The sequence below is a fragment of the Onychostoma macrolepis genome, chromosome 04 (genome assembly GCF_012432095.1).
Source record: "Onychostoma macrolepis isolate SWU-2019 chromosome 04, ASM1243209v1, whole genome shotgun sequence".
NCBI lineage: Eukaryota > Metazoa > Chordata > Actinopteri > Cypriniformes > Cyprinidae > Onychostoma > Onychostoma macrolepis.
The window spans coordinates 20,773,211-21,926,643 of NC_081158.1; the positions used below are offsets into that span (position 1 = coordinate 20,773,211).

Consider the following 1,153,433-nt stretch of genomic DNA (forward strand, 5'->3'; position numbering starts at 1 on the left):
TCAACATACAATCATCAGTACAATGAGGCTGGCGTCATATGAATGTTTCATGAATCACACGTGAACCCTGTTGTAAGATACATGAGGCCTACAGTCTTTACAGTGGTATGCACTGCATAAAGGTCCATCAAATTTAAAAAAAAAATCTAAATATTTTCTATTGACTAAGAGTTTTTTGGTAAGATGTTTCATCAGCAGAGCAACTGGAATGTTGTTAAATAGTAAAATCCATTGAACACTTTGTACTTCTATCCATCACAGCCTCGTTTTCATTCCTGTCAAACAATACGTATGGCACTACCCTGGCTAAGGTCTATTGTAAAACAATGTATAAATGGAATCCAGCTAAAGAATATTCAAATACTACATTGATCCAAAAAGCATGTTACAGAGAATTAACGAGGACTATTTTTCCAGTAAAAAATAGCGACTAATGGGCTATTCATACAGAATACATTCTTGAGTTTATAAACTCAAAGAGTGGAGCCACTGATTAATGGAAAACAATGCAAGGTCTCAAAACATGTTTTTGAAAGTTGAACAAGATGAAAAAACAGTGACGAACAGTGCAGTGGTCAAAGATGTAAGTCTTATGCATGTTTACACAGAGAAACTGAAGAAAAAAAAAACCTGCAGTGGTTCTTCTAAATAAATAGAAATGATTTTGGACATTTCTAATCATGATAATGTTATTATTTCCTTTTTACTTAGCAAATACTCCCCTAGAGAGCTGATTTCTAGATCAATACATCATATAGAAGTATTTATAGAAACAGTAACATATCATGTTAAATTATGTTCTATCCTAATTAATATTCATTAGCAAAATATTCCATAACATCATAATCAGCACATCTGTGCACAACCTATCCCCCAAATGTCTCTACCACATTTTAATACAAGGTGACACCCATAGAAAGATCATGATAAACAGGAAGGAAGGTTTTCGGTAATGTGTATGACACATTTGTGCCATCTCAAAGTTGATCTTTAAAGCAGCTTAAATACAAAGACTTTCTAAAATAATGAGCAAGAGAGACCACCGAGACAGAAACATCTGAATCAAGACACAAGAGAAATATGAGTCACAGAGAGAGACAGGAAGTGAGAAGCAGCAGAAGATCATCCGTGGTCATCCTCTGACCTCCCAGTAATGAGACATAAATGTGAAAAGGAGTGTTCACACAGTTTCCTGTGCTGGCTGAAAGGACACCAGCATGTTCAAGATGGCTCATTACCCCATACACGACTCCAGACCATCCTCTCGGCAGAATCCGCCGGTAATGATGGAGCTTCAGCACAGGATTAATGAAGTAACGGTTGTCACATGCTGTGGCGCTGCCTGTACATATGTGGATCTGTGAAAGCTGCCACAGGACAAGACTGCAAAGGTCACCTTCAATAATCTGATGTCATGCACTCTGTTGTTGGGAAAACAGAGAGAACAGGCTAACGGTTTGCATATTTTACAACCCAGGCTCAGTGGAACATATCGTTCTACAAAATGATATTATGATGCTTCTTGCTGATAGTATGTGTGGTTTTATCTGAATGTGAATCTGGCAACATTTTATTAGATTGGTTGTTAAATCTCGCAGCAGTTCGGAAATGAAATTTCCAGTGAGTGATGCTAAAGGTTAATGCTCTATAACGTTTTAAAATAATGTACCACCTATAAAAACCAAACCGATAGTGTTAATTAAAGCAAATGTGAGTGAAAAAAAACACATTAACAGAGTCATCCATATCATTTTAGCTTGCTTCTACAAGTCTTTAAGCTCTTTTATTATGACTCGTGCATCACAGGACTCATACCCAGGTGTACCAGGTGAGCTACTGAGCAATTTTACCACATCAGAAAAGCCACATGAAGCTGATCAATGAAGGTGATCCAAACTAAAAAAAAATTATTAGCTGACAAATCATGCGCTATGATAAGTGTTTTGAGGTCATATAGTACTGTGAACGAAACCACACAGATTAATCGTTAATCTGCCCCTGTAATCATAATTTGTGTGAAATGGAAAAAGAATGACTCTAATGTTCATTTCAGATGCAGTGAATGGTATGTATGTTGGTGTATTGAGATTTAGATCCATGGCAAGGCCAGAGATCTCGAAGTAGGCAGATTTTGGTGAAATAGCGCGGACCTTAATTCTGAGTTTATGCTCTACTTACAATGTCAATATTATGAAGTCTACTATTGATCCTATGGCTCTGTCCCAAAACCTATAGAGCAGCTTCTTAAAGCATCATATGCACACTCCTGAAAGGAAGTCTGTTACAAAAAGTTGTGTACTATTATACTGCCTTCTGTTGCCTTTCATAAGTGTCCATCCTATAATGCACTTAAGGTGAGCTGGACATAGAACATGAAATAAAAGGAATAAGAGAGGAATTCACTTCCAAGGTGTGGCAAAGTGGCACTACTAACTACACGAACCACTGGACAGTGCAGTGCAACATTAAACCGGTGGGTGTGATCCACTGAACTTATCCATTTAGTTTTGAGTGAAACCTGCACCAAGTGGGAAATGTACTGCAACCATTTTGAATTGATCATAGACAATGCTTTGTGACGGTAGTGTTATGGGTGATCTGTGATTATTCCAAATTCAATTCCCATCCTTTCCCAGTCCCATCTTCTGCTCTTATAAAATATAAAATATGTTTTTCTGGAAATCGTGACACACTTTTTTCAAGATTCTTTGATGAATAGAAAGTTCAAAAGAAAAAAGAAATATACATGAAACAAATATTTATATACACTGTTAGGCAGGGTTTTTACAGTAACTAAGTAACTTTTTACTGTAATTAAGATTTACAGTTGCAAACTGTATTGTTTTACAGTAAATTACTGTAAAAAATGATCCAATTCATCAGTATACTACTGTAATTCATTCATTTTAATATAGATTTAATTAGATTTTATCATTTTTATACAGAATTAATTTTATTTTTACTCTACATAGGTACTACTGGCATTCAATTAAAACAGACACAATAATTACAAAATATCAAATTCTTTATTTAAAACATTGTATGTATAACACTTAAAAATACAGTCTTCCAATGCTGAAACAGTGCATCTTCACCATTTCTCCTGTCTTAGGACGTTTTGCAGTGCATTATGTTGTGTGCTCTGGATTTATCCTCACAAAAATACACAGCCATCTCCAAAAGCCAGGTGCTCACCATCCACTTTGTTAGTGACAGAAATGTCTTCTCTGAAAGACAAGAAGTAGAAATGACACACTTTTAAAAGGCAAACCCCATATAGAATACACAAATCTCTCAAAACCATAGTCGTTCTCTTACCATTAATTATCAGTCTCAGGGTGGCTGGCATGCTCATTTATTTCTAGATGCTTCATTGCAGTTGCATTTAAAACACAAATACAAAAAATGCAGTAAATCTTAAATTCTATTAAAAACTATAACAAACTAATTCTAAAACTAGAAAGGCAGCTAGCCATAACTTGTTTAACCTAGCTAACATACGGTTTTATTTTCTCAATAGGCTACTGGCCAACATTAACTACTAACACCTTTTGTGAAACAAAATTTCACATTAGTTAACTTAATGTTAATATGAGATAAGCATTGCTCGTTAAAAATAATTTTAATTCGGTAACTTAATTCAATAAGCTGACAAAAGTCGTTTGTAACGACAGCACAGTTTACCATAGTAAAGTTTGTTACCGCCAGCTCTTCCACTCTTGCAGGTTCATCCCCGGGCAAAAGCCGGTGCGGCGCGACTTGAAAAAAGACCAAAGAGGCGCCCAAGAGGCCGTTATGGCAAATACAGTAGTATACAGCTATTTAAAAAAATACAGCAACTCTCTGTATGTGGGGTTTGACGTCACAGAAAATTCCAGTGATGCAATATTTACTGTAAAGGGTATTTGCAGTATTATACTGGGTGATATACAGTAAATAACTGTAGAAATTACAGAAATGTCTAACAGTGTATATATATATATTAGGGCTGGGAAAGTTAACGCGTTATTATCGCGTTAACACATTAATTAATTAACGCTGACAACTATTTATCGCGCATTAACACAGTTTTTATTATTATTATTATTTTGAAAGCTTGTTGCTCACTGGCTCTGAATTCACATACAGACAAACCATGGGGCACAGGAGGGGTGGGATGCCAGGGGGGGCGCACGAGTATTGGGGGGGGGGGGGTGCTTCACTCACCGTGTCTACACCGGACGCGACAGTTGTCAGCTCCACACTGGACGCGACAAAGTGACCGTGCAAATCATTTTAAGTTTGTGTCAGTACGTCATAAATAGAATGAGGCATCAGTTTAATGTCGTGGATTTTTTGTTTTTTCGCCAGATTTTTTTTAATAGGTTTAAAGGGGGACGCGACCAAAAAAGTTTGAGAACCACTGGATTAGTGTCATCAGGCGTCTCAACCAATGAGAGTATTTGGGGTGGGCCTAAGACTGCAGCAGCGCTCACATGAACACTCCCGATAAAATTATTTAGGCTAAGCATCAATATTCACAAACCACTGTTCACTGTTATTTTAAACAGAAAAGAATGCAACGTGCTCATAATCACAACTTCATAAGTGGGAAATAGAAAGTTTCCGATAGCACGTGAAGGCAGCAGAGAAGCGCTCTCGCTCAGCTCATTGGAGTGCATCATTTTGTTAAATTTGTGGTTTATTATTTTGAGTCGTTTGGGACGTGGTAACACACGGCCCTCTCACAATATATTGCTTTAATTACAGATCTGTCACTTTTGCCGCTCAGAAATGTTCACGCTATCATGCAGAAGTTCAGTGCTCCGACACTACATGCGTACTGTGCCCAAGCCCAACTGAACCACGCTCTGGCCCACCTCTTCCAACTGAGCCAGGGACGGCTATATGAACCGTGCCCGAGCACGGTACGGAGTGATCATACTAGTCAAATGAATCGGGCTTTGGGGGTCAAACGTGCTCGGGCACGGTTAAGATTGCCTAGTGTGAGTACACCCTTATTCTCCCGCATCCCGCACACACGAGTCTCTACCCACCCGTTCCCGCACTCGCCCATCACTTGCCAATCCAAATGTTATTGCACTATTATTCACAGCAGTACTTTTAAATGAAAAAAGTGCACAATACACTACTTTTGAATTCATTATTGAATTTTGTGCATTCAATAATGCACACTCTACTTACTTGCTGCAGGAACTTTGATTGGTTCATGCCTTTATCACGTCCAGAATTGTCTATTACAAATGCATTCTTTATGGCACATCATCCAAAGTCCTAAATATAAACTCTAGTACATCCAGAACTCGGCTGCATGTCTGTTATCATGACCACATCACCACTATCCTTCAAAAGCTTCACTGGCTCCCTGTCTCACAATGGATGTCTTTCAAAGAACTTTTTCTTCATGCACTAAGCCCTCCATACAAAGACCCCTTCCTCAAAACTCAAGCTCCTTCAAAACTATTATTATTATTATTATTGGTTTTATTGTATTGCATTTGTCATTTTTATCTCTTGCAAAGCATCACTAATTACCTTGAAAAGCTCTGTAAATAAATGTTTTGTTTTTCTCATTATTTCCAAATCATACTATTCCCACAGCTATGCTTGTGTGGACCAAAATTATTAAAAGAATCGTTTACCTTTACTCATTCTTGTCTCAATCCAAAATGATATGCTATAATGTTATTTTTTCCATGGAAAATAAAAAAAATATTTTTTTAAGATTTCAGACATTTAGTTTTCCATACACTTGACTGCTTCAGATCTTGCAATCTCACAAGTTAGGGATCAACTAAACACAACTATTACAGTAGCCAAGGAATAATCAGTCTTACTTTCAATCTCAGTGGACCAATTTGAGTTTTTATGCAACTGATTTTAAGTTATGACCAGTCTTAATGAGCAGAAAAATTTGGCTTTTATACATTTTGATAAAAGGTCAGTGTTATTTTAGTATTATTTATTGAAGCATTAAAGTATTTTTTAATATTTTATATTTCTATCTTTTATTAGTTTTTTAATATATATTTAGCTTTGATTAATTTTTTTTTATTTCAGTTTCGGTATACTTAGAGAGAAAATCTTTTTGTATTTTATCTTTTATATTATTTTAACTTTATTTCAATTAATAAAATGATTTTCAATAGTTTTAGTTTACAATAACACCGATCTAAGCATGCAAGAGACCCCAGTTTATGCCCTCGTCTGTGTTAATTTATCACCAAAAAGCATCAGTCGTCAATTTTTACTGACGTGCGGTGGCAACAGAGTGATTAATGTCATGCTGACATTCTTCTGACAGCTCTGTGCAAGAGCCAAGTGGGACATGCCAGGACACTGCTCAGTTATGGATCTAGCTGTCAGGTTTTGATAGAATCTAAGCTGCTTTAATAACAGAAGAGCTTTAATTTGGATCCATCGTTTTATCAGCAAAGCTTTCAAATTCAGTGCAAAGTGACATATTAATAAAAAATGTACCAAAACCGCCCATTTGAGGTTTGAAGATTAGAGCAAAAGGTTGCAAGTCTCCTCTCGATGTGACTGACAGAAAGGCCCTCAAACTGCAAGAGCTTTTGCTCAGATTGTTGCATCTGTTGTTGTCCCATGAGCCCACAGGCTGTAATAGCTTTTGTGTCTGCTCTTCTAGTCTCGCTGGGTTCGGTTTTATTAGTTCCTGTCAGGGTCTGGCCCACTTTGCTTTGCTGTCTGTGTTCAAACAAAGTTATTATCTAATGAAGGCTACTATGGGACAGAAAGACCCTTGTTTTTGTCAATTTGTGAGACAGTTTTGTAGGATTTGTCTCATTTTTCACCCCCAAACAGTTGCACGTTATGTAAAATGGGTATAATTTTTCACGGTCCAAAGATGAACGAGCACAATTAGCCACATGCCTGCTTAGACACAAAAAACAAATCACCGCGAGTCCTACAGAGCACTAAATGTGACCAGAGGCTCAACCATCAGTAACACTCCGATCTTTAGCAACAGGGGTGTGTAAAACTACATACTAGACCTTAAGATATTTATCACATAGATCACTTTAGCAGGAGCGATGTTCACAGCAGGCATTCACAACATTTGAAATCAATAATTGACAATCATTTTCTCTCATTTATTGTCAAAGGCGGTGGATTTTTTTTTAGAAAGTTGATGCTTTGATGGTTGTAGCAGTTTGTGTTACATGATGGTTGATGGTCGGAGAAAGTGTTACTACGCAGGCAGCCTAACAGCTACTTTCAGATGCTAAAAATCCATCCATGTTAAACCACTGCTTGAAGAAAAAGCTAAAAAAAGAAAACTATTTAACTTCGCTAATCAATCACTCAACTAATCAATCCTTAGCAGGGTTTAGCTAATTAGCATCAGCAGTTAGCCTGTGCTGGGAGATGCCATACTGTAACTACACCATTATAGGGACATAAAAAAACTCATCTTATTCCACTGACTCTAAGTTCCTTTACTAGCTGCTAATAAACTTAGCATGACACAATATTGCTAAGATTAATAGTAGGCACTATTATGGGTACAAAATGGTTAAATGTACACCAAAGTGCATTTTATTTTATTTTCCTCTAAACTAAATGGTGCAGAAACTCACAAAAAAGTTTTGTTGTTTTTCAATATCAATAGAAAATGTAAAAGTATGGTATTTGGGGTAAAAAGTGCCTCTACTGCAGGGGCTAAAGGGACAATAATTTATGTGACCATAAATAGCTGACTGATGTTTCCTTTTGTTGACATGACATGGTTAGATTAAAAAGGTCAATATCAATTATTAAAAGGATAGTTCACCCAAAAATGAAAACTACCCCATGATTTACTGACCCTCAAGCCATCCTTTGTGTATATGACTTTCTTCTTTCACAATCGGAGTTATATTAAAAAAATATCCAGCCTCTTCCAAGCTTTATAATGGCAGTGAATGGCAGTTGATATTCCATAGTCCAATAGAAGTCCAATAAAGTGTATCCATCCATCATTAAAAGTATTACAATTTACATACGACTGATAGCAGAAGTTAGCGACTACGGTGTATAAAGTTTTAAATATGGATATTTTTCTTACAAAAATGCATCGATTCACTTTAGGAGGCCTTTATTAACCACCGGGAGCCATATGGAGCACTTTTTATAATGGATGGATACACTTTATTTGACTTCTACTGGACTATTGAATATCAGCAGCCATTCACTGCCATTATAAAGCTTGGAAGAGGCAGGACATTTTTTAATATAACTCCGATTTTATTCGTCTGAAAGAAGAAAGTCATATACACAAAGGATGGCTTGAGGGTCAGTAAATATCCCTTTAAGCTGTTTATCCATCTTAGAGATAATCACCATGTATAGAAGGAAACCATTACATTTAAAAACATTACATTATTCATAAAAATATTGTTATTGTTATTACTGTAAATCCATACTAGATTATTATGGGATCTGCTTCGAATAGTGTACGAAGCTTTCAAAATCTTTGTTTGTTTTCCCTGTATTCTAAATTACAGATTATTTGATCAAAATAGGGGTTGTTTTGAACAATTGGTAACCTAAATATCATGCAGAACATATTACTTCAGCTGAAGTATTTGTATAAATACTGGAGGCTGAGTGTGAGGTGAAAGACTCCCCTTGCCACATCATACATTTATAGGATTTTAGCATTTCTTTTCCCACAAAATGTGTTGCTCAATCAGTGTTCAAATAATTTTTTCAATATATTTTTTTTGAAGTCATACAGAATAGGAGTAGTGAAAATAGTAGCTATGCCTTTTGCCCTGCTCCACCTTATATTAAATGTGCATTTGTTTTCTCAATATTTTTGTTAACAAGCCTATTTATTTTGTTTTAGCTACTTGGCTTAAAAAATAGATAGTTCACCCAAAAATCTGTCATCATTAACTCTCCCTCCTGTTGTTCTAAACTAGAATGAGTCCCTTTGTTCTGCAGAACACAAATGAAGATATTTGAAGAATGTGTAAAGTGTGTTTGTTCATATAATGAAAGTCTTCTAAAGCAGCTACTAGAAAATTAGTAGCAGCTCTCTCATGGGTCTGTATTTTCACATTCCTCCAATGTTTCTTCATCACTCTTACATGTAAACAGCATAAAGCAGCCCACTTACAGCTGTGCAAATACATCTACTGACTGAATGTGCCAGTCGAACTGCCGTTGAGATGAATGAGAATGCTAATGGACAGCTCTCTAAGTATATTAGAACTTCTTGATTAGACGGACTGGATCACACAGACCCAGATAGTGAAAGCCGTGGCAAAGGCACATATTGTTGAAACAAGCCAGACTGACCCCACTGAATGTGTGCCCTGTAGGTCTGCTGAACAGAGGAGCTACAGCAGTGTGATGTGTCTTTTGCTTCATGTAAAGAGAGCACTGATTGCTTTCAGTGGCCCCTCTGGCCTTCAGTGAGTCTATTTCCATTATCCCAGCAATCGATTCGCTGCAGCTCCACCATCTCTCTGCCCTTTACTGCAAACTTTACCCTCTCTCTCTCGCTCTCTGAATCACAGAGTTACTCCTCTGTTACTCAAACACATCTGTGTTTTCTTTCTCTTTTTCCATCTCAGATGTTACCAGGGCGATTGAGCTGCTGGAAAAATTACAGGAGTCAGGTGACGTCCCGGGTCACAAGCTACAGTCCCTGAAGAAGGTTCTACAGAGCGAATTCTGCACAGCCATTAGAGAGGTGAGACCTTCATTATGTATCACTGTCACCTCTAGAGTTTAGCACCATAAAGATATCCTCATAGTTATATCACAGGAATAGTTTCCCATAAAAATGAAAATTCTGAAAAATAAAAATGAAATAAATCTAAACAGAAATATTAAAAAACTAATATATAAAAAAATGAAAACTGAAAATATAAACATAAAAGCTTATAATATTAGTTTAAATAATACAGAATGAAAAATATAAATAACACACACAAACACACATATTATACAGTATAGTATATTCACACACACAGCATATTAATTAGCTTTACAAAAAACTTAAATACTGTATATTGTTTATAGTTTATATTATATTTTGTACTTAATTTATGTGACCCTGGACCACAAAACCAGTCTTAAGTGTCAATTTTTCGAAATTGAGATTTATACATCATCTGAAATCTGAATAAATAAGCTTTCCATTGATGTATGGTTTGTTAGGATCAGACAATATTTGGCTGAGATACAACTATTTTAAAATCTGGAATCTGAGGGTGCAAAAAAAATCTAAATATTGAGAAAATCGCCTTTAAAGTTATCCAAATGAATTCTTAGCAATGCATATTTCTAATCAAAAACGATGTTTTAATATATTTACAGTATTAAATTTACAAAATATCTTCATGGAAGATGATCTTTACTTAAGATACTAATGATTTTTGGCATAAAAGAAAAATCTATAATTTTGACCCATACAGTGTATTTTTGGCTATTGCTACAAATATACCCCAGCGACTCAAGACTGGTTTTGGGGTCCAGGGTCACATATAATAATAACGCTAAATAATTTTATTATAAATAAATAATATTATTTAATTACACCATTTGCAATGATTCATAGGATAAGTAGTTCATTCTATTTTAAAGTATTTAAGTATAGACGTTCCTTTTTCCTGCTTTTCATAATTTTTCACATGTTGTGATTCTTGAATCTAATTAGTTTGCTTCATTGCTTAGAACTCTTAAAAACTGCCTATGGAGAAAATTAATAGGGAAGTCTTTCCAGAATCAAGGACAGTACAAAAAAAAGCAGGCAGCCACTTTTGCATTTTATTGCAGATGAAGCGTCTGAGCATCAGAGGCTGTGGTAGATATAGACCGAGTATCATCAATTATGGGATGGAATCTCAGCGTCATCTGAGTCTGACAGTCGTGACAGACGTGCGTTGAGGGTGCGATGACAGGAGCGTGTCTGTCAGGCAGAGATAGTGGCGACTGGTGCCTGTTTTACTCTGCTCCTCCCGTGAACTTGCAGAAATGCAATTATTCAGAGAATGAGGTTGACCTGGGTCACTGCGGTTTTAAGTGCAGCACCAGGGCAACATCCTCACCACTTTAAGATGTCTCCATTCATTTCCATGCTCAAACACTGGAACCGCACTAGTAAACAACTACAAAACAACTACTTTATCTCACAGACAGACACATTTTAGTACTATGGCCTGAGCAGGGTACAGTTTTATTCTGGGAGAAATGCCTTTTCCCATTTAGTATTGTATGTGTGAGCTGTACAACACGGGGAGAAAAGAAACCCATTATGTTAATTCATTTGTTTATTTAATTAATTATTACAAGGATGATTATATGCTGCCTTTTAGTATGACACCGCAGCTGTGCTTTCTGTCACTAGTGAACTGAGCACATATAATCATGAGCTTGTTTATTTTGAAACAGTATGGGAGGTTCGTGACCAGCTAAACAACAAAACGAAAAACAATGAAAAAGATATTCACAAAACAAATATTTAGGACATAAATTTTATTTATTTATTTTATTTTTTTGCCACTACTGTCAATGTCAAGTGAATTGAGAAAATGATACTTGATTTTGCATTTTTATTTTAAGACTAACACAAGTGAAAAACCACAGTGTAAGGCCCATTCACACAAAGAGTGATAACTATAAAGATAACAACAATGATAACTATATTAGTGTTGACACTAAGTGATGATAACATTATGTTTATTATAAGTGTGTATCTACTGCTTTTAAATGCTGAAACTCTTTAAAGTTGGCGGTCTGATTGGCGGTCAATTTTTATCGTTCATCAGCTCGAAAAAAGGCTGAAAGTGATTCCAACGTTATTCTTCCTCTATGTCATAATTGTTATGTCATGAATGTATATGAATAATATATAGTTTTAGTTATTGTCCTGTGAACAGGCCTTTAGTTTTGTTTTTAATGTTCCCTCCTTTATGCTTCCTTTCCATTATCTTTTACAAAATAAAGGCAAAAATATAAAATATTATTTTTTTATTATATTCATGACCTCACAGTTCAGAATCAGTTGGATTCATTATTTGTTTTCATGTGACATTTAGGGGTGGTAAATATTGCAAAGGTTTAGGAATGGACAATATTGCCCGGCGTAGCAAGTAGGCTCTATAATGCCACCAGGGTGGCAGTGCAACCAGGGCTTGGGCCCGTCATTGTTGCTTGCAGCTTTATTGTTATTTGTATCAGAAAAGTAAAAAAAAAAAACTCTCTTTTTTTAAATAACTGCTCCAGAGGCATTTTGTTTCTTTATGCTTCGTTATAGTTGTGAAAATGCTATAATTTTCCATTAAACTTTTATAAAAGAAAGCTCTAGATTCTAGTTCTGAGTTCTAGATTGCTATCTAATATACATAAATATCTTTAAATATTTATGTATTTTTATTTATTCATTCATTCATTCATTTAAAAAAAAAATTATTTTACCTTTCTTTGAAGCCATGAACCGTAGAAATTAGAGCCTGTGATTTTGAAAAAAAACAAACTCTTGCCTTTTTTTTGTGGGTAATAGGGATGCGCGGTATAACGGTACTGGAAAAATACCGGTATATATTACATTTCAAACGGTACGATATCATAATTTTGCTCGATTCAGTATTTCATATGCTGCTGTTGCGAAGTGCACCTGTAGGCTTCCCAAATTGCTGCGCAACCGGTTAATGTGACAACAGAACAACACGATGGATCAAACAGATGAAAGAGAACAGTAGAGGTGAAATATGGCATTACTTTGCATATAAAACAGATGACAAAGGTGAACGAACTGACCTAACTGAAGTGTTGCCACAGGAATGTGTTGCCACAGGAAGTACACATCAAACCTTTTTAAGGATTTGTCGCTTGCTCATCCTGAACTTTTCAGAGAATTAAGAGATCGACAGGTGAGTGCATCATTAATAAATTCAGATTTAATTTTAGCTTTTATTTACAACTGATCAATGCACATAAAGTTGTGATACAGTAAGCTCAAATTTTGAATATTACTTTGACTATTAGAATAACACTTTGTTTTCAATTCACTTATCTTTTGAGGCTGGCTGTTTGTCACCTATGGTATCGATTTAGTATCGATACCGAGGTATTACATTCTGGTATCATACCAAAGCCAAAATTATGGTATCGAGCCATCCCTAGTGGGTAAAATGCATCAGATGGTCCATAAACGGTTTGCTTATGTGCAGTCTGTGGCTGAGATTAATGTGGCTATATCTATGCACGTGGAACATCTGTAGAGACATGCCTCAGACTGGATATGAGATTCAGCTTATAGGTTGCTACACAGCAGATGACACGACAGATGAATCGTTAAGTACAGTTTCATTTTGTAGCAAAGTTTCTCATCAATCAAAGAGAACATTAGTGTGGTAAAAAAATTTGGTAAGACATCAATTCACACTCCCAGCATCCATCAGGCCGTTTCACCGAGCCGCGCATGGATGCCCTATGAGCTCATTTCATGGCCTGGCAATTGCTCGAGGTATCATATGGCGCAATCTGTCTCTTACATTCCTGTAATGAGGGTGTGAAAGGACACTCGTGTGTCACAACATCGACTCAATTTACAGCGCCAACAGCAAGGCTCTGCGTGGCAGGGACAATGTCAGTATGACAAAATATGCCCTGAAAATGTCCTCAACCACAAAATCTAAATAACAGAAAAATTAGATGCCACAAACACGGAGCACATCAAGATCAGTAACTATGGTGCCTAATGACAAGAGGTCTCACTCCGGTCTATTCAGATGAGTCATCAGGCTCACTTAGCCATGTGAAATCATTGCCAAAACGGGACAACTAAAGACAGTGGCCAAAACATACCCTCTCAAAATCACTTGTGCGTCATCTCTCATGTGTCCTCAAAACGCTCGTCAAGAAATGTTTCAGATTCAGTACAACTTTAGCGCTATGATCAGCATGCTTCTGATTACCACAGGAAATACTTTACACTTAAAAAGTGTTTACAGTAAAGTGAAATGTTAAGTTTATATGTTTTTGTCTGAAAATATGACAGTGTATCTTTTTTTCTATCCACTATTAGGGCCAGATTAACTAACAGCTTGCACTAGCAGAAAATCCTGCTAGGTGTAAATAGAATCTATAGCTATTTGCACTTAATGTAAATATTAAGTGTAGCAGGGACATGAATTTTATATAGTATATATATATATATATATATATATATATATATATATATATATGAAGAGTTCAGATGCAAAAGCCTCTAAGTGCCATCTGAAATTTTCTTCTAAAATTAGCATATTAATTTTATGTTCAGATATTTCACTTTAATGGCAATGAAAAGAACCTATTCATTGCCATTAAAGTGAAATTACTGAACCTACACATAGGAGCCTTATAAAATGCCCATGTTAGAAGAAACTTTCAAACGGCACTTAGAGGCTTTTGCATCTGAACTCTTCATATATAACTCCTCCTCATTTTATATATATATATATATATATATATATATATATATATATATTAATTAATTTTAAATTATATATATATATATATATATATATATATATTAGAGATGCGCAGATGAGCTCAAACGTCACCCGAATCCGCTGCTTCAAATAAATTATCCGCCCGCCGCCCACCCGCACCTATATTTTTCTCTGATTTAGATAACCGACCCGACCCGCACCCAATCGTCACATTACAATGATTCTAATTAGACTAATTCTTAGTTTTGCACGATGATATGATGAATGGATGGTTCATTTTTAACAGCAAGTAAAAAACAAAAGTTCTTCTTTGGCCAGATTATAGTCTACTCTACACTTTTTTAATAGCATAAACACATGCTTTACTCCATTCAAACTTTATCTGGAATGCCACTGTTTCGGTCACTGCAACTTCCCGAACAGGCGAACACACACAAAAATGAAATCTGCGTGTCTGTCTGCCTGATGAATAAAATGAATTTAAAACACGTTCATATTTTAGAGAATATTTGCATCACCAATGATTTATCTTATCCACCCACGACTCACCCGCAATTATTAAATTATTGTCCTTCTTTCTGGTATCTGATCACGTTGTGGTACTGTAATGTATTTTTGAATGTCAGAAAAACAACTGGACTGACCTACAATGATCTCTTCCAGCAATGAGAATGCAGATGTTTTTATGTTGTTGAGAATGATTTCCCACAGTCCAGTCTGTCACAGAGAGCATCACAACCGCAAACGTGTATGATTTCAAATGCAGCTCTCAGAGGAATACAACAACAGAGCCATTATCAACTGAGAGCGTAGTCAATCAATGCCTACGCCGCTGCTACGGGGTCAGAGATGTCAGCCTCTGTCCTTATTAATTGTGCGTGTCTATGTGGAATAGCCTCTTTGTGCTTGGTGGGATGGTTCTGCAAATGAGAAGCTCTGCTGCAAATCAGGCTTCACTGAACTGCTTGACTGACTCTCAGCAGTGAGAGAAGATGGAAAGATTTAACAGAGAGGAGGGAGAACATGGTTTCAAACGAGAACAACCGAAATCATATTTCTCTTTATAGACAAGGCACCATGGTTACACAAAGTACCTCACTGCGGCCTGTGGGCGGGTTTTTCCATCGGGCAGAGTAGTGAGAAGTCAGAGTGATACACCTGTGTGTGTGTGTGTGTGTGTGTGTGTGTGTGTGTGTGTCGATCTCACTGGAGGTAAAACAGATCTGGGTTAATAAAAGCCAAGCGAACACCCAGCTGAGAGGAAACCGAGTGATCCCTCGAGACATAGGAGACAAGAAGACAGAGAAACAAGGACTGAGCTGAGACATGATTGGTAGACACAGAAAAACTGGAAGAATGACACTGTACATCTCACAAAGAACATTATTTTCATGACAATTCAGTAGATTTTTTTTTTACCACAAATTCTCATTACTATGATGTAGTGATGTCAAAATTACATTTTCATAATTAAAATCACCATAAATTAATAAGAGCAAACACTACCATGAGGTATGAGATACTTAATTTAATATATCATAAATGTTTCCAATTTTAGCAGTGAAAATTTGATTTTATTTGCATTGTGATGATGAGAATCGGTGGGCCAATGACATGAAAATAATGTCACAAGTAATGATAGGTCAATAGACCTTCTATAAGTACACTGTAAAAAAAAAAAAAAGTTGAGCCAACTTAAAATTTTAAGGCAACAAGCTTCAGCAGATTTTTGAGTTTTCTCAACTTGTCATTTTAAGTTTATACAACAAAAATGTGAGAATCTCCCACAAAAATAAGTTGAGCAAACTCAAAAATCTGCTGAAGCTGGTAAAAAATGTTTTTTTTAAGTTCGCTCTACTTTTTTTTTTTTTTTTACAGTGTACACAATTTCTGTTGTCTGATGTGTTTTTTGTGGAATTTTATGTAAATATTGTCTAAAACGAAGTATTGTTTAATTTTAGACTTTTTCTAATCTTATTTTGTATCTACTCTATTAAATTATTTCATACTATACCATTCAAATGTTTTTCAGTATATCTGAAAGAACCATTAATTTGATTAAAAATACAGTAAAGCAGTAATATTGTGAAATTTAATATATATATATATATATATATATATATATATATATAAAGAGTGGTTAAATAAAACCCTATTACCCTTGCTGCCTGCCTTATAAATCAAATTGCCAACCACAAATACAATGCCTTCAATAAAGCATGGCATAGAATAGTTCCTAAACTTTTCTTAATCTCGGATCACAAGTAAATGTTGATGAGCAACAATCGGCTGGATTTTCAGCATCAGAAACAGTATCAGAAAAAGAAAGTATGGTTTTAAGAGTTGGCTTTGTTTTATAGCTTTAATTGACTTGCTTATTAAATAAATCTGATTTGCAGATTTAGCTGTTTTTCAACCACTAGCTGTTTTTGTACAGAGCATATAAATTACACACTGAAATAGCCTGACCTTTATTGATATTCATGCATTTCAAGACGCAATTGCAAGACACACAATCCCCCATCCGTTGGGACACACACGTATAGCTTCTGAAAGATTTACTTAGGTCCTAAATCTATTGATTTGTTCCGTCTGGTTGCATTGATCCTTCACACATCTATTGAAGTTAACTAATTAAAGTTTCTTCATTGGCACTAAACTAAACATAATTAGTATAATAATAATAATAATAGTTTAATAACATAATTAAAAGATTGTAACTATAGATGATTATGATTGAAAAACGTTATTCGACTATCATATAAAATGCTTGGTTGTTCCATGACGAAGAAAGTCATACAAGTTTCGAAGTTAATGATGACAGACTTTTTATTTTTAGGAGAACTATTCCTTTACACGAGCAAACTTTACTACACTTGGTGCAGAACTTCACGAGGCTTCCCAAACATGCTGTATTTTTAAAAAGACAACAAGTCAGGCACATAAAATAATAACTGAGGTAAATAAATAAGGTGTAGAACATGCTGTGCTGAAAACTATTGTGGTGCAGCCTCTTTAATTTTTCTCAAGCCGTTTCTAAAGGCCATCCGATAGTGCCTGCATGTTGAGAAGATTTAAAGTGTGGTCGGCAGAGCAACAGACATAGAAAGAGAAGGTTTTTTATCACACTAATCTCTCAGTAGGAGGTTAGTAAAACACCTAAAGATTCTGCCCAAGGTGCAGGAGGACAGATTAAAGAGAAACTTGTTATTTAGGGAAGAGAGAGCGTGAGAGAGCTGGAGCTTCCTGTAGCACCAGCTGCGTTTCAGAAGCGCCGGTTAATGAGATAAACATAGGTTCTTCAAATCCTCAAAGGACCTCAAGCTAATAGTCTCGTCCCTGGGTGGTGTGAATGCAGATATGGGCTCTGTACGCGCACCTGCTTGTGAAAATATAGAACCGGTGATGAAAGACGTTGCATGTGTTGCATTTTAGAATGGAGTCTGTGGCTAGAACTGAATTAAGCTCTCTTTACAAACTATAAAAAAGTGTAAAGGTAGAAACTGAATAAAGCATAAATCTAAAAATAATTTATTATTTTGTCACACCCGTAAATAACCGAACTGTGTGTGAACGTAACCGTATTAAGGACTCAAATACAGGATTGACAACCGTAATCTGCTGCTGTGTGAACATGGCCACTGCAGCCACAGTTGGTACTTCTTGAATTTTATTCACATTTCTTATTTCAGAAACAAATTATTGCAAGTACATAAACACAGGAGATAAAATGTGCCATTAAAGGAATAGTTCACCCAAAAATGGAAATGGAAATGAAATTAAAAGTTATTCCGTTTCAGGCCATTAAAGATGTAGATGAGTTTGGAGAAATTTAGCATTTCAACACTTGTTCAACAATGGATCCTCTGTAGTGAATGGGTGCCGTCAGAATGAGAGTCCAAACAGCTGATATAAACATAATAATAATCCACACTCCAGTTCAATCAATCATCTAACATCTTGGGATATGAAAAGCTGTGTATATATAAGAAACAACCCCATCATAATCTATAAAATAATGCTTCATCTAGTGGAAAAAGTCCATCCCTTGTTGTCCTCTCACATCAAAATCCACAGACATATTTTGGACTGTTTGATCTGTGTATATTCCTCTCCTGATTTTCTCTGGAGAATGCTATATTATCAATAGAGGACTCATATTTTAGCCAGACGCCATGGTTTGAAGTTAAAATGCCTTAAGAGGGATAGTTCACCTAAAAATGAACATTTTGTAATCATTTACTCACCCTCATGCTGTTACAAACCTGTATGAGTTTCTATCTTATGTGAAACTTAAAAGAAGATATTTTGAAGAATGCTGGTAATCAAACAGTTGATTGTCCCCATTGACTTCCACAGTATTTCTTTCCCTACTATGGAAGTCAGTGGGGACTGACAACTGTTTTTTTCCCCCCAAATTCTTTTATGTTCAACATAAGAAAGAAACTTATACAGGTTTGGAACGACATGAGGGTGAGTAAATGATGACAAAATGTTCATTTTTGAGTGAAATATTCCTTTAATGATGAATTTGTTTATTACAAACACTTCACTGGAGTGTGGATACTTGTGGTTTATTGTGCTGCTTTTATCGGCTGTTTTGACGGCACCCATTCACTTTAGAGGATTCATTGGTGAACAAGTGATATAATGCTGAATTTCTCCAAATCTGTTCCAATGAAGAAACAAATTCATCTATATCTTGGATGAGGTTGAGTAAATTTTCAGAAAATGTTTATTTTTGGGTGAACTATTCCTTTGTGGTCACATTTAACTTTGTATGAGCGAAATGCAGTCATCTCAATAAGAATCCACAAGATAAGGAATTTTGTTTTAGCGATAGATTAAAAATTTCCCCATGCAAATTTCACATCAGATTTAAGTTTTCTGCACATGAAATTCACTGCTTATACAAGTATAAAGCTGCTTGATTTAGAAGTTACCTCACAGCGCTACACTATTGACAATGGACCTTCTCTGCCAACAAAACGTCACCAAAGTTTTGCTAATATTACCTTTAAACCAGATCCTTTCAGGTAGATCATTCAGGTAGCTAGACCGTATAACTGTTTCTTTTCCATGACAGTTGTTGACCTAAAAGAAAAAAACTGACCATAGAAAAAAGTAACTTTACCCTATTGCCCACTATAGCACTGTGGCCACATTGAGAATGCAACATGTTCTTGTTTTGCACATTATTGCATTCTAACGAATATCATTTCAGACTGTTGAATCACGCTTTGTTTTGGGCTTTGATCTTAGAGCAAGGTAAAATATTGAACCATTTCCTAACAAATGGGTGCTGTTTTGCTTTTTAATTACATTAATGCCATTGATTCATCAGTTTATCTGCAATCTATTACATATTCTACAAATAAACCTGGCTGACTTGAATTTGTAATGCCTACTGTTGCAGAATGCCTCACTGCTATTTATGCATGTTTTTCATCATTTTGATAAATGTAGAAGAACTGAAAAAGATTTTTTGTTCTCTTTTTTTAATAGGTCTATCAATATATGCATGAAACAATAACAGTGAATGGCTGTCCAGAGTATCAAGCACGTGCCACAGCTAAGGTAGGTCTGAATTTATTCATTTAAAAAAAAAAAAAAATCACCTACCCTAATGTCTTACACATATACTTATATATAAGCTTGACTAGTAATAAAAACCCTTTTCTGTCATCTAATAAGCAATAAGATGAAACCCATTAAATAAACACATTTTCAAATGTGTTTCTCCGCAAACTGTCTTGATTTGATAAACACAGTCAGCAATTAGCCAGACCTGCATGCAAACACTTGCCAGTTGCTCTTCAAACACTGTTACTGAAACAGCATTCATTTAGATTCATACTGTGTGAAGAGTGCACTCTTGTGAGAAAGAGCGGAGACATAAAAACGAGAGGGGGAGGGGGGATATAGAATTGCTGAGTACTGGATGAGCAGAAATGCCTTGCTGAATCTTTAGTGGGAGAATTTCAGCCACACTACAAAACTGGTTTCTTTTGGGATGTGTCACAATCCCCAGTCAAATGTGGTATTTTTCTATCAGTCTATCTATCAGTCACTGCAGCTTGCAGATATATCAGATTGACTTTAATTACATTTTGAGGAATAGACACTTTGCACACCCGAATGGTTGCAGGCAGGTGCGTCTGACAGATATGAATAAAAGAATAGACCAAAGCTTACAAATAACTCTCTTAATTCTGTGTTTTAAAACTTTCTCACATACAAGAGTTATATTTAGTTATGTAATCACACATGTACGTTAATAAAATACAAAAATAAAATACACTCAAGTGTATTTGAAACATTTATTTCATGCTAAGTATGCTACAAATACATTTACATATTTATGTACTTAATAAAAATACCCTGCAATTCTACGTTTAGTATACTTAACTGGTATACTTGAATTCTGCTAAATTGGAACAACTAATTTTGTGCTTAATATACTTTAACTGTGTAGAAATAGTGCTGAAGTCCAACTAAAGAAGTATATTTGGGCCCAATCCCATTTCTACCCCTTAGCCCTTTCCCCTCTGTTTCGTGCGTTCTCATGAAGGGTAGGGGTGTCTCGATTCTCTTAAGTTGGAGGGGTAGGGGTAAGGGGAAGAGCCAGATAGCCCTTCAAACAAAGATTTTTCGGGACCACACTTCAAACGAAGGGGTATGAGAATTATGGACATTAACCGGCTACAGTGGCAACATGGCTGCCCGAGCGAACAAAAAGACAAATTGGCATTAATAAAGATTTTGATGAAAAGTAATCATTTGTTTTATGTTACATTCAATCATGTGTACATATTTACAGTCATGTTATTGTACAACGTTTGCAAAAAATCGCTAAAGTTTGCTAACGTCATCTCTTTACAGACTGCACGATAGTGCCACAACATATTTTCATGTCTGATCAGGGCGATAACCACCATAGACACTGAGGGGGGCTACTCCCCCAATAATTAGAAATCGCTAAAGCTTTTTCTCAAATATGGCCAATTCGATCGAGAGAGAGAGAGAGATGACAGTTGCGTGTGTGCGCGTCTGTGCGTTTCTCTTTACAACGAGTGAGTTTACTTCCAAAACAGTGATTTTATCCTCTTGTTGCTGGAAAATATAATGTAGCAATTCAGTACGTAAACTGGGTAACCTTTTATTTTAGGGTCTCTTAACTAGTTGCTTATTAGCATGCATATTACTAGAATATTAGCCATTTATTAGTAGTAATTAAGCACATATTAATGCCTTATTCTACATGACCTTATTCTACATCCTAATCCTACCCAATACCTAAACTTAACAACTACCTTACTAACTATTAATAATAAGCAGCAAATTAGGAGTTTATTGAGGGAAAAGTTGTAGTTAATAGTGAATAAGTGTTCCCTATTCTGAAGTGTTACCGTAAACTGTTATTAATAAAAGTCGTGGGGCAGCATTGATAAGTTTATTTGCTTCTGGATGTGTGAGCTGTGCAATATATATGTGTGTGTGTGTGTGTCAGTAAGCAGCACATTAATATAGAACAGAAAGGCTCTAACGCACACCAGCACACCAGTATAGGTGTGTGTATTGTAGGAGCTAGACGACGTATGATGACGTGTAACGGTATAGTAGTGGTGTCCCAATTCTGAGGGGAATATTTTCACCCCTACCCCTTGACACTCTGTTTCAAGGGACAAGGGGAAGGGGTAGGCATAGGGCTAGGGTAGGTGAAGGGGAATAAAATAGAATTGGGATTGGGCCTTGATTGTGGAACTATTGCTAGTATGCTTCAGGTTCACTTGAAATATCTTGCATTTAAAGACCAATATTACTCATCATAAAATCCTCATCAATAGTGTCATTAAAACACATTTTAGGCTTAATATTAAGAAATGTGCATTGTGCACAGGTAGTACTTCAATTAAAGTTTAATTATAACTTTTATACCAGTAAGTCTTGAGCGATATGTCAGTGAATATGTTACTAGATTTGAACTATATTTAGTAAGAAATGAATTTATTTTAACTATATTGCTTTTTTACTAGGGCACTAAGGCTGTTAAAGTAAAAAACAAAAAACAAACAAAAAAAACAGTTTCACTTTTAAAACGTGTCTTGAGACTCCTGTTCCGTTTTGTTCTTGCTCCGTTTTTTGAATAAAAGATTAAAAGAATCTTGACCCTGATTGGACGATCCTGAAACTAGCCTAATTATAGAGGGCTCTTTAAGACCGATTAGTCCACTAGTTATTCAAGCAACCCACCAACTGCTTGATTATGAAACTATGTACTTAAGCACCTCCCTACATCACAAACAGGGACATGCACCATTCGGCCAAATGTGAGAGCCCTGTCAGTTAAAGGCCACACTGCCATCCAGAGAGTTCCACCCACCATCTCTCTCCGCATGGGTGCACAGACCAGCAGACTAGTGCACAGTTACACCGTTAGACACAAAGAGCAAAGAAAGACAGAAAGCATGCTTGGATGCTACAAAGGATGCTGAGCGGTACCTTGCTTTTTTAAATAGCTCAATAGTCTGCACTTGTGGGTGTTGTTGTAATTGTGTTTTGATCCCAATTAGGCTTGCGTTCAGAGTAATAGTCTATTAATTATGCAAATCCGAGTGAAGACTTTCCTAGTTATTGAGGGCGTCCTTTGCATTTCAATATCTGGATTGTTAAAATGTCTCCTGACATACGCTAATGATTGTGTTTTAAGTAGTCATATTATAGGAAATCAAAGGTAACACTTTAGTATAGGAGACCAATTGACCTATCGGTAAGCCCCGCCCCCCTTAGTTACTGTTGCTCCCTCAGACAAACAAACGGAGTTACTCACTGTCTTACAATGACAGCTGCAGTGTGAAAACCTTGTCCCACGAAGTTTTTGCACAATTTTAGACACAGAAGGCCACCAAATGGGAATTACATATTCCATGTAGGGATTTATAAAATATTTTAAAATAAATACGGTGGGTAACTCGAAGCGAAGGTTTATAGATCACAATTTACTGGAATTACGGTCGGTCATCACGATCGCAGATGACAACATGCAGGATCAACACTGTTCATGTATCGCAGGGTATGACTAAATTAGTGTACATTTAACCAGTTTAATATGGAGAGGCACTGAAATGTAGACCTTTGTTTATGTGTTTTTGACCTACACTGTACAAGACGCGAGAACTGTCCACTATTTAGGTTTGTACGTTAGCATGGACTCACTAACTTTAACGTTAGATAGTTTTATCCAGAGATACCTTGCTAAAGCACAAGATAACATTAACATTCTGCTTGAGAAGATGTAAACTGTAACTTAATGAGTGCATGACAACCAGAAAATGAACGTTTTTGTCTTCATTTGAATTGGGGTGAATACTTGGGGACATTTTGCTCTGTTTTGTTTGGATTCAGGAAATGTAATAAAATAAATTATATCGCCCATCCTCTCAGGATACCTGGAATCAGTGTTACAAGTACCCCAGGCACATCGTTTTTCCATTTTTGAAGCATAAACCCCATAAAACTGATGCGAGCTTTGGATCTTCTAATGTTTCTCTATGGCGCTGAAACCTAAAGATGTCCGAGTTCCGCTCCCCGTGCAACTGATACTCGACTGCCATTGGCTAGTCTGCGTTTGAGGGGAGGGGCTTACCGATAGATCAATTGTCACTATTAACTAGTTGCTTATTAGCATGCATATTATTAACATAATGGGTGTTTATTAGTACTTATAAAGCACATATTCTGCATGACTATATTCTACATCCGTAATCCAACCCAATATCTAAACGTAACAACTACCTTACTAACTAAGCAGCAAATTAGGAGTCTACTGAGGCAAAAGTCATAGTTAATGGTTTGTTAATAGTGAGAACTGGACCTTAAAATAAAGTGTGACCAAATGAAATTTTCAAAAAACTTCTTTCCTAGTCCAAAAAGACCATTGTTGAACCATGACCGCCCATTTTTACACATCAAGGATGCCTATTCAGTGTTCAGTGACTTTGCCCACCCAGTCACAGCGAAGTGCTAAGGAGGAACTAGGAGAGATACTATACATTAAAGCCAGCAGATGTTTTTATTCCAGTTGGTATATAACTAAGAATAATGTGCCCTTCAAAGGCAGTTGGAAATATCATAATTTTGAATTACGCACATGAATGACCAAAGAAAGTCATACAAGTTGGAAACTCAGCATTCTAGATGATACATGAGTTGCCTAGTTGTGATGTTGAAAAGGATGTGTGGAAACACTGATCTAAAATAAACATAGTATCATATATCTATAATCTATATATTAGTGTTGTCAAAAGTTTTGACTGCGAAACCATTTGGTACTGACAGCGTTCAAATCTTTGCGGGAAATGGACGTTTTTATAATTTCAGTACCGAATGGTATCGCGATCGATACTTTTGACACTACTATATATAGAGATCAGTGAGTGGAAAGCAAATCTGTAGTAAATTGTAATGAATGATTAATTTTATATGCTGTGTTTCAGTCATTTTAAAGGTGTGGTGTTTGGAACAGCTTATAGACAACAAATGTGAAGTTAATCACTTGATTTTACATGTCACAAACATTTCATTTTAGGCTACATCCGTGTTATGATTCCACGTGTTACATTTGCATGTGTTACATCTCGTAATAATAAATGCAAATGGTACAAGATTTCCAGGTGCACTTGAGGGCACCATGAGTAAGATGTGTGGAGAAACTGTGAAATTGTGCTGTTCCTGGCTCTGCATAACGTGTAGAGTGATTGACTGAAGCTTATTTTTAAAAAGTAAAAGTAATGATGTTAATGCATAATTTAACAATTTCATTAAGAAAATGGCAGATGCTTAACAATGTCACACTTCGTTCCAGCCCGCTTAAGGATATCATCTACTGAAATTGAGCATATTTTACTAAAAAGCATGCTGGAAATCTCACATTTATTCCTCTAGGACATTCTTTAAAACTTGTGTTAGCGAACATCAGTAACCAATGAGGGTGGAGCTTATCGAAGGGTCAATTATGAGCTTTTGAGTGCAAAACCACCTTGACTAACATTATAACCGGGCCTCAGGGGAAAACTAAAATGAAAAACAAATTTATGACCTTAATATTTAATTAGGCCCTCACCCTATCATTGCTGAAGGACAAGTTTTAGAGGTGACTTATATTTTGGCATTAACAGTTTTATGATCTAAAATGACTTTCCTCTGTCTAATCTCTTGATTGGTTGGCAATTCATGCACCGCATACGCTTTCGGAATTTTTTATGATTTAAAGTCTTTGTCGTTGATTCAGTGTTATAATACATTTTTAATGACACTTGCTACATTTTAGACACTGTTGCAGTTATTGTCTGTGACATACAGGCTTTTGACTTCAACATAATGAAAACAAAGCAATAATTTTAACCACCAGTGTGACTTGTTTGAGTGGTGTTGTACTAATATGGAAATATACTATGGCAATGGCAATTATATAGAAAACAGCAGTACTTAGTGTAATTAGTATGCTCAGCAAGCAGGTCTCGCCAGATGAGCAGAATTAGCATATCAATTAAAGTTCTAATGCAGGATGTAAATTACAAAAGTCTTAAGAGTGCCTCAAAGCACCTCGCTTGGTCACTTTGAAAAGTTACTACAGGTTTCAAAAAGCATACTGGACTCAAATCACTAGCAAAAGGGCAATTAGCATGTGTGAGCAGCTTGCATCTGCGTGCCGTTGGGACAGTTTTCAATCGATGGCACATAAATAGGATGAAGAACAGCTCTAAAAGCCCCAGTCATCCTTTGGGATACCCTGCAGCAATTGTCAATGAGCTCCAGTCTGCAAATCCGGTATGCATTTTTTTCCATACGCCAAGTGCATTGCTGATGTAAATGTTAAAAGCCAATATTCATTACCATTGGACATTCTTTGTGAAGACTGTGTAATTATTTAAGATGCAATTTGTAAGGCGTACAATGAGCTTGAATGGGCCATTACTCAGAATAATGTGAGTACTACTGGGTTATCTAATGTCCTACAATTCTTTCAGGTGGTTCACCCAAATTACAATTGTGTCTTTTTTACTTACACCCTCGTGTCAACCCATATGTTGTTATTTTTCTGTGTAAAATAAGAGGAGAAAAATCTGATAAATGCTCATGCAGCTGAATTAACTATTGACAGAGTCACAAGAATATTCTTCAACTTCTTTCAATGGAAAAAAAAAAAAGAGATGACACAAGAGTGTGAAAATAATGGCGATTTTCAGTTTTTCAGTGGACTTCCTGCATTCCAGTAACTCACAGTAGAGCATGGCACTATCATCGACAAGGACATGGGTTCTATTCACAGGGAATGCAGTGCACTGATGAAATGTATAAAGTTGAATGCAATGTAAGTTGCTTTAGACAAAATATAAATGTTGAACTATTCATTTAATAAGCATGTCATTTTTTAAAATCTTTTAATCATCGGCAACCTGATGATTTACAATTGAACAAAGCAAATGAAAGAGTCCAGGCTTCAAAAATGTTTGTTATCTACTTCTTTTTTCCTCAGAGAGGATGTAGCTGTGAAGGTCGAGGAACTGGGAAGAGGGTGTCTTGCATGCAGAGCACTTTCAAACAGCATTTCTTTCAGTGTGACACGAAACACTCAGACAGGGGAGGTGCTGTTCTTTCAGTTTCAGAGATCAGAAAACTGCTTGGTTTGCCATTTGGGAATCTGGCGCCTTGCAAAGTCTCCAAAAATCCTTGCCGTTTTTTTCTCACTGTTTCCTGTGTGAAATGCCTTAATAATGAGTGGGGCCCCACAGTGCTGCACCTGTAGCTACAGTGTGGATCAGCGGGAAGTGCTTTTGTCTTCCTTCACATTCTCTGTCTCCTGGTGGTTGCGCTTGGCTAACAAGCTCTAAAGTCTGAGGAATTCAGACGACAATGCAGGCAGCAGTGCAGGTTATCGGATGCAGTTTCTCTTTCTGCTGAATTTACAGCACAAACAGAGCTTGTTGACATATTCTCACAGGCTGTGGAAAAACTTTGTGGGTTGTACTACCTGACCAAAAGTATGAGGACATCTGGATACCTTCCTTTTGCTAATACTGTATATCCGCTTTTGACTAGACCAAAGTCTAAGAGAGTCCATCTAAAGGTAAAGCCTCTATAAAGCCAAAGTGGAGCTGTTTAATTTGGCTTTTAAGAATGTAGCATTGAAAGTGTATATTGAGGCTGACGGTTCTTGAGTATCAATCCACCTCAATGTGTTTCAAGAGAAAGGGGTCTCATGCCATCAGCTAATAAAAATTGCTGTCTTGAATGCGAAGAAGATCCTTTGTTCTTAGTAAATGTCAACTGTTATAGTTTTTTAAGTGCTCGAAACTGATATCTAGAGAGCAAGTTTGTATATACTAGCCAATACATAAGGTACAATGCACAACTGCTCACAAAACCATCCATGTTGAAGTCTCCCTCACTGTTATGTTTTAAAGATAAAGTATGTAACTCCATTGGTAAAGCCAATGTTGCTGTGTCGGACTGGTTAAGGTTTTCAGACAAAAAGAGCAATGGTTTAATAGTACCACAAAGTTTGTTGATATATCACAACAGAAAAGATACATTTAAAGTTTTTGTGCACCCAAAAATGAAAATTCTCTCATCACTCACCTTCATTGTTGTTCATGTTTTGTTCATTTTAGGAACACAAATGAATATTTTTAAAATTTTCTCATCATTTCTGTCTGTCCATTTAAAGTCGAGCTCTCAGCATTTTCAAGCTTCAAAAAGTTTATAAAGACATTATAAAATTAATCAAGCCATTTAATCCAATGTCTACATTAATAAGCTTCCATTTACCACATGTATGCATGTTGACCATATTTATAACCACAGTGTTTCCCATAGCCTTACACTCTATTTGTGGCAGCAATCCCCCGTCCCCATATATATATATATTATGCAAATTCATTCTCTGCCAGCAGGAGGCGCTTTTAGAGTGCGAGAAATAGAGGTTTTCCCGGTAACGCTGTACACAAAGCTGCATCTGCTCACAAACGCTGTTTTATCAGAAATTACATGTAAGATAAAATGAAAATCACATCAAAAATTTTCGGAAGACAGTCAGATTCCTTCTGAAATACAGCGGTATAAAAATACCCGCGCCGGATTTTGATTTTTAAACGTCCAGTGCTCATGTTTATTCAACGAAATCAAAGCCTTTTGGAAAATCTATTTGTGGCGGTCCGCCACAAATAAGTCAATGTATGGGAAACACTGTAACCATATCAAATAAAAACCTTATCATATCAAGCGATCGTATCCCTTCAGAAAATCTGAATTAAACCGTGTGATTTACCCTTTGTTGTTCACTACCAAACTGTTTGTAGATACTTCAATCAAAAGGCAATCAAAATATTATTTTGTTAATCAGCCTTGACAATTTACTGGTCTATCAATATTTCTCAGTCATGTTTCACATTCACTGATATTTTGAACTCTTTGGCTTCTACCAGGCCACAGTGGCGGCATTTGCAGCAAGTGAGGGTCATTCTCACCCGCGGGTGGTGGAGCTGCCCAAGACAGATGAGGGGCTTGGCTTCAATGTGATGGGAGGAAAAGAGCAGAACTCACCGATCTACATCTCCCGCATCATCCCAGGGGGCGTGGCTGAGAGGCATGGAGGTCTTAAGAGAGGCGACCAACTACTGTCCGTCAATGGAGTGGTGAGTTGCCAGGGATGTTCCTGTTATGCAGGACCTTTTGTATTCTGTAACTCTGTAAAAGGAATATGCATGTGTGTAATTTAAGGATGCATTTCTATAAAAAGGTTTACAAGATGTAAAGCTCAAGCAATTAAACTTTAATAATTAAACTTCCAACCTAACAGGATGGAAATAAAGCCAAAGTCATGAGGGTGTTAACTCAAAATTAACTGTTGTTAGGTTATTTTAATATACATTGCAAAATGTATCAATGCATTGTTAATACTCACTAATAATTGTGGTTATCAAACATAATCACTTCCTAGAGGATGGTGTCATTACTGGAATAGTTCACCCAAAAATTGTTTCAAATTGTCCAAATTAGAAGCCAGGGAAATGGCAACATCCCCTTAAACTAAAATAATTTCTATTTTTACTTATCTAATATATTTAGACATACATAGTGGGGACATAAAAAGTTACTGCATAGTAGGAATGACCTGTCAGCGCATAGCTCACTTATCACTAAATGTACAAAGGAAGGATCTTCATCGGTGAACATCAGGGTATTTTTTTTTATATGACTGATGTTGACAGGTTGACAGGTGGGGAAAAAAAGAAAACTTAAAGGGGATAGTTCACTCAAACGTTGAAATTCTATAATAAGTTGTTCCAAACGTGTATAATATACATATAAAATAAGTCAATGGCTACAGTCAACTGTTTGGTTGCCAGCATTCTTCAAAATATCTTCAACAGACGAAAGTAAGTCATACAGATTTGGAAAACTTAAGAATTTTCATTTTGGGTGAACTATCCCTTTAAGTGTTTGTTCAATAAAATGAAATTATAATTGTTAGGGGATGAATTTTTCAGCTGTGTAGAGCTGCCACATAAGATGCCTTCCTGATAGAGGGCCCACTGGCTTTTTAATCGATACAGATCATTTTGGGCTGAAGTGAGATTATTACGGCAGAAGGATTTTTACATTGATCTCAATGTTCAAACATTTCCAAGTCTACAAGGCTGATTGCATCATTGCGTAATACGCTAATAAATCAATTTTGCAGCTCAGACCCATTAGAGACTGAATCCTCTAATCTTTCATTTTACTTAGGCTAAGCTTGACATTTTAAAATAATAAAACGGGACAAACAAGACAGAAAACTTACAGCAGGACTGTATCTAAAACTGAAAAAGACAGATGTCAAAAGACTTGATCTTTTCATAATTCACTGTAAATGTTTCAAATGTGTCAGACTGGGGCCAGATGAAAATGAATCTTTGACTGAATCCAAATGAATCTTTCAGTAATAGAGCTGTCTGCTCTCATAGAGCATTCTGAGTCACTGCTGCAGTGCAAGCCTTTTGAAGCCAGTTGCTTTTCTCTTCTCTGCCATCATTCAAGTTTGTTACAATTCTATTACATGAAGGAGTAATTTGAGTTTATAGAAACTAATGTCCACTGTTTTCTCGCTCAAAGATGACAGAAGACTTCAGAACGGATCCATTTGATTTCATTTGCGTCAAAGACTGTAATAGGAAAGCGTTTTGTGACAGCATTTAAGAAGCGATTTCTCATTAAACCAAACATGTTACGGTTCCTGAGCTAATAGGAAATTAATGGCTCTTTCGTGCCAAAATGTAATTGAATGTTCATCACCGTGGAGCATTTTCTAGTACAGTTTTGAGCTGACAAAGCAATGAGTGTGGATACAAGTTGCAGCAGTCATCAACAAACTATTGAACTTAAGCCAGGCTCACACTGCGATTTTTTTAAAAGTCCTTTAGGATTGTAATTGTCAGACTGTACGAACATGATGTACGACAGTCAAGACAAGTTAAAAACGGGTGCGCACAAGAAAACTTGTCCGGAGTTTGACATTATCAACCCATGCACGTCCAGTGACTGCGAACTGCATTGCGCGGGACCGAAATGTTGGCTATCATGAAAAGTATATGAACAGCGGCAATACCGGCATATTTAAGAAGAATAATGTATGCAGCTCTACACACCCACATGAAAACAGCGACGCAACCAGTGTTTATATAGAAAAGGCAACATATCAGATGAATTCTGTGAGCAGATGACGGGAGCGCCGTTTATGGCGGATAGAATCATTCTCTAGCATTAATTCTGCTCATAGCTTGCCTTGAAAAACGGAGACAGTTTGACATTCGTCGTAGGGGTAGTCACACTGTAGGACTGTGCGCCAAATCTTCTGACACTGCCAGAATTTCATCGGAGGTGAAATTTGATCAAAGTTGATCAAAGACTATACAGATTTTAGCCTAGGATTATAGGAATCTTTTCGAATTTTCAAAATTTGTCTCAGACGACCAAATCGTGGCCAAAATCGCACAGTGTAAACCAGGCTTTAGAGATACACGTTTGGTCTTTTAAATTACATGTCATGAACAACCACAGATTGCTCTGAATAACCAACCACTGAATTATTTTTCTCAGAGCGTCGAGGGTGAACACCACGAAAAAGCAGTGGAGCTACTGAAAGCAGCCAAGGACAGCGTCAAACTGGTGGTGCGTTACACCCCTAAAGTCCTGGAGGAGATGGAGGCGAGGTTCGAGAAGCTCCGCACTGCCCGCAGACGCCAGCAGCAGCAGCTCCTCATGCAGCAACAGCAGCAGCAAAACCTGGCCACCCAGCAGAACCACATGTCGTAGGTGAGGCTTTTCATTGCTTTAAGGGTAACAGGACCTCAGCAGGGCAGCTCACGGAGAGGTTAGCTGCCCCGTCACCTCTTGAGGCCTGTGGGAGATACAGTACTACATGCTGCCTGTTACCAGTGGAACTTTGTTCTGAAAACAGACCTCTATTGTGACTGAAACTCAGCTGTTATGTCATAATGTCAAATAATGAATCAATTGAAGCAGCTGGCAAGCAGTGCTGATGGCATCACAGATTGAGCTCAATAAGTGGGATTCACTTATATATCAGGCAGTTGTCCAGACATTGAAGGATCACACTTAAGGGACTTTAAAGGCAAAACTAAGAACTATTTAGATGGGAAATCGATCATTATTTTATTAAAAGCTTATTTAGTCTGCAAATCTCACTGATGGAACTATTTGTTTTTGCTAATGCTTTAAATTAAAAAAATCCCAAAAAATCTGGCATCATTTATTCACTCTTATGTTGTTCTGAATATGTTTGACATTTTTTCTGCTGTGGAACACAAAAGAAGATATTTTGAAAAAAATGTGTATACATTCAAATAAATGTCACTTGGGTCCAGCGATCCTCAAAACATATTATTTTGTGTTCCACATACAAAGGAATCAGGTTTGTGACAACATGAGGTTGAATAAATGAGGACAGAATTTTTCTTAAACTACCCCTTCATATAATACTACAATGCAGGTATTCTTCAGCCAACAATGAAAATTCTAAATTTACTCACCCTCATGATACTCAAACCTGTATGGCTTTGTGGAACACTAAAGGAGAGGTTTTGCAGGATGCCAATGCTGCTATTTTCCATTCGACTAAAGAAATAGGGAGTTAAAATAACCAAGACAGGAAGCAATAGTATTTGGCATCAAATCTCGGACAAAGTGTCCTCCTGACACACCATTTCTGAAAGTACATCGAAATCGTGAATGAGGTCTGAGAGCTATGAAGGACAAGGCTGCTTTCAAAAACTGAAAACAACTTAAATTTCAGTCTAGCCGTCACAATCTGTCGTATGACTTGAAATATAACACACGTCATATAAACTACTTTTATAATTCATGTTTTTTTTTTTTTTTGGCTTACTGAAACGCATTCACTTTTATTGTGAAAGTGTAGCATGAGCATTCTAAATATCTCCTAAACAGAAGAAAGAAAGACACGTAGGGCAGTAAATGATGACTGAATTTTTATTTTTGTGTGAGCTATCCCTTTAATGCTTTATAGTGCATTACTAATACCGCATACTCATTACAATCAGTTCTCATAAACAACTGTGACAATCATGATTATACGTTGTAAATAAAACAGCTTGGGTTGCCAAATCCCTATAAGGTCACACTTTATTTTAAGGTCCAATTCTCAGCTATTAACAAACCATTAACTATGCCTTTTGCTTCAATAAACTACAAATTTGCTGCTTATTAATAGTTAGTAAGGCAGTTGTTAAATTTAGGTATTGGGAAGGATTAGGATTAGTGATGCAGAATATGTGCCTTATAAGTATTAATAAACAGCCAATATGTTATTAATACGCATGCTAATAATCAGCTTGTTAATAGTGAGAATTGGTCCCTATACTAAAGTGTTATCAAGTTCATATATTATATCCTAATTTCAATGCATTACAATGCATTATGAAAAGGTAGGTCGGATTTTGTAAGGACTGCATACCGTATAATGCACAATTGGACTATGTAAAAAGTCATTATGAATTCCCTTTTTTATGTATAACATATCTTTCATGAATTTTATGTATTATATATAACACATACAGTACATTACATATGTATTATTACATACAGGCTTCTTGTACTGCCATTTTTTTCTATTTGGTGCTAATTGATATGCCGTTGTCACACCCCATAGTAGCTTCTGAAACAGTGTCTCCCCTTCTATATTAAAAAGAGAAAGTATGTCATCCTTTATCACTTCCATTATCACTGTTCTGAAATAACAGCACTCTCATTTCCTCAAGACTTCTTTAATCTGTGCAAATGCAATACAATCTGAAAGAATTCTATTAGTCAGAGTCTTTTCCAGACAGACCAAAGCACATCTCCTTGTATTAATGATACTCGGCCCATCTCTCGCCTCATTGCCTCCTCACACCACACTTAGTTCTGAGCAGCAGTATAGTTGGCAGCGTTCTAACCTCGCAATAGAAACAAGCCAAGCCTAAAATGAAGCTATAAGCAGCGCCGACTCAAAAGCACATCTGTGTGGATACACTTCTAACAGAGGCGCTGGCCTCTGTACACTTATCACCAAAGGCCAATTGGAATTCCTTATGTATCTCTTGCTTGTGGCTAAATCCTTGGCTGTAAAATCATATGTGCTTGTGAGCTGCTGAGTATTTTTGGGACATTATGTCTAGGCAAGAGGATCATGGGGAGAGAGCTGAGCCCAGATCATCCCCTATCAAGACTGGCATGCCGACTAAACAGCAAAGCCGCAGTGACCAGAGAGCACGCTGCCAAAACTAAACCACACCAAACACACACACATCTGAAAAACAAATAAGACTAGTAGTCCAATTGTAGATGGGGGAAGAGGGACGAAATTAATTAAATGTCTTCCAAACAAAACTGGGAAAATTACATGCATGGCTGAGCTTTTTTACAACTCTGGAAAAAATTGACAATTTAATGCAAAATTGACAGATTAAGCGCTTGTTTTTTACTCTTCAATGAGTGAAATGCAGACAAGTATAATTTCAACTGTGGTTTCTGTTAATAAAAATGTCTATTGTCTAAAAGAAACTTGTGTTTTTGTTATTTCAGCAGAAGTACAAGAGGAAATATCTTAGTTTGTTGGGGGTTTCAGAGGTCTGCATGTATTGACTTTAACAATGGGAGACCTTGGAGTTACGAAGGTCGAGAAACTGATGTAGACACTACTCTAAAAATATCCAGTAGGAACCATCCAAAATGTGATTTTTCCTAGCTTAAAAAAGGCTGATATGTGAAAGGATCTCTGTGAAATAAATACAAAGCACATGGCAAAAAATAATATGAAATGTGCCAAAAAGTTGGTGATCTTTATATAACCTGCCAGCAAATAAATATGGAACTTTATCAGCAGAAACGCACAATATATTCAAGCCTTCAAGGTTTGTCATAATGCATTCTGGAAATGCCTTGTCTGCGAAGGATACATGTGATGCCACCTTTTGCACAAAAAGAAAGCATCTTATAAAGTTCAACTTTGGACTTTCTTTGTGTTGTAATATTAAAGTCTCAAGCCCATCTCAAGTTCGAGACTAAGACCAGATTTGTATGGTCTTGGTCTTGTCATAGACTCTGTAGCGGTCTTGACACTGATAGTCTCTTGAATCAGTTTCAACCTACTGTACTCAGTTCTTGGCCTGGTCTTGACTCAAATTAGTTAGTCTTGACTAGGTACTTTCCCTTGAAACATTGGGCCATAGTGGTCACAGTCCAGCCTGCTACAATACGTGTTATAAAGTAAATAGCCAAAATTACCAACCAACATTTTGACTGCCCCTTTCAACTTGTCTCTCAGCTTTTGTCCTTCTCGTTTTTTTTTTACAGGCTGTTCCAAAAGAAGAAAAAGTAGAGGACACTGGGTGAGACTGGCATACTCTCACAGTCGTGATGTAAGGAGGTCCAAGAGATCTCAGAAGAGGACCCTTACTGTTCTCCAGTGAAGACTATCCTCTTTCAGTCAACTACCTACAACTCAAAAAGGTTGAAAACTCCATGATCTGTGTTCCAAATTGGTGCTTGGAAAAATGTACATGATGGCATAAAGGAAGGCTAGCACGAAGTTCATGGTTTTACACTTACTTGTTCATATTTCAGTTGTCTGGAACCAATCGCAAGTTGTGACCCTCTTTAAAAGTCCCTCTTGTAGTTTTGTGATAATGTGTTTTCTCAACATGTCTTTCTTAAGCATTCAATGATTTGTTTTTACTATCATTATATTTATGTTGCCACAGCGCTGTACAGTAACTTTTCGAAGGGTTCTATTGGTGCTGTTGTCTCTGTGAATAGAAAGCGCTTTTTATGTCAGTCGTCCTTGATTGGATAACACTGAGGTATTTTATACCATACTGTAGCAAGGAATATTTTGTAAAGAAAATAGATTTAGCAATAACACTTGTTTTGTCACATCCTACTGTCAAATTATGGTTAAAAAGTCCATTTTAGGCGTGGAAATGAATCTTATGAGGGTAAAGTTGCTACAAAACTGTATCTTATGCACCATGTGACATAAGTCAGACTAAACCATAAACATCATTTGCACATAATGTTCTTATGAGATCACTGTATCACAGTGCCATTGACAGAGATTATCTTGTACATTTGGCATATTGTATCGGCAGACATTTAAAGGTAAATTGTGTCATTTTTCCCAATACTTTCTCAGATTTCACCTTAATATACAAATGAAAGTAAACACTGCATTGATATATCAAAACACTGCACAGTTTGTTTGTGTATCTATCCAGTAGCATAAGTTTGAGACAGGACTTCACGTTTGGAAACCAATATCAGAAATGTTTGGAAACGGTCCTCATTTTCGCAATTTGGTTTTGTGGCACAGTAATGACACACTACACCTTTAACAGGTCATGCATTCATGAGAGCTGTACAGTTTTGATGCGATTTTATGGTTGTGATGTCACTGCTGAAATGAATTCCAATTCAAAAATATTCTATTTAAGTTCAGACATTTCTAGTTGATATTATGAAATGATTTACTATGAGGACAAATGGAATGTCAGACACAGATACATGATATCTAACAAATGAAGATAAAACATTACATAGTATTTTGTTATTTTAAAGTTCTATTTTCAAGTTTATTATCTCAGAGGTTTGAAAGATTATGAATTGTGCTGTTATTTATTGTCATATTTCACATAACCAAGCACCTCATTCACTAGAAACATTGTAACATTGTCCTGTTTTGACAATCAATTTAAAAAGCAAGCATTTTTTAGTTTAGCAGTTTTTATTTTTATTTCACAGCTTCATTCCCTCAACACAAACTGTCAAAAGTTGGCAAACTGTCTATCCATTGCAGTGCTGTAGTCGTACTGTTAGTTAAAGTCTTATAGAAGCAAAACTGTAAATCAGCAAGTAGTTGAAGACCACCAGTAATCAAAGGTAATATTGTATCTGTGTTATTGTAATTTGATTTGATGGTTTTCCTGACGTCGGACTTTGGTAGATACTTAAATTAGTTCCTTTGTTGGTTGGTTTTTCAGTAATCTCAGACTGTGGGTAACATGTAAGCGTGTCAACCTAATAGACAAAATCACTCCAAGCTGTGAAGGTGATTTGTTCCTTGATTGTCAATCAATTCATTTCAATGGATTCTCTTCCCTTTTGTATGTTTACTTACAGACTTTCTTATTAATGACTTGCATTTTTGAGGCTGGACAAGCTGATATTATTATACAGCGAAAAAAATACCAAGTGATATGCAATTGTTATACATATTATATTTGTATAAATAAATATACGTGCGTGTGTGCAAAGCTTCGAATCTTTGTTTCTGATCTGTACTACCTGAACACCCAAGCAAACGCATAGGAACACGTAAAAAGTGATAAGTTGACTTAACTTAAAAAAATCGAGAAAACTATTGCCTTAAAAATTTTAAGTAAATGATGATTTAAAAAATAAGTTAAGTGAATTGTCAAGTTTTTTTTTATTATTATTTACTTAATAATTTTAAGGCAATGGGTTTCCTCAATTTTTTTAAGTTAAGTCAACTTATCACTTTTTACAGTGAACATTCTACTTAGAACACCTTAGCAACCGCATATTGCAATAATTAATCAACACAATTCAATAAACAAGAAGCTAATATCAAGTAACTTACATTTTCAACACATACCGTTAGTCCCTTTTTGCTCTGCCAGCCAAAATAGTTGCAAATGAAACAACAGCAGACTCTGTTTCATGGTATTAGTGGTGTGTCGTTCCTGAATGAATCAATACATTTAAACAAAGTGATTGAGTGAACAATTCAAAGACTCGCTCGATAGACACAAAAAGCCATTTATCATCGCCTACTTGCAAAATGATGTAACCTGCTTTCTTTGTTCATTGTGCTTTGAGTCAAGTTTTCAGAAAAAGTCATTTTAAAGTTTTGCATACAAAAACTGATGCAAAAGTAAGAAAAGATGGGAGAGTATTCAGTTTTATCCACAGACATGACCAGTTCAGTGTTTCCCCTGCCATTATATTTTGTATTGGTAACACTTTACAATACGGTGACACTAATATGCAATAATTCATGCTTAACAAATGCACAGATAATCATGAGTTAATGTGTAACTCATGAAGAACTAAACCATTTATTAACAATTACTGCATCAGCAACAAATGAACATTCGATATGATTCATAGAGTAAGTAATCAATAAATTGTTATCAGTTAAATGCATCATAATATATTAACTACCAAATAACTTATTTTATTAACTAATGAAGTAAATTCATGTTAATTACCACACTGGGTCGAAGCCATGCCTTTAAACTTCCAGTTGTCTGCTTTAATTAATCATTAGCTAATGATTTGCATGAGTATCATTATGTTATGACTTTACTTGTTGAGGCACTCGACTAACTAACTAATTCAAAATCTATAACCACAATGACATATTACTTAACAATTAGTTAATAGTCATGTGCCTCAACAAGTAAAGTCATAACATAATGATACCCATGCAAATCATTAGCTAATGATTAATTAAAGCAGACAACTGGAAGTTTAAAGGCATGGCTTCGACCCAGTGTGGTAATTAAAATATGAATTTACTTCATTAGTTAATAAAATAAGTTATTAGGTAGTTAATATATTATGACGCATTTAACTGATAACAATTTATCGATTACTTAATCTTTGAATCATATCAAATGTTCATTAGTTGCTGATGCAGTAATCCTTAATAAATGGTTTAGTTCATCATGAGTTATACATTAACTCATGATTATCTGTGCATTAGTTAAGCATTATTTAATGCATATTTGTGCACCCGTATTGTAAAGTGTTACCTTTGTGTTATATGTTGAGGGTCAAGTTAATTTTATTTAACTTTATTTACTCTATAGTGCCAGATCACAACACAAGTCATTTAAAGTTACCTTTCCTATAGAACAGGTCAATATCATGTTCTTTTATTAAAGGGGTAGTTTACTGCGATTTCACTTTTTTCACTTTAAATAGTGTGTAATGTTGCTGTTGGTGCATGAACAGTATCTGCAAAGTTGCTGCGCTGAAAGTTCAACGTAATTGGAGATATGGTCTTTTAAAAATCAGGAAGTTTAATGCCTACAAAAACGACTCATATGGGACTACAACGAGATACTTCCCGGGTTGCATACGTAAAAAACCCATAAATTTGCATCAACCCCTCCCTCCGGAACACGCAAAAGAGGGGGCAAGGCCATGTTCTGCAGCTTTGTCGAAGAGGAAGAGTTATAGTGGAGAGTTGTAGTCATGCCGTCGAAGCGGTGATATTTTCACCCAGCTGTCTGGTCTTCTGTCTTTGGGCTTCCTACGGATGCTGTAGTTCATCAACAATGGTTAAAATTTAAGTTTGATTATGTTCCTGACAATTACAATCCTAATTTAGCTCTCTGTGCTGCGCATTTTACGGAAGACAGCTTCCAGAATCAAGAGAGTTCAGAGTTCAATGCCGGATTCACACAGAAACTATTACTAAAACATGGAGCCGTTCCAACTTTAAAACCAGAGGCAGCAGTTGTTGGGCCACAACCTGTAAGTAAGATTTCATAATTTTAAATGTATTTGCATGTATAATTTCAGACGTAATGTTTTAGTTTTATCAAGGACGTAAACAAATGCCAACGCTGGCTTTAATAGCCAGTTAGTTAAATGCTATTTCGTGTGTCTTTGACAAACGCGTACAAACATTTTGGACCCGAATTTGTAATTATGTACCAATTTTGTAAATGTATTTTCCATGTATACTTTATGACGTAATTTTTCGATTTGATCAAGAAGGTAAACACAAGCCAACGCTGTTTGGTTTTAGTAGCCAGTTAGTTCGATGCTATTTTGTGTGTATAAGACAAACGTGTACAAACTTAAAAAAATTAAATGTAGTCACAACAGCAAACTTCCATTCAGAAACGTTTTGTAAGAGCCGTGCTTGCAGAAGTTCTGCTTGACTCTCTTCATTACCGCTTTCTGGGTCTGATTCTGGCTCAAACTGATACGGCAATATTGACACCATTATTTACATTTGACCGGAGCACATGTGACTGTCGCCCGTGAAGGTAATGGGCGTGAAGTTTCCGGACAATGTGCAGTACGCAGTTTAGCCAATCACAACACACCGGCCCAACTAACCAATCTGAGCCCATCGCCTGTTTCTGAGGGAGTGGTTTCAGAGAATCAAGAAGTCAACCGGTCGTTCAAATGACAGAGGAGAAAGCAGCTTACAATAAAGGTGAAATATATGAAAAATAAGGCGGTTTTTAACAAACGAAACACGAAGACATGTTCTATTGCACCCCATAAACACAATCAAGCAAAGAAAAAAAACAGTAAACCACCCCTTTAAACAAACTAAATAGACTTTTGTTATTTATCTTATTTACAAGACAGCATGCCATTTCGGTCTCTATGTTATGTTGCGCTCCCTGTATCTGAGTTCCACCCCGATGCGAGTACACTCCCACTCGTATTTGTAAATATTAATCCGCAAAACGACTATTTAAATATGAATTCTGCGTGTCTCTGTTAATGAATGGCGCAGACACACGGTTTTGTATACTATTCATACAGACGTGATATTAACTTCTGCCGCCTCACTTTGTGAGCATTTGACCGTTTCATTTGAGTAAACCTATCCTCATATCATATACACACAGAAATGTACAGGTATTCATGGCAACAAAATAAAAGTTTGGTTTACCTTGAAGTCATTGTGGCAGAAATAGCCTACATTACTATTTTTCAGTAGAATGTATGTAAGGCTACTACTAAAATTATTAAAACCTTATTATTAAGGGATAATCATACAATATTTCTTCAATGTTTTCAATTGCAATATTAAAGGTGTAGTGTGTAAATTTTAGCGGGATCTAGAGGTGAGGTTGCAAATTGCACCTTTAAATCCCCTTTATTTTCCAGAAATACTAAATTTGTTTAATTTTCATTAGGCCTAACTAAAAGATAAATTAAATGAATGTTTTATGCCTTAAAAATTGTAAATACATAACACAGAATTTCTGAGGAAAAAAATCATAGAGCTATTGTAAGAATAAATGAAACTTGTTTTTATGCTTTCAAATTAGACATGCTAAAACGCAGAATTTGGTAACAATAAAACATAAGGTTGGAAAAAATAAAACATTTCATAGGGCCCTAAACATGTCATTTTTATTAAACTTTTAATAAATTGATGTTAAATTGTTTGTTTCATGATTTTAATTAGACATGCTTTTTGATTAATAAAATTGAATTTAACCATTAAAAAGGAGTCCCAAAACCCCAAAAGCCAAAAACCTAGGGGAAACACTGCAGTCGATGTGAAGTTACTAGATTGTGCAGTGAAATTCTTTTACACTCATCAGGCATCTAATGGACTGATAAACAACCCAACTGTCCTTGTCACATTGCTACAGATGAACCTGACAGTGAGACTAATGCAGAAACGTGCTCTTTATGTAAAAGGGATTGTAAATTGTAACTGCAGGCCCTGAAATTTTTTGAAATTGGGGTTTCTGGTTTTTTATTCATGCTCTTGTGATCTGATATGACAAGTGAATTTAAAAATTTTGTATCATGATATGACAATGTCAGGATATTCAACTAGCCCCATAACAGTCCACCATGGCATAAAGTCCAACACTCCACATTACAAACAGATAACCTGTGTATGTGACTAAATTTCATGCTAGGAAACAAATAATATTTATCGTTAGCAAGTGTTCGATTTCAGTCACCAGTGACTGAATTACAGGCTAATAATAAGCTGAGCACAGATAATATTTTCACTCACCTACACAACAGGATTAATGTTCATTAACTCAGCAGCTCATCAGATCTTAGTGTGTTTTGTATTGATATTAGTGGTAGAATTAGTTGTCGTATTATTTTCTAATGAGTATTATTGCTGAAAAACTTTGAATTACCACGTATAATCTAGCAAGTCAGCTAAAAAAGGTATACTCTATTGCTGATGTGTGCATAGAGGGTTAAGCCAGTAATATATTTTTCTACATTTCCACTGTATATGTTTCCTGAAATAACATTTTGACTAATGAAACTACATGGAAGACATTTATGGAAAAGGGCACCAGGATAAGTACACATTACTAATGAGATCCAGTTGTTAAATGTGCTTTTTAATTTCTCAAAATCTGTACTAAAAGAGTAAACGAACATAATGCTCATAAATACTGTCAATGTAACATTCTCTGGCAGAAAATCCACACAGCTGAGCAAAATCCTGACAACAATAGATTTAATCCATTGGAAAAACCTCTACCTAAGACCTTTTTAAAATATTTTATTTATCACTGAGAAAAGTACGCCAACGGTTGCACATTGATTTACGTAAATCAAAGTGGATTTGCACTCAGAACTGTATAGAGCTGGTGAATTTTAAATCAGAGCTATATATCTAAAACATGCAACATCAATTTCAGCAGATCGAGACACTTTTGTTTTTATCACAGTGTTGAATTAGATAAAACATAAATACTTAAAACCACAAAATCCTTCATGTCTGAACTGTCTCGTAACCTGGAAATCTCAGTAAATTAGAAAAAAGAAAGAAAAAGATTTATAGGCCTATAAGTTAAGAAAATTTCATTAGATAGATATAGCTTTTGGCAAGAGTATTTTTAGAGTCAAACCTAGTTTACAATCCAGCCAGCATGACAGAGCATCAGTCCAAGGAGTGGCAAATGTTAGGCTACCCTTACGAAAAAGAAGTTTATTCAAGTGTGCTATTAGTATACTTCTTTTAAACTAAAAAATAAGAAAGTATACTTTTAGTCTATACTTCTCAGAAATGGGATTTATGTACTTCTCAGAAATATACTTAAAACTAGTAAACATCTTCTGTACAGAATTTAAAAAAAAAAAAAAACACACAAGTGAAGAAGAAACTGAAACAACAGATGCTTCCACATATAATCTAACACGATCATCAGATATAAAACAGCATCAAAACTGTGTAATGTTATGGAATAAAATGTTGACCAATGAAGAGGTAATAATAAATGTCAAGCTTTGGGGTGTTGATCAACTCCATCTACGTTTTGATTATCTCATTCTGAATCCAATTCATAGTCTTTTTTTTTTCAGTTTTTTGTTCAAAATGTTGTTTATTTTTTAATTTTTTATTTATGAAACTTACCCACATTCAAGTGTTTAAAAAAAGAATGCATGAAACTAGAATAAAATGTTTTTTGTTTACAAGCAGATACCCTGTTCTTTCTTTTGATGTTTTGTATGTTCAGATATTCATTTACAAAATATATACAAATTAATACCTAAATAGGGACATACTTAAAGTATGATGTAAAGTTCACTTAAAGAAAACTTACGAGTATACTTGCAGTATAAAACTACTAAACTAGTAGTTTACCGAGACTACACTTCAAAGTGTACTAAAAATGCTTCCACACGTATTTAATTAGTAAACTATCAGTATACCTATAAGTTCACTTTTAGTATAGTTGCAGTACAAGCTAAAAGCATTGATGTAAACTAGTTGTGTACTCAAAGTTTACTACTGTTATACTTAAAGTATACTTAAAAGTGTACTTTTATATACTAGAAAGTGGGCCAATTTAGTCCCAAGGAGTACTGAAATAGTACACTTACAAGTATACTACTAGTACACTGATATTTGTATACTTACTACAGAAAGTATACTTAAAATATACTTAAGTATACTTAATAAAATAAACTTGAAGTATAATACTTTCTGGTAAGGGTAATAATATCTAATATAGATTTATTATTGAAAACAAAATGGTCTTCCTCAAGTCGGAAGAGATCAGAATATTAATTGTCCGTTAAATCACATTTATATTATTAGTCTTTTTAGTCTGTATTTAAGCAATATTTCACGAGCAACAGTACAGTGCTGTCAGCTGTAGGTTAATTTCAAACAGCATTTTCGCGGGAAGGACCAGCAGCCCCTGGTTGCACCAGCTGCACGTAAGTTACAACCTAGCCTAGTTTTGACGTAAATGGACACTAAGTTACAACTTACGCACTACTAAATATTTTTTCGTTGCACCATTACACTTAGTTGATGTGTAACTCTACGTTTAAACTAAATATTTACGGACGCGTCTGGTCAGGAGTAACGGTTGGAATAAAATAGCAGACTGAGTGAACTGCATCAATATGCTCTTCTTTTACCTGACAACCTCCAATCCTTTAGGCATATATGATGCTGCTGACATTCACACTCACGTACATATTAAGAGAGAGAACAATATGTGAATATGTGAAGCCCGTCTTCAACACCCCATCTACAGCGCGCCTCTGTGCACTTCGGTCCGTGTTTGCGCATGTCAGATGAAATAATAAATAAATGGCATTTCTTATGTTTTTTTTTTCTTTCAGTATTTATTGATCCTTATTTATTTCAATTACAGTTTCTGAATGTTATTTACATATAAAAATAGCTTACGTATAGACTAATGTTATTAATGTATGGTTTTTAATGGAAACTTGTTTTTACCGTTAGTATAGGTGAAGCAAAAGAAGTTAGAATGAAGGATAAATTAAAATTAATAACATTTAAACAAGTTCTGCTCGTGTATTTGAAGGTTTCTATTGGATGATTTAGGGTAAACGTCATTTTATGCGACTACGCATTACTTTACGGAGAGCTTACGAACTACTAGCTACGTCCTGCTTAACGTACAACTGGTGCAACCGAAGTAAGTACAAATTTAGTTACAAACTAGCAAGTAGTTACTAGCCTCTAGTGTGGACTTAACATTCTAATTTAAGTAAGAACTTACGAATGGCTGGTGCAACCCTACCCAGGTTCGTTCTAAAGCAACAGAACCGAACACGATTCATTTGGAGCACGAGGTAATTTACAAATACAAATTGACACTTTTTTTCTTTTCATCTTTTAACAGCTTATTATTGAGTACATTACATGGCATTTGGATTTCAACGGCCACATATAATGTCCTGTATTGGCTTATATGAATGTGATATATCAACAAATGGTAATGCTTTTCTACAACAGTTCAATAAATAATAAGTTCATACAGAGAAACTTACATTTTAGACACAATATTGTCACAAGTTTGCTGTGCCAACAACGACAGATCCAGACGAAGCCAGAAGCCAAAAGCAAATTCAACCGTTGACTCTCCGAGCATGAATGAGTCGTTTTAAAATGAATCATTTAGTGATTCAATGACTCGGTCCTTCCAATCGTCTGAACGTTGTAAACTGCAGAATGTGCAGATGCAGAAAGTGTCACTGAAAATCTCCACCACTAATGCACAGATTGACAGTCTGGAACTGATCTCGGAATAGCTGTTTTGTGAACATATAATGAAACATTTTTTCTTTGTTTTAATTTGTATTAATAACCCAATTAGCCCTAAAGGGGCAGATTACTATTTTTTCTCTCTTCTAGAAAAAAAAATGTGATTGTTGGCACAGAATGTATCTGTAAAATAAATAAGTGCTAAATAAGTGATATATAGGCTAGGCTTATTCATCAACTCAAGAACAGGTGAAGAATTACTGCTTCAGATAACCTGTTGATATCTGCTTATACCACACTAATATATTGATAAAAGGAAATCTTAATTTAAAAAGTTTTCTTCCATACAAACTATAATTAATACAGTGTTTTGTTTTCTAAAGCATGAGATATTGAAAGCTGACAGCACATAGGAGGTCTTTGGCTACCAGGGAGTCAGTTATATAGCTTTGTAAATGCATCTGAGAAAGTACTGCACTCTGGTGGCCAAAGGTTACTAGTGCATTGTTGTCAAAAAAGGTCAAGGTGGGTTCAATGAACTATATCTTTTTCCTAGGGAAACAGTGTAATATATTTTTTGTCAGAAGATTAAGATATGTGCCAATACAGTAAATGACTTTAACAATTAAATGCACACTAAAAGAAGTAAAAAAGTGAAAAAAGTCTCCTTTTATGGCCTACAGTGTACATGTGCAGTCAGAGCATACTATGCTATTCAATCCATGGAGGTTCAAATCTTTAAAGGGTTAATAATAAATCCAATATATGAGTCATTTAATGGATTATAGTAGAGCTTTAGCCATGGATATTTCCTGCATTGCATTCGGAGTTATAGCCAGGTGGGCGACAGGATTGCTTACTGAAATTGAATCTACTGTACTTAAAGCGTTTGAAAGACTCTCAGTGAATGATTCTCTAATGCATTACTGAATCTCTTTACAAGAGCAAAATTGGCTCCACGTCTGAATAGGCACCTTTTAAAATGTGAAAGTATCTACTTTAATAAGGGTTCTAGGAATTTTTTTTTTTTTTTTTACGTCAAGGCTAAGTGTTTCTCTATTTGATTTACTAACAAGAACATAAATAAAAGTAGAAGCGAGCAGGAATGATTGAAATGACCAAAAAATGTTATTGCTTATAGCTTAATGCGTATTACACTCATATCATATAGCACATTTCATATAAATGAGGATGAGGGGTAGATTTAATCTACTGTTGTATTTTACTGGTTTTAATTAAATTAAATGTACTTTTCACAGATTTAAAAATCATCTCTCTGGAATTTAAAGTTAAAGATGTATTCATTTACATATAATCTTACGTCACTATTGAAGTACTTGTGTAGTGTTTCATTATGTTTTTTTTTTTTTTTTTACTGAATAGCAATAGCATGTACAGATTTGATTTGATTTGTTTTTTAATTAATTATTTAAGTTGAATGTTTTTCAGTCTCTGAGTACTTATAGTTTAATTGCATCAAATTAGATTAAGTTTTACATTTAATCATACTGTATATGATGGGCCCATAAATATATATACTGACATGACAAAATATTGCATAGTTTGCATGAACCACTGAAACATCTTATCTCCACTCAATATTGTGAGCTTTAAATGAAACTAAACTAATGCAACTAATGTGCAAATGTTCTCTTGCTCTCTCTTTTACACACACACACACACACACACACACACACAAGCAGCACCTTGAAGTGTCAGCATGTGGCCATTTGTTCATGACAATGGTATTAAGAAGGTGTGAATGATGTGTAACATTTGTTACATTGAGCAAACAGGCACACAGAGCTCATTTCCTCTCTTTCTCTCTCTTTTTCAACATCCAACTCATCACACTATCAACTGTCCTCCTCCAACACCCATGATTTTCTAGCAGCTGACAAATGGCGTATGACTGGGACCGAGCTGCAGTCAATATTTACGGTGAGATGCATTTCAAAAAGTACCCAAGGATTTAATTCCTCATTTCAAGTCAAATAGTGACAAATGGTATCATTAAATACAACCTTTTGAAATTTATTATTGAGAAAAAAGTCATTTTATGCAAGAATGTTCATTAAATATGACAGAAACAACATTACATGAATACAATAACAGTAATTTAAATTATGTACAATCTTATTTACAACACAGAGAATGGTAGGTCGTGGATAACATTAAGTTGGCTAATATTACAAAACAGCATTTACTAAGTACCTCAACGATTATTATTGATAAATAAAACCAATTTCAATGTAGTTCAGCTGTACAGCCAGTCAACATGGTGAAAAGATCCATTGTACGGCTTTTTAAAAGCATGACCACATATTATAACCAAGCCTAGACAGAACTAAAGATTTGTTTTGCATTTTTAGCCATGATTTTGAGGGCAAATCTTTGTCATTGTGCTGTATGGAGGTTTGCAATTACTACATTCTTATTGGTATCTGAAAGCATTATCAAATCATCCAAAATACTTCATAAATGAACATGCAATGTGAATGGCAGGCATTCAGATTCTGCAGAGCGTTCTGTGGAAGCAGATATCCAGGCTGGGGTGTCTCGCTCCGTCTCACAGGACGTGGTAGACTGGTCTGTTGCTGGGACTGTCTGGAGAACTGCACTGGGAATCACTTCCAGTTGGAGAGAGAGTAACCATGTTCCTCATTCCCATTGCAACTCCTGTATCTACAGAAGACAGCCTGTCCACAATGCTGGACAGACATTGCAAACTGGATGCTCCTGGAGCTCTGTCCACAGCGCCAGCTGGATTCGTGAAGAAAGAGGAAGTGGCATAATTAGTGACAAACAATATGTGACACAAAGTAATTTAAAAACATGAAAAGGATCTTGTTTCTTACCATTTTGTGCTTCAAAGTTGTAGTTGTTCCCAAAGTTTGGATTCATATGAGGCCATACAGGACTATTGCAGTCAACCTAAAGTGAAATACATAAAAGGTGCCATCAGCATACATAAATCTAAAGCATTAAACATGATATACACGTGACATGGATCGGTTGCTTCCTCTACAACAACTTGTGCAGCACTGCATAGTATCTCTTTCTTTCACGAGCTGTTTACTTCGCGAGGGACTCCCACGCTATGCTGGGCTGCTTCAGGCGTGGCGAATTGATTGAGTCAGTGGAAGCCACACCAGTTTGTGCAAGATGACACTTTCTCTGAGTAAATCTGCAGAAAATCCTGGCAGCAGCGCAGCTCATGCAGTCAGTTAGGAATGCGGCACGGCCGTCACTTTCCTGCCAGTCTCTGTTGGCTGGATTTACTGAGGCTTTATTAGGCTATAAAGAGTCCAGTGGGAAAGCCATTACTATATCCTCCATTCTTAAACCCTGTACTGAGATTTTGTAGGAACTATCATCTCACATTGTTTGTGGTATTGCTGTTTGACTTCTGCAGAGTTCTGGGCAGGGCACACTTGTAAAAGACATTTTAATCTCAATGAATGTTCTACCTGATTCAAACTCACTCGGAACAATTACAGCTGAAAAGTCTTGTCCTTGTCAACAAATGGTTCAAAGTCTCTAATATAAATGGCAGTGTCACTCTTGCAGTAGAGATTTTAATCCAGTGAGTCTTTTTCCCGGTTACATAAAAGTTAATTAACAAAAATCAGTTAATCTAAAAATGTGCTTGATGTGGGAACATCTAAATTTGTATCATTGCAAATTCAACAATTAATTGAGTCTAGAAGACCTCCCTGGCCAACAAATGATTAGCACCAAGCTAAATTAGCAAAACTATGCAGATTTTTCTAAACAGTAAGGTCCGAATCAAAGAATATGCCCACTTTTACGTAAATCATGATAATACAAACATATAAATGCAAAATGCATCTTTTAGTGTCATGTTTTGAGAAGGAAACTCATAGTAAACAGTGACAATTTGGGTGTCTTCAATACATATATAGCATATTGCAGGTTGACTGAGCATTGAAATACTGCAGAAGTTCCCTGACAAACAGCAGTAAGCTTATATCTTAGCGTATAAAAAGAGCCAGATGTGGGCAGCAATTTATTGTTGTCATGCTGAGACTGAGGCATCCCTGACTCCACTTGATGGATTGAATGCTCTGTGTGCTGTTGAGATAAAACACGAAGACGAAAACATAGACAGACAAGGACAAGAACCTTACAATAAGATGAAAATCTCAGAAATCCACATTCAAATGGATTTGTCCATGCATTTGGGCCCTGACCTTTAGAAATCTCCCTCTAGGAGAGGAAACGGGAGCATTTCAGTTTTGACAGATCTTCAGTATGATGTCAATCAATCTAAATCCCACAGTTTGACTTGAAGATTAAGAAAGTAATATTTACCATGCTTTCAGAACAGCTTGAGGAGGGGCTGGCCGGCTCAGAGCTGCTTTCCATAGGCAAGCTGTAGTAGTTCTCCACCTGTTCCCTGAGGAGCTCCTGAAGGCTTTCGATGTACTGGATGGCGTTCCTCAGGATCTCCACCTTGGGAAGACGCTGACTGGGGTTCGCCGAGGTGCAGCGCCGTAGTGCCTCAAACGCATGGTTCACCTTCTTCAGCCTGCGGCGCTCCCTCATAGTGGCGGCTCTCCGGCGGTCCACCGTGCTGGCTTTGCGCTTACAAGCTTTGCAGGCCCATTGCAGACAATGACCTGGCTGGTGCGGGGCCCCGGGGGCCCGGACGTGCTCGTCCTCTTCAGACCCGGCCAGTTCCCCTCCGGGGCCGAACTCCAAAGCTTCAGGCGACGAGGCGCAAGTGCTATCGTAGAAGATCTGGGATGTAGAGAATACGTCCATGACTGATTAGATTTTTGTGGTTTTAGGAGATCTGTGAGGGGGCGACCTCTGACTGTTGTGGTTTCTCTGGTGCCATACGGCCCTTCTTATATTCCGGGGCCCACACTGGTCAGCCCTAATGACCATGCCCCATTGGCCAATGCAGGGCTCAGCGACCCCCCCCTTCTTCACCACCCAGATCCCCACCCAAACCCAACACCCCTACTGTGTTTCCCACATCTGTGTGGAGGGGTGGTTTCTCACTCAGTTCAACAGTGTGACGGTCATTACAAGAGGGAATTATCATCAATAAACATTCATGTGAAGAAACTCTTGCTTTACTTTAGATCTTACTTTGCTTACATCAGGGTTTTTTGTACTTTAATTGTAAAACATCGAGATTTTTAGCTTTAGCCATTCACATTTTGTGTCCAAGAATTTGTATTGATTATTAAGTCTTTATTGATTGCATATATAGTTAAGTCCCCCAGATATACATATGCACGGGCCCCCTGAAAGTTGAAGAGATGAGTTTCATTTTAATAAAGATGCATTAAAATACAGAACCAAACAAATAAATGTAACTTCTATTATCTTAAAACGAAGCGGTCAAGAATGACTCCATGTTTAAGAGTTTGCTGGCTAATTTTACGCTTGAGGAAAGAGCAGCGTTGCAGATGCGGCCCAGCTGTAAGGGCTGGTGTAGCATTTCAGAGGCACACACTCACGCAGATACACAACTCAAGATCCGGACTGTGGATGAAGGTGTCAGAAGTAGCATGTCCGCGTTGGTTAAGTTAAAGCTCATTAAATTTCTAAGTAGCTCATTAGCAACTGTATGGCAAGATCTCTGCTACATTGTTTTTGTAACATTTACATGTATGTTTTAATATATGTATATGTGTTGTTCTTCAATTATGGTAAGTTTTCTATCTCGCAGGATGATTTTTAAAAGAAAAATCATTCTGTTTTTGAAGGGTATAAATTGATTGTAGTTTCTATAATTATTTTTAGGACTTTCTCTATTTTGGACTTGTCAACACTTTTTAACTTCTGTATTACCTCTGTAATAAATGATTTGTAAAAATAATTTTGACAATAGAATGAATTTTAATTAGAAAGAAAATGTAAAAAGCAATTAAATTGTAGCAAGCATTCAAATTTGTAATTTTCCCCAAAGACCTGAAATAATATTTCAATAATTATCATCAGTTCTTTTTTTTTTTGAGAAAGTAAAAATGCAGAAAGTTTCCTGTGAGGGGTAGGTTTAGGTGAAGGGTTAGTGTAGGGCGATAGAAAATATGGTTTGTACAGTATAAAACCATTATGCCTATGGAGAGTCCCCACAAGGATAACTGACCAGACTGTGTGTGAAATTAACAATTATAACTGCAAATAAATGACATTACTTTTTCTCTAAAAACTGAAAAATGTCATTTATATCACAAACAATCAGAAATCCACACCATTGGAATTTTTACATATTCTTTTAGAGGCTGTTCAAGGCCATGATCAAATGCCTGCTAGCAGCTAGATATTGTATTTTTGAGGATATTTGAAATTAGCCTATATTTTCATAGCATCCTGTTGGATAACATTTTCAAATTAAACACTTGATCAAATTTATTAGTACTTACAAATGGTGCATAAAGGCAGTTGCGCAATAAACACACACACAGACACACACAGGCTTTTTTTATAACCGTAACACTGATGAAGTGCCTTAAAATCACCGTCTATTGCTGTATAGAGGTCATTACTCGAGCCATCAGCGTTGACGGCTAATAAAGATACAATGCGGATATTTCTCACAACGTGCTAAAACGTTTGGCCTCTCCAGTGTCTGGGAACCGCGCGCACCTAAGAAAACACGAATAGCCGGTGTAGTTTGTATTGCGCACAGCTGAAGAAGACATTGGCCAGGGATTATCCTGCTTAGCTGTCGTACAGATCAAAGACAATTGACTGTTAACAACATGGACAACGAGAAAACCTGACAACAGTCGATAACTGAGTCCAACTCAGATTGCGTAAGCATATGGTGAACGCGCAAGGGTCCCGAGACGGCTGTGATGAGTGAGCGCACAAACCTGCTCTGAGATTTGGGAGCAGTGCGGTGTCTCAGGGGAACTCCGGGGCTTTTCCGAGGGCTGTTGTCAAGGGTCAGGGACTGTGTTAAGTGTAGGGCAGAGGGTGAGCCTTAATGTTTCTTTCACTGTGCAGGCTCTCAGCTTTATTTTCTCTTACAAGTTTGTTAGGAGTAAACATGCGATTCGAATTCCCCTTTGTATTTCGCACCTTTTTCGTAGTTTTTCCATCTATATTGAACATATATGAAATCTTTAAAAAAAGAATCTAAAGAAAAACAATGAAAAGACATGCTTTTCGTCCACCCACTTGTTTTTTCTCCATCCTTCTTTTGCTTGCCAAGACCAGCCATTGGCTGCACTTTTTCCATCAGCAATAACAGTATCATATTTGATCACATGGTCAGATGGTGTGATTGGCAACAGCATTTGTCTGGCAGCTAGAGGAAGTGTTTCCTCAGCTCCAGTGATGTGGGACTTCAGAATGGCTCCATAACTGGATATTCAAAGGAATGCCTGTTTTTTTTTTTTGTTTAATCCTATAGTTTAGCTTTAGCTGTGTTTCTTACCAGCATTTCCCTCTGTTTTACTCCAGACATCATCACTTAAACCTGAATATTTTAAAATAATCATAAGGACTTTGCTTTGTAGGATGCAAAGATAGATAGATCTTGATAGATGCTTAAACAAAAGTCTTTTGTGGCCTCTGAGCAATAAAATGTTCCTCTGGGATGATTCCCAGATGGCAAGATGCTTTAATCACATTCACTGTGCCTCCCTTTGATGGAAACTAATGACACATTTGTAGTTGTTATGTACTTCCGAGTATGTTCATATGCAAATCAAGCAATGAATCTGTCAAGACCTTTCAATTGTGATTTTTTTCTCTCGGCTAAAGGAGTCAGGCATCATAACTAATAAAAAAACACAATAAAACTGCACCATCTCTACATCTGAGATCCTATTAAAACAACACTGTAGACAGAGCTATCTGGTTACAGTCTGGCTCACTAAGAGGAGAGCAATGAATCTCTTTGAAGTGCCCTGCTCTTAATACCATATAACTTATCAGACAATTACTCCAAGTGTGTAGTCGCCAACACAGACGGGTTTAGCTTTGTTTTTACAATTATTGTTATCAGAAACATACTGATGTATTCCTTTAAAATTATGATGATGATTATGTTCTTTTGAACTTTTAATTCATCAAAGGATTCTGAAAAAGAAAATTGATCACAGTTTTGACAAACATATTAAGCAGTACAACTGTTTTTAACGCTGACAGAAATGGGAAATGCTTCTTGAGCAGCAAATCGGCATATTAGAAAGATTTCTGAAGGATCATGTGACACTGAAGACTTGCATAATGATGCTGAATAAAACACATTTAAAATATATTCACATATATTTTATTTATATAATCATATTTCACAATAAAACTGTATTCTGTAGTATACTGTCCCTTTGATTAAATATATGCAGCCTTGGTGAGCAAAAGACACTTCTTTCAAAAACATAAAAAAATCTTATTGACCCCAGTTTTATATTTCATTTTAATTTCTGTTTGAGTACAGCAGCAGCAGTTTTGAAATAGAGAAGCCAAAATAATCCGAAAGTGGAACGGAATAAAAATAATATTATTTATTTCCTCAGTACTTTTTGGCACACATGCCTTCATCGGGGCTAAAATATTGCAAGTGCAAAACGACTCATTTAAATACAAACAAAGACAGATTCAAACTTACAACTAACTAAAAGGAAAGTCAAATGGTACAGCATCCACCAATCACATCAAATAAACAATCATGTATCAGACCAACAGGCTCTATTTTTACGGTGAGCTTTTAATCAACATCGGATTCAAAAGACATTGTGAAAAAGACAAGTATATACAATATATAAGTTATACATCTAATTCTAACATAATAAGTTTCTTATTTCTGGAGGTTTTAATGAAACATGAATTTCCCCCTTAAAGCATTGTTTCCCAGATGTGTGCTGTGCAGGTCACTGGTCATTCCGAGTCATTTGAGAGTTTGAGTACATAAGTTAACTTGTGTCTGTGATGAGGTCAAAGGTGGCAGTGTGTTAAATGGAAAGATCAGAGAGCCGGTCCTGACAGACAGCACGCTGTGCGAGATGGAAACGCTGCAGAGGAACTTGGGAGCACCAACAAATCAGCTCTACCGATGGATAATTGCCAAGCTCACATGCATTCCCACTCGCAAATTAAACCTGACCACTAAATGCGATGCAACCCAACGCTTCATTCGAGGGGAAAACCCTCACAGCCTCTAACATTATGATAGCTGTCATGCTGCTTACAGCTTTGCAATATTTTCCCCTGACCAACCTTCTACTTCAGATCATGAGACAGATACGGTGGGTTTCATTGCAGCCAATCCTGAGTCCTGCCCTACCAGCTGGAACTAACAGGCAAGGCCAGGGCTATTTCAGGGCCAGTCATACTTTACACTCCGTTAATACTCGTAAATCTGGGAGAGCTGCTGGCTTGACTGGTCAAGGCTGGTGGTGGAATACAGAGGGCTCTTAATTCAATGGGTTTAATGAGGACATTTGGTGGTTGGCCATCCTTGCGAGCCATAGATGCCTGTTATCTTCAGCTTGGGACCTTTAAGTTAATGTTACAACTCAAAATAGATTCAACCAAACGAGTATGACGATCTTACATAGGTGCTAAATTAATTTAAACCTTAACAAGATTGAATGTCTTCATTGTTTAATGCCATGATTCAATTTGACAAGACAATAGGCGGCACATCATAAGATGCAGGCATATCAAAACCTCAAAATCACCAGTAAAATCCTGACCAAATAACTGACCATTCAAATTTGAAAATAAATTAAATAAAAATGCAGAGTACATCTTTGATATTTTTAATGTTGGACAGATATCCGGTAGTGATCAAGTGCTCTATTTTTCTGGTTAATTTATAAAATAATTTAAGTAACAGCAATATATTACAAAATATGTACATTTTAGAAAGACTACATAAATTGACAGGAATCATTTTGCTGATATTAATGACCCTGAAATAAACCTGGAATTAGCTGCAGCAACTACACTGAATGGTCATTTATGAAAAAAAGAAAAGAAAAAAAAAATCTAAATATTACATTGAAACACTTCATAATAATATTTTGCAATGTAATAAATACATTATTTAATTATACAATGCTTAACAGATCACACAGTTACATTCAGGAAGCCATGTTACATAGAAATGTTCTTATGAACATATATTTTCATTAATTTGTTGAACTGAACATGATCTGTTATGCATTATTTAAGCATGATTGTTAAAAAGTTGTTGCCTATTACATTTAGAACATTCACACTAGCTCATGGAAATAAATATACGTAGGAAATGTGAGGTGGATGCTTGAGCTTCACTTTTCTGTGATCTGGTGGTCGGGACAGCGAGCTTTCGTCTCTTCAGTGGAAATGCTGTCAACGATCGAGGAGAGGCGACGAAGGCTGCTGGACGTTGAAGACTCCACTGCGGCTTCTGGAACACACATTACGCACAGAGAAGTTCGCATGGATCAGTTTGCAAGAAACACACGTGGGGAATATTACAGGGAAACTTATGCAACACAAATCACGCAGCGAGGTGTACGGAATAAACAAATGACAGTTGCACACAACTAGAAAATTACGCGCAGACACTTACGAAAAGTCAATTACGCAAAAAGAAATACACAGATATAACTATGCACAGACAATTCTGCCCTGTACATTTCAAATGAGAAATCATAGTTTCTAAATTCAAATGAAATGATTTACTAGCAGTTTTCAAGGTTAAGCCAACGCGAGGTTGTCACAAGGCAGATCATAGTGCAGCTATAGCTGCGTTTTGTCTTTGTAAGGCACAAGCATGCAAAATTACGCGCAGACCATTACGCACATCACCAACGCATGAAACATTAACAAACAGCAACTATACTCCTTAACGATTAAAAACCTCTATGTTAAAACTTAAAACGTTGTTTCTCTGTACCAACCTTCTCGGTGATCGGCCATCTGGGAGCTGGAATGATCTGGAATCCCTTGCCAGTTTTGGCAGGTCTTTTTCCAGTGATACTCATTGGGAGCCACCTGAACAGGCAATCGTGATGGAAAGCATTAATACTGCGCTCATTTAATTTTAGCACTTCATAAATATTGATTATTATTAGTTGCAAATGGCACCACGTGGATCCAGCTGCTGTCAGAGCGCGTGGATCTATTGTGTTCTTACATGGTTTTCTTTCACGTTGTATGTGTAAGGGTCACTGTCAGAGTTCTGTTCTTGCTCATCCAGCGAATGCAACAGGTCCTGAAGTTTCTCGATGTAGTTTATCGCGCTGCGTAAAATCTCCACTTTGGGCAGCCTCTGGTTCGGATTGGGCACCGTCTTTTTCTTTAACGCGTCAAACGCTTCGTTGATCTTTTTAAGCCGCCTCCTTTCTCGCAGAGTGGCGGCCTTTCGCCGGTCGGTCGGCGCGGATTTTCTTTTACAGATCTTACAAGCCCACATAAGACACTGACCCTCGCAGTGAGACTGCAGCCCCGGCGGCGCGAGGACGTGTTCCTCCCCGCTGCTCTCGCACCCCGTCTCGGACGGGACCGGATCCTGTCCCGGAGACAGAGGGCTGTCATTCCCCTCATAGAGTGGGGACACTCCAGGCATATCCAAGGTCCCATGGTCCGTCTCGAGATAACGTAAATCGTTGAAAAAATAAGTGTTGGTCTCAAACAGGTCCATCATGTTGTTGTAGGCTGTTTTGACAGTAAGACTGTTGGCATTTAAATAGCCCTGTGACACAAGTCAGGGGACTTAAATATAGAATGTGAAATTCTATCCAGCGCTTAGCTGTTGCAGGGCTTCAGACTCATTTCAATAGGCCTTCAAGACCACAGGAGTCCGAGTGAAAAATAAAGGGGCCACTTTACATTAGAGAGTACATGTTACAACGTACACGCTACTATATAAGACCTACAAGTAGCCTATCATACAGGTAGTTATGGCTAGGGGACACCTGTACTAGTTGTCATAGGGGACAACAGTCTATACATGTCTGCAGATACAAAGGTTTTAAGTCAAACGTCCAATGACAAAAATGTTGAGTTTTATTATGAATGGTCTTCTATGTTCTATGTTCTACTAGTTGAAAAGTAAGTAAGGCTTATTTATCTATTTAGGAAATTTCTATCCTCCAAACTAAGGCACTTTGCTATAAATTACATATCATTTCTAAAACACTATTCTCTCTGTGTGAATAAACAGCAGGTTTCCATTGCAATAATATATTTTATATTATGTGACAGCATGCTTCACTTTTGTCAGCATGTGTCCAATGAACTGAATCGCTTTTCATGGGTAATAATGGTATAAGTGTTCAACAGTGTTTTTTGTGTGTGTGTGTGTGTGTGTGTGTGTGTAATGTTAAATATCTTAAAAATGGTATATTAGCTGATTTTATTCAGTCTAAAACTAAAAGTCTGTCATTACTTAAACACCATCAAGTTGTTCTAAACCTGTTTGAGTTTCTTTCTCCTGTTGAGAACAAAAGATGTTCTGAAAATTGTCATACTATGGATGTTATTTGTATATTATTGTAGTAATGTGTGTATTTATTGCATATCTTAAATGTATAATGTATTCTGTACTTTTTATGCTTTTGGAAGATGTTTTCATCCAAAGCAACTTAAGATATTAGCATTATATATACACACACACCACCCATAAGCTTGGTACTGTTTGAGCTCCAGGAATACTACGGTTCTACTGTTAATACATGACTGGCTCACTCTTGTATATGTGACAATAAATCCAAGTATACAAGTAATTTAACACACGATAGAACATGACCAGTAGGCATTTATACTGCAAATTGAATTGTGGACTGACTTCATGAAAATGGTCTTAGTTTCTGAAACACAGAGAAATGCTGGACACTGAAAAAGAGAGTCTTATTTTCATGCCCCATAAAAATAGCCTGGAATGTGTGCAGGCAAAATGGCTTTTGAAAAGCTCACACATGTGAAGTAAAAATAGCTATAAGAACCATTTATCTTAAATCCATAAACACATGAAAGGCCTTTCCGAAGTGTTATGTGTCCTCTGACATTTTTGTACAAGATCAGTGTGAGATGCTTTATTGAAGGGTGCAAGTTGTTGACGGCTCAAATTGCCTACTGTATATAGTTCTTAAATGTACAAACAGAGCAAATGGGATGATAAAGCAAAAATAAACAACTCATATGCTTTATACTTTATATTGATATACTTGATCACCTTGAATCAATCATATTGCATTCACATCAAAGGAATAAGATAAATAGCCTATAATGGATAAGTGTACTTGTTTACCTCTAAGTCAGTGCTGAAAATGGCTATACGTCAACTTGTGCAATGCAAGGGTTAAATCATTCAGGTGCCGTCTCCCGTAGTGGACACATCTCCCGTTACCTTGTTGTGATTGAGAAAGGCTATGGCCTATAGGCTGAATACTGTGTTATAAATCTCACAGTTTGTGACAGAGGTGCTGATCTTCTGCAATGTCACTGATGTCCATTCTCTACTGCGTACTACTTAATGATAAGCAAATGCTTCTTATGTAAACACTAGAGTGTTATTTTTATTCCCAAACATGTATGTTTGTGCAAACAAATCAGTATAAGAATCGTTATATCGCTACCATTTCCAACATCACGACTGCTGTCTTCAATCAAGCTTTACAGAGCATATCTAATCAGCACAACTTCACTGCCAGTGTCCAGAAGTCCATCAGCTGGTCATTCAGCGCTCAGAGAAGGAACATAGTTTTCTTTTACAAGGCTTTTCATAGGACGAGCAGCCCACGCATGTTCACTTGATCTCAAGGGATTAGCCATAGAGACCATGTGCCCACTTTTAAAGGTATTATTTGAACAAACAGGTACAAACGAAACTGTGAGAAAGTGATTCTGAATGAAGTTAAAAATGTTACCAGGCCCTTTGAGCTATTACAAAGGGTTTCTGTCATTTAGGGAGACCAGATGTCCCAGTTTATGGTGACATGTCCTTGGATGGGTCTGTCCTTGTGTTATACTTTGCTTTCAACACAGTCTGAATTTTAATTTTTTATCTCTATTTATCTCCACTTAATATCAGGTGACCTTACATAAAAATAAGTACAATGTATAAGTACAATGGGTAGGGTAGGTACAAGGGTAGGTGTTCACATTGTATTGCAAAACACTTTTGCTGCTATTGAGCTGGGATGGGGTAAAGATGGGCAAGAATTACAGCAGTTAATTACATGCAGGTATTTTTAAAACATAAGTACAGTGTAAAACATGTATGTACACAATAAGTGCATTGTATCAAAGGATTACATTACATGTAAGCACATAGTAGTTAAGGCCACATAATATAAAGTTCATTAATATGACCAAAGGAAACCGAATATAGAGTATTATGCCATATCCCAAGGCATATACTGTCTCCTTTTAAATTCACATTTAATAATATTTTCTATTAAAAAACTCCAGTTCATTTTTAATTCATTTGCATTGTTTTTAATAGGCAATCCAAAGTAGTCATCTTAATTTAGTCATATCCATTCTTGTAAACCACATCCTATTGTTGTAAAAAGCTAGCCACATAAAATGTGTTGCAGTAAACATATCTTGCATTCTGTGAATTCCTCCATGTAGTGTGATATGGGCTGATTCCTTTTGTTTATTGCTGGTTAGGATGTGGGGATATATTTGGGCTTTATTAGTTTCCTGTGAATAGATCCAGTTAAAACCTGTTCTTGGTTTTAAGCTTCTTCGGTAACACTTTAGTATAGGGACCAGTTCTCACAATTAACTAGTTACTTATTAGCATGCCTATTAACAACATATTGGCTGTTTAATAGTACTTATAAAGCACATATTCTGCATGAGCATATTCTACATCCTAATCCTACCCAATACCTAAACTTAACAACTACCTTACTAACTATTAATAAGCAGCAAATTAGGAGTTTATTGAGGCAGAAGTAGTATGGTTTGTTATAGAGAGAAAGTGTGACCACTTCTTCTACTGGCTTAATGTATTTACTACACTGTAAAAAGTGATAAATTGACTTAACTTAAAAAAATTGAGGAAACCCGTTAAATAATAATAATAATAATAATAAAAAGTTAAGTGAACTTGACAATTCACTTAACTTATTTTTTAAATTATCATTTACTTAAAAATTTTAAGGCAACAGGTTTCCTCACTTTTTTTAAGTTAAGTCAATTTATCACTTTTTATAGTGTATGCATGGGATTTGTTTACCAAGTGTAAGTGTGGAAAGATATTAAAGATGGATTTCATCACTGGAGCCATAATTGTGGGCAGTGTGCCAATATATGATACAAGAGTGCCTTGAGTGACATGAATTTGGGGACCAGTTAGGGTTCCCGTTTTCCTCTCTTATATCATCTTATCTCTTTATACTTCACTGCATTAATGAATCTAACAAATGCAAAAAAAAAAAAAATGAAAACAATTTTTTTTAAAAAGGTCTATGGGAGAATGAAGTGCAGATGGAGTAGAATGTCTGATTTCCAAAACCTAAGAATGGGCATTTTTTCTGTGAAAATCATTGTAGTAGCATTCACATTGCACAACATGAGCATAAATGAAGGGCACTCAAATATATGCCAAGAACTTCCCCACGGATGCCCACGACTGATGGATGAGAGCATATAATCCCACATTGGCAGCTTTCCACATATTTCTTAGAACTACCTATTCTGAGGGATATCTATGTATTTGACTGCTGGACAGTGCTTTTGTTTTATTCTTTTCTATCTATCTATCTATCTATCTATCTATCTATCTAAAACAATTGTTAAATTGTTCAATTATGTTGCTGCCACACATTCACCTTAAAAAAAACACATGTCCCATGTCTGGGACACTGTGTGTGTCTCGAAACATATGATTATAATTAAATATAGAAACAAAACCACAGATTAAGATAGAACTGCTGAATATGAAATGGAAACCAGGTCCTATTTAGGGCACAACTCCACAGAATAAATATATGAAAATTCTCAACTGCCTTCCAGAAATGTACTTAGTAGGTTCCCAAAGGATGCCTGCGAATGCAGTCATCTGTTTCTTCATTTTCTCATGGCATCTCTGGGTTGCTTCCTGAGATGCCTTTGGAAAGTGATGGAGGTCATTGTGATGAATAACACTCTTTTTTTATTGTAGCAATCAGAAACCAGCATTGTTGGCTGTAGCATTTGAAGATCCTTGAAGAGGCCTTGGGTCTCTAAATTTGGACACCCAATGCATTATATATAACTGGGAAATCAATGTCATGTTTTCCACCAGTTTATTCTTCAACGTTAGTTTTGTAACATGAGAGTGAGTAAATTATGACATTTCCATTTTTGGATGAACTAACAACTTTAAGGTTTTTTTTCCAAAGCTGACCACTTTTGCTAATCAATCTGCACTTACAGGTGCATCTCAATAAATTAGAATGTCGTGGAAAAGTTCATTTATTTAATTTAGTTCAGTAATTTAACTCAAATTGTGAAACTTGTGTATTAAATCAATTCAATGCACACCGACTGAAGTAGTTTAAGTCTTTGGTTCTTTTAATTGTGATGATTTAGGCTCACATTTAACAAAAACCCACCAATTCACTATCTCAACCAATTAGAATACTTCATAAGACCAATAATAAAAAAAAACATTTTTAGTGAATTGTTGGGCTTCTGGAAAGTATGTTAATTTACTGTATATGTACTCAATACTTGGTAGGGGCTCCTTTTGCTTTAATTACTGCCTCAATTCGGCGTAGCATGGAGGTGATCAGTTTGTGGCACTGCTGAGGTGGTATGGAAGCCCAGGATTCTTTGACAGTGGCCTTCAGCTCATCTGCATTGTTGAGTCTGGTGTCTCTCATCTTCCTCTTGACAATACCCCATAGATTCTCTATGGGGTTCAGGTCAGGCGAGTTTGCTGGCCAATCAAGCACAGTAACACTATGGTCATTGAACCAGCTTTTGGTACCTTTGGCAGTGTGGGCAGGTGCCAAGTCCTGCTGGAAAATAAAATCAGCATCTCCATAAAGCTTGTCAACAGAAGGAAGCATGAAGTGCTCTAAAATTTCCTGGTAGATGGCTGCGTTGACTGTGGACTTCAGAAAACACAGCGAACCAACACCAGCAGATGACATGGCAGCCCAAATCATCACTGACTGTGGAAACTTCACACTGGACTTCAAGCAACATGGATTCTGTGCCTCTCCACTCTTCCTCCAGACTCTGGGACCTTGATTTCCAAATGAAATGCAAAATTTACTTTCATCTGAAAAGAGGACTTTGCACCACTGAGCAACAGTCCAGTTCTTTTTCTCCACAGCCCAGTTAAGACGCTTCTCACGTTGTCGCTGTTTCAGAAGTGGCTTGGTAGACCTTTTCCTGAAGACGTCTGAGCGTGGTGACTCTTGATGCACTGACTCCAGCTTCAGTCCACTCCTTGTGAAGCTCTCACAAGTGTTTGAATCAGCTTTGCTTGACTGTATTCTCAAGCTTGCAGTCATCCCTGTTGCTTGTGCACCTTTTCCTACCCAAATTCTTCCTTCCAGTCAACTTTGCATTTAATATGCTTTGATACAGCACTCTGTAAACAGCCACACCTTTCAGTAATGACCCTCTGTGACTTACCCTCTTTGTGGAGGGCGTCAATGTTCGTCTTCTGGATCATTGCCAAGTCAGCAGTCTTCTCCATTATTGTGGTTTCAAAGAACAAGAGATACCCGGAATTTATACTGTAGGGATGGTCATTTATTGAAACTCAAATGTAAATATTCTAATATTTTGAGATACTGATTTTTGGCTTTCATGAGCTGTAAGCTCTAATCATCAAAATTAAAACAAAAAAAACTTTTGAAATGTTTTACTTTACATGCAATGAATCTAAAATACATGAAAGTTTTTGAAATAACTTACAAGAAAAAATGAACTTTTTCACAACATTCTAATTTATTGAGATGCACCTGTAATCAGTTGCTGAAACAAAAAATAATTCAGTTATCATTAGGCTAATCTGTACTTTCACGAAACCTGAAATAACTGCTTTTTGGATCATCAACTGTATGTTGAATAGCTTTCATAGTTTCCTCATTGCAACTTGGAAATTCAGGGCTCAAACTAAATCCAGAGAATAAATACAACATTCATGTGCGCTCATCTCATAAATGCAAATGCTCCAATTGATAGTCATCTCTGTACATTAAAGCATTTTAACATCCAAATCCCACCATTCAACTTTACAGAGCACTGGGATCAATTTGTTCAGGAAGAAGTATAGCCATTCATTGAAGTGATTAGCATAGACTTAAAGGTGACATTTTATTAGCAGTGAATAGAGAACGCTGTTTGTTCCTTCATTCTCATGTACAGTATGTCTTTCCAGAGGACTCCAGAGTGTCACGCCTCTGCTGATAAATCTCTCCACGTGTCAAGGAGCTGGTGCTTCAGCTGTCAGAGAGAATCATGGGATATCCTGCCAAGGGGCATAAAGCTCTAGGGACGTGTTGTTAAAGAGCTCATCTACATTTGTGGCGGAGATGAGAGTCGATCTGACCTGCATCCCAGATTTAGGGTACCACATATTTTGAAATGCTCATCTGCTCATAAGAAATATTGAAAATAATGCTACATTTATGAAAATACTGACGGTAATTAAAAATTACATTTGGAGGAGCATAAAGTGCAAAATTATTAGTTCTGAGTTCTAAATTGTAATAATTACAGCACATAGAAAGTTAATCTTTAATACAGTCCTAATAAATGTAAAATAGATGAATAATAGATGAGTGTTTTGAAGATAATAAAAAATGAACCCATAAATCTCTATTTGAGTTAGGATCTGGCATTAACATAGTTACCATTGCGTTTTATGGCAACTTTCCATTATGTAACACTTAAAACATGCTCAGGGCTAGTGTCCTTTTTCTTCATTGCATTCGAGCTATAAATACACATGACAATACTCCCAGTGAGGGTCATACTAATGTGGAAATTTAGTGATCTTTCTAAAGTTTTTTTTATCTTCTAGGCGTTAACATAACATTACATAACATTACATAACAAAAATAACATTATTTTTATACATTATATATATTTTTCAAAAATACATTTCCATGATAACCAACACTTTTGCTTCTAATAAAGTTTAAGCAAAAGTAAGTTAATTATCACTTGTGAACACAATATGTTTATAAAAATATTGGGTCATGCTTTAATTTAAGGTCCAATTCTTGCTATCATTAACTATGAATTTTGACTCAATATACTCCTAATTTGCTTATTAATAGTTAGTAAGGTGGTTGTTACGTTTAGGTATTGGGTAGGATTAGGGATGTAGAATATGGACTTGCAGAATATGTGCTTTATAAGTACTAATAAACAACCAATATGTTAATAATAGGCAAGCTAATAAGCAACAAGTATACTAAAGTGTTTCCAAAATAGGTAACACTTTATAATAATTGCACACTATGAATCATTAGTTAATCATTAGTAAATAGTCAATTCATCCTTTATAAAGCATTGTTCCAACATTAATAGGCATTAGTAAGCAGTTTATAAATACAGCTATAAATGTTTTGTTCTTGAGCATATCTATAATGTTTAATAATTGTATTTTCGTACTTTATTAATGATCAGTTTATAATTTCTAAATTATTACGTTATTTACAAACCAGTTATTTAGGAGTTGTCAGTGGTTCATAAGATCATTTAGAAAGTGTAAGTAAATGATTAATAAACTATTTAAATGTACATTTATGAATCTTATTATTTAGACACATGATAATAGTTGCTCAGTGTGTTAATAAATGCTTTATTAACACATATTCCTGCTGTAATTCATGATTAAGTCAGGTAGTTATAAAACATTTAGTAGTTGCCAGCCATCTATTTTTGTGAGCTCATCTAAAGTGAGGACTATTCATACCTCGTAAAGCATTTACAAAGGCTCATTTATCTTCCAAACAGACAAGTTAAACAAACACAACACAGAGGGATACAGAACACAGAAATATTTTTTCATGATGCAAAAAGGAAACTGTACAACTGTACAACTAAAAAGAAAAATTAAAGTGTACAGTTGGACAGTTTAATTTTTTTTTTCATCTAGAAATAAATATTTCTGAGTTCTGTATCCCTCTGTGTTGTGTTTGTTTATTTTTTTCTGTTAGGAAGATAACTGAGCCTTTAAATCTCCTTTGTAATAGATATGCTTATAAATCAAGAACAAGGCATTTATAGCTGTATTTATAAACTGCTTACTAATGACTATTAATGTTGGAACAATGCTTTATAAAGGATGAACTGACTATTTACTAATGCTTACCTAATGATTCATAGTGTGCAGTTATTATGAAGTGTTACCCACTTTTCATAATAGTCATAATAGTTGTCTCTCATTCGATGTAATTCATTATTGTAACTTTGCAGTACTTGGTTAATAATGAGTCACGGATGTTGTCAGACTGCATCGCTGATGACACACACAGCTATAAAGGGACAGTGAGTAAAGCCGAACTCTGAACTCCTCCTCACAGTGAGCTTTCAGGTCAAGCTCATCATCTGGAAGCTCCAAGCTACAACTTGATGGGCCGATTTCAGAGAAAAGTTCATTCGGCATGACGGACAACTCATATATTAGCTCTGTTCCTGCCTGGAAATCCAACCGGCCAATTGGAGGTTAAGTTGCCACGTCACGGCAGTGATGACAATGCCCCACCTGGGTTGTGACCTCGTTCACCCGCAAGATCAAAGGTCAAGTCCCCCTATGAGTAAAATATAGCTCTGCCCCAATTTGCCATGATGAAGTGGAAACAAGGTCATTCAGCATATGTAAAATCAGGAAACAGACAAGATATTAACAGCTACCGTAGCTAATCCAAACCCTTCAATGCACTATAGGACATCTACATCATAGTCATCCTGTAGATGCCTTCAGAAAATAGACACTAAATGGTTTAGTGGACTCTGAGATATAATTATTGTTACTTTTTAGGAAGAAAAATAAGCCAAGTTAGCATCATGACTATGTTTGATTCACATTCCATTTTCTCCACAAAGTTTTCTCTCCTAGCTACTGTATTTGCTATAAAGGAAAGTGGCAAGAACTGAAAACAGGCTAGCATTTCAGTCAGAACCTGCTTGATTGCTACCATCTTTTGTTCATCCAGAAAGGCCTTGGCTACATTTCAGCATTGTCAAATCCTTTGTCCTTCAAGAGGCATTAGGAGCTCAATCAGTTCCTGATATAGTATTTCTTCAGAGGCTATCTCTAGTCCCAGTGCAAAGCCTGACCCTTTTCTCTACCCTTCGGACTTAAGCCTGCACAAACATGGTCCCCCTGGCCTTCTCGTACCCATCCAGGACTCAAGTCCCTGATGACCATTCTGGCTCCATTCCTTGGCGTGATAGCATCTCCTCCTTTACACTTTGGCCTCCAGTGGCTGAAACTAGCCCCCAGTCTGGCTCAAAAGCCCAGAGAGAAGCTCCACTACACTAAAGCAAAGCAAACAGACGCCATCTCTCACTGTCATCATCACCAGGCTCCGATGTGCAGGTCAGAGATGAGGGGGTTTGAGTTTCAAAGCTAGCCAGAAAAATAATGATGGCATCTGCATTTTCCTGATGGGATAGGGCTTTGAAGGGGGTTGGTTCAAAGGCACAACGGCTGAAGTGCATCAGTTAGCGCTGGAGCGAGGTTAGCGTCTCAATGGCCAGCTAACTTACGATGACCTCACATCAGATTAGAGGCCAAAAGAAACCATCAGTGAGGGACGGATAGAGCTAGAGTCCTTGCTGGAGTAAAATAAGCATGGTTCCCAATTAGTAAGTGTAGTATAATAGTGTAACTATTAATGGGGGATAGTTTCTACCTAACTTTCCACCTTCATTAAGTGTGTTGATAGTATAGTCAGTTGTTTCCTTGACCTTCCTTCCGCTAGTGTCAACAACTCCCTGACCAATGACCCTTATCCAGTCTGCATCCTGTCTACTGTGTTCCCTTAGGCTGATGATACACGGGGCAACTTTTTGAGCAATGTTGCTGGGCAACGTTGGTTAATGTTGGCGTAAATGGGCAACCAGGTGAGACACAGGGCCCATGACCGATTTAAAGTATCCATATAAGATTTGTTACCCATTCTCAGTGGGAAAGTGCCCAAGCAACATTGCTTAAAAAGTTGCCCAGTGTATCATCAGCCTTACATCTTTGGCAAAATTGACTCTTGGTTTGTTCTTTCTGATATTCACCATATCTTAAGGGGATCCCCCTCAATGACTTCCAACAAAACAATTCATGCAACCAAATCATTTGGCCTTTCTTCTATGCTTGTTCTTTGATGTAATACCCTGTAAAAGATCATTAGAATCTTGCGCGCCTCAGGGAGCGTATGATTCAACTGACGATAAGGCACCATAAAACCAATTAGCCACCAGAGTGTGACCATTCCCATAACAGCAATGCAGGGAACAGTCTCCTAATATGAGCAGTGTGGAAATATGGTAACTCAGTACACGAAATCTGTGTTATAACAAAGATTACTAGAATTAAGTAATGGAACAGAAACAACAACTGACATCTGAGGGACACATTTGTTGCTTCCAAAAGAAACTAAAAGGATATTGATGAATGACAGTGTTCTATAGTGAGATTATAAAGAGACCAGCCACTGCTGGCATGGGTTATTAGGTCTGTCTGCTTTATGCCGTTGGAATAACATAAAGCAGCTTTGGTCTAATGGCTTGTTGAAAGTTATCCCCGCTAAACCCCAGTGGGTAAAATATACAGTCATCTCCCATAATGCAGTGTGGACATTAAACAAAACACTAGAACTTCTCTTGCTCCATCATGGCACAGGGGACCTACTCAGCAAGTCAAGAAATGAATTCCTTGTTTTCCTCTTAAAGTGGAAATTAACTACTAAGCTACATCAGAACAGCCAACTTGCCAACTATAAAAAATAATGCACTTACTAACCTTGTCTCAAATGACTTTTTTCCACAGTTGGAATTGTAATTTCATGTCTTTTTCTTGGAGTTGTTCTTGAGATGCGATTGTTAGGTACATAGGATTGTAACTTGTCACTTATTTCTAGGGTGTTTTTGTTGTTGGGAGTTAGCAGAGAGCAGAGAGGATACAGGAAAGTAGGTGTGAGAGTGGGATGACCCAGTTCAGATTCACACCAGGGGGACCATACAGCACTTATGTGTTCTGAGCATGTGCACAGTCTACTGTATCACAGCTGTGATGCAAGGGTGTTGCTGTACATTTACTAAGGTGCACTGTGTTGCACCTTTTTGCTGATGAAATTCATGCCACTTAAAGATGGAATTTTACTCATAGACACTATCAAAACAGCCAACTCGGCAGTTGCATTAATGACCCGGTGACCTAACTCTTGAAAGACCAGTTGTTTTGGCACCGGAGGAACCTTTTCATAGTTCCTAGAACTATTGGTGGAAGTTCCGGCTTTTTAGCTTGTTCGCACCACAGGAACTAGGAACGGTTTTATTTCTAGGAACTCCGTTTGGGGGAAACCTAAATTAGCTCCTACTTCAGAGTAGGGTCTAAAAAATTTCTATAGGAACTACCAGTGACGTAAGTGTCTGCTTATTGGCCGAACGCATATGGCACACTGACTACCATGTAAAAATATTTTATTTAAGGTTCAATTCTCGCTATTAACAAACCATTAACTACAACTTCTGCCTAAATAAACTACTAATTTGCTGCTTATTATTAGTTAGTAAGGTAGTTATATGCAGTATAGGTAGTATATATGCAAATTCATTCCCTGCCAGCAAGAGGCGCTTTTAGAGTGCAAGAAATAGAGGTTTCCCGGTAACACTTTATTTTAGGGTCTCTTAACTAGTTGCTTATTAGCATGCATATTACTAGTATATTAGCCATTTATTAGTAGTAATTAAGCACATATTAATGCCTTATTCTACATGACCTTATTCTACATCCCTAATCCTACCCAATAACTAAACTTAACAACTACCTTACTAACTATTAATAATAAGCAGCAAATTAGGAGTTTATTGAGGGAAAAGTCGTAGTTAACAGTGAATAAGTGTTCTCTATTCTAAAGTGTTACCGGTTTCCCCCGTAACGCTGCACACAAAGCAGCGCTCCGCTCACAAACGCTGCTTTATCAGGCATTACATGCGAGATAAAATGAAAATGACATCGAAAATTTTCTAAAGACAGTTGGCTTCCTTCTGAAATACAGTGCTATAAAAACACCCGCGCCAGATTTTGATTTTGAAATGTGCAGTGCTCATGTTTCTTCAATGAAATCAAAGCCTTTTGGAAAATCTATTTGTGGTGGTCAGTTTTGATATTGTGGCGGTCCGCCAAAAATAAGTCAATGTATAATTATATATAATAGTGAGAATTGGTCCCTATACTAAATTGTTAACAAATATTTTCTCCACAAACATGGAAAACAGCAATAACGGCATTTACCTGTTGTCTGCAGCGTTGTGTTCTTTTCTCAGCCTCGATGATAACGCTGCAAGTTGTTGGAGATTTAGTCAGATTTTCTTGCTCTTTCAATCATGCAAATTGTGCATTTACATTCCATCTCCATTATCATGAAACCTACAACACACAACAAAAACAGCTCTGAGCATGGCTGTTGACGTTTGTAAATGCCGCGAATAAAGACATCGCTGTCAGTGGCTTCAGAGTTTCTTCTGCCAGTGTGAATGCAACCAGGAAAACATCCCGAGGGAGAAATTGGTTCTCTAGGAATGACTCTGCTGGCTAGTTCCTAGAATGGGTCAAAAACCCCTACTGACCTCCAAAAGTACTGCACTTTACTAAACGTGTCTGAAATCAGCATTTTCCACAATTGGAATCATACTTTCATATTTTATTCCTGGTGGTGTTCTTCACTCTTTAGATATGATTCTGAGGTACATGGGCAGGTGATTGCTAGGGATTTTGGGCTTCAGAGAGTGGGATCAGGACATATCCCAGCTCAGATTTACCAGGGGTCCCCATGAGCCAACAGCTCTTACGTTTCATGCACAGTCCACTGTACTGCAGCTCAGATGAGTTGCTGTGTTAGGTTGTTGTTGCAGAGTCCTGGATGTATGCCTACTTAAAATGATTCCCTCCAACAGGTCATGCATTGCTGTGCTGGGTTGTTGCTGAGGGGTTCTGGGTGTATGCCCACCTCAAAACACTTTTCCAACAGCCTGCTCAGTTTGAGGTATCATTTATGTCCATAGCACAGAATTTAGTACTTTGGGTTGCATACTAAGCATACATCATATTAGTTCTCCCATTCTTTGGGAATTTAAGATCCTGGTATTAGTACTACTATGCACTGCAGTTTCAGCTACAAGAATGCTTGTTGGGATAGTGCAGATATATCAGTTGCACCGTGCTGCAAGCGCTGTGTTGATAAAGTGCTGTGAGCTGGCCATCAAGCTGCAGTGCCTGTCTGTTCAGCAATGTATGTGTCTAGTCTTGGCCATAAATGAAATCTGAGTTCCAACCAGTCTCCATAATGGTGACAAACAGGATCTTCTTTATGTCCAACCATTCAGGTGAGGGAATTTACAATTGTAAGAGTATCCCGTGCTTCTTCATTTTGACAATATGTGAATTATTCTCAACAGGTTTACTCGAGTCTAAATTTACTGTGTAAACCTAGATTATGGATTGGGTGGTGTGCGTCTGTGTGTGTTGGGGACGAGTGTAAGTTAAGGGGTGTGAGAGCAACGATTATCTGTCAGTGCCAACTGCAGCCCGCATTCTATGAATTCCTACTAGACGACAGCGTGGTTGGACCTCGTCCATGTACTACCGGGGTGGTTCTTGTAAACAAGACTGAAAACAAACAACAAACATGTTGAGGACTTGGACAAGAGAGATAAGCTGTTTACCCTCACATGAACACATCACACTTTAACTCCTAGTCTCTTGGTGGTCAAGCCCACCTGCTCAGACACAGTAAAGATTGTAGTGATACTGTGAGGTTAAGTGTTAGGAGGTATTATATGACATAGGTAACTGTAGTGATAGTGTGGGAAGATGGGGAGGAAAATTGAGAATCTAGACTACAATACTGCCTGAGAATGATTTTGTGACAAATCACATTACTACTAAAACAGTAAGAAGAGATCAATTTTAATATTACACCTGTGACCCTACAGAGGAAAAGCAATTGCAAATGCAGAAGCTGTTGTCATGATACTAAGGTTTTCTGGGTGGATGCCGAAGTGTTGCTGTGTGGTTGCTAAGATGTTCTGGGTGTTTTTAATGTCTTACTATGCGGTTGCTAAGATGTTCTGAAAGATTACTTACCCCTACTACAGGTTTCTTGTGTCCCACCATAAGTGTAAGGGTAACACGTTAGATTGAGGAACACTATTCACTATTAACTAGTTTCTTAGCATGCATATTACTAGCATATTAGTTGTTTATTAGTACTTATAACGCACATATTAATGCCTTATTCTACATGAAAATATTATAGATCCCTTAACTCTACTCCAAACCTAAACATAACTACTACTTACTATCAATAGGCAACAAATTAGGACTTCAATTAAGTCTCAATAGGGTGAAGTCAGCTAAAATGGGCCATGTTTTGGTAAATGACTTATAATACCATCAAATAAGCTATGCATGAGATCTAATGATATTATTATAAATTAGCATGGGTCTCTTAGATATTTTTATATTTTTTAAATGTGTAAAAGTACAAAAGTCTGAAAAAAGTACTTTCTTGAGCCACGGCACAACATTCAGGTAAAATGGGCCAGCTGTTCAGTTAAAATGGGCCAATATAAAAAGAGAACAACACAGGTAATTTCAGCTTAAATCGTTTTATTTTTAACAGTAAATTGACACTATTGTCTTTAGTGTGCCATAGCAACACCATAAATCGTATTTAACATCATTAAATAGAAAGCTGAATGAATATGGTAACACTTTATTTTAGGGTCTCTTTACTAGTTGCTTATCAGCATGCATATTACTAGAATATTAGCCATTTATTAGTAGTAATTAAGCACATATTAAGCCCAATACCTACTACCTTACTAACTATTAATAAGCAGCAAATTAAGAATTTATTGAGGGAAAAGTCGTAGTTAATAGTGAATAAGTGTTCCCTATTCTAAAGTGTTACTGAATATTTAATTAAACAATGCAATTAAAAATGAACTGATCATGTTGTATAGGTGTGTGTTTCTGTGCATTAGTGTTGTTTGTGTGCATGTATGTGTGTGTGTGTGTGTGTTCTTTCCCTTTCTCTTCTCGTCTCTCTGTTTCCTTTCTTTGCTTGTCCTCCTGCCATACTGTCTGCAATGCAATTTTTTTAAAAGACTGATAAGATTTTGTATGGATACATATCTAGGCTTATAAACCTATTTTCACCCTCAATTTCTGTATAAAATTGTGTGTGTGTATGCAGCACATTTTAGCTGAAATTGTGGCCCATTTTAGCTTAACCAGCCATTTCTACCTAAAATGACCTTTTTCACAAAAATCAAAGTTTCTTTTATAAATTTAACTTTTTTATTTGAAAGAGCATGTCAAAGCATTGTTCATAAACCTTTGCTTTGTTGGTAAGTTTACTTATAATTGCTTTAGTACCCTTATTAGTGATTAATGAAATTTTCTATGTCAGGCTCAATTACCTTACAATTTCTCTGATGAGCTTCATGTAACACTCTGCCCTGCCCGCCCTTTTAAAAAAAAATAGACCGATTAAAAATTATTGTTACATGTCAACAAGTGTTGAAAGCAACAATACAAGATCAGTTATTGTGATTTTCTGTAAAAATGTAAAGAGATATGATGCCACAACCTTATTTGGCCCATTTTACCTGATAGCCCATTTTAGCTGACTTCACCCTAGTTAATAGTGAATATGGGTTCCCTAATCTAAGGTGTTTCCAGTGTAAGTTTAACAGGTGTTTTCATTTCATCATCTGACAGGTGAAAAATGTATGCTCAGTAATAAAATTGAACACTTCTTAACTAGATACACAAATTAAGGTATAACTGCATAAACTGTGTAGAATGAGTTATGTACAGAATTTTGGTCACGCTTTATTTTAAGGTCCAGTTCTCACTATTAACTAACTACTAACTGTGGCTTTTCCCTAACTACTAAAACTCCTAATTACTGCTTATTAATAGTCACAGTAAATTTCCTGGTGTTAAATCAACACCACTTGGTGTACACCAAACAGTGTTTATTTAACACTGGGGAATTTACTGTGGTTAGTAAGGTAGGATTAGGGATGTAGAATATGGTCATGAAGAATATGTGCTTAACAAGTACTAATAAATAGGCAATATGTTAATAATAGACATGCTAATAAGCAACTGGTTAATAGAATCAATTGGTCCCTATACTAAAGTGTTACCAGAATTTGAATACCTAATAATATATTGTTCATGACATTTGATGATGCATTGGTAAAATACAACCAAACACGGAGGCAATGAACAATGCTGTTTGCTTTTCTTCTTAGCATGTCTTTGGTTCTTAACCTCCCATCCGTCATTGGATCTCACAGTGGGTCCCCAGTGCAGATTTCAGGTGATGTCTGTCTCTAATGGCTTTATCGGAGTCTAGGTCCCGGTGTCAGTGCGTGTTTGTGCTCTGCGAGCGAGGTCCACGTCTGACCTCAGTGTTTGGGTTAGCGGTGTGTGCTGAGGTTGGAGGCAGGGGCTGAGGGTTCAGCGTGCTCACACACTGATGTGCACTGCGGGGTCCGGGGGGACCACAGCTCCGGCTCCTGTTACTGGGGATTTAGTCACGCTCTGCTGATTTATGTGTGTAACGGTAGCGAGGCCCCAGAATCTGAGCACATACTCTCCCCCATTCCTACAGTCACCTCACCTTCATTTAACGCACACATTCTTATAGCACTGCCCCACAATACCATCTTTTTATTTATGTCTTTTCACAGAATATACGGGAACACACCTATAAGCCCATTTTCCCTAGTGGAACTGAAAATATATAGCAGTAGTAGCAATATATAACAATTTCATTACAAAATCAACCTGGTGATGGGGTCTACCTTGCTGTTTCATCTCCTAGGCGCTCAGTAAGGGTTCAAAGACCCTTTCCAAATGGTTGCTGTGTGTATTCTTTAACAACACATCATTTCAAATATTGTTATTAAACAAAAAACATCAAAATATGTAAATTTATCCATTGATAATCTACAAACAGAATATTGATCTATTAATTCTTGGTTTTTACTATGTGTTTTAAGAATAAAGAATTTAAGAATAAAGAATTTATTGAAGCCATGAATGCAGAATTAGTGCCGTAATTCTACTTTAGTTGTGCATTGCAAACAAGTATTTGTTCACATCATCAGACACACTTACTGTATATAAATGGCATTGCAATAACTGGACCGCATGAAACAAAGTAGCATATGCAAACAGATAACCACAGGTGTACTTCATCATTTTAACAACCCTTATGAAAATTAACCTGCAAATAAAACCAAAAAAAACATAGTTACTATAGTTGAACCATAGTAACCATAAATCAATATTGGTTTTGCTACACTAACCATGGAAACTGTAGAAAACTGTGTTTAAACAAATGGTCATCAATTCACCAAAAAAACATGGTTACTACACTTTTACTGATATGTTGCACAATATTTTATCTTTATTGTGAAACATTTTGCTTGAAAAGTGTGCTTGTGCCAATGAATCACTCAAACCATTTGGTTTGATATTTTGTTACCTAATGCCATGGCATTCGTGAATTTTACAGAGTGACTAAAGTATTAACATACTTTTTAGGGGCTCTGTACATATTTGGACATGCACAGCTTACATGGTTCCCATGAAAAAGGACAACATAAAACATAAAAAATGTTTCTCATACTTTTTTCCACACACAATGAAAGCTACTGTGCTAAAAAAAAAAAAAAATCAGACCACACAGGAGGGCAAAAAGGTTTTTTTTTTTTTTTTTTCAAACTTGTGCTGGTTTTGGGTGTCATTTGGAGGGCCGCTGGTTAATTTGTTGTTTCACACTGTGTAATGGAGGTGAAGACAGTCTGGGTGAGGACAGGACAGCCCTCATCTTGGATCACCACTGACCCTCTCCACGCAGGGCATGGGGGACAGATGGGGGACAAAACGCCACACACGAAGTCAACGCTTGATTTGTGAGACCTCCAGTGGATATATTCACACCTCATGCATTTACACATGAAAATGTGCAAGTTTCATAAATGCTTCTCAAAAACACCAAAAATCAAACTTAGAAAGTATGCAAAGATGCTTCAAATCTTCCCATAATCGTTACATATTTTGGTTTGTGGGATTGGCTTTCTAGGTAACACAAATCTTGGGTCATTAAACCTTAGCACACCCCATTGTGTGTCTGAAAACAGGTCACAAATAGCTAGCGAAAACAAAGCTGCAGATTCCAGTTTGTTTTATCTCTATCCCACCCACCGTGTGACACAGTGGGGCACTGTAACTTTAGTGTTTCAGAGCCGCTGCGGATGCCGCTTCCCAATCACCATCATGCCCACCAGCACTGGGAGCCCGCAAAACTAGCATTTGCCATTGTTTTGCTGCTGAACAGTTTGTGCTGAGACCCACTGTGATCTCTGTAAGCGTAAGCTGAGAGGAAGTTGCTGATTACATTGTCTCATGAAGGAGACATCCAACTAAGCAATAACATTTCCAACAACATTCATCACAATGCAGAATGCTTTAAAAAGCAAAAAGCTGTGTGTGAACATTCTAGCAGAATGCTCTGAGATCTCTGAGCAAAGGATACAGATATTTGTATGTCCCAGTAGATAGTGTAAAGAGACAAATTGTGCTGAGCACCATGCACGGCTTGTTCTGAGGAGCATTCCTATGGATTTGCTCATCTGGTCATGCTCCTCACAGAGTTTGGCGAGATGCCCTGATTGGTCTTCAGATGCCCAGATGTTGCAGAGTGGGCGGTCAATATCAAATATGTAATGAGGGATTGTGCAAAGAGTACAAGAATAAACATTACAGCTGCAATGTTAAGGTTTTCTGAGTGGTTGTCAGTATGATGCTATGTGCTTGCTAGAGTGTTCTGAATGGTGTAATCTGGCCCAAGAGTCTATATTTTGGTCCACAGACTGGCACATGTTCTTCCTTCAATGAAGAGTGCATCGCATACACGTCTCGCTGCATTGCATATCTACAGCAATAAATAGCCGGTAGATGCAACATAACTGAGAGCGAGAGAACCTGTGTTCAGCCGTACATATGGGAAGTCAAATGCACTGAAAGTGGGACGAAACAGCACGACGTTACAGCGTTCAATATACCGAGCCGCGTGATCGCGCTACCAAACGAACAGTGCGGCGTGAACTAATCTCACAAGCGCCGAGCTGATAAACGAAAATAAAATAACAACATGACATTCACAAAGGAGTCTGGAGTGATACACGCATTTAGATAGATTTTGAGGCGCATTACCTTGAAAAATGAAAGTAATCCACTGGGTTCTCAGCAGCTCAGATGTTGGGAGAAAATTAAGACTCTTATGTTCAGTCTTATATCCAAACACAGAACACAGGGATTGCTTACAAGACATTGTTGATGCTCGATAGTGGAGAAAATGGAAGACAGTGAACAACCACTGAGAGCGGAAACTATAGCAATGCAGAGCTGTCAATCAACCACATTGTATAGCATTCAAAACGACTTGCCTAGTGTGACTGATTCTGATTTGGAGTGGGTGGATTTTTATCATTGTAGGTTGGTTGTGTACACACACTGCCAACACACATTTATGTCCAAACACCATGTAAAAGTTGATTTTGCATAATATATGACCTTTACACAATAACGCAAAGTAAGTAATGCATTAGCATTTTAGCATCAGTACCTATTCTTATACTTCTCGCTATTGCATCCAGTTCAGTTTTGTTATTGTTAACTTAAATTACTAAAACTGGTTTTCGGTAGGCCTAATTAAAATAAAACTGAAATAAAAATGAAATATGAATATTAGATGAAAACCTTAAAATTTAAAACAATAACATAAAATCAGACATTTTGCATTGGCAATGAAATAAGTTAAAATGAAATACTGCAATTTTTATTTTTGTTTTGTTACAAAAATGAACTATTTTGGCTATTTTTCAATACAGTGTTTGGTGGTTAATCATGAAATATACTGTATACATAGGTATATTCATAAAATATTACCAAATCTAAAAACCCTATGTATATTTAGTGTGCTTATATATATATATATATATATATATATATATATATATATATATATATATATATATATATATATCAAGACTTCTGAGAGTGGTCTGGAGATTTTCAGAGAGAGTAGTTCACTGAGCAGAAAGTTGCAATGTTGCATCAAACATTGTCACCAAAAGACATATAAATCGCTCCATCTGCCCAGATACAACTTGCCGAAAAATTTTATGATCTGAAACATAAAGACATAAAAGCTGGATGAAGCCAAAGTTCTCTTCATTTTTATTTCAGTTGTGTAAGAAGAGTTTCAGGAATGTTGCATCAACTGCCAGAGAACTGACTGAGGGAAAAAAGGATTTTTCCCAGACTCACCATCTTAAATATAATCACTAACATGGGTAATTTCACACTTCATACATCATGCGTAAATAAAGATAATGAAAGGGTGAAGTGGTTGTTGTTAGGTAGGTTTCTCTGAACCTTTGTACCTCAGTATCTGTCTCCTGAGGGAGTCAGGAGCACCGGGGCTACAGAGATGACTCAAAAGGGCAAGAGGACGGTGTAACTCACCCACAGCTTACTGAATATACCTCCTAAGTCCTTAAACAATGGGCAAAGAGCAGCCTAGATATGTGGGAAAGAGATTAAGCATAGCTATCTATTTCCAAACCGGCTTGCAAAACTGTGCCATTTCGGATTTTGTGGGCGCAGTTGCGTCATTAACTCATTTGCATAATTCCTTTCGAGAATCAGGTGCTAAAGCAACTAAAGGCATATGATTTTATTCGTTTGCTACATTGTCAAGCCCATGATCGGACAGTGCCATGTTTAGGTAGAGGACCTAATGGAGGGGGCTGGTTTCTTAGGCTAGGTTTCAAAGGGGAGCACAGAAACCTGTAAAAACAAACAGAGGTCATGGTGAGGTCAGTCTCGGGAACCCCGACCCTCTTCTAGGGTCAACTCCTCCTCACACAAACCCCTGTGCCGGCCCTTCATAGGCTATCAAATGGTCTCAGTGAGTCTCACAAGGTCAAATCCATAGTAACATTTCAATAATGTGATATGACCTAAAAATATGGTCAAATTCTTAAAGGCACACTAACAGTCAGAAAATCTGGATACACTTGAAAGATTGTGGATATCACAATCTTAAAAAACATTTTTATTTTTATACATATATATATAATATTATATATTTTTTCTCAATTCAAAAAAATAAATAAATACAAATTCTGTAAAATAGCCCAAAGGTGGTTAATTTTAATTCTTGAATAATTAAATTTATCTGCAAGAACATGCTGAAGAAATAAACTCTAAAAAGACGTCACATGATACCAAACCCTAATCCTATGAATACACAAGTCATGCACCCATAAATGTTAGCTCTGGGAATGTCTTATTTTTAAAGATATATGGTCAAATCTGACAGTTTATTAGGTATAAATTATAATCTGCTTTTTGCAGGTCAGTCTGTCTAATGTCTAAATGAACCTTATTATTATGGTTGAAGGACTTGGGTTACATGACAAATGACATAATGATCAGATCACTTTACCACTCACAGACGAGCAGGATGACCCCTAAGTGAGCTGAGATAGAGACCAGAGTAGAGTCACATCTGAGACAAAATCCTGATGTATAGTTATTGTTGATGTGTCTAATAATTCTGTCTAATAATATCAAATCAATGGGTGAACTTTTAGGGGAATCTCAAATTATATTTTCTTTATTTAAACAATGGAAACAATTTTAGGACAATTAAGATTTTTTTGTTCATTAGTATTATAATTATATATTATTTTAATAATTAAAAATCAGTCATTTTTAAATTTCTTAAAAAATCAATATAAATGATTCAGTACTCAATTACTACTATGATGTGCAGATGCAATATTATATTATACCATATAATTTTATTATATATTGTAGAATATTTTCAATAATAGAAAATCATGTATAATTTATTTTAAAATATTTATATATGTATATATCACATTACAATGATGACAATTAAATTTTTCTGTATTACAGACTACTGAGAATTGTGGAAATATGTTTAATTGTCATGAAAAAAAATCACAATGCAAATATCTTCATATTCTTACAAACCTGCTTAATTTTCTTTATGCAATATATATATATATATATATATATATATATATATATATATATATATTAATATATATATATATATATATATATATATATATGAAAACAATTATATATTTATATATATATTAATATATATATATATATTACTCTAATAAATGCACTACATTTGATCAAATGAACATACTGTACTGACATACTGAAAGCATTTCAAAATACTTTGTTGGGTTTAAAACAAAACTAAAGTTGTGCCAACATTTAGCAGGAGCAGAATCGTTTGCCTGCCATTACAAAGTGTTGATCTTTCATGTGATTCATGTCCTGTAACCAATGGAGGAAAAGTTAGCCCTCCGACGGGCAAGGGCGCATTTTTCTCAGCAGATTAGCTCTCTTTGATTTATTGGGATTTACCTCAGAAAGAGAAAACAGCTGGCAGAGGGACAAATACCAGTGCTGGAAAGGCATAAATCCAGTTGAAGAAACCCTGGCTCATTTGTTTAAAAGCTAAGCTTTCAGCAACACTGCTTATTTACTCACTTCCCCTGGCTCAAATGGCACTACATACACATCACTAAAATAATACATCAGAGACTCTCAAAAATGTATCCTCTATATTTTTCAATCTGGATTTCTTCACATTAAATATTTTGTTAAAGTGCTCTGGAAGTCTGAAAGCTGGTTAAAGGGATAGCTCATTTACTCTCTCTCATGTTGTTCCAAACCAATAAGACTTTGGTTAATCTTCAAAAAACAATTTAAGATATTTTAATGAAACCTAAGAAGTTTCTGTCTCTCCATTGAAAGCCAGGTAAGCAAAAACAAAAAGCCCTAAAAGCATTGTAAAATGAACACAAACCTCTGAGGTTTCATTAAAAATAATGTGTGCTTTGAAGATTAACCAAAGTCTTATAGAATTCAAATGACATGAAGTGAAGTAAATGATGACAAAATGTTCATTTTTAGGAAAAATATCTTACATGGCTCTCAGGAATACTTGCTTCCAATTGGTTAAATATTATACTCAAAAATTGTAGTATAATGACATTATCATGATTTTCCACATAAGTGCGCTAGTTTCATTCACTCATATCACTCAATACTCTTAATTCTCACTTAATAAATTCAGTTCAAATTGAAATTGATGTCTATCCATCCATTTATATATTGGTTAGTTTGTTTATTAAACATATTTATTTTCAATGTATTCATATGTTTAGTAGTTTACAATTGGTGGCATAATGTAGCCATAAATTGCTTAATCGTGTTCAAGATAATTACCCATAAAAGCTCATATTTTTGCTTCTGTCCCCCATAACGTACAGCCTATTTAAGCAGACAGAGATTTCTCTGAGTTTCTGGCCTGTGGAGCATCTTACAGTAGTGTCTCTATGGACCGTCTGTATTAAAGCCAGCTGAGGCTCTGCGAGGTGAGTCAGTGTAGTGTGTGCGGTGATGTTGCATAGCTGATGTCTGACAGATGTGTTCGCTCACTTCATATTCTGCCTCTCTCTTCTGTCTTAGCTCCGTTTGCCCTCTGTTTCCTTCCCTAACTATCATTCCACACCTTGCACGGACCGGAAACCTTCTATGCCGGTAGGGTGGGCTGCACTTGACGCATATGTCAAAATGAGTGGGTCATGACCCCGTGGCAGGCAGCATTTCCTGTTGCTGTAAAAGAGGCCTAGCGGGAGCAGTAGAGATCAGAGTGGGCCCAGCAGCACATCCGGAACTGGATGGGCTGCAGCCGTCCAAACCAATACATCAGCCCAACAGTAGCGAATGTGGGTGGAAAAATGAGAACAGGAAGTTTTTCTGCCACAATGAAATACAGAGTGCGCCATATTCAAGTATGACTAAATTTATATAGAGTGCACAATTCAGACATACGGGACATCATTCAATAAAAGATCACATTTAAAAAATGTTACTATTTTACACTGACTGAAAAGACATTCTTATTTCAGTCAATGAAAATAACATTTTAGTTGAGCAGAAAGTGCTAATTTATACCAAATATTCAAACATTTTATATATTGTTAACAAAAACTTGTGAACATTGTTTTAAAAACCTAAGTTCCTTAATTTGAGAAGAATACATCAGTATAATCATTGTAATACAATGTTGGAAAGTCTTAATGCTAGTTTTTCATTATGCGTTTACACATGTTTTTGTGTAAGTATTCACAACATGAATCTGAATAGCACACAACTTGTGCATTTGTGTAATTTTATATAGACTCAAGTTGTAGTATTATGTGTATATGATTTATGTATGTAGTTAGTCAAGTTAATTAACCCGCTAGCAAAAGTGCTTCAGTTTACCAGTATTCATTCACTGTTTGGCTTCAACTGGTTCAGCTCAAGTGGTAAATCCGTTTGACTATGATTGGATTGTTTAAAACATTCATTGTAGATTTATCTTATTGAAAACATTATCACATCTTTAAAATTTTGGAGTGCTTATATTTTTCCTTGCATAGTTTTGACAATCACAATAAATAGTTTAACTTGATTATGTGGTTTATGTGGCATTTTGCTAGCAACACCAAGCTCATGTTTTTTTTTTTTTCCCCAAGGAATGATATTGATAAAGGTAAATAAAATCTCATCTTGAATGGAATTTACGGTCACACTTTATTTTAAAGTCAAATTTTCACTATTAACTAACTATTAACTTCTGAGACTTTTGCGTCAATAAACTCCTAATTTGCTGCTTATTAATAGTTAGTACGGTGGTTGTTAAGTTTAGATATTGGGAAGGATTAGGCATGTAGAATATGGTCATGCAAAATATGTACTTTATATACTAATAAACAGCCAATATGTTAATTATAGGCATATTAATAAGCAACTAGTTAATAGTGGGAATTGGTCCCTATACTAAAGTGTTGATGAATTTGCTTCTAAGTTGCTTTGGCAAAAGCATAAAAATGTAATTTATTGTATCTGCAAGAAAAAAAAAATGTTAACGGACCCTTTTGTCAGTCATTTTTTGACAAGAGTATGAGATGGGGATGGACTTTTTTAGAACTTGGGTCAATAAGAATCCACCTAGCAACCGCATAGCAACACACTTAAAAAAAAATCAATACCTCAAAAGCATTGTGATGGCAACTTTTGCATGGAGAAGCACCTCTCACATTTTCTTTTAACCTGATCTCATGAAGATGCAACTGTAATTGTACAATGTAATTTTTATTTAGGCAAAATAAGCGTAAAGCAGATGGTATGAAAATGTTTGAAGGTATTATATACATTTAGCCAAAATGTAAATTTATTGTTACAAACTGTCAGAAAACAAATACATCTAGTTACTATTGTGTTTTGTAGGTTATAGATCAGCATTTTTGAATATGATATGATTTTATTGTATATAAAATATTTAAAAACAAAGGGGCACACAGGTTAGTGAGTTAGTGAGTTCCCTGACCTGGCTGTGGTATTTCTGATGCCCGTCAGTTCTTGATTTAAGATTATTTTTAAATCAGCAGTTCTGGAGGTGCAGGGCAGGGATGGGGTATCAGCACAGCCCCAGAGGTCTTATAAATTTGGGCAGTTTACTGGGTGAAAGCGGCCCTCTACTCACTCTGCAGTCCAGCTAGTAATCCCAGCACTTCCTCTACCCCTCTCTTCTGCTCTCCGCTCCCCAGCCCAAGTCCTAATTCATTTTCTGTAACTAACAGCCGTTGTTTCCCGATTGTCACGCTCCCATCCCTTGCTGAAGGAATGTATGTGTGTGAGGTTTTGTTTTTGACCTTGGCTGTGTGAGTGTGTGATGACTCTTTGCATTGTTCTGTGTGTGAGGGGGTTTCTGGTATAATTACTCCCTGGAGAGCGAGGGATTGGTTCGTGTACTCCTCTTGACATGACCAGCATAGAACCATTAAAATTACAGGGTAGAGTGTTGCCAGCAGATCTGGATATGTCATTATTTTTAACACCTCCTCAAAACCCCCCAGCCACACACTTTCCTTCCATCTATACATCGTCCTATAACATGGCACAGACAGAAGAGTATGTTATGGCTTCTGTCATTGTTGTTTCTGCAACCACCTCATCCACAGATGACCGTCTCATCTCATACACTCTTAAAAATAATGCTTCCATAATAATGGGTTTTGCAGTGATGCTATTGAAGAACCATTTTTGGTTTCCCAAAGAACCTTTCAGTAAATAGTTCCTAAAAGAGCCGTTTTTTCTATTTTAGTTTTGAAGCCATCTATGATCCTGTTTATAATGTAACGTTTTGGTCCAAAACGTTGTGTGATTGGATCATTCGAACCATATATTCAAATGTTGTCAAAAACACATTTGACCACATTATATTGTAGTGTAAAATCCATAGTGCCAATGTAGCTATAGATTTAAGAGAAAATGCATTCTGATCCAACACACATACCTGTAGTTTTCTAGTAAGTCTGAAGGACGTGATTAGCTGGATCAGATGGATTTAATTAAGGTTGAAGCTGTGGCCCTCCAGAAACTGACAGTGTATCCGAAATCGAAAACTTCCCCATTATATAGTATGCCAAATAGTAGTATATCCGAATTCATAGTATTCAAAAAAACAATAGGTGAAAAGTATCCCACAAGGCCATGGGGAAGGATTTATAAATGGCAGTGAAGAGTCATAACTGATGCTGGTAAGTCACATGATATTAACAGCATTTATTGACATAGTATGCCTGAATTTCATTCATACTACCCATATTCATACTATATAGAAAATACTTGTTTTAACAATTGCAAATTAAGTTTAAATTCAAATGTATTAATGCTGCTTGCATATTAATCATAAAAGATTTACCAAAATGCTTTTTAAAATAGATTTACATGGATTACAGGAAATCAGGCCTACGTCAGCTTTCCAAAAATATTTAATGTTGGCCTCAAAGGCACACAACTATGCTGTATGCAAAGATAGAGTGACGAGGTGTGTAATGTATGGAACCATGAAACCCTACACTTGGTGAAATCCGATCACAAGTATTCACAGGAGGCATATTTGAGACGCATGTTACTACCAGGTGTAAACAGTGATGTGTCTCGGCTGACTGCTTGTGATCGGATGACCCAAGACAGTATACAATATGTGCTACTGGACACCCAAAGGCTGACAAAAGAAGAGAAATAAAATGGTTCAATATTATAGACGACATTAGCATATCCATACTTTAGTCCAATGTCATGATCTCAAAAATGACAATGTCCCTCCCCTATCACCACCAGACACTGACTACACTCTAAGTATACTACACTACAAGTATACATTCAATACATACAACCAAGCTCACATCTTTTCCCATCAGAACCTATAAACATGATTTGCTACTTGCTAATGCTATAGACTCTATACACTCTAAAAAATGAGCTGTTGGGTTAGTCCATATTTAACCCTAAGTTGGGTTGAAGCAACCCAGCATTTTTTTAGAGTGTATAGAGTCTATAGCATTAGCAAGTAGCAAATGATGTTTATAGGTTCTGATGGGAAAAGATGTGAGCTTGATTGTATGTATTGAATGTATACTTGTAGTGTACTTCAAATCTTAGGATTTTTGTAAAACAAACTGTACTTGCACTTAAATACAACCCAGTGCTGGGTAATATATGGACAAACCTAGTGATTGGGTTGTTTTTGACCCAGCAGTTGGGTTACTGCCCAGAAGGTCGGGTTAAACATTTAACCCAACTGTTGGTTGAAAACAACCCAATCGCTGGGTTTGTCCATATTTAAACCAGCATTGTTTAGAGTGAATGCAGATAATATATAGCTATTGAAATAAAAAGCCACTTAACGACAGCACACTTTCTCGATTATGTTTCCAAACACACACAAAAAGTGCACTTTGTAATAATATCAAATTAAAAGTTCTACTGTAAAGTGCATTGATACATTAAAGTACAAAATGTATTCAAATATTTGAGCACAAGCCTATTAATATTCATAAGCTCCCTGCCCCCACTTCAAAACTTGAGCTGATGCCTATCCCCATATCTGACCATACTGGGCAAAGGTTGCTAGACTTTGGGTCTCAGTTGTGTATTTTTCTTTTGTTGAGTGTGGCATTGTATGTCTGTTTAGACGTTGTATTAGAATCCAGTTGACCTCTCTGAGGTGTGTGTGTTTAGATCACTCAGCCTCCCGTCCCAAGGGAACAGAATCATACGCCCTGTGAACTCAAGCTGAAGATCAGGTGTCGGTTGTAGGTTTTGTAGAGGAGCTGACCCTCACCTTTCAACCCATGACATCTCACCTGCCCTGACTTGCTTCAAACACCTTCCAAGGCCACGTTCACTCATGTACTAATACTGACTCTGACCCTCTGAGAGCCTGAAAGGTGAAAGAATGAGAATAAAACTAAATAAATCTGATTTCTACACTTGCAAAAATGTTTTCCAATGCAAAAGTTTCTGCCAGTCTCTTCATTTCTATGTCTAGGGTAGCCCTATGCACTTTGAAATCTGATTGGTCTAAAATTCTACTCAAAGTAACTGTATATATCCTGATCAGCTTTGATAGTGTGGCGCCGTGCAGCCGTTTCAACCTCAGCCAAATTTAATGAGAGGAAAGAGATTTTACAGAACGTGTGAGAAACAGTGTGCTGTTTTTAAAGACTAAAGCTCCAGCAGGGTTTTTTTAGTGGGACTAATTCCCTTTTAGTTCAAGTCTGGGCTAAATGCATAGAGAATGAGTCAATGCTGGCCACAGCGAGCATGACTAACTCACACTGGGTCAATAACTTGATCTCACTGTCTGACTACATATAAATAAAGACAAATCTGTGAGTTTTGGCACTGTTTCTTTCATAATGCTCTCTTTTTCCAGCGTTGCCTCTTTCCACCAAAAACAAAGAAAACTCTGTGAGACAATGCCCTATGTGGAACAAACCTGAGCTCTCAACAGAATCCTTGATTCAAAAATGTGGAACTAATCCTGATGGCACCAAATAAAAAATTGTACCAGAAAATGCTGAGAATCAAAATAACATACAATTGGATACACTTTTTAAAAAATGTCCAAATAATCAATCCCCAAATAATATTCTTATTTGGTCAATTTAGGACTGATTCCAAATTAGGAGAGCCTGGCTTCAACCATACTAGATGGTCTCCCAGACTAGCCAAGCTAGGTAAGCTAGTCTGTTTTGTAGGTTTTATAAAGTTTTTGGGCACTCCAGCCGATGACCATCTAGCTGAACAGTTAAACATCTTGGGAAAAGCTGGAAGACCAGCAAGACCATCCTAAACCAGATAAGACCATCAAATCACCTTTTCCAGTAGGGATTCCATTAGCATCCATTAACATTCCTTTAGTAGTTCATGTAATTTTATTAAAACCAACACAAGGACATCTACATGTGGCAATTCTTCCAGCATTCCACCACCAGCCCAACTCCTCCTCCATTTCTCAGATTTCTATCTTATTAACTTCCATTCATATATTATAGCCCAAATCATTTCTAATGCTTGAGCTTGTCAATTAGCCAAAACTCTTCATCAAGCATCATTTCCTGTATCATGAAAATGTGAACTTGCGAAAGAGTGTTTTGACCTACTGATTTAGATACTGCAGAGCGAATTACCAAAACAAAAGGGTTTTGAATACAAATGGTGGCTGTTTTGAATGAGCTTCATAGATCTCTGAGAGGAACCAACTAACCTACTAAAGCAATCACCATCAAGAGGAACGATCAAACCAGACTTTACAATGGTACACTTCAGTGATCAAAAGAGGTGTTATTAACAAGCACCATAATGAGCAAACCAGACCTGCATTTTATAGCAATGTATGTATCATATGAACAAGCTAAATATGATCCACGCTGCAAGTTGAGGTCCACCCTAAAGCACATATCATACTCTGACCAAGAAAGATTTTACACATGAGCTTTGAAATGAAACCATATTCACACTTGAAGCGCCAAAGTTGTGATGGCACATCTGTTGAGTGTGTTATAGCTAAAGAGGGAGTGAAAGGAAGACCCTGGGTGAGTGTTTGTGTGCTGGATAGTGACAGGCTGGTATTAAAGTGCTTTGGCAGGAGTCCTCATTATCTCATCGCAAAACAAACAGCAGCGTGTCGCCCAAGTGAGCTCCATTTCCCCCACAATAGACCCAACATCTGCCTGGCTACTGCTACTGTTCAGCTAGCCCTCTCACACACACTTCCTTCACCACTAATTAACACCCTTTGCTTATTGTTGCACATCTCACAAACACACCTCAGCATAAACAGGGCAAAAGGTACCGTGAGTAAGCGTGAAATGCAAATCTCACAACCCTCTTCAAAGCACCGTTGCTAACAGAGGGTGTTAAGGTGGAGGGAGAAAGATGGGATGACAAAATGCATCCTGATTCTGCACCTTTGGTGTTTGTGTAATTAGCGGCTGGAGAGCTAAAGAAAGGTGTGAAAGTAGGAAGATGCGGTGTAGGTGAAGGACATAGATTAGATAGATAGATAGACTGTTCAAACAACAGCTCAATTCTTCAAACTTTCATATCCCTTTGAAAGTCTGACTAATTGTTCAGCGTCTCAGAGTCAGTTCACTGTTACAGATGAAACTGGTGTTTGGTGTGTACTGATAAATGAAGCTGCCGGTTGAGTACCTGAAAGACATCAGTTTCTCAGTGTGAAGACTCTGATGTCTTCTTGTCTTGCTGTTGTGCTTCTGGGCCTTCCAGTTCTCTCTGACTGTTAGTTAGATCCACTTTGCTTTCATCTGTCAAGACAGCAGTGCACAATCTCACACACACAGAACAGCTTTCATATCTGAAAAGAGCAATATATTGATGAGTTACTAGAGAAAGTGGTTTATAAGCATGAGCTGATATAATCAAGTTTCTCTTGTAAATTAGCACACTAGAATAATATGATAACAGTGTTTTGTTGGCACTAGACTAATGACTGCTTACAGTGATTTGCCTTCACAGATAAGGACCAAATTTATAAGTAAATGAATAAAACTCTCATGTACACACATATAAAGACATCCACTTAAGGGTACTTAAAAGGCATGTTTTGCTGAGAATTAGCATATATATGGGGTTCTAGACACCTCAGTGATATTTGTGATAAAATAATCAGTGTACATTTGAGATTAACCTCTTCGTTATTTCAAATTCTTTCAAATTCTCTAATCAAACCCCAGGCATACTGAACCTGTATCCATCTGGTTTACACAAAAAGTTAACTTACACTTTTCAAAAATGCAACTTCACTTGAAAAAAAAAAAGTGCACTTAGCATATAATAGTTAAAGAGTACTTGTTAGGAATAATACACTTTTAAAGAATACGCTCAATTTTGAACTGAATGTAATGTGTTCACACACTTAATTGCATGTTGTTTGCAATTAATTCAGATTGAACCACTGATGACAGATGGACTATTTAGTCTTTCATACTTTTCTGGGCCTTGACAGTGGAATTTACTTGGCAGTCACAAGCCTCCCGGTTTTCACCCCAAATATCTTAAATTGTGTTCCGAAGACGAAAGAAGCTTTTACGGGTTTGGAACGACATGGGGGTAAGTAATTAATGACAACATTTTCATTTTGGGGTGGAGTATCCCTTTAAGTACATCTTCATGTGTAATTTTAAAAATACTTCTATTGTCCTGCCGAATGTATTGACAAGCATTTATGGTAAACTAAAATATACTTTAATGTCATTTTTAATTGACACTTGCATATCATGTATTTAAGCATATTAATAACGATGAACACAATCCCCATTTATAAGAATGATGTTGCAATTAAATACACTTAAAATACATTATCTCAATATAGCATTTCATGTTTTACTTATTAGTTATTAATAACTATTATTAGAATTATTAATAACATCCCACAGTTAAAATTACAATCAAGTACTTTTGTGCTTTATGTCTTTCAACACATCAAAAGTGTTGAAACAATGATTTAAAACGTACTGTAAAGTAATATATTAATTTGATGCTATTACTTTTTAAAAGTCTAAGCTACTAAAGTGTGTTAAGAAAGAGTCATGAAAGTGTACTCTCTTTACTTTTGTGGCCGTTTATTTAGTACTATATTATCTGCAGGTTCCGTGTATTATAAATTTACTTTTAGTATTTAAAGAACACTACAAGTACACATTCAATACAGTTAAGTGCACTTCTTTTTCAGAAGTTTTTATCCATACTAATAATGCTGCTACTGTTGTGCATCTTAACACTACTGTGTAAATTAAATAAGAGAAGCTATTAACCCTTGGGCTATCGAACAGAATAAAGGGGTTAAGAGTCCTTTTATAATGCTTTTAAATTGTTTCTTAAGTTATCAAAAACCATCAAAAGCATGACCTAAATCTGACAGACCTCCTTCTGCTCTAATAAAGCTGAACCGAATGATTCTTGTAACATAGCGCCACCATGTGATGAGCTTTATCATTTTGCATGTGGAATAAAAAATAAAATAAGGCTGTACCACATCAAAACTGGTCTTTTTTAAAAATGTTTTTTTTTCTCTCTCTCTCTCTTAAACACTTATTTCAGGTTTTAGTTGGATAATTATTGAATTCAAAGAGCACTCGCTGTTCTGTAAACGTGAGCCCAATTTCTGACAAAATGCTAGAGGTCAAAATATAGTATATTTCAGAGCATTTGTTTTTTGATAACATCGATGTAATAAATAATAAATATAGTAATTCGAATTATTAGATCTCTTTTTGACATCGATTTCAACCCATAGACAGGCTATGTTTGCTTCATTTGTGAAACTTCAAGCAAAACGGGGGGAAGGATCATAATTCTGTTGCAAATAAAATCTATAAATCCTAGTTGATTTATATACTTACGTGAATATTTGTTGTTTGTAATATTGTGAAGTGTTGAGAATTTATTAAAAAAATAAAATAAATAAAAATCTTTAGCAGCTTCAACTGTCGTAAACACTCTCTCGCGGATGTGTTTACGACAGCGCCCCTGCTTATGCGCCCGGGAAACCCTTGTGCGGCCTCTCCGAACAGCGCTCGCGCACTGAAAGGTTTGTCCCTCAAGCGCCTCTCCCTAATATATTAATTTAAATATAATTTATGCTTAAATCAAACGATTATTGTTCCGTTTTTATTCCAGAATCATGCCAGCTAAAGGTCCCCTACAGTCTGTCCAGGTTTTTGGACGTAAAGTGAGTGTTTGAAGGCTGTATGTGTCTCATGTGCTCTCGTGATAGCCGGCTATGCTAACAGATGAATGCACTTGTAAAATTACTGCGATGCCAAAGTTTGATGTGGTTTATGTAATAAACATGTAGACATTTAGATGTCATAAACATGTATATGTGCTTTTAAACTACCCAAAATGCAAAATAAGCCAGTGTTTCGTTTAGATGAACTGTGAGTGATGAATATTGTGTTGGCAATGGCTGTTTGCTGACACGTGGGACAGTACAGTGCTTATATGTACAGCTTTAATTTATACAAAACGGTAGCTTTTGCATCTTATCTCCATGCTTTCTGGGTCAAAATAGTTGATATTGATAAATATATTGTAGATAGTCCTCTTGTCTGTAATGCTAACTGTTAGCCTGGTCGTGGGTAACTGTAACTTCAGTAACGTTACTGCACATTTTGGGTCTCCGTTTTTCATCTGATTCAACTCTGGATTGCACTAAATGTCTTGGATAATGTTTTCCTGTACCAAGCTTGAATACTAGTATTATATAGTTAGTGAGCAAGTTCATGTTGTCAGTGTCCTGTAAAGAAACCTCTTAATAGTAGTTAAAATTGTGTAACAGCACAAATATGAAATGTTGTTTCTGATTTATGGAGATGTATTGGCTGATCTGTGTTTCTTCACTATCTACAGAAAACAGCCACTGCTGTTGCCCACTGCAAGAGGGGAAATGGACTAATTAAAGTCAATGGAAGACCTCTTGAGATGATTGAGCCTGCCACTCTGCAGTACAAGGTACATTTATTACAGAAAATACATATTTATTCAGATCTCTAGTTGAGTAAATACTATGATTTGTAAATGGAGTTCACACATTAACGTAGATTGTTATTCTTCTGTGGAAAGCAAATTTGCGTTTTTAAGGAATATTCATATTGCTTCTTTTAGTATAATGAAATGAATGAGGATTGGTGCTGTCAGTTTTTTTTGACAAATATGGTAGCTTTTTGTAAGAAACACACAACAGTTAAAGCTTCTAAGAAGCTTAACATCCTCCACAGCACTTGTGTTCGTTACAGGAATAGTAATTTGCCACTTTTTAATGTATTGATGCAGTTAGCAAAAGTAGTGTAGTTTCATTTATGATTTATCTCAAACTCTGTGATTTAAAGGGATAGTTCACCCAAAAATGAAAATTCTGTCATTTACTCATCCTCAAGTAGTTCCAAACCTGTATGAATGTCTTTGTTCTGCTGAACACAAAGGAAGATATTCTGAAGAATGTGGGAAACAGAGCAGTTCTGGGGCACCATTGACTTCCATAGTATTTTTTTTTCTTCCTACTATGGAAGTCAATGGTGCCCCAAAACAGCCTGGTTACAAACTTTCTTCAAAATATCTTCCTTTGTGTTCGGCAGAACAAAGACATTCGTACAGGTTTGGAACTACTTGAGGGTGAGTAAATGATGACAGAATTTTCATTTTTGGGTGAACTATCCCTTTAACCTGGTCGCACTAGAGGGGAATCAGTGAATAACGTTCATAAAATGTAACTTGAATATAATTTGTACTGTTTGTGAGACGTCAAAAGACTTTGAATATAGCACACAGGTTGCATGGACCTGTGGAGGTTTTGTCCTTTTTGGAACAATTAGAGAATGACATTTAATACAATTATACTTTTGTGTTCTGCAGAAGAAAGTCATGTTACAGGCATAAGGCTGAGGTTTTTTGATGACACTTTTATTTATTTATTTTTTTAAGTGTCCTTGTTACAGTGTAATTATACATTTCAGTACTTACTATATAGTTAGGGTTAGGTTTCTTGCGTGTAATTATGTAGAATTTATTGTTTTTATAATAGTAAGTACATGTAACGTGTAACAAGAACACCTTAAAATAAAGTGTACCCAATTGTTTTTTTTCTTTTGTTCGAGAAGTTCTTCCACTCGGACGTAGGCCACACAACAGTGACAATCACAGTTTCCATTGCATGCTGATTTTGTGTGTACCCGACTTACTCCATTCATCAGGATGGAGTCCTTCAGCTGCATGTGAGGAGGTTTTGTTCATACGTCTACTAAAAGAATATGGTTTTGTTTCCTTTAGCTGCTGGAGCCTCTTCTGCTGTTGGGCAAGGAGCGCTTTGCTGGCGTTGACATCAGAGTTCGCGTGAAGGGTGGTGGACACGTCGCACAGATTTACGGTTAGTAACATAGATGTATAAGCCATTTGCTTTTGATTATTTGCTATCATAAAAGGCGTTGTACGTAATAACTAGTAAACAATACATGGTTAGATTCTTCCACAAGACCACAGTGTATAAATACTTCTGTTCTGTCATCAACATGTTTTATTCTTCTTGCAGCCATCCGTCAGGCCATCTCTAAAGCCCTGGTTGCCTATTATCAGAAATGTAAGTGTGGATCATTGTGGTTATGTTAAAAGCATACGTGTAAGCAACTGCAATAATTTTCTTATTTTTCTCTTTTCCCAGACGTGGATGAGGCCTCCAAGAAAGAGATCAAGGATATCTTGATTCAGTACGATAGGACCCTGCTGGTCGCTGATCCCCGCCGCTGCGAGTCCAAGAAGTTTGGTGGACCTGGAGCTCGCGCCCGCTACCAGAAGTCCTACCGTTAAAATCTCTCTGTACATTTTCATATAATAAAACTAAGGGGGAAAACATTCTGTGGTCTTGAGTTTTGTGGTGTGTTCTCTGTTCAGTGCCTTATTGGTTTTAATTTCAACATGATTTCAAATGGGTCCACAAGGTGTTGTATAATGTATAAACCATTATGTTTGTTGTGGACATACCGGCTTCACTCAGTCTAGTTATCTTATCTTATAATAACTTGCAATTTACATTTTACATTTACATTTTACATTTATGCATTTAGCAGACGCTTTTATCCAAAGCGACTTACATTGCATTCAAGTTACAGTTTTTACATTTTATCAGCTCTTGCTTTCCCTGGGAATTGAACCCATGATCTTGGCGTTGCTAGCACCATGCTCTACTATTTGAGCTACAGGAAAGTAGTTATTTGAAATGAGAGGTAAAACCCGCAGGAAATAAAATTACTGATCAAGTGTTTGACAGTTTGTAATTGAATGCTAGTTTGCAATAATGCTACAGGTTTGCTGTTTTGTGTTTTCATGGATTAATTATAGTAAAACTCAATGAAAGAAATGTCCTGCTTGTATGCTGTGAAAGGACACAGATGTGATCTATATATGCAGCATAACAGCTCAACACATGCTTAATACTGAACCACATTAGTGTAATATTACAGTCATAGAATGAATGATAGAAAGAGAGAATGGAAAATATTACAGAAGATGTTTCTGAATTCAACAACTGTTTGGTAGAGCACCTAATGGACAGTAACTTTAAATATGCTCTTAAAAAGGTTCCTAAAGCTGCGCCAACTACTGGTGAAGGATGCTATGTTAAAATATTTTTTTATTGTCTAACACACGAGTGTTGAAAATTACCTTTTGAACAATGTAGTATAATTCTATAAGCAATTTGGAATTTAATCAGTGGAAGTGGTTTTTAAAGAGTAACATGGACATGTTTAATTCAGAAATATACATTAGAAATTATACAGAAAGAAAATTTCAGTTCTTCTTTTTAGTTTTGTAAATGTGCTGCATCAGTCATATCAGGTTGTAATGTTCAGTGTGTAATTTATTGAATTACCTTTAATGCAATTTAAAACAATGTGTATTTTACATTCACTAGAGGGAGCCAAACCTGAATAGGCCTATATTGAAGCTTTTGAAGCTGTTCTGTCCCACAAATACTGGTGAAATGTAGATAGCTCAGGTCAACCAAAGTCACCTAGTCAGTAGGCTACTGATGATGACTGATGTCTGAAATTTCTTGAAAGACAGGCAAAGCATTAGTGTGAACACAAGGGAGGAAACGTAACACTAAATACATCCAGATTAAAGAAGCATGCATACTTGTTTTGTAACTTTTTTTTTTTTGTATTTGTTTTAATCCTTACAATTCATCCTCAGTGTGATTCAGCAGTTGGTCTGTTGTGTGGCAATCACACAGATTCTGGGTGAGGTAAGACAGCAAGAGCTAATGAAATAAGAGCTGGTTTGCTATGCACTGCTCAGTCTGATCTGCTTCACTTAGGTTAAATGGCTGGTATTGATCCATTACTGGCAGTTGGATCACCGAGTGGACGCAGATGGCGAAGACACCATCTCCCAGCTCTCAGCTAACATTTGCATCCTGCTACTTTGCCTGAGGATGCTGTTTGCATTCCATTACGACTGAGTCATGTAGATAAAATGTGTTGTTAGGAAGATATTAATGGGATACTAAACATGGAGTGAGAAAATGCATGAGTTTGATCCTATGATGCTATCTTAAAATATGTGAACTGATCACCTATGCTTAGGGTAGGGCTTGAGTTCAGAAAGAAAATGAACAAAAACTGGGTTTCATTCACTAACTGTGTATGGGCAGGTATTTGTGTGTGAAATATTTGTACAAACGTTTTCAATGGGAAAAAATCATGATTAATCGTAAATAAAGATTGCAGCTTCAACAGTCTAATGTGTCATGGCACAATATTAGAAATAGACTAACTACTTGATTCTACACAGGTTTTTATTGCTTCCGAGTAACAAATATAGGCCTATATAAAAATTGTGTTAAAACTGGTTTTGAGAATGGCTTTACTTGAAGATATTTGTAGTGCATGCTTGAGAGAGAGCGTGTGAGTGAATCCACATGCACTGTTTTATTTAGAATAATCATAATTTGTTCAACATTAAAAGAAAAATATTAGAGTAAAGGGCAGACGGGGTCACATTTACTTTTATTTGGCACATTTTCACATTCGAAATACAGTCATTTCAATGGGAATCGATGTGATCTGGAATTCTGCATGACAGCTAAAGTTTTCCCCACACAGATTTCGCAACAGGTTCAACTTGGATCGGCAGCTGCGTGGATTGAAAGTGATTTCTGTGTGAGCTCTGCTTCATACATCGCTAAATTATTGACAATAGACAACTGTGAAATTGTGCCAATGTGTTGGCAAAAATCCAGTCAAAATTGGGACAGCAGAAATCCAGTCATTTCAGTAGGAATCCGTGTGACGAGTTTCATGTGAAGGCAAAAAAGTTACCCAGTCAGATTCTGCTTGTGTTTAAGTTAAGATCACCTGAATTCACATGTTGGCCAACAGAAAGTTGCTCGGACTGAAAATGTCTTATATGTGAGACATATCTGCTCTATTGACAATGGACTTTTTTGCATGTGAAATCTCACTGAAATTTGCCTCTGTGCCAGAAATTTCACTTAAAAACTCAAATTGTATGAAATTATTACTGACTTAAACTCATTAGCATTTTTAGCTGAGAAGATAGTAAAAACCTAAGAGTCATTAGCTATGTTTCCTGAATTTAATTTATGTACAAAATTAGAATATCACATAAAACATTTGCAAATAAAGTTTCCATTCCATGTGTTCAAAAGAACAAAATCAACAATTTCTGGTAAACTGGCACAAGTATCAATAATAAAAATGAAAGTTGCTGCAACCAACCAAAAGTTGCTAATAGTCTGTGGCCCTTTTTCCTACGTAATAATTGACTTGCAACAGACAAAACGCAATAACAAATGCTGTCATGTTATTTTGTATTCGAATGCCTGATGTTTCAGAACGCAATCGTGTGAGGCAGTTATGGGAGGTGATAATACCAAATCATTTTGATAACCGACTTTTTCTCTGACATTTCAAAATAAATAAATTAATATTTGATATGGTGGTTGCATGACCTGTTAAGCAAGACTTTTTTGATGCGCAGGAGGAATTTATTTTGTAAATGTGTTTCCATCGCTGTTTATGTGCATGTTTTATCGAATAAAAAAATAAATAAATTATGCACATCTCTGCATTTCCATCCAGATTTTTTTTTTTATGTGATATCCCAAAAATTGCATGGATAAAAAATAGTGGACGGAAACATAGATATTGAAATACTGCACAGACATGGCGGATAACTTAATATGGATGCAAGAACTAGTTTGTGTTGGTAGCTGCATGCAATATAAACTCCTCATGTTGCTGATGAGTTTCAGACGGAGGCAGTCCTGACCTGAGGCCAGACTCAACCACAGAGTGCAAACGATTCACCACTGCTGCTGAACTTCCTGGAAAAAGACATGAGAACTCTGCTGCTGTTCGCATGGGACAGAGGAAGTGCATGGACCAAAACAGACTGAGCCAAACTTGGGGAAAGATTCCATGGTAGTATCTCTTAGTTAAACAGACAGAGAGACCCCAATATGTTGGGGTTGGGATGCTATGCTGGTATTCCTACAAGGAAAAACATGTTGGTCAAACCACACCAGAAAGACTAAGCAGGCCTTTAGACTGAAGTGAGCATCATGAGAAGATCTTTTCAAGTTGTTGAGAAGGTTTTGATCAAGAACATTGATGGAGAGTTATAGTGAGGACAATAGGTCTTTCAGAGATATTTGCACTAATACAGGAGGAGGCAAATTCCTGTGTTTGGGCATTTTTACCCACTTCAAAGAGGAGCAAAGAAGGTCCACTCCTTTCTATTTACCTGGAGAGAGGAAATTGGTCAGACAAATCACACATCAAACTGACAGGCCCCTCCTACGATTGTTTGATTGACAGTAGCGTTTCTGCACAGACTGGACTGGTGTCTTACCTTAGACCCGCCCTGAGTGAGCTGTCATCAGTCCACCAATAGGCTTGTTTGACTTCATGCGGCGCCGCAAAGATCGGCTGCCGCCTGACAAAAGCAATGCATTCTGATTAGAAAATTTGTCTGACTTTGATCTGCACTGAAGCCGCCTTGCAATCACATGTGCCATCAAAGTACCGTGAGAGCAAAACGAGACCAGCCTCCTAGGTCAGGTGCTGCAGTTGCTCAAAATCGGCTGCAACCAGCCTAATATTTCACCACCGGAGCAGATGTAGACAAGAATGTCTCCTAAGTGATTGAGGAATTTTGTTGTTGGATGTAATAATGAACATAGCAGTTGTCATTTACTCCCGACATCTGAGCCGCTGAAGACGCAGTGGATTACATTTGTTTCTGAAGGGAATGTGCCCCCCGATCTACCTTAAAGAGTCTATCTTCATGCGAATCATTCGTGATCCAGATTCACCTCCAGAAGAAGTGAGTGTAAGGTTTTTTAATGAATCTTTGCAAATCGCCTTTCCTGATAATGTGCTAGTTAGCAAGTTTCACAATGAATGCGGCTAAAGTTTACCATCTCTGAGCAGAGCTCATTTGCATTTAAAGCAACATGCAATAAAATGGCTTGCTGTAGACAGAGCTGTTTTTGACAAGATAAAAGGTTGTTGTTTTCACTACCACTGAGAAATTTTAACCAAACTATGTTACAGACTTTTCATTAAGACCCTAAAGAATCATATCAACTTGTGGAAATTGGGCATCCGATGACCCCTTTAAGACATTTTCCTAATGCATTTACTATCAAAGTGGATTTATTGACAAGTTTAAAAAGCTGTACATAGCCTAAGCATTGGTAACATACAAACGTTTAAACATATGCATGCAAATAAAAACATCATACATACATCTATACAAATGTACAGTTTTTACGGTACATATACAGTATATATTGATGCACTTATATACAGTGAATTATTTTTTTATATGGTAATAGATGACACTGATGTAATACTAGAATGTATGTATATACAGTATATATATATACAAAACATGTTCTAGGTCTTGCTTCTTTCCGCTTCGCAGTGTCATCTTTGTCATCTAGTATTACATCAGTGTCATCTATTACCATACCACTATTTTTTTTTTACCATTTTCCTCTTAGTATTAACTCTTAAGTCAACATAACACACAAAGACACACACACATGCAGCTATTTGAGTGTACTTAAACTGGTCTACTGAGGTTAGTGTAAGATATATCCTTGCAGCTTTCTCTGTGTCTTTGCATCTGCTTTTCGTCAATATCTGTTCTGAGAATCGTCCTCCTCCAGCACTCCATCGCCTCCCACTCCCGCTCTGCTTTCTCTCTGTGTTTTTATCTGTATCTAAAATCTCTCTGGCTCTTATCAAGGCTGCTGTATCTCAGTTTTGTTGGTGATCATTGTAACAGCCATCTTGTTGGACGAATACACACACTTGTGTTTACTAAAGCAGCCCCTGTGTGTTTATTGAGAGATTAAGCAAAGCACTAGACTTAAGTATTGATTTCAAACCATTTACATTACAGAGCTTTCATTTGAGCACTTGAGAGGTGTGTGTCTGGTTTAGTCAGCTCTGGGCTTCATTTGCATCACTTGCTTACTACAGTACATCTTCAAGAGACACAAGATTTGTGGCTGATAATGGCCAGACCGGCTGACTTAATACATCTGACAAAATATGCTGTACAGAGCTTTCTGTGTGGAATATTGTATCCCATAATGCATTGCACGTAACCTTCATTTTACAGTGTGAAAGAAGTGATATCAACAGCCTTGACTCATTATTGCCAAAGCCAATACCTATATATTATATATCTTGTGACTCTTTCTGCAGGGTATATACAGTTATGCCAGTAGCTGGCAACAAATGACTGCATTTATTAAAAAAGTGGTTACAGTGTATACTTACCCAAGAAAATACTGGGTAGTATATGATAACTACATGGGTTTGCACTTTATTGTAAGGTGTCTTTGTTACAGTGTACTTATACATTTAAGTACTGAGTAATATTAATTAACTACATGACATGGGTAGGGTTAGGATTAGGGTTTGGTTTAGGGTTACTTGCATGTAATTATGCATCATTTATTGCTATTATAATAGTAAGTACATATAACATGTGTAACAAGGACACCTTAAAATAAAGTTTTACCCTACATGAGTTTAGTTCAGGTTTAGTACCTAATTATTACCCAGTTATTGTAATTGCTGTAACAAGTACATAGTGTACACACGGAACAGGACTGTAAAATAAAGTTATTAAATCGTTCATTCAACTGATTCATTGTTGATTCATTCAGAAAAGAAACTGACTTGATGAAATCAGATTAGCTATAATGATAACTATATTAGCATCCACATCAACGAATGATAACTTTTTATAAATGTGCACTGCTGTAACGTCATTTCCCGATGTAAACGCAAAAGGTTTTTAAAGCCAGAATGATTCTGATCGACTGCAGTGTTTGTAATGATCATCTCATGGATGAAAAAAAAACATTCTGAAAGTAATTCCAATGACTTTGTTCCTCTGTATGGACTTCTATTTTACTCTATCATTCTATTGAATTAGAATGATTAAAGTTTATAGTTACAGTTGTCATCACGCATGGTGTGAACAGCCTATAATACTCTTACTAGTATTTCCTGTAGCTCAAATAGTAGAGCATGGCGCTAGCAACGCCAACATCATGGGTTCGATTCCCAGGGAAAGCAAGAGCTGATAAAATGTAAAAACTGTAACTTGAATGCAATGTAAGTCGCTTTGGATAAAAGCGTCTGCCAAATGCATAAATGTAAATGTAAATGTACTATTTCTTAAATACAAAGATATGGTAGTAGTGGTAGTAGTATGGTAGCATGATATTCTGAATTCAGCCACTATACCTTTATGAGTGAGTCAGTGAATCATTCATTCAACCAATTCTTTCAAAAATTGTATACAAAGTCATAAGAATTAACCACCTATTTGCCAAAATGTAACATAGTTGTGGATTGCCATGAGAATGATGTGTAGAAAAATGTAACACTGTACTATACTACAGAACCACTGCATCCTCAATACTATTTTACACACTATTTTGAGACTTATTAGGCAATATACAGTGCATTCTGACAGTACACACTATTCTAGTATTCCAATATAACATAACCGGTCCCACTTTATATTAGGTGGCCTTAACTACTATGTACTTACATTTGAATTAATAATTTGGTACAATGCACTTATAGTGTACATACATGTTTTTACATTGTACTTATATTTTTAAAAATACATATGTAATTACATCTGTAATTAATTTCTTCAATTAAATTTATAATTACACTGTTGACCCATCACTTACACCTTAATCCACCCTTAAACCTACCCATACCACCAAACCTGTCCCTAACCTTACCCCTATCCCACCTCAATAGCAGCAATAGTGTTTTGCAATACAGTATGAACACAATAAGTACATTGTACTTATATTTTGATGTAAGTACATAGTAGTTAAGGCCACCTAATATAAAGTGTGACCACATAACCTGTTACAAAACCCACATAGCCTGTTGCTGCGAGTGTGCCGTCCCTGTCAGCCTCTCTGAACGATCTCCAGACCTCAGACGTGGCTCATTATTCCTGAGGCTACGTCAAGCTCCTAGGTTCTGCACAATCATCATATATCTGACCCAGTTCATACATGGACAAAAGGAGACATTTGCAGAAGCATAAACAGTGAAGTCGTTTGCTCGCCACCTACAGAAGTCCGCCGTTTCAGGCTCCGCAGTTAAACGGTCACCTAGTAAAAGGCAGGAGAATGTCATAAATAAAGAACTAACCATATATGGTCTTTTCCTCTGTGTGCACAGCGCTATGGAAACACATCACCTGAAGGGCCGACCCGGTGACCCCTCGCTGTCACTGCACTAGACGATGGGTGCAGATTTACGCTCACCCAGGCGCTTTTCTAGGCCTGCCATGTCGTCTCGTTTGACCGTAATAGGTACTGCAGCAGGAGGAAAAGTAATTGAAGTTTCTCTCTGCGTTCGAAGGTTTGCCAAGTGTGGAGGTTGGGAGCTTACTTTAGTGAGGGATACAGTGCTGCTGTTGGCATGGCAACAAGGAAGCACTGTTTGGGCATCGCTTATTTAGCAGAAAAGCGACATCCCAGAGAGAAGATAGAGAGACGTGTGAATAATTGTGAATTTCTGATTGCCTGCCAACAGAAGTAATGGGTATAGCAACAGGTCCTGCCTCGATATATCTCCCAATGACTGTCACCCCATCTGACTCTGTGCAAAGTTCAAAAGCATGAACTTCTAATAGACAGTGATCTATGTTTAATTAAACAGGAATGTCAAAGACTGTTTCTGTTTATAGTGCTCGCTGATAAACACATTAATAGTTTCACCTTTTTACATTTTCAGAAAAATGTGTTGTGGGTGGTTTCCAGTGCGCTGTGATTCGTTTGCTAAAGTGTTGTACATGGATTAAGTGTGTTATTATGCAGTTAATTAGGGTGTTTTAAGTGGTTTCTAGTTGGTGGTTGCTTACTTATGCCCACGGACCATTGGCTGAATGCATATGGCACACAAAATTGGAAACACTTCATGAGTTTCGAAGGCCTCATCACATTGGTTGAATTCTACAGGATTTCCGGGAGATGTGTGTGTCGCGGAAGAAGGAAGAAGAAAACCGTCATGTTTACAACTGTGACAATGAGCGCTTATCAGGATCAACTAAACGCTTGATTTTCGAAAGTGTGTGATATATGTAAAGTTTGCGATACATACTCTTTAAAATATGCCCAACACTTTTACACACTTGTCTGTTATTGTGGGGACATTTCCACGCCCATAAACATGATGCGGCACAAGACGAAACATGATTGGTTGCTTTACCTGTCAGTCATTTGGCCTCTTGGGCGGGGCTTAGCCATTCAAAGCGGCCAAGGTTCCCAGACCTTTTGCCATTAGTCTGAAGGTCTGGCTACACAAGACTATTGACTACTAGACCAAGTCAAGAGAGCCCACTGTTGTCTGCCAAGTAAAGATTGTCCATCATGAAGCTGAAAGTTGTGGTATGATGAAAATATCAAAAGATCTTTTTCGTATTGTGACATAGGCTACATCTGTTCAACCGATTATCGAAAAAGAGAAAGTATAGAGTGGGGTATTGGTTTTGTCCATCATTTTTTGATTCGATTTGATCGACTTGAAGTCGAACGTGGAGGGATAGGGTTTAAGCGGACAAAATGTTTGGAGAAGTGCTGCATATGTCACCAGAGGGAAGTCTGTCATTTTCACCCTAATGATCCTCGGACAGTGAGTCCGAAATGTCCAAATTTTTTTGCAAGTTAAAAAGTAAATATGACGTCACGTTGTGCCAATCCCGTTTACACACTGCCTCCGAAACTTTCCTCCGTCATAAATTTTTTTTTTTTCCTGCGTTTTACGGATCTGTGGCAAGCATTTTAAGAGGTGTTTCAACAATTCATAGCCACCGTAAAAGCAAACACCAAAATCCGGTACGGCACCAGATAAGTCCACTTCGTCTCACAGCACAAAGCACTGTATAGGTCCTTGCACACTGAGTTCATGGAAATTGGTGGTCTTCTTTTTAATATGTGGCTCCAGTATCGCTACCAAAGCATCACACTGAGCCTCTGACATCCTGAAGTAAACTTTGAATCACTCGGGATAATCCCACAGCTCCTTGACAAGGAGGTGGAACTCTCAGGACTGGATGGACCCAATATTTCCTCTTTCTTTTTCTCTTTTTAAGAAGAGAGAGGACAACAAAATCATCCTTTTGTAAAATCATAATTTTGTATTGTTTGGCGATTTTTTTCACAGTGGAATAATTAATATGCATTGGACTCTGTGTGCAAGGTTTCGAATGACGAATACAAAAAAAATGCATACGAAAATTTCTGTGTGCAAGGACAGACCGAGTTATGACAGTTTGATTAAAGGTCCCATGACATGCTGCTTTTTGGATGCTTTTATATAGGCCTAAGTGGTCCCTAGTACTGTATCTGAAGTCTCTTTCCCGAAATTCAGCCTTAGTGCAGAATTTCAGCCACTACAAGCCAGTCCCACAATGAGCTTTCCTTAGGACGTGCCATTCTGTCTGTAGCTTTAAATGCTAATGAGGATGAGAGAGGCGGGGCAAGGTGGAGGGTGGGTGTGTGGCCTCAAAATCGAAACAATGCGGGTGTTTTTATATTACTGTATTTCTGAAGGAAACCGACTGTTTTCAGAAAATTTGGGATGCCATTTTAATTTCATTTTGCATGCAATGTCTGATAAAGCAGTGTTTGTAAGCAGAGCTCTGCTTTGTTTACAGCGTTACCGCGGAAACCGCTATCTCCGCGCTATAAAGCGCCTCCCGCTGGCAGAGAATGAATTTGCATATAAATCGCCACAAATAGAGTCCAAGTCTGTGGGAAACACTGTACACATACTTTGGTGTTCATTTGTACATCCAAACACTGAGCAACTGCCATGCTTCGCTCATTTGCAAGCCATGATGTCTCTCGAGAAAAAAAAATATTGCACAAGGTAGTAGCTCATTTTCTCATGGGCGGGCAAAGCAGAGAAAGGGGAGGTAACCTTTCCCCGTATGACGACATAAAGGGAAGATTGCAGATTGGGCATCTGAGCTTTCATTTTTTTTTGTGAGTGAAATTTTCATGCCATGGGACCTTTAAACATTAAAAGGTCAGTTTTTTAATCCTTCACAATAGCAATCAGCAACCAATAACATGCATTTAGAATACAGAAAGGGTGACTTTCATTTCATGCTAATGTTAATACTTATGGTTGGTGGCTTGTTCAAATCCATAACATTTAGGTATGAGCACTATACTAATAGTTTTGCTTTATACACAACAAGTGAGTGAATGAACAACTGTTGTTTGTTCACTTTGTAATTCAGCTCAATGGGACATGTGACATGCATTGCTTGTAATCTAATGTAATGCACTGTAGTTTTGTTAGAACTAAATGTAAAACAAACAATCTAAAAGCTCCTTTGATTTAGAATTTTTCAAATAGGGATCAGAGTTAACACAAAATAATCCTCGTCCAACATGGAACAGCAGTAAATATTGCTCTGAGCTTCTGTCGAGTCTCAGACGGGGTTCTCAGAATGAGCCAGATTTAGACCCTTTATTAATTTGGTTATTTTATGTTTGCACTTGACACGTCGCTGCCAGCCAAAGCAGCTGTCCTCTATACCAGGTTACTGAGTTCATCTTGCTTGTCCCAGAATCATGTGGCAGCTATGCAGTGGCATGAAGAAAAGTTTTCATTAAAACATATTAAAAAATTCAAGTGCTTAACATCCCATTTAGAGTGTATTCACTCTAGCACTTTTGGTGCGCACATGAATTTGTTTGGGTTTGTACCAAGCGTGAAAGCACCCTTAGTTCTGTCATGACAACTCAGAGAGTTTAGCATGGTAATGGATGACAATGTTAATGTATTTGGTCTTGGTGGAATAGATCTGCTACACTGCTGCTGCTGCTGCTGCGGGAGAGCAAGTACCAAGACTTGCTACTGCTAATACATCCATAAGAAATACTGCTGCTGTACATATAACATGTATAAAATAACCCCCATGTATAACATACATGAAATTACCCTGTAACAGATCTATACAGGTGGAGCTGGGGAAGATGGAGAGTTTCTGATAAGTGCTGCAACTGCTACAGCAAGCACTAGCCAAGCATTTGAATGTTGAGCAGCAGCTCATTGGCTCCTGATAGGAAAAGAAACCAGTCAGCTGCGCCACGTGAATAATTATGTCATTATGTCGGATTGCACCAGAATCTAGATTTTCATGACAGAAATTTGGATTATGTACTGTAAATAGACATCATTTTTGACAAAACCAGAATCAAGTATTCCAGTGGGATATATATTTATGTGATTTATTGACTAGCTATCTATAATTGCTGTTTAAAACTGAGAGTCGTTTCAAACTCAGTACATGGCCTTCAAAATCATGATGAGAAAATTGGCCGTAATGTTACCTGGTTTCTCAGCTGAGTCATTTCTGTGCTGTTTATCTGATGGGCAGCAGTGCAGTGTGGCCTGTGGAAACATTATGATTCATATGACCCCCTTCAAATGCACAAAAACCAACGCACTGTTACAGCTTATGAGGAAACATGTCATGTGACAGCAGGTTTACGTGTTCAAGGACTGAATGTGAGACAGAAAGAGATTAGAATCGAATAGAAATGCTCCCCATAGACATTTACATTTTACAGACATTTACAGTTCTTTCTTTTTCTTTTTCTTTTTTTAAAATGTTTTTACAGCTGGAAATTATTGCACAATGAATTTGTTTTAGCTGTATACATAAATACAAAATGAATGAAAAATATGATTTTTAATGTCTCAGAAAAAGTGCAAATAAAATGTTCCTTTTAACTCTTAAAATAAATGTAATGGTGAGGGGAGTGAAAAAAGTAAAGGCAAACCCAATTTCTGTCCAATTTAAGAATTCAGTACTCTTAAAATTATGAAAATGTGAAAGAGCTATACATTCTAAATATAGATACAATTTAAAAAGTGTGAAACCTTTGTAATCTTTTAAAACATTTTTTTTTAAATATAAAGGAAATTGTTTACTTAAATTATGTTCATTCAAACCTTTATTACTTTATTTATTACATGGAAGACAATTTTGAACAAATGATGGCACAATTTTTTATATATAAACTAAAATCATGCAACTGTCAGAAACGTGAAGAATGTAATATGTGAATTTGTTGTGTGAAAACATATGCAATTAAAATTCGCTTTTCAGCTGTTTGTTTTATGCAGCATATCCCTTTTTCAGTAATTATAGCGAGCTTGTGTGAAACTGGGCCAGCTCCTCATAGACTCCGCAGGAGCTCTCCTTAAAAGGCCAGGATGGATGATGTCGACTGTCTTTTTTCCCTTCCTCTTTCTCGCTCTCTCCCTCTTTTTTTTCTCTGAGGAGAGGCCCAGTAAGCTTTGGGAATCTCATCATGCACATCAGAGAAACTCATGATATGATGACTTACGGGAGAGGAGGTGCGTTACCACACACACATACACAGATGGCCCTGGCCGCAAAAGAACCGTAGCGGTCCATTAGCTGAAGTGGCAGAAAGACAAAACAGATATATCTACTTGAGCAATGTTTTCTTGTATTAATGCTGATCCAGATTGTAGCAAGGTATCATAAAATTGGTCCATCATTTATACTGAATTTGTGATGTCAAGATATCAGTGAATAACAACTAAAAGTCACTTTAATATGGAGCCAAGGTACATGTTAAAAATATATAATTAATTATAATAAAATATAATTAATTATAATTAAATAGCTCTGCATTTGTGAAATTTGTGCTTTATAAATGGGAGAACATAAAACCTTTGTGAGCACATGCATAAAAAAAAAAAAAAAAAAACTTATAGCCAATAATGTATTTTTTAATCGCATCTCATATTTTTTTTATGACCATGCCCCCTAGGTGCTCTGTACTTTAACGCTTGTATAGCAACTTTCTTCTTTTGTGTTCCACAGAAGAAAGTCATAAGAGGATTTTAATTTTGAGGTGAACTATCCCTTTAAGTTTTGTGGTCAATAGTCCATATTTCTCAGAGTGACTCACACAGTGGTTCTGGCTCATTTGCAGCTTTGGATTGAGCTCAGGAAGAGCATGTCATTAATAAAACCATAAGTGACTGCAGCTCAAGCATATCGCAGCACCACTGGACCAAGGTCAGCAGGTGCACTTTTATATTAGGGAAGTCAAATGACTTCCCCCTCATTGCAAAAGAACAGAACAGCACAGACAGGAAATCTCCATAGAACAGATATATCACAGTTCTGAAAGGTGATTGATGAGAAAACAAGACTCTCAACGAAAACGCAGAATTCACAGTTACATGTGGCTGTGGCTGTGAGAGTTAAATAATAAATAAATCAAATACACAGCATCCAAGTGTTTCAGCTTGTTCATGGTCCTCTTCCTTGACTGTGGCTTGCTAGATAATCTGTCAGAATAATCTGGCATGAATCTTGGATATAGAATAGTTAGCCTGTCAGCGACCAAGTTTGAGAAGCCGTTCTATGTTAACATTTCTGGCTAAACCCACCCCATTTTACTTATGTAATGTGTCATATTTCAATGCAAGCAAGTTGGAATGTTTACAAATAATTTGCAAGACCACACGTATAAACATAACAAAGCTGTAAAAGCCGATTAGTCAGTAAATGAGCTTTCCTGTTCGGCATGATGATGTTTAATGTCCTCGTCAACCTCTGTATTCCCGTGACTCATGTAGCCACTTGTTAGCAACTGCCTTTTTGGAGACACATACAGCAAAAGGTAAAATCACAAAGGGGATATTCCTGTAGTTCAAATAAAAAATCTAAATTTTAATTTATTTATAAATCACCTTAAAATGCACAGAGTGTACTAAAGTGCTGTACAATTACATAAAACACAATAAAATACAAATAGAAAGATAATAAAAATACAGCACTGACAAAATAAAATATACAATAAAAGAGGAAACATATATAATGTAAATAGCACTGGTCCCAAAATGGAACCTTGAGGGACCCCACAGGTAATAGAAGCTATTGATAATGAAAAGCTTCCAATTTTAACAGAATAGGTTCTATTTTGAAGATAAGAGTCCTTTGGATGCCCACATGACACTTTAACCTTTCAATTAGGACAGTATGGTTCAATTGTATCAAATGCTGAGCTAAGATCCAGCATAACAACATTGCAACCAGAGTCAGTTTTTAATAAAAGGTCATTAGCTACCCTAAGAAGAGCTGATTCTGTGCTATGGCCTGATTAATAGCCAGGTTGAAATTTATAAAAAAAAAAAAACCTTGAAACCATCTCAAGATTGTGTTAACTGCAGATCTTATTTTAGGCATTTAACCAAAAAACCATTCAGAAAATTCAAAACTGGTAACTCATTTTCAGGTTTTAAGGATTCATTTCTGTGGCACTTTATTTAAAATTCCAATTTTTTGTCCAATGAGAATTCATTTTTACAGAGAAAAAGAAAAGTCCTTCAATGTCCCCCTCAACTTCCTGTTTTGAGTTTATATGTCAACAGAGGAAAATGGAGTCTTTAACTGTAGTTCAACTGTGACCAACACTTTTAGCCACCATAAAAGGGTCTGTCCATAATAAGGCTGCAGACAAAGGGAACATGCACTTCTTCAGAGTTGCTAAGCTAGCGCTTTCAAAGATTCTGACACACTTTTTCCACCATGACATTTGAGCTGAATGTCAGATAGTGCTTCAAGTACACAATAAAAGCATAAAAGTCCCCCCTCTTTCAGTCTGGAGGACGTATTCTGTGTGCTTTTGTGTGTCTGGGAGCAACTGCACCTTGGGCCTTACGATGCTCTTGTCTAAAAGAGTGTGTGTGCGGGCTGTTATTGTTTCCCGTGAACAGGGCAGAATCTGCTAGCCATCTGCTGTTATCTCTGGAATGCCGGACTTCGCTCATGGACATATATGTACCAGCGCGTTGACGTTTCTGCTATTTTTAGCCGCTGCCCGCCACTGGAGGTTGTCGTGATGATGTCATAGCACCTCTCAAAATATATCTGAATGTTTATCTTGGGCTGCTCTTTGGGATAGCTTCTCATGTCATGTTTGTTTGTGTTTATTAGTGATCTTCTCATTTTTTCCACAATTACGGGGTTCCTCACAAGTACAGTTTGCTCTTTTCTTCCGGCTTTAGCATGGACACGGAGACATACTGTCGAAAAACTGGTATTAGTTTGCGATACACGTACCAATTTTGTAACAACGAGATTATTATTTATGATGCTTTATTTATGTTCACTGTTGGGATCAGAACATAAAGTTCAAAGAGACATAAGCCCATCTATTCCTCTTGGGAAAAAAACAAACTGCTATCCCAACTCCCATCTGATATGTAAAATACATATGTCATAATTTGTATTTGTATTTATTTATTACTTTTGTCATTAATGTAAAATACTAAATAATGTCAGTATATGCATTTTCACAATTTGGTTAAATAATTCAATAAATCAAATCAAAGAGATACAATTCAAATGTTTGGGGTCAGAAAGATTTGTATGTATTATTTTTAATGCATTTTTATTAATTGATTAATTGTTTTATTCAGCAAGCATGGAATAAATTGGACAAAACTGTAATAAGTTATTTGTAATTGTGATGTTACAAAATATTTATTTTTCACATAAATGCCATTATTTTTGTAATGTACATCTAATTCATGAAATTATTAAATAATAACTTTTTTTTTACAATTATAATAATTATTAATTAAATGATAAAAATTACCTTACAAATCTGAATGTGTTACTGTGCCCACAAATCTCTCAATAACTATAAAACCTACATAATATCCATAAAATAAATGAATAGATTGCTATCCAGTGAAAAATAATAACATGAATAATTTGACCTAAAAAAGTTTACATACTCATACACAAAAGTGAATTAAACTCTCTTCATGTTGAAAAATGGTATTGTTTGTAATACAAAAGAGATTTGTAAAACCTCTTCAAGGTGAAGCTTGTGTTTAAATTTCTTGTGCGTTATGTGAGTTATTTGTGGTATTTATGTGTATGTTATTTGCTGTTGGAGTATGTAGTATGTATAATTATATGGTTGCCTTGTATACTCCGATTTATATGGTGTGGTATACGGTGATGCATGTGTTTGTATATTCTTTTTGGAATCTGTAGGTGTGCATTTGTTAGCACATCTGATTTACGATGTGCTGACAGTGGAAGTGCCCGAGGGAGTTCGAGGAGTAGCACAATGACTGGTTCTACGAGTGCCATGTCACACACACATACGCACAATACTGCAGTCAGGAGCAGATCAGAACTTGTCACAAGCCACTGATAGATTCCACTGCAGATTGAGAGGCGTCAGTCTGCAGCAGATATACAAGCCGTGAACTCTCTGCCCACTGTTAATGGCCTGGATGACCTTACTCTGTGACCTGACCAGGCATGACGTGACAAGCTTCCAGCAACAAGTAATATGTCAATTCATGCTGAAAGCAAAAATGCAGTGCGGCGAGATACAATCACAGATCAGAAAACTGATTGGCTGATTGACTTGATTTAATTTGCCATTGCACAAATACCGCTTGCAAATACTTAAACATATATACTTTTAAATTGCATATTTTAATTATATTTGTATTATATTTTACTTAATTTTGCTTCACCTTTTCGAGTTGTGATTCAACTTATGAGACTCTCTGTGCAATATCCACCACAGCCAACCTTGACCTACTTTATCCAAGTGACTCTATATTTAAACTCTGTCCTAAAACTTCTTTATGCACACTTACTGTGACGTATGCTTCTCGGTTTGATCTCAGCTGCTAAAATCATTCGGTCAGAGTCCAGAACTAGCTTTGTTCTAACAGTAGACCAGTGGTCTTGGGAGTGTTTAGACCTGTTATAAATTTAACTATAAATATATTATCTTCTACAGCAATGCATGATTACATTGTTTATTACTGTGTGCTATAGTTTTGTCATTTGCTGCTTTAAATGCTCAAGCTCCTTCAAAATAATGTGATTCCAACCAAATCGCTCCTCTTTGTCTTTGTCGTTATCAGTATAGTTGTGGTGTGGACTCTGCTATTCTTATATAAGTTTAAAACAAAACAAATTTTAAAGCTATCTTTATCGTTACCATAATCATCCTTGGTGTGGACAGCCTTTAGTACACTACCCAAAGTAACAAAGGACAGTCGCGTTATAAAAAATTTGCAAATGGTTATCAGAGGACAGAGTAATTTGGTTTCTAGCATGATGCTAAACTGTTGCTTAATTATTGGCCCAAGTGAAAGAAGTCTATATATGTGGTTTCTAGATATGGCTGCTGCACTGTAATTCTATGAGATATTTTTCATCTGCTTTATCATCTACCAGTCTTCTGGTAACATTCATGTTCAGAGCACATGGTGTGGGATATGTCAGGGGTTTAGAAAAATAGCTAACTCAAAGAATACTTCAGTTTAGACACAAACGCTTATGCGCACTGTCGAATGCATAGCCTTTCAAAGGTAACACTTTAGATAGGGACTAATTCTCACTATTAACTAGTTGTTGATTAGCATGCCTATTATTACATATTGGTTGTTTATTATTGCTTATAAAGCACATATTCTGCATGACCTTATTCTACATCCCTAATCCTACCCAATATCTAAACTTGACAAATACCTTACTAACTATTAATAAACAGCAAATTAGGTCGTAGTTAATGGTTTGTTAATAGCGAGAATAGGACATTAAAATAAAGTGTGACTAATGAGTTTCATCTTTGTCCAGTGTCTGTGCTATTTCTCTCCAGAAGTTATGACAGATAAAAATGTCTTACTGTTCCTCTTTACTTTACCGCATTATCCGATGAATGACCAATATTGATTTTACAGGTAAGCTCGGTCCAATTGTGTGAGTGAAAGTCAGCTCTAGAAAAAGAACTACAGGAACTCTGGTGTAAAATAAGGGAAGAGTCTATTCTATTTATATCTGCAGTTAGTGCAGGAGGGTAGTGCTGTTACCGAGATATGCAGCAGAGTCATGCACATGTTTCCTGTTTTAAAACTGGAAACCTGTTACTGTAATCAAATCATGTGGTAGTGAGTAAAATAACTAACCTTCTAACCTAACCACAGAGAATCTCAGGCTCAGACGGCATGCCTACAGACTGCCCACAGTCTGCTCAATGATCGTCTGATGCATATTCCAAATAAAGTTTGCAGTTAGTGTCATCAAATCTTTTGTTTGGGAGCCTCAGTATCAAGGTAACTGTATTCAAAAGTGCAATCATTCATTCTGCTGTGAGTTCTATCTGTAAAATAATCAGTTCTTATAACTTTAGAACGGACAGAAAGTTGATACACATTTTATACAGTTTCTTTTTTCTGTACAATCATTTATTATAAATAAATGATTATACAATAAATTGTAAATAATAATGACATTTTTAATAATAAGTGTGCAAAGAATGCTGATTAATAACAATAAAAATATGTAATAATGATGATGATGATAATAATAATTACTAGTACTAGTAATATTGTATATTTTTAATAATAATTATTATTATCCTAATATGGAGTGAGAGAAATTCAATATATTTTATTCATTTAATTAATATTTTTATTAAAATATCATTGGCCTACTAATTAATATGTTTTTTTTTATAATACAGGTATGTTATTGTGATACTAATTCATTTAAGATAAACAGCACAGTAAATAAAACAAGTCTACGTTGCTGGTTCTTGAGAAACTGGACCAGAAGTCTTCTTATAAACACTTTAAAAACAAGTGAAATATTCTGCACAGATAAAATACACTTATATTCAAGAGACAATGGATTAAAACTTAAATAACGTAATGTCTTTTGCAGTGTTGCTCCTAGATTTAGCTTGTTTCAAGGATTTTTAGAAACTTTGCTGGAATCAATCAATACATTTTTTATACATTTTAATTAAAAACTTGTATTTTTTGTATCTCTGTGGTATAAGGTGTGTGTGTGTTAATATTTATTTTATTTATTTATTTATTGGTAGTACTAAGCCATAAGGTTGCCAGGTTATAAACCAGGTAACTGTGAGCTGTTTAACTGTCACCAGTGATCTGTGGCACCTGGTTTTAGGAAGGAGAATGCATCAGTTTCCTGTGCAGTGACCTCCTGACCTTTGACTCTTCACCTCTCAGAGGGACCTTACTGTCAACCCTGCCCTTGACTACAGCAGGACAATTTCATTGTTGCATTGTATATTTTCTGATTAGCAACATATGAGCTTTTTATTCGCAACAGGTTGTACTTAAATACAGACTGACCCTTGAGACAACACTGATTGAAGCTGGAAAGAGCTTCTTTCACCAAACATCCATCGAAATGGCCATCTCTCTTCCCTTTAGATAAGTAGCAGCAATCAGAGGAGCTCAAGAGCTCTTCAGCAAGAGAGACTCAAAACACACTGCACTGGTGCCACTTATCATCCCAAGCCGATAACACAGGAATACACTAATGTGCAAAATGGCTATTGTTGATGTCTGAGGCACTCTTAAGCAGAAGCTCATTAGACTTCACAAATTGCTGCTGTCTTTGCCTGCACCGTTCGAGTGAATACACCAGTGATTGCTAATGGAATGGATGATAGATGTAGCTGGTTCACATTTTGCCCACTGCACCCTCGAAGTGTTTGCGCAAGCCACGGTAACCATGGTAATGAGTGGGCATAAGTGCTTCCTCATCAGAAATGTGCAGAACTACATGTCAGTTCTGTTAGCAGCACCATCATTCACTGACAAAAACAGCCTCACTAAAAGAGAAGCTTAGCAAAAAACTAAATTCTATAGCTTAAAAGAGACTCGTTTGGCCTTGCAGTGCTAGCCTATTACTGCTATCCGCTCTCCTCTGGATATGCACTATAATTAGCTCACATCTCAATGAAATAAGGTTATTCTATCCATGTCCGCATTAGGCTGTCACTTCTATTTCTGCCACCTTGAGAAAAATGTGCGCTTGCTGAGTTCCGTATGATGCATACTTTATACAGATACATGAATGGAAACACGTCTACGCAGGTTTGATTTCACACACCTTACGTTCAGAAATGTGTCAGCATACATTATGTAATTCAAGTTATCGCTACCATAATCTCAGCTGGTCCCAGTTAGTTCACCCAAAAATTTTAATTCTGTCATCATTTACTCAAACCTCATGTATTTGCCCTTACGAAAATTAACCATGGTTTTATTTGAGTAAAAGTGTAGTAACCAGCGTATTGATTACCGTTTGTATAACCGCAGTTTTACTACACTTTTAAAAAATAAAAAGGTTCTTCACAGCGATGCCATAGCAGAACCATTTTTGGTTCCACAAAGAACCAATCTTTAAAGAACCATCTCTTTCTTACTTTTTTATAATCTGAAGAACCTTCTTTCAACACAAATAACCTTTTGTGAAACAGAAAGGTTCTTCTATGGCATCGTGAAGCACCTTTATTTTTAAGAGTGTACAAATACCATGGTTAAACTATGGCTAGTCTAGCAAAACCATGGTTAATTTGTGGTTACCATGGTTTAACTGTAGTAACCATGGTCGTTTGGTTTTATTTGTAGTAAAACCATGGTTGTTATTCATAAGGGTGTGTTCTATGGATTTGGAAAATATCTTGTATTCCATAGGCTATAGCTTTGAAACAGCACGAGGGTGAGTAAATGATGACAGAATTATCATTTTTAGGTAAACTATCCCTTTAAAGTTAGTTAAACTGACAAAATGTTTATAGCTTGCTATCTAGACACTTGAGGGTAACTCTATAGCTCTCTTGAGTACTGAGGTTTGTTACTGTGACAGCTAATGCTAAAGGGATGTTCACACCAAGAATGATTACAACACATTACAGGAGGATATCGTTGGAATCACATTCAGAATGTTTTTTTCCAGCTGATGAATGATGAAAATATCAGAATTGTAACTGTAACTGTAAAGAGCTTTTCTAAAGTGGCAGATGGCTTAACTATTTTGCATGCTTATAAACAGAATATTATTGTGTGTTAGTGTACGCTAATATATTTATTGCTATAGTAGTTGCCTGTATGGCTTTCGTTCTTGGTGTGTACAAGCCTTATCCCTAAATGTGTTCCTTGGGACTACACGTTTGTATAGCCCATAATTTGTGTTTACATACTTGCATAGAGTATGTTTCTGATCTTAGCGTAGCAGGCTTTGCTAACATTCTTTTCATTCTAACATTCTTAACATCCTAACATTCAGTTTTACAAAATATACTTCGCTTTTTAAGAGTAGGCTAGCATGTGCATACGACCGAACACATTGCCTTTCAAAAGTATAGTCCATTTGACAGTGTGCGTGCACTCCAAAAAATATTTAGGCCTAATTCTTAAGATTTATGTATTTCAACTGCATATAAAATTTCCATCCATTTTGATTACATATTTTTAACTTAATATGAATTTAACTTAATGAAACAAGTAAGTAATAAGACTTATGTAATAGTACCAATAAATCCAATTTGTTTTAAATGCATAAGAAACATGTACTGTATATGTATTATTAGGTAATAAACCCAATGTACTTAAAATGCATCACATTTACATAATTTTTATTATAAGCCCAACATATTTCATATTAATCCTACCCCACCCAATCACACTGTGCTACAACAAAATCTAACTACAACACACAAAAAAGAACAGCAAGACCACCATAATGTTATATTATATGAATTTATTAATGCTTCAAAGCATTTGGCTATATATGAGCTAGCAAGACATACTACAAAGTGTTCATACACTTGTGTGCAACAACAAAAAGTGCCTTCATATTTACATGCACATTAAGGTTAAACACTATTTTCAAACATTTTTGCCACTATCAACCATACTGCAGAAATAAATGAAAAAAAAAGAAAAGAAAAGAAAAACTTTAAAAGAAAAAAATTACAATTTTAACCATTTTTAACAGAGTGCATAAGATCAGTTTCCTCAAGAACTGTGCAAATTTGATTTAGACAGATACATGAGGTAAATCGATGATAACAGTACTGCTTACGTTGCACTAACATTAAAAAAATAAAAAAATAAAATAAATCTGTGACATGCAATAATTTAGTGGCTCTGCACCACAAAACTTTCCATGCATATTCAATTACATGTTAGGAGTACATGACTACGAAAGGAAAATTCTACATATATATTTTAAACTTTTAACAATTAAATGGACTCAAGTACAAAAATTTGACGTCTCAAAAATCCAGGATTTTCTTCAAACGTGCACTAGCTTCAGTTAAGCACATAAATCAGTCCAAAAAGCATCAAACACCCAAGAGTGACATTGAAGAACTTCCACACCAACATCTGTAGGTTGGTCTCCAGAACCAACACCAGCACCCTCTGAATGAAAGATATACATGCCCACTGTTGTCTGTGCAATTCCAGACTCAGCCTCTGCACTTTCACAGTCCTGGAGGATAAACAAACAGAATGAGTAGTGTTCCAATGCCAGCCACAGTGTCATATTCAGACATTTTAAGGGCACATTGTTTACAAATTCTGACATTTTGGATATATAGACTCATTCAAATGTCACCATTTGGATTTAAATAAGCAAATACTGAAGAGTCTAGAATTGGATGATTATTGCAGTGATTATGTTTCCGGCTTGTTGTATTTTGGCAATAATTCTTTTAACTCAAACTGATGCAGTGTGTAGCTTTTCATTTCTTAAACAACCATGTCGGAGGACGTACCAATGTACACATTCCAGCATGACAATAACTAAATTCCTCAGGCTCAATTTGTGAAATAGTGGTTCAGTGAGCACGAGGAATCATTTTCATGTACGAATTGATCACCAGCCCAAGCTTAACTCTACTGAATGTCTTGAGGATGTGCTGGAGCCGACTTTACAGACTGGCTAGACTCTCCCATTGTCAATACAAGATCCAAGCCAAAAATAAATGCAACTCTTGATGGAAATAAATGATGTTGTGATGTTGCATAATGTCGTTTAAACAATGCCACAACAAAGCACAATGTTATGAAAGCTATAGGTGGTCCAATGAAATATTAGAGTGTGCAACTCTATGTAACATGTTTCTTTGGACAGGCTATGTAAAGTCGACTCCAGTACATCTTAAAGACTTTCAATAGGGATTAGGTCAGGACTCTGTGGTGGACAATCTTTCACAGTTTGAACCTGATGAATCTTGACATTGTTATCCTGGAATATAGACATGGGTACGGTTGTTTGAGAAATAAAAGGCTACACACTGCATCAGTTAGGGCTAAACGGATTGTTGCCAAACACACAACATGCCAGAAACATATTAATCACTTCAAGTAATGAGTCAATCCTTAAATATCCAGTATTTACTCATTTAAATCCAGACAGTGACCTTTTTGGCCTTGCAGTATAAAATAAGAATTAAATGTATAGCCAGTTATTTTGAACTATACTACCTTAAGATGAAGAGAATTCTGATGGAACTGGACACAGCCAAGCTTAAAAACATGAGCACTCGTGTTGTTCCAGAATGGTCAAGTAGCTTGATATCACTTGCACTGCATTAAAAAAAGAAAGAAGAAGAAGAAAAAAAAACATTAAACACTGAGTTCAAGAAAACACCATTTCAGTATTTTACTTCAAAATGTCATATTTTTAAAATGTATTAATCAGTCTTTATTTGTAATTATTTGTACTTAAACTTTACTCTGCATTGCCATTTGTAACAGCTGCCAATGTGCTATTTCTCAAATAAACTGTAGAGAACAAGCTTGTTAAGAAATGTTTTTGAAATCAATGTACTTAAATCTTTAAGTGGACTGAACTTGTAAAACAGTTACCAATATTCAATTTTCCTACTAACTTCTAGTTACCTCTACTAAGAGATAGTGAGTTCTATCAAATCAAAAATGAGCTAATTTACTGCATACTACACACACATGGGCAAACCGAGATTGTGATGCCAATAAGAAAATTAACATAACTATAAATGTAAATATATCCATAAGACATTTATAATGTAAAAAGAGCAGGTTGACATACACTTACCACATATTCTTTAGTGAGTGTCTCCATGTCTTCACTGAGGTACTTGGACTCCTCGGGATGTAATTGCAGTTGATTTTAGTCTTCATTTTCAAACATGCAGAACAACAAGATCCCAAAAACATGACATTAGTCAGTGATTTACTCAGACATAAAGCTAAAGCTGAGTTAAAAATCTTGCTCAACTAATGCTGTAACTATACAATAAACCCGGTCATTTGGCACATTAGTATATTACAGTGAATTGTAAAGAAACATTTAAATTGCATGTAAGGCTGTTTTTAAATTATTATTATTTTTTTAAATAATACATTTCTAAGTTCTTCTCCAGTTTGCTGAAATACAAACATTTAAACAGTGGATGTCATTACTTGTTTTTTAAGACTAATTTATTCAAAATTACATTACATATTGAAGAACAGGTTAATTAAAAATATAATGAATGTCATCTAGTGCATATATTTATCAAAATTATCCTCTTTATTCATTTTTCTTTTTTTTCTAGTTAAGTAACAAGTTTAGAGTTTATACTCACTCAATGGATTTCTGTGACATTGTTTACAAGCCATTTCTTTGACGTCTCTGACTGAGCGATTACATGAGATGTGATTCATTCCAGTAGGATGTTTTGCTTCTTTCAACACCTTCTGATGATCGTTCATGTTTATTTGCTGTGGTAACTAGAAGTAAAGAGGAAGAGATGATCGGTTCATGTGAGTTCTGCACTGCTGCCTGTACTGAGGCGCTAAAATTGACATTGTGCATGCAATGCAGGCAGTCAACACATGTGTTCTAGAAAGTTTCATCTTTGTCCAGCGACTGTGCTGTTTTTCTCTAGACGTAATGGCTGATAAATACGTCTTTGTACTCTTCAATACTATCTCATCTCATAATCCCCTCACACAAGTGATTGTCAGTGTGGACTTCTGTTGTTGTTGCAGCCTCTGGTATTTTGTTGTTGTTGTTTCATCCGTTTAATTTCTTTTCTACTGTGAAACAACGACCTGGGCCAGTGTTGCCACCTTGTGGAACAACTGATTGTGAAACAAACTCAGTGTGCATGGGCATACAAAGTATGCTTGGTTACAAAAATTCAACTTTGTATGCGCAAGTTGCACATGCTCATTACATTTTTTTTGCAGTAATTAGTTTGTCCACAAGATGGCAACGCCTCAGGGGCGTGGATTCACAAGGTGGTCAGAGAAAAACTGCATAAACAGAAGAGACCGAAATGGGTGCAAGTTACAGCGGCAACTGATGCCTACATAGATGAGAGATTGTGTGAAGAGGTTAGAAATCTTTGATATGTATATGTATGAATACCAAGATAAGTACGAGTAAACAGATATGTGCATACCCCACAAGTTGTCCAAATGCGCATGCGTCAACCGCCTGTGTATGTGTAGATATCAAATGGAGTATACTTTGAAAGGCCATGTGTAAAAAAAACAGCATACTTAACAGTTGAGAGGCTTGTTCAGAACGATGACTATATCGCAGCTTCATTCAAAGTACACATGGAACGTTGCTAGCCAATTAAAGACTATTTGGGTGGCAGGGCTTATTTAGTCTCTAGAGACTGTCATTAATTGTACTGTAGCTTTAAATGCTGTTAAGTGAAGAAAGGGACCCTATTTCTGGCCTGGGTTAAGACTCAGCTGTTGTCTGAGTGGGGATCAACGCTTGATCACTCATTCACTCGTGTTCTAGCGTTCCCTTGGTCTCTGAGGTCATTTTGGTAGAGGCCTAGCCAGTGAGATAGCAGTTAGCACTGATGACTCCATACAGATTAGCTGAATAGCATACATGGTACGCCTGGCTGGCGATCTTCAGCAGCACTTCAACTCCAAGCAAGATGCAGAGTTACCCTCTGCAATATGTGCTTACCATAATTTTGTCAAGTTGGAAATATTACTCGGTTCTTGTTGGTAGTAAAATAATATTTCTTATTTATCAAACAGATTTTAGTAGGCCTCCCTCAGCAACTGGCTCTCTTGCCTCTGTACAGTTGTTGTTTTTTAAAAAACACCATAGCGAAAATCTGAACGGCTGTTTGAAAATGTAAATATTGTTTGACTTTCTTCTCCATAATAAGCGAGTTAGAAGCAAAAGTTGTGCAGCGCTACTTTGTGTACAACAGTAACTGGGGTAACCTCTGTATTTCTGCTTTTCCATAAGCGCCACCTACTGTCAGAAAGTGAATTTTCAGTTTCATTCAGTCTATCTGCCATTTTCTATGCATTGGTCTGAACAGACAAATCGCATGCTTAAAATTAGATACAATTTTCACACCAACATTTGTGTTGGTGTAAATAGGCCTTTACACAGTTCTTTTCCAAACCCTAAAAGTATTTTCACACCCAAATTCCAGTCATTTTAATAGGAATCCATGCAATGATGAAAGATGGGTAAAATTTTTGTTCACACAAATTCCTCACACAAGCTTAAATTCGTTGTGTGATTTTGCCATGTTTACCAATAGAGAGCTGCTTGGTTTTAAAAATGACTCTCGTCACTGCACTGAAGACACCGGAAAAAGGACATTTTTCTAATGTCACCGTATCTTGTTGCAAGGTTCTCAAAATATGGCAACATTGGATGTATTTCACTCAGAAACATAACCAAGTCTAAAAGTGAGATGTTTCAAATATGAGTAGACAACCCAGACTGAATCGAAGTGAATTGAGGAACTTGAGCCAAAAATGCACATAAACAAATGCACAAAACAGCTGAACTCAACATTAGTGAGAAGCAGAACTTTCAGTAACTGAACAAAGCCTACACATACATATAAATACAGTGATCAGCTGATTTATGCGTATTTCCATGTCTATACATATCTATACTGTGCATGACTAAGACATTTGCCCAAGAAACTTTAAAAGTTTATGAAACTGCTTTAGTGGGAAGAACTGTATGAATTGTATGCAACCACAAGTCAAGTGGTTACATCAGAAGTGAACTTTGCACATTATGTGGCAGCTTCATCTTTTAGAAGAGCTACTAATGTTTGGGTTGATTGGAAATGGATTAGTAAATTTAACATCAGATTCCCATTTTCCACAAGTTGGTATGATTTTGTAGGGTCTTCATGAAAGATCTGCAAAATTCTTTGGTTAAAATTCCTCAATGGTCATGTAAAAAACGCCTTTTACCTTGTCAAAAACAGCTCTGTTCACAGCTACCCGTTTCGATGCATGGCTCTTTAAATGTTAATGAGCTACACTCACTCCACCCCTCTCTTCAGTTTTTTTGTTTTGTTTTGTTTTTGTTTGTGTATTCGGTGGCACATTAGCATCAAAATAAAAAATAATCAGATGTCAAGAGAAAATTAACTCTTATGTTCACTTTTATATAAAACTACAAAACACCTGCATTGCTTACGTGACATTGTTGTCGTGACAGCATGGAGAAAATGGCGAACAGCATATAATTGGCTGAGGGCTGAAATATGCTAATACGGGACAGTCCGTCAGCAATCGTGGGGGGGAGGGGGGGCTGAGCATTATGACATCATACTGCTCAGAAAATCAAAATGGCTTGACAATTGAGACTGTTTAGGTTTTTGGGGGAGTAAAAAAGGTTTGAATGGATTTTTATAAATGGCGTAGCATAATGGGTGCCTGGGTTCACACACGTAGATGGTCCACTGGCCCCCCAGTCCAGAGTAGCTCATTCACCCTTTAACACCAGGATCCTTCAGATAATGATTGGTCTATATTTGTGTTGTTTTTTATGTTGCTGAAAATAAAAATATGTATAGAATCTAAATACACTTCTAATCTAGTATTAGAAAACTAGGTTCCTACAATGTTTTGGTTGGTTGTTAGGACATCGCTAAGTAATTCCTAGGGCATTGCTTGGTGGTTGCTTGGGTGTTTTGGGTTGTTGTTAGCATGTTGCTATATATTTACTTGGATTTTCTTAGTGCTGTGATTGCTAGTCCTACTAACAAAAACAGCTATTTAAATTTTAAATCCTTAAATGTGGATTTAAATTGGATGAAGCGACCGTGTTTTAATCAGCAAGTGATCACAGGAGCATGAGCCCTTCTTATAGACTGTCGTCATATCACACACAAACTGGTAAGAAACTTTTTTTTTTCTAGCCTGCACATTTTCCTAAACTTTATCTGAGTAAAAGATTACTGTGGAATGATATTTTTTCTTGTGTGGTTACAATTTAAGCATGAGATTCGTACTATCTGCTGCTGTTATTTGCAACTGCGCCTCCTTTTTTGCGCAGTTTATGTGTAAGTTTAGTTACCAAGTACTTCTAAATATTAACAAATATTATAAAGAGCCAGCAAAGCGAAATGTGATGACAGGATAGCGTGTTTTAAACATGGAAAAGTAACCAAGTAAGATATGATAGTACATTAGCTCGTTAGCATACACTCAGACTGCATTTGGTTTGTTATTTACAGTCACAATTTATGATCGCAAAAAATAGCTGCAGATGAACTGACAGAATCTGTTTTTTTTTTTGTTTTGTTTTTTGAGACTTTATTCAAACTTTTGTGGGGGATGTCTGTAATTAGTTAACTAGAGAAGCTATCTTTTCTTCACATTATGTTTTCCTTGTCCTTGTAGTTCAACTAGAAGCAAAGAACTCACTCTTTAAGAAAAAGTAAGTTTGCCTATTGTTTGTTCATACTATAAACACTTGTAGTAATCATTCACCGAAAAGTGGTTATCTCATCATTTACTCAACCTTATGCTGCGTCAAACTCGTAGGACTTGAAGGACAAATGAAGAGATTGTCATGGAGAAATTATGTTTGTTTTGCCCATACAATGGAAGACCAGTTGCTACCAAACCTCCGAGCTCCAAAAGGAACATAAAGGTACAATTAATCTAAGAGTGTATTCACACCTGTCTTGTTTGGTTCGATCGAATTGAACTCAAGTTTGTTTCCCCCTTTGGTGCAGATCTTTTGGGCAGGTGTGAATAAGTCACCAGTCATTTTGTCTGATGTCAAAATATCAGACCAAAGAACCACAAATTAGAGACTAGAATCGCAAGATGTATGGTGAAAATTGTTTTCACCCAAACAAATTGAATCACTACAAAAAAAAACTGCCTAAACCACATGATTAATTACCGTTCTCCTCCATTTACTGTATGTCTATTGATATTTAAAAGTTTGATCCCCATTTTCTTTTGCTTTGTAGGGGAAAACAGACATTCCATCTCCATTAAAGTATCATCTATTGCATCATCGGAGTTTAAATCAGCATATGGGTGAGTAATTGATGAGAAAATCATCATTTTTGAATTCCTATTCTGAGTGTAATAGGCTTATTGTCTCTGTAGAATATAAGCAACAAGTAGCACATTAAGTTTTTTTTTAATTTGTCATTTGCAGATACTGTGAGCCATCTTAAATTGTTTTCTTTATTAATAGATGTCTGCCACTCCTTCTGACCTTGAGAAGATGGGTAACCTGCCTGTGACTCCTTGCTTGATCCTTCTTGGTAAGTATATCATATTAGATATGTCTGCATTTTGTGTCACTAAAACAAAGAAGACCATCAGTCCATCTCATCCTTAACTCTTGGAGGACAAATTAAGATATTGTCATAGAGAAATGTTTGCCCATACAATGGAAGACGAATGGGAACCAAACCTTTGAGCTCCAAAAGGAACATATAGGTATGATTAATCTAAGTCACCAGTCATTTCGTCTGACCACAAATGAGTGACTGCAATTGCAAGATGTATGGTGAAAATAGTTTTCACCCAAACAAATTGAATCACTTCAGAAAACTGGCTAAACCATGTCATTAATTACCTTTATCCTACATTTACTGTTTGCCTATTGGTATTTGAAAGTTTGATCCCCTTTTCTTTTGCCTTGTAGGGACAAACATACATTTCATCTCATTAAAGTATCATCTATATTGGAGTTTTAATTGGCAAATGGTTTGTTCTAGTGTATTTTTGGTTTGTTCTAGTGTATTCTGAGTATGGAGTGATTGCAAAAGAGCTCTTCACACCTCTCTTCAGTGGAAGCTGATGTTTTCATTTGTTTTATCGTCTGCCAAACAAAAATTCTAAGTTCAACTGACCCTTCGTAAAGACCTGCCCACCTTCTTTACTGTTGCTGTGTCTGACAAGCCATGCCACTCTCACGCCACACATCATGTTCTCACGCAGTGAAACATACATCGCAGAGCAAAGAGAAAAATGACAATATGCCGACAGACAAGACAGAGCAGGTTACTTCAAATTTTGTCATTTTTTAAGGAATTCAATTTCACTATACTAGTTATATCATGAAATAAACATGATTGAACATCAGAAGGTATTTTATTTCAACTGTGGAAAGACGTCAACACACCATTTTTCAAGTTCAAGTCCATCTATGTTAAGCTACTCTCCTGTCTGGTTTGTTTGTCGGACAAAAATGGCAGATTCTTCATTATGATTGGTCAGATCACCTGTCAATCAAACTCCCTGCGAAGAGTCAGTTGCACCATCATGGCACTCAAGCCACATGATTTGATGTAGCATTTGAGTCTGTTACAGAAACTGTGTGTGGTGAGATGGAGGTTGAAGTGTAACAGAATTACTATAAGTTACAATAATAATAGTGGTCTTTGCTTTAGCCATCATCACTTGTAAAAGCCTTGGTACATGGCCATGTGGATCCCACAACAGCAGCAAACTTCTGCCACACTGAAGTTGGCTTACAGTCAATCAGAAGGGGAAGGTTTTTGAGAAAACTCCATTACACTCCAAATACACCGTCAAACAATGTTTACCCTCGACAGAAACAGTTACAGAGTCTTATCTAAGTGACAGAGAGGTGAGTGGAAAACACAGCTGCCTGCTAAACTAAGAGTGATGAGACTGTCTTTCCGATGCGGTCAGGTTTTTAAAGCTGTGTTACAAGAAAGCTCAACACAACAATGGGAATACAGAGTAAGAATTAGAGAGTTTTCCATTCAGCCAAACATATATTCATGACTCTAATACTAAAACTAGGCAATATATGCATATATACTGTTTGTACACTTCTGTTCAAAAGTTTGGAGTTTTTTTTTTTTTTAAGAAATTAATATTGTTCACTAAGGGTGCATTACATTTTTCAAAAGTGGCAGTGATGACATTCATAAAGTACAAAGGACTTCTCTTTCAAATAAATGCTGTTCTTCTGAACCTTAAAATAATCCTGAAAAAATAATGAATGTTTCTTGAGCATCAAATTAGCATATTAGTATGATTTCTGAAAGACCATGTGACACTGAAGACTGGAGACATGGCTGCCGCAACATCTGTTTTAAATTGTTATAATGTTTCACAATATTTTTACTGTATATAAAAACATATATATATATATATATATATATATATATATATATATGTTAACAACCTCAAAACTTAACAACCTTGTTTTGCAAACAATTCTTTTTATACAACAATGTGGAGAAACCTGAAAAGTTAAATAAAATTAAAGTTTAATAAAATTAAAGAAATTAATAAAATCTTGCATGTCATTAATTTTTTCATAGTTTCTGCATTTATATTTATTATGCTCTGTCCAATAATATTTCATCTGTGTGTTACATTGCACTGAAAAAAAAAGGTGAGAATAAAAATATGTAACTTACAGTATCTTGCTTGACCAGTTAGAGACAATGACGTGCCGCAAATCCCTGCCTATTTTAGGATTCACATTTTCAGGCTAATCTTGTTTTCAATTATAATTACGTAATACTGTTCTAGTCTAATTTTCAGAATTCTCAGATCGCCAGTTAATTTTCATCCCTTGAACTTTGAAATGTGTTTGTGTGGATTGTATTTAAATGTTTTCATCATACTTTTTTGATCATTTGTTCCTATCAAACAATTAAATCACATGATCACACATTTGCTACATTTGACAAAACCACAGCAGTGCCATTTTCAGAATGAAAGAGTCAATGTTTTAGGCATGGAAATGTGGTTTTAAGTCTTGGGAAAGTCATGTAAGTTGATTAAATTGATCAAAACTAGTGAAAACCCTGGGAGATGTGCATTATAGTGGCTAACTTTGTTGGTCTGTGTTGTCAGTTTGACTCATTTTGTGAGTCAACACACCAGTAAACAATCAAATCCAATGCACAGCCAGTGTTTGTACTGTTCTACTAGTTACACATCAGGCCTACTCCCAGATACTGCTGATTAATAGGCCATTATGTAAATATACAGTTCACATATTCACAAGGTTATACACCCAAACAGCTGCATCAGGAGAAGAATGGGGAGATGTGTTGTGTCACATGACAGTCAATATGACCAATGTTATGCAAATGTTTGCATAGTTATGGAGAAACCTATGTTTCAAAATGAGATGAAACGCGGATTGAAAGGGATGGCCTCACCATGGATGTCTCAAAGGGATAGTTCACCCAAAAATTTAAATTCTGTCATTAATTACTCACCCTCATGTCGTTCCAAACCCATTGGACCTTCGGTCATCTTCAGAACACAAATTAAGAGATTTTTGATGAAATCCAAGAGCTTTCTGACCCTGCTTTGACAGCAACGCAACTGACACATTCAAGACCCAGAAAGATAGTAAGGACATCATTAAAATAGTCCATGTGACATCAGTGGTAAATAGATGAATAAATAAAAGCATGGGTTGAAATTTTTGTAGTAATGAACATTATACCAAGAATGCTGCTAATTGAGTTTAACTTACATTGAAACCAGAATGTTCCCTTAAATCTGGACTCATGGATCAGAATGGAGGGTGGAAAAGACTGGCAGAGCGTGTACACAGATGGATATCACAGTTGAGTTCTCCACCTGCTCAACAGCAGAGGCCAATTCCCCTCATTGTGTGGTTCAAATTTGCTGGATTGTTCTTTTGATTTGACAGTTTGTTGAAAACAATGAGATTGTATTTGTTGTATAATAAAAAACTTTGCTTTGGCTTTATACTGTTAAGCTGTAGGAATGATCTAATGACTAAAAAATGTGAGCCTTTTTAATGAGTAACAATCTTTGACTTGAGCCTTTTTGTCTGAGTTTATTCAAATTTCATATACAGATATTGCATTATGTTTAATTTATATTAAATTCAAATGACTGACATCGCAGGCACGATTCTTCATGGTTCTCGAATAGCCAGTTGATTTTGGTGCACCAGTAAATCTAATGGACCTGACGTATCCAGCACCCAGTGCGAGTGTATCTTGGCATGCGTTTCTGGCCCAGAGATGATTTTCTAATCAACTATAAAGATCAACACACACACACACACACACACACACACACACACACACACATATACACACTCAGACTTGCCAGCAGCTGATTCATGCACTGATTGCATTGAAATCCATTTAAGTAAGACTCCTGTCTTGAAAAGTCCAAATAAAAACACAGGAGCAAGAAAATCTCTGGTACCACTTTAGATTAGGGAACACATATTCATTATCATTATTTTCCCTCAATAAACTCCTAATCTGCTACTTATTGATAGTAAGTAAGTTAGTTGTAGTAGTTATGTTTGGTTAAGGGATCTAGAATATTTAACACATATTTACATATTTTTACACATTTTTCCTCTAATCCTCTAATTAGACATCATGTCTATAGTCAGCATGCACCGTAATGAACCAAGACACAAGTTTTACGCTATTCTCAATCGTTGCACGAATCCGTGATGATGTACACACTTGGATCGTCTCCCACTTAAATTAGTTGGGCAATTACATTGACACTTCTTGCATTTCAAGTCATAAAGCTCATGATGGTGATTATAGTTAGTAAGAGAGATGGCAAACATCTGAACTAGCCTGCCAGCTACCCGCAACCTGCACAAACCACACGTACATGGGCCTGTGCCAACAATTACGCACCACAGTGCCAAAAGAAAAATAACACTCTTTACCGGCCCGGTAGAGCGGGACCACCCCTGTCAAAAGGTTCCTGTCAACTCAATTACCCAGATGAGGATACTTTTAGAAGTCTCTTAGGGGGTAAAATTAGCTTTGTAGTTAGTTTTTTCCAGTTTCTGTTAATCATCTGCTTTTTAAGCACAATCTAACACACTTTTCCCCCAAAACTGATGTTCTCCCCATGATATATAAAATGCTTTTAAAAAAAAAATCCATAAAAAGATAATTTGAATCTGTGGGGACATTAAATATGAAAGAAGTAGAATACAATAGTAACATATATATATATATATATATATATATATATATATTCGCTGGTTAATTATAGGCTTTTATTAAACTTTTGCTCACTGTATTGCATCACTGTATTCTTTGGAGCACTTTGCACTTTGGAGTACCATATAAATGCCATAGTACATTAATATAATAATAATTCAGTTCCATAGTGCCATGTTATTGCCATCACTGTACCATGGTACCACCACATTACATTTTTACCAAAAAAAAAAAAAGAATCAGGATGTAATTGGCTCTTCTGAATAAACACGGAGTCTAAGGAACATATTGTGTTTGTCTGCACATGTAAACATTATTAACAAGCAATAAAATTAACACATGGTGGGCATAGGCTTCACTTCACTTCATTTGCCATCGCTATGCAATATTTCTGTCCTATATGAGTCTATTAAAATATTGCATAAATCACAGCTGACATGAATGTAAGAGCTCACTCTTATTAACTGCAGGGGTTTCTATTTCAGTCGTAAAGCCGTTTTAAAGGTCTGAGTCGATGAACAAACATATTTTGGTGCATTTCCCACCCCTGCAATTACTTTTGCATATACAAATCTTACAGATGTAGTAAGATACTCTAACATAGCTAAGCAAAAACACATATTTTAGTTATTTGTTTGTTTGTTTGTTTTATATAATCCTACATTCTTTTACTGTCCCGTGTTCTATGTCAACCCTAAACAACACCTTTGTATATAGACAACTACTGCTGTGCATTTTCTCTTTGAGTCTGCTGCCCCATAAAGATGACGTTATGCTGCAGATCCGGGGCTGACGTCGCTCGCTCTCGCGATATTTCGGCGTCAAGCAGGTTTTGAGCCTAACCCCCCTCCCTCTCGCGCCGTCCCCTCCCACGCCCCAGCGCGCTGTGTCGGGATAGTGGCAGTATAAAGTATATCTTCCATCCGAGACAGATAAGAAGCGCCAGGCTAGAGGGGATGAAGATGGCGGACGCCAAGCAGAAAAGGAACGAACAGTTGAAGCGCTGGATAGGCTCGGAGACGGATCTCGAGCCGCCCATCCTGAAGAAGAAGAAGACGAAGGTGAAGTTCGACGATGGCGCCGTGTTTCTGGCCGCCTGCTCCAGCGGCGACACGGAGGAGGTGCTGCGAATGCTCGACCGCGGCGCGGACATCAACTACGCCAATGTAGACGGACTCACCGCCCTGCACCAGGTGAGTTAAGAGCGGCTCGGCGGCGGCTGGTGTGCACAGAACCGTGTCTGAGGACGGTTTGCTGGCTGTGTTTACTCAGCCAGACACCACCACCACCACCATCATCATCATCATCTTCACCATCTTCGTCGGGCCGTTTTGCGGAACCACGTAGCCGCTGAAGCTAATCGGGCTCTGATTGAAATGGATATTAGCTTTTTATGCGGGCTGTGCTGGATCGATGAAGCCGGAATAATCGTATTTGTGTGTAAATGAGTTTGTGAAGGCAGGAAAAGGACTGTCTGACTGATTGTGTGTGTGTGTGTGTATGTGTATGTGTTAGCTGCTGGTTAGCCTGTTAGCCGCTAAGTGTAAGTACATATACAGCACAATAACAGTTGAATCTGTTTATAAACTCATCGGATGAATGTGCATGGGGTTTATTATGTATAGATTCACGGAGCCGACTCGTAAATGTGTTTTGATCCGCTGGTCACCATTGAAATTACATTGCGAAAGTGCATAGCAACCAGTTAACGTTAGCACGGCTGTGTATTTGGAAAGAGGCTAACGTACCCAGTTGACACGTATATTGCGTTTGAGATTATTGACTGAAAATGTGGCATTTATGGGGAAAGACTCCGTGTAATATGGTTTCTGTGTGGCAGGGTGAATTATATAAAACGAGACCACGAGCGAGCGCGAAAAAGGTCAAAGTCGCGCAGTTCATAACGAATAATTCGTAAAAAAAAACTAAAATATTGTCATTATATATTTTTTCATGTTGTAACAAACCCGTATGACTTATTTACTTGTGTGAAGCTTCGAAGATGATATTTGGCCGAATGACAGCTCCAGTCACCATTCACTTTCAAAGCGCCTTTTTCATACAATGGCGACTTGCGCTGTCAGTTCTCAAAATTGTTCTTGTCATCTACATTGGCGATCCACATGAGAAAGTAAGTCAGTACGTTTCGAAACATAATGAATTCAAGTAAATCCCGACACAATTTTCTATTAATTCTTAGTGATCTGTCGCTTTAAGACGTAGTTTCCTTGGCTTGACTGTAAACATCCGTGAAAGATGCCTCACTTTAGTTTATTTTTTCCATTAATAACCGTTTAACGCGCTATTGGTTTTTGCAAAAAGTATGTGTGGGAAAGATGGAAGTGTGGCTGCAAGCTGAGACAATTTCTGTTGTGTAGGAAAATAGGAACAATAGTATACAACTACATTTTGTGCTTCATATTTACCTGCTAATGTACGTGTATTGTCTTAAAACGTTTTGGCCATCATATACACAAACATGTTTATTCAGATGTTAAGGGTAAAACATTGCAAAGCAATGCTTGAGTGATTCAAAGTCAAAGAGCATTAACTGTTCTGGATGTCACAAAAGTCTACTCTATAAGTATCATGCATTTTGAGCTGGAATAAGTGGCATTTGACATTGAAAAGCGTAATATCTAAAGCACTGCAATGAGTCTTCTGGGTTTGATGTGGCTGTAAGTGACTGCAGGAGGTTGTCTGTACAGGCTCATGCGTTTAAAAGCACTTGCCTTTTTTTGGGCTGGTGTTCAGACAGGGGGAGGAAAGAATTTGGATGCGGCTCTTGAGACCTAACCATGACTGGAGAGGCTCCTTTCTCTATTGGGTCTGCTGTGTGTGTTTATGTATGTGGACGTGTGAGGGAACGGAGAGGTTTAGCATGTGACCAGCAGGCAGTGAGTTCATAGCGAATGGTATTTGCTTTTAAACATGCTGAACTCGCTATCAAAAGACATGATATGATGTATTGATGCAACACATGTAAAAAATGTATAAAAAAAAAAAACACTTATCTTTATGGTATACCTGTTCATTTGTATATTTAAAAATCTGAAAGATGCACTAAATTACTTGTTTGACTTTTATAAAAAGAAGTCAAATATTTGGTAACTTCTCATAAAGTTTTAACAACTTTAATTGTGAATTTTGTTTTGTAAAAGTGTTAGGCACAGTTTGTCATTTACATATCTCAGTGATGAGCTGTCATCGGACACGTTTGTCATGTCTTGTTTGCTTTTCCATTTATTTTTTTGTGTATTATAAGTGTGTTTTTTTAGTAGTTGTTGTGGATGTACCATTTACATTTACCTGAGGATTTAACAAGCTGGTTGTTGCTCAATTTCGCTTGTACAGAATGATTAATTACGCTCTTATTGCGTTCCCCTCTTTAAATGCACGAGAGTGTTGCACTGCAGGCCTTTGAATTGAACAATTCCCTTTTATTTTTGTAACTTCAGACTTGCCAATCCTCAGCTTCACTTCAGATATGTATAAGATTGGAGTCATGTGGTTTATACGTTTATTTAGACATCAATATGTCAGCAAAAGTTGGTTCAGGCAGTGTTTTGGTTACCCTGGGCTCTCCCAGCATAACCCTAATTTCACACACGGGCTCTAGGAGGAGGAAATAGACAGCTGCATCCCCTATGTAGCGTAGTTTACTCACAGCAATGTTTTGACTGAGCTACAATTAGGTTTTATTGTTTTTACTCACAAAATGATGTATTTACCGCTCATTTTCATATTAATTGCAGAACTTAATGCTTTGTTGAAGATTAAAAGCATGTGACTCATAATTGGAGGTAGCACAGGGACCTGATTGAGATCATGCGATTCGTCGCCATTCGGGACAGTTTCACCGCATCTGTGCTGCAACAGGTAGTGACCTCACTTTCAGCTCACTGCTGTGTTTATCCAGGGAGGGACGTGGTGTGCTGGTTCCAGTGACTGTAGTAGCAGTATGGCTAGGGTTATAAATATCACGTGCAGACTGACCTGCAGGCAAGTGCAAGAACGCTAACTTTAGCACCCAGTTAACCCACATTCTGCGCTGCTCCATCTCATAGTTAAGGAACCTGGCGTGGACTTCTGTTGTCTGTTCTTTACTCATGTTGTACGGATTGATGTTTCAAATCGAAAGGCACTCACTTTGCCAGCATGGCATAGTTAGTAGTGCATGTGCTCATGTTTGAATCAGTCTTGCATCATGTCGTGATCATCTTCCTTTTTTACCCCAATTTCTTGTGCTTCTCAACTGTTACAAATGCAGAAAATGCTTTTTAAGCATTTCTAGAAATTATCCATAAATGAGTGAACATTGAAAAGCCCATTGAGAACAGGTAAATATTCACCCCCAAACTTAAGTAATTTAGCACAAAGAAAATGAAGACTGTTTTTACAGCCACTGCATTGACATAATTTTTTTTTTTTTTTAATATAATTGTATACGTAAATGTAATATTAATAGTTAATTTGTTAAGGTTATGTGAATGCTGTTTTTTTTTTTTTTTTTTTACAATAATTGTTTTTGCATTATGTAATATTTGTTTAATCAGATGTATAGCAAAGTATACTTAAAGTAATTAAGGCTATTTTTTATAACCTTTGATTTATGACATTATTTCCATAATATAATTTTAAAATGTAGCTTATAAAGTTATTTACAAATAAGTGTTTCTGCATCAATGCGGAGATTTAATAGATGTTAAAAAGGTCCTTAAAATATATACATTTAATGTAATTAAAAAAAAAAAAAAAAGTTTATCTATAACTATATTCAAACACATTTTACATAAAGGCTGTAGGGCTTGCTTTTTTTTTTTTTTTTTTATATTACAACCTTTGACATTATTTCTCTGATTATAATTAAAAAAAAAAAAATATTTAGTTTAATAGCGCTCTAAATAGTTTTTTTTCAATATTTATTTAGAGCAAAGTAAATTTTAATTAAAAAATAATAATTTGGGGTGAAATATGGCCCAGTTTGACATGTTTTCATGAGATTTTCTCATATAGGAGTGATGACAGAAATATGGTTCGTCTTTCGTGTATATAATCATTCCAGTTAACCAGAAAATGGTTGGATTTATCTAGTGGCTCAACAACTTTGTGGAGGCGGTATGCAAATAGAGGTGAGAAACGGCAGATTACGCCCGAGGCCTGAAGCGTTGGTGTCTTCAAGACTGTTCCTTAATGTTTTCCAAGGATGAGCGTTTCATAACGGCAATATCTTTCAAATTTAAGGTTTACTTGCACATAATCTGTTAGACCTGGTACGTAGGCACAGTCCTAGTAGTCATTTATGGCACAGGTGGAATCTTCTGCAGTGCTGTCATCGGTGAGGTCAGAGATTAGGTAGGTTTCAGTAAGAAGGTAGGTGAAGATATGTGGTTGTGTCGGGTGGGAAGGGTTGTGGCTGTGTCGTCCTGTGCCTACATTCCTGTCGTGTCTCTCTTTGGAAACCATGGCAGACCCAGAATTCCTCAGCTGTCACTTACGCTCCCAGCCAAAACGGCCTCCGCCTCCACCTCCACAGTCACACCGTTTTACTCACAAACAGAGGCACATGATGAGGCATAATTAAGCAGCTCATTAGGCAAACAACAATACATTTTCTCTCGTTCATTTGTTTTTTCATTTGTCATTCTGTGATAGATGTGCCAGACTGCATATTGTTGCATGAGTCTGTTGTTTTGTTCTCTTGAACAATAGTTTCAGCAGAGTTACGAAGAGGTGATGCATAGAGATGGCATGATAACTTGTGTGTTGATCTGACAGCGTTCAGGAAGCAAAGCAGCAGCTCAAGGAAATGGTGCCACTTCAGATGAAATTGCACATCTTAGACTGTGTGATTTGATTCAATTTCTGTCGTCGTGTTCACCCAAAAATGAAAATTGTCATTTACTGACCTCATGTCTTTCCGACCCCGTATGACTTTCGTTCTACTGACAAAACTCAAACTTATCGTAGAATATTTGTACACAGTAAGCAGTCTATAACAATAATGAGAAAAGTGTCAATGGCTATGTCTACATGCACAATTTTTGTTTCAATCGGACTTAATTCATTCAGATTTATGAATCTCAATGTAATGTTTACTTGGGCTGTGACGATAAATTAATGCAAAATCGATTCATGGATAGATTCTGTGATCTTCCGAATGTATCGTGATTCTCTCCAGTATCGATTTTAACAGCAGATGGCGCTCTAATCTAGTTTTTATCCGCACACTCAAATGCTCATGAAGAAGAGTGCTGAAGAACGCTTGTGCGTTCGACTGAGTTTTAAGAGGCGAGATTAATGTAAACAGCCCACTGTGAACACCCTTATAATTCGCTTCAACCTTTTCGAATTTTATGAATTATTTTAGTGTGTGTAAGGATTTGGTAACGAGCAGAGTACGGCTATTTCTGAAGCATGCAGCGCCATCTGCTGTTCAAAACTAAGCTCAGAATTGACTCGAGAAAGAATTGCGACCATATTCGGAAAATCTCAGAATCGATACTGAATCATTTCTCGAATCGCAACGCTTCGATTTATTTAACAAAACCGGTTTAAATGATTGATATGTTCAACTCACTCAGTGTGGTTTATCAGTAAATAACAATATGTTCCTCAAACAAATCTATCATATTAGTTTAGAAGAAATGCCCTGCATCTGAATATGCCTACTTCCCTATATAGTAGGCAAAAAACATTATGTGAAATAAGTAGTATGTTCAAATTCAAATACTGCTTTCTGAGGTCTACATCCTTTGGAGACTTTACAACCTCTGACGCCACAGGAATTGAGTTGATATGTATAGAACATACTTTCTTTTTTAATGTTCTTGAAGTTTGTTTGATGAAGAACGTAGAAGCTACTTAGAAGCAGTTTCAGATGCACTTTGTAATAAGTGTAATACTTTGATTCCTCTGTAGACTTTTGCATTGTTATTTGAAAGTTCTTTTTTTGTGGTAGAAAGGCATATGGGTTTGTAACAACATGAGTGGGTGTAAATAATGACAGAATTTTCACGTTCAGGTGAACTATTCTTTTAACGTCTCTGTCATCGCTCATAGTCATAATACTGCAACATGATTATCTCAGCATGCATTGTGAATCCTGAGATTCCCAGCTGTGTCTTAAGCCACCCATTTGGCATGTCAGAGCTGATATCTGGTGTAGCTGCTCAAAGAAACACTCCTCAGGATTCTTCTTTTTGTTGTGAACCTTTGTTCGTAAGGTCTTATTTTATTCTTTATGTTGTGAGTCAGCATGGACAGCCCAGTCATTCTTGCGTAGCTGTAATAGATGTGAGTGATTCAAAACGATCAAAACTAAATAGAACTTGTGTTTATTTAATCTCATTTGAATCTTATTGGAGAATTGCCATCGTCGAATTTGCCAGCTTTTGCCAAGTTTATTTAGATAAACCTGTTTGTTTGTTTTCTCCAGAACTCCATGAGGTGACACGCTTGTGGAATATTTTCACATGAAGCCTCAAAAAGCGGATTATTTTGGACCCTGGCTGTCAGTTTCACAGGAGATGGATGTGTGTGTGTATATATATGTGTGTGTGTGTGTATATATATGTGTGTGTGTGTGTATATGTATATCTCAAAAATACGTTTAAATCCCTGGAAACCATATTGTAAAATAAAGGTTTAACAGAGGAGGATACCACATATCACCAGATCTAAGCAGGAGATGCTTTGTATCAGGGCCTGAAATCTAAAACCAGGTCAAGGTAATTTGGACCTAAATTGGCCTTAAATTAGCCTGCGTTCCTGGGAAACAGGGAGATGTGATTCTGTGTTCATTACCCGTTCTCTAAAAGGAGTTAAGGGCTCATCCCTTATGAAAACGTAACATTTCAACCCCAATTTCTAACACTAGAGCTGCGCAATATTGTGATATTGATTTCATTTTGCTTTGTCTTAAAGCGATTTATCAAATTGTGAACTTTTTTTAAAATTTAATAAGTGTGAAACCATTGTTTCGCTCTTAGCTATATTTTCCAGTACAATAGTATTTTTACAATATGGTTCTTATTTTGTTTAAAGGGGTCATATGATGTTGCTAAAAAGATTATTTTGTGTAATGCAATGTGTTTATGCTGTTTAAGGTTAAAAAACACCATTATTTTCCACATACTGTACATTATTGTTGCTCCTCCAAGCCCCGCCTTTCTGAAACGCATGGATTCTTACAAAGCTCATCATTCTGAAAAGCGAGGTGTTCGCTGATTGGCCAGCTATCCAGTGCATTGTGATTGGTTGAATACCTCAAGCGTGAGACAGAAATATTACAGCCCTTACCGTATTGTGATGCTGTGTCCCGGTGCGATGACACGAAGCAATAAAACTAGTGCTGTCAAAGTTAACGCGTTAATGCAAATTCATTTTAACGGCACTAATTTTTTTAACGCACGATTAACGCAGCGCGTATTTTCTGTTTGACCCGTGGCTCAACCGTAGTTGGAGAAATGGAGATGCAGAGTGTTGCCAACTTGGCATCAGTGCAGACTCCTTTAGCGACTTTTTTCCCTTCAAAAAAAGCACCCAAACCTTACTTAGTTTCTAAGACTCGCCCGTATTGCCGTGCGAGCGCGAAGTCTTGCTCAACCAGCGTGCGCACCTCTCACTCACTCTCTCTCTCTCTCTCTCTCTCTCTCTCTCTCTCTCTCTCTATATGCGTCTGCTCCGTTTCTGTTCAGCGCACGGCAGAGAGAAGCGCTTTAATTCAGTTAAACACAGATATTATGTTGCTTCTCTAATTTTACATGCAAGTATAGCCGAAAGCACAGCTATTGTCTTATCTTATGTGTATTTGATTTCATCAGAAGACGGCTCGATTATCAGGATTTTTGTGCAGATTAACATCTTGGAAAGGAGAGCTGGTCATGTTGGTCACGTTTCAGTCACACTTTCATATTCATTCAGTTGTCTGACAACAGAAACAGTAAAATATATAAAATGAAAACAATTTTAATGAGAATTTAGCTTAATCTAAATACAGTATGTGGGCACAGAGAGGGGAACAAATGTAATAATAAATAATATATGTACATTTTGCATGTTCAGAAGAAAAGCTGCCCTGTCATGCAATAATGTAAACAGGTTTGTGTCAGTAAATTGCTCAATGCAAAGAAAGAGAATTAATGGGAACCTGGAATTTCTTTTTTCATGGGTCTAATAGACATGAACAAGTTCTCTGAAAAACATCTATGACCTTTGAAACATGTCTAGTCTTCATGCTCTGTTGACTATGGTTTCAATAATAATAAACATACATTTGCATAAAGCATCCATATTTGTCCATGCCCATGTTGATTAGAGTATTAAAAACTAGAAAAGTATTAATTTAAGGTACATTTAGAACAAATAAAAATGTGCGATTTAAATTGCGATTTAATCACGAGTTAACTCATGACAATCATGCAACTAATCGCGATTTTAATTTTTTTTAATCGATTGACAGCCCTAAATAAAACACATTATAAATGAGGCATTTGTTGTATCCAGTGGGGACATAATTACTGATTATAATGACTTATACTGTCTTTTTACACGTCACATTGCATCGTGCCACGTAAACATTACCATGTCTGCTTTTGTGATCAGAGAAACGACAAACAACATGCACTACTCCACACAGTTCAACTCGCATTTGAATAGTCAGTGGCACATTCTTTAAATGAGAAAACATACTTACAGGCTGTGAGTCAGAAGCTCCAGACTGTCCTTGCAAAGTTTGAATTGCCCCACTTTATAGAAACAGTCTTCGAGCATAGCTGGCAGGCTACTCACAGGTTCAGGAAACAGTCCTCCGTAAAATGCGCTGCACACTGTTCTGGAACAGTGTTGTAAATACAACTTAACCACTGATTTCTAGTTGTGTCCTCTTTTGGAAGCTCAAACAAAGTAGTTTCACTTTCACAACAAAACACAGCGTCTTCAGGACATGGCGCCAGCGGCAGCAACAACATTACAGCGAGAATAATAGTTCCGTCCTCTTTCTTTTGCAAATCTTCCCACACAGTGATGTAGACATGTGGGGGCGTGTCATTTTAGGGGGGGCGTGATTGAGTCTTAACTTTTATAAAGAATATCTCTTTGGTTTTGAGACTTTAGTCTTTGCAACTTTAGGGATCTTATCTATGCACAAACAGCTTTTAACACTCCAAAGAGAAAAGAAAACTTGAAATCGCATCATATGACCCCTTTAATACAGCCTATTTTTTAAATAATAATCACCACCATACGGAATGGGTCAAAAACATTGTCAATGGGGACTTTGAAACTTTTGTGAAAAGAGATTTTTTTTAATAACTCTGTTCACTTTATGGTGGCAAAAAGAGCTTTGAGTTGGTTCTTGTAAATGGTAAACTTAAGTGTGAACAATCAGATTTGACAGGTTTTTCCTGAATCGTTCAGCCCAAAGAGGATGGTTTGCACTCAAGTCATTTTTGGTCATACTTTAGTTTAGAGACTGGTTCTCACTATTAACTACAACTTTTGCCTCAAACTCATAATTTGCTGCTGCTTAATAGTAAGGTAGTTAAGTTTGGGTAAGGTATTTTTAAGGTGGGATTAAGGGATCTTATATGTATATAATGTGTTTTATAAGTGCTAATATGCTAGTAATATGCATGCTAATAAGCAACTAGTTAATAGTGAGAATTGGACCTTAAAATATTCCTAATTCTAATAATTATCAACCTAATCTTTTTAAAATGATTGTTTTTTTTTTATATAAATATAGAGCTATTCAATTCTTGTTCTGTCTTGCTAAACATAGTAGACCTTATCTGACTATATTTTCAGATTTCTTTTTATTTCCATTTCCATTGCCATTTGGGTTAAATCATAATGTCAGTTTGGCTGGTGACGGTCATAGTAACGTTATGTAAAAGGGTGATGGAATCATGTTTTCTCTTTGTCAGTGTATAAGCTCCAGCCTAAAGGAAATTAGTCCTGACATAAATTAGGTGTGTGGGCCCTTATTTCCTCTTGGTTGGCGCAAGAGCACGCTTTGCCATGAGCCAAAAACTGGCGTCAGCGCATGTGTTTTGGCTTTGACGGAACCATAACTAAGGAATTACGGTTATTACTAGACACTGTAAAAGCTGAAGACAGGTCAGTGGTTTTGTGTTAAAGGTATGAAATAATTTATGGATTTAATTTAACACAGTGGGTGGTTTATTGAATTCTAATGCCATTCATTTTGGTGTTTTCTGGTCCAGTAAGTGTAGTGTTATGATGCCATTCTGTCTTTAAATAATTAATGTTAATTGTTTTTAAATTGGTTTTTGATGGTGTCCATCCCATCACCAGGTTTTTCATGCATATGTAATGGACATGTAATTTACATGTCAGTCAATTATTCATTGTTTACGGGAAGTGGGAGGAGGTTGTCAAGACGGATCAGCATGGTACAGGTTTTAATCAAAGGTTAGCAATTGAAGTTTTTATTGCGTTGGCCTTTTTCCTATGAAATATTATGGAAAGCAGGAAATAAAATGATACTTGGCGTCACTGTGGAGTTGTGTAGTCATCAAAGTCTGTGTACTGCTTGATTGACATGCTAATATTAGAAACCAGAACGCCAACAGTTCATGTTTTACAGTTTGTAATAAGCAGGTTTGGCTCTGTCAGACAGGCGGTGTTGAGATATTTTCAGTTGTATGTTTGAAAGGAACCCATAATCAAGGGCAGGAAGTCTGTTGACGTCGTAGCGCTACAGCGTTGTCATCTGTTGACCCTGAACACGTTGATTTGTCTTCCATGCCATTTGGGTTTCGCAGTGGGGTCGAAAAAATGTAAATAAAAACCATGAAGCCCAGCTTTGGTTTTGTAATTTTGGCTTCTAAATTATTTCCAGTAGTGCTGGTAATGTCAATTCCTGTGTTTTACAAAAGTGGTGCAAAATGTGGCCGCTAATAAAACAGTGAAATGTGACCGTGTATATAAACCAAAAATATAAATACCATAGGAACACAGTTTGTGTGAATGGCCGTAAGTTTCTTTCTTTGATTCCAAAATGGTTTGACTGTAGGACTTGCAGAATAATAAAATGTTTATTTAGAGGCAAATATTCTTAATTGTAATTAATTTCTGTGCGCTGCCACCAAACTCTGGAATGTCCTCCGTCAGTTTGGATGACTATATGGCGGAGCAGGTGAACAATTTCAGACAAGCGTCACTGCAGGTTCAAACTGGTTTACTTGAGGATTGCTGATGCGCAAGAATTCTTAAGGAATGTTTTAGAGCCTGAAGCCCACCTGTGTAGTCCACAAACACACTTATTGCTTTCTTAACCTTTCATGCGCTCGATTGCCAGTGTTCTCCAATCAGCAACAAGAGTGTGCTGTTCTGTTATTGGCTTTCTAATTGGTTGATAAAAGCATATTTTTTTTGAAAGTTGATGATGCTTAGTTGTGAACGGTGATGAGAGATTTATAGGACAGAATCACTAAGTGATTGCCACTCAATGCATTTTAGTTCTTCCAGGAAACTCTAAAAGAAGGAATTAAGCGTCTTCCTGTAAACCCAGTGGCTTTCAATGTGAATGTCACATTCATGCTGATTCTCTCGCTGTCATGTTTTTAGTAGTGCTGGGCAACGATTAATCGCATCCAAAATAAAAGTTTTTGTGTACATAATATATGTGTGTATTGTGTGTATTTATTATGTATATATGAATACACACCCATGTATGTATATATTTAAGAAAAATGTGTTATGATTAGATATTAAATATATTTATATATCATATAAATTATATTAATAAATATATACATGTAAATCTTTTCAAAATATATACTGTATGTGTGTGTCTTTTATATACACAAAATAAATATACACAGTACACACAGATATATTATATAAACACAAACTTTTATTTTGGATGCGATTAATTGTTGCCCAGCACTAGTTTTTAGTTAATGCTGGCACTTTCTGTAGATATGATTTGGAAAAGTTCTAGGCCATATTTCTGAAATCACCCCCATACCATCACTGTTCACTAAATAGGGAAGGAGTGAATGAAAACAAGTGAGCAAATTCGGACTGAGTGAGTCGGAAGTGCTGCAGAATGGCTGTCCCTTCAGAACTATATAAGGATATAATGGTTGAATTTTGGACCCAAGTGTTTCACTCTGCAGAATTCCAGGGAAGTTCTCAGAAATAGCAGAGGAACCTCTCAACTCAGCCTTCAGATGTGAGGCATGTCCTCTGCTCTGGGTCCAAGTGGAATGACATCAGCGTAGGTTTTCCTTCGCATGCCTGTCTCTTTTTTTCTTTCCCTCACAAGGGTGTGAGGGCAGAGCTCTCTTGCTCTGGCTGTAGAGAGGTCTGCAGGATAGTGATAAATAGCATGCATGAATTCTTAACTGCTTGTAGCTCAAGTCTGTGGTCCAGCTATGTGTTTGAAAGTGGTCAACGTGGAATGCCTCTGGAAATAACTGTAAGCACAGTAAAAAGCTTCTGCTAATAATATGTTTTTGAGGTTGTTGAATCGGTCACAGTGGTCGACTCTAGTCATCCAATGACTAGTTGTTTTTTTTTAATGTTTTGATGTGTCTAACAGCAGTGCTTTAATTTGCCTGCAAAACGGCGTGATTTTGACAGCAAGAATGCACCTTGTGTTAACGTCCAACTTAAGAAATTTGTCCGATATGGGTCAGGTGAGCCTTTTAAACCAGTCTAATTAATCAGGCAACCCACTAGTCATTTTTGAAAGTGAGTAGGTGTGCGCATGGCTAGTACATTTAATGTGTTTGCTTCGCTCAGCCCATCCTTGCAATGCGTTTCAGGAATGTATTTAGTAAAGCCGTCTGTTGGAATTAACCTAAATTATTCAGTGTTTGTTTTGATATTGTAGTGAAGGTCTTCTTAAAAAAAAAAAACTCAAACTCCCAAGAAGCACATTAAAATGAGCGCTTCTGAGAAAAAGAATGTTCTATCTGTAATTTACTCCTCTAATGTGTTTATGGAACAGCTCAAACAAACTTTTTTGGGAAGTGAGGAACCACTTTCAAAGAGCCGAATCGGAGCAGCTTATTTACAAGAATGGTATTAACTGTTTGCAGAGGACTTTAACGATGTGCCACACGTCTCTTCAAACAGTGAGAAACCGACAGTTTTAGATGTGCTGTTTACGCCCCACTCAAGACAGAAATTGACTTGTTGCATCACAGAGACGCATCCTTATATAGATCACATTGAAGCTGCGTAAAAGCTCACAGAATTCTCATGTAATTCTCACTTCCGTGCTTTAGTGCAAGAGTTAACCCATCTGATAATATAGATATCATTTGCTTTACTGCAGTAGTGTATTTGCAGTAAGAGATGGTGTAACAAGAATATTGCTCAAAGCAAATGATAGTTGTTGTCTTACAATTTGTTAACGGTGGTGCTTTGATGCCTGAAGGCGATGAATTTAGTACTTCTCAGAAGATAGTTTTTACATGCCTCTGACAGTCTTTTTTTTTTTTTTTTTAAATTCCCCTTCTTAGACTACTATCACAGTATTAGCACGCTAGAGCCTTTTTCTGAGAAGTTGCATTCACTGAATTCACTCGTTCGCTAGATGGTTAGTTGATCATTCTGGCACATTCCCAAGTCAAGACTGTATGCATGTTGTGGTGACTGTTGTGTAGCTTTTAGATTTAATTTGCATTACACTGCCAAAAACAGAGTTAGAAGCTGAAGTGACCAACACAAAAACAGTCATCCTGTTAACCATGCTGTTGTACCTTCTCAAACCCTGTTAGATGAGATATCCTCTCTGTAGTCATCCTTACTTCACTCTTATCATTATGAATCAGGGTCACACTTGTGAAGGTAGGCATGCAGTGGTTGAGTCACAAAGGAGGAACGTCAGCAGCGGTCAACGTCTTATAATTTACAAATGACTGTCAGCGTGTGTGGGCGTGGAACGTCATGCGGGCTGACGTGATCGTGAATTGCACTCTTGTCCAGATGGAGCCAATCAAATGTTTAGAGCTTGTAGTTCGCAGTCACCAGATGTCGGAATGCTTGTTTGGGTTTTTCACAGATTGGAGATGAGAAATACAAGTGGATGAGGGAAAACATGTACACAAATTTATACAGTTCAGCAGCGGTCACTTGGGGCGAAGATCAGCTGCTTCTGACCTTCTCCCGAGCTTTTGTTTCTTGTTTGTGTGCGTTTTTTAGGTGTGTTCTTTTGTCATTTGTTTGAGTGTGGGCTTATCAGACAGTAACGGGCGGAGGGGGGCGGTCAGTTGAGAGAGTGGAAAAGGGTGTTGAAAAAACCCTTTGTCAGAGTTCAGCAGGAAGTGAGTGTTTATTTTTTCATTTCCTCACCAAGGCGTTACAAGTGATCTTCATCCACCCCTAGAGCTGGCTGTTAATTACCACTCTTTGCATGCGTCTATACTCTTGTACCAGACTTGCATCATCTCGGCGCCTACACACTTGATTTCAATTGGGAAGAGTGCTTTGCTAGGATGTGGAGTAAGGGTGAGCAGTCCTGCTCTTGGTTCCAAACTTTTAAAACACACTTGCCTGGGTGTTTCTAGTAGTCTTGAAGATGTTGATTCAGATGTGTTCACCAAGGATTAGAGCTAAACCCTACAGCTGGGGTTCTCAACTCTGGCCCTCGAGGTCCACGTTCCTGTTTGATTAGGGTTGGAGCTAAACTCTGCAGGAAAGTGGACCTTGAGGGCCAGAGTTGAGAACCCCTGCCCTACAGAATTCAACACCCCTAACGTAGAGGAAAATGGAAGAGTTTCCAAAGGTGACTCTTTGTCTGGCAAGCAAAAGTTAAAGACATTTTAACTTGGGCTGCAAAGAACTCTGACATCCATTGACCAATGAAATTCCCAGATAGGCAAGTCCAGTTGTTCTTACGGAAATCCAATTCAGTCTTGGTTTCGAGCTCACCTAGATCTTTCAACACCTCCTTCAAAATGTACCCTGCATATTCCCATCCTCATGTCGAATGCTTAATAACGCATGCAACATGCACTCATCTACTCTCCCAGAACTTCTGCATCCTTCCTAATGTTTACACACGAAACATTAAAAACGACCTTTCTCTTGCTTACTTTCTCTCTCTTTCGTAGCCCTCTTCCTCCCGGTGATCTATGTCCTGTCATCATCGGCAGTTGCTCCGTCTGTGGAGGAAGCCACACAGTCAGCTGGCCCTCAGCATCTCCTAACCCTCGTCTTTCAGGGATGTGTAATTAAGCAGCTCCCTGGAGCATGAAAGATCATAGGCGCTGACACTGCTGCAAGTCCTCAAACCTGACCGGACCCTTAACCGTGCACATCCTAACAAATGGCATATGTATGTTGAGGCCGCCTTGGAGCCACAATTGCTGATCTGTTTCTCCTGTGATAATAGATATAGATTAATGAAGTGCTCCGGCACAATTCTAGGCAAAAGTTAACCGGTAAATTCCATAAGAAATAAGAGCAGAAACTACCTTTAGTTTATTGCTGACGTAGTACCCTTGCATTTCTTTTCCTTAAACTTGTTTACTTTAGGGGTTACCAATGGTGTATCTTTGATGGTGCTGCCCAATTGACAAGCTGTTGTACTCCTAAGGTACAGTTCTTGCACATACGAATGCAGCGAGTTGGTTATTTGAGTTCATCACGTGATCTACCACCTGATAGAGTTGGGTTTAGAGTTTATGTAGGAATCACTGTTCACAGAAAGACGTGGTGACTTGGTGACCTTCAGCAATTGAGGGAACCTGCCAATTTCCCCACCTTCAAAACTAGAGTTTGGAAATGAGAACAGATTTGTTTTTGGATCTGGTTTCCTAAAAAAGGATTGGAACTTCAGCATGGGAAAGATATACGAGGACACTGTCCTGAAACGCTGTCCCAGCCATACCCAAATGGATTGTACCATTTACTCTGCATCAAAGGCTTTGTTTGAACTTTCTCTAGTGTGGAAGCACTCCTAACTGCTGTCTGTGTGAACTGCCCTTGACACTTCTAGAGAAATGGCATTGTTGCAGATGGTCTGCTTTTTTTTTGCCATAGTCTAAATGCCAGGACAGGGCCATCAAGAGGCTACAGCATTATACAAGTGTACTGTTTACCCTGGCGGTTTAGACCTAATACCAGCCAGCAACCCCCTCTATGGCCACAGCTCATAGAAGCAATCTTGGCTCACGCCGGCCGGTATTGTTTTGGCTGCCGGTTTTAAGCCGAAGTGCAACGTATACTTACAATCTCTTCCTTATTTTCCCTCTACCTCTACCCTGCCGTCTCTTTTTCCATGGGAATCCCAGGGCCATATATGGTCGTCAGTGGCTGGCGAGGCAAAGTAAGGCTTTTGCTCTCTCTCCCTCTCTCACTCTCTCTCTCTTTTTCTCCCTTCTTTCAAGTCCAACTGTAACCCTCTCTATGGCCTCCTGCAGTAGCTTTTTTCTTTTTTTTTTTTTTTCTCGCTGTCTCACACATCTCTGGGTGAAACGTGTCAAGAGTATGCATGTGTCATATTTCACCCCCGATTCTCTTTACTATGTGATAATCTATATTTTAATAGTTATACTATAATTGTCAATCATTGTTTTATAATACAGTATTTAATAAATATTTTAGTAAAATGTTTTTTATGTATGCATGTTTTTGCTGCATTGCTGTAAAGTCTAGAAATGTACCAATATTAAGATACAGTAATTTCAGAGACTGATAAACTTATTATTATTATTATTATTATTATTATTATTTAGATTTTGGAACTGGTGTTGTAATGTGCTGTTTAAAGCGAAAGTTCACCCAAAATTGAACATCCTGTCATTTAATTACTTACCGTCATGACGTTCCAAACTGGTAAGACCTTCGTTCATCTTTGGAACACAAATTAAGATTTTTTTTTTTTTTTTAATCAAATCCGAGAGCTACCACGTTCAAGGCCCAGAAAGCTAGTAAGGATGTTAAAATAATAGTCCATGTGACATCAGTGGTTCAACCATAATGTTATGAAGCTATGAGAATACTTTTTGTGCGCAAAAAAAACTAAAATAACGACGTTATTCAGTGATTTCTTCTCTCCGGACAGTCTTCCGCCATTATTGACCGTACCATGATGTTCAACGTTAATAGTTTGTGTAAACCTGTAGGTAATGACCATTCTGTTTTAACTTTTGCTCAGCTCTGTTATTTTTATTTGCACATATCAACACAAAGATAAATTTATGGCTATATAGATATTACTATGTCCCTTTAGTGTTAGATGAATGCAAATATAATATTAAAATAATTAAATATCAAATATAGACACTAATAAATAAAAATAATTTCTCTTTTGAATTTAGAGTAAAATATGATTTCACTTTCACCTGTTAAATTTATCTCTTGTTTTTTTTGTTGCACATGCACACTCTTTCTCTCTTTGTGTGCTGCTTTCTCTTTCTACACAGACACACACACACACCACAAGAAGGAATTCCTTTTGTGGAAGTGGCTGTGTGCTGGTGCGTTGATGATGTAGAGAGAGGAGGCGGGGCTCTTGCTGGCTCTGGGCTCAGAGCTGTGGTGTGTTACTTATCTGGGAATTTCTCCAGTGGTGTGATAGAGCCGGGCCCGACTGCTGCCTCGCTAGGTGGCCTCTGCTGCGGGAGAAAGCGAGACGGGAGCGGGTCGGTTGTAACGTCCGGGAGCGTAGTATCATTGCTAGAGTTGCTTTATAAGGGAGTGAATTGGATTTCCTTTTAAAGAAAACATGTGCGTTATCAGACCTTAGACTATATTCCCTATCTTTTGTTATTGCGTGAGCTAGTGCAGGCTCATAAAAAAAGGCAGCATTATGGTTTTTATTTGGTTGCATGTGATATTTTGCATTTTGAACCAGCCCATTGATGGACTGTGTTTGGGTTTTCGTGACAGGTACTCTGAGGTTATCATGTGGTAATAAACATTTAGAACTAGATAATGAGTTTTGTGATGGCAATAGCCAGAACATCATGCTTTATGATATGACAACCCATGAAAAGAAAGTTTGCATGTTTTACAGTCTAAAGCTATCTTAGCAACCAGCTGAGGCTTTTTTGCTGTTTGTAAAGAAACTTGCAAAGCAAATTATGTCACGCTCTGCTTAAGGACCAGAGTTTCAAATGAGCCTTAGCCTGAATTATCATATACCTTGATAGTCATTATATAATGAGATGTTATTGTCTTGCCTGACTAGCCTAAATGTCCAAAGTTTTTGGACAAAACGATTGTCATCAAGTCAGACCATTTATTTTGGCGTGTGCTGTTGTGGTTTTGCTTTTCTTTTTGAGGCTAATAGTAAAAAGTCATCTTTCTTTTTCCATCAAACACAAAATAAAATATTTTGAACTGTCTCAAAGTTGCTCTTTTCTATATGACTAAAGCGTTTAAAGGTCCCATGGCATGAAAATTTCACTTTGAGGTTTTTTAACATTAATATGAGTTCTCCTAGCCTGACTATGGTCCCCCAGTGGCTAGAAATGGCGATAGGTGTAAACCGAGTCCTGGGTATCCTGCTTCGCCTTTGAGAAAATGAAAGCTCAGATGCCCAATCTGCAATCTTCCCTTTATGTCGTCATACGGGGAAAGGTTACCTCCCCTTTCTCTGCTTTGCCCGCCCATGAGAAAATGAGCTACTACCGTGCGACGCGAGCGCAATATTTTTTTTTTCCTCGAGAGACATCATGGCTTGCAAACGAGCGAAGCATGGCAGTTGCTCAGTGTTTGGATGTACAAATGAACACCAAAGTATTTTTTTAGTTCCTTCATCCGAGCCTATGGCTAGCATTAGCTACATGATAATAACTGAAACGGCAAACATAAACAAACAAACAAACTAAAGTACCGTATCCAGATACAATATTTTAAACTAACCATTCAGAGACGTCCTGCTGTAGCCGCTGAGTTGCAACTTCTTCATCCGGTGCTTCTCCATCCGGATCAGATTCAGGGTCAAACTGAAAAGCTTGAATGACTGCGTGTCTATGAGCCATTGCGATACATCCACTGTCAACATTAGCGCATGGTAGTGCATGCTGGTTAAGGCCACACCCCCACCCTCCACCTTGCCCCGCCTCTCTCTCATCCTTAAAGCTACAGACACAGAATGGCACGTCCTAAGGAAAGCTCATTGTGGGACTGGCTCATAGTGGCTGAAATTCTGCACCAAGGCTGAATTTCGGGATACAGACCTCAGATACAGTATTAGGGACCACTTAGGCCTATATAAAAGCATCCAAAAAGCAGCATGTCATGGGACCTTTAATGACCAGAGACTGCCAACCAACACAAAATATCATAAAAGTGTTTTTTTTATATGACCACAGGATTTTCCTGTGTAGGTTAACAATCCCCAAAGTTCTATATAGGTGACTTATCCTGTTGCAAAATCTGGTTTATTCCATTACCCATCTGAGAAGTTCCTTACTCGTTAGCAGCTGCTCTAACCAAGAATCAAAGGACTGGAGTTAGTTTGTGCACACTTGATCTGACTTTGAAGGATACATAGTTGGCCACTTAAACAGGGGAATGCCAAGTTGGCTCACACACCACCTCTGGCTTCTGGGCTTCATCACTTTGCAAGCTGCAACACACCTTTTCAGTTCACGTGCCGTCAACAATTGTAAACTGTATAATGAACTTTAACATTTTATTGTAATATTTTATATGAGGCATTAAAAAAATAATACCTTGCAACAGTAACTCGTACATCTATATTCATAAACAATGGAAAATATGGCAGTTTTCTCTGTTCTGCTTTATTTGGATGACACATGCAGGCATGCTCTAAATGTAAAAGTTTAAAGGTGACATATCATGAAAATCCATTCTTTTCTGTGTTTAAGTGCTATAATCGGGTCCCTGGTGCATCGACAAACCCAGAAAACAACAAGCTACACAATTCACGCTCCGTATCGTAGATGAATCGGCTGTGATATTGAACGTGATATTGCGTAGCTTGTCAGTGAACTACGGCTCTGTGTATTAAATGCCGCTCCATTAGAAAACAGGTGATGGAGATTTCTTACTAATCACAGAATCGGCTTTAATGATGAGATGCGCATAACAATCGCATGCGATATGTCTTGCAGCCCTATTACAAAAGATATTTTGAAGAATGTTGGAAACCAAACAGCTGGTAGCCATTGATTTCCATAGTATGAAAAAAAAAAAATATTATTGAAGTGAATGGCTGCCGTCAACACTTTGGTTACTAACATTCTTCACAATATCTTGTTTTGTGTTAAGCAGAGGAACAAACTCCGGTTTAAAACCAGAGGAGGGTGAGTAAATGAAGACCGTGTTTTCATTGCTGAGTGAACTCTCTCTTTAATGTGCTCATGGTTGTGACTTCAATTTCATTTTTAATAACTGGGTTTCTATAAATGGTCTGGGTAGACTGGAGAGAGACTTATGTCAAAGCATAAATATGTTTACATGGTACATCGGGTCTTTGTTATCCATCATACATGACCTTTTAATATGTATTTACTTTGGTTGTTGTTTGCCCAAGGAGGAATGGTGAAAGAGAATTGCAGGATTGGGAAAGCGTCCTGATTTTTCAGCTGAGAGTCTACAGGGGCTGCTAGAGGAAGTGAGATGGGAGGGGGCTTCAAGTGTCTTCTCCCCTTGAAGTGAAGTACTGCTATAGTTAGATCCAAACGCTTCATGTGATGACTTGGGAGATAATCACTCATGGGCTTGCAGCTTCTCTCTCACACACACACACACACACACACACACACACACACACACACACACACACACACACACACGGGGGAGGTTGTGCTCCTCTCTGCTGTGGTGGTTTGAAGTCACAGTTCCTTTTAAAGTATGGAAAAAGCCCAGTGTCCTTTTTCTGAACTGCAAGCAATGGACATGCATTTGGTTTGTCTTGTAATGGTTGATATAGAGTTAATTGTAGTTAAATGACGTAGCCTTCTCACTCTCTGTTTATAGCATTTTGTTACCACCTTATGACTTCATTTGGTTAATTTGACATGCTATTAAACCATTAATCTTTCCATAAATGTCAAAATATTTATATTTTATAATATAGATATTTATTATGCATAAAAATTACACACAATTATGTGCTGTAATACATAATTAATTTAGACCAATTTTGTGTGCATTGTATGCGTGTTATTTTAGAAATGTTTTATTTTTTTAAATGATTCCCCAATTATGAAATATAAAATGTTTTATACATTTATATGCGTGTAAGAGTTACATGTATTATATATATATAAAAGAAATAATACATTATTAAAATCTTGATTTATGGTTTAAATTGGGGTTCGTTTACTGCAATGAAACAAATTTCTTAAAAAAAAAAATTATTTAAATGGTAAAATAATGCTAAAATATTATGTTACTTTTTATGTAGGGTTAAAATATGAGCCAGACCCTTGACTGGTAGGGCTCATATTTATAAGGGTAAATTTTTCCAAATTGAGATTTATACATCATCTATATAATAAGCTTTCCATTGATGTATGGTTTGTTAGGATCTGACAATATTTGGCCGAGATACAACTACTTGAAAATCTGGAATCTGAGGGTGCAAAAAAAATCAAAATATTGAGAAAATCACCTTTAAATTTGTCCAAATGAAGTTCTTAGCAATGCATATTACTAATCAAAAATGAAGTTTTTATATATTTACTGTAGGAAATTTACAAAATATCTTCATGGAACATGATCTTTACTTAATGTCCTAATGATTTTTGGCATAAAAGAAAAGTCAATAATTTTGACCCATACAATGTATTTTATTTTATATTGTCTGTTACTATTTAGCAGATATTGCCTGACGGTCGTAGAGGGTCTTCCTCTTGGTTTTAACCTATTATGGAGAGACATCATCAGCTGGTCCATATAGACTTATACCCCATGTTCAGGGGTCCGTAATCATGTGTTCAGAGTTTGACCATAAAGGGCCATGAGAATCGTGCTGGTTAAGCCGAACTGAAGAGCTCAAAAACACAGCCGCCGCAGTTCCAAAAGAAGTCGGACCCCCTCCGGCCCTCAGCTGTAAGACTTTCTTTTCATCTCCCCCTCAGCAAAGTCCGTCTCCAGGGGCTGCTGGAACAACCCTGGTGTGTTTTAAATGAATTCCCGTCTTTTATTTATTTATGTTCATTACAAAGGGCCAACGTGACCAAACTCGTCTTTTTTCGTTTCGAGCCCTATTTCCATGGAGACAAGCAGGGCTTCACCTCCGCATCAGTCGCATGTTTCAGATCTGCGGATTTGTGCCTCTCTCTCCCAGAGCTCTCGCTGTGTTGTTTTAGGATTAGGCTGGCGCATAAGATGGGCACCGTATTGTTTCAGCTGTAATCTAAGCCATATTTAACCTTTATTGTGCCTTTATTAAGTTAATCTACGGATAACGCTCTGTAATCAGCGCTGTTTGTCTTGTCCAAATTGAATGGCGTGCTTGAGGAGACGTGGGGTTCATGACCCATCTTCTGTTTTTCAGTGTCAGAGAGGGTTTTCTCGTATGGCACATTTGTTGGCAGTTTATCAGGGCCCTATCATCATCCCATGTCCACTGTCCACCATTTAAAACTTGAGTGTTGTGATGCTTCTCTCTAATCTTCTGTAGTTGGAACCCTAGTGTGTTATATCAGGTCTAGTGAAAGATCTTCCTGTTGGATACAAAACATTTATTTATTTGGTATATTTATTTTTTCCAAAAATTTCATCCATCCATCTATCTATCGTGAAACAGAATTGCAAAAATGATTATTCGGGGTTTTGTTTTATTAATTAATTTATTCTTTATTTATTGATGCTTCTACTTTCAGACAGAATTGCAAAAATAATTTATACAATATTTTTTTATTTTATTAATTTATTGTTCATTTGTTTTATTCATTTTTCTAATTTATTAATCTTGTTTCTCAAGTAACCAAACAGGATTACAACAGTTTATTATGGTTTCATTTTATTAATTTATTCTGCTTTTTTTATTGTTTCAAAGTATTGCAACAGTTTTATTATCCAATATTTATTTTAATTTATTCAATATTTTTTTTTCATTTTCTTTTTATTAATCTTGTTTCAGTTTCGATAAAAAGAACCACAAAAATAATTTCTTCATATTTATTATTATTTTTCAGACATGTGTTCCAAGAACTTTCATCATCCTCCGTTGGTCCTACCCTGAACTTAAGCTATTGAACGAGCCAGTGTAACTGCATCAGGCTTGTCATGATGCTCAAACAAACAGAGCGATGTTTTGATAGCGTCACAGTGTTTAAACTCTTCTGGGAAATCATCCTACTAATGGTTTACTTTTAGGTGTCTCTGCATATTACACACTTCACTTTTAACATACTGACATTCAATGTGGTCGGTCTTGTAGAAGTTGGCGGTCTGTGTAGGATCAGGTTTCATTAGGGTACAGTGCTACTCTGAAGCATCGCTTCCTCCTTTGGGCCGTTTTAGTAATATGGCACTTTTTAGCAGTCCGTCTCGCTGATTTTCGTATCCCAGCATATGTGATTATATAGGGGTTAAACTCTTTGTGCCTGTTTTAAGTGCACTTTCTTGATTGGTTGAAAACCTTCTAATGTGTTTGCGACGTTTATGAATCCACGTGAAGAGTGCCTTATGGGAAATGAGGGCATAGTGTCTTTTCTCTTAGTGATGGGAAGTTCCCTTATGTCCTGGGTCAGATTTGCTAACTGCATTTTCTGAAAAACAGTATGGCTTTTGTAGACCTTTAGACTGATTATATTGTCCACATATCCACATTATTGTCCACATCCACTTTTATTATTATAGTCGTCATGCAATGAAGCGCTCAGGTCCACAAAATAGCATTGGTTGTTCGCACTTTTTATTTTATTTTTTGATGACCATGTAATAATTGACCAATTTGGTGAATATCGTGCATATAAAGATGGATTGTCTTTAAAAGCATCTCTATATTTTTTAAAGGATAGTTCACTAAAACCAAAACCAAAACATTTTCACTTATCTTCGAAACACTAATAAAAATATTTTTGTATGTATGTTGATCTTTGTTGATTTGGGATTTTAAAAGCCCATTAAATGACTGATAAATTACATTGTCATTTAGGCCTATTGATTCATTTTTGCTCACTCAACAATGATTATTTGCTTTAAAATTATTTGCTGGTTAATATTACTATTGATTTAGGCCTATATAAATGGTTAAAACTAAATCTTATTCATTTTAGGGAATAACATTGTGTAATTGTGACATTGTGATCGTTTAAAACATTTACTAAATGAAACATTGTGAATCTACTTTGCAACAATGTCTCTTTGGTTGAATGATGGCTTCACAGATTAAAAAAACAGTTACTCTCTTAAAGTATTTTAGAGCAAATGCTTAAATCTTGAGATATCAAACACTGTCAAAATGTTCCAAATATTGACTCTTGTCTCAAGCTCTATGGCCCAGCTCAGATTTTTTTTTCAATAAGCGTCCATTATAACCTTGCTGAGTGAAGTTAAGAGGATAAATATGTCTGCTTTGATTATATCTATAAGCCTGCAACCTTGTTGATTTGCGTCCAGAATCAAGCATCTGCAGTCGTTCAAAAACGAAAGCGTGTCGGTGAACAAAATGGCCTTTAGTGTCCTCTCTTGGGTTTTTTTATAGTGGTCTCAGATATATCTGATCAAGCTTTGAAAGTCCACTAAAGGTAGCATTTTGTATAGTGATCCTGCCTCTAATTAAAAACCTGCTCAGCAGTACATAAATTCTCTGTTGGCAGCTGAGACTGTTTTCACTTAACTGCGGATTGAATTCTGCATGCTTAGGTCTGTCTGCGAGAAACGAGATGCAGTAGCGTCAAAACAGAACTACTCATATTTATCATCATGGCATCGACTGTAAGAGTACAACCGAGACGGCTTGTGCATGTCTGAAACTCTCTATTTTTAGCAGTACGTCACAGACCAGATCTACACAGCATGGTGCTGACATTTTTGGTTACAAGGCAGATCAGCAGCTGTTTGAATGTATTTGTGGTGCTTTTGTGTATTGAAGTTCACCACTTGTTCCTTAAGAGCAGCTTAAGTGGTCTATTGTTGACATTTTAGACAGGAATCCGTTTGGGTTCAATTGAATGTCACTCATCTTGGTCGTTCTGCATATTCCTTGTTTGCTTTTGGCAACACTGTGGAATTCAGCTTTGTGACCCTATTGGCTATAGTTTGACTTAAAGGGTTAGTTCACCCAAAAATGAAAATTACCCCATCTCACCCTCAAGCCATCCTATGTGTATGACTTTCTTCTTTCAGATGAATACAAGCGGAGTTTTATTAAAAAAATATCCTGGCTCTTCCAAGTTTTACAATGGCAGTGAATGGTGGTCGAGATTTTGAAGCCCCAAAAAGTGCATCAATCCATCATAAGTACTCCACACGGCTCCAGGGGGTTAATCAAAATCCCTTTAAGGATCGAAATTTCACTCGGTGGCCGTCTTTGAAACGCCACTCATGCATGCAAAGTGCAGCTCCTATTCTTTGAATGGGGAAACATCAATATCTCCAAAACAGATGACATAGTCTCACAAGAGCCAAGTTTTGTTTACAGCAAAGGAAAACAAGTCTCTCCTTGGCTTATATTGAAATCCTCTATTTTTCTTTACAAATCCTCGTTTTGTAATTTCATGAATGCGCGTATGACAGTTAGCGGAAGCTAGAGATTAAGTTTTAAATATGGCTATTTTTCTTACACAAACGCATTGATTCACTTCAGAAGACCTTTATTAGCCCCTTAGAGCCACGTGGAGCAGTTTTTATGATGGACGGATGCACTTTATTGGGCTTCTAAATCTCAACCTCATTCACTGCCATTATAAAGCTTGGAAAAGCCAGGACATTTTTTAATATAACTCTGAGTGTATTTGTCTGAAAGAAGAAAACACCTTGGATGGCTTGAGGGTGAATAAATCATGGGGTAATTTTCATTTTTTTGAACTATCCCTTTAAACTTTGGTCTTATCAGTGGAAAATTCGGCAAAATTTTGCTGGCAAAAAACATGCTTTGTCAATAGTTCAGCAACATATGAAGCACAGCTCACACAGAAGTCTCATTCAGACTAAAGCTTTCTGTTGGCCATTATGTATACACCTGCATATATCTGCTGTATCTCTATGTCTGGTACTAATCAATGCGTCTCTCCAGCTGTCAAACAGGTTTGAATGGAGATGTGACGACTTGTTCGCTATTGAGTCAGTACACGTCTGTGGTCTCTGTACGTGCCTGTCCGCGACCATCAGCGACGTGGGATTTGGATGTAATCCTTGCAGTTATTACTAACATTAATAGTCAGATTAGCTCCCAAATGTCTTCTAAATGTGTAGCTGCACTATCAAATAAAAAACAGACCTCATGTCTGTCTGGATCAGTTTGACGCCCACATCCCAAATCTGTCTTCATTACACACAGATGACATTCTTATAGCTACTCTGTGCATGTTCGGAAAGGAATTTACAGTGCCGCTTTTTTCCTACGCTACACACAAGTGCTCAGAGACTCCAACATGGCACTCAGAAGCACTTTATGAAATTAGTCTAGAGTCCTTTTCTTTGGAGAGTAATTTCCCTTGTCTTATAGCTCAAAGTCCAGCTCTGCATTCCCTGATGTGGTCACGGCTTCTCACACCTGTCAGGCCTGAACAATTACAGCCATTAAGGGATTGCCATTGTTAGGCTGTGGGAACTGCTGGGTTAGGCTTATAATAAACATGGTGTGTTTTGAGGGCAGAGGGAATGCTTGCTTGCCTTAAGCGGGACATTATCCCAAGGCCGAGCGAATGACTTGAGGCAGTGGGCCATATTTGGGTGCCCCTAAATAATTCTCCAGATTAAACGTGTTATGGCCAGCTCTGCAAGGGAACCTTGTATGCCATAGCAGGTGACAATTTGGCTTCACACAACGTTGGGGGCTTCACAATTTTTAGCAAGAGCGCATATTTTTGCAGATACTGTGATATTGATGGAGAAACATTTCTCGTTAAATACCTATAATGGCAATAAAATTACAATGTTGTTTTTAATGAATCGTTTAAAAAGACTCACAAATTGTTCTTAACCATGTTATTATTTTCGTCTATTGTTTTTGTGTCTGTTGAAGGCTAATGAGACCTATTTGTGATTTACTGGCTGACTGTTCGCTCTTTCTGTTGAGCCTAAGATTTCAGGAAGTAGTCATTTTTAAAGCCCAATCAAACAAAATGTGTAAAACATTTAATTTAGCATTTGTTGTAGGGTATAGTCTAAGGCTAATCAGGTAGCTGTATCATAAGCAAATAAGCGGAGTATAAATAAGCTGTTAAGCCCCGTTCACACCAAGAACAATAACTATTAAGATAACAATATTAGCATCCACACCAGCAAACGATGTCGTCTGTTTATTCTAAGCGCACGCGCATCTGTTGCTTTAAATTCACAAGCTCCTTATAGCAGGATGGATTCTGATTGGATGTCAATGTTTGTATCGTTCATCAGCTGGAAAAAAAAAATAGTTCTGGAAGTGATTCCAACGATATCGCTTCTCTTTGCCTTTATCGTTATAGTCGTGGTGTGGACTCTGCTATCCTTTAATATTGAGAACGATTTTTAGAACTATATCTTTATCGTTATCTTGCTTGGTGTTAATGGGCCTTTAGCGTATACTTACTAAAATATTTAATTTTGTGATTTATAGCTTTGTTTATATAGCATTATGTAAACTAAATGCATTAATGGTCATAACTGTAATGACATCAGTTTATTTTTATGATTTATAGTTTATTTTGTAGGATTTCAAATTGGGCACAGAATAGTTAATGTAGAAGTTAATTTAGCTGATGAAATTGCTTCAGCATAGTCCTCCATGGATTCAACAGGCAAACTGAATTGTTCACAACATACTTCCTACTGAATACTAAAATAATTTTCAGTTCCCTTTGTTTTTGTTTTGTTAAAATTCTCACACGTCTCATCCTATTTTGCTAATTTCAAGTTGGTATTCTGACTTGTATCTGAGTGAAAGTGTATCTGGAGATGAGTGATTTATTGTCCTGGTGCAAATGTAATGAGAGGAGAGATGTCAGCACATAAATGTAAAAAAGTAATGGATAAACATTTATAATAAACACTAATATTCCATGAAAAAAATAGTCGTCAATTTTGATTACATGGTGAAGTCTGTGTGCAGTAACAGCCACGTTGAACCTGTAAAAGGTGTTCAGAATCTTTTAAGCTAGTTGTTTGGACAGTCCTGGTTTCCTCTACCTCTGGCTTGACAAGGCCCTGATAAGAGCAAAGAGGCCCACACGTTTCTACTGCGGTACTGTAAACAGCCCAAATTTGGGCAAGGATTTCAACCAGATAGTCGTGTGCCCTGAACGTGAGGCTGGTTTGTGTTTCCCCTTGTCTATGGTATTGTCATGGCAACCAGCCGTAAGACCAGGAGATTTTACGGGCAGCCGTTCAAGAGGGGAGCACATGGAGAACCGAGGTTGGACGCTAGTCAAGGTTGTGGAGTTTAGACTGTGAGGTTTTTGAGTCTGACAATGGGCACTGAAAGCCCCTCTCAAAATATAAGATAATTAGGCATCGCCATGACCAAAAACCGTGTTTGCCAACTGTACAAAGGAAGAAAATATAATTTATTTAAAATTGTATGGCTGAAGTTAGTATTTTTTGTCAATTTTTTTTTTTTTTTTTTTAACAAGGTCATCTCGGCTGCATTTATTTGATCCAAAAATACAGTTTTGCAAAAGACGGTAATATTATGTAATATTACTTTCACTTTTGAATAATATAACGTGTCCTTGCTGAATAAAGGCAAGTATTTCTTAATTTTACTGACCCCAAACTTTTGAACTGTAGTGTGCGTGCGTGCGTGTGCGTGTGTGTGTGTGTGTGTTTTATATATGTATGTGTATATGTATGTATGTCACTGTAGTGACAACACTAGTCTCTATCAAGCTCTTTTGTCTCATCGAGTGGTGACATGCTTTAATTACAGACCTCCATATTTCCCTCAAGGGATTTTGGTTACCTGATGATATAATGTGTCTTTGTTTAGAGGAATAGGTTCCCACTGAAGATTAATGTTTGGCCCTGTAGCTCACACTTATGAAACTGTTTTGCTAAGGCTCTTAATCCAGACCTTAGGTAACTGAAATGCTATATGCTGCAGGAATATTGTTTTGAACGGGTCAATTTGAATAGGTTTTGAGATGCTAAATGGCTAGAATAGTACTCTTGCTTAGATGTTAACTCCTTTCTTCTCTTTTCCAGGCCTGCATAGATGATAATGTGGACATGGTGACCTTCCTGGTGGAGCATGGAGCCTGCATTAACCAGCCCGACAATGAAGGCTGGATTCCCCTTCACGCTGCCGCTTCCTGCGGATACCTCGACATCGCTGAGTAAGTCCATCTTCCCCACCACAGAAAAATTAAGCGTTTCTTCTTCCTCCTCTTCTTTTTGTCACAGGGTTTGATGCTTATTAAAACAAATCAGTTTTAACTTCTTTGTCATGTTATCATGACTCTTTTTTTTTTTTTTTTTTTTTGCTACTTTTTATTTTAGACACTACATATTAAAACATGAAGCCTAAATACGAATTATAGCTGTAATTGTCAAAATAAAAAAAACAGCGTGATATTGATGAATCGTCTATGTTAGGATACATAATGTGCTAGCTGTAATATTAACCTTAGCAAAACAAAGGATTCAGTTTAAATAACGCTAAATTGTCCTGTGATGCATTTATGCACTACTGTTCAAATTATTATTTTTTTTTTAAAAGAAATGTGTAAATAAAAAGGAAATTCATAATTTTATTCAGCAGGGATGTATTAAATTGATCAAAAGTGACGGTAAAGACATTTGTAATGTTAAACATTTTAGTGTCTAATACATGCTTTCTTTTAAAATTTCTATTCATCAAAGAATCCTGAAATAAATGTATTGTGGTTTTCACAGAAATACTAGCAGCACAGCTGTTTTCAACATTGATCGTAATAAGAAATGTTTCTTTAGCACCAAATCATCACATTAGGATGATTTCTGAAGGATCATGGGACACTGAAATCTGAAGTAATGGCTGTTAAAAATTCTGCGTTGCCATCAAATAAATAAATTACATTTTAAATATATTAAAATACTATATACTAATACTAAAATAGTTTTTCCTATTTTATAATGTTACAGCCTTGGTCTGCAGAAGATACTTTCTTTTCAAAAACATTCTAAAACAACTGACCTCAAAACTTTGTAGTTCAAGAAACATCTATGACTTGTGAGGTTTTCAGTCAGAGCCTGTAATACAGTGGGGGAAAAAATTTATTTGATCCCTTGCTGATTTTGTACGTTTGCCCACTGACAAAGAAATGATCAGACTATAATTTTAATGGTAGGTTTATTTGAACAGCGAGAGACAGAGTAACAACAAAAAAAAATCCAGAAAAACGCATTTCAAAGAAGTTATAAATTGATTTGCATTATAATGAGTGAAATAAGTATTTGATCCCCTATCAACCAGCAAGATTTCTGGCTCCCTCTTAAAAGGAGTGCTCCTAATCTCAGCTTGTTACCTGTATAAAAGACAACCTGTCCACAGAAGCAAGCAATCAATCAATCAGATTCTAAACTCTCCACCATGGCCATCACCAATGAGCTGTCCAAGGATGTCAGGGACAAGATGGTAGACCTACAAAAGGCTGGAATGGGCTACAAGATCATCGCCAAGCAGCTTGGTGAGAAGGTGACAACAGTTGGTGCGATTTATTCGCAAATGGAAGAAACACAAAATAACTGTCAATCTCCCTCGGTCTGGGGCTCCATGCAAGATCTCACCTCGTGGAGTTTCAATGATCGTGAGAACGGTGAGGAATCAGCCCAGAACTACACGGGATCTTGTCAATGATCTCAAGGCAGCTGGGACCATAGTCACCAAGAAAACAATTGATAACACACTACGCCGTGAAGGACTGAAATCCTGCAGTACCCACAAGGTCCGCCTGCTCAAGAAAGCACATGTACAGGCATGTCTGAAGTTTGCCAATGATTCAGAGGAGAACTGGGGGAAAGTGCTGTGGTCAGATGAGACCGAAATTGAGCTCTTTGGCATAAACTCAACTCGCCGTGTTTGGAGGAGGAGGAATGCTGACTATGACCCCAAGAACACCAGCCCCACCATCAAACATGGAGGTGGAAACATTATGCTTTGGGGGTGTTCTCCTGCTAAGGGGACAGGACAACTGCACCGCATCAAAGGGACGATGGACAGGACCATGTACCTTCAGGGCCAGGGCATTGAAGCCAGTCAGGGCATTGAAAATGGGTATTCCAGCATGACAATGACCCAAAACACACGGCCAAGGCAACAAAGGAGTGACTCAAGAAGAAGCACATTAAGTTCCTGGAGTGGCCTAGCCAGTCTCCAGACCTTAATACCATAGACAATCTGTGGAGGGAGCTGAAGGTTCGAGCTGCCAAACGTCAAGCCTCGAAACCTTAATGACTTGGAGAGGATCTGCAGAGAGGAGTGGGACGAAATCCCTCCTGAGATGTGTGCAAACCTGGTGGCCAACTACAAGAAATGTCTGACCTCTGTGATTGCCAACAAGGGTTTTGCCACCAAGTACTAAGTCATGTTTTGCGAAGGGGTCAAATACTTATTTCACTCATTAAAATGCAAATCAATTTATAACTTTTTTTGAAATGCGTCTGTCTGGATTTTTGTTGTTGTTGTTGTTCGGTCTCTCACTAAACCTACCATTAAAATTATAGACTGATCATTTCTTTGTCAGTGGGCAAACGTGCAAAATCAGCAGGGGATCAAATATTTTTTTCCCCACTGTATAAAATATTTGGGTAACACTTTTTAGTATAGGGACCAATTCTCACTATTAACTAGTTGCTTATTAGCATGCCTATTATTAACATATTGGCTGTTTATTAGCACTTATAAAGCACACATTCTGCGTGAGCATATTCTACATCCCTAATCCTACCCAATTCTTAAACGTAACAGCTACCTTACTAACTATTAATAACCAGCAAATTAGGAGTTTGAGGCAAAGGTCATAGTTAATGGTTTGTTAAAAGAGAGAATTGGACCTTAAAATAAAGTGTGACCAGAATTCGAAATGCTTAGTTGCATGTTTAATTTCCTTTTTCCCTCACAGTTCATCTGTTGATAGAGTATTTTGCCAGCTATGTGCAACCTGGTTAAGAGGTCAGCCCAGGTTCCAAGCCCCAAGTGACCTCTGTTCTCACGCTGCACCATAGTGATGGATTAACACCTAACCTGTGCTGAAATCATAGCTGTGGTGTATATGATTTAACACTGACACTTCGCTTGAAGGGAATCAAGTTCCATTCATTAATGAGTCATTCTTTCTGTACTAAGAATTGATAAACATATCCTTTTCTGTGAATTGATGATGAATTTGGCTGTTTAATGCTGTGTTTGATAACCTAGTGAGCTGTGTGGCTGCCCGCTACATACATGCGCAGCAGCCTTCCAAGGCAGAATCCTGACCATCATGGAATCTTAAAAGTGACTATATAGACAGCACCTCTGTAGTCCTCAAAAATAATGCTGCACATGAGAGAATTGACTTTGAATTGATTTTGATGTTAGCATATTGCTCCGCTAATACACAATATTCTAACATTTTGTCTGTGCTTTTCAGCATTGAATGAATTTCTATTTATAATCAATAGTTTGAATCTGTGGATATTTTTTACACTTGTTGCTGTGCATTCTGGGATTGCAACATGATTTATAATGTCATGCCAATCATGATAATTGTTGTCATGGACCATTCTTAATTGGAGTTTGTCTTTGTTGCTTTGTTGTCAGTGTCACTCTTCTATATGCAGTGGGTGTTTTTAATATTGAATTTCATGTTTGAGCTATATTGGAGGCTTGAGGTCTGGATAGGGAACGCAGCACTCTAGAGAAAATATCAGCTGACTTTTAAATAGGGCAAACAGTAAAACAGAACTTTTGTCCTGAATATTGCGAGTACTATGACCTGTTTTGTGTCTGTTGATAGGACTAACATTTCCAGAATTTGAAATAGGAATTGTGTACAAAATGGTAAAACAAAGTAACGAAAGCCCAATGACCTAGGGTGCATTCACAATCATGAAATTTCATAGGCAAAAAAGGAGCATTATCTATTTTCAGTAGTGTAGCAAGGTGTGAAGCACAGCTCACACTGAAGTCACTTTCAAACCAAGCAGCTTTCTGTTGGTCAGTAGCCGGGTTTCCATCCGAAGTTTCGAATTTAACTTATGCGCAAAATTGGAATATCGCTTAAAACATTTGTGAATAAGCACAGTTTCCATCAAACGAGTCAAGGAGAACAAAATCATCACTTCCTGATAAACTGTCACTAAATATCACTTAGAAAAGTAGGAGAAGACACTGAATATAATTTCATATATAATAAATTAGTTGCACCCCAGAGCGAGCAGACAAAACACAATAAATGCGGTCATTGCTTTCGGAGGTGAAAAATAGTCGAGGGCTGTTTTAGATAAAAAATAAATAAAAATAGACACCCAAATTCTGGACCTGCAGCCAAGTGGAGTTTTGCGAGTGTTTGCAGAGAGGTTATTGAGGGCGATGTGTTGATCATGCCAAGGTCAACGCTGAAATGGTTTTTCAGACAAGAGATGGCCACTCCTTCATAATTCACAAGCCTATGTACTCAGTGACATGAATCCATGCTGTTAACCAGTAACAGAAGTGGAGGACCACTTCACTGAATTTTGATTAAGATGCAAATCACCACTTGAACTCTTGAGGTTCTGTGAAGGGAGTCCTGTAAAATGAGGCCCCATTCCATTTCTTCATTATTTCTCATTTTCTTTCTTCCAAAAATCCCAAAGCAGTTGTCAGTTCAATTCGGATTTTAAAAACTTTTAAAAACATCTTGTCATGTCTTTGCAGGTATCTTATCACTCAAGGTGCAAACGTCGGTGTAGTAAACAGCGAGGGAGAAACTCCATTGGATATCGCAGAGGAGGAGGCCATGGAGGAGCTTCTGCAAAACGAGATCAACCGGCAAGGTACTGCTGCCTCTCCTTGACACACATTGCACAGGCACTCCAAACTTCATCTCTCATGACAATGATCTGGCAAGGGTGTACATGGCTTAGTGTCATGACCACGTCATGCTGCTGTTGAGATCATTGCTTTCTGACGATTTTGAGTCATATTTCTTCAAATGAATTGCCTTGCACGGATGGCCAAGGGTGATATGTGCATCATGCTAAACTTTCCCAGCTGCTGTGTGCTCGTGTCGAGGCTGCAAGTCTTGGCAGGACTCCAGCGGGTGCACTGACTCAGAATTAATATTAGAGCCGAGCTCAACCAGTAGCGTAACACACAACACCCTTTCTCCTGTGTCCACGCTTAACTTGCCTGTTGACCTGGCTGGGTACTTGATGTCCGAGGTATATCATGCGTGTGCAAAGTCATGAAGGATTTAGGGAGGTCGTTGCGACCGGCTGTAGTGAGGTCCCTTACATAATGGAGAAACATGATCCGTTTAACCTGACGCTCATTGTAATGATCCCAAACTAGATGGAATGGTTTTTCTATTTTTGGCCTTTGCCATTCTTGATGATGAAACGAAGCCCATCTGCAACTGAAAGGCCCTGTTCAGACATGTGTTAACCGCCTGAGGTGGTGCGCGGCTCCTTGCTCACCAGGATGTATTAGCAGCAGATAGTACAGACTCTGCACTGGCTCAGGAGAGGAGGCGAGAATGGCTGCTGATGAAGGCGTAGCATTTCCACTCTCTTCTATAGAAATCTGTGAACAGAAATCTATGAAATCTATTCACACAATCCTAGACAAAGGTTCTTGGTGGTTGATGTGTCAGGGTGATGCAACTGTCATGAGCATACTGAAGAAAAAAAGCCTCAATAAAAGGATTAAATGTACTTATTGTTGTATTTTTTTTGAAGAAGAAGAATGATCTTTGGCGTTGTCGCCTTTTTTTTTTTTTTTTTTTTTTTTTTTTTTTGGACAGGACAGTAAAGAGAGTTGGCAGGAAGTGAAGTAGGTGAGAGAGGAACTGGACTGGAAAGGACCTTTAGCAAAGACTCAAATTTGAGCTGCCTATGAGGCTACCTGCTCAGACAAATTTTTGAATGATGAACTACATTGGTGTGGTCTTTTAATTAATGCAGAATTACTGGCGTAATTTATTATTAGCCTATTATTTAAAGAGCTCATGAAAACAGTTTCAGATTTTTTATATCATATTTGCTCAAAGTTAGTTCATAAAGTTTGCAATAAAGTTCATAAAGGCACCAATCTCAATCTTTCACACTCTGTGAGTAAATGGCCTTCTGTGATTGCACTGTATCCAAGCCCTCTTTTACAGCATGTTGTGTGTTTTGAAACTTGAGATGGCAAGCACTGTGATAGATACATTTGAGCTCAAGTCAGATCCCAAGGTAGAGGAAATTGAAAAGAACGCAATCATTTGCAAAGAAAATCAACATAAACGTAACCAAATATCTGTTAACAATTTTATTTTGTTTTTTTTAAGAAGATCATGGCACTAAACCACAATCTAGACATTGCCATTAACTCTTGTTACACAATGGTAACAAACTATGATAAAATATATTCAACTGAAGGAAATAATTCTAATCCGAGACTTTAAGACTTTAAAAGACTTTATTAGCAACACTCAATACAAGGATACGCTTGGTAGCTTCATGATGTTAAACACTGGTTTGACGTTTATTACAAACATACTGCAAGGTTAAAAATAAATGTACTTTTCTGCGTTGTCTCCGAGGATGCAATGCTTGACACTGCTGTATTTTTCAATAAAAGATCATGTGAAAAACTGATGCATGTTTAGAATAATTTACAAAACGTTTCGTTGTGAAGTGTGACGAACAAACTGAAACTTAATCTTTCAGTTCCTCAGGCACATCATTAAAAATAAACTTAGCCTAGGGCTGTGCAATTAATCGAATTCGATTATCATGTGCATCTCGTCAGTAAAGCTGGTTTCGTGATTAGCAGTAAATCGCCATCACCTGCTTTCAGATGGAGCGGCAGTTAATGCACAGAGCCGTAGTTCACTGACAAGCTACGCTAAACCACGTTCATAATCGAAGGTGATTCGTCTTCAATTATGAACGCGATATTGCCTCTGTCTATAGTCGATCTGCTAATATTTGTCCTGTGCACGCAAACTGAGCGCTCTCTTCTCTCTATCATTGCAAGACACGCCCCCTTACTGCTGATTGGCTACAAGTGTTTTGGGACTCGGTCCGACGCTGTAGTCAAAAGTATTTTTCAAAAATCACTTAGTGCACCTTTTAAGGAGTGTGTCGAGAAGAATTGTGACGTCATGATTGTCCAGATTTCAGATTCGGGCATTTCAGAAGTGAAAAAAGGAATAATTCATACTTTAAACTGGGGAATTAGTTTTGATTTGCAGCATGTTTTTGTTGTTGAGTAACCTCTCATGTGTAAATATCAGGAACATTTTGATTCTCCATTTCTTGACCATTTAACAAACAGTGAAGCTGTGTTTGTCCCCCAGTCATGTGGCACAACCTTACATGCAGAAACAAGGAGGGAAGAAAAGCTGAAAATTAATGCGTTTAATCAGGAGTGATTAATCAGTTGATATCGGTCCATTTTGGAACGGTCACATCAGCCAAGGAATGAGCAGTTTGACCAGTGAATAGAACTTTTCTTACTTTCATCGCTTCCCATGGCTCAAAATTAACTTTTTTACTTGGCAGCACTGGTGCTCCCAACTTAGGAGCACCAGCAAAAATTTAGGAGCCCCCACCAAAAATTAATGAGCACCATAACTACAAATTATATATTAACAGATTTCATCTTTACATTCTTAACTTAGATTGGTTAATATATTAGCTGTCAATCACCCAGTCACTGCTTTCTGCTGTCAGGTGACAGGGAGCTAACTACCGCGGGAAATGCAAAGGGCTGAAGAAGAGAGAAAATTTAAAAGAAACACCAGTTGACAGATTTATTTTGTAAACCACCGAAGTTAATCTGAGTTTGGTTAAACACAGAGAGAGAGCTCTTCTTTGGCAAGGGTTAGGATGGTGTATGCCGTGTTAAATTTTACATTCAGCTCTGCCAATTGCGCAGAACGGCTGGCAGCTAGGGGTGTGCAATATTGACAAATTATATCTCTATTTTCCAGCATTTTATCAGTAACGAGAATTAGATGATATTTTGCTTGTGTTATTGTGCTGATCTTGTGTTATTGTGCTGGTAGTCTTAAAGGGATAGTTCACCCAAAAATGAAAATTCTGTCATTTACTCACCCTCAAGTAGTTCCAAACCTGTATGAATGTCTTTGTTCTGCCGAACACAAAGGAAGATATTCTGAAGAATGTGGGAAACAGAGCAGTTCTGGGGCACCATTGACTTCAATAGTATTTTTTTTTTCTTACTATGGAAACATACTCTCGAGCTTAAAATGTGTAGATTCGGTGGCGAATGCTGTTAGTGTTACCTGCAAACTCCATCCCACAGGCATTAAAGTGAATGCAGTGCATAAAGCACAGTGCATTTTCACAGCGGAGCCACTCGAAGTCTTTCAACTATTCCCTCCGAAAACTGTACGCTGCCTTTTCGGCTGGTGGTTCAACATTCACCACATGATCGCGATCACCAGCACCATTATTTGTAACTTTAGGTGGTTTACAAAAGAAATCTGTCAGTGTTTCCTTTCATTTTCTCTCAGCCCTTTGCATTCCCCGCGGTAGTTAGCTCCTGTCACCTGACAGCGGAAAGCAGTGACTGAGTGATTGACAGCTAATATTAACCTGCATTAAATTTAAGGACGTAAAGATGAAGTTATGTAACGGTTGATAGAACGGCAGACTCCATATCAGCACACAGAAGGCACATAACTGTGAACGTTTTTAGAGAAATGAAAACGGGTCACACTACAACAATTATATGCACTTGCACAAATGCGCCCAAATATATTTTGAGGTCGCACAGATTAAATTATGGGAGCATATGCGACCAAAATGGTTGCAATTTCGAGCCTTGCTTCCAGAATCTACAAACGGCCAGAGAGACAGTTTTGACTAGATATTGGTATTGGCCATTGAAAAATTCATTTTGGCTGACCAAGGCATACAAATATTTTTTTTTTCTCTTTATTTTGTGAAGAATCAATATGCCTTCCTCAGCTTTTGTGGTTTTGGCCAGCAGCAAGTCCACAGTAGCTCCTGAAACATGAGCCTCAATTCGGTTATGCGGCAAGACAATTTTTCAGAGCAAAAACCGAGCTTGTGCTTGTCCTTTATCGCTCCTAACAGCTCTACATGCAGCGTGAATTTGTTGATAATTGCTCTGCCCTGCTGTTAGCATGTCGCACTCTTTAAGAGCATGTTATATAACATTTGCAATTCAGCCCACGCTCATGGCCATCCAGTGTGGCCTAGCCAATGGCAACTGTCAGCTTTCATTTGAGGGTTGAAGGACACTCTTCAGCTTTGAAGAAGTGTCAGCATGTGTGATAGACCCCTGCAGACATCAGAAATCACGTTGCTGGTGAGCCCTAATGTTTGAACGGTTCAAATGGAACGTCCTTTTCTATCTCGATGCCCGTCGTTCGGTTGTCAGGCTAGAACAGGAGCCCACGCTTTATTCCATGTATTGTATTATAAGACACAGCACTATTCTCAGCTCAGAGATGGCATTATGTAACAGTGAGTGTTGTATAATGCCTTCAGCCTCTTCTAATGTGATTATCTTTTTTCCCACTCCCTGTCTCCTTTTGAACAAGACCCCAGTCATGAGGTTAAACTTAAGCAGAGACCACCACCACCCCCCCCTCCACAGGGTCATCCCTCAGACCTATTAGGAGTTGTTCATTTCCACTGAAATCAGGTGACGGGGAGCCTCTCCTAGCCAAAGCAACAGATTTTTCCAGCTCTTGCTGCTTGGAAAATCAGACATCGGAGGCGCTAAGTCCATCATGGATGGTGACATAATCTGTCTGACAAAAACTGACTTTTCGGATGAAGAGGATTAATGTACCTTATGTAAAAGAACCCAAAAGGCCCCAGTATACTCACAGCGAAGGTCTTAATCGCAGCACTACCTGAGCAGCGGTTTACTGTTAGCAAACGTATCAACGCTTTCAATTAGAATGACAATGCCACAGACCAACTGTAGTTTACCAGCCTGAGCGAACTTTTCCGTACAGTTTGCTTTGGCTAACTCCCGAAGCAAACGGCAAACAAATTTAGTTTTGGTCTTATTTTGTTTGAAATGATGTCACACCAGCTTGTTCCTTGAATTTGCTTCAGATATATTAGGGCTTTACTGAATTGACTTAGTGAACATTTTAGTTGTAAACTCAAGCTCCTATCCACTGCTGTGGGGCTGTTGTTTAGTGCTCTTGTGGAGGTCAGTTTGTCTCATATTCTCCTGGCACTCAGTGCACTTTTGTTCTACCTGTTTTTACTCGTTACATGCAGCCTTGGTCTTTCAGACGAGAGAAAAGAGCCATTATGCTCATCAGCTGTCTGTTACACAATGCACTCAAACCTATTAAGAAGGAAAGACAAAGCAAAGCTGTTTTTTCCCCCTCCGTTGGCCGTGTTGAATCAGCAGAGCCACTGGTGACATCGCTACGTGTTCACCATTTTGAGCAATCTGCATCCCGAGTGCCCGTCGTCAGTATATCCTCTGCCTTTTGTCCTGGGTTGCTGAGAAGTGCTGGTTCTCTGGTTTGCACCGGCAAATAAAGGACTAATGTTCGTAAGCAGAGAAGTCACAGGAATGGCAGCCCGTGTAGTTCGGGTGTGACGTTGCGACCGAATGTGTGCTGAGAGAGACTAATGTTGCATTTACGCTGACCACTGACATGCCCTTAGAATTCAACAACTCTCTTTGAAAGAAGTGAATGGCTTTTGCAAATCACTGTGCTCGTAAACAAACTTTAAAGCTCCTGTCATTGCTTAAAAACTGCTGGCCAGCTGAGACACAGTGCTGTTTAGATCTAAATGTCAAACCTAACCTGAGGATGCATTTTCGTCCGATATTGTTGTTTTATTTTTGTTCATTTATTTGCTTTCATGGTTTTTGTTTTTCGTTTGGTTTGATTTTATTTTTAATTAAAATAGTTTCATTTTCTTGTTTTTGTTTTTTATTTTTATTTATTTGCTTTGCTGGTTTGTTTTTGTTTTGTTGGTTCATACTGGTTATTTATTGGCTATTAAATGTAATTTTTAGCAGATCTTAATATGAATAGGCCTATACATCTTTCATACTGTACCATGTTGTAATGCCTAAATTTAATTCAGTTTTAAATTGAGCAGTTTTATGTATTGCTTTATCGTTAATATCAATGGTTGTCGATCATAGCATGAATACAATTATCAGCTAATCTGTATCAACCAGAGTTTTAAAATCAGTGCATACATGGTAATACCATGAATTTTGGGCGTTTGATTATAAGGAAACTGGATTTGTATTTGGAGACCAGCTGTAACCCTATTCCTAACCTCTTACCTTGGCAACAAATACAAATCTCTCAAGAATTTTGGAGAATTACTGTCTAGACATCATCACTAATTTATACCAGGAAAGACTATGATATTCAGGCTTCACTTGATGAAGCTTGTTCTTACCTCTTCTATTTCTTCCCACGATAGGAATTTTCTTGCAACAGACAGCTGTCATGGAATTTACACAGGAATTCCTACAGATTTCTGTCCCGTGGCCCCATCTTTTTCTGGCTTACTTCCAGCTCTTTCGTCAAATATGGGCCCCATCTCTTCAACTAAACTGATCAAAATATGTCACTTTTAATCACATTGCACTTCACTTCCCCCAGCAGCCGCACCTGCCGGTCATTCAGTCGGGCTTGTAGCCATATAAGGGATTTGGCATGATCCTCGTGCTGCTCATTTGTAATCTGAGACGGCTCCATTTACGTTCATTATTCTAACAAAAATGAAAGGTCAAGTAGCTGTCAGTTATATTTCTGTATATATAAAGCGTTGATCTTGTTTTGGTTTAGCACTCAGTGGAGATGTTGCTAAGCATTTAGACACCTGGTAATAGTCGCTTGCTCCAAAGTTTCTATTGTTTCCGTTTTAGCTGTTTTTATGCTGTCAGGTCTCTACATGCCTAAGTAAATGTCAGGTTATATAGACTAGAGGCACAGTGACCCATTTGGCAGTCCTCCATTGTGGACTAGTTTGCATGTTGTGTGTTCGGAACAATAAAATGAATTCAAGTATGCATAGAATATTTTTATGCACATTTGAATGTTAAGTGATATCAAAGTAAACCCTAGAATGTGAACTTCCTGGTAGTTTCCAGGAAGGCACTGCCTATCAGATAGTAGTCAATAAAAGCTATTTATTTTATATTTTGTAGTTTAACATTATTGATCAGTCATTTACAGTTTTTAAAAGGCATAATAATTTTCTCACAAACTTAACCTTTGACACTATTTAGAGACACTAGTCATTCCTGAAAATGTTTATCTTGTTACACGGAAGTCAACTTGGTGACCTCTATGGTTGTCAGCTGGAATTAAACATAATGGCATGAGCTGTTCTCAAAACATTCTCAAAAAACGATCACGCCAAAGTGCCATATATTTTGCTTTGCGCATAGTTTGTCGTCTTGGATATTCTACAGTTTGAGCAGGTTAGGTATATGTACTAATCCAAAGCGTCTGCTCCTCCCTCCATCTTGCTCCAGGCGTGGATATCGAGGCGGCCAGGAAAGAGGAGGAGCGGATCATGCTAAGGGATGCGCGACAGTGGCTTAACAGCGGCCAGATCAACGACGTCCGGCACGCCAAGTCTGGGGGGACCGCACTGCACGTCGCTGCAGCCAAGGGATACACTGAGGTTTTAAAGTAAGTTTGCTTGCATTCAAAAGAGAGATTTTGCCATTTTCCATCCAGAAAGGATTCAACGGACGCCTGTGATCATATTTGTCTTTAGTCTTTTGCCAACAGTTGAGATTTAGCGGCTAGTGAAGGTAGAAACAAATGAAACTGTGGTACTGCAGGTGTAGAGCCTTTATTACTTAACTTAGTTGATCCCATACTTCACATTTCAACTCTTTCAGTATCCCAAGGGTCTTGTACACAGGGCGAGACGGTTTGTAACCTGTTTATCTGTCTCAATTACAGTAGATTATCGTGAGCTGTTGAATAAACACAGCTCAGGACGTGTGTCAGGAGTTAAGAGTTTATGGTGCTTTTGGTCTTTGGATGTCAGAGTTGAATGACTGTGACAACTGCTCCATCTGCTGCTGCACCAAAACAAGAGGATTGTAACCACATAGACTGTTTTTTTGTGTGTGTTGGATCTCAGAAAACTTCACAACTAATGCGCATTTTTATGTGTGGTGACTAACTGTTGGCATTTATAACCTGCCTTCTAGGCAATGGAAAAATGAACCCGCTGGTCCACATAATATCCCAGGCCTTTGGCAAATGAGGCCAAGCTTAGATTGCGGCACCAAAATCCAAGAAACCCAGATTTGTCTAATCTCATCATGCTATTTCTGTCGCTCTGACTGTTTGCAGGCTTTTAATCCAAGCAGGGTATGATGTAAATATTAAAGACTACGATGGCTGGACTCCGCTCCACGCTGCTGCACACTGGGGCAAAGAAGAGGCCTGTCGGATACTAGTAGAGCATTTGTGTGAAATGGACGTTGTCAATAAAGTGGTATGGGATTTATGGTTCTGTCTGTGTGCTGCTAGCTTCTGTGTAGCCTTTGAATTGAAACCCTTACAATGTTGCGTTTTGGTTCTCAGGGTCAGACGGCGTTTGATGTAGCTGATGAAGATATCTTGGGATATTTAGAAGAGCTGCAAAAGAAACAGAAACTGGTAATTTCTCACTTCTGGCATCAGAGCTTCAATTGTAAATGTAATTCTGAGCCATGTCTTGATGCGGTCTGTGTTTGTTTCAGCTTCTGAGTGAAAAGAAGGATGTTAAGAAGTCTCCTTTAATAGAAACTACGACTACTGGGGACAATAATCAATCTGTGAAACCACTGAAGAGGTAAATGGCTCCTGCCACCACCATGATGGGATTGATATACTGTTTACTCAATGTCTTGACTTTACCATAAATGTCAAGGCCACTTGCACTAGGGTTGACTAGGGGTGCTTTCACTCTAGAACTTTTGGTTTTGAGGTTTGCCATCAGAGTTTGGTTGATCTAAGTGGTTTTTCCAAACTCAGGTGCGCAACAGAGTCCGCTTGAAAAAGTGGTCTGGGGTTCAGCTGTGGTACTTAAAGGGATAGTTCACCCAAAAATTTAAATTCTGTCATTAATTACTCACCCTCATGTCTTTTCAAAACTCGTAAGACCTTCGTTCAACTTCGGAACACAAATTAAGATATTTTTGATGAAATCTGAGAGCTTTCCGACCCTGCTTTGACCCTCTTGTGAATGGCGGCAAAGACTAACCCGGAAGAGACGAAATCATTGAATAAAAGTCGTTATTTTTTTTTCTTTGCACACACAAAGTATTCTCGTAGCTTTATAACATTACAATTGAAACACTTATGTCACACGGACTATTTTAATGATGTCCTTACTTCCTTTCTGGGCCTTGAATGTGGTTGCGTTGCTGAAAGCTCTCGGATTTCATCAAAAATATCTTAATTTGTGTTCTGAAGATGAACGAAGGTCTTAACTGGTTTGGAACGACATGAGGATGAATAGTTAATGACAGGATTTTGAACTATCCCTTTAATCCATTTTAAATGGCAAAACCAAACTGCTATTGGAGACCTAACAGAGTTGTTCATCTCTGCTTTAGTAAAGAAACACTTCTACTGGAGCCAGAGAAGACTGTCCCACGAATTGAGACTCTGGAGCCAGAGAAGGTGGATGAAGAAGAGGGGGAGGGGAAGAAGGATGAGTCTAGCTGCTCTAGTGAGGAAGAGGAGGAGGAAGACTCGGAGTCTGAGAACGAAGCAGGTACCCATTTTAAACATTGACCACCACATACAGTTTCCCAGCTAGCTTTGTGGTAATCAGTAAGGTCATTTACTTGCGGTTTCTTTTTCTTTTTTTCAGACAAGACCAAGTCTTCTGTTCCATCGAGCATTTCTAACAGTACACCTGCACCTTGTAGTATCACCGTCACTTCCCCAACTACTCCAAGCAACCAGGTGACCACCCCAACCTCACCTACCAAAAAGGTACACATTCCTCCCCTCGAACGTGCTGTCCAACTTTTTCTCCACCCAGACTTCTCCTTGGCAATATCATTCATTCATTCATTATAGCATGTATTTGAGCATGAGTCAGTAAGCAAGAAAGGTGCATCTGCAGCTTTCCAGAATGAATGTTATTATCTTAGTTTCAAGGTGACTGTTGGTTTCATAACACGGTGGAGTAACAGATTCATAATGTAACGTGGCTTCATGGTTGCAAAATACTAAAAAGTCAGCTGATCTACGTCATATTCAGGATTGTCCGTGTGCAGTGAATTCTGGGACTGCACTGAACTTGAGAGGAGAGAAAATGTCCTCCACACCTCTTTACCATGTACCTGCTGCCCTCTGCTGGACAGTAAGGAAATTTCATCAATGTCAGGCAACTTTCATCAGGCAACGACACAATTTGTAGAGAAAATGCAGTTGTGCAGAACAAATTTGATTTCACCATAAACCAAATTTATTGTAACTTAATATAATTAAATTGGGATATTGTTGAGGTTTGAAATATTTTAGTTTATTATTTTGCTAATAATTTGAACTTGGCTTTATTTAATGCTGTTTGGATTATAAATATAGATTGACTTAATGATCACAAACATTGTAGTTCAACTATTTGCACTAGAGATGCACCGATTGCAATTTTCTTGGCCGATTTCGTTTTTTCGTGTGACAAGGCGATACCGATTTTTGGCGATTCCGGTCTTCTGAGAACTATAATTGCCAGCATATACGCATAAAAATCGATACTTTTTTCAATGCAAAAATTATTTACGTAATTTAAAAAATTCTTAAACATTACAATTACCCCCATCTAGACAAAGTTACAGATGTTCTCTCACTTAACTCTCAAAATAAAGTGCTCCGTGACTGGAAAGAGGTAGAAATAACAATTAACTGAAAAGTTTAACTGAAAATTATACATCTGTTTTCTTTCACATCAAATTCTTACATTGTTTCAGTTCATTCAGTTAGAATAAATAGAAAGTGTAGAGTTGATACCACTCAAATGAACTCGGTGTCAACAAACTCCACCTTTCCACTGCAGGAAACACAGAGGCTGCATTTGAAGTGGCATTATATGCATTTACATAGACTGTTTAATGAAATTGAGAAGCCATAATGCATTTACACCGCAAAATTACAAATGCATAAATAATTTTATAAGATTGTTTTAAATATTTTTTAAACGCATGAATAAGAAATGTTGGGAAAAATACTTTTAAAAATGAAACCAAACCACCAGTAGGTGGCGGCATATGACAGCTTTAATGAGGGAGTCACTTAAGGTCTTTGCACACTGAGTCCGAAATTTTCGCACGTTAAAAAATAAATACGACCTCACGTTGTGCCAATCACATTTACACACTGCGTCCAAAACTTTCGTCCGTCATAAAATTTCGGACCATGTTTGATTTTCTGGGTTTTCGCATCCGTAGCAAGCATTTTGATAGGAAAGGATGACGAATATGAAAAACGCATACGAAAATTTCAGACTCAGTGTTCAAGGAACTATCAGTCGCATTTTACACTGAATGCAATAAAATCAGAAGAATCACTCTCGTGCGCAAATTTTTGGTGGCCAGGTTTTAGTGCTTCCTTCGTTGTTTTTGTTATTGGCATTTTAATAAGGCTTCTTGTACGGTCGGGCAAGTAAAACTTTCTCTCACTTGCCTAAGAGAAGCATTAATCGAGCCCTGTGGTTCTCCCACAGTTTGCTTTTGCCTTATACGTATTACAGATTGCGAACTTTGTGTCTTCTTCACTCACAGTGAAGAACTTCCACGCCGACTTACATGCTGATGTAAGCATAGCTGTGATGTCAAAAAGGACCGGCTCGGAGTCGGCAGACTGACTGTCCGGTCACCGGTCCGGGCCGATCATGCGGAAAATTGGCTAATTCCGGTCCCTGGCCGGTCGATCGGTGCATCTCTAATTTGCACTTCAAGGTATATATATAATGTATTCAAAGAATTGAATTTCCAAGGAGATGTCCTCCTCTGTAGTTTAGGTCTTCCTGTAGCTCCACTGGTAGAACGTGGTTATATCAGTTATATCATAACTGATTCTTTCTACATAACCTACCCACAAACAAACAATGCCATGTCAAAATCGGTTTATGAGTGTTGAGAAGGTATTTTCCATTTTAACATTCAGGAAGTAATTTTTGTAGCAATGTTTTTGTGCCATCTTGATCTGAAGCATAAATTATAAGAAGTAAAAATGAATAGCGAGCATTGTAATAACTAATTTAAATACTTTAAATAACTAATTTGCATATGAAAATCTAATTAAATGTTTTTGTTTTAAATTTAGACAAAAAATAAAGTGGCTGCAGCTGCTGTGCAACACAAGATACATTTTTGGCCCAGATATGTACAGTAATACAGTATTTCAAATGCACATCGATTGCTGTCCCTCAAACGTTGTCGTGAAACGACAAATCATTATTCTTTATTTATTAAGGTTTTTTTTTTTTAATTGTGCCTTTTGGCTTATTGTTCTCAAACACAAACGGTGCTATAAAAGTCTGCTTTTTAATGGCATCTTGAACTCAAGTAATGGCAGGAGCTCTCAAAGCATTGTATGCTGTGACTGGGCTATCATCTATTTGATCATTTTCTTTGCTGTCGCTTTCTCTCTGTCACTCGTGCATTAAGTATCTGTTTCTTTTGCTGCTGCTGCTTTTTGATTTATTTCATTCAGGGGTTCTTTCTTTCTTTTTCTTGCTTTTTTTTCTTCACAATCATCTGTTTTTCTCTCTCTACTCATCTTTGCTGTTGCCTTGGATGGCTTTAGTCTGATAACATTACTGCCCTTGTGCCTGGGGGGGAGCCAGGCTGTCCTGCGTTGTGGCGTCAAGGCTTGCGCAAAACTGGCATTTCACTTGTGCCCAAAAAAGCGATGGTGAGGCCTCGGTGTGTTCAGCATTGTGATTCCCGCCCCTTCTTTCCTCCCGCCCGCCCTATTTGTTCCCCCAAATGACCACGACCACGTCCCTAACCAATCAGATAACTGCCTAATCCAAGACCGTTTCCTCCTCCTGTCACTGGCTCACTGCATGGTGTTGTTGCTGTCAGTCGCGGCTGTGCCTGTGATGACGTGCTGTTTTCTGTTGAAAATCATTTGTGTTATAGTTTTATACCTGAATGTGGTGGACTAAATATGACAGGGTGACTTCAAAGTTGTGTGTACTTTGATAAAGTTGAATTCATTGACTATTGACTCTAAACCCTAACAGGTCACCAGGATGCTGATGAGTTAGCAAAAACTAACATCTTGATTTGAAATTGGGCATGTTTGGTTTTGTCATCTGTGTTGTTGTTCAGTATACTCACCTTAAGCCTAGTTTTCTTTTAAGTAAACAATTGTAATACAAGTTAATTTTTGAGTTTTTAGCAGCATTAGGCCTGACTGTTGATTCATTGATTTAAAATAGGTATTTATTTATTAATTTTTAAAAATAGCTTTTTATTTTTAAAGCATTTTATTTGTTAGCTTTATTTACAAGATATGGTCACAGTTTAGTTTGTGAACCAATTCTCACTATAAACTATGACTTTTCCCTCAAACTTCTAATTTGCTGCTTATTAACAGCTAGTATTGTAGTTATTACATTTTGTATTATGTGCTTTATAAATACTAATAAACAGCCAATATGCTAGTAATATTCATGCTAATAAGCAACTAGTTAATAGCAAGAATTGCTCTCTAAAGTGTTACCTAAAATATTTATAATTTTGGTAAGGTTTTAGAATAGGGAACACTTATTAACTGTTAACTACGACTTTTCCCTCAATAAACTCCTAATTTGCTGCTTATTAATAGTTAGTAAGGTATTTAAGTTTAGGTATTGGGTAGGATTAGGGATGTAGAATATGGCATTAATATATGCTTAAATACTACTAATAAATGGCTAATATTCTCTTAACATACATGCTAATTAACAACTAGTTAAGAGACCCTAAAATAGTGTTACCATAATTTTTAAATGTATTAAAAAAAAAAAAATACTTTTTTTTTTGTTTATTTATAAAATATTGTATTTTTTTTATATTTATTGTAAATTTCCTTTATTTTTATTAAAATGGTTTTGTTTAAGAATATTTACAACATGCTATATATTATTTTGTTGGCAGTTTAAAATAATGTAATGTTTTTTTGTTTGTTTGTTTTGACCATTACATTTACTGAAGAACAAGCTTGTGGATTTTGTGAATAGTTTAAACCATTTCAGAGCATGTACTTAAATATTGATATACTATTTAGTATTTAATTCTGAAAATATCAAAAGGTTGTCCAGCCCTACCGACCAGTGCTCCTATATTTACGTCCTGCTTTGACCTGTCAGGCTGATCCGAGTTCCCCATACTATCTCTCCCGCACACATGTTGATTTACAATGTGTGCCCTCTGTGGTCTTGTTAATACCATCACTGCACAAGTGTGTGCTGTGCTCTAGATATTCCTGTGATCGAAATATTATACGGTTGGAATTTGGGCTTCTCAGATGTTGACATGCCCTAATTGGAAATTGCATAGAACAGTCTTGATGTACTTCCAAATCTAGCTAACTTTTGTCCCCCCATCCCACCTGTTGTTTGTCCTCCTCAGGTGATCACATCTGCAGGGAAGGTGTCTCCTAAAGACGAGGAGAGGAAGGATGAGTCTCCTGCATCATGGCGACTGGGCCTGCGGAAAACCGGCAGTTACGGAGCACTGGCAGAAATCAGCACAACTAAAGAGGCACAGAAAGAGAAGGACACAGCCGGGGTGATGCGCTCGGCCTCTTCTCCTCGCCTCTCATCCTCACTGGACAATAAGGACAAGGAAAAGGTCTACTAGAATTTACTTGTTTAATTTGGGGTGAAATATTCCTGTAAACCTTTTAATTGGAAGGAGGAGTTTGAATTCAATTCTTGAGTTCATTTTACACTTGTTTCCAAATTGAGTCCCAACAACATGTCCTCTTCACAGGAGAAGGAGAAGACACGCCTGGCGTATGTTGCACCAACCATCCCGAGAAGACACGTTAGCACATCAGACATCGACGAGAAGGAAAACAGGTAAAGAACAGACACATGCTTATTTGTGCATTTGTCAGAGCACCTCGTTTCTTGCGTGTTGCTGTATGAGAATCACAAGCTGAAGTGTAGCATGTTTTTGTGGCTTATGCACCACATTCATGTTGTACGTGAGAAGAATATTGCTAAAGATGGTTAGGTAGTGTCCCGTATACTCTCAGATGTCTTTTATTAGTATTTCTCCAACTGCTATGAACGATATTTCAGTAGAAGTGAGTTAGTTTAGTAGTGTAAAAGATCGTTCTCTGGAATCGGAGGTACTATTTGTAGCATGTGGTTCTCAGGGATTCGGCTGCTAGTCTGGTACGTAGCGGCTCGTACACCAGGAGACGCTGGGAAGAAGACCTGAAGAACAGCGATGGAACCGCCTCACAAAACAGAACCTCCAGCTATCAGCGCAGGTTAGCTTTTATTCTAGTAACAAAATTGGACTTACTGGCTAGGGCTTTCAAAGAGATGGGCGAAAGCCGGTCGCTGTTTCCTGCCGCTCTCTGAGATGCTTCTAGTATGCTGTCAAGCGTTTATAGCTGCTTCTGTCGACTTGAGTCTGCGTGAGGTGCTTTGATTGTAATTCTAAACATTTTAATATTAGTAACATTGTGTACCGATTTTAAGTTAGATACATAACTGACTAACAGCTAACTTTAGTAGAACTGTAGAAGCGTGTTATTCTCAGCTCCATGTCATTGTACGGTCTTTTGAGCATGCTTGTCATCTTCCAAATGCAGGTGCCTGTCTAAACCAGGTTTTGAAACATTTTAATGCCAAGATCCCACAAACAGGATGATTCCCTTTCAAGGAAATTAAAAATATATATAAATTATTTATATATACAGAGGCAGCTGTATTTTCATGCATGCATTTATATTGAGTTGTGATATAGATAACATGTTATGTCTTAATTTACACTATCATTTGGGGTCAGTAAGAGATATATTTATTCAGGAAGAATGCATTCAATGGATTAAAAATGCAGTAAAGACATTTACATTCTTACAAAAGATTTATATTTCAAATAAATGCTGTTCTTTTGAATGTTCTATTCAAAGAACCCTGAAAAAACAAAAAAATAGAAACAGAATTGTTTTCAGTGCAGATAATAAGAAATGTTTGTGAGCACCAAATCAGCATATTGGAATGACTTCTGAAGGATCGTGTGACACTGAAGACTGGAGTAACGATGCTGAAAATTCAGCTTTGCATCATAGGAATACAATACATTTATATAAAAAATAAAATATATATATATATATATATATATATATATATATGGTGAGCATAAGAGACTTCTTTCAAAAGCATTAAAAAATCTGACTGACCCCAAACTTTTGAATGATAGTAAGTTTAAATCATATCAAGTCTAAACTATATGCAGATGTATTTATTACAGTTTCACTCTCGAGCTGTCGGTAGAACAAAAAATAATCGTGAATAATGAATATCATGATCTTCGATCAGTCTTTAGAAAGCAAATTGTGACAGTACTTTAATTAAATGTTTTAAATTATTAAATATGCATATATTTAATATATTGAATTAATATTTAGACTTCACATGCTAACTTTGATAGACATTTAGTCAAATTTCCTCCTGATCTGAAAGATGAAAACACCCCATACCATCCAAAATGACCTGAGCGCTTGTGTGTCATTGTGTAACGATGGATTTGCATGACTGCACTTGTGCTGCCTGGTTTGGTTTCGTACTCTGATAACACAAAAAGCATGCTGGAGTGTTGGATCTTTATTTTATAAAGCATGTTTATGGTTTCTAGATAATAAGTAGGCTTATGTCTAGTGACATTATTGATGGTTTTTTGATTAATTGATATCCTAAAATATGACTTTATATGAAACCGATCCCCCCACAAGCCAGTCAGTGCTTCAGACATATATGTAACGTTTTGTCTATGTGTGTTCATGTTTGTCCGCCCCCTGCTAACTCACCTCTTTCACCCCGCCACACCCACACGGCAGTACGTCTCACACGCTAGCGTTAGGCCGCACGTCTAGCTCTCGCGACCTGCCCGCCAAATCCTCCTCTGCCTCCAGCCTGGAACCTAACAACTCTAAAGCCTGGCAGCAGCCTTCCTCCTACCTCCAGTCTTACAGCATTCACCGCAGGTACCTGCCCGAGCACCACCCTGCAAACACACACACACGCACTCCATGTCCTCCATGTGTCTTTGTGTTCCCCACATGCAGCTTCTTGCCATTCTTGCTGCCTGGGGATTTATTTATGGGGTGTATGGTTTTACTATACATTAGAATGGACTGTATATAGTGCAGGGCGATATATTGAAATTTCACAATGTTTTTGTCAAAGTTAACGAGATGTAAGCAGTACCTGTGAAATCTCACAACTGACAATTTAATATAAATTTTGCCACAGCAAAATTTACCTTCAGTTAAAGATATATAGAGCATACAGGGTTTTGTTTTAATTTCAATTATTTCTCAGATGAATAAACATTAAATAAAAATCAAATATGCAAAAAAAGTAAACAGTGCTTAAAATTAAATATAGAACATTGTCAGAAGTAAAAAAAAAAAAGGATTTCTTTATATTGCCCAGCCCTAATTTTTATTTATTTTATTTATTTTTTATGTATGTGTATCTATTTATTTATTTTTATTTATTTTTTATTTTATTTTTTTTTTCATTTGTGCATTATGGACCTGGTTCAGGTTTGTTTCTTTTTGTAGCTTTTTTTTTTTTTGTTCTCGTTTAGTTTTGTTTTTACTTTGCTTGTTTTGCTTTTTGTTGTGTTTTCTTTTGTTTTGTTTTTGCTTTGCTTTTTTTGTTTTCTTTTGTTTTTTGCTTTGCTTGGCTTTTTGTTCATTATGGACCTTGCTCCGGTTTTCAGAATGAGGGAACTCTTTCCTGTTTTCTCCTGTGGTACTGCTTTTGAGACAATTCTTTCTCTCCTCTTGTCTTTTGGTTTTGTCTCTTGATTGTTGTCTGTGTTGCTGTAGCGGTTCATTTGGAAGGAGGCAGGATGATGCTTTAAGTTCCACTTCTTCCTCCACCTCCACAACAACGACCTCCACCTCCTCTGTTACCTCACCCACCGGACATCGCAGCCTGCTGTCCAGGTACCAACACACACAGCAAATTGAACATCCGAACTAAACACTCAGAGTGGGATCTGATAATAAGTTGTGTCGATGCGTGGCAGGTATTGGGCAGAAGAGAGTACGGAAAAGGAGAAGGAGAAAGAGTCGGCCACGGTCATCCCCACAATCAACACTGCAGCCACCACCACTACCACCTCCACTACTGGAACTGTACTGGGCTCTGACGGACGAGAGAGACGCAGGTACACATGCACACACACACACACACACACACACACACACACATTTTTGCACATACTTGATTTGCTTTGTGGAAAACATAAAAATTGCTTAAACTCAATGTGCCTTGGTAGGACATCTGGTTTGGTAATTTAAAGAAGAGCAGCAGAAGACACAATAGTTTTCATCAGTAGGCAGTTTTTTTGTCTTTTATTTAGATTCTACGTGTCAACATTTAAATTCAGTTTAAACAATGTATTATGTTGCAGCTCCTAATAAAGTAAGAACTGTCTTATTTATTCTCCAAAGCCTGATTTTACTCTCATTAAAGCTGCCTTGAAGAGCCTCAATAGTGCATGTTGCTTCAGCTGTCAGAGTGATGACATTTAACTGAGAGGATTTTGTTTCTTTGTGTTGTGACTGTAGATCATACCTCACCCCTGTGCGTGACGAAGAGTCCGAGTCTCAGAGGAAAGCCAGATCCAGACAGGCACGGCAGTCCAGGAGGTCCACACAGGCAAGTCTAGACAATCATCTAAACGCCTCTGCAGGAAGTCTCTCTAATAATAGACAGATCCACACAGTGCTGTTTACAAAATATTTTTTTTTTTTTTCTGAGATTTTCTTGGTTCTTACTTCGGTTTTGGTATATGCTTCCTGGAATTTATTACATCCTGAGCTCTGCGATGTGGCAGGGATTTATGGGAGAAATAACTGTTTACAGCAGAGACTTTTTCCCTATTAAAAAGCAAGGTCTTATGGGTTGTGACTAAGGGCTCAACACAAAACACCATAATCGAATATTTACTTAAATAATATATTACATAATCATGTGGTAATTCCTGAGTTTAAAGAGTGAAAAATGTCTTCAATTGGGTGAAGTTTAAAGCTGTTGCAAATTGAAAATACCTTTCTGTGACAGTTTACAGTGTACATGTAAAGTTTTCTACTTGAGACTTTATTATGATTAAAATATTTTATTATATTAAATATTATTATTTTTTAAATTCATTCCTTCTCACTCTCTCTCTCTCTCATATATATATATATATATATATATGATGAGTTTATCTGCGAAAACCGATAAACGCCACTTAAAAAAAACATGAATTGAGTGCCATGCATTATTCTCTACATATAGCGCATTCTGAACCCTAAACGCGTTTTGTCAAAAAAGCCGGTATTGTCCACTTTCAAGGCATTGCGAGTTCACGTTTTACTGCAAAAGCCGGCAAGCGCCCTTGCTGTTTGTGAACAGAAGCCGATAAGTCCATTTTAGTGAATTGGTGCGCTGTATTCAGGTCAGGTGACAAGGCTGCTTTCACTTTAAAAAGACGTGCTAGCTGAGGAGTTTCGCTGACTAAAAGTGATCAAGGATGGATTAAAAATTAATTTCTGTAATTACATTTATAATTACACTGTTGACCCATTCCTTACAGCTTAAACCACCCCAAACCTGTCCTTAACTTTACCCGTATCCCACCTCAATAGCAGCAATAGTGTTTTGCAATACAGTATGAAGACAATAAGTACATTGTACTTATTTTTTGATGTAAGTACATAGTAGTTAAGGCCACCTAACTAATTTTTTTTTTTTTTTTAGCGGACACCGAAATGAATGGCATGATTTTCACCCTTTGACCTTATTTTTTTCAGGGTGTGACCTTGACTGATCTCCAGGAGGCAGAGAAGACCATCGGTCGCAGTCGTCCCACACGGCCTCGAGAAGAGGAGAAAGAAGAGAAGGAGAAACAGGACAAGGAGAAACAAGAAGAGAAGAAAGAGACCGAGACCAAGGAGGATGACTACAGGTCACGCTACCGCAGCTTTGAAGAGGTGAGGGAAAACTCCTTCCTGTTCCCAGTCACAGAGAACAGTGCAGTTTGTGGCATTCTAGCTAGCATTCTAGTTTTTTTTTATGTCACATGAGTTTCTTTTTTTTCTTGTCCTCCAGAAGTACCGGAGCTCCTTGGCCTCGACCACCACGGCCTCCTCCACCCTGCCTTCCTCCTCATCTAGCAGCTCCTCTTCTCTGTACAGCACCACCTCTCTGAACCGGCCCAACAGCCTGAGCGGTCTCACTTCCACCTACAGCCGCACCACACGCGACACTGAGAGAGGTACAGCACACGAACAATCTGAACAATCACCTGTTTCATCCAAACAAAAGAACACATTTTATGCAGAAAAAAAATAAACTTGCCTGTTTTTGGAAAATCAAGTATTTCTTGCGACATGAAACTTTACTTTTTAAGACAATGTACAGCAGTAAATATATGTATTGTTCCCCACAGTGCAAATTTACTTCATTGTCATGAAAAGGTTACAATGCAAAATGCTATAAATGTGTGGTCACTGAATCGAGTGACGTGGCACAGGAAGGAAAATGAGTGATGGGGCTTTGAGGCGTTACAAGAACTGCCATACAGACAGGAAGTTCCTGTAGTATTGTTGCAGACTGACTAAGCCAAGCTTCAGTTTGCATTCATGTGGTTGCTTTTACTCTTTACTGTTTACTTTTTTTACTGCTTTAACTTTTACTCTTATTAATAAAGAGGATTTTTCCATTTCTGATTTGCGGAAACCCATGATAATAAGAAACATGTTTTGTTTTCTTAAAGATTTTACCGACCTCAAACATTTAAACGGTAGTTTAATTGAAATGCCTTATTATTTACATTTTAACCCTCTTACTTTCATAATAAAGCAGACTTTCTTGCAATATACTGGTATCAGATTTATTTTGTTTAGTGTTAATTAATTTTCTAAGATTTATTTTTATTCCATTGGCTCAGCCAGTATTTCCAGCAAAGTGCTGGAGCTATATCCCTCCCATAAATAAAACGGGGATTTCTGTTATTGGTTTATGTACATTCATAATATTCAGCTGTACTCATAAAGAACCATATGTCTGTTTTCTGACCAGAGTCTGATAGAAAAGACAAAGAGGACGACAAGGACGCTGAAGACAAGTCTCAGCCACGCTCTATACGCGACCGCAGACGACCTCGAGAGAAAAGACGCTCGACCGGAGTGTCCTTCTGGACCCAGGATGTAAGAAATGTTTGCACGCTCACACAAACGTGCTCTATATGAACACTGGTACAAAAGACATCATGGGAGCTTTATAATCAAGCTCCAATTTGTCCCAAGCCATGATGGTTATAAATATTTCCGATTATTGCATGCCTCTCCAGATTACTTGCTTCTGATTGGGCAATTGCATCTAGCCAGGAAGAAAAGTTACCTGCCCAGCTGGTCATTAACTCAATTTTATGTTCATGCCAAAGCATTTATGTGCGTTTGGTGATTGGAGACTTAATTTTAGACCCTTTTATAGTTGGAATATAGTGGAATTTGAAATTAATTTCTGTTACAGAGCGACGAGAACGAGCCAGACCAGCCATCAGACTCCGAAGAAGGCAGCACTAAAGGAGAGCCTCAGGTGAACATCATATCACTTACAATGCATCTACTAACACAAATGTATCAGACAAGCGTTCAAGTTTTTAAAAAATCAGCGGCTTATTGTGTTGGACTCTTTCTTTCACCTTGTATAGTCAAAGAACAGATTGACTTTCCTTCATGTTTGGCAGGACAAACAATTCACTCACTTTACTGTGTGTCTACTGACCTTGTCCTCCCTCTTCAACTTCCTGGAATTGTCCCAGCAGCATTAGTCATCTTAAAAATGAAAGTCGGCCTGACTCACAGCCTGCCGATTGTCACCTATTACAGGAGTAGTTAAGGGTTCGGTTCCTGGCTGCAGAAATCATGCTTCCAGCGATAAAAGAAACTACGTGGCTAGTCACATGAGCTGCGCTTAGTGTGTACTTAAGCTGTTAGTATTGGTGTGGCTGGAGTGATATTGTGAGTCCAGTGAGGATAAGATAAATATCCTGCATATCCTGTCTCAACATGATCCTGGAAACAGATCACACGCAGTTGGGCGGAAAACTGGGAATGAGGGATTCAAAAGTGGTGACAATTTGTTTGAGTCAGGAAGGTCAATAAACAGAGTAGGACGAAGCTTTGTTGTTGACTGGTAGGTCAGTGGAAGAAGAACAGGAAATATTTTGCTAGGATCAAGTAGAAGAAAAACCAGCTGACGCCTCAAATCGTCCTCCTATTACAACACTTTTTCCAAGTACGCTTGTTACAGCATGTCATCCAGGTTTAAATTTAGCTCAGATATTGCCGAATAGAGCTACAGATCAGTTTTTGGTTGGATGGTTCCAAATGATAAGTGTTCCGCGGGCTGCAATATGAAAGAAAATCTAATGAGGTCTGTGGGTTCTTTATGAGACAGCTGTTTTTTTGTTAGCTTAATAGCACACATTTCCTATTTGTGTTCTGTTCTGTAATGAGAAGGAAGTTCTGACACAAAGCTGAGTGCTTCAGTGTGCTTCCAGGGCAATCAGCTAAAGGAAGTGGGCTGCGCTGTCACATGGGTCATTGCCTGTGAGCTTCTCGCAGCCCAGGCTCTGAGCTCCAGTCGTATTCTACTGAGGCTTCATACTTGCTCCCGGCCCAATGTTTCCAACGAGAACAGATGAGGAAAGATTTTGGTCATGTTTAGAATGGAATCATTTTAAATAAAGAATGCTAAAATGTTAATAAAATTTAATCGATTTTAATATAATATAAAACATTAAAAAATATATTTTTTATATTTGTATATGAAATATAGTTGTAATATAAATTACCTTTTTTCCAATATATTATACAATATATAATAAGAGCGAGAGCGTAAGTGTATATATATTCATTTACATTTCTACATGGAATACTATTTGGTTGCATTTTTTTTATAATCTAAAATATATAATATTCAAAATATATATGTATTTTTACATTTTAATATTAAAATACAATTTTCATATAAATATACCTCAACAACAATTCAACAAAAGTATGAGTGTGTAAATATTTGTGTAAATAAAATATAAATAAAATATAAAAATTTATATATGTATGTGTGTGTGTATGTATGTATGTGTGTATATGTGTATATAAAACACACACATATGAATATACATTGTTCTAGTTAAAATCAGCTCTAAAACGTTGGTGTCTCTGAGTTAAGTCTTGATAAAATGAAAAAAATAAGTAAATTAACCAGTAATTACAAAGGACTAGAAACATTAAATTTGCTCTTACACACATCGAGTATCATTGCCTGATGGGATAATGTGTCTCTCATCATGTGCTGTGGTGGAATACTGCACATTTTGTCAAATGATAATAAGTCCATGCATATGGAATATTATATTGCGCAAAGTATGCATGCTGCATATTACTAACTTCCAAAAATAGTGGTTTAATATGCAATTCCAAACTCATTCCAATATTCTGTGTGTGCTCTGAGCAGCTGGGGAATAAGATCAGACCAAGAAGCCTTGGCTGCTGATCAGGAATTCATGAAGAAAAGCCCAGCAGGGCTGAGAGGTCTCAGAGCTCAGAGAAAAAAAAGAAACGGGAGGAGGAGGAGGGAATGATGACCAAAGTCCTTTTACTTGCACCTTGATAAATGTGACACTCGTGTTGAAGTCGAACCTTTTGAAGCATGACTCTTATTAGGACAAAATCAAATGGATTACACCCAGATGTCTTCAAGCACGTCCTTTACTGTAGAGCAGTAAATGATAGATTGCCGACCCGCGCAGACTCTCATTAAATAGCAGCATTAAGCAGGCCATCAGAGCCAGGAATGAGAGCGTCACAATCCATCTCAGACTAATTGATAATCTGCATTCTAGACGCTCTGGTAGTCTAGACACTAGACAAACAGACACACTAAATGCATTATGAGCATGTGATTGATTAACAGCAGGTACAGACTTTGTTATAACTTCCTCTCTCTCTCTCTCTCTCTCTCTCTCTCTCTGTTCACATCCACAGAGTGACAGACTATCCAGGTATGTATCCAAAACACACCAGGTCTCTTAAGATCAGCTAAATATGCTTGTATTCATGCTCATTATGAGAACATGCATGGATAATATAAGTATCCATCATTTTCCCCTCTCAGGTATGACCCTGTCTCTACTAGCACTTCCTCCCTCGACCGTTACGAGCCTTTGAGTAGCCGTGGCATTGGGGAGAGCCGGCGGCCGTACTCTCGCTTCGAAAGAGACGACACCACTGATTATAAGAAGGTACAAACTTTGCGCTGTATGATTACGCCCCGTAAAATAGTGGCTTCCTTACCGGTTGAGTGTTTACCCAACATGCTCTTTCCGCTTGCAGCTTTATGAGCAGATTTTAGCTGAAAATGAGAAGTTGAAAGCTCAGTTACGTGATACAGAACTGGAGCTGGCAGACCTGAAACTGCAGCTGGAGAAAGCCACACAGGTGAGATCCTCTCCAGAATTCATTTTCTGAGACTTTGCCCATATATCATCTGCACTCAAAGAGACACCAGTATTTTTATTTATTTTTTTATTGATTGCAGGGGAAAAAAACACCAACAACTCATTCTTTAATGTTAAAATTAATTGTGATGATGATGATACTCTAGCACTGCTTTGTTGCGTCAGACAGGGTTGCTACTGTCCTGGAAAAACTATTACTACTAATTAAACTACTAATTTTCCAAGTATAATTTCCAAAAAAAAAAAAAATTATTCAATTCAATTTGGGGGGGGGTCCCCAAAAAAAACTTTTTATATTGTAATTTTTATACTGTCACATTGTGTTGTTGCATCAGTCATGAAAAACCTGGAAATATCTTAAAATGGGAATTTTAGAAGCAAAAGGAATAAATGAATAGAATCATTCAGTAAATAAATTAATTAATTAATCAGAATTAATCGTGATAATTGTAGTACTCTCTCACTGCTTTGTTGGATCAGACAGGGTTGCCTCTGTCCTGAAAAACCTAGAAATATAAGTGAGTTTTCAAATATGATTTCCAGTTTGTGAATTGAATTGAAATGAAATGAAATGAAATGAAATAATAATTTTGATCACCTAAAAACCATATTGTTAAAATTTATACTGTCACTTTAATACTATCACAGTGATTTGTTGCATCGGAAAACCTGGAAATATCTTAAAATGGAGTTTAAGTTCAGACTGGGGAGAGAAAGAATAGCTAGAGTTATTCAATCAAATAAATAAATTAATTAATCTAAATGTATCCAAATAAATCCAACCAATATTATTCTTTCTTTTTCTGGCCTGGAATCGAGTAGGCTAGAAGCGTTTTGTGATTGCAGTTTCTTTTAAAATGATTAAAAAAATGAATAATCATAGAAAACATGCTGAAAATTACAAATGATTTGAAATGTCTTGAACTCATCCATTGTGTTGTTTGTGTTGCAGAGGCAGGAGCGCTTTGCTGATCGATCACAGCTGGAGATGGAGAAAAGGGTAAAAACAACAGTTATTTGAATTTGTTGTTGAGTTTTAATGTATGGAATCATCGTTCCCATACAAGTTAATGTGCCACGGCAGTGGATGAGCACTCTAAACCCCCATATCAGCATATCTCGACTCAAATGCTGAGATTTTGGAGATGTTTACAAACTGATCCAGATAAATGCTGACTTCTGGCCTCCATCGGCCAAACGGTTTGTAACTGTTCCGCACTGGTTTATGTCTGAAGGTTGCAGGCAGGTCTCAGGCTCAGCTGGGTGCTCTGGGTAATGTTTAACCTGAATTTAAAGTGTTTACAGCTCTGCTAATGGCTGAATCACGTGCCTCTCACAGCCGGAAGGGTTGGAACCAAAACCCATCAGCCAATCACAATCCCTCTTTCACTCTTTTCTTTGAATCACGAAAGCGACACCTTTCCAGACTTGAAAAGAATAATGTATAATGCAAGATATAGAGTATGGTGTGGTTTCTCTTTCAAACATTGTATCTGCATGTGTGTGGAACATCATCTTTGTGTGAAAATCATTCCAAAACTTGTGTTTGCTTTTTTGGGTCCTGTTACATCCATTTACAGTATTTAATATAATTTATATATATTAATTATTTACATTATTCCTTAAATTATGCACTAATTTGGTCTGATATATATATTAGTATTTAATATATATTTAGACATTAATATAGTATATGTACACTGACTTTTTATTACTAATTTTAAGTAACTTAAAAATATTTTATTATTGATCATTTTTAACTTTTGTATTTGTAATTGTATGATTTAAAAAGTGTATTTTATTTTTAGTAATAAATTAATAAATTAAATTATAAACACAGTAGTAATTATTTTAAAAATGTTTATAATTATTATTAATTTAATTACACTATACAGTTATTAAGTAACTTAATGTGCTCAGACCTGGTATTAGCATGAATAAACCAAACTATATTTCTAGCTCTTGATCTGCTTCACTAAGCAGTGTGTGGTTCCCTTCACTTTGTTCACTTTTCTCTGTTTTGACATTCATTCACCTGATGCATCCATGATTCTGTATCTTTCTTTGTTTGCAGTGATGGTGAATCATGCAGTTGTTTGTGTGTTTTAATGGCGTGTGCACTAACTTGTCAGTCTGTGTGTGTGTGTGTCTGCAGGAAAGAAGAGCTTTAGAAAGGAAGATCTCTGAGATGGAGGAGGAACTGAAGGTACTTTTTGTTTGTGTTTTTAAAGTGTGTGTGTGTGTGTTGTGTGCATCATTAATATCAATAAAAACAAAAATTCTTTATTCTAACTTTGCATGTTTATGTGAACTATGTTCCCTCCCAACACCAAACCCCCCCCCCGTATATGAGACTGAGAAGTTTTTTTGTTGTTGTTGTTCATTATATTATTATATCTGCTTCATAGTTAGTGTGATTAAGCCCAGTTGACCTGTTTCAGCCATGCTGTTATATTGTACATTATTTCAAATCTCTTTCCTAACATGCATATCCTATGACGAGTTGCCTCTTTTTCTAATGTGTGATAAACTTGTGTAAATGCATGTTTGTGGTGACTACAAAGAAATTAATGTTAAAAGACGTGTATGTGTGGAAGGGTAGCAGGATTGAATGTTTTGAGGTTATTTTAGACGTTTTCTCTAGCCTTTGGTTTGCGTGTTTTAATCTTTCTGCAACATGATAGATTTCTGTATTTCAGTATTATATTCACCACTGAATTTTCCCCATTTCTTAAGAGTCTGTGTGTGAACTTGTGTGCATGTGAAACTATACATTGAGGACAAGATGTCCACAGAAAATCTGGCAAAAATTTGGGGACATCTGAGGATGTCCTCATTTCTAAAATGGAAATGCATTTTTGTTAGTGCTGTCAAACAATTAATCGCATCCAAAATAAACGTTTTTGTTTGCATAATATATATGTGTACTGTGTATATTTATTAAATACACACAAATGCATGTATACATTTCAGAAAAAAATGTTATGTTTATATTAAATATTTATATATAGTATAAATTGTGAATGTAAATACATGTTACCATTTTCAAAATATATACTGTATTTGTAAACATATTTATATATGTTATGTATTCATATATACATAATAAATATACACAGTACATGCACATATATTATGTAAACAAAAAAACTTTCATTTTGGATGCGATTAATCGTTTGACAGCACTAATTTTTATCATTTAAATTATGTAAAAGTAATTTATATATAATTTATTTTTTGGTTGGTCTAGCAGTGGTTCCCAACCTTTTTGACTGCAAGGACCCCCTATTGTCAAAGACAATATTTGAAGGCCCCCTAAGATATTTCTGATACTTGTTACAATGACAAAGCTGCTTGTTAAAAAAAAAAAGTCTACAGAAGCTAGTTGTAATATATTAAAATTTCATTATTCTAAAATTTTCCATAACTAATGTTATTCGCTGTAAGTCGCTAGTTATTTGTGGTGGTTGTTGTTTTGTTTTTTTATTATTGTTATTTTGTACTTGCACATAGCAAATTCTACCTGATAAAAAAAAAAAAAAAAAGTTTGAAATAACTAGAAAAAAAAAAACATGACATTTTAGAAATTTTCATAAAGTATCCAGTTTTAAATTAATAAAAATGTAAATATTAAAATAAGAAATGTCAGCTAATGTCTTGATATTTAGCTGTTTTCGCTTTTGAATTTTTATTAATACAATTTTAAACCATCTTAATGTCCACTTGGAAGTGTGCTGAAGCCCACATTTGGCCACAACTACCTAAAGTCTATTAAATGTCCCCGTTTATAACTAAGTGAATGTATGTTTGTGTGTCTGCGCATCTTTTTCCTGTTCAGTTTCTTTTTAATTATTTTTAAGATCCTCTATTTTTTTTCCTTTATTGATCTGTCGTTCACTTTAATGGTTTACGTTAATACATTATTCCTTTTTTGCATTTATTTTTGTCTGATGTCTATCATCTTCTCCTCTATCGTTCTTTCTGTTTCTCTGTCTCTCGTAGAATCTTCCTCAGGTAAAGCAGGTGCAGTCTCTGCGTCAATATAACGAGCGTTTGCAGGCAGAGAACAGGGCGCTGGCTCGCGTGCTCTCCAAAATCTCGCAGGGCTGCAGCCACCTGCCCGCCGCAGACCTGTAGACCCGCCCCCACCTCCCCTTACACCCCTCCTCATGCTCCATTCAGCTCCGCCCACGCCCATATAAAGGCAGGTGCCAGCCAGTGTCTGAGCTGATGCTCCGCCTCCCTCTGTGCTTCCTGGGGAGGTTTTTGGGGCTTTTTTTTTTTTTTAAAAAGCACAGTACAGTTATTGCTAAAAAATGTCTACAAAATACTGTACATTTTATTATTATTTAGAAATGACTAGGATATTTTACGCACTTTTTTAAATAATTTCTAAAATGTCGTCATTAAAACATTACATATATTCTTATAACAAATGTTTTTTCAAGAATTACATTTTACAAATGGCATGTTTCTTGAATGAATGTAATTAATAAAAAATTAAAACACTAATGTTTACCCAGATTTTTATGAATGCCATTTTATAAATTGTCAATACTAAAATTTATATTTTGATTAAACACTGCTTGTATGAATCACACGGTTCCTGCTATTTTTAAAACACCTTTTTTAGTAATAAATTGTACTGTTTTTTTTTTTTTTTTTTTTTTTGGCCCCTCCCCTCGAATGTGTTGCGGTGAAGTGCAGTTCCTTTTGGATGACTACAGCATCTTGCATGAGGTGCTTGACTGTTTTTTTGTGAAATCAGATATAGTTTCTCTGCTTTTTTTTTTTTTTTTAATTTTGGAGACCAACCCTTCCCCCAGTCCCAGATTTTTTGATTCTGGAGCTGAACTGTTATTTATGCTCTGCCTGAGGCTAATCTGGATTGCATGGCTTCTGGAAACTCATGCATTTTAATCCACAGATTGTCGCTGGCAAACGCTTAAATTACATTGGAGCTTTTCTAGCATAATCTAGCCGATTGTATACAGAATGAGAAACATTTTTTTGGATGCAGTCTGTTTGCCGATAGGCCTCGAACACAGTATGATATTACTTTGTTTCTAGGTTTTTAAGTTCTGTTTCTTTTACTCGGGTCTGTTTTGTGGCTTATTTTAACACTCTGGAAAAATGCATTAAAAACAGTCCAAAACAGTCTACAACTGCAGTACTCAAACTGTACTCTTGGGAAGTATCATTACATCGTTAAAATGTAATTGTCAGTGGCAAGTTTATCACAAGGAAGTTGTTTCTTTGCATTCCTGCAAAACATCTAAGGTTCCTTACTGGCACACAATTTTTTGCCTTTCTTCTTAGAAATTTTTCATCCAGAAATGAATGTTCTGTCATCATTTACTCACCCCTATAGTGTTATAAACCTGTATGACTTTCTTTTGTGTAAGTTATCTAGCAAAAAATAAGCTTACTGGGGCTGTAAAACTCCGTAATGGGCAAAAAAGGCATCATAAAAGTGGTCCAAATGACTCTTGCTCTGTTTTAGGACGTGAGGTCACATAACGGCTGAGAATGAAGTCGATGCTTTTGTTTAACTTCCTTTAGTTGTTCAAAAATATAAAGAAAAGGGGAGTAAACTAAGATGACTCTCATTTATTACTTTAGCTAGTTTCTCCCAACTGATCTATTTTCGTAGCTGCTGCTTCCTTTTTGAAAACATGTTTAATTTTGTTTACAAAACTCGGTTTCCAGTTAGCCCAATTAGTAGTTTTCCAGACTTCTATCCGTCTGTGCAGTGTACGGTGAGTGGTGAAATCTCAGCTATAGATCTCCACTTCAACACTGTAACCTGAAGGCTGAAGCGGATCGGTATCGAGTAGCACTCGGTGTTGTGGTTTATACAGACACTTTGAGCCACTCTTGTATTCCTGCCCCTTTATTTATTCCGTCCAGTCGAGGACACACAAAGGGACTCTGTGTGTACAGAGAGAGGACCATCTGGCCTCATCTTTACCCTCTATCTGAGAGTGCATGGCTATGGTTTCCCATTGAACTGCAGTGTGCCTGCTGGTTTGTGTGTGTGGATCTACAGTTCCTTTTCTACTGAAATGGTGCTGGTTCTTGTGACGACGAATCTGCAAATTTTGAAACGGGGGCTCATTTCTACTGATTTTAGAGCCAAATGACGCCATGACTTTGCTAGGGCTGGTTGATGTAATTGTAATCATTTTGATGTGTGTGTGTGTGTGTCCACTACCAGTCATAAGTTTTTGAACAGTAAGATTTTTGTTTTTTTAAGTCTCTTCTGCTCACCAAGCCTGCATTCATTTGATCCAAAGTACAGATAAAACAGTAAAGTATTTTTACTATTTAAAATAACTGTTTTCTATTTGAATATATTTTAAAATGTAATTTATTCCTGTTATTTCAAAGCTGAATTTTTAGTATTTATTTTGGTATGTATACACACATTTATTTTTATATATATATATATATATATATGTATATGTGTGTGCATTTTTTTCTTTTATATTATTTTATATATTTTATTTTTTATATATATTTATAGCAATTATTTTATTTATTTTGCCATTGCAATAATTGCACATACAAAGAGTGACATACGAGCATGAAAGCATTAAAACTGAATTAATTCAGATGGTCCTAATGAGTGAATCAGTTCAGAGCTCTGATTCAGCTATTGGTTAATGTTAACATATGGTATTTTTCATGTATTAAAGCTTAAAATTATACTTAACTATACATATGCATGTAAATTAACATTACCAAACAAGTATCAAATGTAATATAAGTGCATATAAATTAACATCAAATTTAGATTTAAATCTATATAGAATTAAAATTAATTACTATTAAATTATAATTGTACTTACTGTTTTAGGATATATGTATATGTATATATTTTGAGGCTGCAGTGGCTGTTTGGCCTAAACAAAAAATATTAAAAATATCACCATTTCAAATAATTTCAGAGCAAATATAAAATTTCAAGAAAAATATTGAGTGAATTTATGTCTGCCTGGCGATTAGACCTTATTGTGTTATTATTGGTTCTAGTCCAGGAGCCATTCCCGAGCCACTTTTCCCTATCCCAGATCAGGCACCATCACCATTTCGGTGAAAAAGAGGGTTGTGTTGTTCGAAGGAAGGAAGGGAAGGATGTAGCAATTAACAATCATGAGCATCCAGAGCCACGCCAACAACACAGCACTCGTCCTTGTCCGTTAATCTAACCCGCCCCTCTCCTGTTCTCTCTTCCAGACGCTACCAGACTTGAAAGCAGACAACCAGAGACTAAAGGACGAGAACGGAGCGCTGATCCGAGTCATAAGCAAGCTTTCCAAATAGAACAGAGCCTCCCCACGACCTCCGGCAGTAACGGTATTGCACATCTAGATATTAATATGAGACAACGGCGACAAGAAGGCTCCGTCTCCCCTTCCGTTTCTCAGTCCCCAGCTTTCCCTCGCTTCTCCGCTCCACCACCTCACCACTCACACAGAACCACTGCGTTTACAGAGCTAAGGAAAAGCGTTAGACGAGAGAATGGCATTGAACACTTTGCGGGCGGGGAAAGCCTCCAAAAACTATTTAACCAATAAGCCTTAGTTGTACATACGTCACTTGCATCAAATTTCTCTTGGCTGTCACAGAACACCTGATTTTATTTGTGCCACACTTTTTTTTATTTTTTATTTTTTTTTTTTAATGATCTATCCTTTTTTTTTTTTTGATGTTTTTTTTGCTCCGCTCTTTAATCTTTCTTTCTGTATAGACGTGTTATGCAATGTGCAGCTCTCTCCTTCCATTTCCTTCCACCCCCGTCCCGAACGGCGCTAGAAGTCCTGCCTCGTCCTCAGAGGCACTGTCTCTCAGCAGAAGACTTCCCAGCATTCCACAATGCTGGCGCACGCGCACGCTCCGCACACTTCCTCCTCTCTCTCGCGCCCCAAGAGAGACGGCGGACCCCTGGCTTTACCGATTAGGTGGACCTCGTGGAATCGAAGCTTTCACTTATGTGCAATATATGCATTTCTTTTCTCTACAAATGCTTTAAGAATGTTCACTCTTTCACCACTTTCGTGGCTCACCCCGGTTTCCTTCCTCTCCCCCGACTTCTTTCTCTTGTTTCTTTGAGTTTGTAGTGTAGTCGTTGGTTTATATCTTGTACTCCTCACGTTGTTTTAGCAGGTACTGAGTGAAGTTGTATATACCTGTATGTATTGTTTGAGACCAGCACATGGCATGCGTTTATGGTTCCCTGTCTGTTACTATTGAAATATACCAACTCCAGAGGACAAAGTGTGTTTTAACTATTTCCTTCTTTTATAGTCGAAAATGTCATTGGATAACAATAGAGCCACCCTCTTCAAGGAGGGTTGGCTGCAAGTCTTCAGTGCATTTTTTGCTCTTCTTCTCAGTTTTAAAAGTGTTCACGGTAATTGTGAGATAATAATATAATTGCTTCACTACATTTCACACATTTTATTCAGTATCTTTGGAAGAGTGCTGTTCATTTTTTTTTTTTTTTTTTTTCCTTTGATCTTTTTTGTCCTTTTCACGTTTTTTTTTTCTTTCTTTTTTTTTTTTTAAGCTGTAGTATTAGCCAAGGTGTTGTCACTAAAAAGAAGATCCTAGATATCGCTAACCCAGTCCTTTTTACAATGTCTACATGCACTGTCAATGCCATGTCAGGAGTCTTGCTGTCCGGTTTAGCGAACTTTTGCCACCGCGTCAGATGAAGTCCATGCATCGGAAACACGTTTTATGCATTTCAGTGGCCTTTTACTTAAAATACTGTAGTTGGAAAAAAATGTCGCTGTAGTTGGACTGTCAGCTGTCTCCTCTTTGGTTTAGGTTTTTAATATATATTTTTTTTTCCTTTTTAAATTTCCCATCATCTTGTAAAATAGATGTGTGGCTTCATCCGTGCAAGCTGTGCTGTGACTACCAACCACTGAGAGTTAATTAAAATAAACTTGTACATTGTAAAAATCTCTCTGCTTTTGTGTCCTGTTTTTTTTTTGTTGTTTTCTCTTGACATTCTTTGAATCACACTTTTTGGATGTGAGAATCAGTCAACTGTTGTCAGATTATTATGCTGTTAAATGTAATAAACTCTTTTCAGAGTGTTTTCGTCTGTTCAGACCCAGTGTCCATTCTAATAAAATAAATAAACTACTTTTCAATGAGTGGCAAAGGATTGAAAAAGGAATGTTGGATTGGATGCTTCTAAATTATTTTGTTAGTGCCACATCTCACATTGCTGCATTAAAAATAAAATAAATAAAAAATAACAATAATGAATAAACTAAATAATTGTAGATATGATTTTAGGAATGTTCTTTGAATATAGTCCAGTCTTTACAAAAACCTTCAGACCAAAAAAAAAATAAAAAGTTATATAATACTGGTATTTCCCCAATGAATGCACCAACTTCTTGAATGACAACGTAAAATTTAATTGATCCGGGGGGGGGCTTAAATTTTTTTCATGATAGTGAAAAAATTGTATATTAACTAACAATAATAATAATATAGTAACTATTCATTTAAACTCAAGACTTAGAAGAATAGAGGAATGTAAGATCCATGATTAGGTCAAAAAAAAAAAAGACAACTTTGGGAAAAAATGTTATATACTAAAAAATGTTGATGTTTATATACATGTATGTGTGTCTGTATATAAATATACATGTATATCTCACAGAAGTGAGTACACCCCTCACATTTTTGTTAATATTTTATCTTTTCACGTGACAAATTACACTGAAGAAATTACACTTTGCTACAATGTAAAGTAGTGAGTGTACAGCTTGTATAACAGTGTAAATTTGCTGTCCCCTCAAAATAACTCAACACACAGCCATTAATGTCTAAACCACTGGCCACAAAAGTGAGTATACCTCTAAGTGAAAATGTCCAAATTGCGCCCAATTAGCCATTTTCTCTCCCCGGTGTCATGTGACTCATTAGTGTTACAAGGTCTCAGGTGTGAATGGGGAGCAGGTGTGTTAAATTGGGTGTTATCGCTCTCACTCTCTCATACTGGTCACTGGAAGTTCAACATGGCACCTCATGGCCAAGAACTTTCTGAGGATCTGAAAGAAAGAATTTTTGCTCTACATAAAGATGGCGTAGGCTATAAGAAGATTGCCAAGACCCTGAAAGTGAGCTGCAGCACGGTGGCCAAGACCATACAGCGGTTTAACAGGACAGGTTCCACTCAGAACAGGCCTCGCCATGCTCAGCGTCATATCCAGAGGTTGTGTTTGGGGAAATAGACGTATGAGTGCTACTCAGACCATACGCCGCACACTGCATCAAATTGATCTGCATGGCTGTCATCCCAGAAGGAAGCCTCTTCTAAAGATGATGCACAAGAAGGCCCTCAAACAGTTTGTTGAAGACAAGCAGACTAATTACTGGAACCATGTCCTGTGGTCTGATGAGACCAAGATAAACTTATTTGGTTCAGATGGTGTCAAGCGTGTGTGTGGCGGCAACCAGGTGAGGAGTACAAAGACAAGCGTGTCTTGCCTACAGTCAAGCATGGTGGTGGGAGTGTCATGGTCTGGGGCTGCATGAGTGCTGCTGGCACTGGGGAGCTACAGTTCATTGAGGGAACCATGAATGCCAACATGTACTGTGACATACTGAAGCAGAGCATGATCCCCTCCCTTCGGAGATTGGGCTGCAGGGCAGTATTCCAACATAACAACCCCAAACACACCTCCAAGATGACCACTGCCTTGCTAAAGAAGCTGAGGGTAAAGGTGATGAACTGGTCAAGCATGTCTCCAGATCTAAACCCTATGCATTGGTACTTACTGATTTACAAAGCTATTCTGGGTTTTTTGCCATCCTATCTCTGTTGTTTGATTCACCAAAAAGTAGTTGTTAATTATTCATTGCGTTCCCAGTCTTTTTACAATCTTCATGTACCTTCAGCACGAGCTAATTTAGGTAAAATTGCATTTGAATATGCTGCACCATCAGACTGGAATTCTCTTCAAATGAAACTGCGGCTAAATCAGTTGGTGTCTCCTTGTAAATTTAAAACACTTTTGCGTGCAATAGAAAATGATTTAATGATTTGCAAATGCTTCTAATGCTGTAATATTTTATTCTTGTGATGTATTGTTCTTTGTCGTACATGTATTTGTATAACTGGGCTGCCTATCTTGGCCAGGACACACCTGGAAAAGAGATTTTTAATCTCAGTGAGGTTCTCTCCTGGTTAAATAAAGGCAAAATAAAAATTAAATAAAAAAATATTGACACTTTGGGCCCAATTTGTACATTTTCATTTAGAGGTGTACTCACTTTTGTGGCCAGCGGTTTGGACATTAATGGCTGTGTGTTGAGTTATTTTGAGGGGACAGCTAATTTACACTGTTATACAAGCTGTACACTCACTACTTTACATTGTAGCAAAGTGTCATTTCTTCAGTGTTGTCACATGAAAAGATACAATAAAATATTTACAAAAATGTGAGGGATGTACTCACTTCTGTGAGATACTGTATATGTGTGTATATGTATGTACAGTCATGGCTAAAAAAAACATAATTATTGGCACCCCTAGAAATTCTTATGAGTAAAATATCTCTGATGTATATTCCCATTCATATTCACAATTTTGAGCACTTTGAAATTATGAATTATGAACATGAAATTATCCAGCCATGGCTTCCTGTTTCACAGAAATATAAATAGGAGGGAAAACAAAGCCCAAATTCCCTTAATCATCCATCATGAGAAAAACCAAAGAATATATTTCTAATGTGCAGCAAAAGATAATTGAGCTTCACAGATTAGTGAAGTGGCTTTAAGAAAAGAGCTAGAGCAGTGAAAATTACCATTTCCACCATCAGGGCAATAATTAAGAATTTCCAATCAACAAAATGTTACGAAACTGCCTGGAAGAGGACGTGTGTCTATATCGTCCTAATGCACGGTGAGAAGGAGAGTTTGAGTGGCTAAAGACTCTCTAAGGACCACAGCTGGAGAATTGCAGAGAATCTCGGGGTCAGAAAACCTTAAAAAAAAAATTGTCAAACAGCACCTACATCACCACATGTTGTTTGGGAGGGTTTCTCCTCGCTCATCCAAAAACAAACTCCAGCATATTCAGTTATCAGACACGACTGGAACTTCAAATGGGACTGGCTTCTATGGTCAGATGCAACTGAAAAATGAGCTTTTTAGCAGCAAACACTCAATATGGGCTTGGTGAACACAGGGATAAAAAGTACCCCATGTGTACAATGTAAGATATTTCAGTTTTTCTTTTTTAATAAATTGCAAAAATGTCAACAATTCTGTGTTTTTCTGTCAATATGGGGTGCTGTGTGTACATTAATGAGGGGGAAAAAATGAACTTAAATGATTTTAGCAAATGGCTGCAATATAACAAAGAGTGAAAAGTTTAAGGGGGTCTAAATACTTTCCGTACCCACTATGTATATATATATATATATATATATATATACATACATACATAGATACATATATATACACATATGCGTGTTTGACACTAGTGCTGTCAAACGATTAATCACATCCAAAATAAAAGTTTTTGTTTACATAATATATATATGTGTACTGTGTATATTTATGTTTGTATAAATACAAACACAAGCGCCTATATATTTAAGAAAAATATGGTATGTTTATATATTAAATATATTTATATAATATAAAATATAATAATATAAATGTATATACATGTAAATATTTTCTATATATATATATATATATATATGTATATATATACTGTATGTGTGTGTATTTATATATACATGATAAATAAACCCAGTACACATATATATATGTAAACAAAAACTTTTATTTTGGATGCAATTAATCGTTTGACAGCTCTAATATATACATATGCATATATATACCTACACATATATATATGCATACGTATATGTACATATACGTATATATATACAGTATGTATATACAGTATATGTGCATACAGACACACACATACACACATATATATATACACACACACACACACGTGTGCGTGTGTGTGTGTGTGTGTGTGTGTTTATAATATAGTTTTAGTATGATTATTCAATCAAACTTAATGCCTCATGGATCTTAACCTTAAACCTGTTTCTTTGAATTATAAACTTTATTTTTCACTTGTTGAATACTAGCTCATTTGTATAACTGGTCAAAGTCTATTTGCAGGAACAATTCTACTTTTTTTTTTCAAATGAAATGCTGTCGTTTTCAAACTGTAAATCTGATAAAGTGAAATCCACAGCAGCTTCATCACCACTAGATGGCACCTGCCTGATCTCAGCACAGTCGCTCCAGATGCTCTGCTCCAATTAACTCTCAACCTGGCATGCTTTTGTTAACAGGAAATGCAGGAAAAGTGTTGCTTGATGATTGTCGTGAGGTCTTTTTGTTTATTCTTTCCCTAAGCTTACATAAGGCTTGCATTTCTCTCTGTGAACCCTCCGAGTATGTTGCTTGCTTCTTCCTCAGGGGCTTGAAGTTACCGAGCATTCTCATGCAAAGGCATTTGTCCACAGAAAAAGCCAGATAAAACATCTCAAATTAAAGGGATAGTTCACCCAAAAACAACCTATCTGTCATCAATTAAAAATCATAGCACTTTTTTGCATGAAGCTATATGAGGGTGTTTAAATGGTGACATCGTTTTCATTTTTGTTTGAATTGTCACTTTAATTTTCTTTTAGCATTTCTCACAGAACCACAATAGTGCTCATATCTAGGACTGCATTGATAAATGTGCTTGGCATCGAATGCTGCATGTTTTCATTGTGGCATGAAGAGCTCAAATAATGCAATAATGCTGTGAGGATAAGAGCCTGTATGGGTAGTAATTGCACATAGTCATGCAATGGGAATTTTGTCTTCTTTTTATATATTTATTTCATTTTTGAAGTCTGCTAGAGACCCATTCATTCTTCTGGTTGTACCTGAAAGCTCACCGTTCTAATGGGAATCTTGACAAAAACTAATGTGGAAAAGATGTGTTTCCTGGTTTAAAAGCAGGAATAATACAAGAATCCAAAGCAATTATAGAAACAAATAGATTCCGTACTTTCATTTTTTTGGTGATTTGCACCAGCAGGCCAACCTGGATCAGTTGCAGCAGTGTGCGTCATGTCACATTTCATGCTTACACTTGAGTTATGCGATTAAACAATTCATATACAAACACGCAAGGCTGTGGAAAGCATTTTATTGCTTGGTTGTATTCGCAAGGGAAAAACTGATCCATCAAACCTTGCTGAATGAAGTTGAGCTGGTACTGGCAAGTTAAATAAAGAATAATCATAATAATGAAGATAATCATCATGAATCACCCATTAGTCAGCGCTGTGTGTGTTCTAATAAGTAATAAGAACTACTCTAATAAGAAGTAGTGCTGTCGGTCAAACGCATACTGCCATATTTGTACTACTTCCGGAGGATTTGCTATTTACATAAAATACAGAATACTTTAATTCATTGTTTGATTTGACTGCCAAAAGTACTATTACTTTCAGACAAAATTTGCAAGATGAAAACTCAGAAGTCTTTTTTGTTGTTGTTGCTTTTTTGTGGACATATTTTTTCTTTTGCTTCAGTTTTTTTTTTTTTCTTGAGCAGAAAAAAACATTTTCTTGCTTATTTTGCTTTTTTCTCTTTAATACACATTTTTTAATGCACACATGTATTGCTTTTTTCCTCTTTAACCCTCATATTGAGTTCAAGTCATTTTGATTCTGAGAAGATTTCATTTTCCCTGAAAATGCCAGTTAATGTTATTATATTGGACTAAAACCTGATTTTGCTCACACAGGGTATTTAAAAAAAATTAATTTTTGTACTCTTTTTGACATTTTTCCCTCACCTTATTACACTTGTGTTGTTTCCAGTGAAAAAAAAATGACAAAAAATAATGCTTTTTTTATTCATTCAAAATACAAAACCTGAGCTAATTAAAAGAAAAGAAGTTAACAAATAAATTCAGTCAAAGATTTGGTAATAATTTAGCATAATGAAAGGTTTACAGGCAATTATTAAAAGGCTGGATCACCAAATTAAGTGAAGGATTTTCAGCACAGCCCAAGGGTTGCAGAAATATACTATATACACTATATACAGTAAGTCTGCATATCTCAGACATTATGTATGCCATCCAGTATTGCAGGAAGCACTTTGCATGTAAAAAGCATCTTGTTGCTTGTGTGGCTGGTGAAATGCCTGATGGATATGTGATTGGAGATTCCAGTATGTTCCTCTACAGCTGGATTCTCAGTTCTGGGATCCACCTTCCACTTCCATGGACACTTCAACATTGAAAACAACTACAACACAATAGGTTGAAACAATATGCATAAATAAAAGCATATCCATTAGAATACCAACAAGAATTTCAATTTTGTCAGATTTGCCTGTGTTTGAATGTGTGCACAATCACATATACATAATTTTTTTTGTGTTTTTGTGTATATTTGTGACGCCTGGAATTTACCTGATAATTATACATTTCTGTGAGATTAGCTGAATTTACCCGGGGCTTTCTAGTGATTTTATGTGGTGGAATGTGGACAGTCAGGCAGCATGCCATTGTTCAGTCTCTTGAATCAACATTCCCCAGCTGAGTTGTTCCGGTATATTTCCCTGTAATGAAACCAAAATTAGAGATCTTTAGGATATTTGAGGACTTGGTCCCCAGTTGACCTCACTCGCATTGCCTTCTTTAATTTCTACACATCTAGCTGGCTAAAACTCATTTATCTGTGGTGGCCTGAACGACATCAGGAACCTCCTGTTCCAGGCCGGTGGGCTGCAGCTGAATATCTGGCGCAGACCCAGAGACCGGCCTCCAGAGTCGAGGCTCATCTCTTGTTCTCCTGGATCCATGGCACGCTGTCAATTACCATCGAAAATAATTTTGTCTGGTCTCTCAGTTTGTAAAAACAAACAGAATCGTGTCTACAGTAATGCGCTTACAATGGAGGTCTATTGGGTAAGACACCCAACAGGACAAACATAAAATACAAACTCAGTTGAAAGCATCACCACTATGCTTAAACATTATGTTAATTACAATAGTCTGCACAATCTTATTTCCAATTTTAAACTCCTATCATGACTATACAATGTCGGTAAACCTTTTAACTTTGTAAGGATACCAAAAAAAAGAACTCTTTACAGAGAAAATCCACCCAGAATCAGATACTAACCAAAGTTCATCTGCCTAAAAAATAGTGCAGTCAAACGATTAATCGCGATTAATCGCATCCAAAATAAAAGTTTTTGTTTGCATAATATATGTGTGTGTACTGTGTAGGCCTATATTTATTACGTATATATAAATACACACACATGCACATATATATTTTAAATGTTATATAAATATAAATATGTTATATTTGTATATTAAATATATTTATATATAAATATATACATGTAATTATTTTCAAAATATATACTGTATGTGTGTGTATTTATATATGCATAATAAATATACACAGTACAACAACATATATTATGTAAACAAAAACTTTTATTTTGGATGCGTTAATCACGATTAATCGTTTAGCAGCACTATACTAAAAAAACAATTTAGACAATTTCACAGCTTGAAAAAACAAGTTTTGTGCAGAATTATTAATATCAGTGCTAAAACCAGAATTGCTTTATCTAGTGGACGTAGTTTCGAAAAACTGATTATTTGTATTGTATATACTGTATATATATATATATGTTTTTTGCCACATAGTTACATTGAAAAAGCTTTTCTGTCAAAATTACGGTATTTTCTGTGGTAATCGACAACATGAATGAACATGAAAGGCAATATTCCAGGGTAAATAAATATAAGTTGACTCAGTCGACAACACTTGGCATGTTAATTACCACAAAAATAATTTCGACTCGTCCCTCCTTTAAAAAAGTTACAAAAGATGTAAATGGGGTCAGTCTATAAACATTAAAATACTCACTGTTTCAATAGTATAGCCGCAAGATATATGATCTTGGTGTCAAAAATTACATTTACATCTAATTTTATAGCTTTTGCCATGACAAAAAAAAAAAAAAAAAATGACGAGAACAACTTTACATTACAAAATAATACACAATTTTTCAAATAAGATTTAATGAAAGAGCTTTTAAAAAAATAGTAAATCCTCCAGAATTGGCCCCATTGAAAGTGCCTCACTGTAACCATTATGTTTGTGTTTTTACTATCATTTTCACAAAAGTGGAATTTGTGTGTGTGATAAACATTATGCAAATACCCAAATGTAATAAACAAACGATTGTTTGTAATAAACTGTTGACTGAGCTTAACTTGTGCTAAACCTAGAACATTCATTTAATCTACTTCAGCTGCGCTGCAAACTTCTGATTTTGACATCAAATGTCTTTCTTCAAAAGACAAGCATGAGACGATGACTAAGAAAACATGTCACTATACAGTTCAAACCTGATTGGATAAGTTATGTATTGTGCAAGATGACTATTGCCTTTGGTGGTTTTAATCATTTCAGTTCATGACTAAAATCACATGATCACCCCCAGAAGAGCAGAAACGAATCAAGAACAGACTTTCTTAGTTTTATAGTTTTACAGCTTTTGTGTCTTAATAATACATGCTTGACATTGGGTGAATAAATGAGTACAGCTGGTATTTTTTAGCGTGACCCCGTTCAACCAGGAAACATGCTGACAATAGTTTAACATACTAATTGAGGAGCATCTGAGATGTTTGGGGACACAAAGTTACTCCCAGTGCCACCAGCTCAAATGAACTGACTGGTTAAAATATGGGCGGCACACAGAACAATCCAAATGACCCATTTTGCCACCCCTCACCCATCTCAGCAGATGGCACTACACAGATGGCATGGTCATGGTCCACCGTTACAGGACAGACAGGGGAAGTAATGGCAAGGCCTGCGATTGTAATGATTACAATGGTGTTGAGAGTCAAAATGACCAGAAGTTGCGATGATCATTAAAGACAAAAGCTGCATTCTGATGAAAATAAATGGAGCAGTTTAACGGAGAGGTTTTTCATCACTTTAATGGTCCTGCAATCTATTAAAGACACAAAAATGATTATTTAAAGGTACAACTATTTAAAGGTATAAATATAGTTTAAGACTGTGTGATTATAAAAGAATCACAGATATGCTGTTTAAATGAGTTTTTAATGAAGTATAACGTGACACTGTAGGACAAGCAACATTTATCATGTGATTGGTCAATGTCCAACAGTATGCAGTGATGCAATTAATCTCATGCTTGTTAATTATTTCATATTAAAAATGACACACAGTTGCCTCAAAATGTATTTGGACACTCTTAGGATTTATTAACAAAATATCAAGCCAAGTGGCATTTATTATAAATGAGCACGGACACTTTTCAAGCAAACAATGGTTTGGTTTAATTATATATATATATATATATATATATATATATATATATTATTCTTTTTTTTTTTTTTTTTTAATAAATTATTCTTTTTTAAATGTGACTTAAGTGTCCAAATACTTTTTGGAACCATTATATCTTTTTTTTTTTTTTTTCATTTAGTAGAGATCCACTATATGAAGTCAAAAATTCTATTATCAGTTGCGGTTCCATTTTCAAAGAGGCAGAAATATAAGGAAAGTGAAAAAATAACAGCAGGTTTCTGTAAGCATGTAACTTTTGATTGTCATATTAATCCTGTGTGATTTTCAGTTTTGAATTGAAATGTGAAACTCATCTCATGACGCAGGAAAAATCATTATTTCTAGTCTAAAATAATGGAATAGGTGATTTGAAGGTTTCAGAAATATATCAAAAATTGAGCCAAATACCATATGTGACCCTGGACCACAAAACCAGTCTTAAGTGTCAATTTTTCAAAATTGAGATTTATACATCATCTGAAAGCTGAATGAGCTTTCCATTGATGCATGGTTTGTTATGATAGGACAATATTTGACCGAGATACAACTATTTTAAAATCTGGAATCTGAGGGTGCAAAAAAAATCTAAATATTGAGAAAATCGCCTTTAAAGCTGTTCAAATGAATTCTTAGCAATGCATATTACTAATCAAAAACGATGTATTGATATATTTACAGTAGTAAATTTACAAAATATCTTCATGGAATATGATCTTTACTTAATATCCTAATGATTTTTGGCATAAAAGAAAAATCTATAATTTTGACTCATACAGTGTATTTTTGGCTATTGCTACAAATATACCCCAGCGACTCAAGACTGGTTTTGTGGTCCAGGGTCACATATGCTTGTTCTCTTGGGGTGTAGATTATTTTACAAATATCTGCTTGCAAATTTTTATGCATTCGCTGAGGGATCCATAAAAGAATGAATCGGTTCACAGAAGGTGTGACTTTAGACTTTCTTTAGATAGAGTGAGGGAATCGCTCTGGTGAAGCAAACATATCAGACAGCTTTTTAGAAAAGACCCTGACTGATAAGAAAGCAAACTAAATTTAATTCTCAAAGTGGGAGTGACTCTCCACTTATCTGCTCCTTTGGAAAATGCATTATAGGAATGCTAAGTGGAATTTACTTAAAAGGGACTTTGTGCTGGAGAACGGGCCAAAGCAGTGAGTGTTTGTGCTGTGAGTAAGTTTCCCCAAAGCCCACTGAAACATTCGAAAAATGCATTAGCCGGACCTCAGTATGTACATCACAGGCTATTTATAGACCAGGCGCCTTAATGTTTCCCCTAAAGATTTCTTCCAATTATCTCTGCCAGTGTGTACCGAGAAGAACCAACTAGAAAGATCTTAAAAGTGATAGTTCACCAAAAATAAAAATCCTGTCATCATTTACTCAAATCTTGTTTCTGCTGGACACAAAAGAAGAATGTGGGGTTATATTGCTGGTATCAACTGACTTCTATTTTGTATTATTTCAGAATTATTTTTGGGTGAACTATCCCTTTAAATGAAAAGCTATTTTCTGGGCTTTAGAAGTAATTCAGCCATAAAATCTCTATATAAACATTTAGAGACCTAAAGCATTCACCAGCTATTTGTTTTTAAAAGAATTCTTTGCAAATTCAAGGACAAACCCCCTCTCTTTCTTCTGTGGTCTCTGTTATAGGTTTGTATTGTATAAGCTCAACAGCACTGACTCATCAAGCCATTTTCTGAAAAACTACTAGAAAATTCCAGTCATTCAAAGGGAGTAAATCAACATAAGTGCTACTGGCTTTAAACAACAAATTCCTTACTTACTTTAGTCTTGAGTTCTCTTATGTCCTGAAGAGAGAACCTAAATTCTGTGGAATATATTTGGAATCAAATCAGATTAAGAATCAAAACAATGTCCAAGGGACTTTGCTTATAGGGCACAAAATATAAATGTTTTTCTTTGTATGAGTGTGTGTGTGGTCAAGGTATCTCCTAGGGGAATAAATCCACACAAGAATGGTAAAAGCTGAAATATTTGACATTGTGGAGACAAAGTTTCAGTTCCCATGAGGAAAACAAGCTTATAAATCAAAACGCAGAATGTTTTCTGTGAGGGACAGGTTTAGGGTTTCGGGGATAGAATATAACGTTTTTCAGCAGTCATCAGAGTCTTCAGTGTCACATGACCCTTCAGAAAACATTCTAATATGCTGATTTGGTGCTCAAGAGAAATTTCGTATGATCAGTGCTGAAAACAGTTGTGCTGATTAATATTTTTGTGGAAAACGTGATTTTTTTTTTTTTTTTTTTTCAGGATTCTTTGATGAATAGACAGTTAAGAAAAAAGCATTTATTTGAAAATGTTTTTTTTTGTTTTTTATTATTTGTTTTTTTGTTTTTTTTACAATGTAAAATATTTACTGTTACCGTTGTAAAAATAAATAAATAAATATTAAAGTAAATAAATAAAAATGAAAGGACCTGTGAAGACCTTTGCCCAGAAAAAGTAAATAAGAAAATAGCCTGTGTTACACAACACGCACCCCTCAAAACATTTCAGAAGAGCAATAATATTTCTGCTTTATTTCTTTATAATCACATATTGAATATTTCATTTTGAACACCAGTATCCGCTCACTGCCATTTTAGACACTCGAAAATGATAAAATGCCAGTTTCTGAACCATTTGATGGCATGACAGACAGGCTGTGGTACTCAGAGACGACTCTGTGTGCACCTCTGTTATCTAAGACGTCGAGTTCCATCGTATCTGAGAGTCCTCAGGTCACAAACACTCCAGCTCTGCACAACAGTGACTCATGCTCTCCCGGGACCTGTGTGGGAGAACAGTCCATATTCAAAACAAACCAGTGTGACTCATCTCAGAAAAAAATCTATCTATCTATCTATCTATCTATCTATCTATCTATCTATCTATCTATCTATCTATCTATCTATCTATCTATCTATCTATCTATCTATCTATCTATCTATCTATCTATCTATCTATCTATCTATCTATCTATCTATCTATCTATCTATCTATCTATCTGTCTGTCTGTCTGTCTGTCAATCTATCTGTCTGGCTGTCTGTCTGTGTCTATCTATCTATCTATCTATCTGTCTGTCTGTCTGTCTGTCAATCTATCTGTCTGGCTGTCTGTGTCTATCTATCTATCTATCTGTCTGTCTGTCTGTCAATCTATCTGTCTGGCTGTCTGTGTCTATCTATCTATCTGTCTGTCTGTCTGTCTGTCTGTCTGTCAATCTATCTATCTATCTATCTATCTATCTATCTATCTATCTATCTATCTATCTATCTATCTATCTATCTATCTATCTATCTATCTATCTATCTATCTATCTATCTGTCTATCTGTCTGTCTGTCTGTCTGTCTGTCTGTCTGTCTGTCTATCTATCTATCTATCTGTCTGTCTGTGTCTATCTATCTATCTGTCTGTCTGTGTCTATCTATCTATCTATCTATCTATCTATCTATCTATCTATCTATCTATCTATCTATCTATCTATCTATCTATCTATCTATCTATCTATCTGTCTGTCTGTCTGTCTGTCTGTCTGTCTGTCTGTCTGTCTGTCTGTCTGTCTGTCAATCTATCTGTCTGTCAATCTATCTGTCTGGCTGTCTGTGTCTATCTATCTATCTATCTATCTATCTGTCTGTCTGTCTGTCTGTCAATCTATCTGTCTGGCTGTCTGTGTCTATCTATCTATCTATCTATCTATCTATCTATCTATCTGTCTGTCTGTCTGTCAATCTATCTATCTATCTATCTATCTATCTATCTATCTATCTATCTATCTATCTATCTATCTATCTATCTATCTATCTATCTATCTATCTATCTATCTATCTATCTGTCTGTCTGTCTGTCTGTCTGTCTGTCTGTCTGTCTGTCTGTCTGTCTATCTATCTATCTGTGTCTATCTATCTATCTATCTATCTATCTATCTATCTATCTATCTATCTATCATCTATCTATCTATCTATCTATCTATCTATCATCTATCTATCTATCTATCTATCTATCTATCTATCTATCTATCTATCTATCTATCTATCTATCTATCTATCTATCTATCTATCTGTCTGTCTGTCTGTCTGTCAATCTATCTGTCTGGCTGTCTGTGTCTATCTATCTATCTATCTATCTGTCTGTCTGTCTGTCTGTCAATCTATCTGTCTGGCTGTCTGTGTCTATCTATCTATCTATCTGTCTGTCTGTCTGTCTGTCAATCTATCTGTCTGGCTGTCTGTGTCTATCTATCTATCTGTCTGTCTGTCTGTCTGTCTGTCTGTCTGTCAATCTATCTATCTATCTATCTATCTATCTATCTATCTATCTATCTATCTATCTATCTATCTATCTATCTATCTATCTATCTATCTATCTATCTATCTGTCTATCTGTCTGTCTGTCTGTCTGTCTGTCTGTCTGTCTATCTATCTATCTATCTGTCTGTCTGTGTCTATCTATCTATCTGTCTGTCTGTGTCTATCTATCTATCTATCTATCTATCTATCTATCTATCTATCTATCTATCTATCTATCTATCTATCTATCTATCTATCTATCTATCTATCTGTCTGTCTGTCTGTCTGTCTGTCTGTCTGTCTGTCTGTCTGTCTGTCTGTCTGTCTGTCAATCTATCTGTCTGTCAATCTATCTGTCTGGCTGTCTGTGTCTATCTATCTATCTATCTATCTATCTGTCTGTCTGTCTGTCTGTCAATCTATCTGTCTGGCTGTCTGTGTCTATCTATCTATCTATCTATCTATCTATCTATCTATCTGTCTGTCTGTCTGTCAATCTATCTATCTATCTATCTATCTATCTATCTATCTATCTATCTATCTATCTATCTATCTATCTATCTATCTATCTATCTATCTATCTATCTATCTATCTATCTATCTGTCTGTCTGTCTGTCTGTCTGTCTGTCTGTCTGTCTGTCTGTCTGTCTATCTATCTATCTGTGTCTATCTATCTATCTATCTATCTATCTATCTATCTATCTATCTATCTATCTATCTATCTATCTATCTATCTATCTATCTATCTATCTATCTATCTATCTATCACTGTACAGTTGTATTGCTGAAGCATTTCCAGGATAACCGACAACAAACTGTGCAATGTAAATTAATAATAGTGCAAATAATATACTATGATATTATATCATTATTAGTGCAAAATAAAATTAAACTAAGGTGAAATTATATAAAATAACATTGCAGGGTAAATACTAGATATTTGTTTTAATTTAATTATTTAGAGGTGGACAGTAGTAAAATATTTGTACTTTTCTCAAGTAAATTTAAAAAGTACCCTATCTGTAATTTGTCAGTGGTTTTTTTTTTTTTTGGAAAACTTTTACTTCACTAACTTACATTCCAAATCATAATGTCATAGTTTTTACTGCACTACATTTAATAAATAAAAGCTTTTATTATTATTATTATTTTACCTTTAATACTTAAGAACATGAAAAATGTAGTACTTTCTCAAGTAAAACTTTGAATTATTTTTACTTGGGTAAAAGTAAGAAAGTACTAGATTTCTAATGTAGGCTAATCGAGTATTAAATTATATTTATTATGAAACATATGCAGGAAAAAAGTAGGCTACAATATCATGCTTTGGAATGTTGTGAAATAAAAGTTTTCTAAAGAAAAACACTCATGATAAAGTAACGTACAGACACTTGAAAAAAAGTACTTTTAAAGCAAAGTAAAAATACTTCACTACTGTCCGCCTCTGAGAACTCTCTATCGCCGGCCTTTCGGCTATTTCCGTTCATTTCCGTAACTACTCGGAAACTCCTCAGAAGAGGGGCAGGACTCGGCGCTCGAGTGAGTGCGCCTGTAACTAATCCAGTTCATTCCACCGGATCAGTTCACCTGGACTCCTGACGGACGTTCATGCGCGGAGCAGGTGAGCTTCACCGGATACTATCTTTCGAGACAGCACTTAGGCTACTTGACAGTTTTTGAGTCTTTTAAAGTGAGTCCATAACAGTTCCGGTCAACTTTAAACGCAGACTTTGTGATTAAGTTACTTTAAAACAATCTCCAAACACTTCTTTGGAATGCGGCGGATCTGAACCGCAATATTTTGTTTGTGTTTACAAAGTGATTTGGGCGGCACGAGACAATCGAAAAAGGAAACCATGGCAACAGGAGGATTTAAATCTAACAGCGCAACGGACTTTCTGGAGGAGTGGAAAGCAAAGCGTGAGAAGATGAGAGCAAAGATGCTTGGAGATATCGCCGCCGCAACCGGGAGAGCCACTGAGTTAAACAACAACGGCAGCTCGGTTAACTGCGTCTCCTCTTCGTCCTCCTATCCGGTGACCCGGTCTTCCTCTTCGACCGCTTTGAAGGACGAACCTAAGAAACCCGAGCCGCCCGGGGAAAACTTGAAGAAGACGCCGGAGAAAGTGAGTGGTGTCCCGCAGGCGGAGTGCTCGAGCCCCGCTGGTGTGGATGACAGTGATAAGGAGAGTCCCTCACACAGCAAGAGCAAAGAGAAGAAGAGCTCAGGGCCCAGCGCCAGAAAGGGCAAAGGACAGATAGAGAAAAGGAAGTTAAGAGAGAAGAGGAGGTCAACAGGTGTTGTCAGCATACCGTCCAATGAGGTGAGTTTACTTGTTTTAAAGTTAACCATTTCACCTAGCTAGCAGCAGAACTATGGTATCAGATTATATTTATAATCACAATACTCAATAATACATTGGAAAACTACATAAATGTATCATCTTGGTACATTTATGTAGTTTTCCAATGTATTATTTCCAAAAACATGGTAATACTGTGGTACGTCTTGTATAGGAATGCCCATTTCTACTGGGTTGCCTTCATTGCAACCACATTTTTATGTGGTCAAATGTTAGCCAAACTATGTAGGTATAAAAACATGGTATTAGTAAAAATAGACAAGCATTGTGCCATTGTATAAATAAAAGAGTCAATACCACGGGACTTTTACTGCACTTTTATAAAAAAAAAAAAAACATGTCCATAAAGCCATGGTAATGGATACTTGGCCATGTATACCATGTTACTGAAGGATTGATATTAATATGCAATTTTTGTAGCATATAAACCCAATTATTCCAATGGCACCATGTCAAACATAGTTATACAGTATTACTTGTGTGTAAATTGCCCATACACTGAGTTTGTAAATTAAGTGTAAAAACATAGTATGTTTGGAGCCCAACATGGTCCATAATGGTTTTATGGTTCATAATGGTCATAAAACCAATTGTAATGTTTTTTTGTCCATTATTCTTTGATCTATACCATTACACTGAGGGATTAACTATTAATATGCTGTGTATTTACATGTATTTCAAAGCATATTTTCGTATTAACCATCATGCTAGTTTCCAAACAATATTAGTAATACTGTGGTACTTGTGTAAATGATCTGATAGCACCTCTTTTGTTTGTGATCTGTTGGTTCATTTGTGCCAAACTGGTACAACCACATTTGCTTACATAGACACAACTCCAGCCAAGTTATGTAACTTAAGTAGAAAAAGCTTTAATCTAAAATCCATCATTAAATGTCACTCCATCAGTTCACTCGCATGCCTTCCTTATGTAATGTATGTGACATATCTGTTCAGTGCATGTTCTCCTCCAAGCAACTCTCACATAAATCAAGACTAGAAGACACAGAGTTTGATCACTGACAGATTGAGATACTCATTATAAATCATGAAATGGAGAAAATATGTATAATAATGTGGTTTGCAGAATAACATTCTATATCATGTGATGTAGATGATGGAGAACATGGTACGGCTGTTCCTCTAGTTTAAGAAACTTTATCAGCTGATCAGTACACCATAACAGTTGGCCTCCAAAACATGCCAACTGACTCAAAAGTTTCACCATTGCTATCTCTCACACTTTCAACCCGTCACATTCCCCCGCATGAGTAAAGGGAGGCTTGTTAGTGTAGAATGCCATTGTAGTACATACTGGAGCTGTGAATGCCTGCGTACCACCCAGCTCCGCTGCCCCGTGGATAGTTACTGTTGGAGGCTGACCAGTATGTCTGCTTGGTCTGAAGACATCCTGTCATTAGCTTCTTGCACTGTGCCAAGGTAAAGTAGTTTGGGAAGTGGGCGCAGGCCAAGACTTAATGTTAGGGTGTCTTTGAGAGATAAGTGTGCAAGTATACACACTCATGCCCCATGGTCTCTCTGGGGCTGTAACTGCGAGAATGCATATGTGGGGCTGGTTCAATTATTTATCGTTTTGACACTTCATTTTTATTCTGTCTGGGGTTGAAGCGAGGGAGCATGGCATGCAGTTCGAGCGCTCTATCTAGAGTGTAAGTGTGAAGGCAGTTAATGGCTATGACATGCTGTCTAAACACATTTAACCAGGTTCCCATCACCTGAAACTATAATTTATGCCTGATATGGTGTCCAACCATATGTCTCACACCTCTTGGACATATCAAACCGGTCCAATGTCTGCTTGGTTTTGTGAAAAGGCCCTTACTAATCTTCCCTGAACTGCTTTGAGAAAAGATATGCTGTAAACCAGACATTTGGACTTTCCGTAGGTCATTTGCCTGTACTTCCTGCTGTGGCTTCAAATTTATAGGGCTCATTGTTCCTCACTGTGCATTTAGCAGCTTGCTGTGAGTTATTGGACTCTTGTAGAGTCTCCCAGCTCTCCGCCCGAAACCTAAACTTTGTTTCCCGCTGTCTTTGTGATGGGCGCTGATAACGTCTATAAAGCCTGTCTTGAAGTTTGGCTCACGGTAATTAGTTAGTAATTCATTGCTGCCGACTTTACAAATGAGCATTGCAAACACCTTTAAGCGGACCTCAGCCTTCTGGATATGTGTATGTCCCACTGTAACTTTAATCCGTAACGTGTTTGTTTAGTATTACAGGTCTGAAAGTTCATATCACCAGCCAGAATGTTTGATAAATGTTCCCTTGCTACGTATGTTTAGCTAAGGTGACTGAGGAGTTTGTTTTAATTTCTGAGTGTTTGGACCAGCGCAACTCTAATAAACGCAAATGCTATTGTTTGACATCTGGCCGAGTCTCAAATTCCTCACGACCTGTTTGGAGATAAAAGCCTCCATGTCCGGTCTGCTTGGCGGTTTTCCATTTCAAATTCCAAATCCAGCATAAACAATGATATTCTCAACTTTATGTGGTGTGAAAACCTTGAGCTGGTGTTTGCACAGGAGACTTGGAGATGAACCTGGATACGACTGTCCATCAGCAGGGCAATCATTTTATATTTGGATGGAATTCACAACCCTGAGAAATAAATATTTATCATTATTTCTTGCTGAAGGATTTGCTAGTGGCAAAAAGCCAGGTACTGCAATGCTGAAAGAGATCATAACTTATGATTTACATTTTGAAGCCCTTGGGAATTTGCTGTACATTTGTGACATTTGAACAGGAAACCTGAACTAACTGGCAGATGTTTGGCATTGGAGCAGTCATGTGGATGAAGAACAGTCCTTAACATTTCCTTATCTTTTGCTTCTAGTGACCTGTAGGGTCTGGTTAACCAAACAAGGCCCTCGTTCAAGCAAATCACAACTAGAGGAAGTCGAAATGCTTCTGTTAAAGCACTATTTTCTTGTGGACTGCTCTGTTTTAAACCTGCAGTTGTTGATCAACTCATTGTTAGCGGTCGGTGACCTGTTGTTAAATGTCAAAACATTGGCACCTTGGTTAACTGCTGTTGTATAATGTCAAACATAAAAATTTGGTTTTGCAATTTTATGGCATTTGCTGTTGCTGGCAACGCTCTACTGCCTGGAATGAGACTTTGCCGCCTAAACAAGCATGGGACGGCATGTTTTGCAGTCACCATTTTTTCCAAACAAGGTCACATCAACACTACAAATACCTCTGAGATTCAGTCATGGGTAAGCAAGGTAAGCAATCAACCATTAACATTTTCTCCTTTTGTTTTTAGGACATTCCAAGCTATGTACCAAGCATAGTGGAGTATTTTTGGTAATCTTTTCAACAAGGGAAATTCCTGCATTTATTTGTTACCACTGATATTTGTACTAAAGGCTACACTGCATGCATGTTCTCCACCACAAGTGCAATGCCATGAAGTAGAGATTATGAGCAACTTGAAAGTTTTAAAAATGAGGGCTTGATAAGACAGGTAGAGCCTCACTTTATACTCCGGGTCCCTTGGACGTCAGGCCTTGTTAATGTACCGCTCAACAGTCAAAGCATGATGTACTACATCCATTTAACTGTCGGACCAAATCAGCACACATAATCGAAGAGCTGGAATGCAATGAGACCAAGACTCCCTGTGCCGGCCCTCTGAGCAGTCACCCTTCTCCTTAGATTGCGTTTCGCTCCGTCTTACCTAGCTGTCCGGTCTTTTCAAGCATGACGCAGACTGACTCGCGTTCAGTTCAGAATTTATGCTCTTCCTTGTTTATGATGCATGACAGGAATTGCCATTTTCTCTGCGAGCCACAATCATTTCTGTTGCGTGTCGTAATGATGCATATATGATGATAGCACCACCTTTTGTGTTTGGATTGGTCTCACTTAGGAACACAATGGTCACGGTGTGTGCACATGAATTAGCTAGCCGGTTAATTGTGACAGTTGTGCGTTCATCGCTCTTCCTCATTGGTGTAGACAGTGTATAGGTATGAACTCTATAAATAACCCCTTTCCAGGCTTGTGAGTTTGGACTCGCTTTTTTTGTTTGCTTGAGAAATATCTCAGTGCTTTGTCAGCATCGCAGTGACGCATTGCTGCATATTGAGTTGTCACTTATTAACGTGCACCAGACACCACATAGAGAATGAACTGTATGACCTGTTGCTCTCTCGGTGCGGCCCGCTCTTATCAAGTATATTTGTCTCTGTTCAAAAGCGATTGCTTCTTAGTTCAATCTTTGAAGCCTTTAGTATCAGTGGGCAGAGTTCAAAAGAGGAGCGAAATAAGTTGTATAACCTGAACCATGTGTTGGGGAAGCTACTGTGAAGTTGTAGCTACCCAAGCAAACTCATAGACTACAGTCAATTTTTAGCATTTAAATATGTTTTAACCAGACATGACACGATAAACCGGTTAGCAATAAAAGGTATTTTAATATATATATTTTTTGTCATAGGCGTGCCCAACAGCAGATGAGTGACACTGCATTATGGTGGTTGCTTGGTTTCTTTTTCTGCAGCATTGCACTGGGTTGTTCTACATGAAATATCATTGGACTGAAGTAGGTCCTCATGCATATTAATCATCGAATATAGATAGAGAATCATTGTAGATAGAAGAGACTAATTGTGCAATGTGAGTTCTGTATATCGCCCACACAAGTTTCTTTTGATTGTTGATAATATTGTCAGCATTTTCATGTTCAAACCTTTTCGTGTCGAGCCTAGTTGGAATCTATATAGTGTGCTATATAGTGTGCGCACACAGAATATTTTAAGTTGTAATAATATTATGTATTACAGTTTTTACTGTCTTTTTGATCTAATAAATGCAGCCTTGGTGTGCATAAAAGGCTTCTTTAAAAACATTAAGCTCAGTTTTTTGAATGGTAGTGTACTTGTATTGTTATATATATATATATATATATATATGACAAAAATACTAATATAAAGGGATCTCAGAGAGTGCATTTGATTACAATGCAACTGGAAATAGCTGAGCTAATGTCAGGCTACTAAAAAACTAGTTTGGTTAGTGTAGCTGTTATAGTAACTGTAACTCTTTCTCTGTCAATCCGTATTCAACAGGGAGCACAAACACATTGGCCAGTGGGCAGTGTGAAAAAATTGTATTCAATGTGTATTCTTCAAACAAGTGCAGAACACTTGGAGAGAGGTGCCAGCGTGTTTTTAATGATATCGGCTAACGCTTTGTCACACAGTGATTATTTACACGGCTGCCTGTTAGCTTTGATTGTGTGCGAGCAGAAACAATGATTATAAAACGGAGTGGATTTGGCCAGCAGTTGTTTGTGAACATTCCTTTCAGCAGGGCGCTTGGTATGAGTCAGTGGTAAAACCAGGCCACTCTGCGTGATTAGGCATTAGCCTGTCTTTTTGCATTCACCACTGCACAACAAGACAAACCAGCTCACTTTTTGCTTTCTATTTTTCTTTTCTTACTATCATCCTTTGATCTTTTCTCCCTCCATCTGTCATCTCTCACTGTGTCTGTTTTCTCTTTCTGTCATGTGGTGTAAAGCGTGCTGATAGGTTGGTATTTCAGGATCTCAAATCAGTTTCACCTGATACAAGATACTTGTTTATTATAGGAGCAAAGAGCAGAAACCGAAAACAATTTATAGTTGAGTCATTGTAACAGTTGTTTTATTACTGTTGTTTTTAGTATTCATGCAGTATTCATGTCAAGGTAATTTGAATGAACCAATAAACTTAATGAGTGTTAAACTTATGTATGTATCTTGTCTCGTTTGTTTGGATATGAATTGTGTTTAATGAGTAATGTTAAGGAAAGTTTCCTTTAATCATACGCAGAGACAGTTTTGAATTATTGTTGTATTTCTGGCACAGTGATGAAGTGATGACAAAATAATTATTATACTAAAACAATAAAAACTGCTTCAAAAATATTTTAATAATGTTAATTTAGTGTACAATGATATGTTTCAACTATTTCTGTAACACATGAATGACCTTTATGCAAAAAAAAAAAAAAAAAGTTAATACATTTTGTGAACATTGCTTTTAAAATTTAAATATAATTAAGATAATTTGCACTCCAGATACCAATGTTTCCCGTTGAATGCACATTGGTAATATGTAGTTTGGTGCTAATTTTAGTGTAGAAACAAAAATAATCTAAATAATCTGGCTTTTGTTTGCTGTATGATAAAACGGGTGAAAAATTGAAGTACATTGAAAGTACTTGCATTGAAGGAGGATCCTGAACCAGATCTAGAGAGCAGACTAGAGACTTTGATGTTGACTCTTTTGATGTGGACACTTTTGTTTTAAACAACCACTCACAAAACCCTGGCCTCTACGTAGTAATGCCCTAGAAACACCCAAAAACACTAGCAGCTGCACACTAAAATCCACTCACAACACCTTAGCAGTTGCATAGCAATTCCTTGTCTCCTCCCATACAACTTTGTAGCACAGTGGTGGCAAGTTTTGCAAAGACTACCACAGCTCCAAGTTGCTTTCATATTTTTGTCAGTACATCCAAGGCTTTGTCATCATATTTATGAGTTCTCCGGTATGCCGCCTCGTGCCACATCTCCATGGTTACGCCTCAGACTTTGATCTCAAATAAATGTTTGCGTTGTTGCCAAGTTATGACACCAAGTGCCAGTGGGGCATTGAAATAAATCGCACCATTTGTCCTCTTCTCCTTGTTTCGAGTCACATTACTGAGTAACAGCCTTGAAGAATGGAGAAATGTGCAGAACAATCAAGAAACATGACCTTTCATCACCGTATGCATTCCTTAGCTTGATTAAGAATTTAAGTTGACTTTCCTTCATTAAAGTCGCATTTGTGTCTTGACTCTGCTTGTTAACTGTTATGATTTGTTTGACCAAAGGCCTTAAAGAATGTGAATCATTTCTAAGGTCCACAACTTCTTCCGTACCACGTACCTCAGTGTTTGAGGAAGCCAAATACAATCCCCAGGGATCTGCTTTGAGGAAGAGTATCTGTGGACACATCAAAAGACAAATGAAGAGCAGAGACGCTTTGGAATGTAACTGGCAAACTCAGAGCATCAAATGAAAAACGTGCCACCAAAAGTCCATGGACATGAGAGCTTAATCAAGAATTATCTAAAAGAACAGCCACAGGGTTATCCTTTGAAGGACATACCTCTAGTTTCCTTGGAAGTATTCCTATCCGTTGGGTTGATCTTCTCACATCACTGTCCCATTCTCATGCTGCCTTCAGAAATGTCCTACATCCCACTTCAGATGTTGGAATTATAAGTTTGTCGCATTCAAATGCTTTGTTGTTAGAAGGAATTGGAATCAGAGGATGACAGGAAGATCATCCTTGCCTATTTCTTGCGTAAATCTTTTTAAAACCAAAACATATGGAAGCTATTTAGTGAATATAAAATGAAGCATCCCATTCAATGACAATCATACAAACGATTTATACATTCACCTCACTATCTAAAGAGTCAGTCAGCATGCTGTTTTGGGCAAATAAATGCTTTTTTGCTTTGGAAGATATGTACAATATGCCTCAAATGGTTATTTTTATTCAGAAATTCATGACAACGAGAGAAAAAATTTGTAGATGAGGGGAAAAACAAATAAATCTTGACAGTCATTACAGCAATGTTTCTCTTCTCCAGCGTGTTGAAAGTTTATGGCCCAGCCGACATGAAAACTCAGAACTCAAAATGGTCTCTAAGTTTTCCAGTCGTAAATACGACTTAAGGGGCTTTTCTGTACGATTAGGAAACTATCATACAAACATTTACAATAAGATGTAAGGACAGCATCAATGTCCTCTTAAAGTTCTGCTTGCTTGGCTATTTCTCGACCCATTCTTTGAATTGTCCCTCAGTTATTGTGCAAGTTTCTATGTTGGTGGTATTCTCCTTTATCAGCCTTCACCGTGTGTTTGGGCAAATGCTTAAATATGCCTTTCACCTTGATGGGCACAAGGTCTTGTTTTCGTGTATTTGTTCGTGCCGTGCCTGTTAACCTCTAGACCACAAATGACGTGAGAGGTTATGGGGTCAACTCTCTATAGTCAACACTTGCTAATCTTCAAGCCTTCCAGAAGCGTGAGTCAGAAGAGGTTCCAAAGATAACAAACAGGAGCAGAGTCATTGTTCCCAACCACTGGTTTTCCTTTGTAGCAGGGGACGCGTTTAGGGTGATGTGGCAGCTCTACGTCATTGCCTGGAATATCACTCATTACATTTATGCTGCAGATGCTTTAGCAACAGCATGTTATCAACCAAACATCAGGTGGCATCAGGTGCAGGAATGCTGATAATGTTCACATGCCCAGGGCTGAGCACTGTATAAGTGACGGGTAACTTTGTGCGTAAAGGATCGTGTTGACAGTGCGATGAAGTTCTACTCTAGGCTATACATAAATGAGTTAATTTATAACCACCTTGTGAAGATCTGACACAGTATATGACTTTTTTTCATGTTCTAATCAATTTCCAATGCCCTACATCTTTATCTCTGAGATTTGTCATATTAAGGAAGTACAATGGATTGTGAATATTTGATCAAGTTGACTCTAACTCATTCATTTAAAGTGACGTGATCCCCTGTGAACGATGCAACTGCTCACTTGCACTTCCTGCTCCATTGAGCACTAGTATTCAGTATGAACAACCTAATCCTGCTCTTTATGGACCCACTGAACTCATCCAAACTCTAGCTTGTGAGATACTCGGGGTATTTCACTAAAACCCTGTAGAATGGCCTGCTACATATTGATAACAGTGCCTGAAAAATCATAACAACAAAATGCCAATTTTTTTTTGTTCAGCAATCTGTTCAAAGTAATCATTGCAGGCTGTGGGTTTGGTCTGTTTGACTGAGGGCAAGGCTATTTTGTGAATTATTATTATTATTATTATTATTATTATTATTATTATTTTTTTTTTTCCACTAAATAACCATAATGACTTTATTTTTGTTCGTTTAAGACCTGTTGGCACCTTTTATTTAAATGAACTAGCATAGATTGGCATCACAAGGTCAGACATGCAGTGAGTGATCTATCTTTGATTGGCATGTTGCTCTGTTGATTGACAGGGTTGATATTCCAGATGGGTTGCTGTTGCCTTGAGAGAGAGAGAGAGAGAGAGAGAGAGAGAGAGAGAGAAAGGGTTGTATCCTGCTTCAAGTAAAGGACTGACATTAAGATTAAAGTTTAGGAATTCCCCTTTTTCCTCCCATTTAATTTCCTTTCCTACTGTAACTCAAAACTTTCTTTTAAGCTTTGCTTTAAACCTATTGATCTTTGTCTGAACTTCATCTTGGATAATACACCTTCAGTTGTTAAGAGTTTCTAGCTTTTATTCACAGTTGATTTAGTTTTCCTAGCTCATTTATTTTTTTTGTCAAGTATTTGTAAGCTGTCCCTTTCTGTCCTTTCTTCAGTGAGAGTCAGGCCCTAAATGATGCATAACCATCACACAGCCCTGTTTTCACTGGATATTCATCTTGGATTTTCATCATGTCCGTATTGATCCTAAAGGCTTCCTTCTGCATTCTCCTTTCAGCTTTTCATTCTCCCCATCCTCCCCTCCTCGACCTCTCTGTTGATACTGCGGTTGGATTTTGGACTTGTTTAACCTTCAGAAAGACTGTTTATTCTTGTCTGCTCTTGCTCATCTTACATGTCCAATTTTATCTTTCTTATTTTTTCAAAGTCCGTTTCACTGTTTTTGTTTCACCCCCAATGAGAAACAAACTCATTTTTTATTTTCTTGACCTGGTAACGTTTAATCAAAATATCACCTGAATTCGATCTTCATGGTGAAACAACAGAGTTCTCGGTAACACTTTATTTTAGGGTCTCTTAACTAGTTTTTTATTAGCATGCATATTACTAAAATATTAGCCATTTATTAGTAGTAATTAAGCACATATTAATGCCTTATTCTACATGACCTTATTCTACATCCCTAATCCTACCCAATACCTAAACTTAACAACTACCTTACTAACTATTAATAAGCAGCAAATTAGGAATTCATTGAGGGAAAAGTCGTAGTTAATAGTTAATAAGTGTTCCCCATTCTAAAGTGTTACCGAGTTCTCTTTGGTAACTTATGCTGGACTACTCTAATCATAGTCCTTAAATCCAATCCCTTTCTTGCATTCGACTGCAAGCTCGCATTCAAATCTGCCTCCATCCATTCAACAATCGATGCATAGACCCAAGTCTATAGGCCATACATTTGATTTCATTTTTGCTAATCTGCTTTACTCAGATGTATGTCACAATATGACAAAAAAGATCTGTTGCTACTTCTGTTACATTATGAAATCGTAACCTCTAATAATTTATTAAAATCCTAATGATCTCTCTATGAAGGGGAATGCAATCCCATGTTGCATCGAAAAGCTCAGTGAAAAAATAAATATAAGTTAATGAACAAAACTGGATGTATTGTTTTCTTCTAATCAATATTTGTGTATATGTGCCATGTATTTAACATTTTTTAAATTTTTTATTTTTTTTGTATATAATTTCACCCTTTTAAGCCAGACTCTATTGAAATAAATTGAGTCATGTCGTCTGTAATGTCGAGTGCTCCATATTCGTCAATTATAAGGTTTCATGATGGTTAGAGTACTACCTTTGAAGGCAGCTGCCTGTATGCAGTAGGCAATTCACTGTTATGGAACAGATAAATAAACAGCACTGTCTAGTAAACACAGACTGACTATGTGGTTTATGTCTAAATGAAAGGGGAAGACAGAGTTTGAGAGATCTAAACATTTATTCCCTCAATTGGGACAGAGCCAATGACAATTAAAGCACCAGACTCAGGGTATGCGACAGACAACAGCAATATTATTACATTTCACTCTCCTCATTTACTTCTGTGTCAGATGCTAGCCAGATGACCTTATATACTTCCTCTAATGCAGTTACTGTCCTTAGTTTACATCTGCTAATGGAAAAACAAGATATTTTATTAGTGGAGAGATGACTTCGGCCTATTTCTCTGTTTATTATAATGGCAGCGCTAATGTCGTATCAGAGACTTACTAATAACTTTGTTTTAGCATTCTTCTAGCTATTGCTAACAATGTGACTGGATGATAATTATGTGCCTCGCATGTGATTCACTCATAATCATATGTTTTGACTGTTTTCTGTCATCTTTTTTAGGGTTTGGTAAGCTTGATGAAGTTGTTGGTCAATGATAGCTAGGGAGTATGTACTTAACACTAATATAACCAGTGGGCGTTAATTACCCACGCCAACCAAAGGAAGACCAGCTGCGTTTTTGTTAGATCTAGATTAAGAAGTGTTTTTTTTTTTTATTTTGGGTAAACTTCAGAAATCCCAACAATGAGACTGCAGTTAGGCTATGCCCCTTCAAGCATTATCATGCTGACGAGGAGTTGCATTGCACACATTACCATACAGGTGCTTGGTCTTCACCTCTCCCAGCATTCTGATTGGATGAGGTAGGTAATACCCAGACGCGATTTGAAGGTGACTCATGCTTCTGTGTCTGTTAATGTTGGAACACAATGGGCTCCATACACAGAGGCCCCCGGTGGGGAGGGCCAAGCATGCTCCAACGGTCCCAGCCCAAACCGCTGATTAACACCGGCCTGAATCTGAGAAAGCACATGGAATGCTCTTTGGCTTGCCTGGTATGCAGGTGTATTGTCCCTCTTGGAGAGGATTTGTACTACATTGTCCTCTGTTTGAATAATGTGTTATTGTCCTTTTCAGAAAGATAAATCTTTGAAGTGAGAGCTTTGAGTGTAGCACATCCTGCTCGCCACAAGCTAGATTTCTTAGAGGAAAAGCACTTTCACGAAGTTATGTCTTTACGCATGGTGCATCAGGATCCTAAACTAGGTTTAACCAGTTGATCAGAGGACTTTAACCCCTGTCTGCTTTAAAGGAAGGGTAGGGGATTTTAGAGAGGCTAGCAATAGCTTTGAAAGCATAAGATCTCACCCTCCCTGCAAATCACTCTCCAAAGCCATGCCTCCTACAAAACACATGAGCACGCACAGGCAGACCAGAGGCTAACCAGTGACATGTTGAGAGATGCCGTTGGTGGAGGATTGAATGCAGTGCTGTCAGATTACCTCATGTCTCATTCACTGTAAGAAAACATTACAGTACAAAGCAAATAATAATACAGTAATAATGCCTTCCATTCTCGCTCAGTCTGCAATGGCGTAATGGAACACACTGATGACGTATCATGTCTGCGCAAACGGTGCGCGGAGGTATGCAAGTAAATTGTTGACAGGCAGGTAGGACAGCTTATCGTAGCCCTTGGACCAAGGATATGATTAGATGAACATTTTATGGTCCCAAGCTTTCCACAGGAAATACAAATACAATTAGATCACTTAAGTCCAGTCAAGTCGAGCTTTTGTCGTTCCGCTAACTGTATGGACATACAGTGGAACGAAATGTCGTTGTGTCTGGCAGGACTATAGTGCTACATAGTTAAACATAAATATAACCATAAACATACAACGCTAGATGTAAGAAACTATTTTTAAACCTATACATAGCTAACTTGCTGAAAGCGATAATCTAATTATAGTAAGTTAGCTCTGTTATAGGTTTAAAAAAATATTTCTTACGTCTAGTGTTGTATGTTTATGTTTATATTTATGTATATCTAATTATTCTTATTACAGTTATTATATTATTGTTGCTTTTGTTAAAATAGTCACAAGATGGTCACAAGATAAATATTCAGATTTTTCCCTCAGTAGTCTGTTTTATTCAAACAATTATGAACATTTTTGCATTTAGATACAGAAGAACTTTGCCTGTTGAATATTAAAAACAAATGAACAAACAAAAAATCTGGATCTCCATGTCTGCCATGCAAATCAACTGTTCCTGCTCATCTCCAGACTGGATCTCTTCTGTCCACTTTCCCTAATTGCAGATTCAATTATTAGATCTGTCAGCATTAATATTTTTATACTTCGATTTTTTTGGGGGATCAAACTGTAACGCAGTGTGTCCCAACCAGACATGACATGATAAAAAGTATCTTTTCCATGTAATTTTTGTCCTAACCACCCGCAACAGCGACACGTGACAATAAGCGACACTGAATTCTATTTTAGAAATGTTTTTTTTATTTTCTGCGACGTCGTGGCAGGAACGACATACAAAATATGACGGTGATAATCTCAGGTAATGATTATGTGCTTAAAGTGTCTAATGTGAGTTCGAATATTATTTTGCGTGAGGTTTATAGACATAGTGAAAGCAACAAAATATATTTTACCTCAGATCTTGAAAATAAATGAAAGCATTAACATACGTTAAAACTGTGAACTGTGAACATCCATAATAAAGATGGAATCAGCCACTCACTCACTCAAAAATGTTCAGTCCATTCATATTTGAATCATCTATTTTCCGTGTCTACTTTTCTTTTCTTCACACTCGCCATGTTTTTGCTGTCACATAGTATCTACACTGGACGCGACAAAGCATTGCAAATTATTTGAACTTTGTGTCAGTATGTCATAAATGGAACGAGTCATCAGTTTACTGTCGGGGATTTGTTCCCCAGTGTAGACAGCATCACTGATTATAAGAAGTTCTATTGTATTTTGTTGTGTCACGCCACGCCGCTCGCATTCCGGTCGGTGTAGACACGATGTAAGTTAATGTTGCTTTCTGATGCTGCCTTTGAATTTTCATGCCACATTATTTGAAATTAGCGTGGGGCAAACATTTTTCTCTCGCGGGCCGCCTATTGAGGAACCCTGACCTAGATGCTTTAGTCCGACTGAACTTTTCTCGAAAGATTTCAGTTGAAAATTTAAAATTTAAAATGAACTGTTTTGCACCTGGGTCAATAATTCATTTCATGAAATGTTAATACAATGTACTGTGTTCCATTTGACATGCTATACTTTTTTTTTTATTTTATTTTATTTTTTTATATGACACTTTGAAAATGTTAGACAACTGTGTACTTATGTAGATTGTTCCATTAAAATTTTTTTAAAAATACCTCTCTTCAAAAATTTCAAGTTGACAAAAAAACTCAACAGGGCTTTTAGATTTTAGACATTGACATATCTGTCCTACACAGACTCGATTTTGTCGAATTAAATATGTGACTTGCTGTCACATAAAGAAATGCAGCCTCTGTCTGTGAAAAATCCAAGCTCTGTCTCTGTTTTTAGCGCTTAGTAAAACATTTTTGGATAATGATGAGTCTGCTTTATGCCTCGAGCAAAGTTCAGTTCCCATCACACCCCACTCCCAGTGTCTCTCTCTATTGCTCATACTCTCTCTCTTCAATCTATGTTGACGCCCCTCTCTTTCCCTCCTACTTTCTCTCTCTTGTAATTACTGTTTAGGCATTGACCTGCATGTTGGAAGTTGCCCTTAATTTTCTGTTTCGTAGCATGTCTGTGCATGTGTTCTGCATGAGTTGGCGAAGTGGAAACCTGAATGTCTCAAAGCACGCTAACGTTACTCTGTAGTCACATTTGATTTTGTAGTCCTGGTAAAGACGACTCTGCTCCCTGCAGAGAGCTTAAAGAAATGCTTTCCAAATGGCTTGTAAGCATTGTGTTTTCTTAATTAGTGGTGTTTGCCAAGGCAAGTATGATTATTATTATTGCTCATGTTTAATGTTAAGGATTTGAGCAAACCCCTAACCCTAGGCTTATGCATTGTTTGTCCTACACCTGTGGTGCAATGGAACTGAATGAGAAATGAAAAAACTCCAGCCATATCTAGAGACTAGAATTAGGCCTGGACAGTTTATCGAAATAAAATCTATACTATGATGTTTAGTGTGATCATCAAACAAAATACGTACACTGCATGTTTCAGAGTGACTGCATTGTTACACTTATGATGAAAGTGTTAAAGCAGTCAAAATAAAGGTTGTTATTATAGTATTGTAAATTTGCAGTTGTTCTGTAAAAATAAATATTTTTTAATGAAATATTTGATTGGTTTATTTGACAGTGAAATTGTTATTATGATAGTATCACTTATTACAATATAATCTATTCCTTTTATTATGATTTAATTTAATAACAATAACAATTATTATTATTATTGTTATTTTATAGTCCTATTGAGATTTGGATAGATATTTGCATCACAGGAATAAATGATATTTTAAAGTATAATAAAGTAAAAACCATTATTTTATATTTTAATAACATTTTGCGGTATTGTTTTTATTTTTTTTCTGTATTTTTGATCAAATAAATGCAGTCTTGATGAGCATAAGAGACTAATATATATATATATAATATATATATCTCACAATTTAATTTTGTTTTTTACCAAATTGTCAAGCCCTACAAAAAAGCAAAACATTTAATGGAATTTGCCATCAGAAAAATCGCTATTCGATTTATTTATTCCCGAATTAGAATATTATTTATATATATTATATAATGTATATTTAAGGTGGGCTCTTCTACATCTTTCCACAGACTCTTTAAATACCATTTACCAATTTAAATACTACATATTTAGCTTTTTTTTTTTTTTTTTTTTAGATTTGATTTCCTGCATGTAATCAGACATCAGAGTGATGTTTGATATGTGGGTGGCCACACAGACAAGGTCATGGTTGTATAAATATTTATGCTTTTTATTTCAGGAGCGTGCAGATATCTTGCTTTCCATTTGCTAGCATTGCGTTTGTTAACACTTAACACTCTGGTGTTATCTTAATTAAATCGGCTGTCTGCATACATTGCCTCAGTTATGATAAGCTGACATACAGGTTTCCAGGTGAGTGGCCCCTCTCACTAAAACGTAAACTCGATCTTGCTTGCCTACTTTCTCCTGCTCGCATTCCCTCAAGTCAAGTGCAGCTATGACAAAAATACCCAGATTGCTTTCCCATTAAATGTTAATGTTGTTGTTGTTCAACTGTAACTTGTAGAGTGGCGGCGTAACGTGATACAGTGAGCTTTGTGCAACAGTGTTTCCTATTGCCTCAGTTCATATGCTGAAGTGCTCATTAGTGTTATTTTCGGAAATGAACCTGCGGACAATAAATGAAACTGCTGCTATGATTTGCTCACCCTCATTTCACTTTAAACCTATATGACTTTCTTCCATCTGTGAAACATATAAGACGACATTTTGATTAATTTATTAGTGTTTTTTGTCCACTCTTAGAAAAAAGGTACAAAGCTGTCACTGGGGCGTTTCCCAAAGGTACAAAAGCTAAAAGGTACATTAGGTTTACACCTGAATGTGTTTGTGTTCCACTGATGAAAGTCATAGGTTTGGAACGACATGAGGGTAAGTAAATTATGACAGAATTTTAGTTTTTGGGTGAACTATTACTTTAAAAACAGACATTCTTTGATAAAGGCTGAATGAGGTTATGGTCCTTTTAAGCATATGTAAGATGCAATAGGTCATAAAAGTACAGTGTCCTAGTTTTTGGTTACCTCACAGCCCTGGTCCTCAACTGGTTTTCTCCATTCAACATTAAACTCTTATTATTAGTAGCTAAGTCAGAGCTGACCTAGAAGCGGCTCTGCCAAACCCACCGGATCCCACATTTTATAGCTTTCATCCATGTCCTCTGGAGCAGAACATCTCCTTCAGAACTGTCAGAATATTTCCCCTAACCTCTAAATGGAGGTCTCACTCCCCAAGGTGCAACTTCTCAATCCATTATGCTGGATGAGCTGTATCCGGGTGGCAGGCTGTGGACGTGGGAATGCCAACAGCCATCCTGCAGTCGCTCCACCAGGGTTATTGTTTCAGAAAGCTGGGTTCCCGTGGCCTTAGGGGGAATTGGTCAACCACAGTGGTGGTTTTCTCATGAAAAACAAACATTACTTGGCCCAAAGGCATTCTGTCTCTTTTTCTCTGTTTTTCTTTCTGTCTCTATTTTTGTTTTCTTCTCTCGCTTTTTGTAACTTTGGCATTTTTATTGCACATTCATGCTTATTGATTCTTTATTGTAGCTTTAGGCATCTTATTGTCAAGGTGGTAGTACAATGGCAATTACACTACTACTATGGCAGTCTGAGAAAATTAGCAATATTATCATGGCTTTATTAAAATTTTTATTAAAGAAACAGAAATGGTTCTGTGCAAACACTTTAAGGAGAGCATTAAAGAACTTCTACACAAAGGAAAAATCCACAAACAAGAAAAATAAATGAATGATGAAAAAAAAAAAAATACATAAAATAATACATTAATTAAAAACAATAAATCCATAAATAAACAAATAAATCAAATACTAACATTTACCAGTAGAAGAAAGTAAATCTCATTAATAGTATCACAAATAACCGAAACATTTTGGTTAAACTTTATTTTAAAGTCTCCTTGTTAATGTAATTATACATTTAAGTACCGAGTAATTTTAATTAAGAATATGTACTTTACTATAGGGTTAGGGTTCGGTTTGAATGCAATTATGCATAATTGACTGTTATTTGTATAGTGAGTACATGAAATGTCTAATAAGGACAATATTTCATATAATGTTTCAGGAATCTGTCACATTTCCCTAATTAATATTTATGAGATAAGACATTTCCATGACATAACATCACAAACAGTCCATTGAAGCTCAACCCTGCCACTTTAAAACTTGTGCTGGTGCCACAGAGAGGTTAAGGGTCTCAGTAATGCTGATGAGCTAGTACAGCTCCTTTGCTAATTTACAGAGCAAGCCCTCTGTGTGTGTGTGTGTGTGTGTGTGTGTGTGTGTGTGTCAGCAGGTCTGATGGGTTTATGAGGAAATCTCTCCAGTCCACTCTAACAGGCCACTGCCAGGCTGCAGATAGAGATCAGCATTCCACTCCCTCATTTATACGCAAATGAGGATTGACGTCATCAGCCGACTGCCTTTGTGAATGTTCTTGTGTGATTTAAAAAAAATATAAATGTGTGAATGGTTGTATTAGAAGGTAAAGTTATGATGAACGCATCTGTAAGTTTTGTGGGCATGTTTTGGTTGTTATTGTAAGGTTTTCTTAAGTTTTTTTTGCTGTCTGTAACATTCTTTCATGCTGCGGGAGAGCAGTGCTGTGGAATGCATTAATCACTGACGTCTAATTCTCTCTCTCTCCCTCTTTCTGTCTCTCTGTTTAAAGCAATGTGCTCCAACCTGACCCTGACTGTTTAGGCTATTTGACTGCCTGTAGAGATTGAGGGTTTGTGTGGAAAATGTGGTGGTGTTAAACACAAATACACAAAAGAGAAGAATATTGTGACACTCTTTAATCCCGGTACATCTTTTACTCTGTGATCCAAGCCAAACAATAGGTGTTATTCGTATTGAATTACACCCAATCAAGATGGGCGTTCCATTCTTTAACACGCATGCACTTGCGGAAATCGCATCTGAATTATACAAGACTTTTTTGGTAATTTTAAATAGGGATGCTAATGATTAATCAGTGTTTAATTGTTTTTAATTGTGAAAGCTTGTCAGTTTAAGAAGAATCAGCACACTTGTTCATATTATACAATCACACAAGCTGTGGCAACACAGGCACACCCTTAATTTCATTTTTTGGCATTTCTTTATAATTAACAGTTGCATTGACTGCACACACAGTGCTATTGTGGTGAAGTAAATGGGAAGCACTATGATTTTTCTGTCAATCTCCCTGTCTCATCACAGCCGACAAGCATGTCTGTGCTCGCCGGGGAAACATGCAGGTACACTGAATCCCTCTCTGACTGTGAAATTCATTAAAACTGATAAAGTAATTTATGTTACAAATACTTGTATCAAATAAACACTTTTCTTTTGAACTTTCTCATCAATTAATTCTGAAGAAAAAAAAATGCATCACAAAATATTAGGCAGCACAAAGGTTTTCAGCATAACAATAAGAAATGATTCTTGGGCTGCATCAAATCTTCATATTATAATGATTTTTGAAGGATCGTGTGACTCTGAAGACTGGAGTAATGGCTGCCGAAAACTCAGCTTTGCCATCACAGCAATAAATTACATTTTAAAATATATTAAAATAGAAAACAGTCATCGATTTTAAATATATTAAAATGGAAAACATTTCACATACATTACACTAATAAATGCAGCCCTGGTAAGCTTAAGAGACTTAAAAAAAAAAAAAATATTTAAAAAAAATCCTGCCGACACAAATGTTTTAAATGGTAGTGTATACACTACATGCTCCTGCTGTTGTTAGTGTTATTTTTAAGTAAAAATAATATTTTTTTAATATTTTTATGTATTTGTTATAACTACATTTAGTCATTTAGCAGATGCTTTTATCCAAAGCAACTTACAAAAGAGGACAATAGAAGCAATCAAAAACTAACAAAGGAGTAATATGTAAATGTTGTGGCAAGTCTCAGTTAGCCGAATGCAATACACATAATAAATAAAAATAAAACAAGTAGATAGCATTGAAAAAGAAAAGTGAACGCTGGTGTTAGAGGGTCATTTTTTTTTTTTAAGTAAAAAAACTAAAAACTAGGCAACCAGCTTCAGCAGATTTTCAGCAGTAAAAAAATAAATAAAAAAAAAATAAAAATAAGTTGAGCAAACTTAAAAAGTTTAAGGCAATAAGCTGCAGCAGATTTTTGAGTTATCAACTTGTTTTAAGTTTGTACAACAAAAAGTTGAGAACTCAAAAATCTGCTGAAGTTGGTTGCCTTAAACTTTTAAACTTTTACAGTGTAGAGAATGCTAGTGTTAAAATAATTAATTTAGGGTATGTTTAGTATCTTTACCATTGGTAAAGATACTAAACATAGCCTAAATACATTAAAATACAGTAGGCTAAATGTATTAAAAGGAAATACAAGTACTTTCTTTTTCGAAATATACTTCAATTATTGTTAACAATATGCAACCTCCACATGATGATTTGAATCTTACGTTTTGCTGTATTAATTATTGATTTTAATATCAACCAAACCATCCCTTATTTCAAAAGAATATTTTATAAAAAAATGTCCTTCCTCATACCAGGAGTCTGTCTGTCTTGTGTATATACAAAATAGGCAAGGCTTCCTTTGTCAAAGCATTTATGGACATCTTAATTATAATACAGACTACAGAGGAGAAAATACTCTGTTTTTCTGTTGGTTTGTCACTTATCTTTCAAACGCACATTTTTCGCCTTTAGTTGGACAAAACCCTTATGCTCAAGTGCTTATTAAAGTCATTGTTTTGTGTGCTGTCCGTTTAAGAACAAAAAAAGACACTTCAAGACACTTTTATAGACCGTTCTCAGTAGTCTTTGTCTTCTGCTGGAAGAATTTAATGAATATTGATGATAGTTAATATATATTTGAATGGCACTTGGAATTGCAAGCTCTGAAAGTTGTCATTGAATTCTTTTGCCGGTTGTTTCTGGTGATATGTTTGCTTGTGAAGCAATTTCAATTATTTATGTCCTTGTATAAGGAGACACACAATTGCTGTTTGAACGACTGGTTTGACATGTATTTGTTTTCCGAAGAGTGAGTTGCAATAATGTTTTTTCCTCCTAGATGTATATTACATAGATGAGATTGAAAGTCAATTAAGTTACGATTTGAACAGTTTCTGTTCAAACGCAAAATATATAACTATATTTTGACATTGTGAAGACATTGTGGGTGGTGCTGCTTGCATGTGCAAAACTCACCATCATAGAGCTGCTGTTCTAGAGGCATTGCTATGTGGTAGGGGTGTCCAACATTGACAATTTTTTTTTGTTGGATTTTTCGATAATGGTAATTAAATCATATTTTGTCAAGTATGTTTTTGTTCGGGTACTAGTTAAGGCCTGTCATGGATAAATACATGTGATACTAATACCGCCAGTAGGTGGCAACAAGTCCCTGTCTTGATGAGTGATTCATTGAATCATTCGTTCAAACGATTTTTTCATAATGGCTGATTCATTTAGAAACAAAGCAAGTGACTGTCTTGATGAATGGATAATTAAATCATTGACTCATGATTTGTTCAACTAAACACTGCAGTGTTGCTCTGAGATGCACAAATGTTCTGATGTTTTATGATTTTTTTTTTACGACAAAACAAAAAAACAGACACTATTGTGTCTAAAATGTAACTCACTCAATATTTACTTGTTTGTTGATCTGTATAAAATCAGTATCTCATTTGTGCTTTAAATTTGGGAAAACAGCAGGCTTGTTTAATATTGCTCAACAGTATCATATCTTATACCCATATATTACCCATACAGAGTTCTTTTCTTTTTGAATAATTTAAAAAATGTAATTATAGGGGTATTCTAATCATGCAGTGAACGCTTTTGGATTCTCAAGACATGTTTTTGTTTGTTTTTTGAGAGACTTACTCAAAGTCATAAAGGCATAGCATTAAAACAACAACTACAATATTATTGTAGACGATAAATATTGAACACCCCTACTATGTGGTTGCTAAGGTGTTCTGAGTTGTTTCTAGATTTTTGCTAGTAGTGATTCTGCAAAATTTCAGCAACCGTAAATAATAATAGGCCGAAACAGCAAATAGAATGAATTGATATATGAAATAGTAATTGTAGGGCTGAAATTAATTAGTGCTTCTCACGTTTGGACTTCTTTTAATTTAAAGAATAATATTCGGTGCATCACTATTTGCTAGGTGGTTAGTTACTGATTGAAGTAAAAAAAAAAATCCAATCCTCAAATCTCTATTATTCTCTCAACCTCTCAAGATGTGGGATTTTTTTTTTCTCTTTTTTTTTCATCTGACAGGTGAAAATTGCAAGCCCAGTTGTTTTTAAAAAAAAAAAGTAATAGCACAACTGTTCTCAAGACTCAAATGATTTGATGTGTCATTCGTATCTGATTCGCACAGATGAGTGAGACCAGTTAAAAGCTTAAAGTGAATTAGTGTTGAACTAGAAGTGTTCATAACACTAACCCCAAGAATGAGTATTGTTAAACATTTTAGAAAACAGCACCAAATTGCTGTTAAACGTGATCTAGGCAATGCATTTTGTAGAATGTTTTTGAAATGGCATCTTTCTAAAAATTCACAATGAACAAAACGAGGGGTGAGAACCAGAAGGGCATAAGTGACATTTCACCAACTTTACAGGAGAGCCAAAACAAAAATTTTACCATAGTTTGATCTGACTTTGTGTACTGATTTCAGTTGTTTATAATACAAATTTGCACACTCATGGATGACAGTTCTTTTGCCAGTAGAAAGAGCTCATTAAGAGATTTCATTTGATGTATATATATCTCCATTTCACCAAAAATGTCCCTTACGCCCCTTCTGGTTCTCACCCCTCGAAAAGGTCAAAGTGATTACCACAGACACATAGGACAAATACTCCTTTAGTCATCTTGCATTTTTTGGTTTGTTTACTGCAGTGAGTAAGAGGATGGTGTAATTCAGTAATTGTTTCAGTTTGTCTAGTTTTGTTTACTGCTTTTTTTGAGGACATGTTTGACCTGAGGCTACAAGTGGCCATTTAATTGTGCAAAACAGTTTTTGGAGTTTTTTTTGTTTTCTTTTGGTGGATGAAAAAGAAGGATCACACAATAGGACAGAATTGCAGGCATGCAGAATGAATTTGAAAGCTTATATTCTGCTCATTGATTTGCTTTGCTCCTTTCTCTGGTTTGGAGACAAAAATTTGTTTTTGGTCCTCTCTTTGAAAAATCGTTCAATCTAATGTTGATTCTTATAGACGAAAAGAGGGAAGCTTTATCAAAAAGACAAATGGAACAACGAATCTTGGTGGTACAGAGAAACTCGTCTGTTGTGGTCTCTTGTGTTTAGACCGCACTCACGGTACCAGATTGAAGCATTTTAGAAATCTCTACTGGCATAATTAAAAGAAATTCACCATTGTGCACATCAAGGGTGTTTCATGCCTCACTGATGCACCTCATGTTGGAATATTGTCTCTTTGATTCGCCTCCAAACATATGCTCAGAGAGTCGCATCGCTCTCCCAGCAGAAGTCGAGCTGCCAAACCAGTGAAAGAAAGTTACGCAATATTCATAAACGTTTGTGGCGGCAACAGCCTTGCTGCGAGGTCACGGTCTCCTCACTTCACCCCGCACTGTGTTTACCCATCATCCTCCTCTTCTTCTTCTGCCCCACTCGATGGGTGGTGACTCACAGCCTGTGTTTTTTCAGAGCCGTATCACGGCTGACAGCATGCTTATGTTTCACGAGACAACCCACACCTGGTTTCAAAAGCTTTCGATATTGTGTTTTCCAGGAATTAACAGTTTAATCCTAAAGTTTTTCATAACCAGATATGCAACTTATTGGATTTGCGTTCTCTAATGTTTTACTTTGAAGACACTATACATGTTTAAACAGGATTTGGACGTCTGGTGATTTACAGACTGTTTTGGAGAAAGAGAAAAACTGTGGCACTCATCAGCCCGCCAGTGACTGATGATTTCAATAAAGACGGGCATCCAGTTTACTTTGTCACTGAAATGATTTGGGATTCTGTTATTAATTATGCCTATTTATTCGCCCCGTTCCGACTATTTATATGTCTGCGCATGTGTGCAAACCTCACAGGGTGAGCGAAGGGAACATTTAAAGCTTTGATCTGGGAGCAATGCGTTTTATGTGCTTTAAAGCGTCACTGCAAGGGGATTCTGCTGCTCTGAATTCTCTAGCTGTAAGCAAATAGGTTTAAAGCCATCAGATGGCTTTTAATATCTGCAGAGTAATGTGAATTTAATTAGGCGCTGTTATTCTCTAACAAGCTGAAGAGATTAACCAGGTTCGAACATCGGTTTCCCTTTTAAACGCTAATCGGTTTCTTAGCTACCTGCTCGTCTGCCTCCAGTATCGAACACTGTTTTACACATGTATTTGGGTAATGAAGAGAGGCTGCATAGCGTAAATCAAAGCACTCTCTGCCTCTTGATTTGCCACTTATCATTTCATCTCTTTGAGGTTTATATATCGTGAGCCTGTGGATTGAAGGAGAGCTTTCTTTCGGCTCATTATGTCTCTCAGTGGGGCTACCATGTAAGGTCCGCCGAGGACCCAGCTGCCTTGGAACAGCATTTTGAGTCGCTCTTTTATGTTTGCTTTGATTTCCAACAAAACTATTATACCAGGCCCACTTATACACAAGTAAGTAACGAGTACTGGAATACTAGTAAATGGACAAAACAAGTTCACAGCCAGTTTAAAGCTTCTAGTTGCATCTGTTTGTTGTGTTTGGAACTCAGGTTGAACAACTTTTTCTGATTGTGGTTTTTTTTCAGTTGCCCGCGTGAAGGTTGCTTAATCTCTACCTACACAGATCCATACTTCTGTTGTGCAAAGTGTCTGGAAGCGGCACATCTATAGCACACAGCGGTTTTCTCAACAGTATGTCCACACTTAAGATTGATTTAAATGTTAACAGGACAGTGGGGCAAAGGTACAGCTTTCCCTACTGGACATCTATGGACATATTCACATTCAGGAGATGCATTTAATGGAGAAAAAGCATGTTCGAATTGTTGAAATAAAGTTTTTCTTTGTCAATTGCAATTTGACATCTTCAGTTTACAAAATCGTTAGTTAGTCACCCTACTGAGAGCTAGCTTCATGAATGTTTCATTGCACTGAGAAAGTAGGACACATTCACAAAATATCCTCTCTGCTTTTTGTTGTCAGTAGGTGTTTGGGTATTACTGCAGTCTGCAGAATGTTTTTTGCTCAGCGGTTCTGGCTCAGTTTGGAAATCCGAAACCATCTAATTATCATCTCTCCAACACATTACATACATTTCTTGTAGAAATCAGCAAAGCTAATTTGTTTTCCAGAGATAAATTGTCTGGATATTGTGTTCCTGTGAGGTCCGAGGGTGGTTTTTGCTGTTTTTCTCATTTCTGCGTTTCAGTTTTGAGCTCTGTGAGAGGTCAGTGACGTTTCATAGCCGTACGGACTGTTTCGGAGCGACTTGCCAGCAGTTCTGCAATAACAGGCCTCAAAACCCCAAAACACAAATGCTCACATTGGCGTTCCCCCAGCCTCACCGCCACGGTCTGATGTCTGCAGCGCTACTGTGTTCTCATCGGCAGAGTGGTCGTGGACTACGCAGTTTGGCTGCTCTCCCTAGCCCATCGTCGTCCCAGAAAGTGGTTGACTCCTCACCACACAGATGTAATCTCTCCAGCAAACTATCATTTCTGGTGGCTGGGGGAGGAAACGTGATATATTTTTGTAGCGTCTGCTGCTTCTCTTTCCCAACCAGTCCACAACAAGCACATAAAGAGCTAAAGCAAACCCTCAGAATGGGAAGCTCTCAGTGTTGGTGATGTTACATGCGACCCTCTGGTTCCCGAAGGAGCTTTATGTCACCATGCTGCCCTTGGGTCTGTAATCCATCAAATCCCAAAGTGGGACAGAGTTCTGCTATATTCTCCTTTCATTAGCTATCTTGAAGGAATTTGAGGCTTTAGGTCGCTTCTTAAATAAATAAACACATCTTTGAGCTTAAGAAGCTAATCTGGCCTTTTGGTTTGAAAGCTCTTTGTTTTCTCTCTGCTTTATGTTCCTGGATTCTCAGCTTCTGTTATTCTTCAGATTCTGGAAGTACAGAGGAAATGAAAGGAGAAATGGTGAGCTGGATGTGTAAGAGGGCTTTGTTTTTGTAGGGACTGTCAATCACAGTGACAGGGTCTCAACAATGGCAGTACTGTACACAGACAGATTTTTGAGCTTTGTTCAAGATACATGACGAAAAGCACATCTAAAAAAGTGCACTCAGTTATTTTTCTCAAAGAAATGAATAGTACATTTGAAAAATATATTAACAACAGTACAGCTCAGCAATATCTTAACAAAAAAATTATGATATTTTGTCTATAACAATAATTAGACAATATTTTGCTAGGCAGTGAAAGAAATTAGTGATATTAATGTTTTTAAAATAACAATATTAAAAAAAAATTATATTTTGAATATGAGACTAGAACCCCAAGTAAACTGCAGCAAGTCAGTATCTTAATTAGTTGTTAAAACAATTCATTCAATGCAGCTGATTCATCGTTCATTAAACCGATTTGTTCAAAACACTGATCCATTCTGTAATGAAACTCCACTGCGTGTTGCTTGAAGATGGACAATGCTTTTGCTCTGGATTTGTTTGGATTATTTTATATTCAAAACAGTTTAACAAACAAGAAGTTAATAATAATTGACAGTTGTCAACATTGTCTGTTTTTGCTCTGTTGAATAATATTGTAATCACATTCGCAATCATGCTATTAAACAGGTAAACAGAATACTTGTATTTGAGATATTACTTGTGATATTATTTGACGGTATTTATAAAAAAACAAGCACTCATATAGGGCAATTTGTTTTGCCCCATATCTTGACATTTGGGAGCATACTAATAGATAATATCCAGGATTTCTCTTTTTTCATGATTTTGCGATCAAAATGACTGATTTTGTGATAATTTCCAGAAATAACGTTTTTTAAATAATTAAATTGAATAATTTTTATTATTAATAATAATTTATTTAACAATTTTAATCATTTTGTATAATATTATGTATTATGTTAGATGCACAATAGTCACACATGACGAAGAACAAACAAAATGCATACAATTTGTTTTTGAAAAGTGAGTGACGTGTGACAACAGGACAAATAACTACAGCATAAAGATAAAGATTCAAACAGTGCTTTTTATTTTTGCTGCTGCTGTGTGATTATATTAATATTGATGATACTACAGTAGACCTACAGTAATGCATGGATTCAATACTGGCACAAGTGAACAAGCCATTTGGGGGAGGGGGGGCTGAATTGAGTTGTCTTTTGTGGTTTAATAACTCCTTTTTATTGCTATCAAGCATGTCATACAATTTATTTTGTCATTCATCCATGTTTCTTAATCGCTCTAACACGTTAATAACTTTAAACTACTGCCCGCGGTAAGCTGTGTGGCTATAAGCCACATAGCATGATATAAACAAAATTTCTGTCGATTTGACATTCATCATCATACTACCCAGCCATGTAAAACAAGAACTTTTAAATAACTTTTGCTTACTTCATTTTGCTTGTGTCCAGCATTCGTCTGTCTCACACATCGTTAACTGCTTGCGTTTGATTCCACAGACAGGTCCATATGTCGCAGATGTTTGCTCCTGCTGAGATGCTAGTCAAGTAGAATTTCAGAATAGTAGAATTTGTCATCTGTGATTTATTATAAGGACTGCAGAACAACTTGGCACATGGAAATTGTTCCAATGACCTTGATTAAAGAAAAATAAGGTTTTTGTTTATTGGTTCATTCTGAATACTTTTTTCTTGAAAATCAAAAATGGAATCTGTGTCTTTCAGTTCAGAAACGTAAAAGGGACTTGAGGTAAATCGAAGTTTAATTTGATGTTTTTGATCTTAAGAAAAGACCAAGAACATTGAAAATCGTTTATCCTGGGGTTTCGAGTTGCATAACAAAATTTGATTGCAGCCTTCTGTTGATCAGGAGTAATGAAATGCTCTGTACTGGAATAGATTAATGTCATACTTCAGAGCAGGATGTCTCAGTTTGTTGCCAGAGGAATGTGTCTGCTGCTTTAACACCTAGTCTGCCCAGTTAGGTGGTTTATACTCTGAAATATGCTTTTGAATTGTACAGTCCTCCCCAGAACATAGACCCTTTTTCTGTTAGTAAACATTGTGACGTTTTTCTGTGGGCGGAGCTTAGGTTGAGGCAGAAAGATTCCACTGACCGCTTTAACTAACGCTAGCTATGAAGTCTGTTTAGCTTGTTTTTTAATAATAACTGGAGATATTCTGATTTTACCTGCATATGTAAGGTATAGCTGCACTGTCCAGGACCGCGATTGTTATTTGAAAAGGTTAACTTTAATGGACGAAACCAAAATGGGGCGACCCGCACATGCTTTTACTCAAAGGATGGACGATCTGACAGGATTCTCTTCAGTTGAGTGATCACATCTAACCTGTATGTTAAGACAAACTCACAGTGTCTATCTAGTCATGAATATATTTCAATTTCAGCAGGCAACTATTTTTGCAGCTACATTATTACTTCAAGTCACAATTAATCACAACAATATATAATTGCATATGATTAAGCATATAAATCTTCAGTTTGTTGTTTTACACACATGCACACAGACATTATTTCATACATGACATAGTGAGATGCAAGAAATCTTTAGACGCGCCCATAACAACAAAAGACAATACTTTATTTAACCTTTTCTGATAAGAAGTGTGCGCTGCAAATGTGAGCATTTTTGACAGTCGTTTCTGTCAGTCCGCTCGTTTTATCTCGTTTAACCACAGCTGTCGTCATTTTTTTTGTCTGGCAGTAGCATCAGGTATGCCTTAAAATTTCAAATTGGAGCCTCTACAACATCGATTCGGGCATCCAACATCACAACAAGATGATATTTTAAGCTCCTTATCTAGCCGAATCTGCGCTGGTTTGAATGGGCCGCCTCCAGTTTTCGCTTTGTTTTGCCTCCAGGTAGCGCTGTGACGTAATTGTGACATCGGCCCTAAAAGGGTCTATCGAAGGAAGAGTGACCAAAGAGGTGCCTCCAATTCTCTGTACATCAAAATACATCTACTTTAAAACCGTGCAGCTACAAAAATATTGAAAAATTTAGTTTTTTCTTTTCAAACCACTCACTTCAACATTTTTGACATGATCTATATAGAAATTGTCAAAAATCCCATGAATCCTTTGTAAGCGTGAGAGTGTTGTATATGTGCAGCATTTTTGGTGTCAGATGTGAGTTATGTAGTGGTAAAATGGGCATTGTAAGGCTGAAAGCCAGACACTCTAACTCAACATTACGGCTGCTCGCAGTGCGAGGTATCCATTCATTCTCACGGAGTAACCGACCGCAGCATCGCAGGGTTTCTGTGACTCTTTTGATAGCTCTATGAAACCCGAATAGTCCCAGCACTGAGCTTCTCTGAATACACCCGCCTTCCACAGCCAAGAAACCCAGCACCAGGGGCCAAGAAACCTGCGAGCGTTTGACAAAGGAACCGGAATGCGATTGGCTCCGGGAATGGATGGCTCTTTCGGTGAGATAAACCCAATCAAAGAAAGCGTGAACAGATGGTTTTCTCTTCCTTAAGCATCGTAAGGTTTTACTGGCTTGGGTGTCCCTGCCAAGACATCTCTACCTCATTGTTGGGCCTTTGTCATCGGCAGCCACTACTGCCACAATGACCTACTGTTCTGCTTGATGGGTTGGGATTTTCTCTGGATTTCGGGAGAGCGGTAAAGCCAAGACCAAGAACACAGCAAGCAACTCGGCAGGCTAAATGAGACACACTTGTGTTTGCCATCAGTGTTATTGTGTAGCTTGGTGTGCATTTAGCAGGGTGGGTCAGGTTGACATTAGATCCCATTTAGGAAGTGTCTAAAAACTTGCTGCCTTGCTGGGCAGTCAGTCAGTGACTAAGTGGCCAGTGTTTTATGTATGACGGTACCTGCTAAGGAGGTTTTAGACAGGCTTGTAAGGGACTTTGATTTAAAACAAATTTAAATGAGCTTTGGGCACTACCGTTCAAAACTTTCAGAACGGAATCACTTTCAGAACGATTTTTTCCAGCTGATGAACAAGAAAAACATTGACACCCAATCAGAATCCATCCTGCTGTAACGAGCTCGAGAATTTAAAGTGGCAGACGAGCGTACGCTGAGAATAAACAGAATGCAGTTAGTTATCGTCCTTTATGTGTGAACGGGGCTTTACAATGATTTCTGAAGGTTCATGTTACAATGAAGAGTGGAGAAATGGCTACTGAAAATTTGGCTTTACCATCAAAGGAATTTATATAAAAATCCATATGTTAAAACAGGACACACAGTTTATAGTAGAATATTTCACAATATTACTCTTCAGCTGTAATTTGATCAAATAAACGCAGCCTTGGTGAGGATGAGACATTCAAAAATGTAAAAAAATAAATAAAAAAAATCTTACCAACTTTATAGTTTTGAACAGTAGTGTATTTCTTGGAAGGGTCATAAAAATCTATTTATAATATATGGATTTATAAACATACAATTATAAATGAACTTACTTGTAATATTCTTTCAGACACAATTTTTATTTTTGTAACCACAATTCAGAAATGTGCAGTAAAATAAAACTAATTATAGAGAATCCCTACAGATCTTTATTACTGTGTGTCAAGGTCAGTGCAAAAAATAGGTAAAACGTGTTGTTTTTTTGTTTTTTTAATTAAGGATTAGAATTACTGAACACTCATGTACTGTATGTATTCAAGATGTATAGACAATATATTTGGTTACACCACATGACATTTTTAAGGTCTTTAAAAACAAAAGGAAACAAACAAACAAACAAAAAAAACTTTTATTTAAAATTGTATCAAAGTTTTTCAAAACCATATAAAACCAACATAAATACAAAGAGAGAGGAATGCTTAGTTGCTTCACAGAGGAAGCTCTTCCAGCTCCCAGTAGCCCATTAAATCATAGTGTTACATGTTCACCCGTCCTATCGCTATATGTGCTCCCACTTACTAGGTCACCGTTGGACAATGAGTCAGCAGTTCTCTAAACCTGCTGAGTGTCAGGCTCATTAAACTCAAAAAAAAAAAAAAAAAAAGAACAAACCAAGTGAAGAAATAGGAAAAGATTTCCAAAAAAGGGAGGGGAGGGAAAATAAGTTGAAAGAATGTGGAGGACAAGAGGGGGGTAGATGACTCACTGCTAGTGTGCACTCTGCCCTCTCGCCACAGCGTGGTCTGGTCTCTGAGCATGACTGAAGTGTGTGCTTATGGAGGAAGAACATGCCGCTGTGCTCAGTGTGAAGCAGAACTTCTGGCAGCTACTGAAACCAGAAGAGCATGCCTGTTCAGAACTAAAGAACCACAAATGAAGAGCTTGAAACCACAGCACAGTGACAAAGCAGTATTTGCCATCTAAGTGGTTAAAAGAAGATATTAGATCTTGGTGATTGACTAAACAGCAGTTGTGCTTCCTGCTGCTAGCATAAACCCTGCACAACTTGTCCACGATTAGCATCCATGTTCGTTTGTTCATATTCTACACTCTCAATCCCCATTCAAGGATGATTACTATATCGTTGGAATGATTTCAGAATGATTGTTTTCAGTCGATGATAGATACAACATTGACAGCCAGGGCTGGGAAGGTTACTTTTAAAATGTATTTCACTACAGATTACAAAATACATGCTTTAAAAAGTAATCAGTAATGTATTTCGTTAGATTACTCAGGTTTAGTAACTTAATCTAAATACTTGCTATATAACACAAAGGAACATATTAACTTAATGTTTTGTTTTTATGTTTTCTCTTTGCATTTTTAACAACATCAGTTTTCCACAGCATTTCTATGAACAACAGCAACAACAACAAAAACGTTATGTCATTTAAATCTACCAATAAATATAAATTCAATTTGAATACAATGAATGGGATTCCGTGCTGTTTCATGCTGCATTCCAAGCTTCAAAACGAATCCAGACACACCAAACATATCATAAAAGTAGCCAAAACAACTGGCACAGTTCTCCAAGTTATACAATAGATTTGTTTAATGAATGAACCAAACTTTAAGTGATTACTTTATAATCCTCTCTATGGAGAAGCGATCGCTGAGTTTGTTTCCCAAAGCAACTACGGTTGCAAGTAATGTTGTTATAGTTCAATGTAATTTAACAACCACAGTTCGCTAACGATGCTTTTGGGAAACATACCCCAGATCTAGCCAGTTTAATGTGAACCATTCACACTGGTTTCGTTAAACAAAAAAAACGATTCATTTAAAAGATTGACTCAAAAGAATCATCTGTGCACGAATCGAATCATGAACTCGCATTACCGCACCAAAGATGATCTATTCTAGAACATTTCGAATGAATAAAGACACACAAAGCTATCATTTGACTTCATAAACTTTTATTTCATGCATGATTCGTATGGATCTGTTAACTGAATGCAAAGTGTGAAATCTAAGAGAATTCGGTGTCATTTTTCAATTAAATTCTTAGAAATATTAAACATAATGATTCAAACACTCAAAATATGAGAAAATAGAAAAACGAGTTACTGGATAAAATTTTTCAAAGATCAAGAACAACTTCCCTCAAGATACTTTTTCAGATTAGACATTGTATCCTCTGATGCTGATAGAAGTTTTGTTGCATGTAGGCATTGCATTGCACTGCACTGAGATGTTACATTACCTTTTTCAGATTTATATAATAGTCTGTATTTCCACGAGAGAAATGCATTACGCGAATGGCTTTCTGTTGTGTCGTCTATTTATGTGTCGTGATGAGCGTATGCACTCACTACGAGTTGCTAAATGAACAGGCTGCTGCACGCAGGTTTTTTTTTTTGTTTTTTTTTTTAACGGAGAATCAGTTGCCTTATTGGTTAAAATCCTCAAACTGTTTACATAAATATGAAATTAAGAAATTACATTAAAATTCAAAGTAATCACTTTGGTCATTTAAAATACTTTTCGGATGTAACTGTAATTTGATTACCACCTATTTAAAATGTAATTATAATGAAATACAGTAACTCTTATTTTGTATTTTAAATGCGTAACGCCGTTACATGCATTTCGTTACTCCCCAGCCCTGTTGACAGCCAATCAGAATCCAGCCAACTTTAAAGAGTGCGAGCATTTGAAGCGGCAGGCGACTAAACTGCAGCGTGTTGGTGAGGACGCCCGTGTATTTATCTTTATAGTTATTGTTCTTGGAGTGAACAGGTCATTATGCTGATAGTGGTAAAATAAAAGATTATAGTAAAATAGTGTTGGGCAATATGCTTAATTGTCATTTCATCCTATCGTCAGCCTGTGAGATCGCCGATACACAATATTATTGTGCAAATGTATTTAATTATTTATTTACTTGGTTTTATTTTCATTTTGGTTTTATTTAAAAATAAATACGGTGGGTACGTTAACTCGAAGGAGGGTTTACAGATCACAATGCAAAGAAGTCTCACATTACGGTCGTTCATCACGATCGCAGATGACAACGTGCAGGATCAACACTGTTCATGTATCGCAGGGTACGATTAAATTAGTGTACATTTAACCAGTTTAATATTAGGGAGGCACTGAAATGTAGACCTTCGTTTGTGTTTTTGACCTACACTGTACAAGACGCGAGAACAGTCCACTATTTACGTTTGTACGTTAGCATGGACTCACTAACTTTAACGTTAGCTAGTTTTAGCCAGAGATACCTTGCTAAAGCACAAGATAACATTAACGTTCTGCTTGAGCAGATGAAAATTGTAACTTAATGAGTGTATGACAACCAGAAAATGAATGTTTTTGTATTTTTGTAAGGCGATAACTCTGACTATCATCGATACATGATGCTATCGTCTATCGGCACAACCCTATTGTAAAACCCCTATCAACACTCTCTTTAACTATTTTACATATTGACAAATTTTTGGCTAATTCATACAAATTTTATGGCATCTTTTTTGCGTATTTCTTAAAAGGACAGTGGAGATATGAAGAAATTGAGTGGGAGAGAGACAGTGGGATGGGATCGGGAAAGGCCCACGAGGCGGGATTTGACCTCGGGTCACTCGAAGCACAACTGCAGCATGCCCATGATAATCTGCCCACGAGGCTATCGGCGCCGATTCTAATTCATACGAATTAGTACGCTTTCATACAATCCCCACTGAATGGTTAGGTTTAGTGGTAGGGTTTGGGGTGGACCTTCTTGTTTCCTTTTTTTTTTTTCTAAAAATAATACATTCTTGTACTGATCAAATTGTCTGAACTCATACAAAATCGCCACCTCATAAAATTGTTACATTTTCTCATGAAATCGGGTTGTCTTTAGCACCATTCTACCTTTTTGTCCTAGCTTTTGAGGGGACCTTTCATAATGCATTAAGTCATATATTTGGGAGACTGAACGCTGTTGACGCCACTATTCACTAGTTTGTAGTGACTGAAAACTCGCCTCCCTAGTCAAATATAGGCGAGAATAAACAGTGAAGTCTGTAATGGGAAGCAGTCTCACTGTGTTTACCAATGCATCAGAAGAACTCGTGTCTGGATAAACATTGAGATAACCAGCCTGATCTGGTCAGTAGCCCCTTCAAGGGTTATTTAACACCAAATGTCCTCTTTTTAGTCCTCGAGGAGGAACGAGGAACCGGCTGATTAAGAATGAACTCTGCTTGACTATAACCCTTAAACCTGTAGAAGGATGCTGTAGGAATTTGCAGTGATATTTATGGCTTCCTGTGGTCGTGAAGACTCCTACTTCATAATACCAAGCATTTAGGCTGTATTCGTTCAAGCAGCTGTTTATCCTTGATCCTAAACAAATGTGATATGTAGTTGTAAACGCTTTGTCACAGCAGATCTTAGCCCATCGTGGCATATTCCGTGAATATTCTGCTACTTGTCTCAAGTTCACTTCAGAGCCCTGGTTGTTTCTTCATCCATATAATGCACATCTTCTACGTGACAAATATAGCAAAACATCAAGCAGTCATTAGGCATGAGGAATAGGAAGCATGTAATTAGCCAATTCTCCATATGACTTGAAAATTACAGAGTGGAGCTTGTGATCAGCAAATTTCATGCATTCATAATATTTTGCACTATTTTTATTTATGTGCTGCAAAGCAGTTTTCTGACTTGTCAATCTTCTCTGTAGAGTCACAAAGAATATAAGAGGTCAATATCAGAGTGCTGATGTAAAAAAAAAAAAAAAAAAAAAGTTAAATACCAGAATTAAAGTCATCATTGACTTAAGCTGCTATTTTACGTATAATAAAAGTGGATAGAGACCAGGGACAGTTGTGGTCACCATTGGCTTTCATTTTGAGCAAAAGAGCAGCTCTTTGTTTTCCTAGCAGGATCTTTTTTGGGATGAACTAATTCTTAAAAAAATATTGTGTTTATAAAGCTAAGGAAACTTAAAAATAACCTTTTGTGTGAGTCACACTATGCTCTAAATCAGATTGTACAAATGATGGGACGTTTCTGCAGTGAGTTTAACATGCTAGATGTTTTTCATTAAAAAGTAGAGTCATAGTGATAAAATCAGATTACTTATCGTCTGCTTTTGAGTGACTTTGAGAGCCTACCACAGCCATGCAAAGTTCTGCAGCTAGAGAGTCTTGAAATTCAATTCAGGCTTTCAAATAATTGCATCAGTCTGTGCATGGCTGTTGAATAAAATGCCCACTCTTTGACCGACCGCTCTTTTGACGGGCAGCAGAGAGAATTGTAACCTTGAGATAATGATTTTTGTTTGTTTTTCTGCAGCCAATATCACCTCAATGAATGCTCGATTTACAAGACTAATAATAACAATACTTTTGAAATAAATCACCACTACTTTTATGGCAAAAATATTCTGCTCTGTCAGAGCTTTCTTTAGTCAACAGACTTCAAATGGTATATTTTAGTGGAAAAATAACCATTTTAATATTTGGAAGTCCTGATTATGAGATGCCACCTGTATCTACCAATTTTTCCTTAATCGTTTAAAGGGTTAGTTCACCCAAGAATTTAAATTGTCATCATATACTCCTCATTGATCTAAAACCTTTATGACTGAGTTTCTTCTTTGGAATGTAAAAGAAGATATTTTGATAAATGTTTTGAATTTAATGGGATCAAAAACAACACTTGGAACCCCCTTTGATTTTCATGGTATGGACTTAAAAAAAAATCATGCAGGTTTGAAACAACAATTTTGGTAAAATTCATGGTTTGATTAATTCATGTTCATAGATCTAACATACTGGAACTGTTCACGAAATGGATGTGTGATTTAATGACATATAGCAACCGTAGAGGTGGCTGGACTGAGCTGAATTCGGAAATAACTTTACAGGCTGCAAATCTGCACACAATTCTCTCAGACGCAAGATTTATAGAGCAACCAGGAAAGGCCTCAGTGGTTTGCTAAAAGTATGTTGTTTCAGAAAGAAGGCTACCATTTTAGGAGAGACGGTGCAAAGCTGTGAATGCTTTCTAAGCTCTCACAAACATTCCTTGAAAACCTCATAATACACCCTGCGGACCATTGTGGTTACATTAAAAGCAACTCTCTTGGAACGTTTGAAAACATCTCCACCGGCTCTCTCAGACCTGGCACGGACCAAGCTGTGGATTAAGTCTGATGTCCTGACTTTGTCCTCCTCCTGTTGTTTGTATTATTTTTATGTCTGACTGATGGAGTCAGTAACCAAACTACCTCTAATAGACACGGTTCGCTCTGAGAACCTTAAAGGAATAGTTCTGCCAGTATGACTGTGAGACTTCAGTTAGTATGTTCACGCTGCTCTTTTTGAAACTCATTCACAAAACAAGCGATTTCTATGTAAATCATAAATTCATAAATCAGTTCATACATTAATTGTCCAATTGAATTTAATGCGAAAATATATGTGTGAAGTGTTTGTGTGCGATTTATTTTGGTTGTGTTTCATTAATAAGGCAGTTGGACACTGTAAATCTCCCAAAAGGATGATAAAGCTACCAGAAAAGTCCATATGGCTTGTCAGGTTTTTTTCTTCTCTGAAGCCATTCAAATACATTTGTGTGAGAAACAGGCCAAAAAGAGAGGGTTTGGAACAATATGAGAACAAATGATGACAGAATCTTTATTATTGGATGAACCACACTTGTTTAAATTTTCCAGCAATTACATATATAGTATAAATGATGGAGTTGATCACTTCCATAAACACCCCCAAAGCTTGCACGGTCCTAAAACACTTCCTGGGTTGTCATTTCATTCTGTAACCTTAGGCAAGTTTTATATTTATATAATAATTAATGATTAAGATTTATATAATGATTAATGTTTGATGATCACGCCTCCTGCCGTACACCAGTGAAAACACGGAAAGCTGGAAAATTCTGTCAATGTCGGGAAAGTGTTGACTCATAAATGACGGAAAATTCCGTCAATGGTGGGAAAAGAGTTAAATGTAATTTAAATATGTTTATCTCACACACATTTAGTTGCCTTGTTGCTGTATAAACAGACTTATCTGCCAGCTCCAAAACTGATTTTGGCCAGGATTCCTCTAACAGCATAACAGTCTAATAATGTACAACAAAAGAGAGAGATCTTTGTTGATAACCAAGCAAATATTTATTCACCATATTAATTTCTTACTTGAGATTAAGTGAAAAGTCGCAAAAAAAACCCTACATTTATACACAAACTGACTGGCAGGTGCAACTTTCAGACTCCATTGATCTTCATCTTGCGTATGCAGAATAGTGGGATTCATCGCAGTGGAAGATGCATCTGTGCTGCCTTCAAAAACAATCTGATGAAGGTATCTCGGTAGACAGGATGTGACACGATCATTGGATTCAGATGTGCATTGTTGCCTTCCTACCTCCATATCCTCTCTGCGGTGGCAGCATTTTTCAGCTTTTGGGAGCATCCTGAATTAATATGTTAAAGTCTCACCTATATAGTGCACTGCAAACTGTAGCAAAAAGTCCCCAGCCTAAATCTTCACCCCCTTTCTAGTCATTTTGAAATGAAATGAAAAAATACGATTAATTTCTTTGTGGAACAGAAAACAGGCAATGACATGTTTTTGTGTGTATAAGGGTAAAAATATGGAGAGCTGACCATGACCGCTGGGCTGTCAGAAAATGGTTTATGATTAAATTTAATAACCAGAGAACGCCTTCCTCGGATTCTGCCAGCCGGTTGTGTGTGCGTACAAAATTTTGTGCGCTCAAGGTGGCTAAGCCATAAATATGTGTTCACCAGGTGAGGTTAATCTCTTGTCCAGTGCAGGGTCGAGATAGGCAAGGCTACCATCATAAATCTCATTCAAATACTTGCACAACATTTGCAGGTGGATCTTTCTGCCTCAGTAGGCAGCATTTTAAGGCATTGAAGGCATGCCTAAAAATTTTATAATCTTTTATAAGAAATTAATACTTTCTTCAGCAAGTATTAAACTGATCAAAAGTGACAGTAAAAACATTTAGAATGTTACAAAAGATTAAATTTATTTCAAATAAATGCAACTAAAGAATCCTGAAAAGCAACATCATAAAGTTTCTTGAGCACCAAATCATCATTTCTGAAGGATCATGTGACACTGAAAACTGAACCAATGGCTTATGAAAGTTCAGCTTTGCATCACAGAAATAAATTACATTTTAAAAAATATTAGAACAGAAAACAGCCTTTTTAAATTGCTACAGTATTTAACAATATTGCATCTTTATGTTTATTAGACTATTGCATTGTTAGCTTAGCTGTATTGCAATCAGCTGTGAGTCAAAGTGAAGAGTTCATAGCACGGCAGCTCAGGTTGGAATATAGTCATATAGCGGCTATCAAGGAAATACCAATATCGCATCACATATCTGGAAAAGGAAATATTAATACACAGAACCGTGTTTGACACGTGAACCAAAAGTGTCTCCACAGTCCTCCAAATTTGATTCTAATGTGTGTGCTTATGAAATAAAATGGCTTTTAGCTGTGCCCAGAATAATCTTGGGATTCTGGGTTAAGTCATTAAGTCACTCCAGGAGACTGGGTTTGTGATGATTAAAGGACAGCTGACTGCATCACGCACACACTCGCACACACACTTTTCACCTTCCATGGGTGTAATACATCATCCTAATGAACCTGTGTAGCCAGGGCATGCAGTACTTGATTAATCCACAGTCATTAAATCCAGTCTGCAGAGGACATCAGGAGGGAAGAGCATCCAGAGCCCCTCAACTCAAGTCTCCATTAATCTACTGCATAACTGGCCTGAATACAACACCAGTCAAAACACAGTACACACAGACACCAAGAGCTTTGGAAATTTGAAAAAGAAACACTTTTGAGAGAATTCCAAAACTGAACCATCGCGTGTAAAACAAGATGAATTAATTATTAAAAATGGATGAAATAATAATAAATAAATAAGCAAGTTATAAAAATAGTTCTGTTTCTGGATGCTGGATGTACTGAGTTACTGAGAATACTGTGTTCCAGCCAAGATAAAATACACAAGATTGAGTCATTATTTTTAGATAGTTTTCCCAGAAGAAAGATATTGTACATTTTAAATATGTATATTTTCCAAAGCTTAATCATATTTTGTATTAATAAATATTTTATTAATAAAGTATAAAACATAAATTGTTATTTAAGAAAGAAATGTTTTTATGAGAAGGTAAAGCACATTCTCTTATGCTTTTATCTCTTCTTGTTGAGACATTATGAATGTAAAAGATACATTTGAGGAATATGCATAAAGCTTCAGGCAGTTCAGCTTTGACTGTTGAAAAATAACAACAAAATTAAAAGTTAAGACGGTGGGATAGACTGCAGTTTTGAGGCAGACATGTTGCACATTCCCTCTTCCAGGAAAGGGGTATTAACGTGATATATTGTGAATATTTTTTTTTTCCACTGGCCAGACACAAAATTTCCACCCGCACATGCATTCCTACTAAAGCAGAAGATGAGCACAGATGGAGTTTTTTTTTTTTTAATGAAGCCCCTCTCCCTCACTGCAAACACAAGGAGGTTAAAGGTGTGATCATCTAACCCAGGGGTGTCAAACTCAGTTCCTGGAGGGCCACAGCCCTGCAGAGTTTAGTTCCAACCCTGCTCCAACTCCCATACCATGTAGTTTTCAAATAAGCCTTAATGGCTTGATTAGCTGGATCTGGTGTGTTTAATTAGGGTTGCATCTAAACTGCGCAGGGCTGTGGCCCTCCAGGAACTGAGTTTGACACCCCTGATCTAATCTGTCTTTTTCTTTATTTTTCCGATACTTTTTCTTGTTTTAATTTTTATATTTTTGCCATATTTAATATATTCATGTAATTTCATTTTAAATTACATAATTTAGATTTAGTTTTTTTTTTTACTATCTTTGTAATCATTAGGCACATTGGTTTTTGTTGTTGTTTTTTTATTTCTCCTGATATGACCCCTTTAAATGTGTCTTTCCACACCTGTGTGATGATAAAACTCCATAAACTGGCATAGGTGTTTCAAGCCAGTCTCTAAACAAATTGTTTACACACATTCAATGTCAATAGGTCAGTTTGCCTTTTTTTTTTTTTTTAATGTTTTTTAAAAGGTCACTTAGTGCGAGCCTGTCTCTCTCTCTCTATATTTGTGCAATAATGGCTTTGAAAGTGTCTTAATAGTCATTTACTGTTGTGACAATAATTTGGCCTCAAGTTTATAAGCTGTCTTAATTGACATAAATGATTGTCATTAGGCAGGGGGATGTCTGGTTTTGGCTAACGGGCAGCGGAGTGCAGAAGTGACCTCTTTAAGGCTGCAGCGGGGGCTGATGAAGCGTGTTTACTGATCCCTGGGGAGGGGGAAAGTGTGTGTGTCTAAGTCATAGTTTATACATTCATTTGCGTATGCCGATGCCTATGAGAGAGTTTAGAGTTTGGCCCGTCCCCAGGAAGTGTTGATAAAACCGGCTGGCCGGAAAGCTTGTGCAAATTATTACATTCCAGTTTAGCCTTGTAAGGCTATTTTTACCTTCCCAGCCCTGTTCTGAACTCCACCTTCACTCTCTCTCCTTCTTCCTGAACAGGAAAGACTGGTTTACGTGCAGCCTGAAAACCGGTTTCTCTTTGTCACTTTTGTCAGATAGGGCAGGGGGCGTTATCATTCATAATTAACTCAAACTGTTGGTATTCTCCAAATTGTCATGTGTATTGGACTGTGTAAAAAGTTCTGTTTCCAGTGTGTACTGGGACATTCCACTTCCCAAAAATCCCCTAGACTCATACCTCAGAGGTTGTTCGGGAGCACACTTCCTGTGTCTGTTTGTGTATGTGTATGTGTATGTGTATGTGTGTGTGTGTGTGTAGAGAACACAATTAGACTCTCTCGTCATGTGAAAATAATCCACAAATCCCAAACAATCTGAACAAACTAAACTGACCGAGCCTTAAATTTCTCTGCAGAGCTTGGATGAGCTTGATGACGATGATGGAGAAGAGAAAGAGAGGAAGGTGGAAGAAAGTCTTACGCAGCACAACACGGTCCAGAATGAGGCAATGACCCCTGACCCCGAAGCGGCCTACTCGATACAGGTGAGAGAGTGTTTGTTATAGTAATTTCAGAGGATAATCCTGCCTCTAGAGGGTGTAGAGTGCAGTCACTGGTCGGCCTTACAGAGGCAGTGTTGACCAAAGAAACAAACACAATCAAGTGACAAACAGAAAGCAGGGCAGTCGACGTTCATGCTGCATCGAGCCACGATATAACTCTTGACACTAGACATGATGGTGTTTTGTCTTTTATTTACCTTGTGTTATCACCTGTCTAGAGAGGAAATGTGACACAGGATCACACCTGCATCATCTTTTTGACTTATTTATTTTGGTGTTTTAAAGCAGAACAAGCTAACAAAAACTGAGAAAAGAAAAGAGAAATAAAAGACAATAATAAATGTGTAAAATACTTCTCTTATTGCTTTTTGTGTTATATTTTGTATATATATATATATATATATATATATATATATATATATATATATATATATATATATATATATATATATATATATATATATACATATACATATACATATATATATATATACATATATATATATATATATATATATATACATACATACATACATACATACATACATACATACATACATATATATATACATATATACATATATGCATGCATGCATACATGCATACATGCATACACACACACACACACACACACACACACACACACATATATATATATATATATAATATAATTAGGGATATTGGGGTCAGAAAGAGGTTTTTTTTTTTTTTTTATAAAGAAGTTCATACTTTTTATTCAGAAAGGTTGTGATAAATTAAGTGACAGGAAAGACTTTCTATTAATCAAAGAAACCTGATTTTTTTTTTATCATGGTCTCCCCAAAACAAAATTAAGCAGCACAAATGTTTTCAGCATTGATGATGATAATAATAATTATTTATTGAGCACCAAAACAGCATTTTGGAATGATTTTTGAATCATTCATCATGTGACACTGAAAACTGGAGTAATGGCTGGAGCACATTCATCTTTGCTGCCACAAGAATTATTACAGTTTTAAAATGTATTAAAATAGGAAATAATTTTTTAATTATGATAATATTTCACAACATTACTGTTTTATGCATTTTTGATCAAATAAATGCAGTATTGGTGAGCATAAGTGACAACTCCAGACTACTTAATATAATTTAGTTATACTTCAGATATTTTTTTCTATTGAATTTTGATTCTGTAGATAAAATGTATGCCAGCTTTTTATGAATAGTATATTATTTCTCAGGCATATAATCACCCTCATATTGTTCCAAATCGTTATGGCCAAACACAAAATAAGATGTTTTGAAGAATATTCACGCCTCTCTTTATATGTTATACAATGTATCTATATAGTGACAAGGGGCTGATAAAGTGAAGCAAGTAGAACATCCAAATCTTCTGATGTCGAATGATAGCTTTGAGTGAGGAACAGCCCAAACTTAATTATTCACTAAAAATCTTGCCTGCATTTGTTATCTTTAGGGGCTCACTAAATGTCAATGTGCCATCAGTAGAGGTCTGGGAACAAGATTATGTATTTTTCTGAATGATGCTTCGTTTTGTTATATCTAATTTCCTCCTGTTGGGTGGTTGATTCCATGTAGCCTCAGGTTGCTGAATGCATAAAGGATGCGATATCCGACAGTATAATCACATTGACATTGTGTGAATGCATGTCATCTTGTGTTACTTTTCCCTGGAACGGATTGCTACTGTATTATTCTGTGAGGATTTCAAACCTATTATTGCAAACTATGAAAGGACTTTTAGTTAGCAATTGTTTTCAACTAAAGGCATGGTGAAAAGTGCTTCTCTGAAAAGCTATGGAAATGTGCTTCAGTAAGATTGATAATTATGTTTAAATAAAGAAACCTATTACTGCCCGAGCCTTGAGAATGTGAGTGGTTACATGTGTTTCTGTTGATCCTGGTCATGTTCAGCAGTCTATGCCAACCCACAGATCTCCAGATGTTGGCCTCTGTTGTGTCGGACTCTGTTCACATTGTATGTAGGATATTGCACAACGTTTGGTTCTGGTCCTCTAATTTCATTGGCCAAGAGTGATGTACAATATATGCAATTTCATTTAAATTTGTGTCATAACATAGCTTTGACCATATTCATAATATTGAATGGTCATATAGCTAAATGCTTCTGAATTTGGTTGGGAAAAACACACCTTTTAAAAAATTAGACCATGTGTGAAACAACAAATAATTATGCAAGTTACTGAACACTGGTGCTGTATAGCTGTAAAACTCTGTGTTCATCACATCCAGTGACCTTCAGTAACTGTTGGTTCTTACATTTAAGACCAGTTTGCGAAACCCTGATCTAATGTAATGCATTTTATGATGTTGATATAAAAAAAAAAAAAAAGGAATATATTTTCTTTCGTTTTGCTTTTTATGTCAATATGGTAGGTTTAAAACAAGTATAAAAAAGTAATCTAAAAATTTGCCAAAATACATTACCTAAAATGAGTAACCTAGATTACTGACTACAGTTCTCTTCATGTATTTTGTAATAAGTAATGAACTACAATTTGAAAGTAATCTACCCAGGTCTATATACAATATATACTCTTACTGAAAGCACAAATAACCCAACACAAATCAAATCGCTGCACTGATAAGCCTTGTGCTTATTTCACCATTTTATTTATCAAACTGATGGCAAAGAAATCGTTTGACCAATTTTTTTAGGATACAAGTCATTTGGATACTAGAAATGATCCATTACACATTTTTCCTTTGCTTTAATGTCAACATACTGTGCTGCAGTGATGTATTTTTGTAAGCCAAACCAGAAGTTATAGCATCACCTTATTTTTCTCTGACAAAAAGCTGTGAACGACAAAAGTTTGATTGTTACATGTTTGGTTCATTATGATAATTTTCACAACTGAACAGAACTTTTATGAATTTTGAAGCCTAAATGCAATAACTAGAAGTAAAAAACAGGCTATAACCAAACTACACCACAGTCAAATGACTTGAACTTCACCACCATTAAGCTTCTGACAGCTCTTTCGATATTTATTTAAAATACATTTTCCCTGAAAGCTTGAGTTAGAATACTTTGCAAGAGCATGATTATGAACACAGTGAGGCTGTAAAATTGGATTAGTGAATAGACGAGTTTACCTGTTCGGCATGGTGATGATTAATGTCCCAGACAACCTCTGTAGTCCCAACTAACTTTTTCAAGAGAAGTAAAAACATTAAAAAAATGAATAAATAAATAATAAGGTGCTTATTTCCGGCATTTAACCAAAAACCCATTCAAAAAATTAAGTGATTTTGACTGTCGACTGTCACGTCGTCTTGACTTTCCTCTTTTCCTCTTGTAATTTCAATATTTTCTCATCTTCGACCATTATATTTAGTAACTGAACATAAAAACCTGATACAAAAACTTGCACTTTCTGTTTCTTGCATGTGTCTCACCAAGTACATTACACTGGTTTCAGAGTGTTCCCTCATATTACGAGAGATGACACATGTAACATTATGTCCCCGTTTTTTCTAGACATCACGTTTGAAGCAGATGGCAGATTTACGCATCCTTGTCAGACACGTGAGCGTAGAGTGCCTCAAAAATTTGCTGCTGCATTTATCAATTGCTTGGAATGGCTTTTGTGGAATTCCACGCCATAGTTCACTGCTCTCTGACCTCCCACTAGACGTGCTCATAATCTACGAGCTTTCTACAATATTAATATGATGCCTGACAGCTCTCAGGTTCACCGATTACAGGGTTGGATGCACATGATGTGTCTCTGGATATTCACCGTACAGTCTGTTCAAGGCCGCTGGTAATTTAGGGATGCAGTAAATTAAAAGATCATAACTTTATGAGTATTATTCCTAGATATTTTTATGCAGGGGCAAGCATTACCCTTCTGGTGCTGTGTGTGTGTATTGTTTTGCTGCTTCTCTCTCTAATGAAGTCCTGATCAGCTCAAGGCCTCCATCTGCTTCTGCTTAAGCTGCGCTTTACCTTTCTTCTGCCATACAAGGAAAACACACTCTGATACCGGAGAACCGCTAGAACTCGCAGAACCGTACGGAACATTCCACAGGATCATCTCGCTCCAGTGTGGCGCCAATGCAGCAGTGCATCGCTGAAAAATTCAATTCCATCTGTGCTATGTGCAGTGCCTCAAAAACCTAGTGAGCTGCCTACCTGGACATTAGTAATCAATGGACAGAAACTGCTTCCAAGGTATCATAGGTGCATTTAAACATGCAAATGAAATTGCGAAAAGTTGTCTAGGTGGGAAACTCAGTAAGGTTTGAGACATAGAACTTGCTTGTCAGTAGGGTGTACATTTATTAACATTTTGGTCAGAACATCTGCACTAGGGTTTGAGACGCAGCCTTTGCGTGACAATACTGGGTTAATTCTGAACCAAAGTGTTCATGCCATTTGCATTTTTAATTAGCACTTCTCGTGTGAAGACGTTAGATGCACTGGGAGGGATTTCCCATGCATCACCGCGCTGACCCCAGCAATAAGAGCGATGAGATGGTGGCAGTGTAATTTTCACCTGACAAAGGCACCCATTAGAAATGTTATGGAGCAAAGCAGAATTTGCATAGTGCAATGAGATGCAGTTTCCTTTAAAACGCTGCTCAACAGCTGGAATTCTCAAATGTTTTTTTTGCTCTGTAAGCTCAAGGATTTCAGCGTTCGTATTTAATATTACGAGGCCTATGTGGGTAAATATGAATTGTGTACAGGCAACAGGCTGAGATTTGAATGTTTATCGCATAAAGCAGGAAAGATTTAGGGCACATGAGCCACAGCTTCAGAATGCCAGAGCAGGCCTGTGCCGGACTTTATTAGACTGGCCTTCTGAGATCCTGAGATCTTACCTTTTTAAATTGGCTGTCAAAATCACAAAGCCGGTCATCGCAAACAGCTATGAATTCCTTTTTAAGCAATGTGCAATTTATCAGGAGAGAACTGGGCTGAATACAATGAATATATTTGCTTTCTCCATTTCAGTTTTCCTACCTCCCTCATCTCTCTTTCTCACACACACTTTTTGTTCTGTTTCTTTGCTCTCCCTTTTCATCTGTGATGACAAAAATGCCTAATTTTTTTTTTTTAAGGTTAAGGGTTCCAGCTATTCAAACAATAGTTATATTGAGTAATTTAGCACTCTGTATCACCAAATTTCCATTAGGTTCTGCATGTTTATAAGGACACACATAAGCATTCACAAGCCATTTTACTTCTGTAATGTGACGTATTTCTGACTGAAAGTATAATAAATGAGGAAAGATGAAGGATGGGACTTGATTTTGATGATTAGCTCATGAAACATGTTAATTATATTGCAGGTGATTAAAACCAGGGGATAGAAACAAAGGCAGAGAAGTTTTTGCCTCTGAAAATATGTTTTTATGATGGTTGAAACTTTATACGCTCCCCTAGAGCTTCGTGTATAAAGAGATGGTGATTATTGTGGTGGTGGTGTGGAATTAGATTACCAACATCTTGCTTCAGCCAAACAATATTTCGAGAGGCTTTGCGGCAATAAGAGGAATTATTAGTAAAATCTGATTGTGGTTAAAAAAAAAAAAAAAAAAAAAAGTAGAAAAACATGAACCTAAACATTATGAATAGCCAAACTTTGTGTTCCTGGAACATATGGGTCTGAAAGTGTTTTGTATGACAGTTGGATAGATATCAGCCTTTAGTGAGAGTTTGAGAATGATAACCATAACCTGTAGGCCGTCACAGTGATGGAACTTGTTTCTTTGAAGCAAACACAACTGTAAGGTTCAGCTCTGTTTGAGTTATAGCGCCTGGATTTATTGTTTTTTGATTTATTTTTTTGTCTGGTTTAGCTTTGGTACCTCAGAAAGGGACGTATGAATAGAGTGAGTCATACCGTTCAAAGGCCAACAGAAACTATTGGTAGGCTGTAGTGTGTGGGTTTGTGTTTGTGTATCTGTATATAGGTCTGTTTGTTTGTCCATTAAACCAAGAGGTTATTCTCATTTTTATGCCTCTATTTTATTTTTTCAGGACACTCCGAGATCCAGAAGTCATAAGAGGTGAGTCTGACTGAATCTAATATCTGTTAGAGGGTAAATTGAGACTTTTCTGTACTGCGCAGAGTGAGATTGAAGGAATTAAACCGTTTTAGCCGTTGACCCCAACTCTGAACCATTCGCTCGTCTGGTGGCTTCTGTCAGATGTAAAAAGTATTCTCCTGGTTTGAAAATTTGCCTTAGCAAAACTGCTGAAAAAGAAGCATCTTGTCAGAAGAAAGGGATATAAAGCCTGTGAAATGACAGCATGGCTTAACTGGACTCATTTTCAGAGCCACTGCAAGAACGCCAGTTGCTTTCATTCTCTCAGTTGGCAGCAAAGTCAAGCCTGAATTTGTTTCCACTTGAATGATACAAGTGGACTGTTTGTATCAAGCTGAGCACTCAAAATTAAGAGACAAGTTCTAGGAAGTTGAAACTTAAAACTCGCTCCAAAACCAAACACTGAGTGACTTTGACAAAGAAATATCCAGCATGACCCTGTGTCACCTCTCACGTAAAAACACTTCCTGGCCCAACAATGGCTATTTTTCTTAAACATTTCGAAATGTCACATTCAATTCTTTACACAGGTTGCAGCAGTCGACAGGTTACACAGGTTCACGCACCAATTGTTCTTTTGAACTGATTCTTAAAATGCATAAGTAGTTAATTCAACTGTAAGGTAGAAATTTTAAAGTAAATCTGTGAGGTAAATAGTGGTATTATCAGTATTTAAAGGGATAGTTCACCCAAAAATGAAAATTCTGTCATTAATTACTCACCCTCATGTCGTTCCAAACCCGTAAGACCTTCGTTTATGTTCGGAACACAAATTAAGACATTTTGATGAAATCTGAGAGTTTTCTGACCCTGCATAGTTAGCAACGGAACTGACGTTCAAGGCCCCAAAAAAGTAGTAAAGACATCATTAAAATAGCTCATGTGACATCAGTTGTTCATAATTTTATGAAGCTATGAGAATACTTTTTCGTCCTGCAGCGCTTGTGCTACACATATGAACGGTTTCTCATTGAAGAGCAACTGGAGGTTTGATTTTTTTTTTTTTTTTGCATGGCAGATGATCAGCGGCCTTTTTTTTTTTTTTTTATGTGGGAACCCTAACCACGTCTAGTAACTAGAATATCATAGTGGGCTGTAGTAGCGGCAAAACAAATCGTGCATCTCATTGAAGAGCAACTGGAGGTTTTTTTTTTGTTGTTGGTTTTTTTTTGCATGGCAGAAGATCTGCGGCCTTTTTTTTTTTTTTAATGTGGGAACCCTAACCACGTCTAGTAACTAGAATATCATAGTGGGCTGTAGTAGCGGCAAAACAACCACCCACCCATAAGATGCTAACCACTCAGAACACCTCAGCATCCTGGCAGCTGAATGTCACATAGAAGTGTAAAAATTCATTCAAACATTTGAACTAGTTCATTTAAATGAACAAACCGGTTCACTAAAATGAATCAGACCTCCCTGTTTACAATCACTTGGACTCAATTTGACTCAACACAGAAAGTGCCAGTGCATTGTGGATCCAGGGTGATGCAGACAAAAGCCCATCTGAAGCTCAGTCTGGCCGTTTGATTAGTCGCCCATCTTTCTGCCCCGATACTCGCACTCCAACACCCAGGGCTCTGCCACAGCCGGCATGACAGGTGGACGGCAGAACCGGCAGCAGAAACCGCAATAAACACGCTCACAATGCATCAGAACAAAAGGAGGAGCTAGCCATAAACATTAAAGTAATGACGTTATGTTACAGATAATTAATGTTTCAAAGACAAGTAAAATATGTTTACTATGGTTGTTTGAGTCCTAAATAGAACAAGCGAGGCAAGGCAAACGCACACCTTATGAGGTGCAAGTTGAAGGAAAAAATATAAATCAATTGGAAAACAACTGCACACTCACTTAAGCATATTTATTAACCAACGTTTTGGCTAGTAGCCTTTTTCAAGGTGTGTATTTGAGTCCTAACCAAAAGCTTATTCTGGAGGAATTAACACAAAATGAATTAAATCTGCAGCCAGCTAGTACAGCCAACATATTTAGAGTTGACTTCCGGCCCTCTCTTTCTCATACACACAAAGCCCCCTGCCGGGTTTCCAGGAGCAGATCATTACCTCTGCCTCCTCCTGTTTCCTCTCCACAGGGGACTAATGCAACAGAGTGGCTGTTACATTCCCAGGACATGAACATTCAGATTGGACATCTGCTCCGTTCTCCGAGTCGGTCAGATTCAGACTACGCTATACTGATAAAGCCATGGCGAAATACATCACACACCTCATCCGGACACATTACTGGACCTTTTCCTTTAGGGTTTCCTTTATTATTATTATTTGTACTTTTTCTGTCGTCTTCAATGTTGAATAACAATAGATGTAACGTCTTTTGAAAAATATCAGGGCCAAATGCATTTTTTTGAAACTACAATTTCACATTTTCTGAAGAAAATTACTCGTCGCCACTATGCTAGATTGTTGCCAGAGCATTGCTAAGTGGCTTTTTTGTCATCAAGAAGAAGAAGAAGAAAAAAGAGGCCACCCGAAAAGTCACTAGACATGGCTCAGGTCCACAATTATAATGTTCAGTCGCTTCAAAGAAAGCACACAATTTGAGATACCGTTCATGTCCATACCAGAAATTTGCGGGAAGAGTTAATCTTAGGGTTTTCTTCAGATCTCTAACCCTAAGAATGAGCAATAATAATATTAATAATGATGCTGGTCTTGGCTAAATAGTTTGGGTCCATGAGCATTAGGCCGGTCGGTTGCACATCGGCTCTATCCTGTACATTTGACCTGAATCTCCTCATTAGATGAAACACTTCACCGTACCTCCTCATTAGCTGGAGGATTAGAACGGCCGTCTGTCAAAAGAGAGACACTCTGAGAATAACCGCGGAGAACATTTGAGCTGGCAAATGGTTTTCAGCGCCCAAACGATCGTTTCCCAACCAGACCTCCGTGGATGATAATGTTATGTGGGCTAGAGCTCCCTTCAGCCTGTCTGTGGTTAGAAAGTTTAAAAACCTTTAGAAGAGAGAGGCGATTGAAGCTAGTTTCAGCCAGAGCAGGATATTTCTGCGGTGCCAGTGTCGCGTTTGTCACTTTCACAGCTGATTTCACAGCAATTTCATGAACATTTCTGAATTCTGTTTTTTTTGGTAGCTGAGAAATGTAAACGTTTGAAATGTAAAATGACAAGTTGTTTTGACTAGAGCGGTGTCTTCTTTTAACTTGAGAGTGGCAGCAAACGCGCACTGCATTATCTGAACGCTTGCTTCAAAACTAATTGAAACTGAATTTAGGTTCTGTTTTGTCTTTCCAACTGAGTGTGTATATATATATATATATATATATATATATATATATATATATATATATATATATATATATATATATATATATATATATATATATATATATATATATAGCACATTGCATATAGATTTGATTTGATCACAAGGTGTTGTTACATAACACACAGATAAAGCATTTATTATACACGATGCACATTGTCTATTTATTCCCCACACAATTTCGACTAAAGTTATATTAATTATTATTATTTCTTCAATTATTACATCTTAATTGATACGTGTCACAATCATCTTTAAAGCTGCTGTGAAACAATGCGTAAGCGCTATACAAATAAACCCAACTTGACGTGAGTTGAGCAACTCTTAAGTTTTGAGTTCATGATCTCCTTTAAGAGGTGTATCCAGAAGGGGCTACAGATATTGTGTTAATGACGTTTAATTTCTGCACCGTGAACGTCGCCAATTGGAAGCGAAAAGGTCCAGTTGCCCCTCACTGCAGTACACAAGATCCATCCAGGCGGTGGAGATGGTAGGATTAGGGATATGTAAGGTGGGAGGAGTTGGATCTGGATCCAACTTCGCCCCCTGGATCTTGTGTTCTGCAGTGAGGACCATCTCAAAATTTCAGGTTTACAGTTTATTCTCGGTCCTTCATCGATCAGGTGCCCCATACTCACACCATCGTTTGAGTCAGTGCATCTAACTTTTGATGCATGAAATCTTTAGCATTACATACAATTTCGGGGAGCATGGAAAATGCATGGAATTCATAAATCTGCAAATCCTCAGGCAGGTGAAAAAAAAAAAGACCACACACACGAGCCTTTCTCTGATTGATTCATTGCCAGTTCTTTTCTTCCCGCTTTTGTGGAATGTACAGACAGGCCTAGCTCAGAACAACACTCTGAAGCGAAAAGAAGGCCCAATAATTTGATTCCCTGGAAAGGGTTATCAGCCGAATGAGTGAAATATTATGAAGGAATCCTCTCCAAGTCTTCCACATGTGTAATTACTGAAATGAAGCTGGTTAAAACAAGTTCCACATGAATATTCCCAGAGCGTCTGGTCTAAGCGAAGAGTGAGAAAGATGGGGAGAGAGTGAAACAAATGGAAAAAGACAGATATTCTTCCCCAACCCCACTCCCCCCTTTTTTGACTAGCTGCACAGCGGTGTCCCAAGGCACAGTCCTGTAAGAAGCAGGTCTGTTCTTCTCGCTAATGAAAGCGCATTGCTCTAATGCCTTCTACTGTGCCATAAAAAGGCTTTTCATACTCTGATAATTTACTACTTGAGTTTTCTTATTTCCGCTCCTACGAAATAAATGACGCACTTTCCAAGCCATTATGTTGAAAAAAGGTTGAGGTCTCGTTTGAAGGGAGAAAAATGTGTGAAAAGATGTTTTAGCGAGGCATCTTTTGTAACCAGAACATAGTGAAAATGCACCTGTTTTTATTATTTTTTTATTTACGCTTTTAAGGAGACGTCTCCATTAGAGGTGCGCGGCACCGCCAACTGTGAGTCACGAACTAGCCACACTGTTAAAAAATGCTTTTCAGCGTTAATAAGCATGACAACTTTTAGTTTGTTGTGTTCTATGTTTGATATGTTCAAAGGGAAGGTGATATGTAGGCCTATTCATTTAGATGCTCCAGCTAATATATATATATATATATATATATAACAAGTTGTTTGGCGTTAGAAATGGATTTTCACTCAAAAAATGTGTTTGTTTTTTTTTGTGTGTGTCTAGCGACGAAGACGGAAACAAACATCGCCATCGACAAGGAAGGGAAGGCAGCGGCGAAGCGCCCACAGCCCTGGAGAGAAGGATAGAGGAGCTAGAAAGGGTACGTTTCTGTGCATTTACCATTAAGATAGAGCAGCCTGTCCTCCCTACAGCTTTTCACACAGGTCCCGTCCCAAACAACACATTTGACCTGAACTTTTTGATCTCGTAGACTTTCCTCATACCCATCGAGTCCAATTTTTGCCTCAATCTGTAGACATACTCAATCGGCATTGCTTTTCGCTCGAGGCAGAAATGTCAACATTTCATCCCGTTTCCGATGGCTTTCTGCTATCTTTAGGTCGACACCAAATGACCAGTGCTGTTTCCGACTGTGGCAATCCTGACCTTTCTCTGGAAGACATCTCCGTCCGCAGCGCTTTTACGAAACACCACGAGACCAAACCCCGTGCCTCTTACTCTCAAATGTCAGCATACTTTCAAACCCGGAACCCACACAGATTCATTGTCATATACTGATATTAAATTTCAATTCAGCATGGGGTCCATATCCAAACCCAGTAAGCCTAGAGTTTTTTTTAGCACCTTATCTTGCAGTGGTTTCGTAAGGTTTCACTTATATCTCTCAGCGTGATTTTCCATGCAACAAATTTACATGCAGCAAACGCTTTAACAGCGAGATGAATATTTCTTAAACCTGAAGATCATCCGAACAGCGATCTTAAAGGCACATGATGCATTAAGACACGATCGTGATTGTAACATCTGTAGCGATGGTCAATCGAGGTGCTGCTTTATAGCCCTGTATTATAGTCATAAATATTAATGCGTCTCTGAGGATGTAGGAACATATGTTCACATGCTCCTACGTGTAGGTGTGATGGAGGATAAACATTTGTAAGAGGGAGAATTGAGCATTTACCTCCTAAGCGAAAGGAAAAGTCGCGGGGAACACGGATAGCGTACACTTATGTTCTTTTTTGAATAAAACAAACAACACATCCTAACCACGCTCGATGTGCCAAGTTTGTAATAAACAATTTTTCTGTCCATACCAAAAATGAGGTTGCTACTTGATAATGTATGTTGAATGCTATGATGTGGAACAGCATTTTAGAGCAAAGAAATGTCACCATCATGCACAGCGCTGCAGAAACATAACCAAGCAACTTACAAGGTGCTGTCGTTTGTGCATTTCTAGAGCGTTAATGTGAACTAAGGTGCAAAATCATTTGGAAAAGACCATGATATTGACAATCACCCACATTTCCATATCAGTGTCTATCAAGTATTCAGAAACCTGCCACGCATGGCATTAATCTGACATGCTAAGAGTTTAGTCAATCCTAACAGTGCTTATTTGCATACAGAAATACAAAAGTAGGCAAAGCAGCACACACTATGTACTACTGTAATTGTGCTTAAGGCTTTGGATCTGACTGAATTGCACTTTCACAGGAGCTGGCCGCGGAGAGGCAGGAGAACAGTCACCTGTTGAAAGCCCACGAGGACAAGGACGAGCTGATCGTTAAGCTGAAGGAGGAGATCGACCTGCTAAACCGGGTGAGAAGCAGACAGCGGTCTCGTAGCACCCAAACGAGCGACTTTACAAGCGCACGTGTTCAGAAGTGTTATCTGTCTTACTTATTTTCATTTCCCCTTCGATAACTACTTTAATTTGCTTACGGAGACGGAAAAGTCAATATAACTGCTATTAACATGTCGATTAATTAGAAGTGACAATTTATAGCTCGCATTTGTAGAACGCTCTTAGAGCATTTTACTTGGGCTTACCTCAAATCAGGGTTTCTATACGTTTTCCATTTCCAAATTCCATATTATTGCAGAATTGTCTGTAGATTTAGCAGTGAATATTTAACATCGATTTAATATAGGCCAGTGGTCTCAGTCAGTACACTTGCATGATATTTTTATGAATTAATTGATAGTTAATGTAGACCTACAGTCTGGTTCATATATATCTGGACACTGACACAGTTTTCATAATTTCGGCTCTGTATGCCACCAGAACAGAATGAAAAATAAAACAATTAAGATGAAATTGATGTGCACACTTTAAGCTTTAATTCAAGGGGTTGAACAAAAATATAACACAAAATGCTTAGGAATGACAACCATTTTTATACACAGTCCCCCCATTTTCAGAGGCTCAAATGTAATTGGACAAATAAATATAATCATAAATAAAATGTTCATTTGTAATATTTTGTTGAGAATCCTTTGCAGGCAATGACTATCTCAAGTCTGGAACTCACAGACATCACCAGAGCCTGGGTTTTCTCCTTTGTGATGCTTTGCCAGGCCTTCACTGCAGCTGACTTCAGTTGCCGTTTGTTTGTGGGACTTTCTACCTTTTAGTTTTGTTTTTAGAAAGTGGAATGCATACTCAATCGGGTTGAGATCAGAAGATTGACTTGGCCATTGCATAATATCCACTTTTTTTACCTTCAAAAACCGCCCACTGAAGTTTGCTACATTTGACTGAATCTGGGCAGAGAGTATATCCCTATACACTTCAGAATTCATCCGGCTGCTTCTGTCCTCTGTCACGTCTTCAGTAAACACCAGTAACCCAGTGCCACAGGAAGCCATGCTCATGCCATCACACTGCTCCACCATGTTTCACAGATGATGTTGTACGCTTTGGATCATGAGCCGTTCCAAGCCTTCTCCATACTTTTTTCTTCCCACCATTTTGTTATAGGTTGATCTTAATTTCAGCTTTCCAAAGAATGCTTTTCCAGAATTGGTCTGGCTTTTTTTTTTAGATGTTTTTTTTTGGCAAAGTGTAATCTGGCCTTGTTTGCACCTTGTGGTGAACTCTCTGTATTTGGTCTTGTGAAGTCTTCTCTTGATTGAAGACTTTGACAGCGACACGCACACCTCCTGGAGAGAGTTCTTGACCTGGCTGGATGTTGTGAAAGGGTTCTTCTTTACCATGGAGAGGATCCTCTGATCATCCACTGCTGTTTCCCTCTGTGGATGTCCAAGGCTTTTTATGTTGCTGAGCTCACCAGTATGTTCTTTTTTCTCAGAATGTAGCAAACTGTGGATTCGGCCACCTCTAATGTTCCTGCTACCTCTCTGATGGTTTTGTTTTGTTTTTTGAAGCCCAACAATTGTCTGTTTCACTTGTATGGAGAACTTGTTTGACCACACGACGTGGGTTCACAGCAACAGCTTCCAAATGCAAATGGCACACTTAGAATCAGCTCCAGACCTTAATTGATGTAGAAATAATGAAGGAATAGTCCACACCTGTCCATGAAACAGCTTTTGAGTCAATTGTCCAATTACTTATGGTACCTTGAAAAAGGGGGAGGTACATATTAAAGAGCTGTAATTCCTTAACCTTTTCTCCAATTTTGATTACCCTCAAATGAAAGCTCAGAGTGAGCACTTCGAGCCCATATTCATTATATAACTGTAACTTGAATGTTTTGGTCAGCAGCTAAAATACTAAAAATACTAATACTAACTGCCTTTATAGCAGAGTAGTTTGCAAAGAAGCAAAAATGTAGCATTATGTAAATTGTAATAATTTTATGAATTAGTAGACAGTGCTTTAAATGAATTGAGCTGGCAATGACAGAAACATTTTGGCTAAGGCAATACAAATGCAGTAAAATAAAGGCTAAAAAATGACGTGGATCTTGCATGTTCTCGAAGTTTAACCTGCTCCCTTACCTGAGGTGCTTTAGTACTCGTATTGCAGCAGTATTGGCATGTTTGTCACACAGAGCATCCCATTAAGCAGAGTCGTAATTAAAAGCATCTGCGTCAGACGTGAGCACACTGTTATATTTACACTTGTTTACACAGCTAATGGACATTACTCATCCTCTAACCTCTCTCACTATTTACTAAGGCATCTAGCAGACTGCGGTTACGTCTTTCGTCGAGTTTGCAGATGTTTTGCTTTCCGGAAAGCTTTTTCCCCCCTTCTTTTGGCCTTCCCCAAACAGCCACGTCTCACATAGGCGGCAGCTAAACAGAAACGATTATCAAACGACCACGTCACTATCTCGCAGCAATCAGCTCCATATTGTAAAGGCGCTCAGAGGCTTAGTGGAAGATTACAATTATCCTCTGCTTTAGGGTAACAAATGCGCTCAGGTCTCAGTGCATTTCCAGCTGTAAGTGTTTATGTGAGGTGACTGCCGCTCAATTGGGCCCAATTGAATATTTGATCAACATTATAGGGACACTGTGTCCTTTAGGTGTAGATCCAAAGGGACTGACTCTCCTTGTTTTATGTGTTTGTGTTATTGTGCTATTGTGTATTGTAATATACTGAACCAGTGCTAGAAAGTATGAGCGTTTGAAGCTGCTGGCCAATCATTGCGGAGCATGAAAGAGGCCGGACTCTTTGAACATTCACTTGGCCTGTGCAGGGTACGAAGCCTAGATAAAGCATATAGTGCTAATGAGCATTAAAAGCAGATGATTTGTTCATGCTTTGACAGTCTGGTCAAGTCAAGTCACCTTTATTTATATAGTGCTTTTAACAATACAGATTGTGTCAAAGCAACTTTACAGTATCAAAATAGGAAAAGAGTGAGTCAATAATGACAAGATTAAACATTCAATTTTCAGCTAAAGGCATTTCATTATTGAATACAGTGATGTCATCGTCCAGCTCAGTTCAGTTTAAATAGTATCTGTGCAATCAAGTTGACGATATCGCTGAGAATGAAGTGTCCCCAACTAAGCAAGCCAGAGGCGACTGCGGCAAGGAACCAAAAGTCCATCAGTGACAGAATGGAGAAAAAAACCTGGGGAGAAACCAGGTTCAGTCGGAGGGCCAGTTCTCCTCTGGCCAGACGAAACGGCAGTTCAATTCCAACTGCAGCAAAGTCAGATTGTGCAGGGGACTCATCTGGTTACCGTGGTCTTGTCCCAGTGGCCGTCTAGGTGACGAGGTCTTCACTGGGGATCTGTCTCTGGGGCTCATCTAGGTGTCCTGGTCTCTGCTGACATTCAGGGCTGTAGAGGTCATCTCTAGGTGCTGATCCACCATCTGATCTGGATACAGACTGGATCGGCTGGATCGAAAGAAACAGACTAGTATTAGTGTAGATGACATTCTTCTTACAATGAAACAAGTACATCGGGTGTTATGGGAAGTGTTCCCGGTACCGGTGGATCTAATTAATGCAGCCTATTAGAATATTAGAAGCGTATTAGTGTGTTATGTGTAAGCCAGGTTAAAGAGATGGGTCTTTAATGTAGATTAAAACTGACAGTGTGTCTGCCTCCTGAACAGCGTTAGGTAGATTGTTCCAGAGTTTGGCCGCTAAATAGGAAAAGGTTGATTTTGATATTCTAGGTATTATCAAATGGCCAGAGTTTTGAGAACGCAGCAGACGTGAAGGACTATAATGCGATAAGAGTTTGCTCAAGTACTGAGGAGCTAAACCATTCAGGGCTTTATAAATAATTAACAAGATTTTCAAATCTATACGATGTTTAATAGGGAGCCAGTGCAGTGTTGACCGTGTCAGTGTCTTTATGCAAGCATTGTCTGTAATTAGTCAGTTACGGTGCTGTTATTGATATGGGGTGAGTGATTGTGAAATGATAGGATGTTGTCGTTACTTGTAGTTTAAATGTATGGTTGTACTGTAGATAATCCATATGGTAGTTATTGCATGTAGTTTTACACTGGTAAGACATGCAATTAATGTTTTTTTTGCGTTATGTAATATGTTAAATGAAATGTGAGATGAGGGCATGTTAATGTAGACATTGGTCAAGTTGTTAGAAGGAAAAGTAGTGAGTTCCTTAAAAGCAGCTGAAGTGAAGTAAACGTAGCTTTGCCTTGTCAAAGAAAGAAGCAGTACAATGACTTGGTTGTGGAACAGTCTTTATTGGTTTTCATTTCAATGTGTAAGTTGAAGTTTTGTAGTGTGTAATCAGTTCCAACAAGCATAGCTGTTAAATGTCTGTGTGCTGTTTTAGTACAGTCGGTTACATTGTTTTTGGTGTAATTACTGTAGTGTAGCTTGGTAGTAAAGCTTTGTTTTTTGTACTTGTATGCATGTGGTTTGCTGAGATGCCATCTGTAGGCATTAGACCTGATGTAATGTCCCGAGGTAGTGTAGTGTACCTTTTAGCGTATGTTGACATGAAGGTGTTCCAAGCATGGCTTTGGCACTGTGGCTTTTTGGAGTGGCTGTGTTCTAAATGAGGTATGTGGTAGGTGTTGATATGCCAGTATGTGTAAGTAACTTGAAGCATCTTAGAAAGAGCTGATGTCCTGATACTTGTGCCCTAGATGTGTAGGGTTGATGGTAATGCGTGCTCTTTATGTAGTCTTTATAGTAGTGGCTTAATTGATGGTTCCTAACCCTAGTTGTGTTGTGTCTGTTAGATGCATCCGTTAACTGACACAGCCTATTGGATGTTTTGAAGTGTGTAGTAATGCGCTGATGGGAACAATCAGGTGTGTTTGATTGGGGTGCTGGGCAAAGGTCTTACGAAGTTAGGAAATGTGGTTCAAGTAATGAAGTAAATAAGTAGCTTTCTTACGAAGTAACTAAGTGAAGATGAGCAGTAGCAGCAAAAGATGTAATGAGGACGCAATATCTCCATTAGTATACATACAAAGTGAAATGTGTTGAGTGTAGTCCTTGTGGAAGCCGAGCAAAGCAAGCAAGCAGCAAGAGTAGAGGTGATGTAGGGTGGTGTCCGCTCTTGTCGTGTGCTTGTTGGAGTCGCTCAAGTCTTTACACGACGGCAACTGCCTGCTGAAATACTGAGGCTGCTGATTGCGCCGCAGCTGCAAAAGCCTCATCAACCAATGGCACCACACCAAACACGTGACCTCACTTCCCACTCACCTGATTCACCTCACCAATCATCTGCTCCTTATTACACGGCCCTATCCGCTGGAGCCCTCACACACTGCCACTATGGCACTGATTTCATGCTGTGTTCTACATATGACTCATGTCAAATGATTGACAGGTCTAATAAAATGTGTACCAAAACTACTTCATTGGCTTCATTTCTCATCTTTTGGGAGCCTCTGACACACAGACAAACAGACACAGACAGACAAACATCTGTTCTCATACATTCTGTACTAATCTTCACCATGGACAACAACACACTGCAATAGTACTTCTCATTGCATCACAGCTATGCACTGAACATTCTTACTGTTTACTACACACACATATTTCCCACATTGCCAAACTCGACTGACTCAGTAGTCCAGCCAGGCTGGTGTCTCCTACTCCCCATCACAGTCTGCATTAGAACGCAGCTCTACTTTTAGGCTTTCTGCAGGGAATACACCCGGTAGGTGGTTCTGACCCTTTTATGTTAGGCCTGTTGTCTTTGTCTGAGATTCCAGTCTGTGCTCTCGCTTCCTTCCAACACAAACACAGCTTCAGAGGCCCGCGCCAACAAATACAGTCAGACTCACACGGACCCCTCAAACCTTTTCCTCGTGTGGCTTGTTTTTATGTTTCCTCCCTGTAATATACTAAACACATACACTTAACAGGACAGAATACAAAGATCAAGAAATAAATACACCAAGCTTCCAGGGACAGATATGAGGAGGTCACACTTAAACTGAAACCAACATGTTTCCCTTCACAGTACAAAACACTACAAAACTCCAAAAGACAACAAGATGTGTTCTTTCCTAATGCTACATCTGTGTCCCAAACAGGCACCTGCCTCACAAACTCCAGCATGTGTGTGCTTAATTTCTAATGCTATACAGTTAACAAACCGCAAACGACACTTCATCTTTTACATCTTCCGTTATCCACTGTACACACTGCACCATCTACACTTGGAGAGATCGACACTGCAGCTCCGCTACGCAAAACCCCACAGCAGAACCACTCCAACCGCACATGTACAGACTACGAATACAGTACATAACATATACTACAAACATACACTCTAAAAAAGCCTGTGTTAAATACAAACCAGTGCTTCATCAAATATGGACAAACTTAGCGGGTTGTAGGGCTGCACGATACATCCGCAACAGCTAGAGGCTGTACAGGACGTGACAAAGCAGCCGTTGCAAATCAGGTGAACTTTGTGTCAGTACGTCATAAATAGAACGCGGCATCAGTTTAATGGCGGGGATTTGTCGTGCGCGCCGCATCCACTGTAGACAGCATCACTGATTATGGGTTCTATTATTTGCGTCCGGTGTAGGCACGGTGACACGGTGAGAGCCACGCAGATACACGTGAACACTGAATTCCGTTTATCTCCGCGTCTATTTGTGTCTGAAATGACACATACGCTCGAACCTGTCAAAATGCATGTCTCTGCAGGTATCATTGTGAACACGGTTGCTTATGGCTTAGGTAAACTATTGAGAAAGTAAATGGATAGTATTGGTTCACAGCAGTTTAATGTTCCTGAGGCTTTCTGTGTCATGAATGTTAATCAAACAACAAAACGCATAGAGAAAAGTCACTTTTGTAGATTTACAGATTTATTAGATTTAAATTATATAGTGAACACTGTGCAATGATATTTTACATTTGATTATTCAATTTCTGTACCTGAATACTGTTAGACATACCTGAAGAATATAAAGCACTGTTTATTTCAATTTTATAATTTTTCTGTTATATTTATGTGTGTTTGTAATTTGTTTATTTTCTATGCTGATTTATTCACCTACAAAATCACCCAAATCATTGATAATTTTTTTCCAAATAGAGCTGTTCAAGTCATCTGGTGAAGTTTTTTAAACTACAAACTAGACACATAATTACTAGAGGCATCATCAATAATCTGAATGTCAACATTTATTATTAAGCTATAAGCAACACAAAATGTGCATTAAAGGGTTACTCCACCCCAAAATGAAAATTTTCTCATTAATCACTTACCCCCATGTTGTTCCAAACCCGTAAAAGCTTTGTTCGTCTATGGAACACAAAGGAGGAAGAGGGGGGAGGGGGGAGGGTGCCACACACTGCTAAGACAGTAACATGCAAACACCATGTAAAAGTGCATTTTGTATCTGATGTCCTCTTTAAAAAAAGCAGCTGACAAAAATAACGCATGTTTAGGATGAATTGGATTACGCACTTTCCCTGCAGCAGCTCGCTCTGTGCTAGCCGCTATTTTCCAGATGAGCTTGTATAAAAACTACTGTATTCAATACAAAAGGTATTGTTAAGAAAAAACTTGACATACCCAGCATCTAAACTTTTCTGTTTGTAGTTGAAAATGCTACTGTATAAACACAACCTTAGTACAAAGAATGTTGCCATGCGTTTAGACCCGCTACTGCCATATGCTATTTGCAAACGCAGGCTTTTTCCAGCTGGTACACAGCCTACCCTTGACTTGCCTGATGAACTCTGCTTTAGAGTGCAGCGCCATGAAATCTTCACCGCTTGCATGTCATTGACCTCAACAATCTACTTCATGTCTCTGCCAGAGTAGCGTTAACAGCATGCAACAACGCAAAAAATACTTCAACCACTGTCTTTGTGCAACATTATTAATTAGTTTGTCTGCAAGCATAGTGTACAAAGCTCTTTTCTCGTAAAAACTGAACTGGAATTCTATTATAATAATTCACTTTTTTTCCTTTCCTGGAAAATCAAGTGCTACTTTTCATAGTTGTACGCATAGCCTCCATTTAAACAACTTCTCAACCTTTGTTTTGGAGCTCGTTTCAACATGCTGCGAGTAATCCCGCCGACTGTCCGTCATCGTTAGTGACTGAGGAAACTGTAAATGAAACTTGTCACTTTACTGCCAGAGCATTTGATGAGTCCACAGCTTGTTTGCCGTTAATTGAACCTGCTAATGCTTCATTTGTTATTATTAATCCTGCTCCTGCAAACAGGAGACCCGACAGAGATGCTATGTTTTAACTTTCAATGATAGCAAAGCGCACAACACTGACAAATAAGTTGTTGTGACAAACATTACATCCTTTTAAAAGTGAACGCTACAAGAGGTAAAAGCCAAACAGAAATCTTGCTCAATTTACAGTACACCAGTTATTTTATAAGCACACTGACTTGCGCAACTAGCACTGGCATCCTAACACCACCTCCAAAACCAAACGATACTAAAGAACATAGTATACATAGGAGAATCTTCAAAATTGCCTATTTCAACACATATGGGTCATTCATTATTAACTGAACCAGACACCCCTGGCTCAAATTGGGATTTTGTTGAGAGAGAAATGCCTAGGTATTTCTACCTAGAATAAAAAATATGAACAAAATCCCAATTTGAGCCAGGGACTGAAGAGAGCCAAAATATGAAATGTTATCCATGTACAGTATACGAGTAATCCACTATTTTGTTGAGGGGGGTCAAAATGACACAGAGATTGCTTGGTCGGTTAGTAAAATCTGTCGATTGTAGCAATATTTGTAGCATTACTTGCCAACAGTAACCATTTAAAGATGGGGATAAATAACTTTGTTTTTTACCTCCACATTTTGCATGTCTGTAACTCAAGAAGTATTAAAGATATCTTAATGCCCTCTTGGATATTGGGTCTTAACAAACATTCCTTTTGTCATCTTTGTTTTTAAGGCCATACGTTTCATTTCCACAGATACTGCAATTTCAATATGGCTCCAGGAGTAAATTGTTAAATTGTATACATTTTTGTTGGTCAAAAACCAAATGTGGGTCACTTTGCATAAAGATCATACCCTCTTTTCTTTTAAAGTGGAATGTCTGAAGAACAAATAATGTTAAAACTAGAAAATTTCCTTCTTCATCTGAGTGCCTTAAATATTCTTTTTGCAAAGTTTGCGTGCCTGCGACTCAAGAACTAAAGAACATGTACTGCAACAAAGATTGCTAAAGTCAACAGATTTTACTAATAGACCGTTTCATCGGGTGCACACACCTGGCTCAAAGTCAACTTCTGGTCTGTGTTTGTTTACCGGTCTGGCTAGTGGTGTCGACTTCAAACATGATGAGTAGACTGAAGTTGGGCTCAGGTTGTTGTGCTGTGGGATGCAAGCGTTTCCCGTACATTGATTTATTTGTGGCAGCCCGATATAATATCAAAACTGACCGCCATAAATATATTTTCCAAAAGGCTTTGACTTTGTTGAATAAACATGAGCACTGCATGTTCAAAATCAAAACGTGGCACAGATGTTTTATATCACTGTATCACTGAAGAAATTCACTGTAATGCCTGATAAAGCAGCATTGCTGTTTTGTCTACAGCTGTTACCGGGGATACTATTTCTGCCGTTCCAAAAGCGCCTCCTGCTGGCAGAGAATGAATTAGCATTTTCAATCAGCCCATCTGATTTACATAGCAAACACACAGAGTTGTAAATGCGATCTGGTATATATATCCCCCGGGGGAAGTGTAGGGAAAGACGAGGGGAGACAGCGAGCATGGGTCACCGCTGTGCGAAGAGAAGCTTGGCAGCCAGGCAAGACATAGTTTTAACTTGCTAGCTAATGTAATTTACTTATACATTTTGCTTGTTATGGGAAATAATCTACTCTATATGGAATTCCGTTTCTGCCACTGAATAAAAAAAATAAAAAAACCATAATTGTGACTTTTTAATCACACAATTATGATTTTTTTCTCCCAGAATTGTGAGATATAAACTCACAATTGCGAGTTATAAAGTCCAATTCTAAGGAGAAAAAAGACTTATGTTTTCAAAATTGCAAGTTTATATCTTGCAATTCTGACTTCATTTCTCACAATTACGAGTTTTTATCTCACAATTCTGAGAGAAAAAAAAAGTCATAATTGCGTTTGTATCGGGCAATTCTGAGGAAAAAAAAGTCAGAATTGCAAGATGTAAAGTAGAAATTGCAAGAAAAAAGTCAGAATTGTTTTTTTTGTTTGTTTGTTTTTTTTAAATTCAGTGGCAGAAACGGCCTTCCATAACTCTAGGGACTTTGCTGTTGTTATTGATTCTTTGTGGAAGTCTACCGGAAGTTAAGTTTGGGCCACAAAAGCGCACAGTAGCATTTATGTTGTTGTCATTGAAACTGTATAGACCTACCAATTTCTATGTAAAAATAATATAATACTGCAATATTTCTGAAGTCAATTTGACCCCCTCTACAGAATAGTGGATTACTCAATAAATATACATCAATGACATTTAATATTTTGGCTTTCATCACTATACATGTTTATCTTTCTTATAGACAAATATTGAAAAAATAAAAAAATATGAGAATATTATATTGTTAGCTTTGCTATGCCCTAACGTCAACCTCTATTGGAATCAGTTGATAATCACATAATTTGATGTTTTTTTCAGGATCTGGATGATATTGAAGATGAAAACGAGCAGCTCAAACAGGAAAATAAGACCTTGCTCAAAGTGGTCGGCCAACTCACCAGGTAGAACCCGGTGACCCGAGGATGGCTAAAATGGATTCGCTGTGGCGGCCGGAGGGATTTGCTGAACGATGCCACCGCCACTCACCTCTGTCCTTTATGTGTTCTGCTCTGGTCTTACGTGTCTGTCCGTCTTGTCGTCGCTCTCTGGAAGAGGATGCGTGCACGCCTTGGGGAGGCTTCGAGAACCCGGACCTCTGTCAAACCAAGCCGCTCGACACGGTGTTACTCGAAGCCTCACGCTTTTGCGGAGGTTGTCAAAAGGAACTCGCCTTCTATTTAATGTAAATGTGTGTACATAGGCTGCGCTGACTGTTCTTTTAAGGCTTAAGCAGGACAACGAAAAGAGGAAATGCCTTTGAATGTACGTGGTGCGGCACCAATTTTTTTGTTTTTCTAGCTCTGATGTTTTTTCACATTCAAATCTCAAATTGCTCGAATTGCACTTTTAGGATATTCCAGCTTCCTTTATCAGTTAAAAGTGACCACAATTCCCTTTACATTTAAAGTCTGTCTCTTTAACACACATCATTACCCGTGAGTCCAAAAAGTGCCTGTTGGACAGGAGCCCACGTCTAAACTTGTGGCCTCAGTTTAAACCGATCCTCCCTGGCAGTTGGCGGTACTAGGACCGATTCTGTGTTTTGGCCTCCGAGAGCGTAGCGCAATGAACGTGTCTCTGGCTTGGAGCTTGCAAATGCTGTAATGAATATTATCTGTTATTGTCTGATTTCTACATTTTACACACTGTACAAATGTTTACAAGTTGTTTAAACTCTTGGTATCAATAGATGTAGCTATTCATTGTGTACGGTTAGCGTGACGTATAGCCTGCTGTGCGTTTTCAAAATAACCAAATCAATTGGAGACGTTAAGCCTGTTCACGTGGTCTCTCGTAGCCGATAAAGACGGCGATATGACATTTATTACTTTCCGTTAAATCGCTATTGCAAGGTCACCACTTTAGGGGTTCATATCTACATTGATGCTAATCTACAATGCTAATGAAATGTATTCTGTAAAGTCATTGGAGGGGCTATCTTTTCTTTTTTTTTTTCTTTTTTCTTAGTGTATAGGGGTGGGAAATATCTGTATCCCACCACTTTACATAATGCATGTACAGAAGATTGAATAAAAGTCAATAAAAATCTTTCATGACATTTGTTTTTCTTCAGTAACTTTTTCCATAACTGTAATGAGGAAAAACTCTTTTAAAATCAGTAAAGAAAATGTATTTTTTTTTTATGTATAATTACTTACAATATGTATGCTTATAATTCTGTTGCATTACAGTTAACTCTTTCCCAACCAAACACGGAATTTTCCCGAGTTTCTGTGTTTTCCCTGTTATACGCTAGAGTGCGCAATTATGCATCTCCTGAATGAGTCTAGAAAGTGCTGATCAAAAACACAGACCAGGAAGACGCAGAAACATGCGATCTTATACGTAAGCATATGCATATGAAAAATAATGCGATCATCAGCACTAACCGCATAAATGAAAACTGCCTAATGTTACAGAGTGAAATGTCAATCCAGAAAGTGGTAAAGCACAGGTAAAGGCCTGTGCAAGCTTTGGGAGAAGATGGAAGCCATCTACTGCATCTATGCTTTGATAATATTACTGAATATGATTCAGATGTAGTGTTGCTCAAAATGTTGCTTTTTTTTAATGAAACCTACCTACATTCAAGAATTATATATACGTTCAAAATGCATTATAATCCAAATTATCTTCTTTTATGTACCACAGAAGTAGGTCTTAGTCATAAAAGTAAGTCATAACTGGAACAGCATGTGGGACAGTAAATTACCACAATTTTCATTTTTGGGTGGACTGTCCCTTTAACTGACATGAAATATGACCACAATCTGAGGCACACGATTGTTTGTTGGTTGGTTTGTTTACCTACTTTATGCAAAATACAATTTATCTTGGGGGTGAACTTTGATCCAGGCATCTTCTTTACAGCATTCACCCAGTGTTTCCCGCTGTGTGATTTCAGTCCTCTGTGAATAGAACGGGCCCCAGATTGCCACAGCAGGAAATCGTGAGTCGTTCATAAAACCAATCAGAGGTTAGCGGACAGAAGGCTTTGCTATCTATAGGATGCAGGGACTCCGCTATGGCTCGCCTGCATATTAATAAAGCGGCGCCTCTGTGGTCATTAGAGCCCTCACCCCGAGAGAGGAACGCCTGCTATCGCGCTAATGCTTTAGTAATTGCTTCGTCTCCCCCTCTCCGCCGCTCCAGGACAGACGTGTGCCTGGATTAGCATTTTTATGGCGAAAGGACCATGCAGACTCTTCTGGGAAGAGTGGAGATGCAAATGCGTCCATTAGTGAACTTTAACACTCCTGTACCTTTGAAAATATTTGTTGCTTAAGTAACCGTGCTGGATGCTGATGTTCCCTGACTGTACTGACCCCGCTCACAATTCCCTTTCTGTGCAAGATGCGTCGTGACCCTGTGTCAGGAAAAAATCATGCAAACTAACTGGAGACACTTAGGCACTCCTTAAGAGGCCTTCAAGTTTCAATTAATTAAATTAAAAGTACAAATTATTTAATTGATTGATTGATTGCAATTTATTCATTCTAGTTAAGTAAGCTAGCCCCACAGTGATTTTCTGTTGTATCGCTCTAAACTTGTAGTTTTGGGAAGTGTTTACAGAGTGGGACTGACATGATTGGCAAAAGTTACAAAGGATTATGATTATTCACACATTAGTTGTGTTTAGTTTTGTGCAGAACAGCTGTGTGTATAATAGCAGGTGATTTTACAGGTAGTAATGCAGTAGTTGGTGTATGATTCGGTTCAACTGAAGTTGCCACAAAAAAGTTATTCGCTGTTGCTTTGAGCTCAACGTACAAGTCACTGAAACAGATCCACAGATCTGGCACAGAACTGCCTTTTATAAAATGAAAATTAATGTGTATTTGAACCCAAGATTATTAGTATCGGGAGTAAGTATTGCTAGCTATTAGCTATTCCTTTTGGCTCACAGTAAAGTATGATCTTCACCAGCAAGAAAGAAGAGTCACGGAACAATTGCACAAGATATACAGAGTCAAACAGCAGTGAATTGACCAAGAACACAAACTGACTCGTTAGAGCTACACTGGCTAATGGAGTCCGCTGATTACTTTGAACAAACCTGACAAGATCTCACCGTTCCGAGGACACTTCGTGCTTCAGGTTTGACACAATAGTTAGACTTACAGTCTAGTAAGTCTAACTATTGTAATAGTTAGATTTTGCATCACTGGCACACTTTACCATACAGCTACAGTATGTTTACACTTACACTGCATGCACAACAAGAATTATATTTATGTTTACTACAGGATACATTTGCTATAAAATGTTTCTTGTGAAAAAATTAAAAAGCTTATTTTTGATATGCGTCTCGCAAACATAGGCAGCTACATATGATTGGCCTCTACATTTGTGACCCTGGATCACAAAACCAGTCATAAGTAGCACTGGTATATTTACAGCAATAGCCAACAATACATTGCATGGGTCAAAATTATAAATTTTTCTTTTATGCCAAAAATCATTAGTGAATTAAGTAAAGATAGTGTTCCATGAAGATATTTTGTAAATTTCCTACCGTAAATATATCAAAACTTAATTTTTGATTAAAAATATGCATTGCTAAGAGCTTCATTTATACAACTTTAAAGGTGATTTTTTTTTTTAATATATATTTAGATTTTTTTTGCACCCTCAGATTCCAGATTTTCTAATAGTTGTATCTCTGTCAAATATTGCACGCATCAATGCAAAGCTTATTTGTTCCATGTATAAATCTCAATTTCCAAAAATTGACCCTTATGACTGGTTTTGTGGTCCAGGGTCACATACATGGTGAAAGTGACCGAAACCATGCATTAAGATGGTGACACAGCTTACCCACAGTTCTCTGCTAACTTTTAATTCACTAATTCCACTACTTTATGAAGGCATTTTCTCTGCGCATGCAGGTATCAATCAGTGCACTAGTGTCCTACTACCACTGATTTGAAGAGGAATGACCAACGGAGCATTGATCACAATCCCCTTCCCTCCTGTTAAGTCGTGATATATCAAATACTGTTTCTGGGTCCAAGCCTCCACTGCGTTTCAGTTGAGAATACTATCACATTGCTATCATAAACAGCTGTTTATGAGCACTATTCATGTCCAGCACACTTCAAAGCTAAGCTTTTAAAAGCTCACGGTGTACACTGCAGTCTTTGGGCACACACAGTGTCCAAGATAACAATGTTTGAAGTTTTAGAAAAGAGAAAATCAGTCTGGCCAACTGAAATTTTTGTATGGATATAGACAGTGCTTACAGCACAGCGTGACTTTGTTGTTTGTTTTTGGGATCTAAAGCAGCATTTGGACCTGGAGGCGCGTGACGTAAGACTTAACAACCAGATTGCAATCATCTGTACATGTTTACTCACATCATGCCCATGACCACCATTTCCCCAGCTTCACACACACACACACAGATTTGTTTGACTACATTAGTGACATTTCATACACACACTCCCAGGCTGGCAGTTGGTTAGTCGACCCTCAGACATTCAATTTGTTGTATATGTCAAACCCTCAATCCAAATGGTCTATATATTTTGACATAAATGTATCACTGTAATGACAACTAATAGTGCGTCAATGTCCAGTGTTATTATCTGTAATTATTAACAACAAGAGCACCAACTTGTTTACATTATACATATTCGTAACACGTCTATTGCAACTCATTATTAGTCTAAATAACCCCCAAAACAACATGTATTACCTCATACTTATGACTTGGGACTGTGTGCTGTAATTTATGAAAGGTCTTGGGTGGGGTGAAGGCTTTTCTCATTAATATTAATTGTTTATTGACTTTCAATGAGTAGGCTTAAAGATTTAAAAGGAATATGTCGAAGCAGCTTGGTGATTAAAGACATTTTACTATCACAAGGACATGTTTATCTATTCATAAATATTAATCATGAACCATTTATTAAGTGAGTTCACTTCACGGAAGGAAGATTACCAAGGCTGACTATTCACACCGCGCACTATGGCTTCATTTCACATCAAGGCGGTCATAATTGATCAAAAACGTCAGGGAACAAATAGAAGGGGTTTGAACATTGACAAGCACATTTTTATGTTATCACTGCGATTTTGAATTTGACCTTGTAAAAGGACACACGTGACCCCGCGCTTTTTCATTGTTCGCCTGTATGGAAAGCGACGACAATCAGCCTGTCGCAGTTTGCGTAAGTTTAGATGCATTGGGACTTTGTGTTATTTTGTATGTTACTTTGAAGCTGATAACATTCTTGTGGTCGTTCTCGGTGACCAAACTAGAGGAAGACGCATAATAACGCCACTTGAAGCTGCAATAGCAAGTAGCGCCCTCTGTTGGTCATGAATTTTCCAATTATTCTTGATTTAACGTTACTGGATTTACTAACAATTTCTACCTGATACAATTTTTTTAGATCTTGGCATACCTAGAAAAATATATATTAAATAAGTAATTATATAAATTAAGTAATAAGATTTTAGTCATTTATTTGTTTATTTAGGCATTTTTTCGGCAGCCATGTCACCCTGCAGCCCAAGACTGGTTACCCACTGAAGCTAAGTGGGGTTGAGCCTGGTCAGTACCTGGATGGGAGACCTCCTGAGAAAACTAGGTTGCTGCTGGAAGAGGTGCTAGTGAGACCAGCAGGGGGTGCTCACCCTGTGGTCTGTGTGGGTCCTAGCGCCCCAGTATAGTGATGGGGACACTGTACTGTAAAAAGCACCGTCCTTTATTTTTAGGCATTTTTTCTTATCTTAACGCTTCGTCTTTATTACACACATTTTTAATTTACCTTAATATCCCCTAGTATGCTTAAACTGCTTTGACACAATCTGCATTGTAAAAAGCGCTATATAAATAACGGTGACTTCACTTGACCTAGTACGCCCCCTGGTTCCATATTTAGCATTATTTCCCTTACGAAAATTAGCCATGGTTTTAAAACCAAAACAACACGGTTACTATAATTAACCATGGTTTGGCTACATTAACCATAGGTTAACCATAGTATTTGTAGTAAAACTGTGGTTATACAAATGGTAAACAATAAATCAAAACACAGACAGAAAATCTACACTTTTACATTTAAAAAAATAAATAAATAAAAAACTTGGTTAATTTTCTTATGGGTTTACTTAGTGGACTGTTTTGAACAAACAGGTAAAATATTCCAGCCAGGAACCTGCCAAGCAACTGCAATTGAAATGAACAATGAGTTTTTTTTTAATATTTATTATTATTATAGATCATCTTCCTTGAATCAGGATCACAAGAGATGTCATTGTCATGCCACGTTATTGATGTTTAAAGAATTGCACAACAAACATGGCACATCTGTTATTGTAGAAATTACATTGAATTGAACAGATGAAGTTTATTTTTAAAATATATGATACTTTCGTAACCACATCGGGGATTGTATCTCCGCTTAGCGACAGAAAAGCAACATGAGGTTTTTCACTGGAAGGATTTAGATCACTTTAGATCATGACCAAATTTAGCACTCATGCTTGAGTGTGATCGTGAGCAGGCGCACAGACACCAGCCTCATCTCGTATTCATTGCTCTTAAGCAGACCTTGAAGATCTACTCAGAGATGAAGCGGCCGACTGCTGAGTAATATGTACGTAATGGTGCGAGATGGTCAAAGTCATGTATACCGAAATGCATTTGATCCTGTGGAGCTGATAGCCCTGAGACCCCTGTGCAGCCCCGCTCTTATCTTGTTCTTGAAGGAGCCCATATTTCATTATCAGCGCTTTCGTGCGCCTGCTCCCGAGCACCAATCCGCTCAGAGGATATCTATGTGGGCTTCACACTCAGTAAGCCTGAAATGGAAGATACTGAACTAAAGACAGAAATGTTATTTCAGCTTTGATATTTCACACTTGACCCTCGAGATTCACACATTTTCATAGTTCACTGTTATAATCCATATATAAATCACTTAGTGACATCTATGACCCATTATCAAATGGAAAATCCAGAGAAAATGCTACTAGTCTTGGCTTACTATTTCTGCAGGAAATATTTATATAGCCTACACATAGATATTTCATTAGTTTTATGGATATTGTAATGGCCAATTCGACAAAAACAACTGAAACCTGAAATATGCCAAGTGTTCTAATAATTTTGGCCACCACTGTATGTACACGTGTGTGTCTTTATACATATATATATATATATATATGTATATGTATATATGTGTGTGTGTGTGTATGTATGTATATATATATATATATATATATATATATATATATATATATATATATATATATATATTCCACCCTGAGGTGAAACGTGACTTTGAAAACACATCTGACCACCAGAGCTCCAAAAGCTGACCTTGATGAGAAGGTCAGGGGCATTTATCGATGTCACAACCTCCACCCTTTGCTGTCATCTGTTATGTCTAACAACATTTATTATTTCTCAGCTGTAGACACAACTGGGGCATTTCTTTACACAAAAATAAATAAATAAAATAAAAAATACACTGGCAACCACAGTTTCTACAATTGAATTTCAGTGAAATTCATGACTGCATGATAAGGATTTAAAAAAAAAATTATAATAATTAGTTTTGACAGAAATTCCACTTAGAGCAATTTTTCACTATTTTAGAGCTAAAAATGTTCATGAAAAGGCCAATATAAAATTTCCTTATTTTTTTTATCATGACTGTGGGAAACCTGAATCTATTCATTGTTAAATATGGGCTCTTCTTGGAACTAAATGCAAGAATCATTTTGTTATTTGACTTTATTTCATTTGTTCGTTCATGCCGCATTTTATTGTACTAAGAACAATAAAATGTTACCAAGGTATTGATAGAAACTATGGAACATTGGAACTCATTTCATGCGGTTTTGAAGATTCAAAAGCAGAATGAAGGTCATTCAAGACAAAAAGGCTCTTGAGAAAGTTCTGTATCAACAGGAAATAAAACATTTTTATTGAACATTTGTGTATTATATGAAGTTATATAACAACAGTCAGAAACTCCACAGAGTGAATCACTACACAAAGTGAAACGAAATTGTAAAACACCTCATCAAAAATGAAGGTATACACAGCAATATAACTGTCGGCTCGACGCTGGGGCGAGCAGTATGGCAGGAAAAACACCCCGAACAGTTCTACAAGATTACAGAGAGAATTTCCACACACAAAAATACTCAAGCAGGCAGTTGATATACACAAAGGCAACTAGGATCTCCCTACAGCATCAGATTCTAATTCTTTACACAGCTTTTTCTTGAAAGGTGGCTTTTCGGCGTCGTAGAGTATCTGAAGGTTGTATGCGTATACTGTGCTGAGCGATCGGGCTTTTTTTGTTGTTGTTTCTCCTTTTCAAGTTGTCGGGTGCGGTTGTTGGAGCTGTTTGCGTGCTTTGGTAGGCTTCAGTAAAAGATAGCGTTGCTTTGCAGGGCTAGAAATGGCTTTTCAGACTACTTTACAAACCTCTGAGGTGCAACGAGCAATGCTGTCTTCTACTGTACGTCCAGTTCTACACCTAACGTGCAGACACCTGATAGTATAACAACACCCTTTTGCCGTACGAAACGAGTGTGTCAGTTTGTGACTCTAAAACTGCATTTTTATCCTTGTTTTATAAACAAGCCTCTTGTATTAAGATATCATAAATACTTCTATAAATGAGAGTACATAAGTAAGTCGGGTAACGTAGGAGTAGTGGAGTAATAATTGTACTTATAGTTGCGATTACACGTTTTGGAGTTCTCTAGGTTTGCTCTCTCCGACAGGGTAAGAAATCATATTCGGCTATGAATAAAACATATGAATCAATATTTATTGCAACATTGAAATGAAAGTGCCAACTATACTTGGTCCCACAATAAAAAGTAGAAACAAAACACACAGTCCATACTGTACATTCTGAGTTCCATAATAAATATAAAATGGTCTTCAATAGGGCACTAAAGGAACGATAACCAGGTAATAGTCATGAGTGTAATCATAACAGCGATAACAAAATGGTACAGCCAATCATATTAAAAGTACAACAGATAGTTTCCATAACAAGATTGATACAATTCTCTTATATCCAGGTGATCTCAATAATGAGGAAATGATATCAGGACAAATATAAAAATATATATACACCTATTCTGAAAGGGAAGGGTTTTCATATATATATTTATATATATTAGATAGATAGATTATCTCATATTTGGGGTACATCCTATATATATATATATATATATATATATATATATATATATATACATATATATATATATATATATATAGACACACGTTTACCGAATGTTTGGATGGTTAAATCTGTGTGCAGGAAAACTCAACGGGAAAAACGGAGGAATCCTTAACAAGTTTACAGATGTTGAGCTCCAAACTACACACGTGTGCTGTGACCTAACCAGACTACGGTCGATGGATACATCGTCTCGCTGTATAGGGTTGCGTTTTTTTTCTTCCCTCTCTCTTTTTTGCCCCTATCGAGAGATGCCGCCCATTTAAACACTAAGTAATGAACATACAAGTATTGCACAGTGCTCAACAAAATGCTGTGTGAAGTGACCCGTGAGCGCGTGCGCGCTCGGCAACGGTTATCGGAAACCGTCGCTCTCTCTTTCGTACTCTCGTGTGGTGTGATAGGGGGATGGCAGCACAACGTCACTATAGAACAAGATGGCTGCTACCTACTGAAAACTACAACGCTAAGCACACACCGCAGTCACAGTGATACACAACTCAGTCCCTAAAGACTCCTATGGAATGACAAATAGCTTTTTTTCTCCTTTTATTTTTAAGTAACAGTGCTATCACCTACACAGTAACATTGAAAACACTTAGAAACTCCTCCTGAAGCTAGCATCTAGTGTACGCGAGAGGTTCCTCCAAGATAACTTATGGTTTTAATGGACTAAACGTCTACTCGCCCTCTTGTTAGACCCGTAGTAAAGGACATTAGAATGTTATCACCTGTACAGACCATTAACTTTTACGGTTATTGTTAAAGATTCGCTAATGCTCGTGGCGTCCAAACCGGTCGGGGGCCGGTTCGCTTTCTTGCGCTATTGAACGAACGGACTTTTCTCGACAGGAACTGTCCGTTCCTAGACTGTACAGTGCAAAACAGTAGCCACGGGGGAAGGGATTGGCAGTTAAGCATGGCTAACTCTATTGTCACTGTGAAAAGGCAACAGAAAGCAAAAACTGCTGTTTAGGGCACCGTCGCGGGTAAAATACATTGTTCCCCGATGAACCGAAGCTACAACCACTATCTGAGTGGCGTGTGCGTGGAGGGAGGAGTCGCATGCTCCTCGTACCTCCCTGAAAACAATGGCAGTGTTTAAAAGCTCGCCTCTCCTCTATCTCCTCCTCCTCCTCATCATCGACTCGTCGGGACCGAGTGCTTCAAAAGTTTCCGTCCCGCAACGTTTGATTACTTTTGATTGAAGGCAAGGGAGTCTCTTGAAAGACGCCCCGGTGTAAATAAATCCCCCCGTTACCCGGCCTTTAGCAAAGATCGTAAAAAAAATCATGCAGATACCAAAAATATTCAGACGTTGACTTAATCTAAAAAATATTTGTCTTAAAGCTAGAGTCAAAACTCCTGGTTTCATTTTTTTTGGAGGCTGAACCGTAAATTCCTCAACGAAACGAGTCCAACGACGAGAAAAGGAAGGGATTCACAAATTCAAGCTTCAAGGACACGATGGCTACAGCTTGCCAATTTACGGTTTCGCAAAGGCGCCAGATCGGATTAGGGAAGTTTCGGGAATCGAAGGACAGAAAACAAGAAAGAAGCAAACCGGGGACCCGTTTTACTAAAAGTTAACAGCATCACCGTATGAGAAATAATAAAAATAAAGGCTGATTGGTTTTCGTCAAGTAAGAAGAATTCCTTCGATTAAAGTGGTTTAAGCGAAGCATACAGGTCCTCAGTTTGATAAATTAGTACAAAAAGTTCTTAAGAAATCATGTGCTTGTATAATTGTCAGCAGCATATTACATTTATACCATAAAACCATATTAGTTAATGGCCTTCGTGTTCAGTGTGTGTTTATCGTGTACGGTACATTTGTATGCTTTTTTTTTACGTAAACATGAAGCGCAAACCGTCCTTTACGAAGTGAGTGTACCTCCACTAGCGTCTTGCAGGTTGGAATTCTTTAAATATTTATATAGAGATATATCGTATATTTTAGTGGAATGCAATAAGGTAAAATTCTTAAATCCCGTTATATATAATATTGGCTCTTCTATGTCAGCATTTACATAATTTAAAATAGAACATCTTATTAAAAACATCAAGATATACACAGATTAGGAAACGGGTAACAACATACAAACACATAAACTAGAAATCATTTTCGTCTGCATACTGATATATACACCTGTGGTACAATAAATTCCTCCAGTCATGCGCTATCTATACAGATCATATTGCTTAAAAGAAGGGGGCATTTGGTCGGGGACTTTTAAGGTCGTGGATGGAGGTGAAACAACAAAGGACAGAGAAAGTTTATCGACGGAAGGAAGAAAGGAAGGAAGGAAGGGGGCGAGGGGGCGAAACTGACGTAACAACACAACATCTCAAGGGGTGGTCCGAGAAGGCGGTTTTCTTAGACACGAAATTAGGAGTGAGGGTGCATGAATCCTTATATCACTGAGGTATTTACACGCACTGGGTAAAGAGCACTACACGGGCGGGTTTGTGGACGGGGGGGCGGGGGGTTGGGCTCGGGCCGCTCTATTTTTTCTGAGCTGCCAGCTGGGCATCCACTTCCTCCTCCGGCTTGAGCACGTGCCACTGAGCGATGGGTCTCCTCGGGTTGGCCAGCATATCTGACCAGTGACGGAGCTCGGTGCCTGAGCTGTTCAAGCCCACAAACACTTTGCCGATTGCATCGTTCTTGCCAATCTTGTCATAGTCCAGAACAGTTATAACAACTTGAACTTTCTGTAATAGAAATTGGAGACACACATTTGTAACGTAACATTTGTGACTTTCAGTTTGTTCGAACATGTGCTGGGTAATAATAATGATGATGATAATGATGATCAGTGTCGTTAAAAAGTTTGGGGTCGGTAAGATTTTTTTTTTTTTATACTGTTTCTGAAAAAAATCTTGTATGCATACTGAGGCTGTATTTATGTGATCAAAAATACAGTGAAAGCAGTAATACTGCAAAATATGTCAAATGTAATTTATTCCTGTGACAGTTATGTATATATATATTAGTGCTGGGTAATAATTGCGATTGATTGCATCCAAAATAAAAGTTTTTGTGTACATAATACGTATGTGTATACGTGTGTGACCTGTGTATACTTATTATGTATATATTAAATACACATGCATGTATATATTTAAGAAACCATGAATATAAATATATAGATGTAAATACATGTAAATATTTTCTAAATATATACTGTGTGTGTCTTTAGATATACATAATAAATATATACAGTACACACACATATATTATATAAACAAAAACTAAATTTTTTATGTGATTAATCGTTGCCCAGCACCAATATATATATATATATATATATATATATATATATATATATATATATATATATATATATATATAGATAGTATAAATATTTTGTAAAATTATAAATGATTATATTTTCACTTTTGATAAATTTAATACATCCTTGCTGAAAGGTATTTATTTGAACCCCAAACTTTTGAACAGCCATGTATATAGCGATATATAAAGTACAGTATATATATAAAAAAGTTTTTACAAATTCTGACACATTTAAAAACTATGTTTTATAAATTAATGAAGAGGCCTTTGATATTATGAATATCTTACAAAGGGTTGCTGGGCAACATTGGTTAACAATGACTGAAAATACACATAGTGGTGCACACCATTGACCATTTTCCCAAATACCACTACAGTTATCTCAGTGTGATGGTCTATTCAAGGGCCTGTTACTTTGAAGAGCATGGCGGCAGATACCAAAGAAAGGCTAGTGGGTGCCACCAAAGAGGTCCGAACAACTCTGTAAATTGACTGTGAGCACACAACTGATCGGTGTGAGTTTGGGGTCAATGGCTCGCTCTTAGCTTGCTTACTTTGAGCCTGATCCACCCGCGCACGAAATGCGAGCAAACAATATAAATTAGCGTCTTCAGAGCCCTGATTATCCTTCGATCCACCTCTCTGCTTGGATTTCACTGACCGGTGAGAACAGGCCTGGGGCCATTGTTCTCGGGAGCCAGAGCTAATTTGCCATATAATGAAATATTGAGGGATGTACAATGAGCGAGGAACTGTTAGTTGGGGATAGCCGCTTTTAGAAACGTCCGCTGCTTGGTGTGAATGGAATGGGAGAAAGGCCTCTCTGGTTAACACCCCCAGACACACTTTGAATTCAAAGCAGCTCACTCAAAGCATAAAATGTATCCTCTGAACCGTGAAATGCTAAATCAATTTGAAGCAATTTTATTCTTATTGCACTAGCAAGCATTGCATCCATTTTATTCTCGAACTAATTAGCAACAAAACTTTTAGCCTCACGCCGAGCCTTATCCCATTTCACAAGTTACTTTTCATTTGTTACTTGCCAATTAGTCTCTATAAATTTCAACACAGGATTTGTTAATTAGTCTTTGATGACAATAATGAAAATGGGAATTTGCATTGAATTTGCCATTGCCTTATTAGAGTTCGGTTTCAGTACAAGTTAACACAAAAAAAAAAAAAATCCTGAATTACCTGGATTTGTTCGAATGGCACTTCGAAACTGAAAGACTCGTTGTAGTAAGGGTTGAGGGTGTTCTTTTTGATTGTCGTCTTCTTCTTCTTCAGCCGCTTGCCGTTCTGCATCAGGTGAATCTTGACGTAGGGATCTAAAAACACACAGGTACAGGACATAGCATGACACATTACAGCAGTGGTTTTTTTATATTATTATCACAAACTCTCAAAAAGTCATGCAAATTTATTGGCCACAAAGAGTGTGAACCCCTGAAGAACATTAATTTTTTTTTTTTTTTAAATATCTGAAATTGCAGATTTTAATTATTTAATTTTAATTATTTATAATTACTTTATTTAATTATTTTAATGTACTACCACTCCTGGTTTCTGTAAATACAAAAGGTTGAAATTAGCACTTGTTGTATTTACAACATCTTTTATTCTTACATTTCTCCAAATATCACAAAATAACACTGCAATAACACTGCAGCACCTGCAGCACCTACTGAGGCTCCAATACAAATCTCTTGTGGTACGTGATAGGATAGTACAAGCTTTTATTTACACATGACAGGTGTGTGCCCTCCAGTATCCCGGAGAAAATCTTCCCTGTTACATTACTGCCATTCAGGCACATCAATCTCTGCCAGGGCCTCAAAATACTATCCATCTTATCTATCACTTCCAGCATCTATATTCTGTTTCCATCATGCATCTCTCATCATCTGTTTACCTCACCCACTACTGATTCAGACTCACCTCTCTTAGAATCACTTTTTGATTGAAACCTCAGAATACAAATACAGGATAAAATATCAAAACAATATCTGATTCTACATCTATATGTCTTCCTTTTTGAAAAAGGCAGTTAAGGTGTGTTTTTTATGTTATACTGAGACTTAAAGAGGGGAGATATGTCATATGCCTTTCTGAGCCTTACAATAAAAAATGGATAGCAGCGATTATTGAGGTGAGAAATGGTTGAATTTGACAGATGTAACCATGTTTCAGAATTACCTTTTGTCCAATATGTCATTTCATTTCACTCTTTCTCTTCCTGATATGTCTCTTTCTGTCACCATCATCCTCTCTGCTCTGCTCCAACAGAGATTTAAAAAAAATCCCTGGTATTTCAATGACCTCTTCATTTTGCAACTGATCTAAATAGTCTTTATCTCTCTAAAAAAAAGCCAGAGTAGCACATTCCAAACAGAGAGAGAGACCTAGAAGGCATGCTGAACTCTGCACCCAAACCATATTAGGAGTAGGGCAGCACAAAATCTGTGGCATGCAGTTTTTGAAAGTGTAGATCTCACTTCTCATAAGCTGAGGGTGTGTAAGACCATGGCCGTAAACAGATTTTGAAAATTAAGAACTGTAACACCTACAAATACACTAAAAACTTTAAATGAGACAGATATGTAGATGTATAGGACAGACTATAGGTTATAGGCGTGGATAATTTTATCTTTTTTTATTTTTTTTTATTCATGCAACATTACTGTCATAATTTTCATCAATAAGCAGTGCTATATAAATGATAACTTTGTCTAGTGCAATGTTTATAATATAACTTTGTGAAAGTTTACCTTCTATACTAAATGAAATAGCATGGACTCTTTCATATGGCCAGTGTTTGGATATTTCATTTCATTCTGTAACCTACTTGTTTTGTGTCGACGATGCAGTGTTGCCAGATATTGCTATCAAAACACATAAAAACAAACAAAAGAAATTTTTAAAAAATAAACCAAAATGTGTTCAAATCTTTTGTAAATAAGAAAAATAGTATAGAGCTATTGCTAACACTACTTTCTTTAACTTTCTAAAGGCCAAGGAAGCTTATAATAGCTGGATCTGGCAACACTGGAGTCTCGCCGTGACATGTATAGTTGTCCACCATATTCACACCAGACACTAAAAATTCTAGCAAACTGTCTAAATTGAATTAGCTATACATGCAGACTGAAGAGTTTTAAAAGTTGCATGAAACTGCTGCTCAGTTCATCACCTAATTTGTTTTTTAAACATCTTTGATAGAAATAATAATTGTAATGAGAAATAATTTCTGAAGGATCACGTGACTCTGAAGACTGCTGAAAATGAAGCTTTAAATTACATTGTAAACTATATTCAAATAGAAAAAGTCATTTTAAATTGTAATAATATTTCACGATATTATTGTTTTTACTGCATTTCCTATCAATTAAAATCTTTTTGTATCTGCTGTAAAAACTGTACAGGACTATGCCCTGTAACTTAAGGAACATTGGTATGGCTCTACATGGCAAAAAATACATTTTAAATGCATTTTTAAGGTATTATACATGAAAAAGTAAAACAAAAAAGTATGCTTTCATATTTCCCTTATGCATTCACGGAGCTTCACAGTCTGACAGGGGGATCACATATGGAATGCATGCTAAAACATTTTATTCAGTCTATATGTGACCCTGGACCACAAAACCAGTCTTAAGTGTCAATTTTTTTAAAATTGAGATTTATACATCATGAAAGCTGAATAAATAAGCTTTCCATTGATGTATGGTTTGTTAGGATCTGACAATATTTGGCTGAGATACAACTATTTGAAAATCTGGAATCTGAGGGTGTAAAAAAATCGCCATTAAATTTGTCCAAATGAAGTTCTTAGCAATGCATATTACTAATCAAAAATTAAGTTTTGATATATTTACGGTAAGAAATTTACAAAATATCTTCATGGAACATGATCTTTACTTAATATCCGAATGATTTTTGGCATAAAATAAAAATTTATAATTTTGACCCATACAATGTATTTTTGGCTATTGCTACAAATATACCCCAGCGACTTAAGACTGGTTTTGTGGTCCAGGGTCACATATGAGATTTCTCATGATAGAGCAGCACAGCACCTCCTGTTGAACTTACACTAACACTGCAGGATCTTCAAAACTGGCCTCTCGCTCCATCCACATTTAATAAGGTGAAAACACACAGTATGGCTATTTATGATGTTGAACTTAAACATAACTTCTTCGGGATTAACACTATTAACGGTGGTGCTTTTGCCTGGTTGCTTGGCAACAGAGTGCCTGAGGTTTGAGGCTGTTGGGGAAATCTGTGGTAATCTACACTCACACAGAAGCCAAGCCAGAAGTTTGTGGTTCAAGGAGTTGGGAGTGCTTGTAATGACTTGTGTTTATGGTTCATATAGTCACTTGAGAAGCTCATCTAGAAGGGATACTGAAAATCCAAGTGAAAATAAAACTGGCCCTTGTCTCTGATGTGGTATGTTTTCATTGGCTCTGGAACATAGGCATTCAGTCACGTATGGTCTACAGACTCATAGGTGTCTCCTAGTGGTGGACTGCATGCACTGCATTCACCCTCAGCTATGTAAATGCTAATTTAAAAAATGTGCCAATTTCAACCCCTATTTTGTTCAAATACATAAACAAATACAAAGAATAGTCTTTTATAATGTCTAAACCACATGCACTGACCTGAAAAAGTACCTGGACCTTTAAGCCACACTTTAACATTGACATTTAATTATACAAGCACTGTTAACGAAATACAACTAATAAAAATTGTTAAGTAAATTAAATAAAATAAAAATACAAAAAATAGATGAAAAGCTGAAACTTAGATTAGAAAATTAGAAATAATACCTTGACTAAAATTGTAAAAATATAAGCTGAAGAAGAAAAAAGAAAAATGACAAAAGCACATAACATTACTTGGACTAAAATTAAACAATATAATTACAAATTTCAATAAAAACTATAATAGAATATAAATTGTACTGAAATAACGCTGACTTAACCATTATGTTTATATACGTATATGAATAGTACAATGAATAGACTTTCCACAGTCTAAACCACAAAGTATCTGGACACTTAACATATATAATTTTCATTGCATTGCAAAATATTAAAACAAGTGGCATCTGCAAACAAATGATTTCATAGTCTTTTCTTATAATGACTTTTTAAAGTCAGGGTGTCCTAGCAGAGTAATTGTCCTAGCTGTGAATTGACTGACTGATTGTTTTGAAATTAATGATACTGGATTTGATATTTTGATATCTAATTACATTCATACAAATTTAAAGGTATAGTTCATCCAGAAATTAAAATTCTAAAATCACCATCATGTTCCAAACCCGTAAGACCTGCATAGACAGCAATGCAACTGACAGGTTCAAGGCCCAAAAATGTAATAAGGACATCATTAAAATAGTCCATGTGACATTAGTGGTTCAACCGTAACGTTATGAAGAAACAATAATACTTTTTGTGCACAAAGAAAACAAAAATAACAACTTTATTCAACAATTTCTTCTGTTCCGTGTCAGACTTTGATGCGCGTTTATGACAGACTATTTTAATGATGTCCTTACCACCTTTCTGGGCCTTGAATTTGTCAGTTGCGTTGCTGTCTATGCAGGGTCAGAAAGCTCTTGGATTGTTCTGAAGATGAACAGAGGTCTTACAAGTTTGGAACGACATGGGTGAGTAATTAATGACAGATTTTTGGGTGAACTATCCCTTTAAGTGTGAATTAAGTGTCCAAATGCCTTCTGAGGCTTTGAAAAAGTACAGTAGTTTAAGCAATATAACATATAACACTAGCAACGCCACAGTCACGAGTTCTATTCACAGAACACACATGAACTGCATAACCGAAATGCAAAGCACGCTTCTGCCAATGCATTAAATGCATGTATACAAATACAATTTGTATATATACATATTCAATTAATAATCTAAACCACAAAAAGCATAATGAGGAAAAATGCAGAAATTGGTAAGCACAGCTTTTGTGAATTAATTCAAATTACATTTATTTTAGCTGCAACAACCACGTCTTGTGTGATTACGGAGAGTAAACAGGGTTTGAATAGAGAAAAGGATAAATTATAGTGTTCTGATGAGTCGTCCTCCCTGTAGCTGAATCACAATGGAAACAGTCACTAATTATTGGCATGATCCATGCGGGCCTATTGTTTCTAATCATGTGACAGCTCTTTGGACATGCTCTAAAGCGATTCCTTCGGGAGAACAACTCCCCTATAACAACAATTAAATCTGAGCCATTTTCACGAACTTGGAATGAGAAGAAAAGCAAAGAGAGAATGCAGGGACAGAAATGTTTTTCTAGTAAAATCAGTGGGAACATTGAGCGCTTTGTCAAAAAGGTTCATTCCACAATTCAAACCGTCGGAGTCTGGCAAAAACCCAGTAATTGATGGTGAAAGCACCCTTAACTGCACAATTTTCACACAGGATTTGAACGATCTGGCAAACGACCAATTCAACAAGCCAGACAATGAAACGCAATAGGAGGTTTGGGGGTTGTAGTTATCACATCGTCAAAACTATAGTCCTCTAAACACGAACCCCTAAATAGAACTGTTAACAGTGTTAATTTCAGCTGCGTGTTGGAGTACCTTATGAAACGTGACTGACAGTTTATAGCCAGCTTTAATCTGGATTGCTAATGGACTGGAGAGAGCGAGAAAGTTTGTTCTCGGAGGTGCTGCTAATAGCTGTTCTTCTCTCTGTGAGTGATGAGAAGTGAACGTCAGGCCTCTTGGCTCCCAGCAGGTGGGTCTGGTACTGATGGCCTGTCCGCCTCTGTGACAGCAGGATCGAGACAGACCAGGTGCGAGAGAACCAGCGAGGGAGGTGGGGAAGTATGGATGGACGAGACCGGCCCGTTTTTCATAAGTGGTTACGGCACAGATGAGGACTGATTTGTGAATGCCGAGCTGTAAATTTACTCAGCGAAAATGTATTCATGTATTCACCAGAGCCGAATATTACTTCAGCTGATAAAGCGCAGCTCTCCGCACAGCCGTAGGTTCGGAAAGTGTCGGATCATTTCAAGCCACATTTCAACGCCCTTGGGATTTGTAGCTGTGAATGACTGTATACGCATTACATGATTTTAAAAGCGAAAGATATACTAAAAATGACTTTGCATTTACATACAGACAACCTCATGCAGCTATGAGAAAATGAAAGGGTTTTGAAACCGTGTTAAAGACAACATGAAAAGAGCATTCACAATACATAATGCATCTTTCTTAGTGTATTCAGCTGAAAAATGATGTAAGGCAGGAATCTGACTGGATGCAAACATGTTTGGCTTTGATATTATTGTAATATTTTAAGATTTTCCCCACCTGCACACACTACAAGTCAAAAGTTTTTAAGCAGTAAGATTTTTAATGTTTTTTAAAGAATTATCTTTTGCTCACCAAGTCCAAAATACAGCAAAAACATCAATATGCTTTCTATTTGAATATACTCTGAAATGAAATTTATGACTGTGATCAAAGCTAATTTTTTTTAGCATCATTACTCCAATCTTCAATGTCACATGATCCTTCAGAGATCATTCTAATATACTGATTTGCTGTTCAAGAAACATTTATTATTATTATTATTTAATATTTATATTATTATTATTATTATTATTATATAATATCATTTAATATTATTCAATATTTAAAACAGTTGAGTAATTTGATGAATTTGATGAATAGAAAGATCCAAAGATCAGCATTTATATGAAATGCAAAGCTTTTGTAACATTATACACTATACCATTCAAAAGTTATAGTCACTATAATTTGCTTTAAAGGATGCTTTAAATTGATCAAAAGTGATGACAAAACATACAAAAGATTTCTTTTTCAGATAAATGCTGTTCTTCTGAACTTTCTATTCATCAAAGAAACCTGAAAAAAATCAACTCTGTTTTCAAAGCTGTTTTCAACATAATAATATAATAATAATAAATGTTTTTTGAATATTAGAATGATTTCTGAAGGATCATGTGACTGGATTAATGATGCAAAAAATTTCAGTCCTTTGAAATCACAGGAATAAATTACATTTAATAAAATAATAAAATATATTCAAATAGAAAACAGTCATTTTAAATACAAACCCGATTCCAAAAAAGTTGGGACACTGTACAAATTTTGAATAAAAAAGGAATGCAATAATTTACAAATCTCATAAACTTATGTTATCTATATTCTATTGTGAATAAAATATATCAAATGTTGAAAGTGAGACATTTTGAAATGTCATGCCAAATATTGGCTCATTTTGGATTTCATGAGAGCTACACATTCCAAAAAAGTTGGGACAGGTAGCAATAAGAGGCCGGAAAAGTTAAATGTACATATAAGGAACAGCTGGAGGACCAATTTGCAACTTATTAGGTCAATTGGCAACATGATTGGGTATAAAAAGAGCCTCTCAGAGTGGCAGTGTCCCCCAATGCTGCGGCGAAAAATAGTGGAGCAATATCAGAAAGGAGTTTCTCAGAGAAAAATTGCAAAGAGTTTGAAGTTATCATCATCTACAGTGCATAATATCATCCAAAGATTCAAAGAATCTGGAACAATCTCTGTGCGTAAGGGTCAAGGCCAGAAAACCATACTGGATGCCTGTGATCTTCGGGCCCTTAGACAGCACTGCATCACATACGGGAATGCTACTGTAATGGAAATCACAACATGGGCTCAGGAATACTTCCAGAAAACATTGTCGGTGAACACAATCCACCGTGCTATTCGCCGTTGCCGGCTAAAACTCTATAGGTCAAAAAAGAAGTCATATCTAAACATGATCCAGAAGCGCAGGCGTTTTCTCTGGGCCAAGGCTCATTTAAAATGGACTGTGGCAAAGTGGAAAACTGTTCTGTGGTCAGACGAATCAAAATTTGAAGTTCTTTTTGGAAAACTGGGACGCCATGTCATCTGGACTAAAGAGGACAAGGACAACCCAAGTTGTTATCAGCGCTCAGTTCAGAAGCCTGCATCTCTGATGGTATGGGGTTGCATGAGTGCGTGTGGCATGGGCAGCTTACACATCTGGAAAGGCACCATCAATGCTGAAAGGTATATCCAAGTTCTAGAACAACATATGCTCCCATCCAGACGTCGTCTCTTTCAGGGAAGACCTTGCATTTTCCAACATGACAATGCCAGACCACATACTGCATCAATTACAACATCATGGCTGCGTAGAAGAAGGATCCGGGTACTGAAATTGCCAGCCTGCAGTCCAGTGGCCTCATTTATAAAATGTTGCGCAGAAACCGTCCTAAATTTGATCTTACGATCGTTTCTCAGAAATGCGTACGTGCGATTCATAGAATGAACATACGAACAGAAAAGCGGCGTCTGGCGCCTATTTCAGATGTGAAATCTATGAATTGCAAATTATCTTGAACTTGCGCGCGATTGAATGGTTTCAGCTCTCTGCCTTGTAAACGACTCCTAATTAATATCATTAACATATAAAATATCACCAATCATCATAATTTAGAACAGCGACCTGCAAGAACAGCTTACATTTGAAAAATTCTGCATTACTCCGACAATAAAAAGTGCGTACGTCTGCTCGGACCCTGACGTGACGCTAAGCACTTTTCCACGTCAAAGACCGTTTTTATAAATATGACCGTTGGCGTGGATTTAAGCGTACGCACACTCTAAGATCAAATCTGTGCGTACGCACGCTTTATAAATGAGGCCCAAGATCTTTCACCCATAGAAAACATTTGGCGCATCATAAAGAGGAAGATGTGACAAAGAAGACCTAAGACAGTTGAGCAACTAGAAGCCTGTATTAGACAAGAATGGGACAACATTCCTATTCCTAAACTTGAGCAACTTGTCTCCTCAGTCCCCAGACGTTTGCAGACTGTTATAAAAAGAAGAGGGGATGCCACACAGTGGTAAACATGGCCTTGTCCCAACTTTTTTGAGATGTGTTGATGCCATGAAATTTAAAATCAACTTATTTTTCCCTTAAAATGATACATTTTCTCAGTTTAAACATTTGATATGTCATCTATGTTGTATTTTGAATAAAATATTGAAATTTGAAACTTCCACATCATTGCATTCTGTTTTTATTCACAATTTGTACAGTGTCCCAACTTTTTTGGAATCGGGTTTGTAGTAAAAATATTTCAAATTTTTTGCTGTATTTTGGATCAAATAAATGCAGGCTTGGTGAGCAGAAGAGACTTCTTTAAAAAAGAAAACATAAAAAAATCTTACCGTTCAAAATGACTGGTATATATATGAAGAGTTCATTTGCAAAAATCGATAAGCGCCGCTTTTGGAAAAAAAATTAACTGATTGCCATGCATTATTCTCCACATATAGCGTGATCTGAACCCTAAACATGCTTTGTCAAAAAAGCCGGTATTGTCCACTTTCAAGGCATCGCAAGTTCACGTTTTACTGCAGAAGCCGACAAGCGCCCTTGTTGTTTCAGGTCAGGTGACAAGGCTGCCAGTCACTTTGAAAAGACGCACTAGCTGAGAGGATTTTCGTCAAAACTGACTAAAAGTGATCCAGGATGGATAATTTTGACGAACTTGATGGACCTCTTCTTCTGTGCGTAAAGGAAAATAAAATTTTTCATAATACCTTGCAAAAGCAGCACGTTACAATGGTGAGGAAAAAGCTGCTCCCTGTATTGCGTGTAATCACAACCATACAGTCTTAAAAAAAAAACCAGTCTATGATCACAACAACGTTTGTCAGGCATCTACATTGTCATCTGAGGAGATTACAAAGATAAAACGAGGGTGAAAAATGAAATGTGAAGTTGTCTGCTTTTGCCAAAAAATGACTGTTGGAGTTATCTGCTTTTGCTATAAAACAAACTTAGATAAAAAGAGGAGAGGAAAAAAGGGGAGATAAAAAGCAACAACTGATTCACATGCATTTTTGTAAGTAGTCTGCTATACTCTTTTCATATATTTTTGCTCAGTTTAGGCTTCTGAATAAAACTGAGGTGCTTTTTTCCTCCTCGAGTGTGAGTTCAATGTTCTCCTATATCATAATTAATATATGAGTCATATAAGACTGTTGTATAAAACAGATAACAAAAAACATATGCAAACTTTTTAATTTTTTTTAATTTTGTCTAAATGTTCAATAAACAGTTTCATAAAAAAAAGAATAATGGATTTTTCTGACTACTATTTCATACATCAGGTTTTACAGGGTTAAGAAGGGCAAATAGAAGCCATCTTTGATTTCACTTTGTATTTAAAGGACACACAAATAAATTGTCATGACAGCTGGCAACAAGAGACACTGTCCTAAACTATCACATAATGGCACAACCTTTGTGCCAGGCTCCAGCTGACAGTGTGACTCAGTAACTGGACTCACCTGACAGGCCACCGACATCCATCTTCTTCAGGTTCTTGGCCTCCAGAACGACCACGGTCAGTTTGCCAGCAGTGGGCACATACCGCAGAGAGAAACAGATGTCACCCAGCTTCTCTTGCTGTGAGTGGCAGAGAAAAGTTCAATCAGGGACATCATTGTCAAGGCAAATAGAAAAACTGAACCTGAAAACCTGGTCAAATTTATTCACTGAGTGAATTCTCTAACAAAAATCAACCAAGCCAAACCGAAACATCTCCAGCTAAAATAATTTTGCTAGCACACAAGACTAAAATATTACCCTTTACACAAGCATTTTTTGACGTTTGCCCACTCAACAGGATTTATAAGAGAAACTGAATTGAGGAGCATAACGTTTGTATTCTTTGAATCTGATTAATTTTCCACAAATGTAAACGCACTCAAAATACATTTACACGTACACACATTCCATTAATATTTCAGGAGCCATTCTCGTAAACATGGACACAAACACATGTGACATATAGAAAACAACAGGAAGGGGGAAAAGGTTACATCACTTTACTTTCAACTGGCTGATGCCATTTCAACACAATCAATTTTCTGTCAATTAAAAGGTCATCAGAATGGAAAAATAACATTTCATAGTTTAATTAAATGAGTTCTACAAGGTAAATAAGTTGGATCGACTGCCAAGATTTTTTTCTCTCCTTTTTTTGAAATTGTGTGTGGAAAAAAAAAAAAAAAGAGCAAAGAGGACTGAATTGGATGGAACTACAAGAATCTACGGCATTTTGCAGTCGATTTTCATTTAGTTTTTTACAGGCACTTAAAGTGCCACCCTCAGGACACCACTCAAGCGATTCTTTGATAAAAGTCAATATGCTCCAGCTTTCTCAAGCAGCGCTTGAAGTGCTCCGTTAGTTCATCGGACATGGAGTGTAACAGAAGCACAAACTCAAAGAGCAACCTTCAACGTATGTAGATAGCCTTCAACTCTCTGCCCTCAGCAGGCTTTTGACAGCGTCATAATTAACCTTTACACCAAGGAACCGTGGCACAAAAACAAGGTTCCCATAGAAACCACGGCTTAAATGCTATATTCCATGACATTTACCATGAAAATTGAATCTCCCCAACCACTGCTTGGAAAGTCACACTTTTTTATTAATAAAAATGTGGCACGGCCCAGCTGATTAACTGACATTTCCATTGAAGATGGATAGCCCTCAAGTCTTGCACTTGTACAGTGAGTAAATGTCCACGCAGCTCCTGCTAAATTATATTTACTCTTGTTGTGTACAACCTTTTCAATATACGACTTAACATTTGGGAACATTTCAAACCTATTTGGTGCATTTATTAAAGAAAACACGGGGAGCATAAAGGCCAATTCACACTGCACAGACAGACCAATGGCGACAGTCACCAGATTACAGTATGTCACTTCTCAGACATTCCAAGACCCGACAAACGCCATTCAATATGTTCATTTGGACAAAACAAGCGCCGATGCCAACAGACGCCAATGGTCCGTCAAAACCTGACAAATGCGTCTACTGCCATTTGTCGGCGTTTTGATTGTGTAAAGGTGCACATTTTTTCTTATTTAAAAAAGTTACATTTATTTTTAAATAAAAATATATATATTACTATATTCAAAATCTGTGAAGATGCATCATTTCAGTAGCCTAATAAAAACTCTTTCATTTTACACAAAATGGATCTCCATGTTGAGATCACATGTCTAGAAAAACAAAAACCAAAAAGATTTTGACTCATTCACTTAGCAGTTGTTGCCAACCGGTATAACAATGTTAACTTTTCCAGATCAGCAAACAAATCTGAATGTGATTGAATACGACGTAAATTTTCTGCATGAATGGATTGAAAAGATTCAAGTCACTGGGAAAATCACTACTAGTGAACAACTGAATTGGCAAACTTTCCACTTGTGCTCCAGAAGGTCAGGCAATAAAGATGGAATATTCACTCAAAAGGTAATAATTAATCACATTACCAGGGAACAGGTTATTGCCACCCATGCATGTTAGCTTTTTACCTCTTCTTTCTCAGCGCTCTGGAGGTCCCTCCACTCCTCAGTCACATGACTAAAGTCGACCTTATTCATGGGCACCTTCACGTCTCCAATTGCATCGTGTTTGGAGAAGCGGTCAAAGTCATACACCGTCATCACCAGAGTTTTCCCTCCAAGCTCAGTGTAGGGAACCTGTAGGATATGAGGGGTGAAATTAATTGCATGCATACCTACCAGTCTAATCTCTCTCAATTCCAGTTACGGGACTTATCTAACGCTGAGATGCTGGGATGAAGCTATAGGACAATTGCATGTGCGCAAAAGAAAAAGAGAGATCTGATTCTTGATTACCTCCAATTGAGCTGTTTTTTCAGACAAAACTCATTATCCCGAAGGACTTGTTCCAACATGGCGACAAACTGCTTGATTGGCCGGGAAAGAGATAAGACCCAAGGGTTGCTATTTTGTCCTTGACGCTATCACACACACCAGCTCTCCAGTCTCTTCATTTCAATAATGAAGGCACTTGTGATTACATGTCAGAGCTCTGTGGCTATCTCTCTCGATGTTGGCGTGCAGCTCATTTCTCGTTCTCAAGGTACCTTGTCATAGTTGAAATTGCGCTAGTCTAAACAAGAACCAAACACGCAAACAGTCCTTTACCCCCCCTGATTGAATCAGTTGTATTTTTGCAATTCTTTTAAGAATTCAACACTTCACTTAGCAATTTAATAGAAGTCTAGAGGTCTGACTGCGGTAATTACACAAAAAGGTCTTTCTAGCCACATGACGTCTTATAAAAATGAATCGGAAAGCTCTAATGCACATTCAAAATAGAAATTATACTACTTTCCGGATGACAGACACCTGCAGGAGTCCATCTGCATGTTTACATGTAATTACTCCAACGCATCGTGCCACTTACTGTCTTGTTAATACACCAGAGGAAGTAGTCAGAAACAACTTGATATACTGCTTGAATATAGAATGCAAACACACTGATCCAATGAGAAATTGCTTGTTATAATTAGACGCTGTTAGGTTTGTGACCTACCTTAAAGGTGAATTGCTCATTGAAAACAGGATTCAGCGTCTTCCGGTGAACCTTGGTCTCAAATTTCTTCTTCTTGTCTGGAAGAAGGTAGACCTTCACATAGGGGTCAGAAGTGCCACCCATATCCATAGCGGGCAGCTCTGCTGCTTGGATGATCCCCACTATGAGCTACGAAGGGTCAAGAGTCAAAGTTAACAAGATCATGAGTAAGACCTTGAAGTGTAGTGTAGTCTTTGTCTAAACCATCACCCCACCACCATTCTGTAGGACTTCACTGTAATGCTGGATCAGATTTATATGAAGACAGTTGGTCTTCTTTTTCTAAAGCACCAAGATATGCTCTCGAACATAACTCCTACACATTCATGTAGACTAAAAGTAGCAGGGTCTTTCTATAAAACTGGTAACTGGTGACTTTCAAGCTGTCAAACAGTGTTCTTATTGTTAACTAAAACTAAAACTATTAAAAAATGTTTATATAGAAATACAGAAAACCCTAATAAAAATAACAAAAACGCAAAAAGGTGAAACTGAAATGTAAACTGAAAGTATATAAAAATATGAATAATACCACAATAGAATATAAGTAATACTAAAAAGACTCTACATTCAAATAATTAAGGTCTTGACAAACAAGGAATTTTCTCCATGATATTGACAATTTCATACTTTTCAAAAGTTTGGTGGACATGTTTGAACGTTTGCTCCCAGAATTAGTAACTAGCACCCACTGAAAAAGTTTTAACTGCCTTCTTATAAATCTGATGTGGTTTATTGTGAATCAACTATTTTGTATTTGAACTGTTTGGTTCCCTTTATGGGTGGTACTATAATGCTTATTTATATGAAAAGCCACTGAGAGGTCAGTTATAGTTATGATGCTGAGGTGCGTCCTTCAGACCCAGGCTGCATTACTCTTTAAACAGTCCCATCATTAAGAAGGCAATGGGGTCAGGCCATGTCAAGCATGGCGCTCCTGATCCTATCTCCCCATCAGCTCTGATAATTGATTGGCCGGCTGGCTGGGCTGAGGTCCTGATTGACCTGCCAGTCACCATATCCCCTGCATGGCCTCATGGGTCCTAGAGTCAGTCAATCAAGCTCCCATCAGCTTCCCATAAAACACCCTGTCTCTGTTTCTACACAGGCACTCGGGCGTAGATCTCTCTCTCCTCTCACCTTCTCTCTCACTCTGACCAGCTGTCACACTTCGGTTGTGCTGCCATGGGAAGGACTGTAATCTGTGACAAGCTTTGCTAGTGTTTCTGGTTTAGATGGTGGCCATCAGAGAACACTGTGATTGTTTCTTGACAAAGGAACTAAAAATATTTTAATATCCTGTCAGGCTTGTAGTAATGTTTGATTTTTTTTCTTTCTTTCTTTTTTCATTAAATGGTGGTGGGTTTCAGGTTTATTGCTTCACATTGTAATTTTGGATGAAAAAGAGTACATGTTCTGACTTCAAGAAAGAAACACCCTCACAAACACTGTTCTAACACAGACACAATCAAACAGGAAAACATCTGTATTTTTAAAGAAATGGCTGAAAGGTAGAAAATACTCCACAAATAATGCCCATCGCTCCTATAATCACTGCATTCATATAGCATAAGTGAAAATGATTGACAAAATAAGAGTCCTTGTTATTTATTTTAACCAATAGTTATCTTTTGTCGGTCATGCAGTTATATAACCATTAACTTTGTAAGAACTAGAGAATTAAATTTTAATACTGATTCCAGTATTTAACATTTCATACTACTTGACAGGAGAATACTTAGATGTCAGCTAGATTTGACTCCAGATTCATATTTTGATATTTTAGCAATGAGAAATTAAATATCTAGATAATAATAAATAAAGTGGAATTTCCAATTAAATGTAAAGGTCAAGTTCACCTTTGCGGACACCTTAACATAACCCAATTGTAACACTTCTTTCAAGATATTTGATATTAATGCTATTATTGCTATGAGCAGTTTCCTGTAGCTTAACAGTAGAGCATGGTACTCACAACCGGAAGGTCATAGATTTGGTTAGCAGGGAACACACAAACCGATAAAATACCCTGAATGCACTCTAAGTTGCTTTGGATAAAAAGGTGTGTGTGCACAATACACTTGTTAAATGTTACCAGTTCTAAGCCTCCACTCTGGTACAATTGAGAATACTATCTCAACTACTTCATTTATTTATAGCACACATTTAAGCTAAGCTTTTAAAAACTCATGGTGTACACTACAGTCTCAACACTCACTGTGTTCTGGATACCAATAATTTATTGATTCAGAAAAGATGAATCACTGTCAGGCCAACTGAGATTTTGGTATGGAGATAAAAGTTAGAATCATGATTTTTTTTGTAGTATTACAGCATGCTGTAAATGTATATTAGCACCATTTTTTGTTTGTTTTTGTGATCTGATAGAGAGTTTAGACACGAAAACAATGACATGTGGCGTCAGACTTATGGTAAATAAGAGTATTGTTGATATGTTGACCTTAATTTGCAGTTGTCATTGTACGCTGAATTTTGGCAGGGTGAAATCAAATCATTTCAAGAGCAGATTTCGCAACAGGTTCAAATTTTTCACTTAAATTTGCAGCGTTCAGCAGAAGAAAGCTGTTTGGTTTGAAAGTGTGAGCGGTTCTTCACACATCGCTATACTATTGACAAATTACGCAATGTATCTGTCAGTGGCATCGCTGTCAGTCTCACTGGAAGTTTGTGATACACAAGCCGACGGCATCTTTAAGTTTAAATGAGAAGTCTTTTGTAAGTAGCTCCTAGCTGTGAGTTAGATTGAATAGTTGTGGACGACAGTAGCAGTTTGAGTCAGGGTGGATTTGTCTCTGGTTGTTTTGGACATAGATGGGGGGTGAAGGACTATCTGATCCTGATGAGACGTTGGCCATAATAACCTTCAATCGCTCTGCAGGCTACACAGTTTGAAGAATCAGACTGATGCAGGACATGCTGGAGGAAGATTCAGCCGTATACCTTCACCTCAGTGGGTGCAGTGCTAACAATCTCTCATCTGAAGGCTTTGAGCTGTCATCTTAAATTACTGCTGCAATGGTTTTCAGAGAAAACTGTTTTCTTAGAGGGGTTTGTTATTCGGCATAAACAGCGAGGGGTTTCTGTCCTTAAAATACCTAGGATGCGTTAGAAAACAGGCCACGATTGCAATGATTCACCTCAGTGAACGTGTATGGATTCGCAGTTCAATCCACACCTCTTTTTCTATCCTCATTAATAATATCGCCCTTATCTGCACCCTGTCTCTCTGTCTCCCCGAGGAGCCGCCCTGGATTCTGAGATATTGTGTCTTGTGGCTGCCATGTTTTGTACTTTTCTATTTTTACCCTCTGGGTTTGTTTAAAGGTAATCTGGACCTTTCCAACCCTGCTGAGCAAGCCAGAGTTTAGTTGAGCTCCCTGGAACCTTTCCCCTTTGGAAAGGGCAAGAGTTGCAGAAAAATCTCCCAGACCTCTGAGCCTCCCTGAAGCGATATTCAGCTTGATTTAAAGCCAGACGGGAAAGAAGCATGTAGATTTCCTGCCAGCACGAAGGGTGGAGATACATGTATGTCTATGAGAGCGAGTGGGTCTATGGGTTGAATCTGGGTTAGGCTGATGTGGATTTCTTTGCATCTCCTTCTGTCATTTGCACATGCTATCTGCAATATATTAGCTTTCCACAGACGTTAATAGTGCTGTGTTAAAATATGATACAGCGCAATTTTAGCACTTTAGCTGTAAAACTGGGTGGCAGGTAGTTAGTGAATATGACTAGGTTTTTATGCAAAAAACGTGCACAAATGGCACAATTGTTTAGTGAATTTACTCTTTTGTGTTCATGCTATATTTTATCTGCACATTCTTATACCTCCAATGAAGACTTCAGTAAACTTAACTAGCTATTTGAAATATTTTTGTTACACGGCAAAAGAATAGAACAAATGCAGTATCTTGAACATCTCATTCTTGTTCTTAAAACTCTGTTATGCCATAATTTGAAAGCATTACCAGTCATTTGCAGTCATTTTGTCATCTCACTACACATACATTACCGGCATACAATGAAAAGGCTCCTGTGGTGGCAGTGCTTATAAAAGCTGTAATTAGTGTGCGTGTGATGCGGATAATCTGGCTTTTTCAGGTTTGTGGCTTTTTTTCTGCTCGGTCTCGGTGTGAGACTATGCACAGATTCAATTATCTGTCACCCAGGATCTGACAAAAGGAAGCACATCCATTCTGGAAGTCACAAGCTCAACCGCTTGTAAGAGGCGGCCAATGAATTTCGGCTTAGCTTCAGAATTGAAGACAAGCCAGCACCCTCATTCAGTCAGCGTGGAAGAAAGCCAGTTGAAACTCGAATCTAACTACTGTGATGTGCCCTTGACATTCACAGCATTTGGTGAGTTTACAGGATGATGGGCATTATTTTCCATTTGCTAAGTCTGAATTCTTCTGGCTTTCATAGATAGCACTTAATAATAGAGCACATCAATAAAAATGACTCTGAAAAGCGATTCATGTTGTCAAAGTGTACTCTATCTTCACATTTTCAGTATGTATTTTTTTAAACACAGTTTACAGTGAGCATTCAATTACGTAAGAGTGACATGCTGAATAACTTTAGAGAAATGGGCGTTATTTGAGCGGAGCTGGTTACAATTTGACGGACAAACACGCTGTACTTACGAAGAAGACCTCACTAAACACCACACACAGTGACGGTGATTCGGAGACAGCTCCTTACCGTATTCTCTGTGAAATTGTAATCCAAGGAGTACTGTAATTTGCCAAGTTTCTCTTCTTCCTTAGGCTCCACCTCTTTCTCTGTATCCGTCAGCCCTGTTTCTGCATCATCCTCATCCTTCAAGGCCTGAAGGAGACACCCACTAACAGTCAGTCCTGTTGGCCCAACGCCGGCGCTGCCCGATTGCCCTCGCCAGAGCGCCGGGCCCGCCCTGGACCAGCCTGCTCTTCAACCGCACCTCTATTAGGGGGGGAGCAAGCACTAAAACACCACAGCGATTAAGACCATGACATGCTCAGTGATGCACTAGACTTGGGCTGTGAACCCCCTTCTCTCCTACGGTCTGCTATTGTGAAAAGTTGTGAAAAGAGTTGCAAGAGGATGAACTGAATGAGTGCAAGCAATCTAGGTTGGTGGGAAGGACAAGGCTAGGGCTGGGTGGTATGATAACATATAGACTGTGCATATGGTACTGTATCTACCTATTTTACAAATGCTTTGAACTTGGCTACAATCAGTGGTGTATATTATATTATATTATATTATACAACATATTTTAGCCCACCCCACATTAGATTATGAAAAGCTGTTTCTGCACAGTTTAACGTATAAATCTTCCTAATAATTAACGTATAATGCTTTCAAAATTGGTCATAAATAAATAAACAAATACATACTGTACATATGTGAAACAGCAACAACAAACATGTCATGTTATATGTACCGGTACCGTGATATAAAGTTACTTGTACAATTGTTGGTTATACCGCCCAACCCTAGACAAGATGAGCAGACAGATGTTCTTAAGAAATACATCGTACAATACATTGTCCTTTATGTTATTTCAGGCAGAACAATCTCTGGCATCAACAAATCAGTGGGGAAATGTTGTGAATGGTGTGGCATTAGCTCCCTAGCTAGCCTTAGTTTAAGACCAGTGTTAAGGGGATGTCGAGGGAGGTTTGTTGTCGCTGGAAAGCATGCGATTGTCGAGGCAAACTCAGCTCTCAGTTCATTCACTGTGAAATAGTTGCCTTCCGAAAGGGCAGTCTTGCTCATCAGTAAAGCATGCAGGGCATTCACGTTCTCAAGAAGAGTGCTCGTATAGTGACCCTCATTCTCTGTGACGTGATCTTCCACACACAGTGGCCTTGTCATGACCCTTAGTTATTGGTGATAACCACCACTCTCATGGAAGCCGTAAGCATCATGCCAGCAGAAGGTGTTGGTGGGAGGGATCATAATGTGTACAGGGCCTCTCTTATTAGTTGTTGGGTTACAAGAGTGAAAGCAAAAGGCTGAACAAAATGGATTTCTTGACTGTCTTGTCCTCTTATGAGGACCAGACTATTTTCACAAACACTTGTGAAGCTCTTTGGGGTGCTTGTTAAGCCTTGTGGTGTATTTAAAGGTATAGTTCACCCAGAAATAATTTATTCGCCCTCATGTTGTTGTTGTTCCAAACCGGTATAGACTTTATTTTCCCAGCAGAACGCAAAATTAGATGTTTAGCCGGATATGTGAGCTGCTCTTTTCCATATAATGAAAACGGATAGGAATTTCAGGCTTGTAAGCCCAAAAGCTGAACACCATAATAGTGGTCCATACGGCACTATAGTTCAATAGCACTGTGATGAAATATGAAGCCATTAATCACTTAAAACCATGCTTTTAAATCTTGCTTAACAGATGTAGTCAACATTAACTTTCAATGTGTGGAAAAGAGCAGCGTGGACATTCTGCTAAACTTCTCCATTTATGTTCCAAGAAGAGTCACACAGCTTTTGAACAACATGAGGGTGAGTAAATTAAGACTTTTCTTTTTTGGCTGAACTATTCCTATAAATGAGTCTTTTTGGAAGTGTAAAATGATTCAAAGTAGTTGGTAACACCTATTAGTATGCAGCTGCGAGTGTCCTTTATTGATACCCTTTCCATCTGACTGGAAAAGATGATGTTTCAAAAACATGCCAGCCAATTAAATATCAGTCTGGTCATCGTGTCTGAAAATTGCTTCTTGAACAAATTTGTCCTGCTAATGAGGTGGGTGCTGTTCTCCTCCAGGACATTTTTCAATTTTAAGTTCTAGTGGACCAGATGAGTACTGCTAATTTGGCCAAGGGCAGTCAAACAAGCCGAACGTATCACTAGTAGTTAAGCAGTCCGTACTTTGACAGCCTCCTTTTTTACTGGAGAAATTAGCATTGTCTGTTTTCTACTTCAAATGACATGGAGAAATCAATGTGGTTCAACCTTGCTAAAGCGTACCCAAATGCATTTTCTCTCTTCATATATATGTGTATATGAAGACTTACACACATATATATTGTAGATATACATGTACTGTATGCATAGTTACATATATTTTACTCTACTAGAGTAAACCTGTTGTCAAGAGGCTATTAAAAGTCATTGCAGCAGGCTATAGAAGATCCAACAGCAATTGGGAACCTACCGCCAGTGGCAATCCCGCAAAGTCATCAGACAAAACATAGATAAGGAGGACATGGAAGGAAGAGACACAAATTAAAACAACCACACACAAAGGTGACCACATGAGTATGGGCACACCAGGAGAAATGACTGCTGAGAAGCTCAAAGCTCCTTCTGCTGACAAAGGTGTATGTTGTGCAGGACATTGTACTCTGGCATATCTCTCTGATTGTTGTGTATCATTCTTAATGTCTGTGCTAATTTTCTAAATAAGAGTGACGGTTCAGCAATCTCTCATATTTAGCCAATTAGCACATGTATTACAATCTATATATGGGTGTTTCCCTGCTAAAACATCAGGTTAAATTAGCCCAAGTTGTTATGTTGGCTTTAGCTGGTTTAGCTGGTCTCCTAACCTGGCCAAGATGGTCTTCATCTGGTATTCCAGTGACCTAAAACTATTAATAAGACCAGCCTAAAAAGTGTCCAGTTGGGAGAGTAGTTAACCACCTTAGCCTGGTTTGTTTTATTCAGAAGAGTTGTGTTGGAAAATATTGATTATATGGATTTCAATGGCTGTAGCCATTTCTTATTTCTAATTCTGAAAATACTAATACACAATGTTGGTGGGTAAACATCATATAGCAGCTATTGTATATCTGTTCGGATTTGGTTTGATGCTGATAAACTGTGACATTCTAGAAATGCACATTGGGGTTTTTTTAGAGTGCTGTTAATTATCTGTGTCTGTTCCTCTTCACTGTGCTTTGTGCTCGAAAATCAATGTCTCTAATTTGGGATCTGAGTGGTCTTGGCATGGTCTCAAAGCCAGTGTCCTTACACCGCGAATTAAGCTGACTTTGTCAATTATTCTGTTAGAAGTGTACTATTGCGAGCATGTTAATGCAATTAGCATGCTAACTAGGGTTAAAGTGCCAGTGTTCCATATAATTTGTGAGTGTGTTGGAAAAAGCGAGCTGCATTAATGTTCTTTCTCCTATTGTTTTCATTATTTACTGTCATTTCTCTGGGTTGATACCACTTCATAACACAGTTAACCATATGCAGCACTACAAAGTGAATTAAGCTAAATGCAAGAAAAACAGAAAAACTCAATACTTTAATGAACCGTTAACATGCCCAGGTTTGCAGTCCTGCAATTAAAGTCAGCTGTGAAACAACATCATCAACAGATGACTCCATCTAGAGTTATCTTATGAACATACTTAATTGGCACCGTGCATTAATACAATAATACTTGAGAATATAAATATTTCATGCAACTTCTGATGACTAAAGAACAAGGCCAATCCAACAGCAGTAACAAAATGTTTTTACCTCGGTTTTGATACCGTCCTTGACGTCCTTCATGTTGATGGCATTCTTGCCCTTGTCTTTGCCCTTTTTCTTGTTCTTCTTCTTGAATATCCACTTTTTGCAGATGCAGAAGCAGCAGGAAACAACTAGTACAACAGCAACAAACGCAATGGCGACGATGGCCCATGATGGCACTGTGCAGACAAAAACAAACAAGAAAACTCAATGCACTTATATGCTACATTTGTAAATCATGCACTACATTAGTGGTTGTATATATTTCCAAGGCAGATATATCGGCTGATATTTGACATTTTTCAAATATTGGCATCGGCTGATAAGATTTTCCTGTTTGGCCGATGTGCTCGAGGCAGAAATTTTTACTGTAAGTCTTTGATTTTAAGTCTTGCAAATTTAAGATATAAGTCTGTCTAATAATCAGATAGAATGTTAAACAAAGGAATTAAAAGGTATACAAAAAGTATTATAATGATTGCTTTTATATTCTTAGTATAATGTTTGCCTTTCTATTACTTTCTCGTTTACCATCAGCATTCAGCAAATACGCATTTATATAATTTAAATAAATCTTCGAATGTCTAATAAAGATTTAATTTCACAAACCTTGCAGACTTAATCAGATCCAGCTGTGAGATCTTATAAAGTGTAAAAATTTGTAGCCTGCATGATCGTGTGTTCTCTGCGTGATGGTCAGTCCGTGCAAATTGAATGCTGCACTTTATCCATTTGTCCACTGTCATGTTCATGTCATTTTCACTATGTGCTGTACAGAAAATGAGTGTTACCTTGACATTATTTGAAAAAATAAAAAAAACATTATTGCCAATGCACACAAACTTCTCAGATTACTGAGAACCCTGTTGGTTACAGTGTTTATTTCTTTTTTATTTATATATATTTTTAAATATTTCTTTATTTGTGAAAAATACTGTAATAGGATTACAGAATCAAGTAGTTGTCATCTAAAGTATAAGTATGTTTATTTTACACATTTATCATTTTCAAATTATTTCAAATTTCTTTAATATTAATTAGAATAAATCAAAATGATACATTTTAGCCATCGGTCACCCTGCTCTCTAAGATATCGGCATCAGCATTGGCTGTCAAAAATAAAATAAAATAAAAAAACACAAAAAAAAAACTATATCGGTGCTATGTGATAGGTTTTTGAGACAAACAGACCAAATTTTAATTTGCTATAAAAATCTGCCTTTAAAACATTACTGTCGCTGGAAAAGAGCAGTCTGAACATTTTGTTAAGTTCCTCCTTTTTGGTTTCACAGAACCAAGAAAAGTAGTCTAGGATTATAAAGACAGAGTAATTAAAACTGCAAAATTTTAATCTTGAGATAACTATTAATTTATTAAACTTTCTACATTCAAGCCAATAAAAGTGGTATTCAAACAGCTGTTAGCAAGATTGCTGCCAAACAAGCTTTCATGATTTCAAATAGCCATGTTCTTTACGGTTCAATATCTTCCCAAAGCAATGAGAAGTGAAAATAACGAAAAGTTTCAGTCGGTTGGTTGACACACTTTGATCAATTTCCGGAGACCTTCATGTCTGCTGGTCGCACGGGATTAACGATCTTCACTCAGAGAGATGTTGCAATGCTCTAGTGAGAGTAATCGGCCAATTTAGTTGAAAACCGGAGCTGTTGGCATTCACAACTTGCTATTTGATCACTCTTGGAAGACAATTTGGGCTTGACATTGTTAAAGCAATCACGCTCAGCGCCGGATTTGTTCGATTGTCAAGGACAGTGTGGAACTACATAAATGGAATGAAAATACTCCAAAAAGTATGTCGTTTAATGAGGTTTGAACTTAACAAACAAGAATTTATGAACACTGACCAAATTGCTTAGCCTCCAGAAACTTGTTTAAAAATATTGTGAGCAATTTACATCCGTGCAGCAAAGTATTGGACTTTGTGTTAGAATAACTGAAAATAGCATTTCTTCTTCTGGTCATGACTTTATAAATACAGCTCCAAACTCCAGCGAGCGCTGTCAGGGGAGGACAATCGAGCTCCTCAGCTTTTCGACAAGATTAACAGCCTCCTGCCAAGAGAAAGAGCGACGCCTCTATACAGCAGGACTAAAACTGCATGCGTCAACAGAGCACGAGCACCAGATACGAAAATGTCAGTTTCCGAGACGCGAGAGAAGCTTCCTCCCCGAACCAACATTTGCTGGGAATAATTGGTAGACAGATGTGGTGGAAGAATTCTGCATTCAGAGACTCATACAGTAATTACGGCTTTTGCGCACAACACAACAAACACCTGGCAACCGAATGGCAACTTTCAGGGAAGCAGATTTCTCCAGAAAAGAAGCCGATTTTTCCACTCCAGATTTGAATGTGCTTGATTTGCTCTGGGACAATGCAGAGTCAAGGACTGTATAAATAATGTCAGGCTCCAGTGCACGAAAGACTCTGCATTTGGGAAACAAGCAAGCACTGAAACATGTTATGGTGCATCTCACAAAAAACTTGCCAAGGTCATATTTCACCTGAAAATTGGAAGAAACAAAAAAGCAATTTTGCTAGAATTTTAATTAAATGTAATCTTTCTTACCCATTCTCATTGAAATTTGGGAGTTAAATGTACATAACTGTCTTTAAAATAATGTCACAATGAAATCACAAGGGGATAACTTGACTAAAATGTAATTAAATTTAATTTAAATTTAAAACTTAATTTTAAAAATAAATACATTTTTATTTAATTTATTTAAAAAAAAAAGAATCTAACTAAACATATTATTAATATAATTTATTTTATATATATTTTTTTTCTTCTTTCTTTGAAATTCCAGTAAAATGTGATCTGGACACATATTTGGTGAAATTTATTTAAAAAGACATTTAGAACATATCCATATATCCTGACAGCCTATTTCCCTAAACATCCTCAATTTGAAAAATCTTTTGTTTCTCTTATCATGGTGTGGTGTCTTTATATTTGAATTGGCAGTAGAGAAAAATTAAAATAAATGCTAGCATCTTTGTCTCCCAGGAGGGTTAGACTTGCTACCACAGAACACATTACCCACAGCAAGGTCCAAAGGGAGAGCGAAAGGGGAAGATAAAGAGTGAGAGAGAAAGAGAGAAAGAAAAATCAATTGGCTGTTGACAAAATCGATAAGCACTCTCTTCTGAGGAAAAACAGTGAGTGATAGTCTAAAGTAACTTTGGGATCATCAGCCCACGGCCTCAACTTGGCTGTGGGGTAATGGAGGTGACAATACTCCACTTTTTTCCTTTGTTTTTTCCTTCTTAGCACACCCTTCACTAGACTACATCCATTTATATAAATAAAATATAATAATAAATAAATACAATAATCAAATGGTTTTAGCTTATGCACAGACATACAGTATGTTCCCAGATGGTTCATTCAAAATTAAGAGAAATTAACAGGGATCCCTAGTGTGTTTCTCTTAAATGCTTAGGAAATGTATTACAAATACAAAACATTTGCAATTTTTAAATCCTGTTTACACCAGATTATCCAAGAAAATGGTTTGTGAATAGCATTTCCTGGTGACATTAAAATTTGATTGGTTGAATAGCTGAGTAAATGTGTTTTGCTCATTTGGCATAACATTTTAGCATGGTATTAGACATGAAAATAAAATAAAAATGGATATGACAAAAAAAAAGCAAACAAACAAAAAACCCTCTCAACAGGCTTTCAAAAAGCTTTTTCCAAAGCCCTGTCATTTCAACTCTTTTCAAACAGAGGAGAATCTGTCAGCCATCTTAAAGGCCACTCTTATTGGTCAGTTGCCCTGAGTCTTCTTTGAAAGCTTGCAGCTTAGACTATAATTGCTACTGAAGCTTGTCTAGCATCAGACCCCTGATTCATACCTGTTAAAACCTGCTCCCTGGCCCTCACTTTTTTCTCCACCACTGGCCTGAATATCAGCCCGCTGGGGGAATAAAGAGCCCCTTTCATCTCTATGCCTCCTCTAAAGCAAACCCTGCCACATGGGACTCAAACTGCACAAAGCATTGAGCCGTCCTGGGCTTAGACCAGCAAGTGCTCCATCAGTTTTCCTGGAGTACTATCATTATTAGACGTGCCTTGACAGCTGTGTCATGCAAGATTATATTGCTAGGTTTCAATCAAAGTTGTACTTTGAAATGTGCAACTGAACGCCATGTGAAATCGGACCTCAAGCATGGGAAATTTGTCAGTCCACAAGTCAGATTTTTTGCTGAGATGAGTGAGTATAATGTTGCATGACCATGGTGACATTGTGATATAGTGAATTAATGATACACTTTCACTTTTAAGCTAATTAAAATTCATCAAACACGTCCAAAAAAAAAAAGTTAGAAAAGTTTAATTTAAAGTTGAAAGTTGATGTTAAAAATTCAGTTTGAAATTCTCATTTGTAGTTGAACAGAATGAAGCATAATGGATGTCTGATTACAAATTCTGGTCACACTTTATTTTAAGGTGCAATTCTCGCCATTAACAAAACATTAACTTTGACTTCTGCCTCAATAAACTCCTAATTTGCTGCTTATTAATAGTTAGTAAGGTAGTTGTTAAGGTTAGGTATTGTTAGGGATGTAGAATATGGTCATGCAGAATATGTGCTTTATAAGTACTAATAAACAGCCAATATGTTAATAATAGGAATGCTAATAAGCAACTAGTTAATAGTGAGAATTGGTCCCTATACTAAAGTGTTACCGAAATTCTAAGACGAATGTCCTGTTAGCTCTGTAAATACGACAATATTAAAGTGCCCCTATTATGGGTAATGAAAGGTTCATATTTTGGTTTTGGGAGGTCAAAAAACACTTTCATTGTCTTATAATATGCATTTATTTTTACCTTATTTGCTTAACGACAAACAATTCGCTCAATGATTCATTTTTCCTCCTTTGCGTGACGCTAATCTGGGGTGATTGGTCCGACTGGTGATTGGTCGATTTCATTTTAATTTCATCCTGCCTGTAATGCCTGATAAAGCAGCATTTGTGAGTGCAGTGCTGCTTTGTGTACAGCCGTTACCGGGGAAACCAACGCGAAAAATGACTGATGGTTTTATGTGACAAACACGCAGAGCTGTAAATGTGAATATATATCCCACGGGGGAATCCCCGCCACACATAGAGTGCAATTCTGTGGGAAACACTGTTGCTGTAGCAGTCTTAAGTAAAATGATGGGGACACAACACATGGTTGGGGCTATACTGCTGTAAAATTTATTTTATCCATTGATTCTTCACAGCCTCGTCCTTTGGCAGTAAAAAAAATACAAAACATATTTACCCTCATAGTGCAGAGCACAGCGTCTTCTCGACATGATGCTATCCACAGGAATCCGCTATGGTGTTTATATATTATATAATGTAACTGAAGCTATACACCATAAAATTAAACATGTCTAACATGTAACTGGAAATTTTGATTCTCTAGAAACAGATACTGTCATAATGAGACCGATTAAAAACCTCTTGGGTCCAAGGGGTATGGGGTTCTGTGACGAGCCAGAATCTCGCACGACAACGGCGAGCTCATATTAAAGGTCTATTAAGGTCGATGATGAGAACCATTTAGTGCTACAGTGGACACTGAGCAATTCTGACACTTTTATAATGAAAGCTTATGAAAAAAAAATGTTTAATACAACAAGCGCAGCTTGAGTCTGAGTAAATTGACTACTATGAGTACATTAGCTGTATTTTTAATCACACAGTCAGCGGTAGCAATTAGATTACTTTTATCATGGTAGAGAGAAAAAAATACTTCTCATATCAAGCTTAGTTGTTTAGAAGTGAAATTGCATTGTGCACTAATAGATGCAAATAAGTCTAATGTTGCACCGTCCAAAGCAATAAAGCAGAGTGCTTATCTTCTTCATCGAGCAAACGTCTTATTCTGAAAGACACTTTTGTGTTTCTTAATTAAAAGAACCCGAGACCCAGAAAGCAATAGAAACATTTTCTAATTAACTCAATTGTGTAAGTGCCTATTGTCCTTTGGGATTGCAGAGCAAGCATGTGCTCTTCAACTTCAAGCAGCTATCTCTCATTCCGCCATGCACATGCACATGCACACACAAACTCTCAACAGGGAGCACAAAATGAGGTTTTGTAGCTGGACCGTGTGACTGCACAGCCAATCAGAGAGGAACATTATTCAAATCCAGCACCGCTGTGGTGCACAATTCAAAGCCAAATACAGCTTAGAACAATGACACGACTGGAGGTGGATGCCAAAGAAAGTCTGCCATCTCGCTACTGCTTTCAAGGACGTGAGAGTCCTTCTGGCTCGACCCCATCCAATCGAGTGTGTGAATAAGATCTTGAGCGCACTCATTCGCTCTCCACCTTTTCCGTGACAAAAGAATACAGCATCAGACTTATCAGACTGGGCTCACACAAAAATCTTACCAAGCTGCTTTAGGAAGCCATGCCAGGGAATCGAGACAATAATGACTCTGAGATTGGCATCTTACATTTACAAAAGAATCTTATCATTTGCTTGCAGTGCAGGACTGCAATAGTTTGGGTACCACATTTTTATAACTATGACTCATGAAAACATCATAAATATGCATGTACTTTATTGCATGTACATGATTATACTTTATTCTGTAAATGACAGAATTCTCACTATGAGTTTACTCATTCAAAACTTTTAATGAACACAGTTATTTCAAATTTTGCTGAAGTACCTAATCTGCAACGAGGGATATTAAGATTTTTAAATATGCAAATTAATTTTCACAACACCCACATAAGAAAAATTACTTATGCAAAGCAACAGGGTGAATCTCACGAAACCTGTCAAGAACATTTCCATTTCATATTTCAACTGAAAGAAAAAATGAAAACGGACAAAAAATGGACGCCTATTTAATTATTATTATTATTTTTTTTTTTTGCACTGTGCCATCATCTTCATGAAAATTAAGCACCTTTCCCTCAAACCCAATTCACATTTCTCATTGCAATTCAAAAATGTTTACTATATTATCACAGTTCTCATTATCGCTATATTATTTATATGGTGAAGTATTTATACACCATGTTTTTGCCTAGCCTTTAATTTAATCAGATTAAAAAAAAATAAAATAAATAAATAAATACATAAATATCAGTGACATATTTGAAAGAAAATGTTCTTATTATAAAATTATTAATTAAAAAAAAATTTAAAGGTCCACAAAAAGCTTAATTTTCTTTATGTAAAATATAATTTCTACATATATTATTATATTTTTACTTTATCCTTTTTTTTTTTTTTTCACATTTTCATTACATTAATGCTTGAAGCAATAAAAATATTATATTAATAAATAGTCAATTTACAGTAAGAGTAAACTGGTCATCAGCAGTAATGGCACCATGCTGGGATTCTCTTTGGGCAGCACGGGGCTCATTATCCTAATGTTTTTCTGATCAGAATGTAATGTGAGCGTCTCTGACCAGCGAGGTTGTGTTGCCTGCTAACGCAAAGCTAACAGTAACATGATCTATCCCCAGGCGGCATGCCGCAGGGCCGAGTTACCCACTCTCACACTTGTTAACACGTCAAAACAAGATGAGAAACTCAATGTCTTAACAGGCGTGATCTGATTGAGAGTGCGCCGTGATTGTGAGCGCTAGTGAGCGCACGGGCCAAGCGGGGGAAAATGATCCATCGGTGTAATACACCACACACTGGCAACCCAAAACTAATGTGTTTTGACAGCACGCTGTTGGTCAATTAACCCTGGTACTAGAGCATGTTATACAGCACGAGAGAAAGACAACCCTGTTGCACTTCCAAAGATACTCTCTGCGTTAAGGAAAATTACTTGGAAGTGATTTATCATGCCATGTGGTTATGCTACAGTCCAGCAGATGGGCGGTAATTTCAATATCCATTTAGTAAAGTTTCAGGGGCGAAGGAACAATCTGAAAGCAGAGCCTGGCTCATGCATTTTAATTGTGATGTAATATTCACCTAGTATTCGAGACTGAGATTCTAAAATGTAGTGGCTGCTAGAAGTTTCTCTTTAATTACAGACTGCAATTTATTATTATTATTATTTTGCTTATTGGAAGAGTTGGCAGAGACTTTTTTCTTTGCAAAATGAAGTCCAAAAATGGTGGAGACAAACCGAAAATTTTCTAAAAGCAGGGGAAAATGTTTGAAAACCTGAATATTGTTTTAAAGAGAAACTTTTTGTAAAATTGAACCCAGGCATATCATATCGCTTAATGTCCTTCCCAAACAAACCACGAGACTGATATAAGAAATTATTTGAAGGGGGAAAAGAAAGACAAGTGTGATACCAGTTCACGTGATATTGCGAGCAGATTAATATCCACCCTCTCATATCCTCTGTCAACAGCATTCAGATCAGATTATATCTTTTGTTATTACAGACGGTGCTGTTGTTTGGTCTGTGATGTATGAAGCGCTCGGATGGTGAGTGACACCAATGATGAGACTCTGACTGAAAACTGATAATATCATTGATTATGGTGCTGAAAATATCAGGGACGACAGCTATGAGGGACAACAAACATACCAAAACCCTCATTTGTCCGTTCTCATCTGTTGACTGCTAATTGGATGTCTGTCATCCCATTTGTCGAGGTAATGTGTTTTGTGAGATGGGCAACAAATAAATGAAAGAAAAAAAATTCAATACATACAGTATTTCAGTAGCAAGATAGTAGCTCAGCTCTTGAATAATAACAAACTAACTAACAAATCATTTTGTAACTTTGCTGGGTTTTGTCACTTTATTGTACATCAAGTTGTACACTACCATTCAAAAGTTTGTGAAGCTTCAATTATTTGATTAAAAATATAGTAATATAGGAAATATTATAACAGTATATATATATATATATATATATATACACACACACACACACACACACATATATATATATATATATATATATATAAATACATAAATAACTAATACATAGATAACTGTTTTCTATTTGACATATAGTCCTTCAGAAATCATTCTAATATACTGATTTGCTGCTCAAGAAACATTTCTTATTATTAGTGTTGGATTATTAATGTCAGGATTATACTTTGATGAATAGAAAGTTCAAAAGAACTGCATTTATTTGAAATATAAATCTTTTGTAATATTACGAATGTTCTTAATGTCTTGTAGCTTTATATATTATAATTTTGAAGCAGCTTCTACACTGCAGGGAAAATGTGTCTTTTCTCATATGTTTGTTTACTACTGTAATGCAGTTTTAACTTGTTTTAAATGAGATTATCTCTTTCTCCAAACGACTTTATAATGCGAAGCAGGCAGACGGAGAGGGCTGGGGTTTTATTTTTGTTTGTTTGCATAATTCAATTTCAAGGGAGCAGGGTTGACAGGCCTGGTAACCTTCAGACGTCCTCTGGGGCGGTCTTGGGGGCAGCAGGGGAAGGGGAAGAGAGGGAGATAGGATTAGGTCAAAGGTCATCAGAATGGGAAAGCTAGCTGTTCCATCTGTCAGGCTTTTGGCTGATGATGTGGTTGGCACTCTGCTCCAGTTCGCCTCCTGTTGCTGACTATGACTGAAGCTTTCTACGCACTGGCAAACAACACAAACCTGCTAAACAACTGATACACATCACACTTCACAAACATACATGGAGGACTCACAACTTGTCATGTCCTGGCATTTCTGTAGCTGGACTAATGGAACATGACAACAGAGCAGCCAAGGTCATCAATTCCCAGGAAATACACTTATAAAATGTATACATCTGAAGTAATAGCAAAATGAATAAATGCTATGTAAATGTTATGATGTAGCGATTTAACTCTTGACATACTGTATGCTCAGTTTCATAATGCACTGCTATGAATTGAGGGAAATGTTTATTTCAAAAATAACTTTTTCATTTAGTACAAAAACACATCTAGGGATGTATGACATTATCGGACCGATATCGGAATTGGCCGATAATGGCTTTAAATGTAAATCGGCATCGACCCGATGTGAAAAATTATCCCGATATGTCTTGCCGATAAGATGAATAACTCACATGTGCTCAGGGTATGCTAGCAATTAGATCACCATCAGCAGTGTAGTCATTCCTGAAGCAAACCTTTGCCTGAATGATGATTAGATTCCTATGAGCGAATTATGAGCTCTAAAAGATTTTCAGAACTCTTTGCTTTAGACCATCTACAAATGTTGGTAACACTTTACAATAAGGTGTCATTTGTTAACATTAGTTAATGTATTAACTAACATTAACAAACAAAGGACAATGCATTTATTACACTATTTATTAATATTTGTTAATGTTAGTTAATGAAAATACAGTTGTTCATTGTTTATTCATGTTAGTTCACAGTGCATTAACTAATGTTAACAAACACAACTTGTGATTTTAATAATGCATTAGTAAATACTGAAATGAACATTAATTAAGATTAATAAATGCTGTAGAAGTATTGTTCATTCTTAGTTCATGTTTACTAATGTTGTTAACTAATGTTAACTAATGAACCTTATTGTAAAGTGCTACCCAAATGTTAAATGTACAATGTACAAATGCTTCAATGTACTGTCATTATAAAATAACTTCATTATTGTTTATTTAATTCTAACAAATATGTTCTTGCTAAAATTATTTGTTTATAATTTCTGAACAGGAGAGACTTGTTCCGCACAGGAGAGTGTTGTTTCCAAACAATTGGAAATATAGGCTATTGGTATTGGCTATTGACCAAAATTAGTTGAAAAATATCAGCAAAAATCCAATATTGTGCATCCCTATACACATCTTTAAAAAGTAACTAGAAAACGGTTTCATTGAATTAAAAACTTTCATCCAATATTTACTGCATTTTGTGCCAGTTAGAGATTATTGCATACTAAAGTTATTGCTATAATGAGGACAAAATAAAGAGAAATGTTGATTTTTTTAAAATATCAATGTGTCATTTAGTAGAGACAAAATGTTGGGTCAGGTGACCATGAGACCTGACTTGGGGTCCTTTCACGATCTCTACTTTCTTATCAAAAATAAAGACAAAATATATAAATGATTTATATAAATATAAATATTTGATGTGAGTTATTGAAACGATTTTCTAGTTATTTTTAAAGATAGAAAAGTAACTACAGAAAATAGTTTAATTTAATTAAAATTAGCTTTTGCCCAATATTTGTGGGTGCTATAGATTTGCCAGTTGCAGCTTAGCAACATGCTAATGTCAGACATTTTTCCAGACACAGAGTCCCTCGTGAGCTGCTGTCTAAAAGAGTATTTTAATTCAGACACTAATAAGATTTACAATATAGCTGCCTATGCAGATGGTAGACAGCTAGGCAGCTCACTACGGTTTGAAACAGAGCCAATGAGTTTACAACAATGTGACAAATCACAAGACAGACAACTTTTTCATAGTTGCCATCCAATTAAAATGCAAATAGATGTAGATTTCTTGCCATAATGGCAATTTATAAAATTTGACCCCATTAATTTGTAGTTAATGTTCAAAGCACATTCCCAGTTAAGTTTGTATCTTAACAAGAATGAAATGAACATTGATTGTGGTGTTTGATAGAACATCAGAAATTTGCAGACATCAAGGGGCATTGTGTCGAGGATCAGGGTACGCAGTGTGCAAGAGTGTTTCAGAGGCTGGACAGAGTGTGTTCATTATTCATAGTAATTGTGGCAAAGCTGAATAATGTCTCAAACTGTCTCTGAGCGGCGAGGTTAATTATCATCGAAAACAGATGCCTTGAGCTTGAGCAGCAGAGCGTTGGGAGAATAACCAGAGCTGTTGTGTAACAGTCATTTTCTTTTGTTGCTCCGAGTCAACCAAGCTGTGTAACTGCAGCGGTGCGGAGACCTTTCCGAGCCAAGATGGTCGGGTTCAAACTGCTGAACCTGTCAACTGGCCTTAAGGCTTAAGGGGAACGCTCTCGAAGAGAGCCATGACAAAGCGAGTGTGGCGTCCTGAGAGCTACCTGTCGGAGTGATTCTACACGCAGGGCCGTTTGTGACGGGCGCCGTAGAACGGATGTGATGTTGTGTGACCATAAGAGTTGAGGGAACGTTAGTAATCTCAGGTTATGGATAAACCCTTTTGAATATGTGTCACCATCTGAGACTGTGCAAATCGCTATGAACACAAATTTCCTGTTCATTTACATTTCCTCTGGGTCTGAAGTACCAGGGAGTAATTGGGTGTTTTGTTTTGGTTTTGTTTCTTTGGGCATTTTATGTACCTAAGGGTGGATTATTATTAAAACTGATTCATTTATTTATTTATTTTGTTACATTCAAATGCCCTTTTATTGCATTTATATGCATTTTTATTCTGTCTAAACAGAGTAAACCAGCCAGCAGTCAGTAACAGTAAATGAATGAATGAATAAATAAATAAATAAATCTGACTATCTCTCAATAAAGTCTGAAAATGAAACTCATTTTATCAAAAATGGCTGTCTCACAAATTATATATATATATATATATATATATATATATATATATATATATACAGTATATGCTATGAAACACAATACATTATTTGACGTGGTAGAAACGACACAGTGGTGGAAATGTTCATTCATTTCAGAAAAAGAGTGACAAAAATTACTTTTACAATGCATGCATATCCAGCGAAGTACACTGTTAGTAAACAAATTAAACTAGTGAGAAGTGAAAAGTACGTTTTCAGAAAGTCTTTTTAAAAAGCCTAAAGTGCCAGAGAAGCACTCAGTTCTGGCATGGAAATAGATGTCAAACAGTATTCATCTTCATGTTTTGCCTACATAGCGCTATGACAGAAATGCAGAAGGGTTAGAGTGAAGTAAATCTTTATCATCACTACGCAGCATCTGTCTGTGTTCCTCTGTTTTTGCCTCGCTAGACGGCAGATCGTGACAGGTCCATGTGTCTTACTTTTACAGGCGGGACCTGCACATATTCAACGTGCTGGATTATATTGGCAGAGAAAAGCTCAAGTATTCTGCATCTGGACTCGCCCATTCATCACTAATGCAGGTCCGTCAGTGTTCCTGGATGCCCCGGTCAATACAGCACCCTTCTCCCCAGGCATTCATCAGCCCAGGAACCGGTTGGCACAAAGACGTGTGTGTGATGGAGGGAGGCAGCTAAAACAGTAATTTAAGCCACTGTAATGGAGTGTCTTTTTTTGGCTGGATCTCAGAAGGGGCATATCTGTCTGAGTCAAATGCGGCAACCCTTTATTTTACAGTTGTCTGCAGGAAGGCAAAGTGATAATTAATGTGGTGAATGTGTCTCCAAGTGCGAAAGCAAGGGTGGAAGTGAAAGTGTACGTGTGTGAGAGTGTGAGTGAGAGTGAGAGTGAGAGTGAGAGCGAAGTTGCATGTGTGAAATTGAGTATGAGAGATGGGCAAAATGACCAGACACCTATAGTAAGGTACCGTAGGTGTAGAAGAGGACTCAGATCTTTCTCAGGTCTCGCCAATGGTGTCACGTCAGGCATGTCATCCTAAATGTAATTCTGCTTTCACCTCTGCTACATACACGAGTAAACTTTAGCAAAATATTATAAAGGTATTGAGAAATTAGCTTAGCAACATTTCAGTGTTAAACTTCTTGAGCTCATTGAGTGCTTCTCATTCGTTAAAGCTTAGAAAAAACATCTCAAATCAGCTATTTATGAGGCTTTATTTTGGCTATAATGCTGCATTAAGTTAGCTGGATATTAACACAATTGGTTCATTAGTTTGCCAAACTTTATGGAGTTACTTTTAAATTTAGAGTTTCAAAGAGACTGTTGCACCAGTATCTAATAATAATAATAATAATTAAAAACAAAAAAACAATAAAAACAATCCCTTGGACATAAAAGCACCTAGCTGAAGAAACACCCACGCACAAACAGCTGCAGATGTTTCAGTGTTAACTTGAAAATATGAATGAGTGTACAGTGAATTGGATAGTGGTTAGACGCATGCATTTAGCTCCATGCTTCACCAAGAGAGCTGCAGTGTGTTGCGGACTGAGGCACAGGGCACTTAGACAAACAAAAGCAAGCAAATAACAAAACTCATTTACTTGCTTATTTACAATTAGAATGAGAAGGAACATGTTTGGTGGCCGCCTGTTTCTCAAGCTCATTATTTTTCAGCACTGGGTGAACAATGGAAGTAAAAAAATGGAAACAAAATAATCAAAAATGGATCTGACAGACCTTGGCATTCACTGTCAATGCTGGAGCTCAATCATACCATTCAGGGTTTGAAAATTATGCAAACAGCAAATGTAATCAAATGAAGACCGTTGAGTATTGTTAAAAAAAATTCACTCACGTGGGATTTTGTGCAGTTCATTCATGAACTTGTCTTTGACTTTGGAGAACATCTCATCTTTGGTCTCGCGGGGACCGGGTCCTGCTGCCTCTGTGCTGTTACCCGATACCTCAGGCGCCGCACTAGGCGCAGGGTTCCCCACCAGAGCCTCCCTTCGACTCATCGCTGGATGTGGCAGCCAGGCAGAAGCTAACCAAGAAAAGACAAAAGAGGGTTACTCATATTATCTGGAATATTAAGGAAATGTCAGGTGCACATTCACAATTCTTCCAATATCTTTGTCTGTTGGTTAACGTATACCACAAGAATTTGTAGGTGCCAACAAACATGACCTAATAAATTTATATTGGACAACTACAGAAAAATAGTGGGAATTTTGATTCATTCCACTGATCTGAATCTTTTGATTCTGTTAAACAACGGCTAATTCAGATTCGTTCCAAGTTTTTGTAGGTTACATCAATACACATGTAAGTGGTATTAACGGGAACGCTCTCGAAGAGAGCACTCCACTGCTGAAGCTAACAGCCACTCCTTGATACACAAGAAAGACTCACATGTGCAACTGAATGAACTCTTTTGTTTAGTCATTATTAGTTGGAAGATTCTTGTTCAAAAACCACATGTTCCAGTTCATTCTGTTTGTTAATGGACAAAATTCTCTCATTCAGTGAGAGTCGTTCAGACTCAGAATGATGACCTTTTCAATGAAGATGCATATTCGTTCACTTAGCTTGTTCAAACAATAAAATACTTTTTTATGGGCCACAGAGGAAATTTGCTCAATTCTTTTGAAGCCACCAAAGCAGTCACACACTTTAAAAAGGAAAATCAGTGCTTGAAAGTTTAAGCTGTTCACTTAAAAGAGTCGTTCAAAAACACTGGCTTGTTCACAACACCACTAATGAGGGATATAGATAGAAGCAGATAACAGGTCAGGAAGTGAGAGATGGAGTGAGAATGAGAAAGATGAAAACTCCAGTGTGTGAGAGGAAGGTGGAGAATGAGGTGTGATTTCAACGGGAAACCTCGACTGCAGCATGCACTGAACGAAAACGCTGTGAGGTGTGTTTAGCTGTTTAAACATCCTCCCATCCATCCTTCCTAATCTCTCGCTCGCGTTTACTCAGTCCTCTGTTCATTTACTCACTCGCTTGCCTACAGACTCTCTCTGCCTCCCCAGTTCATGTGCAGTCAGTGTCGTATCTCTCTTGCCAGTACCGGCATGACCCCAGGAGGTCCTGAAGGCCCACAATAGGTTGTAGTATGTGCTGATGAACAGTGAGCAGACTGCGAGTCTTGTTCTCTTCTATCCACAGGACATGCAAGATCCGCCCACTCCTGCACAGCTGGTATCACTGCCATTATACCTGCTCTGTAATTACTGCCATTGTCAATCACTCAGATGGAATAATAATAGATGGAATGAATGCGGCAGGTACGAAACCTCAAAGTTTAGAGGAGTCAGAATGAACTTGCAGTAAGTTTAATTAGACTTTCTATTGGGTGGGACGACTCTCCTCCTTTCTCTGCAGGTGACTGGCTGGAAAGACTATGAAACCGTTGGAGCTGTTGTGTTAGACAGGTTGTCATCGCTGTGCTCATGTCGCTATGGTGACATCAGGATTGATGGCCTACAGGTTATATGGAGTGTGTGGTGGGTTTCTTGTAGTTTGAGAGAGTGTTGAAGGGCAAACTAGAGAAGGGCAAACTGAAATATTTCTTTCAGTGCTTGGTGTTTCGTCTGAAAAATTAGGTGTAAATTAGTTTAGCTGTTCAAAGATAATTTAAGAAATGCTTATTCTCTTGCTGGAAGTGCCTGATCGGTTTTCTTTCTTAGGCACATAACAACTATATAACAACTGCAAAAGTCATAGAAACGGATTTTGAACAACTGAGATGTGTAACCAAAGCTGGTGTGATATAAAACAGTTATAAAACAGTTGTATACATTTTTTCAAGACTCTTTGATGAATATAAAGTAAAAAAAAAAAAACAGAAAAAAAACAGCTTTTAGCTGAAATAGAATACTTTTGTAACATAAATTAAGCCTTTACTGTAACTTTCGATCAATTCAATGCATACTTGCTGAATGAATACATAACTGTTTTCAACATGAACAATAATAATAAATATTTCTTGAGCAGCAAATAATCTTATTAGAATGATTTACAAAGAATCATGTGACAAGACTGGAGTACAGCTTGGACAACACAGGAATACATTTAAAAAAAAAATTAATTAATTAAAAAATATATTTAAAAAGAAAACAGTTATTTTAAAGTGTGAAAATCTTTCACAACATTACTGTTTTGCTATATTTTGGATCAAATAAATGCAGCATTGGTGAGCAGAAGAGACTTCTGTTAAAAACATTAAAGAATCTTGCTGATCTAAAACTTTTTAAATTAAATGGATATTAATTAAACATCTATAATGTACTATAATAAAATACTAGCTTAGAATATTGCTTGCAAAAAAAGGTAGTGCAGATCTCTCTCTCTCTCTCTAAATTAAAGTACCTCAGTATAAACTAAATTACCATAGCACTAACAGTAAACACCATCAATGTACAGTGTTATAGCTACAGTATTTTTGGTCACACTTTATATTGGCCTTAACTACTATGCACTTACATCAAAATAAATAAGTACAATGTACTTATTGTGTTCATATTGTATTGTAAAACACTTTTGCTGCTATTGAGGTGGGATGGGTCAGGTTTAGGGACAGGTTTGGTGGTTTGGGTAGGTTTAAGGGTGGGTTAAGGTGTAAGGGATGGGTCAACAATGTAATTATAAATGTAATTACAGAAATTAATTACAATGTAACTACATATATGTATTTTTAAAAATATAAGTACAATGTAAAAACATGTATGTACACAATAAGTGCATTGTACCAAATAATTAATTTAAATGTAAGTACATAATAGTTAAGGCCACCTAATATAAAGTGGGACCGTACTTTTTTTTATATAAAGAATAAAGATGTTGACCAACAGCTGGTCAAGCCTGTGTGCTGCTGGCTGAAAACTGACGCTAATGGCTTATCCACACCCTAACCAAGCTGCAGACTCTATGGGGAAGTGTTTACATATGTACACAGCAGCAGCTGTGTGGTCTGCTGACACAATAGGGTGTGAAGAGCACAGGATTCAACAGCTGTGGCACTCACTACCCATGGTTAGCTTTGGTTACACATCTCAATTCAGTTCAAAATCAGTTTTTATAGGATTTTTGTAGTTGGTATCTATTTGCCATGTGTCTAAGACAGACCACTGATCAGGCACTGGCCTTTAAAAAAACTACATGTCAAGTCTCGACCAGTCTGGTTAACACAAGGTATGATACAGGTACAATACGTGGACAAGCTAAGGTTTTCTCAAAGTTTCACATTGCAAATTTGTCCTTGTAGTTTATAAGAGAAAAAAAAAAAGTTTGTAGAAGGTTGGTTGGGTGGATCGGTTCCTTGCAGAGGAAGGTTTCTGGATCATAAAGCTTGACAGGAGCTTCTGCTGACAGTCGAAAGCCGCTGTGTGTTTTTTGGAGCGGCGTGTCACTCTCGTGATATGATGTGGGCGGCAGTTGAGCTGGCAGCCAAGCTGAACTTTGGGAAAGTGGAGGAGGATGGGGAGAGGGGGGGTGGAATTTGTGTGCTTTTGTGTGTGTGTATATGCCGCACGTATTAATAGCATTGCTGCACACCTGCAAAGCTAGACTGCTTCACATGGTGAGTCATAGAAGTCCATTATAGACCTACACAAAAAGCCATAATTACTCACAAATGGGTCGAGGCTGTGCAAGATTGTCCATTAGGCCATTACTATTTGTATCACACAGACAAAAGCAAGTTGCACGTTTAAGAGCTAAAACATCAGGATGCAAGAGACATGCTCATAGGAGGCAACTTTGTGTAAATCAAATGAAAGTGCCCAGTGAACAGACTTCAGAAGGATTGCAGCCACCTCCACCCAAACAGCAAAACAGCCATTTTAAAGCAAAACTTGGTAAAATGTAGCAAAGGCAAAGACGCTAATCATCCAGACTTTAAAAAAACTATCTCTATGAAATGGTAACGATGTCTCTGCAGGTCTCTATTAGATTTCAGAGCTCTAATAGCAGGAACAGTTCTTGAATTCGGAGATTTTGTGTAGTGTGACTATGAGATGAATGATTCGTTGAAAATATACTCGGTTTGATGATTTGCACATACAGAGCAGCTCAGAAATGTGTTTTAACACAATGGCTGCGTGTTCATTTCCAGATGCCATTCAGTGAACAAATCGGACCTTGGGAGGGCTGGTACAACTAACCATAGCCTCACATTGCCAGACTTTTGACTATCACTGTAAAACATCATCTACTTTGTAACTTACTCTAGGAAAGTACAGACATTCTGATACCAAGGATGCCCAAAAATATGACACTAAAATATAAATCTGCAGTTATATTTTTTGGACATGTTTATTCTTGTGTGTCATTTTGGGGCGGGATTATCTGAAATAGTTGGTAACAGTGTGGAAAAACTGACCTGCTGTACAGTAAACACAGAATAAATTAGTGGAAATATGTGTAGACTTTGTGATGATAACATCATTCTGGTCAAAAGTAACAAGTACTAATTATTTCACAGACATAACTAGCAGAAAACACAGTTCTGTGTCTTCATATTTAATTAACTGCTATTAAGTACCTCATACAAAACTGATTATCTTTAAAGAATTTAAGCCACCAACCTGCCAGACCTTGAAAAACCCGCCCCACAATCTGTCAGGTTAGTTTGGGGACCAATTCTCACTATTAAACAACTATTAACTATGACTTGCCCTAATAAACTCCTAATTTTATGCTTATTAATAGTTAGTAAGGTAGTTGTTAAGTACAGGCATGGGATAGGATTAAGAGATCTAAAATATGCTTATGCAGAATAATGCACTAATATGTGCTTTATGAGTACTAATAAAAGGGGAATAAGCAAGTAATATGCATGCTAATAAGCAACTAGTTAATAGTGAGAATTGGTCCCTAAACTAAAGTCACTTAATTGCAAGTAAACTATAAAAACTACACTGACTGCATAATGTGCTTCCAGGATGCACCATACTCTCTTTACCCAGCCCAGTGTGGGCCATGGCACTGAGCAGGTGAAAAATCCTTACCCAATTACCACTCTGCCAGATGGCACAGCATGGCTTTCATTGCACTCGCTCCGGTGCTCTGTGCATCAAACCGCGCTTCTCTCCCTCCTTTCCTGGCTTCCTGCTTCATCCCCCCATTTTCCCAACTGGGTTACGCTCCTCCACCGAAACTTCCACTGCTGCCAGAGCAAAACTACTGCTCTATGCCATGCAGTAAGATACACTGAGCATTGCTTTTGTGTACACTGGATTGTCATTTGGTGCTCGAGTTGCTTCTACTTTGTTTGGACTCTTCGTTTCTCACTTTTTAAGGCTCCAGAGTGTATTTTCTGAACTGTGGCCCTTAAAACTCTGTCAGCGAGATGCCTCGGCCCATAACCACCCCGACGATAAACGTTAGTCATGTTATCACGCGAGGGAGGGCAGGTGAGGATGCTTGGGCCCATGCCATTGCGCTTTCTTTCATCATGCAGAAATTCAAATAGCGGCGCAAGCGCACGCCTTGAATCACAATGAATGTCTTTCGCTTTGGACTTTGATCTTGGTCGTCTATATGTCCTGGTTTAAATTCAGGGCTTAATCAAGCATGTAATCATCAATTACTTCCACTTAACTGAAGTTGACTTCCATTTGTCACCAGCGATACAGCCTTGCAACATGTTTATTGCATATTAAAAAACAAATGCATGCATAATGCAATCAAGGAATGATAGTGTGGATTTGCAACCGAGAGAAGACATTTCATATTCACCGATGCACTGAATCTCAATGACAAATCAACATGTGCGTAATGCGTCTTCACAAGTTCGATTATGTGTTTGAGTCATTTTTGTGAAATACTTGCAGATGTACCAGTCTCTCAGCACTGGGTGTGAAATGGTGTGGTAGTGATTTCATTTCATGGAGTTGTCATGAAAATGTCTATAATTATATTTGGGTGCTTTTGCATGTGTATGTATGTACAGTAAAAGTATTCATATAGTTGATTATGTATTGTTCTGCTGTCATGCAAAGCCCAATTAAAGTTCAAAAGCCTTTTAAAATGGATAATTATGACTCTAATTGGATGAGCTACATTCAAAGCTGTAAATTGGCAATAAAGACACACCTGGGACTGGATATACAATAATTTGAGTTAAATGTATTATTGTGAAACATTGCTTTGTTGCTTGGCAACTGTACAGTTACAATAGGCTATATTACTCTCTGAAACTAGTATACAATTATTAATAATAAATGGATATACTTATTTACCATTTTATAATAGCAACATTGCCTTAAAGCCTAGGAACATGCTTTACCAGTACTAAAACCAGTGTAATACACCATCAAATGATTTGTGTTTTTCTTTTTTAAATGGCAAATTTTGAAGATAAAGAAGTAACAAACTGTTTGAAACAAAGTTGTTAGCAAGAAAGTGGAAAATTGGAAGTTGAAAAAAAACCCCCCTAAAACTGTTGAAAGTGTCACTCTATCTAATTTGGCAGAGCAAATCTGCATTGCAGAACAGGTGAAAATCTCAATGAGGGTGTTGAGAAAAGTAAATTGTTAATTGTGGGGGAATGAATGTTCTTGAACACATATTGTTTTATTTATAGATGTGTTCAATTTATTGTGCTATTGAAGGGAGAGAAAAAACCTAAAGTGTTAAAATCAGGAGGTGTAATGAACAAGATAGACAAAAAAAACACAAAGTGGAGGGTGAATGCTTTCTGTTCTGTATGCTTGTGTGAATGTGTATGTGTATATGAAAGGAAGCAAGTGAGGTGAAAAAAGTCTGATCTCTATTTGATGGCTTTGGCTTTTGATGTGACTGTATGAAGCTATTTTTCTCAGTGGACCATAGTACAGTGACTGAAAAATATATATTATAAGCTGAATTGAACTGAAATAAATGTAGATAATATAATGGTACTTTGATATACTGTATACTATATTAGAGAACAGAAACCATAATAATATAACATGGTTTCTCAAAGAATACCTTAGTATTACCATGACACATGTCCAAAAGTACTTTTTAACACACAAATATATATCTCCCATATTTATAAATATGCTAAAATCTGCAACTTAACATGCATAACCTTGTCTCTTTCTAATGTTGTGTTTGCATGAATAATATATGCGGTTGTAGATAGTTGACTGTACAAAGGGAGTCAACTACAAAGGAAAAGTTCAAACCAAATCATTATTTGAGCTAGCAGTGAGGTGCATATCTCAGCTGTAATGACTCTGGAAAAAGCTGGAGTGGGAAAGGGCTAATGGTGTGTAATCGTTTTGTCAAACAACGGGTCAGAAGCACAGGAAGTAGAAAAGAACAAAAAAAGGACACATTTGGTTGAAAAAACACTAAAAAAAAGTCTGGATGAATGCTATGGTTTGGATCAATAGAACAAATCAATGAGATGAGAAAGAGACAGAAAGAGGTGGAGAGAAACACTGGTAACACAAACCGGATGCTACAGGCAATGAACAAGTGTGAACACGGATAAGCAGCTTCATCCTCTCAGAGGCAACAACAACAATCATGTTTTTAGTAGTTATATTTGATTATATAATGACTCATTGATATTCATATTGACATTTAGCTTATTCAGCTCTCCGATAGATTTTCTTTTGCGTTTAATCAAACAAAATTCATAGTCAAACTTTTCCTTTACAGCACCTTTTCCTTCAGCCTTACAAAACATTTCCCCAGGAAGAAAACTACCAAAATAACAAAATAACTGCCTGTAGCTTTATAGATAAAGTGTGTAATTTCTGCACCACCAGCATCACCAAATATAATTGAAAAAATAATGATGTTTTCACACAGGTTTATCGTTTATCTTCATAAGATGGGATACATGAGTATTTTAATGTCAAACTCTTGTGTTCACACAGGTAAGTTTTAATCTAGTTTTGACGCTGGCATTCATAATGTTGTGTTTCATTTAAAGATAATGTTCACCAAGATGTTCAAATTGCTTCCCGTGGGGATAAAGCAATAATCATAGCAATGGAAATCTTTTGATCTGAAGGGAGAACCAACAATGCAATTATATTAAAATGAAATTTAAAAAAAAAAGAAAACCGAACACAATTAAAGGCTGTATGAAAGCAAATAAATACTTCACTGGTGTTGCGTCAAACAATTAAGAGCACTTTATTGAATTGCGTGACGCTTATCAGACAAATAGTAATTAAAGCCTCTAAAGTAAATGCCATTTCATTTTATGTTCAAAACAAGTGCTATCTATAAAGGAACAGTACAGGAACTATATGAGTATGCAAAGTGCATACTAATGTATTTCAGTACATGCTGCAATTTGGATTGTAGATAATTAGCATCAGAACATTTCAGTACTTTTCAACTACACTTTAAAGGCTGGAATACAGTACACATCTTTTGAAATCTGAATGGATTTTTAAAACACTAGGCATCATATATTTGTTGACTTTGTAAATACAGAGGAAAAATTGACTACCATACACTACCATGACTTCCAAGTTGTTCCGAACACAACAAACTCACGCAGAAACATACGTACACTATGCAATTTGAATATATAATTTGAATATGAGATTTTCTATTAAATCTGTACTCAAGATTTACAGCCTTGCTTGATTTTCGGCAGCTAGCGTCGACACATCCAGTTTATAATTAAGGACAAAAATCTAGGCAAATAGTGTACTGTATTCCAGCCTTAAGTGTTTGGTTTAAGCCATTTTCAGTTACTTGTGAAGGAACACTAATAAGGGATTCTCTGTAAAAAGTGATAAGTTGACTTAACTTAAAAAAATTTAGGAAACCCGTTGCCTTAAAATTATTAAGTAATTAATAATAAATAAATAAAAAGTTAAGTGAACTTGACAATTCACTTAACTTATTTTTTTTGTAATTATTATTTACTTAATAATCCTCAATTTTTTTAAGTTAAGTCAATTTATCACTTTTTACAGCGTATTCTAAAGGCAATGTATTTTTTCATGAACAGTTGAATAATTAGGCCATAAGGAACCAACTGGAATGTCAAGGGCAAAATGTACAATATGAATGTATAATTCACTTCTTTTTCAGCAAAACTGGCCGATGGGGGAATCGTAGTAATTAACCTCATGGAGATTTTAACTCTGCTATGAGACATGGTGACATTACAGCAAAATAGTCAACCACAGCTAAAACGGATGAAACCGAAAACACTTTAGTATAGGGACCGATTCTCACTATTAACTAGTTGCTTATTAGCTTGCCTATTATTAACATTTTAGCTGTGTATTAGTACTTATAAAGCACATATTCTGCATGACCATATTCTACATCCCTAATACTACCCAATACCTAAACTTAACAACTACCTTACACACTATTAAGAAGCAGCAAATTAAGAGTTTACTGAGGCAAAAGGCATAGTTAATGGTTTGTTAATAATGAGAACTGGATCTTAAAATAAAGTGTGACCATGAAACCAAACAAAAACAAAACCCGTCTGTACAAACACTTATAAACAAATATAAAAGCATAAAAAAAATACAAATTTCAGACAATAACATTACATTCTTACAAAGAAATTCTGGGCATTACTATAGTATAATCACTCCATCAGGTCAAACCTAGAAAGAAACAAGGCTGGCCGTTGATAAAGCGTTGTTTGTGTCACCATTTATATGTGAACAAGAGAGTGAAATAGAGAGAATTGAAAAGTAAGATAAGAGCAGTAGAGTCCTCCGGTGTCCAGGGGCTGTGCTTAAGTCCCCTGCAGTCCATCTCTAGGGTAATGAAAGTGGAAAAGTTATTAACCTCGCTTTGCTGCAGGGCCACTGCCTCCCTATTTAGCCCATGCACAAAATCCCCCCCTTTTTCAATTACCTCTCGCTACTGCGGAGGATGATGAAAAACTCCTAAACTCCTCTTTGTTGCTTATAAACTACCCTGGAAAAAGGACTTGAGACAGCGAATGCAGAAGAGTGTGAGGAACCCTCAGGGCATCGCTCGCTCATCGGCTCACAGCTGCTCTCATTTAAATCCTGAACAAGTGTAAATAATGGACGTTTGGCTGAGGCAGGGCAGATCTGCTGGGGAAAGAGGGTACGTTTAGGAAGTAAGAAGCGATGGGAGTAATACAGACAGGTTTTTTGGCATATGAGCGTATTCGTAAGAGTAGGAAGCCAGCTGTTGCCTCATCACACAACTTTCGTCTGCACGGAGACTCAAGTTCAAGCCAACTGTGTTTTTTTAACACCCCGACTTGTTTGTGACCAAAAAGCACCAATCATTTGTACATTAACATGACACCAGTCAAACACTCCGTCATTAAATGTTATTAGTCATCCAGTGTAGGCAATGGCCCTAGGCCAGGATGTCTGTTGTTTATTTCATCATGTTTTTTTTTCTTGTTTTGGAGTAATTGGGCTTGTAGGAGCCCTGAGCCTCTCTCATGTACACCCACACACACACACATTTAGTGGTACAAAGTGACAGAGAGTGACGTCTCAAATGGAGATCCTTTGGGAGCTTGGCGTCATGGCCTCTGGCATCAAGCTGCACATATATATGTACTATATAAGAGGGCAGGTGAGTCAGCAGGTCAAAGAATAGATTTGTACAGTCAACAACTGAATAAACATACATTCACAATGACATTCATACTGTTAAGTGTTTTGACACAATCTGTATTGTTAAAAGCGCTATATAAATAAAGGTGACTTGACTTGACTTGACAATGAAGATAAGGTCAGGTTTGAAAACCTGCATAACCACAAAATTAATTTCCCTAAAAAATTATTCTGTAGGCCAAAGCTATTGCAAATTGATCAGCACCTTCAGTAGGGAAGTGTAAGCTGTCAAATCTGAGTGCGTGATATTAAGATGTTTACTGAAACTCTACAGTATATGAGAGTGTTTTCTGAGAAGCAGGAGAGTCTCCATTTGATATCTATTTAATTTCACTGCTGTTGGCGAAACAATTGAGATATTAAAGAGATCACATTTGTTATTTTTTAATATCATGTGAGAGAGGTCTAATGGATCAACTTCAGTTTACCCTTCAAATGTTTCAAAATGTGCTGTAATTAACAGGTCAGTAATGACCATACAGTACCATGAAATAATGACCAAAAAGCAGGAGAAAATTCTATAAACTTCCATAAAAAAATAAAAATAAAATAAAAATCCAGAACAAAATCAGTGCCTTGTCTATCCATCATGTGAAGCTCATCTCACACAACTCTCCATTTTGTACTATGCCTGCTGCCATTTTACGACACTGAGGTGAACAGACACAGACTATGCGGGTTAAAAAAGGATATCTTAAAAAACAAACAAACAAACAACAAAAAAAAAAAAACAAGAAGGAGGACAGAGACAGAGTGAGGGAAAAATGACAGCAGACAATGAAGGGGGAAAAAGGGACAGGAGAGGGCAGGACCCTTGGGGCTAGAGGGAAAAAAGCTCATTCAGAAAGATCAGAAGTGACAAGGTGAAGCAGAGCATGATGGGATTCCACTCTGCCTGTTTGGTATTTTTGAGAAGAGGCTTATATAAGTGTTATGAATACAGCAATAGATACCTATTAATCTACATTACAGGCAAAATAAAGAAACAACCTTAACAAAGGAAAAATGTTAAAACAACCAGTGGCAGAGTTTGAATTGACTTTATAAATAAAAAGACAAAGTTTCATCTTATTTTGCACTGAATGAGCATGGTACTTCACAGGAAAATGGGAAATGGCTCCACATTATTTATTACAGAGATCTATTTTTGTTCTACCTCTTCACCTCCACAATTTCCTGCAATTAATTCAGTATGAACTGCTAAACATAGTTACATAATTTCAGGATCTATTCTTTTCTACAAACTTTGAATTTAGGATTAAATTTAGGAAATCTCTCACTGACTCCTTTTAATTCATTGCAATTTGATCTGAACTGACTAAAAAACAAACAATGTTTAACTAGAATCTGAACTAACTGAATTTAATACATTCAACACAGGATGTTTGGTTTTACAACACTAATTCTCAGACAAACCCTTTAGAATAAATATGCCTTTAAATGCAAGTGAACTATAATTATGATTTGTCATAGTTCAACTGTCAAAACATTCCTTTACTTAGGAGTATTCTTTTACAATGAATTATGCATGCAGTGTGTGTGAGTGTGTTATATGGATATATTATATATATTTATAGTACAGGGCCGTTGAACGCTTGCATCTGATTGGCTGACATATGTTCTAAGGTGTGCAGTTATTTTCAGGGAAACGCACGGCGAACGTAGTTCCAGGCAGGTTTTGACCGCATTACATGTCCATATCACTTCGCCAAATGATTTGAGTTATTTCAAAGGTTCTTACAGTCTAAAACAGCAAAAGAACCAAAACCCACAACGACACTGGCCAAACAAATAAATATAGTAAACAACAGGATAAAAACGACAGATCATTTCCATGTTTTTGCCACAAAATTACGTTTTACGGAAAACACATCCTCTATCTCCCCTTCTCTCTCTCCCTCACAGATGCACATTCAATTTGCACACACGTAAACATACACGCTAATGTTGTTAGCGCTACTCTGACAATTTTATCAGTAAACTACATGACTTCTTATAAGCAACATAACAACTAGAGGTCGACCGATTCATCGGTTTTGACGATTAATCGGCACCGATAGTTGATTGCCACAACTATGGGGTATCGGCAAAAATCCATGCCGATAGTTTTCCGGTGTGCAACCATTGCTGGAGTGGCTGAGAAGGGTCCGCTGGCATTATACAGTACGAGAGCGGCCTCTAGAGGCGGAAATCACTGACAGCACGTGTTGTTTATTTTGACACGTGACACTGCGCGCTGCACAGAGCGGGAAACTTTTTAAACTATTTAAACTTCGCATTTAAATACAGCCGACAGAAAAGCCTGCCGTGGAACAGAGCGCCATTCACATAGTTTTCTATTAAATTACATTATATTTGTCCCAAATCGTTGTGAATGTATAATGACTTCACCCTAGGCTATAAATTATGTATTGTGCATTTTTCAGCAAAACGTTTGTCTTTCTGTGGCTCTAATAAAGTCTGTATGCTTCATATAGAGAGCTGTAATACAGATCGCGCATTCTCTTTCCGCTTGCTCTGTTTTTTTTAAACACCGAACTTCAAACTCATTTATGCCACATTGTTCATTCTTGAAGCAAACTTATGTCCGTTTGGTGATTAAATAAATTGTTTTAGACCGCCACTTGATTTGAACGCAAAGCGTCTGGTGTGTGTGTGATATTTCTGAGTTCTCCTAGACGCAGCGCTGCGCTTTTGCCCAGTGTGTGACTAACTTTTTTTTTTTTTTTTGATTAGATAATTATCAAGTGTTAAAAAATAGAAGCAAATAAAGTGTGTGAGTACACACACAATATCCATATGTATGTAATTTTAATGCTATGGCCTTGTGTAGATATTTAAAGATGGCCATCTTTAAGCGTGATTGTTGAAATTAAATGCTAGCATTTAACAATAAGAGTCCATTCGTAGCATTAATGAAAACTGTAGAAGTATTGTTCCTTGTTAAAAGTGTTTTCATTTCAACATTCACTATTAGCTACTAATAGGCTACATTTTTAAATTTTAAAGTTTCTTCTTTTAACATTAGCAAACTATGAAATAACTTTAATGATCAGTATAGTAAATACTATTAATATTTTTATTCATTTACAAAGTATGGTTCAGTACTGTTGCTGCTTTTTTTTTTAATAGTAAAGCACTAGCTCTCTTTCAGTATCCATTTTGAAAACTATCGGCTGATTAATCGGTATCGGCTAGTGTGGTCCAACCTAGCTATCGGTATCCGTACAATCCACTATCGGTCGACCTCTAGTAACAACAGCAATGTGAAGAAAATGAACTTGAAGTTTCACTATTAGTAGAGACATTGCTGCCGAACACTTTTGAGAGACGCAGACTCACAGAGGTTATCTCTCTCTCTCGCGCTCTCTCTAATAACTTATTAGTCTGCTATCTACAGCTCAGTCCTCCGTTACTAGGTCTAAAATTATATTTTGGAATTAGCAACAGATGAAATGCGGAAGAAATTAATCCTACTCACAATAGTGTTTTAAGTGCAAAAACTGGACAAATGCCTTGAAATATATAATCTGGTCAATATCTTGAGGTGTGAAAATAATGCACATCTGAGGTGTAACGGCCACGACGCATTATTTTCTAAGAATTCAATGGCCCATCGTCAATTATTGCACATATCTATATAGATAGATATGTGTGTGTGTGTGCAATAATTGCATTATTTAAAACTCTCTTTTCTTACAGTCAATTTCACACTTCAATTCTGAATTATTTACAATCTCAATTCAAACTGAATTTGACTTTTAGGTATTCTAAAATTCAATTCCACTATGCACAGCCCTGACATGCACAACAGTTTGATAGATACGGCTTGTATAAAAGCTTTAATGTGTGTTCAAGCAAGAGATAAACAGCTCATAATGTCATACAAGGGCAGAGGGGTGATTAAACAACAGCAGCAATCTGATTACATTTGTTGCCAGGTTATGGTTGTGTTTGTGAGTAAGTGTGTGTGTGTGTGTGTGCGTGCGTGTGTGTGTGAGAGAGAGAGAGAAAAGAATTGATTGGTATACCCTATTACTTCACTTTTTATTCTTTATAGGTGGATGTCAGATGTGATGCAGTGTGTGCTAGTAGATTGCTTTTGGACCAAGGGCTCAGCCTTTCTCTTTCTCTCCCGCTCTCTGCCCTTCTCACCTGTGATTTAAAGTGCCCGTAAGAGCCCTGTACGCCTCTCTAATTGAAAACGAAAGAATGGGACAGGCTAAACTGTCAGTGCATAGGACACCTGACCGTCCCACTTCACCACTCCCTCTACGCTGGCATACAAGACACCGCTTTTAGAAAGAAATACATTAAATTGGCAAATTTGACAATAAAATAAGTGGCTCAAAACTGATACAAACACTCATAAATGACATCACTACTTGTGGGCGGGACCCGCCTCATGATTCGTTGGGGCACCCCAACATTTTTGGTACGCTATCTATCTATTAATTTGCACTGAGCTTCTTCCACAGATGCAGCTCCCAACAACTCATTCTGCTCTCTCCATGACTCCCACGTTGGCGAGTCTTTCATTTTTTTGTAGATAAAGAGGGTATTTTGCAGCTGGCACTTCACACACACACTCACACAAGCAGTCAGTATGTACTTGCAAGGGCTGTTTGTCCTGAGAGTGTGAATTTGAATATATTTCAACGTTGCGTAACACTCTACATTTTAGGATTTTATCCTACGGCGTGGCTTTATGAAAAAGATGAATCCACCGCTGCTGGCAACACTCCGAATTCTCCGGTTTTGTGATTTACATACTTCCACAGGCAGTCTGAGAGTCTCTTCTAATCTCAGAAGGCTTTGGCCTAATCCAAACCTCCTCAGGTTTTCCCCTTGATTAATTTAGAAGAATAGCAGAAAGGTTCAATCCAGACTGCTCACCTGACCCTTTTCATTCAGCATTAAATTTACAGTCCATAGGTGAGAATTTGGGTTTAAGACTTTGGTTTTGTATTTGATTTTTAGGCTGGTCAGTTCACTTGGTGTCAATTGGCAGCTACTTATATTGAGAAAGTATATATTCTTGGGGAAGAAAAAGGCTCCAAAATTGTTTGATTTGATTTCAGTAATATTTTTCAAATAATACAATCATGAAATTATCATTTTATAAATGAGCTACAAAACACATTATGTGGGTTAAAAAGGATAGCTTTCAAAAAACAGGAAAGAGGACAGAGAAAAAGACAGAGTGAGAGAAAAACGACAGCAGTCAGTGAACCATGCATGCAATTTTACTCTTAAGCAACATTCTCAGTACAAATTATAGATCTTATTGTGCATATTTTTTAACAGTGCATGCAAGTTTCTGATCTTTCAAATTGTAATAACTTCCCCCGTCCTTTTTTCTTTATTAAATTCAAAATTAATAATATAATAATTTAATATCATATTTGATATTTAATCATTATTAATTAAAATAAATAATAATTAAATAATTCCCAAATTAAAAAAAAAAAAAAAGTCAAATTACACAAGTAAAATGGTTTATTTATGCAGTTTCATTTACATTAAGGTAATCAATTTGGCTACAAACAAATTGCCACAGGAGGGTCTCTAAGTCTGAAAATCCTTTTACTGTATCTGAATTCTGTACTGTAATGAAACACTATTAGCGCAGAACCCTTTGTTGAACAGCATGACATTCAGCTGGATCAACACCAAACCAGCAGTGACCAGCCTAAATTGGTCTATCCTGCAGGCACAAGCACATTAGTGTGGCTTTCTATTCGCAAATAAAGTCAATTCTGGCATGTTTCTTCACACGCTAGCAGGACGAAAAAGTGATAGACGAAGATAGAGAGAGGTGAGGATGAAAGAAGAGGAAGTGTGATGGAAAGGGTTCTGGTGATGGTGTGTATGTGTGTGTGATGGTTGGATTCTGACAGGTAATCTAAAGTGCAGTGGTTCTAGTGTTCAGCATTCTCTTCTCTGATGTGAATTGACAGTCACAGGACAGTCTGACTGATGTTTCCACTTCTCACTCCCTGCATGTTTCAACAAGCTGTAACATCTCCTTTTCCCTCTCAGTCTCTTTCTCATTCTGTGAAGGACAAACTGTGCTAGTAGAGAGTGGAAAAAAGAAGATGAAATAAACAAGCATAAATGCTGAAGCCAGTGTATAGTTGTGCTTAGGTTTCCACACTTCTTACGAATCTGTATTGCAAAAAATAAACAAATACAAATAAAAATAGTAAAACTGTATATTTTTGATTGTAATACGACTTTTTTAATGATAAAATTAAGTTGGTTTTTCTATTATTTCTATTTATTTGTTAATGTTATTGTACAAATTCCGGAAGCAGTATGTAAACTTATGCTCAAAGCAGAGGGTTGTGCAGATATTGAGGCAGCAGAATCTGTCCTGCTTTGATGTTTTACTCATCAAAGCTAATTAGTATTACGATTATAAGTAGATTGAGGAAATAGAGAGAGAGAGAGAAAGAGAGAGAGAGAGAGAGAGCAAGAGCTGTCAAACTCATCAAGTGAAGACTGTTTTCATTGCTCAAGTCAAGAATCATTACAATCATTTACAACTGCGCAGGCAAAGCCACGATTGACACTAACAAACCTGTCAGAGAAGTCTCAATGTAAATTTCCTCTTCGTTATTTCCTAGATTTAGATTGCTCATTGCAACACCATTTTTCCCAATTTTGGGATTTGGGAAAATCTTTCACAATTATATTATAGAATTGTTTATTTGGAAGTGTTTTCAATCATATAACTGTACTTATGCATAAAGTGACAAATTACTGAATTCATTTAAGAAGGGAAATTAATACTTTGGTGACCAACAAGACTTGGTGACCATTTTCCATGTTAGTAAGCAAACAAACACTAGGTAAAATAAAGTGCACATGCACACCTCACCCTTACATGGCCAATACAAAAATAAATAAATAAATTCTATACACATACTCCAAAACTACTGAATCACATATAAATATTGAAAGATGTACCAACAGCATACTAAAAGATTTGCACTGCATTGAATTTTAAAACATTGATTTGCACTGAAAGAGTTTGTGTGCGCTCATATCTAGCCTCTGTTCAAATGCTATTTTAGATGCCATTTGACTAATGCTGGGGGTGGGGATATTGATCTTGTTGAAGCTTTTTGTAAAGGATTTTTGTTTGTGCAAAACATTAGAAAGATCTCCCACTCTTCCTCTCTTTTTATCTCACTCTCTTTCTGAATAGGGTTGTTAAGATGGTACTGGTAATAGTAGCAACTGGATTGTCAAAAGCGGAGGGTGTCTTGATGCTTCAGTGGCTAAAAGGTCCTGTCAATCGACTCCACAAAAATAACCTCGTCTGGCTTGTCTCCAATTACAATGCCAAAAATGGCAGGAGAAATGTAATTCCTATCGATCCCCTTCTCTTTTAACAGCTCAATGACTGGGACATTGGCCCAGGGAAGGGGAGGCACAAGTAAAGAGAGAATGAGGAAGTGAGAGCGCCACCTGCAGTCAGACCTGAGCATTGACTAAGGTGAATCTGACAATTACCGCCATAGGATCACATGGACAGTCACAGTGTTACCTTTAAAAGTGTAAAATAGTTCAATCCAGCACCACACTCAGGTGTGAAAACTCCAAATGGTTCCACACAGCAGCGTCGTCACTGAACAAAACAAGTGTTAAACGTTTCAGATGGCTGGTCCGTCAAATAAAGCCATCTGCTAATTCCCAACAAATGAATCGTAAGGCGGCAGGCTTAGCCGTTCCTTTATAAGCACCGTCGGCAAGGAGTCTCTTTTGCACTGATTTCTCTAAACGTCTGCATGTGCAGCATTCAGACAGTGGGAAATTTAAGCAAGCCTGTTAATTAATTAAGCATGGCTGAGTGGTATTTTGGAAATGGGAGTAACTGAATAAGACAGAGAGACAGAAGACAGACAGACTAAGCCAAGATGAGTATGTTCTGACCTCTGTTAGGGTGTGTTTGCTTTAGAGGAAAGATATCGCTGTTACCAAATCCTAGAGTCTTTGTGCTGCAGCATGAAGAAAATATTTACTAAGCCATCATGTCATTATGTCCTACACACTCAATCTGACCTAATTTTACCTTTGGACACATCCATTTGAGTAAACACCAGCATTGTGTGCAAGTCTGGTATCAAACCAGCCATTGAAAATGTTAATGTACTTTCGCTCGGTTCAAAGTAAGCCATTTCCAGAAGTGGTGCTATTAGTGCTTTTCCCAGAACACTGAGATAGCTTTCTTTCTAGTGATCTATGCAGATATGAGGTCCGCTACCAGAACTGAGCCCAGTGAGACCCAATAAACTGATGAATTTGGATCAGATTAGTTTTGTTTTGTTTATGAACCAGTTGTTCATACTCATATTATATATACATTTTTGTTCTCTCCCATTTGAAGAGAGTGTGCACTGTAACTGCTTCAAGGGCTGACTATAGTCACAAAAACAGTATTTGTGTGTGGGTTGTTCAGGAGAATATCAATGGGCCCACTGAACAAGTCTGAACAAGACAAACTGAATGAACTGGGAGATCTTGTACGTGAACATACTGAATTAGGAATTGTGAATGAGAATCTGCTGATGGACTGACACTCGTTTGACTTGAAAAAATATAAACTACAGAAAAAAAATCTGTATAGCATCTCACAGGTTCTATTTACAGGCCATGTTCAGGCTTAACACTCATGCTGGCCTCTTATGTAAATCTCTTTTAGCAAACAGAAAAGTTTGCCTGTACAATTACAATGTGTCTCTGAAGTTTCTGCTAAATTATTTTCACTTTCTCTTTTCCTTTGTGTCAGCTATTCTAAACAGGCCATTAGCATCAGTAGTACCATGAGGCCGGCACTTCCCATCAAGCCACCCGACCATAGTCACCAGGGGGCCTCCTTTCTGCCCTGTCCAAGGATTGCATGGAGAGAGTATGAAAGGGAGGGAGGAAAGGGTGATGAGAACGAAAGAGAGGGTTTGCCAGAGGCACAGCTGAAATTGCTCCATTAGGAAACTCTGTTTGAGCTGGGTGAATGAGACAGGGGTATGATAGATATATGAGCTTATGCCACAGCCTCTGTATCTTTATCCCAAAAGATTTCTCTGATGTTTTTTTAGGACATCATAACTGATACGACACCTGCATCGTGACTTCCTCCTCTGTGGCTTCACCATTTTGGATCTTGTTTTGAAATGCAGGAAGCATGAAAGATTCAGTGATCTAGTCGCTAACATTTATTATGAGAGGGCATTTTGGATGGTGATCTCATCAAGGCTTCTATATACGTCCTTTCTTCTGAAACTGAATTATAAGTAGCATCTCTCTCAATCCTTCACAATTCCTGTATGATTCCATTTCAATGGAAGTCATTATAAATGCAAAAAGAAGCCAAAAAAGTCCAATGAATTTATTAAGATACAGTATCAATTGAAATCCCAGTTATTCATCCCATAGCATAACTCCTGCAGTAGTAGAAAGGCACAATGTGATTTTATTACACTGAAAAAAATGTACTTCTTTTAACGGGTCAGCGTTGAGAGTGAGACTGAGACTTTTGAAGAAGAACTATGTAATAATCTTGTCATCTTCAGAGGAAAGAGATCCACCTCGTTTGGACAAGGTATCATAAAATGTACTTTCTCTCTTCAGCAGTCAAAGGTGAACAGCAATTTTCTTATTTGAAAAAGTTGGCTCTTTTGTGGCACTCCATTTTATTTTCATGTTCAAATGATGAAACTGGGAATCAGATCTCAAGACTACAGCGACATGAATTTAAAATCCTCATCATGCATGGTTGCAGCCTCTGAGGATGCCAGTAATTTTACGCCAGACGTTCCTGACACAATCTATATGGAGCAATACATGTCAAATAAACAAATGGACTGCTGGAGAAAGAACTGGTAAATTTGGCCTAAAACTGTAAAGGCTGCACATCAGTCTTGCTTAGGTAGGGTGAATGAGTTTTGATGCTGTCTAAAAGAAATCCTGTGGGTAGGTCGAAATGAAACAAAGAGAAAAATGAAGATGAAGTCGGTGGAGTGGAAGTCAGTCAAGGGGGTTGAAGGGTACAGGTTTCAACCTTGTGTTGCAGAAATTGCTGCATGAAAAGGTTTGCAATTGACCTCATCAGATGCCTTCTCATTCCCGAGTGGTTTTCAATCAGAAAGCATCGTTGTTGAAGTAGACCCTTGCTTCCGTATGATCATTAGCCAAATGGGACGAAACGAGACGCTTCTCTTGCTTTACAATGCATCTGCAACCAATGTTTAAGTATTCTACTGCTGATGCATGGGCTGCATAACATGAATCAACACATTGTTATCCGAAGCTGGATAATCAAGAACCGATTTCACAATAAAAAAATCCAATCTGAACACAATTTTAGTAGACAATACTCAGACAATGATGGATTGCCCCACTCTGCTTTGTGGTGAGCTGACAAAGCATGTTTTATACTGAATTACATGAATTCATGCATATTGAATACCACGATTAGCACTGACTATCTGGGTGATGTGTATTTGTATTTGTAAAGAATCAGCAAACTCTCTCAGTAGAGCCAAAACAGCTTAATCAGTCGAGAGGCCACTGAGGTTTGGAGAACTGCAGCCTTTGAGAGAATCAAGCCAAAGTCCACCACAATTAGTCAAGCCATTCTCTGTGTTGATTGGTTGGGGTTACTCCACAAACTCCTTGAATAACTGATAATTTCCATTTTAAATGGCTTATATAGATGAATAAATAGCAGTAAAGGTTTCTTTCATTTTTGTCATTGTTCACTCACCCTAATGTCGTTCCAAACCTGTTCTGTCATGACAACTTTCAGAGAGTTTTAGCATGGTAATGTACATGACAATGTTAATGTATTTGGTCTTGGCGGAATAGATCTGCTACGCTGCGGCTGCGGCAGAGCAAGTATTGCTGCCAATACATCCACAAACATGTGAGCATGTAAGAAATACTGAAATGACACTGTGGCGCTCCAAAAATGACTAAACTCAACCACAAATGTATCATAAAGATGGTCCATAAAAGAGTCCTTTTATGCTATATTGTAAGTCTTCTGAAGAAAGGAAGGAAGTTAAAAGTTGTTATTCACTCAAAAACATTTGAGAACCAATGCAAGTTGGAATCCCTGGCATCAAACACAGAATGACACCCAAAATGTTTAAATATACCTGGATGCACCCGATGTTTTAGATTTGGCTAAAGTAGTCATTTGACTGTCCATAGTCAGTACAGACTCAGTACAGTACCTAGACTCACAAGCTGAATGAGTTATTTTCAAAGATGATGAATAATGAGAACAGAATCCATTCCCTTGCTCTGAAGGTCTCCTCATTGCTTCTTTACTGCATTGTCACATTGGAACATTGTGATTTGCACTGAAAGGTCTTTGCTTTAGAAGATACCTTGAGTGGAAAAGCAGGTAATAGACTGAAACACTACAGATTCAGAGTTCATTCTTTCAGTTTTGATGTGTTTTATTCGTCCGAGCTCTTGATGTCCTGTAGTGAATAGAACAAATTATATAATCGTAATCCAGAGGATGGAAAAAGCAGACAGAAAATTGGTTGATTAAGGAGAAGGATAGAAAGACGAATGAATAAACTGAATGAAAATGGATGTATAGAGACCAGAGATCGTCAAAACCATGTTTCAGCCAGGGCGCCTCGGCGAAACCGCCCCCGTATTTGATCATGTTTATTGTCTGAAACCATCTGCAGCTGATAACCCTTGACTGAACAAGCTGTTAGTCAGCCCGAGAGGGAGTTGAGAGAGAAATCAGCCATGCTATAAAATGGCTCCTTCAGTCAGTATATGCTTCCTCCACAGATCACACTAATTGTAAATGACTGCTTTCAAATAAAAAAAATGCACAGCCTCATGTTATAACGTCATATTTATTTGCTCTTTTTCTTCATGCCCAATGAAATTGATAAACAACCATATTTATTTAGCCATACACTACATATTCTTTCTGAAAAGTTATGATTAGACCAGCACTTGACCTTAGCTTGTTTAAGCTGGTTTTCTACTGGTTAGACTAGTCGACCAGCTTTTTGGAGAGGCTGGTTGACTAAGTAAGTCTAGAACCAGCATCTAGAACTGGGGACCATCGTCTAAGAAAAACACCTGAAGAAGTTTTCTTCTTAAAGAGATAGTTCACCCAAAAATGAAAATTCTGTCCTTAATTATTCACCCTCATGTCGTTCCAAACCCACAAGGCCTTCATTCATCTTCGTAACACAAATTAAGAGAAGAAATTGTTGAATGAAGTCATTATCTTTGTTTTCTTTGCACACAAAAGGTATTCTCGTAGCTTCATAAAAATATGGTTGAACCACTGATGTCACATAGACTATTTTAGCAATGTCCTTACTACCTTTCTGGACCTTGAAAATGTTAGTTCCCTTGCTGTCTATGCAGGGTCAGAAAGCGCTCGGATTTCATCAAAAAATATCTTAATCTTTGTTCCGAAGATGAACAAAGGTCTTACTGGTTTGGAACAACATGAGGGTGAGTAATTAATGACAGAATTTAAATGTTTGGGTGAACTATCCCTTTAACAAAAATAAAAAGGACTGAGAAGCCTTTAAAAAAAAAAAAAAACAGTTAAACCTAGCATTTTTGTCACTCAAACAAATCTACATGGTCTTTTAAAACATGTTTAGAGAGGAGATTTGCTGCTCAAGCAACCTGCATGCGCTTTACTCAAGTTGCAATTTCCTTTATGACAGTAAATATACTGTATGATAGAACAACTGCAAGCTCAAGCGATGTCTCGCAATCAATGCTAGACAAGAACAAGAAGTGATTGCATACCTTTGTCAGAGAGGGTGTCGCTCAGAGAAAGGTAGTTATTAGCGACACAGCTCTTTTGCACGCACTCTTGGTGATAGTCAAGATGGAAATTTTCATTATGGGCACGGAAGCGGGGGATAAGCAGTGCAAAATTGAAAAATCAACTCAATAGCTTCAGAAGTGTTATCAGGAGAGGCTGGCCTAAATCTGCATGCTAATAAGCAAGTATTGCCAGGAGGGTATCACTTCCAATGGATCGCCACGGGAGCAGAAAACATGGGACCAGAGATAAGCATCTCTCCCAACACACTTGATGCAGGGGTATTTTTAAGCCTGGTGCTGTCCGGGGCCCTTTGAAAACCACTGAGCTTTTACAGAGCAACAGGGGACGGAAGGCTAGAACGGTGCTGCCTGCTTTGAATGGACTTTGACTGTGCAGACAACAGTTTTAACAGCCTCTTTGATTGGCACATAAATGTTCAAGAAAACATGGACAGATTTTATATTTTTGACAATATAAACTGCTGATCTTAAGATCCGTGTATATTCTCTATGAGCTAATGAAGTTCAAAGCTTTGTATAATTCAATGAATTCTATAAGGTGTGAATGTAGTCAGCTGCATTCGTCACCCGCAGAGTGGGTGTCGGCGAAGCCCCAAAAATAGATCTTTCTCAATAAGGAGCAATCTGCCATTTCAAGTCCGTGTGCGCCTGCAAGCTTGTCAGTCTCACTTCCATCAGCGTGCATCTGTGTCACACTGTGACACGTTGCATCTTTCTCTCATGCCACTGTAAAGTCCACCAGCCATGCCGATCTGGCAACCTGCGCTCGGCCATGTCGTTCAGATTCCACGCGCTGTTCTGTCAATCCTGCTGTATATGTCACCATTGCTAATCTGTAGTCTATGTAAATAGAAATCTTATTTCAGAAGCCCACGCTGGGAACTTCTTGACCTTCATGACCTTGTCGCAACCTTCTGGTCCAGCTGGCTGAGACTGACCGTTGCTGGGTTGTGTGGAGCAAGAGCCTGGAGCAGCCAGCTCAGCGGATCTCAGGTGCTGACAGGCTGCATAAACACACTGTGAAAAGCTGCCTGCCCTGAAGGCCACGGACAAGCTCAGCGAAAAAGAAAAAGGAAACAACAGCGCGGCGGAAATGAGCTGTATATTTCACAGCTGTTACCAAGGGCGGGCGACCTATGTGCCAGCATGCAGCAGCACCTGAGTGAGAGAAACACTTTGAGAGGTCAGAAGCGAACTCCACATTTGAGTTTCTTAAAGTGACTTAAATGGCATCCGGCTCACTAAATAACCATCAAAGAGAAAACATTATATTACAAAATACCCCAAGCCATACCACACACTGCACATATGGAGGAGTAGTTCAACAAAAAAACAAACAAAAAAGTCATAATTTACTAACCCTCATGTTATTTCAAACCTGTATGAGTTTTTCTTCTGTGGAACACTGTTTTCTTCTGTATTCCATACAATGAAAGCATTCCATGACCAAAAACACAATTTCAAAGCTACACAATAGCTTTATTGTACAAAGCCACATGAGATTTTTTTAGACATAGCAATCACATATTTGCAGAATACTTGGAATATATTCCTTATATTAAAAAAAGAGTGTATAGATTATTGATAAATTACCTTTTTGTTTTTTGTTTGTTTTCCATGGTTCAAAGAAAGTTTAATAGGTTTAGAATGACACACAATTTTTGTTTTGGGGTAACTAATTCCTTTAAAACAGTCTTTTTTTTTTTTAAATCGTGAATCTCTCTAAATGACTCAAATGAATACACCATTTAAACAAAAAGCATATTGATATCCCTGACCTTCTGCCATTAAGGTCAGCCTGAGGTGTGATCTCTGTGAATTCTCATCAGTTACATCCTCTATTTGCTCTTGGGAGACAAACCAGTGTGTTTACTGGTGTAATCGAATTTGAAATGGAGGCTGTTTGCAGATGGTCAATGCAGGAGGGGATGTTTTCTAGTGCACACAATGCTGTTTGACTCTCATACACAAAATAGAAAGTAATCACTCCTCATCTAGTTAATCCCATAATTATGCACATGGACACTAATTTCCCAGCAGGGAGAACACTGTGTGCCTGGCTCATCTCTCTCTTTCCCTTTCTGTTCTCTTACTGTTTATTTACTACACTAGAACAATCACAATGAATGTTAAGCAAACAAACTACATAATATAGCCTCAAGCTTGTTTTACATGTGTACTAGCTATACCAGTTCAGGAAATGTTTGTGGTAGTGCCACAGCACTTCTATTAGCTGTGATACATCAGGGAATAAATACAGAACTCTAAGACTGTTTACCAAAACCTAGTGAACTGCCTACGCAGGAAGGATTTTAAGCATTATAGGTATACTCCCAATTTGAAGGCTGCAAAGAAATTAAGAAGCATGATTATGATGCCTTCTGAATTCTAGGACATTAGGACTTGGAACGCTGACAAATCATTCATATTCCCACTATACATTTAAATGTAGATTTTCAACAATATGGGAAATTCCAACCTCCCACATGAGATGGAGTAGTTTTAATCCTGAATCCACCTATGTTTATTTCTATGTGCCCAGTGCCACTTGACAATTTCTCAGAGGTGTGTGGAATATATTGTGACCTCTTTGTACTTCAAGCCACAGGTCTGTATACTTTTGAACAGGCATTTGCTATGCTTGACATGATCCTATTTTGAATGGCTCCTTCCAATAATAAGACCATTCATCTTGTGCTGAAGGTGGGGATCGTTAGTTGTCATAAGATGGATGTGACAGATACAGGCTACACTTTGCTGAAAATGTCCTGCCAGGCATTGAGAGTCTTTCCCCTCTCTGCACCAAATCAGCATGCATTTACAGCTAAAAAAGCTTCTAAATACCAATAACGTCATATTTCAAGTCAGGCAGACAGAATGAAACGGGAGAAAATGCTCTGATTATAGCCAGAAGGGTGCAACTCCACCCTGGTTGGCATATTTCTCTGAAGAAGAGACAGGATGTTGCTGGAAAAATGATTGTTTCAGTGCTCGTAATATGGCAAGGACACAGCCCCCCTGCCGCGTAATGGCACATGGCAAGCCAAACACTTCAATGAAGTTGTAGTTTAGAGGGCATGTTTGCTGCCATCAAATCATTCTGTGGAGGAAACTGCAACAACATTAAATTAGATTATGTAGCTTGTGCGTTTCCTCAAACAAGACATGATCTAATTCGTTCTGAGAGTACATTCTTCTTTCTTCAAGATGTGCATGCTGGAAATTGAGCTTGTCTTTGAAATAATCTTTTTAACAATCTAGGTGGAGATTGGAAGACGAATCTGACACGTTTTATAGATTTTTTACATCAGTGCAGTCGCGTCTAACTGAATGACACCCCTCTCAACCCACACACACATCCACCCCTCCTTCTACCACAATTCTATAAATAAACTTGAAGCAGCTCTGCCTTTATAGGTCAGCTGAACTACAAAGTGCATATTTTTTCTCTTGTGTGTACAGAGTCAAATTCCTTGAGGTGAATCGATACATAATTCCAAGAACTAGTAACTAGTTACCACAACCTCGTACGAGGGATTGTTGTTGCCATGGCAACAAAATATCTTGGTGTAAAGACCATAAGAAAATGTATGCACAGCCATAATTCTCTTTGTGACGTATTCAAGTAAACACATTTTTGTTATGGGCTCCCCAGGCATGGCTCAGATAGAAGCAGATAAAAGAGTGACACTTTGCTAAAGAGAAGCTCAAAGTTGTGCTTCTAAAGTGGCGAATCGTTCACACAGAAAAACAAGATCTGTAAACATTGCGAGAGGAGATAAGCCAGCGGCAGAGCTGTCTGACAGTCCTCCCACCCCAAACAGAGAGGAGAAGAACAGCAATGAAAGCATAAACACTTAAAATATAAACATATATTTTAGTATCTATCTATCTATCTATCTATCTATCTATCTATCTATCTATCTATCTATCTATCTATCTATCTATCTATCTATCTATCTATCTGAGAATTTGGCATGAATGTTGTAGTGGAGCTAAAACTGATGCCGGACATTCAGGTGATGTTTCAGTGATATTATTTGAGAAAAATTGATTTACCAACAATTTTAGGCCATTTTCTGTCGATTTCCTCTTTGATAGAGGCTTTTATCAATTTCTAGGGGCTTGCAGCTAGCAGAGGCTTTCTCACTTACACCCACATACTAAAAAAGCAAGCTGCGTTACAGGGGTTGTCAAGTCAGAAAATATCATTTACATTAGTAAACAGAAATAATATTTGTTGAATAGATGAATAGATCTGTATCCAATGACAACCATAACCAAATAAATAAAATGACCTTAACGTTCCACAATATAACCCCGGGTTTGTTCGGTTTGGACTGCCGGAGCGCACACAAGGCCCTGGCGGTGACTCATGTTTATTAGTTCCTCTCTGCTGATTGGGTGTTCCAATACTCCCAATCCACCCTGCGTCGTGTGCAGTGAAACGTGACACTGGGTCACTTCCCCCTTCCATCCCCGGCTGCCAGCTCAACTGTGCTGCCTGCAGCCTCATGTCTCCCAGCATGCTTCAGTGGCCATAAACACACACATGTGGCCAAACAGAGATGACTCTGCTACAGAAGTAAATACAAGCTCAGAGGGATTTTATTTTCAGCGTTTTTGTTTAGTGGTTCTGCAGAACGCATAAGCTAAGGGGGGAATTTATAAATGTAACACTTTACAATAAGGTTGAATTTGTTACCCTTAGTTAGGTATCATGAGCTAGAAAGGTAATGGGTAATATAAACTAAAAATGAGCATTTATTTTAATTATAATAATATATATTATTATATATTTTAATTAATGTGCATTTCTACATTCATTAATACATTTTTAACATTTCAAATTATAAAAATGAACATTAAGTGAAAGTGACATGTGGCCAAGTATGGTGACCCATACTCGGAATTTGTGTTCTGCATTTAACCCATCCAAGTGCATACACACAGCAGTGAGAAGTGAACACACACACATACACACACACCGTGAACACACACCCGGAGCAGTGGGCAGCCAATGCTGCAGCGCCCGGGGAGCAGTTGGGGGTTCGGTTCCTTGCTCAAGGGTCTCACCTCAGTCGTGGTATTGAAGGTGGAGAGAGAGCTGGTTATTCACTCCCCCCACTGACAATTCCTGCCGGACCTGACACTCGAACCCGCGACCTTCGGGTTACAAGTCCATTAGGCCACGACTGCCATTAGATAATGTTACTGCAATACTGCAAATTGTAACCAATATAAATCTCATTCTGAACAGCTGATATTCATTGAACACAACCGACACAAGCCTTTTCTTTTATAAAGAAATTATTTATTTTATTTTATTTTAATTATTCTGATTTATTAGTACTATATTGTGTTTCTCTTTCAAAAAGGAATTATCCATGTGAGAATTTTTGCTTGTTCATGCAGACTGCTGTTTTGTATCCAAAATAAATAAATAAATAAAAATCCTGCCAGGAATTTGCTAAAAGCTCCCGCACACAATGTAAGCCTGGGTGGCCATTGTCCTCAACCTCCAGATTACCTCTGATTTGCTGATGCGTTCAGTATCCTGGCATGGCACTGCAGCCATTGGCGATGGTGGAATGACAGCAGAAATGGCCATGTGGCGAAGGCTACGTCTCACCCTGCTTGTCCCCTCAGTCTGGTTATTCTCTCACTAAGCCCAATAGGAATGTCTTTCACATCCTTGGACTTTGCTTGACGGTGTTTGATGAACAGAGTGGCCTTCAAAAAAAGGTAAATTTAAAAAAAAAATTGGGCAAGGTGACACGGTAATCAGGCATGCAAGGCATGTGGACACATCTAGGTAACACTTTATTTTAAGGTGTCCATAATACAGAGTAATTACCTAGTTAAGTACTTAGTAGTAGCCATTGCACTTACATGAAATAAAATGTACTTACCATGTAACTAAGTTATGGAACAGCCTGTAATAACAGTTTGTAATTATGTACATGTAATAGGCAGCTACTGTTACACATATCTAACAGGCCGAGTCTGTTACACAGCTACTTATGTAACCAAAAGATTGTTACATGTGTTGCAGACTCCATACAACATAGTTATAAATGTAAGTACACAGACATAAGCTACTTAAAATAAAGTGTATCAAGATTGTACTTAAGTGAACTTCATGTGTATCTATACTGTACACCTTATCCATCTGCACCTTAGTTTGATTTAACCCACCAGTACACAGCTTAAATACATGTAATACCTTTCTAATTACATTAAAATTACAGAATATTACACAGTAATAAGCTACTTAAAATAAGATTCAAGATTGTACTTAAGTGTACAAGTAGCTGTGTAACAGACTCGGCCTGTTACATATGTGCAACAGTAGCTGCCTATTACATATACATAATTACAAACAGTAATTACATGCTGTTCCATAACTTAGATACATGGTAAGCAATGTTCCCTCTAATTTTTTTTCTTGCTGAGCAAAACTTTTCTCTATTGGGCGGACATTTCAGCCACCTGAGCAAAAACATTCTTTATACCAGACCTGTACAGCACACACACAAAAAAGTGTGTAACTTTCAACTTTAATGTGCTATTTCTATTTGATTTGACCCTTGATGTGACTAAATGATGCACATTTTAGGTTATCTGAGAAAACATTTTTACAGTACAATACACTGCCGTTCAAAAGTTTGGGATCAGTACATTTTTTTTAAAGAAGTTTCTTAGGCTCCTCAAGGCTGTATCTATTTGATAAAAAATACTGAATATTATTTCACAAAATAATATTGTGAAATATTATTGCAATTTTAAATAAACATTTTCTATTTGAATATACTTTAACATATAATTTATTCCTGTGAAGCAAAGCTGAATTTTCAGTGTCACATGATCCTTCAGAAATCATTCTAATATGCTAATGGTAACACTTTATTTTAGGGTCTCTTAACTAGTTGCTTATTAGCATGCATATTACTAGAATATTAGCCATTTATTAGAACTAATTAAGCACATATTAATGCCTTATTCTACATGACCTTATTCTACATCCCTAATCCTACCCAATACCTAAACTTAACAACTACCTTACTAACTATTAATAAGCAGCAAACTAGTAATTTATTGAGGGAAAAGTCGTAGTTAATAGTGAATTAGTGTTCCCTATTCTAAAGTGTTACCATGCTAATTTATAATAAATGTTGGAAAATGTTGTGCTGCTTAATATTTTTGGGGACCTGTGATACTTTTCAGGATTCTTTGAGAAATAAAAAGTTAAAAAGAACAGTTATTCAAAATAGAAATTTTGTGTTACAATATACACTACTATTCAAAAGTTTGGGGTCAGTCAATTTTTTCTTTCTTATTTATTTATTTTTATTCAGCAAGGATGTGTTAAATGGAGTCAGTTTGCACAATACACTGTACACAATACACTGTGACTGTAAATGTCTCAGTTTTGTTACCGTTCTGTTCTATGTACCGTTCTGTTAATCATCTGCTATTTCCAGCACTTAACGTTAATCAAGCCACTCTTCTTTAATACATGAGGACGTTTTATTTCACATGTCACGGTGTTTGTGTTACCTCTCGATTTGAGCTATTTCATCCGCAACCATTGAAGTATTCGGTTTCTACAGCAACTCATTTGGCGCACACCATTCTCTTTCTATGAAACTTGTACACCACATTCACCGGATCTAACGCTATAGCGGCACCAGCTCTATAGCGGTTTACCCGAGCATTGCAATTCTTTCGTTTTAACTAGAATACAATCAAATGGCTTCCCCAACTCATTTTAGCGTGTGCGCGGCACATTATTTCTCTGCGCGGCTGCAGTGGAAGAAGTGCGCGGCCGTGCGCGCGCGGAGCTTAGAGGGAACATTGATGGTAAGTATATTTTGTTTCATATAAGTACAACGGCTACTACTAAGTACTTAATTAGGTAATTACTCTGTATTATGACACCTTAAAATAAAGTGTTACCCAAATCGATAGTAGTTGTACTTCATAAATTTAATGTGTTTGATTTTTCTCTAGTGTTGTATGTTCAAACATGCATATAATATTTTATCCCTATGTTATAGTGCATTTTGGAAATCGAAAAGATCGACCCTATCAATAATGCATCTGCAGTATATGCTTGGCTAAATATCTGAATTCAGTGACTGTTATGAGTGTGGCCATGCGTGTATATGTGCGTGAGCATGTCCCCAATAGACTGCATTATGCATAGTACACAGAATGGGTCGCCTGTAGCACTAATGCTAATTTCTGTCAAGGGCTCCATTAAAAGGTAAGGCTGGGCCCTCATCTGTGCCGCTTCAGCTCAAGGTTTTTCATGGCATTTATTATAGTCATGCCATACAAACCCCTCGCATTTTCATTTCATTATTGACCGCACTACTACTGGTGATTGGCCACTGGCCGAATCCAGAGACTGTGGAATGGGTAGGTGGGCAACATTAGCCACTATCACATCCTGTCTGTGCCTGGCACACGTGGTGCATCCTGGGTAATTCATTTCTCCCAGGGCTTTATCATCTCAGTGGGGTAGTGATTGATTTACACTGACAGTCAAGCCAAGCCAAGACCCAGTGCTATGAGCTGTGGCTCTAGTTTAAACAAAACTGTTCTGAGCATGAACTGTTGGGTGAGTGTTAGATTAACAAGGGACAAAGTAAATCAAATTTAGTCTACAGTAACTGATTTATAGAGGCATGCACAATAAATTGGGTCAAAAAACAAGAAAGAAAAAATCTGGGCTGCATGGCTTATTATATGCTTTCCAGGACTATATGTAAGGGTAGCTGTGCTAGCTGTGCATTAAACGATTTGAATGCACGACTTGGGGACGAAGAACCAACCGACGCGCAGCCTCCGCGAAGTGCATTCAAATCGTGCACAGCTAGCCGTTGATTATCCCGTTTATGCCATGGCCATTTGCCAGCATTCACATATTAAAGATGTTAATAATATTTGCGCTGCAATATTTGACCGGAAAATGACGGTTATTTTCATCTGTATTACTATTCAACTGTAACTGTATGTTACTATGGTTACCAATGTTTATAGGAAGCGTATTAATATGGAACGTGATTAAACTGACCTGCAACTACCTGTGCAGTTAAATGAATTTAATCAACACCTGCCAGCCAATCAGACTTGAGTATTCAGACAGACCATGGCATAAGTGGCTGTATACTGTATGTTGTCTGGCAAAAATAAAAATAAAAATAAATAAAACTCTTAAAATGTCACAATTCCATTTAGTGGCACGATTTACACAGAAATGACACATTTAACCTTCAACTCAAGAGTTAAATTCATACAGCTATTTTTTGCACTGATGTTAAACCCATATGTAATGAAAAATCATATATTTTATTTCACACTAAATATATTAAAAATAAAATGACACAAATGATGTGTGCCACTACTGTGATATAAATTTACTTGTGAATATGGATTAATGTGGGTATAATCTGAGTACATCAAGGACTGTAGCATTCTGTGTTGAAGCTGATTCTTCAACTTTCTTCAACATGCTTTTGATTTTGATCTTTTTTGGTTATCTCTCCAGATGGAAAAGAGCTCGCGGGCAGATCCACAAGCTTTAGGAGTGACTCGGCCTGCCAGTAAGAGCTAAATGAGTGAGAACACTGGCCCTGCGGGAGCTGATTTTATCAAACTGTCATTGTGGCTAAAGTTTTTTAGGAACAAAGCGGCACCTGAAAATCAGCCTCAACTCTGCAGGTGAAGGTGGCAGAGTGGATGAATAATGCATGAAATTTATCTGCTGCCGTTAATCATGATGAGATGGTGAGAGAAAGAGAGAGAGCGAGATGTGATGTGGCCTCAGGATGTGTTTTTTTTCTCATTTACTCATTTCTCTGCTCAGCTCAAGACACTGGATCCAGAGTCAAGGTCTTTAGAGAGGTAAAAAGCTTCTGATTGCTATTAAATTTAAAGGCACAGTTCAGGCATAAAATGACATTTCCGTCATTTACTCACCCCCGTGTCATTACGTCATCTGGAGCAACATGAGGGTGAGGAAATGATGACAGAATTTTCATCTTTGGTTGAACTATCACCCAGCTCCTGCAGAACTGACAAGGTTATAACTTCTTCACATACATTAAAACACAAGCTTCTTCAGATGACTTTAGGCCGTGTAAGTAAAAGGATATGATACAATGCCAAGAAAAAAAAAAAAAAAACTATATCCTACAGTATGTGACAACCTATATGAGCATACAGCATTTATGTGCAATCACAGGTGTTTGTATGTCAGCTATTATAAAACAGAACATTTATAACAGCTGAGCCACATTCAGATGTATTGTATGTAAGGATATTAAACTTTCTGTGTAAGGACAGGGTTGCTTTTATTGATTATGTCACAATGGATTCAAATGAGGCTTGTCAAATCATATAATGGATTTATCTAATGTGATACAAAATGTATATTATGTACTGTGAATCTGCATTCATAATCCAATACAATGAAGAAAGTTTCGAATTCACTTGATGATTCACGAGTATGCATATAGGCAATATTTCTGGGTTAAAAACAGCTATATTGTCATATAAACTTCCTCATACTCTAAATACCCTTTCGGAAATTGGTCAAGGGTGATACAGAAGAAAACGTTCTGCCATCAGAAGATAAGATGGAGTAACGGGTCATGGAAAACTGCATTTAGGACATGCCTCGGCCTTTGTGTTTTAATGTGATCCACACCGCGATCATTTGACTGATAAGGCCTCACAAATGGCTGGCTTAGAGCCGTAATTACTCTCCACTCCCGCATAATCTTTCTCCCCAGCGAACATGTCAATGCCGGCAAGCAGAAGCGTGCTCGCAAACGGAGGAAGAAAAAGGAGAACATTTAGAGATAAGAAGGACTCCTTTCCTCTCATCGATACAGTCATGACTCTTAAGATTTCAATCCATCACTAGGCTCTTAAGAAAGCACTCCCTTGCCTTTAATTAGGGCACAGTGACTGGAGGATCTTGACTTAGTTGACATGCAGCTCTGAGCCATTGTAAATGCACAGCTATAAAAGCAACTGGAGACTGGAGGGTGTCAGAGATTAGAGATCTTACAATCGGAAGGTCATTAGTGTTATTTGGAGGTCAGGAAGTACGTGTCAACTGTGTAGAATGAAGTGATTTAGCTCAATGACCCATAAGGAAGTCAACATATGACTCATCTGAAAGGTTGATGCACACTGTGTGACCTCTGTTAAACACTGAACTAATCACGTACAAGGTTCCCTTCTTCATAGTCAACATCTTTTATGCTTGTGGCTTATGTATAGGCTTCATATATTTATATGCTATACATACGAATAACATTCCTAACAAAAAATGATTACTCCTGGGACATGACAATATGTCTTGCATGCATAAGCCAATGCTTTTTAAATCTAATTAACATGTGCAGGTGTTAAATAAGAATGTATAGCACAAAATTACTCTGGAGACATATGGCAACATGGCTTGCATACACTGCATAATTTTTAATCAAACTAATTAAGTGGAACATGGTTATGTTTGAAATAGAATGATAACAGACTACCAATACTGCCACAGTATGTAGTACATATATTTAATGTTCACAGAATGCGATTTTCATGCATGAATTCCTAGATGATGTAAACAGAGCACGTTGTTTGAGATTATGTATACCACAATGCAATGCGTTCAATTCCACTTCCTTTTTTGACTTAGACTTACAAAAGTTCCGATAGATGAAAATGGCGGAAGACGTAACTCGGGGGAGAAGAATGGTTGAGTAAATTGTTATTTTTGTTTTCTTTGTGCAAAAAAAAAAGTATTCTCATAGTGTTGCAAAACTGAAGTTGAGCCACTGACGTCACATGGACTGTTTTACCGATGTATTTACTACGTTTCTGGACCTGGGAACATTTCAGTTGTGTTGCTGTCTATGGAGGGTCAGATAGCTCGCCGATTTCATCAAAAACATCTTAATCTGTGTTCCGAAGATGAACGAAGGTCTTACGGGTTTGAAACGACATGAGGGTGAGTAATTAATGACAGCATTTTCATTTTGGGGTGAACTAACCCTTTAAGAGTGTATGAGCAGATGTGTAATAGCATGTTCGTACCCCACACCAAAAATGTTATGTAACATTTTAGGTAACCGCAAGAGGACAAGCAGTAGGAAATCTCATCTAATTGGTTGACGACACAAAAATTACATGTTACTGGCTGTTTAAACAGTAACAGAGGTCAGTTCATTGGCAGGGAACAGGAAGTTAAAAAAAAGCAAGTAGTCCTATTTATGCTCACAGAATCCGTCAGTGCCCTGTTTATACGCTCCAATGCAAAAAAAAACAACAGCTGGAGCAAAATAAAAAAAATATATATAAAGAATCTCCATCCAACATTTCGCTGTTCTTTTCTATCGGTCTCATCTGTTAGACGCATTGCTTGCTCCACCTGTGCAACAAATCCAGTGAACATGCACCTGGACCTTTTGAGAGACGTTCTCAAGTGCAGCCGCTGAAAAATCAGTAAGCCAATTGTTTCAGATATAATCCATTGTCTTTTTTGCCTTTGAATCTTCACAGTCGAATGCACTGGTCAAGACCTGCAGAGCTCCTTGAGTAAGAGTGGTCAGAATGATCTGGTAGATTGTGGACAGCATATACGGCATCAGATGCCCTCAGGGGAAGAGGAAACCAACCTCAACTTTAGTCTGCTCACCGACAGAGTGAAGGACACAGAGAGAAGGAGAAAAGGAAGGAAAAGACAGTCGAGGGGGACTGAAAGCGTCTCTTCATGGCGGTATGGAGGAGAAAAAAACCCAGGAATGAATATATCTGGCGGTGCAGGGGCCATGTTATTAACAGCTTGCTGAAATGCACTTAACTCATGCCTATTCAATTATGCAAATATACACATGCAAATGACCACAGTCCGCAACACCATGCTGTCTCAATTAGGTGACAGGCTTACAAGGGTTGGCTTTACTGTCCTGCTATCCATCTACAAGCAAACAGCTTTTGACCTGTGATGATCATCACCATCATGAGACATCAGCAGGGTGGGTTGACTCGCAGACTGAGAGGAGCCGTTCTGTTTGCGTGCGACAGACTGTGGACATGCGTCTTCACGTTATATTTACTGGTTCCCTTCAGCACTGCCGCTTTTAGTCCAGCTTTTGAGGAGTTAAGAGATATTCAAGGTCAGCTTATGTCATGTGCTTTTATTTTTCTTATTGTACAGATCAAATTGAACAATTCTGGAAAACATGAGTCAGGCTCCACAACATTAAATTATCAAATGATTGAAGCTCAACATGCATTAAATTACTCCAGTCGTCATTTCTGAATCGGTGGGAACTTTTAAGTGAACAATAAATCTGAATCACTGGTCTACATTATTGCTCGGCTTTCATGTCTAGCACGTATTCACAATGTACAAAAAAAAAATTAGGTATTAAAATCAATAGGGTGAATTGTCAGAAGCTTGGTGAACAATACATCATATTCAGTATGACCAAGGCCGCATTAATTACATCGATTCTGACCATGAAATACACCATGCTGGCTTAAAAGTAACAGCTTTAGCTCTATGTGCAGCAATTTTATCTTACACAAGAGCATTTCATTATTTAGCACGTCCCATACATATGCGTGACCAAAATGATATAGCTAACATGCTAAACACATATGCACTACATAGGTGCCACATTGATTTTCATCCTGCTTAGAGTCTATAGAATGGCAGCATGAGTCAACATCAGTTGTCACTGCGTTATGTAATGCTTGAAGGGTCCATTGTTTACAACAGCAAATTAATAAGAATGAAAAGTACATTATAGCTCAAACATCTGAAAATGTTTGCAACCACATTTTAAATTTTAGATGGCATTTTTTTCTTCCAAGCATTCATTTCTGACCTTCTTGGTATGGAAAGAGCAAAAGGTAAATGTAGAGGAACTTGTATAGTGACAGAACGGACGATGACATTGTCGCTGTCCTCTGAACAGTGGTTCTGAAAACAGCCCAATCACTTAAAGCCTGGAAGCGTGTCGCTGTCCGGTGCTGAAAGAGTTAAGGCAGGTGGCGCTGTCCAAAAGCAAGAGGTGCTGAAAGCTCTGTGTCGTGTTGAAGAGTGTGGAAAAGCGCACACTCTGTGGGCGGCTATGAGGCTTGTTTGCTCAGAGCTGTCAACAGTCTCCTCAGCACCTAAGAGGGCGTTTCTTGCATTTCGTCTGTTGCATTTTTTAAATTGTTTATCTACGTAAGCGTCAGACTGATGTCTGTGCCTATTGTCTTATGCCATGAGCACTGCTAAGACAAGTCAAAACCAATGTAACCTTTGAAATATTGAGATTTCAGTTTTCAGTTACACGATCTCATTTGATTTATACACAATTCTTATTAGCAGCATCATTTTGGATTGGATCCAAATTAACAAAAAATTCAATAGGAATACTATAATTATACTCATTTATTTATTTTTGACTAGGATTCTAGGCAACCTTTCTTTGAATGCAAGAGCAACCCCTGTGTGAAATCCCATTTGATTTTGGGTTGAACAGTAAACGGTAGAAAATAGCAGATTAATTAATTCCTGGAACTATAATACAATTCTTAGCTTCCATAGCTGTAAAGTATGCACATGGTTAAGACTACACACAGTGCTGTGCTCCAATATGGCCATCTGCAGATATGTATTTTTTTCTCTCTATTTATTTATTTTTATTAGGATTTATGGCTTGAACCAGCTGCTTGGTAAGCGTATACACTAAGCAGACAATCATACAGCTAATTTTTGACAGCAGGATAAATCCATCAGATAATCCAAATCCGCAGCAAGAGAGAGATACAGAAAGAGAGAGAGTCTATAAGGGAGATTAAAAAGAGGAGATTGTGAGTGCCGAATCCCACATCGCTGATCATGTGACCTTAATTCCACTCTGTCATTTCTTCCCGTGGAGTGTGAGAGAGACGACCAATCACAAGGCGCAGTTCGTGAGCTCGTGAGGAGAGGGAGAAAAAAAAAACATCCCGCTAACGGCAAGTGAAGCTCAGATACAGTCCAAAAAGGGGGAAACACTCATACAGACTCACACTTGTCACTGCAATGCATATGCACACAAACAAGCAACCTCTCACATCTAGATTTGTTTCAGTTTGGTCTTTCTTTCTCACAAAAGCATGTGGGTTTTCTCTCTGCATGACATTGATTTGTTCAATCAAGACTGCAACGGCATATTTACGACTCTTCACTGACTCCTACAAGTCAACCCCTGTCCCCATCCATATCTATGCTGGTTTTACAGCCCTGTTACGGTCATGTTTTGTTCTAGTTTCTGTCAAATATAAAGCTCATATAAATTACACAGCCGTTAGGAAAACAAAAACAGACATATCAATAGAGCTCTTGCCAGCATCACTCATTAACTATTGATGCTGTGTGAGATCTGGCGCCACAGCTGGATACACACACACACACACACACACACACACAGATTGTTTATTTCTGCACTCATTGACAATGGACTCAATTCAAACCAGTCTCCATGGTACTGAACCAAACAAGAGGGGTGGCAGTTTAAACTCTAACTAGACCAAGGTGGTCAATTGTATTTACAGCCAAATGAACATCTGTGATGCCTTCTGTGCCACTTTAAAAGTACAAATTAATATACAAAATCAAGGACTATGACATAAATTGATGTAAAAACAGCCTTTCGGGGAAAAAGAAAAGGAATCAGAGTGCAGTTTGCTTTGATTAAGAAAAGAGCCATTTAAAAAAAAAAAAAAAAAAAAAGAGACGGATGGCATGCAGTGGCTTTTGAGGATTATGCCAGGCAGGAGAATGGAACCAAATGGAGAGAAGTTGTTTGAAGCTCCGAAATAAGCCACTCTTACTCTCTTTCATGTTTTGAAATGAGGGAACAATTGTGCGTTAACTGCAATCCAGCAGCCCCTTTGTTCCATCTTTAGACCACGAGCTAATGGAGGAAGGGGCTGAAAAATTGTGAAACCGGAAGAGATCCGTCAATTAGGTGTGGTTTGACATCACTGAGAGTGTGAAAGGCGGGGAAAAATGATTGTACGAAAGGTGAAAGCGCCTTGAGGTTTGATCACTCCATACGTCAGGGGCTGCAAACTCCACTGGGAAAAAGGGGTATGAGATGAGAGATACGTGTGGGCATGTGGGGGAAGGGGTGTGTAGGGTACAATCACAAAGCACATAAATAACAATTTCACCACTGTAATGACAGACAATCCTTGTTTCTCTGCCTGCCTATACACTTATGTCTGCTCTTTCAGAGAAAGCAGATAGTCCATCCTCTTAAATGCGCTGTGTAAACAATAGACCCTCTCCCTGCCCTCAAACTGACAGTTTTCAAAGAAAAGGTCCAGGCAAGGTGAGAGACGCTTGAAGATGACCTCCTCATTGCCAGTGTCAGAATTAGTGAGAGCGGCAGTAGGCGGCAGAAAGCTAGTGAAGTTATTCCTCCTGGAATCAGCCGTCACGAGGCACTGGAAGCAGTGTGTCTCACGCTCTAGTAAGTGTTATTATGGACAGTTTTCACTCGGTAATGAAATGCAAAAGCCTTTCACATGGCTGAGCATGTAATCACAACACATATGCATGCACATAGGGTACGTAGTGTAGTATTCACATCATATGAGTGGAGTCAAATATTGTCATCTAAGCCATTTCAAGACTTTAAATCCCAAAGCAGAGACTCATTTGAAGTAGAATCTTCTAAAACAGTTCAGTAAAGAGGTTAGAGTTAACTAACACAAACACACACACATACACACACACACATAGAGGGAAACACTGTTCTCAGTACACTCAAGTGTCCCTACCTGGCGGTCAGTAGTCACTCCTGGGTTTTTGTTCAGAGCTGGAAGGCAGGAAGAGCAGGAGGTGGAGGCTGAAATAGAATTGAGTGAAAACACCTCCGTTTGTCCTGTAGAAATATGAATGCCCTGTGCACACGCGTTCTCTCTCTCTCTCTTACACACGGCTCTGACACGCAGCACTGAATTTCTCTCTCTCTCGCAGCCTTCCTACTCGTCTTCCCGCCCACCTACCCCCGACACCCTCCCTTTTCCTATCTCTTTCTTTCACACACACTGTCATTCTCTCTCGTCACACATGCGCACTCTCTCTCTCTCTCTCTCTCTCTCTCCAGGCACTCACTCATTTGCTGTGACACAAGCGCTCTCTTGTACATACATTTGGTTTCTTTACTCAACAAACATTCTCTTCCTCTGCTTTTGTCTTTCATGAACAGGGATGAGCATCTCTTTTTTTTTTTACGTGACTAAGGTTATATTTGTAAAGGAATACCAGCTGGTTATTAACTGTACTGAAAGGTTCTCCACCAGTGGGATGCGACCTAAAATGCATCACAGGTCAGTTTCGATACGATCGCAGACAGCCGCATGATGTAAAATGCAAAAATCTAGGTCCTGAACCAAACCCATTGTATCAATAAAATCTAGAACTATACATACATTTTGTGTGTTTGTTTTTTACACACACACATACACACACACACACACGCTGCTGCTGCTCTACACTACAGGGGTTGACACACCAGTTCACAGCTGATAACTGATAGCATTGGGACTACAAATAGTCTAATTGTTTTATAATCTAATTGTTAGTATATATAAACATACGCTAGATGAACGTCTTGGGTCGTAAGATACATCCCACTACTTTTTATTCATAAAAAAAGCAGTGAATAGAAAAATTGCTGTTAGTGCATCAGATATATAAAATGCCAGTTTAAAAGCAACAGACCAATCAGAACGGAAGCACACATCCCGTGTAAATGCCTCCTAAGGCTGCTCTTTCTCCCCTCTCTCTCTCGTAGTGTAGATGCAGCCCAGGTCCCCTTGAGGAGTCAGTCAAGGGCATTCCCAAAGAAACTGTATGCAAATGCCCAGTGAGCCCGGAGCAGCTGCCTGGCCCCTCCCCTGGTCCAGATGCTCAGCCTGGGAGGGGAGTGGGGGGCGGAGCGGTGGCCTAAAGGGACTACAAAAAGCCACCACAATAAACACAGCTTGAGCTCAGCTTGCCTACAAACCAATTTGGAACAACATTAATGAGTTTTTAAACACAGACGGCATTTTCTAAATCAGCTGATTTGTATATTTGTTGCGTTGAGTTTAGGCATTGTGATTTTTGGCATTACCAAATGGAGGGGTTGGAATGAGAATGGTTTGAATTGTCGTCAAGGTCATGCCTTTCAGTGAGAAACACTGCCTGAGTCTGGAAAATGGCGAAAAGGTAAAGAGGGGTGGAGTTACTGCAGGTTGAATGCACTTCCGCTACACACTTCAGAGCACTCAGGTCTGATGCATGGAATACCAGGATCGCTCCCTTTGTGCTATATTGGTCTCTCTCTCTCTGTTTCTCTCTCCCTCTTGACCTCATTCTCTTCCCTTCTCTTTTTCACACTCCGTCTAATACCGCTCTCACGCTGTGACGGTTCATTTTTCCGTTGTACGCATGCGCTTCAGGCAGCAATATGTTCCATCTGACAGTTTACATTAGCAAAGCCTCTCAGCAATAGAATAAGCTGTTGGCCATTAATGACATCCACTCAGTTTCTGAACACACACAGATACAGGTCAGGTTTTGCTTTTCGTGTACGCTCTCAATACCTTGAATATTATTCCATAACCTCTTTTTTCTATGTTGCAGTCAATGAGAATTGCCATTCATTTTAAAACTAAAATGCAACATGTATGAGTGAAATAGGATATCCAACAAGAATACACGTAGGGTTGGACTTGATTTTGTCCATTAGGATTGGATTGTGATAAGTGGTTGTTGCATACCAGAACAGTGCTAGACAGAATGTAAGTTCTGTCATGACAACTCTCTGAAGATTTTAGCATGGTTATGGATATGACAATGTTAATGTATTTGGTCTTGGCAGACTAGTTTTGCTACGCTGCTGAATTGCTGCTGCTGTTGGTTATTGCTGTTGTTGTAGATTATTGCCGCTGCCAAGCAAGTACAGGAACTTTAAGACATACTGCTGCTGCACAAATAGCATATATAATAACCCTGTAGCAGATCTATACAGGTGGAGCTGGGGAAGGTGGAGGGTTTCAGAGGAACTCTGAATGAGTACTGCGAAAGGCTCTAGTGAATGCTAACCAGCCATTTAAATGTAAAGCAGCAAGCTCATTGGCTGCGTATCCAACATGAACCAATCAGATTGTGCCAAGTAGTTTAACGTTTGCGTAAAGGACCAATCAGCGTGCACCATCTAGAGTTTCATGACAGAACTAGGCATTTTGATAAAATAGTACCTAAATTATGGTATTATGGTATCTAGTTAACATTATCTATCTGGCATAAATTATGTCAATGGAAAAAGAAAGTCATTTCCAGGAAGCGCAATAATTTGCATTTTGTTTTGATTATGATTAAAAAGATAAAACCATACACCATATACTGTAAACCATTTATCTGCACTGTATTGCTAAGCAAACCATCCACAAACCACCCTTTGGTTGATTGTTTGCAGCACCACAACATTTTTGAGACATCAACTGTTTTGAGACATATCAACATAGAACATCTATTTATCTGACCAATGGCAGTGTTTGGTAAAATTATTTTTATAATTCCGCTTAAATATTGTCTTAGTGAAACTGGAATTACACACTTGATCTTTAAGAAAACAATGACAAACCAATACTAAGTTGTATAGAACAGCTTTTTGGAATCAGTGCAACTGAGACCATCCTTCAACATCACACAATAAGATGCTAATGCAGCATCCTTTGGGAAAGCCATCTCCAAACATCTCCCTAAATGTGTATGATGTAGTGTTCGGGATGGTATTGATGGAACAGGAAGTGTGTGTGCTTACACAGGCAGCCAGGCAGGAAATCAAACCCAGCGCAAACAGACTCAAAGCTTAATGATTACCCTTGTTAAGCCGTCTGCTCCAAACAGCAAACCTTTAGAGGGGGACGTGTCTCTTGCTGTCTTTTTTTATTTAAACAGATGTGTATTGGATCTCACAGTGCACTGCAGGTAGATGGTTTATATTCAGCTCCTTGACAGAGAAAATTGAGAGTCAGCCAACTGGCGCTAGAGGAGAGGTGAGAATGACAGCGACCTGTGCGTATGCTTGCCACATAAATGTAAGCTTATTGATCCAAGGTGGGGGGAGTGTGGGATTTTTCCATATTTTCACCTCTGTGTTTTGCTAAAGCCGTTATTATCTCATGCCACATTGGGTTTATCTGCCATATCTCTCCAGCTCACAGCATACTACATGCATGTGTACTCCCCGTGTTGCCTGAATGTGCACGGCAAGTGCACACGCTTCTGTCACAGCATCCACAGAGATCTGCCACTGAAGATGATGGATTGCTCAAGGAGTAAAACAATAGAGCAACAATATCAAATCTCACATATCAGTTGCTGCTAAGAATCAGGATGGATTCCGTTGCGTAATCAGTGACGGCTGATCACTATGCAGTTTACATAGAGCATAATACTGCCCTCTTGGGGACGCTAGCTCAAAATGAGCAGACTGTTGTATGACCTCTGAACCAGAGTTAAAACAATAAGACAATGTCCACCTTGCAAACAGTATTCCAATCTGTCATCTCAGGTCAGATGGTTCTTGGGTGGCTTATTGATTGAGCCTCTCTTCTCTTTAAAGGCATAATAGCTCAATTCCCATGGGCACAACTGTTCCCATGGCAATGTCTGTATACACAATAAATACTAGCCATTGCTATAATGTTCTGCAAGCACAATGGAGCTTTTAAACGGGACCAGATCTTCTTGTATAGTCTATTTATTTTACAAAGAAAATATGTTGTCTATGGTGAAGGTCCTACAGTGAGTAGCCATGATTTGAACTGAATATATACAAATAAATAACAGCTTAACTGAGGCTACATGAAAAGGACAAATGAGCTTTTCTTAGTTATCTTTCAATATTGTCATTTCCACAATCTAACTACATCCTTGCTTATACATTCATTTTTTTTTTGTTTTCAGAAAGCTCTCGGATTTCATTAAAATATCTTAATTTGTTTTCTCAAGATGAATGAAGGTCTTAAGGGTTTGGAACGACATGAGGGTGAGTAATTAATGACAGAATTTTCATTTTTGTGTGAACTATCCCTTTAAAATGAGTGTCTGCAAGACGACTTAAAATCGGGACATTTCCAGGGACAAGAGAAGAGATTCTGATGAATAATATCAGAACAAATCTTTATTTTTTTGAATGAAATGTTTTAATCACTTAGTTTTTTTTTTATTTAAACTCCTAATTAATATTCATAGTAGTAGTGCTGTCAATGCATCACTATTTTAGATTAATTACATATAACAAAATCTTACATTGTTACATTTATTTATTCATTCATTTAAACTATCGACTATAATAACAGCACAACACACAAGTAGGGCTGCAACAACGAATCGATTAAATAGATAAAAATCTATTACTAAAAGCGTTGGCAACGAATTTCATAATCGATTCGTTGTGTCGCGCGACGCGGAGACGTTTGATTATTAAAAAAAAAAAACTTTAGTTGAGCGCGGAGCGGAGTGAACACACTCGGTCTCTCTCGCGCACGGATGCTAGCAGAGTTTGGCGCCTCATAAATAAAAAAAAAAAGTAAAAAAAAAAAAAAAAAAACGAGCGGAGGTAGAGGAAAGATACATGGCGGAGGCAGAGAAATCCGTGCGACCCAAGTCATCCAAGGTGTGGGAGCAGGGGCGGCGTTTGCGTATGGCAGAGTATGGCAGTTGCCATACCCTAGCCCAGTCAGGTGCTGTGAAAAATTATCCAAACTTGAGTCGCTTATAATTCGTTTTTATTATTTTAAATCAGAGAGTTTTAAAAATAGTAAACCAATGATAAGCATTAAAATAACTTGTCAGTAAAACTTCGTAACGCCATTGGATCATCGAGCTCTCAGCGAGACCTCGTAACTTCACCCGCCTCCGTTCTGATTGACGCGCCGCGCACAGCCTGGAGAAGATGAGATCTCTGCTTTTTCGCAATGCAAGGGTGAATAAATAATTGGTGTTTGAATAGTACAGCGTTTTCTTTACTCAAACACTATGTCAGTAAAGGATAATGTTTTTGTGTGTTTGAAGAGTGGAGAAGAATTAGTTATTTGCTGTCTATATACGTTTTAAATATCCTGTGCATTGTGTGCATAAGCGCTTAATTTGAGATTTTGGCCAAGTGTATTAAACAACAAGAAAAAACTAAGCGCCCATATAGCTACAATCAAAGTTATATAACCTGTAAAAGTTGATGAAAGCATAATGCACTTAATGCACTTATGCACTGCATAACAGTTACAGCCGTTCTAACGACAGACAAAACACTCCATCTCCGTCATTCTCTGGTCAAAAACATTATTAACTCCATTTGAGCTTGATTTTCATATAATGTTAAGTGCAGGTGTCTGATACAATACCAACGCTAACGACGCAGTGTTGTTAAATTATTTAATTTTTTGCAAACATTGGACTGCTACAGGTTAGAAGGGAAATTTATCTAATTATTATTCGCAATGTGCATTTGGAACATTTCAGCAGGTTTAATATAATTCATATTAACACAGAGAACATGATTCATTGTTTTAATCAACTGACACCCCTAAAACTTAGTAATCATCTGTCTTATTCTGTTTATCAGAAACACCTGAGCCATATTAAGTTGAATGCAGAAGTAGATGTGCAAGTAGTCCATTGTATTATGTATGTATCCACAATACATTGGCCACCTGGATATCAGAATCCATATCAAAAATATTTATTCAGTACCATGGTTTTACTATATGATTAGGACTATGATATATAGCATATTTACTTCATTTGTTTTCAAACCTCTTTATATGTACAGTGTTTGTTGGACAACATTGTGAAATACAAATTGCCATCAATGTAATTTCTTAAAGGAGCATGAAGCATACTAGGGCATCAGCTTATTCCCAAAGTCTGTTGCCAGGATTCAGCAAGGCGGACAGATTTGAAAAAAATGGTCTAGAGAAGAGTGCTTAATACAATAATCTCAGATGTGCTGGTGGCAGAGGAGGGTCTGCTTTAGCACAGAAAAATAAATTAAGAATGGAGCTCTCAGCTGCCACATTAATGAGGTAAACCAGGAACACAGAGCTCACTTACACCTGCTAACCACAATTGAGTGCCAACTCACTGACTCTTCTTATATTAGAAAAAGAGAAAAAGAAAGTAAGAAAGAAAAGAAACCAAGAATGTGCTAGGGAAAACCAACACTGCCTATTTCAAACAAGATATCACTGAGTCTGCATGCTTGATGCAAACACGAACAAAGGCTTTAGTCAATTTTCCATTCCAACAAATCTCATTTTCAACAAAAGTTTTTGTTGGCAAAAAGTCTTCTTCATAATCCAAGACTGCCTTGTATATAAGACTTGTATATACTGTATATCCAGGGGTGCAGAAACAATCTGAAACGTTGGCAGAGCGTATTACAAACCTTAGCTTATGAATATTAATTGGTTAAAAAAAAAGTTTAGCTCAAGAATATTAAGTAGGTCATATAAAATTGCAGTAAATATGTAAATGGTTTATTGATATAGCAAAATCCATAGAATATGATACTTTAAAATGCTTTACACATGCATAAAGAGAACAGTAAATCAATAAAATACATCAATAAAAAAAAATATATAATTAAAAATACATCAAATTTGGATGTACAATAGCCAATGTGATGTAAAAATACATCACATTGGCCAAGCAAAATTATTATGTCCTAAATAGTGGGTTTCACACTAACTTTCAAATTTCTCAAAGTTATGAAGGTCGCAGCTCCCTTCTAGAGTGCCATTAACACTGAAATGCCACTCATCTATCTCCTCAACCCAAGCCCCTGAATACTACAATATCCTCCAGATGCAGACAGGATTTTACCCCTCCTTGAATGTACAACCACAAAATGATTCTCTCCTTGAAAAATAAAACAACACTGAAAGTATGTCTCCAACTTGAGAAAGACCAAGACGTATTTAGACTGCATAGAGAAACACGAGTGCAAATGAAGGGAAGGCCTTGATCAAAGCATGTCTCCTGAGCAAGGACTCTCAGCCCAACAAAAGGTCAAGGGTACTTTAAGCTGTGAGAACTGGATGCACCCACTGAGCATCATTAACATGAGCGCTTGCCTGTTCTCAACTTCCATACAGTATACGCACTCTTAGTTGAACAATACACCCATTAGGCCACTGCTAATGAATGGAGGCCTTTGAGAGATGTGCTTTTGCATTTTGTCGCAAGCGTAGGTTTAATTACGAGAATAAAATCGATATTCACCCCATCGTTTGTTTCCTAAAAAGTTGGGTTTCACAAGAAATACATTTATACGTTTGTTCCAAGGCGGCTTTGCACGATTTTGTAGACATAATTTCAAAACTGGCAAATCTAACACAATTATAATCAGTTTAAAATGAGCTGAATTGATAGAGTGTGTTTGCGTGCGAATCTGGAGCAGATACATGCAAGAGATTTTAAACGCATTTTAGGCAGAGAAACCTCTCTTAATTACTTCTGATAGTTTAATTATGCTTCCCGTTTGCCAGGAGCATCAACCTGCCAGATTCAAGCGAAACAGCTTTATTTTCATCATCTCCTCACTGTCTCTTTCTGTCTTTCTGTGGATGCCTGGGCACCCTCCATGTTTTCTTCGGTGAACGCAGGTGTTCATTTCAGAGTCGTCGCTGGCGAACACTACCAAACTAGATGCAAACACACAAACATGTGCGCACACCCCCTCTCTTCTCCTCCTGACACCTGTGGAGGCCATTGTTTCTGATAGGAGAGGAGGACACACTGCAGATGTTGGGATGGTAATGAAGTGTGAGAGAGGAGACGTCCAGGATGTCCATTGTAATCATACTCCACACTTCCAATCCTTGGCTCTCTTACTTAATTAATGCAGATCTAGTCTGGGTAGGTTGGAGATGTGTAAACCCAGATTCTGCCATTTTGCAGTTGTCCATCCTGGTTTCAATTTTAGTAAGTGTTCCTGTTCCGGATCTATTCCAACGCAAAGCTAATAGTTGTAGATGGTTCTTCAAAGATCTAGATGTAGTACGTTTCCTTTGCCCGTCAGCATCTGGTAAACACCTGTGCTCTCCACGTTAGCGAGGAAGACTTAAGGCGACGGTCCCATTGGGAGCAATTTAATGGAGGCATCAGAGAGATGAAGTGAGCTGCTGCGATTTAACGTCTACAAGAGCCGCCTCATTGACCATTCCACTCAGGATGAGCAATTAAGACTTTTTCATAGCCCCTATTTGACCCCGACGACCTCAGACCGAGGGGAACTCCATAATTGTACTGCAAACAAAGGCTCTTGTTTATATACCCTCATACATAGTGCCCCCCTCTTATATGCACTACACATTTTAAACTCTATATAGCTCAATGACAAATAAACCATCACAATAAACAAAAAAAATATATAATTTAAAACATGTATTTTATTCATGTTGGTCACAAATGGTTTTGAAAATGTTTTAAAAATGTTTAAATTCAATGAGAAAATTTCATGTTTAAGTTTATTTCTCTAACATATCATGAATTATTATTCTTTTTAGGGAGTCACACCAGATGATATTTGACCTAGTCTTGTCATAAAAACAAATTTTAGGAAACTTATTAACCATATCACACACCTTTATGAGGGTCTGCAGGGGTCTGTCATTTCCTTTCCTTTCCATTTTCTTTTTTTTTTTTTTTTAATGAATGTTGGTTGAACTGCAAGACTTATGTCCTCCCCAAAAAGAACAGAATGAACATAAATTCAGAAATAAAAAAAAACATTGAAAACATTCAACAAGAGGGTTATGCAAGTCATTGTAGCTCTGAATTGCATTTTTATGTATTTTTGAATAATTAAAAAGATCTGGAAATTAATAAAGGTGTCACGTCACTGATCCAATTATCAAGCAAAAAAACAGCATCAAAAAATACTCGGTCTGGACAGGTGAGGCTATATTTGTGTGTGGGTCTGTACAGCAGGATCAGCGCTGTGGATTGGGCCGAGGATCAGGTCGGCTTTGGAGAGCACTCATTAAATGTGTTTGTCAAGCGTCTGATAATTAAATTATCATGCATACAACTGCTGCACCATCCGGTTAAATCCGGTCAAAGTAATGAAGCTGTGCATTAGAATCAGCCTCCTGAATTCTGGAGTTACTTCAACTGTAGCCTTGAAGTCGACTGATCTGAAAACATTCCTCAAGAGTGACGTCCATTCGAGTGTTGGAGGACTGAAGGCCTCTAGGAACAATGGGTCTATGAAATGCGCATATAGTTGCGTCAAAGCAAACAAACATTCTGAAATTCAAAGTGCACCGTGATGAAACAAAAAGAGAGAGTGTCAAGAGAAGAAAGAGAGCGACTGAGAAAGACACAGACAACTGATGGAACCTGGAGCAATGGATGAGAAAGAGAGAGCAACCCACACAATAATGCGTCCATTAATGTAAGATAGAAATATTGGGGGTCAAGACGGACCCCAAACTTTTCATTGGTAGTGTATATAACACTCTTTGACTAGATATGTCATAAGTTTACTTGAATCAGTAATCAGTATTGATTCTTTACCACAATGAGAACAATTTATGCAGCTGACTGTCATACATCATTTATGACTTTTTTTTCTTCAATGGAAAACAAAAGGAGACGTTCTCTAGAAAGTAGCCGTTTTCCAACAAAACCATTCAATGACCAGGAACTGTCAAATGTACAAAGGATCATAGAAGTACCTTAAAAGTAGTCTACAAATTTTCTACTAGCCAACTAGACATTATGGCAGTTTAATTGAGTAAAAACGGGTAATTTGAAAAACATTTGAAATAACAAACGCAAATGTTTAGTAAATGCAAAAAGACTTTTCATTTTTGAGTGAGTGAATAAAGAAGCTCCAAACAAAATAATAATAATAATAATAATAGTTATTATTATAGATTAGTGTCGAAACTTTGAAAGTTGAAAGTTTGGGCTTTTAACACAAGCAATATTCATTCATCTTCACGTGAACTTATAAAATTGCTATAAAATTGCCTTTCCACAGCAGTGAACTAGGTATTGGAATGGAATCACCTCTGTTCTCTTTGCCTGACGGTATTAATAAAATGCATGTCATGTCTTTAATTGCCTGTCAGTCCGAGATGATTAAAGCTACCAGGTTAAAGTCCACTCCCAAACTTATGTCTTCAAAGCATATATTGGTTTTCCGCTTTCTCAAAGGCTTTTGTAAAAGAAAAGGCAAAACAGTAGCCGGTAGCACACACACACATGCACACAGCAGGTGATGCATGTGTGAGAGAACACAGTATTTTAGCACTCCCCGGGATTCAGTATTAAGTAAACTAATGACCCAACAACACAGTCAGGCCTTGGTAATACATCACAACGCCTAAACGAATTGCCCTGTCCCACAGCAATGGGACATCGATAGATTCCTTGTAAAACACAGCAGTTGTGTGCGGAAACCTTCATAATGGGAAAACGTGCTTAAAGATGTAAGTAGGTCATTGCTGAAAAGATCAATAACTTGCTTTTGCTGAAGTCCATATGAAATGAAAACTGACCCCATTTACTATAATATACATAGCAGGTCAACACCACTGTTTGGCACGGAAAGCTGATCCAAAAGTTGCATGGTATTAGTCTGTTTAAACCAATGGATAAAAATAGCACAGGCTCAATGAAAATACAAATCCACTTTCTGACAGTAGGTGGCGCTTAGAAATATAACACCAAATACTTGAGGTACAGAGTCAAAAGAGCTGGTTCGGGATTCTTAGGCCCTGTTTACACTAGTGCGTTTTCGTTTTAAAACGCACAACTTTTGCTACGGTTACGCCTATCGTTTACACTACTCCGGCGTTTTCGAGGTCGAAAACGGAGACTTTTGAAAATGATGGCGTGGCTGCCCACATTCTCTCTGCTTATCCTTGACGACCAGATAAACAATAACATCATGCTCGTTGTTGTACCCATAGATATGTATGGGTAGATTCCCCATTCGACCGCTCCAAGCACGCAGATGAATCTATGGTTGTACCTGTATGAATGGTCACATGGCATGCGTTTTCGGTTGTGTAGTGTAAACGGAGATCGTTTCTCAAACGCAGCGGAAACGCCAGTGTAAATGGGGATCGTTTTCATTCTAAAACACCGTTTTAAAACCAAAACGCACTAGTGTAAACGGGGCCTTACTCTGCTATTCATTGCTGCTGAGCAAAACAGTTTGTTCGTGAAGCTGTAGTTGTATGCAACAGCTGCATCTTATCGGTTTGCTAGTTTTCTTCGCAGTGCAATGGAAAAGAGATTAGAAACCTTTAGAAAAAAAATGCATTGTATTGACGACATACGAATGTTCATGTTGGTTTGAACAGGTGCATTTCCAGTTGTTTGTTCAAATTAAAAAGTTTATTGCATCGACTTTTCACACCAAATATCCATCTTGGTGTGAACAGGCTCACCCCCCCCCCCTTTTTTTTTTATAGAAAAATCACGTTCCTGAAGAAAAATGGGTTGCGAATGCTTCATGTTGATTTTTGTTTCACAGCTATTACCTACTGCATACTCAGCACAAAAATTCCTCATCTTAACTTAATTTTAACAATGCTTAAAATATTTCACACTAAAATAGGTGCCCAAGATATTCTATAAAGTATAAAGTGGACTTATAGTGCACAAAGCAACCAAATAATTTTTTTGCCTATACTGCAAGCGACAGCTGTTTATTATACATTGTGAGATTCACATGTATGGAGGCAGGAAGGTTGAGAGGTGTTTGTGAGGCTGTTGCTGCCTCTAAGGCAGATGGTTTTTGGGGTTGAGGGATGACAGATGAATTGTGCTAACATCATGTGCTGAAAGTCTGGGAGGTGTTTGCCTGCCCCAGTTTTACTATAACCACAGACAAACAATGAGATGTGTGTTCACTTAGCAGATACAGCAGAGCTGAGTGTGTATCTAGATGAATCTATCTAATGGCAGTGGCAAAATCCCTAACTCAAGTGAAAACTTTTCTTGGCTTCAATTAGTTCTTCTGCAGTAATGACAGCACAGGACATCAGTATGCAATGGGTATTAGTTTGTCCTGATTTTGATGAGATAATCTAAGCTGTAGCGCTCTACCACATGGCGCCATTGTAGCCCACATGCCTTTCACCATGGAGGTGTAAATCAATCATTAGAAGCACCATGTAAAACTCAACTGTGCTAATTAATTTTTTCGACAATGATAATCAAAATTGGCTCCCTTACAATTAAAGAGTTGGAATCAGAATTGACTTTTCCATACCCAACAGGTAGTTGATTTGGAATGAGAACGGGCATGCCAGGAAAAATAATTTACTGAATTACCTCTTTATTAACATTCAAAAATTGCATTAACAATCCGATTGTTTAGTTAAAAATTACATATACAGTATGTGACTTTCACAGATTTACTTTTTAATTCTGCTTTCTTAAATTCAAATTCTGCATTCTGTCTGTGGATGAACTGATTGTTTAAAAATGACATTTATTTGAATTTCTTGGAATTTAATTTAATTTAATGGAATTAATTGTAATTCTTCTAATTCTTTCATTTTATTTTTTATTTCAAATATTTATTTTACTTAAATTCTGCATTCTGTCTGTCACTTCAGTTCAAATTAAGAAATTGAATAGGAATTTCCCTTGTGAAAAAGAAGTTCACTTGTTTTCAACGTGCACTTGTAGGGTACTTTAACTCTTAAAGCATACTTGCAGATAACATAAAATCAAAATGACCACTTAAGTGTACACTTAAGAGTATAATTTCATGACTGTTTCTTAACACACTTAAGCCACTTTTAAAAACTAAACTTTTAATAATTAAAACATAACTAACTAACTAAATAAACAAACCTAAAAGTCCATTTTAAATCATTAGGTTTAATAATACCATACTATGTATACTTATTTATAAGTTTACTGAAGAAATTTAGGTAACACTTTACAGTAAGACTCCATTTGTGGGTTCGACATGAGATAATTGCATTAGTTAAGATAAACTAACAATGAAAATACTTCTAAAGCATTTATTAATCTTAGTTAATGTTAATTTCACCATTTACTAATGCATTACTAAAATCAAAAGTTGTATCTGTTAATATTATTTAATGGGCCTGAGCTGACATGAACTAACAATGAACAGTTGTATTTTTATTAACTAATGTTAACAAAAATGAATAAATACAGTATCAAATGTCTCGCTCACTGTTAGTTAATGTCATGTTCATGTCATGTTAACAAATGGCAACACTAGCAGCTAGTTTAATGCTACACCAACACTTGTTTAGGTCTAGAATGTGAAAGGAAGGTAGGAGATATGTGTAAGAACAACCATGAGCTCTTGTTTTTAACCTCATCGACTGTAATAGCCAGCAGAGAATTGTGTTGTCGTCACGGCTGTGCAGAAGACCCTGCAGGGACAAATGTGGCGACACGAGAGTTCCCTGCCCAGTTGAAGCATCCACTGTTCTCCTTCAAGCCCACGCTCTGCCACTTTGGATATGTCATGACCAATAATGATGAAAAATTGGACTGTTCGCACCAATCCAGCTCTGAGACCATGCTCCGAGTCCTTCTGCACTTGCTTGGAGGTGCAGAGCCCCTTGCGCTCAAAACAAAATGGCATTTTAACAAGGACTGAATCAAACACAATGCTTTCCCAAATGGCTACTCAGCTTCCTTAACCATTTAAAAGATGCTAAGCTTGCAGGAGTATAGTGTTACTAATCATGGTAACACTTTAGTATATGACCAATTCTCACTATTAACTAGTTGCTTATTAGCATGCCAATTATTAAAATATTGGCTGTTCATTAGTACTTATAAAGCACGTATTCTGCGTGAGCATATTCTACATCCCTAATCCTACCCAATACCTAAACTTACCAACCACCTTACTAACTATTAATAAGCAGCAAATTAGAAGTTTTATGAGGCAAAACGCTGAGTTAATAATTTCTTAATAGCGAAAATTGGACCTTAAAATAAAGTGTGACCTTAATCACAATCAGAGCCTTTACCCTACTGGATTACACAAGTTTGACAGTGCCAACTAATTATTTGCACAATTAAAATCTATAATATTAAGTGTATGTGTGTGTATTTGCAGTTCTTTTGACCTTCTTTTTTGAACATCTACATAGTTTGACCTCCCAGTGTCCTTGCAAACTGTGTGGGATTTTCTACCTACTCAATTTGAAACTTTGAAGGACGACACGCTGTGTACTGAAATGAAATGAAAAGAACAGAGAACCACACAAATGTTGACATTAAATGGCTTTAAAAACTGCTGAAATCCCTTCCTTTATTCTTTATCAATACAAACAAGTTTTTTTTTTTTTACCATTTTCTGCTGCTGAAGGGTAAAATCCAGCTTAATGTTGACTTCCCCCTCCCCCTGAGGACTTTAATATTTTCTTGACGGCTTGACTATCCATATTTCAATAAGGTGTCTTTGTGTCTTCTCCATCCAGAGAGCGAAATCAATATTGCATTAGTCAAACTCTTTAACCCATGAAGGGGAAACGGATAGCTAAGTCACACAAACCTTTTCACTCTGGCACCTCCCGCATGAGAGCAAATATGCTGCTTAGAAATTGGGTTGGAGCCTTTGCATTTGACATCTTGAATGAGAATGACAGATTGACAGAGGTGGAGCACAATGTTTTTATATTATTTGGAGCATGTATTGATTTCCTCAGTGACTCAAAATGAGGTATTTGAACCAGGTGGAGCTCTTGATGTGTGCACAGCTGAAAAGACCAGTCAACAGAATATGTTTATGGGGACACAGCTTGACTAGCTTAACCAGCAAGACTAGCTTGGTCAGTTGAGTTCTGCTGGTCAAGAGCATGGTTATGTATCATGATGCCATGTTTCAACGACTTCCGTGATAACATGGAAAATAAATGAAGATTAATAGTAATACGGTATTTGTTAGAAAATATCATTTAAAAAAAAAATGCTGGAGCCTATACAAAAAAAAGGAAAAAAGGAAAAAAAAAAAGAAGAAAGTCACCATTTTCGTAAAATTCCCGGGAAAGGCTACAATCTCCAAAAGCTAACTTTTCAATAACAATTGTCAATTAACCAATTTAAAAAAAAAAAAGTTACTTCAACTTTACGTTAGCTAAAACCAGGCTAAATAAATAAATAAAAAGGTACAGCCACCAACATTTCATTTTTTAAACATGATATTTGATATATGACAAATATCAATATAAATATTAGAACTGAAAGTTACAAAAAATAGCATTTGCAGTGTTTTAGCTCAACATGGTCAGAATCTTTGGTAATATGAAAGAAATGTTGTTTGAAGCCATGCTGCTTCAGGCTTGGTTAGGATGCTGTGAAAATTCATTCTGGTCTGAGATGGTCTTTTCAGTGAGATGTGTTGGAGTGAGCACTTGCTGTGCACAGAAGTTTTGTGTGGAATTTTGACTTGTGTGTGTGTCATGTGGTTTTGTAAATTATCAGTGCGTGAGGCATGTCTGGTGTGTATGGTTTGTTTAGATGCCATGTGTGTGTGCTGTGGTTGGCTGGGTGGCAGGTGATAAAGGCCGAGTGGACAGATAGGGGATGAAAGCCGTGCAGGTGTTTGGCTGTGAATGGACAGGGAACCTCTCCAGCCCCCTGGCATTTCTAATGAAACCAAACGGATGCATGCGTGTCTGTGTGTGTGGTCTTTGAAGCCACAGGACAAAGACTAACCTTTAACTCAAGGTAGCTTGCTGCTGAAGCTGGCCTCAGACTCTCTCTCTTACTGAAGTCACAGGGAGCAGCGTTCTTCAGATCTGAAAAGGAAAGAGCAGAGGTCAACAAAAAAATAATATATATAATTTTTAATCTATACATGCTGAACATCCTGGATTAAAAAAAAAAATTTAAAAATCTTGAAAAGGAAGTCGATTCACTCTGTCGTAACATACCCAGGAAAGCTGACATTTTGGTATCATTTGCCAAATAACCAATGAATTAAAGTTACTGTTAAAGGCAAATGCTAAAATGAAATGAAATAATTTTCCCCACTGGTTTTTTATTTGAGAATAAAGTGTAAAATCTTTTTGAAAAATGTCAGATACAATATGGCTCGAGTCCTGCTTTACATGTTTAACATGATGTGCAGAAACAGCTGAGAGGAAACCATGGCACAATCAATAGACTCAAATGCAAGCATTATGAAATAACCTATAAAGCCAGTGTCATTTCCTCCTGTTGATTTTCCAATCAGCTGGGTAATCTCACTCTCTCAGTGGGGAAGACGAGTTTGGTATCGACAGGTTGGTTTCACAGCTGACGTCCTACGTGTTCATTTGCAGGCTACTTAAATTGTGTAATGTGCTGTGGAACTGGGATAAAGAGCAGTCAGACATCTTCACACCACAGGTGCTCCCTGTCATGGGCATGGGCTAAAAATGCTGCCCATAGAGCAGGTGAACAAGGATGGAGTAACTACAAGAAGGGCTCAAGAAGGGTTCTGGATAGTACACACCCACAAAAATAAATAAATACAAAAAAATCCCAGTATGTCATTATTTACTCACCCTCATGTCGTTCCAAACATGACAAGACAAAATAGAAAAAAAGCACTATAACTTCACCATAAAATGTGATTTATTATATTTTTCTTTTAAATTCATTTGTAACTTTCTGGTCTGTATTAATCGTATATTATATTAATATTAGATTTATATTAAAGTTCTCCAATGTCATTTGTGAATCTGCGTATTACAACTTGTACAACATGTTTTCTTATATATTTGTGAAAACTATAGTCATTTGGTGTCACGTGACTAATGAACCTACTGATCTGGTGTCAGATGTGACTAAACGATTTGTTCATGAATCAGACTTATACAGTTTTCTGGTCAATTCACTGACTCAGTGATTCGGTCGCAGCGGATGTTTACTTAACAGCTCCCTGGAGGGAAAGATTATAAGTGAATAATGACTTCAGTAGTGAATAAATAATGAACTGGGGTTTGTTTCTCATGCAAAGCTTTCATATGACCTTATAAGACTTGGAATCTTTTTTTATATAGACCACTATTATGGTGCTTTTATAGTGCTCATAGCTGCAGTCATTATGTGCTGCTGTTGTACTGAAATTAGCCATGTAGATATTCTTCAAAATTGTCCTTTTGTGCTCCACAGAAAAAAAAAACACGGAACAACACGAGGATTTTAACAACAGCCTTTTCATTTTTGGATGAATTATTCCTTTAAAAACGACACACAGAATTCACCTGAAAGCAAACAGAAAACTCTTTTCAGAGCGCACACATTTGGATAAAGCTATTTGAATACTAGGACGAATTGTGCTATTCAACGGGCAGCATGTGGCTGCCAAGCAGAGCAGATTGTTGAGGTGACTATTTAAAGTAATCATATGGACAAGCTCACACTAGATCATTTTCGTGTTTTTAATGTGAAAATGAAAAAGTGATTCGTCTTTGTCAGTGGTGAAGCCCAGGTTATTGATAACATAGTGTGCGCACAGCAGCAACAGCTATGAGAAAGAGAAAGCCATGGAGGGAGGGGGAACAAACCGAGTTTCTCATCCATATCCTCTCTTTCCTCAGAGGCTCTTTATCCAGGCTTTGATGCAGAGATTAAAAGCTATTACTTCAGACTGGCAGGTGTGGAAATGCAATGCATGGATAGACAATCACATATGGAAAAAAGAAAACAAAAACCCAACCTTTTATCAGGCGAATAAATAACACCTTTGTTGGCACTGGGACAAGAATGCCAAGATCTACTCAATTATTTCTCTTGTATTAACATAAATGGGGGAATTCATGAAGGATGAAGCGTACCTGCTGTTACTGTTTACTTGCACACACTGAATGCATTGTTTAAATGTGGACTCACTGAAAAAAATAAATAAATTAAATCAGGTAACAGCGCAAACATATACGCAAAATCAATCCTCTGGAATGGTTCTGAGTGTGACGGATGCAGTAGATTACCATGATTTGGCATACAGTATTTTACAGCATCATTCCTACATGTTTTACAATCACGAGGAAATGTACAGAAACATATATTTTAAGAATATTTAAAGAAATGCATTTAAAACCATTCAAAAGTAAAAAAAAAAAGAAAGTATTTTATGCTTACGTTGCATTTTAATTGATCAACATACTAACAATGAAATATTATAATTTAAAATAACTTTTATATTTGTAAATGCATTATATTTATAGCACATTTATATATATATATATATATATATATATATATATATATATATATATATATATATATATATATTAGTGCTGTCAAATGATTAATCGTGATTAATTGCATCCAAAATAAACGTTTTTATTTACATAATATATCTGTGTGTACTATGTATATTTATTATGTATATAGAAATACACACACATACAGTATATATTTTGAAAATATTTACATGTTTTTACAAGTATATATTTATATTCATATAATTCATATTATATATAAATATATTTAATATATAAACATTACATATTTTTCTTAAATATATACATGCATGGGTGTGTATTTATATAGACATAATAAATATACATAGTCCACACACATACAGGTGCTCGTCATATAATTAGAATATCATCAAAAAGTTGATTTATTTCACTAATTCCATTCAAAAAGTGAAACTTGTATATTATATTTATTTATTACACACAGACTGATATATTTCAAATGTTTATTTCTTTTAATTTTGATGATTAGAGCTTATAGCTCATTAAAGTCAAAAATCAGTATCTCAAAATATTAGAATATTTACATTTGAGTTTGAATAAATGACCATCCCTACAGTATAAATTCTGGGTATCTCTTGTTCTTTGAAACCACAATAATGGGGAAGACTGCTGACTTGGCAATGATCCAGAAGACGAACATTAACACCCTCCACAAAGAGGGTAAGTCACAGAAGGTCATTACTGAAAGGTGTGGCTGTTTACAGAGTGCTGTATCAAAGCATATTAAATGCAAAGTTGACTGGAAGGAAGAATTTGGGTAGGAAAAGGTGCACAAGCAACAGGGATGACCGCAAGCTTGAGAATACTGTCAAGAAAAGCTGATTCAAACACTTGAGAGAGCTTCACAAGGAGAGAACTGAAGCTGGAGTCAGTGAATCAAGAGTCACCACGCTCAGACGTCTTCAGGAAAAGGGCTACCAAGCCACTTCTGAACCAGAGACAACGTCAGAAGTATCTTAACTGGGCTGTGGAGAAAAAGAACTGGACTGTTGCTCAGTGGTCCAAAGTCCTCTTTTTCAGATGAAAGTAAATTTTACATTTCATTTGGAAATCAAGGTCCCAGAGTCTGAAGGAAGAGTGGAGAGGCACAGAATCCATGTTGCTTGAAGTCCAGTGTGAAGTTTCCACAGTCAGTGATGATTTGGGCTGCCATGTCATCTGCTGGTGTTGGTCCACTGTGTTTTCTGATGTCCACAGTCAACGCAGCCATCTACCAGGAAATTTTAGATCACTTCATGCTTCGTTCTGTTGACAAGCTTTATGGAGAAGCTGATTTCATTTTCCAGCAGGACTTGGCACCTGCCCACACTGTCAAAGATACCAAAAGGTGGTTCAATGACCATAGTGTTACTGTGCTTGATTGGCCAGCAAACTCGCCTGACCTGAACCCCATAGAGAATCTATGGGGTATTGTCAAGAGGAAGATGAGAGACACCAGACCCAACAATGCAGATGAGCTGAAGGCCACTATCAGAGCAACCTGGGCTCTCATAACACCTGAGCAGTGCCACAGACTGATCGACTCCATGCCACGCCGCATTGCTGCAGTAATTCAGGCAAAAGGAGCCCCAACTAAGTATTGAGTGCTGTACATGCTCATACTTTTCATGTTCATACTTTTCAGTTGGCCAAGATTTCTAAAAATCCTTTCTTTGTATTGGTCTTAAGTAATATTCTAATATTTTGAGATACTGATTTTTGACTTTCATGAGCTGTAAGCTCTAATCATCAAAATTAAAAGAAATAAACATTTGAAATATGTCAGTCTGTGTGTAATGAATGAATGTAATAAACAAGTTTCACTTTTTGAATGGAATTAGTGAAATAAATCAACTTTTTGATGATATTCTAATTATATGACCAGCACCTGTATACTATGTAAGCAAAAATTCTTATTTTGGATGCGATAAATCGTTTGACAGCACTAATACACACACACACACACACACACACACACACACACACACTGCCACTCAAAAGTTTGGGATCAGTAAGATTTTTAGTGTTTTTAAAGTTTCTTCTGCTCATCAAGGCTGTATCTATTTGATCAAAAATACAGAAAAAAACTTTTTTTTTTTCTTTTTTTTTTTAGGATTCTCTGATTAATAAAAAGTTAAAAAGAACAACATTTATTTAAAAAATAAATTTTGTGTTACAATATACAATGCTATTCAGAAGTTTGGGGTCAGTAGATTTTTTCTTTCTTTTCTTTTTTTTCTGTTTTAGAAATTAATACTTTTATTCAGGAGGGATGTGTTAAATTGTTAGAAAAGATTTCTATTTTGAATAAATGCTGTTCTTTTTAACTTTGTATTCATCAAAGAATTAAAGAAAAATGTATCACAGGTTCCAAAAAACAATATGAAGCAGCACAACAGTTTCAACACTCATAATAAATCAGCATATTAGAATGATTTCTGAAGGATCATGTGACACTGAAGACTGGAGTAATGATGCTGAAAATTCATCGCTGCATCACAGAAATAAATTCTGTTTTAAAGTATATTAAAATAGGAAACCAATATTAGAAACTGCAATAAGATTTCACAATATTACAGTTTTTTTCTGTATTTTTGATCTAATAAATACAGCCTTGATGAGCAGAAGAGACTCCCTTAAAAAACATTAAAAATCTTACTGATCCCAAACTTTTGAGTGGCAGTGTATTTATTTATTTATATATAATTATATATATGTGTGTGTGTGTGTGTGTGTGTGAGAGTGTGTATTATTTATAAATAAATTATTTATTCAGCTAATATTCCAGTCTTCAATGACATTTCTTATTATTGCTTAATATTTTTGTGCAAATCTATTATGAATAGAATGTTCAAAAGAGCATTTATTTGAAATAGAAATCTTTTGTAACATCAGAAATGTATTTATTGTCAGTTTTTATTAAATTTAATACATCCTTGCCAAATAAAAGCATTGATCTTTTTCCAAAAAACAAAACACTTATCTGAGACTTGTGAATGCTAGAATAAATATTTTAAAATAAATAAAATGTTTTCAATAAATAACAAGGACACAATTAAAATATAATTTGCATAGAAAGGCAACCTGTTGGCGATGAAAAGACTGACAATGAGTGTTTTTCCATACACAGTCTTATATAATCTCTGCTTAATAACTCGGCAAGATCATGTAAACGCCTTAAAGAGTGTTTTATTCAGGAAAGCTCAACAAATGTTTAAGCAAACACTTGGAAATTTGCCAAAAATGTTGGCAAAAAAAAAGGAAATTATATTGGTAACACTTCCTTTAAGTAAACACTCTTACAATAATATATATATATATATATATATATATATAAAATAGATATAAGCTGCTTTTGATAAATCAACGTCAGCGTCAATATATAATTAGTAGAAGAAGTGTTTCTGAATGTTGCTGATGTTGACCCACACTTTGCGGTGTGCTTTTGGTATCACTTGTCCCTGTTTCCCGGCTGTGGTCATGTTCCAACTTTGAGTCCATTAGAGTTGCTTTGAAACTACTTATGTGAGGTCTGAACCGCTGCCAGAACGAACAGCTGCTTCGGCGTGTAAATCATCCTGTATAATGCAGAGGCTGTAAGCATGAGAATGCCCAGCATCCCTGCCCACCAATCAATGAAGCGCCAGCAATCTGACAGTTCCTACCGACAAGCTCTCGAAACAAACGACACGAGTGGCACAATGATGGTCCCTGATGCCCGTTCGTCTGCCGTCTACCTCACCAGTTAATTAGTTTCAGATGTTTTTTATGTTTGTGGCTGTGAAAGAATGACTTGTCATTCAACATCCCTGTCTCTTACAGTTTCCTTTCATGACTGGTTTCTCTCTTCATCCCTCATTCTCTTTCATTCCTTCAGTTCTGCTCTACATCATTGTATCTGCTTGGGAAGCTGCCGTGTCCTCGTTTACATTCTTTGCAGTTCTTTCCGAAAATGGGGTCGCATTAAAATGAGAATGAAATGTCAATGTTAACTTTGGCAACATATTGCCAAGTGGTCTTAGTCAGCCTTTTGTTTACTTTTACTCACATTTTAGTATTTTCAAGTCTTCTTTTCAAAAATGATCCCATTTAAAAATTTTCACATTGATCTTCAAAGTTTAAGTTATTAAGCCGTTTCATCACCAGATAATTTCATGCCTCACTGGGTATCGAGTTCAATATACGAAATGCCTCGATTGAACAAGCAATTTACGCCTCAATCATGTCTTCTGCGCAAGTTGAAAAATTTCTACTCGAGCAGAAAATTCACATGGCACATTGTCATGCAAGCCAATCAGCGAAGAGCTTATTGACACGTCCGGTTTTACAGTCCAGTAGTATCAGAAAATGGAGGAGAGTGTAGGATATCAGAGCGATTCAGACAATTTGAAGGGGTCATATGATGCTATTTTTGTCATTATTTTGTGTATTTGGTGTAACAGAATATGTTGACATGCTTTAATGTTCAAAAAACACATTATTTTTCAAATACTGTACATTATTGTAGCTCCTCTATGCCCCGCCTCTCTCAAACGCGTCGTTTTCTACAAAGCCCCTCCTTCCCACAAGCACAGTCTGTTCTGATTGGCCAGCTGACCCAGTGCATTGTAATTGGCCGAACACCACACGTGCACGTCGAAAATGTAACATCCCTTTACTATAATCGCAAGCTTCAGCGTTCAAAGTAAATAACAGTTAATAATGTCGTTAGTTTTACCATCAGTTCAAGCCCGAGAGGGGAACAGAGTCGCGTGACAGATGGAGGATAACTTTACTGACAAACACAGTGATGATGCTCGTATTTGCAGTACACCTGTTCCTCTCTCTCTCTCTCTCTCTCTCACACACACACACACCCCTGTGAAACTACTGCTCAAGTCGTGCTTGCAAAGTTCGTTGCGATCGATCAGCTTGGTCATCTGCATTTTCAGGATATGATAACTGAACTGCCGACAATATGAACTGTCTGAACGGTTGCACGTGACAAACGCGCCAATGTTGCTTCAGCTCTGTTCAACCGGCCAGTGTGAAACAGAACACAGTGCACCTGTTTGTTATCTTCTCACCGCCAGTTATAAGCAGAGAACAGAGTATATTATGTTTGTAAGCATAAATCCATCTCTGCACATTTGATCGTAAGAACGACGCATTACTCTATACTGCGCAAAACTCGGCATTTGAACAGTCAAAGGCAAATACTTAAACAAACAATAAAATATACTTACAGTCGCTCACTCAGAAGCACCAGATTGTCATAGCAAAGTCGAAATTGAGCCGATGACTGTCACCCATAAAATGCGTAGCACAAATTTGAACATTTGGGTTGTGCTGTTCTGTTGTAAATAATCTTAACCAATGATTCCTAAATACATCTACTTTCGGAAGGCCAAATAAAGTGCTTTTGCATTCGCACAGAAACACACAGCGTCTCCCTGACATGGCTGCATCAACACTACTGCGGTTATTGAAACCACGCCTTCTTTCTTTGCGTGAACATTTGGGTGGCATTACGCAAATATTTCCACATCGTGACGTAGACATGTGAGGACGTGTTTTAATGAGGCGTTTTAGCCTGGTCTGGATCAGCCTACTCTTTTAGATAGAATAAATCCTTTTGTGGGAGACTTTGAGCTTTGTAACTCTGAAGATCTTATACATGCACAAACAGCTACATAACACACTACAGAAAAAAGAAAACATGAAATTGCATCATATGACCCCTTTAAGATTCGATCAGATTGGTGTTAGAACCACCAAAACAGCAAAATTCCACAAAGAGGACCAAGACAACAGGATGTCATAAATCAGATCCCTAGCGCCAGCCCATCTTTCACAGAACAGCTTACAACATTAACACACACACACAAAAAAACACTTACTGATAATCCCAACTCAGGAAGGAGATTGTCAAATTCGGGGCAAGTAAGCAAGATTGATTGTCAAAGACACAGCACATCATGACCATCACATGAAGAAAATCATTTGTAGAGACTTTGTTGGGTGGGTCCCCCCACCCAGGACAAGAACCAGACTGAAATTCCTTATGAGACCTTTTAACTTCTTTGGTCTTCACATAACATATTCTCAAGTCCACAGAATGGCACAGTCTTTATGAACCAAAATCATCTTAAAAGGACTTATGAGCAACTAATGATTTCTATGCATAACTCCATATTATGTATGTAACCCACACATTTAACTATCATGTCCTAATCACTCATTATGTATGTATTTTGAATAACTACTGAATAGCTTATAGGTTTATATTCATGCTGGGTATGTATTAGTTTGAAAATTAATGCTTTAAACATTTCTATCAATCAATTCTTTGTCAAATGTATCATATTCTTGTTATAGAAATCATGTCCAAAATTATACTCTGCAAGAGCGGGAAAATTCAGACCATGGGACTGATCAACATAACATGTTGATTTATTTATTGGGAGGAGAAACAGAGTAACACCCTGAGCTAAGACAGTATCTAATTGGTCAAGACACCATTTGGGATGTGTCCAAAAGCCGAGTTTAAATGCGCAGGACACCATCAAACCATGCTTTTTGCGTTTTGGCTTTTTGATGCTGCTTTTTAGCACTCTTTGAGCATGCTCTGGCTTACATGCCAGCTACTACTTTGCCAAGATGAGAAGAAAAACCATCTAGTCTCGTTACATCCTTTTTTTCTTTTCTTTTAGTTTCTTTTCTTTTCCGTTGTGAGTTTCGTGTTCTGAGTTAAGTTTTTGCCACCATGCCAAAAACCGCCACGCTGGCCGACTCAGTGATCAGCTGTAAAACAGTGATTCTGTTCACATTCCCTATAAAATCATAAATGATTCCCATTGAGCTAAATTGACCTGTTTCCCTTACAAGAGCATTACACAATGTTTTAATTTAGGCGAGTGACACAAAACACATCCCGCGAGTAACATAGAGCGATAACGTGATGCGAATATTCACTTTGTTGTTGGTGTGCACATACCATAAGGCTAAATTCACACTAATGTGCTTTCGTTTTAAACCGGCGTTTCAAAATGAAAACAAAATCTTTGTCCATACTGGCATTTCCACTGCATTCAGAAAATATCTCAGTCCACAATACATGACTGAAAATGCATGTGGCCATTCATGCACACTGTAGCATCATGCTTCATAAAGCAATTTATAAGTTATTATGAAAAATAGACAGAACCTCATGAAAATCACACACAAATCATATACTGTCTTAATCGTGTTTATTAGCTTCATGTTTCATCTGTAGACATGTTTTTCTGGGTTTCTTCTGTACAAAACTGAACGCAGAAGTGTAATGCACCATCATCGGAGATGGTGGGTTATGAATGTGTAATATAATTAACATATGAGCAGCGATTGAGCGTCTTTTTAGCCAAAACAGCGATCGCGGAAGAGAAAAGGTAGTTGTTAATTTTAGGTATTGGGTAGGATTAGGGATATAGAATAAGGTTTTGTAGAATAAGGTATTAATATGTGCTTAATTAGTACTAATAAATGGCTAATATTTTAGTAATATGCATGCTAATAAGCAACTAATTAAGAGACCCTAAAATAAAGTGTTACCGTACTTTGTACTTGTGGTTTGTAAGTAACCACTTAGCAACCACCCAGAAAACACATAGCATCACATCACATTTTCTTTTCTTTTTCTTTTTCTTCTTCTTTTTGTGGTCATATTGCAAAGTAAAAGTGTGATTTCCATGCCCTGTTTTTTTTCAGCCATCTATGCTTACCCTAGCTTAGCATTTCTCATTACATGCCTGTGCACAGCATCCCTTAAAAGGTCAATGATTGTAATAGAACTAAAGCATGCGTTGAATGATGTTAGCCTACAAGCAGCCAGAATGCGTTTACGTGCTATCATGAGACCACCCAGTGCAACCGCTGCAGATGGCACTGTGACATATTTCATATCCGTGTGTTTCAGAACAGAGGAAAGGGGATTAAATTCAATCCATGTCTATTAATTGCTTTCACGTCCCGATATGTAACAACAAGCACAGGACATGGAGACAACAACTCCGTGGCCTTTGATTAAAAGCTGTGTAGGAGCAGTAGTGTGTATGACAGCAGAGATATTGCGATTGTAATATAGTTTGAGCTTTGAGCTGTAGAGCCTGCTGACCCATGTGACTTGCCACTGCCAATTGTGACAGGCATCCATTTGATGATTATCCAGGAGGACACCCGAGACCCAGTTATGTCTACTGGTGTGCATGTAGGCCCATGTAGTACACAGACACATCCTAAACTATTTCCCAAGATAGACACCCCAAAATGAGACATAGAATTCGGTTATAATGTTACAGTCATAGATGTCTTTTAGGATGGCCCCACCACTTTTAGCCATGGCCAATTTTGTCCCCACCACTCTGCGAAATGGCTCACTGAGATGTATCTAAAAAAGAAGCACCACATACAAGTGCCCAGCAGGAGTTTCACTGCATCCGTGTTATAACGAGTGTAGATCTGGTGCTAGAATTTATTTTTAATGTTGCCATCAGTGGTGGAAAGTGACAGTAGCAATGTTCTCTCCTCACACTGCAGTCTATCGATTTTCCATGGTTGTCTTTCCATTCTAGTGAAACCACTAGACAAAATACAAACAAATATGTTTCTGCTGCTAATATAGATCCACTGACATAAATAATAAGAAGTTATTTTAGGCCACATTAAAACCCACAAATCCCTCATACGCTAAAAGTAAATCAGCACAAGACTCAACTTCCTTCGGATTGCTGACCCATGCATTTATCCAAACAAATTCTTGGAATGATGCTATAAAAATAAATAAATAATAATAATAATAATAACAACAATAATAATAACAATAACAATAATAATATCTAATAAGATCAACATTAATAATATTATTATTATTATTAATGGAGAATCGATTGAAAATAATTACTGATTTGGCTGTAATAATATTTACTAACATTGATTTAAAAGAACAATAATTAAATAAATTATCTATTATTATTATTATTTTTATTATTATTCATAATTTAAAATAATTCTTCTTCTTACTGGAACAATATTTACTGACACTGAAGGAACATTAAATAAATTAAATAAATTATCTATTATTATTATTATTATTATGCTGTGTAATGATTTTTTTTTTAGCATTTCTAATCTTAAACTGGTTTGAGTTTCATTTCAGTTTTTACTGACAATACTACAAACTTGATCTCTTAGAGTGGACTATTGTCAAAAATAAACAAATACAATCAAATATTTGTTTTTCACCTAATTAATGTTCATGAACAAAGCCTTCTCCATTTCTGATGTCCCAGCCAACAAATGACTGTGACCAATTTCTCTGTTAATAATAGTATTCAAAACCTACAGGGATAATTTGCCTCAGAGTTTGCAGTCATTATGCAAAATCTCATAATAAAATGCTGAAATACAGCTGGTCATATTTGCTAAAAGAAACAGATCATTTTGTTTAGAAATGACTGGGGCAGCTTTCCCCCTGGACTGAAGCAGAGCAGGTTGTCGTGGAGCGATGATGAGGGTGTGATTGTCAGACGAGCAGGGTGCACTAGGTCTGGCACGTCCTACCACAATCACTGCAAAATAGCTGGCTAACAGCCTCCAAAATGATTGGGAACCATCCCTCCCTCCAGACCTCCAAAGCCTGTGTCCAAAGCACAAGACCTCCTCAGCTGGAGGGAGACCAGAGCCGGCCATCTGCCTCGACTGCGATTATACTGAGGTGACCTCCGCGGTGACGTCGCAATATGTAAACATGCGCCGTTAGGGATGCATTGCTGTGGATAAGTTGGGCAGAGCACAGCATGACAGACGGCAATAAATGATTCTGTGACTTATCTTCTTTTTTCTTGCTTTATCCCCAACATTCATCTCCAGCTATTTGATAGTCTGATATTGGAAGACAAAAGCAGCTCATTTGAGAAATGTGTCACTCTACCCTGCTGATTTCCACTGAGTCGCTTTCAGTCTCCGATTGAAGTTACACTTCAGGCACTGTCAGCCAGCAACAATGCTTGCAAGCCCTGATACAAATTAGCATAGTTTTGAAACAAAATCAGTTGGACTTTTTTTTGTTCTAGCATTACTCCGAAAAAGTTGGGAAGGTTTTTTATTCTTCAAATATTTAATTAACTATATTGTTCATTTTAATAACTGTTTTATTTATTTAAATCAGGGGTCACCAGACTCGGTCCTGGAGTGCCAGTGTCCTGCAGAGTTTAGATCCAACTCTAATTAATCCTGAACAATCTAATCAAGGTCTTATTTGGTATACTTGAAAATTTCAGGCAGGTGTGTTGAGCCAGGCTGGAGCTAAACTCTGCAGGACACCTGCCTTCCAGGATCAAGTTTGGTGACCCTGATTTAAATAAAAATCTCCTGCATATTATATACAGTAAAATAAATACCCTAGTGAAATATAAATATAATAAAATTTATTTGAAATACATTTATTTCATGCTAAGTTTACTACAAATACATTTACACATATACATACTTAATAAAAATACCCTGCAATTGTACTTTTAGTATACCAAAGGCCAGATTTACTTATAGCCAGATTTACTAACTAAACCACTAAACCATCTTTTGGCGTTAAAACAGTACTGTCAGGATTTACTAAAGACGCACAGTGAAGAATTTGCGCTGAAAAGGCGTGGACACAAGTTTCTCTTTCAGATGCAAAATTTATGGGAGGAGAGTATTAAAACGAATCACGCAATGCGATTTACTAACGTTTGCACTCGTCAAATTACTGGTATTTGTGCCATTATTTAATGCCCTAAAAAGCATGTCTTAAAGCAGGCGCTAATTTGCGCTGCTCTTGGTAGATTGTGTTGCTCATTATGGAAATGATCTGGCTGGGTGTGTTCTTTAATGTGCACATTGTTAGTAAATCACCCGCAGAATTTCCCCTCCCATCGCGCTTTTAAGGAATTGCGCTCTAATGCTAATTTGCCTTGTTTAGTAAAGTCTGCTAAATTGGAACAACTCATTTTGTACTTAATGCACTTTAATTGTAAGAAAGTAGTGCTGAAGTCCAACTAAAGATGTACTGAAGTATATTTGATTATGTTAAAGTGGAACTACTGCAAGTATACTTCAGGTACACTTTAAATATTTTGCATTTAAAGACCGATATTACTCATCATACAATCCTCATCAAAAGTGACATTAAAACACATTTTAGGCTTACAGTAATATTAAGAAATGTGCATTGTGCACAAGTATTACTACTTATAGGCCCGGTTTCATGGACAGGGCTTAGACTAAACCAGGATTAGGCCATAGTTCAATTAGGACGTTTAAGTAATTTTTATAAACATGCTTAGAAAAAAAACATTACTGGTGTGCATCTTGAGACAAAACAAAGGCACTGATATATTTTCAGATCAGTCAGTGCAAGTTTATTTTAGTTGAAACAGCTCAGACATACATTTTAGTCTAAGACTAGGCTTAAGCCTGAGAAACCGGGGGATAATTTTTTATATCAGTAAGTCTTGAGCAATATGTCAGTAAATATGTTAATATATTTGAACTGTTCTTAGTATGAAATAAATGTATTTTAAATGTTACTTTTTTACTAGGGTGCATTTACTGAGGAAGCATCACTGTATAAGATCTATCTATCCATCCATCCATCCATCCATCAATCTGATATTGGAAGATGAAAGGAGCTCATTTGAGAGAAGGTGCCACTGATTTCCATCAAGTCGCTCTCATTCATTCAGTCACTCTTCAGGCACTGTCAGCCAACAACAACCCTTCCCATCTTTCCCCGTTGCCACTCCCCTGAGACAAGGTTTTCTGGCTTCAGAAGAATGCCATTCACAAGTCATACACTGTGCTCACTATAGCCTTTCATTTCAAACAGAGTGTGAATGTGTGTGTGTGTGTGTGTGTGTGTGTGTGTGTGTGTGTGTGTGAACGTCAGGGCCACAGCGCAATATAAATCGACTGAGGGGAGCCTAGTGAGTGGTTTGATGGAGGAATGGATGACAAATAAGAACAGTGAGATGCCTTTTATTGTCGCCAGTTGAGTCTATCCATTTCTCTTCTCTTTCTATGACTTTTTAAATCTGTTTTCTCCTCAAGGCCACCCCCCACCCTTCCTTCTTTGACGTGCCGCTGCGCTAGAATCATAAGTCTGGAGGAAAGACACGCCGCACCCAGTTAAGAAGTGATTTCTGCAGTGTGCCTGGATTACTTATCCCAACATGACACATTTGCCATCCCCTGCCTCTCTGCTGTAATGCCAGCTCCTGGAGTGAGTAATTATAAACTCAAATGTTTGTGTTAAATCGCGACCTTGTGGCACGGCTCCAGAATCTGTTCCATGTTTACGACTAATAAGACAGGATTGTCTTTGGTAATCAACTAAAAGATGCCCTGCCTTGTAAGGAGACAAATATTCTCAAATATTTGCTTACATACTCTGTAAGTGTGCCTGCTAAGGAGGAACAAACAAAATATGTAGTATGTACTGTAGTGCCCTGATACAAATTAGCATAGTTTTGAAACTAAACCAACAAAAACATAATTAGCATTTGTGTGTGTGTAAGCAACTGTATTGTATATTTTAATAACTGTATTTAAATGTATATAATTTATTCAGTAAATTAAATACAGTTGCTTAAGCATGACTGGTACTGTTTGACTTTTCAAAAAAAGACAAATAAATAATTAAACATTTACATGGAGCATATACATTTTGAATAATTGTAAAATATTGATTGATTGATTGATTGATTGATTGCAGATTTGTGTTTGAGCTTTGATGAATGAAAAACAAACCAGTGCTTTAAGTTCATATAACTGGTATTGTTAAAACTTAAAACTTTAAAAACCTTCTGAAAAACATCATAAAAATAAAAAAAAATCTGAAAGTGACTCATTCATCCTGTAGATATTATTCTCATCCATCCGTCCCTTCAATAGCTTTGTCCTTGTGCATCACAACCTTTCCCAGAAGCTAAAATATATAAATTGTGTCTTTTCAAGAGGACTCGTGCTCTGCGCTTCAACAGCTCCACGATAGTGGACCTGAGGCCATCCATTCAAGCTCTCTTTTTTTAAAGCAATACCTCTGGCAATGCAGTATCTCCAAGGCAGCCTTTTATTCTCGAGAAGGGCTCTATCCTCTACTGGTAATGCCACCTGAGTAAACAGGATTTACCTTGATAAAGACAAATGATGTTTTCTCCTTATTCAAGGTACTTTAGTGATGACTCATTCTTAACTGAATGGGATTCAAAAAAGTAAAGACAATGCGTTAAGCGGTATCAACAGCGATTCAACCAACAGTCTGATCATGAAGAAAAGTGGTAAACAGTTTTCTCTCTCAAAATGAGGGGACTGAGAGGACAGGCTACTCGTATATGTGTGGGAGGAAAGGAACATTTTGGAGAGAAAAACATGCATTGAAAATGGAGTGCTGGGTGCGTTTCTCCTAGGGTCACATGACCAGCTGAAACGTGTCACTGATTTAGTACTCAGCCACATCCATTAAGGACAAATGAATGCTATCCTGAAAGAGAGGCTAATAAATGGACTACATCCAAATGAATGACTGGTGTTTACAAAACTCTCACAAAAATGGTGAGACTAAGGAGGGTATAACAAGAAATACCTTGCAGTTATCACAGTTTGGTTATGATCTTTGTCATTTGCCCTCAACAAAGTTGAATATTACTTAATTCAAGGTGTTGCATTTGATATATCTTAAAGAACAAGAGTGGAAACATGCAAGAAACTTGGGAAAACACAATGACCAAAGCAAAATCGAGAAGGAAGACAATAATATTATTATCTGAGATCAAAGCCATGATGTGAATGCAGTGGAACATCACAAAAAACTACCTCTTAATGAGTTTTGAATGGGTCTTTTTCATTTGTTTTCCAATAAAACATCTAAAAATCCTTAAAACAAGACACATTTACTTGAGAAGCAACACTGAATAACACATTAAGACTTGTTTTCATAGATTATGTCTTGAAAATAAGCGCATTTGTTCCTACTGCTTTTTAAACTTGTTTTTACTTGAACATGTTTATACTAAAAGAAGGGGAAAATATGCCAGTGCAGTAAGAAAAAACACACCCATATTAAAGATACATCTCTGAAAACAAATCAAATCTCAATGTGCTATGCAGTGTTGCGTCTCACAGAAATGCATTTCGCTTCATGGATTTTAACTGGAAAATTCGCAAATATATTAAGAAAAGGGTTTTTGTCATGTAAGTTTTGAGACAATCCTTTATGAGAAAAAAAGAAAATCAGAAAACCAATTTTAAATCAACGTTTTCAAAAGGAGATTAGACATGAATTGAAATGGCTGAAGTGCAAAAGAACAACAAATGACAAATTGTTAAGGAGAAAGAGATTTCAACTTAAACCAGGAAGTTGATCAAGACAGCAAAATATCATAATCTGGTATACCATAATGACAACAAAATAAGATTGGATCCTTGGAGCAAATGTTAAAAACCCAATTTGATTCTTTACTTAAAGACTGACTGGGGTGACAAAATCTACATGTATCATGATGTTAAACACACACACACACACACACACACACACGCACACACACAAAATTAAGGTCTAACTTTAATTTGGCTAAAAGCAGTCTTATCTGACATGGAACAAAAATGACTACGGTTACCCTTCTAAAATGGATTGAAAGAAAATCCTCTGAGTCTTAAAGCTCAGTAACAATTCATGCATTGTGCAAATTATTAGCATTTGGGAACCTGTCATTATTTTTGCAATCCCATTTGGTGCCACTAGTGGTTCAGCGATAAGACACTTCACTTTAAATACAAGAACTTAGTGTAGAGGGGTCTCCTGATTGAGAAACCAGCCTGGGTGGGAAGGAAGGCGTGTTGGAGGAGGACTGGGTAACAGCCAACTCCAAACAACCTGGCATGAGGCACATCAGGGAGCTATTTGCTCCAACCCTCTGCACGACTCCCATTGTTATTGCCAAAAGCAACGCAGGAACAAATCCATTCGAGTTGGGTGCCTGCATCCCCCGTCCGAAAGCCTGGAATCACCACATCTACCTCCCATGCTCAGCCTGGCTCCACCAGGTCACCATTTTGTCACTGGAACGCCGACATTGTATCTAAATCACATTCATCCTGGGACTTGCCAGGCAGTACAAAGGAGATTAAACAGGATGTGTCAAATAGTCTCTGGTGGATTGGCTGCCTTGGCAAAGGGCGTCAGCAGACATGGCGAGGAATACGAGGGGTGTTGTTGTTTGAGGAGACAAGCTTTACGCTCCAGTAGGTTCGGGTTTTGGACTCTGTCATGTCCAAGGATGGCAGATTCTCATTGCCTGCTTACCCCGTTGTAGTGGTGATGTGAAGTAAAATGACTGTTATTCTACCATATACATGAACTTTCCTACAGCACTTGTCCAGTGGCTGATGAGTATGAATATGGATGTCGATGGCTGGGAAAATAAAGCTTGAATGCTGATCAGCTGTGACAGAGCTGTGGTCCCCGAACTCCATTTTCAGAGACAGACAAGATAAACAAAGGAAAAGTGAGACAGAAAATGAGTGAATGGCCATCAGAGAGCTGCAGTGAAATGCAGCTTCTGAATTGTTGAGTTTTTAACTTCAAGACCAACTCATCTACAGTTGTGTCCTTTTATAAAATATATGTAAATGAAGTGCAGAAGGAGTCGGCAGCCAACAATGTTTTTCTCAGTCGTTTCATCTTAAGCGATCATTATCCATGGGTTTGGGGAGAAAAGGGCTCAGCTGCATGGCCAATTTCACAGCCAATTCACAAGCGCTCCTCGTTTAGAAAAATGAGGAGCGGTACGCCATATTAACGCTTTATGAAATCTGATGGCATCACCAAGTCTCGGTGCATAAATAGCGGACTGAGATCAATTTGGCACCAAATGGAGCACCATCAAAAAAACCACAACCGACTTTTGAAATTTGCTTTGAAAAATCAGTCAGGTTCAGAGCAATGCAGAGCACTTCAGAGGATGCACTGCTATTAGCAAAGAAGTCACAATCTTGTATTTTTTCCAGTGCATTTTTGAAGCTTTTTGGAGTCTGCATTAAGATTTTATGTCTGGAAAGGACAAAGCAGCATTCTCATTCTCATGCTGAATGGTAACCATGCTGCAAGATGGATCCTCACTAAGTGCACTTGCAAACATTGTTCCAAAATAGGGTCTAAATTGTTATAATGTTCTACTTGCTTCAAAATGGACCAAAATTTTTAATGAAAAGTCACATGTTGTTGACGTCCCTGTCCAATTGTGATGGTGAGCATCTGGGTGTAATTGTATCATTTTCAAGCCATCTTAAAGTTTGTCTACAAATTTTTTTATCTAGTTACAGTACTTAAAAACAAAAGATTTAAATGATAGAAGTTAATTGAGGCAGCATGATAATGTACTGAAATATGATTGTTCATTCTGATTTGCTAAAGATTGCACTGCATTTAACACTGCTATTAACTTATTAGTGAGATCCTAAATATTGGAAAAATAAATAAATACATACAGTAACGCCAATATGGTTAAAATTTTATTCAGTATGTCCAAGTATACAGATTTTACTGTATATCCATGTACCTATGGTACAGTTGTCTAAACCTGTCTGATTATGGAAAGTGCAGGTTTAATATAAGACGGATCAAAATTTCAGCTCCTGCTACACCAGTTCTAGATTGTTATCTGTGTACCTCTCTGCAATGATTATGTGGATTCATCTAAAATCTTTAATATATGAGCAAGAAAATTCCTGGAAATATGTAGAATTATGTTAATATGGTTTTCATAGAGTGTTGAAGTAACAAACAGCTAGAGTAATGATTGGGTTTGAATCTAAAAAGGTGTCAAAGGCAACTGTAAAGTGGTCCACTGATCATAAGGGGTCTTCTTGGTTCAGCACATATGCCAAAGAGATGTGTGTGAGAGAGCATAATGACTGGTTGTGCATGCAAGCTCGTGTGCAAAAAGTGTTTCTACTAGAATTCATTCATGCATGTGTGTAGGCAAGCTTTTCCAACTGGGGCAGTAAGGCGGTATCCATGGCGACGATGAGGATGGACCCACACTGCCCATGCATAGCATGAGTGGAATCTCTTAGCTGGGAGCTAGCAGTGCCATTTTTCCACCTCACTGCCTGATTGGAGGAGAACAGCAGTGGGGAGGAGTTCTTGAATATGACTCACAGGAAGAAGGAAATACTACATTGATTTAGTGTGTTATCCATACATACATCTGTTCCTCCTCTTGTAACCTTGTGACAAAGTACAAGGAGTGTCACCACTGGCACCATCAAACGCTATACAAGGAAGACAAGAGCTGATCACGCCACTTTGATCTTTATCACCTGCTCATTAGTGCCCTTGACCAGCAAGATCAGAGCAATAGCCATGACTATACTAGCAAATCTTACTGATGCGTTTAAACCCATGGCAATGGGCACGAAATGGCAACATCAGAGGATGTATAGTGCCTCTCTACATTATTAAAGGAATAGTTCACCCAATAAAAATTATATTTATGTCATTATTTACACACTATCATTTCATTATAATTGACATGACTTTCTTTTGTCAAACCCAAAAGGTGAATGTTTATTAAATATCCTGGCTATTTGAGGATTCAAACAGAAGCCAGTCTCAATAATCTGTTTACAAATTATACAGAACCAAATCTCACATTTTGGCTATTGTATGACTTACAGTGCACAACTATGAACCATATTTATGATACTTTCATTGGTGCCTTTTTGAAACTACAACCCCAGTCTTCATTCACCTCAGGGCTATTTACAGTATTACTTATATACTATTATAGCATTTATTAATATTATGCTTGGTTGCAACATCTATCATTTCTAATAGTTTAATAATTGTTCATCTAATATTTATATTTTATTTCAATTAGCAAAAACAATGTTAATAGTTTTAGTTAAGAGTAAAACACTTATTTGTTTTCATTACATTTGCAGTTTGACTAGTATATTTATATAGAGAGTCCAAAGAATTGTGCTGCAGTGGTTTTATTGAGGTTGAGCAAAAAACCTAGGACTAGTTCGTAAAAGTAAATGTTAATAATATTTAAATTTTTGGGTGAATTATCCCCATAATACAGTAGTCATACAGTAGTCCTTTTGTAAGAGCTGCAGTATAAACACTACAGAGTGATCCTCAATCCCCTGCTTGATCATCACAGACCAATGTGCATGTTTATATGGTAACCACTAAGTCACAGCTCCAACGTGCCACATCACAGATGCCTTTAATTTCCATCACAAAGTGTAGAATATGCTCATTTTCTTCTAACTTTTAGAGAAAACAAATCTCTCCTTCATTTCCTGTCACATAAAACAGAAGTGACACAAATTGAAGTGATGTTCAGAAGTGACGTTTTTCTGTGATTTTTGTAAGTCCAATGAGCACCTTGACACAAATGAGATTAAATCCACTTGTAACAAGGTCATGTTGACTTATATCAAATATTCTGCACTCCACCATATGGACATTGTGTGCTGGCACTCTCTTACCACCAGCAGCATTGGGCTTCATTAAGCCTACACAATGCGCGACAGCAACAAAATGGAAGCTTGGCATTACATATTTTTACACAAAGCCAATCAGATTTCCACCCTCACCTTTTTAATGCGATTTTCCTCCTGGCCTCTCCAAGGGAGGGATCAAAGCAAGCCTAGGCCCAGTAAAAGCTTCACTCAGGGGCCTGGGCGAGTGACTCAGACTTTCATGTACACCCTTATGCTGCTGGTCATTATAGAGAGTGGATGCCCTGCAAATGCCTGTCCTCTTTTCATCTCTAAATGTGGGCCTTTACAGGTGGGCTTGCATGCTGTCTTAGCAATTGGAGCTTGGGGAAGGCAGTTTGTGTTGATTGCACAGTGGGCTTTGAGAAGAAAAGACACAGGGGCCCGTCGCACACTGTGAGGCAGCTAAGGTGAACATAAAACACTGTGCACTGTGCAGAGTGTAGTAAAACCCAGTTACTGGGGGGAAGTGGTCAAGTCTCTTGTCCCCCTCTGAATGGTATGACCATATATATCTAGAGAGAGCCTGTGAAAAGATGTACCTTGGCTTGTTTATTTCCTGCTGATAGCCTGCCCTTTGGTGATGAACATTCAGCTCAGCAGGCCCAACCACACATTGCCTGTAGATTGAGACAAGCTCTTATGATGTGAGATGCCTGGAATGCCTTTTTTTGCTGAATACTGAACCAGCAACTGTAGTCATTTCTGTAATGTTACTGTATCCAATGTGAAGATGTTTCAGATTTTGTAGCTACCTAGTCTCACAGCCTAATGGTGTGCACACCAAAAGTGAATTTAATTATTTGCACGAGTAGATTCTATACAAAGTCAATGCAAAGATTTGCGAATTGATGCAAATTCACACTGTGCAATGCGAATGACACAACCCGGGCAACGTATTTGCTGAGAGTGGAAAATTTGCATGATACACTGTTGCACAATCTACGAAGAGCTTATTGACACGTCCGGTTGAATCAGAAATTGTTTTTATTTTTTTATTCACGTGAGTGACATGAAAAACATCCCATGAGTAATCTAAAGCAAGTAACGCGATGCAAATATTCGCTTCACCAAAACTCCTGACTATAAGCGTGAAGTCTTGTATACTTTTCAGCTTATTTAGGCCAAAACCCATGTCCATGAAGAGAATGTCTGACCAAAATATAACTGGTCAACTACACTTTTGTTTATTTTATTTTAAGTTTATTTTATTTTATTTTGTCTATTACTGTGCTACCAACTAAGTCATATAAGCCATCCATTAAACAAAAATAAAATGGAATAAAATGCACATCTTCTACAAGCTGAACAGAAATAAAAAAAATCACATTTTCTCAATTTGTATTGAATTTTATACAAGATGGCAAAAAGGATGCAGAATTGCAATAAAAGTTGGAATGCAAGAAAGAATAATTACAATAAATTATAATTTTTTTTGTGTGTGTAATTTTGAAATTTTCAAGACAAGTTTTGAATTCAGGTTTATATGCCAGACAGTCTGTCTTTATGAGTCTGAGATTAGTATGTACTGTATTACAGTATATTATCCTCAACCATTAGATAATTGTGCTAGCAACAGAAATGCCATGGGTTCAGATGCACTATAAGAATGCACTGAATGTCGCTTTGTATAAAAATATCTGCCAAATGTAGTATCTACCCTATCCACGGCAGCTGTATTTCTGGCCGTCATCAACATAATGTCAATCACTAGAACATTCTCTCTCTCTCTCCCTCTATCTCTCTCTATTCCAGCTGGCTCTCACTAAGAATAAAATCATGTGAATGCTTTCTTCAGCCTCTCTGGGGAGATGGTGTGACCTGGACACTGTAATGTGCCCCAAGGCAAAAGGCCAATGCAGAAAGGGGTTGACATTTCCAATATGCTACTCGCTTTGGGAGAGAAAGAAGAACAGTGCAAAGGAGATAAGACATAAAGAAAGCTGGAGAGATAGAGAGGGGGATGTGAAAGAGAAGGAAAGCGACAGAAGGCACGAGATATAGCAGATAATGAGATTGTGTAGGGCATCATACGGTGTCAACTTTTAAAGCTTTCCGTTCTCACGTTTAAAACACAGCATTGAGTGTTTGTTTATATGGCATCCATCGCACATTGGTAATGGTAGTATACTGTGATTCCATTCAAGACTCCATGGCAACATCACACATTATCTCCTTCTTGTCTCCTCTCCACATTCTCGGTCATTGTTCTTCAGAGGTGTGAAAAGCTGTGACGTGGAAATCAGAAATAACTGCACGTTCTGAAGTAGCTTTTTTGTTCCTTAGCAACCTCCTTTAGGCCCACTCTCGTAACTAGGTGCTAATGATGATGTTTAGCTCTAAATATGAAGGGAGTGTACAATAGGGCTGTCACCTACAGCTATGATCCAATACACTGAGCAAATCAATGTATGTAAAAGGCCAAATTAGTTCCTCACAGGTTTATGAAGCCATTGGAAGGGGCAAGTCTGCTTATCAAGAAAGACACTGAGAGATCTTGGTTTCCATATGTCCATGGAATATTCTTGGATTGCTTCACTATCATAATCACTTGTCAATGTCTGTTTCCTTCCTTCTAGGCCACTACAGCTTAGGCTTGAGATGCCTGAAGCACTTGTAGAACATCTGTACTGATCTGCAGCTTTCTTGTGAAGTTTCCTGTCCGATTTGGAGGTGTTTGAGACCTTCCTTCTCATCTCCTGCACAGACTATGCTGCTTCTTAAGGGATTTTCTGGCTTTGACAGGTTGTGGGTACTTATATAACTGTCTGTGGTTCCTGGAGAAACTCTTGCATTAGTTCTTTCTTCCTCTGCCTCTTGCGTCTTGATTCACCCTGTCACACTCTTCTCAGCAGGTGCACTAACTCTTCAAAAAGCCTTTTTGTTGGCAAAATGATGAAATGTAGTCTTCATGTGTATGATTTTTTTGATGCTGGCTAAATCTTGCTATTGATTTGAAGAAAAACTGTGATAACAATGGTGCAAACAACCACTGGAGACATAATTGGCGTAGTTTCAGTCCCACAGACTTGTGAATGGCCTTATCAAGGAAGCCAAGCTCTTAAGCTGTACGATCTCAAGGGACATGGTGAGGTCATTTTAAGGTCATTTAGGAAACAAGGCATATATTGCGTACGGGGAGTGGAGACACAAAGAACAAAAGACAAGACAACACACATGGGGCCAATTTTTGATAACATTGACAGCTGTTTCAAATGAGAAACCATTTGAGACACATCCAGAACTGTAAAAAATTTACTGACTGTGACCTGACTGCTGCTTCTTTGTAGGTATTATTATCTTCCTTTGTAAGTTAGCTTTTTGTGTGGCTGCCCTTGGAATGACCCCAGGCTCCTTTAAAGGAATATTGCAGGTTGAATACAACTTAACCTCAATTGACAGCACTTAATTTCTTCTTGACTAGAAAAGGTGAAATCCTGGTTACAGTAAAGCACCTACAATAGAAGTGAATGGGGCCAATCAGTAAAGGACAAAAATTGGTCCCATTTACAGTGCTTCCATTGTAAGTACTGTCGACTGAACATAACTTGCATTGAACCCAGAATATTCCTTTAAAGTTTACTGTCCCCTTACAGGCAAGAAATAGAAGATATAGTAGTTGTAGTTCACTTCTCTTGCTGATACATTAACTGAAAATAGAACACAGTCTACTTCTTTTCTGAAACTGTGTTTTACCTGACACTTCAACAGAATTATTCTGAACTCTTCACCAAAGGGATAGTCACAACTGAACGGGACGGGTGGACAGCTATAAAGGGCTGATCTCAGGAATGTGTACAGATAAGGAAGGGTAGCAGAAGGACTGTCTGTGTTTGAACACAACAAACAGACTTTCAGAATTACGCTCACATGTTCAATTTACAGCCGCCTGTGAGCCAAAGCGGCATTTAATAAGCATCTGGGCATTTTGGCTCACACTCCTGTGGGCCAACCTGAGAAGAATCCCTTCTCCCTTTCCATGGAGATCCTATTTGCTGCTATTGTACCACATATAGCAGAGACACCCTTTGGAAATCACATTTCAAAAATGTTTCTTGTTTACAAAGATTTTACATCCAAGAAATAATCAATAACCAGAATTAAACTATTGGCACTTATAATACTAGCCCAAAAAATAACTATTATTAATTAGCATACCAATAGAGACCACAAGGCCTAGATGATCTCAGCCAGAAAGCATAGTCAATTCAGACGCTAAGCAAGATACACAAGGCATTTTTTCTTCTTCTAGAATAGCATGCACTGATGAATCATAAACAATAGGACAAAGTACACACATTACGAAACTAAATAGGGTCAATTGTGATTTAATGTGATCTAAATTACAGTTAGGGTTATTATTATGCTAAACTGTAAATTAGTATTGGATAAATGTGTACATGCACATGTAGCACAAGAAATGAATTCTTGTATTGTACAACAGTTAAAGAACCACGTGGAGAAGCTGTTAAGAGTGGCATTCCTTCAAAATCAATGCAAAGTCCATGATTTTTTTTTTCCTCCCTGGAATTGCCCAGCTCTGATTGCAAAGAGTAGGTTTAACCCTCTGGGGTCGACAAACGCATATATGCGTTTTGAGGCAGATTTTCCTGATAAGGCCGAAATGAGCTTGAATTACTCTGTCGTTTTTGATCGTACAGATAAGAGCAATACACCATTCGAATCTGTAAGGGGTCTACTTTTATTTGTATACACTCATAATAACAACTAAACTTTGTGCTTCTGAAGAATAAAGAAAACAAACAGGGTGCGCTCTCTGTCTTCTCCGTCTCCGCAAACTGTTTTTAGAAACGCGTCACTAAAATGAACTGTAACTCAGCAAATACTTCACACAGAGACATGGGAGTTATATCTATAGAAAGCTTGAAGTGTCTACTTTGAAATGAAGCAAGTCTTATCGAAAACAAACATTCTGTGATGAAGTAATCCGTATAAAACCAACACGATGTTCAGTCTGTCCCGTCTGACTCATTATCTCTAATGTGACCCCGCCCTCGCGCAACTCGCGCTGTTCATATGTAAATAGCCACGTGGTAAGTGCGCGCGTGCAAACGCCCAACAACACAAACAAAGAGGAGGTCCTTCATCGCGGCTACTGTTCGTTTCTGGAAGACGCGCTGAGTAAAAGCAGGATTTCCCTCGAAAGAACACGATTTCATCCAGCAGAGGAGATGAGTAAGTAATGTTTCTTTTTCGTGTTTTTGTGACATAAACTTGAACAGATTTACTAACAGTTAGCTGGGTTTTCCCCCAAACGACAACATGATGAATGCTACGCCTCTAAGAATGTTTAGACCATGTTTATTATTAATACTCTGTTCACAAATAGATTTTAATAGCGTGCTAAACAATAATAATTAGTTTCTCAGATATAAAATATAATTTTTTATAGTACAAAGTACATCCTTTTATTGTACAAAGCATGTTTGAGTCTACATAATCATATCATAGGCTACTATAAAATCATACATACTAGACTGTATGACTACAAAATCATAGTTGGGTTTTTCCCAAACTATAATTCCTGACTACAATGTTTGAAATCGTGTAAAACATTTTGAATATGATAGGCAGTTCATTGTATTTAAATTTCTTATGGCGCGATGTTTTCATGCTCTATATAAAACAATAAAAGTAATATGAGTGTACACTGTAACACGATGAATGTAACATGTACATCCATCTTGGTCACATATTATTGTAGCACAGTTTGTGCTGAATACAAAAAAAATTACATGTCGGTCAATAGTATGTTTTAAGTAGCTGAAATAAGCACAAATATCAGGGCATGTCAAAACATCTCAAGGGCCCCAAAATGACCTCAGACCCCAGAGGGTTAAGAGGCATTACTGTGTGATTGAGTTCACCCCATGCACTGTTTCAATATTTCTCTGCCCGATTAAGTTTGCTGAACACACAATTTGCGTGTAATTAGCAGAGCCGTCAGTGCACACTAACTTGAGTCTAAGCAGTGTCTGTATTCAAGTCGCATTACTTTGGATAAAAAAGCCACAAAAGCCTTTGCTGTTTCAATTTTATACTATATCAACATGCTATCTGAGAAAACAAGATGGCTCCCACCTGAACTAAGTGGATGTTATCTCATGCTGCATTTGATTCAGTATGTGGAATATCTGGAATATTTCTACCTGATATCTCCTTTCAATCTCATCTAATGCTTAAAAAATATATATATAAAGACACTGTAATGCTAGCATTAGCTTGTTTTGCTTAAAGGTGTCATGAACTGCCTTTTCTATTATTTTGTACTGTTCTCTGAGGTCCACATATAATGTTATCAAGATTTGATAATTTAGAAGTAATAGGTTATTTTCTGTCCTGTTTTGACCCCCCTCATCAGAACGCTCCGTTTGAATAGGTGTGGCGGATTGTAGACTCGGAAGAAAATGACCCACTGCTATGACTGCATGCTAAAAAAAAAAACAATAGAAGCCCAAGAGAAACCATCAAAGAAATTCCAATGGTTTCCATTGAAATACCATTATAAACCATTAGCTTTTTCCAATAAAACCATTACAAAATTCCTTTTTGTAGTGTGTTTTGGGCATTTTTCCAAGAGGATTTAACATCTCACCAATATAATCCATCACATACCAGTAGACACCATTATAGTTTCCATTAAAACCAATACAATTCCCATTATAACCATTAAATCCATTACATTTTCTATTGTGTTTCGGGGCAGGGTTCTATTGTTTTTTTCAGCAGGGTGGCTAACAGTTGTGAATGTTTGACAGCCTAAATCCCAGGGGCACATTTGCTAAGGAGTATGCAAGATCAGTGTTGGCGGCCCCCTGTAGTAGCCTCTAATACTAACTTGCGCATGGAAGGATACAAACTCATAAAGAGTGTAAAAAGTGACAAAGGTTTGAACCCCCTTCACCCATTTTTAATACATAGGGAAAAAAGTGAAAAGTAAAGAAAGAAAAGTGTGTCACATAACATCCCCTCATGGCAGATTTTTTAAAATTTATTTTTATTTTCAAACACATTTAATAATGCTCACTTTTTAGTTAGGTAATTTGAATATATATATATATATATATATATATATATATATATACAGTATATATATATGATGAGCTGGATGATTTCATTTTTATTTAAAGAGATAATTCATGGAAAATTTGGCATGCTAAGTGGAAGATTTCTGCCAAGATTTCACCTGGTAGAAAAACAAATACTATTAAAATGAATGAATATGATTCCTACTATGACTACTAAATGGCAGCAGAGGACCATTTATTGTCTCCTTTACCATTTCCACTCTGTAATATTGTTCTTTTCACATATTTTGCTAATGGATTTTTATTTAGACATTATAAAATCACTATTATAACATTTAAAAATCTCTTTTTTTTGTCAAAGTTCGGCATTCTTTTGTACTGAAGTATGAAGTAGCAAGAGTTTTCAACTCATTGAATCTACTTAAATTACACAGATGGGCTATTATGAATTTACAACGGCAATTTTCAGTAAAAAGTGGCAAGTATGTATCCTTGTTTACAATATTCTCAGTTTCTCTCAAATGTAAATCAAATGCCCACTCACAAAGTGATGTTAGGTATTTTGTCATACCTAAATCGAGCTCTGTACAAAGGAAAATAATGTAAGAATGTAAAATGAGTTATTTCATGCATTTAAATATGGTTTCATTTTCTTTTCATTTTCGTACTTTACAAATTAACGAAAAATTTGTGCATATTTTCTAGGACATTTAACTGCACTGTGCTCACATTTTGCCTACTTGTGCAATAAATTATAAATAAAAAAATACATAGCCTATAATTTTGATCTCGAATAGCAGAATATTTCAGTAGGCTGCATGCATTTGAGAGACGTTCATGCACAGTTTTGCAGTTTTAATCGCCATTTTGGAAATTTCGTGACTAAACTGACGATGTATGCTCGCAGATTCTAGTGCAGTTTATTTAGGAAGCGAGTGTGCGCCTCATATTCGCGTACAGTTGAAGAGCGTGCGCCGTGAGCACAGTAAAATGGCTGACAGGACAGGAAAGTTTGTTTTACTGACATATCAATATCTCATCAGACCGCAGTTCCCTGTTGTTCTACTGAAGCTCATTTGGCACCTGTAGCCTACCTTTTCCGCGCTTGTTTGACTCGCGCCTGGTGCTGAGGGAAAGCTGAAGTGTGCGTCTGAAAAGTCTCCCGTTTGATGTGGCCGTTCCACATCTTAAGTTTTTAATAAATACATTTTTTAACTCATTAAAATGCTAAAAACCATTGAATAGAAATGTTGCATTGATTATTTTTAATAACTAAGCTTTTGATTATTTATAACGTTTTATTAAAGAAGATTTTCACAGAATGATTTTGGCACAGCATACGCAGCATACCCTGTTTTTGCGCCACTGCTACATCCCTCATAGATGGATGCTGCTGTGGTCAAAAAAGCAAAAATACTCAGTACATATCAAACAATTTGTAATAACAGACAAAGCAATAGTGATCACGTAATAAAAACTCACACTTGTGTGGTGCGACATTACTGTCGGATCCAATATAGTCGGCATAGGATTGTCTTTTAGTTTCAATCTTTCTGAAAGTCCTGTGTCAAATTGTGCCTTGTTTGTAAACGAATCTGCGGTAAAATGAAGTGAACAAAGAACCAAGTTCTTGCAAAGATGCAAAAATGCAAAGACTGTGTTTTTCCACAACTTGGCACTGCACAGCATCTTCTTGTCCTCTGGGCCATCTTTTTCGTTTGATTTCTGCACAGACCTGCGTTTGCCACTCTTATCATTTACCTACTGCATGTGTAATTTGGTGGGCGGGGCTAAACAGGCAGTGATGTAGAAGCAGGTGTTGATCATCTTTTGCGAAGGCGGTGTTTAGCCACACTATTATGTCAAAAAGTGGCACATATAAGCTGTTCTTTGACTAACAAGAAAGTTTTGAGTTCTGAAACGTACAGGATGTTTTTATACTATAGTATATGTCAAAAGATCCAGGGAATTTTGACTTCTCAGTTCATGACCCCTTTAAGCACTTTAAGTAAGTGAAAAATGTAGAAAGCCAGCTTTAACAAAAGCATATACCATCAATTAACAAACTCATAGCTTACTTTGGATCACTCTGTAAACATTACAGAGAAATTATTGTTAAAAAACAATTTCCCTGTGGAGAAAATGAATGGGGTTTCTACTTCCGGAACCTGACTGTTGATCTCTGTTGGCATTCTGTAGCACTTTTACAAGTAGTAAACTGCCATTTCAATATTCTGAGCTAAATGAAAGGCAGCATTGGTCCAATTGAACTGAAGATGGAAAGGAACATAGTAAGAAGTGAGATGGATTGCTTTGAACATTTTCTTTTTTATTTTACCCTCCATATGGTGACATTTACTGTGTATTGGCTGTTGTGGCTTGTGATAGAAGGGTTTGTCTGTGCTTACTTGCATTGTATTATATTGCAATAGGACTGTTCATTACTAAATGCCATATGGGCATTAAAGAAAAGAAAACACGTTTACAGCAGGAAAAGTTTGATTCTTTTAGAAGGTTTCTATAGCTGCACTGGTTTAATTGGTTTGATCCCCATACAGTACGAAATAGGAAGTCTACAGCGTGTGCACTTACTGAATGCATATTAAAGGCTAGACCTAATCCCTGAGCATACCACCTACACTGTGTGTTAAATGGTGGGAAAAGGATTTAGATGACAGTTACTACCTAAAATGCTCATATGCTGCTTTTTCACACATACTCACACAAACACTGTCAGCAATGCATACAGCAACCCTTCCATCTGCACAAATCCAGTTATTTTTGCGTCTCTCTTATGTGATTATTTTACACTAACCAAATGCTACTTTGCATCAACGTGGCACTGCTTTGGAAGCGCCTAGAGCCTGCGATGATGTTTATGACTCACCGACAGCAGATCTTAGCGCAATTTGAAGGGAAAAAAACCTGTCCTAGATATTTCATACAGTTCAAGAACAGATTAAGATGCTCTCGCTTTGATCCCTGTAATGCAACATCCCGAAACATTTCTGCTGTGCTACCGTGGATAACATGATTAGGTTGCGATGGGCACAGGTCAGCTCACTGCGTGGGTTGGTTCTCTTCCCTACTCCTCCCATCTTTTTATCATTTTTTTTCTACTTTTGCCTTAAAGCAGATGAAAGGTATGACTTTGCAAGTGTGACAGAAGTAAAGAATAGTGGTAAGCCTCTTTGAAACGGTATAGGTGAGAGATCATGTGTGTTACATAAGACAGTGGACCAGCACATAGACATTCCAATTTAGGTTATGTTAGACTATTTTAGATGCAAATAATAATTAGTATCTTTGTCCTGTTTATCAGTAAAATATCTAAAAATCCTTAAAACAACATACATTAATTTGAGAAACTAAATTAAATAACATAATAACTTTTCAATATAAGTCTTGAATATGAGTGCAATTGGAAAAAAAAAATGCAATTATTAAAACCCATTTCCAGCTACTGTAAATAAATAAAATACTTTATGTCTTGTAGTTGTAACTTTATATTCTAAAATTGCAATTGTATGCATCAATGCAACTTAACAAGTCTCACTATCTTATACTATTTTCTCAGGTAAAAGTCTCTTGTTTTAGGGATGTTTTATTTTTTTGGTACAAGACAAAAATGCTCATTGAGAATTTCACATTTTTGCTGCGTTGCTCCAGGGTCAGATTATAGAGAAAATGCCCTAAGTATTTCTGAACAAAATTCTGTCATAGGAAGCAACTGCTGGCTATTTCGCAAAATACTGTATAAGTAATAAATGAATAAGAAACCTGTAATTTGCCAGTTCACTGACACTAGCTGCTACCAAAGCACATTTACTTACAACTTATTAGTAGACGAGCTGCATGCAAAACATATTCAGAGCAAAATATTTCTATATGCATCAAAATGCAAGCTGTGTTGACTCACAGAAGAGACAATCATTGACAGAGACAGCTTGCATAAATATGTCTCGTGTTAGTATGCAGTGCCCTTTCTGTAAGGCTTCAATTTCATCAACAAAAAAAAAACTGAACCTGGGGAGATTCAGGTATGCTTGTGATGAACAGCACTCCACCGCACCACTGAGATGATGGGCAGCTCTGGAGATCAATGCAAACATCTGACTTCAAAGCCCCTGGGGGCTGGTTGGCATTCATCGTGACCAACTCACAACGGAGCAGCCACGGAGGGGATGAAAACAACTTGCGAGTCACATGCAGCTTAGAGGCAGAGTTAGGTCGGCAAGGTCTTTAAGCTCCTCAAATTACCAATACTGCCGACTCAAGCTCACCAAACCTAATTAGAATCAAACTATATGTGCTTTTTTGATTTATCCACCCTGTCTAAATAATCAGAACCGGTAGGCATTCTATAATTGCTGAAGGGATGCGAAAAGCCTGGTCTATTAGTCTTCATTTCGTTTAAGTGGAAAAATGCCATTGCGTGTGTGGCTCAGGATAAATTTCATCCTGTCTTGTTTCTGAACGGAGAAGCTTTCAGTGCTGATAGTCAAGGTGCCACTCACCTTTATTTGGCCTGAGAATACTTATTTGCGTGCATTCAGCAGAGTACATTGTCTTCGATGTCTAGCAGATTATAGTGGACTCTTACTTTCCCATGGGTAATTTGCAGTGTTTGTTTTTCTCTTTGCACAGGTCTGGCTGAAATGCGTGACCATTGCTTTCCCTTGCTTCCTTTAAACAGCACTGACAGAGAATCATGGGAAATCCAAGCCTCTGATTCAGGTAATGTCTGAGAGTGATGGGTGTGTGTATGTGTGTGTCATCTAGTGCAAAGCTTCTCCAAAGCCTCAGTCGGTCTCTCTTGGGATAAACATCATAATACAGAAGAGACATACAGAGGAACGTGCCTAGCATCTCATAGGCTGGATCTAAGAACGTCCACTCCGCCATTGGCCTTTATCTTTAACCCAATAGAAATGGAGCAAAAAGAGCATGTAAAGGCAGGAGATCACCTGACCTGAAGTCAGTGTCATGACTGAGTGAACGTGAGACCTTTGGACATTCTCTAAGCCCCCCCGTTGGCTCCGCTTCAGTGACAGCCAGCAGAATAACTGTGTCACATGGCTCTGTTACCATGGAGAAATAGGCATGAAAGTGATACTGTTAGCATCTGTCTGAACAGCCATGTTAGGTTTCTGTTCTAATTATAAATGGATGTAAAATGTGTCCCTGACACTAACATCATCACTGCTCCATTGTACAATAACATGAGATCAGGCATAAAACGAAAATGGGATGAGAATAATTAAACCACAGAAGTAGACCTCTCAATTTCTGTGCACGTAGGGTCTACAATTAACCGTGTGCCACACAGGACAATAGAGAGAGAACTGAGAACAACTGAAAACATTTACTTGTCATGAATGTTTGTTACTGTCCATGAAATGTTACTTTTAATTCTCAAATAAAATAAAATAAAATAAAATAAAAATAGAATAGAATATAATTAATATAATATAATATTCGAAAGTGACAGTAAAGACCTGAATAAATGCTGTTGTTTTTACACATTTCTGTTCATTAAAGAATCCTAAAGAAAAAAAAAAAATTCAACATTGATAATATCAATTTATCAAATACTTCTTAACCTAATCAGCATAGGAGAATGATTTTTGAAGAATCAACTGATACTGAAGACTGGAGCAATGGCTGCTAAAATCAAGATTGCTTTGCAATCACAGGAATACATTATTTTTACAATATATTAAAACAGATAATAGAAAAACTGAAAATAGAACAGGAAAATCAAATATATCAAATCAATGCAACCATGGTGTGCACAAGACACTTGAGAAAAAAAAAAAAAAACATTTAAAATATCTTACCACCCCTAAACTTTTGAACAGTAATGTAACATAATATTAGTATTAGTGTAGTATTATATTATATTTTAATATTATATACTGTATTAAATATATTATTATATATTAATATTATATTAATTATATAATTTTGCAGTGCTGCAATGTATGGAATAGTGTGGAACTGTGATATGTCTGCAAATGTCTAATGGATTCCCTAAATAAGAATTTCCTCCCACTTCTGTCAATAGTCTGAGCAACTTGATGTCATCTTTGATATAGAATGTGGCACGCAGGAAACCCCAGATGGTGTGAAAAACCATCAGGCAATCTGCCATTTGTGGAAGACCTACCAAATTCCCCTTTAAACTCCATGGGTGTAAACCATGCTTCATAGTATACTATTATTAGTCCTGCATAAAACATTGCTCAGAGCAAGATATGCTAATTCAGCCTCAAAGTTCAGGTTTCTGCTGGTTGAGACATCATACGCAATGTTTCCGAAAACATAACACTTTTTCTTGTTAATAATCCCACTTATTGTTGCAGCATTTCATGTCTAATTTCTTATTAGAGGTCACACAACAGGATTAACTCTCCGGCATGCGCTGTTGCATCCAAATACCCCCATGGCATGTCTCTCTGACATGTCCATCTGTCAGCTGTTGATAAGGCAGTCCTATGCAAAAGTCTGTCCCTTAATTTCCTCTTAATGGGCCGAAGCATTAATGTGAGTCATGTGCCAAAAGCTGTGATACATCCATGACAAGGTTATTAAAGGAACAATCTGAGAATTCGCCGGGCTGAAATCGAGAGACGAACCGGAGATGTGAAATTGCTTCTGGTATGACTGTGGTCATATCAGCTTGGGCGCTTCGCTGATTAACGAATTAGAGAAGAAATGAAATAGTATAATGTGATGGATTAAAAGAGGAACATTGGGCATAGCCTGTGCTGTTAGGCACCGGCCTGAAAAAAAATCAGCCTTATCTGTCGAGAAAATGAGGGAGACGGGTTTGCGATGGTAAAATGCTGTTTAAAGTGTGGCAAAAGAGAGGGAGCGCAAGTAAAGAGAGGAAAGAGAGTTGCTTGCGGAATGGGGGTACTAAAAGCCTGCACAAAGTACCCCTAATGCACTCTAGAGAGGGATGATGTACGCCTTGTTATAGCACCGAGGGCGAGACGTAGCGTACTAACAGCACTGTAAAAGCTCCAAATATCCAAATATCTCCAGAACAGTCTTCACCTCCATTACTGGACCTCACATCTCTAAATTATTTCAATCCATAATTGGATGCCAGGATATAGACAGATGAAAGACAAGCCGAGAAGGCCAGTGTGTTGATTATTTTCACAGATGGATTGATTTTTCTCATATTTCTCCTGATTGTTCTCTATTGACATTGATGTGCTTTGCATAACAATATGTCCGACAACTTTAAATGAGTTTCCCAGGGCTTTGCTCTCCACATGGGAGTTCTGATTAGTGAGGGCCGCTTGAGTGGCTTGTCAATCTATCTCGTCGACAAGGAGCGCCCAACAAGGTGCCTTCGCTTTCTGGAAAATTTATGCTCGCCGACTCTCAGAAAGAGAAAAGATGTCATCTATCGCTTAGGGAGGCAATAAATAAAAATATCAAAGCGTGACCGTGGAGTTGCCTGGTTGAGCCAATCGCTCAAGCTTGAGTTTATTCCCCATAATCCTCCATTTCCATGCTCAATGCACTGTGTCTTCTCTCATGATGGTACAGTTACACAAAGTCACATCTGGAATGAAGCGTGAGCGTCAACTACCCCCTTCTGGGCATGTGAAAATGCTTGAATGACCTACACCAGGGTTTCTCAAGCCCCAACAGATGCATTTCGGAAATCTCCCAAATTTTAGCACACCTGATTCGGTTCATTAGTCACTCTACAGAGACCCTCTTGAGTCTATGAACTAAATTGGGTGTGTTCAATTAGTCAGATCCCTAAAATGTGTGGTAGGAATGTATTGAGAAATTCTGATTTAGACTAATCAGGAGCGAAATCCAATTGAGATTTCACTCTGAGGAATGAGCAAAAGGGCTTAGGCTTAGTGCTCGAGGTCAACCTCCGCTTGCCTCCTATCCTCTGAATGGCCTTCCTGACAAATCCGACCAGACCCTTTGTCTCTTACATCAGCATGGGTGCGGCGTTGCAGTTTCTACGGCGAGTGACTTGGTTAGATTATCTGTCGAGGAAATCGGAAGAGGATTAGGGTAGGAAGGGAATCATGGGTAATACACTGCTATCAAAAACAAGCATGGTGGAGCCAGAGATACGGAGACAACGGGACGGGGAAAGTGATGGGATTCAGAGGTGACTTCTCTCAACACATTGTATGGCTCAGGGGTGGGATTATAAAGCAATTAGCAGCACTGGCGGTGATTAATACTGTGGCTAATAGGATGAGGCTGACGATCGGATGGGGGAAGGGAGTTACCGAGCGCAAGAAACCCGGACGAAGACAAGCACAGTGCATCAATCACAGATGACAGCTGGGACAGGGTCCAGGAGCTCCATTCATCACGAGGGAGAGGGGGACACACACAGCTCAGCAAAGTAGCAGTGGAAGCATTAATTACTAGTTGCTTCAAACATCCCTGACACCTCAGATTGTAAACTGGAGTTGGGTACTTAACTTGGATGAATCAGCCGGGAATCAAGATGATGGCATTAGAGAGACTGCCAGGGTTTAAGAGGAATTTCTCATAATAAAATGGTGTAGTCAGACTTTTACAGTACATCAATGCAGTTTGGGTAATTTTCTTTCATTAAACTAGAAAAACTTATATGAAAAGAAAATTACTGTTCAATCAATTCATTCCATTTCCTTTATGCTGTGTACTATTTTTGCATTTATCAATTTATTCTTTAAATAATGTCATTAAAATGCCTAAAGTAATACCACAGTTTACATTTCAGAATTCTCAATACCAATTTTAATACCACAGCAAATACTAATACTAGCCTACACTGTAAAGATCGTAACTTTAACAGTAAAAGATTGTAAAAATGCTATGCTAAAAATGTGTTGAAAAAACAAAAAATGGAACATTACTGCTTTTTTGTTTATTATTATTTTTATTGTTGTCGTTTTAATGTCATCCTATTCAAAAACTTGAAAACATTATTCTTCCCTCTAGTTAGCAGGGGACCCTGGAAGTGGCAACATATTCCCACAGCCATCCATTTTATAACCATAACTTTAGAAGAAAAAAAAATATATATATATATATATATATATATATATATATATATATATATATATATATATATATATGGATTGTAATGGTACATGTATTCGCATCGAAAAGTTGTTATTCGGTTCGACACGCAAGTGTACCGAACAAACGCAGCATTCTTTTAACCACTGCACAAATGGAACTTCATTGGAAACTTCCAGTTTTATATACTGTTTTATATACGAAGTCCCATCTTTCAAATTATGTCCATTTTTTTCAGGAAATTCAAACAATAAATGGCGTTTTGGCGCTCTTTGATGTGCCGCAACAGATCGCTGTATAGGTGCGTCATTTCAAACTGCAGTTTATATATAGACTGTGGACAGTATGAAACAAGTCAATCATTCCATCAATCAATCAATCAATCAATCTTATAATTGATTCAAGATGCAGTGCATGCTGGAACCCGTAGTGCCAGTACATTACTCTGGACATCATTTTACTGCTTTGAATTTGTAATTATACAAGAGATTACTATAATATACACACAGATAAACATTATGATTTTACATGATCCTGTTCTCTGTAAAGTCATTCTTGCTAATCATTTAAATAAAAGAAGTAGTAAATCTACTACTGTTAAAAAAAAAAAAAAGCTGCTTTGTATGGTAACTCATAGCCGGTAATATGCTTTAAATTCACACAAAAGCTGTTTACAGTGTATAGAAATGAGAGAGAGAGAGAGAGAGAGAGAGATATCATTCTATGAAATCAAACTCTGCCCTGTGATTAATGGACTGATGATATCAGCTGAAATATTATATAGAGTGAGTTCAAGGTGCAGCTTTATCTTAAATTCTTTGAAAAGCGGTTTCTCTTTGCAGTTTTTTAAAAGATCTACAGTACAATTGCACGGTGTATCTTCAGGGTTGTAGTGTGACATGAACAACACTATACTAATGCTGATAAGATTCACAAGAACAAAAAGCACAGTACCTACAGAAAGCACAGCCGTCTCTTCCTTTTCTTCTCCGGTTCTTCTTTTGTGCTCACTGGAAGGAGAGGAGAAAAGATCACATTAGCACAACACTAGCTCAGAGATGGCCATCTCCACCACACATTATCATCTCAGCCTCAGGGCAGAGCATAAAGTCTTGAGAGTGTCCAGCTATGGACCCAAAGGATGATGCCATCTGCTTTAAAGTGTATATAAAAACAGGAAACGACTAGGTTGCAAAGCAGGCCAAGGAACAACTATGAACCTACAGATTTATCAAACTATACATGGAGAATTCAGTACTGAATATTAGCATTAGTATATAAGACGTTCCCTATTCAGTGACATATAATTCCCAATAGAACTGAGGTTCACATACTTTACTCAGAATATTCAATTAAATATGTTTTGAATAACAGCTTTAATGTAGCCTGAAGGCAGAGCAGTACAGTGTGCCAGTCGGATGTTCATTAATTAGCACAGCTCTAAATAAAACAGACTGTTCATTTTAGAATTGAATTACAATGTCTGATTGTCCACATGAAGACCTGTGCTGAGGAAGTCACCTTAAATTAAATATGAAGAAGTAGGTTTGAGCTCTAGAGAATTAATGGCAATTTAATATTCTGTTAATTATAAAGTGCACAGTCGTGTGTTCCAAAATTGAAATTTTGCAAGGAGTAAAAAAAAAAAAAAAGCTTTGTAAAAACCAACCAACACAGGTCACATACACAGATATCATTATTCATTTTATAATATGTATTATATAATATTTATATTTACAAATGTATAAGATTATATATTTATTGTTAAATAAGTATAAAGAAAGCAGTTTTATCTAAATATAGTTACAAATAAGGATAATACAAGCATTTCTGTATTAATATAATTTCTACAATCTGTTTGTATAAAAGTATCCTTCTTGCGTACAGTTTTTTGCACAAAATTTCTTGATATAAATGTGCAAGAATGGGACATTCATCACATAATATTTTACAATAATTGCATAATTTACATGGCTGCAGTGCTTGCACTGTATTAAATAATTCCCATACTCAATCTCTCTCTCACACACACTCAACATTAATTTTCTCTATCTTTTCCCTTCTCCCTCTTTCTCTAATATGATTACATTTTATTTGCCCCCAGTTGCAGTGGATGCCACTCTTCATTATTTAACTTCCAGAAAGCATTTTGAGACTCAAGTGATAAACACGCAGACACTAATTCTAGACAATTTACCCCTGTTTATTATGATTTATTAGACACCGCTGACCACCTACTGGAGTATTTAATTAATAAAGCCGAGCTGCATGCTTGCCAAGTCTATCAATGCCGTCTTGAACAAACAATTTTCACTTCAATATCGCTTGCATAAATTGCGTAAAATACTTTCCATTTGAGGGTTAAACCCAAACAGTGTACAAATCAGCTGCCAGGAAATTAGAGAAAACACTTATAATTTTCCATTTACCTAATAAGATAAATGGACAATAACATAACAAAAACCAATTAAACCACTCTGAACACTATACAAGGAAGTTTAAGGCATTTTTTATGACCTGCATGTTGTAAGGCCTCAATATGTTTTACATTATATAAAATAAAATAAAATTTTATACGGCATGTATTTCAACTCAAAATATAATTTAAGACTATTTAATAGCTTTTAATCAATGTAATCCAGTAAAACTGGATGTCTCTAAAGCACAAATTAAATAGATTACCAGAGGCTAATACTGAACTTAATCAAAGAAAAAACTTATCTACACCTAGAAATAGGTCTTTCATGAGAGAAAAAAAGGGCAATGGCACTTTTCAGCTAAAACGTGTGACTCAGATGTGCAAGAATTATCACAGAAGTGTTCTTCTGCATTGTGCAACTGTGAAACAAATGAGTTTCAATAACACCTTCTTCAAACTTCTGCGGATACAGAGTTATTATTTGGGCTTAAGATTTCCTCATTGTGAAGAAGTGTCTAATTTGCTAGAGAGAATGGTGACAATACCACACTTTTTGTGTCAAGGACTTTCTGGGATCCATTCTTTCTTTGACATTTTGTATTCAGAGACCCTCGCTGATACACTGCATGATCCGCTCTCATGACTCAACATCAAATTTGCCTCACAAAGGCCAAAAGCCGATGCTTTTAAAGCTCATCCTGCATGGTGAAGGCAGCTACAGTAAGTAAAGGCTAATGACTACACCACGCCATTTAGCATTACAGCCCCTGTTGGTTTTACCCAAACCGTAGTGCATAAACTGAAGAACAAGAACACCCGGCCAAATTGTGGAGGCTCAGACTGGAGTCACATATTCCACTTATTGTTGGAGAGAAAGTTTCTAATTTATGGAGGATCAGTGCGCCAAGGTGACCTAGTGCTCATTAGAGAGAGTGGTTAAAAGCACATTGGACAGATGGGAGGCCACCTGTTAAAAAGCAGTTTCAAATGACCACAATTTTATTCTGCATTACTGTCAGCCCACCACATCATTTAAATGCATGATACAAGATCACTCTCTAAAAGTTCAGGCTTTTCAAAATGGTCCTTCAGCATAAGAGGCCCACTTTTCAATCTAATGACCATTACACAATGAAGCCTCTATCATCACAGCAGATATATGGCATAGTTTTGGATGCAACACGGTTTCATTTAGAGGCATATGGCCTTCATATAAAGAGACACAATTGATAAAGATCATATGAAGAAAAACATCTAGTTTAAAACATGTCAAGTTCTTATGAATGTACTTTTTGTATAGGCCTACATGTTAGTTTCACTCAATGGGGAGGAAAAAAAAAACTTTACATCATTTTAAAGAAAAAATTAGTTTGCAAATCTAAATAATTATTTAACAAAATTTACTCTTTCTCTCTTTTAATACTTTTCAGGACAGTTGTATCACCCTGACATTTTTGATCCTATGCTTCCAAAACAAACAAACAAATTATAATAAAAAAAATTAAAAAATTTAATTACTTACAAATTACAGTATGTATGTGTTACTTGCATCATATATATATATATATATATATATATATATATATATATATATATTTAATATATAAGCATAACATTTATATATGCATATACATATATACATACACACACAGTGGTGTGAAAAAGTTTTTGCCCCCTTCCTTTTTTTTTTTTTTGCATATTTGTCACAATTGAATGATTCAGATCGTCAAACCAATTTTAATATTACACCAAGATAACCAGAGTAAATTAAAAATGCAGTTTTGAAATATTGATTTAATTTATTAAGGGAAAAAATCTGTCCAAACTTGCCTGGCACTACGTGAAAAAGTAATCCCCCCCCCTCCTAAATCTAATAACTGGTTGTGCCACCCTTTGCCACAATAACTGCAATTAAGCGTTTGCGTTTGCAGAATTGTTTTAATTCAGCCACATTGGAGGGTTTTTGAGCATGAGCGGACTGTTTAAGGTCATGCCACAGCATCTCAATCGGATTTAAGTCCGGACTTTGACTTGGCCACTCCAAAACCTTAATTTTGTTTTTCTTGAGCCATTCAGAGGCTTGCTGATGTGTTTGGGATCATTGCCCTGCTACATAACCCAAGTGCGCTTGAGCTTGAGGTCACAAACTGACGGCCGCGCATTCTCCTTCAAGATTTTCTGATAGAGTGCAGAATTCAGGGTTCCATCAATTATGGCAAGTCGTCCAGGTCCTGAAGCTGCAAAGCAGCCCCAGACCATCACACTACCACCACCATGTTTGACTTCTGGTATGATGTTCTTTTTATGAAATGCTGTGTTGGTTAATGCCAGATGTAACGGGACACACACCTTCCAAAAAGTTCAACTTTTGTCTCATCAGTCCACAGAATATTTGCCCAAAAGTCTTGGGGATAATCAAGATATTTTTTGGCAAATGTGAGACGAGCCTTTATGTTCTTTTTGGTCAGCAATGGCTTTTGCCTTGGAACTCTCCCATGGATGCTGTTTTTGCCCAGTCGGTTTCTTATTGTTGAATCATGAACACTGAACTTAATTGAGGCAAGTGAGGCCAGCAGTTCTTTAGATGTTGTTCTGGGCTCTTTTATGACCTCCTGGATGAGTCGTCGTTGCACTCTTGGAGTAATTTTGGTAGGCCGGCCACTCCTGGGAAGGTTCACCACTGTTACAAATTTTCTCCATTTGTGGATAATGGCTCTGACCGTGGTTCGCTGGAGTCCCAAAGCTTTAGAAATGGCTTTATAACCCTTTCCAGACCGATACATGTCAACTATTTCAACAGAGTCCAAGGGGGCAACGAAGGAAGGAGGAGCCAGGGAAGAGACAGGAGGGACCCGGAGCAGGAGGCGCACAGCAGCCATGATGATGGCCCATGGTGGAGCAGACGGAGGGAGGAGCCATGGAGAAGGAATGGCCGCCGACTCCAGGGGGCCGACCAACGGCGGCGGAGCAGGAGGTGGAGGAGCCCGAGGTGGAGACGGAGAGCCAACGAGCCAGGGGGATGCTGAGGATCCGGGGGGCCAGGGTGGAGCCGAGGGCTCTGGCGACCGAGGCGGAGGTGGAGATCCGGAGATCCGCGGCAGAGCCGGAGCAACTGAGGACCAAGGTGGAGCTGGTGGGAGGAAAGAGCCCAACGGAGCCGGTGGGATGGAGCGACGAGGTGCAGCCGGAGGAGCGGAGTCCTGAGGCAATGGCGGGTCGACGCCCGACCAAGGCGGAGCCGGAGGGACGAGGGAGCCCAGTGGAGCTGGTGGAGGCGAGGGAGCTAGGAGCCGAGGTGGAGCCGCTGGGTCAATGGGCCGAGTCCAGGCCTCAAAGGCTGGAGGCAGAGGTGAGGGATACTCCAGCCTCGGCGACGCTGGAGGATGGCAGTCCCGTGGGGCTCGCACCGCATTGATGGTGGGCTGAGGGCGAGCAGAGGGGCTGCCAGATGACAGCTGTGGAGGAGACAGGAGCGGGTGGGAGGGCGGGCATTTTCGAGTAGCGGGCACTGGAGGGCACTTTTGAGGAGCGGGCACTGGAGAATCTGAAACCCCCTCAGGGCTGGACAAGGGAACCAAGGACGAAGGAGGGCTGGACAGGACCAGCAGGGGCGACAGAGAGAGGAGAGGGGGCAGTTTGAACTCCAGCTCAGATTCCCAGTCAATCAAATCCCCCTCCATGTCCAGCAGTCCCAGATGTATAATCAGCTCACCCTCAGCCACGGTGCAGGGGGCGGAGCTCCACTCCGTGCTCATACCGTCAACAGCTGGCTCCATCGTGGTGGACACTGTTGCCGGCTCTCGCACCTGATCTGACATGTTGGGCTCAACTTCCGGGACGATCTTCCGCTCAGTCGCTCGGCTTTGCGCTGGCTCGTTGATCGCAGCGGGAAATGGCTGTCCGTCATCGGTGGGCTCGGGCTGATGCTCTGCACCGCGGGGAGATGGTGGGCTGGGCTCTGGGTCTGGAGTGGATCTGGCGAGATCATCCTCAGGAGAGACGGTGAGGGGCGATCCATTTCTCGCCAGAGTCCACTCCACAGAGGTGGCGAAATCCTCTCGAGGACCATCCTCGGATAGCGCGTTGTCCGGGTAGCAGGTGGCGTTAGCTAAACACAGGAACAGTCTTGTATGGTCCTCGAGAGATCTGTCCCCCTGCTCCAGCAGGAGGAGGAGGAATTCGGGCCGGACGAGGGGATCCATGGGGCACAACGGAAAAAAAACACTGAGAAAAACGGGAAACAAAAACGGAGGGTAGACACACGGAGGTAACTGTTTTTGTCGGGTCTTCTGTCATGGTTCGCTGTGGAGGAAGCACGCAGGAGTCATGGAAACGTTTAAACTGTCTTTAATCAAGGAACTCAGGAGATAATCCACAATGGGAGATGCGCGCGCACACACACACACGTAGTAACCAGTAGACCCGACAAACAAGAACTGAAAGGACAGGGGCTTTAAAGACAGGTAAACGAGGGAACTAAGGAGACACAACTGGAATCAAATTAACAATCAGACTGGGAAGAAACTGGGTCACAGAACACATGGGGAGCAAAAACACAACACAAGACAGTCCACAATCCTGACACATATATATGAGCATCACATAACTGACTCGTAGACAGGTCCAGATTAAAATAAATTAATAAATAAATAAAATAAAATCGATCAGACAAGAAAAAGAAGAAGAAAAAAAAAACACTGGTCCAATTAAAATGGTTTTAAGAACTAATCAAAGCTCTGCATGATTCTTGCTGCCAATTGCTTTCGCTTATACACAGACTGTGCTCCATGCATAATCCATAAACACTTCTCATCTTTGCCTTAAAGCCACATAATAACCCAGCAGCCATGTCTGTTTATAGCTATGCAGACAAGCTGGTTTGGAACTGGGTGGCTGTGGAAATTTATGAGAGAATAATGATTCACATGAATAATTAGAAGACTTGTGTATTTTAGATTTTTTTTAGATTTTTTTCTATCGTCTTCGATGTAATTTTTCAAAGGCTGCAAGAAAAGTACACCGCATTCCCTGAAAGCTCTCTGTGAAAGGGACACAGGGCGACCCGATATATATATATACAAGCCTAAAAGTTTGAAAAACTAAAAAGTTACTAAAAGTATCCTTTCACTGTCATAAAAAATACTAGAAACTTCAGTAAGGTTACATGATATAAAATGACATGGGTGAACTTATAAGGGCATCATTTTGACTGGTACAAAGGTTGAAGATGAAGGTTAATGCAGTTATTGGCTTTGGGATTTATTTCCTATCATGTCTTTTCCTCCAATAAGAGTGGTCTTCAGTAAAAGGCCACAGAGCTAATTGCAGGTTTTGATAGGCCATATACCTCTGCTTCCTGCAGCACTGACAGCACAGGGCAGCTACTGAGGCCATGTAATTGGCCCCTTTTAAAAAAGGAAGAAATACTGTAGTGGGAACATGAAAGGTAGAACAGAAGATATCATAAGACAAAAAAAAAATCATCCACATGCAGAAAACTTTACCAATTTCAAATGCTTTTAATTTTGGCAGTTTGTAAAAGTTTACTTGAAAGAAGTTTGTGTGGAAGAAGTCTCTTAACAATAACCATAAATATACAGTAGCAATCATCAATTACGCAGCCAAGCAAAGAAGAGATATTATGTACAATGCAAAACAGCGATGTTTATGAGTTGCCACACACAGAGGTTGAATGTACAAGGACAAAAATGACAAATAATAAAATGCTTCTTTTCTCAAAACTACCATTCCAAAGTTTGCCTAAAAAATAAATGTAATAAAATAATTTAATTAATTAATTTAATTAATAAATTATTCAGCAAGGATACATTAAATCAATAAATACTGACAGGAAAGTAACCTTTTTTCTTTTTCTTTTCTTTATTTACCCGTTTTTCTTAAATACAAGCTTTTAAACTTCATACTCATCACACACTCCTATAAAATGTATCACAGCAAAAATTATGTTATTTATACTATAAATATTATATGTTAATTTATATTATGTTACTGTTCTTACTATATTTTTAATCAAATAAATGCAGCTTTGGTGAGCATAAGAGACGTCTTTCAAAAACATTTTTAAACTTATTTCTTTCTAAAAGCAAGAACGCTTTTTGGCTACTCACCATTTATGGTGTGTGAATGTTAATAAAAAACAAATAAAAGTTAATAAAAAAATGTATTAATCAAAATCAGAAAAGTAGTAGGCTTCAGGGTAGTAGTTGGGAGTTTACTAAAATTACAAATGCTCTGTCACTCCACAAAAAACTACTACGGTTCAGTAATATAATCCCGGAGGAGCAAAAACCTGGAACAGCAACATGCACTTCTCCAAAATCAAATATTACCCCTGATGCAATGCAAATAATGCCGTTTTGAACATTCAAAGCAAACTGTTCATTAAGAAACAACTCTTCAGGGCACAGCGAGCAACTGCACAGCTTTTGCACAAAGCCTAATTAAATTCCCCAAAGCGCTCAGTTGTCACGCAAAGAGCTGTGGAGAGCCACAGAGAGAGAGAGTGAACACCAGATATAGCAATATAATTGTGGTCCCACTGGCCGGTACCTCCCAGCTGACTGCTGAGGCCAAAAACTACAACATAATCTGGGCAGAGGTGTGATGTACATCATTGTAGCGATGCAGCAGAACCACTGATTGCGACGGCCTCCAAAGTGAGTTAATGTTAAACACGGGTGCAATTGCATCTCAGATAATACACATGACTAAGAGGGGCAGCGTCGGCTGGAGAGAACTTTCTGGTACAGGCCAACAGAGAGAGGAGAGCCAGACAGACAGCAATTAGAAGAGTCAACATTGCCTAAATGTAACAAGCTGCAATTTGAGCTCACACGCTTGAGTCTCTCTGGAAAATAGCTAAAATGAGTCTGGCTTCAACACGATTTTGAAATTAATATCAGGGGAGCTGGTCGGACAGTTAGATGGGCCAACACAATCAGGTGCTGTCTGTAAGAGTGGTGGGATTCACAGGCTTCAGGCTCATTTGTGGCTCTGAGACAACAACACGCACCTTTATAAAGACAGCAGGAGCTGTTTACTCTTCATAAATCATACTAAAAGCGCACTTTTAGCAATACTCTGACACATGGTATTGTTGAAGAAACAGATTTTCATCTGTGCACTTTCATTTGAGGGGAATTAAGGGTCGACAACCATTTTCAGGTCATAATATTTTGGCATTTAAGCATACAGTTCTCATTACTGTGTATGTGTACAGATGTTTTCAAATATTAGTAATAGTAATTAGAAATCGGTTATTGTAAATGGTTAATATAACTATACATATCCAGTAAGATTTCCCATTGAGAATAGTGGAATATGTATCTATCTGTATGTATGTATGTATCTCACAATTATGTTAGAAACGCAATTATGTTATAAATATATATATATATATATATATATATATATACACACACACACACACACACACATTTATATTTATATTTATATATATATATATATACACAAACAGTTTAAAGACAGACAGACAGACAGACAGACAGACAGACAGACAGACAGACAGACAGACAGACAGACAGACAGACAGACAGACAGACAGACAGATAGATAGATAGATAGATAGATAGATAGATAGATAGATAGATAGACATTAGCTCAAAACTGCAAACAAAACTGTGAGTTATTAATAGTTCAGTGAGATTTACCCATTTTGGAGTGAACAAACCAGAGACCATACATCTAGCAAGCTTTCCCAAAACTTGTTAGATACTCAACAAGCATCTATGTTAATAATCTGCTCTAAAGTCATCTACTGTCAATGCTGAGGGTTATTGCAGTCTCTTGCATTTAGATTCATATAAATAGCATAACCTTCACATGCACCTCTCAAAATGCTGTGCCACCTTTCATGATCCTAATTAAATGTCACTGAAGGATCCTTTGCTTTTCTGAAGTTCTGTGTAAATGACCATACCTATGACTCTGCTTCTTCGCCAACTTATGAGTTTCTGTTTAATAAGGAAGGTAATTCACAAATCCACAAATCTACATGTGAGGTGTTCCTTTTTCCCCTCCGTGTTTCATTAGACTGGGGTATCATTGAAGGAGATTGTATAATTCGGACAATCAGTAGAGTACAGTGGTCTATGTCTATTCATGGCTCTCATTAAGCATTGAGATGAGCCAGAAAGCCAAGGACTGTTCAACTGAGATGTCCTGCCTTGTGTGCTGTAATAATCAAGGCCTCTTTTCAAGATGGTTGAAAAAGGCTCAATTAAGGACCCTGATTAATGATCCAGACAGTAAACATGGCCTTTCTTTATTAGACACCAAAAGCCATATTTAACCTAATGATCAGTGGATATCAAGAAGTTTATTGTTTCAACAGTGCTGAAAAATTGTGATTTTCTTGAATCCTCTTAAGGAAACATTGCTGTAAGATCCACAGATTTAAAGGACGGTCATATATATATATACAATTGACCATTCAAGATGAAGTAATTTAGGACACAGGCCTGCAGAAATGTCCAGCATTCCAAAAAACTACATAACACAGCCAAAAAAGAGTGGGAATGGAAATGTGCTGTTTTTCTGGCATGTTGCCACCCACCTCTCAAAAATCAATCGGACTATGACCTTCATGAATGACTCACTGGCAGTGAGCAAAGAAGAAATGTAGAGGTGAGTGTTTAGCACCAAGCGATTTAGATGTCAAGGAATTGTAAGCGATTTCTGCTAGACTTCAACTACATTTCCTCACTTCTAAACCCAGGCATGCAAAGACATGTCAGCCAACCTTATGTCATCAAACCCGTTGCTTGATCATATGCGTTTTTGATTGGCTAAGAAAATGTAGGTCACAACTCAGACTGTGTCCAAGAACTCTGTCTGTTAACATTACTATTAATTTCAATGGCAGTTGCTTGACACTGGAAATCCTAGAAGTAAGCAAAGTCAAGTTCTAATTATGTAAATGTTTATTTATAAAAAAAAAAAAAAAAGAATTACAATAATATAGCATTCAAATATTTGAGCTAATAAAAATAATTATTTCCTTAAAATAAATAAGGAACATGCAAATACAAAACAAAACTCCTATAGGCCTATTTAAAATATTATTTAAATGTAAAATAACTGTCTTCTACATTAATATGTTTTAAAATATAATTTATTCCTGTGATGTCAAAGCTGAATTTTCAGCATCATTACTCATTATATCTTCAGTGTCACATGATCCTTCAGAAATCATGCTAATATGCTGGTTTGGTGCTCAAGAAACCTTTATTCATTTGATCAATGTTGGAAACAGTTGTGCTACCTAATATTTTTGTGAAAACCTTGATACATTTTTCTCAGGATTCTTTGATGAATGGAAATACAAAAGAACAGCTTTTTTCTGAAACAGAAAAACATTTTGTAACATTTTAAATGCTTTTACTGTCACTTTTGATTAATTTAATGAGCCCCAGCTAAATAAAAGTATTAGCAATTAAGAATTAAATATATATATATATATATATATATATATAGATATATATAAAAATTGAAATGACCTTCAACTTTTATATAAATGCCGGTGTAAACTGTCAAAGTGGAATCCATTGCAGTGACCTTCTGGTGCCACTCTGGATGCTTTTTTTGCAAAGACTCAGGTCATGAGTTTCAATGCATTTGATAACAAATGTGCTGGAACATTTCCTAGATCATTATCAGTGAAAATGGAGTTTGCATATCACGGTTAGCGATGCTACTTCACAGGCAGCGGCTAATTACTCCAGACTTCAAAGTGGCACAGGCTGGGAGGAGACGGAGCCACAGTGGGAGACCTGACTGGTCTGACTTCATTTGGTTAAAGAAAGCACAAGGGGCCGTGCAGTTGAGAGGGCATTGAGATGCTCAAAGCTTGCAGCTTCTTGGATAAAATTGCCTATATTAACATGAATCTTACAAAGAAAGCTCTACTCTGTGGAACAGAGGACGGCAAATGAATCATCCATTGAAATATATTAGCTGAACGAGTTAATTATGCAGGTACTTAGTGCCCACATTGTGAATATTATATTGCTCAGGAAAGTCTACCTAAAAACAAAATGGAGGCTTCCATAATCTTACATCTCTCAAGCAACCCATTTCGTGGAGATAGCCAGCCTCATTTCCATTAAAAGCTACTTTGCTGTGCATGTTATGCAACACAAACAAGGTAAATGAGCAAACCGTAAATGCATTTCTAAATAAGATGTGATCACAATCTATTCAATAAAAGTGGTAAATAGGAGTAATGGGCTGGACAATGGATTGCTGGACTGGTTGGAACCAGGAACACCGGCATAATATCCGGCGTTCTGATGATAACCTAGAAAACAGCCTGTGTGGCTTTTATTAAAATGAAAATCTCAGGCCTCATCTTTTGAATTTCATCTCACGATTGCAGTTTGTTCACACCGCCAGCCTGAAAGTTAACATCCAATTACGATGCCTTGAGCTTGGGACTATTCAAACTGAGTTTAAAGGTGGGAACGGATACTGGTGGATCTGACGAAGCCAAGTTTGATTAGATAACAACATCTGACACCAAATTACATGATTTTATACGGTACAATTGCATATAAAACCATTGCCAAGAATGTAAATTCTCTGCAAATGGAAATTTGTTCAAAGTGTTGATCGACTGACCGAAATGAACAACAGGAAAAATCTGGCAGTATGAATCAAGTGAGAGAGATTTCACATTGAAAGATGTGTGATCGTAGCTGTGAGGTAACAAACTGTACTTTGAGTCTGAGGAACACGTGAGATGGCCTCTGAATAAACATGCAAATGAACAGCCTAAAAAGTGTTCATTATTTATATATATATATATATATATATATATATATATATATATATATATATATATATATATATATATATATATACACAGTGGGTACGGAAAGTATTCAGACCCCTTAAATTTTTCACTCTTTGTTATATTGCAGCCATTTGCTAAAATCATTTAAGTTCATTTTTTCCTCATTAATGTACACACAGCACCCCATATTGACAGAAAACACAGAATTGTTGACATTTTTGCAGATTTATTAAAAAGAAAACTGAAATATCACATGGTCCTAAGTATTCAGACCCTTTGCTGTGACACTCATATATTTAACTCAGGTGCTGTCCATTTCTTCTGATCATCCTTGAGATGGTTCTACACCTTCATTTGAGTCCTGCTGTGTTTGATTATACTGATTGGACTTTATTAGGAAAGCCACACACCTGTCTATATAAGACCTTACAGCTCAATGCATGTCAGAGCAAATGAGAATCATGAGGTCAAAGGAACTGCCTGAAGAGCTCAGAGACAGAATTGTGGCAAGGCACAGATCTGGCCAAGGTTACAAAAACATTTCTTCTGCACTTAAGGTTCCTAAGAGCACAGTGGCCTCCTTAAATGGAAGACGTTTGGGACGACCAGAACCCTTCCTAGAGCTGGCTGTCCGGCCAAACTGAGCTATCGGGGGAGAAGAGCCTTTGTGAGAGAGGTAAAGAAGAACCCAAAGATCACTGTGGCTGAGCTCCAGAGATGCAGTCGGGAGATGGGAGAAAGTTGTAGAAAGTCAACCATCACTGCAGCCCTCCACCAGTCGGGGCTTTATGGCAGAGTGGCCCGACGGAAGCTTCTCCTCAGTGCAAGACACATGAAAGCCCGCATGGAGTTTGCTAAAAAACACCTGAATAAGATTCTCTGGTCTGATGAGACCAAGATAGAACTTTTTGGCCTTAATTCTAAGTGGTATATGTGGAGAAAACCAGGCACTGCTCATCACCTGTCCAATACAGTCCCAACAGTGAAGCATGGTGGTGGCAGCATCATGCTGTGGGGGTGTTTTTCAGCTGCAGGGACAGGACGACAGGTTGCAATCGAGGGAAAGATGAATGCGGCCAAGTACAGGGATATCCTGGACGAAAACCTTCTCCAGAGTGCTCAGGACCTCAGACTGGGCCGAAGGTTTACCTTCCAACAAGACCTTCCTAAGCACACAGATAAAATAACGAAGGAGTGGCTTCACAACAACTCCATGACTGTTCTTGAATGGCCCAGCCAGAGCCCTGACTTAAACCCAATTGAGCATCTCTGGAGAGACCTAAAAATGGCTGTCCACCAACGTTTACCATCCAACCTGACAGAACTGGAGAGGATCTGCAAGGAGGAATGGCAGAGGATCCCCAAATCCCAAAACTTGCTGCATCTTTCCCAAAAAGTCTCATGGCTGTATTAGATAAAAAGGGTTCTTCTACTAAATACTGAGCAAAGGGTCTGAATACTTAGGACCATGTGATATTTCAGTTTTTCTTTTTTAATAAATCTGCAAAAATGTCAACAATTCTGTGTTTTTCTGTCAATATGGGGTGCTGTGTAAAACTTAAATGATTTTAGCAAATGGCTGCAATATAACAAAGAGTGAAAAATTTAAGGGGGTCTGAATACTTTCCGTACCCACTGTATATATATATATTTTTTTTTTTTTTTTTTTTCGTTTTACTTGAACATGACATTTCTGCATAAAATTGTGTGTCCCCCACCCCCCATAATTAATTTAGCTTTTTCAAATGTCATTTTTGGAAGAAATCTGAAAGGTGCTAACATGGAAAGTCACGTTTATTAAACACCACAGTGAGCCACGAACACTTTGGCGAAGATTCAATTCAACACATCAATTCCAGTTTACAGTCTATTGAAGCCGGTGGCATAATTAAATGCAGACTCTTTTTCAGTGTCACCCTTCCTTCATTTTTCCCAGGCTGTGTGTCCTCAGATACATGAAGGAGGAAGGGACCGTCCCACAGAAGCTAGCTGTCAGTTTTGATCCGGTCGTGGATGAAGAACCAGAGCTGTCACTCAGTATCACACTCGCAAGTTATCAAAATGCAGTGATAATCATGCAGCTACAGATGAAGGAGAAAAACAAGCCAGCGGTCTGCTCTGATGGCAAGTCACGCCGTCTGGAACGCTCGCTTTGTCATACATATCAATTGCGTGACATTTCACAGCAAAAACTGCCTGGCTCAGACGCCTACCTGCAGATTCCAGAATCAGTGAATACATGCAAATCACACTGAAAAAGGGTCTGCCATTTACCAGCAGGAACGTTCTTGGCCGTTTTAAAGCAACTTGAATTTTGGTAGATCAACAAGCTTCCTTGCTTTAGATCTACAATCTCTAACTTGATTTTATACTAGATTCACTAGGGATAGTTAACTCAAAAATTTGATTTCTGTCATCATTTATTACTCACCCTCATGTCATTCCAAACCTTTATGGCTTTCTTTCTTCTGTCGAATAGAAAAGAAGATATTTTTAAAAATTGGTCAGGGTTTTGTGTGTGTGGGTGGGTGTTTTTGTTGTTGTTGTTGTTGTTGTTGTTGTTGTCCATACAACGGAAGTCAATTGTCAGTAAAACTGTTTAGTCACCACCATCATTCTACAAAATATCATCTGCAGAAGAAGGTAAGCCATACAGGTTAGGAATGACATGAAGTTGGACCACACATTTAACTTTTCTAATATTGTAATGTGACAGCTCCAAATGAAAAAATGAAATTCAGATGGAAATAATACAGGATGCTTTTATTCATGGAGATTTGATTTGACTTGATTAGATGGGGGTGAAACATATTAGGCTATGAAATATTGGTTATTATTTTCCCAACCAATGCAGTGTTGTTTTTGTCAGCAGAGAGAAAGGGGTGGACAAAGCTACTCTAAGTAGATTTCGTTAGAATAATGGGTGAATGCTGGTTAATTGTCCTCAGTAAGACTACAAACATTTATTAAAGGTGAAGGGTGTGAATTCTGCACCGCACAGAATTGCAAAAATAATGACAGAAATTACACGCTTCATTTTTAAGAAAATAAATAGGACCAAATTCGATGTCATGTCACAGTCTTTTAATCTATATGTTGGTGCACTGCTATTTTCAATCAAGTTTTTCCAAAAACTTTCAATTAAACATTAATTCTCTTGCATTGTTTCTCAAACAGGAAACTTGTCCACCAAACCATATTGATAAAAGACACCACAGCAGCTGGGTTATTAGGTTATTTGGCGGCTATTACTTTAAGAGCTGCCTCTGCTGAACGTGACACTGATCTGACACTAATGCTCGTAGTTGCATTTGCACTTTAATATGAAATTATACAGGCTACAGCGCCATATTTGAGCGTGCAACTGAAGAGCACGCGCTACGAGCAAAGTATAACGGCTGACAGGACAGTAAGATTAATTTTTACTGACATATGGCCTGACAAAACTCATCCGACCGCAGTTCACTGTTGTTCTACTGAAGCTCCTCGTCACCTGTACTGTTTCCATGCTCAATCCCCAATTCTAGCTCTGCCCCTGCGTTAAGATTTTTAATGCCGTTAAACTGGAAAAAAATAATCGCCTGCGTTAATGCACTAATTTTGACAGCAATTAAATAAATATTTTTTGTATTATTAAAAAAAGCCATTGTGTCCCATGACCAAGAAGAAATACTTCAAGGCAAGAATAACAGTCGGCCCCCAGTACACAATATAAAAACTACTAACTCTAACCTGCCTACTAAATTCCACCTTCAGCTTAAACGTCTCAATGGATCTCGTTGCTTTTTGGACTGTAAAACCTGAGGAATAGGGCGTGTGGGGTTTGATCTGATTGATCAGTTCATCCTAAGCCTGGGTGACAAACTAGCAGCGAAGCAGCAGAAGCACAGCTGTTCTTCCTGCAGGTAGCAATCATAGAAGATAGTGCACAGTCCACAGCACAGAAAAATCACTGTGCCCATCTGCAATTACAAACCATGCATTACTTTATAGCCCAGACTGCTGTCATCCAATGGGTGAAAATAAATATAGATCACTATAATTAAGGAGGGAAAACATCTGTGTGGAAATATGTTAGCTACCTGGCTAGGAGGGGTAGATCGTATTGTAAAAGCCTTGGGGAGTAACTCATAAAACTGTTGAATGTTCAGAAACGCGGTATTAGAGTAACTGGAAAAGCCCACACATTGCCGATCCTTTGATTAAATGTGCAGAGCATAATATAGTTTTTTTCCTTCTGGTGTCCTGGTTTACTAAGCAAACTAATTTGCATTTTGCACATTATTTATTACCTCGTAACCTACTTTCACCTGCTTGCTGAAATGCACCACATCGGCTCTAGTTACACTCTTCAACATCCATCCATACTTCTCCTAATCTGGTTAAACCGGTGCACCTAATCCCAAACTAGCGGCACTCGCTAATCTATGTTGCGTAATCTGCTTTCAAGATCTTGTAAGATCTTCGCTTGAGCCACATCAACAAAGTGGTTGCCAGTTCTTCTGCTGTTCGTCAGTTGGTCGCTGATATCTCCATCACAGCCTCTCTTTCTCCTGGAGTACCATTAACACTACAGCTGCCGTTCCCCTGATGAGCACTACGCCCTTTATAGATATGAATTTGAGCACAGTCCTCTCGGCATGCCAATTAAGACAGAATGACAGCACTCAGAATCAGTCGCAGCTATAATCATGCAATCAAAATGCATTATTTGGCTTCTTCAGGTGCACGGCAATGAGTACGGCCCCTCTCGCACTGTACTCAATTGAGACCAATTGAGCTCATTCTGTCCTTGTGTGTCTCTGTGGAAATCATCATTCAGATGGACATTATCATAAGAGAAGCAGAATGAAGGGATAAAGCAGGAATGTGCATAATTACAGCCATGAAAATGCTTTTTGTTTAACTGCTAACCTCAGATACTAAATCTTTGGTTGCTCATTCTAACCTGTATAATTAGTTTATTGTGTGTAACCATTATGAGTAGGTTAAAGTGCCCCTATTATGGGTTATGAAAGGTTCATATTTTGTTTTTGGGAGTCCCCAACAACAGGTTGCATGCAAGGTCAAAAAATACTTTCATTTTCTTATAATATACATTTATTTTTACCTTATTTGCTCAACGACTCCCAAACGATTCGCTCAATGATTCATTTTTCCAAACCCCTCTTTTGCGTGACGCTAATCTGCGATGATTGGTCCGATTGGTCGATTTCATTTAAAGCAGAGTGCAGTGCTGCTTTGTGTACAGCCGTTACCAGGGAAACAGCTATTTTTAACTCTCCAAAAGCTGCACCTAGTGGCAACAAGTGGGCCAGCAATATGCTAATGTTTCATGTTGACGTCAACATGAAACGCCTTAAGATTCATTTTAAAAACGACTCGTTTCAATGATTCAGAGTCGACTCTTTCTTTTGAGAGACAATAACTTTATACACGGTGCACTTTCAGATTTAAAACTTTGTAGGATGTTTTCATTCACTTAGAGCTGTGTTACACACTGCATGAAAGGTAATTTTCAAAAATCCATAATAGGGGCACTTTAAAACTGAATATGATTTTTGTTCTGTTCTGTATCTGAGAGATCCCAATGGCCTTTAATAGCTAAACACGTGATATTGAAGTATCAAGTTGTTTCCTAAAGAACTTTTTAGTTTTTCAAATGTTCTTTATTGAAGGGGTGGTTGACTGTTTTTTTTTTTTTTTTTCTAGGCTTGATTGTGTTTATGGGGTGAAGTCTAACGTGTTAATGCTTCGTTTAAAAAAACAAACAAAAAAACATAATTTTTTATATAATTTACCTTTATTCTACACCGCTCTGTCCCTTCTCCTTTGAACGCTCTGATGATTTCCTGTTTTTATGAACCCCAGATTGGTTAGCTTTCTCACTGTGCTGTGATTTGCTAAACTGTCTATAGTGCGCGTCTAAACGTCACACCCCTCACCTCAGTGGCTCGCGCTCTGGTTGTATTGTAAACAATGACGTTGTCAATACTGCTTATCAATCTGAGCCGATTGAGACCCAGAGAATATCAGTAAAGAGGATCGCGCAGAACCTGTGCAAGTACGGCTCTTAATGGTATGTTTTTTGTTTGTTTTGGTATGGTATGCTGTTATTTGTAAATGCTACTTTTTACGTTAGCCTTTAATATACGGTTTTATTCTGATTAAAGCTTTAATACAACACGGCAACCATGCACATCCATGTTTAACGCTTCTCATAGCTATGTGAAAAATATCTGTCTGTTTATACACATTTAGTGTATAATTGGAACACAATGCTTTGATGCAGCTATGATGAGCTGATGATCTGAATAAGAGAGAGAGAGAGAGAGAGAGATGCTTGAATTGCAGGGGATGCGAGGAACAGGATTAATAACCGCTGTTTTAGAACATTGATTTTGAAACTTGTGAATCCATTAGAATCGTTAGAAGACAGAATCGCGATTCATATATGAATATATTTTTTTCGTGCACCCTTAGTTTTGACTGCATGGCAACAACTCTTCCTCTTCTCTACAGCAGAGGCCTCGCCCCCTTTGTTGCTTGTTCCTGGGGGCTGGATTTATGTAAATTTCTGGGTTTGTGACGTTACAAACCCGGGAAGTAGCTTGTTGTAGTTCCTACGAGCCATTTTTGTAGGCAATAAACTGCCATAATTGTAAAAGACGATATCTCCTTTTGCATTGAACTTTCAGCATTTATAGTTCATTTGTAATAAAATTGAATACTGATTTTATTTTTATTACCTTTTTCCTTTATGTATTATTTTCTATATGTTTACATTTCTCTTTATTCTTTTTAAACTTTTATTTACTTATTCTTTCATTTATTTTTACATTTATTTAATTAATTTATTTGCGTATTCATTGATTTATTATTTATTAATTAAATAAATATAACAATTTATGAAAGAATAAGTAAAAAGTAAAAAGAATAAAAATAAATGTAAAACATAAATACAGAAAATAAAACAATGGGAAAAGGCAATTAAAATAATTTAATAATTTACAAAATGTATTTAAAAATATTAAGTTACAGTAAAACATTACTATATAATAATATTATATCTCAGTGATACTAAAAAATAATACTCAGATTTAAAACATGAAAAAATACAGTGAGTTTCCACATAATTTTCTAATTAGTGCACAAATTGTAAATTTGAATGGACTATAAACAAAAAATGACACTGCTATAATAGATAGCGATCACTTTTCTGAAAAAAAAAGCAAGTCTATTTTGTGCTGCAAAATAGGGATTAACTTTCTACATCTGTCCGTATTAGAAGAATTTTAATTTAATTTGATATGTTAATTTCTAAATTACCATTATTTATATACATACAGCAATGGGGGTCCTTGGACAAAATAAACAAATACATTTTATTATTTAAATGTATTAATTAATTAATTGTTTAAAAAGTTTTGAAATATGATGGGAACTTAGAAACACTGTCAAAGTTACAAATTTGACTTGATATGTAAAATGAATGAGAAGTAAACTGGATAGATTCCTAGAGTTGAGTGCGATGTGTGATTACAGTTAACATGCAAATGATGATTAAAAATATACTGCTCTCCTGTTTACAGAGTGATAGCTGCCTTTTGGATGGAGAGAGATGATTATTTCTGAATGGTGACAGATGGCACATGAAAAGGTAAGAGAGATAGGGGAAAAAATATCCTGGGCACGACTCGTTTCTGAAAAGCCTTGAGAAGCTAACTTTGTGTAAGAGATGCTTCAGCGGTTGCTAAGCAACCCTCATTAAAGCCAGTGTCTAATTCGTTGTGGTATGTGAGGAATCGGATGCAGCTTCAATTTTCAGCATCATTTCAACTGAACATACAATCATTTAACTAAATATATCTTCCTAGATGCATCAAATGCATTATCTACATATAATTTAATGACACTTTTGTAGGTTTTATCCTAATTTTTTCTCATCCGTTGTTACTATACAGTATCCACACTGTTATACAACTCCTCAACAAAAATTGAAATGGATGAGAATATTCATACTTTCATCTCATGAGATGTGCATGGCTGTCTTGGTTCAAGTGCACCTGGCTGAACACCACAAGGAACCTCATGATTAAAAAAAAAAAGTATTACCTTAACAACAACCAGAAATGATTGCTAGATTTTCCATTGCAATATATGAAACACTTCTGCATTGTGATTCGATCCACTACCGCATAGTTCTTGCAATTTCAGCATGGAAAGAAATGCATTTTTACAGTTGATCTAGCCCAGACTGCCTCTCTCTAAAGCAAGAGGGTGGGATATATTAGAGATGGCCTGATAGACGCGAAGGGAATGAGAGGTACGCTTAGCAGAAGCCATTGTGAAATAACTACAATGTGTTTGAAATGGAGAAGCACGTCGCTTTCAATGCAAAGGCTGCCCCCCTCTGAAGCGCATGAAATTTCTGTAATACGCACCCAACCCTGCTATTTAGCATGTGGTTTACCCTGTGTGCGCTCATGAATACAGAGAGATATCAGAGGAGAGGTGCAGAACATGTAGTCTAGAGGAGTGCAATAAGCTTTGTTGTAACAAAATTAGACTTTGAGAATGTTGTGATTTAAGCATGAAGTATTCAGAACAGAACTGATCTTCAATACAAGTGTGAAATTGTCTGCTGGTGGTGTTTGGAGGTACAGAACACCAGTCTGGAACATGCAAGAGGCTGGTAGGTTTAAGAGATAATTCACTCAAAAATGAAATTGCTGCTATTATTTACTCACCCTGTTGTTTCAAACCCATATAAATGTCACATTAGCAAAACTTTGCCGCAACTTCCCAGACAAAAAAAAGGTCCAATAGTGTAGCAATATATCTTTCAAACCAAGCAGTTTGATTATGTTATAATCATGTGGATTCCTACTGAAATGTGACCGAATCTTAACACAAAAGGAGAAAATATGAATAATTTGATCTATATTCCATGTCTAATAGAATCCTGCAAAAACAGGATTGTGTGAGGAACAGAAATAAAATTCTCCTCCAGTGTGCTGTGAACCGTTATGAACTGGTCTTTGAGTTGAACTGCAGAACTGTATCAGTCCAAATTGTGAACTAATTATTTACTAATTAAACTGGTTTTGTGAACTGATCAACCAAACTGAAGATCTGACTTGAGAATGTATAATATTTCATTTATTAAAAACAAATGTTTTTCAACAAATGTTTCAAGTGTCCCCGACTAAGGATTTTCATAGCCGAATCGTAATTTTTGAATCTTGCCGATAGTTTTTTTGGGGGGGGGATGAAGCGCTTTACTGCAGCACAACACAATATATATAAACCGGCTGAAATGTTTTGAAATCACTTAAAAATCCAGTATTTCACTCTACATGTGTCACCAGAGTTAACGTTTTAAATCCCTGCCGCCAAGATGCTCCTCTGTCGGTCACGAATTATGGAAAGTGAAACTTAAATCTATAGGTATGGTTGGATTTATTCACGCACATTAAAATATTTATTTAAAGCTTCCTTCTTTTCAGATTCTTATTTACAGCATTATCTTAATAGGTTGTATATTAACTTATTGGGAGAAAACCAGTAGTTCTATGTGAAATCAGACATTTGAGCACCCCCATATAGACAAAATGGCATGATCATAACACCCCGCGAATATTCCACTGTGAGATTTGGATTCGAATCAGGCTCCTCCTATCGAAGCATTGAATCGTCGACTATTCGGGGTCACCCTTGTCATATACATAGTCATTTAACCTCATATTTAAAATAACGGCTACAACTCACCTATTATATTAAAAAAAGAAAAAGAAAAAAAAAAAGAAAGCCATACAGGGTTAAAACGACACAAGGTTAAATGTTGAGAATGTTCACTTCTGGGTGAACTATCCCTTTAATGAGATCCACTGAAAATTCACTCTCGGATTCTTTGTTTGTGCTCTTCAAAATGTTTGTCCATCTGTTTCTCTGACTTGTTTTGTGTGTATGTATCTCCTGCTGACTTAAACCCTGTCTCACACACACACACACACACACCATCTCTCTTTGCAAAATGAGTCCAACAACACGCCAAAAGAAAGCTCTGATCGTCACTCAGAGTGTAACGATGAAATTAACAACATTAAACTGCAATCCATTTTACTGTATGTCCACAATATCATATTTTTCCAAAACAAGATATTCAACAACTAAAAAAACAGAAGGTGGGATATGATTTTATCCATCAGGAACTGATTGTATTTGACAAGTTTAGATGAGATTTCAAAGGGAAGGTTTTTGATTTGCACTGTAGCATTGTTTTTTGCACACTGTTTCCAGTCTTGGTCAACTGAAAATAAAAGTTGTTTCACAGAAAAAGCAAGTTACTACATCTTAATAGCACATAATGAAGAAGTCACAGACTTTCAACAATTTTATGTCGAGTCGTAAGTCGCAAGCCCGCAACTAGCTTCAAAATCCGAAAATGCTTTCCTGGTCCATGCACTTACGCAAGATTTTCCATCAAATGTGATTTGATTTACACCAGCCAGATCTAAACATCCATCACTGGATTAGGCGCTCAATCTTATTAATTTCTAAGTCTATCTTTGGCCTGGGACGAATGATTAGCTGGATGTTTAATGCGTACGTGGGTTTAGTGAGGGGCATGGCGACAGCAGCATCTGAAAGCCCTGTAGATTAGAGCCGTTAATCTGGTTTGGGTGACAGTGGTCTGGCTAGACTCAGGACTGCAGCTGGCACCAGAGGTCTGGGGGATTAAATTAGAGCCAGCAGGCAGCAGGAGAAACTGGGTGGAGATGTGTTTATCAGTGCTCTTTTTCCATCTGGACTTCCTTATTCATTCCTTCTTTATTGTTCATCAAAACTATGAAATGGTATAAACGGAAGTTTGGGAATCAAGGAGTGATCAAAAAAGTTCACAAATCAAAACTTCATATATTCCAAGGCAAGACACCATGCACACTGCCTATATTCTGAAGTGCATGCTGGGATGCTTTTTAAAGGAGTTCACATGTGCTGGTCACATGTTGGCAGCTTTTCCTTCATTTTGACAATCTAGATTAGACTTTCTATTCATCTTGAACATTTTGATCGACATGCTTATAATTAAATACTTCCAATTTATTGTGTAGACAAATATAAAACCCTATCAAATTTTTTATTTTTTTTATTATGAAGCATTTAATTATGGGCCATATTATCTTGAACAAATTCAATTGTGTCTAAACATTTGACTGTGTTATCATTTGCTGGGTCATTTGTTCAGCAAAATCTGTTCTGTAAAGGACTCTAATGTTTGTAAAAATGTGGCCAAGTTTACTACATTCATATTAAGGAATTTTCTGTATAAAATGATTTTATACAGGTGTTTTACCTGTATATGCGTTACATTGCATAGTGTTTTAGGGTTGAAGGAAATGTCTGTGAATTTAACAGAAGATGTTTTTCTACAGATTTCTAATTTAACATTGTGTAGTTCTTTCCTGTTTTACTGAATGATTTGTGCATATCTCAAGTGTTCATGTGTAAGAAGTAGCCTAGATTTGGCAGTCAGTGTACGTCATTAGCTCCATTATTACAAAACACCGCAAACTAATGAATGGGAACCTCTGAGTCATGTCTAATTAAATATTAACGTCTCTCAAAAGTCAGTTTCAACTCTACAATTTTAAAAGTAAATCAGTTCTTCAGGTAAGGTCATCTAATTGTAGACTGATTAAACTGTCATGTATGCATAATAATGACATCCTGTATTACAGCCATTACTGGTACAAGTACAAAAACACTTCTGTTGACGAGGAAATAGTTTGAAGGACACACCATTTTTGGTGATAGAGTGACTGATCACACAAGACATAAGATGAAGAATGAGGTCAAGTACAGGAACACATCAGTCAAACAAGAGCCCACAAAGGGCCAAGACGAACATCTACATTTATCTATCCCAATACACTCCACGCAGAGTCAACATCTGAAGGTGAAAGTACCACAGAAGACACTCTCACCAAAGGCCTACTGCAAATAAAGTAATCATAGCCATTACAATTTCATTTCAGGGAGGTTATTTGTTTGCAGGTGAAATTAGGTTGAGATTATATTCAATTTTCTTCAAAATACTGGCTAGGATAACAACATTTTTCCTGTTCAATTTTTTAACAAAAATGCTGAAGTATAATTATGAAGTTGAATACTGCATGGTGCAAAGACATGACATACAAGTGGACGATAGTGAAAACATTTACATATTGTGAAGCCAAAAAAGACAACAAAAAGATGAAAACGGGTCAGTTCAGGTCTGACATATGAAGAAAGAGCATTAGTCTGAAGACATGGCATAGACATGGACATAGTACTGAGTTAATACATCATATAAATCCAATAATCATTCAGCTATCACAGTTTTATCATCTGATCTTACCAATACTATGGTACTCACAAAGTCCACACTCTTCTTCAGAAGATAAGTGATAGCTTCTCAGGCAAAGACCTTTCACCTTCCTCTCGTGGTCTATTGTGTGCAAGCTACTCTGCAGTCCACCAGAAAATATCTAATTAAAGGTTTAGAAATGCAAAGCCAATTTCATTACATGGAAAAATCTGTGATCATTTTCAGTGAAATACACCTCAAATTGAGTTTCTGGCTAATTAGGGTATCTACAGTAACGCTGAACACTGCATGTATCCGGGCACACAGCTTAATTTCCTATTTCCTTACAATAATAAAGGCAATCAAGCCCTTAAAGGTAGTCTAATGATCACCCACTTATACAAGTGTTGTCTCTCATTCCTGCTATTACTTTTGACATTTTAATCAAGCGTCTATTCAGAAGTATAGCAGCGGCTATGGTTTTTGAGACCACTCGGGTAGCAGTCAAAAAAAGCTACCTTTTTTTGGATGGTGAGAAAAGAAATAATGATTTTTCCCTCTAACCCCTATTTGGCTGTAATCAAATCTGCAATATCATGTGGTGCAAACGTGAGGTGGGACAATTTGAAGCCTTGCTAACCTTGGGGAAAGTTAATAGCTTCAAAAACATCCTTTTCTTTTATTCCCAAATAATAAGGTACCTATGTTCAGAATGTGAAATTTTGTCATTACAATCCTATTATTTGCAGACATCTTGTCCACACTGTGTTATCAAACAATATGAAATTAGTCCAACTGTAGAGCAGACCGAGATTAGTCATTATTTTTACTGTAGTGAATGTTTCTGAGGGTAAATTAAAATCCATTTCTGCACTGGCATATACTAGGGGTGGGCGATATACTGGTAGACACGATTAACTAGAAATTTGTCAGAGATTTTCATTTATCGTGTCTCTATTGGTTACATGGTCAAAGTGACATTGCTGTGCTACAAGGTCATGGAAACGTATTGTTTGCATGCATTTTTAAGCATTGCGGTTTAAAAAAAAAAGAAGTAATTTTAAGCCAATGAAATGCAATCAGCAGCGAAAGAAAACTAATTTTGCGATATGCGCACTGACTAACGTCACAGAAGAACGTGTATATGACGACAGCGCTCACAGAGCGCGGGAGCATTGAACTCTTATTTTTGCCGCTTTATAGGCCTTGAATGGCCTGCAGAACTGCAGAGCAGGTGCAATATTACTTCATGATGTATTTTGACATAATTTACGTAAGGTTGCAAGATCATGTTTTCTTGTATTTTTTAGAAAGACTTTTGATAACAGGCGGGTAAATGTCTATTGGGATCAAAGTGATGTGGATTGGTAAACCTTGTAATGCCTAGTAAAGGCTAATAATGGCTGAATAAAAACAAAAGAATAAGGATAAAAGAATATTGAGGATTATGTCTCATACCTGATGGAGGTATGAAAGGTTCATCGAGTGAGAACAATAGAAATATGAATGGGGCAGTCTGCCGGGCCAGACATGAGGCAACAGCATGCAGGAGAGCTTACAGGGGGCCATAAATCAATTGTATTAGCCTTTTATTAGCCTTCTCTAAAAACACACGACATGGTCTTAGAAAATGTTTCATAAAATTCACAGTTGTAGGGATAATGTAATTGTAATTGTAAACATATGTTGATTATGTATCTAGTCAGAAAGACTCATGAGCAGCAACCTTTTTATTTTGGGTATGTCATTTATGTCTCCGTGCCAAAATGGGGGGTGCTTGAGAAGGGCTTAAATACACACACTTTTATCTGTCAAAATGCCCATCTTTGCAAGTATCTCCGTAAACACAGTAATTTAGGTCTTAAGTGAAGGCAAACAGCTGAGAAAGAAAACACGTGTGTAAAACTATATTGGATCTGGGGAGCTCTTAAAGTGAAAGCAGTCTAATATTCCTGCTGTCTGTCATTCATGTTAATCAAACAACAAAAAAGAGAAAATCTCAAACTGCTCTCGACTAAATCACTTTTGTAACTTTAATAAGAAGAAATATATAGGCTATTTAATTTACACAGTGAAAAATATGGACTGTTTTTATACATTAGATTAGGCTACATTATACAATGTATGTAGCATTTCTTTTTTTTTTTTTTTTGGAATACTGTAGTTTTTTGTCCTATTGCTTGCAATTAGTTTCTTATCCTTATTTAATCACTGACTTGTCTTCAGTGAGTTTGAGTATTTTTTTAGGCTAGTATTAGTATTTTTAGGCTATTGATATTGACAGTGGTGACAAGAATTATGGCATTTCTATGGTATCATTATTATTATTTTTTTTAATATCATAAAAACCTTATTTAAAGCACAAATAACTATATTGTGATATACCATTACCGTGAAATAAAATGATATAAGATATTGGTCATATTGCCCACCCCTAGCATATACTGTACCTTAAAGTCTTGACTAAAAAATTAACAACCAATTAAACAATCAAAAATGGCTATATTGAAATATTGTTTTGACCAACACAACGTTGATTAACTGTAATAATCATTAATTGTTTTAATAAAAGTTAATAGTAAAATTATTCTATATACAAAACCTCTGCTTCAGAAAACAAGCATTTTCATATTTGGATTTCTAATTTAAAATTTTAAAATTAGGCTACTTAGATACAGCCCTTGTGACATATTCCTCATGTGACAACTAGGCCCAGTCTCTGTTAACAACTGAATTTCACAAGATACACTTCAGTGGCCTAGATGAACGAGCATCTATGCTTGTGTTTACATTACTGAAACTAAACATTACTGTTACATATAATGACAGGTTTATGTAGCCCGCTTTTGAGGTCAATGAATGTATTTGCAATATCGTTGCTGCATACATTTGCAGCATGTGTAAATGTCAGGTAATACTCTTTTAAGTGCTGTTTTTTTTCACTTTAGTGAATATTAGCTGAGGTGCTCAGTGAAACATGAACACCTTAAAGGCCATGTACACACTCATTACACCAGATTGACCTTAGCACACGGATGCTTTTCATAACGCAGACGGTCCTCAGCAGGGTCTGTACCGCAGGGGTCCCATAGGGCCTGCGGATAATTATCAGCTCATTACTCTCCAGCACTTACACAGCTCACACTACAGTCCTCACCAGCGCAAACATTGTGAAGGAATTAGCATTAGCATGCTAACTCAATATCACAGTGTCGCCCGCCGTTTGGCCATTTCATTTGGGTGTGTTGTCGCTCTTGTGTGAGTTGACTAATGAGATAAATACCCAGAACACATTATATTGTTTTGCCTCAGCAAGAGCATTTGTTATCGTCATCCTTGGCCGTTCAGACAGAATTTCTCCAGAGAGTGAAGCAAACGAGCATGAGGAGGGGAGGATGTGCGTTTCCTGCCTTTGAGACCCCAAAAACAAGTGGTGTTTGAGAGAAGAGGAAGTAGATCTCCATTCTTCGTCCCCAGGTCCCCAGCCATCACTGCTTTCATGAGATAGTGGTTTTAATGGAAGTGCTTGCTGCCTCCCAGCTGGGGGTTGGCAGTGTGTTACAAAGATACCTCAGGTAATTGAGTGCTCCTGGTCAGACCTCATTCCGACTTAATAAGCAAAAGGGGTGGCATTTGATTGGCTTCCTCACATCTGTTGTAAATAAGCTTTTGTTTAACCGATTCAAAAGGGATCATGTTTCAGTGAATCACAGGAACACAAGTAGGCTGTTTATTTCAAACCTGTGATTACTGGGACGTTCATACAGTTCTTCTGAAACCAAGGACCCCTTGGTGGAAAGAGCCAGAGCAGGAACACGATTACATACCACATAAAACTGATTGTTGCCTGGCCTGCATATAATATACAGTGGAGCAAAAAAGTATTTAGTCAGCCACCAATTGTGCAAGTTCTCCCACTTAAAAAGATGAGAGAGGCCTGTAATTTTCATCATAGGTATACCTCAACTATGAGAGACAAAATGAGAAAAAAAAAAAATCCAGAAAATCACATTATAGGATTTTTAAAGAATTAATTGGTAAATTCCTCGGTAAAATAAGTATTTGGTCACCTACAAACAAGCAAGATTTCTGGCTCTCACAGACCTGTAACTTCTTATTTAAGAGGCTCCTCTGTCCTCCACTCGTTACCTGTATTAATGGCATCTGTTTGAACTCGTTATCAGTATAAAAGACACCTGTCCACAACCTCAAACAGTCCAACTCCAAACTCCACCATGGCCAAGACCAAAGAGTTGTCAAAGGACACCAGAAATAAAATTGTAGACCTGTACCAGGCTGGGAAGACTGAATCTGCAATAGGTAAGCAGCTTGGTGTGAAGAAATCAACTGTGGGAGCAATTATTAGAAAATGGAAGACATACAAGACCACTGATAATCTCCCTCGATCTGGGGCTCCACGCAAGATCTCACAGCGTGGGGTCAAAATGATCACAAGAACTGTGAGCAAAAATCCCAGAACCACACGGGGGGACCTAGTGAATGACCTGCAGAGAGCTGGGACCAAAGTAACAAAGGCTACCATCAGTAACACACTGCGCCGCCAGGGACTCAAATCCTGCAGTGCCAGACGTGTCCACCTGCCCCCGTCTGAAGTTTGCTAGAGAGCATTTGGATGATCCAGAAGAGGATTGGGAGAGTTTACATTGCCAATAAACCATTAAAAACAATTAAAATAACTATTGTTGATGTACACATAATTAAATAAACAGTTTGAGATCAAACAAAAATTATCAGACTGCTATTGAAGACCACTGCTCTAAATGAGTCTCACTAAAATTCCTCTTTCGCATGTCCTTGTACTTGAACACACACATCAAAATACTTGTCTCTGCAATTATTCCCATAAATACAGTCGTCTTAAGTAAAGTAAAGAGTTGAGAAAGAAATGGGATGTGTATGATTATATTGTATCAGGTCTTAAAGTGACAGCAGCCTATAAATTCCTGCTGCTGTCAATGTCAAAAAACAAAACACAGCTTTAGCAAAGATTAATCTGTATTCACTTTATACAGTGGACACAAGGGCTTTTGACACAAATTTCACAGTTCGATTTGATTATGCTTCACGACCTTGCGATTCGAGTTGATATAGATTATTTTGGATATAAATCAGGTACAGTACATGGCAAATTTTCTCAAAGAAAAAAAAAACCTCTCAAGTAATGCTATAAAATATACATGAGAGTCAGTTGGTACTACATTACTATAATATTGAAGGTTAAACTGAACGGATTTGTATACATTTATTGTTTGACTATTGTAACAAAATGGACAGAATTTGAAATCTTCGACTGTTTCATATCAAAAGTAACAAAGCACAAAGCTTATTGCGATTACCTGAAAACAGGCTAGACTAATTGATTCTTGGGATTTAGGAATAAATATTGTTTCATTAAAATGAGAATCGATTAAAATCGAGAAATCAATATTTTTTACCCAGCCCTAGTGAATATATATAGTTATTTTTCATTTAGGCCTAATTATTACATTTCTGTATCTGAATACTAATGTTAGACCTTATTTTATTTGTAACTTTGTTATATTCTACTTGTCTGTTCTTTTATTTTTTTATTTTTACTGACTGTTCATTTGCCTTTAATAATGTTGATATTAATGTTTGATATTAACTTTATTATAACTTTATTATTAGGCTAGTAGTTTTTTTTCTGCGGTATCGACGTACCTGAAGTGTGCCACAAGTATTATATGGATAACAAAGTTAAATTTGCCCTGAAAATCTTGATGATCCGAAAAAATTATCTGATCCATGACTTAAAAAATGTAATATGTGACCATGGACCACAAAACCAGTCTTAAGTCGCTGGGGTATATTTGTAGCAATAGCCAAAAATACATTGTATGGGTCAAAATTATAGATTTTTCTTTTATGCCAAAAATCATTAGAATATTAAGTAAAGATCGTGTTCCATAAAGATATTTTGTAAATTTCTTACCGTAAATGTATCAAAACTTAATTTTTCATTAGTAATATGCATTGCTAAGAACTTAATTTGGACAACTTTAATGGCAATTTTCTCAATATTTTGATTTTTTTGCACCCTCAGATTGCAGATTTTATCTGATAGTTGTATCTCAGCCAAATATTGTCCGATCCTAACAAACCATACATCAATGGAAAACTTATTTATTCAGCTTTCAGGTGATGTATAAATCTCAATTTTGAAAAATTGACACTTAAGACTTTGTCGTCCAGGGTCACATATGATCAAAACCACGAGTTTTAAATTTTCAAATTTTCTGTATTTTCCTGACAATTAAGCACGTGCCCTCACCAAACTCTCATTATCATAATGCACAAAGGCATTTTGCTAGAATGTTAAGAGTTCTAGTGATACAATAGCATGAACTTTCACTTTTCTCTTTAAAAAATGCTGCAATACAGGATTATCATTTTAAAAGCAGTAGAGATATTACTATGAGTTAGAAATTAATATTTTTATTCAGCAAGGATGCATTAAATTGATCAAAGTGAAGTACAACTTATTTCTTCCCATATTTGTTCTATTATTTAACATATTATGCAATATGCAATCATGTATTTTCTCTGAGTTTGATTGGCTGTATCCTGTGCATGAAACCAATGTCAGACAATCCTTTCATTTGACGACGCTCAATTTCCAGCTGTAATTTGGATTTAATGTCTATTGGCAAAAGCAAAATGAACACTGTAATTTCCAAATGCCACATTACATTCATTATAAATGCTTGGTAAACAAAGGATCCTGGGTTTCTACTGAGCTCAGGCAAAGCCAAGCGAGTCTGAACCAATCGTATCCTATTTGCACGTCTGGAGTTTGGATGCTGTAATTAGTGTTGTGCGATGGAGCCCTCTTCAGGAAAATCACATACTGATTGCTCATTACAGCCTAATGAAAATGTAATCACCCATAAATGAAAAGCATTTCGATATTTTCATCACTGTCCGTGAGCTGACGTGGGTTTTATACTGTAAAGTTATGTCTAATCTTTTGATCAGAAGGTATCAAATATGTCTGTGTGATTAGATCAGTTTTCCAACTGCTAGAGAATTTCACACTCCATAGGCAGTACCATCTTTGGATGTCTAGAAGTCTGATTTCATTATGACATTTAGATTGTGTGAATATTGCACAGTCAGTATCTCGACCACAGCGCATTAAGGCTCTCTCAATTTCTCATTGCATGGATCGGTGCTCTAGTCGCAACAGGGATGTTGGTTATGTAAGCTTTCTTTTTATGTCGTGTAAACTAGTCTGTGCCTTCCATGTCAGTACGGCTCACTCCTGTGATGGGAATATGTGTGTGTTGAAGTGTGTGTTTGTGTATCCGCTGAAAGAGACAGGTTATGAAACAAGCCACAGCAGGCGTTCTCTTCAATATGGATGTTAAGCAGAACCAGACAAAACAAAGTATAATAATCAATCAAAATAATCATACTATACATATATTGCAAAGGCTTAATGGTCCCAAATATTTGGTACAACATTTTCAAACCCATACAAATAATAATGTAATGGCATATGAAAAAACGTATCATTCAAAGGAGCTTATTGTGTATACATTTTTATCTCTGCAGCCTGTACTAATTTTCTGTCTCCTAACTTAATTTGTTGCACTTTTAAGTATTTTTAATGCCACATATGGAATTAGAAGATAAATGCACCATATTTAATTCAGTTTTGTTGCACCTAACATTTAAAAAAATTATGATCCACGCTATAATCTAACAACTTCACATAACACAAACACTGCTATAAAAAAGAAAGCAGATAGTTATTAAAAACCCTGTTTTTCTGCAGTGCAATGTATATTTAGACACAAACTTGTTACGAGGCATTTTGTCAGAACATGTTGCTCTTTTCATTCATTTGATTGACACAGCACAGCAATTGGATTTGAAGTCTGCAGTGCTTAGAAAACAAAGCATCTGGAAAGCGTATTCAGTTCCTGTACCTCAAGCTCAACTGCTCAGCAAGGCGTTAAGTAAATGCTCACGTCTGAATCCCAGATAAACCTCTTTATTAATTATTCATGAAAAACATCAGTATTTCATGAGCATTTGCCCAGTCTCACTCCCATTCATTTAAAAATGTTTTTCGTTGAGCTTCAGTTTGATTAGTTAGGTCTTAACCTTAATGGTCAATGGAAGTGTCCTTTTGAGGCGCATTCAGCTAATAGCAGTCCAAACGGCAAATGCTCCTTAAAAAGGTCTGGAGACAACTGTCTGACAGCTTGCCCCTCGAGACAGGCACTCAATAGCAAGGCCAATAAGGAGCCATGATTGTCTCATCAAGCCTAAATGGTGAAGGGTTTGCAGCATTCGTGGATGAAAGTTTTGAGTTTGTCATCTTGCATCATTACGAACATCACTATCCGACTGGCCACTGCTTGATGCTCTCATTTAATCCAGGTCAAGGCTTTGCAGCTGTGGACAAATAAACTGTCGATTACAGAAGATACTCAAACTGATTGCACCAGTAGGAGATGAAAAAGACCTTACAATATCAAGGTCAGCAGGTTGTCATAGTTCATGTTGATTCACTGTTTTTTAATCTAAAAAACCTAATATTGTGGCTGAAGTCCCCTTTGTAATTTTTCAGGCTAAAGAAAAGTTTTGTTTTCATCAAGGCTTGAGATCAATACCTCATTGAAGTGCTGTCCTGAGGGTTTCCGCTAATGCTGCCCACTGCTGCACTTCTCAGGAAAATAGGGAGTGACAGAGGGTCACCGCTGCTGGGTTCATCTTCCCTTGACCTTTACGTCCCCTTTGGGGATCTGTCTTTTTCACTGGGACAGGATGTAACCCAGGCACAGCAGAGGGCACGAACAAAACAAAGAAAAGTTGCACCATGATGTTTGCAGCCGCCCACCTCTGCCACCCGCAGCTCTCTTCACCAAGCTCTTGAAAGTCATTGCCTCAAATTTGGAACAAAGTGCTTTAAACACAGTGTGTTTAGTACACCACCTTCCTCTCAACTGGAGCACAATTTGAGTAGTGGTGGCCAAATGCTCAAAAACAGAAATTATTTAAAGTGACTATGTAATGAAATGACAACTAGAGGGTACGAGGCAAGAAAAAAAAAAACTAAACAAAAGGAATTTCCTCTTTTGTTTTCCTGAACATGTCAAAAAGTGAGAAAGTGCAGCGGGTGATTGATAGCAGCGATGAAGACAATGTGGGGAAAAAAATGCTCAAGGTTGAAACAATGACCAATGAGGCATTGGCAGAGGAGTTGGAATGATTGATATGGGTGACAAAGTGAAGACCCTAGGCTGCAGCACAGCCGCCAGTCTCCACGCCCAGATGAGGCTTCAGTATTCTGTGTCTACTCCGTCTGCTCGTCTGGGGAAGACAGGAACTCAGCACTGGACCTCTTACAGCTTTAGCAAGACTGGTGAAAATGAGGGGTGAGGACCTGTCTCTCACGTTGTCAGTTCAACTTTTCATTAGATACAGCTGTTTTGTTGTGGGTTTTTATAGAAAGTTGCCTTTAGCCTCAGTTTTACTGGGCCAGGGTTTTAAACAAAACAAAACATGAACATATTTAACAAATTTACAGGTTAACATATTAAACTGACAATATATATATATATTGTCAGTTTAATATGTTAACCTGTAAATTTGTTAAATATGTTAATGTTTTGTTTTGTTTAAAATATTATATATATATATATATATATATATATATATATATATATATATATATATATATATATATATATATATATATATATATATATATATAATTTCTCAAGTATAACATTTAATAAATAGTTAAACCATTTAATACAATTCGAAAACATAGACATGCAGTCTTATCAACTTTGAAGCTGTAAATGTAGGAAAAATTAAGTAAACCAATAAATAAATATATAAATAAATGAATTGATTAAAAATCACAGGCAAATAGAATATACAATAAATAAAATGCTTAAAGGAATAGTTCACCCAAAAATGAAAAAATTGTTTTCATTTGCTCACCCTCATGTCGTTCCAAACCTGTTGAAGTTTCTTTCTAATGATTAACACAAAAGAAGATATTTTGAAGAACCAAACAGTTGTTCTTATTGACTTCCATAGTAAGGAAAGAAATACTATGGAACTCAATGGGGACCAGCAACTGTTTGATTACCAGCATTCTTCAAAATATATTCTTTTATGTTCAACATAAAAAACTCATACAGGTTTGGAAAGATATGAGGGTGATTAAATGATGACAAAATTTTCATTTTTGGGTGAACTGTCCCTTATTAAAAGTACATATTAAAAGTATAAAATATTAAAAGTATAAAAAATATCACATTTAATAAATAGTAACATAACACATTTTTAGGAAACCATTTACTATGAATTCTGAATATATAACTTCAGCCTTATACAATCAGAAAAGGTAAATGTAGGGAAAAATATATAAAAATGTTAAAAAGCAGAGAAAATACATTAATAATAAATAGAATGCTTAAAATATGAAAACTATATAAAAAACTAAAATAATAAAATGTAATAAATAAATGTTAAAAAGTAACACAAAATATACAAGTGTAGCCTTATCCGTAAATAAACCGTAAATGTGGAAATAATGCAGATGCAGTATATCAACAGAATATAATAACCCTTTCTAAAGTTGCAATGTTACCTGCAAGTTTTTGTTTGCATTATTCAAAGCACCCTGCAATTATATGCCAGTGAGTGACAGGAGAAAGCAAGAAAAATGCTTTTGTATTATGCTGTACATTGTCTTGTTTTTTTTTTGTTTTTTTTTCTGTCCTGTCTCTCTCACACATGCTCTCTCTCATTACCAGCACTACCCATGCCCTACTGTTTCTGTAGTGAGCTATTTGAACTGGTAACTCCCCAAGGTCGACCAACATCTCCACCAGCAGCGACAGCCACAGCCCCTGCTGACAGCCAGTCACATTTATATTTAGCCAGAGAGGAAGAGGAGGAGGAAGAGGTGCCAACTGAATAAGCCTGCTTCCCCTCTGTGCAGGAGATGCATCCTGTAAGATCCGCCTGCCTGCGTCTCTCACTTTCACTCTGTCTCTCTCTGACCCAGAAAAACAGCCCCGGCACGACAGAGAAATGCAGGAGTGCAGACACACCTAAATATAAATAACTTTGTGCCACTTACATGTCTAATGACGGGTCGAAGCCTGAAAACGTTAGAGTTTAGAGTCGGTTTGGAATGCCTGCAGTGAATTTTCTGGCGTTATATTCACTTTTGAAGAGTTACAATGCCAGGGGTTGGTTTTTTATTATATAAAACCATCACAAAATATTTTGATATTAAGATAACTAACAATTTTTATGGAAACTTCAGAATTCACAGCCAGCGGTGGTCAAGCAGGCTTTGGAACACTTTTGAAACAAGCTGGCCCACTTTTATTCTTGAATTGACAGGCTATTTTGAACATCGACAGCATCTGATCCGCTTTGCTCCTTATTCCGGCCACCTGATTGGAGCTTGTGATTTTGGCAGGTGCTTTCCATTTCTGCAAGCAATAAGCATCAGGCGGTCATAGAATGGAAAAATAATTTCTTCTTGCCGGCAATACTGCTAATTAACTAGTTTGGACCTACCCTAAACCTGCTAGAACACCTGTAAACCAGCATCCATCAGAAGCTGGTTTTAGCTGGATTAGCTGGAAAAGGATTTATTTGTTAAAATGATAATAAAGCTTCTTCTCTTTTCAAATTTTAGACAGAGAAAAATAACCGAAGAGCACAAGATGAAAAATTTAGAGAGTCATTTCTCAAGCACCGCCCAGGGAATAAATAATCAACTTGATTTGGTCCAATGCGGCCAGTCACGCTCCATTGTAATTTGAGGGGCTGTTAGGATTAGTTTAAAGTGTGAAATTAATAAAGGGCAAACTGAATGTGATAGAAAGGTGGGAAGAATTGAGATGAAACAGAAGGGAAGGGACAGACGAGAGGCCTAACAGAGGATGAGAGGTGTGTGTGTGTTGTGGGGACAGACTGGAGGGCAGTGGGAGGTTTGGCACAAGGACAGAGATTACAGCAGCGTACTTGGGGGAGGTCCGAAAGGAGGATGCTATGACCTTTCCCTGCTCACAACACAGCCAGTACCAGATTCACAGAGAGGAAGACTTGATAGTTTAGAGTCAGAAGTGCTGGTCTCATGGGTGGTCAGCCCACGCTAGATTAGTGGGACATTTATACAGGATGACAGGATGGATCAGCCATCCTTTGAGCATGTGCAGTATGTATACTGTGCACAGAATGCAAGTCATCTGTATGCATGGAATGCCCAGATGAGCTACTACATATACTAAAGTGTGTAGTATTTAATTAGAGTTGATTGTGTGGAATACTATTTCAGGGTTGAGTCATTCAGAAATTAAGAATGCCTTTTAAAATTCCAATTAAATTCCTTAATTTAAATACAGACAGACAGACAGACAGACAGACAGACAGACAGACAGACAGACAGACAGACAGACAGACAGATAGATAGATAGATAGATGGATAGACTATATCAATTTCACCAAGTTGAACATAGTAACAAAGCAAGTGCAACAATGTAGTGCACTACTTTTTTAAATATATAATGTGTACTCATAAAACTGGTGATATGACCAGTTTTTGATACCACAGAAATGTCATAATTTGTGTCACCAGAGTCAATATCAAAAAAATACATAAATAAAAAACAACAAAAAAACCTAAAGCTCACTGAAGACAAGTAAACAGTCATCTTATTCTTAAAAAATAATAAGAAACTAATTACAAGCAAAAGGACAAAAAAAAAAAAAATACAGTAGAACAAAAAGAAATGCTACATACAGTGGGGGAAAAAAAATTATTTAATCCCCTGCTGATTTTGTATATTTGCGCACTGACAAAGAAATGATCAGTCTATAATTTTAATGGTAGGTTTATTTGAACAGCGAGAGACAGAATAACAACAAAAAATCCAGAAAAACGCATTTAAAAAAAGTTATTTTAATGAGTGAAATAAGTATTTGATCCCTATCAATCATCAAGATTTCTGGCTCTCAGGTGTCTTTTATACAGATAAGGAGCTGAGAACTGAATCTCAGTTTGTCCTGTCCACTGAAGCAATCAATCATTCAATCAGATTCTAAACTCTCCACCATGGCCAACACCAAACAGCTGTCCAAGGATGTCAGGGACAAGATTGTAGACCTACACAAGGCTGGAATGGGCTACAAAATCATCGCCAAGCAGCTTGGTGAGAAGGTGACAACAGTTGGTGCGATTATTCGCAAACAGAAGAAACACAAAATAACTGTCAATCTCCCTCGGTCTGGGGCTCCATGCAAGATCTCACCTCGTGGAGTTTCAATGATCATGAGAACAGTGAGGAATCAGCCCAGAACTACACGGGAGGGTCTTGTCAATGATCTCAAGGCAGCTAGGACCATAGTCACCAAGAAAACAATTGATAACATACTACGCCGTGAAGGACGCCCGCAAGGTCCCCCTGCTCAAGAAAGTACATGTGCAGCCCGTCTGAAGTTTGCCAATGATTCAGAGGAGAACTGGGGGAAAGTGCTGTGGTCAGATGAGACCAAAATCCAGCTCTTTGGCATAAACTCAACTCGCCGTGTTTGGAGGAGGAGGAATGCTGACTATGACCCCAAGAACACCATCCCCACCGTCAAACATGGAGGTGGAAACATTATGCTTTGGGGGTGTTCTCCTGCTAAGGGGACAGGACAACCGCACCGCATCAAAGGGACGATGGACAGGACCATGTACCGTCAGGGCCAGGGCATTGAAAATGGGTCGTAGATGGGTATTCCAGCATGACAATGACCCAAAACACAAGGCCAAGGCAACAAAGGAGTGGCTCAAGAAGCACATTAAGGTCCTGGAGTGGCCTAGCCAGTCTCCAGAACCTTAATACCATAGACAATCTGTGGAGGGAGCTGAAGGTTCGAGGATCTGCAAAGAGGAGTGGGACAAAATCCCTCCTGAGATGTGTGCAAACCTGGTGGCCAACTACAAGAAACGTCTGACCTCTGTGATTGCCACCAAGTACTAAGTCATGTTTTGCGAAGGGGTCAAATACTTATTTGACTCATTAAAATGCAAATTTATAACTTTTTTTGAAATGCATTTTTCGTGATTTTTTTTGTTATTCTGTCTCTCACTGTTCAAATAAACCTACCATTATAGACTGATCATTTCTTTGTCAGTGGGCAAACGTACAAAATCAGCAGGGGATCAAATATTTTTTTCCCCCACTGTACACTGTATGAAATAATCAAAAGTATAAAAACACTGCATATTCATCACTGTGTAAATTAAATATATGTCTTCTTATTAAAGTTGCAAACGTGATTTAGTCAAGAGCAGTGAGAGATTTTCTCTCTTATGTTGTTTGATTAACATGAATGACAGAGAGCAGGGATATTAGACTGCTGTCACTTTAAGAGCTGCCCAATATAATTTTACACATGTGTTTTCTGAGTAGTGAATACATTATTGGATCCAGAGCATTTCACTTTCTGTAACTTTCACCCGAAATAGTGTTTGATTTGGGTAAATCAGGACGCTACTGCATATGTCCAAGCATATGCAAGTAGATATTTGAGGAATCAGTGACATGCTATACAATGTGTACTACTGAAGGTATCGCATTACATACACAATGTGGCATGCATTTCTTGCTAAAGGAAGTGGTTTGAGAAAAAGCATCAGCATAAAAGCACTGTATGTCTTGCACCTGTGCTACATTTGTCCAAAAATGTCTTAGGTGTATTTTGTAACAGCTTATAATGACATCATTCTTTTAATTAAGTTTTCTGGAGTTTGCCTCAAAACTCCAAAGTGTTGTATCTACCAGGGGAAATCAAACAGACAGCAGTGTGTTCATAGCAGTTTCACAGAGGATGAGCATATGGGCTTGTGTCTGTGTTAACGTGTGCGCCTGTACACTGGCCACTTTCTCCCTCACCTTCCCAGAGCAGTGTGTGTCATTTCCTGTTTATGTCACCACAGAGAACAGAAAAGGGCAGATCCGAACATGACCCGGAGCACATTTAGTGTTACAAGCACTTTTCTGCGCCACGGACACATGATATACCTCTAAAACGTCAAGTACGAGGCCTGCATTCTTTAAAGCGTCTTAAAATTCAAAACCACGGTCCCAGAGATACATGCAAGGTGCTCTGCTTTGTGCCTGCCAAGAACAGGGCCTTCTTTCAGACGCAAACCAGTCACCTTGCTGTAATGGGCCATTATAGCATTGCACAACTACAGTACACTGAATCATCAGTGGAGATGTTGTTAGGGTCCAGGCAATATTGTTAATTTACTCAGCATGCTTATTTGGGTATCACAGTGCAATTGTTCAGGGCAGGTGGGGATGCCACCTCACCTTGCTAAGATGCAAATGGACAGTCCTGAACACCTGTAGTCGGTCAGATGGTGTTTCCAGCGATTGTGTCCTCTGAGAGTGAACAGAAGGCATGATGAAGCAGTCAGGAAAGATGTGTTAGCCTTGATGAGCATATGAACAACAGCCTTTTTAGCTGGATAACATATCTCTGAATGATTGATTCTGATCAGCTGATTGTGGCATTCAGTGGTCAGATATTTCTGTATAATGACTGCTAACCTGGATATTTCACTTTTGACCATGGCAACATACCTGTGGCTACATAAATCTCTTTCATTTCACTCTGTATCCTCTTAAGTTTGAATTTGAATCAAGCTAATTGGCCCCATCTTGTGACTCAAAACAGTTACTATGACTACTAACTGCAATAAACAATGGTCTTTAGTCCTCGACTAAATCAACAAAAAGAAAGCATTTCTCAGAACAACAACAACTGTTAAAAGCTACACAGAGCTGGATGAAAGAACTTAAAGTCAGCATGAAAGGAAAATTCACATACATCCATTTTGTAAATGCACAATTCATCCATGTATGTTTTGTTTGTTTGCTTGTTTCTTTATTATTATTTATTTAATTTTTTTAATGTTTAATCAAAATGTCAAAATTTGATCTAGTGAAAACAACTTCTCTCTGGTGATTTATGCCACACCTCTTCAATCATTTAATCCACTTCAACCTGCAAGCTTTCATCTAGAGCAGCACGATTCGTTAAAAGATCGTGATCTCGATTCAAATACCCACACGATCTTACTTATAAATGACAATATAGCTCTGTGCCTGTTAAACCTTTGACAAAGTCATATCGGAACATTCAAATCTGTGTTAGCGCTGCCGCTTTTTCACGAGTCTACTTTTGGGGCTTAACAGCTATAAATCTTGCTAAATCCACAATGAATCGCTTTCTTTGTAAAACTAGCTGAAAATAAATGTGCCAACTCCAGTTCTGGTTTCACAAGCTAATCCTGATATGAGTATTTTTCCTATTCAAATAAAACCTTGCAGTAGGCTTGAAAAACTCACTGGAAAACAACATAGAAGCTAGATTCTCCCATATGATCTAAAGCAAGATTTGCAGTTTTCTTGAGCAGATGAAGGTAAGGCAATGATTTTAAAGCAAGTCCAACCAGGTTCAATGAATCACAGAAACTAACATGAGGCACCAGCTCCAATTCCAAGCATCTTGGATTGATTTCTTTCAGAAATCTACAAATAGATTCCTATGCCACAAATAGTCTCCTATGGAAGCAGTCAGACATTAATACTTCCCCATTAGATATCCCCAAATTGGGCCTGGTTTTATTTGTCAATATCTTCCTCCCTTTCATAAAAAAACGGAGCTTCTTTTGTACTGAGAGGTGCAGGGAGAAACACTTGGTACATCGGCATTCATCAGGACCTATTAGCCAAAGGTCGGCAGATTCCACAGAAGAATGAGTGGCTTCATTGGAAACACTAGGAGATATTAGCCACCCTAATGTTGTTCTGTTCTGCATTTGGTGTGTGTCTGCTTGTTGACTGAGACTGTGCTTTAGAACAAAGAGACGGTAATGGGTTTTGGCAAAAAACACACACAAACACACAAACCCATAAATGCACACAAATATACAACCAGATTAAATGCCTGGTTTCCTTTTCATCTTTGTAGGTATTTACTATTTATTTGGCTTGAGTTGATTTGCACTGTCATTGTCTGAATTTCATTTCTTTATGTATATACAAACCAGAGGGATATTTAACTGAGAATGTCATCACTGAAATTTTAATGTAGAAATTTAGACAGTATTGAAATACAATGTAATTAATTATTATTGTTATTATTATTATTATTACATTATTGTTTTCCGTGATCAGACTTGGAAAGCACAATTTTACTGAGTGCAACCTATAATTTTTTCATTAAGAGAGATGTCATCCCATTTTAAGCTCAAAGGTTGTATGCCAATATCATGAGCCGTTTAAACAACTTAATTAATCCTTTAATTTCCTTTCATCATATGCCAGTGGATTAGTTTGTGGGAGGCATTTGACATTAATCCTAAATACATCTAATGTTTTAATAAATGTGAAGGAAATAGAGGTTGGTGTGGTACCAATCAGTTATGAAATCCATCCATAATTGGTGTCAATGTCCTCAAGACCATTCAGAAGCAGATATAAAATCCTATGGCACCTCATAGTATAAACTGTAGCTGGACCTCTCAGAGGGCATGTAATTCACAAGATCCAAAGGTGGCTATTTTGCACCAAAATCAATAATGTCTTAAAGAGGGATCTGTACTTGATATACTTTGAAGCACTTACAATACCTTACCCAGCAAAGACATAAAAATGAGAGAACAAAAATGAGATAGAGAACAGAATGTACCAAACAGGAACATTTACATTGGTTCTTTCCTCTTGCGTCCTGATATGGTGCACGGTATGTCCAAAGTATAAAAGATTGGTTTGTTTAGGATCAAGAAGACAGTCCTGCAAATCATGAAGAACTTAAATCTCTCCTGTCCATGAGCTCATCACATACTGGAGCACATCATCCCCATAAACAACACACCAGTCCTTAAACAAATCATCAATTAGAAGCCTTCCCGGAGCCATTCAGAGCACATAAAACTGCTCATCAAACCATCTGCTGGACAATTTATCATCACACAGTTCCATTAATTCACTTCTTTCTGCATCAACCCTAACTGCCCAGGGATCAACAATAAGGATGGTCCGATGGATCTAGGCCAGTTGAAAGTAGCCAGTTATCAATATTTCATTGACAATTTGAGAAGCAAAAACACACAATCCGTTGAGGCTCCCATAACAAAATGAATAAAGCATTCCAACAATGTAATGCATTTATTTTTACAGCTTAAGTGAAAGATAATTGTACAATTGGATCACAATTGAATTGGTTTGTGGTGTGCCACATTTAATTATGTACTGAAATAATATTTGAGTTATTCAGCGTCTCAAATTAAAATGGGCACTTAAATGCAATATTGAATGGAACATGAGCATTGTAATGAAAAAGATTATTAAAAGTATGTTTGCTAAATTTTGTTTCTTTCAGAAGGCAGCTTGGGGCGATGTGATTTTTGTACTTCAAAGTGAAACTTTTTGAAGTTTAACACAAAGTACCGATTGGAATTTGATATTAGCAGGATATTTTACACAGTTTTTTTGGGGGCATGAGAGGTCCTGTGATCTGTGAGCACTGTTAGTGCACTCAGACTTGTCTGAAAGAAGATGAAAGGCCAACATGGGACTCTCAGTGGCTTCTCTGACATTGTCTCATCAATAGAAAATAGAAACAAAAACATGCTTTTAACTACAACTCATCACAAAATAATAGAGGATTGTCCACTGCTAATGCACTTTCTACCATCTTTTCCAATTTGGCAGCACTTGTCTTTGTCAATTTTTTAACAGGACACATTCCATTTTAACAGTCTATCTTTGTTCCTCTTTGCTGTGCAGACTAAATAGAGGCCCGAAGAGGGACAATTTGACAACAGCATCTGGGTGGTCAAAAGGGGTCAAGGTTTGGCTTGTTAGCACGGTCCACCATCTGGTTGCAAAAAGCATCTTTCTCTACTGATAGCCATTCAAAATCAAGCAACCTATATATTGCTGTAGAACTTGACAGGTTGTCCACAGTAACGTGGTGCCATCAGACAGTCAGTGTTGTCATAATTTCATTAATCAAATGGCATTTACGGTGATTGGCTCATAAATAAATAAATAAATACCTGTCTGCAGAATTGAGCACCCATGAGGAAAGACGACAGTTTTCAAACTGCAAACTTCAGAAGAGTCCTGTGCCAGCTGAGCAACAACCATTGAGATAAATAGCAAGGTTAACAGATAGCATTCTCCACGTATTCAAGACACTTAAGAAAGTGAATGCAAAGGCTGGTTTTCTTTCATGTTCAGAGGAGACTCATTACTGGGACTTAAATGACAACCTGCCCTGAAAATAGGAAGTCCAGGGTGTTCTGTGAAGACTGGGGTAAGTCATTAAGGTGACTGGCGGTGAAGCCACAGTATTAAAAGAAACCTCAGTCTATTACACTATCAGGGGTTACTACAACTCTGGCACGTTGCCATTACTGAGGAATTATGAATTATTTATGCAGCACGCATTCAAATCAGGAGGGCTAAAGGTGCAAAGTGCCATTAAATGGCTGTGATTTCATATTTTAGGATTTAATGAATACATTGCAGACTTGTTCTCTCACCTGAAGGCTAGCTGCCGACTCAAGGCAAGGACATAATTTTACGGCATGTTAAAGGTACACAATCGCCTCGCCTCAAACGCTGTCCAAAACCAATGCCCTGTCCGCATTTCACGGCATATCGCCGTATTTCTCTGTTCACGCCATTGTTCGCCTTTTTTGAACGAGCACGTTCAGGCCAATGTGACTGCTCTCTGGCAGCTCACCAACAACAACTGTTATGCAAATTTACCTCTGTGTTTTATTTGGGAGAACAAAGAGATTTTGGGTGGACAGTTTCAGCTTTGGTCTCTGTTCACTTCAGGGCTTTCAGATTTGTAGGTTTAATTAATTTTCAAAGGCAAGCCTGCGGTTTATTACAATGTGCAAATGATTCTCAGTGGCAGAGCAAAGCACGCTAATCTGCATGTAGCGCGTTGTGAAAGGTCATTCCCTCCAGCTCAACGGACAAAGCTCACTCCAAATTGATAAGCCTGACACAGGGGATATGCACAAACACACTCAGACAATACAAAAATATGGACACCTATTGATGCCCTGTGCCACAATCTATTAGTCAAGAATTCAATGATTTGCCCAGTGGCGTCTGTGAAGTTATGCAGAATGATAAAGTGCAAAAAATATCTGTTTTTGGCACTGCATAAAAAGCACATTTGGGTGCTGTTAATTCCCGCACACAGTTTAATTCCAAACCTTTATGAGCTGCCTACAGTCAATCTGCTGGTATCTTAAGTAACAACTTCAACCTTACTTTATCTGGTATGCACTTATATTAAAATTCTGTCTGAAGCAGATAATATGAATATTAACACTACAAGTGAATTTGGGTATCACAAAATAATACTGTATAGTATGAAAAAAAAAGACCAACACCAGATAATTCTGTAATAGGCCTATTCTATAGCAAATTTGGTAACACCTTATTTTAAGGTGTCCTTGTTACACATATTACATGTACTTACTATTAAATTATGCATTTTACATGCAAGTAACCCTAAGGCAAATCCTAACCCTAACCATAAAGTAAGTACATGTAGTTAGTTAATTAATATTACTCAGTACTTAAATGTATAATTACACTGTACACTTGTTCCAATACAGCAAATATAGCAGCATAACCTTTATCCTTTGTGGATAATGCGATCCCAGAATGCACTGCAACAAGCTCACCAATTTCCATGCTATTTTGATTCCTACCTGGAGCATTTCAGACTTTATGGTTTCATTTCAGTTGGAAGATGTAGGCAGTGGGGCAGCTCACAAGATTAAGAACAGAGCCGGTGTTTAATATCAATTACAAAAACCTCCTAAAGCTGATTGCTGGATTTGCTGGCAAGTCATTGTTTTAGAACGCAAGAGGCTTTATGAACCCATCAGCCATGACATTGGCTGCATAAATATGCACATCCTGCCTTTAGACATGAGGAAGTGAAGGGAGCGGAAAAAAGGTCCCTGAGGTATCACTTTATACACACACACAGTCACATTTGTTGACTCCATGTCTCTTTGATGTAAATTCTGACATTTCTGGCAGCTCTGTATTCTGTGAGTGATGGCACTGCCTTTTACTGAGGTCAAAAATAGTGGAAAAATATAGCTCACTCGAAGTGCAATCACAATGCTATGGTGAATACTGGGCATGAGTGGTTTCCTTTCCTTTTGAACCTTATCACATTTAAATTCGCCTCTCTCGATTTTAGCTTCTATGTGACTGCTTATTAGAATACGGCAATCACAATGTGGCAAGGATCAAAGAGATGCAAAAATCTCAGAAGTTGTTAGAATAAAACCAGAATTTACATCCATCAGGCACTTCATTTAAATGGAAGAACGGGACGAGCAACACCACAAAACTCCGCCATCTATGGTCAAATCCCATTAAGTCAAGTAAAGTCCAAATAGCTAGAGATGCTTTGAACGGCTGCCGGCATTAAAAAAGGATGATGGTGTGAAACAGAGAGCTTTTCCTTGCTTAGAGGATGAAACGCTGAAAGAGCCATTATTGACTGAACAGTCATCAAGTTGCTCCACAGTTTACTGCCTCTCTCTTTGTGTCAGTGACATAAGAGACAGATAGCCGGCAATACAAGAGCAGGCGAGTGGTTTGACATCTGCTCTAATGGAACTGTCTACCCCCGGGCACTCACTTTAGCACAGTCAAGGAGGACTATGGAAGTCTGAACAAAACAAAAACTCAGTAGTAAATCTAATTGAGTGTTACTGATCCAGTATTGCACTGCAATTCTGGAGTTTAAGATTTTTAGATGACCTGTTAGCATGCAGTGACCATACTGTATGACCTAAAGTCTATTAAAATTGCCCCATGACATTCAACACTGCTGATGTCACGATATGGTTTCCCAGTTTTTTTTCACCCCCGAGCGGTTTGTATCTCAAAGCACAAAGAACACGTGTATACTGACAGCTTGTTGGAACAGGTGTGTCTGTGTTTGATCTATGCATATGCTGGCGTGTGGGCCGTTTGCACGACTGTTTTGACATGACCACAACGAGGGTTATGATGATTCACGCAGAAAAAAACGGCACAGATGCAAACGCACAAAAATAAACATATGCTCATGCTATCAGATTATCTGATTAGAAAATGACACCATAATAATACTGTTGCTATTGAAAAATAGTGGGGGTTTTTCTTTTGTGTAATTTTTAAATCTAAATTTTAGTCATTCATTTTATATTTATACCTATTTTCCCTCTCACTGGTTTGTAACATGATCTGGCTGTCTATTTCAAAGGGAGCTGTCCACAAGGCAGGTGCTGAATTTCACTGCTTGAGTTTGACCTCTATGACAGTAATACTATAGATCTACAGACAGCTGTCAGAGTTTCTTAAGTAGCAGTAGAGCTCAGCATTAGGAGTGATGTTAAGCTCTCTATATGTCTTTATGGTCACGCATAAACACAAATTTCTGCAAAAACATTATTTCTGCATTCATAAATTCTTCACCCCACTGAATACCCACAAAGAGAGTATAACTCCTTATTCAACCTTGATATGATGTCTTGTTATCCTGCGACCCACTAGAAGCCAAAATAATTAAAAGCAACTAAAGTAGTCTACATTGTGTGTGGCATTTTTGGCTTTTTTTTATTTCAGAGAGAGGATTGGGAAATTACAAAAACCCAGACTTGAAATCTTTTTACCCACATGAGCACGTCAAAAACCAACCACTAAGCCCCAGACCCAAAAAGGAACTATCAAAATGCTTAATTTCTGGCGAATTTATAGTACAACTAGATCATTTAATTTACAGATAATGATAAAATGTTGACTGAATGTGCACACAGACTAATTAGAATCAGACTAATTAATCAGTTGAAATAATTAAAAAAGATATAGTCACTCTTGTGTATTTATTTACAGAAAAAAAAAAAAAAAAAAAAGAGTAAACAAAGAAATGTCCAGATGTTGCACATTGGCTTTGGGGCCACAAACTGCCACCCCTTCATACACAGCCTGACCTGCACAGATCTGCTATGAGTCAGGGAATTTTAGAGGGTATGAATAAGATGATGGTGTAACTAGCACTATCTTGTCACCACTGAGTGTTCATTACCCCCAGACTGACGTCAAACCTCCATGATTAAGAACAGACACCTCCTAGTGCCACCTCCACCCCTGACACCATTTACACGGCACCTTCTGACACTGTCAGCATGACACACAGCACTACTGCTGAGACTAAATGTGGGGGAAAAAAGTGATTTGTTATAGGACATAACTTGCACCCAAGTCATAGTTGAGGCTTTATTGTATGTCTGGGAAGGACTCTGCAGCAACAGACTTTGATTTGGCTTAATGCTGTTCTTAAATCAAGCTCTTTATTGCCATTTTAATAAAGATACTTTGTACTCCATGATTTTGTTAATATTAAATATTATGAAATAGTTGTATTATTATTATTATTATTATTATTATTATATGGCTCGTTAGATTAGAAATTAGATTAAAAATCCAATGGATGAAATGGATTAAAAATCCATTTTAGAACAATACATTTGTATTATTTTTAAAACTACAGCAACATGAAATTATAATTCCAAACATTTTTCCCCCCCAGATGACTCCACCTGTCTCAAGCCACAGCTCCAGGCTTAGAGACATTCGCTGCATGGATGGCAGTTACCAAACGTTTGTCTCCACTCTGTCCCCGGGCTCAGATATAACAGCAGCTGGAACAAACACACTTTATCAAATAAACGTCAAAGGATGTTTGCCGAAGCAGTCTGGCATTACCCACGATACTATTGCAACCAACGGCAACAAGAAGAGACGATAAATGAGTGGAACAATGTCTCCGGTCTGACAACATCCCCTCCCTTGGCTCATCCATTTGTTTTGTGGGTGTCCCTGTAAATTAGATGAAAGACAAAGGCTGCATAACATGCCGATGGCTATGTGCAAGCAGGGCCTACATAAGGATCAGAGCGAGGCATTTTGAAGTAAAACTGATTATACGACAACTGAAGGCAGTGGGATACAGAGAAATGGAGACAGGAAGGAGAGCGAGACAGATGCATAGAGAGCCAACACAGTGAGAGGGAGGTCAAACCTGAGCCCCACTGTCATACTGAGGAAGAGAGGAGGAGATGAAGCACGAAATGATGAGAGACTGCTCATACTCTGAGCTCTTGCTGTGAGTACTGCTGCTCGCAGTCCACACGATGCATATTAAATCACAAATTTGACCGTACTTCCTCCACCTTGCAAGCTTTAATCTTATTGGCTGATGGAAAATAGATGAGGTTTTCATCTATACGACCTTACACGACACGGAGTTACACGACCTTTTTTTGAATCGTTATAATTCCCTTTTGTTCACCAAGGCTTTGATCAAAAATACAATAAAAATGAATATCTAAACTAATATCTAACCTATTTTAATACATTTTAAAATGTAAATTATTCTTGTCATGGCAAAGAATTCTCAGCTGCCATTACTCCAGTCTTCAGTGTCACATGATCCTTCAGAAATCATTCTAGTATGCAGATTTTGTGCTCAAGAAATATTTATTATCATTGTCAATGTTGAAAATGGTTGTGCTGCTAAAATTTTTGTAATACATTTTGTAAAACATTTATTTGAAAGTGAAATAATTTGCAACAAATATATTTACTGTCACTTTAGATCAAAATGTATAAAAGCATTTTTAACATTTTTTCATTAAAAAAACAAAACATAAAAGACCAAAAGTGTTTGACCAGCAGTGTATATGCACTTTTTCTTTTAGGCAGTATTTTTTGGTATTTCCTGTACACTCATTTCAAGAGACTGCAGCAGAATTATTTAAAGTCTGTTACCGTGGTACAGCCTGTACTGTGATGTAAAAATCTAAAAATGTATCTGAAATCTATTTCAGATGAACCAGACCTAAACGTCACAAATCAACTTGTACTTTACATGTTTATCAGACAATCTCTTTCTTAGAAGGCCAGAATATGCTCCAGTACAGACCATACTTTATGCCACAGTCAAAAGTCTGGCTACAAAATACTATATGAAGGCTGACTTACTGAAACCGGTGGGGGTTGTTTTGTCAATAATGCTGCACGCATCTATGCTCGACATGCAGAAGGTTGTACAGCACCTTATGTTACACCACCAGATTTTAGAAAACCTTTGATATCCCAAAAAAAAAAAAAAAAAAAAAAACACACATATGCAGCTGCCCAACCTGAGGCAATTTGGAGTCAGTGGGCAAAGTTGAAATCCACTGGATCAGAGAGAGAGAATGGGCTGGACACTTGGTTTAGAGATGGGAATGGTGAAATATTGATCACAGCAGCCCCACCAAACAAATATACCATCAAGACTCTATCTCTGAATTAACAAAGGTTATAGGTTTTATTTTTTTATGATCAACCATCTGTATAAGGCATATTTCCTCTGCATCTCAGCTTTAAATTGCCCAGAAAACCCATTTAAAGCTACAAATACCACCTGCTTAACACAGATTTCCCTCAGCCCCTCAGAACACAGCACATGTGTGCCAAGTCGCCTGACTGTTGGGTGCCAACCTGTGTGTCATGAGAGAGGAGAGTTTCAGTTGTCAGGTAGGAGCAGTATCTAGTGGCAGTAGTCCTTCACTGCAGCATCCTGCCTACATTGAGTCTTTCCAGTAATTGATTAACTGAAGGAGGAGCATTCTGTATACTAAACATTAGGGAAAAAAGTACAAGAATGGTTATTTACACTAGTAAATATAACTTCTCTAAGGTAATAATATGCACCTCTTATAAGGTACAAAGTTGTCCCATTAAGGGTACTGCCCCAGTGACAAACTGTTGCACCCCAAAAGGTATTATTTTTGCATATATTTTCTTACAGTGAAGATAATAACCTCATCATGGACAGGTCAAGGTGATTCATTTTAATGCATCTAAATGTTTAGTCTTATATATTTCTTCTCAGTTTCATTATAGGAACAGATCCTGCCTCTGTAAATTACACTGTGCATGTGAACAACGTCCTATTCTGTATTCAACTGAGATCAGCTGTATTTTTGAAAGCATTATGCTATATGTGTTTACGTGTGGGCATGTGTGTACAACGGCAGACAGGAGACGCAAGGTTATTGATTGAAGAGCCTGGTAATCTGTGAGTGGGACTCAGTGCAGTGGGTTTCTCATGACATTGAAGCTGTCCTTGACGAGTTCGCTAAATGGAAACAGATTGAAATTCCTTCTCCGTACACAAGTGGGCCCTTTAACACGCTGCTTATCGCCAGAGACCAGGGGACACCGTGTCTTGACGTTTATGTCTCACCCAACATTTATCACAAATGCAGTCACTCTCCCTCTACCTCTTCTCACGTTCACATACCTATTACTCCTCCTTATGCCGATAACCTGTTCACAGGTCGGAGAGAGTTGGAGTTATTGATGTAGTTTTGGCAAATAGAACTGATATAGTATAATCATATCCGTTGGATTGTCTATCCTTCATGCTTTATGCTGCCGAAGATCGATCTTGGTCTCTTATGTTCTCAGAGGTTGACGGCAGGGGTAGATAAGCATTCGGCAAATACTGCCGCGAATGAAACCTCAACAATATAAAATTAAATGAACAAGCACTGCAATGACAGATGATATTTCACATGAGCATCAGTTTAGTGACTATCCTGATGAATGCGTAACTTGTTAATGAAGTTCTTCAAGAAAGTTCAAGAGAATTCTGTTCATGGGATCCCATCATTTACAACACTAAGGTTAAATAAGCAACCACTTACCCCATTCTTCCTGACAAATCTCCCAGCATCCTCCCAATTTATCTTCACATCATCACGTCTCGTATGCGAGTTCCTTTATTACAGACAAAAGCAAATCCATCATGCCATTTATCACCCCTCACGTGGATTACATGAAACATCTGTTAGATCCATGTTCATCATCTCTGGCTGCAAGGCTTGTATTCATTTGAATATATGATGAGGATAATTGTCATTAATGATCTCAGGTTTAGGATTCATGCACTTGTAATTAGCATGTTTTTTTCATTAAGTTCAGCGCAACAGTAACTCAGTTGGCAAGTATATCACGGTCAAATATGCATAACTAATTAAGGTTACCAAAAGTGATTGTCTTTATCGTGTGGACGCCATTAAAGCAAAGTGTACGAGGGACTGTTGTGCTCAATTCACTGAGAAACAAGACACTGTGCGTGATTTTTTGTGTATGTGTGAATATGTACCCCATGCTGGGACACAAGAGAGCAAGGAACAGAAAGCAGTCGGTCCTGCTGAGATCACAACCTGACCTCTCATTCTCGCTGTCTCCATCAACCTTTCTCTTCCACTCTCAATTTTCTTGCCATATGCCTCAGTAAATTCGAGTAAAGGGAGAAAAATTGCAGGACCAGCTACTCTCATTTTGGCATCTCGTGATGCATCCATCCAACAAACGCACACAACTCTTTGGCACAAACCCATATCTACCTGGCACGTCTACTTTGACTTCCTCTGATTTTTTTGCCTTGTCAACACAGAGGTGATTTACTCACTGATATAAAACTTCAGAGAGGATTCACATATGTCTCCAGAAAGGCGTTGGCTGACAGGTCTCAGTGTGTTCTGTTTCCGTCATCTGTATTGAAGGTCACACATTTGTTCCAACTTCCAACTAAAGAATGTCTGACGACCTACCTATCTTCATTGACTTTGCTGTGACAAATACTTTTTTTAATACACCATAATATGAGGAAAACACCTACACCACTGCTTCACCCTGGTCCAATTTATATTCTCATTGTAACTGGAGTAGCCACAGATAATTTATTCTGTATTGTGATGTACGTCTGTGTGAAAAGGATTACTGGAAAAAAAAATATAGGGCAGAAGATCAAATTACGCTTGTTAATAAATTACGAGGTCAAAAAAACATATGCATGGATGAATTGTTCACAATGAGATCAATAAGATTTTATAAAAATATACTGAATTGAATTTACATTTCATGCCGGCTTTAACATCGTCTTTAAAGAAAAGATTTCAGTTAAATACAAGTTAAGCTCAATCGGCATGCAGTATGCTTTCAAGAACAACAGACAATGATTTTGGATCATTCTTCGGGTCATAAAAATGAAAATGCTTCACAGTAATGTACTTACAAATGAAATCCCAGCAAGCAAATGTGCACCCACAAATAAACATTTAAAAAAGGCAGCTATAACCCTGGTTTCAACTGTTCAACCGTAACACTTATATGTATACCACATGAAACTGGCTTTTGCACAGAGATTGAGAGATTGCATCAACACAATCTTTCAACTCAAATCATGACCATGTAAAAAAGTAAACCTAGATGCTTTAGCTTGGGATTCTACAAAGGGGCATGGAAGAGACACAAAAGTAAAACACCTATTATATGGGATAAACTTCACCAGAATTTTGACAATAATGGACAATGCTTCCACCTAGAAAAGTCTAATTAAAAGTTTAAAAGACTACATTTCATGACAAACAGCAAAGCATTTCTTACTGAAGCATTGCATTTCTAATCTAAAACTTTTAGGTTTGAAAGGTACTAGCTTGATAAACTTTCATCATAAGTGCTGGTAACATGTTTTCCTTCATTTACACATACAGAGGGACGAGTCGAAATTCTTTTAAGGCAATCACCAGCAAGACAAATATGTTATCGATAGATCTAAGGTTGCATTTAACCCAAAAAAATACTCCCTACGTCCCTCAAAGATGCTTACTTGCAAGAAAACAAGACACGAACAACACAAAAACCTTTTTTTCACAGTCACAAAACAAGCTTAGCTCTCCCCATCATGACAGTTAATTTACAAAATTGTCATTGTAATACAGAAAATAGAGAAGACTCATCTAAGATTGTCGAGTGTGATTCAATCATGGAGGGGTAGCGTGGAGTTCAGCATGGCATTAATCTCTCGCAGTCTTGTATTTTCTTCATTAGATAATCTTTGTGCCTGCCTCTCTTTTATAAATCATTACATTAGCCAATAATAGGACTGGCCTGGCTCCCCGCTGGAGAGAGCAGCCCGTTAGGCGAGTGGATAATGAGTGTTTTTACATGGGGCTGGGTGGACATGTTTTAGGGGAAGCCTCATTTTAGTCTCGGCGCGACACAGCGTGCACAGACAGTACCGCGAGTGCTTCAAATGGTACGTCTTTCAAGGGAGCCCCAAATTTGTCAGGCGCTTAAATGAGCAAGAGACAATCAAAAAGGAGACGAAAAGGAGAGAAGCAGAGCATGAGGCCGGTTGATGTGACTTTTTCACAGTGAGAGCTGTGCCGTGGGTCTGTTGTACCGTATTATTATTCCAGCAATTGGGATGCGTTGAGCTAGCAAACAATTTAGTTTTGTGTCAAAAAAGCACTGACTTGACTTCACAACTGACCGCAAGAAGCAAAACCAGATGGAAGATTAAAAAGGAGACAGGGACATGCGGCACTGCAAGGGATGCAGAATACACACACTTTTTAATGTTTGCTTGAGTTAAATGTGGACAGTCATTTGCAGTATTTTACACTAGAAGCCCAACAGCACACGGAGGGAATGAGCATGGTAAATCTTCATGGAGACGAGCTACGGTGGGCAGGAGACTTGGTCGCCATAGCGACAGCAAGTCTGTTTGCATGAGAGGAAGATCATGGCAGGCATTTAGAAAGAGGCGGCCAGTGTGTGCACCTTGCTCCTGTTATGATACAAACTATTTCAGAACATTAATAAAATACTAATACTATTAAAGGTGACATATCATGAAAATCTTACTTTTTCAATGTTTAAGTGTTATAATCGGGTCCCCGGTGGATCTACCAACCCAGAGAATGTAAAAAATAAATAAATAAATAACACCCAATACATTTTTTTGGAAAGACTTTCTCAGCAAGCTTGTGAAAAAAAATAAGCTGCTCAGATTTCGCTCCCCCTGTGAGGTAGAAAGGGGATCTTATTATAATATTACCGGCCCTTAATCTGCAAATTTCCACCCACTGCGCCACCACTGTGTTTTCGCAAGCGGTAACTGTGTACCAATTCTAATGCCATGATGAAAGTTCGAGCAAAGCATGCTAAATGTTCTGCACTGATGAACACAGAACACTGTTTAGAGTCCCAGCCTCAAAGGAGACAAGAGAGCAGTGCTGCCACACAAATCTAATATAAACATGCAATTTCTTTCCCAGTTGTTTACCTTCATAGACATGACCGACTTTTTATGTAACTCGTGTGTTTTTATAAACATAACTTGTGTGTATTTAACAGTTTAAGCGCAATAAGACATGAAAGAGAACGGGATTTGTTTAAAAAATAGATTGAGAAATAGTACTCACATGCCATGTGACAGCCGCTTTCTGTGCATGTGCTTCGGATATGTGCATTCAGAAAACCGTATATCAGAAGTTTAAACTAATATGATTTAAAACACATGATTTCAACGCAATAGACTTGATAATCAAAACCAAACAGAGTTTTTGAGGTATGAGTTGTAAAGGCACAACCTATTCTGGAAAAGGGGGTGGGGAGCAACAGCTCATTTGCATTTAAAGAGACATGCACAAAAACAGCACGTTTCTGCTTCCACTCAAAATAGGCCATTTCAAAATGATATAATACATTTTCTGTAAGGTATTTTGAGCAGAAACTTGACAGACACATTCTGGGGACACCTGAGACTTATATTACATATTGTAAAAAGGGGCATAATAGGCCTCCTTTAATAAAAAATATGACAATACTGTCACACTTTCAATGGATGAAGCAGCATTTTTAAGAATCAATATACCACTTTTTCAAAAAAAAAAAACTATTGTCAAAGAACACCAAAAAAGTCATAAAGATTTCTGTTATTGACAGACAGACAGACAGACAGACAGACAGAGATAGATAGATAGATAGATAGATAGATAGATAGATAGATAGATAGATAGATAGATAGATAGATAGATAGATAGAGGCATTTTGGTATTTTGTTGTGACTGAATTTTTGAATGTGTTACACACAATTCTAGTTATGTGCAAAACTGTTCTTTATTAAAAAAAAATCCTTCAAGATTGAAGATTAAAAATAGAGATCAGATATATTTCACTCTCCCCATCACAAGGTGTTCAAACTCAATCTGAGTACCCATGTGAATTCAGTGGAGCCTAGTAGGGGGGATTCACCACTGTAATAAAAGACAGTGGGATCTGTTCAATATAAGGGCAAAAGCAATAACTAGTCCACACTAGAGGGAAACTACGGCTCCTTCAATCACATGCACCCCCACACATGTTTTTGTTTGACTCATGTTTCTGATTACAGTTAAAGAGAGAGTTTGCACATAGTGTTTCCTGCACTACTTTTCTAAATCTCCAGCGCCACAGCAAAATAAATTATATTTTACCAGAGTTGCGCTCCTCTGAATCAAATGTGATGAGATAAAAAGACAGCACACTGTGAAATAATGTCAAGACAACACGTCTTTCTATTGCATTGTCTTCACTGGCTGAGCTCAAAAACTATCATGCAGTGCTACCAGTACAGCTCATTTCACAAACAAATGAGCCATATCTTTTAACAATTCAGTCAAAACAGTCACAAAATATTTTTTCAGTGTATTGAATTTTTAATTTAACATTTTTAAAAATTATTTATTTACGCTCAGTCTTGACTAAGATATCTGTACCCCTCATATTTAAATCTGCTTCTATTTATTTCTGTATTATGTATGTATTTCTGCTTCTCAATTGTGGTCAGGGATTGTCACACTTGAAAAAAAAAAAAAGTACCCATAAAATTTAATTACCGTTCTCTAAAGATCATTAAATTAAACAGTGCTATAAGACCCTTAGATAATGTAACATGCATTGATGCATCCTGTGATACTGTAATTTTCCCATAATGGCACATGAGCGGCGAGTAAACTGTAGCACAGGAGAATTTTTTCTTGCTCTCTTCTTTCCTCTCTTATTAGATTCATAAAACATTCAAAATGTCCTCCAGTCCACCTTTGTGGCAGAGTCTGCCCTTTAGTAATAATTAATCCCCCTGACTCTGACACACTCACCTTCAAGCAGTGGTGTGGGAGTAGGGGGCGTCAGTGGGGTGCTAGAGCACACAGCTGGGGCGTCTATATAGGCATGGGTTTATCTGTAGTAATGTTTGGCATGTGACGTGTAGAGTGCTAAAATCAGTTACTTTGTGAAGGATGTCATCTTGTAGCAGGAATACCAGGACCTGAAAATGTGGGAGGCAATCTCCTTCATAACCTTCTCACAAGGAAAAAAATTGTACATTTAATAAATGAAGGTGTGGTGACATGTCAAATTAAAGGGACATTCTGCATTGTAATTTGTGGATTTTCCCTCCATTTGTGGGTGGTGACACCTGAAAGACAAATTGATGACTCATAGCCCTGTTTTCACCCAAATGAAATGCTGATGCTTATTAGCTGTGACTTCTGTGAAAGCATTCAATTATTCTTAATTGTCACTAGAGTGTATTCATGCTGAATTGTTGTGGCTAAAATTGAAGTGAGACAAGCCATGCAGAAAGAGAATTTATTAAGCCCTTCTTAAATTGCTGTCTGTCATTGGTTTTAACATTCTTCAATAGCATTCTTCATGAATTCATCTTGTTAAATTTTGCTAATGGAAGTGACCTAATTTTACATACAGTGTGACTGCTCTGCTTTTTGGTTTTGGTAGGAGTTTTTAAATGTAGGAGTAATATTTGTATACCTTAAGGAGGATTTCTGTAAAGCCAAAATGCTTTTCCTCTCTGTTTTGATCAAGTCTGTATTGATCATGTAATCCTAGTATTATCAGTGTAGGTCCACTGCGATTAAGAATGCCATATCCCTCTAAAACCAGGCAAAGACAAGGTGTTGCTTGACCAAGGGCATACAAGTAAACAAAATTGGACTGTAAATTGAATGTGCTGGTTTAGAGCAATTACTTATACCTCAATATAAATAAAAAAAAGTAGATATTAAATATATAAAACAACTATATAATTAATTCATGACACAGCTACAGACAGCATAAAATAAGCAAAGAGTTTTTCTCAAAGGATGTGTTCTTCTCTTCAAAAGACATCTGAATGAAACTGACACAATTCTTTTGAAGTTTAAACTTGACATGGTGCCTTAAAAACACAGTGACACTATAAAAACTGCAAGAGATGCAGCAGTTTCATTAAAATCATTCATGTGAATGACTCTTAAGTGGTATGCTGTGGGCAAGTAATAGGCTTATATTCAATTATAGAATTATAGAACATGCATGTTGATTTATGTCTATATGATGTATTTTCAATAGTTTCACCACAACAATCTAACGTCTGTGAATTATCGTCATTTGGGACTTTTCTCTATGTGATTAATTTGATTAATTAATCAGCATACAATGTAATTAATCTGATGACACTTTTTAATCAGTTGACAGCCCTAATAAAAATATACAGAAGTACTAAACTGCTATGGAGACTGGGAAGGGTACCATGGTTAATTCCAATAAATGTCTGTGCATTCAGGGCTCAAGGTGAGGCATCACCACTTGATTGCCCCCTTGTGCACTGATTAAAAAGAAGAACATTACATCACTTCCGCTATCTATGTGCATATGTATCCTCCATGGTAACACAGGCGTAGCAAACGCTATGGAACGAGATCTGCTCACCACCATCTGTGTGTGTATGTGTGCATGTGCCAAGGCTGTGTTATGGAGTCAGAAGGCTGGCTACATTCTCTAAGGACCTCTCCTCCGTTGCTTAGCAATAAGTGGAACAGTGAGCAGCCCCAATAAGGCAACTGCATCAACTGTATTTCCCTAGCAGTAATGTGGAGAAATAAAACAGAATTTAGCAATTTAGCATTCACATGATTAATATATATGATATGTTTTCTATATTTTGTAATATAAAAATCATATTTTAGGCTAATTTTGGGAATATACAAATTAATTTCCATTAGTGGTGGACTAGGCATGTCAAATTTAAGAATAAGCATATTCATATGCAATAATCAATTTATGGTACTTGGCATACTATTAACATAGATAGATAGATAGATAGATAGATAGATAGATAGATAGATAGATAGATAGATAGATAGATGGATAGATGGATAGATAGATGGATATATGGGTCTATATTGTATTAGGTCAAAGCACTTTGTCAAACATAATGTTTCATGGCTCTCCTACTGACCTTGAAAGTGTTCCTGTTCTCTGATACATCAAACAATATTTATTCACCCACATTTCCCACAAGTCCTTGCTGCTTGTGATATGTATGACCCCTGCTGCTAGCCTGTACAAACACAGGCTTGTTTTTCTGTTATCCATCTCAGTCACTGGGTGAAGAATTGCTTCCTTGCTGTTGGTGTGGGTCCCAAAAAGACACTGCTAAGTTTTAATACTCAATCCAATGGATATAAATGGATACCATCTAATGGATATAAATGATAACATCTCCTTTTGATTTAGACTGTTTAATCTCGTCACTGGAAGTTAAATTGCATACAAAAAGATGAGATCACCTTCAATTTTCCATGTTTGTAATATATTATTGGTTTTGAATTTGTCCCAGTTACTCAAACCCACAGTGGGTGTTGTTTAGATGGTGACTGTGCCTGCTGTGGTGTAATTCAACAAGAACATACCGCTCCGTTATTGCACACATTTATCATGGCTGCCCCAGACTCTTCACGGAGCATGTCAGTGATCCGTACACTTCCCTCGCCCAGGTATCTGCAGCCAACCAGCCAGCTGTCCAAGGTCAAATCATAATAGAGCCGCTATTTTTATCTTCTGTCTGCTATTACTCCTAACAACAGCGCGTTGGCCTCTGCAGACACGCACATATATGTACACACACACTCACTCACATTTATTTCTCCACCTTCAATTTCAACACACAAGGGAACTGTGTAGGCGAATGACAAAAAAAGTCATCCAGGTGACTGATCCTAATCTCACAGGCTGACATTAAAGACTTCCAGAGACAGCCTGCTGAGCGTAAGCGACAGTAGAAGGGATGGATAACTCCACCTTTCGGCAGTACCAGGCTTGTATCTCACCTCATTAATGGATATTTAACAAGGCTGATAATGCACGACGTTGCCCTTGGCAACTGCAGGGGGCGTGACATATTTGGGCCAACATCTGCCATCCCATATTGCCCTGAAAAGTAAAAATCACATGCCGTGTTGCTGTGGTTTTTAGGAAATCTCACGTGGGGCGATATTACATCTAAGACCCTCGGCAAAATGGAACTTCAAGCTAACAGTTTCTCTCAGGTGAAGAATATTGTTTTAAAGTAACAACTAACTTCCTTTTAAGGAAGAAGAATTTCAAGTTCACATTTATGCATTATTGCACATTACAAGTCATCAGTCACAAGGAATCTGCACAAAAAAAATATATATATATAATAAAACGGTCACACTTTATTTTAAGGTCCAATTCTCGCTATTAACAAACCATTAACTACGACTTTTGCCACAATATACTCTTAATTTGCTGCTTATTAATAGCTAGTAAGGTAGTTGTTAAGTTTAGGTATTGAGTATAGGGATGTAGAATATGGTCATACTGAATATGTGCTTTATAAGTACTAATAATCAGCTAATATGTTAATAATAGACATGCTAATAAGCAACTAGTTAATAGTGAGAACTGGTCCCTATACTAAAGTGTTACCAATAAAATATGCTATTATAATAAAACATAAATATAATAAATGCTACAGAATTATAATTAAAAAAAAATAATTGTTTTAACAAAATCATATAATAATTGTCGTCCATGGTTATAATTTGTTTATCAAAAATACATTAATTAAAATAAATGCATAAACAAATTAGTGATTAAATCAACAAGTGTAAAAAGTTGTTGTTGTTGTTGTTTACTTGTTTGTGCTTTCAGATTTTGCATGCCGACTCGTTGATGACTTAATTGTTTTAAATCAATGCACCAGTGAACCTGAATAATTCTGCTGCAGAACATTTTGATAGTACAATCTAAATAAGACACTGTTGGTAAGTTCATAAGAACCACAACTTACTACAGCATGTGCACTACCTGCATCTGAAGTGGTGGTCTATTTTGATGAGGTTTTGAAGCTATTTCTATGGTATCACTTAGCAACTATTTTACCACAGCTCCTCAAGCACTAATGTATTTCAGAGGAGGATCTGCACAACTGAATTGGATAAGCCCGAGGCTATAGTCGAGCAATCCCTGCTCCTCGCTCTCACTAGGCGTGCATAGCAACGGCTGATCTGCCCAACAGAGATATGAGGTAATGACAGGCGCATTTGTTGATGTGGGCAGGAGCTAGCCACAATGGACCAAGTCCTTCATAACATAATGACTATAAGAGATTTCAGCTTGTTATGCAATCCATCCTCAATCCAACAATTGCAAACAAAAGAAGAGCTTGAGTTGAGAAGGAAAGTCAAGTGCGGTTTGATCAAAATCTTGAGGGACGACGCAAGGCAAACCTACTTTCTCTTTGGCCACCACTCTAGGATGAACATCTGTCTCCAAATATACACTGGCGGTCGTGATTCCCAGAGCAGAACAAATAATGGTTTCTAGGTAAGAAAAAAGCTCTTTACCGTGGGAATTATCTGCCATTCTGAAATAATTTCCTCCACTGGAATAACTATCCACCGCCACAGATAAACCCATCACACATGAAGGGTAGAGGGAGAAAAGACGAAGAGAGTGTTTATCAGATACAGAGAACTGTGGTGGGATTAGTTTCCCTGGGATGAATACAGCATCTCAGCTTCCATCTCTCCTCTCTTCCAACCTCAGGCGTCCACCCGCACACACACTCCCACACACAAACCTACACTTAAGAAAACACATCTCCAATCTCCAGCTACAAACGCGCGAATCATTTTCCCCTACTTGGATAAGCAGATCTCAGCTAAGCGTGGCAGTAGATGATGGGTTTCTCACAGGAACCATCCAACCAGTAAACTACCACATTCCCCGGCTGGCCAGAAAGAGGAAGGAAACGGTGCCAAAAGCAGCGTTGGCGTGAAAACAAACACCACGCTGTAGGGGCGGGCATTTATGATGGCACGCTCTACTCTGACCCAGTACAGGTTTCTTTCAGAATCGCATCCAATTCAAAACAAACCAGCAACAGCCGAACACCTGCAACTTCAGAGAGGGAAATATGAGTGCCTACCTGTGTGTAGCGTGCTGTTATCTCCTGCTTCAGCTTGGAGGAAGTGAAGTACAGATCATATGCAAGAGAGAGAGGGAGTCACAGAGAGATGGAGAGGAGGAGTCTTGTCTGATAGAGGTGGAGAGAGCGGGAGAGAGAGAGCGAGAGAGCTGCTGTTGTCTCTATTCTCTGCTGAGCCTGCAGGGAGTAGTGTGCATGGTAATGTGCTATCCCTGTTAAAAACCAGATCGTGCATGCATCCAGTCCTGAATTAGAGAGGGAGAGAGGGAGAGAGAGAGAGAGAGAGAGAGAGAGGGAGAGTGAGAGAGAGAAAGGGACTCTTGGCTGTTTAACCATGCGCTGTCACGAGGCGCTTCCTTCGGAATCCCTCCAGTGAGAGTGGCACAGCATCACTAAGTCCTTGGCTGCGATTGGCTACCGTGGACGATGATGCAGTCAGCAGGCGATGGTTCTGGCAGCAGTCAACTAAGATGACCCTCTCAGCTAGTATTAGCATCCTCACACATCCTAAGCAAAGGGTGGAGGCAGGGCAAGGACGAGCAAGGACATTTACGAAACCCTCCTGGGAGCGTGTTCATGAACTTCAGGAGGTTGGAAGCTGGATGGTGTACGTGGCAAGTCCCGGCATGGTGCCTTGTAGACGTTTGTGCACTTATGAAGACAAAGAAGTCTCAGAAGACCATCTAGGTGTAGAGGTTGTGATATCCACAGAGAGTGCTCCATCAATAGCAAGGGTGGCTCACTGTCAGGGAAGGGCAGGTGCTAATTAATGGGATGAATTCTGGGTAACGTGACCTCCCGTCTTGAAGGAGGATGCTTGTAGAGTGGCTATTATTCGGTCCGATGTTCATTAATTTCGAAATGGCCTGGATCTGGACTGCGGATATAGCTAATAGCGGTTCCCCATGGGTCGCCTGATGTCTCTTATGTGGACCCCACTGTTGCTGTGCTCAGAGCTCGACAATTTCACAGTGAAATGCCTCCACTTCAAAAGGCCAGCTTGTTGCATAAGAACAAAGATATAAAAAGTAAGAAGGGTAAATGACTCATCTCTTTTGTTGAAAATTAAATGTCAGACTGTTTATGCTTGCAAGTGGTGGTTGTGAAATGCAAAATCTTAAAATGTTGCAATTAAAATATAACTGTAATAAAGCCTTACAAATTATTAAAGAACTTTTAAAAAGAAAGAGGAATAAAGAAAGAAAGAAAGAAAGAAAGAAAAATTTAGGGCTAGAAAAGTATGGTATCTGTGTTTGAAAATTAAATTACTGTTTGATTTGATGAGGTGTTTAATGTAAGAATTAATTAATTAATTATACTTTAATTATAAAAATGGTAAACAGAGCATGACATTCCATTTTAGAAGACAATCTTTAAAAAAAAACATACTTAAGTTCTAAAATAAAAATGAAAGTATTGCATTGATTTAGGAGTGTATTTGAAATATGTACAGCATCCATTAATGTGAACAAATCTGTTGTTGTTGTTGTTGTTAAGTTCCATTGATTCAATGTCAACTCGTAACAGCCTTCTAAACAATGTTCAGTCTTCAGTCAAACAACTGGTCATGAATAATGCAATTCCCAGATCAGTCTAACTCAATTCTGACATTCACCATTGCCATGATGTCTTTTTCCTGATGATCATTCTCTTTACATGATGTCCAAAGTGACACTGTCCAACTCTTACATCTATGAAACAAAAAATAGCACCAAGTCTTGTTTTTTTGTTTTGTTTTTTTTTTCTGCCATTTCACACCAATGCAATTCCCTGCCTCATTTCTTTCCTTATAGAAATCGAAGCTAGAAATGAATAGTTGCAAAGTGACATGGCACATCTTGATCCTCTACATGTCCTGGTGAATCACCATGGAAACCCTCCTGAATTTAACCCTATTTCAATGACAGGGAATGGTCAGGATGGGAGAGTGTTAATTGCATGGGTTCTTCAGGGTCTTAATGGTAACCTTGTATCCCCATATGAACAACTGAATGGTGAATGTTTTTCTTCGTCTGCACTTTGCTGTGACTGCACCTGCCGCAGTCTCTTGAGAGATGCCTCTATGTTTGCTGTTCTCCAAATGGCCTCATCAAAGAGTGATCAGCAAAGTACAAAGTCATTGCTTGTGTCTGCACACTGACTCTTACCTTGAGATAACCTGACTCACACACCACTAGACCTGCAAAACAAGCACTAATTGCATTTAAAAAAAAAAAGAAAACACGTGTGGATTTCATACCCAAACACTATGCTTCTTTGGAGCAATAGAAAAGGAAGATCATGCATTATTGATGCAGTTCGTAGGTAATTTAATGTGCACTTAAGCTGACTGGAATATTAATTATAGTCATCATGGTTTATTTTGAATTGGTATGCAGTGTGCTGCAGGTGGCTGTGACTGCGCCTGTACACACTGCAATAATGTCAGCAATAACTTTTAGGTTCTGATCTCTTAGATGCATTTTAGCAAATTAGAGGATTTGTGAACACCTTTTCATTGAAAGTGACCAGGATTTGGTGCAGCGACAGGATGTCAGTGATGCTAAGTAACTTAATCCTTATATTTATACCATCTAGGGCTAGGAATCTATACAGATTTTACAATTAAATCCAATTATGATTCACAAGCTCCCAATTTGATTGGACTCCTGTTTCAATGTAATTTGATTGGATTCAATTCAGATTACTTTGAGCACATTTCAGTTATAACAGCCATTTGCTTGCACGTGACTGGTCTTGCTTGCAAGTTGTTGTTGTGAAATGCAAAATTCTACAATTTCATGACTTAAATATAATAGTACAAAGACGAGTATGACAAATAAATGCAGTATGTTTCTGAATTACTTAAGAGAACTGGATCACAAGTAATTTTTTCATGGATCACACTAAACTGGTCATGTTGCTTGCAGTCTGCGACCCAAACAGAAATTTCACATTCACAGAGTATAACATCAATCTTAAGATAGGAAAATCAACATTTTTACTCAGAATTCATATTTTTACCTAATTTTCATGGAATCTTGAGGCCTACCTTGTAAGTAGTACTAAACGATTTAGCCAAGTATGACGAAACGAAAGAACAACATTCATCAATCATACACCAGATTGACCGTGAAGTAAAATGTGTTCCCGGATCCTTGCTGGAGCTGGAACAACATGCCCAACAACCAATCAGAATTTAGAGTAAGGGCTATAATAACATTACTATCAAGCTATCTTTTTGACTTAAACTGTTTAATGGTTAGGGTTGAAGTTAGTTATGTTGCTCCAGTAAAAACATGCTGATCCAGGAGCATGTTGCAAAATCTAACCCTCAAATCTGACTAGCTACTAAGAATGTTGTTCCAAGACCAAGAAAGCATGATCTTTTCCATATCCTAAGATTCAGTACTGTACTTTAACATGTATAGACAGTAACTGCAGATGAGTGCACATAACAGAGGTGAAAGAAGAACAAGAGATGGCTTTGATTCCATTGAGGACAGACGGTTTCTCAGCAGCAGCCGATTGGCTTTGTTTCAGCAGGCTGGCTGCTTTACACTCCGAACAGCAGGGACACCAGCTGTACCCTCCCCAGTGTCCTTCAGAAATAGCCCTCACCCAGCAGAAGCCTGGCCTCTGCCCAGCCTTCCCAGCAAACCAAGGCCTAATGTTGGCCTAGTGTTAGCAGTACCAAGACCTGGGCGTTCTCCCTGTGGGCTTAGAAGATTTGTATCAAGCGTTGACCCGTTGCTGGCTTCATTAGCCTGGCATCGGCCCCAGAATTCCCATCAATCGCTGGCCCAACATTGGTCAAATGTCAGTCTCAATGACACGGATGGCTGTCATACAACACTTCACTGACATCACCATGAAAAATGTCATGTTCACGCGCTCTCTGTAATCCTACACCGTGACTATAGAAATCAAAGTGACGTTATTAATTATGCAGTGGCAAAAAAATAATTGCAAACCAATAAAAGATTAATGGAGAGACTTTGACCATCTGCAGCACTAGATTGTGCCTCAGCCTGCTAGGGAATTAAAAGCGCACAGGACTGTTTTTCCATGTAGCCATTAGTAGCCAATAAGTTCTTCAACATCTGAGGTCTCTGGAGCCTTTTGCTTTAAATACTAATGCAATCTGCATATACATACAGTGGGGCAAAAAAGTATTTAGTCAGCCACCAATTGTGCAAGTTCTCCCACTTAAAAAGATGAGAGAGGCCTGTAATTTTCATCATAGGTATACCTCAACTATGAGAGACAAAATGAGAAGAAAAAAAAAAATCCAGAAAATCACATTGTAGGATTTTTAAAGAATTAATTGGTAAATTCCTCGGTAAAATAAGTATTTGGTCACCTACAAACAAGCAAGATTTAATGGCATCTGTTTGAACTTGTTATCAGTATAAAAGACAACTGTCCACAACCTCAAACAGTCCAACTCCAAACTCCACCATGGCCAAGACCAAAGAGCTGTCAAAGGACACCAGAAACAAAATTGTAGACCTGCACCAGGCTGGGAAGACTGAATCTGCAATAGGTAAGCAGCTTGGTGTGAAGAAATCAACTGTGGGAGCAATTATTAGAAAATGGAAGACATACAAGACCACTGATAATCTCCCTCGATCTGGGGCTCCACGCAAGATCTCACAGCGTGGGGTCAAAATGATCACAAGAACTGTGAGCAAAAATCCCAGAACCACACGGGGGGACCTAGTGAATGACCTGCAGAGAGCTGGGACCAAAGTAACAAAGGCCTCAAATCCTGCAGTGCCAGACGTGTCCCCCTGCTTAAGCCAGTACATGTCCGGCCCGTCTGAAGTTTGCTAGAGAGCATTTGGATGATCCAGAAGAGGATTGGGAGAATGTCATATGGTCAGATGAAACCAAAATAGAACTTTTTGGTAAAAACTCAACTTGTCGTGTTTGGAGGAGAAAGAATGCTGAGTTGCATCCAAAGAACACCATACCTACTGTGAAGCATAGGGGTGGAAACATCATGCTTTGGGGCTGTTTTTCTGCAAAGGGACCAGGACGACTGATCCGTGTAAACAAAAGAATGAACGGTGCCATGTATCGAGAGATTTTGAGTGAAAATCTCCTTCCATCAGCAAGGGCATTGAAGATGAAACGTGGCTGGGTCTTTCAGCATGACAATGATCCCAAACACACCGCCCGGGCAACGAAGGTGTGGCTTCGTAAGAAGCATTTCAAGGTCCTGGAGTGGCCTAGCCAGTCTCCAGATCTCAACCCCATCGAAAATCTTTGGAGGGAGTTGAAAGTCTGTGTTGCCCAGCGACAGCCCCAAAACATTACTGCTCTAGAGGAGATCTGCATGGAGGAATGGGCCAAAACACCAGCAACAGTGTGTGAAAACCTTGTGAAGACTTACAGAAAACGTTTGACCTCTGTCATTGCCAACAAAGGGTATATAACAAAGTACTGAGATTAAATTTTGTTATTGACCAAATACTTATTTTCCACCATAATTTGCAAATAAATTCTTTAAAAATCCTACAATGTGATTTTCTGGATTTTTCCCCCCTCATTTTGTCTCTCATAGTTGAGGTATACCTATGATGAAAATTACAGGCCTCTCTCATCTTTTTAAGTGGGAGAACTTGCACAATTGGTGGCTGACTAAATACTTTTTTGCCCCACTGTATGTAACAGACTCATACAACTTTTGAGCAGTCTCCTGTTGATTGTTGTCTCTCTAGCAGTTGCTTTAGAGATGTTGAAGAAGAGAATCTGCTTCTCACTCATCTCTCCAAAACTGGCCGCAGTGGTTTGATAATGCTCAAGTCAGGTGTCTTGTCTGGCGAGGGCAGAGGTTGAAGTTTATCTTGGTGCCACTGATTAAAAGTTTAACAGTTGCAGCTCTTTCATGGATGTTGGCTTTGTGAAGCTCTCTGTGGTCAGTTTTTTTTTTTTTTTTTTGTGCAAACAGGGTCTTCAAGGTGAATATTGAGGTTTGCTGTCACATTGCTGAAGTAGTTCTGTGTTGTCTGGACACAATTCTTTTTAGTGCTCAACATCTGCTTTCAGTTTTCACCCACTATCCTTCTTCATTAAAGCTTTGTGCACACAGTCATAATTTTGTCCTACACAATTTATATTAACCCCTATAATAATAGATGATCACATTATTTTATCCAACTCTTCCATGGCATGTGTATGTATGGTTTGAGTAAAGTTTGGGCACAGGTTTTACATACAAATATCTGCACACTCGGCTAGTGAATGAGATCCAGCGTGGGAGGAAACAGGATCTAATAAAGAGAAGAGCACACAACTCCAACACAGACAAACTAACTGTCAAACTAAGGATTGTAAGGATTGTAGAAAGTTTTACGCAAGTAATTCTACAAGCGAGACTTTAAGTTTATTCATATAACCAGGCTAACACCTCCGTAATGTGTCAAGTCAGTCATTCGCCACCGAGAATGTAATGATACGCTTCTCCCTGTCTGCATAAGAGTGAGTCATGCGGGGAGGCCCCTCCTCGCCCCCGGGGCCCACGTGCGTCTCTCATTCAGCGGTTTACAGATCACTGGCGTTCCTCACCAGAGGCTTGGCCACACGCCTGTCAGTGCCTGATGGATGGCGTGACACCCAGCCGCTACCCTGTCATCTTTGCCACTGAATGGGTAAGAGAGAAAGACAAGAGAGCGGGATGGAAGAATCTGCATTTTAAAGGAATAATTCACCTAAAAATGAAGACTCTGTCATCATTTACTCACCTTGTTATCATTTCAAATTTAAATTATGTTCTTTCTTACTTGGAAACAAAACAAATTTGGGATAATATTTTGGCAATATTTTCAATATGTGAATAAGGACTGAGGCTGTCAAGCTCCAAAATGACAGAAAAAAGCGTCATTTAATTTTTGGGCAAACTATTCCTTTAAGGGAAAGAGATAAATAGGAAAAAATAATGAGAAAGAGCGAGAGAGGCAATTGAGAGCGAGAAGGAGAGACCCTTGTACTGTGACTTCAATGTGGCTGATTCGTTCTGCGGGCTAAGTTAGATTGCAGAGAGTGCGTGGGCGTCCATCAGTTTGCCTGCCTGTCAGAGCCCGGTGACAAGACCAGGGCTGGCTGAACAACACGAAGAAAGGAAAGACGAGCAGAGGAGAAACAGGCTTCTATGAATCCTCATGGAAATTAACCTTTGCGGGGGTCTGGACTATTTCCCCCATCCGGCCTCCCTGTCACAGTGTAACCCTCATGGTTAACATGCAGCTGATCACAAAGTCCAGCCAATCAAACCCAAGACAGCGGTGGCAACAGAACCATCTTCATGCATCATGTATGAACCAGCACCAGCAGCCTGTTTTTCTCATATGAAACCCAACAATTGTAAATTCACCACATCTGCAATCACACATGCAATAGATTTCAGACTCTCTTTCTGGAAAACCCTGCAATGTCACTGATCTTTGTACAACTGCGCTGGAAATATAATAACTGTTCCAGTAATCTGACGACTAATTCTAATGACTGGAGAGAGAAGCTCTTTCGTTTTAGCATCTGTCCAATTTGATGACATTTCTGTCTGCAACATACTGTAGATAATCATGATTTTCAACTTCACAGACTTACTATTAAACGGCGCGTAAGCCTGTGAGTAATCGTGTCAGCTCCTTCAGAACTTGTGAAGTGATTGACTAGAACTCTTTGACAGCAAACGTCTGAGCTTACTAGCCTTGTATAAGCTCCAACAGTAAATCTTACAGCTTTGTTCACTCTTATCATTTATATAGACATTTTTTTCTGGCAACTTCTTAAACTGGCAAATTGCTGCAGCAGCATCTGGTACTGTAGTTATTCTGATGCAACTTCACAAAACAAGTGATTGGGGGGAAAAAATTACAAATGGAAATAAAGTACTCATTGACAAAAAAAACAAAAAACAACAAAACACTTAAATTGAGAAATCAAAGAAACATAAAATCGGTCTAAAGAAAATGTGTTTCTTTTATCTGCCAACAAATAAGAAAGCTGGAATAAATCAGATGGGATGCAATACAATTCACCCCTATTATGATGACGTGTGATCCGAATTCGATTCGATTCAACACAATGCGATTCAATGCAATGCCATGCAATGGGGGGAAAAAAATTATACTATGTAATACAGTATGGTACAGATAGTCTGCTTTTATTTATTTGGTACAGACAGACTGCCATGTTAATCTATATTCTATGTGACTCTCAGGACAAATAATAAAAGTATAGCGTATCTGCTAATAATTATATATGAATCTGTTTTTGGGTAGTTGACAAATAAAAATTGGACTGTGTCCTATGGTGTGACATAGCAAAAATGTAGAGAAAAAAAGACTTAACATACAAATAACATGAGAAAAATGTATCTTCATTCTTAGAGTTACAAATAGCATGAGAGAGGTTTATCTTCAATGTTAGTTTTTTTTTTTTTTTTACTTTTTTCCATCATACCATAGGACACATTGGTACGTCAACTACCCTTTTACAGATGCAAATATGTTAGAAACAATGCATCACGATACAAATGCCAACTTGTATCACATGCACACTTTCTTAAATCTATGCATTGCATCGTTAACTATTATGCCGATGCGGATCGTTGAATCTTACTATCCCTACTATCTACTAATCACATGACAATAAGGAGAAAGAAGAGGAGGAAAGGAGAAAAACTTGCCTTGTCTCATTTAGCCACTTGTTAGCAACTGTATTTTTCAAGACATGTACACTAAAAAATTTTAAAATTTAAAAGTTTTAAAAATCATGTAAAATTTTAAAAATCAGGAGTGAAGTATAACTGATGTTTTTTTTTATGTTTTAGAATAAAACATGAAAATAACTTGAGCCTATTAAGCACAGACCTTATTTCAGGCATTTAACCAAAATCCATTAAAAAAAAAAAAAAACATACAAACAAACATACAAACATCTTGAAGTTTGTAAAAACATACAAACTTCAAGATGATGGCACCAGAAGACGCAAAGACATTTCCAGATTTTTGGTCTCATTCCTGCAGTACTCTCTTTAAATGAGCCTTTTTTCCTTTGTACCCCTTTAGCCCTGATAAAAGTCCATGTGCCGAAACGCATTAGCAAACACAAGACAGCCTCGAGTCCAATCTTTTGATTCTTTGATTTCTCGATTCTACAAATGTTGCTGGTTTTGTGTTAAATAAGCACTTTACAGTGGCATCTCAGCAATGGGTCCCGTTGTTCACGCATGACATCTAAACAAAAACATGCTGTTAAATTGAACCTGTGCCTGTGAAAGCTTCTAGTGAATTTAAAATAGTTTTGCTTCAGGTTGCTATCAGACATCATACCCAACACAACGCTAAAAATATTAATCATACAAAGTAAACAAAAATGTCAAAATCAAATAATCATCATGTACTGCAGAGGTCCAACAACCTCTGCAGTAAATTATTAAATTATTAATGACAGCATGAGCAGGACAACTGATAATTTCAGTTTCTAAACGTTTCTTGAATTTTGATGGTTTCATGCTGCTGGCAGCCTAAGATTCACAGCACAAAACACATATAGTCGAATGATTATCCTCATTGCAAATTAATCTGTATTTAATATAATCTGAGTTATATTTTTGTTCATGTTTTGTTTATGGAGTGTCACATAACCTGTCCATATTGGCATCTGTCTAATTTAACTAGATTTTACCAAGTGACAGATGAATTTGTAACACAATATAATAGAGTCTGATTGGTTAAACTCTGATATTAATGATATCTTAAATGGGAAGCATTTTAACGCCTTTCTGAAAGATAAGATGATATTGTAGCCGTAGTTGTTTATATGGTTATTTGCATTTTACTGGTTGCATTTTGCTCCCTGTTTATGAGCATCTTTGGAACACCACTTACCCAGTTGAAAAACATTCATTTATATCACCCATATGGCAAATTAGTTTGACTACATTTTTTTTTCCTCACTACATTTGATTACCTGGGCTATTGGAAGAGTTCTCAACATGACAGCCACTATTTGCAGGGATTAATAGGAGAAAATGACCACCCCACAAGCTGCTCCAAGAGCATTTATAAGGCTCTAGATAAGATCTAGTTTCCTCAAACACTTAAGCGTTATGAATTGATATTCTGCATGTGTCTAAATCATTCACAAAGATAAACAAATGCTTCTGCTGAACTCTTTAAGGGATGCAGAGCCTCGTCTTAGGTCACAGTCATCTATTACCTCATCGATCTGTTGACTCAAATAGACATGTTCACTGCGTTTGAATGTGATTGTGAAGCTGGTGTGATTGTTCAAATTAAAGCTCCAAGATGTCCAGATGATGCAGTGGTTTATCTTAAAAGTTACTGCTTTGTGTTATGTGATAATCAAATGTAATTACTGTGCACTTTACAAAAGACGATTGTGTGATGCTAATTCGAACTCTCATGGTGAAATACTGTTGTCCCGTACCAACACTGGATATTCAATAGAGAACAACCGATAGTGGATTTTACCGATACCAATAGCTAGCTAGTTTGGACCACACTGAAAGATACCAATTAATCAACCGATAGGTTTATATATATATATATATATATATATAAGCACCGGTTATATATATATATAAACCAAAAATGCACAGAACCATACTTTGTATATGAATAAAAATATTAATATTAATAATTATATTGTATAGTATATCATTAAACTTAGTTCATAGTTTATTATCGGTGCCAATTAATCGGCAAAACTGATCAATCGGTCAACCTCTATTATTCAGCTTATACAATGTTGATATGTGAGTCTCTTCCTAATTAATAAAAAAGTTATCAATGTCACCAAATGTGGCTGCAAAAAAAAGCCATGCTCACAGTGAAAATATAATTCAGTGCTCTGCACATCGATGCATAGCCTGGTAATACCAAACTCTGCGAGAGGCATCCAGCTGCAGCCCCGCAGACTCACTTCTTGCTAGACACCAGTGGCTGGACACCAGTGGATGGACAGCAGACGTCATTTCCGTATCGTCATTCACTTTTCAAATTTGACGCGCCATGCAGATGTCAGCGGTAAGAAAAAATAATAAACTGTCGATGATTTATTGGTCATGTCAGAATTCAAATGCACAAACTAGCTAGTAAAAAAAAATCGTCTTGTTTTCAAGGTACTGTGTCGTGTTTTTTAAAGGTATTAGATATTACTCTAATATAGTTAAATATAAACATGCTCATTCTAATCATATTGTACATCTGTTCTTGCTTTAGGTGTGGTGAATGTCAAAAAACTGCCCCAGGCTGTAAGAGACATGTGTGTCCCTTTTAAAATTGTGCAATGCAGAAATTGCAGATGTTTTTTCAAAGACTGGGTGGGGTACTGTGGAAACGGAAGACGTGGAGACCTGCGAGGGTTTTATACAGAGCCTGAATTTCCTGAGCATTGCCCAGACTGCCAGTTTTAGGGGGCAGGAATGAGGTGTGGTGTGCACAGTGTGCAATAGTTTATTTGGAACTGTTCATTTTTTTTTTTTTTGCCATTTTTTTTTTTTGTCAACTGTTTATTTTCTCTTGAAATAGAGACTTCCCCCACAACCTTACGGGCCTGACTGTGGCATCTTCATTCTGATGGTCTAATTTTACTAATTAGATTGTGTAATTTCCAATAAATATTGCAAAACCATGAATTGTTAATTTGATCTGGATTGTTTGGTAAATTGTCTGATCATGTGAATCTACGTATATTTTAAAAACAGAAGTGGTTACATTTACAAAAAAAAATCTGAATTGAATATCCAAATGGGCAAGGCAAAAAACTGTGGGCAATTAACATGTACAAGTCTGTTGTATTGACAAAACGTTATAGTCCATTGATCTAGGCTGAATTTAAGTCACAAAAAATAGTGATATGATCTGAACAATATATATTTTCAAGGTGGTTCTTGTGAATGCAGTTTGCATGAATTATTGATGTTATAATATCAAGTATATTATTGAGAATTGTTTTAAGTAAAGAGATATGATAAAGATCATATTTCAATTTGCACACAGCTTTTATAGAAGCTGTCTATCCACTGGTGAAAACCGAAAATAAATATGCTGTCTATCCATAGGTGAAAATATAAAATAAATATATGTCAATCCAGAGGTGAAAATATAAATTAAATATGTTGTCTATCCAGAGGTGAAAATATAAAATAAATATATGTCAATCCAGAGGTGAAAATATAAATTAAATATGTTGTCTATCCAGAGGTGAAAATATAAAATAAATATATGTCCATCCAGCGGTGAAATGGAAATGACGGAGAAAATGGAAATGACGTAGGCTGTCTATCCACTGGTGTCCAGCCACTGGTGTCTAGCCGGAGGTGAGTCTGTGGGGCTGCAGCTGGATGCTATTGAACTCTGCTACTTCGCTTTGCTTCATAGACAGAGTCTGGAAGGGCATAATTGACAAGTGTTTACTTTCTCTTGGGCGGGCGCTTGTCTGAAGTTTAAAATCATTGGTGTACCCGTAAGCCAATCACATAACAGTTTGTTATGACGTATGTTAATCACCGGCTCAGCCGCCTCGTACTTCCGCTGTAAACACAGGTATGCGGCGAAAACAAAACCATCGAGCGAAATACCGGAATAAAGATGGCTGTTAACAACTTTTGCAGATTATGTGAAGTAAATCTACGCATCCACAATTATTGCCTTGCCTAACTTTGGCCTCCCCAGTTTCTCGCTGACGATCGGTAACAGCTGATAAATTAAACTTTTCCCAAAACATGTCGGGAGTAGGGCCACAAAATCCATTCAAAATGTGAACCAAACTCTTCTTATTCAGGCTTCAGTTGGCAAACGCCGGGAATATTCTCCACAACAGAGCGAATAGCATCCCGTGTCTCCATGTCCGCTGTCGTTTTGGATTTCCCTCACCTAAACTACAATCTTAAATTCGGCGCTTAGTGACTACGTCACGGCTCTCAGCCCACCCTCTGTTCGTTGATTGGCCCGGCTGCTGCGGAGCCGGAGATAAACTGGGAGATGGTCTGCTATATCAGACTGAGTACAGAAGCGAAATTAAATTGAGCGGAAGTACGAAGTCTGACGTAGTCAGGCTAATTGGTGCATGCATTTACATATGCAATCTTACACTGCTTAAGCAACCTAACACGATATAAATGCTTTGATATTTTCTTACTTTTATAGTTACAAACTGAACAAAAGAGGAAGATTTTTGCCTATTACCCAGATTTTGGTATGACTATGTGCATGTGTTTTGAAGTAAAAACTGAAATCTGTCATTTTGAATAACTACTACTCTAAACACTCAAGAAAACAATGCCAACGTTAGACTCTTCAACTACATAAAACCAATACAAATATTTAAATTTAATACACAAATGTGCTGCTTATACAAGCAATGGCATTCCATCTTTTTTCCGATGAGATACCATTCACACGTCAGTATTAGGGAACACTAATCACTATTAACTAGTTGCTTAGCATGCATATTACTAGCATTTTGGGTGTTTATTAGTATTTATAAAGCACATATCAATGCCATAATCTGCACTGTATTCTAGATCCCCTAACCCTACCCAATACCTAAACATAACTACTACAAAAACTACCTTACTTACTATCAATAGGCAGCATATCAGGACTTTACTGAGTGAAACTTTTGAAGGCTACATTTATGCCTGTCATTTACACTACTTTTGCGTTTTTGACCCTCGAAAACGGTTTGCATTTCAGTGTAAACAGACCAAAACGGAGACTTTTGAAAACGATGGCATGGCTGCCCACATTCGCTCTATGTATCCTTGATGACCCTGTAAACCAACCTGGTCTCATAAAAATAAGTACCTCTGCGCACTTTTTGCGTGACACCGCTTTACTTACCTTGCTGCACGTTTCGCCGCAGTTTGAAATAGAAATGTCCACTGAGTGGCGCTAAAACACAGGTTCAATATGTGAACCTGGCACATTTTTATTACGTAGATATTGGTACGTATTGCAGGTTTTTTATTACGTTGCTTCAGATACGTATTGCTGCGGTTCAGAATTCAAACATCCAGGGACTGTCGCTAAAGGTTAATGCTCTATCGTGTTGGAAACATGCCCTACACCAAATCAAGCCCTAAACCTACCCGATAGTGTTAACAAATGCAAAACTGATATAACAACGTATTAGCTGATGCAACTGTGCCATTTGAACTTCTTTTTACGCAGATTTTAATTGCTTTGTCGAACCGTAGTTACACGGGATTCGAACCGGTGCTTGTCGTCTCCTAAGTCCATCTCCGTACTCCGTGAGCAACCGAACAAACTTATCATCTATGAAAACCCATAGATATGAAGCTGGATGTGTGCGATGCTAACATTCAAAAGCATCAGTTTTCAAATCTCCCAGCATATTAATATTGTTTTGAAGTCATAGCATGATATTCTTCAAGTAATTGTGCGAAAATTGCACTTTATTATTCGCAACTCTGTAAATTTGTGTGAAAGTGTTCATTTATTTTGGAAACTGCAGTGATATGTACTTATTGGTACGTATTTCATGTCACGCTAAAAAGCACCCAGGTACGTAAATACCATGAGACCAGGTAGGTGTAAACAATAAAATCATGCTCTTTGTTGTACCCATAGATATGTATAGGTAGATTCTAGAGGTCGACCGATAGTAGATTTTACCGATACCGATAGCTAGGTTGGACCACACTGGCCGATACCGATTAATCAACCGATAGTTTTCAAAATGGATACTGAAAGAGAGCTAGTGGTTTACTATTAAAAAAAAAAGAAAAAGAAGCAGCAACAGTACTGAGCCATACTTTGTAAATGAATAAAAATATTAATATTATTTACTATATTGATCATTAAAGTTATTTCATAGTTTGCTAATGTTAAAAGAAGAAACTTTAAAATTTAAAAAATGTAGCCTATTAGTAGCTAATAGTGAATGTTGAAACGTGAATGAATAATAGTGAATGAAAACACTCTAATAAGGAACAATACTTCTATAGTTTTCATTAATGCTACGAATGGACTGTTATTGTTAAGTGTTACCATTTAATTTCAACAATCATACTTAAAGATGGCCATCTTTAAATATCTACACAAGGCCATAACATTAAAATTACATACATATGGATATTGTATGTGTACTCACACAGTTTATTTTCTTCTATTTTTAACACTTGATAATTTATTAATTATTAATATTATCTAATCAAAAAAAAAAGAAAAATTTGTCACACACTGGACAAAATCGCAGCGCTGCGTTTTGGAGAACTCAGAGGTATCACACACACACACCAGACGCTTTGCGTTCAAATCAAGTGGCGGTCTAAAACAATTTTTTCAATAACCAAATGGACATAAATTTGCTTCAAGAATGAACAATGTGGCATAAATTAGTTTGAAGTTCAGTGTTTAAAAAAATAAAACAGAGCAAGCGGAAAGAGAACGCACAATCTATTACAGCTCTCTACATGAAGCATACAGACTTTATTAGAGCCACAAAAAGACAAACGTTTTGCTGAAAAATGCACAATACATAATTGATAGCCTAGGGTGAAGTCATTATGTACATTCACAACGATTTGGGACAAATATAATGTAATTTAATAGAAAACTATGTGAATGGCGCTCTGTTCCGCGGCAGGATTTTCTGTCGGCTGTATTTAAATGCGAGTCTGGAGTTTCCCGCTCTGTGCAGCGCGCAGTGTCACGTGTCAAAATAAACAACACGTGCTGTCAGTGATTTCCGCCTCTAGAGGCCGCTCTCGTACTTTATAATGCCAACGGACCCTTCTCAGCCACTCCAGCAACGGTTGCAAACCGGAAAACTATCGGCATGGATTTTTGACGAAAACCGATAGTTGTGGCAATCAACTATCGGTGCCGATTCATCGGCAAAACCGATGAATCGGTCGTCCTCTAGTAGATTCCCCATTCGACTGCTCCAAGCAAGTAGATGCATCCGCCATCTAAATAATAGGGCATCTACCTATACATATCTATGGTTGTACCTGCATGAATGGTCATGTGACACGCGTTTTCGGTTGTGTAGTGTTGACGGAGATCGTTTCTGAAACACAGTGAAAACACCAATGTAGCCGAGGATCGTATTCATTTTAAAACACTGTTTTAAAGTGAAAACGAATTAGTGTAAACAAGGCCTTAGGTAATAGTTAATATGTGTTCCCTAATCTAAAGTGTTACTATACCAACAAACTGGTAAACTCTGTGATATTTTTTTCAGAATAGTTACTATAGTACTACAGTTAATATAGTCTGCATTTGAAACTGCAGAGCCGCAGTGCAGATTAATGGAAAAGAAGGCAGGGTATCAAACACAGAATGTGGTGCAACTGTCCATTTAGCACGTTTAGATAGAAAAACAATTAAAAGCAATGGAGATTACTGTAAACAGCTCCGACAGAGTTTTATGACTGGTCCAAAGCAGACTTCACACATCATTGTGTTCTGTCCTCGTACATGTTCATACCTATAATCCTGTTCTTTGTTCACACACAGCATGACACTGGTAATGTTACAACCAAAAAATGATTTACCAGTATTTTTCAAAAGGTTTGAAAACTGTCCACACATAATCTCTTAATGATTATTTACCAGTAAAGACTGTACATGTGAAAGTTAAAACAGTAATATTTTATATGCAGTCATGTAAAACAGTTAGGACACCCTATTGAATTCCATGGTTTTCTGTATGAGGACATAATAAAAAAAATTCTGGTCCTCGACAGGTTACAATTTGGAAAATAAAACCTATGATGAACAACAACACATGACATATCACACTGTGTCATTATTTATTTAACAAAAATAAAGCCAAAATGGAAAAGACATGTGTGACAAAGTTAGGACACCGGCACCCTACGATTCAGTTGCCTGTAGATCCCCTTTTAGCAGCAATAACTTGAAGTAATCATTTTCTGTATGATTTTATCAGTCTCTCACATCGTTCTGGAGGAATTTTGGCCCACTCTTCTTTACAGCGTTGCTCCAGTTTATTGAGGCTTGTGGGCATTTGTTTATGCACAGCTCTTGCCACAGCATTTCAGTCACGCCGGTTTCACACCGCACGCGTAAGCAGAGCAGAGGCAGCGCAGAAGCGGCGCATATGCAGAGCGTGAGCTGAACCGCGGCTTGTGTACTGCAAATACAGACGAGTATCGTTCATTCGGTCACGCTTTTCAGGTGTTCTCCTACAGCTGTCTGTCATGTGCTTTGATATGGGCAGTGCCGTGTTCCCCTCTGTCACGTGTATAACATGCTGTACATATAGTTTACGTGATAAAGTTAATAAATGCCTCTAGTTTTAATAATTTAAACAGGCCTTTGAAGTGGGCAATAACTCCTGGCAGTGATGTGTTTTCGTGTAGTTGATTCTATGCTAAATCTAATATTTGATGATTTATTTTTTTATTTTATTTTTTTTAATGTTGTACATTTAAGTAGAAAATGATAATCGCTAAAATTATTGAATATATTTTGAGACAAAGGTCTTCTTAATGATTACCAGTTTGGTTTAAGATAATTAAAGCAACAGTTTTTCAATAACTAGAAGAATATGTAAAAGTATGGTATTTGGGGTAAAAAGCGCCCCTGCTGTTGGGGCGAAAGGCACAATAATTAACATGATAATTAATAGATGGCTGACTTTTCCAATTGTTGACATGACATGGTTCATATGGTATCATATAGCCTATTATGTTCGGTGTCCACCTTAGAGATAATCACCATGTTTATAATGAAACCATCATATTTAAAAACATGATATTAATCATATCATATAATAAAATAAAATTTGTTGTTACTACTGTAAATCTATATTAACTTATTATGGGATCTCCTTCAATGCTTTCAGAATCTTTATTTTTTATTTTGTTTCTGTATTTTAAAATATATTTTTATATTAACATTTTAATGATTTAAAGTATATTTATTGAACATTATTTATCAAAATAAGCAGAAAATAGCCTAACTTTGCTAAAGTGATTGATTAACTTTAAGTATTAACTTAAGACATTAGTATCAAATTTTTTTTAGCTAAAGTATTTATCAATACAGTGTGCCTTTTACCCAGTGATTGTGAAACACAAAACACCTCACATGATTTTACGGTGTAATGTGTAATTTTTCATGTTAATCAGGTCAATTTTGATCAAGAAAAATGCACTGTGGCTTTAATTCAGCGTAAGCGGCGCAGCAAAAATAGACTCGGCGCCGAAACTATCGCGGCACTGCCGCTTCTGCTCTGCTCCTGCTACGCGCTGCCACGCCGCCTCTGCGTGCGGTGTGAATGCTCTAATCTGTTAACATGGGCGCTGCTTACGCCCTGCTTACGCGTGCAGTGTGAAACCGGCGTCAGGATGGCGTCTGGACTTTGACTGGCTATTGCAACACCTTGATTCTTTTCTTTTCAGCCGTTCTGTTGTAGATTTTCTGGTGTGCTTGGGATCACTATCCTGTTGCACGACCCAATCTTGGCCAAGCTTTAGCTGTCGGACGGATGGTCTCACATTTGACTCTAGAATACTTTGAATAGTATACAGAGGAGTTCACGGTTGACTCAGTGACTGTGAGGTGCCCAGGCCCTGTGGCTACAAAACAAGCCCAAAATCATCAGCTCACTTTTGGTATGAGGTGTTTGTGCTGATATGCTCTTCAGGTTTTTTTTTTTTTTTAAATGATATTTATGGGCTTTTATGCCTTCAATGGACAGGAAAGTGGAGTGCAGACAGGAAAGCATTAGGGGAAAGAGGGGAGCGGGATCGGCAAAGGACCTTGAGATGGGAATCAAACTCAGGTTGCCGCGAGCACAGTTGCGCTGTGTGTCGGCGCACTAACCACAAGGCTATTGCCACTGACGCTCTTTATGTTTTCACCAAATGTGGCACTAATAAAAAAAATAAAACTTCTCCAGCACATTTTATAACAGAAAACGAAGCCCCATTTGTTTGTTTTATATGTATAAAATAGATTTAGTGCACATACACAAGCTCTTTAATGCATCTTTCAGGAAGCTGTTCCTGGACTACTGTGCTTGTGATATTTTTAGGCTGTTTACATCTTATTGTGTCCACTCCCATGCCTCATTTTCTCAAAATTATGTATCCTCCATTGATTTCAGCATGCTTGATGTTTTGGCTTTGCAGGTTATTGCATATTTATGGAGATGCAATTTTCTCCATTTTATAATTTGACACATTTCTTCACACATTTTTCACATGCTGCTGATACACTGGACAGTTGTGGCTATAAGCGTAATTGCATTTGTTTATTTCTTTATTTTTTCAGCCTCATGTTATCGGATGCCTGTTAAAGACTGAGGAGACAAATGTAATGTGTGGAACTGAGACTAGACACTGAGAACAGATGCTGAGACCCTTTTGCATCTGTAAATTGACATTTTAAAAACAGGTTTTTATGCATATTTTTAATGTAGCTACAAATTTGCATAAACTGCGCAGAATTTTCCATTTCACTCTCTTTCTGATTCTCAATGTTACTTAGTGTATCCTCTATTTTACTTCATGACATTGAAAAGGACACATCCTGAGGATCCTATCATTTTTCTAACTTAAAACTATTTTACAGTACAAAAAGAAGATTTATGAAAATAAACAGGATTGCACATCATGTGGGAACCTTGCCATGTAGCATAACAGGATGAAATATAGCCACAAGCAGCAATTACGGGGCCAAGCACTCCAGCGGCAAAATGAGGAGCTAAGCATAGCATGGAGCATAAGTGCAAAATGAGTACAAAAAACAATTTTAGGATGATTTCAATTGAAATGGCTGAAAAATCATAATTAGAACCTCTAGTAATATGATTGAATGGCTTATCACTTTTGACTAACCGGTGGCAATGCAATAAAATCATTTTGGTGTGTTCTGTATGAGGTGACAATGGCACACACAAAGTTTGTTGTCATTATATCAAAGCTTTGCAGAGATATAGCCTCAGAGTCATTTTGGCACCATGCCTAAAATTTGTAGTGGCGCTGTACGAAAATGATTTTGACTATCGACACGAAATCCATAACTTTTTGTCAGCACAGTCTGAAGATGATCTGACTCAATTTTGGTGAAAATCGGATAAACGGTTTAGGAGGAGTTCGAAAAAGTAGGTTTTCAACATAAATCAAAATGGCAGACAGGAAGTTTGGCTGACTATGGCAATATTGGTATCACTGTTCTCAGCATGACCCAAGGAATCTATTACTACCAGTCTCATTACAATAGGCAAAATTCACAGAAAGCTATTAGCATTTATTTGAAATTTAATTAACACCTTTAATTAACAAAAACTTTTTGAGACATTTTTATATCATAATACTCTATTTTAGTCAATGGCAATTTCATGTTTTGTTCAATTATAGCGCCACCAAGGGGCAAAATTGCACCTTTTTTTATGTGTCCTTAGAGTGTGCCCATACATATGTGTCAAATTTGGTGAAAATATCTCATTTTGTTTTTTGAGTTATAGATATTTTTATATACGAGAAGAGAAAAAATGACTGCTGGTTGACTTTGCGTTTTTGTGCCACTTACTATCAAAATTTTGGCAATTGGTCATTAGCGTATTGCCGGCACGCTATGGTTCTGAATTTCCTACGGTGGTTTTGTGTCGATTGGAGTAACGGTTTCTAAGATATTGGCAAATGTTTTTTAAGCGCTAAAATGCAACATTGCACAAACAATATGGCAAAACCTGGAAAGTTTGGTATTGCTGGACTCGGCAAGGGTTCGGGAGTCTAAAAAGGTAACTTTGTTGACCACACCCAAAGTTATAAGCATGTGAATATTTGATTTTACCACTAGGTGGCGCTGGCTCGAAACTTCTCAGGCTCCTTCAGGGCATCGTGCTGATGAACCATACCAAGTTTGGTAACCATACGTCAATGCGTTCATAAAATATAGCATTTTACTACAAAATTCAAAATGGCCGACGCCCAAAATGGCTGACATGGGGAAACTGGATATGGTTTGACTCGGCACCGAATCTAAAGAGACCAGTTTTGTGATTTTTGGCCAAACCATTGAGAAGTTATAAGCAAAAATAAAACATTTTCGTATCTCCTGACCACTAGGTGGCACAGCGCCGAAACATAGCATGGTCTGAAGATGATCTGAGCCAATTTTGGTGACAAACCGTCTAGGACGAGTTCGAAAAAGTAGGTTTTACGAACAATTAAAAATAGTGAAAAAAACTAAACCTTACGATTTTTACATTTTGGACTTCATTCGACTCGGCATGAGCCAAGGATTCAGAGGGAAAAAAAGAGGATTTTCCTTCTGGTTTTTCCTTCCTTCTTACAGTTCAAAAGTTATTAGCATAAACATGAGAGAAACTTTGGACAAGTGGTGGCGCTAGAGAGTTTGAGTTAGTTACTCTACTTTTGGTATGGTTAATGTTGATTAACTAGATGTCAGTCTAAACAGTGAATATGATCATCATACTAAAGTATCAAGTATGAACAAAGTGATGTTGTTGAGTTTGCATTAAATATTAGATTGCACAATATATTAGTGTAAAATAAAAGATCAGAAAGGGCAACATTTATTTTGCAGTCACTATATATATTGGTCTTTATTCAATCTGTCATACCACAAAAAGGCAAACTTACTATTGAAAAAAGCCTGTAGACAACGTATCTTGTAGACTACATTATACTGTATATGTCTCTTGACAACAATCCCTTGAGAAGATTTAGATTTTTTGTCAAATTTAAGGTTGCAATTAAATGGAAGTAGTATCATTTCTTATGTATTATAAAATGTTTCTTATGTATTATGACATATGTCAGAATGAAAAGGACTATCGAATTTTGAACAGCCCCATAAGTCATAGCTGGTCAGCCTTGATAGACGGTGAAAGAATAGTTTTGAATTTTAGAATGCAGTACATGTCCTAAACATGAATGCCCACATTCACAAAATGACACCTACTGGGTCTGTTCAGTCATGTTGAGGCAGAAATCGCAATAAAGACACTATTATTCTTAATAAACCCCAGAAAAGTGAAACAATATAAGTGATAAAGCATAGGAAATGTCATCAAACCTTCAGTTGTGTGCAGCACCTAACACTCTGCATAATCGTCTGAAGGATCCCGGCATTAGAAATGAGTGGTTGAACAAGATCCCTGATCATCTGTGAGCAGACAAAAGCACTGTTGATCATTTCAAATGCGAACGGTTACTTTTTAAAAGCAGAGCACCTAAAAATGGCCGTTTAATCCTAAGGGTCAGTAAAAAAATGGTTGTTAAAGGGGTCATCGGTGCCCATTTTCCACAAGTTGATATGATTCTTTATGGTCTTAATGAAAAGTATATATTATACTTTGATTAAAATTACTCAATGGTAGTGTAAAACAACACCTTTTTACCCTGTCAATAACAGCTCTTTTCAGAGCAAGCTGTTTCTTCATGCCGCTTTAAATGCAAATGAGCTCTGCTCACCCCACCCCTCTCTTCCAAGCCGCTCTCTGAGAGACAGTAAACTTTAGCTGCATTCATCACTAGCAAGTTATTAGGAAAGGCTGATTTGCAAAGATTCATAAAAAAAACTAACAAACGTATACTCACTTCTTCTGTAGGTGAGGCTGGATCACGAATGATTCACACAAACATAGACGCATTTAGGCAGATCGGGGACACATTCCCTTCAAAAACAAAAGTAATCCACTGCGTCTTCAGTGGCTCAGATGTCGGGAGTAAACGACGACTGCTATGTTCATTATTACATCCAACAACAAAACACTTCAATTGCTTAGGAGACATTCTTGTCTACATCTGCTATGGAGTCGAAACAATGGCGGTCTGATGACAGCTCACTCAGTGCAGGTCTAAGGTAAGACACCAGTCCAGTCTGTGCTGAAACGCTACTGTCAATCAACTATCATGGGAGGGGCCTGTGTGTGACGTCACACAGACACAAAGCTGAGAACGGCTTGATTTGAGAAAGGGGTAATGATTTTAGTAGATGGAAAAAAAAAAACACTGGGTGGATCTTTATCATTATAGGGTGGTTGTGTACACATATTGCCAACATACATTTATGTTCAAACAACATGTAAAAGTGCAGTTCGCATCCGATGACCCCTTTAAAAACTAAGTTATAACTGTTCTTGCCACAAAAACTTTGAGTAGCATTATAAGTGTCCCTCAAAGAAAAAATATATATATATGACTCTTCTAAACAAACACTAATGTAATATTTATGAGTAAAACTGAGTAGAAAGGTCAGGAAAGTTCAAAGGTCAATAACTGCTTCCCCAATTACTTAGCATTTTGTGAAAACTGGTCACTACTGTATATTACCATATTTCCTACCTCTCTTATTCTTATTTCAATGCTAATTAATAAAAAAAGTCAAACGAATGAATGTATAAATAAAATCACTTATAAATAAATGCTAATAAACACTGAGGCTTACAAACAAGATGTATTTCTGTTCAGCTAATTGAGTGCCATTCAGTCTGACACCTCCAGGTGCCCATAGAAGAGACAAAATTGTATTTAAAAAGGTGCATGAGTCATGACTAATGCATTTCCATATTTAAAGTCTTAAAAGGCAGCAAAAGGTAGGAAGACAGGGTGAAACATGGTTGAGTAAAAAAAACTCATTTATGACTGTTTTGCTGCAAGAAACTTTGACTAACATAATGGCCCGTTCAAGCACTTTGCAGGTCATGAAGATTTTTCATGTAAAGAGGCGTGTCGCTGCATTTACACTGGCCTAGGTGCAATTATCTCAAATGATGATTATATGACATGAATTCCCCCGTGATTTTCTCTTGATTGCTGATTTCTTCCAATGAAGAGGATGTGTGATTAGAGAGCAAACTATGCCAAATCCTCCTTGAGCTGCCTCAATGTTTAAGGTGACCTTTAAGTTAAGTGATGTTATGTTACATTACATGCCCAGAAGCACTGTATTAACATGGCAGATTTCCAATTTACCAATAAACTTTTTGGCACTAGAGTTGGGAGAAATAAAAGTGACTTTTCATGTAAATTTGTGCAAATGCAGAAATCTGAAATGCTGATCTTATGGACAGCAGGGAGCTGATGCCACATCAGCGCTCTCACTCTGAGATTTCTGTTGCATATGGGCCCAGGTGACTCTCATCCCCTTCAATCTATGAAGGTGACCTGAACCAGACCTCCAGTCGTTCCTTTCTCACTCTCTCTGCACACACTTAGACTTGCTAATTCTTCTTCCTTTTCAGCACTGCACCCTGTGCAGGTTCTAGGCTCTAATAGTTTCTTTTGTGCCCTGGAAATGGAGCTCAGGCTCTGGCAGATAAGTATGGGGTGGGAGGCCATTCGGCTCATCTCTCCAGCACATCTCATTGGCCAAACATGGAGGGGAGATGATCGCTAAGACACCGGCTTACCGGCAGGAGAGCATGATGGATACAGAGAATCCGTTAAGCCTTTAGTCAATAAGGCTACAAGGTATTGCGTGAAGATTCCCATGGGTTGCTTTAGTAATGGGTGCTGATGGTTTGGAGGATTCACAAGTATGTGGGACTCACTGGTTATATATTTGATTTCTAACTGGTATATGTGATAAAGCACTAAAATTAAGATATAATGGGATATGATGGCCAACGTTGATAAAACTTACCTTTGAAAGTTACCTGCAAACTGTCAGTGCAGACAAATTTGTTGATTACAATGGTTTTGTTATATTGCATGTTTTTTGCAGTTTTACACCCACGCTGAACGGACCACTGAAAAAGTAAAAAACAAACAAAAAAAAACATGTAATTTAAGCAAATATGTCAAATTGTTTTAAATGTTGTGCTAGTAATAAATATTGGGCCATTTCGGTATGTTTAAATTCACTGTGTGAATTATTTAAATTAATGCACACTTTTGACAGATATGACAACAGATATCTGAAATGACTAAGTTAGCCTAGATGATGCAAGACAAATGAAAGAATGGTACCAAAGTTAAACTTTAACTGTTAAAGTAGCCTAAATATTGACGAAACAAAACAAACAAACATGAAAACACATTGCAGCATAACATGTTATTCATGACACATTACCAGCGACGATTTCCTTTAAAAAGACTACTATGTACAGTATCATTTTACAGTACCGTGACTGTATCAGACGGTAAGATGATGACACTTTTATTTACAGTATAGCTTATGGGACTCGGGTACTTCGAAGAATACCATGGTACTACCACGGCACAAGTAATGTCCAGGTACTTTTTGGCATTTTACACGTTTTAATGTACTTGTTTACCTGAGGTGAGTTGTTCACAAGCTGCACGTGCAGGTGTTGAACTTCATAAATGCCTTTTAAAAGCCGACAAACGATATGACACTTTTACAGGTTTGGTTTAAATTGATTCTAGGTGAATTTCCACTTTGTCTAGCGCGTTTCGTGCGTGTTTTCTGTCTTTTAAAGTCGTTCGTTAACATTTTAATTGCCGAAACAAACCGCTCAATAAGACTATAAGGCGCGCGTGAGCTGTCAAAATGATTCTGAATCGCGAACCAAACGGATTCAGACTCGTTTGACCGATATATTAAAAGGATTGACACAACAAAGTGATTCATTCGTGAGTCGTTCTGATTTTAAATAAACACATCATATTAAACTAGAATTATTTGCATGATTATATTCAGTTTTAACTGTCAATTGCCTATTTATCATGCTTATTTTAGCCTGTATGATACCAGTAATCTATAATAATGATTAAACTCTGTTTTATCTGACCACCCCTTTATATAACCTATATGGAAAAACTTCCTCAATTAAAACCATTCAAAATATAAACAAGAATAAAATTTACTGTAAACCTGTACAATTTGGGTCATGTAAGTGCTATTGACGTGGAGATTTCTGGGAGGAAAAAAAAAAAAATCATTCTGACTCAATATGTATTATAGCTTTGATTGAATTGAAATCTACAGACAATAAAGTGTAATAAAATACACACTTAAATCACTTAAATGTGTATTTTTCTTTCCACTAGTCTGAAAAGCAAAATAGTCCAATTCCAAATAGTCAAAAAAAAAACTTTTTCTCTTTTCTTTTCTTTTCTTTTCTTTATTGTAATTATTATTTACTGTACAATTGTATTAGCTATTTTCGTTAATACAAGGGAATCATGCAGGGAAGAGAAAAAAAAAGACCTGTGATGAGATCACATTTGTTTATTTGATTAGTGAATAAGTGACATATGCAGAATCTTAAATATCCCTTCCTAATTTTACATCATTTTCAAAGTTCTAAAACATTCTTTATGAAAAGGATAGTTAGGCCCTAGATCAGGGGTGTCAAACTCAGCTCCTGGAGGGCCACAGCTCCAAAACACATACCATGTAGCTTTCAAATAAGCCTGAAGGACTTGATTGGCTGGATATATTTTATAAAAATAACCTCCATGAGGGTTTAAGGCACTCCACGCTACGTCATGCCCAGCCCCTTAACTGCTCTAAATTATAAACTATAGGCCTACACCACAGCTTCTTGAGGCTTACGGGTTTAGTTTATTTCCAAGTAAAAAATAAATAAATAAATAAAAATCCCTTATTTTCCGATTCCACTGTATCAGACTCTATATATCTCGTTATTTTTAAGATATGTGGGATTAACGGTCAAGAATGTGAACTTGTATGTTTATGTGAGATCTATTTTACTGCCTCCCTCCTCTGCCTTATCTTTCCATCCAGATTCTCACCCATCTTATCTCTCCTCTTGAGTTCGGAGCTCCCCTGAGACCATTAGAAGATATACAAGAGGTATGTGATGAAGTCAGAGATCACATGCTGTGTATAATGTCTTTGACCTGAACTTGTGCAAACACTGATCAGGCCTGCTTGACAACAGCACACTTCACATATCAACCCTTATACATGTTCCCAACCAAGCATTGGAGAGCTAGATCTGCCTGTTTGAGGCCGGTTCACCACTCTAGAGTTCATGTACTTTGAAGTCTCAGAGTTTTGTTGGAAGAAGAAACAACACTTGTACCTTAAAGATTGTACTAGCATGACTGATGGGCCTGAAATAGAGACTCCTTAGTGTAGAAAAGCATCTCTCAGCTCAGGGTGGGACTACAGACTCCAAACTTCCGAAGTGTAGAGACAACTAAGTCAGCCGTTTTTCCCTGAAAAGTTTTAACACTGCACTAAATTTTATACAGTGAATAGCCTATTTACAAAAACAAGCCACGAAAATCTATTTCCGATGAAACATTGTATTCAATAAGCAGGATTCTCAGACACCCACCTGATAAAAGCTTGACTGATGTGAAGCCGATATAATTAATGTGGGTGTTTAAGAGCAACTCACAGAAATGACTGACACCCTGTAATTTTCACCGACCGCTCAAGCTATAATTTACCTCATTATGCCACACAAAGGCACTTTTTATTATTTCTGAAAAAATATTTTTTTTTTTTAATGGGGGAAGACTTTGTCGTTCTCATGCAACCACCGCAACTCTGCATGCTGTTTTTCATTTTAGATGATCTCATGGGTCTTTGTAGATTATAATTATTAGCAACTGACCTCTATGACTCACAGCCCACTGAAAATGAGGGATTTGAAATGTTCTTGATTTATTTTGCATTTGATTAGCTTAACACACAGTAAAGTCGTGATCATGAGCATTTTTTAAATTATTATAATCATTTGTATTTCATTTTTGTCCCCCCCCCAAAGATCACTGATTCACTTAAACTGAAAACTTTATCTTCAAGTAGTTTTTAAAAGAACATGTTCACATATATCAGAGATGATCACTAGAATCACTTTAAAATTGAACAAAACAGAAATATAAATATTGTATTTTTTAAGTATTCTGACTACTATGTTCTGATGTCCCGAAATAAGAGGACAATTTAAGTTATGCAATTAAAATACACTTTTTAATAAAATTTCATGTCAGTCTTCATACTGAAGGTTTTCATTCCATATTTCACTTTTTTGTCTTCATTTTCATTTATTGTGCTTAATAGAAACTTGATATCGCAACACCAAAAAACTAAATACCTAGCACATTTAATACATGTGTGATATGAAAAATATAGTTACACTGTAAAAAGTGATAAGTTGACTTAACTTAAACAAATTGAGGAAACCCGTTGCCTTAAAATAATTAATTAAATAATAATTAAAAAAAAAAAAAAAAGTTAAGTGAACTTAACAATTCACTTAACTTATTTTTTTTTAATTATTATTACTTAACTTTAAGGCAATGGGTTTCCTCAATTTTTTTAAGTTAAGTCAACTTATCACTTTTTACAGTGTATTTTGTTAGCGCTGCAGAAATTTTTGTCTGACTGTGGTGAAAGTTCAATAGATAGAGTCTGAATAATTTATAATAATTATCTTACACCTTTGAATCCGATGGTTCGTTATTCCTTGATGCATAAACTTTTTTTTTTTTAGCTTATTTTGACAAAGTACCAATTTGTTATAACATGAAATTGCTTTACCAAAAACAGGTGTTTCGCGTTTTGCTGATGGGAATTGTTTTTCAGCACAATGTGTAGTCTATTTGAGGTAAGCAGGTAAAATGTTCTCACTAATCAAATCCCCTCATGTCATCAACATAGCGAGAGTTTTAATCTACTGCAAATTCTTCGTCTGCCGGAGGGGACAAATCTACCGACATCTTTTGTGGACCAGAGAGAATGAATCACTGTGAGGTCGTCTCTTTTCCCAGCACTCTGAGACACAATGTTCCAGCCTCATTTCAATTACACTGCCAACTCATGCAGATCAATAATTAGCTATTATGAAATTAGACACTGATAAGCCATTTATTTATCTGACAAGTGAAAGCCCAGAGAGATTGAAGCTCAGGGTGATGCTGCAAGGAACAGAGAGCATCAATCAGCCCTACACAGCTACACTCTCAAGTTTTTCATCACTTCTTCAGCAGTGTACAATCCGGAAAGTAAAGAAAAAAAAGGTATAAATTCAAATTTGCTGAAATTTAACTTACCTTTAAGTTGGATGATGATAGATTTGTTTCTTCATGGAAAAAGATTTGGAGAAATTTAGCATTACATCACCTGCCCACCAATGGATCCACTGAAGTGAATGGGTGCCGTCAGAATGAGAGTTTATAAACGCGCATGCGTTTAAAGGGTAATATAATATACATGCCATAGTTTAGTTTTATATGGCTTTTTCCATCCCTCTTTAACCTTTAAAATTAAACAGGGTATTGCTGCTAATATTTAAGACTTCTATATACATATATACTTCTATTTAATGCTAATGCATGTTACTTAGCACATTAAACTGCAGCTATCACAAACAGGCAGTGCTGAGATGCCTCATTCCCTTTGATATTTAAGGTCATTGCTTGGGTTTCTAGGAAAAAGCCTCTGATTGTCCCTGCTCTGACAAAGCAAGACATTGATTCAGTTTGAAGAGAATAAACACCTTCACAAGTTTCATTAAAGGACACCTAATTGAATAAAGTGCGGTGGTAATACACACTTTTAAGGACAAAACTAGACAACATCTTTATTAGCACTTACTGTACATAGTAATGCAGTAATCTATTGCGGACCTGCCTGTCAGATCACACAGAGGTCAATCATGCCAGCATTATTTCCGCAGATCATCTGAAACATGTATTGATTGTTTGATTCATTCATTAGCAACCATGCATAGTAATGCACCATGAAGAATGCATCCTAATATGGATACTTCCTTACTATAAAAAGTATGTGAAAAGAGCAGGATGTCCAAATAAGGCAAAAGTAGAGATATTCTGAAGTGCACATCCTATGGAGACTTGACTATATGAAGCCACGATAGAGGATTTGATTATAATTGGAGTGAAGCGACACAAATGATGCCACACAGTAAAAAAAAAAAAATCAAAAGTTGAGAAAACTTCAGTTTAAGGCAACCAGCTTCAGGAGTTTTTTTAGTTTTCAGTGTATACAACAAAAAGTTCTCAACTTTTGTTTTTTTACAGTGCATAGGTCACATCAAATTATTATTTTTTAAATTTATTATTATTTTTTTTGCAATGTTCTATTAAGACAGTATGCAATTTCACAAGCTTGGCAACTTAAAAAATACCAATATTGCATGCTTTTGAAGTCTAAAAATGTGTTTATTTTAAATATTGCTTTCTTAATGCATGCAGTAGGGTTATTGCAAATCAGACACCCTGAAACCTCAGCTCATCACAAGTCTAAAGCAATGTACTCTGGTCTAACACACTGTAATGAATTCAGTGATGCTATTACTTCCAGAACCACAAGAGGGCACAACAAGGTTCATGAGTGAATCATTTATTGGTAAAACTGAACTGAATAGTATTTTGCCACACAAAATATGACATACACATAAAACATAGATAAAAAAAAAAAAGACAAAACATAATTATAAAATCATTTTGATAAATATATAAATAATGAATCAACACTCAATGCTCAGGTGACACCAAATACCATTTATTAGGGCTTTACAAAGACTACAAAATCCCCCAGATGAATTAAATTGTGGTCTCTTTCTATTTACATGATATGTTACTTACAAATGTACAAAATATAAAACATCTACCAACAAATGTTCCACCTGAAAAGAAACATTTTCAAAGTAGTTCAATGTAATGCGCTCACCGAGAGATGTGTTTGCAATAACATGAAGAAAATGAAAAGACGATTTCTGATGTACCATGGACAATCACTATTTGTGTTTGAGGTTAGGGACCATCAGGCAGTTGGAAACCTTTACTGCACTTCTTATAAATGTTTCTGTTGAGTAGTTTTACACTGAACATGGTTGACAAGCAAAGCATCAGGCACAGAGTCACAGAGTTTGGAGGTTAATACATAGCACCGTTGTAGTGCTGAGGAATTAAAAAGAAGCAGTTTCCTGAATCAACAAAAAGGTAGATTGGAAAGACTCGAAGGTTAAAGCCTGTAAAACTGTGGCAGTGAGGATGAGTTACTTTGCGACAAGTAGAGTCAGAAGGTGAAGCTGGATGTGGTAAAGGCTTGATCGTATAAGACGCAAAGCTTTTCAATGAATCACCTTTAGCACCGTGTATGAAACACCTCGCATCTCCTGACCATGTACATCAAGCAAACAGAGATTCATTTACTGTAAACATGTGCAAACTCTTAAAATATAATCCGATGAAAAGTCTTTCACAGTAAATTGGGTAATCTGTTTCAAATTTTTAATCGTAAGTGATTACAGTGGCCCTAAGAAGTATTCAGACACTTTAGTCAAACTCCAATACTGTATCATTACATTAGATTGCAAAACACCAAACCAAGTCGCATCTTCATAACCAATGATGTTAAACCTTCAACTTTGTCTCCTGTTAATTTAGTAGTTGAGCAAAGTAACCACAGGTTTACGTTTGACGATCAGAAAGTGTCCTCCAATAATTCTTGTGTTCATTTTGAACACTGTAATGGTTCATTATTCAAAAACGTTAACAAACTTTGTGAAATATTTGTATGGAAAATATATGCCACTTGATTTGATTTGGTTATCTAGTGCAATGATCAAATAAAATCCCATGAATTTAAAATGAAGAGTTTTGTGGCTTTTTGTCTGCCTATTAGTTTTGAGGTCATTTATATGCTCTTGTACTCTTAAAAGTTGATAAAAAATACTTTAAGCAGATATACACATTTAAAATGTACAGTATTTATCTTTCATAAACATTATCCCACATTTAAGGATGCATACACATTTTTGTCCAATCAGATGCTCTTTAGAATGGCTATTTTCGGCAGTCGGGTTCTACAATAAAACATTCATGGGGTCTTTAAGTGAGGTTTACGTCCAAAGGGACCAGTGTCTCTGAAAGCTGCAGGACAGGAAGTGTAACAGTGTTATGCGAGTTAGATATGGTTGGGCTCTGATGCATTGCGAAGATAAAACAGTGAATCGCTTTGAATGATTTTACGCCCTTGAACAGTAAACTGACACTAAAGTTTTCTGAAATTGAAAAACACTTCACCTCTCACTGTACAGTTTAGAGCTCTGTATAATAACCAGTCATTACAAGACATATACGGTTTGGACAGGTTGCTGGTTTGCTTTTTTTCTTTTTCTCTGTAAATCACAAGAGCGTAATGCTAGACTAGAAGAGCAGAAACGCAATACCGACCGGGCAGAGTGCATCTTTAAGAGGCTGTGCAAGACTTGGATATTTACAATCACCTTTTCAACTGTGCAAAACCCATGTAGCAAACAAAAGAAAGGATGAATGAACTTCGACTACACGAACACTGGCGCACGGGACTGAAAAATGTTTCCGCGTGCAAGTACACACATATAGCAAAGTAAAAACGGCATGCTAGCGAAGCGACGCGTCGGATTTGTGCTCTCAATTCAAGTGATCCCAGCTCAACTGGGATTACATAAAGATCTTTTTTACTTTTATACATTTGGACCTTTATAATGCCGTGTTTTACACTAATTGTAACAAAAATAAAATATGTGGACGTGGCATCTTTAGGAAAATGTTTGATCGGTTCTGTCCAACGCCATCATTTCTGAGGAGAAGGACAGTTGCACCACATTTAAATGTCTTCGGAGCTCAGCACATTTAAGGCAGCAAGAAAGCACCATTTTCTGGTCTTTTTCACAAAGCTGGTACACTCTCCTACAAACGGTTGCTTCGTACCTGCGGAGAGGAGAAAGAACTACGCAAACGGCCATGGGGACAAACGAAAGACTACTGCATGGAACGGTGTGGTGCAGGGGTGCTGTAGGTCACTATACGCTTGGCAGTGAAAGGAGTGGTGGAGATTTGCGAATTTGCGTATGATTTCACAGTAGCGGTAATGACACGTTGCACGTTTGTGCTTGTTGGCTAGAGGCGTTTCATGAATGGTGCTGGCGAGATGAGTGTAAACCACGTGTTGGTTTTGGCACCACGGCAGCACCAGTTTATCGACTGAGGTCAGAATTCAGAATGTTGCCCTTTAGTTTTTTGCACCTCAGTGAATTTAAAATAAACACTTGCCTCTGTAAACATGTGTAACTAACAGATCACCTCCAACAAATTCAAATTCCAGTTGGTTTTATAAATTATGTGGGCACACACACTTTTCGCCAGTGTCGTGTGTGCCACCAGCACCTTTTCATTCTCCGTATCCTGGACTCTGCATCCTTTTACCACCGGAGGCGCCAGGCTGTTTCATAAGCACAAGTCCTGTGGGCCCTTTGCTCTGTTTTTAAACCGATCAGAAGACTTCTTCTTCTAATGGGGCAGGCCTAGAGGGCAGACTCCAATGAGGAGTCCAGCAGGTCGTCGTGGTGACTGGCGCTGTCGCTGTCACAGCTTTGGGCGCTGGAGTAGTTAGCAGCTTCCTGTAGCCTCATTAGCATATTCATCTAATGGACAGAGAAGGAAAAATATATGCGGAAGATGTTACTCAACAGCTCATGCAGGGGTAACAGTCAGGGTTACATGTTACAAGTAACAAATGCATGTAATTAAGTTACTCTTCAAGAGTAAGAAGTATGTAATGCATTGTTTTAAATTTTCACCTTCTCCAAAAAGTAACATAGCTCTCTATTTATTTACTAACAAATAGAATTAAAACAAAGTAATTTGGCTTCTAGATCACTAGATCATTGTAAACAATGCAATTAAATAAAAAATGAATAGCCAAGACTTGCTCTATTGTTCTGGAAAAAACACAGACTGAAAGAAAACAGAAACACGAGTAGCCAGAATGTTCAGATGCAGTCACATTAGCAAATTTTCAGCTGAATTTCACAGGCAAAAAAGGTCAATTGTCTATTGTTAGAGGGATAGTTCACCCAAAAATGAAAATTCGGTCATTAATTACTCCCCCTCATGTTGTTCCAAACCTGTAAGACATCTTCAGAACACAAATTAACACAAGTTCATCTTCGGAACACAAATTAAGATATTTTTAATGAATTCCGAAAGCTATTAATGACAGAATTTTCATTTTTGGGTGAACTATCCCTTTAATTGTGTAGCAATGTATGAAGCAAAGCTGACAGAAGTCAGTTTCAAACCAAGCAGCTTTCTGTTGGTCAACATTGTGAAGTTATGTAACCAACTTGAACCTGTTGTGAAATCTGTGTGGGATTTTTTTTCCCTCCAATGCAAAATTCACACTTGCATATATTCGTCTTTTAAAATAAATTTTGCCTGCAAACATTTGCCAAACAATGGTAAATGTGACCACACCTTCCACACGTTTCACAAAAAGTAACATTAAATGTTTTTGAACTAAGTCCTTTTGATAAGGGCACATGCAGTGTAACAAGTTACTTTGAAATGTAACATTCCCCAATGATACTCTGTGCTAAACAAACAAACAAATAAACAACACATTACTTCAGTTGTACAGCACATGAACTCACACAACCACGCTAGTGAAGTTCAAAAACACAGCCACAAAGCTCAAAACTGATGGTGTTTACAAAACTCATTCACAAATTCACATCAATGGCTATTTAAACACTAGTTTAACACATCTGGAATGTAAATATAAAGTGTAACAAAAACACTGGATCAAACACAAACAGACGAAATGTTTGTACCTCAACATTCACACAAAGAGACAACAGAGAAACACTACAACATTAAAATCCTTTAATCTATAAACACAAGCGCTATCAGACTCAATTAGATCAAACTAATCACTGATATTTAAACAAACAACAGCAGTTCTGTCACCTTATAATCTCTGAACGTCTGTTCTCAGAAAAAAAAGAAATGAGAGGAGACAGCAAGATGAGACGGCGCAATAATGTTTGTTTAAAAGCCTTTTCGCAAAGTGTGTCATTGACCTCAGGAAGCCAAAGTTATTATTATCATATCACTCCAATTATTAATAATTAACACTAATAGATATTTGTAGTTTTTTGACACTGGGTCATATTCGTGAAAAACTAGCAGAACAAATGTCTGTGTACAAGTCCATTCTCACGTAAATTGTGGAATTTCACTGAATGCAACATACAAATTTACATACAAAGTTACATACAAATGGTTTTGTGTATGATTTACAAAGACATTTGTTCTGCCCATGTGTCATGATTCATGAATATGTCCCACTGCTTGTGCTAAATATCTAAGTGGTGCCACCTAGAGGACATTAATATCATGGCGTTCATATTCAGACTCTTATAGTACAGTGATGTCCACAGGAGGGTAGGAGAGGGGTCGACACTCTCTCTCTCTCTCTCTCACACACACACACACACACACACACACATGTGCGCTTATCGCTGACAGACAGGTTATCTGAGCCCCTGGTCTTTATTATCCATGAACATTTTAGAAAAATACTGTATGTGAAAATTTGATCTAGATAGCACTGCAGACTTCATAGTTTCTATGAAATATTATCTTATTCTCTGAAATATTGCCCATGTTTCACCTTGCTGCTCTTGGGCAGTTTCTAGTCTATATAGAAAAATATAGCACTGTATCTTATAACATACAGTATACACTACCGTTAAAAGTTTGGGATGAATCCAATTTTTTTTTTTTAAAGAAATCGATTATTTTATTCAACAAGGACACATTAAACTGATCAAATGTTAAAGGAAGGACATTTATAATATAACAAAATATTTATTTCTAATAAATGCTGTTCTTTTGAACTTCCTATTCATCCTGAGAAACACAGTTTCCACAAAACTATCAGACAGCTGTTTTCAACACTGATAATAATAATAATAATAATAATAATAATTAAATAAGCATATCAGAATAATTTCTTAAGAATCATGTAACCATGAAGACTGGAGTAATGATGCTGAAAATTCAGCTTTGCTATCACAGGAATAAATGCCATTTTAAAATACACTAAAACAGAAATTTGAAATTAATAATATTCCACAATATCGCTATATTTTTGATTCAACCCCAAACTTTTGAACAGTAGTAATTATCTAAATGAACTATGTTTTACGAAGCTATCTTTACCAGTGGATCTCCCTCTGTGTCGCTCTGAGATACTTGTTTGGAGGCGGCTCCGTCTTTAGAGGAGCTGTAGCCATCATAGCCCACGTCCTCCGGCCGCAGCTGCAGCAGTGACTGGCCTTCATGCTGCAGGGAGGCGGAGCTCCAGGGGTAGGTATCAATCACCCATTTGGACGGGTCCTCCCATGCCGCCCTCTTACCATACAGCTGGAGCAATGAGCCAAGCAGATAACAAAAAGTTTTAGCTACAAAACTTAGAGAAAAAAAACAAAAAACATGAGTGTGTGTGGCTGCATGTGTACCTGCAGTCCTTCTCGTACTGCTTCCAGTAGATATGGCACCAGAGAATAGTTCCACAGGTCAGTAAACCACACACGTGAGCCGTCCGCGTCCATCGGACAGGACAGAAACAGCCGAGGACCTGGAAGTGACAGATTAAATATCTCATCTCTGTTCTATGCAGAACAACCAGATCAAATGCGGCTTATGTGTTTGTGTGTATTACCGATAGTGACGTCTGAGGAGCTGTGAGCCTCTAAGAAGGAATTCAGGTGTTGCCAGGTTTTAGGAATCCAGTCAATGATTTTGATGAGGTCGTTACTGCGCATGTTTTTATCAATCTCAGTTTCAATCAGCTTTCTTCTCAGGAATCGGCCCAGGAAGCCCTTCACTGGCTCAGTGTGATTGGCACACAGCACCCACCTGAGGGAAAGAAGGTCTGATATTACACTGAGAACATGACTGGAAAGATCAGTGTGTGTATGTGTTTTTTTGTGCTGTATAAGCGACAAATGTAAAATATGATCACTTATGGCCCCCATGTGGCGAGAGGCTGTAATAACAATCATCAGATGCTGTTTGTCTTGTTCACAACCATGTGCTACATTGACATGTAAAATATCTCAACACAGTACCTGAAGTTGTGATGCAGCTCCAGGTTTGGAGAGGAGGACACACCCTGGTTCATAGTTCCTATGACATACGGGCTGTGGAAGGGACAGTTGCACATTATTAGATGTAATTCATTTATATTTGATCAGTTTGATAGACAAGGAAAATCCACAACAATGGGTGTCATACTGTGGTTGCAGTATTGGATGCTGACTGGTCAATAAAGCTTAAAATACATGATCAAAAAAAGCTCTGAGGCAAAGCAGCACTCAAATATGAATACTACTTAGCTAAAACTATTAACACAATCTTTTCATTTTAAATCAATTTTAAATTGTGTGGAAAAATGTGTGTCCATTTTACTGTTATTAGGTAGTAACCAAAATAAAGTCTGTGTTTAACAAGATTTGATCAAATATATTGTAATATTGTGAAATTTTAAAATGTATTCATATGATGTAAAAGCTTTATTTTTAGTAGCTACTCCAGTCTTTAGTGTCGGAGATGCTATATGCTAATATGAATATGTTGATTTGGTGCTCAAGAAACATTTCATATAATTATGAACTGCTTAATATGTTTGTGGAAACCATAATACATTTTTGGGATGATTTGATGAACAGAATGTTAAAAAACAAACAAAAACAAAAAAACAGCATTTATTTGCAACAGAAATCTTTTGAAACATTATAAACGTCTTTTTGAAATTTTTTTGTAAAATCTTATTGACCACAGACTTTTGAATGGTAGCGTACAGTATATAAGATAGCCAAGATGTGAATGGGGAAAAATGCAACGCTCAATATGGCTGCTCTATCGAACGAAGCCCCGCCTTCTGAGCAAAAGAGCCAATCCCTAATCGGTAAAGTCAGTGCGTCACTGCAGCTGCAGTTAGAAGTCCCGGTTGCTATAGAAACAGTCAACGCTCTGAGACGTGCGCCTAGGACTGCGCATGCGCACTGGCTGGTCTAGCCTGAGAAATAAGCTTTTTTTAAACGCTATTTGAGCAAAATAAACAACACTTATGATACAGTTGTTGTCAGATTTTATTGGTGATTTCAAATATGAAATTTAATCGTAATCTTTGCAAACAGTTTTGGAGAATTTGATGATTCCCCATTCAAAGATATTGGAGCTGCACTTGCATGCACGAGAGGCATTTCAAAGATGGCCGCTGAGTGACATGACTTGCCTTAAAGGGACTTTGGTACCTTATTGCCTAAATAAGCTAAATAAATATGTAAAAAAAAAAAAAAAAGTTAATAACAGGAATATTCACCATTTGTGATATTTGCAGTTGAGGAATCCATTAAAGATGTCACTTAGGGAGCCAATATGATGGAGGTTATCCAGAATAACAACGGAGGGCAGCTCGATCTCACACTCCTCTGTGTTGCACTGCTCGGCCAGACTTGAAAGGTACTGCCGAAGATCCTGCTTAAAGCAAATCAAAAGCACATTAAGTACTATTGCTACTAGTGCTACTTAAATACTATTATATAATTAATATATCAGCAACATTGATGGATGGCGTGAGTTTGAGGTGGGATTATATGTTGGTTCAACCAGTAGCAGATGGGGGAAATGTATGCAAAATCTTCATTTTAAACACTTATTTTTGCAATTCCATTTGTTTCCACTAGCAGCACACTTTAAAATGATTTATTAAGACCCATATCCCAAACTGGAAATATGTACCTTGCTGGATTTCTGGTCCACATTGAAGCTAGCCAGGTTAGTGTCGGTCACCTCTTGACCAGTCTTGGAGATGATGAAGTAAGCTAGTTTAGTGGCTAGGTAGGATTTACCGGTTCCACTGGGACCAGACAGGATAATTCTACGGTGCTCCATCAGCAGGTTTAAGTAGCGTTGAATGATGGGTTTAGGAATCAGTGTGTCAAACACCAGGTCATCAATGCTACCCTCCTTCACACCTACATGAACAAAAAGACATTTTGACCTCTTGACCTCACATTTGACCTCTTTTATGGACCCTACAAGAACCTTCTGAGGTTCCTTACCTTTGAGACTGACTGTGATGACGTTGTTGTCGCCCACCAGATATCCACACGGCAAGAGTTCAGGAACCTCAGAGGCATGAGATCGGACCACATCCCCCATCCTGTAGCACACTATACTATCCGAATTCAGGCCCAAACTGGTCAACGGATCCAAGCGGAACACATACTCCTAAATGCAAGCCAATGAATCTGTTAGATCTGAAATATGGCACCTGAAATATACCTCTAATTTAGCAAGAGGCTAAACTGGCACCTTAAACAAGCGTCGTATTACACCGTCCAAAACATCCCACTTAGTCTTGCCGCTGACGCCAATGGAGCCAATCAGATACTCCTTCTTCTGCATAGCCTACGATGATGAGAGGATATGAAATCATGCTTATAAGGAATTGTTTATATGTCAAAATAGCAACTGAAATTAAAACTAGACTAGACTAGTTAAAGTCACTCTGTACCTTGGTTTTGTTGGAGTCGCTGTTGATTGTGACCACTATACGGACACTCCTGCCCTCTTTGCGTAGATTGCCCTCGTAGCCATCATCCAGCAGAATATCTGTGCACACAAACGCAAACTTCAGACTTACTTTGTGACAAAAATATCAAAGCCTGAACAACTCAAAAGACTTAATGAGTCATTAACTGTGGGGGAGAAGAACTTTTTCTGTGCTGACAAATTCGGCAAGCGAAGACACTAACGTTCAGCTTTGACTGTAGTTAAACGCCGACTGCTTTAAGCTTTGCTGTGTGTGGGGCTGAGCTGTTTGGTTTTAACAGGGCTTTGAATACAGGAAGAAGGCTGTTAGTGGAGGAGTGCGGCTTTGATGGGCCTTGTACGAAGAGCTCGGTGAATGGGCGGGAGGAAGGCGCTTTGTATTCGTTTGGCACGCTGTTCTGCAGAGGGGTGATAACGTCCTTCCACCGCACGTCTGCCCACGCTCTAGTGCTCCTCCACACATCTCTCCATCAATTAAGCAGCCCAAAGTCCTGAGAGAGCACAGAAGTCACTACTTTTAATTAGCCGGAGCCGATCTCCGTCAACCCGTCCCGAGACGTGGCCACAGGCCTGGCGTTCAAATCCTCCCTTACAGAAAAGAGGCCATTTCACTCTTCGCTGCGTTCATTCTCTTCCTGCACAGCTGTGAAATGGTCTTCCTCGTGCCAGAGTTTTCATCAGCGCCACAGTAGAATCATCAATAATACAGCCATATGCAAATCTGCACTGAGCTCCGTGAGCCCGAGCACACTGGTGGAAAATGAAATCATCAGTTCGAAAAATATCTACAAGGACAGTTATGGCGAGAAGATTATATGTATCAAGTTTGCTTGCAATGCTTTTAATGGTGACCTTATATGCCAAATAGAATGAAGTCTCACAAGCAAACACTAATGTAGCACTGTTTACCATGCATCACCAAAACACTGAGTCAACAGCCATTTTTATGCCTCATTTGTAGTATTAAAGACTAATCTGGCCTTTAAACCAAATTTTTACATTTTGTTTTAAATATGAGTTGTACTTGCCCATGTAAAATGTCACTGCCATGAGGCTAGTTGCAGATGTTTGCAAGGCCAAGGTGTTCTGAGAGTTTTTAGAGCATTGCTATGTGGTTATAGGGTGTTTTTGAAGGTTGATAGATGGTTGCTTATTGGTCCATATTAAAAGAGTCCAATCCAAAGTCTCTATGATATTTTGATTCATAGATGGGGAAGCCTATGGGATTTTGTCAATGATTTTATCATCCACCACTAATAATTAAGATTTCTATCCATTTATCTATCTGAAAACTGTTATACCGTACTTTTGTTGTATAATATGAGGTATTATACTGTAAATGTCCATGTTGTATAATGTAAATACAGTACTGTTATATTTGACCAGGATAAGTACAGAAAAAAAGCTTATGTAATTGCTGTTATTTAAAAATGCCATCATTTTGGAATTCTAGCTGCTTCAGTAACATAATAACATCTGCAGAACATCCAAAGGCTTGTTGAAGATGTTGCATACTTCACACAGACATTGTTAGACCCAAATAACAAAGTCTAACCTGACATAATGGTGTCTGTGATGTTGAGGTTGTTCAGCGACAGCCCCAGAGATTGCCGTGAGGATGAGGAGGATGTGCTGGAGGTTTCTGAAGGGGGACGGGCTGCTTTAGCAGGTGTGGCAGCAGGTGTGGTGTTGCCGCTAGACTTCAGTCTGTCGTTCTCGGCCTTCAGCAGCTCAATCTCATTCTGCATGTAAAAAAAACAGGTAATGTCAACACTACAGTGACAGTTTTGACAAATTTATGTTTATTTCCCTAACTGAACAGAACCACACAATATTAGGTGACTAAAAAAAAATCACTAATCCACATTTGGTAACGTTCAGAAGGGAAAAGAAAAAGTAACTTTCCCACACACTTCAAAATTGAGTTAAATACGCTTTTGTGACATGCTAAGAAGATTAAGACTAGCTTTCTGTTGTCTAAGTTTCTAAAGCGTTCTAAGGCTTTCAATGACTGATAAATTAGTTTAAAGATTTCTTTAATCTTTAGATTAGTCTTGCGTGCCAGGCTCTGCAAACCGGTGCTAAGGGGAAGCTCAGACAGATACTTCAAAAGTATGAACAACTCCATTTGGTTGTTTTATCTTGGAATTAGAGCAATTTAGCCCTTCTCTGATCTTAGACATTCTATCACTCTGTTACAACTTTTCAATTATGACTTTGTAGCACAATGTAACATAAGTATTTGCCAGCAAACAGTTTCTTAAACAAATCAACTCTTTCTGGCTCTTTCAAAAAGTATATGGGACTTCAAAAACTTCTTAATGATCTACCCACCACTGCTATGAGTGTTCTGTGTGGGTCCTAATAGTGTACTCTGCCATAATATTAAAACGCAAATATTCAATTTTATTATTATTATTATTATTATTATTATTAACACTGATTTTCATATTTCACAATATTACTGTTTTTATGTTTCTATTTGAACAAATAAATCCTTGATAAGCATGAGAGACATTTTTGAAAAAAAACATTATAAAATGTTTCCCAGATTTCTAAATATCACCACATTGCAAAAAACACTGTATAAGAATTCACAAGGAATTGCTATAATGTGAGTCTGAAGTGAGTCAGCATGTATACGCGGGTATGTGTGTGTGTGTGTGTGTGTTGTGTGCGTACCTGCATGCGGTTCATGGCTTCTCGTATCTGGTCAAGGTGGTGGGCGGAGCTTAACGCCTCCAGTCTGATATCAGTCAGCTTCAGCTCCTTCTCTCTCAGCTCGTTCTTCAGCTGGAGGATAATCTCTGCCTCAGCCTCTGTACATTCACACAGTCTGCACAAACACACACCGTACAGCGAGGAGGGAGTCACAACACTGTTACACATCCAAGAGAGCTACAAAACACAGGCGGGTTCAATGCACAACAAACTCCTGGAGTATTAGACGTGGTCAGAATATTTATGTACACAAACACTTTGATGCACACATATTCACACTCTGGGCTTTGTGTTTTATATTTGTGAGGGGTATTTGCTGCATTCCATTCAAAGCTGGACATAGATATTTGTTCTTGATATCTCTGAAATACTGTTTGACATTTGAAAGATGATTTATAAGAAAAAAAATGAAACAAATAAGAAATATAAGAAATCAAATCAAAGTTTAGCATTAACTGTGTAAACCTCCTTGGGTGCCACCAGTTGTGAATTTCTTCATGTTTAGAAACCAGACTTTTAGTAGCATACTATCAGGCTTTTCCAGGTAGGAAATTCCAACATTTTGAGTTGAATGGAATGCAGCTTTAAAGATTACACACATGACCAACACACACACGAAGTGGCAATCCTACATGTTGTCCATTATTAAGCACAGGCAAATTATTGAAGTTAAAGCAACATATATTAAATAAAATCTTAATGTAATAACTTTTCAAACTCAGGCAATCCCTGATTTTATTCCTAAACTATTAGTTTGACTATTTGACTATATTTAGTTATTTATTTAGCTTTCACAGAAATGTTTTTAATAAAATTTTCCACTATTTAGTACATCTCTTATTACATTTTAAACTCATATTAGTTTAACATAAAATGCTCATGTGAAATGTGACTGAAATATAGGGGAAGGGATATCTTTTGTTAACTTTGGTGATTTTAGTCACTGCACACTCTCAACCCTTCCCAGCATGCCACACTGTGCCTGTTACCGAGATCTGTGCTTGTAGACCACATGACCGTTTGACTTTTTCTTTGGCATCCAAATGGGGGAGGACTTGCTATCGCAAAAACACTTTCTAAAGACACATGACATTGAGGAACAGGGACAGAATACAGATCGATTAAGGGAAAAGATGAAATATAAATATGATTATCAAAAAAAAAAAAAAAAGGAAAGCAAAAGATAATGTACATTAAAAAAAAAGAAAAAATCACTAAACAATACAATAAGTGGAAGTTACTGATGAAGAATAATGATGATTTATTGGATGTGTTGTGGTCCTTTATGAAATAGAAACAAAATATATAAAAAGACAACAAATATGTAAATATTTATGTATGTACCTCATTTCATAGAGGTGTTTATTGTACTGTATATATGTGTCTCTGTACTCACTCAGTGGTGGAGGGTGATGAGCGCAGTGGTTGGGTGGTGCTGGTCTGTCTGTTGGCGTGCTGTAGTTTGGGTGAAGAAGGAAGGGAGGAATCAGTCATCTCTTCAATCTCATCGTGAGATGATTGGGGCTTGTTGGTCTTTTTCTTGCTGAAGGCCTGCTTAAAGGAGCTCCGCAACTGTAAGTAAACAACACAAATCAATATAATTAATATAGCCTGACAACATTCATTTCAAACATTCATATATACACACACACACACACACACACACACACATACAGAATTATCCTTATAATCCAGAATTAAATACTTTTTTATAAAGTTTTATAAAGTGTTACTGTTTAGATAAACACATCACATGGGTGCTTTTCGGTCAGCTTAAGATAAAGGTTAAACATAAGGTTGATTGCAACATTTTGGGAGGGGAGATAACGGTTTGCTCGTATAATTCACTGAGCAGAACTAATTAAGCAGCAGAAACATACTGGCAGTCAGTGGGACTGGGGATGCTGGTGGCATGCACACGTTTCTGGAAACACTTAGGATTTGTAGGGAGGGGGGCAGTTAATGGGGGTAAGGTTATCAGAGGCAATCGGCCGCAGTGATGCGGGACGTGGAAACACTGACCTGGGCGGGGATGGAATCAGCCACCTATGGACAAAACACACTCACTGTTACCATTGACTGAAACTTGCACCGCTGGACCAGAATATTCAGACACAGCGGCATCACTAATTCATTGTTCATTTGATTAGCACTGAATGACTCATGGAGGCTGTACTTTCTTAGAAATCAGGGCACTCAACAATAAGGATTTTTTTTTTTTTTTTCTGACCTGGTCTTGCTCAGCTAATATCATATATCATATTTTTATGTATGTATGTATTTATTTAAAAAAAAAAAAAAATTGTATGTATTTTATGTGTTTTTAATTAAATAGTTTCTTTTTTTGTTCATATACACACAAATAATATATATTACATATTAAATATTTACTTATTTATATTTATTTTATGTTTTTAATTAAACATTTTCTTCTTTTTCATATACACACTGTGGCGAGTGGGGCGGGGCCGAGAGCCGTGGGAACGGAGCGAGGCCGGTGGAGTTAATGATAATGAGCGACACCTGCGCCACTCGCCGGTCTCGAGTCCCACGGAGGAGCTCCGGCAGGATAAAAGGAGGAGTGACAACAGTGGAAGACGAGAGAGGACCAGGCCTGGACTTTTATTTTGTATTTTATGTGCGGCAGTCGTCCGTGAGGGGCTGCCGCTTTACTTTGATGTTTGTTTATTTTATTAAAACTTTGTTTAAATGTTCGCCGGTTCCCGCCTCCTTCTTCCCGATCTACGAACTGTGTTACACACACAAATAATATAAATTATATATTGGCTTAGCTTAAGCCAGGACTAGGCCTTAGTTAATTTAAGATATTTAAGCAACACAAATGCCTTAGAAGAAAACATTAAGGTGTGCATCTTGACACAGGACAATGACACTGACATATTTTAAGATATGTCAGAGTAAGATATTTTCAGTTGAGACAGCTCAAACATGCATTTTAGTCTGGGACTAGCTTAAGCCTTGTCTGTGAAACCGGGGGAACAAATATTAATTCATGTTTAATTCAAATTGTAATATATTATATATTATTAAAAAATCTGAAGGAATGTAAGATGTTGTGACAATGAGGTGTATTGAAATATCAGTGTATAAAAAGTATTTTTATGTGTTAGAACATAAATATATATATATATATATATATATATATATATATATATATATATATATATATATATATAATGTGTACATACATACATATATGTATTTATTAATGACATTTAATATTTATAATATATTTTAATTAAAATATGTTTTATACACAAGAAATGTAAACAATCATGGAACATAGAGTGAAGTGACAATGCAAGACTAGTGTATTAAATTTAATTTTTTGTCATCTAGATTTAGTATTTTTATGTGCAAGAAAAAAACATATAACATTTATTTTCATATATGTATATTAGGTGATTTTTCATAAGATAGTCCTGCAAATCTCTCACAATGTATCCTTATTGTTAAGCCCTGCTATGAATATATTATTTTGCAAGCCTTGTCTCACTAACTTTCTTTTTAGTTTGTTTTCTCACTGTCTTTCACCTTTGAGCAGCATTTCCAGAGCCTTTGAATCCAGAGACCACACTGCCTCAAATTATGCAGATGAATAATTAATGGGCGCATAAATAAAGAGGTGATTTGTATTTATGAGCTCAGTTTGAGCTCTGCTCTCATTACAAGAGTCCAGGGCAGCTCGAGGAAAAGTAGCCATAACTGCTGCACACAATGCCAATGTAATTTTTCAAACAGCTGTTTACCTCAAGTGCTCTTGACTTAATGCACACCCTAAATGAGAATAAACAACAGCCCCCTAGCATTAGGAGATAATAAATCTGTAAAATAACTGCGAACTAGAACTAGAACAGCTGACTAGAAGTAAAACATGCACAATTGCATCTTAATAACATAAAAATATCAACTTGAGCGAAACAATGTTTAATTAGTACATTCCTAAAAAGAAGATATAAAGATTGGTTTTCTAAAGGGTAAGCACTGAGGGGTGAGGAAGTTTAGGGGTTTGAAGGGCCAGTAATGGGGAAAAAAAGTGGGACGAGCATGTCAGATCCTCCATAAGGGCATGCAGGAGAGTTTGAGGGTGTGTTATAGTCACCTTTTGTCCTCTATCCTTGCCCTGGTGGTGTGGTGAGGAAGTGAGAGACAGAGAAAGTGTGAGAGAGGGCAAGAAAGAGGGAGAGACAGCCGGAAGGGGGTGAAATGACAGAAATGTTTGTGCTATGTGTACTTCATGTTCCCAAAGTCGAAACTGAGTGAGAGTAGATGCCGCTACTAGAATGATGACTGAATTAACATCACTTAATTAACAAAAGAATTTGATAAAAGCCTTATAATATGATCAAGACACATTTTTCTACTTGTTTTGTTTCTGCAATGTTAGTCAAGGTTGCAAAAACAGTTGCTAAATACCTAAATGCATTAATATATGTGACCCTGGACTACAAAACCAGTCTTAAGTCGCTGTATGGGTCAAAATTATCGATGCCAAAAATCATTAGGATATTATGTAAAGATCATGTTCCATGAAGATATTTTGTAAAGTTCTTATCGTAAATGTATCAAAACTTAATTTTTGATTAGTAATATGCATTGCTAAGAACTTCATTTGGACAACTTTAAAGGCATTTTCTCAATATTTTAGATTTTTTTTGCACCCTCAGATTCCAGATTTTCAAATACTTGTATCTCAGCCAAATATTACCCGATCCTAACAAACCATACATCAATGAAAAGCTTATGTATTCAGATGATGTATAAATCTCAAGTTCGAAAAATTTACACTTTAAGACTAAGGTTTTGTCGTCCAGGGTCGTATATGGGTTGCAACGTCATAACTGTGATGGTTTTCCATAAATTGGGCCATTTATGGAGCATTTGCCCCTAAATGTATTTGGACACTTAAGTCGTATTTAAAAATGCATCATTACATAATAACGAAATGTGTGAATGATTACATAATAAAAATATTAAAGAAAATAGTGATTATTTTACAGACAAGAAAATTTTATGCAAAACAAGAGCATTTTTATTTTATATTGAAATATAAAATTTTATTCTACGGGGGCCGTTGAATGCTTGAATCTGATTGGCTGACGAACGTTCTAAGGTGTGCAGTTATTTTCAGGGAAACGCACGGCGAACGTAGTTCCAGGCAGGTTTTGACCGCATTACATGTCCATATCACTTCGCCAAATGATTTGAGTTATTTCAAAGGTCCTTACAGTCTAAAACAGCAAAAGAACCAAAACCCACAACGACACTGGCCAAACAAATAAATATAGTAAACAACAGGATAAAAACGACAGATCATTTCCATGTTTTTGCCACAAAATGACGTTTTATTATGTACGGAAAGCACATAGTCTATCTCTCCCTCACAGATGCACATACAGTTTGCACACGTTAACATACTGTACGCACTAATGTTGTTAACGCTACTCTGATGATTTTATCAGTAACATAGTTTAACAACTAAACTAAAAACTACATGACTTCTCACAAGCGAGGTAACAACAACGTTTCGCGTCGTGGCCGCATTATTTTCTAAGAATTCAATGGCCCGTCGTCAATTATTCCTTACATATTTAATATATAAGGCCAAAAACACAGTACTGTGATGATTCGATATAAATCATTAAATATCTGTTCAAAATTAATTTATGGAAAATTTCTGGCTATAAAACCTTAAGGTAACTAAAATAACCAGTTCATTGCAAAAACGACGCTGGGAATTTAGTTTTGAGTAAAGTTCTAGCAAATCTGAATGCATATGCTACTTAGCTTGATATTTTGTTATAGTGACGTCTATATTTTTTTTAAGTCTCGCTTATGTGTCCGCATAATTTTGAGGGCACTGAAGTTCAACAAATTTTTTTTTTGCTCTTTCATCACAGTTGTAGTCATCATTCTAAATGTGGACGAACCTTGTGGTGTGATGATGAAGTTTTGTGCAATGACTCACCCAGCTTTTCTTCTTTTTCTTCTTGTCATCTGCATCTTTAGCGCTACCCATACTGGAGTGACTGGCTGCACTGTTAATACTGGACATACTTTCTGACGAGTGCTGTCGACGGATCCTCAGGTCTGTTACACACACACACACACACACACACACACACACACACAAACAGTCAATGCATAATAAACATATTTTTGAGTTACAGTGAGGCACTTACAATGGAAGCGAATCATTTTAAGAGCAGAAAAATAAAGCTTACAGTTTTACAAAAGCACTTACTGTAAAACTTGTCTATTGTTTAAGTTGGGAAGATACGAACCAATTGCCTATTTTACAGTTGTTTCAGGGCTTTATGTGTTACTTTGTCATGGAAACAAAGAAAAATGTACCTGTACCTTTAAACAGGAAATGTTCATAAGTGATTTTATGTCATGTTAAAAAAGAAGAAAGTCCAAATTCATCGATGTTATACCACAAGTGCTGTCGAGGTGCAGTCACATTGATGAAATTTTGTGGGTAAAAAGGTCCATTGTTATTCAGTAGTGTAGCAATGTCCCGTTTTTTTCATATTCCTCATCCTTTCCTATCAAAATGCATGCTACGGATGCTTCGGACGAAAATTTCAGACTCAGTGTGCAATGACCTTAAATGTGGCTGCACCTTATCCAAAATATTCATTTAATAATGTAAAACAGAAAGCTCTGACAGATTTCAGTGTACACAAGCAGCACCTTTATGAATGTGATCGGGGCCGTTGAGGGCCACTTGAATGGCCGTCTGAGCATCTGTGTTCTGAGCTTTCAATGCCTCGATGGTCTCTCTTAACTCTGCAAGCTCAGATTCCTACAACACAATCACACAAATACAGTTACATTGAATATAAACACGAACCACTTCCTTTAATTGCTTAGAAAAGTAAAAGCACACCTCTTCCCATCAAGCCACATGATTATGATTAATGTCTGTTGCTCAAACAGTGCAGGGCTGAAGTCGAACACTTACGGTAAGCGGTTTGTTCAAATCCCGAACTCTAAGTATGCACAATAATATTTGCAATGCCAGCAAACATTGCTAATTAAAATATCACATCAGCTTAATATCAGAATCACTAGACAGGAAGTGAGCCACACGGCACTTTCAGTTTTTGACCCTACACAAACTCTTTTGTATGCAAAATGCAAACTCCCCCTCGTACCACCAGCTGTCTTATTCCTCTATCAGATGTTTCCTGCCAAAAAAAGCACATGTGGAGATAAGCGCCCCGCTGATCTGAGGAACCAAGCATGTGTTGCGGGCCCACAACCCTCCTATTTCACCGCCACACGGTCTCTGTATATGCAGAGCTCAGGATTTTACAGCTTGTGATAGGGTTTCTGCTTTAATTGAAAGTCGGGCTGCTTTAACAAAGACATCCCTCTGTAATCTCTGATGGTTTATTCAAGAGGGATTAACAGTGGCAGGAACTCATTAAGTCGATGAGGGTGCTTTGTGCAAATTAAGGGAGCAGTTTCACGTTTTAACCTGAAGGTTACATTTACATGACGATTGGATGGTTTTGTTGAGGAAGGTTTGGAAGAAAGTCATATTTTCTGATTGGTAGAATACGGTATGTGCTATTGAATCTCAACTAACATTGAAAACATTCAAATTTTTAAGTTATTGTACCCATTTTTGTGAGTAATACCATTCCTACCTTTTGCTCTGCTGTCATGGTTAGACTCTGCAGTCGACAGGTCATGTTCGTCAGACTTTTCTCAAATGCCGCCACCAGGTGTGCCTGTCAAAACACACACAGAGTTTAATACAAGGTTCTCATAAGATACTTCACCAAATCCACAGGGTAATCCAGACAGAATTCTGGGACAATCTGTTGCAAAGTGAAACTTGCAACTAGGTTCAAGGTTATCAAAGTTTAGTCACTGAATATCTGATACCATTCAAAAGTCTGAGGTTTTTTTAATTTTTGAGAGAATTCTCTCATGTAAAGAAATGCAGCATTTATTTGAGCCATTACTTCAGTCTTCAGCATCACATGATACTTCAGAAATCATTCTAATGTGCTGTTTTGGTGCTTAAACATGTCTGATTATTATCCATGTTGCAAACAGTTGTGCTACGTATATATATATATATATATATATATATATATATATATATATATTTTTTTTTTTCTACAGGATTCTTTGATGAATAGAAAGTTCGAAACAACAGCATTTATTTAAATCTTTTGTAATATAAAAAAAAATAAAATAAATGTAATACATTCTTGTTTTAATTAACACTTTAAAGCATCAATTCTAATATATCTCACTGATACTAAACCTTTAAGATTTTCAAATTATACACTTGACTTGACATTTCATTTTCAGCAGGATTTTTAAACTAGAAGTAAAATTTTACATTTTGAACTTTATCTTCTTCTTGACTGATTATTTGACAGAACTGACAATAATTAAGACACTTCTACTCAAAAAAGTTTAAATTGTCAAGATTTGCTGATTTAAATGACATACATTGCTTGCGGCAGTTTAAAATATTAATCACCAGATAATGCATTCTGTTTCCAACATTATATATATTTTTTTAAATAGTATGCAGAATACATTTCATACTGTGCAGTATGCTTGTATTCCATTCCAAACATAGCAATCAACTCACATTGCCTACCTGTACTTTCCTTTCAGCTATGCAAACCGATGACGCCAGTAGTGTGAATGCAGTGGGTGTAAAACAAGGGTGAGACCTGCATTATACATTCACAGGTCTATTAAGTTTATCCTTCCGTGTATAAAAACTTAAAGCACACTCTGGGCATCTGAGCATGAAAAAGTATATAACTTTGTATCCACCTAGTCTGAGCCTCCAGAGAGTTCCTCCTGGGTAATTCTGATCTACACTGCACCGGCAAGCTGAATAGTGCTGTGAACTACTCAACAGTCGCCAAGGGCTTTGAAGCATGTTTCAGGTTTAAGCTTCTGCGATGGAGTTCAAAGGATCCACAAAGTCTAAGGCTTGTCTGAACATAAGGCCCCAGGGCTTTGGTGGAGGAGACGTCTCTAATGCTGACCTCAGCTACTCTGAAAAGACTTCTGATGTCAGTGAATGCTAAGGAGAATATACGAATATTCACACAACAAAATGTAACAATCTTAGATTTAATACATCAAAAACATGTTTTGGCAATAGAAATGACCCAGTTTATCATCTGAACTTTGACTCAATGTCAAAACAGAACAAAACACACAAAATAATACAACAACAAAACAAAAAGCAAAACGAAACAAAACACACACAAAAACAAACAAACAAAAAAGCAAAACAAAGCAAAGCAAAGCAAAACAAAACAAAACAAAACAAAACAAAACAAAACAAAACAAAACAAAACAAAACAAAACAAAACAGACTTTAACAATGCATACAATAGTCAAAGCTGGTGTAAAACTAGCAATAAAAGTAAAATAAAATAAAAAATGGTGCATGTTAGAACAAATCTGGTCCTTCTCTTGATTATTTCTTGTTATATCTTTTACTTTACTATAAAAATGACACAATAACCAAGTGACAATTTAAATAAAAGCTATAAACAGTTATAAATTCAAATTCTACTATTTTAAACTAAATATTACTGTGCTGTGTATTATATTTTAAGCAGTAAGCAGAACTTTATTGAAAAGGTTCTTGGTACATACTATTTAAAATGCCTGCCAGGAAGTGAAGCCAAGCGAACACTAAGAGGCACAATGCCAAATGCTTGAGTGACTCTAATGGGAGAGCGCCTCTATAAACACACTTTTACGACGTGCCCTGCCCTGACCTGTTTGTCCATCAATTTATATTCCTTCAACTATCTGTCCTATAACTATAAGTCTCTCAGCCCAGTCAAGCACACCTGAAACAAGCAGAAAACCATACACAAAGGTGCCTGGCACACAAATCCCTCTAAACAAACTCTCGCCTGTCTACAATCTCAGGGTGGACATTTTGACATTAAAGTTATTTTCAAACATGATATTCACCAAAAATGAAAGCCTAATATTAAGAATCAACATTAAACCACATACTGTATATATAAAGCCACATCATATTTTATCACCCTACCTTGTGTGGTTGTGATGAAATCCAGAGGTTTTGCAGCTGTGAAGTCTGAGCAAACTGATTTGGGCTCTCTTTGCCTGGATAATGGTTCAGCTGCGGCCAAAACAGTGAACTAGCTAAAGCACTACCACTGTTAGCCACAGCCATCCTTAAGCTCTTTCACACCCTAAAACACTACAGAACTGCACAGACCCTCTTACACAAATATACATGAGACAGAGATTATCCGAGGGGTGGGCTGAAAGTTGTGGATGGAAGAAACCAGGAAGGTTTCATACCCAATCTTGATTGTAATTTGTAGCTGATTTTAAGTGGAAGATTCTCTCAAGTTCACACAGGTGTCAAGTGTTTTGTTTAAAAAGTAATTTTAAAATAAAAAGTTTGATATTGGTTTGATATCTAATGGAATGACAATCAGGCAACTGTGTTGAGTGTTTAAATCATTTTTGGGTCCAAAAGTAACAACGTTTCATAATTCACAATTTTATAATACTCCATCTTGCCGTGGAGCATCAGGATTCAACAGAGAGAAATAATCTCTTTTGAATCCCTGAACAATGAACACCAACTTTCAAAAGTTGTTCTGACACTGAGAATTTCAAAAACACCTCGCTGGAGAGCAGACATTTCAATCCACTCAACTATTGTACAACTTGAATAGACGTATTCGGAGCCGTTCTCCCATACACGATTCCTGTCAAACACAAATCACAGAGGAGGTCGAGTGGAGAGACAGCAACTGTCTCATGCTCTGTCACACTTTTCACTAAACTGTCAGAGAGCAAAGCCCTTCATCACACCTGCCTTCATCACTCCAGAGACAGCAAAGTGAATAGAGCTCAGCCCAGTCCAAACTTTGCTGTCTTCATGTGGTGCCTTCACACAGAAATCTAATGTGACGCTGTGAAATACAATGTCCTAGTTTGACAATGTAGGGACACAAAGCCTTCTCAGAATACCACAGTCAAAAATTAAATGTCTGGGATTTTGAGGTGCTTTCAATGCGCAACTCAGATGATGACAAACATACTGACTGTGAACTTTTATCTTTAAAAGTGACTGCTGTGCATTTAAAATCAAAAATCTTCCTGCTCTAACCCTTAGTATTATATATTAAATTTTGCATCTATTATTTTCAAAATAAGCACTATTATTTACACCGAATTGTATTGCAGCACAGGCACATATTATGTGTTTAAATGAAAAATACTAGATGAGATGAATTTTGACTGCTTTTTCTTTTTTTTTGCACCACACTCACGTTGGCTGCCAGTTGAGATGTCAGGGTCGCCACTTTCTCCTGAGAAGCGTCCAGCTCTCTCCGCAGTTTTCTGATTTGCTGTAGGAAAAGAAGTGGTTACTCATTATAAACCTCTATGAGCTGTGCGCTGAAGTAATGGAGAATAAACTTCTTTTATTGTCTTTGCTTAACAGTAACAAAAGAACCTAGATATCAATCAGTGGCCTTTGGTAAGCACTCTGGCATGTAAGACTTTGAAATACTTTCCAGTGCTTTCTCTTGTATTATACTAGAAAGAGTGTATGCAAAATGAGAAATTACCGTCGTATTTTGGACTGTTTGGCCCTTGATTGAGAAAAGAAAAGTACAATTAACTCTATGTTGCATGTTCGTACAAAATGCAGATTTAACCATGAAACAGGAGTACATTAGTTGTTATCACTTGTAGGGAAAAGTTAGCCGTTACATGTGAAACATTACATGACACAGCATATACAAAATTCTGCAGTCTTGGACAAAAATGTTGGCAGGAGAGAGAACAGTAATGGCACACAAACACAAAAGAAAGTGAAATAAAAGGAAAATCAGTGATCAAATGAACAAGAGTCCAAATCAAAGTGAACCTGGGAAATTATGGATGTGTGTGTTAAAGATGTTTGTCCATGACTGTATGTGTGCCAGTGAGAAAGTGAATTATAGATATCGATTCCATAAGAAATAATGCAACATATGGTTACATTTTAAATTTTGAAAACACTTGTTGTTACATGCATTGGTTTGTTTGTCCGATTCAGTCAAACACCTGATGTTGGACTTTGTGAAAGTGTATCACTGTTTGACCTTTTATTGCTTTTACATATTTGATTCTACCAAAATCACAAATATAAGAAGGAAACAATATATTCTTACCTCTGAGTGAGCCTTCTCCTCCGTCTGTGGATGAAAACAACAGTTAAAGGACACAAAATTATCCAAATACAATATTACCATAATCCCAACAGCTTTTTGCACACATAACCTCAAAATCAGTCTCCTAATAGATCCAATAAGAAGAAAGAATTAAGAAGCCAAAATCCACACCAGCTCTTTGCAAACACTTAAAGGTAAATCACAAAGCCATACACAATAACAATGATCAGAATTTTGCCATTTGGATCAGATTTTTGGTTATCCGTTAGTAGCAGCTGATTTGAAGCCAAATGTTAGACTGTTAGGGTTTGCAATGTAATTAAAGTGTGAAGGTAAATACAAACTGCTTTCTGAATGATGAATTATTACCTTGTCTAAAAATGCCAGCACCTGAAAGTGAGAAAATGTGTGTTCAAATAGTGGCAAAGACACAATGCTGAGCCACCATGAGCTTCTGAGGTGGGTAAACTACCACTCTAAATCTCCTCATTAGTCTTCATTCATAGCCTTGATGAATAGTGGATGTTGTATTGTAAGTATACTGTAACTATTCAAATTGATGACTTCTCAAAGAAATGACTCTTTAAAGTTATTAGTTTTTCAAGCTCAGGCAAATGGAAACCGTATGTATGATGTTACTGTTATTTAGAGACTAGCAGTTAATATCGATGAATCTACTATGAACTAAAATGATTTTTAATATAGAAAGCATGATTCAAGCAAGGAATGTAAAGTGTATCTGTTATATTTTGAAAGGAAACAGTTATAAAATGAAAAGATAAATAAATAAAGAGATACAAATATATCATAACTATTAAAAACAAATTACAGGCAAAATGTAAACACAAATTAGTTAAAATACACAATTGTACTCAAACAGTACACTCAAAAATATCTTTATCATTATAGGGTACAACAGGGCTAAAGGCATAACTTATGGAAAATCTGTTTTGATAAACAATTGTATTTTATTTTATTCAATAAATACATTGTCATAAAATATGTTCATTTTAATAATACAGCAAATAAACAAAATGTATTATCACATACATTATTGTGCCTTTAGCCCCAACAGGTGCTTTTTTACATCAAATACCATACTTTTACATGTTCTTAAAACTTAGACCTTTGTCTCAAAATAATTTTACTGATTCTCCTTTGTTAAATAAATTGATAATGTTTTAACAAAAAAATTAAATAGTAGATCAATTTCGCACATAATCAGTTGTTGCCCGCAATCGCGTTAAGGATCAACATATTTTAACGCATATTTTACCTTGGTGTGCCTTTATCCTTGTTGTATCCTATATATATATATATATATATATATATATATATTTGAAAATGAATTATATTTATTTATGTGTACAACTTTTAAATCAAGAAACATGAAGAAACATGCATATTCACAAATGTAAAAAATCCTAAAGAAAGCTACTGCCAAGATTTGCTAATTCTCTTGCAAAATTGAAATTTGACTGTTTAGTCAGTCTGTTTATTATAACCTTTCGTAAGAACACTATAACGTCACTCACCGCAGAATACAAAGATGATGTGCTTGAGACCAAAGATAGAGAAGAACCATGAACTGCAGACAGAACAGAACAACACAAGTCTTTTTTAATGCACCAACCTACTGTTTTCTAATGGACATGTGCATAAATAGAAAAGTTATCGATGTACAGATGTAAATAAATAAATCAATTCTTATCAAGTAAAGTAACTGCAATGCTAACCTTCATCTGTGCTGTCCCGAAAGGAGCCGGACCGGCTCATCCCACGTGGCCGTTCCTCCAGTGAGGTGGCACTGCCCCCCAAAGTGTGTCCCTCCCCGTACAACTCGAACGAGTCCTGTGCTGGAATACTGTTGGAGCGGCTCATGCTGGTACTGGGAAGATTATACTGTGACATACTGGTGGGGCTCACTGCAACACAAATATCACGATGGCATAAAAATATAATTTATTTTATAATATTTGTCCACGGTATAATCAGAAATGGGGGTTCTACCACTGAAAATCATAAATCAGATATTGCAATTGTTAACATACGCAGGTTTGAGTAGTGGTATTTGCCAGTGTTGGTGCTGGTTGTGCCCGGTGGTGAAAGTGGACTTCCTGTGTCCTGCAGTCCTCCAGTGGAGTGAGAACGCAACCATTCCTTTCCTTCCTCATGTGACGTCTGTCTGGAGGACGGAGGGTACCTAATTGGGTGCAAACAGACTATTTTAGCCATTCCGTGAGGTAATATTTTCCCAAAATGCAATACTTTTTCAGATTGTTTTTTTGGAAAATAAATTCTGTTCCAAATATTGAGTCTATAAAACTGAAAGCACAAAATATCTGGCTGTAATAGGGTGTTAAAATGATTTATGCAATAAAGCTTGATGATAATAACAGCCCACACAGTCTCACATCCATTGTTCTGCAGTAATAGCTTTCGGCAGTGGGCAGTCTTATCTGCATGCTTGAAAGACAGTTTCCATAAAACTGATAGAGATCACGTGGATCTTTCTGACTGGACTATCTTCAGTGCTGCTTCACTGCTGACCTGAGCTGAGCCTTTAGTATTAAAATACCATATTGTGACCTAACAGACTATAACTGATTTGCTCACATTGCAATTTAACTGCAAATAGAAGGTCACACGCATGCAGCATTTAGGCAGTTTATCATTCACCGTGACTGCATGTCTCTTTTATAGTGGTTTGAACACAATAGTCTGATTTTATTTAAATGCTGTGCTTATCTTTGTGAATATTTAATTGCTTCTTAAGAGCATTGTGATGTTTTCCTGCTGTGGTTTCTGTGGTTGTCTCTTGCTAAAAGCGTTAATAAATGGAAGACTGGTGAGTCACACGGTTTGACAAGTCACTGTGGATACAGTATGCAAAACATTTTGCCAACACTGCCAGCTTTGTGGTTCGATGTCAGAATGTTGCTATGCAGTTGCTAAGGTGTTCTAAGTGGTTGTTTGGTAGTTACTTAATGGCTCAGGTCAAAAGAGCTCATCCCCAAGTCTCTTGATATTCTAGTCTATAGATTTGACTCAGGTCCTGGCCTTCTATATACATAACCATTCAAAAGTTGGCAATGTGATGGCAATGCTGATTTTTCAGTTGCCATTACTCCAGTCTACAGTTGTGCTGCTAAATTTTTTTTTTTTACCATCCACCAGGTGAAAAATGTAGGTTTATTCACTTTGAAAAGTAATCACACAAGTCTCCTCAAAAAGCCTCACGATTTGAGATTGGTTGAGGTACCGGTTGAGGTGCCAAAGTTTAATATTTAGGGTTAGGGCTTTGTTCAAATCACTAACTTAGTGTTATAATAGTGATGCTTGCCTTAGCAAACACCACTGATACATAGATTAGCACATGTAGTGACAATTCTAATGCTAGTTACTCGATAGAGGTGAGAACATAAAAACATACTTATGAGGACAATTAAATGGATAGTGGTTACATTAGTACCTTAATCCCTTTTTGGGGAGAGTGTTTCTGTCAAGAGGCATGCTGTTAAAACAGAAGAAAAATAAGAGTGTTATCTATGACAAACAGGCAGATTTAAATAGCTAAGATAAAATCAGGACTAATAGATTTTAATGCTCCATTACTTCATTAACATATCATTTAATAAGCTTTTTAATCACTCAACGAATACCATTTGCTGGATATACTCCTACACTTACCCCTCAGAGAGGGTGGACTTGACGCTGCCCGTGCGGGTGACTTTTTGCCCATGGTGGTGTGGGAGCGGCAGGTCTATGGACTCTGAGCTTGTGTGTAAACTGGTCATACTGTGGCAGCTCAGTGTGTCTTTACTGCCCGCAGATGAACTGCTGAGGTTTGGTGGCCAAGGCCGGGCGTTAGAGGGCAGAGAGAGGCCTGACGCCGGACTAGATGCCGGGGAGTCAGTACACAGGTCGGGCGTTTTGCCGTATAGCGGGCTGCTGCCTCCGCTCTGCCCACCCATGCTGCCCAGGCTACCTGTTCCTGAGGAGGGTGAATCCAGGCTGGCCTGCCGCGCCAGTGTGCCATGGGGGCTGCCCAGTGCTGATGGGCATTTACCAGAGTCAGGGGTGCCAGGGGAACTGGGTTTACTGCTGGCCTTACTGCCAAACAACCTGGGCAAAGTGATAAGGCAATCATGTACATTGTTGCATTGAACTGAGTTGATTTCACAAACAGTTTTCACATGAAAGAATGTAAATGTAACCAGCCAATTTCACTCAGGTGCATGCATAATTTCATTGGCCAGATTTTACTCCAACATAATCAGTGGTGGATCTGCCTATGATTATCTCTGTAAGGCTCTAGCAATAACAGTTAACAGCCTGAGGTGATGCAAGCAAATCCAGTTATACACTTCTGCTTCACAGAGCAGAGGAGCGCAACACGCAGACATGTTTTTAAATGGACACACCTAATAATACAGAGATCAGTGCGCTGGAAACACGCTCACACGTCTGCTTTAATCAGCTCTGAATTGATCTGATCTGAATGGCAAATCGTGCTCCCTGAGGAGTGTTTACATATATGCACTTATACACTATAACCACCAGGTGGCAATCTGACCCTCCACCGTCTTGTGCGCAACTGTCCTCTGATGTGGGAGAGAGGTGCTGAGATAGACTGCTAAAGCTGCATTGTGATTTAGATTCTCAAAAATGGGTTGCAGGTCTAATATGAGAGCAGAGTCACAGACAACAGGGAGATACAATGCTAAATTTTTTTTTTTTTTAAAGGCTTTCCGCAACTTTTGTTGATATGAAGGCTGTGTTCAATAAAACTTAACAGTGTTTTGGCACAAAATCAGTTTTTTAGTAGAAGCTAACCAAATTAGCTTGGCACCATGGACAGGTTGCATAACAAGACCTCGTCCTCATAAACAATGAACAAAAGTACAAAAAAAAGAAAATGAGCCAGACTACATTAAATATACACATTTATCAGTTAGGTTCATTCTCATCGCAGTTTTGTTTTGTGCAGTAAACCGCAGCCTGTCACGAAACCATTCAAAATTCTAGATACATTTAGAAACCCAAATTCACATTTTTTCCTATTTAGCTTATTCCATGGTTAATCAATTTGCATATTGGTGAGCCTATTTCAGTCCTATCCTCACTGCATTGGGTCATCCCTTGATGTGCACAGTGAAATCTGGTCTTGAACCAAAACCAGTTTAAGAACCACTGATTTAGATTACATCCTGGTCTATTTATCAGAGCTACTGTGGGCTGCTGACAAGATTTCAGGTCGTCTAATGGTGGCTGGAAGAGATACAAAAAGTGAGAATGTGACTAAAACAATGGATAAGACTAAAACAATGAGCTCCGTGATCCATCACAAAATTTCCTAGATCTCCTAGGTAAGCTTAAACTTATTGGCGAACCAATTCAGCAGTGCAGCGCAGCCCGAGGCAGCTCACATACTAAGGAAACATGCTGGGACGTTTCCTCTGCTCTGGCCAAGAGGTCACGACATCACATGAGTGAGCCAAACCACAAAAAGCAATTGTTCTTTCTTGCTGTCTGCCTGTGTCCATTTGTCTCAAGCTAACTGCCTTCTTTGCTTTCATATTTTAATCGTATCTCTGCTTATGTCTGCCTTTTGTCATCTTTGTCTAACATTTCTTGTCCTCCTATTACCCCAGTCATTTTTTTCAGAAAGAAAGTCAGTTACCTGCGGAATGTGGGGGATGCAATGTCTGGGTATTTGGAGCCTGGCTGTCTGAGTCCAGATTGGGTGGACGTGGGACTGGATTTGGGGGAGGTAGACAACCCTGTTCCGTCCTGATCTGACCCTGCCACTTTCTCTTTATCCGTCTGGTTGATGGTGATGGGACTTGAGCGTCCTGAGCTTACTTTCCCGGGGTCTCTTCTCTTTGTGCTGGTTGGGGTTCCTACCACCCCTCCACTACCTCCCGCAGACTTTCCACTGACATTTGAATCAATGCTGCTAGAGCTAGAACGATGCCCGCTGCGGCCCACCACGCTGCTTCCCCCACTAGATGACTTTGCTGGTCTAGGTAGGGAGCGATACTGGAGTGGAACCTTTGAGCCTCCACAACCTAACAAAACAGCGTCGTCTTGGTGTTGAGCACCATCAAGACTCGTCTTCCGCCCATTGCCGATTCCTGTGCCCTTTCCGATGCCTGCAGACTTGGGTACCTTGCCTAGAGTAGCAGAACCACTGGTCAGAGTGGCTCCGCTGGCTGTGATGAGGGCTCCAGCGGGACCTGGAATCTTCTTAAAGCCAAAGGAGCTTGTGGTAGGCGGCCGACCGATGCCTGAGGGTGGCTTCTTCCCTTCATCTCCGCTACTCTTGCCCGCATCTGATGGTGAGCGCTGAATACTTGGACTCTTAGATGGGGCCTTGCCTTTCTCAGATGCTTTGGCATCATCTGTTTTACCTGTCAGCACAAAGATGTTTGTTATGGCACTGGTACCTCCTGTTTAATCATTCAATACTGCAAGCCATGGGTGGTCAGCTTTTGCACATTTTTTTGCAAATACTTTCACAACCCAATCAATCATCACCAATACAATGCAAAGCCACTCTGCCAAACACTGCTGTGTTCTAGCCAATGGCACTTCTTTGCAACTCAGCAAAAAGCACAGTTAAGGCACTCTCAGCCAAAGTTACTTGTTCCTGCTGAGTATCCCAAAAGAAGTAGCTTGACAGAGGTTCAGTTGCAAAAGTTGGCTGAGATAAAGAAAAAAAACAAACGCTCAACAGTCCTTTAAAGTTACCAAAAAGCCTCTACTCTTGATTTCACCTTCTCTTTGAAGCTACAGTAAGCAATTTTCTGGAATACCATGCATGAAAGGTCCCCTACTGGCAGATATCACTGAAATTGTGCAGTCTTTGGTTTTGTAACCAGCTAAAAGGAATCCTTTTCTTTCATGCTCCCTTGCAGAAACTTGTGGGTTCCATTTTAAAAGTTCTTTAGAGAACTGACATTTTCTAAAGAGCCAAAGAGTCATTCCGAGGAACTACTGCTACTTTTCATTTTTTTACAACATACAACTGTATAAGAGTTTGATACCTGGTGTTTTGAGAGAGGTGGACGTGCCTTTGGTCCGTGGTGGCGTGATGCCAACCTGGGCACTCATGCCCCTCCTCCAGGAGCCTGTTTGAGAGATGGACAAACCTGTCTTCTGGCCAACATCCTCACCCTGACATGAAGAGGAAGGGGATGAAGTCTTCCACTTGTCCATCCCTGGCTCCATCTCTTCATCAACCTTCTTCAGATCCTCAGCACCAGCCCAGCTGCTAGCATCCTGCTCGGTATGTCTGTGCGTATCTTTATTTGACTGTGAATCACACAGACACACAGAATATAGCTCACACACAGAAATCTCACTTTGGCAATCCAGCTGACAGATGGCCAAACTTTTCTTACTAGCCAAAGCAAAATGTCTAAAACTCTCAGTCTGTTCAATCTGCTGCGGCCTACTGACAGATTGCTGATACAAAGCTATTTATAAAAATGTGTCTGTGAGGAGAAGAAATACAGAAGACTAGAGTGTATGCACACCTGTGCTGCTTTGCTCTTGCGAGATGAGATGCCAGAATAGGTGGGTGGATTCAGATCATCAGTGCCGATGTTATCTAAAGTATCACTCAAACCACTGCTGACTGAACTACTGTCATCCCAGCTGTAAAGACAGAAAGAGAAAAGTGTGAAAAAATATAACCTTTATATGCAGAAACAAAAACAGCCAAAAAGTATCATTAAACTCATACTTAATGTAAGCTGATGGACCAACACACATTAATTGACAAACCATGACTGTGTCAAATCATTCAGCATTACCCATTACTTATCATGCCTGGTTAAGAAATAATGTATCACTAATGCACCTTTGCCATTTTTGAATTCAGTTAGGACATTATTTGTCTGATTTATGAGCATTTTTTCCCATGTGGACACGTCCCAATCATGCTTTGGTTTTAACTTCTGGAAATATGAAGTTCATTCCCACAAGGTTTGTCTTTGATTAGACGTTTCCAAACATTCTTCACAAGGACCAGAAATATGATTGCAATGCACGTTCATTCATATTTCAAAGCCAGCTATTGTTGACTCACTGTCACCATCTTATTCATTTTAATTTGCTTAATTAGTCCACTCTGCAGCTTCGCCACTTCAATTCTCATTAACTATTGACAATATTTCTCTTTTCCCCAGTCCTTACGTTCTCATTGCTCTCCATTTACCAGACCGTGCCTAATTAATGAAGGATATTAAACAGTAGCTTTGACACCCTCGACTTTGTTGACCCAGTTGAAAATCCTAAAAGAAAGCTGAGTGTGAATGCATATGAAGCTATTATTACCGCCAAAGCGGAATTGTAGAGACTTGGCCCAGTCAATTGCAAACTCATTTTCTGTCTATTACACCAGATAAATCATATGCTGTTATTTATCACCTACTGTCTTTCTCTCGTGTTGCTAAGCGAACTGTGTTTGATCATGTGTGTGTACGCATATGTCCTCATTTAATTAATTCTTCAGATCTGATCATAGAGATATTGTGTTCAAATCTCTAATGATTGGTGGCTGTTTGCTGCCCGGCTCTTCAGGCTAAATTGACAGCTTTACCGACACAAAATCCATTTAGACAAAACAAAGAGAAACATCCTGGCGTTTACCGACATCTTCTGACATAAAAAGAGACCACTGAAATATTCAAACCTCTTTCCTGATGTCAGTATCTACAGTTCAATTATTCATATCGATTCTAGGATTCTGAGTAATGCTTACAGAACAGTGTTGGCATTGAAAATGCAATATATTCACGTCTACCCAGGAGACATGCCTGTCCAGGACAGTTCGTCTTCTTGAAATGTTTGACGAGCTGGTAAAGATTCGCTCGACTTTTATAATGTATGCAGGACAGAGCAAAAAGGAAAGAAAAGTTTGAGAGTATAATAATTGTGAGAGACCCCGCAGGGCTCTTAACACCAGCATGTGGGTGTTTCTGAAGATTCCAGCATTAGAAAGAGGCTCGGTGGGTTGCGAGTATGTGCGCAATCACTCTAAAAATATCATTATTGATTTTTCAACATCCTTGTTTCTCCCTTATTTAACTCCAGGAGCACTTGGCACATTTAGCTTGAGATCTGATTCTGTTATACAATGATGTAAATTAAAGATTAGAGATGCCAAACTTTAAAGTCTATTATTCAACAGACCTGTTTCTTAAATCTCAATAGATGGGCATTTGAAGCCAATGTAACAAAGCTGATATATGCACAAATTCTATATTAATGCAACAAGCTACAAAACATTAAACAGTCTATATTTCTTGGCAGATAGCCTCACTTGTGATCCTCCCAGTCTTTCAAGCATAATAATCACTAAAGTCTATTGATAACATCAACAATGGTCGTGCCTAATGCTCGTGTCTAAACAGTGCATTAGTTGGAACCTTTCAAGAGTGAAATGACTTCAGTATCTAGTGGCCTGACACACATTAGCAGCTAATGCTTTAACACCTGGGCAGAGTTATTGACTTGGTGCTATGATGTGCTGGCAGTCCTGAGTTCAGACAAATGTTAAATCAAGCTTAATACTGCAAGTTGAAGTGCAAAGTGTTGCAACAGAGCACCTACACAAATCAATAACCACCAAATGCACCAATCCAGTTGACAATTTCCTAATATGCACTCTGCTGAAACCTTACCCTGCCTGAGAGCTTTTTTTCTGCATTTGCCCTCCCACAATGTAACAGTAAACACCTAAAATTGTTGTACTCAAGCTTAGGTGGGCATCCTTCGCCAGTGGGACACTTTTTGGCAGGGGCTCACTGGTTAAGGTCACCTTGACAGTCTTGTTTCCACACACCCTTGTCCCCGCTGAGTGTGTCCACTGCTTCGAGAGAATGACATCAGCAGGAAAAGAGCACCGTCACTGTTATGCAGCCAGAATGGTGACTAAAGCTCTACTTTAAAACTCCACTTCACAGGAAGCTGCACGTAGGTAACAGATTATCTCATTTTGGGTATTTATGTTAAAAATGTCTTTTGGGTTCAAACTGTTTCATATTATTTCATAATATCTTGAATTTTGAGAATTAATGCTCAGGGCCATGGGCAGCATTTCAAATATAAATTCCTAGTAATTGACCATGAGAAATGAACTGTGACGAATGTTATATATCGAAGCACATTGTCAATGATGGTAAAATGAGCTGAAAATGAGTTCCTTTAGTGCAGTTTAAGATAACATTACAAGGGTCTCTATAAAGCACATGACTAGGATTTGAACAGTTGGACTGTTTAAAAGCATTATCTTTTTTCTTTACATAGCATTTTCTTATGCTAATTCGGCAAAATATAATTGTTTGTTCTCTTGAACACATGGAAATAAACCTAAATATCAAATAATCAATTAATCTTTTAATGAAGTAGTGAATAATTACCTCAACATTTGACTAAAATTTGAAAGAGTTAATTCAACACAATAGCCTTGGGGTGAATGTCATACGTTTTGTTTTGTTTTTTTGAGAAATGTGATGCCCTATTACAGCAGTGGAGGCTGTAATAGGGCATAAAAGGCTATATATGATAAGCAGTCTGTTAGAATGGCAGGAAGCTCCGCATACAATTACACAAACAGTCCACTTTTGAGTTATCCGCTGCCGTTTTACAGGAACATGCATGCTGTCTGTTCCAATCATTCTCATTTAAAATGAATCATGATTTAGCAGATACATTTATCCAAGACTTGCCATGAATTTTCCTTCTCTATCCCCTCTCACACGCTGTAGGCTGCTATGCATGGCAATGCCCATGAAAAAAAATGCTAAAATGCTATGCTTTATATGCTAAAAGCCAATACAGATCAAGTTAATACAATCTGAGCACTAAACTGTGGAAGAAGCAGCTGATTACCACAATCTGGTATGCTTTACTGGGACTGCACAACATGATTCCACTACGATTCAGTATAGTTTTTTTTTAACAACAGTCAGACCTAATGCTGCTAGCGAGATAAAGACCCCAGAGAGCTGCCCTAGAAGCTTGCCTATATGGGCTGAATATTTTATTGAATATTTTTCCTGTACTGTTGTATTTGTGACGGGACTGACAGTCAGACCAGGGTGACATGCAGTCTCTGGACTATGTCCTTAGACACCGGCCCATTCATGACAGCAATTCCAGCCTGAGAAAACACACTCAAACTGCCTGCAATGTTTGCCTCCACTTGTGTCTTATTGAAGAAGATGTCTTTTCTAGTTACAACCCATCCATAATTCACCCATAATTTACATAAAATGTGTTTCTGACTGTTTTTGACTCTCACATTTGTGTTTGGCTGGGTGAATATTTTCCACAGATTGTTTTTTTTTTTTTATTTAAATGCCTCACAGTATGAGTGCAGCCATTCACTTTACTTTTGTTGAGTGTGCGGTGCAAACGTCCATTCAAGCATACTGTAATATTCTCATGCAATATTCAGTGATGAAAGAACCATGCAACAATAACACTCAATAAAACTAGATTTGCATCCTACGTGGATCAAAACAAATCAATTTCCCAATCACTAGCTGTGTCCATTGGTCTGTTAAATATGTTTCATGCTGTGGTGTAATTATGGAAAAGTAACATTTCAGAGGAAATTAACCATTGTCTGCATGGTCCTGTACCTGTATATATATATATATACCGGTATATATATATATATATATATATATATATATATATATATATATATATATATATATAAAGAACAAATGCTGTCTTTAAGTGCATGCAGCCATCAGCCAGTCATTTCCACTTCTATAAATCAAATTAAACCCTAAAACAAGAAATACAAGAATTCAAAGATTACAATAAGAAGTTATTAGGACATGATGCCATGTTAAACCTTTTGAATTCTTCATGATGCCATGTTAATTAATTTCAAAGAAACTCATTTACAGAAACAATGTCTGCTATCCAATGATCCCCAAAAGGAAAATTTACAGCATTTAGCAGTCTCAGAATGTTGACGCTGATAAAACGACACACTGACAGCTTTTTCAAATGTGCAACATAAAGAATAATCCAATTTAACCGAGTAAATCTTGTTAACATTCATCAAAAATGAAAACACAGTATTTTGTACTAACCTGAAGTTAATATCTAGAGCTTTAGCTGTACATTAAACCAAATGGTGACAGGCCTGTTAGAGTCACCAACATACCAAAGTATGCCTCAAAACCAGTGACCACGACTGAGTGAGACGAAAGGGTGAACACTAACTCACCGCCCTGCGATTGATGCTGTCTGGCTGTGTGCAAGCTGCCCATGTCATGCTGTAGCTCCAGGGGAGGAGAAATCAAAAGAAGAAAAGCAAAGGAGAGGGGAAAAGGAGGGGAAAGAAGATAGAGGAAGAATGCAACCCACCTGCTTGGTTGCGAAACACGGGCTGGAGGGAAGAGAGCGACATCTCGCCACTTCTTACAGCTCCACCCCACCCCCCACACCTCACCCCTCCCCTGGGCCCATCATGCACTCTGAGAAATGCTTCAGACATCCTCAACCAACTGGGGCGTTGCCAGAAGAGACAGACTCCAATCAAAGTCAGAGTCAGGGTCAAACTTGAAGTTGCATGCTGGGTAACACAAGGGAAATGATGCACAATGACCTTTATGCGCTAAAACTTTGGCAAATGGAAATATCCAACTCCTATTTATAAATTCTTAATGGTCCTGATTAAATAAATGCATACTGGCCTTAACAAAATGCGTCATTCAAAGTAAAAAAAAAAAAAAGAAGTGAATCAGTGGTTGTATTTCTACAGCTTAATCAAATCAGTTTGAAAGAAATGACTTTGTGGAGGCAGAGTATGACAATGTCTCTTATGAAATCAGGGACAGTCAAACGTCACTCCACTGGATTGAGCGAAAAAAATGTGCTTGACTTCTGCATTGCAGAGGAAACCAACAACCAGCTGCCACGAAACACTAAATCCGCAGACCTGAGCTTCAGATACACCGCATTACTTCTGTAAATCAATAGACTGGCACCACTCAGGGATGTAGAAGCTCTAGTTTTCAAACAGACAAACCCACAATCACAGAAGCAGTGAACTGTATTGTTGATTAGTGATTGTATGACAATATGTAGAAAGGACATCTGATAAACAGTATGACTGTGCACTCTCAGAAATAAAGGTGAAAAAGCTGTCACTGGGGCCGTACCTTTTCAAAAGGTACACTTCTGTACCTATTAGGTTCAAATATGTACACTTTAAGTACTAATATATACATTTAAGGTACCAAAATGGACCCTTTCGGTACAAACATGTACCTTTTGAAAAGGTACCGCCCCAGTGACAGCTTTTGTACCTTTATTTCTGAGAGTGTGGTGACTGTGCTAAAACAAATCTGTCTAAATGTCCAATGATTATTATTCTGTTTTTACCACAGCAGTGCTGGTGCCCAATCTGGCTCTGTCCCATTTGTTTCTGCTGAAGAAAAGGCAGTTCAGGGCCATTTCAATTGGCTGTGCACTGCCTTCTTAATCATGAAGGCCTGGAATCATAACTATTATTTCGCATTATTTGAGAATTCATTTCACAGTTATTTACTTATTTAGTCATCATGCCATGTTTTGTGTGAGGTTGGAAGGGACAGGGATGGTGTATAGAATAGTGTTATAAGTTATAAAATGCATAATGAGCTCAATTTTGTCTGAGAATGAACTCTACACTGTTTATATGTCATGTCTGAGTGATGGGAAAATAAAATGAATCAATTACCTGTGAAATAGTTATCACACACCCAAAAAAACTTCAGTGAGACAGAAAAAAAATATATATATGTATGTATTAAAATATGTATGTATGTTTTAAAAATGTGGGGCCCACAGTAAATTTCAGGGATTTTTAAAAAGTTGCTTTGAACTTCAAAAATAGTTATTTATATTAATATTATTGTGAATTAATAATATATTCAAGATAACATTTTAATAACTGCTTTTGACTTAAGTGCAGTGACAACATACATTTACTACTTTACATGCTACACAGTAAACATGAGTCTCAAAATATATAGCTGAATTTAAACTGTAGAAAATGAGTCTTCATATTTAAAAAGTTTAAAAACCCATTATATAATGTAGGCTGGATTTTTCTGCCTGGGCACTAATGAAACGTCTTGTTTGTCTATGCGGACAGTGTTTCTGTTTACATCCCCAGGGCAATGATCAATCCAAATGTTCTATTACTTACGGACTCTGAGCAGTGTTTGTCACTAAATCTATTATCTAAACAGATGCACACCGTCTGCATGAAGAACTGAGTACGAATCCCAAAAACCAGACAGTGCAAGCAGAGAAAGAATGGCTTGATTTTTGTATCATTCATTCTAGAAAAATAAGCCGATAGTTATGACATATATAGAGCAATAATGGCTCAGTGATGGTCCTGTATTGATCAGGACCAGCACATCAGAAGCCTTTAATGGTGGTAAAAATGGCCGTGTCAGAGCTAGCATATCTGATACATTTGATTTGTAATGCAGCATCTGAAGTCAACTGGACTGCAACTTGACTCAAAGCTAATGACACAATACACTAATAAGCACAAAAACTATTTTTATTGTCACATTTCAGTGCAAAATGAAATATAAGTTTGTTTGTAATCAAAATTGGATTACAAATCTTAGAATGCAACATCATTTTCCTGCCTACTATTTGAAAAAGACTAAAATGCTGTCTAGGTAAACAACTAATGTGTTTAAATCTTGAAATAAAGAAAATTAGAATGAAAGACACATAAAGGACAAAAGGGAATAGTGAAATACTTAGACAGCACTTTGAAGGGTTTATCCCAGGTGAACATACAATAATTACTCTGCTCTTCTGTAAATGCTTGAAGCTGAAGTTCAAAACTTAAAAGTGCTGAACAACAAAATAAGTGTCTGAGTAGCTTTCTCTATTTAGTTACTACTTAACATCCCTGGGGGAGTTAGAAGAGATTTACATTGACATACCAACAAAGTTTGTATACTGAAAATGAGGATGAATTATGTAGAAAAGTCTCAAGAGAAGAGAAAATGTTATTAACATGAAACTGTTACTATTGAATGTGGGTTGACCTTAAACTGTCTAGAGTCAGGTTCTGGTTGATTTGGTGGACTTTGATGGATGGTCTTGAATGCAAAGGGAAGGAAACACAAACCAGGAGGCTGGTAGGGGGTCTCAGTATTGGGAGTCATGGGAAACATGGTCGGATATTGCAATGTGTTACTAGAGACTTCAAATACAAAGAAAACATAGCCCTCAAAAACCGTTTCACAAGCACCTATCAACTTTTTAATAAGCAATTTATCTTTTTTTAGCAATTTCAATGCACTTTATCTAGATTATGTATTGTTTCTAAATAAATTGCAAAAAAAAAAAAAATATATATATATATATATATATATATATATATATATCAATAGGAGGAATCAACAATGAGTTAAAAGAGCAGCTTTGTGGAGCAAGGCAGGAATAGTAATTCATTTATGAAGCGAGTAAATGAATCTCAATTAGTAAGTGATTTCCTGCACCAAATGAGATGGTACGCTGGCCATCTATAACCTGAAAGAACTCCATTTCACTGTGATAAATGAAGGTGCAGGAGTTTGAATCATTTTCAGTTTAGAATAATAATTCATCCCGTCAGACTTGTATATAAAAACACTGAATCAGTCACAAAGCCACATTTGTCTAATACGAATCTTTGTCAATGACTGTAAAATCACATCACTACAAAATCCTCCCGCTGTTTACCACAGAATAACAAAACCACAGATCATTTTAACATCAGTCCTTCAAACACACACACACACAAACCCTCATATCTCCGATCGCTCTCGCTCCCTGCTCACGAATAAACACAAACCAATCCCCAAAGCTTTCCTTTCAAGCACAAAAATGCCGAGCAAGCTGTCATAAGCAGCTCTTTCTCTGAGTCTGAAAGCGAAGGGTTTTACTTATTCATGTCCGAGCGCTGTCGTACGGGTCCTGCTTTCTCAACCTCAGAGCTGCCGCTAGCCATGCCTCATCTATGTTGCATGATGAGAGTATTTATAGCTAAAGTCTTTTAGCCACCATTGGATTAATCTCATGGTAACTGATTTCCAGACATCATCACAATGATGCATATAAAACTTTTTGTCGAACAGACACCCAATTCCCATTCCATTCAGCCTGCAAAGGCTTTAAATGACCTGTTTCATGCAAGTCAACACTGTCTTTTGTCTTTTTAATGAATATATTACAGGATTACTAAAAACAACACTGTGAGATTATGGTGAGATTTACTAGCAGCAGCCCACTTTTGCACGTTAGGCCGGATTTCTACGAGGCAAAATGATTGCCATTATACGGGAGACGTGTTGCTGTTGGCCCGGGTTGCATCGCTGCTTATTCAGCAGTCGGAGTTTTAAAAGGGCAACAGCAGATTGAAATAATCTCATTTTCCCCAGCCTGAGGGTTTCAAACTGAGCTACACGCCACAGCAGGAGAGAGAGGGAGTACGCTTTGTTTAAATGCCCAAATCTCAGCAGTCACACTCTTTGAGGTACTACACACAGATGGCCGCTCAAAGCATATGACAGCCACAATTACACCACTACACACTGCCAATATGCAAACACGCTACTGACTGGCTCTTTTATTCAAACGGATGAAAGTTAGCGAGCCTCCAGCTTGTTGAGCGATGATATGAGTTGCTAACATCAGCCGCATATGTCAACACTTCAGCCTTTACCTGGATGCTCATGTAGGCAATGCTACTTCGAGTCTGGCTCGCAACATTTCTTGTTTCTTTCGCACTGTTGCCTGTCCTCTCTTTAGGGTCAATCAAAATGGGCTAAAGTATTTTTCTTTAAATTTGCCAATATTGTAAAATAAGAACAAAAGTTCACGTTTGGCGAAAACTCTTATTTTGATATCATAAATCATATTATATCATATATGATATATGATATCATATTATCACATCGCTTAGTCTTGTTTTTATTAATTTGCAGTATTATTCAGATTTCTGCAGCAGGAACCAAACTGATGGCTTTTGCTGCAGATTATCAGTGCTTTGCACAGAAGAGTCAGATTCGGACTTGGAACGACATTAAGCAGCGACTGTAATGAGTCCCTCTGGAACCTTCTGCTCTCTCCACCCTATAACATCACATCGCACAGAGAACAAGTGCACAGGGATCATGTTTATCTTGCCAATTAGAGCCAGTAATTGGTCAGGGAGTCAGGGGTCTGTGAAATACTAACCATAAAACACACAGGTACTGACTACTAAACATTCAGTAATCATTCACAGCAGTAAAATAAATGAGCTGCTACTCAAATAAAATGCTAATAAAGTGAAAGCTATCAGGATTGGAGAGAAAGTGAGAGAGAAATTTCCCAGTGCCAATCTGAAGTCGCAGGGGCTGTGAGCTGACAGTTTTCCTCAGTCACATCCCCTCTGGACAGGTAGGGTTCATTAGTCTGGGGAGCAAGGTTCAGTCTGGGGACCTTCAGCACAGCTGATCCTCATCTACAGAATGACTGCCTGTTACTGGAGGCAAGACCAAAATACGATGCCTCCCTGAGGCTCGAGACTCCGCCAGTTTACTGGATTTTAGGCTGTGAAAAACATTTGACACTGGTGGGGAATAGAAACAGCTTGAATGCCAATAATTCCAAGTGAAGCAGCATGTAGTCCATGGACGGAACTGTCTATTGAAAACTGTACACTGAAATGGCTACTGTTGTCAAAATCGTAAGCTCCAAACTTCATCAATGCATCATGCAATTTTGATGAAATGTACACGGATCGTGTCGTATTAAAATTTGAATAATACTAATAGTAATACTACTGCTACTACTGCTACTACTACTAGTTATTGTTTTGGTTATGATCAAGGTTATTATAGTTAACTAAAACTAAAAATGCAACTAAAATAAAAAAGGTTACATGAATAAATAAATAAAATAATAATAATAAATAAAAACATCTAGTTCCAAAATTTAATTTAGTTTAACTCAACGTACTAACATAAATAAAACTAAAATGAATAAAAATAGACATGTTTACAGACATTAAAAAAATACTAAAAAGGATAAAAACACAACAAAAATATAAAAATAAAAACTGATTCAAAATATTACAATAGTACCTCAATTATACTAAATTAACATTGGTTATGATTATTATTTTAAAACAGGCAAAATAGTTTACAATTAGCAATCATACTGGTTATAGCTAGAATGAATGAATGAACAAATAAATAAAAAATCTTTTGCTTGACTACTAGGAAAATGTTGTTTAACACACTTATATTTCATTTAGTTCTCAGAATTACATCTGATTTTATATGCACGGCCCTAAACGTCTTGTAAACACTGTTGTTTGGTCACTAATGGATGTTGGCCAAAAGGCTGCTTGATATTTAATCAAGCAATTCTCGGTCCAAATAAGCTCTTAAGTGGACCAAACATTATGCTGACTGCACCAGCTATGTGAAACTAACCAACAGGTAAATCCAGTCAAAATATGCTTTGCATTTTAGTCTCATAAAACAAAGATTTGTTTATATTCAGTTACTAAAAAAATATGTTCTCATCTCCTAGTTTGACAGCAGACAAGATGCAGGTTAGGATGTGACTGACAGGCCGCTATGATACTGTCTGGACCTCGTCAGTTACAGTCACTCTCAAACAGCACAGACAAAGACAGGAAGCAACTCATTGATCATAGAAAGGTGATATCCGGTCCATCAAACACTGAATCTCATTCATCACCTGATCTGAACTCTGTTAAAGTCTTCAAAGTGTTAGGCATCACAAAATGGTCTTACATTCATATAAATCACTCGGATTAAGAGTTTCTGCTAAAAAAATGTATAGGTCCTATTATCAAATGACACAGTGAAGGAGACAAGCAATGTAATGAACTCCATTTTCACACATTTTGCCAATATACCACAGTTATGGAAAGTATCACACATTAATTTAAATCTTGTCAGAACTTCTTACTTTTTTAAATGAGCTTTCCTCTCAACCCGTCAGCACGTGGCTGTTTCATAGCCTGTCAGAGACCTAAAATGTGTGGAAATCCACTAACTCTACTGCTTAAAGACACAGAACTGCTATCATTTAGAATATTGCAGGAATTGGGCACAAACACCTGCTGTAATCAATAACGAAGTAAATGTACTGGTGAACTCTATTTGTTTGATTCTTGACAGGAAGTCTTACCTGTCTTCCCCTTGCATCTCTTTGACCCCTTTCTGAACGACCTCTCGAGCAGGTGGCATCTCAGGTGGGTGTCCAACATTTCGAGAGTAGAGGTCGACATTCCGAGAGTAAAGACCTCCGTCTGTGTGGTACCTTGTGATTAAACATCAAAATAATAGTGAACTATTATCTGAGATAATTTGTCTTGGGTTCAAATAAAGTGAGGTTATATATTTACATTTACATTTAGTCATTTAGCAGACGATTTTATCCAAAGCGACTTACAAATGAGGACAATGGAAGCAATCAAAATCAACAAAAGAGCAATGATACGCAAGTGCTATAGCAAGTCTCAGTTAGCTTAACGCAGTACACGTAGAAAGGTTTTTTTTTTTTTTTTAAATCTTTTTTATATAATAGATAGAATAGAAAAAGAATAGAGCAAGCTAGTGTTAGAGGGCTTTTTTGCTTTTGTTAATTGTATAATAAATAAAAAGAAAACACATAGATAGAATACAAAAAGATTAGAAAAAGCTAGTGTTATTTTATTTTTTTAAGAATAGAATTAGAATAGAGAGTGCTAGAGTTAGAGGGTCAAATAAAGATGGAAGAGATGTGTTTTTAGCCGTGTTTTTATTTCTATATAGGTTATATATTTTGGGTAAAACAAACAGTTTGTCAGTGTGGGCAAATGCTATTGGTTCTTGCATGTTTTGTAAGTTCAAATTATATTTGAGAGCTATGACAAAGGGATATTCAGTGAATGATGACTTCAATTTCAGCCTGTTTCTCACACAAAGTTGTTGTTTGATCTAAAAAAAAAAAAAACCTGCAGTGCATGAGCTTAATGAACTGTTTGTTTGTTTGTTTATTTTATTTTATTTTATTTTTGTGTTTGTTCCACAGAAATATAAATGTAATAAAAATGTAATGTTTGGAATGGAGGGTGATATAAAATTTTTGGGTAAATTCCTTTCTTAATGCAATATTTTTTTTATATATATTAAAAACAACAACAAAATACTTTCCTTTGTGTCCGCGTTGTTATTGTACTAAAACTAAAACTATTAAAATTAAATTAACTATTTAACTATTAAAACAATTTTTTTTTTGTTAATTCTAAACTATAAACATAAGACAAGAAATAAAACAAAATAGGTTTTAGTACTAAAATTACTAAAACTGAAATAAAACATAAAGATAAAAAGAAATATATATATATATAAAAAAACCTAAGAAAAATGTTAAACTTAAAAATAAAATTACTAAAACTTAAACTAAAATTAAAACAAAAAAATTAAAATATAAGCTAATTCAAAATGTAAAAATGAAACCAAAACAACACTGCTTTGTGTGTATAAGCATAATTTTTAACTGCTCTTAGGTGTGAGTCAGTGAGTTATAAACACGTCACAGATGAGAAAGCACCAACAACATTAATGTTCTGATAATTAGCATCAAGCTTCAGCTAATTGATGTTTAAGGCTGATGTACTGCCTGCAGCTTTGACTGCAGGAGCTTTATTGTGTTTAGTATTCCCAAATCCATCACTTTCATGCAAGTTTCTTCAGGTTCAAGTATCAGTGCTTCAGTTCCCGTGTGAGTCAGTCTTTTATAGACTTCATTTGTAGTGTTAATTTTCTTTCTCCATCTATTCATCAGCATAGAGACAGCAAGGGCAAAAGCAATAGTGCATCACACAGTGATGCATACGTGACCCTGAGCTATTCCTCCAAACAGAGACATATGACTGTGTTTCTCACCCATATAAGGATATTGGGAGACTGCTGTATCTGCTTCTCTGCACTGATGGAATGCGTGTAAATGTTATAAATCGATCATAATTTTTTCAAACAGCCTTCCCTTTGTGAACACTGCATACGCCAACAGAAAAACTAATTGATAGTTCAACTGACCTGATTAAACTATAAGAATCTCATGTAAAAGGCCCTGTTTGTTTCTCAACATGGTTTCTAATTTCATAGTTTCTTACCCACTGATATCATCTGCGTGTACATTCTTGGCGAGTATGTCACCATCGCTCCCGTATCCAGTCACATCCACCTCTGGCCCCGCCTCCGAAACCCCACCCTTCTCTCCCGGCTCTGACCCTCGAGCCCCTGAGGCGGCCGCTCTCCTCAGGGGGGCAGTGTATAACAACCTCGAGGGGTCACCATAGCGAGCAGTGGTGCTGGCACTGGATCTGGGCGGAGCGTAGCTAGGAGCGTCGCCGGCCTGAAGACGGGGGCTCGACGCTTGGCCGAGACGCCAAGACATTGGGGAGGAGCGGCTTGAGAGGGCGGGGAGGCCACGACCGTTCACTTCTGTAGTTACAGTGGTGTCGAATGTTGTCTCAAGGGTACTACAAAAAAAATAAAAAATAGAGGAAGAGAAGGAGATTAGAGGAGAGAATTTTGGGACTGCAAGCAGATTTGGGTAATTAGATCAATATCCTGCTTCCGAAAGAAGCTTACTTGCCATTTAAAGACATAAATATCCAGCACCTGTGCCAATGTGAGGAGTTTTCTTGACAGTTTGAGGACCAATCTGTACCCTGCAATGCAGCACTGTTTTTTAAAGTAAAGTTTAGTGTTTAAAATATCCACCAAGCAGTGGGGATTTCTTTAAGACTGCAAGGGAAGCTCGGCTTCCCCTATAATGTCAAAATATTAATTGTCAAATATGTACTATTGTGTTAACATTTTATTGACTAAAAATGCGTTAGAACACGTTCATCTCGAAGACGAATTCGTTCAGAATCAGCTACATATAGCAGGTCGCTGACTCGATTTCCTTCTCATACACTCCCGTAGCGTCAGTGTATTTCTCTGTTGAAGCCGAGCGTCCATTGACTTCAATGGGGCTGCTTTGAACTGTTTTTTTCAGCGCTTCGAAACTAGACGGTCATTGGATAAATGCTGCGATTATGTCCCGCCCACGGACGCTCAGAGTGCTGTTTTTGTTTCGTTTGTGTTTGAATCCAAATCCGCGTTGTCTTGGGCGAATCACTGATTCACTGAGCCGTTCATAAAAACAGTCATTTGATTCACTCCTGAAGGATTCAGCCATTTTGAAAGAATCATTTGAATGACTGAGTGATTCAATCACGAACTTCTGCCACCTGCTGGCCGTTTTTAAGTTTCCCGTCTAAAAGTAGGCATATTACATTATGTTCCAACATATTTCTATATTCAGAATTTAGTATTTAAAACATTAATCTCATAACATTATTTATGCAATTATAAATACAGTCTAAATGTATAAATGCCACATCTAAATGTCACTTCATGCAGCTTCTGTGCAGTGCTAAGATGAGTTTTGTTTAGATAATTTCATGGATAACAATAGCCAGTCATTCATTCACATTAAGTATTCAGAGAATAATATTGTCTGTTTTCACTTACATCTATTTATTTATTCAATTTTGATTCATTTCGTAGAATTGAATTATAAATTAAGCTGGTATAGTATCGTAAGACATTTTTATGGTATCGTGACAACCCTATTATACACCACATTCCTTGTTTCAGTTTAACCTAATTCCCACATTTCCTCCGTCGAGTTTAATATCTTTTTTTTTAGATTGTTTGTTCATTCATTCATTCATACAGTAGGCTAGGCTAAGCGTCACTGGAAAAGACGCCTAGTTGGTACGACAGGGTCACAGAGAATTTTCTTGAAAAGGAACATAGGGCAGAATTTACGTATAAATAAATGGAAAATTTTTATGATGTAGGCCGAAAATGAGCTTCCCCTCTTTGAAAGACCAGCAGCCGCCACTGCCACCAAGTGACTTGAATATTTGCACTGACTCAGACTTAAATGTTGAATACACAAATATGATTGACAATTGAGCTGATTTGCTACAAAACAATTGTGCCACCACTGTTCAAAAGTTTGGGGACGGTAAGATTTTTAAATGTTTTTGAAAGAAGTCTCTTATGTTCTCCCAAGTTGCATTTATTTGAGAAAAAATACAGTAAAAACACTAATATTGTGAAATATTATTAAGATTTAAAATAACTGTTTTCTATTTTAATATATTTTAAAATATATTGTGATGGCAAAGCTGAATTTTCAGCATCATTGCTCTAGTCTTCAGTGTCACATGATCCTTCAGAAATCATTCTAATATGCTGATTTAGTGCTCAAGTAACATTTCTTATTGTTATTATCAGTTTTGAAAACAGTTGTGCTGCTTAATCTTTTTTTATAGAAACTGTTACCATTTTGTCAGAATTCTTTGATAAACAGAAAGTTCCAAAGAACCATATTATTTGAAATAAAATAATTTGCATGTGCCATTGACATGAATAGGAATGCTAACCGATACACAATGGGCCAGATTTAATAAACAGGGCAAATTAGCATTAGAGCACAATTCCATAAAAGCACCGACAGAAGGGGAAAATTCTGCGGGTGATTTACTAACAATGCGCACATTAAAGAAAACAGATGCAGACATTTAATTTCCATAATGACCCGCGCAGTCTACCAAGAGCAGCGCAAATTAGCGCCTGCTTTAAGACATGCTTTTTTTGGGCGTTAAATAATGGCGTAAATACCAGTAATTGGTATTTTAATAAAATAAAATAAAATAAAATAAAATAAAATAAAATAAAATAAAATAAAATAAAATAAAATAAAATAAAATAAAATAAAATAAAATAATAAAATAAAATAAAATAAAATGTCGGCGCCAATAGCCTCGTGGGCAGCATGCCGGCATATAGCGCTGTTGCGCAACGGACGTCCTGAATTCGAGTTCCTTTCTCGATCCAGCCCCCTCTTTCTCTCCCACATTGCTTCCTGTCTAAATACTGTCCTATCACAATAAAAAGCCAAAAATGCCACCCCAAAGAAATAAAAATAAAATAAAACTATTACAAAATTATATTCAAAAATATAACAACTATAAGCTTTTTAACTGTTACATACTGTAGTGTCTTTATAAGATCCTGCCCACATCAGATCCTCGAGATGTCTATATTAGACCGAGTCTCTCTCCACAGCAGGTCTTCTATCTGTAGGTTGTGAGTGTTCAGCGTGGTGTGAAGGACCCAGCTGAAGCAGAAAGATTGCCAATGTGGCTGTGTTTGATTGCTGCTCTCCATAAAATGGAAGGTATTCTCATCGTGTCATGTCTAATCCACTTCAACTAGCAGCAGCCCTTCAACAAGCATGTTAGCACGGACACAACTTCAGTTTGACCTCCTGACCTTTGTTAAGTGCTCGGTCCATGTCTCTGATTGCGTGACTATCAATGTGTGAACTGATGTGTGCATAGGCGTCTCCACACATCACAAGCTTGTTGATGCGGGAACTTGTGAGAAAACGGCATATGGACAGATGCTCAAATGCAGATGCCCATCTTGACACACCCATCCTGCAAGACGACTGTCTCGCAACAGCTCTCTCTAGTGGTGAGACAATCGCATTACAGGGATATTTTCCATTTCTAGGGTAAATTTTAAGGTGTGGATTAATCTTAGAATGAATATAAATATTCAGCATTATTCATGAATATAAAATAGTCTGTTTAAACAATCTCTACAAGTAACAAATCCACAATAATATGACAGTCAGTTACTTGCATGAGGGGACAACAGCAGGGGGTCAAAAATGAGTGTCACTTAACAAATAAGTCATCAGCACAAGACGATGTTGTCATGACTACAACGCTGGTATATTAATATCCTCACCATCAAAGTCCATTCAGAATGAATCTCATTAGTGGTTAGCTAGCATGTAAGCTGGTTAACAAGGTCCTATGAAAGAGATACACTTTCAAATACTGTAGTTGAATTGTATTGAACAATCCAAAGCTCTCATTTACAGAAACAGCTTTCAAGCTTATTGTTATTCTGCTGTGCTTGGTATATTTGAAAGGGTGGCCGCCAGCGCTAAGTGTGGCTAACAAAACATGTTCTGTTTGTGTGTGGATGCTCTTGTTATGAAATACACCAGAGACTTGTGACTCAGCAGCAATGGAGGATGGATAACAAGCCAGTGATGGTCACACACATGGCTGACCAGTGTTTTTGTATAGATAGGACATTTGAGCGGTACTATTGAATTTTGCAGTCTGAACACAGCACAGTTGGTTCATGCAGTTGAAGTTGTTTTTTAAAATAGTGCCAGTATGTGGACAAGACAAATAAAAATGAGAAGCATGCATATACAAATATACAAGCAAAAAAACAGAAGGAGGCTTTGACCGGGTACACTGTAAAAATGATATTTTTCAAAGTCGTGAATAAAGATTACGGAAGTATTTTTTAATAAAATACCATAACATTAAAATATTTCAAAATTTCATGTTTAATTCAATGTGTTACTTGCTGTTTGTTTGTAGTTATTTGTGAAATTTTACTAGCAATTTCTTTAAATTAAGAACTGACAATTGTTTAAAAGTAAATCCTATTTATTTTATTTATTTATTTATTTTTTTTTTTCAGTACAGGCAGAAATGGATTAGATGGATTCATGTAGGAAGGCAAGGATACAGTAACTAATGTTTTTCAATTTATCAATCTTTTTTAATTATTGTGGTACAGAAACATTTTACAATAAGGTTCAGTTTATCAACATTACGCATTAAATATCATAAACTAAAAATTATTAATTGTGTAATATATATATTATATATTATTTAAAAAATATATAGAATTGTTGTTATTGTTAGCCAAAATTAAAAATCTGTATTAAAACTATTATCTATTATTGAAGTTATTAAAAATGATTACTGAAATAATTTTAGTAACTAAACTTAATACGGAGTAGAATAATATAAATATTAGATGAAATAAAAATAAAAAATCAGAAATGTTGCTTTGGAAATCAACTGAAATAAATTTAAAATAAAAGCTAAATAAACAAAAAAAATAAAAATAAAGCTGACAGAAATATTAAAAATGATAAAACAAACTAATAAAAATGCACAAAGCACATTGAATCACTCAAATTAAAGTTAAAATAAAAACGGAAAATATGAAAATAAATGCTAATTAAAAATATTAATAAAAACTATAAATTAACAAAATTGATTCATACAATTCAACATATTTTAAAATAAATGCTGTGAAAACACTGTTCACTGTTGGTTCATCACACCTAACATAATAAACAATGTTAAAAAATTTGAATGCCTTTTGCAGCATTTTTAAACTTCAATCTGTGGGAATTTTATTTAGATGCAAAAATTTGGTCAGGTTTAAAGCCATCTGGTCACCCAGCATTTTCTAAAAGTGGCTCCGGAACTGTGTAATGTGAGCATCCCTGCAGTATGGTATTATGTACTACTCCCAATAGTGTTGAACAAAGAACAGAGACCAACTAAGAAACAATGACTTTCCTTTTCGTCTACAAATCAAAGTCAACAAGAAGTGTATGAACTGGGGTTTATGGCTTGCTAAGAACATAAATCATGTATCTGGAATTAGTCAACGTCACTGGATGCAGAAGATTTGGGCAGGTTGCTCTGTCTAATCTATTGATCTGCCGAATCCCCCTCTGGCCCAGTCACCAGCGTTTATCTCCCTCTCTGATGTCACTCCTCATGACAGCTGACAGTTCCACTATATATATTCCTGATGTCTTGGCTTCTCGACAACCCCCGTCTCTTAGCAACATGCTAGTGCTATTGGGAAAGGGTAAGACTGCAGCATTTTTCTGAATCTGCCATCCTCCTCTGCTATCCCTTGAATGGATGGCCAGAAATCAAATGGCCTGATGAAACGGGAACACAATTACAGAAGCCACCAGTGGGAAAAGAGCTCGAGCTTATTTCAACTTCCTATTAAATGAATGGGATCCTATGGGATCCTATTAAATAGGGAGGTGCTGATCAGGCACATATTAATAAATCATGGCTTATGATGGTTTGGAATCTCGATTAACATGTACAGTACATACAGTGAGACATGAAACAAGCTCTAGATTGATAAATCTGCCAACATTTTGAGATTATAAAATGTCATGCATGCTTGCCAAAGGTTCCAAAACCTTTTTTTTTTTTTTATCAAATCAAATCAAATCAAATCAAATGTATAAATATTTATTGAAATTTAAGTAAACGCTGTAAAATAAGTGTTTAGTTAATTTTAGCAATTTCATACACATCTTATTTGTCATTGAACTGCATTATGTATACAGTGGATATTTTTCTTTTAAATCTGGAAATATATCAAAATATAATTTTTAAAGTTATGGGGTACACCAAAGAATAAATATTCTATTTCTAAAATTAAAAAAAAAAAAAAAAAAAACTTTACCAAAATCTCTTTTTATTTCCTCCAAAAAAAAAGGAGACAAAATATTATTGCAGACTGCTGTACACGCCTACCACGCAAGCTTTCATATTTGCGGTTGCCAGATATCATGAGTTAAAATACTCAAATCAGAGCTTCTCTTTTAAAAAGATACATTTTCTGCCTGGTGTTTTGCTTAATTTTTACAATCTGCCGACCATGCGCCTGCGCTCACTCTTTATTGCGGTAGCGCATCGATTTTCTATGATCTGAAAATCGTCATTTTAAGTTTTCATTGACTAAAACTAGACGAAAATGCTTAGACAGTCGACTAAAACTTGACAAACTAAACAAAAACGGGACAAGGTTGACTAAATATGATAATAACTAAAACGTTCATCTGACACAGGAATAAGACTAAGTCTAAAGTGTCAGATTTACTATCAGCTTACGCAAACACAAACCCTCATTTGGCGATAAAAAACTACTGTCAGGATTTACTAAAGACACGCAGTGGGAAATTAGTGCTGAAAAGGCGTGGACACAGTTTGCGACTCACCTTATTGACTATGCATTTGTAGGAGTTTCCCTTTCGATCAGTAAATTTATGGGAGGAGAGTATTTAAATGAATCATGCATTCAAGATTTGCGCTCGCCAATTCACTGGTATTTGCGGCGTTATTTAATGCCTCAAAAAGGCATGTCTTAAAGCAGGCGGTAATTTGCGCTGCTCTTGGTAGATTGTGCCGTTCATTATGGAAATGAGATGTTGCGTCTGTGTTCTTTAATGTACACCTTGTCAGTAAATCACCCGTAGAATTTTCCCCTCCCATCGGCGCTTTTATGGAATTGCGCTCTAACGCTAATTTGCTCTGTTTAGTAAATTAAGACTAAATCTGGCCCTAAGACTAAGACAAAATTAACAATAACGTAAGCTGCTTATACAGGTGCTGGTCATATAATTAGAATATCATCAAAAAGTTGATTTATTTCACTAATTCCATTCAAAAAGTGAAACTTGTATATTATATGCATTCATTACACACAGACTGATATATTTCAAATGTTTATTTCTTTTAATTTTGATGATTAGAGCTTACAGCTCATGAAAGTCAAAAATCAGTATCTCAAAATATTAGAATATTACTTAAGACCAATACAAAGAAAGGATTTTTAGAAATCTTGGCCAACTGAAAAGTATGAACATGAAAAATATGAGCATGTACAGCACTCAATACTTAGTTGGGGCTCCTTTTGCCTGAATTACTGCAGCAATGCGCGTGGCATGGAGTCGATCAGTCTGTGGCACTGCTCAGGTGTTATGAGAGCCCAGGTTGCTCTGATAGTGGCCTTCAGCTCATCTGCATTGTTGGGTCTGGTGTCTCTCATCTTCCTCTTGACAGGCGAGTTTGCTGGCCAATCAAACACAGTAACACTATGGTCATTGAACCAGCTTTTGGTACCTTTGGCAGTGTGGGCAGGTGCCTGCTGGAAAATGAAATCAGCATCTCCATAAAGCTTGTCAACAGAAGGAAGCATGAAGTGATCTAAATTTTCCTGGTAGATGGCTGCGTTGACTGTGGACATCAGAAAACACAGTGGACCAACACCAGCAGATGACATGGCAGCCCAAATCATCACTGACTGTGGAAACTTCAAACTGGACTTCAAGCAACATAGCTTCTGTGCCTCTCCACTCTTCCTTCAGACTCTGGGACCTTAATTTCCAAATGAAATGTAAAATTTACTTTCATCTGAAAAGAGGACTTTGGACCACTGAGCAACAGTCCAGTTTTTTTTCTCCACAGCCCAGTTAAGATGCTTCTGACGTTGTCTCTGGTTCAGAAGTGGCTTGGTAGCCCTTTTCCTGAAGACGTCTGAGCGTGGTGACTCTTGATGCACTGACTCCAGCTTCAGTTCTCTCCTTGTGAAGCTCTCCCAAGTGTTTGAATCGGCTTTGCTTGACTAATACTCAAGCTTGCGGTCATCTCTGTTGCTTGTGCACCTTTTCCTACCCAAATTCTTCCTTCCAGTCAACTTTGCATTTAATATGCTTTGATACAGCACTCTGTAAACAGCCACACCTTTCAGTAATGACCCTCTGTGACTTACCCTCTTTGTGGAGGGTGTCAATGTTCGTCTTCTGGATCATTGCCAAGTCAGAAGTCTTCCCCATTATTGTGGTTTCAAAGAACAAGAGATACCCAGAATTTATACTGTAGGGATGGTCATTTATTCAAACTCAAATGTAAATATTCTAATATTTTGAGATACTGATTTTTGACTTTCATGAGCTGTAAGCTCTAATCATCAAAATTAAAAGAAATAAACATTTGAAATATATCAGTCTGTGTGTAATGAATGAATATAATATACATGTTTCACTTTTTGAATGGAATTAGTGAAATAAATCAACTTTTTGATGATATTCTAATTATATGACCAGCACCTAGTAACTACATAGTTTTTATGTTAATAAAATGTTTTTATGCTACATAGTTAATATTAGAGTCAACATTTGATGAATCCTCTTGAGATTCTTGATTTTAAGTCTAGAGGGATTTCTAGAGGGATGCTGTCTTGACCTTGAAGAAGGATTTTTTTTACAATATTTAAGCTCAGAGAATCTTCAAAACATGAACACAGGCTCAGATCAATAGAGCTTTGTGACGTTCCCAACACAGCGGTGAATAGGTGTGCGCAGAAGCTTCTGAAAGAACACTTACATTCTGTACTCTTTCAGAATATATACCATATGGTATGTTTGGAGGTGAATGGAAGTCAATTTGAAAAGCGAGACTCCACCGTATGTATGATGGAATCCACATAGTGGGCCAATGTCTCAGGAAACCACACTTCAACTTCCTGACAACCAAACAGTGTCACAAAGGTGAAAAATAGAACTCTTCTGTACAATTAAAAGAGTCCTGGCTGGATCACTATCTTCTTTCCATCTGTCGTATGTTATAAAACATTCTAGTGAATTACTCTGTTTAGTTTGACATAGTGAAGAATAGCTTTTCCTTATCTTCATTCATTTCGAGCACAGCCTGACAGCCGTGTGTCAACAATATATATCTGACCATTATGAACTCCAAGGGTTGGAGTTTTTTGATTCATGGCCTCTTTACTAGTTAGCTTTACAGCGAGGGAGGGTGAGGAAGTGTCTAACACCTTTTTGGCTCCTTTGAGAAGCAATGTGCTATGAAAAAAACAAAAAGGCCAAGCATTGATTTCCAAAGAAGATGCTCCCCGTGAGGGAAAGAGAGAGAGAGAGGGCCAACACCATCTGTCATGTCAGAGCGCTGCCTCTGAACCACTTTCCTGTGAAATTACGTTCACATTGTGAGTGAGATAAAGAGAGAGGTGCTGAAATAGGCCGGACAAATGTGGTTACGCTTATGTATTTTCTGCAGTAATTGGGTGTTTGGGAATTTGGGTTTTAATAAATGATTAACTCACTAAGCATTTTTCATTTAACAATGAGATTGGTGAGCATCTTTGTTAGCAAAGATGTTGGCACAGCGAGGGTTTGTATTGTTTATGAGTGCCAAACTGAGCTCTGTCTTTAAAGAAATTAAATTGGCAAAAGAGATCCGATTTTTGGAAAGTGCAGCTGTCACTGTTTTGGAGCTAATGAACTTTCTTTTCATGATGTCTTACTCAACTGCTATATATATCTTTATGGATAAGGCAATCCCAGAATGCACTGCGACAACTTTTTGCAAAAAGCTTTACAAGTAAGATCATGCTTGTTCATTAGCTTCACCATCTACATTTTGCTGTCCATCAGCTAAATTAGAGCTAAACCAGCATTAACTAGCCTGGAAATCTGTCTTTGCACTATTTTTCCTCAACAACCAAACACTCACCTGTGGCTAATCTGCGTCCCGCGTAAACTAGACATGGTTTCTTCAAGATTCTGTCTCAGGTCAGCGATGTTCTTCACCGTACGCATCCGTCTAGTTTCTGGATCCTCCCCTGGTGGATAGAAAGAAGAAAACATTGGTTACTGACCCTGTTACAGGCGCCAAGTCGCTTGCTAGTAAATAGTCTGGAAGGCAGAACGGACTCGGCATATGAACCAGTCAAACATGCTGCGGCCAGCGGTTAGTGAGCGGAGGCTGTCTGCTCTTGCATGTCAACTCAGATGCTGAAGTTACAGCTTGCTGTGCAGCTGATGGGATAAAGGGACAGATTTCACGGTCATCACTTTTCCGCGAAGCATGGAGTAATCCGTGCGCTATGACACCACTTCTTAACCCCTAAGCCTGGCTCAAAGTTTGGCTGGAGCACGATTTGCTTATAAAGCAGAAATATGTCAAATTTAAACAGACTTAAACAGTCATTTTACTGCACAGATTTTAATACTCGTTTTCTGAACAAAAGTGGATTCATCTCAGGGATATAAATTATTTGGATTCATTTAGTGAATCTTTTATGCAGGTTACGGCATTATTGTTCGTGACTAATGGTCATTGAGTCATTCACTCAACTGATTCATTTAAAAATGATACTTTGAGTTACAAAGTAGACTCCAGAAATGCTGTTTAAATGTTGTTTCCCCTCAAATGACAACTAAGTATATCTATCTTTTTTTCCCCTCCATTCTCTATTATTTAATACAATAATTAAATATAACAAGTAAATTAATTAATAATAAACTGCAAAACACCCTTACAAAGCCAGAAAAAGACATCAAAGGCAAGAATCTTGATTTGTTCGCTTGAAAGAGTTGTTCATGAACACAACGCCACTAGAACACAAGCTCTGGATCTGCAGAGGTTCAGTTAAGTGCTTCTTTTCCACTGCATTAAACCCATTGAACAAAGACACTCATAGAGACACTCGTACAGGCTGATGATGGCAGTAGGAGGTCTAACAGCAGGTCTGCAGGGCTCCCGCATCCCATCAGAGACCTGCTTATTTGATCCAATCACGTATGGCTCTAATGCATTGCACACCTCCTGCATTGCATATGATGTAAAAAAATGTAATATATGTGCAATGATCTTAAGTGTGTTGCTTGTATGATTATGTTGCAGTGAAACTGACATACAATATGTGGGCATTTAGAAATGAGCGTTACAGTACATCAAAACTGATCATAATTACTTTCACAACACACATTCATTTTACAATTAATTTTAAATGTGACCTTAATTTTTTTAGAAGTCTTTAGCAAAAGTGAAAAAATAAAATAAATAAGAAATATAAAATGTGAACCATGATGAAACGCATCAAGATTTACACCCACAACTATTTCCAACAGCACTTCTCACTTGTCAAACACCTCAAGGTCAAAGCTTATTTTTCTCTTGTGTAAGTAAACGCCACCACATATTGTGTGTTAGCACATCTGTGCTGCTGCTGAAAGAACTGGACACTCTCCTATACACAGATAAACAGTCAAATCAGTCTGACAAACGGAAGCAATCATGCATGTGAGCCTGACTCAAGCCATCTGAGAGTGTAGAAGATTGATGAAGAGCACAACCAAGTACAAGAGTGTCATGATTAACCACCAATCCCAGGCCAGAATGAAAGCAAAACAGTTGGTCTTGAAGCCGTTTTATATTCCTTTCAGTGACATTTGCATTGGGTGCATTATTATAATCAAAACAGTTTTAAATTGCTAAACTTCAATCTAAAAAAGCAAAGTTCATGGTCTAAATCAGTGTAAAATGTCTGTTTTTATAGGTACTATACATAGAGCACTTTGTACAAAATTATATTCCTCACAGCAGATGATTTGATTTATTACAAAATATGAATGTAGTGGTGATGAAGTAAAGAGAATGGCTTTAGCCACATAAGATCAGTCTCTAAATGACACTTTCAGCTACCATGCTGAAATTGTCGTTCTCAAAATCCATCCCTTTAATGCACACTGCATCAAATATTAAAGCTAAAACGACAACCTAATGAAAAAAAAAAAAAACACTCAACCTCACTAATTTAACTAGTTGACTATCCTGATCCCTACAGCACAGAAAGGCATGACCCTGGAGCACAAACAAACACATATTGAGTCACTGTGAATGTATCAGGCTCCCTTTTACCCAGAAGGCTTTGTTTTATGGGATTGTAATGGACCATTCAGCCAAACTGTATAAGGCAAATAAAGTAATTTCTCTCCCCTGCATCTCACATATAGAGCTACAGGGCCATTTCAAACCCACACACACATAGCAGGTGCATAGCTATTCTCATTGCATGTGAATGCTGGATACGAACAAGCCATACAAGAGTTTCTGACGCAGATATTTGATGATCAAGAGGGCTCTGGGTGGCATAATATGCACTTGTTGCCCTCTGGGTGAGCAGACACATTTCTGCAAGCACCACTTGAGCCTGTCAGCAGCAAAGGAGGGCGTGAGGACACACCACTGGCTCTGTCTGATCAGATGGTAGCTGAGAGTTTGCACTGATTTAACCACATTGTGGAAGTGTGAAAGCTAGCCTCAGAGTCTACAGCTTCAATCCGGAATCGAATGTGAGGTTTGTGTTTTGCATAATTCAGAGCTGTGTTGTACTGTATCACTCATTTCAAATGGAGATGCAAATGTGTGACAGCAGGTTTGTGCGCCCTCATAGCAAAGCCATTTACATATAGTGTTAAGGTACAGTAGCAAAAACCTGCTTAATTCTAAGTGTCAGAGAGAGGTTGGAAAATGGTCATGTAAAAGTAAATAATGACTAATTTTTAGGGATGCACCGAATTTTCGGCCACTGAAAATTATCGGCCAAAAATGGCATTTTTGGTTTTCGGCCAAAAGAGAAAAACGGCCAAAATAACGAGCCGGAAAAAAAAAAAAATATATATATATGGCGTGCCGCACTGCCCAGTAGTGTTCAGTGCGGAGGTTTCACTGTCCTCGTCACTGCGCAGTGTGACGCTCCGCTCAATATTCCGCTCTATGAATGTGCGTTCCGCTCACGTACCGCTATACTCACCGGAAAAGCAAAGTCTACTCAAATAACGCGCCAACAAGATATTTCTTTGTAGTATATTTGTTCCTGTCTGCAATAGAGCTACTGTGCTGTAACATGGCAACGCTGGTAAAATGACGTTCATGTTAACTAAAGTTAATGTTAACTAATGAACCTTATTGTAATGTGTTACTAATATTATTATAAATTCTCTCCAATTTTATTGTGTTACTTTCAGTAAAAAGTATGTTGTGTTTTTTAAATTCAGTGTCATTAAAATTGAGTTAAATTGAAAGATCTTACAAAATAACTTTGCATTATTTAGTAAAATAATAAATAATCATTACAAAGCATTTTCGGTTTTCGGCCAAGTGCATCCAGAATTTTCGGTTTCGGCCTAGAATTTTCATTTCGGTGCATCCCTACTAATTTTGGTCCAAGAAACCTTGACTAATATTAAGAGTTGACTTTAGAGAAAAAAATGTTGTACAAATTTGACTGCCATGATGCTAGGATGTACTGGTTGGTTGATAGGGTGTTGCTATACAGTTGCTAATGCGTTATAAGTGGGTGTTAAGGTATTCCGAGTGGTTGCTTTTTGTTATTCGCTAGTGATATTGGTCACTGTGACTTTTTTTAGTCTTTTTGTCATCTGTACACTCTAAAAAATGCTGGGTTAAATACAACCCAGCGCCGGGTAAAATATGGACAAACCCAGCTATTGGGTTGTTTTGACCCAGTGGTTGGGTTACTACCCAGAAGGTTGGGTTAAAGATTGCATTTAACCCAGCATTTTTTAGAATGTAAGGCTAAAATCATTAATCAGGTTGCGTAATAGCACATTTTCTCTCAAAAAGCTGCATGATTCATCTCCATAGCAAATACTGTGCGTAATGAGTTACATTACAGAGTTCCTTAAGCATAGAGATTTGAACAAACCTCTAACTTTATAAAGATTATCTAAAACTGAGAGTTTAGCCAAAACTGAATGTTCAATTATTCACCCTCATGTCTTTCAAAACTTCTATGTATTTCTCTTTTCTGAGAATATTTTGAAGAATGCTGGAGTCCAAACAACATCAGACCCTACTGACTTTCACTGTTTTGCCTGAATTTGTTTCAAAACATCTTCATTTGAGTTTCACAGAAGAAATGCACAAAGGTTTGGAACGACGTGATTTTTAGACAGAATGTAAATTTTTTGTTGAACTATTCATTTAAACATTAGCAAAAGTTAAATTGACCAATAAAAAGAATATGAAATAGCCTTTAAAGCATTGTCTTAGTCAACTCAAAAGCTGTGCGAAAGAATGCTGCTATAAGACTGAACTACAGGGAACTGAATTACTTCAATAAGATAAGGTGTTAGGCTTGTGAACAAACAGCCCCGTGGTTGACAGTTAACACTAGATGGACTAGGAATAAAAGCATGGATCACACCGATGGGAGGGTAAATAGAGCTATTGATCAGAGCAGCAGACAGCAAGGCAGCACTTCAATAGCCGGCAGGTGAATCTGGCTTCTAAATGTTCTCCTATAGCACAATCAGAGAACCATAATTCAACCAGACATCTCCCAGAACCGTTTCTAATGCAGTTACACACACTCTCGACCCAGAGTTCAAGGATAAAACTGACAATTACAACAGCAACAGATTACAGTATGTTACTGATGAGTTTGAGTGACTCTCTATGCAGCATTGCACTTACGGCGTGTCTGTGGGTTCAAAACCTGTTCCAGGTCTCCCAACATAGTGAGTATAACCTCTTTATCCAGCTGTGCCTTCTCCTCCCGGGCACTCTCAAGCTCCCAGTCTCCTCCGATGCCCGCTGGATCTGCCCGGTGGTCCTCATCCGATTTACGACAGCTGCCCGCTTTCTCCACCATCTCGGGCCGCTGGTGCTGATGTGCAGGAGCCATCCGACTGGACTTACGACCCCAGGGCACAGGAATAAGGGAGTGTTCGGATTGGGAAAGCACCTTGGTGAGGGACAGCGAGAGTGAGCGAGCTCGGGTGCTGCTGTCCGGATGTCTACGGGCGCTACCTCGGCCATGTTGGGGCGAGGGCGACGAAGACGATGTCCCGGAGGCTGCCGAAGGTGGGCAAGGTGGTTCGTCCAGCTCAAAGGCATAAACCCTCTGCTCCCCATCGCTAAGCAGCACGAGATTGCCGAGAGAACGTTGCTTGCGGAGGTTTAAGTTGTCCGGGAGAGGCTGCGGTGACTTGCGAGGCGGGCTGCCGCCCTGGAACACAGAAAACTCGGCTCCTCGCTTCATATTTTCACACGTTCTTTACACTTTTTCTTCCTTATGTTGAAGTTAGTTCCTCCTCACATGATCTGCGAGCCTCAGGTGGCTGCTGGCACACACGCTTAGACGCAAAGCTGCCCCTTGCACCAGGGAGCTTCAAATATCATCCTGCCCACACGCACGCTCACTCGCCGCAGCCAATAACCAGCATCCAGGTGCATGTACTCAGAGCATACTCCTACTGCCTTCCTCCTCTCTTTCTCTTCTCTCACTTCTTTCCTTCAATGTAGCACGGAGGCTCGTGGGAAGCAGATCTGCACCAGATTACGATGAAATTGTGATACACGTCCTTCACGGCATCCCCCCCTCTTCCTGTGTCTCTTTCAGCGAGCGAAGACTCTTCACACACTCTGTCTATTAATTACCGGCTGGAGCGAGCGCATGTGGTTCGCTCCAAGGGACAGCAGGAGAGACTGAGTGTGTGTGTGCACTCTCAGACGCAAGCCCAGGGTCCGCCTGCTCCTTTTAACATGCTGTGAGCTGCTTCATTCTCTTTATCCATCTCCCTCTTTCTTCTCTCGGTTTCTCTTTGCAGCAATGATGGCTGGTTTCCTGTTGCTGTTAGCTACCGATTTAGCACACACCTTTGCAGCAAAACATGTGAGTGTGTGTGTGTGTGTCGTGGAAATAACATAAGACAAAACTGGCTTGTAACACTGTGATCTCTCCTTAGATTTTCTTTATAATGAAGAAGGATGTTTAGATGATATATTTGTAAATGCTGCAGCACACAGCTTAACTATACAAAAAATATATAATATAATATAATATAATATAATATAATATAATATAATATAATATAATATAATATAATATAATATAATATAATATAATATAATATAATATAATATAATATTATTATATTGTGCAAAAAACAGGTACAGATACCTATATTATATTATATTATAGTTCATTATTAATTATTTTTTTAAGTATTTTTTTTTTATTCACTGTCTCCCGACAAGCTATTAACAAATTGCTTGCCTAATATTTCAGAATTAACCAGTTTTTTTTTTCTTCTCAGCACTGAACTAATAGAGTACAACACAAATTCCCCAAAAAAGATTACCCAAACCAGATTCCAGAGAATTCAGCAAATACATGTCATAATTATCTTTTTTTTTTTTGCCATAAACACCACCAACCAATCAGCCATCTAAGAACAGAACAGGTGCATGCAGAGATTTTGCTTTTGTACTTGCATCGAGTGTAGCATATTTTATAATCGGGCGGAACCCACAGTGCACTTCAACAGGAAGTGAGTTCTGAGGTTAACATCTATAAGTAGTAGATGTGAGGGTTTCCCTGACCGCATCACTGGCTAAACCATGGCATTTCAAACATGAACAGATGTAGAGAAAAGCCTGCAGACATGCTTCCTAAGATGAAAAATGCTTTTTCTCTGATGTTCCAATTTCACAGGAAAGAAAGATTTTCTGTTTAAAATAAGGATCATCTCAGATGTTTCTTCTAAAATTAAAACACCAGTTGTTGGATTTGAAAAATATGAGATTTTTTAAGACTCCATTTGATTTCCACTTAATCCCACCGCTGTCTACAACAAGTGAAACTATTAAGGTAATAAAGCAATATTTCAATTGTAAATTTTACTTCTATGGGACAATTAATACTTTCTATGCATATCAATCTGAAAATTTTGATTGCTTATATCTAACATGCAACAGCTTAACGTGTATTAATTGTGACACACTAACAATATTGAATCTACATGTACCATTTAGAATTTGTATTTATTTTCTTCATTTGTTTTCAGCAGCTCAGGGTACAATAACAATTTTATGCTTTCCTAACTCTCCAAAAGCAGTGCAACACATAAAACAAATGTCTGACCATGAGTCAGAATGCTATTGCTGCTTCTAGATCCACTTGCAAACAACAATGTCCCTCACCTTCAAAATGACCACAGCAGGGCTGCATTCTCATTGACGTGCAAACACTGACCACTTTGTGCTTATGTGTTCGTGTCTGTAGTTTATTCACTTTAATTTGACATTCCAGGCATTTTTGTGCAAGCTGGAGCACTAATTTATATCTCATTAAAGAAGAGTGGGCTGGTTTGAGGAAAGATTTTCCAGTCGGGTTTGTTTTGAGCTTTTTTAGATTGTTAATTACGAACAAAATACATTAAAGTAACAACAGGGAACCTCAGGGATACACACAAGATGATCAGATCCCAAACCGATTAAATTTCATCACGTACAGAATTAATGAAATAAACCAAAAGCATTTGCAGAGGGATATAATGACAGTGGCTGTGCTGATAAATATGCACACAGGAAATGAACAACTAGGAACGCATGTCATAGTGCACCCTCCAATTCCAGAAACTGCAGCGCAGGTAAATGCAGCATTTGGGCACAATTTGCATTAATTTCTTACAGTTGCTCACCGACTGGTTGTTGAGAGATGTGTGCGAGCAGTGCCTGAGCCCCAGGCACCTATCTTCAGCTATCAGCTGTCACATCACAGTCCCACACACAGAGAATTACACACATGCACAAATAAACAACACATTCTGCAGCCTGGCCTCCCAAACAAGGCCAGCCTTTGTCCACCTGTCATATCTGACCTTTTCTTGCTGCGACAGCAACATGGAATTAGCGGCCTGCAGAGAGAATCTGTGCCTGTGCTTCAGCTTCTCTGTGTGTGTGTGTGTGTGTGTGTGTGTCAGGCTTGTGTCGCTCTCTTATGTCTGACTGTGTGTAGGTGTGCATGTGCACATGTGGCAGTACTCGTCCTACTGTACCTGAGATCTCCTCCAGGCACTGTTTGGCGGTCTTGCTGTAGACCAGGTCTTTTGTGGGACTGAGACACGGTTCAGTGGGGACCACAGTAGTGCAGTCATTCTCTGAATACGTCCTGAGTGAAACAAAAGAAAAAATTACATATGAATTATTAACATTTCACATAGAGTAGGTTTTTTTTTGCATGTATGCATAAATACTATCATACAGTCAACACAAATTTTGCATTAGATCAATCCAAGTGCCACTTATTTTAAAAGAAAGCTCCCTTAAAAAATCATTTTAGTAACACTGATATACTATTATAGTTTTTGATTATATTTTCAATTAGATTTCATTTTTATATTTTATATTTCCATTTTTAATTTTAGTTATTTTAGTAATTTCTTTGTGTTTTTGTCATTTTTATTAGTATTTATTTGTTTGTTTGTTTGTTTGTTTATTTTTAAATATGTCTATATAGTTTTTATTAAGTTTATTTAAGTTTTTTTTCCATTTGATTTTTATTTAAAAAATATAGCTGAAATAAAATTAGTTGTTACTTTTAAATATATATATATATATATATATATATATATATATTTTTTTATTTTTATTTTTATTTTTATTTACTTATTTATTTGTTTGTTTATCAATGGTTTTAGTGTGAGGTTCAAGTTAACAATAATATCCCTGCCACTAATAATAACCCTGGGACCATGTGGCTATGAGTATTTTAAATTATAAATTATTATTATTTGTATTATTATTGTTTATTAAATTCATTTATAATAATAATAATTTATTATTATTATTATTTACAATCATTAAAATCAAAATAGTATCATTTTAAAATGAATACTTAGTATATAATCTAACCCTATGATTTTTCTCTATGGAATAAATCACAGAATAGTGACTTTATGTAGCTGTTTTCCTTATAGTGTTTTTAGGTTTGACAATAGGTTTGTCATTGTGGGGACACCTGGCCCCCAAAAATATACAAAAATCTGGCAAACACATGCACACACAATGCTGTTCAGACTTAGCTGAAATAGACTGGGAAAAACTCTGATTGTATATGCATAACAACCACACCTACAACAAAGCCATCCCAGGACACCTGCACTCGCCCAGATAAACATTCCCTCTCATACACACACACACAGTCACACACATACAATTCACCAGCCAAATATTTCAGTGGCATGTCACACTGTTAGTTTCACCATGTGCTCCACATTCATGCCATTGAGATGCTGCATTACCTGTGACAACACACACACATAATTCACACAAACTCTGCCTGTAAATGCAAATAAACAAATGATGCAGAAAGGAAGAGGACTTAAACTGCCAGGTAACTTCAGGGCTTGGTGAGCTGAATTAACTCATTAAGTGATGAAATTGTATAAAACAAAACAGACAGATTCAACAGAAGGTCAACTATGGACACACACAGAGATTTTACTGGCAGCAAACGCATTGTTTAATCGTTTTAATACAGTTTTCAAGCAACATCACTGAAGCTGTGAGTGTTGATGTGAGGAGAGGCAGTGGAAGGGAGGTCAACCCACTGTTCTCCATGCCAGATGGAGGCAAGTACAAAAGCTCCCTTCCAAACCCATGTGAGCTTCCCACCTAGACAACATTTTAGGCATCTTCACTCCCAACATAAAGGCTCAAAAAGTAGGATGCGAAATTAGACTGCCTTATACAGTACCTAAGGCAGCAGTATACATACTAGGATAAGAAAAACCTAGAATTAACTGTGGACATTCAAAATATTTATATTTTTAGGCCATGTGTCAACCAAAGCGGGTTTTTTTTGTTTGTTTTTTTTTTTTTTTTTTTTAAGAGGCTAGCATATTTTTCAATGGGAATGACATGTTTATCGCATTTTATCAGCGCATAAAGTTGAAGAATATTCAACTTTGGGTAAAACGCAGTGTTCCTCACTGCCACTTAGTCAGCTGTCCAATCACAGTGGAGGATGGGCAGGACAAATTCCACACTGACCAACCACCACATCCTAATTGTACAACAGCAACAGACAATAACAAGAAGCACAACAATGGGACAAAATCATTTAAAACAAGGGCCAAAGCAAGTTCTTTATATTGTGTCAACATTTTTATATTCATAAATAAACTATCTGCAAAATCAGATCAAAATCACAGTTCAGCAGTTATTCTGTATCATAACAGCCAAAGCATCTCAACTGAGAAAAATGCGCCTCAGAAGCGCTCTCAAGTGCTCACAGCTAGGCGTTCTCAGCAGAGCGCCTGGTGTTTTCAGCTTGCTAAATACGCTTCGTTGGACACGTGGCCTTAATGTATATTATATTTTATTCAGTGCAGAGAAGTACTGAATAATCTGATAAATCGGTGTGATGTGTTTTTGTGCCCATTATCTTAATGTAAAAAAAAAAAAAACATAAATCAAATTTTCACAATTGTAGTTCAGTAATGAAAAATCTATTTCCATTAAACATGGTCATTTTGAACTTAACAGGAATCCTGAAAAATTGTATTTTATTTTATTAGAATGAGTTTTGAAATGTATGAGTTACATTTTTTAATATTTTAAAATAGAAAATGGTTATTTAAGTTGTAATAACAATATCACAATATTGCTATTTTACTATATATATTTTTTTTTATTAAATAAATGCCCCCTTGGTAAAAAAACAAAACAAAACAAAAAACGTAAAAAATGTAAAAAATTCTAACCAAACTGAAACCTTTGAATGGTAGGGAATATATAATTAAAGTTATATAAAAAAAAAAATACAGTTTTGAGGCTGGTAATACAAGTTCTTCAACTCACTTGCCCTTGCCAAGCATGCCTAAAAGTTTGACTAAAAGTGTAGCTCTAAGAGCATGATAACCACGTGGACCTGTTCAAAATGCAGTGTATCGTCTCGTACACCGTCAAGCGCTGTCGCAGCCCTGCGGGTTTTACAGTGTCAAGCAAAGCTCTCAAGAGGAAGATCTGCAGTGGTGGAGGGGAGTGTGATAAGGGCTCCAGTTTAAAATTCCATAAAGACTTTAGGTTATAATCCTTATGAGATGGCACTAAGAATGCCAAACACAGCTTTAAGAAAACGGCATCATCTTCCTGTGAATAATGAACCTGTGGCAAGAGTGTGTTTTTATGAGACCTGTTAAACTCTTAAGGTTCAGTGTGTGCAGGTATGACACACAGGGGTCACTGGGTTTGAAAGCTCTTTATTCAAGAAAAGGATTAAACCTGTTACTGAACATACACAATCGCTCAAGGACAATACCCTTCCACTCTCGTTTTCATGTCAGTTTTTGTCTATCACAGGCCCATTAACACTCTCTTTGTCTCTTTAATAAGCAGACTCAAACTGTTATGAATGTCCTCTGCCCATCAATCACATATTGTCTTTTCTGTTCCCACTTCCTCTTCCTCCATTCTAACCTCTCTCCCTCATTAGTCATCATTTGTGATGTCATCCGTCTCTTGGTGAGGACTGAAGGAGGCCACGCCCCTTAAACGAGGTGGACTGGCAAACGGCTCAGCGGTTCCCACTTGGGCTAATAATACTGTCGAGATGAGACATTTACCCACTGCTTTTTCTTGCAAAGTATTGCGTGATTGGATAGGCGGCGCAAGGGACAGATGATCAGTGGGTGTGTGTTTGTGCATCTAGAAGCTGGTTTGATAAACTATAGATAGATTGCTGGTTCAACGTATATTTGCCTGTAATTAACGATGCTTTATGATGCTCTGTCAGCCTCTGTGTGTAAGCGGGGTCTCACTCCGTCTGGTCAAAAAGGACTTTTGTCTATACTGAAAAGAAATCCATTCTGTTAACATCACCCCCCACAGTCAGATTTAACAAGACATCCTCCAAATTTCTCGTTCTGCCTTCAAACCGACAGCAGAGCGAAGAAATGATTGATTCGAAAATGCCTGCACAGAAACACCGCTGTGCAACATATCGGAGCATGTGCACTTCCCACCAGGTCACCTCTAAAACATTCCGATTTTGGAAGATCTTTCGTGCAGATATTATATTAAAAGAAATTATATTTTTTGTATTGTTTATGGTGTATCTTCATGATTAATGATAACGAATAGGTTACACCCGTTACATTTGGCAAAAGAGATTCTTTAAAGTATCTGTCTTGTTAGTGGTGTGCAGAATAAGTAAAAGATGAGGTAATTATTCTGGACCTCCTGGGGATGAGGGTTTCATCTTTGCCTGTCTATTGAGGGTAATTACAGAGACATGGTCCTGCTGTCTCATGGATAATGATAATGATTTCACATCCCAGAATAGAACCCAGGAACCCAGATCTGTCTGTTTGTCTGAGTCTCGCCCTTTTGTGATCTCTAAGCATCATTGGATATATGGACCCCAGTAGCCCTGCCAGGACTAGAAGTCAGCTGGGTCTATGATGAGGACATAGTAAGTCTGAAAAATGACCAGTTCTGTCCAAATTAACTGTTCTGTCCAACAACGTTAGTTCTAAAATAATTCTATCCAAAGGGACTAAGTACACTGATCAAAAGGAAAGCCCACCTGCCATTAATTATCTTGCCAGGATGCAATGATAAATGTAAGTGACAGCCCTAGTGAAAAATAAAAGTATTAAAATATATTTGAAATACATTTATTACATGCTAAGTATGCTACAAATACATTTACACATTTATGTACTTAATAAAAATACCCTGTAACTGTACTTTTAGCATACCATATTTGTACTTAAAGTCTGCTAAATTGGAACAACTAATTTTGTACTTATTGCACTTTAATTGTGCGTAAGTAGTGCTGATGTCCAACTAAAGATGTACTGAAGTATATTTGATTGCGCTAAAGTGGAACTATTGCAAATATACTTTAAATTGCATTTAAAGACCGATATTATTCAAAGAACAAACAGTCCTCATCAATAGTGACATTATAACACATTTTAGGCTTAATATTAAGAAATGTGCATTGTGCAGATCTAGATCTGTAATCATCAAGCTACTACCCACAACTTCAAAGCAAGAGATCTGAAAATGCAACAATCATGTGCATTTGTGTTTAAGAATCACTCACCGATACATGAAGGGGGCGACGGTTGCCGTGTTGGGATGGTTGTGTTGTTGCTGCTGGGGAAGTTGTACTGCACCATTACCTCCTAGAGCTCCTCCACCACCCAGCCCAGATGTGGCGGATCCAGAAAGCGCTGAGGTACTTGTTGATGACACCATGCTGGTCTTCCGATTCTCCAATCCTCCCAAAGATCTCTGCATATATATAGACTGACCACCTTTACTAAGTTTGGTTTTCTCACCACCTGTAGCAGGTACACTAGTTGCAGGTACACTGGGTTGGCTAGCTGCAGGCTTGGTGGTTGCTGTCGGAGCCTTCAGACCAGGCTTGGGGATGCCGCTGGAGGCGGGGATTGCACTTTCTTTCTTCACAGAGGCTGTGGACGTTTTGTTTCCTTTGGGGATGAGGCTGGCAATCTTGGAGCCTTTCTTAGAGGGCTCCACTATCACTGGCTCCTCTTTGGGTGGTGTGCTTGCTTTGCTCTTGGTCTTGTTCTTGTCCTCTTTGTCTTTGGGTTGTGGCAAGGACTTATTGTTGTGGTTCTTGCAGTTGTTGGTCTTGTTTGGGGGTGCAAAAGAGGACACGGGGGTCTTCCCCTGCTGTTTTGAGATCCCGCAGGGTGGTGTGGGACTGCAGGTCCCCTCATCTCCAAACTCTGACAAATCGTCCTCCTCCTGGAGAGCCATTTCGGCCACTGAGGGTGAGGTTCTGGATGCGGATCGAGGGTTGATGAGCCGGAATTTCTCCAACATGGAGCGCTGGTTGCCGGGGGCTGATTTGGAGGAGTCTGTGATTGGGGGACGGAGGCGATCGGAAGATGAGGGAGGGGTTGGGGAAGCGGTTGGGCTGGGTGGCTTGGTGGCCAGCATAGACGATGTGGCACTGTGCTTCATGTTCATGGACTTGCTGCGCCAGGTCTTTCCAGCAGTGGGAGAGGGGATGGCAGAGGCCAGCTGCTGCCCGCTGGTGCTGGAAGGCACCGAGCCACTGCCGTTCATGCTGCCTGGCAGAGGAATGCCCTTCACCGACTCTGTATCAGAGAAACAGACCACACAGCGGACACATCTGTTAGACTGATATATCTAACCCTAGAAGCAATACAAAGTTTGTCTTGGGCGAGGAGGAAAACATATGACTACAACAATAATCAAATATTAGCATAAGTGGAAAGAGATTGTGGGAAGGCAAAGCGTCCCACAAACACATGAGGAACAGATAGCGCTCCGTCCAAATCTTTACTCTGCAATCCCACCGCATACTGAAATCCCAAGCAATGCTGCAATGCACTCAGGCAGAAAATTGGATCCTAAATTGATTTTGTGGGATTTCGAATACTTTGTTGTTGCCAGATACCCTCTTGTTCTTTGTAAATGCAGTGATGTTTTGCACAGAATCAACATGGCTCATAGAATAACATACATAAACATACTTAATCCAATATATATAGATAATGTACATGTGAGGAAAATATAGGTCTACATATATCAAGAACTGTAACATCCTTTAAAATGCAACTTGTCTGGGCCTTGACTATCAGTCCAATGACGATGATGATGATATAATGACAACAACTTCCGGTCACACTTTATATTAGGTGGCCTTAACTAATATATACTTACATCAAAAAATAAGTACAATGTACTTATTGTGTTCATACTGTTTTGCAAAACACTATTGCTGCTATTGAGGTGGGATACGGGTAAGGTTAGGGACAGGTTTGGTGGTTTGGGTAGGTTCAAGGGTGGGTTTAGGTGTAAGGGATGGGTCAACAGTGTAATTATAAATGCAATTACAGAAATTAATTACAGATGTAATTACATATAGGTATTTTTAAAAATACAAGTACAGAGTAAAAACATGTATGTACACAATAAGTGCATTGTACCAAATGATTAATTTAAGTACATAGTAGTTAAGGCCACCTAATATCAAGTGGGACCCAACTTCCTATTGCTAAGCTCAGTGCCCAGACTTAAATTGCTTTACAATTTTAGTGCATATAAATTGGATTTTTTTGACTAGATGTCAGTGTACATTACTGACAAAAATATGTATGATATTCTTGCATGATCTGAATGCAATGTATACAAATACAGTAACCATACAGTACCATGGTATATACCAAAATATCTACTATCTAATTCCAACAATGTACCATGGCATTGTTTTCAATACTTTTTTGTAAGGGGAATGCTAAAGCTCGGAATGTTTTACAGTTTGAGAGTGAATCTCATGCAACTAGAATAATCGTTTATTTTAACAAAATAAAATAATAAAAATAAACAAATTTGCAATGTAATATTATATTAAAAAATATTCAGTGTTTATATCCAAAATGAATAGACTTAAAATATGAATATTTTATGTACTCATTTATATATAGGCCATTAACATGTACATAAAATACCATTTTAATGAGTTCATGTGTATTTAAAAAGATCAGTTATACACCATTGCTTCTGCTGCCGTACAACATAATAAAATGCAAGTAAATCTACTTAATCTTACAGCAACTCAGGCTGTCCCTCACTGTGATTTGCACCCAGATGTATCAAAGAGTCAAGCTGAAAAATTCTAAACACAAAGGAAGAAAGAAGGAGATGGGACTTCATTTGGTTCCATTGAAAATCTTGTAGAGTGAACAGTGATTGGACTGCGAATGAGCACTGTGTGGATCGGGCTTCAGTGCATGTGTCAGCTAAATTAACCCCGTCTTTGGAGATAACAGCAGCTTAAATAACAGCCTCTCTCACACTCATACACACACCAGACCATCGAAACGTGGTTACCATAGCTACCCTTTTCTTCACACCAATGTATATGTTGAAAGTGATGCCACTTTGTTCTGAGAAGTCTGATAGGATGCCACACACATTTCAAAACAAACACATTAACAGGTGTGATGACAGAAAACATGGCATTGAAGATTTTCCATCTTAATTTACTACTGTCTAATCCAGAATGGATTGCATTAGCCATTTTCTTTGCCTCTGGCTCTCTTTGTTATCTCTTCTGCCCAGTTCTGATATATCTCTTCCATCTCAGTCACAGGTGCTACTGTATGAAGCTATGTATAAACTCTGATTTCCTTTAAAGTAATCCAGGAACTGGACACAGTGCTTTTGAAAGCTGAGCTAATGCTAGCAAACATGCTGACTCACTCCTGCAGCCAGTGTGAATGGTGAAATTAGCTTTGTTATACAAGACTACTTAACATGCAAGTGTTTGTGCCCACTACCTTGGAATAGGGCTTATAAACAGTGTGAGATTTGCGTCTACATAGAGGTTTTGTGCTGAAATACGTAGGTGATGGTAACACAGGGTGCTGACAGATTTGAGGTTAAGGATTAAATCAGTTAAAGGTCAAACTCAGGATTATGAAATTTGTATTCAAGCCTGCCATAAAAATGAAAGACTGCAAGCTAACTCTGTTCCAAAACCTAGTGAGCTGCCTAGTGGGCTACTAAGGCAGCATCCTAACTGTCATGAAACCCAATTTTGAACATTTTATGAATGAAGCACAAATGATCAACTCACAATTGAGATATTAGCATGTTGCTAAGCTAACAAAGTTGATAAAATAACCAACATCAAAGAACCGTGAACATTTGAATGTGTCTTCAAAAAGTATTTTAGGTCCAAGGAATTTGGCTAACAAAAAATGTGTAAATCCCTGATCTATTTAAACAAGAACAGCCTGAAATCTATGTAACTGTTGTTAGAAATTATGCTTTAACAGCACATTTCAAATCAGGATTAAAATTCTACGACAATTGTATCATAAAATCGTGCTTTTTAATCTCAAACGACTTTTTTTTTTTTTTTTCAGGATGATCCAGCTAATGCATGTTTTGTGGTGTAAAAACATGTGATTTGCTATTTTAACTGTATGGTGGAACTTCTATTCCTACAGTCAATATTTTGAATGCTAGAATGCCTCTTTAACAGGTTTAACTGTCTTTTTTAACTGTAAAGGGCAACAAAAATCATGATTTCTCTCATTCATATATGTACCAGACTGTTTCTAAATGCATTTCAGAATAGCCTCCTCTATGAAGGACACATGTGATGCTGCCTTAAAGTGCAGTCACGTGTATTGTTGTTTTAGCAGGCAAACTTCAGTCATTTTGGTAGAAAACATCACAATTTCTATTTTGAATGAGGGTGGTGGATTTCCTCATGCAGGTTTGGCAATGGGTTTAAGTTGGTCACACAGATTCACCATGTTGGCCAACAAAAAGATGATTGGTTTGAAAGCTGCTGTGTAAGCTGTGCTTCATTCATCGCTACACTATCGACAACAGACCTGTTTTGCCTGCAAAATGTCACTGATATGACTGCACCTTTAGAATTTGGCCAAAACACTGTATCTCACAAGGCAGCATATTTTTCTGCCTACTGCATGGAACAGCTTTTGTGTCAACTGTACACCTACGAGGCCTTAAAATGCTAGGTAGGCAGCTCACTAGGTTTTGGAACAGAGCTCTGTTCTCTCCCTACCAGCCCCTCCCATAGTTCCTTCAGTGCGGCAGACTTTTTGGACAGAGGAAAAAGGAAGATGAGGGAAAAAAAAGGCAGATGGGAGTTTGCTTTTCTCATCTGTGGAAGTATTAGCGCAGTAGCCCTGTAAATCAAGGTTTTGAGTAATGTCAGGCCCGATGGAAAAGGGCAGGAATGGGTTTCGAGAGAGACGCTGCCTATTAGGACTCTCTGATTCATCAAAGCCCCGTCTGCCATGTGAGACCCTCTGTCTGGCTTTGTGTGTACCGTCTCGCCCTGTCCCATAACCAGTATCTGGGAAAACCAGCATCTGTGCTAACAACGATCGAGGACCAGTAAAGTCCGGTATAAATCTAACTGGGCAGTACAGCCAAAATAAACAGTCTGTGAGGGAAATTGGTTGTGTTTTGTTCACGGATTCTTGCTGTGAGGGTTGAACCAGGGGCGAAATACGGGTCACACGTCTTTGAACTCCCAACCCGGCTTCAATCGACACACTCCATCAGGTCTAGCACAGATTTATGAAGTAACCAACTAGCCTGTGGAGATTTACACACTGGTGGCTAAATAGCCATGTGGTTTTATGAAGTCAGCTTTGAATGATGGTTCGGCTTTGACAGGAAGATGAAATCTGAAGTGAACTCTGAATAGGCTGGTTATGTGGAAGATGCAGAAATATAACATGAACGTCATCTCCAAATATATAGGAGGAATACAGTGAATGCCGAGGGCAGATCACCTTTTCAGATGTGAATAACACACCAGAGAGGAACCACAGTGCAATATTATACTTTAATTTCCCAGGAAATTGTGTTTTTCCACAGATTTACTGTATTTCATTATGAAAATGTAATAATAAATACACGAGGGAACCACCTCAGAGCATCTTGCCCTGTGCCACAGTGCTATTGTTCCTGTGATAGTGGCACCATCTAGTGGATAACAGAATACAGTTGTTGCTGTTTCATTTGAGTAATATGCAGAAATCTTGATTTTAATATTAAGATTCTGTAGGCTGCTCACCTCTGTCGTTGCCGCTAGCATACTGAAGTGGTTTGCTCTTGTCAATACTGTTGAAGCTCTGGCTCCGTCTGTTCAGGTTTGAGGATCCGTGGGCTTTACTACTGCTACTGCCGCTGCCTGCAGCGGGGACTCTGGAGGGACCTGGTAACCTGTAACACACAACACACACACTAATTAGTTTGGGTTTAAATCACTGGACATTATTAAATATGAACTGTACGAGCTTACATTATATCTCTGATAGACACACATACAGACTAGGGTTATATTATATTTAAGTAAAAAAACTGAAAAACAAAATGACAAAACAACAAAATAATCAATCAATCAATCAATCTGTCTGTCTGTCTGTCTGTCTGTCTGTCTGTCTGTCTGTCTGTCTGTCTGTCTGTCTGTCTATCTATCTATCTATCTATCTATCTGTCTGTCTATCTATCTATCTATGCCTCCCTCCCTCCCTCCCTCCCTTCTGTGGACACATTTGGCCTTACAGAAAAGAGCAATGTGAAAGTTTATTTATGTACTTATTGATTTATTTATGTAATAATTTATTATTAGACAGCTGCAAAAAGATGAAATATTGAGAATATTTACTTCAAATGGAGGGTAGTCATATATTCAGCTGTATAAATTAGAGATCTGGTAATGGCTTTTGACAGAAAACACACTCACTTGTTTGACAGTGATACATACAAGCCAATAATGGATAGTGTTCAACAAAAAGATTTGACTAATATACAGTGTCTTCTAAAACAGCTCATTTTTCAATATGTCAACACATTAATCTCTTAATTGCTCTAAAATCTGCAATAAAACTAGCCTGGAGTGAGTGTGTGTGTGTGTGTGTGTGTGTGTGTGTGTGTGTGTGTGTTTCTTTGCATTGTCTTGTGCTGTATTCATATTATTGATGATTTACTTGCGCACAAAGCTCGTTAATGACTCACGAGTGCCAGTTTTTAATTAGGAAACACGACCCTGTGACACATCAGCCTAAGAACGGCTCATAAACATGTCGTGGAGGAACAAAACAGAAGAAATTTAACATTCTTTGACACTGACACTGTTTCTTATAGCTGATTCAATTTCGCACCAAACAGAGATGTTTCACTTTACTCCAATCTGATTACGGCAATAGACAATTGATTTTAACAAACCAAATTGATGACCTAATAAAGACATTATAGTTTCATTTTAAAAACCATCTGAAATTCCCATCATCATTTGAAATTCTCATCACTGATCAAATGTTTTGAAAACTCTTATTACACAGATTCAGAGCAAATAGCTTTCCTAGAAATGATGGATTGGAGAACGATGATTCATGCAGTTCAGGTGCATGTCTCATCAAGCCTCTAATGACACTGCTTCATCACTCGCTCATTTCCCATCAGGCACTTCTGCTTTTCCCCATTAACCTGTTGTGCAGGCCACCATCGCCAGCTATGATAATATGCAAGCATATCTGATGCTATTCCTCAGATAAGGTTATTTGGATGAAAATTGGGACGGACTTCAGTGTCTGAATTGAGGACAGGGTCTAAATGGAAGAGTTTTAGATGTTTTAGCACAAAACCAGTGTCTGTAGAGAGCACCACAGATTCCCACTGGGCTATGTGTGTTTGTTTATTAAATATTCAGCCTATTTCTATCATGTTTTTATCTATCAGTAAGACTGTGTTACTCTCAGCTGCAAGTAACACATTTTATCATATAAAAATCTTACCCGTATCCCCAAAACACATCAAAAGTGAGCAGATTCAGTTTGGCCTGTTTCAAAGACGCAGGCAACATCTGACATCAGCATTTATAAGACTTTTGGCTTTCTAATTTGGTCTTGAAACGTTCCTTAGACTATGATTTGCATAAATGTGTATCATGTTTACATTCACAAACACAAATATGCCTGTAGAGGATAAATTTAGTGCTTACCAGGCATCCGAAGACAGAGAATGTTGCTAAAATAGACCTGAATTAAAGCTACGGTGTGTCATTTTTTCTGTGCTAAAAGACTTTATTCTATCCCGACTTATATTCAGAGACAAGTATGATATTTATAGGTTGATTTGCCTGAAAAATCCCTGACACTTTCAAAGCATTGCTCTTTTTGAGCACCTCGACCAAGCCGACACAGCAACACACTGGTTCAACCAATGGCATGAGTTGGGGGCGGGACCATCTGCTTGTTTGGCCAATAGCACGGAAGCAGTAAACTTGAAATGTTCTTTTTTTTTTTACAGTTTGTTTGATGACACTAATGGTAAAGACATGACATATTCTGCTTTAAAGGCTGTTACTGAAAAGTCAGTAACTGAATCTGAGGTGGTCAGCTGGAAGACCAGATCTCTGAATTAGCTCTTGTTTATATTAGGGTATTAATTAAAGTGTCAGTGGGGCTCAGATGCAAACCTTGAAGGTTTGACGGAGTTCAACTGTGAAACGTCTCAACTTCTGAATAATCCCTGAATTTTAATAACGCATCACATCTTATCCAATTTGTGTCTGGCATAGAAAAAAAGGCCTTATGGAAGATAAAATCTTTCAAATTATACCTATTAAAATTTAGAGCAGGATGTTTAAGGATCAAATAAGACTGCTTCTGTCTTCTTGGGAGAAACTTAATACTATCTTTCCAATTGAAGTACACTGAATATAGCTGAAATTTTTGGATTCTAGAGAGCAGCTAATTTTATGCATTATTATCTATCCTGCTTTTCTTCCTTTAAGAAACAAGATTATAGGTTATTACAATTTTGTCTCTAACCCAGATTACTGCACAATAATCTTCAAGCCTCAGACATAGAGTTTCATATGCATCTCTCGTTTGTGTAAATGTATGTGTGTATTAGTCACCTCTGAAGCATCATATCAAATGTCAATTGAATTTAATGACAAATAAATACATAATAATGCTGAAATTAAATGAATACTAATTTTAACATGTACTCAAAAAACTGATTTATTCATGAATAATACAATTGAATAGAACCCGCCAGCCTATCACTGGAACATATCAAATATTAATTAACTATAATTAAAATGTGTCTGAAATTCATTAATTGGCAATCGTTCATTTGTGAACCCACAGCAAACGAGATTTGGGAATATTTTTGGACAACTGGGCGGTGAGATTAATGTTTTTGAAAGAACTCTCTAAAGACCTGTTCACACCAAGGACGATAACTATTAAGATAACAATAAAGTTCTAAAAATCATTCTTAATATTAAAGAATAGCAGAGTCCACACCACAGCTATAACGATAAAGGCACAGAGAAACGATATTGTTGGAATCACTTTCAACACTGACAGCCAATCAGAATCAATCCTGCTATAACAAGCTTGAGAATTTAAAGCGGCAGATGAGCGTGTGCTTAGAATAAACAGACGGTATCGTTCGCTGGTGTGGACGCTAATATCACTATCTTTATAATTATCTTTATAGTTATCGTTATTTGTGTGAACAGGGCTTAATGCTTACAAAGGCTGCATTTTTTCGATCAAACACACACACACACACACACACACACACACACACACACACGTTACTCCAGTTCTCATGTCACATGATACTTCAGATATCGTTCCAATATGCTGATTTGGTGCACAAGAAACATTCCTTATTATCAATGTTGAAAACAGTTTTGTTGCATCTTTTTTTGTGTGTGGAAACTGTTAGGTTTTTTTTCAAGATTCTTTGATGAATAAAAAGAGCAGCATTTATTTGAAATAGAAAACTTTTGTAACATTACAAATGTCTTCACTCTCCCTTTCAATCAATGTAATGCCTCCTTGCTGATGAAAAGTATTAATTTCTTAATTGATCCCAACTTTTGGTAGTGTATAGTGATATCATCTGGGAGAAAAAAAGTCTAAAAATGCCATGAATGATTCATCCATTTTTATAGTTTTCTCTTTGGAGATATTTGATATAAGATTTATCTATTTCCTGGTGCTCCTAACCAGGCGTTCTCACTCTGCATCCTTATGCTGTATCTAAACTTCTATATAATAAAGTATACAGCACATTTGAACTTAGGATGAGACCAAAGTCTAGCATGAAAAAGCTGATTCAGGACCGAATGAGTGTCTACTCCTAACATTTGTATATCAGTGCTTTGAGAGAAGACCCCAGATCCCAGATACTTCAATTAAAACTGCAACGTCTTCATTCCTGTTCCTCTCCCTGCAGACACATGTTGTCTTTGAGCAAATAATGCCACCAGTCGAACCCTACCCATCAGGCTGTCAGTGGAGTAAGCACTATATCACACATAGTGCCCATCACATATCTCACATAGTTTAGCCAGGGGTTGCTTGAAATGCTTCGCCAGCACAAAGCTTCCCACCAGCTCTGAGATGAAGCAAATGCTTTCAGGGCCAAACAACTGCTGCTGGAGCTTGAAGCGGCAAAATACTCCAGTCAGAAATAAACTGCATTCAAGATCTAGGGTTCATCCGACACTTTCTGTATCCGTTCATCTCAAATCAGTTCAGCTCAAAACCCTCAGAAAAGCGTAAAAAAGCCAGACTACAGTTGAAGAACGGACACCATCAGCAAGCATTTCTATCATACACCACTTCCATCACCCAGATCTGTTGCTACAGCTTTGAACATCAGTAGATCGGCTTTCCCAGTCTCTAGCCTGAAGGTCTGAGGAGAGTTTCAGGTGTCAGAACAGAGCGAGAGCGAGAGCAGGCAGATACAGTTGAAGACTCTACCTTGTGTTTTTCTTCTGAGGGGCTGCTATTCCACTGTGACCTGGTGGACTTGTATATCGTGCGGTGAGACTGTAAAGAGGTAGTGGGAGAGAACGAGAGAAACGGGAGAGAAAAAGAGGGAGGGAGAGAGAGAGAGGAATGAGGTTAATGATTGGATTGAATTTTTTTCAAACTGTGGCATCTTTCTCTCTAATGCAATAAGGGCGGCACTTAGCGAGGGCTGGGCGCACACGTGCAAACACAAACAGCATGGCCTCTGTGTGCGCCTACTCAGATTCACATGACATGTCACTTGTCTCAAACCACAAGTATGTGCATTTCCTCCAACTGTCCTACTGTTCAGTCGATGTTGTAGATCTGAACAAGTTCAAAGCCAATTCACAATCTTCATACACCTGTATCTTTGAGTATGTGTGTGTGAATGCAGTGAGGGCTTTATTCTCAATAGTGGTGAATCACTGATCGGTTTAGATTGACCTCCAGAACAACATATCACTCAAAGAAAGAAATCCCACACGACAGAGAAGACATTCCTGTAGCTCCAGTCACAATATAAAAAACTGACATATTCACACACACTCTCTCTCACCGATACACAAACACACCTCTTCCAGAAATATTTAACTTGAAACTTATATATACTGTGGCCACTGTTTATACACTTTATCGTTTGTGTAAAAAAGTACATAATTATACACTGTTCAAAACCTTCTATTCATCAAAGAATCCTGAAAAAAAATATCATGCGTTTCACAAAACATTAAGCAGCACAACTGTTAATAAGAATTTTCATTCCTTTTTTCTTTATTTACTGAAAAATCAGATTTGCCATAATAGTAATAAATCATATTTTACGATATATTAAAATATAAATATACTTTAATATAAAATTATAATATACTATAAATATAATTTTAACTTGTAACATTCATGCATTTACTGTATTTTGTCAAATAATTGCATCCTCTGTGAGCATAAGAGACTTCTTTCAATCAATCAATCAATCAATCAATCAATCTTTGGTATGGTTGTGCAAACAAAATCCTGAATTGTAGTGTATATATAAAATTGCTAGTGCATTAATATAGATTTCAATATAAAATTAAGTTTGGTTATAGGCCAGAGTACAGTATATCAGCTTTAATGGCTTCAAAAGTGGTTCATCCAATGAGATATTAGAACTAAAAAATGGTATAACTTAATTTTACTGTCCTGTTTGTCATGTACTTATCATAGTTATTACAATTAGTAATAACTAGGTACTAATCCTGAACCTACCCCATATAGTTAACTTATATTACCAGAAGGTAGGTACACTGTAAGTACATTTACTGTAAAATAAAGTGCAACCGGAAAAATATATAATAACTTACATAGCTTATATTATGAAGTACATGCACTGTGTGGTTTAAAGGTGTAACCATGAAGATATAAGTAACACAATGTAGTATACAATTACTGAGAAAATACATACTTTAATGTATAAGGCATTAGATTTGCTGACATCAAAATAAGTCTTATCCATTTTCCTTGAATTCAGAGCGAATGAAAAGTAAATACAGTATATTGTATGTGTTTTGGGAAGATGTTTGGTCATTAGTACCATAGATGCAACTGAGTTCATGTAAAGCCAGAGGCTGGATTTGCTTTCCTGTAAGAATTGACGCATTACTGTAATAAACTTCATGCAAACATGTTTTATGGCTGTTTAGGTGAAAGTACTAGAGGTTTCTGAGCTGATCTCTGTAAGGACAGAGAAGACCCTCTGCCTGAGGCTGGGATGAATGAGTGCATTTTGTCAGATCGAATATATGATGGATGGAGGCCCTGCCAGTAGGACTTGTACTTACAACACACACATAAAACAAAGCACAAACACCCTAGGCCAAAGCACAAAACTCAGAACAGTTGGCTATACAGGTCTCAAATCTCTTTCTCTCCAGCCACTGACAGCTGATTGACACTGGCTTTGTTCATTCTGGGTGTGCGCTTGTGTGGATATGCTGTGTCTAAGCAGGAAATGTGCCTTGACAAGCTTTGGCATATAGCAGATTTGTGAGTGCTGCGTGATGGAATGAGAGTGTCTGTGAACGGATGGAAGTTGATTACAGTCAAAGGATGAGAGAGAATGAGAAAGAGGGGATGTCCAGTTCGCAAATGATCAACAGTTACAGTGGAAAAATCTAGGTGGTATTCTCATCTGCCATGTTGGAAAACAACAGCTCATTTCAGCAGAATGATTTGATGCTAGTCCAAAGTGGTCTACCACTTCCAATCAGCTTGACTAAGATGGTTTAGAGAGGTCAAAACCAGGTCTAACAAGTGGCAATCAAGCTGATCAACCACCTACACCATCTTGAAGTAGCTAAAGATCATAAACCAACTGGAAACCATGATGCAAAAAGCGTTCAGTCATTTGATTTAATGTTTCTTTGGTGTTCCATGCTAGATAACCACAACCACAGTGATCTCTTTGATCCAAAAACCTGTTCCACATTATTAAATATAAAAAATGTTCTGATTGGTTGTGACTGTGTAATTCCACATCTAGTTAGGCATCCTTCTGAATTCCAAAAGTTGGTTATACAGAGTGACAAATTTTCAAATTTTAATAAGATTCTTCCAAAAGTTGCCCAAAGTGAGTGAGAAGGCGGGTGTGCATCCTCAGAAGGAGATCATTATGACCACCATGAACGCTTCACTTTAACAAGTTTCTATGGTGAGTGCGTGACAAGGAGCTGGCTTAAAATTACACACTCCATCCAGTGAAACCCTGAGGAACAACAAAGACTTCACCAGACTGAGAGAACGAGAGGAAGACAGTGAAACAGGGAGGTAAGACAGCAGGTTAACAAGCATTGTAACCAAAGACAGCTCCAGTGAGACACTAACACTGTCTTTCACTCTCTCTCTCTCATGAGAATGCGATCATGTCCACATGATTAATGAGGCCCATCGTTTCTCCTCCAGCTCAAAGAGGAACTCAGCTGGGACAGGATGGATAAAAAAAAAAAACTCTTTCCTCTACAACTTACTTTTTTCTCCCCTCACTCCTAAAAGCGTTCAGCCTAGCAGCATGACAGTGGTGAGCCTAACAATCTCAAGAATAAATTTGTTGCCATGGGATATCTAGACATACTTTACAGTGAGAAATCACACGCAGAACAACTCTATCAAGGTCACTATTCTGAACATTTTAAAATGAATCTAAACAATAAGGTTTAGTGAGGATTGCAAACCCACTCAATACAGTTTCTAATGGAAACAATAAATCTCAAGGTTAGCCAACCTGCTCAATCTAAAAACATCAAAATTATAAGGATGCTTATGAAATGTACTTTTTAAATAAAAAGGATCAGTTTCCAGTCATATAAGCAACAGTGACCACTTTTGTGTGTGGCTACATACATTCACAACAACAGGTGTCAGTATGGAGTTCAAGACTACTGTCCTATCAAACAGAGACATAAGGTGCATTACAAAAGTATAAATGTAAAAATGTATCACATAACACAACAAGTACTGCATTCGTAACATTTAACAAACTACTCAGTGTCTAATGTGAAAAATACCATATATATATATATATATATATATATATATATGACAATCTTACCTTTAAAATAAAAATCTCTTTAGCAATACTTCAGAAGTTCTAATGCAATAATACTATATGACTTCCAACAGTAAAAGACTGTTGGAAGAGAATGACCACACTCCAGAAAAGTTTTAAAACTGAGAGAAGCTCAACAACCCATAAAATGAGTTTAAACTTACCTCCCGAGAGAGAAACATCTCATTTTCAAAGCAGAACAGATAACTTCCAAAAAAAGGAACTAAACACCTAAATATAAAATGTCACACTGTGGACCCAGAATAGTGATCAAATCTGGTGGGACACAATAGCCTCAATACACCGCAGTGCACAGACCAAAAACTTGTGCCATAAATGATTAAAAGCTACCAAAAAACGAGCAACAACCATATGGCTTCTCGTCAAAGTTCCTGATGTGTAACATGGTCAGTACTACAGTACCTATTCTCGCCAGACTTTCTCCCATAGGACAGTCGGCTCTTCCTGTCCCGTGAGCTGGGGGCAGGCAATCGTGAGCATGAGACCACCGAGTCGAGCTGTTCACCTCGGGACATGGTGCGCTGAGAGGGAGGGATGACACTTCACCCCCCATATCTTCCCCAGACCTAAAGGCACCGCAGTGTCCAGCTATCCGTCTCTCTCTCTCTCTCTCTCTGACCGTCACTCCAGCAGGTGTTGGCTATAGAAAGCCTGGATCTCTAAAACTGTAAATGGGAGCAGTGCCTATGGGTAAAACCAGCCAGTGTGTGTTATAAAAAGCTCACCCCTCATTCCCAGGGATCTCAGACAGTGCTGTATTATGGTATTTAGATCTTTAAAACAAAACAGATATCCAGCTGACTGGGTGTAAGAGAATTTCCCTTTTTTTTCTTTTTTCTTTTTAAAGCAAAAGCAACAGCTTCTTTTACCAACTAGCAAAAAGTGCTAAAAGTTATTTAATCTTTTTTTTTTCACTAACGCAGCAGTCTGGGTGCATTTTTTCTTCCTGTGCCAATGTATTTCTTATAAAAATTGGTGTGGGGCATATTGTAGGGCTTGTCTTTTTTTGGTAGGTAGCCAATAGCCTTTATTTTATGTCACAGCTAGAAGCTGATTTGCTCTTTGCTCTTGAAGACATTCACATTGTTGCAAAAGTTTACACCATCAGCATATTAGAATGATTTCTGAAGGATAATTTTCAGCATGGCTGCTGAAAATTGTAAATTAAAACAGAAAATAGTAATTTTAAACTCTAATAATATTTCACAATATTGCTGTTTTTACTGTATTTTTCATCAAATAAATGCCTTGTAAGAATGAGAATTAATTCAAAAACATTAAAATTTCTTACAGACCCCAAGCCTTTGAACAATGGAGTACATTATATTAAATTAAATTAAAAAGCTTCCCCTCAGAGGAGAAGCAATGGGTGCAAAGACAGTCCTGAATAGCTCTGTCCACAGTGAAATTTAATTGGTCCAAAATCCTTATGTACTATATTTAAACATGAAATATATACACTCACTGGCTTTTGAATTAAATTTCAGTACAGTCAAATGATTTAGCACCAGCAATATGACGTATGCTGCTTACTCAGGACAGCATAAGGAAGACCGTTTTAATTATTAATTATTTTTGGTGGAAAAAAAAAGCATCACAAGGGCATTAAACATAATGAGTTTATTCACTGAGTAGGCAGTACACTTTTGCCAGTAGGCTAAAATGCTTTAAGAAACCCCAAGAGTCTGTTTCTGTGCTGTTGGCCAAAGACCAGAGTTGATGAATCTCCCAGACCCTTGTAAATGTACAACACACACACTCACACAAAGATAATCAGACAGCCACCCATTTTAACACCTGTAACCCCAAGCCAGTAAACTTTTGAAGAAACACTTCCTAAATGCCATACAATAGCTTCCTTTTTACCCGACTGTCTGGAGCTGGACAGAGAACTGAGATAGTTATCTGAGGAGACTGCGTTTACAACATCCTCCAGGAGTGCGGCCAATCTACAGCCCTCCTGGCCCAGTTCTGCTCGCTGATGTCATTTGGTGTGTGTGGAATGCTTAAGTTGTGTGCGGGTGTGTGTGTGTGTGTGTGTGTGTTTCAGGCTGGCAGTCCAAGGCCCTCTGAACACCTGTCACTGCTGGACACAACTTGAGCGAGCTCCCATGGGCCCTGGACAAGTATGAGGGGCAGCTGTTGTCTTTCTCTCACTGTCTTCCTCTTTCTCTTCTCTTTGCACTTGTGAATGCTGACAGGATAGAGAACTCAGCACTACAAAATGCACACTCGTGTTTTTCTGCCTGTCCCACACACACAAATGCATTCTGGGTCAGGTAACGTGAGCCAGGCTGGGTAACGCCACTCATGTGTGGCATCTCCTCTTCATAGTTGCTGCTAAGATTACTCATCTATTTACATCACAGTCATGGCCTTCCTTTTTTACCAACACACGCCCACACACACACACACACGCACACACACACACACACACACACACACACACGCACTCACACACACTGTGTATAGAATATCTATTGTTTTTATATACAAACATTTATAAACTAACCCTAACCCACACTCTAACAGAAAACTTTCTGTATTATTTTTACAATTTAAAAAATATGAAAATAAATACTTTATTTTGATACTGTTATTACATACAGACATCCCCAAAAGGAAGTTTGTCCCAAATTCGTAAACACACACATACATCTTATTCTGTCTTATTGTAGATATTTACTAACAATACAGTTCAAATGTATATATGTGTATATATGCAATATACTCATATGTTAATGATAGATATGTTGTGTACTTGACAATAAGCACTTGGGATGTCCCCAAAAGGAGAGTTTTTGGGCATTTGTCAGGTTTAGCTCACTTCTAAGTACAAATGTGTCCCTAAAATATGGTAGGTATATACATATTTATATACAATATAAACCATATGTATGTATATATATGTGTGTGTGTGTGCGTAAATATTCTTAAATATATACATATATGTGTGTATATTTATACAAACATGTAAGTATACACAGTACACCCACATATATTATGTAAGTACACAAACCTTTATTTTGGATGTGAATAATCATGATTAATCGATTTGCCAGCCCTAATATGTATATATATATATATATATATATATATATATATATATATATATATATATATATATGTATATGACATGTAATGAAAAATATGTTGTTCATGTCAATAAACACTTGGAAAATACAATAGCATAAGTAAAATATATAAATCCACCATAAACATACTTAACCTATTTATGTTTACTAAAAAGATTTAGATCAGCTGCCTTTAGATAATTATTATATATTATATTATATATTATTCATTTACTATTAGATCAATAATAATAATGTGAACAAAAAAGTAAATAAATAATAAAAATGTGAACAAAATTTAGCTGTCTATATTATAGATCTATCTATCTATCTATCTATCTATCTATCTATCTATCTATCTATCTATCTATCTATCTATCTATCTATCTGTCTGTCTGTCTGTCTGTCTGTCTGTCTGTCTGTCTGTCTGTCTGTCTATTTGTCTGTCTGTTTGTCTGTCTGTCTGTAGACATTTATTTCATGATTAAAGATGCAGGAGTCAAATGGAGGAGCAACAGCAATAGATATCATAAGACGTGTCCTACCTGGACTGCATGTCTTGTGTTTTGTGTTGGCTCGCTGGCGCCGCCCCTGTGGTCTGATGTGTGACGTGTTGCTGAAGCTCCACTAACGACTGCAGGTACTGCTGCTGGTGCTGCTGTTGCTGCTTGTAGCGGGACAGGATGAAGAACAGACCCAGGATGCTCTTCAGATTCCCATTACACACCTCTGAAGATCAAACACACCAGATTTAGAAAGTACCACAGGAAGAGCTCTTTAATCCTGCATTACTCTGATGCGCTAAACCTTGAATACAGCATGTTCTTAGTACAGAATCAAGTCAGAAGAAACCTTCGTTGTGTCACATGATACTCACACAACTTCGTCATAGGGAAGTTGAAGTTTTGTTTACAATAAGCTGAAAATGTGGGGCAGATGAGTTCTGCTCTGAATGAGGAACTGATATACAGTATGACAATATGCAACTGTCTGGAGAATCCAAGTTTAGCATGGTCATTTGACTGTCTAGAATCTTGTGCGTCATAAATTAGACGTTAACATTTATAAACAGTCACTGAAACGATTGACTTCTAATTGAGACCTTTTACGAGGAGACGCTGATTCAATAAGCAAAGCTTTGAAGTGGCGGATGGAGTTTAGAAGCCCAAATGCTATTATCCTGATTCAGAGCCGTTGCAAATGAGCGCTGTGAGGTGTCCTATGAGGAATGCTTTTCAAACTTCCTTCCAAAATTGAAGTTGTGAGTTTGAATAAGTGCCAGCACGGCGTTGCTCTGATCACAGAGATAAAGGATTGAAGATGAAGGCAAAGGCATCGATTGTCTGTGCTCCGCCTGCCAGCGACGCTTTACTCTCTCGTGCCCGTTTATGAAATGGCCTTCATTCATACTCACACACTGCTAATGGCTGGCGCTGAAAGCGACTGAAGGATGGTGGTGCTGAGGCAGCGCTAAAGAGAAGAATCCGGCTTCGTTCTGACAGCCCGCCTGTTTGTTCTGCCCGTCAGCAATGTTTGGGGTTATTAATCCCCCCCCGGTTCAATTTGGGATCGTGCAGAGCTGTAATTTGTATTCTACATAATAAAGCATTCAGATGGTATGTTTCAGTTGAACATATTTTCTGGGTCAGGCAACAGAAATTTGGCACTATTTGGTGTCATTGCACTACAGATCAATATGGAAAATACAAGGCGCAATAATGTGTTAAACTGTTTATTCTGGCAGGCTAATTTGTAAATACATTTTGTATGTTTGCATTAATGGAGGGAATTAGTCTTTTTCTTCACAACTGCTCTGTGCAACAGCATATGGAGTGCATTTGGATTTTGGCAAAGGCTATGTTGATTCACATTAAGCTATTACAACTGTATGATTTCCACAAACACCACTGCATACCATTATAGAAAATAATAGTTACTAGTAGTAGCACTACCGTAAAATCATAATAACTACTGTAAAATCATAATAAATGATTATGGCATCTACATCAATGAAGGAATCTGTTCAGAATCTTTGTATTTTTTTTTTAAATGAAAGTGCAATTACAGTTTAGTTTAGTCACAGTTTAATTACAGTTTAGTTACAATTCAATTCATGATTTCCCCAAAAATATTAAGTTTTCAACATTGATTATAATAAGAAACTGGAAATAATAATAAAGAATGATGATTGTTTTGCCGTTCTATCAATAGATAGATAACCAGTCACAACCAGAAACAGTAGTGAATATTTTTCTTACGAAATCCTCTTCTAGTAAGTGAAATTATTGCATTTGCATAAACATGTAAATACTCTAGCTAATAGATCATCATGCCACATGTTTTGCAAACTAACACCGGTGAGCTAGGACTTAAATTGGAAACTTGAAGTAAAAGCTGTCAGCAAATGAACACACTTTTAACAGAAGTTTAAATGTGGAGTCATTAGGTCTTGCTGTCACTAGCTGCACAAGGTCAAAGGCTCATTAAGGGAAGTGAGGATAGAGAAGTGTGAATACATTATCTATTTACGGTGATGTGCCCTTGACCACTTCCTCCATATACAGTTGTGTTCAAGCATTCTCTGGCCAAAATAGTCAGTAAACACTTAAGACTTTGTTTGGATTTACAGAAGTGGACTGGATGTGTATACAACATCATTCAAAAGTTTGGGGTCAGTAAGACTTTTTTAAATGTTTTTGAAAGTCACTTATGCTCACCAAGGGTTTATTTTATCAAAAGTAAAATCAACAATATTATGAAATATAACTACAACTTAAAATAACTGTTTAATATATTTTAACTTGTAATTTATTCCCGTGATTTTAGCAAGTCACACAGATTTGCAATGAGGGTGAGTAATTGATGACAGAATTTCCTTTTTTGAGTGAACTATCCCTTTAACACAGCAAAGATTTGGAAAAGTGATTTCTATGAAAACAGGCTTCCTGTATTTTACATATTAATGAATGTCTTTCAATTTGAATACCTCAGAAGGACATGCTTGATCTCCTTTGACTTGTGAGGATTCTTTTTTATTTTTTTGGAGCGAAAGGATTAAACAGCTCAGCGGAAGTGCCTCTTCAGTTACGCTGAGTTAGCACTGAGTGTCTTCATACACGTGTGTGTTTCTTGTCAAGATGGGTTTCACAGTCAGGTCACTAGTGAAAGTGCCCCCTCTGACCCTGGGAGAAGTCTTTCTTTAAGACTGACCTGCTCTATAACAAATGGCACCTTTTCACCGGATCCTCACAGCCAATGAGATCAAAGCTCACTCTGTGCAGAGGTCACGGTGTGCCCTGCACTTAAAAGCACTTAAAGCCAGAGTCCCGCTGTGCGTTCTGATACCCTACACACTGTGAACAGGGAGTCATGGCCACTGCAGCAGGAAAAGGGATATTGAGAGTTTGCACCTATCATTATTGAGGAAAGAAGGCTAGGATAACACTCAGCAGGGTTCAAGAGCAAACTTTCCCAGAGGTCAAATTTATTGCACAGATGATATGCTTTCATAGCGCACAAGGTACTTTTCTTTAAGTATCAACTTTGTCTCAGGTGTTTCTTAAAAAATTCCTTGTAGAAATAGAAATAGAAACAAACAACCAACTGTAAATATACAGTGCCATTCTATGAAACCAATGCAATTTGGAAATGTGATTTGTATTAAAATACATTAAACATTCTATCAGACAAAGAATGGCATTAAGTGCTAATAAAATATCTGAAAGTGACTGAATTCAGATTACAGTGACAAAAATATTCCTTAATAATAATAATAATAATAAATATTATCTGACTTTTTATTTTTCAAGTTTTTATTAGTAATTTATATATTTAAGCTTGCAAAACAAATCTTTTCTTAGACAGTTATTCAATTACAGCATATTTTGTTCAATAAATTAAGGAAACTTCAGGAGGAGTGAAGTTTAATCTGTTCTAAATTTAATCAGTTCATAAATAAATTCAAGAGTAAAGAGAAAATTCTATATATGTGACATACTGTCTGTGGTTTAGACATTATTACTTTTATTTTCCTTGGAAAACTCCTACACACTCAGGCACATCAAACGCAAAAACCAACTTCTTTTATAAAGGTCTCGAGTCGGCATGCCTCATAAAAAACTAAACACAAGCGTATGCAAGCCTTCAAAACCCTAACTCTGAAACCTCAGCTAATTTAATTAAGATAGCTACTCACAGCTTTAGGAAAGATGCTCAACAAACACACAAACACAGCCCTGTGGAAGGGAAAGTGTGTGTTATAAAAGCCTTGAGAAACCCAATACACTGTATATTTATGGACCCTGTGCACTCATGGTGCTGAATTTAGCGGGACAGTGAATACAGTATCCAAGCTGCTTTAGGTTAATGATATCATTCCAAACTGCATTTAGTACACTTAAGCTCCTACTTATGCCAAAAAAGAAAATCAAGGATCTTTGCGGTTTGTCGATGCAGCAGTTCTAAGAAACCTAAAACGTTCCAAAAATGATCAGATTCAAATATCAACAGGTCTCTACAGACTCAAACACACGCCACTCATGCAGCTATAATTATGTGATACTTAACGGTACATAAATGGAATGATAAAATAATGATCATTCCACACTGTAAAAAGTGATAAGTTGACTTAACTTAAAAAAAATTGAGGAAACCCGTTGCCTTAAAACTTTTAAGTAAATGATAATTAAAAAAAATAAGTTAAGGGAATTGTCAAGTTCACTTAACTTTTTTTTTTTATTATTTACTTTAAAATTTTAAGGCAACGGGTTTCCTCAATTTTTTAAAGTTAAGTCAACTTATCTCTTTTTACAGTGCACCTTGTTCTGAGATTTCCTCAGGTATTTCTGCTATAATTATGACAATGCTGCTTGTTTTTTAAAAACTTTTTATTAACAGAAACTGAAAGTGTTAATACATTAAATATATTCAAAACATGCTTCTATAACATTTTTAGATTTTGATTCTGCATGTAAAAATAATGGCAACACTTCACAATAAGGTCCCACTAGTAGTTTACTGTAGTTACTGCATTAAATAACTTTAATTAATAGCGAGCAATACATTTGTTACAGCATTAATCTTTGTTAATAATAAAAATACAACTGTTCATTGATAATGTTAGCTCAAGTCCATTAGATAATATTAACAGATACAACTTTTGACAGATTTTAACAATGCATTAGTAAATGTTGAAATAAACATTAAATAAGCTATATAAGCTTTATAAAAGTATTTTTCATTTTTAGTTAATGTTAACTAATGTACAGTAGACAATGTTAACAAATTTACCTTTTGTAAAGTTTTACAGTAAAGTAACAGTTATTTAGGAGGGAAATTTTCAAAATGTATTTCATGGTATATTTTTCTAATTCTATTATTATTATTATTATTATTATTTATACTTTAGTTTGGGGACCAATTCTCATGATTAACTAACTACTACGACTTTTGCCTCAATAAACTCCTAACTTGCTGCTTATTAATAGTTAGTAAGGTAGTTATTAAGTTTAAGGATCTAAAATATGGTCATGCAGAATATGTGCTTTATAAGCCAATATGGTAGTAATATTCATGCTAATAAGCAACTAGTTAATAGTGAGAATTGGTCCCAAAACTAAAGTGTTACGTATTATTTTTATAGTTTAAATCGTTTTAAAGCATCCTGTGGCCCCATGGTTTCTATCATTTTTTTCTATAATATTCTGGTCCCTAGATATGTCTTAAGTCCCTCCTTCTAAGCAAATATATGGGAGTTTTACCCATTTCATAATTCCGTTCATATAATTGATTAAAAATGTAAACTAACCACACAATTCGATGTACCATTAATGTTCCTAATCCTTCAAGTCTTCAAAAACTGTTCAAAGGCCATTAATTTTAATTATAAACAGTAAAAATACTGATGTAAACAGCGCTAATGATAAGAATAGCAAGCCTATTTGTGTACATGAAGGCATTAAGCAGTTGTTGAAGTTTTAACAGACAGAAGGGTCTTACCTTCAGCAGAGAGCCCTTGAACACTGACTCCTCTGGCCCCTAAGAAATTCAGACAAGTCTCCACATTCTCAATCTGAAAGACAAAAACAAAGAGATCAGCCATACAGCAAACTTAGCAGTGCATGGTTTTGGCAGTGAGGATGTGGACGGTGAGTGTGAGCGGGCAGTGATGTCAGAGAAGTGGCTATTGAACCTCACACACATTCCTGTTAGCATTCAGAGTTCAACAAAGACTTTGATGCAGACTGCAATGGTTTCTTCAGAAGGTCGCCTTCAGTAATAGCGCATTTCAGCATGTTGACAGCTCAACTGGTGGCTGACGCGTGCATGTCGACGTTGTGCAAGGACACGTCCACGGCCTTATGCCCACAAAGGCTCTATTGTCGGGCGTCAGACAGTGTCATGACCCCTGGCTAACCTTTGTGGGTCGGACCCGGAGTGTGACACTGAGACGGCAGTGTGTCACACCTACACACACGCTAACAGACAGACCAGGCATGACGTTGTGCCCCAATCGAGGGCTGTAATAATACAGCACTTGACTGAAAGTGTGGTAATATCCTGGCGCCTACACTCATGGGCACACAAAAGGACTTTGGCCGTATGAAACGCATGGCTCACATTTTTTGCATTAGTGTAGGGCAGAACGCTGGAGAAGTCGTACAGTAAGGTCAGGGCTGGTCAATGGGCCAGACCGCACTATATTATTATGCGACAAATGCAGTACTATGTGGAATGCATTGTGCTGTGTGATAGAACTGAAGACAGTTGACTCAGCTCATACAGTATGAGACCCTGAAGGATTGCTACTGTGCACAGTTATTAATACTGTCCATAATACACAGTCTCACAAGGAAAATGTCACTCTAGCAACAATTTCCACTGTTTTAATACTGTTTCAAAGAGCGTTGTAAAGCCCCAGCTACCCTTTTAGATGACTGTGAAATATTGATAGATAATATTCAGGTCACACTTTAGTTTGGGGACCAATTAACTATGACTTTTGCCTCAATAAACTCCTAATTTGCTGCTTAAAAATAGTAAGGTAGTTAAGTTCAGGTATAGGGTAGGATTAAAGAATCTAAAATATGGTTATGGTTATAATAATGAATTAATATGTGCTTTATAAACAGCCAATATGCTAGTAATATGCATGGTGATAAGCAAGAAAGAATCTGTCCTTAAAATAAAGTGTTAGCAATTTTCATATCTAATATATACACAGACACAGTGTAATAATATTGGATTTTGTTTACTGTAATATTATTAGATTACCATAAGTGTTTTTTTTTTTTTTCTGGCCATTAACATTAATTCATGACTCTTGTCACGCTGTAAAATTAATGCTAACTTGTTGACTCCAAATGTGCGTTTCATTAAGCATATTCATATTACATTGCAGCATGCAGAGAAAACAGAAACTGAAAAAACGTATTCATACAGTGCATTCATTCAAAATAACTGATATTATTACATGGCTGTGTACTGTATAATGCGTTAGAGAAATAAAAGTACTTGAAGGTGACCGGAATACTTGATTCTTATTGGTCAGCCACAGCAGCTGTTTATGGTTAAAGACTGCTAAGCTGTATAACTGATTGTCTCAGTCACCTAATTGCCTGTGTAGGTTTGTAACCCATATCACTACACAGTCTTTCTTCTGACACAAGAATTTATTTAATAATTATTATATTTATTTTATTTAATTTTATCAGCTGGTAAATATACCAAAACATGCCCTTTAGATTTTTATTTTTATTTTTTTTAACAAAGCAAATGTTTCTATGAGGACTCAAATAATGGAGTGTATATTCACAGTTCGTACAGGCACCACTAACTACCATTATTTACAAAAAAAAAAAAAAAAAATGCTGCAGTGCTGCTGTGAGGGATGACTGGACTCAATTTAAGGTCATTCTCACAGCTGTCCTAGTGCAGCAGCGATTTACAGTCTTCCACACAACTCCATCCATCCAGTATCCTCTGACCTCAGTGCCTCACAGCGTCCAGCATTGAGCCAGAAAGATCCACACAGATCACATACAGTATTAACTCCCACACACGCTCGCAAACACACAGGACGCCGAATGAATGAGCAATTGTTAATGTGATCCGTATCGACAGCATCTTGTTTCTTCTTACATCTGTCCCAACGGCAAGTAGCTGTTTTTCATATGACACACATCCCACACACAGCCGCACACGCAAAGAGCCTAATGCACTTTAAACGTTTGATTATCTTCTCTCATAAACCTATTTTAATGGCAACATGGTGCAGAACATGTGTGGTGCACCAGAGATGGGCTGTTTTTCATTGCAGTCTCATTAAGACGACGGCACCCGCCGCACATGGGCACCCGACAGCATGTCCCGACCAAAAACTGATTCAGACATTCTCAACGAAAATCAAACGTACTAATGCGGTCGAACGCTAAACGCTGGCCTCGCATTTCAACCGCATCATTTAACGCTTTTCTGGAGTGTTTACGATATATGATATCTGGTAATGTCTCAGCAACGGATTGAACATTTGTTGCCACACTAAAAGTGCGAGCGAACATTCTTGATTGACAGACGTGTGCGAACAGACGTACGAATGGGGTTTATGTTCTAAAAGCGAGGAGATCATCAAGTTTGGTGTCTGTTACGGATATAATCCCCTAAGTAAGGATGGAAATTCCATCCACGTTTTAATAGCGGTCGCATCAGCCCATCGTTCTGTTTATTTTTAGTCTGTCTCTCGGCCTACAGCGATGTACACAAACATAAACCGTGATTCTATACGCTAATGGCGAGCAGAGCTCTCGCCAGCTTTAGATGCCGAACTGACGCTTGCCGAGCAGTTTTTCAAACCATGTGGGATTTTAACAACTCTCCGGGAAAGTCAGATCATCTGTTTTTCCGACATAAACTGACATTTTCCAGCACCAGATATGTCATTAAACGAAATTAGGGAGGAGAATGTTTTGATGAGGTATATTTTCACAAAATAATATTGAGAAATTTATAAGCGAGCAGTTTTCAGAGCTGACATGGATGCAGAAAGGATGGAAAATTACTATGAGTTGGCTTACATCCCTTATTTGAAATGACAATGACGAGCCGTTTAATTTACTGTCGCTGCGAGCGGCAAACATCATAAATCTGATCGTGTTTAATCTATACAACACACTTATCAGAGCAAGGCTTTAATGCAGAGTAAATGTTTGTACTCGGGTCCGGCTGTGCGGATCCAGATGCTGAGGGGCCCAGCTAGTTGTGCAGGGACGGCCTCCAAGCATATCGGATAACCGTAGGGTGAGCTCTGGCTTTGGAAAGTGTTGCTGCTCCAACACTACCATGAAATACAAATGGTCTCAAGCCTCAATTATATGGCTTCCACTTAAAAACCACTCAGAGCCAAGAGAACAGATAAACGCAGTTTTCTCCAGTACTTTTGGTTTTACAGAGAAACAGCTGCAGTCGTTTTGCTCATTTCATTTCCTCTGATCGTAGTGACCACATGCACATGAATTTGATGAGCTGTCCATAAGTACATAGCAAAAACAAAGTCTGTGCAATAGGGAAGTTTTACAAGGGTTATATCCAAATACTATAACTTTCCAATTTTGAGTCAAATTTTTAATTACATTTTTTTTTTTTTGGCAATTGCAAGTTCACATCTCGCAATTCTGACTTTTTTCTCAGAATTGAGACATAAACTGACAATTGAGAGTCATAAAGCCAGAATTGACCTATCAGTAAGCCCCTCCCCTCGAACGCAGACTAGCCAGTGGCAGTCGAGTATCAGTTGCACGGGGAGCGGAACTCGGACATCTTTAGGTTTCAGCGCCAACGAGAAACATTGGAAGATCCAAAGCTCGCATCGGTTTTATGGGGTTTATGCTTCAAAAATGGAAAAACGATGTGCCTGGGGTACTTGTAACACTGATTCCAGGTATCCTGATTATAAATATAATTTATTTTATTACATTTCCTGAATCCAAACAAAACAGAGTGAAATGTCCCTAAGTATTCAACCCCAATACAAGACAAAAACATTCATTTTCTGGTTGTCATACACTCATTAAGTTACAATTTTCATCTGCTCAAGCAGAACGTTAATGTTATCTTGTGCTTTAGCAAGGTATGTCTGGATAAAACTAGCTAACGTTAAAGTTAGCGAGTCCATGCTAACGTACAAAAGTAAATAGCATACTGTTTTTTTATTCCCATTTGGTGGCCTTCTGTGTCCAAAATTGTGCAAAAACATCGTGGGACAAGGTTTTCACACTGTAGTTATCATTGTAAGACAGTTAGTAACTAAGGGAGGGGGGCTTACCGATAGGTCAATTGTGAGATATAAAGTCAGAATTGCGGGTAATACTATCGCAATTGCGAGTTATAAAGGCAGAATTGTGAGATATAAATTGCAATTCTGACCTTTTTTCTAAGAATTGCGTGATATAAACTCACAATTCTGAGAAAAAAGTGAGAATTATGAGTCTATATCTTGCAATTCTGACTTTATATCACACAATTCTGAGAAAAAAGTCAGAATTGACAGTTTAGATTTTACAATTCTGACTTCTCATTTCTCAGAATTGCAAGATTATATAGTTACAATTTAGGGGAAAATCTATCATCCAAACTAACTTTAACTAACTTGTGCTTTTTAAAACCAATGTGTTTTTAGTTAAAAAGTTGTTTCCTCCTCCATTTTATCTTTTTAGTTTTTGTTTTTGGAAATTTGAAATACGTTTTGAAAATACATACATAAAAACATACATGCATACATACATTTTGCAAAACTGAAAAAAACTGGAAAAGTAAAAAGTAGTCCCACTCACTCCTACGTAATTTAATCACACAGTTATTTATTCATTTATTTTTTATTCATTTACTTACTTACTATAAAGTGTGCTACTGAATTGCCATAAGGCATTATTATAATTAAAAGTACAATCCAAGTCAAAATAAAAAATGAGCACTTTCTCTTCCGGACTTCTGTGCTAAATTAATAATAACTTTTCTTAATGGTTTTAATTCACAGATGCAACAAATAAGACCACAGAAAATAATTTCTGCACTAATAGTGTTATAGTAATGCTTGGCAGGTTTCTTTGTTAGAGTCACCTCAGTGCCAACTTTAGCATGCCATTCTGTGTGCCCAGTGGGCACTGAGACAAACAACCGTAGCTGAGCCATTATGATGCCAGCCAATGACGACAGCCATTAAATTCCTGTGGCCTCCTCTGTCTAATTAACAACTAAATGGATCAGGCTGCAGCCGCTGCCCTGCACAAGATTGGTGGAGGAACAGCACCAGCGGACGGCCTGCCTGCAACATGTGCTTTGAAGTGTCTGCTTTCTCAAAACATCTGAGAATGCCAAGATGCCATATTGCAGATCCACCATTTAAGACAAGGTAAAATGCCTGCAATTTTTAAGAAAGCACTTATGTTGTTCCAAACTGGTATTATTTTCTTTCTTGAAACTTCAAAATTGACCCAAAAGCACCACAAAATATCATAAAAGTGGTCCATGTTGAATACATTCCAAGTCCACAATGTTGCTTTGTGTGAGTTGGTGGCTTAAACTCGAGAACTGGATCAGTCTGATTCGTAACAAGAGTCTTTTGTGAACTAAATCATTAAAAAAAACTGACTCAAAGAATCAAGTGTAAGAAAGATGGTCATACAGGTTTGGAATGAGTAAATGTCGACAATTTTCATTTTTGGGTATACTTTCCTTTTAAGGCCATCATCTCATAAATGAGGCTTGTGGATCTTTGAATAATGTTTTGGGTGACAGATTTGCTCTCTTAGTCATGTCACACATCTAGCTCTTCCATATTACCATCTGAAACCAAGAGCCTTTGCTGTGGTTATCCTCGTCACTGTCTGTTTTACGGTTTGATCTTTGTAGATTTCTTAAAAGAATCAGAGTTGCTCTGGGATTTCACAGGCTCACTTCTATAGTTTTCTCTGTGTGGTATTATTAAGCTTCATATGTTGCAGAGCAGAATTTGAATGAAACCGCAGAAAAGTATTCAAGTGAGATGTAATCAGAGGCTTAGACGTTCTGATTTTCACTCTGGGACACCGGATATTTGGAGCTCTATTAAAATGTCTGTCAAATATGTTTGTCGACGATATAATGAAGGAACATTTCCTTCATTCGTCTGACTGTAAAAATGTCTTCGAAGACATGATTACAACAGGACACGGAAATTAAATTTTGAAAGCGTGTCAAACATGCCTGAGGAAGGAAAAAGACATCAGAACCCGCCAACCTCAAGGTAATTTCTAAGAGCATTGAAATCCAGACAATTACCAGAATGATTCCCTGTCAAAAGTAAAGAGGTGGAATACCCATCAATCCAAAAACAAATCCTCCCACAGCAGAGGTCAAAGCACAATCACAGTCCAGTGAGAGTAAATATATCTGACAGGAAACAATCAGAACCATTTCTCTTATGTCTACAAGCCCAGGTGGAAAGGTCACAGCTAATGTCAAACGCTGCACGTCACAAATCAAACGTGAACGTCAAGTGTCACTACGTGATGTTAAACATACGAAATCACAAGGTGAGAAAGATCCCATGATTCTGTGCAAGACACACTTGGTCAATATCAAACTGCTCAACCCTAGAGAGAGCTGCGCAGAGAAAGAAAGAAAGTGAGAGTTAACTTGAATGACTGACATTTAAGCTGGCCACCACCTGCTAGACCAAAAAGTGGCACAGCAGTAGAGGACAAAGTCTGCTAAAAGTCCATCTGAAAACAACCTAAGCTAAGTTTTGGTCTTATATGGCCCAAAAAAGAAACTATAATACACTATGCTATTAACCAAGCAAAACAAGATCAAGGAAACAAAATATTTGTAAGATACTTCATAAAAAAAGAACACTTGTTAGTTATTTACTAAAAATCTAACCCAAGTCCAAAAATCCATCTTTTCAATGATCTAACTCACTAAATAACCAAACCAAGTCAGTCAGAACTAACTCACTAACCAAAATAACTGAATCAACACCAAAAGCCAATTCTTTTGATGAACTAACTCATAAACTAACTAAACTAATTCACTAAAGTTCCAAAGTTTATTTTCTTCAGGAAATAACACGCTAAATAACCAGATCAACTCAATTATGACCCATCGTCACGCATCTTCGTGAACTAACTCATTATGCAAACTAACTAAATCAACACCAAAAGCCAATCCTTTTGATGAACTAACTTAACAAAGAACCAAACTAACTCAATAAAGTTCCAACGCTTATTCTCGAGAAACTAACTACACAACTGACCAATTCTAATAACTTAATCAAGTCCATCATGAACCAACATGTCAACTAACCAAACAAACTCAATAAAGACCCAAAGTCCATCAGTTAAGTGCTCCTGACATCATGTGGACCAGCTGATATCTAGGAGAGTAAACCAGCTGAGCATTCTGTGCTCTCTAGCCAACAGTTGGGTGGAATGCTGTATTAATCACATGAAGGTGAATGTGGTATGTTATCAGAGGGATAGACGAAGCAAGGAGCGTATCTCTCAGCTGTCAGGCTGTATGCTGCTAACAGATGGAGCCCAGATGATGAAGCCACTTTACAAGCTCTAACACACTTAACTGCACCAGTCCTCCCACACGACCCGGAGAGGTAGCCAATCAGTCAGCCTCTCCTGATGGCCACAATCTCAAACCTCCAGAAGACACTGGCAGCAACTCATATGCACTCTATATAGAAAGACTTGCGGTTACAACCTGTAGAGTTTACAATACTAAGATTTATGTGGTGCATTCTGGGAAGTGCAGTCCAATTATGTGCCTACACATCTGTAGACTTTTGAAGTGCAATGTGGTTTATTAATGAAGGTTTTAATTACATAGATTAGTTTTCTGACGTTTGTTTCAGTCGAATGGATTTTTACGGCCCTGTTTGGATTTCTTTGGATTTCTTTCTGTCTTTTTCCGAGCTGGAGGGTGTCTGGTTGTGTTCAAAGGCACTCTCTGCATGCTCAGTTCCTGCGGTTTCCAGTTTTAGGGACGAGACAACACTGTCAGACCAAATTTGTCCTAACAATGCCTGATGAGAGAGGAAAGAGGTGCAAACAGGGATTTGATGAAGTTGCCGTCAGCCACAAAACAACCACTAAGAAACCAAGAGACTACTCAGTGACATCTTAATGTTAATACTAAATGAGATTACAAACTGCATATTAAATCGGCCAATTTTCCAATATGTCGCCTCTGATGATCTCTGAGAGTTCTATGTACAAAGAAATCAGTGTACATGCCTCGGGGACATCTCCACATGTTGCAATCCCTGGATCTGCTAATTAAGGCAGGCTTACGGGATATGCTCATGTCCAGGGGAACTCCCATTCTGATGCATAACCTCCAGAAATAGCTGTCTCTCACTGACTAGGCCACAAATGGCAGTGAGGGCTCATTTGGTGGACCAACATGTTCAGAATTCCAGACTAATCAGAATACCAGCCTTGGGATCGTAGCCACTCCTTTTGGGAAAAGTGGGTCTTACCTTTTTAGCTTCTGGTGCAGTTGCGGTTCAAAAGACAAACGTTTCCATAAGGGTCAGTGAGTGAACAGACAGCCTGTAGGCGGCGATTTATCTGCCTCTCTTCATGCCAGTTTAATTAAGCCTCGAGAGACCAATCAGATCAATGAGAGAGAGTTTATTACGCATGTAATTTAGCAACCATCTTCATTGCCTGGGAAAGCACCCAACAGTACACTCATTTAGCTGAAGCTGACTCACTTTTAACAGGTGCTTTTAATGGACATGAGCAAGCATTTTTTACTAATGCCAAAGTTTTTATTGGTCTGTAGCAGAAAATGCACGGAGGGCTATCTAATCTTAATCGATAAGGAATTTCCTTTCTGAAGGATAGTTATAATTGATTATTCCTCAATGGCAGACTGCCGACTCCCTGAGCAATGAGGCTTGACGTGATTTACTGTTTAATATTAACTGCCACACAGTAACAAATACAGGAAAAGGGGCACAATAGATTAGCTTCCTGACTTATTCCTGAAAACGTTAACCAGGCTGTGGCCAGGGTATTTCTTATCCTCTCATTTAACACACATAAATGACCCCATCCTACACAGCACCCTCCAGAAAAGACCAGCTTAAACAAGCATGAATTTTGATGGTGAACCAGCAAAAAATGCAGGTTAACCAGCCTGATTTTTCTGATTAAGCTTGTTTATGGGAGGTGGAGCTGGTTAAAGGATTAGTTCCAAACCCCTATGATTTTTTGATTCTGTGGAAAACACAAAAAAATATTTTAGAAAAGTTTCAACTGTCCATTCAGGTCAATTCAGGTCAATTGGATCACTTTTTATATATGCTTCCCACCAACAATGTAACTAATATGTCAGCATATTGACTTTCACTGCATGTACAAAGAAAAAAAAAAATAATTCTTGGCTAAACTATTCCTATAATCTATTTAAGAACCCTGTATAGCAGCATCCCGTCTATCAACAAAACTTGCTGTTTTTGCACAATAACCTGTTCCTATAAATCAAATACTGGCAAATACCTCAGCAATCACAGAGAAGTCTCCCGCCAATCTGCAACGTTATGCTGATGTTTTGGTTGTGAAGCTTGGCTGCGATACAGTGTGTGTATGTCAAGTTCCTCCATAACCTCAACTTCCCGTAAACAGTTTCTCATAAACAGACACACTTCCTCAGTGTAAAACCTCTACATACGTGTGCACACTCATGCTGGCAGCAGGTGCAAGATCAATGGGCACTGAATGGAACAATGAAACCTCCTATGCCTCCCCCAAAACACTCACGCACACACACACACCACAGTTAGCCTTGAACGTAAGCTTTTACTGGGGTCTTTGTGCTCTTCCAATCTGACAAGCATACCTACATGGGAGTTGTTAGGAGAAGCCCACAGCAACTATCCCAGGTTTCTCTGCTGTATTCATTGACATGCAGAGAGTTATAGCCCAGGACTCGGCTGGGCCATTCTATTGCAGAAAAGACCTGTGGGGCCACTAAAGCCTTTACTCTAGTACAGCTTAGAAAGAGTTTAATCACTGCAATGTGCTACAGTAGAAACACAACATAAGCATATAAGATCTTACCTACACAGATAACAGAAAAGCATCTTTATTTTGCAGAATCATCAGCAAATCATGATTTGGCAGACCAGAAGGAACAAAATTATTTGTTTTCTTGATTTTCTGACAGGTGCAATTTTATGAGACTGTTTTTTTCTAAAGGACACAATGACATGTGCTGTTTATAGTAAATGTGCTATAAAAAATAACTATATAATACTGTTGTGACATAAATAAACAAATACATTAATTAAATTAAATTTTATATGCATGAAAACTGGATAATTGTTTCCTTCACTATCAGTTTCAGTTCATTTAATTATTTTAATTTATATATAAACACAATTTTGTTTACAGCATTTTCACTTTTTGATAAAAATATTTATATCTGTAAGAATAATTTATAGCTGGTAAATGTTTACAAAAAACAGGACTGGCAGATGTGGTATAAAGTTAATATGTCAGGGAAAAAATGAAAATATAGAAAACAAACAATAATGGGGAGAACAGGCATCATGCTGTTAATGTATTACATTATAACTAAAAAAAAGGGCACTTACCATTTGAGAGTGACTCTTGGGGCAGCTGTTGATATCTTCTACCTTCTCATTAGCTGCAACAGAGATATTGCTGGGTTAAACATCTGCAGTACCACAACCTCTGGACTTTCCATCCACAGGTTACCATGAGGCAAGAAAGTTTGCTTTTGCTGTTTGTGAGAGCTTGTGATTGAATGAGCATGTGTATGTTTGCAGTGTGGGAGAAAACGCTGAGAAAATGAACGGCTGTTAATTCATCAGCTGTTGGATGCGAGTTTGTGACATAAGATCTGCCATTGTATGCTAGAGGTTCATAATAAAGTTTCAGGACAGCCCAGAGGAGGGGAAAATGGGATGGGGGAAAGAAAGAAGGAAAAATAAAAAAGACAGACTGACACACATGCACACAACGCACACCACTCTGGGCTCACTAAAGTGAACACATGGGAGACACATGCTTTAATAGTGCTGAAATAGCATTCAATTCTCATGTTGCTGATTTTCTACAGCTTCTAATCCAGTTTAACGTGAGCAGAATAACTTAAAGCTGAATCGCAGTTAAGTAGTTATGTCTTACACAAATAATTTTATCACTCAATTGAGCTGTGAAGATTTATTAGCCTGCACTGTGTATGTGTGTGTGTGTGTGTGCGCATGTGTGCGTTTGTGCCCTTACCTATTATCTGGATGATTTCTGCCAGCAGAACTCCATCGGGTATGTCCTGAGTCAGGTCCTTAATAAGCCTCGGACAGCCGGACTTGGCCAAATAATGGTTTGCCCAATCAGTGTAGATCTATAGGGAATATGAGGAAAAAATTCTGATGAGGAACAGAAGATGGATGAACAACAACGGGAAAAAGCCTCTAAACAGACAATACCAATTAATGAAAACTTGTCAAAGAGGACCTGAGCAGATAAAATGTGTCTGTGGTTTGACAGAAGATTGAGTCATGTTGACCAGAACCACTTAAGAAAACAAAAACTATTAGAGTAAGAGAAACAGAAAAACAAAGCAGCCGGCTTGAGTATAAGGGCAATTTAATCAAAACTATCAATGAGGCCTCAGCATTTGTAATGGATTACCTGGATTTTCTACTGATTTTCTTACATGACATTGTGACACCGCTGATCCATTTAATCAGATGTGGATTACAAGGATAGCACCTACTTACAACAAATTAACTTTCCCAAAGGCTAATTCCTCTCTAAAGGATGTTGTCATTGCACATTGAGCTTTTAAACCATTGTTAAAGTCTTTTAAATTAAGTCCTTGTGCAGCAAGTTTTTTATAAAACTGTTTCAGAGCAGTACCAGAAGTGCAACAGCAAAAATGTTGAAACAGCATGCAGGGAACACTAAATTAAGAAAGTCCTTATTTATTGCTTAATATACCGGGTCTGTACGAACAAATGCAACCCCCTCGTGTCTCAGTAATATGTCTAAAAGATTCCTTGGATAGGTGTTCCTCAGGGGTCTGTTCTAGGGCCCCTTAAAAACTCATGTCACAAATCTTAGAGCTCTGCTCTTTCATTGTGATCTTAGGATTAGATCTCATTGCACACTAGGCAAACGGTTTTCCATTTCCCACTTAAGCGAGAGCACCCCAGTGGTAACAATCTCTGAGCTCACATCCTCTCACTAATAGAATTGCCTGTATGAGGCTTTTGTCTATAACGCTTCAAATCATTGTGTGAATTATACAAAAGACTATTGGGGGGCTAAACTTTTTCAGCTCATCCAGACAGCATGTATTTTACTTTTTATGTTTTGCCAAAGTACCAGCCGATTTTGATCCTAACAGAAAATGGTCAACCATCCTATTGTTGCTATAGCCTTCAAAACTTTTGTTCTGGCTTCCTTTAGACAGTTTCAGCTTTAATTAGGGTGAAGAGACCTCCCCAAACCCCCATAATCTGCACCCTGCTTAATGTTAAAGTTATGAATGATGTACTAAAATGTATTTAAAGTGGTAAATTTAATTTACACCCACGAACCCAGTAAAATTTCAAAGGATTTTTCCTTTACATAGCTAGTTTAATTTTAGACCATACTATAATGCCTCATAAAATAAAAAAAATATCAGCCATACTCTCTCGCCACCTCAAACACAGTGACCAATTAAACACATTCCTTCGCCAAGCAAAAGGAAGCATTCCGTTCGAAGATGCCACAGTTCAAAGGTTTTGTCTGTTGTGGTTTCAGCATATGATGAGAAGTCATTAACAAGAACAGGGTGATGAAGAGCTCTTTAGTCATCCTCCCACTTAAACTCAACACAATACAAAAGAGAGCCAATAAAGGCTTCCGCTCACCACTCCAAACCACAGTCACCTCCGAGAGTTGAGTAAACAAACAGCTACACTACCACACATGCCAACACCTCCAGTCACGGCAGCAAAGAATTTACACATTTTCACAGCATCTAGAAAACCAGGTGAATTCATATCTGGTTTGGCTATGGTATTGATGTTTTGGTTCATCCCGTGGCCCAGGATGTAGAAGGAATTTGTATTTCTGTGGCTTAACCTGAGTGAGTTGGTAAGGTAAACTGATGCACTGGTTGAAAGGTCAGAAAAGGAAGTGGAGTATAAGACAGCGATTCTCTGCAGCACAACCCAGTTCCCCTTTTCCCTGCCTGACGGAGGGCTGAGAGAATTAGGGGTGCCGCAGTGCCACAGTTGTTCATGTGCTTGACGGGCAGAAAATGTCCATCTGGACCTTTGAAAGGAAGGAAAAAGAAATCACTCTGTCTTCCTCTTATTGCCTCCAGCGCCCAGAGATCAACAAAGAAAGCAAGTGAGACATGGGAAGAGAAAGCAAAACGAAAGAACGAAATGACAGAGAGAGAGAGGGAGGTAGGGGGAGAGGGGGAGAGAGAGAGAGAGAGAGAGTGAAGAACAACAGGAAAAGCAAGAGACTAGTGCACACATTTAAAATTGTTAACCCAGTAGCAGCAATCTTATTCATGCTTTATTGTAGTCAGGTTTTTCACACAGTAGGCTATATTTGTAACCCTGGGTTATAGTTCCTATTTGCATATTAATGGTTAATAACATCAACTGGACAAATACAACACACAGTGAGCAAACAACTGGAGAAAGATATATGTTAGCCAATCACCTGGGCAATACATGTAGCCAAATGACAGTGATGATGGCACCACAAGAAAAGAAGGAAAAATGTCTATTTCATGCTATTTAAAGTCAGACTACACAGCTACTTTTGAATGACTCTCAATGGAAACACTTTTTGGCGTAGTTAGGGTTGGCTATCTACCAGCATGGGTCAACTGGACCATGATAACCACCAGCAACTTTGACCCTTTTTTGGTTGTTCACTGTTCAATAGTGTCAATCCCCTCAGACGGCAAAACAAAAAAGTTTCTGTTAACATAAAAAGTTCATTAATAACTAATTATTGCTAAACGTTTTGATTAGTAACATCCTACAATTCTGTTTCACATAGTAGCACTTTAGTATAGGGACTAATTCTCACTATTAACTAGTTGCTTATTAGCATTCCTATTATTAAAATATTGGCTGTTTATTAGTACTTATAAAGCACATATTCTGCATGACCATATTCTACATCCCTAATTTTACCCAATACCTAAACCTAACAACTACCTTACTAACTATTAATAAACAGCAAATTAGGAGTTTATTGAGGCAAAAGTCTTTTAATAGCGCTATTAGGTTTGTTAATAGCGAGAATCGGACCTTAAAATAAAGTGTGACCTTTCACACTTTATAAAACGGTTAGTTCCATTCCTCGATTCTGATTGGTCAGCAGCGGTGTTTTATTTACGATACAGCACGGCTATGACCACTTCACCCAACGGTTCTGTGCATCACTGAGCAACACCCTTAGCAACATAAACAATCAAAAATATAGCATCAAAACTGTTTCATTTATTATGTATTTCGTCAGAATTAAGTGTTTGTTATTTATTTAATGAAGTATGAGTGACCCCTGCTGGCGTTATGTTGGCGTTATGTTGCATCGTCTGCCCTTCCTCCTCTAATAAACAATTCTCATGCGGAGATATGTTGATGTGTGTGTGGCGCGCGTCTGTGTGGAAGCCTACAGTTTCCGAAGTGAGGAGGGAATACTACTGTATTTATTAGTTTTCTGTTTCAGGTATGATTCTGTATGTCTTTATGTCCATCAGTATACACTGTAATGACACTTGCAAACTCGCGCTGTGCCACGAATCGGTTTGTTTTAAACTAAAAGACGGAGAACAGACGTTTCCTCATGCTGAGAGAAAAGCAGATGTTGATGAGAAAATATCATATATGGTGTTAAAACAATAAATGACACAGTGGATGATAAGACCTCTCTGTTTTTATTTAAGCTACATTAGATGAGAGGCATGTTCAGAACATTCTCTTGTTGTTTACTGTTGCTGTCAGGAACTATTTTTTAGCGGAAGGACAGCATTTAACGAACTTCTCAAAAAAGTAACATGTCAAAACATAAATTTGTGGTTTTACAATTTTTTTATTGTGTGGTAACCGTTTTATAAAACTTTACGTCGTGCCTAACAACGCCCTTCAGCTGTGATTTATTCACGATACAGCACGGCCTCTCGTACCTTATTGCTTACATATACTCTACCTTTGGGACTATAAAAGTTAAACTTTATAAACTAGGGTTAAAAATGGTGCTAAGGTCTGTCAAAATTACATATGTGAAATGCTTTTCAAAAGCTGCCTTATTTTTGTGCAGCCTGTTTTCAAACATGTTTCCCAATCACTCTCGACATTGGCCAGATAAACAACCACTCCCCAAATGCTATTGGTTGAGCTAATGTTGCCGTGCAGGGCCGGTTGGGATGCTAAACAAAGCAGTGTTTTGAAAACACCACAGAGCCAAAGCATTTTCACTTTTCAAGGAAAATTGGTTCACTAAGTTGTCTCTGCATATTAAGCTAGGATAAGAGAAGGCATTTAAGGTCAGAAAAATTACATGCTTCAGCTTTAACTTGGGGTTTAAAAGATAAGCAAAAAAATGAAAATTAAAAATAAAAAGCTGACAGGTAGAGGAAGAGGAGATTCTCATTAAAATAAGGCTAAAGGAGTATCTCCGCAGTGGATACAGGCAAAATCTCCCTGAGAGAACCATTACCACAGTCATTTACTTTCTTAGAAACAGATTGGTTTATCTGAAAACAACCATTAACATTTTATCAGCCTAGGCAGCCAATAGTATACCGAAGAGAAGCTCTGTTGCAAGCAAACTGGCATCTCGAATGCACACGATAACCAGCAGCACACTTTAAATGCTTTAATCAATGCTGCCATTAACACTCAGGCACGAGGGAGGGTGAACCGGGCCGGTCTGCAGCTGTAAATAAGCGACTGTTATGGCAGAAGGAAACTGGTTGTAAAGCAGCCTTTCAATCCGATAGTTTCACGGAGGGAAGTACGCCGAGCCAAGGTTAAACAGTTTCCCGTCCCGTTATTTTAGGGGATGAACTTGCTGGTGTTTCCCACTGTGAGACCGGCAGAAGCTCACATGAACACACACATCCCAAAGTCAGTCCCGATGCTCCTTAGTCCCCAGATGTGTGCTGAATCCCATCTAAACAGCATTAATCTAATGCCCTAGCGCTCCTTGACTTCACTCACAGCTATTTATCATGCGTCACTGTTTCTCTTTCCTGCGACCCATTATTTTCGATTCATCCCAACAGCTCTGACACTGTGGTTTTGTCTCTATTAATGAGCAAGCGCTTGTTTGGCTGATGCATCACTTCACCGTAAAACCCAACTATGCCACCCTCAGCGTTCACACAGCATTAAACGGAAACACACACACACACACTCATACGGCCGTCATTCATGAGCGCTGCCTCCTCCCCTTGCGAGCAGGTTGCCAACGCACACATACATGCGTCCAGACACACACATCCATCAAACAAAAACACAAATCCCCTGGCTTTGTCCCTGACTCTAAGAAGCAGTTAACAGTCCCTGCTGTTTCAGCCTGCTAGAGTTAAGCTCAAGTGAAGTGTGTGTACCTCTTAAGAGTATCTGAGCCCAGGTTGTCCCCGTCCTCAGCGTCCCGCTGATAAACGGCAGCGTTCGGCTCTCTCTACAGTCTGCTCTCTATGCAGTGCCTATAACTGCGCAGGTACTGGAAGCCTGCATTTACAATAGTCAGGCAATAGGGGGAGTCAGCTGCTGAGAAAATCTGTCATGCATCAGCCAGAAGGGTCTGTGAGTTCATCGCCTTGCGGACTGATCCAACGACCGTATTTGGGGTTTATTTGAATGTTTTTAGATGAAGTTTAGATTACAAATCACAGGACTGGGCGGAGAAGGGATGGAATTGTGTTGTTAACAAAAAAAGAGGCACTTCATAAGCATATGGAATATTTACCAGCCCTGAAACACTTGAGGGCTGTTGCGTAATGCTGTAAATTGAGTAATATAGCACTGTACGGGACTGTAAACCCTTCTATATCTTACTATAAGAATTTATGATAATTGAAAACAATATCGAGGAAGTTAAAGCTGGTTTGCTCTAAATTTACTTCACCAAGTTCCTTCAGAACTCATTTTAAAATATTTTGTAACTTTAAAAATGTCTTTACTGTCACTTCTGATCAATTTATTGCATTCTTAATAAAAATACTAATTTACTTTTAGTACTAATTTACTTTTATTAATTGAACAGTGGTGTCAGAGTTTAATGTTGAGTAAACTAAAAGTAAATTCTGTCATCATTTACTTCCCCTTATGTTGTTCCTAACCTGTATGACTTTTCTTTTCCTACTGAAGATATTCTGAAGAGTGTTTAGAATGACATGAGGAGGGAAGATGAAACATTTTAACCACCTGTACAAATAATCGAATAAAGGTAGGGTGTGCTGCGGAGGGAGAGCATACAGAATGTGTTTGCAGCATTCGGGGATAGAGAGACACCTCAAGGAAAAGGAATCATCTTGTGACACTGTAACTGAGAGACGAACAAGACTTTGCTGAATCAGGGCTGAGGCGGCAGCAAACGCAGCTCACCGCTGTTTACCCATAACGCACCAGCCGTCAGTCAAGTTTAATGCAGTTTCTCTATTGATTTCATGGTAGTTTTCCATTTATAGCGAGGCACAGCGTTCCGCCACATGAGTGGGAGCGCAGACGGCTGACATATGGCTGTGATTCTCTCATTTGGCTCGGGGGGAGAGTGGAAGAGAGGATGGGGTCTAGGGTTTTATTGCGTGTGTATGGTTGTGTATGTGTATTTCAAACATCACTCCCAGACGAGACCCTCAGCGGAGAAGGGCGAGAGTGTTTGTCGTTTCTGCAAGGACGAGACGCCACTGTGTGCTTTGACAGGAAGTGCATGCAGTTGGGCTGTCAGGACTAGTTTCCTGTGTGTGCGCTGGCCCTTGGCTGCCCCTCGTCCCATTGAAAGATGTGCCTCCTAAATACTCTCAGACAGGACGCCCACACAAACCCAGTGAGACCATGACAAATGTCCATTTTTCTCACCTGGCATGACATTATCATTGTTGACTTGGCATGAAGTTGACATTTGGAAATCCACTTCATGTTGAGACCTCATACTTCAGGCGAAGGTGAAATTAATAGGGTGCCAAACCCTGCCCACTCTGTTAGACCACATTCTCATTGGCCCATTGATGAAATTTCAAAAGAAACTGGCAAAATGTCCCTCCTAATTGTATATCGGATAAATACCAGCACGTAGGAAGATAACAGGTTTGCCATTTGCGTGCTCTTGACAGAAGACCCACACAACCGACAGCTAGATTCATTAAGTGACCTGAATTAATCAGTGTCAGTAGCTGCCAATGGAGTTAATTGTGTTTGTTTGAAGGTTGATCGTACATCAGAATCTTCATGAGCGTTGCAAACAGAGACTCATTTAGTTTAGTTTCCCTCGAGAATCCCCACGGAGCAGCTAACATCCATACTAAAACACACATACACGAAGAATTCCCAGCTCCGCCATTCAGTAATTAAAGTATCTTCACAGAATATTCTCCAGAGTGATGAAGACCATAAAAATCAATGGACGATGATGGTGCGTGCGAAACACGGTTACATAATGGTAAAACGACCCTTTGTCTTTCCCACAGTATTATAAGTTTGAATATAGTACTTGTTTGTGATCAACAGTTCTCTGTTTGAGCTGTGGCTTAGCAGTAACAGTAAAGTTTCAAGTCTGAGTTGAAATAGATTATTAGCATACTGCCTACTTAGCAAAGATAAATATTTCAAATAGTATTATGCAACATGGTTGTCTACGTTGACACCTTGAGAGATCTACTGCATGAACCAAACTGGACACATCTGGAATATATCACCATGCCAAACCTTTCTTCTCAAAGCATCTTTAAACAGTTCCTGAATTTCCTCTTTCCAGTAAAAACATCATTATCTTGTCCAAGGGAGCCAGTAGCCCTTCATCTCACTTAATGTTCCCAATAATAGCACCTGTCAGCCCCATGGTCGCTTTATTAAAGGTCCACAAACACTCACAGCAACAGCCAAACTCTTCTCCTTTGAGCACCGTACGGGAAAAAAATCCATCTTTAAGTGGAAAATAATGCAACACATTGTAAAAGCAAACACATTTGTAACCTTGCCACTTGTTAATGGCTGGAACTTCTGCCAAGTACCAAATAAAATACCTTTCCTTATATGCAAATGGATTGTAGTTTGTCTATAAAACCCGAGGTGAGTCTGTTTCCCACACAACACCTTTCAAGAACATGTCTAGGCCATATTTCACCAAAAACTAAACAAAAATCGCATAAAATGTTTATAAATTATATGAATGTATTATTTTATTATGTAAATTAATACAGTGATTTAAATTTAAAAAAAATGCATTACAGCAATGAAAATCCAATCAGATTCAACTTTAAGAATAACATGAATAAAAAACACTCACTTTTACAACTTTTCAAATACTTTTCTGAAGCCCAGAAAAGTGAGAAAGTTTTTCAATCTGTTACACAGACACATGCCAACAAAGCACTCTCGTTTGATGAGAGCTGAAACAGAGATATGAAGGACCTCACGGCAGGGGAGCCAGTGTCTTAAATTCTCTTCCAGTTGTCAATCAACAGAAGTGGAGAGAGTGAAAGCAAGAAGCCGGGACAGAAAGATACAGAGATTAAGAAAGCTAGAGAAAGAAATGTGAGGGAAGAAAGTACATAAGCCGTTTTCTTGAAGTGACATTCAGGAGTTACGGGAAGCTTAAGGCATTTTATAAAGGCTCCCTGCATTTCTTGAGTACAAATGGTGAAGGACACACTGTTCCTAGCCTCAGATGGAAAACTTTGGCAAAAATTACAAGATTCAATTGGATCAAACTATGGTAAACAAAAAGTTGGTTGCTTTATACGTTCATCAAATGGTCTTCCTGTCCAAGTGGGCGGATCTTGATCAGAATAAACTGCAACGAGGACCAGATTTACGTCACAAGTCAAAAGTCCTCACGACAACGCTGACCTTGACCTCGGGGGAGTTTGAGTGACAGCACTCTGTCATCCAACCAATTACCACAGAAATCATAGTAAACACAGCGAGATATTGTTTACTTTGACCTACGATGTGGTCACACTGTTGCAGAAAAGAGGAATCTCCCTCGGCCTGCTCCATTTCAAAACATGTCATTACTGAAACAGGCAGTGCTTCCAGAGAAATATTTGTCATCTAATTAGTAAGCACATTTCATTCAGCGGAAAGGAATAATGAGTGCTATGCTAGAAAATGAAAGTATATCCAGTGGGATCTTGGGAGAAATAGAGCTTAACCATCTAAATCTTTAAATAATTCTGTTGTCTCAAGGTGAAATGTAGCACTGGGATGCGGCAACACTCAGTAACACTTTCTATGTAGCCTATATATAATGCATTAAAGGTATTCATAATGCATTACGGTACACATTGTAATCGGGTTTATGTTGTCATGAATAATTGTAGCTGCAGTTGATACATTATAATACTTGTCTTTCTCAAAATGTGATGTTGGTTGTGTGCTATAACGAAAAGCCAAATAATAAATCACTAAGTGTTGATATGTCTCATAACTGTGATTAGAAGTTTACAAGTATAAAGTGTACCATATGAATGCATAGAGAGTGAATAGCACATTAGCACTGCATTTATACACACTTCATGAAAAGTGTTACTCAAAACTCCTTTAAAAACTGAGATTTGGGGTGTGAGACATCTTAACTCATTATTTAATCTGAATAAACAATCTTAATATTCTAGCTAACCTTACACTGTAAAAAGTGATAAGTTGACTTAACTTAAAAAAAATTAGGAAACCTGTTGCCTGAATTGTCAAGTTCACTTAACTTAAAAAAAATATATACTTAATAATTTTAAGGCAACGGGTTTCCTCAATTTTTTTTAAGTTAAGTCAACTTATCACTTTTTATAGTGTAGCTAGCTCTGGCCTGAGAAATAGCATCTTAGGCTCTGCTAGCTAGTACTGCTTGGTCTCTTAGCAACACAAAGCTATTCCTGTCTCTCCGTATGTCTCTATAATTAGCAGCAGACCTGTAAGAGCCACCTTCACTAAATAAATTACCCAGTTTAGAAAAGTAAATACCAAATGTGTAATTAGCTTCCATCAACTCCTTACCGAGCACCAGTTAGACTGCAACTAGTGACTGATGTGTGGGAGGACGGGGGTAGAGACATTAGCTGTGTTCCAAAACCTAGTGAGCTGCCTACCTAGACAGCTCTTTAAGGCATCATAGAATGCTATAGTTATAGCATTATTAAAGGTTGAGACAAGCCTCTTAAAGGTTGGGATCAAATAAAATAAAATATTTTTCAGCAAGGATCAATTAAACTGATCAAAAGTAACAATAAGCACATATAAATTTCTAAATATTACTAATTCAAGTAAATGTTGTAACATTAGATTAATTTATTCTTTTGTAAATGTTGTTCAAATAAATGTTGTGAAAATTATAATAATAATAATAATAATATAATATATAATTATACTACCAATCAAAAGTTTGAGGTCTAAAATAAAATTATTAATAAATAAAATAAATAATATAATATAATAAAATAATAAAAAATGGCAAGAATAAATTAAACTGATCAAAAGTAACATTACATTTACATTACAAAGTATTTCTAATTCAAATAAATGTTGTTATATATATTTTTTTGTAAATTATTATTATTTTTTATTATTTTGTTCAAATAAATGTTGTGAAAGTTGTATATTAACTTTCTATTCATCAAAAAAAAAGTTTCCACAAAAATATTAAGCAACACAACTGTTTTCAATATTGATAATAATTAACGTTTCTAAAGCAGCAAATCTGCATTCTAGAATGATTTGTGAAGGATCATGTGACACTGAAGGCTGAGATAATGGCTGATGAAAATTCAGCTTTTCTATCACAGGAATTAATTACATTTTAAAGTGTATTGCAATAGTAAACAATTATTTGAAACTGTAATAATATTTCAAAATATTACAGCTTTTACTGTATTTTTAATTAATAAATGCAGCCTAGGTGAGCATAAAAGACTAAACTAACAGCATAAAAATTGTCTAAATTAATTACATTGTTATGCTTATTAGAGCATCATTATATTAGTTTAGCAACATGCTGATATCAAACTCTACTGGAAACAATTGTGAGTCAAGTCTCCTTGCACTTCAAATGAGTTTGTGTGGCCTATGTAGAGCATTCCAAATCAGTCACTTATAAGGTCCCATTTACTGTTGCGAACTTAGAAAGCAGCTGCCTATATAGGCGACTCACTAGGGTTTAAAACAGAGCTCTAGATTTGCATTTTATTAATTCATTATCTAACATCAAAAAGATGTCAATAGGATAATGGGCAGGAGTTTTTCTCTGTATTTCCCAATCAAGAAAAAAACACTCACAAGCCGTCCTGTTAATACAGGCCGGTGTGGATAAGTAGAGGTGGGGGGTCCCGGTAAATCAGCATACTTGTGTTCCTGTATCAGTAGTCTGACTTAACATCCCATAAGTAGATATCAGTGAGGATGTATTGCATTTGGAAGAGCAGCGATTGCAGCATTGCAGCGAGTCAGTCTGCTTCCTCTGGGTAATTAGTCACACTTCCTGCTAGTATTCAATTAAGTATGGCCTCACGCTCACCCGTGACCGAAAGGTGAGTCAAAGCCTGGGGAGAACCAGTAACACACCAAAATAACAGCACACACAATGATAGCATGAACCTGTGACCTTCACTATGGTGAATATACGAATGGACACTATCTACTTTTCATTTATTTGTTTTTTTTCCCCCTTCCACACATACACACACACACACACACACACACACACACTTACAGTTAAGCTGACTGTAAAAACACGGAAAGGTTACTGATTAGATTTAATGCCCTTTCATAAATGAAGCCTTCAAAAAGTCAGTGTGCTGCCAGTTAACTGAACTGCATCCCATCTGCCCTGATATCACAAACCAATAACATTTGGATGTGAGGAATTTATAATGTAGCTACCATGTGCATTTCTGTACCCAAAACCCCTTGATTTTCAAATAACCATGATGCAAGAGGGATGCCACATGATAAGTGTCAAACCCAGAGCTCATCTTTGGTTTTGACGTGGCATTAAACTAATATAAAATACAGATGGGGCTTTTTTGCTGTAGTCTGACATTCCCGTCACATTGACGTAACTTTAATTGGTTTTATAATCAATAATTATGTGGGCTGGTCAGTCGAACACTTGACGCAAAAACGTCCTCATGTTCCATGGATACAGAGAGTAGGATTATGGTTACTTTGAATTCAGGAGACACATTCTCTCTCTATGTAAATCAATCTGTGCAACCTTCACAAATGTGATTTAACTCGCTGGCTTTCTCTAATGGCTTTTTGATTTGCATCTTCACCCGGACTGCTTGGAGCCTGACTGTCTGCTTAGCGCCTCACTACCAGCAGCTCCCACTAGAGGGCACCAATTTCACTCAATACTGTGGTGTATCTATCAGAGGGGGGAAAAGCTTGGAATTTTACCCACACCAGAATCCAACAAGCAGGAAACCAAAATATGCTGAGTCATTTTCATCAACTTTTGAATCATATGAGAATGAAACCAAATGCAAAGAATAATGGTATAATATCTCTGTGCTTCAAACCTTATGAACCAATAAAACAGGCTTTCATCACGTTAGGCCAACCTCCTATCAGAGCTGTGGGGTCTGTCATCATTCTTACTGACAGCGAGAACGGGGTTGCTGAGTTTGGGTTTGCCCTGACCTCCACGATCCACACACACACACACAGAGTGAGAGAGAGACACACACACACACACACACACACAAATTGTAATAGAGCAGTTCACTTTGTGGTTAAAAATCTGTGGTTGAAGACCCAATGAAATCAAAATTAGTTTTGTGGCTTTAAGTCCATGTGCATCAGATTTAAGGCCATCCAGATGCCAGTGTACTTGCTGACAAAATTCATTTCAAACACATATAAAATTCTGTTTTTCTCTTTCAGGAAAGACTGAAGATACTGAATCTTTTCACTTTACACATAATTGTATCCAATCAATGGTGTTTAGAACATGTCCTGTCCTAAACGTCCTGTTTCAACAGGAAACAGAAAAAAAAGTTTTTTTTTAATCGTCGATTAAAGGGATTTTGTTCTACAACATAAATAACACACATTTTGAAACCATTCTGTGCTTACTACAAAAGGACTACAAATACAACAAGGATGTTCATTTATGTGATTGATCAAACAACTTCGGTAGAAACGTATATTATAGACCTTAATCAGGTTAGATGACATTGAATTGTCACGGATGAAAACAAGGCAGTGAGGGATAAACTTTTTACAATGGCACACACTATATAAATATCCTAGATCATGTACTTTTCATAACTCGAAATTTTCAGAACTGTTTATGAAGTTTGCTAAGCACTGCAACTGTGGTCAGATTATGTGCTTGATGAATCAGATTCAATTGTTGTAGTCCTTTTATAGAACTGTGCATTTTTTAAGCAAAAATCAATGTAAATTCACTATTCTAAGAACCCATTAGAAATTCCTGAGGGAACTTATGGTGAATTAGCCTTTCAGGTCAGCCTAAAAACTGACGTCATGACCGAACTCCTCTTTATTCAGCAGTCATACAATCCTCTCCGGGAGAAGAGGACAACATTACTCATCATACAGAGGAAAAAAACCAGACTTATTTTGTGTGTGTTGATGGATAGCATGAGTCTGCACTAAGAAACTTAACAAGTTAGTGGCTGGTAGACATTAAGATTTAGTCGACCGTGTCACGTTAATTTACTTTATGTAATCCATAATGATGGCATTTACAGTAAAAGCTTCTTTTCTGGATGTTTGAAACATCCGCCAGCGAATGAGTGTGTGTTACTCATGTCTGACATACCGTGAGTCATCACTGGTAAGTGACAGCTACTTATATTTTTTTGTGTGGTTGCTTCATTTTAGCTTTTTCCTCTGCTTTTAATCAGTGCTGACTCATTCAGGTTTAACTGCACTTCCCGCTATCGGAGTCATGTGACAATCAGAGGTCAGAGATCAAGAGCCCTGCAGTCGTTCAGGATTTCCCTGGGATGCTTTCTAAAAACGCCTCTCTGCCGCCTTGAACTGCTTTAACAGCTTTCCTGCATGAAATTTCCTCCTCCACTCGAGTGAAAGCTTTTGCTCTAGTTGGCACACGGCTCAGCCTTCCACTCCTTCACTCAGCACAGCTATAATAACAATATCAGCTCAGGAAAGGAGAGGGGAAACACACAGGCACATGAGTGCACACCTGTCAGGGGAACGGGAAGAGGGAAACCCAGTCTTATGATCCCTTTAAGGATGTTTATAAGGGCCAGACTAGCTGCTAGAGGGAAAAAGATGATTCTGAGTCATCTGAAAGGAATGTTCAAAATAAGTTCTATCGACAGCTTTTGAACCATGATATTGATTACCACTGAAATAAAGCATAAATAAATAAACAAGAAATAATAATAATTATTATTATTATCTTTAATCATATACACAATACTGTTAAAATTCAAAACAAATCAAAATTATTATTAACCATTTTAAACGGGTCATATGATGTGATTTCAAGTTGTCCTTTCTCTTTGGAGTGTTACAAGCTGTTTGTGCATAGATAAGATCCCTGAAGTTGCAAAGATTAAAGTTGACTAAAGTCAACCACACCCCCCTAAAATGGCTCATTCAAACACGCCCCCACATGTCTACATCATGGTGTGGGGAGATTTGCAAAACACTGCCCAAATGTATACGCAAAGAAAGAGGGCGGGAATTTTATTCTCGCTGTAGTGTTGTTGCTGCCGCCGGCGCCATGTCCTGGAGACGCTGTGTTTTGTTGTGAAAGAGAAACTACCTTGTTTGGGCTTCCAAAAGAGGACACAACTAGAAATCAGTGGCTAAGTTGTATTTAAAACACTGTTCCAGAACAGTTCAACCCAAATATTTTTCGTGTGTGCAGCGCATTTTACAGAGGACTATTTCCTGAACCTGGGAGTAGCCTACCAGCTTGTGCACAAAGACTGTTTCTATAAAGTGGGGCAATTCCAACTTTGCAAGGACAGTCTGGCGCTTCTGACTCGCAGCCTGTAAGTATGTTTTCATATTTAAAGAATTTGCCACTGACGATTCAAACGTGAGTTTTGAGCTGTGTAGAGTAACGTTAGTGCTTGTTGTTTGTCGTTTCTTCGATCACAAATGCAGAAATGGTCATTTTTACGCGGTGTGATGCAACGCGACGCGTAAAAAGACAGTATAAGTCATTATAATCAGTAATTATGTCCCCACTGGATGCAACAAATGCCTCGTTTGTAATGAGTTTTATTGTTTTTGTGTCGTCGCGCTGGGACACGGCATCACAATATGGTAAGGGGCATAACATTTCCGTATGAGGTATTCCGCCAATCACAACGCACTGGATAGCTGGCCAATCAGAGCATGCCTCGCTTCTCAGAACGATGAGCTTTGTAAAAATCGGCGTGTTTTAGAAAGGCGGGGCTTAGAGGAGCAACAATAACGTACAGTATGTGGAGAATAATGTGTTTTTTGAACCTTAAACCACATAAACACATTGCATTACACCAAATACACAAAATAATGTTATTTTTAGCAACGTCATATGACCCCTTTAATAATAATAATAATGATAATAATAATACAAATCTGTATTATTTTTTATATTTTAATAATGACAGCAACAATAATACAGTGATATTGTTGTTATTAATTAAAATCACTAACATTATACACATTGTTATTGAAATGATTGCTGTTTATTATTATTATTGATATAATAATAATAATAATAATAATAATAATAATAATAAATGAACAAACAAACAAATAAATAATACTGAGAGAAGTTTTTTTTTTTTTTTTGTGGTCATCAACAACGTCTCAGATTCAGTCAATAGTGTTTAAGTTGAAGTTTTGCTCACTTAGTTCCGCTCGCTTAGCTTGTCTGTGACTTTCCCTATCATCCTTTCTTCCTCTCTCTCTTTATTGTTCAACTGTGTCTTAAAAATACAATTTGCCTCAAGACACTAAAACACACAGTCACAACTTCAGAGCTCTAATATGATGTGGCTCACAGAGCAAAGCCTTTGGAGATGAGTGCCATCTAAGGAGAGGGCTGTCAGAAGATGAAACCTGAGGGGGGGAACCCAAAAAAATCCCTCTCCTTTTCCCTCTTTCTGCAGTTGGCAGGTGGGGAAACTGAGATGGCAAAGGCCCCTCTTATCTGACTGGAAAATCGAGTGTCACAAATCACATCAGTTCCTTTAAAAGGACTCTTTAGGAGAATGTCAACAGCTCTTGTTGCTTTTTTCTCGCCCCCTCCATTCTAAAGGTCTATTAACTTTCCAAATTATTATATTTCTTCCAGAGTGAACTGCAGTAGTCAAGCCCTGGGCGACAAACAGATCTAGGTGGGTTACAATGGCAGTAGTATTAGTTAAAGGCTGTCGCTAAAAGGCCTCACACACACACACACACACATACACACTCCTTTCTCTCATTCTAAAAGGGGTTAAAGGTGAAGAAGAGTTGTGCAGCTAGAGTTCTGTGATGTATTGGCAGATTAAAGACAAAGATTTGCTGTCTCTCTCTCTCTCTCTCTCTCTCTCTCTCACACACACACACACATACAGATGTGGAGCCCTCCAGCATTTGGATGTGAAATGGTCTATATCCACTCTCAATCTCTGGCCTTCTCTATTTGCTGTCCGTCTAGACCCACAGTCAACTCTGCAGTTGTAGAGAAGGAAAAACTGAGATCTAAAATTACAACAGTAATGGCTTGTCAGTTCAGCTGGTCGGGTGTTGAGAACTTCTCAGTGGCCCTTTGTAGCCTTTGCTGTGACCCAAAACTCTCCTCCTGAGTTCAGTGCTTAAACTCTGAGAATTGTGGGCCGCCAAAGCTGAATGAAACGCTTAAATAATATTCCAGCTCTCCTGACCATGTGGCTGAAACTAAATAAACACATTTTTCTAATAAGTCCTGTTGAGTACATGGAATACACAAGCGTTTTGATTAACTATTAGTCATTTTTTAGTTATGGGCTTGATTAATGATCTTTAACTTGATATATGCGTGAATGCTGAATACATTAAAGAGGGATGAAAAAAGACTGGATTTGAAAACTTCATGACATTTCGGTCCAAATATCTGTCGAGACTTTAATTTGTCACTGCCAGATCTACAGAAATGTGCATGAACATGCTGAAATATTTGAATGAATGAATGAATGAATAAGAAAAGGAGGACTAACTGACTGACTGATTAAATGAATGAATGAGCAAAAGAGGACTGAATGAATGAATGAGAAAAGGAGGACTGACTGACTAAATGAATGAATGAACAAAAGAGGAATGAATGAATGAGCAGAGGAGGACTGAATGAATGAATGAATGAATTAATTAATGGATGAACTAACATATGAATGCTGGTCCAAAGGAAATGCTGAATGAATGAGTACAAATGAACAAACTGAATGAACGAATGAATGAATGAAGGGAAGGATGGAAGAATAAAAAATGAGTAAATGACCAACAAACCAACTACTGAATGTGCAAATGAAAAAATGAACATGACTAAATGAAGGAATGAATGAATGAATATAAGAACAGATTAATGAACATTAAATGAATGAATAAATGAATGAGCACATTGAATTATGTACAAATGAACAAACTGTTGAATGAACAAAATAATTAATCATCAGATTAATAAATTAAAAAAAATAATAATGAAAGAATGAATGAATGTATTGAGCTGCTCAGTATGTGCGTCTGGATTTTCACTATACGAACCGTCTTTATGCATAAGCCCACTATACACAGACAAACACATCTGTCCTTCACGAAGAGCACAGCGCGTCTTGACGCTTTAGTAAACGTGAACCTGACCCGTATTTGAATGAGGATGCTGGACAATGAAAGGAGCTGAATGAAAGAATGACAGTGAGCGACAGAGAATGAGGCAGTGCAGCTCAACTGTCCTTAACCTTACTGCGCCGACACACTGCATCACCATGGAAACAAAAGTGCCTTTAAAAATACATGTGAACACAAGAAAACTATGCCTTGAAAAATGACAGAGATGGTGGACTTGGAGCTCAGTTTCATTACTTCACTGCATTCTGCTTTCTAAATATCATATTCATAAAGCCATTTCTCAAATCATTACTGAAAACTGAGAAGTGTGAAAAGCAAACAACAAGAAAACAACTTTCACCTAAAGGTGCGTTCACACTGACTTCTGTTTGATTAATCTTTGTAGGCAAAATACAGCCATTTTAATAGGCATCCAAATGACTGGGAATTTATCAGAAGGGAAAAATATCTCCCCACAAAGATTTTGCATAAGGTTCAGTTGGTAATGTGAATAGCCACACAGATCAACAGAAAGCAGCTTGGTTTGAAATTGACATACATAACCACACATTATTTTTTTTAAGCTTATTTTACAAAAAGCACATACTGTACAATAATTGTTCGTAAAAAAAAAATTTTTACGGTTGCTTTTAGAGTTGTAATGGTGATCAAATTAGAAAATTGGAAACTGAAATCATGTTAACGCACATATTCTTTTATAGCTTTACAAACTGGTCCCATTCACTTCAATTGTAAATGTCTCACTGTAACCCAGATCAAGTGAAATTATGTGTTTGTGCCATCGATTGAAAATCCAGAATATTCCTTTAATTGTCACTGATACTGAACTCAAACACTATATTGCCTCAACATAATGGTTTCTATACAATAAAAATAAACCATAAACGTCTTTATTTACTATAGAAGTCTAGTGTGCTATTAAAAGGCACTAGGCCAGCATGTGTACTCTCCCATCTAACAGAAAAAATGGGAAAGAGCAACAGGAGGGAAAGGGGTTTGTCTGGTAAGCTGATGAGAGAATCAGGTGCTGAGTCGTCTGGTGACATAATATGATATAAAAGCCGTCTCATCCCAGACTGCTTTCTCCCTTTCTCTCTCTCTCACTCCGATATGACTGGAAACGTGAGCCACTGCGACAATCGATTTTCCAGCTAGCCCTTCCTGCCTTTTTTTCTCCCTTTCTTTGCAAAGAAAAAGAAGCAAAGCGTGTTTTTGATTTAGCATCTCAATATGTGGCGGCAGGGCACGAGCTATAGAGGGAGAGATCGCCTTTCCATTCTTATTAAGTTTTCACATAGCGGCAGGCACTGACGCAGCAGGCGAGCGGCCTGTGTGATTTTGTATGATTACTTTATTACCAATTTGCTCCGGATGCACCAGTAAATATCCTAGTGATATAGTGGCGCAGGCTAATAGCCTGTAAATGTCTGTTTGATATGAATGAAGCCGGAATGATGGAGCGATGTTGTGGCAAGTCTGACTGCTCGTCTATCCAATCCAAATAACCGTGGAAAGTGACGGTCACTCGCAATTTGAAAAGTGGGGCTTCACTGGAGTCATCAAGAAAAGGCACTTGAGAAATACATCTATCAGTTCTGATAGAAGCCTACGGAGAACGAGTGTGTGCGAGAGAGACAGAGAAAGAAAGAGTGAAAAAGGAGAGGCAGGTAGTGCCTGTGCAGTTTAGATGTGTCTGTCTGGATGCAGTGGCCAATCGCCATTAAATCCCATATGCTCATAAGACATTTGAGACACTTAAAAAATGCAGTTTAGAAAATTATAAATATTGTCTTTTCTTGGAGTTACTGGATTTAAAAAATCATTAAACATTAAATAACGATGCACTGATATTTCGGGAGCTGAAAATATTCAGCCAAAATATCAAAAACATTAGTGTTTAATTAGTGCTTCTCCGATGACATGTTTTAACGGTGTCTATTTCATGCACATAACATGGATAATTTCATGGGAACCAAACATTATTCTAGAGTAGCAATATGTCAAACATAACAATTTAGTTGAATTTTACGTCAAATAAATATATAAAAATGGTTATGGTGAAAAGGCTCATTGCCAAGAATTTTTAATATGACCGGTTTAATTCATCACCTGAACATGACACATAAATAAATAAATGGTGTTTCTGTAAAAAAAAAAAATAATAATAATAATAATTTGGAGCATCACTACTAATGAAATTACTTTCCTGCATAATCAGACTTTAATTTTTCGCTTGGCGGATGATAAAACAGATAAAAAAGTCCCACTGATGAAATGAAATCTAGAGACCAGACTATCACTGAGACTACTTCGAACAGTAAGCAACCACCTAGCAACCACTCAGAACACCCTAGCAACCACATAACATCTTCCTTAAAATCATTTACAACCACACAACAACACTCATAGAAACCATCCATAATAGTGTAGCAACGTTAAACAAACAAAATGGCAGGGTTCTTTTGTTTGTTTGTCCTTTTCTTTTTCTTTTTTACTTTCTTTTCTCACGCTTCTCTCATTTTCCCCCCTTTTTTTTTCTCTGGGTCATGTAGCGCTTTAAGGCAGCTCTGTTGGAGGTTTTTCTAACATATGTATTTTGGTCGCTTTAAACTCATTCATCAGACTCTAACCCTGGCCTCTTTGAATGCAAAACGGCAAATAAAAGAAACTTTTTAAGAGCGTGATGATTTTCTGAGAGAGAGAAACCACTAATTACCACAAAACCAAAAACGTTCATCTCTGGCGATGTAAACTGGCACAGACTTTAAAAAAAAAAAAAAAACTCCAAACAACACGCATTGACAGTGGCTCTGTGAAAATCTGCTCTCTGGCCCAACTCATGAGTCATACTGACCGATAAAAATGCAGTCCTGGGGAATGCTTTGTAAATGATACAGCCTGCTCAGAAAAGGCCTTTAAATCTGCTGCCTGTAACTCAAACCCGACTGCTGGTTTTTGTGGTTCATGTCGGTAATTCTTCCCAATGGGCAGAAAAGTGATATTTTGCTGCCGTAGGGGGAATGCCCTTGTCACCACAAACCCATCTTACCCCTGAAATGCTCACATACACACTCACACACAGCCTAGTGCTGAGAAAACTGTCTCTTTCATAATATGTCAGATCAACATGGGCAAAGCGTTCTGTCATTCCCACCTACGTGTTAGCGCACCTGATAAAAGTGCTATAGCTCCATGCAGACCCACAGTTCTCCCACAGGAATTTGATCCCTCACACTTCATGGCTCCCAGAAGCTCCAGCACCTGCTGCATTGTTTCACATGTGCCCTGAATGCAGAAGTAGAGCTGCGTCAAACTTGCAGCTTTGAGATATGGCAAACTCTCCATGAAAATCTGCTCAAGCGTCATGCCTGGTGTTCTCTGTGATCATGTGTGTATAAAAATAAGGACAAAAAGCCCTGAACAAAATATCACTGTCAGATTCTATTCAGGACATGGCCTGTGGTGTCAGAACCCATAAATTAAAGTGAATCGGTTTTGTTATGAGTTCTGTTTCCAATAAGGACCAATTCTTGCAGTAACCTCTTTAACTTAACTTCTTTAAGTTCCATAAACAATTTAAATATCTAATTCTTTAGAAATGTGTTTTTTTTTTGTTTGTTTTTTAACTGTATAAAAGGTAAACTTTCTATATACTGTAAAAAATAAATAAATATTCCTGGAGTATGTTTTACATGAAAATACTATTTCAGTCATTCTACTTCAAAATTTCAGCTGTAATTAAATGTTTCTTGAAATTTTTAATAGCCATTTCTGAGTAAGAATGATTTCACCACCATATTTGTTCAGTTTCGGAAGGAAATCAGGATATTTGTGATGACATTAGGAACTCTCTAAAGAACCACAACCAATTTAAGAACTATACAGTGCCGTGAAAAGGTTTTTGCCCCCTTCCTGTTTTTTTTTTTTTTGTTGGTTTTTTTTATGTTTTGCATATTTGTCACACTTAAAAGATTCAGATCGTCAAACTAATTTTAATATTACAAAAAGATAACCCGAGTAAATACAAAATTCAGTTTTGAAATTATGAGCATTGTAGACCCTGACTGAAAATGTTTAGGAGCACAAGCATAAAATTTAGGGGCACACCTTAAATCAGCCTGCAATGCAATCACTCACATACTTTCCCTATTTTAACTGTATTACTGACAAGTGCTTTGATAATAAATAGACTTAACTCATAGAGATTACAATGTGCAGTATTCTTTTAATTTCAGAGATATATGACAAATATATATATATATATATATATATATATATATATATATCATAAAACTATTATTGTTTTGCATTAATAAGTGCAGTTACGAATAATATTACATGTTCATTTCTTGTTTATTTCATGCTTTCATACATATTTGACAGTAAAGCACTAAGATTGAGTTGGGAACAGTAACGTGCAAAATCTAATTTTTATGTGGAAAAAAATATATATATTGTACTCTTATTAAATGTATCATTATTCTTCTACAGTCTTATATGAAACTGACCAACAACTTCAGTGATTGTGTGTGATTTAGTCGCAAATTGAAGAAAAGTTCAAAGCACTATGTGATGTTTTTTATTTCATAAACGAAAAAGAGCGAAACTCTGACAAAATCTTATTTCTTGATGATTTGATATTTTATAATAGTGATTTTATAATTGTTATTTTATAATTTCAAAGTATAAAGGAAAACGTATAAATGACTGACTAATAAGCCAATAAGTGCTTCTCTGCTGCCATCTACAGCTACTACATGCTGCCATCTATAATGGTGATTTGGTGCATTTTTTAATTTTACAAGTGTTTGTTCACCACAGTATATTTTGGTCATCCAATTGAAAATAACATTCAAATTGGATCATTTAGGAGCTTTAAAGTGCTTGAAACAGTTATGTGAAATGCTTGTAAGTCATTGAAAATTGCTTGAATTTCTCTCTCAAAAGGCTGTACAAACCCTGAAATGTAAAATGTAATAACATTTGACTCTTTCTGCCACAACACCATGGTTACTGTTATTTTTACTGCTTCTGGTTTTCTATATCTGCGCTGTTTGACCTGCTTATAACAGATTTCTGCGCAGAATTCGAAAGCTTCTCAGTAAATCTCGCAGCAACCTTTATTAATTCTGCGGCGAATTCAAACGCTTCTCATTGGATCTCGCAGCGCTGAGCTGTAACAGTGCCACGAAATCAACTTTGGTTCCCAAGTAAGCTGTTCTGAGCTCAGACTAGTTTGTTTGCATTGCGGTCCAAGCTGTTAAATGGTCCGTTTCCACTGCGCAGCTCAAACGAGTAGCGGGATTTTGTTACGCTTCTGTTTCGTTTGCCGTTTGATGTTTCTCATATGCGACAGAAATGGCAGCGCGAGTTGAACAACGCGATGGTCGCACCAGTGCAACCGCACACAAAATTTACTCGCAGCGGCAGAAAGAATGGTCGCAAAATACAACCATTTGGTCTGGAGCCCTGAGAATTGTTTTAATTCAGCCACATTGGAGGGTTTTCGAGCATGAACGGAATGTTTAAGGTCATGCCACAGCATCTCAATCAGATTTAAGTCCGGACTTTGATTTGGCAACTCCAAAACCTTAATTTTGTTTTTCTTGAGCCATTCAGAGGTGGACTTCGATGGCAAGTCATTCAGGTCCTGAAGCTGCAAAGCAGCCCCAGACCATCACACTACCACCACCACGTTTGACTTTTGGTATGATGTTCTTTTTATGAAATGCTGTGTTGGTTTGACTCCAAATGTAACGGGGCACACATCTTCCAAAAAGTTCAACTTTTGTCGCATCAGTCCACAGAATATTTGCCCAAAAGTCTTGGGGATAATCAAGATATTTTTGGCAAATGTGAGACGAGCCTTTGTGCTCTTTTTGGTCAGCAATGGCTTTTGCCTTGGAACTCTCCCATGGATGCCGTTTTTGCCCAGTCTCTTTCTTATTGTTGAATCATGAGCACTGACCTTAACTGAGGCAAGTGAGGCCTGCAGTTCTTTAGATGTTGTTCTGGGTTCTTTTATGACCTCCTAGATGAGTCGTTGTTGCGCTCTTGTAGTAATTTTGGTAGGCCGGCCACTACTGGGAAGGTTCACCACTGTTCCAAGTTTTCTCCATTTGTGGATAATGGCTCTGACCATGGTTCGCTGGAGTCCCAAAGCCTTAGAAATTACTTTATAACTCTTTCCAGACTGATACATGTCAACTATTTTGTTTCTCATCTGTTCTTAAATTTCTTTAGATCACGGCATGATGTGTTGCTCTTTAAGCATTTTTCACTTTGTCAGACAGGTTCTATTTAAGTGATTTCTTGATTCAACAGGTCTGGCAGTAATCAGGCTTGGGTTTGGCTAGTGAAATTGAACTCAGCTCTCTAAAATAATGTGGTTAATCACAGTTCTTTCATAATTTAACAGGAGGGGGCAATTAATAGGGCCAGGTAGGTTTGGACAGCTTTTTTTCCCTTAATAAATGAAATCATCATTTAAAAACTGCATTTTGTATTTACTTGTATTATCTTTGTGTAATATTACAATTTGTTTGATGATCTGAATCTTTTAAATGTGACAAAAAATGCAAAAAAAACCCCCAAAAAAACAGGAAGGGGGTAAAAACCTTTTCACAGCACTGTATATAGTGTAGTAAAAATTGTTTATGAAGAGAGGTTTTAGTTTAACCTGCGGTACAAATTTGGTTCTCATTTTCCTGTCTGCCTTTCCCTTTCTGCAAATTAAGGCTTAAAAACCAAAGTGAAAATGCACAAAGATTGTATCGCATGAGAAAACTACAGTTTATTCAGTTATTAAGTGCCGCTTTAGATAAAGACTGCAACTACTCCTCATAATGTTCATATCAGCAATAAAACTGACACAAAACTTTGTGTGTCTTTATGGAGCTCTGCTAAATATCCCCAGTGCCTCAGAGGCAGTAATAATCTCCTTTCTCTTTTCCACATGGCCACAGATTCCCCCCCACCCCCACCCCACCACATGCCCCGTGAGGTCAGATGAGCATGGCAGGTATGCAGCCTTGGGCTGGGCTCTCATTGTAAATATTGGCCTTATCTCTTCTCTGTTTGACTTCAGCATCCATTCATCTCCCTAACCGTCACTGGCTAAATACCTGCCATTTTCGTGAGCTGCACAAGTATCTCATAGACTAAAAATGGTCCCAGCAGGCAGATACCTGTTAAACTTTCACTCGCAGTCTTTCTTTAGAGGGGTAAAGTCAGAAGATCTAAGAGTTCGTATCACAAACCTTCACGTGATTTATCAGCAGGGAGGGGTGAACCACCATGTCTATGCCCCCACATGCATATGATTTAAGATTGGACCACCAGCTAAGCTCTGATCTAACTTTATCTTAATTTCATCTCTAATAGGATGAATGTGATCTACCTGGAATGTGATCTATCAAAATGTCATTTATCTCCATTCCATCCTCATCAATATGGTGGCCCAGAAGTGCACAACACAACAAAATCTTCACAACACAATTGAAACAAGCCGCAACACAAAACAATTAGCGCAACAATGGAAACAAGCCGCAACACAACGAAATAATCACAACTACAGAAACAAGCCGCAATACAACAGAAACAAGTCGCAACTCAACCAAATTAGCACAACACAGCAGAAACAAGTCGCAACACAATGAAAACAAGCCAAATCAACGAAATTTGCACAACACAACGGAAACAAGCCACAACACAACGAAATTAGCACAACACAATGAAATTAGCACAACACAATGGAAACAAAATACAACACAATGGAAACTAGTTGCAACACAACAAAATTAGTACAATACAATGGAACAAGCCACAACACTAATGTTTTGTGAACTAATGGGCCACTGTACAACAACCTCCTACACAAGGGATTTTCAAACATTTTGATGGCAAAGACCCCCAAAACTCTTCCCTCATGAGAGACTCACTTCCTAAAAACAATAATTGGCTTTTATAGTGTCACTGTAGTGAAGCAAATTAATAAAACATTTAATTAAGATTGAATAATTAACATTTAAGTTGCACCACCCTGGGAGTTCTCTAACTGAAGTTTGCAAAGCTCTTTGCAACACAACAGTGAATTAACAAATGACTACATGACCAAATGAATAAATGAACAAATGAGCACTTTGCTATCTGTTTCTTTAATATGCTGGAGAAGCCTGATGAGAAAGTGAGAACTGATTTGTGGCAGCTGGTGTTTGTATTTTGTTTTTCATGAGGGGATGCAGCTCACTGTGAGGAAGAATGCAACGAAGAACAAATGTCACTGAATGAGCATGTGAAGACAATTAAACCGCACAATCAGGGAGGGTCTGCAATGAATGGAGAAACCAGAGTGATGTCAGAAAACATTAACATGGACAGGATATCAGTCTCCAGCTGAGGAAATGACATTAGACTACAACTGCTCCGATACATCAGGTTCATTTCCGCGACTAAAGGGCTTAACACAGAGTTTAATTAGTATAACAGGTCAAGATTTGTATCGAAACACAACAACAGGGACAAATTTCGTATTAAGACACAATCTCCATTGATGGCAATTGCATCTGAGAGTCTTATCAGTCACCTTGACTCTTTAACAGTATAACCAATGCAGTTTAAGACAGTGCTCTCTGTTTTCTTAAGCAATGATAGAGCAGGTTATCTCATTGCGGCAGCCTTGGCTAATCGAATTCAGAGCACCAGATACAATCAGCTCAGTGTGTCACTAGATTAGTGGGGCTTTACGCATGTGGTCGCTCTGGTAACGGAGGAGTGGGCTTCCTTCCTGATGAGCACACAACATCAGCACTGTGTATCTAGAGATAAAAGAGAGAGAAAGAGCCTTGAATCTATTTATCAGGAGGAAATGAGCGAGTTGGAGTTGATGGGGATTTGTTCATGATGAGCCGTGCATCAGGTGCTCCTCAGAGAGAACGGAGATCTATTAATAAGATGCATGTGGAAGGATATTTGATTGAGCCTTGTTGTTGTTTGTCTGACTGATTGTCTTTTTTGGTCCTTTCCTATTTTGCCATTTTTTCTCATTGTAGAAGGATGTAAACACACAAAGGCTGTATATGTTCAGAATGGAATACCAGCAGTCTGAACAAATACTGAGTCAAGAAAAAGAAACAATCAAAAGACAAGTCGAGCATGATGCATTGTGGAATACAGTATCCATTGTAGCGTGCTCTACATACAATCCTGCATACTTAGTATGCATACACACAATGTACACAACATATACTGCAGAAATCAATTGAGTGGTATGATATTCCAAACACACACTTACACACAAGTAAGAACATAGAGACAAACATAAAGTCACACTCATAGACTGTTCTCTAGTGCCTTAGTTACAAAGTCATACTGCCTGCTGATCCAAGTCGAGCGAGCGAGTGGATCAGTGGAGCAGAAGAAGAAACCACATGACCAGTTTGGCCATGTTCCACTCAGGTAGATAGACAAGCAAGCTCATGGCTCACTAACACGCTCCGAACTTTCAAATCCGCATTTCCTCAGAATGCAGAAGAACAGTCTGAGGAATATGTTTCCAAAAAAGAATCCTCCCAAATATAGAAAGATCTTCTCTCTTCTAAGCTTTGCCGTTCACATGACCTCGGCCAGCTCCCTCGGCTGACCCCAAACTAACTACCCTTCCTCCCACTCCTCTTCCTCCTTCTGTGCCTCTCAGGAACACAACAGTATTGGGAAACTCAAAGAAACAGAGCTTAACAGAAGAAAAAGCTAAAGAGAAATCCCTGGTCTACTGTATAATGCATTATAAGCATGACTATCTCCAAATCCAAGAATATTTTCACATCATTTTGACAAATCCAACCCCGAGCTTTGAGAAACAGTGCATACAGGTGGTGGATCAGAGGAGAAATTACCACTACTACATAATTGAAAGGTAAAGAACAACACTAAGCAGTTTAAAGTTTCCATCACACTCTCACTTTTCATGTTTCTGGCCGATTTCCAACAAGTGTAAACCTCTTACACAACATGAGAGACATGAAAGCGAAAACATTGCCGGTCACGGGAGTCAATGCCGCCCCCATCATAAACAACAGCTCAGGGAAAACAATAATCTGGATCTGGTCCAAACAGGTGCTGATCGTTTCCTCCCGTCAGCAGCGACTGATCTGAAGGAAAGCACTTTTACGGCCTTATGGTTATGGTTTCATTATGTCTTTTAAGGCTTTTTTTAATCGGCTTCCAGCTTATCGCTGACTATCTAGAGCGATGGAGATAAATAGAGATGCTCTTTTGTATCAGTTCCAGCTGAGGAGAAGAATAAGACTTCAAACACAAAAGCTGCACATGGGTTTTTGACAAAGGTTGACAGGTATTGATGGCTTTTTTATAGTGCCTTAAGAGAGTACAGGTGGCTTTAAAAAGCCTCTCTGGAACATACTGTATCTTGAGGTGGAGGCGTATACTCTCAATTGGCATGAAATATACATATACCCTGTGGAAAATCCAATGAAACCCTGTTTAAGTTGGTAGCTAGTTCTACATGGTTTCTAGTTGGTCCAAACTGAGCACAAGTCAGTTCTGGTTTCAACCTAGTACACCAACTTCACCGGCAGACCAATTTGGACCAGCAACATATCTATCTTTCCAGCAGTGCAACAAACTAAATATGACATGGTTATACATGGTAACATTTTTTAAGAGGACCCGCATACAAAACCTGATAAGCTATACATATGCAGGCCTGGAGACACTAGCACTGTTTTATCTTTCAGTCAATATATTATACTTTCTTAAGAAGACAAGAAAAGACTGGAAGACTGTTGTCTGGAAGCTGTAGGAAGATGAAGGTGGCATCAAAGTCTCTCTCCCACAGTGTCAGATCACACAGCGCTCCGGATGACCCGGCCCTGCTGTAAGTGTACACCGGCAGATACCACTGAGAGAGACGAGAACACAAGATCACCCTGACACTCGACTGAAACAGCAGTTTGTATTTCATCAAAGCTGACACAGAGACTTTGAAGTCAAATTTCATAAAAGCATAACACATACAGTGCAGTTTATGTGCGACTTACTCTCTGGGAATGTGTGTTCTTATTGTATGGGCCAATCGAGTTAAGCCAGTAGCAACAGGAACCGTCTTCAGTTTAGCAGTAAAACATGATACTAAACACTTCACTGCAACGCTAATTCAAGAAAACAAACCTTTCTCACATTTGGATCCTGTGTTTCCTTTGAGACTTTGTGGAGATTCATGATTTCCTGTGAGACAGTGGGTTGTGGGAATGAGGACAGAGAAAGCATGGATGCAATCACAGCAGTTTTAAAGAAGAGTTTGCTAATAACTCCCCTACCCTCTCTCACACTCTCTCTGCCAGATGATATTGCATAACTATCATCAAACCAGTTCTCGACGTGGGAATGTCAACGACCGTACCAAGGAAGAGCTTGTTTTAAGCCCGCTGTAGATTTGTCTGCTTGTATATGATTGTGAATGTAGGACAATGTGTATTTGTCCAGCCATAAGCAATAGGATCAAAGCCTTCTATCTTATCATCAGCCACCTGAATGGATATGGTGTATTCATATCGCCCACATGCCCATGACCAAGCAGAACCTGTGCTGCCGATCTGGATGTACCCTTCTCTGCAGGACTTTGACGTCCATGTTCCTCTTTCGACTCATTAGCGCAGCAATCTGCACCATTTCACACTCACTGTTAGTCTTCAAGGTGGCATTAGACACTTTCAAAATATTGTGTCTAAAATTGCCAGATCAACTTTCACAATTCCACCCAGGGGTTTCGAAAATTGCAGACCTGCCAAAAGACCAACAGCTGGAGATTAGAAGGGATGTCAGCAAATAAATCTATGAGGCAGAAGAGGTCGAAAAACAAAACAGTACACTGGTGCACGGAATAGTTATTATCCAGGGCACTAACAACTAATAATAAACACAACAGTACTGAATTCAGTAGCTCTAAAAAGCTACTATGCTAAGAGACTCCAAGCTCTTCATGACCACCGATTAGATTTTAACACGGGGAAGAAAAGACTTTCCACACTTTGGCAGAGGTGCTGGTCTTAAACAAGCAAACCTGGCATTTGCATCTTGACCTTGGAAAGAGAACAGACAGTGTGAACATCATTATGACTCTCTGTCTATCACCTCCCTAATTAATAAACACAAATGCAAAGCTCAATGAATATTTGTAGCTTCGGGCAGTCAGTGTATCATGGCTGGAGATCATAGCTAGGGGACTTGGGGCTACAAGAGTAATTAACCACAAACTTTGAAAATATCTACTGTGGCTAAAGGGTCAGTATTGTGTGTAGGATGCTTGTAAGAAACTACTTTCCACAATGCTCTCAAATTCTGAGAATCCAGTGGAAACACTGTTCCACAAAACCTATTAACCCCAATGATCTAGCAGAGCGGTTTTCAATGTCAGGACACGGTAAAGTTCAGGACAGGCCTAACAGGGAGGTGATGACTGCAATTGTAGGTATAACTTCTCAAGGAGGGGATAGATTCATCAGTCATAATCTTGACCAAGCCTCCGGCACACTCACACAGTATAGGCAGTGCACAGTAACATTTCCAGAGATTTAGTTACAGATTCAAAGAGCAAAAATGGCTCTCCGACTGTCTCAGAGGAACAGAAGGAAGTGGAGACAGGGTCTCGAGTGAATAACCAGACATAGGTCATGACACTATGTTGACCTGCACCTAAACTCTTGGAGAGTTGTTGGATTGGCTTTCATTTTCTGAATCTTTGGATTGGCTTCCTTTTTTCACTCTACAGAACAGGACAAAAAGCTAGAGAATGTCTCTGTCTTGCTTTCTGCTTCTTATTTCTCTCTCACACACATTAAGAGTTCCCACCTGAGGGGCCCTGCGCTCAGAGACTGTCCAAATAGGGCAGACATGTATCCGTGAGTCTGAAGAAATGCTGCCAAGCACAACAGTATAAAGTTTCAGCAGTCACCCTTGAGAAGCCGTCCACTTTTTCTCTAACCAAACCATCGGCAGCAACCTACATGACCCCGCTTCACTGTTTAACCAACACCCCTCAGTAGGTCATTTAAAGATGTTCTCTCCCTGATGTTTATACGAGTATGAATCTAAATGTGTATATCTATGTCAGTGTGCACAGATTATGCCCTGTCGCTCTTCTCCAGACAGGAAGGGCGATGTTTGGAGTGAAAGCAGCGGTTGCAGAGGCAGACAGTGTCTCTGAATCACGGCCCGAATCGTCAACGTTTGCTCACAGAGGATCCCGCTGGGCCAGCATGAGGCCAAGGCCTTCACCTGACTTGCTCCTGTCCTCTTGCAGCTGTGTAAATACAGACTACGACACATTCACTTGAATGCACATGGTACCGAGTGCTGCTCCGCTGGAAGCCCACATCAAAAAAACAGGTGGATTTTATAATAGTGTCTGCATGCAAGACATTTAGCCATTGTTGGACTTGGTTTATGCACACATAGATAGATAAATTTGTTAACCTTTGTTGAGACAGTCACGCATACATCTGTATGTCTGCAGATGCTAGAGAGCCTGTGATGCTGATTTTCCAAAGTTGATTAACTACTTAGGCACTGATTAGTTTTTGTGTTTAAGCCAGGTGCAGTTATTACATTTATATTCTCACAGTTATGAGCCTGAAATGTAGGAAATACACAGGGCTTCCTCCTGCATCTGACCTTCTTGTGTACAATCAGCCTTGGCTCGATTTGAACCCTTAAAGCCTCTTCTGAGGGAAGCAGACCACCCCTGAGTTTTACTACACTAAACGCTTAGAAAATCCAGACATTAGGCCTGGGCCAGGCAGCCCGTATGAGAGATCAAATCAAAAACATCCGACACAAATGTTACTTTTTTTTTTCTGAGGAAGCCCAACACGGTTGTTAAATGATTCATTATGGACCGCTGTGGAGCAAAAGACTTCAGAGACCTGCCTCAGTCATAGATAAACCAACGTCAATCAGCAGGTGACCTTTATAAAGACGGCGCTTAACTGCTGAAAAACTGGACAGCTTAGGAATGGACCTTAAATGGTCATGTCATATAATCTATAGGCTCAAAGCCTGAGGAGGAGGAGGTTTACATTCCAAGCCATAAAGCTGTGAAAAAAGACAGAGTCCCTACTGACCAAGTGCGAGGGTAGTGAAGAGAGAGTGAGACATTGAATCTAAAGAGCAAAACCCAGAAACATATGTACTCATCAATTACTCGCAACCTCTGGGAGAGTACTTGTGCAATTTTCAGTGTGGACAAATAGAGCCAAGGCCAAACTCTTCCTTCTGAGAGCCAGGCCCTTATGAACCGTTGCCAGCTGTATGAGAGAGATGAACATAATTCTCCATGTCACTGACCATCAACAAGTACAACAAATAGTTGAACAAATTTCCTAAATTATAGTCTTTGCAGTAGTGGGAATGGAAGTCCTGTTGGAGCTATCAGTGGGGGATCGTGTTGGAGAGACCACAAATGCAATCCTGGCTTAAAGCTGCCCGATAGCTTCACCAGTCTTTGCGAGTCCCGTGTAAGCGGTGTACCCCTTAGTGCAGATCTGGTCCAATCCAAACATTCCTTAAGGAGCTGTCTGCCAGGGTTAAGACGTTTGGTCTCTCTCTATACCATCATCGGCCTTCCTAAGGTTTTGATAGAAGACTTAGCTATTGGCAGATGGCTACCCCTGTCCTGGGTTCAATGGGTTCTCTGATCACTATTACAGGGTACTGTTGAGTCCCATCAAAGCCAGACCTCTATATTGTAGATCACGCAATGGCTAACCGCAATAACAATCTTTCCTTTTTGTCCTCAATCAAGAGCATCACGTAAACTAAAGCCCAATCTGCTCTCCATTTCCTATGAGCAAGAGGAGATGAAAGATCAGGTGCATGTGGCATTCATGCTGCCTCTTGGCCAGACGTAAAAAAAGTCCAGCTTTTGGCAAGCACACCTCTTCTTTCATCCCACCCCGACTCCCCCACTGGACCCCTTGTCTCATTTTAATCCTTTCCTTTCAGGGTGCAATGGAAAGCTTATGGACCCAATATCTATTCATGCAAGCCATCTGAATACATCATCTTCTTTAAGTCAGTGAGTTCACAGTGTTCGTCACCCTGTGGTGTTGACTAAGTCGGAATGAAGTAGGCCTAAAACGGAGGTGGGTCTATTTCCCAAGCTCGTTTGCATTACCTACAGCTATCATAAAAGAGAGGCACTTTCTGGGCGGATTGTAAAATCAGTTAGCAAGACGGTGGTGGGCACGATACAATGTTAACTTTACTGCTCAAAGCGTACCTGGCAGCAAAGAGGCAGGATCCGAAGTAGTGTGCATCCAGAGTGGGTCTGCAGAAAAGAGTAAACAACTGGCCTATTAAAGCGTAACTGCTTTCAGCCCGCAGCCAAGTGCTACTTCAGAGTATAAACCTGAGAAAACAAGCTCAGACCCACAAAAACACTCACAACATGCACATAAACAATGAAGGATCATGGCAAGCCTGGCACGCTTGTAGTTCTTCTGTCTGCCAGGCAATTTTTTTTTTTTAAACTATGACTACCCACAGTAAAGTATTGTGCAAAAACGATGGTCCTCAGGTCCAAGTTTTAATGTTTGCCATCATACTCCTTTTCCATTTATGTGGGAGCAATTTGATTGGACCACCAGGAATACACATCCAACTTGTTGACTAATCACTAGACCTGCATGGAATCAAACGGAATTCCGTGCAAAGCTCTATGGAATTGGAACAAAATTTGACACCTCCCTTTGCTAATCTGATCAGAGTGCATATACCAATATAAACTCCTACTTTAATACTTTTTAAAATCACATCCATTACAGAATTACACAGATTTTCAGCCCACAATCAACACAGAAATGAATCTTTCTTTATATATGCTAGGAATATCCATATGTCTCATTAAATGATAACCTTTTTAAATAAATTTGTTTTTTCACTAAAATTATCATTTTTGTTACAAGAAGAAAAATTACAACAAGCTGCAAATTATACAGCTATAATGTAATTCATTAAGTTCATAAACACTAAATGATGGTTTCAATATTATCACAAGTCATTTTTGCTAACTAATAAATGAATAAATAACTACATTTATGTATGTCAGCCAGCTAGGACAACATCATTTTGTTGAATCAGCAGAACTTGCAACATCAGTGCAGAAAACACTGCAGAAAATATTGAGTTTACCATATTATACAGAGTTTACATGGCATCAAAAACAACACAGCAAAGGCTTGAAACTCTCACACTTTCTCACATAGTTACTGTTGAGTCCTGTAAAATCATACAAAAAGAGACCTTCAACCATGTGGTAGTACATTAATTCACCCAAAGGTCACCTTTCTGTCGAGATGGTGCAATATCTTTCTCTTCCTTTGCCCGTCTCCCTCCCTCTTTTCTTTTTACCCAATCTTTCTTTCTGCACATCTGTAACGCTGCACTCCAGCATCCTGTTTTTATGCAACTCTCAGCAAAACAGGCTTCGGCCCCTAAGGCAGCAAGTGCAAGGATCATCTTTTGCCCAGAATATAAGAGCTGTCACATGCTGCCACACCTATGAACAATTGAACAGAAAAGCAAAAATTGCTGGCAAGTAGTTGCAAGGCTGTTGCGGTTTTAAAGTACACACACAGATACATAGCAGCACAGCAGGGGCTGGCGTTTTCTCAATGCGGTGCTCTTTAGCCTGTAGCGATGTAACTTAGCCATCCTTCGTATGACTAATAGCTCCTGTCAACCTGGGAAAATGAATATCAGAGCACGCCTTGGATATATGCACCAGCGGAACGGCCCACTTGGAGACTCTGTGCCAGTGCTATGGGTGTATGTCTGGCATGTGTGTGTGTATGTATGAGATCAAAGAACACAAAGCATAGCACACTCCCACCCTATACAATGTGCTTCTAATCTAAAGCTGCCTCTTAAAACTCTGTGTTTTAATTAAACTGAATTTACTCCAGATTACTGTAATATTGACTCACTTTGACTACACAGAAAGGAGGGCTGTGATCCATGAAAGCCAAGCAGACCTCTTCGTCCGCCTAGCTACTCATCCTGTTTCCTCTCTTCCCCTACCCAGTCCTATTTGTCCTTTCCCTTCTTCTCTCAGCTGCTCGTTTATGAAGTTACAATAAAGCATGAGCGAAAGAGAGGAAACAGGCAGATGTGGGCCGATTAAAGCTTTAAAAATCTGCAGTAGGTGCTTCCATCTGCTTCCAGTGCAGTAAGTCTTTCTCATGCACATCTTCTTTGAAGGTGAGCAGGGGTGTGAGCCAAACACACATTACCACTTCAGCACGCAGTGCCAATTCAACTGAATTAGCCTTGTTGAAAAGACCATCATAATGCATTGTGTTTTAGATGCTGGTGTACTGGTACTGGTGCTTGTGTGCTGGTGCACTGGTGTACCCATTAGGCTTCTTAAAGGGATGGTGAATAATCAGTTGTAATTTTCTTGCACTCATGTTGTTCCAAACTGCTGTTGTTGTAATTGCTAATTAAAACTAAAACTATTAAAAATGAATGAATGAATGTTTTCTTGGCAACTAACTGCAATAAATAATTTCAAGCTAAGTGATAAAAGAAGAGCTAAAATAATAATATAAAAGTAAACAAATTAAAGCTAAATATAAAAAATTAAAATGATAAAAGCACAACAAAATTACTATAACAAACTAAAATTAAAAGAAAAAATACAAATAAAGCTAAAGCTTATATATATATATATATATAGAGAGAGAGAGAGAGAGAGAGAGAGAGAGAGAGTTGTGTCCAGTGTTGTTTTGGACCCCACTGACTGTTACTGTATGGACAAGACTGGTTGAAACATTCTTTAAAAATATATTTTATTTTATTTTATTATTAGTTTTTATTATTAATATTTATTTTATTATTATTTTTATTTTATTTTTATAAAAGAAAGAGTCAAACAGATTTAGAATGACATGAGCCTTTATTCATTATTGGGTGAACTAGCACTTTAAGAGGTGAGAGATAGTTATATTGTACCGTTTATTAATTTGTGCCTCAACATACCATGAAAATTCTTCAGCCTTTCAAATGAAGAGACATAATAACTTTTCCAGCAGTTTCCAGATAAATGGACAGAAGGCAATACACCACAATAATCTAACCTTAACAGAATATTATTTTTGAAACACTTTGAAAAACAGAATATTGTGTCATGATGCAAATGCTACTATAGACATAAACCAACATACCTCCCAGACAGCTTCAAATGGAAGTGTGTGCAAAGGTACACACACTAATCAAGATCGGGATAACAGCAGTGGCGGGAAAGAGAAAATGAGCCTGCGATTGACTCGAGTCACCATCTGCATTGATGAGTGTGTTATCACATGGCTTCACTGAGACACAACGGACCTCTGTGCCACTGTCATAACCGCAGTAATGGACTGTCCACTCAAGGATAACCACCCCTTCTCACTAGATCATTATGAGAGAATATTTGATTGCACATTTTTTTGGATATTCAAGGCCCATCAAACATCAACCACTGTGTTAATGGCTGACCTAAACCATGCATGAACCATTTGGAGGACAATAGTTCCCTCTCTCTCTCTCTCTCTCTCTCTTTCTCTCTCTCTCTCTCTATATATATAGACTCAGTACCAAGTAAAGCTTCGAAGCATTATGCTATTAGGAAGATTACACCATAATTATGAGATTAGGAGGCTCTGTTATTCGTCAAGGAAGCACAGAGAAGAGTTTGTGCGGTGAGAGAGAGAGAGAAAGAGAGTCAAAGTATGTGGTAAAAGCCTGACCCCGTCATGTCTGGTCATGTCTGGCCTTGACCTGAACAGTTTTGTTGTCCATAAGGCTGCACTTCAGTTTTAAACACCGTTAATGAGGAGCTTAACACCTTTCCAAAGTAATATTAACACCCTATGAATGATGGGAAATATTTAACCTCTGGTCTGCAGGGCCAAGTTGGTGAGGCGGGATATGAGTATCAATTTTCAGAAATGATTAGTGATTAAAATGACTACAAAGGTAAATATAAAGCTGAGGTTTATTAAAGGATAAGTAATTTGCCACTCGCATCACAAAACGGAATTGCTAGAATAAAAACTAAAAACAGTTGCGCTGAGCAAATAAATCGGAACCATCTCTTAAAATTAAATTGCTTATCTGATCTAATTTGCTTCTGCTAGCACAGCTTTTTTATTTTATTTTATGTTGGCTGGTGTGACACACACAATGAGTTCAGAGCCTGTCTATGTACTTCACAGTTCATTTGTTGCGGTCATCTGGGAAAACACAGATTAAATCATTTAACCAAATGCAGTACTTGGGTGAACAACTGCAAATGTCATTGAAACTTTAAAACAAAATTATCACCTCAAAGTGTTTCAGCGATCCTAAGTATGTTTTATTAACTCGCTTGGCAGTTCTGCATCTGTTCAACATTAGTTTGTGCCACTTTAGTTAACATAATGGATGCTACCATTCAACAGTTTGGGGTCAGTAAGATTTGTTTAATGTTTTTGAAAGAGGTCTCTTATGCTCACCAATGCTGCATTTATTTAATTGAAAATACAATAAAACAGATCAGCAGCCATTACTCTAGTCTTCAGTGCCACATGATCTTTCAGAATTCATTCTAATATGATTTGAGGCATTCATCCAATAATAAAAAATAAAAAAATAAGATCTTACTGACCCCAAACTTTTAAATGGTACTGTCTTAAAGATTCAGTCAGACTGCAAGATGGTTTCTGGGATCTTGTAATATTTGAAGATGCATGTGACATTTTGAAAAGAAAAGCAGTTAAACAGTAGCCAGCAAAAGTTTCCTAAAGTGTCCAATAACCTCTAAACATTCACGCATGTAGGTGAACAAACACTCCACTGAAACGCTTTGGACTTTTGCCCATGGGGCAGGAAATCCCATGATTCTGTAGCCGGTCACAATGTAATCACGCAGTCTGACTCACAGAGGGGCTGACTAACTGAACTCATTCTGTTTACCTCTCTTCTACTTTAGGAATGAGTCAACTAGTCGTTTTAGTAGAAAATTAGACTAGTAAATGGTGCCTAGTGAACACAACCCTAAACAAACAGGGTTACCGAAGACCAGCTAGTCTAGTAGTTGTTCAGACAAGCTAACGACTAGTCGATCATGAAAATACGTAACCGTGCGCATCCCTCCTTTCCTTTCCTGGTGCGTATTAACGGCATGCTGAGATGTCCGCTCTGTCCCAGTCCCTGCTGATTGCTAATGAACCCCATGCTTTGGTTTCACAGATGTTCCTCCTTTGTGCCGAGCCAAGAGAAAGACTGTGTCTGTGTGTGTGTGTGTGTGTATGTGTGACCTCTGTGTGCGGCTTTGGGCTCGTGGCGTGTATCAGAGCCAGTTATACAGACAGTGCCAGGTGTGTGCACTGCCTCCATCCCTCTATCAGCACAACATCAGTGAGAGAGAGAGAGAGAGAGAGAGTGAGAGAGTGTGTGCACAAACTGTGAGAATGAGTAAAGGAGAGCAGAGGTCTGGAATGAAGTGAATGCTCCAGGAAAATGAGAGAAGTTTATGTAACAAATGACAAATGCAGCTGATTAGAGCAATGAAGGAAAGGGAGTGAAAGAACAGAAAGATTAAACTAGAAGACTGGAAGTGAAAGGTAATAGACTAACCACTTAAATGTGTGTGTTCACGGGTTTGCTTACACACACTTTGGGCAAAATGATCCCTAGAAGTTAGCTGACAAAACCATGTTTTCAAAGCTAGAATGATTAATAAATAAAGTTAATTATTTTGTATTTATTTAAAAATAATTTCATTTAAAATAAAGACTTTTTGGGCTTATATACATTTTTTTTTTATTTACTGATTTATTTATTCATTCATTTATTCATTCATTCTAAAAATGCAGGTTCCACAACAATATTCAACACTTGTTGATATGCGTTCATTATTTACTTGATAAGGATGTTTAAAAATATATTTTACTCACAATTTCATAAACATCAAACTGAATTAAAATACAAAAGGTCTTGATTTTTTGTTTTTTAGCTAATTTTAATACTTATTTTGTCTTATTTAAAATAATTTAATTCATCTTGAGACCCCCTTGGAAGTCTGATGAGGCCTCCTAGTGGCCCCCGGCCACCTGGTTGAGAACCACTAGTCTCTGGTATGTCAAGATAACTAGGTAAGTTTGCCTGTACTAGTTGGTCTGTTCTTTGTGTACTTTTATGGCATTACACAACACAAAAGTGGAAGAGTATAGAGTTTGTGTGCCTCTCTCTGATGATTTAATTGCCATACCTTTGAACTAGCACAATGCCTTGAGGTACTGTGTTTGTGGATATGGCCTGGTGTTTGTGAGCAGTCTGAAAGCATGTAGGTAACTTCCGCCCATGGGCTGCACTGTTCAAATCAGTAAGAAAGTCTGCAGCTCTGCAGTGCCGCATCAATAAACACCATTCAAGAATATCAGATATGGCAGGGGGGCCCGGCCACTTGATACTGGTGATAAAGTCCTCAACTGAACCGAGGGAAACAAAATGACATCTGCCAGATCGTTAAATGTTATTAGATGTAATTTTTTCTCTCAAATTGAGCTGTGTGCACAGTGTGTTCTTGGTCTCTGGACTGCTCACCCCTGTAAAAAAAACAAACAACAACAAAAAAAAAAACAGGATGCCTGGCAAGATCTTTTGTGTAGGTCGCATGCTGTTTTTCTCACCAATTTTTCTTCCTGTTTTAACTAAAGACTGATTCAGCTTCCAGAGAAGTTAAATATAAACTTGCATGGCTGTTTTGCAAACAAACTCTATAATGTGACCACAAAACACTTACAGGAATAGTTTACCAAAATATCTAAATTCTTTCATCATCCACTCACCCTCATTTTGTTCAAAACTGATAAGACTTTCTTTCTTCAGTAAAACACAAAATTACAAATTCTGAATAATGAACTGGTTGTTCTTTTCCTTGGAATTACAGTGGATGGGGAGTAAAGCTTTTCTGTAAATAAATAAATAATCACAAAAGTGATGCACAAAAACATTTTTTTTTATTATTTGGTCTATTGGCTTCGAAAAAATTGGAATATAGAGTCAACTTATAGGATAGGCCTACTTTTTGGTGCTTCTGCATCTTTTTTGAAGCGTGAAAGCTTTATCTTATCTGAATGAAAAAGTTTGGAAATAGCATGAGGGTATAAATTATGACAGCATTTTTTGGGTGGACAAATTTTTGTTCATGGGAGTCAGAATGAGCATTTTTATTAAAATAAATGACTTGACTTGGAGCAGGAAACCCTTAAAAATAAATTGAACAGCGTGAAGCAATGTGTCTGATTTTATCTGAATAAACATCATCATCACTCAACCCTTGACTAGGTAAACTGGAAAAGAATTTGAGTGAGTTACAAGTCACACCTCTTAAGAGAGCTGTAGGATAGTATGTTTCCATGCAAGTCGAGCTGTCTAATGGTTCTGAGCCTCCACCTCTGCTTGTCTAAGGGTGAGCGTCATCACTTGTCTTCACTGTCCTGCACTCTTCCAGATAAGGAGTGCAGCACGCCAGACCACCCATGGCTGCGACATACACAGACAGAAGAACCCCCCTTTCGACCTCAATCCTCAGTGTTTCACCACCGACAGCACCTCTGCTGCTGGGAAACGCTGGCACTGTCCCCTTGCACTCTCAACATTATCCTGCCTCCCCTTCTAACACACTGTGAGCCATCAGTGGCCTGTTTACATTCCCTGACTTCTATATCACACATATACAAATCTTGAATGGGACAAGTACAGAGCTATGGGGAACTTCGCTATTAGACTGCACCGCTAAGCTTACTAAGAATGAAGATGAATATTCATGCGTGTGTGTCTGTTTAAGCATATGTAACAGGATGAAATGACAACAGAATCAAGATATGTTCCGGAAGACATTACTGTAAAAAAAGTTAAAGGGTTTGTTAACACAATTATTTCTGTATATATCAAGTCAAAAACAAGTGGAATATTCTTCAAAATATCCTCCTTTTGTTCCACATAAAACAGAAAGTCATACAGGTTTTGAACTACTGTATCCCCCCTAGAAAAGTACTAAAAATGAGCAACCGCGAGATATGAGTTTAAGGGAAGCTACTTTTCACTGGATAGTTAAACTGTCAACAAAAATGAGAGGTGTAAATACAGCAGCCGAATTGCATCCTGTTGTTGACAATCCAGTTTTGAGAGTTAAGTGCATCTGGGGGATTTCACATAACTTTAATATAAAAGACAATTCATAGAGCGCAACAAAACACATTAAAGAAATATGTAAGATGGCAAAGCAAATGGAAGATTTGCACAGGGTGAAAGACCCGTGTTCTTCTTAGAATGGGATTTTGCTGTCATACTTCTACACTGGATGTTAGAACAACATCTCAGACAAACCTCAGTTTCCACATGCAGTATAGAAGACTGTCTCCACCGCCCCATATGCATTCAAAGCCAAGCACTCAAAGGAGGATTTTGTAAAAGCTGTTGGGATAATAAATAATGCAATAAATATGAGTAATAAAATATAACAGATGGATTTATCTCAACAAAACATTTCTGAATCATTATTTTTGGATCTATATCAACAGCTGTTTTATTTGATGATCTAAACACAACATAAAGTGTTCACTCTGAACAAGAAGAGAATTCTTCATGTCCCAATTTTAGGCTTGTATAACAGTGAACAGCACCCTGTGGAGTCATTCCACTTTCAATTCAGTTGTTAAGTCAAGTGCGCGGAATGCAGAGCAACGGAAGCTGAATTAGAGTACTGTTCTGATTTTCATTTACTGTATTTTGTAGGAGTACATAGAAGTAGGTTTAAATTAGAACATATTTCCTTATCCTTCTTATTTCCCAGACACCCAGTTAATTAAAATACACTGTTGTTTCCCTCTTTTTGTTCTCATGTATTTTCTCTCACCAAGCCTTCTACAGACACACATTCTCAAACACACCTCACTGCCCTTGTTCTCAGGTGTATAAAGTGTACAGAGACAGCTATAATCAGTTCACCAACCAGACCAACCACATATTTCCTCTGTTTACTACGAGATATTGCACTTACACAACCATCATTTTTTACACTCTCTAACACTGTCATGAGATGAGGCCCTTGCATACTGTAAACTATGCAGGCTCCTGTGGATGGCTTCTCTTACAGGCATCCAAAAGTGCTTCTACAGCACACTCGCAGTCTGTCCACACATTAGCCGTTAAGTTGTTCCATGGGTTTACTTTATATCTTGCTCTGCAGAGCTTTTGTTTGTTTGGAAACTTGATAAATTGCACAGGCAGATCACAACACTGCCAACTGCGCAGTAGACTGATGTCCTTGAATGCAAAGTTTGTCATGAGTTTGCTGTCCCGCCACACGATTCAAATCAAACTGCAGCTGCATAAAGCCTGTGTCAACACCAAACAAGGTGAACATGCTGCCCTCTGTGGGAATGACTACAAACATGTCCAAACAGGCATGTGGGTATAAACAAATCCACATCTACTGAATGAATGCACTCTGACATGCCATTGCATTATGATCTTCACTAGCCCCACCAAAACTAGACTGGCAGGAGAAAGTAAGTACTGCCTCAGGCTCTTCAGCCCTTTCAAAGAGAGTTGAAAGACCTGAGTGGACAAGCCCACATTAGGACTAATTGTTCCCCTGTGATCAGTCAGGAAGGGACAGGTGGGACATTTCTTTAGTTAAGGAGACAGAAAAAAACATTTAAAAAAAAATCAGTCACATGATATACAATAACATTATTAATATTCAAATATAGTTCTTGCTCAGTTGAGCTTTATGACCAGTTTTAACATTCCCACTGCATATTTAACAGCAAACTAAAGTGAAAAGACAAGTCTAGTCTTTCTTCTCACTAAAGGGCATGACACTTGAGTGAACAGTGTCTTAGGTCACAGAGCACTGAGTTAATAATAAAACACACTTCCCCTTTTTCTTGGCCCCGCTGCCTTGCAGCAACCCTGAACATGCTTGTGACCGCTGCACCAGAAACACTGCTTAGTCAACCATGACCCTGCTTTGAAGTTAGCACACACTTCCTGCAGGTTACAAGAAAATCCAGCCTCTTGGGATTTGAAAATGAAGGAGGAAAACTAAGGAGGTCACAAATGATACAATGGTCAGGATGAGCTTACTAAACAGGAAAGTCTTTTCCCTACAGTCTATGTTTTTCCCTCCAGTTTTGACAGGCAGGTCTAGCAAAACCTCAAATGAATCTGCTTGGCGGGATTTTTGAAAGATCCTCACTTCCTTCACTCAAAAGCACCCCGCCTTCCTTCTGTCTCCACACTGGTTTGCAGCCAAATGTTTGAAAATTGCTTTCAGAAATCTTGGCATGCTTTTGTTTTGAATGGGAAAGAGTTCAGGGTAACCCATACGTATCTATCATTCACTAGAAACTGTGCTTTTTTAATATAGTGATGCCTGCGAAAAGAGCAGGAGAGCGGGGGGAAACACCAGCCATCTATCTGTAACAGAGCACCACACGTGGGGGATAGGGAGTTAGTGTTCTGCACCGCTCCACTGCACACAAGGGTTTCTCAGGTGGCCGAATCTCCCCCGCAAACACCCCCCTAAAACTGCCCTCATGCTTCATTTCACAGATAGAGATCTTAATAGCCTCAGCAAAACTACTACAACAGCTCGCTCGCAAACTGGAAGTATCAGCCACATGAATGACATGGTTTGTAATGATAAACTAGCCATGCTCAAACAGTACAAGATTCAGCAGTGTGCGTTTTCCTGCAGATTTTAAAGGGATAATTTAGCCAAAAAGTAAAATTCTGTCATTATTATGTCATTCTCATGTTGTATGACTTACTTCATTCTGTGGTTAAAAAAAAATATTTAGTTTTTCTTCATGTCGTTTGGAATGACATGAAGGTGAGTAAATAACAGAATTTTCATTTTTGGAAATAAATAAATTCAAATTCATACATATGCACTACAGCTTAACTGCTACCATGTAGAATACAAATGTCTAGACATGACATATCTATGGCACCTGCTAAAATTTTGCAGTGGTCCACTAGGCATCTAGTTGGTCTATTTCCAAACATGCATGAAATCATAATTCCACAAGAACCGTTACCAGCTTGAGGCAACATGAGAGCCAACTGTAGAGCGAATCAGTACCTGCTCAAAACACCAACCCAAACACAGCACATTTTGAATACCATCATCAGTCTCACTGACCTTGCAGATCTTGCTCTCCTCTGCCTCTCTGCTGCTACGTGCCAAAGTTGTGGCTGGAGCCGGGACCAAGCTTGACCTCCTATCATGGATCTCCGTCTTGAATGACAGCTGACAGGAGAGCATAGAAGGTTCCGTGACTCTGAGCTCCGAGCTCCTGGGTGTCAGTCCATGTGCCATGCTGCTTCTCCCAGGGTTGGGGATGGGCAGTGCAGTGTGGATGGGTTTGGACCCCACAGCTGGCTGCCGGAGTTTCGATGCAACGCCAACTACCGGCATAGTCCCTTAGACTGCAAGTCTCGGAGAGAAATAAGGAGGGGAAAAAAGTGGAGGAGTTGTCTCTCGTGGCTTTCTCCCACAAGAGAGAGAGAGCGAGAGAGAGAGAGAGAGAAAGAGAGAGAGACAAGAGCCCTGTGTCTGCTCTTGACGTCTGGCAGGGACCGTAAGAGATGGGAGGGGGGCGAATGGTCTCTTAGAGAGTGCTGCTAGCGGGAGAGAGCGCGGACACGCTCATTCTGTTGCCGACAGCGTGTGCTGCTCTCAGTAACTGAGAAGGCTCCTCCACTACACATTCTCCCCTCCTCCTCTCTCTCTTCCACTCCTCCTCTGACAGAGCGCCACTACAAAACCAAACAGCTCTCGGGGGCGTGAACTTCTCTGGAAGGTAACCACCACTCTGCTCTCCTCACTGCCTTATTACCCAGACCTGAGTCTCTCTCACATGCACACACATGGATCTAACTCTCTGGTTCCTCCTCTGTCATTTGAAGAACATTCCACAGCAGCGCGTCACACTCCGACTGCAACTGTCAAAACAGTCTCTCAGTAACCCAGCTCAGATCGGTGGACATAGACACCTCACACTGGCTGCAGCTGGAACAACTGAATGCTGTGATGAAAGAACGAGTGCAAAAAGAACACTCCAAAGACAGGAGAAACGTTTGGGGTTGTTTGGAGTGAAAGTAAGTCTGTATATATGTGACGGCCAACACAAACAGATGTTAGAGAAGGTCTACTCTCTTTAATCCCGGAAACAATCCACACTAAAGTTGTTTGTCTAGTTCTCTGGATTTATCTGCCAAACTCCAATTCGCTGTGTCTAGCTTCCTTTTTTTTTGTGCTGTCAACTTTACTTTCACTCTCATCTCATCTATCATCCCCACCCAGTTCATGGAAATAGTTGGTGAAGAATCAGAAAGACAGGAAGGCTCAGAAACAGTGGACTGACAACAGAATTTGTGTTAGACAGTTTGCATAGCATTTGTGGCGGGTGAAGAGGAGAACCTGACAGTGGCGCTGACAGCACTGGCACCGACCTCCCAGCTAATTCATGTCAAACTAATAATCAGGGCATTTTCTTGTGTTTAGCCCAGGAGATATGATTCATTTCCCATGAACAGAGGACAAACGAATCATTGCCCATGATCACTAAACAGTCTGTCATTTTGTACCTGGCAAAATGCCTACATACATGGATTTTCAACTGTGGTGTGAAACTGAGCAGCCCTTGATGTATTAAAGACTTTATTAAGTGGGCAAAATATGACATGTACCATGGTTTTTAACAGCCGTTAGCCCGGTGTGAGACTTAAAAGGGAGTGAAAGTTTTATATGGAAAGAGCCCATCTGGTTCAGTTTAAAAGCAGGGATGTGTGGAGGAACAGCAAGGATTTCCACCACATCGGAACACTTTAACACTGCAACGTCCAGTTCCTAAGCCTACTCTGAGCACCTACAGTTTATTTAATACCTCAAGGGATAGACTCAACACTCACAAAACTAAGCCTATGTGTATGCCTGTTTGGTATATTTAGAATCAAGTGCATTTAATGAGATGATGAACATGTTCCTCCTTCATTAACATCATATTTTACTGTAGAGTGCAATCCAGTGATTCTGCAAAGCAATGAATGGCACCTATACCTTCAATCTGAGAAAATTATATACAATTATATATTGAAAGAAACTGCTGTGATTTACTCTTCAGTATTCCAGGTGCTCAGAGGATCACATGTTACTGAATGCTGTGAAGCCGGAATTTAATTTTCATGTCTTCCTTGCAGAGTTCATCTAGCCACTCTGGAAAAGCACTGCTGAACGCCGTACTTCCAGCTACCTGTGTTTTCCGAACGCACTGTGGTAAAGCTGAGCTAAAAGTCTGCCGCTAACTGCCTTGGAGAAGCCAAAGTCAACAGGAGCAGAGCAACCTCCAGGTTCAGTTCCATCTGAGCTCGGTAGGTCATGGCTAGTGCACTGTACAGACATTCAACCGCATTTCTCCACATCAGAGCCCATACTCTTAGCAAGCTGGTTAAGCGGGGACAAAGATCATAAAACATGATGAGGATGTTGATGGGAATGACAGCAATATTGTTGTTGATGCCGCAGGGCGATGATGGTAATCATAGAGTTCGCTCCCTCAGGCTTTTCTAGTGAGGCACAGTTGACAACTGTGGCCTGTACCTCTGAAGTACCATAATTCCTACAGCAAACAATGCGTCTTATGAGATTGGGCATGGGCAATGCTCCTTGGAAGAGGCTAGGAGCCCTGACAAGAGCTAAATTTACAGCCTCAATCTCTATTTCTGAATGTGGGCTCAGCAGAGTTGCTCCATTCTAGGTGGCCTCCAAAGCCACAGTGGAGTATCTTGTGGCAGGGAAAAAGGGCATTCCAACAGGACTGGGTGAGGGGGTGGGCTGAGGGAGAAACCTCAAGATTTTCGGGTTAGGGGAGAATTATGGAAGACCCAAAAGCCACAGCCCAAGAGAGGAAATAGGAACTCAGCATCTCAAGACTCAAACCTCCTGGCCAAGCATCATAGCGTGTGATTAAGTCAACTTGCTGCTTTCCATGAAAGAGCCTGGAAGGAAATCTGCTGCTGTGTTTGCTGAGATACTCTCTTTTCTCTCTGTCTGATAAAAGCAAGGGTTCAGCATTATACAATGAACCCAAGCACGCATTGGGAAATCTCCAGCTGACTTGCTCCCGATTGCCACATTCATCCATGAATCGGAATATTGTGAGAGGCCTGAGGCTTTGCACTGACAGGTTGCAGAAAAAGAAATACCAGGCAGAACCAAAGCAGTGGTTCCTGATTATACGGAACATCCCTGCATGGGACCTGACGTCAGAGAGTAGCCTGCGCTCCCTGTGAAAACTGAAAAAGAGAACGAGAGAGGGGTTGACCCTCTTGCGTCCCCTCTGGACCCTCCCCTGTCAAAACAAATCCCTTGAGAGGCTGATAGTCACGCACCTGGTCCCCACCACAAGCACATGCTTATCTTGCCTCTGCATATAGGATGGCATGGAAAACAAAACACACATACAGGGTGCTGGAGTCATGGATTCCTACTCCCCAGTCAACCTTTGACGCCCTCCGTGGGCTCTCACCCTCTGTCTGATGGGCTACAGGCTCCAGAGATAAGCTTTATATGGCACTATGATGGTATTCATTTTTCATCATTAGCATCAGAAGAGTGTTTCTTAAGATTCTCTTACCATGCTAATCCTGAAGAAGACTTCTAGTCTGGAGTGAATCATAGAGTATCAAGACATGACAAGGGTTAGAGGTGATGGAAGAACATCTATTCAATTTATTACTCGTCGTTTCTTCTTTGTATTGAAGTCTTGAGCCCTTAAGGCCACCGTGATGGAGACAAGTAGTGAAACAGATTGAAACAATTCATTTTAGTGGGAGCAATTGCGCTCCATTTCAGATTCAAAGGGGTCGGAACAAATGGAATGTGAACCATCCTTTTTCAAATGGCCAAACTTATAAACACGCATTTAGCAAAAACGTCAAAGAAATTCCAGCTGCCCGGAGAACATGTTTGGAGCGGGTGGCTTGGCCACAACCCAAAAAGGAGTGGGTGGAAACAACACTACATTGAATCAAAGCCGCATCCTGCTTCCCAGCAGGAAATCTTCTACTTTCACCCAAAAAAAAGTGCTGCTACTTTCCTATTTAGTGGTCAACTTCGTCTACAACAATCAAACCTCAAAACCTGCTAAGTAATCAAGGGTCAATGACATATAACCATGTATTTGATAAAGAAAAATCTATTTAAAAAACTGGTATAACTCTTGTGCCAAAATCTCAGCAATGCACTTTTTGCAATTATGTTGGTTTCAGTGCTTGAAACTTTTATGCCATATAAAAGAAAAGTTTAAATTTAGATTTTGATTATTTTAAAGAGAAAAATAATCAAGTTATACCATTTTCTTATACAGTAGAAAATAGAAAATAGTCACTACTAAAAATAATGTAAAGCAAATAATGCAAATCTTTTTCTAAGAAACCACACTGGTGCAATCATTCTTTTAACAAGGTTCCATTCCTCATTATGATTTCATGACTGTTGTATCCCCTTGCCGCTATTTTTACCATAAAAATATCAAATTGAATTATTCAAAAACTATACTCAGGTCATTGTAAATGATATAAGAAATAAGTGCAGGGTAATATAAGAAAGCAGTGCAAACATCACTCCTGATTCTGCGCAATTTTTTTAGACATCAACTATGGTCTTCCCCCATCAGTCCACATGTCTTGCTCTCTCCCTCTCTTTATTTCTGGTGCAAGATTTGGTCTCTTTCGAAACATTTGACAGCTGGTTTTGATAAAACTCAAGCAGAGAATCAATGCCTTACCATTCAGAACAATAAGCAAAAGGCAGGGATGTACAGTAACTACAAATGTGCCTATTGTGGCCTAAAAATAACATGAAAGGGAGGTCAGCCATCAATCCGAACAAGAGGAAGAGGCCACCACAATACTGGGCCCAGTCCCAACTAAAGATCCCAGCAGAATAACACTAACATAGACAAGCACAATAGTAGATCAGTGAACACTCAGCTGCCCAGGAGTCAGCAGTTATGTAGCCAAGGTCAGAATAACAAACACAGACAAACTGTTAAAGGTCCAGCCCTCTGTGAGACTGACTGAGAGATTATTGGGTCCAGAAATGTGCACACCAGACATTGTGAAAATTAGATGGAAATGAAAACAAATGATTAGTGGGAATGAGGGGAGGTCACAAGAGCATTATGGATTACATTGTTTAATCTTCATTATCCTAACCAATATTCACACGGTGGCTTCAACTTTGAATCTAAAGTTCAGTGAAGAATGTCTTTTTTATTAGAAATAAACATTACTTACACAATGTTGGGCAAGTCTAGTGAAAACTATACAGAAAAACTAGCTATATAAATAAAAATACATTGATGCTGTAGATCATTCAGAGAGAGCAGACAGGTTCCTGTAATGCTTCTCTGAGGCTCAATATCAAACCTTAACATATTACATCCACACACACATAGCTGGCTCATCAGCAAATAGCCTAGTCTTTTCACATCAACACTAACACACCAGCCTGCATTCCAAGGTGGCTTATCCTGGCACAAGTTGCTTTTAACAAACAGCATGGAGTCACAGCCATCCAATGCCTTACAGGGTAAAAGCATTCACCAAAGCCAAGGATGGGTGGCTGACAAACGACAGCTAAACCTAACCTCATATAGTAATAAAAAAGGTGAGATCCTTCAGCACTGAGTCACCAAAATGAAAATTTTGTCATTAATCACTAAAAGCTTTGTTCGTCTTTGGAACACAATTTAAGATATTTTAGATGAAAACCGGGAGGCTTGTGACTGTCCCATTGACTGCCAAGTAATTACCACTGTCAAGGCCCAGAAAAGTATGAAAAACATTGTCAAAATAGTCCATCTGCCATCAGTGGTTCAATCTGAATTTTATGATGCGACGAGAATACGTTTTGTACGCAAAGAAAATAAAAATAACGACTTTTTTTTCAACAGTTCGTCTCCTCTCCTCACCGTAGCGCCATTTTGGATATTATCCACTGAACGCAAACTGCGTACACTCTTCTGTATCAGCCTTCGTACAGTTATACTTGATAAGACTGTTATGTTTATGGTTTTACAGCCTATCTTTTTTTTCGTAGTTATCACTAAACAGATATGCCGTGTTTGACTAATATGATTATTTTATTATGATAATAACATTTATTTAAATATCTTCTAACAGTCGGAGCTGATATACTTGTATACCCAGCGCTTCAAGATTGCTTCACGGTTGTGCTTTGGGCAACGCGAGTTCGAGTCCCAGCTTGGGGACCTTTCGTGATCCGATAAATAAATATTTAAATTTCTAAATTAAAACAGTAAGGGTTCCTAAACAGTTTAGAAATATGGAAACTGATTTAAGTCATTTCCAGGAAATGCATGGAAAAAAGGCAACTGCAACACTATTTTATTTGCGCTTATTTCATTCATAAACTCATTTAGCTACTTCACACACTTGTAACTGCATTGTAATTTTAGAGGTTCATGTAAAACAACATGATTTCCTTTTGGTTCCTGCGCAGTTTAAAAAAGTAACTTAAGTAATTTGCAGATCTGGAAAAGTAGCCTACGGAAAAAAAAAAAAATAAGAAAAAAAAAGAACATAGTATGGATAAATATTTGTGTTTCGACTATTTGCCCTATTCAGTGTTCTAAAATATAAAATTAATAATTTCTAAAAAATAAATGTATCATACATGTAGGAAGATTTCATGACAAACATTTAATGATCATTTGAACATGACTGATTGAATTCAAGGCGCACATTTTCATTATGCAGAACTCTTTAAACGAGTCTTTTTTTGAACTTCACTAAACAAATGTGCTTGTGCCACGCAAACCATCAAAAGATAAGGAAGCAAACATGTAGGCCTAGTAGAAAATGTATCTGTATTTAAGTTGATTATTAGCCTACTCTTGACAGAGAGCTGGTTTGGGTTTTGAGAGACAGAGACATGCAGAGACGGCAATGCGGCTGTTTGATTGGTGATGGCGCTGTAATGGCGCTGTGCAAAAATGTGTCATTCAAAAACTACATGCATTTTATGTCACAACTCATTACAACATTAATCTAGAATTAATGCTATTTACATTTAGACAACTTAAAGGTAAGGTAGCAAAAATAGCCTGTTTAATCAAATACAGCCATTTAAACTATAGTTACTTTGAACTGTTTCTGATGCAAGAATTCTTATTAGTATGCTTTAAGGGGGGAGGGGGGTGGCTACGAATAGAAAGGGCCTCTGATACATGACATGTCTATAAATTCTGAAGCCTCCAAGTTGTGTTCAGAACACACTCTCCCCCTATGTTAACAGGTCTGTTGCATCTGTTCTTATTTTAAACATACTTTTATACTAGAGCGACCCTCCTCTCCCCCCAGCTTCATTATAATGTTTGCTGTGGATATCAGCATGTGTGCCTTGTAAATAGCACTCAGTCTCACAGTTTCTCCATGCGATAAACATACAGTGCTGTCACCTGTGGCTGCATCTCCTGCTCATTACAGATCGCTCATTGCACTGGAGCTGTGCTCACAGAGAGAGAGATTCTGATTAAAGGCTTGGGAAACGAGCCCACACTCCTGTGGTACTCCGCTATCAGTTCCTTGCACCGGCCTCAGCTCCACAGCTCCAGATGTGGAGACACTGGGTCATTACTGGAGGCCTCCCATGTGGTGCGTGCTAACTGTCTTCCAGCTCATTACTCCAAACACTCACTGCTCTACGCCGGGGTGTTTGGCTCGTCTGGAGGCTTCGTCTTGATGAGTTTGCGGTTTCTGAGCCCTGTCTGCACACTGACCGCTTCAGGCCTGCTAGAGACTGGCCTAAGCCTTAGATGGCACACCCACAGACGTTTATGAACCAAGTGATGTGCACCCTGTTGAAAAAAAAGCCTTAAGAAGCCTGTTTCTGCCAGGCTTCTTAACCAGTTAAACATCAAAGAATGTGCTTGTCAACCAGCTGTAGCAGCTAAATCTTGCTGGTGAACAGCATGGTTTAAGGTTCAGGAATCAGATTACCAGCATACCAACACTAACCAGTAGAAACAAGCTTTTCTTTGAGACACTTATCTTAAGATGCATATCATCATGATCTCAGGTTTATATACAATTTCAGATTTTTAATCATTGTTTTTATTCAATGGAAATATCAGGTAGTACTGGATATTTATTTGTTTTATTATTAAATATTTCAATATTACCTTCTGCCAATCATTCAAATCCTCAATTTTTATGACAGTTTTAGTAATTTTGTTGTTTTCACATTTTTATTGAATTTTTAATATTTCTATGTAGCTTTATTCTTATTTAGTTTTATCTTTAATAAATTTAGTACTTCTACCTAAACTTATTTCAATTAGTTGTCAAGAGAACATTTCTATTTTTTTAAGTTATCATTTAATATCCAGATTTTATTTCATTTTTATTGCAATTACTAAAAGGGGCCATCTGAGGTTGAGCGAAAAAACCAGGACTAGTTTGCAAAAGTAGGTTCTCTTTCATAGGTTCACTCAACGCTGCGTAGTTTACGCAATGAAAACAGCCTCAGGTGTAACAATTTTCTGAAGCCCTTATAGAATCACGCAAATTCATTGGCTGATGGCGCGAGATGCCACACCTACGTCATACGTGTTTGAAATAGACCCGCGTTCACGCCATCTTACCCCTCAGATTTTCCTCTCTTCAGAAGCGTTCGCTTCTCGCGATTTTTCTTGCCCATTTCTTGGTGACGTTTTAGTCTTGGATTCTTTCCACTTCAGCGACCGCATCTGTGCAATTATTATTCTCCTAGAGGTGAGTGGAATGGACTTTAGTCTGTGCCAGCTGCCGTGCTCTCGTCTCATCGCGAGTGACGACCAGCACGGTGAGTGTGTCAGATGTATGGGCCTGGCCCATGCACAAGATGCTCTCTTTGGCATTTCTAATTGCAAGCACTGTGAAAATTTTTGCCGTTCTCCCCCACTGCACCGCTCCGGAGGCCTCCTCCCTCCACGAAGCCGCGGCCTGGAGTTCGGATGTGGAGCTCGAGGCTATGGAGAGTGAGCAGTTTTCACTTTCTCTCCCTCCATTGCCTGGGCGTCACCGTGTAAATTCTCCGGTCGAATTTTCTCGTGGCTGTCTTGCACCCAGCCCGGAGGCACGAGAAGTAATTTCCTTCGGGATGGAGGATATTTTGTTTACCGCAGCCTTTTCCGGCCTATACTGAGCTTGTTGACGTATTAGCGCATGCCACTGAGAAGTTGAGCTTAGATTGGCCGGGCGAGCCTTGCGAGTCCCAGTCATCTAAGCTTGACGAGTGTTTCCTCAGTGGATCTGGTTCGGGCCCGGCGAGGAGAAAGCTGCCTTTCTTCCCCGACCTGCATCACGAGATCTCCAGATCTTGGAAGCAGCCTTTCTCCACCTATCTCACTAATGCGGCGGCCGCTCACTTCACCATCCTTATTGGTTCTGTGGAGCAGGGGTACGCCGCAGTCCCGGTGATTGAGGACACGCTCGCTGCACACCTCTCACCAACTTCCGCCCCCTCGTGGAAGTCCCGCCCTCTCCTTCTATTTAAGCCACGTAGGACCACCTCCGCTTTGATCGGTAAGTCCTACATGGCGGCGGAACCGGAGGGGTGCGGCTCTCCACACTATGGCCATCCTTCAGGCCTACTAAGCGGAGGTACTGAAGGAGATGGATGAGGGGGACTGTGTGACACCCGAAGCTGTTAAGGAGCTTCGCAAGGTTACCGACTTGGCCCTTTGTGCCATACAGCGCAGGCAGTTGGGCGCAGTATGGCAGATTTGGTGGCTGCGTTTAAGCAGTTCATGCCACGACGTGCGCGCGAACCAGCCTCTGCCTCATTCTTCAGGGAGCATCCGGCCCCCAGAAAGGAGCCAGTCGGTAGAGTGAGCGATCCGGTGCATCCCCCACCATACACAGTCTGAGGAGCCATTTTTGGGGATCTGTCTGGACTTGACCTCGATGCAGGCCCGTCTGGCCCCTGCTCAGGTCGAAAGCATCCAATCGTGCTCGGCCTGCTTCAGGCTGGGTCGTCGCATGTCAGAGGGCCTGTGTCGCAGGCTCCTAGGCCTCATGGCAGCGGCTTCCCCAGTTCTTTCCTTGGGGCTGCTCCATATGAGACTGTTCCTCTGGTGGATGAAGTCCCTGGGTATTCGCCCCTCCTGACCGTCCCTCCGCCTACTAAGAGTGTCAGGCGCCTGTCTCCACGCCCTTTTAGTGTGGCGGGACCCCAATTTTCTCCGGAGAGGAGTGGAAATGGGGGTAGTCTGTCATCGCCAGATGATAACGATGGATGCTTCCATCTCAGGGTGGGGGGCGGTCTTCGAGGGAAGGTCGGCTTGTGGTATCTGGTCGGGCGAATACCTTGCCTGGCACATAAACAGCCTGGAGTTGAGAGTGGTTCATCTGGCTCTCATTCACTTTCTGCGCAGATGCGCTCGCTTCATAAAAGCACTGAGACAGGCGACATCAAAAGGAGGAAACACATCAAAACACTTTAAATACCGACACCCGGATCAAATGAAAGAGTTCAAGCAGGTAAGTTTCTATTTAATATTTAGATCTTCTGTTATGATTATTATTCCATATTTTAATTTGAATGTCGGATTGAAATTAACATTGCCGTTATAGCGGAGTTAATCGTTAGCATAAGCGTCGCTAACGCTAATATAATGAGCATTAGAATGAAGTTTCTTTATTAACTATTTAATGCTCCTATAACTTTTATTAGGGTAAAAAACAGGAGGACATGATGGTATTTACTATTTTTGCACACCAGATGCTTTTAAATGAATTGTGAATCTAAAATATGCCTGTTAAGAGAATGTACAAATGGTTAACAGTATTTGTCAAATCAGTCCATCAGAAAAGCAGTTCTGGGCCTTTTTTTGGTTTGTTTTTTTGGCTTACTTGGTTAGTTGTTATTCTTGGCTGGATAATTAGCAGGTTTTGAAAGCTCTTTAAAAATAAATATGTACACAGTTTGGATAAAATGAAAGTACAGTCCAATTTTATCTCCTGTATAGACTTTACAATAAGATACCATTCATTGACATGACCTTGTGTTCTCTAACATCAACTTTCAGTGAGTGAACAATACATTTTTACATTAATTAATGTTTTTGAATGTTGTTTAATTAAAACACTTGATCATTCATGTTTGTTCATTGTTCATTAAATAATTTTAACAGAATGAACTTTTGATTTTATGTATTAGTAAATTTTGAAAATAACCCCAAGAAGAATAATTGCTATATATAACTGTTGGGTCATGTTATCCAACAAATGGAATCTTATTGTAAAGTGTTTTTAATACTACAGTTTCCTTCTATTTGATATACACTTGTCTTAAAATATATGTAATCTTACCTAAATTTATCATAAAAGCCGAAGTTTTTTATTTACTGAAATGTTATATTTTAGCTGATGTCAATAATCTAATCTGGCATTTGGTCAGACTCAGCCCATTGCTTTACTTAAGTATATTATATTTTCCTTTTACAGCTGCAGGCTGAGGAAGATCATGAAACACACCAGCAAACCCTAAAACAGACAACAGTTGTTTTTCAGCGGCAGCAGAAATTAGACAAAAACATTTGGGTGAAACTTGTTTAACTTTTTTTTTTTCATACATCATTTTATTACTTGTGGAAAAACTTGAAACAATTTTAAATAAGCATAAAAAATGGCACTGATTTTTGTACAGTTTATGTTTGTTTAACTTGATTAATAAAAATGTGTTTTGCTTTGGTACCAAAATTGGAACATTTTGAAATTTTGGTACCATGACAACACTAAAACAAACAAAAAAACGTATATTTAATGAACAAAAAACACTCCAAACGTTTTTCTGAATTAACTTTATAATTCCATTACATACAAAACTGAACCATTTTAATAGCTGAAACAGTAGTATAAGCTGTTTTGGCAGAAGGGGAAAAAAGACGGGCTCTAGTAATTCCGTAATTCTGATAAGCTGTCGGACAAGGCTGGGCTAGGGCCTATTTTGAGGCACGTGCAGGGCTCTAATTCCACTTCATCCAACGCGGTTTTGTTTTCTGTTGTTTTCATCTGTAAGCATGCTCTTGATAGATGTATTTTACATTTTTGTTGAGTTTAAAACTTGTGACACATTCGTTCTGCTCTCACTGATCATTTGGTTAGAAATTACAAAAACGAAATAGGTTGTTCAACACAGAGTTTATCCATTGTGACAAACACAACTTCACAACTTGGGCAGGTGCTGTCCTACAGCACTAGAGGAACATCATATAAATGCTTTCCCCCATCAGCTGTGATACAAACAGCCTCAGGTTGGCATAGCCAGAAGACCAATTACATACAATGAGCGTTTAAAAGACTGTATATATAATGGAAGTGCTGATCTTCATCTGCAGAGTGAATTATCCCTCATTAATAGATAGGTGTAAGAGGTTGTAGAGTCAGCACTTTGTCTCATGTATGTGAGCATGCTGAAATCTTAATGGGGCTTTGCCCACACCGCTTGTGCAGATCAGAGCCTCGCGTGAGCAGAGAGCACGACTCTTTCATCTGCAGCAGTGTGTTTATGATGGGCCTCTGCTCTGTGTAATCATCAGCTCTGAGAGACTCAATCCGCGCCTTCCTCGAAAAACTTAAAATGCCCAAGTGGCTGCGATGCGAGAAGAAAGGCCCCTCTAATGGATTCCGACTCATTAGCAATGAGATACTGTATTTACATCATGTGCATTATCCTCTATAACTAATCACCCACGCACACAGATCACTGCTTTGAAGAAATCTTCTCCGTTAAAGCTATTCAAACAGATTCGCTAAGATTAGGGGACTTTTTTTCTTTTGAACTTCTTTAGAAAAACATTTTAGCGCAAAGGTAGAGGGCAAATTTAGCTCTGTGACTGATGTTAGAGAGACAGTTAGGCCTGAACTACACGCTACATAACAGAATTGGCCAAAATTCAGAATCAAAGAACTGGCTTTCTTTTAGCTTATGGATTGTGTTCATCACACTGAATAAGAACTCTAAGATGTAATAAAAAGAGGAAAATATGGGTACACACAGGTGCATTCTGGTTTTCTACCTGCATACAGTATAAGGCATGTAAACCTTCAAATTTCTAAACTTTTAAAATTGTATTTATTTTATTATTAAATTTTTGATATAAAACTTGACTTTTGTCAAGTCAACATTCAGCATTTTTGTTTTTACTTTCTAACTTCACCAGTACATTTTAACTGCATTTCCACACATTCAAATTCAAATTGCAATTCTGTTTGTGACCTCAATTCAAATTAAATTACAAAGCAGTGTTATTTTAGTATTGTTTACAATACTATTATGGTAGTTATTACTTTGAATTAGTTTTTATTTGTATACTGTATCTTCACTTTTCATTGCACTTTGCAAGCCGTTTTTTGGTCCATGTTGCTTTAAATGCTAATGACTGATGACCCTGCCCCACTCTTCCGTGGGGTTACGAGCAGTAATGTTTATTTCAGCCGTCAAACTGGCTAACTAGCACGTTATTAGGAAAGGCGATTTGCAAAGATTCATAAAAAACCCTTATACTCACTTCTTCTGTAGATGAAGTTGGATCACGAATGATTTGCGTAAACAAAGACGCATTTAGGCAGATCGATTCAGCGGCCCAGATGTCGGGAGTAAATGAAGACTGCTATGTTCATTATTACATCCAACAACAAAACACCTCAATCGCTTAATCTTGACTTCCCCTGCACCGGAGCCGACACAATGGTGGTCGGACTGTTTAAAGCTCACTCAGTTCATTCAGGACGGGTCTAAGGTAAGACGGCCTGGTAAATCAACTGTCGTGGGAGTGGTCTGTACAGAACTACGTCATTCTGACAGGAGTCTCAGAACAGCCTGATTTGAGAAAGGGGATTTTAAAATAGGGATTAAAAAAAAAAAAAACACTGTGTGGATTTTTATCATTATAGGATGGATGTGTAGACACACTTCCAACACACATTTATGTTCAAACAACTTGAAAAGTGAATTTTGCATCCGATGACCCCTTTAAGCAATATTGTTATGTTTTGTTTTATATAGTTGTAAATAGCGTCAATTTATTTTAATTTTAATTTGAAGCTTCAAACTTCAAAAACATTTAAAAATATATATATATTTCAGTTATTTTTAAGGAAGCAGTACTAATTTTCATTTAAGTTTTTTACTTTGTTTTTTTCTAATATTTATATCTCATTATATTTCAGCTTTATTTCGATTTCCTGACTTTTTTTAACAGTTTGTTTTAACAATAACAGCATTGCCATTCTCAACTCAATTCTAAATGATGCACAACCCTGCAGTAGTAACCCTGCAACTAAATTTACCCAACTTGCTCCTCAAAATAAAATGATGTCATGACAATATTTTAAAAAAAAAACAGTTTTGAGTATTGCCATCTACAGCACTCCATGCTAATATGATATAAATTAAATGATGCATGAAATCAAGCTCGTGTACTCTAGCCTAGCAGCGGTTGCCTTCGCATATTTGGATAAAGAATGTTTCAGGCCTTCCTCTCAAAAAATGCATCCCAAAGTTGTTCATCATTATTTGTGCACACATGTAGTTGGTTTAGACCATGAAACGACCATATAATACATTTAGAAATGAATCCCATGGTAATTCAAAGACTAATAAGAGTGATGGAGGACTTCCATATAATTTCAAACTAGAATAAAATTACTTTTGGGATACAAAGTGGACCTTTGCTATCTCAGAAGTACTGTAAATATAATAATCAATATCCAGGTCTACAGTCTATTAATCTCACAGCCAATAACATCTGGCTTTCGCTTGCCAAATGCTCTGAATCTAATAGTTTAAGCAGAGAGTTTCGGAGCCTGTTTGCTTAACTCTTGGAACCGTGTGGCCTCCAGGACATGATTACATGAGATGCTGTGTTTTCTAACACTGGATGTATTGTGTTTGGCCAGGAAGCAGGTCCGGCCTCTGAAAGAGCGTCCAGCGCTGTGTTAGGTTTGGCACGACAGTCTCACCTCCGTCAACATATTCAGATTGTCTTGAGTTCCCACTCCCATTCTCCCCTTACACATGTACTCGTACACTTGAACAAACTCTTTTGCCTGAGTTAGTCCCAAACTCATGGGTGAGATTAACAGGATGTAAACTATTGTGACAAGCTTATCAGACCTTGACTCGCCTCCAAAAGGCAAGAACAACAGTGCGTTTTGGATTAAGGGGTCCGCAGGTAATAAATCACAATCTGCTTAGACGTGTCAAACAGATAAAGCCATTAGACGCAATAATACCCATAGTACCCAGTTTTAAAAACGTAACAATTTCTAAGTCGGATTTGCCATAGCCAAGCTGTAGCCTGGGAGACTTCTGGGTTAAACTTCAGGGACCATGTGGCTAAGTAGTGTGGTGCTGAGAGGTGAAAGCACTCACTTCATTTCTCTTCATTATTGCCTGCTGACGAAAACCAAATGGGAAGCTGGAACCGGCAGGAAGCCAGAGCGCGTGGTGCCCAATTAAGGGCCTGAGCAGGGAAAAGGGTATGGCATTGCCAGAGCATAAACAGTGGTGCTAATCTGTGCCATGTCTGCCTTATGAATGAGCAACCCAGCACTTCATCATTCATGGGTGGGCACTGGCGCGTGGGGAGAGGCCTATAAAAGGCCTGAGAGAAGATGAGGGCTGTCTAATCCTGAGAGTACTTGTGCAGCGCGGCCCCTAGTGAGAAACTGGTGGGGGCCCGTAGCAGTTCAGTGGAACATAGGGACTGGAATTACAAAGGAAAAGATTATTTTGATTCATCCTTCTTCTTTAAAAAAGGTTGTGGTGAGGCACTTATCATGGAAGTGAACAAGGACAATTTATGGAGGATTTGAAAGCAAATCTTTAAAAGCAAAGTTCTTAATAAACTTTCTGTTAGAACTGTAATGTTGTTTTCATCATTTTAGTTACTATCGTTAACTAAATCTATTACATACGGTGGCCCAGTAGTGCACAACACAACAAAACGAAATTGCCACAACACAACAAAATAAAAACAACACAATGCGCATAAGACTAATTTCGCTGTACTGTGGCTTGTTTCCATTGTGTTGTACTAATTTTTTTGTGTTGTGGCTTGTTTCTGTTGTGTTGTGCTAATTTTGTTGTATTGTGGCTTGTTTCCGTTGTGTTGTGCTGGTTTCATTGTGTTGCTGTTTGTTTCTGTTGTGTTGTGCTAATTTTGTTGTGTTGTGGCTTGTTTCTGTTGTGTTGTGCTAATTTTGTTGTATTGCGGCTTGTTTCCGTTGTGTTGTGCTGGTTTCATTGTGTTGCTGTTTGTTTCTGTTGTGTTGTGCTAATTTTGTTGTGTTGTGGCTTGTTTCTGTTGTGTTGTGCTAATTTTGTTGTGCTTAGAGTTTAGATGTTTAGGTGTTACATTGTCATGGCATGTTTGGATAAAATGGAATAAAATGAAATTGGATATTTCGCACATAAAAGGGTTAGTAAACTTTAAACTTTAAAACTAAAATCATGTAGCCTAAACATGTTGTTTATGTCTTGTGGCAATATTTTTTTATATTTTATTTTTTATGGATTGACCCTGTTTTCTCCACTGTAAATCATTTTTTTAAGAACCATTTTTTTTTTAACAGTCGCAAATAATTCTTGTAGTAATTTCAACATTATGCCAGAATTGCTTTCAATTGAGCTTAACTAGTACTGAAGTCAAAAAATTCCTTTAACTGTGAGATTGTTTGGAACGATAAAATCCATTGATATGTGATTATCATGTCAGAAAAAGGTTCCTCTACAGTCAAAGAAAGCTTTCCGAAGGAGACTGAGTCATGCACATTGGGTTGACATCGCATTTGTCAGTCTGATTCAGTTTTTCCACACAACAACTAACATTTTCTTATTATACAGAGCTTTCCTGCTGTTTGTTTACATCAGTGCGGTGCATAACACTGTGCGAGGTGATTGATACTAGAAAAGCTTGGCTGAAGGAGAACAATCAGTTTTGTCTGTGTCTTCAAAAGAGCCGATGCATGCATTATCTCAACATCACAGAATACTCGGTCCGGCATGCAATTTGTAAAGTGCTTTCATCCAATGAGGAAAATTAGTCTGTCTGCAGGTCTAGACACAAGGTGATTGATCGAGTCAGATAATTTCGCAAACACGTCACGGCGTTCCCGCAGATTTGGGGTTTTCTCTTCCTACATCAGCTCATCAACCTCCGGTCGTTTTAAACAAACCGGTATGTTCCCGGTTTCATTTTCTTGGCCTCAACAAAAGCCCGGTAAGTAATTATTCCCACTTTTGGGCTTTTCTTACTTATCTGGAAGGAATGTGGTAGAACTCGCTTCACATGTTTGGCTTCACTGATACGATGGCTCCAGCAATGTTCTCCACTCAGCAACCTGGGCCAAATCAGTTGTGCCCCTTGTATTGTACCCGCTTATTCAAAGACAGAGACGTCATGCTTTGTTCTTGATAAAAAGGTAGGCAAGATGCTTAAATATCCTTTGCAAAAGCCACACTGTTTTCTATTAAGATTCACAGGCTCCCTCATAAGGCTGCGAATCCTTATTGGACTCGGTCTGTGAGCATAATTCCTCTGCTCTGCTGTGATATGATTTTCAACCCAAACAAATGCTGTCATGGCACATGTCAAGCCAGCAGACACAAAATGCTACAGACAAAGAGTGAGACAGCTAGCTTACAGTTCAGGCCGAAATTGAGCCAAAGCAGGACCTTCTGACCAAATGATGCTGTAAGAATTAATTCACACAGTTGTTAAAATCGCATTGTGATCACATGCCTGTGCTCTGGACTGAATTAACAAGAGAACTGTCAAATACAGATGTTTTTAAAATGCATCACTTGACAAATGACAAATTATGCTTCTTTGCAGCAAATGCATTATGCCCCTTTTAGTTATTGCACTGTATCCACATGAATAGGGATGCACAATATATCACTACAATATCAGTTATCTTTGCATATTAGATACATATTGGCCAATACTGGTTATTTAATTGTGCATGCTCATTTTTATGCCCATTTTATTTTTGGATTACCTTGTTTAGATCTCAAAGTTATCTATAACTCATTGACTGACAAGAAAGAAAGAAGGAAGAAAGGGAATTAATTTGATCTCAGAGGATCCTATTTGATAACAATTTTTAATTGATCATTGAAATGACCACAGGTACAGTCTCTCTGGAGGTACCAGAGTTGGAAAAAAATGCTGAAGGGTACATAGTGACAGTGGTGTCAAACTAGTTTAACCACAAACTTGTATACCCCTAATATGAGAAATAAAGCATATACAGTACATACTACAAAATATATACACTCCATGACCAGAGATATGTGAACACCCACTTCTAATTACTGGCTTTGGCTATTTCAGCTACACTGATGACTAACAGGTGCATAACATCAAGTATAAAGCCAAACATTTTTACTAAAATGAAGTATGTTTTCTGTTACATTATGACAGTGTTCCTGTGCACAAAGCAAGGTCCATTAAGGTGTGGAAGAACTAGACATGAACCCCACTAAAGACCTTTGGGATGAATTGGTATGCCGACTCTTCATCCCCTTTGCATGATTTCTTTGAATATACCTCTGAGCCTCTGAATTGTAAGCAAGCACAGTAGTTTTGGACTCACGTCTGAAGGAAAGCTTACCTAGAAGCTGTAATAGCAGCAAACAGATGACCAGCTTAATTTTAATGCTAGTGGTATTGAAATTAAATTCTCAATTGGCATATAAGAGTGTCCACATAACTTTGGACACATAGTGTTTTTCAGATTCTCTACAAAGCTTGTAGGGTAGCTAAATGTTCTTGAATAAGGACCAAGTCATGCTTGAGTTTGATCTTCAACAGCCAGTGAGATCTCAGATTCAAAGGCAGGAGGCTTTCTGGGAAATAGTCTGATCGCTCATCTATGAAATTGCCTCAAATACACAAGAAATCTCTGTTTTTCTTAATCTTAGAATGTTAATTTCAAAGAAATCCTTCTGAGTGCCACACGTAGATTGCAGCATTACCAATTTTAGCAATTACAATTTTTATATACCACAGAAAAGCTGCAACACAGCCAAGTGCAAATGACAGAAAAACACAAATACACTTACACACATGCACAAAACAACAAAAAGCCATGAATAAATGTAGAAATCAGCTAAATATGGCTTGCAGAAAACCTCAAAAACAGTAAATGCAGGGTGAGAGAGAAGCCATAATTAGATCCACGTAATGATTTTCCTCAGTTGTTTGTAGTTTTCCTTCTTTTTATTTCTTTTAACCCAGAGCAACATTCTCTGCACACCCACTTAAACATGAGGTCAGTGGGGAGCTTGGGCTTGGCCGGGCCTCATCAGTGGGAAAGAGCTTCTCTCAGCTTAATACCACTGGAGACGCTGAACGGGAGCATGGAGAAATACACTCGGCAGGCAGCTAATAGCAGAGGGGGGAAACACTTTTGGCAAATGTTAGCGAGATGCTCCGCTGAATGTTTGCACAAATGGGATTGCACCTACTAATTATGGTAACGGAGTGCACTTAAAGGCTGACGTATGGACAAACTGTTGTGGTGAGCTGGCATGGACGACAGACTGAGGTCGTGAGGTTCCAGGACCAAGCCAAGGCTGCGTAACCCTTCTGGTGTTAGAAATTTAAAAGGCCTCATGGCCGACGTGATGAGCAGTGTCACGAATCTCACGAAACCTGTCAAGAACCTGTCAAGGCCATATCAAAAACCAAAAGAAAATGGAGCGTATTTTAAGATCAACATGATGCTTTGTAAAGTTATTTCCATTACAATTAAGCTATATGCATATGTACATTTATATATATAAAATGTATTTTATTATTGTAAAAATACCATTGCAGCTACTGTATATATCTGCCATAGCACTTTTAAACTATGCTGGTTTAAAACAAAAAAAACAAAGCAAAACAAAGCAACACAAAGCAACACAAAGCAAAAAATAAAAATAAATAAATAAACAAAATAAAGATCGATTTTCTGTTACCTTCTGTTACTATAATTAAGATTATATCTTTATCTGATTCAAAATGCAATATTGAATATCACACAAAAATCAGGTGGTCAATTAACAAATAAAATAAAAATAAAAATTAGGAGTACAGCTAAATAACAAATAATAAAATTAAAATAAAATAAAAACTAAATGAGTAAGTGAGTGAGTGAGTGAGTGAGCAAGCTGGTACATGGCCTTGGCGGGTTTTGTGAAATTCACCCATATAGGAGCAGCAGACTGTAATGTCAACACATAAAGATAGTGTTCCACTGCAACCAAAGGTTATGTTATCAAGTCAAAGCGTGACGAATACACTGTTAATTTGCTTGAATGATACTGCTATCCCTTCCATGGCATGTATCAGACAGCAGTATCCAAACAAATGCTAATCTAATCATTTTGGGTCTCCAAACACAGCTGGGTATCTGCAGAAGTACAGATAACAACTGTTCTAAACATGAACGCCTGTGACTATTCCAGGCACTGAACTTCAAGGCATGATGTCTGCTTGTAAAAAACTGCAGTGCAACAACACTGTCTGTGTTGGCCTGTAGAGTACATCTACAACTGGCACTGACATGCTCGGAGAAGAAGAAGACCTTTCCCCTGCGGACCTCTGATGATCCAGTATAAATGAACAGAGACTGTGTGGGCTATAGATCTGAAGGGGAAGACTTCTATAGCAGGAAACCCAGTGGACTACTTCTCTCACAACAGCATTGTGTAAGCTTGTCCCTTTGCTCCCTCTGGTTGAAATCCCTTTGAATGCATAGGAATAATGAATAGAGAGACTGACGAAAAGTTCTTCTATGACCAAGCATGTGTCTGCATTTCTGACAGTCATCCAATATAAAAAATTATGCTATTTAAAGCAGTATGCTATTGTGTTTGGACATGTGACATGAGAAAACCAATGGAGTTTGGTGTCACTGATTTTCTGTTAAAAAAAAAAAAAAAGTACATTTTAGTTACACAAGTTTCCACGTACAAAGCTACTGCTTGGCTTCAAAAGACTTAATGAGGTTTATGTGAAATTTAAAATCATTTTAATGGTAGTTTTGTGGTCCTTTTTGAGCCTCAAACTATGAGAAAAAGGAAAAGAGATAAATAGGAAAGGAGCAGCATTAACATTATTCACAATGTTTCCTTTAATGTTGCATGGCAGACCTGATTTGTATTGCATTTGGATCATATGCATTTGGAACAACTTGTTTGAGTAAGTGATGGCTATTTTCATTTTGAGTGAATTGTTCCTTCAAGAAAAGTAAAGTTTGAGACTGGAAAAGCTAAACTGAGTCAAAGCATAAGCAATGAGTTTGATCTGTTGATAGCCTGTCTAATTTCTCTGTGGGTAAACAATTAAGAAAGCTCCATGTGTTATTGCATCTTCAAACTAAACTAAGCACAGCCGAGAGCTCACAAACCTGATGGGAAGCAGTTGTAATGGTGAACAGGCAAAAAAAGATGATTGAAAAGAAAGGCTTTTTAAAGGGATAAGTTCACCCAAAAATGGACATTCGCCCCTCATTTACTCACCCTCATGAAGATATTTTGAAAAATGCTGGTAACCAAACAGTTGACTAGCCATTGACTTCCATAGTATGGGGGGACAATAATATGAAAGTCAATGGCTACTGTTAACTCTTTTGTGATCAACAGAAGAACAAAAGTCTTACAGGTTTGGAACAACTTGATGATGAGTAAATGATGACAGAATTTCCATTTTTCCAGCAAACAAATTCCTAATCTAGAAGTGCTGATGAATGTTTCAAAAAGCACCTATGTATAAGCATGCTTGATCACAATGGATGCCATATCATATCCACAGAGGTTTTTGAGACTGGCTTAGTTTCTCTGTTCTTTAAAACTTCTGCTCTATAGCTAATATTCTGTGGTAAAAAGAGCTGTCAGAACAGGGATTAAAACCACAATGACACTTCAGTCTCACGCTGCCAAAATAATTACAAACACTTTCTCGTATAATGTAACTAGAGCATTTGTGGTGTGAAACAAAACCTTGTTTCTGTACTCCCATTTGCACAGACAACCGAATAAATGCATATTTACACAGAGACAGAGACAGCACTGACTGATATCTATATCTATAATTTAGACTAAAGAAAAAAATACTCAATATTTTACCATGAAAAACTTACAGCAAGTAATATATATATATTTTTTTACATATGATTTTTAAAGAATTTTCCAATTGCTAGCAAGATTTTTTTTTTTTTACCACCGCAACGATATAATTACCAAATAATAGATGGTGGTAGAGTAGGATGGTGGGTTTGCATCTCTTTAAAATACATGCTGAGAGACCAGCCAACTGTGACGTCCAAAAGATTTCAAGAAACCAGGCTATTTCATAATTTCCAATTAAATTCATGTAACTCGTTTCATTACAGCTGCTTTTCCTCTATCAACTTACAACATGGTAATATAAATGTCTGTCATTCATCAATGTGTTTCCTATCATCTTACTGGAATACCATCAACAAAATGCCTCATTCTGTATTCCTGGACTACTGTAGCATGAAGCTCATTTATCTATACAGCAGTCAGGAAATGCCTGGCCGCAAGTAAGCAATGCAGACATCTTTAAGCTGAACTATGGTGACTTGATTGATGCGAGCACATATATATCCAGGCCTCAGGCAAATTATGATATTTTGGCAGTATATAGTTGTAAAATGCCACAGGACGTTAAAATAAGGACTAAAATCAAAGGAAAAGGGAGGGAGTGAAGAGAGAGAGAGTGAGGAATGCCATCGAAACCTTGGAATATGTGGAATATCCCACTTGCTCTGACGGAGCCGTGAGTCAGATCTAGTCACGCTGCCACACGGCAGCTATTCATTCATGAAGTGCTTTTTAATGAGAGCCTTGTGAGTGCGGATTTCACTCTGATTATGGCCTTGGAAGGCGGCCTGCATTTTCAAACCATGCTTAAGTTTGCTCGCGAGAACTAAAGCCAGTTTTGAAGAACGTCATAGCATCCTGGTTTGAGAGAGAACCTGGTTTTCTAAAATCAGCTGAATATCCAGCTAGTTCATCCGGGGTCGATCCCACACTCTGACTGGCCCACTTTTGGGAAACGGACACAGACCACTCAAACAAACCAGCCATGCTGGGAAAGCTTGCACATAATCATCTTCAAACCCACACAATTTTATTTAGCAGCACACTGGAGTGATTACACAAAACTTTCCCAAGAACAAAGCATTGCGTAACATTCGCTTCTTTTCCTTTCACTCTTTCTCCGCTGTTTCCCAGCCTTGGAGGAGGCGTGAGATTTAGAGACCTTGTTGCAAGGCACTGTGGGATGGCTAATCTGGGATGTGCCGCATGGAGGATTACACGGAAACAGGGGAAGCGCAGAGCTGATGATGGAAAGAGAGGGATGGAGAGCTTCTTTTCATTTGTTTCTTGGAAAAGATCCGCACGAGGTCGCAGCAGCTGTGGAGAAGAGCTGCGATGAAAAAAGACAAAGAGCAGCCAGGAAGCGGATCAGAAACGCAGCTGCATCCCAACAACCCACTGACACGTGTGACGAAGCAGTCGCACATGCTGTTAGTCAGCATCCAGCGTCCCGGAGAGCTTCTCCACACGCAAGTGAAGAAAGAGAGATGGACGTGGCAACACCATCAAGATGTCAAGCTGTGCCAGACTGCAAAGGCTGGATGAAAAACTGCAGGGAGCTTGAAACTCCAAGCAGCGGCAGGAATGACAAATGCAAGACTTCATAGAACATGACACTATGAAGTCTTCCAGTCATTGGACAATAGTCAAAATCAGGTATTTTGGGGCTATTGCATTTGACTACATAAGTATCAGACCCTTTTTTGTCTGCAAAGGGAAAAAGGGCAGAGCGTAGAGGTCAAAGGTTAATGTTGCTAATAGCCCTCATTTACTCATAATACATTCTGAGGAAGTGGAGGCTCATTGTATGTGTTAGAAGTCTGAACAGACATTAAATTGAAGCCTCAATTTAGCCTGTAAATGAGGTCCTGTAACCTGACCTGACTGGTACTATCAAATTTAAGGACCCAAACCAAAATTAGCTCTCGTCTTTTATTTTCTCCTAGAGCAAATGGACCCAGAAGCATTCAGCATTCAGCCATAAAGGTTGAAAGAATATGTGAATATAAAATGAACACATAAAATATATATTGCGGCAAATCGAAATGATCATATTTACGAGATAAGTGCACATCAACCCCAATGCCGTAATTACCGCCGAGACATTTATTTTAGCTCACAGTTGGTGTTATCAATTAAAGACTGACAGAAACTATTTGAATCGGTGATAATTCAGTTTACTGTGAATGGTTACAATTTAAGTGGTAAATGACTGAAAGCAACCCAAATCTGGATTGAAACAGCAAAAGCTAGCTGTTAGCATCCCCATTCATTTCAATGACATTGATTGCCTGTCTGGCTCGGGTCGGGCAGACCTCCCATGTGTGCATATGTTAGAACAAGCCGTCTTTTGCTAATGTTCAGAGAGAGAGAGTGAGCAAAAGAAAGAAAGCGGATGAACAAGATGCAAAGAGAGTGGTTTGTTTTGCTCCCTCTCATCGGTGAGAGGCCCACTAACATTAGTTCTGGGTGATTTGGGTAATTATTCCAAAAGCAGTTGAACGTGCTTGGACAAATAACAGCGGTGCCGCCCAATCTTAAAGGTGCTGAGTGAGCAGGTAGAACAGCTATCGGGTAACCAATACAGTGCTGACCTTCTCACCTATAATGCGATCAAATTATCAAGAGGAATCAGTGACTGCAGGCGTCCACTGCGATTCCTCTGCACTAAAGTAAACAGAAATGTTTTTCAGCATGGGAATATAATGAGAGGATTTAAAGTAGCTTCTGACTCAGCATTTTCTCCAATGAATAAATAAATGGAGCAGAGCATTTTCTGGCAGCATTTAAACTGAATCTACTGTTGTGGTTGACAGTGATGGACAAGTATGGTAGTTACAGAGGAAAATAGAAAGGAATGGTTGTTAAAACCTGGCTAGTGTACCCATTCCTTCGAGGTTCGTGGGTAGAGCGAGAAATTGAGTAAAAACCGACTGTTATAGGAATACAGATATTGGCACAGAAAGTGCATCTTTAACAGTTGATATAAAATAACTTGCATATGTGTTTACTGGGAATTGAACCCATGGCCTTTGTATTGCAGGTGCAGTGCTCTACCTGTTTAACTACAATGGACAAAGCATGTCAAAACCAGTCAAGACATAGACCATAAGAGGGTTGTGTCCAAATGAAAACAGAAAGCAAAAAGGGGGTTGAGTTTCAGTCAAAACCAAGAGAGGGCCTAGTCCGAGTCAAAAAGTCAGAGTCAGAGTCCAAGTCCAAGTCCGAGCCTTGACCATGTCCACATGCTTCCAAGTCCATGACAAGACCAAGAAAATTAAAATGTGATCTTGGACTCAAACTCAAATAAGCTGGTTTTGACTACAACACTGACATGTACAAGACTTTAAAGGACCAAGAGCAAAAACTTTACTTTTACTTTTTCCTCCTCCTTTGGTTCCTCAAGCATTTTCTCTTGGGATATCATCCAAACATAATGAATAATAACTGAATTAGTTTTTCCCCAAAAGTGGTTTTAAAACATCAAGGTGATTTGACGGTAAGCGGTCATAAATCGTCGATTGTGGGTGTGCTGGTCATGTGCTGAGTGGGTTGTTGAACTGTCATTATCCGTCATTAGACTAATGCAGTCAGGCGCTAAGCCCTTGTCAGACCTCGAGTCAGTTCCTGCAGACCTTGTCTGCCGTCTGTGGGAGAACAGAGTCATTTAACATGCACTGGCTGATCTTCATTAGCCGTGAGATTGTCCAAACATGGCACAAACCTCACCACCCACATATCTCAACACTCAAAAGTCAGATTTTAAAGTCCATATGTGAAGCCTAATTGGCATTCCTGTAACACAAGATAAAAATCTGCTTTTTTACACATCAGATGTCTTTCAGATGTGTTTGAAGCTGTATTTTAAGGCTGCAAACACAGTGTTCAAATGTAAAAACTAAAGTAATAGAATAATTGTATATAAAAATAATTGCATATTAACAATGTAATATAAATTATTAACCCAAAAAAATGTTTTTACACAATTGGCATTTTTATTATAATAAAAATAGTTGGCCCATGACAGAACAAGGCATTACTGATAAACTAATTTTAACGCAAAAAAAGAAAAAAAGAAATTGTAGTAAAAAATGAATGTGCTAGCATACTGTCTGACTGCACTGTCAACAACAGTTTGGCATGAAGATTGAATGTTAAGTATGACATTGAGGGAAAGGGTATTAACTTTCTGATTGAGATTTTATGGGTGCTTCTCAGAGATAAGCCTGGAAGCCATAAAGATATTATCATACAATAACTATGTCATCGACCAGACAGCAGGACTTAATGCATTTGAAGCACGTCGTGAAATCCAGACAAAGCAAATCCAAACAGAGTGCACATGAATAAAACACATATACATTCACACGCACACAAATAGAGGGGCTTTATTCTGTACAAAATGACTGTGATGCTTCATGGATTAAGGTCGCTGGGCTACTGCATGTATGTTATCACATACGTATTCTAAAAAATCTCAATAAAACAATCAACTACAGAATGTATTGCACTTATGACTGCATGTACTAATTATTTACAGTATATGAGTTTCCAAATGAAGCACCACTTACAATTTAGAGCTTGGATCTTTAAATCCATGGCTTCAATCTATCTTTCCCTAAGGATTTCTTACCTGCTTGGCCAAGAGGTCCTTCTTTGAGGGCATGCTCGGGCTGGAGGTAGGGGTCACCGGGGCACTGCGACTGCCCCTTTTGAACAACGATCGCACAGTCTCCAACCACCTCATCTTGGAAAAGAACTCAGATTTTCAAGAAGTTTGGACTTCTCAAAGTTGGAGTAGGCCTGAAGAGCTTGAAAGAGCAGTTTGGAACTTTGAGATCTTCTGAAAAAGTCCTGCTAGATGTGTCCAGAGGTATAGATGGAGAAGAGGCCAGATCCCGGAGCAGATTACAGAGCAGACTGGTTATGATCTGCTTTACAGGTCTTGTCGTTCTCTGATCCCCCCTCCTGCCTTCGCTCCACCAGCCACCAGCAGAGTGACACTCAATCCTTTTTCTGCATTTCTCCTGCCACCATCTGTCACTTTCCCTTTCGCCCCCTCCCGATCCCTGTCTCTGTCTCTCTCCCTCTCTGCCACCCCCTCCCCCCATTTCTTGCCCTTCCAAAGACCCCATCTTTCCTCTCTGCATCTGACCGAGCACAGTCCCCTGGGATGTCCCATGTTGTAATTGAGATCATTGAGTTGATTCAGTGGCATTTGGCCTAGTGCTCAGATTCCTGAACACAAACTAAGCCTTAATACAATACAATCACACTGTTTATGCTAGGTAGCTTAGCATTAGCATAACAAAGCATTGGCAGCAGGTACTATAGACAGGCTCTTTAAACCAGAACAGACTGGAAGTAGCAGCTTAGAGCATACTGGACAGAATGAAGAATGCTAAGCCGCAGATATGGGCACTCAGAAGTGTGCCAGACCCCCAACTGTTTCTGACACAGCCGGATCAGTAGCTTTCCAATGGCTAACAAATATCCCAATATGCTCTCTGTTGTTCCAGGCATGTGTGCTTTTGTTTTTAAATGTCTTCAAATAATCATTGAGAGACAAAACTAAGAAAACAAAAGGAAGTTAGGATATAGTTACAGTTCACCCGAAAATGACAGTGACAGTCAATGGGGTCCAGTGTTGTTTTGAAACCCTCCACCTTTAATTGCATGGATAAAAAAAAAAAAAAGCTGGAACATTCTTTAAAATATCTTCTTTTGTGTCATATAGGTCTGACACGATATGAGGTATGAGTAAATGATGAAAGTTTTTTTTTTTTTTTTTTGATGAGCTATCCCTTTAACTGGCTATAAAGAGTAGCACTGTACGCATGGATACACTCAGTCCCATCAGTATGTGTCTGATCTTCAATTAAACGCTGTCCTGGAGCATCTTGTCAAACTCTCTTATGTGCCTTCACAGTGACTTTGTGCACACATGAAGAGAGACACATTGGAAAACTTCTGACAAGGACAGAATAGGACATGAGACCAGGCAAAGTCAATATTATAGACAAAATGAATGCAGATTAATAGCACTCTATATTAAATATTCTATTATATGCTGTTTACTGCCTACGAGGCACCTGTCTTCCAAGGAGCTTGTTTTTTTTTTTTAATTGCAAAGCAATGTCTTTGCCTTTTAAGGCACCGTGTTTGACTTTTAAAAGAAATGAATGTGTCCTGTTTCCAGATTTGGAGCACTTAAATAAAATAATGATCTAACCATGCAATATTCCAATAATCTATTTTTAAGGGAAATGTTTTACTACTGAATGCAAATTTTTTCAAATAAAACATGTTCTTGACTCGTCCTGCACACTATGTTGTATTTTCTCCTTTTTCCCCCACTAAAATTGTCAGGATGTATTCTGGGTTTGCATTTTCTGTGAAGGATACATGCAATGCTGCCTTAAAATTTGGCTAAAATAGGTATCATAAGCCAGTATAATTCTGCAGTTGAAACAGCCCTTTAATTGAGAGGTTGAAATGATGCCTATGCAGACAGCACACTGGGATTTGGAACAACAACAACAACAACAAAAAAAAATATATATATATATATATTTGGAACTACTGTGACCTTCAACTGAAGTAAAAACAGGAAAATATTTAGGGATATCTAACAAATACATCTAAAAAAAAAAATTTAAAGAAAAGAAAAAAAGAAAGCAAAAACATATTAAATGTCAGCTACAGCTAAGATACAGATAAGTGCATATCGGAAATTAGCTGTTTTCAGTATGCGTGTCATAACGTTAATAATTCTGCATTAGGAGAGGCATGTTTGACAGGGCCAGACACGCAGGCTGCACCATCTGTGGCCCACGGCTCCGGCCCTACTGTCTGTGGAGAGTTGGATACTACAAAGCAGAAATCATATGGAAAGCTTTGGCTTAACTTGTCTTGGTAATCTCTTTCATATACCACCACGACTTCACACTGCGAATGACTGTGCCAAACCGCATTTTACTTGTGCTTTTGGAAGGATGAACGTGAGAACAGGGAGTGATATATTTTATGAGGCAAATAAGATGTGTCAAAATGAGGTTATTCACCAAAGAATAGAACAAATCTTGCAGGAGAGACGCAAATCATCTCCTCATCTTTGTCTAGGTGGGTTTACCTTCTCATTTCCCATAGTGCTGCGTGTTTAGCATCTAACCGTTGCAAACCAGCCGCGGGGGATACGCATTTGTCATACGTAATGTGTTTTGTGTTTACATGCCAGCACGTAATAGACTTGCTCTGTATGTAAAATCATTCAGCTCCGGCCTCGTAACAATCCAATTAAGCCTTAAACGAAGCCAAACAGAACAATATCCCATTTTAAATGAGCCCAGAGGGAGGGCAAAGAACAATGGATGGAGAAAGTATTCTTCAGCTGCTTCACTGGAGTCTGTCTTAGATGTTATTATGAATATAACTCACCCAAAGCCCCTGAAATGAATGGATTTGCTCTTGGCAGATCCAGATCATTCAGTACAGGAAGACCCCATAGCTGCTTCATTTGCAGCATCTGCTGAGCTAAAACAAGCGAAATAAGACTGGCACGAATGTAAAAATAAATCATTTGATTTGCTGTGCGGGCAAGTGAACATTTTAGAGGGAGAGGGTATGTGTTAAGACTTCACACGTTCAAAACAGATGGTTTGAAGACCGGCTGGAATAGTGCGCTGTTTCCAAACTGAACTTTCAGCAACGCAATTATGGGCTGAATCAGAAAAATCAACTTATTTAGATGTGTGGTTAGATGAATTTAGAAACATCACAGTGTTTACAAAGCAAAAGACAAGCAGTTGTGCTCCATAAATCCCCCCGTAATCTTCAGTTAGATTTCCAGTTATGCTACTTCCAAATTACACCACAAGCATCTGTTGACCAAACAGTGATTTTCGGAAGTTCAGTACTATTGACATCATAGAGCAACATGGGAATGCAGTTTTCCCCATTACAGTCACTTCTATTACAGACTTAAATGTCATAAAAAAAGCAGACTTAGTTACAGCAGAAATATTTTACTTTTTTTTTTTTTTTTAATTATAAAACTAAATCGGTGCCAAAATATGTTGCACAAACTGTTAAGATCAGGGGCCTTGTTAAAAAATAAAAAATAAATAAAAATCCTCAAGTGCTCTTTCCTAACATTGCAATTCTTTAGCAAAATTTGCAGAGCGGAAGGTGCTACATCATAGTCAGGGACAGCAGTAAGTTTGGCAAACATTCCCAAATACTATTGTATTACTTCACCCTGACTGAGCAGACTGGGTTTCATATCACCTAGTGCTCATTACTGACATGTAAAAGTGGGTGGTGTTTCCACAAATCCAGTCCTGGAGAGCCATTCCCCTGAGTTTATCTCCAAACCTAATCAAAGATACCAGCTAGCTAAGCTGATCAAGGTCTTCAAAGTTACTAGAAAAATCACAGGTAGGTGATTGATCAGGGTTTGAGCTAAACTCTGTAGATCAGTGGCCCTCCAGGGCAAGATTAGAGGAACACTGCACAACTAAACCTCTGTGATGTCACAAATTTGCATACGTTTAGAAAGAGTAATTTTTTTCCCCACAGATTCAACAGATTTTAATATCTGAAAGTTACTGTATGTTTTCATAGTACATCAAGCTAATTTATCTCAAAGGAAAATTTGATTCCTCATGATATGACCCTATGAAACAAAGTCCAGGATGTAGAATAGACTGCCAGTACACTCTTTCACAGAAAAATAAACACTATCTTCGCCTAACCAACCAGGACTATGGTTGCTCCAACAACAGCAAATGGTGGTTAACCCTTGGCTCCATTTCACGAGGGATCCAGCCAGGCTTCCCTCTGCCTCTGCAGACCCCAAGGTAAAGAGGGCCGGGTCTGGGGACGTTGGTTTGGATCCTCTCCCTGCACTTCAGCTATCCTACCGCTGCTTTTCAGCACTCACTCTATAGTGAGCGCCTGCCGGGACCTGGTCTTTCATCCTGGGCCAGGCGGCTAGAAGGAAAATCAATAGGGCTGTAACCATCTCCCCATAAGAAAGCCATTAACACAAACCAAGCCATGCAGCCCTATTCATAAACATGCAGAAAAAATAGGGTAATTTCATTTCAACTGCAAGGGTGAAAACGACAGACTTTTGTAAAATGAAGAGATTTATGTTTTCTTTTCCTATAATATATTTTATATAATAAAAATATATAAGAAATGACATAATAGCCTAGTTACTGTATTTTTAATCAAATAAATGCAGCTTTGGTACTTAATTAATTAATTATTATTAATTATTAGTATGCTTATTTGCACCCAAATTAAAAACAACAAAAAACAACAACAACTAGAAATAACTGTTTGATGGTTTTAATGGTTATAAATAAATTACTTAAATTCTAATAAAAAGGTAGGTTCAACTTGTCTGCAACTATATATGGTGATTCTTTTGACATAGAAATTACACATTTCACCTTTACATTGCATGCTATTGATTTAGAAATGTATAGTATTGTATTGTATTTCGGTATTTTTTTAAGAAATAAAACAAGAGAGAACAAATAGTATCCAAAATGCATGCACCAGCACACACAAAACCTGTCTTGGCACAAATTTAAAGAGAAGTGGGCCTCTAACAACTTTTTGGCGTGTGATCAGAGTCAGTAAACAGGTCATTTTATTGGATTACAGGCCGAGCGTAGGTTGAGCAATCACTAAAGAGATGAAAGTTTTGAGTTATACTTAATATTCAAGAGTTTATATTGTAACCGTCCTTGATGAGGCCCCACGCATACTTCAAAACTGAAGAACAAACTAACATTTTTGTCCTACTATTTGAAACCTTTATCACATAAAACTCCCTCAGCGTCCCTCGCCTTAAAAGACTGTACAATCCTCAACCCTGTAAATCCTATTAAACACCATACACTCTCAGACATTCCCATATATCAAATGCGCAGCGCTGTCGAGAAGGAAATGTCACGGGTTGCGTCTAGTCTGTGCTTCAGACGGTGTGCAATAAAAACAGCCAGTATTTAATTCCATCTCAGAACCTGCTGTTGATATACGGCTTTTTGAGTCCAGAGTGGCAGGTTGTTTGTAAGCAAAAGCAATGCAGATCTGCTTAATTGAATGTCCAACAATGCACGAAGCAGGACTTTCGATACCATATGCAGCACAAACATTGATACCGCAAATTGCAAGGTTACAGATGTGATAAACAAAATCATAAAGTGAAATGCCTACACAGCCTTGTTGTCTCTCTTATCCTGTGCCAGTGCCTCCCAGAGACTTTCAACAACAATCCACTTTGTGACGACGGCTCATGGACACACACACAGATGTAAACAATTACACAACCAAAGAAAAGCCGACACACATGACAACTGGAAATGGGCTTGAATTAGTGAAACCAAAGCCTCAGCGTTTGTATTAATTGAGTCCTGCTGTTAATAACTGGTCGGTGACCTCAAATGTGTTTCCAGCCCAGAGTCATTGGAAGAGCGTGTCCAATACCTGCCGCTGTGCAGCCGCTCCAAAGAAAACAGAGGCCAGATAAACAACAGAGATCGCTACACGGATTGCGTCACTCAACGGAAATTTCAGAGCAGAATTTTCCGGTGTCAATGTAAAACGTCAGGTATATTAGTGCTAATGATGTTTGGGGGAAAGAAAGAGTCATGACAGAAAGCTAGATATAGCTGATGAACATTCCATCTAAAAGTCCAAAGTTTTACAATGATGTAAAGTCAGTTATACATTTTTTTTATATATATTTATTTATTTGTATTTTTTTTGTGTGTGGTGCAAAGAGTAAAAAAAAGTTTAGTGTATTTACTTTTACTTTTAGTGTGTATTTACACTAACTCCGCCCACCAATGTGTGACTAGGCTAGTCAACCCTACAAAATGTCAGCTTCAGTGGCATTGATGGTAAGGCGCGTACCGTAGTCTTTTTGACAGGATTAACCCGGGTTCGAACCCGCCTTTTGCCAAACTTTTTTTCCTCCCTTTTCAAATCTCATATCACATCAGAAAGGCATTTATTTTCAATAAAAATGAAGGAAATAATCAAAAAGTTGAAAATAAAGTATCGGTAGGGTTAGGGTAGGTGTAGGGAGGGCTTTATTGTCCCAACAAGGTGGCATCCATTAAATTCTTTGACACTCTTTACACTCAATACGTAATTATTGCATACTGTTTTATAATGAACTACAATACTGAGGTGCAGATAATTGCAGTAAGTGGTATAAATAGCAGAAAATCCTATAGCTTGAACTTAGTGTAAATAGCATATCGCTAAAAAAATACTATTTTCACTTAGTGTAAATAGAATCCATTGCTATTTGCACTTTGTGTAAATAGAATCTATCACTAAGAAAATATGCTATTTTCATTTAGTGCAAATAGCCGCTGCCTAATTTTAAAGGTGTATTATGACATGTACATATTTAAGTTGTTAGGTTTTTTTTTTTTTATTATTATTTTTTTTAAATTTACTTTTATGGTTACACCCCTCTAAACTTTTCTAAATCTAAACTTTCGCATTTTTAAAAAAATCACATTTTTAAGAACATTTACATTTGATGATTCACTGCTTTTAATAACATTAAACATAATAACATTTTGACTTTTAGATAAAGAAAATCCTGAATTATTCAGAGCACACTTCCAAGAACACTTAAAAGATCCCCATTCTTCTCCTGTAATGGGACTCGAGTTCTTTTACAACTTGTTGAAAATACTCTACAAAAGAATCCAAAAATAAGCTATGAACGCCTCTCTGTAATCTGAATTTACTACTCGCATAAGACTTACAACACTGCCAGATCTAAAAATAAACGGGCAGAGCCTTTTTCATATTTTAAAAAAACAAAACCAAACCTCAGTTACAAAACATGGGCACGGCAGTGGAGAGCAGGGCAGATCTGGGCGCAGCGTAACGTGTTTGTGTTTCTGCAGTAAAGGGCAGGCGTTATCGACAGCATCCATCATAGACAATAACCCATCTGGGTGTAGAAGCCAGGACAGCCTAGAGGGATGGGTGAATGAAAGCAGAAACAGGGGCGGATTTGGTCTCCCGCACCACAGTTGGTGGAAACGGAGGTCCTGCCAAAACAAACTGCATCAAAACAACACAGTTGCCCAGCTGCATACAGGAAAAACTTGACAAACTGGGGTTTCCCTAAAGCATATTCTCTGCATCCTAAAGATTTCAGCAGACTACTGCCTATCTAAAGCAATAAAGATTTCTCTCTATTGTAGTTTTTAAAATTTTTAGTGCATTTCTTGCAGCACTATGAAGCTACAAAAACATGCTGTTCATAGTAGCCATTTGATGTGTGACGACATGCCAGTCTTGCTCATGAGCGAGACCTTTCCGTGGCCAGACGGTGGAACCACACAATCCCACAGGACTCGGCTACAGACATTACACCCACATTAATCATCGCATTTCCTGACAATGCAATCAGGTTAGTAAGACATGTTCCCCGTCTCACAGTTTTTTCCTGCTCGCCTGGCAGGTGCAGCTTGGGAAAACTGACACACCGCAGTGTTTGTGCAGTACATCAAAGCCACAAATGTGTGTGTGTGTGTGTGTCCGCTTAAGCATGCGTGAGTGTGCGCACGCCAGGTATTTACTTACGCCCTTGTGCTGCTGGTGAAGTTTCCCTGGGAAAGTTGCTAATGTGATTTAAATGAGCATGTATGGCACAAACAGCATTTAGGATCAGAGCGCCGTAATAATACCATTCAGAAGCAGAGCAAAGGGTCAGACGATACACCCCAAACCACACGATTTTTACTTAGATCAGTGCACCAGGATTTCACAAGGCAGAAAAGAAACAACTCATTTTAGAAGCACTTTCTATCGCTTTTCAGTAACTGGCAGTGAGCGAGTATAAACAAGCTCCCTGTGTCCTTTCCTTGACCTGGAGGGACCTGTAAGTGTTTTCAAGTCTTGAACAAGCACAAAAAACAGGGCCTCACAACGCTGCAGGTGTGCAATCAAAGGTATATCCCACTCTTGTATTAACTACTCAGTGCTACACTCAACATTGTTATCGTAGTGTGTTTAATCTGTGCGATTAAGACACTTCCTGTTGCATCACCTTGATATGCTGCTTGAAAAATCCAGTTTAGCTAGTAGCTGTTAGTTGTTAGCTGTGTTTTGGAACATGGTACCTTGTTTTACCTTAAAGCTGGTTACTAGTTGGTCTAAGATGGTCTTTAGCTAGCCTAAACTGGTTATTATCTGGTCTAAGCTGCTTACTAGCTAGTCTAAAACGACTAATAACTTGATAAGAAAGTCAATAGCTGGTCTTTGCTTGCTTAAGCTGCATAATCAATGGTCTAGATTGGTCATTTTCTAATCTTAACTGGTTGTCATCTATGTTATCTAAGCTGGTCCAAGGTGGTCATTTTGTTACATGACACCTGATTTTACCTTAAAGCTAGTCATTAGCTGGTCTAAGATGATTTTTAGCTAGCCTAAGCTGGTTATTAGACGATCTAAGGTGGTCTTACCTGGTCAAAGATGTTCATTAGCTGGTCTTAGCTGGTCATTAGATGGTCATTATATGGTCTAACGCCGGTTTCACACTGCAAGCCAGGGCTTGCAAAATCGGGCAGGTACTCTTCAGATTTTGGTAGCCTGAAAATTAATTTAACTAGCCCAAATATAAAAAAAGACCTTTTTTTATTAAAATATAGAAAATCAGATAGGAGTCTAAATGTCAATCAAAAATATTTTCAATACACAGATATCAACAAATATGAAGGAAGGAATTTTATTTAACTATTTACAGGGTATTTGCAGAATTTAAAAAAATAAATGTAAGGCCATTTATGACCCATTTTAAGAGCTGCACAAGTAAATGAACACAGTATGAGCGGGGCTGGACAATGGCTATGGTAATATACAGTATTAAGCCATAAAATGACATAATTTACAGTTTAGATACAGATTTTCACAAAAACAAAAATCTTATACAACAGCATTTCAGCCTTTAGACCATTTTTATGAAAAGGGATAAATCAAGCATATAAATTATTATATTAATTTAAAACGAATAAATATTACTGTCTTAATTGTTTAGATTTTTAGAAAGCATATAAACTTTCTCATTTAGAAAATTTCGATATTTACATTGATCTGACCATAAACAGCAAGAAAGGCTTATTGGAAATGCAAATTCATTCTCTGCCACGAGGTGGCGCTTTAGCGGTTTCCGTCCGGGACATTCCCTGTTAGCGGCTGTACACAAAGCAGCACCGTCCACGCTCATAAATGCTGCTTTATCAGGCATTTTTATTTCGCCAACGACACATTTCTGAGGACAGTCGGTTCCCTTCAGATACATTCACATACACATCTGCACTGCGTTTTGACTTGAAACGTGCAGCGCTCATATTTATTCAATTGCATAATTGCCCTTTGAAGTTTAATCCAGCAGTATCGCCATTCTTGTCTTTCCGTCCCCAACTGTAAGACCTTTTGAAATTATAGTTAAGACATTTCTTATACCATTTAACATATTTAAAACTTTTTATGGCCTTAAGTTTGATACAACTAAATTGAGAGTTTTTAAGAACCCGTGGGAGCCCTGTATTTAAGGTAGCCCGTCAGGCAGGGCGGTGATACATTTTGGTAGCCCGACTGGAAAACACAATAGCCCTGGGACGTCAGGCTAGCGATTTTGCGAGCCCTGCACGCGTAAGCAGGATTTATTTTTTTCGGTGCCCATGTTAACAGATTAGAGGCAGCACGTATCAGGCGCAGAGCATTAGAATAGTGAGTCCTTTATATTTTCCAGAGCCCAGAGGCCTGTTTGAACCCCCAATCCTGATTTATTAATTTTACAGACTGATACACAAAAGGACATGGTCGCATCACAGAGTATGCTGGCCATATCATACATCAAAGCACATGTTCAGAGGAGAACGCTGGAAAATACGACAGAAATGACGATACTCGTCTCTATAGCAGTACGAGCCACGGTTCAGCTGCCAGTATGAAAGCACAATGGGCGCGCGCTTCTCCAGCTCTGCATACACCGCTTCTGCGTGGCTTATGCGTGCAGCGTGAAACTAGCATTAGAGAGGGGTGGAGAACTCCGGTCCTGGAGAGCCACAGCCCTGCAGAGTTCAGCTCCAGCCCTAATTAAAACTCACCTTTCTAGTAACGCTTCAGACTTTGATTAGCTTAATCAGGTGTGTTTGATTAGGGTTGAAGCTAAATTCTGCAGGGCTGTGGCTCTCCAGGACCGACGTTCGCCACCCCTGGTCTAAGATGATCTTTAGCTAGCTTAAGATGGTCATTAAATAGTCTAAGATGCCCTTAAAGATGTTCATTACCTGGTCTTAACTGGACTAAGCTGCACATTAAATGGTCTATGAGGGGATAATGGTCTAAACTGGTCCAAGATGGTAATCATCTGGTTTAGGCTCCTCATTAGATGGTCTACAATGGTCCTTAGCTTCTCATTAGCTAATCTAGGCTGCATATTCAATGGTCTAGTATGGTCACTAACTGGTCTAAACTGATAACTAACTGGATTAAGATAGTCACCAACTGGTCTAAGCTGTTCCAAAAAGGTCTAAACTGCACATTTCTTGTCTCAGATGGTCAATGGCTAATCTAAACTGGTCAATAACTGGTCTAAAATGTTCATTAGCTAATAGGGTCATTAGTTGGCCTTAGCCAGTTTAGACTGCATTCTAACTGGTCTAAGATGGTCACTGACTGATCTTAACTGGACTAGCATAGTCGTTAGCTGGTTTAAGCTGTTCCAAGAAGGTCTAAACTGCACTGGTCTTAGATGATCAATTGCTAATCTAAACTGGTCAAAAACTGGTCTAAGACAGTCATTAGATAGTCTAATCTGATTGTCATCAGCTGGTTAAGATAAATGACCAGCTACTGAGTTCCAAAATCCATCTTGACCACCTTAAACTTGTATAATCAGCTGGTTGCTGCTCTGTTGCTGGTTAAACACAGATTACCTAATGACAGGCTGAGACTTCTGTAGCTAAAGTCCAGTTTAGACAAACTGAGAACCATGGTATGTTTTCCAAAACACAGATACCAGGTTAAGCTGGATATTCAAGCAAGGAAGACCCCAATGAGTCACATGCTGCTACTAATGCTAACTTCTCAGCTGGGCTTAAAGACAGCCGCCAATCTCTAATGAGCAGCAAGAGTGGCCTGCGAGTGGCGCATCTGTTGTGGTTTTGGCATGCATGGCAGAAATTGCCACAAAGAAAACTCCCATCCTTTTCAAAAACCATAAAAAGACCGCACTCTGCGCTGGAGGGAAAACAAGAAAAATGAAAGAAAACAAAAAACTGCTGGCTAAACATATTGTTATCGAATGGAAATGTCCATTTTCTGAGAAGTGTTGAAAGGCGCCACAGAATTGATGTTCTGTGTCCGATAGACTCATCACTATTATTAGTCGAACACAGTTACAAGGCCGCACAGATTTCTAGGATGGAGATGAGTCAGCTGAGACATTGAATATGGTGTAATATCTTGTCATCTGGGCCTTGAGTCATATGTGAATTATGCAGTTGAAAACAGCAAGAATATGACTACTTCACTGATTGTGATCTATGGGTCATGCCTACAGCACACTAATGCTATTCATTACACACTATCAACTCAAGCACAGCACCAGAAATAATCAGAGCGCACATATCCATGTTCATTCTCTCAAGACATAATATTTTCTTTCTTCCATGAAGTCATATGTTAGACTTATGTGACGAAAAGGAACACAATTCAAACCTTTATTTGCTTAAAATATTTCCTATCCACCATATGTTTCACATGCAATACTTGCGCATATTGCCATCTAGCACCAAATTGTGTTTAAATGTCAGTGACTTCCGATTTTATTGGTTCTCAATAAAATACTCTGACTGGCTGTGATGTGATGCATCTGAACTAGTGCTGTTAAACGATTAATCGTGATTAATCGCATCCAAAATAAAAGATTTGTTTACATAATATGTGTGTGTGTACTGTGTATATTTATTATGTATATATAAATACATACACATGCATGTATATATTTAAGAAAAATATGTTACGTTTATATATTAAATATATTTATATATGATATAAATTATATGAATATAAATATATACATGTAAATACATGTAAATATTTTCAAAATATATGCTGCATATGTGTGTATTTATATATACATAATAAATACACTAAACAAAAACTTTTATTTTGGATGCAATTAATCGCGATTAATCGTTTGACAGCACTAATCTGAACGCATCTGAATTGAATATAAACAAATTAAATTTGAGAACTTCTTGGACGATTCACTTTCATAATCCGGAAAACAGCAGTTTGAACATTCTGATAAAATTCTGATTTAGGTTTTAGTTTTTATTTATTTTCAGTTAGTAATTTCAGTGACTCAACTTTTTACTTTATTTTATATCAGATTTAATTCAATTAACAAAAATATGTTTAACAGTTTTAGTTTTAGTTTTAGTTCATTATATTTTGCCTGGTTTAGGGAATTTTCATTTTTTGAAAGCAGAAAGCAGACAATAAAACGAACTAAGAATGGGATCAGGGCATGTCGTAGAATTCGAACCTGCACCCTTGTGACAACAGCTCTAATGTGTCACAAGCACATGTACTCTCCACAATGCTACGGCTTTGACCTTCTCTCTTATTCCAAACCATGTTTTCTCCTTCTTTCTTTATTGTTTTCTTCCCCTTCTCTCCCTTATTGCTTTGCAGTGGAGAGTATTAGCACAGGCGATTCCAAAATTGTGCAAAACCATTTCTGTCTGACATCAAAACAAACCAGAGTAAATGAGCTAACAGCGTCTGCCAACATAAATATGAGAAAATATGAGTATGCTCGCTCTCTCAGTGATGGAGTACAGCGGATCCAAAGAAGTGTGCCTTGCTTTGAGCCCTGTAAGGCTGGCTGCAGTCCCTGCATGCTGTGTTAGTGAACAACGGTCCTGTAGCAATCCTATTCCTTCCCTCTCCGTCCCTCCGCTCTGCTATAAAGAGATAACACACCACAATCCTGGCAAAACCGCTAATGGTGCTGTAAAACTTTCTCTGCCGACTGGCACTGACTCTCCGGTTCTGCAGGACGCACGGAGAATTCCCCTATAATGATAATGCCAGTTTAAGAGTGAATACCACTGCAAACAATGGGATACATTCAGCAGAGGCAGATACCACACAGATGCTGGTCCAGATTCAACATACGGTGTGGGCGAGGACCTGCACTTTGTCATGAAGTCTTTATGTGTGCATGTCTTTGTATTTTACAGCTCTGTAAAGCAGATTCACATCAGAGGAGGAGAGAAAGAGGCTATAAACGGAGAACCGGGAGACAGACGTGATTGAAGGATGTCCAGCATTTTTACCAGCCCCAAATGCCCCAACTGTGTGGATTATTTCTAAATACCAGAATACATATGCATCAAATTGGAAAGAAAAAAAAAAAAAAAAAACATCTGTTCCATTTGGAGGTTGCTCTGCTGCTCCAGCTTGGCTTTTCTGGTGTATCTTGTTGACCAAAGAAATCTTGCTGGCGAAAGGATTTGTTCACTGAAAAAATGAAAATTCTGACATCATTTACTCACCCTCATTTCATTTCAAATCCGTATAATGATTTTCTTCCTTAAATGGAATAAAAAATAAGAATTTTTATAGAATATCCACGCCACATGTTTTAATCAAATGAAAGTGAATGGGAACTGGGGCTTTCAGGCTTCAAATGCACCATTAAAGCATCATAAAAGTGGCCCATACAACTTGTGCACAACATTCAATTCAGCTGATGTCATACAATAACTTTATGTGAGGAACAAATCAAAATTTAAGGTTGATATTTATCTTCTGATTCATGAAAATATTAACAAGACCACTGAGTCAATAAATTGAATGTGTAAGTTAAAAATGTGAATGAATCATTCAAATCTGTTTTGTCAATTGATTCATTAAAATGATCAGACTCAAGATAAATGCTATGTCTAATGAAAAAGCTAGGACATTTATCAAGAATTTCAGTGAACAACTTAAAATAAGAAATATAGTTTTCATAATCATATTTCGTTGTACCTGCTTTACTTGTTATGCTTCTTCATTATAAACAGCATCCAAAACACAAAGTGTGGGTGAAAATCAATTCTGGCCTTCTTGGCAGGGTGCTCCTTCCTCTACAATCAGATCAGTGCTCTCCATATATCTCAAGGTTATGGGTCACAGCAGACAGGCCCTGCAGAATTCAGTACTCCAATCACTTACTAATCAAATGTAATCCTTTTGTCATGCTGTGGCAATTTAAACTATAAGCTTTCATTGAGGATTCAGCACCCAGAGTCATCTTTCCTTGACCTGACACAGATAAATAACCGCCCTGGTGTTTTATTTCACACGCAAGTTGCGTTACATGGTGGCACGGACAGAGTTATCATCATCTGGAAATAGAAGCATAATTCTCTTTTTCCATGCAGGTGATGATTCAATCAACCACGGCTAGATGTTTTATTCATTAGCCCCCCCACAGTTGCCTAAAGATGGAAACGCTGTCAGGATTGTGAAGGGTCAAACTGTGAGGCACTGTGTGCTACTCCGTCACCTTAAAGTACGCACCATGTGAAGACTATATACAGGTATTTAATTAAATAACAGCCTTGTAACATGACCATATTATGGTTTAGATTTTATGATGAACTATGCAGATCTAACTGTCAGATAGTGCTGGTTCTTCTCAACATAGAACAAAACGTTTCTTTAAATTGTTCTACAACAAAAGCTGAAATGGGTACGTTCTGCAGATGGAGTTCTTAAGGTGAAAAAGTTTAAAAAGCACTTCGCACAATGTATCTTTTGTCTTGTAACTCTGCGATTCTTTAAATAATTTAAGTCTTTGAGAATTACCCAATGGCGTTTACAAAGGGTACTATATAGTACTGTAATTCCACATCCATTACTCCTGCAGACCACCTATGTGAGAGCAGACCCCAGAGCGGTGAGTGTACGTTAACAGCGAGGACCACCAGTTCAGCCCATTGCGGGTGACATTTCCTTTCTCTGACCACAAGAATGCCCAGCATCTGAGAAACAGAGCGCATAACGGCAGCAGCCAAGCACTTGTATTCACCAGCTCTTACTGCTTCAAGCTGTTTCAACTTCAATTCACGCTCACCGTGTCAAAATCGTGTTTCACAGAACATTCCATTTCATTATTCTATTCCCATCAAATGTGAGATGTGAAATCTGGTGTGGATACTAAAGAACAAGCTGTCTTTGGCAGTTTGCACACTTGGTTTGCGGTTTGGTGGTGTGCACCAGAATTTGGAAAACCGCTTTCACACCGATTGAACGAAACGAACAGCTCTAGTGTGAAAGCACTCTTTATCTTTCTCTGAGTGCAGTGCTCTGCCTGCATTATAAAAACCTGCACCACCACCACCAAAGCCAACATGACTCAACACGTAAGGCCGCTAGTCATTTTTACGGTCAAGTTTAATAGAAATGGGTAGTAGCAGCGGTTAAGAGTGGGCAGGAGATCCAACGGGCTTTTCTAATGGACCATCTGGTTCTACTGAGCATCCAAAGGCACCAGGAAAAAGATCGGAAGCGCTAATGTTTGTGGACTCAGTCACGGTCCTCACTTCGGACACCTGGGGGAAATCACGAGCTGCCAAACACCGCCCGGAAAAACAGCAAACAGCGTGATTTATCTGATCTGGGGTCAGCTTCCTATTCGCTCAACAAAACTAATGGCTGTTAGTCTTTTGCCGGGTGCTTGTTTCTGTTGTTTTGGAGGTTAGATGAGAGGAAACATGGCGCTCAGCATGAACACCCTGCCATAAATAGGACGTTTGTGTCAGATATAATCAACAGGACAACATTACGTGAGGAGCTCAAATAGATGGTCAAACATGGAAATAAGACGACCAGAGCAGTTGTTCTCCAAACCTCTCTAGAACATCTGCCACAAATTCCCAATTTGCCAGCTTTGGTTTAGCCAGGTTACACAATACAGATCCTGTGGGTAATTACAGCAATTGTGTGGCTGCACATACAAGGCTAAATGTCTTGGCCTGCTGCATCATTACATCAATTACTTAGGCTTTTGGGAATCGTATCTCTTCTGTGTAATTACATATTTAGGGCATTATAGTCATTTAAGACAACAATATAATGTGGAAAAAAGAGGGATAGTAAAGAAAACAACCCTAATGCTGTGTTAAATTCACATGTACTTACCAAATACTGTGTTATGCACTGAATATGCCAGAATTCACAAGATTTAACTACAGAGGCCTTTATGGTATTATTAGCTGCTTAATGAAATTAGTTGCTTACAAGGAAAATTAGTTGCTGTGTTACAATGAAAAATAGAATGCTTTGATTTGACATCTCTCTCTCTCTCTCTCTATATATATATATATCTCACTACTAAATGATGATGATGAATCTGTAAATAATCGTCATTTGTAATAATGTTTTGTGTGCTAATAATGCTAATGTGAAAACACTAATAACGATAACACTAATTCGGATCAACAATGTATAAAAATGTAAACAATGCTCACAAAGGAATAGTTTAGCCAAAAAATACATTTTTAGCATGTAGTAATTGTCATGTGTTTTCAAAACTGAATATGTAGTAGCGCAAATGAGATTTTTCCTCAAATTATAACACAAATTTCAGTCTGTTCTTCAATTTTGAGTTTTTTTTTTTTTTTTAGCTTGACAGTGTGTTTTACATTAATTGTATGAAAGACAGCAGCAGGGAGAATCTACTAAACCTCTCATTTTGTGCTCTGCATAAGAAGGAGAATCAAACTGGTTTGGAACAACATGAAAAACTGATTTTTCATTTTCGGGTGAACTATTTCTTTTAGTTTCTTAAAAGGTCATAGATGTAGCCAGCTTATTCTCAGATATTGAATGCTTGTTTGAACAAGAAATCTTTTGACAGAAAGCAAAAAATATCAAGGTTGGATGCTACAGTATGGCCACATTCCATTCATTTATTCATCATTATTGAATAAGTGAGACCTTGTTACTAGGAGCTTTTCTTGGGATGAGGATGAAACAAGAGCAGGATGGACCTGAATGAAAGCTATTTGTGCTACAGAAGTAATCTTGTTGGAACCTGTAGCTTAAACTTTGTGAGGGATGGGTTGTGAAGAACTGGCTCGCCGGTTTTAAAAGATTGCCTGTCAAAAGATGGAGGAATAGTGAGAGATTTGCACTCCCAGCTTGCATGCAAAGACACATACGTTCACTCATATATACACAGAGAAAAGTCAATACCCCAAGGCAAAAAACTCCCAAAACTGAGCTGAGAGATTAAGTTATGCAATATCACACAGAAGGGCTGCTAGATGGATAGACAGCTTGATAGAATGATATAAACACTGATCAGCCATAACATTAAAAATCACCTGCCTGGTATCATATAGGTTTCCATCGTGCAGCCAAATCAGCTCTGATGTATCGAGACCTCTGAACTTGTCCTGTGGTATTTGGAACCAAGACATTAGCAGCAGATCATTTAAATCCTGCAAGTTGCAAGGTGGGGTTTCCATGGATTGATTTCGCTAGTCCAGTACATCCCATAGATGCTCAGCTGGATTGAGATTTGGGGAATTTGGATGCCAAGACAACACCTTGAACTCTTTGTCATGTTCCTAAAACATTCTTGAATAATTTTTGGATGGATGGATGGATGGATGGATGGAGGGATAGATAGATAGATAGATAGATAGATATTCTCTCTAAGTTAACAGTCTGCAGTTAAACTTACTAGACCTGAAAACCTGGCACCATCTTAGAGTATAAAAACCGTGAGAGAGTTTTACAGTGTGCCTGCAGCAGTTTCTTTGCCCTCACTTTCTGTCAGCATGTAGGTGTATGCTCTTATTTTCAGAGAAAACACATTGAAATATCAGTTTTACTTAGAATCACCCTTGCTTTCATTCATAAAACTGTCCATCAAAAGCTCAAACCTCAAATGAGCACACCGGTGCCTCAAAAACCAACTCAAGCAGAAATCACGCAAGCCTGTCAGGCTTTAATAACACAAAAAGTGACAGAACATATGCCACAAGAAAAGAAAATAAGTGTCAATTACAAGCCCATAAAGGGCAAAGCTGAAGATTTCCATCTCAACGAAGACAAGGCTTCTAGTGTTAACTATGCAGGACATTACTTTCTGTTCTACAAGACAGTGAAGGCAGCTTCCTCTTGTCTCTTGCAGACAGACAGTTAAATTACTACTCTCAGAGCTGACTGGGTCCAGCAGGGAAATCAGCCTCTGGGCTACATGTCCCATGCTTAGCTCCTAAACCCTAATTTCCGTAGTCTTCATCACTACACTTCCCGAAGCTCACATTCATGGCCACTGAGACAGAGATGGTTATGCAACTTCTGTTTCTGAAAGAATGGGATAAACATGACCTTTGTCATGCTCTGAAAAAAAAACGAAATAAAAATAATTATTATACTTATTATCAGTGTGGGGGTAACGCAATGCAAGTAATGCGAGTTATGTAATCAGATTACTTTTTCAAATAACTTTAAAATGTAGTTACTTTTAGTTACTTTCTCAAATAAGTAATGCAAGCTACTCGTTTTCCCATTTATTCACTGACATCTCTCCATTCGCTGTGTTGAGAGAAAATAGCAGTAAGTGCAGAGGCACTTCCTTCAGCTTGAGGCTTATTAATTAAAATTTTTTAAATTTTAATATTAATTAATAAGTCTTTACAGATTTTGTTATTAAAAAACAAATAAGCAAGCCCAGCCTAGGTGACAAAAGTAATGCAAAAGTTATGTAATGCATTGCCTTCCAAGAAGAGTAGCTAAGCAACACAATTAGTTACTTGTTTATGGAGTAACACAGTATTGTAGTGCATTACTTTTAAAAGTAACTTACCCCAACACAATCGATAAGATACAAAAGGAATGTGATAATTCTCCATAACTTCCTCCTATCTCTACTGTCTTATCAACATAACGCAGCACAATCTCAAAAAATAAAAGGTGAAGTCAAATATAATTTATTAGTTCATTACTGTCAGACATCTAAAAAGGTTGCACTGTCTTCATTAACTGTAGGAGTGACCAATGACGGTTGTAAAATGATGTGTGAGTGCTTTGAATGAGGTGAGAACAGTCATTAAATCAAGTAGATTGATTGATGGCCTACTGGAGGAAGAATCCATTCAGTATCCCCACAAGACAGAATGTGCATGTGGTCACACGTTAAGGTCCAGTGTTTAGTCCATTTTATATAGCTCCCTCTGCTGGTCATAGTGCAGAGAGATGAGAGTCAAGCCAATACAGCATCCACACACACACACACACACACACAAGATTTAAGTATCTGTCTGTCTATCTATCTATCATCTAATGATTAATAGGCAGAGAGTGTTTCTGATTGGCTCTTTTTTTTTTTTTTTTTGCAGCTTGTGATTTCTCAGGAAGTTTATTTCAGTGATATCTGTCAGGCTGAAGGGCCATTTTATGTGTGCAATATAAAAATCAATTGCAGCACCTTTAATCACGCCTGAATCGCCCTAAAAATGAATGAACAATTGCACCTCTTCAGCGTTCACTCAAAAATCCTTCTACTTGAAGTCTAACAAAACATAAATAAATAAGTGAATAAATATGTCATCAAGTATCACGGCTGCTTCTCCAGGAGGAAATCATAAAGCATGCAAAAGCAGCAGGCCCACTGGGCACCGACAAACACAGATTTGTTCATGCAGACCCAAAACCTATGCGCCCAGATATTAACATTCACCACACTATGTTTTATCTCTCTCTCTCTCTGCCTGATATGGTAATAATACACCATCTCCTCTCTCAGCCTACCCCTCTTCAATTAATTCAAATCCAATTAACTCTCCCACTAGCTTAACGAATGACTAATTCAATTAAGACAAAACAAATAAGCATTGGATGGCGCCCTTATCATCGCTTCCGTGACATTCTTCTTTTTTCTCCCGAATCGGCGTCTAGCTCTGAAAATCTGCAGAGGCTGAGGCTTATTGATGGCCCGTTATCTCGTTAAATCAAATCAGTGTGACATCCAATGTAAACCCGAGCCGATAAGAATCAACACGCGGGAACATCGCCAACGTGCGCACACACACATGCAACCACACTGAAAACCTCTCATGCTCCTCCAGGGCAAACAAGTCATGGCATTTGACAGCAAGGCTGAAGCATAATTTCTGTAGTATGAGTCACTGACAGCGTAAAGCCTCGCAAAAACGCCAATCTGTTTTATTAGATACCTGTAGTTATCATCGTAAAGTTGTTTACACGCTCCTGTCTTTTTCATACATGCCTTGGGCGACAAGCCTATTTTCAGGCTACAATACGTCTAATTCATAGACGTTTCTTGACCTTATTTAGATAGTCTGTGTGGTAGATGTATGATGTCAGCTCCCACAGGTGTCCTAGCAGAGTAACCACAGGTGTACTTCATCATGCAATGCTAACGTTCCACAACCACAAAGTGTCACATTATTTTTGGTCTGTATTTTAAACATTTTTCAAACTTTTTTTTTTTGGTCATTATTTTTTATTTTATTTTTTTTAAAGTCTATATTGCATTGTCATATTTAAACATTTTTGTCCATTTTAAAACTAAATTAAAAAAAATAAAAACATTAACTTTTTTAATAAAAAAACATTAATCAAATAAAAAATTACATTAAAAATAACATAATATTAGATATTTATTTTATATAATATTTATATAAAATATATACATACCAATTTATATTACTATGTTTATGTTGTGAAACACACACACACACATTTTATACGTTCCGTTCAAGATTACCAAAATACAATTAATAATTAATTTCTTCATAAAACAAACTGTTAACTATTGGTAAGAGCCTTAATTGTAAGTTAATTATATAGATGTAGATTTAATAACTGCAAATAAAGTGTAATATAATATAGAAATATTTCCAAAAAATTTGAAATTGAAGCTCCTAAAATATAATTTAAAGATGGTTCATAATTTTTAAAATAATATAACACCTAAGATTTTTTGACTGTGTAACAAGTGTTTCCAGTTAATATTCTTTATTAGTTACAGTCACTGAAAAACTGTTACTACAAAGCTATTAGACTATGGGATGTTTTTTTAGTTCATGCTCACATACCACAAAGGTGCAAAAAATAAAGGTAAAAAAAAAACCTTTTTGTTAATTGCTTTGTCAGAAATGTTTCGCCTGCATCGTTTTGCTAATTGGTTTGGTATTATGAAAGCCACACAATTCTAAGTAAGGCTTAAATTCTTTCAGGGGCCATTGCACATTTATTGAAAACTACATATATACTAATTCCATTCATTTGAAATAGAAATGCCAGTGAAGCAAATATCAACACACGCAATGCAAGAAATATTCCTCGGAGCCACATCAGCTCATATTCAGGTAAGGGGCTGATCCTGCCTTAAGACTGAAATCCTAGAAGCTCCGCTGGTTTAATTCCTACTGTACTGCAGTGATAGTGACAGATCAGCCCCCTCGGCCTGGATTGAAAACTCATCATTAACCTCGTCTTTGGTACGAGGTGCGGGTCAGCCTGGCCTCTGGTTGGGGATACGACTGATTGATAGCAGCCCTGCTTGCGCTCTCCAGGCTCTGATCAGATTTACTGTGTGTAATTGAAGGTTGGACTCAAGGACTTCCTCCGACCGCGACCGAGAGGGTTTCTGCCACTGGGTCTCCTCAGAGCCAAAAGCGGTGAGTGATTTGTGAGGTGAACTTCTATTGCTCTGAAAAGTGCCTTTACGGTGACTCGGCATACACATCCAAGAGTACAATGCTTTTACACATCGGAACAAAGTGACTCATTCATACAGAAGCTCTCTTTCTTTCTGATGAGGTGAGCTCATAAATAAAAGAGGGATGAGAGCGAAGGGAGGAAAAGCGGCCTCTCCATTGAAAGGCGGCGAGGGAACGGTGTTTGCTTTCCAGCGGAAGACATGTACATACAGGAAATGCCCCACGGCTTGACATGTGTTTTCTTACAGCCGCTAAGCCTAGGAAAACAATGAGAAGAAAATGCCACGAAAAAATACAAGACAATGGAAAGATCGTTCGTGACACACGCCTGTCCTTCAGGGACACGATGGTCGCGAAGGAAAACATTGCAAGGAAGACAACAGACGAGGCTATGAATGGCCTCTCTTTTACTTCTTCCCACAATTCCTGTTGAATAAGTCAGGCCTGTCAAAGATAAGATTAATAAAACGCAGACAGGCCTGCAACTCACATTGGAGAGAGTGGCGGCGTGATTTTTCCGACAGGTTGCTGTCTTCTGGGGCTTTGCTCTGATCTTCAGAAACCGTTGGAAGCGATTCGTTGAGGTTTGACTCAGCCGGCTGGATCCTGAATCATCAGCGGCAATCTCCTTTCATCCAGATCTGACCCCTTGTAAAAACTCTCTGCTGCTGGTTTATACAACCGAACTGTGTAGTTTCAAACAAAAGATGGATAGTATTATGCAACAAGTGTTGCAACAGGAGGATAACATGGGTGGTCTGCGTTCGCTTATCAATATCATATTCATAAAATGAACAATGGTTTGTTAATCTCGCTGATCACAGTGACTTCATGTGTAAAAGACTGTTTAAATCAAACTTCAGGCTGCATTAACTTGTAAATATGTATGTAAATAAACCACATATACGACGAAACATCTGTAGTCGGAGAATTGAGAGACTGAAATACTGCTAAATTTATGGCTGGGGCCTCATAAGAGCCTATATGTTCTTTGCAGTAAAAAAAGTTTTTGGTGAGTCTGATCACTTAGAAAAGTAGTTGAGGTATTATTAAATGTCTGTAGGATGACGTGGGATGAATTATGCACAGGAATATGATACTTTGGGGTTTGAACACTAAGTATGAGTAATTGGAATAGTGATGGTTGTGTTTGCAAACATCTAATAAGACAGAACAAAAAGAGCTGAAGACAGAGATGGAAGTGCATTCATATAGAGCAGCTCTTTATATATCATATCATATCAATCATCATTCGAATGACACGAGAGGATGATAGAGGATGATATGAGAACAAACGTGTGGTGTGCAACTGATCATTGTGAAACGAGATGTGATAAGAGATGCCATTTTAGTTTATCTGCTGTAGTTGCTCTGAGGCATTTTCCAATAGATACCTGAACACAAACATAAGGCTTAAAGGGAAGGTTCTCCTAATATTAAAATTCTGTCATTATTTACTCAACCAAATGGCATCCTAAATGTGTAAAAGGCTATGTTTTTTGCATTTGACTGCTGCTTTGTTTTTCTAGATGGATGTGTTTGACTGCTGCACTTCTTTGTTCTTAGTTTTAAAAATGCTGTGCACAAGTTAAAAGTAGTTCAACAACAACAACAACAACAAAACACACCAGACAGTTATATTGTCTCACAGTTTTCAACTCAAAAACAGGTTCTGTGTGAATGGCTCTCCAGACTTCCTTTATATAATGGCAAACACAAAAGGTGCATGTGTGAAGAATATGCCGGCTATTCTTTTAAATATAATGAAAATCAATGAGGACTGGGGCTGTCAAACTCCAAACTGACAAAAAAAAGCACAATACAAGTTTTATAAATATAATTCACATGACTTCTACACTATATTTTGTAAAGCCATATGACAGAATCTCATGTCATTCACTAAACAAATCATTCTTTTAAATCATATGTTTTCAATTAATCTTTTGATCCAGTCCGCAAAACTGGTCTTTTATAATTATAGAAGACATTGAATTGAAGTACAGAGATCGAGTCATAAGTGCAGGAACATTTATAATACTTTTGTATCCTTTTTTGAAGCTCGTTGTAAATGCTGCATACAGGACATTCTGCCTAATATCTCCTTTTGTGTTCCTCGGAAGAAAGTTGTACAGGTTTGGAATGACATGAGGGTGAGTAAATAAAGACGTTCAAGCACATTTAAGCAGAGTCTTCAAACAACAACACACACTATATCCATGCAATGAGTTCCCGTGAACTATGTGGAGACAGGTCTCATGATAAGCACCTGGCTGGCAGAATACGTGACCTTTTATACTTAATGGAGCGGTTTGGTTGTGGTGCCGCAACTCTTCAGAACTCCGGCCTCCACTTCCTAATAACATGCTCAATTGACCTTCAGATAATCAGGGGAGTCATCCGAGCTTCCAGCGGCACAGCTTCACTGCACTCATTACACAAACCAAAGGGGCTCCTGCTTTTAACTGTCATTTCTTCTGGCAAAAAGCGTGCAACACTCAACTTCCGTTTGACCGTCACGTTTGTGGGTTCATTCCGGTTGAAATGGAACTCTACGGAGAGGAAGGAACGCTAGACATTGACAGAAAGGTGGAGAGAGGCCAATGTGCACTGCTTGAACTCAGACAAACCTGTCACACCATGTGTGACCAATAGATGGCAGTGTTAAGTCTGTTCAGTCTTTTACAGGGTAACATGGTGTGGTGAATCTCTCTAGACAATCCAGATTGTGGGTTGCTGAGACACAGCCACAAAGGAAAAGCGAGGTTTATGAAGGGAATTGTCCACACAGACATCTTTCCTGTCTACAAAATGATCAAGCTTTTTATATATATTGGCTGAAGCAAACTGCTGTGCACACAGACAGACAGCAGTCAGTGAGCAGACAGATAGTCTGACAGGCTCTAATGGCTTCAGAGTCAGCAGTTATTTACTCTCGACATCGACTGACTCGCTTATTTTAGAGAGCCAAATCAATCTTTCTCCTGCCAAGCTGGCACAAGTAATGCAGACAAATTGGATGTTTCTTGTAAGGTGCAAATCATCAGCTTATGAAACAATAAAAAAATAATATATATATATATATACAATTATTGTTTGTTTACATATAGTTATGGGATGATTTACACATTTTGCATGTATATATTAAAAAATACATTTAATTGATTTATTTTACTTCTTGCATGTTTATAGTGAACCTAATCATTACATTTTTAGCATCCACATTTTCATATATGCATCCCCCCAAAAATCAATCAATCAATCAATCAATCAATCAATCAATCAATATCTCCTTTAGTTGTATATTACTTAAGAACATGTGCTTGATGCACAGAGCTTAAAACTCCTTCTCTCATAAGCATGAGCAGATCTGCATTTTCCGCAATGGAAAATCTTCAGTCAGGAGTGACTGAGCTTATTTTCCTGTTAGCATGACTCACAGACTGTTACTAAAGAAGCTAGAAACAAGAAAGTAATTTATCTTATTTTACTGAGTTTCCCCTGAGGGATCAATAAAGTCCATCTATATGTCTATCCACGTTACAGCAGCTGTATGAATCTTGACACATCTCATTCCCTCAGGACTAACGTGAGGTGGCTACAACATGTCTGATGTCCCCCAGGGAACTGATCACATATATACAAATAAAAGAGCCATGGTGAATAAAGAGCTCTGCTGCTGACAAGGGTATTTAGACAAATCAGTACAATTTTAGTGGTTAAATCTGGCAGATGGCATTCATTTCAGGGATCAATCTCATGGAAACATGTCCAGGTTGTATTTCACCCAATAATAACAATGATAATAATAATAATAATAATAATAATAATAATAATAATTCTGCATTGTGACTTTTTTTCCCCGTAACAATGCAAATATAATTTTAAGATTAAAACTAGAATACATTTTAAAACAAATTTCTTATTTATTTCTTTGGGGTGTAATTTATTTCTTTGGACTGGGACAAGTTTTGTGGGATTCACCCATATGTCAATTTAGTAAGAATGCTTTCACTAAGAACATAAATGTAGATTTAATTGAACAGGCCGGGTCTGACTCATGTCTCTAACAGGAGTTTTAATGGGCTGAGGAGCTGAGTGAAGGTCATAAACAGGTTGACCTTTGGTAGAGCCACACACACATACTCTAAATTATATATTAGGGGTCTAGATATTGGTTTCCAACCTCCTTTCTAATTTTATTTTACTGTCACAGTGGAGGAACAAAGGTCAATCTTTCACAGACCATCTGTCAGGATGCAATCTTTACATCATTTTGAAACCCTTTCATTCTGATGTGCTACGTGACCTGTGTAAGTCAGTCCACCTGTAGCACAATTCAGCCAGTATTATGTTTATTTAATTGTCTAGGATCTTTCAGCATTAAAACATGCAGTAAACATGCTTCTTGCTCACTAACCATAATCAATCCAGCTCAGCAAAACAATAGCTGCATTGAAACAGCACTGCTGCAAATGTAAGTCATTGTATTTCTTTTTCAATGTTTTCTTTCTATGCAAATAATCTTATTATGCAATGTGCCTTATTCAGTAAACACTGTTGCAAAAAATAACAAAACAGCAGAAAAAAAGGTAAAATAAAACAGCCTCGAGCAAAAAAGGCAAAACACAACACAAGAAAAAACAAGAAAAAACAAGAAAAACAAAACAAAACAAAACAAAACAAAACAAAACAAAACAAAACAAAACAAAACAAAACAAAACACAAAACTCTCTCATGCCATCTGTTTCCATCTGTCTGAACAGTTCATCCTGTCGGAAAGCTTTCTGAATCCCAAATACAGCTCTGCAGAGGCAGCCATCTGAGGGCTTTTTCACTGAAGGTGTAATGAAGAGGTCGAGAGAGGGAGAGTGGAGGTAATGAAGTGGCTTTGAGCAGCGCACAGAACCTGAGCTCTGTTCATCAAGTAGATCACTAGTCCTGGGCCATTACAGATACATTAGACCAAAAGTAGCTGATCAGAGACGGGGTAAAATCACAAAGCCAAAGGATGAACAGCATCCAATATAATAGCACAGAATTTCTGATGTTTCCAGGTCCTATATAGGATGTGATAAACAAGACTTTGGGTATAATCTCAATCTGCTCCTGTCATTAAAACATTTATGCATTTTAGCAGATGCTAATGTAACAAAAGAGGACAAAAGAGCAATAAAAGCAACAGATGCAAAATCTCCCTTAAGCTCCCTTAAGCTACAAAGATGAACAAAATTTTGTTTTTAAACATCATAAATGATTATTTTTCATCTCTAAGAGAAACAGTCCTGCAAATAAGTATTTTAATTTTTTAGAAGCACTTTATGGGCATAATCTGTTATCATTTTGCCAAAGTATAGATACACACAACAAAAGCAGTGAAGAAGATTAAAAACATTTGAACATTTTTAATAATAAAACAATAATGAATTAAAAAAAAAAAAAATTAATAATAGCTTGATTTTTGGATTATTTTGTATTTTTATTTCATATTCTATTCATATTTTATTCATATACATGTGTTGTATATTTCACATTTACATTTTATGCAAGACCTCATTATAATGATGCAGGTAACTGCTAGTGCTCAGTTTATATTCACGATACATGACAGGAGGACATATGAAACTAGAGAGCAGAATCTTCTCAACTAATTGGTGGCTGACTTGCATTTTTAGCTTCAAGCTCAATCTGTCTCAAAGCCTTTATATTCGTTTAGCTTATGTCTGGTGCTTAGGTCTCACTTTTGGTGGAGCTTCCTCCATGTCAGTTTGATTGGCACCCTGCACTTAAGCTGTCAGTATTATATGATAGTACAACGTTGAATTAGATGCTAGAATCTGCAACGAAACTGTAATTTGATGAGTGTTGGTGAAGGAAAATAAAACGCCCTTCTTTCTCGAAAATCCATTTGCTTCGCTTGAAAACCTCAAGCAGTGCTGGGAGATTTGCTCTGGTTTGTCGAGCCGGGTCATTATTTGGGAGCGGAGGTGCGGAAAGGCCTGTACTGGTTTGGCTGAGGTTGGCGGGCACCCCGCAGACATCGCCATCCAAACTGCAGAGCCCACACCACTTCATTCCACTCCACTTTACTCTACCGACCGACATGTGAGGTTTCCTGTCACCCGCTAGCCACTGTGAAAACACATTTGCAGAATTCAAACGTCGTATTTCCGGTGATTCTAAATATTCACCCATTTTGTTTGTATTATGGGGTGGATCCCTGAGTGTGTATGGCTCTTAGGCTCAATCTGACGCCACAATGTCGGTACTCCCACTGCAGCGGAGCCGGTACATGGTGTGGGAGCGACAGACCGCCACTCGGCGTGGTGCCTCACACTTCAGCTGCTGCAATCTGGGATATATGGCATAATTCTACCAGGAAAAGGACCAGATAGAGAGCTGAAAATGGGCATGAGTTCATCTGGCGAGAATGCCCTTCTTAACACAAAGTTACACAGTTTGCTGAGCCATTCATTAAAATGTCACTGTAGGTTAGAAACATGCTAACATGCAAACAGTGAGGCAATCTCACAAGTAGTCTTGGCCTCAGATAGAACCTGCAGTTCGACAGTTCATATGGCTGACACAAGACTAAGTAGAACTGCACAATGTACTAGACTTTATTCTCATTGTCATAATAATCCAATATAAATACAAAAGGAAGATTCTTACTGGTGTAACAGATGTCTATGTCTCACTTCCTGTTCCTGTGTGGTTCTAGAAGGTCATTGGAGTAACGTGTTTGAAGAGCCAAGAGAACAGATGTGCTCAGTCAAAGGTGAGAGCTAACAACTCCAGAGCAGACCACCAGATGCACTGTAGAGTCCATCACAATAAAATGATCTGGCCTACGCCCAAAAAGACAAAATCAGGGCTGAGGAACTGCATTTAGCACTGTGCCAGGTGTTTGCCTTGGCTTACACTTTACAAACCCATCAGCTGTCCAGACAGCATGACCGTAATACGATTATGAATGTGTCAAGATGCAGGTAGAATTAGGATAGAAAGAGTTTCTGAGATTAGACACGCCTGCATGTATTTAAAGTGCCATCCACTGATATGGATTGGTATTGCTTACAGTTACAGAACCAGAAATCATCCACAACAAGAATTTGTGAATGCCAAGGGCCTCCAAATATGATTATTTTCTTGCGAGAAAAACCCTTATAAAAATATAATGCATCCAGAGCATATTTTCTGATTGAGAAGTGAGATATAAAAAAGAAATTCAATCAAATAAAAAGTGAGGTCACATTTTGAGACAGTGAGAAATATACTACCATTCAGATGTTTGGGGTTGGTATTTTTATCTATTGATTTATTTTACTTAAAGTGTCTTATGCTCAGTATTTGATTAAAAAAAATACAGTAGAATTGTGAAATATTATTACAATTTAAAGCACCTGTTTTCTATTTTATTATATTTTTAAATTTATCTTTAGTGTCACATGATCATTCAGAAATCATTCTAATTTGCTTTTATATAATTATATAATAAATATAATTCTAGATAGATCGATAGATACAGTGCCGTGAAAAGGTTTTTACCCCCTTCCTGTTTTTTAATTTTTTGCATATTTGTAGGTTGTAAATGGACATGCAAAACTGTTTCTGGAGATTTTTCACCTTGCCTTAGCTACATACCTTCTATGTAGATATCAGAAAACAATTTAAAATATTGTATCAATGCATTCTATGGCACCTTAAAAAATGTCTGTACTATGACTTTTCAATGTGCCCTTGCTAAATAAAAATATGGTCCCACTTTACATTAGGTGGCCTTAACTACTATGTACTTAAATTTAAATTAATCATTTGATACAATGCACTTATTGTGTACATTGTACTTATATTTTTAAAAATTAAATTTATAATTACACTGTTGACCCATCCCTTACACCTTAACCCACCCTTAAACCTACCCATACCACCAAACCTGCAAAAAGCACTGAACTGTAACATTTGAACTGTAGTGTATATAAACTTATTTATTTGCAATTATGAGATGTGAGATATGAATAAAAAAAATAAATAAAGTTGTAATTACAGGAAAGTCACAGCTGAGACTTTGGAAACAGGCTTCCACATATACATTTATAAATGTAAAGAGAATCATCTTGAAATAAATTCATATATATTTGTGTATTTTTGTGCAGTTTTAAAAGAGAATTCATTTCATTATTTCTTAATCTTAAAAAAAAAAAAAAAACACAAATAAACAGCAGCTGTTCTTGAAGCACCAAAGGGTTGTCCAGTTTAAAAACCCTCACTCTATTAAATTCCATGAGAGGCGCAATGTCTGAAGTTTGTGTTCAAAGGTTTTCGCATGTTTCTTTTTCTAAATCCTACGAAACATGAACATTCTAAAACAGTCCATTTTCTTCACTGGCACATCAAATCATGAAACGTATCCCGCATGGACAGAAGCCAAACACAACGTCGACTGCCTCTGTGCTTCAAAAGGCTCAGCACTAAATGTTTAAATAGAAAACTGATGCAGTGTCACCGGGAGACAAGTTATCACGTTTCTAAGGCCGAGACCCGACAGGGGCCTGTGTTAAATCTTTGGAAGACACCAGAAGAACTTGGGTTCAACGAGTCAGAATGAGAGCGACATTGTGCGAGCAGTGGAGGAGTACGGTGAGGTACGACCGCTCATTTTACACTTCAGAGGAGAAACCAGCCTCCCAGGGTTCCAGGAGAATGGACTGGAAAAGGTAAGACTAGTATACGGCCCATGTCTTGATTTATACCTCCCTCCTTTCTACAAGGCTATTAAGGGTAAGACAATATTTTCATATTGTGTATTAAACACCATGTGGGCTTATTTATTACCCCAGTCCCAAGACGGCCATAGCCGAGGCTGCAGTCATTTACAGCGGTCGTGCCCTACTGAAAAGGCCCATTGAAGCCCCATTAGGAGGGAAAAAAGAGATCTAAATGGATATACTGCATTAGGCAGGCCTGGATAATGCTGGCTCATGGGTTATGTGAGTGTTTGTGTAGTTTTTTTTCCCGACATGTCAGCAAAAGATTCTCACTTTGTCCATCATTACTGACGTACAATGGGCTTTACATAAGCTTTTTTAAGAAACGCGGTTTTCTTTGAGCTAGAGCCAGAAATGGCACGAACAGTAAAACATACGTCAACAACAACTTAAAATTTTAAACACAAATATGGGGAAATATAAATCATGCATTGCATGAGTGGCCTGCGGTGAGACCCCTGCAATTCCTCTAAGACGATTAAATAATATAGAATTGTTTGAGGTCTTTAAAAGCAACTGATCCCAGACATATAAATACAGTAATTGTAACAGCTAATAATCCAGAATCAACAACTATTAGTGTCAATTAATTCATATTCTTAGGCACATCAAGGAGAGTATAATACACGCATGAACTCTAATAAATCCCTCTCACCTCTCCATTATACACTCACCCACACAAAGATCTATGCCAACTTATTTTAATGATTCATAAGGAATTAGCATGCCGGCAATTAGCACTTTCTGAATCATTCATGCTCTGTGCTCTAGGACAATCTCACTGTCATTCCAGTCTGCTCATTCATTCTCACTGTTAATTTATGTGTGAGTCTGCAGTACAGACATCTGAATACAATACAGGATTACTTTAAATAAAGTATCATGCTAATGCTTTTTGGATGTGGAAAGAGCAAGAAAATAGCATGGTAATACCATGGTACACTGATGGGTATCTAGCGGTACCATGCAAATAAAGCATGTTATACATACATAAAAAATTAAATACACAGCAATACACCAGTGAACTGTGGTCATATGTCACTAAAAACAAATTTTCCCGTCCTGTCTGCCATTATACTGTGCTCGTAGTGCGTACTCTTCAACAAATATGGCAGCGCACGCTGTAGCCTGTATCATTTCATATTAAAGCGCGAATGAAACTACGAGCATGCGTGTCAGATCTGTGTCACATTCAGCAGCTGCAGCTCTTGAAGTAATAGCAGCCAAATAACCTAATAACCAGCTGCTGTGGTGTCTGCTAATCAAAGAACAAAAGAAAAAAAGAGAAAATCAATAAGTTTTGTAGATTTAAGGATTCATCTATATTTAATTTAGAATTTAGTGTTTGATAACTTTATTCAATTTCTGTACTGCATATTTCCTACTTGCTGAAGGGCACAGGTAAATATTACATTTATTATAATGGGGTTATGTGAAGATTGTTTTAAGTTCACTTAAATTAGAAGTTGTTATTTTTTTAAATCCAATAAATGTTAAAATTGATAGCTCTCAATTATACTGTAACGTTGAATGACTTTAGTCAATGGTTAAATATTAAGGGGAAAAAATTCCTAGAGACATGAGTAGAATTGGTATCAGTGATACTCACCTTCAGTCGTAAAAAAAGATGCCACTAAAATAGTGTCTTTAGGTTGTTTATACATTAATTTGAAGATTAAATGTGAAATTATTGCAATATAGGCTCCTTTTTTTTTGATGCTTTGTTTTGTCACTTGTTTGATCAAAAAATACAGTAAAATTTTACATAACTGTGTGTATTTGAATATATTTTAAAATGTAACTTATTCTTGTGATTCAAAGCTTAATTTTCAGCATCATTACTCCAGTCTTCAGTGTCACATGATCCTTCAGAAATCATTCTAATATGGTGATTTGATGCTCAAGAAGCATTTTTGTATTTTGTGGAAACCATGACTTTTTTTCCCAGTTTTATTGATCAGTTTAATTATGTTCCTTGCTGAATAAAAGTATTTATTTTAAAACAGAAAATAATAATAATAATAATAGTTTAACATCAATAATGTAAGTAGCAAAGTTTTTTTATTTTATTTATTTATTTATTATATGTGTAGTCACATCTTAAGCACAAAATCTCATTTGCAGTGTCAACTGCTTGCAAAATACACACTTTTCTGTGATCCCAACCCCCCACCTGTCAGATATATCACCGGTCCTTGTTCCGGGATCTCATAATTTACAAATTAAGCACCAACGATAACATATTGTCTACTGCAGATTTTAATGAGGTAATGTGGCACAAAACACAGCCAGAGGCTTATTGAGCAAATAAAGTAGGTGAAAAAGAAAATCAACAGTGAGAAAGAGAGAGAGGGAGATAGGGATGGATGGAGGGAGGAGGCTCATCATGGCGAAACAAAATGAAGAGCCTCCTCCTTTGGCCCTGTTCTCCACATCAAACAATCGAGCCGCCCTGCTGTCTGCCAGAGCAACACTTCTGTCAAAACAACTCAACACCTCGTTCCTCTGCAGATAAAGAGAGGGATACAATGACGGGCAACCAAATTCATCCCTCACAAACCTCCAAGACACGAAAGCCGTCTATCCCTGTCAACAACCGAAGAAATCTCTATTTTTCCAGGGTCGTTTATGGGCATCCTTTAATGGTCTAATAGGCATTATTCTGCGAGGCCGGAGCTACAGACAGTTGTGTGAAAAAGATGAAAAGGAGGAGAAGGTCCAGCTGACTACCTGTTGTACGCTGGCAGGCCTGTCATATTTCCTGTTGTACTGACAGATCAGACGGTGCAGAAACTTGCTCCTCCATGTCTGGGACCAGAGCAGAACAGCTGGCACTGTTCTCTAGATGAGCTCTGTCAGTCACCGGTGCCTGCTGCCTGTCATTGGCAATACTACATCTGCAACAGTCATAAGGTGACAGTCAACAAATATACGTACATCTATGTCTGCCAGCGTGAATATGACATTTTTCTATGTTGAAGTAGTGGGACAGAGGAAAGGGGGTTTTCATTGCACAATAGGTATGTAGGAAGACAGTTTTAAGATATTAAAAACTTAAAACAGCATTTTTTATTATCATTATCACCTAATTGCAATACAATGTGAAGCATCTGGTGACTGATTCATTTGTTAGGAATAAATTAATAATATTACATTTTGATTTGCGGCTAACTAATTAATTAAATAAATAAATAAGCATAATATAAAGTAAGCTCATGAAAATAACAATGACATCTTTGAAGATCAGAAATTAAACTCAAAATGTAATATATAATGCAGCTGTATATTGAAATATTAAAATAAAAAAATATTTAGACATAAAAAACTAATAAAAATTACAAAATAACATTAAAATAAAAATGGAACATATGCTAATAAAAACTATTTCAAATATTCATTAAAAACTACAATATTATTACAATGAGACTAAAATGCACTGTTAAGTTTCACTAACTAATTAATTAAACTAATAAATAAATAAATAAGCATATGATAATAAAGTAAGATAATGAAAATATGATAGACATCTTTGAAGACCAGAAATTAAACTCAAAATGTAATATATAATACAATTGCATACTAAAGCATTGAATTAAAAAATAATTAGACATAAAAAAATAAAAATAAAAATTGCAAAAATAAAATTACTAAAATTTTCACTGCAATTAAAATGAAAATAGAACATATAGTAATAAAAACTATTTTCAAAATATTGATAAAGACTATAATAGTATCACAATGATAGTAAAATAACACTGTTGTGAGTACTATCTTAGAAATACTCTAATAAATTTAAAAATTGTGTCACTTGTCTGTGTCATGTCCTGATCCCATTCCTCTCTCTGTCCTCAATTATTTCCTGTCTTTCTGTACAGTCAAATTTATTAAAAGACAAAAATCTCTAAATATAAATAAAGCAAATGAGTCTCTATAAGGTAATAAAGCAACAGAGATAACTTCAAATGTGGTCAAATCCTCAGCACAGATGAACACCACCCACCACACTTTGCATGCTGATAAACTTTATCTCAGTAATCCTTGGCTGGAAGACAAACAAGTGTTTAGTATAGATTTTCTTTATAAGTGACAAGCTAATTATGACACAAGGCCAGTGTGTATTAGCAGAGTCCCATTTAGCCTTGATAGCATCACTATTGCTAATGAACAGCGGGCGAACCTCTCCTCACCACATTACAACTAATTCAGAAAACTCCATTCCCTCGCCACAATTTTAAACTGCTCTCTGAAAGTATGAGGGCGTGATGACTTGGAACTACAGCAAGAAAAAAAGCCCTGAATTTGAGGGGGAAAAAACTAACGTACTAGAGCAAATGAACTCGGAGGACGATGGGCCAGGTTGGATTTATGGGTATTGATTTTGTTCAGTTCAGCTACAGGTCACCCCGAGACTTATGAGAGGCGAATCAGATAAGAGTAAAACTGCTACACACAGCATGGAACGAGGGAGCTGCCATGCACTACTAATGAGGGCACGAACTTTGAACTTGTGCCAATCTGAATACATATTCTGAAGTGCTCAAGAGTGTGGATTCACTCATAATATGCTTTGAAAAAGAAAAGCATGAATTTCCATACTGGTTGAGGCTAGTTTATCCTGGTTATTGCTAGTTTGGCGCTGAGGTAGCTGGCCGACAAGTATAACCATTCTGGGATCTGTTTCCGTACAACAACATAACTCACTGTTAAAGGTGCTGTATGTAAGTTTTTGACTCTTCTAAAGCCAAAAAAGGGAAGAAGAGGAGGATGATGACGGTGCAGCAGCGCCGCCGCATACAAGGAGAAAGGTTTGTAGTTTTAGTTTCCACAATCTTATTTTTATGAATGTAACTGAATGTAATTACATCAAGGATGTTAGAGTGAAGAGGATTTGTTTGTACTATTGGTATTATAATTCTATAGAATATCGTTCTTTTCAAATAATCTCGGTTAACTAAACACATAAGCTAGTCGCAGTGGTTTTTACGATGAGAATGTACTGCACTCAAATTTATATGCATCAATATGTCTGAGATCATCTGTAGTAGCTATTTCCTGCTTTTACAGTTGCTAAATGTAAGCAGACTTATGTACAGGTGCTCACTGCTGCCAAAACACATGTAACTGACTATAACAAAACACAGAATCACAGTTTTGTTGCTACTTTAGATGCTTCTTCACTTAGCATGTAGAGACATACAGGAATAAATTAATATTTATCTTAATGTGCTACAAAATTTTTTAACCTATGTTTTGTAGTAACCAAGAGAAGTGTCATCACAGAAGAAATGGCAGATGTTACTCCTCAGACACCTGTGAACACCGAACAGTGCTTGGAGTCCAAGACAGTGGACATCATCTTATCATCTTTATTATACTTCTCTGACTGACTTGGGTAAAGTTGGTTTTATATTCGCACATTCACAACATTCACACATTTCTGCATTCAATAACTTTCTAATTATATGTGCAATAAAGTTATTTTTTGCAAATTCTAATCAGCGACATCATTGTCAACCTACTACATTTTGTTCACAATCGATCAAAATGGGCAAGTATTGTTTTAATGTCATATTTGCTTGTGAATGTCCGCTGAATATCCAATGTAGTGTGATTAACTAAGTAATTGAATGCAATAGTCCAAATGTGCGAATATAAAACCAACTTTACCCAAGTCTCTGACTGGACTAGCAAGGAGCAGTTAGAGTCGATGAGAAAGTAAGTTAAAGTAAATGTCTGCACTGACCATGATTATACCATGTAATATAATGTTTTCTACAACAATTGCGGGGGAATCTTAACTGAAGAGACGAACTGACCAACAGGAAGCTATGGATCTACTGAATGTGTATAAAGCATTTTATTGTGGCATCCACTGTTATTTTTCTGCACGGTGATGACTGGTGAAAAGTGTTTCTACTAATTTACTTAAAAGTCAAATAAATATTAATCGTGCTGGACAGAGCCATTTATTGTGCTATAATTAAATGGGTAAATAATAATAAGTAAATAGTCTGTCAAACAACATGTGCTTTAATACAATATATTTACTTTCATTCAGTTTGGTGTATTCAGTTAGACCTTTAGTAATAGATACTTGTGCATTATTTGCTCTTTACAGGTGCAGAAATGAAAGCTCCCAAGCAAAGAACTCACTGGACTAAGATGTGAAAAGATATGCTGCACAATGACCACAACTCCTGACAAGAGATTCGGAAAATGAGCAACACCCTTACAAAAATTACTGCAGTACATTGAAGTACAGCTGCAGTAAAACTAGTACATCAGATGTATTGCAGTAAAACGGCAATAATGCAGTTTTTTTCGTGTCCAAAAAACTGCATTTTTCTACATGTAACAAACTGCAGTATTAGTTTTTAAAAAACTGCAGTATTACTTTTTTAAAAACTGCAGTAATTTTTTGTAAGGGCAACCAAGAACAGTATTCACTGATTACCTTTAAAAATGATTCATAGTAACAGTTAGGTAATTATTTAAATTATTTTGCCAATTATAAAATGTTTAATGCCATTCACCAATGTGTTTTTCAAAACACCTTGTAAATCTTTAATGTTTTAACCTTTATTTATTAAATGTTACAGTCCAAGTGTATATATAAATGCCTCATTTATTCAAGTAAATGCATGGGTAATTTTGCAATAAGTTAAATATTTTATATACACATTGTATAACTGCTGTTTTTTTGCTGTACTTGGTTTTGTAAATAAATTGTTGTGTAAATAAATTGTCCTCATGCCAGCTTGATCAAGCTAGTTATTTAATGGACTTTAAAATTGCTTTCATAATAATATGATGTTTATAGATTTGTTAAGTCATGTTATTTATGTATGACTTTATGTTAAGTAAATGTTTTGGCTAGGTAACATTATCAAATTTAAATGAATATTAATGAACAGTACAGTAGCTATAGAAATGAAACTGGGCTAAGTCTGGCATGCTCTGCAACAAATCTGGCAGTGAGTAAACAGTCATCCAGGCCGGGTAAGGCAGATGGGTAAGTCTCTGGCAGGTGAAAATTTAACTGATACTGACCCGAATGTATGGAGAGGGATTGTGTATGAGGTAGATGTAAATATCAGCAAACGTCAAATTGGTAAGTTTTCACTAGTCTTTAGTAGAGTCAGCAGTTCGCTTGACAGTAAATAAGGATCTAATCCTAAAGTATCTATATATTTAAAAAAAACAAAAAAAACAACAATTTTTCGTTGTTGGCGAAGTGTTATTTTGGTTTACGATAACCAAGGAGAGGCTATGCATTAGTACGCAAGGTCCTAAAGATGGCGGCCGCAACAAAAAAGTCACGTGACTGAAACCCATGAATAGCCAGTAATTCCGGGCCTGATTTGCAGTGCCCATTTCAACCGCTAGCTGGCAATATTACTGGATATTACTGGACCTTTAATCTGTAAGATCCTGCCCACTTCCAGTTGTCAGAAAACACAGCGTACTGCTGTCAAGGAATGATGCTATGTTTACATAGCTGTTTCTCTGAAAAATAATGCTATAGCCAGTAATTCTACTCTGAAATGTGCGTTCCGGGGCGGAATGCCTTTGTTTTTGCAGTAGCCATTTCTACTGCTAGCTGTCAATCTTACATACTGCACCTTTAAAGGATTAGTTCACCTACAGAGTAAAAATTTCCTGATAATTTACTCACCCCCATGTCAGCCAAGATGTTCATGACTTTCTTTCTTCAGTTGTAGCATTTGGACCAATCAGACACACATTTGTTCAATAGATTTAACAAATCAATTATTCATTAGATTAACAAACAATCACAGACCCCTCACCCAACACCAGACTCGGTTGCCTATATGTCTGTGAACGATCTCCTGGCCAGGACACCTCTTTAAGTATGCAGAGAAAATATTCCTCCCTACTCAACTCGCTCTAAAACAGACACATACTGCTATAGGAAACGACTTCTTTCATTAATTCATAGACAGATTTTTCTTTGGCCTTCCTATCACATATTCTCAGGTCATTGTGCATATTGTTATTGTTCTTGTATATTGTCTTTTGTATTGTATACTGTTTTATGCATGCTTGTGATAGATCACTAGTTAATATAACCCCACCGATACCATGTTTGGTTCCTATGAATTCGTCTTTGGATGATCTAAATGACCGTGTATATTACATGTTGACACCCATGCAACATATTAGTGTTCTAAGAATCTTTAGTAATCTTGGCACCAACATCCAATTCAGTTGCAATGCAAATTACCATGTTCGGAGAAGAAAATCGTAAACTTTCCCTCCAGAAGGGCAAGTCACCATTGGCTCTTTGACTCCCCAGAGGTGTGACATCCATAGGAGATAAAGCTCTCACATCAGTGACCCATCTAGTTCTGTCTGCGGCTCTGTTAGATACTGAGAAGATGAAGATGTGAGCTAGAAGTCTTCTGTACGCTTAAGTTTTTGTGCCACGCCTTGCGGCCTTGACTTTCCATTCAACCAAAGATCCTCGGATCTCAGCTGATGTTTCTCTTAGTTCTCTCATCACCTTCATCTGGGAGAAAGCTCTCCCAATCATCAATGAGCCAGAATAACATCTTTTGGAGTTCATCACCCTTCAAAGGCGGAAGAACTTGAAGAACTCCAACACCACCAAACCATCAAAGCTTTCATCTGAGACTGCATCCTGACACTCGTTCTATGACCAAAGCAATGCAAGTATCGTACATTTAACTAACGAAACAAAGGTTTAGTATAAGCTATAGACCCCATTATAGACGGCGCTGATGGTTTTACTCAGGTGGTTAACTGACTCTTTCCATAGCTTCGTTCTCTGGTTTTCCTGATGGTTTCATCCATCCAGTCTCATTTGCCCTTTCCCCATGTATGAGTGATTGTATGTTTTGTTTGTTTGTTTGTTAGACTAGTTTGTGTTAGTGTTTAGTTAATAAAACTCTTGTGCACAAATTACGTGTTTCTGGTTCTGCTTTTAGATAATGTCTCTTTACGATTTTGATCCTTACAACATGCTCTAATGCATTAATACTTAGGAAAGTGTTTTCTGTGGCCACGAAAATATCCTTTCTTAGAATTGATATGAACTTACACGGAATTTTCGCTGGATGAACAGATTAGTTGATGCAATATTCAACTAATTCTGCTACAGTTACTAATGGCAGCTTGATATAAATAATTGTAATTAATCCTAATTAATTGTAATTATTTATATACAATTTCCCTTTTGAGGTAATATGCTACAAGTTGAAAAGAAATTAAGGTTTTAGAGGAAAACATTCCAGGATTTTTCTCCATATAGTGGAATTCAGCAGGGACCAATGGGTTGAAGGTCCAAAATACAGTTTCAATGCGCTTCAACGGGCTATACATGATCCCAGCCGAGGAATAAGGGTCTTATGTAGAGAAACGATCAGTCATTTTCAAAAAATAAAAAAAATATTAAAATGTATATGCTTTTTCACCACAAATGCTCGTCTTGTACTAGCTCGACTTCACGCATTACATAATCACGTTGGAAAGATCACGCATGACGTAGGCAGAACTACCGACCCAGTGTTTACAAAGCGAACATGCAAAGAAAGTTAAACATCCTTTACAAAAAAGGTAAAACAATTATGTCGGATGATTTTGAAGTTGGAAGAGAAAATGAGATGGAGTTTTTTGCCCTATCCTACCTTTTTGAACCGAAGTACACAGACAAAGAACTAACCACATGTGACCTTTCCAACGTGATTATGTAATGCATGAAGTCATGGACACACATCGCAGAGCTAGTGCAAGACGAGCTTTTGTGGTCGTATAAGATAAGATCCTTATTCCTCGGCTGGGATCGTGTAGAGCCCTCTGAAGTTGCAATGAAACTGCAATTTGGACCTTCAACTCATTGGCCACTATTTAAGTCCACTATATGGAGAAAAATCCTGAAATGTTTTCCTTTTTTTTTTTTTTTTTTTGACTGAAGAAAGAAAAGACATGAACATCTTGGATGAAATGGGGGTGAGTAAATTATCAGGATACTCGAGAGCACGTGCAACAGCGCTGTTGTTTTCTTGACAAACTAAAAGAAGGAATGAAATTAGAATGAAATTTGTTTATATGTCCACAGCCATATCACCACCGGTTGCCCATGGAAGCTAAGCAGGGCTGAGCCTGGTCAGTACCTGGATGGGAGACCTCTTGAGAAAACTAATCAGAGACATTTTGTCTTCCCCTGCACCGGAGTCGACACAATGGCGGACAGCTCTCAGCTCACTCACGGCGGGTCTAAGGTAAGACGGCTTGTCAATCAACTGTCGTGGGAGTGATCTGTGCAGAACTACGTCATTCTGACAGGAATCTCAGAACAGCCTGATTTGAGAAAGGGGATTTTAAAATAGGGATTTAAAAAAATAAAAAATGGGTGGATTTTTATCATTATATGGTGGATGTGTACACACACTTTCAACACACATTTATGTTCAAACAACATGTAAAGTGAATTTTGCATCCGATGACCCCTTTAAAACTATGGTTTTAGGAAAATCAAAACAAGTTATATTTATTTATATATCCTTTTATACAATATAGATGGAAATAAAGACAAAAAATAACAGTGTTAATGTTGCAAAATTGATCAATTTTAAAACTAATTAATCTCTGCAGAAAACAATATTGCCACTATTTAGCTCAATTTAGTTCAGTGTTGATTAAATTCAGTTCAGTGTTGCAAAGTTCATCAATTAGGCTATGAAACGACTTCAAAGGCTTATAGAAGACAACAGTTTGATTACTCAATCGTTAAACTATGTTGGTAACAACTTGTGACTGTAGTTGGTTAATAATACTTTTATGAAATGCAACCTTGTTCAGCAAAACTTGTTTATGCTTGCTTAAGCTGATGAAGGATAGTTTATGTTGATGAGGCTAATTGCCCAAGGAAGTCTTGCTAGAACATGCTAGAGACCAACACCCAAATGGGTGGGAAAAGACTGAAATTACATACTGTACTTCCAGGCTGTCCCACAGCATCCAGGCAACTGCCATTGAGATGAATGGGAATGTTAACGGATAGACATCTCCAGGTATCACAGACCTCCTTAGGGTGAACCAGCACCATGATCAGACATTGATCATTTCCTCACTTTGTAACTGTCACAAGAAAAGAGAGCTGCTGGGAAGACATGTATGTTGATGCATTTTAATGAATGCAAAACGCATTGTTTAACCTTTAAAGAGGTGGAGGTGTCTCCCACAGCAGGAAATGTGATTCATGGAGCTCCACGAGATTGGTCAGGAGATGTGTCTTCCTGCCCGGTTGACAAAGTACAGGCCAGCGGCTGCATTGTGGAAGGTTAGTCATGGCAAATTTGAAATGACTTGACCTCTCCACCCTCACCAACATGTAGAACATTCCCTGTGGCTCGTCATCTCTCCACTGAGTCAGAAACAATTGAAGCATTGTGACAAAGCATTGTGACGGAAAATTAAAATAAATTATTACTTCTGTTTAGTTTCATTCATCTAGGTAGTCTGGTCAATACCAGCATGAATTCAAACAAAAGCTTCAAGACCCTATTAATATTTGCACAGGAGTTAATTTGATTTGGTTTTATACCTGAAAGTCCAAGTCAGCAAGTATAGTTCAGTGAGCTTACACAAGCTAATTTACATCTCCTCAAAGTCCAGATCTCTGAAAGAACGACGGAAATGTAATTTTTCAAAGAACAAGTCCAATCATCTTTGTAGTCAATCACAAGTTGTACCTTCAAGGTCTTCTGTCCAGCAGAAAGAATGTGAGGTGTAGCCCAAAACAGAGAAATTACAACAACTGCATCCTCTAGTGTTGGGAAAGCCATTTTTTTCAACACAAGAAAAAAGTGTGGCAATGTGACCTTGAAGCTCTGGCTTTATAAATTTCACCACCCTTTGATCAAACAAGCAGCCTCGAGAGCTGATACGGTGAAAGAACCATCCCCATTTATCCCTGTTATACTGTGACTGTGGTAGTGTATCATGACAGCTATAGAGGAACTTAATCTTGAGTTTCACTCACCTTTATAATAATGCAAGGTCAGAAATTTGAACTGAAGTTTACAAACTTAAACTTTATTCTATCAAGAGCGCTAATGTGAGAAATCATCAGCATGAATTATTAAAGAGCTCTGATTCATCAAGTCTTTCTAGTGGCTCCCTTGAGCATCTTAATTACAGTGCATTTATAATGATTTCTGTGATAATGCAGATCAAAGATACAGAGTCAGAACTGAGGACTTAAGGGGCGTTCGCACTGACAGCGATTAAATGGTAGTTGGTAGCTAGAAAGCAGTCGTATTTGACTACAGTATCCAAATACAAAAAAAAGGGCTGACTGATAATTTACAAACTAATAAAATATAAAGATAAAAAGAGATCAATTTCAAAACAACCAGTAATGTTTTGCCATGTATGCCACCACTTTTATGTAAAATTGTTTATGCACTGATTATAATTCTAACAAATATACATTTCCAGCTTAAAAAATATTGTTGAGCTCTGATTTGATGAACCCCATTCAACTCTGTAAAATCATGCCTCATCGAATTGCGAATTGGGAAACTCGGATGGAAATTAGCACTGTGCTAAATCTGGCATATTTACGTCAATTTATATTGTACGTTCATCAATATGCATTGTTCCATCCAAATAAATTAATAAAGAAAAGAAAAAAAATACTTCCAATCGCCTTCTTGTTGCCAATTGCCAAAATAAAATATTTTGTCATAAAACACTAAAATGAAAATTAAACTACACTAGTCAACATTTGAAGTGGATCAAAACCTTTCATCAAAGTTGTCCTAAAACCTAAAACCGAAATGTGTTCTTGTCTTAGGACAACTTTGATGAACTTTTTTGATTCATTTCAAATGTTGACTACTATAAAATAACCAAACAAAAACTAAAATCAATCTCAAATTGAGAACAACAATTGAAAATTGGGAAAAATCCCTTTGCTTGTCATCAGAGTGTACATCCCTCACTGAATTGATTCTATAACACAGGACAGGGTGTAAGAATTTGTTCAGGGTGTGCATTATTACAGATTTGAAATAACATCTGCACTGGATCTCCTCTCTTCATAGACCTGGAGTCTGTAGACATATACCAGCCAGACCGGTCTACAAATAAGTGGCGCACCAATGTCATACAGCCAGTGCTGGACTCCATGGGGAAGTCTGGCCTAGTCAGTAAACATTAGTAAACTGAGGGAGCAAATCAGTGTGGAGCCGCTGTTCTTTGCTTTATTTTCTGTCAGAGTCATGCAGCTCTTCTTTCAGGCTCTCCAGAGAACCATCATGATGAGAAGGAACAGTATCGTGAGAGATGGAGAGACAAACACACTGATTTTCCATTCCCTCTGTCTCCCTGTGGGTCTCTACATGGTTGTCTAGCCAGAAAGCCGCCACATAGTCCGTGTGAAGTGAGAGGATGAAGATGACTGGAAAGGTCGGAGGAAGCAATGCATGTCATCTCGAGAGAAAAACACTCCGTTTGGCATTTTGCAATTGATGGCAATGTAGCTAACAGCCCACTGTAACCTTGGTGAACTGATATGATTGACAAGTGACTCAGCGGAGCCAATGAACAAATAAAACATCACAGTCTCCGTAATATTTTATATTCTATTGTAATAAATGGCATGCTACATATTTACTACGTATTTTTTGAAAGTATGACGTATGCCAAACATATAATGTACAAAGCACAGTATGTAAGTTTTCCTAGACCTATTACATTTACTAAAATATAAATTTTACAACTACAAAAAAAAGTGCAGAATACTGTATCCCATGATGCAATGTGCTTGACTTTGAAGTCTTTTGAAGTATGCAATGTGCTTGCAGTGTGACAAATGTAAGCAATATCAACTGCAGTTTTTATCTTCCTCATTACTTGTTTGTAAACCAAATTTGTCACAAAACTGGATTAGAAAGTATTATTATAAAAATAATCAAATTATAAATAAAATAAAATAATTTGTCACTAATCTGGATTGGAAATATGATAATTATTATCATCGATCATCATCAAAATGACAATAAATAAAATCAAATAAATGAAAATAGCATGCTGTATACTTTTTGAAACAGGCTGCATACTAGTTCACATGCTATATTTTAAGCATTAGCCATACAGTATATAGCTGACAGTATGTAGTAAGCATGCAGCACTTACAGCTATGCTTGGAAATAATATGAAAAGCCACTGCAATGTTCACGTACTCCTGATTACGAAGTGCATTAATTGTGTTGTCATGCATATTTGTAAATCCCAATTGAATTGACTTCTGCACTGCAGCGGCTTCACAAGAGCAAGTACATGAATATAAACAGTGCACGTTCAAATATCTAAAGCCATATGCTAAATCAGAACAGAGGGAAACTTCAGAGAATGTGTTTTTCCATTTTCTGCAGTAAACTTTTGATCTTTCCCCTTATGACAGCAAATAAATCAGAGGCCTGATCCTGCCTGAGACTTTCCTTTTGTAGCTCAAAGCAGAGGTGTTGATTGCTTTCATGGGTATTTGTTTTTCAAAACACTCTACTCTTACTTGTCCTGTTCAATCCTGTCTTACATTTGTCTGGTACAGGCAGTTCAATGCTCACCGCAGCCAAAATGAAAATGGCTACCTTATAGGAAGTAGTAGGTTAGGACATGGGGTACAGGTACGGTGATCGATCATACTGTACAAAAAGATGACCGTTTATTGTAAAACTTAACCTATCAGTTAATCAAAAAGTTTGAAAAGCCTGCTTAGTAAATGCTATGAAGTAATAAACCAGAAAGTGCTACTAAATGTTCTGTTTGACAGGGCAGATCTAAACTTTAAACTTTTTAAAACTAAACCAAAGTTTCAAGAGTCATACTGGAGATGGATTAACTTGAGTCCATGATGTTCCAGGTGATTTTCTGTGGGACTCAGCTTTTCATCCTGGCTTGATTGTTCTCCTTTTAAAGCTCAATTTTCTGTAGTTTGGACATCATAGGCTATAAATCCCAAAGAACCAAGCATGGATTGTCCCACATCCCACTCTTCTCAACAAACTAACTGTAACATCATTTCGCATAATGCTAGTTTAACAAATCCTTAAAGGATAGTTCATGCAAAATAAAAATTCTGTCATCTATTTTAAAGTTCCAATGTAACAGAAGTAGCAACAGGTCTTTTCTTCCATATTGTGATGTACATCCAAGTGAAATAGATTAGTGAAAAAGAAAAATAGGGCAGGGATTTGGTTCTAACCATCGGTTGTTGATTGGATGAAAATTGAAAAGAGGTGGGGTTTAATCTAACTAAATGATAGGAGAAGTCTGGTATACGTTACCGAAGAGAAATGTGATGTTTTACTGGAAAATCAACATTTTAAATAAAAGAAACATGCACAGTTTAATAAGTTACAATAAGATATGGAAAACAGGGTGAAGTTTCACTTAATGCCAAGTATTAAAAAATATATTTTTGTCCATACAATGAAAGGTAACTGGGTCCAAAATGACATTTCACCTCTTTGACTTTCACTGTGTGGACAAAAACAGCCATTTCTTCAAAATATTTTTTTTTTGTGTGTTTAAAGTCATACTTGTTTGGAACAACATAAAGGAAGATGCCAGAATGTTCATATTTCCATTATCCCTTTAAAACTGCGCAACTATGTAATCGAGGAAGCTGAAATTTGCCACAAAAATAACAATCTACAGTATCCACAGGACCCATTCTTTTATTTATTTTTTTCGCAATTGTGGTCATTTCAACCCAGATGATTGCCACTTTCTTCCTCTATACATAGACTATTCACTGCAGAAAAGAGGAAGAATATAGAGGAGGAATGCAACTGGTACAGCTTCAAACCTGCATCCCACAATGATTGTCACGTGTCAAGCACATTGTTCATACATCCTGAAATTATAACCTGCATCCAGAGCTCTACAATAGCCGTAATAGAACGACATCCCTCCCTGCTCTCTCTATGCGCCCACCCTTAGTTCGGTGCTCGCGAGCTCTAGAGTCTCTTTAATTAAATTTGCCTGAGTCTGGCATCGGGCCGTGTGACTCTGGCAGGTGGGCTTGAAATTTCCTCTGTTGCCAAGGTGAAACAATGCGACGCTGTGGGGGCGCATTTTCATGATGCGCTGCAAGTGGCATATGGACGTATTAAAAGAGGCCGCGGAGGCCGGCTGTACGACTAACCGCGGTGAAACGGCTGCAGGAGAGATAACAGGTCCCAGCGCCTCCGCTGAGAAGAAGTCTAGGCCAGTTGATGTTAATTGGATGGAAGGATGAGCACGTGTGTCTTTGGGAACTGGGGAAAGGCTTCACATTTATCATCTCTACAGGAAGTGGAGCTGGTTTTGAATGATTGAAGCTGAATATGAGTTAAAATCTCATTTCTACGCATGGCAGGAGGGATATGTAGGGAACACGAGCTCTATGCAGGCAATGCAGGCAGTAAATTACAGCAGAAGTTGCATGGCTGCTTGTTCATAAATAAACCTGACAGCAAATTACAGGACAGCCACATAAAGGAAGGCAGATTAGCTGACTTGGCTTGAGTATGTGGCGTAGTTAAAAATTGGTTAGGATGTTGAGTAGGAAGTAATCAGCGCTGTGATTGGACCACAGGGCAAGACAACACTTGCTCATTACTCCGAATGTTGATATGATGTTTATTAGCTCATATTAAAGTCATTAGAAGTAATCTCAGAGGGCCTTGACTTCCTTCTCTGCAGGCAAACGAGAAGTTGTTATATTAATAGCAATAATCTTACAATGAACATCTCTTTTAAAAATAAAAATTAAAAAATGAGATTCAAAGTGCATTTTTAAGTAGGTTTTGCAGCTTTGTGGATTTTAAAAGCGTGTAAATGTAACAAATCTGAACCCAAAAAGAAGTAATGAAATGTTTATTATGTGTTTCAGGATGTGCCAATTTGCATATTGACTTATCTGATATCACACTGTGTTTACTGAATCATATTAACAAGCATTATCTCATTTCCCCAGGTTCTAGGTCTTCAGCTAAAGCGGTTCAGTGCCATGAAAAACACTGTCTGCATATCTAAACAGCAGGCCGAGCTTTAGGAGGCTTTTGCATTAAACTAGAGCAGAGTGGATTTCAGAGAAGCACCTGAGGACATGAGGGTGTTTGTCGTGCCTTGAGCTCTCGTGTATGAATTAATTACATTTTCAACAGATGGACAGGGGAATCCACAATGCCTTGGGAAATTACAAACCAGAGCTTTGATTGTAATTTAATATTAAAAACAAGCTAGGTAACCTTTTTTGCTGTTATTTTTTTGTTGTTGCCTAAAGGTGCATTCAATGTTCTGCAAATTTTTAAAAAAGTTTTACATATAAATAAATAAATAGTACTTTTGAGAAACAATCAAAGTGATTTACAGATGAAGACTCCAGTCTGTAAAGTAATAATGTTACTAACAAAATAAGAAAACAATATACATGCATGAATCACTAATAATCCATGAAAAATTGTGGATTTCTGGAAGACAAGGGTGAAATCGGATACTCTCTAGGTAGGTGCTTCTTTTGAAGTAATTACTTAGCAACCGTTAAAAAGTATGCCCTCTATAGTATAAATATGCATTGTATGAATGTAATCCACACTTACTACATTCGTCATTTTATATATTGAAAGTGACGTGACATGTAGCCAAGTCTGGTATCTAGGGATGCCACAATTCTTTTTTTTTTAAGATTTATTTCTGGAGTTTTTTATTTGATAGGACAGTAGGTAGACAGGAAATGATGTTGGATAGAAGGGGGGGGGGGGGCAGGAACGGAAAGGTCCGCAAGCTGGGATTCGAACACGGGACGCCCAAAGTGCAACTGCCCACTAGGCTATCAGCGCCGACCACAATTCTTAATATAATGGCCTACTGAACCATTCAGTACGACATCCACAGTTCCATGCATGCTAATGAACTGCTTTTTTTGCATTTAAATAATTTATGTGTGTCATATTTCTCTTTTGCATTTTGCTTTTAAGTAAAATGAAGAAAGGGTATTGCAATGAAAAAACTGTATTTTTTCTCCTCTCACTTTTCCTGCTGCCTAAACATAACAAAAAACAGTGATGTGCCAAGCCACAGAACCAAACCGAATCGTATTCTGGCTAACTATATTCTTGCATCCCTAATAGTAACCCATACTCCGAATTTCTTCTCTGCATTTAACTCACCCAAGTAAACACACACACACAGCAGTATTTCCTTCTGGCACTGGGAATCAACCCATAACCTCTGAGTTACAAGTCTGACTCTCTAACCATTAGGCCACAACTGCCCTTTAGTTGTCACTGTCATGAGACCTACCACCATCAATCCGATGCTTCACATCCATCCACAAATCATCTCCCATAGCCTTACGGGACAGTAAAGTGTGCACTGGATGTGCACTTCAGAATCTTGCTGGAAATAGTACTGTAGGTCACAAGGGTACTTTTTGCCTGCTGTCTTACAGTATGAATACTGTTAATTCGGACATTGTACTCTCTTCACATACTGTTTTTAACCTATTACATAGCAGGGAAGTATGCAATTTCAGATGCAGCCAGAGAGAAAGATACAAAGAAACCAAACAATAAGTAACTGTCACAGTGACCTTCATGCATCCAGGCCAATAGGTGTCAGTATAAAATCTAAGACCACTGGGGGCAAAGGAGAGTCTGTGACTAAAGTGTATTGCCTTTAAAAAAAAAAATGTTTACTTTAAGTCTTTACCCCTCACTTTATTTGACAAGCCCACAGGGAATATTTCCATTCTATCAGTGATGGATACAACTGAGATGTGTTTCCAAAATAAAATGTCATGTGTAGCATTATCTAACTCGAAGAGTGACTGAAAACGCAGCAAGTTTTCAAACCTGTCTTCCAAGAGCTCTGCAGTCCTGACACATATGGTGTCTCTTAATGCACAGGCAGTGTGACGGAGCCGGCTGAATCTCTGAATATGTGTGGCATCTCATGTTTACATAAGCTGAGCTTTCGAGTTTGACAGTGCGTTTGACTGTTCCCGCCACATGAAGACCCCCAAACCTCCCAGGCACAAATATGCCATGGCAAGACCGTACGAGGTGACAAGAGATGAGCAAGATGATTATTCTCATTCAGTTTCTCTTCATCCCTCCGGCAGAAGTGAGAGAGGATGACGTTTGGATGTTTAATCCACAATTAGTCGCGCTGCAAATTGATTGCTGAGGGAAAGGGAGAGAAAAAAGCCTGGGATGAGCTTAGAAAATTGACATCATTATCACATTCCTCCAAGAAAGAAAAGAGAATCATAATAAATTCCTTTTGAGCCTTTGTTGAGAACTGATATTCCCCTTTGAGGGACTGAGATGAGGACAAGATGAACCAGAGATTTGAAGAAACTGAAGAGAAACCACAAAGAGGTTTGATCATTATGTAATTACAAGATCTGTATTAAAATGTAGAAAGACAATGACATGGAACATTAAAGAGCTATTACATGTAGCAGTCCTTTGCTGTCACATTGCTGACAGAATCAAACCTCTGAGGTTTCTCTTCGTACTTTCCACCAACTTTTGATACTTCTTATCAAGCATAAACTACTTAATTTGGCGCCAAAGTGACATTTAAAGGCCATGTAAGGGAAACAGGGATCCTATGCTGAGACTTGGCGTGGTACCACAGAAAAAAATAAGTATCAGACCCAGTTTGGGTTCCAGGGACAATACAGTCGCCCTATATATGTATCCCAGCTTCTGTATGTTACGTAAGGAGTCTTGTGGTTGTGTAGCAGTGCGAGGGCCACAGCGGGTTAGCTGTTGTTGGAAAAGTTTACTATAATGTTATGAACACTTGAAGAACTTCAAGTAAAACAAGAGGAAATCAGCTCCCTGGGACGAGCGTGTCAAGAAACAAGCAAAACCCTATGGTTGAGTGACACTGTATCCCTCCGAGGTTCACTTCCTGCTGTTTTCTCTGTCTTTGTTGCTCTCTCTCACTGGTCTTGTTAGAGTGTTGAGACACATTTCTTTTTAAAGTGCACTGTTTACTACGTACTACACTTACTAACTACTAAATGAAAGGCATTTATTCAAAACTCACAAAAAGATTTTAATTTCATGCTGACGTAAACCCTTTCATGATAATTATTTAAAAATATGGTAAAACATTTTGGGGTTATTCATAATAGTGTCAAAGACAGATGCTGAATTTTTTTTTTTTTTTTCTAAATGTTTAAATAAATTTTGTTTTATGGATTAAACTGTGTGTAAACCCTCAATTAAATTTGCCAAATTTATATAAAATTATTAACATTTGATTCAGGTCATCATAGTGTGAAAAGTAGCTGAAAAGTTCACAGTAGCATAATGATTATGTTGTAGGAATGTTACAAAAAAATATTAATGCTTAATTATGATAATTATGAGATTTAAGTCACACAGAAAGTCAAAATTTTTATACAAATTTTAAATTAAGAGAAAAGTACATTATTTCATCATAAATTTGTCAGCTTTTTAAAATGTTTTTTGGTCAAAATTTGACGTCATAATTTGTACTATTTACCTCATAATTGTAACTTTTTACGTCTTAATGTCTATGACTTTTTAAGACCAAGCAACAGTAACCGTGAAGAGTGGAGGCGGTTACAAATATATAACAAATAGTATATACAAGTGTATAACAAAGTGGGTGATTTTAGTTAATTATGGGGGGTTTAAATTTGGCAGAAAAAAATCCAGGATTATGTGAATACAGATTCTATACATTCTGGGACAAAAAGTCCTGTCCCCTAAATTTCTCAGAAAAAAAACAAAAAACAAACTTCATATCTACACTACTCCGCTGGCTTATAACTGAATGCATGAGAGGTCAATAGTCCTCATTTTCTACTGAATGCCTGTAGTTTACTTTTCACCCAACAGGTCTTCTTCAGTCTCCATGGTCCACAAATTATGACTGCTTTACTGCTGCTGCTCACAAAACAGGGCAGAGGTTGCCACAGCAACAGTGAAGTCAGGGATGGACGTGCAGCTCCTATCGACAGATCTAAAATTGAACTTTCACCAAAATAGACTTCTTTCATGCTTGAGCTCCAGGGACAAGCGAGGAAAAAGTGTTGGTGGAACTTTTTTAAACAAGCCTCAGACATCCTGCAGGCCTGCCTCGCTTCGTCGCTAACTTTAGTTGCATAAGTAAGAATGAAAGCGAGTAAAACACATTTTTCTCATTTGAGATCAAGCTTTACTTGAGTTCACAGACCTAAGAGGAGGCAATGTTTTGCAGCAGATTTGAGTGAAGACCTTCAACACAATTGTTGGTTTGAGTAGTCTGGCCCGAAGGTCAGTAGTGAAGAAACATCTGGTCATCTGAGCACAGAGCCTCTTTCTTTTCTTTCATAACTCTGAATAAAAGGAGGAGGCCTCAACAGTATGTGTTTATCTCTGAAACTAAATTAATTTTCATGAAGACTGCATGACCTTTCGATGCAGCACCCACTGTGTGTTCACAATAGCGTAATAGCAGGCTCATAAGAGGCTCATAAGGCAACAAAACTAATCTAATATATACTAAATTCACTATTTAGAATTATAAATTAATTATAATGAATTTTTAAAAACATCATAGCTAATAAATATTAAATAATACTTATGAGTTAAAAAGGAAGCAATCAATGATATATTAAGATTAATTGTGATGGTAAATTCATGTAAATAAAATCATCTAAATGCTTTCAAACAATAAGTTTGATTACAGCTTTTAATCAGCAGACCTAATTAAAATATAACAGAGTCGTGTATGTGTCTGTGTGTTCGTTTTAATAGCAGTTGAGAGGTTGGTGAGGGCAGTCGCTGCATGTCGGTGTGATGAAGCGTCTGCTAATTGTGAGGGATTAAAGGGGGGGGATTAGTCCGCCGCAGCTGCTTTCTGATGAGGAACGGTGCAGGTGTGCTGAGACGATACTGGGGTCTGTATTCATTCTCCTACTCACTCTCACTCTCACAGTGGTTCAGTCCACTAGGCTTGTCTGTCTTCAAGATGCTAACGTGGCATACATCTGCAGAGAGCAAACTAATGAGGGAGACGACAGCTGGAGACGCTATGAGTATGACTAAGAGACTGTGAGAAAGCGGAACATATACTGAGTAAGCGAACTGAGGTAAAGTTATATAATATTTATCAGCACTAGCTGAAAGATTTCCAAGTTTCAGGAAAACAAGTTACAAGATTATTGTATGGTGCTGTCAAAGGTATTTTTGTCCAAGACAGGTATTTCCTTTTGATCTACAGACTACATTTCAGTCACACTAACCAAAATACCAAGTAGTAAAATACCAAGGTCTTACCATATTTTTTTGGAGATGGTACAAATATGACTGCTGTTCCTTGGAGTATTGAATATAGTAATTATTGGTAGGTGATAAGAGGAAGATTATTATATATGAATAGCATGAGTAATTTAATAGCATGGCAGCAGCGAATGCTATGCGCTATATGTTATAATAATAACAACATTTTATACAATAACTAATCACTTTTGGATAATCCAGTGAATCATATCCATCACAAAAGAAAGGTATTACATTTGATTATTTTCTCTTTTCATTTGAGATCATATTATATCATCTTTACGATTAAATAAGATTATGCTGCCTCATATTGTTATTTAATAACAATAAAATTTTAAATGAATCAAAACAGCACAACTAATATAAAATATATAGCTTTAAATTCTCGTTTATGATTAATTAATATAATTAATTTATGACTAACTTCCTTAACAGCGTAATAATATTACAGTATGTATAATTCACACTCAAACTTCTGAATGAATAAACCACATTCAAAGTCAAAGTATAGGCCTATAACAAAATACCATAGTATTACAATCTGACCATTACCGTAACATGGTACCACTCTGGAAGGACAACTAGTTCAAAGAAACAACCCAGACAACTGCAATCCCTAACCACATAATTGCTAAGAAGAGAACAAAATCAGTCTTGCTAAGAAATGGGTGTTATCTGTTGTATAACAGTAACTTATCCATTAAACACATGATGGTACCACTATGTGAGGACATTGTGAAGACGGCAAGGCTATAATACATTTAAGTAAAAGCTTTTATCTACAGATTAATCTTTCCTTCATCACTGTTTTCAAGTGTTGACACATGAATCGAAAGGCTTAATCTTTATGAATTGCTACAATAAATGGAAAAGTGATCAATAAACAGAAGCCATTTGTTTGAGTAACAGTCTAAATGGGAGTTGATATTTCCCGTCACTTTGAGTCAGTGTACCCAAGATGCATGGTTACAGACACGAGGAACTAGCAATCAGACCAATTTCCGCCTATTCAAAGATATCCCACCCGATCGATTTCCTTCTGAGGGGAAAAAGAGAAAATGACAGAGGGGGGCTGCACTTTATTTTTGTTTGATACCAAACAAACACTATTCTGACATGATGCATTGTCATTAACCCAACTTCAGTCCAGAACCCTGCAGCGTTTATATGATGTCTTGCCTGGAGCAAATTCTTAGGAAGATTTTCTAGGATCAGTGCCAGTCATCCAAATGTTCCCTCTCTCTCTCGATAAGGAAAGGTATTGAAAAAGATGATATATTTTTCTCCCCAAGCTGCACGGTTTCCATCCATGGAAAAACCCAAAGTATGCCGTGGCACCTGACTAAGAGAGAAGGACCTGAATATACTTTTAGGTATCTGCACTGTTGTGGGCCAGATTCAGCTCGGAATAACATTGGAACACAGATGTTTTCCATAGCGCTACAACTCTATATAAGCAGTCCTTCCCATAAAAAAAAATATTGATTTACACATAAAAATTTTATAAAAACATATAAAATTGAAAAATGAATTAATTTAAAATGTTTAGTTTACGAAATTGTCCCATATTTCATATACTACACAGATTTTATTTTAAAGAAAGTAATACTTTTATTCAGCAAGGACACATTAAATTCATCATACGTAACAGGAAAGGCATTTATAATGTTACAAAAGATGATTCAAATAAATGCTGTTCTTTTGAACTTTCTATTAATCAAAGAATCCTGTGAAAAATGTAAAAATGCAATGCCGAAAAGTCAGCCCTGCCATCAAAGGAATAAATTGGTGAGCATAAGTCGCTTCTTTTTAAAAACATTTTTTTTAAAGAAAAACTTATGATTCTAGATTTTTAACTTTTTAACAAGTGTATTGTGTAAACGTTTATACATAAAAAAAAAAAAACATTTTATTTTTGCTACTTAAAACAATGCTGAGGTTGACTTCTCAACTGCATTGGGATTCACTCTATCATTACACTCTTCCTGTCTCTTATGACATCCGCCGCACAGACTCAGGCTCCGACAGAGTGAAAATCTCTTGCTAGAGGGCAATTACTACAGTACAGACAGATGCTGAAGTGCCTGAGGTGTACTTCTATCTTAATGGAAGCAAAATACTTTCAAAGTGGAGGAGGGCAGAGCGGTGATGAGGAATGTGGGCAACCTTTCCAATCAAACGCTGTTGAAAATACCAGTCTGGTTTATGCTGGTTTGATGCTGGCACAGCTGTTGTTACCAAGCAAAAGGCATAGGTGACAATCATCCAACACACAACCCACATCTCTATCTCTCAACTGCAACAGTTTCATAGGACTGCATCCACTATTACTGACAATGAATTGTGACTTACAGTAGCAGAGCTGCTCTTTCTTGCCCTCTCAGACCTGCAATACTTGCCCTCTGTTGATGTAGTAATTGGCTAGTTGTTTTGGGTGATGTAATGGCTCAACAGATCCAGCTCACACTTTAAATAAATCTAAACAAACCGTTTGACCTTTCGCATGTGGCGCATGTGAATGTCAAAAAGAGATTAAGCCGAGCATGAGGTGCTGCGGTAATGAAGTCTGTGCTGTGGACGACAAAATTAATTAGCATCAGCAACTAAATTGTAAAAATCATATCCAAAATAACTAATCAGAGCAATATGGCACTATCTGTGTGTCTAGAATGTGTTCTACAGCTACCCATTACTTTGATGTTGTGCAATTATTTATAGTAGGCGAATAGTGCATTAAAATTCGACTGACTGCAAGAACTCGTTGTCCTTGTGTTGAGCTCACCACTAAATCAAACACTAAAAGCCTGTAGACAAGATATCTGACAACCAACTCCATTCTTCTCTGCTTTGTAAACAGTCTTTGTTAAATCTAATCAGTCACTGTGTTAGCAAGAGTGAGGGATGGCGCTTGTTGGGTCTATCAGTAAATAAACCACCAAAGCGGCCATCTCATCTCATGATCTGTGCACAGAGCAACAAAGGTGGCTGGTGTATCTGTGCCCTGAAATCTACACTGTTGAATGAGATAGTTGTTCAGGCATGTTGTATGTGGTATCACCATTTCAGTGATACAAAAGCTCTGTTCCAAACCTAGCGGGATGCCTATCTAGACATCACTATAAGGCATCAAAGACACGATGTGAAGGATGTTTCCAAAAGTATGTGATTTGTGTAAAGAAAAAAAAATCCAAGATAAATACTGAAATGCATTTGTGTCTAAAATATTTGTGTTAGCTTAGCAACATGCTAACAACAAATTCTACTGGAATCAACTGTAAATGTTAGGAGAGCTTTTACCCATCTATATTTGTGTTAATTAGAGATTCAAGTCATTAGCTTAGCAACATGCTAAATACTGGAATCAAATGTAAACAGAGGTTTATTGCCTATCTAGAGTGTTCCAAATCAGTCAAAAAGTCCATTTCAGTTTGAATGCTTCCTTATTATACAAAGTATGCTGTGAAACCTATAGCCAAATGGGTTTAATTTACTGTTTAAAAGTTTAGATACCTGTGAGGATGCTATGCTGATGTTAAAATTCATCAAAAGAAAATGTATTATCATAAATAGTTAAAAGTAGGGATGCACCGATACTGAGCTCCTGTACTCGTACTCGTTAAAATGCCCCGATACTAAACGCCGATACCACACAGCATGTGATAAGTGCCATATTCAGACAAAGAAACACAGACAACAGAACAACAGGCAGCAGAATGGAGTTCTTAGAGATTAAGGATGTCTATTAAGTATATGTATGCAATGAATATAATGTTAAACATTCAGTATTAACGCCTGTATAGCTGTTGAGCACGAGCTGATAAGCAAAGCACGCTGAGTGGATTGAGCGCGCAGCGGCGCAGATGCGCGAACTTGTCGAGCTCTCACAGACATCACTGGAAAGTTTGTAGTTTGGTCGGATATTTCAAAAACATTAGGATATTTATAGCGAGTGGTTCCCTGCATTAGTACAGCAAAATGTGTGATTACAGTACTAAGCCGCTGCAATGGAGAAGCTCTAATGCTATTAAATAAAAGATGATGTACCATAGAGCAAAAAAAATTAACAGTGAAAGTAACAAAAACTTGTAAAATACATTTTAACGGGCATAATTAAGTGTGAAAATAACCGAAGGATATACAGTCAAACCAAAAATGATTCAGACACCCCATATAATTTTTTTTTATATATATATATTTTTTAGTGCAGCACACTATAGTTCATTTATGTAAGTGAGGATAGCAAAATAAAGAAAACTGTGACATACAGTATTATACCCAAAAAATCTTCATACAGTGGACTACCAGTAAAATTGATACAAATTTGGGATCAAAAATGATCCAGACCGAGCCTGGGGAAAAAATAAACAAAAAAAACCCCTGAATTTCAGGTTTGCAACCTGGTTGACAGCATGCCCAGGAGACTACAGGCTGTCATTAAGGCTAAGGGTTGACTGACAAAGTATTAATAGTTGTGTAAATATTGTCATACTAACAGCTGTCTGAATCATTTTTGGTTGATTGTAATCTATTACATACCTTTCTATCAAAGTTATCTGACATTATCAAGCTGAATTTGTCCTGACACAGTTTAACTCTGAGTTCTTGTCATATTTTATTACCATTTTCTAAACTATAGCAAATAAACTTTGATAATGTTTATGTTATTGTTATTAAATGAGTCTGAATGAGTCTGAATACAATTTGGTTTGGCTGTATCTATTTGATAAATGAAGTTAACATACTAACATTATACATACTCTTTTGGTTTCTGTACCCAATATTTAAAACTGTACAAATGCAATGAAAATATCAGTATTGGTACTCGGTATCGGCAAGTACAAAAAAATAAAAGTATCGGTATCGGGAGAGTACTGGAAAAGTGGTATTGGTGCATCCCTCGTTAAAAGCCATGGCATTTTTTTTCTAAAGTACTGCTAATGTGCTAAAGTCTTTAGTTCATAGAAGCTACTTTCTCATCATTCAGACCTTCTATAATTTTATGTTTGACAACTTAAATCCAGTTTTAATTGAAAAACGATATTAGTCAGCTGGGACCAGCCAGCCTTATGTAACTCATGAGCTCATGGATGACAGGTCAATATCATGGACACTAAAACAAAACTGGTTTGCTTCAGAGTTTGAAAACCATTTGGACATATTATGGAGGAAATGGATATTATGTGGCTTTACCCAGAAGTTGTTAGTGTTGACCTTGAAGGATCTTCCCACAAACCCAAAGTGTGCAGTGACCGCAGGCTAAGAGAAACGTTGTCTTATTCACAGGGTCATTTGTTTCCACAACTCAGCTTCTCTTCCAAAACCAGTGCTGCCTTATTAAGATGATCTCTCTATCTCCGTTCCACACACTAATGGTTTCAAACGTCACTGACATGTCATGATGACCTATTATTTTCCCTTTATGAAAGCCAACCAAGAAAAACTAGTTTAATGTAACAGTTATGAAACTGCTTGGCTTCAGGATATATTTGACTAAGTTCAGACACATTTAGCAAACACCTCCATATAAGATAAGAAGTAAGTTTATAGGGACTGGTCTGATCTCTTCAGAAACCCTGATCGGTTCACTGCTAAGCTGCCCACACACAGCCAAAACATCCCACGAGAGGTCAACACTACAGCATTTACTTACTCATACCAGCCTTAGAGTGCAAAACATCTTGAACTATGGAAAACAAAACAACACAAAACATTTCATCCATAACATTTATAACGTCTTAACAAGAAGAGATTGTAGAGAGAATGCATTTGGACAATTAGTTTATTATTAAAGCAATGGATGCCATTTTTCACAAGTCATGCATTTGGACAATTTATTATTGTTATTGTTGTTGTTAAAGCAATAGTTCATGCAAAAATGAAAATTCCATCATAACTTACGCTCCATCATGTCACTCAAACAATTTAATGTGTGATTTGTGTGTGTGTTGAACCCGAAAGGAGTTACTTAGCAGAATGTCCTACAATTTTTATGATTAGTATTAAAAAAAAGACAGATATTACAAAATAAAGACAGATTGCTTATCCAATATGCTTCAATAATTTTCATATAATGACTGATATTGATAAATGGGCAATACTAAAAATCTATACTATTTTATCTAAAAATAAAATGAAATATGAAAACAAACGAAAGTAAAATCAATATTTTTTATTTATTTTGCAAAGTACATTTTCAGAAGGCATCACAACATTATAGTGCATAATATGAAATATAGATAACTGTTATGAGATAATTATGAGATTAGTTGCTGAGAAAGTTGAATATCTATCTACAGGTATCTATCTATCTATCTATCTATCTATCTATCTATCTATCTATCTATCTATCTATATATATATCTATATATATATATATATATATATATATATATATATACACACACTTTATTCATTTATTTATTCATTCATTCTTTTTTTCAAATAAAATCATAATCAAACTAAGAAAGTGTGATTATACTATTATATTTTTAAATAAAAAATGAGTATTAAAAATACAATTATTTACTATTTACTATTATTTACAAATATATAGTACACTTAAAAATACAATGCTAATATTCACATTTTCTTTCTTCAATTTTTATTTTTATTTATTTAGTACAATTTTTCATTGCTTTCAATCTTAAAATCATTAAGCTTTTATTTTGTCGGGTTGCAGGCAAGTGCTGCTGTGTGAAGCGCATCAGTGAATTAAATGTGGCAGTTTTGCAAACGTGGCAGTTTTTTGCTCTGAAACCGGCAGCGCGTAGCATAGATTTATTAATACATATTGTATATCCCTACAAAATGTGATAAAACAAGTCCACATGACATTATTGGCTGGATTATTGTCTGTACTGACAGAAAATCTTGCCTTGACATATGGCTTGCATAACATTAGGATGTGCAGATGGTGACTTTTTTTTTATTTATTTATTTAAATAGTTCTCATATTTATGTAAAGAGACAGTTGTGGAGGTATCATTTCAAAAACTAAAAGAGCAAACCAGACACACAGGACTCTTCACCTGACTGTCTGTCATGCTCAACAAGCATGACCACCACACGAGTAGTGCATGTACACACATCTTTCCTCCGCCGCCAGTAGAGAAGAGAAAGATAGAGAGTGTGTCAAGAGTAAAACCTTGAAAGCTTTGTGCTCTGCCTATGAGACGGACAGCTACAGTGACATTCACGGCAAGTAAAGACGATTTGCCCCTAAATCAGCCGTTACGGTTCTGTTGTGATCCCAGGCACAGACACTTATTCCATTGTAGCGTGGGACGGTTATAGGCAGGAGTGAAAAACCGTGATTCCGTGCCTGTCAAAAAGGGCGATGAGAGTAATGGATGCTTGTCTGTAGCAGTACAGCTCTGCGATTAATAACTGTTGATGTGACGCCGGTAAATGCATCTAAAGACTCTAATGGAAATGGAATGATACTCAGAGTGACGCCAAGATTACATTTCTAACTGACATCCTTTAAACAGAGGTGAATGAAAGTTTAAACACATGACTGTCTTTTTGGGAGTTGACACTGAAGTTGAAAGATCATTTTGCGGCTAGTGGCTAGACTTTTGAAACATTATGTACTTTAATGTTTATTGCTTAAGGTCTTGCTTTAATATTAGTGTCATCTGATAATGGTAAAGTGCTTTAAAAGGTACAATACATCAGTCTTGGTGCATTTTGCAGGTTGAAACTATGCAAGAGTGACCAATTGTGGCAGTCTCATGTCAGTTCAGGATTGCTTTTCTTTGCCAGTTAGTGCCATAAGGACACACACAAATATCCCTCCAGCTCCTCTTGCTCTGTATCCCATGGTGCAAAGTGCCCCCACAACTCATGAGTCACCTGTGACAGATGTAACTGTGGCTATACACAAACACACCAATCCTCACTGCACAATCCCCTGTGACCAGGGCTTCTGACTGCAACAGATGGGAAGATATCAAACCATGCAACTGTGCTTCTACATTTTACACTTGAAATCATTATAAAAGTTAAGAAATCTCTCTACTTGAGCTACTCTAAACTTGAGATAGGTCTGCTGAGAAAATGCATTATTTAAAAGACATTCGCATGCAGTTTAAACTAAATTTAATTAAACCAGGATCATTTAAACTGCTTTTCTGAATTTCAATAACAGAATCAGTTCAAAATTTGCATGCATGTTTTCGTATATACAGTATAAACACATATTACTATTCAAAAGTTTGGGGTTGGTTTCCGAAAGAAGTCTCTTTTGACTTTTGGTCAAAAATACAGTACAAAAACAGCAATAAAACAGCAGTTTAAAACAACCGTTTCTATTTTAATATATTTTAAAATACAGTTTATTCCTGTGACGACAAAGCTGAATTTTCAGCAGCCATTACACCATTTTTCAGTGTCACAACCTTCAGAAAACCGTGATACAATTTTACAGGATTCTGATTAATGTAGAGTTCAGAGGAACAGCATGTATTTGAAAACTCTTTTTACTGTCACTTTTGCTTTACTTAATGCATCCTTGCTGAACAAAAGTATTAATTTATTTAATTACAGACCCCAATATTTTGAAAAGTAGTGTATATTATTCTTTTTTTCTTCCTGTTTTAAAGGCTTGTTTTAATTTGTGAAGAGATTTTTAGGTTGTAAAAAATGATCAAGACAATAAAAAGCATGAACATGTTGTTCAAGAAACAACAATTGCACTTGCTCTTAGAGAGTAATGTGAGACCACAACACAACACAACTCGCAGGTAGAAAATAGAATAGCACACATGGAAATTGACAGCCTGAGGTTCTGGAAAATGATGCACTGCTGTTGAGGAATGCAGATGTAACAATACGTCAGTTATCCGTCATATTTCCCGTCGACCACATGTAACAAAAACAAACACTGTGGTTGAAAGGGTGGGAAGAGTACTAATGACTCGAGCTTTGATGGGCAAAGAGCGGAGGTGGTATTCTTCACCATGCAGCTTTCAGGATGTGTGTGTGTTTCTGTAGACAGAATAAACCTACTGTTTGTTTATACGAAAATAAGCTGACAAGAGCTGCTACGTTTTTGATTCAGGTAAAATGTATATCAGTGCAAAAAGATGACAAGATGCCACCAGAAACGCAGCAGCTACAGTATGTATTCTGAACAACACAAAGTGCTCAGTTTCAATGTATACACTACACTCAAGGCATATGCTGAAAAACAACCCTACAGGGAATTTAAATGACATGGATATAAAAGTGCAGACATCTATCATTTTGTAAAATCACAGTTGCACCACTTGTAAACAGTAATGCAAACAGTATTTCAGCATGGAATGGAATCAACACAATACAATTAAACCAGCCACTAAATGTGCTGAAATAGAATAGGAAATAGGATAGTAGTGTAAAAATGTGTTGGAAACTTCCTCAAAATTATTTGCAAACTTATATAATGTGGATTAGACAACTGCAGGAATATCAACAACTTTAGTTATTTAACATATGTATTTTAAACCATTTGATATGACACTTTTATAATGAATAGCATCGTCTATAAGTTAAGCAAGTGATTAGCGCTATGTGCACAGGCATGTTTGTTTATATTGCAATGCAGTGTGGGAGTCAGAGCTGTCAGAGCAAAGATATTTATATCTAAATAGACCATCCACTCGTCCCGGAAGGGTTGAAAATGACTGGTGAACTGGGAAAAAGCTTGAGAAGAATATCTGGTTACCCAATATAATCTTTGTTTGATCTGAATCAAACATTACGGCACCAACACAACCAGCCCCAAGTTATTCTGAATGTTGATTTACGTTATTTTTGGTTGCTACTATATCAGTGTGTAAAAAGAAACAAGAAACTTTCATCCTAGTACCTCTGTGATCATTTGAACATTTCTAACATAAAAATAAAGAGATTGTGTGGTTGGGTCTGTACAATTACTTCAGTTATACAGGTATTAATTGCAATAGCACAATAGTCAATAGTATCTTGAATTTGAAGGGCATTTTTGTTCATTTTGATAGCATTTTTAACCCAAGTACCCACTGATCTGATCTCATGTTGGCCTCTCTGCAATCCAAATAAGCAAATAAGGGAAGTGTAATTATTTTAATTAATTAATGAATAAATAAATACAATTCAATATTTTAGTTAATTAACTGCAATACATTGACAGACTTTAGTACAGCAAATTCCATGCGCTTAAATCAATAAATGAATAAATCCATACAGACACAGTGGGTTATTTAATTATACAATATATTAAATTTTTAATATATGCTATTCAGTCTTTTAGTGAATTGCACCTCTGATTGCAATACACTGAATGACTTATTCAAGTATACATGAATGCAAATTTATGACTGAATGCAACCTGATGATCGTAACTAAATGAAAAATCACCAGCCAAGCGTATATGGAGGTCTGAAATCAAACCGCCCAACTCTTAAGCACTCAGCATCGGCATAATATGCTCTAATAAAGAGGCATACAGCGAGTCACAGTGTTCAGAGTTTAAACTCATTGTACAGGTCACTGAACCTTGAGTTTTCCCATTAGGTGGGAAAAGAAATATGACAAGCTTTGTTGAATTAGTGCCAGACTTACGATTACCACTATACTGTCAGCTCTGATTTCTGATAGGGCGTCCTGAAACTAGATTTAGAGCCATGTGCTTCCAGGCTCTTTGATTAACGTGAGAGAGTGCGTGTCTGAAGCCCCAAAATGATTACCATTTATATTGGTTGCAATATTAGATACAAATTGTTCTTTTTTTATTCCTCAGCCCACAATGCAACTCACTTACACTTTCGCCTCACTAGTCAAATAATGGGATTCTATTTCAACGATTTTGCTGGGTTAGGTTGCAATATTCCTCTCTGACTTCAGGAAATCAGCATGTTAGCGTCGATACAGCTGGAGAAAGCCTGCTATGAAAGTTTATGGTGGACATATACTTTCCATACAGCCCTGGCGATCCATTTGAATTCCCATTCCCTCTGTAAGCGCATGTGCTTCCCTGTGATTTAAGGCCGGCCTCTAACAGGCACAGCGTTGCTGTATCTCTGCATAGGCACAATCAATGAAGGATATTCGAGCTGGAGGAGAAAGCAATCTCATCTCCTCATCACAGTGCAACCAATAACCAAAGAGACTGGCATCATGGGTAAAGCAGGAAGGACAAGGATTCCTGGAGCTTTACGGAAGCTATTTGAATTCTTTGGTTAGATAGGGCTGTGGGGGATGTATTCCACAAGATAAAGCTCCCTGGGAGGAAAAACCGCCAAGATCTGAAACTCAATGAGCCATCCAGGCAGAATTTGAATCTAGAACTGATCTATCTGTGACGATATGGTGTTAAAATTTGCTTAGTGTTAAGACTAGGTTTATGTCATGACATTGCTTTGAAGCATTTTATGAAGGAAATGTGAGCGCAATAATATTATTGGCACTAGGATGCTAGACTTTTGGGTGGTTACCATTGTGTTGCTATACTGATGCTAAAGGCTGATGATACACAGGGCAACTTTTTGAGCAATGTTGCCGTCAACGGGCAACCAGGTGAATCACAGGGCCCACAACGATCTAAAATATCCAGATAGAAATTTGATAACCATTATCAATGGGAAAGTGTCCAAGCACCATTGCTCAAAAAAAAAGTTGCCCAACAAAATTGCTCAAAATGTTGCCCTGTGTATCATCAGTCAAAGTGTTCTGAATGGTTGTTCGCATGAAAAATATTTTGATGTCACATCAGTATGGTGAGAAATTACTTTTTTAATGTTATCCTATCGGTCCAAAGAATAAAACAAGCCAATAAATTTAAAACAATGAAGTGTAGCCAAATGATCAATGGACACCACCTATTGTTGAACAAAACAAAACAAAACAAAACAAAACAAAACAAATAAAATAAAATAAAATAAAATAAAATAAAATAAAATAAAATAAAATAAAATAAAATAAAATAAAATAAAATAAAATAAAATAAAATAAAATAATAATAAAAAATAAAGTGCAACACAACATTTACTCAGAGCCTGAGAAAAATTATATATCATTGCATCCCTACCTCTATAAAAGTAAATACATTTAAGCTGACATATTATGGCCAAAAGGACCACACATTATTTCTATTAAACTATTGTTAAACAATATTATATTATATTATATTATATTTATTATATTTATTATATTATATTATATTATATTATATTGATCGGCCTTACGAATCACCATATCGCACAATTTAAGGTATAATTCATGTCTATATAGCACAAATCCTCAACCCTTAGCATGAGCAATAATAATAGTAAAAAAATTAAATAAATGAAAGTAATAAATGGATATAACCTGTCATTTACCTTAAAACTGTAAAATAATAACTTCAGACAAACAACAGATGTGAAACCACTGACGCCTCATTCTCTTTCCCAACACTCAACAAACTGCCAAGGTTAAGAAATGAGAAGGAGAGAAAGACAGACAGAGTGACACGGAGAGACTAAAATGTTGATTACAGCCAACTGACGTGTGCGTGCAAAAGTGATGTTTCTTTTAAAAGTCGACTCTGAGCAACAAATTTCCTTTCTTGTTGGAAAAAAGGCCAAATGTTGTATTTCTCCTCTCGCATTTTCACAGTTTCCTGTAAGCTGTGGGTTACATTTTTATGGTGACTCAGTCATATTGTGACACCCAGACAGTCCGACTCTTCGGCACGGTGCCACCGGCACTTGTGCGTCCAGCTAATCCCCCAGTGGCTCAAACCCAGACCAGCAACAGACTTGCATCACAGGGGGAGCAGGGCAAAGGGGGCTTCTTTTGAATTAGCGTGCTACTGCTGCGACGTAGGGGAGTGCTGCTCCTGCCAGGAGCAGTCAGCCCGAGGTCAAGTGGGTTCATTGCTTCCACGTCGCCCAATAGACTGTGTGCCAACTCACGATAAGAAGATTAGAGACCCAAACTGCATCCCACACCTGCCTCTGACTGCAGGTCCTTCACGTTACACAGCGCTAAATCACTATTTAACCCAAGATAAAACATGTTTGTCATGCAGTGAACCAGGAAACAGGTTTATAGCTGAATAAAACTGAACAAAAAAGGAAGATTCAGAATTACATGCTAACCTTTAAAGAAAAAACAGGCTTGTTAAAAAGAGTAGAAGCAAATTAAAAGCGACAAGCTGTGTAATAGAGCTGGCGAAATAGTTTTTCAAGTTGTTACAAAGGAAAACAACATCCCATTTCAAGCGTGGTTACAACAATGTTACGAGAAGCACTGTGTTTTTATGAGTAGATTCTTCAATTATTCATCTGACATCCATAAAGACCCAGTTTATTAATGCTAAGAGCATACATTTGCCAACGATGAGGGCATGGCGACATCAAAGCACTGGGCTCATAGACACTACAGCAATGATACTGAGATTATACTGACTTCCTTTGACAAGACCTCGACAGTGATTGGATGCCACTCACAAAAATGGAATGCAAATATACTGCTTCCTGCAAAGTACACGGTATATAATAATTAATATATATTATAATTAATATTCATTACATTATTGTTTATTATTATTATTATGTATAACCCTAAGCAATATGAGCAATTGATATGTATTTTAATATATGTATATTCATTTAATTAAGTAATACTATCAATAAATAATTAAAATATGTTTTAATATATTTAAATAATAATATTTTTATATTAAATATATATGTAATATATTATGTCAAATTTATATATATATGAATGAATGAATGAATGAAGCATTTATGTAGTGCTTTATTGCAATACACCCAAAGCACTTTACAATCGTGGGGGTCTCCTCAACCACCACCAGTGTGCAGCATCCACTATATATATATATATATATATATATATATATATATATTGAAAAAACAGGTTTGTCATAATTATTCCGTATATGGTGGGGACTTTGAAAATTGTACTGCCAACATTAATGAAAATATGAAAAAAATAAATAAAACACAAAAAAATCAAATTAATATTTATGATAAAGAGTATGAAAAAAAAAAGATATTTATTTGGATGGAACATAAGATGATGGCATAGGGAATCTAATTGTAAAAGTAGGTGAAAGTATTTTGGTGGAGGGATAAAATAATGAGTCAAGAAAAAAATGTGCAGTAATTGCAGTATATATTGCTTTGATTTCCTAAGTCATACTGAAAAAGGAAGGTGTCAAGTACGTGTCAAGCATATTGCATTATCGGAAACCGCATACCTCCTTGCTGTCCGCTTTGATGAATAATGCACATTTTAGCAAATATACAAGGCATTGAGAAAATCAGCATAACGTGCAATATACAGTACATACCGCACACAAAATGCTATTCTGAACACAGCCAATGTCAGTGGTAGGTAACGGTGGTGCACAGCAGGCATTTGTCAGACAAGTGTCAGCAAACCCAAAGCTCCTTCTTATTGGCCGCAGAGCTCAGGGAGGCCTTGATAATTGCGTGCTGCTCCCTGCCAAGCCGAACTAATGGAGAGCAGGTGTGAGTGGAGACAGAACGTGGACCACTGCCTCTCAACTCCAATATGCAGAAATACCCACCTATCAGATCCTCCCAGCATGCAGGGATGGGCAAGAGGAAGGTGGGCTATGCTAAAGAATCTACCTTCCTCCAGACAAGATAAATGGGAGCAATTAACCGTATCATATACTCACACTCCCTCAGACTCTATACATAATGTAATATAAATCGCTCATTGTAGCCAGCACGTCCCAAAAGGGGCCACAAGAATTAGTGCTCCGAAAGGGCTGATAAGAGTAAAGTGGGCGGCAGGAGCGCAAACGGGTTTAATAATCAGAGCAGGAGACACAATAACCTCTGTATGAGCCATGGTGCTGTGTTTAAGTGATTGCGCATTTATCTAGCTGTTTATTATAAAGCACGTCACATTCTGTGGAGTTGGGCACTCTGCTGGGAACACAGCCCTGCAGAGTTGCCAAACGCAGCAGTTTCCTCCATTCAGCCCGGCCGTTTTGCTGGAGGTTGCTATAGGCAGAAGGAAAATGAGAAACTTGGTTTCCCTTTGGTCCAATTTAAATGGGGAATACGCATCTGGTCAAATGTGGCTAGTCTGCTGCACATGAGCAGATTGTGCAGATATGCAAAGCAATGGGGTGTTTTGGTTAATTAATGCATGGGCGCGCTCAGAATCAGTCAAGACATTGCATCATTCAAAATGGCGCAAACCCTAAAACAAAAGCAGATAAAACTGAGCAGTATAACCTAAAAAAAAATTACTGGTTTACAATTTACTGGTATTTGCACTATTATTTTATTGCCCCAAAAAAACGCTTGTCTTAACCCATTTTGCGCTTGACATGGCTGTGATAATTGCCTCTAGGAGGAGGCACTGCAGAGAACTGAGCGTGTGTAAAACGAGAGAGAATTTTCTCCACTTATGTTAACTTGTTTGGAATGCCAGAGGAAGATGTTACCCAAAAATATCAGTTGGCAAGCCACGTTATTTTTAATTTGCGCTGCTTTTGGTAGATTGCGTTGGTCGTTATGGAAATGCGCTGGCTGTGTCTGTTCTCTAATTTGCGTATTGTCATTAGATCACCCACAGAACTTCACACTCCCACTACCACTTTCATGGATTTGCTCTTTCAAGCTAATTTGTCTTGTTTAGAAAATCTGGCCCTTGTTGTTTTTTCTTTATATATTTATTTTGAAATTTTTACAAATCAATGAATAAAATAATTATTTTAAATCATTTGTTTAATTTTACATATATGATGACACAGTCAAAGCAGTTATCGTTGGTTTCTTATCGAAAGATGCAAGGAAAGCCAGTGAGAATGATCTCTTTGATGCTGATGTTAGCGTTAAAATGTGCCATCTAAATTATTAATAGGACATACGTCATGCATTAGTATAGCTGTACATGTTTTCCCCATTGATACTAGGGGTGCGCCGATCCGATATTCAGTATCGGTATCGCTCCGATACTGGTATTTTCTGCCGGATCGGGGTATCGGTCAGAAGAGACCGATCCAAATCTGATATTGTGCGTATACTATAGTGTTATTGTAAGCCCCACAAAAGCCACAAACAGATTATAAAACACCATAAAGTTTTCATGCATTATATTTCAAGTGTTCTGAAGCCGTTACATAGTTTAATGTGAGGTACAGACGAATATTTAAGTCAAGTTCATGTAAACTCTTCTCTCCGCTGCGGCTGTCTGTTATCCTCCATTCAGCGTTCAAACTGCGTGCCGTTTTTGGTTACGAGTCAAGATGATAAAATTCTCTGCAAGATTATTAAATGTTCCTAATATTATACTTGATCTGTAAATAAAGATTGGTTTTGCATAAAAGGACTTTATCTTGCAGGATTTTATCTTCGTGCTGTTTTCAAAATCGTGTTGGTGTCTGTTAGATCACAACACTGGACTAGAGAGCATTTTTGTCATAGATTATAATTATATATTCATTCATTTGTTGTTTTTCTTTACAATAAAGTTGTCTATATTTAGCAGATTGTGAGTAACACAAAAAAGTCATGATCAGGTCAACACACACTGAGGTATAAAAATTCAACACTGATTAAAAAAAAAAACTGCCCAGGTATCGGATCGATATCGGTATCGGCATTTTTGGTATCGGATCGGGATTGGTTCTGAAAATGTGGTATCGAGCCACCCCTAACTGATACTACAGATAACTGACTGGGTCAACTGATTTATGCTTGGATGATATTATATACTTATATACTTAAACATTTTTCACTTGCAAGTCTTCTTGTACCGACTTTCCACAAATTTAAAATGAAAGTTCTGTCATGTTTTTTTTTTCCATGATAGATAAAAGTAGTGTTATGCAAAATATACTTTGTCTTTATTCTCTCAGTTCACATTCATGATGTGGGAAAAGAGCGGTATTAACATCCTTCAAAATTTCTCCTCTTGTGTTCAATGAAAGAAAAAAGGCCATACAGTTCAGAAAAAAACATGACAGTAAATGATGAAAGTATTTTAACTTTTGGATAAAATGCACATGTTGCTATGGTAACCACAAAACAACAGTACACATTTTTAGTCAATTTTACTAAATTGACTAAAATCTAAGCAATTGACCAGAGAATCTGATGTGAATTCAAATGAGAAAAACTGTGTTATCCAAATACACAACAGCACTCCAACACTAAAACCATATTCTGAAGTACTTTCAAAATACATAAGTACTTTCAGATGACAACAATCACATCTGGGTGAAAACCACCTACATCAGATCTGTCCATCTCAATACTACTTCAAGAACTCAAGCTTATGCAGCCAAACATCTCTGGTATGAACAGAATTCCTATATTCTCCTATTTTCTCCTCATGGACACCTCTTGAAACCATCGGTAAACCTCTAGTGCCACACTTGATGGTCAGTCTCTCTCATAAATATTCAACAGCTCTTCCTGTCCATTAGCATGCAGTGTTTCCCCGTTTCGAGAGCGAACACCTCTGGCCATCTCTATCTCAAACTCACATGAGCCGAGTGGAAAGCCGTGGAGGACACCTCTTCATCAATACTTCACTACTCTAATTCAAGCGAGCTCTCAGTGTTTACATTGTATTTTGACCTGCTTCTTTCCATTAGCGTAAGAGTGTATGATTATGTTGAATGAGGAGGACACTGGGCACTCCGCAACTGATGATCAAAGCCGTCTGTCCACACAAAGCTTTTATTCACTACAATGAGAAAATGGAAGGAAAGAAGCTGCTTCTTCAGTTTCTTATTTTCTTCCACTTACGTCAGTTTTTTGTGAGAGCCAGAAGGTCTCTGGGTCTAAATCACCGCTGAAACACACAGAGAAGGAAAGGTCACAATATCAACATAGTGGTGTGCTGACAACCGACACAGTGGTACATAATTTCCATAGATTTCTATTATGATGTCTTGCCAAAAAAATTATATTCATTCTTCCAAAACTGTTTGTACATAAAGCAAAATTGATTAAGACTCAACCAGTTTCTAGTAACTAGCGATTTGCGTTCACACTGAACATGAAACCGCAATGTGATGTGACACAATCACAGCCAGTCAGAAGATTTTTGATGCTTAACACACATTTATGATAAGTGGGATTTTTGACCAATGAGATTTCAGTGGGTGGGGCTATTCAGAGTAAGGAAAACCAAGTAATCGACATAATCTATCGCTCATTGGTGGTTATGGCTGGTTAGATTTAAATGGATTTCCTTTTAAAAGTAACTGCTTTATTACACCATGCTTGTTTTGGGCACAATTCTATACATGACTTGCATTGTTTGTAATCACATGCTTTTTTTCCACATTTTTCTGCATGTTGAGTTTGTCTGCTTATTCAGTATTTTTGCTCATGTGCTGTACAGAACAAATTACACACATTTCTGTAATTAGTAAAGTAAATGCAACGTCAAATCTCAAATGGCACATGAGAGCAGCAATCAAACCCAGAATAACATCAAAAAATAATGGAGGCTTAATGGAATCCTTCAAAATCACCAGAGCAACGCTTTGAGCAAGAGACATCTCCTTAATGAGGATGGGCTGTCTAAGCAATTCCAAAATCTAAAAATAAATAAATTTAAAAAAAAAAGAACTTTCACATCTGATTTAGTGTTTAGTGAAAATGTTGAATAAAACTAGCGAAGCAAACTAAATAAATTAACTGGATCTAATTACTGTATAAAAAAAAATCCAGTTTTCCAAAAGGTAAGCAGAAGCTTGCACCTGCAACACACATACACATCCATCTTTCTTTGCCCCTACTCTGCCACTTGTATAGTTAAAGAGCTAATATGGGACCTCCTGGTAGATGTTAGGCCTAAAACAGAAATAAAAACCCCAATAAAGTCTGGTTCCTAACTTCATCAACTCCTAATGATGCTGCAGGTGTCAGGCCTGATAGATTACTGGGTGTCTTCTGCAGGTTAGGGACTCTCGGGAAGAAGATGGCTTATCATAGGTACCTCATTAGCCAGAATCAGGTCAGCGGGACTCCATCCAGATCAAACAGCGCACACACTTCTCTCATGTCCATAGGCGAAGTGTTAAAAACTAATCACACTTTAGAGCAGGAGCTCCACTCTCACCTGCAGTGTGGGCGACAGAAGGACAGTGTCCTAGATGTAGAATGTAGAGCAGACCTGAGGCGCTAAACAACTTCCCAGTGCTACTCCAAATCCGAATGAAGTGTTTCAGTTCTTCTAACCAGTGCAAACATCAGTAAACTGAAAAAAAGTTAGCCTATAGTAACTTTAACCTAACTTTCATCCCCTCCCCCATGCTTATGTTGATTGTCAATTTTTTTCAAAAAAAAAAACCTTTTCCAAAAATTGATTAATCAAAAAGAAAATGTATATATGATAAAATATATAATAAACAAGGATAAATATTTCATATTAATACAATTGATATTTATTTAATGGTTATGTAAAATTCAGCTCCATCTATATGCTATCCATCATTCCATGTGAAAACTAAAACTAAAAATTAAATATAATAATAATAGATGATAATAATAATAATAATGATAATAAAAGAGAACATATTTAATAATCTTTCATATAATCATTTATTTCATAATATTATATGAAATCCTTTCCCAATCATTATGTTGAATGCCAACTTTTTTTCTACATAAAAAGCCAAAAGCCCCCCAAAATAAAATAACTAATAAATTATATATCTATTTCATTAAGCAGTTCATTCACAGTTCATTGTCTTAAAATACAGTTGTATTTTGGGTTAAGATATTAAGGATGATAAAAAAAAAATGTAGCCAGGCATATTAGGTCTAGTCCATAATAGGCTGGATTTCTTGACCTACTCAATCTTAATTACATGATAACAATTAATATTAATGGACCTGATAATAATGGTCATTGTGTTCCCTCTACTTTACAGATCATTCCTACACCCCTGCAAAACTACCTGAAACTCTGCTTATAAATAACCAACAGGACATATAAAAACAGCAGCAGCTTTGAGCACAGCAAGAAAACCAGCGTGGAGAATCTCATCTCACTGCTGATGGTCTTGAACTTTCAGCCCTGCGGAAGACAGTGGAAGTTGTAGGAATTAACCACATGTCTTACCTTTTTCTGATCCTCCAGCTTTTGACTCGTGGACTTCTTTACATGCTTGCTGGTCTCAGGCGGTACATCCATCCCCGGTGAAAGCGGTAATATCTCCAAGAGAGACCAAGTGAGAGAGAGAGAAAGACAGAGAGAAAGGAGCTACGAGCCAAACGTGTGGGAGAAAGGGAGGGGGCTACAGGCAGCCAGATTATTCCTTTGCCTGGGTCACATCTTCTCTCGGGCTGAGGTGGGCCTTTCTGGAAGAACAGGAGATGGAAAATGAAGAGGAACGGAGGAGCACCCGAAACTACCGAGACCACGTCAGCAGGATGAAGAGACCAGCATCCTCTCCACATGTGAAAACATCCATTCAGAACTTTTTCATTTCCAGCCAGTAGATCCCAGTGTGTGTATTCTGGTAGTCCAGCTTAGTGATGCATCCTTGGTCATCAAATCTGGAAAACAGATGCATCTTATCAGATTCAGAACAGATATGAAGAAGTCATCATAATAAAAAAGTCAATGTCAGCCTTATCCAGTTTGAATATTTTGCAAATGTTGAAATATCTTGCATATGGATGACATTTTACCTCTTGCAATAATCCTTCCTCTATATGTTTTATTTAGTTATGAGCTGCATGGGAAGCCAAACCAAACACTGTGCTAGTCAACACAAATAACCGGACAGAGCATTCATGTGACCCACTACCAGCACTAAGTGCATCACGACCTGCTGATGTGCAGCGTAGATCAATTTTCAGTGGGTCACACATAGCCTACGGTTTGTTCTGCTGGTTGCTTTGTTTTTAGAACAATATTTGATATAAATTCAGCATTGATATAAAGTCAGCATTATCAATGTTTGATGTTTTCAACCCAGCAATTCCACACACAACCCAGCAATTTCACAATGACCATGAATCCCAAAAAGACATTAAAGGAAAATCTGCACTCAAGTGATCAATACACAGCTTATAAATGACAACACCAGTTCAAATAGTAATTTGTCAGATTATTTCATACTATTTCATTCATCAGAACCTACATACTGTATGGTACAGTGATTAAAGGATCAGTGACAGTGGAGTAAACCTTTAAAAAAAAAAAAAATTGGAATTTTGTTTTGGTTTTTCTTTTGTTTTGTTTTTGTCTTATGTAAACCTTTAAAAAACAGTTTGTTTTGTTTTTATTTTATTTTATTTGCTTTTTGTCTTGCGTGTTTTTTTTTTTTGGCATTTTGTTTTTCTTTTCTTTTGTTTGCTTTTTGTCTTGCCTGTTTTGTTTTTTTGTTCGTTTGTTTTGGCATTTTATTTTGTTTGCGTTTGTCTTGCTTGTTTTTGTTTTTTTGTTTGTTTGTTTTGGCATTTTGTTTTTATTTTGTCTTGCCTGTTTTTTTGTTCGGTATTTTGTTTTGCTTTTTTGGTATTTGGTTTATGCTTTATGTTGCTTTTTGTTTTGTTTTGTTTTAGTTTTTAGTTTTCTGAATGTTGGTTGCTGGATTTTTATTCAAGAATTAAAAATATGCTGATCATAGGCTTGTTTAAGTCATTGTGTGCAAGAACTGCCTTTTCAATGTGTCATGTAATTTACTAATTAGAAATGTAAAATTAGCATTTTGATTGCGGGAATTGCCGCCCTCTTCCGTAGAGCATCTTTTGCAGTCCCAGCATCCCAAATGTGAAGTCGTTTCACCAAAAATACCTAGCGCTCACTAAAAAGTCAATATCCCTTGAGGAGGTTTTGCGCAACGAGTGCAGAGAGGCAGTATATCTGCATATCAAAGTGAGTTTTGCTACCAGTGTTCTTCTCCATATATGAATAAACACACGTTTGTTCTTTGGCACGTGATTGTTTTCACCCTTCTTCTCCACAAACCGCTAAAGAACGGAAGGATTGAGTCATGCTGAGGTTGTAAGAGGCATTCTTGGAAGAGACCAAGCTCTGAACAATTACCACAGGATCGATGGCTGGCCTTGTCTGCCCTTTTGGCAGACTTCAAAACATTGGCCTGTCAAAGGGTGTTTGACTTGCAAGATGTTAGAAGTTCATGGACACCACTATAAAGCAAAATGACACGGAGAGACACTTTGGCTCATGATTCCCAATTTTCATCTTTAAGATTGAGATATACTAGGTTTTGGATTTCATTAATAATAGTTCTTAAACCTCAGAATGCATTGACTTGTGGCTATTTGTGTAAAAGCGTCCATTTAACCGCCCTCCCCATGCCAAACATTTTTTTCTCTTGTCTAGCTGTCTTACATCTGATTCTTGCCAACATGTATTTTTTACTTCAAATTCTTGCCACTACATCAAGAGACACACTAAGAAAACTAAACTGGTCATTCCAGGGAGAGTATCCTCAATTTTGTGAATTCTTTTGAGCAATGGCTCAATTGAATAAAATTTTTGAAATGGTTAATTTAAAATGAACCGATTTACTTCCCAAACGATTTTCAGTTGCAGTCATCTTGATTTCCTTTATACCACAATGTAACATGTGGTTATCCCTTTTGTCGAAATTGGAATACAAAAATGTAATTAAGAAGTCATTTTTGTCAGCTACGACTGTCCTGAATCCAGATGGAAAGAACCATCTTGAGGAATTCATAGTGGGATAGTATTGTTATGTTATTGTTATTTGTCAGAGAACAGTTCTTAGAAAAAGGGTCTCACAGGATTTGCAAAACAATAGCTTGACTGAATCAACAAATGCACATAAATCCACATGCTGCATCTGCCTTACAAGACACTAAACACACAGCATCACTCGAAGGCTCCTCTGAAGAGCATAACTGAGTGCTACCATCTCCTGCATTATTCATTAGTTCTAATTTCCTTTATTTTCACAAAAAGAAACATTCACATGTCCCTGCAAAGGACTGACACACTTTACTCTGCATATCTCCATGGTTTCTATCATACTTGATTTGGCTGTTCATTTTACAGCATTTACTTGAATAATTTAGAGTACCTCTGTCAGTAAGGGCAGTAAGTCATTTTTCAAATACACATGTGATATGAAATCAGCCTGTCAAAATGAATAGATAAAAGCACTCATGAAGATGGAAATACTCCTTGTCTGTCAGCTAAATTGTTGTCACTTTGAGGTGAAGAACAATTTATATTATTTCAAGAGCAATACTTTGCATATTCCACAGCTAATTGACAAATTCAGAGAGAAAAAAACAACAACTGCTGAATTCAGAATATAATAATATGGTAAAAGTAGTAAGAGTAGTACTATGCGGTTCCGAATTCAGCAACCTTTGCCATGTTGGGAAAATGTATGTGCCCTTATAATGGATAAGTTGGCTTCCTGTCTGTCGCTGGGGGCATTAATGATAAGCCAAGCTTAGTAATTATACAGAATTTTGTAGACCAGAACATTGTAATTAGAAAAAGTGGCAGAAATATAAAGCAAATGAAGCGGGTATATGTGGACCATCTCACTGTCGCTAATATACATCCGCTACACTTGAGAACAGAAGCCTGTTAATAGAGTGGAAAGAAATCACATTAGCTACCTGAATAACAATGTGCTAATTCAAACAGGTCAGACAGGTACATGTTTGATTTAATCGTGTCATTCAGTCGTAAGTATAGTTATTTAAACAAATCAGAGCTACTTAGAAAAAATACACAAATAACAATTTATTGAAAGAACCAGTGAAACTAGCTGAGGATAAAAATATATATATATATATATATAATTTATATAATCATTTTTCCTAAAGCAATACATAATAAAGCTACGATTTCTAATAAAATATTGGTCTAAATTTTGATTGGATAAGCCATATCTGAATTTGACACATTTTATTGTGCAAAGTATTGTATCAGATTTTTTGTAATGTAAAGTGAGCATCAAAGGAAACTTTAATGACAAGAAGAACAAGGATGGATGGAATTTTATATATTAAAAAAAAGAAATCCTTTGTGTAAATCCTTTGAAATGTGTTCTGTTTGTGTTTCATGAATGAGATGCAATGAGCATAGGATATTAATAATACCGCTATAAAAGTTATTTTTATTGTGAAGTCAGTGTGACATCCAGAGTAACTGAATATTGACGAGTTGAAGTCTCTTTCTCTGCTCTTTTACTGACATTTGGTATTCATTGAGCATTCATAGTCAGTGAGCTAGAGTACATCCAATAAAATATGATTCATTGGCTTGGCCTCTGTGCTGCCAATTTAATTTGATGTAAAGATGTAAATGTCTATGGTGGACTTCCACTGATTTCCTCAGGGAGATCATCACAGCATGGAGATGTCCCCTGTACTGTCTCAAAACAGATCAGAGGTCAGTGGCATTCAAAACACCCAACTGATCATAGAGGCCTCTGAGGGCATCCCATAATGCATCAGGCATTGTGACACGCAAACAAAACTTTGTAGTATCTGTTACTTTTAAGTGGTTAATCCAAAATAATACCAATAATGAAAATCAAGTAATATAAAAATGCAGATTTGCCCTCGAATTTGTTTTGAAATTGACTGGCAATTAAACACTTGGCAGCTGTGGATGTGCTGGAGTGGTAAAAAGACCGTGATAAGATTTCACACACAAATAGTCTGCCCAACCCGGTATGTGTCCATCAGGGATCAACCGATAGCAGTGAAACCTCAGACAGACGATGATTAAAACATAATAAACGTGTAATTACCAGCCGAGCTTTCGTACATGTCCTCCCTGCACTCGCAAAGACAAAAGATGAGTTTTATTTCGCTAGCAATAAATTGATTTCACTGCTTTCCTGAGAGTGATTTATTCCCCGTTCCCGGTTTATGGAGGGAAATCTGCAGAGAGAGCGGCCATGAACGAGGCACATTTCAGAGATAAACGGGAGGAGCTGTAACATCACTCTAAATGCATGCCAACCAACATGCTTTAAATAAAAATGGACAGGCTATTGAATCCCCCATACGACATGAACGTGTCAGACTTGCTGCGTCTGTGCCAACTGCTTGCCTCAGCATTACTGAGAACAAATGCAGCGAACTCAGATTTATTCATTCATTTGTTCAGTCCTTTCATATGATTTGAGTATTGATTCAAAGTGCATTGGCTGATGCTTTTAAAAATGTATTATTATAAAAATATTGATCTGGTATGTCACTTCTCTCTGTGACTTCCATGTCATGAAGCTTTTGAAGGGATTGTACATCCTGCATGACATCATATCTGGCATTAGGTGGCTTGATCTATTAAAAAATACAAATGACATTCAAGTTCTACAAAAGAGAGGAAGATTCATTGTGAAAAACTACTTAAATTTCAGTCTGTTTCTCAAACAAAACTAACGTTTATGACTTTGTGAGACTAAGCAAGCAAGTCATATGGACTGTTTCTGGCAGCTTTTGGAGTTTGACAGCCCACATCTCATCATGGTTAACTAAAAAATAAAAAAATAAAAAAATAAATAATAATAATAATAAATAAAATTATAAACAGTTAAATTTGTAATTGCAATAAAATAAAATAATGAAAAACTGAACAACTTCAAAATAACTTCAACTTATTAAAATTTTGAAAATATTGCTTTGGCAACTAGCTGAAATATATAAAATAAAAATAAAATAAATTGAAATAAATCAATATAAATATAAATTTGACCTATAAAGAAATATATAAATCAATAACTAATTAAAATTACAAAAGCATATAACAAAAATGCTATATAAATATATGAAAATGCTATATTTTATATAGCAATAAAATATAGCAAACACCATTGCTGAGTATTTTCTCCTTAAAACTGTAGTTTCCCAAAGGCAGTCCCAGAAACGCCATCTGAAACAGCCTTCGGTTTGCTACGTCACAAAACTCAATAACCAATCACGTCAAGGGATAGATTCCTAGCATATCCCTCTCTCCATTTATACAAACGTGGCGCGCATAGAGATCATAGCATAGAGATTGCATGCAAAATATGCCAGTCGAATTGCCAGCACAAAACCAAAAATAAAATAGAGCGAAAAACCCATGAAGCTGTGGTTTAACATGAATTTAGAACCGCTAACTTGAATAATAACCCGCGGCAACAGTGTAAAAGTAGCCCGGTGTGAGACCCACCTCTCCCGCATTGGTGGTCGCACTTCACTATGCTCGCGGGCGCGGAATTAAGAATCACAAACTTGGCTGCATTCAAGTCTTCAAGGCATGTTGAGGACACAACATCGTCAATTAAGTAACTTTAACGACTGTTACAGTATCCACTGTAGTTGTCCGCTAGTAAAAACATAGTTTTATCAGTCATTATCCGTGGATCAGGAGGCCCTGGCTAGTGTGACTGAGTGGAGGCGGGGCTCCATATTGCATATTCATAGATCCACGTATAGTAAATGAGGCAAGGATGTAGAGTTACATTCAAGCTATTTTAAGGCATGAGAAACTTATTTTTACAAGAAAAAAACATTTAAATATGTAATTCTGATGATCAAAGATGAGTTTTAAGGGATACAATTTCTGACTACAGGGGGACTTTAAGAATCAATATTGATTCGTTAAAATCAAGATATTTTAAATTAAGAGTTTCAAATTAAGCTCTGCATGATCAGTGGTTAAAACAATGCTGTATTTGTTTGGACCAAAAGACCCATACCAAATTCATGTAGTGTTAAACCTCTAGAATATAGGTAATACTATGTTCTTTTTATCTCCTCAAACATCTTCTTTGGTGTTCCATGGAAGAAAGTAAGTTTGTTTTGGGAACAACATGACAACGAAAAAATCATAAAGTTTTCATTTTTTCACGTGAACTATACCTTCAAATTGTACATAATAAGTCAGTACAAAGATTATTTGACAGTTATACAAAATTACACACAGGTAAAAGCTAAATTTAGATGTCAGCCCCCACTGAATACATTTTGTGGGGCCGTTTAATTGGACAACAACTGTCATAACAGTCTCTATGTGAGTCCCAACTGTGCCCATTTACTACAAAAGTTTCTCAGCAGCCTTGAGCCCCAGTTGAATTTACAATTCTGTTTACAGAGCCCTGAGCCCTCAGGCAAAAGCAGAGTGTCTTAAACTTTAGCCCATATACCTGCATGGCCTACTCCATACTACATCAAACAAAAATACGGGATGGAACACACAAAAGGGATCATAAAACAAACAGTCGACTGTTCATCATGCTGTGGCCTCTCCAGGAAACGATCGGGTCAGTGGCAGCTTACGCAGTTACATAGTAACATTGCTGTTCAAATCATTCATAGTGTGAAAACATTCCTCCCCTGATACAGTTCAATGGAGTCCTGAACGCAGTCTACACGTTTTGTCATTCTCTGACGGGGTTGATTGGTTTGCTGCTGTTGGAATGACACTGGCTTTCCTGTTGTCACGGTAACAGAGGGAGAGGCAGGCAGGTGGAAGCGATGCAGGTACCAAGCATCTCTCTTTCTCTTTGAGATCTTGTACTGCTCTTATCAAATCTGAATATATCCAGAAAACAACAGAAACATGCAATGCATTCTGTAAATGTTCTAACAAAAAAGTAACAGAAGGTTATAGCGTGGTACTGAAGGATTGCCATATTAATACATCATGGGATTTTGGAATTGCATGTAATACTTCAATAAAGATATACTTGGTAGTGCCCAAAACATGGTATTACCACAGTAGCACTTCTAAAAAAGCATGTTAATGCCTTTTATAAGAGTTGAAAAGCAAATTCTGAATGTCTAAATGTATTATTTTAGTATTTTATGGTCATGTTCATGAAAGGATGTGCACTTTTCTTCCAAGTTGTATAAATTGGCCACAAAAAGGATGGTAAAACTTATATTGTACATTTAATCTGCTTTGGAAAGCTCTATATAAATAACACTTATTTGAATCAAGTGCTTTAGGTCTTCAATATTTTGTAAAAACCGGCTAACTTGTCATTTACGAAGGTTATCCATACTATATCAAATTTTAGAAATACTATGTGTACTGTTTTTCCCTCTTCTTCTGCATTCCCTTGTGTAAAAATGTGAAGCCAGCACTCGTTTCTTTGTTCTCTCCACCATTCTGTGGCACTCCCTTTCTCATTCAGAGAACAGAAGCAAGAAATATTCTATCTGAGCAACAGTCCCTGCCTCATTATTCAAGGCAGAGCAAGCACAGCTAGACATAAAAACACCTTTATTCACTCATTCGTTTCAATGGATTTCGAATTAGAAGCCAATTATACTAAGATTACACTAATACCAAACCACAGAACTGCCTTCTCCATTCAGTTCCTGAGCTTCTAATCTGGAGAACAGAGTAATCTAGTGAGATTACGGAGGGATTACGGTAAAATCCCATTACGGCAAGCTGGCAGAACCACAGAAACGGGGAACAAATCATAACATGAAATCTCAGTTTTGAGCGTATAGTGTTAACATATAAAATCCCATAGAGGGCTTTCTCGTGTTCTCTGTCCTGTTTTCCAACATCAGGGTGTCGGTGCCATGTTGCACAGTGGCTCCAGCCACTATTTTTCCTCTTTGTGTAAAATAAATATACACAACCGGTTAAAAATGTGGAATAATTAAGAAAATTTGGAATAATTAAGACTTTTTAATATATTTAAAAAGGTCTCTTATGCTCACTGACACAACACTTATTAAAAAAACTTTAAAAACAGTAATATTGTGAAATATTATTTCAATTTAAAGTAACTGTTTTCTATTTTAATATATTTTAAAATGTAATTTATTCCTGTGATGGAAAAGCTGAATTTTCTTCAGTAGCCAGGTTTCCATCCGAAGTTGCGAAATTAATTTGTGCGCAAAATTAGAATGTCGTATAAAACATTTGCGAATAAACAATCGGTCCGCTGGTTAGTCAGGTTATCCCATCGCGCAAAGTCACATGACTTTTTTTGATGCGAATGGAGGAATTTACTCGGCAAATGTGTTTTCATCTCCAGTTATTTGCATTAACCCTTTTTTGCACAAGAAAAATTACTTCAGGTGAGCATAAAAACTTTTTTGCGAATTAAGGGATTTTTTTTTTTTTTGGCATTTCCGTCACTCGTTTCTGATGCAATACTTCAAAATGTGCATTAAAACAGAGAGATGGAAACATAGCTAATGCCACATGATTTTACAGAATTCATAATATGTATCTATTTTTAATCAAACAAGTGCAGCCTTGGTGAGCATAAGACACTTCTATGCAATAGGCCTATATGTATATGCTATGACACAAATACAGTATATACAGTATCTTACAGAAGTGAGTACACCCCTCACATTTTTGTAAATATTTTTTTATATCTTTTCATGTGACAACACTGAAGAAATTACACTTTGCTACAATGTAAAGTAGTGAGTGTACAGCTTGTATAACAGTGTAAATTTGCTGTCCCCTCAAAATAACTCAACACACAGCCATTAATGTCTAAACCGCTGGCCACAAAAGTGAGTACACCCCTAAGTGAAAATGTTCAAACTGGGCCCAATTAGCCATTTTCTTTCCCCGGTGTCATGTGACTCGTTAGTGTTACAAGGTCTCAGGTGTGAATGGGGAGCAGGTGTTTTAAATTTGGTGTTATCGCTCTCACTCTCTCATACTGGTCACTGGAAGTTCAACATGGCACCTCATGGCAAAGAACTCTCTGAGGATCTGAAAAAAAGAATGTGCTGTTGCTCTACATAAATATGGCGTAGTCTATAAGAAGATTGCCAAGACCCTGAAACTGAGCTGCAGCACGGTGGCCAAGACCATACAGCGGTTTAACAGGACAGGTTCCACTCAGAACAGGCCTCGCCATGGTCCACCAAAGAAATTGAGTGCACGTGCTCAGCGTCATATCCAGAGGTTGTGTTTGGGAAATAGATGTATGAGTGCTGCCAGCATTGCTGCAGAGGTTGAAGGGGTGGGGGGTCAGCCTGTCAATGCTCAGACCATACGCGGCACACTACATCAAATTGGTCTGCATGGCTGTCGTCCCAGAAGGAAGCCTCTTCTAAAGTTGATGCACAAGAAAGCCTGCAAACAGTTTGCTGAAGACAAGCAGACTAAGGACATGGATTACTGGAACCATGTCCTGTGGTCTGATGAGACCAAGATAAACTTATTTGGTTCAGATGGTGTCAAGCGTGTGTGTGGCGGCAACCAGGTGAGGAGTACAAAGACAAACGTGTCTTGCCTACAGTCAAGCATGGTGGTGGGAGTGTCATGGTCTGGGGCTGCATGAGTGCTGCCGGCACTGGGGAGCTACAGTTCATTGAGGGAACCATGAATGCCAACATGTACTGTGACACACTGAAGCAGAGCATGATCCCCTCCTCTCGGAGACTGGGCCGTAGCGCAGTATTCCAACATGATAACGACTCCAAACACACCTCCAAGACGACCACTGCCTTGCTAAAGAAGCTGAGGGTAAAGGTGATGGACTGGCCAAGCATGTCTTCAGACCTAAACCCTATTGAGCATCTGTGGGGCATCCTCAAACGGAAGGTGGAGGAGCGCAAGGTCTCTAACATCCACCAGCTCCGTGATGTCATCATGGAGGAGTGGAAGAGGAGCTCTGGTGAACTCCATGCTCAAGAGGGTTAAGGCAGTGCTGCAAAATAATGGTGGGCACACAAAATGTTGACACTTTGGGCCCAATTTGGACATTTTCACTTTCACTTTTGTGGCCAGCGGTTTAGACATTAATGGCTGTGTGTTGAGTTATTTTGAGGGGACAGCAAATTTACACTCTTATACAAGCTGTACACTCACTACTTTACATTGTAGCAACGGGTCATTTCTTCAGTGTTGTCACATGAAAAGATATAATAAAATTGTACTCACTTCTGTGAGATACTGTATATATATATATATATATATATATATATACACACACACACACACACACACACAGTATATTAGAATGAACATAGTTAGTTACACTGTCATTCAACTCTCAAGCTACAAAAACCAGCTCCACTTGAACAGAATGTGGGGCCAATCAGACAGTGAGGTCAGATTTGAGACGGCTCAGTGGTGATTTCCATCCTTATATCTTCTTCACCATAGCATCTCTTATTCATGCGCTCTGTCTGCATAAAATCGTTTTTATTACATGGCGTAGCACTGAGGTGTAATTGCCAGCATGATATACAGCCTCCCTCTGCGCTCAGCTCAATTTTTGTTGCATTTTAGATGCTCTTCGTTTCCATGGTCTCCTTAATAAAACAACTTCTGTCCAATAATGGGGTCCAAATCTCATTTCTACACACATCCTTCGCCCCAGGAGTATATATACGCTACGCAACAGCCTGTGACCAGAGCGCACACACACACACACACACGCACATTCTTCCCGTCAACCCCCACTGTTCGCTCCTGGTCATGGGTATTTATTGAACAGTGTGAACCTTACCAAATCACATGAATGCGTCAAAATGACAGATAAACGGCGGACTGAAATGCAGGCATGGTACGGGTGCAGATTGCAGAAGCCATCTTCTTATTTTACTCATCAGACCTGTAGGCGAGCACCGGCACCGCTTGCTAAACCACAACTACCTGAGAAGGTAATGGGAGGGAAAATTGCAACACGTAACGCAATCAAAGCTGGATGAGAGCGGTGTGCATTTTCACAGCTCCGTGGTGATGATTACCTAAAAAAGTACTGCAAGTGAACCGCGCTGAGAATCTTCAATGCGCTCGGAAAATCCATCTACGTCAGGGTAAACAAACTCTATCTCACACTTTACACACTCAACAGTAAAAGGAAATCACTTAAAGTGTCTTGAGTCGTGAAAGCGCCGCCACACACATTCAAGACTTCGGTTTTTCGTTTAATGAAACGGGCAGCTGGGTAATCTGTGAAGCTGAGTGGATTAGACACATTAGTCATTATCAAGATGGAAGTCATAAGTACATTAAATGAATATGAAGGCAGCCGTTGGAGCAACATCAGTCATGTGGGCGGAGTTTGTATTCATCAAGCCTGTTATTGACTATTAATCATCCTCAACCTCAGATTCAATCCTCAGCAGAGCCATTGACCCATAAGAGGCAAAGGGTTGTCGGCATGTGGATTAGCAGCGTTCTTGTGCGATCTGGGCTGGGGACCTGAGCTGTGCGAAATGCAGGTAGGATATTAGGTGAGCGTGGATCTGTCAACTCAGCAGAATTCTATTATCCCGACCGTGATATACTGCCACCAGCAGGACCACTCCTTTTCCCTCTCTCTCTCTCGCTCTATCTATCCCCCCTTCCTCAGAGGTGATCCATCATGCAACAGCGCTGATCCAGTGTCCCACGTAGGTGAATTACCCAGCGATCATGGCCCGCTCAACCACACACTCAAACATACCGCAAACCATTACTGACCTGGGAGATATTCATCAGCTGCTTACTGCCGCCACAATAAAATGAGAGAAGCGGAAAGACAGAGATGAAAGAGCGTCTAGGTAAGATGCTGGAAACAAAGCAGCATATGCACAGGGAGTGGCAGATGCCAGGCAGCTGTGCTTTCTGACTTTCTCAGAAGGTCCTCTAAGGAGACAAAGTGGCATGACATGTACAGTACAATGCACAATGCACACCTTGATCGTGTGGAACATATGTTCATGAAGAGCAGGATATTGCATTCAAACTCTGCTTCACCGTTATATCCTCATTTATCAACATTAGGCAAAAGAATGCAAAAAAAAAACCTGCAGCATAAATCTGCTATGACTGAGGATGTGCAACTTAGCTTTAAAAAAAAAAAAAGAAGTTTATGTATTTTTTCACTGAAATAGCATAGAAAAATTTCAGTTAAATTCTTGACTCGTAGATTTAAAATATTTTATGTAAGAATGTCAAGTTATGACGAATCAAGACAAGTTTTTGAGCAAAATGTTATTTATTTATATTAATATAATAATTTATATTAACATAATAGATTTACCTTCATACAATGTTACACATTTTTATAATATACACATTTTTATCATTTTATATACATAAACTTCTTGCATTTTTTTCAACGATGCAACTGAACCTTGAGTTTAAAATCATTTTAATTAACAGTTTGACTGATTTGTGAAAATTAATCCAATTTACAAACTCGAGCCATTTTTGTGACTGAAGTTTAAACTAAAGACACTTTTACGAAGTCAGCATGAAAGTCTTAAAGTCAGCATGAAATTAAAATACTGTTTCTAAAATTCTAACAATTCTAAAATTCTAAATCTATTTTTAAAAGCATGCTGTTTATTTTGTTTTGAATGATTCTTCAATGCATATATTTATCTATTTATTTATTTTACCTTGTGATTTTTAAATTAAAATATCATAACTCGACCTTCTGGTAAAACAGCATGCCTTTCTCTGGTGACGTATGCCGGACTTATCCAATCATTTTGTACCAATCAATCAGCTCGCTTTCAGATCTGCCACCAGTCAATCAATAACCAGTGGATAGAACCAAGTCTCCGCCCTACAATTTTTCTGATAATCTTTTACACTTGAATATATATCACAAAACAGAAGAAAAGATCTGATGCTTTTTCCTTTTCAAAGCTACTTTAACACTCTCATACTTAAGCACTGACAAAGAAGGATCACCAAAACTAATCAAAATAAATAGTCTTTTGAAATTCACAGAAAATAATATTAACAATGCATTGCAATTTGCTTAAATTCAATGTAATAATGATAAAATATTTTAAGATTATTTTTACAGTGAATATTCAATATCAACCAGTCCTAGCTGGGACCTCACATGCAGAGAGACCAACAGGTAGAGTTTCATATAGAAACACCAGATGCGTATCTTACCTTCCCATCCCCCAGTGTGTCTACAGCATCCCTCCCTGCAGGAGGTGGGCAAGGCCCACATGGAGAGCCAGGTAGTACTACAACAAGTCCCATAGTGCCTAAATGTGATGGAAAATCCACTTGGTCCTCGTTGACCCCTCTTTTAGAGCCCCCGCTTATATGCAGCAGACTCTAAGAACAGACAGCTCACTCCGCACACGAAAAGGGCCACTCGATCACTTCCATCACAATCCAAGGGTGTGTGCCGCCCTCCACGTTTCCAACCAATCCATGAGTGAGAGAGAGAAAAAGAGAGAGAGAGAGATGCTCAGCCTCCTCTTTCCCAACCCCCTTCCCCATCCCAGCTACTCTCTGGTCTCTGTGCTGAAGAGGAGATTGCGTTGCAGTGATGAAATTTTAATGCTTCTTTTAAGAAGAATAATGAACAAGCTGGTCCCCAGGGGTCAAGATCTCTGTACTACACAAACCTACATGTGAGCGCACATACATTGACGTACACAGCCGAATGCACAGGTGGACATCCGACACAAAGAACGCCTAAAAACAAACATATTCTAACACACGTACACACAAGCTCGCAACTCCAAACATCAAACACTCTTCACGACAGCTTCCCCCCTCCCTACTCGACAGCGTCGGGAGTGCGGCGCCAAACACGGATCCACCCTCGATCAAATGCTCTCCAGACACGCTTGTACGCACACATGCGGCGTGGAACAAAGAGAAGGAGTTCAACATTGATACTCTCATCCATGTCAAAGTGGATCACTGCTTTGATAACGGATACACAGTCTATTTCTCTCTAGATCACTTCTCTTTCCTTCTGTTTATCACTTTCTCCCCCCTCCTTCTGGCATAAATAAATAAAGAAACGCCAAACCGAGGGAGACTACGTGGAACCCCGTCAGCCATCTGCAGCCACAGCCGATCACAGCTACATTGATTGACTCATGAATCAAAATAAACCGGTGCTGGGTTATTTACTATGTACATACATTAGGAGAAAATGATTTCCTCTGGCTCTGGCACAAACATATCGTCTCGCAGCAAACATGAACTTTCATCTATATTTTCAGCTCATTTATGACGGTTTCCAGGCTTTGCCTGCTCTGACAAATACAAGGCTTTTAAGGGATCTAAAGACTATTTGTCTGCCTTTAATAAAATATCTGAACTCAGAAGCAAGCTAATGCTTGAGAATACTGACTGAAAAGGTGCTTGGAACAGAAGGTCCAACGCAATAGTGATTTTGTTAGCCATCTTGCTAAGTGTTTTTTGTTAGCCTTCTAAAGCCACTTCCACCAGACTTGGCATCAAGAATGTTAGCTATAAAGATAGCCACCATGATAACTATATTAGTTCACACCATCGCACAATAAGATTCTGTTTATAATAAACATTCACCGCAGCTGTGTCCTCTGTCTCAAGTTATTCAAAGCAGGATAGATTCTGATCGGCTATATTTTTCATTAAATCACCTGAAAAAAATCATTTTGAAAGTGATTCCAACAATACTGTTCCTCAGTGCTGTTATCATTATAGTTGTGGTGTGGACTAATTTGCAAAGACTTTTTAAAACTTTATTTTTAACATTATTGTTATAGTTTACGTCCTTGGAGTGAATGGGCCTTCAACCCAAGTTCTGTACATAAAATGACTGAAAGAAAGAACACTTTTTAAAATTAAATTAACTAAATTTGATTAAATAAATAATTAATTAACATTAAAATGTACAATAAATGTACAATAAGTATGTAAATAAAACTAGGTTTAAATAAAAAATGAGAAATAGATGAGAAAATAATTTTTTACAAAAAGTTTTCAAATTTAGTGTGTTTTTTCTTTTCTATTGTGTGTGTGTGTGGGTGTGTGTGTCTGAGTTGAGATTCTTTTTACTATTTACAAAGCCTAGAGCTGTCATAGAAAAAAGTCACCAATTTCAGTGATATCTGTCAGGTAGTTGGAAAAAAGGAAAAACATTTACAGCAGCTTTAAACCTGCCGTCTGTGAAAAACATACCTTTCAGAAGTGTCATCCTTGCTTTTTTTCTGACAGCGAGTGTGAGTTTTTTCAGTCATCTTCAAAAAAAAAAGATGCAATATAACAAAAACACAGCCATTCCTCAAACATGACTGTAATATGATTTGAAAAATGACCCAATGAAATTTCTGCAAGCACCTTACACAAACACAGACAGTTGAAACTATTGCAAGGAATCAACAAAAGCCTGGCCTTGCTGAAAGAGAATGATTTATGAGCAAAAAATAAAACATTTGTTTCAAAACTGAGAGGGTAGTTTGATGAACGAGTTTTTATATTTCAAAACATTTCACAATGCATACTAAGTTGTTTTAGTTAAAATCAAATTTGGTTTGGTCAAAAACATACTTCCTCACTTTGGGCAAAATTCATTTTTATTTTATTATTTTTTTTTTTACTTATGATGTCCCTTATGTATTTCTTCCCAACACTAATATTTCCAATAGGATGGATTCAGGAGCGCTGTGGAGCATATAGGCAATTTCAACCCCAAAAATCAATTACCTGCAGCTCTGAAAATTCTTTCTCTCCTGTGCTGAGAACAGACAAGGATCTTAATTTAAATATATGAGAGGAGACAAACAGCCTCTTCCTCCCTTATCCCCATCACGTCCTCTCTGACAGGTGGGTCTCAGGTGGGCATATGGATGACTATCGCTGACTAAATCCACAACAGCACGACTACACTCCAACAGAATTCCCCCGGCCCTCGAGGCATCGACACAACATGGAAAAACAGCTGCACTTACAGCACTGAAGAGACACAGAGGCGTTTAGATTGACTCGCAGAATTGTACTTGTTGAGCTCAGATGATTCCTCCTCGTGTCACCAGAACATCAGTACTAAAGAATGTTGTTAGACAGCAAAGACGGTGGAAGACTTCCGAGGTGTGTTTAAAGCATTTTACGAGTACTGGTGAGTAGTTTCAATGAGTCATTAGATGTTTCTTTCTCTTATTTAAACAGAAAACATCACAGATGTACTTCTGAACTTCTGTGAGACCTCTCTTTTGTATTCCGCCCCTCTATTGCGACATTCAGTGCTTCAGCAAATTACTTTCCTAAAATGCTGGGGTGCGTTAGAAGATAAGAGCTCAATAGCTTAGAGGAGTGTATGAGAAGAGAAACTCTGAGATTAACAGGCTGTCTGTGAAAATGCATTTTAAAGGCCACATAAATTTTCAAACAAGGTCTAGATGTCACAAAACAAACACAAAATGAATTTTATAGGAGTAAATCACAACCAAACTGAATTCCTTGCTGAAACAATCAGCATTAGCTATGTTTCCATTACCTTGTTTGAATGCGCATTTTGAAGTATCACATCAGAAAGAGTGAAGGAAACGGCAAATTTCAGAAAAAAATCCCTTAATTCGAAAAAACGTTTTTACTCTTGCTTGAGGTTGTTTTTGACTTTTGCGAAAAAGGGTTAATGCGAATAAAGGGAGATAGAAACTAGGGTTGGGTACCGAACTCGGTACTTTTAAGGGTACGGACCGAATTGCGTCGGTACTACCGAGTATCGATTCACATTAAATCATTCGGTACCAAATTTCGGTACCTGATAACGCATTTGGGCGCATGAGAGAGAGAGACAGAGAGAGAGACTCAGTGACATGTTGTCATCCCTGCAACTCTTTAAAACACAACACACAGGGCAAACTGAAAAGTGTGCTTACATTTCTAGGGTCATATGGTTTCCGCGAAAAGGCGGACAGGATGACGCCTGTCAAGAATGTCTGTCACTTAATTCGAATCGCGATATTAACTAGTGTATGTGAATATTAAAACGCAAAAAGACGGTCTAAATATGAATCCTGCATGTTCCGTTAGTCTCGGTATGTATGAATGAATGTTTTGTTTACTACACAAATACTGAAGCACTCTACATCTCACAAAATGAACACATGAACACAAAACTAGCATCATATCATACTGTATACACAGAAACTTCACGGCAACCTGTCAAAATAAAAGTGCGGTTTAACATGTAACAGAAATATATTACTCTTGTATTACTTTTGTACAGTATAATGTACGTCTTTATATATTCAATTTACTGACAAATTTAAATAAAACAATTAAATGATAAAAAATAATTATTACAACCACATTAAGGACTTAATTGTAGAAAAAAATTAAATTATTATTAAAACTTTTTTAAAGGAATATTCACACAATTTTTCTACCATGTATTAATGTTAACAGTAAACCTTTGTTTGTTTGCCAAAAAATTAAAGGGTTTCATTTTCATTTGATTAAAAATAAATAAATGTTGCATGCCTTCATTTGATTACCAGAAAAAATAAAACAAGAATTTCTGGAAGAAAAAAAATTGTAAGGCCCTATTGTTCAAAATGTTGAAATTGAGAGTTTTGGACTTATTTTTTGACTGAAATAAATGTTTTTGTTATTACACAGAGAGTAAAGTACCGAAAAAAGGTACCGTTGGGTACCGCTACCGAATTTCAGATAACGATACCGGTACCGTACCGGTTCAAATGTGAACGGTACCCAACCCTAATAGAAACGCATTTGCCGAATATATTCATCCATGTGCATCAAAAAGTCATGTGACTTTGCGCTATGGGACGGCGTAACCTGACTAACCACCGGACCGATCTTGTTGCACTGAATCTGAAATGTTGTTATGATCATTCTGAAATGCCCGAGCAAAGTCTGTCATCAAAGTGTCTTACACAACTGTGTTCCAGAACAGCAGGGCATCCATGAAAGCAATGACCGCATTTACTGTGTTTCGTTTGCTCGTTCTGAGGCGCAACTAATTTATTATGTATGAAAATGATTATATTCAGTGGCTTCTCCCACTTTTCTTAGTGATATTTAGTGCTAATTTATAAGGAAGTGTCGATTTTGTTCTCTTTAACTCGTCGGATCGAAACGGTGCTTATTCACAAATGTTTTATGCGACATTCCAATTTTGTGCACAAGTTAAATTCACAGCTTTGGATAGAAATCAAGCTATGGTTGGTTCCTAGCATGTGTTGTATTTTGCACACTGGTCTTCAACACTGGATGTTTTCCAATTCATGCGTTTGAATGCTAATCGTTTGAACTTAAATTCTAACTGGAACAGTAAGAGAAATTTACTGAATTTTCCCCCAAATTTCAATACAGGTAATGTATACTGGGAAATCAGGTGTTCTTCTAGTGTAGATATCTATTTTATCTATCTGTATTCATCTATACCCATTTATCTATATCCATTTTATTTTTTCTGATGAACAGCATAGCATACAGCTCCACTAACTAGACCAGCAATAGCAGGCTAAAACAAACTATGGTTTCATGCCGTTTTAAAATTTAATTAAGGCTGTGGTGCAGAAGAGACAAAGCTTCTCCAATGGAGACATACTAAACCACACATCCTCCACACAGCGTTATAATTTCAGACAATTTACAACATGGTCTCAGACATACACAGCCTGTTGCTAGGAGAACTGCAGCTCGTGGTTTTATTTCAATCCAAATTTCCATTAGGACTCCAAACAGCAACAGCAGAGGGATTGATTTCAGCAATTTCCTATTAACTACTTAATACTGATATGAGGTTTCAAAGACGAGAGAGAGAAGTAAGGTGTGAAATTAGCAAGTGCTTTATTAGGGAGCTAGCATGTGGCAGAACAAATAGCCATGCCACAGTGTGCATTCACACACCAGTGATCTAAAGTGGGCCACAATGGGAGCAACAGAGCAGTTTTCTTGGAAATCTGATTGGAGGATGCCCTGGCAGAGCTATTAGCTCTTTTCAAATGATTAGGACAGTGAATTCAGCTCATAAATTTGAGAATAAATGTTGTTCATTGAGGATTTAAAAGCTTAAAAACAATATTAGCTGAAAATCTTCCTATCCGCTATATAGCTCTTACTGTAAAATTCATTCTCCATTCAGTATATTTCAAATATGTGAACCATTATTTGTTTATGAGACATGTAGTAAGCCATGGTGCTTGAGAGCACACAGATGAGCCAGTTTTTTTTTTTTTGTTATTTTTGCTTTGAATTTACATGGTTTAATCATGTACAGTGTTTCCACATAAACCAACTATGTTACATCAACGTAATTTTTTGGTCATTTATTAGTTCAGTAACTGCCTTTTAATGCACCTTAAAATGCATTGTACAGTCTCATTAATAATTGTAACCACATACATGATACCACTTATCAATTCATTGTTACAATATGTATTTTAAATTCAGTTATAATTATTTACCACAAGATATAATGTATTAAAATGCACATTATGAACAATTATAACGCATTATACCCTTTAATAACCCTTTATAAGGCATTATACACAAAGTAAAGTGTTACCAAATACTGTTAATGTAAATATAAGATCTATTATAATATTTACCATGTAAATATTGGTTAGTTATTTTCAAGTAACCCAATTAAGTAACCTCAAAGTGATTTTATGTGACAATTAATTTTCTGATGATTCATGATATTTCTATCATGTATTATATTGATTCTATTTATATATGAGTTCTACTACCTAACTAGCTAAGAAACAGCAACAGACCACGATACCATGCCAAACAGGCATTAAACTTAATTTAAGTATTTATGCTACATAAAGTCTTATGCAAAGCTCTACAATTTCCCTCTACAGTTTCAGTTAATGCAAACAAAAATGATTTATGTAGTCCCAACACAAATGGATTAAAAGAAAAGTTCAATTTTCAAAATTAAAGTGACCAGACTTGGTCATTTTAAAATCATTTTAAAAACCTTGGTAAAATGCTTATAAGCAGCAAATGGGTTTGAACTGACATAAGGGTGAATAATGTCAGAATTGTCAAAAGAAAGTGTTTTACATAAATAAATAGGCATCGTAGGCAACTTCTTATGTACACAGCATGGGTTCTAAATGCCATGATATCCTGTAACGCCTACTGATATTAATTAGCCATCATTAGCCATCTCCCCCAGGGGCTATAATCAAACAGACGTTTGCCCTTTGATAGAGAACCCACTCATTGAGTATCTCTCAGAATCCCTACCTTGGGTGCCATACTGGCAGATGTCACCAGAAACATGACCGGCATCAGAAACCCACCACTACTCATAGCAGACCTCATATTTTGAAAAGCAAGAGATGAATGGATCAAGAGATGAAGATGGAGCGGGAATGAGATCAGACTCGAGTTCAGGCGCATGGGTGCTATTGTACAATATCAGTGCTTCCTTCATACTGACAAGCTTTCGACTCTGGCTCGGCTCATGGCGGCGTTATTGAATTAACGTGTTGTATGAGAGGGATTTAAGTCTGGTGGAAAGACAAGCTGACATCTTCTTCGCTTGGGTACCAGCAGGGTTAACAGATTTCCTTAATGCGCATTTACGCTCTCGCGCCTCGCTTAAGTGAATGTTCAGCCGTACGTGAGGCTCTCTGCGAAATTGGGTGGACGGGGAATAGGGAGACCAATGGGGAGTTTATTTCTTCTGCATTGGCTGGACGAAGCAGTAATTAATGGCATAATGTTATACGAGTATCAAATATGCATGAGAGACACGCAAAGGACAAGGACTTTCAACACTCATGCCTTTCTGGACGAGACGCCAAGCCACGAGAGACACCAAGGCCTCCTTTTTTACATGATCATTATTCCCACCTGGGAATTTGGGAAGTCTCTTGATGAATAAATGCATGGGATGTTGGAGGGGAATAGCTCTCCTACCGTGAGTGACACTGGATGATACAGAGCCAGGCAAAGTGGCGGCCCCCAATGTGACACACATCTTTATCGAATCCGGCATTGAAAAAGCTGGAAATCTGGATCCAAATGATGTGTCTCTTTTAGTTAATGGAAGGGAAAATAGAAATGTGACAGTGTAGTGTGGAGACTTTCACGCCTAGATGGTAACAACAGTGGGCTGGATCCATTTACCAGTTTCCAATAGATGCATCGCAGCAACGCTCCGCCAGAAACAGGCAATTTCCTGCAGGAGCCAATTAAGAGCTGCGGCTGAATTTGTAAAGATCACTTGGAATGTGAGGAATGGGGTTTTTTCCCCCTCAGTTAATTAGCTATATAATGGTGTAACAAGGAATTTGCATAACATAAATTTAAGCTGTCATTTCATTTGATGTCTTGTTCCTTAAAGGAGTAAAAGAGGCGCTGAAAAGAAACAACGGATTTAGATTGTGCAAATCGCTCCCTTGTAAAACACATTAAATAATGCTACATATAATGAGCTAATAGATGTCACATCAAAAGAATTTACTCGTTATGAATAATTTAGGATGCCTCTAAAATACCTTCCGGAGGAAAAGCACTTGCCTTGCTCATTTCCCCCCACAAACAGAGCTCGTTTTGCTCGTTCACTTAATAAACAACACCATTAGACCTTTGGCATGATGTGCTGATTCCAATTACCATCAGTATAAAAGGGATAGTTCTCACAAAAACCGAAAATTTTGTAATCATTTACTCACCCTTAAGTCATTCCAAATCTGTAGGACTTGCTGTGGAACACAAAAGAACATCGTTTGAAGAATGTTGGTGATCGAACGTTTTTTTTTTACCACATTTCTCAAAATATCTATCTAAATTCATCCTTTGATAAGTCTCGGAATCCACAGGCTAGTACATGACTGAGCAAGAAGGTTGTTGCCAATCGACTGGACTTCATTGTGTAAAATCACAAAGCAAGACACTTACAGAAAACATGTTTTAACATAACAAAGAAATCATTTTAGCATGATGTGGATAAAGCTGAATGAGCCCTTATATTTGAACAAACCCCTGTTCCACAAGGTCAAACAGCCTTTTCACATGTCAATGATAAATGACCCCCATATAGTGCATTCATGCACCAGCCTCAGTGAGCGGTAAGGCGGGGAGAGATTGGATTTGAGAAGGAGGGGTAGAGTGTGGAGACATAGGGGTCCCCTGGGTGTACTTAATCCACTGAAGACAAGCAACAAGAGTATAATTACAGGGCGAAAACGTGAGAGGATACATGCAGCTGTCACATGAAATGACACATTTTGATGTATTCCATATGGCATCACCTTGGCAATCTGGCAAGATCAATTCTCAGCAAACTGGGAATCAGATTGGCCAGTTCCCCAAGGACCATGGTTCTAAATGTAGCTGTGCATAAACACAACTAGAGCCGATTAATTAATTGAGGGTGACCGAAACACCTAATTGATACTAGATTGATAACAAACAAGACTAGCTACATATTAGAACAGCTAGGCTTAATTTGTAACAAGGGTGAATATAGGACTTTCACCCATCTGTTAAGCCATCAGCCCTTAGAAAATAATACTGTAGTACTCAGATATATATTAAACAATGGCCAATGTTATTGGTCATTGGGTTCTGAAATGAAGTAAAGGACACACAATTCTGAAAATGAATAAGTTCCATAAGGCTCACATCTCAGTACTGTTAATATATGCATACTTACTCGAAAGCCAAAATGAACATCCGCCTTGAGCAGAAAAATGCAAATAGTCTTCCAATAATGGATGAATTCAGTCGCAAAAGCAGGTTAATTAAATTGTTGTGCATGGTCGCATTTCTTAATGCATGACAGGACCATGTAAATGAAAAAAAATAAATACCAGAACAAACTACATGGATGTCTCACACTGTATTACAAAAATATAATTTTGAAGTGTGAATTATTTTTTTTTTTTTCTAGAGTCTAGATTAGTTTGACCATCTACATGCTGATTTTTTGCCTGTTTCCAATAGATTTGTTTGAACCTCTTTGATGACGCCATCTCTCAAAGATGTTGGAGCACTCAAATGGCATTTTAATGTTAAATATTGTGACCGCTGGGCATAGGACATGGGAAGATCAGCAAAGGGAATCTTTATGAACCAGAGAACCCTTTTAAGCTGGACTCACACAAGAGAAAGGTCTCTGTAAGTGGAACAAGACAGAGTTTAATGGACACAGAAGGCTGATGAGCATGAATGTGAACTGAATGAATATCACAGTGTGCTGGTGACATAAGTTTGTTTTTTTGTTATGTTTGTATGATATACTTATACACACTCCTATTTTAGAGGTATATATGGAGGTATATAAACAGCTATTTTCAGAATATAATGTCACTTTTCTAATTTTTTTTTTTTTGACCACAGGTGTAGTTCATCATATTAACTATGAACATGTTCCATTAACCTTTGACTATCACACAGTGTTTACTTCGTCAAACTTCTGCAGATGTTTTGCTTGAGAAGTGTGGGGGCCTGCTAGAGCAATTTACTCTATAATAGCAAATAAGTGAAAGAGTTCACCTGCCAAATGTAGGTAATTTTTAAAAAGCCGGATGCCCACTGTGCGTCATTGTACAATACGAGTGAGGTATTGACTAAAAGCCAAGGCAGACTGTGCCACATCAACAGTCTTTTATGTCAGACGGCGCAATATAAATCTCAGCCAAGACTTTGGTCATGATAGACGGCTCTGGCTGGGCATTTTAATTTACCAGTGTACCTCCATTCTGACATTTACACAAAAATAAATAAATAAATAAAATTAAATAAGAAAAAAAAAAATCATAGCATACAGTACGCCCCTGACTTTAAGCATCCAATGCTTTCTGAGGCAACTGTATAGGGGTCTATGAAACTAAGTTGAAGAGTTTTTATATGCCAGGAGTTCTCCTGCTGTTCCAGACTTGGGTTGGGCTGCAAATGTGCAGGTGTCAGTGAGTGTTTGCTAATGAGGAGCAGCCTGAGCAAAAGCTGTTAAAGTGACAAAAAAGAACATAGCGTTCAGGAACCCGTTCATTACAAATCACATTCGCACACTCATTCACACTTAACACTGAGAAAAGTGACATTATGTGGGTGGTTAACTTTCCTAGCAGAGCTGATGTGGAATCAGTTGAGAATTGACAATATCATTTCAAGATACGGTCATATGAACGTAAGCTGATCTGAGATCAGATCACGCCTCTTTGAGCTATTTATGCAGCAACTGCTGGATTTCTGTGCTGAGGCATTTGACAGGTTGTAAACGGATAACTGGAGATATATTTTGGTCTTCTTGGGTAGGAGTACACCGTCATCGGTGCTGTCAAGGTATTAATGCATCCACTTTTATATACGCTGACATGTGCATTAATATTGATGATGCTTTCCGCATGGAAACAGATTGGCTGCTGATGATATCACCCTCCCTGTACACGGGATATGAACAACACAGAGATTAGTTTGACCTTGTTGTACAGAAAACAAACTTGTGTTCTGTTTATTTAGGGAAAGGAAATTGCAATACAACGTTGCAGATAGAACTCTAAAGCAAGAAAGGAGATAAGTTTACCTTTAACAGCACAGGAAAAAGTACTATGGCTGATTTTTCCACTACATATGCTTTGTAACATACATTTACTTTACACAAAAGTGAATTGGAGCTGAAATTCAATGTTTAATGAATAATTTTTTATTTTTAATATTTTTTTTTGTTTACATGAAAATCATTCCTTTAAAAAAAGAGGCACATTTGAGTTGCATAACAAAAGCTTTTATTTATTTATTTTTATTTATATTTTTCTTATATTACATTTATTGCCTTTTTATTTATTTACTTTACATTGTAAGCTTCTCTATTATTGCACAAAACTTTGGATCAACTTCTTATAAATCTGTATAAATTACTATGACTTGAAAAAATTACTTATACTAGTAATAATACTTAACGTATTAATAATAAATATAAAAAACATAAATATTAAATATTAAAAATGTTTACAAATATTAAAATATAAATACAAAATATAAAAAATTATAAATAAAATAATAAAAATATAATAAATAGTACATTAACCCTTCCATAAGTGTAGGTCAATGCAGTGCAGGACAGTTATGTTGGAGTATTGACTTCTGCATCATTAACAACCCTATTTACCGGCTTAAGGCAGAGTTTGGCATAGGGTTAGGGTCATAATTGCTTGACAGGAATCTTGTTCTAGGACCAACAAAGCATATTGATTTAGGGAGATGTCCCGCTTGCTAAATCTTCAACTATTCCATCTCAATATTCTGTGACTCATATCAGATAAAGAGCATGTCAGAACCTTGGATGCTTTTCAGTTTGACAAGCAATTTACTGCTAGACTGAACACACATCTCACAGCCATCCTATTAAAAACAAAAAACAAAACAATAAAACAAAAGCATGATGCTTCTGTATCGTTCCCTCCCATTGCTTTGCTTTTTAAAATTCAATAAGCCAAGGGAGGCCTTTAAAGTCCAGCTGACTACATCCAAGGTGAGTCGTGTTTTTTCCATAGACATGAATGTTATGATATTTGGTCATGTCTAGACATGAGCAGGAAATCCAAGCTTTAGCATAATGACCTAATTAAAGTGAACTAGAGGTGATCGGTCAGATTTGGTCTGCATTCGCCAAGAAAAAAAGTCAATATTCATCAGTTCATCCTATACCCACAAGCCATAGTTATTATAGTCAGTTTAGTTTCCACAGGTGGGAAACACATGCATTACCTCATGTTTCGTCATTTTTTCTTTGGTTGTAACACCTTTTTATGAATCAAAACCTAATGTATATGAGGATTTTCCATGTGAAGAGGCCACCTCAATTGCCTCGCTATAAGAACTGAGTTATGTATGTTTTCTAGAGCAGAGGAGCTCTTCATCATAGAGCATATGATTATGCCCTCACAGCAAACGGCCACTGTGAGCAAAAGTGGCCTGTGTTAAACACCTACTTAACATTTATGGAATACATACTTTATTTTTCCAACTCATAGATCTGCCGATGGCTTGGGGGTGATAGAAGCAGCCGTTTGTGCAGAGCTGACACACACCGCATGAGCTCATCTCTAAGAATAGAAGAATAACATCATCGGCAGAGTCTCTCAGGAGATGTGGAGTAGAGCAGATGCTCTCTGATGACCCCAATAAAGACAATCTCTCTCTCCTCTAGGCACGAGAGGTAGAAGCTCACGCATGTAAACACAGGCAAGAAAGCGAACCTGCAGGAAAGCCGGCGGAACTCGGGACCCTTGACTGAAAGATCCAGAGAATCTGTCTCAATAATGCACACTTTTCTTTTAGTACACAGTCTGTTGAAAACTATATCCTGCTGCAAAATCCAGCTTAAGCTTTGGATCATAGTAGTTGGTCTTGAGCTAATCCAGGCTGGTCATTATTTGATCTGCTAGATAATTTTGGAAAGGTAAAAAACAACAACCAACTGGTAAAATCATTTTCAGATGGTCAAGTTGACTGGTTAACTAGCTTAGACAAGTTAATGACCAGCTTTGACCAGTAAATGACCAGCTATTTACCAGCTGATGACTGGCTAAATGCACAGCTTGGACCAGGTAATGAGCAGATTTGACCAGTTGTTGACTGATTTGGACCAGGTAATGAGGAGCTATGACCAGGTAATGACTAGCATAGAAAAGCTAATGAGCAGCTTTAACCAATTAACGACTAGCTTTGACCAGCTAATGACTATATTAGAAAATACTTAGAAAAGCCTATGACCAGCTTTGACCAGTTAATGATTGGCTTGGACCAGCTAATCACTATATTAGAAAAGCTAATTAGCAGGTTTACCCAGTTAATGAAAAGCTATGAACAGCTAGTTTAGAAAAGCTAATGAGCAACAGTAAATGACTAGCATCTCACTGCAAGACAATGAGCAGTTTGAAACAGGTTTGACTAAATAATGATCAGCTTGGACAAGTTACTGACGAGCTAAACTAACATTTTGACCAGCTAGGACTAACTAATGATCAACTTGGACCAGCTAATGACCAACTTTAACAACCCAGTGTGGACCAGTTTGGGCTAATGATCAGCTTGGACCAGATGATGACTGGTTAATCACAAGCTTCGGCCAGATAATTACAAGCTAATGACCAGCTACAGTCATGGCCAAAAATATCGGCACCCTTGGTAAATATGATCAAAGAAGGCTGTGAAAATTAATCTGCATTGTTAATCCTTTTGATCTTTTATAAAAAAAAAATTAATTGGATAATAAGAATTTAAAATCGGGGGAAATATCATTATGAAATAAATGTTTTTCTCTAATACACATTGGCCACAATTAACGGCACCCTTTTATTCAATACTTTTTAAACCTCCATTTGCCAGTTTAACAGCTCTAAATTTTCTCCTATAATACCTGATGAGCTTAGAGAACACCTGACAAGAGATCAGAGACCATTCCTTCATCCAGAATCACTCCAGACCCTTTAGATTCCCAGCTCCATGTTGGTGCTTCTTCTCTTCAGTTCACTCATTTTCTATAGGGTTCAGGTCAGAGGACTCGAATGGCCATAGCAGAAGCTTGGTTTTGTGCTCAGTGACCCATTTTTGTGTTGTTTTTGAGGTTTGTGTTTGGATTATTGTACGGTTGGAAGATCCAAACATGGCCCATTATAAGATTTCTAGAAGAGTCAGTTACTTATTGATTTTTTATCTGTTGGTATTTGATAGAATCCATGATGCCATGTGTCTAAACAAGATGTCCAGGACCTCCAGCAGAAATATAGGCCCACAACATCAAAAATACAGCAGTATATTTCATTGTACACATGGGGTACGTTTTATCCCTGTGTTCACCAAACCCGTCTTGAGTGTTTGCTGCTAAAAAGCAAATCTTTTTTGTTTCATCTGACCATAGAAGCCAGTCCCATTTGAAGTCCCAGTCGTGTCTGATAACTGAATATGCTGGAGTTTGTTTTTGGATGAGCGAGGAGAATTTTTCTTGAAACCCTCCCAAACAACATGTGGTGATGTAGGGGCTGTTTGACAATTTTTTTTTTAAGGTTTTCTGACCCCGAGACTCAACTATTTTCTGCAGTTCTCCAGCTGTGGTCCTTGGAGAGTCTTTAGCCACTCAAACTCTCCTTCTCACCGTGCATTAGGACGATATAGACACACATCCTCTTCCAGGCAGTTTCGTAACATTTTATGTTGATTGGATATTCTTAATTATTGCCCTGATGGTGGAAATAGTAATTTTCACTGCTCTAGCTCTTTTCTTAAAGCCACTTCACTAATTTCTGAAACTCAATTATCTTTTGCTGCACATCAGAAATATATTATTTGGTTTTTCTCATTGTGATGGATAATTAAGGGAATTTGGGCTTTGTTTTCCCTCCTATTTATATTTCTGTGAAACAGGAAGCCATGACTGGATAATTTCATGTTCATAATCACCCTGGAGTGCTCTAAATTGTGAATATGAATGGGAATATACTTCAGAGATATTTTACTCATAATAATTTCTAGGGGTGCCAATAATTGTATCCAACGTGTATTTGAGAAAAACATTTATTTCATAATGATATTTCCCCCTATTTTAAATTCTTATTATCCAATGAAAGGTTAGATTTTTGTGAATTTTTTAAATAAAAGATCAAAAGGATTAACAAAGCAGATTAATTTTCACAGCCGCCTTTGATCATATTTACCAAAGGTGCAGATATTTTTGGCCATGACTGTATATAAATAGTTGGACCAGCTTGCACTTACTAGTTATCAGGTTCGATCAGCTAATGACCAGCTTGGACCAACATGGACCAGTGTTGATAAGCAAATTTCAGTCTTAGACCAGCGAGAAACCAAATACTGCTAGATACTGCTAGGATAAATTAGCATTAGTGTGTTTTTGCTAAATGAGTTTGGCAAAGATGACATCATAGATGACTTATCACTGCATCGTGACATTTAGCAGACTCAAAGATTAATATAGTTTGCACATTCTCTGATTTATTTACACAAATGGGTTCAAGTCAGAACAAAGCATTGCACCGTTACAGCAAACTGATGGGAGAACCACCCCAAAAACAAGCAGCACTATAAGTAATGATCGGTAATTATTGTAATTATGTACTAGAGGCTTGCTCTTCTAAAGTCTGGTACTTGTATTGCTTGCCCGTGCCTGTTTTGATTAAGTTAGCATATTTGATGTTGGTTGCGGCGATGTAAGGTGGGGCTCAATGTCACATGGGCCGCCAAGCAATCATTATCTCCTGCTGTAATGATCCAATTACATTGCCCCAGCACCTATTAACGGGGCTAAATTACAGTGCTGACCTTTGATTCAGAAATTAAACTCTTCCATTAAAGACCCCGCTCTGTAATTCAAAACAGTGAAATCAAGCTCTACTACACCCTATGGTGATTTCGCACTCTTCCTACTCTCTACATTTCTCGCTCTCTAACCTTGTTTACAGCATAATACCATACTTATACTATTTCTTTATTTTAAATATAAATAGATATAGATATATAAATACATTTCTGTATTTTATATTAATTATTATTACAGAATGCAATGTTCTTGACTTGATAATCTAGTGTGTACTAGTGTGACGAATAAAATGTAACAAGTCACATTTTCACATTTAAAAAAATTATTTGCAATGTTGTTATTGCTAAAACAATTATAATTGTTTGTTAATTAAAAAACTGAAATAAAATAAAATATAAATATTAGACAAACTTACACTTGAAAACAAGTAGCAAAAAAATGACTAATGCCATTAACCCTAAAGCTGAAATAAATATGAAGTTGAATAGAAATATATAAAAACTAATAAACATGGCAAAAGCACATAACTAAAAAAAAATAGAAACATATATATAAAATATGAAATAATTATTTTCATATAAAAATAAAAGCTAAATAACAGCATATGATAAATAACACTAAAATGACACTAATTATTTGATTGAACTGTCAAAGCATGCCCTAACACTGTGCTAAATAACAAATGTATTAATGTATATTTATATTCATTTTTATTTATATCATTTTTTAATATCATACTACTGTTTTATATATTTATTGATGCATATGTTTCTCATATTAAAAACAAGTATACAGGATTTAGTGTATACTGTGCAGTATGCATGTAACCTAGTATGCTGAATGGATTTAAATATGCTAAATTGAGTACTACACTCTTACTGATAGCCCAAAGCAGTCTTACATTTGCCAAAATATTTCATAAATGTACATGAAAGGGGTTGGACATGTGTAGAACTTTGTATACAATATAGATTAAGTAAGAAAATCAATGACAGAAAACAAGCCAGAGCATAATCTATATGTTTATCAAACTCTTTCTGCCCAGTATGCAAAACACTACAACAATGTGTGAAAGGTGCTTTATTTCATGTGCCATTTCCAGGCGCAGCCATTAATGAGACCATACATTAACATTTTGCTGACTTGGTGTTCCTTCCTCATCTTTTCTTCACACTATTCCGTCGCTCCTTTTCCATCGGAGGAGCAGCAGCAAAGCACTGGCATGGTTCACGCATTACACTCAGAACACAGTCTGACAGTCTAGTGCCTGAAGCCCTGTACGCTGTACCCTCTGTAACGTCCAGCCATCAAAGGCATGCCTCGGTTTCTCAGTCTCCAAAACATCCCCCCAAACCAGTCTGCCTATGAGTGTTTGAAAGCAGCCAATCACAACTACCATACACCTGCTTTTAAATATGCATGACACCAGCGCATCTCAGAACTGCTGATTGGCTCCCATGTGATTGTGCCTGAATTTTTACAGGCCTGAATATCCCTAAAATTTGAGCTTCACTAGATCAAACGTAAAACCTTGTATTCATATGATCTGTAAGCTACGGTTTATTCATGTTACAGTGTTTCTACGGGCATTTTTATGCTCAGGGATTGATTTATTTTTCATTATTATTGCATTTACTACTTTATTTGTGTTATACTACTTGTGTTATGTTACTATCTAGATTTCTTAAGATCATATTAAAATTATATCACATTATTTTTCCAAGTCTAGATTTTATCATTGTAGCCTTGTCCAAGATCTGGACTTTTAATCTGAAAATGTGAAAAAGCAACATAAAAACATTACGTATTATACACCAGTAATATCTAATTTCTTAACAAACAATTTCACTATCTATTGTCTGACTCATATCTATTTAACTGTTTTTTCTACTCTAGAGGCTTTTCACTAATATCATCTACAGTTCAAACAGTGAGTAATGTCTGGAGACAAATATGAAAACAAATCTGAAATGTCATTGTATGGACATTACTGATGTCAGTCCATTTTCTATTAGAATTGTCAAACATGCACACAAAGACAAAAGAAATCAATTTTTCCCTGCTTTGCTTAAATTACACAGACAGGCGGGCAAGAGCACACAAAAGCTCATTGCTCGCTTTGTCACATCCTGCTAAAGTTAATTGGCTTTCAATGAACAGCTAAAAGGAGAGATTTTGAGAAAATAAATATAATCATCTTTGATCTAACACAAATACTTACTCCAATTTGTGTTACAAACACACGACGCATAGGCTCAACATTCTAAATTTATTAATCCACTAAATCAATATCTAGGTTGTTTAAAGAAAAATGGGAGTTTTAATCTATACATCCATAAATGACAGCTAGATAAACACAAGCAATAATCACAATCCAGATAGCACACTCAATTCTTCAGGTGGCCGGCAGCCTTGGGAAAAAGAGATGCAAACAAAACCATTTATGATCATTTGGCACTACTAAAAATAATGCATCTGTCACAGCAAATGAGCAAAGCGGTGAGGTAATTCCACCTCCCATGCATACTGATGACTGCATTTACACTGCTACCAATATGTAAATCCATTTACAGTAAAAAAAAAACAAAAAAAACAATGCTTTGTTCATGACCCTACATGTGACCACCTACAAAGCAGACATTCAACTCAGGAAATTAGTCAACAACAAACTCCTACCACACACACAAATACATATTCATAAAAAGGGCATATATTTGCTGCAGTAGTGTGTCCTTCATGAGATTTTAGTTGGTAAAATGGTCCTGTTCCGTCCCATTTACATTGCACATCACTGAATCCTGAGCTGGAGACCTTCATTTGCTACATGAGATGACTAGACCGACAGCTGGTTGATGGGATTTGTGTTAGACACAAGGTGAGTACTGACAAAACGTCTCATTTTAACGTCCCTATCATGGTTTCTGAATACATCTGGAAGTGTTTGAATGTCATTTAGAAGAACACAGAGCTGATGGTTAATGGACTGTTATGGTAAAATTGATATTCGGACTGCTGGTGATGGCCTATTTTAAACTCTATTCCAAATTCTATGACATTATTTGACTGATGAAATGTGTGTGTGTATATATATATAGCAAAACCTTGGAGTTCCTATTACTATGCTTGACCAGTTGTGCTACATGAACATATGTGATTTAATAAGGTAACAGCATGTGATGAATTCTTCACCCACGTCATGAATCTTATTAGCAGTGAGAAGGAGTCTATTTGAGTTTAAGTGTAGAACATAAGTAAGTGTCATTTTCTAGAAACATAATGTTGACAGAGACCCTCAAAAAGCGTATGACCCATGTATGACTGACTCCCCCAGTCCAAATGATCCCAGAACATGAATTCAAATTACAGTCCATATTACAGTTTTTTTTATACATGCTTGGGGCAAAAAAAAAATATCCCAAATCAGTCATAGACTCCCGTTTGCATTTTTTTCTCCAGGGAAATCTCATTCCGCCTGTTGTCAGCATGACATTTACAAGAAAGTTATTGCACATAAAATGTGTGTATAGTTTTTATACTGTGCATTTTATTAGCTAGCTAGACATCTCTCAGTTACCTGGTCTGGTAAAACACAGTCTATCACAGGGGCAATATTACCATCTTTTCCAGTTCTATATGTCTGAGAAATAAAGTGTGATTATTATTGTTATAACTGTAGCATGACAAATCATAAAGTGCAGAATATCAATGAAAAGACCAAACAGAAGCATTAAAATGATGCAGACCTTTGACCGCTGCTCTACGAATCCTGAGAGGAGTAAAAATACTAAATAGTCAAATTTAACTTTAAGTGCTTCGTAATGGGTCCTCACATAGTCGGTTTACATGATGTCACTGATGTGACAAATTTAAATTCCCACAAGGCCTCGAACAGAAACTGAATGAACACAGAGTGAATGAAGTCTGCACAGGTAAAATTAAGTTCAATGAAGCAGAATGGTACGAGAACTGGGCTGAATGGAGAGGAAAGCAAGACATGTCAGTAGGGAAAAAAGAAAGTGAGAAAAAGTAATTCCTGACAAAAACTTCCTTAAACCTTTGCGGGGTTGAAGTAATTTACAGCCGATTAACTGCGCTATTCAGATTAATGTCATGCTGGGTCTGCGCAGTCATGAAGAGGGGAACGAGAGAGAGAGAGAGAGAGTGAATGAGAAAATGCAAATAAAAAAAGACAAGAAAGGCAGGTGAAAGAGAGGAAAACAACATAACAGTGATTTCTTAATCAGCTTTTGCATGTGTTGATAATGTGCATCTGTCTGGGAGTAAGAAGGATATGAGAAGTGAAAGGCAAGACTGGGGAGAGATGAAGAGACGGATTTATAGAGAAACCAAGAGAGACAGTGAAAGAGAGAATGAGAGGGAGATTCCTTCAGCAGTCTGCTCTGCTCTCTCCAGGGTAATGTACTGTGATTGAGGGTAAACGTGCTTAGGGTAAACACGTTGATGCTCAAAGTCTTCCTTTCGCTCTTTCTCTCTCACCTGTTCAGATTTTTCTTGAATGCCCTCTAATAATATTTATACAACAATACTGATCTGCCATGCAAAAATGTCTTTAGCTTCTATACATCATCTTATAAATTTCACATGTTTAAACATCAGAAATCCTAAAATAATTGCATCTCAAATAATATAGATTATTAGGGCTGTGTAACTTTCAGAATTCCATTGAGAGTGCCTTGTAAATACTAATTTAATTGTTGAATATAAAATGAGGTGGCAAGCAGGATGCAGCATCCAGATACAGCAATGGTATGTTTTTAGAAACATTAAAATGACATTGATACTAAATGTTTGAAATTGCAACAACTAAAATCATATCGTATAGGGTAAACGTACCTATTACGCCCATTTCACACCGCAAGCGTGAGCTTCGCGGCAGCGTCACGTCAGCGTCACTGCAGCGTCAGACTCGATATAGAAGCTGTCAATAATGAATGAATAATGAATTTCTTATGTAGGCCTAGTGTATATACTCCATTGTAACTTAAGATCCTGAGCTAGATGAATTGTTCGTTGTGAGTTTGATAAAATGCTTTAAGTTATAATTTGCTTATGGTAATTAAAAATGAAAAACAAGTTAAAATGGGTAAATCTTCTATACATGTTTTTGATTGTTCATTTTCTTTCCTGACATACTCCAATTCGTCTTAAAACACACTAGACATGCTTATTCTGTGCATTTTTAGCACGTTTTGTGTGAAATCATATTTATTTTGTCCATCAAAAGTGTGCTGTCACTTTAATTGAGCGTGAGCTGCGCAGCAAAAATAGACTTGGCGCCGAAACCATCGCTGCGGCGCTGCTCACGTGACTCTCCTGCTTGACGCTCACGCGCTGCTCCTGCTGCAGGTGTGAATGCACTCATTTGTTAACATGGGCGCCGAGAAAAATACGCTTGCGGTGTGAAACAGGCGTTAAGCTCACGTACCCATTAAGCACACTTCCATTTCTGAGATCAGATTATAAAAAGTAATTTATTATCCCACTTGATGTCTTAACCAATTGATGTGTTTGTTACTATATACCTCCTATAATTTCAAGTCAATCAGATCATTGCACACTGAGATATGGGTCTCCATGTGTGTACACTGTCTGGCGGCCATTTTGAAAGCTGTCTAAAAACTTTCACCAAAAGAGGAGCCTCATAAATGTGCATTTTTTAGATGTTTAAGCCTTTATTTTGGGTACATTTCACTACTTATTGTAAAATTAAGAGATTAATGTTTAGATTTTTGCATGTTATAACCTGGAACTTGGATGTGGGAAATAATTACATTAGATCCAAAAGATAGTTTTAGCAACATAGCCCAGATGCTACAGAACACAGTTAGCTGACTAACTGTATAAGATTGTGTGCTACGCTAATATATAACTTCACAGGTATTACTGGCTTGTACTTTTACATCCAGAATATTATAAATTGACAGTTTATTGCTGGTCTATCATTTTCCAGTACTGTAATATTTAAAGATTCCATATTATTTTAAGGTGAACTTAAAGGGTGCACTACTATGAAAATCACACAGCTTCAGTGTGACATCAATAAGAAAAAGTATAATTTCATATATTGTTAATAATAGTTGATCATATTAAAATATTTATGAATTTAATACATGACCTAGACTATTTATTTAGCAAAATCCTGTAATTATTATAAATATTACATGAAATTTATTAAAATTTGTTGCTGCTCCAATTAAGCTCAGTGTGCTCTCTTTAAGCTCTTCCACATTGAACGTCTATGTAAATACTTCATAAACAGACTTTACATATAAACTGATGGTTGTCACTTTAAGTCAAGTTAATCGATTTTCTATGGATTCTGTCGACTCAAATCTGCAGACTGGCTCTGACCTTTAGCATCGAGCATCAACTTTTCCAGACTGTGAATCTGTGGAAAATCAGGGCAAAAATCGTGTAGTGTATTCCAGCCTTAAGAGACTATAGATAAATTGACATCCATTTAACAAGAGTTTTCATAATGAGGCTAGTTTCTGTGTTCATTCCCATGAGTGAAATGTTTTATCGGTTTGTTTTATTTGATTTGTGAATGTGTTACTTAGCTGAACATGGACTAGCCTAGATGTTGCAATGTGCTTAGATGACACTTCATTATGAATATATAACTGATTGAATTGAATGACTTGTTGCTTGATTTTAGTGTTCTGTTTTTTATTTGTGACTGACTTTGTACCTTCAAAAAATCTAATTTTACAATTATTCTTTAAAACTTTTCCTTAAAATAAACAAGAATTTTTAATAAAACATGATGTGAGCTTAATGGGAACAGGGGTGTGCTTAAAGGGTGCAAAAATTTACCCATTAAGCACAGTCAGACTTTTTCAATTTAATGATGTATATCTTAATTGAAATGCTTTTGTCATTTAAAATAAAATTAAATATTTTTGTGTGAAAGATTAATATTTTATTTTAACATAACTTTTTGTACTGAAACCAATATCTTGTGCACAAAAAATGTCTCAATGTAGATTTTGGTGAGCTTAATAGGTATGTTTACCCTACATACAATTAAATCAATACAAATGAAATATTGATTCAATGTACTGAATACACTACCTGTATGTATACCTTCTGAGGTCAGTAATAAAATAATAGAGCAATATAGTAGTATTGTGTTAAAAAAAATAGCTGTCTTCTATTTTAATATAATTTAAAATGTAATTGATTTCTGTGTTGGCAAAGCTTAATTTTCAGAAGCCGTTACTTCATTCTTCAATATCCATTAGAAATCATTTGAATATGCTGATTTAGTGCTCAAAAAAAAAAAATCTTATAAGAAGAAGAAGAAATTACAATGTACAATATAATTATGATATATTATATTATATATTATAACCAATGTAGAAAACAATTGTGTTGCTTAATATTTTTGCAGAAACCGTGATACTTTTTTTTCAGTATTCTTTGATAAGTACAAAGTTCAGCTTTATTTGAAACTGAATTTTTCATAAACAACGTAGAACAAGTCTTTTCCACTGTCCCTTCAGATTAATTTAATAAAACCTTGCTCAGTAAAATAACTTTTTTTTAAAAATTTCTTTCAAAAAAACCTAACTTTTGAATGGTAGTGTTTATACAAAATTATGCAAATTTATGTTATTAATATGTTAATTTAATTGAACTTACATTTAATAGACCATGGAGGAAGAACATTCAATTTCCCAGAACGCTGCATTATCTGTTCTTGCCCATTTTTCTACACTGATTAAATTTATTTGGTTTAAATAATAAAAGAAGCTCATTCTTGGTCAGGGACGTCCGTAACGAATTACCATCTTAAAGAAAATTGGTCACTAAACACAGTAAATGTATAATATCTGTCAGTTACACTAAACTCTGCTATGTATGCTCAACAAACGCTCAACCTTTGAACTCCACATAGCAGGCCATCCAGAGACAAATCAATGCTAGCCTAGTTGTTGATAGATCCTATCAGGTCAGTGGATCGAAAACAGCCAGACCACTAAAGCTCTGGTGTTGATATCAGGACCCGTCAAACGCGTTTAGCCTACTGAAACAAACATCATGTCTGTGTGACATACGAGACAATCTCTGTTATCACCAAACAAAACAGCCCAACAAGTGATTACAGTGTTTTATTGCAGAATTGCGTAAAACACTGTGTCCAACAGCCTAATCATCCCAAAGTGAGATGTTGACCATAATCAAGAAAAAAGGAACTGCTGGGATATGCTGACAATGTTATATTCACCCAAAGCCATCTATCTATTCCTCCAGCGACCTTGGTTTCAACTACTAAAACAGACCTCATATATTGAAACACAAAGCCTCTGAAAGATAAAGAGGGATGCAGTCGATGATAAGTTACAGCAATATTGACAACAGAGACAGGAACGTAATTCAACTGTCCTTCAAACAATTACTTTTATTACACTTTTGTTTTTATGTGCGTGTGGGTGCGACTGATTCATTCCAGTAACTCAAAAAGTTCTGCAAACCTTGAGAGATTTTAGAGCACCATTGATTCCCACCCAGCAAAGGATACCATTAAAAATCCTAGCATTCAAAACCAATGTTGAAATGGTTGTGGATTGCGCAAAGGCTTATTAAAATACTCGAGCACCTCTCTAAGACTTAATCATCAGTTTGGAAAAATGTAGCAGAAGCCAAGCCTTGTTCTTCACTTGGATTAGTTTCTTAATAATACCACATTTGGCAGAATAATTCTCAGCCAATGATTCAAATTGCTTCTTCGCTGGTGAATTGCCTAGACAGACTATATTAGAGAGATGTTTCCATCCTTGTCCATTTTGCAAACCACTCTCCAGAGCTGCCCTAATGTATCCGGCACGACTACAAGCTGTTCTGTCCAATCAATGAATTAGAGCCGGTTGCATATGAGGGCGGTTCAGCTGAGGTTTAACTCCTCTCTTGAACAGAATGGCTGATCTGGGTGCCAGCGGCTTAATTTGGTGCAGTAGCAGGGGGCTGTGTTTTTTAGCCTGGCTATTTTAAGATGCAAAAAACAAAGGGCTCTGGAGATCGCAGAGATGAGTAGAGAGCTCAGTGTAATTGGTAGAATGTTTTTCGGCCTGGGTCAGGGTGTGTAATATGAAAATGCATGATGCAAACTGCTTGTCTGCTTTTCTCAGAATGCTTCTATAAGCACAAATGTCAGCGTTGTTTGACAAGGACAGTAAACAAATGCAAAGTTAGTGTAGATTAAGACCAATTCAGCTTCAAAATGACAAGCAACCCTAGGATGACAGGGGAGAACATAATGTTTGTGGGGCTGCAGCCGTCCAGACTCGCATGATGCCGTAGGCAAGATCAGGCATGAGGCGACCCCACACCTCGGAACAAAAATAAACACAACACAGTACTTTTTATGCTTTAAAAAAGTATGCTTTAAAAATAAAATAATAAAACAAGTTAATCTCAAAACAATTAGGCTATTAATGTGCTTATGCATGCCCATGTATGCTGTTAAAATAATTAATAATTATTTTAATTTAATTTTTTTTAATTTAGGCAAATTTACTTTAATATAAATAAAATAAAATAAAATAAAAAACAGACAAGAGGCAACCCCACATCTCAGAACAAAAAATAAACACAACATAATTACCTATGTTCTGTGTTTTTCTAAACTAAAATAAACTAAACAACAAAACTAAACTAAATTTTGGCTGTGTTGGCCAAAAAAAAACAACAACAATTATCTGTGCTATGTACCTATGTATGCTGCGAAAATAAACATAAAAGCAAAACAAAACACAAAACAAAACAACAAAGCAAAGCAAAACAAAACAACAAGGCAAAGCAAAGCAAAGCAAAGCAAAACAAAACAAAACAACAAGGCAAAGCAAAGCAAAGCAAAACAAAACAAAACAACAAAGCAAAACAAAACAAAACAAAACAACAAAGCAAAGCAAAACAAAACAACAAAGCAAAGCAAAACAAAACAAAACAACAAAGCAAAGCAAAACAAAACAACAAGGCAAAGCAAAGCAAAGCAAAGCAAAGCAAAGCAAAACAAAACAACAAGGCAAAGCAAAGCAAAACAAAACAAAACAACAAAGCAAAACAAAACAAAACAAAACAAAGCAAAGCAAAGCAAAGCAAAGCAAAGCAAAGCAAAACAAAACAAAAACACGAAACAAAAAAAAGTAAAGATTAACTGAAAGTAATATTTAAATAATATAGGTTTTGAGGTTTAATCTAGGAGGATCGTTCTTTTTTTAATAACAAAAGTAAAATGTAGGCCACCTTTTATTTTGTAATTGGACTCATTTGACCTGAATTGGATTCAAGCAGAAAAAAGAGTGATAGATAAGTGGACTGAATCTCTGAGATCAAAAAAAAAAAAAAATACCGTAAAATGACATTATCTTCATAAGAAAGGGACAGATCTGTTTGGATTGAGGTAAGGAGCAAACTCAAGCCTGCCTGGAGTAGAGCCAAGAGAAAGTCAGCGTTAATGAGACGGTTTCATCCCTGTTGTCCAGACAGTCGGCCGTGCTCAGAGGAAAGGAGGGCGGCACTGGAAGCTGGACTATAAGGTCATGCCTACAGAATCTAAAGTTGAACATGCAGAATGGAGATAAAGGCAGCTGTGGGATCGGCCAGGTTTTCCGCAGCATGAGAAGATGACCCGCTATAATTGGAATGCCACTGTGGTGAGATTTGATTACAAGGGTGCTCCATTAATCAGCCACAATCACCTCCATCTTGAAAAATGACTGCAGGGCTTGCTTTGCTAAAGCACTGCTGGGAGTTTGAAAGAGAGGGAAAGCATAGAAGTAGCTATGACTGTAGGGAACTGCAGGATGATTTCATTGCCTCTGCCTGTATGATTATAGCCCATTGTCTTGTGTGTGTGCAAGCACAGCCTTGATCGAGCGTTCACGCTCTATGAAGCAGGGGGAAGGGGATGTAGACACACACACACACTCGCATACACACACTGGATGAGAGACGACTGGCTTTGACGTGCCGCCAGACACAGTCTGGTGGGCTCGAGTCAAGCAGGGATGGGCAGCGCTTGTTGCCCAGGGTAACAGGGAGAGAGCGGTACATTAAGGCACAGGTTGGTGAGCATGGTGAAGGGCATTGGCACAAAAGCACCAGTGTGTGGTGACATCAGAGCATGGATGAGAGAGGACGGACATCCGTTTGGCAAAAATAGCCCCTCTTTAGTATGATTTTGGTGGTACGAACAAAATAATATCACTGTATGAGAATTTCACATTATTGAAACTAGTGTTGTCAAAAGACCTGGTACTGCAGTACCAACTCGGTACTAAAAAAATGAAAACGTCATGGTACCAGGTTTTTTTAAGTACCGGTGGTAACGAGTACCCGGTAAACCCGGTTTCTCTGAAAGGTGCGCAGATGCGCTCGCTTCATAAAAGCACTGAGACATGGCGACATCGAAAGGGGGAAACACAAACTAACAAAACACTTTAAAGACACCCGGATCAAATTAAAGAGTTCAAGCAGGCAAGTCTCAATATTTAATATTTAGATTATACCATATTTTAATTTGAATGTCGGAGAAAACATTGGCGTTATCAGCGGAGTTAATCGTTAGCATAAGCGTGGCTAACGCTAATATAATGAGCATTGGAATGAAGTTTCTTTATTAACTATTTAATGCGCCTATACATTTTATTAGGCTTAAAAAACAAAAAACAAAAAACAGGAGGACTTGATGGTATTTACTATTTTTACACACGAGAGGCTTTTAAATGAATTGTGAATCTAAAATATGCCTGCTAGAGAATGTGCAAATAGTTTTTTGGATAGTTAGTTAGTTGTTATTCTTTGCTGGATAACTAGCAGGTTTTAAAAGCCCTTTAAAATTAAATATGTACACAGTTTGGATTAAATGAAAGTACAGTCAAATTTAATCTCCTGTGTAGACTTTACAATAATACCATTCATTAACATGACCATACTATTATCTAACATCAACTTACAGTGAGTGAACAATATATTTTTACAACATTATTAATGTTTGTGAATGTTATTTAATACAAACACTTGATCATTCATGTTTGTTCATTGTGCATTAAATAATTTTAACATAATTAACTTTTGATTCAATGTATTTATTAACCCTAAGAAGAAGAATTGCTACATAACTTTTGTTTATTGATAGGTCATGTTTTCTAACAAATGGAATCTTTTTGTGAAGTGTTTTTAATACTACAGTTTCCATCTATTTGATATACATTTGTCTTAAAATGTATATATTTTATCTAAATTTATTATAAAAGCTGAGGTTTGTTTACTGAAATGTTATGTTTTAGCTGGAGTCAATGATCTAATGTTGCATTTGGTCAGACTCAGCCCATTGCTTTACTTATATTAATATATTTTCCTTTTACAGCTGCAGGCTGAGGAAGATCATGAAACACACCAGCAAACCCTAAAACAGACAATAGTTTACAGTTGTTTTTCAGCGGGAGCAGAAATATGACAAAAACGTTTGGGTGAAACTTGTTTACTTTTTTTTTCATTATTTTATTACTTGTGGAAAAACTTGAAACAATTTTAAATAAGCATAAAGAATGGCATTGATTAACTTTTTTTTTTTATTAACTTTATTAATAAAAATAATGTTTTTTTTTTAATTAGCATTAATTAACATTTTTTGTTTTGCTTTAGTACCGAAATTGGTACCGAGAACCTTGGATTTTATTGAAATAAATACTTTTATTCAGCTTTATATAATACTTTTTATATCAGCTTTAATTCAGAAGCATTAAAATGATCAAAAGTGACAGTAAAGACATTTATAATGGTACAAAGTTTAAATACAATAGTACAAAGAAATATAAAGATCTTGAACTTTAATAATAATATAAAAGAATCTTGAACTTTCTATTCATCAAAGAATCTTGAATATTTCAGCATTGGTAATAGTAAGAAATCATCAGCACCAAATCTGCATATTAAATAATTTCTTAAGAACCATGTGAGACTGAAGACTGGAATAATGGCTGCTGAAAATTCTGGTGCCACCACAAGACTATGCTAAATTACTTTTTAAATAATAATAATAATAATAATAATAATAAATTTGCATATTTATTTATTTTCCATATTTTGCTGTACTAATGCAGACTTGAAGGGGGTAATAGATCCCCATTTAATATACTTTCGTACCACTCAACCCTATCCCGCAAAGAAACATATGTCATTAACCCTAAGTATCTGTAGGGAAATGCACCATAAACAGATACAAAAAATAAAACCAAAATAAACAGCCTTTGACTTGAGATGCTAATGTATCTCACTGATTTTAAAATTTTATATCTCAACCCATAGAGAAATAGAATCTAAACCCCATGCCCTAAATACGCTCCTGCCTCTCTTACAAAATGAAATGATTCCTCATGGGATATGATTTGACATTTCAACTGGCGGCACTGCGCAAAGTCAAAACCCCAATCTCCAATCTTGGTCTGGATCTGGGCGCTCACAACGGTCCTACAGGCATTTAACACGACCACAGAGCTGGTAGATGACAATCCTCATGATAAACAAACAAAAAGGTCAAACGCAAACTTTCAGCCTCTTTATTCCACCAGGCAAAACAGATGCGGCGTGAAGATGAAACATACAAATGTAAAATTAACTGCTTTGAAAGGCAAAGCAATTTATCAATATAAACACACTCAAGAGATGGACTGATTTATGGAAAGGTCATGGAAAAAATAAAACTCCAAAGAATTGGCTTGTTGTGGCATTTGAGTGCTGTCGTTATTTCGTGCTGTGTTTGGCAGTGGTGTGACTTCATTAACTGTATTTGTCTGAAGTCTCATTTACTAGGATTGAATGCAGCGTGAAAGCCTCATGAATAAAAATGCTCTGTGCTTTTACACAACACTTAATTTATCACAATTCATACTAACATGAAGACACTGCAGAGGCCTCATACGATTTCCATCTGGTGAAATGATTTATTGTTTGTGTAGTTGGGAGAACAAGGTTATAAGGAAGACAATAATAAAGAAGAGGAGAAAGCGTAAGCATGAAAAGGTAACAGGCCCTCATCTGCGGATGCGGGTCACGGCACCAGATTTCTCCAGAAGGTATAACTTCTGATGCATGAGGCTCTTATATTCCCTAGGGACAACACAGTCCATGACACCAGCAATGAATTCTGGGCCAAGACTCGCCGTCTCCTGGCATCTGAGCATTTTGTTGTCCTTTGACCCTCTGCATCCAATTACATCACTGCTGTAGTGCCAAAGTAGTATAGATCAGAGCGACAGACACTGGGGAGCGTCTGACTCCAGTCAACCAGCCTGATATGAGCACTACTGGCTTCAGTCTCAGGGCAGTGATGTGGTGCTGTAATAATGCTTTGTTTGCACACAGTGGTATTGTTGCATGGTGCTTGTAGCACAGAAAATAATAGTGACTGGTTTCACAGAAAAATCACTTCTAGCTGTGACTGACACAATGTTTGTGTAGATGAAACTGTCATGTCATTACAAATTTGGACATTATCATGAGTGTTACACACAGACATGGGCAGCAGTTTTTCAGTTGAATCTAATGAAGCTGGAGCCATGGCCCATTGGTTTGTGCATATGATCGTGCTGTGGAGCTCTTGTGGGCAATGTGAGTTTGAATCTGCCTTGTGATGGTTCCAGATTTCAAAAAGACCAACAGCTAAAACAAAACAAAATAGTGCATGGTCTTTCTGATGAAGCTAGTTGACCAAGGGAGGTTTGCTGGTCAAGCTAGGAAAATCACAACATATGTTGGTAACCAGCAATTTTTGTCACTGTGTACCTGTAGATGTGAGTAAATCCTGGAAAAATGAGTGAAGTGTTAATGCAGTGGATGAAACAAGCCATCACTTGGTTATATGGAGCTGAGCAAGAAGAGGATCAAACGTGACCTCTCGCCTCTCATGTACCTTTAATGATGAGCTGTGGTAATGGCCCAACATCCCGGCATCTGAGAAGAACAGAGATGCTTGGAAATCTTTCAGGGTGAATTTCTGAGCTGCTTTATGAGATCTGTAGCTGGAGGCTTACTACTATGAATGCATACGATCAGTGTCCAGTGCTGCATTCGTTCATCTGTATTCAAAGACATCTATTTCCTCTAGCCTTCTTCCACTCTGTCCGACACATGTATTTTTTATGTTTCCACAAAAATGGTATACAAACAGAAAAAAGAAGAAACTGTTCTGTCCTTCCTGTGAAACCTTTTCCACTGCCCACAGCACAGCATCTAGACACAGCAAATAAATAATTGCATGCTGCCATTCAACACAGTCACTTCATTATAATTCCCTTTTTGTTGGAGCAGGAAAAATAAATTCCATGATCTCAATGTCCAGTGAAACAACAATAGATGGCAGTCTGCTGTTGAGCATGTTTGGATTGAAGGGTAGTGTACATCCCACAACAGGAAACAATAATCACCAAAAATATCTTCTTAAATCTAAATCTTAAATAGAGAGAAAAAGGAGAGTTTTGCAGAAACTATTTTTTCTCAAATGTTTCTCCGGAAAAAAGGACCTCAGTACTTTTGTGCATCTTCTAGAGTTTCACGGGAGATTTAAAATGTATCTGCAATATTCATATTTGCAAAGATACCAAAATTTGCGTTAAAAGAATCTGAGATTTTGATACTCAAAATAATTCAAGAGTAAACTGTCTGAGCTAGGTATGCTTTTTGGCAAAAGCAGTCTTATTTGTGTCCATTTTTAGAAGAAACATCTGAGAAAAAAGTTAATAATTCAATGAAACTGAAAATCTCTTTAACTGTGAAAGAACAACTTCTGATCAATAAACAATGCCTCTACTTCATCAGTCCATGAAAAATAGTAAATACTAAGCAGTAGCCCAACATATAAACTCATGTAATGCTTCAAAACAGAAACTATTAAAAGTGAGTTTCCTGTTTCTGCTCATTTCTGTTCAGTAAAAAAAAAAAAAAAACACAAGGAACTTTGGCAGCCCAAGAAACCTCCTCGCAAAAAATGAACAAAGGGTGAGTACACACTTGAAGCGTGTGAATGGGGATGCACTATAAAAGTCCAAACACAAGTAAGAGAGAGGAAGAAACAGAAATAGAAGAGAAGAGAGTGTGAAGTTATTCTCCATCATGGAGCAGGACTGATATATATCGGAGAGATGGCTCCACATCACTACATGCTGACAGACTCGCCTTGTCCTTCTTTTTTACCGAAGCTGCTTGTTGCCTCCAGGTCTGAGATTGTGCCAGTTGTGGCAACCAAGGAAAAAAGCATGTAGATGCTAATTGCTTTTGGCAGATTTTTTAGAAGGACTCTGCAAAGAGGGCAGAAGACAAACTTCACCAATTATGAAGTCAGACATTCCATCTCGTTGGTATGGGAGAAAATCAATTTCAAAGGTCCGTCAACATAACTACTAAAAAGCCATTGCTGAAAGCTAGCCACTGAACGATCTATTCACTTTGGTCTGGGCCCTTTTTAATGAGCACCATTCAAGGACATGTGCTAAGCTTTTCCTCAAAAGATAATAACCAATGCAGTAAAGAGATTTTTTTTCTTTCTTCTTCAGAAGTAGTTTAGAGATTATTTTTACTTTAAAAGGCATATTGTAGTTTCTCCAAAACTGAAATTATTATTATTATTATTATTAGTAGTAGTAGTAGTAGTAGTAGTAGTAGTAGTAGTAGTAGTATGACCAAAAATTTATATCACGGTATTTTTCAAAATGATACCGGTTTCACGGTATATGACGGTATTTTTTTTCATGCATGACCGGGTGTTAATGCATGACCACATTTTCTATTGATTGAGAGAGGAAATACTGCAGTAGATTGACCTAGAATGCCCTATTTTACTGTCATGATGAGTGAATATTGTAGAAAAATTCCACACTAAATGACTAAACACGACCATTAGTTAACCAGGAGTCACTCTCCCTTTACTCCTTAAATCAGACCTGGGCATTGTACAGCCCTCGGGCCACATCTAGCCCTCTGGCTATCCTTGACCGGCCCACGTGAGGTAATTCGTGAATTAAAAGTCAATCACAAATAGGTGTCCCAGGTGAAAAAGACGTAGTATTAAATGTATTAAAAATATACTTGAAATTCAAGTAGTATGTTTATAATACATTTGTATTCCCAACATGCTTATTTGAAGTGCATTAAAAATATATTGAATTGCATTTTAATATATTTCTAAAAGGTATACTAGAAGTACTTTTGTATTAAATATATGCTTAGTTATACTTCTAAGAAATATACTAAACACAAGCATATTTTTAATGTATTTATAAAAAAGTATACTAGAAATATGTTGGTAATAAATATATGCTTAATTACACTTTTAAGGAATATACTAAACACAAGCATACTTTTAGTGACGTTTTAGTGTATTTACAGAAAACATAGGCTATGTTACCCTGACTTAAAGTATATTTTGTGTGTACTTTGTGTAAGAACATAAAATGCTTAAACTTTTAGTAGGTTTTTAATGTACTTTATATTGCAGTAGGCCTACACATGGTTATATTTTAAATAGCCTATTTATGTATTTATAATTTTAATATTTGGAAAAGTATGATATTTTGAAAAAACATTTTTAACATTTACAATGTACAAACCTTTGTCAAATATTATTAACCATTGAAATATTTAAAATATGTTGTTTAATAAAAATGCTACTTTGGTTGATTAGGCTGTTGTTCAGTATGATACATTAATTGTTATAAGCTAGGTGTTTATAAATTTGTTCAAGCTTGATGCCTTTATTTTCTAATATATATTTCTGAAATTCCCACAAGGATTTCAACATCATATCTGAAAAAAAAAAAAAAAAAAAAAACTTTATTTGTGTTTAAATTCAAACAACACAGACTAAACCTGATTGGTTTCAGAGCCATTGAACGGCTCTGATTGGTTCGCATGATAATGAGCTCGCAGCAGAAAGCTTCGTAAATCAAATATGATGTGCGTGCAAATGTCCCTTGAATGTGAATATAAGTCTAAATTTAAACAGTATTATATAGAGCGATCGTGTCTCTTTAGGGCGCTTGGAGGAAACCACGCAATTCATATGGATTACTTTGGCGATGTTTTTTTGCGATGAACTTTTTGAAACGTGAACTTCTTTGATGAATATTTTCATCGGAGGAACATAAATCTCTCAGATTTCATTAAAATATCTCCGCTTTTCTTTCGAAGATGAACGAAAGTCTTAGATGGTTTGGAGCATCTTAAGGGTGAGTGATGACATAATTCAAATTGTTTTGGGGGAACTATGAAATTAATTAGAAAATATGTAAGGGATAATCAACGGCTAGCTGTGCATTAAACGATTTGAATGCACGACATGGAGGCGAAGAACCACCCGACGCTCAGCGGAGTGCATTCAAATCGTTTAATGCACAGCTAGCCGTTGATTATCCCGTTTATACCATGGTCATTTGCCAGCATTCACATATTAAAGATGTTAATAATATTTGGGCTGCAATATTTGACCGGAACGATAAAAAAATGACGGTTATTTTCGTCTGTATTACTATTCAACTGTAATTGTATGTTACTATGGTTACCAATGTTTATAGGAAGCGCATTAATACAGAACGTGATTAAACTGACCTGGAACCTACCTGTGCAGTTCAACGAATTTAATCAACACCTGCTGTTGGAACCTCACTGTGACTTCAGGTAAGATTTGTATTTAATTAACGTTTTTGTCTGTACCAGCCGTGTTTTTGACAAATGCATTGGCAGAAAAAAATGTATTAAATAAAATTAGTAATTATAACATGTACAACATTAACTGTTTTTATTTGCAACATGAAGTGTATTTATTTCTGATTTCCTGAACAATTTGGCTTCATTGTAATGAGGTTAATGATCTTTGAAAAACCATGATTATGAACATACAGTTACTTTGTCTTGAGCTGATCACCCAACTGTGGTAGTGTTGGTTGATTGGTGTTTATATTTGTTCAAGCTTGACAACCTTATCGACTTTATTTTCTAATATATATTTCTCATTACAGATAAGAACAAAGATTAAATTGTAAGAAGGGTTGCTTATAAGAGCATACAGTACATCTGAAATTGCTGAGGCTGGGAAGGTTTTTGACTATATTTCCGACCAGGTACATTGTTCTGTCATTCTTAAATAGAAAACAAATCATCAATCATCATTTGCCTTTTTCTGTGCGTGTGAGAAATATTAACATTTGTTGTTTTTCAGATCAGCTGCTATAGAAGACAAACTGAAATCTGAGTGCAGAGACAAGCAAAGGAATAGTAAGTATATTTTTAATATCGTATCACCTCTATTATAGAGATTTTTGAATCAGGCCTAATGGAGGATGATTTGGTCAATCTTGGAAGAAAAATGTTAGCAATGTGTCCATTCCAGGTGGCTAATTTGTGCTTCCTTTCAGTCATTCATGTAAAAATCCATTATCTAATTTTGTTTCTGTTTTGTTTTTTTTCTAATGCTGCAAGGCACTTGTGCAAAATATTGTATGCCAGGACGTCTAGGCTGTGCCCAGGTCTCCGGAACCTGCGACAACGCTCAGCTCCATCGGCCCTCCATCTACATCTTGGCTCCTCCCTCCCTCGACTCCGCCGTGTATTGTCAGCACTGGGATGCTCTGGGTCTGTGCCATGTGCCAAACTCCATCTAAGCCGCCAGGGCATCATCGTCATCCTTCCATCACCATCACCTTTGCCTCTCACCATCCTTACACCATCTCCTCGTCCACCTCCAAAACCCCCTCCATCCCTCCCTATTCTGTTGCTTGAACTTTATCATCTTCAGTCTTTGCACACACATCTATTCACTTCTGCACTTAGTTTTTCTGTAAATTTTTATGTTTTCTTATTTTCTTCAGAAAATTGCATTGTAATTTTATTTATTCATTGATGTAAAATTCTTAACTTTTCAGTAATACAGGTATAACTGAAATGTTCTACAAATGGATAAGATAGCTTTTCCATAGCATATGTCTTTTTTTTCATTTATTATAATGTTTTTTGTATGTTTTAAAATGTACTTGAGTATGTATGTAGTAATACAAATATACTATAAACATTCTTGTATTTCAAGTACATTTTTAATACATTTAATAGTATGTTTTTTGTTTTACACCAAAGTATGTATGCTGCTGTACTTTTTTAATGTACTTATGAATGTATGAATTTGAATAATGTACTTATGAATACTGTATGAATCAGTGGCGGCTGCTGGTCTTTCAAAGAGGGGAAGCTCATTTTCGGCCTACATCATAAAAATTGTCCATTTATTTATACGTAAATCCTGCCCTACGTTCCTTTTCAAGAAAATGCTCTGTGACCCTGTCGTACCAACTAGGCGTCTTTTCCAGTGACGCTAGCCTAGCCTACTGTATGAATGAATGAATGAACAAACAATCTAAAAAAAAAGATATTAAACTCGACAGAGGAAATGTGGGAATTAGGTTAAACTGAAACAAGGAATGTGGTGTATAATAGGGTTGTCACGATACCATAAAAATGTCTTACGATACTATACCAGCTTAATTTATAATTCAATTCTACAAAATGAATCAAAATTTAATAAATAAATAGATGTAAGTGAAAACAGACAATATTATTCTCTGAATACTTAATGTGAATGAATGACTAGCTATTGTTATCCATGAAATGATCTAAACCAAACTCATCTTAGCACTGCACAGAAGCTGCATGAAGTGAAATTTAGACTGTATTTATAATTGCATAAATAATGTTATGAGATTCGCCCAAATCAACGCGGATTTGGATCAAACACAGAAACAAAACAAAAACAGCACTCTTGCTCGTGTCGTATTGCCTAAGTGTCAAGCAAGTGTCATTTTTTGCTCGCATATCTTGACATTTCCGAGTTAGCAGCACGTATATTAAAACATAGCATTATAAATGAATAAAACAATATATATAATGATTGATAAGAACCAAGTGCAAAGCCGCGATGGGACTGAGCTCCAATAGCTTCAGCGTCAGCGACTTTTTATAGTACAAAATCGCTGTCAATCAAAAGGAGATACAGACCGTCCAATCATCACGCAGAAGCCCGGAGTCCAGGCCAGCCCACTCCTCCATTCACCCCAGAGATGCTGAGCGTCCGTGGGCGGGACATAATCGCAGCATTTATCCAATGACCGTCTAGTTTGGAAGCACTGAAAAAAACAGTTCAAAGCAGCCCCATTGAAGTCAATGGACGCTCGGCTTCAACAGAGAAATACACTGACGCTACGGGAGTGTATGAGAAGGAAATCAAGTCAGCGACCTGCTATATGTAGCTGATTCTGAACGAATTCATCTTCGAGATGAACGTGTTCTTAACGCATTTTTAGTCAATAAAATGTTAACACAATAGTACATATTTGAGCATTAATTTTTTGACATTATAGGGGAAGCCGAGCTTCCCTTGCAGTCTTAAAGAAATCCCCACTGATATGAATATTTGTAATGTACACAATATGTAATACATTAAAGTTTTCTACATATCAAAGTGTACGTGTGTGTATATACTGAAAAATATAATACTAATAAATATAATATAATATACTAGCAGTGTAATGCTAATGCATTTCTAATGAGCTGAAATACAATAGAAAAGTACTTGAAGCACATTAAAAAGATGCTTCAGATATATTCTACCTGTAGTTCATGAAGTATTAAAAGTACATTTTAAATGTATTTTAAGAAATACACTTAAATTGCACTAAATATACTTAAAGTGGTTCCAATTTAACACAATTTCAATATATTCAATATATTACAAATAGATTAAAATTGAACTTAAACATATCTTGAAATACACTTAATATACTTAAAGTTGTTTCAAAATAATACATTTAATATGCACTTAGTATAGTATAATATAAATATATTAAGTGTGTCTGAAAAAGCACAATTTAAATATATTTCTTTTTCACCTGGGGTAATTAGGTATACGCAATACAACCGCACTGCTTTTATTTTCAAGGCAACAGCTTTGTTTCCTGATAATGAAACAACTTAAAATCAGTTCGAAACGGATTTTATTTCTGTAAACTCATAAAAACAACAAAACATTGCTTTTGTAAAATAATGAAAGCAGGATGCTCTTTCTGCCATCTCTGAAGCTGGAGCGCATCAGAAAAAAGAACCGAAACTCAGCGTACGGCTGCCTCACAGACATGTGAAATAGGCTATAATCTATAGAAAGTTTAAAATGTCTACTTTTAAACAAACCAATTCAAAAACAAATATTTCCTGATTATTGTAATCTGTATGAAGGTTGCATTTCTCTCTAAAGGCGCATCCAGTACTCTGGAGATGAGAGAGAATCAATAAATAATTAAAATATCTCCTTTTTCCCAACACATCCATAATCATTAGGTGACTTTTGCCTGTGCTTGGTGGCAAACTTTATACGTGTGCTTGAGTGCAGAATATATAGAAACTCATTGGATTATTAGCTTTAATATAAACATGCGATTAGTTAACAATGACTTAAATGAATGAATAGTTAAGTTGTTGGGGGCAGCCCTGTTAAATACCAGCTAGACGTCTCTGTTAAAGTTTTTAAAGCATTTTAGCTATGCGTTTACATTGTCGGATAAATTCCGCATTCAGAACTGTCACAAAATTAATTGCCCACCCCTGCCTTAAATCCTGATTTTTGATTTGATAAAATCAACATGCATCTACACTAAAGAGCAGCTATGCTGTGGTTTTGGCTATATTACTTTTTTGTCTCATGCAGCGCACTGCCTGCGTCTGAGTAAAAAACTAAAAAAACAAATCAGTGCATAATATTAACAGACGAACTATGCTCATATTTATAATTCCAAACAATCTGTAAGCGACAGGAGCTTGGAAATGCTGTTTTGTACTCATTTACTGACGAGTCTGCTGCGGTATGGCCAGCTGAATGTGCTGCTTCTCTGCCACTCGCTGCACAGAACAGATGCCGAGAGAGGCAACACTGTGCAGGGAGAGTCAGATCTCGCGCTCGCGGAGCAGCACTGGCGACATCTTCCAACTGAACGATGGCTAAGGTTTATCCAAAAAAGTCGCTAGGTTTGTCAGTATGTATACTCTATGGAAAAAAAGCAACTAAAAGGGTCTGAAAGTTGCTAAATCTAGTGCTGATGTCGCGCTCATGTGTGCGAAGCGTGGGAGCTGATGGCAGCGGGCGGTGGATACTTGTCATCACGTTCTACTAATTCTACAGATTCCGTTTCGGAACTTACTCGCTTAGTAACACATACTGTACAGCTGTTCCCTCAACAGTGCAACAGTGAAAAGAGACACCTCTCAAACAGTGTCGTGTTCCGAACGTTGTTTAAACGACATAGTATTGCGGTATTTTAAAAATTCATATTATAAGAAAAATAATCGCAGATATTCGGTATGAACCGGTATACCGCCCAGCACTAAGTAGTAGTAGTATTATTAGGTTTTGTGAATGGGATTAACCTACAGATATCTCTGACCAATAATTAACAACTAACTAACTAACTAACTAACAATAAATAAATAAATAAATACATTTTTAACAAGTTTCTTGATAAACTAATTCTTTAACAGCTGTTAACATTCACAATTTCATGCCTGCAAAACATTTGTCATGTCACACATGCAAACCAATTAAATGTCAGAAGTAAATTCACATCTAAAATTCACTCAAGTCTTTAGTCCCTGAGGGGACATTTAGTACAAAACAGAAGTAACCTCAAACACAGAGAGCACAAAAACAATGCGACCCATATACAAACTAGAAAAAAGGGAAAACAGGAGACCCAAATACAAAGCAGGTAAGTGATGAATGACTTTAGCGTGTGGAGACAGGGCACACGCTAACAGCATCCACAACAGGAAGAGAAAAACACACAGAAATAAACACCACCTGACAAAATGACATACATGAAGAATGGACAGAGCAGGAAAGAGAGCAAATTGTCTCCAGCCAGCTGCCCTCAACAACTTTACACAGATTTGTTGGGAACTCCTCTGCATGCCTGGAGACTATGATTTCTGGTTAACATGCATGCAAAAATCACTCAATGACTTCTTTCGCTACAACATTGAATTGCGATAAAACAAGGAAAGGCATTGATTTGCTTCTTGTGAGTTTGCTTCATTTGACCTGTTTTACACACCACCTGAGTCCAGCTAAAACCAACCATCCAAATGCCAACAGTCAATAAGGATTTCTTCTAAATAGTTAGGCCCTAGACTTTCACTATTACCAAAGTTGGTTTCAATCAGTGACACTGGGCCAGCAGCCAATGACGTTCCTCCCTGGTGGACAAAGGACAAAAGTGTGTTGTGCAAAGAAATGACACCTTCTGCGCAAACAGTGAGCCACTAAACTTGAACCTTGAGATGTTCAATACATCTTCTGCAAATCACTACATATCATCTGTAATGGTGACAGGTAAGGTCTCTCAGAAAGCAATTAAAATAACCACACTGACTTTAGGCAAGTCTACCATTAATCAGATATATAGAACAATGCATGATAATAATCAAGACATGTGATCCATCAGTTCTGCGATGTAAACAGGTTTTTGAATGACAGATTGATGTTATTGTTGCTCCTATGTGTGTATACAAACATGTCATATAAACAGTCTAAAGAAACACAACTCGTATTCATTTCACAGATAAAGGGATGAACAGATAGTAACTAATGATGTTTTCACTGTATCTGATGATCCTATTCACTTTGAGACATTGGGCCTCATTTACGAAACGAACGTACGACCGAAAATTGAATTTATCAATATGGACGTGAGCGGTGGCTACGATCAAATCTCATGTCAGGTCTGAGCTCGTGTACGCAAGTTTTTGAGTTAGCCTGAACTTGCGTGCAGCATAGAGAATTTCGGAGAATTGTATAATGACAGCATTTTGTTCATTTAGATTATTTTCCTAAACCAATAAACAAAGCTTTTTTTTTTCTCCCTTCAGGGCTTTAGCTTTATATGCGCAAATAGCAGCATAAACAGCAGACCATGAGGAATCACACATCACGCACCTGCTGCGCTTCTGTGAATGGAGAAAAAACGAAATTATAAAAGGAATAAAATAAATAGGGCTACACAAAATAAATTTCTCTTAATTAACAGATTAACAAAAGAAAAGAAAAAATTGCGTTACTAACTTGACATTTCAGCCATTAATCAAACTAAAATGCAGTCAACAAAACATAAAAGTTACACTGCACAATTTACAAGGTCCACTGTAAAATCAATGTGCAGCGCCAAAACAAACATTTATTACGCATGTGAAGGATGATGTTTTACGTGGATATTGGAAAACAAGTGAAGTACAAAGCCGTTAAATTTAAAGGGTTTGTTGTGGATTAAGGAGAACAAAATAATCTATATAGTGTTTATAATGTTTATAAATGTTTCGTTATATTTACTGGTATTTAATATAGCCTACATACAAATTCATGCCATTGTTTGCAATTATATGGTCAAAGGGTGTTTTTGGAGTAAGATCAATTTCTCTTTCATGAGATTACTTCCTCTTTTTGGCCTCCGTGTCGTAAACTCTAGGGGCGAGGCTTCTAAACCGGGGTGTTTTAGGGGCGTGATATTCAAACAACGATTGTTTTCTTCCGCCACCTTTATCAACGTGCGATCTTTCATACGATGGGAATGGTGGCATACGAATGTTTCATAAATCACACGTGAGCTCTGTCGTAAGTTGATTTGTGCATTCGGATCTGCGCTCGTTTCTATGTTAGATTGATAAATGAGGCCCATTGTCCTTACTTATAGAATCTTAACAGGTGTGAACATTTGGAGCTAGATGTCCAAAGACCAAGTGTTTAAAGACTACATCCTTGTGTATGCTTACTTATTAGGGTTCCTTATGCACACATTGGTGAAAAAGGCAGTGCTCTAAAATTACTGATACACTGTCTTGACATCCATAATATTTCTTGTTAAAAATACAGTAATTGGGCAAAGATGCTTTTAAATCACTCAGGAGTAAACAAAAAAACTGCATTAAAGAAAATTTGTAAATTGGCTGTGCACCTAATTACCTTGTGTAAAAGTTTAGCCAAAGTACTTTTACTGAACTGCTTGATAGCGGTACAATGAATTACGCCCCAATAACAGAACAACTGAGATTGGATGAGCTATCAATCAAAGATCAACAAAATAAAATTTTGTTTAAATTTTATTAAACAGAGCATGTGCGGATGGATGGCACTACCATCAATAATTTTCAATAAATCTAACTCCACTCCTTCCTTACTCAATGTTCATTTCCTCTGCATTCTACTATGTACATTATAAACTCATGGGTCAATGACATTGATAATGATAAACTTGGTGCTGGTTTCATATGGTTTAGAAAAACCTTACTGTGTGTACATTTTAATTTAATGACTTAAATACATGTGATCTTAATCATCTTGTTTAAAAAGGTTTTTAAAATCTATATTTGAAGGTAAAAATATTTTTATACAACTCTCATGAAATATTAATTTATAAATATCATTGCATTTTTTGGGTGTGTCTCACCACATGAAATGAACACATTAACTAACAAATTGCCTAAAGAGATTTTAAAAAGAGCTAAAACTGGGCTATTTTATATTCTAAGAGACTTAAGGTGTGGTCACATTAGCAGAATTTCAGTGAACTTTAAAAAAAAAATAAAAATAAAAAAAGGGCCATTATGTAGCACTCTATGAAGCACAGCTCACACAGAAGTCACTTTCAAACCAATCAGCTTTCTGTTGGACAACACAGCTAATCTGTGTGACCAACTTGAACCCATTGCTTACACTGCATTGAGAAAATCTTTCACCGTCGCGTGAAATTCCTGATCATGTAGATTCCTACTGAAATTACAGGATTTATCTTGCAAATATTGCCCAAACAATGATAAACGTGACCACACCTTTATTGACCATGACATACAGTCAAAAGGGTCTGCCAGGCCCTCTCCATGATATCATTTCCTGCATTTATTCTTTGTTTCTGAAGGAGAAAGTATTTATTGAAAAAATAACAATTCTCCCAAGTGCCTAGTATAGGGCTCCACGGTGACCAGACATCCCAGTCAGCAGATTTTATTAAAGCGGCTGCTACTTATCAAAGCCTGGCCTGAAGATGACACTCCATAATAAGCCTCTGCAGGGACTGTCTGTGCTTCCTCAGTGACTCCCTGTGCTAGTGACAGTCTCCTTGTCTCTCATCAGAGAGCTGGTGTACTACCTTAGGTCTTAGAGGTTTGATGAATAGGATTATAGTGTTATCAAAGACTTCTGAGACAAGTATCAAAGGCTCTGAAGAGGTTCATGCCATGAAAGAAGAGAAACAAAGAGAAACTCATATCGGACCCAAGCTTAATCCAGTCCAACTTATCTGGCAAAACAAATGACATTTAGGTACTTGAAGGACCTGAGTTCCATCAAGTGAGTTAATGGATAGTGTCTTTGACAGGGTATGTTTCTTGACTTGACCCTCTGCTGGACATTAAGGTGTCGAGTAGGTCTCAAAGCACCTATTAAAAAAGATGAAACACACTGGCAAATCTAACTTGGTAGGGGGATATGAGAGACTCATCCAGTGAGCACTGTATTGATCCAGAACAGTGAAGAGTCTACAGAGGGTTAACCTTTCATTTTATCCTCCATGGACAAGATTAGGAATAAGCCTTGACCAGCCTGATGGAAAACACTTTGGCCAATTTGCCTGGAATAGTGTTATAAAATGATGGCGAGTTGGGGGGGAAGCCAAGCAGGGTTGTCACATGACATGTAAAAGCTTTTTCTCACCTGCTGTTCTATTCCCAGATGTAAACATGCGAAAATCCAATTAGCACTCTATTTTAGCAATGGCAGGCATCTCCACGCCATTTTCCGCATGACTTAGGGCAAAACGGAAGTTGTGTCTGCTATAAAAATTGGGTGTGAGGTCAGTTCCTTCATTTATTTGAATTAACAGCCTTTGTGGCATATTTTGTGTGGCCATATGTCACCAGGATGTATGTGTTGGGATTATACATGTAGACCAGTGGACAGCCTGAAATTTCTGTACAGGCTGCAAACGATTGATTATCACTGAGGCCACCAATTATGGAATTTCTGTTGGGTCCTCAGTCAATATCCCACTGCTGAATAGCCAATGGGTGTGAAAGCTGGAACTGCTGGACAGATAAAGCTGCTTGCAAATGCAGATATAGATCGCTGTTGAGTCAGCCTGGCTCAAGATTGGGCAAAATGAATGATTGGGCAAGCAACACTTGAATGCATCATTTTAGGATATTGAAGTGACCCAACTATCTTAAAAAAATACATTGACATTATGTGAAGTACAAAGACACCTTTCACATGGCAACAGGTGGGATGCTGAGTGATTCTCTTAGAGAAAACCAAAGTGATTTGGTCTATAAATGGTTTCTATAACTATGTGTGTACTTGCACCGCATTAAGGCAAACAATACTGGATCACCAACCAGATAAATTGAAGAACTGATCTCAACTACTCACTGGGTGACATACATGATCATGGTGCAGAAGCTATATTGACCTACATGGTCTGCACTGTACCAGAAACACTGATGCTGAGATATCATGATAAACACAGAACATGACATCCCTGACTTCACACAAGGATTCAAAAATTTGTAGCATTGAAAGGGCACAATAAAAACATAATTCTAATTTGAGTGTTTTAAATGGTTAATACTGTTCTGCAACACTAAAGCAGTAAAGATATAGACTCTCTCTCTTATTTGGTCTGTTTATTTACAGGAATCCAATTTCTGTTGTGTTTGCAAGGCAGATGCATCGACCTTTCTTTGTGGACCAAGAGCTGATCTCCTCCAAATCCCCAAACGAACAATTGATTCATGGAGTAGAAACCTAAAATAGGACATGACATTACCTTGCTCTGTCTATTCCATTTCCCTTTCTCCTAATCTTTATCTTGCTGTCTTGCTCTCTCTCATTCTTTCTCTTCTTCTCTCTCTCCCAAATCTAGATTTGTCTTTGCAAGTAATCTTGAGATTCTAAAGCATCACAAACCTAATATTGTTCTCAATAAGCATAAAAATCATAAAAATGTGTTTGAAATAGTGACCACAGGTCCAGAAGTAAACTCACTATACAAAGTGTATATTGCAAAAATAATACTAACTCGAATAAGAAATGAAATGTCAAGAAAAATGTTGAGTCGCTCGAATGTCGCTGGCCTTGGAGGCGCCAACATGTGACATATTCAACATAATATGGGTCCAACCAGGGAGAGCTATCGATTCCCTGGGAAAATAATGTCCCAGAACCTAATCTCCCAGCCTTGCACTCTCCTAATGCTTCGCTGTCCAATCAAACCCGAAATTCCGGCGACCTATGAGAAGCACCAACCCGGGGAGAGCGATTTCTTTATTGGCAGATCTGAGGCTCTTTCTCCATCTCCCCCATACCATACCATCAGGAGACACCTGACGTGACATATGACACTCACGAGAGCTCGCCCCCAGTCATCACCTCTGCGTGTTGCACTTGGCAGTAATTTGCCCATCCATCTACGCCACGGTGTCGCTGCATAAATCGTAGATCGGCAGCAGACATCAGCGAGTCATCTATGTTGTCGCCATGGCAATCAGCCTAGACCCTCAGCCCCAACCCATCCCCCAACTGAAGACTCCTCATTGTGATTTACTGCAAGATGTGCGTTGTATCCCACTTCCCTATTCACACCGTTAGGTCGGGCAGAGGTGTTTGACCCCGGGGTCCAATAGAAGGGTGTTTGGAATCGTTCCACCCAATACTAAAGTGATTAAACTGTGCAAGAATGAATTTGATTGTGTAGTGCTGTCCTTTCAACCATGACCTTTGTCTAGGCTGTCAGACTTCATTCAGTCTGACTCTTGGAGTAACTCAAAAAGGTCTCACCACTTTTGTCCTGACATTTATTGCAACAAGGTGCAGTTTTCGAGATTGGCTTAATGGTCCAGGTAATAAAGGCCAAAGCTTTATCGAAAGAGTTTCATTATAAGCTCTGTTGTAGTCAGGGTCAAAACAGAGATTTGATTGGTGATTCAAAAGGGTTTAAGGAAAAACTCCATATGTTTTTGTGTGTTGTAGGTTTGTGTCTTTCCTTTTTTTCAAGAGGCAAGGAAAAAACATTTTGATTTGTGCCACAGGAAATATGGGATCCTCAACATGCCCTGTCACTCCTTGGCAACCCAGTTCTAATCTTGCCTATATGGTTGACTGGGTTTTTTTAATGAATCGTGAGCAACAGGGTCTTTTCAACGTAGCGATCCCCTTAAAAATCTAAACCACAAGATAAACTGCCGCTCCAATTTCATGGAGCATAGTAAAAAATGGCTTAAAGACAAATAATGGCTTAGGAAATAAATTATTGGAGAAAGCATGAGGCACTGTTAGGTTCACTTCCATAATCATAACGATTGTCCTAATTCCACATCGAAAAGGTCTCAGACTGGGAAAAAAAAAAATTGTGTCATTAAGGACAAAAGCCCAGAGGAGGCCAAAACATAAGAAATGCAATGTATGTCAGATCCACAAATAGGAATCAGAAGTCACCAGAGGCATCTATTGGTGAGACATGTCTGGTGTTGAAGCAAGTAAACCCCCTCCGATGCTCGTTTACAGCTTGTTTTACACTCAAGGGACTTTGTTCTCCATTGGCATGTTAGTCAGTAAGTGCATCAAGACAAGCTGACCGTTCAAGCCAATCTCTCATGGGTAAACACAACCCTATACATCCGGATATGGGTCTGAATTAGAAATGTAAGAATCACTGTAGAATAAACCAAGGGAGATGCAAATCCAGCATGGTGTGTAGTAGGGCTGGGCGATATATCTCATGCGATATGCATGTCCATCTCGTCAGTAAAGCCGGTTCCTTGATTAGCGGTAAATCTCCATCACCTGTTTTCAAGTGGAGCAGCATTTAATACACAGAGCCGTAGTTCACTTAAAAGCTAGGCAATATCGCGTTCATTATCAAAGGCGATTCATCTGCGATAATGAATGCGATATTGCGTAGCTTGTCAGTGATCTACGGCTCCGTGTATTAAATGCCACTCCACTTGAAAACAGGTGATGGAGATTTACCGCTAATCAAGGAACCGGCTTTACTGACGAGATGCGCATGCATATCGCATGAGATATATCGCCCAGCCCTAGTGTGTAGGACAAATTACTGGGCTTTTATCAGAGGATCTTGTGTCTGCAAATGCAGATTGTGTGAAGCTATATGAGGCCTCAAAAGAAGTACCAGGAGATGCGTTACACAATGTCTATACAGCTGGCTAAGACAAGGGGAATGAAAAATTTAAAATGTCCTCTGAATGTATAGAAAACCCCGGAAACACTGGGCATAATTTATGCGACACCAAGTATACAGTCCAATCAGAAAAGACAGAATCTATCATTCGGGTTACAGTATCTGTGCATGCATTTTTTTTTCCTCCAACAACATTGGCTCCTATCGGCTGGGTGTCACAGTGGGAAACATTAGCAACATTATTGTTGTTAAGGCATCAAAGAGTCTAAACTGTCGGAATACAAGGCCTGATGGGAAGCGATGGGCATAAGGGAGAGTAAACCCTGAACCACATGGATTTCGAAGAGCCGCAAGAACACCAGCAGTGATTAACTGACGTGTGGTGGTGAAAATCCCTTAAAGAGGTATTTAGAGCAGCTGGACGCTGCTAATGGAAGACGCTATACGCAGTGCGGCTTAAGGTGCCCTTACCTCCTCTCTGCTTGCGTGCAAAGACTACTAACAACCTGAGCCTGATTGCAATGTGTCTGACAATGGACCAGGTGATATGTTCAACCAATTAAAAGAGTTTCAAATCTTTGAAATTTTTTTTCAGGTATTAATATACTTGGGAATACTAATTGTTTTGAAAATACTGAACAATTGGAACATCAGACAGTCTGAATGCATATTCATTTTGCCATACAGCACCACAAAACATCAACATTTTGACCTACTGATTACATAATTATCTAATCCCTTTAATATAATAAAATATACAAATGAAATACAAATGACTTATTCCTTAAATCCTAATTACAAATCAACAGCCGTTTCCAATCCAATCTCTTAAATCAATTACTCTCTAAAAGAATGCAGTTTTACACTACATAGCCTATTTTACTGTTTTCAATAACAGTTCATATTAAATTTTCTCACTATACTGTTAAATAATTAGAAGAGTAACAGTGAAATTAATCCAATCATTGCTTTGCTTTTGAAATCCCTTTATATAATCCTGCCAAAAGAGTCCCTGTCTAGCTCTAAGCATTAGAGAGAAAATACAGGCTTTCTCTGCAGTGAAATTCAACACACCTCTCACCCCACTATGGCTGGGACGCTTTAGACGTTTTGTTTCATGTTATCTGTGGTGCTCTGTGAGCGTCTCTCTGGGGGGCACCTTGATACCATTGGCCTACATTCCCCATGACAGTATCAAAGGCGTTCAGACCTAAACTTTGAAGCGAAGGCTGTGTGCGAGTTTATTCGTGCTTGGGTGAATCAGGGAGGGCCTTATTTTGGGGGGGTTTGAGGTGGATGAAAGCATCACACATTATGAGGATCTATAAAGACACTCTTAAAGGAGCGGTGCTGTATCTACCTGTACAACGAAACTGGAGGATTCAAGGAGACACTGCTGAATGAGGAGGATGAGCCAGTCTGTAGGTGATGTAATTGACTGGAACAAATATGACATCGGAGCAACAGATTCACAGAGCCTCTCAAGGTCTTACATCAGAGACCGGCAAATCATACATTACGGTTACGGAACGATGACAAGACCAAAGCGAATCTGCAGGCTTATGCCCCGTAGTCAGGTCAACCTTGGGGAGTCATTGTAATGCAATGGGCTGCAGATGTTGTATAAAAGAAAACCAGAGGAGAGAGATGACATGGGCAGGAGATAAATGGAAGCACACCAGAAGATAATAACACACCATGTGGCTTTGGCTTTACTGACGTCCCTTTTTCCGAGTTCTGACATGGGACTGTTTTTATGCCACTCTGAAGTAGCGGTAACAGGATTGATGGTCAAAGAAAAATTATTCATTGGAAACTCAAAGAAAGGCATGACCACTTCCCATTTTGATAACTTTACAGAAGATTACTCTCTTGAAACAGAGTGAGGAAACATATGGCTTGAGGTCTAAAGAATACTTGTGCACTATTAACATACACTGTAAAAAATTTCAAGCGGTTTCAACTAATTATTATTTAGTAACTAGTTCCACAGAAATTTTACGTTCAGTCAATTTTTGCCTTCAAAGATTGAGTTATTCAATCACTGTAGCTGCTATTAATATTTGAACTTTAATAACATTATTTCCTCCCAATAACACAGTTTGTCGTCGAATCCATTGTATCCTGCCATAAGGGCTGACACATTAACATCAAGAACTGCAATCTGTGTGTTATTAAGCACAGACAGTGGCAGAATTAGGAATGTCTTGATGAAAAATTAAAAATTTTAGAATGAAGAGAAATTTAATGAAATTACTAAATTCTAAGAAATTCTGCACATTTTGACAAAGACTAATAATAGAGAGAAACAGATTAGTTATAATTATATATAATTTATAATTGTGTGTGTGTGTGTGTGTGTGTATATGTATATGTATATGTATATCTGGAGAAAAAGAAAAACATGACAATTCTACTTTCCAAATTGTGGAAAAGTCCACATACACAAGGTAATGTGTAAAGTCCAAATTGTGATTCTCCATTCTCTTTGCTGCCTCAATTCAAAATCATGAATTGTATTCCTGGAGGCATTCCCACACAACATTTTGCTGAAATGATAATAAAGCCCATGCATTATAAAACCGTTCAAACATCTGATAGCTGCATGTTGCAGCTTTGTGTCATCATTATTGATCATCCATATTTGTGTATCGTTTATTGCAGCAGGTGTCTTCTTGAGAGAGCTCAGCTTATCTCAGTCTTTGATTTAGCACCTCTTATTTTCTCCTACAGGCCTACAGTAGAGTATAACCAGCCATTACCATTAAGCTCAATGAACACATAGAACATTTACTCTGATATTTTACACATTCAAAGAAGCACAAGCTACTTTAATGCTCTCAAACCCCAGGACAAGAACAGCTGCCCATTTACCAGTACTGAGAGGGGATGAGCCCATGGAAATGAGGCGAATTACTCTTGTCCCCTATCAGTGTACCACAATGGCCTGAAACCCACGCATAAACACACGTCCAAATGACAACGGGCGCCTTGCAGCCACCATTATACTCATCCTATCCCAGATTGGGCCTGCCACTACTCCGCCAACAGCAACTGCGTCTGGGCAAACATGACAGAGGTCGGGACAAATTGCTTGGCTGTTTTTCTGTGCCATATGAAGGCTATGGATCACTGACACACACTCTTAGGGAGAGAAAACAGGGGTGAGGGAAAGAGTGACAGGCGGCAGAAAAGGATTTTCCGAGTCATCGCTGCCTTCCTGCAGTAGGCAAATTGGGCACAGAGGAAAATTCCGCCATTCCTGGAACAAGCTAATTAGACGTGTTGGAAGATGCATGACTTAAGCGTCTTCCTGTTTCTGGTAGCAATTCCAGTTTTAAAAATCTGATAGGCCCCAACAGTCTTAATTGTAAACCATGATCCACATGATTCCCACTGTGGCATGCAACACATTCAATGGGGCTCAAATTTCAGAATCCACACGAAAAGCTGGGATGCACAATCTAAATTAAACAAAAATAAACAAAGTGTTAAATTATGAAACTTTAAAAAACAAAACCAATTTTATGATGTGTAATGAACATTTAAAGGGATAGTTCACCCAAAAATTAAAAGTACCCCATGATTTACCCTCAAGCCAACCTAGGTTAATATGACTTTCTTCTTTCAGGTGAATACAATCGGAGTTATATTAAAAATGTCCTGGCTCTTCCAAGGTGGCATTATAACAGCACTGGATGGGTGTTGATATAAAATAGTCCAAAAGAAGCCCAATAAAGTGCATCCATCCATTATAGGGGTTGGTTAATAAAGGCCTCCTGCAAGCGAATTGACTATCCCTTTAAGATATGCAAGATCATGCTAAATCCTATTGAGTTACTGGATTTTGCACATGAAAATTTGGTGAAAAATCGCAAACATGACTGCACCTTCATTCATGCACATCTAGGCATGATAAAAAATTATGTTTTAACCTCTGGCACCTCTTAGCATTTGACAACCACAGAGCACCAAAGGGACTTTCTCTCAAATACAACAGCTTCTGGCAGCACAAATTCCTTAAGTCCAGATATTGACCCAAACCTCCCTACACACACACTCAAACCTCATTGTACCATTAGGGAATAACCCAAAGGTCACTATAAAAGTGAAAGCATTAACCCTGTTAAAGTCTGGGTTCACTCAAAGATTGAACTTTATCCAACTGTCATGTGTTCCAAGAGCTTTAGGCCAGTGACAGGATGTTTGCCTCCCTCCTTTCCTTTGGCAAATTCACACTCTCACCTTTCTTCCCCACCTCCTGCAATAATCCGCACACCTGCCGTGCTGGCATAAATAAATGCCCTCTCATGAATTCTGCATGCCCGCAGCTCACAGAAAGCTAATCACATTCATTACACCACACTTGGTCTGACAGGCTGTGTGTTTGCAAGTGTGTAGGAGGATGATGTAAAATGTTTTTGGATTCACATCGAATTGAGTGTTAAATACTACAAAGCAGGCAGGCGATTTTTGCAGCGCTAAGTGAACCATAAAGTTAATGATCTGACCAATCATGCATGTTCCAGCGTGCTCTCATCATCCAACGGGTGAATTTCTTGCGCTTTACGCAAAAAGGGGAACAGAAAATCTGCAGAGCATCAAAACTGTGGTAAGAATACTGTAATGGAAAGCATTGCTTTCAACCGCCCACTTTAAGTAAAAAACACGCAGGCATGTCAATCCCCAACCATGGCAGGAGGAACCACGGGGCAGCAGATGAGACTGACTGTGAGAACAAGCATTGCGTGAGCTGGGAGGCCTGAGAGAACGGGAGGGGATAGATGAAGAGACATGAAAGAAAGCAAAAGATGAGAGCAGAACATCACTAAACGGGAGGTCCTCCATTATTGTTTATTAGTGTAATTAGCCAATAAATGCTCCAGTAAGTTGTAGCTTTGAGGCTTCTGAAAGGCTGGCATGTAACCATATTGGCAGAAACCCACTAAGCTGGAAAAGGAGTGAGAGATTGCTGTGCATGACATCTTTGATCGCAGCGTCTTCGCCTGCCGTGGTCTGTGTGAACTTTCCCTTGTGTTTTGAAAGCAAATAGTTCATAACTTAATTAGGTCTTGCTAAGTGTAATTATGGAAGATAAATCCATATCGTGTGTTTACAGCAGAGACACCAGAGTTTGCACACTATACTGCGGTGGACAAACAGACCCGAGAACAACATTTTAAATAAGCTTTTAAAGAAACCTATGCAGGTGAAAAGAAGTATTTCTCTACAAAGTATCTTACAATTAGCCCCTTTCACACAGTAATACCAGTAAATTGCCATAAAATTACTGGAACGACTTTACTGGTAAATACAAAAATGCGCTGTTCACACATGACATTACATCTTTTTACCAGTAAAGCAGCATTCACACATCGGTTTCAAATTATCAATAATTACTGTGACATAATTAACCAGAAATGACCTCTAAACGGCTGCGCCTCCTAGTGTTGTGTTTGTAAACATGGAAGGTATACGCGGTCAGTGTTTTTGTTGATGTTTTTATTTTTGAGTCAAATATTCACATTCAGGCAGCAATTTTGGGCCAGAGACATCATATTAGACGACTTCAAACCGAACTACACAGCGAGGAGTAAATGCATCATCTGCTTCAGAATTGTTATGATTGGCCCAGAGCCGTTACATTTTTATTTTCAATTGCTCTGGATTGGCCCAGGGTATACGTCTTACGTCAGTGTGTTCTGAACTCATACATGCTCGTACCGATAATCTCGTTTTGCGTTTACACAGAGCAGATTACCAGTGATTTATTGGTAATATTACAACTTCTCATACCAGTAAATTGCCAGAATGAATTTACCAGTATTTTTGAAAAGGTCCTGTTCTCTCATGATCTCTTACTGATAATTTACCAGTAAAGACTGTATGTGTGAAAGGGGATATTGACTACTGGTCAGTGAGATTTTTTAAAAATGTTTTTTTTTTTTGTAACAAGTCTTTTATGCTCAGCAACGCAGCATTTATTTGATCAGAAATTCAGTTAAATAAAAAAAATAAATAAAAAAAATTATATATATATGTAAGGGATAATCGATGGCTAGCTGTGCATTAAACGATTTGAATGCACGACGTGGAGGCGAAAACCTCCCGACCCGCAGCGGAGGGTGGTTGCCTCCACGAAGTGCATTCAAATCGTTTAATGCGCAGCTAGCCGTTGATTATCCCATTTATGCCATGGTCATTTCCCAGCATTCACATATTAAGATGTTAATAATATTTGTGCTGCAATATTTGACCGGAACGATAAAAATGACGGTTATTTTCGTCTGTATTACAATTCAACTGTAACTGTATGTTACTATGGTTACCAATGTTTATTGGAAGCGCATTAATATAGAACGTGATTAAACTGACCTGAAACTACCTGTGCAGTTAAACGAATTTAATCGACACCTGCCAGCCAATCAGAATCGAGTATTCAGACAGACCATGGCACAAATATTATATATATATATATATATATATATATATATATATATATATATATATAAATAATATATATATATATATATATATATATATATATATATATATATATAAATAAAATATTTTATTATTGTGAAATATTATTACAATTTAAAATAAAACCTAATATGTTGATTTGCTGCTCAAGTAACATTTCGTAATACTATCAATGTTGAAAGCTGTTCTGATTCTTAATATTTTTTGTGCAAACTGTGATACCTTTTTCAGGATTCTGCGATGAAACAAACTAATTGAAACAGAATTTTTGTAACAATGTAAAAGTATTTACTGTCACTTTTCGATCAATTTAATGCATCCTTGCTAAATAAAAGTATGAATTTCTTTAAAAAAATACACCCATACTGACCACTGTAGGATCAGAACGAGTCAGACAAAACTAAGATTCGATCAGAACATCGAAACATGAGGAGCCGAAATTCCTGAGAGGTCCCAAGAAAACAGGACAACGTCGTAAATCAGATTCCTAGCTCCGACCTCTGGAGCAAGCCTAACCAACAAGCCTCTTCCAGAACAGTTTGCAACATTAAGACAAAAGAACACTTATTGATAAGTCCAACGCAGGAAGGAGATCGTCAAATTTGGGGTAAATAATCAAGATTAATGGTCAAAGAGATGGCTATCACATGTGTTCCACGAGAGAAATCACAAGCTTCTTTAGATTGACTTTTCCCCCACACATAGCAGACAAAGAACCAGACTGAAATTCCTCTGTCCAAAGAACATGTCTTTTGGTCTCCACAGAACTACACAGAGACTTTCTTTTTCATATGCATATAAAATCATCCTAAAAGGACATTTCTAGGCATAACACTATATTATGTATGTAACCCACACATTAGACTATCATGTTTTAAGCACATTATGTATGTCTTTTTAATAACTATTGAATGACTTTAAGGTATTCGTGTGTGGTATGTATGAGCTTGACAATTCTAGCTTGAAACGTTTCTTCCAATTGATTCTTTGTCAAATGTATCATATTCTGGTTATAGAAATCACATCCAAAAGTATACTTTGCAAGAGTGTGTAAAATTCGGACCATGTGACTGATAACGTGCTGATTTATGATGGAAGGAACAACCCTAGCTAAGATAATAGCCTATCTAATTGGTCAAGACACCAGATGGGATGTGTCCAAAAGCCGAGTTTAAAACCTCAGGACACCACCAAATTTCCCTTCTTGTGCCATTCTTCCCTTCTCCCTTCTCTCTTCTCGCCACCGCGTTTTGACGCAGTTTTTTTAGCGCTCTTTGAGCGTGCTCTGGCCTACAGGCCAGTTGCTACTTAACACCACGATGAGAGGAAAAACCACCTAGTCTTGTTACTCATTTTATTCTTTTACTTTAGTTTCTTTTCTTTCCATTGAGTCTCGTGTTCAAAAGTTAAGTTTGCTGCAAAGTCCAGCTCCGACTGCACCCGCTTCAAACTTCAACCAGCAACTGACTTCAAAACCATCCTCAGCCAACGCCCAACCATTGGCTTCCCAAGACATCACTTCAAAGACTACTGAACTTCCAGCCAATCACCAACTCGGGAAAACCCCTTTCCTGCAACGATGACGACAGAAGGGAATCCCTGTAACACAAAGGCAACGCAAGTAAAACAACTCCAGATTCTAGCTGAACGGGTGCATTTAATATACATTTTAGCCTCATTGAGAAACTCAATGCGAGGGTTAATTAAGTGATTGATGGTTTGTTCAGGTCTATGTGATAGCACATATTGCTATAAACTTGGGATTTCACTTTCTCATTCTCTAAACTCCTCCTTTCTCTCTTTTTGCAACGTGTGAATGTGTGAATGCTTGTGTTCATGTGTTAGATTAGTTTATGTCTTAGGTTTATATAAATAAAGTCGTATTTATATTTAAAAGAGAAGTATCTTGTGTTTTGTGCTTACAAGTTAACGTCTTAATCTGCCGATCTTGTTACTGTGCTTATTAATAGTGTTTTCACTATATTTTGGATTTTAATATCCAGTGCAGAATTAATGTTATACGGCTCGTTCAGTGAATCTCTGCCGACTCAGCGATCAGCCGCAAAACAGTGATTCTGTTCAAATTCCCTATAAAATCATAAATGATTCCCTTTGAGCTAAATTAAATTATATTTATGTATCAAACCCTACACCACAATTACAAAGGCAAAAACAGTATTCATAAAAAACACCACAAGAAGTTCTAAGTCAGAATGAAATGACAACATGTCCAATGTAACATCAACATTTAATGGTCACGAAGTCCGTTCAAAACAATCCCATGAAATGCATGCAATTCCAGACGGAGCCTTTGTAATTATTTTGTATTTGCTGCTATGGTAATAATATTTAAAATATATAGTAGGGACACAAATGACTTGATATCTTCAATTTTCCTAACAGCTCAGAAGGCAACTGAAAAAGCAACTTTTCACCCCAAAGCCTGGCAGTGACTTAAAGCAATGATTTGCTAATTGCTCCTCAGAGCTTTACTGATTAAGGTGAGTTTTTAAAGGTAATTATCATAAGATTTGTCTTGGCAGAGATGCCTTGTTTGATTAAGATTAAGAAAGGGCTCAGTGTTACTGGTGTCAGCGTATTTAAACCAATAACATTAATGACAAACAAATGGGCACTTTGTGATTCAAATCATTCTGAATTCACAACCACACAACGGCATGGTGTATCTCTTGGCTCGTGATGCTCTAATTTAATATGAAAACCTCACACTACGCTCCATTGATGCAGCATTACTGGATATGACGGATAATGACTCATTTTCCAAACTCTTTTCTGAATATAGGCCTGTTTTCTCAATTATCTTATTTAATAAACCAATAAACTGCGGGTTACCCTGTGTTCAACATGAACAGAAAAGAATATAGTTGTGATATTAAAGACATTAGGATGGTAGACAGAAACAAATCAAAAGAGCAAATGTAGACAGAGAGATCAGGAGGGAGTCAGAGGGGAGCAGATGCTCTTTTTGGCCTGCTGAGATAATCCTCGGTGCTAAAATCCATTCACTGATTTATGCTTGATAAAAACCCATGGCTTCAACTGCCATCGCCACTGAATGCAGGATAATTTGAAATGAATTAAGTTTATCCCTTTGAAACAAACGATCCAAAACCCTCTTTGAGGAGTCTAACTTCTCTGCTGCTATGACAACAACACAAAAGCTAGTTAAAAATTCATTGCTATCATGATTTTAAGGCAGAAAAGTAGGAGCCTCATTGTAAATAGAGTATTCAACCCACTGAGTAAATGAACCCAGTGACAGAGAAACCCACAAAACAGCCATTATACATAATATTCCTCTTTTGCATGCAGAATTTTATGATACAATGAATGCCACAATGATTGTTGTAGGGAAGGAAAGAAATTCTTCTTCTTCAGCATTTCTTGGACTCTGTCTGCACCAATTCGCATTCATACACACACACATACAAGCAGAAATAACAATCATTGTGGATCCCTAGACTCAGCACTGTGAGGTAGAAAAAGCCCAAGTCTAATTCTCTCCTAATAGCACAAGAAGAAAAACACACATACAAGGAACAATCTTGGTACCACAAACAAACACACACACCCTCAAACTGATGCCTAAACTGAGTAGATTGGATTCTGGCTGCAACTCTACGATAAAGAAAGACAGGCTGATTGTCTAGGTTTTTTGGCATTGGTTAACTAAAGCCTTTCAGCATCAAAGCTAACAGGACACCTAGCTCTAATTGAAATGAAACAGGGTGTTAAAGATCCTTGTTGATAAAAACCTCAGCAACTTCTGATTGACATATTTAATGAAAAGGCAAATGTATGAGGGACTGCTGGGAGTCTGTAGGCTACGTACAGAGTTTCGATTAACAAACGCTCAAGGTCCACCGGCGAGATCTTTTACAGGCATTTGGAAGACAACATCTGTGGCGAGGCTGTTAAAATGAAATAAATAAATAACATTCAGAATTGATTAATCGGATTTGAAAATGATGCCTGACTGTCATGCCTTTCCATTCCCAGTGTAGCTTGATGAGTTCATTAAAACAGATAAATCTTATGACGTCAAACCATGTTGAGCCTCCATTTCCCAGCTGACAGAAATGAGGGAGTGGTAGCTAATCAGACTGGAGCATCTTCCTAATTTGCTTCTCAGTTTATTCACAGCAACTTTACATTCGGAAGGGAGTAGAGAATCAGAGTAAACCGTATCGTAGCACTGTTTACAGTAACATTCTGCTATATGTGCTGTCATAACGGTGGCGCATTGTTATTAGTCTGAAGCCCTGTGGTGTCCTTTGCTTTCCACACTCATGACCTGCTGGAATTTATGAGCGCTACACCTACAGTAAGGAGGGCAAGTATGGACTACTGGGGTTATTCAGTGCTGTCAAGTTAACTTAAACAGCTAAGACATGAATGTCAATATCTTCTTATAATAGGTAAATCTATAAAACACTTCATAAGATTTCATATTGAAGCATGGTGGTTATGTGGGAAATGCAAGTTCCAGTGGCTCACTTTATATCCCATTGTCAGTATCAATAAACGTGGTAAAAAGTACGTACGTAGTAAAATAATAATAATGAATGAATAATTATTCTATCTATTATCCATTGCAAAAACAAAAGCAAATTTTGTAATTTTTGTTTTCTACTATTATATATATTTTAAAATGTAATTTATTGCGTTTAAGAGCCATTACTCCAGTCTTCGGTGATTGTTCAGAAATCATTCTAATATGCTGATTTGATGCTCAAGAAACATTTCTTATTAATTATTTCTTATCGATGACAATTGTTTTGCTGCTTAATGTTGTTGTGGAAACTGTGATACATTTTTCTCAGGATTCCTTGGGAAAAAATGTAATATTCTCAGCTTAAAATGTATATAATAGTATAAAAGCATGATAATACACTATTTAAGAGTCTCCAGAAATGTCTAAAACCACACTAACAACTCAAAATACCGCAGTTGCAGAGATGGATTGAGGGTGCAGAGCAGAGATAAAAAGAAAGGAAGTAGTTACCGACACCTTTTTTTTTTCATTATTTCCTCTATTTCTCCCACTCAAAGGCAGTGTTGGCCGCAGTCACAGACAAGTGCAGGAAAGAATGCCTATTTGTCATGACAACCTAATTCACAGGCATTTGAGAGTCGCTTCACAAGCCATCAGTGTCAGAATGTGCTCTGTCTTTAACGGATCCAAGTGACAAATCAGCTTGGCCTTTCTTGTTCTCTCTCCTCATCTCTTTCCCGTTCTCTCCATCTCACAATCTCTTCTGTATCTCCCTCCTCAACTTGTCACAATGCCCAAGAAGCATTTCTCAAGCACCTCTATGGCATTATTTCTCTCCTGATGTTTTCCAAAATTACCCTGGCAATTCGGTTTCTAAATAACGAAATAGAAAGTGAAAGCTGATATACACATTTAAAACATACATTATTTCTCTTCTGTGAAAACAAACTAAAAGTATGTATGACTCATGTTGCACTACACAGATCTGTCCAATCAAATGCTTTGAACCAAATAGGTAATAAAAATCATGTGTCTGAATAAACTAACTTCACTACTATAAAGTATGCTTCCTTAATTGGTTGCAAACAGCAATGTAGTTGACGTTATAAGTCACACAACAACCCCAACAATCATGCATAAATACATACTTTCGTCAAAATGCAAGTTCTTCATTAAATGTCAAAAGGAACCATGTAAGATAAATCAGTTTTCTCCTCCATCTTTCCTTGAAACTTGAACACAGCTCTGCGATGTAACCAAAGCCAGTTTGCTCTTAAAAAGGGACAAAACAATACAAAAGACCACAAAAAAAGGAAAGATTTAGCATCACTTGCTCACCAATCATCTTATGCAGTGAATTGGTGCTGTCAGAATGAGTGTTCAAACAGCTAAGCACCGTTTATAAGCAAAAGCAGTTATTATAGATTACATACTCATGTTTAAGTTAGAGTTTAAAGTTAAAATCCCATAATGATAGACTTGCTTCGTGCAAACATGCATTTTTTTTCTTTATTTTTTTACTTCAGAAGACGTTAACTGATGGACTGAAGTCATGTGGATTACATTGTGATGTTTTATCAGCTGACTGGACTCTGCAGTGACGGCACCCATTCACTGCAGAGGATCAATTGGTGAGTAGGTAATGTAGCCTAATGCTAAATTTCTCCTAATTTGTTCAGATGAAGTAACAAACTCTTCTACATCATGAATGGCCTGAGGGTGAGTACATTTTCATTTAATTTTCATTTCTGGGTGAACCATACCTTAAAGATGAAAGCTATATGCTGAGGTATCTCATGTAAAATGAAGCCTAAACAATGGCCGGAAGAAATGCAGAATGTGAAAAAGAGCTGCAGATGGAGATGGGAGGAGAAAGGCTGGAGGAGATTGAGGGATGATCTGTGAATGTAGAAGAGAAGAAGAGAGGAGTCCTTCAGGGTCCACTGCACCGCTAGTGAAAGTGGCCACCGGTTCAAATTAGAAACCATGCGGTGACAAGTGTGAGAAAATCTCATTAACTCTCCATCCGCCCAGAGAACTGATTCATCTGTCTTTCCTTTCAGCATGCTTGGATTATAGTGATTCTCCCGTGTGCCATTCAGCACTCGAGTTCACTTGCTGTAGTGCAGGATACAGCACGCTTTGGGAAGTGGAACTGGATTGGGACCAAACATGCGGGTGAATAACACAATCATGTAGAGAAACATCAAGTGTCTTGTCTTTCATGACCGTGAAATCAGGAGACGATTAGGAAATTGGCAAATGGCAATTAGTAGAAATGCGTGTAATTTGCTAACATTCACTGCATGGATGATATCTGTCAAAAATAATCCCCTTATTCGTAATCCATTCGTAAACTATACAGATAGGATGACATGGATCATTCATATAATGCCCAGAGCTATTTTTAGCAGTCAAAAATATCAAACCTGTCACACGCATGCAGGATTTGGTCATTTACAGTATTCGTTTGTGTTCATTTGTAATTGGGTAGCAATGAGTTCTGATATGATGTCCTCCATCTACAGCTATTTCAGTAACATTTCTATAATTTTTATATGATTACATGAAAGTTTTTGTGATGTTAAATTAATTGAGACTAAATTAAATATATTATACTGCAAAAACATGAGTTTATCATAATACAGGACTAATTCTGTGAAACTATTATACAAAATGTTCAGTGTTCATAATAGTCATGCATGCAGAAATTACATGAAGGTTTTTGTGATGTTATATCAACTGAGACTTCGATATTTTTTACTGTGAAAGTACTTCAGAGAACTGAAATCATACAATTATGCATTTACATTCACTTTAACACTAAATCGTGCATGCAGTGAATGCTTGGCATTGAAAAATTCCACTTCTACACATAATACATTAGAACACGTAATGCAAAGTGTTGCCCAGGGCTTTGCACTGCACATAAGGAATGACTACTGCTCTGATTTATGCATGGCAAGAGAAAAGCATGTGTTAAGTCCTACATTAACGTTTATGCTTGCATTTGATATTAAATATGCAGCACATTAGATCAGATGTAAGTGGTGAGACTAAATGCTTACTGCATGAAGCATCCGAGCACGTTTTGTTGCATCTCTCAGCATCCTTCATGCGCGCGGGTAACAATGAGCAATACTTTATCAACAGTGAGCAATTTAACAATTTAACCAAAAAGACAAGTGCGAGTTCCTAGGCCTATTTAACACTTTTAAAACCAAGTCTATCCACCTTTTATTCCATTTTAATGCCCGGTGAGGCTCGAGCATCACTGGCAACAGTTGAAATACGACATTCACGTTAAAGTATCTATTCACTTCGGTGCACTTCATTTTAAAGATAAGACTTTATAAGATAAGAGGAGCAGTACGTACCTTTCCAGGGATTCACAATCTGTCCTCAAGTCTGCGAGTCCCGTTATTTGGCATCGTCACCTTTCAGAAAGGCAGCGAATTCCACAAAAGCCGCCTCACCTGCTCCAGCAGCGGCAGCTCTAGGCAACGGAGGATGATTGAAGCGGAGATGCTGTGAAGAGAGTCGAGCTGCGAATGCCCAGTAACTCTCTCCGGAGGTGTTAGTCCGCCCAGAGATCCGGGAGCGGCTGTCACTCCTGCCTGTCCCTCTCGCGGACCTGTCAGCGCCAGCCACCCGCTCTCACGAGCCAAACCCCGGACAAACAAACGCGCCTCGCCGCTGTAACGGCTCCCGTAACCACCGCGTGGCGCTGCCGTCTCCAGGTTTGACTGAGGTGAGTTTTTCTTTCAGAGTTGTCACATCTCGAGACAGATTTGACTTTATCTGTTATTTAAGAAAACGTCGCGTCATATAATATTTATTCATTATTTACTAAATATTTGGAATAATATAGGCCTACTTCCGGCCATTCGATCGATTTATTTATTTATGTACTTACTTGCACTATTTATTATTTCGTGCTTTGTTATTTGTTTATATTAAAATCAAAAGTGCAAAAAACAAAAGCACCATGGCATCATCCCCTGCACTGAAATTGCTTACTGCTCCAGTTGATTTGTTTTGTTTTCAATTTGAGTATAAATATTTGTCCTCCATGCTTCATACCCTTTTTCCACTGAATTTAAACTTCTAAACAATGAAGTTTGTTTATTGTTTTATCAACCCTTAATGTAGGATATAGGTACTCTGCAGTTCATCTTGACCAAAATCTACATCATTTGAAAAACCAGGATTAATTGCATAAGGGGTCATTTGTATTTTTGAGGAGGGCACACATTTGTCACTTGCTAAAATGTGACCCTGGACCATACAATCAGTCATAAGGGTCAAGTTTTTGAAATTGAGATTTATACATCATCTGAAAGCTGAATAAATACGTTTTCCATTAGGACAGGGCAACATTTGGCTGAGATTCAACTGTTTGAAAATCTGGAATCTGTGGGTGCCAAAAATCAAAATATTGAGAAAATCGCCGTTAAAGTTGTCCAAATTAAGTTCTTAGCAATGCATGTTTCTAATCAAAAATTAAGTTTTATATATTTACTGTAAGAAATTTACAAAATATCTTCATGGAACACGATCTTTACCTAATTTAAAATAATTTCAATAATTTTGACCCATACAATGTATTGTTGGCTATTGCTACAAATATACCTGTGCTACTTAAGACTGGTTATGTGTTCCAGGGTCACAAATGAGTAATGGTGTCCTTTTTTGTCTTATTTGTTCACAAATGCATATGATTGCATATGTAAGCTCAAAACATAATAAATGTTCAAACCAAATAATTTTTCTACCAAGCTAGAAATTATATTTTACCCAAATTTGATCTATTTCTGTGAGAGGCCACATTCGAATTGATTCATGGATTGAGAAGGTGTTAAATTATGTATAACCACAAGGCTGTGCTGTTCTTCTCTTAAATTCATCCAGCCTGTTTTGCTGCGTTCCCATGGTGACTTTTTACCATAAGCTGCTGTGTACTAACAGTCTGAGAATGATTGATTAATGCCATTTCTTCGTACACATTTGCCTTGTGCAATCTCTGTCTGTTTATGCATCAGAACATCAGAAGAGGACGTTCACAATTTTCTCTCTTTAGCTGGTTTGTTCTGTTCAGTAAAGTCACAGCATCTCTGTAGTACTTAATACACACACACACACACACACACACACATGTGACCCTGGACCACAAAACCAGTCTTAAGTCGCTGGGGTATATTTGTAGCAATAGCCAAATCAAAACTGTCGATTATTCTTTTATACCAAAAATCATTAGGATATTAAGTAAAGATCATGTTCATTGAAGACATTTTGTAAATTTCCTACTGTATATATGCTGAAACTTAATTTTTGATTAGCAATATGTATTGCTAGGACTTCATTTCAACAGCTTTAAATGTAAATTTCTCAATATTTCGATTTTTTTGCACTCTCAAATTCCAGATTTTCAAATACTTGTATCTCGGCCAAATATTGCCCTATCCCAGGGATACTCAAATTTGTCTTGCGAGATCCACTTTCCTGCAGAGTTTAGCTCTAACCCTAATCAAACACACCACACACTAATCTCAGTGTCTTCAGGAAAATCACAGGTAGGTGAGTTTGATCAGGGTTCGAGCTAAACTCTGCAGGAGAGTGGATCTCGCGAGCCAGATTTCAGGATCACTGCCCTATCCTAACAAACTATACATCAATGGAAAGCTTATTTATACAGCTTTCAGATGATGTTTAAATCTCAATTTTGAAAAATTTACCCTTATAACTGGTTTTGTGGTCCAGGGTCACATATGATTGTGGTTTTCTTAATTGCCAATCATGAAACCCACACAGGAATACAGAAATACACCATGAAACTCTGCTCATACAGATCCCACACTTCAAAAGGATCCCCATGTCACTGTACACCATAAGCAAATCCATGCACAGTTTGGTGCAAAGGCCTTTATAATGAGCTGCCTCAGTCTGAGCTCTGATTAGAGCCTTTGCACACAGAGTTTCAAGTAATTAGCACCTTCCCACCTTCAGCTTGTGTGTGTGACTGCAGCGCATCTCTAACATGGAAATGTGATTGATTGCCCGGCAACCATCTCTGTCATCTCCAGCTGCATCACTCATCCAATCACAAAGCACAATGTCTCATTAATCCCAACGGCACAAAAAGTTTACGATAGCTTGGTTGCAGTTTTCCAACATACTTAGGCTAAATTATGCCAGCAACACATATAAAGAGATTAATTCACATAGACCAGGGATGGGCAACTTCAGTCCTGGAGGGTCACTGTCCTGCAGAGTTTAGCTCCAACCCTAATCAAACACACCTGAACCAGCTAATCAAGGTCTTCAAGATCACTAGAAAGCTACAAGCAGGTGTGTTTGATTAGGGTTGGAGCTAAACTCTGCAGGACAGTGGCCCTCCAAGACCGAAGTTGCCCATCCCTGACATAGACCCTGCTCAAATGGTGAACTCATTTTTCATAGTACGTGTGCAAGCAGTTATGACAAATTGAGGTTAGCACTTCATGCATTAAACATCAATTATCTTTTGAAAAAATAAATGATTCCAGTGATCTGCAAAACTTTTGCGTTCCCTCGCAAAACTTTTGCATTCTCTCGCAAAGATATTTGCGTTCTCACGCAAAGATATTTGCGTTCTCTCGCAAAACTTTTTCATTCTCTCGCAAAGATATTTGCATTCTCTCGCAAAACTTTTGCGTTCATACGAGCTGTAACCACTGCAAGCTGCAAAGTAAACAGGAAGCGTTTGTCCGAACTCAAATGGTTTTGCGAGAGAACGCAAAAGTTTTGTGAGGGAACGCAAAAGTTTTGCGAGAGAACGCAAAACATTTGAAAAAAAAATTTTCCTCCCACCCTGAATTTTTTCCCACCACAATGTCCTGTAAAGGGCTCCGTAGTAAAAGACTCTTCAAAGTTAAAACTAGTTATTGGCGCAGATTTGACAAGACAATTGTTCTAGTTCTTTAAAACTACATTTATAATTTGACATTTTCCTTGTTTCTTTCAAATGGTTTGTGAAACTTCCAGCGATTTCTGAGTGAAAATTGTTTCAAACTTTTTTTTTCCCAGTGTATCCGAGTTTCTCTGGAACACGTCTTCTGATGGATCCATCACTACAGATGACACACAGCCTCGCCAAATCAAAGGTCACATGTTTGAGGCCATTAGAACAGGTAATAATCCCTTGCCAACATGTGTCAGCGGGATTTGATGGAAAGACTCAGACTCTAAAAACGACAAATTCTAGCTTGTAATAGTTTATTTAAAAGTTTAAATAGTAACTTTTAAATATATAAATTAACAAATAAATGCAGCTTTAGTAAGCATTAGTGTCTTTCAAAAACATTTTAAAATCTTAAGAGATTGCATCTATTTCTTTCATCTTTATCACATGTGCAGGTAAGGAGAATAGAGACAAGATCTAATTACAAGCAGTGTTTATTCAGCAAAACAAAAGACTACAAAATATGACAAGAACCACAAACCAAACACAGACAAAACAATGAAAACCACACAACAGTGGGTATAAATACACAGGATAAATGAGGGATAAAACAAGGAACAGGTGAAACTAATCAATCAACAAATGCGTAACTATAGCAATTAAGGACACGGGCTAAACAGGAAAAACTAGCGATAAGTTGACTTAACTTAAAAAAAAATTGAGGAAACCTGTTGCCTTAAAATTAAGTAAATTATAATTTAAAAAAATAATTTAAGTGAATTGTCAAGTTCACTTAACATTTTTATTATTTACTTAATTTTAAGGCAACGGGTTTCCTCAATTTTAAGTTGTCAACTTATCACTTTTAACAGTGTACACAATGTGATAATCTTTTTTTTTTCCATATATAATTAAACACATTTTTTAAACAATATACAAGTCTTTATTTTTCATTGTTTAGTTTTGAAAAATTAAAGAACTTATTCAGTCCGTTCCATTCAAGCTCACAAATGTTGTGTGTTTGTAGTACACTGTTTATAGTTTAAAACCTAGCAAACTATTTTGTAAAATGAGCTTGTCTATTCTACTTATCACAAACATAATAATTAAAAAGAAAAAATTTAAATACATATGTTCTATAAGAACATTTTACAAATTAAAACATCAGCAAATTTAATATATACACCTGTTAACTTTTCAGGCTAATAGAAAGCCTTTAGTTAACAGTTTTGTTTAATTTGGGGTATCAGACAAGGCTTGCTATTAGCAAGTTTTATGTAGCCAACAAGATTGACAATCTTGGATATTGGACAAAACCTACATTAAACCATCTGATGGGATCTAGCAAACTGGATCCAATATTTCTGGCATGGAGATTTGATATAACATTTTTATTGACAGGATGTCATCACAACCTTAACACAGAGATTAGTTGATTTAAGAAAAGTTGATTATTAATTAGTCATTGCGCAAGTTCATTTAAACTTTCACAAAATGAAAAACGTCATACATAAACCTTCAATCATAAAAAAAAATTAAAATAAAAATTACATTTAAAATGGACTTGAGTCGAGTCCTCTGGAACTCATGATGGACATTCTGATGAATCCATCACTACAGACGACTCACAACCTTCTCAGCTCAAAGGTCACAACCTGGCAGCAGAATTTGAGACCGTGACCCTAAAACAGACAAGGGTTTCTATTAACTGAAAAGAGCATCAAAAAGTACTGTTTCCACAAGGTTCACACCACACCTGTCCACACTGGCAGAATTTCAGTCTGTATTGACCCACTCTTTATTTATTTATTTTTTTAAGATCCTCACAATACTGCAGTTTGTCTTAAACCAGATCTTACAAATCTGCTTATTCCCCTCAATAACATGAAGAAAAAAAAATGTCAATTTCATAAGAGTCATAATTAGAATACAAGGACATTAATACTGACACCAAGAGGCAGATCACAAATCTGTTAATTTATGGACCGTACACTGTAAAAAGTGAAAGTTGACGTAACTTAAAAAAAAATTGAGGAAACCTGTTGCCTTAAAATTATTAAGTACATAATAATAAAAAAATAAAAAAAAGTTAAGTGAACTTGAAAATTCAATTAACTTTTTTTTAAATGATCATTTACTTAAAAGTTTTAAAGCAACGGGTTTCCAAAATTTTTAAGTTAAGTCAACTTTCACTTTTTACAGTGTATGTAACTGAATAAAATTAGTGAAAACTATGAAAAACTGAAACTTTTCACCAATTACTCTAGCAAATTTTAGCTTCATATATACTACAGTTCAAAGGTTTGGGGTCTCAATTTCTTATGAAATCCCAACAAAAATTACTTTTACTTGGTAATGATGCATTAAAACAACTTACCAACCCTAAAATTTCTAACAGTAGCATAGACAACAAATATTTTCCATGTCTCTCATTTTTGTCACTGGTGCAAGCAAGGAGTGTTTCAACAACACAAAAGACTAAGAAATATGTCTAGAACCACAAACTTAACGATACACTATGGCAACTAGGGATAGGCCATATGACCAAAATGTTATTTTGCTGTATGAGAAATGTGTATAGCCTATATCTTGTGTATATATACATATACAATTCTGTTTTGTTGTATAATGTGCAAACAATAATTGCCTTTTCTTGCTTAAATGTATTTTGAGTTCATAAAACTATTTTAAAAGTAATCTTGAAATCTTGATAGAAAATATAATAACATTAAACAAAAAAATAAACAAAAAAAAGTTATGTAACTTGAATTGTGTCTGGATAGACAATCAAGAAGGTGTTAAATTGTGTGCCACCACAAGGCTGTGCTGTTCTCCTGTAAAATAATTTTTGTGTTGCATGGTATCTCTCTCATGGTCTGGTGTAAGAATCATGATTCAGGGGTCAGGAGCAGGAAGGAGAAACATTGGTCTAGTGGTTAGTGTTTTTTTAGAAATTTCTGTGTAGATTAACTTGAGCAACTCAATAAAGCCTACAGTAAGTCATTAGGCTTTGCTTGATATTTCGTAGGCCTTGAGGTTAAAGTGATTTCATTTATTAACAACACAAAAGGTACTGTATATGTAAAGGGTTATGCCTAGTAACTTCAAGTGTCACAAACTATTAGATTACTATGTGATGCAGTTTTCATGTCTCATTTACATTTGGCCACAGACAGGATGACCAGCTATATAATTTCAAAATAAGTGCTGAAAGCACTTTAGACAAAGGCATCAGTGAAATGCAAATGTAAAGTGACATATTGGCTACTTTGCACAATTTGCAACTCGTATTTGTAAATTCTGTTGCATGGCAGTTAGATAGATAGATAGATAGATATGACTATATATAACATTTATATAGGCAATTGAAACATCTGCCATTTACAAGATTTATGGATAAGCTTTGGTATTTTGATGTCTTATGGTATCAGGTGTTTTGCTCACGTTGGTTGAATTCCACTAATACTGACAGTAGTGTTTTGTTTTTTTGGCTTGATCGGTTTAGAATATCTATAATTCAGTGGAACTGATCATTTCTTGTTATGTATTAAACACAACCTACTTAACACACTACTTCATTATAAATAAAGAGAAAAAAAAAACTAATGCCTAGAGGCAAATGCAAACTGTGTGCCTCATCTGTGATCCTATGCAATAAGGTCAATCGCAGACAATGCATGATCGGACACAACCTTCCGTCCCTTTTAGGGACCAAAAACAACAACAACAACAAAAAAAACGCTGTAGACGCCAAACTCTCTTAAGAGTCAGGGGAACATTTTCTATGGCCTCATTGCCTAGAAAAGACTGCTTTAACAATGGAACCTGCTCTTTGCTCCTCAGTGTGGGGAGCACACCACTGAAATGAGGTGGAGATCTGGATCCTGTAAACTTTTTCTATGATCTGCCAGAAGCTGCCATGCTGCCAGATGTTTAGTATCAACCTTTCAATATTGTTGGCTTGTTCAGTGCCCTGAAAGACCTCGCTGGTAGGGAGCAACTGAACATGTTTGACTGTGGATCCATTGAGAGGAGAATGCCCAAAACTGTGGAGCCCTAACAACCTTACATGATACAGTATGTATCCTGGGCACCAGACTCCATCAGCATTGTTGAGTGGAGATTGGATAGAAAGCCCACCAGACACTGCTGCTTCCCGAAACACCATACACTCTTAGAAATAAAGGTGCTTCAAAAGGTTCTTCAAGTGATGCCATAGAACAGGGGTGTCAAACTCAGTTCCTGGAGGGCCACAGCCCTGCAGATTTTTGCTCCAACTCTAATTAAACACACCTGATCCAGTTAATCAGGTCTGTCAGGGTAAAGCCTGGCTCACACTGTGCGATTTTGGCCACAATTTGGTCGTCTGAGACCAATTTTAAAAAACCTAAAAGATTCCTATAATCCTAGGCTAAAATCTGTAGTCTTTGATCGCTGGTTTGACATGTTCACCGACAGCCAATTAATGGCTGTTGCGATCAAATTTCACCTCCAACGAAATTCTGGCAGTGTCAGAAGATTTGGCGCACAGTCCTGCAGTGTGACTACCTCTACGATGAATGTCAAACTGTCTCCGTTTTTCAAGGCAAGCTATGAGCAGAATTAATGCTAGTGAATTATTCTATCCCGTCATCTGCTCACGGAATTCATCTGATATGTTGCCTTTTCTATATAAACACTGGTTGCGTCGCTGTTTTCATGTGGGTGTGTAGAGCTGCATACACTATTCTTCTTAAATATGCCGGTATTGCCGCCGTTCATATATTTTTCATGATAGCCAACATTTCGGTCCCGCGCAATGCAGTTCGCAGTCACTGGACGTGTATGGGTTGATAATGTCAAACTCCGGACAGGTTTTCTTGTGCGCACCCGTTTTTAACTGTCGTACAGTCTGACATTAATGACAGCTGAGATCCCATAGTGTGACATGATCATCATGCTCGTGCAGTCTGATAAGTACAATCCTAAAGGACTTTAAAAAAAATCTCACAATGTCAGCCCGGCTTTATTTGAAAACTACATGGTATGTGTGTTGGGGCAGGGTTGGAACAAAACTCTGCAGGGCTGCGGCCCTCCAGGAACTGAGTTTGACACCCCTGCCATGGAAGAACCATTATTGGTTCTACAAAGAACCATTTAGTCAAAGATTCTTTAAAGAACTATCTCTTCCTTACCTTTTTATAATCTGAAGAACCTTCTTTCACCACAAAGAACCTTTTGTGAAACAGAAAGGTTCTTCAGATGTTAAAGGTTCTTTATGGAACCATGGTTCTTCTATGGCATCGTGAAGCACCTTTATTTTTAAGAGTGAAGGTGGTGGAATTCACGAAACAATCTCCTGAGGGCATTGGGGGAGAATGAACACACAAAGTTGTGGTTTCACTGTGTACTCGGCTTTAATGTTGGAAAGAACTACAATCTCATAACTGTACATTACTTCACTGATACCTAAGAATGCCTGTCAGCCAATCAGAGTCAAGAATTTTAGGGCATTTTCGCACCTGGCTCGTTTGGAACATTTGTTTGGGAACCTGGCACGTTCTCTCTTAAGTTGCAGTCAAATTATCAAAATTTCATTGCTAATAAAGGTCCATTGTCTATTGTCAATAATGTAGCAACATATGAAGCACAGCTCACTCAGAAGTCACTTTCAATACAAGTAGCTTTCTGTTGGTTACTGCGGCAAATCTGCCTGACCAACTTAAAGTCATTGTGAAATCTACAAAGGGAAAACTTTCGCCCCCACATGTAATCCTTGATTGTGTGGATTCCTATTGAAATGACTGGATTTCATCTGCTGAGAAACTGTTTGTCACATCTAGTCTTCAATCAGCTGAAGAGAAACCACATCACACCCCACCCTCCCAAACTGCTGAGACCATCACATCTTTCATGAAGCAGCTTTAGACACCTTTCACACAGCAGTTAAACACCCCACACCCTTAAACCAATCCACAAACACAAACATACACAGAAAAACGCACACACACAAATATGTACCTGAAAACGAAGAGCACAGATTCTTGTAAATGCCCCAAATCCCCATCCACCTATCAAGCGTTAACCTTGCAGAATCAGGAAACAAAGTGCATCTATATAACCAACTTTTTTTTTTTCTTACAATGGGAAGATAAATGAAGAGAGGAAAAAGAAAGGGTGTTGGTTGTTGTCTCTCTGTGTGTGTGTGTGTGTGTGTGCTTTAAAAGTGTATTGTCTTATTTTTGTGTTTGGCCTGCTAAAAATGACTTGTCTTATTATCTACCTTGTCTTATTGAGTGGAATACACTCTTAAAAATAAAGGTGCTTCAAAAGGTTCTTCTCAGCAATGCCATAGAAGAACCATTTTTGGTCCCACAAAGAACCATTCAGTCAAAGGTTCTTTAAAGAACCATCTCTTTCTTACCTTTTTATAATCTGAAGAACCTTCTTTCGCCACAAAGAACCCTTTGTGAAACAGAAAGGTTCTTCAGATGTTAACGGTTCTTTATGGAACCATTTAGACAAAAAGGTTCTTCTATGGCATCATGAAGCACCTTTATTTTTAAGAGTGTAGGCCATACAGGTGATAAAGATTATGCTGCTTTTAAGTCCCATATACATTTGTCACATGCTGTATATGAATATTAGGTCCCACTTTACATTAGGTGGCCTTAACTACTATGTACTTGCATTTAAATTAATCATTTGGTACAATGCACTTATTGTGTACATTCATGCTTTTACATTGTACTTATTTTTGAAAACACCTATATGTAATTACATCTGTAATTAATTTTTGTAATTACATTTATAATTACACTGTTGACCCATCTCTTACACCTTAACCCACCCTTAAACCTACCCATACCACCAAACCTGTCCCTAACCTTACCCGTATCCCACCTCAATAGCAGCAACAGTGTTTTGCAATACAGTATGAACACAATAAGTACATTGTACTTATTTTTTGATGTAAGTACATAGTAGTTAAGGCCACCTAATATAAAGTGTGACCGAATATTATTGTATACAAATAATCAAAAGTGGAATCTACAAACTATTTATGTTTAAGAGTTTCTCAGATCTAACTTCTCAATTCTTTGCAACAGCTTTTAAATGGTGTCAACGTACTCATTACTAGTGTGAATGTGAAGTTGGTTCCCCGCAAGTTCACACAGATGTACAGTAGAAGAGTAAACACAGCGTTGATGGTCACAGTAACACATGACAACCATGTGTCAAATACTTTTTGTGTTCGGTTTGACAAGTATATCTGTCAAAAATAAATGCCACTTGATTTGAAAATTTGTTTTATATTGCAACAACATTCATACAATTTATCAGGATTTAGTTTCAATTTTAGTCTAGCTCCGTGCTCAATCTGACTCCAATTCCAAGTGATCATTAAATTTAGACTGTACTTCTAATTAAAAACTCATCACAAATATCGCTTATATATTAATTTAGATATTTGATTATCCTAGACATCCCATCCTTTCAATTATCCGTTCACTGGGGACCTAATGTCGCATAGAGTCTCACGCCCTGGGTTTTGCGTAGATCTCACGGACACAAACTCGCCAGTCCGATGTTAGTCAGAGGATGTAGGTATACTAATACCTAATTGTCTGCCGCCAACTGCTTGCTTATGACAAAAAGTGTAGTTTACTTAGTCTTTTCCCGTACAACTTGCTAGCACCAGTGATCTGAGGATCAGTGAAATCTGAGGTCTCCGATGACGTGCCTACTGCTCCGTTCATTCATGAGCCTTCAGTTTGATCTATCCTGGCTGTAGATTTGCGGTAACAAAAGCCTCCTCACAGTCTAATATTCATAATGATTTCAGGACAGTTCAGAATAAATCAAATATAACAATTTATTATTAGTCAGGTAAAGTTGTATCATGGCAGTTACATAATGAAACAATTAGAAGCCAATTTAGAAAGGATAATGCAATTGTGAATCACATTGTAACCGCGTGGCAACCCTGCTCCTGTACATAGAGACTGTGGCTATATGGGAAATAGCCAAGTGACCTACGCAGGAGACGAATTAATTTAACATAGTCACATATGTAACAGTTATCCTAATTTAACACAAGACACACGGTCTCAAATGCATAGCAAAGCACTTAGATGTTTTAGAAAATAAAGACATAGCACAAACAACTATATACAGTGTGCTCTATGGACACAATGTGTTTAACACAAGTACATTTTTGAATCATACCTGACAGCAGAGAGACACACAGCAGTGAGAGCTCCAGAGACCCTCACACACTGCATGGGGTTTTCTGACTACAGAAATTCCAAAGTAGTATTTTGTCACTTCCCTTATATACCCAAATAAGAAAGACAAAAAAATCTTCAGATCAGTTGAAAAACATAAAAGACCTTTTGGTGTTTTTGGTTCTAGTGCTCCAGGGTCGCACCTGGATGAAGATGGATAAACATTCCTGCAGACCCCTAAAGGGGGACACACCCCCTCCTCAGCAGAACACGATTCTACGAAAGTTTTCAATCTTTCTCATATTACAAGTGACTACTGTGAAATTGAGACCAGTTTACCAATCGCACAGAGACTTTTAAAATGATACCAAACATGAAGGGGGAAAACAACAGGTTCACAAGATACGTGATATGTGGTATTTGCATATCCTTAATTAACTTTGAGTGAACTCTTTCGGGGAGAAAGAGGGAAATGCACAGATGGCAGGGTGAAGAAGGGGGTCGTAAATGATCAAAGAAGATAAGTTTGGTCAGTGTGGTGTGGTTTGTTCTCTTTGGAGATCTCTTCTCCAGGTTAGTTTTATGGCTTTATTGCATGGCATCTGTGAGTTCCTGAGTTTTGGCTTCATGAGTTAATTTCATAAAGAAAATAATTTCACTCCCTACAGAATGTAAGGGTCTGTTACATGATGTTAATTTTTATACATTTACGCATTTGGCAGACGCTTTTATCCAAAGCGACTTACATTGCATTCAAGTTACAGTTTTTAAATTTTATCAGCTCTTGCTTTCCCTGGGAATCGAACCCATGATCTTGGCATTGCTAGCGCCATGCTCTACTATTTGAGCTACAGGAAAGCAATTTTTATCCATAACTCTTAATTATTCAAATACAATGACTTAAATACACCTTTTCTAAGACTAGATTTTTTTTTCCCCTTCAAAAATATACATTTAAAGATGTTGGAAATCAGCTAACGTACAATACAATCAGATGTTACATCAGATAAAATATGTTGAAACTGTTTTTCTTATTAATGTGGTAACATTGCTCTTCTATGCATCATTCTTAATAACTCCGGTTAAATTATACATATAGTAAACGATTATGATTAAATTGAAGAATTGAGTAATTATATGATTATAAAAAACTGAAAGAAAATAAAACAACACACACACAGGTTGCTATTGAGAATCCACAGATTCTTTGTTGCCACATCAGTTTAGCCTCAAAAGCGCCGAATGAAAATCTTAGACTGATTTTGATACTCATTAATTCAGAAGTGCTTTTACTCCAGAATATTTGTTGCTTTGAAATCAGTATTATACATAAACTAGAATGTACCACATTCCAAATTCCATGGCAAATCCAAGAGATTTCAAATAATACCATAGATTTAACATTCCTCAAAACACCAAAGAATTGAAATTTGGGGAATATTGATGTAATACACAAAAGATTAAATACTAAAGGCAAATTAGTTAAATGTAAGACCTACAAGTTTTTACAGTACCCTTTTTTATCTTTGTATTCTCCACTGCTTTTAACTCATCAGTTTGCTTGTCTGTTTTTAACCAACACATTTCACAACCTATCAGTGACCTCTAAAGTTGTGTGATGAGTCAGCAATAATGGAGCTAAATGTTAACATTTTTCTCTTGTTTACATATACAGTATCTGAAATATATTTTTAGGGAAAAAACTAATAGAGGAAGGGCAAAGTCTCCAGTTTTCTGGGGTTACGGCGTTTAACCTTTGCGTAAAGCTGAGAGGAGTCTTCAAACAGCTCTTCCTCTGATTGCTTTGACTCCCCTATTGAGCTCTCGGTCTTTGACAGCCCTCCAGAACAATCCTGGACCACAGGGTAGTCAGAAAGAAGTGAAGAGTCACTCCCGACCTCTCGTGATTTAGAGTTTAAGTCAATGGAGGAATAAATGACGTCTTGATAGTCTTGATTTGCTGTGCCGGCTTCAGCAGATGACATCACGACATAAACAGGGTCGTCTTGATTGTCCTGCGGAGTGATATAGTAAAGGATTGACAAAAGCTCTCACTGTAAAAAGTGATAAGTTGACTTAACTTAAAAAAATTGAGGAAACCTGTTGCCTTAAAATTTTTAAGTAAATGATAATTAAAAAAAATAATTTAATTGAATTGTTAAGTTCATGTAGCAGGTTTATTTGTATACTTATGAATTCCACCAAACAAAATATTTCTTTTTGTATTACTGGGAGTTTCGTTTTGGGTTCATTCTGCCTGCGCGTCGGGTTAGTGCAGTGCGTGCGTGTGACGTCATCAGACCGGGACTTACGTCGCGCAAGGTTAACCTCAGTCAGAGCAATGCTGGATTTGACTGAGGTGAGTTCACGTCAGGTTTCTCCGATTATAAAACGGTTATATAAGTTGTTATTATCACTTATATGTTGACATATCACCGTGTAAGAGTGTTTATGATGATGAGTGAATCTTGCAGTAGTCTTAATGAACTACGAGCCGCGATATTGTGTTTTTATATGTTAAATGCAGTTCGGTAGCTGCTGCAGCACGTGGTGAGCTAGCTGTTCGGCAGACCATTAACATTGTATTGACATGATGCTATTTTTTTTAGATGCTAACCTGATGTCACGCAGCACTCATTGCCTTATTGTTTATGACCGCAGGTATGTTTTTTTTGTGTGTTTGTGCATATTTGTTCGAGATGAATCAATCAATATATGTGTAGTTTATATAATGGAATTAATGTATGACTAAGGGGAATTTATAATGTGTTTTTCTATTGGGAATATCTGTGATATTTTCTTTGTATTTAATTTGATCATAAATGTATGTAGTTTTTCTGTATGAAAAGAGGTTAAATGTGATTAATGTGAATACAGGCAGAGCAATGCTGGATTTGACTGAGATGCTAACCTGATGTCACGCAGCACTCATTGCCTTATTGTTTATGACCGCAGATAATAAACTGCATTGTGACAGCCCGTGCCTCTGTGTCTACTTGAGAGCAACCCAGAACACAACGCAGAAAGACAAGACGGGTTACATTCACTTAACTGTTTTTTTTTTTTTTTTTTTTTTTTTATTATTATGTACTTAATCATTTTAAGGCAACAGGTTTCCTCAATTTTTTTTAAGTTAAGTCAACTTTCACTTTTTACAGGGTAGTGTGTCTCTTTAAATTGTTTAGGCGTTTGTGTTTTAGTTTAGTTGGTTTTAAAAAAACAGTGTTTTTTTTTTTTTTTTGTATTTATTATTATTATTATTATTATTATTATTACTGTTGTAACTCACTTCATTGGTATTTTGAGCTCTTCTCTTTGTGCATTCTTGTGCAGCCTGTGAACGTTTCCCATTCCCTTTTCTAAAAAACAAAACAAAAAATTCGACAAAAGCTTCAAAGTTGGCAAAATCAATAAATCAGACAGGATTGGCATTTAAGTCACATATATAAATATCAGTGCATTAGATACAAATAATCAAAAGTGGTATCTACAAACTATTAATGCTTAAGGGTTTCTCAGATCTAACTTCTCTATTCTTTGCAACGGCTTTAACCAAATGGTGTCAAGGTGCTTATTACTGGTGTGTAGTGTGAGAAGTTGGTTCCCCTCAAGTTCACATAAATGTACAGTAGAAGAATAAGACAACCACATGTGTCAAAAATGTTGTGTTCAGTTTGAAAAATATAGTTTAAAACCTAGCATGCTTCTATTTGTAAAACTGTTTGAAAATTTAGCTTGTATTATCTTTCTTAAAATCAATGCTACATAGTTTAAAAGTTTCTTAATACTGCAATAACATTTAGATTTTTAAATAGATTAGTCTGTCATCAGATCAAATATGCTGAATGTGTTTCACAGTGCTCTTCTATTATGCATCATTCTTAATACCTCATGTGTGTCATGCACCTACCGTACACATGTATATGTAACGGCACACAACAACACAACCGCCAGAGCCACAACAGCAACTCCAATCAGCACAGAGAAAAGATTCGAACCTAAAGAAGAATAAGTAAGTGTTTGGAAAACCACTGATGATTCACTGATTCAATTAAGCAATTGCTAGATAGTTATATTGCAATCTACAACAAAATAACTATGATGGCAGGGGAATGAGAACTTAAAGTAAGAGAATAGCATTAGCATTCCTACTTATGTCAATGGTTGCGTCTGAAAGCGTAGGGCAATGATTTGTGGGCAGCGTTTGTGCACAAAGGTACCTCACGAAACTGATTTCAGAAAGACTTCTGAGGCAGCATAATGTTTTAATGATCTACATCAAAGCTTTGGTGAATATTTAGCTAATTACTACAATACTAACGACATCAAAAGTGGAAAAAAAATTGGTTGAAAATTTACATAGAAACAGACCACTAACTGCAAATTTTAGGAGCCATTTTTCTTTTTTAGCCCCCCTGTCACAGATTTGAAGATAGAATTATGGGATGTCAAAGGCAGTGAAATAGGATACATCTATGATACTTTTCACAATTGATCAGATTAAGGCATATCAGGAGACAGTAAGTGAAGCTAACATTGGATTCAGACATGCCTTGATGCCTTCCTATATTGGAATGCAGCTTCTGAATTAAGGCAGCATTTTTCAGCTTTTGGATGCAACCAATGCTTGTTATTTTGCTGGTGAATGCACGATTTACATGTTTCTCATTTATAGATTATTGACAGGTGTTCTTCTGTTAGATGTATCACAGAACTGAAACTCACGTTCAACAGATGAAGGCAGCTGAAGCAGTTTTCTTGCAGTGCCTCGAGTGTTGTTACTGACACACTGCAGAGTGGATGTGTGTGTGAGAGACTGATGTAGAGTGATGGAGCTCCTCAAGCCTGTGCTGCTCAATCGCTCTTCACTGATGAACGTGTTTGAAGAGTTAGTGACAGGACGTCCAGACAGATGCCACTCCAGTTCAGGAGAGGGATTCCCATCAGCCTCACAGAAACACACAGTTACATCAGTTCTGCTACAGCTGGAGGATGGAGTGATTTTAGGTGCATCTGAAACAGAAGAGAGAATGACATGATACACATTAGGCACGTGGTTTTTAGGCAGCATATAGAGGAGAAAAGTACTGATGCCACAGAAATCCTACACTGAACATGTACTGTGATGCTGTCCTGTGCTGTTTTGTTCTTGTCCTGTAGCTGGTAGGTTATAGTGCAGGTGAAAGTGACTCCATGCTCACGGTGAGTAGCAGTGAAGTTCAGATCAGAGATGAGCTCCTGTAGTCTGCTGCTCTCACTGAGGGGGATTCTGGGAGTGGAGCTCCATGTGAGAGTTGCTGGAGGAGAGGAGCAGAGAGTCTCAGCAGAGCAGCGCAGACTCACAGAGCTCCCCTCCAACACCTCCTCCTGATCCTGCGCCACATACAGCTGCACTCTGGGTTTGTGGGGAGACTCTGAAATACACACAGATTTATGTCTTATAAGAAATGTCTAGTCCCATTAAATTCATGTTCTCATTTCACCATTATACAAGTATCAAGGCCTATGAATAATATTTCCAGTCATGAATTTACTCACCAATCACATGTATTGAAACACTGTCTTGTTTAAAGGTCTGTTTCAGTCCACGTTCACCCTCAATCCTGAAGTAATACCGACCTCTGTGACTTGATCTGAGGTCATAAAAGACAGTGGTGCAGTCCTTATCTTTTAATTTTCCAGTTATATTCCCTCTAATGACGGAGTTCTGGCTTGATGTGCTTGAGTTAAACACTACGCTGTTCACTTGAGTCTCATCTTTGAACCACACTCCTGTAGCTCTCTCAGTGAGGTCTGTGTCATATTCTTTCTTAATCTCAAATCTGCACTTTATGATCACACAGGATCCACTGAGAGCTTCAATCTTCTCTGGCAGACTGACACTAAAATCTCTACAGCAAACACCTGCAACACACACATGATGAAAAACATTATTTTAAAGGGTGTTTACGGTATCATTTTAAACAGAGAACAAGCAGAGCAACAGCAACAGTGGAATCTACATCAAGCATATTTGTAACTATTAATGTATTTCAGTATTTTAATTACTGTAATATTGTAAATATTTTGAATGAGATACCAGTCTTTAGAAAACAATTTGTGTATCAATTAGTATGTAACTGATTTAGCTAAAATGTTTGAAATGAAAAGTTCCCATATAGTTTAATGCAGTAGTTCAGCACTTGTTAAACTACTTCATTTACATTCTCAGTCATACTGAACACTAGATGTGTGAAGAAGGGAAGGAAAATCATACCTTTTAACAGGAAACAGAAGAGAATGATTGTCTCTGCAGTGTCCATCTCTTCATTAACAGATACTCCTGTAGAGAAACACTCTTGCACATGCTAGTATTTACATGCATAAATAAAAAAATAAAATCTTCATATTTTTGGATCTGAAGTCCTGAGCTGCTGCTGATTTAAAACCGTGTGAAAGTGTGTTGTGTGAACGGTCAGTAACTTTATATACTGACTGAACTTCCTGTGTCAGCATCAACATGCATGTTTAACCTTTAAATGCACAAGTGCTTCTACAATCACTCATTTTAAAGAATTGTATGTTTAATTTCTTAACCCTCCTTGATTCTCTCATGGACTGACCTAAATCAACAGAAGTGAATCAGTGATGGAAAGCTCAAGTGTAAATTGTTCAGCACTTGTTTTGGTGTGTAAAAAGTGTATTTATTTACAACTCTAGGTTTTTTGTGTTGTGTTGTGTTGTGAATAAATCATTTATTTGATTTTGTGTATCAGTTGTAGCTCACTTCATCGATTGAAATGTTTCTCATAGCACATCTATTCAGTGGAAGTTTCCTGTTTTCTGTTTTGAAAAGCATGCGTTCATGTTCAAGTGTAGCTTTATATGAGCTTTACAGGAAGAGAAATGAATAGACAGGACTAGCCTATATAATTACATTTATAGCTTTTTAACACATAGTCACACAAAAAAAGGTCTGAATGTCACTGCGTTACATATAACAAGACAAACCAAGTGTCCTCTGCAAACAAATTATATAAGATCTTTTCTTACAACTGTCATCTCTGTTCTGTACCTTATTTTGCAACCTGGGTCAAAGTCATTTTTAATGGATGTGTGAAGTCAGTTTCATCTCAAAGACAGTTATTTGGGCATGATTTACTTTTATTTATTTATTTATTTTACATACACTTATTGGTAGATGCTCAGTTTGTCTTTCATTGTTTGAATCAGAACTGAAACTCGTGTGCAGCCTGAGGGAGGCAGTGTCTTTGAAAAACACACACAGAGCACATGGTTTCGGGGTCTTATGAAGGAGAAAACAATGGAAGCCACAATATGATCAACAATAAACCTCAAAAGATTATAAAGACTTACAAAAAAGAAAAAAAAATCTACTGTTGTCCTGTGCTGTTTTTTTGTTTTGTTTGTTTTTTATACAAAAAATGGATCTCAGGGGGCGTTCGGAGAGCATCGGGGAGCGCTGGAAGCAATATTTTTGAAAGGGGGGCGCTGAGCTGTTCTTGGGGGGCGTTTGGTTGCGGTGAGTTTACACCAAAGATGTATGAGCTGAACCTTGCAAAAGAAAATGGTCTGCCACATCCTAACGCCGTCTCTACTCTGGATGCGTCAAAGCGCACTTTCTGTGTATGTTTGTCAACTTCTCTGTAGCGCAACAAGCGCGTTTAGTGCGTTATAAAATAGAAATAGAACGCGGCATCCGTTTACTGCAGCGCTTGCGCTCATTTACTGAACGACTGATTATAACGGGATCCATGTGCTTTGACGCAACGTGTCGCGCGGTGTAGTAGTGTTAAAACTATCGCTTCTAGACTAGACGTGTATCATCCTCCATAGCAACGACTCTTTAATTTAGTGTTCGCTCGGCTTTCTGTAGCGCAGCTGATGAACTTCCCGTGAAACCAATATGCATTTAGACGCAATAAAGCATGAGATGCTTTTTCTTTTTTAGAAAAAATAATATAAATCATTTTTGTTTGCTGATTGACAAATTTCTAGTTTATTCTCTAGTTTAGAGCTTATTCAACGCACAAAATATAGCCTAATTTATATTCACGAATTTTTTATTTTTTTCTCCTTGGAAAACTTATGATAATATTTCAAGTCCAGTCAAATCAAATATGTGATGAATGTCATTTGCCATTCAATGTTATGTGGGTTAAAATACATGCTTTTAAGATATATATTATAAATAAAATATAGCCTATACCACCATTCAAAAAAGGCCAGTAATGGTTTTGAAACAAATCCTTTCTGCAGTAAGTTTGCGTTTATTTGATAGAACATACAGTAAAAACAGTAAATCTACAATTTGAAAGAACTGCTTTTTATTTGAATATATTTTAAAATGTGTTTTCCTCTCATGCTAAAGCTCTATTACTCCAGCTTTCAGTGTCACATGATCCTTCAGAAATCATGCTGATTGTTGCTCAAGAAATTTTTATTCTTTTTATTATTATAGCTGGCACACCACAACCAGACACACACACACACACACACACACACAAAAAAAGCTAGATTTGCAATTTAATTGATAATAACAAAAAAATATACTTAATTATTTAAGACAGATATAAATCAGGACTGCACTAAAATAATAACTATTTTGAAAATGAGAAGCATATGTTTCCCATCTTTCACCAACCCCAATTCCAGAAATTCCAGTTTGGAAGTTTTGTGAAATGCCATACAATCAAGAAAATGTTATGTGCTCATTCTCTTTAACCTATATTTAATTGACTGAAGTACAAAGAAAAATATCCAATGTTTTTTACTGGCCAAATTTTATTTTGTAAATATAAACTAATTTTGATTTTGATGACTGCAACACACTCCAAAAGAGTTGGGACAGAGGCATGTTTAACACGGTCACATCATCTTTCCCTTTAATTACAATGTTTAATTGTTTGGGAATTGAGGATACTAATTTTTCAAAGTCTCACTAGGTATAAGACTTCAGATGCCCATCAGTCTGTGGTCATCGTTGTCTGATTCTTCTTTTCATGATGGGCCGAACATGTTCAATAGGAGACAGATCTGCTGGCCAGTCAGTCACATGCACATGCGTCTATGAAACCACGTTGTTGTAGCACATGCAGAATGAGACCTGGCATTGTGGACTTCCCATGAAAGACGTGATGGCACTATATATCTCTGTACAATCCCAGTACATGTCAATGGCACCTTAACACATAAGCCAGTCACCCATGCTGTTTGCACTGCTGCACCCCCATACCATGACAGACATGTGCTTTTGCATCTGTCACTGATGAAAATCTGGATGGTAGCTTTGGTCTTTGGGACTGAAAACTCGACATCCATTTTTCCCAAGAAACAAGTTGAAATGCGGACTAATTTGAGCACAGCACACATTTTTTGACTATCTGAGATGGGCTCTGGGAATCTGGTGTTATCACTGCATAAAATTGATAGCTTTCTCCTTGAGTAACAGAGATTCAAATTGCATTTCTTGATGCAACAGCAAACTGTGTTAAGTGACAGCAGTTTTCTGAAGTACTCCTGAGCCCTTGTGGCTATATTTAACACTGCAGCGTGATGTTTTCTCATGCAATGCCATCTGAGGGCTCAAAGGTCATGCAAATTCACACTGAGATTTCTCTGGATTCCTTGAATCTTTTCACAGTATGGTAGTTGGTGAAAGGCCTAAATTCTTTGTGATTTTGCATTGAGAAATGTGATTTTTGATTTGTTTGGCACAAAGTGATGAGCCATGACTGAGACTGAGATGATCCTTTTATACCCAAACATACCCTGGCCTAGTTCACCTGCTTACTGTGAACTGTTTCAAAATAGTTTAATTTGGAAATTCTATAGCCTTTTCATTTTTATTTCGCCTCTGTCCCAACTTAGTTGGAGTGTGTTGCAGCCATCAAAATTAAAATTTGTTTATATTTATAAAATGCATTTATGTTGGTCAGCGAAAACATTGGAAATATTTTCTTTGTACTTCTGTCAATTAAATAAAAGTTAAAGAGAACTATCAAATCACAGGTTCTTGATTTTATTGCATTTTACAAAACATCCCAACTTTTCTGAAATTGTACTTTGAAGTATTTGTAAGCAAACTTTGAAATATTGACACAGAATTTATGACATATAGTAAAAGAGGGTTTATATTTCTTCCATTTGCAAGTGTAAATGTGGTTTACCCACCAAAATTACCATGTCTACTATGTCAGAAAAAAAAGGAAATTCAATATATTCAAAAAATATATATATATTTTTTAAAACTAAGGGATAAATATTGTTATTTTTCACTGAAAGCTTATTGAAAAAGCTCCAACATGTTTAAAAACTAAGCTTAAATTAATCTTATTACATTATTTTCAAATATTTCACTGTAAAAAAAAAAGTACTTCACTGTCTTATTTGATCAACTCAATGGATCCTTAAATTAACTTAATTTCTTAAAAATCATAATAACCCCATACATTTGAATGGTACTGTAAAAATAACAGTTCTCATTATAAACACAAAATAATAATCAACTGTAATGTTCAGTGAAGACAATTAGACTGTTTTATTTGATGGGGGAGCGTTGGGGGACCTGGATAATGGGTAGGGGGGCACTGGACAAAAAAGGTTGAGAACCACTGCATTAGACTGTAAAATCTATCAAATCAATCAATCGATTGCTTTTTTGTCTCACCCTTGAGGCTCACTAGGCTCTGAACTGCTCTCTTTACCAAGTGTGTTCCACACCAACTGTTTATATTTGTTTAGAATGTTTTGGTAAACATAAGAAAATACAAAATAAGCACTTTATACAGTCAGCTAAAAAGACATACAGAATATTACAGAATAACAAACAAAAGGAAGTATAGAACTGAAGAACACAATTAGCACTTTTTAAAATCATTTATTTATGATTATCATCTGTTCAATCTTCATGGGGTAAAACAGTGTGTGTTTCATACAGGACATATTCATTTAAAAATCCTGAATGTTCAGCTAATTTTATAAGACAATGGAGAAAATAAAATATGTATTTGTTATCAGGCAGTCCATAAAATAACACAAAAGTGATATTACACTAATTAATAACCAGAATGCATTTAAAATATTTTTTGTTTGTTTGTTTGTTTTCATCTCATTACAAGTTTCTAAATGTGTAAAATGTTTTATTCAAACAACTAAACAGATTTGGCTCAAATCAAATATCAAAATAGCTTATTTCTCTGGTAGTGAGACTTGGTCTTCTTGCTTTTGTTATGTATCAGATATGAAGCATTTAGTTTTTTATTAGTCTTTGATATTGGAAATGTGTATTTTTAAAATCCTGAAAGTCCAGCTGACTGAAGAAGACAAAGGAGGAGATCAGATGTGTTTGTGACCTCTCTTAATGTTCAAAGTCTCATATTCAGAGGCTGGAGCAGAGAGCTGAAGAGAAGCATATGTGTCGACTGCCTCATTCTGAGCCTGAAAACAACACACTCTTCAACACCATCATCATCATCATCATCATGGTGACTTAACATATCTATGAAATAAAGGACTCACCTTCAGCTTAGTGGACAAGCTGTTAAAAAAAAGTATATTAGTTTTATGTATATTAAATAGTAAAGTATAACACATGTTTGTACTATTTCTTGAGATACCGGAGTCATTTCTAAAATGACTTTTAATTCTCGGTTTCACCTTATTTTGATGGTCCCTTTAACACATTCTGTTGACTATAAGTAATGTTGCACCTACATTTCTACTAACTCTCATTAGAGTGTTAGTAGTGTATTAGTTGACTGGTAGGGTTAGGCTTAGATTAAGTTGACACGTTCTTGCAAAGTTACTTATAGTCAGTAGAATATCTGTTGGGAGACCAACACAATAAGGAGTGAGTAGCATCAGAACGAGTCAGACAAAACTAAGATTCGATCAGGACATCGAAACATGAGGAGCCGAAATTCCAGGAGAACATGACAACGTCGTAAAGATGCCTAGCTCCGACCTCTGGAGCAAGCCTAACCAACAAGTCTCTTCCAGAACAGTTTGCAACATTAAGACAAAAGAACACTTATTGATAAGTGTTCAACGCAGGAAGGAGATCGTCAAATTTGGGGTAAATAATCAAGATTAATGGTCAAAGAGATGGCTATCACATGTGTTCCACGAGAGAAATCACAAGCTTCTTTAGATTGACTTTTCCCCCACACATAGCAGACAAAGAACCAGACTGAAATTCCTCTGTCCAAAGAACATGTCTTTTGGTCTCCACAGAACTACACAGAGACTTTCTTTTTCATATGCATATAAAATCATCCTAAAAGGAACTTTTCTAGGCATAACACTATATTATGTATGTAACCCACACATTAGACTATCATGTTTTAAGCACATTATGTATGTCTTTTTAATAACTATTGAATGACTTTAAGGTTAGTCGTGTTTGGTATGTATGAGTTTGACATTTCTAGCTTGAAACGTTTCTTCCAATTGATTCTTTGTCAAATGTATCATATTCTGGTTATAGAAATCACATCCAAAATTATACTTTGCAAGAGTGTGTAAAATTCAGACCATGTGACTGATAACGTGCTGATTTATGATGGAAGGAACAACCCTAGCTAAGATAATAGCCTATCTAATTGGTCAAGACACCAGATGGGATGTGTCCAAAAAGCCGAGTTTAAAACCTCAGGACACCATCCCTTCTGCCCTTCTTCTCTCTCATCCTTCTCTCTTCTCGCCACCGCGTTTTGACGCTGTTTTAGCGCTCTTTGAGCGTGCTCTGGCCTACAGGCCAGTTGCTACTTAACACCACGATGAGAGGAAAAACCACCTAGTCTTGTTACTCAATTTATTCTTTTACTGTAGTTTCTTTTCTTTCCGTTGAGTCTCGTGTTCAAAAGTTAAGTTTGCCGCAAAGTCCAGCTCCGACTGCACCCGCTTCAAACTTCAACCAGCAACTGACTTCAAAACCATCCTCAGCCAACGCCCAACCATTGGCTTCCCAAGACATCACTTCAAAGACTACTGAACTTCCAGCCAATCACCAACTCGGGAAAACCCCTTTCCTGCAACGATGACGACAGAAGGGAATCCCTGTAACACAAAGGCAACGCAAGTAAAACAACTCCAGATTCTAGCTGAACGGGTGCATTTAATATACATTTTAGCCTCATTGAGAAACTCGATGCGAGGGTTAATTAAGTGATTGATGGTTTGTTCAGGTCTATGTGATAGCACATATTGCTATAAACTTGGGATTTCACTTTCTCATTCTCTAAACTCCTCCTTTCTCTCTTTTTGCAACGTGTGAATGTGTGAATGCTTGTGTTCATGTGTTAGATTAGTTTATGTCTTAGGTTTATATAAATAAAGTCGTATTTATATTTAAAACAGAAGTATCTTGTGTTTTGTGCTTACAAGTTAATGTCTTAATCTGCCGATCTTGTTACTGTGCTTATTAATAGTGTTTTCACTATATTTTGGATTTTAATATCCAGTGCAGAATTAATGTTATACGGCTCGTTCAGTGAATCTCTGCCGACTCAGCGATCAGCCGCAAAACAGTGATTCTGTTCAAATTCCCTATAAAATCATAAATGATTCCCTTTGAGCTAAATTAAATTATATTTATGTATCAAACCCTACAAGTGAGTAGATATGAAGCAAACCATTTACTAAAACTCTTATGAGAGTTTGTTGACATGTAGTTGCAACATTTCTCAGTGTCAACAGAATGTTCAAAAGGGACCATCAAAATAAAGTGTTACCAAATTCTCAAATGTACAAACAGAGTAACCACAGTTTTGTTCATCACAGTAACTAATGCTTGACAATCAGTCTCACACACTTTTTTGTTCATTTTGATATATTTCACATACTGTTTGTAATTTAAAGCTTAACAAAATTCTTCTGTTTTTGGGGTTTGAAATTGGATACAAGCCCTATTTTATTACAATGGGACTTTTTCATTGACATCTAATGCAAGAACTTTCATTAAAAAAAATTAATAAAATTTATATGCAAATGTGTTTTGAGGCTCCTGTATAAGACTGTAAGTATGTTCTTGGATTTTATAGGTTATTGATTAAGTGTTAAAGCTACAACACTACACCACTTTTGGCTGATTTTTGCTGTAATTTGCTGTCTGGATGAGTTCATTATTTGCCAAAAGTCAAAGCTCTGCAGATTTTGGGAAAATCACGTAGTGGGTGATGGGAACAATTACTGCAGTCATGTTTTGTACATTGTTTGTTTTCATTTATGTGTTTCCTATCAACAAGGTGCATGTTTCTATATGTTGTGCACCTACCGTACACATGTATATATAATGGCGCACAACATCACGACCACCAAAGTCACGACAGCAACTCCAATCAGCACAGAGAAAAGATTCAAACCTAAAGAATAAATGATTGTTTGGTAAACTATTAAGCAAGTGTTAGAGAGTTATATTGTAATGTTTAAAAAATAAAAAATAACCATAGTGAAAGGAGCATAAGAATGATCTAAAAAGTGGGGGTTTAGCATTAACATTTATCACAATGACAGTTAAGCTATTATTTACAGTTTACTTAGAGTTATATATTCTTATTGACAGATTTGTCTTCTATTGGATGAATCACAGAACTGAAACTCACGTTCAACAGATGAAGGCAGCTGAAGCAGTTTTCTTGCAGTGCCTCGAGTGTTGTTACTGACACACTGCAGAGTGGATGTGTGTGTGAGAGACTGATGTAGAGTGATGGAGCTCCTCAAGCCTGTGCTGCTCAATCGCTCTTCACTGATGAACGTGTTTGAAGAGTTAGTGACAGGACGTCCAGACAGATGCCACTCCAGTTCAGGAGAGGGATTCCCATCAGCCTCACAGAAACACACAATTACATTAGTTCTGTTACAGCTGGAGGATGAAGAGATTTTAGGTGCATCTGAAAAAGAAGAGAGAATGACATGATACACATTAAGCACGTGGTTTTTAGGCAGCATATAGAGGAGAAAAGTACTGATGCCACAGAAATCCTACACTGAACATGTACTGTGATGCTGTCCTGTGCTGTTTTGTTCTTGTCCTGTAGCTGGTAGGTTATAGTGCAGGTGAAAGTGACTCCATGCTCACGGTGAGTAGCAGTGAAGTTCAGATCAGAGATGAGCTCCTGTAGTCTGCTGCTCTCACTGAGGGGGATTCTGGGAGTGGAGCTCCATGTGAGAGTTGCTGGAGGAGAGGAGCAGAGAGTCTCAGCAGAGCAGCGCAGACTCACAGAGCTCCCCTCCAACACCTCCTCCTGATCCTGCGCCACATACAGCTGCACTCTGGGTTTGGGAGGAGACTCTGAAACAGAGAAAGTAAATGACAATGATGGCAACTTTTAAAACACACATTCATTGATAAATAAAAGGCAGAAATCACTCACCAATGACATCTATAGTGGAGCTGTTCGTTTTGTAGGTGTATTTCATAACTTCACTATTAATCCTGAAGAAATATTTACCACTGTGCTTTGAATTAACATTATAAAAGACAGTGGTGCAGTTCTTCTCGTGCAGTTGTCCAGTTATCTTCCCATTAAAGTGATTAGGTTTGGGATCTCTGGAGTTAAACACTTGGTTATTCAAATGATCTCCATCTTTGAGCCACACTCCTGTAGCTCTCTCAGTGAGGTATTTGTCATATTCTTTCTTAATCTCAAATCTGCACTTTATGATCACACAGGATCCACTGAGAGCTTCAATCTTCTCTGGCAGACTGACACTAAAATCTCTACAGCAAACACCTGCAACACACACATGATGAAAAACATTATTTTAAAGGGTGTTTACGGTATCATTTTAAACAGAGAACAATCAGAGCAACAGCAACAGTGGAATCTACATCAAGCATATTTGTAACTATTAATGTATTTCAATATTTTAATTACTGTAATATTGTAAATATTTTGAATGAGATACCAGACTTTACAAACCAATTTGTGTATCAATTAGTATGTAACTGATTTAGCTAAAATGTTTGAAATGAAAAGTTCCCATATAGTTTAATGCAGTAGTTCAGCACTTGTTAAACTACTTCATTTACATTCTCAGTCATACTGAACACTAGATGTGTGAAGAAGGGAAGGAAAATCATACCATTTAACAGAAAACAGAAGAGAATGATTGTCTCTGCAGTGTCCATCTCTTCATTAACAGATACTCCTGTAGAGAAACACTCTTGTACATGCTAGTATTTACATGCATAAATAAAAAATAATAAAAAAAAATTAAAATCTTCATATTTTTGGATCTGAAGTCCTGAGCTGCTGCTGATTGAAACCGTGTGAAAGTGTGCTGTGTGAACGGTCAGCAACTTTATATACTGACTGAACTTCCTGTGTCAGCATCAACATGCATGTTTAACCTTTAAATGCACAAGTGCTTCTACAATCACTCATTTTAAAGAATTGTATGTTTAATTTCTTAACCCTCCTTGATTCTCTCATGGACTGACCTAAATCAACAGAAGTGAATCAGTGATGGAAAGCTCAAGTGTAAATTGTTCAGCACTTGTTTTGGTGTGTAAAAAGTGTATTTATTTACAACTCTAGGTTTTTTGTGTTGTGTTGTGTTGTGTTGTGTTGTGTTGTGTTGTGAATAAATCATTTATGTGATTTTGTGTATCAGTTGTAGCTCACTTCATCGATTGAAATGTTTCTCATAGAACATCTATTCAGTGGAAGTTTCCTGTTTTCTGTTTTGAAAAGCATGCGTTCATGTTCAAGTGTAGCTTTATATGAGCTTTACAGGAAGAGAAATGAATAGACAGGACTAGCCTATATAATTACATTTATAGCTTTTTAACACCTAGTCACACAAAAAAAGGTCTGAATGTCACTGCGTTACATATAACAAGACAAACCAAGTGTCCTCTGCAAACAAATTATATAAGATCTTTTCTTACAACTGTCATCTCTGTTTTTGCAACCTGGGTCAAAGTAATTCTTAGTGGATGTGTGAAGTCAGTTTCATCTCAGGCTCACACAAATATCCTAGCAGAGTAAACAGTGTTGTTCATCACATTAGAGCTGCGACTAACACAAAGTGTCAAAATACTTTCTGTGTTCATTTCGTGTTTCTTTAGTGAGGGGAACAAAAAAGCTTTTCATTAGCATTCCTGCATCTCAAAGACAGTTATTTGGGCATGATTTACTTTTATTTATTTATTTATTTTACATACACTTATTGGTAGATGCTCAGTTTGTCTTTCATTGTTTGAATCAGAACTGAAACTCGTGTGCAGCCTGAGGGAGGCAGTGTCTTTGAAAAACACACACAGAGCACATGGTGTCGGGGTCTTATGAAGGAGAAAACAATGGAAGCCACAATATGATCAACAATAAACCTCAAAAGATTATAAAGACTTACAAAAAAAAAAAAAAAAAAAAATCTACTGTTGTCCTGTGCTGTTTTTTTTTTTTTTTTTTTTTTTTTTTTTTTTTTTTTTCTGTACAAAAAATGGAGGATCACATTAGACTGTAAAATCTATCAAATCAATCAGTCGATTGCTTTTTTGTCTCACCCTTGAGGCTCACTAGGCTCTGAACTGCTCTCTTTACCAAGTGTGTTCCACACCAACTGTTTATATTTGTTTAGAATGTTTTGGTAAACATAAGAAAATGCAAAATAAGCACTTTATACAGTCAGCTAAAAAGACATACAGAATATTACAGAATAACAAACAAAAGGAAGTATAGAACTGAAGAACACAATTAGCACTTTTTAAAATCATTTATTTATGATTATCATCTGTTCAATCTTCATGGGGTAAAACATGTGTGTTTCATACAGGACATATTCATTTAAAAATCCTGAATGTTCAGCTAATTTTATAAGACAATGGAGAAAATAAAATATGTATTTGTTATCAGGCAGTCCATAAAATAACACAAAAGTGATAGTAGACTAATTAATAACCAGAATGCATTTAAAATATTTTTTGTTTGTTTGTTTGTTTTCATCTCATTACAAGTTTCTAAATGTGTGAAATGTTTTATTCAAACAACTAAACAGATTTGGCTCAAATCAAATATCAAAATAGCTTATTTCTCTGGTAGTGAGACTTGGTCTTCTTGCTTTTGTTATGTATCAGATATGAAGCATTTAGTTTTTTATTAGTCTTTCATATTGGAAATGTGTATTTTTAAAATCCTGAAAGTCCAGCTGACTGAAGAAGACAAAGGAGGAGATCAGATGTGTTTGTGACCTCTCTTAATGTTCAAAGTCTCATATTCAGAGGCTGGAGCAGAGAGCTGAAGAGAAGCATATGTGTCGACTGCCTCATTCTGAGCCTGAAAACAACACACTCTTCAACACCATCATCATCATCATCATCATGGTGACTTAACATATCTATGAAATAAAGGACTCACCTTCAGCTTAGTGGACAAGCTGTTAAAAAAAAAGTATATTAGTTTTAAGTATATTAAATAGTAAAGTATAGTACATGTTTGTACTATTTCTTGAGATAGCGAAGTAATTTCTAAAATAGCTTTTAATCAATAATTTTTTGGACATATAAAGTCAGATTTCCTCAAAAAATTCTCAAATGTACAAACAGAGTAACCACAGTTTTGTTCATCACAGTAACTAATGCTTGACAATCAGTCTCACACACTTTTTTGTTCATTTTGATATATTTCACATAATGTTTATAATTTAAAGCTTAACAAAATTCTTCTGTTTTTGGGGTTTGAAATTGGATACAAGCCCTATTTTATTACAATGGGACTTTGTCATTGACATCTAATGCAAGAACTTTCATAAAAAATAAAATAATAAAATGTATATGCAAATGTGTTTTGAGGCTCCTGTATAAGACTGTAAGTATGTTCTTGGATTTTATAGGTTATTGATTAAGTGTTAAAGCTACAACACTACACCACTTTTGGCTGATTTTTGCTGTAATTTGCTGTCTGGATGAGTTCATTATTTGCCAAAAGTCAAAGCTCTGCAGATTTTGGGAAAATCACGTAGTGGGTGATGGGAACAGACTCCAATATTTTAGCTTCTGACTATGATTCCATTTTAGAACATAATGTATGATGTGCCTTAAAACTGATTTAACATCACTCACCTCCAGTTCTCGCTGCAATCTGTACAGTCCATACTGACTTTTGTTAACTTGTTTTTTGCAACTCGAGAGTCACTACAACAATTACTGCAGTCATGTTTTGTACATTGTTTGTTTTCATTTATGTGTTTCCTATCAACAAGGTGCATGTTTCTATATGTTGTGCACCTACCGTACACATGTATATATAATGGCGCACAACATCACGACCACCAAAGTCACGACAGCAACTCCAATCAGCACAGAGAAAAGATTCAAACCTAAAGAATAAATGATTGTTTGGTAAACTATTAAGCAAGTGTTAGAGAGTTATATTGTAATGTTTAAAAAATAAAAAATTACCATAGTGAAAGGAGCATAAGAATGATCTAAAAAGTGGGGGATTAGCATTAACATTTATCACAATGACAGTTAAGCTATTATTTACAGTTTACTTAGAGTTATATATTCTTATTGACAGATTTGTCTTCTATTGGATGAATCACAGAACTGAAACTCACGTTCAACAGATGAAGGCAGCTGAAGCAGTTTTCTTGCAGTGCCTCGAGTGTTGTTACTGACACACTGCAGAGTGGATGTGTGTGTGAGAGACTGATGTAGAGTGATGGAGCTCCTCAAGCCTGTGCTGCTCAATCGCTCTTCACTGATGAACGTGTTTGAAGAGTTAGTGACAGGACGTCCAGACAGATGCCACTCCAGTTCAGGAGAGGGATTCCCATCAGCCTCACAGAAACACACAGTTACATTAGTTCTGTTACAGCTGGAGGATGAAGAGATTTTAGGTGCATCTGAAAGTATTAAAATGAAAGAAGAAAAAAACAAAATAACTGTAACGATTCTGCTCTAGTCAGTGATATGTTATAGTAGCTATTATTGCGTCATAACACAATAACAGTGTCATAACTGTTAATTATAAAACTGACTGGTGCTAATGAATGTGACGAGGTAAAACTGGCTGTTATGTAATACTCACACTGAATGTCCAGCTTCACTGATGAGTTTTGGGCACCATGTTGGTTCTGAGCTGTACAGTGGTACCAGCTTCTGTGTGTCGGGTCGGTCCTGTTGAAGGTAAGAGTGTCTCCAGTCTGCAGCTGCTCCAGCTGTCCTTCACTCTCTCTGGACCAGGTGTAGTTCACAGCTGGATTTGCATCACTGCTGCAGATCAGAGTCACCGAACTGCCCTCCAACACAGAGCTGGAGGGAGCCACAGACACTGCTGTGTTTTTAGGGGAATCTGAAGGGAAAACAAAATCAGGGCCTCACAATAAAAATCTAAATAATATGATTCACAAGTCAAAAGTAAAAAGCCTCACTTACACTGAACATGTACTGTGATGCTGTCCTGTGCTGTTTTGTTCTTGTCCTGTAGCTGGTAGGTTATAGTGCAGGTGAAAGTGACTCCATGCTCACGGTGAGTAGCAGTGAAGTTCAGATCAGAGATGAGCTCCTGTAGTCTGCTGCTCTCACTGAGGGGGATTCTGGGAGTGGAGCTCCATGTGAGAGTTGCTGGAGGAGAGGAGCAGAGAGTCTCAGCAGAGCAGCGCAGACTCACAGAGCTCCCCTCCAACACCTCCTCCTGATCCTGCGCCACATACAGCTGCACTCTGGGTTTGGGAGGAGACTCTGAAATACACACAGATTTATGTCTTATAAGAAATGTCTAGTCCCATTAAATTCATGTTCTCATTTCACCATTATACAAATATCAAGGCCTATGAATAATATTTCCAGTCATGAATTTACTCACCAATCACATGTATTGAAACACTGTCTTGTTTAAAGGTCTGTTTCAGTCCATGTTCACCCTCAATCCTGAAGTAATACCGACCTCTGTGACTTGATCTGAGGTCATAAAAGACAGTGGTGCAGTCCTTATCTTTTATTTTTCCAGTTATATTCCCTCTAATGACGGAGTTCTGGCTTGATGTGCTTGAGTTAAACACTACGCTGTTCACTTGAGTCTCATCTTTGAACCACACTCCTGTAGCTCTCTCAGTGAGGTCTGTGTCATATTCTTTCTTAATCTCAAATCTGCACTTTATGATCACACAGGATCCACTGAGAGCTTCAATCTTCTCTGGCAGACTGACACTAAAATCTCTACAGCAAACACCTGCAACACACACATGATGAAAAACATTATTTTAAAGGGTGTTTACGGTATCATTTTAAACAGAGAACAAGCAGAGCAACAGCAACAGTGGAATCTACATCAAGCATATTTGTAACTATTAATGTATTTCAGTATTTCAATTACTGTAATATTGTAAATATTTTGAATGAGATACTAGTCTTTAGAAACCAATTTGTGTATCAATTAGTATGTAACTGATTTAGCTAAAATGTTTGAAATGAAAAGTTCCCATATAGTTTAATGCAGTAGTTCAGCACTTGTTAAACTACTTCATTTACATTCTCAGTCATACTGAACACTAGATGTGTGAAGAAGGGAAGGAAAATCATACCTTTTAACAGAAAACAGAAGAGAATGATTGTCTCTGCAGTGTCCATCTCTTCATTAACAGATACTCCTGTAGAGAAACACTCTTGTACATGCTAGTATTTACATGCATAAATAAAAAAATAAAATCTTCATATTTTTGGATCTGAAGTCCTGAGCTGCTGCTGATTGAAACCGTGTGAAAGTGTGCTGTGTGAACGGTCAGCAACTTTATATACTGACTGAACTTCCTGTGTCAGCATCAACATGCATGTTTAACCTTTAAATGCACAAGTGCTTCTACAATCACTCATTTTAAAGAATTGTATGTTTAATTTCTTAACCCTCCTTGATTCTCTCATGGACTGACCTAAATCAACAGAAGTGAATCAGTGATGGAAAGCTCAAGTGTAAATTGTTCAGCACTTGTTTTGGTGTGTAAAAAGTGTATTTATTTACAACTCTAGGTTTTTTGTGTTGTGTTGTGTCATGAATAAATCATTTATGTGATTTTGTGTATCAGTTGTAGCTCACTTCATCGATTGAAATGTTTCTCATAGCACATCTATTCAGTGGAAGTTTCCTGTTTTCTGTTTTGAAAAGCATGCGTTCATGTTCAAGTGTAGCTTTATATGAGCTTTACAGGAAGAGAAATGAATAGACAGGACTAGCCTATATAATTACATTTATAGCTTTTTAACACCTAGTCACACAAAAAAAGGTCTGAATGTCATTGCATTAGATATAAAAAGACAAACCAAGTGTCCTCTGCAAACAAATTATATAAGATATTTTCTTACAACTGTCATCTCTGTTTTTGCAACCTGGGTCAAAGTAATTCTTAGTGGATGTGTGAAGTCAGTTTCATCTCAGGCTCACACAAATATCCTAGCAGAGTAAACAGTGTTGTTCATCACATTAGAGCTGCGACTAACACAAAGTGTCAAAATACTTTCTGTGTTCATTTCGTGTTTCTTTAGTGAGGGGAACAAAAAAGCTTTTCATTAGCATTCCTGCATCTCAAAGACAGTTATTTGGGCATGATTTACTTTTATTTATTTATTTATTTTACATACACTTATTGGTAGATGCTCAGTTTGTCTTTCATTGTTTGAATCAGAACTGAAACTCGTGTGCAGCCTGAGGGAGGCAGTGTCTTTGAAAAACACACACAGAGCACATGGTGTCGGGGTCTTATGAAGGAGAAAACAATGGAAGCCACAACAATGATCAACAATAAACCTCAAAAGTCTACTGTTGTCCTGTTTTTTTTATTTAATTTTTTGTTTGTTTTGTTTTTTTTTTCTGTGCAAAAAAATGGAGGATCACATTAGACTGTAAAATCTGTCAAATCAATCAGTCGATTGCTTTTTTGTCTCACCCTTGAGGCTCACTAGGCTCTGAACTGCTCTCTTTAGCAAGTGTGTTCCACGCCAATTGTTTATATTTGTTTAGAATGTTTTGGTAAACATAAGAAAATGCAAAATAAGCACTTTATACAGTCAGCTAATGCCTTCCATCTGACTGCCACAAGAGGTCGCCTCTGCATCATATTGACTCTCACACACCACACAGACTGTTACGTCCCAGGACGCATGAATTTGTGTTTTATTTTCAATGTGGGTGGCTGCATTCGAAACCGCATACTTTCATTCTATTTAGTAGGCAAAAAGCAGTAGGCGAAGGAAAAGTATGCATGAAATTTCAACATTCACAAAAGAGTAGGCGAGATTTACCAGGATGGAGCACTATTTCTCGCGAGATTCGGGCGTATATTTAAGTATCGTTAGAATATGCCTACTTGCCTACTAGTAGGCGAATTGGGTTCGTGAGAAGAGTAGTATGTCCGAAAACCACCATAAAAGAGTAAGCGAGAGATCCCCGGATGACCTACTGCGTCCCGCCCAGACTCCGAAGTGCCGATACCTTTCTATCCCAGAAGCCCACGCGGGAGTATACGTTTTTTTTGTTTGTTTGTTTTTTTACAGTATATGGTTATCATCGACCGTGAAGGACAACAGCGACGAGGGGTGTTAACAAATGGGAGTACAAACCAAAAACACGGTTACTTGTGTTTAAATGGCGTTTGTTGAGCTACGGTAGAGTAAACTGTTAACTTGTTGAGGGTGTAAGACGCTAGGCAGTATAGTATATTTGTGATTTTTCTGTAAAAAACATTTTATTATGTATAGCGAACAGGGGAGCTCCAGAAAACACAAGTATGTGCGAATTTACATCAACCATATACAATGAGGAAAATAAGTATTTGAACACCCTGCTGTTTTGCAAATTCTCCCACTTAGAAATCATGGAGGGGTCTGAAATTGTCATCGTAGGTGCATGTCCACTGTGAGAGACATAATCTAAAAAAAAAAAAAAAATCCAGAAATCACAATGTATGATTTTTTAACTATTTATTTGTATGCTACAGCTGCAAATAAGTATTTGAACACCTGAGAAAATCAATGTTAATATTTGGTACAGTAGCCTTTGTTTGCAATTACAGAGGTCAAACGTTTCCTGTAGTTTTTCACCAGGTTTGCACACACTGCAGGAGGGATTTTGGCCCACTCCTCCACACAGATCTTCTCTAGATCAGTCAGGTTTCTGGCCTGTCGCTGAGAAACACGGAGTTTGAGCTCCCTCCAAAGATTCTCTATTGGGTTTAGGTCTGGAGACTGGCTAGGCCACGCCAGAACCTTGATATGCTTCTTACAGAGCTACTCCTTGGTTATCCTGGCTGTGTGCTTGGTCATTGTCATGTTGGAAGACCCAGCCTCGACCCATCTTCAATGCTCTAACTGAGGGAAGGAGGTTGTTCCCCAAAATCTCGCAATACATGGCCCCGGTCATCCTCTCCTTAATACAGTGCAGTCGCCCTGTCCCATGTGCAGAAAAACACCCCAAAGCATGATGCTACCACCCCATGCTTCACATTAGGGATGGTGTTCTTGGGATGGTACTCATCATTCTTCTTCCTCCAAACACGTTTAGTGGAATTATGACCAAAAGTTCTATTTTGGTCTCATCTGACCACATGACTTTCTCCCATGATTCCTCTGGATCATCCAAATGGTCATTGGCAAACTTAAGTCGGGCCTGGACATGTGCTGGTTTAAGCAGGGGAACCTTCCGTGCCATGCATGATTTCAAACCATGACGTCTTAGTGTATTACCAACAGTAACCTTGGAAGCGGTGGTCCCAGCTCTTTTCAGGTCATTGACCAGCTCCTCCCGTGTAGTTCTGGGCTGATTTCTCACCTTTCTTAGGATCATTGAGACCCCACGAGGTGAGATCTTGCATGGAGCCCCAGTCCGAGGGAGATTGACAGTCATGTTTAGCTTCTTCCATTTTCTAATGATTGCTCCAACAGTGGACCTTTTTCACCAAGCTGCTTGGCAATTTCCCGTAGCCCTTTCCAGCCTTGTGGAGGTGTACAATTTTGTCTCTAGTGTCTTTGGACAGCTCTTTGGTCTTGGCCATGTTAGTAGTTGGATTCTTACTGATTGTATGGGGTGGACAGGTGTCTTTATGCAGCTAACGACCTCAAACAGGTGCATCTAATTTAGGATAATAAATGGAGTGGAGGTGGACATTTTAAAAGCAGACTAACAGGTCTTTGAGGGTCAGAATTCTAGCTGATAGACAGGTGTTCAAATACTTATTTGCAGCTGTATCATACAAATAAATAGTTAAAAAATCATACATTGTGATTTCTGAATTTTTTTTTTTAGATTATGTCTCTCACAGTGGACATGCACCTACGATGACAATTTCAGACCCCTCCATGATTTCTAAGTGGGAGAACTTGCAAAATAGCAAGGTGTTCAAATACTTATTTTCCTCACTGTACATCTTAAAGACAATTACTAAATGTCTATTTAATATGTGACAGGAAAATGTATATGAGCACATCACAACATGAATCAGACATGATCTGAGCAAGGCATGTGTGCTATTATAGTAGAATTCACTGTTGTCAACACTGTTTATATTAGATGAATGGAATGTAAATTAACACATCTACATAAAGTAACTAAACACAAGTTATCTGTTTTATTTGTCCATTAGTATTGTTGATAAATTGAGGAGCATTTGTGTTGGATAAATTAACACATTAGTAACTACCTCAACATGTAAATGCAGTATTGAGCAGATAAATCACAGAGGTGACCGAATCTTGTCTGGATGTTACAGAGACAGATGTGTTTATCCGGTGAAGAGTGACTGATGGAGGAATGCTGCCATCGAAGGCTTTGAATGAGTACACTACAGAAATGAATAAAACATCTTTTAAATGTTAAGTTGGTAGTTTATTTTAATTACTGTAATTTTAAACAGAGTTATTACAGCACTTTTCTGATTCTTGATTTCAGTACATTTGCTGCAGAGTTTTCGTGGTGGAGCAGGTGACGGCGGCATTTGTGGGGAAAAAAGGAAAACCCGAAATAAAATATAAAGTAAGATCATTTTGTTACTTCTAATACAGAAATCAAATGATATTGTGCTGTTAAAATGACTGATTTTGTATTATATTTGTGCATTTTTGCAGGATCTGAAATGTCCACAGACTAGTGTGAGCAGAGAGGATGGAGAAGTCCACAGCAGCATCCTGGAAATGGTCCAGTGCCATAAGACGCTCCATCACTCAATCTGCCCTCATCTGGACCAGATGTTGCCATAGTCTCTTCATCCTCAGTGAGCCCAGAGCCAGCGAGAGCATCTAGAGAAAGACCAAAAGACATTGAGGATGTGATTTTGGTAAAGTTTGTTCTGCTGGTTTCTGTTCATACAACATCAGTCAACGAAACGAAATGCACTAAGTTAGTTTGCCAACCGCCAATAAGCTGAAAGAAGAGCTAATGAGAGGGTTCCTTCTCCCAAGAGCACGAGTGTGTTGAGACGTTTCCAGTCCCAGAGTGTTGCTCTTGTTGACGGTGTTATGGCTGTAGAGTGCAGTTTCATGTGTTAAGCTTAAATTTAAAACAACTCAAATGTGATGTGGCTGTAGTGCACAGCTTTGAGTCGTTTGCCTGTTTTCTTTTAGTGTTGGAGCAGTAGGGAGTCAGGTGCCATTTTCTTTTGTCCTCGTTTTCTCCTGTTTTTGCTAGTTGTGAAGTCAGGTAAGAATTCTGTTTATTTGTATTTATTTTTCTTGTAGGTTTACTAGATTCTCTTCTGGCAGGTAGTAACCTTTTGTTTGTTATTTTGGCTTTACCCGCTCCTGAAGAGATGCTGCTTATGCTAAAATTGTTTGTTTGGAGATTATTTTGCACATATATATATATATCTCGTCATTTGTTTATTGTAAATAAACTGACTTGCTTCTTACTTTGTGCACTGATTGCTGGGACTGAGAACGGTTCAAACCTATCTCTCTACCGCTACAAACCTTTACTTTAAAACGTTACTTTCCTTTTGCCCCAAGAAATCTAATTGGGAACGTAACGCGTCACTCCGGACTACATCATCCATCCATTGCACTGATTACACATACACAGCTGAATCCAATCAGACACGCTTTATAAGCCTTGGACTTCCTCTTTCAGATCACAGAGTATTGTCTAGCGTTTATCGCTCTCCCAGTGATAGCTACATTACGGAGCCCTTCCGTGTTTTCTGAGTCTAAGTCTAGTTTATTGCCTGGGTCATTAGTATATTTATCCTAGCTCGTGTATCTCGTTTCTTGTCTGATCGCTGCCTGCCCTGAAGTTTGTAGCCTACCTTGGATCTCTCTTTAGTCTTGTCATTTTGTACTCTGTTTGCTCCTGCCTGGACTACTGCTCACGTTATTGGATTACCCCTCTTGTGTGAAGCCCTCTGGATATTGTTCGCCAATTGAAGATCCATGCTTGTGATACAAACAGATACACTGATTTATATAAAAGTGGTTTTACAGAATAACAAACAAAAGGAAGTATAGAATTGCACATTAAAACTGCACATTTTAGAGTGGCCTTTTATTTTACCTGTGAGGTGGATGGAGTATCTCGGCAAAGGAGAAGTGCTCACTAACACAGATTTAGACAGATTTGTGAACAATATTTGAGAGAAATAGGCCTTTTGTGTACATAGAAAAAGTCTTAGATCTTTGAGTTCAGCTCATGAAAAATGGGGGCAAAAACAAAAGTGTTGCGTTTATAATTTTGTTCAGTATATATACTCTGTATGCTCTGTAACTTTATTTCTAACAATTTACTTGCTCTTGTTACCACCTTTCCCAATGACCTACTCTGAGCCTCGGAAGCATTACTATACCAACAGATCACATAAAATGTCATAATGCTTTCAATAAAAGCCCCAAAAAACATCAAAAGCATTCTGCTATGGACATTAAGAGACAGTAATTTCTTTAAGAATTAGGCTACATTCTTTGTTGAAGCTTGCTTAATCAGTCCATGCATCCCGACTGAGTTCATTGTCCAGTATTATACAAAGGTATTTGTAATTTGTTACTAATTGTATTTGCTCCCATTAATTAATGTAGGACAGAATACACTTTTTGCTTTTTCTCTCTAAAATCAATAATCATCTCCTTAGTTTTGGAGATATTTAAGAGGAGATTTGAATTTTCACACCAATTTAAAAAGAAAGCCAAGAGAGGCTCATGTTCTTCCTCACCATCATGTAAAAGGCTCACTAAAGCAGTATCATCTGCATACTTATGTCTGTGTTACGGTCTAAAGTGGTCTAGGGAAGACCGCAACTAAAAATGGTTGTTGGTGAGGCACTGTGCGACGGCAGAGAAAACATCTCCAGACCCAGAAAAAGGTTACAATAACCCACACAGCCACAGTAGTTCAGCAAAAAGAGAAGTTTTTATTTACCATCTAAACAGGAGTAACATTAATGGGGTATAAACTTCAGAAGGGGGCAAGGCCAAAATAACAAACATAAAGGAGCTAACTGTATAAACCAACTGACTAAACTTCAAAGAAAAGAAAACAAAATACAGCCGATTTAAACTAACTCCCTAAACTAACATAAACAGCGCAACTCGCGTTTGTTAGTGGGCATGGGAAACTCAACAATAGCAGCTATCTTGGCTTCAACAGGTTTCACTTGCCCTTGGCCAACACATTTACCAAGATAGGTTACGGTAGCTTTGGCAAATTCACACTTAGCCAAATTAAGAGTTAGAGAAGCCTTGTTCAACCGATCAAAGATCACATACAACTGATTAAGATGTTCCTCCCAAGTGTTAGAAAAGACTACAACGTCATCCAAGTATACCTCAACATTGGTCACTCCCGACAATACCTGGTTCATTAGTCGTTGAAAAGTAGCGGGAGCACTTCGCATGCCAAAAGCCATAACAGTGTATTGTAGCAAAGCATCTGGAGTAACAAAGGCAGAAATTTCAGAAGCATGTGACGTTAACGGTACTTGCCAGTAAACCTTTGAGAAGATATAATTTAGTAACATATCTAGCAGAACCGACCTTATCTACACAGTGTTCCATTCTTGGAAGAGGAAAAGAATCAGGTTTGGTCACAGCATTGACTTTACGATAGTCAGTACAGAATCTAAATGTAGAGTCGGACTTGGGCACTAGAATACATGGCGAGCTCCATGGACTTTGACTAGGGGTTGCTAAACCATGTTCCAATAAATAGGTTACCTCAGATTTCATTACTTCCCGTTTCTTTGGATTCACTCTGTAGGGATGCTGTTTAATTGGCTTGCTATCTCCAACATCAATATCATGACTCAAAACAGTAGTCTGGGAAGGAACATCAGAAAACAGGTTAGGAAACTTAGCAATTAAATCACTAACAGCTTCACAGTGTTCTTTTGTTAAATGTGACGGATGTAGATGCAGATCCCTCAAAATAACTGAGTTTTGCAAGTGAGCACTCAAGACTTGGACATCTTTCTCTACCAGTCCATCCTCCTCAGGACATTTGGCAGGCAGAACAACTGCTGTAGACACAGGTTTAACAGAAGAGTTTTTAAAGAACTCACACGAGAATTTGTATATGAAATCAATAATAACATTGATAATGAGTGATCATTTCATCCGAAACAGACCCTCCTATTATAATCTGCTGGATTCTGAAATGAAGACAATTAGTCACCCAGGTAAGCATCCTACTGTGTAATGAAAATTATTTTGCCGGGGTAGCAGCTAATATACTGGGAGAAATATACTGTAGTTAAAAGCTGTTGAGAAATCGACAAATATAATTTTTGTGTTTCAGATACGATGTGTTTTCGCACTAATTGTACAAAGCACTTCATCACTAGTGATGTAAGTGCTATTGGACAAATATTGTTTAATCCTGAGGGAAACTTTAGCCACTGGAATTATGGTATTATGGTACGGACAGGGACAATACTAGAATAATAAGACGCTCTGAAAATATCTGTAAAAACTGGTGCTAACTGAACAGCACAGTGTTTTAAGACATTCCCACTTATCTTATCTGAAACTGGGCTTTTACGGGGATTACATTTTCTAAAAATCTGACTTCATTAATGTGGAGTTTTGGAAGTGCATTTTTCTGTTCTGAAAATGGGTTGTCCTAATACACTGTAAAAAGTGATAAGTTGACTTAACTTAAAAATTAAGGCAACAGGTTTCCTCAGTTTTTTTAAGTAAATGATAATTAAAAAAATAAGTTAAGTGAATTATCAAGTTCACTTAACTTTAAAAAAAATATATATTATTTACTTAATAATTTTAAGGCAACGGGTTTCCTCATTTTTTTAAAGTAATGTCAGCTTATAACTTTTTACAGTGTACTTTTATCCATATAGTGTATATGCAAGTTATTGGTATTTGGTGATGAGTTTTTGGCTCTAGGTCTGCATTTAAAATCACAACAATACTGTTCAGCTGGGATTTTCTATTCATGTTAGAATAGAAAAAGGTCCTGTCCAAACTTTTGCTATAAAATTAGAAGCACACAATTCCCTAGAATATCATTATATGTTTAAACATTAAGATTTGTACTCATGGAAATGACTAAAGTAGTCAAACTTGTTCATTAGAAGGGGGCTTCCCAATACCTTTGTCCAAATAGTGTAAGTAGAAAGTTTTTTTTTTTAATATAGTATTATGCCACAACATTATGCCACAAATGCTGTTGAGCTTAACTTGTACTAAACATAAAATCTACTTTGAAATGTCCAATTTAGTGGCCATTTGAACAGTACTTGTACATCCCATGCCATCATGACCAAATTAAGTAATAGTGAAAGAACAGTACAGTACTTGATGATTTAAGTCAAGAAAATGAAAGCACTAAGTAGCTATTTCGTTACATAAGTACTACGTAAATAACAGGTTACGCAGATTCTTTTGAAACCTTTGTTGTTTCCTTGTGTTTTAAAATAACACCAAACATCTGTTCCCGTCTGGTTTGATTTTTTTTCCAGTACTGTATCTGTTCCCACAAACTGCATTCCACACCTGGTCTGAAACCACTCCTGATCTTTCTTCACCTAGCCTAATTTAGTTCCTCATAGTACTGGAGTTTGTGTTAATCAGGTCTCACAAAGCTGCTCATTCTTCTCAATAACATCATAAAAGTAAATATAGAAAACATTTTCAAAACAACAAGATAGACAAAAAGTAATAAACATACAAACATTAAAGGAGTAAGAGAAAAAAATTATATAATAAATAGCTTAGTTACAAATACGTGCTACTAACATGGCAATACAAGTGCACGATCGGGATAAATGGAGTAATAATAGTACAGTGTAGATGGATAATTAATCAAGAGAGAGACTGCATCCAGCTGCAGAGTTCCAACATGCTCAAGGAAGGGTAACCAAATTCTTAAAATTCAGTAATCAGAAGGCAAGACTCCAAACAACCCAATTAGTGGGGAGGGAGAGAGTTTAACAGATGTGGTAGCTGAAAGTGAGTCAAAAACAGACTCCCAAAAAAGAGACAGAGCAGGACAAGTCCAGAACATGTGGACTAAATTAGCTGGTTCTAGATGACACTTGTCACATCATGGGTCAATATTGGGAAACATACGGGCTAATTTACTTTTGGACCAGTGTACTCTGTAAACAACTTTACACTGTAAAACCCTATGGCGAGCGAAAACAGATGAATTATGAACACGTTTTAAAACCAACTGCCATGTCTCTGCATCTATCTCAATGTTAAGGTCCCTAGCCCAGGTAATCTGAAGACAATCAGAATCCAGGGGTGACATGCAGATAAAGTATTTTATATTGTAGAGATAGCTCCTCTTTGGTAAGGATTAGTATTGAAAATACTATCGACAAGGGTGGAGGGTGGGCTCATGGGGAACCCGGGAAAATGCTTACGGACAAAGTCCCGGATTTGCAAATATCTGAAAAAATGAGACTTTGGCAAGTTAAAAACTTGAGTCAAATGTTCAAATGAAGCAAACGTTCCGTCAAAGTAGAGATGCTTAATAGAAATGATCCCACGTTTCAGCCAAGCCGCAAAAGCCTTATCAGTGAGAGAGGGAGGAAAGAGGGGGTTGCGGTGCACTGGACATGAAAGAGGTGTTGACTGTAAAGTAAAATGACGCCTAAATTGACACCAGATCTTTGGACAGTTCTTAACTATAACATTATTGGAAAATGTTAAAGGTGATAATGAGAGAGGAAGACAGAGAAGAGACATAAGTGAAGATTTACCACATGCATCCTCCTCAATCCTTAACCAGGGTGGGGGCTGATCATCAGAACTACACCAGAATAACATATTTCTGACATTTGCAGCCCAATAATAAAACAAGAAGTTGGGTAGTGCTAAACCACCCAACTCCTTGGTCTTTTGTAAGATGCCTTTTCGTATTCTGGGAGTTTTCCCATTTCAGATAAACTGAGAAATAGAGCTATCCAAAGAGTGAAAGAAACACTTGGGAATTAAAACTGGTATGCATTGAAAGAGATATAAAATTTAGGCAGTATGTTCATTTTACCTGCTAGGGAAAGAGGCAATAAAGACCAATGTTGGAAATCTTTAGTCATTTGATCCAGCAGAGGAGAGAAATTACAGTTAAAGAGATCAGAATAGTTTTTAGTTACACAGATGCCCAGATAATTAAAATTATCTAGTGATGTCTTAAACGGGAGTTTTCAAAGAGGAAAAGCTATGGCCACAGAGTTTATAGGTATGAGTTCACTCTTATGAAAATTTTATTTATACCCTGAGACCTGTCCAAATTCCGGTTTCACTTTATTTTGATGGTCCCTTTAACACATTCTGTTGACTATAAGTAACGTTGCACCTACATATACACTAACTCTCATTAGAGTGTTAGTAGAGTATTAGTAGACTGGTAGGGTTAGGGTTAGAATAAGTTGACATGTACTTGCAAATTTACTTATAGTCAGTAGATTATCTGTTGGGAGACTATCACTATAAAGAGTTAGCAGATATTAATCAGACAGCCTACTAATACTCTACTGAGAGTTTGTTGACACATAAGTGCAAAGTTACTTATTGTCAAAAGAATGTTCAAAAGGGACCATCAAAATAAAGTGTTACCCAAATTCCTTCAATAAAACTAACACTTGGGGTATGGATCTGTCCGGATCAGAGATAAAAAGTAAAAGATCATCGGCGTATAAAGACAGTTTATGCACAGAACCCCCCCTTGTGATCCCCATAATCTGACTGAAGCTAAGAGCTACTGCCAAAGGTTCAATTGCAATAGCGAACAGTAAGGGGGAGAGTGGGCAGGCCTGCCAAGTACCACGTCGGAGAGGAAAATAGTCAGAATAGTTATTGTTGGTACGGACACGAGCTAAAGGAGAAGCATACAGAAGTTTAATCCAGGAAATAACTGCCCAATCCAAATCTTTTTAAAGTGTAGAACAAATAAGGCCACTCCACTCGGTCAAATGCCTTCTCCGCATCCATCGAAATAACCAGCTCAGGAGTAGTAGATGTTGAAGGAGAGTACAATACATCAAAGAGATGCCTGATGTTGTGGTTGAAAACATTTCTTAATCATGTTTATTTGCTATGGGATGTTCTAAGACTTTACCAAGGACAGGCAGATCACAAGCCTGTATAAAATTATGGACAGTGTATAATTAAGCTGAAATAAAACAGTCATGCATGCTGCGTGAAACTTTTTCACTGGAAATTTTAGATTCATATACACTATCATTCAAAAGTTGACCTGTAAGGTAATTAAAAAAAAAAAGTATTATTCCATTCAGCAAGATCATATTAAATTGATCAAAAGTGACAGTAAGCACTTGTACATCGTTAAAAAAAAAATTAGTTTTTTAATAGAATTACGTTCTTTTAAACTTTATATTAATCAAAGAATCCTGAAAATACCGATAATGATAACAAACGTTTCTTTAGCACCAAATCAGCATGCTAGTAATATTTTTGAAGAATCCTGTGATGCTCACTGAAAATATTCCTTTGCCAGCTATAAATGACATTTTGAAATATATTACAATAGAAAAACAGTTGTTTAAAATAAATAATAATAACACAACAGACTTCTTTAAAAAAAAAAAATAAAATAAATAAATAAAAATAAGTAGTGGATCTCACATATATGTATTTTTTCCCATTTCCCTCTTTATATACAACCCGAATTCCGGAAATGTTGGGACGTTTTTTAAATTTGAATAAAATGAAAACTAAAAGACTTTCATTTGAGCAAATATTTTATTCACAATAGAACATAGATAACATAACATATGTTTAAACGGGTAATTTTACACTTTTATCCACTAAATGTGCTCATTTCCAATTTGATGCCTGCTACAGGTCTCAAAAAAGTTGGCACGGGGGCAACAAAGGGGTGAAAAAGCAAGAAATTTTGAAAAGATTCAGCTGGGAGAACATCTAGCAACTAATTAAGATAATTGACATCATGTCTGTAACATAAAAGGGATGTCTTAGAGAGGCAGAGTGTCTCAGAAGTAAAGATGGGCAGAGACTCTCCAATCTGTGAAAGAGTGTGTAAAAATATTGTGGAATACTTTAAAAACAACGTTCCTCAACGTCAAATTGCAAAGACTTTGCAAATCTCATCATCTACAGTGCATAACATCATCAAAAGATTCAGAGAAACTGGATAAATCTCTGTGCGTAAGGGACAAGGCCAAAGACAAATGTTGGATGCCCGAGGTCTTCGGGCCCTCAGACAACACTGCATCACTCATCGGCATGATTCTGTCATTGACATTACTAAATGGGCCCAGGAATACTCCCAGAAACCATTTGATTGGCGTTATGGTTCTGTTCTGGACAAAAACTCCCTGCCCATCCATGCGGCCTGTCATGAATGAGCAGGAAGAGCAGCAATAATAACCCTGAGAGTTAGTAGACATGTAGTTACAAATTAATGAGAATTAGTTGACATGTAGTTACAAACTTACTTATAGTAAGTAGAATGTCTAAAGTGGACAATCGAAATAAAGTGTAACCTTTTAATGTGCTGTGTACTAATGGTCAGAGAATGATTCATTGATGCCATTTCATAAAGCACATTTAAACTGCCTAGCAGAGGTGTGTAGGTTATATCTACACTACAAAGCTTCTAACAATAGAAGAGAATGTTCATCTCAAATCATTGCTTTTTTTCTTCTACTTATTCTTCTTTTCAATCCAGTAAACAACTCAGTAAAGTGCACAGTGTGCCAATAAGCTTTGCTTATGTTATTGATATTGTGACGGGAGGAGCCAACGACAGACACAGTGGGTGTGGCGTCAGGCCTCGGAGAGGCTTTTATTTAACAGAACTAATAAAACAGTGTCCAAGGGGGAAAAGTGTCCAACAAAACGGGGGGATCTGGTGTCCTCGTTGTGCTGCGGGGCTCGTGAAGGAGGGCAGTGTTCCAAAGGGGAAGGGTCCAGGGAAGGGGCGGAGTCCGGTGGCCGCACGCGCTCCCGCTCTGGTCCGGTTTACGAGGGGCGGCGGCTTCTTCTGAGCGGCGGCTCTTCCTCTTCTTCCTCGGCCTTTGGCGGGACTTGATCGGCCCGGCATCCTGGCCCGACGGCCGTAATACGGGTGCGGCGTTCTCCCGGACCGCGGGTTCTGCAGCTCACATCTCCGGTGGCGCGATGTCCCTCTACGCACCCTTCCTGGACCCACGAGGACACCAGCGTGCATGCACGGGGGAAGAGACCGGTCTCTCGAGGAGAGGCGCGCTGGGCATTTAACAGCGGCGGTGATGAGGCTTCATTCAGTCCAGCTGTGCCTCATCACACGCCGCCAGCCCGCGTTGATCCCACGCCCCTCCTCTCATCCACCCACTCCAGTCGGGAGCCTGGTGAAGGGCGGCGAATAAGGGACGGGGTGGTGATGATGATGAGGGGGAGGGCCACCGATCCGTCACAATATTCAGTCGATCGTGTGTGTTAAGCTTATACCTCTTGATTAAACAACAAGGTAGACCTAATTGTAAGAAATAATGCTGCTTAATTTACACCAGGGGTGTCAAACTCAGTTCCTGGAGGGCCACTAGAAGGTAAGCCTGCAACCATTAGCCGAAAAAGTGTAACGGCTAAAGCTAACGCTTCCGGTCTGGCAGTTCGTGTGAAAGGAGACCAGAGGTCGTTTTTTATTGAATGGATGTCAATGGAGGAGAGGCTTTACTACGCTGAATAAACAGCTTTTTAGAGGAAGCGGCTTATCATTTAATGAATCGACAGCCTATCTGCTAATCTCAACATGTTTTACACTAAACAATACTTTTGGTTTGAACAATTTTTTGAGTTTACTACGAAAAAGAGAAGTCACTGACTTTTTGTGACAGGTGGGCTTCAGTTTATGGCACTTCTCATTCGTTTCTATGGGATCTGTAAACGGCGATTGAGTGTCGCACAATTCTGACTGAAATTCAATGACGTCAAGGCTGTAACATGATTGGTTATTAAGGGACACGTGGTCCAAGTTAGCCGTTACTCTTTCTCCAATAGTAAGTAATACAGAATGATCAGTGTATGACATCAAAGTCCCGCGAGAGAGCGATTCGAAAGCATAAGGATCCATCTGCTCTCTTATCGCTCTCGCGGTACTTTGATGTCATACACTGGTCATTTTGCGCAGCGCCGCTTCAAGTCTCTGGTTTAGCTTTCACACCTGATCCAACTAATCAAGTCCTTCAGGCTTATTTGAAAACTGCAAGGACTGTGTGTTGGAGCAGGGCTAGACTGAAACTCTGCAGGGCTGCGGCCCTCCAGGAACTGAGTTTGACACCCCTGATTTACACTATAAATTTCATTTAAAAGAAAAGTTATCATCATGGTACTTCATGATCACTTACTTGACCAATACAAAATACGTGTCATTTTAAAGCTTAAGCTTGGCTTTGCAATGAATATCTCAAAAATATTATACGTGCACCATTTTCATAAAATGACTCCACCTATTTAAAATCTGACCTGTAAAAGCATCATACATAACAGATAGTCTTGTTGTGTCATTTATGGTCGAAAAGTTCTCAGCTATCAAAATATAAAAAGGATTTTTTTTTTAATTAAAATTTTTAGATTTTTTCAATTTATTCCATTCTCTACGGAATGACATGATATGCTGCTTGGTTAAAGTTATTGGACTTTCTGGATCATAACGCAGTGTTCTCCAGTGTCAAAGTTCAACCAATGTTAACTCGATCTCAGGCATGGTTTTATGATTTTATGCCCAGTCACATATTCTTTTCTAACAGTCATCATTCTAACATAAATCAATACATTTTACATTTTTCTTGGTTTGACCAGAACACTTATTTTCAACAAAGCACATGGGTAAAATAATAATAATAATAATAATTTAAAATGATAAAGAAGTAGCACTTTATTGACCTTTTACTGACACTTCAAAAGTAATGTAAAATCAAAAATCATAACATTGTATTTGTTAAAAAGCAAAGAAATTAAAGAGATAGAAAAGGATTTTTCATTTATAATGATAGTTGAGGTCCTCTGTTGGACATTTAAATGCATCTCCTGATGGATCCATCACTACAGATGACATACAGCCTCCCCAGATCATAAGTCACATGCTTGTGGCCGTTGGGACAGATCAAAATATTTGTCCAAGTTGATCCAAAGAGATTCGATATAGAGACACCAGCTCTAAAATACACAAGAATAATGGTTTCTGTTAAGGAAAATAATTTCATTTTTGTTCATAATTGTCAGTTTCTTTAAACTAAACAAGCTTTCAATGCAAGAAGTGTATTTTGTAGCTCACCTTTGCAGTAAATTCCCCTGAGGGTCAACACCAAAGACGTTACCATCACTTGCTACTTCAACCATGGACAGAGTCCCAGAAACAGCCTCAAAAGCACCCGACCCTCCACAGGAAGCACCCGTTACAAACTGTACAACGCAAGAAAATACACAAGAATAGAGCATGCTCTGTTTTCAATTCTTTTACTGTAACAAGTAATGATTTAAAGCTGCCTAGAACTAGAGGTTCCTTGATGCACTTCACAAGATCCTAAATCCTTAGTGGTGCACTTACCCTTCTGAGGAGGACATTCCCTGCGGCGTTCACTCCCCAACAGCTGGACGGGCCACAGCTGTAGTACTTCAGCTTCCCTGCAAGTTGTACCCAAGGAGCATCACCGGATGGCCTGACATTGTTAGCATCCTTACTTAAACAGAAGACATCATCTACCGGTGAAACACCTACAATAATCTGGTCACCTCCAGCATCCACTTGTTTGAATTGAATGCCTAATAGTAAAACAAAGAGATTTAATTAAAAAAAAGTCAGCATATAGACAGACTGAACATCAAACAAAGCCACATTCACACAGCAGCAGATTATGATTGTTAATCTTCCTTAACAGTACGGTTTAGTTACGCATTCTATAACTAAACTCACACCTCTAATTTGGTTGTAGAATGATAGAAGCCTGAAATGGATTAATCTGGTTCTTCTCAAGGTTTTTCTCCAATACCACACCACCTTATGAAGAATAGGCCTTCACTACTGAGAGTGTTTTTCTAATCAAAGATGCATGTTAAACTTATTCCTGCAGTCTAATGCATGCATTGCTGAGGTCACAAGTTTGATTTCCTATGAATCACCAGAATGTATACCTTGAATCTTCTGACGGCATTAAAATGTAAGCCCAAAAGCTTCAGCCAAATGCATAAATGTAAAGCAATATACTTTGCACACTTGGAAGCACACCACAACACTTCTTACTTGGAATCTGCTTGAAGCTTCCATCTGCAAACTTGAAGACATTGTTTGATGAATTTGCCCCTAGTTCTCCAGCAGGTCCGACAGTAAAGTGCTTCAGAGATGCTCTTATACTTTGAAATCCGGTCCCCAGGAACAGGAAGACTTCATTGTCATCGTTCACCCCACCTACTACCCCTAGCCCAGCATCAATCTGCTTCAGGGTACCAGGTATCACTTCACAATCCCAAGCTATGGGGAAAAATATAATACAGTAATCAGTGATGCCGATTGTTCTGCAAATGTTATCTTGATATGATTATTAGTCATAATTTACCTATAGTATAAAGGAACAGGTGGCTAAATAGCAGGATGCACAGACAAACATTCATTATTTCTGGTCGGTTCCTAAAAAGACGAAAAAAGGGGGTAGGGCACTTTATTTTGAAAGATCAGATGCAGGTCTTTTCCTGAGTTCATAGACTTTGTTTTGGTTACACTTTATTTCAATAGTCCACTTTTGATATGCTAATAACTATAAATGACTTTGCAACTACATGTCAGCTACCAGTCGTTAGAGTTAGACTTAAATTAGTAGACTATTATTAATATTTTTATTTTGATGGTCCACCAACAGACTGACTATACTGTAAGTACATTTTGCAAGTACGTCAACTACCGCTAACCCTAATCTAAGAGTCCACTAATGAGTGTTAACTGACATGTAGTTGCAAAGTTACTTATATAGTTAGTAGAATGTCTAAAGTGGACTATTGAAATAAAGTGTAACCCCCCCCAAAAAAGTCTATGAACTCCATACAACATGAATAAACATGAAGTTGTTTCTAGTTTATATCCAGAAACTGATCAACCAAGCCTAACATCAACATTACAATAATTATGTATTATTAAATGAAGCCAACCTTCTCTTGTGTCAGCGGATTCAGCGATCAATGTGATTCTCCAGTGCTCACTCTACAGGTAACGCCACAAAGTTTGAAGATGCTGTTGCGTGACAGTTAGCTTATATAGGTGCACTTTGTTTCCTGATTAAGTACTGTCTACCATTTACAGGAATTAGGCAGTGGTTTGAGGGGAATTTGGCGAGACTTTGGAATTTTGATGTCTTTTACAATCTGTTTTTACAAGAACCTGTTTAGCCCACATTTGTTGAATTCTTCTTTTCTTTATCACAGGACTGTTTTTTTCCCACATCAGTTGACAAACAATCTTTTGTTTATCGCAGATACAGATTTAATAGCGGCGTTGTTGCTTTTTGCTTGAAAAGTTTAGAGTATCTATACCTCACTGTGTGGAAGTAATATTCATGTGTTGAATGTGTTAAACACAACCCACTTAACACACAACAATATGAACAAAGAAAAATTTCAGTACATACACAAATAAATAGGTTTTTCAAAATAAATATAGTAAAAGTAAAAGGCATTTCATTCGTACATACTGTATATAATAATAGGGCAGCAGCAGGGCCACAGGGTTTGAGAACTTGTGGTATCTATTGGTGTGTTACTAATTGAATAATAATTAATTATACATAAAATGCTAACCATTCTGTACACCACATGTAGTATCTTTACTAAAGATATTTACTTAATAATATGATCCACATTTTACAGACAAGATACAAACTTTTTTTTATTATTTTATATATATATATATATATATATATATATATATATATATATATATATATATATATATATATATATATATTTGCTAATATCATCCCATAGAATGCATCAGTGTCTACCCACTTTTTCAGCAGGCTTGGTTCTGTTTGTCCCATTCATTTTTCCAAGTTACTTATTTTCTCCTGTTAATATGATTGCCCTGTATATACTCCAAATGTTTAGTAAAGTATCTATTTTTGTAATTCTGTGCATCTCTTGAAAACCACCATACACTGTAAAAAGTGATAAGTTGACTTAACTTAAAAAAATTGAAATTTTAAAATTTTTAAGTACATTTTAATTTATAAAAAAATAATAATAAGTTAAGTGAATTGTCAAGTTCACTTAACTTTATTTAAAAGATTATTATTTACTTAATAATTTTAAGGCAACTGGTTTCCTCAATTTTTTTAAGTTAAGTCAACTTGTCACTTTTTACAGTGTATGCATAATAATTGCAAAGGATATAATTAAATTATTATAATATTTTTTTAACTCCAGCAAGCCCTTTGCATATACCCTTCACTGACTGTCTTATGGAAGAGCAATTCATGAAGGAGTTAAGTTACTCACTTCGCATGGCATCCTTATCGCAGTGCTCTTCAAGGGCAGAAAAACGCCTTTTTGGAATTCACCCTATGTGTGATTGAGAGCTAATTATCTAGTTTACTCTTCCTTATTGCAGTTCAGTATTAGGATTACTGTAATGATGTTGTAGTGTTTGTCTTGTTGCTAGGCCTAAGCTAAAGTGAGCTCATTTATTTCAAACCAGTGTTTTGTGTCCAATTATTTACATATGTGGTAAGTAGCCATGTAGTATGAGGGATACATGCACAGTCAGTCAGTTTAGGGTGATGAATAATATGTAATAACAACTGGCTAACTGTACATCACATTATGTAACTTAAATGCTTTTCCATTCTTTCTGAAAAACTGAAGGGTACATCTCATGCATTTTCCCCATGATACATGTCAGTTCATTTAAAAATAATATATGCAAATTAGTTCCAGTAATTACTGATGATAAAGACACTGCTTATGTAGAGTAGAAATTCTTTATTGAAACTTTTAAAAAAATCATAAGGCATACATCAAACCGCTTTATTTGATCAACAACAAATAAATTGTACAATGGGGGGAAAAAAGGAAAAACAAGTTTAATTTTAAATTTTCTGGTTATAATGATAGTTGAGCTCCTCTGTTGGACATTTAAATGCATCTCCTGATGGATCCATCACTACAGATGACATACAGCCTCCCCAGATCGAAGGTCACATGCTTGTGGCCATTTGGACACACAAGAAAACCTAACCAACCTGTGCCAATGGGATTCGATGCAGAGACACCAGTTCTAAAATAAAATACACAAGAATAATGGTTTATGCAAATGAAAATGATTCTCATATTTTATCTCATATTTAAGCTTTCAATGCTAGAGCTTTTTTTGCTCACCTCTGAAACAAAGACCTCTGAGTGTCAATAGCAAAGACGCTGCCATCAGTCGCTACTTCAACCATAGACATACTTCCAGAAATGACATCGAAAGCATTCAACCCTCCACAGGAAGCAGCCGTTACAGACTGTACAACACATCAAGATACAGAAAACTCACCCAGAGCATGATCACATGTTTTCATTTCCTTTACTATCAAAAATAAGGATTTAATGCTGCCTAGAACGCGAAGTTTACTATTTCACAAGATCCTGAAACCTTAGTGGTGCACTTACCCTTCTGACGAGGATATTTCCTGCGGCGTTCACTCCCCAACAGCTGTACGGGCCACAGCTGTAGTACTTCAGCTTTCCTGCAAGTTGTACCCAAGCAAAATTGCTGGATGGCCCGATGTTGTTAGCATCCTTATTTAAGCAGAAGATATCATCTAGAGGAGTAACACCTGCAATAATCTGGTCTCCGCCAGCATCCACCTGTTTAAAAGTGACTGACATTAAAATACAGAGAATGAGTGAAAAAAGAATTGCATTCATCTTTAATATTTAAATATTGTCTAACTGTACTTACTTGGAATCGAGCTGAACTGCCCACTCTGAAATTTAAAGACGCTGTTTGATAAATTCACCGCTAGTTCTCCAGCAGGTCCGACAGTAAAGTGCTTCATGGTTACATTTATCCTTCTAAATTCATTCCCCAGCAACAGGAAGACTTCATCGTCATTGTTCACCCCACCTACTACCCCAACACCAGCATCAATCTGCTTCAGGTTACCTGGTATCACTTCACACTCCAAAGCTATGGGGAAAATATCATAATATTTATTCTACAAAATGTTATATGTTCATGAATCCCCAAAAACACATTCATAGTTTACCTAGAGAATAATGGAGCAGGCAGAGTAGCAGGAGGCACTGACAAACTTTCATTGTTCCTCAAGACAGAGTATTTGCCTGGTCCTGTTCCTGAAGAGGAATACGTCTATGAACTCAGGAAAAGACAAAAAGTGTATAATCTTAGTTTATCTGTCTTCTTAAATTCCATACAACATGAAAAACATGAAGTTGCTTTAAAAATTGAGATAGCAATTCTAACACCAACATTACAATCATGTTGTGGTATTATTAAATGAAGCCAACCTTTTCTATGGATTCAGCGTGTTTCAGTGCGATTCTCCTGTGCTCACTCTACAGGTGCTGTCACAATGATACTGGCGCGTGACAGTTAGCTTATATAGCTGCGCTTTGTTTCCTGATTCTGCAAGGGCAACAGCTGATACTGTAAGGGAATCTGGGTAGATGATTCAGAAGAATCTCTGCCCTTTTATTTTTAAGATCACTGATCACATTTTTTTGGTCTCTCTGTGCGTGCACACATGACCCGTTTGTCCACATGCCATGGTCTTTATATCACTGTTCTCCCCCTGCCATTGAGTGATTAGTTATATAACTTGCTGGAAATTACCTTATGCAAGGTCATTTGAATTATGTATCACTTTTAACTACATCATCATTAAGTCAGCATGAATGCATCGCCAGCTTAACACTGATTTTTGCCATGCATGTTTCTTTTCTGAATGTTACGTCTTTGATTTTGTTCTTAAAATCATCTTGCTTTGATTTTCATGGCAACACTGCATGCTCACATAATCATGAAAATCGCTAAATAATTGTCTCTTTTCTGAGGTGTGGAATTAGCTCATGCCTGATTTTATTTTATTTAAAATGCTTGACCCACAATACTTGTACATCCTGTGCCAATGGGGAGACAATATAACGCTGCAATAGACAAATTATGTTTTCTCACAATAGTCATTTGTGGAAAAAAATGAGCATGGTTATTTCTAAATGTTGGAACAAAGTAAAAACAAAAGTGAAAGCACTACAAAGCAATCACAAGTAGTAAACTGATAACATGTTGACATGCCCATTCTTTCACGGCTGTTTTGAACCAAGCACAAACAACAAATTTAGTTTTGTTTTTAAATGGCTTGCTTGTCTTTTTCATCCTCTGATACATTTTACAATGTACCTTGCATTTTTTTCTCATAATTGTGCCTTTATAGCCTACTCCGTTGTTTACAGTTTTTTTGGATTGCTTAAGCACGATTTTCAAAACAGGGCCCGTGTTTTCAAAACACTACACACAATTAGCACAACCACACACCCAATTAGCAAAACACTACAGATCCTTTGCATAATTAAACACTCTTGTAAAAACTATACACTTCTGTTTAAAAACCACACTTTGTTACCATATGAAACACACGTTTCACATTACTATACTCTGTTTGCACGAGTTACACTCTGCTGTGATAACCCTAAAACACTTTTAGCACTTCTACTTCACTATGATTAGAGTAGGCTACCATCAACAAAGTACAAATATAATGTAAATCCACCAAACACTACACAAGACCAATGTTGCAGACTGAAGAAACTCATTTATTTCTCAACACGCCCAAAATGTTGACATGGAGATTCATAATACTGTAACAAAATGTCACTTTACGTATTGTACTGTAAGTTTACTGTTTAAAAAAAATAAAAATAAAAAAATAGACATTGTCTCTTCGCCTAGCTGGATCTGGCCAGAGATTTTCATCAACATCGCAGGCAATGTTGTCATTAGCAAGACACCTTGGAAAGCAACGTCTTGAATGACGAATCCATCCTTGCATTGCTGCTACCTCCATCTGGTCACAGGCCTCCTCCATGGCTTGGATGAGGGGTACCTCAGCTTGGAGACGGAGATCATATACCTTCCACCGCCATGCCGAGAAAAACTCTTCTATAGGGTTGAGGAATGGAGAGTATGGTGGAAGATATAGGACGGTGAAATGTGGATGTTGCTGAAACCAGTTCTGAACCAGAGCAGAGCGGTGGAAAGACACATTGTCCCAGACAACAATGTATTGCATATGATCGATTTGATTTGCTGCTGTTATGTTGTGCAATTGGTCCAAGAATGTAAGTATGAGTGCTGTGTTGTAAGGGCCCATATGGGCATGGCGGTGGAGGACCCCATTCTGTGTAATGGCTGCACAGAGTGTTATATTACCCCACGTTGCCCTGGGACATTGACTATAGCCCTGTGGCCAATGATGTTTCTTCCCCTCCTTCGTGTTCTCGTCAGGTTGAACCCAGCCTCATCTACGTAAATGAACTCATGCTGGATCTCCTCTCCATCCATTCGTAAAACTCCCTGAAGAACAGTGTCAGGCAAAATTGTGTAGTTCAGTGTAGATCTAGTATACATATTACAGTACAGTAAAAGATTATGAGACAGTATGCAAGATCACACTGCTAAAGTGAATACATACCTCTGCATAATCATGCCGCAGTCGTTTCACCCTTCGAATTGCGCTCGAAGGCACTTGATAAATTTGCTTCATTTGAATATGTTTTTTTTAGGATGCGTGCCAGTGTTGATGTTGAGACCTGATGGATATCGTTGAAACTGGCATGGTTATTGACAATGTTAGCTTGGAGCTGATTGAGTGTTATAGCATTGTTGGCCAAAACCATGTTTACTATCTCCCTCTCTTGCTGTTCTGTGAACATAGGAGGCCTTCCCCCTTGTCGTTCCTGACCCTCAATCCTATGTAGAAAAAAAAACAGTATACAATAGTACAGTAATTTCACAGGAAAAGGTAACAGAAGTGCTGATAGTGCATAGAATACAGCACTGTAAGCAGTTACTGAAACCGTGCAGATGTTTTTGATATGATGATATTTTTACAATACCTATTTTCCAGTCGAAATGTTCTTATCACACTTGCCACTGTGTATCGGCTTAGATTTGGCTGTACTCGCAGTCCAGCCTCCCTCAGCGTCAGGCCGTGGTTGACAACGTGGTCAACCAGTGTTGCGCGGATATCATTTGTCAGATTCGGTCCTCTTTGAGCACATTCTTGTCTTCCTCTTCCTCTACCTCTACCTCTACCTCCAGCATGGCCTCCATCTCTTCCTCTTCCTCTGTTGATTCCTCCTCCTCCCCTTCCTCCTCCTCCTCCTCCTCCTCCTCCTCCTCCTCCTTCCTCCTCCTCCTCCTCCTCCTCCCTTCCTCCTCCTCCTCCTCCCTCCCCTTCCTCCTCCTCCTCCTTCCTCCTCCTCCTCCCTTCCTCCTCCTCCTCCTCCCCTTCCTCCTCCTCCTCTTCCTCCCTCCCCCCCTCCCCTTCCTTTCAGTTTGTTAACAGCAGGTGTTCATCACTAATGCTCAATCATCACTCAATTACTAAACTAATTATCTCATTAACTTTAACACAGCTTCAGTGTTACTTTTTAGCACTCTGAGTGTGGGTTATATATACACTGAGAGTGTTGATTTAACACTGGTGGTTTTACTGTGTGTCATGATTCCTCTGAAGTTAGTTCAGTGTAGTTCCAGTTCAATTCAATACCAGAGTAATCAGCTGTACTCCACTATTAGGTCTACTGTTGTTCTCCATACCTGGCACAGGCACAGAACAAGATGTACAAACAGATAAGAAGTTCAGATTACAATCGGATAAAGAAGACACCATCCGTAATGTCAATCCTTCTGTCTAGCGTTAATAAATGTGAAAGCACTACAAACAAAGGACACAACTAAATACATAAGCATCAAACAATGAGAATTGTGTTTTGCAAACTGTTTTGATACAGTTTTTTTTTTAAAAAGAGCCCTCATGTCTCATGCTTGGTATCTGGAATGGATTGGGGAAACATTCAAATAGGCTAAATATGTGCAAATAAAAGCTTAAGGAAACAATCAAACAACACATAATTAATTACTAATAAACTGTGCTTTTCTACAGTACATGCAGGTGCTACTGCAAAGCACAATTAAAAAACGTTGTCAGCTGTCAGCATCACGTTTCATATTTCCAGGCTTTATGTGGTGAACTCATGCCCCTATGGTCCAAAAATGTAATTGCATTCCTCACTTGTTCTTATTTTTGGGAGAATGATGGACAGTTTGATATAATAGATTTTTAAGAAAGGCATGAAAAAAAAGACCTTGGGAGGAATTGGAGTAAAAACAATTAACCAATATTCGGTACACAAACACTGTAAGACACAGCTTGATAACTGTAATGTTAATCATTCCAAAATTCCAGAAATAAATCCAGTCTCTTCACCAGATCAGCCAAAGAAACTGACAGAGGTAATAATGAATAACAGAAAGCAGAAGACGAAGTGATGCTACAGTGATGTTTTTGTTTACATTATGTGTGTACGGTGTATATTTATGTCTATATAAATACACACACGTATGTAAATATTTAAGAAAGCTATATTGTTTATATATTAAATATAAGATAAATATATACATGTAAATATTTTCAAAATATATACTGTATGTGTATTTATATATATACACATAATAAATATACACAGTACACACATATATTATGTAAACAAAAACTTTTATTTTAATCGTGATTAATCCTTTGACAGCACTACTGTTAGCAGACTATCTGAAGCACTGTATCAAAAATAAACAGTTTAGCACTTGGAGACGGCACATTTTGGTTGTAAAAATAGATGTGAAGAGAAAAGAAACCACATGTTTAAAAGTAAACTTAAAAAATTATTTTCTCTGCCATGTCCATCTCTTCATTAACAGACACTTAGTCCTGTGGGGAAACACACTACTGTAACTCTCCACAAATTACATAAACTCATAGAATTCCTAAATTTATCCCCAGGAATGAATGATTAACCGTTCAAACTGAACAGCACTTCTGAAGAAACAACTTTAAGACTTACCAGACAAGGGTCTATCCAGTATAGTTGTAGCAGTGTAATATGGATTTGTAATATGGTAGCATGTCTACATTTTAATGTAAGTTACTCCCATTATTTGCTCAAAGCATCATGGGAGGTAGGAAAATGTAATATCATTTAAAATTAATGTAATTAGTTTTATCAAGTCATTAGTATTGTTACGGGGCTGACGAGACGAGGGGCGTGCGGATCCATTTGCAGACTTTATTGGCAACAGAGACGTGGTCAAACAGGCAGGGTCAAACAATGGCAAACAGGTATATAAAGGCAATGCAAAGAGTAAACTGAAACAGGTGTGGGTCAGGCGACAGCGAACAGTAATCAAAAACGTGAGCGATAGTCCAGGCAGGGGAAAACACGACAAAACAACAAAGGCAAGGCTAGGCTAGGCTAGGCTAGGCAAGGCAAGGCAAGGCAAGGAAAACTAACGGGGCTCTGTAGGGCAGCGATAATGCATACAATACTCGGCAACGAGGGAGAGAATGTCCAGGGTTGAAATAGTGTATGAGATTAGTGATGCTGTGTGATCAGGTGTGTGTGTGATTAGTGCAATGAGTGATTGGTGACAGCTGTGTGCGTGTGATTGGTGAGATGGCTGATGGGAAATGCAGTCCATGTGATGTGTGATGTGAAAGTCCATGTGGTGAGCGGGTGACCTCTAGTGGTGAATGAACGGGAGTGCAGACCAGATTCGTGACAAGTATCACATGAAATGCTACACCATCCCAAAACAAACAAACAAAAAAATTTGGGGACAATTTGGGGAAGACAATTTGGGGAAGATATTTATGTAATACATGAAAAAAAGCTAAAATACCGAAAAAGCAAACTAAAGTAGTTATGTGTGTAACTGCACATAAATCTATTTTGCAGTTGCTTGTTTGTTTTAAACCAACACATTTTAGAACCAATCAAAAATATCTTAAAGTTTTGACGTTTGAATGCAAATTATGAAAACAAGTAGCATCTGCTGCTTATGCTCAAGAGATTATGCTCAACTTCTCTTTTCTATGTAAAGACTTTTAATCAAAAGGTGTCAAGCTGGTTATTAGTAGTGTGAAATGTGAGAACACATCAACATGACAAGCACGCGTCAAATCATTTTGTGTTCGATTTGAAAACTGTATCTCATTTTAAAAGCAAACAAGCTTCTTTCTTAAGAATAAATTCCTCTTGGTTTAATATTTAGTTATATATCGCAACAATACTGATACATTTTTAAATATTACATGATGCTAATTTTTATCCCTATTAATCATTTTTTTAAAAAGCACAATAACTCATATACAATACATTCATCAGATCAAATATGCTGAATCTGTTTTTCTTACTTTAGTCACAGTGCACTTTTATGCATCGTTCTTAATATCTTATGTGTGAATCTTGAAATGTTGAACATTTTTGAACAGGATGAACAGAGTGAAAAGATGAATCTCAAAATCATCCAGTCACTACTGGAAAGGGTTCAAATATGCAAAAGATGCTGGAAAACTGAAGAATCTGCAGGACATGGAGAATTTTTCTAAAGAACAGTGCTCAGTTTAACTGTTCAGAACAAACAAGGGACTCATGAACAACCATCACAAAAAACAAAACAAAACAAAAAAACAGTTGTAGGTAACCACACACATTATTAAGAACCAAGGGTTCCCAAACTTTTGAAGGGGGCTATTTTAATAATGCCAGCTATTTTTTTTATTTTGTCTTGTGGACTATATATTGTGACGCGTGTCCCGAGCACTCATCAGCGTCGCCCAGGAAACAAAGGAGGAACACCTGCACACAATCAGCACGAGCTGGCCGGTCACAGCTGAGCCTAATCAAGAAGCAGCTACAAAGGCCGCCGAGTCACACACACTGGTGAGACATGTCTCCTGAAGACTTTCTGCTAACAGACCTCTTCCTTGCTTTACAGAGAGCAGTGTGTGACCAGCCAGCCATGACTCAAGAGCACCGCACGGCGAACCAGGAGGGCTGGCCTCAGGAAGAATGGGCGCATGTGCTGGCACCGTTATTAACGGGCGAACCACAATGAGCTTATTTCTCAATGCCGGCGGATCTGAGGGATTCCTACGAGGAGCTGCGGAAAGAGATCCTGTCCCGCGTGGGCCTATCATCCATCGTAGCAGCACAGTTGTTTCACGACTGGGAATATCACAGCCGGTTGCCAGCCCGCCCCCAAGCCGCCGACCTATCCCGTCTCTCGCGGCACTGACCCAAGTGGCCGAACGTGTCGTCGTGGATCGTCTTCTCCGGGCCCTTCCCCATCCGATTCGGCAAGCGGCCGGCATGTGGAACCCGCTCACCGTGGGAGATCTCGTGGAGGCCATCGAGCTGGCGGAGGCGGCTCAACGTCGGAGGGCATCTCGCGACCAGTGAACAGGCCGGCGGTTCCCGGCCCCCAGGATGAGCCGATGCCCACGGATTCTCCTCGTTCACCACAATGGGCCAGACTGGCAGGTTGCATCGTCCACCGTGAGCCCCCGCTGGAAGCACCGCGAGTTGAGGTGAAGGTGAATGGACGACCCTACCAAGCTCTCCTAGACTCGGGCAGCACGGTCAGCCTAGTCCAGCTGACAGTCTTTCCCCCGCGGGTGGAGTCAAGAGCCCGCCTACACATCACAAGTGTACATGGCGATACCATGTACATGGGGACCATGAAGGATTTGCCCGTCCCCGTGCTCCTTGGGAGAAACTGGCCGGGTTTTGACCGCCTGCTCGCCACCCAACCTGCCAGCCCTGTCGGGAACCGCCGAAGATGAAGGTTCAACCGAGGTCCCCGACGACGCCCCGTCCTGCTAGCATCAGACAGCGCCAAGGACGGGGAGTTCCCCTCCCAAACCGCTAACCTTTTCTATGATGTATTCCAACATGTTACGGGAGGCGGGGCCTTTGCCAAAGAACAACTCTGGGATGAACGGTTGAAACACTGCTGGACACAAGTGAGGGTGATCGAGGGAAAGGAGACTCAGCCGCCACCTCATCCGGTCCCCCACTTTGTCGTCCAGAATGGCCTGCTTTACTGTGTCGTTCCACGGAGGGGGGAGGAAAAAAAGCTGTTAGTGGTGCCGCGGTCGAAGATAGAGACCGTGATGGAGTTGCCGCAATCCCATCCGATGGCCGGCCACCTGGGGGCCCGTAACACCATCCAGTGCATCCGAGACCGTTTCCACTGGCCGGATCTGGATGCCTAGGTGAAACGGTTCTGCCAAGCCTGTCCGACGTGCCAACAGACCTCGCCGCGCACCCCTCCCCCCAGTTCGCTGATCCCGCTACCCATCATTGAAGGGCCCTTCGAGCGAATAGGGATGGGCCTGGTCGGGCCGCTGCCGAAGTCCACGAACACATCCTCGTGATAGTGGACTATGCCACTCGCTACCCAGAAGCCATCCCCCTACGCAAAGCCACGTCCAAGGCTATCGCTCAGGAGCTCTTCCCACAGAGATATTGACCGACCAGGGCAGCCCTTTCATGTCCTGGATGATGGCTGACCTCTGTCGCCTCCTGCAGGTGAAGCAACTGCGAACCACCGTGTACCATCCTCAGACCGATGGGCTGGTCGAGCGCTTCAATCAGATGTTGAAGCAGATGCTCCGTCGGGTGGCCGCTGACGATAAGCGAGACTGGGACCAGATGCTACCGTACATCCTCTTTGGCATCCGTGAGGTTCCCCAGGTCTCTACCGGGTTCACCCAAATTTGAGCTCTTATTTGGACTTCAACCCCGCGGCTTACTCGACGTCGCGAAAGAAGCCTGGGAACAACGGTCGGCCGCCCATCGGTCCACCATCGAACACATCCGTGAGATGAGGGAGCGGATCGACAGGGTCATGCCAATCGTCCGGGAGCACCTCACGAAGGCCCAGCAAGCCCAGCAGCGCAACTACAACCGGGCAGCCCAGCCACGGCAGTTTCAGCCAGGAGATCACATCATGGTCCTAGTTCCGACGGCCGCCTGCAAATTCCTGGCAAAGTGGCAAGGACCATACACGGTGACCGAGCGAGTGGGGCCCGTGACCTACCGAGTGCGGCAGCCCGAAAGGAGGATCAACTATACCATGTCAACCTCCTGAAGCGATGGGTCGGGACTAGGACCCAGCTGGCCGCCCTGGCCACCACTGACCCCGTGGTTGTCGACGTCAACCCCCACCTATCGGCTGCCCAAAAGAAGGAGCTGCAACATCTGGTCGGTCAATTCTCCGACGTGTTCTCCCCACTCCCTGGGCGGACCCACGTTCTCCAACATGATGTTCGCACACCACCCAGAACCATTGTCAGGCAGCGGCCCTACCGAGTCCCGGAGGCTCGGCGACACGCCACCCTCGCGCAGCCCCTGGTCCAGCCCCATCGTCATGGTCCCAAAACCGGACGGCACCCTCCGCTTTTGCAACGATTTCCGCCGCCTCAACGAAGTCTCCGAGTTCGACGGCTATCCCATGCCTCGAGTAGACGAGCTGCTGGATCGTCTGGGGAGAGCCCGGTACATATCTACCTTGGATCTCACTAAGGGCTATTGGCAAGTGCCGCTAACAGAAGAAGCCAAGCCGAAGACCGCCTTCTCCACCCCCAGCGGCCACTGGCATTATCGGGTTCTCCCCTTCGGCCTGCACGGGGCCCCAGCCACTTTCCAACGGATGATGGACATCCTGCTGAGGCCCCACCAGTCCTATGCGGTGGCCTACCTGGATGATGTAGTCGTCCACTCGGAGAGCTGGGAGGATCACCTGGAGCGGTTGCGGAGGGTGCTTGTCGAGCTGCGCAGGGCTGGACTGACCGCCAATCCCCGGAAATGTCACCTGGCCCTCTACGAAGCGAAGTACCTGGGCTTCCAGGTAGGCCGGGGCCTCATTAAACTATCGATCGGTTACTATCGCTGCTTTATCCCTAACTTCTCCTCCTTAGCAGCTCCCCTGACAGACTTGACCAGGAAGGGGCAGCCGGAGAAGATCCCCTGGGGGCCCACTGAGGACGAGGCGTTCCAGCGAGTGAAGGCGGCACTCACCTCGGAACCGGTACTGCGAGCCCCGGACTTTAACTGCCCCTTCCTGTTGCAGATGGACGCCTCCAACACCGGGTTGGGAGCCGTCCTCTCCCAGGTGCAGGACGGTGAGGAACACCCGGTGATCTACATCAGCCGAAAGCTGACCCCAGCGGAACAACGGTATGCTGCCGTCGAGAAGGAAGCGTTGGCCATCAAGTGGGCAGTCCTGGAGCTCAGGTATTACCTCCTTGGCCGAAAATTCACCCTCATTACTGACCATGCCCCATTACAGTGGATGGAGTGTGAGACCGGCCACCCACGAGCACCGCACGGACACCCAGCACTCGAGCACTTGGATTAACAGTAGAAGCGGGTCTCGGAGCACAGTTCCACCACACCAGGACACATTGGCACGCCACCACTTCACAATAAACGCACCCTTCGGGGCATTTATTGAGCCATTCTTGTCATGTGATTCTTCAGCCCGTTACAATATAAACATATTTTATGTAAAATCTCTTACTCAGGACAGTACTAAATAAAAAAAAAAAATAACATGCATTTTGTATGATCTCTCTTATTTTGTTAAAATTATTCACATTTTCACAAATTCTGCAAGGGGTTCCCAAACTTTCGCATGCCACTGTATATATTAAGTTGGTATTGCATGTCAAATTTACATCAGGGTTTCCCATCAGAACACTGGCCAGAGCATCACACTCATTCCACCGGTTTGTCGTTGTCCCACAGTCCATCATGGTGCCACCATATATAGCTGTTCACCTGATGTAAAAGAAAATGGGACTCATCTGACCAGGCAACCTTCTTCCACTGCTCCATCGTCCAGGTCTGACGCTCACATGCCCATTGTAGGTGCTTTCAAGGGTGGACAGGAGGTCATCATAGCCACTCTGGTTGGTGAAGTTGTAAGAAACTGTGCAAGTGAAACGAGGCAAATATGCTGAAGGTGGTGCTGTTGTCTATGACATACAGCAGTCAGTAAGAGCTCTCTGTCCTGTAACCAGCAATATGCTAATATTGTTTATAAATAACCCATAATGGAACACTACAAGACAAAGTATAAATGATCAAGAAATGTAGCAAAATTTTACAATCCTATTTAAAAAAATGGACAATCTATACAGATGGTTGGACAGTCGCTTTCAGAGATTGTCGGCTATAAAAAAAAATAGGGTGATAAGGGCAAAGTGGAAGAAGTGCACTCTTAAAAATAAAGGTGCTTCACGATGCCATAGAAGAACCTTTTTGTCTAAATGGTTCCATAAAGAACCTTTAACATCTGAAGAACCTTTCTGTTTCACAAAAGGTTCTTTGTGGCGAAAGAAGGTTCTTCAGATTATAAAAAGGTAAGGAAGAGATGGTTCTTTAAAGAACCTTTGACTGAATGGTTCTTTGTGGAACCAAAAATGGTTCTTCAAATGCAGGGGTGGCAAACATCGGTCCTGGAGAGCCGCCCTGTAGAGTTTTGCTTCAACCCTAATCAAACACAACTGATCAAGTTAATCAAGGTTTGAAGGGTTACTAGAAAGCTATACAGACAGGTGAGTTTTAATTAGGGCTGGAGCAAAACAAAACATGGTAATGAATGACACTCCAAGCCACTTCAAAAAAATCATACAACTGTTTTACTGTCAAAAATGATAAAAACACTCTTCCTCTATGGTGTCTTGGATTTTGGGAAAATGACGTATACAAATTTGGTTTATGCTTATGTATATGATTTCTGCCTCAAAATATGTGTGGCTGACATATTTGAATATGGTTTATGCTTATGTGTATGATTTTCATTTTTGAATGACCAAGGTAGTGAGACTTTATGCATATTCTATGTTTTCCATTCACCTGTAATAATATATATGTTATTAAGAAGGTTAGAGTTTTGGCTCTGTAAGATGGCCTTTACAGCAAAGCCTTTATGCTTTTTATTATTCACTGTCTGCAATTGAAGCCAAGCTGATATATCTGTCTAACCTCAAGTAGGCAATTAACAATAGAAAGGGGATGTGAAACCACCCATATGTATATTTGGCCTAAGTCAGCAGTTAGACCCAGCAGTTAGACTTTGGAATATGATAGATTTTGCCTTTTATGGCTAGCGACAGCTTGATGTTAATTGTTATATTTAGACTTTAGTAAGGGTATATAAAATTTATGCACCCCGCCTTTAGGCACTCTCTTCTCTTTTGATACTTCAGGCTTCACTCTTCAATACTTGGGGTGCACCCTTTTTAACTTTTATTAAGGTTAAGATTCATTGCAGATTGGTTTGCTCTTTTATGAGAATTTTGTTCCTTTTTAAATTAGAGGTGGTATTTTTAAGAAGATATTATTTATTATTAATACTTGTTACTAATTCAAGATTAATCATTATTTTGTCTAATGGATCTAAATATGTTTGGTTTGCAATCTGAGTGACTTTTACTAAACTGTACTAACAGGTGCATATGCCATTTTGCATATGATTATTAAAATTTCATGTTTTATTTTCGAGTTATGTTTGACAGTTATTATTTTTCTGAAACTTTAAAATAAATTTACATATTTCATAACCCACCCGTCTGACTTGGATTGGATTTTTCGCATCACTCTAATACCTTCAGCTGTGATTATCAAAACTGAAAAACTGAATTAATATGCAGTGAAGTATTTGGACATAATGTCTGAATGTTATTTATACAAAATGACGCAAGTGCATTTCTCAGAACTAATTTCTCTACTCTGCACTTTATTTGTAATGCCAACTGCTATCAAGGTGCTTTTAGTAGATGTGTGAAGGCTGTTCTTGTCAATTTCACGCACAGAAACCACAGCACTATCCATCACATTAGCATTTGACAGCCACAAAGAGTCAAATAACTTTTTTGTGTTTGTTGTGAATAGCATTTCTATTGTTTTCTATCATCTAAACCTTGACCATTTAAAAAAAAAAAATGTTTTGTCCTAACATTTTAAATAAATGTCACTTTTTTTTGTTTTGTTTTTCCTCATGTTGTTTTCAAAACTGGTGTGTTAAGTTATCCTAAACAAAATGTAAAACTGTAAATTTATCCAGAATTTAACTTACAGTTGATCTATTTAATTAATCACAAAATGAAACTAATGTAAACTGTGACTGAAGCTTAGTCACTCACTATCACTTTCAGTATTAAAAATAAATATGGCCAGACTATTAGCTTCCTGCTCAGCATTCACACATTAAGAGCTTTTCTGATCCACTCTGTTAATAAACTTTCTTTTTTTTTCTCCAGACCAAAAGCACAGTCTAATCAGATCTTTGTGCACAACAAAGTGGCATATAAGCCATTTCAAAATAAGCTCATCATTAAGAACTGAAAAATAATTTGAAAATGTGCTATTCCAGCTTAATTTACACACACAACTATAAACACTAATGCCATTAAAAATGAATACAACATGCTACTACACACACACACACACACACACACATTTATTGCTTATTTTTAAACTGTTAAAAGACTAAACCTACAAATCTTGCAGTAAAGTGATCCCATTCTTATTTTAAAGTCCAGTTCACTCTGCCAACAATTACCAGATTAGATCATGTCACTTATCAGACCAACAAACACTGAATGAGCATGTTCAATCAGCAAAATGAGCTCTGACTAACTCCAACAGACACTGACGGAGGTAAGGCGCTGATCCAACAACACACAACAAAGTGTCTGTTAGCATTTGTCAGCATCTGTCTGCGCAGTGTGAACTCGTCTTCAGGGGAAATTCAAAGCAATCAAATGTAAACAAGTACAAAAATAACTATTCCTGCTAAGTAAACTAGCATTTGTAAACCAGCATTTAAAGTAAAAGAGAGAGAGAGAGAGAGAGAGAGAATTCTGAATTTTGAAAAATACTTTATTACAATTATTTACATAAAACACTTTTTCAAACAATTTAACATTTACCTTTTAATACCACACAAAAAAATCAACAAAGAATCCAGCAATTTTACATGTACCTTTTAACACTTATTTATATCAGTAGAGGAGAAAAAAAATAAGTCCCCATCAACAACAGAACACAGAGCCTCATTTTTGCACCATTTCATTTCAAATGTAATAAGATCATAAATGGAACTGTAAAAATGAAAATCAATGAGCATTCTGGATTTAACTGTAGCTAAAAACATAGCATTAATATCTTGATCTGAACCCATTTCTATCTTATTTTCTTCTACTCATAGATTGCTAATTTTGCTTGACCTATAACAAAATTCAAACATTGACAAATAAACCTCTTTTCCCTAACATATTTAAAACCAATAATAAATACATCTATAGAAAAAGATTCATTAAAACTATAATACATTTTGTAATAGACTAAATAACCTTTTCAGTCTAAAACAATCCATATAAGCATGAAAAACAGTTTCTCGCTCTAAACAAAAAGGGCATCAGGATTTAAAAATGAAATAAAAGCATTAGCTGCTATTGCACCAGAGAGAGAGAGAGAGAGAGAGAGAGAGAGAGAGATTTAAAACAAGCTTACTAGAAATGTGAAAACAGTCTGTCCTGTGTAGTTACATTTGCTGCATGAGTTACACAACAGAATGAATAACATATATAGCAACTTTCCATTCCTTGACATTAATCCTGTATTTTCTGTGAACTACATAGACTTTAAGGTTTACAGCTATTCACACTATGGAAATATATATAACATTACACCCTGATCTGAAGCTGAGACAGTCTAATCAAATATGGATTAAAGGGGCCATGAACTAAGAAACCAAAATTCCCTTGATCTTTTGACATAAGTGGTCATTGTACTATAAAAACATCCTGTAAGTTTCAGAACTCAAAACCTTCTCGTTAGTCAAAATACAGATAATATTGAAGCCAGTATGCAAAAACGACAGCTTTTGGAATGTTCTACTCTATGATGTAATAGTGTGGCTAAACACTGCCTTCACAGAAGATGATCAACGCCTGCTTCTACAACACTGCCTGTTTAGCCCCGCCCACCGATTCGCACATGTAGGGTTTATGAGAGTGACGAACACATACTGTAGGTCTACGCAGAAACAAAACGATAAAGATGGCTCTGAAGACAACAAGACGCTGTGCCACTGCCAAGTTGTGGAAAAACTGTGCTGGCGATGCCTTCCTTCTGATCCCAACGTTAGGAAAGAGTGAATGAATATTATTTTTAATGAAGATCCAGATTGCCTCAGTAAGAACTTGGTCCTTTGTTCACTTCACTTTATTGCAGATTTGTTTAGAAACAAGGCACAATTCGATGCGGGATTTTCAAAAAGATTGAAACTAAAAGATGATGCTGTGCCGACTATATTGGATCCGACAGTAATGTCACAACACACAAGTGTTAGTAACTGTTTTCATTACATGGTTACTATTGCTTTGTCTCTTATTACAGATCGTTTGATATGTATTAAGTTATTTTTGACTTAAATCACAGCAGTGTCCATCTATGAGCAATGTACGCTGTCAAACATACACAGCCAATAGCCAATCATAGCAGTGCACATTTACTTGCGAGTCTACAATTCACCACGCCTATTCAAACAGAGCGTTCTGATGAGGGGGGTTAAAAACAAGATAGAAAATAGCTTATTACTTCTAAATTATGTTTTTGATGTAAAAATCTTGATAAAATTGTATTTGGACCTCAGAGTACAGTAAAAAAACAAACAAAAAACAAAAAACAAAGGCAGTTCATGACCCCTTTAAATGCCAAGTAAATATACCATGTAAATATTAATAAAAAAACATTATTACATTATAAAAATGATTCTCTTATAATTCAAATGAATTTAAAGTATAATAATAAAACCATGGTGTGGTACTTGCACTCAAAGTAAATGGGGCCAATCCGTAAACATTAAAATACTCACTGTTTCAAGAATATAGCCACAAAATGTAAACAATATGCATTTTTTTGCATGATTTGTGTATTTTGTAAGATTTTATCCCATTTTGCCAAAAAATGTCACCGTTATTTTTCCATTGTATTACACATAACTTAATTTCTTTTTATTATTAACTTTATCAACTTTTTATTGTTGTTGTTACACACAATATCCATTCAAAACAACAAAAAACAAAACGACAGACATATAATCAATACTTTAAAGAGTCCAGTCAAAAGGAAGAGAGAGAGGGAGGGAAAAAAGAAAAAACAAAACAAGTCATTCCTTTATATAATCATCAAGTATGTCGAAGGAAAAACACTGCCAAGCATCAATAGTAGAGGGCTTGGCCCCATTAATTCACGCTGTTGCACATTCACAAGTCACTATTTTCAGGAGGCTATGGATCCAATATGTTTTTCCACACATGTGCTGTGTAAACCAGTTCTGTATTATTGTCTTCTTCACAGCCGTAAAACCAGCAAACAATATTCTCTTTTGTATTAAGCTATATGTATGTATACAGAGACCAGAATCATCATTAAGAAGACACAAACTTGGGTTAGCAAAGCAATCAGTTTGTAGTAAAGAGGGTAAAACCAGGTCTACATGTGTCCATAGATTAATGACGATAGGACATTGCCAAAACATATGAAGAAAAGTACCTGATGATGCAGTATTACATATATGGCAGTTAATATTTGGTTGTAGTTTCATTTTGAATCTTTTGTAAGCAGTTATGTATGCTCTATGAATGACTTTGAAGTGAATAAGACGATGAGCCAAGTTTTTAGATGTTAAGCTGAGGTTAGACCACACTCTCTCCCAGTCGACAGATAAATTAAGGTCAGATAATTCCCTATTCCAAATAGATTGAATAGAAAGAGGTTTTGTAATGCAATCAATAATTATATATTAAGGAAACAGATGGCCGACCAGAAGATGGTGCAATCCAATCCCGCATAGGATGAGAGGAAATGGGAGATGCCCAAGGAACTCCATACGCTTTGAGAGCAGAACGTAATTGAAGAAAGACAAAATATGCGGATGCTGGTGAACAAAATTTGGTTCTTAATGTCCGAAATGAACAGAGGCCCTGGTTATCATATAGATCACCGCAAGTGTTTAAGCCTAAAGAAGACCAAGAGGGTTGGACAAATGGACGATTTCCACATACAAAATTAAATTGTGCCATAAAGGTGTACTTTACAAAATTTGAAGGGTCCTCCTATCAGACGTTCAAATTTATAACTATCACCTTTTTTTCCTGTGCCAGTAAATAAAATATCTTGGAGTCTATTTGGTTTAACCTTGTCAGCTTCAATCACTCTCCATGAAACTTTCGATTGAGGATCAATCCAATTATGAAGAGCCTTAAGCTGGAATGACCAATAATATAATTCAAAATTTGGTACAGGCAGTCCTCCTGCGCGATTAGGATGTTGTAATGTGGTAAGTTTGATTCTGGGGCATATATCATTCCAGATAAAATGAGAAATTATGGAGTTGATCTCCTTAAAGTAACCTGGAGGGGAAGAAAGTGGTAGCAGAGAGAAAAGAAGGTTAAACCAAGGTAACAAATTCATCTTAACTGTGGAGATTCTTCCTTGAAGAGAGACTTTAAGATTCTTCCATCTTTGAATGTCATTTTTGACCTTAACTAGCATACTATTAAAATTGTCTCTGGCAATCTTATGGATGTTTTTATGTATGGTAATGCCCAAATAGATGACTGAAACAAGCCGAAACAAGCTGAATTATACAAGCCGGAACTTTGCAGAACTGCCCACATATACAGGTGCTGGTCATATAATTAGAATATCATCAAAAAGTTGATTTATTTCACTAATTCCATTCAAAAAGTGAAACTTGTATATTATATTCATTCATTACACACAGACTTATATATTTCAAATGTTTATTTCTTTTAATTTTGATGATTAGAGCTTACAGCTCATGAAAGACAAAAATCAGTATCTCAAAATATTAGAATATTTACATTTGAGTTTGAATAAATGACCATCCCTACAGTATAAATTCTGGGTATCTCTTGTTCTTTGAAACCACAATAATGGGGAAGACTGCTGACTTGGCAATGATCCAGAAGACGAACATTGACACCCTCCAAAAAGAGGGTAAGTCACAGAAGGTCATTACTGAAAGGTGTGGCTGTTTACAGAGTGCTGTATCAAAGCATATTAAATGCAAAGTTGACTGGGAGGAAGAATTTGGGTAGGAAAAGGTGCACAAGCAACAGGGATGACCGCAAGCTTGAGAATACAGTCAAGCAAAGCCGATTCAAACACTTGTGAGAGCTTCACAAGGAGAGAACTGAAGCTGGAGTCAGTGTATCAAGAGTCACCACGCTCAGACGTCTTCAGGAAAAGGGCTACGAAGCCACTTCTGAACCAGAGACAACGTCAGAAGCATCTTAACTGGGCTGTGGAGAAAAAGAACTGGACTGTTGCTCAGTGGTCCAAAGTCCTCTTTTCAGATGAAAGTAAATTTTACATTTCATTTGGAAATCAAGGTCCCAGAGTCTGAAGGAAGAGTGGAGAGGCACAGAATCCATGTTACTTGAAGTCCAGTGTGAAGTTTCCACAGTCTGTGATGATTTGGGCTGCCATGTCATCTGCTGGTGTTGGTCCACTGTGTTTTCTGAAGTCCACAGTCAACGCAGCCATCTACCAGGAAATTTTAGAGCACTTCATGCTTCCTTCTGTTGACAAGCTTTATGGAGATGCTGATTTCATTTTCCAGCAGGACGTGGCACCTGCCCACACTGCCAAAGGTACCAAAAGCTGGTTCAATGACCATAGTGTTACTGTGCTTGATTGGCCAGCAAACTCGCCTGACCTGAACCCCACAGAGAATCTATGGGGTATTGTCAAGAGGAAGATGAGAGACACCAGACCCAACAATGCAGATGAGCTGAAGGCCACTATCAGAGCAACCTGGGCTCTCATAACACCTGAGCAGTGCCACAGACTGATTGACTCCATGCCACGCCGCATTGCTGCAGTAATTCAGGCAAAAGGAGCCCCAACTAAGTATTGAATACTGTACATGCTCATACTTTTCATTTTCATACTTTTCAGTTGGCCAAGATTTCTAAAAATCCTTTCTTTGTATTGGTCTTAAGTAATATTCTAATATTTTGAGATACTGATTTTTGACTTTCATGAGCTGTAAGCTCTAATCATCAAAATTAAAAGAAATAAACAATGGAAATATATCAGTCTGTGTGTAATGAATGAATATAATATACAAGTTTCACTTTTTGATGATATTCTAATTATATGACCAGCACCTGTAATTCCACTCTAGCCTGTCAAAGGCTTTTTCTGCATCAAGTGAAAAAAATGCACAAGGGCTCGGATAAGGGTCTGCAAAGTCAAGAATATGAACGAGTTGACGGATATTGTCAGACGCCCTTTGATAAAACCGGTTTGGTCCTCCTTGATCAAACTATGAATTACCTTCTCCATACGAGAAGCAAAACTTTAGCACAGACTTTTAAATCACCTGGGATAAGTGATAACTTAATGGGGCCTCTTTATCCACCTGTGAGATCCGAGGCAAATCCAATTTATCAAAATATTGCTTACAAATTGGTTCATCAAAATATGTTTCGGCTTTATACAGATTTGTATAAAAACCTTTAAATATGTCGTTAATTGCCATAGGGTTCGTGGTGACTTGACCATCCGATGATTTTATTGCGCTAATATATGCCTTAGACTCACATTCTTTCAGCCTAAGGTCCAATAGGTGACTAGGTCTCTCTGATTCGAAATAATATTTTTGCCTAGTCCTATGTAAGATAAATTCCGCCTTTGAGTGTGAAAGTAAATCACATTCTTCTTTTAAAGAGGACAGCTGTGTAGCCTATTGCTCAGTAAAATGTTGATTTTGTAGGTTTTGTAATGATTGGATTTTATTTTCTAATTGTGTGAACTGGTGAGTTTTCGCTTTGGCAAGAGTAGAAGAGAAAGATATACAGAATCCTCATATAGCACACTTGGTCGTTTCCCACAGTATTTGAGGATCCACATCAGAGGGCATATTAATTTCAAGAAATTCCTTTATATAGTCTTTTAGAGAAGTAATGAAAGTCTGATTACTTAATAATGACATGTTAAAGCGCCATCTAGGGGTTTTGGCTTTAATATCGGAAAGAGGAATATTGCATAACACAGCAGAATGAGCAGATAATAAAATTGGTAATATAGAGATGGAGGAATTAGACTAAATTAAAGATGGGCTGAGAAATATGTAGTTTATCATAGAGAAAGTCTTATGTCTATTAGAAAAAAAAAGTGAAGTCCTAAGATTTATTATTCTGAATTCTCCAAAGATCGAGCTAAATTGAGCTCAGTGATAAATTTATTCAGTAATTTAGAAGATGGATTGACTGTTGTATCATATTGAGATTTATCCAAAGCAGGATTTAAGACAGCATTAAAATCACCACCCACCACTAATGGGCAATCAGTCTGCTCAAGTAATATTTTGGAAATATTTGTAAAGAATTCACTGTCTGTCTCATTCAGACCGTAAATAGAGACCAATGCTAACCTATTATGTATTTTGCAATGGATAAAAACAAATCTACCCTTCTCATCACTTCCGGTATGTTCAATTGTTAAATGTACCTTCCTGTTAACAAGGATAAGCACCCCCTTAGTTTTATTAAGAGCGCAGGAGAAGGCTGCCAATTTATAATACTTATTCTGGAAACGTGCCACGTCAGATTGCTTTAAATGTGTCTCTTGTCTCAGTGCACAGGATATCGATTTACGGTGTAAATATTCTAATACACGAGTACGTTTCACAGCATAATTTAGGCCATTCACATTCAATGATAAAATATTTAGAGTATGCACTGAATATCCATAATCCCAAAATTGTATTCAGTAAATGAAGAAAAGCAAAAGCACTCCCATTCTGTCAGTAACATGTAAACGCTGGTGTGCATTCTAGATACCAAACCACTTAGATGAAAAATCCTTTTAGAAATAAGGTAAAATAAATAAAAAGTATGAATGTCTGTTGTAAAAAATAAAAGCAACACAAAAGCAGGAACAACAAACAACTATAAACAAGAAACAACTCAGACCGCACATTACCGAGAAAGTAGTTCTGATTGAGCAACAAAAAAATGGTAATGATACGTGACCGGTCCACTTCAACGCAAGACATGTCCCCAAAAGGCCCACATAGTCAAAAATTATTGCAATTAAACCTACTCTCCATTAGACCCCTCCAAAAAAAGGTTGTTACTGGTTTTACCAGTAAAGAGAGTTGTGCCGGATAAATATGAACAATATCCCAGGAGGAGAGAGAGAGAGAGAGAGAGAGAGAGGGAAAAAAAAGAAAAAAAAAGAGATTCAACAAATGTCCATGTCCACCTTGTTATTATCCTCTCCTGGGAGGATAATCTATCGCCTCCATCCCGGTCATTAAGTTCTTCTCACTGGGCCGAAGAGATGGAGATGGTGGCCGCTGTTTTCCCATTGCTTTGTAGAGCTGCAGCATAGGTCTTCTTCTGTGACAGTGAGCTGATAAAATCCTCCGCTTTCTGAGGAGAGTCAAACATCAACTGCTCACCTTTGTGCCGTAGTTTAATTACCGCCAGATAGGTGAGAAAGGGCTGGAGACCAAGTGCTGTCATCTTCTTCAAGGCTGGATTAAAGCTCTTTCTCTTGGTAGTTGTGGCTGGACTAAAGTCGGGAAAAAACAGCAGCGTGACATTGGCCTGTGCACATCTCACCGGATATGCCTGCTGAGCACCCTTCAGGATCGCCGATCTGTCATGCCACCTCAGCACACGGAAGATGAGAGTATGCGGCCGATCAGAGTTTTTCCTTCCATTATGCACGCGATGGGCCCGGTCAATCTCGATGTCACGGCCTTTCAGGGAAGGGATCCACTTGGAAAGATTAGCTCTGAGGAAGCCAGCTGCATCGGAGCCTTCCGCCCCCTCCGGCAACCCCACCAGTCGCACGTTATTTCTCCTGCTCCTATCCTCAATGTCCGTCATCTTCTCAGTGAGTTGCTCCAGCTGATTTCTTAAGTCCGTGACTGTCCTCCTATCCTCACGTGTAGCTGCTTGAATGGAATCGACCCGGTCACGTGTCTGCTTCGCCGCGCTAGCTAGTGCCTCAAGCTTCGCTCTTAGCTCTTTAACAGAATTGTTGGTCGCTTGTATGTCCACACGCAGGTCACGCAATGCTGGAGTCAGTACAGAGTCTACCGCATCTCTTACTGTCGAGGCCACAACCGAATACAAAGTACTTTGCTGCTCTTTAAGTGCTAGCTTGATACCGTTAGCGATAGCACCGTCGAGATCCTCTCTGGAGATGGTGGAATCTTTGAATTTTTTCTTTATTGCCGATTTCTCAATCTCTCTTTTTCGATCGTCTTTGACTGTTGAAGTACTCATGATGGGTCAAATGCAGAGTGGTTCGAAATTTACTGACAGAATTATACAATATTTGACAGAGTGAGCAGAGCGAAGGACTCCGCGTGCATCACTGTTGAAGGGTCACATGATCTACATAACTTAATTTCTGAACTTATTTGTTTTGTTTTATTTGTATGTATGGATTACTTGGGTTGTTACTGACATCTTGTGAAAATTTCATGTCAACAGCACCTTTAGAAATATATTTACTGGGAAAAATGGTGACGTGTTTAATACTTATTTTACCTGATGTGTGTGTGCGCGTATATATATATATATATATAACCCATAAGTTGTATGACATTTTTACTTTTATGGCTCCTTTAGCTTCTGTTTCAAGCTTTAAAGCTCCAGTCAATATTCTTTGTAATTACATGGGAAAACACTGATTGTGTGAGCAATTCTAGCTCAAGTGGTGATACTTTCATACGTGTTATCTTCTGATGGCTGGGAGAACACTACTCCAATATCTGCCTCCTGCTCTAGTATGGTTTGATTTTCCTCAGACTTCATTACAGCTGAGATACTGCTGTTGGGCCGATCACCTCCTATTGAGCTCTCTGCCTCTGATACTCCACCAGGATAACATCGGACCACAGCGTACTCCGTTGTCAGCGAGGAGACGCCCCTGATCTCTTCTGACTCCGGTTGGATGTTTGTGAAGTCAATGGTGGCATAATGGAGGGGTTCTCTTTTATGATTCTGGGTGGAAGCTCCATTTGGTGACAGCATAGTGCTATTGGCATAAACAGGACCACTCTCATCCTCCTGTTAAACAGCAATAATAGATGAACAAAGCAGCAGAGCAGAGCAGAGCTGTGGTGTATTCTGCTTTTAAAACAATGAAATGAGTGCGTTTTGATATTTATTTAACATGAGTTGCATTATTTAAAAATGAATAATGTACTTCGAGGGAGCTCACCCAGTCAGTCAGCATGAGTCCAGGGTCACCATCTAGTCTTGTGTTGCTTTCTCTTCTGAAAAATATTTCCATGTGCCCATGATCAAAAAATACTGGCATAAACATCACCCATGTATGGATTTGAATTTTGACAAACATAGGGTGGATGACTGGGGCAAAGACGTTTTAGTTGACATTAATTGATTATTGCTTAAGTGAGGGGATGGGAACCTTTTTTCTAAAAAAAAGCCACAAGTTTAGTTACCACCTAATAAGCATAAATCCTCTTCAGAGTTCTATATGTATGAGTGAGTGAATGTGTAAATAACAACGCACGGTGCTTATAGACTTAGTTTATATGACTACTCATCAATGCAGGTCTTTTGTCAAATTTCTCTCACAGTGAATCTTTTATTATTTGTTTGAATTCAACTGATATATGAGACTGAAGGTACAAATCTTTAGAACACATATCATTGTGACGTCACTGTATACAACCGAAGACTTGTCTTGTAAGTCACTTGGTCTCAATTCCAGTTCTAGGGACCCCCTGCTCTGCACATTTTGCATGTCTGCCTTATTTAACACACCTGATTCAGATCATCAGCTTGTTAGGAGAGAGATCCATGAACTGAAATGAGTGTGTCAGATAAGAGAGACATACAAAATGTGCAGAGCAGGGGGTCTTCCGCTTGGAGTGTGTGCACAGAAACCACGTTGTCAGCAGATTCAGTTCTCTTTCACGGCTTATTACACTTTTAATACTTCCTTTTAATGCCAACCACATTCTGCTCTTTAGTTTCTCCATTCAAGTTTCTTTATTAATAATTTCAAACTGCCCTGTCCACTGAAATCTTTATTTTTCCACAAACAAGCTATGCTGGAATCTGAGTGCAGGAGCTCTAGGTTACCATTGTGTAAGTGGTTTGCAGTTGATTGCTGTTGCAATCAGCACTGAACACGCACTTGGCCAGTACAACCTCAAATATCTTAAACTTTTTTTTTTTTATTAACTGAACTCTAGTGATGTGTCTAATCTTTTTTGTGGATTATTTCTTTGTAAAGGGTGAGAAACCTGGCAAGCCGACAGCTGGCTTAAGTAATCAAATTGTCTAAAGAGCTTAACAGTTTATAACCATGATAAAATCTACCCTAGAGAGAGCCCTTTTATTCTGCATTTTCCAAAAACCTCAAAAATTTTGCGAACTACTCAGGTCCCTGCGTAGTTCTATGGCTTTGTTGTTGACTTATAGTGACCTCGGCCAATGTGAACGTACCTTGCACGGATAAGTAAAATGCCACATAAGATCATCATCACAGTAGCCCCACCAGCTGCTCCAACCAAAAAAGAGAAATGATGGAAACCTAATAATAATTAACAAAAAAAAAAAAGTTTTTGGAGAACCACTATGAGAATTAAAAATAAAAGCATTTAATTCTGGTAAAGCTAGTGATTCCACTTCCTCTTTCTCTCTAGAAGAATGAGCAGAGCAGCCAGTTTGAATTGTGGTCAATAACAACAAAGTGATTTGTGTTGTAAGTAAAAAAGCGCATCTTTAAGCAAAAAGAAGGCTCTTTTACAGCTTTTCATACAGGCATTTGCATAAAAGTGTGTGATGTGTGAGGTAATGAAGAATTAAGCATTTATCCTTTGACCTACTAATGTAAAAACTGGAAAAGAACAATGGAGCTGTATTAAAATAATGTAAATATAAAATATAAATAATGGTGTTTAAGATGATGCATCTGTAAATACTTTAAACATTAAACCGTAAAAATCAGTAAATGCCTATAAATGTTACCTGACTTCTGAAGAGTGACATGAAGCAAATGAAACAGTTGACTTGCAGTGCCTCGAATGTTGTTACTGACACACTGCAGAGTGGATGTGTTTGTGAGAGACTGATGTAGAGTGATGGAGCTCCTCAAGCCTGTGCTGCTCAATCGCTCTTCACTGATGAACGTGTTTGAAGAGTTAGTGACAGGACGTCCAGACAGATGCCACTCCAGTTCAGGAGAGGGATTCCCATCAGCCTCACAGAAACACACAGTTACATTAGTTCTGTTACAGCTGGAGGATGAAGAGATTTTAGGGGCATCTGAAAGTATTAAAATGAGAAAAACAGAATAACTGTAATGATTCTGCTTCTGTCAGTGATAAATGATACAGTTCAGTACTACTGGATTTGCATCACTGCTGCTAGATTGATGAAGGAAAACTAACTGGCTTACTGGGAAATGTAGAGTAGCTAATATTTCTGTCAGGTACATATACAGTGGCCCAATTATTTCATAAAAATATATGAATGCATTTGCATTAGGTAGCAAAATATTAAAATAAGTAGCATTTATTTTAAAGTAGATGCTATTTGGTTTGATATTTTGTTATTTACTGTGATAATACTCAGACATGTTGTGTGGCTGAGGTGTCCACTGTATATATACATTTTTGCCCTATTCATAAAGAGACGGTTTCCCCAAAACTGAAAATTCTGGCATCATGTGACTCTCATGACAATCCAAACTGAGTGCACGCCATTTTTTTGTGTTCCATTAGTCCATACAATTAAAGTCAAATGGGTCATTTAACTGTCATCATTATCTTTAACACTTGTGATCTCAGTTTTTCCAGTTGCATTTGTAAACCAATCCAGATATACTGGTCTGAAGCTACAATATAATGGACTCAAAAATCTAGCACTAAATTTGCCCCTGCATTCAAACAAAACAGAAGTAACAGCAATGTGGTAAAGTTAACTGAAAAAATTAGAGGCTTTTTAATTATTATTTGGTCTTAAACTTAATAAAGATAAATGTTTTTTATATGACACAGTAACAGTGTCATAACTCTTCATTTTATGATTGACTTTAAGGTGCTAATGAATGTGACGAGGTAAAACTGGCTGTTATGTAATACTCACACTGAATGTCCAGCTTCACTGATGAGTTTTGGGCACCATGTTGGTTCTGAGCTGTACAGTGGTACCAGCCTCTGTGTGTCGGGTCGGTCCTGTTGAAGGTAAGATTTTGTTCAGGCTGCAGCTGCTCCAACTGTCCTTCACTCTCTCTGGACCAGGTGTAGTTCACGGCTGGATTTGCATCACTGCTGCAGATCAGAGTCACTGAACTGCCCTCCAACACAGAGCTGGAGGGAATCGCTAAAGCTGACATGTTTTTTGGGGCGTCTGAGAAAAAAAGATAAATTATTGATTTGGGAAAGAATAACCAAAGACTTTAGATATACATAGACGGTGTACTCTTATTACTTATGAATGGGACAATGTGCAACACGCAATATGGCAGAATGACTGGGAAAGCCATCGCGTCACTGCAGCTGCCACTAGAAGCTCCGATTGATACAGAAACAATCAACATTCTGAGACACATGGTTAGTACTACACATAAGCATTGCTCAAATCGCTTTTTTAAAGCTATTTGAGCATAAGACACAAAACTCATGATACGGTTGTTGTCAGATTTCATTGGTGATTTCAAAAATGAAATATAATCATTAGCTTGGTGAACAGCTTTATAGAATTTGATGTTTCCCCTTTCAAAGAGATAGGAGCTGTACTTGCATGATTGCAATAGCTGCCCGAAAGGCATTTCAAAGATGGCCACCGAATGAAATGGCTTGCTTCAAAGTACCTTTGGAAAAACTGTTTAAATAAGGGATCTAAGGAAGATAATGTTTTGGGCAGTTACATATACAGTGGCACCAAAAATATGTAGATGTACGCTTCACTTAATGGGTTTGCATTAGGTAACAAAATATCAAAACACTTGGCATTCATTTCATAGAAGATGCCATTTGGTTTGATATTTTGATATTATATGCAATAATATTCAGACAATATGTGTGGCTGAAGTGTCCACGAGTGTTCAAACATATATTTGTGACTCTGTACAGTATATACACTTCTGCTGTAGACAGTTCTCCCAAAAACCCATTGACTTTTATTGTATGAGAAAAATAAAATATATCTTCTTTTGTGTACTGCAGAAGAAAGAAATTCTAAATGACACGAGGGATTATTAACACTTTTGATCTCTGTTTTATCACTGTCTCTATCCTCTTCACACTGGTTAGGAAAGTGTGACAGTAAATGCTACAAAAAAAAAAAACGAAAAAAAAAAAAACACTGTCATGAAAGAATGTGTGAAGAATATCTATTTAAATTATTGCGCTGATGCATCAGCTGCCATTTACTGTAAGTGTGAATTTGCAAGACATTTTACTGAGACTGTCTTGAGAGTCCAGATAAACTGCTCTGAATATCTAAACCTACAATTAGCATCCAGGACTGAAACAATCCATTTTTTTAATTTAATTTAAGGTGCTAATGAATGTGACGAGGTAAAACTGGCTGTTATGTAATACTCACACTGAATGTCCAGCTTCACTGATGAGTTTTGGGCACCATGTTGGTTCTGAGCTGTACAGTGGTACCAGCCTCTGTGTGTCGGGTCGGTCCTGTTGAAGGTAAGAGTGTCTCCAGTCTGTAGCTGCTCCAGCTGTCCTTCACTCTCTCTGGACCAGGTGTAGTTCACGGCTGGATTTGCATCACTGCTGCAGATCAGAGTCACCGAACTGCCCTCCAACACAGAGCTGGAGGGAATCACTGAAACTGATATGGTCTTTGGGGCATCTGAGAAGAAAAGATAAAAATATTGAAAGAGGAAGAAATAACTGAGGGATAGCTACAATTGCAGGCAGTTACAGTGCCACCAAAAAGTATTTAGATGCAAGCTTCATTTAATGCAGTTGCATTAGGTTACAAAACCAAACTGAAATCAAAGTAGATGCCATTTTGCTTGATGTTTTATCTAATGCAATAATATATTTACACATGTGTAGCTGAAGTGTCCAAAAGTGTTCAAATATGGGGCCACTGTGTATAATATATGTTTAGTCCTAAAGAGATAGTAATAGGATGGATAGATCCTTAATAGGATGTGTACTTCATAAATATTTTGAAATGTATGGTTCAGAATCAGATCACTCAAACCATATATGGAAACCGAAGAGTCCCTGGATTGCATCTAGTGCCGTGGTTCTCAAACTTTTTACACCAAGTACCACCTCAGAAAATATCTGGCTCTCCAAGTACCACCATAATGACCAACATTAAAATACAAGAGCGTAGTAGGCCTAATTATTCAGCTACAGCTCTGCACAGTTCAAAAATGAGGCAGTTTCATTCCTAATAAGAATATTTATTATTTTCGGCCACTTTAAACATTGTAAATACAGTTTGAACATTAACACTGCACTGTGCTTACATACAGGTAAATAAAAACTTAAATGATTAAATTAAAATGTACTGTACAGTGTTTCCCCTAGGTTTATGGCTTTTGGGGGCTATTCCTTAAAGATACGGTTTTAATAGTTTTAGTAGTAGTACTATTACGTTCTGCCCAATGTCTTCAAGTGAAACCGAACTTTTATTTTGACGGGTTGCCGTGAATACCTTTACATTTCTGTGTATATGATGTGAGGATAGTTTTTCTCAAATGAAACGCTCGAGTGCTCATGAAGTGACTCTCAGAGCAGTTCTGGAGATGTTGTTCATGTATTTATGTCCTCATTTAGTGAGGCGGCAGACGTTAATATCACCGCAAGCGTCGCGCGCTTCTGTACCAGTAAACAAACCCGCGCGTCTGCGCGATACATTAACACAGAGACACGCAAAAGTCATATTTAAATAGACGTTTTGCGGCTTAATATTTACAAATAGGAGTGGGAGTGTGCTCACTTGTGTGTGCGGTTACGTTTGTGTGTGTGTGTGTGTGTGTGTGTGTGTGTGTGAGAGAGAGAGAGAACCGGGGCGATACAGAGAGCGCGACCATGTAACGTAGAGACAGAAATGACACGCCGTCGTGTAAATAATCAATCAAACTTTATTACAGACTCAAGGTCCAGATTTAAAAAAAAGACAATAGACAACATATACAACCCATAGCATCTATCACAAACATAAAGAGTTACAGAATACAACAATACCAGTGTCTCCACAACTTTGACTGATACCGTGTAGTACTAACCCCTATATTTGATAAACCCACAATAATCTCATTTTTAGAAGCATTAAGCCTGCAGATAAATCTATACATAAGATTTCGTAACAGTGCTTTAAAAGTGATCACTCTTACACTCACAAACATTTCACTTGCACTATGCCATCTAGGTCTCCGTAATAAGATTCTCATTGCATCATTATAAGCTACTTGCAACTTCTGTAGACTAGATGCTCTGTAGTTACACCACAAATGAGCAGTATAAAGTGTTGTACAATATGCTTTAAAAAGTGACACCTTCACCTCATCTGTACAAAAACTAAATTTACGTAAAAGTATATTCGCCTGCATATACATCATATGACGTTGTCTTTCAATATCCTCATCATCTGTCATACGTTCAGTGATAAAATGCCCAAGGTATTTTACTTTCTCACACACAGTGAGACTCTTGTTAGACAACTTAAAAACTGGAAAATTTATACTTTTATCCTCCTTAGTTCTACAACTCATAACCACACTCTTAGCAGGATTATATAAAATATCATGTTCAAGACCATAATCAGAACACATAGTTAAAAGCTGCTGAAGACCAGCACTGCTAGGACTAAACACCACAAGATCATCTGCATACATAATATGATTCACTAAAATATTCCCAATCATACAACCAGTTTTACAGACACTCAAACATTCAGATAGCTCATCCATGTAAAGATTAAACAGAATCGGGGACAAGATCCCTCCTTGTCTCACACCATTACTAACCCCAAAAGGGGCAGAGACCTTATTGCCCCATTTTACTCGCATCATCTGGTGGCCATACCAATAAGCCAGGATTCTCACAATGTATTCTGGCACCCCTCTTTGTCTCATTTTAAAAAATAACTTAGCATGGTTAACCCGATCAAAAGCTTTAGATGCATCAATGAAACACATAAAAACTGATGAATTTTTATCTCTATACTTGTTTACTATTTCCTTTAATGCATAAATGCAAAGATCAGTACCATGTTTAGCCTTAAATCCAAACTGGTTGTCTGTAGAATTAATAAACACATTTAACCTATCCAACAAAATGTTTTCCAGCACTTTAGACAGGATACTAGCTAAGGCTATAGGTCTATAATTATCTAGGTTACCTACCATTCCAGCTTTGTTCTTAATAACTGGAACTAAAAGAACAGACCAAATTGAATCTGGTAACACACTATGAATCAAACAGCCAGTAAAACAAACAGCTAATAGAGGGGCTATCCTCTTACTTCCATACTTAAGATGTTCAGCAGAAATATTATCTAGACCACTAGCTTTATTTTGAGATAATTTGCTTATAACTTGATCCACTTCATGTGACATAATCACTATCGGATCATTAACTTGAATATTGTCCACATTAAACAATTCATTTTGAATGCAATTAAAAAGACTACAATAATGTTGTCTCCATAATTCCACAATATTCTCTGCCCCAGAAACTCCATCTAACGTACAAGGAAGAGATACTCTGCAACTATTGAAAGTTCTAACTTCTTTCCAAAAATCAGTAATATTATGATTTAGCAGCTTCATGGCCATAGAATCAGCCCTTAAGGTTTGCTCATTATTACAGATAAAACGAATGGCATACTTATATCTTAAATTTGTAGATTTCTTATATTCAAACTCAGGCCCTTGCCTAGGTCTACCTGCCATAACCCATAGCTTATGAGCTTCCTGGGCTTCAGCCTGATATTCAGTTACATATTTACTCCATCCAGGCCTAGTCTTATTCATTATACCCTTTGGTTTAATAAATGGCTTACTACAACCATGCAAGGCATTAACTATATCATTATACATTAAACAGATATCCCTTTGATGATTTACATCTTTACAGTTAACATTACTACACATCATTGCATCCCTAGGTAAACGAATATTACTCAGGCATTTATCTGTACTTACATAATAGGATAAATAAGATAAATAACATAAGGCTATTTAGTTTGTTTAATAAAAGAACAAGGTATACACCTGTTCTATAGGGAAGGTAACATTGAATGACTTCTTTTGTGGTCTGGCGCTACAGAGAAAATAAAATTAACTTGACCTTCAAGGGGGGTGCCGTTGGGGGGGCGGGGCACCCCCCTAAAATAATGGTAGGGGAAACACTGCTGTACCTAAAAGTTAAATAAAAACTGCACTGTACTTAAAAAGTAAAAAAAAAACACTGTACTGTACTTAAATGTAAAGTAAAGAATGTACAGTACTTGATCAAAAAATGAACACAGGCATCATTTAGCCACCTTGCAAACTTTTTAAAAGTGTTTTAACACACTGCTTCCCAACCTTTTTTTCTGCCACGGCGCAGTTGTGGTATGTAAAAAATCCCACGGCACACAAGCATTACAAAAAACAAAACAAAAACAAAAAGAAGATAGAAAGGGGAAACTTTTTTTTTTTTTCCCCCAATAATTAAACATTGCGTCATCAGAGCTGGTATTTTGGCTTTATATATGATCAGACACTTACACTTACTTTCTGAAAATCATACTCAAAAGGAGTTAATGAGGTTTTTGATGACCGAATGACAGATCTGTGTTCCATCGTTAGAAAGGCTGCATATGAGGCAGTTAATTAATCGCATCATGTTTTCACCAGTTTACAGGTTATAAAGTTTATTGTAGCTATATGGGCGCTCAGTTTCTCTTGTTGTTAATACATTTGGCCAAAATATCACGATATAAAAGACGAACAGCTATGACATTTAAAACGTACAAAAGTGTATTGGCTACAACTAGACAACAAATGCTAAGACTCTTCTCTGCTCTTTATACACACAAAACATTAGCCTTTATCCATCTTTTTCTTGCCGTAAATATGGGCGTGGCCATTTGTAAATTCTATGGGTCTAGCTTCCGGTCTCATCCGGATATTTTAATCTGTTATCTTAATTATAAACACACTGGTTTGTAGTGCAAACACTTTTACCGTTTACTGCATGTTGTTATTCTTCTGGTTATTTATCTATAACGGCTAATGAACCGGAAGTCTCACCCATAGGCTTACTTCCGCGTTGAAGAAAAATCATTTCTCGAGTAAAGAAAACGGTGTACCTATAGACCAATTTCATGTAGACGTCACAGTTATGTCACTTGCAGCCGCGCGCACATTGTGGTGGCAGAAACACACGGTAACAAGCGGAGTGAAACGGGGAAAATCCACAGAATAAGAGATAAAATCTACTGTTGTGCCTTTGGATGTCAGAATCGGAATGCAAATAATTTTTTATTGAATACTGTCGTCAAAAACGCCATTTGAAGTGAAACGCAGACGTTTAAACGGACAGACTACTGAATGAAACCTGCTATTATTACTCTACTTTTAAAGCATAAATTTGATTTAAACAATTGGTCAACATAATATTCTTATATACAGATCATACGGAATATATTATATTTGTCCTACATTTACAGCATGAAATAGTATTTAAACCTATACCAATTTACATCACGTTACCTATTTTATCCCACAATTATTTTTTGAGACTTTATATTTCGTATTTTATAACTCGATTTAACTCAACAATAGCGAGTTTGTCCATTCTGAGGGGAAAAAAGACAGATGTGTGGGATATAACTCAAAAGAGAGAATGACCAGTTGATTTTTCTTATCAGATTTGTGAGATATAATCTCGGAATTGCGAGAATAAAGTCAGAATTTTGAAATATTGAAATTTAAATTTGAACGCTGCTGCCACTGCCAGACAAAATAAATAAATAAATAATAATAATACAAATTAAAAAAAAAACGACAGCTGTGGTTAAACGAGATAAAGAGCGGACTGGACCGAAACAATCATCAGAAAAGCTCGCGTTTGCAGGCGCACACTTCTTATCAGAAAAGGTTCAATAAAGTATTGTCTTTTGTTGTTATGGGCGCGTCTAAAGATTTCTTATGGATCTCAGTACTATGTCGTGTATGAAATAATGTCTGCGTGCATGTGTGTAAAACAACAAACTGACTATTTATATGCATTTATATACATGTCAGTGAGTACAGGTCGGCCAATTTCATCCGTTAAAGTTAACCTTTTCAAATAACGCAGTCCCGGACAGTATGCAGGTATGCAGCCCTTACATATGCAGGTAAAATCAGAATTTCTCAAGTTATTGTTAAAAAAACAAGCTAACAGACTTCATAGCTAGCGTTAGTGAAGCGGTCAGGGGGATCTTTCTGCCACCACCGAAGCTCCGCCCACAGAAAAACGTCACAATGTTTACTAACAGGAAATTGGTCTTTTCAAACATCAGTTCTTTTTTTACCCTTGCATTGCGAAGAAGTAGACGTCTGTCTTCAAGCTGCGCGTCGCGGCGCTTCATTCTGATTGGTGGAGTCATGAGATTTGACTGACAATTTGAGGATCAAATAGCCTTACAAGGTTTAGTCACAAGCTCTTTTTGAATGCTTTTCATTGGTTAAATATTTGTAAAACCCACAAACCGACATAACAATGACCAATAGCACTGATTTAAAGTAATAACGAAATATAATAGAGATCAGGACGTTTTTTATCATTTTCCACGGCTCACCCGACAACAGTGGTTGGGAAACATTGTTTTAGCATTAATTTATATTTAAGTCAGTGATTCCTCTGCGTACCACACTTTGAGAATCAGTGATCTAGTGGAAAAGTTTGGTACTTCGCACAAAGTTAATTTTTTGATTGACTTTGATTTTCTTGAAGATTTTGAGGTAAATTTATTTATTATATAAAATATAAAAATATGCTGTATATGTATTTATATATTTTATACTTTCATAAACTTAAACTTCTATTACTTTTTATGAATTAAGTTTTATAAAAATTTTTTTTTTTACTTCTACAATAATCTGTGATGTTCCACCTTTTAAAAAACTACCAAACCTAAGTCTTAACTTAACAATTTTAGCTGGTCAAGTCATTGTCATGTCGATGCTCAAAAAGTGGGACTTACAGTTAACATGTTTTGTTTTCACAAACTTTGAAAATAAAAAGTACTTCAGCACTTCAGGACTAGAGTTGAAAAACTCAAACTAACCCGCCAACATTACAAACGTACTCTGTATGCATGTTCATGACGCTAAATGAGAAAAAGTCACAAAATTTCAAGAAAAACAACATCGGTTAAATAGTATTTCAGATAGCCTAGAAAAGGAAATAATAGCTCATTTTTACCATCTTTGGCTGACAAAATATTATTTCCTAGTGAAAAAATTGGGGGGAAAGATTATTTTTGCCTTCATAGGGTAGTAAAAAACTAAAATAACAACATATTACCAAGAAATGTTATTATTTCGGGTCTGTAGAGTTGCCTTTAAAACATTAAAATATGGGGTCAAATTGACCTACAAATATCACGAATGTAACAGAAATTGTACGTCAAAACACAGCGTGTTGAAACTTTGCATGTTCATGACCCTAAATGAGGAAAAAGTCACAAAAGTTCAAGATAAAAAAAAAAGGTTAACTGATATTTCCGATAACTCAAAAATCAAAACAGTAAATAAGGGTTAAATGACACTGTAATAAAAGGTAAGGTTAACTGGTTAACAATTTAGAGGCTTTTTAATTATTATTTAGGCTTAAATTTAATCAACATAAACATTTTTATAGTAGCTATTCTTGTGCTATTACACAATAACAGTGTAAAAACCTTTCATTTTATGATTGACTTTAAGGTGCTAATGAATGTGACGAGGTAAAACTGGCTGTTATGTAATACTCACACTGAATGTCCAGCTTCACTGATGAGTTTTGGGCACCATGTTGGTTCTGAGCTGTACAGTGGTACCAGCCTCTGTGTGTCGGGTCGGTCCTGTTGAAGGTAAGAGTGTCTCCAGTCTGCAGCTGCTCCAGCTGTCCTTCACTCTCTCTGGACCAGGTGTAGTTCACAGCTGGATTTGCATCACTGCTGCAGATCAGAGTCACCGAACTGCCCTCCAACACAGAGCTGGAGGGAACCACAGACACTGATGTATTTTTAGGGGAATCTGAACGGGGAAAACAAAATCAGGGCCTCACAATAAAAATCTAAATAATATAATTCACAAGTCAAAAGTAAAAAGCTTCACTTACACTGAACATGTACTGTGATGCTGTCCTGTGCTGTTTTGTTCTTGTCCTGTAGCTGGTAGGTTATAGTGCAGGTGAAAGTGACTCCATGCTCACGGTGAGTAGCAGTGAAGTTCAGATCAGAGATGAGCTCCTGTAGTCTGCTGCTCTCACTGAGGGGGATTCTGGGAGTGGAGCTCCATGTGAGAGTTGCTGGAGGAGAGGAGCAGAGAGTCTCAGCAGAGCAGCGCAGACTCACAGAGCTCCCCTCCAACACCTCCTCCTGATCCTGCGCCACATACAGCTGCACTCTGGGTTTGGGAGGAGACTCTGAAACAGAGAAAGTAAATGACAATGATGGCAACTTTTAAAACCCTCATTTAACACATCTGTTTATAAATAAAAGGCTCCAATCACTCACCGATAACATCTATAGTGGAGAAGGATTGTTTGTAGGTGTATTTCAGATATTCACTCTTAATCCTGAAGTAATATTTACCATTGTGATTTGAGCTAACATTATAAAAGACAGTGGTGCAGTTCTTCTCATGTAGTTTTCCAGTTATTTTCCCATTAAAGTTATCAGGTTTGTGATCTCTGGAGTTAAACACTTGATGTGGATCCTCTTCAGTTCCATCTTTGAGCCACAGTCCTGTAGTAGCGTTCTCAGTGAGGTCTCGGTCATATTTGTCCTCAATCTCAAAAGTGCACTTTATGATCACACAGGATCCACGGAGAGCTTCAATCTTCTCTGGCAGACTGACACTATATCTGCAGAAAACACCTACAAGACACATAATACAAACATGTAAGAAATAATTCAAAAATTACTATAAATACCAAGAAAATAGGTATGGAATTTTTATTTTTTTTAAATAGTCTATAAATTAAAATATACTTTAAACCTTTCAACAGAAAACAGAGTAGAATTAGTTTCTCTGCTGTCCAGATGTCCATCCTTTCATTCAGTGAGGAACAGCAACCTAAAGGTAAAAAGCAAATAAGAAAGAAACACACACACACACACACACATAATTTATGGACAAATTCTGTACGTCATATATTTAGGAATGGCTCATTTCTCTCCTTCCGTGATTAAGAGACATTTCTTTAAGATTGCGAGAGCACTGGCAACATGAAACTCACCTTTGCTTTCAAGTAAAAGGACGCAGAGTTTTTGCACAAATCTATGATCTTTGACAAATATAGTGCCTCAAGGAGGAAATAACTTTTCATACTTTACATCAATATTAATGGTTTGTCGAAAACATCCCCTTACTTTTTAATTGTTTATTTTCCTCCCATAAATTAAAATATTTTCTGAAAATAATATTGTGCAAACATTACTTTTTTTTCTCTGTGAATTCTTGTGTAAGACCCTTGAGACCTGGCCCATTACTTTAATATTTCAGTATACATTATTTATTATTTCAATATATTAACTGAGATGTTTAACCACTTAAAACATCAAAATATTATATGCATGACATTTTTATTAGATGTTTCATGAAATTGTCCATATTATATCCTTCATAACAATAATGAGATATAAATATGACAGTATCTGTAAACTTTGAATGAGTCTATTAATTTTACACTTTTAAAAATAAAGGTGCTTCACGATGCCATAGAAGAACCTTTTTTGTCTAAATGGTTCCATAAAGAACCTTTAACATCTGAAGAACCTTTCTGTTTCACAAACGGTTCTTTGTGGTTCTTTGTAAAAAAGGTAAGAAAGAGCTGTTCTTTAAAGAATGGTTATTCTATGGCATCGCTGTGAAGAACCTTTTCAGCACCTTTATTTCTATGAGTGTAGCTTTAATGTAATGGGAGTAAAACAGCAAAAAGACTATAAATATAAAGACTATATTTGAGGGAATTTGTAAAAGAAAATGAATCTGACCTTCCTGAGGGCAGAAAGTGTGGGAATCTCCTGTTTAGATCCCAGGTTTCCAGCTGTAACACCTGCTGCTGATTAGAGACGGACTGAAGCTGTGCTGCAGGAACAGAATCTGAAGCAGAATCTACTGACTGCCATCAGATCTGTTATAACTTCCCTTTTTCATCAGATCACACCAGTACTTCCTGTGTCAGCATGAACATGCCTACACACAGATCCTTACATTTCATTTCTGTAAAGTCTTTTGCTGCAAAAAAAACTATACAATTTAAATGTGTCCCAACATTTAAATGAACTGAAATAAGCAGCAATGTGGTAAGGTTAACTGGTTAACTGAACAAAACTTGGCTTTTTAATTATTATTTGGCCTTAAATTGAATAAAGATGAACATTTTTATAATCGTTATTATTGTTTATAAGTTTAAAATCTCTGGAGTTAAACACATTAGCTCCATCTCTGAACTACAATCCTGTAGCAGTTTTCTCAGTGAGGTCTGTGTCATATTGTTTCTTAATCTCAAATCTGCACTTTATGATCACACAGGATCCACTGAGAGCTTCAATCTTCTGTGGCAGAGTGATGCTGAGATCTGTACTACAAACACCTACAACACACACACACACGCGCGCACACACACACACACGCACGGACGCACACACACACACACGCACGCACGCACACACACACAAGCACACACACACGCACGCACACACACACACACGTAAAGCATACAAAGTAATGCACAAGCACATTTCTAGCCATAAACACATTCTTTACTGACTAGAATTTCAACTGACCTAATTTACATTTCATTTAAAACAAAAATGTTATAACAAAGCATTAAAAGTAAAAAGAGTAATCAATAAACAAATGTATATGACTCGTAAGAAAATATTTCTTAAGTAATGTCTACTGACAGTAAACAGATTTGCATGTAAAACTGTTAACACACCTCTGAGAAACTGTACTTAAAGTACAGATAATATGTTTTACTCAATTAAAAGCACCTGGCCACAAATCACACCAATGCAATAAAACACACACATATATGCTAAATGTTTTAGTTATTTACTTTATCTTTCAAATCTTACTAAAGTTCTACATTGGTGAAGGTAAAGAAGATACACACACCATTAAAGAAGAACAAAAATAAAAACATTTTCTCAGTTACACTCATCTTGCCTTTAAAAGAAGGTCGGACCAAAGTACAGATCATATATACAGTCACATCACCAAAATGATACAAACGTACTCAACATATATTTAAAATTGTTGGTATGATTTTAGGGAAACAAATATTCTTATAATCACAATTCTGAAAATCTGAATTATAACTTTACAGAAGTAAAAACATTTCAACTTTATTGGATGATGACGATGATGACTATATGGAATAATTGATTACATATACTCCGTAAGAAATCAAAACAGTTTCATGTTATGTTTTCTCAAGCAAACAAAATCTGTGAGACTATGGCACATTCATTTATGTACAATTACACAAACAAATGCTTCCTAAAACAGTAGCTTTGCATGTTTCTTTCAAACATATTTTTGTGAAAATATATATATTTAGTTCATATATTCTGTTCTCAAAAATCGAAATGCCCACAACATAATAATTAGATAACATAAAAATTTGACAACTGATTTTATTGACACAATGAAAAATCATTGCAAAATCAAACTAATGTAAACTATGATTCCAGCTTCTGAACTTTAAGAAGTCAGTCAATATTATCTTCAGTATTAAAAATAAATGTGGCAACACTGCACTGTAAAAAGTGAAACATGGGTCTTGTAATTTTCATTAAAAAAATTAAGGTGATAATTAAAAATAGTGAGTATATTTCATTAAAGAAATTGTGATTCAGTGTTGTATAGAAAATATTGAGGACTTTTTACTAATAAAACCAAGAGATGTGTTTTCCTCATTTTGTTTTAAAGGAAACTTAAGCAGTTTTGAGGCTTGAATTGAGGAACTGATTAAACAAAAAAAAAAAAAGGAAAGAAGGCTACAAATTTAATTTAAGAGAATTAGCTCAATTTTGCAGTTTGATTTTAGAGGTGATTGTTAGTTCCCATCATGCTTTGTATATGGCTGGATATGGAGAGTAAAATTTGAAATTAAATGCTATTTTATGTGTTTTTGAGTGAAGGGGAACATCTACTAATGTTTAATGTTCAGTTATTTTTGACATTTGAAAGAGTTTCTGTTACACTGAAGTTTCCATCGTGCAGAAGAGTAGAGCTTATTGTTATGGATACTAGTCCTCTAAAGTGGGTATTTGTTGTTTATTGTGTGTCACCTCTCTTAATGTTCAAAGTCTCATATTCAGAGGCTGGAGCAGAGAGCTGAAGAGAAGCATATGTGTCGACTGCCTCATTCTGAGCCTGAAAACAACACACTCTTCAACACCATCATCATCAACATGCTGCCTTACTATATAATATAATAGATTTACCTTCAGCTTTGCAGACAATCTAGAAAAAAAGATATTAGGTTACCAACGTGTATTCCTTTATAATATCTGTCTATATAGAAATTGACTGTTAGCTGTAAATGACTTACTGTCTCATTTTGTAGAGTCCAAGTCCAACAGTCAGAGCGTACAGAACCAGAATGATCAGGAGGGGAATTGTAACTTGTTGACATCCTAAAAAAGACAATATGCACACAGAAAGAAAATATAAACATAAGGTAACACTTTACAATAAGGGTACATGAATAATCATGTACTAATGCCTAAATTAATACTTAATTCATCAAGTTAAGTAATTATGAACTAACGAAGAGCTATCCTTAACTACGACTGGAGTCATACGGGTTCATGCATGAATAACGGCAGCCTTTACTACATGTTAATACATGTTTGATAGTTAATGCATTAATTAACATTTATGAGCATTTGACATCTTCAGCTTTATCATAAACATTATCGGGCGGCAAAGGATTAGTTGATCCTCCTCATCAAGTGCAGAAAATACTAAATACACTAATGACTGATCTTGTCTGTTTTATGTTCTTCTGTTTCTTTCCCTTTAAACTCACCCTATTGTGACTTATACATATTTCACAATGAGATTCCCCCCCACTTTCAGTTGTTTTACTTCAATGATAGGTTGGAATTTTGTGAATTTTTTGAATGAAAGATCATTCTTCTTCGTTAGTTCATAATTAGTGAACTTGATGAATTAAGTATTAATTTAGGCATTAGTACATGATTATTCATGTACCCTTATTGTAAAGTGTTACCAAACATAATTCACTGCAGAAGGAGAGAAAAGAGAAAGTCAAAATAGCAGCATACGCTTCCAAAATAGTTAATGAATTAGTTCACCCCAAAATTAAAATTCTGCAAATCCATAAAGTTACTGATGCATCTGTGTTGTACTTGAACAATTACCACAGTAACGACTGATTGAAATATTAGTTTTACCTGTAAACTGCAGAGGAGTGAGAACCAGATAAAACTGTTGTTCATCAGTGCCTCGAATGTTGTTACTGACACACTGCAGAGTGGATGTGTGTGTGAGAGACTGATGTAGAGTGATGGAGCTCCTCAAGCCTGTGCTGCTCAATCGCTCTTCACTGATGAACGTGTTTGAAGAGTTAGTGACAGGACGTCCAGACAGATGCCACTCCAGTTCAGGAGAGGGATTCCCATCAGCCTCACAGAAACACACAGTTACATTAGTTCTGTTACAGCTGGAGGATGGAGTGATTTTAGGGGCATCTGAAAGTATTAAAATGAGAAAAACAGAATAACTGTAATGATTCTGCTTCTGTCAGTGATAAATGATACAGTTCAGTACTACTGGATTTGCATCACTGCTGCTAGATTGATGAAGGAAAACTAACTGGCTTACTGGGAAATGTAGAGTAGCTAATATTTCTGTCAGGTACATATACAGTGGCCCAATTATTTCATAAAAATGTATGAATGCATTTGCATTAGGTAGCAAAATATCAAAATAAGTAGCATTTATTTTAAAGTAGATGCTATTTGGTTTGATATTTTGTTATTTACTGTGATAATACTCAGACATGTTGTGTAGCTGAAGTGTCCAGAAGTGTTCAAATATGTTTTGGGGCCACTGTGTATAATATATGTTTAGTCCTAAAGAGATAGTAATAGGATGGATAGATCCTTAATAGGATGTGTACTTCATAAATATTTTGAAATGTATGGTTCAGAATCAGATCACTCAAACCATATATGGAAACCGAAGAGTCCCTGGATTTCATCTAGTGCCGTGGTTCTCAAACTTTTTACACCAAGTACCACCTCAGAAAATATCTGGCTCTCCAAGTACCACCATAATGACCAACATTAAAATACAAGAGCGTAGTAGGCCTAATTATTCAGCTACAGCTCTGAACAGTTCAAAAATGAGGCAGTTTTATTCCTAATAAGAATATTTATTATTTTCGGCCACTTTAAACATTGTAAATACAGTTTGAACATTAACACTGCACTGTGCTTACATACAGGTAAATAAAAACTTAAATGATTAAATTAAAATGTACTGTACAGTGTTTCCCCTAGGTTTATGCCTTTTGGGGGTTCCGTTTTTTTCTCGACATAAAAATAAAGGGGATTTAATATTGATAATAACATTGAAGACATTGTATGATTATTCCTTAAAGATACTGTTTTAATAGTTTTAGTAGTAGTACTATTACGTTCTGCCCAATGTCTTCAAGTGAAACCGAACTTTTATTTTGACGGGTTGCCGTGAATACCTTTACATTTCTGTGTATATGATGTGAGGATAGTTTTTCTCAAATGAAACGCTCGAGTGCTCATGAAGTGACTCTCAGAGCAGTTCTGGAGATGTTGTTCATGTATTTATGTCCTCATTTAGTGAGGCGGCAGACCTTAATATCACCGCAAGCGTCGCGCGCTTCTGTACGAGTAAACAAACCCGCGCGTCTGCGCCATACATTAACACAGAGACACAGAAGTCATATTTAAATAGACGTTTCGCGGCTTAATATTTACAAATAGGAGTGGGAGTGTGCTCACTTGTGTGTGTGCGGTTACGTTTGTGTGTGTGTGTGTGTGTGTGTGTGTGTGTGTGTGTGTGTGTGTGTGAGAGAGAGAACCGGGGCGATACAGAGAGCGCGACCATGTAACGTAGAGACAGAAATGACACGCCGTCGTGTAAATAAGATAAATAACATAAGGCTGTGGAGCAATGACTTCTTTTGTGGTCTGGCGCTACAGAGAAAATAAAATTAACTTGACCTTCAAGGGGGGTGCCGTTGGGGGGGTGGGGCACCCCCCTAAAATAATGGTAGGGAAACACTGCTGTACCTAAAAGTTAAATAAAAACTGTACTGTACTTAAAAAGTATAAAAAAACAAAAAAACACTGTACTGTACTTAAATGTAAAGTAAAGAATGTACAGTACTTGATCAAAAAATGAACACAGGCATCATTTAGCCACCTTGCAAACTTTTTAAAAGTGTTTTAACACACTGCTTCCCAACCTTTTTTTCTGCCACGGCGCAGTTGTGGTATGTAAAAAAATCCCACGGCACACAAGCATTACAAAAAACAAAACAAAAACAAAAAAAAGATAGAAAGGGGAAACTTTTTTTTTTTTTTTCCCAATAATTAAACATTGCGTCATCAGAGCTGGTATTTTGGCTTTATATATGATCAGACACTTACACTTACTTTCTGAAAATCATACTCAAAAGGAGTTAATGAGGTTTTTGATGACCGAATGACAGATCTGTGTTCCATCATTAGAAAGGCTGCATATGAGGCAGTTAATTAATCGCATCATGTTTTCACCAATTTACAGGTTATAAAGTTTATTGTAGCTATATGGGCGCTCAGTTTCTCTTGTTGTTAATACATTTGACCAAAATATCACGATATAAAAGACGAACAGCGATGCCATTTAAAACGTACAAAAGTGTATTGGCTACAACTAGACAACAAATGCTAAGACTCTTCTATGCTCTTTATACACACAAAACATTAGCCTTTATCCATCTTTTTCTTGCCGTAAATATGGGCGTGGCCATTTGTAAATTCTATGGGTCTAGCTTCCGGTCTCATCCGGATATTTTAATCTGTTATCTTAATTATAAACACACTGGTTTGTAGTGCAAACACTTTTACCGTTTACTGCATGTTGTTATTCTTCTGGTTATTTATCTATAACGGCTAATGAACCGGAAGTCTCACCCATAGGCTTACTTCCGCGTTGAAGAAAAATCATTTCTCGAGTAAAGAAAACGGTGTACCTATAGACCAATTTCATGTAGACGTCACAGTTATGTCACTTGCAGCCGCGCGCACATTGTGGTGGCAGAAACACACGGTAACAAGCGGAGTGAAACGGGGAAAATCCACAGAATAAGAGATAAAATCTACTGTTGTGCTTTTGGATGTCAGAATCGGAATGCAAATAATTTTTTTATTGAATACTGTCGTCAAAAACGCCATTTGAAGCGAAACGCAGACGTTTAAACGGACAGACTAATGAATGAAACCTGCTATTATTACTCTACTTTTAAAGCATAAATTTGATTTAAACAATTGGTCAACATAATATTCACATATACAGATCATAGGGAATATATTATATTTGTCCTACATTTACAGCATGAAATAGTATTTAAACCTATACCAATTTACATCACGTTACCTATTTTATCCCACAATTCTTTTTTGAGACTTTATATTTCGTATTTTATAACTCGATTTAACTCAACAATAGCGAGTTTGTCCATTCTGAGGGGAAAAAAGCCAGATGTGTGGGATATAACTCAAAAGAGAGAATGACCAGTTGATTTTTCTTATCAGACTTGTGAGATATAATCTCGGAATTGCGAGAATAAAGTCAGAATTTTGAAATATTGAAATTTAAATTTGAACGCTGCTGCCACTGCCAGACAAAATAAATAAATAAATAATAATAATACAAATTTAAAAAAAAAAAACGACAGCTGTGGTTAAACGAGATAAAGAGCGGACTGGACAGAAACAATAATGCATTATACATGTCAGTGAGTACAGGTCGGCCAATTTCGTCCGTTAAAGTTAACCTTTTCAAATAACGCAGTCCCGGACAGTATGCAGCCCTTACATATGCAGGTAAAATCGGAATTTCTCAAGTTATTGTTAAAAAAACAAGCTAACAGACTTCATAGCTAGCGTTAGTGAAGCGGTCAGGGGGATCTTTCTGCCACCACCGAAGCTCCGCCCACAGAAAAACGTCACAATGTTTACTAACAGGAAATTGGTCTTTTCAAACATCAGTTCTTTTTTTACCCTTGCATTGCGAAGAAGTAGACGTCTGTCTTCAAGCTGCGGCGTCGGCGCTTCATTCTGATTGGTGGAGTCATGAGATTTGACTGACAATTTGAGGATCAAATAGCCTTACAAGGTTTAGTCACAAGCTCTTTTTGAATGCTTTTCATTGGTTAAATATTTGTAAAACCCACAAACCGACATAACAATGACCAATAGCACTGATTTAAAGTAATAACGAAATATAATAGAGATCAGGACGTTTTTGATCATTTTCCACGGCTCACCCGACAACAGTGGTTGGGAAACATTGTTTTAACATTAATTTATATTTAAGTCAGTGATTCCTCTGCGTACCACACTTTGAGAATCAGTGATCTAGTGGAAAAGTTTGGTACTTCGCACAAAGTTAATTTTTTGAGATATTAGGTAAACATGTTATGTAAAGAATACATTTATTTATTATATAAAATATAAAAATATGCTGTATATGTATTTATATATTTTATACTTTCATAAACTTCTATTACTTTTTATGAATTAAGTTTTATAACATTTGTTTTTTTTTTTTTACTTCTACAATAATCTGTGATGTTCCACCTTTAAAAAAACTACCAAACCTAAGTCTTAACTTAACAATTTTAGCTGGTCAAGTCATTGTCATGTCTATGCTCAAAAAGTGGGACTTACAGTTAACAGGTTTTGTTTTCACAAACTTTGAAAATAAAAAGTACTTCAGGACTAGAGTTGAAAAACTCAAACTAACCCGGCAACATTACAAACGTACTCTGTATGCATGTTCATGACGCTAAATGAGAAAAAGTCACAAAATTTCAAGAAAAACAACATCGGTTAAATAGTATTTCAGATAGCCTAGAAAAGGAAATAATAGCTCATTTTTACCATCTTTGGCTGACAAAATATTATTTCCTATTGAAAAATTGGGGGAAAGATTATTTTTGCCTTCATAGGGTAGTAAAAAACTAAAATAACAACATATTACCAAGAAATGTTATTATTTCGGGTCTGTAGAGTTGCCTTTAAAACATTAAAATATGGGGTCAAATTGACCTACAAATATCACGAATGTAACAGAAATTGTGCGTCAAAACACAGCGTGTTGAAACTTTGCATGTTCATGACCCTAAATGAGGAAAAAGTCACAAAAGTTCAAGATAAAAAAAAAAGGTTAACTGATATTTCCGATAACTCAAAAATCAAAACAGTAAATAAGGGTTAAATGACACTGTAATAAAAGGTAAGGTTAACTGGTTAACAATTTAGAGGCTTTTTAATTATTATTTAGGCTTAAATTTAATCAACATAAACATTTTTATAGTAGCTATTCTTGTGCTATTACACAATAACAGTGTAAAAACCTTTCATTTTATGATTGACTTTAAGGTGCTAATGAATGTGACGAGGTAAAACTGGCTGTTATGTAATACTCACACTGAATGTCCAGCTTCACTGATGAGTTTTGGGCACCATGTTGGTTCTGAGCTGTACAGTGGTACCAGCCTCTGTGTGTCGGGTCGGTCCTGTTGAAGGTGAGAGTGTCTCCAGTCTGCAGCTGCTCCAGCTGTCCTTCACTCTCTCTGGACCAGGTGTAGTTCACAGCTGGATTTGCATCACTGCTGCAGATCAGAGTCACGAACTGCCCTCCAACACAGAGCTGGAGGAACCACAGACACTGCTGTGTTTTTAGGGGAATCTGAAGGGAAAACAAAATCAGGGCCTCACAATAAAAATCTAAATAATATGATTCACAAGTCAAAAGTAAAAAGCTTCACTTACACTGAACATGTACTGTGATGCTGTCCTGTGCTGTTTTGTTCTTGTCCTGTAGCTGGTAGGTTATAGTGCAGGTGAAAGTGACTCCATGCTCACGGTGAGTAGCAGTGAAGTTCAGATCAGAGATGAGCTCCTGTAGTCTGCTGCTCTCACTGAGGGGGATTCTGGGAGTGGAGCTCCATGTGAGAGTTGCTGGAGGAGAGGAGCAGAGAGTCTCAGCAGAGCAGCGCAGACTCACAGAGCTCCCCTCCAACACCTCCTCCTGATCCTGCGCCACATACAGCTGCACTCTGGGTTTGGGAGGAGACTCTGAAACAGAGAAAGTAAATGACAATGATGGCAACTTTTAAAACCCTCATTTAACACATCTGTTTATAAATAAAAGGCTCCAATCACTCACCGATAACATCTATAGTGGAGAAGGATTGTTTGTAGGTGTATTTCAGATCTTCACTCTTAATCCTGAAGTAATATTTACCATTGTGATTTGAGCTAACATTATAAAAGACAGTGGTGCAGTTCTTCTCATGTAGTTTTCCAGTTATTTTCCCATTAAAGTAATCAGGTTTGTGATCTCTGGAGTTAAACACTTGATGTGGATCCTCTTCAGTTCCATCTTTGAGCCACAGTCCTGTAGCTCTCTCAGTGAGGTCTCGGTCATATTGTTTATCAATCTCAAAAGTGCACTTTATGATCACACAGGATCCACGGAGAGCTTCAATCTTCTCTGGCAGACTGACACTAAAATATCTGCAGAAAACACCTACAAGACACATAATACAAACATGTAAGAAATAATTCAAAAATTACTATAAATACCAAGAAAATAGGTATGGAATTTTTATTTTTTTTAAATAGTCTATAAATTAAAATATACTTTAAACCTTTCAACAGAAAACAGAGTAGAATTAGTTTCTCTGCTGTCCAGATGTCCATCCTTTCATTCAGTGAGGAACAGCAACCTAAAGGTAAAAAGCAAATAAGAAAGAAACACACACACACACACACACATAATTTATGGACAAATTCTGTACGTCATATATTTAGGAATGGCTCATTTCTCTCCTTCCGTGATTAAGAGACATTTCTTTAAGATTGCGAGAGCACTGGCAACATGAAACTCACCTTTGCTTTCAAGTAAAAGGACGCAGAGTTTTTGCACAAATCTATGATCTTTGACAAATATAGTGCCTCAAGGAGGAAATAACTTTTCATACTTTACATCAATATTAATGGTTTATCGAAAACATCCCCTTACTTTTTAATTGTTTATTTTCCTCCCATGAATTAAAATTTTATGAAAATAATATTGTGCAAACATTACTTTTTTTTCTCTGTGAATTCTTGTGTAAGACCCTTGAAACTTGGCCCATTACTTTAATATTTCAGTATACATTATTTATTATTTCAGTATATTAATTGAGATGTTTAACCACTTAAAACATCAAAATATTATATGCATGACATTTTTATTAGATGTTTCATGAAATTGTCCATATTATATCCTTCATAACAATAATGAGATATAAATATGACAGTATCTGTAAACTTTGAATGAGTCTATTAATTTTACACTTTTAAAAATAAAGGTGCTTCACGATGCCATAGAAGAACCTTTTTTGTCTAAATGGTTCCATAAAGAACCTTTAACATCTGAAGAACCTTTCTGTTTCACAAACGGTTCTTTGTGGTTCTTTGTAAAAAAGGTAAGAAAGAGCTGTTCTTTAAAGAATGGTTATTCTATGGCATCGCTGTGAAGAACCTTTTCAGCACCTTTATTTCTATGAGTGTAGCTTTAATGTAATGGGAGTAAAACAGCAAAAAGACTATAAATATAAAGACTATATTTGAGGAATTTGTAAAAGAAAATGAATCTGACCTTCCTGAGGGCAGAAAGTGTGGGACTCTCCTGTTTAGATCCCAGGTTTCCAGCTGTAACACCTGCTGCTGATTAGAGACGGACTGAAGCTGTGCTGCAGGAACAGAATCTGAAGCAGAATCTACTGACTGCCATCAGATCTGTTATAACTTCCCTTTTTCATCAGATCACACCAGTACTTCCTGTGTCAGCATGAACATGCCTACACACAGATCCTTACATTTCATTTCTGTAAAGTCTTTTGCTGCAAAAAAAACTATACAATTTAAATGTGTCCCAACATTTAAATGAACTGAAATAAGCAGCAATGTGGTAAGGTTAACTGCACTGTAAACCCGGATAAGTTCTGCTAACTCAAAAAAATTAAGGCAACTGATTGCCGCTTTTTTTTTAAGTTTGCAAACTTAAATATCATTAGTAAGCATATAGCTAGTTATTTTGAGTAAATGTTAATTATAAATAAACATTTATTTAAATCAAAATATATATTTAGGGTTTTGTTCATTTTTATTTTAGTTCAACTCAAAGTTTTGAGTACTGACAACTTTAATTACTTCACTTAATTAAAATATCCCTCACATATATATCAACATTTTTTATTTATCTAAACTTAGTTTAAGGAACTTTAAATGTTATTAAATTAAATTATATAATTTATGTTACTTAAATTGTAGTAGTAATGTTACTTAAATATTTTGTGGCAACTGATTGCCTTGTTTTTTCTAAGTTCCCTGTACTCAAATATCTAAATTTTACAACTTAGTACAAATTACAAATCTGAAAATCATTAAACAAAGTACAAAAATGTATTATAAAACATGAGACATTAAACAGTTCTGTGCAACAAAAAGGCACACCAGGTCAAAGAAAATACATTTAAATATTACCTAAACAGGCATTATGCCAACAAAAACAGTGAAAACAGTTCTGTGCTACAAAAAAAGGCACACCTGGTCAAAGAAAATCAATTAAAATATTACCTTAATGAATACAAAACAGGAATAAGCTTTCTTGATCTGCTGTCTACAAATTTTATTGAACTTTGTGACAGAAGAAATTGCTATTTTTGTTTTTGTTTACATTTTAGGCAAAGCACCATTCTTTTAATAAGAACTCTTGTTGAAATCTTGCACATATGCCTGATATCAAAGAAAACAACACAACACAACACAACACAACACAACACAACACAACACAGGCAAACAGTATAAAATTACTGTGCATGAATCAGCAAGTCATTCTTTAGAGCCAGCACCCTTGGCTTAAGTTTGCCATCATCAAGACCCAAAAGAACCTTCTGAATAAACTCAAATGTGTTGGCCATCTCTTTTGGATATGAAAGATCCAATGCATAGATTAAGCCAAACATCAAAAGGAAAGCATCAGAGAGTCTCTGCAGGCCTGTTATGACAACTTCATTCTCAAGGATGATCGAAATCTTCTCTTGATTGTGCTGAAGAGCAATGTCTGGGAGTTCTCGGACGAAGGTCAAAAGGGCAACTGATGAATCAACATCTGGCTCTTCTAATTCATCTTCAATCTGGATGCAAAAAGTATTGAAACAATTACCAAATGCTATCTTACTGGTGTGAAAAAAATGCTGAAATATAATCCTAAGAAATATGCAGAATAAGCGATTTACCGTGCATGTTTTAAAGAATTTTGAGGCGTCTTCTCTCAGATACACAGGAAGCACACAGAGCACTGTTGTTCGGCTTGTGTGTACATCATGTTGATCCTTACAGTTCATTGAAAACAATGTTAAAAGTGGAACACACGTTTTAGCCAGCACAAAACCAAACAACGCTAACTTGACACGGAATGAATGCCAAAAAGTTGATCAAGGCATACATAAAACAAGTGATCACAGTAAGAGCCCTGACTCTTAAAGGGATACTTCACCCAAAAATAAAAATTCTGTCATCATTTACTCACCCCTTTGACTCACCCCTTTGACTACCATAGTAGGGAAAAATGCTTTATATTTTGTTGTTCTGTTGAACACAAAACAAGATATTTGGAAGAATGTAGGACAGCAAATAGTTCTGGGGCACTTTTGACCACCATTGTAGTTTTTCCTTCTATGGTAGTCAATGGGGGGGCCAAAAACTGTTTGGTTACAAGCATTCTTCCATAACGAGCGAGTAATTCATGACAGAATTTTCATTTTTTGGTGAACTATCTCTTTAAAAGTACACAAAGACACATCAGAAGTTTTTAATTAAGTGAAGTTTTTAAAAAGTCTTAATAAAGTGTATTCTAAATTAAATACTAAAAATGCTGAAAATGTTTACTCATCACTTAGTACATGATAAATCCAAGTCATAGTTAGACTTATATATTTAGATCAAGTGATAATATTCAATATATAAAGTCAAAACATTGTCTGTTGAAGCATTAAACAACAATTGGCGATGATACCTTTAAGTCATGAACCCGAAGAAATTCAGCAAGTGCATCAGCAGTTTTTCCAGTCTTCGCTGCTCTCTGTCGATATAAAGTCATCAGGCAAAACTGTGGCGGTCTAGCTCTGCGTAAAATGTGTTTGTCAAATTCTGGTTGGTAATGCGCTGAAATTCAGCACATACCTGAAACAGAAGACAAGAAAAGCACGTCAACAAATCGACTGAAATATTAAAGACGCTTTTTAAACACACAGTTAAACTTAATTATACCTGTGATTTCAAACGTAGAGATGGCCAGCGTCCAAGGATCTCTTTCACTGGTGATGGACTGGTAATGATCTCATTCCTGCGTAAGTTACTTTTATGCAGCAAAAGGTCGAAGAAATGATAACACAAATAAAACAGATTGAATATGGATTTTCATCAAATGATCTGCAGCTGACTCCACCTATACAAAAAATACAAACATTTTCAGAAAGGCCAAACTGTAAGACTGCATATGCACTGCATCATTTAATATCCTTTTTCAACAATCTTTCAAAACAAAAGACAACCTTATATGGCACTTTTCAAAAACATTTGAATTTTAACAGGCAGTGACAATCCTAAAAACATATAGGCCTTATTAAAATGAAATAACATTTAACTTCAAATTTACAAAAATTACATCAGTGAGGCAATTTTTAATAACAGTTTTTTAATGTTAGTCTAATAAGATTATATTTACAATAACGTTCTTGGCTCACCTTAGGAACTGGAATTGCGGGAACAACGTGGACTCGACAGGTTAGGTTCAGATGACTTTTATGCACCGATTCGTTGAAGAAAACTACCCATAACACAAAGAAAACCGATTGAACACGTATTTTAATCAAATAACCTGCAGCTTACTTTACGTAAACACCACTTAACCAAAAAAAAACAAAAAACAGAAAGGCCTAACGGGAACAATGTGGACTCGACAGGCCTGTTAGGTTCAGATGACTTTTATATGACTTTTAAACAGATTGAACAGGTACTTTCATCAGATAACCTGCAGCTGACTTCACGTATAGAAAAAATACACGACTTAAAATGTTCAGAAAGACCTAACGTTAACATAAAGAATGCATGTGCGCTGCATCATTTAATATCCTAACGTTAGAGACATTTAGATATGTTTGTACACTTTAACTGGTAGCTAATTCTAAATATTCTGAAAAACTGTACACATTGTATTAACTGGAAAACCTAACGTGTGTGGATGGTGTGAGTGTAGCCGATATCGACTATAATTAGACTGCAACATTATTTGAAACAGCTGAATACTTGCATATTTTTGTAGCCATCGAAATAAAAATACATGTATTTGGACAGCTCTCGAATCCAACTGCCCTGCATGTGCGGACATCTGGGTATCTGTGGAAACACGCGCGTGCAAGTTCAGCGATGACGTCACTTTTGGGTAAAAACCGCCACTAGAGGGCGTATGTTTGACATTAAAATATTTGATTATGGTTGAATCTATTTTTCAAGTTCCATAAACTCTTAACTTTAGTGTAGTTGTAAAAACTCAAAACAATATTTACTGTTAACTTAAATCTCTGATAGATGTTGAATGAACTCAAAAATAATAGTTAGCTAAACTTTTTGGCACATTTTGAGTACCAGGTACTTTCCATTATAAGTTAGTTATACTGTTTGGGTTTACAGTGTGGTTAACTGAACAAAACTTGGCTTTTTAATTATTATTTGGCCTTAAATTGAATAAAGATGAACATTTTTATAATCGTTATTATTGTTTATAAGTTTAAAATCTCTGGAGTTAAACACATTAGCTCCATCTCTGAACTACAATCCTGTAGCTCTCTCAGTGAGGTATTTGTCATATTGTTTCTTAATCTCAAATCTGCACTTTATGATCACACAGGATCCACGGAGAGCTTCAATCTTCTGTGGCAGAGTGATCCTGAGATCTGTACTACAAACACCTACAACACACACACACACGCGCGCGCGCACACACACACACGCACGCACGTGCACACACACACACACACACACACACACACACGCGTAAAGCATACAAAGTAATGCACAAGCACATTTCTAGCCATAAACACATTCTTTACTGCCTAGAATTTCAACTGACCTAATTTACATTTCATTTAAAACAAAATGTTATAACAAAGCATTAAAAGTAAAAGAGTAATCAATAAACAAATGTATATGACTCGTAAGAAAATATTTCTTAAGTAATGTCTACTGACAGTAAACAGATGTGCATGTAAAACTGTTAACACACCTCTGAGAAACTGTACTTAAAGTACAGATAACATGTTTTACTCAATTAAAAGCACCTGGCCACAAATCACACCAATGCAATAAAACACACACATATATGCTAAATGTTTTAGTTATTTACTTTATCTTTCAAATCTTACTAAAGTTCTACATTGGTGAAGGTAAAGAAGATACACACACCATTAAAGAAGAACAAAAATAAAAACATTTTCTCAGTTACACTCATCTTGCCTTTAAAAGAAGGTCGGACCAAAGTACAGATCATATATACAGTCACATCACCAAAATGATACAAACGTACACAACATATATTTAAAATTGTTGGTATGATTTTAGGGAAACAAATATTCTTATAATCACAATTCTGAAAATCTGAATTATAACTTTACAGAAGTAAAAACATTTCAACTTTATTGGATGATGACAATGATGACTATATGGAATAATTGATTACATATACTCCGTAAGAAATCAAAACAGTTTCATGTTATGTTTTCTCAAGCAAACAAAATCTGTGAGACTATGGCACATTCATTTATGTACAATTACACAAACAAATGCTTCCTAAAACAGTAGCTTTGCATGTTTCTTTCAAACATATTTTTTTGAAAATATATATATTTAGTTAATATATTCTGTTCTCAAAAATTGAAATGCCCACAACATAATTTAATAACCTAAAAATTTGACAACTGATTTTATTGACACAATGAAAAATCATTGCAAAATCAAACTAATGTAAACTATGATTCCAGCTTCTGAACTTTAAGAAGTCAGTCAATCAGGGTTCCCACTCTTTCATGAACACCAGATTCAAGGACTTAAGGGTTTTTTTAAAGCACCCTTTATTTTATATCAAGCACCTATCAAATTCACACCCCAGTATATGTAGTGTCATGAAAGACCTTACAACAGAGCTCCCCAACCACCGGGTCGCGACCCACTACCGGGCCGTGGAAGAATTCCTACCGGGTCGCGAGAAAGTTCTGGGGGAAATGTGTATAGATATGACGCTCTGTTATTTATTGTGCATAAATGATTTTTCTAATTACTCTTTATTTTCGTTGTATGCGATTGATATCGAGTAGCAATTTGACGATGGTTAAATTGGTAAATAAAAGATTGCTCTGATCTGTCATAGGGCTTAAATGGATCGCAGTTGATCCGTGATATACGGACCAGGTCCAGACCCCACCGTTCGGCATGTGATTCGCAGATTAATTTGCCAATTTACACGTTCAATCTATTTAAAACCACAAGAAGAAACGAAACAGAACTCAATTCGTTACTTGCGCTGTACTCGCACACACCGAGCGCGCACAAGCTTAGAGGCGATGTTTCAGACAGTGCGGCATACCGAATTGATTCCTCTTTCATGTATTCATGTAGTTTATACAGTAGAAGGCGAGCCAATGGATATCACACAAGCAACGTGCAAACTTTGCGCAATAGTTATGCCGGTGAACGTCTTAACTTCAGTCATACAGAAAGTGAAAGTAAAAAAACTGACGGAGCATTAACAGCGCATATTATCTCGGAGACAAGAGACGAATCTACTTCAACATGTGCTGATAACAGTATCAATGAATAGAGCTGTTTTAAAGACCCTATCCACAACACACACCGCCCTTTTTATTTCAAAGACAGAGACGAGGTAATAACAGGCAGGGTCAAACAATGGCAAACAGGAATATCACAGGCTAGGCAAAGAGTCATCAAAAACAGGCATGGGTCAGACGACAGCGAACAATATCCAAAGGGGCTCGACGAGAGAGATAATCAGAAAACGTAAGCAAAAGTCCAGGCAGGGGAAAACACAATCCAAAACAGGCAAGGCAAGACTAGGAAAACTATCAAAGGCTCTGTAAAGTAGCTAAAGCTAGGGAAGCGATAAGCGCATACAATACTCTGCAGTGAGGGAGAGAAAGTCCATGGCTTAAGTAAGGCATTTCAAAGGGGAATCAGCTGTGTGTGATCAGTGCAATCAGCTGTGTGTGTGTCGTTAGTGCAATGGATGATGGGAACTGTAGTCCAGAGGTGAAATGCAACAGTTAGTGTAGTGCAAGAGTCACTGTGGTGAGTGAGTGACCTCTGGTGGTGAGTGGATGGAAGTTCATAGACTGGATTCGTGACACCCAGTGAGCATTTTGCTGTCCAGTGGTCATGTCTTAACTTTGCAATTTCTCTGTTGCATTAGTTTTGAATATTTCTCATGGGATTTAATAATTTTTGACTTTTCAGTCTGAGTTAAATCTCTTTTTTTGGCTCATTTCATCTGTAAAAGAAAACCTGCCTTTAATAATTCTGCACATCTGAATATAAGGTGTTTTTCACTTCCAGCTTCATGGACAATTATATATCACTTATAAATGATTAAATACAAAATTAATAGTAGTTATTAAGATTTATGTGGTTTGGAATTGGTAAAATGTGCTTGGAAAAAAATATATTTATAATCAGAATATAATAATTGCCTAATAATTCTGCACGCACTGTAAGATGTGCTCACTTTACACAGAGTGTGCGTGATCGCACAATCGAAAGTGAAAGTGAACAGCAAGAGCTCATTCAAATGTGATTTCAAAACCCCGCATATAGCGGCTCCCTGATGTGCGAAAATTAAATACAATACTAGAATGTTTGCGGGAGCAGGACACGCACGTTGCGGGAGTGGGTGGTAATGGTCAGGAACTCAGTGGGAGCGGGCTTAAGAAATCGGTCCCGCGCAGGGCTCTAGGCTGTGCATCAACACTAAGTTTTTTCCGCGCTTACGACTTTTCCAAAAACTAAAATCACATTTGAAGGGGAAGAAATTTCAGATAGTCGATGAGGTTCAGGAAAATACAACGAGCTGATGCCAATTCCAACAAAGGATTTTGCAGAGTGTTTTGAACAGTGGAAGAGAAGTTGGGAGAACTGTGTGAGGTCCCAAGGTGCCTACTTTGAAGGGGACTGAGGCGTAATTGTCCTTTGTACAATGTTTCTTATATTTTGTATCTTCTTTGATAAATGTCTCTCTTTTTCATATTACATGGATGGATACTTTCCGGACAGCTCTCGTATACATCCATGGCATTTAATATTTTGGCTTTCATCACTACATGTTTGTCTTTATTCAGAAAAAAATAATGAAGTTAAAGATTTGAGCCGGGGAAGTTTCAGAAATTTGGTTGATTTGACAAGGAATGACCTACATACTAACTGATTTCAAGTATGTATCGCTGCAGCCCAGAGACCTCCAAGAGGAAGGGGCTGCAGCCTGGAGACCTCCAAGTGGGAGGGACTTATGCCGCAAGTAGTTTGGGAGAGGGTACGTTTAGGGTTGGCTTTGGTGTAGACGATATTAACAAATCCCACCCATTTGCAGCTGACCATTTGGAGCTGGCTCCGACCTCCGTTTATACCTAACTCACTGATTTGGACAGATTTAATTGAGACATCAGAGTCTTTCATGTGGATACATATGTGTATATACATATTAAACTGTAGAAAACAGAGAAAATAAATGTGCAATTGTTGTTTATTTTGTGTCACCTCTCTTAATGTTCAAAGTCTCATATTCAGAGGGTGGAGCAGAGAGCTGAAGAGAAGCATATGTGCCTGCTGCCTCATTCTGAGCCTGAAAACAAAACACTCTTCAACACCATCATCATCAACATGCTGCCTTACTATATAATATAATAGATTTACCTTCAGCTTTGCAGACAATCTAGAAAAAAGGATATTAGGTTACTAACGTGTATTCCTTTATACACTGAACAAAATTATAAACGCAACACTTTTGTTTTTGCCCCCATTTTTCATGAGCAGAACTCAAAGATCTAAGACTTTTTCTATGCACACAAAAGGCCTATTTCTCTCAAATATTGTTCACAAATCTGTCTAAATCTGTGTTAGTGAGCACTTCTCCTTTGCCGAGATAATCCATCCACCTCACAGGTGCGGCATATCAAGATGCTGAATGTTCATTTCTCTACCATAAGCCGTCTCCAAAGGTGTTTCAGAGAATTTGGCAGTACATCCAACCGGCCTCACAACCGCAGACCATGTGTAACCACACCAGCCCAGGACCTCTACATCCAGCATCTTCACCTCCAAGATCATCTGAGACCAGCCACCCGGACAGCTGCTGCAACAATCAGTTTGCATAACCAAAGAATTTCTGCACAAACTGTCAGAAACCGTCTCAAGGAAGCTCATCTGCATGCTCGTCGTCCTCATCGGGGTCTCGACCTGACTGCAGTTCATCGTTGTAACCGACTTGAGTGGGCAAATGCTCACATTCGATGGCGTCTGGCACTTTGGAGAGGTGTTCTCTTCACGGATGAATCCCGGTTTTCACTGTACAGGACAGATGGAAGACAGCGTGTATGGCGTCGTGTGGGTGAGCGGTTTGCTGATGTCAACGTTGTGGATCGAGTGGCCCATGGTGGCGGTGGGGTTATGGTATGGGCAGGCGTATCTTATGGACAACGAACACAGGTGCATTTTATTGATGGCATTTTAAATGCACAGAGATACAGTGACGAGATCCTGAGGCCCATTGTTGTGCCATTCATCCACGACCATCACCTCATGTTGCAGCATGATAATGCACGACCCCATTTTGCAAGGATCTGTACACAATTCCTGGAAGCTGAAAACATCCCAGTTCTTGCATGGCCAGCATACTCACCGGACATGTCACCCATTGAGCATGTTTGGGATGCTCTAGATCGGCGTATACAACAGCGTGTTCCAGTTCCTGCCAATATCCAGCAACTTCGCACAGCCATTGAAGAGGAGTGGACCAACATTCCACAGGCCACAATCAACAACCTGATCAACTCTATGCGAAGGAGATGTGATCAGGCCCTTTCTGACGGAGCATGATGCACAACTTCTTGTCCAGGCCCTTGTCATTTCTAGGCTGGACTACTGCAATGCTCTTCTGGCTGGACTTCCATCAAACACAGTCAAACCTCTACAAATGATTCAGAATGCGGCGGCACGACTGGTCTTCAAGGAACCCAAAAGAGCCCATGTTACACCTCTCTTTATCTCATTGCATTGGCTACCAATCGCAGCTCGCATCAAGTTCAAGACACTGATGCTTGCTCATAGAACAACCACAGGCTCAGCACCCGCCTACATGCACTCACTATTAAGAATCTACATCCCCTCCAGAAGTCTGAGATCCACTAGTGAGCGACGCCTCGTGGTACCATCACAAAGAGGCTCAAAATCACTCTCCAGAACATTCTCGTTCACCATTCCTGGCTGGTGGAATGATCTTCCCACCCATATTCGGAGTACTGGATCCCTGTCAATCTTCAAGCAACAGCTGAAAACTCATCTCTTTCGACACTACTTGACTTCAACCTACACATGAAAAAAAAAAAACCTTACTTATTCCTTCCCTTGCTAGCTTGTACTTATTTAAACAATGCCTGAGACTTGGTGTTACAAGCACTTCCTTTGTCGAATTGCCTCTTCAAGATGAATCGCTTCATGTGTTCCCCAAATTGTAAGTCGCTTTGGATAAAAGCGTCTGCAAAATGACTAAATGTAAATGTAAATGTAAATGTGTTGCACTGCGTGAGGCAAATGGTGGTCACACCAGATACTTACTGGTTTTGGACCCCCCAATACAGTAAAACTGCACCTGTGCAATAATCATGCTGTCTAATCAGCATCTTGATATGCCGCACCTGTGAGGTGGATGGAGTATCTCGGCAAAGGAGAAGTGCTCACTAACACAGATTTAACACACACAAACAGCATCACCCGCATCATTATTACTAACCAGACTTATGTTATTTCTGTCAGACTTCTACAAAAGTTTTGAGATTTACAGAGGTACAGATGTTGGTTTTATTGAAAGTAAGAGTTTGATTTGAAGTCACCATTATAGTAAATAATGTTTGCTTTACTAGAGCTCTTGACTCTTATGCTACTCTATATGCTTTTTTTTTTTTCTAATGCGATAATATTCAGACATGATGTGTGGCTGAAGTGTGCAAAAGTGTTCAAATATGTTTTTGGGCCACTGTATAGGCCCTATATCTGCTTTTGAAGTCCTAAAAACCACATTTTGTCACAAATAAATGTGTGAATAATGTTGAACCGAACGATTGTGCTGATGCATCAGCAGCCATTTCAGTGTGCATTTGCAAAACACATTTTTGTCCAAATATACTGGTCTGAAGTCTGAAGTCTGAAGCTACAATGTCTGGAATTCAACAGCAAATGTTTCAAGCACTAATGAGAATGAATTATGAGTTTGTGAACTTAAAGCTCCAAATGTGTCTCAACATTTAACCCTCATGTACTGTTCGATTTCTGGGTATGTCCTGTATGGTCCGGGTCAAAATGACCCTAATTGGATTCAATAAAATCCACCCCCCATACGAAAAAAACATACAATCAGGTACAATCAATTAACTTTTAATATTAATACTTATCACACATTACAAAGAATAAACATCTGAATATGTGATTTCTAAAAATGTTTTTAATCACTATTTTTGACTGCCCCTCCCCCGCACCTGAAGGATATTTGTGATTACGTTTAAAACTATAACATCTTAGTCTAAACCTATAGTAATCTTGACAAACTATATCATTTGAAAGCTTTCAGACTCTAGTTTTCATATTTACTGACTGTTTTTCAAAAGAAATGAGAGAGCAATAGATACATAGTGATAGATTCTCCACTGGTTTTATACGCATGTTTTTGTGTGTGTTTTACAGATTTCATTCAAATCAAATATTAAGATCCTGTCCAAACTATTTCTGAATAGGATGTGTACTTCATAAATATTTTGAAAATCATGGAAATATATGGTTCAGATCACTCAAACCATATATGGAAATGGAAGAGTCCCTGGATATCATATAGTGGAAAAGTTTGGTACTTCGCCCAATTTATAAGTTCATAATTTTGATAAAACAACATAAAATTATAACATAAATATTATTGCTACAGTCCTGTTGTAGCTTTCTCAGTGAGGTATTTGTCCTCAATCTCAAAAGTGCACTTTATGATCACACAGGATCCACTGAGAGCTTCAATCTTCTGTGGCTATTACGGAGCCGACGAGACATGAGGTTTCAAGTGCAAGCTTTTATTAGCAAACAGTCAAATCACAGGCAGGGTCAAACAACAGCAAACAGGTATGGCATGGGCAAGACACAAGAGTAATCCTAGGGCAAGCGTGGGTCTTCGATCGGCAAACAATATCCAGAGGCTTGACTAGAGGGGTAATCCGATAACATGAGCACTGGTCCAAGCAGGAGCAAACAGAGTACAAAACGACAAGACTAAAGAGAGATCCAAGGCAAGCTAAACTTCAGGGCTGGCAGAGATAAGACAATAAATGAGATACACAAGCTAGGATAAAGATACAAATAAGATAAACTTAGACTCAGAAACACGGAAGGCCTCTGTAGAATAGCTATTACTGGTAGATCAATAAACACTTGGCATCTAGATCAGGATCTGAGTGTGTTTTATAGTGTGGGTGTAATAGTTTTCAGGTGAGCATGTAATTGGTGACAGCTGTGTGATCAGTGCAATGGATGATGGGAAATGCAGTCCAGTGTGAAGTGTGGTGTGAGAGTCAATATGATGGAGAAGCGACCTCTTGTGGCAGTCGGACGGAAGGCCACGAACCAGATTCGTGACAGTGGCAGACTGACGCTAAAATCTCTGCAGCAAACACCTACAACACACACATAATAGAGACATAACAAATAATGAAAAAATTAATGAATAAATAAATAAATACTATAAATACCAAGAAAAGAGGTCTGGAAATTTTGTTTGTAAATTTAGTCTATAAATCAAAATATACTTTAAACCTTTCAAAAGAAAACTGAGAATAATTATTTTCTCTGCTATCCAGATGTCCATCCTTTCATTCATTAAGGAACATCAACCTATAGGTGAAAAGCAAAAAAAACTAAAAAATAAAAATTACCACTGGGTAAACTGAGCCACCCCCTTACACCTTATTTACACTGTAAAAAGTGATGTGGACTTAACTTAAAAAAATTCAGGAAACCTGTTGCCTTAAAATTTTTAATAAATGATAATTAAAAAAATAAGTTAATTGAATTGTCAAATTCACTTAACTTTTTTTTTTTTAATTATTATGTACTACTTCATAATTTTAAGGCAACGGGTTTCCTCAATTTTTTTAAGTTAAGTCAACTTATCACTTTTTACAGTGTAGGCACAAATTCTGTTACGTCATATACTTAAAAATGACTAATTTGTTTCTTTGTGATTGCGAGAACACTGGAAACTCACCTTTGCTTTCAAGGAAAAAGATGCAATAGTTTTTGACAAAGTTGGTATCTCAGGAAGGAGGAAGTAACTTTTCATACTTTGCATCAATATTAATGGTTGATTTAAATCATTGCCTTACTTTTTGGTTGTTTATTTTCCTCCCATAAATTAAAATACTTCCTGAAATTAATATTCTGCAAACATATTCGTTTTTTTCTCTGTGAATTTTATTTCAAACCCTTGAAACTTGGCCCATTACTTTAATATTTCAGTATACATTACATATACAATATTTAAGCATATTAATTGAGATGTATAACCACTCAAAACATCAAAATAGTCTATGCATGACATTTTTATTAATTGTTTCATGAAATTGTTCATATAATATATCCTTTATAACAATAATTAAATATGGACATGACAGTATCTGTTAACGTTCAATGAATCAGTTAATTTTAGATTTAATGTAATGGAAGTAAAACAGCAAAAAGACTATAAATATAAAGACTATATTTGAGGGAATTTGTAAAAGAAAATGAATCTGACCTTCCTGAGGGCAGAAAGTGTGGGAATCTCCTGTTTAGATCCCAGGTTTCCAGCTGTAACACCTGCTGCTGATTAGAGACGGACTGAAGCTGTGCTGCAGGAACAGAATCTGAAGCAGAATCTACTGACTGCCATCAGATCTGTTATAACTTCCCTTTTTCATCAGATCACACCAGTATGTCCTGGATCAGCATGAACATGCCTTCTGCACACAGACAGAGCCTTGAATTTAATTTCTTTAACTGGTAAACTGGTTAACTGAAAAACCTGGCTTTTTAATTATTATTTGGCCTTAAATTAAACAAAGATAAACATTTTTATAGTCGTTATTATTGTGTCACAATATACCAAGGTTTAGGATCTCTGAACCACAACCCTGTAGCAGTTTTCTCAGTGAGATGTTTGTCATATTGTTGCTGAATCTCAAATCTGCACTTTATGATCACAAAGGATCCACTTATTAAGGTTCTTCAATGGCAAAGGTACGGGAGAGATACACACACCATGACAGAGAAAAACAAAAAAATGTTCTCAGTTACACTCATCTTGCCTTTAAAAGAAGGTCGGACCAAAGTAGAGATCATACAGTCTCATCACCAAAATGATACAAACATAAACAACATACATGTAAAATTGTTGTTCTGGAATGATTTTAGGGAAACAAATATTCTTATAATCACAAATCTGAGGCAAAAAGTCTGAATTATAGACTTTACAGAAGTAAAAATAGTTAAACTTTATTTGATGATGAAGCTATGGAATTGATTACATATACTCAGTAAGAAATCAAAACCAGCATTATGTTGTTTTCTCAAAATAAATAAAAATAAATGTTCTGGCCGCATTAGGCTATGGCTTCATCTGTGACACAATTACACAAATACTGTAAATGCTTCCTAAAGCAGTTTCTTTCTGTTTCTTTCTTTCTATCCCACACCATAATAATTTGATAACAGCGCCACCTACTGGTCAAACGTGATAAGCAATTAAATCACATTAATGATTGTTTTTGATTGATGATTTTTCAGCCATTTCAGCTACAAGTATCTAATAATGTCTTTAACCACTCATTGGTGCAGTTGATCTGATGCTTCCACTGCATGACTCATTGTTCCTTCCTTGTGCTTTTTGTTTTCTCTATAAAACATGAAATCACAAAACTGCTGTCTTAAGCTATTCTAAAAAAAAAAAATTAAATTAAATTTCTCCAGAGTTTAACTTACAATTGACCTACTTTATTGACACAATGAAAAATTAAACTAATGTAAACTGCGACTGCAGCTTTTGAAAGAAGTCAGTCACCATCATCTTCAGTATTAAAAATAAGTGTGGCAGCTCCATTTGCTTCCTTCTCAGCATTCACAGATTAAGAAGAGCTTTTCAGATCCACTCTATTAATAAAGACTTTTTTTTTCTCAAGACCAAAAGCATCTGATACATTTTTTGTGCACAAGAATGAATTGGCATACAAACCATTTCAACATTGGCACCATTTTGAAACCAAAAGGAACACAATATGGTCTCATGGACTTTACATGTGCATGTTGGTAACTGAACACATTCTAATACTTTATTAAGAGACCAAAATCATTTATAATCAAAAGATTGTTTCATTTTGATATTACTGTGCATAATAAGAGATTAAATTGATGCACATAGAATGCTAATTCAAACTTCACAAGCTTTTTCCTCACCTGTACATCATAAAAACCTGCCCGTCCGCTCACCCTGTCCTTTACTGTGATATATCTACATAAGCCAGAAAAACAAGACAGTTAGTGATTTCTATTGACACCTATAATAGTATATTTTCACATTCCTTGATCAAAGACTCCACAAAAGTGGAAGATCATATCAATAATTTAGTAAACTTATTATACTTCAGGTGATGTTTAAGACACATTCAATCACTATCATTTCTAATATTAAAAATAAATGTCAGTTCCACTAGCTTCTTGCTCAGCACTTAGCATTCATGTATTACCAAGTAATTGAAAAGAACATATATAACACAGAATAGGTTCCCATACAGTTAAACCAAAATCAGTCCAAGCACTTTCCAGTCATTTATGTTCCTCACACTTTCCTTTAGAGCAGTGGTTTTCATGGGGACCCACAGCACTGCACATTGTGTTTGTGTTCCTTATTAACACACCTGATTGATATTATCAGCTCATTAGAAGAGAACTACACAAACTCAACTGAGTGTCTCAGATAGGAGAGATGTCCAAAATGTGCAGTGCTAGGGGTCCCCAGACCTAGGATCGAAAACCACTTGTGTATAGTATGTCATTTGGGACACAGTTTTTGTTTTTATTTGTTCCCTTTGCCAACATATTAGGAGACACAATTAGTTCCCACTTGAAGGGCTTTGCCTTTGTGGAGTGAGTAGGTCATACAGCACACTGTAAAAATTCAAGCGGTTTCAACTAATTATTATTCAGTAACAAGTTCCACAGAAATTTTACGTTCAGTCAATTTCTGACTTCAAAGTGTTATCTGAATTGTTATTTTTTTGTTGGCCCAACCTTTAGTGAACTAGTTTTATATGTGTTTTACATGTTACCTCAACTAAGATTTATTATTTGGGCATCATAAGAAATTGCTGGGGAACTACATAAACATATATTTTTATAGTTTTAAAAAAAAGTGAGTTTATCAATCACTAAAAACACACACTTTACAACACATAATAGCCTTTATTTAATAACAATCTCCGTTTGTAATATTTTTCATACAGACTAAACATACAGGAATGAAGAAAAAAAAGTCACCTACATCTTGGATGGCCTGAGGGTCAGTAAATTAACAGCAATTAATATCCCTTTAAAGCTCCAATTGACAAACATTACATCTGTGATACAACTGCAAAATTCAGTTTAAACTTTGTTTAATGAACTAAGAAAAAACTAAACAAAATGTTAGCAAACAAACATTTACAAATATTATTACTGTTCACAATTATATCTTTAAAATTAGGTAGAAGTAAAAAAAACAAAAAAACATCATAAAATGAACCAGGTGTTACAGTATATGAAATCACATCAAGTCACCTTTATTTACATAGCGCTTTATACAATACTAATTTGTGTCAAAGCAGCTTTACAGAGTCAAACAGGAAAATAGTTTGTCAATAATGCAAGAGGACAATAACAAGTCATTTTTCCAGTTAAAGTCAGTTCATTGGTGATTTAGTGTTGACATCATCCAGTTCAGTTTTCTTCCAATAATGTCTGTGCAATCAGCCAAGCGTCCCCAAATAAGCAAGCCAAAGGCGACAGCAGCAAGGACCCAAAACTCCATCGGTGACAGAGATTGAGAAGAAAACCTTGGGAGAAACCAGGCTCAGTCGGGGGCCAGATGAAACCAGCATGGTGTGGTTTAATTCTAGGCTGCAACACAGGTCAGATTGAGCAGAGGACTTGTCTGGTTCTCGTGGTCTTGTCCCGATGGCCAACGAGGTCTTCACTGGGGATCTGTCTCTGGAGCTCATCTAGCTGACATGGCCTCCGCTGACATTCAGGGCTGTCGAGGTCTTCTCTAGGTGCTGATCCACCATCTGATCTGGATACGGACTGGATCTGGGTGGCTACATTCACCTCGGAATAAGAATGTAACCGACTAATATTAGTGTAGATGCCACTGAGAACAGTAAAGCACATTATAATTTTAGTAAAAACTCTAAACATTTACACATATTACCTGGAATGGAAACAATAAACTCCTAGTCTTGAAGGTACACACAGTATGTAGTTGCAGTGGAGCGGTCTGGTCACGAGCCAGTGTTTGGTGCCTTGGAAGAACTGACTGGGTTGCATCTGAAATCCTGCAACGATGACAAAGCACCAATGAAACCTTTGGCCACACCCTGATGGAGAAAGAAAAGTACATTTTAAGTTCAAAAAATGAAATGATGCCTTTTAAATCATTAACAATGTATCAATATCAGTTGATTAAATTTGTGATGAAACAGAAGTTGCAACCTTTTTTTTTTTTTGACTCTCTGGGATTACACCTGCTGTCACCAGGTAATTGTTGTGAGCCACTCAATTAATGTTACAGGTGGTGCAAGGCATTTGAGTGATGGTTGATGTGTCAGTAGGTTGAGCACTGGATGGTGTGGCGTCACTTCCATCTGCAGATGGGAGCACTCTCACCACCTAAGAAAATAAAACATATGTAAAACTCATTAACACACTTGAAAAGAAATGCAAGTAGCTTAGAGGATGAATTATTATTGTATTAATGTTAAAATGACCTGGGTTGTGTCCACAGCAGCCCTGGACAGAGGAAAGATGCTAGCCTTGCGGAACCCAGCCTTGACGTTTTGGGCTGTGACAGCAGTGGGGTACACGTGTTTGAGGAGAGCTGAAAACTGCTTCTTCCCCACAACAATGTCCCCTCGCACCAAACCCATCCTGGAGGCCATGGTGGAGGAACCCTTCAATGGCCACTGATGTAGCACCATGGACACTAGCTCTGTCCAGGGAATCTGCCGTCCTTGAGGCCAATTCTGGATGGTGGGCCCTAAACAGACCACCACACATCACTTGGCCCCTTCTCCAGGTTTACAGTGGTGGTCTCTGTTCTGCCACTCTCCTTTATGATCCCAGTACCTTGACAAGGGATCTTGTCACTGGGAAGCCATGGTCTGCCATCCAGAATATAAAGGAAAGGAGAGCCTCTTCTTCTCCAGGTGTCAGGGCCGAATTAGGATGAGGGTTGTGGACATATTTATTTTTTTATTGTCCTGTAGAGTGGTGTGGGGAATGCCAAATTTCTTTACTGTTGCCCTTAAACTTGTTCCTGCCTTTACTTCCTCAGCTGCCTCCTGTAACTCTTTCCTGACATCTTTCTTTACAACTTCTTATATTAAAAAAACAAATAATCAAGCCCTCCTCATATTTAAAAAGTAACACGAAAGTAACACAAAATTAATGTAACTCATTACTTTCCAGAAAAAGTAACTAAGTAACATAATACTTTTTTAGGGAGTAATGCAATATTGTAATGCATTACTTTTAAAAGTAACTTTCCCCAACACTGAAGATGACACAGATATATATTTTATGTATGACCCGGAAGTATTCAGCGATCGGCGGTAAAAGGTATAGGGCGAATTCCAAATGGCTTTTTTGCGCCCTTGAAGGGCACTTCGGGAAGGGGACGCCATTTGTAGGGACGTTCCAAACGAAAGTGAGCAACTGATTCCCTTCACGAAGGGCCCTTCCAGAAGTCTGTCAGTGAAGGGAACATGCCATGGTCACTTCACGGAAGTGATTTCCGTTTGTGATCATGTGATCTTCACTTAGGAGATCTTGCGATGCATTTTAAAGCAAAGTTGGGGTTTATTTTGACTTTACATACAAACTTAAGTAGAATAAGCTAATTAAATTTTTCTTTATTTTTATGTAATACAAAATATTTTCGTCAGTGATAAAAAAATATGATTTAAGACTGTATTGTTAGCAAGTTTAAGCAAGTTTAGTTTGAAAAAGTTTAATAGTAAATAAGACACAGTTAGACAATATTTGAATAAAATAATAAGAATAAGAATAAATATTTATTTGCAACAACTGCTGGAGCGCTGAATGCTGCACTCACGCGCAGCGTTGTCAAGGTAACATTTTGTCCATCATTCCCTTCACCAAGAGAGTTCCAAACGCTTATACGAGACCGTAATGCCCTACTCCCTTTAAAGAACACACTTCAAGGGCTCTGCCCTTCGAAGGGAGTAAGGCATAGGGATGCTCACTTCCGTTTGGAATTCGCCAAATATGTACGGAACATCGTTGTGTACAGAACATGGTTAGTCTACGTACCTGACGCCTGAACTTGACATACGCTGTCTTATACCCACTTTTCTTCTACAACTCATAAAATACTTTCTAAATGTCCACTCAAAAAAAAAATCGACTATGTTGCATGATTTTCTCGTTAAATTTAGCCTAAAAAAATAGCAGTTATTTACTGGAACTTACCTGACGCGTGAACAAGATGGCGGCGCTGTTTCTCCCGCGAAGTCACTCAGGCGCCTGCACGTGCAGAATGATCTCAGTGTTGGCTGGATTTGTTTTTATTACTTCAGTCAAACATTGGCATTCTGAATGCTGACTGGATTTGAAAATTAATTTAATGTTTTTTTAAATATATTTGTGCAGACTTAATATAATATGTCTTCTCAACTAAGCCCAAGCAATAAAATTAGTTCAACTTAAATATTTTTGCCCTTCCGACATTTTGTTAATTGGATTTTTAGAATAGAATTTCTTTCTTGTTGCTTTTTATATAAGAATGGTACATTCAATGGTAAGTTTAAAAATGAGTTAGATTTAAGTAATCTAAAAAGTAGTCAGAATACATTACCAATCTGGCTATGTGAGACTATATAAAGATATAAAGACAGTTTCAGTCCGACTGTTACAAGCAGTTGACACACTGGCAATAAAAAGCAATTACTATGATGATTCTTAACATGTTGCCCCTTCGAAGCTTATGATACAGCTCGCTAGTAGTTTTCCAAACACTCATTTATTCTTTAGGTTTGAATCTTTTCTAAGTGCTGATTAGAGTTGCTGTTGTCTTTGGTGGTCATGACGATGTGCCTTCATGTAGGTGCCCAACACTTATAAAGTGAATAAATGATTTAAAGAAAAATCACAATGTTACTAAATGGCTAAAAAGAACATAAATACTGAAAAGTGATTAAAAAAAAAAACAGATTAACATATTACATTGAAAATCTGTGCAAGAGCCATGTAGTGTATGCACTTAATTATTAATTTCCCAATCAAATGCATTTGCTATTGGCTAGTATTTATTAAAAAAAAAAAATGGATTGATATAATAAAGATTTAAAAAGAAGTGTGTGCATGTGCATATTTTTATTTAATAAATACTAATAAATACAAATACACATTTTACTTTTTGTATTCTTTATTTATTATTGATTTTAATCTGCACTTTTAGGATTTTTAATTATGTATTTTCTATATGATCATACTGAATGATAAAAAGATTCAAGTAGGCCTATGATGTACAGTTTATTGATATACAATACTTTGTCTCTTGCTTTACTCATCTTCTGGTTTCTACTACTGCAGCAGTGAAATAATTAACAAGCTCTTTTGTTTATTTTCAACCTTTCACTTTCTGTTAGTAAAGATTCAAGAATAAATAATATAATATTGAATTTCTCTGCTGTGCCATGTGAATTCTGTCTGTAAATCACCAGAAGAGGGTAGGAATGAGCACAAGTCACCCTGCTGTGCTGACTTAATTATTAATGTCCCACATAACTGTTTCTATTGGGACGGGTGTAAATCGTATGGCAACAAGTGGAGACCCTATATATATATATATATATATATATATATCAACATCATAAAATGCATTAGACATTGAACTACCTCAGGATTTCCCAAACTGGGCTTTATGTAGTGGTTGCTAAAAAGCTAATAATTAATTAAATCATAAAAATGTAAAATCAATTACACTTGAACACTAAAAATAAAAATTTAATTTGTTTACCTGAATGTCAATGCGACCATTAAGCGACATCAAACTGTAAACATGTGTAAATGTTGTTAAATTATTAAAATACTAACTTCCTCAGAGATATTCCAAGTAAATATTTAATCTCAAAGGTTATTTACATGACCATTCTATATTGTGAATATAAACAACAACAATGGTATAACAGTACGATTTTTAGAAAGAAAATTTACAAAGAAAAAAAGAAAAATAAAGGAGAATCTATAAATTATGAATGACTTACTGGCATTGTGTGAATGTAATCCACAAAATAAAAATAACTGTAATCTGATTATAAGCATTTTAAAATGTAATATTCTCTAATTATGAGTACTTTATTTTTGGAATCTGATTACATAATCCAGATTACATGTAATCAGTTACTACCCAATTTATATATAGACGGTTTCAACGGCAACAACATAAACAAGCACAGACCGGAAGTTAACTTCGGTCCAGGCGCGTACGCCCAATGAAACCGTCGATTTATAATAGCACAAGTTATATGTGTAATACAATAATAAATAAATGAATAACAATAGATGAATAATAGCAAGTAGAATATGTCATATCAAGGGTGGAATAATACAGAATAGACAATAATGAAGAATAAATTAATAGTAAATTATAAAGTAAATTAAATAATCGTGAAAAGTACAGCTTTATAATGGTATTTGTGTAATAATTATTAAACAAAGTAAGACACAACTAATGACAAGCAAAAAAAAAATTGTGGTCATGAATTCCAAATTGTGTTTAATTAATGAGCTCCTTGAGTATTTTATATATATATATCGTTGTGACGAAAAAACCTGACTAATAAAGACTAATTCTCCACTGCTTCCCTCAAGATTTTCCTATATTTTCTAATTAGGTTTTTCAATGAATGACTAAAATAATGTAAACAACTTGACAAAGCTTGACATTTTGCTCTACAATGCAAATTACACACACCCATGCGGAAAACACACATTCTGAAACAGTCCTTTATTTTTCAATATGTTACTACATAGGAATGTTTGGGGTGTGAGTGTGTGCAGTTTACGTTGTACAACAAAATGTCAAAGTATAGTTATGTTTAACACAGACCAGAATATGACCCCAAAAAAACCCTTCCTATAAATCAAAATTAATAATCATTATTACAACATAAATGTTATGTCTATGCTTATGCCATGGTCTGTCTGAATACTGGATTCTGATTGGCTGGCAGGTGTTGATTAAATTCGTTGAACTGCACAGGTAGTTCCAGGTCAATTTAATGCGCTTCCTATAAACATTGGTAACCATAGTAACATACAGTTACAGTTTAATAGTAATACAGACGAAAATAACCGTCATTTTTATCGTTCCGGTCAAATATTGCAGCACAAATATTATTAACATCTTTAATGTGTGAATGCTGGCAAATGACCATTGTATAAACGGGATAATCAACGGCTAGCTGTGCATTAAACGATTTGAATGCACGATGTGGAGGCGAAGAACCGCCCGACACGCAGCGTAGGCTACATCAGTGTCAAAAACACTTTCGTAAAATATACAACTTTTCCCCATATCTCAGACACTCTGGGGACTGAATTGTGTTGATAAATATGTACGGCTATTGACAAACCACTGCAGCATAAAACATTTTTATCATTTTTTTCCATCTGAAAGTTTATGCTGCAAGTAAAATGAACTTATTTTGTTTAAAAACTTATCAGTGTAATATTCATGTTGTTTTGATGCTTTGTTAGAAATCTTAAATATTTAGGTTTCGTAAATTTGGACTGTTTTGAGCAATCATCGGTTATAAATTCAATAGAATTAATTACATTTTATTATTTTTAATATATTATTATATTATTTATTCTCATTCATTCATATATATATATATATCACAAAACTTAGATTTTTTTTTTTTTTCACATTTACTCAGTCAAAAAGTGCTGATCAAATACAACATAGTGTTACAATATGAAAAATACTAAGTTATTTAAAAAATAAAAATAAAAATGGTCCCAGAATATAGCATATTTGAAAATATATGCGAAAATGGTCTCTTTTTTTATTGAATGCATTATGCGGGTTAACATGACAAAATCACTTTTCAGTCTGCTAGCTGTTCTGTTCCTCCTGATTACTTTTATTCTTTGCATTTTACTGTATTAATATGAAAAGGACAACAGACACTGTTAAGTTTTCTTTTGATGTTAATAAATAATTATTATTGCATTCCTAGAGCAAACCTTTAAACAAGTTTATTGGCAGTTATTAAAGGAAAACGGTGGATAGGAAGTTAGAAATGTTGCCTGGTAATGTTAAAGTCTTGAGATACATATATAAAATTGACACAGATACATTTTTCTCTGTTTAAACTTTTTTTTTTTTTTTCTCTGTTTAAACTCTTGTTTAAGTCCACTTTGTTATGGCATTGTCAAATGAATATAATTTTATGAAGTCATTAGTATCACATCAAATGTTATGTTGTCTCAAGAGGGCTGCATGAAAATCTAAGACAGATTTTTTTTTTTTTTGTCACTCATTTATTCAGAAGTGCCTCTATTTTAGACTATTTTTGGTTTCATTAAGACCTTGCTGCAGATTTATAGATATACCACTGTAAAAAAAATAAAAAAAGTTGAGCCAACTTAAAATTTTAAGGCAACCAGCTTCAGCAGATTTTTGAGTTTTCTCAACTTGTCGTTTTAAGTTTATACAACACAAATTTGAGAATCTCCCACAAAAATAAGTTGAGCAAAATCAAAAATCCGCTGAAGCTGGTTGCCTTAAAGTTTTAAGTTGGCTCAACTTTTCTTTTTTTTTTTTTTTACAGAGTAGAACGTATCACATTTTTATTTTCATGGGAACTCCAAGACATTTCAAATAATCACATGGTTTGACCATCCCAAAACATGATAGAAAATTTGGGGAGAATATTTATGAAACACATGAAAATGGCTGAAATACTGTAAAAGCAAACCAAATGAGTTATGTGTGTATAAGAACTGCACTTTTTTTTCTTTTTTTAGGTTGCTTGTTTGTTTTAAACACATTTTAGAACCCATCAACATCTAAAGTTGTGACGTGTCAGGAATAATGGGGCTCATTGTTAAAAACAGCACTCGTTTAGATATCTGACCTATTTTTTTTTTACGAGGAAACAAATAAAGGGATGGCTTTAGGTCTCTAAGAGTTTCAACATTTAACCTTTGCGTAAAGCTGAGAGGAGTCTTCAAACAGCTCTTCCTCTGATTGCTTTGACTCTCCTATTGAGCTCTTGGTCTTTGACAGCCCTCCAGAACAATCCTGGACCACAGCGTAGATAGCATGATATGAGGAGACGCTCCTGACCTCTCGCGGTTTAGCGTTTGTGAAGTCAATGGAGGAATAAATGATGGAGGCTTGATTTGCTGTAGCGGCTCCAGCAGATGACTTCATGACATAAACAGGGTCGTCTTGATTGCCCTGTGGAGCGACCTACAGTAAAGGATTGACAGGAAAGCTCTAGTGTCTCTTTAAATTGTTCAGCAGTTTGTGTACTTGTTTAGTTGGTAAAAAGTGTATCTTATATATATATATTTAGAACTTTGCATTTGTGTGAATATGTATCATTTGTGGTGTCTGTTGTAACTCACTTCATCTGCATTTTGACCACTTCTCTCAGGGACTTCTTGTGTAGTCTGTGGAAGTTTCCCATCGTCTTTTCTTAAAAATAAAAAAAGTGTCCATGTTAAAATAATTTAACTTGGCAAAATCATTAAGTCACACTGGATTGGCACCACATTCAAATTTTAATATGAATAATGTCATTGCATTTGATGCAAATTATGAAAACAAGTAGCATCTGCTGCTTATGCTCAAGAGATTCTCAGTCTAACTTCTCTTTTCTATGTAAAGACTTTTAATCAAAACGAGTCAAGCTGGTTATCAGTAGTGTGAAGTGTGAGAAGTCAGTTCCCCTCAAGTTCACAGATCAAGTTTAGAACACATCAACATAATAAGCATACGTTAAATAATTTTGTGTTCAATTTGAAAAGTATCCACAGTTTAAAACCAAGCAAGCTTCTTTCCTCTTGGTGTAATATTAAGTTATATATTGCAACAACACTGATACATTTTTAAATATAACTTAAGGGTCTGTTACATTATGCTAATTTGTATCCCTATTAATTATTATTATTTTTTTAAGTACAATGACTTGCATGCATCTGTTAAAATTCAAAATTATACATCAGTTTATATATATTCATCAGATCAAATATGCTGAATCTGTTTTTCTTACTTATTTAGACACAGTGCTCTTCTATGCATCATTCTTAATACCTCATATGTGTCATACACCTACCGTACACGTGTATATGTAACAGCACACAACAACACAACCGCCAGAGCCACAACAGCAACTCAATCAGCACAGAGAAATGATTCAAACCTAAAGAAGAAGAAATGAGTGTTTGGAAAAACCACAGATGATTGACTAATAGAGCAAGTGTTTGAGAGTCATAGTGTAATCTTTAAACAACAAAGTTGTTTAAAGACTGCAAGTGCAGAGGAACAATCTGAAATGTAAGATAGCATTAGCATTCCCACTGAAGCCAGTGACTGTCACTAAGCAGATTAACATGTTTTTCATTTACATATTATTGACACATTTCTTTTATATTGGATGAATCCTCAAACAGAAACTCACGTTCATCAAATGCAGGCAGCTGAAGCAGTTTTCTTGCAGTGCCTCGAGTGTTGTTACTGACACACTGCAGAGTGGATGTGTGTGTGAGAGACTGATGTAGAGTGATGGAGCTCCTCAAGCCTGTGCTGCTCAATCGCTCTTCACTGATGAACGTGTTTGAAGAGTTAGTGACAGGACGTCCAGACAGATGCCACTCCAGTTCAGGAGAGGGATTCCCATCAGCCTCACAGAAACACACAGTTACATCTGTTCTGCTACAGCTGGAGGATGAAGAGATTTTAGGTGCATCTGAAAGTATTAAAATGAAAGAAGAAAAAACTAAATAACTGTAACGATTCTGCTCTAGTCAGTGATATGTTATAGTAGCTATTATTGCGTCATAACACAATAACAGTGTCATAACTGTTAATTATAAAACTGACTGGTGCTAATGAATGTGACGAGGTAAAACTGGCTGTTATGTAATACTCACACTGAATGTCCAGCTTCACTGATGAGTTTTGGGCACCATGTTGGTTCTGAGCTGTACAGTGGTACCAGCTTCTGTGTGTCGGGTCGGTCCTGTTAAAGGTAAGAGTGTCTCCAGTCTGCAGCTGCTCCAGCTGTCCTTCACTCTCTCTGGACCAGGTGTAGTTCACGGCTGGATTTGCATCACTGCTGCAGATCAGAGTCACTGAACTGCCCTCCAACACAGAGCTGGAGGGAGCCACAGACACTGCTGTGTTTTTAGGGGAATCTGAAGGGAAAACAAAATCAGGGCCTCACAATAAAAATCACAATAAATAAATTCACAAGTCAAAAGTAAAAAGCCTCACTTACACTGAACATGTACTGTGATGCTGTCCTGTGCTGTTTTGTTCTTGTCCTGTAGCTGGTAGGTTATAGTGCAGGTGAAAGTGACTCCATGCTCACGGTGAGTAGCAGTGAAGTTCAGATCAGAGATGAGCTCCTGTAGTCTGCTGCTCTCACTGAGGGGGATTCTGGGAGTGGAGCTCCATGTGAGAGTTGCTGGAGGAGAGGAGCAGAGAGTCTCAGCAGAGCAGCGCAGACTCACAGAGCTCCCCTCCAACACCTCCTCCTGATCCTGCGCCACATACAGCTGCACTCTGGGTTTGGGAGGAGACTCTGAAACAGAGAAAGTAAATGACAATGATGGCAACTTTAAAATCACTTTATTAACACATTTGTTTATAATTAAAATCACTCACCGATAACATCTATAGTGGAGAAGGATTGTCTGTAGGTGTATTTCAGATCTTTTCCGCTCGTAATCCTGAAGTAATATTTACCATTGTGATTCGAACTAACATCATAAAAGACAGTGGTGCAGTTCTTCTTGTGTAGTTTTCCAGTTATTTTCCCATTAAAGTGATCAGGTTTGTGATCTCTGGAGTTAAACACTTGATGTGGATCCTCTTCAGTTCCATCTTTGAGCCACAGTCCTGTAGTAGCTCTCTCAGTGAGGTATTGGTCATATTGTTTATCAATCTCAAAAGTGCACTTTATGATCACACAGGATCCACGGAGAGCTTCAATCTTCTGTGGCAGACTGACACTAAAATATCTCTGTCTCTACATGGTCAAGCTCTCTGTATCGCGCGCACGCGGAGTTCCGCCCCGGTTCGCACACACACACACACACACACAAACAAACATAAGCGCACACACAAGTGAGCACACTCCCACTCCTATTTGTAAATATTAAGCCGCAAAACGTCTATTTAAATATGACTTCTGTGTGTCTCTGTGTTAATGTATGGCGCAGACGCGCGGGTTTGTTCACTACTCATACAGAAGCCCGCGTGATGCTTGCGGCGATATTAACGTCTGTCGTCTCACTAAATTAGGATGTAAATACATGAACCACATCTCCAGAACTGCTCTGAGAGTCACTTCATGAGCATTCGAGCGTTTCATTTGAGAAAAACTATCCTCACGGCAACCCGTCAAAATAAAAGTTCGGTTTCACTTGAAGACATTGGGCAGAACGTAATAGGCTACTACTACTAAAACTATTAAAACCATATCTTTAAGGAATAATCATACAATGTCTTCAATGTTATTATCAATATTAAATTCTTGATGACTGCTAGTTGTTTACTACTAGTAGTGAACTTATTCTGATCTACTTGGCAGAATTCAAATGAGCCATTTTAATCTAGATTAATCTAGATTAATTCCAAGATTACAGTGAGATTAATCTAGATTAAAAAAAATTAATCTATGCCCACCACTAATAATAATCAACTTTCAGGTCCAGATAGGAAAGTCCTCAATGGAAGCATTCTGCTATAAAAACTTTTTTATGCAGCAAATCGCTCCCATAAAGCAAATGCCCCATAAAAAACAAGGCTCAAACCTAAAATTTTCATGCATGTACATTATATTTACCTAGGTACCCCATAAAAAAGATTTATGAGTCGAACCCTTCCTATTATAAATTGACCTTAAAAGTGGAACTTTGAGCAATGTTGATTATTACATTTGGATTCAAGTTCTAAGTCTAAAGAACTTCATAAATGTTTATACTATATGTACCCTGTAATGTGTTCTAGAGATCAGTGTGTTCCAGGCAACAAGGGAAACAAAGTATATCACCTTTTGCAAAGAGTTATCAACGTATTCATTCTTGATGGAAAAAAAAAAAAATCTGATGAAATCTATTCGTACATCAAAAAACTCAATATTAAGAAACCATATGAAACACAAATAAAAGGCCTACTTGAAAACATATTGTCAGAAATAGTACGTAAAATGAAAGAAATGATAATACACAAATCGCTAGCGTCCATGTGCACATAAAATATTTTGTAATGCATCAGGCATAAAAACATAAAGAATCCGTGTGCAGTTTGTTGTGTTTTCTAATAGATTATGAATGCAAATGGAAACTCTTAAATTAAATGTTTATGAATGCATTAGGATGAATGCATTAAGTAACATCAAAAAATCGTAATTTTTGGGTGAAAAATGTCTTTTATTAACACATTTATGATTTGTTTTATCATTGGCTCGGTCGAAATGTGTGACAGTAACTGCAGCAAGAAACACATTTTCTCACAAATGAATGTGTGAACAACTGAGCGATTGTGCTGATGCATCGGCATCCGTTTCGGTAATGTGTTTTGCAGATGCACACTGAGACTGCTTTCCTATCTAGAGTCCAGATATCCTGATCTGAAGGTCTGAAGCTACAGTGTCTGGAACTCAGCCAATGATTGAAGCACTAATGAGAATGAATTATGAGTTTGTGAACTTTTTGTGTCCCAACATTTAATTGAAATACACAGCAATGTGGTAAGGTCAACTGCTTAACTGAACAACCTAGAGGCTTTTTTATTATTACTTGCCCTTAAATTTAATAAAGATAAACATTTTTAAAGTAGCTATTATTGCACCATAAAACAATAACAGTGGCATAACTGTTCATTTTATAATTGACTTTTAGGTGCTAATGAATGTGACGAGGTAAAACTGGCTGTTATGTAATACTCACACTGAATGTCCAGCTTCACTGATGAGTTTTGGGCACCATGTTGGTTCTGAGCTGTACAGTGGTACCAGCCTCTGTGTGTCGGGTCGGTCCTGTTGAAGGTAAGAGTGTCTCCAGTCTGCAGCTGCTCCAACTGTCCCTCTGGGTTTGGGGGGAGAGTTTGAAAACGAAAATAACGACGGCAACTTTTAAAATATTCATTTAGCAAATTCTTGTAAATAAAAGCCTCAAATTACTCACCAATTGCATCTATAGTGGAGATGTTTGCTTTGTAGGTGTATTTCAGACTACCATTGATAATCCTGAAGTAATAGTACTGACTGCCATCAGATCTATTATAACTTCCCTTTTTCATCACATCACACCAGTACTTCCTGTATCAGCATGAACATGCATTCTGCACACCTTGATCGACAATAAATACCGTTTTGTGGCTCTTAATGTGTAGTGACAGATCACTGTATTGCCTCAGTTCAAACACGTGACCCGATCATCTTTTCATATTTACTTAAAGCACAAAATGAACATAAATAAACATCAGAAAGTGTTTTATTTCAACCGCGGAACACACCATTTTTCAAGTTTAAGTCCACCGAAGTTAATCTAACGTTAGTCTCCTGTCTGATTTGTGGATAATGCTGGAAGGGATTCAGCTGCGGCTACTGGGCATGCGTATTTACATATTTTCCGAGCCGACAATAGGCTTGTTTGAGATGCGCTTCGCCTCGCCTGAAATGTAGGCGAGAGTAGGCGGCTGCAGTGAGGGGAGGAGTGAAATAAGTGCAGTCAAGACGGACAGTTCTGACCTCTCGAAGTGGAACAGAAACCTACGAGATCAAAGGCAGATATCGCGTTATTCTCACTCATATGCTGTATGCTGCTGGTAAACATGATATAATTTCAGTTCTGTTGCTTTTATATGAATAAATATGATAAACAAGACACTCAAAGTGCTTGCTATTTAATTCCATAGGAAAGGCTTATTTATCATCCATTTTTATTTTAATTCAAACATGTATTTTAGATTTTTATAGAAAATATGACAACAATCACATATCTCACAAAGAGATCGCACTGTCATAGTGTTTGGGAATATTCATGAACAATTTAAATACATAATCGCATGAAATCAGATTAAAAAAATAAAACATTTTAGAAGAGAAGGCAGCATCACGGTTGTCTGAACCAATGAGCATTAAGCTGTGTCGTCAGTCAGTCGTTTCCCATCATGCTTTTGATCAGCGCAGTCGGTGGAGAGCAACTGCGCGCGACTGCTCAATCCGACACAGCCGCCTCGCCGTCGCGAGAGTTTTTTGGCACATGTCAGCATGCGCGGACCTAACCCGGACACTTTTCTAACCGGCATGCATCTCGCGGTGATCACCGGTGATCGGTTCTGCGCAGATTTTGCTCATCTCAAACATGCCTAGTGTCATGCTTCCCTTGCCCTCGTGTTACTCTGCCTTGTGTATGTGTCATGTTCCGATTGGTTGTTCTAGTCATGTGTCTTGTTCCTCATTGGTTGGTTCTTGTCATGTGACCCTGAGTGTTTGCTATAAGAAGCCATCATGTTTCCATTTTCTCTAGTGTTGCCAACTTATCAATTTTGTTGCTAAATTTAGCAACTTTTCAGACTACCCTAGCAACTTTTTCTTCCGAAAGCACCTAGCAAGAAATTGAGCTATTTTTAAAATTTATTTGCCAACTTTGAGCAACTTTTGATAAGTGACTCAAACGAAAAGGCACACCTATTAAATTACACAAAAAGAGAAAACCAAAGTTGCCTAGTAGTACACATATTACGTGAATTAAGTTAGCTGCTATTTGCAATTGTTTAATTGAATAATAATAATAAATGAATTGTTTATTTATGATACACTTTGTTAGTAGCTTGTACCTGCGATTGTTGATCAGTTAGTACACTGTAAGATCTAGAAAATGGAAATGGTACTAGTAATTTTCCAGGACATTATCCGTTGTAACCCTGTAACCCGAAAACACAAAATACAATGCGTAATTGGTAAAAAACCTGTGGAAAAGCCAATACAGAAAATCCCTTCATATTAACATAGTAGACTGTGCCCTTTTCTTTTTTTTATTAATACACTGCTTAATTAAAAGTATAATTGTTCAGAATGTGTAGTTTTGTTTGTTTACCAGCTAATAAAAAAAAACTTAAATTGTAATCGTTCAAAAATGTGTAAGTTTTCAATAATTCAATGCATTTAAAAATAGTTATTTATATTTTATATTATGTATTTATATTATTTTACGAACAAATCTAAATTAACATTTTTTGCTGAGATGTAGTGACATTTTTGCGTAGTGATTATGTAATGACGTCATCGCGCAATGACATCACAACCTCATTTAGCAACTTTTAGCAACAAATAGACCTTCCTTTAGCAACTTTCCCTGAAAATTAGTTGGCAACACTGATTTTCTCTTGTCGTGTATTGAAGTTGTAACCCGCTGTCGGTGAGTCTAGTTTATCCATGCTATGTCAAGTCTGTTCAAGTCAAGTCAAGTCTCGGATTATGTTTGTATTTTGGATCACTTTGTAAATAAACTGCACTTGGGTGGGTTCTCACTACGCTCGCCTCCAGTGGACTGATCGTTACAGTAGCTGTCGGGCAAGATGGCAGATAGCAGCAGCGGCACATAATATCCGCGTTCTAATTGGTCAAATCACCTGTCAATCAAGATCTTTGAGAACTGTCAATTACGCTATTTAGTAGGGCTGGGACAATAAATCGATGCAGATTCTGAGATTTTCCGAATGCATCGCGATTCCTCTGGAATTGATTCTGAGCTTAGATTCTAATAGCAGATGGCGCTCTAATCTATTTTTTATCTGCACATTCAAATGCTCATGAAGAAGAATGCTGAAGAGCGCTTGTGCATTCGGCTGAGTCTGTAATTTCACCTCGGCTCAGAATGCTTTTATGACACGAGATTAACACAAACACAGCCCACTGTGAACACCCTTATAATTCGCTTAAACCTATTCAAATTTTATGAATGATTATTTTAGGTTCAAGTATGTGTAAGGATTTGGAAACAAGCAGAGTATGGCTGTTTCTAAAGCATGCAGCGCCATCTGCTGTTCAAAACTAAGCTCAGAATCGATTCCAGAGGAATCGCGATGCATTCGGAAAATCTCAGAATCGATCCAGGAATCGATTCTGCATCGATTTATCATCCCAGCCCTACTATTTAGAAGCATTTCATCTGTGCAACGGCGCTCATCGTTTACTCAGGAAAAAGGTCTAGGCCTATATGGCCCGATAAAATCACCAAAACGATATATTGGTCAGGCTCTAGTTTGCACCATGCACAATATATAATGATACATAACATCATCACCACACTTTCTACTTTTGTGTGTCTTGACTGTGATAGTACCCTACCCTTGCTGTTTATATAGGGTCAGAAAGCTCTCAGATATCATTAAAAAATATCTTAATTTGTGTTCCAAAGATGAACGAAGGTCTTACGGGTTTGGAACGACATGAGGGTGAGTAATTAATGACAGAATTTTCATTTCTGGGTGAACTATCCCTTTAATACAGTGTTTACAATGTAAGGCTAAACAAAAATGTTGCATCATATGCAGAAACATCTTGCATCATTTTAAGCAACAATGTGGCCTGCAGTGTTTCTCAAAAATATTTCCTGCTTGAGTCTACAAGTGCATGCATAGCCTACTACTCATCTTTAATAGGAAAAGAAAGTTCTGCTTTTGCAGGAGTCATAATAAAATTTCCAAATTAAAAAAAAAATTAAAAATAAGAGGTTCATGAAAAAGTGTTGATAAAATAAAATCTTTGAAAATAAGATTTGCCACACCTATTCAAACAAGGCATTCTGATGAGGGTGTAAACAGGACAGAAAATAGCGTATTACTTCTAAATGATTATGTTTTTTGATGTAAAAAAAAATAGGTGGACTTCAGAGAGCAGTACAAAAAACAGAGTTCATGATTTCACAGGCTGATGCACAACTTGGTCAAAGTTCAAATATAGTGCATTATCACTCATGGAAATTCGAATAAAGGTGAATGTACCTTTGAGAACAAAACCATAATCTGTTATAATATAACCATAATGCAAAACAGGTGGCTGGGGCTTTATGCACTAATGCAACTGAACTCACTTCATTTAAAGAAAGTAACACTGATATTATCATATGGTGTAGGTTCATATATGTTTCAATAATGGTCATTAATTTACATTTTTAATATAGCTGGAAAATAACTTTTACAAACTGAAGCCTTACAAGTGTGCAATTTTTATATATTTGTTTTCTTTTGTTTTTATCTTGCATACATTAATGCCCTCATGAAAACCTGAAAGCTGAAATCTATACAAGAATGTTTATTAAGTCAAGTCACCTTTATTTATATAGCGCTTTTAACAATACAGATTGTGTCAAAGCACTTAACAGTATCAAATTGGAGGATAGAGTGTCAGTAATGTATAATGATAAGATTAAACACTAAATTTTCAGTTAAAGGCATTTCATTACTGAATTCAGAGATGTCATTGTCTAGCTCAGTTTAGTTTAAATATTAAGCGAGTATAGGCCTATTAACAAAAATTTGCACATATGACATACTGTTTAAATTCCCAAATAATGTCTGTTATCTAACACAATAACAGAAAATACATATTTTAGTGTGCTATAGGTCCCTATTTTAATGAATTAAAAATTACATGTTTATACAAATATTTCATGCTTTAGTAGATTCACCTTGTTTATGTTCTTATATGCTCCTGTTTTGCTTTGGCTGCTGCTTTGCGAGGAACCTGGTAAATGTCTTCTCCATGTGGCATTGAGGAAACCTTTCTGATCTTTGCCTCACTACCTTCTACATTTTGACTACAATATTGGACCACAGCATAATCGGTAGTAAGCGAAGAGATGCCTCTGATGTCTTTTGACTCTGGACTGGTGTTTGCAAAGTTAATTGTTGAATAATGTAGGGGTTCTTGATGATTTAGTGTGGGGTCTTCAGCTGATGAAATCATAACTTTATTAGCATAAAAAGGCTCTACCTTACTGTCCACCGAATCAGCCTAGTGAATGAACAAAAATGGAGAATCATCAGTAGAGAGCTTTTATGCACAAGAAACTTGAAATTTGTCAGTGGGTTGAGAAAGTGGTCTGGTATTTGTGAGTTTGACGTGTGTGTTTGATATATTGTAACATACCCCATCAGTCTGAATCAGCCCAGCTTTATCTCCCCTTTGGGACCTGCAGAACCATCTACGGAAATAATTTATAATTAAAAACATATAACTGCTTGTATCTTATTTATCAAAGGTTTCTCTTTCACAGCTCAGGAGACTTTAAATATAGTGAAACATAAGGAATATACAGTAAGTGAAATTTAATTCTAATAAATATCCGATTGATCTCAGATGTTCCTTCTACAATTCCTTAGGTGAAATAAAAACACAAGAGACAAAATTATGGACATGAAGTTACATCATAGATCCATACAGCTATAAGTTGAATGTAGAACACCCAGCTAATTTGATTTTAGTAGTATCTGGAAGCGTTTTACTAAATGTTTATATTGAAAATCTCTGACTTTTGGTTGCAGACCAAAATCATCAAATCTGACGCTACTGTAAGTTGAGACATTGTTGAGATCCCTTCTGAAATTCTAGTGGACACATACAAGATTATTAGAGTCTTTTTCTGGGAAATGGAGATGATTGGAAAAGCAATCGCTCTACTTACTTGTACAGAAGTGTTGTGACCCATAAGATTGCCATAAACAAAGCTCCAACTGCGATCCCAATCAGGAGGGCATACATGTTAAAACCTGTTAAATAAATCAGTGACAGGAAACGTTCTTTATTCTGGAGAGCAACTGTACTGATATCAATTAAATATTTAACCATGCATATCTGAATAATTGTTGTCTATTAAATAAAAAAAATCAGCAGGCTAGTTGATTTATTGCCATATCAACACCTAAAATAGATTCATTGTTAAATTTTAATTTACCTGGAGCATTTTCAGTGATGAAGACCAGATGAAACAGTTTTCTTGCAGTGCCTCGAGTGTTGTTACTGACACACTGCAGAGTGGATGTGTGTGTGAGAGACTGATGTAGAGTGATGGAGCTCCTCAAGCCTGTGCTGCTCAATCGCTCTTCACTGATGAACGTGTTTGAAGAGTTAGTGACAGGACGTCCAGACAGATGCCACTCCAGTTCAGGAGAGGGATTCCCATCAGCCTCACAGAAACACACAGTTACATCAGTTCTGCTACAGCTGGAGGAAGTGGAGATCTGAGGAGCATCTAATAGAGAGAAAGATCGAGAACGGTCTGTGCAGCACAACTGGAAATGTTTCTTAGTAACTTTTTTATGCAGTTTACACTGCTTACAATCACTTGGTTGAAAGATTTTCTCTGTTCTTTTATTACTCACACTGAATGTCCAGCTTCACTGATGAGTTTTGGGCACCATGTTGGTTCTGAGCTGTACAGTGGTACCAGCCTCTGTGTGTCGGGTCGGTCCTGTTGAAGGTGAGAGTGTCTCCAGTCTGCAGCTGCTCCAGCTGTCCTTCACTCTCTCTGGACCAGGTGTAGTTCACGGCTGGATTTGCATCACTGCTGCAGATCAGAGTCACCGAACTGCCCTCCAACACAGAGCTGGAGGGAGCCACAGACACTGCTGTGTTTTTAGGGGAATCTGAACGGGGAAAACAAAATCAGGGCCTCACAATAAAAATCACAATTATATAATTCACAAGTCAAAAAGTAAAAAGCCTCACTTACACTGAACATGTACTGTGATGCTGTCCTGTGCTGTTTTGTTCTTGTCCTGTAGCTGGTAGGTTATAGTGCAGGTGAAAGTGACTCCATGCTCACGGTGAGTAGCAGTGAAGTTCAGATCAGAGATGAGCTCCTGTAGTCTGCTGCTCTCACTGAGGGGGATTCTGGGAGTGGAGCTCCATGTGAGAGTTGCTGGAGGAGAGGAGCAGAGAGTCTCAGCAGAGCAGCGCAGACTCACAGAGCTCCCCTCCAACACCTCCTCCTGATCCTGCGCCACATACAGCTGCACTCTGGGTTTGTGGGGAGACTCTGAAACAGAGAAAGTAAATGACAATGATGGCAACTTTTAAAACACTTTATTAACACATTTGTTTATAATTAAAACGCTCAAATCACTCACCGATGACATCTATAGTGGAGAAGGATTGTTTGTAGGTGTATTTCAGATCTTCACCACTCATAATCCTCAAGTAATATTTACCATTGTGATTCGAACTAACATCATAAAAGATAGTGGTGCAGTCCTTCTCATGTAGTTTTCCAGTTAATTTCCCATTAAAGTGACCAGGTTTGGGATTTCTGGAGTTAAATACTTGATTGCCATTCTGATTCATTCCATCTTTGAGCCATAATCCTGTAGCATCACTCTCAGTGAGGTATTGGTCATATTGTTTCTCAATCTCAAAAGTGCAGTTTATGATCACACAGGATCCACTGAGAGCTTCAATCTTCTCTGGCAGACTGACTTTGAACTGTGTACAGTAAACACCTTATAACACACACAACACAATTATGTAAAGCAACACACACCCTTATTGACTAGAATTTTCAGTCAATAAAACAGACAAACAGACCTCATTGACATTTCAATTAAAATGAAAAATGTTATATTAAAGCATTAAAAAGATGAGAAAAATCAAGTGCAGAGATGCTATTTAAAAAAAAAAAGTAACAGCCTAAAAGTCTAAGTACCTATAAATAAATAAATAAAGGTTTAAAAAAGACATCCACATTTAATTGTACTTAATAGAAAAAAGTAAAAGTAAAGTAACTTTTTCTTATATTTTTAATTTTACTTAAAAACAAGAGACAGTTTAGAGTTTAGTGGGGTTTTTATTTTTCATTTTTTGAATTTCTGATGCAAACGTAAGGAACACTATTCAAATAAAATTGAATGGCTCTTTAAATAAAATAAGAATTAAATTGTTGTGAGCATGATTGATTGGCTTGTTAGTCACAAAGAAAAATATTGTTTTTATTTTTAAATCGAGAATATATTATATATTGTTATTAATAATTTTAACATGAAATTGTAATGGAGTAAAAATTATAATTTCTTTCCCCCTTGCAAATGTATATTCTGTTTTAACAGAACTCAAGTAAAGTACAGATTTCCCTAAAGTAATTCTAAGTACAGTAAAGTAATTAATCAAATACTTAACATATCTGCAATTAAAACATTTAGACATAGTTATACACAACAGACATGGACATAAACACACAGGTATTATGAAACACAGATTTACTTCATATTACAAATGTCTTATTAAAAAAGGTAAAGGAGAGATACACACACCTTGTAAGAGAAAGATAAAAATGCTGATTTTCTCCACTACGCTCATCTTGATATTAAAAGATTGTCAGACCTAAGCAGAGATGATATATGCAGTCAAATCACAAAAATGACACAAACATGAACAACAAACACACAATCAGCATTTTTGTTCTGGAATGATTTAGGCAAATATTATTCTCATAATCACTAATCATCTGAAACAAACCATCTGTACAGTGAGGGGAAAAAAAGGTACAAAACTGTGTAGAAAGGTACATCTTGGTGACTCATTTACCTCTAATTGGTACATATTAGTACCTCATTTTATGTAATGTTTTCTCCAGCAAACAAAGCCAGTTGTTCTTGAACACATCATTGTTTCATCAGTGAGACCACGGCTATTTGTAACACAGGAAAATTCTCTCAGATAAGGTGTAGAGTCAAAAGTACAATTAATGTGTGCTTCATATAGCAGTACACTGTAAAAAAAAAAATTCTGGTTGCTGGAATTCTATCGTAAAAAATACGGTAGCAACATTTTAGGCTTTACGGTTTTAATTTACTGTTAAAGACCGTAATTTCATTAACTGATATAATGTTAATATACCAACCTATTGAAGTACTGAAATCTGTTTTGTACCTTTAAAATACACTGATAACCACCAAATGCAGGTGGTGATGAGAAAGTCACATGATGCACCAAAGCCCATCACAAGCAGCTTTTAAATAATAACATATATAGAAGGTGCACAGTGTCATTCACACAAACACTAAACACCATCATGGTGAGACTCATTAAATGAAATTTGCAATAAACGTTAATTTAACAACATTAGATGTAACATACAACCCTAATAAACATAACTGATAAGAAAAAACTAAGAAGAAAGTTATTTCAAAGAAAAATGAAAATGCAACGCAGGGAATTCTGGGAACGTCAATTTACGGTTTTTCCCTGTAAATTCTTTTTCACTTCCAAAATTGTCTGAAATGTCTATTACAGATTTTCACCGTATAAATTAGGGGAACTTACCGTTAACCATTTAACAGGTTTTTACTGTAGTATTTTCACCGTTTTTACCATTAAAATTACGGTCATTTTTTACAGTGTAGTTTATATAGTAGTAGTAGTTGAATTCTGACCTCTCTCCTTTCATTAATTAGATCACACTTGTTTGTATTCAGTCCATTATTTTGTATTTTTTAAGCTCCTTTTATTCCTTTGTTCGGAATTGTTTTGTGCCTAGCACACTCTTTTGTTGATGTTTACCATTGGATTTCCCTGAGCTTTTTTATTTATTTAATAAATACTTTGTTTTCTGCATCTTAATTGGACACAAAACTTGACATATGAGAGAGAGAGAAAGTTTTTGCTAAATATATTGTACAGGACTATAAAGTGTCTTTGAAATTTGGAAAGCCACTATATAAATATAAAAATATATATATTATTAAAATAAAATAGCTATAGCTGTTGGGTAAACAATGTTTATTAATTATAATTTTATAATTTTATTTTATTTTTTTGCTTTAAACTTGCTGTATTGCTTAAATATAGCTGAAAAGCCATTAAAGACGTTCGTGGCCAGGACTTTGATGTATATGCCTTTATGCAGAAATATAAATAAATATAATAAAAGTTTGATATTGTTGTAGTAATAAGGCGCACGATCAAGGAGTAAACAAAAGGCGTTTTTAATAGGCATCAACACACATTGACCATTAAAACTAACATTAATCCAGGACAAAGGAGAGAAGGAAACTGAAGACTTATAAAGGCAGGCAAACAAAAGGAGCAAACGAGATGAATACAAAACAGGTGATCAAAATGAGCAATGATTAACTAAACGAGAACAGAAAATACTAAATAAGGGCAAAACTGAACCAAACAGAAACAGACAAGTGACAGATATATGTTAACTAGGGTGTGACAAATAACCCTAAACTCCTCTACATCAACACAAGCCCTCAATTTGTGTATAGAACAAAAAAATAAGAATAAGAACGGTTAACATTTCAGATAATCAAATAGGTTATTAAATAATGTTGGAAATGTTTTTAAATAACTAAATAACTTATATTTTTGGCCAAACAATGCCTTTAATTCTTAATTAATAAAAAGTTTTTGAACATACAAACTTCTTGTAAACTCTTTAAATCCAGAGCTGATATGAATCACCTTTAATATGAATTGTAGAGGAAGCAAACATGGAAGTGCAGCATAAATGATTGCAGGACAAAACAAGACAGAATAACAGAAGCCAAAAATTATTCTATTATTTGCTGTTTATAAACAAACATTTGACTTAGTGATAAATGAACAGAATGAAATAATCTAAAACATCAGAACCAACACACGTTAAAATAAACTATGATGTAGGTCCTACCGATATTAAACTACTTACCAGAGAAGGGTGGTAAAGTTTGAGAAATCCTCTGAACACTGGTAAAGAGTAAAGCTGACTGTTGCGACACAAACTTTTTTTTTTAGACTGGAAGGCGCTGTGCTGTGTGAAGAGACAATGCATGACTGATATTTGACTACTTATATCTTCCTCTTTTACTCAGCAGTGGCTGTATCTATAAACATTATGCTGCTCAAAAACAGAACAATCTATGCAAACATACTTAACAGTCAATACCTTCAAGCAAATTGCCCTGGATTTGTTATAGCCTACTTTCCATGATGGCATAATTTGTGTAGCCTAATGTCACAGTGAGGTTATATTAATATAAACAAAGCTTTTACAAGATACTTTAAAGTCAATAATAAATAATAAAAAAAATCAACCAGTATGATAATATGTTTTTACCTACAGTATTTCACCATTAGGTGGGACGCCAGGTTTTAACATCAAGAGCTGTTGAGGAGCTACAGAAAAGCTACTGGAGCTCAGATTGTTGTAGCTTAATGCTGGACATCATAAAAAGGTGTCAGAACACACAGGGCATGGCATTTTGGCATATAAAAAGTACAAAGGCTGTCACTGTACATTTCAAAAGGTACACCTTTTTACCTAAAGGGTGCATAAAGGTACCTTAAAGTTACATATCAAGTCAAGTCAAGTTCAGCTTTATTGTCATTCCGCTACATGCGGGGGCATACAGTGGAACGAAATGTCGTGCCTCACAGGACCACGGTGCTACATAAATACAGGCATACAGCAATGAAGTAAAACAATATAAACCTATACACAACTATTCTACTGATAGATTTGACTATAAATATACTATATATAAAAAAAATGTTTTACCTATATATAAACTAAAAAAACAAACAATACAAACTATACGAGTGCTTCAGATAAATACTGTACATGTGTGAAGAGAAACATTGTGAGTCAGCAGCTGGCTGGGGAACAGTGCAGGATGATTTGTAGTGCATGAGCATGTAAACATACGTATATTACTGAGTCTTTTTGTGGGATTTGTATACACACAGCAGTGTGTGTGAAAAGTGACTAGTGCGCATAGAGGAGGAGAGTGTGCTACTACAGGTGGTTTGTACAGGCCCACTCACCTGTGTGTAGCACACTTCGATTGCACAAAAAAAGTTCCATAAGTTTCAGATGGTCCATGTTTCAGGAGGTAGGGGGTTTGTATGGGGTTTCAGAGAGGGGCAGGGTGATTTGAGTTCAGGGCTCTCACAGCCTGGGGGAAAAAGCTGTTGAGCAGTCTGGCAGAGCGGGCTCTGATGCTCCGGTACCATCTTCCTGATGGTAGAAGCTGGAAGAGACTGTGGGAGGGATGTGTGGAGTCCTTCACGATACTGTTGGCTTTGCTGGAGCATCTTGTGAGGAAAATGTCCAGGATGGAGGGGAGAGGGGCACCGATGATCCTTGCAGCTGTGTTCACTGTCCGCTGGAGGGTCTTGGGGTCTGCTGCAGTACAGTTCCCGTACCAGACAGTGATGCAGCTGGTCAGCACACTCTCAATGGTTCCCCTGTAGAAAGTGGTGAGGATATTAAATGTGCACATTAGTACCTAAAAGGTACTGCCCGAGTGACAGCTTTTGTACCTTTTTTTCTAACAATACACAAACCAGTCAGAGTGAAAAAATTGGCATGTGAGCATCAGAACTGTATCATGGAGCAATGGAATGAAAGAAGGATTTGTGCTCTGACTCTTTTAGATCAGGTGGATGGCCGGCTACTTGTGCGTTGTTTAGAGATGGCAGCAAGATGCATTTTGGGAAAAAAAGTCAGGATGGTGGAGACGAGTTGTTGTGACCTGGGCAATGTTCTGCTGGGAAACCTTGGGTCTTGGCATTAATGTGGATGTTACTTTGACATAAACTGTCTACCTAAAAATTGTTGCAGACCATATCCACCCCTTTACAGGTTTTTTTCAGCAGGATAATGCATGCTTCAGGAATAGTTTGAGGAACATGACAAAAGGTTCAAGGTGTTGCTTTGGCCTCCAAATTTCCCAAATCTCAATCCGACTGAGTGTCTATGGAGTGTGCTGGACCCTGGACACCAGAGGACACGTTCTCATCAATGTATAAAAGATTACATACACATATGTAACTTCTAAGAACTTCCCTTCTCAACCTTATGTTGTGACTAAAATTGTGTATACTTTGTTCTTTGTTCAAAATCTGCTTCAACCATACAGTCACCCAAATCACCTAATTCAATTCTAAATAAACATGCATAAACAAAGACAGTGCTGTTAAAATGTAACCATAATGTGAAACAGGTGTAAACAGATTTGTGTTTGGATTTTCTGTGTCACATGGGTGTTACAAGATAACAAGTTTTACAGCAGATTATGTGGAAGTAGAATGGAATATGTGGAACCAGAGTATGGCATCCATCTCATGAAAGTAGGTATAAATATTACGCCAAAAGAAACCCCGAAAACTCGTGGTATTGTAAGGTCCACGTGGTATTGTACAGTGCCCCATTTGACCCCAGTGGGTCACATTCAGATGAATCCGATAGGGTCACTATTAGGTGATTGTTCATCCTTGAGATGTTAACTCAAAATTGTCTTTGTAATGTTAGCAGCGTAGAAGCCTTTAGAAAGGCCTTTGTGTACACCAGTCTCAGTAGGTGCGTGTAGCTCAAATTCAGCAGGTGGATGAACGGGTTCAGGGTTTCATCTGTCTGATTGAGAACAACTCGTATGTATAGTTCATTGAATCAATCCAGGCCTTTTATTGCTTGACGAGTCGTTCCATCATGGAGAAACTTCTGTCTCTAGTGACACCTTCCCTAGGGCTTTCTTGCCTCTTTTGTTGAATCTTGTCACCTCCAATTGTGCAGATTTCTGGGCAGGCTCCAACAGGTGAAGGGTTCTCGCTGGTTACACACTGCTTAAACACTTAAACAGCATTTTAATGGCTCAACAATTGAACAATGATGAACTTGATGTCATTGAAAATGAAGAAAGCTGTGAGATTTGGCACATATAACAAAGCAAAAACCATAAGGTAGGTTCATGTCAACAAGTACGAATGGTACATTGGGTCTTAGGCATCTTTTGAGGTCTCATTTCATAAGGTGGTCCCATTTTTAAAACAGCCAATTCCTCACTATCACTCTGATGTATTTTAATGGTAGTGACTTAAAGAATGCTTGGTCTGAGTGGCTTAAATGAAAAGTAGCAAAAAGTCAGTGTAACTTACATATTTATAAAGACGGTATGCATCATTAGAACATATGACAATAATAATAATATTAAATATTCAATCCCAATTACAAAGGTATACATATTGTGACGGGAGGAGCAAACGACAGACACAGTGGGTGTGGCGTCAGGCCTCAGAAAGGCTTTTATTAAACAGAAATAATAAAATAAAGTGTCCAAAGGGGATAAAGTGTCCAAAATAAACAGGGGATCTGGTGTCCTCGTCGTGCTGCGGGGTTTGTGAAGGACCCGGGTTTGTGCGGGATTCTCATGAAAAAGTTGCTCATTTGTTGCAATGAAGCACATAAAGCAATAGAGAAGGCAGTTTGCAGATTCAAATTTTAGGTTTTAATTTCTCTCTGTTGAGTACCAGAATATAATTTGGATGATGGTATTCCAATTTTAAGTTTCATCTCTTGTTGCTTAGGCAAACAAAGAGATATTTCCATTTCAGAACAAGGGATGTCATTCCTCGTCTACGCTGCCGCTATCATGTCCCTGATAAGTTGTTTTGTCTAATTCTCAACCCACCATTCCGGTCTCCGGTCTAACAATATGAGCATTCCGGCTCATTCTACAAAAGTGTATATATGGGGTGCATCTGTCTTTCCCTCAATATTTCTACAAGGCAAATAAGAATTGACTTACCACAGCAGCTGGAGAAAGAGAAGGAGATGATCAAACCTCTTGTTCGTTGCAGTCCATATTTCGCTGAAAAGACATCACTCGCTTGCATGGGAGATCACGGAGGATGGTCACCACTTTGTAAGGTCCACGCACTTGGCCCAAAGAAGGTATCCAATGGTGGATGAAGGTTTCTTGCGTGTTCGGTCTTTTCAGCGTGCAAAGTTATTACATTTAGGTTAAATTCTAATCTGACTCCATTTTATTATGACCTCGAATTTAGGTAGAAATGCCAATTGATTATTTGTTCATTTCTTATTATTATTATGACATTTGATTATTCTAGTTAACTCTTTACTATTATTGTACTCGTTCATTCGGGAGCTCATGTCGCTTAAAGATATCGCTTTGGCTGTTAGCGTATCTTACGGTCACATTCTCATCAGTCTTGGTTAGACAGAGGTAATTGGCTAATACTTTAGAAGGCCGCTCCTATGCTTGCTCATTCTAAAAGTACCTTTAATTAGCCCCCATAGAGTTGTACACACTTGAATCAAGCAACACTATTTCTAGTCAGAGGTCACGACCACTACTACAGATGTAAGCCGACCAACATTATTTTCCCTGATAGTAGCTTTGGTATGGTCATGCCATGGTTTCCCCATGTACACTAGAATAATATTACAATAAACAGAGGTTAGGCTCACCCTATTTAGGTTGGTCGAACAACATTCAGTTGACCTAGACGGAAATTCCCTTTTAGCCCTTACAATCTAAGTACACTTGAACTAATACCAAGTGTTAGCCGGATCTCTAAAGATACAGTTGGTGTGCCCTATGCTCCATCTCAACTGAATCTTAGTCCATTACTAACCTGACGCAGGAAATGCGGTAACAAGGATACAACGTAATCTACTACAGTCAATAATTACAGAGTAAATCAGAATAAAATCAAATGTTACAATTTATTATCAGTCAGGTAAATATGTCAATTACATAGCCAATTCAAAGATATCAAATCATATCAATACAAAACATTAAATTCTCAAAGATAAATCTAAGAGTAACATGCCTGACTTGAGAAAAATACATAGTATGAAGTGTGCGAACACACTTCATCCTATGGCCTCATTCCAGCTACAGAAGGCCCTGATCTTCTTGCAAGTTTTCCTTAAGTACTCTGACAGAGATAAACATCCCCCGAAATGGAGACAGGAACTAACAATTGGAATTTGCATTGATCAAGTAGAGTTATCACCTTTTGGGACATTCTTATAAGAATGAGACCATTGTACCAGTCGCCCTGAGACAATTCAAATGATACCAAATATGACTGTGAATATCACTTGTATTAATGTAGAGCATTACAATCTACTATTGACCATTTTGAGCAGGCTGAGTAGAAGGAAGGATGGGTGAAGGGATTTAAGAAGAAACAAATGGAAGTTTCCTGCACCTCCACTTTGTGGGGTATCTCGAAGATGCCCGTGCATGTTTGTATTGTCTGTTTCTCAGGAGATCAAAGTATCTGAGGTTCTTTCATCCTTACAGTATTGATACGCAAAAATGGACTTTGGCGTTTATATGCTACACGCGTTTTTGGCGTGCATATAATACGCAGTTTTCGCATGCATATGATACGAAATTTGTTAGTGTGCATATGATACGCAGTTTTCGCGTAGGCCTACATATGATACGCATCTACACCACAACCCTAATCCTACCCATCGCGTAGCATAGACACGCCAAAGTCCATTTTTGCGTATTAATACCACGAGTTTTCGTTTTTATTTGGCGTAGCCTACTATTATGCACTTTCATGAGATCGGGTTGGGATAACTTGACATGGCTGGGAAATAGTGACTAAAATACATTTTCGCAATCAACATTTTTGAGAAAATGTTATTTTAGTAATCATATTCTGGGTAAATAAGAGAGTGTGGTGTATGCACATTTCCAATGTTGTTATATTTTCCTCCTTTTCATATTTATTTCTTTTATTATTACTCCACATTATGTTCATATTACTGATTCATATTACTGTTTTTATGTTACACTCAAGTATTTTGCTAAATTTGTCTGCTCGTTTTTCGTAGTTTTGGGAGAGCAGGTATTTGCAAAAGGATATTTGAATATAGTTAAGATATCCTGTTTCTGCTTAGAGGATGTAAGATATAATAATATTTGCAGGCAAAAAACCCAGCAGAGTAAACGTGATGAAGAACACATCGCATTAGCACTTGACAACCACAAAGTGTCAAAATCATTTTTGTGTTCATTTTGAATTATATATCTGTTGTTTTTTTATGTTTTTTATTTAAAAAATAATTTAGTTGCATTAAATGATTTGCTTATCATTTGCCTTATTATTTGCATAAAATGATTTAATTTGATACAGTGCACATATGTTTGTAGATGCATGTATTTACATTGTACTTCTATGTAAAAATACCTGCATGTTTTTACAGCTGTAATTAATTTTTGTAAATACGTCAGTAATTAGACTTTGATGTTCGTCTCTACATCTATTCCATAATCTATAGCCAGACCACCAAACCTGTCCATAATCTTTCCCGTATCCTCCCTCAATAGCAACAAAAGTATTTTGCAATTTATTTAAAGTGCCCAAAATTTCCCAAAGGTTGACTGCTTTCAATTGCTCCCAAAAGTACAATAATATCTATGAATTATTAATTCAAAATATTTGAAAATATACAACTTGAAAAACTTTTACTTTTCAATACATGTAAAACATATTTGAATAACAATTAAGATACATAAGGAAAATATATATTACATCTTAATTGATGGTCACATGACTTTTTTAGTTTTATTAAACTTTATTTACTGCTACTTGGAATAAATAATTATTATTATTATTATTTTTTTTTTTAAATATCCACCACCCTATTACTGGGTAAGTCACTTATCTGCACCATATGTCAGAAAAACCTGTGAGCTCGTAATGTACATTTAATTTATTCACAATTTATGCTTTTTTATTTACAGATTATATATGGCTTACACATGGGTCTCTCTAAGGAAACTGCTCCCTTCCTCAATTGTGATTCAAACTGATTTTTTGATGTTTAGAAGAATATACCGGTATTGGTTCATATGAGAAAATGCTAAAATAGCTGTGACATTTCTCTTTATATAGACAGCTACATTTATTTATGGTTCTCACCAGAAAGCAAAAAGCAGTTTTGAAAAAAAAAAAAAAAAAAATCAAGCAGTATAAGTGTTTTACATGGAAAATAAGCATTTAATATTGATTACAAATTAATTTAGAAGACAACAAAGAGACCATAAAACAAAAAGTTATAAACAATAACTAGAATGATATACAAAATGTTTTTTTTTAATCAAATAAAACCATAATATATAATTTTTTAATTACAATTTTCTAGATCCAGCCAATAGCAAACGTGTATGAATGTTACAATAATTGTCTTATTCAAACAACAAAACAGATTTGAGTCTAATCTAATCTGCAAACTAATCACATTCATATTTAGCTGCCAGTAATTCTTGGTCTTCTTCAAGCTTTTTTTTATGTGTCAGACATGAGATCCATGTGAAATGATGTCTTTCATATTGGAAATGTGCATTTCTAAAATCCTGAAAGTCCAGCTGACTGAAGAAGACAAAGGAGGAGATCAGATGTGTTTGTTGTTTATTGTGTGTCACCTCTCTTAATGTTCAAAGTCTCATATTCAGAGGGTGGAGCAGAGAGCTGAAGAGAAGCATATGTGCCTGCTGCCTCATTCTGAGCCTGAAAAATAAAAATAAAAACAAAACCTCAAACACCGTCATTATGACCATGGTGACTTAACATATCTACTTTGAAATAAAGGACTCACCTGCAGCTTAGTCGACCATCTGGAGGGGGGATTATAAGTTCAGAAAAAATAGGTATATTAGTTGAGAGACATTTTTGCAACAACCTCAAATTATATTAAAAAATAAATGTGCCTTGGTTCGACATCTAATGTAAGAATATTCATACAGTACATTTTAGTATCAAAGTGCTAAACTTTTTGGGGGGCCACTGTATAAGACTAAAGCATGTTCTTGTTTTTATATTGATTTTGCATGAAGCCTGGAATGAACTACCCACTTTTGCACAGATTTGCAGTCTGAATGAATCTGAAATGCTAGTTACCAAAAGTCAGTAGCAGTCTGCAGATTTTACAGCTCTATACTTATGTCACTATAACTGTGTACATGATTTTTATTGTCAATATACAGCATGTCAATACACAATAAAATCCACCAAGTCAATGTTATATGCTAAACCTATTCTGTATTAATTATGCTCTTTTTAGTCACTTAGTAACATTGCATCATACTCCATATGTGTTGTGCACCTACCGTACACAGATACATGTAACAGTACACAAAAACACGACCACCAGAGCCACAACAGCAACTCCAAACAGCTGAGAAAAATTCAAACCTAAAGAAGAATAAATGTGTTTGGTGTGTTGGAGTGTTTGGAAAACCACTGGTGATCCAGTAAAATAAGTGCAAGCAAATCCTATCATAATCTTTAACAATAATGGCAAGGGAAGAGGAACAATCTGAAAAGTAAGAGATTAGCATTAATATTCCCATTGAAGTCAAAGACTGTCACTCAGTTGATGAATGCCTGATTAAGTCATTTTTCATTTACAGAATGACATTAACTATGTTCGATTTAACTTCTACTGAATGACTCATAGTTGAAACTCACGTGCAAGAGATGAAGGCAGCTGAAGCAGTTTTCTTGCAGTGCCTCGAGTGTTGTTACTGACACACTGCAGAGTGGATGTGTGTGTGAGAGACTGATGTAGAGTGATGGAGCTCCTCAAGCCTGTGCTGCTCAATCGCTCTTCACTGATGAACGTGTTTGAAGAGTTAGTGACAGGACGTCCAGACAGATGCCACTCCAGTTCAGGAGAGGGATTCCCATCAGCCTCACAGAAACACACAGTTACATTAGTTCTGCTACAGCTGGAGGAGGAAGAGATTTTAGGTGCATCTGAAACAGAAGAGAGAATGACATGATACACATTAAGCACGTGGTTTTTAGGCAGCATATAGAGGAGAAAAGTACTGATGCCACAGAAATCCTACACTGAACATGTACTGTGATGCTGTCCTGTGCTGTTTTGTTCTTGTCCTGTAGCTGGTAGGTTATAGTGCAGGTGAAAGTGACTCCATGCTCACGGTGAGTAGCAGTGAAGTTCAGATCAGAGATGAGCTCCTGTAGTCTGCTGCTCTCACTGAGGGGGATTCTGGGAGTGGAGCTCCATGTGAGAGTTGCTGGAGGAGAGGAGCAGAGAGTCTCAGCAGAGCAGCGCAGACTCACAGAGCTCCCCTCCAACACCTCCTCCTGATCCTGCGCCACATACACTCTGGGTTTGGGAGGAGACTCTGAAACAGAGAAAGTAAATGACAATGATGGCAACTTTTAAAACACTTTATTAACACATTTGTTTATAATTAAAAGGCTCAAATCACTCACTGATGACATCTATAGTGGAGAAGGGTTGTCCGTAGGTGTATTTCAGCCTGCCACTCATGATCCTGAAGTAATATACACCACTGTGATTCGAACTAACATCATAAAAGATAGTGGTGCAGTTCTTCTCGTGTAGTTTTCCAGTTATATTCCCACTGAAGTGACCAGGTTTGGGATCTCTGGAGTTAAATACTTGATTGTCAATCGCATACATTTTATCTTTGAGCCATAATCCTGTAGCATCACTCTCAGTGAGGTATTGGTCATATTGTTTATCAATCTCAAAAGTGCAGTTTATGATCACACAGGATCCACTGAGAGCTTCAATCTTCTCTGGCAGACTGACATTGAACCGTGTGCAGTAAACACCTTATAACACACACAACACAAACATGTAAAACAACACACTTTATTGATTAGGATTTTCAAGTGACAAACAGACCTCATTTACATTTCAATTAAAATGAAAAGCAATTCCATGCAAATGTCATCCTTACCATGAAAAAATAAAGTTTTTACCTAAAGAATAAAACCCTGTTTAATTTGTACATTTAGGTCTGTATTTTACTGCATTAACGTGCTTTAATAGAAATTTGAAGGAAATCGCAATGTTTATCCATCACATATGAGGGGTGGACCTAAAGTAAAATTACATTTTCATTCGACTGTATTTCATGTTTTCAAATAAGAGATCAAAGACTGATCATTTTTTTATTTATGTCAACAAGTAAGTATTTTGTAGAAAGGTGGAGGCCTGTCTGAAAAGTAAATAAACTCACTTTGTCTTAACAGCGATGATTTTTGGATTTATAAGGGCTAGATTTATGAGGTCTGGACGCTTCAGCGCTGTGTCACGTCCATAACATTTTAAAGATTAAGTTTATATCTTATAGTAATTATTAATGCAATTAACTTGAAACTTTCTGTACAAAGCTAACTTATGGCCATGCTAATTATGATCAACAGTTCATCTCCATTCTCTGCACTTATCCACCATAAAAATGCGTTACGGACGTGACCGTGACGGACGTTATGCATACTGGCATGCATACCTCGTTGCTGATGATTGATAGCCTGTGTATGTTTATACTGCTGGGATCTGTTTCATGCTTTCCATATCATGAAATTTTAGAAATGAATTAATTCTAACATGTAAGAAATTGCATTTTCAACGAGAACATCGCGGAGATTGAGCCTAAAACTGTGCGGGCCAGAAATGCACAGGCGGACTGAAGTACAAATCGTCAAAACTTTTTCAAATGTCATATAATGTTCATAGTCAATATTATCTTATTTAAACATTCAATGTGTTTCAAATAACTTGTGTCTCGAATCTATCTGCGCTGCATTCATTCAGAGAGCAAGATTTTTGCGTGTTCGGCGCGCATGTTGCTATGTGTGACGCAAGAGATGTGCTGTGGGTTTACATCATTCTCTCATTTTTGTCTAAATATTTTTCTTCATTACAAATATTGTTTGGTTTTATTTTGTATCATTGCATGTTAAAAATAATTCACTATGCATATGCGAAATGTGAAACTGCAATCTTATTCGCAGTCTATAGCATTTTATTATTTGTACAATTGCCTATATATTCAGCATATTTAACTTAACCTGTTCTGTATCTGTGTTATTTAATGCATAAGCGATTTATTAAAATAAGTTTACGAGACTCATTAAAACAAGTTTATGACTGCGACATCCGTTTAATCTTGATCAACAACAATGATCAAGGAATTGGAGCAGCATGGCCCGTTAGATCATTTTAAAGCGTCAAATAGCCTTCAATTTGCAGGTTAAACTGCATCTGTCTAGGATGTAGACTGGTGAGGATCCCACACTCTAGCGTTAACCTAATATAAATGTGCTATATAGGCTATTATTCATATTCAAGTGTTTGTGTGGTAAATAATTAATGCTCAAGAATGACAGGGAGGCGCCTGCGTGACCACTTGCATTTTTCCTGATAATGAAACAACTTAAAATTGGGTGCCTTACATAGCCTACCTGAGAAATATATCTACAGAAAGCGTGTCTACTTTTGAACGAACCAATTCAAAACGAAATCAAATACTCCCTGATTACGTAATCTGAATGCATTCCTAAAGGCGAGTCCAGTGGAAATTTCGTGAATTTCATTTTGCAGCTGACAAGGACTCATGAAAACATTAGTTTATTAATAAAAATAAAATGTGTCCTTTTTCATAATCATTAGGCAACTTTTGCTTGTGCATTGTTTTAAGGGTAGGTTTAGGGTAGGGGTAGGTGTGAGCAGGTAGGTTTAGGGTAGGGGTAGGTATGGACATTAAAAAAGCCTCAAAGCACATGAATAAGATGCTGGTAGCACAATCTGATAGGTAGCATTTTTCGCCTATCGATTTGTGCTGCCTATCTTTAATGGGAGGTAGCACAATCTGAGCGGGTAGCACAAATCGTCAGAACCTCGTTGCTGACTGATAAAGGTCTACTGCTGTGTCAGGCTTACCTTATCATAACATTTTAGAAATCGCATTCTCAGCCCGCCAAAACTATTTTAAATGTCATTGTCAATATTATCTTGTTTAAACGTTTTATGTGTTTCAAATAACTCTTGTCGCTGTTCTGGTGAATGAAAGAAGGGTTCAAGTACATGTGGTAACGAAATACATTTTTAAATACAAAGATAGTATGTTAAAAGCGCATTTTAGTTCATTCATGGTGTCTCAAAATAGCACAGTTGAGTACACTTAGATGATCTTAAGTTGACCCTAAGAAGTACTAAAGGATCAGTTTTAGTATATTAAGTACAAAATTAGTGCGCGATAACAGAGCACTTTAAGTACATTATGGAAGTGTACTTGTTTTTCACCTGGGGAGTGCAAGATTTTGCGCGTTCGGCGCGCATACTGTGGGATTATAATTTTTTTATATTTTTATTTTGTCTAAATATTTTTTTGTTTGGTTTAATTTTGTATCATTGCATAGTAAAATAATAAATAATTCACTTTTTTATGCAGATGCAAAAGGTCTTCGCAGTCTATATACTTGAACAATAGGCCTATTATATTTAGAATATTTTACTTAACCTGTTTTTTATCTTAGTTATTTAACGCATAAGCAAGTCATTAAAACTTTTTTTTTTTCAGCGGCATCCGTTTAATCGTGATCAACAACTATGATCAACGAATTGAAGCGGCGTTGGTCGGTTAGATCATTTTAAAACGTCAAATAGCCTTCAATTTATAGATTATAACTGCACCTGACTCGGATGTAGACTGGTGAGGATTTATTTTAATGTGGATTCCAACCTCTAGCGTTAACCTATAGGCTATCAATGTGCTATATTTTTGGCCCGTGTTCAAGTGTTTGTGCGGAATATCAATTGATGCGCATGCGCCTCGCCCGTCGATCATTTGCATTTTTTTTCCTGATAATGAAACAACTTAAAATCAATTCGAAACTAATTTTATTTATGTAAATTCATAATAACAATAAAATGTTGTGCTTTTGCAAAATAACCAAAACATACAGGATGCGTCTCTGTGAACTGGAGCGTCTCCAAAAGAACCACAACTCAGCGTGTGTCTCACATAGAGAAATATATCTATAGAAAGGCTGAAATGCCTACTTTTAAACGAACCAATTTAAAACAAATATTAAATGTATGAAGGTTGCATTTCTCCCTAAAGGCGCGTCCAATGGTCCATACTGTGGAGGTGAGAGTCGGCACTATGAATTTCTTCTTGCAGCCGTAATAAACTTTAGTTTATTAGTAAATAATTAAAATGTCTCCTTTTTCTATACATTAATAATCCTTAGGCTACTTTTGCCTGTGCCTTGTGGCAAATTTTATACGTGTGCTTGAATATATTGAAGCTCATATGGATTAGTAGGTCTATTAATTTAATATAAAATGCGCAATTAGTTGAATATAATGGCTTAAACGAACAACTAGTTAACTAGAAAAATCTTTAGTGGGGGGCAGCCCTATTAAATACTCACTAGACGTCTCTGTTAAAGTTTTAAAGCATTTTTATAGGTTTTTTTCATAGTCGGATGAATTCCGCTTTCAGACTAGTCACGTCCGTAACGGAGAGATGTCACGTCCGTAACATTGATTTTTTCCTCTGAAACACAACAACAAAAATTTTAACAAAATTTATATTTAATGCTTTGTAAATAGCCAACCCTTCTCCATTCTGCACGTTGTCGCTTCTGGGCTGTGCATTGTAATTCAGAAAGTTTACAAAATATGTTGTCTCCCAGAAACTCGTGTTATTTTTTGTCACGTCCGTAACGCATGTGTTTTCCCCCCATTTAACATATAAAACAGGGTTATAGACTGATACTTTTCTCATGTCTGGACTCTATTTTAGGGGGTTTAGAAAAATATAAATATATGGTTTAATATATTGGTAATAAATATAATTTATGAGAATTTATATTTCAGATTTTGACTGCAAATGTCACGTCCGTAACGGTGGAATTGCTCATATGTTATATTAAAGCATTAAAAAAAGATGAGAAAATCAATAAATAGTCTGTGTGGATTGAAGTGGATAGTACTTTAATGCTGCACAGCAGAACGGCAACATGGCAAAAAGTCAGAATACTTAAATAAAGATCAAATACAACATAACTGATTTGAACTTTCTTTACATTTAAGCATTTGATCTTTAGTGATTTATTGTACATCATATATTAAAATACTTTATACTACGGGGCCGTTGAATGCTTGAATCTGATTGGCTGATGAACGCTCTAAGGTGTGCAATTATTTTCAGGGAAACGCACGGCGAACGTAGTTCCAGGCAGCTCTTGACCTCATTACATGACCATATCACTTCGCCAAATGATTTCTGTTATTTTAAAGGTCTTAACAGCAAAATAACCAAGACCCACAACGACACTGGCCAAATAAATAAATATAGTAAACAATATGATAAAAACGACAGATCATGTCCATGTTTTCGCCACAAAATCTCGCTTTAAAGCACTCTATCTCTCCCGCTCTCTCTCCCTCACAGACCGCACACACACTAAAAACATCGCGCTAATGTTGTTAGCGCTACTCTGACGATTTTATCAGTAAACAACTTGAAAACTACATGACTTCTCACAAGCGAGGGAACAACAAGGGTACTGTTCGTGAACAAAAGGAACTTAAGTTTCACTATAACTAGAGACATTGCTGCCGAACACTATTGAGAGATGCACAGAGGTAACGTAATCTCTCTCTCTCTCTCACATAACTTAGTTATTAACTGCATTAATCTGTTATCAACGGCTCAAGCCTCCGTTACTAGGTTTAAAATGACGTTTAGGAATTAGCAACGGAGGCGCTGGATGAAATGCGGAAGAAATAATCCTACTCACAATAGCGATTTAAGTAGAAATACCGGACGAATGCCTTGAAATATATCATCTGATCGATGTCTTGAGGTGTGGCAACCGTAGTATAAACGGAATAATTGACTTCGGTCCGTTGAATTATTAGAAAAATAATGCACACCCGAGGTGTAACGGCCACTCCGCTTCGCTTCATGACCGCATCACCACCTCGGGTGTGCATTATTCCTTACATAATAATGTTAAGATAATCAGAAACTGTACTTAAGGTAAAATACAGAGATACTGCCAAAAATTTGACAACTTAAAAGTCTAAGTGCCTAGGCAAATAAATAAATAAATAAAAAGCATCCACGTTTAATTGTAGCCTACTTAAAATAAAAATGTAAATAGTTTTTCTTCGATTTTTTTAATTGACTTTTTAGTTTCTGATGCAAAACGTTTGTAAGGAATACACTATTCAAATAAAATAAATTGTCTCTTTAAATAAAAGAAAAATTTAACTTATGTGAGCATTATTGATTGGCTTGTAAATCACATTAGGGTAAAGTAAAAATATTGTTTTTATTTTTAAATTAAGAAAATATTACAGATTGTACTTAATGTAATTTTAGGATGAGACTGTAATGGCGTAAAAATTATTATTTGTATCCTTGCAAATGTATATTCTGTTTTAACAGATCTCAAGTAAAGTACACATTTCCAAAAGTAATACTAAGTACTAGTAAAGTACTTACTGAAGTACTTAACACCTCTGCAATTAAAACATTAAGACATAATCATACACAGACTAAACACACTGTGTTATAAGACACATTCATGATAAATATTTTAGTTGTTTCCATCATATTACAAATGTCTTATTAAAGTCTCTTAATGAAACAAACATTGCTGAAGTTTAGAAGGTAAAGGAGAGATACACACACCTTGTAAGAGAAAGACAAAAATGTAGATTTTCTCAGCTATGCTCATCTTGATATTAAAAGATGGTCAGACCTATACAGTCACATCACAAAAATGACACAAACATGAACATCATACAAACACACATTCAATATTGTTCTGGAATGATTTTAGCTAAACAAATATTATTCTCATAATCACTAATCATCTGAAACAAACCATCTGTACTCTCAGGAAAAAGGTACAAAGGTACCAAAAGCTGAAAGGTATATATTTGAACCTCATTTACCTTTAAATGGCACATATTAGTACCTTTTGAAAGAGTAACATCTAGTGACACTTTTGTTTATTTTTTCTGAGTCAAAGTCAAACAAAGTCAGTTGTTCTGACCACATCATTGCTTTATTTGTGACACGGGAAACTTTTCTCTGATAACGTTTAGAATCAAATGCACAGCTATGCACCATAGCAATAGTTTTGTGTTGGTTCAAACACCCAATTCTTAAATTATTCTAATCTAAACTTTTAAATTAGAATAATTTGTGAATTCTAACCTACAGTATATACAATCATGGCCAAAAATATCAGCACCCTTGGTAAATATGATCAAAGAATGCTGTGAAAATTAATCTGCATTGTTAATCCTTTTGATATTTTATTAAAAAAATTCACAAACGTCTAACCTTTCATTGGATAATAAGAATTTAAAATGGGGGGAAATATCATTATGAAATAAATGTTTTTCTCAAATACACGTTGGACACAATTATTGGTACCCCTAGAAATTCTTATGAGTAAAATATCTCTGAAGTATATTCCCATTCATATTCACAATTTAGAGCACTCCAGGGTGATTATGAACATGACATTATCCAGCCATGGCTTCCTGTTTCACAGAAATATAAATAGGAGGGAAAACAAAGCCCAAATTCCCAAATAAAGCCCAAATAAGAAAAATTTGTATATTTCTGATGTGCAGCAAAAGATAATTGAGTTTCACAAATTAGTAAAGTGGCTTTAAGAAAAGAGCTAGAGCAGTGAAAATTCCCATTTCCACCATCAGGGCAATAATTAAGAATTTCCAATCAACATAAAATGTTACGAAACTGCCTGGAAGAGGACGTGTGTCTATATCGTCCTAATGCACGGTGAGAAGGAGAGTTTGAGTGGCTAAAGACTCTCCAAGGACCACAGCTGGAGAACTGCAGAAAATAATTGAGTCTCGGGGTCAGAAAACCTTAAAAAAAAAAACACTCGAGATGTTTTTGGTGAACGCATGGATAAAAAAGTACCCCGTGTGTACAATGAAATATACTGCTGTATTTTTGATGTTGTGGGCCTATATTTCTGCTGGAGGTCCTGGACATCTTGTTTAGACACATGGCATCATGGATTCTATCAAATACCAACAGATAAAAAATCAATAAGTGACTGACTTAGAAATAGGTACCACTTAGTTTCAAAATACTTACAGTAGAAATAATTTGTAATTTTACAGGTCATTACCCCTTTATTCCCCAAACTTCACATATTATTCCCTTATACCTACATGGAGGTACTGAATAGGTACACTATAATTACAAAAAAGTTACATTGTAAAGTCTGTTTACTTACGCAGTACGTTGCGGGTTGTAATCATAAGCGTTACCAAAAGAAAAGAAAAAAAAACAACACAAAAATGGGTCACTGAGCACAAAACCAAGCTTCTGCTGGCCATTCGAGTCCTCTGACCTGAACCCTATAGAAAATAAGTGGGGTGAACTGAAGAGAAGAAGCACCAACATGGAGCTGTGAATCTAAAGGGTCTGGAGTGATTCTGGATGAAGTAATGGTCTCTGATCTCTTGTCAGGTGTTCTCTAACCTCATCAGGCATTATAGGAGAAAAGTTAGAGCTGTTAAACTGGCAAATGGAGGTTTAAAAAAGTATTGAATAAAAGGGTGCCGTTAATTGTGGCCAATGTGTATTAGAGAAAAACATTTATTTCATAATGATATTTCCCCCCATTTTAAATTCTTATTATCCAATGAAAGGTTAGATTTTTGTGATTTAAAAAAAATAAAAGATCAAAAGGATTAACAATGCAGATGAATTTTCACAGCATTCTTTGATCATATTTACCAAGGGTGCCGATATTTTTGGCCACGACTGTTTGTGTGAGTGTGTGTGTGTATATACATACTGTATATAAAGTATTCAAACCCCTTAATTTTTTTCACGTTATGTTGCAGCCTTATGTTAAACTGCTTTAAATTACTTTTTTTCCACATCAGTCTACACTTACACCATAATGGCAAAGCAGAAACAGAACTGTCACAATTTTGTAAATTTATACATTGCATAAGTTTTCAAATTCTTATCTCAGTACTTAGCTGAAGCACCTTTACAGCCTTGAGTATTTTTGGGTATGATGCGACAAGCTTTGCACATCAGCATTTGGCAGTTATCTGCCATTCTTCACCTCACCTGTTCACCTCTCAAGCTCTGTCAGGTTGGATGGGGGCAGACACACATTTTCAGGTATCTCCAGAAATATTTGATTGGGTTCAAGCCCAGACTCTGGCTGGGCCACTCAAGGACATTCACAGAGTTGTCTATAAGCCACTCTTGCTGTGCGTTTAAGTTCATTGTCCTGTTGGAAGGTGAACCTTCTGCCTAGTCTGAGGTTCTGAATGCTCTGGACTGGGTTTTCATTAAGGCAGCCCCACAGCATGAGGCTGCTACCAACACACATTACTTTTGGGATGGTACACTGCAGGTGATGAGCAGTACCAGACATTATGCTTGGAATTCATCAGACCAGAGAATATTGTTTCGCACAGTTTGTGGGTCCTTTAAGTGCCTTTTTGCAGATTCCAAGTGTGTTTTCATGTGTCTTCACTGAGGAGAGATTTGAGTCTTGCCACACCGGCATAAAGCACAGATCGGTGGAGTGTGGCAGCGATGTTTGTCCTTCTGTAGATTCCTCCTATCTCCATTATGATCACGGAGCTCAACTAAAGTAACCATCAGTTTCTTGGTCACCACTCTAACCAAAGCCCTTTTCCATCAATTGCTCAGTTTGGCCAGGAGGCCAGCTCTAGGAAGATTCCTGGTTGTTTCAAACGTCTTCCATTATGGATAATGGAGGCTACATGCTTCTGTGAACCTTCAATGCAGCAGAATTTTTTCTCAACTCTTCCCCAGATGTGTGGTTTGATGCAATCCTGTCTCTGAGCTCTACAGGCAGTTTTAATTTATTGAGCTAAATTTCAACTGTCCCAGATAAGGGTATGAATACTTATGTAATGGAATAATTTAAGTTTTTTATCTTTAATAAATTTGCAAAGATGTTAAAAACCTGTTATTTGCCTTGTCATTATGGGTTCAAGGACACTGTACAATATATATATATATAAATAACAGGTTTTTAACATCTTTGCAAATTTATTAAAGATAAAAAACTTAAATTATTCCATTACATAAGTATTCATACCCTTATCTGGGACAGTATATATATATATTGTACAGTGTCCTTGAATTTTGGAAAGCCACTATAACTAAAAAACTAACTCTTCTGCATCAACAGAAGACCAATTTGTGTACAGAACAAAAAATAAGAATAAGATGGTTAACATTTCAGATAATCAAATGGATTACTAAAGAAAGTTTAATGTTGGATCTGTTTTTAAATAACTAGATAATATATATGTTTGGTCAAACCATGTCCTTGGTTCTTAATTTTTTGAATATACAAACTTTCAAAGTTCTTTAAAACTCCTAAATCCTGAGCTGATCTACTGCTCTGTGAATCACCTTTAATATAAATTATAGAGGAAACAAACATGAGGAGTGTAAACTTGGATCAATGAATGAACAGAATAAAATAATCTGAAACATCAGAACATCATTCAACACACCTGAAAATATCAAAACTGTCATTTAGGTCCTATACTGATATTAAACTACTTACCAGAGAAAGCTGATAACAGGTCTGAGAAATCCTCTGAATATCGGTAAAGAGTAAAGCTGACTGTTGTGACACAAACTTTTTTAGACCAGAAGCCACTGTGCTGTGTGAAGATAATGCTCTGGTTACTAACATAACCTCGGTTTCCTGAGATAAGGGAACGAGTGTTGCATAGAACTCATGTGAGGAAACTCCTGTTTACTTTGATACTGAAGCCTGATTTGTAGGGATGCACCGTTATCGGGTCCTATACTGCGCTCCTGTACTCACACTCGTTAAAATGCCCTGATACCAAACGCCGATACAGCGTCTGAACAGTGCCATATCCAGACCAAAAAAACACAGACAACAGAACAGAGAGCAGAATAGAGTTATTAGATATTAAGGATATCTACGAGGTATATGTAGGCCTATGCAATTAATATAAGGTTAAACATTCAATATTCACGCCTGTATAGCTGATGTGTGTGAGCTGATAAGCAAAGCATGCTCAATGGATTGAGCGCGCGACGGGCACAGATGTGCAAGCTTGTTGAGAGCAAATATCCCTTTCTCACAGACATCACTGGAAAGTTGTTCAGTTGGATGTCAAAAATAAGTGAGTAAACCAATGCACAAGTTACTTAGTAAGGAGAGGAAGAGAGAGGGTGAGAGTCACTTGGCTCGCACATCATTTGGATTAAAATTAAATTGTAAATATAAAATAAAATGTATAGGGGCATTCACTATAAACAACATTTATTTTAAACGTCAAGCATACACAACTTTATGTTTTGCTTGCATCATGAGTGCTCTGCATTATATGAGTCACTTTGGAACAAATGGGGTGGAGCCGACTGCTATACAAGTTGGCTCAGAGTGCCACTCATCAGAATCATTTGACTGTCAGTGGCAGCCATTGACTCGCGTGCAGACTTATAGCACAGCAACTTATGCAACGCTCATTCCGTTACCTCAGGGAACCGAACAGTCTCTCTCGTTGCGTAGAGCGCATGTGGGGAACGCATCCAATGGCGCCATGCTATAAGTAATAGCAGAACCAAAACACTATGTGTGCTCAGCCCTGGAGCACCCGAAATGAGGCCGCCTAAGAAGCATAAGCCAGAATGAGCCCCGAGCTCAGCTCACTGGGGACGATATTGCAAAAACCTCCTCCACTCAAATGGGGATGAGGTAGAATTAAGCAGACAAAATCCGTGCCTAGAGAGCAGGGATGTCTAAGTTATAGAACCTAGCAAACGTTGACGCCGATGACAAGCCAGCGGCTGCACAAATGTCACCAACAGAGATCCCACTGGTCCAAACCCAAGAGGAGGCCATTCCATGAGTGGAGTGGGCCCTCACCCCAACAGGGCATTGCAAACACTCTGTGACATAGGCCAGGGCAATAGCATTGATTATCCAACAAGATAGTCGCTGTTTAGTAACTGGCAGCCCTTTAGAGCGGCCTCCAAAGCATACAAAGAGCTGTTCTGTTTGCCGAAATGGGTCAGAGCACTCTACATACACTCTAAGAGCCCTAACAGGGCAGAGTGGATTGGGACCCTGCTCGTCCACTGAACTAGAGCTAGAAAGGTAATAACTTGTGCTCTAAACAAGGTTGAGAGCACTTTAGGCACATAGCCGTGTCTTGGTTTGAGGACGACTTTACAGGCGTTAGGCCCAAACTCAAGGAATGAAGCACTGACTGACAGTGACTACTCATGTGACCGATGATAAAGCCAAAAGGAAGGCGGTTTTAAGCAACAGGTGCCTGACTGGTCCCAAGTCAGCACAGAGTGAGGACGAGGCAGGTTTAAACTCTGAGCTCCCCTCAGAAATTTAAGGACCAGGTCGTCTTTGCCGACTGACCGGCCAGCCCCAGGAGCATGATTCACTGCAATGGCTGCCACATAAACTTTGAGCGTGGATGGGGTATGCCCCTTATCCAACAACTCTTGTAAGAAGGTTAGCATGTGTGGCATGTCACAAGAGGATGAGTCCAGACTGACCATTTAAGGGAGTAGACAGTGTCTCATAGACAGTGCTCCTCCAAAATAGGATTTGTTACACTCACAGGGAGCTGGAAAGGTCCCAATCGAGTGGCCAGACATGCAGGCTCCACAGCTCCGGCTGGGGATGCCAAACCATTCCTCTCACTTGCGAGAGCAGGTCTCTTCCAAGGGGCTGCCAATAGCAACTGAATCATCTCAGGAAACCACGTCTGATTCTTCCAGAGTGGGGCCACCAGGAGGACCGAACATCTGACTTCCTCGACCTGTCTAATGACCTGAGGAAGCAGGGCCACTGGGGAAGGCATGCAAGCGAGCGCTGGCCCAGTCGAGGGCCAGAGCATCTCACTGCATCGATAAGAAAATTGGCCAGTGAGAGTTGTCTTCTGAGGCAAAGAGTTCTACTTCTTCCCTCCCAAAGACAGACCAGATCATTTGAACTGATTGGGGATGTAGCCTCCATTCGCCTGGAGCTACATTGCCCCTGGACAGCAAAAGCCAGACTGCCCTCATAGACAGCTCCCCAACCCGTGTTAGAGGAATCTGTCATGACCACCTTCTTCCTGGAGGTCACCCCTAATGGGACGCCTAACTGAAACAGGCAAGGATTGCTCCAAGTTGCCACGGCTCTGATGCAGCGGTGGGACATGGGCTTTGAGCCAAAATTGAAGGGGCCACATGTGAAGCAAGCCCAGAGGAATCACAGAGGTGGCCAGCGACATAAGCCTGGGCATCCTCTGAAAGACTTTGAGCGGACGCGATGTCCCACATTGGAAAGACGCCGCTAGCCACTGGAGCATTCCGGTGTAATCCATGCCCGCATTTGGGCTGAGTCAAGCAGGAAGACAATTTGCTGGCTGGTCGACAGAGAGCTCTTGGCTAAACTGAACTTTAGCCCAAGCTGCTCCAGATGGTTGAGTAGCAACAACCTGTGAGCAACAAGTTCTTGCTCTGACCTGGCTAGCAGCAGCCAGTCACCGAGGTAGTTCATAATGCAGATTCCCATCTGCCTCAGAGGGGCACTTTGAAAAAGTGTGAGGATTCAAGGACAGTCTGAATGGAAGGACTGTATACTGATAATAAGCCACCCCTCAAATGTGAATCTCAAGAATGGTCTGTGATGAGTGGCTATCTGGATGTGAAAGTAAGCATCTTTCAGATCCACCGATAAGAACCAGTCCCTGGGACAAATCTGTGTGAGGATCTGTTTCAAAGTTAGCATCTTGAACGGCCATTTCATAAGTGCGCGGTTTAGATGACTGAGATCGAGAAAGTGCCTGAGCCCACCATCTCTCTTGGGAATGAAGTAGTAGCAGCTGTAAAAGCCTGACTCTTTATTCGCTGGAGGAACTTTTTCTACAGCTTCTTTTGCAAGCAAAGTTTGTACTTCGGCCTGGAGAACATGAGCATCATTGTCCTGGGGCCAGTTGCATAAACCTAGCCTCTATGTTAAGACAGTGTCTTAAGAACTAGTCTGACCATCTAGCAGTTAGCCAAAGGGTAATCAGCCTTATTTTTGGATTTAACTCAGACTAATCTACATTTTTATGTAACGAAATTTTTTAAATTATGACCAGTTTTAAAGAAAAATAAATTCATAACATCAAGGACAAACAAAGGAAAATATTTGCATGTTTTGTAGATTTTAAAAAAAGGCTTTAGACTCAATTTGGCATGATGGTTTACTGTACAAACTCCTAAAAATTGGTATGGGTGGAAAAACCTTTAATATTATACAGTCTCTGTACACCAACAGTAAATGTGCGTTGAAAATCAGCAATCACAGAACAGCGTTTTTCCGGCAGGGCCGTGGCGTGATGCAGGGATGCAGTCTGAGCCCAACTCTATTTAACATCTACATGAATGATCTGGCTGTAGCACTGTAGTGCTTTGATATCCTCAGTCTCACTCTACAGCACTCAGAGCTCAGATGCCTGCTGTATGCAGACGACTTGCTTCTGCTGTCCCGCACAGCTGATGGGCTTCAGCAGAGCCTGGCCCTGCTGGAACAATACTGATTTAATGGTTTTAACATCCACCAGAAGGAGAGCAATTACCAGTAGAACCCCACAGGGTCCATTACAGTTTCCATTAAAACCAATTCCCTTCATAACCAGTAAAACCAAATTTTGTGACGGTGTCCATTGTTTTGTTTTGTTTTCAACAGGGTGCGCTGTGCACACACAGAAAATGGTCAACGCTGCCCCGCGACTTTCATTAATAAAATAGCCTAGATACTAGATCGCTACATTATAATTTCTCAGCAAAGAGGTGGAAAAATCGTTGTTTATGTTGTAACTAAACGCAGCTTTATTGTTTGTAGAGAGACACACAGACGCAGGTAACACACTGTCATCTGACTTTGTCATATAGTTCATTAATCTCAAAAGTGCACTTTATAGTCACACAAGATCATTTGTCTTGTTTGTTAGTTCAAATCACAAAGGCAAATATTACTTTAGGATTGTAAGGGGTGATTTGATTTGTGATACATCAACACAAGTGTTTCTGCGTATGGACAGTGCACGGACTTCTTTATTATAGTACAATATATTAACAGTCTGTAATATTTAAATATCATTTTATTTTTACTACTTATCCTGAAATGAATCTGTCAGTCATGTCCCCAGGATGTCATTTTGCACTAGGACCGTTTTATTTGTGTTCAGGGCGGAATTTCACTGACGGACGGATGTGAGTAACGGCTTTTTATGTCCCTTGCGCTTTTATTTTGTTCCTGTCAGGCTGTTAGCTAATCCGCCTTGTTCGTTTAGTTTTTTTATCTTTTGTCATTTGTTTTTGAGTATATTTTTTTCCAGTACAATTATATAACAACATTTTCTATGCGAATGGTCTTACTGAGTGCGCATTTACCATTGATGGAAAACTAGCAGGCGATGCTAGCAAGCTAAAGCTAGCTGCATTTCTGTGACACACAGGTGACAAAATAACTGTTAAGTCTAAATAATCATGATTAATTGAATAACCCTTGTCCACTCTTTATTAATTAAATCTTTTATTACTTACGTCTTTTTTGTAACACTAAATACATTTTCTTTCCAGAAAGAAATGTGGACAACCTTCTCCAGAGCAGGGTTGGCTACTCCTGCCATACAGCCATACATTTAAAGTGCCTATTTTATTCTCCACAGTCTCTGTGTTGCAGAACCAAGATGAGGATGTTCTCAGTTTCACACAAGACGGCCTTTGTGGTCGATCACTGTCCGTACATGGCAGAGTCCAGCCGGCAGCTGATTGAATGTGACATGCTGACCAAAAGCCGTTCGCAGGGTGTGATTCCTCTGGCTCCAGTGTCCAAATCTCTCTGGACGTGTGCGATTGAGTGCTCCATGGAGTACTGCCGGATCCTGTACGACATTTACCCCACCAATAAACTGGTGAGTGTATGGAAACTGGAGCTGTTAATAGGTGTAGTTACTATAAACTATTAACTAGTATTGACACAGATTTCACAAATCGATTTGATTTCGATTGGATTCAGTATTGATTCATTTGGATATAAAGGGTGTCAATTTTTCTGAAGGAAAACCATCTCAACTATTGCAGTAATCTACGTGTAAAATTGGTACATTACTATAATATTACAGGTTAAAATTAACAAGTGTCACGCGCACACACACATAATATAAACATACAAACAGTCATATTAATTCAAACATGATATATGAGATCACTACCAAGTTAAGTAAAAATATAATGGAATATAGAGTATATTTTTAGCACAATGCTCCTCTTTAGAGTTATGTTAATGTATACAATGTACAAAAATATAATGTTTTATTGACGTCTGAGCCCTGATCGATTACATGAGACATGATGCATTTCAGTAAGTTGTACTGTTTCTTTCAACAAACTTTCTGACATTTATTTATGCTTATTTCTTGCTATAACTGGTACTTAAAAAGGAGATGATGATCTGTTTATGTGCTCCGTGCTGCTTGAACAGAATTTAAAAGCTGAGACCAGTGTTGCCAGATTAAATGGACAATTTCCAGCCCAAAAGCTTACAAAACCCGCCTACTCCAACAACAACAAAAAAAACGCCCAAAACTTTAACTGTCAAAATAATGTGATAGAATATCAATCAAGGATGATAAGAGCTGTTTTTAACTCCCTAAAAGAAAACAATGATGACAAAATAATATAAATTTAACGTTAGATGAATTTTCCCATGGATCAAATCGGGGCAAATAAATAAGAGAATGACCAAATATGATTAAAATATGCAAGAAGACACTGTCAAAACAGCAATCAGGAAATTAACCGATACCCTTGAAAAAAAACACATGCATCATTTTCAATGTCAACAGTCTTAACTTAAATGCAAAAAAAGTGCCCAATATAAATGATAGGAGAAAGCAACGTAATTAGGTATTTCACACTCGTTTATGCACGCACCAAGACAGTCAAAACTGTGTCATTCATTGATGCATACTGTATGATAATCCGACAATAAAAAATGTTTTATAACAACAATAATGCGCTTACCTTCGTGTTGCTCTATAATTTCTCACAGAACTAGAGGAAGTCTTTTGTGAAGTTCATATTGTAGAACTTTGCTCAGTCAAAACTAACAAGTCCAGCGGCTTTCAAGGATATACCAATCTGGACTGTTTAAAAGATAAAAGACAGGATCGTATAGATATAAATAGATTTTGATTAAATAATTTAACTGTGCTCTGATATTTCGGAGTTGCACTGATATTAGAGCCTTCGTGTCATCTCTCCCTCAACAGATGTAATTCACGTTTTGAGAGTTAAAACACTCTCCCACTCTTTACCACATAACTTATATTTAGGCATTATGATCACTTATACAGTTATATATTCAAAATCAGATCCGTTATCGTGCTAAAAATCTGTCACTCATGAATCATCACGTCTCTCTGCTGATCCCTAGTGAATCAGCACCAATCATCTTACTTAGGCTAGTTAGTTAACCAGTTAGCCTGTACAATTTATGTTTGAAAACCGCCAAACTGTCCCCAAACCAGCCCAAATTTTGTCTTCCGCCCAAGCCAATTTTTACCTGCACAATCAAATTCAATACCGCCCAATTGGGTGGGAACCTGCCCAATCTGGCAACACCGGCTGAGACTTTGTTTCATGTCAAAAGTAACAAAGCTTATTGCGGTTATTGTATAAATAATTTTTTAGTGAAATTTAGTTCACCACTGTTTTATGTACATCATTATGCCATGGTCTGTCTGAATACTGGATTCTGATTGGCCGGCAGGTGTTGATTAAATTCGTTGAACTGCACAGGTAGTTCCAGGTCAGTTTAATCACGTTCTTTAATGCGCTTCCTATAAACATTGGTAACCATAGTAACATACAGTTACAGTTTAATAGTAATACAGACGAAAATAACCGTCATTTTTATCGTTCCAGTCAAATATTGCAGCGCAAATATTATTAACATCTTTAAGATGTGAATGCTGGCAAATGACCATGGCATAAACGGGATAATCAACGGCTAGCTGTGCATTAAACGATTTGAATGCACTTCGCGGAGGTTCTTCGCCTCCACGTCGTGCATTCAAATTGTTTAATGCACAGCTAGCTATTGATTATCCCTTACATATAGACTATAGACTAATGGGTAACACTTTATTTTGATGGTCCCTTTTGAACATTCTGTTGACACTAAGTAATGTTGCAACTACATGTCAACAAACTCGCATAAGAGTTTTAGTAGACAGTCTGCTTCATATCTACTCACTCCTTATTGTGTTGGTCTCCCAACAGATATTCTACTGACTATAAGTAACTTTGCAAGAACGTGTCAACTTATTCTAACCCTAACCCTACCAGTCAACTAATACACTACTAACACTCTAATGAGAGTTAGTAGAAATGTAGGTGCAACATTACTTATAGTCAATACAATGTGTTAAAGGGACCATCAAAATAAAGTGAAACCGACTAATGAACTGATCTTGGGTTTTAAGAATCAATATTGGTCAGCCCAGCCCAACTATGAGCTGTTTGCTATGGAAAAGACTCAAAAGAGTTGTGTGAAAATTCTTCAGAAATGTTCCTATATTAATGTTCCATGAAAAAAAAAAAAGAAGTGAAATTTAAGAATGAAATATGGGTAAGTATATAATGACAGAATTAAATTTTGGGGGGTAAACTATTCTCTCTCAGGTGAACTACATCGTGAGCGATTCTGAGGTTCACATCTTGAACAGCTGGAAGCAGGAGCACCAGAACACACATGAGGTAAAATCATCACATCTGTCACTCTGCACATCCATATTGCACAGCCTTCTTTTACCAGAGTAATCTGAGCATTGTGTTGCTAGTGTTAAGTGTATGTCTGTGGTGTTTGTTAGCTGATGGCAGCTTTGGCAGCTGTTGGGCCTCCAAACCCTCGTCAGGATCCTGAATGCTGCAGTGTCCTGCATGGGCTGGTGGCAGCTGTGGAATCACTGTGTAAGATCACAGAATATCAGCACGAGTTTCGTACCGCCCTGATGGACACAGCTGACAGAGTGGCCAACAGGGGGCGCATTATTTGCCTCACCAATGCCAAAAGGTGAGAACTTAAAATATTTTTATACATATATTAAGCATTGAACTAAAAAAAGTGACCGTTAAACATTTATAGTATTACAGAATATCTTTATTTAAAATAAAAGCTGTTCATTTGAACGTCCTATATCAAATAATCCTGAAAAAAATGTCATAGTTTTCACAAAAATATTAAACAGCAGAAACTTTTCTTTTTTTTCATTGATAATAATGAGAAATGCATCTTGAGCAAGACATCAGCATATTAAAAGGATTTCTTAAGGATCATGTGACACTGAAGACTGGTGTAATGACTGCTGAAAATTCAGCTTTGCCATTAAAGAAAACAGTTGCTTTAAATTGAAATTATATTCAGAGTATTACTGTTTTTACTGTGTTAAATGCAGCCTTGGTGAGCATAAAAGGTTTTTAAAAACATATTTTAATAAGTTGTTGTTTGACTACTACAAATTTCTTTCTTTTAGCGACACTCATGTCAGAATGCTGGAGGACTGTGTGCTGGAAACCATTCAGGAGCAAAACAAACGGGCAGCAGGATCTGACAGGTGAGTTTTGATATCTCTGGAGTCCTTTTTATTCTCTTGCCATTAACATGCTCATATTCTTACTGTTAAATGTTTTTACTGTGCAGACTGATGCCAATTCAGCAGTGTGAGCTTGTGCTGGTCCACATCTATCCTCAAGGTGAAGAGACTCTGGTCTCAGATCGGCAAAAGAAAGAGGTAGCATCTTTCTCTTCATTTTTGCTATAAATGAAAATCACTTTCCATTGGGATTTCTGTAAGAATGAAAAAAAAAAAAAAATATCTGAGTTTTTCTGAGTTCTGAGCTTTCAATCAAACCAATCAGCTCTGTTTGTTATGAAACGATTAAATATTTAAAAAATCAGACCAGTGTTTTATTCCTAACACTACTTTTAAAGCATGAAAGCAGCAGTAAATGTCTTATCACACCTGCCATTGTGTTATTTATTACATGTTCAGTGTTTAAAAATATATTGAAAATGTGTTTATTTTTGGTCTGTTTTGTGTGTGTGCAGCTCTCGTCAGTGTTGAGCAGCGAGGTTCACAGTGTGCGAGCTGGACGGTATCTAGCCTGTAAACTGAATGTGCTGGTTCAGCAGCACTTTGATTTGGCCTCCACCACAATCACAAACATCCCGATGAAGGTCAGACTTACTGTCAAACACCTTCCTCTCTGCCTGTCTCTCTCTTCCTCTCTTCATCACTTGTTTGCACTGTATCGGTTGCTTACCCAGCTGCTGTTTTCATGGTTTATTGTTTGTTTTGCTAGCCTACATTAAATGTCTGTGAGCAGGTCAGTACTTTACAAGAGCTACTATTACTTATCCAGATCAAAACCCCGCCCTCTCATCCAGCTCTTGCTAATCTCTGATCATTAATAGGAGCTTTACAGAGCTTTCATTTAATTAGGCTATACTACTTTTAAAAGCTTTTTCCTAAGCACATCTGAATATGTTTGTCTGACTGTTGTAATGTTTACAGTCCAATATAATATAAATTAAGCAAAGTATATATTATTATTTCATTTATTTAATGTAAAATTGAAGTCAACATAAAATCAAAATTGACCCTATTTACTTTCTTAATGCACATTCCTGGCTTTATTATGCACATTACTACAGAAAATATATATGTTTATCTTATTAAACTTTGTTGGAATGTTACTCCTTCTTAAAATGATTTTCCTTTTCAATTTTTATCATTTTTGGCTACTGTTGTAGGTATTGCAGACTTCCTAAAATCTTGCCAGTAATCTAATTATCATAATAATCATATATCTTTTTTTATTTTATTTTTTTACATACACATGCGTGTGTGTGTGTGTGTGTTTATATACACACAATAAATATACACAGTATACACATACATATTATGTTTTTTGCATTTATTGTTCTCAGCCGTCTGTTGCCAAATAATTTTCGAATTGAACAGAAATCTCAGGTGCATTTAAAAGAAGATTTGTAAATTGTTCACAACCACTGTTTTGTAATAATTTGTGATTCAGTAAGCAAGACCGATTTAATTACAAACCATTCCATTGGTTCGTAGGAGTTTTTGCTGGATTAAAAAGAAACGATTCATTTGGATCACTGTGATTTAAATACACTTTTTATCATATAATTCATAACATATAAAATCAAGTCCCACACCTTTTTTTTCTTTATTAATAATCATTTTCACTCTAAAAATTTTAGTCACATTAAGGAAGTAAAATGGGTTGCAAATGTCATTTCATGTTGACTTTAATATAATTAAAAAGGTTTTGTGCTACACATCCATGCTCTCCGAGGAGTGTAGACCTGTATGATTAGCAACCAGCTGGATGGAGAACCGTCCCTCTAGCACCCCTTTCAGCCCCAGACCTCCTCTCTATCGGGGTGATTTCTCTCTTGCTTTTGTGCTCTCTCTCTCTCTCTCTCTCTCTCTCTCTCTCTCCTGGGTGATGTATCTTGCCCTGGCTGGGTGTGGCCGGATGTAAAGTGTGTTTTCTTGTTTTGTTCGCTTGTGTTTTAAAAGCCGCAGAAACACACAGTAGTTTTAGGATGTGTGTTTGACACCAGTGAGTCCAGGATGAAACGTACTGCCCCATGGAGTCCACCCTTCTCTGTTTTCCCTCCATCCTTCTCCTGTCTTCTCCTGTTCTTAATGTGCGTAAGCTCTATTTGTAGCTTACAGCCTCTGATCTCCACTGCATATGAACCAGCTGGGAGACTCCGAGGACTTCATGGACATCAGATCTGTGAGGGCACAGTTATGTTATAATCTGTGCTCTTCAAACATGAAAGCAGCAGTAGATTGTGGTGTTTTAGTAGTGTATAGGCCCAGCTGCTGATGTATGTGTCTGTGTGTGTGTGTGTGTAAAGGAGGAGCAGCATGCTAACACTTCAGCAAATTACGACGTTGAGCTTCTGCACCATCGAGATGCGCATATAGAATTTATTAAGAGTGGTGAGTGATCATTCCCTTGCATCAATAATTCAACAGTCTTCATTTCACTGCATAAAGCATTTGGACATTAGACTACAGCAAATGTTTTTAACCCTTACAGTGCATGAAAAGTGTTATCATTATTACCATGTTGTAACTATACAAACAATTTTTAATAATTGTTTTTAATTTCAAATTACACTACAGCAAAACTAGTGTGATGCAAGAAAAGAGTTTTATGACACTTTTTTTGCATATAACTATCTAAAAATGTAAACGAACGTAATTACCTATATAAACTCCTTTGAAATCAATGGATTTGATTAAAGGGATAGTTCAACATAAATCCAACACTTTTGTGGAATGAGAAGTTTAGAGAAATGTTATTCATGTTTCTGTCATGTTTGGTGTGTAGGTGATTTGCACATGGCCGGAAGCACCAGCAGAGACAGTGGGCTGAAGGAAACAGTCACTCTCAAATGGTGCACTCCACGCACCAACAGTGTAGGTGAGTGGAACTCTGGGAGAAGTTTTCTTCTTTCTTTCATGTGACAGATTCATGATTTTCTTTTTTCTTTTTACAGAACTTCATTACTGCACAGGGGCCTATCGCATTTCTCCAGTAGACGTTAACAGCAGGCCATCTTCCTGCCTTACCAACTTCCTGTTGAATGGTGTGTGTGCACTCCTTTGTTCCACCATTCATTTTTTCTTATTGAATATACTGTATGTTTCACTTTTGGTAACAGAGACAGAGAGAGGCTCAGTGATATGAAACTATGGAAGTACATGCAGTTTTGTATCTTTTGTCTGGTGTCTTCTCAGGTCGCTCTGTGCTGTTAGAGCAGCCTCGCAAGTCAGGGTCAAAGGTCATCAGTCACATGTTGAGCAGCCATGGAGGAGAAATCTTTCTGCATGTTCTGAACAGCACACGCTCCACACTAGAGGATCCACCCTCCATCAGCGAGGGCTGCGGTGGACGAGTGACTGATTACCGCATCACCGTAAGCTCCACAAGCGCTGCCTGACTTCCTAGACTTTTGCTGCATCCCCATCATTACCATAATTACGATGTTCCAACCTACAAACGTGTAATTGCAACTTGCTTTATAAACTAACAAGCAAAACGGCAGATGCTTAAACTGTTAAACATAGTTATAGAGGTACATTAGTAGTGGTGAAGCATTTCACGGTTCACTACAGCAAAGCCACAAATGGATCCAATTTGCAGCTATGCGTGTTGCCAACAAATTTGAGGACGTTGATACCCTAGTAGAAAATTGTCTCCTCGTAATTACAGAAATTGCAGCAGCGTTGTATAGGGATACAATTATATTTCCTGTGTATAGCTGCAGAGTTAATCTTGTTAATATTTGTCTGCAGGACTTTGGTGAGTTTATGCGTGAGAATCGTCTGACTCCATTCCCAGACTCAATGATAGATGCAGCAGACAGAATTCCAGTCGAGAGAGCCAAATCACAACTCGAACGACACACACGATACTGGCCAATGATTATCTCCCAGACTACCATCTTCAACATGCAGGCGGTGAGGGACACAATCTTAATCTATGGTTCTCAACCACTATGGGCCCTCCACAAACTTTCAAGGAGGATGCAAGATGACTTACTAAATTCTAGTATATTCATTAAAAAATCAAGTCATAAAAAATCATTTTTGTTTAATATTAATTTTAATGATCTAACCTAAAATGCCTAAAGGGATAGTTCACCCAAAAATAAAAATGCTGTCATTAATTACTCGCCCTAATGTCGTTCCAAACCCGTAAGACCTTTGCTCAACTTCGGAACACAATTTTAGATATTTTTGATGAAATCCGAGCGCTTTCTGACCCTGCATAGACAGCAACATAACTGACATATTCAAGGCCCAGAAAAGTAGTAAAGACATCCTTAAAATAGTCCATGTGACATCAGTGGTTCATCCGTAATGTTATGAAGCTACGAGAATACTTTGTGTGCACAAAGAAAACAAAAATAATGACTATTTAATGACAGAATCTTCAATTTTTTGGGTGAACTAGCAATCCCTTTAATCTAAATCTAGATAAACTGAAATCATATATTGTATTTTTGGGTATTGGGATCATTTTTGTGTGTTTATTTCAGGTGGTACCATTAGCTAACCTCATAGTAAAGGACACACTAACAGATGAAGATGTGCTGACCTGTCAGAAAACCGTCTATAATCTTGTTGATATGGAGAGGAAGAGTGACCCTCTGCCAATCTCAACTGTAGGCTCCAGAGGAAAAGGACCCAAACGGTGAGAATATCACATCAAGATTCAATCTAAAGGTTTCAGTTTGTCTTGCTGTGTGGCTTTGGTTCAAAACCTAGTGAGCTGCCTTGCTATCTGCTGCCTACAGCATGTTAACCATAATGGAGATTTCAATAGTTTGCCAATACATGTTTGCTATGTATGTTGATGCTGACGTTTTTATGTAAATAGTGACGAGCAGTATCGAATCATGTGGAATGAGTTGGAGACGTTGGTGAAGGCACATGTGGGCACCAGTGAGCGGCACCAGCGTGTGCTGGACTGTATCAGCGCTTGCCGGAGCAAACCACCCGAGGAAGAAGAAAGGAAAAAAAGGGGAAGAAAGAGAGAGGACAAAGAGGACAAAACTGAGAAAAATGGCAAGGACACAGAGGAGAAGGGCTGGACCACAGACTCCGAGAGGTTGGTGTTGGTGAACAAGATGCTGATGTTCACAAGCTGCAGCTTGTAGATTAATGACTGGATCTGTGTGTGTTTCTTTTTTTTTTTTGTTATCAACATTTTTATTTATTTTTTATACATAACATCCAAAATAAAAAAAAAATAAATAAAAATAAAAATAAAAAACAACAACAGACACATACTCAATATCTCAAAGTCCAATCAAAGGGAGGGAAAGAGGGAAAGGCAAGAAAAACACAAAAGTCACTCCTTTATACAGTCACGTATATCAAAAAGAAAGCACTGCCAAGCATCGATGGTAGAAGGCTTGGCCCCATTGATTCGTGCTGTTGTACATTCACAAGCCACTATGTGCAGGAGACTACGGATCCAATATGTTTTTCCACACATGTGTGGTGTAAACCAGTTTTGTATTATTGTCTTCTTCGCAGCTGTAAAACCAGCAAACATCATTCTCTTTTGCATTGAGGTTATACAGAGATCAGAATCATCATTAAGAAGACACAAACTTGGATTAACAGACCAATCCATTTGCAATAAGGATGATAAAACCAGGTTTACATGTGTCCATAGACTGATGACGACAGGACATTCCCAAAACATATGCAGAAAAGTACCTGATGATGTAGTATTACATATATGGCAGTTGAGATTCGGTTGTAGTTTCATTTTAAATCTTTTGTAAGGAGTTATGTATGCTCTATGAATGACTTTGAAGTGAATAAGACGATGAGCCAGATTTTTAGATGTTAAACTGAGATTAGACCACACTCTCTCCCAGTCGACAGATAAATTAAGGTCAGATAATTCCCTATTCCAAATAGTTTGAATAGAAAGAGGTTTTGTAACGCAATCAATAATCTTATTATATATTAAAGAAACAGACGGCCGACCAACAGATGGTGCAATCCAATCTTGCATAGGATGAGAGGAGATGGGAGATGCCCAAGGAACTCCATACGCTTTGAGAGCAGAACGTAACTGAAGAAAGACAAAATATGCGGATGCTGGTAGACAAAATTTGGTTCTTAATGTCTGAAATGAACATAGGCCCTGGTTATCATATATATCACCGCATGTGTTTACACCTAAAGAGGACCAAGAGGGTTGGACAAATGGACGATTTCCGCATACAAAATTAAAATTGTGCCATAAAGGTGTACTATTACAAAATTTGAAGATTCCTCCTATCCGACGTTCCACCGTTTTCCAGATTTTAATAGAGTTGGCCACAACCGGACCAAATTTATACTTATCCCCTTTTTTTCCTGTGCCAGTAAATAACATATCTTGGAGTCTATTTGGTTTAACCTTGTCAGCTTCAATCACTCTCCAAGAAACTGTAGATTGAGGATCAACCCAATCACATGGGATAAGCGAAATCGGTCTGTAGCTGGAACAATCTAATGGGTCTTTCCCTTTTTTAAGAAGTAATGAAATCAGTGATGTTTTTTGATCTCTATGAAAAACCCCATGTTCAATCGCAAAATTAAATGAATTAAGCATAAGTGTCCCTACCAAATCCCAAATTTCTAAATATAATTCCGGGGGGAGACCATCTAGACCTGGCGATTTGCCCTTTTGAAGGCTTTTTAGAGAGACGTGAAGCTCCTCCAAACTTAATGGGGCCTCCAAAGATTCTTTATCCATCTGTGAGATCCGAGGCAGTTCCAATTTATCTAAATACTGCTTACAAATTGGTTCATCAAAATCTGTTTCGGCTTTATACAGATTCATGTAAAAACCTTTAAATATGTCATTAATTGCCGCAGGATTCATGGTGACCTGATCATCCGATGATTTTATTGCGCTAATATATGCCTTAGACTCGCATTCTTTCAACCTAAGGGCCAATAAATGACTAGGTCTCTCTGATTCAAAATAATATTTTTGCCTAGTCCTATGTAAAATAAATTCCGCCTTTGAGTGTGAAAGTAAATGATATTCTTCTTTAAAGAGGACAACTGTGTAGCCTGTTGCTCAGTAAAATGTTGTTTTTGTAGGTTTTGCAATGATTGTATTTTATTTTCTAATTGTGTAAATTGGTAAGTTTTCGCTTTGGCAAGAGTAGAAGAAAAAGATATACAGAATCCTCGTATGGCACATTTAGTCGATTCCCACATTATTTGAGGATCCACATCAGAGGGCATATTGATTTCAAGAAATTCCTTAATATATTCTTTTAATGAAGTAATGAAAGTCTGATTACTTAATAATGATATGTTAAAGCGCCATCTAGGGCTTTGGCTTTAACATCGGAAAGAGGAACACTGCACAACACAGCAGAATGATCAGATAATAAAATTGGTAATATAGAGATGGACTAATTCGACGAAATTAAAGATGGGCTGAGAAATATGTAGTCTATCCTAGAGAAAGTCTTATGTCTATTAGAAAAAAGTGAAGTCCTTAGCTTTAGTATTCTGAATTCTCCAAAGATCGATTAAGTTGAGCTCCGTGATAAATTTATTCAGTAATTTAGAAGATGGATTGGCTGTTGTATCAAATTGAGATTTATCTAAAGCAGGATTTATGACAGCATTAAAATCCCCACCCACAACTAATGGGCAGTCAGTCTGCTCAAGTAATGTTTTGGAAATCTGTGTAAGGAACGCACTGTCTGTCTCATTCGGACCGTAAATAGAGACCAATGCTAACCTATTATTATATATTTTGCATCGGATAAACACAAATCTACCCTTCTCATCACTACCAAGGTGTTCAATTGTTAAATTTAACTTTCGATTAACAAGGATAAGCACCCCCTTAGTTTTATTTTGAGCGCAGGAAAAAGCCACTAATTTATAATATTTATTCTGAAAACGTGCCACATCAGCTTTTAAATGTGTCTCTTGAATTAGGGCACAGGAAATAGACTTACGGTGTAAATATTCTAACACACGGGTTCGTTTAACAGCGTAATTTAAACCATTCACATTCAGTGATAAAATATTTAGAGTATGCATTGAATATTCACAATCCCTAAATTGTATTCAATAAATGAAAAAAAACAAAAGCACTTCCATTCTGTAAATAGCATGTAAACGCTGACGTGCATTTTAGATACCAAACCTCCTAGATGAAAAATCCCTTTAGAAATAAGGTAAAATAAATAACAGTATAAATGTCTGTTGTAAAAAGTAAAAACAACATAAAAACCTGAACAACCAACAACTATAAACGAGGAACAACTCAGACCGCACATTACCGAGAACATAGGTCTGACTGAGCAACAAAAATAGTGATGGTTCGTGACCGATCCACTCCAACGCAAGACATGTCTCCCGAAAGGCCCACACAGCCAAAACATATTTTTAATTAAACCTACTCTCAATTAGTCCCCTCCAAAAAAGAGAGAGAGAGAGAGAGAAAAAAAAGGAGTGTCAGTCTTACCAGCAACGAGATCGTTGTACCGGATATATAGGGACAATATCTATGTAGTAGAGAGGAGAGAAGAAAAAGCAAAAAATAGACTTAGCAAGCGTCCATGTCCATCCTACCATCATCCCCTACTGGGCAGCTAGAACCATGTCCATCCCGGCCATAAAGTTCCTCCCGCTGGACCGGAGAGACAGCGGCCGCTGTTCCCCCGTCGCCGCCCCGCAGAGCCGCGGCATATGTCTTCTGCTGAGACAGGGAGCTGATAAAATCCTCCGCTTTCTGAGGGGAATCGAAGCTTTTCTGTTCCCCTTTGTGCCGTAGTTTAACCACCACCGGATAGATGAGGAAGGGCTGGAGGCCAAGCGCTGTCATCTTCTTCAAAACCGGACCAAATGCCTTTCTCCTGATCGCTGTAGCTGGACTAAAGTCGGGAAAAAATAGTAGTGTAACATTGTTCTGTGCGCATTTCACCGGATAGGCCTGCCGAGCACCCTTCAGGATATCTGATCTGTCATGCCATCTCAGTACACGGAAGATAAGAGTGCACGGCCGATCGGAGCCTCTCCCTCCGCCATACACGCGGTGCGCCCGGTCAATCTCAATGTCACGGCCCCTCAAGAAAGGAATCCACTTGGGAAGATGAACTCTGAGGAAACCAGCCGCGTCGGATCCCTCAGCCCCCTCTGGCAGCCCCACCAGTCGTACGTTGTTCCTCCTGCACCTGTCCTCCATATCCGTCATCTTCTCGGTGAGTCGCTCCAGCTGATTTCTTACGTCCGTGACTGCCCTCCTATCCTCACGTGCATCTGCTTGCACAGAGTCAACGCGGTCACGTGTCTGCTTCGCCGCTGTAGTTATGGCCTCAAACTCCTCTCTTAGCTTTTTAACAGACTTGTTGGTCGCTTGTATGTCCTCACGCAGTTCGCGCAATGCTGGAATCAGTACAGAGTCCATCGCATCTCTTACTGCCGAATTCACAACCGAATTCAAAGTGTTTTGCTGTTGTTTAAATGCTAGTTCAATATGGCTAGCGATAGCATCGTCGAGGTCTTCTCTGGAGATGGCGGAATCTCTGAATTTTTTTCTTCATTGGCGATTGCTCAATCTCTCTTTTCCGATCCCCTTTGTCTGCCTTAGCACTCATGATGGGTCCAATGCAGAGTGGTTCAAATTTTACTGACAGGATCTTACAATATGTGGCAAAGTGAGCAGAGCGAAAGACTAAGCTTGCATCGCCGTCGAAGGGTCACGTGATCCCTGTGTGTGTTTCTAATGTATGAGTCCTTTTTCCTCCTCCAGGCTGAAGGGAGTAATGGAGCGAGAGAAGGATGAACAGAGTGAATGTGAGATCATCAAAGACTCACCAGATTCTCCGGAGCCCCTGAACAAGAAACCACGCTTGGCTACAGAGGAGCAACAGCCTCCAGAGAAATCTAAAGGTTCACATTTATGTTTTATTGTAAAATCATTCCTCTGTTATGATGTATGAATGCTCCTAATCTAAAAGCATAAACCTAGCTTTACAAGATACAGTGTGAGGTCACCAACATGTTCTGCTAATAGAATACACACACTTAAATGCAGCGGCTGCTCCTGGTCCAATTTACAATGGTGATAAATGCTTTGTGTGAAGTGATATGATATACACACCTTGAGATTCCTATGTGTGGACATTCATGATGTTTTTAACACTCATACCCGTTAACGAGAAAACCAGTAAAAGAAGTGTCAGCTACGTCAGAATAGTCAAGTTACTTGTACAGCATGGCATCATTTTATGGGCAGGATTAGCTGCTACAAGCTAAGTCAGAAAGGTCGTCGTCCCAAATGAATAAACAGGCAAGTCAGAATGTGACATTATTAGGTATAGCAGCCAATCAGATCTATGACAAATACAAACAGATATCAAATAGGGTCTCTTCTTTTGCAGGTCCTGTCTCTCTACTCACCCTTTGGACTAATAGAATCACTCAAGCCAACTCCAGGAAGCATCAGGAGTTTGCTGGAAGATTAAGTTCAGTCAATAACAAGGCTGAACTTTACCAACATCTGAAAGAAGAAAATGGGTGTGTTGGCCTCACTGTTAGTCTCACCGTGTACCCTGTGATCACATTAATCAGTCTTTTTTTTTTTTTGTTTACTCACTGTGATTTGTTTATTAGGATGGATGTTCATGAGAATGGAAAAGCCACCAGATGATGTGTGGAACACGCCTCTTCTCATCTCTGCAGGATCATTGATTTGTTGAGAAGATGTGACGTGACCTTTGGCATGATATCAAATGATGTTTTTGCCAGGATGCTGGTTTTGTGCCAGACCAAGAAGAGCAAGGCAATGTTTTATAAGGACACACTTTTTATATATGCTTTAGTTTGTACAAAGAGTCTGTAATATTCTGAAACAGAATAAAGAAATTGTAAACTGCGTTAATGTTCATGTTTGTGTCGATGTAAATGGTCTTTGATTAATGCTAATTTTGTTAATCATAGTTTATTTACTTGCTTGAATGTCACTTAGATGGTCAGAAAGCATCCCCGCTTACCTCTGGAAATATCAAGGGATGGTGAATACACGTTTTTTTTTTTTTTCCCGATTCCAACATGTTGTGTTAGCTTCATCGGGACATTCCCTTTCCCAAATTGCACCTTCAGTCCCTGCGGTCCTCATCCAAGTCCACATTTTGGTGATGTAATGGTAAACGTTTACTGTGGCCATAGGAAGGCACTTTTGAGCACCCCTTTGGAAGCATAAAATGGGGTACCTAAGGAGTCATGGACTGTACCAAATGGCTCATTTAATGTGCTCTTGTGGACTCTCAATGGCCCCCATGAGCCTGTGTCTGTTAAGTCAACACAACCATAGTGTCCCATTTGTCTTAAGTTTCAGAAAGGTGCTCATTATCAGCGGCTTCCATTTGCCCTCAATGCATAATTAATCTGGGTCCACCTTGACGTTGTACCCAGCAGTCAAATTGGCATTCTGTCACAAAATCTGGAGTTTGAGGAAGACCACAAGGGCTTAGGGTGCCATTATGGCCCTGTCCCAAGACATCGATAAGGAAAAGCTAGGAGTCCATATAAAGAGTGCTATTTGGGACAGGCTCATGCAAGACTTAAAGGCGGGGTAGGTGATTTAGTTCCAAAAAATTTTTTTGTTGTGCTCATTGAAAGTCTGTTCACATTCCGAGAGCAGTCACAAAGGCTTGGTCTGAGGGCTGTCCTACCTACCTGTCAGCGTATGTATTTGCATACTTCTACGCACAATATTTGCGTGTTCCATTGCTCAGACCGAGCAAGAATGGAAGGTGTTATTAATGTAATATTATGCATGTGCCTTGTACTGTAATGTTTTTTCACCAGTGCATGAACCATTATGTAATATGCTATCACTGCATTCAACCCTCCACCAACAGCGTCTCTCATCATGTTGCTGGTTAGCCTCTGGTCTGCCTGTGTGGGTTCATGTGTTTTAGAGGAGGTGTGGCTTTGGAGAGTGATTTGCAGGAAAGGTGGGATCTTATGCCTTCAAAGCTAGCTTGCTATTTTTAGCTTCTATGAAATTGCCCGCATGTCCTGATATTGCCAAGTGCGAAGTGTTCCTGGGTCAACATCTTTGTTGACCCTGGAACAACATTGTGATTAACCAATCAGATTTCAAGAACCAGTTTATAATTTTTGTGAAGTTTAGGATTACAATCAGTGTTTGGTGCCTGTACATCAGTGTAAGTCTATCAGTTCCTCTGATTTTAGGGATTACTCATGGATAAGGTTAGGTTTAGGTGTAGGAATATGGTTAAGATTATATTTTTGGATTAAAATGTTGTTCCAGGGTCAACAAAATATGTTGACCCAGGAACACGTCGCACTTGGCAATATCAGGACGTGCGAAATCGCCTACGCTACCTTTAAAAAAAAAAAAGGCTCCAAAAGTGTGTTTGCTGGATGTGTTTTTGACTCTGTAATGAACAGAAAGAGGAATCTAGCCAAGGACAAAGGAAGTTAGTGTCGAGTTTTCTGAAACTGGTGAGGACGAGGCATCTGGTGGTGTTGATATATATGCGAGCCTAATGCTTGCTGTCAGACTCTGCACATATTGAGCAGAGGTGAAAGTGATTGTTTATGTGGGATTTGATTCCTGGCATGCAGGGCCCCTTTTCTCAGCAGAACTCTCCACCTCTGCACTGAAGGAGCCTGCAGTCATTGGATTTGAGTAAAATCCATCCAACAGGGCAAAATAACTGCTCCGGGCTACTCTCTGCATTCTCAGTGCCTGCAGCTAAGACATCTGCTGGGAAGAAGCCATTAGGGAAATCAAGGTGTTTGAACTTAGTCAGGTTTTTAACCAGCTGGACACACTCATTACTGGAACTGTTCTGATATTTTTAGGACCTGCTTTGTGGTTGCTTTTTGTAACTGTTGCCAGGCTAAATTAATCACTAAAAACCACTGAAAATGATCCGAACACAAAATAACACAAGTTGACTGGTTGTGTAATAATTTTGCTAAACACAAAGTAACATGTTCAAAGTTCCTGACTGTAACAACCAAAAAAGACAGTAAACAGCAATGCTCTATTCTAAATTTATTTCATATTTTACAGTGTTACTGCACCTTTTCCACTGATGGCATAAATAGTTTATGCTGCTCGATAAACATCAACATAAATCATTTCAATGTGTTTTCCAGGCATCTCACACTTCTCAAGAAGGAAGTAGTTTAATTAACATAATTTGTTAAAAATAGAGCTGAATCGAAGTCTGTTACCCAAAGGGATTTTGGTACCGGATTAAAGGTTAAAACCTGTGATCAAGAGATATCAAACCATGATGCCATTTGATTTTAACAACTTTTAGCTGAGCTTAATATTTTAGTCACACCTGTGTGCATAGCAGCAGGTGATCGAATGCACACTGTTAATTTCTAATGCACACACATCAGTCCCAAACCTCAAGCCTGTTACAATTGCACAGATATTTATACAGGCATTTAGCGCAGTCCATGTTACACCTTAATACAGCCCAGTTGAGTATTACACCTGTATTAAGTGCCATAGGTGGATCATCAGGCCCCTCACACAAGCTTAAAACTGAACATCAGTGCATGCAGCCTAACAATGCTAAAAAATAAAAAGTTTATTTTAGCTGTTTAGAGAGCACTGTGCAATTTTTTTTTATCTATGTTAAAAATAGTCCTCTTTGCTACTTATTGATATGTTGCTATATGCTATTTACAACTTTTTTTATTTATTTTTTTTTTTTTTAAGTAAGGCATGCTTCTCAAATGTTTCCCTCATCACACAGAGATGACATTGTTCTTCAAGTCATGCGCCATTCAGACAGTTGAATGCTCTTTTGCAAATCATCTGAGCACCAATTCTGTGTGAAATCAACACACGACTACTCAATTACTACTCAAAATCCTCAATAAATGTAGAAGCAGATGGTTTTTGTTTTGAATGTATAGCATGATGTGCAAAGCTTTAAACCAAACCTGTTTTTTTGTTTTACTAAAAGATACAATGATTCAGTCATCCATGAAGGTCATGTTAATACTGGCTTTTGGCAAAATGGTGTTTTTGAAAAAAAAAAAAAAAATCAGTAAGCTAAAAATATTCAAACAAATTCAGAAGCTACTATAGCAAATATAAATGAGTACTTCCTTATACACGCTTCCAAGAGCTCCTTGCTTATGTCCATATTAAATGTAAAAATAAATGGAGTCATTTTGCATCTGTGTGAATGTAGCTTTAAGGGAAGCAGGTGCTACTACAGTTAAACAATAAAAAATAAAAAAGGAAATCATGTCATCAACAATATTTTGGAGCTGCTTCCCTTTGCACATACACACAATTACAAAACGTTACATTCATTCATATATTCATGTCTTCCAGAACACTTTGGTTTGATAAGAAATAAAGTTCTAAAAACTAGTAAAAATGCTAAAAATTTGCCTAAAATATATGCAACTCATGTGATTTTTGCTAGTATGTGGGGAAAAAAGACAACTCTAGATAAGGATTTTAGTGAGATCAGCTAAATAAAAAAATAAAACTAAATATTCAGTGTCGGAAATAAAATGCATTTATTGGCCAAAAAAGTTCACTGAAAGCTTAAGCAGAACACGTTGATCTAGGCCAGTCATTACGACTTGTGCGTAACTACATTGTACTTGCATAATTTAAAAGGCTTCTTTTTAAAATTAAGCTGTTCAGCACAAAACCAGGTTCTTTTGCTTCATTTTAAAAGGTACCAAATTTCACTTGCCACAAGCTGCTTTCATGCAAAAACACCTCTCTTACTCACTCTCACACTGTTTTAAAATATTACATGCACCTGTTTTCCTGATTAGCGCAATCAAATGCAGAAAATGGTTCTTCAGCTCTTAAGATTTCAGTAAAATTCCACAGCAGATGTTTTGGCCAATAAAGTGCAAAGTAAGGTGAAACCCCACCCCTTTCAATGAGCTTTTATCACTACTATGAGCCATAAAATATAAACTGCATAATTTATCATCCTCAACGATCTCTTTGCATCTCCCTAAAATTCCTTCTGCTTGCATAATCACATCGAGTATGAGGTTTACCTGGAGATTCAGAAACATTCTAGAAATGAAAGACATCATGATGCTGAATTTTCTAACTTGCACCAGAAGGTTGATGGATTGAATGCAGGCTGAGGCAGCATGTATTCTGTCTGTTTGAGTCATTAGTTGCCATGTTCAAGACATATTCAAAGCCTTACTGCGCACTGGGTCCAGTGAAAGTGAGCATACATTCAGCTGGAGATGTCTTTGTAGGATTTGGAGAAAGCACTGATTGGGTTGGATTAGTCAAACAGCCATCAAGAGGAAGCAATCTTCACCGTAAAAAACACTAGCTGCTTGTTGATGAATCTGTAGAGCAAACAACAAATACCTCCGTAATTCCAAGGGAGTATGATCTCTCTCCAAAGGAAATCTTCATGGTCTCAGAGTGATATGGAGTCATGTGGGAAGTGCAGACTGTGTTTAAATGTTGATGCCCAGTGCAAAATCAGACGTAGATGCCTTCTGGGTTAAAGGTCGTGTTCAGCGGGCTCTGCAGAGCTCGTAGGTCAGCGGGAAGTTGTCGAGCTGATCCAAGCCGCTTCAGAGATCCAGACTGATTTTCTGTCTCTGCAGAGATAAAACAAAGAGTGACTTTACTTGTAAAGTACACTTTACAACTGACACAATGTGCTTTAGAGTTAAGAAACATACGCTATAGGTTGGTTACATTAAGTTAAATGAAGAAAATAAAAAAAACAGACAATATCTACGTTTGTACCTGTGTTAGCTTCCTCCTCACCAGGGTCTGCTGGTAGAACTGTTACTTTGGTGCCAGTCTGTTGAATAAACTGTTGAAGGTTCACCTGCCTCAGCTCCTTAGTTAACTGTTCCAGCTCCTGCTCTCTCTCCTAAATGAAACAATCAAAAGTTAAAAAAATTTTAAAGAAAGAGGGGGGCCAAAGGAGTATGTTCCAAAACCTGCCGCACTATAATTTGTTACTTTGACAGTCCAGATAGAATTTAGTGCTAGAATTTAATACAAGTGTATCTGTCTTATGTAACGTTCCTGGTGAATGCAAACTGTACTGGGACGTATCCTGTTCCTTCACTTCATCTGTAAGCTCTGGCAAAGATCTTTTACATAATATCCGTGACCATTACCCCCCACCCCCACCCAGCTCTCTTAACATGCTGCAAAGCCGATTAGTAGCATTGTTGGAACTTAAGGCCAAAGAGTCCAAAACAAAGCAGCTGTAGTTCACAAGGTTTCAGCAGAGCCTGCAAAGCACTGGCTATTATTCATTAGTACTTTGCTTCATAGGTTGTTTTGACACTTGGTTAGAGAACACTGGATTTACTACCAAAACTTTATATGCACAGAACAGCACTTGAGTATATCTGTCATGGATGCAATGCAAGAGATGCAAAGACTGCAAACTGCTCCCTGAAAGAACAGCTAATACAGGATTGTCCAATCCTGCTCCTGGAGGGCCAATGACCTGCAGAGTTTAGCTCCAACCTGCACCAACACACTTGCCTTGAAGTTTGTAGAGATCCTGAAGACCTGGTTTAGGTGTGTTTGATTAGGATTTGAGATAAACTTTGCAAGATTGTGGTTCTCCAGGATTAGTATTGGACAGCCCTGAGCTATGAACTATAAATCTTAAAGAAATACATATGCTATTCCATCTCTGCGTGCTCCCTAAGTCATCAACAGTGATTCACATCTGCAATTTTGGACAAATTGCTTTCATACCAACTTGCGAACCATACTTGAATACTTGGTTTGCTGTTGTGCACCTGATTTTGGACAACTTTACACTAATCAAATTGACAAGACTCACTCATGTCAAAATAGATATGGTCCACCCCAAAGGATCTACTTGTGAAAGCAACCTCCGTCAATTCTGATCACTTTCAACCGTTAGTCAAAGTGAATTGTGATCTTTCTTCAGGTGATCTCACCTGTAGCCTGATGTTCGACTGCCCAAGTGAGAGCTCCACAGCTCTGCAGCTGCTCTCCAGTCTTGCAGCCTGCTGCACCTGTATGTCTAGCTCGGCACGAGTCTTGTCCAGTCGCGACCGGACCTCCATTTCATCCGCTAGCCGCGTCTCCATCAGCTCTTGTTGCAGGCGCTCTGCCTCGAGCCCTGCTTCCATGCACTGAATACGTGCCAGGTACTCTCCCAGCTGCTCCTCGCACTCCTGTACACGGCTGCGCAGCTCGTGCAGCTGCTCACGAAGTTGCCTCTCATTGTCCTGCTCAATCTTTAATTCATTCTCCCAGAATTCATGCTCCTTCATCTCCACCTCATTCCTGCGGACCTGCTGCTCTAGTTTGACCAGCTCCTCTTCTTCTTCCTCCGTCAATTGCTGCTGCAACTCAGTCTCGCAGCGTTGCAGTTTCTGCTCTAGGATGTGCAACTTGTCCTTCTGCAGCTGCACCAGGCGGGATAGCTCCTGTGTAGGGGCTGGAGTGCTGCTGCGGTTTGTGTTTACCGCTCTCTGTTTGGTCTCACCCTCACGATTCTTCCCGAAGATCTCACGTAACCCCTTGGCACCACCGGTGAAAGTGAGGGACTTGCGTTTTGGTTCACGTCGTTTGAGGGAACGGTCGTTGGCTGTGGGGCGGAGCTTTGCCATGGGAGGGAGACTTTGGCGGTATAAGCTGCGCTCAGGGGCTCTTGCAGAGGTGTCCGAGGTGGGGCGCTCACTCAGAGATGGGCCTGTACGTTGAAGCACCAACTGTACATCACTAGCGTACTGACCCCACTTATTCAGAGAAACCACAGGATTCTCATGGGGCGCCAGGTGCCTCTCTGTCTCGCGCCATTTTTCAATCAGCGTATAGCGACCTGTCCGCCCTGCAAGACAATACTTTTACATTAGCAATTTAAAGTGCAATTTCTGCATTAGCGTCAACAATCTGAATTGCAAAAACAATGATTGTATTCAAACAAATTTCCCAAACATTCCTCCGATCTGTCATTAGTCCAACAAGTGGTCCTGCCCCAAAATCAGACCACCAGTTGAGCCTCTGTTGCTTTGTCGGGATATTCAAACAAACACAGCATTGTTCATTAGCTGAGCCATATCTTTTACGCTCTTATAGAGTTAACCTATGAATGACTTATATATACTTAATAAAGCCTTGTTCAGACTGTCAGTTTAAATCCGATTTTGTGCATTTTACGATTGCAATCCGATCTAGACAACTGACTGTCCACACAGTGTATCGAACCATTCTTATCTGATTTGTGTGTCCAGAAGCGCTTTTTAGTTTTACGGAATGTGCGTTGGTTTCTATGGCAATGTCTTTGCGTTGTTATTCCTACGCTAAAAACACCAATAACAGCAATACAGTTTGCAAAACAGATGTATTACGACATGACTATGTTGCCGTCACGCAGTTTTATATTTCGTCTTATGAGGCAGTGGCAGAAATACAGGAAGCTGGAATGTGCGATTTTATTCCGTGCTTAAATCGTGCCGTTTATTCCACTGGTTTCAAAGCTCAAAGAGGTGCACATACTAGCAGTATATTGTCTTTTTCCGCTTGACTTGCACTTTGCAACAACACAAGCAACAACGTCTGACAAGTTTACGTTTTACATGGCATGACAATGTGAAAAATCTACGCTAAATCCGATCTGACCCGTCAGACTAAAATGGATTTCCAGGAATGCAATTTGAATAGGAATCCAAACCACATGAATGTAGCTCGAAACGGATTTGCAAAAACAGATTTCATGTAGTTTGTTGCTGTTCAGACTATTTAAATATGATCGGATTGCAATTGAATTTGCACAAAAATCTGTATGAACAAGGCATAAAATACTTTAACATACATACTATAACTTTAATAAAACTGTGTATGGCAAAACAGAGAAGCAAGCAGACATACAAGCTCATGATGACACAAAGATTTAACTTTCCAAAGGAAATTCATCGACATTCACCAGAGCCAAGGCTGCCTCAGTGGCACAGAGATTGCACTTATTCATGAAATGATGGAATAAGACAAAGTCTCATTTTTTCTAGTATGGGGTGATAGGGTCGAACTCTGAGACTAGAAGGGACAATACTGCATTTCACTGCTCCAATCTCTGATCTCAAAGAGGGCTTGTTGTCAAGGAGACTACCATAGTGGAGGTTACGTTGCGTAAAAAATAGTGGAAAGGAAGAACAAAGGAGGAGGGAGCTTGGAAGGGAACAAAAAAAACGGGAAAGAAGTTCTGTTAAAAATGGTACCATTGTGTAACAAGTTTTTCACCAATCAGATTTTGAGCATGTAAAAGTGACCAAAACCCTTTTTGGATCTACAGTAAATAGGCCTATATAGATGATTAGGGTACAATGTGTTTAGTGTCTCACCTATTGCTTGGGCCAAAGCGATAACAACCTCTTGACATGTGGTGACTTCTGTGACCCCGCAGACGATGCGCTGCACTCCATCCACCCATACCTTCAGCTCCATGCCTCTCATCTGGATGTCATTCCTCACCTCTGCAGGCACCCGTTACAAGCTCTCTGGTCTGCATGCTGCTCTTATCACTGCTTGAAAGACCAAAGAAATGTTTGTGCTAATTCCACTTTCATAAGGAATGATTTAACCATAAATACCTCTCTGTATTCTTCAATAACAGTGACCTTACTAGCACTTGATTCTTTATAATACTCCATACATAATGTCAGTCTGGCAGCTTGCTTACACAAGCCCTGGTCTGTTATTATCCTAAAATCCGGCTCGCAAATCAATTTTCACTTACTGCACTGGTTTGGCCTTTTGTTATCCTCTTGTTCTCTTAGGGATTGTGGCTAGTTGATGGACATCCTGTTTTTACCTACCCCACCCACCACTTGCCTGTCTGACTTGATTAAATTATTATTATTTTATTTTTTTGTTATTGATTTTACAGTCTGATTGGAGTGAATTCCTTCGTTTGCATCAACTCACTTATCTGTATCAGTGCTATGTATGGTCAGAATAGATAGTTGAAAAAAAAAAAAAACTATTCAACTGCCCCCCAATGGAGAACACTATTAACTAGGTATTTTGAGATTAAGACCCTTGCATTAAAAGATAAATTAAACAAAGCATACACAAATACCACACAGAATATATGCGTAATGCTCCCAATTTCGGATGTGTTGTCAGATCAATGTTATTTTTTGTTGTGCAAGTTTTATTCATTTTATTGTTAAGGAAAACTTTGGTATAGATTGATGCTTGTCCTCCTGGTAGTGTACTGAATGATCAGAATGATTTATTTAGCCGTGAACCACTCAAGCAGAAGCACTGGTCCAAACAGGCCTGTGTGAACAGTATGGATGGCGCCCACTCCCATGAGACGCACTCATAAAGGATAAGTGAGATGAGCTGTACACCCTTGACAGGTAATAAGTCTTTCAGTGTGTGTGCGTGTGTGTTGTGAAGAGAGAAAGTCCTCTGTTTGTCTCTCATTCTGTCTGTCTCCAAGAGTGTTTGGGCTGCTGAAATCTGAAGTGGCCTCTGATGGGCAGTGGGCAATATCTTGATATGCCATCTCACATCCAGCTGATATCCATGATGGATATCTGTATCTGCATAGTGCAATATGTCAACACTATGGAAATACAGTTTTAGCAAACCCCTAAGTATTAAATTCCAGCACAGAAATCATCCCTAAATTTGTGCCATGGATATTATAATACCTCACTTTATGAAACCAGTTGAGGAAGAGTGTGATAAAATGTTTTAAAGTTGTAAAGTACAGCGACAGATCTCTTCTATATTGTGACAGTGAAACTAATCGAAAAAAATAAAATAAAAAAGAAGGTTGGGGACTTGGTTCTGTCCATCAGTTGCTGATTGGATGGAGGCAGATCTGAATGCAAGCTTGTAGTCTGTCGTATAAAAGAAACGGGTTTAAGTGAACTAAATGATTGTAGATGGCCAACCAAGGTGAATCATTCTCAGTAAGATGAATAAGATACATTTACAAAATAAGGTAAATTTCCAGTTCATGTCAACTTTAAATGGTTGGATTACCAATTTTGGGAAATTCCAAATTGAAGGAGGTATCCAAGCAAGAATAACAGAGACAGAGGGTTGGGTTCTTTTCACTTCGGCCAGTACTCAACCATCTATAGCAACCACAAGGAACACCCTAGTAACCACCTTGAAAAGCACTTAAAACTTAGAACTGCTTGGCAACCACCCACAACATCCTAGCTTTTGCATGGGCAAGCATCACTCACATTTTCTAAATATCTTGTTTTAATTCTGTTCTGGTGTGTGTTTTGATACTCTGACATCATATTCTAATCAGTCTCTCTCTCTTGGGCAGAGACATCAGGCCAGGAAGTCCAATCATTCACTTCTGCTTTAGAAATCTCTCATGAGCTTGTTAATTCAGTTCAGTCCTACCCGTTCAGCAAAGCAGCATACAGTGGTTTTCTTGTGTTTTAAACACTGCATCAAAGCCCCCCCCCCAACAGTATTATGTGTCAGCTGCAGAATCTGTGTATAACTGTATATACATAATACAGGCATCTGCCCCAGACGAGCTTCGGCTCCATGACCTGGGGCTAAATTTGAACGAACTCAAGGCTTTGGCGACCTGTCAGTGTAGGGTAGAGCCAAGACAGCTGCTAAAGGAGACGTAACGCGTCTAAACTCACATTCCAGTCGACTCACGTCTGACGTCTGTAAACACAGATCAGCACAGCACATATGGCTGTATGCTACAGTAATCCCATCGGGTGTAACAGTCCCTGCATGCTGTAGTGCTCTCACATGCTCTGTCATGTCAATGATGTACATCCATTCTGCTATACTAACTCAGGGCTGTTGAATATAACAGTCAAAAGTTTATAAAACTACTCAGGGTAGCAGTCATATTTGTTGACGCAAAACTAAGAGGAGAGGGCTGGCAGTACACTCCATTCAATATGTTGTTTTGTTGTAAAATTTAGTGACATATTCCAGATCTTTCAACAGGTCTGCTTTTGAGATGAAAGCTTGCTCTGTTGTCTAGCGTTTCAGTCGCTGTACTTCTTGGAGTTTTATCTACAGCACTTGAAAAACTCCTCAGGACCCTAACGGTGTGTGTGGACTGTAGTGGGGGGCTGTTCTAACAAGGGTCCAGACAAACACAAAGGTCCGCTGGAGAGACGCCCACCCCTGCAGGCCTCACAGCATGACTGGACACAAACAATCCATCTCCATAGTGATGCTTTCGCAGCTTTGTGAATCTCTCACATGGCCGGCTGTGACCGGCCTGGGAACTAACAAACACCAGCAATTAAGGAACAATCTCTTTATTTTAACTTTTGTCCATGTCCCACTGTAAAACTTTGTCCTGTCAGGGGTTCCCAGCTGAACAACGCACCAATGAGTCATGAACTGACACTGAATTTAACCCATTTAAAATAAAGTTGTTTGTCAGTAGAGTATCTGTTGAGGATGAGAAACCCTGAGTACGATTCATTAACTCAAAATAACTTTAGTCTGAGGTGAATATGTCACAGTAATTGGCTTTAATCACACACAATGTGGGGGAAGGGATGCCCGACATACGCATACCTTGCAGTTCAACACAAAAGTTTAATTAGTTATTTGAACAAAATTTAAATTCTGCTTTTGAGCAAGAGAGAGCTCAGTCTTGTTTCTCTAAAACATTTTCCTTCGCCATTCATTGCTAAATAATACAAGAACTATGTTTAATCCACCCTTTGTGAGATGTTTTCTTTAGACAGTTTGACAAGCATTGCTAGTGAACTTTTCCATTGCATGGGCATTTAAACAATATAAAACTAGATTTTTACATTTTCTGAAAGCTTGTCCGTAGACAAAAAAAACAAGAAAAAAAACTCACCAACACAATCCCAGGGTTTTGTAGTTGTTCTAGTGCACTACTATATGGTATATAGTGTTCAGATTGGTTTTTAATGATTTTCTGTGTGTTTACTAGCGTGTTCTGGTTGGTTTCAATGTAGTTGCTTACGGGCCCTGGTCACCAGAGCACACCCAAAAATGAAAATACTGTCATAAATTACTCACTCTCATGTCGTTCCAAACCCGTAAGTCCTTCCGTTTATCTTCAGAAAACAAATATATTTTTGCTGAAATCCGAGAGCTGACAGACAATAGACAGCAATGCAACTGACATGTTTAAGACCCAGAAAGGTATTAAGGACATCGTTAAAATAGTCCATGTAACATCAGTAGTTCAATGTTGATGTTATGAAGCTACGAGAATACTTATTGTGCACAAAGAAAACAAAAATAATGACTTTATTCAACAATTTCTTTGACGTGTATTCACAAGAGTATCACACAAGAGTGTATGCTTGCAGTATGTATACTATGCTGGTTATGAAATTCATCACATATTGTGCAGTGCACATACCATAACATTCATTGTTTACTTATTGCACAGCAGACAAATCTCTTCATTTCCTTGAATTGGACAGTGTGGGTTCAAAAGAGTGAAGTGAACTGTCTGTGAACTATGACATGCACTCTTATTAGAAACCAACAAAAATATGCACACATTTATGCTTTAATTATTTAAAGTTCCTGAGAGACCCTAAACTTCATTCATACAGTCCTGTGGTTACACACATGCATGCACAGACCAAACCTTTTCTGCATTTTATAAACAAACAATGTGTAGAACTGGAAATCTGTGGGTGCAGATCTCATCTGCCTACAAGTACCCCATCGAAAGTGTAGAACAGCTTTCTGCAGCCCACATCAGATCCTGATCTGCATTGCCATCATGCATTTATTCATGATATTACATGTACATCTGTCAGCACAGTTCCATCTCACTACCTCTGTACTGTTGTCTACTCCGCCTTCACTCAGCTCTCTATTGCTTTCTTCTCTCTTCCTCTGGTAGGTCTTGTGCTGGAGTTATTTAGCACGCTGATGATACCCACGGTCAGCAGATTTGATCAGTGGGTGTTTGATGAGCCAGCTGTTGTCATATAAGACTGTGTGTAACGAGAGGCTGAGGCATGTGTAATCGGTTGTGAGTGAGTCATTTCTATGAATGAGGCATGTGTAAACAGATCTATAAGTGAGGCAGAGGAAGGTGGTGTCCGAAAGCTAAAAAAATTCACATACAAATCCTGTGTTGCACAATATCCTGGCTACTAAGATGACTCTGTCTGGTCTATGTTTGATGGGTCTTGCCCTGCCTGCTGCGTCTGAAGGAGTGGTCGAAAGCAGTATGTTGAAAATGAAACTAACGTACTAAAAATTTCAACATAGTTAAATTTTGACCAAGAAATTAGCAATGTGTTCATTAAATATTCACTTGGTTATTTGTTCTAGATCATCATATTATGTGATATTAAGATGCCTCTGGAATGTGGTCTAGAGCCCGTTTCCCTAACAGACAACAGTTTTAGTATGAAGGCACCCTTTGGTTTCACACACAAAATGTCTGTATAAGCAAGCAGCTCTTGAAATGAGGGGTGAATTTATCATAATTGTCAGTAAAATTGAGAGAGTGGACATGTAGAAAAATCTGATCCAGTTAAACAGAAATCCAAACCAGCTGTAAGGCACGTTAACTTAATAACAAAGGCAACAGTTTGGCCTCTACTGCATATTCTTGTGTAAGTTCTGATAGTCGGTTTATGTAATCAAACCAGCTTAACAAAAACAGTCCTGTCTATTAATGAGAGTGCATAGAACTTTGCAGTTTGTAATATGACATTATGTAAACTTCGAAGGTGTTGGAGCCAGAGTTGTGTTCAGTTGTTTGATGATCATGTTCATAACTTTAAAATAATACATAATTCAGCAACATTATATAATCCCTAATTCATTATATAATGTCATTTACTACCCACCTTATTTTTAACATAAGAGCAGGTGTGGCATTTTAAACTTTTCATCAGCCACTTCTAGTTGTTTTAGGTGTACAGAAAGAGTCTGTTATGCTGCTTGATGTTGCAAATGAGTATTTTTTATTTGATTGTTTTATTATCAATATCATAAATCTATTTATTACTGCACTTTGTTATTCTTTTAGTTATTCACATATAGCAGCTAGTGAATCAGAAGTCTCACACAATCAGAAAACATTACTATTAATATGCATTTTAACTGCATTGTCAGGAAACTTTGATTCAAATATTTTAACACATTCATATTTAATGTACACTACTGAGCAGATAAACTTTGAGACTAGGGCTGGCTGTCGCACTTTCGCTCCAGTGAATATTTTACTAAAGGTTTATGAAAATACACAATAGAGGGGCATGTTGTCACAATATATGCTGTAAATCACAAAGGACCCCAAGTAGCTTAACACGTTTTGATTCAAAACCTTATGAATAATCAGATACAACCACTGTGACAACTAGCCCCAGTCTCCCTTATAACGTCTAATAATGACTCATTAATGAAACTTACTATAAAATGTGCCTTAGTGTTTACGGGATGCATTGCTGTATTTCTGTAAGTTTAGGAGGGGCTGCAGGCCTGCTGCTGATCTGATGGAAAACACTGACCATCACACTGTCATGAAACCCGTTGAAACGCATGTCAGTAGATCTGGGCTGGTGATAAAAGCCCTGACATTGACGGCACACAGTATCGTGTCATGCGTCTGTTCTCCTGCGCCTTCATGTATCGCGTCCCGTCGCAACTATTTAAAGATGCCCCATGAAAACACATGAAATACATGTCGCCGTTCTGTCGGGCTTTCACGATGGTACGAAACACGGTGCGGAGACGTTTATTTAATATAAATGCCGTACCTGCGTGTGTCTGCAGTCCCGGACCGTCACAATCCTCAGTCAGGGTCTGTTACTTCGCTCCGCCAGAGCAGAACCGAGATATAAACAGATGATGTGGTTTTCCTTTTAGTGTTTCGTAAAGACTCCCTTCATCTGATGTCCGTAAATGTAGTCCGGTTGAGGTCCGTAGGAGGGTCCGCTCGCTGAAGTTCAGTCAGTGTGGCCCGTTACATCAGCGGCAGCGGCAGCTCTGCTCTGCTCTCACACGAGTAAATACAGTGAGCGGGACACCGCAAGGCATCATGGAGCGAGCACTTTAAAGCTGCACAGCCCACACTGAACGAGTCTGCTCAGTCACTCACACACACACACACACACTGCATGTACCGCACGTTTAGGGGTTATTTGGCAAAGTCTGTGAATTTTATTAATGTAACAAATTGTTAACGCTTTCATATTTTTAACCAATTAATTATTCATTGTCGATACAGTCTACACTAGGCTATTTATTAATACGTGCATTCAGCATGATATGAATGAATCACGCCCATTTCTACTGGTTTGATGTGCATTTATTAACTTAGGTATCATACAACGCTCATTTAATTTAATGTTTTTATTTTAATATATAGTTAATTAAATTAACAAATTCCTTTGTTTATTTATATATTTAAATATGCTGTTCCTTGACATTTGAGTGTGTTCTTGTTTATGGCACATTGTCCCCACAAGGATAGTTAAAAATGTTGACATTTTGGGGACTGGCCTGCCGTCCCCACGATGGAATTTAAAAAAAAAATACTGAATGATGTTTATCTGAAAGTGTAACAATGCAGACAGGTTTTCTGTAAGGGGTAGGTTTGGGGATAGAAAATATTATTTGGTCAGTAAAAAAACAATAGAAGTCTATGGAAAGTCCCCACAATTCACAGAAACCTAGTGTGTGTGTGTGTGTGTGTGTGTGTGTACTCCATTTTGCTGAAATAGGAGTGCCTTAATAAAATCTCTTGAAATTACTTGAAGTTTATTTACTTTTCTGCTTAGCAATACTAAGATTCAGTTATTGCAGAAAGTACAATGAAAGATACAATTGCAAGAAAAAAACAAAAATACAAAATACCAAAGAAATATAAAATCAAATATTCAAAACATTTTCAATAATACTACACCAAATGATAATAAAAGATATGCATATATACATATACATATACATCTGTCCGCACACACACATACACACACACACACACACACACATACACTGTAAAAAGTGATAAGTTGACTTAACTTAAAAAAAATTAAGTTTACATAATAATTAAAAAAAAAAAAGTTAAGTGAATTTGACAGTTCAATTAACTTATTTTTTTAAATTATCATTTACTTCTCCTCAATTTATTTAAGTTAAGTCAACTTATCACTTTTTACAGTGTACAATAAAAATAAAAAAAAATTGTGAAACATAAGTGCAACTGCAAAAAGGACCCTAAACATCCACATTATATTCACTGAACAATCCAATACCAAAAGGAATGGTAGAACTAGCATAACATTACTTGCAATAAATATTTATTAACCATCCTTAAGTTTAATTTAAAATATAATTTGCTTATATATATATATATATATATATATTAGCCTATTATTTGCTGCATGGTAACAAAATTTATTATTTTATTTTATCTTTTTTTTTATTATTATTTATATAATGTTTTAATAAAAACATGTGTTGAGTGTCATTGCTCTAGCTTGCCTTGTTTGTGCTTGCAGAGATTTATTGCATTTAACTTGCCTTGTTATGAATAACCCTGACCTCCCCTACCATATATTAACAAAATGGTGCCATGGAACATGTTAAATAACACCAACAGAGCAAAAGTTGATCTTCGACTGTGCTCTTAACTCATTTTAGTAATAATATCTCCTAACAATAGCAAACATGATATGTTAGTAATGTATATCATACCAAATGCATTACTGTGCTGCATTGCAGTGTACTTGTAGCTCTGAGTACTGTGGATCAGTTGTTTAAAAAAACAAGATGTGTAATGTACTTTTACCCAGAATTTACCTTGAAAGGGAGAGAAACCTTTCGATCACTTAGGTCAGAGTGTATTGTAAATGTGTCCATGTGGAGACATGGTCATAAAGCTCAAAATAGTGGATTAGTCTAAATACTAAATACCTGGATGAGGTCTGTTTATCTGCTGTGCTGCATGTGAAATCTGTCCAGCCTATGATGAGATTATCCACCCAGAAATCTGTGATCTATTACTGTGTGTTCTGTGGGATAACATGGCCTGCAATCTGTTTCTCATAGAAACCTTCTGCTGAACCTGTTTCCTCTAACACAAGTGTTCTGCGAGGATACTGAACAATGAACAACTTAGACATGAGGTGAAGCAAATATCCAGACTGAAAATACTAGTCAGATGTGAGACTGCAACATTGTCACATTTTTCATTATTGTAAAATATGAATGTGTTTTTCAGTGGCAATATTGAACTATGTGCAAGTGCACCAAGGGCAAAAGCTGCTTTAAACACAAAAGATCGTCACAAGTTAATTTAGTTAATAGAAGTTAATTAATAAAGGAATTCTATTTGACATTATTTTTGACAGCATCCTCGTTTTACAGAAGTGCCTAAAACTTTTAACAGTACTGTAGCTTTGCAGGTAGGTTTCTTGAAGCATCTTGGAGACGTTGCCACAGTTCTTCTGGATTTAGTCTGTCTCAGTTTGTTCTGTTTCTTCATGTTACTCCAGACAGACTGGATGATGATGAGATCAGATCTCTGTGTGGAGCACAGGCTGTTGTCAGATTCCTTGTGCAAACAAAAATCTAACTGGACTATTACAATTAATGGAAAAATGAATGTTTGGAAATGTAAACTGATATTTCCTACTGACACACTACAGCAAATAATAGAACTAACTAACTTAAAATACTTTTTAGCTGGTGAAAATACTAGTGTCATATAATTTTGGCCACCGTAAGTGTATGCTTATGTCTTATTTTGTTTTGATTATTTATGTTTTTCCTCCACAGAAATAGGAATAAGTGTTTGGACTGTACAGACTTCCAAGACATGTGGACTGACATTAGCCATAATGATGGACATCTGGTCATGAGCAGGTAATGCTTATAATGTGTGACTGTGTGTTTTTGGGTAGTAAATGTGTCGGTTGCCATCATTTTCTTTTTGAGGGGTTACACCTTAGATTATATAGGATCTTTTAGTTTTTAATCTTTAAAGACAAACGTTTTAACTGATTCCATGTTATCTATTAGTTTTATGAGGATTTATATTACTATTGTAAAATTTAAAATTACATGTATAGCGCATTGGTCTCAAACTCAATTCCTGGTGGGACACAGCTCTGCAGAGTTTAGCTTGATTAGCTGGATCAGGTGTGTTTGATTGGGGTTGGAGCTAAACTGTGCAGAGCCCTCCAGGAATTGAGTTTGAGAGCAGTATAGAGCAGTGATGCCCAACCCTGTTCCTGGAGATCTACAGTACCTTCCTGCAGAGTTCAGCTCCAACCCTGATCAAACACAACTGAACCAATTAATTAGGATCTGAAGGAGCACTTGATAATTACAGACAGGTGTGTTTAATCAGGTTTGGAACTGAACTCTGCTGGAAGGTAGATCTCTGGGAACAGGGTTGGGCACCCCTGGGGCCTGTACCATGAAGCCGGATTAGCTGGCTAGCCAGGTAAGTTTCAGTTTAGTTTGCACCAATCCTGGGTTTTAGGTACCATAAAAGTGGCTTGGCTTTTAGCTGCGTTCATTACCATAGTAACTTACACTGCACAGCTAACCTGCACCGGGGTAGGTTATGTTCTGAGTTAGAGATCGCAAACTGAAATTGGACCAATCGGATGTGAGCAAAGTGACACACGTCTGACACAAACAAAAGTCACTCCCCCAGTTTCTCTTCCTACAAATTAAAGGTCACTATGAAGTACCTTAAAAAAAAAAAAACAACAATAACAAAATTGTCTGGCTTTATATGATAATTACAATTTACATATGATTTATATAATTTTAATATGATTTATATTATTATTACTCCATTACACAAGCACTTTTAGTTTAACAATTATTATAAAGCATTTATTTTAAATGAATATTAATATATACAGATCATATGTAATATAAATAAGTGGTAGAATTAATAGATAACACTTTAAAATGGCTACATGTGACCTTACATGTTTGAGTCTCTATCGTTATATATTATCAACTATATAAACTAACTTTACAAGTTTCACTTGTGACTGCACTGATAGAGCAAGATAATTTCCTTTTTGTCCTCTTTCATGGACAAGTAATTCAGTGGAAATGCATTTAAATTCCTCATATTCTTTAATCTCTTAACCTTTAACAAAAGAGTTTTGTATCTCGCTGACTCTCGCGAGAAGTGAATCACGCTTGATCTGTGTTGTGATTGGCTGTTCGCTGATGTCACACATTCATGTGCACGTGCTCCATTAACTCAGGATCAAGCCTGAGTTGACAGAGAAAGTTGATGATCAGCTTCATGGTACCAACAAAGCCAGATTGGAGTGGTTTGCATTTGTCAAGTCAAAACTTATCCTATAACTCTGAATTTGTTCATCTGCCATCATGGTACAGGCCCCTGGTATAGAGTCTTTGTTTATTTATGTCTTTACAGAGTAAGGGATGAGCTTGGACTGTCCAGAGTTCTGGGACATCTGCTCATGGAGAGTTGATTATAATTGATGATAATGTGTAGGTTGCCATCATTTTCTTTTTGAAGGGTGACACCTTTAAAAAGCAAATGATGGCGGATGTGAAATTTTATACAGCTAAATAATTGTTTTTCAGTCTGGTCAAAAGCATAACCACTGCTGGACATTGTGCTGGAAGCTGAAAATTGTTATTATAATACACGATGGTGGGATTTGAACCCACAACTGTAGCACTTCCATGTACATGCTTAACATGTATTTAGCCACTAGCACCACTGTGGCTTTTACAAGGTATGCTGGCATTTGAGGCACTTTGTTGGATATAATACAAAACGTGAGATTTCTAACATGAGCAAAGGTGGGTTTTGAACTCAGGACTTTATGACAGCAGCTCAATGCTTTACCAACTGAGCTACCGAATCTAAAGGTTTGTTTTTGTCTTTTTTGTTGGTAACATGATGATGATAATAATAATTTTAAAAAAAACCTTTGAGGATACGTAACATTAATAATGCTTGGATTTGAACCAAGACTTTTATTTACCAAAGGTAATCAGTTGTCCTCTGAGCCACAGGTCTCACGGCACAGCAGCTGATCTTTTGTGTTTTTTGTTAGACATTGACTCAAATTATTGTTCTAATATGCGGTGGTGGGATTTGAACCCACAACTGTAGCTCTTCAATGTATATGATTAACATGTGTTTAGCCACTAATGCCACTGTGGCTTCCACAACAGTTGCTGGCATTTGAGGCAGTTTGTTGGATATAATGCAAAATCTCAGACCATATCTTCATTACATTTAAATTACATTTTGCTACCCGTGTGCCACCAACCCCTTTACCAGTTACTTTTAGACGAAACCTACGCTTCTTTTCTCCCTCCCATCTTTCCTCTGTAGTATCCTCCTCTCTTCCCTCACCTACCCATTTCTGATCTCTGGATTTGAATGCAGCTACTGACACTTTATGCTCTACTTTAACCTCTTGTCTAGAGGACATTTGTCCTCTCTCCTCCAGGCCAGCACAGGCTGCCCCTTCTAACCCGTGGTTATCCAATGTTCTTCGTGAACATTGGACCAAACTCAGGGGGAAAGAGAGAAAATGGCACAAATCAAAAGATCCGTCAGACCCGAGTAAGTCTTTGCTTTTCTCTTTCTCTGCTGAAGTCCACACTGCCAAATCCTCATATTTCCACAACAAGATCAACAGCGCTCCAGACACGCGTAGTCTCTTCAGATCATTTAATTCTCTCCTCTGTCCCCTCCACCACCTCCCACCACTTCTATTACAGCAGATGACTTCGCCACTTTCTTCACAGTCAAAACTAGATCGATCAGTGGTCAGTTCTCACCTCCACACACACAGGACCCCCAACCAACCACATCCACTGCTAAAACTCCCATCTTCACCTTCTGTCCTCTCACTGAGGCAGAAGTATCCAAACTTCTCCTCTCCAGCCATCCTACAACATGTCCAAGCAATCTCTCCCACACTCTTACCAGCACTCACACACATCCCTCCTCACAGGCATTTTCCCCACTGCATTCAAGCAGGCTCGGGTAACCCCACTGCTCAAAAAACCTACATTAAACACTTCTCTTATAGAATACTACAGACCTGTCTCTCTCCTTCCATTCATAGCCAAGACACTCGAGTGAGTTGTTTTCAACCAGGTATCATTGTTTCTTTCACAGGACAACAAACTGGACGCTAACCAGTCAGGTTTCAGGAGCGGCCATTCAACTGAGACTGCGCTACTCTACTCTGTCACTGAAGCCTTGTGAATTGCAAAAGCTGATTCTGAGTCATCAGTCCTCATTCTGCTGGATCTGTCTGCTGTTTTTGACACTGTCAATCATCAGATCCTCCTGTCCACCCTCTCTTCGCTGGTTTGAATCCTATCTCACTGGTAGGTCTTTCAGAGTGGCCTGGGGAGGTATCCAAAGCGCATCAACTGGTCACTGGGGTTCCTCAGGGATCAGTTCTTAGAATAGTAAAAATATTTCACAATATTACTGTTTTTGCTGTATTTTGGATCAAATAAATGCAGACTTGGTTAGCAGAAGAGACTTCTTTCAAAAAAAAAAAATAATGAAAAATCTTACTGTTCAAAAACTTTTGTGTGTGTTTACACACGGTGGTGGGCCACCAGGACCAAAAAATGCCAGGGCCGATTTAATTTTTTTTTTTGACACTACTTGACTTCATCCTAAATTTGAAGAAGGAAAAAAAAAAAAAACTTTATTTATTCCTTCACTTGCTGGCTTGTACTACTTAATTAAACAATGCCTGAAACTTGGTATTACGAGCACTTCCTCTGTATATTTGCCTCTTTAAGATGAATCGCTTTATGTATTCCCCAATTGTAAGTCGCTTTGGATAAAAGCGTTTGCAAAATGACTTAATGTAAAATGTGAGATTTTTAACATAAGGAAAGGTGGGCTTTGAACTCAGGACTTAGCAACTGCAGCGCAACACCTTACCAACTGAGCTACTGAATCTTAGTAGGTGTTTTTGTATTTTTTGTTGTTGTTGGGAATATAATGATAATTTTTAAAAAAACGGTCACACTTTATATTAGGTGGCCTTAACTACTGTACTTACATCAAAAATAAGTACAATGTACATATTGTGTTCATACTGTATTGCAAAACACTATTGCTGCTATTGAGGTGGGATGCGGGTAAGGTTAGGGACAGGTTTGGTGGTATGGGTAGGTTTAAGGTGTAAGGAATGGGTCAACAGTGTAATTATAAACGTAATTACAGAAATTAATTACATATATGTATTTTTAAATATATAAGTACAATGTAAAAACATGTATGTACACAATAAGTGCATTGTACCAAATGATTAATTTAAATGTAAGTACATAGTAGTTAAGGCCACTTAATATAAAGTGGGACCAAAAAAACTTTGAAAATACATAACATTAGTAATGCTTGGATTGGAACAAAGAGTTTTATTTACCAAAGGTAAACAATTATCCTCTGAGCCACAGGTCTCTTAGCAAAAAGGCTTTTCTTTTGTGAGACATATTGACCCAAATTGTTATTATAATACACAGTGGTGGGATTTGAACCCACAACTGTAGCCCTTTCATACATGTGAGTAATACGTGTTTGGCCACTTGTGCCACTGTGGCTTTCACAAAGTGTGTTGGCATTTGAGGCACTTTGTTGGATATGCAAAATGTGAGATTTTTAACATAAGCAAAGGTGGATTTTGAGCTCATGACTTTGTGATAGCAGCTCAATGCTTTACCAACTGAACTTCTAAATCTCAGTGGTTATTTTTGTATTTTTTGTTGGGAATATGATCATTTAAAAAAAACTATATTAATATATATAACATAAATACGAAATATATATAATAATAACGAATGGATTTGAACCAAGATTTTTATGTACCAAAGGCAAACAACTATTCTTTGAACCACAGGTCTCATTGCACATTGTTTTTTCTTATGTGTTGTTGTTGCTTAGAGATATTGGTCCAAATTGTATAACATGCAGCGGTGGGATTTGAACCCACAACTGTAGCTCTTCCATGTACATGATTGACATGCATTTAGCCGCTAGTGCCACTGTGGCTTTCACAACGTGTGTTTGCGTTTGAGGCACTTTGTTGGATACAATGCAATATGTGAGATTTTTAACATAGGCAATAGTGGGATTTGAACTCAGTATTTTGCGACTGCAGCTTAATGCTTTACCAACTGAGCTAAACAACAATTAGAAAGCGCATAACTTTGGTAACATTTGGATTTGAACCAAGAGTTTTATGTACCAAAGGTAAACCATTAACCACTGAGCCACAGGTCTCACGGAAAAGAACTAATTCTTTTGTTTTTTTTAGACAACAAAGCAACAATGGGATTTGAGCTCAGGACTTTGTGATTGCAGCTCAGTGCTTTACCAACTGAGCTAATCTTAGTTGTTGTGCTTGTTTTTTGGAATATGATATTAAAAAAAAAAAAAAAAACTCATTAAAGCTTGGATTTGAACCAAGACTTTTATGCACCAAAGGCAAACACCTATCCTCTGAGTCACAGATCTCACTGTTGATGTTCTTTTGTGTTTTTGCTTAGATATATTGGCCCAAATTGTATAACATGCAGTGGTGGGATTTGAACCCACAACTGTAGCGCTTCCACATATATGATTAACTTGTGTTTAGCCACTATCACTATTGTAGCTTTCACAACGTATGCTAGCATTTGAGGCACTTTGTTGGTATTTACTCGTTTGGGGGATTTGGTTAGGTTTTAGAGCCATGACAGAAGAAGATGCTCAAGGTGCAGAAGATACTCAAACAGAAGAAGACAAGGCAAGGCAAGGCAAGGCAAGTTTATTTATATAGCACATTTCATACACAGTGGTAATTCAAAGTGCTTTACATAAAAGGACGTGAAATAGTCATTAAAATAATAATAATCACAACAATAAAAACAAGGAATTAAAAAATTATAATAATAATAATCACAACAATAAAAACAAAATAATACAAAAATTGATTTAAAAAGAAAACAGTTAAGAATAGAAAATGATTATACATAGTGCAATCAGTTCGGACGTAGCACAGAGCTCATTTAACAAATGCACAGCTTAAACAGATGAGTTTTGAGTCTGGATTTAAATGTGGCTGATGTTTTAGCACATCTGATCTCTTCTGGAAGCTGGTTCCAACTGCGGGCGGCATAATAGCTAAAAGCGGACTCCCCTTGTTTTGTGTGAACCCTTGGTATTTCTAACTGACTCGATCCTAATGATCTGAGTGGTCTGTTAGGTTTATATTCAGTGAGCAAATTTTCAATGTATTCAGGTCCTAGGCCATTGAGTGATTTATAAACAAATAAAAGTACTTTAAAATCAATCCTAAATGTAACTGGAAGCCAGTGTAAGGACCTGAGGACTGGTGTGATATGCTCAGATTTTCTGGTTCTAGTCAGAATCCTGGCAGCAGCGTTCTGGATGAGCTGCAGCTGTCTAATGGTCTTCTTCTGAGGGCCGGTGAGGACACCATTACAATAATCCACCCTGCTGGTGATAAAGGCATGAACAAGTTTCTCCAAGTCTTGACTGGAAACAAAACATCTAATTCTTGCAATGTTTTTAAGATGATAGTATGCTGATTTAGTTACTGCTTTGACATGACTTTTAAAATTAAGGTCTGTCTCCAGAATCACCCCAAGATTTTTGACTTGATTTTTAGTTGTTTGACCCTAGAGTCAAGGTATGCGTTCACCTTGAAAACTTCATCTTTGTTTCCAAATGCAATGACTTCAGTTTTCTCCTTGTTTACCTGAAGAAAGTTCTGGCACATCCAGCTGTTAATTTCATCAATGCATTGGCAGAGGGAGTCAATGGGGCTGTAGTCATTTGGAGATAAGGCTAGGTAAATCTGAGTATCATCAGCATAGCTGTGATAGGCAATTTGGTTCTTTCTCATTATTTGACTTAGTGGCAGCATATACAGGCAAAACAAGAGTGGTGCAAGAATTGAGCCTTGTGGGACTCCGCATGTCATGGACGTCCACTTAGACTTATGCTCTCCTATACTCACATAATAACATCTCCCTTCTAAGTATGACCTGAACCATTCGAGTACCATCCCAGAAAGCCAGACCCAGTTTTCCAGTCTCTCTAGAAGTATGTTATGATCAACAGTGTCAAACGCAGCACTAAGATCTAGTAGTACCAGCACTGATATTTTGCCAGAATCAGAATTGAAGCGAATGTAATTTATTATCTTAATGAGTGCTGTCTCTGTACTGTGATGCGCTCGGAAACCAGATTGAAAATTGTCCAGGTATCCATTTGAGTTTAAGTAGTTGTCCAGCTGATTAAAAACTACCTTTTCAATAATCTTACCTATGAAAGGAAGATTTGATATTGGTCTATAGTTGCTCAACATTGTGTTATCAAGATTGCGCTTTTTCAGAAGGGGCTTAACAACTGCAGTTTTCAAGGAGATTGGAAAAGTCCCAGAAAGAAGTGAGGCGTTCACCACTTCTAAGAGATCTGCTTCTAAACAGTTAAGCTCACTTTTGAAAATAGATGTGGGACTGAAGTGTGTCAAGATAGCAGGTTGACGATTTAAGGTGCTATACTATTTCTTCCAACATTTTGCTATCAATTGCTTCAAAAACAGACATAGTCACTTCTTTTTGAAATTGCAGTCGAATCTGTGTGACCTCTGCATGACTAGAAGATGTGCCAATCTCCATTCTGATATTATTGATCTTCTCAGAAAAGAAGGAAGCAAACTCACTGCATTTGCTGTCAGAGAGTATTTCACTGGGAATCTGACTTGGGGGGTTTGTCAGTTTCTCAACAGTAGCAAAAAGAGTGCGAGTGTTGTTTAAGTTACTGTTTATAAGGTTTGAGAAGAATGTCTGTCTAGCTGTGGCTAGTTCCGCACTGAAAGCATGAAGGCTGTCTTTATAGATGCTATAGTGAATTTCAAGTTTCGTCTTCCGCCACATCCGCTCAGCTTTTCTGCATTGTCTTTTCATACTCTGAACTGCTGTTGATTTTCTCCAAGATGATTTTTGTCTGCCATTCTTCTTAAATTCGTCTTTCCTGTAGCTCAAATAGTAGAGCATGGCGCTAGCAACGCTAAAATCATGGGTTTGATTCCCAGGGAAAGCAAGAGCTGATAAAATATAAAAACTGTAACTTGAATGCAATGTAAGTTGCTTTGGATAAAAGCGTCGTGTAAATGTAATGACTTTTTCAGGAGCAATAACATTCTTAACTTTTGAGTTAAATGAATCTAGGAGAAGATCAACAGAGTCTGCAGAAATGCTTGGTGTTAAAGATATATCCTTCATAAATAGCGCACTAGTGTTCTCGTTAATGCATCTCTTTCTGACAGAGACAGATCTAGATTCAGTGGTAACAGAGATCAATATATCAAAGAAAATACAGAAGTGATCAGATAGTGCTACATCCTTAATAACAATGGATGACATGTTTAGACCTCTACTGATGAGTAAATCTAGAGTGTGTCCACGATTGTGTGTGGGTCCATGCACATGCTGAATCAGGTCGAAAGTGTTTAAAACAGTTATAATTTCTTTTGTAGTTTTGGTTTCTGCATTATCTATGTGAATATTAAAATCCCCTGCAATAGTAAAACAGTCAAACTCTGACGAAATCATTGATAACAGTTCTGTGAACTCTTCAACAAAGTCTGGAGAGTATTTTGGAGGCCTGTAAATAATGATAAACAGAAAGCGTGGAGCACCTTTCAGCACAATACCTAGGTATTCAAAAGACAAATACTGACCAAATGGCACTATTAAACATCTTTAAATAGAGCAGCTACACCTCCACCTCTCCTACACTGAAAAAAAAAAAAAAATTAAGGTGAAGGTAAGTGGTCGCAAACAATTTATTTGAGCTACACTTAATTAAAAAAAATATGTTGAAAGTTAGTCAACTAATTTTGTTTATTTAAATGTAGCTAAAATAAATTGATTGCAACCACTTACCTTAAAAAAATTGACTAAATTCAATTAATCTTTTTTTTTTCAGTGTAACAGTCCTGCAGACACTTTAAAATTAAAGTTAGGAGGGGCTGTTTCATTGAGTAGTGTTGCACTGCAGCTGTCTTCTAGCCAAGTTTCATTTAGAAACATAAAATCCAGGTTGTTTGTGGTTATTAAATCATTGATCAGAAATGATTTATTTTTTAGGGAGCAAATGTTTAAAAATGCTAACTTGATGGAATTACATTTTGTCTCTACAGCAATATTAGACTGATGCATTACAGGCCGCAGATTAGATGGGTCAGCCGTACGGCTTGAGAAGGCCTTAGACTTTCTATCACATGATAAAACCGAGATAGAGAAAGCTGCAGGCACACTGGGTTCCCGCTTGTTCTGTAAACATTTGTGAATATTGCTGCTAATATAGCGGGGACCCGACACATGCACGCAAGAAGTCACAGAAACTCGTGACTGAAGCTCTTCTCATCTTCTATGACACTGATGAGCATTACAGCTCATTTATTATATTTATTCAGTGTATTCTGACTCATGTCCTGTGTTATAAGCTTATGGTCAGATTAGCTGTTTGATGCAGTTGTAAGTGCAACTGTTAATTTCACATCAGGTAAATATATATGAGTGCCATGTGTGACAACTGTTGCTGATACATTGTGAAGATCACATGGTTAATTTCCTTCAAGGACAAATAAACACCATTTAACTTTTAATAACATTTCAGACAAGGAGAAGCTGAGACATATATACAAGCCAATGGCTTTCCGGCTGTTCCTGGTGTCTCCCCAGCACTGCAGTTGATGTCTCCCTTATTGAATACAGCTGGACTGAATTTCCTCAGTAGCTGATTGGTAGAGTAGTGTCCATTATCTGAACTGAGTATGTTCAATAAGGGAAACATCTAAAATGTCATTATTTTAAAAGCATTTTAAATGTGTAATAACACAAAACACATGTGGTGGATGGATGCAAAAAAGTTTTACAAACTCGCCCTTAACTTTTTGGTAATGTCATCTCTCTAGCAAATTATTATTTTAAGTTACAGTGCATAGTCTTCTTTCACTCTATGGTCCACATCAGTGATGGAGCCAGAGGGGCGTCTGAAAATTTAATTAGCTGCTGGCAGTTTTATGACTGACATTTAATTTCACCTCTTGCGGAAGAAGTATTTGTTTTGATGTGCACTCCACATTGTTAATGTATTAACATTGAATGTTGGTTGCAAGATACATTAGAATAACTTCAATGGTGGTCGCACATCATTGTTAATGACCATGACGTCGTAACCAGGCTGGAAGAGTATGTATAGGCATTTTTCAGTAATACATTTGTTGACTGATTGCCAGTTTCCTAACAGCATGAGCAAGAGCATATACTATCTCAACTGTTCAAACACTCAAATCTGCGTAATTTACACACAGTGAAAGCAGACCTGCATGCTTTTCTATGTTCCTCCACATACTCAACTTGCATTGAAATTATTTCACATGGGGAAAATTAATTTTTAATTCATTAATAGAATTCTGATTCACACATTTTCAATGCATTGTTACTGCCACAAGTCTTTCACTAACCTGCCCTCTTGTGGTAAAATATTGCAAGTGCATTTAATTTATGTAAATAATATCAAAGATCTGTTCGAAAGGCTAAAAATACGCGATAAATCAGGGACCAGTTGCATAAACATAGCCACCGTATTCAAACTGTGTCTTAAGAACTAGTCTGACTGACTAGAAAGTAGCCAATGGGTAGTTACTCTTACCTCTTACTCATTACGCTTACCTTTCAGATTTAAATGAGACCAATCTACCTTTTTGTGTAACAGATTACGACCATTGAAATAGATAACTTTTAAGACTAGCAAAAGCAGTGTATCCAACCCGGCCCTGAATGATATTCTACATCAGATGAATCATATTTAGAGGTAGTAGATGTTTGCACGCATATGTGCTCCAGTTTTGACAGAATGGATCAGCAGTGAATTAGTCTGGTCTGGTTTAGCTCGTTGTTGAGTGGGTGTTCAACTTCAAACTTACTGGCTGACTGGCTGACTGACTGACTGGAAATCTGTACACCGCTCATTACAAGGAAACTTTGCAACTTCTTTACAACCAAACTGGCGTTTTATAGCAAATCTATACGACGCTATTCACACGCACTAAAACGGCTTGCTTTTATGTTTTTTGTTGTTGTTGTTGTTTTAACGCGGTTAAGACGTTTTGACTAAGTTACCGCGGCGATATTACACTTTAGAATCAGCAAAAACGGAAGTAAACGTTGCGTGCATAAATCTAAGCGGTTTGTTTTTCTTGCCCGGTATCCTCGTAAGAGTCAAACTGAAAGTGTTGACACGTTAAAACTTTGACTCGTTTCGTTTTTAGGTTTTTGTCCCTTATGGCCGCTCGTACATCAGCTCTTCTATTGATGCGCTTACATCAGAGGCGCGCTCGTGCGCTCGCGACACTCCCAACACTAACAGACTCGAGTGTGCTGCTCGCGGAACTGACGCATCGGTACGTACCTGCTCAACTCAAGACAATATTCATTTGTTTGACAACACAAACCCGCGAATGTCTGCGAGCCTTACATTTTGTGTTTTATAATCTGCTCCTGTGTTCTCAGGTTGGTTATAGACTGTTGTTTTCTCCTCAGATTTAAGGGTGTGTTATGTTCACGTTAACAAATGTGTTATAACTAGACCCTCTGGGTACATAAACTGTGGCATATCCTTGTGCACGTGTAATATTGTGTACATTTAAAGCGTTTTATTTATAAAGGGGCGTGTCCGACAAATCCAAAAGAACACGTAACGTTAAGTTACTATAAGGTGCATAGCAGGCCAGTTTGTGTTTACAATTTTGCGGGCCAGTTGGAGATAAAAAGCTGTGCAGAAGGATATATATAGACGGTACAGGCAGTGTATGGTCTATATATACAGATAGGTGAGCTCAGTAACAGTAATGCCAATGTGCCCAAAGAAAAAGAAGTATATGCAGACAAATGAGAGTAATTACCAGCCATGTGTGAATAAAGGTGTATTTTCAGGAGTTTTCTGCAGGGCAGTCGTGTGTTTATGTGTAAGCTGTTTTCAGAGGCGGACAAAGTACACAACTTCCTTACTTGAGTGAAAGTACAGATACCACTGGTCAAAAACTACTCCACTACAAGTGAAAGTTGTAAAGACAGATTTTTACTTAAGTAAAAGTACGGAAATACATGTTTTTAAAAGTACTTAAGTATCAAAAGTGAAAAGTAAATGCATTTTTTTATTGTCGCATTGTTGTATATTTACAATACCATATGCCACTAATGCAACCTACTGAATACACTGATTAGCTTATATTATCTTTGGAGTTAAGAGCTTTTATGTTACAAAACCTAGAAATGGAACAACTGAATGAAGATAATCATCTTTATTTTTATCTAACACTCCTACAGCTACATTGAACTCATTATAATACTTGTTTAAAAGTTACAAAGTTCTTTTTCAAAGAGATATTGAAGTCTATGATATGGTTCATTTTAGGCAAACAAAGCAAACATTGAAAAGAAAACAAACTATAGGTTACTATAGTGAGATAATAGTAAATTTGTGGATACTGTGATTTTACTGCAAATACCATAGTTATGGTTACTATAGTAAAAACATGGTTCATTTTCCAAAGGGCTTTAATGAGTTAACACATGCCTTTTTAGAGAGCTTTTAGCTGTGCAGTAGCGCGGACCTTTACATTAGTTTAGCAGGGAAGATCCCGAGGTTGCCAGAGTTGCGTAACAAAGATCAGCCAAATGTCCATTCAAAGCTAGGCGGAAAACTGCAGGCTTAGGAATACTGTAAGACTTGGCAACACAGGAAGGTCCACAGATCGCAGGCCGGATCTTCGCAGAAAAAAAGGGTTCAGTGAATCTGAAAATGCACTCACTGTAAAAACTGCTACATATAACGACTTTCTACTTGGGGACCTTGATATAAATGTAGTTGAGTAAAAAGTACAATATTTGTCTTTCAAATGTAGTGAAGTTAAATAATACTCGAGTAAAGTACAGATACTCAAAAAGTGTACTTAAGTACAATACTCAAGTAAATTTACTTCGTTACTGTCCACCTCTGGCTGTTTTATTCTTAAGTTGCTCAAATGTGTTTTTAACAGGTGTTTGTTCAGTTCAGCGGTGTCCATGGCAGAGGAACCTTTAGTCACAGCAGGGAATAACTTCCCATTGGATTACAGGCAAGAGCAAGATGTTACGTGCTCCAGACGGGACTCTCATGGGTGCTTTGTGAACCCTTGGACAACATGGCAGTTCCCCTCCTACAGCACCATGGCTCGCCTGTTCCTCACAGAGAAGAACAACAGTAATGTTCCCAGTGCCAAAGAGGTACACACACACACACACACACACACACACTCTCTCACTCACTCATCACAAATGCATTGAATCAGCAGTGTGGAATTTAAAATATCACACAAAGGATATTCCTGAGCTTTAAAACATTGATTATTTAAATAAACATTTGGTAGAATAAACAATTAATTAAATAATTAGCAGAAATAATGAACGGAATAAACATTTGATTGTTTTGTTTGTCTCTGGAACTCTGGGGTATAGAGGATTTTAAAGTAGAAAAATGGCAGCTAAATGGCATATAATATTTCATTATATGTTACAAATGAATTTGCTTTGAATGGTGAAATATTGTTTGTAAACATAACTTCAGTATACTGTTACATTAAATTATACATATACAATTATATATTTATATTTTAAGTTTTATATTGAATTTTATGTTTATACATTTTATATTTAGAATTAGATATTTACATTTTTAGCATTTTGTGCATTTATATCACACTGTTTATACCTATTCTTGATTATACATTTCTAAATATAAAATTTAATATACAATTACTACATGTATAAATATAAAATATAATTATTTTATGTAATAATAAATATATTATCAATTGTAAATGTGTATCTTTTTTTTGTAAAAGTAAAGTAATTTCATATAAAGGAAAATGTACATTGTATTTCCATATATGCCTTTATAAATATAATTAGGTAGAAAAAGTATATCTATGTGTATATATATATATATAATTATATTTTATATAAAATATAATATCAATAAGTAAATGTTATTTTATTATTATTATAAATTTATATTTTATTACTGTATTATATTGTTTATGTAAATATTTTATAATTGATACATTTATAATGATAAATATATAATTATATACTGTATGCACAAATCTAAAATGTAAATGTATTTAAATGTTACATTTTATATTCATTAATGTATTTTATTTAATGCATTATAAATAGGTAGAAATGTAAATGTATAATTAAAATGTAAATTTGATCTAAATGTCTTTTAATACAAAATTATACATACATTAAAATTAAAACGAATTTAAACTATTAATAAAACCTGAAATAATATTCATGAGAAATACATAATATTCATAAGTTAACTGAATGAAATGATTTTTTTTAATTAATTAAATGTTTTTGATTTTGATCAAATTAAATCTGAATAGAATTTGATCAAATAAAAACATGTTTTTGTGTTCTATCTTCAGGATCTGGACCGTGAGTTGCCGATTCAGGAGCCGTATTTCGTGCAGAGGCCAGACCAGTGTGGGCAGACAGGCCCATCTGTGAGAGCGACCTGGCTGGGTCATGCCACTGTACTGGTGGAGATGGAAGGACTGGTGTTTCTGACTGATCCCATGTTCAGCCAGAGAGCCTCTCCAGTGTCATTCATTGGCCCAAAGCGTTACCGTGACCCGCCTTGCACCATAGAACAGCTTCCTCGCCTGGACGCAGTGGTGATCAGTCACACACACTACGATCACCTCGACGCAGGCTCTGTGGCAGCCCTGAACGCTCGCTTCGGTTCCGGTTTGCGCTGGTTTGTGCCGCTCGGGTTGGCCGAATGGATGCAGAAGGCAGGCTGTGAGAATGTCACAGAACTGGACTGGTGGGTAGGAAGCCGCATTCCCGGGCACGACAATGTCACATTTTTTTGCACGCCAGCACAGCACTGGTGCAAACGCACTGCTGTGGATCACAACAAAGCATTATGGGGAAGCTGGACAATCGTAGGTCCCCATTGTCGTTTCTTCTTCGCTGGAGATACGGGATACTGTTCATCATTTAAAGAGATTGGAAAACGCTTTGGACCATTCGACCTGGCTGCCATCCCGATTGGAGCGTACCTGCCCAGGTAAGACTGTAAAGAGCAGTTTGATTCCTAATCTAGTTGTCAAATAAACCTTATTTGATATTATGAATGTTGTTGGCTCCTTGATGAATTACTTTTGTCAAGAAAGCAGGTGTGTGTATTTGAAGTACATTAATGATATAACTTGTGTTCTTAGAGGAATCATGAAGTCTCAGCATGTGGACCCTGAAGAGGCTGTTCAGATTCACATGGACATTCAGGCCAAAACATCGCTGGCCATTCACTGGGGGACGTTTGCTTTAGCCTATGAGGTATGAGCCTGTCTGTCTCTCCCACACGTTCATTCTCTCAGTTTGAATGGCCTCCACTGAGCTGGCCAGCTGTCACTGCTCTGATTGTGTGTAATTGTTGTCCAGCTGTGGTTGGGGAGTCTAGTCTTTGTTGTTGTATTGCGTCAGGCTTCACTGCTGTGCATACGCATTCACGCTTCTCTGAGGGAGAGTCTGGCCTGAAGAAGCAGACATTTAGACATTTTTGAGCAGGTTTTCCAGATTAGAGTTACAATAGTGAGCTGATTCAGTTAGATGAGAGAACTGTATTTTAGGATTAGGTCTTGTTATGCACGTTATATTTATGTTATTCTGAGGATTAATAAGGGGGGAGAACACATTTTTGGGCCTTTATTTAAGATCTAGGTATTCAGTTAGGATTAGGGATGTTTTGCAGTTTTTTTTTTTTATTTAAATTTCAGTAGAAAACAGTTAATTTAAACTGTAATTATATATTTCACAGTATTACTGTATTTTCGCTCACATAAATGCAGTCTTGGTGAGCATAAGAGAATTCTTTCTATATAAATATATATAATTTTACAGATTTCAAACTACATGCTGTTACGTTCTGTTCTTTTCTCTCTCTCTCAGCATTATCTTGACCCTCCAGCAAGTTTGCATGAGGCTATGGTGAATCATGGATTGAATCCAGATCTGTTCTTCACACTTCATCACGGAGAGTCACGGAAGATCAACCACAAGGACTCACACTAAACAGAAACCCAGAAAGTATGCAGACACACACACATATATATATATATATATATATATATATATATATATATATATATATATATATATATATATATATATATATATATATATATATATATATATATATATATATATATATATATATATGATGATGCTCTACACAGGCTGCATTTTTATGAATTATTTTACAGCTGCAGATTGTGCTGATCCAGTGGCTGGATTTAATGTAATATGAATGTTAAAAAATGTATTAGATTTCTATATTGATTTAATATAATTTGTCACTTAAAATATCATGCTGTGACCATAATAAAAGAACATCAACAACATTTAACCTCTGCTGATTGGAATAACGTTGGACAGGTGAGATCTTACCTGAGGACCTAATCGGTCCTAATCGTTCATAAGATGCAGAAGAACCAAACCTTAGGAAATTCACTTTATTTGCAATTGTTTAATAACATCATTCCTCAGATAAAAATGCAATATTACAGGAATATACAGCAGAGATTAATTTAAAACTTCCTGTCAAGAACCATACAATCTAAAGATATTTTTTAGTTTTTATTTACTGGTAGCGTGCGTTATAAGCAAGACACACTCTGTCACCAAAGACAGACTGACAGATACAGATACAAACTGTACAATCACTTATTTACAAATCCAATTTTTTGTTGGTTTTTTCGTTTCACTTTTTTTTGAAAATAGGAGTAGAAAAAGTGATTGAATCTTCAGATTTACGTAGTGTATTCTTTTTAAAATCTAAATGAACAAATGAAAGAATGATGAAATGAAACAAAAGAGTCTCAGCAAAAGTAGAGGAGGGAATGACAAGACCATGCAGACGTCTCACAGAGTTTTCAATAACACCTGGGGTCTAAACTCCATTAAATAGTCCAAAATGTGAATGACCTCTGACGGTGTTTCGTGAGAGACCTGAATGGTCAGCACTGATGCCTTCGAATTCTACCAAAAGCACGACACGCATCTAATTTTAATTCAGCTCGTTAATCTAACAAACAGCTCAGGACCTCGAGACTACACTTCCCGTCCGCACCGTCAATCAAAACTATAGAAGCTGCTCGTGTGGTCACCGAAAATAAAGCAACTGAGACGATCCGCTCAAAGATTCCTCCCTTCGTGAGTCCTAAGTGGTTAAACGTAAACCGCAGGAAAATAGTGTAATGCAGATTCGGGTTGCAGCCTCTATAACAGAAAGAATTGCGGACTGCATCTGGAGACGAGCGAGCGTCAGGGAATCGAATCCCTCAGTCCTGCCACCCATTAGAGAAAAAGAGACCCAACAAATCAAGCCCAGAGCTCAACGCCATCAAACAGAGCATTACTTCCATCTCTGCAGAAAGAAAGCAGGATGTGGTAAAGAATAAGTTGTTAAAAGGTTCACTCATACATGGAGATTTGTGCAATATTACCTCTCTGAGCTCCTCATTATAATCGTTACCGTTCCGCCCATCTTCTTCGGTCTCTAGTGCTACATTCGCTGGGTGGAACTAGAGGCGGGGAAATGCCACTCGAAAACCTCAAATTGGTTCATATAAATGGTTTTGCATTTCCCTTCCCCCACAGTTGGGGTTTTGAATGCCATCAGTGTACTAAAAAGCACTGAAGAGCCGTCTTACCTACTGCAGGAGACGGCCTGAACAAATCTGCATTAATTATCGTCCCACCTGTGGAAATGAAACTATGGCAAGATTGACGTTTTGAGCTTAGGGCGAAATTAATATTTACACGACAGCTAAAATCTATGCATAAATTCATCCTTTACTTGGATTATGTGTACGACGTGTCAAACTAAACGTGGTTTAAATGTGCAAATTGTGATTATTGCATCACCACCTTAGCTTTTAGTTTATCATTAAAACTCATTAACGCACTACATTAACTTATAATATCAAATTAACAGTCATATAAAGGAGGACATTAGAGATACGTGCTACACAAAGGTTAAACCAGAGGGCAGACATTGCACCTGTCCAGGCTTTCTCTGGGTCAAAGGTCAACCCCACGGCACGTTCCTTCAGTCTGACACATGCAGAATTGGCATACGAACACAAATGAACCCAGAAGCAACGGACGGCCCGAATGCTGATGCTTGAACTACAGACTCCTTAATAAATCCACTAACGTTTCGTGTTCGTGCATTACTGGGTTTATCCAAATAAATCAAACACTAAAGATCAAAAAAAAAACCTGCGGTGTAAAGTGTTGTGAACTTGAATGGTTGTAACAATGCTGCTCGTTTGATATCCATAGTTTACTCTTTTCTAAGGGGTTTATATTTCCAAAAATATTCAGCATTAAATGCATCTTTTTTTCAACTTGTGGGGAAACTTGTGCACGCTACTGCTACAGATGGCAAACTGAAATACAAGCCACAATCAATCAAAGTCCATCAGGAGAGCAACCATCCGTTACCTCACCAACATTTCCTCCAACCAGTGCGAAATATCTCAACTTCCATCTGATAAATAGTTCTCATATATTAAAATATAGAAAATAACTTCTGATTCTCTGAGAGAAGAAAAGCTACATTACAACTATTTGGGCAAAAACCTCACTGAGCAACTAATAAAATATTCAGTCAAATATTTGGTACATTTCCCCAAGGCCTGAGCAGACAGCTCTCTGTGTTCATTCAACACAGACGCTGCTTTTGTGTCTTTTCCACACCGTTCTATCATGTGCAGGTGCTCGGAGGGGAACGTGATGTGTTGATCTGAATAAAGCAGCTGTGAAAAAGCCCTCGGATTCAAAATCACATGATTAATCTCATTGCACTCCTCCCTCAGCAAAAACCCCCAACCATCCTGCTCAAAAACAGGCCGTACGAGCGGAGTTTCAAAAGGAGCTACTGCGGTGAATACGAATGATTTACTCTATATTCTCTATCATAAATTTAATTTCTATCTATACGTAGTCACTACATACATTCTCAAACACGGTTGTGTGTAGCCATTTTAACCCTGACATTCAGCAGATATAGATGAGTTTATATTGTCTCTTCTCATGTGTTAATTCTTTTCTATAAGTCTATAAAAATATACAATCATTGGCTAATGAAGGGAGAGGAGGACTCCGTCCGCTAGGTCGATTCTTTAGACTCCATGCAAACGAGAACAAAAAATTCAAACTTAGCATCCAGATCCATTATTTCCAACCTAAATCTCCTCGCCGAACGCAGATTGTCCATGAGACTTGAGAAATGAAAGGGGATTTCCAACATTTCTGCTTGCAGCCTCAAATAATAGCGAGAATTAATGTGCATGACCAACTATTTAAAGTGAGCCCGTTCACCGGCGCACGGGTGCCGTAATAAAACGCCTTCACTGTGATGTCTGCCGAAGAAAGGACAAGGAGGGTGAGCGAATGAAAAGATAAAGGGGGGAAAAGCGAGAGTGAAAGAGAGAGAGCTGCTCTTGCGTATCATGCACCTTTCAGCTGAGCACAAGATATGCAAAATCATTTTCACACCAACGAGACGCTTCTCTCCTCCGTCTGTATTTACACCTTCGCTCCTCGTCATCAGTGTTTCCTCAATGTTTAAAAATGAAAACAACAAACAAAAATAGTTACTCAAAACGCTTGGCACACCAAAAGAATCCTCATGCAGAGATAATTGAAACCAACAGAAGAAAAACATCGAACCAAACTGACCCGCACAAGATTATTTCAAAATACTCAATACTCAAATGCACCCGATTTCAAGTATGACAGGTTTCTTCAATTTAAAGTTCTGTAACTTAATACACAACAGTGAATATATTTCTCTCTGTATCTTAGATTTTTGTACAGCTGTAGTTCTGAAGGAAACTGTTGTACAGTCAAAGTTATTGCATTGTTTTTGCATATCTTGTGGTATGCAAGCACATACGCATGCACTCACGCACTCATCCTGCATATACTAACACGAACACCACACAAACGCGCTCGGAGAAACTCGCACACGTACACAACCAAGGCCTCAAAATATGCCTGGGGCAGCCTCACAATGACATATGGCACGTGTGTGTAGGAGATATGAGGGTGTGGTGGCGGCTTTGGAACAGAGCAGGTGGGTTCTGGCTACATTTGTCACGTTTTTTTCACAAGCTTTGCATCGTCCTCAGAGCAGAGACCTCCTGTAAACATTCAGAAACTCAATCAACCAAAAAAAAAAGAAAAATGGCACAGGACTGGAGACTGAGATCGAATGCGATGTTCGAGGCCTGGAACCAAACGCCAGGACGCTCTGTAGAAAGCGAAGTGTCAGCTAGACAAAAATAGTCAATTATCTATTCATACATGGAAAGAGAAATTCATATCGTCTGAAGTAGTGTGCAAAACGGTGACAGAACTTCTAACCCGCTCTAGTGTGGCACAAACAGAGAGACGCCTGGAAGTGGATTGGTCAGGTTTCTCATCAGCGCATGTGTCTCAGGGGACGCACTCCATCCCGTCGACACATTACCAACACAATGCTAACGCTTCAACACCTTATTTGCATAATAGATCGATAAGTAGTTCTCTGTGTGTCTGCCAAACTGCATGGAAACAGTGTTAAACGCAGCAGAAAAATATCCTTAACAATAATAGTAATTATAATAATAGCAATCAATAACATTGGATGATGATGACACTGCTGATGTTGGTACTTTCATAATGATGGTCATATATTTAGCCCTGTGTGAACTACATTAGAGTTTTTGTGTTTTTTTAAATGATGCGCTACCCAGACATCCCTGAATACTCCACCCTTCCTCTCCTCAAAGTGCACCTTTACTGACCTTCCAAAGATCTGCTGTTTCCTGTGTCGAGCAGGTGGGATCGTGACAGAATCGCAGCTGTCGGCTGAATGTTTCTGGAGATCAGCAGTGAAGAAACGTCAGTAGTTTCAGAGCAAACGTGAGTCCGATCCAACAGCAGCCATGAGACCTGTCAGTGCTACCTGCGTCCAGGTGAGTGACACTGCTCATTTACAGCTTGTGAGCTACCAATAAACATTGTGAGAGAGACCGAACCCCCGGCGGAACACGCTTCACCTCTGACAGGAATAAATAAATAAATAATTTTTTTTGTGTGTGTCTGTAGGAGGCATTAGATTCACAACACTGCATCTGGCATAAACATCTTAAACGCCTTCAATAATAATAATAATAATAATAATTTAAGAAAGAAACTGTGTGCAATCCAAGATAAACAACATTATAAACACTAAATGCTGGAAAATAAAAAAGGAAATAAAACCTGAAGCAGATCTGGAATAAAAGGCCACTGATGCAATGACCCGTACCTTGCACAGCTAGCAGTTTCATGAAAGCCGCAACGGTACACAAGAAAGAGAGCAATTGAGAGAGTTCAGTCTTCCACTGATAAAAGGAAAAGCTATGTGCAGGCTTAACTAGAGAAATCAAATCCAAAAAAAAGCAGCAAAACTCATCAACTGAACACAAAAGAAAGCCGTAAAGGAGAAGGATGACGTGAGGGCGCTTGCAGACGACACTTCTCCTGATGAACGAATGGATGGATGGACGGACAGCCCCGTGAAAGGAAAGAGAGAGCCACTCCAATGTGTCCATCTGAACATCTCTCGAACCCGTGACGACCCCCGGGCGGCAAATTCCCGACACGGCCCTCAAGATCCACCTGCTCGGCACCGAGCGTCCACGCCGATGCTGCGGCTGTCGAGTCCTACCGCCACACACAAGTCAGCGCAAACTCCCACTGCTTGAGCAACAACAGCGCATCTTTTCCCTTCATTCCCTGCTCGGTCAGGGTTTCGTTTCCTTACTGCAATCAAGGTTGTGAGAACTGTGAGGCACTTTAGAAACACGCACACACAAACATGTACACACGCCTACTCGCTCGTGCTCTCGCAAACACACGGACGAACTAAAAACCAACTCGGTCTCAGCTAAGCAGAATGGCCTTATACCCCTACGGTAGGTACACGCAACAGACGGGTCAGACTGCAGGACAGCAGTGTCCTCAGAGAGAGCTGGGCTAAGACACAGGAAGTCCTCCGTTGCTGCTGCTGTTCCCCCTACAAACTGGTCACGCACTCCATGTCCTCGTCCTCCAACAGAGTGCTGTTCCGCTGCCCCGCCCCCTCGGAGCACTCTAGCTCCGCCCCCAGCAGCTCGTCAGAGCCCGTGGCGGTCGAGAGGCCCAGCGCGTGGCTGCAACGGGACTCCTGCGAGCCAGTGTCTCTGCACTGTATGAAGGGTAGCAGGTTTCCGTTGGCGTTGGGCGGTGCGTTGGCGTTGAGAATGTTGTCGGCGGCGTTCTCCATCTCCTCCATGGTCATGTCGCAGGCGTCCGCTAGTTCCTGCTTCGCTACCTGGATGAAGGTGGGATCCTGTGCATAGCGACCCAAACCCTCGGATATCAACACCTGAGCAAAAAAAGAACGAGAACTTTTCAAAGCTTTATACTCTTAAAACTAAAGGTTCCTTAAGGGTGTTTTTGCAGTGAAAAGTTCTTAAAAGAACCATTCTTTACTTAGTGTAAAGAACATTTTGATAAAAAATGTTTTTTGTCTATAGAAGCGATGTGCGATGGAAAGGTTCCGTGTATGCTTAAGATTCTTCATGAAACCATCAATGCCAATAAAGAACTCTTATTTTTTGTGTAGTGTAGGTAAATATGGTATATAAAAAATGTAACTAATAATCCGCTGGATGGAAACTGCGTACACTCTTCTGTGTCAGCCTCACCGCACAGATACGTCTTCTATGTATAAATTTACGCTTTGATTTGACGCAAACAGCGCAACAAAATCACCATATTTGAGAATGACTTGTTCCCCTAACCAATCCTTAAAAACCTTCAGAATATAGATAGGAATAAAACTGTAAAGTTTGGTGTATGTGAGTGCTACTGAGATAGAATATTTCTGGCTCAGTGCATGAGAAAAAACTCCTTTTGAGAAAATGGCATTTAAAGATATGTATTGTAATTAAAATCTAAGACGCAATTAGAGAAAATGTAATAAAATAATCACTTGAAGGGATTCTGTTATTAATTACTCACCCTCATGTCGTTCTAAACCCATAAGACCTTCCTTCATCTTCAGAACACAAATAAAACATTTTTTAATTAATCCGAGAGCTTTCTGAACCTGCATAGACAGCTACACAACTGACACGTTCAAGGCCCAGAAAGGTAGTAAGAACATCATTAAAATAGTCCATGTGAGATCAGTGGTTCTACCTTAATATTATGAAGCTAAGAAAACAAAAATAACAACTTTATTCAACAATTTCTTCTGTTCCGCATTAGACTTTGGTGTGCATTCACGGCAGTACACGACAAGGCGCAGGGCATCCGGGTTCTACGTCAGATCACCGGGTCCTGCATTAGCAGTGTAACACGCATGCGTCATGGTACTCTCGTGAATGGCAGCGGAGACTGACACTTTTTGTTTTTTTGTGCACAAGAAGTATTCTTGTAGCTTCATAACATTACAGTTGAACCACTGATGTCACATGGACTATTTGAACAATATCCTTACTAACTTTCCGGGCCTTGAACATGGTATGCATTGCTGTCTATGGGAGGGTCAGAAAGCTTTCAGATTGCATCAAAAATATCTTAATCTGTGTTCAGAAGATGAACGAAGGTCTTATGGGTTTGGAACGACATGAGGGTGAGTAATTAATGACAGAAAATTTTCATTTTTGGGTGAACTATCCCTTTAAATATGTATTTTTGGATGTTTTCGATCCACAAGAAAACGTTTTGCAATCAAAATAGCCCCAAATCTCAAAAATGATTAGTGCAATGGTTTTGCCTGTAGTGTCTTGCTTTAAGAAAATGCAGCTTACGGCCTCCACAAGGCTGCCGGCGCTCCCGTGTGACAGGGATGTGGAATCTCTGCGTGTGACCGGAGGAACCGTGAGGGACACGGGTCGCTGCGTCCTCTGCACACTCCTGCTGTGGTTGCCGTTACTGTCACTGTACCATGAGCTGCAGTTCACAGACGGCATGCTGCTGTTGAGTTTCTCGTAAGATCCGCTGCCCTCCAGCCGCAGAGACGGAACGGGCTGGTAGCACGGCCCTCCCCCGCCGCGGCCGCTGGGACTCGCAGGAGGTGTGGAGCACAGACGCGTGAACAGCGTCGGAGAATGACTCCGTCTCAGTAAGGGACTCAACCCCGCCACAGCAAGAGCCTTTGAAAAACACAAGATAAATAAGTGAAAAGACAAAAAATAAAAACTTTGTCAAGCATGTGTGGGTGTGGGTGCGCGCATAAGCTCACCTGATGATGCACTAGGTGCAGTGGTAGAGCTGTTTTCTGAGAAACATCAGGTCTGTTATGTTTTCTCAGACACTCCAAGTGAAAGGAAGACCGTCGACCTGTATTGAAAAGTAAATATGCACTCGACTTCAGCATCACACTTGAAGTACACAAAACTAATGACTGTACTGTCTTGTATTCTGAATGTGTGCGAGTATGTACCCAGTGCAGTGGGGCAGAGAAAGGCCCGTCTTCGTGGAGACTGCCACGGCCTCCTCTCTTCCCCTACATCCGCCTCCACCATTGGAGCCAATTGCTTGCTCTCTTCATCCTGAAATTCCAGCCTATTAAAATATTAAAATATTATTCTGAATCTCACAATACTGTCAAGTCTGGGTCAAAATGTATCCCCCAAAAAGAATAAGAAATTATATTTTGCAAATGTTGAAAAGATTTGCATTTTTGAAAGAAGTCTCTTATGCTCACCAAGGCTGCATTTATTTGATCAAAAAATCTTATTACCATTTAAAATAACACTTTTCTATTTGAATTTATTTTCAAATGTAATTTATTTCTGTGATGCAAGGCGGAATTTTCAGCAGCCATGTACTCCAGCTGTACTCCAGACTTCAGTGTCACATGATCAATGTTGAGAACAGTTGCACTGCTAAATATTCATAAATATTTTTAGTAATTATTTTTAATTTATTTGAAATAAAAATGTTATAACATTATAAATGTATACTATAAATGTTTGTTACTTTTAATTAATTTAATGCATCCTTGCTGAATAAAAGTATTTATTTCAAAAAACCTTTCTGACCCCCAATTTTTTTTAAATTGACTAAAATTATATATAATGGATTCATAGCAAATTAATTCTGTTTTTAGGGCCATTATGACCACAGCACTACAGTGCACCTGTTTGGAAGGCACTATTAATATGAGGGGGTCAGGTCTGGCAACTTCTACTAAACCATTTTTACCAATTTATAGAAAGAAAATGAGCTAAGCATTAAACTGTATCTCGCACCTTACTGTGGCTTATTGTTGTATTAAATATTCTGATATGAATTAAAACAGATGAATGCAGTATTACATGTCCATTGAGAGCATGGTCTGATCTCTCTCATCTAGAAATGTTTCATCATACGTCTCATCTGTAGATGCTTCCTCTCGCCGTATTATAGGGAGACGACTGTCACTGGAATCAGAGCTTCACAAAACACACAGGTGAACCATAAGCATATTGCACATCTTTATCATCTGAAAGGCTTCAGAAAGTGAGGAAAGCTCACTTATACAGATAGCAGCGGTTACTCTCTCCTCAAGCTCTCATAAGGCTATTATAATGTGAACACAAGCAACTATAGCAGCTTAAGGTTTGATGAAGTCTAACAAACCTTACAGCACAACTGGTTGTGTCACATTACAGAAGCACTGCTATTATTTTTGCATAGAAACCTTATGATATATTAGATTTAAGAGGAGAAAAGGTTTGTAAAGGGGCACTTCATAAAGACTGGAGGTCCACTAACAGAAATAAGTGCATGTCCAGTTTAATAGCTGTCAGAGCTGCTTGTGAAACTGATGCTTTTGTGTTTTGGTCTAAATGAAGAGCCCCTCCAGTACAGCCTGGAAATGACCAGCAGGATGAGCTTCAAAACAAACAATTGCATGGCCTAGCAGAGCGGTTCTCAACTGGTGTGTCACAAAGAAAAATAATTGAAAACGTACATGAAAACTAATGCAACTAACCGTATATATATATAAATATGCTTAGTTATGATAAACAGGCTACCGTTTTATATTAGAAAATAAATAGGCCTACCTTATAGGTTTGTTGATGTTAAAGGGGCTGCAGTCAATCAAACTACAAATCTGTCAGCAGTATTCTTTTAGTATTACTTATATACTAACGCATTTGTTAATATTTTCAATTATCTTTTTATTATTTCTAGTATCATTTTAATTATTTTGTCATGCTTTTGTCATTTTTATTTTTTTTAATTACAGTATTTTGCTACAAACTAATCTGTCAACAATGTTATTTTAGTATTTATATACTATTATAGTATTTATTAATACTTTGAATTAGCTTTTTATATTTATATCGTTTGCATTTTAATTTAAGTTGTAGTAATTTTATGTGCTTCTGTCATTTTTACTAGCTTTTTATCTTTTTCTTTCCAAAATACAATATTTTGCTACAAATAATTAGTCATTTAAGTATTAACTACATATTACTATGACAGTATTAATATTTTGAATTAGCATTTTAAATTTTCCGTTTAGTTCCGTTTAGTTAAAAGTAAGTTTTAGTAATTTTGTTAAGTGCTTTTAAAATAATATATACTGTATATATATTATATGTATGTATGTATATATACACATGTATACATATATACATATACACACACACACACACACACACACACACACACATATATATATATATATAAAATCTGGGTTCTGACGGAAAACCAGTTGAGAATCACTGGCCTAGCACGTGCTCATTCAGCTGTCAGCCAATCAGAGAAGCCGCTCACAGATCCTGCTAGTTAACGTTATGTATAAAGTGGATCTCTCAACACACTGAGAGTGTGTGTTGCAAACATTTAGCTTCAGATCCACCCCAGTATGGACAGAGCATACGCCAGCCCTCCAAAGTGATGAGGTCTCTCTTGGTCTCTGTGTGAGGAACATACCGCATGAAAGTGTCATAGAAACAGCTCCTGGTCCACATGAGACAATCAGGGGCGAAACAAACCACAATCAGGAACCAGATTCTGACAAACCTGAACATCTCCTCACTAACTCACACATCTGCATTCAACTACAGAGGGAATATGGCATCATACCTCTTGTTAGGAAAGCACCATGTGGGCCGTGGTAGTGGAACGGTGGTGAGGGGCGGCCCCGTTTGTCCGTCCACTGTGCTGACGGTAGGTTTGGGGTACCGGTGTCCGATTGCTGTGTTGTTGGCATTGTTGATGTTTGCGTTGGATCCTGAGGAAGAGTAACTGCTCGGAGTGAAGGTGGAGTCGACGAGCTTCTGATGAGAGGGAGATTCTGCCTCGCCAGGACTCCCAGATTTACTGATGTGCAATGGCCTCTGTGTTGTGAAGGACTGTGGGAAGGAGGCATGGCCATCACTCTGATGGTAGTAGTTGACATGGTTACCGAAGAGGCCGCCAGACCGCTGAAAAGGTAAATATATACACATGAGTGGTCACATTTATGCAAACCTGATCATCCCTTCCCCATTCACACCTGGTATTAACATCTCCAGTGATTTTTCAGTGGATTTCAATGGCTTCTTATAATACAGAAGCCCTAAGCATTAAAGTGCCCCTATTATGGATTTTTGAAAATGACCTTTCATGCAGTGTGTAAAACAGATCTAAGTGAATCAAAACATCCTGCAAAGTTTTAAATCTGAAAGTGCACCGTGTATAAAAGAGAGAGTCGACTCTGAATCATTGAAACGAGTCGTTTTTAAAACGAATCTCAAGCCGTTTCATGTTGAAGTCAACATGAAACATTAGCATATTGCCTGCCCACTTGGGAAAACTTGATTTTCGCATTGGTCTGAATGAAAATGCAAATTCATTCTTTGCCACTAGGTGCCGCTTTTGGAGCGTTAAAAGCTCACTAACACTGCTTTAAATGAAATCGACCAATCACCGCAGATTAGCATCACGCAAAGGAGGGGTTTTGGAAAAATGAATCGTTGAGCGAATTGTTTGGGAGTCGTTGAGCAAATGTGTTTTTTGACCTTGCATGCATGTCAACCTGTTGTTGGGGACTCCCAAAACCAAAATATGAACCTTTCATAACCCATAATAGGGGCACTTTAAAGGGATAGTTCAACCAAAAATGAAAATACTGTCATTAATTACTCACCCTCATGTCGTTCCAAACCCGTAAAACCTTTGTTCATATTCGAAACACAAATTAAGATATTTTTGATGAAATCTGAGAGCTTTCTGACCCTCCATAGACAGCAATGCAACTGACACATTCAAGGCCCAGAAAGGTAGTAAGGACATTGTTAAAATAGTCCATTTGACATCAGTGGTTCAACCGTCTTTTATGAAGCTACGAAAATACTTTTTGTGTGCAACGAAAACAAAACGCATGTGCTGTGCCTTGTTTACAAGCAGAGGAATGCACACCTATGCATCGTGGTGAATGCGCATTGAAGTCTGACGCGGAAGAGAAGAAATTGTTGAATAAAGTCATTATTTTTGTTTTCTCTGTGCAAAAAAAGTATTCTTGTAGCTTCATAAAATTACGGTTGAACCACTGAGTCACATGGACTATTTTAATGATGTCCTTACTACCTTTCTGGGCCTTGAATGCGGTAATTCCTATGCTGGGTCAGAAAGCACTAGGATTTCACCACAAACATCTTAATTTGTGTTCCGAAGATGAACGAAGGTCTTACAGGTTTGGAACGACATGAGGGTGAGTAATTAATGACATAATTTTCATTTTTGGGTGAACTAACCTCTGCTTTTCTTCTCATGATCTTGACTTTCTTGAGATCTTGACATAACAAAATTTTATATTTTGTTTTAGCCTTGTACCTAAAATCCCTCACTTTCAATGAGAGTTGTTAATTTGAAGTGTTTTGAATATATATATGGTTAGACTTTTCTAAAACAAAACATAATGTGGCCATATGCGTGTCTAACCACCACCAAGGATGGATTGAGTATAAAGTTTTCAATACGCTTCTGGGATGCACTACATCACTTTTTCAGCTGTATTTAGAGCCTACTTGTGATCAGATCACTAACGCGAATGTTAATACCAATGTTATTATGTACAGTATATAATCACGAATGTTAATACACGAATATTAATACCAAGGTAAATGGGGCCAAATGAACATACAGACACACACACTGAAAACAAACACTTTCACTTCCTCTATTCACTCTGCACTTATATTCAGACAGCCGCCATGTTTTAGATTTTTCTAAAATGTCTATGAATGTACGTTGACATCACTGATGGCTAATGTTTAATAATTTAACTAATTTTATAACCATCTGATCTCTATGATGAGGGCAAAGCACTATTACTTAATGATTTCTAATACTTTTAGATGACAAGCTTGTAAAACTTGACACATTTATGAACCTAATATGAACAAAATAATTTTGCTGTCCCAATAACAAATGAAAAAAATAAAATAAAATTCTAAGCCCCCAATGCTGAGCGATGAATCTAAACAAGCAGCTCGGTGACCCTTCGCAGCCTGGTTGGAAGATCTGGCTGATGGTCCCATGCAGGTGGGCAGAAGCTCCGGCAGCAGAAGCGATGATGTGAGCAGAGCGGAGGAGAGGAAATAAAGAGGCAATATCAGACCTTTACCCTGAAGATATCATCCTCAGAAGCAGTACACACGGTTTCCTTCATGGCTCTCTCCAGCTCCTCCTCCACAGTCAGGTCTCCTGATATCGCTCTTCTGATCTCAGGACCCATATCATGCAGTGTACGCAGGCCAGCCTGGTCACAACACACACAAACAGGCACATTCATATGCAAACAAACCACACTTTTCTGTTATAGCTGATGGTCTAATGGACCCACCTGCAATGAAAGAGCAGTCTTTGGGGGAATTTTGGCCACCAGTCCCTGTTCCTTGCGCTTCTTAAATTTCCTGAAGTATTCCTGAATCAGGAATGTGGCATAGAACTTCCCAACGGTTACTTCATCATCTGTTGGGCAAGAAAACACACACTCAGGTTTTGTTTGTTGTACTGGTTGAAAAGTTATGTTGCTTCCTGCATTTTTCTTTTAATGCATAAATATATTGTTTTAAACTTTTAAGATAAGCTTGACAGCTTCTTGAAGTGCTGGGACAGGAGAATAGAACTTGAAAACCTTATTTTTTATTGATATACAATATACAGTATCTCACAGAAGTGAGTACACCCATCACATTTTTGTAAATATTTTATTATATCTTTTCATGTGACGACACTGAAGAAATGACACTTTGCTACAATGTAAAGTAGTGAGTGTACAGCTTGTATAACAGTGTAAATTTGCTGTCCCCTCAAAATAACTTAACACACAGCCATTAATGTCTAAACCGCTGGCCACAAAAGTGAGTATACCCCTAAGTGAAAATGTCCAAATTGGGCCCAATTAGCCATTTTCTCTCCCCGGTGTCATGTGACTCGTTAGTGTTACAAGGTCTCAGGTGTGAATGGGGAGCGGGTGTGTTCAATTTGGTGTTATCTCTCTCACTCTCTCATACTGGTCACTGGAAGTTCAACATGGCATCTCATGGCAAAGAACTCTCTGAGGATCTGAAAAAAAGAATTGTTGCTCTACATAAAGATGGAGTAGGCTATAAGAAGACTGACAAGACCCTAAAACTGAGCACGGTGCCCAAGCCCATACAGCGGTTTAACAGGACAGGTTCCACTCAGAACAGGCCTCGCCATGGTCGACCAAAGAAGTTGAGTGCATGTGTTCAGCGTCATATCCAGAGGTTGTGTTTGGGAAATAGACATATGAGACCATACGCCGCACACTGCATCAAACTGGTCTGCATGGCTGTCGTCCAAGAAGGAAGCCTCTTCTAAAGATGATACACAAGAAAGCCCGCAAACAGTTTGCTGAAGACAAGCAGACTATGGACATGGAGACCAAGATAAACTTATTTGGTTCAGATGGTGTCAAGCGTGTGTGGCGGCAACCAGGTGAGGAGTACAAAGACAAGTGTGTCTTGCCTACAGTCAAGCATGGTGGTGGGAGTGTCATGGTCTGGGGCTAGTGCTGCCAGCACCAGGGAGCTACAGTTCATTGAGGGAACCATGAATGCCAACATGTACTGTGACATACTGAAGCAGAGCATGATCCCCTCCCTTCTATTCCAACATGATAACAACCCCAAACACACCTCCAAGACGACCACTGCCTTGCTAAAGAAGCTGAGGGTAAAGGTGATGGACTGGCCAAGCATGTCTCTAGACCTAAACCTAAATTTCTTCAGTGTTGTCACATGAAAATATATAATAATATATATACACACACACACACACACACACACAAGTTTGGGGTAAATAAATTTTTTAAAGAAATTAATAATTTTATTCAGCAAGGTCTCATTAAATTGATCAAACGTGACAGTAAAAACTGAATAATGCTACAAAAGAGTTCTATTTAAAATAAATGATGTTCCTTTGAACTTTCTATTCATAGAACTTAAAAATATACCAGTTTCCACAAAAATATTAAGCAGCACAACTGTTTAACACCAAATCAGCACCAACAAGTTTTGTTAGCACCAAATCAGCATATTTTCAGCTTTGCCATCATGAGAATAAATTACATTTTAAAGTATATTACAACATAAAACCACTTTTTAAATTACAGTATGTCACAATAGTACTGTTTTACTGTACTGTATTTTTGATTAAATGAATGCAGCCTTGGTGAGCAAAAGAGACTTCTTTCAAAAACCCCAACCCCAAAATTATGAATGGTAGTGTATGTATTTGGTTGACCTTTGACCTTTTGCAATCACCCACCTCCAGCCGGGGGAACAACTTGATCCAGCAGCTTCATGCTCGTCCTCTTCCAGATCTTCTTCACGATGGCCCTGAGTTCCTCATTTGCTTGCTCCAAGTTACCTGACACAAACACATACAAGCAGTGACTTTTCTGTGCATATACTGTAAGCATATACTCTAATGTGTATTAGATTTATGCATGTTTATGAACTGTATTTGCGTGTATGACACTTTCACACCTTCAGTTTTGATGCGTAGAGCCGTTCTTACTAGAGCAAAGAGAGTTGCGTTGAACATTACCGTCCCGTCACTATTGAGAGGCATGTTCATGGACACAAGCCGCTGCAGATGCACAGATAAAGTAAGTCAAGTAATGTGTCGAACACACTAAAGAATTGGTGCATTTTGGGATTTTCTGTGTTTGTACCTTGCAAGCTACTCTATGTGGACAAAGCTTTCCAAATCCAAGGGGAGGCTGAATCCTGCGCAGTAACGTCACCACATCCAGGTGCTTTATCCGACCCCTGCAATCACATTAAACTCAGATCTCAGTTTCAGTCACTACAAATAATAATAATCTAGAATTATTAATAATAAGATCTAGAAACTGCAGCTGTTAAAGATGGCAAAACAGGAAGTGACTGACTTTGCCTCAGGATCATATTCTGCCCATATCCTCTTAAACTCATCCAGGTGATGTGGCCCCAATATCGACCAATCACGTGTTAAATAGTCAAAGTTGTCCATGATGACAGCCACAAAGAGGTTAATGATCTGTGGGAGAGGAAGGATCTGAATCATCTTGTGCTAGGGAAACCCACTGCTTCTGTTGTTATGGATACGGTAAACATTGTACGGAGGGGGTAAAGGATGTCATGCTGGTGGAGATGATTTCACAGCAAATTTCACAGCTGATATACAATAACACAGTTGCTTACTGGGAAGGAATATCGATGTCAACTCACCAGGAAGGCGCAAAGCATATAAAAGCTAACAAAGTAGATGATGGCAAAGTGGCTGCCACAGTCTTCACTGGAATGGCCGACCTCTGTCCCCTTTTCACATGGGCGGTTCGGAGAACAGGCCAGCATTATTTCCTGCCATGCCTCCCCTGTTGCACACCTACAGAAATGCACAAGCTCAATGTGAGAGAGAGACATCAAACAAGTGAAAAAAAGAGAGAGAGAAAGCAAGAGGGAGACTGACCTGAAGAGCAGCAGAACAGCCTGAGGAAACGTCTGAAAGTTGTTGTTTCGGTTGATCTGGCTGTGGTCCCTCAGGGCAATCTTACCAAACATCTGTGGAGTCAGAAAAACATTACCCATCACCAATCGCTCCACACCAACATGTCTAAGTACAAGTACAGGAGCTAGAACAGACATGGAGACATTTCCTTGGGGAAGATGAGGAGAGAGTGTGAAGCAAATGAAGCTGGGTCTGACCTGCATCCCAATAACGGCGTAGATGAAGAACAGCATTACGATCAGTAAAGCAACATAGGGAAGAGCCTGTGAACAAACCGAGGGAGAAGGAGAAGGGAAAAGAGGAAAGATTAAATACACAGAGTGAACGCAAAACGCAGGAATTGTAGAAAAATTGTTCATTTCATCAGCCACTTTTAGTTTAATTTCACTCTGAATGACATATAGTCAAATAGAAAATTTTCATTTTTAAGTCATTTTTTAAATAAAATATAATTTTTTAATTATTTCTTAGATATAAAATTGTATTAAAATATATGATCAATAAAATTTAATGCATATGTTTATTGATTGATTGAGTGATTAATTGATTAATTGTACAATACCAAGTTTGGGGTGGGTAAGATTTTGAAAGTCTCAGCAAGACTGCATTTATTTGTTAAAAATGCAGTAAAACAGTAATATTGTGAAATATTATTACATTTTAAAATAACAGTTTTATTTTAATACATATTCAAATGGAATTTATTATTGTGATGGCAAAACTGAATTTCATTACTCCAGTCTTCAGTGTCACATGATCCTTAAATCATTCTAATATGCTGATTTGCTAAAGAAAACATTTATGATTATTATTTTGAAACAGTCATGCATTTTTAGGATTCTTTGGTGAATATAAATTTTAAATAACCACATTTATTTAATAATATAAATCTTTTGTAACATTATTTACTGTCACTTTTGTTACTTTTAATGCATCCTTGCTAAATAAAATAATTATTATTTTAAAATCTTACTGGCCCCAAACCTTTGTACATTTTATGATTTTATTTCAGATAGATAGGCACATACCATGTAGACGGCTTTGTTGATTATAATGCAAACAATCAAGTTTTATGTGACAAAATTCCAGTGTAGTCATATAACAACACAAACTTTTATTAGATTGTCTGCTGGTGTTTAATTGCTCACAAAGCCTGACTTTGACTTAGGCATGAAGTCTGGACCACAGTACTATCTCTGTACAATTACACAAGAAAGTGCTGTCTCATTTCATTCTCCTCACCTGAAAGGATTTAATGAAGGTCCAGAGCAGCGTCCGAATGCCCTCTCCCCGAGACAGAAGCTTCACCAGCCTCATCACGCGGAACAGCCGAAAGAACGTGATTGAGATCCTGGCGTTATCTTCAGTGTTTTGGAGGCCCTTTTTCAGCATGACAAACACACACATATGCATGTTCATGGGGAGGCACACACACTCATATATACTGTACACCCAACCATTTGTACACCACCAAGAACAATTCAAGGTGACACACACACAATCAAGTTAATATGTCTACAGCAGCATGTTAAACACTTCCACCAAGAGCAAACTACAGAGACACAGAGGATGTCTGGTGGCTTTATGAAACAATGACAATATTCCAAATGGGTGCAAAGCCATATATAGATATCTACCACAATACACAACACCCCTGAAGTAGTAATCTTTCTAGCTAATCATATATACTTAATAAATACCCTATTGTACTAACCTGCCATTGAAGCTTTAACACTATATTTCACAGGTGATATTAGAATCTACATATGTGTCACATACACAGATACTAAACCACAGATGTTTACAGACGTTACGTTTATCTCATCCTGTACCATTTCCGCCGCAAAAAAAAACGCTTTGGTAAATTATAATTATGACATTAAAAGTCATTATGAGATACAAAGTCCTAATTATGACAAAAAGTTGAAATTATGAGATAGTAAGTCAATTATGAGATGAGTTGAAGTTGAAATAAGATAAAAAGTCGAAATTATGAGATAGTAAGTCAATTATGAGATGAGTTGAAGTTGAAATAAGATAAAAAGTTGAAATTATGAGATAGTAAGTCAATTATGAGATGAGTTGAAGTTGAAATAAGACAAATAAGATAAAAATCGAAATTATGAGCTAGTAAGTCAATTATGAGATGAGTTGAAGTTGAAATAAGACAAATAAGATAAAAATCGAAATTATGAGATAGTAAGTCAATTATGAGATGAGTTGAAGTTGAAAAGACAAATAAGATAAAAATCGAAATTATGAGATAGTAAGTCAATTATGAGATGAGTTGAAGTTGAAATAAGACAAATAAGATAAAAATCGAAATTATGAGATAGTAAGTCAATTATGAGATGAGTTGAGGTTGAAATAAGACAAATAAGATAAAAATCGAAATTATGAGATAGTAAGTCAATTATGAGATGAGTTGAAGTTGAAATAAGACAAATAAGATAAAAATCGAAATTATGAGATAGTAAGTCAATTATGAGATGAGTTGAAGTTGAAATAAGACAAATAAGATAAAAAGTCGAAATTATGAGATAAAAGTCACAATTGAGAATTAAGTCGACATTAACAAAGTCTATAATGTCTATAATGACCCTAAGTCATAATGAGGCCATAATTATGACTTGTCTCATAACTGACTTCAATTTCTCAAATTCGACTATTTAATTCACAACTTGGTATGTCAGTTTGGACTTTTTGTCATAATTTTGAGTTTTTATCCCTTAATGACTTCCTATCTTACAATTTTTCAAAATTATGATTTACCAAAGCACTATTTCTTTATGTGGCAGAAATGGGCTTATCCATTTATTTACGCTTCTTTAAAATCTGATATTTAACTTCAGTTATATAATCTAAACATAAACACAAAGCTGCTGCTCTCTGTTTCAAAGGTGCACTCAGTAGTTTTTCCCTTCATTAAAACATTTCTACAAATAGAATTGTATTGTAATGAACTGTAGTTTAAAAAATCATCACTTATCTAAAATGAATTCAGCAGTCATATCAGTCACCCAAAAGCAGTTTTGTTTCACATGGAGAGGGTCACCTCATGGGACCCACCATTTTGAGGTCACATGAGCTCGGTTTTATTTTGGCAAGACCCCTGTTATCTGAGAAATTCCTGATATTCCCGAATGGCGTCGGTAATTTTTTGTTTCTTTGGTACGGCACTGCATCCACACCACTAGGTGTCAGTATAAGCACAACACGAAAAAGACTCAGTGCACCTTTAAATCTACATCACCTTCATCTGCACACACATGCCCTACAAAAACACATCACACAAACCAAGCAGAACTGAGAATAAGCTTCATGCATGTGGACATCGCACAGGAAATCGTCTTTTGACAAGCCCCAGCTGATTTCAGAGCTCTGCCACGTCGGTGGTGAACTGTCACACCAGAGCTGACCAGTAGAGGCCGACACTGGACTACACACAGAGAGAGCGATGACCATGTGACTACAGCGCACCAATGACAGGCATCGCAGCCTAGGGGAGGGGAGAGGTCGAGGCGATGGACACACTACCAGCATATACACGTGCCTGCCCAATGCCACAGTGATGAGAGGGAACACGTGCGTTCATGCCGAAGTCACATGGTGAATGACAGGTGTTGATGGACAGGTCGACAAGGTGACGGGGTGGAATGAGAGGTGGGGTTTTGGTTACCGTTGGTCCGTACCATTGGTCTTACCACAGAGGAGGGGGGAGAGGAGGAGGGGTCAGCTGGCTTTAAAGAAAGGCAGACAGATGAAAGCTATAGCAGCGCCAACCACCCACTGTACACCTGTGTGTGTTCGTGTGGGAATTTGTGTGGTAAAGTGTCCGTCTGTGTGTTTTGAGGTACATTTGTTGGGTCTTTTGCAGGGGAGACGCCTCATAGCACGTCTGTCTTTCTGCCAGCTGAGGGCGCTACAGCACATGGTCCGTTTGAGGAGGAGCCATACGCTGTTCTGCAGCCGCAGACTGGAGGATGGGTTGGTGACACACGCAGACACATGCACAGATTCGACATCTCTCACGAGCCGAGTCGAGAATCTCTCAGCAGGTTTTTCACGGTGTGTGTGTTGCAGTGAGTGACTGTATGTGTGACTGCATGTAGGTGTGTGTTTCATTTCTACATGCAGAGAGACCGATTTCTAAATCCTCTGCAGTGCCACGATAGACTAAAATGTCTGTCTTTATGTTTCACGCTTTTAGTGGCGATGACAACTCGATTGATTCAATTATGTCTTTGCGGTAGAACTGCAGAGGATCTGGCAACCCCAACCATGCATGTAGCACACACATTACAGAACTGGGTCAACGGTATAACTCGTTCCAAATGTGCATCTGTGAGACAGTTACCATGATAAAATCTCCACACAGAGCCACTTTGAAAGGGCCGCTCCATATCACAGATATTATCTCACATTGCACAAATATACAGATTTGGCACACACTGGTAAACGCTGCCCCCTGGAGGTTACAATCATGCCCATCTGCGAGAACTTCAGGTGTTAGGTGAGTCCCATGAAAATAAAGGTCTGGGTCATATTTCACCCTAAACTCAAACTTAAAAATAAGAAATTATATTTAGCATTAGACTGCAAGAGCTTGTTTTAGGACCAGTACAATTTCTTGCACTGTTGGGTTTAAATGTGTTTAACTGTCATGAAATTAATATATTTTTACGCCAATTAAGCACACGCAAGTCTACCTCCTCAAATTATAAGTAGCCTACTGCAATGAAAAAATATCCTACAAAAAATCAATTAAATAATTAACTAGTATTATCATTAACAACATTATATTATGTACAGAGTTTATTTTAGAACTATCAAGATGTCTTAAATTGGAGGCTTTACATGTGCTTAATTGTCATGAAAATAATATATTTTTATATTATTTCTTTAGATAATATTTTTATTTTAATGACAATTAAGCACATTTAAACTCACTTGCCCCACCTATGAGTAAAAATAAACACAAAAATATTGTTTTTTAAAATGTATTCTAATCTAAATAATTTAGTCTTTAAAGTAAAAGTATAAATCATTTGTGCTGTATTTCATGTAAACTATTGTGTTTTGTCAAAATGATTTTTATTAGTATTATGAAATGAATATGCAAATGTGCTTCATTTTTTTCATACAAAACATTATTTCAAGAGATCACCCTGTTAGTCAATAGAAGTTATTTGAATACACCATAACTGGCTTAGCCAATTAAGTTCAGTGATTGTGGTCCTATCAACCAGTCAACAGCTAATGACTCAGGGAGCAGGCCTACCAAGAATGCTGTGCGGGTGTAAGGAAGAAAGAGAGAAGAGACAGAGGAAAAACACTGAAAAAAGGGAGGAAAATGCAGAACAGAGAGACAGAAAAGAAGAGGCATTCATAGAGAAGGATGCAATGTGGCATCGTCAGCAAGACAGAGCTGGCAAACACTCCCATCTCTCCACCCCCCGCTTCTGTCCAATCAGACACCGCGAATCAGAGAGCGCCTCCAACAGGCAGGGAGGACAAAGCACTGAGAGGAGCAGAGCGGCTTCAGGGGGAGGAGGGGTGACATTAACGCGTTTCTAAGGGAGAACAGAGTCGTCCGGTTTCACTCTAATCTCCTTGTAGCACTGAGAGGAGGGACTGGCTATCAGCACGGATTCATCAGTTTCATTTCAGATCACTAATCAGATTAATTAACAGGTTAATGAAGCATGAGAAAAAAGTGCTCAGAGTTTTCTCAAAGGAAAGAAAAAGGGGAAACAAAAAACAAATCAATCCAAACACAATGCTGGGTCAAAGGTCATGCCTTCAGATCAAATCAGATGCTGGATGAAGAGAAAACTCCAACCAAATCAAACCCAGTCAGTGCTGAAATGGATGTGTATAGCAAAACAGGGGGTATATCTCCAGCATAACTGCTGTCAATCATAAATAACCTTCATTAACGCATTTTGATCAGAGAGCCCAAATCAAGAATGAACACTTACATGGAGCTGTAGTCTTGTATCTGAAATACACCATGCCACCGAAAGTTTGGAGGCAGTAAGATTGATTGATTGATTGATTGTAATGCATCATGGTTTCAACAAAAATATTAAGGAGCACAACTGTTTCCAGCATTGATTAAAAATTTTTTTACTTGAGCAGAATATCAGCAAATTATAATGATTTCTAAAGGATCATGTGACACTGAAGACTGCTGAAAATTCAGCTTTGCCATCGCAAGAATAAAATTACATTTTAAAATAGAAAACTTTATTATACATTGTAATAAAACTTTTTTTTTATTGTAATCATATTTTACAATATTACAGTTTTTACTGTATATATTTTTCGAATAGCCTTGTTGTGCATAAGAGACTTCTTTCAAAAAACTTTTATTGACCCTAAACTTTGAAATAGTCATTTTTAATAAAACCTTTACATCAAAACATATTGGCAAAGTGGCAAAGTCAAGTCTGCCACATATTAACTAAAGATCTAAAAATGAATCCAAAGATGCATTTTCACAGCATGCATAACGCACAGATGCAATATTTTGACACCTCCAATCTACATTTTACAAGTGACGATTTCTGGTTAAACCCAGCCACTCCAGCTGATATATAACAAGTTGAAGAAATATTTTGACCTCACATTCGCTATTGCTGTTTACACACATACAACAAGCCTGTACCAGATCGAATTGATTGACATTCTAAATGAAGCCTAAAAAACAGAAGAAAATTCAATACTCAACTTTGAAATTAGTTTAGAAATTAGAAATACAAGTTTCTTCTAAAGAGAATCTGGGCTCTTCTTTCAAAATCTGTTTGAAGGTTTATGAATTGATTCAACAGTAAAGAAACATTTATTGAGTTACAGGCAACATTGATAAGATTGACCATCCATCTTAATGTAGCGATTTCCAAAACAATGCATCAGTCTATATTGATTGTGAAGCCGGAATATATCACCCTGAGCGTTATACAAGGTCATTCATGCCTATGTGTGCGGGTGGAGGGTTAAAGCAACTCATCTTTGTTAGTGTGGGAGGGTTAGGGGGGTGCAGGCAGGCAGATTGAGAGAGAGAGATTACTTACGTTAACCTCTGTGATGGCTATATCAACAACACTACCCACTACAATAAGGGCATCAAACGTGTTCCATGCATCAACAAAATAATGCTGGACGGAAAACAACAAATAAAAAAAAGAAAGAAATGAAAAAGAAAAGAAAAGAAAAGGAGAGAGGAGAAAATAAGGAAGAAAACAGTTACACATGAACAATTAACTCACAGAAGACATGAGGAAAAATCATAAAATCAAATGACGGGTGTGAGGAAATCAAAAACGAAATCAGAGAATCCCATGATGACCCGGGACCTGTCATGCTCCACAGCAGCAGTCAAACATCCATCAAAACCACCTTGAAAAGAACGGCCAGGGGTCCTGGGTTAGTTCAGGTGTGACTGTTAGTTACAGCAAAACAACATACATCGCGGCCTGGAGGATGAAAAGAAACGCTCGCTCTCTCTCTTTCACGGGGCCTACCGAAAAACTCTCCTGTACCAACACTTTTTCTCCTGCCCTAAATAAACCTCTCACCGCCAGAGGGCGACCTGCCACAGCAGCCATCTTGCCGTCGGAACAGGAAATGAAGAGTTGGAGGAGACAGCAGGAGCAGAGAATGGCAGGAAGCACAGGGGAATGAAAGACAGCAGAGATGGACAGGAGAGCAAAAGAGAGGAAGGGAGTTGGGAAAAGAGAGAGAGAGAGAGAGAGAGGTGGCGATGTACTTACGTTGATCTCACTCAGAATGACGTCTATAATGCTGCCAATTACGATGAGGAAGTCAAAAACATTCCAGGGGTCACTAAAGTAACCCTACACAGGACGAGGGGAAGGTGGGGGTGAGGGGTGAGAGAGGGCAGTTAGAGAGGCAGAATTGACCATCACTAGCGCTGCCGTACCCATGATGCATGAGCACAGTCAACCCACAACGAGCCAATCACCATTCAGCACAACTATAGACTTTCAGGAAATTACTGATTAAACATGTCCATTTCCACAAGAAAACGCTCTTTGATTTGTGTTGATGCTCTCGTTTACAAGGAAAAGATGGGTGTAGGGGCTCTAGAGGAAGTCACTTTATCCTGTGAGCGGATGGCATCTCTACTGACACCATCTTTACGATATCTGATTTGTGCTTAATAGGGCAGGAAAACCTTTAATGGACTGGAAATGGCTGCCAAGTTATGCGAGAAATGAAACACTTTAAACACTAACTGATGGAATTACGTCTTAAGGCAGGCGATGAAACTCATTTCTGAAGAAGAGCGAGAGAGAGACTGTCATTTTATGTTACATTCATTTCAGTCCTCATCTGGGGCAAAACTAGTGACTGTAGTAAAACATTTCAGGTCAAAGACATAAGTTAAATAAGTCAGATCTGACATTTCTGAAGATAAGCAGAGTGTTATCCGCTGTAAACTGTGCATTTGATGACACAAACAAAAACCGAAATGGAAAACATTTAGCCTGGAGGACAGCTGTAAAATTGTTTGTTAAACAGCACACGGCAAAAAAAAAAAATAGCACTGATAATAAGGTACTGTATACTGCATGCTGGGACTTCAATTTTAAGAACAGCTTATAGTCTAATCATCTCAAATCAGATATATATATATTTTTTTAAAATAATAATATAGAAAATAAGTTCATGTACACAAATGTCTAATAACAGAATGATCTGGAATGAAAATCAGCTCATATAATAAACATGCATGGCGTACCCTGGGTTTGAAGGCGATGAGTTTGAGGATCATTTCCACAGTGAAGAGGCCGGTGAACAACATATTGAGGATATTCATAGCTTTGCTGAAGGACTGAGATTGGCCATGATGCTGCAAACGCATAAATGAATCAAAAAGATTAGATTTGTGTATTTGAGTATATGTGTATTAGTTCAGTTACTGAGCATACTGACCTGCATGGCCAAGCAGATGGTGTTGAGAAGGATGAGGGTGAACATCAGGTACTCAAAGTAAGTGGAGTTCACCACGTACCACACCTTGTACTGATATGGGTTCTTGGGGATGTACCTGCGTAGGGGACGGGCCTTCAGGGCGTATTCCACACACTGGCGCTGTACACACACGGAAAAGTATGGAGATGTAATTAGAGTTAGACTTTGAAACGCTCTCTGTGTTCCTGTAGGGATATTATCATCAGTCTACCTGGTTCTTGTCCAGCTCACAGTTTTTGTACTCTTGCTCTCCCTGTTCCTGAAATGTCACAATGACGAAACCTACGAATATGTTCATCATGAAGAAGGCGATGATGATGATGTAGATGATGAAGAATATAGAGATGATCACACGGTAGTTGTAGATTGGACCAATATCCTCTGCATGGGAGTCGATGGCTCTGTAGAGGAGCCTGTGGGAGAACAGAGAGCTTCGTGTCAGTGTTTTGAAACGCTGCTTTTACAATTATTCATTCATTTATAGTAATATTTAAGGAGATTGTTTGATATTACTTTTTAAAAATTGTTATTCATTCATTCAGAAATTTCAGAAGGGAAGGATTAAACTGATCAAAAACTGACACTTATGAATATATTTCATTTCAGAAATTAATATATGAATATTATGTTCATTTATATTTCAAGATTTCCTGAAAAAAAAAAAAAAAATGTAATCACTGTTTCCACAAAAATATTAACAAGAAATGTTTCATGAGCACAAAATCAGCATATTAGAACGATTTTTGAAACAACAGTTTTTTTAAATTGTAATAATATTTCACTATATTACTGTTTTTATTGTATTTTTAATCAAATAAATGCAGTCTTGGTGAGCTTAAGAGACTTATTTTTTAAATAATAAAAAAATCCTAACTTTAAACTCATGAAACGTATGTGTTAGAAGTAGTATGTGTGTGAGCAAGTGTGAGTGTGTGTGTGTGTGTATCGCACCCTGGCCAACCCTCAAAAGTGGACACGGCAAACAGAGCCATCATGCCCTGCAGGACATCATCAAAGTTGAAGTCACTGTTCTCCCATGAACGCTGTGCTTTCTCTGGCTTCCCAACATTCCCATCTTTGTATAATATATAGGACCCCCTGTAATACACACACAGAGTGCACACATATACATATGAACGAGCTGTTTTTTTCCCGTAAATGTTACAGTGAACTTTGTTTCCCAAAGACAAAGGGACGTTACCGGCATTCGGCCTGTGTCTGTTTAGAGGTGTCTGTGCAGTAGAAGAATTTGCCCTACAAAACAAACATCAGTTTACATCATGAATGTCCCAACAGCACATACAATGCCACAGGACTAAAAATTCAATGCATTTTCTATATAGAGAAGTAGATTTTTAGCAGTAATGTATAACCCTGTCACTGTGTTGCTCTGTTAAGTACGCATTGTGAGACAGCACAACTTACCTTGAAAAGTTGAACACCAATACAAGCAAACATGAACTGCAGCAAAGTGGTGACGATGACGATGTTCCCGATGGTACGGATGGCTACAAACACACACTGGACCACATGCTGCGGACACAAACAAAGCTCTCAATTAAAATAAATGCTCAGCGCATCCATCACACTAAATGGAAAGTGTAGGTCAGAGTCATCTGAACAGATTTTTGAGTGATTTTTTTGTGAATGAGAGACTCACTTTGAGGCCCTTGGCTCTGTTGATTGCTCTCAGGGGCCTCAACACCCTCAGCACTCTGAGAATCTTCACTACATTAATGGCACTTGACCTGTGAATCACAGCATAGTTTGGCACCACCAATCAGAACGGCTAATTACTGATCATATGACAACACTATCCAGAGAAGCAGATGCCCACAGACAGCAGTGGAGTTTGGAAACATTTGAAATTCCTAGATTAAACGCACTAATGAAATAAATAAAAAATTACGTTGGCACCAAAGACAATTAAAAATTAGAATCTTGAGTTTTATTTACATACTATTATAGTATTTATTAATATATTATTAATATATTATAGTATTTATAAATATTTTTATATTTATTCATATTTAGCTTTAATTTTTATATTTTAAATTTCCATTTTAATTTTAGTTTACATTTTAGTCAGTTTGTTATATACTTAAAAATTATTGTAATTATTGTATTATAGAAAATTATATTATAAAAATTGTATATTTTTAAGTTATAATATATTTAAATATATATTATATATTTTAGATTGTCAAATGATGCTGTCAAATGATTAATCGCATCCAAAATAAACGTTTTTGTTTACATAATATATGTATGTGTGCTGTGTATATTTATTATGTATATATACATACACACACATGCATGTATATATTTCAGACAAATATGTTAAGTTTATATATTAAATATATTTATTTATAATATAAATTATATGAATATAAATATAGACATGTAAATACGTGTAAATATTTTCAAAATATATACTGTGTGTGTGTGTGTATATTTATATATACATAATAAATATACACAGAACACACACATATATTATGCAAACAAAAACTTTTATTTTGTATGCAATTAATCGCAATTAATCGCTTGACAGCACTAATATATATACATACATACAGCGGGTAAAATAAGTATTGAACACATCACCATTTTTCTCAGTAAATATATTTCTAAAGATGCTGTTGACATGAAATTTTCACCAGATGTCGTTAACAATCCAAGTAATACATACATACAAAGAAAAAATACAAATAAGTTCAGAAATGAAGTTGTGTGTAATAAAATGGAATGACCCAGGGAAAAAGTATTGAACACGCTTACTGAAATTTATTTAATACTTCGTACAAAAGCCTTTGTTGGTAATGACAGCTTCAAGATGCCTCCTTTGGCTCATTCTTCCACACAAACAATCTTCAAACCTTGAAGGTTCCATGGGCCTCTTCTATGAACTCTGATCTTTAGTTCTTGCCATAGATTTTCTATTGGATTGAAGTCAGGTGATTGGCTGGCTGGGCCATTCTAGCAGTTTTACTTTCTTTCTCTGAAACCAATTGAGAGTTTCCTTGGCTGTGTGTTTGGGATCATTTTTCCATTCATCTTTCCTTCAATTATATGAATTTTGCCAGTGCTACACCATGATGTTTTGAGGTGATGTGCAGTGCCATTTAACCTCCAAACATGGTGTGTATTATGGCATCCAAAGACTACAATTTTTGTCTCATCTGACCAGACTATATTCTCCCAGTATTTCACATGCTTGTCTAAATGTTGTGCAGCAAACTTTAAACGAGCTTCAACATGCGTTTTCTTTAGCAACAGAGCCTTGTGTGGCGAGCGTGCATACAGGCCACGGTGGTGGAGTGCATTACTTATTGTTTTCTTTGAAACAATTCTACATGCTACACTCTCAGAAATAAAAGGTACAAAAGCTGTTACTGGGGCGGTACTTCCAGGTCTTTCTGAAGCTCTCCACAAGTGATCCTTGGCTCTCGGACAACTCTTCTGATAATTTCTTTCACTCCTCTGTCAAAAATCTTGCGAGGAGAACCTGGTCATGGCCGGTTTATGGTGAAATGATGTTCTTTCCACTGGATTATGGCCCCAACAGTCTTCACTGGAACATTCAGAAGTATAGAAATCCTTCTGTAACCAATGCCATCAGTATATTTTGCAACAATAAGGTTGCGAAGGTCTTGAGAAAGCTCTTTGCTTTTATCTATCATGAAATGTTTCTCATGTGACACGTTGGTCATGAGACACCTTTTTATAGGCCATCAGTTGGGACTGAACCAGCTAATATTAATTTCCACTGACAAGGGGCAGGATTGCTTTCTAATTACTGATATATTTCAGCTGGTGTCTTGGCTTTCCATGCCTTTTTCCACCTCCCTTTCTTCATGTGTTCAATACTTTTTCCCTGTGTCATTCCACTTTGTATGTATGGATTACTTGGATTGTTACCGACATCTGGTGAAAATTTCATGTCAACAGCATCTTTAGAAATATATTTACTGAGAAAAATGGTGAGGTGTTCAATACTTATTTTACCCGCTGTATATATATATATATATATATATATATATATAAAAAACTTATATAGCTTTTTATTTTATTTATTTTATTTTATTTAGATTAGTTGTAGTTAACAATACCAACACTGAATTGGTGGACATAAATAGCATTTGATTGGACATTGGTATTAAAAAGGGTGACATTGAATATGTTATTTGTGACATGAGAAGCAGTAGTACTAGTTAGTTTGTCAGTTAGTTTGGCAAAAGATACTTACTGAATTCCAGAGGAGATCAGAGACACACTGACCACCACCAGATCCAAAATATTAAAATAATTCCGACAAAATGAACCCTTATGTAGGAATGCTCCATACGCTGTCATCTGAGAGGAACAGTGGACAAATGGAGAGTCAGTAAGGAATTAGATGAGTATGAAAGAAACACAGAGAAGGCTGTAGTAGGAAAGATATTATTAGCATGAAATGAACTGGGACACTTGTACCTTTAAAATGTAAATTTACCTTTAATATGATCTCTATGGTGAAGATTCCTGTAAACACATAATCTGCATAGCCTAGAATCTAGCAGAGAAAAAGAGAGACACGCACATATCAAAGCCTCATAACAGCAGCGCTACAAATGTGATGTACATGTCAGTGTGTGTTTGTGTGTACCTGATTCCTGAATGAGTCATTATTCACTGGGTCTTCGGCTGCCAGTGAAATACTGCTCAGCAGTATAAAGAACAGGATTAAATTGGTGAAGATGTTGTGGTTTACAATCTTATGACACAAAACCCTGAACCTACAGAAGAGAGAAAGAGCGGAAAAAATGGGTTTGAGAGACAGTTTTGGGTTTGCATTTTGAATGCATACTAAATAACAACCCACTGATGCGGAAATCAAGGTCTATCAGTGTGTATGTGGTTTTCATACTTGTTAGAGGGGCTGAAAATAAAGAAAGCTTTGGCTTCTGGCATGGGGACGGCTTTCTCCTTCAGCTGAATGTCGGAGAGTGGACGTGGACGAGGACCTACTGGCATCTCTGGCTCCTCATCGTCCTCCTCTCCTGCTGAAAAGAACAAACAATTCCACGCATCATCCCACATTTCCACACACATATTTGCTAAAAAAAAAAAAACTTGGGGGAAATCAACAAGAGTAAAAAGAAGGATCTTTGCTCAACTGAAAAACAATCCACATGGAGTGCTCCCAGAGCTGAATAAAACAGGCCTGGGCTCTTCTGTGGAATTGCTTTTGACTGTTTCTTCAGTTTTTTAAATGAAAAGACAGCATTTCTTTAACACTTTCTCTTAACACACCTGGGAAATCGTTCACAGGATATGGATTCTTCTCTTCGTTCTCATCCCCTGTGTACTCATCTATGTTGATCTAAAATCAGAAGGCAAACAATAAAAAGAATTTTAAAATATATTTATAATCTTTATTATAAATGATTTATACAAATGACTATAAAAGGTCATTTGTGACCCTGGACCACAAAACCAGTCATAAGTAGAACAGGTATATTTGTAACAATAGCCAAAAATACATTGTCAAAATGATTGATTTTTCTTTTATGCCAAAAATCATTAGGATATTAAGTAAAGATCATGTTCCATGAAGATATTTTGTAAATTTTCTACCGTAAATATAACAAAATTAAATGTTTGATTAGTAATATGCATTGCTAAGGACTTCATTTGGACAGCTTTATAGGTAATTTTCTCAATATTTTAATTTTTTTGCACCCTCAGATTCCAGATTTTCAAATAGTTGTATCCAAGATGGTTTTATTTTTTTTATTAATGCTTGGCCCTAATCCTCTTCCGTATTCAGATGATGTTTAAATCTCAATTTAAAAAAAAATTATCCTTATGACTGGTTTTGTGGTCATAAGAAAATGTTTGCGGTCTAAATGTAATTTTTTAAATTACAGAAAACAATAATTTAAACATTAGTGTCTTTTATCATGTGCAGCTCATTTGCATTTAAAGAGCATGCACTAAAACAGCGTGTTTCTTCTTACACTCAAAATAGGCATTTTCAAAATGAAATAATAAATAATCTGTGGGGTATTTTGAGCTGAAATATACACATTCACAGACACATTCTGGGGACACCTGAGACTTATATTACATCTTGTAAAAAGGAGGCATAATAGGTGCCCTTTAATCTATGTTTCTATGTGGCCTCTTGATAGTGACCTTAGTGGCAGTTGGAGTCTCTCCATCAGAAGTGATGGATTTTAATTCAATCTTTTCCTCTTTCTTTTCATCCTCCAGAGGTGGTTTCTCAGAATCCTGACGCTTCTCTGGACTGGCCGTTCTGTAAGACAGAAATCGTGTCATAAATGTGTGCGTGTGCAGCTTTATGGTCCCACTAAGCACCTGTATTTACAGCTCTTCAGAGGGGCAAAAACACTTCTGTAAAATTATATTTAATTTCCTCAATGTTAAACTAATGAAGTCATAACCGATACACTTAATGAGCTCATTAAGCAGGGGGCAGGAAATCTTCATAGGAAGGTTTTACAGGCCCTCAGACCATCTCAAAGCATTGCACTCATGTGAACTGTGAGTCACTGAACCTGGCCAGCTTCTTCCTCTCTTTCTCCTCCTCTTCCTCTTTCTGCGCTGATGTCAGACTCTCGGCGTCTGCCAGGTTGTCCACGGCAATGGCCAAGAAGACATTCAGGAGGATGTCTGTTTAGAGTTCAGGAGCGTTTTGATCAGTTTTATAATCAACTCTTTTATTTTGTGTCACATCGTGTTGTGTTCAACAAGTTTTCTTTAGGATACAGTTTCCGCAGATGAAGAGGATGATGAAATAAATGCAGACAAGCATGCCAGGAAAGGAGGGTCCACCGTACGCCATGATCCCATCATACATCACAGAGTTCCAGTCCTCTCCGGTCAAAATCTACAATCACAAAATCAAACAGGGGTCAGGTTTGAAGACGCATGAAAAGTGTGTCCTGTGGATCAGACTGTGGCAGAACCTGAAAGACGGTGAGGAGAGACTGGGGGAAGTTATCGAAGGTGCTGCGGCGCGTCTCATCAAAGTTGAACTTGCCACCAAAGAGCTGCATTCCAAGCAGACTGAAGATGATAATGAACAGGAAGAGCAGCAGAAGCAGGGACGCGATAGAACGCACCGAGTTCAGCAGAGATGCCACCAGATTACTGAGAGAGTTCCAGTACCTGAGAGAGGACAGTCAGCATTAATACAAAGCCACACCCCACAGTTAACAAAACACACATCTTTAACACATACCTGGTGATCTTGAAGATGCGGAGCAGACGCACACAGCGCAGCACAGAGATGCCGAGGGGTGACATGATCTTGATTTCCACCAGGATAGTCTCCAGAATTCCACCGCACACCACAAAACTGTCAAAGCGGTTAAAAAGGGAGACGAAATAGGCCTGTAGACCCAGGCTGTACATCTTCAGCAGCATCTCACCAGTAAAAAGAGCCAGCAACACCTTATTGGCGATTTCTGTAAACACAGAAACACCACATCCATTCACTATGAGATTTATACAGCACAGAGATATGAAAAGCTGATCACCACCGTATTGTTTTTTTTATTTTTTTTTTTAAGAAATTAAAACTTTAATTAATACTTAAAATAATCAAAAGTGACAGTAAAGACATTTTTTAATATGTTAAAAACATATCACGGTTTCCAACAAAAATATTAAGCTGCTTTCAATAATGACAATAATATAATATAATATGAAATGTTTCTTGAGCACCAAATCAGCATATCAGAATGATTTCTGAAGGATCATGTGACATTGAAGACTGGAGTAATGACTGCTGAAAACAGGACTGCTGAAAATAGGAATAAATTACTTTTGAAAATGAAAAGTTCAGAGACAAATTAAACTTTTTAAATTGCAAAACAACATTACAGTTTTCATTTTAAAAATCGACCTCAGACATTTGAACAGTTCTGTACATTGAGTACACTCTTAAAAATAAAGGTTCTTTATAGTTTTTTTTAAATGTTCTTCAAAATGGTTCTTTTAGGAACTGTTCACTGAAAGGTTCTTTTGGGAACCAAAAATGGTTCTTCTCTGGCATCACTGCAAAAACCCCCTTTTGGAACCTTTATTTTTAAGAGTGTATGTCTGGGGGGAAAAAACTAATCACACAGAATCAGCACTGCATTATATACTAAAATAGCTAAAGTAGTGTTATTAACAGAACGTCCTTGGCTGGCAAAGTTCCTCAGTGTACACAAATCAAACCAAGGTTCTGAGATCAATTACGTAACGACATTTGATGGGGTTTTATGGGATTGGATGGTCACTGCTGAGCTCTGAGAGATACCAGATGTGGGAGTCATAAAAGTAGCTTCGTCAAGGACAACTAATCAAAATATAAAGTGCATCACACATACACTTTTATAAATATTTGACTGCTCAAGGTTGCATTGTTTTATATTTCAGTAGCAACAGCATTGTATATTGAAATACATACGCTACTGTAGTGTTGAGTACCTTGAACATTGGTGAGCCATTGTGGCTGCTGGTGGTGCTCAGAGGCGATTGTAAGTGTGTTCAAAAATACCAGGAAAATCACCAGCCAGTAGAACACATTTGACTTCACTGCTGCACGGCACGTACGCCGACATAACCGATTCCATCGGCGTGAATATCGACTGCAAAACAGAGACAGAGAGAAAAATACAATATAAAACATCCAAAATTCAAAGTCTGTACAATCTGACACCATTCTCACCAGCCGGGATAAATATCCTTTCAGTATCCACTAAATGCACTTTCTGGAAACATAACAACTATGTGTGTTTGTACTGGCAGTGATTGAAAATGCTGCTGCTCTCAATTCTTTTGGCATCTGTAGCAAACAAACCTAACCTGAATAACACTGGCAGTCTGAACTTGTTAATGGATATTCAGCCACTGATTAAAGGGCAACCGTGATGATCAAAACACAACACTGGCATCGAAACACAACAAACACACACAAACACACACACATATATATATGAAGAGCAGTAAGGAAGGCAACCTCGCCTTCAGACGGTATGTAATGTACTAACCTGAATTTGGATTTGGAGATCCTATTTCTGGAATGGAAAACAGAATGTATTATACATACAGAACAGACACGACATCATGAAGGACAGTGTTTCCACAGAGACAGCAGAACTGGGAGGGCAGTCAGGTGGGCCTGATCATACATCAATCACTACTTCAGAGCGCCCCCCGTGATGATGAGCAGGAGCAACTGAGTGCTACCCACATATGATAGATAGATAGATAGATAGATAGATAGATAGATAGATAGATAGATAGATAGATAGATCACACAGTGTGTTGCATTGCCTTGACAAAAGGTTGTTTTCAGCAAAGACTCATCATTTACAGTGATACATTTTTGTTACATTCAACCTGTAGTATGTTAATTGAACAGTCCTTATGATTTAACTGCTCACAAATTTTTAATATCTGTGGGAATGTTTATATATAATTACTTGTATGGCTGTGTATTGCATGAATGTTCCTGTCTGTGTTTGTGACATAAAACACTGATCACTAACAGGGCAGATCAGCTGGAAAACAGACGACAGCAACAGATGTACAGAGAAAAAAAAACGACACTGAAGATCACGGGAGCGCCAGGAGCCGCCCACTGAGCCCTGCTGACCTCGCCTACCAGTAAACCATTTAAAACTAGCTCTCAACCTTCCATCTCTGTAAATGTCTGAATACTGAAAAGCATAAATCTGAAGAGAATTAAGCATGGAGGGAAATAAAAATGAAGTAATTGAGGAATTAGAGGAGAAGAGATGATCAGGAAGGAGAACAGAAGGAGGAGGAGGAAAGAGGAGGAACGGGATGGTGTGGGGACTTACGCCATGCGAGTACAGCAGGTCTCTCCCTCCATGTCTCCAGCTGGAGCATTATCAGTGTTCACTGACTCATTTTCACTGGCCGGCATACTCACTGCATGAGAGAGAGAGGGAAAGAGAGGAAGAGAGTGCGATGAATTGCCAGTAAAAGATGATACTCATAGCTCATTAAAAACTGGTTTCATACACACAAGAAATTGACTTTCAACCTCTATAGAACCCTTACTTCAGGTTTTACACTGGCACACTTACAGCAGAGATGAGCAGGGTTCAAAATCAACACTTACCAATTGACAAACGCGAGTAAAAAGAGAGGCCTTGAAAGGTAAGTAAAATGGAGTTTTAACATAATGCATAAAACATCACACATACTATAAGTCTAACTACACAATAATCTAAACCGTACTAAGTGAGGTGACTGATTCAAAGACATACAGTTTACTAAAGAAAACATATCTGCCGTGACCTTTTGCATTTATCTAAGCTGCCTATAGTTTTTTTTTTTTACATATGTAAAATATTCCTCACAGCAAGCCACCAAAAAGAACACATTAGGAACCAAATTACAGTGTTTGTTCACAATGTTTGTGACGGGTGATTAGATTGTTTTGTATATGATGCTTCAAGAAACACAAAGCTGATCACAAATCACAAATTCAGCTGTTAAAAGCTGTCAAAACTATAATAAAATCATAATATAAAAACATAAAACATGCTAAATTATACCTGTTAAACAGGTAGAAAGAAAAGAGATAGAATAAATAATATATGTAAAGAAAGTTGTTACTAAGCCAGTTCTTATTAAATAGACTCAGCAATCTTGATGACAGCCTACATATCCATGCTCAGATGTGACCTTTAATGTTTAATATGGACCATATGCGAGAATGTCTGCCCCAAAATGTGTTTGAAAAGAATCAAATACCACATTTCATCAACACACACATACTGTGTGCCACGGGTGTTGAACTTGTGAATCGGTCTTAAATTAAACTAGACATCAAACCAACAGAATTATAAAACACTTAATGATTTGAATGGGTTCATTCAGATTTCAAAACAAAACCAAAGTTGGACAAACTTACCCAAATACATCATGTAAAAGACTCAAAACAATGCTATTCTACCAATCAGCATGCAGGCCTACAATTCCATCTCATTAACATGCACAGGGGGCGGGGTCAGGCAGGGTCTCTAAATTCCATGCTGCATTGTCATTGGCTCTGATCATTTCCTCTAATTCTATTTCTTAATTTAAAAAACAAAACAAAAAAACACATTATCATCCAGACTACACCACCCTTGGAAATGGGATTATGGGATTATGTTTGATCGGATATTCCGAGACAGGATTACAGATGTCGAACAGTGTGACATTACATCATCAGTATGCTGATGATGTATTGTGAAAATTGATGTGTTTAAAATGAAATGAATATTACTTTTGTAATTTGCAATTAAGATAAAATACATAACGTAAACACTCTAAACAAATCTGACGTAGATGGGGGTGAAGCAACATGAGTCAGGAGAAAAATGTCCATAATACTTTGCAATCTATTAACGTCTCGCCATGGCTGTTAAAGACAAATCACAACCTCAGAGTCAGAACCATCTGAACCGTGGTGTGCAAAGCAGAACTGTTTCTATCTAGGCATCACATGCAGATCATATTGGAACAGGAGCCTGATGTGTGACTAAAATTTACTACAAAGCACCAGATTCTGATTCAAATACCTGGAGAAAAATTCTAAATGTCATGCTAAAAGTCCAGATATTTCAAACAGAAAAACGTATACCATCCCAAAAGAGCAGTGAGTCTAAATTTCAAACCTCTCAGATTTTCATGCTTATCATCATTCAGAAATCTTAAATACGGAGAACTAAGCAGGAATTCCCCATCGCCCTCCGTACCCAGATTGACCAGTCTGGGCGGGAAAGGATGGGTTGGGGGTCAGTATAAAGGTCTTGTTGCATTTTTCCCATGCAAACGCAAAAGAAAACCGTGATTGCTATGGAGACGCACACGCCTTACGAAGCAGAGCTGCTTTTTTCTTCACCGCTCCACGGATGTACTGTAAACGATGAGTCTTCCCTGAAAACAACAGAGTGAGACTCAAACAGTCAGAGACAGACACAGTCAGACAGAAAGAGACGCCACCAGCCCTCTCTGTCCCAAACATTTATGGCTAAAAAAGGCGGTCACAAACAACTCAAGACACTTGACACAAAACACTTAACATCAAAAAATACAAATAATCTGAGATGCAGTTCTATTTTGTGCCACTAGATGTGCGTCAGAATGTGGACTGCAGTATATCTCTATATACTGTCTGTGTGTGAAAGAGTTTTCCCATCTGATCTCAGTTAGGGGCCGGACTGACAATACACAATCTCAGGCTCTGAAATACCAGAGTCAAAAATAAGTCCAAATACACACACACACACACACAAAGGTCTCTATATATACTGTATATCCCTGAAGGGACTTCCCATTCACATTTATTATTCTTAATATAAACAAATTATACAACCCTAAACCTAAAACTGCCATTTTAGACATCTTTTTCTGTCTACTGTAGATTACCGTCTAGACGTTTTGTGAACCTTTTGTCCCCCACAAGGACATTTGGTCTGCTTCTGCTTGCTTTTAAAAATGTAATTCCTAATATGGATAGCAAAACCTGCCCAAATACAAACACATTCATCTATTCATTCAAGTTTTGGATTGTGGTGAGTTTCTGATGGAGAACTCTCACCTGCAACTGAAACAATCCATAACATATTTGAATATTGTGTATGCAGTAATATGATCTAATGATATGTCTCAGCAAGCAAGATGCTCTTTCTCCAAAGTTTTTGGAGCATGTTGGCAGCCAATCTCACAATCAGTATTTAAGGTGAGCTGCGGTTTGTTTTCAAATATAAAACAGATGCAGTTTTTGTAATGACAATAAACATCATATCTGGACATATAAAACCAATTTGTGTTTTCAGTGAATTTTACGCAAAATTGCATATGTAGAGGCTGTACATCAGACTAGGATATCAGGCCTTGATCATGCTTGAAGGGCCAGAGATAAAATAAACAATAGATATTTATAGATCTGGAAGTATATTCAGACTAAGTATAAATTCAAACAATAGCAAAGTCAAGAGTTTAACACGGTAACTCTTAAAAGGCAACATTTCAATGTCCTCATTTGCATTTAAAATCAATTGATTACATTTGCATGGACGACGCTTTTGCAAAACGTCTCACATAACAAACTCAGAGCAGATCAATTTGCCCCACCCTGGTGCTTCCCTGCTTTATACTTACGATTTCTAGGCTTGTCGTCGTCCAGTCCCTCGTCGTCGTTCTCAGGGTCGATATCCTCTGCCTGCGTGATCCAGTCCAGGTAGCCCTTTAGATCCTCCTCCAGCTGCTGTTTCTCACGGAGCTTCTGGAAATCTCCACGAGCTTTGGCCTTTTCTCGCTCTTTAGAGAACTCTCTGAGAAACGGAAGGAGAGAGACTTCCTCTAAATATCCATCCCATAAAATAAACAGACTGATTCAGAAATTGTGTAATAATTAGAAAAAAAAAAATTCAAATTCTAAAATATTTAAAAAGTGCAATTAAATATTAAAGATACTTCTGTAAGGACACATACACTACACGACTGTTCAAAAGTTTTTTTTGCTCATCAAGGCTGCATTTCGTAAATTTTGTCAAAATACAGCAAAAAATGGAAATTTTGTTAAATGCTGTAATAATTGTGTGTGTGTGTGTATATATATATATATATATATATACTGTATATGTGTGTGACCCTGGACCACAAAACCAGTCTTAAGTGTCAATTTTTCAAAATTGTGATTTATACATCATCTGAATAAATAAGCTTTCCATTGATGTATGGTTTGTTAGGATCAGACAATATTTGGCCGAAATACAACTATTTGAAAATCTGGAATCTGAGGGTGCAAAAAAATCGAAATATTGAGAAAATCACCTTTTAAGTTGTCCAAATTAAGTTCTTAGCAATGCATATTACTAATCAAAAATTAAGTTTTGATATATTTACGGTAAGAAATCTACAAAATATCTTCATGGAACATGATCTTTACTTAATATCCTAATGATTTTTGGCGTAAAAGAAACATCGATAATTTTGACCCATACAATGTATTTTTGGCTATTGCTACAAATATACCCCAGCGACTTAAGACTGGTTTTGTGGTCCAGGGTCACACATATATATACATATATATATATACACACACACGTCAAAAATCTCGCTGACCCCAAACTTTTGTACAGTGGTGTGTTTCTTGCAATAAACAGAACAAGATATTCACTCACAACAAGACCATGAATGTGTATTTAAGTGAAAAAGGGAAACAAAACAACTTTGACCCTTGTTTGTACAGACTTGTTTTAAACACAAAAAAGACGATAAGGAAGATAACAGATTTCTCTCACATACACTCCCTCCAAAGGATAAAAACCGAGTTAGAAATAAAGACGACGGAGAGAGAATGAATGAGTGTCCCTTACCCGCTTAAAACCCCAAGAACCAAATTAAGAACAAAAAAGGAGCCAATGATGATTAAAGTGACAAAATAAAGCCATGGCCAGGAACTCCCTACAGCATCATTCACCTGGGAATGGAGGGAAAGATGGAGTATGGGGGGAGAGAGGGATGGATGGATGAATGGATGGATGGAGGGGTACAGTTGAAGAGGAATGAATGAATGATTAGTATGTATCTGCTGGACATGGGCAGTTCTACATAACCCCTCTCTGGCTCGCTCTATCCCAGTGCTTTGAGAAAGAAAATGTGTTTGATCAGAGTTCAGTCAGAGCTTGTTCTATTGTCCAAAAAACCACACACACACACACACACACACACACGCTTTCAACACACAATGCTTACCCGCTTAACACACCCAGAACCAGATTTAGAACGAAAAAGGATCCAAAGATGACCAGACTGACAAAATAGACCCACGGAAGCTCATAACCCATGGCATCCTGCATCTGAGATGAGGAGGGGACAGTTAGAAAAAAGAAAGAAGAGCGGAGCGGAGAGGAAGACAGTCAGCGGAAACGAGTGCAGTGAACAGCACATGCTGGTCCCTCAGAAACCCAGAACATCAAGAAAACCCATGAAGCATAGAGCATATTCAACAGAGAGAAAGACAGAGAGAGAGACGTTCAGCTGAGTCTGTTTGACTGCTTTAAAAGATGTCATCAGGAAAACCGTCAATCACTTTAAGTATCTGGAGGAGTGCAGAGGACTGAGATACAGAAAAGATGGGCTTTAGAGAGCAGCAGTGATCACACACACAAGGCTCAATGGGATTTTTTCTGTTAGTGAGTCCGGTCAATAGTTCTGGTTTTTTCCACCATATTAGAATGTTCAATGTTCAACTTTTTAATTCAATAAAAGTATTACAAATTCTACAGCTATAATGTCACTTCATAAATTCTTTAACACGCTTTCCCTAGAAAATTATGTCATATGATGCAAAATATTCAGCACATTTTTACTAGGGCTGTCAAATGATTAATCACGATTAATCGCAATTAAAAATAAAAGTTTGTGTTTACAAAATATGTGTGTGTACTGTGTATATTTATTATGTATAAATAAATCCACACACATACATGTATAAATTTTATATAATATTATATAATACATGTATATCTTTATATAATATTATATAATTTATATTATATATAAATATTTTACATTTTTATTAAATATATGTTCATACATGTGTGTGTATTTTTATATACATAATAAATACACACAGTACACACGCATATATTATGCAAACAAACTTATTTTTGGATGCAATTAATTGCGATTAATCGTGATTAATCACTTGACAGCCCTAATTTTTACTGATGTTTTACAAGTAATTTCTGCAAATTAAAAACATTATCACAATGAAGAATCAGCAGAATATTTTCAATGTAAAACACATCAGGTTTGCAAGGTATAAAAATGGATGTACAAAATCAATGAATGTCAAATTTTCAGTGGCAACGCAGCACTGGCCCGGGCCGAGCCGTAACATACACACCACTCACCTAGTCATAAAAATACATAGAAATAAAAATCGCTAAATGTGGATCCCTAATAGAATTTCCATTTTAATTTGGAACTAAGAATGAAGATTTTTTTTATTCTTTTTTGATTTTTACAGTTCTGTTGGATATATCTTTAACAGAATATGTACTTGTTTCAGAATAATCTTTATACAAAATAATGACAATCACACTGGGATCTTATAAAATCTCCCCAAAATATATTTGAAACACTTTAAATAGGTATTTTATTAAAAGACCTATTTTTTGTGTGAAATCCTCAGAGAAAATTCCCATTATGGTTACATTAGGATTCCCTTTAAGATTTGAAATTCGAATAGGGTTCCTCTTTTTAACTAAAGCCACTGGGAGATACTCCTAACCCTACCTCATTCATGTGTCTTTTCTCAGTAAAGAGACCATGTGTGTTTATACAGGCATTAAGTGTAGTGTGCCGTTATTGGAGCAGACTCACCCAGTACAGGACGTCAGTCCAGCCCTCCATCGTGATGCATTGAAACACAGTCAGCATGGCAAATGCAAAGTTATCAAAGTTCGTGATTCCATCATTTGGGCCCTCCCATCCCATCAAGCACTGCGTTACGTTGGCCGGGGTGCAATGTCGTCCATGGGCAGAGTTTGGGGCGCAGGGGGCCGGTTTCTCTTCAGATACAGTACCTGAAAGAAAACAGGATTTTGTCAGTTGATCTGGAGCCAATGACTAGAACAAGGAAGGAACAAATACTCATAAAATCCTGACCTTTGTGTCCATCTTTGAAGAAAAAACAGGTTCTGTGCATCTTGCCCATGAAGAGCTCGAGGCCGATGATGGCATAAATGATGATGACGAACAGAACGAGCAGAGCGATGTGCAGGAGGGGAACCATGGCTTTAATGATGGAGTTCAGCACCACCTGTAAACCTGCAAGCACACGGGAAAGGAATAGGAAAATTACCATAGTAATTCACTTTGCTCAAGGATGGTTTTCTTTGTTTTGTGAGTGAAGCATTCATATTCTTAAGAGTAACTGTTTATACTCGGAATATTATCGATAATAAAATGATAATGTGCAGTCAGCTAATCACGATCCCATTGTGAAGCCAGAACAGCTTAAAACAAATGGTCAATTACTGTATACCGTTTAAAAGTCATTATACTTAGATGCTGAAAAAAAAACATTTGACTGCAGAATAAAGTGACTGCTTAATCAGAACCAAGTATTCCAGAGAGACATATAATAACAACTAATGAACGTTCGCATTCTGGACAAAATTGGCAATCAGAAAGAAAATGGATTTGCCTACACAACAATAAAAAGCTGTGCCTACACATGCTGAAAAGAATGGCTTAATAGAGTTTTGACTTCTGAATTTCTGGGTTGTGATTACTGATTCTCGAATCGTTTCAGATCCTCCTACAGGAAGGAAATGAAAATTTATTTAAATTCATGTTCTCTCAGTTTCTCGGTCCTGACTCATGGACGACTTACTCAACAGTCATCAGATGAGTGAGTGTGTGTGTGTGTGTGTGTGTGTGTGTGTGTGTGTGTGTGTGTTTACACACTAGGTACTCCAGATACGAGTCTCAGAGGTCTCAACACTCTAAAGGCTCGCAGGGCTTTTACATCAAACCCTGCAGCCTTGCCTCCCATTGAAGTCCCACCGTCCCCTTTAGTGGCCTGCTCTAATATTGCACTGAAGAGCCTGAAAGAGAGATAGAAAGAGGACGTTATCAACTCATTATCATTTTACATTTCAGATTAAAACATATGTTAACTAAGCAATTTGTTTAGTGAGAAAAAGACAGGATGCAGCAAATAGAATTCATGGGAAAAAATGCTTTTAAACATACCGTTTTGTTTTACTATTCATTTCTTTTGAAAGGTAAGACTACTTTGAAACACTACCATGCAACATTTACATACCATACCAAACAATACCATGCACATTTAAAATTATATTTGAAAATAACTTCATAAAATAAAATATTCTAGTCTCTTTAGCAATTAGTTATACAAATAAATCTACTTTATTAGATTTCTTTTTTTTTTGAGCTTGTACTCACCCAACCACCACAATGATGAAATCCAACAAGTTCCAGCCGTTCCGCAGGTACGCATTAGGGTGACACAGCAGCCCGTATGCAATAACTTTCAGAAATGCTTCCACCGTAAAAATGATCAGAAAGAGATACTCCACCCGTTCCTAGACAGACAAAACAGAGATAAAGAGGATATTAGTTCTCTAATTGCATGAGCTCTAATATCTTTAAGCATAAAGCCGCTCGAAGCCCTGAACCGACATCAGAAAATGTACTGAGCCATTTGTCTGGATGACATTTTATTACAGATCAGGCCTATCAGAAAAGAACAGATATCACACACACAAACACACAGAATGTCGGTGCACTAGAGACACTGTGTTCGAGTGGATTATGGAGCAGAAATGCTGCGTCTGTAAATGCCAGATGAATTTCAAAGTCTTTGCTGACTGTCTCACAACTTTCCTGTGAGGATCAAAACACAGACATTCATCTCCACACGACTGTGAGAAAAGTGATATCAGACCTGATTTGTTTTAACTAGCTGTCAATTGATTTAAAAAAAAAAAAATGGAATAAAATAATTACATGATTAATCTAACTGACTGCACATCAGTAGTTGCTGAAAAAAACCTATGAAAATATGTGACCCTGGACCACAAAACCAGCCATAACTGTCAATTCATACATAATCTGAAAGCTGAATAAATAAGCTTTCCATTGATGTATGGTTTGTTAGGATCGGACAATATTTGTCTGAAATATTGGAATCTGAGGGTGCAAAACAATCAAAATATTGAGAAAATCGCCTTTAAAGTTGTCCAAATGAAGTTCTTAGCTATGCATATTACTAATCAAAAATTAAGTTTTAATATATTTACAGTAGGAAATTTACAAAATATCTTCATGGAACATGATCTTTACTTAATGTCCTAATGATTTTTGGCATAAAAGAAAAATCTATAATTTTGACCCATACAATGTATTTTTGGCTATTGCTACAAATATACCCCAGCGACTTAAGACTGGTTTTGTGGTCCAGGGTCACATATATTAAAATATATGATATTCTTGTGGCGGATTAAATCACTAAATAGACAAAGCAGCTATAATAATATAAAAATAAGATATTACAAAATATGTAATAAGATAACTATTAATAATAGCTAAAAGAGACTATAATAACTGATAGCTTCTTTCCATAAGTCAATGTATCACATTGTATGTGTTTTTATTCCTGATAAATGCCTTTAAAGAGACAATTGTTTTATAAATGTTTATAAATGACATTCACCAAAAAAAAAAAAAAAAAAAAAAAAGGCAAATTTTCAACAGGTCCTGGAGACTGTATCTTAAGATAAAAGTCAAAATAGTTGATTTATACAGAAGGGAGACCATTAACTTGGAAATGACCATAATATCACTTGTGCTGAGGGTTTTATTACAAATACAAAAAAAATCTGCTGCCAATTTCCTTTTTGGAGAGGATATTGAAATGAACACTGTGATAAGCCTTATTTTTAAGTAACGAGTCAATTTAGTATTTTAATGCATGCAGATGGTACCAAATTCACTGCAGAACTGGCTTGCTCAGTTGGGGACACTTAATTTCTAGCGATTATCGTCGATTTGATTGCACATATACTATTTAAACTAAACTGAGCTAGACGATGACATCTCTGAATTCAATAATGAAATGCCTTTAACTGAAAACTGAGTGTTTAATCTTGTACATTACTGACACTCTATCCTCCAATTTGATACTGTTAAGTGCTTTGACACAATCTGTATTGTTAAAAGCGCTATATAAATAAACGTGACTTGACTTGACTTGACAGAACTGTACTCAAAATGAAAACAGCATGATTCAGATGAGGAAAAAAACATGTGCCTTAAACAATGGAACATGAATCCAAATGTTGCTTAAATTTGAATTACGTTAGTCACTACAATTCTAGCACAAAGTATCACATTCTTGAGCAAATGCAGCTAGTTAAGGACTGTGTCTGGTCCAATAAATGTGTTACTATGTACAAATTTCACAATTTACATTAACAAATAGATTAAAAACATATTTAATTAATTGTGGCTTAAATACATATAATTTTAAATATAATATATTTGGTTGTAATAAAATAAATAATTACTTATAGATAATTTCTAAAACTATTTTTGTGTTCAGCAGAAAAAAAGCAGCAACATAAGAATCTGAAACAACATGAGTAAATAATATTCATTTTGGGGTGAATTACTCATTTAACAGGTGTTTTGTTTATATGGAACCACATTATAAATCCAGCTGCTTTAAAAACAGGGTTAAATGATGCTGTTATCACCTACTTTACTGTAGACTAAACTCTGAGATCTGGAATCAATCCGAGGCTCTTAAATTAATTAAACTCAATTACTGACAAGAGCCCTCGGTCATCAGCGCAATCAACACCACAGCGATCCACTATACACACACACACACAGATACGCACACATACACACAGAACATCTAACAATTACACTGAAACAGATGAATCTGTTGTATTAGATTTAATTATGGATTCATTTTGATGTCCTGTCCTCATATTCCCTCTGTGTTTTACAATGTGATTGGATGAGACGTTTAAATACAACATTGGCAGTCTAACATACAGTCCTGCTTGGTTCAACCCTTTTCTTCTGATTTGCTGCGTGTGTGGATGTAGGAGGTCAGAGGTCGTGGGAGCTGCTCTGAGACGGTCTAGTCCCCTGAGAGCCATTTGGGTTTACAGAGCAAAAATAAGGGCTTCAGCTTTGCTCCCTGAGAGAGACGGAAATATTCCCATGGCTCGGTCTGTCAACAGTCACTTACATTAGCTGCAGGGATCGTCAACCTGTTCTCAAATAGTGCATGGGTCTTCGCAACCCAAATTTAGGCCCATAAGTTTTGCATCACCAGCCCGGATCCATTCAAACAACAAAACCTGAAACCTGCCAGAATCCTCTTATTTCCTGCACATCTGTGGCAAAATGGCTCTGTAGAAGAAAATGAAGTGGAATAAGGCTTGTCTCTAACTAAAGACTTGCTTTAGATATTGTGGTGCACTCATGAGAAATCTTTTATCTTTTAAAATAAAGCGAAGAACTATTAAAACATCCTGTAACATTCAGAATTCAAAACTTTCCAGTACATCTCAGACCAAAGAAACCATTTCTGTAGCGAAGCTACAGAAAACAACTCAAATCTTTCCAAAAAGCAATGAGGAAATCACTTGCTTATTTCACATGCAAAAAGAACTGTATATATGAGAAAGACACATCAGCAAAAATCTGAAAAAAAAAAAAAAAGTGTCAGACAGAGGGTGAAAAACAGTCATGAAAAATACAATTATGGGTGCTTTTTAGCGCATAAAGATTGATTAGCATTATGTGGACCTCAGGGGAAAAAATTTAATTAAATAATAATAAAAAAAATAATTATGAAAGACCCATTTTAAACAAAGTATCACATACTGCAGGGGTCCAATATTCTCTCCAATTCTTTTCTCAGCATGAGCTGCCTTATATATATGCTAAACACATCTGTATCAGTTCATCAGGGGACAATAACACACATATCATATCATAATAGTTCCATATCTAATCTCTCCTTGTACGGTATATCTGTGAGGACAATGAAGATAAAGAGTTGTGTGTGTGTTTGAGTTTATATGATGGTGTGTTTCATATTACTTATACATCATAATTATGAGTTTACGCTGCATATCCTTCAGCAAGACTGACCGGTTGCTCTCTGAAAGACGAAGAGAGAGCGAGAGAGACAGAGACGGTGTGAGTGAGAGAGCGATTTACAGGGCTACTCACTCATGCCCATAATTGCAGCAATAGCACATTTAAAAAGGTCAATTTAAGCCTGGAGTAGCGTAAGATATCCGTGTGAGTGCAAATGTATTATTAAGACCCTTAGAAGGCGAGACGTGTTAGTTTTCCTTTGAACCAGCTGGCACAGAGTCAGACACACACACACTCAGGCATCTGGCGCAGTGCATCCCTGCGCTCTCTGATCCAAAACCCGCTGACTCTCTCAGTCCTGTCTTGGACACACACACACATATACAGCTGACCAAATATATACAACTGGACTGGATCGGGAAAGGACTCGAACTTGGGATGCCCGAAGTGCAACAGTGCTACATGTTGGTGCGCTGCCCACAAGGTTTTTAGCGCTGACAAAAGGATCATTTTTTGCCCTTTACAACAACGACCATGTTTAATGGTGTCAAGATTCCCTTGATCTTTTGACATATAAGAGGTCATTGTGCTATAAAAACATTCTGCAAGTTTCAGGACTCAAAACTTTCTCCTTAGTCAAAAAACAGCTTATATTAAGCCCAATCTGCCAAAATGACAGGTTGTAGAATGTGCCACTTTATGATGTAATAGTGTGGATAAGCACCGCCTTCGCAGAAGAAGATCAACGCCTGCTTCTACATCACTGCCTGTTCAGTCCCGCCCACCAATTAACGCACGTAGTATAAATAATGAGAGCGGCAAACGTAGGTCTACGCAGAAACCAAACGATAAACTTTATTTGATTAACTTTATTTTTAATGAAGTTCCAGACCGTGTCAGTAGGAGCTTTGTCCTTTTTTTACCTCATTTTACCGTGGATTTGTTTACAAAAAAGGCACAATTTGACACAGGATTTTCAGAAAGACTGAAACTAAAAGACGATGCTGTGTCGACTATATTGGATCCGACAGTAATGTTGCGCCACACAAGTGTGAGTAAGTGTTTTTTACTTCAGAGTCGACAATCCGCCACGCCTATTCAAACAGAACATTTCGATGAGGAGGTCAAAACAGGACAGAAAATAGCCTATTACTTCTAAATTATAATGTTTTTTGATGTATAAATCTTCATAACATTATAAGTGGACCTCAGAGAACAGTACAAAATAATTCATGACCCCTTTAAGGAAAAATTATATTTCAATGGTTTTGGCTCCGAAAAAAACTTTTCGTTTGCTCATTGCGTTCACTTGCTAAATGTTTGTGTTTCCCATGAGAAACCTTCGAGATCTCGATGGAACACAAAAGTTTTGAGAGTGAACGCAAAGATTCGTAGACCTGCGTTCACATTCAGAACCAAAACCGATACACTGACGAGTGCCACCAAGTTTGACGTAATTAGTTTCTTGTGTGTTGTAATCAAACAAAAGGCACCAGTCTGAATATGTGAATTTTTACGGTACTTTTATTTAGTTTAGTTTATTTAGCACTTTATTTTACAGTCCTGTTCCACGTGTACATGCTATGTACTTATTTATACAATTACAATAACTGGGTAATAACTAAGTACTAACCTTGAACCTACCCCTAAATCGAACTTTAACTGAGGTAGTTACCTTGTACTACCAGTACTTTCTTGGGTAAGTTCACTGTAAGTACACGTACTGTAAAAAAAAGTGTGTATCCTTTTTTGTCCTTTTTGGAGCTTGTAAGCATTGGACACTATGAAATGTTGTTGTATAGACAAAAAAAAAGTACAAAGATTATTCAAACATCTCATTTATGTACCACTAAAAAAAAAACAGCATATGGGTCATTAAATAATGATGATATTCATTTTTGGGTATTTATTTAACTCTCATCTGCATTCAGAAACAGCAATAATGTCATTTAACACAGTTTCAACGCACCGCTTTCTTTTTCCGCTCTCAAAAGTGAGAAACAATGATAAAGAACAACAAAATAGACGAGAGAAGACATGAAATGGAAGGAAGGAAGGAACGAGCAGAGAGGCAAAAATGAGGAGGAAATGAGAGGAGGAGTGGAGAGATGGAAGGATGAAGACAGGAGAGGTGAGCTGTGCGGCTCTCAGGATGACAGTCCCGATAATTCAATTTTCTGTGATGGGTGCACAAACGGGGCCACGAGCCAATCAAATTACAGCGAACTGCTCGGGGGACAGAACCTCCAGATCTCTGTGACCTTACCTTTATGCCCAGTCTGTCTGTAACCAAGGTAACAGGATTTGCGGTCAGCAGATGCCATGTCAGACACTCTCCCCCCCCCCTTACAAGTAATTCTTGACGGACAAGTGATGTCACAAGGCAACACACTGTTCCTTACGTACACGGTGGCCTATAGAAACATTTTTTGTGTTTTTTGGGCTTATATTCCCATGTGGCCGAAGAACCTGCAACAAACGACATAACAAATTAGAGACTTTAGCTGAAGTCCTGAGTCAGTTTAAATATTGACTGTATGTACAGAGTTAAATACTGCTCTCGGGAGCCGTATACGTTGCAAAACCCACAGCATGCTGCTGTCAGTTTCCAAGACAACCAGAGCCCATCTTGGTCTCCATGGAGACAGCTGGTGAGCAGCAGCATGGCTGCGACAGGACGCAGCGGCCTGCTGCGAATGCTGCGTATGCGTGGAAGCGTTTGCACGTGTGTCGTTCGGATCATTTCAACCGTTTTCCGACGCCGCACGCTCCGCTACGGCAGGAAGTTACACATCCCACACATGCGTGCTCAATACACCTGTAGTCAACACGCAAGGGTGCGTTCTGCCTTTACGGTCACAAATCTGTTGCATTTTATTCTTTTGACTCAAAGTTACTATCATGCAGCTTCTGTAGTAAAATGACTAAAATAGGTGAATATCCCCTTATTCACTATTGAGATATATACTAAATGGCACTTTCTAAATAATTTAAAAAAATTATAATCTGGTATTGTTAAATTAATAAATACTTATATTATTTTTAAATAAACAATTATATTTCATCAATTACATTGTGCTATTTGACCAATTATATTTGATTAAGAATTATCATCATTTTTATTATACTTCATATATTTGTTATAACCTGCATGTCTTAAATAATTAAACTATTAAATATGTTTTTATTATTTAATTATAAAATAATTTAGTTTTTTATTTTTCACTCTTTTATGTTTATTTTTATTCATTATATTTTATGCACTGTATTTTGACTATTTAAACAAAATTATTGATTAATAATGGTTGTAATTATATTTGGTATTTGTACTATATTCAATAAATTGTATTATAATTTCTATAATTAATTTAATAAATTTAATTTAATAATTTATTTTAAAAATTAATAACACACACACACACATAAACACTTCAGTCAGTTTATCAGTAATACATTTTAATTAATCTAATTTTAAGTTTCATTTGGTTTGGCTGCGGTGCGAACAACAACTTGAAAACTCAGCTTAAGTCTCTGCCAAATGTTTGTGACGGCAATGCGCAAACGGTAGGCAGCAGTCCTACTAAGAACTGTGGCTCTTTCCCAATTATTTTTTTTTTCATGTAAGACTACTGGCCGAACTTCACGAGCCAAGCTACCTTTTTATAATGTGCCTCCCCCACTTTTCAAATGTTCCCATGTTCCTGGAGTAAACCCAAAAACCTAGATGAAATAACCAAACGAAACCTGCGCTAAAACCAGATATGAAGGGAGTTCTGGCAGTGTCGTAATTTCTCCAGAAATAACATCACTGGGTCTATTCATCATCGCACTGCAACGACACCAGCAGCCCAGAGCGTGTGTATGTGTGTGTGTGTTTGAGAGAGGAATTATTTATGGTGCAGTGCTCAAACGCTATCTGAAAGTGACTGCCAAATTCCACCCACTCTCCTACACTAATATAATAATAATAATCGACATGGGGCGGGGATCATATTTTCTCTGAGTGTGTATATTTAAGGAAGGGCCCCGATGGGTCTATTACTCTCATGACGATACATCTCATTGGCCAAAAGGGATCACTGCGCAAAGTTCGACCAATCGGAGGTGAGCAACTGTGAAAAGAGGAGGATCGCTCTGTTCCGCTGCATTTTTCACACCACTTTCTAAAATTAACCACATACTCATCTGTATACCCTCCCTTTTCTCTCTCTCTTTGTCTCTCTCTATCTGTCTCAGCAGGTACCAAAAATATTCTGTCCCATAGGAACAGAATTATCTGCAGCTTCGAGTTCTTAAGCACGAGTGTGTGTACGTCTGTATGCTGGGTGGCCGTTTTACCGTCTCAGGTAGAATCAGAAGCACACAAACACACACACACCCCTTTTCAGCATCACACTAAACTATTTTTCTTGGGCAAACATGGTGTATAATTTGAACATGAAATTGAAATTGATTTCCTTTTATGTTATCTTAAACAGGAGGGTCTTGTATATATTTACTTCATCACTTCCACAATTTTAAACACACAAAAAAATGGATTTTTAAATCTTTATAGGACAATATATTTTGTGCTTGCTTGTGCTTATGAATGGTTGCAATAGTGTTCCTATGGTGTATATTAGGCGTACATACCCACACTTTTTAAATAGTTTAAATAATTAAAACTTTTAAATATTACACATTAAATATTAAAACATTAAATAATTCAATAATTATCTAGATTACATTTTCAACAAATATTTTTATACATATTTAATTTTTATTCATATTTATTTTTGTAAATATCTAAATAATTTAAAATAAATTATTCTATTAACTTTATTTCTGCTACTTTAGAAATTACGAACTTGAACCTGCTGTGAAATCCTATTAGAATCCTATTATCCTATTAGAAAGACTGCTTTTCGTCTGCTTTTTTTATTAGACTGCTCATGAAAAATAGCTGAACAATGGTAAATGTGAGTGTGCCTTAATAGTGATTCTTGCCTGTCTTTCAAGTTCCACTAATTTATGTAATCAACAATAAATAAAGGACTTTACTGTTGATTTTGTAAGTTTAGGTCATTGCAGTGACCGTTACGGAAGACAGCGTATTGCTGCTCCTGTTCATGAGAAACTGAACACAGCGTAACATTAGAGGATGTTGCTGCCAGCAGGAGAGGAGACCGGGCATGAAAACAGTATCAAGGATGGACGAGGCAGTGCTGCTTTTCTCAAAGGAGGAAAATCTTGTTAGTCTTTTAACTGACAGTGGAGCTTGGGTGGGTGGAGTGTAACGTACGGTTTTGCTGCTGGGTCAAGTAAAAAAGCACTAAAGACGATCCCAAGATTAAAGTGGTGCATGCTTGTTACCTCTGCACAGTTATGTGTGACTTAGTAATACAAAAGGAGATTTCATGGCTTATGAAATAGTAAAGAACTTGCATCATATATACATCAGGAGAGATAAATGGATAAGTTCTTTCCTTTTCCTTCTGTCTTTTTCTCTCTATCCATCTGTCGGACAGCTTCTCTACGGCATGATTAAAGCAATATGACTCACTCTGCCGTTCCAGTGACTCACAGAGAGAGAAGTAAGGGGGGTTTAAAGGAAGCCGTAAACTGTTGGGACTGAAAGCCACCAGCCCTATTACATGCCTACAGACTCATACTCACACACATACAGACATACACCCGTGAGCACACAGATGTTTGTGCACATGTTTGCGGTCATAAATCACACACGCACACATGTACAGAATCATTGGTTTCAGGAGTATATCCACTACTGGATTTAAAGCTTTAGGCTGTCAGGTGTCTGCCGGCCGGGTATCCATCCCAGAGGACCCTGGCTCCCCCCTTCTCTGCTTTGATGACCAGGGGTCTCTGCAGAAAACTTATCGATCAACACAAGCCAAGTTCGCACACAAACGCACACACACAACCTGCAATAGGATACAGTCAAACAGTATTATATTTTAAGAAAGCGTGATTTGTATTTTAGTCTATTAATTAAACTGTTACTTTCTAGCATTATTACAATATCTCTACAATATCTCAAATTATTTTTGCATTGTTATTTTCATGACAATTAAGATCATCAATTTGGAAAAAAACAAAAATAACAACAATAAAACCCTCAAAAGGTACAAAAAAGTAGTAAAATGTAAGTAAAAATGTCTTAATCTTTTTATAGTTTTATAAAACATGCATTTTATTTAAAAAATATATATAAAGTTTTTCCCACTCTACAGCAATCTGACAAGAAGGAGATTTTTATTTTTTTGTGGCCACAATGACATAAAAATCATAATATAAGCTTAGGCTACGTTCACACTTGGCGTCTTTTTTTGAAGCTGTCAGCGTCTGTTTTATATTATAATCCTATTGAGTAAACCGTGAAGTACTGAGCGCTTTTTAAAACGCCACCGCCGGCGTCTTTTTCTGCAGCTCAGAGCATCTTTTCAAATTGAAAAAAGTTCAACTTTTCTGAAAGAAAAAAAAACGCCCTACGTCAAGCGCCTTTTTGACAGCTGACCAATGACAAGCGAGTGGCGAGTCGTTTTCATAACAACAAAAACAACAAGAAAAAAGGAGAAGATAGCCAGTAGATAGATCATAGATACTAGTTTCGGAGCACAAGGAGCTGTATGATATGAGCACAAAACTCTGTCTAGTCTAACATATGCCGCAAACCGTGCATCATCCAACCTGAGCTCCGGGACTAAATTGTTGTAAGCACCATACTGTTTCCTTCCCTGTGTAATGTTCCGCACCCACAAACATCGTTGTGAACCAATGTTACCCTTCCCGTTAACTTCAAAAGCCAACGCAAGAGCCAACTTTTTACTTAAAAAAAAAAAATGTTATACTCTCTCGACATTTCTGCAGCACACAGCACTAGGCTACCGGTGCAGCTGTTGTTATAGCAACAAAAGACTCCCTCGGCTGCTATTTGTAACCAAAACTCTGTCAGTTTTTTATTTTACTAAAAATTCTTCTTTGATTTTGGGGTGAAATGTTACCCGGATGTGATTTTGTTAGGTTTGGTGCGACTCACTGTTTTAATCAATTACATGATGGCACATTAAGTGCTGCACTGACATTATATATAATATATGATATTATACTATAACCGCTGCACAATAGTTAGACTGGTGAATGTGATACACACACCAACACAGACAGAGACATCTGTCCTTTTGTGCATTTGGCTGACAGGAATGATCACAGCGAAGAACAAAAGCTTAGAAAGAAAGAGAGGGGAAAAGCTGGTCTGCTTTTCTCAGTGGAATGTAAATAATGTTGATGAGACCGGTGTGACATCCCAGTGAAGGACTCAAGCCAAATATTTCAGATGTCTTTTCTTGCTGCCTAGCTTAGACCTTTAACAAACAGCACACAACCTGAAAACACACTGTTGCACCTCCACCTACCTGTCTTTCTTTATTTCTGGCTGAATTTTGTAGAGAAATCTCATCTAACTGTCCTTGTCATTTCTCTTTTAACTCTCTAAACACATGTTTTCATTTACATCTATTGTTGCCATGGCAACACACTCACACAGTGCCTAAGAACAGAAAAAAGTTTAACAAGATGAGATTATAAGAAAAGAGTGTCAAAAAAGAGAGAAAGACTTTACTGTTTCTCAGCAGCATTTTAAATAACAGTCTGAATTGATCTCATATGGGAATGTCTGAGGTTTTTTGAATGGCTATTAAATGTCCAGACAACGCCCAAAAGAGCTATTAAGTTCATAAACGATTCATTGACAATGTCCTGTTACATTTACTAAAATAACTCCACTCCAGACAAGCAACAACTGTTTAAAGTAGCGTGGTTTAATTTGTTCTTGTGCCACCTTCAGCATAGTTTTCAAGCAACATCTGTTTGCAGGCTTAGAAATCACACACCACAGTTTTCATTAAATGAACTAACTCACTCTTCAGACTGAATCATCAATGACCTCAGAAGTCATTGATGAACTGAATGAGTCAGTGGATACACACAGTGCTCACTGAACTCTCTTCAATTGCTGAACTCAACTACAGAACAGAATGGAGGGAAATACAAGATAGACAGACTGAACTACAGGGCAAAATTTAATATAGGACACTGAACTCTCTAAACTATATGGTAGACACATAATTATAGGACAGACATTTAACCACAGGGTAGATTGTCAACTACAGGACAGAGGCCTTAACAGCAGGTCAGATTCTAAACTACATGATATACACTGAACAATAGCACAAACTCTAACTTACAGGAAACACTTAGAACTTAGAGACTGCAAACTACAGGACAGACTGCAAACTACAGGACAGAATATTCAACCTAAACTACAGGACATAAACTGAATGACTGGTCAGATTTTGAACTACATGACAAACACTGAACTACAGCACAAACTTTAACATACAGGACACACTCAAAAATGAGAGACCGTAAACTACAGGACCGGTTGTAACCTACTGGGCAGAATATTCAACCTAAACTACAAGACATAAACTGAGTGACAGGTCAGATTATGAACTGCATGACATACACTGAACTAGTGCTGAGCTGTATACCGGTTCATAAAGAATACCAGTGTTTATTTATGTTATGAAATTAATTTGTAATATACCTCAATACCGGTGTATGTCACTTAAAAACATTTGGAATGTGGTGCGGCGTGACACTGTTTGAGAGGGGTCCCTTTTCACTGTTGCACACAGCTGTATGCGTTACTAACACCTTGTCTACACTGGACACGAGCGGCATGGTGAGGCTTGACAAATTACTATAGAACTCATTATATTCAAAGATGCTGTCTACACTGGATGCGATGCAGCAAGACACAACACGACAAATCGCCAAACTGCTGCCTCATTCTATTTATGACGTACTGACACAAAGTTCAAAATGATTTGCACGGTCGCTTTGTCACATCCAGTGTAGACAGACTTTTGCTGGTGCGGTGGTTTAGACACTGTGTAAGTGTGACAGTGAAGATGGATAGGATAGACATTGAAACTTCCGAAACGGAAGCTGTAATAAAAATGTTCTGTATTTTGACTGCATCTGTCATGCATTCTGATTCCTTCACTTCATTTGAGTCATTAGTGGCACCTCTTTGTAAACAGCATCATCTTGTGGGGCCTAGCAAACCTGTATTAATACTAGTGTGGAATTTTTCTACAATATTTACTCATCATGACTGTAATATAGGGCATTCTAAGTCAATCTACTGCAGTATTACCTCTCTCAATCAGTAGAAAATGTGGTTAACACCCGGTCATGCATGAAAAAAAAAAAATTAAGTGTAAACTACAAGACATAAACTGAATGACAGGTCAGATTTTGAACTACATGACAAACACTGAACTACAGCACAAACTCTAATCTACAGATCACACTAAATAATGACAGACTGTAAACTACAGGACGGAATCTTTGACCTAAACTACAGGACATCAACAGAATGACAGGTCAAATTCTGAACTACATGGCAAACACAACTATAGCACAAACTCTAATCTACAGGTCACACTCAATAATGACAGACTGTAAACTACAGGACGGAATCTTTGACCTAAACCACAGGACATAAACTGAACAGGTCAGATTCTGAACTACAGGACAAATGCTGAACTACAGCACAAACTCTTACCAATAGGACAGACTCAAAACTGAGAGACTGTAAATAAGGGCACATTGTACACAGGACAGAATCTTCAACATAAACTACAGAACATAAGCTAAATGACAGGTCAGATTTTGAACTACATGACAAACACTGAACTACAGCACAGCCTCTAACCTACAGGACTCAAAACAGAGATTGTAAACAGGACAAGACAGAATCTTTGACCTACTGTAAACTACAGGACATAAACTGAATGACAGAACAAATTCTGAACTACGTTAAAGTTTTAATAAAGTTCAAATAAAACAAAAACTATTAAAATAGCATTTTTTACTTGTACCGCTTAATTTTCTTTAAGCAATATATATATCACTAAAATACAAGATGGACTTTAAATTACTAAATTGCAGAAAATTTGCTCTGGGTGTTGCAGAATAGAACCAGATGATGAGTTTACATGAATATTATGCAGTCACATCTTTAATACATAACACAGAGACCTGTGCTCTCACGTTTCTGCATTTCACCCTTTGTCACCTCTCACACTCCAGCACATCTCCACAGCAACATGCTCATATCGCTCAGGATCAGGAATGTTAGGAATCTGAGTGAGGTGGCTAAAGAGCATCGCCATGACGACAGTACAGAGAGGGATGAGTTTAGAGGAGCACCATGTAAGGAGGAGTTGATGTCACTGGCATCAGGGAAGAGAGACGCTGAAACTAAACAGAGCATTAAGCGCAGCATATGAGAGGGAGAGAATTCTTCTGAGATGTTTTTACGTAAACAACACTGAACCATGAATTCATCATTGCCAAGCATTCATTTGCCATGGCAACAGTGCCACATTGTGAGATTGGGGACTGGTGACGGATTGATTCTAGGATGGGGTTTGTGTGACCAGCGCTTCAATCACTCCCGTCATTTTTGAGCTGTGTGTTACTGCACTGCCATGCTGCTATTTAGGGTCTGACTGTGCGCCCGGAGATGAAAACGAACAGAAATGTGTTCTTTGATGATTATTTACTTCTAAAGATGATTTTAGCACCAGTGCACTGTGCTGTTACCATGGTAAAAACATGGTACTTTGATATATACCACAACCATCACATTCTTATACCATGGAATTAAAAAAAAAAAATACAAGTATATATACTAAAACTATGATGGTATATGAAAAAAAGTAATGATTTATGTTGTGGTCCAACATGGATGTTCAAATGCATTCAGAGATGACTGAAGACTTAATCATGTACAGGAGAGCTCCTGCAGACATAAAGCCTAAATAAATAAATGCACAAAAAGCTGAATTTGGGCAGAAAGCTGAAAGTCTGTGGTAACTATGACACTAGTTGTCATGGAGACCGTGTACTCTGCAGAGCATTGTTTTGATTGGTGATGATGCCAAAGTGAGGCTCCATCAAACGTCATGAACAGCCAAAACCACAATCCTCCCACACTGCGTGTGTGTGGGCAAGAACATGGCATTTTTCTCTGTTGAAGACACTTTTAAAAGACTGTTTAAAAGTTAAATGTGCAGCAGCAGCTCATTATCTCTATAATTCACAAAACACACAAAAAGACTCAATTAAGTATTTGATGATTATGTTATTGTGTGAGGGATGCTGATGTTCACCCTCATCACCCTAGATGTTTGGTGCAGCCTGGAAGTGCAGGATTGCAAAAGATTGTCAAGAAATGCTCAGGTCGCAGGACCACAACAAACACACAAACGCCAGGGGCATTTTCTCTGAGCACGCAAGGGAGGCAGTGCAAATTGAAACAGAATATTGGATAAATCATTCGTAAATTACAGGGCAGAATCTTCGACCCAAACTACAAGACATCAATTGAATGACAGGTCAGATTCTGAAGTACATGACAAACATTGAACTACAGCACAAATTCTAACCTACAAGACACACTCAATACTGAGAGACTGTAAACTACAGGACGGAATCCTCGAGCTAAACTACAGGACATCAATTGGATGACAGGTCAGATTCTGAAGTACATGACAAACATTGAACTACAGCACAAATTCTAACTTACAGGACACACTCAAAACTGAAAGACTGTCAATAACAGAACAGATTGTAAATTACCGGACAAAATCTTTGACCTAAACTACAGGATATAAACTGAACAACAGGTCAGATTCTGAAATCATTTGTGAGCTTACTCCGTTTTCATTGAGTAAATAAATGAATGAATGAATGAATGAATGAATGAATGAAAATTGCCAAACCAACTATATCCTATATGCAATAAAAAAGTAGATGAAAGATGTTTTTTTACTATACAATAATATAAGCTATTTTTGAGGAAATGTTAAAATATAGCAATATGCAAATCAATATTAACTTGAAATTGCATGAAATAATGAAATGTGAACTGATTAAATCTGTATCTGTGGTGTTTACAGAGGATTTGTAGACTAAGGGTCTGGAAATAGGCAACTAATAACCAAAAACCATAAGCTATAAAACAGCAGAAAAAAAAAAAACTCTATTATTGCTGTAGATATTTTTAAGGAAATATAAAAAGGCAGAAATTTGATTAAACTTTGATTTGGATTGGTTTTAAAATTTGATGTTAATATAAACATGCAAAATATTACAGCATTGACTCCTTCTTAATAATGTAAGGTGTAAATGGTGGTTCTTATGTTTTTACAATATAGCTGTTAACATCAAATGGAACATCATTTGTATTGGAATCAAGGCAAAGCAAGGCAAGGCAAAGCGTATTTATAGGTCATCTCATACACAATGGTAATTCAAAGTGATTTTATGATTAATTTAATTCAAAATGGCTAAAAATAATCATAAAAAAATGTATTAATAATCATAAAAGATTTAAATATGGCTACTGATTTAGCACATCTGATCTCTTCTGGATCAGAAGACTAGAGTTTCAGAAGTCCACCACCTGACACTGACTAACACTCAATGTACCTAAACCAGAGTAAATTGAAAACAGACATAAAAATAACCATGTTTAGAGCACATAAATATCAGCTCAACAACAAAATGCAGCTCTTTCTAATCTAATGTGACAGAAGAAAGGAGAGAGAGGAGAGGACAGAAGTTATGAAGAGATGAGAGTAGGAGGTGTGAAGATGGAGACAGGACAGAATGAGTGCCATTTCCCAAAATGAGGTCTTTGGCCCGAGGACATCTGTAACTCACAGGACAGAGAGATCTGACTTCCTAATATTTGTCTAAGATGCACAGAAACTGCAGCTGCAACTCAATATTCCATAGAACTGATCTGAGAACAGTTTAATGCAATCAACATTAACTCTAGGTCAGCACTACATATTACCTGTATGCAAAGTTAACCTAATGATATTTTAGTTTAATGGCAGAGCATCTGCAAAATCTGTAGCAGCAGTGATTTAAACTTATGAGGGGGTTTAATTCTAATCTAATACTGTTTTGGATGGATAGTGTGTGAATTTACACCTGAGCATTGCTTATTATGGGATGTTAGTCTGTGACATGGGTGACACATTTGCCAACAATAACTAAACATGCATCTACATGCTTAATTTGAATCTGCTGCTTGTAAACCCAAACACTTGTGAAGCCTAAGGACCCACAATGCACCTGTCAAAAACATCTGTCCTGGTGCCACTCTGTATAGCATTACATCATTACATCAATATTTTCAAGTAGCACATCGCTGCATGATGGCCTGTTTAATTTTGGACCACAGAGCAGAATCGGAATGATAATGAGCAACTACACGCGCACACACACACATGCAGTGTGCGATAATTAAATCTATAAAGAGAATTTCTTCATGTTTTATGCCTGGTTCCCAAAAAGCAACATATAAAATAAGTGCATTTTACATTTTTAAACTGTATTAATTATCTTTTAATTTTCATATAACACTGCACAACACTGGTATAACTACATAAATTCCTCAAACTCGAACAAGTAGAAACTCACTGCACTTTCTGTTGTCATAGCAACTTGCTGTAAGCCTTTGGTGGGATACAGAAAGCTGGGGGCTGCAGAAACTACATCACCCAGCAGTCCCAGCGCTTGACTGAATTAAATGTAGAGGATTGTGCTAAATTCATTTGGCAATTCGTTCATGTTTCTTGAAGCCAAGAGGTCACATGAAACAAAGCGAGATGAAAAACACACAAAAACACATCCACAAGTGATTTTAACATATAGAAAGCAAATATGTGGTCTAACATTATGTATAAATACATTCGATTACATTCAACTTTACTGTTACTGTGTTGAAAAGAAGTACAGAGACAATGAAAGGCTGTTAGCAACTGACCAGAAAGGTAAATAGCAATAACATATAAATAACATAAGTTACATAACAATACATAATTGTTTTATGCTCACCAAGTTGCATTTATTTCATCAAAGACTCGTGTGAAACTGAAGACTTAATGTCATGGCTCCTAAAAATTCATAGCCATTACAGAAATATATATATATATATATATATATATATATATATATACACATTTTTTTTTTTATTATAAGCATTTAAAATATTTAATTATATATTTATATTTAAAAAAATAAATAAAATTGTACTATACTCGTAACTATTTTACAATATGACTGTTTTTACTATTTAATGCAAATGAATGCAGCCTCAGTGAGCATAAAAGACGTCTTTTTAAATCTTAATTTCATTTAAAATAATTAATAATTCCAAACTTTTAGCCAGTGTTGTGTGTGAAAGTGAAAAAATATTGAAAAGTTTAAAGTGCAAACCCAGGTGAAAAACAAGTACACTTCCATAATGTACTTAAAGTGCTAATGTACTCAACTGTGCTATTTTGAGACACCGTGAATATGAACTAAAATGCACTTTTAACATACTATCTTTGTATTTAAAAAATATATTTAGCTACCACTTGTAGTACACTTGAGTGTACTAGTGAATGAAAGATGGGTTCAAGTGTACTACAAGTGGTAACTAAATACATTTTTTAAATACAAAGATAGTATGTTAAAAGTGCATTTTAGTTCATATTCATGGTGTCTCAAAATAGCACAGTTGAGTACACTTAAATGATCTTAAGTTTATCTTAAGAAGTACTAAAGGATCATTTTTAGTATATTAAGTACAAAATTAGTGTGCGGAAATAGTGCACTTTAAGTACATTATGGAAGTGCACTTGTTTTTCGCCTGGGAAGTTATGAGGTAGAAAAAGTAAAGACCAGCTCAGTGCAAATGACGTGGCGTACAAATATATAAAAGATATGATAGGTTACTCATTCCTTCTATATTAAATATTTATGAGACACTTTTATACTCAATAAAGAAGACACAAATTAAATATAACTGATGTAAACAGTTAAAGCAATACATTTAGCACTGTAAGGTTGATTTTTTAGACTCATTGACTCGAACCACTAGGTGGCGTCTGAGAGTATGTGTCATCCTAAATCTCTTATTCAGCTGCCACACACCCCCATCTCTCTTGCCTTCACACACACGCTCTCTGAGAGGTGTGTATTACCAGAATCCAGCCCCCTAAAGTAGGTCAGTCTCTTTCTAGCTCTTCTTTTCCTCTTTCACCTCTCCACCATATGTGTCTGTGCGTCCTACTCAATGCCTCTGTACAGAAATAGCCACAAATAGTCAATTTCCTGAACGTTTAACTGGTGGCACAGACACTCACATGCATGAAAAACACATGCAAACATGTGTGTATCCGGCGCCTGGATGATGTATAAGGGTCTTAATTAGCTAATAAAAAGCACAGAAGCTGTACTTTGCACAAACAAACAATTAGCTCATACAAAATCATTTACATAAACACAACCTACATGCGTACATATGTAAATACACACACCAGGAGAGGAGAGAGAGATAAAGAGAAAGAAAAGGAGAGGAGAAGAAGAAGAGAAAGGAGGAATCTGGGCCTTTGAAGTGTCATGGCTAAATTAGCCTTTCTAATTGTGGCAGTTCATTTCCGGCCTTTTCCCAAAAGCTAAAGATTCAGAGGTTGCATACACCAACAGCATACTTGCGTACTAGAAAGACGTCCACACACACTTCTGAAAGTATTGTAATGAGGATCACATCATGAGGACATGGTTTCATACCAAAGTAATTATATTTACTATACACTAAAGCTGACCTTCACACAAGCCTGGTGACTTTAATAGATTTGAAGAAAACAAGATCTGGATGATTTACAAATAGTGAGGACCACTTCAAATCCCCACAAGTGGGTTTTTTGACATGTTTTTCTATATTTGTAAGAACATTTACAACAATTTGGCCCAAACAAGTATTCCAACCTCTACACACACACACACACACACACTTTCTTAGCTGGGTATTGCTTCTAAATCTATAAGTACTATTTTAGTGAACATTAACTGAAGCCAGAAGTAATAAAAAGTAATCAAATCATCAGTTACTACAGAGAGGAAGTCGATTTTTAATATATTTACTATACACTGGTTGTCAAAGCAATGGATTACTTTGCAAGAGGCAACCATGCATGACCTCTTTGTATCAGATAATATAATCATCAGAAGCAATATACTACTACTTACACATTTATGCATACGCTGTGTCAAAAAACACCTTCCAAAAAGGAACTGATTTGGGTTTACCAAAGAACCTTTCACTCAATAGATCTTAAAAAAAAAACATCTTTTTAAAAGTGCATTTTATGTATATAGTATATTCAGTGTATTTTAATGTGAATTCATATCTGAACAAAGGCTAAAATCAGTTCTCATGTGTTATTTAATTTTTTTTTTTTGCATTTAATGCAAAATTGAAGTTCCTGCATAGCTTGTAATGGGTGTCAGCTACTGCAATTATGTGATGTATTTAATTAAACTCCTAATTCACTCCTAGTTTAGTACAAATACTGGTTAACGTTTAATCGTATCTTATAGCAAACAGCTAGTAAAATGACAACTTTACAACTAATTCACCTGTGTATGTGTGTGTTGGCTGAGCCCATTATATCAGGAGGAACAGCAATAAAAACAGTTTGTGAACTCTATAACAGATGGCTGAAAAACAGAGCCATGCCTTAACTACACACACACACACACACAAACACACACCAGTTGCGGGTTATGATGAACTAAAACTGTAGGTAGTGGGTGGTGTCGTGAGAGAGAGAAAGCGAAATCCGCAGCCGAGAAGAGAAAAGATTTGCTTTGGGAAGAGACAAGCGAGTACATGAATGCCGTATGGCAGGTGAGTCTAAACTCTCAAAAGAGGCTTTTCACACTGACAAAACGGCCAGAAGTCATTCGTTTTCCATGAGAGTTGCTGATGTGAGGTGACACTGATCACGTAGACGGTAAGGTAGACCAGAGTTAAACTTTAGGCAAATGAATGGTGATGCGATACTGCGACCACCAATGAGAAGGAAGACAGTAGAGGACATGTGATCATGTGATCAACCAGCTGCACAGACACTCGGCAACCTCCGGTGGTTAAATCGCTGTCAACCTGAATGCACCTTAAACTGAGAGATGTTACATAAATATAGAGAAAACACATGAAGTTTTCATCAAAATTGAATAATAAAAAAGATTTGCCATCACGTGCCAAGCTGCCTGCAAGAGCTGAGCGAGTTGTTCAGGAGAAAGGGTTGTAATTACATCACTCTGACATGATTCATACCGTCTTTTTGAGAGTGATCTCTTTTTCAATCAAAAAATCCATATTGCTGAGTCATTGTCATCTCTCTTTAATATTCTCATAATCCTATGGGAAATGTGCACTTTAACATTAACACAACAATATTGAGATATAAAAGCGCAACTTCCTGAAGACACGCTGGAAGGAGCATGATGTGAAATGTCAGGAATCATATTAAAAAGTCCAACCAAAACGATAAAAAGGGCCAACGACTTTCATTCTACACAATCCTGGTCTAATAGAGAATAGCGGAACAATATTCCAAACAAACATTTGCATTTATGCATTTACATTTACATTTATGCATTTAGCAGACGCTTTTATCCAAAGCGACTTACATTGCATTCTAGTTACAGTTTTTACATTTTATCAGCTCTTGCTTTCCCTGGGAATCGAACCCATGATCTTGGCGTTGCTAGCGCCATGCTCTACTATTTGAGCTACAGGAAAGCTATTTAGCAGATGCTTTTATCCAAAGCGACTTAAAATAGAGGAGAAAAAAAAATCTGATTATATTTATACATTTAGCAGACACTTTTTTTCCAAAGCAACTTACGACAGAGGAAACAGACAAAAATTTACATTCACGCATTTAGCATTCTTTTTGTTTTTCCAATAGAGGAAACAAACAAAGCCAAAAAAAAAAAAAAGTTTACATTTATACATTTACCCTACACTTTTATTCAAAGTGACTAACAACAGAGGAAACGAACAAACAAACAACATTTACATTCATGCATTTAGCAGACACTTTTATCCAAGAGGAAACAAACGAACAAACACACATAACAAAAACAATATGTTAACATTTATGCATTTAGCAGGAAAAAGAGGAAACAAACAGACAACTTTATCCAATAGAGGAATCAAACAAACAAACCAAAAAAAAAAAAGTTTATATTTATACATTTAACAGACACATTTATCCAAAGCGACTTACAATAAAGGAAACAAACAAACCAACACACAAATATTTACATTTATATATCAAGCAGATACTTTCATCCAAAGCGACTTGTAAGAGGCATCAAACAAAGAAATTCTGTTTATATTAATCCAAAGCAACATATAGAGGAAACAAACAAACAAAGAAACCAAAAAACAACCATTTACATTTACATATCAAGCGGACACCCTTATCCAAAGCAACTTACAATAAAGCAAACAAACAAACATAACACATTTTTGGCATAATCTTTCATCAGAATTAATAACCTCTATAATGACTTTCCTTGTCAGCTGATGTCATCAAGCCCCTCCCCTCCGTCTACCAAGTACTTTTAATGATCCAATAACTTCCCAATGAAGATGATAAAACCAAGTCCCGCCCTACATTTTTTCTCATTGAATGACCTGTATTTAATGTCACAGATGCAAAAAGAGGTTGCGAACGCTGTGTCACGCTTTCAGTGTCAGGAGAGCAAAAAACAGAACACTGTGCCACACTTAAACATGTCCCTCTTGAAACACACTGCTAACTGAACCTCTAATGCCAACAAATCAATTTTTACCCAACGACACACACATACACACTGCCTGCAGTGATCCCAGCAGCTCAGCATAAGGGTTACCAGGTGGAATTCTGTCTCTCTCTCTTTCAATGTGCCTTACTGGCATGACAGATAATTACATATCTGCCAAAGAACTATTGGCTAAGACAACATTTACATTAAACAATGATGCAAAATAAGAAAATCTCGCTCTTTCTCTCTCTAAGGTGAAGGATGTGCACTCATTCACTGTGACTGATTTACTGATACTCAAGGATGAGAGCATGAGTGATTCATTCTATCTGAGAAAAAGAGAGAGGGGGGGGGGGATACAGGATAGAGGAGCATCCAATGGCATGGGCACCATAAAACATGGAACAGCTTGGCAAATGTGTGTGAGTGTAATTAAGTTTGTGAGGGATGATGGTAATATATGAGGGTCTATGGGCATCTCTGTTCCTCAGTACAAGGTGACTCTCTCTCTGAGACACACACACACACAGTCTCTCCTCCTCTCATTTTCTCCCAAACTCTCCAAATCCATATCTCACATTTATCACTGCCACCTTCCTGTCAATACACGCCTGGAATAATGACAAACAGGGTCACATTATACTGAACTTCACTCAAATATACCAAAAGCTCTAAATATAACAGTGTCATAACAAACTGGAAAACATTTGCAGAATTAGCAGCATGACCAAATGAACCAACTCCAAACCCTAATTATTAAACTCGGTAACACGTCATTTGGGCTATGGACATGAATGGTATTTGAAATCATGCAGTTTGTTCGAGAAAGGTGTGCTGTTACTATTATGTTAAGAGATTCGACTTTTAATTTTAATAAGACAGAAAAAAATGGTGAAAAAATCTTTTGAAAAGTTCTATTTCCTAAGTGAAATTACCATCGTTACTAAGCAGAAAGGACAGGATTCGGGATGTTTCAATAATACAGCCCTAGAACCATATCTATAGGGAATATCAAAGTCTATAGGTGTGGTGACATTAGCAAAGTTTTGGTGAAATTAAGTAGCGATGAAATAGTGTATCGATGTATGTACAACTCACACAGAAGTCACTTTCAAACCACGCTGATTTCTGCTGGTTAATATAGTGAATCCACTGCAAAATCTACAGTACGTGAACAAATCATTTGCCCTTATGCAAAATTCCAGATCGGGAACACTCAATTCAATTGATTTTATATAGCGCTTTTTAAATGTATTTGCATAGCACTTTTCACAGCAGCTTCTAGTTTCTAATCTAGTTTACCTTGTCCATATTAATGAAAACATATGCATTCATAAAATCAAATTAAACAATAAAAAATAAAGAATAAAAGAGAGTAAGAGGTCTGACTTGATAACAAAAGTCCAGCATCACATTGATCTGAGAGGAAATTGCCGAGCGCCAAATAGAATTTCACTCAATTTCCTCTTTCAGCCATCTTGAGGGGGGTGATGAACAAATGATTGTGCAAGGAATGAAGAGAGATAGAGGGATTGAGAGGCTACAGGGAATATATGTGTTACGTGTGTGTCCAAGGCTTAGAGTTCATCTGTCTAGAAAACACTAATCAATCAGCCAGATGCTTTATCCATCTTACACACACACACAGACACAACCTACAATTATTATTTAATCGTTTGAGTCCTGATGTCAGAGAGGTGTTGTGTCTTTGGCAGGACTGTGTGTGTGAACGTGTCAGTGCATGTGTGTTTGAGAGAGAGAGAGTATTGGAGAGTTTGTTGGTAATTAATCCTCCATCTGATGTGCATCACAGATTATCAACATCACAATTACAGTTTAATCTGACTTACTTTAACTTCAGTCGACACACACACACTCACACACACACACTCACACACACACACCTCCTTATTAACTTCAGTGTGGTGCCTATGGCATATTTATATTGCATCAAACACTGTTTAGACAATCCAAAGCATAATTGTGACCTTTTTCAACTTTCAGATCTGACCTGCCTGCCGGCTCAGAGAAACATGACAAAAGAAATAAACAGCGTTTAGCTCAGAAATGCTGGTTATAAATACAAAACATTTCCTTGAAACAGAAAGACAGGTTCCCATTCCCACAGCTATAGTTATTATGCTTTATTTGTGTTTTTCTATGTAGCTCTCATTGATGGTGTGATTTCTGCATTCAGATGTGCTTGTACTTTAAGGCCAGCGCTTGATTAATGCCTTTGCTCGACATATGAGATAATAATAATTCAATTGTAACAGTACGAGTAGGTAAGGATGCCCCAGTCAGCAGTCTTTTATGCACAGATTCATCTCTGCATATTATGCGTGTGTATATGTGTATGTATGTGTGTGTGTGTGTGTGTGTGAGAGAGAGAGAGACAGTGAAAAGCATAATGTGATCTGGACTTAACTACATTGTGAGTAGTGTTTACATTTTGAATTACAAAATATAACTGTTACCGTTTTTTATTACTGTTCAAGATATACGCTCACATAAAGTTATAAAAACACATCATTAATGCTAGTGACAGGCTACAGTATGTTTACATGCACACTTATAATGCAATTAAAGGCAGTGCAGTGATTAAGCTGGAGATCACCTAAACAGAACATTGTGATTATGCTAATAATTACAGTAGCAATAATCACAGAAAAATATGTATATACACATACATACATTTTTTCACTCTAAACAAAATGTGCATGTGTTAGTCCTGCTGATAGATGAGCAATGCATTAATGGTCAGAAAAACTTTGTCTAATGGAGACGTTTTTGGCAAATTTAGAAGTATCTGTGCATGTATCGATGACATGACACTCCATTTTTGTCTGAAGTTACTAAAACAATACATTAAAATGTAATTATCCAAAATTACTGGAATACACAATCTAATACAAACATGTTTTTCTAAATTAAATAAATTGAAAAATAATTTGTATATTGTTTTGTGGGAGAAAAATGCAAAAAAAAAAAAAAAAAAACTACCTATTTCTGAAGATTGTTAAAAAAAAAATTAATGTGAAAATTCTTGAAAATGTCAAAATCTATTCAATAACAGATTTCCTTTTTTATTGTGTACTACGCAAGATGCTACAACCTTCTGGAAATCACAAAAAGAGATGTTAATTGAGATGAGCTGTTGGTAGAAACATCACTAGTATGGACAGCAGAGAGGACAGTGTGACAAGGAGAACCACACACACACACACACACACACACACTCAACAGCCGCTAGATCCATCTTACTCAACCACATCACCTACTGATAACACCTTGGAGAGTGACAGAGAGAGAGAGGGAGAGAGAGAGAGAAGAGTACGAGGAGAGAGAGCTGATATCTCATTAGTAAAGCGTAAGGAGACATTTCCATATGAATACAATCTCATCTTGTCAAGCTTCAAGGATGCCAGGAACCTATGGATGAGATGAAAGTGTGTGTGTGTGTGTGTGTGTGTCCGTGATATATCAAGCGCTAAAGCATACAGGTAACATCTTAGCTATGTCATAACTGTCAAATTTGAGGTTATGGCTCAAATCAGCTCTCAGCACAGCAGTGACGGCACAGACCGTAAGTCGTGATAGCCAATCAGATCACAGCACAACTTCACTCCAGTCATTTCTGCAGTATAAACCACATACTCACACAGAGATAGAACAAGGGACGTGCTCAACCTCCATCATTCTGCTTTGGATGTGGTTGCTAGGCAGCACACAGACAGCTAACTATAGTTCGGGCCGTGGGGCAAAGGTGGTGTGTGTGTGTGTGTGTGTGTGTGTGTGTGTCTGTTGGGGGGGGCGGCCCTCCTGGCAAGCTAAGAGGATGCAGCTGTTCCACATCCCCAAATACCCTCCCCACCCACCTCCCCATCTCGCTCTTGCCTTGCTACTATTTACACCCTCCCCTCTGTCTCTACTATTAAAAGCTCATTTTTTTCTTAAGATCCTCAAAAACAGACACTAAGTGTTGATCATGTTGCCTAGCAACTTGTAAAGTTTTTTTTTCTTTTTTCAAACAGCTAAACACGCCCACTGATGATTGTGTTTTAACTGGAGTCACATGGAGAACTGGTCCAGAACATTCTACAGGTGCAGGTGACCACGTAGAAAGCGCACTGCACAGCGCAGTATGCAACGATAATTGTTTCAAATAGGTATGTACTGCAGAACATTAATAAAGTACAATTTATTTGTTTTCATGTGTTTAGTATGAATACAACACGGGTGTACAACATCTGCCATGTTAGCATGGTCATGCGACCTCTAGCATCCGCTGTGCCACTATTCCCTACCATTTACAAATTTTCAGTGTTATGAATATTTGACATACTACATTTCAGATATTGGCATATCGGTTGTAGAAAGGGAGAATGCTATGACATACAATGCAAGTTTATTTCACTGAATGCCAAACTTATTCATCTCAAAAATGTATAGTTTTTTCGGATTTTAATACAGTTTTTTTGTGAAAAAAAAAAGAAGTCTGTCAGTTCTGTCAGTTAAATAATGAGTCAAATTCTTAAAGGGACAGTTCACCCAAAAGTGAAAATTCTGTCATCATTTGTGCGCTGCCATGTTATTTACAGTATAATAGAATTCTCATTTCTGGGTAAAACAAAATTTAAAAAAACAACAAACGAAATGAAACTAAATGAAACAAAATGAATTAAAATAAACTAGAATAAAATAAAGAAGCAACTGAGGCTCCAAACTTATATGACAGAATTGTATTTTTTTTTTTTTTTTTTTGTGAACTAAAATTAAAGTAAATAAATTCATTAATAAATTAATTTAAAAAGAAGTAAAATTCTAGAGGGATGATAAAATTCTATCATTATATACTCAGTTTCATGAGGTTCCACACGTGTATGACAGAATTTTCATTTTTGTGTGAACTACAGTAAAAAAGTTTTTTTTAAAGAAGCAGCTAAATTTATGAAGGGATACTCACCCAAAAATGAAAGTCAGGAAATAAATGGTGTATAACATCCCATTAAATAATTAACTGATCAAATAATAAGCCAAGGGAGCGACTGAACCTTGTGGTCGATGTTACTTATTCATTACACAGGATAGTGATGGTGTTGCTTTTCAGTAATCAATAATCTACAAATTGTTTTTCTGCAAATAGAGTATGTGTTCCATGCATACTAAAATAGCCATAGATATTTCCCTTTGGGTGTCATACAACCAGCCTTTTGGTTACAAGCCTTTAACCACTTGACCACACAGCCCCATGTCACATCTTTGCTCACACAGTACAACTCCTCATCCATCCTGCTCTACAGCTCTTATTTGGCCACGTATTTGAGCTTTCAAATAAACATGTACCTAAGCAGCACTGCTACACACTGGACAGCAAATACATGTGTCATAAGATCAAGACAAGTATACTAACCGTTGTGTATATTAGTGGCTATATCTGGGATGGAAACCAAAAGAAACCTCAGTTGTAACCTTGAGCACTTAACCTCAATTTGCTTGAGGGGACTGTCCTTGTGGTTCGTGTACTGAAAGTCACTTTTAAAAAGGTGTCAGCTAAATGACTAATTTGTAAAATGAATTAGTAATTAGGCAATACAACACAAGTTCACAACATTAAGTGGCTCCAAAATTGTAAAAAAGAAGCAGCTAATTTAACAATTACATGCATACATGAAAACCATAAAGAGCTCTACTCTGTATTTTGCAAGGCCATCACTTCAATTCACATGGCTCAGGACAAATTTCTGGCAAGGTGTAGGCCACACAATGACCACCGCAGCACTTTTAACTAAAACTCATTAAATCTCAAAGGTGGTAGAGAAGCTGCAGTAAAAAGATGAATTTAGCCATAGTTCTCAATTCAGTACAGAAGCAGCATTGATGTATTTACACAGCAATCACAATAGTTGGAAACAATGTATAATGCCCTCCAAAGCTAAATGTTAATTCTCATTCACAGCAACAAGAAAAACTAGTAGCGAAATGTTTAGTAGCCCACCAATTTTCCAAAATAATTAATTTACGATCAGAGGTTGGAGTTAACTTTTTCAAACAGCAGCCACATTTGACTACTGCATTTTTTAAGTTACCAGTCATTCAGAACCTCTGCCAGTCAAAAAAAGAAGGATTTTGTTTTTAACTACAGTCTGTAATTTTTGGGGATACCATAAAATTAAATAAAATAGAAATGAAAACAGAATTCTCTGTGACTTCTCCTATACATATATATACACCCTTGGTAAATATGATCAAAGGTGGCTGTGAAAATTAATCTGCATTGTTAATCCTTTTGATCTTTTATTTAAAAAACTGACAAAAATCTAACCTTTCATTGGATAATAAGAATTTTAAATGGGGGAAATATCATTATGAAATAAATGTTTTTCTCAAATACACGTTGGACACAATTATTGGTACCCCTAGAAATTCTTATAAGTAAAATATCTCTGAAGTATATTCCCATTCATATTCACAATTTAGAGCACTCCAGGGTGATTATGAACATGAAATTATCCAGTCATGGCTTCCTGTTTCATAGAAATATAAACAGGAGGGAAAACAAAGCCCAAATTCCCTTAATCATCCATCACAATGAGAAAAAACAAATAATATATTTCTGATGTGCAGCAAAAGATAATTGAGTTTCACAAATTAGTGAAGTGGCTTTAAGAAAAGAGCTAGAGCAGTGAAAATTACCATTTCCACCATCAGGGCAATAATTAAGAATTTCCAATCAACATAAAATGTTACGAAACTGCCTGGAAGAGGACGTGTGTCTGTATCGTCCTAATGCACGGTGAGAAGGAGAGTTTGAGTGGCTAAAGACTCTCCAAGGACCACAGCTGGAGAACTGCAGAAAATAGTTGAGTCTCGGGGTCAGAAAACCTTAATTTAAAAAATTGTCAAACAGCCCCTACATCACCACATGTTGTTCGGGAGGGTTTCAAGAAAAATTCTCCTAGCTCATCCAGAAATCAAACTCCAGCATATTCAGTTATCACACGACTGGAACTTCAAATAGGACTGGCTTCTATGGTCAGATGAAACTATAAAATGAGCTTTTTAGCAGCAAACACTCAAGACGGGTTTGGTGAACACAGGGATAAAACGTACCCCATGTGTACAATGAAATATACTGCTGTATTTTTGATGTTGTGGGCCTAGTGGTAGAGCATTGCGTTCACTTAAAGTGAAGTGACATACGGCCAAGTATGGTGACCCATACTCAGAATTTGTGCTCTGCATTTAACCCATCCAACGTGCACACACACAGCAGTGAACACACACACACACCGTGAACACACACCCGGAGCAGTGGGCAGCCATTTATGCTGCGGCGCCCGGGGAGCAGTTGTGGGTTCGGTGCCTTGCTCAAGGGCACCTCAGTCGTGGTATTGAGGTGGAGAGTGCTGTACATTCACTCCCCCCACCTACAATTCCTGCCGGCCCGAGACTCGAACTCGCAACCTTCATTGAGTGTAGATATAAGTGTTTGCCACAACTTAATACTAAAAGCACCTTATACTCAATCTACTGGTGTGTTCATACTTGTAGAAAACAATGTGTTTTGAATGTAAAGACATGGTGCTTCATCTTCATCCAGTGTGGAACCCTCTTTACACTTTGTTGTGCTAATGTCGGAGGCTCCTTGTTGGAGGACATAATTTATGAATTATAACCAGCCAAACTGGCTCGGAAGTTAATATGTGTTAACCATCACTGTTGATTTTTACCCACATTTGCTGTGTTGTTGGGTGTTAAAGGATTAGTTCACTTCCAGAATGAAAATATCCCGATAATTTACTCACCCCTATGTCATCCAAGATGTTCATGTCTTTCTTTCTTCAGTCGAAAAGAAATTAAGGTTTTTGAGGAAAACATTCCAGGATTTTTCTCCATAAAGTGGACTTCAATGGAAAACGTGAAACTATCTGTCGTTTTGTATAAAATTTTTTAAAAACTATACTTTTTAACCACAAATGCTCTGCGATGCACGTCCACAACTTCACGCATTATGTAATCAAGCTGTAAAGGTCACACGTGACGTAGGAGGAAGTACCAACCCAGTGTTTACAAAGGGAGCATGCAAAGACTAAATCAAATGCCATTTACAAAAAAATGTTGGATGATTTTGAATTTGGGGGAGAAAATCAGATGGAGTTTGGTACTTCTTCTTTTTGACTGAAGAAACATCTTGGATGACATGGGGGTGAGTAAATGATCAGGAAATTTTCATTCAGGAAGTGAACTAATCCTTTAATTTTAAACCCAGTTGAGGACAATAAGTTGTAAGTGAAAATCATTTTCGATCCATCTCAGTCACAGCCAATAAGAACATTTTATGCTTAATACAAAGCTGTGGGCGGGAATACCTAGTATGATGTCGCAGTAATAGAAACCAAGCAACCAATAAGCAACTAAAACTCTATACCAAACTCCAGGATGTATTTAAACATCACAATCTCCCTCAGCGAGGTGACCTACGAGTCCAAACGCTCGCTGAGAAGTGCGGAACATGGCAGGCCGCAGGTTCGTAAGAGCCTCCACCGCCAGTCATTATTGCCCCGATGCATTGATTCAAGACCAAACGTCAAGTCGCGAGATTAAAATTCAACAGTCCTGTCAGAATGAGGGACTTTTCGTCCTTCCCTTGAGGCCACCACTGGAGGAGGACAAGGAATACGACGCAAGGTCATTCTGAGCTCATTCTGATTAGTGTATGAGGAGAGCGAGCGACGGAGCACTTAAGAGTGGGGGCTGATTCATTATTCATAGTTCAGCCATCGTTTGTATTAGAACATCAGCTTGCAGCCACCGGCCACAAAAACTGGGTTACCTCCCCCGAGTCCTGACAACAGGAGAAAGAGGAGGAGGAGGAGGTGGAGGAGAGGAAGAGGAGAAAGAGGGATGGAGAGGTGTAAGACAAGTCCAGAGGAGGTGAGGAGCAATGTGTCACTAACCTGCTTGAATTACAGCCTTACACCTACTCAAGTGACCTTCACAAACTGTGGTCAAGGTAAGGAGAAAGAGAGAGAGGGAGCAAAACCGGCGTGAGAGAAACAGAGCGATTTTTCTCGCTCGTCCTCAATCTGAAATCCCAGAGCTGTGTGTGTGAGTGAGTGAGTGAGTGTAGGACACGCTCGTGTTCGTGGTGCCGCTCACTTCCCTTCCGTGTTTCTTTAGGACACACTGTACCAGGTTGCGTGCCGACGGATTTCGAGCACGCCGCTGATGATTTAGCTGTTCTGCTGGCCACAGGACAAGCCGATCAATGCGGTCAATATGATTTCATATGATCTGAATGTTTAATAAACAGCAGTCTGACGCAGGTGGGCGTTTAGTCACATGCTGTTACGGTACTGTGTTCAGGCTGATAAAATGCCTCCCACTGCTCCCATAATGCTTTGTGTTTGGCATTAAATATGCATCTGCAGAGGAAACTCACATAACACAAAGCGCATTTGCGATTTACTATTCATTTATTCCCATTTAAGGGTCATAACTGTGAGGAGGTAAATGAGGGCGAGGGAGGTAGGGGTTAGCTGAGGGGGTGAGATTTCAGATTAAAGATTCTGTAGTATTTGTGGCATAATGTTGGTTACAAAAATTATTTTGAGAATTTTCCATTGTATAAAAAAAGTTACAGTGTGGCACTTAGAATGGAAGTGAATGGGGCAGATTTAAAAAATAAATAAATAAATGCAGAATAGTGAAGTTAATTATTTTCTAAAAACATTTACATTAATTTTCCTGTTAAAACTTGAATTATTTGAGCTGCAAAGTTGTTTAAATCATAATTTGTACAGGATATTTTAAGGTTTATTACATATAACTTTACACAGAAAAGGCTAGAAAGTTATAATTATTTAAATTATAAACCCATTGGATTGGCCCCATTCAAAAGTGGCAATTACAAATAGACATTGTTCAATATACACTTAAAAAATGATTTTTGCTGCTTGTTCAAATTACTTCATTAAAATGAGCTAAAGCAACACAATTCCTATATATTCTGTGCTAACTTAATTTCATTGTGTTCAATCTACAATGTTAAAGTCACTTGAACAAATTATATATGTTCAACTTAATTGATTCATGTGAGAACAATGTACACTATTAAATCATGTTAATTCAGCACACTTTTTTCCAGTGTACGTGTACATGGGGTCCAGCACTTTGTGATCTCAACATTCATATTTTTAATCAGAAAAACATGTAACCACATTGCATGTGTCCTGGGCCACAGAGAAGGACCCCATATTCCACTAACATGCAGTTGTACATGGTTTTAAACTTTGCACTGCTGTAAAAGAAAGCAACTGTCTGATCTAAAAATATTGCCAAAGTCCATATATATAGCACATGCACAAAACTTCACAGAACATCTTCAGTAAGTCTAACATCAGCACGTAGCGACAGATCATATGAAGCAGGAACATCTGAAGTTGAGTTAATACAGATGCCTGACTAAAATAACATTTTTTTTTAACATTCCACTCGAAATGTCACATTTGTGGTGAGATTAAAATTCAAGCATATGTGGGAACGATGCTGCACTGTCTTTTTTTGCACTTTTATTTTTCCCCTGACCTTGTGAAATCAGCATATGAACGACCCATATATATATATATATATATAAAAGAAAGAAGGAAGGACGGAAGGAAAGACAACTGCAATACAGAACGATCTCGGAAGGATGCTCTGTTCCAAAATCAAATCACTGTCTGTGCTTCTGAAATTAGTGAGGGTGCTTTGCCTTCGTACACATCTATTCTGACATTTCATATTTTGTCCAGTCCATAGTTATGATTATCACAATATCATTGCGATTTCGAGAGAATATGCGGATGCCACTTCCGAAAGATTGTTGCAACTTAGTAAGCCACATTGGTCCTCTTAGCAGCATGAAAAATGAAACTTTTATTCAAATTCTGAATTAAGGCTATATACAGCAAAGAAAGTGCGCAAAGTGCTGTCACTCATTTCAGTTTATCGCGATCTCTAATGAGTGAATCTGTCAACACGGCACAATTAATCTCTTACTTACATCACCTACACTTTCATTATAATCAGAGGATTCGCGTCGCGAGCTTCCAGAACTCTGGGCTGAACAAGAACACTCGCGTTCTGAGCGGTGAGTGCATTCTGACTCACTAAAGCTCCTCTGATTGGCCATTGCGTGATTGAAATCAACAGACATGTCTCTGATTTGCTACAATGTACAACGCTGCAAAAACAGAGCGCAAACACAAATACATATTTGATTCTGACCTGAGGCGGCTGCCGGTTACTTTCGTTTTGTTGTTTATGCTATTTAGTTGCTTCTTTCCTGATTCTTGAACGTCCAAATATGGGATACACAAAAACACATCTTTTCGCAATTTACTAGTCATGGGATATCTGATGGGAATACACAGACCCTCGGCAGACATTTAACAAATAAACACCACAGGGATACGTCAACTTTTAAAGCACCACTGCTATATAAAACCTCACTAATTGTTTGGTCGGTAGTTGGACATCAGCCCATTCCTAATCCAAATATTCTCCTTGTTTGAAAGAGGTGCATTTCAGATCTAAGACTGCGAAAGTCTGGAAAGCTTTGTCGTAATCATTTTAAAATGAACAGAACTGAGTCAGACAGAGATTTTGTTTGCTCAATATCATGGAATTATACAACAAAACCAAAACAAAAAAGGGATTATGCTGTACTTCAACACCTTCCCAGAGAAAAACTGACTCAGAACAGCAGAAAGCAAATTACACAGTACTGCATTTGGCCAAACGTTTATCTTCTTGTTCAAATGCGACTCGTATTTACATTTTTAATGCTGTAAAGACTACGCATATGGACAAAATTTTGATTTGTGGTGACGCCAGCAAAGTTCAGTTGAACTGAAACACCTCGGATTTGTTTAGTAGAAAGCTACCTTAACCCCACCTCCCTAAACAAACGTACACAGGGGACAGATCTGTGCACAGCTTTAAATGTCAGCAAAGATCTTCTATGAAGGGGTGAGAATGTAAATCAGAAACAAGAGAAAACAGAGACGGATACTGAAGATGTGCATGGATTTAATCTTGGCAACCAAGTGACCTTGCCATGGATCACCAAACATTAAAGGTACAACAGGTGCTAAAGATGAACAAATAGATGGGATACTGCTCAAATATTTACACACACACACACACACACAGAGAGAGCCCAGACACCTCGCTAGATGTCACATTCTTTCATTACCACAGTACCAAAGTGCCACGTGATCACACAGAATGATATAACGATAGATAGAACGACAGAACAACATATTTTTCTCTCTCTCAGAAAAAAGATGAGGGATAAAAGAAAGAGAGAAATAGTTGTGAGCTCTTTAACAATGACCTCATCTAGTGGAGTGGAAATTTCCTGGTAGGCATGGTGACAGCAGCAGCAGAACTGAGAACATTTAGCAAGATGAGAGAGACCGAGAGAAACGGACCCCAACTCACTGGCACACAGCATCGCAGTGAAGATGGTTCTCCTTTGACTCTCTCTCTCTCTCTGTCCCTCTCTCTCACACATACACACAGATGAAAACACAACTTCATACATCTCTGTGGTGTCACAGATAGTACATGTAACTTGTGTTGTTCTGGCTACACTAGGCTGCAGTGTTCAGTGGAGCAGGTAGAGGGCGCTGTGGAAAGAGAGCGAGAGAGAAAGAAATGTATGTGGGTCACTCTCTGCACTAGTGATGTTTTTAGCTGCCTTAAAATACTGCACCGTCCCCACAGAGCTCTGACCCTTTCCCACTCACTCCACACACACCTTTACCACACACACGATAGGCTACACCTTACACACAGATATCTTTTACACACTCACTATGGCACATCTTTATAGTACAGCCTCACTCTTGCGGGTAAGGGAGGGGTGCACATGTGTTGTGTGGGTTGTGCAGCAAGGAGAGAATGGATCTTCTCTAAATATGATGTTTGAGTAGATGAAATGGGCAGAATGTGAACTGGCCAGTCGCCAGAGTCTCAGCGACAGCCGTTTTCTCACAGCGCTCTAAAAATAAAAACGCCTTTATTTCAGATCTCACCAATCAGGCATATCCTGCTTGATATAATCACATTCATATACACATATAAACTCAATACTCAATATATGCATACCTACTAAACACACACAGTGCCTTCTTTAATCACGATGCGCTTTTTTGCCAAGTCTGCTCTGGTGCAGACTCTACAGCGGACTATTATAATTATTTTGGTAACATTTTAGTATAAGGACCAATTCTCACTATTAACTAGTCGCTTATTAGCATGCCTGTTATTAACGTATTGGCTGTTTATTAGTACTTATATAAAGCACATATTGTGCATTACCAATCCTACCCCAACTTCACAACTACCTTATTAACTATTAATAAGCAGCAAATTAGGACTTTACTGAGGCAAAAGTCGTAGTTAATGGTTTGTTATTAGCGAGAATTGGACCTTAAAATAAAGAGTGACCAATATATTTATTAATGTAACAGTATTATATTGTATATTAATTTATGTATTTTAGCTTTTTATGACATCATATGAATATTTGTACTTTAAAAAAAGTTACATATTATATATTTTAAAAAGATTTATATGCTGTCATTAAAATTAAGCTAATAAAAGATTTTTTTTAAAAGCATATTAAAATTATGCATAGAATATCCATAAACTTATTCACATATTCAATATGAGCTCTGGATGATTGACTAGCCATTTGCTGTGTATTTGTTTTATTAATTATTATTTACTTCTTACATTTTTAGCCATGATGCTTTCACTAGAATATGCTTGGATGGTTTTTGTAGTAAAACTCTTTTGGAAAGGCTGTATTTTTAAACTCCGCTCTAAAGTGCCGCCACTACAGGCATACAGTACACATTAAGATGGATGTCTTTTGCTGTTGCGTCACATTTCACACTGTTTTATAGTGTCCCACTACGAGTGTTGCATTTTTAAGATGGCATGTCAAGCTAAATATAGTCCATCTTTTACACATCTTGAGACTTTTGCATTCTGTTCCAATCTGTTGTGCTCCATCTAGCTGTTTTTGCAAGAACACCTCTTATATAAACACTCCTTAAGGAACATGTCTTGTCAGGGTCTGGTAAGCCCAAACCCACCCACGATGCCGCCATTGTGTTTTCGCAAGCAACAACAGTGCACCAGTTCTAACGTCATGGTGAAATTTTGAGCATAGCTTGCTAACTGTTCTGTCTGACTGTTTTTGTAACTCCTGTGTGTTTTTAACATAAACGTGTGTATATTTGACCGTTTAAGCGCAATAAGACATGAAAGAGAACTTAGTTTAGGACTCACATGCCGTGAGACAGCCGCTTTCTATGCGCATGCTTCGGATGTGTGAGCTCAGGAAATCCTATAGTTTAAAGAATATGGCTTTAAAACACATGATTTCAGCGCGATAGACAGGATAATCAAAACCAAACTAATGTTTTTTATCAGAATATCTGAGATACGAGCTGTAAAGACACAGCCATATTCTGGAAAAGTGGGCAGGGAGCAGCAGCTCATTTGCATTTAAAGAGCCATTCACGAAAACAGCGTGTTTCTGCTTCCACTCAAAATAGCCATTTTCAAAATTATATTATAAATTATCTGTCGGGTATTTTGAGTAGAAACTTCACAGACACATTCTGGGGACACCTGAGACTTATATTACATACTGTAAAAAGGGGCATAATAGGTCTCCTTTAGCAGATTTGTGGATCGTTATGCCTAATAAAAAATGGTGTGAAGTTCCTTCTTAATTGACCAATCATGTTTGCATGTTTTCAGTTTTCTCTTTGCTCCGCGATGTATTTTTTACTGCGTGAGAACATGATGTGTAGTGTGAGAGTGGCATGGCTTGTTGGACAGAGCAACAGTAACTAAGAAGGGTGGGTTTTTGCGAAGGGTCAATTCATGTTTTTGACACCAGCTTCCTTTCAGATTTGATGTCTGGCTGCTGATGAGTTTCTGTCAGACACTGCTCCACAGGTGTCTGCTGACAGAAGCGGTGTGAAAGCAACTCCTCCTTGTCGGACAAAGTCAAACACCATAAATGCAGCTTGACCAGTAACTTTGGGTCTGACATTAATGTGCTAGACCTGCACAGAGTGCTCTTCGAATCTGTCATTATAATGAGGAGGGAGCTTCATATCACTAACCGTGGAAGGGAGCAACAGATAAGTGGATAGTTAACGAAGAGTTCTTTGTCTCCGAGTGAATGCACCTTCTGCTCTGCAGGTTGGCTGCATAGTTACTGTGTTACCACGGTAGCTGTGCATTTTACCATCACCAAGGATACCATATCCATGACAACCTCCACCCATCAAAAGATTCCGTTCATAGCCCATAAGCAGAGGGGTGTATGTATCAAATGAAGGAACTGTGCTTGTGTCACTCTAACCTGCCTATAGTAAGTAAAAAGCCTGGTTCATGGGGTAAAAATTCAGTTCAGAAATAATTTCTGATATTTTGGATAAAAATATAAACCTTTAATGACAGATGAATCATGAGCTTTGAACCATGAACATTAATGTATTTAATTACTGAATTTCCACAAAAAACTACATCACCCATAATACTGAGGAGAGCTATAGATTCACCAATGAGAGAAATCACTGTTACCATGAAAATGATAATAGCAGTAAAAACCCACTCGCATTGCAAATGACACAATCAAGTTAAAGGGATACTCCACCCCAAAATGCAAATTTTGTCATTAATCACTTAACCCCATGTCATTCCAAACCCGTAAAAGCTTTGTTTGTCCTCGGAACACAATTTAAGATATTTTGGATGAAAACTGGGAGGCTTGTGACTGTCCCATTGACTGCCAAGTAAATTACACTGTCAAGGCACAGAAAAGTATAAAAAATCAGTAACGCATGGAAACGTATTGTACGTTTATTTACGCTTTGATTTGAACTGAAACAGCATATCCATGCATTACTGATGACAGAGAATAGCGTACACACTTTGCGTCCATCGGATGCTTTTCAAAATGGTGCTACGCTGACACAGAGAGACAGAGAGGAGACGAATTGTTGAATAAATGTTGTTATTTTTATTTTCTTTGCGTAAAAAAAGTATTATCGTTGCTTCATAAAATTCAGACTGAATCACTGATGGCAGATGGACTATTTTGACAATGTTTTTAATACTTTCCTGTGCCATGACAGTGTAAGTTACTTGGCTGTCAATGGGAAAGTCACAAGCCTCTCAGTTTTCATCCAAAATATCTTAAATTGTGTTCTGAGGACGAACGAAGCTTTTACGGTTTTGGAACGACATGGGGTAAGTGATTAATGACAAAATTTGCATTTTGGGGTGGAGTATCCCTTTAATAAAAGCCCTTTCCCATGAGGCATTGCAAATGACTGTAATTGAGTCCGTAAAAGCCCACTCCCATCAAGCATTGTAAATTACGTAATTCAGTCTACTTACACATTCCAACAACTTATATATCAATACATACCAAAGATTATATACAATACATAAGTTGTACTTTAATGTTTTAAAATTAACTTTAAATATGTTGCAGCAGTTTTCTATTTTAATATACTTTAAAATATAATTTATTCCTGTGAGGCAAAGCTGAATATTCAGCATCATTGCTCCAGTCTTCAGTGTCACATGATCCTTCAGAAATCATTCTAATATGCTGATTTATAATCAATGTTGGAAACAGTTGTGCTGCTTAATATTTATTGGAACCTTTTGGAATACTTTTTCAAGATTCTTTAATAAATAAAAAGTTCAAAAGAATAGTGCTTATTCAAAATAAAAATTGTGTGTTACAATATACACTATTCAAAAGTTTGGGGTCAGTACATTTTATCTTTCTTTTTTTTTTTTTATTAATTCAGAAAATTATTCAGCAAGGATCTGTTAAATGGATAAAAAGTGATAGTAAAGACTTCTATTGTTAGATTTCTATTTTGAATAAAGGCAGTTCTTTTGACCTTTTAGTCAAAGAATCAAAAGAAAAAAGTTTCACAGATTCAAAAAAAATATATTAAGCAGCACAACAGTTTCAACACTGATAATAAGATCAGCATATTAGAATGATTTCTGAAGGATCATGTGACACTGAAGACTGGAGTATGGCTGATGAAAATTCAGCACTGCGTCACAGAAATAAATGATATTTTAAAATATATTAAAATAGGAAACCAATATTAGAAACTGCAATAATACTTCACAATATTACTGTTTTTTTCTGTATTTTTTATCAAATAAATATAGCCTTGATGAGCATAAGTGACATAAGCGAAAAAAAAACACATTCAAATTCTTACTGATCCCAAACTTTGAGTGGCAGTATAATGTACAGTTAGGGTAAACGTACCCATTAAGCACACTTCCATTTTTGAGATCAGATTATAAAAACAAAAAATAATTTATTATCCTACTTGATGTCTTAACCAATTGATGTGTTTGTTACTATATTCCTCCTATAATTTCAAGTCAATCAGATCATTGCACGCTGAGATATGGGTCTCCACAGTGTTGGGGGTAATGAATCACAAGTAAAGTAATCAGATTACTTTTTTCAAGTAACTAGTAAAGTAATGCATTACTTTTTAATTTACAAGAAAATATCTGAGTTACTTTTTAAAAAAAGTAACGCCAGTTACTTTGTTTTCCCATTTATTGACTGACAAGTCTCCTGTCCCCATGTTGGGAGAAATCGGAAGTGTTTGCTGTGTGAACATGAACTAGTTCCAGACTAAATGTGAATGTGCATTAATTCATCTCACTTGCAAAAAAACTGATTTAGTATTCATCAAAATGAATTAAAACAAAGAAATGCAATAATTAAATATGTTAAATAACACAAATGTATCTAATCCCATTTTATTAACCAATGTCTTTGCTGCTGACCTTTGATGATCCAGTTCAACCATACTAATAAGCAAAAATTACTTTAGCTGAACTAACAATTGTGCTTCGTTTTTTAAATTGCTGAAGAGTGTTGAACCTTCTTCTCCTGCGTTCTACTGTACAGATGTCAATTTACTTTTCCTTCAGCCTGAGGTTTATTCATTACACTTTTTGGCTTTTTCATTTGCTATAAATAGAACTTCTTATATTAAAAATAAACAATCATGCCCTGCTCAAATTTAAAAAGTAACACAAAAGTAACTCAAAAGTAATGTAACTCATTACTTTCCATAAAAAGTAACTAAGTAACGTAATTAGTTACTTTTTTAGGGAGGAATGCAATATTGTAATGCATTACTTTTAAAAGTAACTTTCCCCAACACTGGGTCTCCATGTGTGCACACTGTTTGGCGGCCATTTTGAAAGCTGTCTAAAAACTTTCACCAAAAGAGTAGCCCCTTAAATGTGTGTTTTTTAGATGTTTAAGCCTTTATTTTGGGTAAGTTTCACTACTTATTGTAAAATTAAGAGATTAATGTTCAGACTTTTGCATATTATAACCTAGAACTTGGATGTGGGAAATAATAATTAGATCCAAAATATAGTTTTAGCAACATAGCCCAGATGCTACAGAACACAGTTAGCAGACTAGCTGTATAAGATTATGTGCTACGCTAATATATTACTTCACAGGCATTACTGGCTTGTACTTTTACATCCATGATATTATAAATTGACAGTTTATTGCTGGTCTGTCATTTTACAGTGCTGTAATTTTTAAAGATTTCATATATTATTTTAAGGTGAGCTTAAAGGGTGCACTACTATGAAAATCACACAGCTTCAGTGTGACATCAATAAGAAAAAGTATAATTTCATAGATATTGTTAATAATAGTTGTTCATATTAAAATATTTATGAACTTAATACATGACCTAGACTATTTATTCAGCAAAATCCTGTCATTTTAATAAATATTATATGAAATGTATTAAAAATTGTTGCTGCTCCAATTAAGCTCAGTGTGCTCTCTTTAAGCTCTTCCACATTGAACGTCTATGTAAATACTTCATAAACAGACTTTACATATAAACTGATGGTTGTCACTTTAAGTCAAGTTAATCGATTTTCTATGGATTCTGTCGACTCAAATCTGCAGACTGGCTCTGACCTTTAGCATCGAGCATCAACTTTTCCTGATTGTAAATCTGTGGAAAATCAGGGCAAAAATCGTGTAGTGTATTCCAGCCTTAAGAGACTATAGATAAATTGACATCCATTTAATAAGACGTTTCATAATGAGGCTAGTTTCTATGTTCATTCCCATGAATTAAATGTTTTATTGGTTTGTTACTTAGCTGAACGTGGACTAGCCTAGATGTTGCAATGTGCTTAGATGACACTTCATTATGAATATATAACTGATCGACTTGAATGCCTTTTAAGTCTTGAATGATTTTATTGTTCTGTTTTCTTGTGATTGACTTTGTACCTTCAAAAAATATATATATTTTTACAATTATTCTTTATAAATATTCCTTAAAATAAACAAGAATTTTTAATAAAACATGATGTGAGCTTGATGGGAACAGGGGTGTGCTTAAAGGGTACAAAAATGTACCCATTAAGCACAGCCGGACTTTTTTAATTTAATTATGTATATCTTAATTGAAATGCTTTTGTCATTTAAAATAAAATTTAATATTTTTGTGTGAGAGATTAATATTTTATTTTAACATAACTTTTTGTACTGAAACGAATATCTTGTGCACTAAACATGTCTCAATGAAGATGTTGGTGAACTAAATAGCTACGTTTACCCTACTTTTGTATAAGTCATTTTCAAATCCTTCATGGGGTGTTGTTCATTTCCTCATAAAATACATTTAAATAAAAGAAGTTTGTAATGTTGAAAGCGATTCGTCAAAATAATTCATCTCAGAGCTGGTTGGTTTGATTCAAATCATTTTCGGAAATACCTATAGAGAAAACGAATGGAAAAAAATACCTGCAGAACCACTAAAGCCGCTGTATATGTGACCGTAATCACTGCTCGGCCATGAGCTACGTGCCCCCATAAGCGTACATATGCTTTCATGCACGCATTTTCAGGTTTCCATTGTGTTATTCGCTGGGAAAAGACATAATGCGTCTTCAGATCTCTGAGCTGATGGGTGGATGGATTAGTGTTACTCAGGCTACAGCATGAATCTTTGAGAAGTCTGAGAACTCCTTCCACAGCCAAACATCCAGATTACCCACACACTCCATCGTTCTGCATTCATCCAGACTGAATGTACTGTACACTGAGCACTGAAGCACACAGGCTGTTCTTAGGCTTACAGAGCTCCAATCTCTCTATTCTAGATTCAGCATTCTGCACCTCCAATTCAAAACCCAATGTAAGTTCTAAAATGCAACTGCACCTCACAAAAGTTGAAATCCTTCAACCAACTGCAATCACTATCATCATCACAACTATAACATCACCACTATCCCCAACACATCATAACCACAATATCATCAGCAGCAGAACCACTATCATCATGACCTCCATCATCACGATCAAGTAATCATTACCATTACATCACCATCACCACAACCATTACTATCCTGACTGCTGCTAGCTATAGGGGAACGTTCGGAACTCAGTTCTGGGAACTAGCCATCATGATGGTTCCTAGAGAACCAATTTCCCCCTCAGGCCATTTTGCTGGTTGCATTCGCACCGGTAGCAGGAACTCTGAAGTGGCTGACAGAAACGCCTTTATTCGCAGCATTTACAAACGTCATCGGAGTGTTTTTGTTGTGGGTCGTTTGTTTCATGAAAACGGAGATGGAATGTAAACGCACAATTTATGTGACTGAAAGAGCATGAAAATCTGACTAAATCTCCCATGACAACTTGCAGTATTAGGCCTACATATAAGGCGTTGCTGTCAGCCACTAAATATCATCAAGGCTGAGAAAAGAACACAATGCTGCAGACAACAGGTTGCTAAATGCCGTTATCGCTGTTTTCCATTTTTGTGGATGGTTTTTTAAGCCACATGCACAAATAATCACAACCATAAAAACATAATAAAAAATGAATAAGCTGACCTTTTTGACTAATACAACTTAAGTAAATCCATCATCACATTATCATCACTATCACATAACATCCATCACAATTACAGCCATAACTATCCCCACCACTAATACCACAATCATCATTACCAATCACTGTCACAACCAGTATAACCATCCCCACCATTACCATCACCATCCTCACTGCTATTATCATTGCCATAATCACCCTCATCACCATCATTACTACCATATAATCATCACAACCACCTTTATCCGCCTTCACTATTATCATCAACGCCACAACTTCACCATCACATCATCACCACAATCACATAACATCCATCATCACCATTACAGCCACAACTATCCCCACCAATGCTATCACCACCATCATCATTACCAGTCACTACCAGTATTATCCTCACCATTACCATCACCATCCTCACTACTACTATCATTGCCATAATCATCACCACCATCATTACTATCACATAGCCATCTTCAGCCACACCACTAACACTATCATCACCTGCCATCACAGTTATCATCAACATCACATCGCCATCCTCTTCTTCCTCTTTCTTTATTTATGAAGCATTATTTAACAGTTTGTAGACCAAAGTGCTTTACAAAGCTTTACATTTTTGAGACACATGCAAAAATAATCACACCCATGAAAACATAACATTAAAAAAACGAATAAGCTGACTTTAAAGAGGGTTTTGGCTCACACATCTCAACTAATTCCATCGTCACTTTATCATTACTATCATATAACATTCATCAAAATTACCATCATCATCACATTACAACCATAACCATCCCCACCAAACGCCGTCACAACCAGTATTATCCTCAACACTACATCACCGTCACAGCCATCACCATCCTCCATCGCCACAATCACATCACATAACCATCACCATCACAACCAATATCATCCTCCTCATTCCCATAATCACATTACCATCACCATCATCACCAATATCACATAACATCCATCACCATTACATTCATAATCATCCACACCACTACGGTCATCGGCATATTCATCAGTACTACCATCAGCAGCAGCGCACCACAAACATTATAATTACAGTCTTAATTCCATAACGATCATCATCATTATCATCACTCTCAAATCATCATCAACATGCTCATTTCTGACTTGTGCTGCATGTGAGGCAGAGCGTCTCTTACCAGGTTTGAGTTGGTTGCGTTGGAATCGTCCTCGGGGAAAGGGATGTAGACAGCTAAGGCCACACAGTTTGCAAAAATAGTCATCAAAATGATGATTTCAAACGGTCTGATGAGTCAGTGTTAAAGAAAATGAGATTTGTTTCATACACAAGCAAAAGAAGAGTACACACACATACAGTACAGTACATGTTAAGTTGTATCAGTGCACAAGACAGTGTGTAAGAGTCCAGATCCTCTCTGCTCTTTTTTTTCCTCCACTCGAATCTTTTTTTCTTTTACTGTTAATAGCGAGGCCAAGCTCTTCAAAAACCTGGCCTTCATCAAGACAACGATCTTCACCCCCCTCCCATTTTCCTTCTCTCTCTCTTCCTCTCCTCCCTCTCTCTTTTCACTGGCCAAATTGTTTGTTTGGCTTTCAGTTCTGCTGGAAACGCAATCAAACTGTGTCATCATTTGTTACAGGAATGGATTTCTCCGAGATGGGTGTTGAGTCGCATGGCACGTGTCCTGAGGAGAAACAGATGTGTTCTTGTTTTTCTGGATGTTTCTCTTGTATCTGCTGTCTGGGCCTTGAGTTATGGCTCTCTGGGGTTAGTTCAGAATTACAGAGCCATAGACCCTGTAACCCATTTAGATAAACATGCTTGTAGATCAGTAGTTTGGGTCCCCAAGGGAGTAAAAACAGACTATTGCAGGCAGACCCAAACTGAATTTAATCTTTAAAGGTCTTACAAGGTTATAAATAACACTTCTATATATGAAACCCGCTTGACTGTGCATAATGTGAATGTGTGTGACCAAATGCGTGTTTGTAGGAGGGGTCAATATGTGTGTGCATTTGTATGTGCGCGTGTGGGAGGGGTGAATATTTGTGTGTGTGTGTGTGTGTGTGTGTGCATGGACCTGTTCAGCCTGTTGAAGAGGAGCTGTTGGCATGGCAACACAGCCAAAGACAGGAGAGATGGGCTCTGGAGTCTCTGGAGATACAGATCCAGTCAAGTGTGTGCAAGACTGAAGACACATGGATAGAACCGGCAAAACAGGAACTTTTATCAAATATCCCACCAAAATTAATGAGGGAAAATATTTCTCTGTCTCCACAGTTCAGTCGTTCCCTTGTGCCGGTTTGTGAATTTATGGGGAAATCTTTGATGATGTGATCAGTTCTTGGCTGAAGCTGTGAATGGGAGCCAGATCTCCTGTTTCCTGATGAATGAAGCATTTCACTCAACCAATCGATCCTCATTAACATATTTTCCTGATCAGGGGCCTATCGCTGTCTCTTGTGGGCAGAAACGATTACATAAAACCGTGAGAGAGAGGGGAAAAGAGAGGAAGGGGAAAAGGACGGGGGAACACACCGTCCTACAGTCTCCTGTAAAATTTCATTTGAGGGGTGCACTTGAATGACCACGAAAAAGTGTATTTACACCTGTAATGCAGCAAAGAGGGAATGACGGTCACGAGAATAACATATCATCTTGATGAAATGTTTTTTCTTCTTTTTTGAGGGCTTCTTTTATATTTTGGTACTGCTTCATGCAACACTGCATTTTTACAACTCAAAAATGCCACAGCACATCTGTCAAACACGCTGCCTGTAATAATAACAAACAGATCATACAACAGTTAATAACCATACCTATTCAGAAGCACAGCTGCGTATCAAAATATGAAAATAATACATTTATGGCCTGGAGTTCAATAATCTCAGCCTTTAAGTCAGCTACATCCTAAGTTTATGAGTAGTCTGTAACTGTAACACTGATTAATCAACATTCAGAAAACAACTGTATGCAGAAGCAACTCAATATGAGACATTTTTGGATGTCGCAGGAGGAATATGTCTGCCGTATTACAGATAAAATATAAGTATTTTCATAAGTATTGTGTGCTCTTCAGTGTGATTGCACTTTGAGGCCCTGCATCAGTATACTGGCTTGTCAGATTCAAACGTGCTCTTTCAAATGAAATATGTGGTGAATATATATAGTGTTCTGGGTCAGTAATATTTACATTTTTGAAATAAATTAATAGCTTTATTCAGCAAGGATGCATTCAGTTGATCAAATGTGACAGTAAAGATGTTTACATTGTCACAAAAGCATTGTTCTACTTCAAAAAATGCTGTTTTTTTAATCTTTCAATTCATCAAAGAACTCTGAAAACAACAGTATTCCACAAGATATTAAGCAGCACAATTGTTTTCAACATTAATAATAATAATAATATGAAATATTTCTTGAGCAGAAAATCAGCATATTTGAATGATTTTTGAAGAATCATGTGACACTGAAAACTTGAGTAATGGCTGATGAAAATATAGCTTTGCCATCGCATCATCATAGAAAACGTTAATTTTAATTTGAAATAATATTTCATAATCTATCTGTTTTTATTGCAGTCTTGGTGAGCATAAGAGACTTCTTTCAAAAACATTCAAAAATGTTACCGACCCCAAAACTTCAGTAAAGTAAAGGATACTTCCATTCCACGATACTGATGCATGCCCTGCGGATGGGGTTTTTAAGAGTGAGGCAGAGAAGGGCTCGGGGTGGGCGCGTGGAGGCAGTGCTGGCCTGTTTCTTGGGTTTGGTGTAGTGCTGGCGTTTGCGCTGTGTGGAGCTCGCAGTGGAGATCGGGGCTCCGGTGGTGCCCATCAGCTTGGCCTGCCGTGCCGCGTCGATGGCTGCCTGCCAGCTGATGGGGGCGCCAGGGGTGGGAATGTGTTCAGGTGCAAGACCCAGCACCCCACCCCCACCCCCCACACGCTCGTCCTCATTCAGACTGGGGACTGGAGCCAACGACGGACTGGAATAGTTGGAGCCTGTAGACGAAGAGAAGGAGACAGTGAATGAGAGAGTGTGAGAATGCGGAGTTCTGCGATGTTTGGTTCTGTATTAATAAAGGTTTTTTGATGTCATATTTAAAATAGAATTTTTTTAATCATACCTTCATTTACTTGGCAACATTTCTAATGCCTTTTAGGGTATATTTGAAAAGCCAAAAAAACTAAAGATTTTTTTGTTTTACCCTTGTCCCAGACCCAGATTTTCAGTCATTTAAGAGAGTTTATTTTACAGAAGTCCACAGGGACAACAAAGCCCAGTGCCAGATGGACAAGCGGTTATTAAAACAGTTTGTGTGCTTGTCACGTGTTGTGTACTTGTCCAGTCAATGTTATTAAGCTCGTAAATATGCAAATGAGACAGTCAAATCCATCCACAAATTGGTTTACAAATGTACAGTGTGAAATCTCAAAGCCTGGCAACCCAAGATTAAACACCCCTGGTATTTATGTGTAATAACTCCTGGGTAAACAATTTCAGGTGTGAAAAGCCAATTAATGTTCTTTTATATTTTATATATTGGCATTCCAATATAATCCTGGCCAATTGCAACAGCGTATTCATCACACATGGCAGCCCTGCAGGACTCATCTCCATCTGCAGTCCAAGAGCGTAAAATCCAAAGAGAACTGTCCTACTGAAGTGTGTGTGTGTGTGTGTCAGGAATGAGAGACAGAGTGAGATCACAGTAGTAAACCACAGAACTGAGAGTTTCTCCCATCTCTCCCCTTTCTCTATTTAATAAATGGTTCAGCCCACTGAATAAGCCAAAATCTGGATTAGTTTGAAATGTCATGTCAGAATGACATCAGTGAGTTTGTCTATGCTAAAATATTTTCTCCTATCCCCGTTTATTATGTAGTTTTTTTTTGTATGGTGATGCTAGTGGTGCAAAAATCACATACTTTAGATATCTTTTATATAGGAGAAAGTACTGGGTTTTGGTCATTAGGATTCAGTAAAATATGTTATGGGAGTAAGAAGAGAACTGGAGAGTTGCTGTCTGTGTTATCTAAGTGAGCTTTTCTCGATGACATGCGTACTCTCCTAAAGCACCATTTCTAATTACCGTAGTAAAGCCATGCTCTGGATAAAGGACTTTCAAAAGGAACAATCTCAGTTACTCATCCTAAAGTACCCACAATGGATTCACCCTCTTGAGAGATATAGTCTGACACTCATTTTTCCAAAAAGGGAGGTAAATTTGTTTTTTTGTCAGACAGAAATGAACATGCACAAAAGCAGAATCAAACAAAAAAAAAGCTACACACACACACATTCACATAAAGAAAAGACTAGGTGTCAAATATCAAATCCCGCATTCATTCACACAGATCAAATCTGGACCTCACTGAAAACTTTGTACAGTTTGAGCCATCAGCCACTAAAGCTGTTCGGTTTGGAATCCATACTGCTGATGGATGAACTGAGATTCAATCATATTCTGCAACTGCATCACCACAGACACCAGGGGATCCCCTTTCGCTCTGATCTGAGATCAGCAATGGGCTTCTCTCAGTGTTTTTCACTTTAAAAAAAGGAACATTCACATTGTATTTTAACTAGCAGCTTCAAACTTGTGAACAGTACAATGTACTATATAACACATATAATGTGAACAAATGGATGACTGTAAACTATTACTGAATGAGCAAGAAACAGGCTGAAACAAATGGGGAGGGACTAAATGAGCTAAGGGAGGGGCTGATATATATTGTGGAGGGGCTAACGGAGATTAGGCAGAGGATAACTATAGTTTGTTTCCAAATGATGGTGTTTTTTGACCATATGCCACCATTTTCACTCCAGCAACTAAGCAAACACACACATACCTCAGCATGTGTTAATCTAGCGCACTGCATGGATGAGTGTATTTTAACACCACAGTCACAGACACTCTCTCACATACTGTTTTATGAGTCAGCATCACCATTCATATATTCATCTCACCACACAAAAACACATACACCAGTTCACTCTCTCTCTGAGCTGTACAGTAAGAGCATTTTCACTGCTGGATGATTTGACCACGACCGTACAAGAGAATAAAACATTACTGCTTTGATTTCTACTAGTTAATCCTGCTCTGGTTTCTTTCGCAGCCAGGCAGTTTTGTCACAACACTAAGATAAAGACACCTGTTAAACGTTGTAAAAGAGGGTGTGCTCGACTTCAGCTTCGACTGATCGATGAGATTGGCTGCTTATAGAGACGTGAAGACAGACACTTTCTGCTTTCTATGGTGACGCTTGAGCAGCATTTGCATACTTTATCACAGATGAAGAGGATTAGATGCAATATTTGTCAAATACACAGACAACTGAGAAGGTTTTATGTAGCAACAGAAACACTTTTCATTCAATACTTTATGTACTGCTTAAAGGGGTCATGAACTTCCTTTGTTTTTTATTTTGTACTGTTCTCTGAGCTCCACTTATAATGTTATCAAGATTTTTACATCAAAAAACATCATAATTTAGAAGTAATAGTCTATTTTCTGTCCTGTTTTGACCCAAACAAAGGACCAAGTTCTTACTGACACGGTCTGGCACTTCATTAAAAATAAAGTTCATCGTCGGCGCCAATAGCCTCGTGGTTAGTGCGCTGACATATAGCACAACTGTGCTCACGGCGACCCGAGTTCGATTGCCGTCTCGAGGTCCTAGGCCGATCCTTCCCCCTCTCTCCACCCAATGCTTTCCTGTCTGCTCTCTACAACTGTCCTATCCAATAAAAGCATAAAAAGCCCCCCAAAAAAAATATTAAAAAAAAATAAAGTTCATCATATGAAAGTTTATGGTTTGGTTTCTCTGCATAGACCTGCGTTTGGTTATAGAGAGCAGATGGCTCAGTATGCTTACGAAACGCTCTTGCGGTACTTCATGCTACACATATTCGATGTTATACATTGATTGAACTGCGAAGTGTGATATAGTGTTGGGGTGGGGTTAAGAGCATACCATTGTTTGGGGGTGGGGTTTAAATGTATTAGTTCACATAGGCCATGTTCAAATATGCATACTTCCCTACCAAATGGCAGGCAGAAAACTATGAAAGCCCGTTTCCGCCACTGAATAAAAAACTAAAAAGGTCAGTTTAATAAAATTGTAATTTTTTCCCTCAGAATTGAGAGTTTATATCTCGCAGTTCTGACTTTATAACACAAATTATTGCATGAGATATGAACTAAATTCTGCAAAAATATCAGTCTTTTCTCCCCTCAGAATTTGACTTTATAACTTTGCGAGTTTATATTACACAATTCGGAGAAGAAAAAAAATCGCAATCGCGAGAAAAAAGTCTGAACTACAAGATACAAACTTTTTCTGAGGAAAAAAGTCAGAATTGCAAGATTATTCTGCCTTCATGGCAAATGTTAGTTTATTTCACAATTCTGAGTAAACAGGTCAGAATTGTGAATTTACATCTTGCAATTTAAAAAAAAAAACAATTTAAAAGTCAAAATTACCTTTTTTATTTTTTTATTCAGTATAACATCATAAAAATGTAGTAGGCCCAGTTTCTATTCTTGCTACACACATTCATACTATATAGAACATACTTTTTTTAATAATTGCTAAATAATTACTTTTCAAAAGAAGTACCTACTCAGAGTATGCAATTTCAGATGCAGCCATGATGTAACCAAACCTCTGACAGGCACAGCGAGTCTGAACCAACAGTACAGCTCATTCTGGCCAGGAACCGCTCAGTCAGCCAATAAAACATTTCTGACTGATTGTGGCAAATGAATAAGAAACTAGAGTACAAAGCAGAATATAAGCATGTTACCAATAGTCATTACTTCCAGTATCCAGTCAGTTTACTGCCTTTGTCATATATCCCACAACCACATTCTGGATATTGGTTTTCTGCAAAGCATGCACACCACATCTGAGAAAGAGCATATATAACACAAAACGGTGCAATTAGACAGTTTATCATCACTAGAAACAATGAACCACATGCTGACAGAAAATAAAACACATGCTTATTGTCATGAGATTATTATTCTTGCTTGCAAAAAACATTTTTTCGACATACACATGGACCATGCTAAGCAGTAAAATCTGACCCCTTGGCCTCTGCAAGCATTTTTGCAATCTATTCAAGGATCAAGAATCATTACAACCATTAATTATCCAATTATTAGAGAAATAAAGAAAATATTTTAATGGTGTGGCAGGAGTTAAGCCTTAAAACCTAGAAAAACATTATTTGCAAAAAGATCCAAACGCAGGAAGAGACACGGGACCCTGTGGACCCTAGAACACTGGCACACACACACACGCACGCAAGAGTATTAATAACATCCTTTTTAAAATTCATCTGCAGAGATACAAGGCCAGAATAACCCAGATTCATAGGGAGAAAGTGATGAGGAGGTAACAGAAAGCAAGAGCGGGAGAGAAGAAGTGACAGAGAGAGCGACAGACCTGTATCAACAGATCTTGCAACACATCTTGCTGAACTAAGTTTCCTTCATTCAGCTGAGACACGCTACACTCTAAACACTGATATGTATATTTATGAAGGGTTGTTTAAAAGCATTGAGAGAGAAAGGAATTGGCACGTCATGTTTTAGTATCAGTCAAGTTTTGGACCGGTTTGCCCCTGCTGGTAGATGCTGGAACTACAACATTCTGCATCTTCTCCATTGATGGCCATTCAGAAGCTGTCATTGGTGTTACTTAGTATTATTTATAAACTATTATAGTATTAATTCATATTTTGGATTAGCTCTTATTTGTATGTTTTCAGTTTTTAGATTTTAGTTTCATCTTTAGTTTATTCAATTTCAATAATTACGTTATATGCTTTTGCCTTTTTTAATATTCTGTTTAACTTTTTTTCAGTTTTTAGTACTTCATCTTAAACTTATTTTATTTCAGTCAGTTGCCACTCAATTAAGTTTGTAAAGGTTTTCATTGAATGCTTCATTTTAAATTTATATTAATTAACAAAGTTATTTATTTATTTTTTAAGTTTTCATTGCAATTAACAATAGCAACACTAGTTGCCATTTATTTTGACATAATACAGTATTTAAAAATAAGCTGTTTCCATCTTTCTGGAGTGCTCTTTAAAGTGTGAAATGGACTGATTTTCCCCTGTCTGCTGCTTTGTTTGACGTCACCCCTCAAGATAGTCGCTATAGTGAAGGGTATGTAATTTCCCTACGGCTCCAGAATGATTAGTCACATGACATTTATGGTTCTGACGATTGTCTCGAAAAAAAAACGAATGGAGGTCAAGTACTTCTGTGCAGGTCTTGTGCCAGCTGAGAAACCAGCACTGAGGTTAATGGAAGTATTAATATAAATAATTTTAATGTATCAAAATACATAAATGTGGAACAAAGCCCTTTATAGTGAGGGTGAGCTGGGCATCATAAAAGTTTCATTTTGACTTTATGTGTGCTCGGTTAATGTGGCACTGAGTCATCGCTTGATGATGTCACACATGCAGCAGTGAGCTGTAAAGCACGAAATACTCGCTGTTCGTGACTCAGCAGGGAATTGTGGGAAATGGAGTCATATGTCGATGATGCTCTGAAGCCACAAATCTAAAATAAATAAATCATTGAAAAAAGACCCAACTACTACAGAAGAAAATTAACCAATGACGAGATGCACACAGTTCTTTGGCCACCTCGATTTTCTGTCCCTCTGTATCACACACACACACACACACACACACAGAGATCAAAGAGTAAGACAGTGAGTGTTTGCTGGAGAAAGATACAGGCAAAACCCAACACTACAGCACTGCTTATGTTAGAATGCCGTGTGTGTGTGTGGCGTGAGTGGGCGTGGCACACTGAAGGTGTCATCCATTACCATCTGTTCAATTACATCACTGTTATCAAAGCCAGCCAATCAGATCAAGCTGCTCAGTCACGCTTCACTGGTCCCTCAGCCATAGCGCATATACACACACACCCCTAAACATGACCAAAACCTTAACAAAGCTGGGCGCCAACACCAACATAATGTTTACATGCCCTAGGATGTGTTCTCACATAATTAGCCGTCATTCAACATTAACACACACGCGCACACCTGAGGCATACAGACACACACAATCACACACCTGAGACGTACACACGCTGATAAACCTGAGACATAGACGCATACACGCACACCTGAGATACCAACATAAACACACACACACACAGGACAGCATAACAGTGGTGCACAGCAGCAACAAAGCTATTCAGCCTCTAAAAACCAACTGACTGAGATGTCAAAATAAAAAATTAAATAAAATAAAATTATTATGATTATGATGATCATTATTATTTAGTCATTATTCTTTGGAAGCTGTTAATATATTATATTATATATTATATTATATTCACATCAAAAAGTAACATGATTTGAGGTATCATCCATGTCTGTATAACAAATGCATGGGATTAAATAAATAAATACATACATAAACAAACAAACAAATAAATAAATGCTGATTAGTATAATTATTATTGAAATATATAATATAATATAATATAATATAATATAATATAATATAATATAATATAATATAATATAATATAATATAATATAATATAATATAATATAATATAATATAATATAATGCTGACTTCAATTTATCTGCCAAATTGTAATGGCCATGTTTTTCTAGTAATGGTACCATCACATTCTGCTCTTTTATCTACAAGCTACAAAAAATAAAGTGCGTGTTTCTAAGTAAAAAGTGATGTTGACTTAACTTAAAAAAATTGAGGAAACCCATTGCCTTAAAATTATTAAGTAAATAATATTATAATTTTTTTAAAGTTAAGTGAACTTGACAATTCTAATTTATTATTATTATTTTCTTAATAATTTTAAGGCAACAGGTTTCCTAAATTTGTTTAAGTTAAGTCAATTTATCACTTTTTACAGTGTATACAGCTAATAAACAAGCCTAGTATCAGTTGAACGCTGAACGGAACAGTTTTAACGCAAACCTCTCAATGTTGCACTAACAGACCGACACACAAATATATAGGCAGCACTGTATCCTAATCATGCTGCTCCACATTATATATTACACATGAAACATGTTCTGATCAGCTGTAATTGTGTCGTGTCACACAGTCTTTCTGCTTTTAGTGTGAACAGGCAAATTCCTCATCGCTGGAAACTAGTTGTCCTGTGTCTAGTTAGGTCATGTTGTAAGCAGTCCTCCTAAAGTACTACTCAAGGTTTTCACTAAAAACAGCAACAAGCATTCAGTAAATAGTTCCATTTCTTACAATGGGTTTACTGCGATGAGGTTAAACAAGGTATTTGCACTACAGTGAGTGTGGTTATATAAGCAAACATATAACTCCTCCTTCCCTTTCTCTTTCTTTCTTGGTGTTATGTTTTCTATTCTTTCCATCCGTTCCCGATGTCCTGAAACAAGACTGCTCACAAACATTTAGACTACAGGACCAGGAGATAAGGTCACAGTCCAGTTATTTTAAGAAACAGACATCAGTCACTATGGAGTTCAAAGCATGTCTGTTTAATATTGGTCATCAACACACACACATAGGTAGGTGCCAGAGAATGAGGGATTCCAGAGAGATGGCAGTGAGATTGTAGCTTAGACTCAAACACGTCCACCATGAAATTTAAACACACTTTCATACAGAGCAGCAAATATGTAATGGGACAAAAACAAAACCCATCATGATTTTGCTCCTTGCATTTTTGTGTTTGTGTCGAAAATGTGTTGCTACACAGATTTCTAGTGTTACAACAATAAAAGAAAGCAATATTGTTCAATGTCCAATTCATTCTAAATCAATTTTTTGCCTGTTTTATCCTACACCAGGCGAAGATCAGCTTAGAAAAGTACGATTTGATTCGATTTATCATGGCTATAGCATGAACATGTGGGATGTACTTATGTTTCAGTAACTCTAAAAGTTTAGCAAAGGTCACAAAGTAGTCAGAATGCAATAAAATAATGTCATAAGTCATAGTTCCATCCACTTATTTATTTTTGCCATTTTTGCATTATTACAGGACAGTGTAGAGATAACAGGAAGCGAAGTGAGAGAGAGGGAGGGGGGCGGGATCGAAAAGGTCCTCTAGCCAGGATTCGAACTCGGGACACCGGGACATATAGCACAATGGCGCTATATATGGCGTGTGCTGCCCATGAGGCTATCGGTGCCGACCCTTCCACTTAGTTTTATGCGAATTTTGGGATATTGCATTAAAAAACACTGCATGGAAATGCCAAGTAGCCCATAAATTCTAAAACCGAATAGGATACATTTTTTATCCAACAAAAATACATGCACATAGAAACATTTACCGAATAAATTCTTCATTGTGCATCAAAAAAGTCATGTGACTTTGCCTCCACTGCACTAATTAGTACACCGATCTCATCGCACACCATGTCAAATGTTATTTTAATCATTTTTACATGTTTGAGCCAAAGTCCGTCATCAAAATTATTTGGTAATCGCCTCTCAACTGTCTCACACAATTACGTTCCCAGACATAAGATATCCAAGTGCAAGATAACATGATATTAGAAATGTAGCTAAATTAAAAATCCGATTACAACAAAACTCAACAGAGATTGCACCTTTAAAAATTA

At 37.5% G+C, this 1,153,433-nt stretch overlaps 22 protein-coding genes, 3 long non-coding RNA genes, 1 other non-coding gene and 1 pseudogene across 91 annotated transcripts in view; 8 read left to right on the forward strand and 19 right to left on the reverse strand.

The window, feature by feature from the left end:
• lin7a (lin-7 homolog A (C. elegans)) overlaps positions 1–37,321 on the forward strand; it is a 48,415-nt gene extending 11,094 nt beyond the window's left edge. The window contains exons 2-6 of one of the 2 annotated variants that reach the window (XM_058773053.1): positions 9,585–9,703; positions 19,959–20,030; positions 28,940–29,149; positions 31,596–31,811; positions 35,373–37,321. In XM_058773053.1, coding sequence (XP_058629036.1) covers positions 9,585–9,703; positions 19,959–20,030; positions 28,940–29,149; positions 31,596–31,811 — 617 coding nt within the window. In that variant the 3' untranslated portion in view covers positions 35,373–37,321. The remainder of the gene's footprint in view (positions 1–9,584; positions 9,704–19,958; positions 20,031–28,939; positions 29,150–31,595; positions 31,812–35,372) is intronic. The other variant, XM_058773052.1, reaches the window with a different exon arrangement.
• Positions 1–45,200, reverse strand: part of acss3 (acyl-CoA synthetase short chain family member 3) — a 108,132-nt gene extending 62,932 nt beyond the window's left edge. The window contains exons 1-2 of the mRNA XM_058773047.1: positions 45,093–45,200; positions 29,058–29,201 (exon numbers count right to left, since the gene is read on the reverse strand). Coding sequence (XP_058629030.1) covers positions 29,058–29,104 — 47 coding nt within the window. The 5' untranslated portion in view covers positions 29,105–29,201; positions 45,093–45,200. The remainder of the gene's footprint in view (positions 1–29,057; positions 29,202–45,092) is intronic.
• Positions 44,065–81,557, forward strand: LOC131538910 (uncharacterized). Of its 4 annotated transcripts, none has more exons than XR_009270746.1 (5): positions 44,065–44,737; positions 44,847–44,894; positions 47,198–47,247; positions 80,893–80,997; positions 81,092–81,557. It is a non-coding gene; the product is annotated as an uncharacterized LOC131538910 (long non-coding RNA). The 4 variants fall into 4 exon arrangements; XR_009270745.1 differs by lacking the exon at positions 44,847–44,894 and adding an exon at positions 44,945–45,037; XR_009270747.1 differs by lacking the exons at positions 80,893–80,997; positions 81,092–81,557 and adding an exon at positions 49,653–49,730.
• myf5 (myogenic factor 5) lies at positions 47,474–51,097 on the reverse strand. Its single transcript, XM_058773051.1, has 3 exons — positions 49,642–51,097; positions 48,165–48,240; positions 47,474–48,069 (listed from the first exon to the last, which is right to left on the reverse strand). The coding sequence occupies exons 1-3, from the start codon at positions 50,092–50,094 to the stop codon at positions 47,876–47,878; spliced, it is 723 nt and encodes a 240-aa protein (XP_058629034.1). The 5' UTR covers positions 50,095–51,097; the 3' UTR covers positions 47,474–47,875.
• Positions 53,618–57,240, reverse strand: myf6 (myogenic factor 6). Its single transcript, XM_058773050.1, has 3 exons — positions 56,423–57,240; positions 56,187–56,280; positions 53,618–55,690 (listed from the first exon to the last, which is right to left on the reverse strand). Exons 1-3 carry the CDS (start codon positions 56,930–56,932, stop codon positions 55,572–55,574), a joined length of 723 nt encoding a protein of 240 aa, XP_058629033.1. The 5' UTR covers positions 56,933–57,240; the 3' UTR covers positions 53,618–55,571.
• LOC131538909 (uncharacterized) lies at positions 59,724–90,492 on the reverse strand. The gene is made up of 4 exons (XR_009270743.1): positions 90,388–90,492; positions 88,178–88,290; positions 69,710–69,844; positions 59,724–59,937 (listed from the first exon to the last, which is right to left on the reverse strand). It is a non-coding gene; the product is annotated as an uncharacterized LOC131538909 (long non-coding RNA).
• rps16 (ribosomal protein S16) lies at positions 90,470–93,391 on the forward strand. The gene is made up of 6 exons (XM_058773055.1): positions 90,470–90,575; positions 90,665–90,716; positions 91,397–91,498; positions 92,813–92,909; positions 93,072–93,119; positions 93,201–93,391. The coding sequence occupies exons 2-6, from the start codon at positions 90,669–90,671 to the stop codon at positions 93,344–93,346; spliced, it is 441 nt and encodes a 146-aa protein (XP_058629038.1). The 5' UTR covers positions 90,470–90,575; positions 90,665–90,668; the 3' UTR covers positions 93,347–93,391.
• Positions 93,392–129,082: 35,691 nt separating this feature from the next.
• ppp1r12a (protein phosphatase 1, regulatory subunit 12A) lies at positions 129,083–197,195 on the forward strand. Of its 9 annotated transcripts, none has more exons than XM_058772588.1 (27): positions 129,084–129,433; positions 158,502–158,632; positions 163,177–163,295; positions 170,977–171,136; positions 171,815–171,959; positions 172,049–172,123; positions 172,207–172,298; positions 173,065–173,225; positions 173,325–173,449; positions 176,267–176,374; positions 178,081–178,302; positions 178,444–178,532; positions 178,835–178,951; positions 180,527–180,673; positions 181,526–181,645; positions 181,729–181,869; positions 182,273–182,363; positions 183,503–183,682; positions 183,801–183,966; positions 184,773–184,900; positions 185,226–185,291; positions 187,748–187,764; positions 187,878–188,004; positions 188,096–188,200; positions 189,173–189,220; positions 190,376–190,426; positions 192,223–195,453. In XM_058772588.1, exons 1-27 carry the CDS (start codon positions 129,197–129,199, stop codon positions 192,355–192,357), a joined length of 3,303 nt encoding a protein of 1,100 aa, XP_058628571.1. In that variant the 5' UTR covers positions 129,084–129,196; the 3' UTR covers positions 192,358–195,453. The 9 variants fall into 9 exon arrangements, with proteins under 9 accessions (XP_058628579.1, XP_058628577.1, XP_058628582.1 ...); XM_058772589.1 differs by having other exon boundaries at positions 173,325–173,419; XM_058772590.1 differs by lacking the exon at positions 192,223–195,453 and adding an exon at positions 195,460–197,195 and having other exon boundaries at positions 129,085–129,433.
• A 15,258-nt stretch (positions 197,196–212,453) lies between these two features.
• Positions 212,454–279,079, forward strand: pawr (PRKC, apoptosis, WT1, regulator). 4 transcript variants are annotated; one of them, XM_058772630.1, is made up of 7 exons: positions 212,454–212,592; positions 212,791–213,295; positions 254,301–254,429; positions 260,470–260,498; positions 265,560–265,656; positions 267,015–267,119; positions 277,853–279,077. In XM_058772630.1, the coding sequence occupies exons 2-7, from the start codon at positions 212,828–212,830 to the stop codon at positions 277,937–277,939; spliced, it is 915 nt and encodes a 304-aa protein (XP_058628613.1). In that variant the 5' UTR covers positions 212,454–212,592; positions 212,791–212,827; the 3' UTR covers positions 277,940–279,077. The 4 variants fall into 4 exon arrangements, with proteins under 4 accessions (XP_058628613.1, XP_058628616.1, XP_058628614.1 ...); XM_058772631.1 differs by having other exon boundaries at positions 212,509–212,661; XM_058772629.1 differs by having other exon boundaries at positions 212,513–213,295.
• Positions 279,080–285,954: 6,875 nt separating this feature from the next.
• On the reverse strand, positions 285,955–509,885 carry syt1a (synaptotagmin Ia). Of its 10 annotated transcripts, none has more exons than XM_058773085.1 (13): positions 509,634–509,885; positions 509,000–509,105; positions 506,429–506,518; positions 422,410–422,461; positions 384,257–384,339; positions 327,864–328,052; positions 313,550–313,722; positions 309,779–309,904; positions 305,015–305,182; positions 303,985–304,152; positions 301,944–302,061; positions 291,752–291,885; positions 285,955–289,971 (listed from the first exon to the last, which is right to left on the reverse strand). In XM_058773085.1, exons 6-13 carry the CDS (start codon positions 328,024–328,026, stop codon positions 289,762–289,764), a joined length of 1,260 nt encoding a protein of 419 aa, XP_058629068.1. In that variant the 5' UTR covers positions 328,027–328,052; positions 384,257–384,339; positions 422,410–422,461; positions 506,429–506,518; positions 509,000–509,105; positions 509,634–509,885; the 3' UTR covers positions 285,955–289,761. The 10 variants fall into 10 exon arrangements, with proteins under 10 accessions (XP_058629068.1, XP_058629064.1, XP_058629067.1 ...); XM_058773081.1 differs by having other exon boundaries at positions 422,406–422,461; XM_058773084.1 differs by lacking the exons at positions 506,429–506,518; positions 509,000–509,105; positions 509,634–509,885 and adding exons at positions 368,299–368,366; positions 484,368–484,605.
• Positions 509,886–514,804: 4,919 nt separating this feature from the next.
• nav3 (neuron navigator 3) lies at positions 514,805–837,354 on the reverse strand. Of its 12 annotated transcripts, XM_058772574.1 has the most exons (43): positions 837,047–837,354; positions 761,534–761,970; positions 617,453–617,570; positions 616,798–616,850; positions 606,147–606,219; positions 600,695–600,878; positions 593,442–593,510; positions 588,725–588,873; positions 583,205–584,231; positions 578,148–578,260; positions 570,010–570,118; positions 559,882–560,250; positions 557,910–558,041; positions 546,209–546,329; positions 545,717–545,984; positions 544,351–545,080; positions 542,358–542,792; positions 542,140–542,181; positions 540,719–540,870; positions 540,404–540,592; positions 540,203–540,255; positions 539,037–539,057; positions 538,668–538,691; positions 538,080–538,103; positions 537,780–537,857; positions 534,117–534,200; positions 533,155–533,266; positions 532,427–532,548; positions 530,561–530,581; positions 528,460–528,483; positions 527,834–528,009; positions 526,399–526,552; positions 525,272–525,458; positions 523,679–523,776; positions 523,477–523,572; positions 523,224–523,392; positions 522,901–523,136; positions 522,482–522,636; positions 521,226–521,297; positions 520,817–521,013; positions 520,614–520,732; positions 520,315–520,518; positions 514,805–517,733 (listed from the first exon to the last, which is right to left on the reverse strand). In XM_058772574.1, the coding sequence occupies exons 2-43, from the start codon at positions 761,603–761,605 to the stop codon at positions 517,614–517,616; spliced, it is 6,951 nt and encodes a 2,316-aa protein (XP_058628557.1). In that variant the 5' UTR covers positions 761,606–761,970; positions 837,047–837,354; the 3' UTR covers positions 514,805–517,613. The 12 variants fall into 12 exon arrangements, with proteins under 12 accessions (XP_058628557.1, XP_058628556.1, XP_058628552.1 ...); XM_058772573.1 differs by lacking the exons at positions 761,534–761,970; positions 837,047–837,354 and adding an exon at positions 661,463–662,594 and having other exon boundaries at positions 545,846–545,984; XM_058772569.1 differs by lacking the exons at positions 761,534–761,970; positions 837,047–837,354 and adding an exon at positions 661,463–662,594 and having other exon boundaries at positions 545,744–545,984.
• Positions 837,355–848,479: 11,125 nt separating this feature from the next.
• On the reverse strand, positions 848,480–855,201 carry LOC131539537 (sialic acid-binding Ig-like lectin 7). The gene is made up of 7 exons (XM_058774163.1): positions 855,073–855,201; positions 854,355–854,720; positions 853,925–854,230; positions 853,542–853,829; positions 852,727–852,814; positions 852,106–852,175; positions 848,480–850,831 (listed from the first exon to the last, which is right to left on the reverse strand). The coding sequence occupies exons 1-7, from the start codon at positions 855,116–855,118 to the stop codon at positions 850,520–850,522; spliced, it is 1,476 nt and encodes a 491-aa protein (XP_058630146.1). The 5' UTR covers positions 855,119–855,201; the 3' UTR covers positions 848,480–850,519.
• Positions 855,202–859,507: 4,306 nt separating this feature from the next.
• Positions 859,508–865,231, reverse strand: LOC131539538 (sialic acid-binding Ig-like lectin 13). Of its 2 annotated transcripts, none has more exons than XM_058774165.1 (7): positions 864,903–865,231; positions 864,191–864,550; positions 863,803–864,108; positions 863,420–863,707; positions 863,097–863,179; positions 860,337–860,355; positions 859,508–860,255 (listed from the first exon to the last, which is right to left on the reverse strand). In XM_058774165.1, the coding sequence occupies exons 1-6, from the start codon at positions 864,946–864,948 to the stop codon at positions 860,344–860,346; spliced, it is 1,095 nt and encodes a 364-aa protein (XP_058630148.1). In that variant the 5' UTR covers positions 864,949–865,231; the 3' UTR covers positions 859,508–860,255; positions 860,337–860,343. The 2 variants fall into 2 exon arrangements, with proteins under 2 accessions (XP_058630148.1, XP_058630147.1); XM_058774164.1 differs by having other exon boundaries at positions 863,092–863,179.
• Positions 865,232–866,400: 1,169 nt separating this feature from the next.
• Positions 866,401–870,665, reverse strand: LOC131539536 (myelin-associated glycoprotein-like). Its single transcript, XM_058774162.1, has 8 exons — positions 870,348–870,665; positions 869,630–869,995; positions 869,200–869,505; positions 868,853–869,116; positions 868,380–868,667; positions 868,052–868,139; positions 867,179–867,197; positions 866,401–867,097 (listed from the first exon to the last, which is right to left on the reverse strand). The coding sequence occupies exons 1-8, from the start codon at positions 870,391–870,393 to the stop codon at positions 866,996–866,998; spliced, it is 1,479 nt and encodes a 492-aa protein (XP_058630145.1). The 5' UTR covers positions 870,394–870,665; the 3' UTR covers positions 866,401–866,995.
• Positions 870,666–871,955: 1,290 nt separating this feature from the next.
• Positions 871,956–876,303, forward strand: LOC131539205 (uncharacterized). Its single transcript, XR_009270805.1, has 3 exons — positions 871,956–872,421; positions 874,521–874,783; positions 874,876–876,303. It is a non-coding gene; the product is annotated as an uncharacterized LOC131539205 (long non-coding RNA).
• Positions 876,304–886,065: 9,762 nt separating this feature from the next.
• LOC131539293 (fish-egg lectin-like) lies at positions 886,066–888,437 on the reverse strand. The gene is made up of 6 exons (XM_058773775.1): positions 888,355–888,437; positions 887,769–887,839; positions 887,456–887,683; positions 886,763–886,977; positions 886,490–886,617; positions 886,066–886,371 (listed from the first exon to the last, which is right to left on the reverse strand). The coding sequence occupies exons 2-6, from the start codon at positions 887,821–887,823 to the stop codon at positions 886,230–886,232; spliced, it is 768 nt and encodes a 255-aa protein (XP_058629758.1). The 5' UTR covers positions 887,824–887,839; positions 888,355–888,437; the 3' UTR covers positions 886,066–886,229.
• A 1,729-nt stretch (positions 888,438–890,166) lies between these two features.
• Positions 890,167–891,815, reverse strand: LOC131539308 (fish-egg lectin-like). Its single transcript, XM_058773798.1, has 6 exons — positions 891,712–891,815; positions 891,450–891,560; positions 891,143–891,370; positions 890,851–891,062; positions 890,575–890,702; positions 890,167–890,473 (listed from the first exon to the last, which is right to left on the reverse strand). Exons 2-6 carry the CDS (start codon positions 891,499–891,501, stop codon positions 890,332–890,334), a joined length of 762 nt encoding a protein of 253 aa, XP_058629781.1. The 5' UTR covers positions 891,502–891,560; positions 891,712–891,815; the 3' UTR covers positions 890,167–890,331.
• A 21,922-nt stretch (positions 891,816–913,737) lies between these two features.
• LOC131538356 (myelin-associated glycoprotein-like) lies at positions 913,738–927,489 on the reverse strand. Its single transcript, XM_058772189.1, has 9 exons — positions 927,111–927,489; positions 926,714–927,019; positions 926,365–926,628; positions 918,981–919,244; positions 917,517–917,780; positions 916,398–916,694; positions 915,873–915,960; positions 914,617–914,671; positions 913,738–914,462 (listed from the first exon to the last, which is right to left on the reverse strand). The coding sequence occupies exons 1-9, from the start codon at positions 927,484–927,486 to the stop codon at positions 914,103–914,105; spliced, it is 2,274 nt and encodes a 757-aa protein (XP_058628172.1). The 5' UTR covers positions 927,487–927,489; the 3' UTR covers positions 913,738–914,102.
• A 1,673-nt stretch (positions 927,490–929,162) lies between these two features.
• LOC131538357 (myelin-associated glycoprotein-like) lies at positions 929,163–939,700 on the reverse strand (annotated as a pseudogene).
• Positions 939,701–960,088: 20,388 nt separating this feature from the next.
• Positions 960,089–967,123, reverse strand: LOC131538521 (myelin-associated glycoprotein-like). The gene is made up of 8 exons (XM_058772388.1): positions 967,094–967,123; positions 966,463–966,826; positions 966,074–966,379; positions 965,727–965,990; positions 965,255–965,542; positions 964,910–964,967; positions 964,200–964,269; positions 960,089–964,041 (listed from the first exon to the last, which is right to left on the reverse strand). Exons 1-8 carry the CDS (start codon positions 967,121–967,123, stop codon positions 963,760–963,762), a joined length of 1,662 nt encoding a protein of 553 aa, XP_058628371.1. The 3' UTR covers positions 960,089–963,759.
• On the reverse strand, positions 966,686–979,578 carry LOC131539655 (sialic acid-binding Ig-like lectin 14). 3 transcript variants are annotated; one of them, XM_058774326.1, is made up of 11 exons: positions 979,500–979,578; positions 977,116–977,185; positions 975,940–976,308; positions 975,543–975,848; positions 975,193–975,456; positions 974,766–975,062; positions 974,496–974,580; positions 973,961–974,015; positions 973,805–973,825; positions 968,751–968,888; positions 966,686–968,480 (listed from the first exon to the last, which is right to left on the reverse strand). In XM_058774326.1, exons 2-10 carry the CDS (start codon positions 977,159–977,161, stop codon positions 968,766–968,768), a joined length of 1,566 nt encoding a protein of 521 aa, XP_058630309.1. In that variant the 5' UTR covers positions 977,162–977,185; positions 979,500–979,578; the 3' UTR covers positions 966,686–968,480; positions 968,751–968,765. The 3 variants fall into 3 exon arrangements, with proteins under 3 accessions (XP_058630309.1, XP_058630308.1, XP_058630307.1); XM_058774325.1 differs by having other exon boundaries at positions 966,686–968,888; XM_058774324.1 differs by lacking the exons at positions 966,686–968,480; positions 968,751–968,888 and having other exon boundaries at positions 972,304–973,825.
• Positions 979,579–986,660: 7,082 nt separating this feature from the next.
• On the reverse strand, positions 986,661–996,450 carry LOC131539154 (sialic acid-binding Ig-like lectin 14). Of its 3 annotated transcripts, XM_058773506.1 has the most exons (8): positions 996,382–996,450; positions 995,113–995,182; positions 988,862–989,227; positions 988,471–988,770; positions 988,088–988,375; positions 987,727–987,811; positions 987,216–987,234; positions 986,661–987,127 (listed from the first exon to the last, which is right to left on the reverse strand). In XM_058773506.1, the coding sequence occupies exons 2-8, from the start codon at positions 995,156–995,158 to the stop codon at positions 987,029–987,031; spliced, it is 1,203 nt and encodes a 400-aa protein (XP_058629489.1). In that variant the 5' UTR covers positions 995,159–995,182; positions 996,382–996,450; the 3' UTR covers positions 986,661–987,028. The 3 variants fall into 3 exon arrangements, with proteins under 3 accessions (XP_058629489.1, XP_058629488.1, XP_058629490.1); XM_058773505.1 differs by lacking the exons at positions 995,113–995,182; positions 996,382–996,450 and adding an exon at positions 994,214–994,370; XM_058773507.1 differs by lacking the exons at positions 987,727–987,811; positions 995,113–995,182; positions 996,382–996,450 and adding an exon at positions 994,214–994,370.
• A 7,236-nt stretch (positions 996,451–1,003,686) lies between these two features.
• ints13 (integrator complex subunit 13) lies at positions 1,003,687–1,019,045 on the forward strand. Of its 3 annotated transcripts, none has more exons than XM_058773797.1 (17): positions 1,003,687–1,003,722; positions 1,004,181–1,004,426; positions 1,007,200–1,007,274; positions 1,007,388–1,007,590; positions 1,008,051–1,008,131; positions 1,008,218–1,008,308; positions 1,008,626–1,008,754; positions 1,010,474–1,010,558; positions 1,010,953–1,011,045; positions 1,011,122–1,011,211; positions 1,011,363–1,011,541; positions 1,011,921–1,012,085; positions 1,012,667–1,012,821; positions 1,013,008–1,013,238; positions 1,017,919–1,018,058; positions 1,018,550–1,018,685; positions 1,018,782–1,019,045. In XM_058773797.1, the coding sequence occupies exons 2-17, from the start codon at positions 1,004,202–1,004,204 to the stop codon at positions 1,018,816–1,018,818; spliced, it is 2,115 nt and encodes a 704-aa protein (XP_058629780.1). In that variant the 5' UTR covers positions 1,003,687–1,003,722; positions 1,004,181–1,004,201; the 3' UTR covers positions 1,018,819–1,019,045. The 3 variants fall into 3 exon arrangements, with proteins under 3 accessions (XP_058629780.1, XP_058629779.1, XP_058629778.1); XM_058773796.1 differs by lacking the exon at positions 1,003,687–1,003,722 and adding an exon at positions 1,003,729–1,003,967 and having other exon boundaries at positions 1,004,092–1,004,426; XM_058773795.1 differs by lacking the exon at positions 1,003,687–1,003,722 and adding an exon at positions 1,003,729–1,003,967.
• A 2,140-nt stretch (positions 1,019,046–1,021,185) lies between these two features.
• On the reverse strand, positions 1,021,186–1,034,238 carry rassf8b (Ras association domain family member 8b). 2 transcript variants are annotated; one of them, XM_058774093.1, is made up of 5 exons: positions 1,033,905–1,034,238; positions 1,027,518–1,027,697; positions 1,025,109–1,026,007; positions 1,023,922–1,024,051; positions 1,021,186–1,023,770 (listed from the first exon to the last, which is right to left on the reverse strand). In XM_058774093.1, the coding sequence occupies exons 2-5, from the start codon at positions 1,027,627–1,027,629 to the stop codon at positions 1,023,649–1,023,651; spliced, it is 1,263 nt and encodes a 420-aa protein (XP_058630076.1). In that variant the 5' UTR covers positions 1,027,630–1,027,697; positions 1,033,905–1,034,238; the 3' UTR covers positions 1,021,186–1,023,648. The 2 variants fall into 2 exon arrangements, with proteins under 2 accessions (XP_058630076.1, XP_058630077.1); XM_058774094.1 differs by having other exon boundaries at positions 1,027,518–1,027,700.
• Positions 1,034,239–1,048,135: 13,897 nt separating this feature from the next.
• napepld (N-acyl phosphatidylethanolamine phospholipase D) lies at positions 1,048,136–1,053,405 on the forward strand. 3 transcript variants are annotated; one of them, XM_058773435.1, is made up of 5 exons: positions 1,048,136–1,048,619; positions 1,050,258–1,050,483; positions 1,051,692–1,052,338; positions 1,052,493–1,052,607; positions 1,053,220–1,053,405. In XM_058773435.1, exons 1-5 carry the CDS (start codon positions 1,048,501–1,048,503, stop codon positions 1,053,340–1,053,342), a joined length of 1,230 nt encoding a protein of 409 aa, XP_058629418.1. In that variant the 5' UTR covers positions 1,048,136–1,048,500; the 3' UTR covers positions 1,053,343–1,053,405. The 3 variants fall into 3 exon arrangements, with proteins under 3 accessions (XP_058629418.1, XP_058629419.1, XP_058629420.1); XM_058773436.1 differs by having other exon boundaries at positions 1,048,600–1,048,728; XM_058773437.1 differs by lacking the exon at positions 1,048,136–1,048,619 and adding an exon at positions 1,049,979–1,050,084.
• Positions 1,053,406–1,053,768: 363 nt separating this feature from the next.
• The window catches only part of cacna1c (calcium channel, voltage-dependent, L type, alpha 1C subunit), a 130,169-nt gene continuing 30,504 nt past the window's right edge, over positions 1,053,769–1,153,433 (reverse strand). For 2 of the 21 annotated variants that reach the window (XM_058773134.1, XM_058773136.1), the window contains exons 2-50: positions 1,144,462–1,144,804; positions 1,141,978–1,142,083; positions 1,097,368–1,097,507; positions 1,096,867–1,097,006; positions 1,096,063–1,096,224; positions 1,095,778–1,095,980; positions 1,094,143–1,094,246; positions 1,092,544–1,092,716; positions 1,091,248–1,091,316; positions 1,089,225–1,089,315; positions 1,088,409–1,088,435; positions 1,087,846–1,088,006; positions 1,086,611–1,086,836; positions 1,086,336–1,086,537; positions 1,086,136–1,086,256; positions 1,085,925–1,086,039; positions 1,085,542–1,085,662; positions 1,084,657–1,084,726; positions 1,084,271–1,084,403; positions 1,084,010–1,084,139; positions 1,083,857–1,083,916; positions 1,083,611–1,083,717; positions 1,081,022–1,081,109; positions 1,080,787–1,080,894; positions 1,080,563–1,080,615; positions 1,080,313–1,080,459; positions 1,079,573–1,079,774; positions 1,079,323–1,079,481; positions 1,079,129–1,079,239; positions 1,078,137–1,078,220; positions 1,077,438–1,077,521; positions 1,074,054–1,074,101; positions 1,071,604–1,071,741; positions 1,070,559–1,070,624; positions 1,070,323–1,070,414; positions 1,070,082–1,070,238; positions 1,069,763–1,069,890; positions 1,069,544–1,069,640; positions 1,069,356–1,069,458; positions 1,069,135–1,069,236; positions 1,067,183–1,067,310; positions 1,066,958–1,067,098; positions 1,064,440–1,064,780; positions 1,064,287–1,064,313; positions 1,062,678–1,062,794; positions 1,061,801–1,061,922; positions 1,061,600–1,061,697; positions 1,061,166–1,061,510; positions 1,053,769–1,059,733 (exon numbers count right to left, since the gene is read on the reverse strand). In XM_058773134.1, the coding sequence (XP_058629117.1) occupies positions 1,059,383–1,059,733; positions 1,061,166–1,061,510; positions 1,061,600–1,061,697; positions 1,061,801–1,061,922; positions 1,062,678–1,062,794; positions 1,064,287–1,064,313; positions 1,064,440–1,064,780; positions 1,066,958–1,067,098; positions 1,067,183–1,067,310; positions 1,069,135–1,069,236; positions 1,069,356–1,069,458; positions 1,069,544–1,069,640; positions 1,069,763–1,069,890; positions 1,070,082–1,070,238; positions 1,070,323–1,070,414; positions 1,070,559–1,070,624; positions 1,071,604–1,071,741; positions 1,074,054–1,074,101; positions 1,077,438–1,077,521; positions 1,078,137–1,078,220; positions 1,079,129–1,079,239; positions 1,079,323–1,079,481; positions 1,079,573–1,079,774; positions 1,080,313–1,080,459; positions 1,080,563–1,080,615; positions 1,080,787–1,080,894; positions 1,081,022–1,081,109; positions 1,083,611–1,083,717; positions 1,083,857–1,083,916; positions 1,084,010–1,084,139; positions 1,084,271–1,084,403; positions 1,084,657–1,084,726; positions 1,085,542–1,085,662; positions 1,085,925–1,086,039; positions 1,086,136–1,086,256; positions 1,086,336–1,086,537; positions 1,086,611–1,086,836; positions 1,087,846–1,088,006; positions 1,088,409–1,088,435; positions 1,089,225–1,089,315; positions 1,091,248–1,091,316; positions 1,092,544–1,092,716; positions 1,094,143–1,094,246; positions 1,095,778–1,095,980; positions 1,096,063–1,096,224; positions 1,096,867–1,097,006; positions 1,097,368–1,097,507; positions 1,141,978–1,142,083; positions 1,144,462–1,144,804 (6,641 nt within the window). In that variant the 3' untranslated portion in view covers positions 1,053,769–1,059,382. Of the gene's footprint in view, positions 1,059,734–1,061,165; positions 1,061,511–1,061,599; positions 1,061,698–1,061,800; positions 1,061,923–1,062,677; positions 1,062,795–1,064,286; positions 1,064,314–1,064,439; positions 1,064,781–1,066,957; positions 1,067,099–1,067,182; positions 1,067,311–1,069,134; positions 1,069,237–1,069,355; positions 1,069,459–1,069,543; positions 1,069,641–1,069,762; positions 1,069,891–1,070,081; positions 1,070,239–1,070,322; positions 1,070,415–1,070,558; positions 1,070,625–1,071,603; positions 1,071,742–1,074,053; positions 1,074,102–1,077,437; positions 1,077,522–1,078,136; positions 1,078,221–1,079,128; positions 1,079,240–1,079,322; positions 1,079,482–1,079,572; positions 1,079,775–1,080,312; positions 1,080,460–1,080,562; positions 1,080,616–1,080,786; positions 1,080,895–1,081,021; positions 1,081,110–1,083,610; positions 1,083,718–1,083,856; positions 1,083,917–1,084,009; positions 1,084,140–1,084,270; positions 1,084,407–1,084,656; positions 1,084,727–1,085,541; positions 1,085,663–1,085,924; positions 1,086,040–1,086,135; positions 1,086,257–1,086,335; positions 1,086,538–1,086,610; positions 1,086,837–1,087,845; positions 1,088,007–1,088,408; positions 1,088,436–1,089,224; positions 1,089,316–1,091,247; positions 1,091,317–1,092,543; positions 1,092,717–1,093,763; positions 1,093,868–1,094,142; positions 1,094,247–1,095,777; positions 1,095,981–1,096,062; positions 1,096,225–1,096,866; positions 1,097,007–1,097,367; positions 1,097,508–1,141,977; positions 1,142,084–1,144,461; positions 1,144,805–1,153,433 lie in introns of all 21 variants that reach the window. The other 19 variants (XM_058773133.1, XM_058773137.1, XM_058773135.1 and 16 more) reach the window with 19 other exon arrangements.
• Positions 1,118,701–1,118,775, reverse strand: trnaa-agc (transfer RNA alanine (anticodon AGC)). The gene has a single exon. It is a non-coding gene; the product is annotated as a tRNA-Ala (tRNA).

Bases quoted from the DNA above. Each gene is read 5' to 3' on its own strand.
- nav3 (XM_058772565.1), bottom strand. From the start codon at position 661,738: ATGCCGGTAGTTGGCGTTGCATCGAAACTCCGGCAGCCAGCTGTGGGG. The intron at 540,256-540,403 runs GTTAGCATTGCA...TTCTGTCTGCAG, and splicing joins TCGGGACAGCACAGATGAAG to TTCATGGTTCTTCTCTATCT. The intron at 539,058-540,202 runs GTGAGTGACGTT...TCTCACTTTCAG, and splicing joins CATCATCTTTGTATTCTGCG to GTGCTGGCATTTTTAGACAA.
- LOC131539293 (XM_058773775.1), bottom strand. From the start codon at position 887,823: ATGAATGTTTGTCTGTGCATCCTGCTATTTAGCCACCTGTTCCTTTAT. The intron at 887,684-887,768 runs GTAAATTATGAC...TTTTCCCCATAG, and splicing joins CCTGTTCCTTTATACTATAG to CTTGGGATTGTGAAGTGATA. The intron at 886,978-887,455 runs GTAAGAAGTGTT...TTTTACTATTAG, and splicing joins AAGCTTCAAGCAGATTCCAA to GCATTCAATTCAAACAAGTG.
- LOC131539536 (XM_058774162.1), bottom strand. From the start codon at position 870,393: ATGGACACTGCAGAGACAATCATTCTCTTCTGTTTTCTGTTAAAAG. The intron at 869,996-870,347 runs GTATGATTTTCC...TGTGTGTTGCAG, and splicing joins CTTCTGTTTTCTGTTAAAAG to GTGTTTGCTGTAGAGATTTT. The intron at 868,668-868,852 runs GTGAGTATTACA...TAATACTTTCAG, and splicing joins AGTGAAGCTGGACATTCAGT to ATGCACCTAAAATCTCTTCA.
- LOC131539537 (XM_058774163.1), bottom strand. From the start codon at position 855,118: ATGGACACTGCAGAGACAATCATTCTCTTCTGTTTCCTGTTAAAAG. The intron at 852,815-853,541 runs GTGAGTTTCAGT...ATTCTTCTTTAG, and splicing joins GCTGCCTTCATCTGTTGAAC to GTTCGAATCTTTTCTCTGTG. The intron at 850,832-852,105 runs GTGAGTTACAAC...ATCACTCCGCAG, and splicing joins GAGCTCAAAATACCAATGAA to GACAATCAAGACGACCCTGT.
- LOC131539154 (XM_058773505.1), bottom strand. From the start codon at position 994,262: ATGATATATTTCAAGGCATTCGTCCGGTATTTCTACTTAAATCGCTAT. The intron at 988,771-988,861 runs GTGAGTGATTTG...TCTCTGTTTCAG, and splicing joins CTCCACTATAGATGTCATCA to AGTCTCCTCCCAAACCCAGA. The intron at 988,376-988,470 runs GTAGGATTTCTG...CTTCTGTTTCAG, and splicing joins CATCACAGTACATGTTCAGT to ATGCACCTAAAATCTCTTCC.
- myf6 (XM_058773050.1), bottom strand. From the start codon at position 56,932: ATGATGGACCTGTTTGAGACCAACACTTATTTTTTCAACGATTTACGT. The intron at 56,281-56,422 runs GTAAGAACACAA...TTGCCTGTTCAG, and splicing joins ACAACGTGAAAGAAAACCAT to GTGGCTCCCAATGAGTATCA. The intron at 55,691-56,186 runs GTTGGTACAGAG...TGTGTGTTCCAG, and splicing joins GATGGCCGATCACCGAGAAG to AAGCCGCAGTGGAGTCTTCA.
- rassf8b (XM_058774093.1), bottom strand. From the start codon at position 1,027,629: ATGAGAGGCATGGAGCTGAAGGTATGGGTGGATGGAGTGCAGCGCATC. The intron at 1,026,008-1,027,517 runs GTGAGACACTAA...ATTGTCTTGCAG, and splicing joins CGCTTTGGCCCAAGCAATAG to GGCGGACAGGTCGCTATACG. The intron at 1,023,771-1,023,921 runs GTACAAACGTAG...TTATCTCTGCAG, and splicing joins TGAGGAGGAAGCTAACACAG to AGACAGAAAATCAGTCTGGA.
- LOC131539538 (XM_058774164.1), bottom strand. From the start codon at position 864,948: ATGGACACTGCAGAGACAATCATTCTCTTCTGTTTTCTGTTAAATG. The intron at 864,551-864,902 runs GTATGATTTTCC...TGTGTGTTGCAG, and splicing joins CTTCTGTTTTCTGTTAAATG to GTGTTTGCTGTAGAGATTTT. The intron at 863,708-863,802 runs GTAGGATTTCTG...CTTCTTTTTCAG, and splicing joins CATCACAGTACATGTTCAGT to ATGCACCTAAAATCTCTTCA.
- ppp1r12a (XM_058772588.1), top strand. From the start codon at position 129,197: ATGAAGATGGCGGACGCCAAGCAGAAAAGGAACGAACAGTTGAAGCGC. The intron at 172,299-173,064 runs GTAAATGGCTCC...TCTCTGCTTTAG, and splicing joins TCTGTGAAACCACTGAAGAG to TAAAGAAACACTTCTACTGG. The intron at 178,533-178,834 runs GTAAAGAACAGA...TGTGGTTCTCAG, and splicing joins ATCGACGAGAAGGAAAACAG to GGATTCGGCTGCTAGTCTGG.
- myf5 (XM_058773051.1), bottom strand. From the start codon at position 50,094: ATGGACGTATTCTCTACATCCCAGATCTTCTACGATAGCACTTGCGCC. The intron at 48,241-49,641 runs GTAAATATTACT...ATTTCACTTTAG, and splicing joins CAAGCTGTTCTGAAAGCATG to GTTGACTGCAATAGTCCTGT. The intron at 48,070-48,164 runs GTAAGAAACAAG...TCACGAATCCAG, and splicing joins CAACTTTGAAGCACAAAATG to CTGGCGCTGTGGACAGAGCT.
- ints13 (XM_058773797.1), top strand. From the start codon at position 1,004,202: ATGAGGATGTTCTCAGTTTCACACAAGACGGCCTTTGTGGTCGATCAC. The intron at 1,011,046-1,011,121 runs GTGAGTGGAACT...TTCTTTTTACAG, and splicing joins TCCACGCACCAACAGTGTAG to AACTTCATTACTGCACAGGG. The intron at 1,012,086-1,012,666 runs GTGAGGGACACA...TGTTTATTTCAG, and splicing joins CCATCTTCAACATGCAGGCG to GTGGTACCATTAGCTAACCT.
- LOC131539655 (XM_058774324.1), bottom strand. From the start codon at position 977,161: ATGAGCGTAGTGGAGAAAATCAGCATTTTTATCTTTCTCTTACAAG. The intron at 975,457-975,542 runs GTAAGTGAGGCT...TTCCCCGTTCAG, and splicing joins CATCACAGTACATGTTCAGT to ATTCCCCTAAAAACACAGCA. The intron at 974,581-974,765 runs GTAAATTAAAAT...TTTATTTAACAG, and splicing joins CATCACTGAAAATGCTCCAG to GTTTTAACATGTATGCCCTC.
- syt1a (XM_058773085.1), bottom strand. From the start codon at position 328,026: ATGAGTCGAAGGGAGGCTCTGGTGGGGAACCCTGCGCCTAGTGCGGCG. The intron at 305,183-309,778 runs GTAAGGAGCTGT...GACCCTTCGTAG, and splicing joins ACAATTTCACAGAGAATACG to CTCATAGTGGGGATCATCCA. The intron at 304,153-305,014 runs GTAGGTCACAAA...CATATCCTACAG, and splicing joins ATGAGCAATTCACCTTTAAG to GTTCCCTACACTGAGCTTGG.
- LOC131538356 (XM_058772189.1), bottom strand. From the start codon at position 927,486: ATGTGTCTTGTAGGTGTTTTCTGCAGATATAGTGTCAGTCTGCCAGAG. The intron at 917,781-918,980 runs GTGAGTATTACA...TTTTTTTCTCAG, and splicing joins AGTGAAGCTGGACATTCAGT to ACGCCCCAAAAAACATGTCA. The intron at 914,463-914,616 runs GTGAGCTCCCTC...GCTGTTTAACAG, and splicing joins GACTCATGCTGACTGACTGG to GAGGATGAGAGTGGTCCTGT.
- napepld (XM_058773435.1), top strand. From the start codon at position 1,048,501: ATGGCCGCTCGTACATCAGCTCTTCTATTGATGCGCTTACATCAGAGG. The intron at 1,048,620-1,050,257 runs GTACGTACCTGC...TGTTTTTAACAG, and splicing joins CTCGCGGAACTGACGCATCG to GTGTTTGTTCAGTTCAGCGG. The intron at 1,052,608-1,053,219 runs GTATGAGCCTGT...TCTCTCTCTCAG, and splicing joins CGTTTGCTTTAGCCTATGAG to CATTATCTTGACCCTCCAGC.
- pawr (XM_058772630.1), top strand. From the start codon at position 212,828: ATGGCAACAGGAGGATTTAAATCTAACAGCGCAACGGACTTTCTGGAG. The intron at 254,430-260,469 runs GTGAGAGAGTGT...TTATTTTTTCAG, and splicing joins AAGCGGCCTACTCGATACAG to GACACTCCGAGATCCAGAAG. The intron at 265,657-267,014 runs GTACGTTTCTGT...GCACTTTCACAG, and splicing joins GGATAGAGGAGCTAGAAAGG to GAGCTGGCCGCGGAGAGGCA.
- LOC131538521 (XM_058772388.1), bottom strand. From the start codon at position 967,123: ATGTGGTTCATGTATTTACATCCTAATTTA. The intron at 964,270-964,909 runs GTAGGTGTATGA...TTTATTTTTAAG, and splicing joins GTTACATATACACGTGTACG to AAAAGACGATGGGAAACTTC. The intron at 964,042-964,199 runs GTGAGTTACAAC...CCTTTACTGTAG, and splicing joins GTGGTCAAAATGCAGATGAA to GTCGCTCCACAGGGCAATCA.
- LOC131539308 (XM_058773798.1), bottom strand. From the start codon at position 891,501: ATGAAAGTTTGTCAGTGCCTCCTGCTACTCTGCCTGCTCCATTATTCT. The intron at 891,063-891,142 runs GTAAGTACAGTT...TTTTAATGTCAG, and splicing joins GCAGTTCAGCTCGATTCCAA to TCACTTTTAAACAGGTGGAT. The intron at 890,474-890,574 runs GTGAGCAAAAAA...ATTTTATTTTAG, and splicing joins CAGAGGTCTTTGTTTCAGAG to AACTGGTGTCTCTGCATCGA.
- rps16 (XM_058773055.1), top strand. From the start codon at position 90,669: ATGCCAGCTAAAGGTCCCCTACAGTCTGTCCAGGTTTTTGGACGTAAA. The intron at 91,499-92,812 runs GTACATTTATTA...TGTTTCCTTTAG, and splicing joins CTGCCACTCTGCAGTACAAG to CTGCTGGAGCCTCTTCTGCT. The intron at 92,910-93,071 runs GTTAGTAACATA...TTCTTCTTGCAG, and splicing joins ACACGTCGCACAGATTTACG to CCATCCGTCAGGCCATCTCT.